General features: G+C 40.8%; 11 protein-coding genes, 1 long non-coding RNA gene and 1 pseudogene across 39 annotated transcripts; 6 read left to right on the top strand and 7 right to left on the bottom strand.

Moving 5' to 3' along the window:
• The first annotated feature begins 5420 nt into the window (after window positions 1-5420).
• LOC130706367 (uncharacterized) lies at window positions 5421-111711 on the top strand. Its single transcript, XR_009006618.1, has 3 exons — window positions 5421-5504; window positions 9952-10033; window positions 111187-111711. It is a non-coding gene; the product is annotated as an uncharacterized LOC130706367 (long non-coding RNA).
• LOC103019185 (ferritin light chain-like) lies at window positions 65120-66110 on the top strand. The gene has a single exon (XM_057537925.1). The coding sequence runs from the start codon at window positions 65439-65441 to the stop codon at window positions 65976-65978; it is 540 nt and encodes a 179-aa protein (XP_057393908.1). The 5' UTR covers window positions 65120-65438; the 3' UTR covers window positions 65979-66110.
• Window positions 111712-124693: 12982 nt separating the features above from the next.
• OTC (ornithine transcarbamylase) lies at window positions 124694-181031 on the bottom strand. Of its 2 annotated transcripts, XM_007171652.3 has the most exons (11): window positions 180836-180895; window positions 175565-175719; window positions 173721-173859; window positions 172173-172254; window positions 161199-161286; window positions 141517-141670; window positions 139549-139671; window positions 133398-133451; window positions 133168-133317; window positions 131392-131529; window positions 124694-125654 (listed from the first exon to the last, which is right to left on the bottom strand). In XM_007171652.3, exons 3-11 carry the CDS (start codon window positions 173769-173771, stop codon window positions 125595-125597), a joined length of 900 nt encoding a protein of 299 aa, XP_007171714.1. In that variant the 5' UTR covers window positions 173772-173859; window positions 175565-175719; window positions 180836-180895; the 3' UTR covers window positions 124694-125594. The 2 variants fall into 2 exon arrangements, with proteins under 2 accessions (XP_007171714.1, XP_007171713.1); XM_007171651.3 differs by lacking the exon at window positions 175565-175719 and having other exon boundaries at window positions 180836-181031.
• A 26390-nt stretch (window positions 181032-207421) lies between these two features.
• Window positions 207422-297043, top strand: RPGR (retinitis pigmentosa GTPase regulator). 14 transcript variants are annotated; one of them, XM_057537772.1, is made up of 18 exons: window positions 207422-207679; window positions 209813-209938; window positions 210375-210467; window positions 211924-211986; window positions 214427-214585; window positions 215316-215465; window positions 218779-218937; window positions 222638-222793; window positions 227893-228017; window positions 230399-230584; window positions 231535-231706; window positions 239683-239780; window positions 240166-240231; window positions 242668-243600; window positions 254165-254329; window positions 256348-256405; window positions 257682-257758; window positions 271097-271736. In XM_057537772.1, exons 1-18 carry the CDS (start codon window positions 207652-207654, stop codon window positions 271304-271306), a joined length of 3024 nt encoding a protein of 1007 aa, XP_057393755.1. In that variant the 5' UTR covers window positions 207422-207651; the 3' UTR covers window positions 271307-271736. The 14 variants fall into 14 exon arrangements, with proteins under 14 accessions (XP_057393755.1, XP_057393750.1, XP_057393754.1 ...); XM_057537767.1 differs by having other exon boundaries at window positions 254165-254308; window positions 271097-271731; XM_057537768.1 differs by lacking the exons at window positions 207422-207679; window positions 271097-271736 and adding exons at window positions 208055-208189; window positions 296924-297043.
• Window positions 297044-312857: 15814 nt separating this feature from the next.
• SRPX (sushi repeat containing protein X-linked) lies at window positions 312858-428774 on the top strand. Of its 2 annotated transcripts, XM_057537786.1 has the most exons (10): window positions 312858-313105; window positions 368256-368315; window positions 374565-374756; window positions 377194-377370; window positions 388494-388620; window positions 391620-391741; window positions 392435-392614; window positions 394097-394230; window positions 411338-411459; window positions 428230-428774. In XM_057537786.1, the coding sequence occupies exons 1-10, from the start codon at window positions 313015-313017 to the stop codon at window positions 428411-428413; spliced, it is 1389 nt and encodes a 462-aa protein (XP_057393769.1). In that variant the 5' UTR covers window positions 312858-313014; the 3' UTR covers window positions 428414-428774. The 2 variants fall into 2 exon arrangements, with proteins under 2 accessions (XP_057393769.1, XP_057393770.1); XM_057537787.1 differs by lacking the exon at window positions 368256-368315.
• Window positions 428775-429057: 283 nt separating this feature from the next.
• Window positions 429058-676913, bottom strand: SYTL5 (synaptotagmin like 5). Of its 13 annotated transcripts, none has more exons than XM_057537778.1 (20): window positions 676783-676913; window positions 633477-633547; window positions 567227-567705; window positions 534774-534983; window positions 515962-516077; window positions 514428-514536; window positions 511398-511532; window positions 499486-499627; window positions 493286-493418; window positions 491513-491619; window positions 488794-488886; window positions 488117-488182; window positions 484232-484410; window positions 482067-482166; window positions 480296-480457; window positions 471662-471770; window positions 470208-470343; window positions 467188-467396; window positions 466116-466260; window positions 429058-429290 (listed from the first exon to the last, which is right to left on the bottom strand). In XM_057537778.1, the coding sequence occupies exons 3-19, from the start codon at window positions 567343-567345 to the stop codon at window positions 466118-466120; spliced, it is 2268 nt and encodes a 755-aa protein (XP_057393761.1). In that variant the 5' UTR covers window positions 567346-567705; window positions 633477-633547; window positions 676783-676913; the 3' UTR covers window positions 429058-429290; window positions 466116-466117. The 13 variants fall into 13 exon arrangements, with proteins under 13 accessions (XP_057393761.1, XP_057393763.1, XP_057393759.1 ...); XM_057537780.1 differs by lacking the exon at window positions 429058-429290 and adding an exon at window positions 436614-438059; XM_057537776.1 differs by lacking the exon at window positions 429058-429290 and adding an exon at window positions 436615-438062.
• Window positions 676914-731039: 54126 nt separating this feature from the next.
• On the top strand, window positions 731040-741730 carry DYNLT3 (dynein light chain Tctex-type 3). Its single transcript, XM_007184056.3, has 5 exons — window positions 731040-731148; window positions 733606-733647; window positions 738750-738873; window positions 739503-739580; window positions 739873-741730. The coding sequence occupies exons 1-5, from the start codon at window positions 731119-731121 to the stop codon at window positions 739947-739949; spliced, it is 351 nt and encodes a 116-aa protein (XP_007184118.2). The 5' UTR covers window positions 731040-731118; the 3' UTR covers window positions 739950-741730.
• A 27786-nt stretch (window positions 741731-769516) lies between these two features.
• On the bottom strand, window positions 769517-805685 carry LOC103009523 (cytochrome b-245 heavy chain). The gene is made up of 13 exons (XM_007184055.3): window positions 805594-805685; window positions 803529-803624; window positions 802023-802133; window positions 792785-792869; window positions 791964-792109; window positions 789724-789914; window positions 786115-786244; window positions 783554-783646; window positions 780831-781084; window positions 779823-779985; window positions 777655-777801; window positions 775235-775359; window positions 769517-773727 (listed from the first exon to the last, which is right to left on the bottom strand). The coding sequence occupies exons 1-13, from the start codon at window positions 805636-805638 to the stop codon at window positions 773601-773603; spliced, it is 1713 nt and encodes a 570-aa protein (XP_007184117.2). The 5' UTR covers window positions 805639-805685; the 3' UTR covers window positions 769517-773600.
• Window positions 805686-842296: 36611 nt separating this feature from the next.
• XK (X-linked Kx blood group antigen, Kell and VPS13A binding protein) lies at window positions 842297-902900 on the bottom strand. The gene is made up of 3 exons (XM_007184054.2): window positions 894219-902900; window positions 887120-887382; window positions 842297-846167 (listed from the first exon to the last, which is right to left on the bottom strand). Exons 1-3 carry the CDS (start codon window positions 894461-894463, stop codon window positions 845341-845343), a joined length of 1335 nt encoding a protein of 444 aa, XP_007184116.2. The 5' UTR covers window positions 894464-902900; the 3' UTR covers window positions 842297-845340.
• LANCL3 (LanC like family member 3) lies at window positions 902898-975979 on the bottom strand. The gene is made up of 5 exons (XM_057538346.1): window positions 975287-975979; window positions 920290-920413; window positions 919165-919362; window positions 911560-911767; window positions 902898-904624 (listed from the first exon to the last, which is right to left on the bottom strand). Exons 1-5 carry the CDS (start codon window positions 975857-975859, stop codon window positions 904465-904467), a joined length of 1263 nt encoding a protein of 420 aa, XP_057394329.1. The 5' UTR covers window positions 975860-975979; the 3' UTR covers window positions 902898-904464.
• Window positions 975980-1035629: 59650 nt separating this feature from the next.
• Window positions 1035630-1036181, bottom strand: LOC103012409 (ferritin heavy chain-like). The gene has a single exon (XM_057538550.1). It carries the CDS (start codon window positions 1036179-1036181, stop codon window positions 1035630-1035632), a length of 552 nt encoding a protein of 183 aa, XP_057394533.1.
• A 32390-nt stretch (window positions 1036182-1068571) lies between these two features.
• Window positions 1068572-1069849, bottom strand: LOC103010974 (protein FAM47E-like). Its single transcript, XM_057537630.1, has one exon. It carries the CDS (start codon window positions 1069847-1069849, stop codon window positions 1068572-1068574), a length of 1278 nt encoding a protein of 425 aa, XP_057393613.1.
• A 19420-nt stretch (window positions 1069850-1089269) lies between these two features.
• LOC103010694 (MOB kinase activator 1A-like) lies at window positions 1089270-1090179 on the top strand (annotated as a pseudogene).
• The last annotated feature ends 34990 nt before the right edge of the window (window positions 1090180-1125169 follow it).

Here is a 1125169-nt window from a genome sequence, read left to right as displayed (position 1 = left end):
GGTCAAAAAACACAGTTCAAAAACAATTCAGAAGTTGCTCAAAAAGCTAAACATAAAGTTACCATATGACCCAGCGATTCCACTCCTAGGTATAGACCCAAAAGCAATGACAACTTGTCCACACAAAAGCCTGTCCATGAATGTTCATAGCACCATTTACCATAGCCAGAAAGCAGAAACAGCCCCAATGACCATCAATTATGAATGGATGAACATAATGTAGTACATCCATACAATGGAAAATTGTTTGGCCACAAAAAGGAATGAAGTACTGGTACATGCTTTAACATATATGAACCTTGAAAATATGCTAAGTGAAAGAAGCCAGACACAAAAGACCACATGTTGAACGGTCCATTTATAGGCAACGTCCAGAATAGACAGATCCATAGAGACAGAAATAGATTAGTGGCTGCAGGGGGCGGCAGGAATGAGGAGTGACTGTTAGTGAGTAGGGGGTTTCTTTGGGGAGTGACAAATGTGTTCTAGAATTAGACTCTGGTGACGGTTGCACAATTTTGTGAATATACTAAAACCCACTGAATTGGACACTTTAAAAGGGTGAATTTTATGGCACGTGAATTATATCCCAATAAAAAAGTAATGTACACTCCACCCAGATTGCCTGTGGATGGTTTGTAGAGGAACACACAGTACAGATTCTGTGGGCGATTTCACTTGATTCCTGAGAGAGTCTGCAGTCAAAACAGCAACACTATCACAGGCTAACTCAGTTGTGGATGATGTTAAGGATACCTTTTGTGAAAGAGTGAAAAACAGTCAATAAAGCTTGAGGAAAGCCTGCCAAGGTCAGTTGCAGGAGTAATTATTACCGCCAATGGGTTGTACGTGGTCCCAGGTCAGGGAGGTCATTGTATAAACAGGACACAAATATGAGGAAGAGGAGAACTTGCTTAAGGTAATGATCAACCATAACAAAGAGGTATGTGGGCATAGAGAGGAGTAGAGAAGAATATGGGTGCAGGTGAAAAAAAGATTAGGGAACAGATTGGCAAGGTTTCTCTTATAAAGGAGGACCTTGCACAACGATTCTCTACTCTGGTTGCTCATTTGCATCACCTGGAGAACTTAAACCAACAACAACAAGAACAAAGCTATGACTGCCTGTGCCCAATCCCAGGTAGCCTGAGTCATTTGGTCCGGAGTGAGGGCTCAGCAGTTTTTAAAGTTCTTCAGGTGGTCCTAATAGGAATCAAGAGTGGAGGGACGCTGTCCCTACTGCAGTGAGCTCAAACCCAGCTTCAGAAAGGAGCTTTCTCCTTCCTTTTTACAGTCCCTGGGCAGCAACAAAAAAAGGATACTGAAGATTTCAAGCCCAGTGAGTACTCTTAGCCAAAAAAAAGTTCTTGCCCATGCATAATTACTCTGTAAAGGGGTCAGAAATCTCCATTTTCAACCCAACAGGGACACTGCTGAGCATCATAGATAATTTCATGAGTTAATATATGATATTCACAGACGGTGTCCATCAGCTCAGCTAACTCACCATTTCACAGTTTGGAGCTTTTTGGGGTCCAGATTCTTGAAAACTTGGACTGTTCTAGCAAAAATAAGTTATTTAAATGTAAAGGTAGATATGAATAGTCAGCAATGTAATTAATGGGTAAATTACCATAGTTCATAGCTGGATCCTTGCTATTCAAATTGTGGTCTGTGATATAATAGGGTGACAAACCATGCCAGTTTTCCCAGGACTGAGGGGTTTCCTTTAACTCTGGATTTTTATTGCTAAAACCAAAACCGGTCAGCCACCCTATCAGTGAACTAGCAGCACTGGTATCAGCTGGGAGAGTTTACTGAAAATGCAGAACCTCAGGCCTCACCGCAAGCCCGTGTTAACAAGATCCCCAGGGGATTCAGATGCACAGTAATGTCTGTCAGTTTGTCATGGATTGAATTGTGTCTTCCAAAATGAGATGTTGAAGTCCTAACCCCATTGTCTCAGAATGTGACCTTATTTGGAAATAGTGTTGTTGCAGATGTAATTAAGTTAAGAGGAGGTCATCCTGGAGCAGGGTAAGCCCTTAATCCAATATAACTGGTATCCTTAAAAGAAGAAAAGACCCAGGAAGAGGGCCATGTGAAGACACAAACAGGGTAAATGCCGTGTGACTGATTGAAATGATGCAGCTGCAAGCCAAAAGCGCCAAGGATTGACTGTCACCACTAGAAGCTAGGAAGAGGCAAGCAAGAATTCTACCTAGTCTCAGAGGAAGCATGGCCCTATTGACAATTTGATTTCAGACTTCTGGCCTTCAGAACTGTGAGAAAATAAATTTTTTAAGTTATTTTAAGCCACCCATTTGGGGGTATTTTGTTACAGCAGCCACAGGAAACATACATGTCTAAGATTCACTGATCTCCAGTTCCTCAAAATATGACCACAGCTACCATATCACCTAGCACTGTTAGGTGTATACCCCGCCTCCAAAATTGAAAGCAGGTGTTCTAACAAAAACGTGTACATGAGTGTTCACAGTAGCACTAATCACAACAGCTGAAGGGTGGAAACAACTTAAACAAATGTCTATCAACTAAGGAATGGATAAACTATGGTAAATCCATACAATGGAATATTATTCAGTTATAAAAAGGAATGAAGTACTAACACATGCTACCATATGGATGAATCTTTTTTTTCTTTTTTTAAATTTATTTTTGGCTGCGTTGGGTCTTTATTGCTGCCCCCGGGCTTTCTCCAGTTGCGGTGAGTGGGGGCTACTCTTTGTTGTGGTGCGTGGGCTTCTCATTGCAGTGGCTTCTCTTGTTGCAGAGCATGTGCTCTAGGTGCCCAGGCTTCAGGAGTTGTGGCTCCCGGGCTCTGGAGCGCAGGCTCAGTAGTTGTGGCACACAGGCTTAGTTGCTCTGTGGCATGTGGGATCTTCCCAGACCAGGGCTCGAACCCGTGTCCCCTGCATTGGCAGGCGGATTCTTAACCACTGTGCCACTGAGGAAGCCATATGGATGAACCTTGGAAACTTTATACTGAGTGAAAGAAGCCATACAAATACCACATATTGTATTATTCCATTTTTGTGAACTATCCAGAACAGGCAAATCCATAGAGACAGAAAGCAGATTAATGGTCACCTGGGGCTGGGGGAGGAGGGAATGGGAAGTGACTGCTTAATAAGTCCAGTGTTTCCTGTTGAGGTGATGAAAAAGTTCTGCAGCTAAGAGTGATGATGGTTGTACAACATTGTGAATGCACTTAATGCCTCTGAATTGTACACTTTTAAATGGTTAAAATAGTAAATTTTATGTTATGTATATTTTATCACATACACAAATAACATATAACCACAGCAAGTCCAAAGGCCCTGTGGCCTGAAGGAATGATATATTTGAGGAGCTGACAAAAGGTCAGCAAGGCTCAATAGCAGGAGCAAAGATGGTGTACAGGAGGCCAGAGAGAGGTCAGCCCATCCAGGTCCTGTTAGATGATGATAAGAATTTTAATATTTTGCTTAAAAACAAGAGGAGCTTTTGATTTTTATTTGTCTTAAATGGAGCAAGTACTTCGAGGAGAACCAGACTGCCACCAAAGCACCTACGTGGTCCCTGCTCCTACTGTCACCCCTCAATCTGTTGTTCCCACAGCAACCAGAGTGATCTTGTTCAAACACAAACCATATCATGTCACCCTCTCACTTAAACCCCTCCAGTGGCTTCCCATCATTGCCCAAAGAATCAAATTTCGACTCTTTTCCCTGACTTAGCATACATGAGCTGACTCCAACTTCCTCTCCCATGACTCCCCCTGTGCTTCAGCTGCTCTGGCCTTCTTTCAGCTCTTCAATCAGACTTCATTTTGCCTGAAAGCCTTCACATTAGCTGGTCCTATCTTTAGAATGCTTTGCCCCTTAAACTCTGAATGGCTGGTCCCTCACTTCTTGTCATTTACATCTCAGTATAGATGTCACCTCCTCGGAAAGGCCATTTCAGATGAAAATAGCCACCCAGTCGAAAATAGCCACCTAGTCACTACGTATTCTAGTTCTCTGCATCACACTTATCTAACATTTTCTTATTTGTGTGCTTGTTTTGTTGTCCTCCTCTCCTCACAGGCAGGTAGTTTTGTCTGTCTTGTTCACTGTTGTATCCCCAGTACCTAGATACAACAGCAACTCAAAAAATGTTGAACAGATGGATGGTACATAGTAGTCATTCAATAGATGATTGTTGCCTGATTGAAGAAGGATGTGGTATTTGAAATGGACTTGGAAATATGTATAAGATAATGGTGGTCTTCGAGCAATGGAGAAGGAGATCATTATGGGCTACGGAACAGCATGAACAAAAGCAGAAAGCTAACTCAGATGAGTGGTGAGGTGCACTAGAAGACCCAGAGTAGGAAAGGATGCAGAAATGTCGGTTGGAGGAGGCCTTACTCAGGCCAAGTTTGACTCTCTTGTTTAGTAGGGGAGTGATGTGATCTGACCCATGTTTTTACCAAAGTAATTTGGGAGGCAGTATGCAGGATTAGAGGTTGCAGAAGAGAGAGACCAGAAACAGGAAAAGAGTTAGGAGGTAACTGCAATAACCTAATTGGGAGTTGATGAGGGCTGGGCCTTGGGAAGTGGAAGTGGGGCTGGAGGAGGGGCCGAGGCAGTGCATCTCCACTCTGGCTGCATTAAAATCTACTGGGGAGCATTTACACTTGTGGATGCCTGGGCTCCATCCCCCAGAGATTCCGGTTAACTTGGTCTCTGATGGGGCCCCAGCAATCAGTATTTTTAAAAGCCCCCTATATGCTCTAGCTGGGATTGAAATCCCTGGGACAGATAAAAGAAATTGTTCAGAAATAGAATAGACGGCCCTCAGGGCTAAGTGGATTTGGGTAATGAAGGAAAAGGAGGAATTGAATATGACTTACTTCTAGTCTGAGTAAACTTGGAGGACAGCTTTTAAAATGCATAATCTCAATATATGGTACATCTAAACAAGGGACTAGTTTACTGTTATTAGGTATGTATATGAAGAGCTTTTTTAGTCACAAAAGGACATTTTTGTTATAACATTAAGGAAAAATAAAACAATAGAAAATTTTATATGCACTATGACCTGAACTATGTAAGAACATATAGAAAAGAAATTGGAAGAAAATGTGTATAAAATGTTCACACTGGTAGCTCAGGGGTGGGGGTGGGATTATAGGTGATTTTATTTCCCATTTTTTATATTTACTCTATTTTCCCAAATTTCTAAATGATCATATATAACATAATAAAAGAGGATATTTTATAAAGGAAGCCCTCTACACAAAAGATTAAAATATTAAAGTTTTTAGGGCTTAAGGGGGGAAAACCTTGAACTGTTTTGAGAATTTGCTTAAGTGAACTTTGAGCATATGTCCATTCATCTAAATTTCTGTATTTATTAATATATCTGTGTGTTTCCAGGGATCCCTACCTGAACACTGCAGGTGACTTTTACCCTGGGATTCAGAAATGTCTACAGGACTGAGCCTGGGCCCGCTAAAGGTATGTTTGCAAAAGCCACTCAGGAAAGCACTCAACCAAAGGAACGAGAGAACTAAGGTTTGCAGATTTGGTCTAAGGAGCCTTGGTATAAGTATCAGAGAATTAGGGTTGTTCTGAGGACAGCTCGATGTATATTATACATGGAATGAATGATGCAGGCCCTCGTGTTTCCTCATTAGGGATTTATCCCTGAGCCTTGGGGGAAAGCAGATGTTTTTAAAAAAAAAGCTAGATTAGAAAAAAAAAAATTCATAGAGATATTGGGAGCATAAAGTTTTACAGCCAATATAGCCTGCTTAACAAAAAATTGCAGGGACAAAGGGTACTGTTCTCATTTCAACAGAATGACAGCTGAATGTCTCAGAACACGGAGTGGAAACATAAGCGTCTCAGACAACTTCCCCAGACAGCACAAATTAAAAAGAAGGAAAAGGCCAATGCCACTCTGTAACAGGACTACACTTGTGAGACTATAGTGGCAGGTCTAAGTGATAGCTAGGAGGACCAGACTTGTAAATACAAGTGCTACCTCCCTTCCCACTGGGGACTTTCTGAACATGTTGGGAGGAATTTGAGAGGGATTGAAGTTCTTGAATTTTGGTGTTTTTTCTTTTGACCCGGCAATTCCTCCTCTATGACTTTTCCTTACAAAAATAAATAAATGTACAACATGTATTTATAAGATTACTAATTGCAAAATTCATTATTGGAATAGTGAAAGATGGAAACAATACAAATATTCATCTAAAGTGTTTTGCCATTTAGTCATTCATTCTACAAAATTTTTGAACACCCGCTATTTGCCAGGTGCTTGTCTAAGCATTGGAGATACATCTGTGACCAAACCAAACCAGGTCCCTATCCTCAGGGAGCTTGCACTCTTCTGGGGAAGACAATAAAATAAATTTTAGCGTATCCATACTATAGAATGCTATGATGTAGGTATATGTTATATGTTAGGTATATTTATATGTTATGTATATGTTAGGTATATTTATACTGAATTAAAACAAAAGGTCTATCAAGATATATATATATATATATATATATATATATATAAACACATATATATAAAATATGTAATTTTTACTTATAAAAACAAGTTACAGAAGAGAATTATAATATTCTTCTGTGACTATAATAATAAAGTGTATTAGATCATTCATAGGAAAACATCAGGATGAAAGATACATGACAAGCTTTGAATGATGGAATTTCGCCTCTGAAAATGCTCATTTGATTTTTTTACAAGCAGTATTACATTTATAATAAAAATAAGTTATTAAAAAGAAACACTGTAGAGGCTAAACCCTAGAAATGCTTTTTGAAAAATTGTTACTGGGATTTTATATTTATCCTGTGGCTGTTGAACATAGGGAAATTCAGGTAAAAGTTTTGTATATATGGGGGTACAAAAATTATGACTTCAGAATAATTCCTTTTGACCTCAACCAAATGGGAATGCAATGTGAAGAAAATAATTTTTGAGGTAAACTATGTCATTATAGCTCCACATGGATAGAACAGTGTTGTTCCCGTCATGATGACACACATCTACTTTTGGAGGGACAGAGCAGAGCTGTTTAGAGCTGTTCTGTTTTACGTATCATTTGTTTACTGCTGAGCTCAAGGACGCATCCCTTTTTAAATGCCTTTCTTAGCAATTAAATATCATTGTCCATTGGGTTCAAAAACTGTCCCATTGATGGCTTTGCTTTCTACATTTATGTTGTATTTCCAAAGAAATAATCTAAATATCCAGCAACAGGGGATTAGTTAAATAAATGATGTTATTGTGCAGTCACTTTTCATTTGACTCTCAGCTATACTTTCGATGCTCTTTTCTCTATTACAGGTGGTTAGAAACCAGTAAACTACATTTTCCATATTCCCTTTCAGCTTGCATCGCATGAGGTTTGCTACTGGGAGGCACTGGTGGGGAGACTATAAGGTGGACAAGAGAGTAGCCTTTTTGTCTGTCTCTAGGGGTCCTTCCAATAGCAATAGAGGCAGCAACAATGACTACAGGCAACTATTTGTTCCCAAAACATCTGTGGCAGTTTTAACAGATTAGTAAGGCTATGGACTCTTGGGTTTCTACTCAGTGGTAGTAGAGGCAGCAGTAGTACCTCTCACAGATCAGCATCGAGTGTCACAAGTGCAATGGCCCACATATGGGCTCCAGCCCCAGGAGTGGTGGCAGCTTTCAGGTTTCTAGGTAAGACACACTGTGATCAATTGTTTGCAGAACTGGCCAGAATTCTTTCTCTCCCTGTTTCCACGCCCTTTTGCAATGTGACTTTGCAGTTTTTCACATGAAAAGTGGAATCTATTTCTCTACTCTTGGAATCTGGGCTGGCCTTGTTCCTTACTTTGAGCCATAGAAGGTAGAGAAAATGGCACTGTGATAGTCCCAAGCCTAGGTCCCAAGAGGACTCTCGGGCTTCTGCTCATTCTCTTGGAGCCACGTGACTGCCATGGAATAAGCCCACACTGGCCTGCTAGAGAGTGAGAAACCATGTGGGTCTGAGTCTAGCCAGTCCTCTTGTCCCAGCTGAGGTCCCCAAACATGTAAAGGAGCCCAGCCAAGATCAGCAAAGCCAACCCACAACCAAATGTAGATGCATGAGGGCCCTCAACTGAGACCAGAGAAATACCTAGATGAATCCAGCCTAAATTGTTAACCACAGAATTTTTTCTTAAGTAAATTCTGGTTTTACACGAGTAAGTTTGAAGTGGTTTGTTACATAGTGATAGCTAACTAATATATACCTTTCTCTTTTTTTTTTAGCATGTTTTATAACTTTGTAGCAAGTTACTAGCATTAAGTCTGTTGCTGCATTAAATGTATAGAGTGGTTTCTGTTTGCCTGCTGGATACTGACTGTTACAAATGCTATGTCCATAGAATGGAATTCTATACAGCCATCAGATTAATGTTGAAGTAGAATACTTTGACATAGGGAAATTCCCATCGTATGTTTTTAAGTGAAAAAATGAAATTATAAAAAGTACATATAGTATGATGCCAATTTGGAGATATATATACACACACACATAAATAGTGGTAATTATTACCTCATGATCTGATATCTAATCACTTTGTGATTTTTTTCCTTTACTCTTTACGTTTTCTGCATTTACTAAGTGCTTTGTGAAAGCATGTATTTCCTTTATCATTAGAAAAAATTTTATTTATCTTATTTTAATTTATTTTGTTGAAGTATAGTTGATTTACAATGTTGTGTTAATTTCTGCTGTACAGCAGAGTGATTCAGTTAAATATATATATATATATATATATATATACACATTCTTTTTCATATTCTTTTCCATTATGGTTTATCACAGGATATTGAATATAGTTCCCTGTGCTGTACAGTAGGCCCTTGTTGTTTATCCATTCTGTATATAATAGTTTGCATCTGCTAACCCCAAACTCCCAGTCCCTCCCTCCTCCACCCCCCCTCCCCCTTGGCAACCACAAGTCTGTTCTCTATGTCTCTGAGTCTGTTTCTGTTTCGTAGATAAGTTCATTTGTGTCATGTTTTAGATTCCACATATAAGTGATGTCATATGGTATTTGTCCTTCTCTTTCTGACTTCCTTCATTTAGTATGATAATCTCTAGGTCAGTCCATGTTGCTGCAAATGGCATTATTTCGTTCTTTTTTATGGCTGAGTAGTATTCCATTGTATATATGTACCACATCTTCTTTATCCACTCATCTGTCAATGTATATTTAGGTTGTTTCCATGTCTTGACTATTGTGAATAGTGCTGCTATGAACATAAGGGTGCATATATCTTTTTGAATTATAGTTTTGTCTGGATATGTGCCCAGGAGTGGGATTGCTAGATCATATGGCAACTCTACTTTTAGTTTTCTGAGGAACCTCCATACTGTTTTCCATAGTGGCTGCACCAATTTACATTCCCACCAACAGTGTAGGAGGGTTCTCTTTTCTCCACACCCTCTCCAGCATTTGTTATTTGTAGATTTTTTTTAATGATGGCCATTCTGACTGGTGTGAGGTGCTACCTCATTGTAGTTTTGATTTGCATTTCTCTAATAATTAGCAATGTTGAGCATCTTTTCATGTGCCTGTTGGCCATCTGTATGTCTTCTTTGGAAACATATCTATTTAGGTCTTCTGCCCAGAAAAAAAATTTATTTTAAATTGTTAATTTTTCAGGATATCTAGATTGATATTTGGTTTGGGGGAGCCATGATGCTTTCTGTAACTCCCTCTTTAGCAATGTATACAAAATGAGTGGGTTGTTTTTTTAAAAAAAAATAGGTGACAGGGGAACAGTGTCTTACATCTGCTAACAGTGTCCCAAGCTAGGTTGCAGTCATCCTTGTTGCCCTGTAATCCATAATCACACAGTAGCATATGAAGTGGGACATAAACCATCTTTTTCTTTCTACTTTCTAAATCCTTCAAGTCACCTGACAACAAAGCTGCTGAAATATCTTCCTGACATGTATCCCCTACATGTGTCCAGCTCTAGATAATTCACTCAGCAGGTATCTAAATCTTTGATTACTCATAATCTTCTATTAAAAGGCTGTTATGCTTTTATACTGACTTCACTACCTGTGTAAATGCTGTATTTATCCTGTGATATAAAAGATATAATTGATGGAAACGTGACTCAGAAGAATTCAGCCAAAAGGTAATAGTTCCAGGTATACAGGTTCTGTGCAGTTTTTCTTTTAATTAGTTAATTAATTTGTTTATTTTTGGCTGCATTGGGTCTTCCTTGCTGTGTGCGGGCTTTCTCTAGTTGCGGCGAGGGGAGGCTACACGTTGTGGTGCACTGGCTTCTCATTGCAGTGGCTTCTCTTATTGTGGAGCACGGGCTCTAGGGCACTCCGGCTCAGTAGTTGTGGCTCACGGGCTCTAGAGCGCGGGCTCAGTAGTTGTGGCACATGGGTTTAGTTGCTCCGCAGCATGTGGGATCTTCCCAGACCAGGGCTCGAACCCGTGTCCCCTGCATTGGCAGGCGGGTTCTTAACCACTGCGCCACCAGGGAAGTCCGTTTTTTAACCACTTTAGTCATTTATATCGTAATGTTTATTGACCCTGTTTTTCAAATCCAAAGATTGATTAGTGTTCGCTGACTTCAGTAGGAATATTCTCTACATAATGATGACTAATGTATTTTAGTTAGATTCATTTATTAGAGAAGTATCTTTGTACTTTAATAAAACAATACATAAAAATGAGTATGTTGAAATTCCTTCTATTTACAGTGAAATGTACTTTAGACATTCAACCATGCAGATGTTAAATAACCCAGGCCAGAGCCCCATCTTATTTAGATGTGTAAGTGGCTAAATTTAAGGTGAAGACTGGGCCAACATGGCTGAAGCAGAGTGGAACATTGAGCTGATTATCAATGAGTTAGCCTCTAAATTCAGTCCGTATGCATGACCCTGATCCTAAACTTCCTTTTGTTAGAACTGTCCCCGTCAGTGAGCTGATGGCTGCCAATAATTGGGTTATATCATGATCATAATTAGAAACATTTATTGATCGACCGTTGGCATCAGGGTTTGAACCCAAACAGTCGCATGTAGGTGCCTGCACTCTTGACAGTGGGTTCTGAAGTCAGACTGACTGGGTTTCCTCCTGGCCTCTGCCACTTACCAGTCTTCACATCTGTAACATGGGGATATCAGTAGTTACTACCTTATTGTCTTCACATGAAGCAATATGTGTGAAGTGCTTGGAATAGTTATGGCATAGAGGGTGTTCAATGAATATTAGTCGTTAATGTAATAGCACTGTGCCAACTCCTAATTACAAAAGCTTAGATCTAAAAGGAACCTCAAAGATGATTAAGTTCACTGTTTTTCAACTGCAGGTCACAACTTCTTAGTGAACTGTGAAATCAATTTAAGGGCTCACTCCCAGCACTTAATAAACCAAATAAGAGTATAATCAAATAGAAGTTATCAAAGTGCATTGCATGTAATAAGGGTAAGTGTTGTTTCATGAAACATTTGTTTTGGAGAGATAGCAGACATGATTGATGCTCTGCTCACATCACCTCAGGTCTCTTTTGCTGGTTCTGCCCATCCCCCAGTGTCTTTGTGCTTCTTTCCTAAAGAATCTTCCCTGTAGTTTTTCAGAAAACCTCCCTTAAGCTACTGGAGACATGGTAGCCCGATGTATTTGTATTATTTATCTGTTGTCGCATAATAAATTTTTCAAAAATCTGGTGACTTAAAATGACAACATTTATTATCTTACACAATTTCTGAGGGTCAGGAATCCAGAAGTAACTTAGCTGGGTGGTTCTAGCTTAGAGAGTACCATGAGATTTCAGTAAAGCTAATAGCTGGGGCTGCAGTCATCTCAAGGTTTGACTGGGGCTGGAGGATCTGCCTTCAGACTCACTTCTGTGGTTGTTGGCAGGCCTCAGTTCCTTGCTGGCTGTTGGCTGGAGGCCTCAGGCCCTTGTTATGAGAGTCCATGTCATGGACCTCTTTATAGGACTGCTCATAAAATGAGACCTTGCTTCCCACAGAGGCAGTGAAGAAAGAGAGAATCCAAGATGGAAGCCACAGTCTTTCATACCTTAATCTCAGAAGTGACATTCCATTACTTCTGCTGTATTTCATTGGTTATAGTGACTAACCATGGAACAGCGTAGGCAGGAAGGTGTGAATACTACAAGGCCGGGACCATTGGAGGCCACTTTTGGGGACTGGCTACCACAGGTACCGTGAACTTAAATGCCTGGGAGGTTACATTCTGCTGGGGTGGACTGTAACCAGTTATTGACTAGGGATGAAATATGAAAGCCCAGCTTTCTTGTCTCAAAGCGAGTGAGTCTCTGGTGTATTTTATGCTCCAGAGCTTCCCATGGGATCAGGCTGAGGCTGAGACTTCACCTGAAATTTGATCCTTGGTTGATTTCTGCACCTTTCCTGCTCTGCCACCTCTATTCCCATACCACTTTCTCCCGAAAACATCCTTGATAAATCGTTTGCAATCAAATCCTTATCTCAAGGTCTGCTTCTGGGAAACCCAACCTAGGGCAAGGTGGTGTATGTGTGTGTGTGTGTGTACTGGGTCAATATAAAACATTTCTTACTGTAAGTCATGGTTAAAAATGTTGAATTTTTAAAAAAAAATAGTTTGATCTATATCCATTCCTTCATTTTACAACTTAGTAAACTGCAGCCCAGGCAGGTAAAGTGATTAATACAATATTACCCAACCCTTAGTGGTTAGATGACTCCTTGGTTTTATTTTGACTTCCTGTGCTTAGCCTCTGGTTATAAAATCACTTCCATTGGATTGAACTTCAACTCTGCCACTTGATAATTGTGTGACTAAAGTCAATTCAGTCCTTCTGGGCTTTAGTCCCCTGATCTGTAACGTGAGGATAATAACTGCTCTGAGTAGAAGGAAAAGGTTGGATCAAAATGAAATCAAATTCAGGCTTCACCACTCACTGGCTTTCCCCGCCACCCCCCCCCCAGTTTTTTTTTATTGTGATAAAATACACATAACAGAAAATGTACCACCTTAACCATTTAAGTACAATTCAGTGGTATTAGGCACATTCATATTGTTGTGCAACTATCACCACCATCCATCTACAGAACTCTTCATCTTGCAAAACTAAAACTCTATACCCATTAAACAATAATTCCCCATCCCCCCTCACCCTAGCCCCTGGGAACCACCATTCTACTTCCCGTCTCTATGATTTACCGCTCACTGGCTTTTTGTCCTTAAGCAAACAATGCATTTTCATTCCCCTCATCTTGGATGAAAAGAGACTAATACTTTCTAGTGTACAGTTTATCAAAATACCTGGTTTTTATAACCAACGGCAGCTGGAATTATCATGTACATGGAAGTGCTTTGTAAACTATAAAGCACCATAAATATGTGTCATTGTGGTTATTGTTATAACACTACACATTAATAGGACCCCAAATTCTGCTTATTTATATAGGGTTATATATCAAAGCATTATAAATTTTTGATCAACCTCATGTCATTATTTTAAAACAAACTATGTTAATAGTATCACCAAGCTTGTTTTCCTCTGGAAAAAAAATCAATTTTTCTTTATGGGAAAATTATCTGAAAAATCTTTTTCTAAATGTGTGATTTTGTATTTTAAGTAATTTTTAGTTATGTGGAAAAGCATACGAAAGATAAATTATAAATATGTGAGGTGTTTTAGTTCTTTGTATCTCTGGTAATATTTCTGACACTAAGGGAGAATTTGATAATGTTTAGCTTCCAGGGACACTTCTTCTTTGAGTAAAGAAGTGGAGTGATTTTACAGTATGTGTTAACATGAGCTTATATCTCCATTTGGAGCTACCACAACTCTGTCCTGATGGATCAGATATTTCAAAATTTTAAGGAGAAACAGTTAAATGGATCATATAAACAGAAATTTTAGCAGAAACCAGAAGGAAAGATGTTTTAAAATGTAATAACTTGAGGCCCATATTTAGAAAAGAACCTATTTGCACTTGGGTTCACCTGTCTGCAAATTAGAAGAATGAATTTGCCTACACAGGGAAAAAATAAAGCCTGATTCTGGCTGAGGGTCTGTAAAACTAGTTTTTGGTTTTGGGGTTTTTTTTTGTTTGTTTGTTTTTTAGTTAAAAAACAACTGAGTTCATTGAAAACTACGGCCTTCTCTGTAAAGAAACAAGCACCCGTGTACATTTCTGGTGGAAAATAGTAAATGTATCTCTTACGAAAGGCAATTTGGCAGTATTCATCAAAATTACACATGCAGTTTGGGCCTGGGAATTCTTCTGGACATGTACATGTCTGCACGTGCATGTCACTTATTCTGTCAAGTGTTTCTTTTGTAGCTGAATAGATTATATAGATAATACAGGGTCTCTAAGCAGACCTAAGGAGACTTGGAAAACTTTTACAGGCATCAAAATGAACATTTATCTACCAAATATGTGCATACACATATATAAGAAAATTTATATGCAAGGTTGTTCATTGTAGTTTTTTTTTAAACTCTGATAATAGATAAAAATTTGGAAGCCACCCAATGTCCATCAATTTAGGATTGGTTTAAGAAATTATGATACATCCACACAATAAAATGCTCTGCAATTATGAAAAGATAGAGGCTGCTTTTTCTGTGCTGATGTGCTACAAACTCTAAAATATATTATTAAGTAAAAATGTCAAGATGTAATACAGTGCATATGCTAACTTTTATGTAAAAAGGGAGGAAATATTAATATTTATGTTCAAACACTGGTAGGATAAACAAGCAAACAAAATACCCACTTTCTCAAAAGTAGAGATAAAATAATAAAATGCACATGTTCAGTCCTTCCCTCTGCATAAGAAAATGTACTAATAATTGAAAAAAATTGTTCTCAGCATTTGAACTTGTCTCCAAGAGCGTCAGGCATCAGTCTCCCAAACCCAGAGGTAGGTGTGAAGCTGAGTGGGCCCCTTGAAACCATTTATATGTCTTCAAAAAAGATGATGTGCTAAAGATTGAAAAACATTACTTTTGCAAGTCTTCGGGCACATGAATGTATTTGTAATGTACTGGTTTTTCTCCTCCTTTGGGGACTCAGACAAAATTGAGGCAGAAAGAGTTTCATTTTTATATCCTCTTACACAGTTTTACTCTTCACTAGCAGAATACAGAATTGAGCTTATCAGTAGCAACTCATAAAATTATTCTGCACATCTCACCACTTAGGTTATCTGTTACCTTGTTTAGTAAACCACAATTGAACAGTTATTCTTGTCCTAATATTCCCTGCCTCACCTAGCACAGGGTCTCATTTAACAGATGCTCAGTAAATATTTGCTGAATTGAGCCACCTGCTTTATTTTACATTGATAAAATCATCCAGATGCAGATAAAATGTTAAAGTGACTTACATTTCAGTTGTGAAATTAAAATCCAGACCTATGGCTTTCCTTTTGAAATAAGAAATGCTTATCTCAGAAAACCCTTAGTTTATCATTTTGGAAAATATGGTCTTATACTTTGATTTCCAATCCCTAGATAATTGAGGCAAAACGATTTTCAGTGCTTCTGGAATTTAAACCAGTGGTAGAGACATGTATTAAATGTACTGATTTGTTTTTTCAGGATATATTTAGTCCTCTTGTATATTGTTTCTTTATTTTTTCTCCTGGTCCAAGTTGGTGGTCAGGATTAATTTACAAGGTTTCTAAAGTAACTAAATTATTACCAGCTCTTGGACAACTGCAATTGCCTTTTCAATTTCAAACCTTAGAAACAGAGCTCTACCAAAGCACACCTTCTCATTAATTCAATTTGCTTCAAATTTGGTGCATTCCATGGACAAAATCATACAATTGGTGATAATTATACTATTGAATGCATAAAATCTAGATTCCAGACTGGGAGAAAGGTTATAGACTAGAAAAAAATATTTGCAAATTATATATCTGATAAAAGTCTTATATACAGAATATATAAAGAAGTCTTACAGCTCAATAACCAGGCAAATAATAAACTTAAAAATGAGAAAAAGATTTTAATAAATGTTTCACCAAAGAAGACATACAACTGGCTAAGAAGTACATGAAAAGATGCTCAATATCATTAGTCATTAGGGAAATGCAAATAAAAAATAAAATGAAATGCCACCTTACATCCACAAGAATGGCTACAATCAGAAAGACAGACACTGAAAAGTGTTAGGGAAGATATGGAGAAATGGGAACTGGCAGATACGTAAAATGGTACAGCAACTTTGGAAAAAGTTTGGCAGTCTCTTGAAAAGGCAAACATGCATTTACCACATGACCCAGCAATTCTACTCCTGAGTATGTAGCCAAGAAAAATGAAAGCAGTGTTCACTAAAGGACTTATATGTGGATGTTTATAGCAGCATTATTTATAGTAGTCAAAAACTGAAACAGTCCAAATACCCATCAACTTGAGAGTAAATAAACAAATTGTGGCATATCTATACAATGGAATTTTATTCAGCAATAAAAAGGAACAAAGGACTGATACATGCTACAACATGGATGAACCTCAAGAACTCTTTGCTAAGGGAAAGAAACCAGACACAGACTACATGTTGTATGAGAACTGGCAAATCTATAAACATGGAAATTAGATAGTGGTTGCCTGGAGCTGGAAGTGAGAGTCGAGATTGACTAAAAGTGGGTAGGAGGAATCTTTTTGGGGTGATAGAAATGTCCTAAAATTGGATTTTGGTGATGGTTACAAACTATAAAGTTACTAAAAATATTTAATTGTACAGTTAAAACAATTAAATTTTATGATATAAAATTACATCTCAATAAAGCTGTTAAATTTTTTTTAATTTGGTTTACAAGGTATTCTGTTTGACATTTTATCCTGAATTTTTTTTCTTACTTAATTATCAAACTTAGATTTGAGGATGTGTTTGCATATCTATTTTTAATTAAGGAATATGTGTTCATTGAAGAAAATTCAGAAACTATATACAAGAAAAACCCTTCTATAATTCTACACCTTAATCTAAACACTGTCAATATTTGGATGTATACCTTTTGTAGAGGGCATCCATCATAGTCCTCCGATTCATGATTGCCCATTAGTTTTTGGGTAATCTTTCTTTTTTTTAATTGACATATAATTGATTTACAATGTGTTAATTTCTGCTATACAGCAAAGTGATTTAGTTATATATATACACACACACACACACATACATTCTTTTTCATATTATCTTCCATTATGGTTTATCAGAGGATATTGAATATAGTTCCCTGTGCTATACAATAGGACCTTGTTGTTTATCCATTCTATATGTAATAGTTTGCATCTACTAACCCCAAACTCCCCCTCCATCCCTCTCCCACACCCCCTTACCCTTTGGTAACCAAAAGTTTGTTTTCTATGTCTGTGAGTCTGTTTCTGTTGTAGATAAGTTCTTTTGTGTCATATTTTGGATTCCACATATAAGTGATATCATATGGTATTTGTCTTTCTCTTTCTGACTTCACTTAGTATGATAATCTCTAGGTCAGTCCATGTTGCTGCAAATGGCATTATTTCATTCTTTTTTTTAATAAATTTATTTATTTATATGTTTTTATTTTTGGCTGTGTTGGGTCTTCGTTGCGGTGCGCGGGCGTGGCTTCTCTTGTTGTGGAGCACAGGCTCTAGGCACGCAGGCTTCAGTAGCTGTGGCACGCGGGCTCTAGAGCGCGGGCTCAGTAGTTGTGGTGCACAGGCTTAGTTGCTCTGGGGCGTGTGGGATCTTACCGGACCAGGGCTCAAAACCGTGTCCCCTGCATTGGCAGGCAGATTCTTAACCACTTAACCACCAGGGAAACCCTATTTCATTCTTTTTATGGCTGAGTAGTATTCCATTGTATATATGTACCATATCTTCTTCAGCCATTCATCTGTCAGTGGACACTTAGGTTGTTTCCATGTCTTGGCTATTGTAAATAGTGGGGCTGTGAACATGGGGGTGCATGTTGGATAGTCTTTCTATAGTCGGAGAATGTGATGGTTTTAAAACCCATCTGAAAATTTTTGATTCCTCCCTCCTATCAAAAGACGGAGTCTAGTCCCCTTTTTCTTGAACCTAAGTGAGCATTTGTGATTATCTCAGTGACTAGAATGTGGCAGAAATGATACTGTGTGACTTTGGACCCTAGGTTATAAAAGGCTATGCCACTTCTGCATAGCTCCCTCTTTGGGGATGCTCACCCTTGAAATCTAATCATCATGTTGTAAAGAAGCCCAGGCCCCATGATATCAAATACTGGCTTCCCAAGTATCACCAGAATGGCACATTGATACGAGAAAGCTGAGTATATTGCTTAAAGCACTACCTCATGGAGTCTGAGAGAGTCTCAGAGAGGGAAGACAATATATCTGGTGCTATATGGAGAGTTGGGAGGTTGGACTAAAGGGAGTTTTTCAATATAGGGGCTCCATTCTGTTTGGGTAAGACTCTTAGGATTGGTGGCCATAAGCTGAGTATTTTGAGGTTAGAGGCTCAAAGACTCTTGGTATGTAAACTCTTCTGTTGAAGAGTGGTAGGTCTTTCAGGAAGTTCCTATAAAGAACAATAATTTTACTTGCAACTTTTGCTGGGCAGCAGTCTACTGGAATACTAAAGTTATGCTAACAATTACAATGGAATAGTAAAGTCAGTTGAATGTAGAAAGTAAGCTCGTAGGGGTAAATAGTATGACTCTTTATGGAGAGGACACATGTAGGTATCTGGCCGATAGCCCCAGGTAAAGTCACAGCCTGAAAACCATCATCAGTCACTAGACATGTGAGTGAGCTATCAGAGGTTTCTAGCCTGCAGTTACACTGAGTCAAACAGGCTAACTGTCCCCTCCAAACCTTGCACAAATTGTAGATTTGTGAGCAAAATTAATGTTGTTGCTTTAAGCCGCTGAATTTTTTGGATGGTTTATTACACACCAATAACATAACCAGAATGAGGAAATTTCCGTATCTGAGTCCAGCTTTTCCAACATGGGAGTAAAAACTCAAATTTACTGAGGAGCAGGGGTGGGAGCTTTGACACTAGGGCGGCGCGAAAGCTCGAGAGAGGGTATATTCTTCTGTGTTAATCACTGTTGTGTTTCCTGAACATGCCTATAAAACATACTGAAGAATGGTGCCTGAAATTTGCTGTGTGGATGACAGGCTCTTGGTGCTCCAGCCAGGCATCAGGGCTGTGCCTCTGAGGTGGGAGAGCCAAGTTCAGGACGTTGGTCCACCAGAGACCTCTCAGCTCCACATAATACCAAATGAAGAAAATCTCCCAGAGATCTCCATCTCAGCGCCAAGACCCAGCTCCACTCAACGAACAGCAAGCTACAGTGCTGGACACCCTATGCAAAACAACTAGCAAGACAGGAACACAACCCCACCCATTAGCAGAGAGGCTGCCTAAAATCATAATAAGGTCACAGACACCCAAAAACACACCACCAGACATGGACCTGCCCACCAGAAAGACAAGATCCAGCCTCATCCACCAGAACACAGGCACTAGTCCCCTCCACCAGGAAGCCTACACAACCCACTGAACCAACCTTAGCCACTGGGGACAGACACCAAAAACAACGGGAACTACGAACCTGTGGCCTGCAAAAAGGAGACCCCAAACACAGTAAGTTAAGCAAAATGAGAAGACACAGAAACACACAGCAGATGAAGGAGCAAGGTAAAAACGCACCAGACCTAACAAATGAAGAGGAAATAGGCAGTCTACCTGAAAAAGAATTCAGAATAATCATAGTAAAAATGATCCAAAATCTTGGAAATAGAATGGAGAAAATACCAAGAAATGTTTAACAAGGACCTAGAAGAACTAAAGAGCAAACAAACAATCATGAACAACACAATAAATGAAATTAAAAATTCTCTAGAAGGGATCAATAGCAGAATAACTGAGGCAGAAGAACGGATAAGTGACCTGGAAGATAAAATAGTGGAAATAACTACCGCAGAGCAGAATAGAGAAAAAAGAATGAAAAGAGTTGAGGACAGTCTCAGAGACCTCTGGGACAATATTAAACGCACCAACTTTTGAATTATAGGGGTCCCAGAAGAAGAAGAGAAAAAGAAAGGGACTGAGAAAGGGAAGAGATTATAGGTGAAAACTTCCCTAATACGGGTAAGGAAATAGTTAATCAAGTCCAGGAAGCACAGAGAGTTCCATACAGGATGAATCCAGGTTGAAACACGCCAAGACACATATTAATCAAACTATCAAAAATTAAATACAAAGAACAAATATTAAAAGCAGCAAGGGAAGAACAACAAATAACATACAAGGGAATCCCCATAAGGTTAACAGCTGATCTTTCAGCAGAAACTCTGCAAGCCAGAAGGGAGTGGCAGGACATATTTAAAGTGATGAAAGGGGAAAACCTACAACCAAGATTACTCTATCTAGCAAGGATCTCATTCAGATTTAAACCTTTACAGACAAGCAAAAACTCAGAGAATTCAGCACAACCAAACCAGCTTTACAACAAATGCTAAAGGAACTTCTCTAGACAGGAAACACAAGAGAAGGAAAAGGCCTACAATAACAAACCCAAAACAATTAAGAAAATGGTAATAGGAACACACATATCGATAATTACCTTAAATGTAAATGGATTAAATGCTCCCACCAAAAGACACAGGCTGGCTGAATGGATACAAAAACAAGACCCATATATATGCTGTCTACAAGAGACCCACTTCAGACCTAGGGACACATACAGACTGAAAGTGAGGGGATGGAAAAAGATATTCCATGCAAATGGAAATCAAAAGAAAGCTGGAGTAGCAATTCTCATATCAGACAAAATAGACTTTAAAATAAAGACTATTACAAGAGACAAAGAAGGACACTATATAATGATCAAGGGATCGATCCAAGAGGAAGGTATAACAATTGTAAATATTTATGCACCCAACATAGGAGCACCTCAATACATAAGGCAAATACTAACAGCCATAAAAGGGGAAATCGACAGCAACACAATCATAGTAGGGGACTTTAACACCCCACTTTCACCAATGGACAGATCATCCAAAATGAAAATAAATAAGGAAACACAAGCTTTAAATGATACATTAAACAAGATGGACTTAATTGATATTTATAGGACATTCCACCCAAAAACAACAGAATACACATTCTTCTCAAGTGCTCATGGAACATTCTCCAGGATAGATCATATCTTGGGTCACAAATCAAGCCTTGGTAAATTTAAGAAAATTGAAATCGTATCAAGTATCTTTTCCGACCACAACGCTATGAGACTAGATATCAATTACAGGAAAAGATCTGTAAAAAATACAAACACATGGAGGCTAAACAATACACTACTTAATAACCAAGAGATCCCTGAAGAAATCAGAGGAAATCAAAAAATACCTAGAAACAAATGACAATGAAGACACGACGACCCAAAACCTATGGGATGCAGCAAAAGCAGTTCTAAGAGGGAAGTGTATAGCAATACAATCCTACCTTAAGAAACAAGAAACATCTCAAATAAACAACCTAACCTTACACCTAAAGCAATTAGAGAAAGAAGAACAAAAAACCCCCAAAGTTAGCAGAAGGAAAGAAATCATAAAGATCAGATCAGAAATAAATGAAAAAGAAATGAAGGAAACAATAGCAAAGATCAATAAAACTAAAAGCTGGTTCTTTGAGAAGATAAACAAAATTGATAAACCATTAGCCAGACTCATCAAGAAAAAAAGGGAGAAGACTCAAATCAATAGAATTAGAAATGAAAAAGGGGAAGTAACCACTGACACTGCAGAAATACAAAAGATCATGAGAGATTACTACAAGAAACTCTATGCCAATCAAATGGACAACCTGGAAGAAATGGACAAATTCTTAGAAATGCACAACCTTCCAAGACTGAACCAGGAAGAAATAGAAAATATGAACAGACCAATCACAAGCACTGAAATTGAAACTGTGATTAAAAATCTTCCAACAAACAAAAGCCCAGGACCAAATGGCTTCACAGGCGAATTCTGTCAAACATTTAGAGAAGAGCTAACACCTATCCTTCTCAAACTCTTCCAAAATATTACAGAGGGAGGAACACTCCCAAACTCATTCTAAGAGGCCACCATCACCCTGATACCAAAACTAGACAAAGATGCCACAAAGAAAGAAAACTACAGGCCAATATCACTGATGAACATAGATGCAAAAATGCTCAACAAAATACTAGCACACAGAATCCCACAGCACATTAAAAGGATCATACACCATGACCAAGTGGGCTTTATCCCAGGAATGCAAGGATTCTTCAATATATGCAAATCAATCAATGTGATACACCATATTAAAAAATTGAAGGAGAAAAACCATATGTTCATCTCAATAGATGCAGAGAAAGCTTTTGACAAAATTCAACACCCATTTATGATAAAAACCCTCCAGAAAGTAGGCATAGAGGGAACTTACCTCAACATAATAAAGGCCATATATGACAAACCCACAGCCAACATTGTCCTCAGTAGTGAAAAACTGAAACCATTTCCACTAAGATCAGGAACAAGACAAGGATGCCCACTCTCACCACTATTATTCAACATAGTTCTGGAAGTTTTAGCCACAGCATTCAGAGAAGAAAAAGAAATAAAAGGAATCCAAGTCGGAAAAGAAGAAGTAAAGCTGTCAGTGTTTGCAGATGACATGATACTATACACAGATAATCCTGAAGATGCTACCAGAAAACTACTAGAGCTAATCAATGAATTTGGTAAAGTAGCAGGATACAAAATTAATGCACAGAAATCTCTTGCATTCCTATACACTAATGATGAAAAATCTGAAAGTGAAATTAAGAAAACACTCCCATTTACCATTGCAACAAAAAGAATAAAATAACTATGAATAAACCTACCTAAGGAGACGACAGACTTGTATACAGAAAATTATAAGACACTGATGAAAGAAATTAAAGATGATACAAATAGATGGAGAGATATACCATGTTCTTGGATTGGAAGAATCAACATTGTGAAAATGACTATACTACCCAAAGCAATCTACAGATTCAATGCAATCCCTGTCAAACTACCACTGGCATTTTTCACAGAACTAGAACAAAAAATTTCACAATTTGTATGGAAACACAAAAGACTCCAAATAGCCAAAGCAATCTTGAGAAAGAAAAACGGAGCTGGAGGAATCAGGCTCCCAGACTTCAGACTATACTACAAAGCTACAGTCATCAAGGCAGTATGGTACTGGCACAAAAGCAGAAATGTAGATCAATGGAACAGGATAGAAAGCCCAGAGATAAACCCACGCACATATGGTCACCTTATCTTTGATAAAGGAGGCAAGAATATACAACAGAGAAAAGACAGCCTCTTCAATAAGTGGTGCTGGGAAAACTGGACAGCTACATGTAAAAGAATGAAATTAGAACACTCCCTAACACCATACACAAAAATAAACTCCAAATGGATGAAAGACCTAAATGTAAGGCCAGACACTATCAAACTCTTAGAGGAAAACATAGGCAGAACACTCTGTGACATAAATCACAGCAAGATCCTTTTTGACCCACCTCCCAGAGAAATGGAAATAAAAACAAAAATAAACAAATGGGACCTAATGAAACTTAAAAGCTTTTGCACAGCAAAGGAAACCATAAACAAGACGAAAAGACAACCCTCAGAATGGGAGAACATATTTGCAAGTGAAGCAACTGACAAAGGATTCATCTCCAAAATATACAAGCAGCTCACGCAGCTCAATATCAAAAAAACAAAGAACCCAATCCAAAAATGGGCAGAAGACCTAAACAGACATTTCTCCAAAGAAGATATACAGATTGCCAACAAACACATGAAAGAATGGTCAACATCATTGATCATTAGAGAAATGCAAATCAAAACTACAATGAGATATCATCTCACACCAGTCAGAATGGCCATTATGAAAAAATCTACAAACAATAAATGCTGGAGAGGGTGTGGAGAAAAGGGAACCCTCTTGCACTGTTGGTGGGAATGTAAATTGATACAGCCACTATGGAGAACAGTATGCAGGTTCCTTAAAAAATAAAAATAGAACTATCGTATGACCCAGCAATCCCACTACTGGGCATATACCCTGAGAAAACCATAATTCAAAAAGAGTCATGTACCACAATGTTCATTGCAGCTCTATTTACAATAACTAGGACATGGAAGCAACCTAGGTGTCCATTGACAGATGAATGGATAAAGAAGATGTGGCACATATATGCAATGGAATATTACTCAGCCATGAAAAGTAACGAAATTGAGTTATTTGTAGTGAGGTGGATGGACCTAGAGTCATACAGAGTGAAGTAAGTCAGAAAGAGAAAAACAAATACCATATGCTAACACATATATATGGAATTTAAAAAAAATTTTTTTAAAAATAGTCATGAAGAACCTAGGGGCAAGACGGGAATAAAGACGCAGACCTACTAGAGAATGGACTTGAGGACACAGGGAGCGGGAAGGCTAAGCTGGGACAAAGTGAGAGAGTTGTAGTGTATATATGGACATATATACACTACCAAATGTAAAATAGATAGCTAGTGGGAAGCAGCCACATAGCACAGGGAGATCAGCTCGGTGCTTTGTGACCACCTAGAGGGGTGGGATAGGGAGGGTGGGAGGGAGGGAGACGCAAGAGGGAAGAGATATGGGGATATATGTATATGTATGGCTGATTCACTTTGTTATAAAGCAGAAACTAACACACCCTTGTAAAGCCATTATACTCCAATAAAAACGTTAAAAACAAAAAACTCATATTTACAGCCCTATTTGCATCTAGTGTATAGAGACGGGACCTAGACCCTGTCAATCAGATGCACCCATCTGAGACACCAGTTTAGAAGTGAGCAGTCAGTGATGCTTCCATTTCTTCTGGAGTTGTGTCTATCCCCTAGCAGTGGCAATGACAGTAGTTTCTCGGTGGTTGCAAAATTGGGTTCCTGCCCCACATCTGGCATCAGGATAGCAGCACTGAGGGCTTTCTCTAGTGATCAGTGGCAGTGGTTTATCAAGTCTGTTTTGAGGTATGGTTTCAAGTTCTGTTCCTGGAAGTTAAGTTTCCAACCCAGTTCTGCAGCCCTCTGAGCAGTTGTGAGAACTATGAATGAGTGACTCTTCTGTTTAATAATCAACTTGATCAAGAAAATGGTACCAGAAATGGTTGCAGGCAATGGATCCTCAGGAAAGTGGGGCGAAATCTCAGGTTGATTATCTCTTTTAGTTGTTGCTGATGTCTCTGAAAACCTGACTGGCACTGAATCAGTCCAAGACATGCATGAATCAAATAGCTAATTTAATTATTACCTGTGCTCACTAGGAATAACATGCTCATTTTGGGAAAGGTTCTAAGGTATGTAGGGACAGTTGTAATAGAATAATATGAAAAGCTTAAGAAATGTAATTTTTGCAGTGTAAGCTGGTTGCTTCCAGCTGAACTTCACAGTTTAAAAAAAGATGAGTGGGGCTTCCCTGGTGGTGCAGTGGTTGAGAATCTGCCTGCCAATGCAGGGGACACGGGTTCGAGCCCTGGTCTGGGAAGATCCCACATGCCACGGAGCAACTGGGCCCGTGAGCCACAATTACTGAGCCTGCGCGTCTGGAGCCTATGCTCCGCAACAAGAGAGGCCGCGATAATGAGAGGCCCGCGCACCGCGATGAAGAGTGGCCCCCACTTGCCGCAACTAGAGAAAGCCCTCGCACAGAAACGAAGTCCCAACACAGCCATAAATAAATAAATAAATAAATAATAAAACTTTCTTCCTTTAAAAAAAAAAAAGATGAGCGCTTGTATCAAAGCAAAAGCAGAAGTTTATAGAATTTCTATGATTTTATTCAAAGAATCTCTTATCACTTGCAGCCACTGGGCTGAGATAGCTAAAACAAAACTCAAATTTTGATTCTTAGGCTGTTTTATAAAAACATTGGCTTCCCAGATATTCTACACAGAAGTTATATTTGGATTGGGAGAGAATGGGATCCCAAGAATTGGAATGGAAACATGTAGGACTCAGGTGACTTAGTACCCGAAACCCCATAGGGCATTCCTTCCTCTCCTGGCTAATGAGGCTGTTCATTCCTTGAAGACTCTGTAGCAACCTTGCTGAGAGTGTTACCTTGAAAAGGAGAGAAAATTTCTTCTGACTTCTTAGCCCACTACTTCTAACTATTGCCACACCTAAACTAGCATCAAGTCATGGCAGGCTCCAGTTGGCAAATTGCGAATTTACCAATGTGTATTGGCAAAAATCAGAATAGGTTCACTGAGTGCTATACCAAGGAAAGCAGAACAAAACACTAGATCAGACTGAATTCATTATTTAGGAAGCACTTATGAGGAAATTCTGATTTCATTGTGCCAGCTTAAGATGCTGGAAGGTAATCCAGTGGTTTGTTCAATTGGACTCAATAAGGTGGCCCAGAGTAAAGGAAGTTGAGATGCTAAAAGTTTCTAAGTATGACACAGATGAAGGAATCCAAAGACAGGAAGGTAGAAATTTTGTAGTGGATTCGTTGTATATTACCTATTCACTCATTCAGCTTACATGGTTTGGTACTTTATACTTAGAACTTCTGCCATAGTCTCCTCTAGTAGTGTGTGAGATACATAGGAAGTGAACCATATTCTCAGTTTAACATTCAGTTAAATCTGAAAAATGATTAGCAATAACCCAGCACTCATTTTCTGACCCTGTTCAGACACAAAGTAACTAGCACACCCTTTCCAAGAACAGACTGCAGGGCACTCTGAAGAAGTGTGCTTCATCAGTGACTAGACGGCTATTGCCCACTGGTCTTGGAAGGTGGTGGGAAAAGTATTTGACACTGCTTTGCCCCCACTGGCCACTTGGAGTACCAGCCAGTTGCGGTATGTATTAAGCCGCACCCTGCAAGATGCGTGAAACTGGCAGGTCCCAATCAGTGGGATCAGTGGGAAATTATAGGTGAGGTCAGTGATTCTCAATTGGAGGTGATTTTGCCCACTAGGGGATATTTGGCAATGTCTGTAGACATTTTTGGTTGCTGCAAATGGGAGGGTGCTACTGGCATCCAGGGAGTAAAGATCAGGGATGCTGCTAAATATCCCACAATGCACAGGACAACCCCCACTTCCCCAACAAAGAATTATCCAGCCACAAATAGCAGTAGTCCCAAGGTTGAGAAACTCTAGGTTAGGTATACATAAACTATGTACAGGAAATAGAGACTGACCAGCCCTGCTGTGTTGCATATGGAGCAGAGATTGGCAAACATTTTCTTTAATGGGCCAGGTAGTAAATATTTTAGGCTTTGTGGATCACAAAATCTCTGTTTCAACCATAGACAATATTCATAGATGAAAAAGAAAGTCTGTGTTCCAATACAGCTTTATTTCACAAACAGGTCATGGTCTGGATTTGGTCCACAGATATAGAGGAATAGCCTGAACATGATTACTACAGTTGTTCTGTCATTTATTTTATGATGCTGATCAACAACTATTTTATTGTTTAGCAATGCTTTTTATTTTGCAATAAACCCTTTAATTTCCAATGAGCTAAGAAAATGAAGTATGTGATTATTAATGGCAAATGAACTACTGAATTTCCACTTCTCAAGAAAGTTGATCATGGCATGTAAATTGCACAAAATTTTTGGAGACATTTACCATCCACCCTGGGAGCCAAAATAATATAATTGACTATATAAGATCCTGGGACATAAATCTGTGAGGAATACATAAACATCTATTTTGAAATTTGGTAATTTATTTAAGAAGCCTGAGCCTGAGATCAACAGTTTAACATGTGCATCGTCAGAAGGTGTATTTATATATCACGCTGTGAAGCATGACTTTTTCATTTACATCAAACAATCGTTTTACTAAATTAATGCCATTCATTTTTATTCCAAGTTTTCATGTGCACATATTAAAAATGAAGTGATAGATGCTATTGTGTTAACTCGAAGAACTGCAAAAAAGAAGTAAGGTCAGTTTTATATCAGTAATATTTTCAAATGGAAAATCTGTTAATCTCAATGATGGTTTAATTTTATTTTTACCCAATTCATGGAATCAAAGTGAAGTTTTTAGAAGTTCATTCTGTCAAAGGGAAAAGTATGGCATTATTACTAATTCAATTGAAAATTCAGTTAAAAAGTTCAGCATTGAAGATACAGTTCTCTTTTGTGATACAATATGAAAACAATACTATGGGAAGCTGTGTCATGATAAAAAGGTTTTTACAAAGTGAAGATGCCTAGGGAGCAGAAGTATACTTGGAATTGGTTGACATGCACAAATGATACAAAAGTGAGTCTAAAAAGCTATGGTATTATAACAATCAAAATTTAAAAGACAGTTGTCAAAATTCACAAAGACTCTATACAGGCACACATTAACTGAACTAAAAAACTATTGCAATTAAGTTCATATTGGATACAAAAAATATTTTAGCATGGCAGTACATGGTTTCTCTCAAGCTGAGGAAAATTCATATAGGAAAGCCTGGGAATTTTTTTTGAATTAAAATAAACTTTAGATATATTACAGTTTTCAAATTTATATTTTGGCCTCCTTCCCTAGAAGGCCATAGTGGGCAACACCAAAGTGATATTTCTGTGAAAGTAAAATATTCATTCCGGCGACATGTACATGAACTGAAAATTAAATTTCTCTGTATTTCTGTCTACTGATGACTACAATCTGTATCTTACTAGTACAGTTGCTTTCCTCTGATTTGTGCAAGAAGTCACCCTAATTTTTTTAACTTTCATATGTGTAAGATATGTACCACAAAACGACAGTCTTCAACATTTGTTCTAGGCTTCTTGCTAACCTCCACAGAAAGCACTTGGGCTCTTAAGAAATACAGTGAGAGACTGAACAGGTCACTAATAAGAAGATAAATTAATGGTCCTTTTCTGCTGCTCAGAGCTGTTGTTAAGATGAATTTAACAACAGGATCGCTGAAAAGGTCATTAAGCTCCAAATACAGTCAATTAAGAACCTGCCAAGAATGGAAAAGGGGGCCTCTTCTGGCCCTCTACTACTCTGCCCTGTGTTCTCTCTGGTAGACATTTGCTGTTTTCAACTGCCCAGCATCCACTGCCACTTCCCAAGAGTTCCCCAATTTTCTTTTGGGGAATATCTCTCCCTAATTAAGGTGGTCTTGGTGTAACATAATTTTGGGTTCCTGCCTCACCCTTTGGAAGCCAAAGGCATTCAGTCCTTCCTTGCCTTGCCGACCTTAAGAGCCAGGATGGAGAAGTTGACCTGAGCTTGGCTAATATGATGCTGTCTCTTAAGACTGAATCTTGAGCAAATGATGCACAAAAACAATTGGAGGTCATGCACTAATTAGTCACTTCTTGCTTTGAGTTGGTGGCTAGGGAACGGGTGGCCTAGGTCTGTAGAGTGACCCTGGTTTCTACAGACTCTCAAACCTGACTTTCCAACTTACTATCTTCAGTTAAGCAGAGTTTGTTTGGGTTACTTGTCAGCAGAGGACCCTAACTGACACATCCTCCTTTCGCAGTGCTTTTCCTTATATCTACCCCAAGTGAATTACTCTATAACCTGCCCATCCTGCTTGTCTCTGAGGAAGACATTTCTTGCTAAAGGTAATTTGCACTAAGGTGTTAAGGTGTGTTACTCCTCCTAGTCATCTTAGAATGGTGAAAGGATCTTTAGGGAGAAGGCAGTAGACAAGCCTTGAAGGGTAGATGTTCAGGCATTTGGTTTCCATAAGTCTATAGAGTGAAATGCTACTGTTTATTGAATACTTTGCTATGTATGTGTCATTGTGCTAGGTAAACCCCTTATAAACAATCCCCATGACACCACCTCCAAGAAGGTGTTATTATGCCCATTTTATAGATGCGAAATGAAAGGCTTAGAACAGTAAAAGAATTTAAGGTCACCGAGGTAGTATCTGGGGGAGCCAGAATTTGAATCTATGCTATTTGTTTAAGGCTCCTTTCACTCAACCTAATGTTTTTGAGATTAATCCATGTTATTGGATCCATCCTAATTCGTTCTTTTATTGCTCATTAATTGTATGAATATACCACAAAGTTTTTTGCTTATTCATTTTCCTGTTGGGATATTTCGTTAATGGCTAGTCTGAATAAAGCTGCTCTGAACATTCTTGTACAAGTCTTTCTATGGACTTTGTATGCATTCCTTTCTTATGTTTCATATATATTTGGAAGTGGAATGGCTGGGTCATGAGGAAGGAATATATTAAATTTTATTAGAAACAAGGGCGTACAATTGTACATTCTGTCAGTAATGTTTGAGAGTTCCAGTTGTTGCACATCTTCACCCACACTTAGTATTTTTGATATTTTCCATTCTGGTGGGTATATATTTTTATCTCATTGTGGTTTTAATTTGTATTTCCCCAGTGATTAATGATGTTGAGCACCTTTTCATATGCTTGTTGGCAATTTGGATACCTTTTGTGAAGTGCCTGTTCAAGTCTTTTGTTCACTTTATTGTTGTTGGCTGACTGTGAAAATCTATGACACCATACTTGACCAACTACACAGACAATCTGCATTCTGTATGCATGTCAGAGAGCATAACCACCAACTCAGTGACATTCACGATTTACCCAAAGCTGAGCTTTGATAAAGAGAAAGGTCATATTTATAAGGATTGTCTTGCATTAGACGTTCCTGCCTACTTATCAAGGCCAGAGGTTTTCAACTGGCAGTGGTAGGCCAACCCTGGACTGCAGAAGTGTTTGTTCAGCTAGTATTTTAACTGATACAGTTGTTAATATATTATCAGAAGATAACCCCTACAAATCTGACTTTATAGCCTCTCTTAAGAAACTGGAAAAGCTGGATACATTGGGCCTACTTTACCCTCTTGGCAATCTCAGCTAAAACTGAGTAGTGGCTGCCCTCTTAGACTGTGCCTGTGCTTTTCAGTTTAGCACAGCCCTAGCACCATCCTCCCTTGTCATGTTAGTCCCAGTTTGTTTCACTCATTTACATTACCTACATGGCCTCTATAAACATGGGGGAATTTTCATTCTGGTCTCAGAATCAGGCTGGCCTTTTCTGATTTACCAGTTTATTAATTCTTTATGAGTGTTATGAACTAGATAACTTCCTATATCTCCCTCTTAACCCTACAAACGCACAGACAAATCTGTGACTCAATTGCAAGAGGCCTTATGCACTTTATATATTTAACCTTATTCCAGATTTAATCTTTTCCCAAGCTTATCTTTCTTTAACTCCTCATTTACTTAAAATGTTTTGTTGTAGAAAATTTACTTAAATCTTTTTTTTTTGGAACAAAGCAATGAATTCTGCCTCTGCATATGTATTAGGGATGATTTCTAAGAAAATGAAACCAGCCATTAGCTACAGACCCCAAGTAACTAATTGTATTCTCCATTTCAAAGAGGCTGATCAAGAGGGAAGAAGTGGTAGTGAAAAAAAAAAAAGAGCCTCCACTCACCATCCAACATGGGTGTAAACAAGAAAGGACAAGGGTTCATGGACATGTGGCCAAATCATATTACAAAATATGTTATTATATCACTATATCACACCTATCAGAATGGCTAAAATTCAAAATAGTGATAACACCAAATTCTAGTGAGGATGCAAAAGACTGGATCGCTCATACATTGCTGATGGGAATGTATGGTAGAGCCACTCTAGGAAAGAGTATGACAGTCTCTTACAAAACTAAACATATGCTTACCGTACAACCCACCAGTTTCACTCTTGTACGTTCATCCCAGAGAAATGAAAATTTACATTCACACAAAAAACTGTATGCGAATGTTCATAGAGCTTTATTCATAATATCCCCAAACAGGAAACAACCCAGTTGTTCTTTAATGAGTGAATGCTTAAAGAACTATGTGACATCCATACCATGAAATATAACTCGGCTACAAAAAGGAACAAGCTAATGATATGCATAACAAGTTGGATGGATTTCCAGGGAATTATGCTGAGTGAAAAAAGATAATCTCAAAAGTTTACATACTATATGATTTCATTTATATAACATTCTTGAAATGACAAAATCATAGAAATGGAGAACAGATTAATGGTTGCCAGGGATTGGGGGTGGTGGTGGTATTGGGAGGGAGGTGGCTGTTGCTATAAAGGGTGCATAAGAGATCCTTGTGATGGAGTTGTTCTGTATCGTGATTCTAATGATTGTCACATGAAACTACACATGTGATAATATTGCATACAACTAAATATATATACACACACAAATGATTACGTATAACTGGTGAAACCTGAATAAAATCAGTCAGTTGCATCAATCTCAATTTCCTGGTTGTGATATTGTACTCTAGTTAGGCAAGATGTTACCACCATGGGGGGAAACTAGATGAAAAGTATATGTGATCTCTCTGTATTATTTCTTAAAATTGCATGCAAATCTACAATTACTTCAGGATAAAAAGTTTAAAACATACCATTATTTATACAAAAGTACTGATTAAAAACTTAGCTTCAAGCCAATGGATCTAATATTATAGCAGAAGAATTTAGGATATAACAACATAACAATCATTATATCCCCTATCAGTCTGGCACAGAGTCTATTTCAGTTCCTATGGCTGTGTAACAAATCACCCCCTGACTTGGGTGGCTTGAAATAATGACAGCATTTATTTTGCTCTCAAATCTGTAATTTGAGTGAGACTCATCTCTCTGCCCCATTTTGGCATCAATTTTGGGGGGGTGATACTTGAAGACTGGGGGCAGGAATCATTTGAAAACTCATTCACATATTTAGTGATTGATGCTAGCTGGTTGATGCTGAGATCTTAGCTGGAAATGTCAACTGGAACACGTACACATGACGTCTCCATGAGGGCTGAGCTTCTTTGTAACATGGGGACTAAGTCAGTGATGAGAGTCTCCAGAAATTCAATAACCTTTGTGACTTAGCCTCGGAAGTCGTGCAGTGTCACTTCAGCCATAGTCACAGTCCTGCCCAGAATTAAAGTGAGTGAACATAGACCACATCTCTTGATATAGGAGTTTCAAGATCACAGTGTAAGATAACATGCTGGAAGGGTTATATTGCTGTGGCCATCTTTGAAAAATAAAATTGAACACAGGGCCTGACACACGGTAAATGCTTAACACATGTTTTTAATGAGTGAAATGAAGGAGGGCAACTAGCCAAATATATACCTTCTTATCTCTCCTTGCAGCACCTTTGCCCTCTTCTCTGCCCTACTAGGCAAAGACCTTCAGTCCGAATTTTTTTACACTCAGAAATCTGTTCTCAGAAATCTGTTAACGCTTCTCTTTTCTCCCTGAGTATAGTGACTAGTATGGTGGCTTTGCAATGTGTCAGCTTGACTAGGCTGAGCTACATATTCCAGAAATCCCTTTCCTATATGTCTCTGATTATGGTGGGCCACAAGAGAGATTCTTATTTGAGATTTGGAGGGAGAAGAGGGCAGCAGCCATTTTGTAGCTCACACACATTGTCGCTGATCTGCTCACTTAGCTCGTGGGAGTGAGACAGCAGCTGGGTTTTCCACTGCCCCACCTTCCCCCGGCTCCTCCTTCAGCTGCTTCTCCTAGGCTAGGTGTGTGGGTTTAGCTCTGGGATGAAGGGTCCCCAGCTTCTACAGGACAACCATTCTACTAAGATCAGAGGCAACAGAAACTGACACGGGTTTCAGCCCATCCTTGTGGTCTTCAGCTGGTGCTTCTGGGTTCCAGCTCATTCTTGCTTTTCCTCATTTCATATCCATCTTCCCTTCCGCCACCGCCCCCCCTACCCGCTGCCTGCTCTGCAGACTTTAAACTCCAGCATCAGAAGCAAAGACAACAACCTTACAGAGACTGCTTAACTAGCTTCCACAATTGTGTAAGGTCAAATCCCTGTAACAAATCCCTTTTGTGTGTGTATTGGTTTTGCTTCTCTGATTGAACCCTGTATGATACAGAATTTGACATCAGAAGTTCCCAGTTCAGATATGCAAGTTCCTATGAATTGATCTTTTAAACAGTATATTGAGGTGTAATTGACAAACATACTCATTAAATTTTCGCTCCTCCAACATTCAACAGATATTCTGTTGAGCCTCTTCAATATCTCTGTTCATCTCATCTTTTTCTATTCAACAAAGATTATTTCTTTAAAAGTATGAATAAGTGTAATTTGACTTTTGACATTTTGGAAAGACCTGTTAAATAAATAGATGAGAAAATAAATTCTTGTGAGAACCCAGATCCCATTTGTTTCTGGGGGAAAAGGTTACCAGAGATAGAAGTATTTATGGCTCTTCAGGAATAATTTTGTTTATTTGCAGAATCTTTTTTTTTTTTAAAGAGACTGGAGTTTATTTATTTATTTATTTATTTATTTATTTATTTATTTTTGGCTGTGTTGGGTCTTCGTTTCTGTGCAAGGGCTTTCTCTAGTTGCGGCAAGCGGGGGCCACTCTTCACCACGGCGCGCGGGCCTCTCACTATCGCGGCCTCTCTTGTTGCAGAGCACAGGCTCCAGACACGCAGGGCTCAGTAGTTGTGGCTCACGGGCCTAGTTGCTCCGCGGCATGTGGGATCTTCCCAGACCAGGGCTCGAACCCGCGTCCCCTGCATTGGCCGGCAGATTCTCAACCACTGCGCCACCAGGGAAGCCCCTATTTGGGGACTCTTAAAGACAAAATAGAATGTTGGGATTTCAAGCTGTGGGAGAGATGTTTTGGTGTTAGGGGTGGGGGAGGAACCTTTCTGTACATCGTATTGTTTAGCTTTCACGTATGCTCTGTCTCATGTAGTACCTCCTGAGGAGCTGGAGGGAGAAAACCAGAATAAGAGAAGAGCCTCTTCACACACACACACAGACCCCACCCATTTCTGGGGTTGGGTATTCCTTACTCTTCTGCTCTGAGGAAGGGGAATTGAGTTGATTAGGTAATTTGTACAAAGTGGTCTCCATCAAACGATCTCGTGAGAGTGTTACTGACAAGGTATACTTAGCTGCTTTTAAACTGCATAAATCACAATTTAAAATCTGTTGCACAGAGGGAAACACTACTGTGACTCATTTTGCTTGAACACATATAAGCATCAGCTCATGCATTTTTAGAGAGCTCACATTTCTGTGTAGATATATCTATTTTGCAATTTAAATATTTCATTTTTACGACTGATATTAAAAGGCTGCAGTACTGTAATGCCACTGGAGGTGTGAGACCTCTAGAATTTGGTTAATTATGTGTAATGTTCAGAATACCTGGAAGTCATTTCATGATGTCTAAATTTTAAAAGATTTAAAGCATATCACTTTGCCAGCGACTCTGAGTCTTCACACATCAAAGCATTCCAATAAAGAAAGAAACTATATGTACGTTTTATCTAAATTAGACCAAAGAACTATATAAACGCAAGTGCTACACAAGTGGAACACACTTGGATGACTGTCCCAGTTGTTAACATATTAAAAAACTTCCATATTGGTTGGTGAAGAGATGCTGCTCTGAGCTCCACAAGCTCCCCCTACCCGCCACCCCTGTCACCTCTGTCCACCCCCTGGAACCCCACACACCACTCCTTGACCCAGCAAATAAAGAGTTATCATCCAGCACAGCAGGCTGCCTTCAGGACCGTACCCCAACACTTGGGTGGGTTTTCAGTCTGGTGCCTGAGGTATGTACAGCTATTAAATCTTTTTAATATTTCTCCTGCACACAGATGGAATGGAGAGGGGGCTGGCATGGAAGTTGGGAGATTTAAGTTGGAGTCCTTGCTTAACCTCTCTGGGCCTCAGTTTCCCCCATTTATGAAATGGGAGGTTTGGACAAGACTATAGCTAATGACCGTTTCAGTTCTACTCTGGGATTCCATGATTTAGAAACATCTGAATGTTTTCCATTTTCATCTTAGAGGTCTGGTGTCTTGCAGAGGGAGAAGACTGGCTAAAGGGAGTTGGATAGCTTGTTCCAAAAGGCTGGCCAAGCAGTGGGAACAATACAGGGACCACTGGATAGAATCCCTGCACAGCCATGCTGAGGAAACCATTTGCAATTCTGATTCTGAAACCTCTCAAAAATTCATATTGGAGCTGGAAAGGGCCCAGAAAAGGGCAGCTAAAATGACTGGAAAAACAGGAGGTCTCTCTATTTGAAGGCAGATGAAAAGATTTCTTACTCTTCTGCCTGGAAAGGCAAGTTTGAGTGGGAGATAGAGTCAAAAACTATACACTTTTGAAAGACATGGAGCAATGAACACCAAATTATTCATCAAACCTTATAAGCGGCTCTTGAAGATTGAAAGAACTAAATTTAGAGGCCTCTCCCCTCTGCATCCCTGATAGGAATATGAAGTGGGAGTGATGAGTTTATGAAACTTGTTACCCCCAAGCAGTGCTATGAGCAATTTATACTGATTCAAATATGATAGAGATTATTTCATGGTGACAAATCTATAACCTATGCAGGAACACTAATACTCAGGCCACATCCGGGAAGGCAGTTCTGACCTCTTCTAACCCAGTACTTCAGCCACTGTCAAAGAGAGACTGTAGGCCCATATGACACCTAGGTATGCTTCCAGAAGGATAATTCACTTTTACCTTTTTTCCCTTTTTTATTTTTCATTATTTTGTTGTTATTATTTTAGAGAAGTAATGAATGGGCACTTCCAAAAAGGAAATTCAAACAGTTCGGAAGACTGTGAAATGTAAAGTAAAAATTTCTCCTGCCAACATCCTTCTCCTCAGAGGGAACCACGTGAATAGGTGCCTGTCCATTTCTCCTTGTAATATATATACATATATATATGTATATATATATATATGTGTGTGTGTGTGTGTATATATATATATATATATATATATATGAAGTGATAGTATACATACAGTTTACTTAATAAAATATCTTGGGTACCTTTCTCTATCAGTACATATAAACTTAATTTTTTAGTGGCTGCATAATATTCCATTGTGTGAATAAGCCATAGTTTATTTAACCTCCTAACAAACATTTAGGATGTTTCCAGCATTTGCCCCATTTACAATGAATATTTTTTATTGTCACGTATATTTTATACCTTGGTTCACTTGTTTGTTAGGGTGCTTCTATACAATAACTTTCTGGAAAAAATACCACTACTTTAAATTATATCACATGATAGTTTCACAGAATGGTCAAATTTTTCCTTCAAGTTATGCTCTAACCAACTGTTGATGAGCGTTCCACATTCCCTACATGATCACAATATGACAGTTTTTTTTTTTTTGGTTGCGTTGGGTCTTCTTTGCTGTGCACGGGCTTTCTCTAGTTGCGGTGAGCGGGGGCTACTCTTTGTTGCAGTGCACGGGCCTCTCATTGCGGTGGCTTCTCTTGTTGCAGAGCACAGGCTCTAGGCCTGTGAGCTTCAGTAGTTGCAGCGCGTGGACTCAGTAGCGGCATGTGGGCTCTAGAGCGCAGGCTCAGTAGTTGTGGCACACAGGCTTAGCTGCTCCGTGGCATGTGGGATCTTCCCAGACCAGGGCTCGAACCCATGTCCCCTGCATTGGCAGGCGGATTCTTAACCACTGTGCCACCAGGGAAGTCCCAACAGTTCTTTTTTAAATTTAATTTTTTTAATTGAAATATAGTTGATTAATATGACAGTTTTTAGGTTTCCACGTTTTTATTGCTTCTTCTCCTGGCTACACAGAAAAGTATTCAATGAAGTATATTCCTACTCTCCTAAGAGCACAGATGTTATGAGGATAGCAAAGTGATATAAATAAGCTTGGGGACTTGGAGAAATGCCATATAATGATATCTCTACTGGCCAAATGGGATAAAATCATGAAGAGTTTTCTGATGAACTTCATTTCTAGGTCCCAAACAGGGTATTTAAGCTGAATCTTATTTTTTAAATGTATTTTATTATATATTGATATTTCATTCATAGAAAAGAGTATACCTTAGAAAGTATAAAAAATGAACACCTGTGTAGAATCTTCTTTCCTTATGGCAATGAGAGGTTGTGTTGAATAGAATAATGGCAGTTTTCATTTCCATTGACCTGATCATTATGGAGATCACAGTCTCCCCTTTTTGTATCCTTCTTTGCCTAATCCTCCCCCTACCTGTATTCAGTAACATGTAAGTGGTTAATAGACCTTATTCATTTTAATCTTGTGATTATTTTAAAGTAGTTAATTTCACTGAACATTGTGGGTTTGTTTAAATTCAAAAGCTAAGGAGTAAAGGTGTTATACATCCCAGGATTATGTGCATATTACTAAGAAACCAGGCCTTACATCCAAGGAATAGATCCCTAGATGTGAACTTTTCAGCATTAAAAAGCAGATGGCAATGTATATGATAGAGTGGGCCTGGAGGGAGACCTAGGAGAAGGTATGTGTGTGATGGGGAAGTGGGACAGTGGTCCATATGTTTCTGAAATACACCTGCTGTTCCCGGTTATGCAAATTGATGAAAAAATGCCAGAGCTGGGAAGCTGGTTGATGGTAAGAAATAGCTCCTTTCTCTCCTCCGCCTCAGCCTGCAGCATGTGTACCCAGAGGCTGCTATGGGCAGGAAGAAGCCAGTTCTCTCTCTACTCTACCCTGGCTGCATCCTGCTACACCACAGAAACACAGGCCTTCATGTGTCCCATCAAGAAGGTGTGATGCTCAGTGTTTTAGATACATTAATTTATTTTAATTGAAATCTTTTAGGATAGATTTCTGATGGGGAACCTTTAAAGTAATCATTAAAATCTAGCTACTACCACCATTTAAAATTGTAATGCCTTGAATATCTGTGCTCCTTTAATTTGTTTCATTAATTTACTGTAAAGGTACCCTCTCAGGACATGTTTACACAGTAAGGAATATCAGAAAAAATGCTGCTAATTCTTCTTGGATATTTCTAAGTCTGGATATATTCACATGTGTGAATAATTACTTGAGTCTTTTTAATGTAATCCTAAAACTTGAGATAAGATTTTTAAAAAAAGAAGAAGAAGGTGTTTTTCAAGCAGGAATGTGGAGCCTAGGGTAGAAATTTCAGCCGGCTTATAGGTCCAGGCATTGGTTTACTACTCCCCGGCACTTTGGTTATTATTAGTATGGCTACACTTCCCACACCCTATGACCATCGGCATTTACTGGCTTCATGTTGCTTTTTCATTTGAACACCATACGGCATGTTTTAAAGCCCCAGTAGTCAGAGGTATTTGTTTGCAGAACTTAATTCCCATACAAAATAAATAAATAAATAAAACTCACTTCCTCTTTTGCAAGGCTGCCAATTTGTTTTCTTCAAGGGGCAATTATGTCACTGCCAAAACCACAGTGATAAATAACCTCCCTGTATTTGAATTTTAAAATGAAGCCCTCCAGAGGGTTAGGCTCAGAAAGAACCAGTGATAGCTAACATTGCTGGACTCAAGTTCAGTTTAAAATTCACATGTTAATAAAGAGAACTTCTTCCTTTCTATTTTGGACTGAAAGAGAGAAAATAATGATGAAAGTGAGTTAAAACTTACCTTAGTAATTAGGGAGTCCCAATGGATTAGACTTGCTAATAGAAACCGAATTAAAACACATTTTTTGAAGGATTTTGTTAGAACTTGTAAATACTCCAGAGCTAGTTCTGGAATGTCAGCTTTTTTTCCTTTTAAGTTTATAATTATATTTTTGTTGTATGTTGCATACCAAGTAGGACTAGGGGAAACCAGTGTCTATTAATCAACTTTTAGACAATGCACAAGTCCCTAGCACTTCAGAGCCAGATACGGCTACATAATTTCCTTGTAGTCCACATGCCATGGCCTATCCTTTTATTAGAAAAGCCTGTCATTAATAAAAGAATCTACTGTGCTTCATTTGTGTCTTAAGATCAGAAATTGCTGTACTTAATAAGTTCACAGCCTTACTGCCAATAGGCAGGCACCTGCCAGGTTGAGAGGGTACAGCCATCTGGAACAGCATAGAGCAGGGTGAGGAAAGCTTTTTCAATTTGCAAAGAAAGAAATTACTACATAAAATGAACAAGATGGGACCAAAAAAATGAACGCCCCGTCTACCCACCTACTGTTCTTGATCTAGAAATCGTTCAGTCCTTTGGTTATTGTCAGGGAGCTTTGGGAAGGAAACCCATTTCATAAATCCACATGGCTACAGAGATTGCTGCAGTGGTAATCATCACACCCAGTGCCTCTGGGTTCCTGTGGGCTGTTACATGGCTCGGTTGACTCTGACTCACACACATACTGCTGCAAAGCGTCTTGATGTCCTCACTGCGGATACAACCAGCATGAGGGTTTGAGAGCGATGGATCTGAGACAGAGTGGCTGCCTTGGGCTCATTGCCAGTGTTAACACTCTCAGTTTTACCTTGGGTGCAAATCAAAAGACTGGAATGGTTAAGTTTACCCATTTAACCTATTGCACTGTCAGTCTGAGAATATAATGAAAAGAGCCTTTTATTGAATCTACTCTTAGGATCCCAGGAGTCTTTCAACAGGATCTTCATGATGTCAAAGCAACGAATGTTCAGTTCAGTGATTAATCAGCCAAGCTGGTTGTCTTAGTTTGCTTCCCCCCAGAAGCAGACCTCAAGACCAGTATCCAAGTGCAAGTAGCTTATTTGGAGGTGATTCCTGGGAACACTGTTAAGTGAATGGGGAAATGAGACAGGGAAGATATGGAAAGCAATAAAGGGTGAATTTTCTAGCAAGATACCACTGTAGAATCCCCAAGGGAAACTTCAAGAGATAACGTTAGAACACGGATTAGCACACACAGCCCATGTGGGTCAAATCCAGCCTGATTTTATACAGCCCATGAGCTACGAATGGTTTTTACGGTTTTTTTTTTAACGGTTACAAACATCAAAAGAAGACGAGTATTTCGTGGCACATAAAAATGATGTGAAATTCATATTTCTGTGTCCATAAATAAAGTTTTAGTGGAACATAGCCATGCTCATTCATTTACGAATTGTTTATGGCTGCTTTCACTGTACAACAGCAGAGTTGAATAGTTGCAGTAGAAACCATGTGGTGTCAAGGTCTAAAACTTTACTCTCTGGCCCTTTACAGAAATGGTTTGCTATCCATGATGTAGACGGGCACCTCAGAGGTATCCCATCCAAGAGGCTTGAGACCTAGCATCCTTATCCACCAAGTCCCAGCTATCAGTGTGCAAGGGCTGGTCCTGGAGGGCTTTCATTTCCCAGCACTTACAGCCTGCCCTGCAGAATATCTAGGTATTCTGAATTCTGTGAAAGTTCATTCTCAACTCCAAATGCCATAATTTCATACTTCCCTAATTTTATAAATTCCTAGTTTTCTATATTCCTGAGAAAACTCAGTTCTATTTTGAGCCCAAGAGCACAGGATAAATTAAATGTTTCTACCTATGTTCCAATAATGGATTGAATTAAACAATCTATATAGTCGAAATTATATAGACGAGCATTAGGTTCAAAATATGTTGCCTCTGTGGAGCAGAGCTGGTGGTATGAAGTAGTTTTCTCCGTCGACAGCAATCCATGATAATGGGTAAGTTGGAGCTGAGAATGTGTTTTTCTTCTGTACACCTTCACCAAGTAGATAGTTAAGTTATTTTAGTTAGAATGATATCCAAACCTAAATAGAGATTAAGTTACATATTTCATTCCATAATTAATAATATTTTGCTTATAAAATAACTGAAATTGATGAAACATAAAAGGCAGAAGCATTGTCCAAGTAATTTACTGTAAAGCAAAATTTGCTCTTGCCAAGGAAAAACTTGTTCTGCTACTGGATTCTAGGTACCACTGTTTCCCAAGACTGTATATCCTCTGCAAAGGTGCTTTTAAAATGAAGTCCAAACATAGCCAATTTCATACAGCCTTATGCACTAATTTTCTTTGATGATCAAACATCACCAAACTCTCCCTCTCTATAAGTGACGATAGCAGCACAGCTTAACATCCAAAATGAACAATTCAGAAAAGATTAAATTGAAAACAAAAATTAATTTTTTATTCAGAAACTATTTCAAGTTCATCTCTGGTTACTAAAACTAAGCATAGTTGTTTCCTCCATTAAAGTTGTTAAAGGCTGCAGAGTTTTAAATGTTGTTTATCTCCCAACATACCAGTATATTGTTAAAGAGGAAGAAGTCTATTTGTCCATGTCCAGATTTGAAATTAGAACAAACTGTACACTTTAATGATCCTGTGCATGACCCTTTTACTTCATACTGTACATGCTAGAGAACTCCCAGATTAAGTGCCGCCAGATGTCAACATGCCTGCATAAACTTCCCCCTGCTAATTGGAAGTTTAACCTCCTGTCTTGGGATTCTCCCACTGACAGACAAGCCTTCTGTGCAAAGCTATCCTAGTTTTCCTGTCTTAGGGGGAGGATGTTTGGTGATAGCAGGATAGGAAAGCAACGGCCTTATATACAGTGGCCTGCTTCTATTTTTCTGGCTTGCTATATTTGTTTTTCCAAGGCCAGAAGACACTTTTCCTCCCACTGTTTAAGGTAGTCCCCAGAATTCCACACATGCGTTGAACTATTTATTCATTTGTTAAATCTTTGAGTTCCAACAATATATCAGGCAATATCCCCTCAAATCCCCCTGCCACATCACCCCCAACTACCACACACGGACCCCTTTGGCTCATCTCAGGGAAAGCTGATAGGAGGCTGGAGGAATGTATGCACTGTGCTAGGGTCTTCGACATCACCCCAGCAACCAGACCATGTGACAGATCGCCACGACTTTAGATGATAGAGTGGGGATTGACTCCAAGGCTTGTGAAATTCTGGGTTGAATCCCTTGAAAGAGCTGGACTCTAACGGCTGTTAGGCAGCTGAGTAGTTTGGCTATCAAAAGAAATAAAAGTTACTAAGCACAGTGAGGGATCAGAGTTCCAGGTAAGATTTAGGCAGTATAGCTTTGTGGTTAACAAGATGGCTCTGGAAGTGGATGACAATTGCGGTTCAGCTCTCTGCGTGTAAAATCAGTTTTGTAATCAATATTAGAAGAATATTATCTGTGCCTTCATTAGGCCAATCCACGTGGTATATGGTCATAACAGTATCAGTTCTGTTTCCTCTCTCCTTTAGATAACACCTAAATATTTTCCTTAGGGTTCTAACTTTAGGCCAGTGGATTTGAAAAAAAACCTACCTATTCTTAGTGCACCAGTATTATGTCTTTTCCTCTTCTGCCGGATCTTTTTGTTTTGAACAATAACTAGCTCCTTATTTCCATATTCTTGGAAGGAGTCCATTATATCAGGCACCAAATCTTATTGATACCTGTGAGATCATATATGCCTCAGAATATTAAAATATTAGATTACCTTTTTATTGCTTTTAATTATAAGTATTCCTTGGGTTGTTATATAGCAGGAGTAGCAAACACCCAGTGAGCATGCTCTAATCCCTGCTTCCTGCACAGGGCAGGCATTGCTAATCAGACATAGCCCTCTGAATGCAGCTTCAGAATATTTCTCAACACAAAGTTCAGGAAACCTCTATCAAGGTGAAGTCTGTTTGCCATTCTTGGTATATTAAGTTATGAATCCTGTTCTTAGGGGTTAATGTCAAGAAAATTACTTTTGAGATAGGTTTGAGCCAGTTTTTAATTTGGAAGGGATGAAAAGAAAGAAAGAGAAGAGCAAATAGAACATTGCTCCTATAAAGCAATGTTTTTCCGAGGAGAATGCTTATCGGATTTAATTTCCATTCTGGCAGATGGATTCTAACGTTTAAACAGAATCTCTTGGGTTTGAAGAGACCTCTTGTGGGTCATTTAGCTCATATCTCAGCACTACCAGAAGATAGATCTCATTATTTTTCTTAAATCCTGTCTTAAAAATAAATGGGTGTCTAATGAGTCTTTAAATAGTGATTTTACTACCTCCTCTGGACGCGTGTGCCATAACTTCTGTATTCTAATAGCTTCTTAGCGTCTGTATTTTAATAACTACCAATTCTTCTCTAATATTTATTTAAAATTTCCCCACAAGTCCATTGCTGCATCTTCTATACTCACCCTGCCTTTAACCTTTTAAGCTAATCCAGTGGGCAGTCACAGCTGGCAGCCACTGAATAAGAAACATGAGCCATGGATGTTATGGATGGACTGGTCACCACAATCCCCTTGGACTTAACATTTGTTCCTGACCAGTTCCCATTTTGCACCCCACCTCCCTAACTCCCAAAGCTTGGAGGATAATTGGCAATCATACATCTGGCCTTTGGATTTAATACTGTTACTTTGAGGCTTGGCCTTTTTTCCCTTGCTTGCTCCTCCATTTCTTTGTCCCCAGCGCTATTTCTTTGTCCCCAGGGCTATTTCTTTGTCCCCAGGGCTATATATAATATATTATTCAATCCTGACATTCACATAAGGGTAATTCAGACAAATTCTTCTAGAGCCTCATTTAGAATGTTGACATTAAAGCATGATTATGTCTAGACTGTGCATGCCCAGGTCTATTAATTAGGGTCCTTATCACCCATAGATGGAGTGGGACGTTATCTTTGTGGTATGATTTGAGTGGGTAGCCTCTATAATCAAAACTGTCTTCCCTACTCAGGAGAAGTGGTGGAAATTCAGTCACCGGAGAGCTTTTCTCTTGATTAATCATAAGACAATCCAAGATTCTCTTTTAAAATACCGATGACCTAGGGGGATTAACTCATTAGGTCAAAACCCCTTTAGTATGAATTGGATATTGTTTTAGCCCGCTTTCTTCCCAAATAGGTGATAGTTGAGCATAAGTAGTATAATGGAGTCTTTGGAAGAAGTGATGCTGAAAGGGAAGGAAAGGCAGAAAAGTCATGTTGGAAAAGCACCAAAGGAAAATTCTGCCTACTTCACCATGTAGTCATGGGCTAACCTGAAGTCAACTCTCACACGCACACAAGACTTTCTCATTGTGTTTACTTAAGGCTAGGTTCCAAGTCAATATCTCTCCTACTTATCCAGTGTTCTTTATTCATTAATCCTACCTTTGGCTGCCTGAGATTTCAAAGATTATCTTCTTCCCATCTTATTACCAGGCCCTGGGAGGTCTTTCTTCTTTTTCACTGTCCATCAAATCTCAGCTTTCCCTCAAAGCCAAGATCATTACATACCCTCCATAAAGCCTACTCTGGAACTTCAAAGCTGACATGATATCTCCTTACTTTCAATTTCTTTAGCAAAAATAGCTCTAGGGAATGAAAACGAAGAATTAGCAAACTATGTTCATTGAGTACCCACTGTGTGCCAGGCACTACGCTAAGACATCTCATAAGGTGTCTTTTTTTTTAATTTAATTGAAGTCTAGTTGATTGACAATGTTGTGTTAATTTCTGCTCTACAGCAAAGTGACTCCGTTATACATATATATTCTTTTTCATATTCTTTTCCATTATGGTTTACCACAGGATATTAAATATAGTTCCCTGTGCTATACAGTAATACCTTGTTGTTTATCCATCCTATATATACTAGTTTGCGTCTTCATAAGGTATCTTAATATTCACAACAATCATATCCCATAGGTGTTATTATCTCCATTATATAATGGAAAACTGAAGTCATAAAGGATCTGTAACTTTCCAAAATTTAGGAAACCAGGTCCCAAATCCCTATCATTTCTCTGCCTATCATTCCCATGGGAAGTTAGAATACATAGCTTTGTACTGATATTTTTTATGTATGAGGAAACCCCTGTATATAATGTTTGCTTTTACTTTAAATTCTTTTAACTTTTTATTTTGTATTGGAGTATAGCCCATTAACAATGTTGTAATAGTTTCAGGTTACAGCAGAGGAACTCAGCCATACATATACATGTATCCATTCTCCCCCAAACTCCCCTCCCATCCAGGCTGCCACATAACATTGAGCAGAGTTCCCTGTGCTATACAGTAGGTCCTGTTGGTTATCCACTTTAAATATAGCAGTGTGTACATGTCGATCCCAAACTCCCTGACTATCCCTTCCCCCCACCCTTCCCCCTGGTAACCATAAGTTCATTCTCTAAGTCTGTGAGTCTACTTCTGTTTTATAAATAAGTTCACTTGTATCGTTTCTTTTTAGATCCTGCATAAAAGGGATATGATACAATATTTCTCTTTGTCTGACTTACTTCACTCAGTATGATAATCTCTAGGTCCATCCATGTTGCTGCAAATGGCATTACTTCATTCTTTTTAGTGGCTGAGTAGTATTCCATTGTGTGTATATATATATATATATATATATATATACCACATCTTCATCTTCTTTATCTGCTCCTGTTTCAATGGACATTTAGGTTGCTTCCATGTCCTGGCTATTGTAAATAGTGCTGCAATGAATATTGAGGTGCATGTATCTTTTCAAATTATAGTTTTCTCTGGATATATGCCCAGGAGTGGGATCGCTGGTTCATGTGGTAGTTCTATTTTTAGTTTTTTAAGGGACCTCCGTACTTAAAGAACTATTCTTGGGGCTTCCCTGGTGGCGCAGTGGTTGAGAATCTGCCTGCTAATGCAGGGGACACGGGTTCGAGCCCTGGTCTGGGAAGATCCCACATGCCACGGAGCAGCTGGGCCCGTGAGCCACAATTGCTGAGCCTGCGCGTCTGGAGCCTGTGCCCCGCGACGGGAGGGGCCGCGATAGAGAAAGGCCCGCGCACCGCGATGAAGAGCGGTCCCCGCACCGCGATGAAGAGTGGCCCCCGCTTGCCGCAACTGGAGAAAGCCCTCGCACGAACCGAAGACCCAACACAGCCAAAAATAAATAAATAAATAAATAAATAAATAAGAAAATCCTTTAAAAAAAAAAAAAAAAAAAAGAACTATTCTTACAAAAAAGGGTTTCAGAGTCGTATCCCCTTACTTGTGGTGGCTACACATAACTTTCTTAACAGACAAATGAGACTCAAGGCAAGTCATGTTAGTTATATGGCCACCTTGTTTTCTTGTAGTTTTGAAGCATAAGGCTTTGTACTATGGAGGGAGTAAAATGAAAATAACTGGGAAAGTTAGGGATAAAGGTGTTATGTCCTGTGTTCTTACGGTAAATCATTAGAGTGCAACAGTCTGTAAGATTCTAATTCCAAACCCGTGAACATTCACAAAAGCTGTCCAGCTAGTGCTAGCAGCTTTTTAGTATCTGGATGCATGAAAGGTAAGACAGTAAAACCTTCCTAAGAACGTAAATAGTTTATTAAGGAATTAATGGTGACAAGTAGCTTAGATTCAGCATCGTGCCACTTTGCCATAGCGTATTCTTCTCTTTTTTTAAACTATAGTCACTCCAGCTTTCCTTTTATTTTTTAATTTTTTTATAAATTTTTATTTATTTTTAAATTTTTGGCTGCGTTGGGTCTTCGTTGGCTGCACGCGGACTTTCTCTAGTTGTGGCGAGCGGGGGCTACTCTTTGTTACGGTGTGCAGGCTTCTCATTGTGGTGGCTTCTCTTGTTGCAGAGCACGGGCTCAGGCACATGGGGTTCAGTAGTTGTGGCACGCAGGCTCAGTAGTTGTGGTTCGTGGGCTCTAGAGCGCAGGCTCAGTAGTTGTGGCGCACGGGCTTAGTTGCTCCGTGGCATGTGGGATCTTCCCGGACCAGGGCTCGAACCCGTGTCACCTGCATTGGCAGGCAGATTCTTAACCACTACGCCACCAAGGAAGTCCTCCTTTTATTATTGATAGTAGTTGCCTAAAGATATATCTTTTTACTTTTAATATACCTGTATCATTATATTTGAAGTGAGTCTCTTGTGAAGAACATATAGTTGGGTCTTATTTCTTTTTAATTTATTCTGACAATCTCTGACTTTCTCATTTAATTATTGATGTTTTTATTTAAGCCTACTATTTCATTATTTGTTTTATTAGTTGTTCCTTCTATTTTTCATCTCTCTGTTTCCCTTTTTCTGCCTCTTTTTGGATTATTTAGACATGTTTTAATATTACATTAAAATTTTTCTCGTGTTTTTTACTGTCTCTTTATATAGTATTTTTAGTGTTGGTTCTAGGGATTATAATATACATATTCAATTTTTCACAGTCCACTCAGAATCAATATTTTACTACTTTAAGTGGAAAAATATTACCACCATATATGTCCCTTTACCCTCCCTCCTTTATATTGTAGTTGCTTTTTATATAATCTATCTACATACATCAAAAACTTCATCAGAAAATGTGATAAATTTTGCTTTTAATCATCAAACATATTTTAAAGAACTCAACAGGAGAGACTGTTCTATTTACCCAGATGGTTACCATTTTTTTTGCTCTTCTTCCATTCCTAATGTTCCAGGTTTCTTTCTGGTAACATTTCCCTTTTATTTGAAGCACTTCTTTTAACGATTCTTTCAGAAAAGGTTTGCTGGTGAGGGACTTTCAGTTTCCAGTTCTGCATATAAGGAGCTTGGAAGCTGCCACTCCATCCTAACAAGTAAAAAGCTGAGCAGACTGAAAAATCAACAACTTTTCTTGGATCCATAACAGAGAAAACATAGGGCAAACCACTGCCCCCAATATTATAGAGACAGAAAGGCAAATAAAGGGATTTGTAGCTTACCAGAGCAGAGACTCAATAGCAGAAACCACTGCAGGAAACCAGTGCTAGGGTAGGGAAACCTGCGTTGTAATTGACCATATACAAAAAATTCTACAGCTGACATCAAACTTAATGGTGAGAAACTCAAAGCTTTCCAACTAAGATCAGGTACCAAGCAAGGATGTCTCCCTACTGTACCATTTGTTTTCAACATCATACTGGAAGTTTGAGCTAATGCAATAAAAAGTGAAATAAAAGGTATACAGATTGAGAAAGAAAAAACTGTCTTTGTTCACAGAAGACATGATTGTCTATGTAGAAAATCCAAAAGAATCAACCAAAAAACTCCTGTAACTAATAATCAATCATAGCAAGGTTGCAGGATACAAGGTTAATATTAAAAAGTCAGTCACTTTCCTATATACCAGCAATGAACAAGTAGAATTTGAAATTAAAAACACAATACCATTTACATTAGTATCCCCAAAATGAAATATGTATAAATCTAACAAAATATGTATAAGATCTATATGAGGAAAACTACAAAACTCTGATGAACAAAAATCAAAGAAAACTAAATAAATGGACATCTAGTCCATCTTCATGGATAGGAAAACTCAAAATTGTCACTATATCAGTTCTTCCCAATTTGATCTCTAGATTCAATGCAATGCCAATCAAAATCCCAGCAAGTATATTGCATGGATATTGACAATATGAATCTAAAGTTTATATGAAGAGGCAAAAGACCCAGAATAGCCAACATAATATTAAAGGAGAGCAAAGTTGGAGGACTCATGGTATCTGACTTCAAGACTTGCCATAGAGCTACAGTAATCAAGACAGTGTGGTATTGGTGAAAGAATAGGCAAATAGATCGATGGAAGAGAATAGGGAGTTCAGAAATAGAACCCCATAAATATAGTCAACTGATCTTTGACAAAGGAACAGAGGCAGTACAATACAATGGAGCAAAGATAGCCTATTTAACAAATGGTACTGGAAAACTGGACATCCACCTGCAAAAATAATGATAATAATAATCTAGACACAGATATTACACTCGTCACAGAAATCAGTCGATCACAGACCTACATGTAAAACACAAAACTGTAAATGGCCTAGAAGATAACATAGGAGCTTCCACAGTTTCTGAAGAGAATTTGCTGACATTCAAATTGTAATTCTCCTATAAGTAATGTGATATTTTCTCTGGCTACTCGCAAGATTTTTTCTTTGTATTTAGTTTTTAGCAGTTTGATTGTGATGTGTCTAGGCATGGATTTCTTTGGGTTTATACTATACTATTTGAGATCCATTGAGCTTCTTAAACCTGTAAGTTTATGTCTTTTGCCAAATTTGTGATGTTTTTAGCCATTATTTCCTCAAATATCTTTTCTACAGCATACCCTTTCTCATCTCCTTCTGGGCCTCCAATGACACAAATGTTAAACCTTTAGTATTTCCCTACAGCTTCCAGGACTATCTTCATTAATTTTTCAATATTTTTTCACCCTGTTGTTTGGATTGAATAATTTCTATTGATCTACAAATAAGTTCACTATTTATTATTTTCATTTTCCTTTTGGGCCCATCTTGTTTTTTACTTTGGTTATTGCATTTTTCCATTCAAAATTTCCAACTTGATTCCCCTTTATATATTCTGTTTCTCTGCTGAGACTTTCTATCTTTCCCTTCATTTCCAAAGTGTTCTCCTTTACTTCTTGGAACATTTTAATAATAGTTACTTTAAAGTCTTCGATAATCCCAGCACCTGTCATCATGGCATTGGTGTCTGTTGGTTGTCTTTTCCAATTTGAGTTGAAGGTTTTTCCTGGTTCTCTGTATGCTGATTAATTTTAGATTCTATCTTGGATGTTTTGGGAGACTCCGAGTTACGAGATTCTGGGTCTTGTTTAAAGTCTATGGGGAACGTAGCTATTTTTAACGGGCCATCAACTTGTTTGGGTTCAGGCTGCACATTGCAGCCAGCCTTCTGTGGGTTTTGGCTCCGGGCTCAGTTCAGTTTCAAAGCCCCTGCAGTGCTATTCAGATCTGTCTCATGTGTGTGCCGCTCAGTGGCCAGTCTGGGACCTGGACAGCGTTCTATCCCATAATTCAGTTCTCGGAATCATTGGTATATTATTTAGGGTCAGATCCACATATGTACAGCTAGGGAGTGAGCCTAGGAGTTCAGAGACAATCTTATGGGGTGGTTTTCCCAAGCTATACTCTCTCCCCAAATTTCCCCATTACTATTTCTTCCCTGGGGCTCACCTTTTAGTCTCTGACCTTAGAAAGATGGGGCTTTAGCTATTGTGCTGTGCTGTGTACTTCCCACAGCTGTACCCATGTCTGGGACCAAGCAGCAGGAGGGAAGAGAGAGAAAAATAGCTATGGGGGTTCACCACATCCTCTTGGGACACAGCTCTTCTGATCAAAACATAACGGTTCCCCTTCTTCAGTTCTAGGCACCCATAGGCCCCCGTTGCTGCTTGCTGTCTCTGCTGCTACTGCAGGATTTCCTGGAGTGCAAGAAAACAGAAAAGGGGGAAAAACCCTTTTCCCCTATTCTCTTTGAGCATCAGGAGATCTCTTTCCTGCCCTTCCAGACAGAACTAGAGGGCTTCCCTTGGAGCTCTCTCTCTGTCCCTGCCCAGTATCTACTAGGTTTGGGGCTGCCTTGATTCTAGGCCAGGGATAGCAGAGGATAAATAAATGATAAACTCACCACCAGTTTGGTCGTACTTCGGGTTCAGGTGTGTCTTCTTTCCCAATCTGCATGCTGTTTACTTTTCAGAATCCTCAAATAGCTGCCCTGTGCATTCTGTCCAGGTTTTATAGCTGCATTGAGTGAGATAAACAGGGTATAGTTACCCCATTTTACTTGGAACCAGACCTCCTATTTCTTTAATATCTTGCTACAAATATGTCTGTATTTATTCACAGAATCTCTCTTGTAATTTTTACAACTTTTTCTCTTTGGAAAATCCTCAACTGCTGAATAACAATTTTGCCGTAGGTAATGTAGAAGCAGAGAAGGAGACAGGGATTCTTACTGAGGGAGTGTTCTTGGGAGAAACCTCGAAGGAAGGAAAGGAAAGAAGCAGGAGAAGAAGCTAAGCAGAGAAGTGGTTTCAGCAGAGGTCTCGCCATCAGCCTTGATTCCACAGAGAGCTCTAGGGCAAAGATGGCACGACAGTTGTCTCCCTTGAGGCAAAGGGGCTGGTCTTTTGCTCCTTAATACCAGTCAGTCATTGGCTGTGTTGGCGGGTATATGACCTCTTAGGCATCTCTGAGTGAGGTGGGTTCTGTCAGCAGAGAACGCTTCTCCAGAGAAGAGTGCAGCTGTGAGCTGTTAGCAGCCAACAGTCACAGCTGCTAAATATAAAATAAACAGAGCCGATCTTGGTTCTGGGTGAGGTGGAGTCAGGAGCTGGGGGGCGGGTGCACTAGAGTGGTAAAGGAGCTCTGGGTGGGGCGTCAGCACCATCATTACAATGATTAATCATACGTTTCAGTGGTGATAGTCGCTAAATGCCCCATTTCCTTCCAAAACACAGAGGACCACTAACTAGTGGTGGTATTGAGGAACCATGCTCAGGCTGAAATAATCAGCCTCTAGGGCAATGGGTGTCAACATTTAGTGTGCATGAGAATCACTTGGGGAGCTTGTTAAAGATGCAGATTCCAACACCAATGCTGAGATTTGTATTCAGTAGGTCTGCGTGAACTACATTTTAACAAGGAACTCCGTGATTCACTTTGAGATCATGTGAGTGATCATACAACCCAACCTATTTCAATGATGGCAAACATCACTCTGTCTTAATTTTGTCTCCCCCAGTAAATCTGAAGCTTCTAAGGGCAGATGTTAAACTTCAGTAGTTTTTCCTGCAGTGATGTTCACAACCAACCATATATTTTTTTTAATACTGAATGTTTTTTAAAAGTCCTTTCAACTCACTGTTCCAGTGGTCCAAGTAACCACTTTATGGGAGCCTGCTAAAGTGGTTATAAGTATCTGGGGCACAAAAACAAAATCTCAGAGCATGAGCCGTAGGAGTTACAGAATCCTCGAAGGCAATAGAGGCAAGTAGCCTCATCAGTGGTGAACCATAACTTCTAAAAAATAATCTTCAGACAGTCCAGGAGTATCAGAGGCTGACTGACACAAAATGCCCGTCTCTGCCAAGTGCCCAGCACCAGGAATCAAAAACATATGGCTGGGGTGGGCCTGGGAGAGGAGCATCTGCTTTTACAGTTGTAATTGTCCCTACAGATTCGGGTCAGCATCAATCATAGCATTTTTCACACAAAGGACAGAATATTGATCAGTACCTAAGCCTGCCTAACAATATCAGCTCCATTTTGGATATCTAGACAGACTCTCAGATCAAAAATGAAACAATATTTCCAAAGGGACATAATAAAATAAAAGCTAATATGAGAAACCAATAGACTATCAAGTAGTCCTTTAATTCCTTTGTAAGAATTAGGCTGCACGCCGTGAGAGCAAAGGATTTACTTAGGAAGATCTGCTTAATAAGATAAAGTATCTTCCCACAGAAAATCTTAAAAAATAAGCAGTTATACTCTACTGCACTTTCATCCTTTATGATTTTATTAGCTTATCAAACACACAGTACTACACACTTAAATAGGGGAGTTATTTTTTCTATTCTTGAAGACCAAATGGGAGGTTCGTCCAGTTGTAGTTTAGAAAATCTGACATGTAAGGAAGCATGTTAAGATTTTTATGGACCATTAAAAGTACAGATATTTTAATGATTACTCAGATCAAAATGTCATGTATGGTCATAACAAATAAGTAGTTTGGGATCTGTTATTCCCAAAGGAGGTATCGTTGAGACTGACCCTTGCCCAAGGGCATGTTTATAAATATATCAGCTTTAGAAAATGGATGAAGCACCTAGTTGTTTATATTCCTTTAATGACTGACTCTTTGTCTGCTTCTGACGTATAGTCAGACTAGCTTCTTGTTTGCTGATAAATCCTCCTAGGGCTCAATAGGTCAAAGTAAAGAACCAGTGTTGTGTGGCAACCCGTGGTCATCTGTCTGACTTCCTTGAGGAAAGAGAAGCTCTGAGCTGAGGCGATGTATAGTAGGCAAGAAATTGATTAATAGGCATCAGGAAAGATCATTTTTCTGACTTCATTTATGGGCTTGTGTAAGCAGGCAAGCTACACTAGTCATGCCTCTGAGAAAAAGTAAAAAATGATTGGGAATGAGTTGGGAAATTGTCTGGGGAGCTGTAATTCTGGAAGGCCATTTTGTCTCTTGGGTTTAATAGTTTCTGGAGGAATCCAGAGATCGTGACAGTGAGCGTGGGTGAATTGGGCTAGACCTTGTATTGTAGGCTGGGCTTTCTGAGAAGCTGACTCTGAGATAGAGCATAGAGGGTAGGATGCTTATTAGGGTGTACCCTTGGGATCCCCTTCTTGGGGAAAGGAGGGGAAGGAAGAAGGAATGGGCAGAAGGAGAAGCCGAGCTGTGATGCAGGCCCAACAATAGCTTCGGCCGACCCACAAGGAGCTCGGGAGCTAGAATGGTCCTTCAGAGTTGTCCTCAGTTGGGCCAAAATGGCTGGGAGTTTATATTTCCGCCTTGAACATTGGATATGGACAACCTCAGAAAGTACCAGGGAAACCACCTTTGGGTCAAGTTGGCTCTCTGCAGCTGAGGCAGTCCCTGAAGAGGCTGAGAGCTGAGGGTTGTCACCATCAGGACCCCTAGCAGCTAGGACAACAAGGATTTCTTTGAAGGAGGAACTGGACAGTGCATGAGAGTGGCCACCACACACGGTCAAGTTTGGGCTGTGGCTTATCTGAGTGATTATACCAGGTAATGGCAACCCCAAAGAACTGCAAGGCCAGTTGTCAAAGACAAGTCATGCTGCCTGAATTTTGTTGCTTCTGCCTCTAAGAATGATTTTTCTTTTGAGATTTGACAGGGAAGGGCAGAAGGGAAGGGTTCTGGACCTGGTCCTAGGTCTGTCACAGGGGTGAGGCAAGGTAGAGTGGAGTCAAGGGTGGAGGTGACACATGCTGGGGCTGCCCGTGGAGCATCAGAATGGTGAGTGGGTATATCATCCGAGGCCTTCAGCAAGGGTCAGGCCGTCAATATAGGACATCCAAAATGAAACAAAAGTCAGGTGGGGGTAATACTTGGAAGGCCGTGTAGCCTGTTAGGGTGTAGGGGAAGGCAAGGCACTGGGACAGAAATGGTAACAACTACTTTATTAAGTGCTTCTGTGGCTCAGGACCCTGCTAAGCACTTTCACACATCATCTCACGTCCGGCTTACAACTCTGTGTGGTAAGCATTATTATCTCCATTTCCATTTTTATGGGCAAAGAAACCAATTCAGAGAGGAACTTACTCAAAATTACATAGCTGGTAAGTGGCAGAAGTTCTGGAGACAGATTGCCTGGGTTCAAATTCTGGCTCCTACTAGATATGTGGCCTGGGGCAAATTACTTAACCTCTCTGTTGCTCAGTATCTTCATCTTTAAAATGGGAATAATAATAATACTTATCTCTTACAGCCGTTATGAGCATTAAATGCGTTAACAAGAGCTATGTAATTGTGTGTGAACTAAGTGAATAAGTCAGCCTAACTCCCAAGCCCATGTTCTTGACTCTTATGCTACCCTGGCAGGACTCGGATTCTCAGGATATGGAGAGAGAGACCAAGGCAGCCGAAGTACTAGGAAGTAGCTAAGATATTAGGCAATTAATCATTCATTCATTCACTCACTTATTCACAGATATTTACTGAGTACCTCTATATATGTGCTAGGCATTTTTCTAGGTAGTGGAGATAAAGCAATGAACAAAACAGCTAAAGTCCCAGCTATCATATAGCTCATATTCTAGTGGGGAGACAGGCAATAAACTAAATGATAGACAAATATCTAAATAGTGTCAGGTAGTGGTAAGAGTTGTGAAGAAAATGAAAGCAGGATAAGGCACGGGAAGCTATGGAGGTGGGGCTCTGGGGAAAGGGTAAGCCTTTCTGACGAAGTGACATTTGAGCAGAGATCCAGATGAGTCAGGGAAGGAGTCAGGCAGTAATCTGGAAGACAAGCCCAGGCAGAGAAAATAGTGAGAAGAGCAGGCCCCTCAGAGCTGTCCTGAGTTGGGAGAGCTGGGCTGCCCTCAGAAGGAGATGAGATCTGGGGCAAAGCCGTTGTCTTCAGCGGAGGTGACCCCCAAAGCGGGCCGACAGCTGAAGGCCGCCTTCCAGCAGCATGCCCAGCAGCAGGGGGGGTAAGTGTCTCATTCCTTAAGGGCCATCTGGGTGGCACATCCCAGCTTCCATCACCCTGTTCGTGCTTCAGCTGCTTGTCCTACTGTTTGGCTTACTCCTGGAAAAATGAATCTTTGTCACCAAAAATATACGCTAAACATTGTGAAAAGTTCATCGAAGTTCTTGTGCAGAAGTACCAAGGTTGAAATGTTACTTTGGATGTAAGTAGCTAGAAGGACAATGTAAATATTGGAACACTGATCTCTGACTAACACAGGGGGAAAGAGCAAAAGCCTAAATCTGAAAGTTCTCTGGAAGGGAGTACTTGGCAGATGGGTGATTTAAATATGGGATACCGGGCTTCCCTGGTGGCGCAGTGGTTGAGAATCTGCCTGCTAATGCAGGGGACACGGGTTCGAGCCCTGGTCTGGGAAGATCCCACATGCCACGGAGCAGCTGGGCCCGTGAGCCACAACTACTGAGCCTGCGCGTCTGGAGCCTGTGTCCCGCAACGGGAGGGGCCGCGATAGTGAAAGGCCCGCGCACCGCGATGAAGAGCGGTCCCCACACCGCGATGAAGAGTGGCCCCCACTTGCCGTAACCAGAGAAAGCCCTCGCACGAACCGAAGACCCAACACAGCCAAAAATAAATAAATAAATAAATAAAGTAGCTATAAAAAAATAAAAAAAAATAATAATAAATATGGGATACCATGGATCCTTTTGCAACTTGGTAACACATCAGCACTGCCCACATGCTCTAGAAACCATGTGAATGAAGAAGGCGGTCATTAGAGCTGGAAATTGCTTTGTGATTTTAGCAATGGTTTGCTCCTAGGCCAGGTTCAGATTTCCCAGTTTCTGAATTCTAACCAGTAATTGCTGTTATAGTGTGTTGGGGAGATGGCTGCTGGAGATTGTGGCAAGAAGATAGAATTCTCTGCCTTTTAAGGCATCTTAATCACGATTTGGGCAGCATAGGAGCCTTCAGCTGAGTAAACTGAACAGCCATTTCCATAGCAGAGAAATAAGCTACTGTTTGACCCAGAGAGGGAGCTTTCGGCTGTTGTTTGTTGACCTGAGCCAAGGGAAACAAGATGACAGATTGGACAAGCAAACACCATGCAATTTATGCCCTTCACGGACTGTCGAACATTAATTTAATTTAATTTTAATCATTACCATCTGGTGCTTCTATAGAGCATCAGGCCCAGATATTTCCTTATCTTGAACTGGGGAACAGCGCTGCGCCTTGGCCTGCAGCCACATCCAGGCACCCCGAGGAGGGGGCAGGGGGACCGTGGGAGGGGAGGGGTACTGATGCCAGACGTGCAGTCACCCCCAGCCCCCGAAGCTGTAAGTGGGACCTGTTGTTGGTGCTGGTCCCATCATGGGTCAGTGGCCTCTTCTTCTGCCTCCAGTCATAGAGACGTAAATGCTGAGTCACGTCTTTGAATTCCCGGACATTGGCAAAAGGGACTGGCTGGGGATGGTGTCTGGGTGAACTGGGGCATCTGACTCTGTGGCTCAAACCTCTTGAGCAGCTAAAGGGACCAGTAGCCACGTCTAATCTGTTCATGAAGTAATTACTAAGCACTGACGATGGGGATAAGGACTGGGGTCAGCGGACGTTTGAGTTTTCATCACCCTTGAGAATCTGTGACTCTTTGTGTCAATCACGGTGCCAGGCCCAGCAGGGAATAAAGAAGAAGTATAAGGCAGCACCCCTGCCCTACAAGTCACCTCAGTCCCAGGAGGGATTCTCCTTTCTTCCCAGTCCCCAGACTGAACCTCAGGTTACTGGTGGCTAGTGGGGGTAAAAGGACTGCCAGTGAAGTCCCAAGGGAGTAGGAGAGGGGACATGGAGCGAGACCTCCCTCATTTTCCTGAATTTTAATTTCTCAAATGCAAGGTACCTTGGTACCCACAAGGCTGGAGGAAGCCAACTCAGGCTTCAGGAGACAAATACTGAGCCCTGTTCATTGCTTTGTGGACCAAGATCACATGACCTACTTGAAAGAGGAGGAGCAAGTTTTCCCCATTTCTTTGAAAACAGAAACAGGTCTTTTTTTCCTGAGTTTTCGGAAGTAATTTTGTTTACTTTTTAATTTTTTTATTTTTTAAAAATTTTATTGAAGTATGGTTGATTTACAGTGTTGTATTAATTTTTTCTGTACAGCCAAGTGACTCACTTATACGTATATATACATTCTTTTTCATATTCTTTTCCATTATGGTTTGTCACAGAATATTGAATATAGTTCCTGTGCTATACCGTAGGACCTTGTTGTTTATCCATCCTATACATAATAGTTTGCCTCTGCTAATTCCAAACTCCCAATCCTTCCCTTCCCTACGCCCCCTCCCCCTTGGCAACCACAAGTCTGTTCTCTATATCTGTGAGTCTGTTTTTGTTTCATAGATATATTGACTTGTATTTTAGATTCCATGTATAAGTGATATCACATGGTATTTGTCTTTCTTTTTCTGACTTCCTTCACTTAGTATGATAATCTCTAGGTCCATCCATGTTGCTGCAAATGGCATTATTTCACTCTTTTTTATGGCTGAGTAATATTCCTGTGTGTGTGTGTGTGTGTGTGTGTGTGTGTGTGTGTGTATATATATATATATAAATATATATATAAATATATAAATATATAAATATATATATACATATATATATATGTATATATATATATATACACCACATCTTCTTTATCCATTCGTCTCTTGATGGACTTTTAGGTCTTTTCCATGTCTTGGCTATTGTAAATAGTGCTACTATGAACATAGGGGTGCATGTATCTTTTCAAATTATAGTTTTGTCTGGTTATATGCCCAGGAGTGGGCTTGCAGGATCATATGGCAACTCTATTTTTAGTTTTTTGAGGAACCTCCATACTGTTTTCCATAGTCGCTGCACCAATTTTACATTCCCACCAACAGTGTAGGAAGGTTCCCTTTTCTCCACACCCTCTCCAGCATTTGTAATTTGTAGACTTTTTAATGATGGCTGTTCTAACTGGTGTGAGGTGGTACCTCATTGTAGTTTTGATTTGCATTTCTCTAATAATTAGCGATGCTTAGCATCTTTTCATGTCGGCAGCAATTTTAAATACATGCCCATTGCCAAAATGATTCAGATAATATAGAAAAGTAGGAAGTAACAAATTGGTCACAGACAGATACAGAACCACTGTTAACATTTTGGGATATGTCTTTATGTCTTCACACACACACACACACACACACACACACACACACACACACAAATGGGATCATGTTATAGATAATGAAAAGCACAATCTCTTGCTGGGTGATTCTCTTCTCCAGCCAGATGTCAGCATGACCAGAAGGAACATTCAGGGATGTCAAGCAGGGAAAGGGAGAGTGGCATTGCAAAAGTTGCCACTTCAAATTTCAAGGCTGGATGTTCCTTCCAGCTCAAGCTGTGTCTGTCCAACCCACCTCTTGGCAACCACCAAGGGCTGACTTGCCAGCCCTTCTGAAATGTGAGGCCACCTCTATTCAGAACGTGAATCTTGTTTCTTTCTAAGAAGCATTACATTTTTCCCTTTAAAAAGTAACAGAAAGCACTTTTCATCATGGAGGGCTAAGGGGCAAGTACAGGTTGGAAGAAACCAGTTTGCAAGAGTTAAAATGGAGCATAGTAAGGAAAGAAAAATTCATTTTGTGCCTTCCTTTCCTGACTGCACAGATTTTTTTTCTTTGTGTTAAAAGAGAACAGTATTCCATACAGAGCCCATTTTGATCCACATGCATCAAAATTAAAAGGATGTAATCTCCAACTGTATTTTGTCCCAGGTAAGGATGTGTTTGAAGCTGTCTCCCTGGGGGAGCTCGACTCCCTTCTGGAGAGTGACTAGAGAATAGAGGCCCACAGAGCCAGGCCTGTGGGAGAGGAGTGGTGAAGGAAGCCAGCCAGGCCTGTTTTGGTGGAGAAGGGAAGTCTCAGATCCATGGGAAGGTGGGCTGCACTTATTTTATATTCTTCCGGAAGTTGGAATCAGAATGGGAGGACCAAACTTATTGTGAGGCAGGGAGCTGACACATGAGATTTGAGAGGATGGAAAAGAAAAAGGAGTGAAGGCAGTTGATATTAATTTAGCACCTACTGTCTGTCAGAAGTTGTGCTGAATTCCTTGTATTAGCTTATTTAATCTTCACAGTAATCTTAAGAGGTAGATAATACTACTGCTGGTATTTTATAGCTAAAGAGAGTAAGACTCAGAAAGGTTAAGTTATTTGCCTAAAGTTGCAAAGTGAGTCAGGTTCAGACTCATATCTGCTTGGCTCCAAGATGTGGGCTCTATTTTCCCACATCACACTCTCTGAAAGTGGAATGGGTATCCCTCATGAGCTAATGTGTTCCTGGTAACCTGGGTGGATTTAAGCAAAGACTAGATGATCATTTGTCAGAGACATTCTTAAGAAGTGATTCATGCATTGGTACAGAACTGAAGCACGTGGTTTCTAAGAATCTTTCCAATTGCGTGTTCTAACAAGGTCTCTCTAACTAAAACGTGTCACTGTTGCTTGTCTTCTAGGACATCTACTGTGGTCATGATTAGAATTACTTTTTTTGGCTAAGGTATCATCCTCAGAGAAAGTACCTGAAGATACAGTCTCACGAATGTTTGCTTGGAGGACCAACTCCAGCACACATTATTGGTACCCTACCCATTTCTGCTCAGCACTCACCATTCCCATGCATACCCATGCAACAAGCACCCAAAACTCTCTACCTGAGGGGGCTTTCTTTTGGTTCTTTAAGGGTAGGCCAGAAGTGCCAGAAAGTTAACATCCTTGGGAGTAGTCTTCAGCTAATAACAGATGGGATTTGGAAGAGAAATATTCTGGTTTCCTTGTCCTTGTCTGAGATAACTCCAAGGTATGCCTCATAGAGTCTCCCAGAGTTCCCCAGCAGGATCGAGTCCTAGTTGCCTACAGGAGTAGCCTGCTCTTTAACACACTCTTGATTGATTTTCTTCCCCTTCTTGTCTCCTTTACTCTCTCGCTTACTGGTGCTTTCGGGAATCAAGTCTCAAATGAACTAGTTGTACTCAAATCCTTATCTCAGGGTCTGCTTTTGAGGGAACCCAAACGAAGATACCAATGTTATTTACCCATTAGCACGGGGTTTCTCAACCTCAGCACTGTTGACATTTTGGGCTAGAAAATTCTTTGTTGCGGAGAAGAGCGGCACTTCCTGTGCACTGTGGCATGTTCAGCGGCATCCTTGGCCTTCACCCACTAAATGCCGGTAGTGTCCTCCCCCTAGCTATGACAACCAAAAATGTCACCAGACATTGCCAAATGTCATCTGGGGGACCAACTCAGGTCCAGTTGGGAACCCACTGCTTGTCTGAGGTGCCCACAGGAAGCACAAGGAGGGGAGGCTGTGCAAGGCAGAGCTGTTGGGCTGGGCTGTTGGACAGGCTTCTTGGTGAGCTCTGGAGTTTAGTGGACAGTACAGGTGGAATGAAGAGGGGTGTGTGTGTGTGTGTGTGTGTGTGTGTGTGTGTGTGTGTGTGTGTTTTGGACGAGGAAAATGATGAACTAAATCTTTCTGTTTCATAAGTGTGCCTGGTGCCGGGTGTCCCTTGTCCAAAGTAGATGAACAGCTCAGAACTAAGTTGTCGCCCTTCACAGTTCCTTTTAGAAAAATGATAAGCACACGGAGACAGTTTTGCTGTTTGTGTACCATCAGTTTTCAGGTGAGTTGAGTTTGGATGACAGGTCCTTAAGCAGCCATTTCACAGCCTGGCAGTGTCTGGGTTGCTAGGAATGTTTTGACTTTTAAGTACTTTTGTGCAGCTATTAAAAAAAGCAATGTGCGGTTCCAACATGGAGAATGACGTCAGTGAGAGTAGAGGGTTCGATAAACATGCAAATGATTTCATAGTTGGAGCTTTGGGTCTGATTTGGCCTGGTATATGTGCAAATGAGACCCCTGAAGAGAGTTACACATTTTCAGATCTGGTAAAAGGAGATTGCAGATATAGGCTCCAAAACCCCTATATTCCCTGTAAACAGAAGTAGCAAAGAGGTATAAATATAGGTTAAAAACTATGATAAAGTCTTCATTTTATCGACTGGATTCCTGGTTAAAGATACTAATTGGGGTTTCTCATTTCCACTGTACTCCAGTACCTTCCAAGGTCAAGTAGGGAAGCAAGCTGGTGGTGGAGACTGTATGTGCCCTGCCCAAATCCTATCGGATGTGCTCCACACCCAGCTTCAGTGTGCTTTTCTCTTAATGACCAGCATCTGTGACCTTTTTCAGCTTTCCTTTGGGCTACTGGAGTTGCCTAACCTGTACACAGACCCTGGGAATCTATATCCACCCAGAGACGCCCATAGCCAATGGACAGGAATATAAAAGTCCAGTTCCCTTGCCTCATGTTGAAGTAAACTTTAAGCGTAATTTACACTCCAAAGCTACACCCTGGGATGATTATAAAGCTGAGACTTCCTAAAATTGCAACCTTGCTTCTTGACTTCCTTTCTTTCTCTGTCCTGCTTTCACCACTCTCTTTTGGTCTCTCTGGGAGCACTTTCCCAATAAATCACTTGCATAGGAATCCTCATCTCAAGGTCTGCTTCTGGGGAATCTGACCCAAGACAGAAGCATTCCAAAGTCTACATTTGAGTGGGAGAGGAGGTGAATTCTACCATTCACATGAGACGTTCTGTAATCTTATCCTCTCCTATAAGGTAGGCGTTCATTAGATGTTTCTTGCTGTAGTGATGATCTCAAGCTGGAGAACTGAGAAAAGAAATAGACCTCTGTCACCTATGCACTGCTCCCCTCCCTCCACAGCTGACAGGGCCACAGAGGACCTTAGGAGGTGTTGATGAATCTCACTTAGCCAAGGGAAGTAAGAGAAGCTGGCTTTGCTCATGCTTTAAATGAATTAGATCTTGGACACCCAAAGCTGTATCTCTGTGCTTTCATACTTGAAAGGACATTGCCACAGAAGATAGTGATAGGTCTGCAGTGAGGAAACGTGGATCAAAAATATATTGGGGTATGCTTCTGATACTTAATAGGGTTTGACAGGGTCTCTACAATTTTATTGCAAAACTGATTGATGATACAGCACTATTTTTTTGAGTGCTTTCTACTTGTTTGGCAGTGTTTTCTCATGTATTATATCATTGAATCCTTGTGGTCTGCTTGTGAGATATTAACATTGCCATTTTACAGGCAAGAAAGCTGAGGCTCAGAGAGGTTATGCTCCTTGCCTAAGGGTTACACTTGTAACAAGTGGCAAAGCTGGGATTTGAGCCCACGTTATTCTGATTCTGACAACTATGTGCTTAACCACCCACCAGAGTACAGGTCCCACACTGGCTCTCTTCTCTCTAAAGTGATCACGGAAGGATTTATCAACATTTGCACAAGGCAGAAAACTGTCTCATCTGAGAAGGTTTATATAGACAGTTTTCTTTTCCAAGAATAAGTAAATGTATAGGAAATTGAAATATATTAAATGAGCCTGACATGCTGCAATACAGAGAGAATGTTATATGGTGAGGTTTTCTCTAAGCTTTGCATTTTCTTGTTACAAGGTCAATATGATGATTAACGGTTTATGCACAAGGTAGAAAATGATTATTTTATTTGCAGTTATTTGGAGGGTGTTGCATCTGTTATAATTTCTCTCCTATTTGGGGGCATGCTAGGATTGTCCTTGGATTTGAACTTTTGTTTTTCCCCTCCTCTCCACTCCCAGCCTCTTTTTGGCCCTAGAACCAAGGCCAGAAAGGCTGCAGAACTACTCCTGTTTTACCCAGTTAATTCCCTCCAGGACTGAAAAAGGTGCTATTCCGTAATTCTAACAGTTTTTGCAAACCTCAAATGCAATATGAGAACACTTTGGAACGACAGCCTTTAATGAAAAAAAAAACAAAACAAAATGAACAATATACAATATATCCTGTATTTAGATACAGGATATGTGTTCATATTTTAGCTTAAGCAGTGAAGGGAGACTGCAGCTCTCTTTTTTAAATTTTAAGGTGTCAGTTTTCAACAACACAGTAAAATTTGAAAGTGGTTGCAAAACGGTGGGTTTTTATTTTTATTTAGAACTAGATCCAAAGTTTAGAGCAAAATTCTCTTCTCTGGGGTTCAAATATTGTTTACCCTGAATAGAATATGCCTTCCTGTTTGATAGAAAACACATGAAAGCATTCTAATTATGAAACAGCCCCAGGCAAGTGGTATTTAGGAAAATAAAATGCTAAGCATGGAATCACGAAGCTGGAAAAGCCCCTATGAGAACATCTAGTTCTGCCTTCATCTTCTAACGGAGAATAACTAACTCATCCTGTATGGGGTTTTTCTGTTTTGGTAGGATTTATAAATGTACATTGTCATCTTTAGTGTCCATTCACATGACGTGTTTCAGTTAATGGTGGAATATCTGGGTAATCACAGGAAGCCACCAGTACCTAAGAAAACACCTGGCACATAAACAGTATTTAGGAGAACTTTTAGTAGAAGGAATAAATGCATCAACAAATGAAAAAAATGAAGGCTGAATAGTAGAAAATTTATGATGGGACTCTTACTTGTCTGATAAATTAATAAAATAGAAAGGAATTATGCCCAAGTTCAATGTCTTGCAAACTCTACCATTTCACATTACATAGTGTGGATTTTATCCTTCTCAATCAGTAAGGTGACTATGTAATGTATATTCCAAACAAGGACCCTTTTGAGTGTGAAAGGGGGTGTTATTAATTAATTAATTAATTTAGGGGACACTATTAATAATTGCACCAGGACAAGACTGCTCTGGGCAAAGTGGAACCAATAGTCACCCTCTCCATAAGGGATCAGGAGCAGGGGAAAAATCTATTCATACAGGCTCTAAAATAAGAAACAACGGGGTGTTAAGTCACAATTGAAGATTGGAGGAGGTTCACTATCAATACTTCTGGCTTTCTTACCTTGGACATTTTTTTTTAATTTTTATTTATTTATTTATGGCTGTGTTGGGTCTTCGTTTCTGTGCGAGGGCTTTCTCTAGTTGCGGCAAGCGGGGGCCACTCTTCATCGCGGTGCGCGGACCTCTCACTATCGCGGCCTCTCGAGTTGCGGAGCACAGGCTCCAGACGCGCAGGCTCAGCAATTGTGGCTCACGGGCTGCATGTGGGATCCTCCCAGACCAGGGCTCGAACCCGTGTACCCTGCATTGTCAGGCAGATTCTCAACCACTGCGCCACTAGGGAAGCCCAACCTTGGACATTCTTATCTCATCTTGGAATTATGGTAAGAAATGGGGCAAAATGATAAAGACTCCCTTCCAATAATTAGGAAAGAAAGAATTAAACTCTTACCAAAAGCTAGACTGAGAGACAGTGTGCCCAGCAGCCCCCCAGGTCTCTCTTGCTTCACCAGCATTTGGATGCACCCCTGCCTTGCCTCTCCCTCCCCCTCCCCCCTCGTGCCTCTCACCACCCTCTAGCCCCGCCCCTTTAGTCACAACTTCCAGCAGAATCCTCGAGGCTTATCCTCCACTTCCGGGACCAGCCTAACGGGCCCTTTGTGGAGAAGTGCTCTTCACTGCTGCCTAACCATGAGCGCCCAGATCCCGCAGAGTTCCTCCGCTGAGGTGGAGGCTGCCGTCAGCCACCTGATCAACCTGCACTTGCAGGCCTCGTCCACCTACCTCTCCCTGAGCTGTTACTTCGAAGGCGACAAGGTGGCTCTGACGGGCGTGGGCTGCTTCTTCCGGGAGCTGGCTGAGGAGAAGCGCGAGGGCTCCCAGCTCCTCTGGAAGATGCAGAAGCAGTGGGGCGGCTGCGCCCCGGTCCAGGACGGGCAGAAGCTGTCGCCGGAGGAGTGGAGCACCAGCGTGGATGCCCTGGAGGCTGCCATGGCCCTGGAGAAGAGCCTGAACCAGGTCCTCTTGGATCTGCATGCCCTGGGTTCTGCGAGCGTGGACGCCCAGCTCTGCGAGTTCCTGGAGAGCCGCTTCCTGCAGGTGGAGATGAAGATCCTCAAGAAGATGGGCGACCAGCTGACCAACCTGCACAAGCTGGCCGGGCCCGAGGCCGGGCCCCTGGCCGGGCAGGGCGAGTATCTCTTCGAAAGGCTCTCCTGCCCGCGCGACTAGGAGCCTCGCGGCGGCCTCGGCGGGACCCCTCTGCCTCCCCCGGCGAGATCTCCGCCCCAGCCTCTTCTTCCACCAGGAGGCAACTCTTTAACCACCCTGGAACCTTCACCCGAGCCGAGGCACCAAATAGAAACAAAAAAGGTTCTTTTTGCAGAGGGGAAAAAAAAAGCTAGGTTGTAAGGAAAAAAAAAAGTATCTGAATAGCATGAAAGATTTGTAGTCTGTTTAATTCTCTAGATTGTTTATAAAGAAACGGTTCCTAACTTTTGCGTTATCACCTGGGTACGTTGAGTATCTGGTAAACTATGTTTTCTCTGTCAAGAAGAAGAAACCCACCTGTTCAGAAAATGTTGCGTAGAATTTTAGGGGTTTCATGACTTCTCTGGAGTCATTCTGGGTACTGGATTCAACTCTGTTGTTCTAAAATGTATCTTTGGCTTCTCCGAGCAGAGCAGAGAGCTGAGTACCTTGACCGTATCACATTGTGTTCCCCCCTCAACCCCCCAAACTCGTGATAAACTTGCTTTTCCTGATTTTCACGTTGGTGTGATGCCATCTGCCTGTATTGAAGGGAGAGCCCAGTGAAATTCATCTTTGTGTCTCCCATTAGGTTGCTACTGAGAACACTTTATTAACATCATACACTGACCTCTTTATGAAGCCTCTCAAGAGCAATTTCTTTCTGGTCTTAATATTAGGAATAACGGTGCTTCGCTTAGGTCATTGGTTTGTTTTTGTTTTACGGGCACTGTAAATGATGTAACTAATTAAGTTTCCTTATTTGACTGCCTGCTAAAAAGCTTAGAGCCAAATTTGTGGTCCACCCAGAGTAAACAAGTAAGATTGTATAAGCATTTTGCATACGCTTCGTTCCTGGTTCTTCTAAGTGCTTAGTGTATTTTATGGATTCTTTCAAGCCACCTTAAACCCCTTCTGGAACAGGTTATGTATTATCAGATAAATAAACTTTTAAAATGCACATTTTAAAATGCCTCTGTATTCATTTTAGAGAAAAGAGAAGATAACTTTAAGGAAGCACTAAGAGAGCCAAAATGATTAGAATTGAGGTAGGTCAGATGGAGGTTACATTCCAGAAGCCAAGAGAAGGAGAAGCAGCAGTAAAATATATCATTCTTTTAAAAAAATGTGTTTCATTTTTCTGGTGAGTTGTTTTCCTGCTAAATCCGTGCATTTGTGTCCCACAAATAGCAATCTAATAATTGTGCATTATTTTCCTTGCACTTGGAAAAGCTGGAGTTATAACTTGTTCTCAAACCACAGAAGTGGAAAAGAATCAGTTCTTTTCCTACAGCAACTTTCCTTCCCGGAGCAGGAAGACCAAAGGCATACTATCATTTCTTTTATCTTACCAGGGTTAGAGGCATAGAAGAATATTTTACAGAGATTGCGACACTTGTTTTACTCAGTTAAGGAGAAAACCTTATCTTCCTGTTTTCATGCAAAGTCCTTTGATAATAAAAAAGAATATAATGGAAAAATTACTCCTACAGAAAAGAGTTTTGCCCATTTGCTGATAGTTGGCAGTAAGAGATATAAGGAAGCAGTAAACAATTTTCACCTTTGGATTAAAACTTAAAATCAAAATTATTTTCAAATTAGCACTCATATAAACACATAAATCTGAATGAGGAAAAAAAACCACCTAATAACTATGAGACTAATTGAAAGACTATATTTGGTAGATTATTTAGGAAGAAGGATACAAACATTTGTTTCCAAACAATGACATATTTATCAGACCATATTTACTTATGAGTAATATTACTCATATTTACTTACGAGTGTCTTTTAATATCAAGAATGGGGCTGTAGGAGAAAGCTTTATTAAAGTCTCCCAAATAGGCTGAAATATTCTTTGGCAATCAAATAATTATTGAAAAATAGCAACTGGCTGGGCAGACAAACGATTCAAAGACATATGGATAAAATATTAGTTTAGCTTTTAAAAATGACTAAGTTTCTTGGCAAATATATTTGTGGAAAATGGGGATTTGATGACATTAAACTTCTAGAGATTAATTTGGAAACAAATACCACAGTGATTTTCTCTGTTGCTAACCACTGTACATATATGTGAGTGTGTGTGTGTGTGTGTGTGTGTGTGTGTGTTAGTGCACTCGCACAGAATTATAATAACTGATTCCTTTAGGCTATGACTAAATTCCTTATACCAGCCTTGAAGGCTCTCCTTGGTCTGTCATGTCTAATCTACTTTTTAAATCGAATTTTCCACTACTTCCCTATTGTTGGAAGTTTGGGGAATACCCATTGCTTTCCTTTCATCCAAGTTCAAATCAATTAGAACGGACACAGGAAGCCAGATGGAAATCAAGATAGCTTTATTGGTGGTAGAATGTGTTAGGGCTTCCTATTGCCGCATTCTGAATTAAACTCAACCACCCAGTTTCAGGAACAAAAGTTGAAACAGAGCAGAAGCCAGGCTGGACTGGCTAGCCTTTTCTGCTAACCCCATGGAGACTGGAATCTAGAACAATGCTGGTGGCCCAAGGGAAGTGGGGAGGACATGGCAGGCCCCATTGCTTTATTATTACAGTGACCCTGTACTGTGGCTAGTGTGCACCAAAAAAAAAAAACCCATCCGGCTCTCACAGTTCTCCACATTCACTCCAGTAACCCCCTGTTAGGGACCAGAGTGGAAGTTTCCTCTCTTTTATAGAAGTGTGAGGCCTAGGAATCCTGCAGACAACTGCAGCAGCTCTCTGCCATAGCCAAAGTGCTCAGTTTGCTGTCCCAGTACCAGCAGTTTTCATGGGGTTCCCTTCACCTGGAAAGCCCTTCATACTCCTCTTCACCAAATCAAACTCAGTCTACTTTTCAGCCTAGTTCCAATCTGCCTTCTTCTGTGAAATCTTCCCTGACCAACCCAAACCAGTCATCTGACATGGATTCATCTCCTTCTCTTAGTTGGAGTCTGAAAGGCAGAAAGCATAGTGGTTGAGCAATGGGCTCTGGGCCAGACTCCTTGTGTTCAGATCCTGCCTCTAACTCATTTGGTCTAGTCTCTTCACCTTTCTTGGTCCCAGCTTCCTCCTCTGAAAAAGTGGACATGATCATAATAAAGGCGATACTATCCAACTCATAGCTTTTAGGGAGGATTAAATGGGATGAGCCATGTAAGATACCTAAGTCATGGCCCAGCACATGCTAAATGCACAATAATTGTTAGCTTTTTTTATCAGCTGATTTTATATCCCAGTAGAGCTTAGTAAAGAGCTATGATAGTAACATCTCAAAATAAGCTTGCTTCTCAGTTTCAGGAAAATAGATACCTTTAGATTGTAGAATCCTCCTTAATGATCATTCCTCCCTCTAAACAGGCCCTATGTGTAGAAGTGAAATGTAGGAATTTGCTCATTTCTTGCATGTGACATTCAGTATGCAGGAGGGGGAAAAAAAATGAAGAAAGACCACTCTCTCTTTAGCCAAATAAGCGGAGCCACCTTATTTAGGACCTGGGATTAAATGTTTTAATTACCATCCTGCTAAAAGCAGGCATGACAGCATCTTAACCTCTCTCTCAGGAAGGACAAGCCACACAAAGGGGTCATTTCAGAAGCTAATTAGCTGCTGCCGGCTGCTACTCTTTGCATAGTTTCCAATTCTTGGGAGTCTTCTCTGCCCACTCTTTTCGCCCACACATCCTCCTCCTTACACTTCGTGGTAGCCTTGGATATGTTAGCTTGAGGGAGCAGGGACTGAATAGGCACAGTCAAAACTCCAGGTGATACCAAAACCAGACAAAGATGTCACAAAGAAAGAAAACTACAGGCCAATATCACTGATGAACATAGATGCAAAAATCCTCAACAAAATACTAGCAAACAGAATCCAACAGCACATTAAAAGGATCATACACCATGATCAAGTGGGGTTTATCCCAGGAATGCAAGGATTCTTCAATATACGCAAATCAATCAATGTGATACACCATATTAACAAATTGAAGGAGAAAAACCATATGATCATCTCAATAGATGCAGAGAAAGCTTTCGACAAAATTCAACACCCATTTATGATAAAAGCCCTGCAGAAAGTAGGCATAGAGGGAACTTTCCTCAACATAATAAAGGCCATATATGACAAACCCACAGCCAACATTGTCCTCAATGGTGAAAAACTGAAACCATTTCCACTAAGATCAGGAACAAGACAAGGTTGCCCACTCTCACCACTATTATTCAACATAGTTCTGGAAGTCCTAGCCACAGCAATCAGAGAAGACAAAGAAATAAAAGGAATCCAAATCGGAAAAGAAGAAGTAAAGCTGTCACTATTTGCAGATGACATGATACTATACATAGAGAATCCTAAAGATGCTACCAGAAAACTCCTAGAGCTAATCAATGAATTTGGTAAAGTAGCAGGATACAAAATTAATGCACAGAAATCTCTTGTATTTCTATACACTAATGACGAAAAATCTGAAAGTGAAATTAAGAAAACACTCCCATTTACCATTGCAACAAAAAGAATAAAATATCTAGGAATAAACCTACCTAAGGAGACAAAAGACCTGTATGCAGAAAATTATAAGACACTGATGAAAGAAATTAAAGATGATACAAATAGATGGAGAGATATACCATGTTCCTGGATTGGAAGAATCAACATTGTGAAAATGACTCTACTTCCCAAAGCAATCTACAGATTCAATGCAATCCCTATCAAACTACCACTGGCATTTTTCACAGAACTAGAACAAAAAATTTCACAATTTGTATGGAAACACAAAAGACCCCGAATAGCCAAAGCCATCTTGAGAACGAAAAATGGAGCTGGGGGAATCAGGCTCCCTGACTTCAGACTATATTACAAAGCTTCAGTAATCAAGACAGTTTGGTACTGGCACAAAAACAGAAATATAGATCAATGGAACAGGATAGAAAGCCCAGAGATAAACCCACACACATATGGTCAACTTATCTTTGATAAAGGAGGCAAGCATATACAGTGGAGAAAAGACAGCCTCTTCAATAAGTGGTGCTGGGAAAATTGGACAGGTACATGTAAAAGTATGAAATTAGAACACTCCCTGACACCATGCTCAAAAATAAACTCAAAATGGATTAAAGACCTAAGTGTAAGGGCAGACACTATCAAACTCTTAGAGGAAAACATAGGCAGAACACTCTATGACATACATCACAGCAAGATTCTTTTTGACCCAGCTCCCAGAGAAATGGAAATAAGAACACAAATAAACAAATGGGACCTAATGAAACTTAAAAGCTTTTGCACAGCAAAGGAAACCATAAACAAGACCAAAAGACAACCCTCAGAATGGGAGAAAATATTTGCAAATGAAGCAACTGACAAAGGATTAATCTCCAAGATTTACAAGCAGCTCATGCAGCTCAATGACAAAAAAACGAACAACCCAATCCAAAAATGGGCAGAAGATCTAAATAGACATTTCTCCAAAGAAGATATACAGATGGCCTACAGACACATGAAAGAATGCTCAACATCATTAATCATTAGAGAAATGCAAATCAAAACTACAATGAGATATCATCTCACACCGGTCAGAATGGCCATCATCAAAAAATCTAGAAACAATAAATGCTGGAGAGGGTGTGGAGGAAAGGGAACACTCTTGCACTGTTGGTGGGAATGTAAATTGATACAGCCACTATGGAGAACAGTATGGAGGTTCCTTAAAAAACTACAAATAGAACTACCATATGACCCAGCAATCCCACTACTGGGCATATACCCTGAGAAAACCATAGGTCAAAAAGAGTCATGTACCAAAATGTTCATTGCAGCTCTATTTACAATAGCCAGGACATGGAAGCAACCTAAATGTCCATCGACAGATGAATGGATGAAGAAGATGTGGCACATATATACAATGGAATATTACTCAGCCATAAAAAGAAATGAAATGGAGGTATTTGTAATGAGGTGGATGGAGTTAGAGTCTGTCATACAGAGTGAAGTAAGTCAGAAAGAGAAAAACAAATACAGTATGCTAACACATATATACGGAATCTAAGGGGAAAAAAAAAAAAAGGCCATGAAGAACCTAGTGGCAAGACAGGAATAAAGACACAGACCTACTAGAGAATGGACTTGAGGATATGGGGAGGGGGTGGGGTGAGATGTGACAGGGTAAGAGAGTGTCATGGACATATATACACTACCAAATGTAAAATAGATAACTAGTGGGAAGCAGCCGCACAGCACAGGGAGATCAGCTCGGTGCTTTGTGACCACCTAGAGGGGTGGGATGGGGAGGGTGGGAGGGAGGGAGATGCAAGAGGGAAGAGAAATGGGAACATATTGTATATGTATAACTGATTCACTTTGTTATAAAGCAGAAGCTAACACACTATTGTAAGACAATTATACTTCAATAAAGATGTTTAAAAAAAAAAAAAAAAAAAAACTCCAGGTGTCACTGAGGCCTTGAACTTCCTTACCGTCGGGCCTGTTTAAAGCTCTTACTTTTGGAGTACTATGTGGTTGACTCTCTCCAAAGAGATATACAGTCTTAGAGGGTTAGGTTAAAAATGCTACTTATTTAGAAAAAGACCACATTCATTTTTACTACATTTATGTCATGTTATTTATCCCCATAAGCCATTTATCCACCTTGATGAATAATTTATTCTTCATAATAATAATGAAGCAGGCACTAATTCATCGGAGTGGGAGGAGGCACACATTAGGAAGCAGTTTTGAATTAATATAAGTTTTCAGCTGAGTATAAAGTCCCCAAGAAGCATATATACTCTTCAGGATTTTATCAATTCTGATGGCTAAATTAGGGATCATAAGAGGAAGCAGAGAAAAGTCTGGATTTCATCAGGAGACCTCAAAGGGCCCTCTCCTGAACGAGGTATCAGGTCAAAGTGTGGGAGACGTGGGTAGAGGCAGCTATTCTGGGATTTAAAATCAAGTACATATCCCTGCTAAAAATTCACACCCTGAATCTAATAATGAGAAAACATCAGAGCCAAATTGAATGGCATGCTACAAAATATCTAGCCTATAATTCTCAAAAGTGTGAAGGTCAAGAAATTAGGAGTTTGGGATTAACAGATACACACTACTGTATATGAAATAGATAATAAGAAACAACAAGGACCTACTGTATAGCACAGGGAACTATGTTCAATATCTTGTAATAACCTTGTAATAATCTATAATGGAAAAGATTTGGAAAAAGAAGATATATATAACTGAACCACTTTGATGTACACCTGAAACTAACACAACATTATAAATCAACTATGCTTTAATAAAAAAAGAAAGAAAAGCAGAGAAAGACTAAGGAATTGTCCCAGGTTAAGGAAGACTAAAAAGCATGACAACTAAATTCATGATCTCAGATGGGACCTGTGTAGGGGTAAAAATCTATAAAGGACATTGAGACAATTTATAAAATTTTAATATGGACCATGGATTAGATAATGGTATTGTATCAATGTTAAATTTCCTGATTTGTATAATTTCATGATAGTTCGGTAGGAGAATGTCCTTGCTTTCAGAAAACATACACCAAGGTATTTAGGGGTATAGCTGAGCACAATTTCTCTAACTTATTCAAAAATGGTTAGGAAGAACAATTGGTGAATCTGTATGAAGGGTAAACTATTGCTGCAACTTTCCTGTAAGTTTGAATTTATATCTAAATAAAAAGTTTTCCCTAAAAGTCAATCCAGATAATTTAGACCTGTAATTACTACATTTAGCATAGTACCTAAGTTATACTAAGTGCTCAAAAATAATTTATTGAATGAATATTGTAATGGCTTTCAAATGGCCCTGTGGACCTAGCTTTCTAGTCACAGGACTTCATAACCAATTTAACTACCAGAAAATTCCAAATTCTTTTTTTCTTCCTGAACATAAATTATATACTTTCAGATTTCTTATCTAACCCTCACCCCCATAAAGGATGTCAACAATATTTTTTTTCAAAAAGAGAGTAGCCAGAACAGGGAGGCAAGGAAAAGGAAATCCTATTACTTTATCACTACGCAAGTGATATTGCTGCTGGATTAAGTATTCTAATTTTCCAGACCTTATGGTTTTATATCTTCAAAGAAGAATCTGTGCTACTTGCTTTTCTGGTGAAAAAAATTCTTTGAGCCATTATATGCCTTTAATACTATGCAGTGCTTCAGAATTTAAAACTCCTGTCAACCTGAAAAGGTTATAGAGCAGGATTTTCACTTTTATTCCCCTTCTTTTCAGCTCTCATTCCACACTTGTGAACGCTATCAGCACATATACATACTATAAGCTTTCTTTTGGGCCTTTCTCTTTGCTCATCATCTCAAAAAATGCATTCCCTGATGTTCAAAACGTACCTGATGTTCACAACTAGACCTCGGTATTATTACAAGCTGGTCAGACATTCACAGCCAGGCCATTTTGTTCTGTTGGACATAAACAATCTCACAGAATACCAAATTCAGATAAAGTTACTCTGAGACCATAATAAAATGAAACAGAACAAGGTTACTTCATAATATTGTCTAAGCACAGACAGAATCAAAGTCACTGTGCCTCTTACAAAATACCCAATCATAGCATTGCCCCCACTTTCTGACAGCATCTAATCTAGAGCAGATCTCTGCTTCCTTGGTCCCTCCCCCAAATCATCTATCCAAAGCCCAAATCCTATAATAGTTTCTTTCTCCATACTCTTACTGAGACACCCCACAGTCCCTCATGATGTGTGTTCTTTGTCTGCAATGAGTAAAATTGCAACTTTTTAAACTACGGGTGTGTTCTTGGTTGTCTTTGACTGAAGGGCAAGGACATGCTGTTCTGGGGAATATTCTTCATTCAATCTACAAATACTCGATAGTTGTATTAGAAGTACCTAAAGCAGGTATGTTCAGCCTCTTGTTTCATCTAATCAGGAAGTATTTATTGGTCATGTTCATTTGTTCATTCAAAAATATTTATTAAGCATTTACTCTATACCAGGCACTGAGCTAAGTGCTGCAGATAAAGAAATATTTAAGACATAGTTTACTTTCTCAATGAGCTCACACTCTGGTAGGCAAGACTAACACAGAAAAACATAAGCTTCAGTACAGTGTGTAAATTGTATGGTGGAAGTAAGAGCCAGGTAGTGGTTTGCAAAAAGGGCAGGATTACTCTACTTGGGTGGAACATGAAACACTTTTATGAAAGAAAAGTTATTTAGCTGATCTCGAAAGACGATCAGTGTTGACCAATTGGACAGGGGAAGAAGAGGTATTCTAGACAGAGAGGAGGCACGTGAAGTAACTCGAGTGACTGGAGCGCTTGGAATGAGAGAGTGGACTGCAAAGAGAAGTCTGGAGAGGGCGTCTGGGGAAGGCCCAGGTCATGGTGGGCTTAGTGGATTTAATCTCCCAGTAGCAAGGAGATTGCCAGAATTCATGGGGGAAGCAATATAAATACTATAAGCTGTGGCCCATGCATTCAACGAGTTTACATTCCTGTTGGTGAAATGAAACTCACACATAAAAAAACAACCAGAGAGTAGCACAAGCAATATAGAATTAGAGCACCCGCATCCTCTTCCTCTACCCTGGAAATTGCTTGTAAATAGTTCCCATACAACTCTTTGCCAGAGGGCACTCTCTGGGCGGAGGAGCTTGCTTGGTCTGCATGTGGGAGATTTCAGAAGTGCCGTGTTAACTTTCGCCCTTTCCTCATAGTGACCTTGAACTGATAAGGGGTGGGAATTAGTGTATAAATATCTCAGTGTCCTCAGCTCTCAGTAGGACAATTCTGAGACATGTTTTACACAATGTCTCAGAAAGTGCCCAGTGAGATGGAGCCCTGGGTTTCCCACAGCAGTAACACTTTCATTTATACACTTTTTATCGGTTTTCCTTCCTTCCTTCCTTCCCTCCTTCAGCATGTTTCTGGAGATCATACCTCCTCTCCCAATAAACTACTTGTGCCCAAATCCTTGCTGAGGGTCCACTTTTTCAAAACCCCAAACTAAGACAAAGATGAAGTAATAAATTATGTGTTACAGTCTCTATTGACTCTAGAAACTTCTGGAAGAACCCATTCTGTTCTCCCTTTATCCTCCAAACAGTGTGCCTCACCCTTCTGCCCCTACAACCTTGTGCCATACATTGCTCATGACTTTGCCCCTAGGTAGGTAACAGTCTATATTCACAGTGTTGATGGTCCTGGGGAGACTCAGCCTGAAAAGCTCCCACTCCCATGCAAAGCTGCTTTTATTCTGGTATCCGCTAGGCGAGTGATTTGGCTGCCTTTCAACTTTCAGATAAAATCGTCACATTTTGGGGGCGCTGAGACCATTGCCAGTCACTGTAGCTTCCTAAATATTCATAAGTATAACAGCTGGGGCTTGGTAAACACATTTTTCCAGACAGTGGTCGTTTGGAATTCTCTGAGTAATGACAACCTTAGTACTGGGATCAGCTATAAATTTATTCATCTAAACATCAAGGTCATGGACCCACTGAGACTCAAGAAGAACACTTGAGCCTGTTTCTCTGAAGCAAATATTAATGAGCCGGATGTCTATTCTTGAGCCAGCTCACATTCCAATTATTATTAGTGGCTTGCATCAGTAAACTTGTATTTAGCATGACACCTGTTGCAAAGAGGATCATGTTTCTTTATGCCTGTAGCAACAATTTAAATCTCTAGGAGCAGTCAGACTTTGACATTGAATCTATTCCTATAACAGCATTGACTGGAAAATCTTTTTGGCATGGTCAGATAGAGTGAGAACTAAGACCAAAACAAGAAATTGGAATGTGATGCCTTTTCAAATGACTAGCCAAGAGCTAGTAAGAATTGTGAAAGTATGTATTAAAAATGGAATTTACTAAATTCCATTTATTTATTTATAAAATCAATATATAAATATAAAAATCAATAATGGGGATGGTGGTTAAGTGGATATATACTTTTATTAAAACTCATTGAACTGTACACATAAAATCTGTGCATGTTGCATGTAAATTATACCTTCATAAAGTTGATTAAAATTAATATACTTTATATATAGAAGCAATAACAAGTTAGAAAATATAATGGAAGAGAAGACCCCATTTAAAACAGCAAATAATAAACCAAAATAAATAAAATATAATACCTAGTTGGAAACTTATTTTTAAAAACTCCAAAACCTATAAGAAAAACTATAACACACTTCTGAAATACACAAAAATACACAGGAACAAATAAAAAGACGTACCATATTCTGGTTAGGAAAATGTATATCACTAAGATGTCAGTTCACCTTAGGTTAATTTCTTAGTTCACATACTAACTGAATATTTAATAGTATTGAAGAATTATTGTTAATTTTTGGATGTGATAATGGTATTGCAAAAGAATCCTTATCTTTTAGCAATACATTTTGAAATATTTATGAATAAAATAATATGATTGTCTGGGTTTTGCTTCAAAAAACTCCAGTGGTGGGGAGAGGGGAGAAGTGGTTGAAGGTATAGATGAAACAAGATGACCATTTTCACGTCAAATAGTTAGATAAAAAAGTGTAAGTAGTCTGTTTTTAAATAAATCAAATTCTATTTACAGATATCATTATAATTTTCTATTTTCCCTCCTTACAGTGGTTGACCAGACAAACAAAACCTGAAAAATATATATCAGTATTTCCCAAAACCAAAAGGAAAGGGAAGGAAAGGAAGGAAGGGTAAGGAAAGAAGGAGGAGTAAAGAAGGAAGGAAGGGATGAAGAGGAGGAGAGAGGGAAGAAAAAACATTTATATGATCAAGTAAGGTTGGAATATATTTCAGATATTTTCTTACTCTTATAGATTCACAGTGCACATTAGCCAGTGATTCTTAATCAGGTGAATATCAGAACTATCCAGAGAGTGATATTTTTTTTCTCTTATTCCGTAGATCTGGGTGGGGCCCAGTCATCTGTAGTTTTTTAAAGTTCCCCAGGTGACTCAAATGTACATTTTTGAGTGGGAGTCACTATGAGCATATAAAATACCTAGAAAATTCCTGCAGTCAAGAAACTTGTTTGATATTACTTACCTTGATATTTCCAAAACTTATGTTACCAAGGAACCCTTTTATCGTATAACATTTATTAAGATCTCCCCAAACCAGTGGTCTGTAACAGGCAGTAAAACACAAGCTCAAGCTTCCTTGAATGCTATGTAAACAGTAGGAGCTTGGATTAGATTACCTCCAAGGTATCTTCTAGCTATAAAATTTGCAAATTGTAAGGCCCAGATCTCTAGGGGTGAAAAGTAACTACCAACATAATTAACTTGTACCTTTATATTCAGCCAAATGATTCCCCCAATCAATAATATACTGATGAATTTAGATGTACTTTTGGTCCATATTTTTGATAGCTTTGTGTCTTCCAAACTTGCTCCCCTATTTCATCCCCTACCTTTCAGCTTAAATATATCATCCGAGTAAGATTAGTAAAGTCTTTCCAATGTCTTTCTCACTTTTTAGTGGAAGAAATAGAATTTATGGCCCTACCTTGAAAAATAAACTCTGCCAATAGGATGTTTATAGCTTTCAAAAAGAAAAGTTTAAGAAAGTAGCTTTTTATTGACCCCTCCAATTAAAAAGCAAACATCAATGGGAGCAGAGCCCTTTGGGAATTAATGGTTGTTGCTAGGGTGAGCAACCATTCTGGTTTGCCAGGGACCGAGCTGTTTCCCTGGATGCAGGACTTTCAGTGCTAAAACAAGAGCAATCTCAGACAAATCAGGACAGTTGTTGCCAACTGCTGTTTGAAAAGGATGGAGAAGGTGTGCACTTTTCCCCGTGGTTCACTACGCAATTGCTTTTATCTTCTGGACTTTTTCTACTCCTACCATTATAGTGGCTGACTGTGGCTCAATGTCATTCATTCCATTATTACCTTTTCTTGCTGTGGGAGTTGAAGGGCTGCATGTTTTTCAGTTTTACTTCTATTTTCTCTGAGTTTTAATCTGTCGTCCCATGGCAACAAGAGGCATAGAGAGCTGGAGAAAGCATGCTTGGCTGATGTCCATTTACATGACAACTGTGCTATATGTGGGTGGGGATGCAGGGGCAGGGAGAGGCACACATTGGAAAACATGATGTTGACTGGGAGTCACCGAACATAACTTTACTTATCACTGCGCAATAAGCCAGCTGGTACCCAATTTGCATTGTCCCTTATTGATTGATTAATTGATTGAAACAAGCAGAAAGCCAAAAGCTTATTTTGAATGCATTAAAAAAATTCCTTACCCAATCCTCACTCCTAATTTATTTGTTGTTTACTTGGTTCTAAGGGCACCAAGTACCAATCACACTGGAAAGTTAATGCTTTTCTAGCGGTTTATTGCCACCATCCTAGCTAAGTTTATTGGACTGTAAAAGCACCAGAGGTGATAGATTATTGGTTAGAATTTTTATTGGTAAGTCACTGAGCCAGAAGTAGTTAAGTGTTACACAGAATAACAAGCCTGCCTCTGCTTTCCAGGTAGCAATTGTTTTTTGTTGTTGTTTTGGTTTTGGTTAGGTTGGGTTTAGGTTTTTTTTTAAATACCACACATTTATTATCTCCCAGTTTCTGTGAGTCAGGAATTCAGGCACAGGTTAACTGAGCCCTCTGGCTCAGGAACTCTCATAGGCTGCAATCAAGACGTGGACTGTGGCTGTAGTCTCTCTGGGGAAGGATTCACTTCCAAGCTCACTCACGTGGTTGTTGGCAGGATTCAGTTTCTTGCAAGTGTTTGGACTGAGGACCTCAATTGTTTGCTGGCTCTTGACTGGAGGCCACCAGGAATTTCTTGTCACATCGGCCTCCCCAGCATGGCAGCTTGCTTCATCAAAGCCAGCAAGAGGGTCTGCTAGCAAGAAGGAATTCACAATCTTGGAACTATCATGGAAGTATCATCTCATCACCATATTCTATTTGTTAGAGACAAGTCACTAGGTCCAGTTCACACTCAAGGAGAGAGGATTACATTTGGTTGTGAATACTAAGAAACAGTGATCATGGGGTGAGGGGCATCTTAGATGTAGTTGCTTCCATTTAGCAATTTTGGAAGCAGCATAGCAAAGTGGTTGACTGAACTGCCTCTGAAGCCTTGTTTGGATTCCTGGCATTGCAACCTCATAGCTGTATGGCCTTGAAAAAGTTACTTAACCTCTCTAAGCTTCAGTTTCCCCATCTGTTAATTCAGAATAATAACAGTACTTAGCTCTCAGAGCGGTTGTGAGGATTACATTTAAATGAAATTACTCATGTACACGTTTAGCATGGTGCCTGGCATGCAGTAGGTACTCAGAAATGTCCCTTGTCTTAGCCAGGGTTTCTTAGCAGCACCCTGAGAGACAGGCAGGTGGGTTAGGGAGCAGGGCAGAAGAGGAAGTCAAGCCAGGGTGATAGCTCAGCAAAAATCCTGCAAGGGTTAACTTCAGCCTGATCCTGCAGAGGAACTCTCGGTGTGAGTTAGCCCTCCGAGGTGTATGATCTTGAGGTCAGGCAGTTGTGCTTTCATACTCCCATGCTCGATATCAACAACTGGTCAACAACCACCCACCCCAAGGTAGAGTGGGGGGATGAAAGCTCCCAGCACTAGCCCTCTGACCCTCTACTGGCAAAGCAGCTCCAGTAGCCTGAGGGCAGCTCTCTGAAGACGAGCTGCCACAGGCGCTGGCCTGGCAATTCAAAGAACACTGACATTGGTGGAGGGAGGCCACAGAATAGGAAAATGGCAAAAAGGGATCTGGGTGGAGCGCTGATATTGTCCAATATGTTACCCAATTTAAAAAAGGAGGTTCCAGGCTGAGCAGGGGGATGAAACAAGTTCACAGAAAACTGTAATTAGATGCAAAATGTAATCATTGCTGTAATTGAAGTTTCAGATGGGGTCTTGGCAGAAGTTTCAGCCAGATTTTTACAAGAGAAGATAGGAGAGAAGGCATCCAAAATGATATTGAATATTGATCAAAATTTTAACAAGCAGAGATGAGGGTAGTGGTATGAACAAAGGCATGGAGATAGGGAATATGGGAACAGATTTAGGGAACAAGTAATTCAGTTTTCTTGTAGGGTATAGAGGGGGAGTAGGGGGGAAAAGCCAAGCATAGACGGGTTGGGGATAGATCACAAAGAAGCTTGAATGTGAGGATGATACATTTGCACTTAACTGAGAAGGAACTGGGGAGCCATTAAAGGTTTTTGAACAAGGAAGCTATCATTGCTCTACTTTAGGAAATTAATTTGACCTTGCTGAATGTGATGGCTTAGAGTAAGAAAGGAAAGATAGGGGGAGAGAAATTAGAAGCTTATTACAAAAGCAATATGAGTGATTGTGAGGATTGGGAGTAGGGTAGTGAGAATGGAAACGGGGCAGACGCAGATGTTACAAAGGCAGAGAGCTTACAGATTTGGCAATTGACTGGATAAAGTGAGGAACAAAGAACAGGCTTCCAGCCTTTGAGAAAGGAGATAATTTGTGGGAGAACATAATGAATTTATCTTGGGGCCTGTTGAGTTTGAGATGTTGGATTATGCAGGGAGTGATGTCCATCAGGAAGCTGTGAACATAGGGATAGAGCTTGAGGAAATAATTGAATTAAGAGATAGAGGTTTGGCAGATGAAAGCATGGACATTGATGAACTCAAGGTTTCAAAAGTGAGAAAAAAAATAACGACCAGTGGCAGTCTTGGAAAGCATTTAGGAGCAAGAGGAGGAAGGAAATCAGTGCAGAACACAGAGAAGGAGCATGCAGAAGTAGAATGAAGAGGCTTCAGTGTCATAAAAGTCAGGAGAAGAGAGAGGCTCAAAGAGAACAACATGAAAAAAATGGAGAGATGGAGAGGAAAAGGGAGAAGGAGACAGCAGTAGGATTGACAATTAGCAGTTCATCTGTGACATTTGGTGAGTGGTTTCAGTGGGGCGGCAAAAATGGAATCCACACTTCAAAGGGATAAGCAATGAGCAGGTTATGAGAATTTTTTCAAGAAGTCTGATTGCAGTGAGTTTGGCAGCTTGTGAGAGGTAGGGTATAATTATTTTTCATACAGGATAAACCTAAAAATGTAAGCAAGGGGAAGGGACAATAAAACAGGAGTAATTAAAATATAGATTGATGGAGCCAGATCTAAAGTATCACCAGAAGAGACTGAGGTCAAGAGAATACATGTATTCTTGCTGTCCTAGCCAGCACTGGTCAGGTAAATAACCCATTACAGCTTCCTGTGGTTGACGTAGTTGTCATCCCCCGCCCCCATCTCATTCCCTTTAAACTCCGAATCTTTCAAATTTTTACTCAAATAGTGTCTCTAGTAAAGTGTCTAATTTCAGATGAAGTTTGCCATTTGAGAGAGTAATTTGCAAAAGATGACTATAGCAGGGTGAGGAATAGCGGATGCGTGACTAGCAGTGAAAGCTCACAAATCCACCCACCACACTCATCATTATGGAGGAGAGCAATTACCCTAGAACGAAGTGCAATTTCTACGTCTAATTTTTGATTTCTGTGTTAACTAAAGGTTACACCAGCACACAGATAAAATATCCTTCAGTTGAACTTCATATGCCCAGTCACTCGAGATAACTCTAAAGGTAAAGATCTGGGGACAAGTTTATTAGTCAGAGGCTCTAAATAGAGTCAAAACTGAAAGAATCTTAAAAGTAGTCACTATATGATCTTCAATATGTTTTTGTTGTTGTTGTTTGTGTTTCTTTTCTCGGATACTAGGAGAAGGGATTTGGGGTTCTAAAGTGAGCCTGGGAATGAAGAAAGTAAAGCTACCTCTGTGACATTATTACAGTTTTCCCAGAGTATCATCCTGAATTACAAACATGAAATTAAGCTTCTTAGATGAAGCAAGGCTCTGCCTCATGCATACAGTGACAGTGGCAGCTGTGTTCCCCTATTAAGGGATTAGTAGTGGTGGTGGTGATAGTGACCTCTGAAAGCTGTGCAGAGCCATGCTGCACTGTGTAGTCACTTTCCTGCTGCTAAATTTATATGTGCCATGGTTAAAAACTTGGAATTAATTTAGCCATATCGTATGTGCATGAGGTAGTTTCTTTTCACCAATCTGTAGCCTATAAGGAAAAAGACCTAAGGACCAAACAGTGCAACAGGAAAAAAAATTCACACACATAAGTTGAGAAAACATTGCTGAAATTAAAAAGCCTTTGAATATACAGATGGGAGTGGCATGATATATCCCAGGAAAATTTGATACTGAATGAGCATGCCAGTTATTAATCTCTCAGCTCCAAATATACCCTTCTTTTATATTCCACTTGGTGATGCTGTGGCTGAGACTCTGGAAATCACATTTTTCATTTGCCAGATGGTTTCTTGTTAGGCTCTGCCAATATTGGAAGGCAGAAGGAGGGAGCATCCTTCCTTCTCTTTGTATGATACTCCCCATCAGCATAGAACCAGCAAAGGTACTTTATTGGTTCCTGTCTCCAGCTTCTTTTGGTATTTCCCTTACTGACTGGTCTTGCCCCTTTGAGATAACAGCAGCAGCCAGAAGTGTACACTCTTCAGAGGTCTGAGGTTCAACTCTTCAGGGTCTCTTCAAGCTCCTGAAGTAACAACACCAGCCAACCAGCCAGGCAGCACCCCATTCTTGGAGACTGGAGTCCCCTCCTCCAAGCTTCTGGGTTCTGATCACCTCCTCCCTTTATTTTCCCAGTCTTAGAAGTGATCGCTGTTTTCCACAGGTATACCCTCTGGGTTCCCTCAGTGTTCTCCTTTTGTTCTTTCAGCCCTCTTACACCCATGCAAAGTTCCCTATATTAAATACCCTCTGTTGAAATACCTAGCATGATGTGTGTTTTAATGACTGGACCCTGACTGATAGAATGAGCAAGAACAAAGCGTATCCCAGTAAATTTCCTAGACTTCAAAAACAAAGTGTCCTGTGGGCAGTAAAACATAAAGATAAAATCACCTACAAGGGAAAAAAAAATAAGATTGACTTTTGACTTCTGCTCAGTAATATTCAACCCTAGAAGATAGTAAATACAACAATGCCTATAAGCTTCTAAGAGAAAAAAGAGCCCTGAGAAGATTATGACCATCTAAAATGTTGTTCAAGTGTAGAGCCCACAGATAAATATTTTCAGACATACGAGAATTCAGGAAATATATTCCTTTAAAATATTCTTGATGAAACTAAAATAAGGAATTTTCTCAAACAAAAGATGGAGAGTCTATGACAAATGAACTGGCAACAGGCATTAACTTCTCTTAAATATATCCCTCAGAAACTAACACACCATTGTAAAGCAATTGTACTCTAATAAAGATGTTAAAAAAATATATATATATGTAGACTGCAAATGTAAAATATGGCAATAAGCCAAAAATTTACTAACAAAACTCAAGAAGTAGAGGAGATACATTTTCTAACAAATTGTCAACTGTTTGTAGAAATGCAGTAGACTTTTATACATTTTTTTAATTCAGGAAACCTGCCAAACTTTTAACTCTTATAAATTATAAATTCTGTCAGATTTTCTACATATCACATCATCTGCTATAATGACAGCTTTTCCTTTTTTCAATACTTATACATTAAAATTGTTTTCTTGTTTGGTTGCACTGGCTAGGATGTCCAGTACAATTGAATAGAAGGGGTGATAGAAGGCCCCTTTGTCTTTTTTTTTTTTTTTTGGATCTTAATGGTAATCCTTTCATTTTGTCACCATTAAGTGCAATAATTGCTATCAATATTGATAGATGTCTTTTATCAGGTAAGAGAAGGTCCCTTTTATTTCTAATTTGCTGACTGTTATGATCATGAGTATGTATTAACTTTATTATCAGACCAATTTTCTGTATCCATGAGGTTTTTCACCTTTAAATTGTCAGTGTGGTGAATTACATTGATCAATTTTCTAATATTAAATTAATCTTGCATTTATGGAGTAAACTAAACATGGTCATCTTTTTAAACCTTACTAAATTCAGTTTGTTAATATAGTGTTTGGAGTTCCTATATCTATATTCTTCATTGAGAACAGCCTGTAATTTTCCTTTCTTGTACTATCCTTGATTTGTGTTTGGAGTCAAGGTTGTGCTAGCTTCATCAAATGAGTTGAGGTGCACCCCTCTTTCTCTGCTTATCTTATGGTCTACCATATAATAAGTTTTTATAAGTGTTCTCTACGTGCATGAAAAAAATGTGCTTTCTCCAGTTTGGGCCTGCAGTGTTCCATGAATGTCCACTGGACCAAGCTTCCTGATTGTCACATTAAAATCTCCCATATCATTACTGATTTTTCTGCTTAATTTGTCAATTCCTGAGAAAGATGTGTTAAAATTTCCCCATCAATGTAGTGGATTTCTTTATTTCACCTTGTTTCATATTCTTACATATATTAGGCACATATAAATTTAGAAGGTTTATACTATCTTGATGATACCCTCCTCCTGAACCCTAATATTATCTCTGATTGCCACTCTTCATGCTTACATGTTTGTCCAGTATTTTATTTATTTATTTATTTATTTTTGGCTGTGTTGGGTCTTCGTTGCTGTGCGCAGGCTTTCTCTAGTTGCGGCAAGGGAGGGCTACTCTTCATTGTGGTGCGCAGGCTTCTCATTGCAGTGGCTTCTCTTGTTGTGGAGCACGGGCTCTAGGTGTGTGGGCTTCAGTAGTTGTGGCTCGCGGGCTCTAGAGCACAGGCTCAGTAGTTGTGGCACATGGGTTTAGTTGCTCCATGGCATGTGGGATCTTCCTGGACCAGGGCTCGAACCCATGTCCCCTGCATTGGCAGGTGGATTCTTTTTTTTTTTTTAACATCTTTATTAGAGTATAATTGCTTTACAAGGTTGTGTTAGTTTCTACTGTATAACAAAGTGAATCAGCTATATGTATACATATGTCTCCATATCTCCTCCCTCTTGCGTCTCCCTCCCACCCTCCCTATCTTGCCCCTCTAGGTGGACATAAAGCACCGAGCTGATCTCCCTGTGCTATGCAGCTGCTTCCCACTAGCTATCTATTTTACATTTGGTAGTGTATATATGTCCATGCCACTCTCTCACTTCATCACAGCTTACCCTTCCCCCTCCCTGTGTCCTCAAGTCCATTCTCTACGTCTGCATCTTTATTCCTGTCCTGCCCCTAGGTTCATCAGAACCATTTTTTCTTTTTTAGATTCCATATATATGTGTTAGCATACAGTATTTGTTTTTCTCTTTCTGACTTACCTCACTCTGTATGACAGTCTCTACAAATGACCCAATTTGTTCCTTTTTATGGCTGAGTAATATTCCATTGTATATATGTACCACATCTTCTTTATCCATTCATCTGTCGATGGACACTTTGGTTGCTTCCATGTCCTGGCTATTGTAAATAGTGCTACAGTGAACATTGTGGTACATGACTCGTTTTGAATTATGGTTTTCTCAGGGTATATGCCCAGTAGTGGGATTGCTGGGTCATATGGTAGTTCTATTTTTAGTTTTTTAAGGAACCTCTGTACTGTCCTCCATAGTGGCTGTATCAATTTACATTCCCACCAGCAGTGCAAGAGGGTTCCCTTTTCTCCACACCCTCTCCAGCATTTACTGTTTGTAGATTTTTTCATGATGGCCATTCTGACCAGTGTGAGGTGATACTTCATTGTAGTTTTGATTTGTATTCGTCTAATGATTAGTGATGTTGAGCATCTTTTCATGTGTTTGTTGGCAATCTGTATATCTTCTTTGGAGAAATGTCTATTTAGGTCTTCTGGCAGGCAGATTCTTAACCACTGTGCCACCAGGGAAGTCCCTGTCCAGTACTTCAGTTCTATCTTATTTTTCATTTTAAATATTAGACATTACTCTCTATATATTCACTTGTTTTACTGTTTTATATACCCAATTTGGATTTTATCCATTATCTTTCCTTCTTGCATTTCAGATCTTATATCTGAGATTATTTTCTCCTACTTGAAGGACAATCCTTTAGACTTGACTTTACTGAGGATCTGTTGATCCAGATGTTCTAATTTTTGTTTTTCTGAAAAAGTTTTTTATTTCATTTTCATTCTTGAAATGTAGTTTCTGTGGGTACAGAATCCTAGTCTGACAGTCATTGAATCTCAGAATATTAAAGATACTATTCCACTGCTTTCTGGCTTCAATTGTGGCTATTGATCTAATAGCCATTCCTTATAAGTGACTATTAGTCTTTTCTCTATGGCTAATTTTGATATTTTCTCTTTGTTAATCCACAGTTTCACTAGGATATATGAAGGTGTGGATTTCTTTTTAGTTATCCTGTTTGGGATTCATTAAGACTTCATAATGAGATTTAGTGTCTGTCACCTATTCTGGAAAAATCTCATCTGTGATCTCTTTAAATAGTTCCTTTCCTCCATGTCATTTAACCTTTCTTTTATAGTTTTTATCTCCTGTTTCTGGGCTACATTCTAGGGAGTTCCTTTAGGTCTCCCACCTGTTGCTGCTACAACATATTCTTCTGATGGCTAAGCCTGTTTCCTCCCATGCTGCAGTGGTGCAGCAGGACTGGAACTCCCAGTTGCATCTTCTCTCTGTTCACGTGGGATTCATCTTCTGTCCCTCTCAGGAAACGAACTTAATTGGGGTTTGTTCCTGGAACCGTCTCTGGTTGGTAGTCCCTCACCTTGCCATCTGTTCCCAATTTTTGTTCTCCTCCTCCAGTAGTACAGGGACAGGCCAGGAAGTCTCTGGCTAAGGAGACAGCCAATGAGAGAGTGGAATTCCAGTCACCTTTTCTAGTAGGCATCCATAACTTTATGAGTAATTCTCTTGAAACTCCCATCTTGGCTTTGAAAAAGGGGAACATCCTCCCTCAACCCAATCAGAGAAAGGATGTATGGTAATGGGTTAAAACTGCTCACTTTACAGATACTAAAGGGCAGTGGGCTCTCCCTTAGTTCTCCCTTTGTATTAACTAGGAGAAGGATGGCGTAGGTTGGATGTGGTAGTGTCTGTTTTTTTGCTGTCCACTTCATACTCCTTGCAGGGGGTTGGCTAGCCCCAACTCTAAATGGCTTGATGAACTTAGATTTAGAGTAATTAGTCTTTTGTTATCAACTTTGGGCCTTACTATAACTCCAGGGCAACAGAAGAACCCACTCAATATCTGGTTATACATCAAAGCATTATTGTTGAGAAAGGTTGATCAATCATTAGGCTACTCAACTGTTACTGTCAGTTGTATTCCCAACTGTACTTCTTAATTTACTGTGTTTAACTCAGATAACTAAATGAATATGTGTTTAGAAGAATCACAATATCTTTCTGCACTCTTAGTTTTGATATAGTAATTTATCTTGTAATTTCTAAAATTGCATCTGCTCTAAGGAATAGTTTGTCAAACACTTCAGAATGCATGAAGTTTACACAATTCAGTACACCCTAGCCTCATCTTGGGTTTTCCCCCAAACAATAGCAAACCAAAACATCAACTTCTGGTTAGCTTTCCAAATTAGAGTATGTACAAGCACAGTCTATTGATTGTCTGGGATGAACACACACTGGCATCATCCATTAACAGCTCTAATTAGGGGAGCCATCAATTAAAGTAAAGCAGGCCTTGGGCTGAGAATAAACATGACAGAAAACAGGCATGATCTGCTAATTGTCTAATCACTAATGGACATTAGTGACTTGAAGGACATTATGACTCTCATAAAAACAGTGGAATTTTAAAATAAAAGGACATATGCTTATTGTAAAACAAGTTAAATAAAACAGAAGAGATAAAAATCTCTACAAATCCCCTGACTTAGAGATAAACGCTATTAATATTTTGGTAAACAACCTTATAGACATATAGATGCTTGCCTTTTGAAGGAATCACATTGTCAGTGTTTTGGGTAACTATAACACATATTACTATTTCAGATGCTTCTCAGTAGTCTCCATAACCTCTTGACATTCTTTCATTTTATAGAAGTAAGATAAATGAGTAGCCAGTGTCCATTTACAGACACTCCTGAAGGGTGGTAATAGGGGCAATCTCCAGAAGCCTGGAATGTGAAGAAGCTATAGACAATATTGAGAAGCATCCAAAAATTCAGGAGTTGCCCATAATTTTGGAGAAATTCCCCAACTTTGATAAGGAAGACTGTATTTAAAGGCATGACATTAACAAGTTAGTTTTGCCCTGTTGATCCCATGCTGGTGTTAAATCAATGGTAATTTCTTTTCGGTTTTCTTCTATGTGGATCTTCTTTATAATTGTCTTTCTGGTGTCTCCTTTAATTGCCTAAGCAGGACTGCCACCTAGCTTCAGTTGCTAAGCTTTCAGAATGTCAGAGCTTCCATCAAATAATGAGCGGCCAACTTGAAGTTCCCTTCAAATGCCTTTGTCACTTATCACTTCAAGTGCCTTTATCCCAGGACAAAGGAGCTCTTCATTTGGACTATTATAGTTCAAGCTTTGTTATATTATCACTGCAGGCATTGAAGTTTTCAGAGGAAAGAGTAGAATGATTTATCCTTGTGTGAACAGAGGATAACGAGAACGAGCAGGACCTTTGACCACCCAGAGGATGGAGCAAAAGGGATAATGCCATGGTCCTTGGTTCAGGGTGGGGGGCAGGGGTGTCATTCTTCCCCAAGGAGATTTTAAGTTTCGTATATCACTCAGAATATCAGGTGCCTGATAATAGAAATAATTACTTGATTACTGTCAGAATCAGTGATTCTCAACCCTGACTGCACATTAGAACTACCCTGGAGGCTTTGAGACAGTACCGATGACTAGGCGCCACTTCCCGAGACACTGATTAAATTGTTCCAAAGTGTTTCTCAGGCATCAGTATTTTTAGGCTTTTCAGTGATTCTGATGAGCACACAGGGTTGCAAAGCACTGGTCGAAATGAATAGATGAGAATGGAAGTCTCATTGTATGTACAGTTTAGGTTCTGCAAGATGTCAGTTTGAGCATCTTTGAGAGAAGGAAAAATGGAAAAAAGGTAGGAAATTTTCCCATTTTGGTCATTTGTGCTTTAATGCTGTTTCCTTACAGCTAGGATAACCATATAGTTTATCATCCAAATCAGGACACTTGTGAAAGTGAAAGAGGGAGCTATTCACAATTATGCCAGGACAACAGTTGTTAACTGTAACTGTCTAGGCAAACTGGGACCAGTTGCCACTCTGCTTATAGCTGTGGCCTGCCTCTCCTCTTAGTCTCAGTAATGGCCCAAAGTTAAGCTATGCTGTTGTTGATGTTTTAATATTTGCCCATTGGAAGACTTTTAAGTCACTTTTTCAAAATGTGCTTTTATCATGTGAAATTTTGGCAATTGGTTTTTGGAAAGTCATTTTTTTTGGGGGGGGTGGTTAAAAAAATCTACTTTCCCAAGTTTCTTGTATCACTTCACCACCACTCTCTTGCACGATGAGGCAGGAAAGGAAACCCACATACATTGCATTTTTTCCCCCATTGTGGATACTTTTTAGGGCCTCCACCAAAGTTTAATGAGCAAGAAGTTAGAAACTACTTGTTCTAATTAAGTTTTTAGTTGTGTGTGGATTTTGCACACACATACTGGGTCCATTTCCCATTAACAAGGATAATTAAATGTTAACTGAATTTAACACATTTGTGAATTCATAGTCTTAATTAATTGCCTTTATTGATTAAGTTTGTTCTTCTGGCCAAATGAAATGTCTATGAAAGCTCTATAAAGAAGTGTCATGTAAGCGGAAGACATTATTTTATCACGGAAAGTCTGTATTTTAAAATGGGGAGGGGGGCTTCCCTGGTGGCACAGTGGTTAAGAATCCTCCTGCCAATGCAGGGGACACGGGTTCGAGCCCTGGCCCGGGAAGATACCACATGCCGTGGAGCAACTAAGCCGGTGCGCCACAACTACTGAGCCTGCGCTCTAGAGCCCACGAGCCACAACTACTGAGCCCACGTGCCACAACTACTGAAGCCCGCGCACCTAGAGCCCGCGTTCCGCAGCAAGAGAAGCCACCGCGATGACAAGCCCGCGCACCACAACGAAGAGTAGCCCCCGCTCGCCGCAACTAGAGAAAGCCTGTGCGCAGAAATGAAGGCCCAACGCAGCCAAAAATATAAATAAATAAATAAATAAATAAAATTTTCTTTTTTAACCTCAGAACAATTTTAGCAAATGAAATCTTATGTGGAAATTCAATAGATAAAACAAGCTAAAGACCAGCTGCTTGGGTTGAGGTGAGGAGAGGTAATTGGGGTGAGGGTGAGGGGAAAGGGCCTGTGTTTGCCTGTTCAGTCCACACCCCTTATCCCCACCCTTTCAGGATAAGGGAGCAACAAGAGAATAGAGGAGGAACTTCGGGCTTGGGAAATCTATATTGTGTTCCCAATTTCAGTCCCGGATTTCTGCTACAGCTCAAGATATTAGTTTACTTCCAGAAGTTTCCTTTATATTTGAGGGAGGATAATTGATTCTGCCATCTGCCTGCCACTCAGGAATGATATGTGAGCCAAAGGTGATAAATATGACATGCTTTGATTTCTGCCAATGACAATTTACATGAATCTAAAGTATTTTAGGTTTGTATAATAAAATTATTACTAATTATTTAAAAAGCAACAGGCCCAGAGAGAAAAAAGGAGGCAGAAATTTAGTTGTCAAGGTAAAGAATATTTTTGCAAGAATCCCACTCTCTTTATATCTTCTGTTATTCATAAAGTCAAAGTGGCAGGCCTACAATTCTGTTTGTTTCAGATTTTCTTCTTTTACAACCATTTGTCCATCAATTCGTGTATGGAGAGGCAAATTGTGGTATATCCACACAGTGGAATATTATTCAGTAATAAAAAGAGATGGACTTTTGATACACACAAAAACATGGCTGAATTTCAACATCACATTCAAGTAAAGGAGCCCAACACAAAAGATCATATACTCTGTGTCTTTCAGAAAAGATAAGTCTAATCTATAGTAACAGAAAGCAGATCAGCAGTTGCCTGGGGCTGGAGGTAGGGAGGATTGACTAGAACCACGTTCAAGGGCACATTTTGAGGTTTTGGAAATGTTTTGCATCCTGATTGTGGTGGTGGTTACACAGCTTTATAAATTCATCAAAACTCATCAAAATATACACTTAAAATAGATTAATTGTAGTGTAGGTAAACAACGTCAATTTAGTTTATTTAAAAAGTTTCATTTTTTTAGGACAGTTTGTTCTTGGCACTGATGCTGGTGGAACAAGATGAAATATTACATTGAACTAGTCCCGTTCAAGATATATATCAGTTGGCTTGCTTTTATCTCTTGGACATTATATCGAATACTAGAAGCTTAAACTCTAGATATAAATATTATTGTTGTATCTACTTCTATTTTTTTTCCTAGTTCCACTTTATCCTCTGATTTATTTCTTCACCCCATTTTTAATGCTTGCTATTTTTTTTATGTTGAGATGCACCCATGCAAGTTATGTGAAATCCTTTCTAGTACAAGGTAGAATATAATTTTTTTTAAAAATAAAATAAACGTATTTGGGTTTCTTTTATTATAGACAAAAATAATGTATGTTTTCTCCTCACTATACTTATACACTTACTAGTATACACAAACATACATGCACACAATTACTAACCATTAATAGATTTAGAAATCCAATAAAGTTGGTGGATTTGAGAGGATAGTCCTTAACTGTGTTAGGACTAATAAATGAAATGTTTGTTGTTTCTATGAATCCTCTCCTAAAATAGATAGAACCTTGACCAAATATGACTAATAGTGGACACCCTGTAGTTGAGAAAGTTGGCAAGAAATAATTCTAGACAATCCATTGGAAAAGTATGGTGTGGATTTAGATATTGTTTATCATGTTAATGGTGGCAATGGAGATTAATAGCCTTGCTGTGGTATTTTGGAATACTCAAAATCAGCTTTTCTTTCCTAAAATCAAAGCTGTCTCATGGCATTGATGAAGCGTGTTGTTCAAAGGAGGTTTGCCATTGGGAAATGTGCCCAAAGAAAAGTAAATAAATGAAGCTTTAGATAAGGAATTGATGAAATAAATCTACGAAGAAGCCTTATTAAGCACTTTCATGTCTTATATATGGAATATACAAGATTTATAAAGAAATATGTTACTATAAAGTAGGAATAAGGAAATCAGGCTGAAAAACACATAACTCCATTTGTAGGTACAGATGGTACCTGTATGTGATTGTGATAGGAATGGGCAATGCAGATATGTTAATGACTTTTAAATTATCTAAAAATATCAAGTTTAAAATTTGTTCAAAATCCAAAACCCAAAACTAAATAAAAGGAGAATAGTACAGTATAAAAAGTAGAGCAACAACCATCATCTGTAATTTTTGTATCAATTAAAATTTGCTTTGTTGTGGGACTTCCCTGGTGGTGCAGTGGATAAGACTCCACGCTCCCAATGCAGGGGACCCAAGTTCGATCCCTGGTCAGGGAACTAGATCCCACATGCATGCCGCAACTAAGAGTTTGCATGCCACAACTAAGGAGCCCACGTGCCACAACTAACGAGCCGGTGAGTCTCAACTAAGACCTGGTGCAACCAAATAAATAAATAAATATTTTTTTAAAAATTTGCTCTGTTGTAAGTTGAGCACCCTTCCTTTAAACTGTTTTTCATAAACACAATTGAACTATTGGCAATTAATCTCTTTCTCTTCATTATGAATACTCATAAAGGAATAATATTATTACACAAATAATTTTCCTTCCTTAAGTTAAAAGAAGAGATGAACTACAATTAAGTTTCAAGTGTTGGAGATCTGCAGTAAAACTATGACATCAGTATTATGCCTGCCCTTGACCCTTGCCCCTCAAAGTGTGTTACGTGGGTAGACCAGCAGCATCAGTATCACCTGTGAACTAGAAATGCAGACTTGCAGGTTCCACCCCAGACCTCTTGAATCAGAATTGACATGTTAACAAAATGTCAGGGAATTTGGCTGCACTTTAGTTTGAGTAGCCCTATCCTAAGCCATCAATGTTGCTAGAATTATTCAAGATATTGCTAATGTGGCCAACTCTCCCAATTTTCCCTGGACCAAGAGATTACCCTGGATTTAGGATATTCAGTGCTAAAGCCAAAAAAGTCCCAGGCAAATCAAGATGAATTGGTCACTCTAAAATTGACCAAACTTCAACTTTAGAATTGAAGAGAAAAAAAAATAAGGATATGAGGAAATTATACTCTGGTTAGATGTTTGTTAATGTTAGCTCTTTTATAGTCTATGCTTCCACTCACTAATTTCAAGCATTAAGAAAATAAATGAAATGTGGAACAGCTCTCTGTTCTCTGAGATGTTGAAATCTTACATCTCTTTATGTCCTCCTGTGACTCAAGACATGGAGTCCAGAGTGAAAGGTCTAAGAGGTAAAATCTTTTTGCTTTGTCTGTAAACTGCTTGCCACAGGGTTAATATGATAGTCTCAAGCAAGGCATTTTCTATTCCTTTCCTGGTTTCTCATTCAGGATTGTTGAACTGCACCTCTGGCCTGCATGTGATTATCCTACAGTTGCAAAACCTCTAAGGAAAGCCACCTGGGATAGAGCTGTTTGCTCTCATTAATTGGGAAAACAACCCTCTGTTTATTCCTCATGCTAGTGTCAGGGGGATCCTGCTTTAATTCCAACACAGGTCTAGGTGTTGATTTCACATAAAGGGATTAGCTTAGGCGTCTGTGAAAGTTCTAAGGCAGTCTCCTAGGAGCCACCTGACTCAACACAGTGTGACTAGGGAAAACTGGGTGTACAAAATACACCGTAATTTTCTTTTACCATGTGTGATTAGAAAATATTTATGAAGTCAAATCAAGTAAATAAAATGCCAGTGATGCTCTCTCATTTATCATAGACACCGGTGTTGCTTTTGAAATCATGCCTGATAAACGTCCCATTTGTACAGTGCTTACCACCCACCCCCCATGAGTATGGGATGGATAGTCACTCATTGAAGTAGATGCTGCCAGTGTTCTTCCCATAACCACACCCCCCCATCCCTTTACCATTTCCATGCGTCTTGGCTCTATGTGGGTTTTCATTCCCAACAGCCAGCACCTACATCTCTTAGTCGGCTGACTATCCTCAGGCAGTTGGAGCCCGATTTGCCTAGAGACATGGAAAGCTGGAAGTGCTTGGGAGTCTATATCTCCTGAGAGCAGCCCTTAACCAGTGATTGACAGTGAAGAGAATTAATATTCCAGCTCCCTTGCACCCTGATGGGGACAATTCTTAGATGTGTTTTCCACTGTCTCCATAACTCCCCTTTGAGACTGACTCAAAGCAATATTCCTTGGAACTTTGCTTCTGTGGTACCCTGGCTTGGCCTCCTTTCTTTCTTGTCCCATTTCTCCTTTTGCCTACTGCTTTTTCCTAGAAATACCTCCTAATAATTCACTTTCACATGAATCTTTGTCTCAAGATCTGCCTCTGGGCAACCTAACCTAAGACACTGAATGTTACATAATTTGAAGAACATCTAAATCTCTCCTGTCTCATAAAGACAGAGGTTTATACAAATAGACATGCAAATGGCTCTTAAGCATATGCAAAGATGCTCTACCTTGGTTATGATAAGAGAAATGAAAATTAAAACTACACTGAGATACTACTTCTCACCTATCAGAGGGGCAAAAATTTTCAAGGTTTAACAACATACTCCATTGGTGAGGCTGTGGGGAAACAGGCACCCTCATTACAGAGCTATTGGAACTCAATGACTAACTTAATAGTCTTATTCTTAATAATAATATTGTTATTTTTGAGAGTATGGTATGCGAAGTAGAATAAATCAAATTATTAATTATGTTAATATAATAAAGAATAAATTTTTTCACTGTAAGAGAAAAAGGATACAAAGTCAAGTAAGTTAAGAGCTCTATAAATTTAAATTTGCCTTGGGAATCTCAGTATAAACGCATGATTTCTTTTGCACTTTCTAAAAATATACATATTTCTGGGACTTCCCTGGTGGTCCAGTGTTTAAGACTCCACGCTCCCACTGCACGGGGCCTGGGTTCAATCCCTGGTCAGGGAAATAGATCCCGCATGCCGCAACTAAGAGCTCGCATGCCACAACTAAAAGATCCTGCATGCCGCAACTAAAGATCCCGCATGTGGCAACGAAGATCCTGCGTGCCGCAGGTAAAAAAAAAAAGATCCCGCGTGCCGCAACCAAAAAAAAAAAAAAAACGATCCTGTGTGCCACAATGAAGATCCCACACGTGGCAAAGAAGGTCCTGTGTGTCACAACTAAGACCCAGTGCAGCCTAAATAAATAAATAAATATTTTTAATAAATAAATCAATAAAAATATACATATTTCCTAATTCTGTTCACTGAAAAACTATAGAATCGATGAAAGCCTGGTAAGAATGAGGACCGTAACATCCCAATTATGGTTTCTAAATAGTATTTGCTACAAAAAGGAATCAGAGGTCCTTAGAGTAATGTTTAGTTCCAAGTCTGGAGCAGGGAGTATGTAAAAGAAATCTGAGACATCATGTTATTCTAGAAAGCAAGGAAGCTATCAAAGTCTGTTGGGGTCATGACAGAAAGGTTCCTGCTGGTGAAAGATGGGACAATTTGAGCATCAAAAAGAAAAATGAAGCATACCAAATATATAAATATCCATGATTTTACAATATTTGAAAAAAAGTGAGCTTCTTTGGAAGTTACTAGAACATCAATTCATTATTCTAAAAATTGATTACTAAAGAGAAAGAACCCAATATTCTGTTTCTTGTACAAACTATATTTTCAGGTAACTACATAGTTGATGCACAGCGTTTCTAGCAGAAATCATCATTAGTTGTCAGAATCATTAGGTGGATGTCAATGGGGACCTTTATAATGGAAGGATCAGTCTGAAGACACCTGAAACCCATGTCATCAGTCAAGTCACAAAAGGAAACAGTATGACCTTGTCATATAAGCCAAATAAGATAATTTAGGACAATTTAATTAAAGGACTATTTACCAAAGTGTGGACATGGTTAAGGAAAACCAACATGGAATGATGAAGTACCCTGGGACTCACATGAGCCGGGGGCATTAACTCTAGGCCTGAAGGGGTAAAGAGAAGGAGCAGTTACCATAACCTTAAAAGAGAACTGTAGCTTTAAAAGAAGGTCACACAATGGGATCTGTGGCCTCTGTTAGAGAAACGTAACCACTGCCAACCTGTGACAACTCAGCAGGGAAGCAACCACGGGGATATATACCTCAACTTTACTCTCTACCCATCCTATGATCTATGGGTGTCTATCATCGGAAAACCAGGAGCCAGAGGACAAAGAAGTCTGTTGATGGAGTCTATAAAAGTCAGCTCCTGGAGCAGAGAGCAGGATAGAGAAGGGTGGAGATAGAACTGGGGAGATAAATAGAGAATATCTGACACACAAGTAATACATCCTTTCAGTACCCGTCTAATTCTTTAACAGACCTGAACAAAAGACCAGACTTCATAAGGATGCGCCCAGCATTCAGAATTTCTCAGTTTCTCCCTGATGTTGAAAACCAATGAGAAGCAGGCTGGTGTTGCAAGAAATTCCAACAGAGTCCTCAGGATGGAGGCTGCGGTGACCCTATTTGTTCATCCCATTTGCCAGCTGGCAGACTAAAACATCCATAGTGAGATTCAAGATTTGGTTTGGGCTCCAGCGACTCTAGAGAAAGATAAAATCTGCAACAAATCCATCTCTCTGGCCCCTTGCAGTTTCTTTAAGTTGATTTTACACATTAATTTGCTTCAACAAAATCTTGTCAAGACTCCAGATCTTCCTTCCTCTCCCACTAATTCTTCCAGAGCTCCTACTCTTTCTATCCATGAAAAGACCTAATGATTTTTGTCACTTAGTAACTAGGGTGACCATAATATACAGTTGATCCTCATGGTTCACAGATACCATATTTGTGAATTTACATACTCACTAAAATTTATTTGTAACACGAAAATCAATACTCGTGGTGCTTTTGCTGTCATACACATACATGCGCAGAGTGGTAAAAAAAACTTGAGTTACTCATGCATGTGCATGTTCCCACCTGAGGTTGAACGTGGCGATACTCTGCCTTCTTGCTTCAGCTCTCATACTGTAAACAAGTGTTCTTTCTGTGGTCTATTTAGTGCCACATTTTCCCAACTTTCTGCTTTTTGTTGGTGATTTTTCTGTTTAAAATGGCCCCCAAACATGTAGCACTGGAGTGCTGCCTAGCATTCCTAAGTACCTGAGGGCTGTGATGTGCTACATGGAGAAAACACCTGTATTAGGTAAGCTTCATTCAGGCATGAATTATAATGCTTTGGGCTGTCAGTTTAATGTTAATGAACCAACAGTGTATATGAAATCAGGTACCTTGAAACAGAAATGCAGATAAAACAAAGTTATATACTGATAGATTTATGAAAATGCTATGACTAAAAGTTTGCATGAACCTAACCCTGTATTTTCGCTAAGAGCACCGGTTCAATATTTGGTAATTCAGTGTTTGCACTGACTTTATAGAACGTAACTACTATGAATAGCAAGAATAGACTGTATTAAATAAAATACTTTAGGAAGTGGAAGATGGAATGCCTATAGAGAACAGACTTGTTTCCAAGGGGGTGGAGGGTGGGGAAAGGATGGATTGGGAGTTTGGGATTAGCAGATGCAAACTAGTGTATATAGGATAGATAAACAACAAGGTCCTACTGTATAGCACAGGAAACTATATTCAGTCTCCTGGGATAAACCATAATGGAAAAGAATATGAAAGAGAATGTGTATATATATATATAGATATAGATATAGATATCTGAATCACTTTGCTGTACAGCAGAAATTAACACTGTAAATCAACTATACCTCAATAAAAATAATAATAAAAACGATGGAATGCCTGGACAGCAGGTGAAAATCGGGACTCATAATACTACAGTGTGTTGCAGCCAGCCCCCACTAGCTTACAGAGCTGATCCTGTGCATCTCTTCCCAACTCCACATTCATTGATGCCACATCAATAGCTTGAAATTTACACATGGAAATTGGTAAATCCTACGAATCAAAGAGCCAGTTGTTAAACATTTACCAGCACACCACTGACTATAACTCTTCATTTCTGTAATTTTCCCCTTAAATTCCTTTTGTTGAAGTACAGGAATCACAGTGAAGCTGTCATCAATTACCTCAGCTATCTGTAGCCCTCGAGAAAATAATTCTTAGGTGGATGACCAGAGGTGTGTGGCAAAATCCTATGCTTAACTGCCTCTTCCTTCATTCCGTCTTTAATTTCTCTCAGAGCAAAATCTAACTGGAACCTTGATGATGAAGGAATCTAGAAAGTATAGTATCCAGGCTTTAAAGGTGGTGATGATACTGAATATCAGTAAACCCTATATGACATGGAAGGAGAATAACTCTGATATTAGTAAATACCAATAAACTATTCAATAAATATTTCCTATGTGCCATCTATATGCCATTCACTGTACTAGGGGATTTCAAGCAGTAATTTTCAAACTATGGGTAAAAATTTTATAAAAGGTTATATTGTTAATTTATTATGTTGTATCCAATGTTATTTTTTAATAAAATTGAACAAAGCAGAATAGAACAGAAATATCAGAATGCAAGACATGTAATATGAGTAAATATTGTTTGTAAAACTTTCATCTCAGATAGATAGATACATATATGTCTATATATGTTTGCAAGGTGAAATGCATTTCTTACTGTTGATTACAGTCAAAGTTTTTTAAAAAACATAGCTTTTAGAGAAAGGATTAGCAAACCTTTACTTTAAAGGGTCAGATAGGAAATTTGTTACACTTTGAAGACCACGTGGTCTCTGCTACAACTACTCAACTCTGCCTCTGTAGGGTGAAAGCAGCATAGATAATAAGAAGATGAGTGGACGTGGCTTGTTCCAATAAAACTTTATACACAGAAACAGGTGGATGGCGTGTAGGATTTGACTTACAGGCCATAGTCTGCCAACTCCTGATTTAGAGCAAATGTTTCTCAAACTGTCTGTGGTAGAGCACCAGTTTTTTGTTTTGGTTTATTCCTGCCCAGGACAAGTATACAGCTCACGCCATATGCAACTCATCCCCGCGAATTCAGTAACAGCCAATCTGACCTATGCCTTGCTCAGCAACATAAGTACAGTGATCATGCACTTAAACAATACAGTAATGTTAATTACATTTCTAGAAAAGATTATAAATACATACTCTCAGTTTATGTACTTATCTTGTTGCGGACTGGCAACAAACAGTTCACAGACCAGGGACCAACCACATTTTGAGTAGCACTACTTTAGAGAATACAAAAAAATAAAAGATACTGCCATTGTATTCAAGAGGTTTATGAGCTAATGGAGACAGACCTGTTAACAAATAACAATAATACAAGGTAGAATGCAATAGGTGCTCTAATACAAAAACTAGTTCATAGCACATGAACATATTTTTCCCAAACTTGACCTATCTATCTGAAATGTCCAATTGTGCTTGAGATATATAGATATAGATATTCCACATCCAAAGAAATTATTTAATGCATATCAACCATTATTAAAACCTTTTTATTTGATAATAATCTGTGTGTATATGTGTATACATGTATATATACACACATATATATGTACACATATGTGTGTGTATATATGTATATATACAAAATTTTTCTATCTTTTTTTTGTTTTGAAAGGTGCTCTCTGAAATTTAGAGGACAGAGGTCCTCTCATAGACATCACTATGAACAATTCTTGGTGAATGAAGACTTAGAAAACATCCAACTCATTTACTGCTATAGCTGGGGCTGATCAACTAGAGACAGAGGCTATTGTTATTTTTTTTGTTAATAATTTTATTTTTTTTGTTTTATATATATATTTTTCATTTTTATTGGAGTATAGTTGTTTTACAATGTTGTGCTAGAGGCTGTTGTTATTTGCACGTTAGTTTGCTTCTCTCTCCAATTTCTCCCCGGTTTTTTATATATATATATATTTTAGAGTTGAGTTTTTATTTATTATTAAAAACAAAAAAGCCCAGCCCTGCCGAGGCCCTGTGTCCCCTGGGGGAGCGTCCTCAGTCCAGTGGTCTCGGGGCCTGGGTAAGGGAGGCCTGGCCACAGACTCTCGCTCTGACGCACGGACTCGAGAGATGACAACACTTTCTTTGTGTGAATAAAGTACGTATGGACACTTGAAAGAAAAATGTCAAATAGTTTGCTCCAATGTCAAATAGTTTACTTCTCTCTCCAATTTTTTTGTTTTTCACAGTGGTAACATTTATTAGGAAGGAGGGATTCAATTAGACTTCCACATCACACACACAAGAAACAGACTGTAACCATCGTTTCTAAAGAGGAAGGAGGGGAGGCAGAGGGCCCGGACTCCCAGGGGCAGGCCGCTTCAGCTGACAAGGAGGGGAGTATGGGCTGAGGACGGATAAGGCCACTGCTCACCACCCCTCCAGTGAAGTTTAGTGGCTAAAATACTCCTACACACCCCCTGCCCCCCAAAGCCAGCAGCCCAGTAGAAAGCTGTGTTCTCTAGCAGGCACCTGGGTTATGGCTGGTGGCGGGGAGGAAGAATGTCTTCCTATCTCTTGCTGCTCCTCCGGGTTTCTTTGCCATTAATGACAGGGTTGCTGGAGGGGCCAGGAGGGCCGGCAGGTGTGTGGTTGGGCTGCCTTCGGGTAATTTGGGTGCTGGGGGGTGTGGGCCACCACCAGAACCATTACTCTTTATAAGCGAGTCGTGAAAACCATTTTGGAAATACTTTAAGATGTATAAGTACATAAGATGGTTGATGAGAGCCAGATCATAGTGTGATGGAGTAAAAATTCTTGCCACTTGAGAGTTTCTGGCCATTACCCTCCCCATGTGCTTTAAAATGAACTGTTTTCTTGCTCTTTCCTTTTTCTGCCCTCCAAGGAGGGACTTCTGATGACAAGCTGGTTTGAGAGCTTCTGTGCTAGAGAGTCAGAAGAAAATGGTGAAGCAGAGTGTGTGGACGAGGGTTTCATGGGATCAAGAGTTATTAGATGTGGACAAGACATCCATGTAAGCATGGGTTGCTCATGTCCAAGTGTTGACTGGAAGCAGAGGAATAAGGGAGCGCCCGTGGTGTGTGATGGGAGTGTGTGGGAGAGGACTAAAAGAGGGCATTTTAAGGCTTATTGCTGAGGACTGTTTCCCTTCATGGAGTTGCTGAAATATAAGAAAAAAATTAACCTATTTAAAACTTACCTTTAGTTGTATGAAATACATTCTTTCAAAAACAACACCATGTGAGGAATGGTTTTATAATATTAATATTGTTGTGTTTGAACTAGTAACATTAACTACTGTAGTGACGTTTTGTGCCTTTCCCGGTCAAGGTACTCAAAGGATGTTTGAAGCTGCACCTTCAGAGTCTGTCAGAGCTACTAAGTTTTCTTTTGGTGAACGCAAAACTAACATGAATAATGTTGAAAGATTGCCATGAATCACACATTTGACGCTTTATCTTGACCATTATAACCTGATTCAATTAAAATTGGATCATCTTTCCCCTTCATCAGAACCTATGGAATAAGGAAGAGATAAGTAATATTATCTTAGTTTTACAAATGGATGAATTTAGGTGCAAGAGATTAGATGCTTGCTCTAGGGTCACTTGGTGAATTGGGTCTCCTGATTAATTAAATGGCAGAGTTGGCATGGATGTCCAGTAAATTTTTGTGCTTAAAAGAATGCCCAGATGATTTTGGCAACTGGATCAGCTACGGATATAAGAATGAGGGGAATATCTGATCACCCTACTGATGTTCCAGCAGTTTCTTCATCTTAATACTGTTACCGAACCAAACTTGGGTCCACTTGCCTGTGTGCAGTAAAGCCAGTCTGTTGACACCAGGTTGTGGTGAAGGAAAGTGCAGTGTTTATTGCAGGGCACCAAGCAAGGAGTCCAGAGCAGCTAGTGCTTAAAAGGCCCCAACTCCCCAAACTCCCTGAAAGGCTTTCAGGGAAAGGTTTTTAAAGACAGGGTGAGGGAGGGGGGTTGTGTGGTATGTGATCAGCTCGTGAACATCCTTCTGATTGGTTGGTGGTGAGGTAATTGTGAGTCAACATCATCAACCTTCTGGTTCCACCTGGTCTGGGGTCTGCATGCTTGTGGGCAGCAGACAGTTAACTTCTTCCACCTGGGGGTTTCCGTATCTGCAGAACAGCTCAAAGGATTTGGCTCAGAATATTATCTATAGCCCTTGAGGAGGAACTAAAGGTCCTTGACTTTGTTTAATGGCGGAACTATTATTCTTTTGCCTTGCTTTATTGTCTTCCTTTCTTTCTGCATTTTCTCACTTCTCTGATTCAACTTATTCTTTTTTTAATTTTAAATTAATTTTCATTGGCGTATAGTTGATTTACAATGTTGTGTTAGTGATTAAACTTATTCTTTGCCTAAAGCTTTTCTACAGACAAAAGGCAGGTGGAGGACGTGGGGCGGGAGGAGTCCTGCTCTGGGAAGGCTCCGTAGGGTCCTGCTCGGTTACACTATCTTGTGTGAATGCCAGAGTGCTCCCCAGAGACCTCACTCTCAAGGAAGGATAATTTGGACTTTCTGTGCTTTTAAAAAGGCTTCACTGCCACCTATATCCTGGGCTCCACCTCCAGCCTCTCCTCTCCCCACACATAGGAGAGTCATACCTTCAGTTACTTTAAGTTAGGCTGACATCTGGTGGGATTTCAGACATTGAAATTTTAGAAAATAAGGTTTCTATTTTGCTGTTTGGAGGAACAAAGACCCAGGAAATATTACCAGGACAAGAGTGGGACAGAAGAGGACAGAGTATGAATTTAGCTAGAGTTTATTCTAAGCTGTGAAATAGAAAGCTTAAGATTATTCGTGATAACATACCCGTGAATAAATGGGTCAAGGAGGAGTACTCTGAATCAGTCCTGTCACCGATAAGAGAGGAGGATGTTGCCAGCCTCTGAAACACTCCCCCATGGGTAACAGATCTATTAGGTTGATACTGTCCCGCTCCCTGCCAGCAGAACACGGTTAATGTCATGGAGAAAGCTCCACAGTGGCTGGGAAATGCACATTTTATAAAAAAGCCTAACTGTCTAAAACCTGAAACGTATGTATTTCATTTTCTCCAGAAATGCTTTGCAATCATCTTCCCTCATCACTGCATTTTTCCTGATAGAGAAAGCCTTTGTGTTTGTGGTGCGCTTCAAGTTCTTGGAGTGAATGATAGCACTGCAACTTGGATGATTCAGAAGGATTTTTAATTCTCTTTAATGTATTATTTTAGTAAGTAAATTTAAGGCAAACTATTTTTCCAGCCTAATTGCTTTTGTGACATCCCCATTGAGTCCCTGTCGTTTATATAATAAGGCTGATTCTGTTAGAAAGGTGACCTGCCTGGCCAGAGGGAAGAGAAATCATTGTTGGGCCTAAACTTATTCCCAGGCTTGACACGTCTTCCCAGATGCATTAGCATGATCTTACTTACCTCGATCAAGGATAGGGCAAGAATGAGACCATTGATCCGAGTCAAGAACTCTTCCAAATTCTGTTCTGGTTCTTCTAAGGCAGGAATGCAAACTCAGCATCTCACAAATGGGTCATAACCTTTTTTAGGTCACAGACCTTTTAGAGTATCTGATGAAAGCTGTGTTGATCCAGGTCCTCTAAGATGGGATTAGCCATGCAAGAAATTTATTGAAAGCTTGTGAGGAAAAATGAGGGGAGTGTGGAACTGGGGAGGCTAGGAGAGCCCTCAGACTGAGAAGGATATCTGATCTGACCCCCTGTAGAGGAGAGAGGGAAAGAAGGAAGGTTAGGTGGAAGCATCTTAGACTTCAGCGCTGTTTTAAGAGTTCAGTCAGGCTCTCAGGGAGTCCTCAAGCCAAAGTCGCCCATCAGGGCTTCCCTGGTGGCACAGTGGTTAAGAATCTGCCTGCCAATGCAGGAGACAAGGGTTCGAGCCCTCCGGGAGGATCCCACGTGCCGCGGAGCAACTGGGCCTGTGCGCCGCAGCTACTGAGCCCGCGTGCCTGGAGCCCATGCTCCGCAACAAGAGAGGCCACCGCAGTGAGAGGCCCGCGCACCACAATGAAGAGTGGCCCCCGCTCTCTGCAACTGGAGAGAGCCCGCGCGCAGCGGCGAAGACCCAACGCAGCCAAAAATAAATTAATTAATTAATTTTAAAAAAAGAGAAAAGAATCAAAATAAAATTAAAACAAAAACAAAAACAAAGTCGCCCATCAGAAGAGTCCCACGTCTCCCAGGAACACGCCTGCCTTAGTTTCCCTGACTTACTCGCTCACTGGCTGGAAGCCACTGGAGCTACTGGTCAGTTACACTCCCAAAAGTCAGAGGTCTCAGAGGGACATTTTCATGGCCACCAGTCTATTCCTTGCACTGCACAGAGCTACTTGACACAAATTCAGGGAATAGATCCTCTGTGGTTCCCATGGGCCACTCTTCCTGAGGGGAAATCTCATGAAAGAGGAGTCAGTGGGATGAACTACAACCCCTGTTGCTGCAGTTGCTCTTGGAGCTACAACTGGTGCTCGTCCTCTCTCTCCTCTCCTATTCATTCTAAATTTCTCTCACCTTCAGGTATCACCTCCGTAGGTCTTGCTGGCTTGACCTGATGGTGTTATATAACCCAAACCTTCATTCCTGAGAGGTCTGAGCCCTTGGGAGTCATACCCTTCTGAGGCTGGGGTGGCTACACTTGCCCACGGACAGTCATAATTGGGTCAGAGAGTACCAAGAGGTGCCCAAGTGTATCACCTGGGTAGCACACACATTCTCCATGCTGCCATAATGTAAAAGCAGCCCTAATACCTCCTGATGATCAGCGCCAATTACTCTTGTCACAATTGACTCGTCTTCTTGCCTGCTGGTCCCTGGGCTCAAGGAGTCCAAAGTGTCCTGGTGGTAGCCATAGCTTGTAATTCAATGGGACCCTTTCCTGCATCCTCTGGCAAGAGTGTGCCCTCTTTGAGGACCATGACCACCATCCTTGTCATGCCCGGAGTTGATGGGACTGGAAGCACAGAGTCCTCCAGTGGTAAGTGGGCCCACTCATGCTTCCACCCTTTGGTCTCTGGATCCATGTATTTTTTCTACTAGGATACACAGCATCAGATACAGGTCTCTGATTTAATATATACACTGTGTCCTGAAGAGCACCCCCTTCTTTCAGAGTGTTGCCCCCAAACTGGCACTTTAATTATTCCTTTCAAAAGCCATTCCAGTGTTCTATGAGGCTGGGTACCTCTGGATGGTGTGGTGCGTGATACAACCAGTGGAGCCTATGGTCATGGGCCCACTCCCTCACCTCCTTTGCTGTAAAATGGGTCCCCTGATCAGATGCCATGTTGCGTGGGATTCCATGCTTGTAGATCAGGCCTTCCATAATCCCCTGGATTGTGGTACTTGCTGAGGCTCTACAGGCAGGAAAGGTAAACCCAAGTCTAGAATAAGTATCTATACCTGCAAGGACAAACTACTGATGCTTCTCAGATGGAAGGGACTCATTGCTGTTGACTTGATACCAAGTGACCAAGAGATAGTGCCAGGTATGGGAGCTCAGTTTGGGTCTCTGTTGCCAACATGTTGGACATTTGGAGGCACCAGTAAACTAGATCAGCTTTGGTAAGTGGGAGTCCATGTTATTGTGGCCATCTTGGCAACCATGGCCACTACATGAATATGCCCATTGTGCCAATTCTGGGGTGGCTGATGACAAAGGCTAGCTGATGTCAACAGGCTGAGTCATTTTGTCTACTTCGTTGTTAGGTGCCTCTTCTGTGATGGATGATTTCTGGTGGACATTTATGTGTGATACAAAGATCTTCACATTTTATACCCACTCCCATATTTCCATCCACATGCCCCTACCCCAGAACTCCTTGTATCTGATCTTCTAGTCTTCCCTTCCAGGCCATTGGCCACTGCCCATGAATCTAAATATTCTTACCTCAGACCACTGTTCCTTCCACACAAAGTGGATGACCAGATGTACCACTTCAGCTCCACCCATTGGGAAGATTATCCCTCCCATTTTCATTCAGGGCCACTCTCGAATGTGGTGTAATGTAACCACCATCCATTTTCAGCTTTCCCTCACACACTGAGCAAGAGCTTTATTTTCCTCCTTCAGCTGTTTGTATGAGGACCCTCCCCCCATGTGTCTACAGGTTCAAGCCTTGGTGGGACACTGGTACAACTCTTATGGGTGACATGGGGATCTGGGCTACCTGCTCATGCAGTTAACTTGTGTCCTCTGGTCTTGCTTGAGCCCCATCCTGGATGTAACATTTCCATGTTGTTATGGACTGATGCTAAGCCTGTCTTACTTTATGACTTGACAGTTCAGAAAGAACCCAACTCATAATGTGTAGCACCAGCTGCATGTTGATGCTCATGATCAAACATTTTGTCTCTACCAGGGCCCACTAAGCTACCAGGACCTGTTTCTTAAAGGGCATATTATTTTCTGCTGTGGATGGCATGCCCTTGCTCCAGACTCCAAGGGCCTGCATTGTTTTTCTCCCACTGGAGCTTGCCATAAGCTCCACACTGTATCATTTTCCACCACTGATGCTTGTAACACCTTGGATTATATCCAGAAGGTCAGCTGGATTGTATGGCCCACGTGACAATGTTGCTTGTACCATAACCTGGACCTGCTGCAGAACCCTTTCCTACTCTGGCCCCTACTTAAAGCTGGAAGTCTTCCATGCCAGAGTAATATTCCAGGAGTAGAATGGGCTGCCTCTAGGACCCAAAGAGGCCTACAAGATGCTGTGCTTCCTCTCTGTGGTAGGGAATGTGAGATTCAGGTCTGATTTTTACTTTGGAGGGGTATTCCAGCATGCCCCTGACCCCTGGACTCCTCCACTGGGATCACCACCAATGAAATCTTTAGCAAGTAAGTTGTTACTTTGTTCCAAGGACTATCTGTGTCTCACCTACCAACCAGGATAGTGTCATCTTCACCTGCAGGGAAGTGAATGATCAAGTTCCAACTCCACATCTTACTGCCTATATCCTGAGACCGCTCCTGGTGCCACTTATGTAGTCCAGGTCCTCTAAGAAGTCGGTGCCACAACAGAACTAGCCATGCAAGAGATTTCTTAGGGACAGTGCCGAAGAGAGAAAATGGGGAGGGAATTGGGGGAGGCTGGATACTTCAAAGCAGGTCTGACTCTGGGTGAAGGAGAGAGAGAAGGGAGGAAGAAAGTAGGAAGGTTGGGTGGAAGCATCTTAGACTGCAACACAGTTCTGAAGGAGTCTGCAAGACCATCAGGGAGTCCTTGAGCCAGAGGTGCCATCAGAGAAGTCCTGCATCACTGGCTTGGAGCAGGCTGTGGGAAGCATGGCCTTGGCATCTACACAGTGATACATTTCAGAGTGCAGCAGCTGGGACCATCAGTCACTTATGGTCCTTGCAGTAGGGGATCAGAGAGGTCTATTTTCATGGCTGCCAGGAAGGTTTGTTTCCCTTCACAAAAAAGAATACTAATATGCACATGTAAAAATGTGTGTAATTTCATAGGGTTCATGGACCCTCTCAAGTCCACTCGTTGGATGACATGGGTGGTTAAGAACACCTGTTTTCAGAATCTACTGCTGATGTCATTTAACGAGAATAGACTGCTGTGGGTTTTTATCTGAAAGGTAAACAACACATCTTCAAAAGACATAAATTCCTTAAGGATGTATTATAGTCTCTTCATTAAAGGGAGGCCTATATCGTCTTAATATCATGTACAGTACTATATACATTGTAGTTAATCTGAATATCTTGGATGGGTATACAATAAGGATCCCAGCCAAAATAGTCCCATTTTGGGGGGAGTTTTAACAGTAGGATTGGGAAGCAACAAAGGCTTTTCAGTCTTGAAACCCTCTCTTGTCTCATAGTTTAGCAGAGCAGAAGTTTGGTGAATCCACCAATTTCAGAAGGCTCAGAACTTTTTTCTAATAAAGAAGATGCCCAATTTCTTTAATCAAATAAAATGTTTTCAATATGTTATTCCTCCTTGGTAAGCAGTGCAATTGAAGCAGTGTAGTGGAATACATTTCCAAATCCAGGCAAAGGATAATCTTGCACAACTCATGTGATCCCTGTGTGTTGGACTCCCCTACCTTTTGTAATGTTTAAAAATATAAATACTTTATTTATAATTTTAATTGAGATGAAATTTACATAGTTCAAAGTGCACAAAGTTTGAAAGAACAGCTCAATAAATTTTTACATACACCCATGTGACCACCAATCAGGTCAAGATATAGAACATTTCCAGGGCTCCCAGAAGGCTCCCTTGTGTTCCTTCCCAGTCAGCACCCCACCCCCGCACATAAAAGTAACCACTATTCTGACTTCTATAACCATAGATTAATTTTGCCTGTCCTTAAACTTCATGGGCTCCTTTGTGTCTGGCTTCTTCCACTCTGCATTATGTCTGAGATTCATCCATGTTTTTGTGGGTGACTGTACTTCATTTATTTGCACTGTTGTGTAGTATTCCATTGCATGGTTATCTTATCATTTACTGGCCCATTCTACTGTTGATGGATATTAGAGTTGTTGCCAGGTTGGGGCTATTATGAAAAAAGCTGCTATGGATTCTTGAAGATGTCTTTTAATGGACATAAGTACTCATTTCTCATTAGTGCATATCCAGGAGTGAAACTGCTGGGTCAGTGAAATATGTGTGTTCAGCTTTGCTAGATATTGCCCAATAGTTCTGTAATGTGATTGCACTACCAGTTTTCACTCCCATCAGTAAAGTGTCAGAGTTCTAGCTGTTCCCTATCCTATCCTGGCCTCACAGACAGTAGGTATCGTAATTCCTTTAAATTTTGGTCATTCTGGTGGGCATTTTCCACTTTTAAGTAAGACTAACTGAGCCATTATCAGTCAGGGAAAAGACATGTCAGTGCTCTCAGAACCTCTTAAAGAGCTTGGGACCGTTTTACCCCACTGGATACACAAGGTTGTGATGTAGATTTTTTTTACTGACTATTTATTACAGCATTCTTTGTTCTTTGGAAGCACACCTATAGAGATAACAAAAGAAGTTTTATAATTATAAAGGCCCTTAGAAAAGGCACTGGAAATGATTCTTGGAAACTGAAAGTCTAGTCTATGGCCCAAATTGAAGTGGTACAAAGAGGGAAATGGCCTCTTCAGGGGCCAGAGAAGAGGTTAGCTCCAGAGGAAGGAATGGATCATGCATTTTATTACTGAGAATAACTGTCCATTCTTACTTAAATGTGTATAACTTCTCAGTGGTATTTAAAGGATTAATAATTTAATTATCAAACAACTTGGACTTTGTTAGGTCAGAGAAACAGTGATGTTTACATCGATAAGGTTCTGCTGTTCTTGGGCTTTTACTGATGAAAGAGGAAGGACAAGAAAGCCATTAATAATTATAACTAAGTAGTTTCCCTACTTTATTCTACTCTCAGATCCATGAACAGGAAATATGTCTGTTTGATCTTTTAATCTGTAAATCAGGATTTGAAGACAAGAATTATAGCTCCATCATCTCCTTTAATCCTTTCCCTTAACTATTCTTACCCTATAAAACTGCCTTGAGTTGTCTGTGGGGCTCTATGTCTAAATTATTTTAATTCACAATAATTAAAAATGAACAGGGCTTCCCTGGTGGCGCAGTGATTGAGAGTCTGCCTGCCAATGCGGGGGACACGGGTTCGAGTCCTGGTCTGGGAGGATCCCACATGCCGCGGAGCGACTGGGCCCGTGAGCCACAATTGCTGAGCCTGCGCGTCTGGAGCCTGTGCTCCACAACGGGAGAGGCCGTGATAGTGAGAGGCCCGCGCACCGCGATGAAGAGTGGCCCCCACTTGCCACAACTGGAGAAAGCCCTCGCACAAAAACGAAGACCCAACACAGCCATAAATAAAATAAATAAATAAAATTTGAAAAAAAAAAAAATGAACAAATGTTTATTAATTGCTTTGCTTGTGCTAGGTAAATGGCTAGGGGTCCTTGCATCTATTATCATTTATGCTTCACACCAAGTATCTTGCTTAAGTTCTTCTCACCCCTGTGAAGCTAAGAGATTATATTTTATTAACACTGCTTTAAAGATAAAACTATTAAGGCAAAGAGGTGAAATGACCTACTTTTGTATGTTTCATTATAATTTCAAGTTCAAAGAGTTTATTCTCTTTCTTTCACTTTTAGATTCAAGTTGCCAAGTCCTGTCAGTTTTCTCTTGGATGAAGGCTTCCATTTCCACAACTGCTGCTCTTGTTCAGGGAACAGAATAGCCACAAGACTGGTTTCCCAAATAAATCTACACAGTATCACCATATCAATCTTGATGAAACACTGCTTTCATTATGTTCCTCTCTCCTGCCACACTATTCAATGGCTCCCCAAAGCCTGCAGGGAAAATTCCAAACTTAGTAGCTTTTTGGTGAAGGCACTCCTCAGTTTAACACCAACATACTTTTCCAAATACTTTCACACACAAATCCTCCATTTCAAACAATACAGACTATTTACTGACCATCAAATAAGAATTCCAATCTCACACATTTGCTCACAGACCTGCCAACCTGCCAACCTGCCTTCTATGATAGACATCCATCCACTGACCTGAGGGGTTCCCTTATCAGGTATTTTCTCCCTTCTCTGAACTCCTGTGGCATTTCATAGTTGTATTAAGGAGACAGCAAATTACCTATAGAGTAACAACAGGATGAAAAGTGGCATGGTAGATTTGAAAATAAATTATATACTCCTTGAATTGAAAGAGCTCAAAATGTGAGATGACAATATAAATGGAAAATTTAATTAGGAACTTAAAGGTATGTTAGTAGCATTTCTGAGCATGTTCTATGTAGTAGGCCATGCACTATTTTCCCTGGACTTGCACATTTATTTCTATAAGTAGGCACTGTTATTATCCTCCATTTACTGTTGAGGAATCTGAGGCTCAGATATGTTATAGGACGTAGCCAAGATCATCCAACTAATAAGGGGAGAGGGAGCATTTGAATCGCCCATATTCTTTTTTTTTTTTTTTTTTAACATCTTATCCCTTAGGGTATAGTGCACTTAAGATGTGATCTCAAGTTCCACTTGCTCCAGGAAGAAGACAGGGAGATTGAGGGAATGTAAGACATTGGAAGATTAGTAGGAAGGTGAATACAGAGAAACAGAGGAGGGCAAGAATTAACAAAAGAGAAATAAAAAGATGGACTGAAACATGAGCCAATAAAATGGAGCTTAGGAATCTGGAGCTAGCTCTGTCAACATTTGTCTTCCAGGGTCCTCCTTTTATAAACAAGTTGAAGATTTGTAGATTCTTAAATGGCTCAAATTCAGTCAGCCATTTGGTTCTCAGCTTTAAAGCTGTGGAAATGCCATTTTACTGGTTTGTCAGCAGTTGCAAAGACTTTGAGGACGAACTCATACCAACCAAATATCTAAGAGATTGATGAATAAACCAGCTAACAGAATATTCATGTACAATGACACTATTTTACAATACAGTCGACTCATAGCTGTCTTCACAGAACACTCCTAATGGATATGTCCTATCAATGGCTTCCCATTGTGCTTAGAATAAAAACCAAAATTCTTGCTTTGGCCTCAAAGGCCTACATGAGCTAACCCCTGTTGAACTTTCCAGACTTGTCTTGTGCTCCTCTCTCCCTTGCTCACTACACTCTTGCTATACTCACCTTCTTCCAGTTCCTTGAAGAAGCCAAGCACTTTTTCACCTCAGGACCAACCTGTACGCTACTCCCTCTAGCTGGAATAATCTTCTCCACTCTTCACTTAATTATATGGGGATCAGAAATTAAATACCTTAATTTCTTTTACTAACCTTAGTTAAAGAAATGTAATTTTTACAGTTATATTTAATGAAAAGTCTTGAGGGGAGCTAATCTTATTAGCATAAGCACTTTGAGAATTAATTCAAAATGTCATATTTGTACAACTCTCAGGAAGATAACTAAGTGAACTCAGAGGACATTTAAATTCTAGTGACCATGTGAAAAGGCACTGTTGGAAAAATAGCCAGTAAGAACATAAGTTTTTAAACATTAAGATATGTGCTCTGTTCCTTGTTAGTGAGATGAGATCTTCAGAGAGATGTTCTATGATAAGACTTGTAAACACAAAATGTCTAGTGTAATCACTTCTGCTCATAAAACAGGTTTGTTATAGGAACTTGTAGTTATTCACTTCAGGGATAAAATAACTTGGTAATAATAAATGGAATGGGCTCACTTAAGCAGTAAATGAACTTACCAGCCCTATGGCTCAACCTATAGCTGTAGAAGAACTGCCATCACCTCAGACAAATCTGCTCCAAATCCAATGAAAAGCCTGGGCCCCCCCAATTATTCTCATCACTTAGGATTCAGTTTTAAGGTCACCTTCTCAGAAAGGCTTTCTCTGGGCACTGTATTTATAGCAGCACTACTTAAATTTTGGAAAATCACTTGGTAAAACTACAGATACCCGGCCCCTCCCTATTTCCATAAGCCAGGGCCTCTGTATTCTTTATTAGCTCTCCAGGTGATTCTGATACTCACTGAAGTTTGAAAACTACTGATCCAAATGTGTACTCTTCCTTTTGTCCCTTTATTCTCTATTAGAGCGTCCTGTTTGTTTCCCTCCCAGCTCCTATCACAATATCTATTTCCATGTGGTTGTCTGTCTCCCCTACTAGACTATAAACACCATGAGGGCAGGGATCATGTCTTGTCAATTACTATATCCCCAGCATACAACACAGTGCCTGGCACAAAACTGGGGGTCAAAACAATAGATGGCTCAGTATGCATAGGATGAATGAAATGGATTTTTGTTCATAGTGCACCCAAGGCTTGCTTTATAGAAGTGAGTCATAAACTTTTTATTTTTCATGAGAATCTTTTGGGGGGATGCTACTAAATATTACAGATAAAATCAGAGTAGAGTCAGCTGTTCTGGTTAAATCAGGAATGGATGTTCCAGAGTTCTTCCCACTTGGCCTCGCTTGTATCCCTGAAGGCAGTATAGGACCTTGCTTCACAATGGGTGGTCCCTGGACCAGCAGCATCAGCAAATGGTACGAAAGGAATGGTGGGTAAGACCGCTGACACCATAGCACAAATCAAGGCAGTAGAACCAAAAGTCATTTTATTCTTCACTGTCACATCCAGGCAGTTTTTTAAAAAAAGCCAGATTCACTTATTAATGTCCTTGATGAAGCAGTAAAAATTATTAATATTAAATTTCAACCCTTGAGTACATGTCTCTTTAATATTCTGTGTGATGACATGAGAAGTAAGCATTAAGCCTTTCTGTTGGATAACAAAATATGATGATAAGATATGTTGAAGATAAGAACATATGCAGTTCTTTCAGTTGTGTGTTGAACTAGCTGCCTTTTGCATGGTACACAAGTTTTTTGTTTGTTTGCTTGTTTACATTTATTTATTTTATTTATTTTTGGCTGTGTTGGGTCTTCGTTGCTGCGTGGTCTTTCTCTAGTTGTGGCAAGTGGGAGCTACTCTTAGTTGCAGTGCACAGGCTTCTCATTGCGGTGGCTTCTCTTGTGGAGCATGGGCTCTAGGCACGCGGGCTTCAGTAGCTGCAGCACGTGGGCTCAGTAGTTGCGGCTCGCGGGCTGTAGAGTACAGGCTCAGTAATTTTGGCGCACAGGCTTAGTTGCTCTGCGGCATGTGGGATCTTCCCGGACCAGGGCTCGAACCTGTGTCCCCTGCATTGGCAGGCGGATTCTTAACCACTGCACCACCAGGGAAGCCGCTTGCATGGTACACAAGTTTTAATTTTAAAAAAACTGACAAACTATGGTCATTTGGACTTGGGTATTTGGCAGACATCTTGAAAATGAACGAGGTGAACCTTTCACTTCAAGCAAAGTAACTGACAGAATTTGTTGCCAAAGATAAAATTTGAGCTTTCAAGAGAAAATTAGAATTGTGTAAAATTTTTATCTTCTTGGCAATACTTAAAGATTTTTCTAATGAGATAGGTGGTTGTCTTAGCCCATTCGGGCTGCCGTAAACAAAATACCATAGACTGGATGACTTATAAACGGCAGACATTTACTTCCCACAGTCCTGGAGGTTGGGAAGTTCAAGATAAAGGTGCCAGTACAGTTGTGTTCTGGTGAGGACCCTATTCCTGGTTCATAGCGCCTTCTAGCTGTGTCCTTACCTGGTGCAAGGGGCTAGGGAACTCTGGGCAGTCCCTTTTATAAGACACTAATCTCATTCATGACTTAAGTGCTTACCCTCATGACTTAAGTGACCCTCATGACTTAAGTGCTTACCAAAGATCCCATGTCCTAATACCATAATCTTTGGGTGCTAGGATTTTAACATATGCATTTTGGGGGCACACAAACATTCAGACCATAGCAGTGGTGGTATTAACAAATGTGATTTTTTAATTTTACATAATGTAATGTGCCATCATTTGGAAGATCTGCATAATTCAGTGAACTAATATTTTCCAAATGACCAATGTAGAATCACACATGAGCAAAAGATTTATTCAAAGTGAAGTTTTATGTAACAGTGTAGAAAAGTTCTTGATGTGGTTTCGGATTCCACACTGCAACTAATCTTTAAGGAGCTATCACTTGTAGAGTTTCAGTGTAACATCCAAGAATATTCATGATTATTTGAAAAGGCTACTTCCCTTTTTAACTACTTATATCTGTGAGGCTGTATAGTCTTCCTATACTTCAAACCAACATAGTACCACGGATGGAAAGCAGAAACAGATATGAGAACACAGCTGTCTTCTATTAAGGCAGGCATGCAAAAATACAAATCAATGTCATCCACTCTATTCATTAACTTTGTTTTGGAAAATATAGTTATTTTCATAAAATATTATAGGTTTACTATTGTTAGCTTTAAATAATATATAAATATTTTGAAAATTTCTCAGTTTTAATTTCTAATGTGATATATACTGATAGATATATACCATATAAACAAATATCTGTGAGATCTTTATAATTTATGAGAGTATAAAGAGGTCCTGAGAACAAAACATTTAAGAACTGCTGCCTTAAGAACAATTTGAAAATTTCTTCCTTTAAGCAGTTCTAGCCTCAAAGATAAATAAACCCTCATGGGTTCTTCCTAATCCCTTTCCCCTTTTATCAGCTAGACCCCAAGTCTGACAATTGCCAAGTGCCTCAGATTTATTTCACATAAATGTACATTCCTGTCATGCTTTCCTAAGCAAAAGAGTTGTCACTTTAGGGATGCAAGGATTCTTCAATATATGCAAATCAATTAATGTGATACACCATATTAACAAATTGAAGAATAAAAACCTTATGATCGTCTCAATAGATGCAGAAAAAGCTTTTGACAGAATTCAACACCCATTTATGATAAAAACTCTACAGAAAGTGGGCATAGAGGGAACCTACCTCAACATAATAAAGGCCATATATGACAAAACCACAGCAAACATCATTCTCAATGGTGAAAAACTGAAAGCATTTCCTCTAAGATCAGGAATAAGACAAGGATGTCCACTCTCGCCACTATTATTCAACATAGTTTTGAAATCCTTGCCACAGCAATCAGAGAAGAAAAAGAAATAAAAGGAATACAGATTGGAAAAGAAGAAGTAAAACTGTCACTGTTTGCAGATGACATGATACCATACATAGATAATCCTAAAATGCCACCAGAAAACTACTAGAGCTAATCAATGAATCTGGTAAAGTTGCAGGATACAAAATTAATGCACAGAAATCTCTTGCATTCCTATACACTGACAATGAAAGATCCGAAAGAGAAATTAAGGAAACAATCCCATTCACCATTGCAACAAAAAGTATAAAATACCTAGGGATAAACCTACCTAAGGAGGTAAAAGACCTGTACTCAGAAAACTATAAGGCACTGATGAAAGAAATCAAATATGACACAAACAGATGGAGAGATATACCATGTTTGTGGATTAGAAGAATCAATATTGTGAAAGTGACTATACTACCCAAAGCAATCTACAGATTCAATGCAATTCCTATCAAATAGCCAATGACATTTTTTTAACAGAACTAAAACAAAAAATCTTAAAATTTGTATGGAGACACAAAAGACCCCAAATAGCCAAAGCAATCTTCACGGAAAAAAACGGAGCTGGAGGAATCAGACTCCCTGACTTCAGACTATACTACAAAGCTACAGTAATCAAGACAATATGGTACTGGCACAAAAACAGAAATATAGATCAATGGAACAGGATAGAAAGCCCAGAGATAAACCCACGGACCTATGGTCAACTAATCTATGACAAAGGAGGCAAGGATATACAATGGAGAAAAGACAGTCTCTTCAGTAAGTGGTGCTGGGAAAACTGGACAGCTACATGTAAAAGAATGAAATTAGAACACTCCCTAACACCATACACAAAAATAAACTCAAAATGGATTAAAGACCTAATTGTAAGACCAGACACTATTAAACTCTTAGAGGAAAACATAGGAAGAACACTCTTTGACGTAAATCACAGCAAGATCTTTTTTGACCCACCTCCCAGAGTAATGGAAATAAAAACAGAAATAAACAAATGGGACCTAATGAAACTTAAAAGCATTTGCACAGCAAAGGAAACTGTAAACAAGAGGAAAAGACAACCCTCAGAATGGGAGAAAATATTTGCAAACAAATCAACGGACAAAGGAGTAATCTCCAAAATATATAAACAGCTCATGCAGCTCAATATGAAAACAACAAACAACCCAATCCAAAAATGGGCAGAAGACCTAAATAGACATCTCTCCAAAGAACACACACAGATGACCAAGAGACACATGAAAAGCTACTCAACATCACTGATTATTAGAGAAATGCAAATCAAAACTACAATGAGGTATCACCTCACACTGGTCAGAATGGCCATCATCAAAAAATCTACAAACAGTAAATGCTGGAGAGGGTGTGGAGAAAAGGAAACCCTCTTGCACTGTTGGTGGAAATGTAAATGGATACAGCCACTATGGAGAACAGTATGGAGGTTCCCTAAAAAACTAAAAATAGAACTACCATACAACCGAGCAATCCCACTACTGGGCATATACCCTGAGAAAACCATAATTCAAAACGAGTCATGTACCACAATGTTCATTGCAGCTCTATTTACAATAGTCAGGACATGGAAGCAACCAAAGTGTCCATTGACAGATGAATGGATAAAGAAGATGTGGCAATGGAATGTTACTCAGGCATAAAAAGAATATTACTCAGGCATAAAAAGAAACGAAAGTGAGTTATTTGTAGTGAGGTGGATGGACCTAGAGTCTGTCATACAGAGTGAAGCAAGTCAGAAAGAGAAAAACAAATACTGTATGCTAACACATATATATGGAATCTAAAAAAGAAAAAAATGGTTCTGAAGAACCTAGGGGCAGGACAGGAATAAAGACGCAGACGTAGAGAATGGACTTGAGGACATGGGGAGGGGGAAGGGTAAGCTGGGACGAAGTGAGAGAGAGGCATGGACATGTATGCACTACCAAATGTAAAATAGATAGCTAGTGGGAAGCAAACGCATAGCACAGAGAGATCAGCTCGGTGCTTTGTGTCCACCTAGAGGGGTGGGATAGGGAGGGTGGAAGGGAGACGCAAGAGGGAGGGGATATGGGGATATATGTATACGCATAGCTGATTCACTTTGTTATACAGCAGAAACTAACACAGTGTCGTAAAGCGATTATACTCCAATAAAGATGTTAAAAAAATAAAATAAAATAAAATGATTGAATTAAAAAAAAACTACAATGAAGTATCACCTCACACCAGTTAGAATGGGCATCATCAGAAAATCTACAAACAACAAATTCTGGAGAGGGTGTGGAGAAAAGGGAACCCTCTTGCACTGCTGGTGTGAATGTAAATTGATACAGCCACTATGGAGAACAATATGGAGGTTCCTGAAAAGACTCAAAGTAGAATTACCATATGACCCAGCAATCCCACTACTGGGCATATACCCAGAGAAAACCATAATTCAAAAAGACACATGCACCCCAATGTTCATTGCAGCTCTATTTACAATAGCCAGGTCATGGAAGCAACCTAAATGCCCATCAGCAGACAAATGGATAAAGAAGATGTGGTACATATATATACCATGGAATATTACTCAGCCATAAAACGGAACAAATTGGGTCATTTGTAGAGACTGTCATACAGAGTGAGGTAAGTCAGAAAGAGAAAAACAAATATCGTATATTAATGCATATATGTAGAATCTAGAAAAATGGTACAGATGAACCGGTTTGCAAGGCAGAAATAGACACACAGATGAAGAGAACAAATGTATGGACACCAAGGGGGAAAGGGGGAGGGGGAGGGGGGACGAATTGGGAGATTGGGATTGACATATATACAGTAATATGTGTAAAATAGATAACTAATAAGAACCTGCAGGGACTTCCCTGGTGGCGCAGTGGTTAAGAATCCGCCTGCCAATGCAGGGGACACGGGTTCGAGCCCGGGGACGGGAAGATCCCACATGCCGCAGAGTAACTAAGCCCGTGCGTCACAACACTGAGCCCGCGTTCTAGAGCCTGCAAGCCACAACTGCTGAGCCCGTGCGCCACAACTACTGAAGCCCGCGCGCCTAGAGCCCGTGCTCCGCAACAAGAGAAGCCACCCCAATGAGAAGCCCGCGCACCACAACGAAGAGTAGCCCCTGCTCACCACAACTAGAGAAAGCCTGCGTGCAGCAACAAAGACCCAATGCAGCCAAAAATAAATAAACTAAAAAAAAACCCTGCTGTATAAAAAATAAATAAATAAAATTAAATTTGAAAAAAAAGGAGTTGTCACTTTGATTAGATTTTTGTACTTGTTTGCTTACATGATTCGGTTTGGCAAGGAGCCAGGCCACTCACCTGGGTAGCATAGGTATTCACAAAGCGGCTTCTAGAAAGAGATGGCTCAACTGAAGCATCAGCTGCTGGGTTCTGCCAACTTCAGAAGACAAACTCATTCTTTGCCCTTTTTTGGACACCAGCTATTCTACTCAGTGTTTCTGATGGCGGGATATAATTTTGTTATAAAGGGCCAAAGAAAAAATATAAAGTATTAGAAACAATCAGTCAAATAAAAGGGGGCTAATATTTATTTAGCACTTGCTTTAAGCCAAATACTCTTATATATGTTAATTCATTTAATCCTTTCAGCAACACTATGAGATGGGCATTATTATCCTCATTTTACAGATAAGGAAAGTAGGATTAGATGGCTGTTATATAGCAGAGGAGGGATAAAACCCAGGCCTCAGCGGCTCCAAAGACAGATTAATAGTCAGAGGATCTGGGTTATGTCAAATGCTTTATGGTGGTGCTTTATGGATGTGGGGATAAAGACACCTCAAATAATTCTTTAGAATTACCTCATACCAATGATTCTCCGAGTGTGGTCCCTGGGCTGGCAGCATTGGCATCCGTGTGAACGTGTTAAAATGCAGATTCCCAGGCCCCAGTCCAGACCTGCTGAATAAGAAGCTTTGGGGGAAGTGAGGAAGGCAATGCAAAGGGCAGACCAGCTGCCAGAGTTGCCGACCTATAAAGATGTTTAACTGTGACAGAAATAAACCCGCAGTATTGTCAGTTAACTCAGGTGTACTCTTCTCTGGGGAAAGCAAATTGGTCTCCTATTCCATGCAGCTAATAAATTCCTCATTATGAATTTCAGCATGTGACAGGAAAATAATATTTGTTATTTATAATGTTCTGCTTCCTTCTTAAGGAAGACTGATCCTGGTAACCAGAAAAGTTTTTGCTTGCTTAAGCACGAGCTCTTCACCATTCGTCTAATGGCCTCTTATCTTCCTACTCCTCCCTTGGTGCCTGAAGAATCAGCAGTACAGTACACACCTCTGAAAAATCTTATTCATGGATCTTCTTAGATCAGATTCCCTAGAAGCAGAGCCTGAGTTGGGGATTCCTGTGCAAATGATTTACTGAGGAAACACTCTCAGGAGAAGAGAAGTGAGGGAAGGAGGGTAAGCATCAGGGGAAGCTAACCAAGGATGTGGTCTCAAACAGATACTGGCTTCAGCCTAATCTCCAGGGAAACTCTGGAGCATGAATTTCACCACAGGGTTGGTCCTGCCTAGAGGGATGAGAGCCAAATTTTTGTACACCTCTCTATCAGTTACTCATTGACTGTAGACTGCCAGTAGTGGGATGAGGGTTGAGAGTGTAACCTCCTGGGCTAAGTGGTTCCTGATGGCTGAGGGTAGCAAAAGGGGCAGCTGTGAGCCATTAGTATCCAACCCTGACAGCAGCTGGGGGGTGGGCGAACCCCGGTTAATAGACATCTGGATGAGACACCAACAGCGTCTACTACATGAATGCTTTTTGGATCACTGTTCACATCCCTGAAATCTGTATCGATCTCTGCTTAGGTGTGAACTCTCCTCTCATCTGTTGGCCTCATAGAATCCAAGTCCTGGACCAGCCAGTTTCCTATTCCCCATTCAGCCATTGAAGTAAATCAAATCAAGTGGCTACATTTGTAGGATCCCAGATAGTTTGCAGAGGGGTGTTGAACACATGCATTATCCCTCCCTGTAGACTATCTTTCTATCCTAGGAACATTTTGTTGTTATTTCCTGTTTCCTTCTTTTGTAAAATGAAGGGATGATCTGGATCGTTTCTAAACCTCATTCCAGTTTAAGAATTCACTTGCCTAACGATTTTGCTCCAGAAGGCAGCTGTTGTACTTGCATTGTCTCTGGGAATGAGTTTCACAAAAACATGGATTAGAAACTAAGTCCAGTGTCATTGATACAATTCAGGCACTGTTCAAACTGTGAAAAGATTTAGTCCATATAAAGGAATGCACTTCCATTTGTTCTGACCACGATTCTTTTATCAATAATTGATATTAAATTTACTGGATAATTATTAGGGATGAATTACTTTAAAATATTAAAGAACTGCAGAGTTGATTGCAAATTCCTGCCTCAGTGATCTGTGTCATGTGTTTGCCACACAAAAGTGCAGATACTTTCATTTCCATTCCCAATATTACAGTGCATCAGCACTTAAATTAAGGGCTTCAGGAAGGTTTCACAATGGCAAAGCAATATATTATTGAAACTGTGGCAGAAACTGAGGCAAAACTGCAGAAGTATCACTGAAGTGTCCCTATGTGTCTCCTTTTAATCAAGTACAAGCTGATATTGAAAAAAATTCCTGATGTAAATAACTGAAAGTAGGTCTACCCCTACCAGATACTGGCCCTTTGTGTGACTTAAAACAAAGCACCTATTCAGGTTTATAAAACACTGAAAAGCGTCCCCTCTTGCTGGACAACTTACAAAAATGTCATTCCTTCCCTCTGGCTGTAAGGCCTATAAGGAGGCACAAGCCTTGGTATCTGAAGTGCAGACCAGGTTTTAACCCTTACTCACACCTTTTACCTGAGACCTTTGCACAGAGTACAACTTGCATGTCAGTATATAGTGTTCCTGGTTGTAGGTGTCCAATTGTTGTGACTTGACCGGTTTTCCATTCTTTGATATGACCTTTCATATTTGTCATCAATCCTGCAAAATTGCTGAGTAGCACCATGTCTTCAGACATGCTGCAGCTCATCTCCATTGATGAGAATTGTCCAAGACAAAAATGCCCAAAAATGAATGTGTTCTGGACACCCTCTCTGTATGTATTCTTCATTCCTTTTTATCATATGAGAAGATTTGCCTTGGAACTTTGGCATTGGACCAAGAAGCCCTCACCATTTTAACTGAAGTTCTAGGGTCACTTATTTGTGTAGGAGCTCTAATGTGGCATTGCCATGCTAATCTACGCAGATCTTTCTGCCTGGGGGGTGTTACAATAGTCAAATTGTTAGCACAATATTTGTTCGAAATATCTGACATTGAATTATTTTTCTAAAGTTCCTAGAAACATCACTGCAGAAAAAAAGAAAACAACTGATAATTCTTCCCCTACATGGAAATCATTGCAGTGTAATCACATGGTGTTTTTACTTCCAGTGTTACAGTGGAGAAAGCCTGGAAGAAAGGAACTCTTTGACTAGTTATATTAATTAAGTCGATAGGATCTACTACACCAGCAACCCAAGGGTCATTGCTGGAGTTTTTGTTAATCTCTGTCATTACAGTAGTTACATAGGAAAGGGAGTGAGGGAGGAAAGGGTAAAAAGAAACAGGAGATAAAATAGCTTTGGAAAAATTAATATCAATACTAAATCTTCCTTCCCTGTTTTCTTTATTCCTGACAATATAAATAATGTCTTCTTAAGATGAAAAGTTGGGGGCTTCCCTGGTGGCGCAGTGGTTGAGAATCTGCCTGCCAATGCAGGGGACACGGGTTCGAGCCCTGGTCTGGGAAGATGCCACATGCCGCGGAGCAACTGGGGCCCGTGAGCCACAATTACTGAGCCTGCGCGTCTGGAGCCTGTGCCCCACAACAAGAGAGGCCGCGATAGTGAGAGGCCTGCGCACTGCGATGAAGAGTGGCCCCCGCTTGCCGCAACTAGAGAAAGCCCTCGCACAGAAACGAAGACCCAACACAGCCATTAATAAATAAATAAATAAATAAAATAGGTAAAATGCTGAAACAGTACATAAAAAAAAAGATGAAAAGTTAAGAAAGCAAATAAATTTCTACAGGCTTAGGTTGAGAACAGTGTTAATTTGTGTGTTCATAAAAAAGAAAGCTTTGGGGCGTTTTGAGGTAAGGTGACTACATTTTGGCAAGAAAATGATACAAGTTCTTTCTGATTGAGGGAAGAAGATTATACCTTCTATTTGGTTTAGAGACTAGCCAGTAAAGAGATGAGAGCTCATTACCATAGGAGACTATTTAGAAAGTGGAGTGATACTCAGGATTATGTCCTTTGTGTGTAGACACATGGCACCTCCTAGTTTAATTGTTCTTATACCCTCTGCTGAAAGAAGATAGTTCATGAAACTCCACTCTTTCTTTCTTTTTTTTCTTAAATTAATTAATTAATTTATTTATTTTTGGCTGTGTTGGGTTTTCATTTCTGTGCGAGGGCTTTCTCTAGTTGCGGCAAGCGGGGGCCACTCTTCATCGCGGTGCGCAGGCCTCTCACTATCGCGGCCTCTCTTATTGGGAGCACAGGCTCCAGACGTGCAGGCTCAGTAGTTGTGGCTCACGGGCCCAGTTGCTCCGCGGCATGTGGGATCTTCCCAGACCAGGGCTCGAACCCGTGTCCCCTGCATTGGCAGGCAGACTCTCAACCACTGCGCCACCAGGGAAGCCCCACTCTTTCTTTCTTAAGTGCTCCCAATAAATTACCATAAACATGAAAGTCACCTTTGATATTTACTAGAAAAATTGATTTTTTTCCTATAATATTATGAGCCTTCCCCCATCTCCCTACTAAATATGTTTTATTGCATCTTCATTGCACATCTGATTTGTAATTCATCTCATACTCCCTCATTTAAGTCATAGCTATCTGCTGAAGACTATCAGTCAACCAGCCTGGAAGCATTCTTCCAATAGTAGAAATGGAATATAAAGGTAATTACTTTTCTTGTCCTCTGTAAAATATGTTACCTTTTTAAAGTTTCAGTTATTTAACATTTGAACTAAAGATTTCAAATTATATCATAATAATTCAACAATACACATTGTGTTCACCCACAAGAGACATCTAGCTTTAATTACATAATAATCCAGTAATGAAAAATTTTATTATCTTGAAGAAAAATTAGAGGAAAAAAATGGACTAAAATGTAGCAAGTAGTAGATTTATGGAACTACCCAGTGTGTGGTGTGATTAGATGCATGACAGGCACAAACATGAAAAAATTAAATTGGTCCTGCTGGAGAATTTGAACCTACAGAAATGTCACTAATGGATGTTATATTCCTAGCTAGGTATTCATGGTTTTACCACTTGTTCCCAAAGGCTTCTGTAGGCTTGTAACATTAAGTATTTATTACAGAAAAGAGATGTGTGCTCTTGAAGGACCCTCCTTCCACAGATGACTAGAAAAAACTCCAGAGTTTGGACATAATTATAGCTGTTTTTCTAAGAATTTCATCATTTGCCTCCGTAAGTGAATGTCTGTCTACCTCATTTGCCTGAAAATTGTATTACATAAGCAAGATGGATCATCTGGCTCCCTTGTTGGTCCTAGGGGATATGGGCACAGCCCACAAATCTACCAGCAGCTGACTGTCTGGTAAGTGTTTACTTATAAATTAGTGTGGGTGATAATTTATTAAGGTAATAAGCATAGATTACATTTAATGGCTTAGGCATTATGTGTTATGAACACAGTATTTTATGTTTAGTTGAAGCAAATGTATATGATTATGAATATGGTACCCAAATGTAACTCAGAAATTGTGAATTAGAAAGTTTAAACCAAGTTAAGCCATGTGTTACAGTGCATCAGCACTTAAATTAAGGGCTTCAGGAAGGTTTCACAATGGCAAAGCAATATACCATTCACCTATACCCTGTATCAAGATTTGTTTGTTTCTTAGATTCTCTTCTCCTTCCCTCATAAACTGACTCATTCTGTTACTGAAGAACATGGTTTCTCTCTTGAGAAGCATCACGGCATTAAAACTTTGGCTTCTGGAGCTGAGGCGAGTAATCTGTCAGCAGGGACACCATGACAGCCTGGGATGACACAGAGAAAGAGAAAGAAAGAAATGGGCAAACATTAGCAAGAGTCTGTTTAGGGACCTACGGAAGAGGATCCAGGTTGCAGCTTTGAAGGCCTATGGTTGAAATGTGTTTTCCCGAGGAAATGATAAGGGGACGGTTCTGAACTAATATTTATTTTTATTTGGATAAAGGGAGGTCAGGAGGGATCAGGGTGACCCAAATACATACACAAACACCATGCTTATTTAGGCCTCATTCCAGGACTAGTTGGGGAGAGAGCTGAAGTGAGATTCCAAGGTGGAAGCCATGATTGGATTTTCTAGTCACAAGTGAAACCTAGGTATTGGCTGGTTTTAGAGAAATAGAATCCCTCCCATCCTTGTGTTTACACTGTGGTTTGGCTACTTGTAACCTAGAGAAGTTTAGAATAAATCAGATGTAGAGTAGTTAAGGTAAATCATTTAGGTTAATGAATAATGTCTTTCCGAATCTGGGTCCTCATGAAAGAGTATTTATAACCAAGAGTACAGCTTCCCATTAGGCTGCCAGCTACAAATGGGAATTTTCACTTTTACTCTTCCCAACTTCCACAATAATGACAATAGTAATAAGATCAGAAACAGTGATGACAAATGTTGATTGAGTGCTTACTATGTACCAGACTAAGTGCCTCATCATGTGTTAGTCGGTTAAGAAGTATTTGCCAGGCACTGTGCTAGGTGCTACAGTGAGGTAGAGAGAACTGTTTGTGCATTATCTCATGTAACGCAACAACCTTCTAAGGCAGCTTGTGTTATTATCACTTATAGATGAGAAACTCAATCCTGGAAACAACACAGAGTACAGAATTGGGTTTGGACCCAGGTTTCTCTGACTCCACTCTTAAGAGGCAGTTTCACTGCCTTTCAGGTACTTGCTCTTGCTTTTTGACCAAGCAAGAGCAGGTCTTGTCTTTCAGATGTGCCTATTGAAAGTATTTATTGAAGAGTTACCATGTGCTGGGCCCTGTGCTGACTGCTTTATGTGCATCGTACTATTTATTATCCATTCCTACTATGTGAGGTAGGAAGAGATATAAAATACAGATGAGGAAACTGAAGCATAGGTATTTTCCTGAGTGGTGGTAGTAAGGGGTAGATCTGGACTTGCCTGTCCTGGACATTGACCACCATTTTCATATGAATAAACTGGGCTTAGAGGAGTTATGGTACTTTCCCAAGATCACACAGAGAGCCAGAATATTAACCTGATTTCCAAAGCCTATGTTCTAGAGCCAACCAGTACTCTGTATTGCCTTCAGGCTACAAAAATGTATTGAGCACATATTTAGGGTATTTGTCAGGTACCCTTCTAGGTATAATGAAGGACATTACAGACAAGATCAATGCTCTTATGAAGGAGTTTTCATTATAGGGAGGGGACAGGCAAGAAACAAAAAAGAAAATATCAAGGAGTGATAAATGTCATTAGAAAATAAAAAACAGGATAAAGGAGGCTGGGGAACCATTTAAGAGAGGGTGGCCAGGGAAGATCTTGTTAAAGAATGACATTTAAGTTGAGATCTGAATGACAAGGAGAAAATAGAAAGGTCAAACACTGGGATAAGAACATGTTCCAGGAAAATATTTTAAGCTTTTTTATGGGTTTCTGGGATCACATCTCAGGTTTGGTTTTGTTTTTAATGGTCACTGCATATGTCAAATTTATTTTCAAATATTAAATCTTAGAAAGTCAGTTAGGAATGGAGTTGCCAGATTTAGTTAGACACATACATACATATATACATACATAAATAAATAAATAGGCATTTCAGATAAACAACAATTTTTCTTAAACTATAAATATGTTCCAAATATTGCATGGGACACACCTATACTAAACAATTATTTATTGTTTATTTGAAACTCCAATTTAGCTGGGTATCCTGTATTTTATCTGGCACCCCTAACTTGGAGAGAAGAGATGATAAAATACTATGAACTACGTTCGCAATAGTGTTGTGTATCTAAGGGTCATCACGATAGCAGTGCTTTGAAGTGGCAGATTTTTTGCAGGATCCCTTTAGGTTACTTCAGCTCCACAGTAAAATTTGTAGACAGAGGAAGAAACCCACCTGACTCTTCATGAGTCCTACAGCCTTAGTAATTATTGAAAAATACAAAATACAAAAGGTAGCTTTGTGGGAAGGAGAGGGTGCATGTCCGTGTGTGTGTGTGTGTGTGTGTGTGTGTGTGTGTGTGTTTTAAACAAAGAGATCAAAAGGCCTGTGCCCTATGGAGAGAATGATGTGATTACTGGAGTGTTCTGAACAGCACTGCTGGAAATCACCCAGCATGAAGGCCTTAAAAAGCTACTGTGAGTGCTGAAAGAGTACACTTTTGCTTTAAAAATGTTATATGCTTTTAGAACAAGCCCTTCACCTTACTTAGTTATTACATTAGTCATTATGGGCACCTCAGAACTTGAGGATAGATTGTATCTTTCCTTCCTTCTTCTATCCTGATTGTAAATGAAATTGTGTGTGTGGAAATCATTCTCTAGACAGTAGTAGTATCCAATAGGACTTTCTGCCATGATGGAAATGTTCTATGTCTGTGCTGTCCAATACAAATAGTGTAGACACCAGCCATATGTGGCTTTTGAGCACTTAAAATGTGGTTAGTATGTCTGAGGAATTGAATCTTATATTTTATTATCTTTTAATTAGCTTAAGTCTAAATTTAGGGACTACCCTGGAGGTCCAGTGGTTAAGACTCCACGCTTCCACTGCAGGGGGCGCCGGTTCAATCCCTGGTCAGGGAACCAAGATCACACATGCTGCACGGCACAGCCAAAAAAAAAAAAATTAAATAGCCACATGCACCTAGTGGCTACTGTATTGGATAGGGAAATTCTAGAGGAAAACAAGTATTGTGCCTTTAGAACATCCCAGAAGACACTATCACAGCAATGCTGAGCCTAAATGCCATTCTAAATAAGCTGTCTAAGAATAATTTCTTTGCCTATGAAATAGGAATTTAGACTAGCCAATCTCTAAGGTCTCATCCCTCTTGAAAATGCCATGCTTCTATGAATTGTACAGGCTATGTGGGGACTGCACAGTATTCATTTTTTTTATCTCCAGTGCCTGCCAGAGGGCCTGGCACACAGTAGATGCTCAGTATATGATTGCTGAAATGAACTTAATTTAATGGGACTGCCAAATCATCTGGCTCAGAGACATAAAGAGGACAGCATGTGTGTCACCATCCCCCTTCCAGAATCCATGTCAGGTCTCACTAGTCAGTTATGCCACTCTTTCCTTCCAAGACCACAGGCAGGCTTAGAACCTTCTGAACATAGGACTCTAAGTAGCCTGTTAATGAGATTGAGGACCTAAGATTAAAAATCATTTGCCATCTATATGGCTTGATCTGCTTATTTTATATGTGAGGAAACTGGGACCCAGAGAGATAACACTTATCCAAGATGACACAGCTGACAGTTGTGACATCAAAGACAGTTATAGAATTCAAGTCTCCTCACTCCCAGTCGAGTATTCTTTCTATTTTAGATTCTCTACTTTCATTTTAATATGACTCTGCCTCTTGTTTTCTTTAAAATATATTTTCCCATTAGGGAAAGGAAGATGGGAGATGGAGAGATGGTGGTAGGACTTAGATGGTAGAAAATGGGTGGGCATAAGATTTCACTGTGTGTATGTATAATATATACACCCTTGTAAACATTTCAACTATGTGAATGCATTAAGTACTTAATTTTTTAAGTAAATTCAGTTGAAAGGTGTGCATAATAAGCTCTTTAAAAATTCAGATGTGCAGAGAATCTTCGTAAATGATATTTTAGAAAGCTTACTTTTAGTTTCCCCCTCTGAATTTCGACAAAGGACCTATTTTAACAGATTTGGGTTGAAAAAAATTTATCTTTGTAACTTTAGTCATCTTCTGGTAAAGAATAGAGCCTGAGGAAAATTCTTTGCTATGTTTCTTCCTGAGGTATATGGTTGGAGAGCTCACATTTCCTTTTTCGTCATCTGGATCTTTGCTCCTCAAAGTGTGGTCCACAGGACAGCAGCATCTGCATTACCTGGTTGCTTGTTAGAAATGCTGAATCTTGGGCCCCACCCATCTCAGACCAAATCCAAATCTGCACTTTAACAAGATCCCTAGGTGATTCAAATGGACATTAAAGCTTCAGAGGCACTGGTCTAAATGACATGACAATTGCCATTTTGGCCAAAGTTAGTGTCCTGAGGTGGCAAGCTGGAAGGTACAGTAAAAAAAAAAAAAAAAAATCCCTCTTGTTAGATATGACAAATTTAGGCCTGATACACAACTTTTCATTGCAAAGGGAGTCATGATTGTCTTCCAGTCAGCTATAGTAGAGCTCAAATCTCTGCTGGTCACTGCATTAGATCAACAATGAAGATGATAATGGTGATGATAATTATAATAACAATATTTACAGTGCATTAGATAACATATTAAATGTTTTACATGCATTATTTAATGCTCACAATAACCCTATCTATATCCATTTATAGATTACATAAATAATTAGCAGATAGTCCTTTCCAGCTTGTTTTTATCAACTCCGTATACTGAAAGCTATAAACTACATTTCCCAGACTCCCTTGTAGCTGGGGTGCAGGCATGCCACTCAGCTGCATCTTGCAGCCATAAGTGAACAACATGCAGTGGAAGCCACCTCTGGGAGACTGGATCTTCTGGTTCATATGCAGGTGGGGGAAACTATAATGGACTATCTGGCATTTAGTTTCCAGGGCATTAGGTACCAGGCTATGGGTGGCTGTGTCAGTGGTGTTTTGGTTACAAAAGAACCACAGTGTTGCTGGGCAATTTTCCTGCCTGTGTTGTTTCTGAATATGTGGTATACAAGAATGATTCGCTGCACCCTCTTTCCCCAGAGATTCTGGGAGGTGCCTAATGTCTTTTAACAAATTCCTTTTTATTTCTCTACCTGAAGGGGACTCTGTTGTTTGCCAGTAAGACCCTGGCTGGTATAGTAATTGAGATCAGTTAAATCACTAAAAGCTAAAAGATGGTGGTACTAAATTATGGCACTGGAGTATTCCATTTTCCAGAAAAGACAGTGGTGTTTGGGATATTGTAAAGCAGAGATGTGAGGTTAATATTTCCTAGAATAGTGGTGATGAAGATGAAACTAGTGGCATTTTGTTAAAGGGACTAATAATTTTTAAGATTAGTCTTGCTGCAATTTTGGAAATGTTCTATACCTAAAAACAAACGTGTCTGTGGGGCTAAAGCCAATAGAGAACCAAAACAATTATCTAGGCAAGGAGTGAAAGGAAGAAAGAGAGGAGAAAGGAAATAAGATTTCTTTGAATGCCCACTTTGTGCCAGGCACTGAATTAGGGGTTTCTGTAAGTATTAACAAGGGGATTTTAAAATTATTGTATAAGAATTATACAACTTACCATGGTTGGCAGGCAATGGTGGCTGGTGCTCACACTGATCGAGAACAGTAAGAATTTTGACTAAAATAGATATATTTCGATGGGGGTCAGTTTTACTCCATTGAAAATACACTATAAATGCTTTAAGCAGTAATAATCTATTATGAACTTGCTGAAAAAAAAGTAGATGCCATCTGAGCAAGTAATGTATGTGGGTAATCCCAGCTGCTTATTATTTACCAAAAGGCATGAATGGCCAAGTAGGGGCCACACAGAGAATTCCCTGTCCTCCAGTCCCCATTTCTTGCTTACCATGATTGTCCACTTTCTGTTTTCGGCCTCTGGGAATACAAGTGATCGTGGAGAATAAAACACTTCATCGTCCACTTCTTCTGGCTTTCTGGGCAAGCAGTGTAAAAATGTCCAGTCAGAAGCAGCAACTTCAGCCGTCTAAAGAAGAGATGGGGTTAAGACTGTGTTTTGACTCTTGTATGTGGCTATCACATTTGTCTTCTTCACAGTCAGAGTCTCTGACTCTGACCTGGGGTCAAAGGTCAATGCAAAGGGAGAGATAAAGGGGCAGAGTGAGGGTTTAAGCTCAAGGCACCCAGCGGAAATGTGTATGGTACTTTCAACTTATGGAACTTTCTAGTCATTTTTTTTGATTTGGGAGATCACCACTCCAAATTAAACCACTAACTCAGTTTTCTGGTACTCTTGTCTAGTGAGATAATGGACACTTCAGTAAAGAACTCTACTAGGGTAATATGTGGCTGATAGCAAAAGTCACCAGTTATACCCCAATGTATTTTAAAGGTTGCCTTTACATGATAGTGTTATATTTTTAGCTTATCTCCAAATTATGGTCTTTAGCGCTTGAAGCATACTTCGTTACTAGTTAAAACAATTTTGAAAAAAAGCTCTGAGTTAGGAGTGCATTAAACAGGATGACGGGCACTATGCAGTAAGTGGTTCATTCTTCATGCAAATGTCCTATTAAGTTTAATTTTCTCTAACAGTTAATTCCTGAAAATTACATTTTCCCATCCATTTTCATCGTTCACTTACAGATTCAAAACTACATTCCCTCATAAATTATTACCTCAAAATTACTGCCTTTGTACTAAATTGTTTTTGTTTTTGTTAAAAAAAAATAGAAAATAGGCAAAGGATAATATGATAGAATATGAAAGAATATTATAGTTTATAGGAAAAGATATGGAAATGACCAATAAACATGAAAAGATGTTTAACTTCATTAGTAATCAGAGAAATACAAATTTTAAAAAGCATGAGATACAGATTTTTAAAAATTAAAAGTGTAAATTGCAACTAAGAACGGAGAGAGTGTGGAGGGAGTATAAATTGTCAGTCCTTTTTGGATGGGCAGCATTTCTCATATTTTCAAAAGTATATACCACTTCACCCAGAAATGCTTCTCCCTAGAAGAATTCTATTCTCTAGTAATACCTGCACAAGGAAATATATATGAAATGATCTTCATTGCAGCATTGTTTGTAATTGGGATAATTGGAAATAGCCTAATTTTTCAACAGGAAACATTTTAGGTAAAGTATGTTCCACTCATACTTTGGAATTCTATGCAGCCATTAAAAAGAATGAAAAATATCTGAATGAATGGACAAGAAAATCTAAGATTTGTTAGGTGGAAAACATAAGTCACAATAATATGTCTAATCTACCATTTATGATAAATCATTAGGGTTGGATGTGTGTGTGTGTGTGTGTGTGTGTGTGTGTGTGTGTGTGTAGGACTATGTAAATACACAGAAAAGGTCTGCAAAGAGACACAAAGGACAAAGAATTCTGATGCCTCCACCATGGTGAGAGGGAAAAGCTTGCTTCTCTCTTCTGCCTGGGTTTCAATTCCTTCATCCCAGACAAAAGTGTCTTTCCAAAGGACAGAGCTAATCTTCAGGAGGAGAGAAATCACTGGGGGATACAGTCAGCGAGTCCTTTATAGGGAATGAAGGGACAGTCTGTTCTCCCCGAAGTGAATGAGTGATTAGATGCTTCTGGCCTTTATGAATGGAATTAATGAACCTTCAGAGAGGCATCAGTTTGTACCTTCATTGTAACCTGGTAACCCTGGAAAGCCTGGAGCCGCTTTTTCTTCTCCTCTTCTTGCCCCATACTTATCCAAGTGTCTGTAATTAATGCATTGCCTCCACGAGCCGCTTCCAATGGATCATTCATCAGTGACAGCTTGGTACCGTTCTGGCATACACGAGCAAGCCGGTTAAAGAACTTCACGGGACAGGGAAAGACAATTACACCTTTACATATAAGGAGCATACCTCCTTGGCATACTGCTCTGCCAACTTGGTTATGCTGGGATCAGGCTCATAACCCTGCAGGGGGAAGAATGAACGGTTATTTAGGTAGTTTTATAAATGCCTTCTTATACATGCATTCTTTTCCTTTCAACAATATCCCTGCTCTCCTTCCTGCTTTTGCTCTAAGTTGTAGCTCAACCATGTTCAGTAGAATATGACGTTGACATCTAGAATTTCAAACCTTAATGGTGCTTTTGGGAATTTAAAAAGGTAATCAATTGCCCCATTTGTCTTTTATTATCTTTGACCTCTTTCGTCATAAAGACAAATGGGGTGTGGTACTTTCCAGCTCTTGGTAACACCTCTTCTTGTCCTCTAATAGTTTAAGAGGATTATATACATAATTCTACAACTTAATGCATTTTTGTTGCAGAGTCTCTCCACAAGCTGTTTTGTTTTTATTCCTTTTTTTTTTTTTTTTTTTTGTCTGAAATGCTTTTTCCCAGCCACACCACGTGGATAATGCTTTCGGGTCTCAGCTCAAATGTTTCCTCCTCAGAGAAACCTTCCCTCACCACGTGAGCTAAATACTCAGAGCCCACATGCACACATCTTACTCTTGTGCGCTCACCGGCCAGGGTTCTGTGTGCAGGGAGCTTGCTTTGAAATGGCCTTTACACAGCAAGTATACTGTTTTTGTTGAAATATATTCGTTTGGGTTGGTTTGGTGAGGGCAGGGTTGGGACTTGGGTGAGGCAAGCGCTCACTGTCAGTCGTGCAAACACAAATTTTGCACCCTAGGTACCTCGCTTGCTCACTCTGGTCTGAATCCTAGGTGGGGGGCGACACTGTGGGAACAGCTAAAGTCCCCCAAGCTATTCCAGACCCCACAGGTAACCCCTCTGCCTCCATCCTCACCCTCCAATCTGCTCTATACGCAGCAGAAAGAATTGTTTTCTCCGAAGCCTTCAATGTTTACTACTTGTTTCTTAAGTCGAAGCCGATTAAGAGTATCAAGGCTCCCCGCCGACATCTCCTGCTTCTGTCTCTTTTAATTTTGCTCAACATCTTGCTGCAGGAAAGCCAATCTCATTGTCATCCTTGTACACGTCTTGCCCTTTTCTGCCATCACAGCCTTTCACCCTTGCACATCTCCCCCTTTGTCCCCTTCTGGACGTCTTCACTGGAACATGTCAACTCCTCCTTTGTCAAAACTCTAGGCCAGCCTCACCTCTGGACCCTCCATGTGGAAGGCTTGTCAGTCCAAACACCATAATTATTCTCATCATCCTCCATCCTTCTTGTTTTTCTGAATTCTTAGAATTTATTTTTGACTCGGTTTTATAAATTCTCAGTAGGACATTGCGATGGGTGCTGTGATGTGTCACCCAGATCCCCCTTCATGAATAAAAGACTTACTGTCCCAGCTGCTGCGTGTGCGCCGGAAGATGGCTTTCAGCTGTCAGCCCTCTTCGGGCACTGCCTCAGCTGCAGAGAAGCCGACTCACCCAGGGTCACGTACCCTTCCAAGGCCACCTGCATCCAGTGACTGATTGACAGGAGGGCATAAAAACCTGACTCCATCCTCCCAACTTGGGACAGCCCTAAATGGCCATCTCAGATCTAGAATTCTCCATAAGGTCAGCTGAGGTTGCTCTTGGGCCTGCATCGCAGTTCGGTTTCTCCCTCTGCCCACTCCTGCTTCCTTCCCCTCCCTTCTCAAGGGCACACTGTCATAAACATCCTGCACATCCTGCATGCCAAACTCTCAGAATCTGCTTCCCAGGAAACTCAACCCACAACAGGCATGTTCAGATTTATTCATTTGAAATTGTGTTTATTTGCACATAATTATCTATAATAGTTCCTTCTCTCATTAAAAAATTCTTGAGGAAAGAAACTATCAGATGACGATGATACCTGCAGACATTTTAGCAGCTTTATCATCCTCAAATAGCCATAAATTCTGGAGCTTTGTTTACTGAGATTTGGGGAAGGTATTTAATTTAGTAAGGCTTGCTAATTTAGTAACTAATGTTGTGACCATTCATACTGGTAGACATAAATGCAGAGGCTTGGCTATTACCCCATGTGCCTCCTGCCCTGACAATTTAGCTTTCCCTTTGGAAAGCAGGTTTTATACTCCCTAAGTATAATCATTCTTAGAGAAGGAATCAATAAGCACTTAGAGAACCAACAGAGAGGTTTGGAAATTAGAAAATCACCCAACCTTGCATGCGCTGGGCCATGACTGAGAATACAAAGAGGAATTCTTTACTCACAGCTCAGCTTTCAATACTAAATCACTCATTGGCTTTTACATAAATCTTAAAACCAGACGAAGAAGGTGATTAACAGACCCAGTTCAGTCTAAATATTCACTTAGAACAATGTTAAAATCATTACCATCAATAGTTTATGGAACAATTTTACAATCAAGGACAAAATTATGTTTTCTTGAACATGTAAGTTATTCTTGGTTGAAGAATGGGGAAATAGATTAACTATGGCCTTGGAAACTTTTCAGTGCTTCTTAAGTTTACACTAAGTCTCCTAGCTTTATCTTTAAAGGAAATAGGTCTACTTATAAATTGATGGAACAACTTCTACACTTCAGACTTTCCAGAAGACTTTTTAAAACTGTTACTCCCACCAAAATTTAACCAGGTTTTAGTACTCTTTATCATTTAAATGAGTTTCTGCATAAGAACAATACTGAAATTACTCTGTAATATTGGGATTTTTTCCTCTGATGTTAATAAAACATCTTTGACATGGAATAAAATGTTTAAATCATGTATTTCTCCAACAGAATAAAACCTTTCCAAAAACACCTTATAGGGGGGCTTCCCTGGTGGTGCTGTGGTTGAGAATCCGCCTTCCAATGCAGGGGACACGGGTTCGAGCCCTGGTCTGGGAGGATCCCACATGCCGCGGAGCAACTAGGCCCGTGAGCCACAACTACTGAGCCTGCGCGTCTGGAGTCCGTGCTCCGCAACAAGAGAGGCCGCGATAGTGAGAGGCCCATGCACCGCGATGAAGAGTGGCCCCCGCTTGCTGCGACTAGAGAAAGCCCTCGCACAGAAACGAAGACCCAACACAGCCAAAAATAAAATAAATAAATAAACACCTTATAGCAGGGAACAACTATTGATAATGTATGTTTTATCTGTAAAACCCAAATGCAGTTAATAGTTTGCATTAATATAGAGCCCTTCTTCAAGCTAGATTTGTAGTAAGAGTGTGCTAACTCTTCCCATGAAATGAAGAAGAACTACCTTATTCACATGTCAGATCCGACCCTTTATTCCAGTTCATGCTGAATGAAAGAGGATTATCTATTGTAAGGGTTAGCTCTCTGCATCCCCAAAGTTTACTATAATAGGGTGGCTTCCAATATATGCTGCTGCCTATGCCTGACATTTCTTCTATGGCAAGTGTATTAGGTAGAATAGTGTCCTCCAAAAATTCCTTCCCCACCAGAACCTCAGAATGTGACCTTTTTAGAAGTAGGGTTTTTGCAGATGTAATTAGTTAAAAGGAGGTCATACTGGATTAAGGTTGGCCTAAATTTAATATGACTGCTATCCTCGTAAGAAGAGGAACATTTGGACAAGAAACACGGACATAAAGGGAAGAAGATGGAGGCAGAGATTGGAGTGATGCCGCCACAAGCCAAGGAATGCCTGGGGCGACCAGAAGTAGGAAGAGACAAGGACGGATCCTCCCCTAGAGGCTTTGGAGGGGGTGTGGCCTTGCCAGCACCTTGACTTTGGACTTCTAGTCTCCAGAGCTGTGGGATAATACATTTCTGTTGTTTTAAGCCACCCAGTTTGTAGGAATTTGTTATGGCAGTCCTGGGAAACTAAGGCAGCAGGGTGCATTGACTCAAACTGGTTCAGCAAGAACACTAGGGAAAAGCGTTTTGTTTTGTCTTATTTGTTTTATTTGGTTTTGGCAGGATGCAGCAATGCTGGTGCTCTACCCAGATGCCCTCAGAGGACCCCGTTTTACATCTTTTGCCCCCTCTCCCCATTTCAGTGTGCTTTTTTTTTTTTTTTTATGGCTGTGTTGGGTCTTCGTTTCTGTGCGAGGGCTTTCTCTAGTTGCAGCAAGCGGGGGCCACTCTTCATCGCGGTGCGCGGGCCTCTCACTCTCGCGGCCTCTCTTGTTGCGGAGCACAGGCTCCAGACGTGCAGGCTCAGTAATTGTGGCTCATGGGCCCAGTTGCTCTGCGGTATGTGGGATCTTCCCAGACCAGGACTTGAACCCGCGTCCCTTGCATTGGCAGGCAGACTCTCAACCACTGTGCCACCAGGGAAGCCCCTCAGTGTGCTTTTAACACCTAACAGTCACAGCTCTTCTTCAGAAGATGGCCCTCTGGCCACCGACTGCTTTTCCTGCCAAACGTGCCAGGGGATTCACCACCCTACCTCCCACGCTGCCCTTGGCCAATGACTGGTTCCAAGGAGAAAAGCCCATCTTCCTTGCCTTGGGTTGGGACAACTCTGGGGTGTAACCTACACTCCAGAGCTCACTTGTTGGATCAGGCTGAAGCCCCCTTCTGTGGGACAGTGCCTGACATGGCACTTGGGTGACCAAATCACCCTAGCTTGCCTGGGACCCTCCCAGTTTTAGCACTGATAGTCCCATGTCCCCAGAAAGCCCTGGGTCCCTCTTAAACTCAAGAAGCAGAAGCAAGGAGGAATTTTTAGGCCTCACATATTCACCTCTGAATGTCTTAGCTTATCAGAGTGAACCACAGCAGCGACTACTGAGATAATAGCAAACACATGCTCAGTCAGAAACACTGGTGGACAATTTTGTGAATCATCATCCCTTAATGAGAAGATCAGTTCTATCTTTTACTTCGTTTCTGAAATGGCTTCTATTTAGGGGAGCTTTCCCTTCAAAAGACTCCTGATAGGAAGTTGTAACTAATGAGAAACATAATGGTGAAAAGAATTCAGTAGAGAGGGGGTATATAAAAGGTTCGGTGGAGATCCTTCAGGACTGATTTGTGTATGAGTCGCTTGTAGAATTAGTTTTTGTCCTCTAAAAGGCCTACTTATTTTGTATGAGGCTGGGAGTATCTTTTTGTTGTAAATTTTATTGAAGTATAGTTGATTTACAATGTTGTGTTAATTTCAGCTGTACAGCAAAGTGACTCAGTTATACATATATATTGATACATTCCTTTTCATATTCTTTTCCCTTATAGTTTATCACAGGATATTGAATATAGTTCCCTGTGCTATACAGTAGGACCTTGTTTATCCATCCTATATATAATAGTTTGCATCTGTTAATCCCAAACTCGAGGCTGGGAGTATCTTAACATAGGGCTTTTCCTAGGGGGATCTGCACTTTTTTATTTTGGTGTATTTATTTACGGACTTAATATGTAGGTAGAACATTTACATGTTAAGAAATGCAAACCACATAAAAGGATATACTGTGGAAATAAAGTCTCCCTCCTACCTCTATCCTTGAATCTCCCAGTTTCACTTCTCACAGACAACAATTATTACCAGTTTCTCGTGTATCAAAAGGGTTACTTTGGACCTATAAAAGTCACGCTTCCCATACATCCTGTGAGAGATTAATAGCAGGGTAGGAAGTAAGTGGGTGTAGCTTCACAGCCAGGACTCAGATTTAAAAGGCTGAAGGGCCCCTGGATTTGAGTTTTGAAACACTAAGCTGGTGTACATGCCATTGCTGTGTCCTTCACATCAGAGTGAATTTTTTTTTTTTTTTTTTTTTTTACCAAATCGTAGTACTCAAAAAAATGACAGCATCTTCCCCATGCCTTTTGGGATTTCTACGCTGTCTGGATTTCATTACTTTCTTCAGCCTTTGTGGTAGCAGTGCACAAGAATGCCAGTCATCATAATGGCTGGTTTCAGGGTACTCAAAGGGATAATTCAGATATGCTTTTAACACAGACTTACAGGGTGAAAGGCATCGGGCAAGACTATCTCTTTTTGTAGAGATGGGAAATTGGAAACTCAAGAGGCCGGGTAGCTATAATAGTAGGGCTAGTAACATAACCTAAATTTTGTGGCCTCACCTGTCCTCTCCTTGAATGGAAGAGAGGTTTGTTTTTCACTAGGTAATTGCATCTGGGAATGATTTCAAAGGGGGTTAGTTTCAAGGCAGAAAGTTTCCCTACCTTTGGAGTAGCCACCTGAAGGTGCATCCCGAATTTTGCTGCACTCATCATGATGGAGTGCAGGATGTTATTCCCATCCCCAATCCAGCTGAGGGTAAGGCCTTTCAGAGAGCCGTAGTGTTCCTGAAAGGCAAGAGATGGAGGAGATTACATCTGGGAGGAAATCCACTTATGTGAAACAAGTATTAGGGTTACAATAAAGGAAACAGTCTACATCTCAATTTTAAATGGTTTCTTGGAAAGAATAAGCTACTAATTTTTTTTTTGCATTATACAGAGCAATTCAATAACATGAAGGTACAATCACAAAAGAATAGCAACATGTCCTAATATCTTAAGCCAAGATATCATATGAACTCATATGGAGACTCATTTTCATATATTTCAAATCTGAATCTTCGTTGTATTTATTCTTTCATTCAACAAATTGAGAACCATCAATGTCCAGACACTGTCCTTGGCCCTGGAGATATAACAATGAACAAAAGAGACAAAAATCACTGCCCTTATGAATCTTACACTTGTTGGTATAAGAAAGGGGAAATACAATGCACCTAGAACAGTGCAGCATGGTAGTTGAGTAAGTTCCCGTTTATATAAAGTTTAAAAACCATTAATACATTTGGTTGTTTATAGATATTGACATGTACAGTTAAAGTATAAAAACATGCTTGGAAATTATAAATACAAACACCAGGATAAAATTTTCTTTGCGGGGTTGGAGGAAATGGGATCAGGAAGAGTTACACAGTGGACTTCAACTCTATCTGTAATATTTTATTTAAAAACAACAAAAAATTCTAAAGTAAGATTTGATAAAACTGTGTAATGGGCACATGGATATTTGTTTTACTTTCCTTGAAGTGTCTGTAGGTTTCGTATATTTTATACGTTTATATATTTATAAAGATAAGATTTTAAAAAGAGAAAGGCTAACTAATTTGAAGATCACAGAACTACTGGGTGGCTAAGCTTGGATGTAAATCCAGGTTCATCTGATTTAGATTCCAGGCCCTTAATAAGCTGCTATTTATTCATTCAGCTCCTACTTTGAGAATTTCCTTGATGAAGGCATTGCACCAGGTCCTGCAGGGGACAATATGATGAATAGAACATTTCACTATCCCTGATGAATGTATAATCTAGTAATGATAAAGCCCCAAGGGGAAGCATTAAATTATCTGGCGTATATGTAAAGCCACAACTACAAACAGCCACTTGGTATCGAACATCGTTGTGTCATCCTCTCTGCATTAATCTTACCTTCATCACCAAAGAGTTTCATTTTGAGTTTAACCTCACATGTACATGTGTGTAGCTTATTCAAATGAGGAGGAAGATAGACCTACCTATCCAGTTTGCCCTGTCTCCCCAGAATAGTCCATAGACGCAGAAACCATGGTTGTTAGGATTCCCAGTGGCAAGACTGTGTAGATTGGCTGCGGCAAACCCAATGGGATGAATCTTTCAAAGTTATTCAAGTTTTTAATTTGAAGGGACATGGCTAAATTTGAGCCTCAGTTCTATAAATTCTGCATGCTCTTAACTCCAGTCTTAAGCAATTTATTAAAATGATAGAAAATGGCCTCCTTCTCAGAAAGTCATTTAGTAATTGACCATTTTGAATGTTCAAAGCACACTCCCCCAGTCTTCACTGCCAAGTCACAGAGCCTGATGTATATGGATTACATAATGATTTTTCTATTTTCTGTGCTCCAGCATTCCCTATGCATCCACTGTGTTAAATACGGCACCAGAAAAGCAAAGGTTTGAGAACAGAAGTATCTGTAATCTGTTTTTAGCAATGCCCTGTCTTCCTTGGATATCTAGTTGTACACATATGCTATAATTCTTTGCCAAGATATTATTTGACAACAAAACACCAGTACCACAATTTAAATGCTTCCGTTTAGAGCTAGTTAGGAATTATTGATTTTGCTCTTGTGTGAGGCAAAGAAATAAGCCAACCTGGAGAGTGAGGTAATCAGCCAGGATCTGGATAGGATGGTACAAATCTGACAGCCCATTGATGATTGGGATGGATGCTTCTTTAGCCAGGATGTCCAGATCTGATTGTTTATACACTCGCGCCAACACTGCATCTGTCATGCTAGACAACACACTGTGACAAACCAAGAAAAAATCATCTAAGTTGATTATGCTTAATAATTCCTTCTGAATTTAGGGTCTTAGACAGTAATAAGAAATGCTAATACATTAGAATTTTTACTGTTAAAACTACCTATCAACATGACGGATTTAGAAGCTAATAATAAACATGTAATCATTCCAGAAGCCAGATGTTGTTCCACTGATGTCTTAGCCAATGACCGTTGATTTTACTATTTTTTATGGAGATAAGAAACCAATTGTGAGCCTAGCAGTTGTGATAATGAATTATAATTGATATGTGGCAGTTGGTAAAGTTAAAAGAGACAAGACCAAAAACAAGATATACAGAGAAAAATTAATGAACTGGATTGTGGCATTTTGTGAGGGGGACATCATCCCACAAATATACACTTTCACTATAAAATTGAAGGTAACAGTGTGGCAGCCAAAGAGGTGCACACAAAGATTGTTTTGCAAGAGAGAACCTTCTGGAAGGAGTGCTATTAGCTGACAGCCCCCAGCTGCTGTACCTTTGGAGTCTGCTGCAGCCTTCCTACTGAGGCCACACCCTCCCCAGGCTGTTCCCACCAAGGACGGAGCACGGGAGGGCCCCAGAGCTGGGCCATTCTGCCTGACACGGGACATCTCTGATGGGCAGCAAAGGTGGATATAACTATTCTCATTTTATAGCTGAAGGACCTGAGACACAAAGTTTAGTAACTTGCCCCAGATCACACAGCTAAGTAAGTTGGAGGAGCTCATATTCAAACCAAAGTCAGTTTAAACTCAAAAGACCACGTTCTTACCATTACAACACATTGCTTCAAATTTGCAGATGATAAAAACCTGGAATGAGAAACTGGGATCCAGATTTTAAGCTCTCTCTATGTGTCAGAGTGATAGTGGTCCCTCAGCTAAAGCTGCAGCCTTACAAAAATAACAGGGATGGCCTTTTGTTTAAAATCTTGGTTTCTTCTTATTTAAAGGGAAACCCCACAGCAGAGGCTTCTAACCATTTTAGTTTTAAGGAACTCTTTTTAATGGCAAAAAAAAAAATTGGAAAGCCTCCCATAATAGTAGTTATATTAAATATATAAAGTCATTATTATAAGGTATCCAGTTAGCCTTTGTAATTTTGGTTCTATAACTTACTAGCTGTGTGACCTTGGACATGTTATTTAATTTCTCTATGACTTAGTTGCTTCATCTGTAAAACCATAATAACAATATCTATCCCATTGCGTTATTGTGAGGATTCATGAGATAACCTATATAAGATGCATAGTATGATGCCTTGTTCATAGTAAAAGATCAAAAAGTAATAGATGATATTACCATGTCAAAAGAAAATGTATAAAAACTAGAGCTAGTATTTAGTAAGGATTTCATAGATTTGTATTTTAATCATCATATATTTGGAAAATTAGTCCTTCTTATATGTCTGAGGCATATTATTTACTCAGTCTAGAAAACTGTTGCTCTTTATAAAATTCAACGACCACTAAAAAAAGTCCTTGCTCCCAGGGATTAGAGAATCAAAGATTGAAAACCATATTCCTGTAACAATATTTTCTAGACTCAGATTTTTTTCAAATTTTCACAGATTTCTCATACCCATAGTTTCCAGATTTTCAGATTTCATGGATCAGCAAAATTTCTAAAAACATATGGAGATCAACATATGATTCCCAGCTTTTTGTTTAGAAGATTAAGGGCATGAGAAACAAGCAAATAAACACATATAATATGTTAATATCTTCATTTAGTAAGAGAGGACATTTTAACAACAAAAAAGGTGTGAATGACCTAATCTCAAAAATGATCCTTGAATTAATTTAGCTTTATGAAATTCACTATATTGTCTTTATTTTTCTTATTTTACAACTTCCGATGAAAACTTCCCATGGCAGGGCATCAGTGGAGGGGTCAAGATTTGGAAACCAGTGCTCTGAACTGTCTAAGCACATTGTACATTGTAGTTTGAAAGAGGTGAATAAAAGAGCCGCTTTAGAGTTTCTCTTGTAAAACAGGTGACGTTTGATGGTTGACTAAGACCAGGGTTTTCAATTTTTGCTGCATATGAAAGTCACCTGGAGAACTTTTAAAACTCTTGAGGCCCAGGCCATAATCTCTATCAATTTCATCAGAAAAATAGAATCTCTAGGGGTGCGACCTAGAGCTCAGCATTTTAAAAAACTTTCCAGGAAATTCCAATGTGCAGCCAAGGTTGAGAACCAAAGCTAGAACCTCACTCCTCAAATCAACAGCATCAGTACCACCTGGGAGCTTATTAGAACTGCAGAATCACAGGCCCCACCCAGATTTACTGAATCAGAATCTGTATTTTGACAAGGTTTCCAGGTGATTTATTTGCATATTAAAGTTTGAGACTCCTAATAAAGTGAAAATTGATGCCACCATATTTTTGAAAGTATCATCCATTCTTCAAAACCTAACCAGCCCCACTCCCCTCCCCCGCAAAAATCAAGAGATCAAGAGATGGCAGCCCACAAAGACAGAGGACTTTGTCCACAGTCTCATTGGCAAGGAGTGCTTTCTAGTTCAGTTGAAAGAAAACGGCATCTCAAATCCTGAAAAATGAATAATTTACTCCCTTCCATTAAGGCCCGCATCTTTACAGTAACCAGCTAGCCTGACCTATCTGATGTCCTAAGGCAATGGGTCCCAAACTTGGGTGTATATCAGAACTAAGTGAATAACTAATAAACAACAGAGGTCCAAGCTCCTGAAATAGGGTAGACTGGGTCTTTGTACTTTTACCAAATTTCCCAAATAACTCAGATAACCTTCCAAAATTTGAGAACCACTGTCCTTAGACATAGGCTATTATGTTAAAAGAATTTTAGATCTTCTCCCCTTTTTTCAAAATCACAATACAGATTCCCTTCACTGTACAGATATACTGATGTTTCATACTACAGAATGCAGGCTTTTAACTCCACCTTGAGGAAGTTATTTAGATGACGGTAGATATCCCAATAAGATCTATAATTATAATCAATTTCCTATTTCAGAAGAATTGGTTAATTTTATGATACCTAAAATCCTATGAGAGAGAGAGAGGTAGAGGGGTGTTTGACCCCAAAGGATTTCTTTAAATATGCATCACTTCCTACAGTGTGTAGAGAGAGAATAAAAAAAAATTCTGGATTAAGCATTACAGTTGACTTTCTGGAATCTCCCAGTCAGAAAAACAGATCTGACTTCAGTTGTAGCCTCTCAAATAATTTTAGGGAGCTAGGACCATGGGCTGCCAACCTCTTAGGGTTTTTATGAACTTTACGATGTGTTGTTAAGTTTTGCTATGTGTGTCACAGATAAATGTTATCTTAACCTCATAGATGAGAAAACCAAGGCTTTTGAAAGCCTTGAAGTAATTAGAGCAAGGTTAGGAAAGAATAAAGAAGGATGAGGCTGAAAGAGGGAGACACTAGGAGAGCAACTGGGGAAGTCAATGCCCGATACACTTGAGTTTTTCAAGAATATTGAAAAAGGGTAGTTGTCGTCATTCCCTCCCTTGAACAATCCCAAGAGCTCTGGAACAAAGCAGCCAAAAGGCAAGCATGCATTTACTTGCCCTGTTTATAATGTGGAGTTGGTATCCCTGGAACCTCTATGGTATAATCTCATGGAATAGTGACTGGTCTGCTTTACTGAGGTTGCCCAACACCTCCTAGAACAGAGGTTCTTGACCTTGGCTGCACATTAGTATCACCTATGAAGCTGTAAAAACCCTGTTGCCATATTCTGCCCGTTGGAAGTTTAAATTAGAAGCTATGGTGGGGGAGTCACATCAATATTTTTTTAAAATTGCTTTACGTACTTTATAAGATTTAATCATCACAATAATTTTAAAGGTTAAGTATACATACTTTTTTTTTACATATACATGTATCTATTCTTTTTCAAATTCTTTTCCCATTTAGGTTGTTACATAATATTGAGCAGAGTTCCCTGTGCTATACCCAGTAGGTCCTTGTTGGTTATCCATTTTAAATATAGCAGTGTGTACATGTCAATCCCAGATTCCCTAACTATCCCTCCCCACCACCCTTCCCTGCTGGTAACCGTAAGTTCGTTCTCTAAGTCCGTGAGTCTGTTTCTGTTTTGTAAATAAGTTCATTTGTAACATTTTTTTTAGATGCTGCATATAAGTGATAGCATACGATATTTCTCTTTCTCTGTCTGACTTACTTCACTCAGTATGATAATCTCTAGGTGCATCCATGTTGCTGCAAATGGCATTAGTTCATTCTTTTTAATGGCTTAGTAATATTCCATTGTATATATGTACCACATCTTCTTTATCCATTCATCTATCGATGGACACTTAGGTTGCTTACATGTCCTGGCTATTGCAAACAGTGCTGCAATGAACATTGGGGTGCATGTATCCTTTGAGACCATGTTTTTCTCTGGATATATGCCCAGGAGTGGGGTTGCTGGATCATATGGTAGCTCTTTTTAGTTTTTAAGGAGCCTCCATACTGTTCTCCACAGTGGCTGTACCAGTTTACATTCCCACCAACAGTGTAGGAGGGTTCCCTTCTCTCCACATCCTCTCCAGCATTTATTGTTTGTGGATTTTTTGATGATAGCCATTCTGACTGGTGTGAGGTGATATCTCTTTGTAGTTTTGATTTGCATTTCTCTAATAATTAGTGATCACATCAATATTTTTAAAGCTCCCCACGTTATTCCAATCTGAAGACAAGTCTGAGAACTATTATCCTAGAAAATAGAGTGAGGAGGTGGGAGGAGAGTGGGATACTCTGCTGCTGGGTGGAACAATAGGTCAGTGTAGAGGAGGAAAGTCTTAGTAGTTGCTGAAATCTCATACCATAGGCAAAGTGAGGGATAACAACACGATATGTTGTACTGGAAAGAACAAGATTTCATACACTTATAAAAGAGGTACAGTTGACCCGTGAACAATGTGGATTTGAACTGCACAGGTCCACCTAAACGTGGATATATTTCAATAGTAAATACTACAGGACTACACGCTCCATGGTTGGTTGAATCCATGGATGCTGAGGAACTGCAGATACGGAGGGTGGATTGTAAGTTATATGTGGCTTAACCCCTGTGTTGTTCAAGGGTCAACTGTATTTTCCTTTCAGCTCAGTCACTACCAAGAGCAGTCCTGTGGCAGCAGCAGTAGCTATAATCTTCTCTCCCCTCAACACTTGTAAGCATCCCTAGTGCCCAAATTTTGGTCTTAATATTGTTCTATACCTAAAAAAGGAACCAGAAACTATTAGAGGATAGTTAATTCCGTGTCCTTGGGCAGGATAAAATCAGTATAGGTCTGTAACACCCTGTTGTTGCTAGGAAGCAAAAATGATTTTAAAAATAGTAGGGGCAGTGCTAAAAGGAAAAAGAACTAGCTTAACCGTTTGTCAGGTTGTGATCATTTATAGTAAAAATCATTAAGTAAAACATGTTGTGCTTATAAGAGGCCATGATGCTCATAAGAAAAGAGTTAATATAAAGAAAATGTACAAAAATATAATTGTAATATCAAAGAAGGATGAATATATTACCATGTACATTTAAATTTATTTACTTAAGTAGGAAAGTGCTTATATATAACTGTATAGATACAGATAGATATTTCGTGGGTTTTTGTTAAGTATATTTCTGTTCATAAAGTATAGATATGTGCCATTTTTAATGTGTGTAAGCCACAAATAATTAACACAACTTAGATACCAAATAGACCTAGAAATAGTAGAAACTATAACATGAATGGACAGGCCCCATCAGCATTTGTGGTCTTATGTAAAGTGAAGTAGAAGAGGAATCCTGCAGCTAACTAGCACCCGTTGCCACACACAATTTCCAATTAGAAAGATGATACAACCATTTATTCTAAAACAATAAGTTAACTGTCCTGAAGAAGAAATCTAAATTTTCAAACTCACGTTCCTGTCGCTCTAGTAGTGAAACCTCTTGGTGACCCAACTTATTATAAAACAATGCCAATCAGAAAGGCATATATTTCAAAATATGGAAACCAGGCCAGGTTAATATATCATAAAAATATTACAATGGGTCATGTACTGCCAGAGATTGAAAACAAATAAAAATTGAAGGATACCCCATCTTTTAACTTCTTTAATCAAAATCCATATGAAAAACAGAAACAAGGATCCTATGGTAGACAGAATAATGCCCCTCCCCCAAGGATGTTCATGTCCTAATATCCAAAACCTGTGTATATGTTACCTTATGTGGCAAAGGAAATTTTGCAGATGTGATTAAATTAAGGATCTTGAGATGGGGAGATTATCCTGAGCTGGGTCCAATCTAAGAGAGAGGATCCTTATAAGAGAGCCGCAGGAGGGGGGATTCCCTGGTGGGCTAGTGGTTAGGGCTCCGTGCTTCCACTGAAGGGGGCACGGGTTCAATCCTTGGTCAGGGAACTAAGATCTCACAAGCCGTGCAGTGCGGCCAAAAAAAAAAAAAAAAGAGCGAGCGAACGAGGCAGGTCAGAAGTGAGAGAAGATGCTGGCTATGTTGCTGGCTTTGAAGATGGAGGAAGGGAACCATGTGCCAAAGGATGTAGGCAGCCTCTGGAGGCTGGAAAGGCCAAGGAGTTGGATTCCTCCCCGGAGCCTCCAGAAGGGGCACAGCTCTATGGGCTCATTTTAGACCTCTGACTTGCAGAAGTGTAAGATAATAAATTTGTGTTGTTTTAAGTCACTAAATTTATGGTAATTTGTTAAAGCAGCAATAGGAAACCAATATCAGATCCCATGATTAAAAGTGAAAACTAGGTTATAAAAATATATTCAAGCTAGAGGATGGCAGCTTGAATTTAATTCATCTTGAACTTAGCAAGCAGTTCCCAAACCCAGCCAAAATTAAGTGGTCAGCAATCCACTAAACCTACATTTCTAGCCTCTTGAGATGATTTTTCTTCTTTCCAGTCTGGTAAAATTACACACACACACATTTAAATTCCAGGACCATGTAAGGATAAGAATAAAAGTAGGGGTAAGAATGTAAACAAAATTAAATCTATGATATTAATAGCATTGTGCTCAGTTTTATTGTTAAAATATTAATCAGCTCTCTAATCAGTGTGGTGCTTTATGTATATATTTTCCTTTTTAAAATATTTAGAGCATTCAAGAAAATCTGAAATGCTAGGCTTGTGATTAAGTTAAGTGTTTTAAAGCATTTGATTAAATTGCAATCAATGTTTAAATGGTTGACGAGACTTGTTTTGTTCATTTAATATGTATTTGATTTAGTGGTTGTATAAGTAGTGTGTGAATGTTTAAAGCAATCGTTCTGAAACTTAAACACGCATCAGAATCACCAGGAGGGCTTATTAGAACACAGCCAGTTGTGTTTCTGATTCAGTAGGTCTGGGTTGGGGCCCAGAAGAATTTGCATTTCTAACAAGCTGTCGGTACTGCTTATGCTGCTGATTTGGGGACCACACTTTGAGAACCACTGAGGAATGTTTGCTCTTTTTTTTTTTATGTTTGCTCTTTTATGTTTATAGAAATACTAAATTCAGAAGATTAAGATATTGGACTGTAAACAAAGTACAACGAGTAGGGAGTATTTCTATAGCACAAAATGCCTCTTGGACATTAAAGCATCTATGAGCAAAGGGGAGTATGACAAAGTTTGATAGAAAATGTCACTTCAGTCGTTCAGCCACAGAAGCTGCAGGTGAAATGAATTGATATGGGGGAAGGAACAACTCCTAAGCTGTTTTCACATTGGAATCACTTGGGGAAGCAAAGATATTAAAGACCTTTAAATAGACAATATTATTTTGTCAATAATGTTGCTTTCTGCTTTATGTTTATAAGTCATAGAGAAATCACCATTCTTATTTTTCTTCTTCCAGTCTACTAAAGATCTTAAAAAACAACGACTTTTCACTAGAAACAGTGACAGACCTGTAACTCGGGCTGGACTTACAGGCCCATTAACAGTAATCTGGGCTTTCTGTAGCTCTCCAGCAATTTGACATCCCAGCTTTAAACATTGTAAGAGCTGTGTTATATGTGTTACAAATGAAAGGTTGACAAGTTAAAAATACTTTCTGGCTCTGTAATGACTTTTCATTTTGGTCTCTTTTCATTTCCATTGAATATATAAGAGTGCTGTTTGCCATCCGGTGGATTCCTGCAGCTTTGCAGACAATCTTAGGCATCTGTCAACAATGGTAGCAAAACAGCTTTTGCAAAATCCAAAGTATCCAAATTTAAAGTTTCTCACACATATCAATTTGCTCTGGGTGTTTAATTACCAATATGAGGATTTAAAAAAAATAGTTAACAAGTTAAAATATTTATTCAACTTGATTTTGCCTAAGTGTTTAAAATGTCATCTATTTTTCCCCCATCGTCTCTTTTCCTACTCTTTAGAAAAAGGAGAAGCATGACATAGGACTTTAAATGGAAAGACAGTTCAAGAGATAAAATGTTAACACTGATTATTTCTGGATGATGGCAGTATTGGTGGTTCCAGCTATTTTTTAAATCTCTGTAGTATTTTCTACCAAAAGGAATATGACTGTAATAACCAGGAAAAAAACATATCATTCAAAAAAGGAAATTTCTCCCAAACATGATTTGGAAAGTAATTGAAAATGAAATAGGGCTTCTTAGAGTAATGGCTAATCCTTGGCCTTAATGAAGAAATGTGCAAGATGAGCCTGGAACATCTTGCCATATCAAAAAGCAATGGAGTTATAAAGACGAATAGAGTTATGTCAAAATGACCCAGTAGCCAACTTGAAGACAGATCACATTGGCCAAATATGGGACAATTTGAGCACCAATAAGAGTAATAACTGCAATGAATTGAAACCTTCAAATATATTAAAATGCATGAGTTTATGAAGATACTAAAAAACAGAGGGACATTGAGAAGAGTCATAGCAAGATCAATTTTCACTCAATTTAAAAGAGAACTTTCAGTCAGTTTCTATGAACTCTGGTCAGAAAAGTCAGACTGTATAAAAATGGAACAAGAACTGCAATGAACATACAATGGAATATTACTCAGGCATAAAAAGAAATGAAATTGAGTTATTTGTAGTGAGGTGGATGGACCTAGAGACTGTCATACAGAGTGAAGTAAGTCAGAAAGAGAAAAACAAATACCATATGCTAACACATATATATGGAATCTAAAAAAAAAATGGTTCTTAAGAACCTAGGGGCAGGACAGGAATAAAAACACAGACGTTATAGAGAATGGCCTTGAGGACACGGGGAAGGGGAAGGGGAAGCTGGAACGAAGTGAGAGAGCGGCATGGACATATATACACTACTAAATGTAAAATGGATAGCTAGTGGGAAGCAGCCACATAGCACAGGGAGATCAGCTCGGTGCTTTGTGTCCACCTAGAGGGGTGGGAGGGAGACGCAAGAGGAAGGAGATATGGGGATATATGTTTATGTATAGCTGATTCACTTTGTTATACAGCAGAAACTAACATACCATTGTAAAGCAATTATACTCTAATAAAGATGTTTAAAAAAAATGGAACAAGATAGCTCTGTATATAAAGAGCGCCCTGATACTGGATATTTTCATGCAGGCTCAAGAATGATTTTGAAGGAATGGTGTGGAAGAGGCATGAAAAGGATGGTTGATCTAAATAGCTCATAAAGATCTTTCAAACCTCAAGTTTCTATTATTCTTTAATTTTTTTTCCCTTTGGTATGAAATCACAACTTGTTTAGGAATTAACTAAAACACCCAGAAAGACAAAAGAAAACAAAGCAAAACATAACAATAAATACCATAAACAAAGTCTCCCATGGCTCCAGGAAGGTCTGACGCAGAGTCTGTGGTTGGGTAAACAGATACTAAAAACAAAGAAACAAACAAAACCCCAAACCCCAAACCCCAATAGTGTGCTGGGCCAGATCTTAAGAGCAAACATGGATATTGATGAGATGGGCAATCACAAAACAATCCTGATAATCTTAGAAAGAGTTGAGTAGTTCCTAAAATATTGGAACATGGTAGATGTGTTGCAAAAGCCAAAAGCAAACAGAAGTTGTATTCTCATAGGGTCCTCCCATTCATTCTTCCTTTTGTCCCCATCCTGCCTTGAATCACTGTGTGCCCCCTAAATTCCAGTTGGTTATCAATGACATCTCCAACCAGTTGAATAGCTAATTGGAAAACAGTGGGAGGAATTTCTGGTTGTGCACAACGACACCATTGAGAACCCTGTAATCATTTAAAAATGGGCATTTCCTATTTTTACTTTTTATGGACGCAGGCCAAGGCCCTAGAGGAGACATAGACTTTATCCCCAATGTAAATTGGCCAAGGAATAAACTTGCTGACTGAGTCTCCTTCCGGGAGGGAGAATATTCCAGTGCTCTGATATCTCTACACAGGTTATAATTTTAGTTATATCAATATAAGAATGATGAGGAAACAAGATAATACCTTCAGCACACCTAGGTAGGCTCCTCTCAAATGGGCTAAGGTTGGAAGAAGCCCAGGGATGTTGAATGAAATTGCCACATGCAAGTTATTTAGGAAGGCAGAAGCCTTTTGACTTACATGTTAGTTCCTAGTTTTGAAGACCTCAGAGATAAATGGGTAGGGCATAAGGGCATTCAGAATGACCTCCTCAAAACGTGCCCTATGAATTTCAGTGTTGGGTCAGCATAAGCTGACTAGGAGATCACAAAGATGGCCAGAATTGAATCAGAACTTGTCCTGAGATTGAGTTAGGCCATAACTTGATTCAACCAACATTACTTGAATTTCTTCTGTGGGCCTGTCCTTTAAAAGCACTATCTGATTTATCCTCATATAAACTCATTGAGAAACGTATTTGTATCTCCATTTTACAACTGAGAAACCTAAGTTTCAGAAGCAACTGGTCCAAACCACAGGGCCAATGTGGTATGAGCTGTGACTTGAACTGAAGCCCAACCCTGCTTCAAAGCCCCTACTCTTTACGCTGTGGCAAACTGCCTCTGAACTATGACTGTATCATATTTCATGTTGTAAACAACTGGCTTTTGTTACCATTTACCCAAGGACCTACAACTGCCATGCTGCTAGTTTCTTGGTGGCCTCTGTAAAGATTCTTGGAGATACCGTATTTCCTATTAGATACAAATTTATTAGTACCTAATCAGGTACGTATTTCCCATTAGGTGCCAATATTTTACAACATTTTACCAAGAAACCTAAGTAAGATTACCTTTTTTAGTCTTAATATCATTGGTATAAATATCTTAAGAACTGTATTCCAGCTTTTCAAAACATTCCTTTCAATATAACAATAGTTCACTCCTAGTCTTTTTTTTTTCCCCACTGCTACTCTTAAGAACTGTGTCTCATCCAAAAATCCCTTTATAACTTCCATTATTTGAGCTATCAGAATGACAATGATTTGAAACTCTTCCATGTTGCTTCAGGGGCATGTGGATATGTGCTTGTGTAGTGGGTTGAATGGTGTCCCCCAAATTCTTATCTACTGGGAAACTCAGAATGAGGCCTTGTTTGGAAGTAGGGTCTTTGCAGATGTAATTAGTCAAGATGAGGTCATACTGGAGTAGGGTGGGCCCCTAATCCAATGACCGTTGTTCTTCTTAGAAGAGGAGAGGATACACAGAGATATACAGAGAAGGTAAAGGTGGAGGCAGAGATTGGAGTGATGCAGCTACAAACCAAGGAATGCCAAAGATTGCTGAGAGCCACCAGAAGCTAGGAAGGAGCAAGGAAGGATTCTTTCCTAGAGCCTTCAGGGAGAGCATGGCCTTGCTGACACATGGATTTGGGGCTTCTAGCGGCCAGAACTTTGAGAGAATAGATCTGTGTTGTTTTTAAGCTACCAAGTTTGTGGTAATATGTATGGCAGCCCTAGGAAACTAACACAGTGGTTTATGCTGATTTTCCTTTCTACTGGTTTTACACTGGCGGAAAACACTTCAGCGATCAGTACCATAAGTAGGTTACATGTATAGGGGACATAATTAGAGTAAAACAATGTTACATTATTTGGTTTTATATGGTGCCTTTCATACACATGGTTCCTGAAGCTGTTTTACTAAGTACTGTATTAAAGTGAAAATGACTGTGAAGCTATTATGCACCTTTCAATAGTGGACTCAGAGCATTAGGCATGAATAGCTGTCATTATGGAAGAAACAGAAAGCCTTGAAACTGGAGTGAAAATGTCCCACTACTCTTGCTAAGTTTCATCCTTTTTTTTTTTTAATGGTAATACTTTTTTTTTTTACATCTTTATTGGAGTATAATTGCTTTACAATGGTGTGTTAGTTTCTGCTTTATAACAAAGTGAATCAGCTATACATATACATATATCCCCATAGCTCCTCCCTCTTGCGTCTCCCTCCCACCCTCCCTATCCCACCCCGCTAGGTGGTCACAAAGCACCAAGCTGATGTCCCTGTGCTATGCGGCTACTTCCCACTAGCTATCTATTTTACATTTGGTAGTGTATATATGTCCATGCCACTCTCTCACTTCGTCCCAGCTTACCCTTCCCCCTCCCCGTATCCTCAAGTCCATTCTCTAGTAGGTCTGCATCTTTATTCCCACCTTGCCCCTAGGTTCTTCATGATCATTTTTTTTTTTTTAGATTCCATATATATGTGTTAGCATACATCCATTTTTAAACTTCCAAAGAATAAGTGATCTGAGTCATGCTAAACTGTCACTTCTGGTGTCACATCTAAAAAGACAAGCCCAGAGTGAGGAAAAAAATAGAATATCCAACTCTTAACCCCAGTAGAGCACCGGAGAATTGAAAAAATCTGAAAACACCCTCAAATCTGAAGTAAATTTATCTGAATATATATGTATGTCTTTTGTGTCTTCTGATATGTTAGGGGGTGGAAAAGAGTCGCCGAGAGAGACTTTTCTAAAGAGGGAAGTGAGCAATGGTTCATTTTCTCCAATGGGAGCCTGGCCCTACAGGAATCCACAGTGAACTGAGGAAACAATTCAAATCTTAGGGCTGTCTTCTCATGAGTGTAGGATACACTCCCTTACTAGTTACATTATATCTAGCAAAATCCAGAAGAGAGATGATAGCCCAGTTGTGCAAAAAAAGAGCTAACATAGCAGTCCTGAGATGGCTATCTTCAAAAGGCCTGCTTACAAGATTGGCCCTTAGCTGGCACTTGGACTTTGGGAGGGTCTCCACCACTCCTAGAAATAATAAGGATGGCTCACTGCCTAAACTGTTTGTATAAACACTACGGATTATGCTGAACACCCGCTTTCCTTCTGGGAGCCTAGAATTTGGCTTCACGCTAGGTAGAGGGTGCCTGTGTGAGCAGCTCCCAGTAAAAATCTTATGCACTGAGTCTCTAATGGGCTTCCCTGGAAGACAACATTTCACACATGTTGCCACAACTGATTGCTGGAGGAATTAAGCATGTCCTGTGTGATCCCACAGGGAGAAGCCCCTTGCAAGCTTGTGCCTGGTCTCCCCTGGACTTGGCCCCATGTGCCTTTTCTTTTTGCTGGTTTTGCTTTGTACCCTTTTTTTATAATGAATCTTAGCCATGACCATATGCTGAGTCCTGTGAATCCTCCTAATGAATCATTGAACCGGGGGTGGTCTTGGGGGCCCTGACATACCAACTCCTCCACAACATCAGTCGACAGCTCCATCTCAGTGCTCCCCTTCACTCCCCACCAGTACCCTCAGATTACATGATACTCAACTGAGACTTAGCTAAGGAGAATTCCCCTACTATATTTTGAAGAGTGAACAGGTTTTATTATTGTAATCAAGTAAGAAAAGCGAAATACCTTTTATTTTGAATGTGTATTTAGGTCTTTTACTCCTTGATCTGGTGTTTCCTTCCTTTGGTGGCTAAGACAGTACCAACTTGTAAGGGTACATTTTTTTTTTAATTTGCAAGTTTAAAGTATGTTTCTTTGCAGATGTAAAAACATTGCCGGCTGTCCTTCTGTTCCTGAGTGCATCAAGTTTGTTCTTGCCTTAAGCTTTTTTTTATTTTATAAATTTATTTTATTTTATTTATTTTTTATTTTTGGCTGCGTTGGGTCTTCGTTGCTGCGTGCGGGATTTCTCTAGTTGCGGCGAGCAGGGGCTACTCTTCGTTGCGGTGCATGGGCTCTAGGCGCACGGGCTTCAGTAGTTGTGGCACATGGGTTCAGTAGTTGTGGCTCACGGGCTCTAGAGTGCAGGCTCAGTAGTTGTGGCGCACGGGCTTAGTTGCTCTGCGGCATGTGGTATCTTCCTGGACCAGGGCTCGAACCAGTGTCCCCTGCATTGGCAGGCGGATTCTTAACCACTGTGCCACCGGGGAAGCCCACCTTAAACTTTTGTACCAGCAGGTCTTTTTGTCTGAGATGCTTTTCCCACAGCTTGGCATCCCTGGCTCTGTCTTTTCAGTGAGCTCTCCACTTCACTGTCACCTCCTCAGAGAGGCCTTCCATGACCACCCAATCTAAAGGCGCCCCCAACTCCACCCACAGATCACCCTGCTTTGACTTCATCATAGCACTTATTTCAACCTCCTATTGTATTCATGCTTTATTTTTTGTTTAGTCAAAGTCTCCTCCCTCTAGAATATAATTTCCACTTGAAAAAGTATTTTGTTTGATTTGATCAGCGTTTTATTCTCAGTGCTAAAATCCTGGAAGAAAAACTAGGCATTCAGTAAATATTTTTGAATAAATGAATAATTAAGTCATTTGACTAAATAAGTGACATTTTGGAAACTGCATTTAACAGGTTTCAGGAGAATGGCCCAATTTGCTTTTTTTTTTTTTTTTTTCTTTGCCACATTCAGTGTATTCCCCATTTGGTTCTTTTTTCACCAATGGGTAGTCACTTTTTAAAAATATTTATTTATTTATTTTGGCAATGCCACGCGGCATGTGAGATCTTAGTTCCCCAACCAGGGATCAAACCCGTGCCCCCGGCATTGGAAGAACGGCATCTTAACCACTGGACCACCAGGGAAGCCTTGGGTAGTCACTTTTTTTTTTCCACCAGGCCCCCAAAGCAGCGAGACAGGCAGACAGAGAAGCAACGCCGTCAATCAGTGTCAAGTGTGCACTTTTCTCTTGATTCAAAAGGGCCAGCACTATCATTTAAACATCATCCAGTCTCTTTGCATCTTACAGAGTTTAAGGTCTACAAAAAGCAAGGAGGCAATTGCTATGGATTGTACTGTACATATCGGCAGAGTAGATGTCATTAAAATTCACTTCCTTGCTTCTCCTGTTCAATTACTTCTGTGCAAGGCAGTGGATTTCTCTTGTCTTCTTCAGTTTAGATTTACTGAATTTCTGAATCTCAGCCATATCTTGTTTGTCAGAGATTTTGGCAGATTAAGCAGGAATGGGATGCACAAAAGAAAGTCATGTTTCCGCAATAGCTACTCTAACCCCTTTTCTGACATCCCCATCTACCATTCCAGCCTCTTCTGATATTGTACTAACCTTATCTACCTTGTACCCTAACGATTTCCTCCTGTCCCTCCCTAACTGCACCTGTCCTCAAGGTTCAGCCTTCTGGAATTCTCACACAGTGAGACTCTGCAGCTCATTTTCTACCACTGAGTTTATACTTCTATTTCTCCAGCTATCAACTTTACCCAAATTCTACCCAAAATCTCCAGTGGCTCGTGGACATTTGTACATGGAGTTTCAACGTTTAATGCAATATGTCCAATACCTAGTCTATCACCTTCTTCCCGAAGCAGAAACTCCTTTCATTTTCCTGCTTCTGCTAATATATACATATATATTTTAAGAATAACAAATCTGAAACCATTTTGCCTGCACTATCATGTACCCTTCACATTCAGTTAGCATGAAACCATATACATATCTTACTAGCTGTCCCTTCTTTACTAACACACTAGCATAGATTGACAGCACAATAGCCAGGATTACTACACAACCTCCCAATTTGGGGTCTCTCAAAGTGTGGTCCAGCCTCCCTTGCAGCAGAATCACTTAAGGAGCTTGTTAAAATACAGATTCCCAGACACCAGCTGAACCCTAACCTGCAAAATTAGAATTCCTGAGCGTGGGGTGTAGAATTTTGCATTTTAACAGGTTCCCCAACATAATTCTCAAACTAGCTTTAGAACCCTTGGAATTCTCTCTCTACCTCCTATCTCTACCCACATCCAAATTACTGTGCATCTGTCTACACATAGTTTACACTGGGACACACCTCTGTTTAAGGACTATGACTTTAATACGTTTGCTTACATTTGAGAGTATAAAGTGGACCTTCGACCTCGGAACTCCCTCATTTTATAGAAAAGGAAACTAAGATCCAGAGAAATTTTCACCCATGGAGGTCACAGAGTAGGTAAGTGGCAAAGCTTGGACTAGATCTCAAGTCTTTTGATTTCCAAGCCACGCAGAAAAGAGTTAACATAGCAGTCCTGTCCGCTGTCCTTTGAAAGGGCTGAGCGTAAGATTGGCCCTTGGATGGCGTCTGGGAGCTTCAGTTTGGAGAGGGTTTCCACCATTCCCAGGACTGATAAGAGTAACTCCCTGTGCCTAAAATGTTTTTTGTAAACAATATGGTTTAAAATGAACACCTGCTTTCCTTCTGGGAGTCTGGAATTTGGGTACATGTCAAACAGAGCATGCTATGTGACCATCCCCCAATAAAAAGCCTGGGTACTGAGTCTCTAAGGAGCATCCCTGATGGATAACATTTTACACATGTTGTCACAACTCCTTACTAAGGGAATTAAGTGCATCCTGAGTGACTCCACTGGGAGAGGACTCTTGGAAGCTTGTACCTGGTTTCCTTCAGATTTCTCCTCACGTGCCTTTTCCCTTTGTTGATTGTGCTTCGTATACTTTCACTGTAATGAATCATAGCCACGAGTCTGACTATATGCTGAGTCCTGTGAACCGTCCTAGTGAATCATCAAACATGGGGGTGATCTTGGGCACCTTGCAGCACACAAGCCAATGTTTTCCATAACTCATTTCACTGCCACTCTCATTGACTGTATAAAAGAGACAGTAGGGGTAAACCAAAACAGCATGGCCTTAAAAAAACAGCATGATTTAAATGCTGACTTAGCCGCTAAGCTCCATTACTTCTCTGAGTCATGGTTTCATCATCTATAAAATAATTGGGCCAATAATACTTGCTTTGTAAGTTTTCTTTTTTTTTGGCTGCGCTGCATGGCTTGTGGGATCTTAGTTCCCCTACCAGGGGTTGAGCCTGTGCCCCCTGCAGTGGAAGCACAGAATCTTAACCTCTGGACCGCCAGGGAAGCCCCTTGTAAGGTTTTTACAAAGATTTAGCGATAATAGTACAAGAGGTCCATAGTATACACCCTTTAAGAAGGAGCTATGATTATTTTCCTTCGAGTCTTTTGGATAAGATGGAATGACCAGAAGGAATTCTATGGATCCAATTTTATGTATCCATGTAGCAATGGAATTAATTATATGGACTAAAAAGTCCCAATCATGGGACTTGTGAGCAGATTATTTTTCCTAGGATCTGTGTAGAGCTCCTCTAACTAAGGACTTGCAGTGCGAATTGTGTGGAGAGCAAGCATGGAAAAGAATATGTTTTTACTCATCCTCGGCTTTCCACCCATGCTTGGCTATTCGTCTCTTGCTTTTGGGGTCCTGCCTACTCCACTGATTTCTGGGCCCTGACCTCTTTCTGGCTGCCAGTGCGCACTCCTTAGCTCTTTGTTGGATGTTCATCTGTTCCTCCAGCTGTACCTTCTTCCAGCCACGAGTTCACGCATGACTCATTCACCATCATTCACTTGGTCCTATATAGAGGATCCCCACTGAAACTTCTTTCCTGGCTGTGGCCCTGGCTTCAACCCCTAACCAGCTTGTAATATTTGCTCTTGAATAAAGTATATTTCACTTTTGTGGAAACAGTTATTAGGCAAATATAATTCCAGCCAGTGGCAGCATATTGGGAAGAAAAACTCATTTATGTTTATTTATTCTTTTTGTCCCTTGCATCCAGAAGATGAACACAACGCTTCTTAATACTAACATTGTCCCATCTGAAATAACGTAACTAAAAGGTTTAAAGATGAGTTATTTCAAATCTCTTCAGCAATTCAAATGAGGTGGATTCTTTAGTATATACTAGGGTAGCTGCCATAAAAAGCAGCCAGTGTCTGCAGGGAGTTGCTTTATGGCCCATCGTTTTCAGAAAATAATCATTAGTCTTAGATATCAAAGGCGAAATATTTAAACAGACATTTGCTCTATATTTCTCAATCAGACATGATACAATAGTGAGGGCACTGCATGGGGAGTCAGGGGGCCTATGTTTCAGTCTCTAACTATAGTTTAGTGGTTAAGAGCCTTTTCCCACCTCCACTTTCATCTAGGTAGGGCTGAGCTAATAGTACTTGCCGATAGAATGTGAGTGGAAGTGATTGTGCCACTTCCCTGCTAATGTGGCTTTAAAGCAAGCATCCTGTCTCCATGCTCTCTTCCCCTAGCTCCTGGCTGGATGCTGACACCCAGGATAACCTTGGAGGCCACATGTTGAAGATGGTAGAGCCATTCTCATCCAGAGTTCCTGAATGACCACACAAATAATCAGTCCTTCCGTCTTATCAGTCAGGAACATTTGCACTATGTTAAGCCATTGACATTTTGAGATTTTTGTGTTATAGAAGCTAGTATGTCCCTAATTAAGTTGTTTCACTTCTTTATGCCAATATATTTGGGTTGTTATAAGGATTAAATGAGTGAGAACAATGCCTGACACAGAATAAATGTTCAATAAATGTTAGCTATTAATATCACTACCTGCTCTGATGCTAGCAGGTTATGGGTCATTGAACATGTCAGTTTCCCTGGACCTCCATTTCTTCAACTGTAAAACGTAAGAGTCATGCTTGGACTTCCCTGGTGGCACAGTGGTTAAGAATCCGCCTGCCAACACAGGGGACACGGGTTCGAGCCCTGGTCCGGGAAGATCCCACATGCCGCGGAGCAACTAAGCCCGTGCACCACAACTACTGAGCCTGCGCTCTAGGGCCCGAGAGCCACAACTACTGAGCCCGCGTGCCACAACTACTGAAGCCTGTGCGCCTAGAGCCCGTGCTCCGCAGCAAGAGAAACCACCTCAATGAGAAGCCCGCACACCGCAACGAAGAGTAACCCCCGCTCACCGCAACTAGAGAAAGCCTGCGTGCAGCAACGAAGACCCAACACAGCCAAAAATAAATAAATAATTGATTAATTAATTTTTTAAAATGTCATGCTTGATGACCAAATTTCCCAGAGTTTGATATTTTATAATCAGAAACCTCTTCAAATTGCTAAGAAAAAAAATTATCTTAACGCATGGAAAGTGGCCAGAGGATGAGGGAGAGGCATTCAGAACATCAGGTAAAGAGGGAAAGAAGGAAAACAGAACAGTCCAAAGGATGCCGAGAGGGAAAACCACTATTTAAAGAGAAGCATATTTTCTTTTTGATATTTATCCATCAATTCTGAAATAAGCTTCAAAGAGAAGATTTACAAACCGTGCTGTGTCCATGAGACTTTCATTCACACCCAAATGAATATCTTGTGTGGTAAGAAAACAAGGGTGTCCTCCCAGAAGTGCAAAGCCTACAGTAAAAGAGAGAGGAAAAAGGCATTTTGAAAAAAAGAAAGTAGCAAACAAAATTATGAGCAATCAGCACCATCTCAATTGAAAAGTCAAAATCTTTCAATCTCACCAGCCTCTTTGATAGGGAGTTCCCAGGGAAAGCATAATGAGGAACGGAGAGAAGTAGATGAAATTTTCTGTACCAGCACTTAACTCTCCTTCAGATGTGTGCGCATTTCTCCACCCTCTTGTTCAGATCTGGGCAATATGGGGCATGTTCTCATTTGGAGACTATACCTCATTTTTATTCTTTAAAATATATAATGATGTCCACCAGGAAAATGGGAAAATAAACTGTAGTATGGGATATCATGGATTACAATGGAATACTATTCAGTAATTCAGTATTCAGTAATACTATTCAGTAATACTATTCAGTAGTAATACTATTCAGTAATAAACTGTAGTATGGGATATCATGGATTACAATGGAATACTATTCAGTATTCAGTAATAAAAAGGAATGCACTACTATACACACAACATGGATGAATCTCACAAACATGCTGAATGAAAGAAGCTAGACACAAAAGAGTACATAATGTATAATTCCATTTATATGAAGTTCTAGAATGGGCAAAACTAACATAGAGTGGCTGAAATTAAAACACTAGTTGCTTCTGGAGAGGCTGATTGGCTGGGAAGGAGCATTGGTGAACTTTCTGGGGTTACGGGAATACTTTACACCTTGACAGAGTTTGTACGTTACATACCCATATACATGAGTATATGTATTCTTCAACACTTATTGAACTGTACACTTAAGATCTGTGCATCTTCCTGTATATAGATTATGGGTTAATTTTTTAAAATAAATTAATTTTATTTATTTATTTTTGGCTGCATTGGGTCTTCGTTGCTGTGCGCGGGCTTTCTCTAGTTGTGGCGAGCAGGGGCTTCTCTTCATTGCGGTGCATGGGCTTCTCATTGCAGTGACTTCTCTTGTTGCGGAGCACAGGCTCTAGGTGTGTGGGCTTCAGTACTTGTGGCACGTGGGCTCAGTAGTTGTGGCTCGTGGGCTCTAGAGCGCAGGCTCAGTAGTTGTGGCGCACGGGCTTAGTTGCTCTGCAGCCTGTGGGATCTTCCCGGACCAGGGCTTGAACCCGTGTCCCCTGCATTGGCAGGCAGATTCTTAACCACTACACCACCAGGGAAGCCCAAGCCCTTAATTTTTTAAAAATTGAAAATAAAGTGAGTATTGAAATGGCAATTTCAGGTCACTAAAAGTCAGCAAGATCAGAAGGTCATTCAACTGTTGTATTTATCCTCCAACCAAGACAGGGCTAAGCACCACTCGCATATTGCCCTCACCACTTTTCAACCCTCCATGGGATGTGAGATTATTGCAGACATCTGAGCAGATGAGGATGGCTCCTTCCCCACCCTCATAGCACATTCCATTGGTCTGGGGAGGATGACACAGAGAGGGGCCTGCCCCAAGCCATAGCTAAACTCTGTGGTAACAAGGAGAGCCCTTTTACCACATACCCTGAGGCAAAATTATGGGAAATGGTGACATCCAATCAGAACTTTACTTTCTCATTTGAGACAGGTTCAATAGGCAGGCTTTCTTAGATATACAATGTAAAGGCAAATAAGTATAATTACAAGATAGAGACTTGTCTGAGGAATTTTGCAAACATTACTTTTTTCCTCCTTATTGTAATATACCTACTTTGTCTTTTGGGAAATATGCAACAGTCACAATTTTCTAATCCTACTTGTTTCCCATGAGAAAGGAGGAAATCATTAATCTCATGGTGAGTTGGGGGACAAAGAGTTTTAGACTCATGAAGGGGAATTTGACCCAAAGTCTCATGAAACAGCCCACTGAAAGCTTAATGCAATTTGAATAATGCAGTTTGAATACGGATAGGTGATATTAACAAATGATATTAACAAATCATTTTTATTAGGTGTGATAATGATATTGTAGCTATACAGAAAATATTCTTATTTATTTGAACTATGCATACTGATATATTTTGAGGTAAAATTTCATTGTAGCTTTAATTTACTTTAAAGTATTTCACTAACTGGGACTTCTCTGGCAGTCCAGTGATTAAGACTCCACGCTTCCACTGCAGGGGGCACGGGTTCGATCCCTGATTGGGGAACTAAGATCACGCATGCCATGCTGCGTGGCCCAAAAAAAAAAAAAAAATTCACTAACAAAAATGAACATATAAATCAAAGAAGGCAACATATTAACAGTTGATTGATGTAAGGGGTATTGGGGTGCTCATTATGCTAATCTTTCTACTTTCTGTTCATTTGAAAACTTTCCTAAGTAAAACAACAACAAAAAATCCACGACAAAACAATTGTTCTCATTTCTGTTACTACATTTAAAAAATAATTATATTCTACCTATTTCATACTTAAAAGTATTCTCTTAAAAACTGCCCCCCCGGGGCTTCCCTGGTGGCGCAGTGGTTGAGAATCTGCCTGCTAATGCAGGAGACACGGGTTCGAGCCCTGGTCTGGGAAGATCCCACATGCCACGGAGCGGCTGGGCCCGTGAGCCACAGCTGCTGAGCCTGCGCGTCTGGAGCCTGTGCCCCGCAACGGGAGGGGCCGCGATAGTGAAAGGCCCGCGCACCGCGATAAAGAGCGGTCCCCGCACCGCGATGAAGAGTGGCCCCCACTTGCCGCAACCAGAGAAAGCCCTCGCACGAACCGAAGACCCAGCACAGCCAAAAATAAATAAATTAATTAATTAAAAAAAAAAAAAAAACTGCCCCCCCCAAAAAAAAAAGAAAAAAAAAACTGCCCCGACCAAATGGTTTTTTAGCTACAGGCCACTATGTTCTGACTCTAGCAATGACTAGTCACAGAGCACTACCAGGTGCTGGCACTTCAGAAACTTTCTTCCATTGAATCCTTCACTCTGACAAAGAGCATATTAGATATTATTATAAGAATTTTATAGACAGGAGTTTTGAGAGTCAAAGAGTCCAAAAACTTGTTCAAGATTGTTTTTAAGAACCTAGAGCTTTCTCCTAGGAGAGCCAGCCCCTAAGCCAACTTACATTGGGATCTACAGAGACAGGACAACATAGTGGAACTGGATTCAGTCTTCATCTGAAAATCAGGCAGTTTGCCTAGAGCCCTAAGTCCCTTGCAGATCTGATGTGCAACATCCCAGGTAGAATGAGAGAACATGAAACACACAAACAGTCCTACTTGCTATGGGCCTTGTAATAAAGAATCTGACTCAATTTATGATGTTTGATTGCTACCCACCATCACTCTCCCTTCTCCTCCTGCCCTGTGCACGGGCATCTTCACCCCAGCCTCACCCCACAACCACAATAAAAGCACAAGCCATATAATTTTCCTGCTCTCTAATGCCACTTTGGGACCAATTTTGGAGCTAGCCCTACTCTCCTCAGAAAGCCACATTATGTGAATAATAAACCTTTTCATACCCTCTGGGTGCAAGTATGTTATCCTCACTGTCAACAATCAAACCAGATTTTGGTGGGAGGCACATCTTGTCTCTGTGGAGTGACCACAACAGGTCCTAGCCTCATGGTATGGTTCTAAAATTTATTCATTCATTCTAAAAGTATGTGCCTGGTGCTGTTCTAGGCACTGTGAAAAGCATTGTAAACAACAAGGTACAAGTCCCTGCCTACTTGGAACTTTCATTCTAATGGGGGAGAGATAGATAATAAACTGAATGAGTAAATTAAATATGAGTAAATTAAATATCTTGTAAGATGTTGACAAGTGCTACATGAAAAATAGAGCAGGGAGGGAGGATAGGGAATGTAAGGAATAGGAGTTATAATTTTAATGTGGTCAAGGAAGCCGCATTGAAACATACAAGACAGTGGGAAGAGCATGTCTTGAGGTCCTGAGGAAGGGTCATGACTGGTGGATTCACGACACAACAACAAGGTTGGTGTGGAAGGTATAGAGTGTGTGAGGAGGAGAGTAATAGTTGGTGAGGCTACAGAAGGAAGGTGGGGAGGAAGCAACAGCTTTGACTTTTGTCTGAGTAAGATGGGAAGCCATCAGAGGGTTGGAGCAGAGGATGACATGATTGGACGTATGTTTTAACAGAACATCCATAGTGGGGCAAGGGCAGGAGCAGGGAGACCAGTCAGGAGACTTGCAAAAATCTGGCTGAGAATTGATAGCTTGGACCAGCATAGTAACCACTGAAGCAATGAGAAAATGATTGGATTCTTGATATATTTTGAAAGTAGAGCCAGCACTCGGTTGATAACCTTACTTCCCACCTCAATGAAAAAAAATGGTAACAGAGAACTTCCAGATTCCATCACCCCATTTCCGTACTTGTCAGCATCTGTACCCATATATTCTGCTTCCCTTCCTGTTCAGCATAGATGAACTTTCCATACCCCATGTATGAACTAGAAGCCATGCCCCCTCACCTACTCAAGAATGTTGCTCTACCAACTCTTCCCTTTCTCTCTTACATTACCTGCATCTTGAATAGGCTATTTTAATTTTTTCACTCATTAATTTAAAAAATGCAAACTTTCTCTTGTCCCTATTTCCCCTGCCGGTATCCATTTAATTCTTTGCTCTCTTTGCAGCCAAACTCTTGTTTTTTCTTTCTCTCTCCAGTTCCTCTTGTCTCATTTCCTTCAAATCTATTCCCATAAGTCTTTGGCCCCCCAACATGGCACCAAAACTCCCCTCACCAGGGTTACCAATGACTTTCACATTGCTACATCTAGTGGCCATTTCAGTTCTTATTTATCTTGACCTTGGAGCAATTAACAAAGTTGTTCACCGCCTTGTCCTTGATAAACTTTCTTTGCACACCATCCAGGACACCACACACTCTTGCTTTTACATCTACCTTGGCAGTTGCTCCTTCTCAATCGCCATTGCTGGTTCTTTCTCTTTTCCTTTACCTCTTAATGTCGATGTTCCCCAGGGCTAGTCCTTGGTCCTCTCCTCTCCATCTATACTCATTTCCATTATAATTGTATCTGGTCCCATAGCCTTAAATACCATCTGTATGCTGATGACTCCCAAGTATTCTAGGTCAAATTTCACTCCCCTACTCCAAACTAATATCCAGCTGCCTCTTCAACATCTTTGCTTGTGTGTCTAAAAGACATCTCAAACTCAATACTTCCAAAACTGAACTCTTGATTTTCCCCTCCATCCTGCCTGAACTGCTCTATCCTGCTCCATCCTGCTCACAGTTGCTCAGACAGAAACCTTGAAGTCAGAGTAAAAGGCAAAGTCCAAATAATGGAGTACATGTTTCTCCCTCACTTCCAGGCAGTCTTCTCCTTGCTGAGAGCGCTTATTACCTTCCAACGTGATATATCATCCACTTAAAATGTATTATGTCTATTGTTTATTGTCTGTGTACCAACTAGAATGTCAGCTCCATGAAGGCAGGGATTTACCTCTCTTTTTTTCACTGATATATCAATCTCAGGAACCTAGAATAAATACTGGTACATAGTAAGTATTCAACAAATACTGAACAAATGCAGGAAGGATTTTGACTCTGGAGAGAGGACCCATTCTTTTCACTTGCAAACATCTCCTAATTTTGTTAATGGAATTTTCTATTACGTGTGAAGTGAGCTAATGCGATTTAGTGACGATTATAATCACTAATCACTCTTGAGCCCTTAATCTATTTCTAAACAGGGAAAGTCACCTAAACAGAAATGAATACTGCACATTCATCAAGAAAGTATTTGCGGTGCACCTACTATGTGCCTGGCACAGGGATGAATGCCATTGAGGGTTAGGGACTGTGGAGGAAGATTTCAGAGAAAGTTTAAGGCCTCCTGGCAAGTCTGCTTGAAGTCATACTCTTACTTTGACTAGAAGTCATTTTGCTGTGACAACCCAGGATTTGTTTGTTGCCTTTTCATTTTTCTCTTTGTGCTATAACGAAGATTCACGTCAAGCCTGGACTTAATGAGGTAGGGGTAGGAAGAGAGGTTACAGAAAGTGTTAAGAAATAGCAGTCGAAGCTGTGAATGAAAAATGTTGCCTGCCCTATCAGCACACAAATGATGCTGTGGGCTATCATCAGCCACTACCACCGCCCCGAGGGTGAGTCCTGAGGGAACTCCGGATGGAGACAAAAGGGCTGCCCACTGCCAAGCCCTCAGTCACTACAGCCACCCCAGCAGTGCACCCTGAGGGGACTCAGGATGGGAAAGAACAGGATACTGGCCCTAGATAGTTAAGGTGCATATCAAAGGAATGATTTCCATGAGCCCAGATTCTTGCTTCTTCCCATACATAGAGAAGTGCTAAATTCAGTAACTTGAGATGTCTGGTTTTCTTTCATTAACGGTAATTTTTTGATGTTCCGACTACCTGGATTTTGTTGCAAACATTCCTGTATATCCTGGTTCCTCCCTCACCTCTTCAGAACAGTCCCTCAGAGCTGCCTGAGAGGCTGCCTCCCGGGCTTAAGTCCTCAGCAAGTCCACCGAATAAAACATACTTCTCAACTTTTAGGTTGTGCAATTTTTTTCAGTCGACAAAGCCTTCAGCAGTTCTTGAAGGAGATTAAACCGGAGGACATTGCTTCTAAGAAGGAATTGCTTCTGCAATTTTTGGTCACCGATCGAAAAGAAGCCCCAGACCCCAGTCCAAAAGTACAGGTCAAGCATTCACCAGTTTATCAGACGTGGATGGCATTAAGTGGTTCTGGAAGGTGTTAGAGGTTCTGAGAAGCCACCAGGAGCTGCCATTGCTGAGGAGAGGAGGACAGCTGGACGGGTCTCTACTGTCTCTTCACTCTTCATCCAGAGGAGTTTGTTTTTATCTGTTTCATTTGTTTATGCGTACACATCAGATATTTTTGAACAAAGGATTTCACCTGTTACTACCTTAATTTCTGTCTGGGAAAATAAAAGTACATCTTATTTTACTGTTTCTTTTCCTCACGGATCTCTGCAAGCTTTGGAAGAAGGGGTATAAATAGAATTCATGCTCTGGAAATGTAAAGGCTCTGAGAGCTCTTGCTGGTAGAACTAAGGCAGCTATTACCCTCTCTGTGCTTCACTTTCATTCCTGCAGCATAGTATCACATTTTTTATATTGCCACCTCTGTAAAGATGATGAATTTGAAACAGCTTGGAAAGCACTAGCTTCTATTTCACCTTGAAAGTCAAATACCAGTGTTAAATAATGAAAAGAACCATCTCGTAGGATGCCCTGTGCATTTTTCCATCAGCTACTGCACTTACCAAGATTAATAAATGTATCCACCTATCTGCTCAATTAATTTGCAATAAAAGAGTATAATCATCAGTAGACACACAGGAGAATTGTGCAGCTTGGCAGGCAGGCATACACAAAGAGTGGGTGAGGAATGAATGAGCTACAACTACACACACAGCAACATCGATACAGCTCCCAAACATAATGCTGAGCAAAAGAAGCCAGACACAAAAGAGCATATGCTGAATGACTCCATTTCTATAAAGTTCGAAAACAGCAAAACTAATCTGTGAGGTTAGAAGCCAGGATAATGGTTACCCTTTGGGGCAGAGCAGGGGTCGGGCAGGGGGAGTAGCAACTGGAAGAAGATACAAGGGAAGGCTTCTGGGTGCTATTCACATCCTGTTTCTCTATCTGGGTATTAGTTACAAGGATGTGTTTATTGTAATAATTCATTGAACTGTACACTTAATGATTTGCACACTTTAGGTGTCTTACATTTTAATAAAAATATTACATGGGCAATTAATATGGCTTGATTTGGGTGAAGAATTTTTTTAAATTAATTTTTATTGGAGTGTAGTTGATTTACAATGTTGTGTTAGTTTCTGCTCTACAGCAAAGTGAATCAGTTATACATATACGTATATTCACTCTTTTTTAGATTCTGTTCCCATATAGGCCATTACAGAGTACTGAGTAGAGTTCCCCGTGCTATACAGTAGGTTCTTATTAGTTATCTATTTTATTGGGTGGAGAATTTTATTTTGTCCCCCGAGATAAGTATAAATGCTGCTGTATCTTTGCAACTCAGGCTTGGGATGGAAGCCTCAAGGACTGTCCTGTGAGGATCACCCCATCCCAGAGGCTGACACAAATCTGGGGTAGCAATTGACAGTTTTAATTACATCCTGTTTTCATTCTAAATAGCAAGGTAACAGGTTTTGATGAAAAATTGTGCTAACCGACAACCATTAAGATGCACATGTACACAGTAGAAATGCTCTGCCATGTTGGGGGTTGAGGTTTACCATTTCTGTACGCATTTAAATCAGCTGCTTACTCTGACTGGTTCTCCTACTGTTGAGTTTGGCAGGATGCCATATGCAGTGAGACCCGTGGGTATTTATTGAGGATAGTGATGAATACTCTGTGACCCATAACTTTTTATGGTCATATGTTCCTTTTCTCATATATTTGTTGTTATAGTTTGTAATTTTGTGCAGATTTCAGAGCATTTTTTTTTTTTTTGGCTGTGCCACACGGCATGCAGGATCTTAGTTCCCCGACCAGGGACCAGACCTGTGCCCCCTGCAGTGGAAGCGTGGAGTCTTAACCACTGGACCGCCAAGGAAGTCCCAGAGCATTTCTCTATAGAAAAACCATCATTTAACAAAATGCTTAATGCCACCCGTAGAAACAACTTTATTGGAATAAAACATGGCTAATAAATGTCTGAATTAAATTAGACACTTAAGAAATACATTTAATGATAGCTTCTAATCCTGGGTCTGCCATTTATTAGCTATATATCTGTGGGCCTTTTGCTGAACCTATTTCAGCCTGTTTTCCTCAGTGGTCTCACCCTCATGGAGTTGTCATGAGGATTAAGTGAGATAATCCATGTAATTAATGTAGAGCACTTAGCACAGGGTCTGTACCCAAAAGCTTATTAAATCTTCACTCTTGGTTTTATTAGTAGCTTAACTACCACGTGATATGTGCATGGTAAAACTGATCACTTATTCAGGGGTATTTAAATCGAAAATAACATTTGAACAGAGAAACGTGGTAGACAACACTAACAACCAAGAAAAAATAATCTGAAAAAAACTTAAAATTGAGAAATTTCTATATATTAATCGATTCTTTTGATGACTTCAAAAAAGAACACCTCTCTTAAGTACTAATGATTTTAAAAGATGATAACCAATGTTGAAAAGGAGCAGAATTTCAGAATTACTGACTGGCTTATGCAATATTCATTTTTCCTTTACTAAACGTCAGATGTCAATGTGACCTTTTAAAGAACCCAGCTTTAAAGAGCAAAATGTTCTCAGCAGTTTTCTTCCTAGGACTTTAAAGATTAGATGACACCTTATATGTTTCATTTCTTCCTCCTTCCTTCTCTCAAAGGGCAAGGGGAGTGCATTAGTAAGAACAGTAAACTTGAGATCTGAATCCTGGTGCCAATTTGTATTAATTGCATGAACTTAGCAAGTCACTTGATCACTCTGAACACCATTTTGTTATGTATTTGAGGTACCTCATTGCTGATCATTACAAGGCAAGAATTACTTGAAGTAGGTGTTTGCTTCTGAACCCTAGAAAGCTCTGATGCTTGTAAGTAGGATAAGATATGCAAAGGATCAACCAACATGTTTTTGTTTGTGGTACCTTTTCCTCAGTCCTATCTATTTGCCCATTTGGGCAGTCATATTATTGACTCAAGGGAGGTCTGGTGGAGCAGAAATGCAGAGAGAAACAAGGGGTGATGTATGGCTTATGAGTTTCAAAACAGACTTTTTGAAACTCATTACAGAGATCATAGTTTGAGAAAAAAGAAATTTTGAGTTTCAACAGCTTAGGATTTCAGGCACAAACAACAGACTTGAAAGAATACATGGATAGTCAGAGCCAGTTTTTCCTCTTGCTTTATCACCTGGGAACTGGAAGGGGAAGAAAAGGAGCAAGAGCGAAGAAGCAACAGAAATAGACATTGATGGACTTTTGACACTGTACCCAGCCGTCTGTCCCCCAGGCCAAGGACTGAAGGGTGGGGAGCATGATGGAAATTTCAGATGAGTTTGGGGAACCCCAGAGCTGAGAACACCTGTGTCTTGCTTTTAAGACAGCGTTCTAGGAGGGAGCAAATGTTCTAGAACTCCCTAGCACCCAGAAAGAGGAAGGAACGATAGAGTAGAGAGAGCCTTGCAATATCTCTGTGCCCACTGTGGCGTGCAGAGCTGCCAAGAGGTTGAGAGAGCCAAACCAAGAGATATCTCAGATCCTGTGATCAAAGTAAAGCAAACTCCACAGTAAATGGGAGCCAGTCAAGGTCAAATAGGTCTGGTCCAAGGTCCAGAAGTCTCAGCAGATTTCAGCATAGACACGTGATGATGATGTCCTGATGACCAGTGACCAGATCCCCATAGCTCTGGATGCCTGGACATTGAGATACTCTCCAGGACTTAACCATGACTGTGGGGAAAAGTTGAAGAGACCCTAAATTGACACAGTTAACACTTAAACAACTGAGGATTGCCTAGCGTTGCAGAGATTGTTTCCATCATCCAGCAAAATTGATACAAACAAGGAAAAGTTCTTTACATGTTAGAAAAATACACATTTCTTGCTTACATGAGTTGGAGGCCTGAGAATTGATGCCCACTGACATTCTGTACTGAACATGAAGAATTATTTGGGACTTCTACCCAAGTCCTCATGGAATCTCTACAGATGAGACTCATCCTTCTGCTTGCAGCTTCTATGAGAATTGGAAAGCATTCAGAGGCTTGCACTGCTAACTCTCAGTGACAACGTTTGCCCTTTGTTGTTGCCAAAGAGACAAACAAATCCCCCCGCTGGGCTACTCCTCCCAGGTCCTCACCCTCTGGCCCCCTCTTCAACACAAGTCCAAGTTTGTCTATGGACTCACCTGTTTCTGTGGACAATCTTGTTCGAGTACTTCTTTTTTCAAAAATCATGCCTAAGGACTTTCCTTGCAGTAAAGGCAAATACTGAAAGTCAAGGACAAGAATACAATTAAAATGAAATATACATTTTATATCCAATAGCAAGGATTATGTTTCAAAACTTATTCTTTACATTATCAGAAAATGTAGAATAATTAACACTGTTCCCAAACAAGTGTTCAGATGTTATTTAAAAAGTGAATTTAAAGTGTTTTTTTTCATGTTGTATACAAATGGGGGAAGGGAACAGGAACTCCCACAGCTTACTGACACGTAATGAGAAAGTAGTATTAGTTGCTCTGGGTTCAACCTGAACATTTGTTCCAAAGTTTATTAATATTTCATACTGGAGCCATCTTCTTACTTAAATCCGTGGAAACCTCTACCAGTGTTCAATGACCTTGAAGATGCTTGGTTCAGAAGTGTTTTCTCAGCTAGGAATGTGCTTCTCTGTCACACGTGGGGTACTCAGACTCCTAAAGATGAAGCTCCAGAGTTTCAGCTACACTTTCATCACGCACCCTTGTGAGAGTGCAAAGACTTTGTTTCTAGAAGTCATATGGAAACAATCTGCAGAGTTTGGGTGTGGGGTGGAGCTCTACCTCCTTCCTCTTCTGTAGATGGACTTCCCGATAGGATGAGTTCTAGAACAAACACATTCCTGCCAGCTAACCTTCCTCACCACGAAGTGTGAAGAACAAAAAGCCTGGGATCTCGGGGGACATTTTCTCCTTATTTCAAGGTCTTCTATAGGAACCCATAGCAGTTGGAGTCACTCCTATTTTCAGTTCGTTCTTAGAAACTTGGAGAGCTAGTGAACTAGATAAGAAAATCAAGGTTGTGTAAAACTTTCTCAACCTGAAACCAGCTCTTTCAAATGCTTCTGAACAAGCTTGGAATACGAAAACGCTTTCACAATTAAGCAGTCTAAATGAAGCTGCTGCATTAATTAAGCGTGTTTCAAACATAAATTGCTCAAAATGCAGAATAATGCTTCCAGCAAGGCACCATATCCCATCTCTTCTCCTGCTTGGTTACCATTTAACTGTTTCTTTGCTAATCTGAATTTTTTAACACTGTCACATCACCCTGAATTTTTTGAAATTATCCTAATGATGATATGTCTGATATTCATCCACAATTGAAATTTGTTGCTAGAAAAAATGTATCATCCTTATTTTTCATTTGATAGAAAACACACAGAGAAAAGAAAGAAGGTATAAAAATAAAATCTTTCCAGAGAAATGATTCCTTAGGTTCTGATTCAGTTAATAATGACTTTCAACATTCCACATGAAAGAAATGCAATGACTTGTCATTGAATAACTGATTTTTATGCTTTTTATATGCCTGTACACTCAGTGATAATCAATTACCTTGCCTGTGTAGTTTCATTACTTAGCTACTGTTTAGGAATTTTAATGTATTTTCTTTTCCCTCTTTCTCTGGAAAGGCTGTCTTTAAAAAGGCTGATTGGTAGCAGTGGAAGGTAATGTGGAAATGCTACATACCTCTCCTTTCTGTTTTATCCTGAATTTCAGATCTGCTGATAGCCATAGCATATACTTAATTTCTTCTCCTGTAAAGTTCTTTAGAGTGAGGAGGTCACGACCCTTTAGCTGTACTTTATTTTGTAGTGGTTGTCCACATCTACAAAAAAGAAAAAAAGAAAAAGAGAACTATATATTTAAGAAAACAAAATCTGTGTCCTATGGTAATTCATTGTTTAATTCTTGACACAAAACATAGCAGACACATAGCAACATAGCAAATGTGTAGCCTCATGTGTCTCTGCAAAGTGCTAATGCCTTAAAATTGATGTGGCTGTGGTTTACATTTTAGATAGCCAGTATTCTGAATGTTGAGAGAAAAGAAAAATTTGAGGAAAGAGGCTGAATTCTTCTCTGCTGGAAATAACCATATGAGTGGCTTTGTTATGTATTAGTTAGGCAAGTTACCTAAACTCTCTCTGCACCTAAATTTCTCACCTAGAAAATGAGTATAATAATCTTATAGGGTTGTTGTAAGGATGAAATGATTTAATACATGGAAATCAGACAGTGTCTGGCATATAATAAGTATTTGATAAATTTTAGCTATTATCATTGAAATCATTCAGTGGTACAAACAGAATTTGTTATGTACATACAATAGAAAACAATTTCATTCTTTTCCCTCTACTGCCCTTCAGATCTATTCTTGAAGATTTGTTCTTTATTGTCCCTGGTCAGATACAATGGACCCTGTGGCTTTTCTATTAACTTTCAGGGGAAAAAAAGTCCTCTGCTTTATTTTATTCCCTCAAAGGGTCTCAGTAAAAGCATGTGTAATAATAACGATGATTTTTTTTTTAACTTTAAGAAATGTACTGCAGGGCTTCCCTGGTGGCACAGTGGTTAAAAATCCACCTGCCAGTGTAGGGGACACGGGTTCGAGCCCTGGTCTGGGAAGATCCCACATGCCGCGGAGCAACTAAGCCCGTACACCACAACTACTGAGCCTGCGCTCTAGAGCCTGCGAGCCACAACTACTGAGCCCGCATGCCACAACTACTGAGCCCTCGTGCCACAACTACTGAAGCCTGCGCACCTAGAGTCCATGCTCCGCAACAAGAGAAGCCACCACAATGAGAAGCCCACGCACGGCAATGAAGAGTAGCCCCCGCTCGCTGCAACTAGAGAAAAGCCCGCGCGCAACAACAAAGACCCAACGCAGCCAAAAATAAAATAAATAAATAAATATTTTTAAAAAAGAAATTCAGCAGATTTCTGGGAATAAATTTAGAGAGATCCACCATGATGGATTTTCAATGCCATGACTAAAGTCTGAAGACAAAAAAGATACCAAGAGCCCCCCCAAACAGAATTAATGTTGAGGCAAGAGCAAGTATGGCCTGTGGCCTAGGCTGAACACAAGACCTAAGAGTCATGGAGGAGACTTGACTGTGGTCTAGTATGTTGCTAAAGCTGAAATCCTCTAGGGCTCAACCACTCCAGTATTGTATTTGCACTACTAGGAACAATGGTTGGACATATGCATATGAAACAAAAGCATTATAACCTTGGATCCTATGTATAGCAGCCTGTGTCGAGTGCAAAAACCTGGAAAACTGATGAGAGGACCTGGTGGGATAAGTTTTTGCCCATAGCACTATGAGGGCCAAATCCAAAGTACATTAATAATGAACTATACCAATATTTTGGTTACCTCTTTCTGTGAACCCCTTTTGGACAGAGTAAGTCCCCTGGGTTCTTGGGGACAAAAAGAGTGGAAAGGTAGATCCTGTAAATCTGTGATACTAGCCTGTGAGGGCTGGAGTAATTAACTGGAAAATTTTTTAAAAACTGTATCTCACCTGGTGAAGGGGGTCGTACTGTTTACACCATTGAAAAATCATTAGAGCAGCCCCCACCTTTCTCAGTTCTGTCCAGGAGGCGGGGCAGGAAATGTTGTCTTGGGAAAAAGCGTTGTTTTTCATAGATATCAAGAGCTAACCAGGAAAATTTATCACTGGAAGGAAAGCAAACACAATGGTTCCAGTTTAAATTCCTATCCTGTTTACTGTCTCCTCGTAGACCTCCCCTTGGCTCCAAAATGGAGTTGCCACACCTCTTTCCTAAGCTACTTAAAAATTAGAGAAAAGTAGAAAACCTCCACAATTGTACCATGTTGAAATGCCTCCTCCACAGACCCCTTTTTTTCTGTCTGTATCAAGCATTTCTTGCTTTCTGGTGATAAACTCACTCGCGAGTTAACTAGGTAAAACCGCTAGCCTAAAGGGCTATTAAGTTCTCAGAGAGACCTGGTGCTTCAGTTGGAAGCAGCCTACTCTAGTTCACGAGCCAGACCAAGGCCAGAATCACTATTTTAGTGTTCCCATAAAATGCTTGGTCTCTTTGTACTCAAGTGTGTCTCCTTGGTAAACCAGACCTAAACCACATTATCATCCTTCAGCCAACACATAACGGGGAGAATACAATATTGGAGAAAACAATGGGAACCACATACAGATTTTCTGTCAAAACTGTCATGGCAGTCGGTTATAGCCAGAGCTTTTGAAAAAGGCAAGACTCGTTCGTTACATTAATTTTATCCCTTGAAAAAATAATTACAGAGATTTCTTGACCCCAAATCACTGAATGCTAAGAAGTTAGGCCAAGGTAATAGTAGACCCTTGCGTTAGCTTTACCCAAATATCTTCCTAGCTAGAAAATGGAAGAGTATTCTCTATTGGCAGAATGAAACCTTTCATTGCTATAGTCTGCATTTTCCAACTCTAGTAAATTGTTTGGAGTAGCGGGGGTGACCTGGATGTGTTCCCTTGTATAATTGTATTTTGTTGGAAGAGAAAATGCTTAATTCGAGTAAAATGTGGTCAGTCAGAAACTGACTTTGCCAGAGTAGGAAAAAATTCAGTGTTAAATGATATTTTGATCCTCATGGAGAGTTTGAGATCAAGACTTTAGCTTCTGGAGGCATAAGAGAGGGCCAATGGGCCTTATGGCAGAGATTTTGGTGTTTCTTTAACATTGCAGACTGATACAAAAGGCATATTTTCTTGGTGTTTTTTTCTTCTTTACTGAGATATTTTGGCTATATCTTTTTAAAAAAGGGGAGAGAGGATGGGGGGATATTGAGCAAGGGTAGATGGGCCAATTTGCTCAATTTGGAAGGATCGAAGTCATCAAAGCAGTGGAATGAAAAGAGCAGTGGTTTTAAATATTCAAATTTGAGTCCTAGTTCAACTATGACCTTGGGAAGATCATTTCCCATTTTTGGCATTAATTCCTCATCTGAAAAAGTAAGAAAATGAACTACAAATCAGTGATCCTTCATGTCTTTGTCTTCCACAACACTCATGAAGTTCATAAATACAAGATTTCCCACAGGCCATAGTGGAGCCATCTGAATTCTCAGTGGCCTAAATTTAATTTCATCCCTTTCTTTCCATCTCAGAAAGGTATATTGCAACGCATGGCAGGGAGAGTGACTCTTTTCACAAAACCCTTGATATGATCCTATTGACTTGGAAAATAAAAGCACAAATCATTTCCAAATATCTCTATTATTAAAAATAATAATAACTTAATAAAAATATACTTGCAACCTTTGTCACTGTTGCCACATGCTCATATGTGGTATAAATTACTATTGATAACTGGGTGACTAGATGGTTTCTAAGATACCTTAGATAGTCAATATTCTAAAACTGTGAAACTTTGCCCTCATCTGAAAATTGAAGAGTGGGATGAGGATTCGTGCAGACCTACTATTAAAGGACTGGAAACGCGAAACTGTCGAAAATCTGTGGCCGCCTCTACTTCTTTTATCTTAGTTAAATTACTAAAAATAACAAACTAGAAATAAAACCCCAATTCTACTGTTGGCCAAGGGAAACATCATGACCCCATTCCATTCCTGGTCTCATGCCTTGTATAATTTTCTGAAGTGAAGAAATATGTTTTGTTGTTGTTGTTGTTTTGTTTTAATTAATTAATTTTTTTTTGGCCGCGTTGGGTCTTCGTTGCTGCGCACGGGCTTTCTCTAGTTGCGGCGAGCGGGGGCTACTCTTCGTTGCTGTGCGCGGGCTTCTCATTGCTGTGGCTTCTCTTGTTGTGGAGCACAGGCTCTAGGCAGGCGGGCTTCAGTAGTTGTGGCACGTGGGCTTCAGTAGTTGTGGCTCGCGGGCTCTAGAGCACAGGCTCAGTAGTTGTGGCGCACAGGCTTAGTTGCTTAGTGGCATGTGGGATCTTCCCGGACCAGGGCTCGAACCCATGTCCCTTGCATTGGCAGGTGGATTCTTAACCACTGCGCCACCAGGGAAGCCCCAAGAAATATGTTTTTTAAAAGGCACTCATTTTCAATTATGATGGAAAATGTGAATAATCAAAGAGGACTGTTTTGTCTCCTCTACACAAGAGCGTGGGTGGCCTGTAATTGCTTCGTCTGCATGTCCACGTATGTATAGATTGGCATGTGTGTGGGATGAAGGGAACTTAATGAGTTCTGTAAGCCCTTAGAGAGACCTGGAATGAAATGCCTGAAAACCAGTCACCTCTGGCTCCAATCCATAACCTCCACAGAATTGGGTGGCTTAGCTCAATATTCTCTGAAGAAATTTCTATTTGTGAGATGAAATTGAGCAGCACTTACAAATTGGTCTTGTCTGATAAAGAAAGATATTATTTTAGTGGTTTCTTTAAAAGCTATAAGTGGTTTCCTTAATAGGAACAAATCATAGGACACTGTCTATTATCCAAACACAGCCAGGCTCTAGAGCCTTGTTTGTGAGCTGAAAAGCCTATGGATTGGGTGTTCTTGGCAGTCTTGGTGTCTGATCCTATTGATTTTGTAAAAAAAAAAAAAGAAAAGAAAAAAAACTGACTAAAAATGATTGATCCGGGAGCCTATGTAGATGGCTTCAGCCTCACTTGAGCAGTCATTTTATCATGCCCATGTGATATGGCTGCTCGCTTCAGAACTGTGCAGTCCCTATTTTGTGGCATTGCCAAACCCTAACCACATATTTCCTGCTACTTTCTAGTGCTACACTCACTTGGTATGTAACAAGCGCCCTCCGCCTTTCCCAAGAGAGACAGGGGTGGGGAGGGGGGAATGGGGGGAGGGGGGGGATGCAGAAGAACCCGAATCTCTGCAGAAAGCTGAAAATCAAAGTGAAAGTACCATACAGGCAGAGATAATAGGGAGATTTTCTCTATTGTTAAGGGGTCGTCAAAGATTATAGGTCTTATTGGAGATCAGCAATTCTGAAATCATCTAGCTGGCAGGTTAGGGTGGCTAACGAAAAGAGCAGGAAAGAAAAATACTCACGCCACCTGAAAAGGACACCATTTCAGTGTTATGCCATTTTTCAATAGAGACTCATGCTCTGTAGTTTCTAATGACATGGGTGATTCGAGGCTTTCATATTTTCAAATAGCAGGTATGGATTTGGGCTGATTTAGCCATGCTTTTGCCTCAGTCCCCATTCACTGTGAGAGATGGCTAGCCGGGATTTTCAGAATCATAGTCTGGCTACTGGATAGAGAAAATAGAATCTTAGTAAATAACCAAAAAATGCCTAAATATTTAGAAGAGGTTTTACTTGCAAAAATTTAACCTGTAATAATGGTAAAAATAAAAATCAGTCATCACTGTGATTTTCAAAGAAGAGTGTAAGTTTAAGCTCCAAGCTTTGGTTATTCATTCAGTTGATTATTTCCAGCTCAGTGATGAGTCTTTGTTAAAAACTGTGGAATGAAATTTCATCGCACTTTTATCTGATGTAACTCAGCGGGATGGAATGATAAAATAATGAACATTTGCCTGTCACTTGACAGTTTTCACACACATTATCTCACTGATTATTGCTAGACTGTGACTTCATGTGTCTGGAATGAAATAACTTATTTACCTTATTTACCACTGTATCTCCAACACCTTGCTTAGGGCGTGGCACAAAGTAGGTGCTCAATAAGTATTTATTAAATAAATGATTGAACCACCCTGTGATGTAGGCAGAACAGGTATTACTCTTTCTCCCATTTTATAAGTGAAGCAACATCACAGAAAAGTTTAGTGACTTGCTCAAGGTTATATAGCCAGCGAGTGGTAGTGCCAGGCCTTGAACCCAGTTCTTTAGACTCTAAACCTGAGCTTTCCTCCAGATTCTTGGTTTATATAGTCTAACTCTGGCACTAACTAGTAAACCCCATAATCTCTCTGGGCCTCATTTACCTTATCTGTAAAATAGGAGAAGGCATTATTCTGTGGCTCTGAGGTCCCAACTTTACAATATCATTTACAATGTTGTTCTGGCTTCTGAGTGGTGCTAATGGTAGAGTCCAGAGAGTCCAGAGCTGTCAGGCGACCCAGAGAAGGGAGGCCCAGGACCACAATCACAGGGCCACTTCCTAACAGTGGGAGAAAACTTCAGACTAGAAGCTTCTAACTTTAGGAGTCATTGAGGTCATTTTGAGGTTGGTTTCGGTTGTCAAGAGGCACTGGGAAAATTCTGATTGTTAACAGGCAGTTACTCTAGAAGCTTTCTGGCAACAATGTCCAGATTTGATGGCCTTGCTTCCCCGATTAACCCATCACCCTTGTCCTCTTCCCCAGGGACACACTCCACACCACCTTCGACCGCAGGCATGGCCAGTTGGCTGTGAGGAGGATGCAGCTTTGTAAATATTTATGTAGTTGTTCTTTTGGGGTTTTTTTAAAGATCGAATCAATCCCCATGCCCCAGAATGATGTATTGTTTTCAGGCAAACCCAAATACAAGCTGAAGGCCCTGTGGAAATTAGTTCCTCTCATTTCCTTCAGCCAGTTGCTCCTTTAGAATGTACACAAATGGAAGATGTCCAGAACATTTAGTCTGTTATACGTGCCACGGTTAGTCGCCCCCCACTCCGCCGTCACCTCCCAGCACCCCATGAAATCTGATTACAGAGGACTGAGAAATGAAAGCTCAGCTGGAATTAGAGACAGCTGTCTCCAACAAGGGTAGAACCTGGCACTATACCCTGCAGAAAGAGGCCTTAGGAGGCTGCACTTCTCTGCAGAATAGAGTTTCATTTATCACCACGGTTCCTAAGTCAGACTCAAATCTCTGGCCATCACTTACCGATAATTTCGAACCGCGAAACTGTGACCGTTTCTAAGAGCTGCCTTGTTCAACAGGATCCTCAAATTAAACAGCATATTCTTTCGATAGTGAAAAGGATGATTCTGTGCTCTTGAAAACGCCGCACCAAGGTAGCCAGTGGGGTCCACCTGAAAGCTAAGAGTCCTTTTGATTACAGTGAGAGAGCAAAGGTAATATCACCCTTCAACTACCTTATCAAATTCCCCTGGTTAGAGATAGTGCGGGGCAGGGTCCAGGAGCATTTGAACTTTAAGCCAAGCTCCATCCACCACTGTGGGGTTTTTTTGTTTGTTTTGGTTTTTGTTTTGTTTTTCTTGGAGAAGGAATCCTGACTCTTTTGGTGCTCAGACTCCTCATTTTTCATAATATATTTATGCTGTCACATACTTGTACAAAATCAATTGACAAGTACTCGTTGGGTGTATAATATATGCAAGACACTGCAGTGCTGGCTGCTGTGAAGGTACACAGAAATAACTCATTCCAAAAATGCAAATTGGCAGTGCAAAACCCCAGATGTAGACGTGACATCCCTGAGTATTTCCAGTGATATCACTTTCCTCCAAGTCCCAGCCTTTCTACAAAAACAAATAGAAAGATGTGCCCTGGAAGGTACTTGTGTGTGTGTGTGGCAAAAAGCTGGAGTGGGGATGGAGATGGAGTAAAAAGATCTCTGTCCTGGAGCTCCCATTGTGCCTTGCACATAGTAGGTCTTCAGTAAATAAGGGGTTGCCTATTAATTCCAGCAGAAACCCATACTCAGCAGAAGCGGGGAGGTGGGGTACCAAATGTTCCTCCCCTGGCAGCCTCTCTGGATCACTAAGGGGCCATCCAAAGCTTCACACTCATTCATTCATCCACAGTTAGAGATCAGATATTTTCAAAATCTATTCTGTGTCGGATACTGGGCTAGGCTGGAATTTCAGGGAAGGAAGATGATCTCACCTTTGCAGAGTTTACAGTTCAGTAAGGGTCATAGACCTGTAAATAAATATCCATAATACAAGCCCATAGGGGAGGTCCAGATAAAGTGCTTCCACATCACAGGGAAGGGAGAGAACTCTAAGTGGGGAGGGTGGGAGGGCAAGGTAAGCACTTGCTAGATGTTTGTGGAATGCAAAAAAAAAAGTGTCATTTAAAAGCCAACTATGGCCACTTCAGGGACAGGGATGGTCGTGATGTTATAATTAATATCAGCAGGGAAATTTATTGACACAATTCCCTTCTACTCACAGAGGATGAGGTGGGATAAAGAGAGGGAAAGACTGCAATTTCCAAACCTCTGGCAAATCTGTTCTGGAAAGACTGTTCCAGGCAGACTGCTTGCAGAGGTGCAGGGGTGAGAAGGTGGAGAATGAATGCTCCACGTGGGAGAAGAGATGGCAGCTTTGTTTGAGAAGATCACCTTAAAGCATCGTTGAAGAGGCAAAACGGGCCAGTTGTTGGATAGGTTTTAGAGAGCAAATCTGCTCTACCTAATACAGGGAAGGAAACTGGATGTTTGCAGGGAGACTAGAAGAGAAGAGGATAAACTGCATTCAACTGAATGCTAATATAAAGCCCACATCTTCAGTCAAATGTGCTACCCACACAAACAACTCACCTGAACAACACTCGGGGAAAAATCAAGAAGTGTCTGCCGTGGTGTGGTGGGGAATGTGGGCAGCACTGCTGAGATGCCAAAGTGACTCATAAACCCTCGTCATTCTATGGAGGTGAGAGCTCAGTTCCCCAGAAGGGACTAAGAAAAACTTACCCCCCCCATAACCCCCAGAGAGATTGCAAGAGAGGCACCGTACCACAAGTAGGATGAGCTTAAAGGTAATTTCACTAAATCTCAAAAGACGAACTATCTCAATGGACATCTGGGTTACAGGTGGAAAAACACCATACAGGGTTTTCCATTAGTCCTCAGAATTTGTCCAGGTGCTCTTATGGACCTGCCCCATGACTCCTTTCATTCCACTTCAACTGCCTGCTTTGGCTCCCGACCTACTTTCCTTTGTTCACCCAGCCCTTCATTTACTCATTTTTCTCTGCCACCAACAACAGTAGGATGGGGCTCTGTGCTGGGCAGGCTCTGGGGGGTAGAGTGATAACCAGCAATGGTGAGTCCTTTCTCACATGGAGTTCGCCATTTGGAATGACTCTGGAGCACAACTTCTGTCTCTGTCCCCTGACCCTGTGCATCCTAACCAAGAGGGTAGGGCTTGTTCCCTGCTCCCTTGCTTCAGGCCCTATGGGACCTCCAGCTTGGAGTGTCCATCATCCAGCTTCCATCAATGGGGGTTGGGGATTAGATGGGGTTCCTGAAGGAAGTGGCACTGGTCCTTGATGAATTGGGAAGAATTAGGGAATTGTCAAAACTGGAGGGGATTACAAACAATATTACAGCAAAGGATGGAAGCTGTGAGTAGACACAGAGGAAGGAACAAATAAGGTGTGTGGGGTAACAACATTTGGAGGGGTGGATTCAGTCTATCATTGACCATTTAAATGAAGCCCTGCCACCACCAAGACCACTATGAAAATCACAAAACCATGAGTGTCCATGTACTGTCTGTATCCCCTTGGCATTCGGTCTTCACCTACATACCTGCCACTTTTTTTTTTTAATTTCCTACATAAGGGATTTCCCGGGTGGTGCAGTGGTTAAGAATCCACCTGCCAACGCAGGGGACACAGGCTCAAGCCCTGGTCTGGGAAGATCCCACATGCCGCAGAGCAACTAAGCCTGTGCGCCACAACTACTGAGCCTGCGCTCTAGAGCCCACGAGCCACAACTACTGAGCCTGTGTGCCACAACTACTGAAGCCCGCACACCTAGAGCCCGTGCTCCGCAACAAGAGAAGCCACCGCAATGAGAAGCCCGCACGCCGCAACGAAGAGTAGCCACTCGCCGCAACTAGAGAAAGCCCACGCGCAGCAACGAAGACCCAATACAGCCAAAAATAAATAATAAATAAATATTTTTAAAAAAATTTCCTGACATAACACTTTATTCAAAATAAGTCTACAATTGGAATATGATGTTTTTGTTTTGCTTTTTATACCATAAATAATGATTATTATTTTTTATTACATTTACATACAGTAAGTGATTATTATTATGGTGTGATTTTAGGTACAAAATCCTTCCTGCCCAAAAAGATTTTCTTCTACCTAAAAGTCTTATCCATAGTATCATTGTTTGGGATTAAGCATTATTTCAGATGAAGTTTATTATGTAAAACACATAAAAGAGCAACTGGCTAGGATTCGCAATAAGACATAGAAAGGCATAGAAAGGCATAGAAATAAGTTTAACAGATCATTTTTCAGTGTTTCCTAGGACAGAAATCATGGTGAGAGGGTAATGACTTTTGTTGTTGGGGAAGCATACCTGCTACTTCTTAATGCCTGTGCCCACAGCTGTCTGGCTGAGGGTAAACTCCACATACTCCTCACTCCTGTGTGGGCGACCATGAGGCATGTTTTACACGCTCCTCCGAAGGTCCCCAGTGGGACTGAGCCTCGATTGCCCACGGTAGTAAACTGTCTATCAATTCACCCTCTATGAGCTGCCTTCCCTTCCCTGTCTCACTTCCCTCACACCCCTACCAGTGCTTCCTGGGATCATCTCCCAAATAAACCACTTGAACCCAAATACCTTTCTCAATGTCTGCTTCTGTGGGAACCCAATCTTTGCCCAGGTCTACCTTCTCAAATATTTTTCAATGCTCTGCTTTTTATTCGTTTCCCCCAGGCCCTCCCATCTCTGATTTGGGCTTTTAGTGTCAACATCTTTGTATCCTGTATACCATATCAAACACTCACTCTTAGATTTGGTCCTGGTTACCCTGCAACTGGTGGTGTTCTGGTAAATATTTAATGACCAGCTCTTCAAAAAGAGAAAAAAGCTCTGATCTGTGGCATTGACCAATTTGTGTGGTATAAATGCTCCCACCATGGACAGCTTCAAGCTACCAAAGTGACATCGCTGAACACAGAGTTGGGAAGAGAGGCATAAGATTGGCTCTTGCAAGCCGTTGTGAGCTGGCTCAGGTACACCACTGCCAACGACTCCCACCCAGAAAGGAGGATTCTCTCAAGATTGGAAATGAATAATGGAACCAGATTGTTGAGGGCCTTGAAATCCAGATTATGGAGTTAAGAATTTAATCTATAGTCAAAGGAAGATTATTAAAGTTTTAGAGCTGGGGCAGACAAAGGGACATATGTCATTATCTGCATTGTGTCTTGAAAACCTTAATCCAGCACCACTGTGTAAGAAGTGCAGTGGGGAGAAAATGGAGGCAAAGAGGCAGAAGTTACTGTGTTATAATAAGGGCCTGAGAGCATACTGGGGGGGCTGTGCAAATAGAAAAGTAGGGATGGATGCAAGAGAGATTTAGGAATTAGAATCCACCTATTGGGACAATTGGTTGGATGGTGAGGGAAGGGAGATGGAAAAGTTAATGATTTCAAGTTTATTCTATCACACTTGAGTCTAAAATTCCAAATAACCAAATGTCACCATTGGGGATATAGAAAAATGTTCATTTTCTGACATTTAGAGCTCGTAAACATCATATATGAACTTGCAATATTTCTTTGAAATTGCTACTGTGGTTCCCTAGTGAAATCTAAGCACTGAAGAGGGAATCAATGTTATGTAAAGGAAATGGGAAGGACGTTTGAAGATCAAATGGGATCTCCGGCTGAGTCGCTAACTGATGGTGAATTGGCCAAGTGACTTGACTCCTCTAAGACCCTCAGAGTCCTCGTCTGTCCAACTAAAGGTTTTATAAAAATGGGCTATTACACTGCTTGGGAAACTTTAACATGCTAACCAAACATGAGGTACAGTGTCTAAGAGCCTTGGCATAGCTATTGCCAAGGATCTAATGCAAATTTGAGCTCTGTACAAATAAGACATATGGCTGTTACTGCAGTGAGAAGCTCTGTTTATTTCAGAGTGTTACTAATTACATAAATACTTCTTATAGCTGGTTGTCTGGAGTCTTTAAGATCCTAAGAAACCACAGCATTTGCATGCAGTACACACATTAGTTACAAGCTCTGTGGGATTGTTGCCGGTAGTCTATCTTGCACTGGATATGAATAAAGAAGCATGTGTCTCTGTCTGAGACCAGTAGCCATCCTGTGACCGTGAGGAGAAGCAGCCTTAGAATGGAACTGTGGTTTGGCAGAGTGAAAGAAGGAAGGAATGTTGGTCATTTATTACATAATTGAGTTGTAAAATCAACGAACCTCATGACCCTCCCTACCACTGGACACCTTGTTATGTAAAATAATAAATGTTCTTTTTGTTTAAGTCACTCTGAATTGGGATTTTTGTTACTTGCAACCAAATGCATGCTAACTAATACAAAATTTGGCTTAGGTTTTTGAAGGTTTATTTCTCCTGTAACAACAGGGAAAGAATGATGTATTTCAAAGGTGTGGGTTCTACTTCAGAACCTATCATTTATTGGTTGAATGACCTTGGGCAAGTCAGTTTCCTTATCTGCAAATGAAAACAATATTCTTTTTCTTCCTTTATCTTTTTTCTTTTGGTTAAATGAATACATATGATATGCTTTGTTGTTTTTAAATTTTTTAAATTAGCATACAGTAAATAACTTTTTTGTGTGTATGGTGCTATGAGTTATAACACATGTATAGATTCGTGTAACCACCACCACAATCAGGATACAAAACAGTTCCATGTCCCCCCAGAACTCTCCCTTAAATCCTTTTGTAGTCACACCCTCCTGTCACCCCTAATTCCTGGCATATTGATCTTTCTCCTTACACTTTTGCCACTTCCAGAATGTAACATGAATGGAATCGTACATTATGTAATCTTTTGAGACGGGTTTCTTTCATTCAGCATAATGCCTTTGAGAGTCATCTGTATTGCTGTGTTCATCATTAGTTTGTTTCTTTTTATTGCTGACTAGTATTTCATTGTGTGGATATGTCAGTTTGTTTATCCAGTCCCCATTAAGGGACATTTGGGTTGTTTCCTGGTTTGGCAACTTATACACAGAGTTGCTACAAGCATTTAAGTATGGGTTTTTGTGTGAACGTAAATTTTATTTCTAGGGTAAATATTTAGGAGTAGAATGGCTGGATTATATGGTAGGTACATATTTAACTTTTGAAAAAACTTCCAAAATATTTTCCAGAGTTGCTGTGCCATTTTGCAGTTCCTCCAGTTGCTCTGCAGCCTTGTCAGCACTTGGTATTGTCTGTATTTTTCATAGTTGCCACCCAGATGGGTATGTAGTGGTTTCTAATTGTGGTTTTAATTTGCATTTCCCTAAATGCTAATGATGCTGAGCATCTTTCCATGTGCCATACATATATCTTCTTTGGTTAAATATTTGTTAATACTTTGGTCTACTTTATTTATTTATTTATTTATTTTAAAAATTTTATTAAAGTATAGTTGATTTACAATGTTGTGTTAATTGCTGCATGGCAAAGTGATTCAATTGTACATATACATATTCTTTTTCATTATGGCTTATCACAGGATACTGAATATAGTTCCCTGTGCTACACAATAGGACCTTGTTTATCCATTCTATATATAATCCGCTAATCCCAAACTCCCAATCCATTCCTCCCCCACTCCACCGCCCCCTTGGCAACCAAAAGTCTGTTCTCTCTATCTGTGAGTCTGTTTCTGTTTTGTAAATATGTTCGTTTGTAACATTTTTTTTAGATTCTGCATATAAGCGATATCATATGATATTTCTCTTTCTCTGTCTGACTTACTTCACTCAGTATGACAATCTCTAGGTCCATCCATGTTGCTGCAAATGGCATTATTTCATTCTTGTTAATGGCTGAGAAGTATTCCATTGTATATATGTACCACATCTTCTTTATCCATTCATCTGTTAATGGACATTTAAGATGTTTCCATGTCTTGGCTGTTGTGAATAGTGCTGCTATGAACATTGGGGTACATGTATCTTTTCGAATTAGAGTTTTGTCTGCGTATATGCCCAGGAGTGGGATTGCTGGATCATATGGCAACTCTATTTTTAGTTTTTTGAGGAACCTCCATACTGTTTTCCATAGTAGCTGCACCAATTCACATTCCCACCAACAGTGTAAGAGGGTTCCCTTTTCTCCATACCCTCTCCAGCGTTTATTATTTGTAGACTTTTTAATGATGGCCATTCTGACTGGTGTGAGGTAGTTTTGATTTGTATTTCTCTAATAATTAGCGAAATGAGCATCTTTTCATACGCCTATTTGACCTACTTTATTTTTTAAGTGGGTTGTTTGTTTTCTTATTTTTTTAGTTTTGAGAGTTCTTTATATGTTCTGGATATAAGACCTTTATTGGATATGTGATTTGCAAATATTTTCTCCCAGACTATAACTTGTCTCTTCATCCTCTTGCAGAGCAGAAGTTTTAAATTTTGATCAAGTTCTTTTTGTGGATTACACTGTTGATGTTATATCTATGAACTCTTTGCTAACCCAAGGTCACAAAGAGTTTCTCCTATGTCTTCTGAAAATTTTATAGCCTTACAAGTTACATTTAGATCTATGATCCATTTTGAGTTAAGTTCTGTCTAAGGTATGAGGTTTAGGTTTAGGTTTTTGAGGGGCGGTTGGGGCATAAGAATGTCCAATTTCCTTTTTCTTAAGAGCTCTCTATGTCCTAGGTCATATCTAATTTGCTGAAAACTCAAAAAAATCCTTTTGTATTAATGTCCCTGGAGTGCTTCATAAGCTATAAACCTGCATCCTGTTGTAAGAATGTATTCTTATGTGGCTTGGATCTGCATGGGAATTGGCAAAAGAAAATAAATTAGAATTATGATAGTGAAGTAAATCACCCATCAGCTGGCTACTATTATATTCCTCTCCACTTGTAAATATGTCAACTACAGAGCTCCTGATAATCTGAAAATTACTTTTTAATTAACAGATGGTGATGGGACTTTGTCAAAATATTGATTCGGGGGTGTTTTCTTGCTATGTCACTGCTAAGTATTAGTTCAAACATTCAGGCCCTAGGGGAAATTGTGAAATCAGTGAAGACTACCTCTGATCCCCTCTCCACCCCCTTTCACACCCTACCCTTTCAACTGAGGCATATGAAGAAGGTAGACGGGGCCCTACATGAAGACCAAAATCTGAACTAGAGCGTGAAATGCTGATCATCACATTCAAGGGTAATCTTTCTTCTCTCTTGTCTTATAAACCACGTTTCCATCGAAGTCATTCTTCTGTTAATCATTTACTCTGACAGCTGTTGATTTTAAGCAGAGCCTAGAATTTTTCAGAGCTTAGATAGGGACAGAAATCTCAAGTTTTCAAACCTGAGGCTTTTTATTTTGTGTTCTGGTAAATGTCAGCATTAGAAAACAAGATTGGAAAATTCACACACAATTTAGGAGGTAGAAAAAGGGTAAATAAATATGATCCAACCTTTATGTCAGAGGCGGATGAGTTGCAAAAGGCGAGGTTATCTTTCTTGAGTACACTTTTGTTTGCTCAAGCTCCCACCCAGAATCCTACAGCCATCTCTTCCCCCATAGGCTGATTCCAATCCCTCCCCTTGGAAGCACAGAGGTCAAGCTGTGCATAAAGGAGATTTATTAGCAGATCAGAGGCTATCAGGCATTAAGCAAACAGGGAAATCACAGAGGTTCAAAGTTCACCACTGTCTCAACAATCATCCCTGATGCTCCCTAGGACTGCCGGATACTTCTAGAGTCTGAGTGACGTGAGGGCCCTGTGAGGCTGTGGGCATCGTTTACTGCTGCCCAGGGCTTGGTTTAGAAGCACTGTCCCAATAATAATTTCCATAGCAATATTTTCCCCTTGAGCTTAGGACACATATACTGTATGTTCTCAAAAATCACAGTTTAGTGAATGCCTTTCCTGCTCGTTTCTAGTTCTTGGTGAAAGCTACAGTCATCTTTGTGGTGGGTACCTCTCTCTAGATACTACTTGGAAAGTCCTCTTGACCTGCTTATGATTGTTGTATTTGACCACATCTGCTAAGCAAGGGCTCTGCCCTCACCTTAAGCAAATAGGAAAACACAACCTTCTTCTCTTAAGGCTGCTCCACTGGTAACAGTTCTATGGCTTATAAAGATGGGACCTACTTAGGGTCCAGAAGATAAACTATGGGAATCTTGTCTCCAAAACAAGAGAGAAACAAGCCCTTTTCCTGGAACTTTTCTGAGTATTTGGAGTCTGGGTCGTGCGGACTGGGCATTCACCATTACCAATTTCATCCTTCGGCATTCTTTAACTGGAGTTCGGCATCCTTTCTTCAAGAGAACCAGGGAGTTCATGGATTCCCAGGTCATCCTCAATTGTTACACAGTGTGTTACTATTAAGGAATAAGCAAATCACCTGGAAAGCAATAGAAGAATGAATCCAGCAATGTGGGAGTCACTCCATTACTGTTTATTGTGAGCAAATTCCTCAGCCTCTCTAAGCCTCAGTTTCCTCTTCTTTTAAATGGTGGTACTAGCAGCCCCTATCTCATGGCTTTGTTGTTTAGATGCAGTGTGGTAATGGATATAGAGTGCTGTAGCACCGTACCTGGCTCAGTGTTCAATAAATGTTAGCTTTTATTAGTTACTAGCATCAGTACACGTGGTGAGAGCCCCCATGCTTGTCCCGGTTGTTGGCTTATTATAGTCACTTTCCTAGAAATAGAAGTGTTGAGGTGCCCTGCTTTTTTCATCATTGTCCTCTAATCAGAAATAAGAAAGAAACAAAAACAATGTTTCTCAGTGAGGACCTATGATGTGTTTTCTTCTCTCTTTTCCTTTTCCCCCTAAATGATGGAAAAACCAGGGACTTATTCATCCTCAGTACTTCAACTGCCTAACTTTTCAAGTTTCTAATCTTTTGTTGTCTGATTGTATTTTCCTTCTGAAACCCTGCCATGCTAACCAACCTATCTCATTTGAGATGGAAACGAGATAAAGAAATTAATGATTACTAAGTGCTTTGAAAATACAAAGGACTCTATAAATGCCAAAAGTCATTATTGCCTTTCAGTATGACAAAACAGTATAATAAAAATTGATCATAAAATCTCTCTGCTACTATGGTCCCTACTCTTTTTGCAAGTTAAAATTTACAACTATAGCCTGTTTGTTCAAAGCCACGAGGGACATGAAAACAATCCAATCATTTTCTAAAGTAGGTGTCCCTAATCAATTGAACATAAAACGACTCCGGAGACATGAGCAAATCCATTTTGCAAAGTCCATATGAGAATAACACATCATGATCATCTTCTAATGATCATGATGATATTAGTAATGACATTACTGACTCTTCCCTCACCTGCAAGCTCTTTGTCTGCAATGAATGTGCTGTTCACATCTCTTCTGCATGTATTTGTTAGTTTATATCACTACCCAGTGTTTGTTCCTATGCACCCTGCGTCATAGCAGCAGGACACTGGACAGAGAGGATAAATAACCCGGGTAACCTTGGGTTAGGGAGAGGCCAAAGAGTAAATGCATTGTTGAGTTTAGAAGAAACTGTTTAATCAACTTAAAGCAAAAGCTATTTGCTAGGACTTCCCTGGTAGCACAGTGGTTAAGAATCCACCTGCCAATGCAGGGGACATGGGATCGGTCCCTGGTCCGGGAAGATCCCACATGCCGCGGAGCAACTAAGCCACCACAACTACTGAGCCTGCATGCCACAACTACTGAGCCCACGTGCCACAATTACTGAGCCCACGTGCCACAACTACTGAATCCCGCGTGCCTAGAGCCCGTGCTCCTCAACAAGAGAAGCCACCACAATGAGAAGCCCATGCACCGCAACGAAGAGTAGCCCCCGCTCGCTGCAACTGGAGAAAGCCCGTGCGCAGCCAAGAAGACCGAACGCAGCCAAAAGAAAAAAAAGCTGTTTGCTAGTTTTCCTATTATGATTCCATATAGGACAGCATTTTTTTTAATTTATTGAAGTATAGTTGATTTATAATGTTGTGTTAGTTTCAGGTGTACAGCAAAGTGATTCATATACATATATATATTCTTTTTCAGATTCTTTTCCATTACAGGTTATTACAAGATATTGAATATAGTTCCCTATGCTCTACAGTAGGTCCTTCTTGGTTACCTATTTTATATATAGTAGTTTAAACTAGCCAGGTATAACTGCCATACCTGGAAGCCCACCTATTTCTTTGTGTTTGGGGAAGCCGGGGGACTTTAGTAGGATTCTACAAATGAGTAATACATATGGAGTGATTCAAAGAATTGGGTTTCCATTAGAGGGTCTGAACATATTCACGACCCAGGATACAGGGTTGTTTTGAAACCAAATTCATATAAAAGTGTTTAACAATTTTGAAATTGACTACAGTTTTCAAAACATTCTGTGATTTTTTGTTTTTATCCCGACACTGCCCTTTGATTTGACAAAGTAATGTTGGCACCTGACACTATTCCTTAACTTTATTAAGTAAGGATAATTAAAAGTTATTTGCGTTCAGTTATTTGCTTATCTGCTTCTTTGATTGTGCTTTCTCTTTTCATCAATACCAATTTTAGTTTCATTTAATCAAAGTGGTGAAATAATTAGATAGATAAGAGATTTAAAGTAAAACTGATGCATCAACCTTGATAAGACCCTAAGGCCTCTTGGAATATTAACTTCCTTTATCACTGTTCTCCCTATGGTTCACCTTGATTTTTATATGCATTTTAACTTAGTGGGCGTGGGTACTGAGGGAGCTGTTGAAATCAACATGAAATGTCAAAAGGCAAGTAAGGTCAAAATACTTGAATATCTAATATTATGGGAGGAATTCCATAAATATTATAATTTGCTGACATATGTAGAAATTTCATATACAATGAGAAACTGGGTCAAAAATGATCATTTAAAATTACTCATTAGAGAAAAGGAAAGATGTTAGATTCTGCATTTATTAAACTTTTAATGTAAGCATAATACCTTTCTTACTAGATTCTTGAGAGGTCTGAGATCATAGAGTGTTAGACATAGATGAACCGTGAATATCTTAGTCCAACTCTCTCCTCCAGAGGACCAGAGAGGTACACTGATTTTCTCAAAATCTGGTAAGGGAGGGAGTAAAGAGAGAGAAAGCAAGTGAGGGAGTGAGAGAAAATAGCTTCTGGACTCTTAGTGAAAGCTCTTTCCATGACTGATTGGCAGACAAGGAGGGATTTTCACTACTCAGCATCCCAAACCCTCTCCAGTTCTCATTGTGTGAGTATTAGTGTAGAGCCTTAGTGTAAAAACCTTCCCTCCCTCTCTCCACCCCCTGCAAAAGCCAGGTCATGGGCACATGATCCAGCAGATGCTCTCACCTGGGACTTTGAATCTTGAAGGACTAAAGAAAAAGAGCCTGGGAGGTGAGATTTATAGTGCTGTAATCTACCAGCATTTCTGGCTGTGTCCAGTGACTAGTACACTCTTGCCATGGTGACTAGGCCCAACGGTGGCTGCCTTGCCTCCCTACTTTCCCTACCTTATCCAAGCATTCCTCTCCAGACTGTCAATTCTATGAGTTTCCTGATGATTTCCCACTGTCTTTTTTTTTTTACCCCAAGAACTCTGACTGATTCAGAAATTGGTACCACAAAGTGAGCTGCAGGCAACTGACCCTCAGGAAAAGTGATAAAATTGGGAATGGTTGAATGACATTAAAACTCCCCCTTAGAAACACAGTGGCAAAACAGCTGCTTAAACCATTGCTTATGGTCACCTCGAATGCTGATTGAGAATATGATTTAAGGAGAACAGTATGAAGGGCATTAAGAGTTCAGTGATGGCCAATGAGATGGCTGCTTCTTATAATGAATAGCTTAATGGTGAAAAAAGTCACCTGCCTCAGCTGATCTGAGACGGTCAAAGATAAACTCAGACTTTGGTCTGATCCTGTGTGCTGATGAATTACAGTATCGGTGGTATTCACAACCCTGACAGGTTTTTTAGGTGCATATTGTGGCATTATTGGGTTAGACTGAATGCTGGAAAATTGACATGGAAATATATGAGAGGATTTAGAGGACCCTAAGAATACTGAACCCTTAAATCTCATTGAATCTCCCTTGCCAGCTCAAGAAATCTTTCCTAGCTTGTCTAATGAAACTGTCCTTTTCTTGATTGAAGATGCTTTTTCACTTGAGGGAGTTGCCTTGCCAGATGAAGCCAGTTCTCTTCATCCTTCCCCACCAATCCCCAAGATTGTCAGATTTCAGCATGACCCTAGGAGGGAGCTGGCAATGACAAAGTCAAAAGCCAGAGAAGGCCAAAGAACTCCTGGATTTCTAGTTTATATTGGAAAAACTCTGGGAAGTCTGTGTGTGAACAGAGTATAAGGATGCTTGATCGAGGATGAGAAATGTAATTTTGGATTGGTCTGGATCCAGTAATGCAAGATTCACTGTAGATTGAGCAGCTATACTGAATCCAAGGGGTGAAGAAGGGAAATGCTCCCAGGAGGCAAAACTTCAAGCCTTACACCTCCCTGGCATTTGACCTGGAGGGAGAGAAGCCCTGAGGCATGGGTCTACATGAATTCATGAGCAGTAGTTAATGGTACGGCCAGATGATTAGGGGCATGGAAGGAACAAGATTAAAGACTGGAGACAAGGAGGTTTTGAGAAAAATGTGAGTGGGCTTCTCAGAGGAAATATTGATGTTCTTTGTGAATGCACACCAAAAAGCACAGTGTGCAGAGGCTTCTTATGTCTGTCTCATTTATTAATCTATCCATTAAAAAATGCTACACTGCATTTTATGGACATAAATATAAACACTTCCTATATAAATAGCAGCTGCAAAAACAAAAAAACAAACAAAAAAAACCACCCAACATTGTATTGAGAGAAATACATGCTCAATGAAGTTTAAGTATTAACAGCCCAAGGGGTTCTATCGGGAAGACATTGATTAGGGCCTTCTCTTGGATGGGCTGATTATACTATTTGGCGGCCCAACAGTTGAACCCCCGACTAGAGTTGAGAATCTAGTCCTGCTTTCTTGTATAAGGATCTAGAGAGGGACTTCCTTGGTGGTCCAGTGGTACAGAATCCGCCTTCCAATGCAGGGAATGCAGGTTTGATCCCTGGTCGGGGAACTAAGATCCCAATGCTGCAGGGCAACTAAGCCCGTGTGCCAGAACTACTGAGCTCGCACGCCTCAATGAGAGAGCCCACGTGCTGCAATTTAAGACCCGACGCAGCCAAAAATATAAAGAAAATAAATAAACAAGTTAAAAGAAAACTTAAAAATAAAAAAGATCTAGAGAGATAAAGGGACCTTCCTAAGATCAGGAAATGGGGAAGGAAGGAAATGAGAGAGAAAAGACAGAGAACTGGAAATAAAAACCAAATCTCTGTACTCTTGTCTGACGGTCTTGCTGTTGCAGATTATAAAGGATATTTAGTAGGTTACTTGTTAATGGAGGTTTGTCTTTTTTTAGAGGAGACAAAAAACTGCCTTGTCTTTTTTTTTTAATTTATTTGTTTTTTGGCTGCGTTGTGTCTTCGCTGCTGCGCGTGGGCTTTCTCACATTGCGGCGAACAGGGGCTTCTCTTTGTTGTGGTGCGCTTCTCATTGCAGTAAAACTGCCTTGTTTTTGAGCTCTTTCTGAATATCTAGAAATCCCCAAATGTGCGAGTCTTAAAAGAAGGTAGCAGCCCAGTTCCCATCAGGGAAGCCAAAGGAGGCAATATTTCCTGTCCCCACCCCTTGGCAAAGAGGGTAAACTAGTAAGTGAACTAGCCTCAGCCAATTGGATGCTCCCACGCAGGACTTTGCTCCCAAGAATGTAACCGATGTGGCATGGACATATATACACTACCAAATGTAAAATAGCTAGCTAGTAGAAGCAGCCACATAGCATAGGGAGATCAGCTCGGTGCTTTGTGACCCCCTAGAGGGGTGGGATGTGGGGGGAGGGAGACGCAAGAGGGGATATATGTATATGTATAGCTGATTCACTTTGTTATAAGGCAGAAACTAACACACCATTGTAAAGCAATTATACTCCAATAAAGATGTTAAAAAGAAAAAAAAAGAATGCAACTGAAAGATGAAGGCACGAGATTAGAAGCATAGTGAAAGCAGGGCTTTCATCCAGCAGTGGCGTCCTGGTCAGATTGCTCCTGCTGGGTAGCTTTCCTTGATCTCTGCCTTTTTTTTTTTTTTAACATCTTTATTAGAGTATAATTGCTTTACAATGGTGTGTTAGTTTCTGCTTTATAACAAAGTGAATCAGCTATATGTATACATATATCCCCATATCTCTTCCCTTTTGCATCTCCCTCCCTCCCACCCTCCCTATCCCACCCCTCTAGGGGGTCATAAAGCACTGAGCTGATCTCCCTGTGCTATGTGGCTGCTTCCCACTAGCTATCTATTTTACATTTGGTAGTGTATATATGTCCACGCCACTCTCTCACTTTGTCCCAGCTTATCCTTCCCCCTCCCCATGTCCTCAATCTCTAGTCGGTCTGCCTTTTTTAATGAGCCTCATTCCCCAATCTTCCCACTGATTCTCTGCACCAGCTGATAGCCTCTAGTGTGAGATATCTACCCAGGAAAGTTGCTGTGCATGGGCTTCATCAATGAGCTCCCATGTCTTCTAGCTTCTGGTTGGATTTGGCCATTGGAATCCCAGCTGGAGAATGGAGGGAGGGAGTAGAGTGAAGTCAGAAGATTTATTCTCCTGGTTTCCCATGAGGTTGCCTTGGGCTGGCTGTTCTTTGATAGAAATTCACTGTCCCTGTCAAGATGGCCTACTTTACACAACTCTCCTTCCAAGTTGTAATGAACCCTTCATCTCTTTGGACCAAGGGAGAGCAGCAGTTCCCCTGCTGTTAGCCCTGGGTCCTTGCACTATGCCTTGTGGTTGTGCCCCAACCCCCTTCCAGCCGTTTGAAATTTGTTACTTTGTAAACAAACCCTTTTCAAATTATCCTAATAAGAAGATGTCGTCTGTTTGTCAGAAATCTGACTGATATGCCTTCAAGTACATTTATTTTCTGGTTAGCTTTGTGCCAAAGAAACCCAACGGTCTTAGCATTCTGAGAGGAGGGGAAAGAAGAAACAAAAGCCCAAAGTTGGGGTCAAAGGTGAAATTTTCAGTCACTGGCAGTAAATGAGGCTGAATGTAGCCAAGGAACCCTGTTGGGAAAAAGTTACCCGTGGAAAGGCACAGATAAAAATAGTTCAAAATACACTTAGAGTCTTCAAGCCCAATTCCAATCACAAAGGGCAATGGCAAACAGCTCATGTAAAAGGGAACTTTTGTTCACAGACACACGATTGCTGAACAGTCAGGCCATTCATTTTTTAAGTGTCTGGACAGTTATTAAGTCCTCCCTTCCTCCCAGTTCCTATAGTGTTTTGCACAAAGGAAAATGTACATTGGTTCTTCCCCGTGTCTCCACAGTTTTCTTTGCTGTCAGAGACACACAGCTGCACCATGTTTGGAATGATGCAGCATGAAAAAGCTATTAATCTAGTGCCACCTAGATGCACCAAGTCAAACTGCAGGGATGCCTTCAGCTTCATTATAGGAGTACGTAGTGAAATTTTAAAAACACAGACCAAGGGACTTCCCTGGTGGTCCAGTGGTTAAGACTCCACGCTCCCAATGCAGGGGGCCCAGGTCCGATCCCTGGTTGGGGAACTAGATCCCACGTGCTGCAACTAAAAGATCCCGTAGGCAGCAACTAAGACCCGGCGCAGCCTAATTAATTAATTTAAAAAAACAGACCATGAAGCAAATAACGGGAATTTTAAATTATGAGGGAAAGTAAATCATCTGGAAAAAGATTGCTGAAAGCCAGGCACTACAGGTTCTGTACACATCATCTCATTTAAACTGCACAATCCTGCAAGTTAGGGGTTATTATCCTGATTTAACAGATGGAGAATCAGAGGCAAAGAATAAACAACTTGCCCAGATGACTCAGGTAACAAGTGGTAAAGCCAGAATTCAAAACCATGTTATCCCAAGCCTATTTTCTGAATTGAGATGTGTGACACACGCCCCCAGGGGATGCTCAAGACAACCCATCTTGTTAGTTATGTTTATTCTTTATCTCATCATTTTAAATCTTCTTTTTGTGTATATTTTACAATATGCATAATACATTGGTACAGTAGTACATGCATACAGACATGTACATACACACATATTGCTTCTGCTGGGTAGCTTTTCTCCATCTCTGCCTTTATTTTTTTCTGAACCTCATTCCTCCAACTTCTCACTGATTCTGTCACCAGCTGAGAGCTTCAAGTGCTAGATATCTACCCAGGAAAGTTGACGTGCATCTGCTTCATCAGTGAGCTCTTATGTCTTCTGGCTTCTGGTTGGTTATGAATGAGGATATGTGATCTACAAGTTTGAAGACCACTGCTCGATGCTCTTTCAAAAGGCAGTATAGTGTAGTGATTTGGAGCATAGATTCTGGAACTAGACAGCACGTATTCCAACCTCAGCCCTAACACGTTTTAGCTAACTTTGGGTAACAACTTCTCTGTACCTCAGTTTTCTCTTCTGTAATAGGCAAATTTAAATAATTAAGACATAGAATGCTTGACCAATGTCTGGCACAAACAAGAGTATAATAATCTAAGCCATTATCATCACATAACATGAGCCTTAAAAGTAGTCATCTAGGAAATTACCTAGTCATACAAATACTGCCAAATACCCCTCACAACTCTTCTTTTGGAATTGTCTCCTGAGTTAGTGAGTCACCGGAGATCATCAAATCTGTGTCTTTATAGTCAACTCTTTGTCACCCCAAATCATATTTTTTTCTTGAAATTCTTTCATATTTTTCATCAATTTAAGTTCCAAATTATTCTTCAAAACAAATCTATTTTCTAAATCTAATACAAGTACAAAGATTTAGGATCTTCCCTTCCATGGTTTTTTACAAGAACATACCTCAAGCTTTGGAGTCTCTTCCAAAAGAGTCAAAGCACTTTCCCAGCGATTTCAGCAATGCTAGACTAAGTGACCTCCCAAAGAAGGAGAAATTTCATTTGGATGTCAAAGTTTTGTCTCACAAAAATAATGCTCATATTCCTGCAAAAATAACCATTTTGTTAGAACATAGTGTAACGTAGGGATTCCAGTCACCAGTGTCAAATAAAACTAAGTTTGATTCCTGGTTCAATATTTGCTAATAGAATCACTTACAGATCAATAACATCTAAAAAGTGATTTAATGATTCCTTGTTTGTAGGTTTGGGATGGGAGATGAGCTCCGTGAGGTAGAGAGCCAGATGATGTAGGCTATTGTTAGGACTTTGGCTTTTATTTTGAAAGAGAAGGGAAGCCATTGGAGAGTCTTGAAAAGGGGAAGGCATATCATGCCCTTAAAAGGATCATTCTGTTGTGAAAACTGTTAGAATTGAAGCAGGGACACCAATTGAGAAGTGATGGAAGTACTCCAGGTGAGAGGTGATGGTGTTTTGGAGCAGGGAGGTAATAATGGAGGTGATGAGACATGAGGAGTTTGCAGATATATTTTATAGCCAAAAGGGATAATGTAGGTAAAAGGCCTCAATCAGGTATCTGGTATACAATAAAACCAATAAAGAGACACAATCATTACTACTTTATGCTTAAAACTTATATGGATAGCCAGTTTGTTCAGGAATGTTATGAACTAGGATCTTCTAACATATACTCTTCCTTCCTAACATATTTTAATTTTTCCTAAATAGGCAGATGGCATAGTCCCAAGAGTTAGGGTCTTGTAGCCAGACAGGATGGGTTCAAATCTTGACTCCACCACTTACTAACTGACCATAAGCACGTTACTTAATCTCTCTGTACCTCAGTGTCTTCATCTGTAAAATGGAGAGACTCAATAAAATATACCGCAGAGAGTTTTGTGAGGATTCAATAAGTTATTGTATGTACTTAGAAATATGCCTGCCACATCATAAATACTCATTATATGTTAGCTATTATGGTTGTCAGCTTCTATTAGTTTTTCTGGTTATTATTTTTCATTTCAAACCTTTTTGTTTTGATTGAAAAAGCAAATTGTGTTTATTATTAAAAAATTAAAGCCATATAGATATGTATGAATTAGAAATTACAAGGCCCCTGTAATTCCACACCCCAGAGGTAACTACTACTGCATAGCACAGTAAAGGTTAGTCCATATTTTTACCTATGTGTATATCAAACCTATCCATGTATTCATATCTATTAATTTACTTTTATATAGTAGAAAAATGCTCTGCGTATTATTTTGCAACTTATTTTTATCACTTAAAATTTGATATTAGAAATCTTCCCATACAAGTACACGTAAAACTATTGTACTGATTTTCATGGTTGCATAGTATTCTGTTGTATGTAAGGGTGATAATTTACTTATTCGTTAGCTTACTGAAGTCATTTAGGTGTCTTTAATTTTTTCTTAAACAATGCTGCAATAAACATCCTTGTACATATTTTTGGTGCAAATCTGTGTATTTCTGTAAATTCTGTAAAAAAAATTTCTGTAAAAAAATTCTGGAAGCACTTATCTACAGAAGTGGTTATGATGAATAAGAATTATATGCCTTTTAAATATATATATATACATAATTTATACTGCCAAATTGCCTTTTGAAAAGGTCATACCTTTTCGAATTCCCACAGACTGTAAATAAATGTGCTTTTTTCTCCTGCTGACTAGATACTGGCAATCTTCTTGATCCTTGCCAGCCTAATAGGCAAAATAAATAAATAAATTTTATTCTTTTATTTGCACTTTTAATAGTAAATTGCCTTTTCATATGTTTAAAATTTGGATTTTTTTTTGTACAAGCTCCCTACTTTTGTCCATTGAGGGGGGTCTTTTTTTTTTTTCCTTTTCTTATCTTTCAAATTTGAAAAAGACAAGCCATAGGCGGAGAAAAAATATCTGCAATACATAAACTGACAAAGGACACTAGATGTTTACCCAAAAGAAGTTTGAGCATTTGTCCGCAAAAACCCCACGAATATCCATAGCAGCTTTGTTTTTTAGAGCCCCAAACTGGAAATGACCCAAATGTCCATCAATAGGTAAATGGACAAATAAAGGTATATCCATAAAAATGAACAAATTACCGATACACACAACATGAAATAATCTCAAAAACATTATGCTGAGTGAGAGAAACCAGACACAAAAGAAATTGTACAAAAGACAATACTAATCTATGACCGATGAAAAATCAGAATGGTGGTATTTTTCTAGAAGGTGGAAGTGGGGGAGGGAAATACATATCTGGCTTAAGGCAGTGGTTAAATGGTATAAGGGTATATACATCTGTCAAAGCCCATCAAAGTATACACTTAAAATGTGTGCATCTATTTTATGTAAATTATGCCCCACTCAAGTTGACTTAGAGATAAAAAAATTGTTTTGTTTCTAATGAAAAACATTTTCATTGTGTATTAAAGTACAGAAAATAGTATAATAGTCACTCACGCACCACCACTCATTGAAAAGATGTTAACATTTTGCCATATTTGTTTGAGATCTCTGTTCTTTTGAAAGAAGCAAACCATTACTGATACTTACGAAGTTTCACTGTTCATCCCTCACCCTTCCTTCCTGTTCCAGAGGAAATGACTCTCCCTAATATGTTCATCATTCCCATGAATGATCAAATTGTATATGTGTATGTCTTTATACAAATATTTTATTTATCATGTATTTAAAACTTTTAAGATAAAATAGCATCATAGAGTACATTTTTCATTTTTCTCAACATTAAGTTGTTGAGAATTCCTCATGTCCATACATGTAAAACTGGTTCATTTATTATAACTGCTATATGATATTCCACTGTGTGAATAAACAGTCTATCTATTCCTCTACTGATGGACATTTAGGTTATTTCCACTTTTTTCTTTGGGACAGGTTATCTTTTCAACTTTAGTTTTGGCAATTTTTTTTTTTTTTTGGCCACACTGCGCAGCTTGTGGGATCTTAGTTCCCTGACCAGGGATTGAACCTGGGCCACGGCAGTGAAAGCACCAAGTCCTAACCACTGGACTGCCAGGAAACTCCCTGGCAAATTATTTTCTAATGTGATTGTGCTAATTTACACTCTCAGTAGCAAGTTCCCTGTATTCCTAAATACACTTATTAATGTTATTATTTTTGCCAATAATGTGAATATAAAATGTTATATCATTATTGCTTATTTTGCATTCTCCTCATTTCCAGTAAGGTTAAACATCTTTTTATATGTTTACTGGCCATTTGAATTTTTATCTCTGTTAATGCAATACCCTTTGCTCATTTTTTATTTCTTATATTTTTTTCTTTTTCTTATTGATTTGTTGGTATTCTGTGCATGTCCTGAATACTAGATCCTTTATCCATTAAATTGTCCATAATTACATTTATCAGTCTTTTCCTTTACTGCTTCTATAAACTACTTATGCTTTTCCATGAGTTAATCCCTTGCTACACAGAGTGTGAGCCATGCACCAGTAGCATCAGTATCATCTGGGAACTTGTTTTAAAAATGCAGATTCATAGGGCCCCCTCTAGATCACTAAATTAGAATCTGAATTTTAACAAGACCAGTGGATGATTTGTATGTGCATGAAAGATGTTTAAATACTAGATTAAATGATTAAGAAAAATGCAAATTTTCTTCCTGGGGTAATAGCCCAGTAATCCCCACCTGCCTTCTGCTGCTTCTTAATAGACAAAACTTCCGCTTTGGACCTGTATGTCCTCAATTCATATATCCTGGAGCTGCACTACAAAATTTCAGAAATCAAAGAAGCTATTAGAATCTGATTTGTAAATTTGGATGTTTATGGGATTTCATAGAGAGGTTTTCAAAGTGGATAGACATACCTGTTTATCTGATTCCAAAGAGAGAAATAAACAGCGATGGCAGCCGCTTTATGATACAATTCAAAATGCAAGCCTTGGAAATTTTGCTGAATGCTGTCAAGAAAGGAACTAGTTCAGCTAGGATGCATAATCCATCGAATGTCTTCCTTGTTCATAGATGCCTCTATTTTTAGTTGACACAAAATGCTCCAGAAATGAGTAACAACAAGAATTAATAGGGGAAATTGCCAAGAGTTGTATGTGTTGTCAGACTGTGATGATTTCTGTATATCAACATGATTTCCTGAGGCATGTATGAGTGGTTGGCCATGTACGAAGGGGACACCAAAGAGCACATGACCGCAGTCATAAAATTTTACTTTCGATTTCCCTGCCTTCAACACGAGGGAGATAACTCCACAGGTTGAAACCATCTGGCTACAGGGATGTGGCAGAGGTATTTCCTACTCACTGAATGTCAGGGGCGTTCTCACATTCCCCTACCACCCTGCAGTGCTCAGGAGCACAGAACACTAGATCTGGCCAATGGGTTGTAAGAAGGAGAAACGTGTCCCCGCTGGTCTGAAACATTTAATTCCCTGCTTCCGCTCCCTCTTGACCTGCTACAGCCACTGAAGAGGCCAGGAGTCACATAGGGTGCAGCTACAAGACAGTTGAATTAGTAGCCTGGGTCCCTGAATGACCAGCTGGAGCAGACCCCCACCCCCACCCCGGCCACTGACCCACATTGGACATAACCCATGAGTGAGAAAGAAACTCGTTTGTGTTAAGCCACTGAGACTTGGGTGTTTTTTGCATTGCAGCATAGCCTGGGTTACAGTAAGCATAGCCTGACTGATACAGTAAGCATAGCAGACTCTGCCTTATTAACATTGTTGCGTGTTACTCTATACCAGGCACCAAGCAGTAAGTCCTACCTGTAACCGAGCCAAGCTTGCTCTGCTCGCTGCACAACAGGCCAATAAATCGGAGACAAGGTGTTGAGGCAAGGAATACAACTTTATTAAGAAAGCTAGCAGACCGAGAAGATGGCAGACTAAAGTCTCAAAATAACCATCTTATTGGGGTTTGGATGTCAGTTTCTTTTATAGCACAGAGAGGGGCAGGAGATGAGGAAGTAAAGTAAAAAGGCCATAAATTTTGCAAATATCCCCTGGAATCGCCAGCCTCAGGGAGGGGATGTGTTAATTTCTTCTTTCTTGCAGCCATCCACAGGTGGAGCAGGGTCCAGATGTTTTCCTGAACAAAGGCACTTTGGTTTAACATTCAGGCAGAGGGGCAGGGTTCCCTGAGGCAGGTCATTATGTATAGACAGTATCCTTTTAGTGAACAAAAGCAATAGGAAGCAGAGGTTAAAGTAAAAGAAACAGATCCAACATGGAGTCCGATTTGGCTCTTCCCTGTTACATACCTAGTATCTCACAACAACCTTCTGAGATAGACAATAGTATTATCCTATATTACATGACATATATGATAGATAGCTATATCGTATGTATCAATAATATGTAGATTATTGTCTCTATGTAGATGTAGATGTAGATATAGATATAGATATAGATATAGATATAGCAGTAGTATATTGTGAAAGGACGCTTTCTTCCTTTCCTCTTGTTATGCTGGAAGTAGTGTCTCTTCTTGCTAAGGCCAGTCCCTCCACATGGGATCTGGATGCCATCTCTTCCTCCCTACGTTAGTTATTCCTTCACTCTCCTGAATCTGTGTTTTCTCCTCTTCTATTCAGTTTGCCCCTCAGCATTCCCAAGTCTCTCCAGGCTTTGTGAAGGCCTTCCACCTGCCTCCCTTCCTCCTCCAACTGCTCTCTCCTTCTCTCCTGTCCCACCTCTATCTCCTGTCTCTAAAGTGTTCACCCGCACTTCTTTCCCTCCGCATTCCCCACTCTGCAACTACTATCCATACAATACGGTTCTTCCTCCATCAATCTACCAAACAGCTATTTTCAACACCACTGATGATCTCTGTGTTGCTAAATTCAGTGGACAGTTTTCACCTTTACTTCATTTCTCAGCATCACTTGACTAGATTGCCCGCACCGTCCTGTTGAAACCTCATGCTATAGGCTTTCCCCCTCTGGTCACTGTCTCCTTTTCAGCTTCATCATCTGTTCCTGGGTGATTACATTTTAGCCTTCATCACAACTCATCCTAGCCTCTCTTCTTCTCATCCTATAGTCACTTTGCCGTCTTTCACCTAGCAGTCTTTGCCAAAGCTGCTATCACTATGTACACCCAGACATCCTCCAAATGGATCCCTCCACCTGGAGTTTCTGCTCACCAATTGCCTGCTCAGTTCCGTGCCTCCACTTTGATGTCTTAGTGTGGGCAAGGCTGGACTGTCAAGTTCTCTCCCCTCTACTTACTTAACTTCAACCCCTCCTGCTCCTTCCTCTGCGTTCCCCGTCTCAGTAGACAGGGCCACTGTCCGCCTATTTGCTTAGTTTGGAACCTGGGAATAGGGTTGCATTAATCCCTCTGGGAGTCCTCAGCAGGAAAATGTGCTTAACTATATTTTGAAATAAAAAACAAACTAAAGCATATCATAACTAAAGTAAGTCTTTTAAATTCTGATATTCCCACAGTGACTATTATGATGCTTTTAAAAAGAATATCAAATCCTCTCCAAAATAATTTAGGGCCCCTTCTTTTGCTGTTGCTCCAAGAGCTCCTGCCCTGTGTAGGAGTCAATAGTCAGACACCATTTCCTGTTGATTCTCCCTCCCAAAATATTTTCAAATCTGTCTGCTCCTCTTGGGCACCAATGCACTGTGTCTAAAGCCAGCTTGATGCTTGTCTGAATTTCTGCAATAGACTCTGAACCCTCCTCCCTGCTCCAAACTCTTTTCCACAAAGCAGTCACGCAGAATGATTGCAGGAATACACATAACTGTTCCCATCAATCCACTGCTTAAAAACCCTCAGTGGCTTCCCATTGTCCTCAGGATAAAATCTCAGATTTGTAACAGGCCCAAGATCCTGCCACTTTGCCATGAGCCAGTGCCACCTCTTTGAGCGCCTGGAAAGAGCCAAGCTCCTTATGTGCCTTTGCAAGTGATTTACTCTTTGCTCAGAGCTCTCTCACATCTTCTAGCTTCTGTCTCCTCAGTTCTTAGATTTAATGTCCTCTCTTCAGATAAGCTTTTCTTAACCTCTCACATCAGGTCTATGCTCCTTGTTAAAACACTTTCTTAGTAACCCTCACTTGCTTTGTAAGTAAACGATTATTTGTATATTATTGGATAGTTTAATCTCCCCTCCTAATTTGAATGTAAATTCCCTGAGGAAGTCAGTACACACTCTAGTACACACAGGAATTCAGGGATCCTTGAATCCAGCTTTGTCTGATTTTAGAGCCCATGCCCACAACTACCACGTGTACATATATCTACTCATCCTGGAAGATGGCATTTTGCCTCTGTTTTATCACGGTCAAGTGTTGATGCACGGGAAACTAAGTGTCAACTGAAAAAATAAATAAATAAATAAAGCACAACCTAAAAGTTGAGAATTCTGTTTTATTTGGCGGACAAAACTGAGGACTTAAACCCAGAAGACAACCTCTCAGGTAGCTCTGAGGGACGGCTCCGAAGAGATACTGGAGGAGCCACGATATATAGGAGTTTTGCAATGAAAATCAAAAGATTAAGTAGACATCTCAAGTTACTGAATTTAGCTCTTTTCTGTGTATGGGAAGATGCAAGAATCTGGGTTCATTGAAATCATTCCTTTGATTTGCACCTTAGCTACCTAGGGCCAGCTATTTAGGGGCCTTTTCTTTCCCATCTTGAGTCCCCTCGGGGTGCACCTTTGGGGGTGGCTGCAGTGGCTGAGAGCTTGGCAGCTGGCGTCCCCTTTGTCTCCATTCTGAGTTCCCTCAGGACTCACTATCGGTGCCTGCGGGGGCTGGTAGTGCCTGATGGCTTAATGGCCATCCTTTGTTTGTTAATATGGCAGGCAATTTTTCCTTCACGTAAGAAACTAGGAAAATGTAACATCTCTGGCCGAATTCTAGAACAGTGATGTTCTGGTGTTGGTGAATCTCTTTGTGCAAGTTCCTGTCTGTAGCAGATTGCACACCTCAGCCTTCTCTTTCTGTGGAAGGAGGGGCGGGGGTCTGAGGGGTGTTCAGATTACTGGCAGGACTGGCTAAACTGGACCCCGGTTCTCCCACTGTATAATCTTCACATCCATAAACGGGGGTAACATTAACCACCTTGCAGGGCTGTAGCAGGACTCATTCATCTAATACGTATTTAGTGGGCATCTAGTATACGCCAGGTTTTGGGTTGGATGATGGCGATACAAATATGACTTAGGATGTTTAGCAGAGTGCCTATCTCATTTAGTTATACACGGTCACTGTTACTAGTATTAACACAGTTGTGTGTTGACGTTTGCCTGTGTCACGTAGCTTGAGTGAGAGGGGATGTGATATTTGTGACGTTCGTCACTATCCGGACGCGGGACCTGGGGGGCCTGGGTCTCCACCAACGTAAGCGCGTACACTCCGGGGACCTTACCGCGCGGCGTGGCTGCCCCTCCTATCCGGGCCACCAGAGGGCGCGCGGCCTCTACCGCAACCGCTCCCTGCGTCTGCGTCTGCGTCTGCGCCTGCGTCTGCGCCTGCGCCTGCGCCTGCGCTGCGCCGGCCGCCCGCCCTCGGCTCCCCTCCCGCAGGCGCCCGCCCCGCCTCGCGCTGGAACGCTCCGCCTCGCTCTGGAACGCTCCGCCTCCGTTGCCCCTAGCGGCTGTTTGTTGACTTCCGGGAACGCGGGAGTCGCCGATGCTCAGAGGGTCGCTATGGGGGGTCCAGAGGGGATCCAGGGCCCGCTTCGGGGCTGAGGTGCTGCCTTAGGCCCCACCGAGTCTCCCTCAACCCCTTCCCGGCCCAGGCGCAGGCTCCCCGTAGCGCCCTTCGGCATGGCGGAACCCGAGGAGGTGGTGCCCGGTGAGTGACACCCACGGCGGTGGCGGCGGGCCGGGAGGGAAGGCCCGCAGGCGGGCGGGCGGCCAGGCCCCGCCTCCGGGCCGGCCCCGTCGGGGGACAGGCCCGGGCCGCGGCCGCCTGACTTTGGTCGGAGCTCTGGCCGCGCCCCCTTGGGAAACTGAGGGGAGAGGAAAGAAGGGGAGGGACGGAAGGGGGGACTACGGGGAAGGGGGTGCTGGTCTTTCGTCTTCTAATTCTTTAAAATAAGTTTTCGATGAGTTTCTCGAAGGCAGGGGAAGTTTTTATCTCTCTATGAGCTTCCCAAAGTACTTCCTTCGAGGTCCTCAGAACCCGGTTGTGTATTGAACGCAGTAAAGAGTGAGTGACCAGGGGGAGTGTGACCAGGGGGAGTGGGGTAAAAGAGGATGGGGAAAACGACTTGGAGAAAGGAGGGAGCCGTTAGCGAGTGGTTTTTTAAGACTTTTCCTCTGAGCTCCAGAAATAACCTTTGGCATTGTGACCCGGTACCGCGTACGTATTGCGTAACAGAAATAGAAGTTTCATGAAACAGTACTTGCTGTAGATGCGCTCAGATCTTTTCTATAATACATTCCCTTAAAAATGGTCATTGTGACCCACTAAGTTGATTTTCTGACCCACCGATGGGTCACGACCAACAGTTTGAAAAAACACTGGATTAGAGCAGAATCATGTATTCACTGAAATATGTATTGCGTTTCTGCCATGCTCTTGGGCTCAAACATGGTTAAATTCCTGCCTCAAATTCACAGCTTAGAGATACAAGAAACTAAACAAAATGACAGTATCGTTTGACAGTAGTTGCCAGGGGGCCAGAGCAGAGCCACCAAACCTTGGCTTGGGGTGAAGGTAACGGGGAAGGCTTCCTGGGAAGCCAGAGCAGGACAAAACAGTTAAAATTATTCATTCTATAAAAACTCAGAGCCTGTTCGAGAACCTGGCCTGCTAAATGTCAATTATCAGTTTGAACTGACACACCTCACAATTGTTCTCAGAAGATTTTCCACAGTGGCTAGTCTCTTGAGCATTAATATTTATTATTAATACTTGTGTTTGCTATGTCTTTCTTTCTGGTACCCATTTAGTTTCTTTATGTGTGATCATCCTCCTTGAGATTTCCTCAAAAGCTGGATCTGGCCTCCTATTTGGAGGGGTGTGTGTGTGTGTGCGCGTGTGCGTGTTTACATAGTTACTGGGATCTGGTAGGAGTTTTGGTCTCTCTCCAAAATGGTACTGGACTAAAATAGTTTGTGAATACTCCTCCCATCAGGTAGCATTTAATGACTTAATTTAAGAATGTAGGGGCTTCCCTGGTGGCGCAGTGGTTGAGAATCTGCCTGCTAATGCAGGGGACACGGGTTCGAGCCCTGGTCTGGGAAGATCCCACATGCCACGGAGCAGCTGGGCCCGTGAGCCACAATTGCTGAGCCTGCGCGTCTGGAGCCTGTGCCCCGCGACGGGAGGGGCCGCGATAGAGAAAGGCCCGCGCACCGCGATGAAGAGCGGTCCCCGCACCGCGATGAAGAGTGGCCCCCGCTTGCCGCAACTGGAGAAAGCCCTCGCACGAACCGAAGACCCAACACAGCCAAAAAAATAAAAAAAATAAATAAATAAATAAATAAATAAATAAGAAAATCCTTTAAAAAAAAAAAAAAAAAGAATGTAAAAATCTCAACATCCTGCGTCCTCACGATGTTAATGATGAAACTCAATACTGTCCTGTTTCTGTGCGTGGAGAAAAGCCCTCAGTCAGGGGCTAGACCATGAGGTGTTCACCAGCGTGAGTGGGGCATTGAGTGTATCAGCTCATTCCAGGGAGTAGATGGTCCACCTCGTGACAGCAGGACTCTTAGTCACTGTGACAGTATATTTCTTACTTTACACCAGTAAACGAATAATACATAATTAATTTATTAGATTTCATAAATAAAACTAGAATGAAGTCTGAGGAATAAAACTGAGTTAAGATGAAAGAAGGAGGGCATAGACAGTGCTGGAGCGGAAGCCAAGCTGTCGGGAGACAAGGGATCTGTATAGATAAATTACTGGAAAAATATTTTAGTTAACAGGCAACATAATAAAAGTTGTGAAATCCAAACTCTCATATATTTACAGATTCGGGTGCTGTGTTTACGTTTGGGAAAACTGAAATTGCTGAAAATATTCCCAGCAAATTCTGGTTTAAAAATGATATACCTATATATCTTTCATGTGGAGATGAACATACTGCTGTTATTACAGGTAAGTGTTAAAATCTTAAATGAAGATAGTAATACTTAGAGAATCCTAAGTATTATAGATGTGCTGTGTTTGAAACATGTTGAAGATATACAGAAAGTGGATTTTTTTTACTTTGCCAGATAATTCTTGACAAATTGATTATCAAGAGTGACTTCCAAGTTCCCTTAGTATATTTAAGTGTGATTTTCTATACATATTACTTTCTTAGAATAAATCTATTTGAATTTATCTATATAATCGAAAAATTATTACTGTATAATCTTAGAAACTCTTTACACCTAACAATATGGCTATAGGTAGATGGGCAAGGGAGCCTGTTTCACACAGAAAAGCAATGACAGTGTTTAAGTACAGCTTTTTTATTGCTTTGTGACGACTTCATCTCACATTATGTTGCAAATGCTTCGATTTATTATTTCTTTTTCCTTCCCACCAGGAAATAATAAGCTTTTCGTGTTTGGCAGTAACAACTGGGGTCAGTTAGGATTAGGATCAAAATCGACTGTTAACAAGCCAACGTGTGTCAAAGGTTTGGGGTCTTTTCTTCTTTATCACTTTAAATACTTGAAGTATATAAAGTACTTTTATATTGATTGTGTAATTCTTTAATATTATATTATAAATAATAAAGTAGTTCTTTATTTTCTGAGATTTACTTGAATATTATTGGCATTTAACTTTATTTTTCATGTGATATTCAGAGCTAGTTTTATATGTTAGGGTCTAAAAATCATACTGATTTTAAACCCAGAGACCACAAAGGAAGTAATGATTCTACAGTATTGCACTTGAACATCCTTTTTTTTTTTTTTTGGCCTGTTTGTAAACCAACTTAAATATTACTGTTACTGTATATACAGAGAACAAACAATATGATATGTTAGGATTTTGAGCTCTGTCTCATTTGTTCGAGTTGTGGACATCATGGTTCTGTTGGTTTTATAAAACACACTTTACCCTGCTGTGTATAGTTAGCAGCTGTGCTGAAGAAAATATTAGAACTAGGAGTTGATTAGTACTAGTGTTCTTACAAGAACAACAGGACAAAATATTTCAAATCAGGATTGTCCCAGAAAATATGAGACATATTACATCTTTACAAAGGTTTCTCGCCATTATGTGCAAAAGCTTCTGTTTGGTTATAACCTATGAATATCAGCTATACTTGAATGGTGATGGAGATTCCTTGGGATATGACAAGAGCAGGATTCTTTATCTTTGTAGCCAAATTTTTAATTTCAGCTCAAAATTTCAGTGTAATTTATCATATCCATGCTATTTATAGGTATTGTTGTGGAACTGTTAAGGTATTCCACTCGGTAAAAAAGTATTTACTGAGCACAGTCTGCTAAACCCTTGGGTTTATTTACAGTGCCTATGATCCTTACTCTCAAGTATCTAATCAACCTAACAGGATTGTCTAGACTATGAGATCCTTGAGACCAGGGACTCTGTCTTAGTGATCTTTGCAGCCCCTATGCTAAGCGCTTAGGAGGTGTTCTGTAAATGTTTTTAATATGTAAATGAATGAATGAAGAACTTGAACATAGGTGTATGCCTATGAATATTGGACTTAGTGTTTTGTTGCGGCAGGTAGAAAGTAAGCTTGATGATGGTGATGGCAGATTAGGGAATAGATCAGGTTGGTGAAGAGGCAGCAAAACAATGCAGTGGATCTCAGCACGTGTTAATTACTTGTGGAGTTTTAAATAATATATAGATGCCTAGGCTTTACCTCAAACCTACTGACTCAGATTCTCCAGGGGTGGGGCTGCGCTATTTGTATTTTTTTTCAAAGCATCATTGGTTATTATGATGCACAACTCCTTGCAAAAACGTTTGATTTATTAGTTATGAACATTGACTTTGGAGTCAGACAAGCCTGGGTTTAAATCTGTTCTACCGCTTGGTTATCATTTGACCTGGATTATTTGTCATTTCCATAATCATAAAATATCTTAATTGTCATATTTTTATATTTTTAGCTTTAAAACGGGAAAAAGTGAAACTTGCTGCCTGTGGAAGGAACCACACCCTAGTTTCAACAGGTATAGTATTCAATCTGTATGACTTCCTGCCCAATTTGAGGACTGAGGTCTCACTCCAGTAACATTTGTGACTTTGTAAAATTAATAGAAATGGTAACTTGGCAACAGTAAGATTAGGATTTTTAAAAAAGGTAAATGGTTAGTACACTTGTTTGCCTATGAAAATATGCAGATAAATGTTAAGTGACTGAAGAAAAAGCTTCTTTTCTTGGATTATGTCAAGGGACAGCATCTCCTTACCTGTGTGCACACCTCAGGGGCCACTTGCTCCTGATCTTGCTCTTCCCTCTTCTTTTCTGAGGGTGAGTGGAAGCCCTCCCCAAAGGGCTATTGATATGAGTTAGCACAATTCCAATCAAAATCCAAACAGGGTGTGTGTGTGTGTGTGTGTGTGTGTGCGTGTGCGTGTGTAGAAATTCACAAGGTGGTTCTAAAGTTTATATGGAAAAGCAAAGGACCTAGAATAGCCAAAACAATTTTGAAAAGACCAAAATTGGAGGACTAGCACTACCTGATTTCAAGACCTACTGTAAAGCTACAGTGGTTAAGGCAGTGTGCTAGTAGTGAAAAGACAGAGATTAATGGAACAGAATAGAATCCAGAAATAGACCCACATGTTTATGCCCAAGTAATATTTGACAAAGGTGCCAAGGCAGTTCAGTGGAGAAAAGGTAGTTTTCAACAATCCTGCTGGAACAATTAGACATCCAGGCCCTGACCACCGAGCAGTCTTTCCTACTTCCTTTCCCACAAACACAGCTTCTTCTGTCTTCAGGCTGTTCTCACTGCTTCGGCCCCTGCCTCACCTCTCTGCCCTCACTCATACTTTTCCTTTGCTGAAATGTCTTTTCTCTTTCTCTTACTCAGATTCTTGTCTCTTAAGATCCAGTATAAGTCTTACTTCATCCATGGAGCTTTTTGTGACTATTCACCTTTTTCCTTATGTCATTCTCTGAACTGCTTCAGCATACACCAACTCTGGTTTGTTCCATATGTGTTAAATTGTGTGGTTCAATTCCATGTGGCCTTGTAGTATCTTCCATTTGAAACCTAGTCTTATTTCCTCAATTAGGTTTCATTTTTTCTAAAATAATATCTAGTTTTAAATTTTTACTGATTCAGAATGATTTTGTCCTAAGTTTCCCCTGTAATTTAGTGAGGCTTTAATTCCATGTGCATTTTTATGACAGATATAACTAATTTTAATAAGTATATCTTTTTTTAAATAAATTTATTTATTTATTTATTTTTGGCTGGTTGGGTCTTTGTTGCTGCACGCGGGCTTTCTCTAGTTGTGGCGAGTGGGGGCTACTCTTTGTTGCAGTGCGCGGGCTTCTCATTGCGGTGGCTTCTCTTGTTGCAGAGCATGGGCTCTAGGCATGTGGGCTTCAGTAGTTGTGGCACGCGGCCTCAGTAATTGTGGCTCTTGGGCTCAGCAGTTGTGGCTCGTGGGCTCTAGTGCGCAGGCTCAGTGTTGTGACACACGGGCTTAGTTGCTCCACGGCATGTGGGATCTTCCCGGACCAGGGCTCGAACCCGTGTCCCCTGCATTGGCAGGCGGATTCTTAACCACTGCACCATCAGGGAAGTCCCAATAAGTATATCTTTATGTGTCATTACGTTAGAGCTTACTGGCAATGTTTATTATCTAGGAATGATATACTTCTTAATGTGATTAAGAAAATTGTTAACATTTATATAGTGCTTACCGTGTGCCAAGTGCCATTCTAAGAATTTTATAAATGTTAACTCATTTAATCTTCATAACACCTCTATGGAGTAGGCACTATTATTATCCCATTTTACAGATGAGGAAAATGAGACACTGAGAGGTTAAGGATAGCTTGCCCAAAGTTACACAACTGATAAGTGGCAAGCCAGAATTTGCGCCCAGGAAGTCTGGTTCTGGTGTCCCCTCTCCTAAACACAATGCTATACTGGCTTCCTGTTTAGCTAGAAAATTAAAATAATTACACAACATAGAATTTTCACGTTTCTAATTATATTCTTCTTGTATTCGCCTCATTTTACTTATTTGTTACCTATTATGTCTTAGCTTTAATGGGTATGGAAGGTAAAATTAATGAACCACATCTCTTTTAAAATAGTTTGATTTGGATTATAAACTAATTTGGAAATTACTTTCCTCTTTTTCGCTCTGAATTAATAGTTCTGCATTAGCAAGAAAATACATTCCACACATTCTGTGCATTTCAGTTGCTACTTAAAGTCTAGAGTGATTTATAAAATCTCACAAAAATGTGGAGCCTTGCTTGTTTTGCTGTATTTTTGACACCGAAATGAAGTTGTTCACCAAATTGTAGGATAATGCCAGCTTTCAGCTTTCTTCACTGGTAATAGAGGAACTGTCTGATATACACTGGTCTGCCTCATAAAGATGGTGACTATGGTATACTGATGTTTTCTTTTCTATGTGCAGAAGGAGGCAAAGTATACGCCGCTGGAGGAAATACTGAAGGACAGCTGGGACTTGGTGATACTGAAGAGAGAAACACTTTTCATCTAATTAGTTTTTTTACATCCCAGCATAAGATTAAACAACTCTCTGCTGGGTCTAACACTTCAGCTGCACTGACTGGTAAGACTTTTTTCCACTTCAAACTGGGACACATCCCTTTTTTTTAGACCAGAATATACCAGGTCAGTAAACTGAAAACAGCAATGCTGTTTAGTTTTCTTTCATTGACCATGTGTTTTCAGAAGACGTTTAAAATAGAACTTAAAATCATGACATATACTACAACTTTATGCTTACATACGTTTAGAAGGTAATTGTTAAATAAATTCGAAGCTGTGCTATCGATCTGTTCCTTTAGATATTCTTAAACATTATCTTCATTGTGTGTTCTGAAAGTTATATTTCAGCTTTAATGAAGTTGCTGTCAGAAACATCCTAGAAATCTGTTGGATATATGTTATTAAAATACAGTTTGTAATGGTCATTGCATCTCTCTGCCCTCCCTATCAAAAGCCCATATGAGAAATTTCTGTAAAATTTGGAGCTGAGATAAACGTGTCTGACCGAAGAAGCTGCTGGTGTGCTGCTTCGTTCCAGTCCGGAGAGCTGTGTAACATGCGGTGTTAGAGAAAGCCTGCGCGCAGCAACGAAGACCAAACGCAGCCAAAAAAAATTTTTTTAAAAAGAAATTGTACTAAGTAGCTACCTGGTATAAATGTCTTAGTAGTACTTTTCTTTCAAGATGCATAATTTTTCTAAATTAAAAAATAAATGCTCTGTTGGAAGTATAATAACTTGCCGTCCCTGCTACCTCTTAAAACCTTTTTTCCTCTTTGTGTTTTCTTTATAGAGGATGGAGAGCTTTTCATGTGGGGTGACAATTCTGAGGGGCAAATTGGTTTACAAAATATAACTAGTATATGTGTCCCTCATCAAGTGACCATTGGAAAACCTATCTCCTGGATCTCTTGTGGATATTACCATTCAGCTTTTGTAACAAGTAAGACAGAACAGTTTGGATTTCTCATGTTATCTCCCATTTCTAAGTTATTACTAAATAATAAAATGTCATAACATTCTACATTTCTACAGAAATATTGCCATGGTATTCCATGTAATGAAATAATTTTGGTCTGTTTTAAGTCACAGTATTTCTTCATTTCAATAATGAGTGTTTATAATTTCAAACTATCTGACGTGTTAACTTTTTTTTTAATATCGATGGTACTATTTTATTTATTTTTTAATTAATTTTTAATTTTTGTCTGTGTTGGGTCTTCGTTGATGCGCACGGGCTTTCTTTAGTTGTGGTGAGCAGGGGCTACTCTTTGATGTGGTGCGCAGGCTTCTCATTGCGGTGGCTTCTCTTGTTGCGGAGCACGGGCTCTAGGGACGCGGGTTTCAGTAGCTGTGGCACGTGGGCTCTAGAGCACAGGGTCAGTATTTGTGGTGCACGGGCTTAGTTGCTCCATGGCATGTGGGATCTTCCCAGACCAGGGCTCGAACCCGTGTCCCCTGCATTGTCAGGCGGATTCTTAACCACTGCACAACCAGGGAAGTCCCTTAACTTTTTTAATGAATGTTAGGTCTATTAGGAAAACAAAATTTATGCATAAGAAACCCTTCTAAATTTTGGCTCTCAAACTTCTTAGACTCTTTGGCATTAAAAACAAGACCTGTGAGCCTCTTTTCTCTGGATCCACTTGTCTCTGTAGTTTGACCTACTCTATTCTTGTCCTGATAATTTGCTCTTACTGTTTCAGTACATGAGTCATAGATTTTCATTGTAGGAATAGGGATGAAGATTAGATGAAAAAGGAAGGGAGTTCAGTATGGGATATGCTTTCCTTTGTTGGGACTTTTCTCAGGATCCCCCGTTTCTCCTTTTCCTGGGCTCACTGGCAACCTTCTCTACCTTAGTTAAAATATTTTAAACTTTGGACTCTTAACTGTTATAGCCTACATCTACACTGGTAGTAATACCAGAAGTATGATCATGGTTTTCCATCTTATTTATGGTTTTCCTAACAGTAAAAGCACCCAGCAGAAATAGTTCTATGGACCCTCTTAGATATCTCTCTAAATATTTGTTTTATACATTTACTTCCTATCCTGTGCACCTCAGATTCAGGTTTAGAAAGTGCTTATTGACCTATCCCAGTGCCCCCCCAGGTTTACCAATGAATTGGTAGCAGCTTGGTACCAAGAAAAGGCAAACTCTGACTTGGCTGGGTTTGTTCACTACTGGGTCAGTTTGTGTCTTGAAGAAACAATATTTATTCAATCAATAAATATTGTTGAATGAGGAGGTGAGTGAATGAATGATAAATTGACTGTGTTCCTTGGGGCAATACCACATACCAACTTATTTGCAGCTCCTGGGGTTGGTATAGTCTGTACTCACTTTGTTTATGAAACAAAAAACAGGGAAAAAAACACACGTGCAAGAACAAATAATCAAAAGCATTGTCTTATATTTGGGCCTTAATAAAACTCCCAGAATCAATTTTTATTTACTACTGCTTTAGCCAGTAGGGAAACAAGTGGAATTATTCGTTTTAACCAATAGGCATTACATTGAACTTTTTTGTTTTGTTTTCTGTTTTTATGCCTTTTTTAAAAAACAGCTTTATTGATGTATAGGTCACATACCATACAATTCACCCATTTAAGGTGTGAGGAGCAGCAGGAATTTATAGACAGTAGTAGAAAGAGACTTATTTGGACTTAGTAACTCCTTTCATATGAGAGGCAAGAACATGGGAAAAGGGGGAGCGTGCCGACTTACTGAGCACTTCTGTGCCAGTGTTTGCCGAATACTTCAGAGAAAACTGTGGTTCAGAAAACTTCATTTTTTGTACAGATCAATCTAGAAAATGAGTATAGCTGTGTTTGCAGTATTTGACCAAGTTTTAAGTGGCACATACCATGTGTGTTAGATGTCATACAACTTCCCTAAGTTCTGATTTGCTAGAAGAGCTCTCAAGCTTCAATAGCTGGTTATACTCGTGGCTTAGATTTATTACAGCAAAGGATACCGAGCAAAAGCAGCAGGGAAGATCTGTATCCTCCAGGGAGGTCCAGTGTGCGCTTCCTAGTCCTTCCTATTCCAAGGCCCCACAGGACATGTTTTCTCTTTGGCAGTGAACTACAGGGATGTGTGTGTAATGTCTCTGCTCAGGGAAGCCTACTCTATTCTCAGGGTCTGAGGCTTTTGTGTGGGTGGCTGGTGTCATGTAGGCACATCCTGCTAGCAACTAGTCATGGCAACTGCAACTCGGGTCTCTCAACAGTGAAACCAGGTGTACCTCATCAGTGTTGAAGTTTGTGCAAAGCAACCCTCTCTTAGCTTCTTGCTAAGCTGGCATAATTCATTTCCCCAGGTGTACATAACAAAAACATCAATCACCAACATAAAGAACACTCCCAAGGGCCACATTCCCAGGGGTTGGTCAACAGTCAGTCAGTCAGTCAGTCATGCTTCTCTTGGAGACATGCAAATAATACAAGAGGTGCTGTGTTACCTCTTTCCTCATATCAGTGGTGATACGTTCTGTGTCATAATCTTTGGATTAGATTATGTATTTACAACAGTTTTTAAATTCCTGTTTTATAGAACTCAGTTCAGTTCATAGAAATGAATTAAAAAAGATCCTGCTTTCAAGAAACTCATAGTATAGTGTGGGAAGTGTGATAACAGAAGCAAATCAATAGTATTGGTATGGACAAGGCAGTGATTAAATGTCATGAGTTCCTTAATAAGAGAATCTTTCTGGAAAAAGTGCCATCTAACTGAGTAAAATTTGCTATCTTTAGTCTCACTCACCATATTTACCTCACACATAAATGGGTTTTCTACAATAAGTTTCATTAAAAGCAATTATTTATTCACCAAGTATTCATTAAATGTTTAATATACTAGACACACTGCTAAGTTCTTGCAATACCGTAGTGAGCAAGACAAAATCCATGTCCTTATGGGGCTTTAACGTCGAGTCATTTTGCTTTATTGAAAGTAGGTAGAAGTAAGATCATCTTTTCTATGTATTGTGAAACAGGTAAAATAATTTTCTAGTTGTTACTAGTAGTGCTGGTCGTGAATTCTTCAGGAAGATTTTGGATTAGAATAATCAAGGGGAAGGGAAAATCTACTTTTATTTCCTTACCATTCAGTAAAAATATCTCAAGAAAGGTCAAATTTATTAAGTTGAGATTTTCTACATTTTTTTATCAAACGTGAGAACATGTACCAAAAAGACCAGTATTTGTTCATGTCTGTGTCATCATCGATCACTGTCCTTTTCCTTCAATAGCGGAGGGAGAACTGTACACCTTTGGAGAACCTGAGTATGGGAAATTAGGTCTTCCCGGAAAGCTGCTGATCAATCACAAAGTGCCCCAGCTGGTGCCTGGAATTCCTCAGAAGGTGATCCAAGTAGCTTGTGGTGGAGGGCACACGGTTGTGCTCACAGGTATGTGTGCGGCTCCGTTCCCTGCTTTCTTTGGTAGCTAATGAAAAAAGCTTTTTTTACATTCATTTATTTTTATTGTGGTAGGAACACTTAACATCTGATCCATCCTCTTAACAGATTTTTAAGTTTACAATACAGTATTGTTATCTATAGGCACAATGTTGTATGGCAGGTCTCTAGAACTTTCACCTTTGCATAGCTAAAACCTTATACCCATTCATTAGCAGCTCCCCTCTCCCCCTACCCTAGACCCTGGCAACCACCATTCAAGTCTCTGCTTCGATGAGTTTGACTGTTTTAGATACTTCATGTAAGTTGGCTTTGCATCTTTTTCCATTAAGATCCCCACCTTTTGTTCCTATAGTTAATAAACATTTCTGGCCTGTGGAAGAAATTTTTAAGTAGAAAAAAATGAATCTTGTTGAATTATTTTTGCTAACATAATTGACATTTTCATGATCTTAACACGTTGAATGGCAGCAAATAACGTTTTTTAGCTCATTTTCAAGAACAGATTGTTTTCCTCATATATATGTATTCCATATTTATTTAAAATTGACATTATTTTTTCTGAAATACCTTATTTTGGAGAAGCTCCCTGTTAATACTGTTTTCTACTTGTCATTGATAATTCTTTTTGATATTCACAATGTCTAACTTGGTGATTTCTTTGTGATTTTTATGTTCTGTTATAGTAATTCATTAAAAAGTGTTAAGATTTTAAATTACAGATAATAAAAAAAAGTTAGAACTTTAATAGTAATGTCACTTTTGGCTTCTGAATTTTGTATTTGGTATGACATGTGACTTCTCAGAATTCTAGTCAGTATAATTAAAATAGACTTACTACTTGTTAATATGCTTACTAAATTGATGCTCCCAAATTTGTTCAGCATTAGATTTATTTTAGATGAGTAGTATAGAGGTAAAGCAGTTAGGTAGTGAATGATTATGATATATTTTGGTCAAAAAGAAAGAAACAGTTTCTGAAGTCACCACTTAATCTTCAGTAACCCAAAGCTAGAAATGTTCTAGACAAATTTTAAGTAATATCCAGTTCTCAGATGATAATGCTTAAATGTTGCAAGGTGATTAAGCAATATTTTATCTTTAGATTTTCCTCTCTTACATCACTTTGACTTCCTATTCTAGTCCCAGTCATGCGTATAAAGCTATGGTTTCCCAGAATTACAATTTCCAGATGGAATCTTTTCAAAGTGAGAAATAATTTTTTTCTAGGCCTCAACTCTAAATTTGGAAATAATTCTGAGGTTTAAGTTTTTTTTTAAACTTCTGCTGATAAAGTGAATTTTCATATAATTTCTAAAAGATTTATCTTAGGAATTAAACTTCAAAATTAATCTTTATAAATTATCTGAAAATTTATTCTGTAGGCAGAAATGCAACTTATTCTTCATGTGTTATGTATTTTCTCCAGTTTATACAAAGATTGTAGAAAGAACTAATTTATTAGGTGATTGAAGGTTATTCTGAAGGACACAAATGTTGATTATATAATAATAATGTCATTCAACCATACATTATAAAATATTTTCACCAAGATAACCCATGATTCTTTTAATTATACTTTAAAAATGTACCTAATGATATTTTCTTGCAGTATTATACTCATTTAGCTTTCTGTGGACTTCGTTTTGAAGTTAAAAACCATGTTGCCAGAAATTGATTGTTTTCTTCAGATTTTTGCAGACTTTGGGATCTCACAGAGCAGTAAAGTTTTTATATTTTAAGTTTTTAATTTTATAAACAGAATATGAGGACCTAGAGATGGTTGCCAACTTCCAATTTGCATTTGGCTAAGTATGGATGTTGCAAGAAAAATGCAATCTGTTTTTACCATTATATCATAAAATAAGGGCCATTTTTGAAACAAAAATTTAAAAGCTCTTAATTTTATAATAAAAGACATCCCCTTAAATTGTAAACATTTATCTGTATGGAAAATTCACTGCTTTGCCTATTATTTAAATTTCTCCATGGACCTTTGAAAGCTTTATTATGAGCCAGTCCTGGTGAGAAACCTGTATTCTGGAGCAGTGTGGACAGAAATATTAAATATTAAGTCCTAATTGATGAAGAAATGGACCTGAAGAGTGTATTGATCATCAGTTTGACTAAGTACTAAGTTAAATACCTAAGAGTTACAGAATACTTTGCAAGACCTTAAAGCAAAGAATAGCTAACCGTCTGTTCTAAATTGTTCCCTTCATTAAAGGAAAGGGCTTGGCCAGGTAGAGATAGACAGTTATCTTAATTTACCCAACATCCTCCTATTAAGCTGAACATTCAGAACTGGAGATATGCTGTGTGATTATTAATTAAACTAAGAGATAGTATTTTTTACACTAAAATAAAGATCTGTTTGCCATTGCCTCAGTGTGGCTTCATATCCTTGATGTACCATATTTTCTTTAAGAAGTAATATCTATATGTCTTATTCATGAAGTAAACATTAGACAGAAAAAATATAAAACTATATGACAGTAGTTATATGTTCTTCAGTATCCTCTGTTGTCAGAATAAGGTTGAGTTGATTAGATAATTACTTTTTAGAAAAATGTCCTTTTACAACTGAATGTCCCACTGTTTTAAAATCTTCCTGCATGTTTTCTCATTTAATCGTCGCAGCAGCTCTATTAGATAGGGATTATAGCATTAGGGAATTTAAGTAGCTTGTCTACTTACCACAGCTAGTAATAATGAAGGTTTGGGCTTCTACCTGAATCTGAAGCTCTTGCTCCTGCTGTGCCTCCTAAGGCAGGGGCCAGGGAGAGTCGTGTGTCTAAAGGACGCTTTCATCACCACTCGTTTATCCTATTTTTGTGCTTTTCCATTTCTCAAGACTATGTGAGCTAATATTTACTGTTATTGGAGTTCCTTTGGAATCACTTCAAAAATATTAATATAATATAGTATGCATAAACAACAAGGTCCTACTGTATAGCACAGGGAACTATATTCAATATCCTGTGACAAACCATAATGGAAAAGAATATGAAAAAGGATATATATATGTATAACTGAGTCACTTTGCTGTACAGAAGAAAATAACACAACATTATCAATCAACTATACTTCAATAAAATTTTAAAAAAATTTTAATGTTAATATACAGGAAAGGTTTTTCCCCTCCTTTGATTATTATTGCATTTCCTAGTAAATGAGCTTTACCTGTGAATAAATCTAGCATGTCTGATGTAAGTTTTCATTCTCATGCTAATTCTTCTCTGAAATTGTTTTCTAAAATAGGTTATTCCATTAAACTACAGTTAATAAGTAAGGACTTTTTCTGTGGGAAACACTTCGTTTATTTAGGGCAGTGAAAGGAATTCGCTTAATGACAATTGATGCTTTTTAACAAACTGAGTGGTAATTATAGGGACTTTTTAGGTAGTAGTTCACCGACTTTTGTGTCTTTAGCAATTCCTTCTATGGTTATATGTAAAAGATAAAATCAGGCCCATGCCATTATTGTTACAATTGTGTACCTTGCCATTTTTCTCTTCCTTTATCACTGAGGAATGTATACGTAAGTATTAGGTATTCTTATATGAGTATTTCTTTGAGAGGCCCTTAACCCTCATTATAAAAGGTGGAATATCACCGTTTTTCTAGATATAATGGTGACCGTGCCTGTACCCCTAAAATCCTTTTCTTGTGTTTGCCCCTCCCCTTTCAGAGAATGCTGTGTACACCTTTGGGCTGGGACACTTTGGTCAGCTGGGTCTTGGCACTTTTATTTTTGAAACTTCAAAACCCAAAGCCATTGAGAATATTAAGGATCAGAAAATAAGTTATGTTTTCTGTGGAGAAAACCACACAGCTTTGATAACAGGTACAGATCAGAATTTCTGTTAATATACTTATGGAACTGGGTATATTTTATTACAAAATAAATACTATATAGAATGAATGTATCTAACTTAAGCAAAGGAAACAATAACTGAGAAAATGGAATTCTTTGTTTGATATGCCAACGTGTAAAGTTGTAAACTCCTTTTTCATACTTTAGTTTAATTTAAAATCAGTGTAAATGATCCAAAGGTTTAGAGCCTCAAAATGTGTCAATGCTATCAGAGGTAAGACCATAGCATTATACTTTGGCAGAAGTATAAAAAGTAAAAAGCTGGAATCTTTTCGAAATTGTATCAATTTGAAGGCTCTGAACTCTGCTCAGGCCAAAGTGAAAAGTCTCGTAAGAAAGAACTTATTTTAAAATATTCTCCCTCTTCAGTCTGACAGCTACATTCAGGCTGAGTAAATTCTTATGATGCTTCTGCCACCGGGAGGCGTTTTCAGGAGTAACTCTTTCATACTTTCTCCACAGTGGTAGACAGAAAGGTACCCCAAAGACTATTAATTAAATGAATACCTGGGTCCTCTAGCTCTTCTGCTCTGTAGTTTCTCCTTTATCCGGGGAGATGGTGCTATGGGTCTACTTCTCAACCTCAGAAACTAGGTGCTGCCAATGTAGGAATCAATAAAGGTACTTCCCTAAAATGACTGACTCACCTATAGATAATTAATATGGAGCTGGAGGAATCAGGCTCCCTGACTTCAGACTATACTACAAAGCTACAGTAATCAAGACAGTATGGTACTGGCACAAAAATAGAAATATAGATCAATGGAACAGGATAGAAAGCCCAGAGATAAACCCACGCACATATGGCCACCTTATCTTTGATAAAGGAGGCAAGAATATACAGTGGAGAAAAGACAGCCTCTTCAATAAGTGGTGCTGGGAAAACTGGACAGCTACATGTAAAAGTATGAAATTAGAACACTCCCTAACACCATACACAAAAATAAACTCAAAATGGATTAAAGACCTAAATGTAAGGCCAGACACTATAAAACTCTTAGAGGAAAACATAGGCAGAACACTCTATGACATACATCACAGAAAGATCCTTTTTGACCCACCTCCTAGGGAAATGGAAATAAAAACAAAAATAAACAAATGGGACCTAATGAAACTTAAAAGCTTTTGCACAGCAAAGGAAACCATAAACAAGACCAAAAGACCCTCAGATTGGGAGAAAATATTTGCAAATGAAGCAACTGACAAAGGATTAATCTCCAAAATTTACAAGCAGCTCATGCAGCTCAATAATAAAAAAACAAACAACCCAATCCAAAACTGGGCAGAAGACCTAAATAGACATTTCTCCAAAGAAGATATACAGATTGCCAACAAACACATGAAAGAATGCTCAACATCATTAATCATTAGAGAAATGCAAATCAAAACTACAGTGAGATACCATCTCACACCAGTCAGAATGGCCATCATCAAAAAATCTAGAAACAGTAAATGCTGGAGAGGGTGTGGAGAAAAGGGAACCCTCTTGCACTGTTGGTGGGAATGTAAATTGATACAGCCACTATGGAGAACAGTATGAAGGTTCCTTAAAAAACTAAAAATAGGGCTTCCCTGGTGGCGCAGTGGTTGAGAGTCTGCCTGCCAATGCAGGGGACACAGGTTCGAGCCCTGGTCTGGGAGGATCCCACATGCCGCGGAGCAACTGGGCCCGTGAGCCACAATTACTGAGCCTGCGCGTCTGGAGCCTGTGCTCCACAACAAGAGAGGCCACGATAGTGAGAGGCCCGCGCACCGCGATGAGGAGTGGCCCCCGCTTGCCACACCTGGAGAAAGCCCTCTCACAGAAACGAAGACCCAACACAGCCAAAAATAAATAAATAAATAAAATAAAATAAAATAAAAAACTAAAAATAGAATTACCATACGACCCAGCAATCCCACTACTGGGCATATACCCTGAGAAAACCATAATTCAAAAAGAGTCATGTACCACAATGTTCATTGCAACTGTATTTACAATAGCCAGGACATGGAAGCAACCTAAGTGTCCATCAACAGATGAATGGGTAAAGAAGATGTGGCACATATATACAATGGAATATTACTCAGCCATAAAAAGAAACGAAATTGAGTTATTTGTAGTGAGGTGGATGGACCTAGCGTCTGTCATACAGAGTGAAGTAAGTCAGAAAGAGAAAAACAAATACAGTATGCTAACACATATATATGGAATGTAAGGGGAAAAAAAAAGGTCATGAAGAACCTAGGCGTAAGATGGGAATAAAGACACAGACCTACTAGAGAATGGACTTGAGGATATGGGGAAGGGGAAGGGTAAGCTGGGACAAAGTGAGACAGTGGCACGGACATATATACACTACCAAACGTAAAATAGATAGCTAGTGGGAAGCAGCCGCATAGCACAGGGAGATCAGCTCGGTGGTTTGTGACCCCCTAGAGGGGTGGGATATGGAGGGTGGGAGGGAGGGAGACGCAAGAGGGAAGAGATATGGGAACATATGTATATGTATAACTGATTCACTTTGTTATAAAGCAGAAACTAACACACCATTGTAAAGCAATTATACTCCAATAAAGATGTTAGGAAAAAAAAAAGAAATGAGCATAAAGCTTCACAAATACATCAATAAATTTAAACTATTATTGACACATTAAACAAAAATATGTAATTTGAGAAGAATAAAAATTAAGTGAGATATGTTTCATTTGAATTACAAATATATATATATATAAACTCCATAATTTTAATTACTTTGGAATAAAAGGCTCTGTGATTTCTCTATTTGTAGCTCACATTTCTCTAAAAAGTAAAGCATTAAAAAGTCATAAATCATATAGTATTTTGAAATAATCTAGATACTGGTATTTCTGCATTTTTCCCCTTCTTTTACAAGTTTCTGCTATGATGGACCTCATCTAATGGTATCTGCTTAGGGGAACTAGGGCTCAGCAAATACAAGGTACTACCAAGTACTGTCCCTTCTTCCCCAAAGAACTTTTCAGAGAGAACTACCTGCCCATTTTCAAGTATCAGTGTCCTTATTAATGTAGCATGAAATTGAACTATATAGAATGTAAAGAATTACTATTCATTCACAATCCCAAAAGAGTTGTTGATAGGTATGCCTTACTGCAAGTCTTAAGCTCAGTTTCTCTGTCTTTACTACCATTTTCCATCAACTCTAAATTGCCACTGATAGTAAATACACACTTTTTATGGATCATTTAACATACAATTAGGTTTTTTGGTTAAACTTTCATAATACCTTTACTCCTGATGAAAGAAGTTTCAGCACAAATAATTGAACATTAATTTTATTTGACTTTTTTGCTCATGAATCCTCCCCAGGGACAGGTGTTATGAATTTTTTCTTTGTCCAGGACTAATGAGAGATATGTAGTGAGTTATCTGTAAGTTCTTGCCAGTTCCACATTATAGCCAGTGGCTCATGTTTTAAAAAGCTCTCTGAGGTTGGAAGTGTGATCAGGCAGCTTGATCAGAGTTTATTTTTTCTGGCTAAAGATAACCAGGTTTAAAAAAAAAAAAAAACCTTAACATTTTGAATAAGGATATCAGGGTCAAAAAAAGGAGGAGGAAAGCAAAAAGATGATAAGGAGTATATATAAAGAAAGGAAATAAATACCTAATAGTAAGAATTATAACAATCTAAATTTAGAATCTAAATGCTGGTTATTGCTTATTTATAGGGAATCTATTTGTTTCTAATATATTAATTTTTGAACTTGCCACTTTAGTGAATTATGTTATTATTTCTAATTATTTTTTCAGGCAGTTCTCGTGGCTTTTCTTACTATACAGTTACTTTGCCATCTTAAAGTACAGGTCCCCATATATGATCTTGTCATTTCCCAGCTTAAAACCATTCATTTAGCTTATTATTGTTCTTAATATAGAGTTCAAAAATGCTTAATATGAGCTAATAAGATCCTCTTTCGTGTGATTCCTTCTTCCCTCTTCAGGCTCATCTCATACCACTCTCACCTTTGTGCTCCAGACACATTGGTTGCCTTTTGGCTTCTTGACTGTGCTGTGTTTTCTCTTGATTCACAGCCTTTGTATGTACTGCTGGCCTCTGCCTGGAAGATTCTTTGCTCCCTTCTTCTTGTAACTAAACCCTAATCCTTTCAGCTTCAGTTTAAAAGCCTTTCCTAATCTCCAGACTGGAGGGAGAGCCCCTCCTCTGCACCTATACTGGCACCCTTTCCTTTCCTTCTGCTTCCATGGCACTTACCTCACTTGAGATGGAGAGTATGAAAGAAAGGCTTGAGGAGTGAATGTACGGAATACCTGCTATGGCAGTGGGCAAAAGGATTAACTGGAGAGAAGCGACAAAATTACTCATCATCATCTTGGCCCAGCTATATAGGGGACCCCAGTATTGATATAGGGACCAGCAGCTTGGTTGGTTTATGGCATTTCCTTCAGCAGCTTTCCACAACCCTGAAGCAGAAGTAAAAGAGACAGTTGGATTGATCTAAACTAGTGATTTTGTCTCCACAGGGGACACATGGCAATGTCTGGAGATGTTTTTGATTGTCACAACTGCAGAGGCAGGGTATTCTATGGGCATTTAGTAGGTGGAAGCCAAGGATGCTGCTAAACATCCCACAATGCACAGGACAGACCCATACAACCAAGAATTATCTGGCCTCAGATGTCTGTAGTGCCGAGGTTGAAAACCCCTGACCTAATCAATGACCTGAGGAAAAAAGAAAATAGATTGTATTGGGATGTAGGAGGTCAGAATACAAAAATCTCCTTCTTGAGATGGTGTGTATCACAGGATCTCATGCTGGATGGCTGCTGCTCCACACAGCACCTCACACACCTGGGTCTCAACTTCACAAGCCACCGAGAGCTCAGTGAGTTATTCTCGGGGTATCTATTGCCTAATGTTATGTGTGGACAACAGAAACCATAGAGAGTGTGGAAACATCAGTGGAGCAGAGTAAATTTAATGCAGAATATGAGGGGAAAATTGCAATGTAAGTTAATGTATTTGTCTATTTACAAATAGATCCATGAAAGTGACACTTTTATAATTCTCTCTTTTTTTTCATTTTAGATTTAGGCCTTATGTATACTTTTGGAGACGATCGACGTGGAAAATTAGGACTTGGACTGGAGAGTTTTGCCAATCAGTTCGTTCCCACTTTGTGTTCTAATTTTTTGAAGTTTATAGTACAGTTGGTAAGGGCATCACATTTCCCTGTTTACATGTTCATCTTCCTATATTTGAGTCTTTTAGTATTTCGTAGAAAATAAGTACTTTTCTGTTTATATGAAATATCATGGCTATATCTAGTAAATATACTTGTGTCCTAAAGGCCAAATGTCAGACATCATGGCACTCTGAAAATCTGTCCCTTTTCTAATGTTCCTCCTTTAACATCTTCCTTTTTGCCCTAATCTTGACTCTTCTACTTCATTTTCATATGTCTCTTGAGAGCCAGGACTGTGCCATGCCTGGAAGCTTTGTGTTTCCTGTAGCTCCCAGCAGAGTGCCTCACTCACAGTGGTCATCTGTAAATATTTGCTGGATTAGATATCACTAGGACTCTCAAATCCTGCACAAGAAAAATATCTGATAATAAATGAAGAGTTTTGAAATTATGTTTAATTGGTTAAGTGTTATTTGGATAAGGTGTTGTTTCAGTGACATCCCCATCAGGCACCGTATCTCTGTTGTTTCTAACGCTTTTGCCAATTAAGAACTATAGACTTGAAAATTCTGTTTACTCGGTGATGATAATATCACTTGGAATTTGTTCTCCAAAGGCTCAGAGCCTCGTACTATGGAACACTTCCATTCCTTGATTTGACACCTGTTTAATGAATGCCTGCTTGGTACAAGATACTGGACTGAGGATGAGGAATACAGAGCATGCAGTGATGAACACAGTGACCAGATTTTCATTGACTAAGCTTATAATCTTATGGGGAAGATGGTTTTTAAAAAGTGCTATACAGAAAACATATCAATTTTAACTTTGAACATACGAAGGGAAAGGTTCAGAGTATGCTCTTCTATGCCATGTAGAACACTATGAAGATACCAGAAGTCTGTGTATTGCAAACACAATGTTTTTTTAAGCATTTTATTGAAAATCAGTTATTTCTCAAAATCGTTTGGATGTTGATTTACTTTTTCATTGTTCTATCATTGTGCATGCTTGCGTTTTGCTCTCAGGACTTTTAAGCATTAAACTTAAAAAATCTTCATGTATAAAGACATAAATATCCCAAGAGACTGATTTATTCTTGGGTCCCTTCTTTCCACGTAGAACTTGTCTGAGTAATTTTTTCAAGTTGTTAGTGTTGCTCCAAGATTAAAATAGCATTTTCTAACTTGTAAAGAGAAATATAATATGCCAAATAGGTTTTTTTCTCTATACTGTATATTCAGTTGAAAGTAAAATGGTATGTTAAACTTGTTCTAGTTTTCAAGAATAGTGTTTAAAGAATATATATTGTAAGGGCTTCCCTGGTGGTGCAGTGGTTAAGAATCTGCCTGCCAATGCAGGGGACACAGGTTGGAGCCCTGGTCCAGGAAGATCCCACATGCTGTGGAGCAACTAAGCCCGTACGCCACAACTACTGAGACTGAGCTCTAGAGCCCATGAGGCACAACTACTGAGCCCGTGTGCCACAACTACTGAAGCCTGTGCACCTATAGCCTGTGCTCCACAACAAGAGAAGCCACTGCAATGGGAAGACCATACACCACAACGAAGAGTAGCCCCCGCTTGCCACAACTAGAGAAAGCCCGTGTGCAGCAATGAAGACCCAACGCAGCCAAAAATAAATAAATAAAATAAATTTTTAAAATAAGAATATATATTGTAATTCACATGTGTGTGTGTGTGTGTGTGTGTGTGTGTGTGTGTAGAGAGAGAGAGATTTCAGTCAGTCAGTCTAGGAAGTCTACCGCTAAGTTAATGCTTTGTAGCTGAAAACTGTTAAAAACCCATTTGTGGGACTTCCCTGGTGGTGCTGTGGTTGAGAATCAGCCTGCCAATGCAGGGTACACGGGTTCGAGCCCTGGTCCGGGAAGATCCCACATGCCGCAGAGCAACTAAGCCCGTGCGCCATGACTACTGAGCCTGCGCTCTAGAGCCCACGCGACACAACTACTGAGCCCACGTGCCTAGAGCTGGTGCTCTGCCACAAGAGAAGGCACCGCAACGAAGAGTAGCCCCTGCTCACCACAACTAGAGAGAAGCCGGCACACAGCAACGAAGACCCAACGCAGCCAAAAATAAAAATAAATTAGGGGCTTCCCTGGTGGCACAGTGGTTGAGAGTCTGCCTGCCAGTGCAGGCCCGTCTGGAACCTGTGCTCCGCAACAGGAGAGGCCGCGGTGGTGAGAGGCCCGCGCACCGCGATGAAGAGTGGCCCCCGCTTGCCACAGCTAGAGAGGGCCCTCGCACAGAAGCGAAGACCCAACACAGCCATAAATAAATAAATAAATAAAATTTAAAAGACCCAAAAAAAATTAATTAAAAAGCAAAACAAACCCATTTGTGTTTGAAGCCAGTGTCAATTAATTTATCTGTGAATTTATGCTGCAGGTTGCTTGCGGTGGATGTCACATGCTAGTTTTTGCCACTCCACGACTTGATGTGGCAGAAGACGTTGAGTTAGATGAAATAAATGATTGTTGCTTACCTTCAGCTACATCTCTGCCGATCAGTGATCTGACTTCAGGAAACGTACTGCAGAGATCTTTATCAGCACGTGTGCGGCGAAGAGAGAGGGTACAGTTGTGGCCTATTCTATATAATAATGTTGTCTAGCACTGTAAAGAAAACAAATTTATTTTCTTTTTAAACCAAAGAAAGGTCTTCTTAGGTAAATTTACTAAATAAAATGATTAGAACTGAGGGCTTACAAACTTTTAAAGCAAACTCAGAATTAAACTGGTAAACACACAAACTAGAAAATTGAAATGATCATGGATAACCTTTGCTTGTAGACAGTGGTACTTACCGCTATCTTATCACCTCAGATTGAATGCTAAGTTGTTTTCTCAACCATCTGTGGATTGACTTCTACTTTGCTTTTATCTTGTAAAGCTAATACCTCATGAGCAATGAAAGGTTATATATATATTATAACTAATGAAAGGTAGAAAACAAAGAAATAAGGGCTTTATTTGAGAGAGGGAATGTTCTTTCTCAATTAAATTTAGAGATTCTCATTCTGTGCTTTAAAATTATTCAGTGACACTTACATTTTAAAAAAATAAAATGCCAAATAATTTTTAGAGACATTTCCTTTTTTTAAAAAATTGCTTTAAGTTTCAAAATGTATTCCTTTAGTGGTAAAAAAAAAGTTAAGTTTGATTTTTTATTATGAAAAAGTATATATGGAAAAATTGAGAAATATCCCATAAGTATTTTGTAGTTGTTGTTGGTTTGTGTCTCCTGAGTAACTTTTTTTTTCCGGGAAGACAGAGAAAACACACACTTTTCCCCACCTTGTGAAAAACAGACTTCCAAATTGACAATTTAGAGCAACTTAGATACAGAGGCAACAAAACAAAACATTTTTGAGCCCTTGGGGATTATTAAAAAGTGAATGTTGTAGGGCGTTGGCCAACTTTGAAGTCTCTCTCTTCAATATTTTTAGCAACCTCAGGGTAGTTTATATCAATATTAAGTATATAACATTATCTAACAGTTTATTTAACCTGTTTGTTTTAAAGGAGAAATCCTCAGACTCTATTCAAACGACAGGAACACTACCTCCAATTGCAGGGACTCTCGTACCACCTGTTTGTTCTTCGCCTCATTCAGTTCCTTTCTGTATGCCTACAACTAATCTGCTAGAGAAAATGATGCCTGATAAAGAGGGCCCTATGCCGCCAATGGAACCAGGTAACAGTTGATGCTCTGCCTGCTCTCAGAAGAAATGTACCATTTATTCCATTGTTTTCATGTTCATCTTAAGATGTTTTGTCTAAATAAATTGTTTTCTTCCTAGTTAGAGACTGACATCTCTCATTTGAACTCAAATCCAAGAATACTCTTACTAATAGAAAGCATCTTTGGTGACCTTAAAAATCCCATGTAATGACAGCAGCATATCTTTATAAAGCAGTGTATAACATACATATCACCTTCTCTTACATTATCTCCTTTAAACCCAGAAGCAACTCCATGAAATAGGTGGGAGTTATATTCTTCATTTTTATATATGAGAAAAGCAAGGCTTGAAGAGATTGAGTGACTCAGGTCACTCAGTTTTATAAGTGAACAGGATTTGAATGCAGGTCTTGTAGACCTATGTGAAGTTCTGCCTTTAGGCAATACAGCATCGTGGTTAAGAGCATAGGATGTAGAGTCAAATTGATCTGGGATCCGATGCCAGCTTTGACATTTATTAACTATGTGACTGGCTTTGGGAAAGTTACTTAATTTCTCTACACCTCAGTTTCCATGTCTTTGAAATAACTTTAATAATACCTGCTTTAGAGAGTGCATGGCAGTTAAATGAGACAAGGCATATAAAATACTTAGCATTGAGCCTAGCACCGCCAGAAACCTCTTCATAAATATAGGCATAGTTATTATTAACACCTCTGCCCCACTGTCTATTAGATACAGATTTCATGTTTTAAATTGTAATTCCAGCTCTTTAGCCATTATACACCTCTTCTAAATAGTTTTGTTTACAGACATTTGTGTATCTTAGGAGTGTGTTTATGTTACTACAGGGCATGTACTCAGATGATAGGGGCAGAACAAGAAACTAGGGCAGGAAATCAGAGTAAGCAGTAGGTTTGGAATTAAGAAGAAAATCTGGGCATCTGGGATTAAGAACTGTGGCACAGATAATTTTAATATCTTTGGGCTCAGGAACCTAGATAAAAGGTTGAGGTAACAAAGGATCAGGAACTCAGTCAAGAATTGTGGGCCATGGCAATGGAATATTGTCTACATCTAAGACCTTGATAATGAGCTGGGTTTCCTACATCTCACCCACAAATTCTGTATGTTTCCTTTGGAGATAGGAATCACTGGTGCTCTTCAGCCCTGTACGTGGGAAAAGTAGATTCTGGCAACAGTGTGTGCAAGGAAAAGAGAAGTTTATGGTTTGGGGCAAGTTGTTTCCCACTTCAAGAGATTTGAATGTGAAGATAGAACTTTGTAGCTAGAGCAAAAGGAAAAGCCATCCTGTATCTTTTTGTGACTGTTTGCTAAAACCAACTTAGTAAAAATATCTTGAAAGTTGTATCCAACATATAATGTGACTTTTTCTAAATTATTTGCAGACTTCAGTATTTCTCATGGAGTGAAGGAGGTCAGGGAAAACATGACTGAGGAGGTGACATTTAAGCTAAAACATAAAGGATAAAAAGTAGCCACACAGAGAAGATGTGTATATTACAGGCAAAGAAAATAATGTAGGTAAAGGTTTGGAAGCAGTTTATAGGAAAAGGAAAGAAGATCACTGGGCTCAGAGAGTGAGGGAAAAGGCAGGACAAGATGATGTTGGAAAAAGAGACAGCAGAAAAATATCCATGGTTTTATAGGCCATGAGAGGCCTATTTGATTTGAGTGTTTTTCTTAAAGTGTAATAGAAAGTCATTAAAGGGTTTTAAACAGTGGAGTGATGTGCTCCAGTGCCATTTATATTTTAAGATGATCACTTTTGCCGGTGTGTGGATGTAGGGATGCCAGACTAGAGGTAGGAAGAATACTTAAGAGCCTTTTGCAAGAGATGATGGTGTTTGCAGATTTGAAATACATTTTAGTCATAGAAACAACTGAACTTGCTCATTAATGGGTCACACATAGATGTGTAGGCAGGAGGATGGTCGACTGCTTTGAGAAAAAAAATTAAAAATTGAGCTTGAGATACCTGTGAGACATCCAAGCAGAAATATCAAGCAGGCAGTTGAAAATGAAAGAATAACGTTCAGAAGATAGGTGTGGACTAGAGATAGAAATTTGGAAACCATCAACATAGAGATGGTATTGATAATCCATGGAAGTTGGTGAAATCACCTATTAGAGAGTAGAGTAGCAAGAAAAGAGGGCCCAGGATTTAGCCCTGAGAATGTCTAACACTTAGAGGGGAGGAGAGGAAGAGCCCACAAAACCACCTTCCCCAGCCTCATCAGCCAGTAGGGTAGGAGGAGGGACATGAGGAGGGAGTAGGGTCATGAATTCAAAGTACTGCTCAAAGGTCAAGGAAAAGGAGTTCAAAGAAGCATCCCATGGATTAAGCATCATGGAGATTTTTGGTGATCCTGACAAGAGCAGTTCCAGGGAAAGATCAGAACAGAAGGCAGAGTGTTAAAAGTTGAGACATGAAGGGGAAATGAGGACGTGAAGAGGAGATAGAGTGTGTAGATAGTTCTTTTGCCTATTTTGGTCCTGAAGAGGAGCAGAGAAATGGGCTGGCAGGAGAGGGAAATGTGGAGTCAATGGGAAATACTAGAGCATATTTGTGTGCTAATGCAGGGGTCCCCAAACCCCAGGCCACGGACTGATTCAGGTCTGCAGCCTGTTAGGAACCGGGCCTCACAGCACAGCAGGAGGTGAGAGGCAGACGGCGGGCAAGCAAGCGAGCGAAGCTTCATCTGCCACTCCCCATCGCTCGCATTACCGCCTGAACCATCCCCCCACCCCCGGCCCGTGGAAAAACTGTCTTCCACGAAACCGGTCACTGGTGTCAGAAAGGTTGAGGACCTTGGGGACCGCTGTGCCTAATGGACATGAGCCAGTAGTCCCGGAGAGATTGGTAGCACACGAGAGAGAGGATATGACCAAAGGTGCAAAAGCTCTTGAGAAGACAGGAGGGGCTGGCATACAGAGCAGTCTTTGTTAAGAGGAAAGACACATCCTACATTTTAACAGGAAAATGTAGGTAAATTTGTACATTTGTTGGTGAGAAGATAAAGCAGATCAGCTCTGACGACGTCTGTTTTCTCAGTCAAGCATAAGGCCAAGACCATGAGCTTAAATGATATACTATCTATTTTCCAAACCTCCTTTCTCTGCCACCTCCAATCTCTCCTGCTTAGTACTTTTCTATTTTAATCTCCTTCAGGTGCACTTTAGTTCCCATCTGCTCCAATGTCTTCAGAGGATCCCTAATATTTTTTTTAAATAAATGTAAATTTCCCCATGTAACTCCCACCTGCTTTTCTAGCTTCATCTCTCAGCAGCCTTTTTCTTATAACCTTAATTTAGGTCTCAAGTCTGCAGGCTGTGGCCCATGGGTCAAATCTGGCCAGCAACCGTTTTTTGTTTTTTTTTTTTTAACACCTTTACTGGAGTATAATTGCTTTACATTGTTGTGTTAGTTTCTGCTATATAACAAAGTGAATCAGCTCTACGTATAAAAATATCCCCATATCCCCTCCCTCTTGCATCTCTCTCCCACCCTCCCTATCCAACCCCTCTAGGTGGTCACAGAGCACCGAGCTGAACTCCGTATGCTATGCGGCTGCTTCCCACTAGCTATCTATTTTACGTTTGGTAGTGTATATATGTCCATGCCACTCTCTCACTTCGTCCCAGCTTACCCTTCCCCCTCCCCGTGTCAAGTCCATTCTCTACATCTGCATCTTTATTCCTGTCCTGCCCCTAGGTTCTTCAGAAACATTTTTTTTTCTTTTTTAGATTCCATATATATGTATTAGCATATGATATTTGTTTTTCTCTTGCTGACTTACTTCACTCTGTATGACAGCCTCTAGGTCCATCCACCTCACTACAAATAACTCAATTTCGTTTCTTTTTATGGCTGAGTAATATTCCATTGTATACATGTGCCACATCTTCTTTATCCATTCATCTGTCGATGGACACTTAGGTTGCTTCCATGTCCTGGCTATTGTAAATACAGCTGCAATGAGCATTGTGGTACATGACCCTTTTTGAGTTATGGTTTTCTCAGGGTATATGCCCAGTAGTGGGATTGCTGGGTCGTATGGTAGTTCTATTTTTAGTTTTTTAAGGAACCTCCATACTGTTCTCCATAGTGGCTGTATCAGTTTACATTCCCACCAACAGTGCAAGAGGGCTCCATTTTCTCCACACCCTCTCCAGCATTTATTGTTTGTAAAACATTTGATAATGGCCATTCTGACCAGTGTGAGGTGATACCTCATTGTAGTTTTGATTTGCATTTCTCTAATGATTAGTGATGTTGAGCATCCTTTCGTGTGTTTGTTGGCAATCTGGATATCTTCTTTGGAGAAATGTCTATTTAGGTCTTCTGCACATTTTTGGATTAGGTTGTTTGTTTTTTTGATATTGAGCTGCATGAGCTGCCTGTATATTTTGGTGATTAATCCTTTGTCACTTGCTTCATTTGCAAATATGTTCTCCCATTCTGAGGGTTGTCTTTCTGTCTTGTTTATGGTTTCCTTTGCTGTGCAAAAGCTTTTAAGTTTCATTAGGTCCCATTTGTATATTTTTGTTTTTATTTCCATTTCTCTAGGAGGTGGGTCAAAAAGGATCTTGCTGTGATGTATGTCATAGAGTGTTCTGCCTATGTTTTCCTCTAAGAGTTTGATAGTGTCTGGCCTTACATTTAAGTCTTTAATCCACTTTGAGTTTATTTTTGTGTATGGTGTTAGGGAGTGTTCTAATTTCATTCTTTTACATGTAGCTGTCCAGTTTTCCCAGCACCACTTATTGAAGAGGCTGTCTTTTCTCCATTGTATATTCTTGCCTCCTTTATTAAAGATAAGGTGACCATACATGGGTGGGTTTATCTCTGGACTTTCTATCCTGTTCCATTGATCTATATTTCTGTTTTTGTGCCAGGACCAGACTGTCTTGATTACTGTAGCTTTGTAGTATAGTCTGAAGTCTGGGAGCCTGATTCCTCCAGCTCTGTTTTTCTTTCTCAAGATTCCTTTGGCTATTCGGGGTCTTTTATGTTTCCGTACAAATTGTGAAAATTTTTGTTCTAGTTCTGTGAAAAATGCCATTGGTAGTTTGATAAGGATTGCATTGAATCTGTAGATTGCTTTGGGTAGTATAGTCATTTTCACAATGTTGATTCTTCCAATCCAAGAACATGGTATATCTCTCCATCTGTTGGTATCATCTTTAATTTCTTTCTTCAGTGTCTTATAATTTTCTGCATACAGGTCTTTGGTCTCCCTAGGTAGGTTTATTCCTAGGTATTTTATTCTTTTTGTTGCAGTGGTAAATGGGAGTGTTTCCTTAATTTCTCTTTCAGATTGTTCATCATTAGTGTATAGGAATGCAAGAGATTTCTGTGCATTAATTTTGTATCCTGCTACTTTACCAAATTCATTGATTAGCTCTAGTAGTTTTCTGGTAGCATCTTTGGGATTCCCTATGTATAGTATCATGTCATCTGCAAACAGTGACAGCTTTACTTTATCTTTTCCGATTTGGATTCCTTTTATTTCTTTTTCTTCTCTGACTGCTGTGGCTAAAACTTACAAAACTATGTTGTATAATAGTGGTGAGAGTGGACCACCTTGTCTTGTTCCTGATCTTAGAGGAAATGGTTTCAGTTTTTCACCATTGAGAATGAGGTTGGCTGTGGGTTTGTCATATATGGCCTTTATTATGTTGAGGTAAGTTCCCTCTATGCCTACTTTCTGGAGAGTTATTATCATAAATGGGTGTTGAATTTTGTCAAAAGCTTTTCCTGCATCTACTGAGATGATCATATGGTTTTTCTCCTTCAATTTGTTAATATGGTGTATCCCATTGATTGTTTTGCGTATATTGAAGAATCATTGCAATCCTGGGATAAATCCCACTTGATCATGGTGTATGATCCTTTTAATGTGCTGTTGGATTCTGTGTGCTAGTATTTTGTTGAGCATTTTTGCATCTATGTTTATCAATGATATTGGCCTGTAGTTTTCTTTTTTTGTGACATCTTTGGTTTTGTTATCAGAGTGATGGTGGCCTCGTAGAATGAGTTTGGGAGTGTTCCTCCCTCTGCTGTATTTTGGAAGAGTTTGAGAAGGATAGGTGTTAGCTCTTCTCTAAATGTTTGATAGAATTCTCCTGTGAAGCCATCTGGTCCTGGGCTTTTGTTTGTTGGAAGATTTTTAATCACAGTTTCAATTTCAGTGCTTGTCATTGGTCTGTTTATATTTTCTATTTCTTCCTGGTTCAGTCTCGAAGGGTTGTGCTTTTCTAAGAATTTGTCCATTTCTTCCAGGTTGTCAGCCACCAGTTTTTATAAAGTTTATTAGAAGCCAGTCACGCCCATTCATTTATGTATTGTCTGTGGCTACTTTCACATTTCAGTGGCAAAGTTTGCATAATTAGGACAGAGACTGTATGGCCACAAAGCCTATAACGTTTAACATGTGGCCTTTGACAGAAAAAGATTGCTGACCCCTGATTTTAATTAAACTGAGCTCTTCGCAGTCAGACTGAGTGGAAAGGCTGTGAAGTCAAGGCAGACTTGAGATTGACAGTTGACACCAAAAGAGTCACTGAACCTTAATTTATTCATTTGTGAAATGGGGATATAACAGTTAGGTCTCTTATTGTCATGACATTAACCTGACATGTATAAAAGCATATGTTCCAAGTACACGGTAAGCCTTCAACACAAGCCATTCCACAGCTTCTTTTAGCACTAGGCTTATTTTCTTCCCCATCCACCTCCATCTCTGCCTCCCAGAATTCTACTTATCCATCATTCCCTGTAACTCCTTAGTGAAACGTTTCCTGATTCCCAACATTTGGATGTGATTTCTCATTCCCCTATATAATATGTTTTGTATTCCCTTCTAGACTATAAGTTCATTAAGATTTAGTAGTTACTTAAGTTGATATCTCCTACATAATACCTCACATGGAATAAAGACAGACTGATTATTTGTTCATTTGAATTGAATGAATTTACAAGGGAGAGATCACTGTGGACTAGCATTTTTAGTGAAGACTTCATTAAGGAGCTCCTCTCAAATAAGTATATGTGTGCTACATGGGGGTATGGTAATTGAGAAAAATGTGAGGTCAAATAAAGCTTGTAACTTTTAATTATCTGCTTTATGATGTAATAACCTTGCAGTTTTCTATAAAAGTTTCCAGGTCCTTGTGCTAGTTTTCTGTTGCTACATAAGAAATGATCCTAAAACTTATGTTAAAACAACAAACATTTACTATCTCACACAGTTTCTAAGGGTCGAGAATCCAGGAACAGTCTAGCTGAGTGGTTCTGGCTCAGGGTATTTCATGTAGTTGTAGTCACATTGTCAGATGGGGCTGCAGTCATCTGAAGGCTTGACTGAGGCTGAAGGATCCTCTTTCAAGCTCACTCACGTGGCCATCGGCAGGAGGCTTCACTCCCTCAGCACATGGGCTTCTCCCTGGGGATGCTCACGACATGGCTTCCAAGAAAGTGTGTGTGTATGCGAGAGAGAGAGAGAGAGAGAGGGAGAGAGAACTGAGACATAAGCCACAATAGCATCAATTATATCTGCTTTATTTTATTGGCCATACAGACCAACCTGGTAAAATGTGGAAGGGAACTCCACAAAGGTATGCATAGCAGAGGATGTGGGTTGTTGGGGATCTTTTTGGGGTCTGGCCATCACAGTGCTTGATACCTGGGTAGTATTTACCCCAAAGGAATAATGTTTGCGTGTTCACATGAATGAAGCAATTGTTATCTCATCAGTGTCATAGTTTTTAAATTTTCAAAAAGATTTTAAAACCTGTTATCACTGTGAATGAATTCTGTTTAGCTTCCTTAATATGAGGTTAAAGGACCTTTAGTAAAATTATAACTGTACTTTTATATTACAGAATAATTTCTGTTTATTGTCTAGTTGTCTTTCACTTTTCTGTTGAAATCTTGTTTTCTCTTCTCTCTTTTAATCATTCAGATTATTTTCAACATAAAATAACCAAAGGGAAAGAGACAGACAATTTTTCAGCAGAGGATTCAGAAAGCCTTGGAGAAACTACTGATGTCTTAAATATGGTAATGGTTTTCCTATTTATGTGATATAGATATAAGTTCCTCATGTATTTGTATGTGTATGTCTGTGTATATGTATGTCTACTTCCTAAGCCGTTATATACATAGAAAAGCTTTTGTTTTTGTTTTGGTTTCATTCATTATTTTAAAATCAGCTTTATTGAGGTATAGGTTACATACAGTAAAATTCATTTCAACTCTCACATTATTAGTATGCAATTGAGAGTTGATTATATGACTATATGAACTGTTTTGTGTTAATTTCATTTATAATTTTTAAAAATCAATATATAATCATATATATAAATATATAATCATATGTATAAATATATAATCGTATATATAGTCTTTATTCTTTTTAGAACATATTTTTTTAAATTTATTTCAGACACATATGATGAGCCTGAATTCCAATGAAAAATTATTAAAATTATCGCCAATTCAAAAACAAAAGGTATAATATAGAGAGTTATTTTCACTATGATGGGTAAGAACAGTTTAAATTATTTATATTTTTCTTGAAAGGTTTCTGGAAAGAACACAAGAAAGGTAAGCATTCACTTACTTTAGGATTTAAAAGACGGGGATACAATATATATAGCCTCAATTTGGGCTTGTTCTGTTGGTGTGTATTTTCTGTGATGCAACAAGAGTGGCAGAATTTCACTGCCGAAATTTGCTCTTTGGAGTCACTAACAAGTGACGATAGTCATACTTTGTTACCGTCAAGGCAAAAGATTTTTATTACAGTTCTTAAGTATTGGAAGAGGCTACTGTTTATGAGTGCCTCTCACACTTTGGTTGAGTATGACTTCGCGTGAGTTACCTTGTTGACCTTGCAGGATGATATTAACATCTTTTCTAGCTCTAAAATTTTGTGGTTTTAGTTGAAATATTTGGTAATTGCTTTTACAATGTTTGGAATAGGCTTTAATTTATCAAGGAATTGGTAGCATAAAAACAAGATTAAACATTTGGAAATTAGTCAGAAACTATGCGTGGGTGATAAAGAGAGACCTTTAATGAATAACAAATGAATAGCAAGAGGAAGGAATATTCTGGTTTTCACAACCCTGGAGAGATAAAGGCCTGTCCTGAAATCATTTGCTTTTTCTGGCTTTAAGGACCAGTGATGTGAAAGGATGAAGGGTTGAAGATTAGAAAAATAAATTGGAGAAATGTAAATTGAAGGACAAAGGCTGCAGAAAACATTTAATTTCTATTTCTAGTGCCTTTGCCACATTGTTAAAATAAAAATCCTCAAAATCAAAGTCACTGAAATCCAAGAGAATCTTGCTAAATTATAAAAATTTAGTGCCAATCCTCATCAGTCCTATCTATATTTTACTGAGAGCCATGGTGAATAACAGCATTCTTTTTGAATATGGGAGAGCTTTTCTCCTAACACAGTTATGGAAGCTCAGTGACTGATTTATTGACTTGACTATACTTCCAAGCAGACATCTTTTGTATGTCTTTCCTTCCTCTTAGACTCTGGGCTCTGCCTCTTCTGTGCTGCTTTATTGTGCAAGGCACATACATTTAGAAGTTATTTCTGGCAGCTGGGCCTCTGTCTCTCTTAGGGCTCTTGAAAGAATCATGACTTTTTAAAGAAGACACCTAGAACAAACAGAAAAGGAAAGCACTTTCTTTTAAACTGACATATATTTTATACTTCACATAGTCCTTTTAAGTGGAGGCCCTACCAAGCCTAGATATTTTTAGTGAATAAAAAAAGATTTATTATAGTATTTTTTATATATTAATTTTTAACTTGTGCTGTTTTAATAATTTACTTAGCGAAAAATGACCTCTTCCTAGGCCTAGCACTCATCACAATTTATAAAACTTGATTTAGTGAGGTTTTACTCTTTAGAGACCCAAATTCATTGACTATTTCAATCCATTAGCTTGTAGAATTTAGGTCAACAATTTGATTTTTGCCTTATTTTATCCAGCAGGAAATTAATTTCATATTCTTAATGTATCATTAAAATCTCAATGTTTCATTATATGTTTTTTATAAAAGTTCATAAAGTTTTTATAAAATCTTATATTTTACCTTAAGTATTTTTTTCTCATAGTGTTTTTTATGTATGTAAATTATTATAATTAAAGAATATAGTAGATAAAAGGAAGAGGGTCAAAAATTTGAGAACTCAAAGGATTTTGTTTAGAAAAGAAAAATATATTCATTATTATCTAGTGTATTGATAAAAACATTTCATTTGTAGTTTTCTTTGTTGTTGTTTTTTGGGGTTTTTTTTGTATTTTGGCCGCGGCATGTGGGATCGAACCTGGGCCTCTGCAGTGAAAGCGCCAAATCCTAACCACTAGGCCATCAAGGAACTTTCTCATTTATAGTTTTCATTTCAGATTTTTTTCTTCTAGAAATAAGCTATTCATGATTTCAAATTTTTAAAAATTTCATATTTTCATTTATTTTCTTTAATTTTGAGAATTTCATGGAATCAAAAGACCAATCAAAATTTGACAAAATGATAGGGAAGGTAGAAAACTGTACATTTTTTAGCAATATTTTGCAAAATCAGTCTGGAAATATATTTAAGAATTGATTCAGATTAAGAAAAGGGGCAGAGAATAAATATTGATGGTACTGTGCATAATGGCAAAGTTAAGGCAGGTGGTAAATTTGAAAGTTAAACACAGATATATGTTACTAAATCAAAATTAGATGTTCCACAGACTTAGAGAGTGGCATAAATTATCCCCCCCCCCAAAAAAAAATCTGAGCAAAATGTCTGATAAAACTGGGCATTTTTATTCTAGTGAAATTTATAATAATGCAAAATCTTGGCAGTATTTTGTAATAGATAAGTTACCTTTGTCAACTAATAGTAGTATGACGATTACTTCAAAAAATTTACAGAAACAAGAAACAATTGAGAAACTGAAGCAGCATACAGCTCATACTGAAAATGATGGTAGTAATGAATATGAAAGTGAAGAGATGTCCAAAAAGATGAAAGAAGGGAAAGCATATCAACAACTTTTGGCAAAAGGAATGTACATGATGCAAGCAGCTGTGACTATGGAAGCATTTTCAGATTTGGACGTAGGTAACGACTCAGGCCAGCAAAGGCCTCAGGCCAACACCAGTGCAGAGAGTTTGCAAAAAGGGATATTTAGACATGAAAATAAGCATGGTGTCTATCCACTTAATAGTAAGGAAATAGAAAAGGAAAGTGATGAAGGACAAAGTCAGATGGATTCAGAAGTGGAAGTAATAGTCTCTAAGACGGAAACTGGTCTGGTGAAAATGACAGGTCTGAATGATATAAGAAAAAGTGAAGAGAATAGAAAAAATATTGATACATTCCTTGACGACTTACCAAATAGAGACATGAATATTGAGGATGAAGAAAATAAAAACTTTGTTAAGGAAAGTAACAAGCAAGATATGATCTTTGACAATGAAAGAGAATCTATAGAGGAGCCAGACAGTTACTTGGAAGGTGAAAGTGAAAGTCAGCAGGGTACAGCTGATGGATTCAAGCAGCCTGAGTCAATAGAATTTAGCAGTGGAGAGAAAGAGGATGAAGTGGAAACTGACCAAAACTTGTGGTATAGCAGAAAATTTATTGAACAAGGACATGAGGAAGAGATCGAACACAGAATGTCCAAATACATGGCAAAATATGGTTTTAAGGGTGACCACATATCAGAGGAGCAGGAAGGAGAAGATGATTCAGAAGGAAGAGGAACAGAGGAGCAAGAGATAGAGATAAATGAGGAGGTGCCTGGAGAAAAAGAGGAGGAGGAAGCAAAGCTCCTGTCAGATGACCTTACAGACAGAGCAGAGGTGAGTGAAGGCGAGGGAAAGCCAGGGGGAGAGGCAGAGCACGTGCCTGAAGGTGGAGGTGAGGGAATCGGGAAGGAGGGTAATTCAGGAGTGGAACAGAGGAGTGGAACAGGAAGTGAGGAGGGGGAGGAGGAGAAAGACAAGGGAGGAGGAGAAACGGAGAGCCTGGGTAAGGGAGAGAAAGACCTGAAAGAGGAGGAGGAACGGGAGCAAAAGGAGAGGGAACAGGGCCATCAGGAGGAAAGAAACAAAGGGCTGGAGGAAGGGGAAGGGAGCGAGCAAGCAGGGGGGGAAGGAGAGGAGGAGGAAGGCAAGGAGGAAGAGGGGGGAGAAGGGAAAGCAGGAGAGGAGAAGAGAGACGGGAAAGAGGAAGAAGAGAAAGGAGAGGGGGAGGAAGAGAAGGAGGGGAAGGGGGAGGAAGTAGAAGAGGGGGAGGGGCAGGAAGGAGAAGAGGAAGGGCAGGAAGAAGAGGGGGGAGAGGAGGAGGGAGAGGGAGGAGAGGAGGAGGGAGATGAGGAGCAGGAGGGAGAAGGGGGAGCAGAGGAGGGAGGAGATGAAGGAGAGGAGGAAGGAGAAGAAGGAGAGGAGGAAGGAGAAGAAGGAGAGGAGGAGGAAGGAGACAGGGAGGGAGAAGGGGAAAGAGAGGGGGAGGAGGAAGGAGGAGAGGGGGAAGGAGAGGAGGAGGAGGGAGAGGGGGAAGGAGAAGAAGAGGAGGAGGAAGGAGAGGAGGAGGAGGGAGAGGGGGAAGGAGAAGTAGGGGAGCAGGAGGAAGGAGAGGAGAGGGAAGGAGAGGGAGAGGAGGAGGAAGGAGAGGAGGAGGGGGAGGGGCAGGAAGCAGATGGGGAGGGAGAAGAGGAGGGGGAAGAAGGAGGAGAAGAGGAAGAAGGAGAGGGGGAGGAGGAAGGAGGAGAGGAGGAGGGAGAGAGGGAAGGAGAAGGGGAGGAGGAGGAAGGAGAGGAGGAGGGGCAGGAAGCTGAGGAGGAGGGAGAAGAGGAGGGGGAAGAAGGAGGAGAAGAGGAAGAAGGAGAGGGGGAGGGGGAAGGAGAGGGGGAGGAGGAGGGAGAGAGGGAAGGAGAGGGGGAGGAGGAGGGAGAGGGGGAAGGAGAGGGAGAGGATGAGGGGGAGGGGCAGGAAGCAGAGGGGGAGGGAGAAGAGGAGGGGGAAGAAGGAGGAGAAGAGGAAGAAGGAGAGGAGGAGGAGGGGGAAGGAGAGGAGGAGGGAGTGGGGGAAGGCAAGGAAAGGGAAAAGGAGGGGGCAGTGAGGGAGAAGAAAGAGGAAGAAAACTGCAGGAGGGAAGGGGAGAAGGAAGAAGAGGAGGGCGATGAGGAAGAGGAGGGAAGGTACCAGGAGAGAGGCAATGAAGAAAGTGGAAGGCAGGGAAGACAGGGTGGAGGAAGAGAATACAGCAAAGTGAGCAAGATGAGAGGATCTGTGAAATATGACAAAGATAAAACATATCCAAAAAAGTTTATTACTAACAGGGAAGGAAAGGGGAAAGAGCATGAAGTACAGAGGTTCAAAATGCCAGTGCAGTCAAAACAACTCTTAGAAAATGGGCCACCAGGTTCCAAAACATTTTGGAATAATGTATTACCACATTATTTGGAATTGAAGTAACAAACTTTAAATTTGACCTGATTATGTCCAGCCAAACAACTTGAACACATTATGAAGAATAGGCACTCTTTCTGTTATATTGATTTTATGTCATGGTTACCTTACCTGTGGTACAATAGAAACTGATAAAGATAACTTGAGGCACTGGTAAATTTTGGCTTCTCTTAAACTAATATTTTGGTGTATTTTCCCCTGAATTATAAATATATAACTAGAAAATATCAAAAGATCATAGTATATGATTAATATTATTATTTCTCATTAAAGACAGTTTTAGGAAACAGGAGTATATTGTAAAAGTATTTTGTGTATACAAGTAAGTCCCTTTAAAAATAGCACAGATCTTTAAGGGTTATAAAAACGTCTAATTTCTTATAACTATGTTAGCATAGTTTTTTCAGTCTATGATTACAGTTTGCCTACCGTATAGAATAATTTTATAAGAATGGGTGGTATTCTAAAGCTAAAATGAGGAATTCACATTTTTTTAAAAAATAGTGCTGTCTTTTTACCTTTTATGTGTCCTTTTTGCAGCAGTCTACAAAGTGACAGCTGGGTTCAGAGCTTAGACTCTAATGTCTCTTTTAGTTACTGTTTGGTAAATGACAGAATATCTAATGAAATGGAGATGAACGTATATTGTAAAAGTATGAAAAACTTTAAGTATTTATTTCCAGGCAAAGCTACCCATTGGGCTTCAGTTTCCTTATCTGTAAAATAGAATGGATTAGATGATATGGTAACTATAGCCCCTTGTAACTCTTAGATTCTTTCATTCTAACGTGTTTGTTATTTGCATAAGAAAATTTTTTAAGGAAGAAAAATTATACTTTACGATTAATCTAGTTTTCTATGAAATGTTCTTTACTCTTAAAAAATTATGACAGCTTTAATGTCTTTTGTCTTCTGTAATTCTGTGCTTCTAAGCTCCTATCATTTCTGAGCTTTCACTGTACTGTCAGACCTTCATTCCCAGTACTGCCATTCCCAGTGTCTATTACTTACCTTCAATGTATTCTTCATTCACTATTCTGTAATTCTCTGTTTGCTGTTTGTCAGAATGTTTCAAGTAAAATAAAAATTAAATGTATACAGTCAGTAGTTGTCTGTGAAAAGAGAAACTAATATTAGATATTGAATTTTAGAGAGGCTAGATTTCCACTAGAGTAATTCCATTGTATGTAGTGCAGCTAGTTTGTTTCATTATTGTTTATTCATAGCTTTCCTTCCCCAGTCCTTTCTATATCTTAGACATGAGGAATTTCTTATACTTTCTTTTATCAAGGAGGACTGTGATGGTAAACATCCTGTGAATTTTGTGTAGTTGAATTCTTTGCACATTTGATTTTTCATGAGTGAGAAAGAATACGAGGAGAAAGACTAGGATAGGAAGTGAAGAAATTCCTAGGAGTAGTTATAAATTTTGTCTTAGCTGCAAGGCTCGCTGGTAGCTTCCACTAACTAACCAAATATGCGGATTTGGCATTGCAGTGTTCTAGCAAATTCTACCACATTCATTAGTGTTAGTAGAATTGAATTAATACTTTGATTAAAATGTATGTGCTGTGTTGTTAAATCTAGTGCAAAACGTGGTTATCTTAGAAGTAGACTTAAGATTAAATAAGATGGATGACAGAAGTGGAGTTCATAAAGGAAAAACCTCCAAGGAGATGAGAAACTCTTAAACTCAAGTTACCAATGTTAAAGTTATGGGCATTCATCTTCCACTGAAGAGATAATCAGCTGGCAATACTGAAATGATGTTCTTAAAATATGTGCATCTCAGAATTTGAACCAGTCTAGATAACCAATTGTAAACAGCATTTCTTACCCATTTCTTCACATTTCCCTGGCCAAAAAAAATTTTTGTGCTCTTTTAGAAGCAGTAATTCATGCGTGCCTGGTACTCTGGTCAAAAGAGCACTGGCCTAGTCATTTTCAGACCTGAATTAATAGTTGGTTAAGTAGATTGGAATAACTAGTTCCTTCTTTATTGTCCCCATCTGATGGTTGATCATGCTTTTACTGTAGTTTATCAGTGATCATTTTTGAGGCAAGTGTGAGTTGTGTATGTAGAATCCATTGAATTACAGTTTCAAGTGAGGACTCTGGCAGAAAAATAAGGTAAGCTGCAAAGGAGTACCACAGAAACATCTGCTGCTGCTGACCAGCAGCACTCCAGGTGAGTGCAATTGAAATGTTTTCTATTATTTCACTATAGAAATAAATTTGCTATATACATGTAGATTAAAAATAAAATGCTACCACGGAGAAAGGTGCTGTAATTCCTCCCTTCATTCTTTCCATTGTGAAAGTTAAATGTGATATTATATGCCCAGTACCTGACACATAACTTATAATTGGTACATATTATTCAGTCAACAAATATTTATGTACCAAGCACCAAAAAGAGAACAGAAGCTACCCCAAATCAGGTGGATCTCAAGAAGTGAGGGCTGCTTACAATCAACTTCCTGTGGCCCTCTAACCTACCAGGGATGTTAGGTAGGTATAGATTTCTTGAAAGAACACCAGGTAAAAAGAGTTCCTATGACTCTGCCTTAACTGTTGCTTATCAGTGCCCTTATATTTCCTGATACCCCCATGTTATTAGCCAAGACTGCCCAAAGATAAAAATATGATTTGAAAACAAATCTATGGCTTTCCTCCATTAAATCCCTTAGTTAATAAGAAGAAAGTGCTTTTTATAAGATATGGCTCCTGATCTCAAGGAACTCTTGGCTGTTTCCACAGGCTGACCAGAAAATTTACCAGCACAGTAGGGTGCTTCAGGGGTGGCACTTCAGCTGCCACTGGGAAAAACAAGGAAAGGGCTTCCCGGGAGTGATGGTGAAACTTGAACTGAGTCATGAAAAGTAAAACCTATCCAGGCAAAGAGGGGGCAGGGTGATGAGAGCCAGGCTGACGGAAGCCAGGAGAGTGTTTCAGTGTGACTGCAGCCTAGAGTATCCTTTGACCTGGATAGAGGGGCACAAGACCTTCTGTGTTTGTAAAAGATGTTAAAAAAGAGTAAGATGATCACGCTTGGGGTTTTGTAGTGTCATTCTGGCAGCAATATGGAGGGTGGATTAGAAGGGAACAGGACCAGGGTCAGGGATAGCAGTCAGAAGGCAGTTACAGTAGACCAGGCAGAGACTGAAGAGGGGCCGGACTAAGACAGTGGGATGGAGAGTTGCGGACATGTATTACTGAGATTTTTGGATAGAATGGAGAGCTTAGTAAGGATATGGAGCTTGGAGGGAGGTAAAGTCCAAGCTTTTCTTATTTCTGGCTTGGAGAATTGGGAAGAAAGAGTGCCATTCACGGAGACTGAGAACTGAGGAGTAGGGGCAGATTGAGGAGACTGCTTGGGGGCTTGTTGATCCAGGAGATGTTCAGCAGGCAGATACACATCTGGGTTTGGAGCTCAGGGAAGATGCTGAGTATCAGCGGCTTATAAGTAGTTAAAACTGTGGATTTGAATGAGAGGCAACATTCGTAATGTGAAAAGAGAACTGAAGAGAATTCTGGGAAACATCAGTAGGTAAGGGGAGGTTGAAAAAGGGAAGCCTGAGAAGGAGGAAGGGTAAGAACACTTTCTAAGAAACAGAGGGGCCCCCAAAGCCAAGGAAGAAAGAGCAGTGGAGGGCTGCAGAGAGGGTCTGGGGCAGGGCCCACGTTGACATCAAAGAGTGAACTCCAGGAAGTCTACTTTTCAGAGACATAGAATCAGAACTAGATTTTGAGAAATAAATATCAAAGAGCTCTACTGGCATATTTCTCAATTTAGGAAGGGAGATGTATGTTCCAGAGACTTTGGTGCTCTGGGGGGAAAAATTCTAAATTTTTATTTGCTGTTATTATATACGATGGTACATAAGAATAGGGTATTGCTGAAGTGAGCTTATCAACAAAAAGGAGGAGTATGCAATGCTTTAAATATCAGTGAGTGGGGCGGGGTGATGAGGAAACAACTCTGAGGGCAGCCATTATGGTCTGCAAATTATTTGGGCAGAGTTGGTTCAGAGCATGGGCTCTGTAGTCCAGTAGGGCTGAGTTCCAAACCCAGCCCTTCACTGATTAGCTGAGTGGACACCTGGAAAAGTTTTCTTTGTTTTTAACCTTTCTGAGTCTTATATCCCTCTTTTAGTAAAGGGGGGGGTCTTTTGATACTTACATTAGTTAACACATGGAACATGTTAGGGGTACTCAGCAAATACTAACCTGCATCACTCTAACTATCCTCTCTGATCATACCAAGTCAGGTACAGTGCTACCCTCATGAATCTCCAAGTCACTGGCTGATGTGCATGAGTTTAATTTAGTTTCATGTGCCTGTAAACCTTACTTTTGTTTAAATACAGCGTAGCAACCCCAAAAAAATTAGCTTATGGAGGTAGATCCATGGGAAAGAAATGGATAATGATAACCCTTAAATATGGGGTAGAGTGAAACTATCATTACAGACCATACATGGGTCAAATAACTGCCCCTCAACATTTGAACCATGACGAAAGGCTGATGGTACTCACATGGTTAGCCTAAATTTAGATATTAGTGCTGTCACGGGACCACAGATTTCCCTCTGTATCCTAATGTTTTTATCAAATAGTTAAAAAATAATTCACACATAAAGTGTAATCATGGATCATGCATTTGTTTAAGATAAAGAGGAAGATAAATCATCTAAGGAAAAAGAGGGGGAAAATAATAGAGTAAAACTGAAAACAAGAATAAAACTATGAACCAGCAAGATGTTCTGTACCCTGAGCACTACATTCATTTTTGCAGGCCACTTATCAGAGTCAAACTGTAATATATTTGGTGATAAAAATACAGAACTAGGAATGAAGTAAGGGATTGGCACACAGAAAGAAGGGAAAGTTTAGAGATTATAAAGTAGTGTCATTAGAAGTGAAGAATTGGGAAGTCACAACTGGCAGCCCATGGGTGCAGTCTGGCCTGCAGACTTATTTTGTTTGGTGTACATAGTGATTTTTTAAACATTTGAATCAGATGCCAACATTGAAATACCAGGAGATTTTACATTGAAAAAAAAATGTTTTTCCAGACTTCTCTTGGAAAACCTGAGGGTCTAGGAATATCTTGCCCTGTGGCAACACTGGCCTATAGCCCAGCTGAGGCCACCCCCCACTTCCCTGCCGTCCAGGGGCTGCTCCTGACAGGCGTCCGCCTTCTTCCCTCGCTTGCTCTGGCTACCAGGCACCTGGCAGAGAATAAAGGGATGTGTACGAGAAGGTAGAGCAAAGAAGTGTACATTTTAAGTGAACTATTTTTTATTGATAAGATCTGGGACATGGCAAAAAGCATCCAAGCTTCTTGTTTTTTGACAGTCCTCAATGCATACTTGGGATTCTGTCTTTTTATAGAATGGCCTTTATAAAATCACTTATATTTATATACAGATACTTATTGTTTGCTCATATTATTTTCTCTGTAAACAATCTTTTTCATCTTGATACAAACCCTCCTAGGTAGGTGTTGCTAATGTCATTTTTCCATTTTACAGATAGACTGAAATACATTAAGTAGGTACCTTGCTCAGGCCAAGAGTAGTAGAGCAAGGCTTTGGAAAACAGTGTTTAGGTCTTTGTATTTAGTGCCCTTCCCACTCTCCACTCCTGCCTCAGTGATGTCTAGTGTAGTTAAAACTTGAACTTACATGTTAGCTCTTCTTGTCCTAAAAAGAAAATACCTTGAAATTGAGATTTTAAAATATACACTTTCCACCCGATGACTTAGATATGAAGTTTTATGCTCTATTTAACTTCTTTGGAAAACATTTTCTACCCGATGTGACATTGAAGCATGTCATGAATCCAGAATTGTAGCACAAAATTTTACACTTTATAGTCTTTTTTTTGACTTGAAAAAAAAATTCTTTTGACGTTAATACATAGACAAGTATATATCTCATACATGTATAGCTCAATGTATTTTCCACAAACTGAACGCACCCATATAGTCAACATCCAGATCAAGGAAAAGCACAGTGTCAGCTCCCTAGAAGCTCCCCTTCAGTCCCCTTCCAGCCATTTCCCATCCCCCACCCCCTCCAGGGTGACCACTAGGCAGACTTCTGATAGCAATCTCTAGTTTTTAAAGCATACAGCATACAATGTAATTGTTTCTTTTTTTTTTAACATCTTTATTGGAGTATAATTGCTTTACAATGGTGTGTTAGTTTCTGCTTTATAACAAAGTGAATCAGTTATACATATACATATGTTCCCATATCTCTTCCCTCTTGCATCTCCCTCCCTCCCACCCTCCCTATCCCACCCCTCTAGGTGATCACAAAGCACCGAGCTGATCTCCCTGTGCTATGTGGCTACTTCCCACTAGCTATCTATTTTACGTTTGGTAGTGTATATATGTCCATGCCACTCTCTCTCTTTGTCACATCTTACCCTTCCCCCTCCCCATATTCTCAAGTCCGTTCTCTAGTAGGTCTGTGTCTTTATTCTCGTCTTGCCCCTAGGTTCTTCATGACCTTTTTTTTTTTTTTTTTAAGCAAACTGAAACCTCATGGGGAACATTTGGTTTCTTGGTATTTCCCATAAGAAATGTAAAAAGTGTTGCCCTGGGCCAGACCAAAGACTGCAGCTCCCTATGCTGTGTCTGACCAATGAAATAAGGGTCCTTTGGTGGAAGCCAGGCCCATTCACTTCTTCGCTGGGGTCCTAACACCAGATGCACTTCCACTGACCACTCCAGATTACCTCTTTACATCATATGTGGTTCTGGTGACAAGAATGTATTTAAACTTTATCCTTTCTTTTTATAAAATGACAGTATTCTGCCAGTCTCTCCTAAATTGTTTCAGTTTGAAGGTAAGTGCTGTATGTGACTTAAAGTAGTTGTCCAGATATATGTAGATTAATTTTAAATGTGCTTAATTAAGTGCAAAGTGTCATGATTGATGATGTGATTTCTACTGCAGATGCCATTTTCTAAGAGCTTTCTCAAACTTAGAAAGTGATGTAGTTTATTGTTGATATAGATTTACATGAAGTTAATGAGTAAAATTGTAGTTCATTATAAAAGAGATGTTTTGCTTATTTCTAAAATAAGCTATAACTCCATGTTTCTTTTTATAATAGCATGATATCCTATGGTTACATTAATACCTTAGTAAACTAGCACAACTGGAATTGACCTAGGTCCTAGATTAGCCAAACTGTCCAAGTAATGAGGACTTTGACAGAATACAGCTCACTGACCCTCCCTCTCTGGGAGATAAGTGGGCAGAGTCTGAAATTCTCTGTCTCGGGAGCTCTGTTCTTTCTAGTTGGCCTTCATATATGTACATTTATGAATACATCTGTTTATCAGGCCTAAGTCTTAAATCTAGTAATCTTGCTTCCCATTCCCTTCCAAAGTAAAATGATCTCTTATCATTTTAGCTACCCGTAACGTGCATTTGGCTAGCCATGATATGTGTCACTTAGAGGGGAAATCATGCAGAAGAAAAAGAAAGCTTTAGAAGTTCTTGCTAAATGGTAGCTACCTTGTTGTTAACCCTACCCAACCTAAACATGTAGCACATCCTTTAATGTAACTCTCTACCCTGGTACCCTGTTCCCTTCTCCCACATTCCCTTCCTGAGTGCACTGCCTCATGACCTTGATTAACCTAAGTTAAGCCCTCCTAGAGTAACTTCTGAAACTCTTTCTTAAATCTCAAGGCTTCACTTCCAGATTGCTTGTCCTCAGTGGGAATGCTATTAGGCCGTACCCTTAGTGCTGTTGGCCTGAGGATGCCACTTATATGTTTTACTAAGGTGTGAAATACAAACACGTTCTCTCCCTAGCCTGAACTCTCACAATTTGTATTTTTGCCAGAAAAAAAGGTGAGTTAATTATTAGAGACATTCTTTTCAAACCACCCAGTAAAGATTCTGTTGGGTGTCAGGCTTATCCTTAGCCAAATAGCCACTAGGAAGGTGACCATGAGAAGCTAGTTACAGTGTTGAAGGGGTATAAAGGGCATATATGGTCTCAGGCAAATATGGCTAAGGTGAACTTTGTAAAAACATTCTTCAAGGGAGTGAATGGCACAGATTGCTTACTGTGTCACCTATTTTAGGGGTCATTATGCCTTTAGTGAAGTGCATAAATGAAAAGCATAGGAAAAAAAAATCCAATAAAGAGTCCAGTCTCTTAATGACAATAAATAAGCAGTTTTCCACCCAAAATATGAAATGGCAAAAAAAAAAAAAATCTCAGTATAGAATAAAGGGTAAGACTAGTATTTTCTGCCTTTACTTAATAAGCATTACATGATTTATTACCAGTCTATCAAATCCATAGACAGGCTGTTTTATAATTTGGATTAGCTGGACAGGAGCCAGATGGACTAAGTTCTCCCTCTGTCTGGTTTTCCATCTGCTTTAAATAACCAAGAGCAAACAATTTAAAGCGCCTGTGTCCCTTTATCCTTTTCCCAGAATGTAAGTAATTATAGTTACCTCTATCTTGTGAATATTGGTGAATTGTACTTCTGAAGTGATTTTAAATCCTTGTGTTTTGGAAAATGAACATAATATATACATATGATTATGTTATAATGCTACAGTAGATAGAAAGCTTTTTAACTTCTCTAATATTTAAAAGCATTCTTTTGAGACAGCCCAGAAAGCATTTTGTTTTTCCATTTTAACCTTACCATAGGTGCTAAAAAGAACTTTGGGAACCCTAGTCATTGAAAATGTTGAAATAGAGTAACATGCATGAAATCCTTGGTAATACAGTAACTTGATATGCAGCATGGATTATTCAGTATTTTATTTCTTTGACTTTAGTATTTGAATTCATAGTCTATATGTTCTTTGAGATGGTATAAATTACTTACGACAGCAATATCAAATCTCTGTTTTTTAAAGAAGAAAAATTTAACTCTTCCCTGATCATCAATTTTGTCACAGGATCACGAATTTTCAGAAGATGATGAGCCAGAAGACGTGCATGAGGAAATTAAGGAACATCTAGAAGGCAAGAAGAAAGCTACAGGAGACAATAGAAGTGTTCCTGCAGACGACCACAGTGAAACCGACAACTCAGTTAAAAAGGTATTGACAGCCATTGAAAAGGTATGATGATAAGTGCTTAAATCCCAAGACCCTGCCCAAGAGAAAGCATATGGGTCCCCTGGTCTCTGCAGAGGGCAGATTCCAACTTCCTTGGAGAACAGAAATATTTCCATGAATAACTTTGTTCATGTGCTATAGGACAAGCTTTGACAAATTTATGAATCAGACACCCTTTTTTCTCTAGCATTCTTTCCACATTTCTTGGTAGCATTCTGTTCTTCAAATGAATGGAAATCAATTGATATGGGCCAGTTTAGTACACTCTTGAGAAATTAACCAAGAAGTTCTGCCCCAGGTCCTTGAAATGATAAAATTACAACGTTAGCAGCCCAGTACTAGTGGCAGAAATGGGATTGTACGTGCACACATACGTGTGTATATTGACATGTACATGGACAAATGAAAGTTGTTCACAGCAGTGTTTGAGGTTGTGATCAGTTCTGCAGAGGTGTGGTATAGAAGAAAGTATTCATAGGAGGAATGGGAGGAGGCCTCACTGAGGAAGAGAAAGTCATCCTGAAAGTGGAGCTAAGGATGCCAAAAACATCTCTTCCATCTGGCAGATATACCTAAGAGTGACCCTGCTAGGAGACAGTTGGTAGGTTTGAAATCATTCGTTTGCTAGCACTACTCTGGATTCATTTCAGAGGTATGGAATTCAGAAACCCAAACTGAATGATACTGTATTGATTCATTTTCATTTCATTTTTTGGACCTCTTGCAAAGAGCTCTGAGTTAATCCTGCCTTCTCATTGATGAAACACTATCATCAGTGGTCTGTGCGAGGTGCTTCTCTCTTTATTTAAATTGATTCCCTTTGAGCCTCATTCCCCTTTTCCCTAACATAGCCAACCACTGAAACATGCTTGTCCTTTTATTTGAATGTGTAATTGTAAAACATGTGTTGTTGTTTTTTGTGTATTTTTTTTTAATTTACAAAATGGTATTGTGCTAAAGAGGTCATTCTCTTCCTTGCTTCCTTCTTTTTCCAAGACTCCTTCCTCTCACTGAGGAAAAAATATGTTCTAGCAGTTATTGTTTTCTTTCCGAGGAAGGGAACGATGGGACTTCCCTGGTGGTGCAGTGGTTAAGACTCCACGCTCCCAATGCAGGGGGCCCGGGTCCGATCCCTGGTTAGGGAACTAGATCCCACATGCAAGCCGCAACTAAGGAGCCCACATGGTGCAACTAAGGAGCCTGCCTGCCACAACTGAGACCCAGCACAACCAAATAAATAAATATTAAATGTTAAAAAAAAAAGAGGGAGGGAAAGATTCTGTTTTATAAAGAACATCTATGAGTTCCAGTTATGGTGGTCCCTGAAATTCTTTAGCATAGGATTCATTAAACTCCAATTTGACATTATAAAATGTTGAGCTAATTCCTATACCAATTAATGTTCCTGAATCTTCTTTGAGTAGAATTCTTAAATATACAATTCTTGTTAATTATATGATTTTTTTAAGGGAACTTTATTTATTTATTTATTTTTTAATTTATGGCTGAGCTGGGTCTTCGTTGCTGCACAGGCTTTCTTTAGTTGTGGCGAGCGGAGGCTACTCTTCATTGTGGTGCGTGGGTTTCTCATTGCAGTGGATTCTCTTGTTGCGGAGCACAGGCCCTAGGCACACGGGCTTCAGTAGTTGTGGCTTGAGGGCTCAGTAGCTGTGGCTTGCGGGCTCTAGAGCCCAGGCTCAGTAGTTGTGGCGCTCGGGCTTAGTTGCTCCGCGGCATGTGGGATCCTCCCAGACCAGGGCTCGAACCTGTGTGCCCTGCATTGGCAGGTGGATTCTTAACCACTGCGCCACCAGGGAAGCCCTAATCATGCAATTTTAAGCTAGGAAAGACATTAGCAATCACGCAGCATCTAAGTCAAGAGTCCTGCAAAGGGAAGTAATTGTCACATGTTTATGTTGTTAGCTAGAGACTGACTCTAGAACCCTGCTTAAAACCAAGACTAGGTTTTCTAGCTCAGCCCGAATATGTTTTTTATTATATTGTTTCTTTATTGTTTATAGGACACAAAAGCCAACCGAAAGGAACGGGCCATTCATGAATACAGTGAAAATCCAAAAGGTGTGAGCACATTTGACTTCAAAAGCATACTTTTAAAAAGGCTAGATACATAGCATACTACGTTCATATGTACATACAGATATTTATGCATATATGTGCTGTAACTAAGGAATTATGACTTACATGTATGTATTCTGTTTTACACTTTTTATTGTCACATGACCCTCATAATAAGCTATGAAATATGTGACACAGGCTTATGTGTTCTCATTGATCACCACCACAGCTTCTTCGTGGCTGCTCATGTGTCAGTGTTAAGTGGTTTAGAACAGCCTTTTTACTACTTTTTTTTTTCAATCAGTATTATTAAATTGGGCTTTTGTCCCAGATCTTGCTATATATGTCTGGTGAGCACTGCCAGACCCCATCGCTGATGTCCAGGCTGGTCTAGAGCCACAGCAGGCCATCCAGTTATTTCCCCCCGAGCCCAGACCTGAGTCTTTGATCTTACCACAGGCGTTTCAGAGGAGTCCTTTCCCAAGCCTCGCTGTTGGTGTCAGAGAACAGGTGTCACAGAACAGAGGAGACTGTGACTGCCCTTGGGACCTACAGTTTCTACACGCAGATCATTGGTGCTTTTGCTATATGACCCCTATATTATGTTTCCACACCATCACATCACAGGGGGCCTTTTGCTGTGATGTCATTACAAATAACTGTCTGTAGTAGTGGATATCTGTTCAGAACTTAAGCAGAAGAAGGAATAGTTCCCTTAATACATTTTTCCTTCTAACTTCTGCAAAAAGAGTAGTAAGTTTTAGAATATTTTAAGCAAAATGTTAAAATATTTGTCATCTCTGAGTAGTCTTAGCATATAACCTAAAGTGTTAAAAAGAAATTAAATGTAAGATTTAAGTTGTTGATAATATAAAATTCAAAGAATGCATATGCTTCATGAGTCTACTTTAAAGATCATTATTCAACTATATAACATGTGGGTTAATTTGGAATACCAAAAACATGACATGTCCATTTGGGTACAAATAATTTCATTACAATGAGGTTAATTTTTTTAAAAGGTAATTTATATTTTACAGAAGTCTTCCCTAACACTTACTGTTACCTTTGCTATACTTGGTACTGGTCATCTAAACATTTACAACATTGGTCAGGTCATTCTGAGATTTTTGCCTTAATTTTTCAGGAAATATGCAGTTGTCCACTACTCTTTAGTATTACCTCATAATTCATGGTTGATAGAGTTTCACTGAAAACCTCAGGACTTTTCTTTTTCTCATTAGTTAGAAAAAATATTTCTAAATATATCCTATCATAGGAAATACGCATGATCGTGCAAAGGGCAGTTCTTCAGAAATCCTGGAAGATAGTAAATCAACAAAAAAATCAAAGAAGGTAAGTGAAATGAATTTTTCATTTTAGTGTTAAGGCTAAAGTATTGAATTGCTTCTACTACTTTTTATATGGTGATCCACGTAATTTAACTCTCTTAATATGAGTTTTGATGACTCAAGAACATGTGACGAATTTCAGGTGATGTTTCACATTTTTAACGTGCATATTTACTTATTGGATTTTAGATTATGATTCAGATTGCTCTGCAAAAATGTAATAGCATGTTCCTTTCAATCATCCCATACATACTGATTGATCATACAATAAAAGATATGTAAAAGAACTCTACTGCTTAAATTATAAGAGTATAGTATCCTGAGAGTCTAGAAGAGAGTAAGGCAAAGCCAAGAAATAGGATGAATGAAAAAATAAAGATGACTGTGCTTAGAAAACATTGCAACATGCTACTCCAGTCTCTCCTAGTACCTGTTTTGGAGTTGTTACAAGTCTGATGGATACGTTTCTTCTTCTTGGAAGTAAATTACTCTTTCCACTTGCAGAAAAACTTTATTTAATCATGAGATCACATTTCCAGTTAGAAGTGTTAGGAGGTAACATGGAAGACAAGAAAAATGAAAAGCCTTGTTAATTCTTATTCAACCTAGGTGTCAGCTTAAATGTCATTTCCACACAGAGGCCTTTTGTAACCAGCAGCACTTATATAAATTATTATGTCCCATTATTATTCTCTCACAGAGCACCCTTTTCTCATACTTCTTAGTATTTGTCACAGTTTGCAATTACATAGTCATTTGTATGTTCATTTACTTTATGTCTGTATCTCCCCACTGGCCTTCAGCTCCTTGGGGACAGAAACTATTTTCTGTTTTGCTTTCTAGTGTATCCTTAGCACTTATCACAGTTCCTGGTACATGGTAGATGCTCAGTAAATATTTTTGGTTGACAATGAATTGTAAAATGGGAGGGGTAAGAAAGAGGAAAGGATGAAGGTAAAACCAGGAGCCGCCCTTAGGGTAGTAAACAGCCTGTCTTTTGCCATCTTTGTAGGTATATGCCACTCTGAAATTCCTTTCAGAATTACTACAGAAATTTCAGAAGTTATTTTAGCCCAAATCTCCATATTGTTATCTTTTACTAAAAATTACTTCATGACCATTTTTATCTTTATAAAATTATAAGTTTGGATTACCATACCCAAAAGATGCCTGTGACCTGGCTCAAAGGACACTTCAGTATTATTATCCTTCTTAGAATTATAACATGCATCGCTAGAACATTTCATCAAGGTTTAGGAACTTTTTAGATTCTCCGTCTAGTAGAACAGAACATTTAACAGATATTCCACCAGTATACTTCATAGTGTTCCTGTGAAAACTTTTTTCAGTTATAAAGAGCTCAGGGAAAGAGTCTGGAAAAGAAAATCAAATCTGAGGGAGAAGGATGAAAAGTAAAGGAGTCAGGAGACCTAAGAACCTAAGGGGAGGAAAAGTGAAATGAAGCAGCAGAAAAAAATATTTGAAACACACCTCTGACCAAATGAAAATGCATATTGTAGAATACGTGGTCGAATTTAGGGAATTTTTCAGGCTCTCCCGTCTTCAGCATTGTCCATAGTTGGTAGGATTTGGATACGCAGGACAGGAGAGGCCGGAGCCAGGGAAGGCATGCTGTGTGGCAGGCACCTACTGTAGCATCAGGAAGCCCCGCCAGTCCATGGGACAAAGGTGAGGCCAGGCCAGGATACAGAGTGCCAGGCTGACAAATTCAGTCTTAAACTTTGATTCTGCTTAAATTCTCATTTATACCTAATGGAAAAATATAATTCAGTAAGTATGTATTTCCTTGGATAAAGAAAAGAAAAAGTATTGAAAATTATATTTTTAAAAGTCAAGCAGTAATAAATGTATTTCCTACTTAAGGAATAGTCTGTTATTCTATATATTTTAAAAAGGAAATAGATGATTTAGATGAGATATTTTTCAATCATTCCCACATGATATATTTTAATCTACAATGTCTCTAACCTATTTATACCATCTAAGCCAAACAAATCAAACTGTTTTGAAAACTTGGAAAATAAATGATGCATTAACTCATATGAAGATAAGCATGTGTTTGAAATTTTACATCCCTTCCCTTAATTAGACAGCCACTCCAAAGGTAATTAAAAAAAAAAAAAAGAAGTACACTCTTGGTCTCTACAAGACAGAATTCACCATTGAATTTTGTTTTGATGATTTTAAGTGTTTCAGATAGCCAGGTTAGGACCCATAATTTTAATTGGTGGCAGAGATCTTTTGATTGTTATATTTGGAAATCGCCAAATATTGCTTTTCCAAACTGTAGCAAATTTGAATCCACAGTTAGCCGCTAAGAAAAATGTGTTATTGGCTTAATTTCCACCTAAGTAAGCTACTGAAAAAAGCAGTAAGCTTTTTAGCTATTAATAATAATTTCTTCCCATCATGGAATTAGTTTATTCATGTGTTTATTTAGCATATATTTACTGGGTGCCTCTTATGTGCCAGGCACAAGGCTAAAGGCTGCAGATAGAGAGGTTAAAAATCCAGTGCCACCCCTCAGAAACTAGCTAGAATATGGCAGTTTCCTGGATAGTTCCCCATGCCAGTTCACAGTCAATAGATTTCTTATTCATTGTCACTACCATAAATATAAGAGGCTGAGATGAGAATTTCTCCACCAAAAATTATGCCTGTGGATTCTTGCCTTTCCTGACAGCTTCCTTTTCTCTGATGCTAAATAAGCTTTATTCACCATGGCAGCACAACTCAGCACGTTTGCCCCAAGTACACAGTTAGCTTTACTCTATTGTGAGAAAAATCTGAGGTCAATTATACATATGGTATCCTGTTGCTGTCAGTTTTTTCAGGCTTAATACCTGAGACTGTCTCTTTCGGACCCACCCAATAATTACTCCCCTGCTTTTTAAAAATAGCTTTATTTAGGTATAATTGACCTATAATGGACTACACATATTTGAAGTATATAATCTGATTAGTTTTGACATACATATATAGCTGTGAAAGCATAATCACAATCAAGAGAGTGAACAGTGCCATTATCAGCAGAAGGTTCTTTGTGCCTCTCTGTGATCCCTGTCTACACCCCACATCCCCCTGCTGTACTCAGCAAATAACTGATACTGTTTTGAGATTCATCCATGCATGTATCAATAGTTCATTCCTTTATATTGCTGAGTGGTATTCTATTTTGAGTTAATTTCTTATATGGTAAAGGTATGGATTGAAGTTCTTTTTTTGCATATGGACATCCCATTGTTCTAGCACCATTTGTTGAAAAATTTTTTAAAAAGCCTGTCCTCCTCTACTGAATTGCCTTCATACCTTTGTCAGAAAGCAATTGATTTTTTATGTGTGAGCCTATTTCTGCACTCTGTATTCTGTTCCTTCGATCTGTTTATCTTGTGCCAGTACCACACTGTCTTGATTACTGTAGCTTTGATATAAGTCTTGAAATCAGGAACTGTTAGTCCTCCAACTTTGCTCCTTTTCACACTTGTTTTGACTATTCTAGACACTTTGCACTTCCATGTGAATTTTTATAATCGGTTTGTCAATTAGTGAAAAAAATGCCTGCTGGGATTTTGATTTGGCCTTGTTTTTGAATCTACAGATAAACTTGGGAAGAATTAACATTTTAACAATATTAAGTCTCCTAATTCATGAACATGACATTTCTTTTCATTTATTGATGTCTTCTCAAATTTCCTTTAGCAACATTTTGTTGAATGTTTCTTAACATGGAAGTTGAGATCACTGATTTGAGACCTTTCTTATTTTCAATTATAGGCTTTTTGTGTTATAAATTTCCCCTGAAGTACTTGATATGTTGTGTTTTCATTTTCATTCAGTTCAGAATACTTTCTAATTTCCCCTTTGATTTCTTCTTTGACTCATGGGTTATTTAATTTCAATGTTGCTGGAGATTTTTCCAGTGATCTTTCTGTTACTACTTTCTAATTTAATTACATTGTAATTGGAGAACATACTTAGTATGAATTGATTCCTTTTAAATTTATCGAGACACATTTTATGCCCCAGAATCAAGTTTATCTTGGTAAATGTTCATTTGAGAAGAAGGTTGAGAAGAATACTGTGGTTGGGTGGAGTGTTCTATCAGTGACAATTAGGTCAAGTTGGTTGATAGTGTTGTTCAAGTCTTCTCCATCCTTCCTGATTTTCTGTCTACTTGTTCTATTATTGAAAGAGAGGTATTAAAATCCCTGACTATAAATTGTGGATTTGTCTAATTTTCCTTGTACTTCTATTAATTTTTGCTTTATGTATCTTAAAGCTGTTATTTGTTTCTATCATGTTTAGAATTGTTACCTGCTCTAGTTAATTGACCCCTTCATCATTATGAAATGACCTTCTTAATACACAATGATAGTCTTTGCTCTAAAATCTACTTGATCTGATATTATATAGCCACTTTAGCTTTCTTTGGATTAGAGTTATCATCTTTTAACATACTTTTACTTTTAACCCATTTGTGATTTTACATTTGAAGTACATTTGATTTAGGCAGCATGTAGATGGATCTTGCTTCTTTTTTTTTCTAACATCTTTATTGGAGTATAATTGCTTTACAATGGTGTGTTAGTTTCTGCTGTATAACAAAGTAAGTCAGCTATACATAAACATATATCCCCATATCTCCTCCCTCTTGCGTCTCCCTCCAACCATCCCTATCCCATCCCTCTAGGTGGACACAAAGCACCGAGCTGATCTCCCTGTGCTATGTGGCTGCTTCCCACTAGCTATCTATTTTACATTTGGTAGTGTATATATGTCCATGCCACTCTCTCACTTCCTCCCAGCTTACCGTTCCCCCTGCCCATGTACTCAAGTCCATTCTCTGCATCTGTGTCCATCCACCTCACTACAAATAACTCAATTTCATTTCTTTTTTATGGTTGAGTAATACTCCATTGTATACATGTGCCACATCTTCTTTATCCCTTCATCTGTTGATGGACACTTAGGTTGCTTCCATGTCCTGGCTTATTGTAAATAGAGCTGTGATAAACACTGTGGTACCTGACTCTTTTGAATTATGGTTTTCTCAGGGTATATGCCCAGTAGTGGGATTGCTGGGTCGTATGGTAATTCTATTCTTAGTTTTTTAAGGAACCTCCATACTGTTCTCCATAGTGGCTGTATCAATTGACATTCCCACCAACAGTGCAACAGGGTTCCCTTTCCTCCACACCCTCTCCAGCATTTATTGTCTGTAGATTTTTTGATGATGGCCATTCTGACTGGTGTGAGGTGATACCTCATTGTAGTTTCGATTTGCATTTCTCTAATGATTAGTGATGTTGAGCATCCTTTCATGTGTTTGTTGGCAATCTGGATATCTTCTTTGGAGAAATGTCTATTTAGGTCTTCTGCCCATTTTTGGATTGGGTTGTTTGTTTTTTTGATATTGAGCTGCATGAGCTGCCTGTATATTTTGGAGATTAATTCTTTGTCAGTTGCTTCGTTTGCAAATATTTTCTCCCGTTCTGAGGGTTGTCTTTTGGTCTTGTTTATGGTTTCCTTTGCTGTGCAAAAGCTTTTAAGTTTCATTAGGTCCCATTTGTTTATATTTGTTTTTATTTCCATTACTCTAGGAGGTGGATCAAAAAAGATCTTGCTGTGATTTATGTCAAAGAGTGTTCTTCTTATGTTTTCCTCTGAGAGTTTTATAGTGTCCAGTCTTACATTTAGGTCTCTAATCCATTTTGAGTTTATTTTTGTGCATGGTGTTAGGGAGTATTCTAATTTCATTCTTTTACATGTAGTTGTCCAGTTTTCCCAGCACCACTTATTGAAGAGGCTGTCTTTTCTCCATTGTATACCCTTGCCTCCTTTGTCATAGATTAGTTGACCATAGGTGTGTGGGTTTATCTCTGGGCTTTCTATCCTGTTCCATTGATCTATATTTCTGCTTTTGTGCCAGTACCATACTGTCTTGATGACTGTAGCTTTGTAGTATAGTCTGAAGTCAGGGTGGCTGATTCCTCCAGCTCCGTTTTTCTTTCTCAAGATTGCTTTGGCTATTCGGGGTCTTTTGTGTTTCCATTCAAATTGTGAAATATTTTTTGTTCTACTTCTGTGAAAAATGCTATTGGTAGTTTGATAGGGATTGCATTGAATCTGTAGATTGTTTTGGGTAGTAGAGTCATTTTCACAATGTTGATTCTTCCCATCCAGAAACATGGTATATGTCTCCATCTGTTTGTATCATCTTTAATTTCTTTCTTCAGTGTCTTATAGTTTTCTGCATATAGGTCTTTGGTCTCCCTAGGTAGGTTTATTCCTAGGTATTTTATTCTTTTTGTTGCAGTGGTAAATGGGAGTGTTTCCTTAATTTCTCTTTCAGATTTTTCATCATTAGTGTATAGGAATGCAAGAGATTTCTGTGCATTAATTTTGTATCCTGCTACTTTACCAAATTCATTGATTAGCTCTACCAGTTTTCTGGTAGCATCTTTGGGATTCCCTATGTATAGTATCATGTCATCTGCAAACAGTGACAGCTTTACTTCTTCTTTTCCGATTTGGATTCCTTTTATTTCTTTTTCTTCTCTGACTGCTGTGGCTAAAACTTCCAAAACTATGTTGAATAATAGTGGTGACAGTGGACAACCTTGTCTTGTTCCTGATCTTAGAGGAAATGGTTTCAGTTTTTCACCATTGAGAACAATGTTGGCTGTGGGTTTGTCATATGTGGCCTTTATTATGTTGAGGAAAGTTCCCTCTGTGCCTACTTTCTGCAGGGCTTTTATCATAAATGGGTGTTGAATTTTGTCAAAAGCTTTCTCTGCATCTGTTGAGATGATCATATGGTTTTTCTCCTTCAATTTGTTAATATGGTGTATCACGTTGATTGATTTGCGTATATTGAAGAATCCTTGCATTCCTGGAATAAACCCCACTTGATCATGGTGTATGATCCTTTTAATGTGCTGTTGGATTCTGTTTGCTAGTATTTTGTTGAGGATTTTTGCATCTATGTTCATCAGTGATATTGGCCTGTAGTTTTCTTTCTTTGTGACATCTTTGTCTGGTTTTGGTATCAGAGTGATGGTGGCCTCGTAGAATGAGTTGGGGAGTGTTCCTCCCTCTGCAATATTTTGGAAGAGTTTGAGAAGGATAGGTGTTAGCTCTTCTCTAAATGTTTGATAGAATTCGCCTGTGAAGCCATCTGGTCCTTGGCTGTTTGTTGGAAGATTTTTAATCACAGTTTCAATTTCAGTGCTTGTGACTGGTCTGTTCATATTTTCTATTTCTTCCTGGTTCAGTCTCGGCAGGTTGTGCATTTCTAAGAATTTGTCCATTTCTTCCAAGTTGTCCATTTTATTGGCATAGAGTTGCTTGTAGTAATCTCTCATGATCCTTTGTATTTCTGCAGTGTCAGTTGTTACTTCTCCTTTTTCATTTCTAATTCTATTGATTTGAGTCTTCTCCCTTTTTTTCTTGATGAGTCTGGCTAATGGCTTATCAATTTTGTTTATCTTCTCAAAGAACCAGCTTTTAGTTTTATTGATCTTTGCTATTGTTTCCTTCATTTCTTTTTCATTTATTTCTGATCTGATCTTTATGATTTCTTTCCTTCTGCTAACTTTGGGGGTTTTTTGTTCTTCTTTCTCTAATTGCTTTAGGTGCAAGTTTAGGTTGTTTATTCGAGATGTTTCCTGTTTCTTACGGTAGGATTGTATTGCTATAAACTTCCCTCTTAGAACTGCTTTTGCTGCATCCCATAGGTTTTGGGTCGTCGTGTCTTCATTGTCATTTGTTTCCAGGTATTTTTTTATTTCATCTTTGATTTCTTCAGTGATCTCTTGGTTATTTAGTAGTGTATTGTTTAGCCTCCACGTGTTTGTATTTTTTTTTTCACGTGTTTGTATTTTTGACAGATCTTTTCCTGTAATTGATATCTAGTCTCATGGCGTTGTGGTCGGAAAAGATACTTGATACGATTTCAGTTTTTTTTAATTTACCAGTGCTTGATTTGTGACCCAAGGTATGGTCTATCCTGGAGAATGTTCCATGAGCACTTGAGAAAAATGTGTATTCTGTTGTTTTTGGATGGAATGTCCTATAAATATCAATTAAGTCCATCTTGTTTAATGTATCATTTAAAGCTTTTGTTTCCTTATTTATTTTCATTTTGGATGATCTGTCCATTGGTGAAAGTAGGTTTTTAAAGTCCCCTACTATGATTGTGTTACTGTCAATTTCCCCTTTTATGGCTGTTAACATTTGCCTTATGTATTGAGGTGCTCCTATGTTGGGTGCATAAATATTTACAATTGTTGTATCTTCTTCTTGGATTGATCCCTTGGTCATTATGTAGTGTCCCTCTTTGTCTCTTTGTAGTGTCCTTCTTTGTCTCTTTACTTACTATAATAAAATATATAGTCTTTATTTTAAAGTCTGTTTTGTCTGATATGAGAATTGCTACTCCAGCTTTCTTTTGATTTCCATTTGCATGGAATATCTTTTTCCATCCCCTCACTTTCAGTCTGTATGTGTCCCTAGGTCTGAAGTGGGCCTCTTGTAGACAGCATATATACGGGTCTTGTTTTTGTATCCATTCAGCCAGTCTGTGTCTTTTGTGTCTAGCATTTAATCCATTTACATTTAAGGTAGTTATCGATATGTGTGTTCCTATTACCATTTTCTTAATTATTTTGGGTTTGTTATGGTAGGTGTTTTCCTTCTCTTGTGTTTCCTGCTTAGAGAAGTTCCTTTAGCATTTGTTGTAAAGCTGGTTTGGTGGTGCTGAATTGTCTTAGCTTTTGCTTGTCTGTAAAGGTTTTAATATCTCTATCGAATCTGAATGAGATCCTTGCTGGGTAGAGTAATCTTGGTTTTAGGTTTTTCTCTTTCATCACTTTAAATATGTCCTGCCACTCCCTTTTGGCTTGCAGGGTTTCTGCTGAAAGATCAGCTGTTAACCTTATGGGGATTCCCTTGTATGTTATTTGTTGCTTTTCCCTTGCTGCTTTTAATACTTTTTCTTTGTATTTAATTTTGGATAGTTTGATTAATACGTGTCTTGGCATGTTTCTCCTTGGATTTATCCTGTATGGGACTCTGTGCTTCCTGGACTTGATTGACTATGTCCTTTCCCATACTAGGGAAGTGTTCAACTATAATCTCTTCAAATATTTTCTCAGTCCCTTTCGTTTTCTCTTCTTCTTCTGGGACCCCTATAATTCAAATGTTGGTGCGTTTAATGTTGTCCCAGAGGTCTCTGAGACTGTCCTCAATTCTTTTCATTCTTTTTTCTTTATTCTGCTCTGCGGTAGTTATTTCCACTATTTTATCTTCCAGGTCACTTGTCCATTCTTCTGCCTCAGTTATTCTGCTATTGATTCCTTCTAGAGAATTTTTAATTTCATTTATTGTGTTTTTCGTCATTGTTTGTTTGCTCTTTAGTTCTTCTAGGTCCTTGTTAAACGTTTCTTGTATTTTCTCCATTCTATTTCCAAGATTTTGGATCATCTTTTACTATCATTGCTCTGAATTCTTTTTCAGGTAGACTGACTATTTCCTCTTCATTTGTTTGGTCTGGTGGGTTTTTACCTTGCTCCTTCATCAGCTGTGTATTTCTCTGTCTTCTCATTTTGCTTAACTTACTGTGTTTGGGGTCTCCTTTTCACAGGCTGCAGGTTCGTAGTTCCCGTTGTTTTTGATGTGTGCCCCCATTGGGTGAGGTTGGTTCAGTGGGTTTTGTAGGCTTCCTGGTGGAGGGGACTGGTGCCTGTGTTCTGGTGAATGAGGCTGGATCTTGTCTTTCTGGTGTGCAGGACTGCATCCGGTGGTGTGTTTTGGGGTGTCTGTGAACTTATTATGATTTTAGGCAGCCTCTCTGCTAATGGGTGGGGTTATGTTCCTGTCTCGCTAGTTGTTTGGCATAGGGTGTCCAGCACTGTAGCTTACTGGTCGTTGAGTGGAGCTGGGTCTTCATGTTGAGATGGAGATCTCTGAGAGAGCTTTCACCATTTGCTGGAGCACCAAGGTCTTGCTTTTTTATCTAATCTGAAAATCTCTGCCTACTTTATTTATTTATTTATTTATTTATTTATTTATTTATGTATTTATTTATGTATGTATGGCTGCATTGGGTCTTCGTTGCTGCGCACAGGCTTTCTCTAGTTGCGACGAGCGGGGGCTACTCTTCGTTGTGGTGCCCGGGCTTCTCATTGCAGTGGCTTCTCTTGTTGCAGAGCACATGCCCTAGGCACACGGGCTTCAGTAGTTGTGGCACGAGGGCTCAGTAGCTGTGGCTCGCGGGCTCTAGAGCCCAGGCTCAGTAGTTGTGGCGCATGGGCTTAGTTGCTCCGCAGCATGTGGGATCTTCCCGGACCAGGGCTCGAACCCGTGTCCCCTGCATTGGCCGGCGGATTCTTAACCACTGTGCCACCAGGGAAGGCCCTGCCTTTTTAATTGGAGCATTTAGACCAGTTATATTTAATCTGATTATTGATGTAATTAGGTTTAAGTCTATTATCTTACCATTGGTAGTATTCTTCTTTGTTCCTAAAAAAATGCTACTTTATTTGATCGAATATTATCATAGCTATACTAGTTTTCCTATGGTTAGCGTTTTCCTAATATATCTTTTTTCATTCTTATACTTCTACTTGTACTTTAGATGTGTCTCTTGTAAATGGCCTCTAAGGTGGATTCTGACTTTAAACTTTTTAACATGTACCTAAAATCTAAAGCTAATCAATGTACCTTTTTCCCAAATATTACCAGGATCTTAGAAGAGTTTTCTCTGCTATCACTCGTTTTTTTCCCATTTTCATGTTATTGTATCGAGTATTCTATTAATTTTTTTAACCTCATCAATCAAATATTATTTGTTATACCACTTTCTTTATTCACCATTCGTTTTCACATCTCAGATGTCCCTTCTGGAATGTTTTTTATTCTTCCTGAAGAAATCCTTTGGAAGTTACTGTCATAAATTTCGTTCTGAAGTTAATTTTTGCAATTGCTACTCACTGGAAAATTAATGGTGGTATGGCTGGTTGACAGTTATTTTCTTTTAGTATCTGCTCCCATTGTGGCTATTAAGAAATTTGCTTTAGTATAGTTGCTGGTAACTTCACATATAATCTGTCATTTCTGTCTGGCTGCTTTTTACATTGTTTGTTTGTCTTTGGTGTGCTTCATTTCACTATGAGTTGCCTAGATGTGAGGTTTTTTTATTTTAACTTTCTTCTAATTCATTATGACTCTTGAATCTGAGAATTCATGTCATTCATCATTTTAAGAAAATTCTCATCCATTATATATTTGAATATTTCCTCTCTCCTCTTTGGGGCTCAAATATAATAAAACTTTTTATTCTGTTATCTGTGTCTTTTAATTTTTACTTTTATATTTTCTGTATCTCAGTGATATTTGGGGAAATTTCAGAGCTTGTCTGTTTCATAGTATCTTTTCATCTGAGACTAATCTGCTATTTAACCTCCTTATTGAGTTTTAATTTCAGTTATGTTTTTCACATTTTGAAGTGAAATTCTATTTTGATTCTTTTTCAAATCAATCTGATCTTTTACCTTGTTTTTTTTACCTAGTACCTTGTTTTGTGCTCCTCTTTTTTTATTATAGTCCTTTAAATAATTTAAGCAAACTTATTTTATATTCTGTATTTAGTTATTCCAATGTCAGACATCCTCCAGAGTCTAAATCTGTTTGTTGCTTTGGCTGGCTTGCTAATGGTGTCTTGTTTCCTTCTGTGTTTTGAAATTTGGATTGTAAATTCATGTTCAACCAGGACTTTTTGTGGAAATCCTTTAAAGCTTAGATTACTGTAAGTCCATCCATAGAGAATTTGTATAAAATTCTGTTAGCTCCCCTGGGTGTTACCATTTCGGGATGGCTTTCAGTCAATGTCTCAGGTAAGGGTTTTCCACCAGTACTGTACATGTGAACCCCAAACTCACGTTAGGAAAACATTATTAGGCTGAGAGAGACATGTTATTTTGTTCTCTTCCAGTGTTTGTAGGTGGACTTACATTAAAGGCCTAGTCCTCAGAGGGTCCCCACTTTACATAGGAGTCTCAGTTCCAATTCTCTATATTTTGTGAGATCAAATCTGTTAAAATCCAAGAGTTGAAGTTATGAGATCAATAAAAGCGATTTCAGTACTCAACTCACCCCTGAGGCTTCCTGCTCCCTCTTTTTTTGTCCCACAGGGATTTCCCTTCATTTTATGTGAGCTTACCTACACATTATAAAATTATATTTTGTATACTTCTTCAGCATTTCTTGGCATTTTGTAGTGGCAGAATTTTTCAAGATGTGTATTCCTACGCAATAGCAGGAACAGGAGTTCTCCCATTTTAGTTCATAGACTTTATCTAGACTGACTTTTTGGGTTACAACTTTTCATTCTAGTTCCTCCATTCTTTAAGGCTAAAGGCAAGCTGTTATTATTAGCACCATTTTAATTTCTGAAGGAGCCAGATCTTCAGCTGTTCTTTGGTTTTGGCATCTTGTCAAAACCATTATTTGGCTTGTCATTCTTTAGGAATCCTGTTTTCTCTCTGGCTAAATCCTCAAAGGGCTTAAATCATTTGGAACTTTTCAGTTATCATCTTCCTTGATGTCTCCTGCATGTGCCTTGTTGGCAACTCTCTTCTTGATATTTTCCTCCCCTGACTTCTGAGTTGCCTTTTTTTCCTGATTTTGTTCCTACAAAACTCAGCCCCCAGTGCTGGCTCCTCTTCCTCTGCCTACCTTTCACACTTGGCTTTTCCTCAGTCTCTTTTCTTCTGTTTTCTCTTCTGCCCACCTGGAATCCCTGGGTTATGGGGTCTACTTTCGTCTCTTCAGCTGTTATCTGCATTCTGCCTGTCCGCAGCCCTGGCCTCCCTTGAGCAGCAGGTCTGTATATCCAACTGCCTACTCAGACCCCTGGGGCTCCCACCCCCATCATTTGGCAGCACTAACACTTTGCCAGAAGTTCTGATCTACAGGAATGGGAAGGTATGTCCTCTAGAAGATGCTGGTTTTCATCTTTTTCTCTTATAACAAAACAAAGTGAAATACTAAATTTGTTCTTTGAAGAAAAATGTTAACATATTACCAAAGCACTGATAGTGTTGAAGGGTAAACCCTGAAAGGTCTTGTTTTAGGGAAGAATCATGATTGCAATTGGTAAAAGAAAAAAGGCTGGTGGATGCTAAGAATGTACCATTGTGGTGCCTCATAAAGGTGTGATGAAATAATGTTAAGACTTGTTGAAAATTATACCCCCTAAATACTGTTAAGTGACTGTTTCACTTACTGAAATGAATTCTCTGCATGTGTGTTTTCCTTCTAGATTTTCCTCTTTAAAAGGATGTCATTGACGAGCCAGAAAAGTAAAAAGCAGAATAATAATGAGCCACTCCCAGAGATAAAATCAGTAGGAGATAAAATAGCTTTTAAAAGTAATAAGAAAGATGCCAACAAGAACCACATGGGGCAAAATCATCAGGATACCTCACCCCCAAATATGGAGAGAAGGTCAAAATCTTGTATAATACTATGAATATATGTTAATGTTTTCATGGTCACCAAGCCCATTGTAATTTATACTTGAAAAACATTTGAGTTCTGACAGAAAGTTTCTAATAACAAACTTTTAAAGATATAACTTGAGAATATGTTTTATTTGGTTTGAATCGTACGACCAGTTTTGATATTTATTTAAATGCTGATATTTTTGACAAGCAATTTCAGAATATGTGTATCTCAGACTCTCCTTCAAGTGTTGTGGCCTTAACTGTTCAGTGTTGCAATATAAAATATACTTTTATATGGGAAACAAATTAAGATATTTCATAGTTTTTACTAAATTTTACTTCTTTATAATTTCATAAGGCAATACTTGCAATCTCATGACACTAACAGTTTTTAATGTATTTGCAATTTTCAAACACTGAGTCAAAATTGTTTTTTTTTAATGAACATATTTTAATAAACTATAGCTGGTCGGTTCCACTGTTTAAATGGGTGAATATCAATAAAATTTGGAGGTACTTGGAGTTATCAGTTGACAAAACAGGGGCAAAAGAAATCTCATTTTAAAATATTGAAAGATGCAAAATGCATTTACCTTTGAGTAAAGAAAGTATCAGGGCAACTGTATAAACAGGACATCTTTGTGGAGAAACTGTGTTGAAATTTCTTTGCTTCCTGCTCCTCTCTTTAGGGAGGTGATTTGACATGAAAACATTGCAGATTATCTGCACTGTTTGACCATGCCACAGATCACCAGTCTAGGAGAACCGGACACAGCCAGACTGGCTCACTGCAGCTGTCTCTAGCATTGACAGTGGTAACTAAGGTTGGCTGTGTCACACAGTTCTCTGCCACAAGGAATAGGAAGGGTAAAGCTGCTAAGTCTGCTCTAATAGAAACATTGCTTTCCTATGCTCACAGATGCTACTTATTTAATTGATCAAACTACCTTCATTTTTCCCATTCTAACTTCTGACTAAAACATTTGCTTATTCAATCACAGTGACCATTGCCCCATTTAAACAAAACAAAACAAAAATACTCCATCTTTGTGTTTCACGTACAAGGGCTGTAAGGATGTTAGTCTAGAATAGGTGTGATTTTGAAATCTTACAAAATAGTCTCCTATATTACATTTAGTGGAATTCTAATTTTATTGAAGGTAAATTTAATAAAAATTTTTGCTATTGCCACTATAGTACTAGTACAGTATTGTAAAAATACTTTGCCAAAATATAAACTATAGAAGCCAAGTGGAAGTGAAACTCACAGTAATACTAAGACATGCCAGTTGTGATAGGCAGGATTCTAAAATGGCCCCCAAGGTTCCCGCCTGCTGGTATACTTGCCTTGAATAATCCCTTCCCCTTGAGAGTAGGGGAGACCAGTGAATATGATGAGCTATTACTCCATTGCTTATGTTATATTATGTGGAAAAGATGAAATATTTTGCAGATATAATTAAGATTCCTAATGAGTTAACTTTAAGCAAAAGAGAGATAATCCCAGGTGGGCCTGACCTAATCAGGCGAGTCCTTTCAAAAAAGATCTAGATGTCAGAGTTGGAAGAATTCAGAGCAATTCAAAGCAGTAGAGATGCTCTCCTGTTGGCCTTGAAGAAGCAAACTGCCATATTATGGAGAGGGCCATGTGCCAGGGTGAGAAGCCTCTAGGGTCTGAAGGCTTCTACTCTACAACTGCAAGGCACTGAATTCTGCCAACAACCAGTGAGCTTGGAAGAGGAACCCAATCCTCAGATTAGACCATAGCCCTGGCTGACACCCTGATTGCAGCTTTGTGAGGCCCTGAGCAAAGGACCTAGCTAAGTAGTACCCAGGCTCCTGACCCATGAAAACTATGAGATAACTATATGTTGTTCTAATCCACTAACTTTATGGTAATTTGTTATGCAGCAGTAGAAACTAACATCAGTTTTATTCTGGGAAAGGGCCTCTCTCAAATCAGAAAGTTGGAAAGTCTTCATCTCAGGAATGAGGGGATATTTGATTAAATTTAACAAAAAATACATTTAAACCAGGGATCGCATAACTGAAGTATTTTCAGAGGCTAAACAGATAAGCGTAATGGAGCTGCTGCCAATCTGTTCTACCTGGTAATTGCTGTTTCTCAATACTGGGCCCAGTGTTGCCAGACCCTCAGCCATTTTAAGAGTCTCATGCTCTACCAACTGAGCTAGCCAGACGGCTTCCCCTCAGCCATTTTAAAAAGAAGGTGGAAATGCGGGTTTTTATATAGACAACTCATTCGTGTACATGTCCATATGTGCATGCATGTACATAAACAGGGAGAGCCAAACCATAGCTGCAGGCCCAATTTTGCCCACAAAGGGCAAATTGTGACCTCTGTTTGTTTGTTTTTTTTAAATATACACAGGCAAGCCTGCACTGTTAAGAGCTTTTTTTTTTTAATTTTTTATTTATTTATATTTTATTTTTGGCTGTGTTGGGTCTTCGTTTCTGTGAGAGGGCTTTCTCCAGTTGCGGCAAGCGGGGGCCACTCTTCATCGCGGTGCGAGGGCCTCTCGCTATCGCGGCCTCTCTTGTTGTGGAGCACAAGCTCCAGACGCGCAGGCTCAGTAGTTGTGGCTCACGGGCCCAATTGCTCCGCGGCATGTGGGCTCCTCCCAGACCAGGGCTCGAACCCGTGTCCCCTGCATTGGCAGGCAGATTCTCAATCGCTGCGCCACCAGGGAAGCCCCTGACCTCTGTTTTAAACAAAGTACATTATTTTGGCAAGAGAAATTTGTTTACAAGGAAAACATGTTGAAATAATTAATTAGGCCCTGGATTCATCTCAATTGTAATCTTCCCTAGTTTGGCCTCAGATTTTAAGCAGGAAATGAGAGTTAAAGGATTAATTAGAAAAGAGATGATTCTACTAAGGAGGTAATTTTTTTGTTGCATACAAATTCATACTAAGCCTTCTTGGGAGTGTGGGGAGTTGGAGGATGATGGAGTATAACTATATTGAATACAATAAAGTAAGATGTTTCTGCTGGAAGAAGCTACATTAAAGTTAAGAGACAACAGACAAACAGGCTTAATAGCAGTCCCTCCAACAATTGTGACGGATGACTACTTTGGCATAATGTTAATACACAGTCCTAATCACTGAAACGTCAGGAAATGTTATCCTAACCGTAAAATTATTTACGAAAACTACAGCAGGAAATTATATCCGACCAGGCCAAGCTGCATTCCCAAATAGTTCCATTTGCTTTCATTTTCATCTGGTATGTATAATATGTATATTATGATAAATGAGATATCTTAAAGGTAAGGTTAACAGTGGACTAGAGAGCTATAATCTAACTTTAAATGACATCAATATGTTTTTATTTTAAGAAAAATCTTATCTGATTTCGTGGTTAACATCTATCCCAAGATGAAACAAAAATTTTTTTTATATTCGAGAAAAGCTTTTGAAGTTTCTCAGAAGTAATCTTTACAAGTACTTTGTTTAGAATTTGTCTAAATAGTAGCACAGTACTTCTAAAAGTTACAGAATTTTCCCTATGAGTGTGTTTATTATAACAGAAGTTTTCTATTATAATGTCTCAGTCTATCAATTGCTAAAATCATTAAAGTTCTGTACATAGGAATATTTGATTTTATATTTTTAGGTAACTTATAATTTCCAACTTAGCATCAGATTTATATTAACTCCTTAATTGGTATAATTATGTAATTTACTGCATGTAGTAATTAAGAATTACAAAAATTATATAAAAGCATAAACTAATTTGGGAAAACTTTTTAATTAAATTGAAACTTTCATTTTTGAATTGAATACTGATTTACAATAGTGTGTTAGTTTCCGGTTTACAGCAAACTAATTCAGATATGTGTGTGTGTGTGTGTGTGTGTGTGTGTGTGTGTGTGTGTATTTTAGATTATTTTCCATTATAGGTTATTACAAGATATTGAATATAGTTCTCTGTGCTTATAGTAAATCCTTGTTGCTTATCTATTTTATGTATAGTAGTTTGTATCTCTTAATCCCATACTCCTAACTTATCCCTCCCCTTCTCCCTTTCCCCTTGGGTAACCGTAAATTTGTTTTCTAGGTCTTTGAGTCTGTTTCTCTTTTGTATATAGGTTCATTTGTATTATTTTTTTGATTCCACATGTAAGTGTTATCATATAGTATTTGTCTTTCTCTGTCTGACTTACTTCACTTAGTATGATATTCTTTAGGTTACTCCATGTTGCTGCAATGCCATTTTTTCATTCTTTTTTATGGCTGAGTAATATTTTGTGTGTGTGTGTGTATATAAGAAGATATATATATCTTCCTAAACCAGTCATCTGTTCATGGACACTTGGCTTGTTTCCATGTCTTGGCTATTGTAAATAGTGGTGCTATGAACATTGGGATGCATGTATCTTTTCAAATTAGAGTTTTCATCTTTTCTGGATATGTGTCCAGGAATGGGATTGCTGGATCATATGGTAGTTCTATTTTAACTTTTTAAGGAACCTCCATACTCTTCTCCATAGTGGCTGCACCAATTTATATTCCCACAAACAGTTCAAGAGGGTTCCCTTTTCTCCACACCCTCTCAGCATTTATTATTTGTAGACTTTTTGTGTGTGTGATATACTTTTTTTTAACATCTTTATTGGAATATAATTGCTGTACAATGGTGTGTTAGTTTCTGCTTTATAACAAAGTGAATCAGTTATACATATACATATGTTCCCATATCTCTTCCCTCTTGCATCTCCCTCCCTCCCACCCTCCCTATCCCACCCCTCTAGGGGGTCACAAAGCACCGAGCTGATCTCCCTGTGCTATGCGGTTGCTTCCCACTAGCTATCTATTTTACGTTTGGTAGTGTATATATGTCCATGCCACTCTCTAACTTTGTCCCAGCTTACCCTTCCCCCTCCCCATATCCTCAAGTCCATTCTCTAGTAGGTCTGTGTCTTTATTCCTGTCTTGCCACTAGGTTCTTCATGACCTTTTTTTTTTTTCCTTAGAGTCCATATATATGTGTTAGCATACTGTATTTGTTTTTCTCTTTCTGACTTACTTCACTCTGTATGACAGACTCTAACTCCATCCACCTCACTAAAAATAACTCAATTTCATTTCTTTTTATGGCTGAGTAATATTCCATTGTATATATGTTCCACATCTTCTTTATCCATTCATCCGATGATGGACACTTAGGTTGCTTCCATGTCCTGGCTATTGTAAATAGAGCTGCAATGAACATTGTGGTACATGACTCTTTTTGAATTATGGTTTTCTCAGGGTATATGCCCATTAGTGGGATTGCTGGGTCATATGGTAGTTCTATTTTTAGTTTTTTTTAAGGAACCTCCATACTGTTCTCCATAGTGGCTGTATCAATTGACATTCCCACCAACAGTGCAAGACTGTTCCCTTTTCTCCACAACCTCTCCAACATTTCTTGTTTCTAGATTTTTTGATGATGGCCATTCTGACTGGTGTGAGGTGATACCTCATTGTAGTTTTCATTTGCATTTCTCTAATGATTAATGATGTTGAGCATTCTTTCATGTGTTTGTTGGCAATCTGTATATCTTCTTTAGAGAAATGTCTATTTAGGTCTTCTGCCCATTTTTGGATTGGGTTGTTTGTTTTTTTGTTATTGAGCTGCATGAGCTGCTTGTAAATTTTGGAGATTAAACCTTTGTCAGTTGCTTCATTTGCAAATATTTTCTCCCATTCTGAGGGTTGTCTTTTGGTCTTGTTTATGGTTTCCTTAGCTGTGCAAAAGCTTTTAAGTTTCATTAGGTCCCATTTGTTTATTTTTGTTTTTATTTCCATTTCTCTAGGAGCTGGGTCAAAAAGGATCTTGCTGTGATTTATGTCATAGAGTGTTCTGCCTATGTTTTCCTCTCAGAGTTTGATAGTGTCTGGCCTTACACTTAGGTCTTTAATCCATTTTGAGTTTATTTTTGTGTATGGTGTTAGGGAGTGTTCTAATTTCATACTTTTACATGTAGCTGTCCAGTTTTCCCAGCACCACTTATTGAAGAGGCTGTCTTTTCTCCACTGTATATTCTTGCCTCCTTTATCAAAGATAAGGTGACCATATGTGCGTGGGTTTATCTCTGGGCTTTCTATCCTGTTCCATTGATCTATATTTCTGTTTTTGTGCCAGTACCATACTGTCTTGATTACTGTAGCTTTGTAGTATAGTCTGAAGTCAGGGAGCCTGATTCCTCCAGCTCCGTTTTTCTTTCTCAAGATTGCTTTTGCTTTTCGGGGTGTTTTGTGTTTCCATACAAATTGTGAAATTTTTTGTTCTAGTTCTGTGAAAAATGCCAGTGGTAGTTTGATAGGGATTGCATTGAATCTGTAGATTGCTTTGGGTAGTAGAGTCATTTTCACAATGTTGATTCTTCCAATCCAAGAACATGGTATATCTCTCCATCTATTTGTATCATCTTTAATTTCTTTCATCAGTGTCTTATAATTTTCTGCATACAGGTCTTTTGTCTCCTTAGGTAGGTTTATTCCTAGATATTTTTGTTGCAATGGTAAATGGAAGTGTTTTCTTAATTTCACTTTCAGATTTTTCATCATTGGTGTATAGGAATGCAAGAGATTTCTGTGCATTAACTTTGTATCCTGCTACTTTACCAAATTCATTGATTAGTTCTAATAGTTTTCTGGTGGCATCTTTAGGATTCTCTATGTATAGTATCATGTCATCTGGAAACAGTGACAGCTTTACTTCTTCTTTTCCGATTTGGATTCCTTTTATTTGTTTTTCTTCTCTGACTGCTGTGGCTAAAACTTCCAAAACTATGTTGAATAATAGTGGTGAGAGTGGGCAACCTTGTCTTGTTCCTGATCTTAGTGGAAATGGTTTCAGTTTTTCACCATTGAGGACCATGTTGGCTGTGGGTTTGTCATATATGGCCTTTATTATGTTGAGGAAAGTTCCCTCTATGCCTACTTTCTGCAGGGCTTTTATCATAAATGAGTGTTGAATTTTGTCAAAAGCTTTCTCTGCATCTACTGAGATGATCATATGGGTTTTCTCCTTCAATTTGTTAATATGGTGTATCACATTGATTGATTTGCATATATTGAAGAATCCTTGCATTCCTGGAAGAAACCCCACTTGATCATGGTGTATGATCCTTTTAATGTGCTGTTGGATTCTGTTTGCTAGTATTTTGTTGAGGATTTTTGCATCTATGTTCATCAGTGATATTGGCCTGTAGTTTTCTTTCTTTGTGACATCTTTGTCTGGTTTTGGTATCAGAGTGATGGTGGCCTCGTAGAATGAGTTGGGGAGTGTTCCTCCCTCTTCAATATTTTGGAAGAGTTTGAGAAGGATAGGTGTTAGCTCTTCTCTAAATGTTTGGTAGAATTCGCCTGTGAAGCCATCTGGTCCTGGGCTTTTGTTTGTTGGAAGATTTTTAATCCCTTTTCAATTTCAGTGCTTGTGATTGGTCTGTTCATATATTCTATTTCTTCCTGGTTCAGTCTCGGCAGGTTGTGCATTTCTAAGAATTTGTCCATTTCTTCCAAGTTGTCCATTTCATTGACATAGAGTTGCTTGTAGTAATCTCACATGATCGTTTGTATTTCTGCAGTGTCAGTTGTTACTTCTCCTTTTTCATTTCTAATTCTATTGATTTGAGTCTTCTCCCCTTTTTTCTTGATGAGTCTGGCTAATGGTTTATCAATTTTGTTTATCTTCTCAAAGAACCAGCTTTTAGTTTTATTGATCTTTGCTATTGTTTCCTTCATTTCTTTTTCATTTATTTCTGATCTGATCTTTATGATTTCTTTCCTTCTGCTAACTTTGGGGGTTTTTTGTTCTTCTTTCTCTAATTGCTTTAGGTGCAAGGTTAGGTTGTTTATTCGAGATGTTTCCTGTTTCTTACGGTAGGATTGTATTGCTATAAACTTCCCTCTTAGAACTGCTTTTGCTGCATCCCATAGGTTTTGGGTCGTCGTGTCTCCATTGTCATTTGTTTCTAGGTATTTTTTGATTTCCCCTTTGGTTTCTTCATTGATCACTTCGTTATTAAGTAATGTATTGTTTAGCCTCCACGTGTTTGTATTTTTGACAGATCTTTTCCTGTAATTGATATCTAGTCTCATAGTGTTGTGGTCGGAAAAGATACTTGATATGATTTCAGTTTTCTTAAATTTACCAAGGCTTGATTTGTGACCCAAGATATGATCTATCCTGGAGAATGTTCCATGAGCACTTGAGAAAAATGTGTATTCTGTTGTTTTTGGGTGGAATGTCCTATAAATATCAATTAAGTCCATCTTGTTTAATGTATCATTTAAAGCTTTTGTTTCCTTATTTATTTTCATTTTGGATGATCTGTCCATTGGTGAATGTGGGGTGTTAAAGTCCCCTACTATGATTGTGTTACTGTCAATTTCCCCTTTTATGGCTGTTAGTATTTGCCTTATGTATTGAGGTGCTCCTATGTTGGGTGCATAAATGTTTACAATTGTTATATCTTCTTCTTGGATCGATCCCTTGATCATTATGTAGTGTCCTTCCTTGTCTCTTGTAATAGTCTTTATTTTAAAGTCTATTTTGTCTGATATGAGAATTGCTACTCCAGCTTTTTTTTAATTTCCATTTGCATGGAATATCTTTTTCCATCCCCTCACTTTCAGTCTGTATGTGTCCCTAGGTCTGAAGTGGGTCTCTTGTAGACAGCATATATACGGGTCTTGTTTTTGTATCCATTCAGCCAGTCTGTGTCTTTTGGTGGGAGCATTTAATCCATTTACATTTAAGGTAATTATCAATATGTATGTTCCTATTCCCGTTTTCTTAAATGTTTTGGGTTTGTTATTGTAGGTGTTTTCCTTCTCTTGTGTTTCTTGCCTAGAGAAGTTCCTTTAGCATTTGTTGTAAAGCTGGTTTGTGGTGCTGAACTCTCTCAGGTTTTGCTTGTCTGTAAACGTTTTAATTTCTCCATCAAATCTGGATGAGATCCTTGCTGGGTAGAGTAATCTTGGTTGTAGGTTTCTCTCCTTCATCACTTTAAATATGTCCTGCCAATCAATCCCTTTTGGCTTGCAGAGTTTCTGCTGATAGATCAGCTGTTAACCTTATGGGGATTCCCTTGTGTGTTATTTGTTGTTTTTCCCTTGCTGCTTTTAATATGTTTTCTTTATGTTTAATTTTTGATAGTTTGATTAATATGTGTCTTGGCGTGTTTCTCCTTGGATTTATCCTGTATGGGACTCTCTGTGCTTCCAGAACTTGATTAACTATTTCCTTTCCCATATTAGGGAAGTTTTCAACTATAATCTCTTCAAATATTTTCTCAGTCCCTTTATTTTTCTCTTCTTCTTCTGGGACCCCTATAATTCGAATGTTGGTGCGTTTAATGTTGTCCCAGAGGTCTCTGAGACTGTCCTCAGTTCTTTTCATTCTTTTTTCTTTATTGTGCTCTGCAGTAGTTATTTCCACTATTTTATCTTCCAGGTCACTTATCCGTTCTTCTGCCATTGATCCCTTCTAGAGTATTTTTAATTTCATTTATTGTGTTGTTCGTCGTTGCTTGGTTCCTCTTTAGTTCTTCTAGGTCCTTGTTAAATGTTTCTTGCATTTTGTCTATTTTATTTCCAAGATTTTGGATCATCTTTACTATCATTATTCTGAATTCTTTTTCAGGTAGACTGCCTATTTCCTCTTCATTTGTTAGGTCTGGTGTGTTTTTACCTTGGTCCTTCATCTGCTGTGTGTTTTTCTGTCTTCTCATTTTGCTTATCTTACTGTGTTTGGGGTCTCCTTTTCGCAGGCTGCATGTTCGTAGTTCCCGTTGTTTTTGGTGTCTGTCCCCAGTGGCTAAGGTTGGTTCAGTGGGTTGTGTAGGCTTCCTGGTGGAGGGGACTAGTGCCTGTGTTCTGGTGGATGAGGCTGTATCTTGTCTTTCTGGTGGGCAGGTCCATGTCTGGTGGTGTGTTTTGGGGTGTCTGTGGCCTTATTATGATTTTAGGCAGCCTCTCTGCTGATGGATGGGGCTGTGTTCCTGTCTTGCTAGTGGTTTGGCATAGGGTGTCCAGCACTGTAGCTTGCTGGTCGTTGAGTGAAGCTGGGTCTTGGTGTCGAGATGGAGCTCTCCGGGAGATTTTCACCGTTTGGTATTACATGGAGCTGGGAGGTCTCTTGTGGACCAGTGTCCTGAAGTTGGTTCTCCCACCTCAGAGGCACAGCCCTGATGCTTGGCAGGAGCAGCAAGAGCCTTTCATCCACATGGTTCAGAATAAAAGGGGGAAAAAATAGAAGGAAAGAATGAAAGAAAGGAAGGAAGGAAGAAAGGAAGAGGATAAAATAAAATAAAGTCAGATAAAATAAAGTTATTAAAATAAAAAATAATTATTAAGAAAAAAAATTTTTTTAAGTAAAAAAAAACGTACAGACAGAACCCTAGGACAAATGGTGAAAGCAAAGCTATACAGACAAAATCTCACACAGAAGCATACACATACACACTCACAAAAAGAGGAAAAGGGGAAAAAATAATATATCTTGCTCCCAAAGTCCACCTCCTCAATTTGGGATGATTTGTGGTCTATTCAGGTATTCCACAGATGCAGGGTACATCAAGTTGATTGTGGAGCTTTAATCCACTGCTTCTGAGGCTGCTGGGAGAAATTTCCCTTTCTCTTCTTTGTTCGAACAGCTCCCGAGGTTCAGCTTTGGATTTGCACCCGCCTCTGCGTGTAGGTTGCCTGAGGGCGTCTGTTCTTCGCTCACACAGGACGGGGTTAAAGGAGCAGCTGATTCGGGGGCTCTGGCTCACTCAGGCCGGGGGGAGGGAGGGGTACGGATGCGGGGCGAGCCTGCAGCAGCAGAGGCCAGCGTGACGTTGCACCAGCCTGAGGCGCGCGCCTTGTGTTCTCCCGGGGAAGTTGTCCCTGGATCACGGGACCCTGGCAGTGGTGGGCTGCACAGGCTCCCAGGAGGGGTGGTGTGGATAGTGAGCTGTGCTTGCACACAGGCTTTTTGGTGGCGGCAGCAGCAGCCTTAGCGTCTCATGCCCGTCTCTGGGGTCCGCGCTGATAGCCGCGGCTCGTGCCCGTGTCTGGAGCTGCTTTAAGCAGCGCTCTGAATCCCCTCTCCTCGCGCACCAGGAAACAAAGAGGGAAGAAAAAGTCTCTTGCCTGTTCGGCAGCTCCAGACCTTTTCCCGGACTCCCTCCCAGCTAGCTGTGGTGCACTAACCCCTTCAGGCTGTGTTCACACCGCCAACTCCAGTCCTCTCCCTGGGATCCGACTGAAGCCCGAGCCTCAGCTCCCAGCCCCCGCCCGCCCCGGCAGGTGAGCAGACAAGCCTCTCAGGCTGGTGAGTGCTGCTCGGTGCCGAGCCTCTGTGCGGGAATCTCTCCGCTTTGCCCTCCGCACCCCTGTGGCTGCGCTCTCCTCCGTGGCTCCGAAGCTTCCCCGCTCTGCCACCCGCAGTCTCCGCCCACGAAGGGGCTTCCTAGTGTGTGGAAACGTGTCTTCCTTCACAGCTCCCTCCCACTGGTGCAGGTCCCGTCCCTATTCTTTTGTCTCTGTCTTTTCTTTTTTCTTTTGCCCTACCCAGGTACATGGGGAGTTTCTTGCTTTTGGGAGGTCTGAGGTCTTCTGCCAGCGTTCAGTGGGTGTTCTATAGGAGCAGTTCCACGTGTAGATGTATTTCTGATGTATCTGTGGGGAGGAAGGTGATCTCTGCATCTTACTCTTCCGCCATCTTCTCCTGACTCCGATATACTTTTTTTTAATCGAAGTGTAGTTGATTTACAATGTTGTGTTAATTTCTTCTGTACAGCAGAGTGATTCAGTTATATATATGTTCTTTTTATGTTCTTTTTTTATGTTCTTTTTTATGTTCTTTTCCATTATGGTTTATCTCAGGATATTGAATATAATTCCCTGTGCTATACAGTAGGACCTTGTTGTTATTTGTAGACTTTCTGATGATAGCCACTCTGACTGGTGTGAGGTGGTACCTCATTGTGGTTTTGATTTGCATTTCTCTAATAATTAGTGATGTTGAGCAGCTTTTCATGTGCCTGTTGGCCATATGTATGTCTTCTTTGGAGAAATGTCTATTTAGGTCTCCTGCCCATTTCTTTATTGGGTTTGGGGTTTTTTGATACTGAATTGTATGAGCTGTTTGGATATTTTGGATATTAACCTCTTGTCGGTTGCATCGTTTGCAAATATTTTCTTCCATTCCATAGGTTGTCTGTTCGTTTTGTTGATGGTTTCCTTTGCTGTGCAAAAGCTTTTAAGTTTTATTAGGTCCCATTTGCTTATTTTTGCTTTTATTTCTTTTGCCTTGGGAGACTGATCTAAGAAAATATTGCTATGATTTATGTCCTAGAATGTTGTCTTCTAGGAGTTTTATGGTGTCATGTCTTATATTTAGATCTTTAAACCATTTTGAGTTAATGTTTTAATATGATGTGATGGAGTGTTCTAATTTCATTGATTTACATGTAGCTGTCCAGCTTTCCCAATACCACTTGTTGAATGGACTGTCTTTTCTCCATTCTTTATTCTTGCCTCCTTTGTCATACATTAATTGGCCATAGGTGTGTGGGTTTATTTCTGGGCTATCCATTCTGTTCCATTGATCTCTGTCTGTTTTTGTGCCAATACCACGTTGTTTTGATTGCTGTTGCTTTGTAGTATTGTCTGAAGTCTGGAAGGGTTATGCCTCCAGTTTTGTTCTTTTTCCTCAGTATTGCTTTGGCAATTCTGGGTCTTTTGTGGTTCCATATAAATTTTAGGATTATTTGTTCTAGTTCTGTCAAAAATGTCATGGGTATTTTGATAGAGATCGCATTAAGTCTGTAGACTGCTTTGGGTAGTATGGCCATTTTAACAATATTAATTATTCCAGTCCAAGAGCATGGGATATTTTTCCATTTCTCTGAATCATCTTCAATATCCTTTATCAGAGTTTTATAGCTTTCACCATATAGGTCTTTTACCTCCTTGATTAAGTTTATTCCTAGGTATTTTTTTGATGCAGTTTTAAAGAGGATTGTTGGTTTTGTTTTGTTTTTTTTTTAATTATTTTATTTTATTTTTTTTTATTTTATGGTTGTGTTGGGTCTTCGTTTCTGTGCGAGGGCTTTCTCTAGTTGCGGCAAGTGGGGGCCACTCTTCATCGCGGTGCGCAGACCTCTCACTATGGCAGCCTCTCTTGTTGTGGAGCACAGGCTCCAGATGCGCAGGCTCAGTAACTGTGGCTCACGGGCCTAGTTGCTCCGTGGCATGTGGGATCTTCCCAGACCAGGGCTCGAACCCGTGTCCCCTGCATTGGCAGGCAGATTCTCAACCACTGCACCACCAGGGAAGCCCAGTTTTTTTTTTTAACTTTCTTTTTCTGGTATTTAATTGTTAGTGTAAAGAAATGCAACAGATTTTTGTATATTAATCTTAGATTCTGCTACCTTGCTGAATTCATTTATTAATTCTGATAGTTTTTGTTTGTTTGTTTGTTTGTTTTGGCCATGCCACATGGCTTGCAGGATCTTAGTTCCCAACCAGGGATTGAACCTGGGCCACTGCAGTGAAAGCACCAAGTCCTAACCACTTGACCATCAGGGAATTCCCTACTTCTAATAGTTTTTGTGTGGAGTCTTTATGGTTCTCTATATAGAGTATCATGTCATCTGCAAATAGTGATAGTTTTACTTTTCCCTTCCAACTTGGATACCTCATTTCTTTTTCTTGTCTGATATCTGTGGCTAGAACTTCCAATACTATGTTGAATAGAAGTAGTGAGAGTGGGCATCCTTGTCTTGTTCCTGAATTTAGTAGGAAGGCTTTCAGCTTTTCACTGTTGAGTATTATGTTGGCTGTGGGTTTGTTGTAAATGCCTTTTATTATACTGAGATATGTTCCTTCTACCACTTTGGTGAGAGTTTTTATCATGAATGGATGCTGAATTTTATCAAATGCTTTTTCTGTGTCTATTGAGATGATCATGTGGTTCTTTTCTTTTGTTAATGTAGTGTATCACGTTGATTGATTTGCATATGTTGAACCATCCTTGCGACCTTGAAATGAATCCAACTTGGTCATGGTGTATGATCCTTTTTATGTATTGTTGGATTTGGTTTGCTAATATTTTGTTTAGTATTTTTGCATCTGTATTCATCAAAGGGATTGGCCTTTTATTTTCTTTTTTTGTAGTATCTTTGTCTGGTTTTGGTATCAAGGTGATGGTGGCTTCATAGAATGAATTTGGGAGTGTTCCTTCCTCTTTGATCTTTTGGAATAGTTTGAGAAGCATAGGTATAAGTTCTTCTCTGTATGTTTGGTGGAATTCCCCAGTGTAGCCATCTGGTCCTGGACTTTTGTTTGCAGAAAGTTTTTTATTACAAATTCTATTTCACTTCTAGTGATCAGTGTGTTCAAATCATCTATTTCTTCTTGACTCAGTTTTGGCAGAAACTTGTTCATTTCTTCTAGATTGTTCAATTTGTTGGCATATAACTGTTCATAGTATTCTCTTATGATTCTTTTTATTTCTGTGGTGTTGGTTGTTATTTCTCCTCTTTTTCATTTTTTACTTTATTTGGGTCCTCTGTCTTTTCTTCTTGGTGAGCCTGGCTAGAAGTTTGTCGGTTTTGTTTATCTTTTCAAAGAAAAAAACAGCTCTCGGTTTTATTGATCTTTTCTATTGTTTCTATATCTCTTTTATTTATTTCCTCTGATCTGTATTATTTCCTTCCTTCTGCTGACCTTGGGTGATTGCAGTGGGTTGGGGTAGGAGGAGAGTGTGACTACGAAGTGATAGTAGGAGGCAGTGTTTTTGGAGTGATGGAACTGTTCTGTATCTTGATTTTGGTGGTATTGCCTAAAACTATACATTGTAAGAACTGTACACCCAATAAAGGTCAGTTTTATTAATTTTTATAATACCATTGAATATACTTTTTAAAAAAGCCAATTCAGTCAAATAAATTATATGGACCTAAGACAATGAGACTTGAAAATCTAACTTTTGATCTAAAGGTAAAATTTGGGTTATCTTAGAGTAGTAGTTCTTAGCCAAGGCTATATGTAAAACACAGGGAAGTTTTTCAAACGTAACTGCCTATGACCTACTTGGTTCTGATTCACTAGGTCAAGGCTAGGGCTGGTCATATCTTTTAAAATAGCTTCCAAGGTAATTGTGATATAACATCAAGTGGAGAATAATTTATTTGAACTGACAAATTACTACAAAACTTCAGAATGTTGTCTCTCACAAGCAAACTACTATAATAATTAGAAGAAATTTCCACATTGTTTTCTCTGAAAGATACTAGTTGTATTAGTCTAGGTAGATTAACTTCTGTAACAAAAACTCTCCAAATCTGAGTTAACTGAGTATTTATTTCTTGGACATGTCAAAATACACCAGTGGTATCTACATACCACTTGTGTGACCTTCCTCCACACAGTAATTCAGGAATCTTGTCTCTTATCATTTGGTGGCTTAGTATTCCCTTGGAGTCTTGCCATCCTCCAGGCCTGGAAGTTGTATATATCACTTATGCCCACATTCCACTGGCATTCAATGGCATGGGCCCAACTTACTGTAAGGAAAATTGAAAAATGTAGGCTAATTGTAAGCCTAGGAAAACAAGGGCTCAACACAATTGAATATACTTACTCTGTGTGCCAATGGAGGGCATATCCATGTACTTTCACAATTAAGAGTGAAGGAGTATGGAATACTTTATACTTTTTATAATTTAAAACTCATTTTAAGACATTGCCAACAGCACAAAAAGCCAAGTTTCCAAAGCATAGTTGTGTGTTACTAAGAATACTGGAAAATACATAAAAGTTTAATTTGGGCTTTGGAGGCCTCCCACCCTATTCTTGCTTTTGATCGCAAGGACCTGCTGACATCACCCCTGATTGTTTCCCTTGTACCCTAGTGAATGGTCTTGTCCTCTAGGTTTTGTTTATCACCTCTGTTCTTCTCCAGAGTATTCAGTGAAGATCCACACAGGTGTTTCCTCCCTTCTTACTTCCCACACAGATAGTCATATAGACTTGAGAAAAATTCACTCATTACACATTCATTATTACAGTATATAAAAATATTATCCATAACCACAACATGTGTACCATATGTCTTAGCACATATGATAAATTGGATGTGGTCAGTGGGATGAGCATCACAGAGGTGCTCCAAGAAGAATGCACATATGGAATATAACTTTATCCCATTCTTCATTCTCCACTTAAGTGCTAGAAAAGTGATTCTTTGGCTTGTGTGGTAGTGATGGCAGCAGCATTTGTACATGTGGGAAGAGGTAGAAAAAGGAGAAACAGAAAAATAGAAAGTGTCAATGATCTACTGATACAGGAATTTATCCCCTATTTTCGTAGAAGGGCCTAAACATTAAACAAATGAAATAATCAATACATTTTGTCTGTTTCCTATGTTTGTAACAGACTGCATTTGCATTGATTTGAAAGCAAGTTTTGTTTCCAAGGAGAGATGGCTTACAAGGGTTTTTATGCCTCCTCTTTCCTGAAAAGCTGAATAGAGTAACATAATTGGATAGTATTTTGGCCATCTTTCACAATCATTAATAAAGGGATTACTCCAGCCACAAAGGCATCAAAGTAAGTACTTTCAGGGGTCAGAAGAGAAGGTACTCCAAAAGACCACACCTCTGTCTTCAGCATGAGGTCAGTGTCAGAACTCCATTGTAGGGTTATGACTTCTTAGTAGCAGGATTGTTTTATTTAGAAAACCAGCAAATTCTTTACTTCCATCAAGAATTGAAATATAAGACACAGGGCTCAGACAGTGTGTGGGTGAAGCAATAAGAAAAGGAGTAAGAAGTATGTGTAAACTGATAAAATCAATGTCAATTAGGCAATGGGTGTTTAGTTTCCAAGCCTATATGTCACTTGTTCCCTAAAATTCCCAATCGTGTAGATTTTGAATCCTCAAAAGGAGGCCTAGCAGCACACTTTCCTCAGGATTGGTATCTAATACTAAGGGGAATGATCATAAAAGAGAAAATTGAGAAGTTGGAAGAAATGTGACATTTCATAAACCATAGGAGACAGTAGAAAGAGGCCTTGAAGGGATTGAAGTAGCCAAGGTTGAAAGAGAAATGGAAACCCAAATTACACAGGGAAACATGGACCCTCCCTCTGAACTATTTGGATTTAAGCATAGCTGAAGAAGCTGAAGGAATTTGGTTTTGTAATACAAGCACAGTACATTTTCCTTTGAGCAACTACCTGCCATGTTTAAGTTTCTGAAAATAATATAAATGATTTTATCAATGATAAAATAGCCTACAAAACCCTCTAAATCTTGGGGCAGAAATCTGACCTCCCAAAAACCACTGCCAGAAAATTTCTTCATATATTTGTATAAGGCTCATTGGAAGTTGGCAAATTGTTATAATATTTCAACAATTTGTTATTAACTACCTCAAAAGTTTCCAGAGAAAAAAGGAAGTAGAAACATAAGCACCATTGGAAAATAATTTTCTCTGCCTTTTAGAAATTGTCTATGTTTTAGTAGGAAAAGACTAATAATTTATCCTCTCTAACTACCAAAAAATAGAACTTAAAGAAATTGACTAAACTGATATTTTAAACAGCTTTGTTAAATTTTTCATTTCAGTTATTGTACTTTTCAACTCTAGAATTTTCATTTGGTCCTTTTTTATGATTTTTATTTCTCTATTGAGATTCTCTATTGACTCATTATTAACATATTTTCTTTTAATTCATTAAACATAGTTTCCTTTAATTACTTGAACAAATTTATAACACCTACCTTGAAGACATTCTCGGCTAAATGCAATATCTGGGTCCACTCAGAGTCAGTTTCTATTGACCACATTTTTCCTGAGTCTGGGGTACACTTTTCAGTTTCTTTGTATGTCCAGTACTTTTTGGTTTAAAAGTGGACATTTTAGATAATATTTTATATAGTATATTCTAATAACTCAAGATTGTTTTATTTTTCTGGAAGTTTTTTTTTTAGAATTTTATTTATTGTTTTATACAGCAGGTTCTTACTAGTTATCCATTTTATACATATTAGTGTATGTGTGTCAATCCCAATCTTCCAATTCTGGAAGTTTTTTTATAGTTGTTTTATTTGTTTGATGTTTAGTTACTTGTCTGAACTTAAACTGCAGAATCTGTCTTCACCCACCTCCAACCCCCATCCTCCCACCTCATTCCCAGTATCCAGCTGCTGATGTCTCTGTTCAGATTTTTAATTAGTTTTGCATTTTAGCCCAGCTTCCTAAAGGTTGCCTCTGTGTCTGAATAGCTCAGTTGGTTAGCCAGTTAATTTGGCTGAAGTTGTGTTCAAACAGTTGTGCTCATAAGGCTTCCACCCTCTGCTGATTGAACTGTGCATAGTTAAGGAATGCATTCAAACTTGCAGCCAGTTCTTATGTTTCCCTTGGCTTTCACTTTTCCCCAGGATCTTTTGAGTCTCCCTCATGTTTTTAGTTTAGCAGTCCATGAGGTTGGTATGGACTTATCTCAGCACTTCTCTGGTTCAGTGGTTTCAGGATCTCCCCATTAAATATCTGGCTATAATCAACCTCAACCTAGGACCTCAGCCTTGGACTAGCAAAGCTGGGAGGGTTTCCCCCTTCTGTTACAAACCAAATCCATCACTTCTGTCTGGCATATCTGTGGGTTTTCATCCTCTCCCCTTTATCCCTCACAGGTGTTACCCCCCCCCAATAAATATCCTACACATCTGATTCACATTGGCACCTGCTTTCCACAGGACCTAAACTGACACAATGGGTGGCATAGTTAAATGGGCCATCAACCTTGCAGTTTTCATTGAGGAGGTGTTTAAACTAGAATTGGATGATCCAGAACCATCCTCATTCATAAAACTGAGACTGCTCTGGAGCAAACGACTGGTCTCTCTCCAGGTCTGCTAGCTGAAATTAAAGATACCGCTCAATGCTTGAAGGAACCCAGGGGTTAAATTACTCATTAGAAAGGAATGAGGCAATCATATAGGAGAGGATTCAATAGCCATTGGAATTTAGTCAGTTGTCACCAACCTTAGGTGAGAAAACTAGATTAAGAGCTGAAGGAGGATCCACTGGGGGTACCATTCCTGGCAAAGACCTCAGCCAGGAGGTAAATAACCTTCTAAGGTTTCCTAACTGTATCAATATTTGCATTTAAGTACTAGTAATAGAGACCTGAATATAGTAGCTAAAAACACAACAGTTTATTCTCTTGCATAGAACAAGTTCACAGGTAGACAGTCTTCAATTGTTATGACAACGCCACAAAATCATCAGGGATCTAGAATCATCTTAACTTTTGCTCAGCCATTCTCACCATGTGGCTTCTTCTGTCCTTAAGGTCACCCCATGTCCCAAGGTAGATGCTGGAATTCCAGCCATTACATATGTAGTCTAGGAAAGAGAATGGAAGAAAAGCAACCCCAATTGAGTTAGCTCCTTTAAACAACTTTTCCCAAAGTTGCTTACACCACTTCCGCTAAATCCCATTGGCTAAAACTTGATCATATTTCCACAACAAGGGGTTCAGAGGCAGAACATGTAGTTCTTTATTCTGGGAAGCAATGTGCCTAGCTAAAAATCCGGCTTCTGTTATTAAACAAGTCTTTGCCACAGTGATCCCTCAGTTTAAAAAAATCCACAATTGATCTAGGTTAAGTGGAACAGTGTGGACAGAAAGAGACAGGAACTTGGGGAGATATTTTTCCTTACGGGCTCCACTAGAGACAAGAGGACAGAGTCAACCCCTTTTGTGAACCGTGGCATGGAATCATCCATAACCACCAGGTACTAGAGAAGAGCCCTGCTCACTACCCTGGAAAGACCCCAGACATGAGATTCATTAGGACGCAACTCCATGATATTTTATATAGCATTAGAGACTTCTTTGGGCTAACAGAAATTGGAAAGGCTCAGTCACATCTAGGTTACAAAAAGGAGAAGGTTTTATATAAACTTTCTTAACCAGTTTGGTCTTGCATAATCATGCCTCCCCAGGCCTTCCTCCCAAAAGGTACTGACTGTTTTAAAATAGCAAAATAAAATCAACCAAATTGGCTGTGAAAATCTACTAAATATAAACTCTGATTTGGTAACAGCCTCACACACACACACACACACACACACACACACACACACACACACACACACACACACAAGTACACACATTCTAGTGAAAATCATCCCAGGTCCAGAATTGAGTCTGGTAAACTGCAGTTGTACTTGATTGTTACTTTGACTTTACCTGAGAAGTCTTCACTGAACACACAGGGAAGATTTTAGAAGAGTTTTTTTTTGAAGTAGACAGTTTTTGCCTTCTCTCTGATTATTCATGGAATGAATATATCATTTTCCTATGTCAGAACTCCTCTGTTGATGAGATATATAAATATATAGAAGTGATAATAATTCATGTTAATGAGGTATATGATATAACAGACACTTTCTTGAATGGGAAGCATTCAGCAAGAGAGAACTGCACAGTTGGTTTTCTCCATTCTGGACACCAGAATCTTGCCTACAGCTGTCAGGCAGAGACTCCCATTCCAAGTATCTACCTTCCATAACACATGGAGGAAGCATTTCATTGAGAACTTCATGAAGACAGTGAGAATCATAAATGTATATATTTCATTACAAAGTTAAAGCATGATTATATATAATAATTATAACAATAACATTTAATAAGCATTGATACACCACACACTGTTCTAAGTGCTTTCTCTTTATTAAGTCATTTAATCTTCACAACAAGCCTATAAGAAGAGTTATTATCCTAATTTTCAAATGTAGAAGTGAGTCACAGAGAAGATAATGAACTTGCATCAGAACACACAGCTTGGGCTTCCCTAGTGGCGCAGTGGTTAGGAATCCGCCTGCCAATGCAGGGGACACGGGTTCAAGCCCTGGTCCTGGAAGATCCCACATGCCATGGAGCAACTAAGCCCGTGCGCCACAACTACTGAGCCTGCACTCTAGAGCCCACAAGCCACAACTACTGAGCCCGTGTGCCACAACTACTGAAGCCCGCGTGCCTAGAGCCCGTGCTCCGCAACAAGAGAAGCCACCACAATGAGAAGCCCACACACCGCAACAAAGAGTAGCCCCCCTCGCCACAACTAGAGAAAGCCCGCGCACAGCAATGAAGACCCAGCACAGGCAAAAATAAATAAATAATAAAATTTTTAAAAAATAATAAAAATAAAAGAGATACTTAAAAAAAGAACAACACACAGCTTGTAAATGGATTTCTAACTTTACAAAACCCATGTTCTTATTCACGACACTTTAAATTGTGTATAGTAATTATTTCACTTCCACATTAATTTCCTTTTTTCTCTCTGAAGAGATGATGAATATCCTTAGCCAGGTGTAGCTAATAAAATGCTCTTCATTTTGATCCTGTCTTGTTTTACTTTGTTGTGTTACTCAAGTTCTGTTGATAAGTCCTCTTCTCGGTGTCACGTTGCCATATCCGCTGGGGTCTGTGTTGAGTTAGGCTACATTTATTGGCTTTGTACTGTGTCAGCTTAGCTAACCCCGGAACTGTGTTTCTCAGAATTGCCTTCCTTGTGTGGTTCTGGTTTCTGGTTGGCCACAAGAGATTGTAGAAGGTAAAGATTCAGTAGTAATTATTCTCTGAAGGTCAGTGTAAGGTACCAGGCAATACTGCAGAGTGCACACATTGCCACTGGTATGCTGGCTTACCTTGTTAGCACCGGATAGCAGCTGGGCCCGCAGGTTCTTCAGCTCCTGCCTGACCTTCAACTTCAAGTTCTGGGCCACTTGCATATGCAGCTGCATAACAAAAGATGCCAATTTCTGCAGGTCACCCACATCACTGAAGCTGGAGATGGTAATGATAGATGGTTTCCACTTTGTGAGTTCCAGTTTGTCCTTTCTCTCTCCCACTTCACATTCAGCTTTTCTTGCTGACAGCTAGCCCTGCTACCTACAGTGACTTCAGGCTCGTCACCATAAGCAGAGACAAGTTTTTCATACAGTTCCTCACCAGTTCCCACAATTGCCTAAGGTCTAATCCTTATGATAAATTTCAAATTCCATGTGGCTTACAGTGGTTCTGCTTTCCTAATTGAACCCTGATGGTGAAACCAATTTATTCTATGATGACGAACTAACGTCAAAGCCAATGGCTTAACAAAGGTTTATTTTGAGCTCAGGTTACAAATCCAGTGTGAATCAACAAAGTGGGTTAGCCAACACTTGGTACATATGGTAAGCTGTTTCAACTGTAGCCATTCTAAAAGGTATATAGTGTTCTCATTATGGTTTTAATTTGAGTTTCCCTAATGATGTTGAGCATGTTTTCTGTGCTTATTTGCCATCCATATATCTACTTTGGATTATCTTTTCCAAATTTGTGAGGTTGTTTATTTTCTTATTATGGAGTTTTGAGAGTTCTTTATGGATATGTGATTTGCAAATATTTTCTCTCCATCTGTGGCTTGTCTTTTAATTTTCCTAACACTACCTTTTAAAGAGCAGATGTTTTTAATTTTGATGAAGTCCATTTAACATTATTTTTTTATGGATTGTGCTTTTGATGTCATATCTAAGAAATCTTTGCCTACCCCAAGGTCACTAAGATTTTCTCCTGTGTTTTCTTCTAGATATTTTATAGTTTTGTTTTATATTCAGGACTGTTATCCTTTTTGAATTAATGTTTGTCTTTAGTGTGAGGTATGGATCAAAGTTTTTCATTTATTGAGATATGAATGTTTAATTGTTACAGCACTAAAGGAAAAGACTATCCTTTCTGTGCTGCATTGCTTTTGCACCTTTATCAGAAATCAATTGTCCTTATATGTGTGGACCTATTTCTGGACTTTCTATTCTGTTTCATTGATCTATTTGTCTACCTCTATGCCAACACCACTGTCTTCATTAATGTAGCTTTTTAATAAATCTTCAAGTCAAGGAGTGTTACTCCTCCAAATTTTTCTTTTCTTCTAGGCCCTTTCATTTTTATATTCATTTTAAAATCAGTCTTTTAATTTCTGTTTAAGAAGCCTACTGAGATTGTGATTTGAATTGAACTGAGTTTAATGTATAGAACAGTTTGGGGAGAATTGACATTTTAACAATATTGAGCCTTCTGATCCATGAACTTTAATTTCACTTAACAATATTCTATTGTTTTGGGTATTCAGATCTTACAAGCTTTTGTCAGATTTATACCTAAATATTTCATATTTTAATGCTATTACAAATGGTACTATATTTAAATTTCAACTTCCAATTGTTTATATAATTTACAGTATAGGGAACTCACTTATCAGTTCTAATTGTTTTTTTGAAGATTCCGCTGGATTTTCTACATAGACAATCATTTCATCTTTGAATAGACAGTTTTACTTTTTCTTCCCAATCTGAATACCTTTGTTTTCTTTTTCTTGCCTGATTGCACTGGCTAGAACGTCCAGTACAATAATGAATAGGAGTGGCAAGAGTGGACGTCATGATCTTAAGGGAAAAACATTCAGTCATTCACCATAAAATATGATATCAGCTGCAGTTCTTTTGTAAATAAATGCTCTTTATTGGGTTGAAGAAGTTTCCTTCTAGTTTCAGTTTGCTGAAAATTTTTACCAGGAATGGATGTTGAATTTTGTCAAATACTTTTTCTGCATGTATTGAGATTATCATCTAGTTTTTTTATGGTCTGTTAATGTGGTGAAATATAGTGATTGAATTTTGAATGTTAAAACATTTGTATTCCTCTGCTAAACTCTTTTCATGATGCATTATACTTTTTATGTTATATATTGTTTGATTCAATTTGCTAAAGAATTTTTACATCATGTTCATGAGGGAAATTGATCTGTAGTTTTTTTGGTGTTTTTTGTTTTTTGGTAATATCTTTGGTTTTGCTATCAGTGTAATGTTGGCCTCATAGAATGAGTTGGGACGTGTTCCTCCTCTTCAAGTTTCTCTAAGAGTTTATGAGAATTGGTATTATTTCTTCCTTAAATGTTAGGTAAAGTTCACCAGTGAAGTCAACAGGGCCTGGAATTTTCTTTGTAGGGAGGTTTTTGACTACACATATTGACTCTTAAATGCTAAAGCCTAGGAATGATGCATCACACTTATAGCCAGAACCAGCGGCATGGTTCTGCCTAAGTGTAAGAAGGCTGGGAAATGTAGGGGAGCACATAAATATTTAGTGGTCAGTAAATATCTGTGCCATAGGGTCTTTGGAAATTTTATAGAAAATTAAGTCTACTTTGAGTAATTGTTCAAAGTTTAAGGTTGTGAGATGTAGCAACTATATTACTAGGCAGGTTTGTCCCCTTCAACACTGCAAAAAACACATTGCTTTTATCGTACGACTCTGGAAATAAGATCACATTCTCTGTGCTGTGGCTCTGTTCTCTTCAGTGGAAACTCAGTTTTCTCCTCCTATGGCTTCTGGTCCACATTGGTGAGGAGAGGATTTTATCCAAGTTAGGCTTTGGCAGGAAAAATAATTTCTAGATTGGATCCAAGATGAAAATGGTTCCTTGGCCTTATGGAAACACAAATACCATGACTCGTCCTGTCTTACACTATAAATATTCCAGTGTCTGCAGAAGCTTCTCTTGGCTGCCGAACTGTTTAAATATTTCATGTGCACCAATATTTAGGATACAAAACCCCACAAAAGCTTGAATTTTATTAAAACTTTCATATTCTTAACACTAGTTTCTTTGGTGTGCCAGATAAATATATTTGATCATAAATTAAGAACTTATTGGAAGTTATATCACACAGGGCACATGTCAAGATGCTGCAACAGAGAACTACTATTCAGTGGCTTATTCAGGGTATACGTTTCTCTCTCAGATCACAGTCCAGAAATGTGCAGTCCAAGGCTAGTAAAGCTGCTCTGCCATCGTCAATATAGGGCTTCCATTTATTTCATGGTTCAAGATAGCTTGGGTCCAGTTCGCATCATCTCCCAGCCAAGATTAAAGGGAAAGGCTCAGGAGAGCACGTGAACCTTCCCTTGTAGGGGAACAAGTTGGAAATAGCATACATTACTTCTGCTTCGCTCCAATGACCAATACTCAGCCTCATGACCACACCAAATTGCAAACAAGGATGAAATGTCATCCTGAGCTGGGAATCCAAGTGCCTAGGTAAAGCTTGGGAATTCTGGGGGGTTTTTTCAGCTTTTTTTAAAAATTGAAGTATAGTCAATTTACAATGTTTTATTAATTTCTGCTGTGTGTATGTATGTGTGTATATATATATATATATATATATATATATCTCCATTCTTTTTTTAAAATATTCTTTTCCATTATGGTTGATCACAGGATATTGAATATAATTCCGTGTGCTATACAGTAGGACCTTGTTATGGGAGTTCTGTTGTTAAAGAGAGAGACTGGATATTGGTGGGAAGTGAGTAAGCTTTCAGGAGTGCACAATATGGGCGGGAAGGCAGAAGAAAACAATTTGGAAACAAGCAAAAGGAGGCCAGCTTTGAGTGGGGGCAGGGTGCACAGGAAACAGGCACTATAGGAACAGTCAGGACACTGCTATTGGGTTAAAGAAAAAAGAAAAAAAAAACTCCAACCGTTTTGTCATTTTTCTTTCACTTGTTCTAGATTCAAGGTCCAAATGACCAAGAAAAGATACATACCTTACTCTGTATTGGGGAAATAAGGAAGAATCAGATGAACGTGACCTCTTGAAACTCCATGGGTGTCCACAATTGGAGGGGGAGCTATTTGGATTTCTCATATTACCAAATGTTTTATAATAGGGAGTGGTAGGTCCCCAGAAAGAAATTGGGGTACCATTTGGAAAGGGTGTTGGGCTATCACAAAACGCATATCTACCATATTAATCACTTTAAATATTTGCCAGAATATTGGTACCATCTAATTTATTTGACCATCCCAAAAACAAAGTTGTGACAACTATGAAAAAAGAAGTCACCATCATATCCCATATGCTGCCAGGACCTCGGTTTTACTGGTGCTTTCTTTGTCATGTTTCTTCTACCTATCCCTTCTTTCCCATTCTTTTTGTGTTTTTCCAAACCTTATTATCTGTTGCCTGAACTACCACTCCTTGGCTAGGCTGCTTGGGATGCAAGTAAGAGAAAACCCTAACTCAACTGTTACAAACAGTAAGGACATGTCTTACCACTGATATCAAGCAGTCCAGAAATCCAGATAGGCTACAGGTACCGGAGGTCTGGGCTCTGGTCCTGTTTCTCTTGTAGTTTTCTTCATTTCCGCCTTCTCCGTGTGTGTTTGCTCCAGTCTCAAGCTGGTTGTGAAATGGGTGATGCATTCCAGGCGTCACATCCATACATAACAACATCAGTGGAAAAGAGGGACTTCTCTTGTCTGTATAATTGTTTTAGGAGTAGAGTGGATGCTGTGAGGTACTGCCTATATCCCTCTTCAGGCTTTTTTTTTTTTTTTTTTTTTGGCCGCACCACGCTACATGTGGGATCTTAGTTCCCTGAGCAGGGATCGAACCCATGTCCCCTGCAGTGGAAGCACAGAGTCTTAACCACTGGATCGCCAGGGAAGTCCCCCTCTTCAGGCTTAAAGGGACTTATTTTCCCAGCTGCTGAGGGTGTTTCCTTCAGAGAAACTGCAGCTGTCAGCCCGTTTGGAAATGCTCTTTGCTGACTATAACTATCTTCCCAAGTTCATGTTCCCTTCCTGGGAGCAGCCCATATCCAGTGACTGTTTGTCGCAAACATATAAGGGCCCAGCCTCCTCAATCCAACTCAGAACAACTCTGCAAGACCATCTTCAAAGTTCCTTGTTGGGTTGACTGAGACCTTCACTGCGGTTACATCATAGCCCAACTTCTCCCTCTGCCACATCTTGCTGCCTTCTCTTCCATCTCACAGGTGTTGATCCCAGGTATACTCCTTCATGACCCTTCTGTATGTTCATTGCCGTCTCAGAGTCTGCTTTTTAGGGAATTTGATCTGCAACAAGAAGTGAATAAGTCTTTCTCAGGTATCCCCTCAAATCTCAATGTGCTGCTGTGTCTTATGCACTCCCTTAAACAGATTCCTGGTAGGGAGAACAGGACTGTCATGATTGGCTTAAACCAAATAGGATTTGCCTCTCGAGCAGGGGAAGGGATCAAACTCCCCTAATTCTTGTGGAGCGTGAATGAGAAATGAACAAAGCTGGGGCTCTACCAGCAGTGAAGATGCAAAGGATGGATGTTGGGTTGGCAGCCAACAGTGTCTGAGGCATCAACTTCTGCCTCTACACTTTCCTTCTTACTTATGGTGCCCTCTGCCATAGTCCTCTTCCTCAGAGACTGCTTTATTTCTATCACTTTCATGCTTTTAAAAACCCTAAATGTGTATTTACAGATCATATTATAGATACTTTCAATCTTTTATTTTTTCTTGCTTCAACCTACCCAGAGAAACAACACATGCCCATCAACCACAGGGGCTTGTTACTTACTGTTTCACTACAGAAGGGATCCTGGAAAAGAAGGAAAGGAAAAGAAGGGCAACCCTGGCGGGTGGTGCAAATCAGGCTCTCCAGAAGCAGGTGTTTTTGACAACCCTAAGAGGCCATATTGCATATTCCTTGAGAATCACTCACCTGTAGGTTCTAGAATCAAGTGCGTAGCTTTTAGCTGCCCTTCAAGAACCTGCATAACTTGGCTTCAGTTTTCCTTTCCAGCTGCCTCTCCCACTGTCCCCCTACATCAGCGGTCCCCAGCCTTTTTGGCACCAGGGACCTGTTTCGTGGAAGACAATTTTTCCACAGACCAGGGGTTGGTGGGATGGTTTCAGGATGATTCAAGTGCATTACACTTATTGTGCACTTTATTTCTATTATTATTACATTGTAATATATAATGAAATAATTATACAACTCACCATAATGCAGAATCAGTGGGAGCCCTGAGCTTGTTTTCACTTGCCACTCACTGATAGGGTTTTGATATGAGTCTGCAAGCAATTGATATATTATGGTCTCTGTGCAGTCAAACCTCTCTGCTAATGATAATCTGTATCTGCAGCCACTCCCCAGCACTAGCATCACCGCCTCAGCTCCACGTCAGATCATCAGGCATCAGATTCTCATAAGAAGCGTGCAACCTGGATCCCTCGCGTGCACAATTCCCAGTAGGGTTTGCGCTCCTATGAGAATCTAATGCCGCCACTGATCTGACAGGAGGCGGAGCTCAGGTGGTAATGCGAGCAATGGGGAGCGGCTGTAAATACAGATGAAGCTTCGCTCACTTGCCCGCTGCTCACCTCCTACTGTGCAGCCCAGTTCCTAACAGGCCACGGACCACTACCAGTCCATGGCCTGGGGGTTGGGGACCCCTGTCCTACATGACCGTTCTGCTCCTGGCTTGTTGCAATGCACAGACCCACTTCTGTGTTTCTGGTTACATTGATCTCTCTTCTTCAAAATCTACCTTAAGCCTCACCTCTATAATGGCTTTCCTGACCCCTCCAGTCTACTGTGACCTCTCATTGACCACACCACCCATAGGGTCACTCAGCAGACACTCAGAATTCACAAAGGCTTTCTAAACCACTAAAATGTCAAATACAGATATTTCTATATGCATTCCTAGCTTTTTTTCTGATCACATTTCAGTAGAGTCGAGTGATTCCTAGATGTGACCACACTATAATTTACTGCCACAGAGACACAGAGGTTCAATCACTTCAAGAACATTACCAGATAGAAAACAAAATTCTATCAAGATCTTGATGCTGGAGAGTCAAGACCCATTACTTACCAGCAGAGCATCAGAACTTTCGAGATTCAAATAAATGCCTCAGTAATTTCTCACAAAAATAAACACAAAGAATGTGGAATCCTTGAATGCCAATAGTCTCTGGTAAATTCTTGAAGCATTTCATGTATGAGCAACTGCAGTGCAGAAACCCCGTGGTGTAACTCTTGGTATTTCTAAAGTGCCTTTGCACATAGTCAAATATTTGATGAATGGGTGTTGAATCATCATTCATCATACTTTGAGCAATTAATTCTATAGTGAGAAATGTCACCTCAAATAAGCATTAAGAGATTACACAATTAGAAGTATTGAATTGTTCATTTAAGCTCTCATGTGGGAAAGTTATTAAACCTTGTACAAACAATAGGAAGTCATTCATTTATTAATTTAAAAGTGTTTTTTAGTAACTACTGTGTGCTATTTGTTAGTGCTACAAATACAATGATGAAATCAGACACTGTCCCAACTTGTGTTAAAGAAGTCATAGTCTGTCAGGGAATACAGATATTAGTTGAGTGATTTATACAAATAAATACTATGATGAATTCAAACAATTTACACAAATAGGTACACAAATAGGTATATGCTATGAATCACGTCTTATTTTTTAAATTTTTTTATTTTAAAAACTTTTATTGGGGTATAGTTGATTTACAATGTGTTAGTTTCAGGTGTACAGCAAAGTGATTCAGTTATACATATACATATATTCATTCTGTTTTTAGATTCTCTCCTCACATAGTTTATCACAGAATATTGAGTAGAGTTCTCTGTGCTGTACAGTAGGTCCTTGTTGGTTATCTATCTTATATATAATAGTGTGTGTATGTTAATCCCAAGCTCCTGATTTATCACCTCCCACCCCCACCTTTCCCCTTTGGTAACCATAAGTTTGTTTTCAATATCTATAAGTCTGTTTCTGTTTTGTAAATAAGTTCATTTGTATCATTTCATTTTTTTAAATTAAATTCCACATATGAGTGATATCATATGATATTGCTGACTTAACTTCACTTAGTATGATAAACTCTAGGTCCATCCATGTTGCTGCAAATGACATTATTTCATTCTTTTTTATGGCTGAGTAATATTCCATTGTATATATGTACCACATCTTCTTTATCCATTCTGTAGTCAATGGACATTTAGGTTGCTTCCATGTCTTGGCTATTGTAAATAGTGCTGCAGTGAACATTGGGGTGCATGTATCTTTTCGAATTATAGTTTTCTCCAGATATTTGCCCGGGAGTAGGATTGCTGGGTCATATGGTAGCTCTGTTTTTAGTTTTTTAAAGAACCTTCATACTGTTCTCCATAGTGGTTGTACCAATTTACATTCCCACCAACAGTATAGGAAGGTTCCCTTTTCTCTGCACCCTCTCCAGCATTTATTGTTTGCAGACTTTTTGATGATGGCCATTCTGACTGGTGTGACGTGATATCTCATTGTGATTTGCATTTCTCTAATTAGTGATAATTAGATAATTAGATAATTAGTGATGTTGAGCATCTTTTCATGTGCTTTTTGGCCATCTATATGTCTTCTTTGGAGAAATGTCTATTTAGATCTTCTGCCCATTTTTTTTGTTCCAATAAAACTTTATTTACAAAAACAAACAGGGTGGATTTGGCTGGTGGGCTATAGTTTGCTGACCCCTGGTCTAGTCCAAAATGACCACTCCAGCTTCATCTCTCTCTACTCTCCCCTCTGTTCTCTGCACTGACCTGTTCTGCCCGTTTTTTGATTGGGTTGTTTGTTTTCTTGAAGAAGCACATGTTTTAGTTATCTACTGCTGTGTAATGAATCAGCTCAAAATTTAGTGGCTTAAAACAATGAGATATTATTTATCTCACAGTTCTAGGGGTTAACTGGGTTCAGTGGGCAGTTCTCAGCCAGGGTCTCTCATGCAATTGCAGTGGTACAGTGACTTGGGTTGGAGTCATCTTTAAGGCCTCCTCACTCCCATGTCTGGCAGTTGATACTCGCTCTTGACTGGGATCTCAGCTGGGCTCTGAGGTGGTTCACGTACACATGACCCCTCCATGTGGCTTTTGCGCAGCACGGCTGCTGACTTCCAAGAGCAGCCATCTTGGAAAATACACAGCTCATAAGACTTAAATTTATCTATTAGGGAGTCCGGGAAAGCTTCCCTGAAGTGTTGTTTAAGATAAGATCTGAAAATAAGGAGATGTTACCTAGAATAAGCAGTAGAAAAAGTAAGCGGAAGAAAGAGTATGTGCAAAGACCCTGAGACAGAAAGGAACAGAGCACAGACTGAAAGAAAATCAGGGTGACGGCAGTACTAAGAGTGAGGTAAGGGTCTTGAGAGTTGAGGCTGGATGAGCATAGACAGGGTCCAGATGAAACAGAGCTTTGTACGTTACGCTCAGAATCTTGTTCTCTCGTGTACATGTACCGGTAATCCAGCAAAGGGTTTTAAGCCTGTGAATGATGGTTTGGTCTGACTGCAGCAAATGGAGAGGATATTGAGGTTGCAGGAGGTACAGGAGTGAATGCAAGGGACCACTTAGGAAGTCATTGATAGGGGTCCAGTTGAGAAGTGATGGGATGGAGCATGGGCCAAGTGGGTGGCAATGAAGACAGAGCAACATGGCTGGATTCAAGCATCATAAGGAGGAAAATACAGGACTTAGGGATGGGTTGGCTGGAGGGGAAGGAAGGAGTCAAGGATGAATAGTGGTGCCAGTCACGGACACAGAGAATGCTGGAGGACAACGAGATTTGCAGGTTAGAGGTTCTGAATCTATTCAGTATGTGTGGAGTTGGAGGTGCATTTGAACAGTCAAAAGAAGTTATATAGTAAGGTCAGGCACCCATAGGAGAGTCTAAAGGTACATATTTGTGAGTTCTTAATGTTTAGCTGGTAATTAAAGCTCTGAGTGTGGATGAGATCACCTAGGGATAGAGTATAGAGATTCCATGGAATTCAGCATTTAATGGTTGCCCCGAGACTGGTGGGTGGCCAGAAACACTAAGAAGCATCCAGAGATGTTGGAGGTATGATAGCGTGGTGTCCTGGAAGCTAAAGATTGTTCAAGTTACTTGAAGCGATAAGTGGCCATTAGTATTGAATGCTTCTGAGAAGTGTATAGAAATGAGGACTAAAACATGTCCACTTATGCAAACAACACGCAGGTCATGACAGCAAGAGTTATTTCAGAGGACCAATGTGCGCAGACCCAGATTGGAGTAGGTTGATGGAAGCAGAGAGTTCAGGCAACTTTTTTGAATGGGGAAAGAAAGAGTTGGAGGAAACTATATAATATGACCATCACGCAATAGCATCCATTTGAGAATAAGATATACCAACATTGGGTTTCATTGTACCAGATCATACATCCTCCTTTTAAAAAGAACGGAGCATGAGGCAAGTGGGGAAAGTACCTATATCTTATATGTTCCAGACAAACAGAAATTGGATCCACTCTGGCAGAGGGAGAGAAGGACCAGAGCAATGCGGGAAAGCTTCAAGCAGCCACTTGAAAAATATTACTGTAGAATCCCAATGCTGATAGCTCAGAATCTTTATTTGCTTTGGGTGTGTTAAACTCTTGTGGACCTTTGTGCAAGTCTTGTAACTTTTCCTTGCGTCAACTTTTCTTTGGCTCTTTACCAGGGTCAGAGAAAGGCTGATCCTTGAAAGGCAGATGGAACAAAAAAGTCCAACAGGATTTGACTAAATGAAGCCTTTGATTAGTTATCACTAATAGCACGATGCAACCCACGAAGGACTATTAACTCATTGTTTCTAAACTTGACTTGTTTTTGTACTTGGCTGGAGCCCTCACACCTCTGGCCAACAGCAGGGTTTCTGCATGTGCTCCAGCCTCCCTGAAGACCTCACAATGAGCCAGAAACTCTCGAGATCCAAGAAAGGTCTTTAGGAACAGGAGAAAGGGCATGGGTACAGCCAAAGGGAGAGGCAGCGTACACTGTGCACACACATACAGGGGATGTATGTTAGCTGTTCCTCTTGCAGCTGGAAGCCCTTCTTTAGCCTCCGGGACTAATTTTCCAGCCCAAATCCTTGCTGTGATGCTGACGTCTGGGTTGATTACAAGAGAGTAAAGGAAAGCTTTTCCTCTCCTCCAACACATCCTTCTGTGACTTGAAACATGTGACAAGGCTGTTACCTCCAGCAGATGCTTTCTGGATGAATCAGCATTCTAAAAGGCAGAGGCCCCGGGGATGTGCCAACATCAACAGAATCAGCAAGGATTAAGGGGAGAGTGGGGAGACGGTTCGATGGATGCAACCTTCTGCAGGGGTCAGTTGCACAATCTTCAAAGTTGGCAGCCCTAGAATCGTGTTCGGAATAAAGGGTGAAAGGGCCCGAACTATCTCCACAGGGCCTTGAGCAGACCCCACTGGGCCAAGGACTGGGGTCTTCTTCGGGCAGTCAATATCATCACAGTTGGATGCAGGTACATATCTGAGGATAGTCTTTTGGCAAAAACATGCCAGTCTCACACGAGTTACACTCCTTTTCAAATGCATAGCCTCTGGAATACCAATCGATTGTTTCCTGTTGCCACATTAAAGTATTCCTGCTTCAGAAGTGCTCTGGCCCCCTCCTCTGCTCCTCTCTTACGCTGCCACAAACCGAGTTATGACCCAAGGTGAGGGCCTTGAAGTTGTGAGACTCAGTCCTAACAGGATTGAGATTTAACTACAGGATCTAACTGACGTTTCCTCACTGGGTTCCTTTTTCTGTCAGCCTCTAGAACTGGGTCATGTTCCCTTGTACAGAATTTCTACAAGTTTTATCTGGCCAAAAAAAAAAAAAAAGAGGCCTTTTCCCCCTTGGGACTCAGATGTCCCTTGTCAAGATCTGGAAGCTGATGTTTGCTATGGCTTCCTTCACTCTTCCCTGTTTGACTTGTATTCTACAAGCCTCTTTTTCCTTTTCTTCCTTTTTCTCCAGTGTCCTCAAGGATCTCATCTACTACAGTGACTTCCGCTTTCACCTCCATGCAGGCATTTCAAATCTATACCCCTCTCCTCCTCTCTCCTACTGAATTTCAAATTATCTTAGCACTAGACAGTCCCCACATTGTTGGTTCCCCCCATACTGCAATCTTCACATGTTCTAAACTAAACTTATTTTCACCCCACACTCGCTCCTCACCTGTATCAGTCTGAGTTCAACCAGAGAAGCAGACATAAATTGCGTAAGTCCAATATGAATTTGTTACAGGGAATCGCTCTTATGCAGTTGTGGGCGCTTACTAAGCAGTCTCTCTATGGCCGTTGTCTCTGAGTCCAATGCTGGAGCTTGAAGTTCAAGGAGCAGGCAGTAGGGAAGGAGGATGTAACGTGGAGGGGGGGAGATCAAAGGTAGGTTAGAACCAACAAGCACAAGCTAGAGCCCCATGAGGAAGAACTGGAACTCATGTTCTTATTGCCTCTGACCTTGGCCATGAGGACCTCCAGCGGAAGTGGGGCTCTTCATCACACAGCAAAACACGTACACCTGGCCTAGGAGTTGAAGAAGCCGAAGGAGGACCAGGGGAGGGTAGAGCAGTTGCAAGCCCAGCTGCTGCTTCACACCAACGAGGTAAGTCAGCAAATCGGCAACATATGTGAGCTACAAAATAGCCACTGCTTCTCTTCCAGCCTCCAAATCTCCCGAGAATCTCCCCTAACTGGAAACAAGAGAGTGAATTCTGGGAAATGTAGCTCAGCCTAGCCACGTTGACGCATCACGAAGCCATTAAAATCCACCCCAAGTCAACTTGGCATCCATACACATCTCCTTAAAGTATACTTAATATCTGAATCAAGACAATGCCAAAGTCCGCCTTCTGCCTAGCATTATACAACTATTCCACATACAACCAAACAATGCTAACCCTTTCCCCAGAAGAGAATACAAAGGTCCTTTTTTTGTCCTTGGGTGATGTTCATTCTTTTCCTTTGATATCTTTGAGATATAAAATATTATTAATATATTATTAATATATCTCACATTAGATGATAAGGGGATGAGAAAAGAAAGAAAACAAAAATATCTAGTTAATATATATATACAAACATATCTATTAAAATTAGGAAGAAATATTTATAACCATTGCAGTCTGTCTCTGCAAGGGTCAGATGGTCACAGCTGATATTTATAACTACCTTCCCATAGTCTACCATTTTGTATTCGTTTTTGCTGTCAACAAGCACCTCAGCTGCTGGTCGTGGTTCTTTGGTGAAGTGTCGCAAACTTTCATTCTTGAGGGTTCTGGGATATTAGCAGCCCTGCCTGAAGTGGGTTGTTGTAATTTTCTGTTGACGTTTATCATAGGACATGGGAGTATTAAGAGGGACTCTTAAGGATTTCCTGCTTTCAAGAAAAGCAGGAAATGGGGGTACCCATCGTGTGGCAGTAGCAACGCAATTTCTCCCTGATAATCAATCACCTCTCAGGATTCGTCACCCTAGTCAGACAGTAACCTCCTTCTCTGCCTGTTCATTCAGTGGCACAAGGCACCCAGAGTGTCTGGGCAGCAATCTTAACTCCCATTTCAGTAGAATCATTGTTGGGTGCCTTGGTGGAAGCATTCCTGTCTTTGGAACTCAGACCTCTAGACCCGCAGAGCCTACGTATCACAGGGATAGGAAATAACATTTTGCTAATAAATCACTAGAGGTAATAGCGAACGGTGCCGCTCCCATTTCCACGGCTATGCTCAGGGATCTATGAAGATTGGCTATGGGATCAACAGCATCATGTATTGGATGGCAACTCAAAGCATATACAGCATCCAGGACGACCTTGCCCAGCGCTGCAAGGTGTTGCCACTTAGCTGTGCGTTAACTATGTCTTCAAAAGGCCTCTCCACTTCAATCAAGCTGCTTCAGGATGATAGGGAATGTGGTAAGACCAGTGAATTCCATGAGTCTGGGCCCATTGCCTCACTTCATTTGCTACGAAGTGAGTTCCTTGATTGGAAGCAGTGCTGTGTGAAATACCATGATGGTGGGTAAGGTATTCCATAAGACCATAGATGAGAATTTGGGCAGAAGCATGTGGACAGAGAAGGAAAATCCATATCCAATATGTCTATTCAAGTAACCAGGTAGACTACTCACAATCCTGCCTACTGGGAGGATTCCCCCTCACTGCTGTTCTTCAGGGCTGTGAGAGAGTAGGGCGGGAATGCTGCCACTCTCCACTTTAAGGCAGTACCTACATGCCAGGCAGAACTATCTGAGGTTTTTCTTCCTCGGTCAACTGGCCATTGGGAACGCTCCATCAGGCCAGAGATGGGGGCTGGAACACAGAAGGTGATGTAGCAGAAGTAGGGGCCACTTCCTAATGCAACTTACTTATGCCTTCCAGGCCTGCACGAGCCTGATTACATATGTATCACTTCCATTTGATGGTGGAGTGCTGCTATGAATACCCAACTGTATGGCTTGGCTAGTTGGACAACACTAGTTCAAGATGAGTGGCTCAGGCTACATGGTAACTTGGTGGTCCACGGTTAAGCATTTCATCTCTATGAAGGCCCAGTAGCAAAAAGCCAAAAGTTGATTCTGAAAAGGGTCGTAGTTATCCACCAAGGATGGCAGGGATTTGCTGCAAAGTTTTAAGGGTCGGATCTTGCTTCACCTAGAGGGGCTTGCCAAAGACTTCAAACGGCATCTCTATTGGCCACTGACATATGGAGCACCAGTAGATCTCCTGGGTCACATGGCCCAAGTGACAGAGCAGCTTACAAAGTGGCCCAGACATATGACAGGGTCTTCTCTTGTTCTGAGCCCCACTCAAAACTAGCATTTCTTAGGTCACATTCATACAATGTCTAACCAAAGAGGAAAATAAGAGGAATTCTTTCAACCGGGCTTTGTTTTAAAGGTCTCTGAGCGAACCTGCTGTATTTAAAAAAAAAAAAAAGTCTCTGAGCGAGCCTCTGATTGGCCAGCCTGAGACCTGTACTTACCCCTCTAATTACAGTGGCCTGGGGCTCAAGTTCTACTGACTCAGCCTGATTCATGGAACCGCACCTATGACCGAGATTTGGAGTATCTGTGGTTGGCAGATACCTCCAAAACCATATGAGCAGTTCCTCAAATGATGTTTTTCTGGAAATTCATCACCAAGCCCTTCTCAGAGATGAGATAAGGCTCTGGTAAAGTCGAGTAGCCCTTTTCTCTGGAGAAGTCTCTGAGCCTATTTCAGAAGGATTACTCTTCCCCTCTCCCTGCCAGAGCAGGAGGGGGCTTTCTTGGACCTTCACCATGAAAACCTGGTAGGGTTCTTGGAGTTAAAGCCTACAGCAGTGTGGGAGTCTCTGCTATGACTTCAGCCCCCAGGAGTTTCTCACTCTCCTATTAATCCGCACTCAGCCCTCAGCAATTTTTCTAAATTGCCATTTCAGTGTTCCTACCAATGTATGGCTCCCGCACGTCTTCTGCTAGGTAAGCAGATCTCAGCTGTGACTGGATATGCCTGTCTTTCCAGATAGTGATGGGTGGTGATTTGCCCTGAAAACTCAGTTCATTGTTGAGTCTGAGAAAAGGCATGGATTTTTCTGTTTGCCCAGCTTTATCTTGTTGTCAGGACAGGAATGATAACTTCCAAGCCTGGCCACTGAAACTGAAAGGCATTAATTTCATTTTTGAATCTCTGCATTCTTATATTTCTCAATTCTCTGTATGACCCCCTATTGCTACTTTATAAAAGCATTCTTCTTGAATCTTTTACTGAATACACCAAAGAGATATCTTCTAAAACTGCTTTCCCTTTTCTGTAGCTGATTATTTTCACAAACAAGGTGTTTTTCCTTTGAATCTTTAGAGTCAAAGTATTCCATTTCCCTTAATGCTGCAGAATTTTTTCATCCCTTAGAGCTTGTGTTGTTTCATTCTGAATATTTATTCTAGAAAGGGAAGAAATCTCTTTAAGCCAGGGGATTGTAAACAGATACTATTCTTGGACTGCCATTAGCTTTTTTTGATCTTGACCTTGAGCACTCTTACCTTAACCCTCTCGGATCTAGATTTTTAACAGATACCAGAGAGCAAAAGTACCAGCCCAATTCACCCTACCCTTCTGGCATTCATTTAGCATGATTCCAATAGACTGAGGTCAGATCTCCTTGTCCTTTGAGTCTTGAGTTCTGGGAAACCTGGAGAGTTTAGTGTGGTCTGTAGTTTGTATAAGTACAGGATGGAAAAGACTAAATCCACTATAACTGTGTAACTCAAAGTGCGGTCCCTAGACCCGTGCTGCTCTCTGACTTGTTCCCATTTTATTTTTCTAGTGAGTCATGTTTATTGATTTTAGAAAAGGCTTGATCAAAAATGGATTGGGAATTAAAAATTTTTATTTTATTTTATTGAAGTATAGCTGATTTACAACGTGTTAATTTCAGCTGTACAGCAAACTGATTCAGTTATACATATATATATATATATATATATATACATTCTTTTTCATATTCTTTTCCATTATGGTTTATCACAGGATATGGAATATAGTTCCCTGTGCTGTACAGTAGGCCCTTGTTGTTTCTCCATCCTATATATAATAGTTTGCATCTGCTAATCCCAGGCTCGGACTGAGAATTTTTGAAAAACAGTCCTTCGCCACAGATAGTTTGAGAAGCACTGTCTTAGGTCGCATCACTCCTGAGTGTCTCCTCAACTTTTATTCTACTGCCAACCATTTCCCAAGGTACAGTGAGCCACCAATGTTCCCCTTAAACTTCAGGTCCTTTACTCTGGAAGGATGTGGGAAGAGAAGAACTGGTTTGCGAGGGTTGGGGGATGAAGAGGTGTGGGAAGATGGTAGAGGCACATGGAGGGAAGGACCTTGACTGACGTGCTCGGGAAATCTCTCGCCTGCATTAGGTAGGGGGCTGCCAGGTTCTCCTTCAATGGCGTCTCGGAGTCTACAAGTTCCAGGAATATAGTGGAGGGGCGGGGAATCCTGGGACTCCTTTTCCTTCCTTCTCCACTGTGGGTCATTCTGCTCTGAGTCAGAGGTAAAGGCTGTGCTGTTTAATCCAGCCTCCTCCACACTGTACACGGTGGAAAGATACCTGCCCCCCCCCTACACCCCCGCCAGACCTTGAGGGCTGTGTTCCCTTCTCCTCACCTTGGGCGCTTTGCCCAGCGCTCGGAATGCTTCAGAGGACAGAACAGGCACTGTCAGTAGCGCCCTGAGGTGCCTGGGAAGTCTGTCGTAGCCTGTAGGCAGCTAAGTATGGTAGGTACTGCTGAGAAGCCACGTTTCCCGTACTCTGCATCTGTGTGGTTGGATTTTGAGATCTAATGTAGGGCATCATATTTATCCTTATTACCTTTTAATGTTCAGGGTCAATATAGCATTCCTGCCTATAGAGATGCTTGGAACCTATTTCTTGCCTATCTTTGTGTCTCATGCCAACAGCATCTTTTCCCAATTCATTAGTAGTTAGGACCAGCAGGACAGGAAGAGATCAGAGCTCTGTGGTCCTCCCTGAGTGGCTTCTCTTCCTGTTTCCATCCACTCATTACCCCATCTTCTGGGTTCAGTCGTTTGATAGATTGCGAATCTACTTAACCATCCTATTGTCTACCAAGATATTGTGGGATGGATGGATAATCTCTTCTCCTAAGCTTCCCTCTGCCCCCATCCCTTCTACCAGAGAGGCCTGATAATAATAATTATTATAATAAATAAAAATAATAGTTATTGTAACTATTATTATAATTATTATTATAAATTTGATTGGAATTTGCTCTAAAGTAGCAAAGAAAGCAACTCCTAACATCGAATGTGGTGTTGCTTGTAATTCAGCCAGATTCAGGGGCTAGGAGAGAGCCAGGTGTTCCTTGTCAGCCCAATAATAGAATGTGTGCTGCGTTTTGTGAGCAAAGCTTGCTTCAGAGGTGATATAGGAAAGGAAGGCCACTGGACAGACTAACCTGGACCTAGAATTTGGGGTGTCCATTAACCTTTACTCGTGGGCCTACGGCAGTGGTTCTCGACTGGGGCCAATTTTTCTGCCAGAGGACATCTGGCAGCTTCTGGAGACATGTTTTGGTTGTTACAACTGAGAAAAACAAGGGCTTGCTACTTGCTCTCTGGGGCATAGAGGCCAGGAATGCAGCTAAACATCCTTCAGCGCACAGAGCAGCCACCCTCCCCAACCAAGAATCCAGCCCCAAATGTCAACAGTGCCTGGGTTGAGAAACACTGGCCTAGAATTTATCCTGTTCTAAAACCTGCACCACTGAGCATGGGGGCACAAAACTATCCATCTGTTCAAACGCCAGGCCACATCCCTAAAGATTCTAGTTTCATTGGTCTGGGGTCGAGTCCAGATAGGGTACTTCTCTAAGGCTCCCCCAGGTTACTCTTGTGTGTGCACAGGATTGAGAACCACTCCCTGGAGAGTCTGGTGTGATGGAGGCCACAGAAGAGCCTGACCTCCCTCATTGTCCTGTGATTAGAGGGTTATTGAGGGGTTGTTGGCTCCTTGAAGAGGTAGCAGTAATGGAGAAACCCGCAGGAGATGGAGAGAAGCTCTCCAGGCACTGGAGAGGATAAGATGGAAGTTCAAGGCAGAGGTTTTTGTGAGAACTGGGAAAAGAGCACACCATCTAGATTTTTTAAAAAAATCGAAAACCTCTGGATGGATGTTCCCAGGGCCCTTAGCCTAGCTAACAGACCAGACTGCTGAGGCGAGGAGAAAGCTGCCCTTCCACAATGAACGTGGCCTCTGCCAAGGCACAGGCTTCTTGTGACCCCAGAGGCAGCTGGATTTTGGCACCCACTTGCCCCTTCCTCCGGGGCCTTCGTGCAGTGCCCATACTACACGACCAAACGCAGCAGCCCTAGTTGGAATCTGCCTTAGCTAAGATCTCCTTCGGTCAGGAAAGGGGCGAGGTCCTGCCTTAGGGGTTTACCAAAAACAAAAAACAAAACAAAAAAAAACTGATAAAGCCTCGAAGAAGAAACCAGATCCGTCCTGCAGGCACCTAGAAACCCTATCCTGACGCCAGGCCACAGGGTGGAGGCTCCAGGCTGATCGTGGTGTCCTAGGGGTGATTGAGAACAATCCAGGAAATGGGGAAATCTGGTTGCAGGAAACTACAACAGCTGGATTCCCGAGGCTGTGGGTGAGACGGGGAACTTTCTGGGCCTTGTGCTCGCTCATCAGCCGACCCTAGAAAGAGTACCTCAAGCCCCACCCCAAACTGCAGTGCAGCCGGCACGAACTCTTGATTCATTCCCTTGCAAAAGAGAAACCAAAAAGCCGTAGCAAGGACGTTGGCGCCGGCAGAACCACACACCTAAGTTCAAATCCCCGCTCTGCCCGTAACCATGAACCTGGGCAAGTTTCTAAGCGTCGTTTCTTCTTGGATAGTATGGGCATAATGACGCCGAACTTGGGGCGTGGTCCGAAGGGTCAAACCCGCGAACTTGGCGATAATAACCTGCCGCGGTGGGCCATTCTTGGACCCCCTCGGTTATCCCTTCTCTTTCCGTGCGACTCACGCAGCTTTCTGCACAGATGACATTGTGCTAGGGGCCCCGGATCTGGGAGGTGTTTGGGCCACCAGTGTGTGTATTCGTGGTGAAAGGGCGCGCAATTGGGGAACAAAAAGATATTTTAGGATAATCCGGTTTGCTAGGGCACGCCCCTGGCGCGCTCAGGCCCCCAGAGGGGGTGCGGGAGTGTCAGCCCCGCTTCCAGAAGAAGCGCTGGCACAAAAGGGGGGGGGTGGGTCGGGGCCCCAGCCGCGCCAGCGCTCCGGGGAGGCGGAGGAAGGAGGGCAGGCCCCAGGCGGGCTGGAGGGAGGGAGGGAGACAGGCGAGAGGAGGAGTTTTCCAGCTTGGCCTCCGCCGGCCGCGCGCAGCCCCTCGGTCCGCTTGGTCTCCTCCCGCCCCCGGGAAGCGCGCCGCGCAGCCGAGCCGAGCGCAGCGCCGGGCGCGCCATGGGGAGCCCCGCACTCCGGCCCGCGCTGCTGCCGCTGCTCCCGCTGCTTCCGCTGCTGCTACGAGTCCCGCCGAGCCGCGGCTTCCCAGGTAGGGTCGGCGGGCCAGCCTCCCCAGCTGGGCGCCAGGACCCTCGGCTCGGTCCGGAGGGTGGTGCGGGGGCGCCCTTTGTTTGCGCGGACTTCGTCTTTCGCCGCCCGGGGGAGTGGGGGACGCGGAGCGGGGCTCGCGTCCGGGCACCAGGAGGGGAGAGCCGACTGTCATCCCGTCGCCGGGCGCCGTGAGCCGGAGGACCCTCTGCGCCTGGGGTTCCAGGGGGACCAATCAAACCCTCGTTGGCGCTGGAGGCGACCAGGAGAAGTTTGGCCGCGGGTTACTTTCTCACCCCGCCGGAGTTTTGCCTCTCACACAGTTGCCTGCGGCCGGGGACCAGGTGGCTGGCAGCTTGTCCAGGAAGGAGCCCCTACCCCCTCCCACTCGAGGCCCCAGGCCACCCCCTGGGGCTGCAGGGCACGAGCCACAGTAGAAAGACTCTCGTGGAAGGCCCGGGCGGAGCCTCTCCCGCATCCCCCAACCCCCCCTGCTGGGGATTCCGAGAAAGTCTGCACCTCTGGGAGAGAGGTGCCAGCTGAGAGCGGTGACATGTGGCAGGCGCTTGGTTAGCCCCAGGGAAAGAGGACTACACACGCGGGCTCTGCTAGACAGGGGGTGTGGCTTCTTGTTGCTGGGGGCGTGGTCTGTAGCATCTAAGGGGACCCTGGTACTTATTAGGACTCTTCTGGTGTGGACAAAACCTGCTTTGGAGATGCCCTTTAAAAAGCTCCAGCTGACTCCCTCATCGGAGAGTCTTAAGATAGCAAAGAGCTTCGGGGGAGCTGGGTAACATGGATGCACCCCTGTCAGCCCCGGAAAGGAGAAGAAATCCATGGGCACATTTTAGTTTAGTGTTAATGGGAAAGTGGGTGACGTGGCGGGCAAATATCTGGCTTTACTTTCAACACTGTGGGCGGTTTAAGTCTGGGGTCTGAGAAACGAACCTACCGAGTTCTGGGTGAAGGATGGAGGGGGAGGGTTCCCAGATAGCACGCTTGGGAGATGTAGGGATGGCTGCTGGAAATTCCTTGCACATCCCCTTATGAATGAATGAATCAAACAAACGTGTAAAGTGATAAACAGGAACATTTGCGTTTTGAACTGTTGTAAGTGTTAAGCTTTTTGGTAGGAACTGATTCAGGGTGAAGTGGAAAGGAGACTTTATCCTCTGTGCCAGGCAAGTGCCAGCCCCCTGTTCCCCGGGCAGGTTAGTGCCCCCACCCCCCAAGCAGGAGTCGGGTTAATATGAACCTAGAGGGGAGGGGGAAGCCAGTACTGGACAGGGAGCAGGGGGAGAAGTTGAGAAGCTAGAAGCAGCCTTTCCTGCTGAACTGGGAGGCGTCTCTAAGCCGCCTGTACATCTATCTGGCGGAGCCTTTCTCAGTCAAGGGGCCTCTTCTCTTTTTCCATTTGACCTTCCTCCCCTCCCTCACCCTGCCCTCTGCTCTCCTTCCCTCAGCTTCTACCCTTATACAGCGTAGCTTGCTGCCAGGGCCCAGCCACCCACAGAATCGTGGGTTTCCAGCTTGGGCGCTCACTACTTTTGGGAACCGGCCCTGGCTGGCCCCGCTCCCTCTGGCGCCAGCCTGCAGGCTGCCCCCAAGTTGGCACATCCCAATGGGGTCTTTCAGGAAATGTGCTCTGCTGGGGCTGTTGATTCCAACGGAGGGGATTTCAGTCCAAGCCAGAGGTTTCGGAAGACTGGGAAGGGGAGACTCTCTAGGCCTGTGGGTCCTGAGGCAAATCATGTCAGCTGAGTTCACCCTAAGGGCTGGGTGACAGAGAAATTTTGAAGATCATTTCAGAGGCAGTATCTTAGCAAGTGGACATTGTGTCTCTGGTAAGAGGCCTGGAATCAGGAACCTCTGAGAGAGGGAGATGGGGATCTAGGGCCCCATCGGCATCTCCCCTCCCCCACTTATATAAACATCTGAGATTTAATAGCAAATCTGTCAGAGAGAGAGAGTAAATCGTTCCCATTCCCACTTCTAGAAGGTCTCTGGAGTTCTTCCATCTTTGAATTTGACGCAGCTTTTCTGGCTCTCTGATTTATTCTTTGCGGCCTAACAAAGACGCAGTGTCTATAAAAACCCACATGAAATGTATGAAAAATTCATAGCAAAGTTGTCTGTGTTGGATTGCGTTTGTATGCCTATAACATAGGATTCTTACTCTGTTCTTTGTTTTTGCTTTTATTGAGGTATAATTGACATATAACACATTGGTTTCCCGTGTACAACATAGTGATTCGATATTTGTATACACTGCACAATGATGACCACAATAAGCCTAGTTACTATCGGTCACTGTACATAGTTAACAAAATTCTTTTTTCTTGTGATGACTTTTAAGATCTACTCTCAGTACAGTATTACTAACGATAGTTACCATGCTGTACATTACATCCCATGACTTATTTATTTTAAAGCTGGAAGTTTGTACATTTTGACCCCCTTCACCCATTTCGCCCACTCCCCACTCCCCCTCCCCTCTGGCAACCACCAGTCTGTTCTCTGTATCTGTGAGCTTAGGTTTTGCTTGTTTGTTTCATTTTTTAGATTCCACAATATATTAAGTGAGATCATATGGTATTTGTCTTTCTCTGACTTATTTCACTTAGCATAATGCCCTCTAGGTCCATCCATGTTGTCACAAATGGCAACGTTCCATTCTTTTTTTTTATGGCTGGATAATATTCCATTGTATGTGTATACCACATCTTCTTTATCCATTCATCGGTTCACGGACACAGACTGTTTCCATAACTGGGCTCTCGTGAATAATGTTGCAATAAACATGGGGATGCAGATACCTCTTTGAGATCCTGTTTTCATTTCTTTTGGATAAATACCTAGAGGAGGGATTGCTGGATCATATAGCTGTATTTTTAGTTTTTTGAGGAACCTCCATACTGTTTTCCATAGTGGCTGCACCAATTTACATTCCCACCAACAGTGCACAAGTGTTCCCTTTTCTCCACATTCTTGCCAACACTTGCTGTTTCTTGTCTTTCGGATAATAGCCATTCTGACAGGTGTGAGGCGCTGTCTCATTGTGGTTTTGCTTTGCATTTCTGTTTTATTATGTTCTTAAATGAACTCTTTATTTATTTATTTATTTTTGGCTGCCTTGGGTCTTCATTGCTGCGCACAGGCTTTCTCTAGTTGCGGTGAGCAGGGGCTACTCTTCGTTGCGGTGCGCGGACTTCTCATTGCAGTGGCTTCTCTTGTTCCGGAGCACAGGCTCTAGGCGTGCAGGCTTCAGTACTTGTGGCACGTGGGCTCAGTAGTTGTGGCTCGCGGGCTGTAGGGTGCAGGCTCAGTAGTTGTGGCACACGGGCTTAGTTGCTCTGCGGCATGTGGGATCTTCCTGGACCAGGACTGGAACCTGTGTCCCCTGCATTGGCAGGCAGATTCTTAACCACTGCACCACCAGGGAAGCCCTGAACTCTTGAAGCCTCATTTACATCTGAGATTTTGGAAGTTCACTGCACCTCCTTCTGCAAGCAAGGCTGAAGATGGAGAATGAACGCCATGGCCACTAAGAAAGTCTCCATGAATCTGATGCCTGGAGAAAACTGGTAAAGTAGTGTGGTTTCACCAGCCAGGAAAACCGAGTGGGGTTGGCTAAAAGCCAAACCAGACCACACCAGCCAAAGCAGTCTTTTATAATGCCACATTTGGAGATAAGTATTAGGAACTGAACACCTGGCTCAGCATATACAATTAAAGTCACATCAGGAGCAGGTTAGGCTAGAAATTTCTATTTGGGTTTAAAACATGTAATCAGCTGACAAAATTCCTCTGCATTAAAAAGGAGAATGCTGGGGAGAGCAGGGCATTTTCAACTGGCATTTTCTTATTGATAACACTTTCAGTACAGTATCCTGCTATTACTGTTTCTCATTTCCCAGATTTGTGAGCTGAAAGAGACACCAGAAACCATCGCTAAAGCACCGTCTTCAAACCTTCCTCACACCATAATTGAAATATTGCCCTTTTCGGTGATTTCTATAACATTCTCACTTTTAGTCTCTCTTATAACAACTCATTCTACTTTTTCTGGCCAGATACTGCTGTTTTAAGTACAGTTTTACTTCAATACTGGTTTTTTTTTTTTTTTTTTCCACACACACACACTGTATTTTATTTTTACAAGAGATAGATAGACTGACACCAAGCATTGTACATGGATGACCACAACAAAAGCAACAATGATTGCAATTACCAAACATGAAACACACTTATACTATGTCATAATATTGACATTCAGTCCAGTAATCCTCCACTGTAACAGCTCCTTTACTTTGCAGTGAAAATTGATTTGTATATTCTTTTCCTCTGAGTCCTTGTGGGATTTTTTTTTTTTTTAATTCAGACAGAAAGTCACAAAAATTACACTCATCCTCATCAGTTCACTCAGTCCCATGTAATTAATTTCTTTTTTTTCATCTTGATCTTTTGTTAGCAGTTTTATGAGTTCATCAGTTTTTCATTAGAGTTCTGAAAATGCTTATTCATTCAGTTCAGCAGTACAGTCAGTTACCAGAAACCTGTACTTGTCAGAGTCTTTTCCATGAATTTCTTGAAGATGAAACTCTTTTATAGGAACATATTTGCAAAATCATCAGAGTACACCCAGAACTGTCTGTAAATGACAAAAGACTTAAAAATGACCATGGTTAAAGATTTGATGAAAGTTCATAATAATGCAGTTGACAAGAAAATTAGTTATTTCTGAGATATACATTTTAAAGTAATAACTAGGATTATTACTTATAACATTATACCAGAACATATAAGATTTTTAGACGTTTCCTGTAATGTCTGAAACATTTATATTAACATATTTCCATACATATTTCCATACAAATACAAATATAAGATTTTTAGAAATTTCATGTAATGTCTGAAACATTTATATTAACATATTTCCATACATATTTCCATACAAATACAAATATAAGATTTTTAGAAATTTCATGTAATGTCTGAAACATTTATATTAACATATTTCCATACATATTTCCATACAAATACAAGATTTTTAGAAATTTCATGTAACGTCTGAAACATTTATATTAACATATTTCCATACATATTTCCATACAAATACAAATATAAGATTTTTAGAAATTTCATGTAATGTCTGAAACATTTATATTAACATATTTCCATACAAATAACCCAATGAAAGTTTAGTATTAGTTGTTTTGTTTGTTTTTTTATACTGCAGGTTCTTATTAGGCATCAGTTTTATACACATCAGTGTATACATGTCAATCCCAATCGCCCAATTCAGCACATCACCATCCCCACCTCATCGCAGTTTTCCCCCCTTGGTGTCCATATGTCCATTCTCTACATCTGTGTCTCAACTTCTGCCCTGCAAACTGGCTCATCTGTACCATTTTTCTACGTTCCACATACATGCATTAACATACGATATTTGTTTTTCTCTTTCTGACTTACTTCACTCTGTATGACAGTCTCTAAGTCCATCCACTTCTCAACAAATGACTCAATTTCGTTCCTTTTTATGGCTGAATAATATTCCATCGTATATATGTACCACAACTTCTTTATCCATTCGTCTGTTGATGGGCATTTAGGTTGCTTCCATGACCTGGCTATTGTAAATAGTGCTGCAATGAACATTCGGGTGCACGTGTCTTTTTGAATTACGGTTTTCTCTGGGTATATGCCCAGTAGTGGGATTGCTGGGTCATATGGTAATTCTATTTTTAGTTTTTTAAGGCACCTCCATATTGTTCTCCATAGTGGCTGTATCAATTTACATTCCCACCAACAGTGCAAGAGGGTTCCCTTTTCTCCACACCCTCTCCAGCATTTGTTGTTTGTAGATTTTCTGATGATGCCCATTCTAACAGGAGTGAGGTGATACCTCATTGTAGTTTTGATTTGCATTTCTCTAATAATTAGTGATGTTGAGCATCTTTTCATGTGCTTCGTGGCCGTCTGTATGTCTTCTTTGGAGAAATGTCTATTTAGGTCTTCTGCCCATTTTTGGATTGGGGTGTTTGTTTCTTTGATATTGAGCTGAATGAGCTGTTTATATATTTTGGAGATTAATCCTTTGTCCGTTGATTCATTTGCAAATATTTTCTCCCATTCTGAGGGTTGTCTTTTCGTCTTGTTTATGGTTTCCTTTGCTGTGCAAAAGCTTTGAAGTTTCATTAGGTCCCACTTGTTTATTTTTGTTTTTATTTCCATTACTCTAGGAGGTGGATCGAAAAAGATCTTGCTGTGATTTATGTCAAAGAGTGTTCTTCCTATGTTTTCCTCTAAGAGTTTTATAGTGTCCAGTCTTATATTTAGGTCTCTAATCCATTTTGAGTTTATTTTTGTGTATGGTGTTAGGGAGTATTCTAATTTCATTCTTTTACATGTGGCTGTCCAGTTTTCCCAGCACCACTTATTGAAGAGACTGTCTTTTCTCCATTGTATATCTTTGCCTCCTTTGTCATAGATTAGTTGACCATAGGTGCGTGGGTTAATCTCTGGGCTTTCTATCTTGTTCCATTGATCTATGTTTCTGTTTTTGTGCCAGTACCATATTGTCTTGATTACTGTAGCTTTGTAGTATAGTCTGAAGTCAGGGAGTCTGATTCCTCCAGCTCCATTTTTTTGCCTCAAGACTGCTTTGGCTATTCGGGGTCTTTTGTGTCTCCATACAAATTTTAAGATGATTTGTTCTAGCTCCGTAAAAAATGCCATTGGTAATTTGATAGGGATTGCATTGAATCTGTAGATTGCTTTGGGTAGTATACTCATTTTCACAATGTTGATTCTTCCAATCCAAGAACATGGTATATCTCTCCATCTGTTGGTATCATCTTTAATTTCTTTCATCAGTGTCTTATAGTTTTCTGCATACAGGTCTTTTGTCTCCCTAGGTAGGTTTATTCCTAGGTATTTTATTCTTTTTGTTGCAATGGTAAATGGGAGTGTTTCCATAATTTCTCTTTCAGATTTTTCATCATTAGTGTATAGGAATGCAAGAGATTTCTGTGCATTCATTTTGTAACCTGCAACTTTACCATATTCATTAATTAGCTCTAGCAGTTTTCTGGTGGCAGTTTTAGGATTCTCTATGTATAGTATCATGTCATCCGCAAACAGTGACAGTTTTACTTCTTCTTTTCCAATTTGTATTCCTTTTATTTCTTTTTCTTCTCTGATTGCCGTGGCTAGGACTTCCAGAACTATGTTGAATAATAGTGGTGAGAGTGGACATCCTTGTCTCGTTCCTGATCTTAGAGGAAATGCTTTCAGTTTTTCACCATTGAGAATGATGTTTGCTGTGGGTTTGTCATATATGGCCTTTATTATGTTGAGGTAGGTTCCCTCTATGCCCACTTTCTGGAGAGTTTTTATCATAAATGGGTGTTGAATTTTGTCAAAAGCTTTTTCTGCATCTATTGAGATGATCATATGGTTTTTATTCTTCAATTTGTTAATATGGTGTATCACATTGATTGATTTGCGTATATTGAAGAATCCTTGCATCCCTGGGATAAATCCCACTTGATCGTGGTGTATGATCCTTTTAATGTGTTGTTGGATTCTGTTTGCTAGTATTTTGTTGAGGATTTTTGCATCTATATTCATCAGTGATATTGGTCTGTAATTTTCTTTTTTTGTAGTGTCTTTGTCTGGTTTTGGTATCAGGGTGATTGTGGCCTCATAGAATGAGTTTGGGAGAGTTCCTTCCTCTGCAATTTTTTGGAAGAGTTTGAGAAGGATGGGTGTTAGCTCTTCTCTAAATGTTTGATAGAATTCACCTGTGAAGCCATCTGGTCCTGGACTTTTGTTTGTTGGAAGATTTTAAATCACAGTTTCAATTTCATTACTTGTGATTGGTCTGTTGATATTTTCTGTTTCTTCCTGATTCAGTCTTGGAAGGTTATACCTTTCTAAGAATTTGTCCATTTCTTCCAGGTTGTCCATTTTATTGGCATAAAGTTGCTTGTAGTAGTCTCTTAGGATGTTTTGTATTTCTGCGGTGTCTGTTGTAACTTCTCCTTTTTCATTTCTGATTTTATTGATTTGAGTCCTCTCCCTCTTTTTCTTGATGAGTCTGGCTAATGGTTTATCAATTTTGTTTATCTTCTCAAAGAACCAACTTTTAGTTTTATTGATCTTTGCTATTGTTTTCTTTGTTTCTATTTCATTTATTTCTGCTCTGATCTTTATGATTTCTTTCCTTCTGCTAACTTTGGGTTTTGTTTGTTCTTCTTTCTCTAGTTTCTTTAGGTGTAAAGTTAGATTGTTTACTTGAGATTTTTCTTGTTTCTTTAGGTAGGCTTGTATAGCTATAAACTTCCCTCTTAGAACCGCTTTTGCTGCATCCCATAGGTTTTGGGTCGTCGTGTTTTCATTGTCATTTGTCTCTAGGTATTTTTTTATTTCCTGTTTGATTCCTTCAGTGATCTCTTGGTTATTTAGTAACGTATTGTTTAGCCTCCATGTGTTTGTCTTTTTTACGTTTTTTTCCCTGTGATTCATTTCTAATCTCATAGCGTTGTGGTCAGAAAAGATGCTTGATATGATTTCAATTTTCTTAAATTTACTGAGGCTTGATTTGTGACCCAAGATGTGATCTATCCTGGAGAATGTTCCGTGTGCACTTGAGAAGAACGTGTAATCTGCCGTTCTTGGATGGAATGTCCTATATATATCAATTAAATCTATCTGGTCTATTGTGTCATTTAAAGCTTCTGTTTCCTTATTTATTTTCATTTTGGATGATCTGTCCATTGGTGTAAGTGAGGTGTTAAAGTCCCCCACTATTATTGTGTTACTGTCGATTTCCTCTTTTATAGCCGTTAGCAGTTGCCTTATGTATTGAGGTGCTCCTATGTTGGGTGCATATATATTTATAATTGTTATATCTTCTTCTTGGATTGATCCCTGGATCATTATGTAGTGTCCTTCCTTGTCTCTTGTAACATTCTTTATTTTAAAGTCTATTTTATCTGATATGAGTATAGCTACTCCAGCTTTCTTTTGATTTCCATTTGCATGGAATATCTTTTTCCATCCCCTCACTTTCAGTCTGTATGTGTCCCTAGGTCTGAAGTGGGTCTCTTGTAGACAGCATATATATGGGTCTTGTTTTTGTATCCATTCAGCCAGTCTATGTCTTTTGGTTGGGGCATTTAATCCATTCACGTTTAAGGTAATTATCGATATGTATGTTCCTATGACCATTTTCTTAATTGTTTTGGGTTTGTTTTTGTAGGTCCTTTTCTTCTCTTGTGTTTCCCACTTAGAGAAGTTCCTTTAGCATTTGTTGTAGAGCTGGTTTGGTGGTGCTGAATTCTCTTAGCTTTTGCTTGTCTGTAAAGCTTTTGATTTCTCCATCAAATCTAAATGAGATCCTTGCTGGGTAGAGTAATCTTGGTTGTAGGTTCTTCCCTTTCATCACTTTAAGTATTTCATGCCACTCCCTTCTGGCTTGCAGAGTTTCTGCTGAGAAATCAGCTGTTAACCTTATGGGGGTTCCCTTGTATGTTATTTGTCGTTTTTCCCTTGCTGCTTTCAATAATTTTTCTTTGTCTTTAATTTTTGCCACTTTGATTACTATGTGTCTCGGCGTGTTTCTCCTTGGGTTTATTCTGTATGGGACTCTCTGCCCTTCCTGGACTTGGGTGGCTATTTCCTTTCCCATGTTAGGGAAGTTTTCGATTATAATCTCTTCAAATATTTTCTCTGGTCCTTTCTCTCTCTCTTCTCCTTCTGGGACCCCTATAATGCGAATGTTGTTGCGTTTAATGTTGTCCCAGAGGTCTCTTAGGCTGTCTTCATTTCTTTTTATTCTTTTTTCTTTAGTCTGTTCCGCAGCAGTGAATTCCACCATTCTGTCTTCCAGGTCACTTATCCGTTCTTCTGCCTCAGTTATTCTGCTATTGATTCCTTCTAGTGTAGTTTTCATTTCAGTTATTGTATTGGTCATCTCTGTTTGTTTGTTCTTTAATTCTTCTAGGTCTTTGTTAATCATTTCTTGCATCTTCTCAATCTTTGCCTCCATTCTTATTCCGAGGTCCTGGATCATCTTCACCATCATTATTCTGAATTCTTTTTCTGGAAGGTTGCCTATCTCCACTTCATTTAGTTGTTTTTCTGGGGTTTTTTCTTGTTCCTTCATCTGGTACATAGCCCTCTGCCTTTTCATCTTCTCTGTCTTTCTGTAACTGTGGTTTTTGGTCCACAGGCTGCAGGATTGTAGTTTTTCTTGCTTCTGTTGTCTGCCCTCTGGTGGTTGAGGCTATCTAAGAGGCTTGATGGGAGGCTCTGGTGGTGGGTAGAGCTGACTGTTGCTGTGGCGGTCAGAGCTCAGTAAAACCTTAATCCACTTGACTGTTGATGGGTGGGGCTGGGTTCCCTCCCTGTTGCTGTGGCGATCAGAGCCCAGTAAAACCTTAATCCACTTGACTGTTGATGGGTGGGGCTGGGTTCCCTCCCTGTTGGTTGTTTTGCCTGAGGCAACCCAACACTGGAGCCTACCCGTGCTCTTTGGTGGGGTTAATGGCAGACTCTGGGAGGGCTCACGCCAAGGAGAACTTCCCAGGACCTCTGCTGCCAGTGTCCTTATCCCCACGGTGAAACAGAGCCACCACTCGCCTCTGCAGGAGACCCCCCAACACCAGCAGGTACGTCTGGTTCAGTCTCCCCCAGGGTCACTGCTCCTTCCCCTGGGTCCCGATGCACACATTACTTTGTGTGTGCCCTCCAAGAGTGGGGTCTCTGTTTCCCCCAGTCCTGTCACAGTCCTGCAATCAATTCCCACTAGACTTCAAAGTCTGATTCTCTAGGAATTCCTCCTCCCTTTGCCGGACCCCCAGGTTGGGAAGCCTGAGGTGGGGCTCAGAACCTTCACTCCAGTGGGTGGACTTCTGTGGTATAAGTGTTCGCCAGTCTGTGAGTCACCCACCCAGCAGTTATGGGATTTGATTTTACTCTGATTGCGCCCCTCCTACCGTCTCACTGTGGCTTCTCCTCTGTCCTTGGACGTGGGGTGTCCTCCTTGGTGAAGTCCAGGGTCTTCCTGTCAATGATTGTCCAGCAGCCAGTTGTGATTCTGGTGCTCTCGCAAGAGGGAGTGAGAGCACGTCCTTCTACTCCGCCATCTTGGTTAATCTCCAATACTGGTTTTTTTTTAACATTTTAATTTTATTTCTAATTTTTAAAATTGAAGTAACTTTAGTACTGTTTTGATTGCATTGCTGTCCTACTCAAAAACATAGAGTAGGACTTCCCTGGTGGCACAGTGGTTAAGAATCCGCCTGCCAATGCAGGGGACACAGGTTCGAGCCCCGGTCCGGGAAGATCCCACATGCCGCGGAGCAACTAAGCCCGTGCGCCACAACTACTGAGCTTGTGCTCTAGAGCCCACGAACCACAACTACTGAGCCCACGTGCTGCAACTACTAAAGCCCGCGCTCCTAGAGCCGATGCTTCGCAACAAGAGAAGCCACCGCAGTGAGAAGCCCGTGCACCGCAACGAAGAGTAGCCCCCGCTCGCCGCAACTAGAGAAAGCCCGTGCTCAGCAACGAAGACCCAACACAGCCAAAAATAAAATAAATAAATAAATTTATAAAAAAACAGGGCAGCTGCTCCCTGTCCTCAAGTTAACTAGGAAGTTCTCTGATGTTTTCAGGGGACTATACAATTTGCCCGCAGCCTAATTTTCCAGTCCTTCTCTCCTGGCTTCCTAAAGTCTGGCTAAAGTAGACTACCTGTTTTTATAGACCTGGAGTCCCATTTTCCCTCTTTTTGGTGATTACTGCTTTCTGCACCTGGAATGCTTCCCTGCAGCCACATGTCTCTAAATTCTGCCCATCGTCCAGCGACACCCCCCAGTTCGATGAAACTTTTACTTGATCCTTTGATTGGGAAGCTTCTGCCTTCCTTTAAACACCCACGGTGTTTCATATCTCTCTTGTGATATTTATCATACATGCCATACATTACAATGAGCTGTGCATTCCTTTACACTTCTAGATTCTGAGCTCCTGAAGGTAGGGCACTGCTCTGTCTTACCCCTCTGTATTTCCCACGGTGCCTAGCCAAGACCCTGGAGCCAAGTGGATATTTGTACTTATCGAGTTAATAGTTCCCCGCAATTCGGGTGACGGACCATTGGCCAGAGGAGCTGAGAGAAACACGCGTGCAGGTAAACAGGGCTTGTGCCACCATGAACCTACATACACAGGGACGATACCTTGCTCGCTGTAGAGGTTTGCTTTTAAATCCGTGAACACCCTCCCTTTGAGCAATAGCCTTCTCCGCTGGGGGTTGTAAGACGAGAGACACTGCAGCCACAAGCCGGAGTTTGCATTTATTATTATTATTTTTTTTGCATTTATTATTTTTGTTGGCCGCTTTGCTAGAGCCCCTTCCAAAGGGGTTGAATGGTTTCCTTAGTCAACGCAAATATGTGTGCTACATCAATTCCCCTTTCAGAGAATGCAACTCAAATGGGTAATTGAAAGTGAAGATTGAGTTTCACAAGAAGAAGGTTGACTTTTGCCAGGTTGTAACATAGTCTGAAATTCTAGCAGCCAAATTACGATCAATACCTAGGTTAAGGATTCATTTCCAAATAGCAGTGTGAATAATCGCCTTGCCTGGGTTCCAGTTCATAGGGAATTTCTCAAGCCAGCCCTTCAGTTCTTTTTTTTTTTTTAATTTTTATCAGAGTATGGTTGATTTACAATGTTGTATTAGTCCTCAGTTCTTGATTGTGTGATTTCTTGACTGTCAGCTTTTATTGGCCATTGTTTATGGGGTCTTTTAAGCCTGGATCTTTCTCTTGGATATTTGAATTCTGCCTTGTCTCCTGGAACCTTGGCTCTATCCAGAGACTTTCTTTTTAAAGTGGACATGGAAGGATGGAGTGCACGGGATACTAGGATGAAAAAGGTAGGGAATTCCTTCTGTCAATAGCTTTCTGTCTTGTGGGGAAATAGACGCCAGGTTATCCATGGGGGTAAATATTATAACACAGATGGGTCGACAAGCCCTGGGAAGCACAGAGAGGAGCCACGCAGGAACCCTGGGCCTGGAGATTGCAGAATGATGTTGAGTGATGCTGATGCCAGTGCTAGTGACAACTACAGGCCCAAGGAAGGTTAATGCAGGGTGTCTCTGGGCTTCCTTCTCTAAGAACATTTTGAAATTGGAAATAAAAATCTGTGTGGGTGTTCTTTTTCTGGGGAGAAGGCTCTATCCCAATTCAAAATCACTACTCACCAGATACTTTTGTGAACTCTATGAGAGAATGTGCACTTAATGGGCACAAAAATCAACATAGAAAGTACGATGAAGTTGCCAGAGTAGGGAAACTTTGAACCAATGATCAGGTGGCCTCCTGAATTATAACCAGCGGTACAATTTCCCATTCTCCTCATTTAAAAATCGACACCAAACAAAACAGTCATAATCGTAGGTGGTAATTACCTGCAGGCCTGGGCTGGCAACTTGTACCCCTCACTTAGCACAGTGTCTGGGACTTGGGGCAGGATCTTTAGTGGATATTTGTGGGTTGATTGAATGATTGAGGTAATTGTGACAGGGAATCAACACATTCTGTTTCAATAGCGCTGCAGGATTTAACCAGAATTTCCAAGCTGCTAACCCTAAAGAAAAAGAAATGCGAGGTATCAGAGGCAATTTGCAGGACTCTGAACGAAAGATCCATTTGGACAGGCAACAAGTCGGGGCATAGTTAATTGCTGAGGCGCTTGAATTTCAAATCACCCTAGGACAATATTCTAGGAGACTTAGAAACACCAGGGACTTTGGGGGGAGGGGGCAGGATTTTTCAGATAAAAGATTTAAGGATAAAGCTTGTTTGAGAGAAAAGTCACTGGTAGCTTTGCTAAGCTCCCAAGTTGCCCAGATGATAATTGGTTGCACCTGGGCCTTACGGGCACACTCTAGCCTCAGAAACTTCTGGAGCCGTCATTTCCCAAGCTGAGTGATTCACTGCCCCGTAATCCTTAGCTCATACTGCATGCCTCTTTCTACGTTGTTCTCCAGGGAGAAGATAAATGGGTTTGGACATAGTGGCTTGGATTATCCCAGAGGTTTGGTGTTGTAAATTGAGTATATTGGGTTTAAAGCTTTTTTTTTTTTTATGAGTAATAGACAGATCCAAACATAGAATTTGGGGGTGGACTTTCTGCCTTGGCCTTGAAAGATCGTTGCCCTGTTTCTTCTGGCCTGCTCTTACAGTGACCTGTTGTGTGATGGGTTCCATGCTCTTTCCCCTGTTGTCACTGGCTCTTTGCAGCGTCTGCCCAGTTATGGCTGATGAGCATCTATCTCTTCCATACCGAGCGCAGCCCAGGACCCTCTGCTGAATGCCTCTGGCCTGCCGCTAGCTGTGTGGGTGGCTGAGCTGATGACCCTACCAGCCCCAGGGATTCGAGAATGTTCCAAAACACTGGTTAAATGAGGACCACGGGGTGAGCGAGAATTGAGCCGAGCTTTGGCAGGCCCCTGGTGGAGTGGTGAGGAAGCGGTGGCCTGGCCACGTCCCCGGCCTTCTGAGAATCTGCCCCCAGTGTGGCCGTTGCGTATAGGAACTCTGACAGACTTGTTGCCACTGACTCAGCATTTGTCACACAAAGGCTCCGGTTCCTTTAAATATCTGAGGTTGAAATCCTGTTTCCACTTCGATTAGAAGTCCGCTTTTCAAAGCGGAGGATCATACTGTTTCACCAGGAGCTACTCATGGACCCGACGGCCTCAGCCACGTGGGCAGGCACTGGGGTCTTGTTCATTCTGTGTCCCTGTGGCCGAGCAGGGAGCCTGGCCCCCGGGGGACTCTCGGTGGGTCTCGGTGAAATCTGCAAGGGAGCACACCTCTGGCCGGGACTGACCTGCTGATTGGGTGTCTCGGGCTCTATCTAGACGCCCACAGGAGTTTCTCATCCACATCCAGGCTCCCTTGCGCGGGCCACCTAATTCATGTGGCATCTCGGCCTGGGAGGGCGCCCGAGACGGAACCCCCAAGTCTCAGTGACGAGTCTCTGAGGTTCAGCAAGTGGAAGGGATTTGTCTGGGGTCACAGCGGGAATTAGAAGCAGAGCTGGCCTTAGAACTCAGTCCGCCGACTCTAGGATTCCCTTTCCTCCACAGGCAGGGACAGAGTTCAACTTCTGAGTGGCCACTACACATTAGGCACCGGGCCGGGCACCAGGGATAGTTAGGCAAGGATCAGTGGCACCTCGGGCACTCACGGAGCCCTGGTGTCCTGGTGTATTTCCGCGTGGTTGTTCACACCGACACTTGGGTGCAATCTCAGAGTCTCACACCCGGGGCTGCTTCGGTGTTCCTCAGGGTTCTGAGAAGCTGCTGCCCCAGAGCTACCCTCGCCCCCTCTTGTCGAGGTCCCAGAGGATCCCTCTCTATGCCACTGGCTTTGAGCACCCCAGCTGATATGTCATGCTGTTTTTAACAGCTTTATTGTGATATTATTCACATACCACTACCATTTCCCTATTTAAACCACTTCAATGACTTGTAGTATATTCACAGAGTTGTGTATCCATCACAGTTTTAGAACATTTTCATTACCCGCCAAAGAAACTCCACACCCTTTAGCCATCGCTCCCCACCCCCTCTCTGTAGCCCTAGGCAACTGCTGAAGTACTTTCTGTCTCTATTGATTTTCCTGTTTTTAACGTTCCATATAAATGGAATCACACAGTATCCTTTCGTGTCTGGCTTCTTTTGCTTAGCATAATGTTTTTAAGATTGATCCATATTGTAGCAGGTATCAGTACTTGACTCCTTTTTTATGGCTGAATTAAATTCCATTGTATGGACAGACCACATTTTATCTGTTCATCAGTTGATGGACTTTTGAGTTGTTTCCACTTTGGGGTTATTATGAGTAACGCTGCAGTGAATATTCATATACAAGTTTCTGTGTGGACATATGTTTTCATTTCTCTTGGGTAGATCCTTAGGAGTAGAATGGCTGGGTCATATGGTAACTCTATGTTTAGCCATTTGAGGACCGGCCAGTCTGTTTTCCAAAGTGACTGTACCCTTTTACATTCCCACCAGCAGTGTGTGATGGTTTTGATTTCTCTACATTTTTATCAGCTCTTGAGATTATCAATCTTTTTGGTTAAGTGGTGTTATGAAAGCTCAGTTCATTAACAGCATCCACTCAAGGGTTGAGTGACAAAGCAGTGTCTGTGCTGCCAGCTGTGGCAGCGTATTGGCGAGAGTCATCTAAGGATGCCTGCCACCCTCTCACTGCTGGCTGCAGGGCACGGCTAGTCCATAAGGTGCCTTTGGGTGGATTAGAAAAAGATGCCTTGTCTAGGCACGTGTAATGCGTGGGCACAGGGCTTGGTCAGGGGACAGACTTTGTGCTGAGCAGGAAAAGGATAGCGAGGCAGGCCTAGAACTCAAGATTTAAAGAGTGGAGGGCAGCACGATGTGAGACCCCGCCTGCTCTTTGGATGGGTGTGATGGTGGGTGCTGTGGTGTAGACAACTCCCTGGACACCCATCTATGCTGCAGTCCTGGGTGTCAGTAGCTCAGCCCCAGGTGGGAAAGAGCTATGGGCGCCATGTGCTTTGACAGCTTGCTTCTATTAAAAAGAAAAACAAAACAAAAAGCTGTGCTTGTGTGTCAGCGGCATGCTCGCGAGCTTGAATCCTTGGGTCACCTGGGAGCCCAGCAAGCAAGTCAGAAGCTCAGGCCCCACCCGAGACCTAGTGAATCAGCACATGCATTTCAACAAGGTCCCCGCCGATGATTCTTATACACAGTGAAATTTGAGAAGGACTGGTCCGCTGGGTGAGTTCAGCCCTTTGCCAAGACGGGGTGGCTGGCCTGTTTATAAGGGCCGCCCCTCCTCTCTCCCTTCTTCCCTTGGCTTTGCCGTCATCATGGCATCTTCTAGACTTCCTTTCCTAAGTCCCCGACATTCCTGAGATAAGCGTGTACAGACTTTCGTTTTCTGCTCCCTCTTCTAACTCAAAAACAAACCCAACTCTTCGGGGGGCCCTCGACTTCATCTCCTTTGAAGTCCTCCTGCCTGGAGTGCGGCCAGCAGTAGCAAAGCACATCTTCGGTGATGGGTAACGGGGTCCTCACATGCCTTTGCCCAGCAGCTCAGCTGTAGCTTAGAAATAACTGCAGCTCTTTAAGAAAGGCCACACGAATGTGATTAGGGAGGTCCCTGCCTCTCTAGCAAAACCCTGTCCTGGGATTGAGAATTTCTGCAACTGACCATCCCTTAAAGACACAGGGGCTACACATCTTTGTGCCAGAGACCGACGCCGCTGGGCTTAGGGAGAAGGCAGCCCCTTGGAGGATGGGTGAGATTGACACCAATGGGGGAGTCAGGAGAGCACACCCCACCCCTCACGTGAAGCCCCCCAAACCCCCCCGAACTGGGCAAGTCAGGAAGACTGAACTGTTTAGCACTAAAAGGGGGGCCCTCCCACTGTTTCAGGGCTTTGAGTGAATAAGTAGTTCCCAGCCCAGCAGTGGTATTGGCTTGGCCCAAAAGTTCGTTCGGGTTTTTCCATAAGACGGTATGGAAAAACCCGAACGAACTTTGGGGCCAACCCAATATTTGGACAGGCTGCATCGGGATTACCCAGGGAGTCTGGTGAAATGAGGTTTCCCTGATCCCCCCTCCTCTGTGTGTTTTGCTTTGGCAGACCTGGGGTGGGGAGCGGCAATCTGTGGCAGGGGTCTGCAAACTAAGTCTTGCCAGGCCAGATAGCACCCCAGCTCCTGGTTTTGTATGACCAGTGAGCTAAGAATGGTGTTAAAATTTTCAAGTGGTTGAAAAAAATCAAAAGGAGAAGACTACTTCGTAACACGTGACAATTATCTGAAGTTTAGATATCAGTGCCACTGGAACCCAGCCACACTCATTTGCTTGGTGATAAGTGGCTGAGTGGAGTAGTTGTGACAGAGAACATATGGCCTGCAAAGCTGAACGTATTTACTCTCTGGCTCTTGACAGAAGAAGTTTGCCAACCCCTTAATTAGGGCCTTGCTACTTGGAGTATAGACTGAGACCTGCTTGGCCTGCGAGCTCTACAGACATGTAGAAATCAGACCTATGAAATCAGAGCCTCCCTTTAACAAGATCCCTAGGTGTTTGGGGCTCCTGCTCCTTCACCACGAGGCTCAGCTCAGAACTCATCTTGGCCTTAGTCAGGGGATCTTTTAAGATGCCTAGGCCAGCATGCTATAACTAGCCCTGTACACATTTATCTGACAGATAACTGGGTGTTTCATTCTGTCTGTTTGAGGCTTGGTAACCTCCTGATAGCCTCTAGAAACTGGGACCCTGTTTATTCTCACCAATTCTTGGCCAAGGCCTAGGGTCCTGATCCAAAGCTGTAGGCAGACTGGCCTTGGCTACCTCCTGAGACTTCCTGGATGCTGCCTGGGTTTCTGGACTGCAGGCTCAGGGCTCTCCAGACCTGCTGCCCTGCCACAGTCCTGCTATATGGTGTGGCCTGAAGCCCTTCACTGCCCCTTACCCCGATCGCTGCTGAGGCCTTGATTTGGCTATCTGTCTCTTGCTGGTGGCTGTTCCTTCAGGAGCCTGTGATCTTTCTGCTGGTCAGGACCATCCCTAGTAGAACATTTTCCCAAAGTGGCTTCCTTGAAGCGCTGCTTCCCAGAGAGATTCATAGATGTTCTATGGGCAGCAGAATGCGTGGTAAATAAGTTCCGTAGGTTTCTTTACTGCAGGACGGCTCAGGGTCATCGATATGCTAACGTAATTGTTCCCCTCTGGGAGAGAGCGAATAACAAGGACCACAGAATCTCAAAGTGTGGTCCTTAGACCACCAGCAACAGCAGTACCTACAAACTTAATAGATGCATAAATTCTCATGCCCCACCCCAGAGCTGTTGAATCAGAAGCTGGGCCTGGGGGAAGGTAGGCCAGCAACCGTGTTGTAACAAACTCTCTAGGTACTTCTGAGGCCCGCTCACTGGTGTGGACATTTCCAAGTTATTTTCTCACAGCATCTTAATAGACTAGTGTTTCTTATTTGTTATTTTTAAAGGGAACTGTGTTTTGGGTTTCAGGACAGGACCTTTGGGAAGATGACATTGAATTGCCTGAAGCATTTACTGGTGGCAGTGAGCGCTGCAGGCTAAAGAGGGGAAAGAACGAAAAAAAAAAAATCTTTGGGTAGCACCATCTGTCCCACTTCTGGCCTGCTAGGCAGTTGTGTGCCTACTTGGTTAAAAGAAGTTTCCTCCAGTTGAAAGCTACCAACGTTTGGCTGTTGTAAACGTTGTGTTCTTTGCAACGTTCTTGTGTATTAAAATGTGAAGAAAGCTGGGAACAGCCATTGGGATGTATTTCTCTCCTCCTCTAAGCATTGTCTCCTTTCAGAATACTCTTCTTTCCTCTTCTGCAGAATTTCCTTGTGCAAATCCCAAACCCATCTTTCCAGGTCAGTCAGGTCCAAGTGGCTTTTGCTGGTGCCCTTGCCCACAGTGAGTGGCCCTCTTTCTGTCCATGGAAAGTCTCAGGAAGCTTTCAGATCTGAGGAGGTGGTTTGTCCCCAGACAGAGCCTCTTAGCCCAGGGTAGCTGTGCGTTCCTTCTCAGAGCTCAGCTCCCTCCCTTTCATTCTAGAACTTTCTCCTTTGCTATCAGGGCCAGTGGTGTCACAGCCTTGGACCTGCAGGTGAACGCTTTTCATTTCTTGGCCGTCAGAGGGTTTGTAAATGCTGTGCTGTCACTTAGTTTGAAAATCCCAGTGACGGTGAGGCTCGAGCTTGAAGGTGAGAGGAATCCCCCGAGTTCTCTTGCCCAGATCTTTTCTCTGTCTTTGTTTAAATGGAGGCGAGGCCTCAGGACCTCACGAGCTGATGTGGATGGGCAGGTTCTTGACGTGGTTTCGCCTTCTGAACAGAATTGTAAAGAAGCAGAATGACCTCATTTGCCAGGAAACAGAGGTGATTTGATGGCCCCCCGATGTGAATATGGAGCAAGAGAGAGCTCGAATCCAGCTCAGAGTCTCCCCCAGCCAGTGCCTCGATCAGGGACCTTCTGCTGAACGCCTCGCTGCAGCCTCCCTGCCTTCTTGGATTTTGACTGTGTCTCAGTTGACCTCTGTGGAGGACAGTTGAGCCTTTGGAAGACCATACGCTGTTGCTTTTGTTCCGCTGTCTGGTTTTACTTTGAAGGCTAGATCTTTTTTGGTTCTGGCTGTGTTGAATGCCAACAGTCAGCCTCCAGGGCTTCGGGAATGCCCTTGGTGGGAACCGGAGTTGGCATTTGTTGAGGGCCTTTGCTTTGTGCTGATCTCCACAGAGTTAGGTGCCTGACTTTTTCCTGTTTTGCCTCTTTTCCAGCTTTAGACAATGAGCCGAAAATTAAATAATAGAAGGAGACTAAACTGGGGGAAAAAAAATTTCCCTTGGACAAGGGTAATGCCTTCATTTATAAAAGTTATCCTTTTAACTTTCTTTTTGTTAGCTGTGTAAAATATGACCAAAATTAAAATTGCACAAGCCACACGCTGTCTTAATTGTCTCTGCTAATTCAAGGCGGAGGGCCTGGGGACGGTGGGTACCATCAACTCTGCCTAAAGTTGTCCCTGTGGGGTCTTGTGCAAAAGAGCTTGAATGGAGGATGGAACATTCTCTCAGGTGAAGCAGCTGTAGAAGCAAGGACATCTCTGAGACCTCATGCCTGGCGGGGGTCACTCTCTTACGAGCCCCCCACCTTACCACTATTATTTTCTTTTCCTGGATGAAATAAAGTTAAAAGTGGAAGAGTAGCCTTAACGGGGAAAGAAATTACATAAAGCTGAGGTTTGGATGCAAAAGAGGAAGGAAGAGTCCCCAGTAGGATGGAGCGACGGTTGCCCAGCAAGCGGTACATTTATTGAGTTTCCTCCCTTCCCTGCCTCTCTTCCCCAGTCTGTCATTGTGATTGTGCCTCCCGGGATGCCTCCCAAATGAACCACCTGCACCTTATCTTAGAGTCTTCTGAGGGCATTCACACAAATAATGGCTCAGCTGGAACTTAACCCAAGATTCACAGTTCTTTCTACTGCTGAATTGATGCCTGCTGAATAGAGCTGTCTAGGTTAGGAAGCGAACCGTAAGGCAGACTTCTACGAGGAAGCTTGAGGAGTGTTTCAGTTAGCTATTGCTGTGTAAGAAACCATCCTAAAACTTAGTGGCTTAAAACAGCCACCGCCATTTATTTGTTCATGGTTCTGCAGTTTGGGCAGGGCTCAGTGGGGATGGTTCATCTCTGCTTAATGTGATGTTGGCCGGGCCAGCTCATATGGAGCTGGTGCATCCAAGATGGCTCCCCTCCCATGTCTGGCACTTCATCTGGGATGACTGGAATGGCTGGGACGGCTGGGCCTCTCTCTCTACCTCTTTACAGTCTCCTATTCTCTATGTTCTCTCTCTCTCTCTCTCTCCCCCACCACAGTTGCCTTTCTCCCCAGCAGAGTAAATGGACTTTTTAACATGCAGATGGCTTCCCAGGGGATGAAAGCCAAAGCTACCAGGCCACTTAAGGCCTAGGCACATCACTCCTGTCACATTCTATTCATCAAAGCAAATTGCAAAGCACACCTGCTTTCAGAGTGGTGGTGGTAGTGGATAGATTCCACCTCTTAAGATGGGAAGAGTGGTATACATGTGCAGGATGGGAGGAATTGTTGGTGGCCAACTTTGCAAGCAATCCACTACAGAGCTGGTTTGGAAGAGTGTATTGGAAATGTGAGCTTAATTTCCCAGGATGTTTCCTGGGAGCATTCTGATTAATTGCTGGACCCCAGGTTAGCTATCCAAATGCATTAGGCTGTTTAGCTACAGAATGTGGCATGCCCAGATTCATTGCAAGTCCATAGAGCTGAATAAATGTGTAGTCCTGGGAATATCCAAGGTTCATTTCCCAATGCTGACTGGTACTGGCATCACCTTCTTTCTTTACTCCCTGGTACTTCTCTCTCTTATTTTCATCAAAGGCACACCTTATTAAAGAAGAGGTAACTCAAAATAGATCATGGATTTAAATATAACACTACAGCTATAAAACTTCTTGATGATAATATGGGAGAAAATCTTTACAAGTTTGAGTTAGACAAGGCTTTTTAAATTATGACACCAAAAGCATGATCTATAAAAAATTTTAAAAAAATGTACTTCATCCAAATTTAAAACTTCTGTTCTTTGATAGACAAAGTTAAGAGAATGAAAAGACAAGCCACAGACTGGAGAAAATATTTGCAAGACATATCTGATAAAGAATTTTTATCCAGAATATATAAAGAGCTCTCTAAACTCAATAAGAAAACAGGTAACCCAGTTTAAAGAGTGGGGGAAATATTTTAACAGACACTTCACCAAAGAAGATATATGAAAAGATGCTCAACATCATTATTCACCTACTAGCTGGATAAACTTGACCAACCCGGTTCCTGCCTTTCTCTGCCAAATGTGAACAATGCCACCTGCTCTCCTAGGGGAGTGATCTGTAATGCACTGTGCAAATATAAGTTATGGTTAGAACTTCCAAAAAACAACTTGCACACATTTCTGTTCCTTGTAGAGGGCTGACTAGCCATTTTCTCTCTCCCTCACTGGACTTTATGTGACAGACACCCACAAATTGCTGACCATGACTGTTAGGTAACCACTGGCCACTAGCAATTTGAGGCAGGTCATTTACTGTAAGCCCAAGTGGACGTGGGTGTCTCCCACCATGGTTTTCCAAGCCAGCCTGGTTTTTAGGTCTCCCTAAAAAAGTCTCCCACTACCTACTTTTTTCTGCCCTCAAGTGTCCTTATGTCCTTTCATTTCAAGGAACTTGCATCATTTGTGCCCCTTAACAAAGGGCTTTAGTTGTTCCTTGGCACTATTAATACCTAAGAGATTTACTTTGACCTTAATTTTTTCTTTGAATTCATTTGTAATCCGAAATGGATTATTTTATATTTTCATATATTATTTTTTCTCCAGGACCTAATGTTAAATTCAATGCTGAATGCTTAATAAGGACACTGATTACATAAGGAGTAAGTAACAGAATATTTTTCATCTAGTTTCTAAATGTGGATAAAGAAGCTTGGATGAACAGCTGCAGTATCAAAAATAATTTTCCATTTCTATGAATCCCAAAGGCCACCTTCATGCATTTAACATTCCTGAAATTCCTAAAATGAAAAAAAAAACAGTGAGAGGAATACACAGGTTTGGTTTGGTTTTGTTTAAATTTATTTATTTATTTATTTGGCTGCGCCGGGTCTCAGTTGCGGCACGCGGGATCTTCGTTGCCGTGTACAGGATCTTCTTTGTGGCGTGCAGGATCTTTAGTTGCAGCATGCAGGATCTTTAGTTGCGGCATGCAGGACTGGATCTAGTTCCCAAACCAGGGATCAAACCCGGGACCCCTGCATTGGGAGCGTGGAGTCTTAGCCACTGAACCACCAGGGAAGTCCCTACACAGGTTTTTTTTTTAAAAAAAACAAAAAACAGCTTTATTGAGGTATACTTGACATATAATAAACTCCATTGAATTCACTTTGCACATTTTTCAAAAATTAATTGGCAGGTTTTTTGCTGATTTGTTTGTTCTTTATTCTGGTCCATTGATCTGTGTGCCTATTCCTTCAGCAATACCACGTTATTTTGATTACTGTAGCTTCGTAAATAGTCTTAAAATTGGGTAGTGTGCTTCTTCCAGCTTTATTCTTCTTTTTCAAAATTGTTTTGGTTAAAAATTCCATATAAACTTTAGAATAAGCTTGTCTACATCTACCCAAAAAGCCCACTGGGATTCTGATTGGAATTACGTTAAATCTATTAATCAGTTTGGGGAGATATAACATCCTTACTATTTTGAATCTTCTAATCCACCAACACGGTTATCTCTCCATTTATATAGATCATTTTTTATTTCTTTCATCAGCATTTTGAGGTTTTTTGTATACAGGTCTGGTATATGCTTTTTTAGATTTATACAGTCATCCTTTGGTATCTGCGAGGGATTCGTTTCCAGGACCTGCCGCTGATACCAAAATCTGTGGATGCTCAGGTCCCATAGTAGGCCCTCCATATCCACAGAATCCGTATCCATGGATTCAACCAACCACAGTTCAGAAACATAGTACATGATATGGAGTTGGTTGAATCAGCCAATGTGGAACCTACAGATATGGAGGGCCGACCATATATTTATTGAAAACAATCTGCATAAGTGGACCCACACAGTTCAAACCCATGTTGTTTAAGAGTCAACTATACTTAAGTATTTTGTTTTCTGGAGCTATTGGAAATGATATTTTTTAAAAATTCATTTTCTAACTATTCTTTGTTAGTATATGGAAATACAAGTGATTTTTGTGTTTTGACTTTGTATACTGCAACCTTGCTAACCTCAGGAGTTATTTCATAGATTCTTTAGGATTTTCTTTATAAATAATCATGCCACCTGTGAATAGGGACAAGTTTACTTCTTCCTTTCCAATCTATGTGCCTTTCTTCCTTCCTTCCTTCCTTCCTTCCTTCCTCCCTCCCTCCCTCCCTTCCTCCCTCCCTCCCTTCCTTCCTTCCCTCCCTCCCTCCCTCCCTTCCTCCCTCCCTCCCTCCCTTCCTCTTGTTGCACTGGCTAGGACAACCAGTATAATGTTAAATAAGAGTGGTGAGAGTGGATTATAATTTGCATTTATTTTTGCATTATTCCCAATCACAGGGGGAAAGAACTCAATCTTTCATCATGAAGTATAATGTTAATTGTAGGCTTTTTGAAGATTTTCTTCATCAGGTTGAGGAAGTTCTCATCTCTTCCTGGTTTGCTGGGAGTTTTTGTCATGATGTTAAAATTTGACAAATGTTTCTTCTGTGTCAATTATATGATCATGTGAATTTTCTTCTTTAGTCTGTTAATGTGGTAGATTACATTGATTGATTTCTTTTATTGATTGATTTTTTAAAATATTAAGCCAGCCTTACGTTCACAGTGTATATGACACTTGATGTTGGTATATTATTCTTTTTATGTACTGCTGAGTTTTATCTGGCAATATTACATTGGGGACTTTTGTATCTATGATGATGACAGATATTGTCCTGTAGTTTTATTTTCTTGTAATTTCTTTATCTGGTTTTGGCATCAGAGTAATGCTGGCCTTGTAAAATGAATTTGGACATGTTTTCTCCGCTTCTACTTTCTGGAAGAGATTCTGCAGAATTGGTGTTATTTCTTCTATACATGTTTGGTAGAATTCACCAGTGAAATCATCTGGACCTGGAGATTTTAACTACAAATTTACTTTCTTTAATATTTTGGAGACTATTCAGGTTATTGATTTCATCCTGGGTGATTCGTGGTAGTTGGTGATTTCCGAGGAATTGGTCCACTTCATCTAAGTTATCAAAGTTATGTGTAGAGTTGTACATAGTATCTGAAGTGATATCCCCTGCTTTATTCCTGATATTGGTAATTCCTTTCTTTCTTTTTCTTTGTCAGTCTTGCTAGAGTTGTATCAATTATATGAATATTTTCAAAGGACCAACTTTTGGTTTGATTGATTTTTCTCTATTGTATTCATTGATTTCTGCTTTTACCTTTATTATTTCCTTCTTCCTTTGTCTTTATTTTGTTCTTTTTTATCTAATTTGTTAAGGTGGAAGCTGCGATTATTGTTTTGAGACCTTTCCTTTTTTCTAATATGAGTGTCTAATGCTATAAATTTCCCTCTAAGTACCGCTTTAGCTGCATCCTGCTGCACTCTTTCTTCTCTCCTTCTTGAACTCTGATGCCTTGAATGTTAGACCTTTTGATCTTGTCCTACAGTCCCCTGAACAATAGAGAAAAAAGCTTGAGAAAAATAAACCAAGCAAGGGGAAGACAGAGAAGGGCAAAAAGCCATGGGTGATCTCCCCACCCTCTTGAGACCACAGCTTCTCCAATAAGAGAAGTTCCCCTTACCCAGAGTCTTAGGTGCCTGCAGGCCCATGTTGCTACTGCTATAGCTGCCCATTGCCACCACAAGATTACCTGGGGACTGGGACACAAGAAAACAAAGACAGCAAACAAGCAAACACTGGAGAATTTTCCCCACTTTCTCTGAGCATTAGGAATCCTCTTTCCCACTCTTTGAACCAGAGATAGAGAGATTCTTTTGGAACTCTCTCAGCATCCAGTGTCCACTTCTGTATTTGGGCTGACTTGAGTTCTTCCCAGGGGAACGTCACCACCAATTCAGTGGTACTTCAAACTCTGCCTTCTTCTCCAGTCTGCCTGCTAATGTTTACTTTTCAGAGTCCTCAGATAGCTGTTCAATGCACTTTGTTCAGGTTTTTTAGTTGCATTTGGTAGGAAGGACGAGGTGGAGTGTGATTACTCCATCTTACCCGGAATTGGAATCTTGTGACCTGTTTTTCTGAAGTTACATGATCATTTTCATGGTGGTCAAGTAGATGATTTCCTTCCTTCTTTCTCTCTCTCTTTTGTTTCTTCTTTTCTTTCTTTCCTACATTTTCTTGACTGTGGTACCAAGTAGATTATTAGACCATGATAAATAACTTTGGACTTGACTTTGTTGCAGATGGTGAAAATTCTTTTGCATGAGGTTTTATAAATATTACGAATTAGAGAAATGATTGGAATGCTTATCACTGGAAAACACTTTCTGCTTTCCAAAGATATATCTACCAGGATGAGAGAAGAAAAGAATCATAATTTAAAAAGTGGAGAATACTGATCTTATGGAGTCACACTGAAAGTGCAAAAGGATCATGTATCTGTATCTGACACAGGTATAAGTTACTTTTGTTCCTTTAAGCAAACCCAGTTCCATCCAAAGCCTTTTTCTCATGAGGTAATGCCAACAAATATATGTTAATAATTAAAGGAACATAACCATGCAGAATGATTATGCATCAAATGGTATGTGTCCTTCTTTTGCTTTATTATATAGTTCATCTGAGCAGTGATTGAACAATCCTGCCTTCAGCCTGAGAAATGGAAATTGTGGAATTGGGAGAGAGTCAGTAAAACATAATCTTTCATGCAGATGAGGCTTTTGGTAAACTTTTCAATTAATTGCTTTTCTTTGGGCACTAGTATTGGTAAGCAGCTTTAAAACACAACTGAAAGTATAGACACTTATCTATAAGAGTGGAGTATGTGGAAGTGTGTGGCTTCTCTGTGCAGGTCATGTACGAGGTGGCCCTAGCACAGTAATTAGCTCAGCTTCCTACACCACCCAAGCTATTTCTAATCACAGATGAACCAGTCACACGTCCTTATTTTGAGCAGACGTCTGAAAATGACTGTAGCATAATTCCTCAGTTATAGCTGAGGTTCAGAAAACAACATTAGTGTTAACCTCCAAGTTCTGTTGAAAATATCCACAAAGCCAAATCCCCCAATTTAATAGGCTCTTTTGAAGTCTTGTCTTGTGAACCAACAATGTTGACATGTAATTCATCATTAGCTTAGAAAAACACTTTCGGAATATAAATCAGGCTTAAAGTCTAAGATGGAATGATGCTCCTTTCAACTAGAGCATCCAACCCTGGTATCTGAGACCCTCTCTCCTTTTCTCCAGCAACTGTCATTTATCACTCCCATCTCCCTCCTCATCTGTACCCTTTTGCCCACACTATTTTTTTTTCTTTTTTAAAATTTATTTATTTTTGACTGCATTGGGTCTTCGTTGCTGCACGTGGGCTTTCTCTAGTTGTGGTGAGCCCGGGCTCCTCTTCATTGCGGTGCGTGGGCTTCTCACTGTGGTGGCTTCTCTTGTTGCAGAGCATGGGCTCTAGGCACGCAGGCTTCAGTAGTGTGGCATGCGGGCTCAGTAGTTGTGGCGCATGGGCTTAGGTGCTCCGCGGCGTGTGGGATCTTCCCGGACCAGGGCTCAAACCCGTGTCCCCTGCATTGGCAGGCGGATTCTTAACCACCGTGCCACCAGGGAAGTCCTACCCACACTCTTGAAATCAAGTCTTTCCCTCTGATACAATGCCTGTGTCTTACTTTGAAAATCTTCAATAGAACGCACCAACCCCACGTTTAAACAGGAAGAACCCGAAGCCCTGAGAGGTGGTGGGGCTGGCCACAGGCACACAGCTGGGTGGTAGCAGAGGTGGATGAGGCTTCCTAGCATCCCACTGCATTGTTTTACTCCAAGTCTTCTAGAAAGGCACTGTGCTGTTCGCAGAACCTCACCTCTGAAGACACCACATTGGATTTTTAATCCACTCACAACCAAGGATACCACACTGAGTTTTTCATCTGCTCTCAACCTTCTTTCCACACTTTTTGTTTTTTTCTTTTTTCTTTCTTGGCTGCGCCACATGGCTTGCGGGATCTTTTTTTTTTTTTAATTAATTTGTTTTTGGCTGTGTTGGGTCTTTGTTGCTGCGCACGGGCTTTCTCTAGTTGTGGCGAGCGGGGGCTACTCTTCGTTGCGGTGCACGGGCTTCTCATTGTGGTGGCTTCTCTTGTTGTGGAGCACAGGCTCTAGGTGTGTGGGCTTCAGTAGTTGTGGCATGTGGGCTCAGTATTTGTGGCTCATGGGCTCTAGAGCGCAGGCTCAGTAGTTGTGGCACACGGGCCTAGTTGCTCTGCGGCATGTGGGATCTTCCCGGACCAGGGCTCGAACCTGTGTCCCCTGCATTGGCAGGCGGATTCTTAACCCCTGTGCCACCAGGGAAGTCAGGCTCGCAGAATCTTAGTTCCCTGACCAGGGATCAAACCCGTGCCCTCTGCAGTGGAAGCGCGGAGTCCTAACCACTGGACCGCCAAGGAAGTCCCTCTTTCCGCACTTTTTTTAAAAATTTATTTTATTTATTTATTTCTTTTTCTTTTTCTTTTTTGGCTGTGTTGGGTCTTCGTTTCTGTGCGAGGGCTTTCTCTAGTTGCGGCGAGCGGGGGCCACTCTTCATCACGGTGCGCGGGCCTCTCACTGTTGCGGCCTCTCTTGTTGCGGAGCACAGGCTCCAGACGCGCAGGCTCAGTAATTGTGGCTCACGGGCCTAGTTGCTCCACGGCATGTGGGATCTTCCCAGACCAGGGCTTGAACCCGTGTCCCCTACTTTGGTAGGCAGACTCTCAACCACTGCACCACCAGGGAAGCCCCTGCACTTTTTAAGTATATGAAAGGAAGTCACCTTGTGATGCTGTCAGAAGTTAGGACAGTGGCGTGATCCTGGTCGTAATCCATTCCTTGATCTGAGTGCTTTGACCTGGGTGTGTTCAGTTTGGGACAAGTCATTGAACTATGCACTTTTCTTTAAATAAAACATTTATAAAAAGTCTACAGAATAGGGATGACTGGTGGTGGACAGGTTGGGAAAAGCATAAGAGGAGACCAGCAGCATAGGGCATGAGCCCTGATTTTGTGCCTGGGCTTCCAAACTTAATATTCTACTAATACCCTTCATTGTGCAACAAGTCACCTCTCTCATCCATCTTAAAAATTCATTTTCCTCTTAAAGCCCTTTTATCCTGTTCTCCAGGGTACTTTTGCTTCCTGGCGCCTGCATAATCTTTGTACCATCAGCACTGCTGAATCCTACTTAAAAAGAGGCATTGGCTGTAGCCAAAAATCAGACCGATAATCATGCAGGGATCTTAGCCCCATCCTGGGGTTCTCGCTTGTTTAATATTTGCTGTGCACGCTTCTAACAAGCCAGGACACATCTGGATTTGTAGTTTTCCTGCACATCTGTGCTCTGAAGCTCTAACAATATAATATGTGTGAGAGGCTGTAGCTTATTTTTTAAATGGCAGCGCTGAGACCTCTTGTTTCTCTGCTTTTACTTTGACTCTGAGGTATAGGAAGTGCTTACTTGTTGAGACTTCTGTCTCTCTCCCTTCCCCACTTTTCTTTTACAGCAGCAGAAGGGGCAGGAGCCCAAGTGTGTAACCAACGGTGGATTGAAAGCCATAGATCCGTCCCTCCTCCCCAGAGCTGATGGAATGATCTTTTGTAGGTGTTCAGCACTCTGCCTTTTAGTATTCCTCTCTCTTATGTTTAGAGTCTTTTTTTGTCCCTTCCTCCATCTTTCTGCCCATCCCTCCCTCCCCAAAGGTTGTTCTTCAATGACATAGGTTGATCCGGGGATCTGTGTGGGAGACATCATTGCTGGGCGCGGGCTTTCTCTAGTTGCGGCGAGCGGGGGCTACTTTTCATTGTGGTGCGCGGGCTTCTTAATGCGGTGGCTTCTCTTGTTGTGGAGCACAGGCTCTAGGCGCGCGGGCTTCAGTAGTTGTGGCACGTGGGCTCAGCAGTTGTGGCTCACGGGCTGAGTAGTTGTGGCTCGTGGGCTCTAGAGTGCAGGCTCAGTAGTTGTGGCACAGTAGTTGTATCAGAGGAGACATTCTCTTGAGTAAACGAAGGAAATGAGGCTAACCAAACCTGATTCCAAAGTATCACCATTTAAAAGAATTTAAGAAGATACATGCACCCCAGTGTTCATAGCAGCAGTATTTACAGTAGCCAAGACGTGGAAGCTACCTAAGTGCCCATCAACAGAGGAGTGGTTAAAGAAGATGTGGTACATATTTACAGTGGAATATTACTCAGCCATAAAAAAGAAGGAAATAATGCCATTTGCAGCAACATGGATGGACCTAGAGATTATCATACAAAGTGAAGTAATACAGACAAAGACAAATATCATATGGTATCACTTATATGTGGAATCTAAAAAAAAGATACAAATGTACTTACTTACAAAACAGAAATAGACCCACAGGCATAGAAAACAAACATATGGTTACCAAAGAGGAAAGGGGAGGGGAGGGATGAATTAGGAGTTTGGGATTAACAGATACAAACTATTATATATAAAATAGATAAACAACAAGGACCTACTGTATAGCACTCAATATTTTGTAATCACCTATAAGGGAAAAGAATCTGGAAAAGAAAAAAATATGTATGTTTGTATATGTATATATATACACACACACACATATATATATTATATAACTGAACCACTGTGCTGTACATCTGAAACTAACACAATGTTGTAAATCAACTATACTTCAATAAAACAAAAAACAAAAACCCCCCAAAATTCTTCCTATTTTTCTGTTTAGTAATATGTTCTAAAATAAAGCCTAGGGTGGCATTGAAATTTTTCATGCCTATAGTTTCCACACTCCATATTTCTACCTGTTTGAAAATTGCCCATTCTTAGTCTTTGATACTTCTTTGGTTTTCTTTGATATTTCCGTGATTGTGAGGGATAATTCCAGTCTGTCCACTACATTCTTTCAGGCCCTGAGATGTAGTTTCCCTGGATCAGGACATTTGAGCTCAGGTAAAGCACCAGCTGGGGTCTCACTGCTCTTGTTTCAAGGCCCTCGTCCTAATGTGTGGCTTTTCCTAGTCTGGTGATGGTTCATCTGCGTAGAGGTGACAGATGCGCAGCAGGAGTTGAGAATATCTGGTTTTAGTCTGCTAATCAGTTCATGTTTCCACCGCTTCTCAAGTAGTGTCAAATTCATCTTGATATTCTCATCACTTTAAAACTCCTCATTTGCACGAAAATATATGGAATCTGGGCAGTTTGTGTCCTAACAGGATGAACAAGATGTTGCCCTGGTCTCGTGACTCATTCAGCAATTCTGTCACATGACTGTGGGAATAGCAGGAGATGTGGGAAGCTGCCAGATTCCTTGGAGGCGTGACTGCGTTTAGGGCCGGGGTCCTGAGAGCCGCCTCAGCATCAGCAGAGGGTCCGGACCACCCACCTGGGCTCTGGGCTTGCTTGCTCTCTGCCTCACTCCCAAACTAATCCCCTTCCTGCCTTCCATTCTTGATACTCTCTAGTTCTTTTCTCTATTGTTTTTTTGGAAATAACTTTATGAAATAATTGTAAAAGTAACACTGGGCCATGGAAAAACATCTGGAAAGACTGGAAAGCATAAAATACAAAAAGAAAAGCTGATCGCCTTTAATCTACCACCTGAAGATAACCACTTTTGTTTGTTTGTTCTGTTTTTGTTTGTTTCCTTGGCCGCCTGGCCTGTGGGATCTTAGCTCCCTGACCAGGGATTGAACCCGCGCCCCCTGCAGTGGAAGTGGGGAGTCTTAACCACTGGACCGCCAGGGAAGTCCCAGAAGATAACCACTTTGAATATAGTTGTTTATAGGCTCTTGTACATACACATTCACACAATTAAAATGATGTTATTTATCCATCTATTTTGGAGTCTTTTTGTAAACTTAAAATTCATGGTGGACATCTTTTCATTCCAATTAATATTGTGTCAACAAAATTTATTGACAGAAATTTCAAACACACTGAGAAGTTGAAAGCATTTTTATGGTGAACCATCATATGGTACCAACTAGATTCTACAAAGAACATTTTACTGTACATGCTGCATTGCATATGTATCTATCCCTCCACCCATCATCTAGTCTTTTTTTTTTGCTTTTCTTTTCTTTTTTTTTGGCCACACCGCATGGCTTGCAGGATCTTAGTTCCCTGACCAGGGATCGAACCTGCACCCCCAGCAGTGAAAGCACCGAGTCCTAACCACTGGACCGCCAGGGAATTCCCTCAATACATGTAGTTTTTAAATACACTTCAAACTTATAGACATTAGCACCGCCATGCTTTAGTCTGCATACCAGTATCATCTCAATTACTATTTGTGTCATTGCTTTTAATAGCTATATCACAATTTATTTAACTAGTCCCCTTTTGATGGACTAGTACAGTATTTTCAACTTTTTGTTAGTATCAACACCATCACAACAAGCATCCTTGTTTACGCACACTCACCTGATTGTTTCCTTAGGGTGAATTCTGGAAGTGGCTGCCTTAAGGTACATGTGTATTTTTAAGGATGTTCATGTGTGTTGCCACTCTTTCCGGAAAGAGTGTTCCCATTTGTCCATCTGTAAGCAATATATAAGACTATTTCCCCATACTCTAACCGACACTAGATATTACCAATCTTTTAAAGTTTTCCTAATCTGTTTGGGAAAATATAGTTTCTGGATTTAATTTGTTCTTTCCCAGACTTCAAATCCCTTCTCATCTTGCTGTGGTGATCAGTGGTTCCTGGTCCTCCTTCCCGGTCAGTCTAGATTCAGAGGCCCGTCTTCCCATTGCAGAGATGGGAAGTTCCATCGTCTGCTTGGGTGACTTTATGGATTAGGCCCTGCCTCCATTTGACCCAGTTTTGTTGCCTGAGCCCCAAGAGGGCCGTTCTTTCCACTTTGATATAGTGTCATCCCCCCTTTCCCAGGTTTATCTGACCCACACAGAAAGCTTCTGCTGAGCACTGATCGTGGCAATGGTAGGATACTGGTATACATAGCAAAGCAAAAAAAATTTTAAGTGGACTTTAAGGAAGAACTTTAGACCATCATAGAGATAAAAGTTGAGAGCTTCTTGATACTAGGCTGGGATGTCTACGTCTCCGAACTTGGACTTTTCATTGGGACGCTATCAGTCCTTGAGGCTGCTGTCTGCATCAGATTGTCTTCTGAGAGCATTTCCAGATCGAAGGTTCTCTAATTTTATTGGCAAAGCATGCCTTTTAGTTGAGGCCAAAACAGCCATTCTTAAGAACTTCAAGGATAAACAAGTTCTTATAATTGCAAACAAATGAGAAGCCAGTGTAATAGAACAAACTTTTTACATCATAGACATTATAATTGCTGTGGTTTAAAAAATGTTTTAAAAATTAAACATTGAGTAGAACAAAAGAATATTTATATAATATGGATAAAGTAATAAAAAACCAAATACTTCTGTGCTTACCAGCCAGTTAAATAAGAAGAACATTACCAAAAAAGAATATAAGGGGACTTCCCTGGTGGCCCAGTGGTTAAGACTCTGGGCTCCCAATGCAGGGGGCCCGGGTTCCATCCCTGGTCAGGGAACTAGATCCTGTATGCCGCAACTAAGAGTCCGCATGCCGCAACTAAAAGATCCCACATGCGGCAACGAAGATCCCATGTGCTGCAACTAAGACCTGGCACAGCCAAACAAACAAACAAACAAATTAATTAATTAATTAAAAAAACCCAAAAAACATAAGTGTTACCTTGAAGTCCTTGTTATGCTCCTCCTGGATTCTAGCCCTCCTGTCTCGTCAAAGTAACCAATATCCTAACTTTGGGTTTATCATTCCTCTGGTGTTCTTTATGGTATTACTGGAATATGTTTATATCTATAAAATATATTATTTAGATTTGCACGGTTTTGACCTTTGTACAAATGGACTCATACTGAATGTATTCTTCTGCGACTTGCTTTTTTCACTCAATATTAGATTCTTGAGATTTGTTCATATTGTTGCCTGTAGTTATACTTTGTTTAGTCGCATTACTATATGAAATCCCATTATATAAATATGCCATAGTTTATTCATGCTACTCTTAATGTGCATTTGAGTTATTGCTAGTTTTATGTTATAAGAAACAGTGCTGTTGGGACGATCCTTGTTCATTTCTCTGGAACAATGTGCAGGAATTTCTCTAGGATAAATACTTAGGAGTGGAATTGCTGGATCACAGCACATATATAACTTTGACTTTCTTCAGTAATACCAAATGATTTACTAAAGAGATTGTACCCATTTAAAGCACCAATGTGTGTTTCTACTGCTCAACATCCTTATCAGTGCTTGATCTTGTCAGCTTTTCAAATGTTTGCCAACTTGGTTTGGTGTGAAATGGTATCACTGTGGTTTTCATCATTATTATTGAGATTTTAGTAATAATATAATAGTCATAATAATGTGGCTATGAATTCTCATGGGAAAGTTTTTTCATCCTCCACTCAGTGCCCATGTACAAGACAAGAACTTATCTTTGTAGCCCTAGTACACGGGATGGATTTATTTCTAGTTCATTCTTTACACTGAGTGTGTAGACATTTGGAATATCAGCTTTGTGTAGGGAGATGGTGAGGGGAGGTGGGACATCTTTTTTTTTTTTGTAAGAAGACAATCATAGCCACCATTTATTGAGAACTCTTTAAGAGTAGATCTTGGCAGTTTCTCTATATAAGTAAGTTTAGTTTTCATAGTTTTTATTTTTTTTAATTTTTTTCTTTTATTTATTTCTTTTATACAGCAGGTTCTTATTAGTTATCTATTTTATACATATTAGTGTATACATGTCAATCCCAAGCTCCCAATTCATCACACCACCACCGCCACCCCACCCCTGCTTTCCCTCCTTGGTGTCCATACGTTTGTTCTCTACATCTGTGTCTCTATTTCTGCCCTGCAAACCAGTTCATCTGTACCCTTTGTCTAGGTTCCACATATATGCGTTAATATACGATATTGGTTTTTCACTTTCTGACTTACTTCACTCTGTATGACAGTCTCTAGATCCATCCACGTCTCTACAAATGACCCAGTTTCGTTCCTTTTTATGGCTGAGTAATATTCCATTGTATATATGTACCACATCTGCTTTATCCATTCATCTGTTGATGGGCATTTAGGTTGCTTCCATGACCTGATTATTGTAAATAGTGCTGCAATGAACATTGGGGTGCATGTGTCTTTTTGAATTATGGTTTTCTCCAGGTATATACCCAGGAGTGGGATTGCTGGGTCATATGGTAATTCTATTTTTAGTTTTTTAAGGAACCTCCATACTGTTCTCCATAGTGGCTGTATCCATTTACATTCCCACCAACAGTGCAAGAGGGTTCCCTTTTCTCCACACCCTCTGCAGCATTCGTTGTTTGTAGATTTTCTGATGATGCCCATTCTAACCGGTGTGAGGTGATACCTCACTGTACTTTTGATTTGCATTTCTCTAATAATTAGTGATGTTGAGCAGCTTTTCATGTGCTTCTTAGCCATCTGTATGTCTTTTTTGGAGAAATGTCTATTTAGGTCTTCTGCCCATTTTTTGATTGGGTTGTTTGTTTTTTTAATATTGAGCTGCATGAGCTGTTTATATATTTTGGAGATTAATCCTTTGTCCATTGTTTCATTTGCAAATATTTTCTCCCATTCTGAGGGTTGTTTTTTCATCTTGTTTGTAGTTCCCTTTGCTTTGCAGAAGCTTTTAAGTTTCATTAGGTCCCATTTGTTTATATTTGTTTTTATTTCCATTACTCTAGGAGGTGGATCAAAAAAGATCTTGCTGTGATTTATGTCAAAGAGTGTTCTTCTTATGTTTTCCTCTGAGAGTTTTATAGTGTCCAGTCTTACATTTAGGTCTCTAATCCATTTTGAGTTTATTTTTGTGTATGGTGTTAGGGCGTGTTCTAATTTCATTCTTTTACATGTAGCTGTCCAGTTTTCCCAGCACCACTTATTGAAGAGACTGTCTTTACTCCATTGTATATCCTTGCCTCCTTTGTCATAGATTAGTTGACCATAGGTGAGTGGGTTTATCTCTGGGCTTTCTATCCTGTTCCATTGATCTATATTTCTGTTTTTGTGCCAGTACCATATTGTCTTGATTACTGTAGCTTTGTAGTATAGTCTGAAGTCAGGGAGTCTGATTCCTCCAGCTCTGTTTTTTTCCCTCAAGACTGCTTTGGCTATTCGGGGTCTTTTGTGTCTCCATACAAATTTTAAGATTTTTTGTTCTAGTTCTGTAAAAAATGCCATTGGTAATTTGATAGGGATTGCATTGAATCTGTAGATTGCTTTGGGTAGTATAGTCATTTTCACAATATTGATTCCTCCAATCCAAGAACATGGTATATCTCTCCATCTGTTGGTATCATCTTTAATTTCTTTCATCAGTGTCTTATAGTTTTCTGCATACAGGTCTTTGGTCTCCCTAGGTAGGTTTATTCCTAGGTATTTTATTCTTTTTGTTGCAGTGGTAAATGGGAGTGTTTCCTTAATTTCTCTTTCAGATTTTTCATCATCAGTGTATAGGAATGCAAGAGATTTCTGTGCATTAATTTTGTATCCTGCAACTTTACCAAATTCATTTATTAGCTCTATTAGCTTTCTGGTGGCATCTTTAGGGTTCTCTATGTATAGTATCATGTCATCTGCAAACAGTGACAGTTTTACTTCTTCTTTTCCAATTTGTATTTCTTTTTCTTCTCTGATTGCCGTGGCTAGGACTTCCAAAACTATGTTGAATAATAGTGGGGAGAGTGGACATCCTTGTCTTGTTCCTGATCTTAGAGGAAATGCTTTCAATTTTTCACCATTGAGAATGATGTTTGCTGTGGGTTTGTCGTATATGGCCTTTATTATGTTGAGGTAGGTTCCCTCTATGCCCACTTTCTGGCGAGTTTTTATCATAAATCGGTGTTGAATTTTGTCAAAAGCTTTTTCTGCATCTATTGAGATGATCATATGGTTTTTCTCCTTCAATTTGTTAATATGGTGTATCACATTGATTGATGTGCGCATATTGAAGAATCCTTGCATCCCTGGGATAAATCCCACTTGATTGTGGTGTATGATCCTTTTAATGTGTTGTTGGATTCTGTTTGCTAGTATTTTGTTGAGGATTTTTGCGTCTATATTCATGAGTGATATTGGTCTGTAATTTTCTTTTTTTTTTAGTATCTTTGTCTGGTTTCGGTATCAGGGTGATGGTGGCCTCATCAAATGAGTTTGGGAGTGCTCCTTCCTCTGCAATTTTTTGGAAGAGTTTGAGAAGGATGGGTGTTAGCTCTTCTCTAAATGTTTGATAGAATTCACCTGTGAAGCCATCTGGTCCTGGACTTTTGTTTGCTGGAATATTTTTAGTCACAGTTTCAGTCTCATTACTTGTGATTGGTCTGTTCATATTTTCTGTTTCTTCCTGGTTCAGTCTTAGAAGGTTATACCTTTCTAAGAATTTGTCCATTTCTTCCAGGTTGTCCATTTTATTGGCATAGAGTCACTTGTAGTAGTCTCTTAGGATGCTTTGTATTTCTGCGGTGTCTGTTGTAACTTCTGCTTTTTCATTTCTAATTTTATTGACTTGAGTCCTCTCCCTCTTTTTCTTGATGAGTCTGGCTAATGGTTTATCAATTTTGTTTATCTTCTCAAAGAACCAGCTTTTAGTTTTATTGATCTGTGCTATTGTTTTCTTTGTTTCTCTTTCATTTATTTCTTCTACTCCGCCATCTTGAACCAAATGTGAGATCTCCTTTGAAACTGCCGATCTTGAGTGGTCCCTGGAGTTTGTCTTCTGTTTCTGAGTCTTCACCGGTCCATGGATATCAAAGCTCAGTTTTGGCAATTGTCCTTGATGCTGAAATTCAGCCTCTATACACAGGTACCAAATTGAATCTTGGAGACAGTTTTGGGTGGAGTAGAAAAGAATAGCTTTATTGCTTTGCCAGGCAATGGGGGCCACAGCAGGCTAATGCCTTCAAAACTGTGTGTCCCCAACCTGGGGGCAGGGCGGAAGGGGGTTGTGAGGAGTTTTATAGTCCAGGAGCCTGGTTTCTGATAAGGATCAGCATGAATGCAGGACCTGCATTCCGTCAATCTAGAGATCTTATGGTGTCAGGTGGTCTCGTGATTTGTGGTTCTCAAAGTTATTGAATTGTGACCTTCTGTCTGGAACATCTTTCATTTGGTGGGGGTTTTAGTTCTGCAGAAGAGCTCAAAGATATTGTTATGTACATCCCTTGAGGAGGAACCAGGACCCTGCCCCAAGGCTGCACTATTGTTTCTTGACTTCTCCTCCCTTGTCTCTGCATCCCCTCCCTTCCCTGATTAGCAACTGTTTGAACCTGCCCTTTAAAACTCGGGGAAGGTGTTAGGGAGTGTTCTAATTTCATACTTTTACATGTACCTGTCCAGTTTTCCCAGCACCACTTATTGAAGAGGCTGTCTTTTCATTCACTTTGTTATAAAGCAGAAACTAACACACCATTGTAAAGCAATTATACTCCAATAAAGATGTTAAAAAAAAAAAACTCGGGGAAGGGGACACAGAAGGGCTTTTGTGCCCAGGAGCCCCACAGGGTCCTGCTCCATTTCATCCTCAGAAAGAAAGGTGAGCCTCAATAACTGCTTACCTGACCAGGTTCCCACTTTTACAATGATTCTGGCCTCTGAGTATCTGTTACTTTCTTGAAAGCTCAAGGTGGATAGCCCCAAACAATTATTAAAATTTATCCAGAATTTTTAGTTGATTTTTGTGTGAGCACAGTCAGGGTACAATGGCTCCCATACTGCCAGACGTAGAGTCCTAATTGCTTGACTTTGAAATTGCTTCCCTTTCCAAACTATAGTTACTTTCAAATGTATTTCATGGAATTTAAATGTATTTCATGGAATTAGACTAGAGCAATCTGGTAATTTGATGAGTCGAAGGACACCCATACCTCCTCAATCCCTGCTCCCCCTCCTCAGATTCACAAACTAGAAAATTCTCAGTGGAGATGACTACCCCATCACTCGTTCAAGATCTTACAATAAAACAAAGAAGTTGTCATTTGCTAACATTTGAGAATTTTTGTATGTGTTTACCAAGGGAAGAGAGGAAAAGACTGCCTAGGATGTTTCCCATTTTCTGCTTGCCTTCATTTTTCATTTGCAATCCTTCCTCAGCATTTCATTGAAGAGCAATAGTTCTAGGAGACTTCAGCTTTCATGCTCTAAAAATGCTCATGTCTTACCTTCCCCGGGCATCCTTAATGATGAAAAAGATCCACACCTGCTTTGATTTTGCTGTGTAGACTTTGCATATGACTACCATACATTTAGAAAAACTTCCAAAGACCAATACCAATCACAACTTTTGTAAGGGATGCAAAATAATGTGTTTGCATTTTTCCCTCTTTTTGGATAGGCTCTGTGTGACTACATGGATTAAACGAAATCCTTTTTTTGCTTATTTCTTTTCTTCTTTTTTCTTTCTCTTTCTTTCTTTTTTTTTTAAATTGAAGTATAGTTGATTTACAACATTGTGTTAATTTCTGGTGTACAGAAAAGTGATTCAGTTATACATATATATTCTGTTTTATTGTCTTTTCCATTATGATTTATCACAGGATATTGAATATAGTTCCCTGTGCTATACAGTAGGACCTTGTTGTTTATCCATTCTATATATAATAGTTTGCATCTGCTAACCCCAAGCTCCCACTCCATCTGTACCCCGCTGCCCCCCCACTGGCAACCACAAGTCTGTTCTCTACGTCTGTGAGTCTGTTTCATACATAAGTTCATTTGTATCATTTTAGATTCCACATATAAATGATATCATGTGATATTTGTCTTTCTCTATCTGGCTTACTTCACTTAGTACGATGATCTCTAGTTCCATCCATGTTGCTGCAAATGGCATTGTTTTATTCTTTTTTATGGCTGAGTAGTATTCCATTGTATATATGTACACATCTTCTTTATCCATTCATCTGCTGATGGACGTTTAGGTTGCTTCCATGTCTTGGCTATTGTGAATAGCGCTGTTATGAACACTGGGGTGCGTGTATCTTTTTGAATTATAGTTTTGTCTGGATATATGCCCAGGAGTGGGATTGCTGGATCATATGGCAAGCCTATTTTTAGTTTTTTGAGGAACCTCCATACTGTTTTCCAGAGTGGCTGCACCAACTAGCATTCCCACCAACAGTGTAGGAGGGTTCCCTTTTCTCCACACCCTCTCCAGCATTAAATGAAAACCTTTATGGAAATCGCCCAGGGTAGCACCTGGGGTAATGTATGTCCACTAAATAGGAGGTCCTGCTTCCCCCTTACAAGCTGTAAGCACCTGCGTTGGGACTCACTGGTGTCTACTTTGGCCAGTAAGGCCGAATAAGGTGGTACTGCACAGAGCTGCTTCTGATTAAAGGTTGGAGGAATCACTGCTACTCCATTTACCTTTTATTTGGCTGTTTCCTTCTTACCCTGGACTTGTATCTGCTCATCGGGGTACTGGAAAATTGCTCAGAAAGACATGGCTTGGCAAAGTTCACTTCAGGGTGTACAGTCCCTTCTTTACTGGCCCATGGTTTTGCCTTGTCTCTGCAAATAGTGACTTAACCAGCTCCACCAGTCCCCTCCCTCCAAACAGTCTTGCCTTGGCCCTGGCGCTTACTGATGACTTGAGGTTCTGGAGGAAGAACAAAGGGAGCTTGTCAGTACAGGCCCTTCTGGAGCAAGGGGCTGGGAAGGGGCCAACATGCCCGCGGCCTCCTGTATTGACAAGTTGAAGCATCCTTGAGAACAGCCAAGGCATTAAAATGGTCATTTGTGTTTGCATCTGGAATTTCTGAGCTTTCAGTTCTTGGACCAGAGGACTCTCAATAAGAGGAACCAGGACACACGTATAAATATCCATATTAGTCTCTTTGTTAGACTGTAGGTCAGCAGATCAAGACTGCCAACTAGCAGGATGGTTGTACTAGGAATAGAAGGAGCCTGAATGCTGTGTCCCAGAGTGGAGGTGGGGAGAAGCAGATATGGGATATAACAGGCTCTGGAGAGAGGAGAATGTCCTTCCTTTTTAGTGGGTACTGAGTCACCCCCAGGCACATCTAGGATTCGACTACATTATGACCTAAAAGAGCTTTTATGGACTCTCCAGGGGATCTGATCACCATTTATTTTTTTATTTATTATAAATTTATTTATTTTATTAATTTATATTTGGCTGTGTTGGGTCTTTGTCACTGTGTACGGGCTTTCTCTAGTTGTGGTGAGCAAGGGCTACTCTTCATTGCGGTGCACAGGCTTCTCGTTGCAGTGGCTTCTCTTGTTGCAGAGCACGGGCTCTAGGCGCGCGGGCTTCAGTAGTTGTGGCACGCGAGCTCAGTAGTTGTGGCACACGGGCTTAGTTGCTCCGTGGCATGTGGGATCTTCCCAGACCAGGGCTCGAACCCGTGTCCCCTGCATTGACAGGTGGATTCTTAACCACTGAACCACCAGGGAAGCCCTGATCGCCATTTATAAGATGGTTTCCAAGGGAAAGCCAAGTTCAAGTTACAAGCAGCTGATTTACAAATGCACTTTTGGGACACTGCCAGCTGTACGTGAGGGGTACTTGGGCTCCCCTGTCATCAGTGCCTTGAAATCCTGGCAGCATTACCAGCCACCCTGTGCTTCTCTGGGTCTCTCTGTGGGCAAGGGCTGCATGAGGTACTTGTTGAGTGACACTAGAAGCCCACTGATCCAGTGTATTACCCCCACTTGCCTGTTCTGCTATCTGAAGTTTCCCCTGTGAGGATCAGGAGGTTTCCACAATGAGAAGAAGCTATCTGGGGAACCCTTTGTATAATTGGTTGTGTTAAGGCAGCGGTCCCCAACCGTTTTGGCACCAGGGACTGGTTCATGGAAGACAATTTTTCCACGGATGGGGGGGTGGGGATGGTTCAGGCAGTAATGCGAGCGATGGGGAGCGGCAGATGAAGCAATGGGGAGCGGCTGTAAATACAGATGAAGCTTCGCTCACTCGCCCGCCGCTCACCTCCTGCTGTGCCACCCGGTTCCTAACAGGCTGCTACCGGTCTGCGGCCTGGGGGTTGGGGACCCCTGTGTTAAGGCATTATGTAAATATGAGAGTGGATAAATGCCTTAGTTGATATGTATAGCAAAGATTACTTTGTTTGATTATCAATTTTTAAAAAAATTCCTTTATTAAATCAAAGTTGATTATCAATTTGGAATCCCTAGGTAAGTCGTGTAATGCACTTATTTTCAAATTCTTTCTATTGCTACCAGCAGTAAGAAATATATTTTACACTGCAGTCCAGAGCACACAGATGCACGCGCATACACACTAACACACACACACAGTATGTCATCACATCTAAGACTCCAGTGGTTGTCAAAGGCATCGTTATCTTAAGTACCACTAAGAAAGAAAGAAGTGATGCCAATTAAATTATGCCATTCCATCGATTATAAAGGTCATCGTGAGTTCAGAGAAATTAAAATGTAAAAAAATGCTTTTTTAGAATCAATGAAATATTATATATATAATATACATAATTATATTACTGAGCCAGAAGTTTCATAAACCTTTACTATATACAGTGACTGTTTTCTCTCATTCTGATCTAATGTATTTTATTAAAAATAAAGCTGATCCCCCATAAAAAGGAATGAAATCATGTCATTTGCAGCAACATGGTTGGACCTAGAGATTGTCATACTGAGTGAAGTAAGTCAGACAGAGAAAGACAAATATCATATGATGTCACTTATATGTGGAATCTAAAAAAAAAAAGGATACAGGGACTTCCTTGGTGGTCCAGTGGTTAAGAATCCTCCTTCCAATGCAGGAGACATGGCTTTGATCCCTGGTCGGGGAACTAAGATCCCCCATGCCGCGGGGCAACTAAGCCTGCGCGCCACAGCTACTGAGCCCGTGTGCCACAAACTACAGAGCCCACACGCTCTGGAGCCCACGCGCAGCAACTAGAGAGAAGCCCGCACGCCGCAACGAAAGAGCCCACATGCTGCAACGAAGATCCCGCAGCTAAGACCTGATGCAGCCAAAAATGAAGTAAAAAAATTTTTTAAATAAGGATACAAATGAACTTATCTACAAAAGAGAAATAAGAGTTACAGATGTAGAAAACAAACTTATGGTTACCAGGGGGTAAGGGGGGGCAGGGATAAACTGGGAGATTGGGATTGACATATACACACTACTATATGTAAAATAGATAATTAGTAAGGACCTACTGTTATAGCACAAGGAACTTTACTCAATACTCTTTAATGGCCTATGTGGGAAAAGAACCCAAAAAAGAGTGGGTATATGTATATGTATAACTGATACACTTTGCTGTACACCTGAAACTAACACAACATTGTAAATCAACTATACTCCAATAAAAATTTAAAAAAAAAGCTGATCCCACTAAATTTGTTGAACAGCACACTAAGCTGTTTTAAATCTGAGCTACACTATTGTTTTGAAATAAGGAATTGGAGGTGATGTTCTGAGACTGATTTCTTATCCCAAATCAGAGGTCGTACCATATCCTTTGGTCATTCATTTCATTCAAATGTGAATTGATGGCCTGCTATTTAAGTCAGACCTCTTCATGGTAAGTGACAGAAACCCATCTTGAACCAGCTTTGCCCAAAGGGAGATTTTGTTTTCTGTAAGGGCAGGGGTATGGCTGGTGGGCCCAAGGCATACTGGAACCAAGGGCTCAAATACTGTGAGATTGCTCTTTCTTTCCCTCTATCTCTGTTTTGTCCCTGCTTTTCTGTGATGATTTCTTTCCCTCGGATTAGCATTCTCTACGAGACTTAACCTTTGTCATTGGCATTTACAGGGATCATAGCTTCCTTTTACCACTGTATTTTCCTTTTACCATATTTTACGACCAGAGAAAAATCCTCTGAAGGATCTGATTGTTCCAGCTTGATTCCCGTGATTGTCCCTGTGGTCAGGGGTTAGGAAAAAGCCATCTCCACTAGAAGCATGTGGGTAGCATGGGGGAATGGTGCAGTTCTCGAAAAGGAGGGGTCCTGTTTCCCTCAGAAGAACACAGTGGATGTCCATCACACCTAGAAAGGGGTAGCACCAGGCATTGTGTATTGGAGTTTAGCCATCCCAAGAGGTAGTACGCAAGACCTGCTGATTATCATTTTGAAACCCAGAATTGCCATCAGTTCAGTTCCACCTTCATTTTTCCCCAGAGCTTGAGCCTCCCAGTGAAGATAATAATAACTGACAGCAGCCAGTGTGTGACTGTCAGTTCAAGGACACTGGGTGGAAAATCATGCTTTCAAAATCCAAGAGAGAAACTACCCGGAAAAGAAACCATTCTACTTCTCATCACAGCAGAGCGTGAAAGGCTTCAAGTGAAGTCCAGGTTTTCATCCTTGGGTGCTGGTGTTCCATCCTCTGTCAGGGAACCAGAGAATGTTCCAGAAGGACGAAGCCTCAGGTTTCAGCTGAACAGGCTGCAGCCTGTCACAGACAATCCTATGATGTTTATTTAAGGGATGTTTTCTGGCAGTGTCTTTCCTCACTTCTCTCTTTCTTTCTCTCTCTCTCCCTACCCCCGTCCAATTTGTCTGTCTGTCTCTCTCCCTTTAATCTACATTTTATCATTCTACAGCTATGCAATTAGACGCTTGCTGCCCACTATCCTCAGTACACACTGCTGCAATTGTATTTTATTTTCTTAGTCTCTCTCTTTTTTTTTTTTTTTTTTTTAATTTTATTTATTTATTTATTTATTTATTTATTTTTGGCTGTGCTGGGTCTTCGGTTCGTGCGAGGGCTTTCTCTAGTTGCGGCAAGTGGGGGCCACTCTTCATCGCGGTGCGGGGACCGCTCTTCATCGCTCTTCATCGCGGTGCGCGGGCCTTTCACTATCGCGGCCCCTCCCGTTGCGGGGCACAGGCTCCAGACGCGCAGGCTCAGCAGCTGTGGCTCACGGGCCCAGCTGCTCCGTGGCATGTGGGATCTTCCCAGACCAGGGCTCGAACCCGTGTCTCCTGCATTAGCAGGCAGATTCTCAACCACTGCGCCACCAGGGAAGCCCCTTAGTCTCTCTCTTTCCTGAACCCTGTTCTTCTCAGTTTTGCTACAATGTGCCAGAATTTTGTAAATTATACCACTGGTTTACTGCCAAGAACAATGTGCCAATTGCAGCTGTATTTGGGCAGCTTTTTTGAATCTTAAATACAGTATCTGTTTCTGTAAGTATAGCCTTCACTCAGGGAGATGGTGTCTCGCTTTGATGCTGGTGGAACAGCTCCAGCAGATCAGGGGTATGTAGACAAAAGTCTCGAGGGGAAGAAGCCTTTTGAGGAACTCTGGGTAGAGCGGTGCTTTGTTCACTGAAGCTCTAAGAGAGCAAGGATGTGTCTCCCAGATCCTCTCAGTCAAACAACAGACAAGAGTTTATGTCTATGAGATTTGTGGATGTGGCTTTTGTCTAATGGAGTGAACTCCAAGAGATTCACAGGAGACCTACAAGGTTCTTAATGAGTTATATATTCAGAAATATTATCAACATAACTTCCCTGAGAAGTTTTATGTCTACCTGGGAAGACAGAACCTACACACATCTGAAACAACTTCTGAAAAATCCAAACCCATATAAGATCAGTGCTAATTCAAAAATGGGACAGAGCATGTGAATGTGAATAGACTTTAAAGTGAAGATTAGAAAAGACCAACTAGAGGAGCTAGGCTTTGAAATAGCTTTTAAATCAGGAAAGGGGCTGAGAGGAAGGGAAGGGCTTTTCAGGTGGGTTGTGTAAAGGCAGGAAGACAGAAACAAGAAGTTGTGAAATGGCACAGGATTTATGATCAGAAGAGTTCAATCCTTGTTTGCCTTGTACTTGATATTCACTTCATTCTCTGAGCTGAGATCAGAGCATGAACAAGGTTGCAAAGGGTTGCTGCCCTCCCCACCTATACATGCTAGTCCCTGAATGATACCTCCCTCATGGGATTGCCCTAGGACTTACTTAAAGAGGCAATGAAAATGAAAGAATCTGGCGAAGTTGAGTCATGCACCATGCTCATTGTTTACTACCAGTTGGAGGAGAAAGAGGAGGGCATGTCAATTTGCTTGACTACCATGATCCCAGCTAGAGGTTGACTATAGGAATGTTCAGAGGGGACATAATTTGAAAACATGTACTGCACTCTTCTCCCCATTACTGTCACTCCCTTTTACAGATGAGCAAACTGAGGCTCAGGAAAGGAAAGTGGCTTCCTCAGTCAATACCATAGAATTAGTGGAGGAGCTGGAACTTAATCCCAGGGCTCTTTCAATTGCATCCTACCAGAGAGGATGGCCATGCGCGATTGAGAAAGCTCAGTCCCTGCTTGGCGTTCCATGGGCTAGAACATCCATGTCCTGAACAAATCAGGGCAAAGCAAAGGCTTCCATTACTGCCCCCAGAAGCCTTTCTCAGATAGTCAGGTATCTTCATTTGGAGGGAAGAAACAAAGAATTAACTAGACAAGACTCTTATTACCTACGGGTGTTTCAAAATATTCTAAATCACTATTTTTCCAATTATTTTGACTAAGACCCATAGGAAGAAATATATACTGTGACCTATTATTTGGGTTAATATAGTATTTATTGTCCAATCAGAACACTTTTGAGTGTGAGGGAGTGCTAGTGATAATAATGCTGGGACCACAGACACAAAATCAGACTGTCTCATGCAAACTGGGGACACCGTACTGCACGTACACCTATATAATTAAAACATAAGTTGCACAAAGTAGTATTTATCTTTAATATGTGCAATGAACCCTGACACTTTCAATTCTGTTCTATTTCACTATGAAAATACTAGTTATGACATTAAATTGGGTCAAAAGTTTGAAACACTACTCTAGTTGATTGTTGGTACATGTGAGGGCTTTGGGATGGTGATGGGGAGGGGAAGAGAGGAGGGTATAGTGAAGTGAATGTCTGAGATGTACTGTAAACTTGTCCCATCTGAATATTTTCGTGGATGTTCTCCTCCAAGAAAAATACTGGTAATAAACATTGCCTTCAGTCTACTCCGCATGATTAGCAAAAGGTTTATTTAGATCCATCTTTCTGGATCCCCTTGTTCCACCTGGGACGGGCATCGTCTCTGTGTACTTCCGCCACCCCCTTTTCTTACCCTTGGGCTTTTATCTGTTCGTCTGCCCCTGATTTAGAGGTGTAAAGCTTCCAAGGAAGAGTGTCTCATTTACATTGTCTGGCCCTCTGTGTACTCGCTCCTGTATCTTGGAGTTGAAGCTGATGCTCTTGAAAAGCTAAATTGTCTTCTCTGCTCCACTCCTTCAAACACACACATTTATACACAACTCCTGGACATCTCTCCTCTGTCTCAAAATTTTGCCAAGACATAACAGAGCAAGTCTGGCCTGCCAGTCGGGCATGTGAGACTCACACCTGGGCTTCTTCAATCAATGGTCCCCCATATATTAGGACTAGCTAAGAAGCCCTTGCAAATTTACCCACGGAGGAGAGAAGGGTTACCACTCTACCCTCTGTCCACCCTTCCTCAGGCTCTCCCAAAATGTTTGAACACTTGTAAGTGTTAGCAAAAGCCACAGAATGCGAGAGACTCAGGAGTAATGCTTCACAGCTGTAAAATAACTTTCTGTAGGCTCCCATTTTGTAAAGATCTTTAGGACATGAAGACATAGAGAAACACAGGGGTTTTCCTGCCTCAAAGGATAAACTGTGTAGTATCTTGAGACTGAAAGTCACTTATTCCTAAAGCAGATTTTATCACCCAGTCATACGAATTCATGGACTAAACTTGACAACAGTTTATTTTACTAGAGAGGATTGAGTATGTGGCTTTTCCTGGTGGTTATTAAATTGAATGTATATATATATATTTTTTTCCTAAATCATAAATCATACAAGATGGTTTAGACAGAGGAATTTAAAAACACACAGAGAAAAATTTGGTGGCACTAAGATTCCTGACTATGCTTAATGCTTTAAAAGATTCTTGAAAAACATATCAGCCCAGATATGTTTGTCTTATTTTAATATTTTTACCAGAATCTCATTTACATGCATAGCAGTTCAAGGTAGTAGAAGCCTAAAATATATACATACTAAATTAAATAGAAAATGTGATTAGGAACTATCAAATGAGAAGTTTGTAAAACAAACCAAGAATAATAGTAATTATTTTAATATAGTATTTTAGAAACATATACCTATGCCATTTAACCTTTATGGCAACCCTGTGAGGCATGGCCAATTGGGGTATTTGAGTTTTAGGGAGATTCAGTTGCTGTCTTACCTTGGTTCCCTAGAAGCAGAGTCTGTGACTTGCAGGAGGGCTGCTCTCAGGGAAAAGATGTAAGTGAGGAGGGGAAGGGAAAAAGACCCAAGCAAGGAGACAGTCTCAGGTAAAATCTAGCACCGTAAGGTGCTCAGTCACATAAATCCTGCAGGGTTGTACTTCCACCCACACCCCCTTTTTTGTTTTTAAAACAAATACTGCTTCTTATATCAGAATTTGTGTACATTACAATCTGGTCATGGCTTAGCTGGCTCAGGGTTTCTCATGAGGTTGCAATCAAGTTGTTGCCTTGGCCTGAGGTTTAATCTGAAGGCTCGACGTGTGTGTATGTGTGTGTGTGTAGATCTTCTTCCAACCTTATTCACATGATTATTGGCAGGCTTTGGTTCCTCGCCACATGGGCTTCTCTATATAGGACTCCATCAAGACTTGGCAGCTGGCATGCCCCAGGATGAGTGATCCAAGAAAGACAGTAAGAGAATGTCCAAGATGGAAACCACAGTCTTTTTATATCTCCGAAGAGATATAACATCCCTTCTGCTATATTCTTTTCATTAGAAGCAAAGTCAATAAGTCCATTCCAATAAGGGAGAGTTATACAAAGGTATGAATTCCAGGAGAAAGGGATCACTGGGGGCCATCTTGGAGGCTGCATATCACAGTCTACCCTCTGGCACCCAGTGATCCATGTCCTTCCCACATGCAAAATACACTCACGCCCTCCCAAGGTCCCTAAAAGTCTTATCCCATTGTAGCATCAGCTCAAAGTCCAGAATCTCATCATCTAAATCAGGTCCAGGTGGGGATGAGGCTCCTTCTATGTACTTCCTTAACTGGAACTGCTTGAATACAGTTCTTCTCTATCTGTAGACCTGTAAAACCAAAGAGGTATCTTCTCCCCACGTACCCAACCTACAATGGTTGAATAGCCGTAATATAACTGCTATAGAGATTCCTGCTAAAAATGGGGTTAAATGGGAGGCATAAAGGAGTCACTGTTCCATAGAAATCCTGAAATCTCGCTGGCCAAGTTTTGGTAGTTCTTTCTTCAGGCCTCACAGTCTGGAAATAATTCTTTATGGTTCTACTGCTCTATTCTCTAGGCTCTTGATTCCACCCTCTAAGCAGTCTTTCCTTTTCCAGGAAGGGTAACACCTATCTACAGCTAAGCAGCTCTATGAGCCTGTTTCCTGACAGTAGAATTCTGGGAGTTCAAAGGGCTCTCCTCATTCTATAATGTCTCTGTCCCCCTCAGTCATGTTGGTAATATTTCTGAATATATACCTCATTAAGAACTTTGTGGGTCTCCTGTCCATTAGACGTTCTGTCCATTAGACAGAAGCCACATCCACAAATCTCATAGACATAAACTCTTCTCTGTTGTTTCATTGAGAGGATCTGGGAGACACACCTTTACTCTCTAAAGGGACTCTTGTATGACTGAAAGTACTCTGAAGCACCACCTTGACTTAACAAAGGATTTGATGGTCATATCCTTGGCTTTATCTGTAGGCTGTGTTTTCCTGGCAGTGCCCTGGATTTGATCTTTGTTCAGAAGCCATTCAAATATCCTTTTGACTTTACTACAGCTGCAGTGTAGCCACTTTGGCAAATCATTTGCTAGCACTAAATCATCTGGTTCCTGTAAATGAATACCCTGTGGCTTCCAATAGTGCAAAATACCTTTTCCTTTTTCTTAAAATTTATTTGTTTATTTTAATTTATTTATTTTTGGCTGTGTTGGGTCTTCCTTGCTGCATGCAGGCTTTCTCTAGTTGCGGCCAGCTGAGCTGGGGCTACTCTTCATTGCAGTGCGTGGCCTTCTCATTGCGGTGGCTTCTCTTGTTGCGGAGCACAGGTTCTAGGCATGTGGGCTTCAGTAGTTGTGGCACGCAGGCTCAGTAGTTGTGGCTCACGGGCTTAGTTGCTCCATGGCATGTGGGATCTTCCTGGACCAGGGATCGAACCCATGTCCCCTGCATTGGCAGGCGGATTCTTAACCACTGTGCCACCAGGGAAGTCCCCCAAATACCTTTTTCTAAACATCCAAATCTCCAGTATTGTCACCATTCAAATTTATATCCTGAAGCTGTACTGAGTGGGATAAAACCATTCCAGACATACGAGCATAATGACACATGATTTATGTGTCATAAGAAACATGAGGCAGATTTTTCTCTTTTCTTCCAACATTTGTCAACTACCAATTCTGAATCATATGCTAGGTATACAAGGCAAATTAGACATGGTTCTCACCACTGAGCAATTTAGAGACATGATTTATCTCCACAAAATATATATTTTTAAATGAAGTCTAGACCTATGCTGTCTAGTATGGTAACCACTAGCCACATGGCTGTATAAATTTAAATTAATTAAAGTTCAATGAAATAAAAAATGTATCCCCCCAGTTGTACTAGCCATATTTCAAGTGCTTAATGATCACATGTGGCTAGTGGCTATCCTATTGTACAGCATAGATATAGAGCATGTCCATCATTGCAGAAAGTTCCATTGGACAGCAATAATCTAGAGAAGAAAGCAGTAAGATCTAATAAAGATAAGCACTTATCCTTGTTTTAAATATATTTGTCTCTCCTCTCCCATACTAAAAAATTTCAAATATCAAGGAGATACTACATACTTCTTTAGTAAATACTCTAACATGCTTCATAATAAAGAATGCTGTAAAACCATGATTCTTAATAATTTTTTGGATCACAGACCCTTATTAAAATCTACTAAAAGTTAGCAAGTTTTTCCCCAGGAAAGTATATTCATGTACCAAAAAGCATGTCCAATTACAAGGGGTTCATGGACTCCCCCAAAGCACTTCCATTGTTCCTCTAGGAGGCCAGGGACTCAGGTTAAGAATCTTTACTGCGAAGTGAGTTTGATTTTCCCATTGACTTTCAGTATAAAATTGATGATGCAGTTTACTATTAAATATAATGACTCCTGATAGTAATAAAATTAGAATAAGGATGATGAGGGGGAGAAAGAAAAATTTCTGACAAAAGTTAAGAATGTATAGCTATCTTCAAAATAATTAAAAAGTAAACCCAACCCTTTGAGCTAAAACTTTAACACAGAACCAGCAAATCTGTCAACTTGCATCACGTATCACAGTCAGTACAGGAATGTAGTTTAGCAAATTGGCTACATCTTCCATTAGTTTCAAATGCTCCCTCTACCCACCACCGTCACAATGAAAAAACTTTTAGAGTGATGAAAGGAGCAGTCTAGCCTTCTAAATCTAAATTCCTGGTGTAATTTTAATACATTTAATAGATATTTTTTAAGAGTGTGTTGGTTGCCTCAATGGTGTTAACTACCTGGACATACTGGATGAAAGGGTGGGATTCAATGGGCCAGGAAGACCCTTCTTTGAACTTTGGAAAAAAGGAGTGACTATTTCTTTGCAAATTTGTTGATTTAGATGAAGTTTCTGCAAGGAGAGCAGAATTATAAATGGAATTGGCTCCAGGTATGGCTGAGGGACAGAATCCTATATGGCACTGAGTTTCTGATTTCTGAGCCAATGTAGAATTTGTATTTGTGTAGAAGAAGCACTGAAGCATTCTTTCCAAAGAGTGGTAATCTGAACCACATGAGGACTGATTAATGGTTTTCACGACAAAACCTCAATTAACCAGAATTCTAAAGGGATGACCTTTTGTAAATAAAGGAAAGTTTGTTAGGAAACCTCCCTCTCTCCTTCCCTGCCAACTTCTCTCTCTCTTCTTATTCCTTTCTTTCTATTTTAACCCTGTGGAAAATCTTTCTCTAATATGTGTGAATTTCCTTTGCTGCTTTAGTAAGCTTTAATAAGTACAGTCTGCTGAACATAAGTTAGTCAGTGGTCTTTGATCTTATTGTATCCTTCATGATGTCCATTTTGTAGACTAGTCATCATTTTTTATAGAAGTTGATATATGAGTTTAGGCTGAATATAAACTGGGATTCTGGGGGAAGGGGTAGCTAATATCCATTTATTTTGTATTCTTTTATCTCCTATCAATAATAGGCAGTAAATTTCCTGTTCATTTGTGAATCAGTTTGGATGCATTAAGCTGCAAGTGACAATGCTATTCACAGTGGCTTAAATTGAAAGGACATTTATTATTGACCTAGCAAGAAGTATGGAGGTAAGATGTCTAGGGTTGATTTAGTAGCCCAATAAAGTCATCACAGACCCCAGGTTCTTTTAATAGTTCCACTCTACCATCCTCAGCCAAAAACCTTTTGTCCTGAGACATCTTACCTCATGATTGCAAAATGGCTGCTGTAGCTTCAGGCATTTATCCTTATACCATAGCTTCCAAAGCCGGAAGGGAGAAAAGAGGGCAAAAGAGTTTTCTTGTGCACTTTTCTCTTTTATCAGGGGGAAAGTCTTTTCCATAAGCCCTGTTCCCCCAAAGCAGACATATTTTTCCTTGTCATTGGCCAATACTGGGTTTCATGCCTACCCCTGGAACAATCATTGGCAAAGGGGAATTTCTGACTTAGAGTCATCATAGTTCAAGATAGGCAGAGAGAGATAATGAGTGGTTGTGATCTAAGTGGAGGTGGACGGACCAATATAAGTGAGCTACTAATCAAGTTGCTAATCAAGGTAACCTCTTGAGATCATCTGAACTGTCTGTCTTGCAGGCTCTAATTTAAGTAAAGGCAGTAGTGAGAATGCCTGGTTTTGGGTTTCAGTGAGCTTTCCAAAGAAACAACTGAGGGCTTCCCTGGTGGCACAGTGGTTGAGAATCCGCCTGCCAATGCAGGGCACATGGGTTCGAGCCCTGGTCCGGGAAGGTCCCACCTGCCGCGGAGCAACTAAGCCCGTGTGCCACAACTACTGAGCTTGTGCTCTAGAGCCCGTGAGCCACAACTACTGAGCCCGTGTGCCACAACTACTGAAGCCCGCATGCCTAGAGCCCATGCTCCGCAACAAGAGAAGCCACTGCATGAGAAGCCCGCGCACCACAACAAAGAGTAGCTCCCACTCGCCTCAACTAGAGAAACCCACGCGCAGCAACAAAGACCCAATGCAGCCAAAAATTTAAAAAACCCCAAAGAACTGAGCAAGCCAAAACAAGATGGAGCAATAGTTAAAATAAAATAAAAAAAAAGAAACAAATGAACAGAAGAGCTTCTTTACTCTGCCAGGGACGCTGCTACCTTGGGGGTGGTGATGCGAACCATCTTTATATCTCCTTTTGGCTCATTATAAAGACTTGTCTCATGGTGTAACCAGGAGGGTTCCTCTCTTTAGGCAAACATTTACCACTCTTCAAATGACACCAGAGTTGAGCTTGTTGTCTTGAGTTGAATTTGTGGTTTAACAATGCATGTAGTTTATTCCTGACATGCCTGGGGGCAACGAGCAGGATCAAGGCTCACTGTAGGAGTTATGTGTACACGTGAAGGCAAATGGAGAAAACTCAGAATCCAGAGTATAGAAATCCAGTTTCTGAGAGTCGGCCCTGAACTTGTTTGTGTAGCAATCCTCTTAGATGTGTAACAAGGCTGTGGCGTGTGAGGACTTGCAATAACCTCATAGAAGAGAATGTTCTTATCTGTGACGGTTGCAGTTCCTGCTGGTAAATGTGTGATCAAGATGGTGTTAACTCAACAGTCAGTGGTCAGACTAGGAAGGCTAGGAGGAAAGATCTCTAAATTTAAGATGATCGCTTGGAAGTTTGGGGCCTGGTACTGCTTTAAAGATTAAGCATCTACCATTTACTGGAATTCAGTATTTAACATGTTAAAAATGATTCAGTTCCAACTTCCAAATGAGTTTAAATTTTAAAATTGAGCACAGACTTTCTCTATGAGGCTGTGGTTTTCAAGGGTAGCAAGACTCATCATGAAATTTGACCTTAGCCATGCCTTGGTGAAGAGGTTTTGAATAAACATCCAGATCATCAATTGCAACACTCATTTCCTACAGATATACCAAGGCAGCTTTATATTTCTTTGTCATTAAGATAAGACATTTGATTTTCCTCCTTATCGTCCACCCAAGTTCATTTCATAAAATGGACTGATTCTCAGGTAACATAAACACCCAGTTCTACCAGGTTTTCTTTGATTGCTGGAGAAACTCTGGGCCGTATCTGAGTTATACACATTTTACTGCGTCTCCTCTGGCATGAGATTCATATCCGTTGGCCTCTTCTCAGAGTGAAGTTGACTTTCTTTCAATCCCGAGTCCAGAATTTCAGTTGGCATGTGGTAATTCCAAAACCATTTGAGGCTCATCTTGATTGGCTCTGGCAATCTCAGCCCAGCCAGGCTCACTCTGAGAGGTCCCCTGTCCCTTCATGAATGGCCACAAAAGCTTTTACTCTTGGCTCTGCGTTCTAATAGCCCCTCTTGCATGGACTGTGCCAAAGCAGTGCTTCAAAAATATTCGTCCGTATCATGTGGCTTTTCTTGCTGCAGTTTCTGTTCTTTTTTATTGTAGGATCTGGAGACTCACCGCTAGAAGACGATGAAGTCGCGTATTCACACGCTAGATATAAAGGTGAATGCTTTGCTTATGTGCTAATGAAGACCTGCTGATGCCAGGAGGACTTTCCTTTTTGCCCTGCAGAGCAGACTATAATAAAGTGACCAGACAACACATTTTAAAGTTCTAATTACCTGTCGAGAAAACAAAATGTTTTAAAATTAATATGCATATGCTCCCATTTGAAAGAAAATACAGAAAAACAAATGAAAGAAAACAAAAAGCATTTGGAAATCTCTGAAGTGCTGTCCTTCAGCACCCCAGTGGTCATTTTATTCTCATCAGTTTCTTTACTGTCCTTACTTCTGCAAAGCCAAGCTCTAGCTGATGAAAGTGAAAATCAAGCCATGAGTTCTACCTGATTCAGACATTACAGCCAGAATCGTCCAGAGTAAACCATCCAAGGTCAAATCTGGACCCAGTGCTGCTAATGTACTGAGATGAATGAGGAATGAGAAAACTTGATTTTCATAAGCTCATTTCATTGTGCTCTTTGTGAGTCTGGCTTGGCTCCTGAAATGATGAGTAAAGTGTGTTGCCCAATGAAACTTTAATGATAAAGAACTCCATCTCTACACATTTCCAGCAATCCACCCCCTCCAGCAGGTATAAAAAGCCTAACCAAGAACCTTCTATGCAGGCTCAGGTAAGTATGTCCATAAATATTTTCTAATGGTGAGTCGTTTCTCTGAAGCTTTGGGAGCCCTGAGAAAAGTGAGGGTAAATTTAGATTATTTCTCTCTGAATCCAGTTCCTTTTACAGTTGAGAAATAATTTGAAGAAAATTGATTAATAAAGTTCTATTGTGGCATTTTGCCCAGGAAATTTGTCTGCATTCTGGCAGGAGGACACTCCCCTGCTCTGTCGTGATATGTCTAAGTTATGAGAGAATCAGGGTAGTACTGGTCAACCTTTGGTTGGAGAGATTCCCTCAGTTGTTTTCCACACAAGTGAACAACCTTTCTAATATAATGATTGGTGTCTATGTCCAGGTGTTTCCCACCATGTTCCACGTTTGCTTATGACCTGTGAATACAAATACTCATTCCTATCCACAGCTCCTTTATTACTGCCTCAGGAATTAACCAATCCAGCAAAGCACAAACTTGTTAATTAGATGTTTGGGGTAAGGTGGATTCTGATTCCTAACACTTTTTTTTTTTTTAACATCTTTATTGGAGTATAATTGCTTTACAATGGTGTGTTAGTTTCTGCTTTATAACAAAGTGAATCAGCTATACATATACATACCCAACACTTCTTGAGAGTTTTGAAAAATCTTTTTTTTTTTGGGGTCCCTTATTGAAAAATCTTCCTAAAACACATGTGTACACATGTGACCCTCAGATTATTGTTCCCGGTGTTCATCCTTTGCAGCACTGCAAGTGTGGAAGGTAAACCAGATGCACGAAAATATGTGCCTGGCCTAGAGCTTACCCGGAATGTTTAAGAATAAATACTTCTCAGGAAATTGTTTTCATTGTCATTTTTTTTTAGTTTTAAAACTTAGAGGCAGGGCTTCCCTGGTGGCGCAATGGTTGCGAATCTGCCTGCCAATGCAGGGCACACGGGTTCGAGCCCTGGTCGGGGAAGATCCCACATGCCGCGGAGCAACTAGGCCCGTGAGCCACAACTACTGAGCCTGCGCGTCTGGAGCTTGTGCTCCGCAACAGGAGAGGCCGCGACAGTGAGAGGCCCGCGCACCGCGATGAAGAGTGGCTCCTGCTTGCCACGACTAGAGAAAGCCCTCGCACAGAAACAAAGACCCAACACAGCCAAAAATAAATATAAATAAATAAATAAATAATTAAAAAAAAAAACAAACTTAGAGGCAAACCATTGTTCATTGGGAGATTAGTTCTAGATCCGTAGGCCCCTACACAGTGTCTGGTACAGTGTATATACTCAGTAAATGTTTTTTTGAATTAAATTGATAATTTATAAAATTTATAAAAGAAAACAGAAAGTGAAGTGTAACCAACATTTAATGTGGCAAGCATTGCATTTGATTCTTTTACTTGGAATGCCATCCTGTCTTCACAGTAATTGAGGGAAGGAGGAAGGCTTGTAGAGATATGTTGTTATTACTTATTTACAGATGAAGGAACCGCAGATTAGAGAGGGGAGGTGACTTGTGTAGACTCACACAGCTAGCAAACATTATGTTTGAGTCTGAAATCCAGATGTTTTAGCTCAACATCCAGAGTTCACTAGTAGCTCCTCCTTAGTCTGCTACATGACACTGCTTACCCCAGGAGCTCCACAATGGCCCAGGGAGATGAAAAAGTTTTCCTGACTAATCGATTTAGATTTCTCCCTAAATAAACCCTGTCTTAATTGAAGCAGCATAAGAGCTTCCTTTCTCTAAACCTCTATGTTAAATGTTTCGCTAATTCACTTTTAACTCATGGTATTTGCATGCACTTCAAATTCAAGTCACTCACTGAATTTTTAATTACTATCACTGCAGGGCTGTTAAAATGTCAAAATATCTTCCAAAGCTTTGTCTTGGAAAGTAATCCAAAAGAAATTCCTTTTGTGAATAAATAAAAACAAGATTTTTTCCCCCCCACATGTTGACAACAGCACAGCTCTTGGATGTGTAGGCAGCTCTGCTGGAAGGATTTGAAGACTCAAAATAGCTGAGTAAAAAAATTCTGCTAATTGCATGGTTGTACTGAAATATGCGAATTTGTAATATATGTATATGCAGGTCATTCTCTAATGGACCTGCTGCCTTAAATATTTGTCCTGGGCACATTTGTGGAAAAGACAACCATAATGTGTGTGTGCTAAGAATTGCGGGTCTGCTGCCTCATATTAGTTTACTCTAAAATCGTGCCCCTCGGGCTTCCCTGGTGGCGCAGTGGTTAAGAATCCGCCTGCCAATGCAGGGGACACAGGTTCGAGCCCTGGTCCAGGAAGATCCCATATGCCGCAGAGCAACTAAGCCCGTGCACCACAACTACCGAGCCTGTGCTCTAGAGCCCGCAAACCACAACTGCTGAGCCCATGTGCCACAACTACTGAAGTCCGTGCACCTAGAGCCCATGCTGCGTGACAAGAGAAGCCGCCGCACTGAGAAGCCCGCGCACCCCAATGAAGGCCCAACGCAGCCAAAAATAAATAAATTTAAAAATAAAAAATTTAAAAAATAAAATCGTGCCCCTCCTAAACTCACGCCAAAGTCCAGAAGCTGGAGGATGTGAGTGTTTTCAACACTTGAGCGAAAAACAAGTAGAGAATTGGACGCTCTTCCAGTTTGTACATCTGTGGAATTGTGATCAGGACCCAGAATGTAAAGAGGCTTTGCCTTTAGCTGGAAGAGTTACAAGAGACTACCCAAAGTTATCAGTCAGAAGAAGGATTAAGGAAGTAGGCATGGGTGTGAGAGGGATAGGAGATCAGAGAGGAATAAGAATTTGAATCATACAACTTCAAAGCTAGATGGGACTTTTTTTTTGACATTTTAGCACCGATATAAATATAAAATTTAATCAGAATAAAAATAACCATTGTAGATGGGACTTTGAAAATAATCTCATCCATTCCTCTCGCGTATAGATTATGAATGTGGGTCCCTGAAAAATTTTTTTAATTGTCCAGGTTACTAGGAGATGATAGAGTTAGATAATATCTGCCCAGGCCTCTTGACTCTGCCCAGTATCCACCATACTCCACTAGCTCACTGTTTTCATGGTCTCCCTCTGGGTCTCCCATATTCATTCTCACCTCATCGCCCTTCTGCCCTCTCCAGTGGGGATTTCATTTTCTCTCTCTGGAGCCCAGTTCTCCGTCAAGGATTTCACAGTTTGGCCTGTGAGATGGTGACAAAAGGGTAGTGAAGGGGACCAGATGGCAAGAGAAGAAGAGGCTAGAGCTGGGGAAGCCCAGAAGCCTTGCAGTCCAGCAGGGGAATAGGGCAGACAGGGAAACTAAGAGGAAGTGAGGCAGTGGGGAAGTTAGGAGGAAGGGGTGGGGGAGAGGACAAAGACAAAGGTCAGATGACTTTTAAGTCCTCTGATGGACTATCAAAAGTACTTCTTTGAGCTTGAAAACACCAAGTGCGTTTTGGAGTTTCCTTGTGGGTGGTCTTTCCTATTACAGTTGGAAAAGACAGGCAGAAAGAGAGAGGGGGAAAGAAATATACCTCACTTCTAGTAGTCATAGAAGCCAGTAGGTTCCAAATGTTAGTTTAATTTGAGTGGTAGACATCTATGGATTTTTCCAGAATTTATCTTAAGGACTTTTGATTATAGAAGAAATATCCACAACTTGGCAGTGCTAAGCAAACATACCCCAAAGGCTTCTCATTTACCTGTGATCTTGAAATCTCTTAGCTTCATGGCTTGCCTGGAGCCATCACCAAAGAAAGAACTGAAACATTTAAAATTAGTTCAAGAATTCTTTTATAGGACTTCCCTTGGTGGCGCAGTGGTTAAGAATCCGCCTGCTAATGCAGGGGACACAGGTTCAAGCCCTGGTCCGGGAAGATCCCACATGCCTGGAGCAACTAAGCCCGTGCGCCACAACTACTGAGCCTGCGCTCTAGAGCCCGCGAGCCACGACTACTGAAGCCCGTGCGCCTAGAGCCCATGCTCTGCAACAAGAGAAACCACCACAATGAGAAGCCCGTGCACCGCAATGAAGAGTAGCCCCCGCTCGCCGCAACTAGAGAAAGCCCGTGTGCAGCAACGAAGACCCAAAGCAGCCAAAAATAAATAAATAAATAAATTTATTTTTAAAAAATTATTTTATACTTAGAGGAAAATAATGGAGATATGTATGCTGTTTTGTACTTTACTTCAGGGTTCAGATTTTTCTCATTTAAAAATCTTAGCATATACAGACTAGATGTATAAACCCAAGAGGAAGGAAACTTTGTTCAAGGAAGGCCTGGAGGCCTAATGTAAGCTCTTGCAAGACTGCATCCAAGAGATCAAACTTAATCAGCTCTAGGCTAAGCGTGGGGCATCACTTCTCCCCAGAAAGTCCAGGAAATACCGCTTGAGTTCCAATGGTAGCACCCATTTGCCACTGTCTGCAAAACATTATATGATGAAAATATTAGGCAAAGGAGATGTCAAAGCACATAAGTAAAAAAAACAAAACAAAAAAAAACCAGTCCATGCACGAGAGCTGGACAGAACTGTTGGTTTTCATGGCTGAGAAGCAGCCAGAAACACATCATCAGAAGAGAATTCCTGGCAAAGTCAAACAGGGAATTTCCTCCTTCTTGGCCACATGATGGCGCACGAACTTCACTCACTGTCAGCTCAGGTGCTGGGGTGGAGTGAGGAGCTGGCAGCCCTAGGGAGGGGCTCCTGTGCGAGGCGTGGAGAGCCTGACAGTCTTGAGGGAGCTAGTCTCTGGTCCCCATTGACTGTGCGGTGGCCACTGTGGGAACTTTCGAGGAGCTAGTCTTGCCCTACTAATCTTATGGCCCTCAGCGACACCTTCCAAAGGCCCAGGGGAGAGGTTCTGATTTAATAGTGTCATCCTAAGCTGTGCTCTGGGCAGCTACGAGACCAAAATCAAAACGCCCTGGAACTTTGCCATTGGAGAAGGGTGTCATCTCTTACCTAAATGGGGCTTAACTGGGGACATCTGAAAAAGGAGGTAGCTTCCCAGTGGGGAGAAATTGTTCTGTGACGTTAAGCCCAAATTATATCCTGTGGCAAAACCCTGGAAACTGTTGCTTCGTTCACATTCATTAAGATCGTATTAAATGCTTTTACAGTGAATATGATACAGACTTGGAAAAAAATCTAAAGTAACCAATTATTGACTCCCCCGCCACTCTGTATGGATGGCTGGGGTTAAGGTTCACAATGGTAACAGTTGCTCTCAAGGGAATTATGTATCTAGTTAAGGGAAATATTCAAAAGAACAAGCATTCATTGAACGTTTACTACGTGCTAGGCACTGTGCTAGACGCTTGATATGCATTTTTTTTTCAGTCCTTGTAAGAGGACTTGTAAGAGTCCTATGACATAGGCAGAGGTATTGACTCAGAGAGGTTAAGTAACTTGTCCAAGATCACACAGCTACTAATGGAGGAACCCGGACCCATATTCGTATATGTCTGACACCTAGTCCCATGATCATAACCTCCCCACCCAGAGACAACTTAAAAGACATGGGGCACTATTTGGAGGTCCAAAATCTGGAATGCAGCCAGCCAGGGACTTCGAGAGTGAAGAGACACATTTTCTGAAGCTGTCACTTGCTATTTCTCCTCTCCTTTGTTTCTGCTACCTGTAGACACCCCGTGGTGCTCCCCCATCAAGGTGAAGTACGGGGATGTGTACTGCAGGGCCCCTCAGGGAGGATACTACAAAACAGCCCTGGGAACCAGGTGTGACATTCGCTGCCAGAAGGGCTACGAGCTGCATGGTTCTTCCCAGCTGATCTGCCAGTCAAACAAACGGTGGTCGGACAAGGTCATCTGCAAGCGTGAGTAGCCCGGCCCCATGTTGGGGCCTCGGGGCCATTCGGGGCCAAAGTTCTTTTGCTCTGAGATTCAGGGATTTTTACTGAATGCTTTGTGGTCTTTGATGAGAAAAACTCCCCTTGTGAGCAGAAGCCATGCGTTCGTTCCTAAGATACGGCGGAAGTGAGATGACACATTTCAGACAGGGGGTACCATCAGCTGTTTGGAAAGGGGGAGAGAACAGAGGTCTGTTTAGCAAAGTGCCGGCCCCTGCAAACAAACAAGACACACAGGTAAAGACACGCTCTGCCATCAAGGGTCATCTGCCATCAGGGGTCCCACAGAATAGCATTAGAGACAGACGTGTAAACCCGACAGAAGTATAAGAATGGTGCTCTGCCATGAAATCCTGGTAGTAGACACAAGCGTCCTCCCAAGGACTAGAACTTAGGGAGGCAGGGAGAGAATTACCGCGGAAGGATGCTTATTCCATGAAAGGCGCTGTGCCTCAGGGGAGAAGGCTGGAAGCACATTTCAGGGGCTGACTTTTAGCTTCCTGGAAAGTCATCTCATTTGGGAAACTGCAAGTGACACAGCATCGTTGAAGTGCATTTTAGATGCCATTGCTGTTCAAGAAAGCTATCATGATGGAGCGCCTGTGGTGTGCCAAGCATTTCACATATATGCAATTTTTGCAACAATGCTTTGATATGGGTGCCTTTACTTTATTGTCGGGAAACTGAGGTTGGGGGCTGCAGCCTTGTGATCCGGTCTAGGCAGACTACGCCTCTGGGTGACTATAGTGGACACTTTGAGTGCTTCCCCCAGATGTCCCTGGATGCCCTGCTACCAGTTCTGTGTGTCCATCCCCCAGCTTCTGGGTGCTTTGCTCTTAATGACTTGCACCTTTGGTTGATCTTCTACCAAGGAAGAAGAGGCTCTGCGCCTTCAGAGGGCTGCTTTCTTCGTTCTGACAGGGAGAGCATTCCCCATGGGCAGCCTGTAGCTGCCCAGTAGTGACTGGTAAAGGATTATGAAAGCCCCGCTGCCCTGCCTGGAGGCAGGGCAGACTCAGGCATCACTCACGCTCCAGAGCTCCCCTGCGGGATCAGGCTGAGGCTGACTTTGCCTGAGTTGCTACCTTGCCCGGCTTCCTCCCCTCCCCCCGTCCTGCTTCCCCCACCCTTCACTGGTCTCCCCTGGGAGCACTTTCTTAATCACTTGCACAGAAACCCTGGTCTCAGCATCTACTTCTGAGGAGCCCAGCATAAGACCGTGGTTTAGCTGGGATGCCAACCCAAGCCAGTCTGGTGTAAAACTTTGTGTCCCTTCTGTGTGACATGCAACCATTGTTACCAAATGCAAGTTCATGTGCCTGATGCACAGTGAGGCCAAACAAATCGAAACATCGGAGTTTGGAGCAGAGAAAGGTTATTGCAGGGCCAAGCAAGGAGAACGAGTGGCTTGAGCCCAAACCCACCGCCCCACCAACTCCTTGAAAGCGTTCAGCACAGCATTTTTTTCCCCCATGTCTTTATTCTCCTTTTTATTTATTGTTATTATTTTTGCTGTGGTAATAACACAACATGAGATTTACCCTCTTAACAAATTTGTACATGACAATACAGTGTTGTTAACTATAGGCACAGTGTTGAACGGCAGATCTCAGCACAGCATTTTTTTTTTTTTTAAAGATTTATTTTTTTTTTTATTGATTGATTGATTGATTGATTGCTATGTTGGGTCTTCGTTTCTGTGCTAGGGCTTTCTCTAGTTGTGGCAAGTGGGGGCCACTCTTCATCGCGGTGCGGGGACCGCTCTTCATCGCGGTGCGCGGGCCTTTCACTATCGCGGCCCCTCCCGTTGCGGGGCACAGGCTCCAGACGCGCAGGCTCAGTAATTGTGGCTCACGGGCCCAGTCGCTCCGCGGCATGTGGGATCCTCCCAGACCAGGGCTCGAACCCGTGTCCCCTGCATTATTGGCAGGTAGATTCTCAACCACTGCGCCACCAGGGAAGCCCAGCACAGCATTTTTAAAAGCCAGGTGAGGGAGGGGATTTGCAGGGTACCTGATCAGCTTGTACACAATTCTCTGATTGGCTGATGGTGAGGAAACGGAGGTTAACATTCTAGGCGCCAGAAGGTCTGGGGGCTACGTGCTCATGATCATCAAGTAGTTAATTTCTTCCATTTGGTGGTGGTTTTAGCATCTGAAGAACTCAGGGAATATGCATCAGATGCTATCATCTGGGTCTTCAGAGAGGAGCTACAGCAGGGGGTATGGGGGAGGGGTCTGCCCCGGGAAGGCCCCATAGGGTCCTGCTCGGTTACACTATCATTTCTCTACTTCTATCAGTTATATTTCAATTAACTTCACCCTATGCTTTCAGAGTTTCTGGACCCTGAAACTCCATGAACAAAATCTAAGTAATACTGAATCTCTGGTTTTCTCTTTTTCAGAAAAGCGATGTCCTACCCTTGCCATGCCGGCAAATGGAGGGTTTAAGTGCGTCGACGGTGCCTACTTTAACTCCCGGTGTGAGTACTATTGCTCGCCAGGATACACACTGAAAGGCGAGCAGACAGTCACGTGTATGGACAACAAGGCGTGGAGTGGCCGACCAGCCTCCTGTGTCGGTAAGAGAATATCACCAGCCCTCCGGAGGCGCCTGCTTTGGGAGGAGCAGGGGGTGTACGTACAGTGGGTTTCTAAGGAAGCATCCATGTCCCGGATGTAAAGCATAAGCACCCAGTTTTGCTTTCAGTGGTTCTCTTCATCCCTATTTCTCTGGCTCAGCGCAGACCTAGCCTGTCTCTACGCTAGCATTGACTTCACAGCTCATGGCTTTCCTCTGACTTTTGTCTCTTGCTTGGATTGCGATTGAGGCAGCTGGAGGCTGGCAGAGGTACGGGGTAATCCCGCTGCTTTAGTTCAGGGATCTGCCCTGTAGCACTGAGCAGAGTTTTTGACATTGGCCGGACATGCCTGCAGAGAGCATCTCTGTGTCTTTCAGCCGGCAGACGTAGTTCCATTGTCATCGACTCCGGTAGTCAGCAAACACTCAGTTTGCTAAACTGGAAGGGATTTGGCTATTTTACCTTAGTCTGGATTTGTTGGGCAAATAGTAGTTCTTAGTTCTTAGTTGTGGTTCGGGGAGCTGGAACTCTTTACAAATGCAAATTCAGGGCTCCACCCCAGACCTGCTGAATCAGAAACTCTGGGGATGGGGCCCAGCACTTGGTGCTTTAATGAGCCTTTCAGGGCATTTCGAAGTGCTTAAAGAGAGAGCCGCTGATGTAAGGCAGTGCTTCTCCAACTTGGGAATCACCTGGGAAACTTGGTAAAAATGCAGCTTCTGATTCAGTAGATCTGGGGTGTAGCCTGGGATTCTCTAGGGCAAGGTTTCTGAATCTTGGAACAATGGACATTTGGGGTCAGATAATTATTCGTCCTGGGGTCCTGTCTTTTGCACTCTAGGTTGCTTAGCAGAGCCTTGGCTTTTACCCACTAGATGCCAGTAACATCTCCCCCCAACTCCCACTTGTGACAACCAAAAATGTCTTCAGACATTGTCAAATGTCCCCTGGAGAGAGGAGGAGAGGAAGGAGAAAAATCACTCCCCCCCACTCCTTGAGAATCACCCGTCTAGGGGCAGTGGGTCCCTTCTACCCACCCCAGCCCCTGCTACTTATTAGAATCACCTGAGTATCTTTTAGAGCCTAGCCATGCCTTGGTCCTACCCTAGAGATTCTGATTCAATTAGCCTGATGTGGGACAGCTGGAGGAGGCGAGTGGCATTATAAAAGCTTCCCAGGTGGTTTTCATGTGCAGCCAGGACTCAGGACCGTTGTCTGAGAGCAGTGGGTCTCAGAGTATGGTCCCCTGATCAGAAACAGCAACATCAGAAATGCAGATTTCTGGACCTGCAGGATTGCTGGATTCTGATCCTCTAAAGGTTGAGAACCTGCCTTAGAAGATCAAATTTGGGAAGAACTTTAGTACCTTTTTACTCAAAATAGTGCCCAACAGTTTCAGCGCCAGCAGGAAGCCTGTTGGAAATGGAGAATCTTGGGACCCATCCCGAAGCTGGCAGATCAAAATCCACATTTTAAGAAGATCCCCAGGGGATTCCTATGTCCTTTAAACATTGAGGCAGACTGCTCTGGGACAGTGGTTTTCAACTCTGGCTGCCATTTAAATCTGAGTATCTGGGGCCCTGGTATTTTTCCAAAACTCCCTCAAGTAGTTGAAAACCACTGTCCCAGGAGACTGTTTACTCATAAAGTGTACAGCTGCCAGGACCCACCCCAGCAGAACATTCTAGTCCAATCCCCCATCTACGGATGAGGCCTGAGAGGTCACCTGACTTGCTTGATGTTGTGTAGGGCCAAGCCTATGTCTCCAGGCTTTCAGGCTCAAAGTCCCTGAGTCCAGAGACAGCTCTGGCACTGAGGTGCCAAGGCAGCTGGCCACAGGAGCCTGGCTCCTACCCTGCTTGGGTCTGCCCATCCTCCAGAGAGTCGTTCAGCTCAGTCTGCCGATGTGCTTTACCCCAAGGACTCCTTCCTGACTGCTCAGAGCCTGGAGCGGGTACTTCAGGAATGAGACTGAAACTGGATGCTACCCTCTGGGGGCAGTTGTACAACAACTCCTCTGGCCTTGGTCCCCAGGGTGTGTTCGTGATGGTACCACTGTCCACTGTATCCCTTGGCAGCCTCAGCCGTTCTTACTCTGCAGTTATGTGGTTAATGAGCTATGGCCGGGGGACCTGGCCAAGATATTGTTGCAGGAAGGGGGACCCCTTCCAGGGCCCGAGCGTGGGCTCTTGTCTAACACCCGGAAATGAGTTGTCCGAGGAGACACACGTGCTGACAAAGCAAAAGACTTTATTGGGGAGGGGCGCTCAAGGGGAGAGCAGGAGGGTAAGGGAACCCAGGAGAACTGCTCTGCCACGTGGCTCACAGTCTCAGGTTTTATGGTGGTGATGTTAGCTTTCTGGGTTGTCTCTGGCCAATCATCTTGCTCGTGCCCATATTTGGTCTGACTCAGGGTCCTTCCTGGTGGTGCACGCATCTCTCAGCCAAGATGGATTCCAGCGTGAGGGTTTCTGGGAGGTTAGGGCAGGACATATTGTCTCCTCCCTCCTCCTTTTGGCCCCTCCCGAATTCTTCCAGGTTAGTTTTTTTTGGCTGTGTTTGGGTCTTTGTTGCTGCATGCGGGCTTTCTCTAGTTGTGGTGAGCGGGGCTACTCTTCGTTGCGGTGCGCAGGCTTCTCATTGCGGTGGCTTCTCTTGTTGTGGAGCACGGGCTCTAGGCTCGAGGGCTTCAGTAGTTGTGGCACATGGGCTCAGTAGTTGTGGCTCCTGGGCTCTAGAGCGCAGGCTCAGTAGTTGTGGCTCACAGGCTTAGTTGCTCCACGGCATGTGGGAGCTTCCCGGACCAGGGCTCCAACCCGTGTCCCCTACATTGGCAGATGGATTCCTAACCACTGCGCCACCAGGGAAGTCTCCAGTTTAGTTTTACAAACATACTATGGGCTGGCATATCTTGTCCTCCCTCCTTTTGGCCCCTCCCGAATTCTCCCGGTTAGTTTGCAGCGGCAGCGCTGCCTTCTTTGTCGGGACCTCCTGCTGTGAGACAACTCAGGCAAGCGGTTGTCATCATGCCTGGCCAAGGCAGGCAGTTTTGGTCAATGGTTCCCTAACAATGCGAGCAAAAACCTTCTACATCAGAGTCACAGCCTGGACCTTACCTTGTATCCATCTGACTAGAGCACCAGGTCCAAATAATTACTCAGATAACCGACTCAGATTTATTCCAAGCTTCTCTTTTTCTAGGATTTAGGTAGGAGTTTGAATTGATCAGTAACTGGGAAGACAGAAACCATTCTAGGTATTTCCAGCAGAGGAGAATTTAATAAAGGGGCATTGGTTACAAAAACATAGGAAGAGCTGGAGGAGCAAAAGAGGAAAAACATTGTTACGAGGGGATTAGTTAGAGCAGAAATCCATACTAGCCAAGGGTAGTTCTCGCAAGGAGGAGCCCGCAGAGCGGTCCCGCTCGGGCAGTGCAGGTAGGATGGCGCTCAGGCTGTGAGCTCTGGACACGCTCCTTTGGAAGGACATGACTTGAGGCCAGATGTTCAGGTCAGAAGAGCCCCTCACGGATGTTGCTTTCACTCTCTCCCCTATGACTTGGTATGTGCGCAAGCTAGCTCTTCAAAACAACCCCTCCCCCCCATTTTGGACTCTCTCTTTCCTCACATTGGAAGGGCCAGAGGTGATGGGAGGGGCGGAGATACAAATCTTCATGCTGAGCAAGCTTTGGCAGAATCTTCTAGGGATCACACTGTTCAGATGTCCAGATTGTGTGCAGCAGTGGAAAGAAAATGCTGATTATTCTCAAAAAGCAACAAGCATGTCTTAAGCCAGACCAGATGGGCCTGGAACCTTCCCAGAGGGAGAGACAAAGAACTAAGAAATGAACCCCAGTTTCAGGAAATTTATCTTAGAGCGGGCCAGGGCAAGGTTCAGGCATCTTTGGGGGAAGGGGAATTTGTGTACGCAGTGAGGGGGTGGGTAATGGTGAAAAGGGGACCCGTGAGCCACAAGAGAGCAATGAGCTCCCAGGAAAAACAGAGAAATGGACAAAGCAAGCAGGCGATTCTTTCTTAGATTTTGTGACAGATAAGCTGGAGCTTGTCCCCGGTGAATTTTACTGCAGGGATGTCATGGACACTTTTGGCTTTAAATGCATTATTAAATTCGTTGAATGACTTTGTTTGCGTGTTGGCAAGGCTCAGGGGTCCTTGAGCATAACTCAGAGCCTCAGCCTAGTTTAGGAGCTGACACATGGTGGCCGAGCATTTCCCAGATTTCCACACAGCCTTCAACAGTGCCTCTGGGCCAGAGCTGTGCTGAGTGCTGAGGAAATCGTCTCAGTTCTCCTCTAGATCTGGAGGGGAGAGAGAACACTGGGCTTACTTTTCACTCTGAGGTGGTGGTCTTTTCACTTTTCACTCAGTGGTCTGGCTAATTTGAAAGGACCGCAAGTTAAACTTCATTCTCTTATGCAGCCCACACTCTGGCAGTGGACTCAAATCCATGGTTATTTCAAAAACAGATATACATAGAAATCAGTGTGGGAGAAACAACATACTGCAAATTGCAGGAGGGTAAAATATTTAGAGAGCCGCAACTTCCATTGATATAAAAAAAAATAAACCATAGAATGTAATAACTATTTTTGGGGGGGAGTTTTTTATTCTTTTTTTCCATTTTTAGTTCATTTCGGTTACATTGGCATTTAGATAGAACAATGGACAGTTAGAATTATAAGGCCTCGTGTAGAGACCGGATTTTGAGTAGACACACGATCTCTCCTTTAGACCAACAGTTTTTCCTCGGCCAAAAGACAAAGAGACCAAAATTCAAGTAAGTTTAATGAAAACCGAGCAGGTATCTTTGGACATGCAGGGAGCCCCATTTCGTTTTTTTAACAAAGGTCCACATACAAACCAACTTGGTTTTTGGAATTACTCTTTGCTTGTTTTATATTTACTACAGAATAGAATTGGAGAGTTAACACAAATGGAAGTCTGGAATAAAAAAAACCCTCTGATTTTAGATCTGCAAATTGATGGAATACGTTTCTGGCTTCCCAATCATCTGACAGCTGGGTTGACCCAGTGACCCACAAGGAAGTTTGCTGGGCTGAATGGTATTATTTCCAGATTCAGTTGAGGATACAGATATCATGGGGCTAAGAATAAATGTGTCAGTGCATTGTTGTAGATGCTCTTAAATCATATTGAATTTTTCCTGGGTTGACAAATACACGTTTTCTTGCAAACTTTCAGGAAGCTAGTTTCAGCTTTGCAACAAGTGGCAATGTTTAGTTTGGTATCTTGCTTCTGATGATAGTGACTTCTAATTGTGGACTTCTTTGCTTCTCTTCTTGACTCTTCTGTCCATTGGGGAAAGTTTTCTAATATCTCATATGGTGCCAAAGAAATGGAACTACATCCCAGAGACATCCGCAAGGATTGCGCTGTAGCTGGGGGAAGCAAGCAAGCAATGGGGCAAGTTTTCCGTGTCCAGGTTTTTTCTGCCTCTGTCAGTCCCTTTCTTCCTGTGCCCCAGGAAATGACCGCCTCCTTCCTCCATCACCAACCTGCCGAAATTCCCCATCCAAACAACCATGAAGAATAACATGGTTGTTTGAAACCACTGAGTTTTGGGTGGTCAGTTGTTTGGATGGGGCTGGAGGATCCAAGATGGCTTCACTCCCATGTCTGGCATCTCACTCAGAGGCAGCTGTACTGGCTGGCATTTGACTGAGTCTCTTTCTCTCTCCCTTCATAATTTCTCAGTTTCTCCACATGGCCTCTCCAGTCAGATAATTGGACTTCCTTAGATGGCAGCTGGCTTCCGAGATGGTGAACAGCCGAAGGTGCCAGACTCTTTAAGGGCCTGCACCTGGGGCTGGCGTAGGGTCACTTCCCTTGTGTTCTATTAGTCAAAGCAAGTCACAAGCCTGGCACAGATTCAAAGGGAGGGGCAACAGACCCCACCTCTTGCTAGGAGAAGCTACATGTATATAAGGGGATTATGGGTGGCCATCTTTGCAGGAAATTCACCAGAGTATCCTTTGTTAGAAATCAGAGCTTAGAAATCATTAGTGAAATACATCTTGGAAGATGCCATACCAAATTTGAAAAAAAAAAAAGGTGTGATTGCTTATATCCCAGTTCAGGTACTGTTAACAAGGCCAAAGTCGCAATGCCTTAAACAAGATAGAAGTTCTGTTCTCGTATAAATGTTTGTCCGGGGCAGTGTCCTGGACCCAAACTCCTTCTCATTTGTTCTTCCATCCTCAACTTGCAGCTTTCATCCCACAGTCGAAGACGCTGTTCCGGCTCCCCACCTCATGGACATTCCAACCAGGGTGGAAGAGGGGGTGGCCACACATACTTTTTTAAAAGCACATCACTTTTGCTGACAACCCACTGGTGGAAGCCATCCCATGGCCACACCTAACTTCAGACAAGCCTGGGAAATATAGTCTTTATTCTGGTGGGCCACAGGCCCAGGGAAACTTCTTTTGTGCTAAAAAAAGAAGGGGGATGGGAGAGCAGGTGAACAACCACTAGTCTCTGCCACATCGACTGTACAGATTGAGAGGAAGTTGGTGTAAAAGATCAAGGGAGCAAAAGATTAGTTAAAAAGCCAGTTGATGTAAATCAACTATACTTCAATAAAATAAAATTTAAAATTCAACAAAAAATCATATACCATATATGTAAAAGAATTTATAGAAACGATTTGCATAAAAATTGAGGTTCTCATTGCAATAATCAGTTGTATTTAATAAAGATAATGTATAAAATAGTTCCCAAACGTAAATCCAGTTGGAATGAGTTATGGAGGACATCCGAGAGGAAAGGAGCATTAAATAGAGTCTGTCTGCTGTGAGCTGCTGTGATGATCCTTTACGTTCTTGAGATAAGAATATCACCTTGCCTTAGAGTGAGGTGGAGAGAGAGGAGAACGCGCATCTCCACCCCAGGTCACGCAGTCCCAGACACAAGTTACTGTTATGTTCTGAAGCACCTATTCTTCATACCTCTAACAGTCACGTTCAAACGCAGGTCTCCACTGGAAAACATTATTTAAGCAAACATTTTCGGATGCAGTTAATTTATAACCTTAGTTTAAAGGGTTTTTTCCCCTTGTTATCTGTTGGCCAGAACATTGCCCTTTTCACCCTCTTTCTTATTTCCACTACCTACCACCTACCACCTACCTGGTTAGATGTGTTAAATATTCCCAGGTATATAGTTTAGCTTCTCAGATAAACAGTAGTTGATACAGTGCAATATATTTGTTTCTGATATTTTTATATGCAGAGAAGAAACCAGAGCACAGAGGAGGGAGACAGTTTGTCAGATGTCTCCAGTGAGTGGGGCAGAGGCCAGGATTTTCACGAGAGTTGCACGGTTGCCACACAATAACTGGCTCTGTGGGCATCCTGACGCAACAGGGAATCATGATTATGTTTCTATAGTAACTTTGTTTATTTCATTCATGGAAATTTATAATAACTTAGAAAAAGCAATGATGGCCATGGCTGTATAATAATAGGCTTCAGTTCTGGAGCATCTGCTGAAGGGCAGGCCAGCTGGTCTCATGAGCTGAAAGAGAGGCCATAACACTGGAGGATGCAACAGAATTCAGTCCTGCTGCCGCTCTTAGAGGATGTAAGGGGAAGCTGGAGCCGGCGACCATGAAAGAGTGTGTGTGCAGAGGATAGAGGAAAACACTAGGTCAGCAGCAAGCACACATACAGAAGTGTTCGGCTGATTAAAATAATTGAAAAATATGCGATCATGTCTTAGACTCTCAGACCACAAAGAAATTCCAAAAGAGAGGAGATGCTTCCCAGTCTATAAGTGGGGATGATAATAACAGTACTTAGTCTAGTAGGTGGTGGCGAGAATTCAGTGAAATAATGCAGGGATAGTGCTTCGCCTGGGGCGGACAGGTACGAGGGTTCAGTAAATATTAGCTATTATTTTTAGTGCTTTATTTCTTCTTGTTTCTGGCTTGGAAGAACACCACTTCTGAAAAATTAGGCCAGTTTCAACAGATCATTGTTAGCTGTCAGAAGCTGGCTTTGAGAAGCTCTGAGACTCTTCACCCAGATAACCTAATTTGGAGTGGTGTTTGCTCAGTGTCACTATGTCAAGTTTATGGGGAAAACAGCCCAGCCTATCATCCAGCTGTTTAGTTTACATGACGCAGAGGGTAAGAGTATCTCTTCACTCGGACAATGTCACTCCAAGAAAATCTGGTAACACTAAGTAATTTTACAATGAAATCTATCTCCTCTCCTCAGCCCCTCCCTTTTGGCTTTAAATTTTTTAAAAATAAATATGCTTTCTATTATGAGGTTGCCAACTGTATTTGGCCAGCAGGGGGCAGGTATTGTATACTTGTCTTCCTGATTTCACCCAAAGCTGTGAAATGTTCATCTGAATTGTAAAGTATGTCTTCTATTACCTATCATAGTAAAACCAGAAAAAGGGGGATTATTTTTAAAAACTTATCAACTGAAAATAGATACCTCTAATGTATTTAAAGCAGCTTCCATTGCACCATCACATTTATAAACTTTATCAATTCTAAGAAGCATATTTTTTTTCACATTTTACTATCTCTGAAATTAGGATGCATCTCACAATTGATAGTGACTTAGATTCAATAAAATATGGTAGTTACTCAATTTAGGATTAGTGTATTAGGGCTGTAAATTCACACTCCATTGAAGCATGCCATAGAATGAAAATGAATTTGGATAGCTGAAGACAAAATTGTTTAACAAATTATTCATAATTTCTTACCCTAAATAAAATGAGAAGTTACTGGACAAGACACAGGAGAAAGTATATGAAGACTTTACTTGGTGCATTTAGTCTCTCAAAGATGTTTATAATTCAGAATCGAATGACATTTCATTTTCATTCAGGCTGTAGTAGCATGTAAATAATTACCAGCTGACATGTAAAGCAATGCAAATCTACATGTTGTTAATTTACTCTGCCCTCTTTAAATACATTCTCTACCTATTCAGAATCATCAAGTAGAATTTGCCAAAGTTTGAATTCCCCCTTCTTTTTTTTTTTTAATAGTCACAAAATTTATTGTTATAAATCATGCTTAGAGATATGGAGAAAAAGTGATAATAAAGTTAACTTTTACAACTCCTGAGTCCATGCCAGCATTGTTCTAAGAGTCCTATGTGCATCACTCATTTAATGCGCACAGAATCCCTAAGAGGAAAGCATTGTTATTATCCCATTTTGCAGAAAGGGAAACTGAGGCACAGAGCTTTGCCCAAGGTCACACAGGCAGGTGGGGCTGGATTCTAACCTAGGTATCCTGATCTTAGTTAGAACCCACTTTTTTTTTAAAACATCTTTATTGGAGTATAATTGCTTTACAATGGTGTGTTGGTTTCTGCTTTATAACAAAGTGAATCAGCTATACGTATACATATATCCCCATATCTCCTCCCTCTTGCGTCTCCCTCCCATCCTCCCTATCCCACCCCTCTAGGTGGTCACAAAGCACAGAGCTGATCTCCCTGTGCTATGCGGTTGCTTCCCACTAGCTATCTATTTTACGTTTGGTAGTGTATATATGTCCATGCCACTCTCTCACTTTGTCACAGCTTACCCTTCCCCCTCCCCATATCCTCAAGTCCATTCTCTAGTAGGTCTGTGTCTTTATTCCCGTCTTGCCACTAGGTTCTTCATGACCTTTTTTTTTTCCCTTAGATTCCATATATATGTGTTAGCATACTGTATTTGTTTTTCTATAATAAGATGAAATCTAACGGAGTAAGAAGTTGACATCTCATTTATTTCTAGCCCTCATTATCAACCCATCCTTGATAGTGAGGGGGCAGAAATTCTATTACCAGGTAGAGAAACTATTTGGGGAACTTCAGGAGGTCTTTGGAGGGTCAGGACCAAGGTAAAACTGCTGTCCCGAAATACAGAACCATAGTTGTGGTCCAGTGGCAGTTGGAGGGGAGAGTGGAGCCAGACAGATCATTGTTTAAGATATTGAGGAGTATGTTGGGAATAGACACAGCCAGGAGGGAGAGCTGGTTCCAGGGGTAAGTGCTCTAATTTGGGTTATAATTCACATTATCCTTATTTACATGCCTGGCCTTAAATAAATCACTCTCCGAGCCTCAGTTTCCAGATCTGTAAAATGAGAGCATTGGGTAATCCTTTTAAGCCTCCATAGCATTTACTTTTTTTTTAAATAAGTAAATAAATAAATTTATTTATTTATTTTTGGCTGCGTTGGGTCTTCGTTGCTGCGCGCGGGCTTTCTCTAGTTGCGGTGAGCGGGGGCTACTTTTCATTGCGGTGCGCAGGCTTCTCATTGCGGTGGCTTGTCTTGTTGCGGAGCACAGGCTCTAGGCGCGCGGGCTTCTGTAGTTGTGGCGCATGGGCTTAGTTGCTCCGCGGCATGTGGGATCTTCCCCGACCAGGGCTCGAACCCGTGTCCCCTGCATTGGCAGGCGGATTCTTAACCACTGCGCCACCAGGGAAGCCCCCATAGCATTTACTTTTATGTAGCCTGGGGCAGTGTCATTTTATACCTCGTGTCATATTTCACATATGGTAACATAATCCCCCAACAGACTGTAGACTCTCTGAGAAGTACATGGTTCTCTTGCCTTTGTGCCCGCCCAAACCCAGCAGCTGGAACGATGCCTTGTGGAAGGCAGGTACTCACTAAAGATTTGTTGCCTTGAATTGAATGGAACTAGATGATACCTAAGGCACCTTTCTCTAGTCTCCTATGACACTGTCTTTAAAGCAGGAGGGACTCAACAATGGCTGAATGACTTCTAGTTGAGTAACTGCCATATTGCCAAGTCAGCAGGCAGAGTTTGGAAGCCTGGGGAAGAAGTTGCTGTAGCTAATAAATTACCCCACCGGACACCTAGCAAGGCCAGCTGATTGCAGGTTTAGCCATGCACAGGTGAGTACTCAATCTTTAAAACTCAGCAGGCAAGAAGGGGCAAGATGAAGGCAGGGAAGAGAAATACAGAGGGGTGAAGAAACCCTTCAAAAGTGGGGAGCACCTAGACCTTTGGGCATGTCAAATGCTGGGTGTTGAACCACAGGTTGATGAGATATTTCCTGCTGATGGCGAGAATATTCTGGTTGTGTTTGCAGATATAGAACCTCCTAGAATCAAGTGCCCAAGTGTGAAGGAACGCATTGCGGAACCCAATAAATTGACAGTCCGGGTGTCCTGGGAGACCCCTGAGGGAAGAGACACAGCAGATGGCATTCTCACTGAGTAAGTGCAACTTGGCAGCTGGAATGATGCTGCCTCTTTTATGTGAGACATTCACTACCCAGAGCGAGGAAGTGTATCTATGCTGGTCAGTTTATGCTTTCAGACTCAGTACAGCACTCTTTCAGCCATTCCTCATTCATTTCTTTATTTTTCTTCACCGTTCGACATACTATATTTTTCACTTTCGTATTTGTTTATTGCCTGTCTCCACTACAGTATGTTCACTGCCATATCCCTAATGCCCAGAACCATGCCTAGCACATAGTTGGTACTCAGTAAATATCTGTTGAAGGAAAGAAAGGAACTAAGACGACGGGGTGGTGGGAAGAAGGGAGGAGAAGAGACGGAAGGAGGGAGAGGAAGCCAGCTGGTAAATTCAGGGATAGACTCACCTCCATTGCCTGCCAGGGGGCCCCCCCAGGCCTTCCTAAGCCACCGCCTCCCTGGGAACCTCTGTGTCTCCCAGGTGGAGCCCGATGTTGCCCCCCTTGTGCTCTGTGAGTGTGGTTTAGTGCAGAACTTTTCTACCCCTTGTGTTTTGGCACCTGCTTCTTTCAAAACATTTGATTTTTATTTTTTAAAACTTGCAAGCACATTAAACACTTAAAGAAGCAGCTTATAAAAGAAGAGACGGGGTCTTCTGCCTTCTTCCCCACCCCCATTCTCCGGGACCAACTGCATGAGTAGTTTGAAATACATCCCAAATGTTTTTAAAAATGGGTGGTTCCCTTCGGTGAAGTTCAGCCACATGTTGTTCTAATCTAGCATATGGGCCTGTGCCCCTGCGGCTATTTGCTGGGCCTCCACGTTTCCTGAAGGCCACTACTTCATGTCAGCACGTTCACATCCATGCCTTAAAGTTCGTGGTCCTGCTAGACCTTCTTACCGAGTTTCCATCTGTGGGCAAAAATACCTCTGACTTACCCCTTGGTGAGCCATACAGCAGGGAAAGACTTTCTAGAATCCTATCAACCCAGGCTGGGCAAGAGGAAATGTTTTTAAGCAATTATTAGCCATAAGAGAACATCTTCTACTAGGAAGAGCCTGAGTCTCTCACCCCTAGCAGGACATTTTGTTCCTACAGCCTGATAATTATCTCCCTGTGCACCATCTAGCTTAGATCATATTTGTTATGTTTCCCCTTGTAACTCCTCAAAGATAAACTTTGAGTATTAAGAAAATTATTTATTTGCTGTTGTATATACATGTCACAAACCCCAAAGGAGAAACTTTAGGCAATTGGGATGAAAAAATAAATCACAGTTGATAGAATCAGGGATTGGGTTTTAACTATCATTGAATCTTTTGGGACCCAGCACAATGCCTGGCTAACCCCTAGCCCATAATAGGTTCTTAGATTTTTTTCACAGCTGTGATTGCTATTGAAATCTGGTATAATAAACACACAATATCAGGTCATCAGATGACGCTATCTAGCAAGGATATTCACCTTGGCATTTCTGTGGGTAACCTGTGTGTTATGGTTAGAAATGTGACATTTTGAGGGCGCGTCTTAGTAGCCCCGACACCTCTGTTCAGAGCAGCTGTCGGCTTCCTGAGCTCTACAGCTCAGAGCCGGCGGAGGCGTGGAGCCCTAGGACGCTTCCTTGGCCAGAATGAGGAGTTCAGAGAAGGCCGTCTTGTCCCCTTTTCAGCTCTTGCTTGGCCTCCTTGCTTCTCCGACATTTCTCTTCCCCATGTCTTTTGGAAGCTCCTGTTATATAGTCCCCTTCTAGGAGGGAAGGTTCTAGTGTCAGGCACTGAGACAAGTGCTTCCTGTGAGCTCCCTTAGTTACTCCTTATGACTGTTATTTGCATGTCGCAGATGAAAGAGCGTCTCCAAGAGGTGAGCAGGCACTCATATTGGAAGTCTGATTCCTTTCAGGTTTATCTGCTTTTAAATTGTGCTTCTTGAGGACCTTAAAGCATCTAAGGTTCAAAGTGACACGTCTCTAATGGTGGGATTTCTGGCACTTTCCTAACACCCCTCACTTCACCCTTTTATAAGTAAACAGCTACCTTGTCCACCTACGTGGAAGGTTCTCCTCAATGGTGACAATGATAATTTCACATGCCTGTTATTAGCCAATATTCTCATTATTTCTAAGAAGTATAGAGAGAAGAGAAGCTATCTATTGAAAAACAAACAAAACCTGGCATTTGATCATGTTGTACCTACTGATGTTCTTGTCAGACAACCAAGAAGAAAGATGCAGGAGTCACCCTTGCTGTGTGACCTTGGGCAAGTCCCTTGATCTTTTGATGCCTCAATTTCCTCATCTGTGAAATGGGGATAATAATGCCTACCTCGGGTTGTTGTGAGGATTAAATAAACTAATATATGTAAAATGCCTAGAACCATGCCTGACATGTGTAAGGTTTATGTATGTGCGAAGAACAATAATAATGATAATAACTTATTATTAATAATAATAACTTAAGTTATTATTATTATTAGGATCACCAAGGAATCACAGTGAACTTGCCTTTTGCTCAGGAAAGGTCTCCACCCAGATAGAAAAGGCAGAGAAAGTTCTAGCGCCCCCTGCAGGTATTGCCAATGAGTGCTTGGACTACCCTCTCAAATGATTTTCCTCACAGAAAATTCCCTCATTCTCCCAACAGGGAGGCAATTCAGGTCCCCCTTGGAACAAAGGAAGGAAGAGTTGGGCCTTGGGTTCTGAGCATTCCCCATCCTCTGTTCTACATTCCAACGAGAAAAATAAATCTGAACTTCCCAGGAATTGGGGACTTCCGTTTTTCTGGTCTCAAACCGCTCTTCCAAAACAGAGTAAAGCTCAGGAAATTCTATTCTTCGAGAATTAAAGTAGTAAAACTGGTCTAATGGCTGTCCCTTGGAGTCTCTGTATCTTGGGCAGAATGGGTACTCAGCAAATGCCCGTGATGGTCCTCTTTGATCATTACGCCCATCATGGCCCAGTTGTTGTTAGGCCTACAATGATCATCTTTGGTGTTTCTGATTTTTTTTCCCCTTTAAGTGTTATTCTAAAAGGCCTACCCCCAGGCTCACATTTTCCAGAAGGAGACCACAAGATCCAGTACACAGTGTATGACAGAGCTGAGAACAAGGGCATTTGCAAATTTCGAGTTAAAGTAAGAGGTAAGATGACTGGTTCTTGGCTTTTTTTCTCTCTTTATAAGAACAAAGGGAAACAGAGCCTTAAGCAAGAACCCTCTGTGAGTGCCCACTGCCAGAGGGAGACTTGCCAGCTCTGGATTAGCCTCCGATCATGAGGCTAGGGGAAGGGTGCTATCTCAATGCCTGAATTTCACAACTCCAGTCCGGATGAGGTCCAGTGCTGGCAGGTTATTGAAGGAGTCCGAGAGAGCAGTACGTTTGTCTCACCTGAGCCCACAGCTGCCTGTCCCAGAGGAGTATTATTCACTAACTTTTCCACCCCTGGGCTTCGGTGACCAGCTAAAGCCTGTAAGTCCTTCTATTGACATGAAGGAGGTTAGGAGAACCCCCCCGCCCCAGCTGGGGTCACCAGGAGACCATGTTCTTGGTGTTCTAGAACTTCTGGTCTACCTGAAAAAAAAAGGCTTATTTTATGCCTCAGTGGGCAGTTACTTACTAACCATCCTTCCTCCTTATTCTTCTGAGTTCAGCCTCCTCATCTGGAACCCAGGGGGCTAAATCAGTTCACTGACCATCCCAAGGCCCGCCCGCTGGCCAGAGAGCCATGCCTGCCCCCTCGCTCGTTTTCTGGTGCTTCTGAACCCTCCCCTTCCCTGGTTACTTTGTGGCGGGGAGCTCAGCACTGAGCCCCCTCTGGGCTTGTGTCCCACACAGTCAGACGCTGCGGCAAACTCAACGCCCCGGAGAACGGCTACATGAAGTGCTCCAGCGACGGCGATAATTACGGGGCCACCTGTGAATTCTCCTGCATCGGAGGCTACGAGCTCCAGGGGAGCCCTGCCCGAGTGTGTCAGTCCAACCTGGCCTGGTCTGGTACAGAGCCCACCTGCGCAGGTACGAGGGCAGCCCTCCCTCCAGCCAGCAGCAGACCCTGAACACCCTTTGGCCCAGATTTCCAGTACAGGGAGGAGGGAGGGCTTCGTTCTATATACCGTGAGAGGTTCGGTGCCAGCCCTCTTCATCTGATGGGTGAAAACAGTCCTCGAATCCCTCCCTGGGCAGCCCACCTCACCTGCCCTCCTCCTGTGCCTCTGCCTATCTTCCGATTTCTCTCTCATGTCCTGTAAGGAGGAAGCTGGAGGTGGGAGCCCAGAGCCCATTATGAATCAGCGGCATTATGAATCAGCCAAGTCTGTACCCTTGTTCCTCCCTTCTACAAATGTAAGAATCTTTTTTACAAAGCCAGTACACTGCTGCGCACAGATGATAGAACGCCTGCTTTGCAGCACTGGCTGGAAAGTCCCGCAGACCTTGGGCATTTGGAATCTTTCCTCCTAATGTCAAATGAGGAAGATAATACTTTGCCCACTCCTGGAGTGGTTGTAAGTATTAAATGAGGTCATCTATTCAACAGTGGAATTGAGCGGGGCCTGGCACAGGGTAAACTCTGAATACCTGTCAGCTGTTATTACTGAGGAACAAAAATTGGGCTGGGTAGTGATCATAGTGTGAAATTAATTGGGACTAGCCAGAAAATTCCAGACATGTCTTTTATTTCTATACTTCACTGTTTTCTCGTTTCCTGGTACTTTCTCATCTTTATGCTTTCCCTTTAATCCCAGCCATTCAGAGTTAGCTGAGAGGCAGAGACAGAGAGACACAGACACATACATCATCAACTAAATGCCTGAGGCTTTTCAATTTCATACATCAAAGTACAAAGAACATCCCTCTTTCCTTCCCTGTCTCATTTCCTGAGGCAGGAGAGGAATGCCCACCCCCCAGGCCTAGCAAACATACCCACATCCTCATCCCCAGAACCTGTGAATATATTACCTTACGTAGCAGAAGGGACTTTGAAGATGTAATTAAGTTAAGGATTTTGAGATGGGGAGAAGAGCGTGGATTATCCAGGTGGGCTCAATGGAATCACAAGCGTCCTTATAAGAGGGAGGCAGACGTGCTCTCAGAGTCAGAGAAGAAGGTGAGGGAAGCAGAGGTCAGAGAGGAGAGAGGCTGGAAGATGCTGTGCTGCTGGCTTTGAAGGTGGGGGAGAAGGCTACGCGCCAACAACCTTGACTTTACCCCAGTGAAACCCGTCCCAAACTTCGGACCGCCAGGATTGTAAGAGAATGCGTGTTTGTTAAGCCACGAGGTTTGTGGTGACGAGTGACAGCAGCGAGAGGAAACTAACACACTTCCCCACTCCCCAACCCGGTGCTCCTTGGGACCACCTCCCGAATAAACTAATACTTCTAGATGAATCTTCATCTCAGGGTTTACTTCTTACACATATGGTTCTGTGTCTCATCACAGGCTGTGTTGAGCTAGAAGCAGTAGAGAGTTTCTGACCTGTCTGGCCATTTCTGATTACAGCCATGAATGTCAATGTCGGCGTCAGAACAGCAGCTGCGCTTCTGGATCAGTTTTATGAGAAAAGAAGACTGCTCATTGTGTCCACACCCACAGCCCGAAACCTCCTCTACCGGCTGCAGCTGGGGATGCTGCAGGTGAGTCCTTGCAGCAGGGCCAAGGCGGGAGGGAGACCCCTGAACAGGAAGGGCCCAGTCATTTCATTAAAAGCAAAGGCCAGGTTCAGTGCCTAATCCATTTCCCGTGAGCTTCAGGAACTGGCACTTCAGAACTCCCACCATTCATTTCTGCTTCTGGGGCATAACCTAATTAACATTGACTCCCCAGAGCTAACCCAGTCGTTTTCCAACTAATGAGGTTTGGTTGTCTTCACTAATAAGCCTAATTGACATGCTGTCCAGGTTCAACCGAAGAACAAATTATCTTTGCTGAACCCGTCCAGGATATGCCTGCGAGGGAGGCGATCAAGCAGTTGTTGGCCCTAAAGGCTGGCTCAAGGGATGAGAGGGGTCTAGGAGCCCTCAGGCCCCACATCCTGCTGCAGGGAGCTCCCCCAGCTCTCGCAGAGCTCCTCAGAGAGGGATAACCATCCTTTAGAAAAGCGGTTCTCCAAGTGTGCTCTGTGGACCAGCAGTATGACCTGGGAGCTTGTTAGAAATGCAAATTCTCGATCCGCATCCCAGACCTGCTGGATCAGAAGCTACCTTTTAACAAGACCTTCAGGTGATTCCTAAGAACTTCAAAGTTTGATGGGGGGCGCTTTTCTAGGGAATGTGCCCTTTTTAGCTGTGTAAGTTTTGTAGCTACAGAATGAGGCAACCAGTGTCTTTTGGGGAAAACCCCAAACAAGCTAGAAACTGAAAGGATTGAATTAGAACTTGTTTGATTTCTGTCCCGAAACGTGTTGTCAATAAGAGTGGCCAGTCTGGTTGAATGCTAAAGAGGTAGGATGTTATGCTGGGTTATGGACACGGTGCTGCACGTTTTTGGAGGAATGTTTCATTCATGTATTACAGTGAATAGAACTAGGTTTTTAGAACAATCTTGGTTTAATCAAAGGCTACAATTTAACTTCTCATTTCAGCATTAAGACAATGAATAATGATAAATCTTTGTTTATTCTCCCCATGTACTTGGACTTCCCATGAACTCTGAAGAGCCATATAAAACATTTTGGGCTTCTTTGATAGGAACCCAATTCATCTCGTCTTTAACTCCAATCCCTGCCACCTGACCTCCACCTTGTGTTGCCTCATCCCAGCTAGGGAGTTGCTCTTTGGGTAACACAAGCCTGCACCGCTCCATTGTGTGGGAAATTGGCCTTGCAGGCTCTATTTCACAACCATACATTTCCTGACCTCTTCTTTCCCTCTCTCTTTTTTTTTTTTCTTTTGGCTGCATTGGAAATTCGTTGCTGCATGCGGGCTTTTCTCTAGTTGTGGTGAGCAGGGGCTACTCTTTGTTGCGGTGCGTGGGCTTCTCATTGTGGTGGCTTCTCTTGTTGCGGAGCACGGGCTCTAGGCACGCAGGCTTCAGTAGTTGCAGCATGCAGGCTCAGTACTTGCGGCACGCGGGCCCTAGAGCATGTGGGCTTCAGTAGTTGCAGTGCGTGGGCTCAGTAGTTGTGGTGCATGGGCTCTAGGGCGCACGGGCTTCAGCAGTTGTGGCTCAAGGGCTCTAGAGCGCAGGCTCACTAGTTGTGGTGCACGGGCTTAGTTGCTCCGCGGCATGTGGGATCTTCCTGGCCCAGGGATCTGACCTGTGTCCCCTGCACTGGCAGGCAGATTCCCAACCACTGTGCCACCAGGGAAGTCCCCTGACCTCTTCTTAGTTCCATGGAAAAATGAAAAAGCCAGACAACTTGCTTTTCCTCTATTTGGCAAACTATGGCTTTTGTAAGTAAAATTTTATTGAAGCACAGCCAAGGCTCATTCGTTTGTGCATTCTCTATGGCTGCTTTAAATGCGCTTTTTTTTTCTTTTGAATTTATTTATTTATTTATTTATTTATGGCTGTGTTAGGTCTTCGTTTCCGTGTGAGGGCTTTCTCTAGTTGAGGCAAGTGGGGGCCACTCTTCATCGCGGTGCGCGGGCCTCTCACTATCGCGGCCTCTCTTGTTGCGGAGCACAGGCTCCAGACGCTCAGGCTCAGTAATTGTGGGTCACGGGCCCAGTCACTCCGTGGCACGTGGGATCTTCCCAGACCAGGGCTCGAACCCGTGTCCCCTGCATTGGCAGGCAGATTCTCAACCACTGCGCCACCAGGGAAGCCCCTTTAGCACCACAAAGGCACTGTTGAGTAGTTAAGACAGAGACCATCCAGCCCCATGAAACCTAAAATCTTTACTATCTGGCCCTTTACAGAAAATGTTGGCTGACCCCTGCCCTAGTCTATCCCATTCCTTCAGGTACTTGCTAAATTACTAATCAACTAGTTGGATAAGATATTTGCTATCAAGGTGTTTATATGTGACCCCCCCAACATATTTACATTGGCATTTTTTTTTAAAGGATTTTCTTATTTATTTATTTATTTATTTATTTATTTATTTATTTTTGGCTGTGTTGGGTCCTCGGTTCGTGCGAGGGCTTTCTCCAGTTGCGGCAAGCGGGGGCCACTCTTCATCGCGGTTCGGGGACCGCTCTTCATCGCGGTGCGCGGGCCTTTCTCTATCGCGGCCCCTCCCGTCGCGGGGCACAGGCTCCAGATGCGCAGGCTCAGCAATTGTGGCTCACGGGCCCAGCTGCTCCGTGGCATGTGGGATCTTCCCAGACCAGGGCTCGAACCCGCGTCCCCCGCACTAGCAGGCAGACTCTCAACCACTGCGCCACCAGGGAAGCCCTACATTGGCATTTTAAGCAGAGCCTTCAAGGAAAGGTTTGATTGGCTTATGTGATTCAGTTAGAATAATAAAAATGTGTATTTCTACCTTTTCTAACTTGTCTACCAATTCTGTCAACCCAGAGATATTTCAGTGGAACTGTAATAAAAACTTGGTGTTCTAATAGTTCAGCAGTTTAAAATTTCTTTTCCCATTTAGTCATATTCATCTTAAATTACTTTTTTGTTCCCTTACTGCCATTGGCACTCCTGATGAGGCTTCCTGGCATATGGTTGACTGGGTCACGTTCCCGAGGCTCTTGCCAAGGGCCAGCTCTGGGGGCTGGAACATTTTCTTTTTTAAAAAATTGAGGTATGATTGACATATAACATTAGTTTCAGGTGTACAACATAACGATTCAATACTTGTATATATTGCAAAACGATCACCACAGTAGTCCATTTAACATCCATCACCATACCTAGTGGCAAAATTTTTTTTCTCGTGATGAGAACTTTCAGGATCCACTCCCCTAGCTACTTTCAAATATACAGTACAGTATTATTAACTAGAGTCACCAAGCTGTATATTATATCCCCATAATTTTTTCATTTAATCACTGGAAATTGTACCCTTTGACCCTCTTCACCCATTTTTGCCCAACCCCCAGCCCCCACCTCAGGAAAACACCGATCTGTTCTCTATATCCATGAGCTCAGTGTTTTTCTTTTTTTATTTTAAGATTCTACACATAAGAGAGATCATATGATATTTACCTTTTCCTCTTTTACTTCACTTAACATAATGCCCTCAAGGTCCATCCATGTTGCAGATGGCAAGATTTCACTCTTTTTTGTGGCTAAATAATATTCCATTCTACCTATCACATTTTCCTCATCCATTCATCCATCAGTGGACATTGAGATTGTTTGCAGAGCTTGGCTATCGTAAATAATGCTGCAGAGAACATGGGGGTGCTTATATCTTTTCAGGTTAGTGTTTTTCTTTGGATAAATACCCAGCTGTGGAATTGCTGGATCATATGGTAGTTGTATTTTTAATTTTCTGAGCACCCTCCATACTGTTCTCCATAGTGTCTGTACCAATTTACATTCCCACCAACAGTACACAAGCTCCATCCATGTAGAGCAGCAGTGCTGACTGTTATGTCTTTTTGACGATGGCCATCCTAATAGGCATGAGGTGATATCTCATGATTTTGATTTGCATTTCTCTAATGACTAGTGATGTTGAGCATCCTTTTGTGTATCTGTTGGCCTTTCATATATCTTCTTTGGAGAAATGTCTATTAAGGTCTTTTGCCCATTTTTAAATTAGAGTATGAATTTATTTGCTATTGAGTTGTATGAGTTCTTTAGATATTTTGGATATTAACCCGTTATCAGGTAAATGGTTTGCAGTTTTTTCCCCATTTTGTAGGTTGTCTTTTCATGTGTTGATAGTTTCTTTTACTGTGCAGAAGCTTCTTAGTTTGATGTAATCCCACTTGTTTGTTTTCTTCATTTTGTTGCTAGTGCTTAAGGTGTCATATCCAAAAATCATTGCCAAGACCTATATCAAGGAGCTCTTTTTCCTGTTTTTTCATCTAGGAATTTCATGGTTTCAGATCTTACATTTAAGTCTCTAATCCACTTCAAGTTCCTTTTTGTAAGTAGTATAAGATAGGGGCTTTTTTTCATTTTTTTACATGTGAATATCCAGTTTTTTCAGCACCAATTATTAAAGAGACTCTTTTCTCCATTGAATATTCCTGGCTCTTTTGTCAAATATTAGTTGACTGTATATGCTTGGGTTTATTTCTGGGCTCTCAATTCTGTTCCATTTGATTTTTATTTTAGGCCAGTACCATACTGTTTGAATTACCATAGCTTTATAGTATAGCTTGAAATCAGAAAGTGTGAGGCCTCCTGCTTTGTTCTATTCTCTAAGGATGGCTAGGTTATTTAGGGGTCTTTTGTGGTTCTATACAAACTTTAGGATTGTTCTTCTTTTCCCTACTTATGTAAAAATGCTATTAGAATCTTTGGGCTTTTCACCATTGAGTATGATGTTAGCTGTGGGAGGTATCTTCTTTCTATACCAAAGAGTTTTTTTAAATCATGAACAGAAGTTGTATTTTGTCAAATGCTTTTTCTCCATCTACTGAGATGATTTTTTTCATTCTATTAATCTGATGTATCACATTGATTTGTGTATGTTGAGCCGTCCTTGCATCCTAAGTATAATTCCACTTGGTCATGCTGAATTATCCTTTTAATATGCTGTTGAATTCAGTTTGCTAGTATTTTGAGAGTTTTTGCTTCTATATTAATCAGGGATATGGATCTGTATTTTTCTGATCGTGTCCTTTTCTGGCACTGGTGTCAGGGTAATGCTGACCTCATAAAATGAGTTTGGAAGTGTTTCCTCCTTTTCTATTTTTTTGGCAGAGTTTGAGGATTAGTGTTAATTCTTCTTTAAATGTTTGGCAAAATTCACTAGTGAAGCTATCCGGTCCTGGGGTTTTCTTCACTGGGAGATTTTTGATTACTGATTTACTCACCTTACTAGTAATTGGTCTATTCAGACTTTCTATTCCTTCATGATTCACTCTTGATAGTTTGTATGTTTCTAAGAATTTTTCCACTTCTTTTAGGTTGTCCAGTTTACTGGTGTAGAGCTGTTCATAATAGCTTCTTATGAACTTTGTATTTCTGTTGTATCAGTTGTAATGTCTTCTTTGTCATGTATAATTTTGTTGATTTGACTTCTTTTTTCCTTGGTTAGTCTAGCTAAAGGATTGTCAATTTTGTTTATCTTTTCAAAGAACCAACTCTTAGTTTGGTTAATGTTTTCTATTGTTTTTCTGTTCTCAATTTCATTTATTTCTTCTCTAATCATTATTTCCTTCCTCTTGCTAACTTTGGGCTCAGTTTCTTTTTCTAGCTCCTTAAGGCATAGTTAGGTTATTTGGGAAATTTCTTGCTTTTTAATGTTGGTTTTTATTGTTGTGCACTTCCCTCTTATAATTACTTTTGCTGTATCCCATAAGTTTTGGTATGTTGTTTCTCCACTTTTTGTCTCAAGATACTTTATTGCCCCTTTAATTTCTTCTTTGACCCATACGTTAGTCAGGAGAATGTTGTTTAATTTCCATGTATTCATGAATTTCCAGTTTCCTCTTGTTACTGATTTCTAGTTTCATACCAATGTGGTCAGAGAAGATACTTGGTATGATTTCAGTCTTCTTGAATTTTCTAAGACTTATTTTGTGACCTAATATATGGTCTATCCTAGAAAATGTTTCATGTGCACTTGAGAAGAATGTGTTTTCTGCTGATGTTGGATAGGATATTCTGTAAATGTCTGTTAGTTATATTTGGTCTGTAGTGTTGTTCAAATTTGCTCTTACCTTATTGATTTCTCTGTCTGGATGATCTATCCATTGTTGAAAGTGGGGTGTTAAAGTCCCCAACTGTTACTGTATTGCTGTTTACTTCTCCTTTTATTTAGCTCTATTAGTTTTTGCTTTATGTATTGATATTTCAGTTTTCCAATGTTGGGCACATCAGTATTTATAATCTTTATAACTTCATGATATATTGATCCCTTTATCATTAGAAAATCACCTTCTTTGTCTCCTTTTACCATTTTAAAAATTAAAGCCTATTTTGTCTGATTTAACTACCCCTGACTTTTTTGAGTTATTTGCTTAAAATATTTTTCCATCCATTTACTCTGCCTATGTGTGTCTTGAAAGCTAAAGTCATTCCTGTAGGCAGCATATCATTGAATCTTTTTTTAAAAAAATCCATTTAGCTATTCTGTTTATCGTTTGGAGAACTGAATCTGTTTACATTTAAAGTAATTATTGATAAATAAGGACTTATGCCATTTTGTTAATTGTTTTCTGGTTGTTTTCTAGATCCATCTTTCCTTCTTATCCTGCTTTCTTTTATTGTGTTTTGACGTTGTGAGGTATTAGTATGCTTTGACTTTATCATATTCTTTGTAATTCAGGTTTATCCCTTGTTACCGTGAGGCTTACATTCTAAAAAATCTTAAAATTAAAACACACTATTTTAAACTAATACCAACTTAACTTCAATAAAGTCTTAAGCTTTATACTTTAACTTCTCCTCCCTTCACATTTTAAGTTATTGATGTTACAATTTACATATTTTTAATATTGTGTACCTAATAAATTACTGTAGTTTTAGTTACTTTTACCATTTTTTTTTCTTAAGTTACCTTGTCTTTTAAAAATTTTTTATTTTATATTGGCATAAAGTTGATTAAAAATGTTGTGTTAGTTTCAGGTGTACAGCAAAGTAATTCAGTTATACATGTGTCTATTCTTTTTCAAATTCTTTTCCCATTTAGGTTATTATAGAATATTGAGCAGAGTTTCCTATGCTATACAGTAGGTCCTTGTTGGTTACCTACTTTAAATGTATCAGTGTGTACCTGTCAATCCCAAACTCCTAATCTATCCCTCCCCGCTACTCTTCCTCCCTGGTAACCATAAGTTCATTCTCTAAGTCTGTGAGTCTGTATCTGTTTTGTAAATAAGTTCATTTGTATCATTTTTTTTAGATCCTACATGTTAGCAATATCATATGATATTTGTCTGTCTCTGTCTGACTTACTTTACTTAGTATGATAATCTCCAGGTCCCTCCATGTTAGTGCAAATGGCATTATTTCATTCTTTTTAATGGCTGAGTAATATTCCATTGTATATATGTACCGCATCTTCTTAATCCATTCATCTGTTGATGGACATTTAGGTTCCTTCCATGTCTTGGCTATTGTAAACAGAGCTGCAATGAACATTGGGGTGCGTGTATACTTTCGAACCATGTTTTTCTCCAGTTATATGCCCAGGAGTGGGATTGCAGGATCATATGGTAGCTCTATTTTTAGTTTTTTTTTTTCCCTTATAAATTTATTTATTTATTTATGACTGTGTTGGGTCTTCGTTGCTGTGCACGGGCTTTCTCTAGTTGTGGTGAGCAGGGGCTACTCTTCATTGCGGTGCACGGGCTTCTCATTGTCGTGGCTTCTCGTTGTGGAGCACAGGCTCTGGGCACAAGGGCTTCAGTAGTTGTGGCATGTGGGCTCTGTATCTGTGGCTCGCGGGCTCTAGAGCACAGGCTCAGTGGTTGTGGTGCACAGGCTTAGTTGCTCCGCAGCATGTGGGACCTTCCTGGGCCAGGGCTCGAACCCATGTCCCCTACATTGACAGGTGGATTCTTAACCACTGTGCCACCAGGGAAGCCCCTACTTTTAGTTTTTTAAGGAACCTCCCTACTTTAAGTTCTCCATAGTGGCTGTACCAATTTTACATTCCCACCAACAGTGTAGGAGGGTTCCCTTTTCTCCACACCATCTCCAGCATTTATTGTTTGTACACTTTTTGATAATGGCTATTCTGACTGGTGTGAGGTGGTACCTCATTGTAGTTTTGATTTGCATTTCTCTAATAATTAGTGATGTTGAGCAGCTTTTCATGTACTTCTTGGCCATTTGTATGTCTTCTTTGGAGAAATGTCTATTTAGGTCTTCTGCCCATTTTTGGATTGGGTTGTTTGTTTCTTTAATATTGAGCTGCATGGGCTGTTTATATATTTTGGAGATTAATCCTTTGTTGATTCGTTTGCAAATATCTTCTCCCATTCTGAGGGTTGTCTTTTCGTCTTGTTTATGGTTTCCTTTGCTGCCAGCACCATTTATTGAACAGACTGTCTTTTCTCCATTGTATAGTCTTGTCTCCTTTGTCATAGATTAATTGACCATAGGTGCATGGGTTTATTTCTGAGTTTTCTATACTGTTCGATTTATCTATATGTCTGTTTTTGTGCCAGTACCATACTATTTTGATGGCTGTAGCCTTGTAGTATAGTCTGAAATTAGGGAGCCTGACTCCTCCAGCTCCATTTTTCTTTCTCAAGATTGCTTTGGCTATTCAGGGTCTTTTGTGTCTCCACACAAATTTTAAGATTTTTTTTGGTTCTAATTCTGTGAAAAATGCCATTGGTAATTTGATAGGGATTGCACTGAATCTGTAGATTGCTTTGGTTAGTATAGTAATTTTTAAAAATTATTTATTTTTTAATTTATTTATTTTTGGCTGTTGGGTCTTCATTGCTGGCATGCGGGCTTTCTCTAGTTGCGGTGAGTGGGGGCTACTCTTCATTGCGGTGCATGGGCTTCTCGTTGCAGTGGCTTCTCTTGTTGTGGAGCAGGGGCTCTAGGCATGCAAGCTTCAGTAGTTGTGGCATGCGGGTTCTAGAGCGCAGGCTCAGTAGTTGTGGTGCATGGGCTTAGCTGCTCCATGGCATGTGGGATCTTCCTGGACCAGGGCTCGAACCCGTGTCCCCTACATTGGCAGGTGGATTCTTTTTTTTTTTTTTTGGCAGGTGGATTCTTAACCAGTGCTCCACCAGGGAAGCCCTAGTATAGTAATTTTGACAATAGTATTTCTTCCAATCCAAGAACATGGTACATCTTTCCAACTGTTTGTGTCATCTTTAATTTCTTTCATCAGCATCTTATAGTTTCCAGAGTACAGGTCTTCTGCCTCCTTAGGTAGGTTTACTCCTAGGTATTTTATTCTTCTTGATGTGATAATAAGTGGGATTGTTGCTTTAATTTCTCTTTCTGATATTTTATTGTTAGTGTATAGAAATGCAACAGAATTCTGTGTATTAATTTTGTATCCTGCAACTTTACTGAATTCATTGATGAACTCTAGTAGTTTTCTGGTAGTGTCTTTAGGATTTTCTATGTATAGTATCATGTCATCTGCAAACAGTGACAGTTTTACTTCTTTTCCAGTTTGGATTGTTTTTATTTTTCTTCTCTGACTGCTGTGACTAGGACTTCCAAGTCTGTGTTGAATAAAAGTGGCAAGAGTGGGCATCCTTGTTTTGTTCCTGATCTTAGAGGAAATGCTTTCAGCTTTTCATCATTGAGTATGATGTTAGCTGTAGGTTTGTCATATATGGCCTTTATTATGTTGAGGTAGGTTCCCTCTATGCCCACTTTCTGGAGAGTTTTTATCATAAATGGGTGTTGAATTTTGTCAAAAGCTTTTCCTGCATCTATTGAGATGATCTTATGATTTTTAATTCTTCAAATTGTTGATGTGGTGTATCACACTGATTGATTTGCGGATACTGAAAAATCCTTGCATACCTGGGATAAATCCCACCTGATCGTTGTGCATGATCCTTTTAAATGTATTGTTGGATTTTGTTTGCTAGTATTTTGTTGAGGATTTTTGTGTCTATATTCATCAGTGATATTGGCCTGTTATTTTGTGTGTGTGTGTGTGTTATCTTTGTCTATTTTTGTCTAGTTTTGGTATCAGTGTGGTGGTGGCCTCATAGAATGAGTTTGGGAGTGTTCCTACTTCTGCAGTTTTTTGGGAATAGTTTCAGAAGGATAGGTGTTAACTCTTCTCTAAATGTTTGATAAAATTCATCTGTGAAGCCAGCTAGTCCTGCACTTTGGTTGTTGGGAGTTTTTAAATCACAGTTACAATTTCATTACTTGTGGTTGGTCTCTTCATATTTTCTATTTCTTCTTGGTTCAGTCTTGGGAAGTTGTACCTTTCTAAGAATTTGTCCATTTCTTCCAGGTTGTCCATTTTATTGGCATATAGTTGCTTGTAGTAGTCTCTTATGATCGTTTGTATTTCTGTGGGGTCCATTGTAGCTTCTTTTTCATTTCTGATTGTATTGATTTGGGCCCTCTCCCTTTTTTACTTGATGAGTCTGGCTAAAGGCTTATCAATTTTGTTTGTCTTTTCAAAGAACCAGCTTTTAGTTTCATTGAACTTTTCTATTGTTTTCTTCATCTCTGTTTCATTTATTTCTGCTCTGATTTTTTATTTCTTTCCTTCTGCTAACTTTGGGTTTTGTTTGTTCTTCTTTCTCTGTAGTGGCTTTAGGTGTAAGGTTAGGTTGTTTATTTGAGATGTTTCTTCTTTCCTGAGGTAAGATTGTATTGCTATAGACTTCCTGCTTAGAACTGCTTTTGCTGAGTCCTGTAGGTTTTGGATCATTGTGCTTTCATGTGTCTCCAGGTTTTTTAAAATTTCCTCTTTGATTTCTTCAGTGATCCATTGGTTGTTTAGTAGCATATTGTTTAACCTCCATGTGTTTGTGTTTTTTTATAGTTTTTTTATAGTTTTTCCTCACGTTGCGGTTGGAAAATATGCTTGATATGTTGTCAATTTTCTTTAAATTTACCGAGGCTTACTTTGTGGCCCAGCATGTGATCAATCCTGGAGAATGTTCCATGTGCACTTGAGAAGAACATGTATTCTGCTGCTTTTGTATGGAATGCTCTATAAATATCAATAAAGTCCATCGGTCTAATATGTCATTTAAGGCCTGTGTACCTTATTGATTTTCTGTCTGGATGATCTGTACATTGGTGAAAATGGTATGTTAAAGTCCCCCATGATTATTGTTACTGTCAATTTCTCCTTTTATGACTGTTAGTATTTGCCTTATATATGAGGTGCTCCTATGTTGGGTGCATATATATTTATAATTCTTATATCTTCTTCTTGGATTGATCCCTTGATCATTATGTAGTGTCCTTCTTTGTCTCTTGTAACAGTATTTTAAAGTGTATTTTGTCTGATATGAGTATTGCTACTCCAGCTTTCTTTTGATTTCCATTTGCATGGAATATCTTTTTCCATCCCCTCACTTTCAGTCTGTATGTGCCCCTAGATCTGAAGGGGGTCTCTTGTAGACAGCATATATGCAGGTCTTGGTTTTGGATCCATTCAACCAGTCTGTCTTTTGGATGGAGCATTTAATCTGTTTATGTTTAAGGTAATTATTGATATGTATGTTCCTTATTGCCATTTTCTTAGTTGTTTTGGATTTGTTTTTGTAGGTCTTTTTTCTTCTTTTGTTCTATTCTCTTGTGATCTGTAGATTTTCAGTTTGTGGTTCCCATGAAGTTTTGATATAGCAGTCTATATATAAACAAGATTGTTTTAAGTTGCTCCTCTTTTAATTTCAAATGCATTTCCAGTATCCTGCATTTGTGCTCTCCTCTTCTCACAGTTGCTGGTTTTGATATATTTGTGTGTATGATTTCCTACCTTTACTGTATGCTTGCCTTTACCAGTGAGCTTTTCCATTCCTAGTTTTGTTGTTTCTAATTGTGTCCTTTTCTTTTCTACCTAGAGAAGTTCCTTTAGCATTTGTTGCAAACCTGGTCTGGTGGTGATGAATTCTCTTAGCTTTTGCTTGTTTGTAAAACTTTTGATTTCTCCAAATCTGAATGAGATCCATGCTGGGTAGAGTAATCTTGGTTGTAGGTTTTTCCCTTTCAGCACTTTAAATATATCCTGCCACTCCCTTCTGGCTTGCAGAGTTTCTGCTGAAAAATCAGCTGATAACCTTATGGGGATTCCCTTGTATGTTATTTGTTGCTTTACCCTTGTTGCTTTTAATGTTCTTTCTTTGTCTTTAATTTTTGTCAATTTGATTACTATGTGTCTTGGCGTGTTCCTCCTTGGGTTTATCCTGCCTGGGACTCTCTTCACTTCCTTGACTTGGGTGACTGTTTCCTTTCCCATGTTAGGGAAGTTTTCAGCTATTTTCTCTTTAAATATTTTCTCAGGTCCTTTCTCTCTCTCTTCTCCTTCTGGGACTTCAATAATGCGAATGTTGGAGTGTTTAATGTTGTTTGGCCTGAGGTGTCCCAGCACTGGAGCCTGCAGGCTGTTGTGTGGGGCCAGGTCTTGATGAGAAAATGGCGTCCTCGATGAGGGCTCACGCCAATGAGTACATCCTAGAACTACTGCTACCAGTGTCTTTGTCCTCGCAGTGAACCACAGCTGCCCCCTCCTGCCCCCGCCTCCGCAGGAAACCCTGCAATACTAGCAGGTACATCTGGCCTAGTCTCTTATGAGGTCACTGCTTTTTCCCCTGTGTCCTGGTGAGCACGAGACCTCGTGTGTGCCCTCCAAGAGTGGAGTGTCTGTTTGCCCCAGTCCTGTGGAATTCCTGTGATCAAACCCCACTGGCCTTCAAATCCAGATTCTCTGGGGGCTCCTCCTCCCACTGTCAGACCCCCCTCCCGGCTGGGGAGCCTGATGTGGGACTCAGAACTTTCACTCCTGTGGGAGAACTTCTGTTGTATAATTATTTTCCAGTTTGTGCTTCACCCATCCAGAGGGTATGGGATTTGATTGTGCCCCTCCTACCATCTTGTTGTGGCTTTTTCTTTGTCTTTGGATGTAGGGTATCTTTTTGGGTAGGTTCCAGTGGTGTTTTTTTTTTTTAATTTATTTTTGCTGCGTTTGGTCTTCGTTGCTGCACGTGGGCTCTCTCTAGTTGCAGGCGGGGGTTACTCTTCGTTGCGGTGCGCGGGCTTCTCATTGTGGTGGCTTCTCGTTGTGGAGCATAGACTTTAGTAGTTGTGGCACGTGGACTCAGTAGTTGTGGCTCGTGGGCTCTAGAGCACAGGCTCAGTAGTTGTGGCACACGGGCTTAGTTGCTCTGTGGCATGTGGGATCTTCCCAGACCAGGGCTCGAACCCCTGTCCCCTGCATTGGCAGGCAGATTCTTAACCACTGCGCCACCAGGGAAGTCCCTCCAGCGTTTTTTTTGGTTGACGGTTGTTCAGCAGTTAGTTGAGACTTTGGTGTTTTCGTAAGAAGGGGTGAGCTCATGTTCCCCTACTCTGCCATCTTGTCTCCATTGACCATGTTTGTTTTGTAACTTTTAAACTAGAGCTGTAAGTGAATTACATACCACTATTACCATATTACAGAATCCAAGTTTGACTATATTTTCCATAGCAGTGAGTTTTACACTGCCTTCTTATGTTTTTATGATGTTAATTATCATCCTTTTGTATTTATCCCTCAGTATCTACAGGGGATTGGTTGCAAGACTTGCTGCGGACACCAAAATCTGTGGATGCTCATGTCCCATTGTCAGCCCTCTGTATCTGTGGGTTCCACATCCATGGATCCTCCAGTTGTACACATAGTACGTGGTCCACGGTTGGTTGAATTTGCGGATGTAGAACCCGAGGATATGGAGGGCTGACTGTACTTCACTCAAAGAACCTCCTATAATGTTTCTTGAAAGCATGTCTAGTGATGATGAATTTTCTCAGCTTTTGTTTTTTAGGGAAAGTATTTATCCCTCCTTTATTTCTGAAGGGAGCTTCACTGGGTGTAGAATTTCTTGGTTGACAGTTTTCCCCCCAATATTTTTTTTGTTTAAAGATTTTTTTTTCATGTGGACCATTTTTAAAGTCTTTATTGAATTTGTTACAATATTGCTTCTGTTTTATGTTTTGGTTTTATGGCTGTGAGGCATGTGGAATCTTAGCTCCCCAACCAGGGATCGAACCCACACCCCCTGCATTGGAAGGCAAAGTCTTAACCACTGGACTGCCAGGGAAGTCCCCCTCCCCCCCCCCAGTATTTTGAATATGTCCTACCATTCTCTAGTCTGAAAAATTTCCATTATGAAATCCACTGATAGTCTTATGGATGTTCCCTTGTATGTAACTTCTCTCTTTTCTCTTGCTGCTTTTAAAATTCTTTGTCTTTGACTTTTGAAAATTTAATTATAATATGTCCTGGTGTAGCCCTATATGGGTTCAACCTATTTGGAATCCTTTGGGCCTTTTGGATCTGGATGTCTAGTTCTCTCCCCAGGTTTGGGAAGTTTTCAGCCATTATTGACTTAAATACACTTTTTGTCCCTTTTCTCCTTCTGGAATTCCAAAAATTCGAATATTTTTCTTTGTGTACCATAAGTCCTTTAGGCTCCCTTCAATCTTTTTTCATTATTTTTCCTTTTTGTTCCTCTGACTGGATAATTTCAAATGTCCTGTTTTCCAGGTTTCTGATTCTTCTGCACGGTTGAGTCTGCTTTTGAAGCTCTCTGTTTTTTTTTTTTTAATTTATTTTAGGCTGCATTGGGTCTTCGTTGCTGCACGTGGACTTTTCTAGCTGTGGCGAGCAGGGGCTACTCTTCGATGCGGTGCGCGGGCTTCTCATTGCGGTGGCTTCTCTTTGTTGGGGAGCACGGGCTGTAGGTGCATGGGCTTCAGTAGTTGTGGCACACGGGCTTCAGTAGTTGTGGCTCGTGGGCTCTAGAGCGCAGGCTCAGTAGTTGTGGCTCACGGGCTTAGTTGCTCCGCGGCATGTGGGATCTTCCTGGACCAGGGCTCGAACCCGTGTCCCCTGCATTGACAGGCAGATTCTCAACCACTGCGCCACCAGGGAAGTCCCCAAAGCTCTCTATTGAATTCTTTGGTTCAGTTATTCTATTCTTCAGCTCTGTGATTTTTTTCATGGTTTATATTTCTTTGTTGAACTCATTTTGTTTACTTCTCTAATTTCATTTAGTTGTCTGTTCTTGTAGCTCACAAAACCTCTTTAAGATGATTATTCTGAATTCTTTGAAAGTTCATAGCTCTCCGTTTCCTTAGGTTTAGTTATTGGCCCTTTATTACTTACCTTTGGTGATATCGTACATACTTGCTTTTTCATGATCCTTGATTCTTTATACCGGTGTCTGTTCATTTGAATAAGTGATCTCTTTTTCCAGACTTTTCAGGTTTACTTTGGCAGAGACAATTCTTCACCAATCAGCTCTGTTTAGGTTTCTGGACGTGTCTGCTGGTAACATCCTTGGGCAGGTGGGGCCTGTTATTAGGGTCTGTTTGGGCAAGGCATCTGTTTGAGCTCTGAGGTTAGGGGTGGGGGCATGCCACTGGCTGAGAACAGCTGGATAGGACTACTATCTTGGTTCCTTGCCCAAATGCAGCTGTAGGATGGGCTTCATGACTGTCTGGATTCTGGTTAGGCTTACTAAATGCTTTGGACTGGGTACTACTATACCCAGCAGTAGGTGGGGCTATGAATTAGCTTCCCTGCCCTGGCAAAGCAGCAGGACGGGACCCAGGGCCTGCGTGGCTCATTGTCTGGGGACTCAAATCAGGCAAGAGTGTACACTGAATATTTTGGTTAGGTGAGGCCACCAGTTTTCCTTTGCAGACAGAGAAAGCCATGGGCTGTACTCTATTCAAGCGCCAACGTAAGTAGGGCTGTTAGATGGGCGATGCAGCTTCCTGTGTGTTAGGGTTAGGTTCCTTGGTCAGGAGGTCTGAAGGTAGTATTCAGTAATAAGTGAGGTTGTGAATCAGTTTCCCTTCCTGGGCACAGCAGGAAAAACGTATCAAATGCCACTAATGCTCTTTGTTGGTGGCCTTGACTCAAGCCAACTCATGCCGCAAGTTCCCTGGCTGAACAGGGCCAGTTTGTTTGCCCTGGCAGCCATCAGCTCTGCCCACTCTCCTCTCAGCTTAAGAGTTGCTGGGTTACACAGCTTCCAGGTGTTCTCACAAACCCTTCCTATCAGATGGGGGCCACACTCCACAGTGCCTAGGGCTATAACTTGGGCTCATGCCTGGGTGGCACTGGGAGGGCCCACTTCAGGCAGCTCTCAAATTTTCCCAAACAGGCTTTCTGGTCTGGAAGGGCCAGGAGCCTCAATCTGTAGTGGGTGGGGCCATGTATCACCTCCCCTGCCTGGGTGTAGCAGAGGAAATCTCCAGAGGGAGAACACAAAGATGGCATCCCTGGCCTACGTTCCCCGAGGGCCTCTCTGTAGGCCTCTAGATGTATGCCAAGCCTGAAGCCTGCCCTTAAGGTTGATGATCCAGGACAAAAAATGAGGCCTCTTCCACAGAAACTGGGGGTGTGTTTCAGTCTGCTGTCTATGCAATGCCCCAGGGGTGGTAGCCCACCAAGAACTGTTAGAGTTGCATGGGACCCAGGAATTCCAGCCCCTCTGGTCACCAGAGCCAGGCCATCGAGGGCTGTCCCTGGGTGGCAACTGCCAGGGCCAGGTCACCAGATGTAAAAAACCAGGGCATCAGATGAGGGTTGGAATCGCTTATCCTTATTTCTTCACCATGCTCATGTTGGGGGGGATTCGGGAAGGTGGGTGTGAGGGGTGAAAACAAGGGCAGATTGTGGGACACTGGAAATATTCTTTTGTCCTTGCAAAGACAAATTAGAATCCTCTGGGGGTGGTCTTGGACACTTTTTAGGAAATTTGGCTCATGCAAAGTCTCAGCCCATCTGGAAATACATACACTGCCATTTTGCTTAGGTTTTCAAAATCTCATTGCCAAGCCATTTCTGAATGATTCCTGTGGGAAGGTATTTAGGTTTTATAGCCACTAGTTGAACTCGAATTTCTCAGCTATCTTCAGGACAGTTTGGAGTGGGCAAATAAACTTCCCCAAACAGAACAGTACTGCGCCTGTGGGTCTGTAGTTTGACATGGAATTTTCTTTAACCATGCTCACACCTCCCTGCTTGGGGTTTTTTGTTTGTTTGTTTTTGTTTTTTTCCAGCAAGCACAATGTGGCCTGGATCTTCGACACATCACCATAGTGGAGCTGGTAGGTGTGTTCCCGACCCTCATCGGCAGGATAGGAGCAAAGATTATGCCTCCAGCCCTAGCTCTGCAGCTCAGGTAGGGGGAAGTTCTGTTCTTAAGTGTTATATACCTATAAAAAGTGCTTTTTTTCTGATCAGGTTCCCTGATTTCTCTCTATTCATTCTTGATTCCAGGCAACCTTCAACCTTTAATTACTTTTATTCTGGGAGTATTATAACAATATTAATTGGCATGTGGCTGCTTGTCCAAATACATGATGCAGTGGGTAATTACCAGGGTTCCTTCCCCCTCCAGGTGTTTTTGCTTTGTCTTTGTTTTTTTTTTCCCCCTTGGTGGGAGTGGGATGGGAAGGGGACAGAATGCAAAAAGGATTTAAGCAATTCTTGGTCTTCTTAAGAGGGCAGGCCTCCAATTTAGCCTTTCCAGGCTTGGCCTCTTTTTCCTCCATGCTTCCAGGGCACTTGTCCATAGTCCCATTTTAACAACTATTGGTAACACTTAAAAAGCCAGAATCATGGTGTTCAGACTCTGAGTAATGGTGCATTAAAAAAGCAGAATTCAACAGCCAAAAGGTAATTTCAGAGCAACCCAAATTTTTACTTGTATCTTTTAACCACTGTGAAAAGGACAATTCGCGTAAAGCAGAGCTCCTCAAAATCTTCCTTTCTCCCCTTTTTCTCTCACACTCTGCAAGGGAGGGGGCAGATCTCTGTTCTATATAATCTCATGGTCCCAAGCTCTTGGTGCCCCCACCATCTTGTAGAATCAACATCCCAGAACACATTACTTTCAGGTTTCTGCAAAGGGGGAAAAGAGTAAAAACAAACCATGCCACTTTTTTTTTGGCTTCATATTGGAAGCATAAAATTGCTGTCTCTCAGTCCCTTGGCCAGAACTCATCACATGATTGCGATCAGCCTTCAAGGGAGACTGGGAAATGTAGTCTTTCTATATACCCAGGAAGAAGAAAATGAAATAGAATGTGGTGAACCCTATCACAGATTTTCAAAGAGGTTCACAGAAATTCCTTGAGAGATTATGATAGAAATATGTCCTTAGCAAGTGATGTTACGGATTGACACAATAGCTTCTTTTTTCTAACTTCCTTATTTTCCATCTGCCTTCTGACCCTCCACATGTTTGATTTATACCTCTCTCCACGCGAAGAGAGTCTGCCCCATCTACACCAGGGTCAAAAACTCAGAAGGCGAGGGATGGAAAAAGAAAAATAGGCCTGAATTCTCTTTAGTTGGCTGAAGGAAGGAGAAGCCTGGGAATACTCATAAGCTTTTATTGATTCATTTTTTATCCACCTGCATTTGCATCTAGTACGTCCCTAGGGGTAACACTTTTGAGGTCAGTACCAGATGTTTTCAAGATTTGCTGCCTAGTACCTAGCACAGTGCCTGGTACCATGTTGGTGCTAAGTAAGTAAATGACTCTAAATGGAAACAGCTTTACTATTTCCGGGGGTGATAGTAGCCTTTAAGAGCATATCTATAATTACCAACACTTCAATTTGAAGATAAGAAAACTTAAGAGGATTGTTGACGTCTGAAAAATTTTATTGAAAATTCTCAAAGTAGGTTTCGTGAAGCTATTGCTTATTTAGAACTAACTGCTCATATGCTATGTCAATGATTTTTTTAAAAACCTGTTGCAGAATTGACTAAAGGTTTTTTTTTCTGAATTGCAGATATATAGAGAGAATCTTAATGTGATTTTTTTTTAATTTTTTATGTATTATTTATTTATTATTTTTATTTTTGGCTGTGTTGGGTCTTCGTTTCTATGTGAGGGCTTTCTCCAGTTGCGGCGAGTGGGGCCACTCTTCATCACGATGCGCGGGCCTCTCACTATTGCGGCCTCTCTTGTTGCGGAGCAGAGGCTCCAGACGCGCAGGCTCAGTAGTTGTGGTTCACGGGCCCAGTTGCTCCGCGGCATGTGGGATCTTCCCAGACCAGAGCTCGAACCCGTGTCCCCTGCATTGGCAGGCAGATTCTCAACCACTGCGCCACCAGGGAAGCCCAATCTGATTTTTAAATTGTTTAAATTTGAAGAATAGAAAAATCTGATTTAAGAAAACTGCTATCATTCAGGTTTTATATGTTGGGGCTACTGTAGACCTCTGTAGGCTGAGGATGATTTAAACAAATAAGTTGTATAAATGAATTATGCAGTGGTTCTCAAGCTTTAGCCTGCCTCAGAATCTCCGGGAGGGCTGTTAAAACAGAGTGCTGGGCCCCACCCCCAGAGTTTCTGACTCAGTTGGTCTATGGCAGGGCCTGAGAACTTGCATTTCTAGCAAGTTTCCAGGTGTTGCTGATGCTGCTGGTCTGGGGATCACAGTGAGTGAACCACTGGCCTTGTGGTTTTACCAAAGGCTTCACAGGTTTGAAATGGAATGTCCTATTGTTTTCAGTGTACATGTCTTTCAACTCCTTGGCTAAGTTTATTCCTAGGTATTTATTCATTTTCATACAATTATAAAAGTGATTTTTCTTTATTTCTCTTTTTGTTACTGTCTTATTAGTGTATAGAAATGCACGAGATTTTTGTATATTTATTTTGTACCCTGCAACTTTACTGAATTGGTTTATTAATCTAACAGCTTTCTGATGGATTCTTTAGGGTTTTCTATGTATAATATCATGACATCTGCAAATAATGACAGTTTTACTTTATTTTCCAATTTGGATGCCTTTTTCCCCCCTTTTTCTTGCCTACTGAGTCTGGCTAGGACTAACAATACCATATTGAATACAAGTGGCAAGAGTGGGCATCCTTGGCTTGTTCCTGATCTTAGAGGAAAAGCTTTCAGCTTTTCACCACTTAGTATGAAGTTAGCTGTGGGCTTGTTTATATATGGCCTTTATTATGTCAAGGTATGTTCCCTCTATACCCACTTGGTTGAGAGGTTTTTATCATAAATGGATGCTGAATTTTGTCAAATGCTTCTTCTGCAGCTATTAAGATTATATGATTTTTATCATTCATTTTGTTAACATGGTATAACATGGTGACTTGTAGATGTTGAACCATCTTTGGATCTCTGGAATAAATCTCACTTGTATGATCCTTTTAATGTATGTTGAATTCTGTTTACGAATATTTTGTTGAAGGTTTTTGCATCTGTGTTCACCAGGGATATTGGCATGTAATTTTCTTGTGTCCCTGTCTGGTTTTGGTTACCAGCTAATGGTGGCTTTGTAAAATGAATTTTGAAATGTTACCTCCTCTTCTAGTTTTTGGAAGAGTTTGAGAAGGATTAGTATTAATTCTTCTTTGAATGTTTGGTAGAATTAATTCTTCTTTGAATGTTTGGTAGAATTCACCAGTGAAACCATCTGGTCCTAGACTTTTGTTTGCTGGGAGGTTTTTGATTACTGATTCAATCTCCTTAATAGTAATTTGTTCAGATTTTCTATTTCTTCATGATTCAGTCTTGGAAGGTTGTATTTTTCTAGGAATTTATCTGCTGCTTCTAGGCTGTCAAATTTGTTGGCATATAATTGTTTGTAATAGTCTCTTATCCTTTGTATAGCTGTGGTATCAGTTGTAATGTCTCTTCTTTCATTTCTGATTTTTATTTGAGCCCTCTCTGTCTTGGTGAGTGTAGCTAAAGGTTTATCAATTTCACCTTTTCAAAGAACCAGCTCTTGCTTCATTGGTCTTTTCTATTATCCTTTTAGTCTCTCCTTCATTTATTTCTGCTCTGATCCTTATTATTTCCTAACTTCTACTAACTTTGGGCTTTGTTTTCTAGTTCTTTCAGTTGTAAAGTTAGGTTGTTTTGAGATTTTTGTTTCTTGATAAGTATTTATTGCCCTGAACTTCTCTCTTAGAACTGCTTTTGCTGCATCTCATATAAGTTTTGTTATGTTTTATTTCCATGTTCATTTGACTGAAGGTATTTTTTTGACTTATCTTTGACCCCCTGATTGTCCAGTAACACATTGTTTAATCTCCACATTATTTATGAATGTTTCCAGTTTTCTTCCTATATTTGATTTCTAGTTTCATACATTATTGTTTTTTAAATTTTATTTATTTATTTATGGCTGTGTTGGGTCTTCGTTTCTGTGCGAGGGCTTTCTCTAGTTGCGGCAAGTGGGGGCCACTCTTCATCGTGGTGCGCAGGCCTCTCACTATCGCGGCCTCTCTTGTTGCAGAGCACAGGCTCCAGATGCGCAGGCTCAGTAGTTGTGGCTCACAGGCCCAGTTGCTCTGCGGCACGTGGGATCTTCCCAGACCAGGGCTCGAACCCGTGTCCCCTGCATTGGCAGGCAGACTCTCAACCACTGCACCACCAGGGAAGCCCTTCATACATTATTATCTTAAAAGATGCTTGATATGATTTCAATCATTTTAAATTAAGACTTGTTTTATAGCCTAATGTGAGCTATCCCAGAGAATGTTCCATGTGCACGTGAAGACTATATATTCTATTGCTTTGGATGGGATGTTCTGTATGTATCTCTTTAAATCTATGTGGTATAATGTGTTAAAGGCTGTTTCATTACTGATTTTCTGTTTGGATGATCTATCCATTGTTGTAAGCTGGATATTAAAGTCCCCTACTATCATTGTCCTACTATTTCCCTTTTAGGTCTGTTAATATTTGCTTTATACATTTAAGTGCTCCTATGTGGGTTGCATATATATTTACAAATATTATATTACACCCTTTTGTTGATTGTTTTAAAGTCTATTTTGTCTGATACAAGAACAGTGATCCAGCTTACTTTTGGTTTCCATTTGCATAGAATATATTTTTCCATTCTTTCACTTTTTTTTTTTTTTAAAGGATTTTCTTATTTATTTATTTATTTATTTATTTTTGGCTGTGTTGGGTCTTCGGTTCGTGCGAGGGCTTTCTCCAGTTGCGGCAAGCGGGGGCCACTCTTCATCGCGGTGCGGGGACCGCTCTTCATCGCGGTGCGCGGGCCTTTCTCTATCGCGGCCCCTCCCGTCGCGGGGCACAGGCTCCAGACGCGCAGGCTCAGCAATTGTGGCTCACGGGCCCAGCCGCTCCGCGGCATGTGGGATCTTCCCAGACCAGGGCTCGAACCCGTGTCCCCTGCATTAGCAGGCAGATTCTCAACCACTGCGCCACCAGGGAAGCCCATTCTTTCACTTTGTGTGTGTCTTTACATCTGAAGTGAGTCCCTTGTAGGCAGCATATAGATAGGTGTTTTTTGCTTTTTTTTTTATCCATTCAGCTACTCTTTCTTTTGATTAGAGGATTTAGTCCACTTAAATTATTGATAGGTAGATACTTACTGCCATCTTGTTAATTGTTTTTTGGCTGTTTTATAGTTCCTCTGTTACGTTCTTCTCTATTCTCTTCCTGTGTGATTTGATGAATTTAGTGGTATGCTTATATTCCTTTCTCATTATCTTTTGTGTATCTATTATAGGTTTCTGGTTTGTGGTCACCATGAAGCTTACATTTAACTTATCAACTTAAAATGGACCATTATAAATATAACAACTTAAGTTTGAAGGTATCCTCAAGCTCCACACACGTTTTGTTTTTGATGTCACATTTTATATCTTTTAATCCTGTGTATCCCTTAAGCAGTTATTGTAGTTATTTTAGCACTTTTGTCTTTTAACCTTTATAAATCCACTACTTTTACTAATATATCTACCTTTAAAATTAAAAATCTTTTTTTAACCATTTCTAAATTGAAGTAGTTAATTGACAATTTTGTTAGTTTGAGGTGTACAACAAAGTCATACAGTTATACATATATATATGTATTCTTTTTCAGATTCTTTTCCATTATAGGTTATTATAAGATATTGAATATGGTACCCTGTGCTGTACAGTAGGTCCTTGTTGTTTCTATCTATTTTATATATAGTAGTGTGTATGTGTTGATCCAAAACTCCTAATTTCTCCCCCTCCCCCCCACCCCCTACTATCCCCTTTGGTAACCATGTTTGTTTTCTATGTCTGTGAGTCTATTTCTGTTTTGTAAAAATAAGTTCATTTATATCATTTTTTTAGATTCTATAAGTGATGTCATGATATTTGTCCTCCTTTGTATTTCTTCACTTAATATGATAATTTCTAAGTCCATCCATATTGCTGCAAATGGCATTATTTCATTCTTTTTTTTTTTTTATTTCATTCTTTTTTATGGCTGAATAATATTCCATTGTATACATGTACCACATCTTCTTTATCCATTTATCTGTCAATGGACACTTAGGTTGCTTCCATGTCTTGGCTATTGTAAAATAGTGCTGCTTTGAACAGTGGGGTGCATGCATGTTTTCTTCTTTTTTATTTTATTGGAATATAGTTGATTTACAATGTCATGTTAGTTTCAGGTGTACAGTAAACTGATTCACTTATACATATATTCATTCTTTTTAAGATTCTTTTCTCATAAAGGTTATCACAGAATATTGAGTAGAGTTCCCTGTGTTATACAGTAGGTCCTTGTTGATTATATATCTTATATATAAGAGTGTGTATATATTGATCCCAAGCTCCTGATTTATCCCTCCCCCCCACACTTCACCTTTGGTAACAATAAGTTTGTTTTCAATATCTGTAAGTCTGTTTCTCTTGTAAATAAGTTCATTTGTATCATTTTTAAAAAATTAGATTCTACATATGAGTGATATCATGATATTTGTCTTTCTCTGGCTTACTTCACTTAGTATAATAATCTCTAGGTCCATCCATTTTGCTGCAAATGGCATTATTTCATTCGTTTTCATGGCTGAGTAATATTCCTTTGTATATATGTACCACATCTTCTTTATCCATTCCTCTGTTCATGGACACTTAGGTTGCTTCCATGTCTTGGCTATCGTAAATAGTGCTGCAATGAACATTGGGGTGCATGTATCTTTTTTTTTTTAATTTTTATTTATTTATTTATTTATTTATGGCTGTGTTGGGTCTTCCTTTCTGTGCGAGGGCTTTCTCTAGTTGAGGCAAGTGGGGGCCACTCTTCATCGCGGTGCATGGGCCTCTCACTATCGTGGCCTCTCTTGTTGCGGAGCACAGGCTCCAGACGCGCAGGCTCAGTAGTTGTGGCTCACGGGCCTAGTTGCTCCGCGGCATGTGGGATCTTCCCAGACCAGGGCTCGAACCCATGTCCCCTGCATTGGCAGGCAGATTCTCAACCACTACGCCACCAGGGAAGCCCTCATGTATCTTTTTGAATTATGGTTTCCTCTGGGTATATGCCCAGGAGTGGGATTGCTGGGTCATATGGTAGTTCTATTTTTAGTTTTTTAAGGAACTTCCATACTATTCTCCATAGTGGCTGTACCAGTTTACATTCCCAACAACAGTGCAAGAGGGTTCCCTTTTCTCTACACCCTCTCCAGCATTTATTGTTCGTAGATTTTTGATGATGGCCTTTTTGACCGGTGTGAGGTGACATCTCAATGTAGTTTTGATTTGCATTTCTCTGATAATTAGTGATAGTGATTATCTTTTCAGGTACTTTTTGGTCATTTGTATGTTTCTTTGGAGAAATGTCTATCTAGATCTTTTGCCCATTTTTTGATTGAGCTGTTTGGGTTTTTTTGATATAGAGCTTCATGAGATATTTGTATATTTTGGAAGTTAATCCCTTGTTGGTCACTTCTTTTGCAAATATTTTCTCCCATTCTGTGGGTTGTCTTTTCATTTTGTTTATGGTTTCCTTTGCTGTGCAGAAACTTTTAAGTTTAATTAGGTCCCATTTGTTTGTTTTTGTTTTTTTTCTCATTACTGTAGGAGGTGGATCATAAAAGATACTGCTGTGATTTATGTCAAAGAGTGAGTGTTCTACCTATATGTTAGTCTAAGAGTTTTAAAGTATCTGGCCTTACATTTAGGTCTTTGATCCATTTTGAGTTTATTTCTGTGTATGGTGTTACAGAATGTTCTAATTTCATTCTCTTGCATGTGGCTGACCAGTTTTCCCAGCACCACTGTTGAAGAGACTGTCTTTTCTCCATTGTATATTCTTGCCTCCTTTGTCATATAGTAACTGACCACAGGTGCATGGGTTTATCTCTGGGCTCTCTATCCTGTTCCATTGATCTATATTTCTGTTTTTGCGCCAGTACCATACTGTTTTGATGACTGTAGCTTTATATTGTAGTCTGAAGTCAGGGAGCCTGACTCCTCCAGCTCTGTTTTTCTTTCTCAAGATTGCTTTGGCTGTTTGAGGTCTTTTATGTCTCCATGCAAATTTTAAGTTTTTTTTTTTTGGTTTTAATTCTGTGAAAAATGCCACTGGTAATTTGATAGGGATTGCATTGCATCTGTAGATTGCCTTGGGTAGTATAGTCATTTTGACAATATCGATTCTTCTAATCCAAGAACATGGGATATCCTTCCATCCATTTGTGTCATCTTTGGTTTCTTTCATCAGTGTCTTAAGTTTTCGGAGTACAGGTCTGTTTATTCCTAGGTATTTTATTCTTCTTGATGTGATGGTAAATGGGATTGTTTCCTTAATTTCTCTTTCTGATCTTTCGTTGTTAGTGTATAGGGATGTAAGAGATTTCTGTGTATTCAGTATCCTGCAACTTTACTGAATTCATTGATGAGCTCTAGTAGTTTTCTGGTAGAATCTTTAGGATTTTCTATGTATAGAATCATGTTATCTGGAAACAGTGACAGTTTTACTTCTTCTTTTCCAGTTTGGACTCCTTGTATTTCTTCTCTGATTGCTGTGGCTAGGACTTCCAAAACTGTTGAATAAAAGTGATGACAGTGCGCATCCTTGTCTTGTTCCTGATCTTAGAGGAAATGTTCTCAGCTTTTCACTGTTGAGAATGATGTTAACTGTAGGTTTGTCATATATGGCCTTTTATAATGTTGAAGTGTGTTTCCCCTATGCCCCCTTTCTGGAGTGATTTTATCATAAATGGGTGTTGAATTTTGTCAAAAGCTTTTTCTGCATCTATTGAGATGATCATATGGTTTTTATTTTTGAATTTGTCAATGTGGTGTATCACACTGATTTGCAGATGTGAAAGAATCCTTGCATCCCTGAGATAAACCCCACTTGATCATGGTGTATGATCATCTTAATATATTGTTGGATTCAGTTTGCTAGTATTTTGTTGATGACTTTTCCGTCCATGTTCATCAGTGATATTGGCTTGTAACTTTCTTTTTTTGTGGTATCTTTGTCTAGTTTTAGTATCAGGGTGATGGTGGCCTCATAGAATGGGCTTGGGAGTGTGTTCCTTCCTCTGCAATTTTTGGAATAGTTTCAGAAGAATAGGTGACAGAATTCGCCTGTGAAGCCATCTGGTCCTGGACTTTTGTTTGGAAGTTTTTAAATCACTGTTTCGATTTCAGTACTTGTGATTGCTCTATTCATATTTTCTATTTCTTCCTGTTTCAGTCTTGGAAGGTTGTACCTTTCTAAGAAATTGTCCATTTCTTCTAGGTTGTCCATTTTATTGGCATATAGTTGCTTGTAGTAGTCTCTTATGATCCTTTGTATTTCTGTGGTGTCCATTGTAACTTCTCCTTTCATTTCGAATTTTATTGATTCCAGTCCTCTTGCTTTTGTCCTTCATGAGTTTTGCTAAAGGTTTATCAATTTTGTTTGTTTTCAAAGAGTCAGCTTTTTAGTTTTATCTTTTCTTTTGTTTTCTTCATCTCTATTTCATTGATTTCTGCTGTGATCTTTATGATTTCTTTCCTTCTACCAATTTTGGGTTTTGTTTGTTCTTCTTCCTCTAGTTGCTTTAGTCTCTTAGACTGTCCTCATTTCTTTTCATTTTTTTATTCTGTTTCATGACAGTGATTTCCACCATTCTGTCTTCCAGCTCACTTATTCGTTCTTCTGCCTCAATTATTCTGCTATTGATTTCTTCTAGTATATGTTTCATTCCAGTTGTATTGTTCATCTGTTTGTTCTTTAAATCTTCTAGCTCTTTGTTAAACATCTCTTGTATCTTCTTGATCTGTGCCTCCATTCTTTTTCTGAGATCTTGGATCATCTTTACTATCATTTTTTCAGGTAGGTTGCCAATCTACAGTTATTTACTTGTTCTTGTGGGTTTTTATCATGTTCCTTCGTCTGGAACATTTCTCTGCCATCTCATTTTTTATAACTTTCTGTGTTTTTGGTCTCCTTTCCACTGGCTGCAGGATTGTAGCTCCTTTTTGCTTCTGGTGCCTGCTCCCTTTGCTTCTGGTGGGTGAGTTTGGTCCTGGGGCTTGTGCAGGCTTCCTGCTGTGAGGGACTGGTGCCTGCACACTGTGGGGGGGGCGGTGGAGCTGGGTCTTGTCCCTCTGGGGGGCAGAGCCATGTCAAGGGGTGTGTTTATTGGTGGCTGTTGGCTGAGGATGACTTTAGGCAGCCTCTCTGCTGATGGGTAGCACTGTATTCCCCCTCTGCTGGTTGGTTTGGCCTGAGGCGTCCCAGCACTGGAGCCTGAAGGCTGTTGAGAGGGGCCAGGTCCTGATGCCAAAATTGCGACCTCTAGGAGAGCTCACACTGACAGTATTCTCTGGAGCCTCTGCCACCAGTATCCTTGGTCCCCCCCCGCCCCCGCAGTGAGCCACAGCTGATCCCCGCCTCCCCAGGAGACCCTCCAAGATTTGTAGGTAGGTACAGCCCAGGCTTATATGGAGTTCCTGCTTTCTGCTGGGTCACAGTGTACGTGAAACCTTGTGTGTGCCCTCCAAGGGTGGAGTCTCTCTTTTCCCCAGTCCTGTGGAGCTACTGCACTCAAGCCCCACTGGCCTTCAAAGCCAAATGCGCTGGGGCTTCTTCCTCCTGATGTCAGACCCTCAAGCTGGGGAGCCTGATGTAGGGCTCAGGACTCTCACGTTTTTTGAGAGAAACTCTGCAATATAATTATTTTCCAGTTTGTGGTTCACCCACCTGGCGGGTATGTGATTTGATTATGTCGCAAAGCCACCCCTGTTACTGTTCAGTTGTCATTTCTTCATTGTCTTTGAACGTAAAATATCTTTTTTGGTAGGTTCCAGTGTTTTTTTGTTGATGGTTGTTCAGCAGTTGTGATTTTGGTGTTTTCGTGAGATGAGGTGAGCTTAAAGTTTTCTCCAGAGATATGCCTAGGATTGGGATTGTAAGATCATATGGTAACTCTATTTTTAGCTTTTTATGGAACCTCTGTACTGTTTTACATAGTGGCTGCACCAATTTACGTTCCCACCAACAGTGTAGCAGGGTTCCCTTTTCTCCATACCCTCTCCAGCATTTATTATTTGTAGACTTTTTTTTGAGAAAATAATATTCATATTTATTTTACTTAGTATAACTGGAGAATACTGGCCATTATCATTTGCATTTCTTCATACTGTTCATCTTCAATACATTTGATATTTTAAGAAATTTGCTAAATCATGGCCTAAGAGTTTTATAGATTATAGGGTACAATTGACATACAATGAACTGTACATACTTAAAGCATAGTGTGAAAAGATTTGACGTATGTATACACCCATAAAACCATCGCCACAATTAGAGAGTGAATGTGTCTGTAATTTCCCCCTAATTTGTAGACTTTTTGATGATGGCTGTTCTGACTGGTGTGAGAACTCCTTTGTAGATTTGATTTGCATTTCTCTAATAATTAGCGATACTGATCATCTTTTCATGTGTCTGTTGGCCATCTGTATGTCTTCTTTGGAGAATTGTCTCTTTAGGTATCCTGCCCATTGGGTAGGGATATTGGGTTGTCTTTTTTGATAATGTGTTGTATGAGGTGTTTGTATGTTTTGGATATTAACCTTTCGTCGGTTGCATTGTTTGTAAATATTTTCTCCCAGTCCATAAGTTGTCTTTTCATTTTGTTTGTGGTTTTCTTTGCTATGCAAAAGGTTTTAAGTTTAATTAGGTCCTATTTGGTTATGTTTATTTCCATTACTCTAGGAGACAAATCCAAAAACATATTGCTGCGATTTATGTCACAGTGTTTTCCCTAGGAGTATTCTCCCTAGTGTTCTCCTCTAGGAGTTTTATAGGATTTGTTCTTACCTTTCAGTCTTTAATCCATTTTGAGTTTATTTTTGTATATGGTGTTAGAGAATGTTCTAATTTTCCTGTCTTTTTTTTTTTTTTTTTTGCTGTTTTTTTTTGTTTGTTTTTTATTTTATTTATGGCTGTGTTGGGTCTCCGTTTCTGTGCGAGGGCTTTCTCCAGTTGCGGCAAGCGGGGGCCACTCTTCATTGCGGTGCGCGTGCCTCTCACTGTCTCGGCCTCTCTTGTTGCGGAGCACAGGCTCCAGACGCGCAGGCTCAGTAATTGTGGCTCACGGGCTTAGTTGCTCCGCGGCATGTGGGATCTTCCCAGACCAGGGATCGAACCTGTGTCCCCTGCATTGGCAGGCAGATTCTCAACCACTGCGCCACCAGGGAAGCCCCTAATTTTCCTGTCTTACGTGTAGCAGTACAGTTTTCCCAGCACCATTTATTGAAGAGCCTGTCTTTGCTCTATTGTATATTCTTGCCTCCTTTGTCATAGTATACCTATCTTTTAACAGTGAGATTTATACTGTGATATTTTTTATTACTAATGAGTGCCCTTTTCAGCTTAAAGAAGTCCCTTTAACATTTCTTGTAAGGCTGGTTTATTGGTGGCCTTCCCCTTAGCTTTTGCTTGTCTGGAAAACTCTTCATCTCTCCAAGTCTGAATGATTTTGTTGGGTAGTATAATATATTCTTGGTTATAAGCTTTTATCTTTCAGGAGAATAAATTGTTTCACTCCCTCTGGCCTGCTACGTTTCTGCTGAAAAATCTGATATTTTTATGCGATTCTCTTGTATGTAATATTCTGTTTTTTCTCATTAGATTCTCTCCATGACTTTAAGCTTTTTATATTTTGATTATAATGTGTCTTGGTATGGGTTTGTTTAGGTTCCTCTTTTTTGGAACTCTCTTGGCTTCCTGCATCTGGATGTCTGTTTTTCTCCCCAGGTTAGGAAAGGTTTCAGCTGTTACTTCTTAAAATAAGTTTTCTGCTTCTTTGTCTATTCTCCTGCTAGGATCCCTATACTGTGAATGTTAGTGTGCTCGATAGTGTCCCAGAAATCTCTTAAGTTATCTTAATGGAAAAAAAAAAGATTCTTTTTTCTTTTAGCTCTCTGGGTGAGTTCCACTGCCTTGTCTTTGAGTTTGCCAGTAGTTTCTACTGCTTCACCTGCCCTTGAACCCCTCTAGTATATTTTTCACTTTACTGTATTCTTCAGCTCTGTGACTTCTCTTTGGTACTTTTTTATATTTTCTATCTCTTTGAAGTTCACCATGTTCACCCATTCTTCTGAGTTTGGTGAGCATCTTTATAACCATTAATTTTAACTCTTTATCAGGTAAATTACCTATCTTTGTTTCGTTAAGTTTTTTTCCTGAGGTTTTTCTGTTCTTTCATTTCCTTTTCCATTATAGGTCACTACAAGATATGCAATATAGTTCCTTGTGCTATACAGTAGGTCCCTTTTTATCTATTTTACTTGATATGCATTTATTTTGCTGAGAGTGAATTGGTAATAGAAAGACATCTCATTGCATTAGGAATTGTAATTAGCTATTCCTTGACTGTCATATCCTGGAACTTGAGGTTGGCTTAGCATGGTTTCATTGTTTGGAAAGATTTGGTGGACCTGTAGACCCAGGGCTGGTTTCATGGGTGTGTGACCTGTGCAAGCACACAGGTCCCACACTGAAAAGGGTCTTGTGTTTGGTTTAGTGGTGTGCTGTCACCATCTTGACCTTCTTAATTTTGGTTGGGGGGGGGGGCTTGAATTTTGGCCTGAGTTTTTATTTAAGTTTTTTTTGACAATCACCTTATCTTTTTACATTTTAATTTTATTGGAGTATAGTTGATTTACAATGTTATGTTAGTTTCCAGGTGTACAGCTAAGTGATTCAGTTTTATATTTATATATATGTGTGTATGTGTGTGTATATATACATTCTGTTTTAGATTCTTTTCTCATAGAGGTTATCAGAATATTCAGTAGAGTTCCCTGTGCTATACACTAGGTCCTTGTTGGTTATATGTTTATCTATTTTATATATAGAAGAACATATTCGTCTGTTTTTTCATTTTACTTGGCTTTCTGTTGGTTTCTATGCATTAGAATATGCAACAGCTGCTTCTAGTCTTGAAGGAGTGGCCTCAGGTAGGAGATGAAACTTATTATTCAACCCTGCCCTAACTCTTGTCTCTCAGACCTTTGTGATTGTCTATATAGCTTATTTTATGTTTAATAGCTCCCAGAGTTTCAGGGTGAGCCAAGACCTGTTAGTGCTCCAATGGAGAGGATCAGTCAGCACCTAGATTCAGGCTGATTGGAAGGCAGACCCTCAGGCAGCAGCTTAGCAAGTAGATACAGTCCTGAGGGTCTGCAAGCATAAGGCCTGTTGGCCACCGGAGCCAGGCAAGAGAGAGAGAGAGAGAGATATAAGGTGCTGCTGGCTTTAGCAAGGCAGAAGGAATGCAAGATGTCTCTGCTAGATGGAACGTAAAGATGGCAACCTGCTGGAAAAGAAGAGATAAGAGATGGTTTCTGCTGGCTTTAGCAAGGTGGAGGGAGAGTTTGAAAATTGCTTCCACTGGCTCACCCCTGCCCCTCACTCTGATGCTTTAAGGTTATTAAATGAGCCTATTCACATAAAGTGTGGGTACTTTTCAAACGGATGCTTCTGCACTGTCTTGGGGTGTTTCTGAGTTTGCAACAGCCCAGCAGATCTTGTGGGTGTCAGCCCCATTGGTTTTCAAAGTGAGATATTTTGGGGTTTGTCTCTCAGGTGCGGGTCTTAAAAGCTGGAGTGCCTGATGTGGGATTGGAACCCTTTGCTCCTCAGGGAGAAGCTCCAGGTTTCCAGTTCCCTCCACATGGGTGGGGGCAGTGACTGGGGCTGGATGTATTGCTAGGATTTTGGACAAGATTGTGTCTCAGCCTCTTCTACCCACTTTGGTGTGATTCCCTTCTCACTTGCCTGATATGCAAGAGTCATGATCCTAGTTTTTCGCTTTCTGGCAGAGAAAATTGTTCCATATGTAGTTGTAGATTTGGTGTGTCCATGGCAGGAGGGGGGGGGTTGTATTTTTTTGTCTGGTTCTCTAGAAGATTCTCCAGGAGTTCATTTCCGTCTGACATTTGTGTAACTCTGAACTATTGCTGGTACCACCTCATCCTGTAGGGTGTGTATCCATCCCCCGAATTTCTGTGGTCGCTTAGCCGTGGCGGATGCATTTCTGTTACCTGTTGGTGGCCCGCTGCTCTGACCACTCATCTCCTCTCATGGGTTTTCCCTCATAATATTTTGTTAGTCAAGGTACAAGGCTCACAGGAGGAGCGCGTGGTAGATGATGGCACCATGGGGGGATTTCTATCCTGACTTAAGTACTGGACCACCCCACGCTCCAGTTCCTTTCCACCACCCCACGCTCCAGTTCCTTTCCACCACCCCACGCTCCAGTTCCTTTCCCACAGGTTCCAGCCACCACAATGTTGCGTAGCCTTTTTTTCCCTCCAGACTTTCCTATTTCTCTGTTTTCCTGGGTCACCCCTGTCCTAGGACTTCCCCCCTCCCTCCAAACTCTAAATAAATATTCCTCTTCTGAAAGAGGCAGAGAAGATTAGTTCTCCATTCTCACCTCGCCTTCATGCTTTACGTTTACATGTTCACAAACTCATTAATGCACTTCTTGAGGTCCCCTCTTCTTACCACAAGAAACCAGTGCAGACACTGTAATGCTTTTATTTCTACTCACTAGAAGTGGCTTAGCAATTTAGTTTCCCACTGGGATAAGATAGAAAGTATTCCCATCTTCCCTGAAACTCCCTCTTAAAAAAGGCATAAGAAAGTGTCTTCTCCAGATTTTGTTGTTCACTTTAGCTGAGTGTGCTCTTTTTTGTTTTTTCCCTTGGGCTCAGCTTATCTGTTTGTTTGCTTTCTCTGGCTTTTTTAATCTAAACATGGTACTGATATACATTCTTCTTTACAGTTTAAATTCTAATGGGGTAAAATAGAAAAAAAAAAACCAGGCCATTGAAACCACTTGAAATGCTTTTTGAAATTACTTGAGGTATAAAAAAATTATAATTAACCAAGTCCTTAAACCCTGGGTGAAGAGCCAGTTCGATTCCCTCTATGCAGTTGTGAGCTGGATGGGCCAGAACTACAGTGTTGGGAACGTCATTTCAATCAGCTTCACCTAGGCCAGGGTTTCTCAACCTTGGCACTATTGACATTTGGGGCCTGATCATTCTTTGGTGGGGAGAGAGCTGGGCTGTGCATTGTAGGATGTTTGTTTGTTAGGCAGCAGCCCTGGCCTTCAACCACTCGAGGCCAGTAGCACACCCCCCTGCCACTGTGAACACCAAAACTTGTGTCCAGACAGAGCCAAATGTTGATAACCAGTGACTCTAGTGGGTATGTGGTTGTGCAAACCTAGTCTGCCAATGGGGGTTGACTCCAGTTTAATACAAAAAAATCCTGTTAGCATTGTTGTACATGCCTTGGAGCACCTATTGGTACATAGCACCACTGCAGGTCTAAAGTCTTCCTGGCCACTAGAATCTAAAGCCATGCTACTCAACCTGTCACGTGCATACCAGTCTTTGGTGGACCTTTCTTACTCATCATACAGATTCTAATCCAGTAGGTTTGCGGGGGAGCGTGGGGTTCTCCACTGCTAACAAGTTCCCATGTGATGCGCCTGGTCCACGTACCACACTTTGAGTAGCAAGGGTCTAAAAGGTAATTCAATCCTTTGTGGTATTAAGCCTTTCTCTGCACACAGTGTCATTATAGGACTCTAGTTGGTCCACCAGAGCCCGCGGGGAGTCAGTTTTGACCTAGTCTTCTCTTTTCTTTGCCCTAGGCTGTTGCTGAGAATCCCACTCTATTCCTTCAGTATGGTGCTAGTGGATAAGCACGGCATGGACAAGGAGCGCTATGTCTCCCTGGCGACGCCTGTGGCCCTCTTCAACTTGATTGACACCTTCCCCTTGAGAAAAGAGGAGATGGTCCTGCAAGCTGAAATGGGCCAGACCTGTAACACCTGATGTGATGGGTCCTCTCTCGGCAGTTCTCCTTCTCTATCCGTGCTATGCACACAGGAAGGCCTGAAGAATATCCTTGATGTACAGATTTTTATTTGTAATTTTTAAAGTCTATTTTATTATAAGCAAGCTTTCTTTGCACTTAAAATATTAACAGTGCTTTTTATACTTTGAAGTATTCCAAAAAATAGGAATGATATTGACTCTCTTAACTCCATCATGGCTGGTTAATTTGGTAGAGAAAATAGAACCTACAACCATACACATGCTTTCAATGCCTTTTATACAGTGTGACACATTTATCTATCTTGTTTTTTATATAAAACTTTTATTAATAAAATATTTGGGAGCAAATTTACTAAAACTCATTTTCTTTTTCAAGCACTAGCCATACTTGCTCACTGTGGTCACGGGTTTTAGGACTGCGATTCTTGGTGTTTGTTTTAGGAATGGAAAAATGAGTCTTGTCAGGAGGAGCTCAGTTGAGCTGGGAGAGCTGAACATGGAAGGGTCAGAGGAGCCAATTAAGGCAACAAGCCGAAAATGAAAGAGGTAAGAATTTAATCACTTACTGTGATGGTATAACCAAGAAGCTAAAACTGGAAGTTCCATTGTATATTTCTCCATCTTCTATTTTCTCCAATGGACCAGTGCACCAGTTGAAGGTCATGTGGATCACCAAAGACATGGTTGTTACACTGTTGAGGGAGACCCACCTGTGGCAGTTTGATGCACCCTGGGGTCATGGAAGGGCGAGGGTCTACGAGTGGAAAAGTACTGGATACTGAATCAGTGGGGGAAGGTGTCTTCAGATTCCCCTCTTCCTCCTATAAGGTCCCAGCACAGGAGCATGAAGACCTCTGCCCAAGGCCTCAGAGACCTAAGAATAAAAATCACGTAGGCTAGGAATGCAGGTATGTGAAAGGACATGAACAGTCCTTGGCTACAGTTCCAGCCAGTGACTGTGATTCACTGACTGTATACCAGTCTGTGGTGGGAGAGCAGCTTTCCCTTATGAGACCTTCCAGGCGAAGCCTTTGTAACTGCCTCAGGTTGGGCCTGAAAAAATCATAGTTTTATAACCAGGAGTTGGACTCTTTCAGCTTTCCCAGGCAAACATTGAGGGGAAATTTCAATCTATTCCTGAACAAATAACAATCTGATGGAAAGTCCAAATTCCAACAGGAAGGTTTAAAACTAGAAGCAGATTTGACACTTCTGAACATTAGGCAATGAATGCTATCCTGTGAATAGGGTTATATTTCATTTACAAATATGCTTTTTCCCCACAAAGCACACTAGTAGGTGCTTTGACCTCTGTCTCCCTCAGATGTATCAGATAAAAGGTCACTGACATGGTTGGGAGAGGAATGTTAACCAATGACTAGTTTGGAAGCCATGAAAGTTTCAAAAGATCATTTGTCACACAATTAAGTAAACATATCAGCCCACATTAAAGCGCTCCTGTCTGTGAAAAGCGAGCCTGTGCCCTTTGGCTCATAACCTGAAAGCTCCAAGCCTTGAGGATGAGCTTATGATTAAGGAACTGCCCTGATTTCTTCAAACAAGTCTTCCTGATGAACTTAGAATATTACAGACACTTTACCTAATGAGATACAGACTATTTGAAGAATAAGTATACTGTGGTATTTAAAAAAATACATATCCAGAGTCGCGTCAGCATCATGGTTAACATGAGCCTTTCCTTTTTTTCCTCCCCTCTAACATGTAATTGGACATCCATAAACGAACAAAAGCGCCTCTGCACAGCACACCAGGACACCCGAGAACTCCATCTATCTGTGCATACAAAAGTGGGTGGATAGGACCTCAGAAGAGGCTACAGAGCTAAGGGAATTGCAGAAGCAGTAGTGGCAGCACCAGCGGTGACCTCTCTCGCAAACGAGGTGAAAAGTAAAAGGGGGTGAGTGAAAGGCTGTCAGTCCCTGTGGGCTGCAGCTGGAGGGTTCCATTGCTCTTCAGTAACACCCTGCATATCTGAAGAGAGATATCAATGACTGTGGTGAGGGAAAGGGAACTGAAGGAATATATCTCCTGCTGTCTGCCCCGAGATGCCAGCAAGAGGTCTGCCCATGGACCTCTGGGATCCAACCCCCACTCGAAGAACCCCCTACCAGGCCATGGGCACACCCAAAGCCCCAAATTTTAAGCACACATCCCCTCACACTCTGCTGCCACCTTTAAAAAAAAACTCCCCCCCCCCGTTTTTTTCCCCCATATGTACATTCCCAACCTTAGCAGGGAGTCAGCACCCATAAGAGAAACCAAAACGTTTGCTCTAGTGCCACCTTCTGGAAAACAAAAGGAAGGCTCTTAACTACCAACCTCCTGAATTGAAGTAAACAAAACCTTACCTAAATAAGACAGGTGCTCCCTAGTTCAAACACAGCAGTAGAGGCACATTTTATCAAAAACTATGAAAAAAAAAATCATAGTAACATGGTATCACAAAACGAAAATGACAATTCTCCAGGAACTGAACCCAAAGATACAGAATATTGGAATTGAACAGATAAAGAATTCAAAATAGCTGTTATGAACAAATTCAATGAGCTACAAGAAAACTCAGAAAGGCAATTCAGTGAACTCAGGAATAAAATTAATGAACAGAAGTAGTATTTCACCACAGAGATTGGTTATTTTTTTAAGAATTTCAAACAAAAATTCTGGAGCTGAAGAACTCAATAAATGAGAAAAAGAATGCATTAGAAAGCATTGGAAACAGCAGATCAGATGGAAGAGAGAATAAGTGAGCTTGAGGATAGGAAATTTAGAAATGATTCAAGTATAAGAGGAGACAGAATGAGAGAGTGGCATGGACATATATACACTACCAAACGTAAAATAGCTAGTGGGAAGCAATCGCATACCACAGGGAGATCAGCTCTGTGCTTTGTGACCACCTAGAGGGGTGGGATAGGGAGGGTGGGAGGGAGGGAGATGCAAGAGGGAAGAGATATAGGAACATATGTATAACTGATTCACTTTGTTATAAAGCAGAAACTAACACCATTGTAAAGCAAGTATACTCCAATAAAGATGTTAAATAAATAAATAAATTAATTAATTAACATTTCCAAAAAAAAAAAAAAGATTAATGGGTATACCAGAAGGAGAAGAGAGGGAGAAGGGGGCAGAGATCTTATTTAAAGTAATAATAGCTGAGAACTACCCAAATCTGGGGAAGGAACTGGATTTAAAACTCCTCGAACCTAATTTACACCTTATCGTCTCAATGCAAAAACACCTTCTCCAAGACATATTATATAATAAAACTGTCAAAAGTCAATGATAAGAATTTTAAAGGCAGCCAGAGGAAACCCTCCATTAGGCTATCAGGAGAAACAATGGAGAGACAAAATAACCAGAAGTCAAAAGATAAAATTGGCAGTAGTAAATCCTTACATATCAATAATCACCTTAAATGTAAATGGATTGAACTCACCCATCAAAAGGCACAGAGAGGCTGGATAAATTTTTAAAAAATAAGACCTAACTATATGCTGCCTACAGGAGACTCTTTTTAGCTCTCAAAACACACATAGGCCCAAAGTGAAGGGATGGAAAATGATACTCCAAGCAAGTGGAACCCAAAGGAAAGCAGGCTTAGCCATACTTATATCAGACAAAATAGACTTCAAGCAAAACAAAATGGTAATAAGGGACAAATAAGGTCATTATATAATGACAATGAGGTCAATACATCAAGAAGATAAAACAATTGTAAATATATATACTCCCAACACCTAAGTTCTGAAATATATTAAGCAAATACTATTATGTCTTAAGGGATAAATAAGAGTAAAGCAATAGTGGAGGGCTTCAATACCCTGCAATCAGTAAAGAATAGATCTTCCAGACAGAAAATCAATAAGAAAACATTGGAAATGAACCATACTTTATAGAACAAATGGACTGAAGAGACATATACAGAACAGTCCATCCAAAAAGAGCAGAGTACTGATTCTTCTCAAGTGCACATGGAACATTCTCCAGAATACATATATGACAGGACACAAATCTTAGCAAATTTAAGAAGACTGAAGTCATACTAAATATCTTTCCTAACCACAATGGTATGAAACTAGAAATCAACAAGAGGAAAGTGAAGAGCTCTACAGATATGTAGAAACTAAACAACACCCTTGTAAACAACCAATGGGTCAAAGAAATCAAAAGAGAAATAAAAATTATCTCGAAACAAATGAAAATGGAAATACAATGTATCAAATCCTGTGGGATGCAGCAAAAGCATTTCTGAGAGGAAATTTTATAGCAACAAATGCATAATGCACTCAATCCCTTGGTATCTGCAGGGGATTGGATCCAGGACCCCACTTGGATACCAAAATCCATGGATGCTCAAGTCCGTTACACAAACTGTCATACTATTTGCATATAACCTCTGCATATCCTCCCATATGCTCTGTCATATCTAGATTACCTATGATACCTAATATGATGTAAATGGTATGTAAATAGTTATAAATGCAATATAAATAGTTGCTGGCATGTAGAAAATTCAAGTTTTGCTTTTTAGAACTTTCTGGAATTTTTCAAATATTTTTGATTTACGGTTGGTTAAATCCCCAGATACAGAACCCATGGATACAGAGAGCTGACTATATTAAGAAATTAGAAAGATCTCAACCTAACTTTACACCTCAAGGAACTAGAAGAAGAACAAATTAAACCCAAAGTTAGCAGAAGGGAGGAAATAATAAATATCAGAGTGGAAATAAATGAAATAGAGACCAGAAAAACAATAGAAAGGATCAACAAAGCTAATAGCTGTTCTATAAAAAGATAAACAAAATTAACAAAGCTTTAGCTAGACTTAACTATGAAAAAAGAGAGTAGACTCAATTAGAAATGAAAGAGGAGATATTGCAAAGGATAACACAGAAATACATATAATCATAAGGGATTACTGTGAACAATTATATGCCAATAAATTACATAAACTAGAAGAAATACATTTTTAGAAATACACAACCTACCAACACTAAATCAGGAAGAAACAGAAAAACTGCGCAGACCAATAACAAGAGATTGACTCAGTAATCAGAAAACTCCCCCAACAGAAGACTCCAGGACAAGATAGCTTACCAGTGAATTCAACCAAACATTTAAAGAAGAATTAACACCTTTCCTCCTCAAACTCAAATCCTGAGGAGAAATGAACACTAACAAAGTTATTCTACAAAGGCAGCATTACCTTGACATCAAAACTAGATAAGGATACCACAAGAAAACCATAGACCAACATCCCTGATGAATAGAGATGCAAAAATTCTCAACAAAATATCAAACTGAATTCCAGAACACATTAAAAAGATGATATACCATGATCAAGTGGGATTTATCCCTAGGATTCAAGGATGGTTCAACATATGGAAATCAAAAAATGTAATATATCACATCAATAAAATGAAAGATAGGGGAATTCCCTGGTGGCGCAGTGGTTAAGAATCCACCTGCCAATGCAGGGGACATGGGTTCGAGCCCTGGTCCAGGAAGCAACTAAGCCTGTGCGCCACCAGGGAAGTGGCGCAGAGCAACTAAGCCTGTGCGCCACAACTACTGAGCCTGTGCTCTAGAGCCCGTGTGCCACAACTACTGAAGCCCACGTGTCTAGAGCCCATGCTGCGCAGCAAGAGAAGCCATTGCAATGAGAAGCCTGCGCACTACAATGAAGAGTAGCCCCCACTCACTGCAACTAGAGAAAGCCCGTGCACAGCAGTGGAGACCCAACACGGCCATAAAGAAATAAATAATAAATAAATAAAAAGAATAAATAAAATGAAAGATAAAAATCACATGATCACTTCAATAGATGCAGCAAAAGCATGTGACAAAATATAACATCCTTTCATGATAAAAAACCTTTAACAGACTGGGTATAGAAGGAACATACCTCAACATAATAAAGGCCACATATAACAAACCCACTGTGTGGAAGAGTGAATCTGAAGTGGTTCAGTAAAAACATAAAAAAGATGTTTTTGCTGAAGAAGAAGAAGAAAGGAAAAAGGCCACTCCAAAAGAAAGCTAGTAAAGAAAAAAGAAATCCTGTCCTGATAATGTAGTTTCCCTGGCTTGCTCATAGTGGACTGTGGAGCAGGAATGGCTCTGGAGATGTTTCAATTAAAAAATATTCATAGCCAAAAAAAAATTATACTCAATGGAGAAAAACTGAAAGCTTTTCCTCTAAGATCAGGAATAAGACAAAGATGTCAACTCTGAACACTTCTATTCAACATAGTAGTGGAAGTCCTAGCTAGAGCAATTAAGCAAGAGAAAGAAAGAAAATTCATCCAAATCAGAAAGGAAGAGGTAAGTGTCACTATTTGCTGTTGATATGATCTTATATATAGAAAATCCCAAGGAGTCAGTTTAAACTGTTGGAACTAATCAACGATTTCAGTACAGTTGCAGGATACAAAATCAACATACAGAAATCAATTGCATTCCTTTACACTAATGAAGCAGCATCTAAAAAAGAAATAAAACTATCCCATTCACAATAGCATCAAAAGCAATAAAATACTTAGGAATAAATTTAACCAAGGAAGGGAAATTTCTGTATAATGAAAACTACAAGACTTTGCTAAAAGAAACTGATGAAGACACCAACAAATGGAAAGACATCCTGTGTTCACGGATTCGAGGAATTAACATTGTTAAAATCTCCACACTACCCTGAGGCATCTACAGATTCAGTACAATCCTCATCAAAATACCAAAGACATTCTTCACAGAAATAGAATAAACAACCCTAAAATTGGTGTGGAACCATGAAGACCCCAAATAGCCAAAGCAATCCTGGGAAAAAGAACAAAGCTGGAGGTATCAGACGTCCTGATTTCAAACTATACTACAAAGCCATATTAATAAAAACAGTACGGCATTGGCACAAAAATGGACACATAGACCAATGGAACAGAATAGAGAGCCCAGAAATAAATTCCAGCATATACGATCAACTAATATTCAATAAGGGAGCCAAGAAGACCCAATGGGGAAAGTATAGTCTCTTAAAAAAATGGTGCTGGGAAAATTGGAGAAACACAAGCAGAAACATGAAATTGGACCCCTGTCTTACACCACTTGCAAAAATTAACTTGAAAAGGATCAAAGACCTAAATATAAGCCCTGATAACATGAAAGTCCTAGAAGAAGATGTAGGGAAGAAGCTTCTTGATATTGGACTTGGCAATGATTTTTTTTCAACATGGTGCCAAAAGGACAAACAACAAAAGCAAAAATCATCAAACTCAAAAACTTTTTCACAGCAAACGAAATCATCAGCACATTGAAAAGGCAACCTACTGAATGGGAGAAAATAATTGCAAATCATATAGTTGATACGGGGTTAACATCCAAAATATATAAAGAACTTAATAGCAAACAAACAATCCAATTAAAAAATGGGCAGAAAATCGGAATAGACAGTTTTCCAAAGAGGACATCAAGATGGCCAACAGGCACACAAAAAGATGCCCAATATCACTATTCAGCAGGGAAATGCAGATCAAAACCACAAACATATCTCACACCTGTTAGAATGCCGATCCTCAAGAAGACAGAGACAACAGTTGCTGGTGAGGAGGTGGAGAAAAAGGAACCCTTGCACACTGCTTGTCCGAATGTAAATTGGTCCAACCCTATGGAAAACAATATGGAGGTTCCTCAAAAAATTAAAAATAGATCTATCATACAATCCAGTAATTCCCCTTCTAAGTATATACCCAAAGGAAATGAAAACAGGATTTTGAAGAGATATAGGCACTCCTGTGTTTACTGCAGCATTATTAACCATAGCCAAGATACGAAAATAACCCAGATGCCCATCAACAGATGAAAGGAAATAAAGATATGGCATATATACATAATGGAATATTATTCAGCCGTGAGAAAGGAGGATATCCTATTTGTGACAACATGGATAGACCTTGAGCACATTATGCCAAGGAAGATAAGACAGAGAAAGACAAGTACTGCATGATATCACTTACATGTGGAAACTTAAAAAGTCAAACCTGTAAAAAACAGAGTGAAATGGTGGTTACCAGCGGGTAGGGGATAAGACTGATGTTGTTTAAGGGTACAAACTTGCAATGAGTAGTAAATAAGCCACAGACGTCTAATTCACAGTATAATGAATATAAGCCATACTAAAATTATGTAAAGTCATAAATACTGCTACAATTGCAATCATGTTGCGATATATAAATATATCATAGCACATTATACACCTTAAATCCACAAAATGTTACATGTCAAATTTATTCAATAAAAAATACATATATATATATGCATGCATACATACATACCCTACACCAAAATTTGGGGCCATTTCAAAGATTAATAGGCTCTCTTCTAGAGGACTGGTTTTTCATGGCAAATCTTACAGGACTTTTCTATGTGCCTTTTGGACCCCATAAAAACAAACAAACAATCCTCAGTTCTGCTTGGTCATACTGTTTGGCACAGCAGCACTTTTACATGTGTGTGTGTGTGTGTGTGTGTGTGTGTGTGTGTGTGTGTGTGTAATGAAGCAGCAGGTAATTAAATTGGTGGAACTCAAACTCTGTTTTGGTAGACAGCAGCTGGAATCTCAGTTCAGTTCTTTTAAACTTCACTGGGCTACTTGGAACCTGCCCCTTACTCCCGGCCTGCACATGAGTGGTACAGTGACCAGTGAGAAATTTAGGTAGTTTATATACAGAATCTGGAGCTCCCCTTCTCTGCTGCCCACTTCTCGTTATCTCCTTTCTGGGATTTCCCTTCTGACTTTTCAGTTGCTATGGTTGCTCCTACCCTTTCCTCTGGTTCTTCAAACCACTAAGACTATCTTCATTTAAGCCTCCTCCCCAACCCCAGCATGGTGCATACAGCAACCTGCCCTTACACAAAACCCAGCAAACCCTGATGATTCACCTAGCATACGTGCCCTCTTCCAAGTGATGACTGCCCTCTGGTATCTGCCTGTTTTTTGGTCACTCTTCAGTACCTTCAGGTAGTTGTTTTCTTTTATATTTTGTCCACATACAGTTGTCTGTGGGAGGTTGGTCTAAGAAGAACTGCTTGACCATTATCAGAAGGCTTAGTGAAGGCTGAGCCAGAAGGTGGAAGAGTCCAGGCCATTCCCAGAGAACTGCAGACTTCACCTCTACAAGCCCTCAACTCTTGGGCTTGAACTTAGATGAATGGGGTGGGGAATAAAAAAAAGGCAATGAGATCATCCAAAGCACATTGAAGAAAAGATTAATGTCCAACATGCTGGTAACTATATTATGCATCTATTTATGCATTAAAAATTACCCCAAAGCTTAGTAACAACCTAACAATAAACATTTAGTATCTCTCTCAGTGTCTCTGGGTCATGGATTTGGGAGCAGCTTAGCTAAACAATCCTGGCTTGTAGTCTCCCATGAGGTTGCAGTCAGATGTTGTCCAGGGCTACAGTCATCTGAAGGTTTGATTGGGGCTGGAGGATCCACTTCCACGGCAGCTCACTCACATGACTGGCAAGTTGGCAGTGGTTGTTGGAGGAGATCTCTGTTATTCCCCAAGTGGGCCTCTTCACAGAGTTGCATGAGTGTTCTCATAACAAGGTGGTTGGCTTCTTCCAAAAGAAGTGATCCAAGAGAGAACAAAGTAGAAATGACAATATCTTTTATGACCTAGCCTCAAAAGAAGGCGGTTACTTCCATAGACTCCTACTTATCACATAGGTCAGCCCTATTCAGTGAGGGAGGGGAGTATACAAGGGTATGGATACCAAGAGGTGAGGATCACTGTGGGGGGGAGGGGGACATTTGAAGACTACCTTCTACAGCATCTAAAATCTTTTATATTAGAGAATCATTCAATGATCTTTAGGACAGGGGCAGTGTGGTCGATAATATATATAGGTTTGCTTAATATGTATTCAACCCTTTTTAGCATGTAGATGATGAAAGACATACAAACTATTATATTCCCCAGATTCCTTTGCAGCTGTAGTCTGAGAAGTGATTAAGATTCCATCAGTCAAGGGGAGGTTGGGGGAGGGATGGATTGGGAGTTTGGCGTTAGCAGATGAAAGCTATTATATATAGGATGGCTAAACAACAAGGTCCTACTGTACAGTACAGAGAACTATATTCAATATACTGTGATAAACCATAATGGAAAAGAATATGAAAAAGAATGTCTATATATATGTATAACTGAATCACTTTGCTGTATAGCAGAAATTAACACAACACTGTAAATCAACTATACTTCAATAAAAACATTTAAAAAGAAACAAAGATTCCATCAGTCAGATGCACTCAACTGTGACTTAGCTTTGAAACTAAATCAATGTGTGGAAAGAGAAGATAAATGCAGAGCATGCACATTATTGGAGATTGTTGCTGAGGCAGTGTGGAGTTTTTTTGCCAATAATTGATGGCAGCTTCTTAATTGGGACCATAGCTGCTGTTTTTTTTTTAACATCTTTATTGGAGTATAATTGCTTTACAATGGTGTGTTAGTTTCTGCTGTATAACAAAGTGAATCAGCTATATGTATACATGTATCCCCGTATCTCCTACCTCTTGTGTCTTCCTCCCACCCTCTCTATCCCACCCCTCTAGGTGGACACAAAGCACCGAGCTGATCTCCCTGTGCTATGCAGCTGCTTCCCACTAGCTATCTATTTTACATTTGGTACTGTATATATGTCAATGCTGCTCTCTCACTTCGTCCCAGCTTACCCTTTCCCCTCCCCTTGGGACCATGGCTTCTTGATGGTAGCAATAATGGAGTAGTTCTAGAACAAGCAAATCTAATGGTAGCTTCCCAATTTGGTAGGCAAATTCCTGATCTTATAGCTTCTTGGCAGCTCCCTTGGCGGTCCCAACTGGTTTAGGGAGGTGTTCTCCGAGTTCAGCATAAAGTATATTTCTTCAGTCTTTCACCTCTAGATAAGGAGGAAATCCTTTCTGTTTAACTCTAGCTGTAGTAGATTCTATTTTCTGAAATTAGATCTTGAGTGATACAGCAAAATAAAAAGTGTAGTTTCCAGGGACTTCCCTGGCAGTCCAGTGGTTAAGAGTCCACACTTCCAATGCAGGGGGTGCAGGTTTGATCCCTGGTCAGGGAACTAATATCCCGCATGCTGCGCGGTGCAGCAAATAAAGAAAAAAAACAAACAAAAAAACCTGTAGTCTTCAAACACTAGATTTGTTGGACTTTTCTTCCTTGAAATTCTATAGTTAATGGAGATATTCAAGTACCTCTTGGAGAAATATCACACAAGCCATCATGAAACCAATCAGCACAAATGACCATTTTTCTTCAGCAATGCTAATCGTCCAGGTGGAGGAAGAGAGAAGGCATGTTGGAGAACTGATCTAGGGGTGGAAGGTTGTGCTAAAGGTGGCAGGACAAGGTTGAGGGAGTTGATTGTAGGACTGAGAAAATGTGATGACCCAACGAGGTCCAGGATCAGTCTAAAAAGAAATAAGGACAGTAATGGGACTAACATATTGAAAGAATACAGGGAAGGGCTAGTGATCCCCAGGTGGTGGAACACTGAGTGTAATGGGTATAAAGATAGGAGGCATTTAGAAAATAGGTGGTGACAGCCAAAGAATGGAGGAAAACGACCTTGGAATTGGGATGTTAGAGACTTGGATGGGTTGTCCACATGGATGATAAGACCTCTTGGCAAGAGTTAAGGCAGAGAAGATAAATGAGATTCAAGTTCCAAAGGCTTATATAAGTGTGGAGGAGAGAACAGAATGTAGTTTGGTGGCTGTAAGGGGAGGTTGATGGAAAGTCATATGCTAGGGGGCAGGAATCTCAGACGAAGTCTTTTGCTTAGGTTAAGTTAAAAATGAACAACAGTTGGAAAGGGCAGTGGAGAACTGGGAAGATGTCAGCAGTACCCTTCAACCAAGAAATATTGGAGTATGAAAGAAAGAACAATATCCTCTTTGAAAAGTGATGCAGGAGAAAGTCAGGATTTACTTAGGATTGTTCTGAAAAGATACCAAAGATATAGGAAGGTTAGCTTACTATGAAATGTGTGTGTGTGTGTGGCAGTGGTCCAGAAGGCATCACAGAAAGCTCTGGGAGAGAGTTCAGCTGGGGCATACTCAGAGCAGTATGAGAATGACAGGACAACAGAAGACTAGTGAGAGGATTGACAAGACTTCTCATGCTTATAACTGAAGGATTATAGAAATCAGCATGGATGAACTTGACAGGCTCTGAAGTTCCCATTTTAGGGTACAATGTTTTGGGGCCAGAACTGACTCTCATGGTGATTTCTAAGTATCCTATCCTAGACTTCAAGGCAGGAAGATCTAGGTCCAGCCCCCCACCCTGGTCAGAACTGGCTCTATGGTGAGGGCTGGGCCCAGCTCTTCTTGTTTCAGGGTCTAAGAGAGGTTACACAGATTATCATCATGAGTTCCACAAGAAGGTGACAGGATTCCCTAGAGAGTACAGCTGACTCTTGAACAATGTGGGAGTAAGGGGTGCTGACCCCCCCCCACAGTTGAAAATCTGCATATAACTTTAAAGTGGGCCCTCTGTATCTGTGGTTCTGCATCCATGGATTCAACCAACCTCAGATCATGTAGTTCTGTAGTATTTACTACTGAAAAAAATCCACATATAAGTGGACCCACACAGTTCAAATCTGTGTTGGTCAAGGGTCAACTGTAGTTGGTTCCATTTGTGGGGCAGGAAAACTCAAAAGGGAGCCTGAGACATCTTGCTGTTTTCAGAAGGTCAGAGTACTTTCAGAGGTAACTGAGGTAATATTTTTTTAAAGTGAAGATAAGGAGCCCCTGCAAGTGAATAATAAAATACAAGTTAAAAAATTAGCAAAAGATTTAATCAGACAGTTCAAAAAGAAGACATATGAATGCTCAAAAAGCACATGAAAAGATGTTCAACATCTTTAGTCATCAGGGAAATAAAAAATGAAAACCACAATAAAATACCTTTGGAAAAACCGGTAATTTCTTATAAAGTTAAACATACTTCCCTAAGACCCAACAATTCCACTCCTTGGTATTTACTTAAGAGAACAAAAAATAAAGCTTCAAAAAGGCTTGAAGCTTTATTCATCATAATCCTCACTGGAAATGGCCCAAGAGAATATATAAACTGGCAAGATGGAATACTGCTGAGCCATAAAACTGAACAAACTACTGATATGTGCAACATACAGATGAAATTCAGAATCATCTTGAGTGAAAGAAGCTTGACCCAAATGAGTACATATTGTATAATTCCCTTTATATGAAATTTGCAAACAGACAAAGCTAGTCTGTAGTGACAGAAATCAGCACAATGGTGGTTTCATCTATCAGGGGAGAAACTGATTGGAATGAAGCATAAGGGAAACATCATGGGGTGTTAGAAATGTTCTATCTTGATAGGGATGTGGGTTGCATGGCTGTGTACATTTTTCAAAACACGTCCAACTGTACACTTTAAATAGGTACATTTCATTGTAGGTAAATTATACTTCAACAAAAAAGAGTAAAAAATGAAGGAATAAATAAGTTAGTCTGAAGAAAGAGCTAATAAAGGCCAACTGCTTACAGTTTGAATACCAAAAATATGACGATTAATGTCAGCTGGAACTATAAGTCCACAATGATGTAAAATGCTCAAAAACCAGAAAGCATGTTTTAAAAAGACATATATAATGATGTGAATCAATAACAAAACGCAAGTACGAGCAAAGGATGTTAGATAGATGACCATCTACCAAGGATGAAGGGGTAGTCTGCAAGAAAATGATGTTGGCCCAACATCAGAAGCACATAGATAAGACAATATAAAATTAGAGTCAGTATGTGGATTGTGGGAAAACAGAGTTTCTAGAACATGGCACAGCTGGAGGAGGACATGTTTTTCAAGGACATGGTATTGACTCTGCTGTCTCCCCACAGATGACATGGCCTTGCTAATCTTGGTTCAAATATGAGAAAAGACAGTAATTCCATTTCATTTAACAGCAGTGTAGCTCATACCATACGAACTCTCAGGCTGATAATTATAAATCTGGAAAAATAACAACAACAAAAAAAGTCGCCTGAGTTCACTGGAATTCAACCAAAAGCAGGCAAAGACTACAGAAGATATGACCCTCAAAGAATGGAAGCACACTGGATGAGATCCACATTTAGCGGGCTTTTCCTCAGAAGCCTCCTCCATTTGCTTGGTGAATTGGACATGGAGCTCAAGCAGAAGGATGCAGTCTTACTGAGCTAAGGATTCGGAAGACAGAGGTAGAGTGGCTAGAGAGGCTAGAAATTGAGGAGGAGACATGAGAGAGGAGAAAGCCACAGGGAGGGAGGCTCCAAATATGCCTATAAATTCATCTCAAATCCTTAACTAACCCCTGAAGTGTGCATGTGCAGAGCAAAGCTCCAAGGAGTCCAGGGGCAAAAGAACAGCTGAAAGAACAGTTGAACAGACATCTCAGTAGCTGATCGGTGCCGGAGATTGAATCAAGCAAGGTAAAGGGGCTCTTTGAACAAGTTGGGCTTCCACTGAAAACCCAGAAGTAAAGACTAAGCCTCTGGTCTAAGGTAAACTGAAATAGATCTGCTCAACAAAGCCTAAAACCAAACGTCCACAAGATCAAACTGATGAATTAGTAATTTAACTGTGCAATAACGAAAATGAGGCTAGCCTATGTGTGTAAACATTTCCTTAAACCAGTAGCTCTCAAACCTTTGGAGGACTCCAAAGCACTTTCATTTATGTTGGTTACATCTACCAATATTTACTGTGCTAGAAATTAAAACTGAGAAGAAATCAATCCCATTCACAATTGCACCAAAAAGAATAAAATACCTAGGAATAAATTTTTTTTCATTCATATGTCATATTTATTGAGCACAGCACCTTTTTATTTTTAATTTTTTAAAATTAATTTTTATTGGAGTATAGTTGCTTTACAATGTTGTGTTAGTTTCTACTGTACAGCAAGCAGATGAAGGGGCAAGGTAAAATCCCCCAAGACCAAATAAATGAAGAGGAAATAGGCAATCTACCTGAAAAAGAATTCAGACTAATGATAGTGAAGATGATCCAAGATCTTGGAAAGAGAATGGAGGCACGGATCGAGAAGATACAAGAAATACTTAACAAGGACCTAGAAGAACTAAAGAACAAACAATCAGCGATGAACAACACAATAACTGAAATGAAGAATACACTAGAAGGAAACAAAAAGATCCTAGGAATAAATTTATCCAAGGAGGTGAAAGACCTGTACACTGAAAACTATAAGATATTGATAAAAGAAACTGAAGGCACAAGTAAACAAAAAGATATTCCGTGCCCATCGATTGTAAGAATATTGTTAAAATTTCCATATTACCCAATGAAATATACAGATTCAATGCAATCTCTATCAAAATTTCAATGTAATTTTTCACAGAAACAGAATAAACAATTCTGAAATTCATATGGAACTACAAAAGACCCTGAATAGCTAAAGCAATCTTGAGAAAAAGGAACAAGGCTGGAGGCATCACACTCCACTCCCTGATTTCAAACTACATTACAAAGCTATAGTAATTGAAACAGTATGGTATTGGCCTAAAAACAGACACACAGACCAATGGAACAGAACAGGGAGTCCAGAAATAAATCGATGCATGTATGGTCAATTAATTTACAATAAAGGAGCCACGAATATACAATGGGGAAAGGACAGTCTCTTCAATAAATGGTGTTGGGAAAACCAAACAGCCACATGCAAAAGTATGAAACTAGGTCACTATCTTATACTGTACACAAAAATCAACTCAAAATGGATTAAAGACTTGAATGTGAGACCTGAAACCATGAAACTCCTAGAAGAAAACATAGGCAGTAAGCTTCTTGACATCATCTTGGCAATGATTTTTTGGATCTGACTTCAAAAGTGAAATCAACAAAAGCAAAAAGAGTCAAACTAAAAAGCTTCTGCACAGCAAAGGATATCAACAAAATGAAAAGGCAACCTATCAAATGGGAGAATATATTTGCAAATCATATGTCTGATAAAGGGTTAATATCCAAAATATATTAAATCATACAACTCAATAGCAAAACAACAAGCAATCTGATTAAAAACAGAGAGAAGATCTGAATAGACATTTTTCCAAGGAAGACATACAGACGGCCAATGGTACATGAAAAGATGCTCAACATTACTAATCATCAGGGAAATGCAAATCAAAACCACAGAAATATCACCTCACACCTGTTAGAATGGCTATTATCAAAAAGACGAGACAGATAACAAGTGTTAGTGAGGATGTGGAGAAAAGGGAACTCTGTGCACTATTGATGGGAATGTAAATTGATGCAGTCACTATGAAAAACAGTATAAAGGTTCCTCAAAAACTTAAAAATAGAACCACCATATGATCCAGCAATTCCAGTTCTGGTTATTTATCTGAAGAAAATGAAAACACTAATTCAAAAAATATATATTCACCCCCATATTCATTGCTGCATTATTTACAATAGCCAAGCTATGGAAACAACCTAAGTGTCCACCGATGGATGAATGGATAAAGAAGCTGTGGTATATATAATACAATGGAATATTATTCAACCATAAAAAAGAATAAAATAATGCCATCTGCAGCAACATGGATGGACCTAGAGATTATCATACTAAGGGAAGTAAGAAAGCCCGAGAAAGACAAATATTATATGATATCTCTTATATGTGAAGTCTAAAAAACAAAACAAACCCCAAGCTCAAGAACAGGTTGGTGGTCACCAGAGAGATGGAGGTAGTTGGTAAAATGGGTAAAGGGGGTCAAAAGGCACAAACTTCCAGCTGTAAAATGAATAAGTCATGGAAATGTAATATAACAGCAAGGTGACTATTGTTAATAATATTGTATTTCACATTGGAAAGTTGCTAAGAGAGTGGATCTTAAAAGTCCTCATTGCAAGAAAAAAAATTTTTTTGTAAATATGTATGGTGACAGATGTTAACTACATATATGGTGATCATTTCACAATATATACAAATATTGAATCATTATGTTTTACACCTGAAACTAATATGTCAGTTGTACCTCAATGAAGACTCAAAAAGTTTTAAATAATTTATATTTCAATTCATTTAGGAAAAAAATAAACTCATGTTAATGTAGATAGCACATTTTTTAGAAAAACTGCATATGCTTCTCAAACTTTTAAAAAAAGCGAGATGTGTGGCATTATTTTGCATGATTGCAAGTCTCTTCAAAGTGTGCTATAAAAGCAGACTTCTAGATTTTCATATATGCTTTTCCATTCAGTCTGTTGCAATATCAATGTTGTTTTGATTGAAGTATATGAAGAAGATCTGATTTCACAGAATTATACGTTTGGAAAAGAGAGAAATAGTTTAATAGCCTTTTTAAGATAACTACGGATAGTTTTCTTTTACATTTCGCCAGAACTCAGCAAGTGGAAGTTCCTTAAAGATTAATGTCACTATGGAAAACTTCGTATACTGTTTTGCATTAAACTCCATTGGTCTATCTTGCACTTTGAATGGATCTTTTACCCATGCACGATTTTGTATTCAATAACTGATGCATTGGTCATTTAGAACATATTGGTTCACTGAGTCAGGAAGATCTTCCAAAGGTCGATAAAATTTGTTATACAGTATCAAAAATTCACCTTGATTAATGTCATCACCAATCCTCCTACCAGAAATGTCTCTAAGTATTGGGAAGCTGTTTTGCTTCAAAGCTGAAATTTTATCATTGGCAGCACATAGTGTTCCTTGAAGTGACAGGCTCACTTTGTTCATTTTTGAGAAAATGTGTGCCCAGTTCTCAAGCCTGAATAACTATAGTTTATCTGTCATTCATTCTTTAAAATAAAAATAGTTGCAAAATGCAGCCAGTTCAATATGCAACTCCAATGCACTAGTGCTTTTCCTTGAGACAACCCTCAAACTTGGGCACGCATAAAAAATCTTAAAAATCACATGTACTTAAAGGTCAAGATTTAAAGACATTAATAATTCTTACTGCTTCATCAGGACTTTTAAAAATGAAAGTGGTGTTTTATTTTCTTACTGTGTGTGTATTTAGGCAAAGAAACTGAAGTGCTTGCAGTTTTACTCGCCATTGCTTCTGGACCATCGAAGCAAATGTCAACACAGTGGGAAAAAGTAAATAAGGAAAATAGCTTTGGCCTTGCCGACCCCTCGAAAAGGTTTTAGGATGCCCAAGGGCCTGCAGACCACACTGTGAACTGCTGCCTTAAACTGAAGTGCACTGATTGTGAATATAATTCTGGAACGGTCACAGAGGCTTGAGTAGGAAGGCGTGTGAGAATAACAAAAATTGGGCTTTTTTCTCAACTCTGGCAGGAGTCATGGACAGTGTGCCTTGTAGAGACCCAAAGCACAAGGGAAAATCCCTTCAAATTTGCTGCATCTGTTCCTGTTGTCTGCAGCTGTCTTTCTTTCTTTCCTTTTTTTTGGCCGCGCCATGTGGCTTGTGAGGTCTCAGTTCCCCGACCAGGGATTGAACTTGCACCCTCGGCAGTGAAAGCACGGAGTCCTAACCACTGGACCGCCAGGAAATTCCCTGCAGCTATCTTTCTATCAATAAATTCTATAATCCTTCACTAATTTAATCAGAAATGAATAGCAGGGATGAACGGACTCTTTTGACCCATCGAGAATCCAAACACTGCATACACATTATCTCATTTAATCTTCACAAGAAATCACGAATATTTCCTCTCCTTCCTGCTTTACTTGCTTTTTAACAATATTAAATTTGGAACCTGGAGTCACAGAAGAGATACTGGAAGTTTCCCCTTAGCTTAGTGCCCTAAGGGGTGTGTCTTTTTCAGCAAACGTCATACTTAGCCTACCAGTTCTCTCAACACCATTTGTGTCAGTCTTTCTTAATCTCGGATGCACAATGGAATTACTTGGGGAGTTTTAAAAAAGATTGATGCCTAGGTGCCATCCCCAGAGATTATGATGGAAGTTCCCTGGGTGCAGACAGGGCCTGGAGAGACTTTACAAGGGGATTCTCATGTGCAGCCAAAAGTGTAAATCACTATTTTGGATGAGGTGTGAAGGATGCCGGTATAACCACTGACATAAACACTTACCAAAGTCATTGCTTCTTTGCCTATGGCCAATGTTTAGAGTTTGCATTACAAAGTTAGAAGCATGCTTATCTCATCTAAAATATAGCACTTGTTTCTCCTTAGGAGAAAGACAGAGAAATGATGCAAGGCAACTATCTTTGTTAATCAGAATCAATTTTACTGGTGAATGTGCAGCGTGAAGATGGATTTCTCGTATTTAAAAAAATTTTTTTATTGAAGTATATTTGATTTACAATGTTGTATTAGCTTCTGGTGTATAACAAAGTGATCAGATACACACACACACACACATATATTCTTTTTCATATTCTTTTCCATTATAGTTTATTACCAGTTATTGAATATAGTTCCCTGCGCTATACAGCAGGACCTTGTTGTTTATCTACTTTATATATAATAGTTTGTATCTGCTAACCCCAAACTCCTAATTTATCCCTCCCCCACCCCCTCTCCCCTTTGGTAAACATAAATTTATTTTCTATGTCTGTGAGTCTGTTTCTGTTTTGTAAATAAGTTCAACTGTATCATATTTGAGGTTCCACATGTAAGTGATATCATATGGTATTTGTCTTTCTCTTTCTTAGTACACTTAGTATGATAATCTCTAGGTCCATCCATGTTGCTGTAAATGGCAATGTTTCATTCTTTTTTATGGCTGAGTAGTATTCCATTCCATTCCACAGCAAAGGAAACCACAAACAAAACGAAAAGACAACCCAAGGACTGGGAGAGAATATTTGCAAATGATGCAACTGACAAGGGCTTAATTTTCAAAATATACAAATAGCTCATACAACTGAATATCAAAAAAACAAACAACCCAATCAAAAAATGGGCAAGAACGCAGCTGGAGAAAGCCCTCGCACGAACCGAAGACCCAACACAGCCAAAAATAAATATAAATAAATAAATAAATAAATAAGAAAATCCTTTAAAAAAAAAAAAAAAATGGGCAAGAGATCTAAATAGACATTTCTCCAAAGAAGACATACAGATGGTCAATAGGCACATGAAAAGATGCTCAACGTCACTAATTGTTAGAGAAATGCAAGTCAAAACTACAATGAGGTACCACCTCACACCAGTCAGAATGGCCATCATTAAAAAGTCTACAAATAACAAATGTTGGAGATAGGGAACCCTCCTACACTGCTGGTGGGAATGTAAACTGGTGCAGTCACTATGGAAAACGGTATGGAGGTTCCTTAGAAAACTAAAAATAGAGTTGCCATATGATCCAGCAATCCCACTCCTGAGCATATATCCAGAGAAAACTCTAACTCGAAAAGATACATGCACCCCGATGTTCACAGCAGCCCTATTTACAATAGCCAAGACATGGAAGCAACCTAAGTGTCCACTGACTGATGAACAGATAAAGAAGATGTGGTATACATACATCCATACACACGCGCGTGCACACACAATGGAATACATTTCTATCATTATCATGTCATTTCTGAAGATGCTCAGCCTAAGGATTTGTTTTTCTGTTTGTTCCATGGCTGTGTCGAAGCTCGGGGGAAATTTAATTTCTGTGCACAGAATTTGGAATTTTGTTTTGTTTGTCTGTCTCTCTCTCCATCAGAAGTGACAAGTTTCCCTGTAGGATGATGTTGTACTTAGGCAGCAGTGCCCTGGGACTAACAAACTGATTTCAAATGGGACTGAAACACTGTCATCTGTCTGACCACAGAGCAAATCTGAATCCTTCTGAGTATCTTTCGATGCGTCTGTGAGTCTCATGGAATTCCATTTGACTCCTGGGCAGGGTATTAAGTGGGTTTCTGATGCCCTCTGAGAGTAAGCATGGATTCAAAGGCTTGGAGAAAAGAGTCACCTCTTTCTTGGAAAATTGGAATGGGAAGAAATACTCTCATTTCTCAATAAGTGGCAGCAATTTAGAAGACCATCCTGTGAAGGGACTGCTTTCCAAGGCCCTCTAGAGGAATGCTCCTTGGAGTATAGTCTTCCTACTGGCCACTGGTCCCTGGACCATTTATTAGTGGTTCACAAAGAGATAGGGAGCTGGCCCCAGAATGTAAATCAGTAATGTCAATAAATGCATTATTTAGTTTGATATTTTTTGATAGCAAAACTTTCTCAGCAAAGGAAGCAGCGCATTGATTTACATTCTGATGTAAGCTCCTTATTTTATCATGGACCAGTGCTCTGAGTTGCTTTGCTCCAGAGGACGGCCAGAGGAGAGACACTTGTTTCTTCCTCTCTGTGGGAACAATTAGGAACTTAAGAATTAGAAAAAGGAAACACAGCAGATTTTTCCAAAGGCACAGTAGCTCTTGTACTAGTCTGAGTAGCCTGTTATTGCTAGATTTCTGTAATCAGACAGCCTATGCAGATCGGGTCACTAGTTTTGCTAAAGAGTTGGTAAGTTCTAGACAGGCAGCCTAGACTAAGTAATGTCTTAGGCCATAAAGAAGGCCCATGGCTGTTAAAATAGGCTTGGCCAGAACATATGCCAGTTGTCACGTAGGGCAGTGAATGTGAGTTAACTGCAACTTGTGAGGGCTCTGATGTGTTCCCGGACCATTCTCTTCTTGTAGAAAGCTCTGAACTCAGTTCATGAAGAGTCACAAACAACAGTCAGTTGGCCTGCTTCACCAAAAACCAAATTGTACCCAGGTCGGTAGCTGTTTCTTTGGAGTCATCTCATTTCAAGAGAAATGGAATGACTCAAGAGCATTCTAATGTTTTAGCTCTGGTGTAACAGTTAGAAGTCCCGGGCAAGGACATGACCTTGCCATTGATTACCCATCTCAAGACTAAGAAAGAGCATCTAAGCACTTAAGAAGAATCAATGTTGATTCTGATTTTTGAAGTTCATTCTGAATAACACGCAATCTGTCACAGCACTCCACTGTATCTGTCCTTTGAGGTGAGCTGCACTGTGAATACTAATCATTCATTGGCTCATTCATTCACCAGGAGTATATTGCAATTAGCATACCTCATTGATCCTGAGATGCACTTTTTTCCCCCCATATTTTAACATCTCTGAAGTGAAGAGTGTCTTACAATCAATGACATTTTTTGAGTCTAAGTCCTGATGGGAAATGGATGGCAGATTCTAGTGGGAATTGAAGACGACATAATGAAAGGATTACTTATAACAGGTGAGCATGGTAAAAGGAACCATTAAGGGATACTGAGGCACTCCAAAGCTAGTAGCATCAGAGGACATTTACCACCCTAGGCCTGAAGGGCAGGCGGAGGGAGTGATTACTGGAACTCAGAGAGAACTCTGCGTATAGTTTTAGGACAGACCACCTAAGAAGAGCTGTGATAGAGGAACACAGCCTTTAACAACCCTCAGCTCAGCAGGGAAGGAGCACAGGGAATAAATACCCTGAACTTTTTCTCCTCCTGTTCTCTCATCTCCCACTATTGGCTACAGTTGGCCAAACCCGACTGAAAACCAGAGGGTGAAGGAGCAAAGCACAGTTTCGAAAACTGCAGAGAGGGACTCTGGTCGGGCAGACAGAGATCACCCAGCACAGTTCACCCCTTCTACCCTCAGCATCTACTCTTTTGTCTGAATAAAAATCTCATGTCCCCATCACCTACTGAAGTCAGCAAACTAGAGCCAACAGCCTGGCCGTTTGTTTTTGTCAATAGCGTTATTGGAACACAGGCACACACATTTTTAACATATTGCTTATGGCTGTTTTTGCTCCACAATGGCAGAGATGAGTAGTTGCAACAAAGGCTGGACGGCCCATAAAGCCTGAACTATTTACTATCTGTCAGATACTATCAGAACGTTTCCCGACTGTCGACTACTGGATCAGTTCGCTCATACGCCCACCTGAAACTTAAAATCTTAGCTACCACCAGCGTTCTTCCCAGAAGCTAGTTGGAGAAAAAAGGTGGAAGAAACAGTTAATCAAGACCAAACAAAGATGCTTCAATCCCACTTATGTAGCTGGTCATGAGATCTGCGTTAATAATCATTTCAAATTCTCCTGACTCTCTGCCAGCACTTCAGCTGAATTGTTTTACCTGGAGGATTGACCCAAACCTTCATTCGGGAAGGATCTGATTCCTTAGTGGCTGTTTTTATTGGGTTGCTGCAGTTTTCCCCTGGCCAGGATGACTGAGCAATGGAGTACTGAGAGATGCCTCAATAAATCCCCTGAGCTCTGGCCATAGTTCTCCTTGTAACCATTGCGGATGAGCAACGCAATTTCCTCTTGATAATCACCTGAGCTAGTACAGGTAACCTCTTCTCTACCTGTAGGTTTAGTGGTGTGAGGAGCCCTAGATATTTAAGAGGCATTCTCAGCTTCCAATATAATAGAACCATGACTGTTTCCTATGTAAAAATGCTAGTGCCTTCCTTGGACACCACAGCCCTTAGGCTCACTGAACCCAAGTTCATGCAGACATATAGGAAAAACTACTTAAGTAGGCTATTAGGTATAAGAACGAGAAGGGCCATCCCTCTTTGCACATCTTTGTCCCTTAAGCCATGGGTTTTGGCTACAAGGGCTACAGCACCATATTCTGGCTGCTGATTTAAAGCATATACTCTATCACGTAAGATTCTCTCCAGCCTCACTAAGCATTGTATATCAGCTCATTCTATAACTGAGCTTTGAGTAAACCATTCCATTCTTCTATCAAACCAGCTATTTTCAGGTGCTCAGACACATGGTAAGACCAATGAATTCCATAGCATGAACTCCCAGATGCACTTTCTTCACTGTAAATTGGGTTTCTAGGTCAGAGGAGAGACCATGTAACGTCTTCTTTGAGTCTAAGTATAATGGTGCATTCACATGACAGAGAACAGTTTATCTTTACTCTCTTATCTAAGAAAAGATCACCATCTCTCTGGTCTTTGCTACAATGGGCTCCAGAGGAGTCCTGATTGTCTTTACATATGGAATAGCAGACTCATCCACCATATTGATGGCATTCTTGCTACTCCAGATGTGCTGTCTTTACCAGAGCAAAGCAATAAAGTCTCTAGTACCTGGTACCCAAATACTGACTGGGAAAATGTTTTTTCATTCCTATCAGCAAAGATAATCAGAAGCAGGGGTGTCTATTGTAGAGACCAAAGGGAATCTTTTTAAGGGAACACACTTCTTTCAATGACCATCTTTGCACATTCTGAGAAACCTAAAAGAGAAATCCCTCTTAATTTCTGGCTACCTGGTTTTTTTCTGGGTATTAGAGGCACAAAGATCGGAAGATCATTTTTTTCCCATTCATTCCAACAGACTAACTAAGCATCTATTACTTTGCCACATGCCTGTAACGCTCCTCAAACACAGAGCTAAAATTCTATTTTGAGAGCCTACTTCTTAAGAACACCCCAATACCAATTACTGTATCAGTTAGGGTCCCAGCCAGAAACAAATGGAACACTGAAACTGTGACTGTGACATTGAGGAAAAATTAATAAAAAACTATTTATAAAGGTGTGGTCAAGGTTAAGGGAAAGTAATGAGGGATGGTGAAACTGGCCACAGTCGAGGACTTTACCACTCATAGGCCTGAAGGGGTGAAGGGAGGGAGTGGTGACCGTAGGTCCAACTGGAGGAGAAGGCCACCTGCCAGGGGCTATAATCCTGAGCAGAGGAATGTAACCCCTGGCACTTTGTGACCCAGCAGGAAAGAGCCAAGGGAAGAACTGTATCAATCTCACTTTCTTCCCACCATTTAATCTCCTACTGGTTCCTTCCTTTGGCCAATCCCAACCCAAATCCACAGGGCAATGAAGCAGTTCATTAAGGTTGGCCTCTTGGGGCATAGAGCAGTGTGAAGAAGGGCAAAGAGAAAAAAAAAAAGCAGAGACAGAGGTAGAACATCCAGAACAACATCTTACAGTTATAATTGGCTGCATTTTCCCCCTTTTTTAGTGGTACCTGAAGCCCTGCTGCACCTTACAATCAATGGCTTCTTAAAGTCAATGAATTTCAGCATGCACAAGGTATCAGAGAACTTTAGAACTCGAGGGAATGTTGGATTGCACTTAGTCCAAGCCCCTCAGTTTATAGAGGAGAAAACTGAGGCTCAGAGAGTGGAAACATCTTGCTCAAAATCCACAACAAGTAGCAGAGCTATTACCCTCTTTCATCCTTTTGCAGGATGAACAAAAATGTATTCCTGACTCAGGCCTCACGTTTTTCACTGGCCTAAGCCAAGCTGGTCTCCAAATGCTTTTCTCCATACCTGATTAACATCAGCCACACAAGTGCTAAATATTGACTGACAGTAGAAGAGACATCATCTAGAAGATGTCTGTCCGACTGGTATTATGAAATAGAGCTTTTATGGGCTCTACTTCCTCAGGCTTAGAGGAGACTGTATCTGGGTTCAGTCGGTCCTCATTGGATTCAGCAGGTTGGAAGACTCATCCATAATAAAAAAAAATAGCCAGGTCTTTGTTGCACGTACTCTGAAATGAGGTCAGCTACACACTGGGGAATGTCTTCAGGATAGTAACAGGAGAACACAAGAAAAAAAAGGATGCTAGTAAGCATGCATGTGTTTATGGGGAGAAATCAAAATCGAGGAAGAGAAAGGACTCAAAGAAAAGACTGATTGCAAATCAAAACTACAATGAGGTATCACCTCATACCTGTCAGAATGGCCAACATCAATAAGTCTACAAATAAGAAATGCTGGAGAGGGTGTGGAGAAAAAGGAACCCTCCTACACTGGGAATGTAAATTGGTGCAGCCACTATGGAGACAGTATGCAGTTTCCTTAAAAAACTAAAAATAGAGCTATCATATGATCCTGCAATCCTACTCCTGGGCATATCTCCAGAGAAAACTCTAATTCAAAACGACACATGCACCTCAATGTTCATAGCAGAACTATTTAAAACAGCCAAGACATGGAAGCAACCTAAGTGTCCATCAACAGATGAATGGATAAAGAAGATGTGGTACACACACACACACACACACACACACACACACACACAGAGGAATATTACTCAGCCATAAAAAAGAATGAAATAATGCCATTTGCAGCAACATGGATGGACCTAGAGATTATCATACTAAGGGATGTAAGTCAGACAAAGACAAATATCATATGATATCATTTATATGTGGAATCTAAAAAAATGCCACAAATGAACTTATTTACAAAACAGAAATAGACTCACAGACATAGACAACAAACTTATGGTTACCAAAGGGGAAAGGGGTGGGGGAGGGATAAGTTAGGAGCTCAAGATTAAAATATACACACTATTATATAAAAACAGATAACCAACAAGGACCTACTGTATAGCACAGGGAACTATACTCAATATCTTATAACAACCTATAATGGAAGAGAATATTAAAAAGAATACACACACACACACACACACACACACACCTGAATCACTTTGCTGTACACCTGAAGCTAACACAACATTGTAAATCAACCATATTTCAATAAAAATTTCAAAAAAAGAAAAGACTGATAAATGGGGTGTGTCTTAGGCCAATGTTCACATCAACTACAACTAACAGTCTTTTAAGTATCAAGTACCTTAAATATCAAGGTCCCGTCTGCCATATTCTCTACACCAGTGCTTCTTAAAGTTTATTGTGCTTGCAGATCAACTAAGGACCTTGTTCTAATGAATATTATGATTCATTCTGGCTTGGGACCCAACATTCTTCATTTCCAACAAGCTCCGAGGTAAAGCTAATGCTGCTGGTTCATGAATCACACTTTGAGAAGCAAGTCTCCAGCTCATAACAAGCACAGAATTTCTATCTGGGGTACATTTTGGTGAAGAACGAAGAGCATGGGTTTTGGGATTTGAAATGGGGAGCTCCACGTAGGGTGAGGCTCTATTATACACTAGTTGGGTTACTTAACCTCTCTGAGACTCATGTCTCTTTTTTTTTGGTCCTTTGTCTTTTTAAAACACAGATAATAAATTAGATAACAATTTGTAAAGCCCCTGACGTACACTAGGTGCTCAATAAATGTCACTTCTGATCCCGTCCCTTGCCACTACCCATGATTTACCGAGGGGAGGGCAAAGGGAGTGATGGGGTCAGGGTTCAGCTTTACAGGAAAATAAGTGAGCAAGAACCAAAATGAGGGTTAGATTCAACAGCTAAGCACCACGAAGAGTTGTTCAACGTCATCCTAGCCTTAGAAACAGACACCAGATAGCCATCCAATCTGTGTGTCTCAATTCAGCAAATGAGCTTCGCTCCAAAGACAAATAAGTATAAAAACAGGACAGGAGGAATAGGTGATACACAATGCATCTTCAAGGATATGCATCTTCAAGTACCCAGGAATAACTTGTAATAGAACACAGGAGAGATCTTAGGAAAGTGAATTTAATGAAAAAGACATTACACTTTGCAGTAAGTACAGAGTGGCACAAAGCTTTGGTCTGGGGTGCATATTCCATACAGAAGCTTAGAAGTAGGCATGTTAAGTGTTTAAGCATTGCTACTAATTTTGTACTATATGTGGCAAGACAAGTAAATAGGAACAGTCATTTGTAGCCAACAATAGAACCAAGAAAACTAGCAAAATGAATGTAGACCTCCCATCATCTCCAGGGAATTTTCTTTCTTTTTTTTTGGCCGTGAGGCTTGTGGGATCTTAGTTCCCTGACCAGGGATTGAACCCGGGCCCTTGACAGTGAGAGCACAGAATCCTAACCACTGGACCGCCAGGGAATTCCCAAGGGAATTTTAAAAATATTATTGTTTCTTAGATCTTTTAACCTTCTCTCTCTCTCCCCCCCCTGCCAAAAAACAGTGATACTGTATCGTGCACTTAAAAATTTGTTAAGAGGGTAGATCTCACGTTAAGTGCTCTTCCCACAATGAAAAAAAAGACATAAATGAGTTACCAAGCCACAAAAAGGCATGGAGGAACCTTAAATGCATATCAATAAGTGAAAGAAGCAAGCCAGAGGAGGCTATATCCTGTATGATTCCAACTATATGACATTCTGAAAAAAGGCAAAACTATAGAGACAGTAAAAAAGACCAGTGGTTGCAAGAGGTTGGAGCACAGGGGATTTTTAGGGCAGCAAAATGATTCTGTATGATAATGTAATTGTGGATACATGATATTAGGCACTTCTTAAAACCCATACAACTGTGAAACACCAAGAATGAACCCTAATATAAACTATGGACTTTAATTAATAATAATGTACCAATATTGGTTAATCAATTATAATAAGCATACCACACCAACGAAAGATGTTAATTACAGGAGACACCTGCAGGGGGAGGGGAGTGGTAGTATATGGGAACTCTTACTTTCTGCTTAATTTTTCTGTAAACCTAATACTGCTCTAACTTCTCAGTCTAAAGTCGATTAATTTAAAAACAAACAAAGAGATCAACTTCGTATCAGAGCAGGAGCTTAGGAGAGTAAATTGGCAGCCAAAGCAGGCGGGTGCCAGGGACAAGGCAGATATAGGTGACCTGGTCACTGGCAGAGTTTGGAAAATTACCGCTCATGCTTCTTCCCAAGGAGAGCTGCCATTCCAATGTCCCAGTAACCCAGTGATCCTCAGCTGTCCTTAGGGTATTGAAAGTGTGTCTTCCCTCCCCAGTCCACTAAACCCTTGGACTCATCTTCAGGCCCAGAGCAAAGCAGCCTGCCTGTGACAACTACACTCAATCCAGGAATGGGGACCTAGCGCATTCAGAGTTGGGCCAGTTCTTGCCCCGATGATGTGGTGCCCGTCTCAGAGGTTCTTTAAATATTTGTACACCGTTGATTTTGAGGAATCCTGCCTGGTGGAAGGGATAAAGGAAATCTCCAATGGAGGGGAATCTCCAGTGGAGGCAAACCCCCTTTTCCCTATGTCCTTAGCAATTCATGCCTAGACCAAGTTATATCCCCCATTCAGCAAAACAGAAACCCTGTCTCTAATCAGACCTGTCTTTCATCAACCATGAATTGCTCTTCAGCTATGGGGTCCCCTCCTCACTTATCTACTCAAGCAGACATTATTTCTTCCTGCTAATACCATACTTTTCTTGAGAGGAGTTCCCCACCTCATTACCTTTTCAGGGATGTTTGGTACCCCTTAAAATTTGACACCCTGGGAAGCAGCCAGGGCAACTCCCTTCCCCCCAGCCTGGCTTTGTGCATTCAGATGCTTTGCAAACAAATGACTCTAACAGAGCTGGGTTCGGAGGTGATAGGAAAGAGCTGAAAATTAATAATAACATTCCTATTAATCCAAGTGGCATAAAGCATTGAGGGCATCTCCTAAGGTTCTGGGCTGCACCCCATCAGTCAGAGGCACAATGTAAGATGATATTTAGGAATCAAGGAGGACAAATTAATTGTGGGTAGTGAAGAAGGTCAAAAGCAAGAAGATTCAGGAAAGTCTAGACATTTCTTTCTTCATATCAACTGAAAGCCAATGATCTCTCTTCAAAAATGTCGATTTATGAATAATGAATATTGGAAAGGATGGAAAAGAAAATATATTCCCAACACTCAATCGCTCTAACTACAGTTCAAACATAAATGACTGACATCAACTGTTTTGTGGTGGAATGGCTCCCTTCCTTCCTTGTTTCCAAATGTGAAAGATTTAAAATGTGAAAGATTTAAAAAATTTTACTGTTAGGACTCATCAATTCCCATGGATCTGCACAAACAAGTTTCAACTTTCTGAAGACAAAATGAACCTGTGGCTAAGTAGAAAAACATGCTTAGAAAGGACAATCAGATTCCTTTCCCAAAGTAAGCAGATCTAACAATAAAGGGATAAAAAGAAAATATTTTGATTCAAATCCATATCTAGTTCTCTGCCCTTCTATGGACTTTTTTTCCTCAGCAAACGCCCATGATTTAAACTTTTGCTATAACTATTATAATAAAATATTTTACTTGTTTTATTAGTGTCTGCCTCAATCAGAGAAAAAGGAAAATGATTAGAGACAATTATCCTCTTGTGCTGAAATACTGGAAAGAAAAGTATGATCTACTCCCTATATGCATATTTTGTCACTTATAGGCAATACTAACTATATATTCTACCTCCCTTTTCCAAGTATGAAAGGAACCCTCTGCTGGAATAGTTCAATAAATTCTAATGTGGTAAATGAGGTACAATCGCTAATATTTGAAACACTATGTATTCCTCATAATGCAACAGCAGTTTGTATTTCTATGGAATTTCTTTTGAGAGAATGGTAAATTTCCTTCTGTAGATGAAAAGTGTGATTCTGAACAACATCCCTGTGAAGAAGGTAGGTTTGATCTCCCTGACATAGGGGATAAGCAATGGGCCATAGAAAGAGATGGTCATTACACTGAAAGAACGTTAAGGAAAAGGGTGCAAAGATAGTTTGCTTATGGGTTCCACAACATCTTAACAAAAAACTGACCAGTTTTTCTCTCCCTCAAATTAAACACTTTTGCAAAACTTACTATCTAATCAGATGCAGTAGGAAATTCCACAATGCGTGACATAGCAAAGTTAGGGGGTTTTTTTTGTATTGTTGCTGTACACTGGAGACCACTTCATTGTACATAGAATGATTAAGACCTAGCCAAGCACCCAGGAAAAGAAGGGCCTAAGAGATTATGAACTACAGATTGCTATCTCTAGATCACTAATAATGACTTTTTTTTTTCACAGTGGGTTAAAATTTACAAAGCATATTCACATATATTACCTCATTTGATATCTTCAATTACTACAAGGCAGCCCAATTATCCCTATTATACAGGCAACTAGATCAAGGCCTAGATTGGATAATTAACTTGACTGAGGTCACATGGCTAGTAAATAGTCAAGACTTGAGCTTATGTCAATCTGAGTTCAAGTTTAGGCTCCTTCCACCTCACCATGGTTGCCTTGCAATTAATAATGTCCAGGTTAGCCAAAGCCAATCTGTCATCATGATGTAGAGTTGGTCCAAATAATATAGTCAAGATAATTTGTCCTCTAATGCAGTCTTTCTCAAACTGTGATCCACTTGTATTAGAATCACCTAAGAAGCTCGATAAAAATGATGAAGTTTTCTGGAGATTTTGTTCAGTAGGTTTGGAGCAATGCTCTGGAATCAATGTATTAAATTCGCACCCCAGATGATTCAGATAATCTTTTGGAATCCTTGATGTGGCCCAATTTCCACGGCTCTTGCTCAAACCTTGCAAGATCTGATTTTTGTTATAGTTTGGCCTGTATAAACTTCCTCGTCCTATTTATTTTCTTTAATTTCAGAGGCCATAAATATACCATTGTGGGAGGAAAGCCCTTCTGCCAACTTCTAAAGGCAATGCTCAGTTTAGTGTGAAGTATCTACATGGGAGAAAAAACAAACACTGATCGCAGCCCAAAATGCCACAGTATTTCTTTCTGTGGTGCTTCTGGGACTTGGTATCTTCATCCACTTTGCTTCTAAAAGTGGGCTTTGCCCTTATTTTTTCCACAGGTTTCTCCTCCCCTGCACAATAGAAACCTTGGGGTAGCAGGTGATGCTGCTGCTGATATTATTGTGAATCAGGGGGGCTCAATTCACACATTAGTTATGTATCAATACTTAATGATGACTGGTCATATATTTGTTTAAATTTCTTAAGGAAAAGGACGCCAAAATAAAAAGCCCCATCAAAATATCTTTGCTGTTGGTGCTTTTGTGACCTGGAAAATCTACATCCTGATAATTCCAATGACAGTAACAACATATGCAAAATGAGAGCTGATACACTGGATCTTCCACATATCCTGCAGGTGCTATTTACAAACTGAATGGATAAAGTCAGGCTTGTAAGGTTGCCCATGTCCCTTTACAACTTGTCTGATTCAACTGAGGGAAAATTGAGGGCTGCTCCAAATTATGAGTAGGATCCTCCAGGCAAGGCCATGGCCTCTTCTGAGAAGCTGAGATGCTGGGCTGGAGAGCACACTCTGTGCTTTTACCTATGCCAAGAGAAGCTGGAATGAGCTGTTTAGGGTTGTAACTAAAGTACTTATAGAAACGTTGCTTTTAAAAGACCAATCGGCAATCACAGTCGGAGATTTTTCTTGATCTATGTGGGTTCCAGTTTCCTTATCTGGTCTAACATTCTCTGATGTTACTCTTTTTATTCATTTTCACTTAATCCACAAATATTTTCAAATTACCTACTCTGAACTAAGCACAGGGGATACAGCTGTGAAACAATATAAATATAAATATTGCCTCTGCCCTTCTGAATCTTACATTCTAGGGATGTGGTGGGGAGTGAACTGACACAGGCATTAAAGGACTCATTACGTGAATAATTTATGAAAATTACGATGTACGTAATGAAGGGGAAAGAGAGGCAGGCTGTTGTGACCTAGTCAGGCAGAGGGGGGGTCAGGAGACGATTCCCTGAGTAGGTAATGTTCAAGACCTGGATGATGAATGGAAATCAGGCCGATGAGGAGAAGGAGCAAGCAGATTCCTTTGCAAAGGCCATGAGATGGAATAATGGCTGGCACGATTGAGAAGCAGAAAAATGCATTGCGTGGCCGCAGAGCAGGGGAGGGAAAGAGGCATGGCCCGGGGTGAGCTGGAGAGGAGGAAGCAACCATCTCAGACAGGGCCTGGCAGGCCCTGAGCAAGAATTTGGATTTTATTCTCAGGGCAATAGAAAGCCACGGAGGGTTTTAAAGCATGATCAGATGTGTGTTTTAAAAGATCACTCTGAGGATGTACAGAGAGACAATGAATGATGAGAAAGTATAGCTGGCGGTAGAAGTCGAATTTAGGTGGTAGGTATAAGTGCTCACTGTAAAATCATTTCAACTTTTCCACATGTTTGAACATTTTAAAATAACATGTTGGGAAAATCTGGCCACCCTATGGAGAGTGGATTGAGGGAGGGCAAGAGTGGCTGCAAAGATAGCAGCTAGGAGACCTGTAATAATCGTAGAGAGGCATAATGGTGGCTTGTACTCGGGTGGTGGCATGGAGATGGTGAGAACTGCACAGGCTTTTGAGATATTTAGGAGGTAGAATCAATATGATTTCCTGATTGATTTTGCCTCGGGGTAAGGAAGAGGCATAAATCAAAGATCACTAATTTGAAAAGATATATGCACCCAATGTTCACAGCAGCACTATTTACAATAGCCAAGGTGTGAAAGCAACCTAAGTGCCCATCAACAGATGAATGGATAAAGAAGCTGTGGTAGATATATACAATGGAATATTACTCAGCCATAAAAAAGAACAAAATTTTGCCATTTGCAGCAACATGGATGGACTTGGAGGGCACTATGCTTAGTGAAATAAGTCAGAGAAAGACAAATACTGTGTTTTCACTTATATGTGGGATCTGAAAAATAAAATGAATGAACAAATATAACAAAACAGAAACAGGGGACTTCCCTGGTGCAGTGGTTAAGAATATGCCTGCCAATGCAGGGGACACGGGTTCGAGCCCTGGTCCGGGAAGATCCCACATGCCATGGAGCAACTAAGACCGTGCATCACAACTACTGAGCCTGCGCTCTAGAGCCCACGAGCCACAACTACTGAGCCCACGTGCCACAACTACTGAAGCCCGCACGCCTAGAGCCTGTGCTCCACAAGGAGAAGCCACCGCAATGAGAAGCCCACGCACCGCAATGAAGGGTAGCCCCCGCTCGCCACAACTAGAGAAAGCCCACGCACAGCAACGAAGACCCAACGCAGCCAAATAAATAAATTAATTAATTAATTAAATTTAAAAAACCCCCCAGAAACAGGTTCACAGATACAGAGAACAAAGCAGTGGTTACCAGAGGGGAGAGGGATGGGGGGAGGGGCAAAACAGATGAAGGGAATTAAGAGGTACAAACCACTAGGTATCAAATAAGTAAGTTACAAGGATGTAATGTACAGCACATGGAATATTCTCAATATTTTAGAATAACTGTAGTATAAAAATATCAAATTACTATGTTGTACAGCTGAAACTAACATAATATTGTTAAGTCAGCTATATGTCAATTAAAAAAACTATCACTATCCAGTGTCTAGTTAGCATAACCTGGTGGATGATGGTACCAGGTACTGAGACAGGATGTACTGGAGTAGAAAGACATGGGTGTAAGAGGGAAGGTAGAATAAAGAGTTCATTTTTGACTATGTCGAGAGCTTGAGCTATCTTGGTGGAGATATCATATAGGCGGTTGGATCTGGGGCTGAGAGGAAGGATCTGGGTTGGGGATGTGAATCTGTAGTTATAAGCATATAAATAATCATAAAACCATGAGCATACAATACATGATAATGCTGGAGAGGATGGATAAAGTGAGGAGAAAAGAAAGAACAAGCATCAAAGAATCCAATGTTAACAATCTTTAACAGAGGAGGAAAGGGAACAATTAATGAAACAGAAAAATTAGGCATGTATGATATTGCCAAAGGCCTCTATTGAAGGGCTTTTGGGTTGTTTCCAATCTTCTGCAAGCAATACCCTTGTATGTACCCATTTCTCACATATGTATCTATCTCTGTAGGATAAATACCCAAAAGTAGAATTGCTGTGCAATATACACATCTCATTTTGAATTTCAAAGTGTTTATTTTTGAAAAAAAGATTGCTTAGAAAAGCCACCAAACATAGATAGTTTAGTTAACCATATTTAATGTGGCATTTGATAGGACTGGTTAAATAAATTTAATATATCCTATAATGTAATACCCTGTTGCCATAAAAAAGAATGAGGCTGTCAATATATTCTGATATGGAAGAGGAAGGGGTAGGACTTACTTTTCACAATTTTGAACTATTTGAGTTTTATGCCATTCACATGTATCACTTACATTAAAAATATTTTTTTTACTTCTACACTATACTTAAAAAAGAGTAACCTAAAGATCAATTTACCTTTTATTTTTTTTTTTTTTTTTTTTTTTTATTTTTTTTTTTTTTTTATTTTTTTTATTTTTTTATATAATTTTATTTATTTATTTATTTTTGGCTGTGTTGGGTCTTCGTTTCTGTGCGAGGGCTTTCTCTAGCTGCGGCAAGCGGGGGCCACTCTTCATCACGGTGCGCGGGCCTCTCACTATCGCGGCCTCTCTTGTTGCGGAGCACAGGCTCCAGACGCGCAGGCTCAGTAGTTGTGGCTCACGGGCTCAGTTGCTCCGCGGCATGTGGGATCTTCCCAGACCAGGGCTCGAACCCGTGTCCCCTGCATTGGCAGGCAGATTCTCAACCACTGTGCCACCAGGGAAGCCCCTACCTTTTATTTTTAAGAGCCACACCAACAGGTTTCTGATGGACTTAGGCACACCTGGGTCTTGCATTATGGAAATACCCAGTTAGATGTTGGATTTTATGAAGTCACGACACAGAATTGCTCTGACCGTGGCAAAGGTCTGAATACATAAAGTTCATGCTCATCTTGAGTTCAAGTTATAAATTTTGGAATTGATTAATTTTGCCACTTTTATTATTAGTGAATAAATCTACCTCATTTTGTCTACTTTAGAGATGTCTCCAGGCTTCACCATCGCCACCCTCTCTCACCTCCCCTAAAAGTGTCTCTGAAGACATACTCAGTCACATCAAGTCTGGAGACAATTTATATTTCCAGTATAGGAAGTAGTGATGATCGTACACTTTTTGTTTTCTGTTTTTAAAATATTTCATTATAGGGCTTCCCTGGTGGCGCAGCGGTTGGGAGTCTGCTTGCCAATGCAGGGGACACGGGTTCGAGCCCTGGTCTGGGAAGATCCCACATGCCGCGGAGCAACTGGGCCCGTGAGCCACAACTACTGAGCCTGCGCGTCTGGAGCCTGTGCTCCGCAACAAAAGAGGCCGCAGCAGTGAGAGGCCCGCGCACCGCGATGAAGAGTGGCCCCCGCTTGCCGCAACTAGAGAAAGCCCTCGCACAGAAACGAAGATCCAACACAGCCAAAAATAAATAAATAAATAAAAATTAAAAAAAAAAAAAAAGAAGAGCAACATAGAGATACGGGTGTGAGTTTAAAAAAATGTACCATATGCACTAAGCTACACTAGACTAATAACTTCAATTTTCTAGAATTAGAGAGCCTGTTTTTTTAAATAATAATGAATATGGATTGCTTATTCCCCTTTCTAAGAATAATGCTAAATATATTCTTAAACTTGTTTTCAAAATTCAAGAAGAAATTCAGAATATGGAACAACTAGCTAGAATAAGCCTGAAGATGATTCTAGCTTTCCTACTAGTAAGATTCAGTATCTATCCTTTTAAGGATTTTATCAATACATGAATTCAAGTGAAAAAATGAGCTGAGGGGCTAGAATATGATTCCAGAAGAAGATTGGGTCAGGTACGTTCATACACAAATAATCACACTCTGCTCCACCTCCCTTGGTCTATGTCCTCTTGTTCATCACGATAAGCATAGGATCACGCCAAAGGCCACAGTGCAAAGAACACTGGCCTAGGGGTCACACCCTGGATTTAAGTCTGGATACACTCACAGCTTCTATATGATCTTGGGCAAGTCATTTCTGCTTTCTGGGCTGCGGATTTGGAATCTTCAAAATGAGGAACCAGGTCTGAGGTCCCTTTCAGCTTTAACTCCCTTCATATCTAAGTTTGGTGGCTAAAGTCTCTGGAATCCCAGGTGACAGAAGGTCAGGTAGATTGAACTCCTGGCCACAATCCTTCATTCCTTCCTGCATCCTCGCTCTTGCCATGGCTTCAGTGTGAGTAGAGTACATTCCCCTGCCTCTTGATTTTGGGCTTGGCCATATGACTTCCTTTGAGCAATGGGATATCGTAGACATAACACAAGTAGGGGCTCAAAAATGTGCATTGCTTCTTATTCCCTCTTAGTTAATAGCTTAGAACATTTTATAAAATAGATGTTTACAACAGAGCTAATAGCTAGGTCATAATTAGGGTGACTCTACATCCCAATATTCCCAGGTCAATCCTGGCTTACATCTGTTGTTCTGGTGTAATGATTTAGCTCTCTTCACTCCCAAAAGTGGGACGATTTAGAGTATCAATTACATAGTCACCACAGAAAAACCTCAGTTCACCTTGAAAACTTACCCGGTTAATCCACAAGTTGGCTACAATAAGAGGGCCACGCCCTTGCCCCAGCGTCCATCCCCACAATGCCTTCTTTGGATCATGGGGATTCCCACTATCCCCTCTTCTTACTCTTCAAGTGGTCTACATTCCAAGTGGCCCCCTTTTCCCTCAAACCTTGAGAAAACCTAAAGTCACTCACAATTAGAAAAAGCTTGGGAACTCCCAATCTCAACTGCAGCTTCAAGTAAGCATGTGCCATTTCCCCTACGGTATAAAGCCTATGAATCACTGCACAATTTGCTTGTTGACACGACAGCGTGGTATACTTTCTATCATCCAATCAAAAAAGCCCTGGCCCACGGACATAGAGAGGTACATGCTTTTTCAGACACCTGGCAAGACCCTAGGTGTTCATAACACTGACATCTCTCCTCTCAGGTCCCAATACCCTCCGGTGAGAAATGGCAGGGAAGCAGACTCCAGGTCCCAAGCCTGCTATTGGTAGGAAATAACAACCAGACCGTCCCAAGAGGCCTCATTTTGGAGAACTGGTACCTTCAGAGCTTACTCTTGCCCATGCTGGCACGGAGCATGAGTACGCCCTCTACCGGAGTCCCAGGATTGTCCGTCATCTTCTGCCAGAGGCGTTGCTCTTCCCCCTGAGAGTCCATCCAACCCACGGTCTGCCCATGGCTCACACCTAAAGAAGGGAAAGGGGAGCATTACACTTTACAAATGGAATGTTTTGATCTTCTGGAAGACACCGATCAACCTCTGAGGGGGACCTGCTGACCAGAGAGCCCTTCAGTGGCTTGTTCTCACCGTATCTAGTGAGTGGGGTTAGCATGGACTTCATCCTTTGTAGCCTGCATTCCTCTCCTCTGCCTAGATGATGGGGAACAAATCAGGATGGCCCTAGGGGCTCATTTCTTCCTCACTTTGGTAGTTTAAGTAGAAAGCTGGCTCATCTAGACTGAGTTAACTCAACAGAAGAACAGGCTGAACTGGGAGTTTTTGTTTTACTGGCAGAGATAGTCTTGGCTCTCCCTAATCTATACACGTGCTCTGCTGCTGTAATTCCCCCCACCCCCCAATTCGCCCTGTTACAGTCGTGTCTTGTGGAATCAGTGGTGTGTTTCCATGACCTGTTTGAACAACATGAGACATTGTTTTTTAGGCAAAAATTGGATTTCCTTTCAATTCAAGCAGTGTAATGGCTGCAAGCATGGACAGAACTGAGAAGAGGCTGAAATCAAGTTGGTCTTGGAAGTCTTTCTCTCCCGGGTCAGAAGCATGTGCTGTCTTGGTGATCCTCTCCCGAGCAAATCCTGAAGTAAGGCCCAAGAAAGTAGTTGAAATTCACTTAGACTAAAGTGTAAATGGTATTTTATGAAAGGACTGAATATAAGCATTATACACCCCAAACTTCTAGCTGAAGGATACAAAGTTACATAGTAGTAATTTTAACAATGAACCAATCCTTGGCTAAAGTAATGGAGCATCTCTGGAAATTTCGAGTCGGCTAAGAGGAAACTACATATACACTTAGGACACATCAGACCTGCAGGAACCACTCCCCTGCCCCACGCCAAGTCACAGACTATCTCAGGGTTACCAAGTCCCTCACCGCTTCCAGAATTCAAACGAACTCCTCCCAGAAAGATGTTGCTGGAAAAGGCCTCCTTGTCCCAGACGGTAAGTTCTAGGCAAACATTCTTTAAATCCTGGGGATGCAGGCCAGTGAACATGAAAGTATGATTCCACTGAGGGTTAACACTCTTTTTTATTACCAGAGTTTTGTGCTTGGTGGCTTTGCTATCATCAGGGAGCAGGTAGCTGCAGGAGAAAACACAATCAAGCCATCAGTGAGACAGTAAAGCAGAAAAAGGCACCCTTGCATAATCATGTCAATTTCCCATAATTCCTCGTGTGTGTGTGTGTGTGTGTGTGTGTGTGTGTGTGTGTGTGTGTGTGTTTATCTGTGTGTCTATTTGATTTTCTTTCCCAGCATCATATATGCTTAAATCTGGGTTTATTTAGTGGAATGGTTTATTATTTCTTTTAAGTGGGGCAATAGTAAAAGGCCCACACTCTCCTTTCTTTTTTTAAAAATATTTATTTATTTATTTATTTGGTTGCACTGGGTCTTAGTTGCGGCACGTGGGCTCCTTAGTTGCGGCAGGCGGGCTCCTTAGTTGCGGCATGCATGTGGGATCTAGTTCCCTGACCAGGGATGGAACCCGGGACCCCTGCATTGGGAGCGCAGTCTTATCCACTGTGCCACCAGGGAAGTCTCCCGTCCTCTCCTTTCTAATCCTGTATTGGTCCTTCCCTCCTACTGAAATGAAAATACCTCCTGTGGGAGACACTATGTAATAATGTTCTGCCTCCTATCACCTTTGGCCCACCTCTGAGGTGACATGAAGTCACGATGAGCACTTCCTGGCATGTGGACAGCTTCCTACTTCAAGCGTCTGTGTCTCTTTGCTTCTCCAATTAAGGACTTTGGTGCTCTGTGAGCTGATTCAGCTTCTGTGCAGGAGACCCTGGGATTACTGGGAATTTAATGTCCCCAGGAGCAACCCTCTACCAATGAGTTTTAGAAATTGGTGGCTGAGTCTCCCAGCTTCCCTGTCCCTTGAAGGGATGATCCTAAGGTACATTCCACAGACTTCCTTGATGCTCTCTTAGTGGAACTGAGCCCCAGTTGCTCACAGTGGTAACCTGCCTAGTAACGTATTTTTATCAACTTCCCTCCCTTCCCTGTCTCACTTTCTCTACTCTGTTTTTGATCATAGTACCTGATGAGTCAGGGAGCAGACTTTACGGAAGGAGACTTATGGGTATGAAATTAGTACATCAAACATGAAAAATACCACAAATGACCTTACAATAAAGAAGATACATTATGACACTTGAGAATTCATTTCATGTACCAAACAGAGACTGCTTACCTCCCAGTATTCATTCTCTCGCTATTTTTCTCAAAAAAAAACCCCCCAAATCCTCATTTTTTTAAAGTTAGGCACAAGATTGTCCAGAATAAAGACTACATTCCCCAGCCTCCCTTGTAGCTCATATAGCCATGTGACTAAGTTCTGGCCAATGGGATACCTTACCTTTAGTCTTTGTTTATATACGAGAGAAAAAACTTTTGTCTTGTTTAAGCCACTGTTATGTTGGCTCACGGACAGACCTAATACTTACTGATATATTTTATAATATTAAATTTTACACAAAGGTCTATTCTTGCTCTCTCATGCTCTTTTTCAAAAAATCTGAGGTCTCTTGAAAATCAGCTCAATGTTTAAGTGTAACCAGGGAGAGAATTTACTAGAAATTTACTGGCCTTTAAAAAGGAAAATAAATAAATAAATAAATAAATATATATATATATATATATATATATATATAAAACAAAGATACTGTCCTTTATTATCTCTGCTTCATAAATGTTCAACATGATAAAGTAAAAACTATTCCAGAAGATGTTAAGTCATCCGTGCAAGGCCACAATGAGTTCATGGGTGAGAAGCCATACCCTTATCCCACCAGTGAGCAGGAAGAGGCCAGAACTAGATGGTAGGGCTGGGGAGGCAAATTTCAACGGCAGGAACCACAGAAAGCATTTCTTCTGTGCTTAAACCTCCTGGGAGAAAGAGTCAAGGACAGATGGACCAGGATTCAGGCACACACACTCACCAGTGAGGAAGCCCCAGACATCTGCTTCTCCTTATTATCGCCCTTACCAAAGTTAGACTGTGTGAGCATAAAGGTTTGACTCATTTCCTTGTAGGGAAAATTACACTTTTCCAAGAAGGATTGAGGAGAGGAATGATACTGTCATCTGACTCAAAGAATTAACCTCACGGCTGGCATCACGGGACTTTGTTTTACCTTATGCATTTTGTGGTGCTCTGTGAGACCAGGGACCATGTCTTATTTTTGGAACTGCAGGACTTAGTGCTTGGAACGTGTGCATGTATGTGTTTGTTGCAATGAATGAAAAATATCCCGCTGGTTCTAGTTCTTCTAATTATAGGAGAAAAAATCTCAAATAGAAATCAGGAGGGATTTGTTGTTTGGGTTGCCTTGAATGGGTAAGAATGTCCATTAAAAGGGCTGCATTCCCTCAAGAAACTGCCCCGGGCTCCACGAAGTGGGCACAAATGCCCAAGAAGCAGTCTTGGAGTTTCCCCAAGGCACTCTCCAGTGGGTATCTCTAGGGACAATGCTCTGACATCTCCACTTTTTACAAGCTCCCCCAAGAGAGCAAAATACCAAGGATCCAATATTTTTGTTGACGTTGCATATAGTCAGTACCAAATGATAACAAAGCGCAAGTATATTACATGTAGAAAATCATACTTTCTCCTGCTGTGAGAAATGAATCTCACAGGAAAATTTGCCAGTCTTGAGGGCGAGAGTCACGGGACATCCTGAAATATGCTAGAAGCAGGCTGAGAGCTAGAATAAGCAGATCTCTCTCGCATTGTTTTCAATGTAAGCGCCAGCACTGAAGTTCTTTCCTAGCACACATTTAGAATAAGAACAACACAGAAGCCTCACAGCCACCCCTGTCTCATGGATCACAGACCTTTTCATCTCCCATTAAGTATCATCGAAAATGAGTTCAAACAAAATTACCCCTTCACAAAGCTATCAGAAGTGCCTCCTGATTTCACCGCTGTCAAATTCTTTGCCTCTTTGATGAACACTTCTAGGATTCCTCCAGAGATGACAGGAGAATCCTTCTTCTTTCCTCGTTTAAAGGTCTTCTTTCCTGCATCAGCCATCAGAGAAAAAGAGAGAGAAAGAGCCAGAGAGAGAGCCAGAGAGAGAGAGAATGAGGGAAGGAGGGAGGAAGAGAGAGAATGAAAGAGAAAGAGAGAATGAGAATGGGGGGGAGGGGAAGAGAAAGAGAAAAGAAGGGAAGGGAAGAGAGATAGATCATGGGTTCCATTTCAAAATTTACAAATAAAATCCACAAAGATTTATTTCATTTGCAGAGTGAATGAGATCTTTACATTATTGTATACTTTTCCATGTAATCACTTAAATGTTTTTTACCCCACTGCATTCCTTCTGGATATATCTTTCATTTTCGTTGAAAAAAATGAGCAAATAAATTTTAAAAAATTAAATACTCCCCTATAACATATAAAGGGATAAAATAGAAAAGACCCTGAGAGCTGCCTGGGTCACATCCCTGCTCTCTGTGAGGAACAGCTACAATGAAAGCCACACACATGTGCCAAGACCCCCAAAGAGAAAATTCCTAACTCCCGTCTTGGATATTTTAGTCTCGTACATTGTCAACTCCATGCTGGGCCAGCTCTAAAGGCTATAGCTCAGACACAATTACATTTGGGGGTGAGAGGAAACTCTTCTCACATCACATTTTTATTCTGATGACATACGCTCAACATGAGTAACGACCGCCTCGACCACCACCTTTATTTAACACTGTTCTAAGTGCTTTGTATGAATGAACCTATTTAATTCTTGCAATATCCCTAAGAAGTGAGGCAACTGAGGCTGAGAGATAGTCATTTAGTTGCACAGGGTCACAACGACAAGGGTGATAGGAAAAGAAAGATAAAGGAAGCTGCCTGTAGGAGTTGAAGAAAGAAGAAGGGCAAAAGGGATTTAAAAGTTGACTCCATCTGGATTTTTCCTTTGTATTCTGTGTTCCAGGTTAATTTCTTTCTCAAGATGCCCTGAGCAGCTGTGAATGTCATAAATCCAGACAGCAGCTTTCTACACCTCCCCTCTCAGCAGGCCATCCCCCATCTCCCCCTACCCCCCACCCTACCCGGCAGAGGGGGAAGATTCTATATGTCCTGGACCTCCAGGAAACAAATCTCAACATTAAGGTTGGTCTCTAAGTATGAACTCTGTCCTTTTCTTGTAAGAATCTGACATCCTTCCCCATACACAGTATATACTTTTCGACTCTCCTTAAACGACAGTGACACCTAACCCTTTCCATTTCATCTGTGTAATGTAAAAGTAACAGAGCCCACCAACCCCTGATCCCTATTTCCACACTTCTAGAAATGGAATGTCCCCGATCAAAGTCATTGATTTGTTTTCTCTACCTTGAAGCTGTCCTAGTGGAAGTGTCAGGTTCTCCTCCGGGGGTATGTAACGTAAAATGACTGTCAGCTCTCCTTTGTACTGAAGGCCAATATCAGCAGCAAATTCCACCTGGCCAAGAGGAGACAGGTGAAAAGAAAAAGTGAGAATGCTTGGTTTGTAATTTTGTAGCCCATATTTGAATGTACAATATTTACTTGGTAACGTAAATGTGACAATTTATTCCCATTCAACTATGTTGGCACTTATTGGTTCAAGAGATGCCTCAGGCATGAGAAAAGAGAGGTTGGAAAACTCTATGAAGGTATTTGAGTATAACATTTAACGCTAAAGTAAAAGGAATTTGAGAGGAGATATATAACACACATTCAGTGAATCAATGGACACTGAGTGCTTGTGATGCATTGAGAACTGGACCCATCATTGAACATACCCAAATAATTTGGGGTATGAGGCAGGAATAAAGATGTCACTGAAAACAGCCCCAGAAGATACGTCTCTCTGTCTGTCCTTGATGTCTCAAGGCCTTCCTAAGTATCCAAGAAGGGGCAAGTAGGCAGTAATGTCTGATTCATATTGGGCTGCCAGCCACCAACTATGAAAAGCTATACTGGTAATTCACATCATTAAAACTCAATGCGGAAAAACTGGTTCACCCCAACATTGCTGGTGGGACTGTAAAATGGTTCAGCCACTCTGGAAATCAGTTTGGCATTTTCTTAAAAGACTAAACATACAACTACCATACACCCTAGCAATTTGCACTCTTGGGCATTTATCCCAGAGAAGTAAAAGACTGTGCACACTGAAAAAAAAATCTGTACATACATATTTGTATCATCTTTATTTGTAACAGTACAAAACTGGAAACAACCTAGATGTCCTTCAATAGATAACTGGTTAAATAAACTGTGGTACAGCCATACCATGGAGTACTACTCAGCAAGAAAAAGGAATGGCTATTGATACACACAACAACTTGGGTGACTCTCTAGAGAATTATGCTGAGTGAAAAAAAGTCAGCTTAATAGGATACATACTATACGATTCCATTTACATGACATTCTTGAAATGACAAAATAATAGATATGGAGAACAGAGTCATGGTTGTTAGGGGTTAGGAATGGGGGTGGCAGGGGGGAGGTGGGTGTGGTTATAAAAGAGCAGGAAGGATCCTTGTGGGGATGGACCTATTCTGTATCTTGGCTGTAGTGGTGAATATACAAAGCTACACATGTGACAAAACTGCACAGAAATAAATATACAAACACACAAAAGAAAACTGAGGAAATCTGTATAAATGAGTGGATTGTATCAATGTCACCACCTTGGTTGTGGCATTGCACTATAGCTTTGTAAGATGTGACCACTGGGGGAAACTGGGTAAAGGGTATATAGGATCTCTCTGTATTATTTCTTACAATAGCATGGGGATCTACAGTCTTCTCAAAATCAAATTTAAAATTTAAAAATGCAGTGTGAGCACATACCCACAGCCTCTGTTCTATAGGTCTCCCGTTTGCCATTGAGTCAACGGAACTTTGATTTTTCATAAATAGGGTAAGAAAAGTAGTGTACTTTCCTCAGACTTTTCCTGCAGGAACTTGACTGCTGAGCAATGAGTCAAGGGCTGAGAACTGCTCTCTTCTGAGAGAGGGCAGACTGAAAGAATTCAGAAACCCCCAAACCCACAAGAAAGCCCACGGCTGTTCAAGCCTCAGCGAAAAAGACTGATACCATTACAAAAGGAATCCTTGCTTTACTTTCTTTCCTCTTGGTGGTGGTAAAACTTATTAGTAAAGGCGGGGAAGTCATTTGAAGTATTTTATTCAGCTATCTTGCCAGGGGCACAAATGAGATTAGATGGTTAAAGAGACTATCCATCTAATATTTAATTATTTTAAATTGAGTGCCTTGTAAGAGGACTTTTCTAATTGTTTTGATGGTTTCAGTAAATTTTAGTTTACGTGAAAGTCACAGATGGAAAATTATAATGGATATTATGACAGATAAAAGAGATCAACTGCTTTTTTGGTACTATGGCTAATGAGAGGTGAGGTATTTGTCCTCTCTGGATCTGAGTGGGCTCTGTGATTGCTCTGACTAGTAGAATGTGGCAGAAGTGATCATGTGCTAGTTTCTGGGCCCTGGCCTTAAAAGGAACAGCTTCTACTTCTTCTCTTGGAATGAATATTCTTGGGATTCTCCCTCTGGGAACCCATGACGTGAGGTCCAAGCCACATGGAGAAGCCACACGTCGGTGCTCTAGTTGGCAGGCCTAGCTGAGTTCCTACCTAGCTGGCAGCCAACATCAAGTATGAGACAGCCAACTGGAACAACCAGCCCAGTCAAGCCCTCAGATGACTTCAGCCTCAGTCTACCATCTATAGCCTCAACCATATGAGAGACCTTAAATAAGAACCACCTAGCTGAGCCCAGTCACCCCACGGAATCAAGAACAATAGTAATAAATTGTTGTTTTAAGCCACTAAGATTTAAGGTAGTTTTCTATACAACAACAGTTAACCAGTGCAAGCTCTGTTTGCTTTCAGCTGAGATCTTTGGGTAGGAAAATATATTGGCAGGAAAAATTATATGTGCAGGTGTCACATACTAATGTGTAGTATATTTGTAGAGATCAAAACATGCATTATTGGGCTTCCCTGGTGGCGCAGTGGTTGAGAATCTGCCTGCCAATGCAGGGGACACGGGTTCGAGCCCTGGTCTGGGAAGATCCCACGTGCCACGGAGCAACTGGGCCCGTGAGCCACAATTACTGAGCCTGCGCGTCTGGAGCCTGTGCTCCGCAACAAGAGAGGCCGCGATGGTGAGAGGCCCGCGCACCGCGATGAAGAGTGGTCCCCACTTGCCGCAACTAGGGAAAGCCCTCGCACAGAAACGAAGACTCAACACAGTCATAAATAAATAAATAAATAAATAAAAGACCGTGAATTTCTTTAAAAAAAAAAAAAACATGCATTATTGGGATTTATTAATGTTGCATTACTTTCTAGCTGAAATTCAAATATACTGGTGACTTGGTATAAACACAGTCCTTAAATCTTGTGGGAGTAGAAAATAATAAAGGTCAAGTCTTATAGCATTATAATCACACACAACAGAAATCCAAAGGAGGGAGTCATCTTACAGTCTGCACATAGCTAATATCTTGGGGGTATTTTTGGTACACTTGCAAGGAAATTCCAAGGCAACATCCTGTCCTGGCATTCTACCATTTTACATTATTCAACCAACTCCTACTCAGAAAAAGGTTGCAGAATTCAACTCAATTCAATTTATTCAATTCTACCAACACATACGGAATGGCTTCTTGTAGTAATGATTTTAAGGCATTTTGCTAAGTGCTACGGGGACACGGAGAGAGACCTGGCTTTTATTGAATTTTCATTCTATCCAGGAGATGTATATATTCAATAGAAGCTCTATTCATCTGCCCAAATGCTCTCCATTCCCGGTGAAGAACAGGATCCTCTACAAAGACCGTGCGTGCCTGCTCCCATCAGCTGAAGTTCATGCTCATCAAGTCAGCTGCATTAGTCCCCGAAGCTCTTTATGCCAGGCATATTTGTGGCTGTAATTATATAACTGAATGTCACAAATTGAAGAGTCCGAAAAGACAGCTGCTACTAGAAAAATTAGGTTGACCGACTTATCAGAACTAAAGATTTGAAAATAAATTTGCTATTGGATTATATTTGGGCTCCAAGCTGTAAAAGATTAGGAAAAAGATCATGAATATTTAGAAAGGTTTTGCACTTGGTTGACTTTTGAAAGTACTCTTAAGTTTTTGTTTCCACTTTAGAGAAACTCAAACTAGAAACTGTTGATTAGGATACGTTAGGGTCAGAATTTATGCCAGGAGGATATGACAGAATTTCAATCACTGAAACCATACTCAAACAAAACAAAGTGCCCCTATATTAGAAGACCTGAAAATGAATGCACATGTATTTGTTTTAAGTTAAAATACATGATTAACAAATGCACTGGGGGACTGGGTACATGTTTGACTTCTGTAACTTAGTCCATGAACTGACCTACTATTATTGGTCCTGGTTGCTGGGAGAAGAGGGCTTCTACCACACAGCAAGCTCAATGGCAGACAAATGATGACAGTTGCTCCCAATACAAGTACAAAGAAACTACTGTGGGAAGAGAGTAATCCAGAATGGGGTGAAGAGGGGGCCCGTGTCTGGTCCTTAAAGGATGGGAGAGATGACAACATATGAAGGGGGGGGGGGGGAGATGATTAGCCTGGGTTAAGAAAGCAGGATGAGCAGAATACAGTGGGGTTTGTGTAGAATGTGTTCTAAGGATGGGTAGGGAGTCAGGTGTGATCAGAGGTGTGTGTGCAGAGAATCAGCAGCAAGGAAGACACAAACAAGCCGTCTACTCTGGGGTCCTGAGGACACCTGAAGACACGAATTCCTGTTATCGTGTTTTATGAGGGTGGGTAGTAGGGTAGTGGGACCACAAAGTGAAGAGAGGTTTCCCAAGGTTGTGATATCAGGCAAAGTTTCGTGGAGAGTAACTTTTGCTCAGTCCCACAGGGGAGCTCTGAGGATAAGACAGGTCACACATCAGAGCTGTCCTCAGAGGCAAGGGAGTGAGAGAATTTACACTCCTTCACCCCTCAGTTATTGATCAAGGGCTCTGCCCTCAAGCCCCAGAAGCCTTAAATACCTAGGCTATTCTGGCTTTCCATGCCCACATTCCAAGCCCACTCCAGCAGCCTGAGGGCGCCTCTCCTACAAAGATTGGTAGGTGTTGGCTGGCAGGAGGGACAGCCATGGGGAGCTGAAAATGGGGATATAGGTAAACCACTGACATCCCCCTCTGCTCCAGAAGGCTTTTTGAAGAGAGAGAGATCCACTTTCCACCAGAGTAGGAAGCAGAGTTTCCACTCAGACACTTACAGGTCTAAGGTGGGGTCATATATCATGGACACAAGTCTGCCCAAACTGCCACATAAAGAGAGAGCCCTTTAGCTAGGCAATCATTTCACGGGACCTTATATTACATTGACTCTGCCTGAAGGTGGGATGGCGAAGATTTCCTTGGAAAACCACTTAGGCTTGCTGTTGACTTTCAAAGGTCCTTTTTATAATCGCACCTTCTGGGAACACATGAAAGGCAATTTATACTGACAAACTCTTCTTGTCTAACTACCTAACGTGCCTTCCGGTAAGAAAACGAGTTATAGCTAATAAACAGTCCCACGTCATGCAGTAAAATGGGAGTTATACTGTGAAACTACTTTATAGTAAGTACATCTGGCACCTTGAATTCTTTCTCCGTCTGCATCGGCCTCCATATGGGTTGTAAGACCTAGCAAAAACAAAGGAAGGTGTCCAGGGACTTTTCACTAACACAGAGTCGATAAGCAATAAGGCACTGTGTCTTTCCAGTCTTCCCACTGCCAAAGGATGTCAGTATTTCTGAATGTTTAAGGACTATTAATTCCGATCCTCTATTATTAAGGAAATTGGTCCCTGTAGCTCACACTTCAGCTCCTCAGCTGGATAATCTATAAGAAGCATCAAGTCTCCAAGGCTGCTCATGCTATAGCTGCAGCTGATGAAGTGACTACTGCATTGAAATGACTGAGAGGCAGACGGAGAACGAAATGACACTTCTCAGAGTCGGCTGGTAATCAACCACAGGGAGCCCAGCTCAGCCCAAGGATGAGCCACTCACGAAGCAGGAAGCAGGAGGCGGCGTACAGAGCATTTTTCGGTATCCTGCCTCCCTGGTTTTGGAAGGCATGGTATCTAAGCAAGTCTGAATAATCTGCAGCCTTTCCTCTGTATGTGTCAGAGGGAGCTTGGTGGAAAAAGATGACATGGATTAGAGACACCAATTTAAGTTGCGTTCCCCAGAAGCCGACCCTGAGGTGAGGATTCTTATGCAAGTGACTTATTAAGAAAGTGCTCCCAGGACAGACCAGTGAAGGGGTTGGGGAAATAGGTTGGGGAAGAGGAGGAAGCCAGGCAAAGGCACAGCCAGATCCAGCAGGAGAGCTCTGGAGTATAAGTAACGCCTCAGAGCTTTTCCCACTCTCAGTAATGGAACTGAGCTTTCAGACTCCCCCATCTATCAGTTATTGGCTAAGGGTTGCCTTGTGGCAGGCGGTACATAAGCTCCCAGGAATTTCTGGCTCTCTGCCTACGTGGGAAAAATTTACAATCGCCTGAGGACAGACTTCTAAAGAGAGCCTCTGGCAGAGGACCAAAGGAGTTCCACTGACATTAAACACCATCAGGATGTTTCCACCTTGAGCAGCCTCAGAGAGATGCTTCTCCCTTATGATAGAAAGTCAAACCACTCAGTGTCAATGTGAAAGTGATTACCATGGAAAGTTGTTGACCCCTAAGCACAGAGGATGCTTGGAAGAGGCCTGGGAGAGCTCTGATATCATCTCAGTGCAAATTCTCCAACCATTTCCAAGAAACTGACTGGAAGCCCTCCAAGCTGGTTTCCAAAGAGCCCAGCTCTTTGGAAAGAGCCCAGCCCCCATATAACATGTGCTTTCATGTTATATTTCTGACAGACAAATTAACTTCATGGACTAAGATGCATGTTACTTGTCCTTCATCAGTGTCACGCATCATATGATATGTTGGACATTTTCTATGATTCTTTGATACCCATTACACAAAAGGAAGCACGTGATAGGAGACTGTTAAGTCAGATTAATTGTTACCCTTTATGTTGAGGCTTTTCATTCAATTCCAAGAAACTTAGTACTGTAATGACCAAATATTTCTCATATTTAATGTCAGAGAAATGTTACGCTATCATGGACTTGTTAACACTGTACTTCCTGTCTCTACCACATTTATGTTAGTCATGGGAATGAGGTTATTTTCTGTTTGAGGATTTCTATTTCATTGTCCATTTTACCCATAGCCCAATTAAACCTCCTAAAGATTTTCCACGAGTTATTTACACCAAGTTTGAGGTCAACACTTACAAAATCCACTAGAATATTGTATTTAACTTCTGAGTCTCAGTCTCCTTATATAAAATGGGGATAACGACGCTAACCCCACACTGATGGTTGTAACCATGAGATGTGAACGATGCTGTTACTGATGATGGTCAACAAGTGTTACTGATGATGGTCAGCGTTTGTTTTTTGCTGTCTAGCATCCACTCACCATTTTTTTTTTTTTTAGTACTACTGTACCAGGATTTCTTTTGGGGCAATACCACCTTCAAGACCAGAGTTATGTTCTGATTGTCTTAAGCCACTCAATGTATCTCACCTCCCTAGCCAGAATGATTGGCTCAGGATGGGCAAATAATGTAATGAGGATTAGGAACCAGGGCCAGGGCATTGGTTGGGCTATTGGAGGAGGAGGAACTCTCTCCTCTCCTGGACAGTGTGAGGCAAGGATGAGAGGTTTGCAGCTCTTGTGGTGTCCAAGAGAAGGAGACCTGGAGCTAGTGAGGGAGGCCCACACTGCATGAAGTCTGCAAGTGAAGCCAACACAGAGAAGAGAGACCAAGAGACGCCAGGGCCTTGCTAAGATCTGAGTATCTGGATCAAGCCATGCTTGCTAATCACTGGCCCATAATTTCCTTTTATTTTTTTGAGTAGTATGAGCTGGGGTTTCTGTTCATTGCAATATAAGGACCCCAATGTAACATAAATACTACCTAGCATTTAGTGAGACGTTTACAGCGTGCCTGACACAATACTGCAAGCATCACATAGCAGGCTTCTTCAAGCCTCACTGCATCCCTAAAACTGATGTCCAATTCTTTTATCACCAGTGAGAATACCAAGGCCTGGGAAGGTAAGTAACTTGCCCAAGGTTACACAGAGTCGTGAAGCCAGGAATGAACCCAGGAGGTCTGATCTGCATCCACTATCTTTACCATCATGTTCTTTTTGCCCTTCTCTCTATAAAGAACAATCTTTGGTTACGTAAATGTGACCTTTTTTCCACCTCACTTTTGACTTCAAAAATTACTGTAAACGTAGAGATACCAATTGCATAGAGTGAATCTCAGGTACTGTTGGTTTAGTTTAGAACATACTATAGTAGCATTTAATTTCTAGAACCAGCTTTGAGATTTCTTTTTCTGACTATAACTCAAGACCTGGGTTCTGAATCTCAAAAGTAGGAATGTAGGAAACCAGATACTTTAGCTACTGGTCACTTCCTCATGTGAGCCAAGGCCAGAGCACTCCTGCACATGTCTGAATTGTGGAGAATGAAGAAGAGAGAGAATGTTCTGAGACTGATCGTGCGCTATGGAGCTGTTTTCGTCTATGTGAAAATGAACGCTTTCTCTTTCTAATAGGATCATATAATGTATTCTTTTGTTTATCCATGGCAACCTTCGAATGATGACTACATTCTTAGTAGGTCAAATTAATAAGATATATGATTATGTGGCTTGCATTTTACAGAGAGTCTGTATCGAAGAAGAAGGATTTCCAAAAGAATGGATTTACATTTATTATATCATTCCAAAATGAGCTGCACTAACCTTTTCAGATTATCACTTGACAACTGGAAGTCTTCAGATTCTTCAGGCCTGTGACGGCAATTTTGCTCATTACTTGTATAACTGTTTGACTCACATCTGGAAGCATTTCCTACCTTGGGCTGAAGCACAAACCACTCATCACTTGGATTTTCAAAGTTCCATGAGTCAAAAGGAATCTCCACCTCCCCAAGGAAGCTGTTCCGTCCAAATCGATCGTAATGCCAGACTGAGAGCTGCAGAGTTCTCGTTTCCAGCTGGCTGTGGCTGATGGTATACTGCAAGATCAGATTTACAACATCACACTTCATAAGGAGGGCTCTGCCCACTTCTAGGACAGGTTGAAATTTACTACCACCAGCTTTCAGATCAAATACATTAGTAATATGAACAAAACAAACCCAAGAGAAAAAATCTTCATTTTTCTTCGTTTCTGCTACAACTGAGGTTCTATCCCATAAAATCATTTTGTGTGAGACTTAGCACTGAACCATATATCAACAGACTATTTGCAGGGGTGGGCGGGGGGAGTCGATAAACTTCAGATATTGCGTAAAAAGTGTCAGGTGATGAAGCTTGTCCCCTTTTCAGTTTTACCTGCTTTTCATTTGCCTAATTATTTTGTCAACAACTACTTTGTAAGCACAATGTTTAATATATCAATTCTCTAATTTCTCTGTCTTATTTTATTTATAACAAGAAGCCCCAAATCCAGGATAGTACTGACAGTGAGAAACTTGCAAATGCCAAACTTCATAAAGTTCAGCCTAAGTGCAGAGGTGAATCGATATATACGTAGGTTGAGCAGAAAGGAAATAGTGCTGGCATGGTTTAGCCTTTTCCAGCAGAACATTATCCAGGGCCACAAGCCCATACACCCTCAAAACCTCCTGATTATCCTAAGCAAATGACCACCTGGGACACGCTTCAGACTGACTGACTCCTGATCTTGGATTTGCGTCTACACCCATCCTTGCTGTTCTTGGCATGATTAACCTTGGCTCCCTGCTTCCTGGATCTGCTATGTCACTCTGTTTCTCTCTTCTGCTTGGGCTCATCTTTGCTATCTTGTCACGGCTGCTGGATTCACCCTCTGCCTATATTCATTCATTTTCACTTTGATCTGTTTTGATATTGGTTCCTGCTTTCACATATGACCCCGCTGACACATGCCCCCAACTCACCAACTTCCTCCTATGGTGGATTCTGACTCCATCATTCTGGGCACAAGATCCATAAATTACTCTGCCACTGGCAATAACGTCTACATCCCCATCTCCCTGGATCTTTCTTACCAGGCTAGATTGGTCCAGGGTGAGAGAAGAGGTTACATGGAAGCCTATAGGGAAAAGTAATTTCTCTAGAATTGGGGTCTGGGTTATATCTTATCTAGGCCACTGTCTCTGAGAGTTCTGGAATCCAGCCCTGCATCTCCACTGTTCATTAACCACATGTTTAAATTTAGCCAAATTCCAAAACCCTTACAAGAAACAGCACATCTTCACACTGTGTTAGCAGAACAATGAGTGGGTACAGACTTGCTAAGTTACTGTCAAAACTGTGACAAACTTCTTTTAGGGGCAACTAGAAAAAACACAGTTTTCCCAAGAGTGAAACATACTTTTTGACAAGATGTATCAGGTCAGATGTAATTTTCCTGGATCGTCTCTACTTAAGGTGCAATTTCAGGACCAACAGAGAAAAACACAGAGTAAGAGTGCTTTACATTTTTTCTTTTCCAGAAACAGAAAGCCAAGGGTATCACACTAATTGATTCAAATTCTACTTTTCTAAAATACATATAAGCCTTGACATGCAAATCCTCTATAGTTTCAATGAGGTTGTAAACTGTATCACTAAAGTTACCATGAGAGAATATTTATTTACCTTTAGTGTTTCATTGAATTCTGGATTGGTGCCTGTTCTGATTTTGGTCTTGCGCTTATTATTTCTAGACTTGTCAGGAAGAAGGTATGACTTGACATAACTGTAGATGGTAAAAAAAAAAAAAAAAAAAAAAAAAAAAAAAAGGAAAATAATTCTTGGGAAACATCTACTTTCCAAGAAATGCCCGGGGACATCAGTGAATAAAAGAGGCAAAGGGAATAGGCTAGTGAGTATAAGAGACAGAACCAAAGGGAATGTTGTCTACATAACAGGACACCTTGAAATATAACTCTGGACCTTCAATAAGAGAGAAGCAGTAAAGTCTAGTGGTAAAGGGTGTGGGCTCTGGAGTCAAGCCAGCTGAGTTTGAATCACTCCAGGCCTCACTGATTTTGGTGAACTCAAGAGCTTACTTATGGCATTGTGAAGATAAAATTAGCTGAGACATACAAGAAGCTGACATATTATACTACTCAATAAATGTAATCTATTATTATGATCAATGGTCTCACAAAATATGGGGTTATTTTCCTCTCCACTCAGATGTCAGGACTTCTGATGAGTGGAGTCAATGGCCATGGATGGATGAAGAAAAATGGTGAAAAGAGGAAATGAAAAATAACAACCTGAAATCACAATAGCAATTCTACCCAATACCTTGCCTTGAGCTGTCCCAGGAGCCTCTTGGAGCGAAGCATCATGGCAGACTCAGAAATGTACAAGATTGAAATGTAAAAGATGCTACCAGAGTCCTGAAGCACATCTTCAGGATGGGCTTTAGATGATCCCTTTCCATGCTAGTCTAAATGATGATATTGGTCCTGAAGCTCTCTGATATTTAGCTGAGGAGGTAAGTGGACCAATCTGCACTCAGAATCCATCTGTTTGTCTAATTTGGAAACAGCTTTGCTGAGTTGTTTACTGAACCTAGGTCATCTTTTAGGTAGAAAAAAGGTAAACAGCAGGTCTGAGACTGCTCTCCTTAGAAATGCCTGCTTATAAATTCGGCTCTTGGCTGGCAGGTGGGAACCTGGATTTCAGGAGGATTCTCATCATTCCCAGAACAGATATAAGTGGCTCACTGTGACTAAAATATTTGTGGAAATAATATGGCTTCTGCTGAACCCCTGCTTTCCTTCTGGGAGACTGGGAATTTGTTATACGCCCAGTTGAGTCTCTCAATGAGCTGCCCTGGTAGACAGCACTTCACATGTGTTGTCACAATTCGTTGCTGGAGGACTTAAGCACCTTAAGCGCATCCCATGTGACTCCACTGGGAAAGGATACTTGGAAGCTTAAGCCTGGATTCTTTAGAACTTTGCCACATATGCCTTTTCCCTTTGCTGATTATGACTACGTGTGGAGACCTGTGAGTCCTCCTAGTCAATCATCAAACCTGGCAGTGGTCCTGGGAAGGCATGACATATCTTTGTATCTCGCTTCTTTCCAATGTGCTATCGTCATCCCTGCCCTCCCGGGCTCATCCCTGAAATCCTGAGAGCTGCATAATTGCCCTCTCAAGTTGTTCAATGGGGTGAACAGCTTGGTAACTTTCTCTGGAGGGTTTCCCAGAACAAAAATTAACAGGATGCTGTTATACATCCTGGGGTGTGCCAATGTGTCAGCCTTCTATCTCAAAGAGCTGCCTCTGTGTGAACTACAAATCTGTCAGTCCTGAATCACGTTGAGTAATAGCCTTTTAAAAATCTGGGAGTTCCCTGGTAGTCTAGTGGTTAGGACTTGGTGCTTTCACTGCCGTGGCCCGGGTTCAATCCCAGGTCGGGGAACTGAGATCCCACAAGCTGTGCAGTGCAGCCATAAAACAGAATAGAATAGAATAGAATAAAATAAAATAGAATAAAATAAAATAAAATAGAATAGAATAAAATAGAACAGAATAGAATAAAATAGAATAGAATAAAATAGAATAGAAATAAAATAAAATTAAACTAAAAAAAGTAAAAATCAGGTAACCACGAACACAACCATTATACATGCACATCAAAGAATATTTAGAAGTTTGGCACAGGAAGAAAGTGACGATCAACCTTCTGAATCTAGAGGAATGCTAAGACGCTTCTGAAAAAGAAACACACATGCTGATAAACACACATACTCACATATGCAGTGACCGAAATAGTTTAAGGAATACAGTATATGCTTACGCATCTGTCCTCTGTTTCTTTTCATCTCCTATGGCCAGATTTCTGCAATTCTTGACAAAAATGTAGAGCCCGCCAGTTTTGTAGCAGTAGCTGATGTGGAGAAGGATTTCCCCACTGACCTTCACATTGCCATAGTCTCCTGTTTCACTGTAAACACTCATCATGCTGTTCAGGCTGGTCTGGAATAAACAAGATGAAAAGAGGCATCTAGTGTTATGCTAGTGATCTCTTCACAGAAGTTACCTCCCTTCATTCAATTACAATTCCCATTGTCTATAATGAGCAGGGAAGTTTAGGGTGAAAGGAAGAAAGCAAAAATCGCTTGTTTTTCTGGTATTGTATAAAATCCAAGCCTGAGAAAGAACAAGAACTAGGACCATTAGCAAGGAAGTCAGGAAACCTGCTGGGAGGGGAAGCATTGTCTTTCTGGGTTAGTGAATACCCTGTGTTTATTCACTGCTTCTAATGAATACAGGGTCATTGAGGCATTTCCCATCATATCTCTTTTCCTCATCCCTGTAGCATTCTCCTTTTTCACTGGTAGACTCAAGGTCAATCTACTTCAAGGTCTAGAATGCATTGACCAGGACAAAGAAAAACTCATTTCATATTTCTGTGCTAGCATAAGCCACAAGTTTCTCTCTCTGACATCTACCTAGAGTATCCCATCAGTCTCTGGGAAGCCGGAACTCTAACCGAGCAGGACCCTATGGGGCCTTCCCAGGACAGATCCGCCCCCATATCCTCTGCTATAGCTCCTCTCTGAAGCACCCAGATAACAGTATCAGATGCACACTTCCTGAGTTGTTTTACAGATGCTAAAACTCCCACCAAAATGGAAGAAATTAACTACTTGATGACCATGAACACGTAGCCCCCAGACCTTCTGGAGCCTAAAGACTGAACACCATCAACCAGTCAGAAAACTGTGCACAAGCTGATCACATACCCTGCAACCCCCGTCCCTCACCTGGCCTTTAAAAATGCTTTGCTGAAACCCCTTGGGGAGTTCGGGGGTTTATAGAGCACCAACCACCTGTCCCCTCCTTCTATTGGTGCTTTTACAATCTACACTGTACTTTCCTTCACCACAATCTGGTGTCAGTAGATTGCCTTTACTGTGCCCAGGCGAGCAGACCCAAGTTTGGTTCAGTAACAAAACTGCATCTTTAACAAGGGCATGCCAGGAGAACGTCATATGCCCATAGCTGTCGGGCTCCCCCTGAGCAGCTGTACAGCCACATGGGTTGTAATAAGACCATGGCTCTGTACACATCTATAAAATAGCAACCCACAAAACAGAACACTAAAGAAGAAAATAACACACCAACCAATAAATAAAATTAAACTGTAAAAAGAAACTCTATCCAAATGTACCAGAATGAATGAAGTTTCTGATGACACACTAATAACAGGAGACATATTTTAAATTAAATGTAACAAAATTATCCTGTAGTACCAGCAGCACAAACTCTGTGTCTTAGCAACACGACTGTCACAAAAGGCCACCTGGAAGGCTTTCAGGAGTGACCCAGGAGTGTCAAAAGCCTGTCTGTGAACCACTGGGAAGGACTATGGGTGAGTGCAAAGAGAGGTTAGACTTCCTACTTTTTATACTTTTTTGTTTATACATAAAACAAAAGTCATTACCTTCCTCCAACTGCTCAGAGTAGAGACTGATCAAAAACCAGGAAGTGGGTGATGTGGCTAGTATCTATTCCAAGCTTAAGTCAAGGGCAAGAGCAAACCAAGGGTTCCATAATTATGTGGAAATTAAAACTTAAAGAAACCCAGCGAGTGACCTAATTCATCTTTTTTATTCATAAAACAAAACATCAAAATTTTCATGATAGCAAGTGTCTTTGAGCAGTGCTTTGCAAACTTCAATTGCATATAGGTCGGGACTTCCTTGGTGGTCCAGTGGGTAAGACTCCACGCTCCCAATGCAGGGGGCCCGGGTTCGATCCCTGGTCGGAGAACTAGATCCCGCATGCATGCCGCAACTAAGAGTCCGCGTGCTGCAGCTAAAGATCCCACTTGCCGCAACTAAGACCCGGTGCAGCCAAAATGAATAAATATATATATTTTTAATTGCATATAGGTCACCTGGGGATCTCGTTAAAATGACGATTCTGATCTATTCAGTCCCAGGGGGGTCTGAGATTCTGCTTTTCTAACAAACTCCTAGGTCCACAGTTCCCAAACTGTGTGTCTCGGCATCCCAAAGCAGCAGAGCCAACTCACAGGGGCAAAGCAGGATATTTTAAAATTTCAAGGGAAACACAGCGACAACTACCAGACACCAGGCAAACTACGAACAGTGGTTCACAGTATTAACATTAAATTCCACCTTATTCTTTTCAATGAAGTCCTATCTACGTGAAGCTGAATTTTGGGCAGTTGCTATGACAAAAAGCAAGTATTGCACAAAAATCAACGGGGAACAGGAAATGAAAATGATGTTGCCCGATCAGATTCCAAGATCTGACAAGTCATGTAGTGCCCATCAGGCACGCACATCCCATCAGGGGCTATTTAAGACTGGAATAAAAATATTATTTTTCTTTCAAGTTACGTATATTATTTTTTCAAATGGCTACTAAGTTGTTAGGATCCCAGTGCTTATTAAATTTGTTTTTCAAGCTACCTACGTAATAAATGGGCTAGTCAGGTATTACTTTTGGCCTAGGAGTGCTATGAAATTATCACTGAGACACTAGGGGCTCTGTGAGCTGACAGCGTTTTCCAGTCTCTCCCAGGTGATGCAACACTGCTGGTCCATGGACCATGCATTGAGTTTCAAGGGCTTCAAGAATAAGCCTCAACCCCCTCATGTTACATATGAGTAAAGTCTGGCTCACAGAAATTGTTGGCAGTGCCAAGACACTGTGACACAAAATTCATATTTTATGGCAAGACAAGAAAAATTTAAACATAAAAAATCTTCTCTACCCTTTGGCCTCCTCTCTCCCCACACTGTGCATTGTGTATCTGTATCATGCATCGACCAGACCTCCCCCATTGGCGGAAATAACTGCTCAACCATAGAAAGCAACATTCTCCTAGCATCAATAAGAAACTCAGTAAAAGATAACATTCCTTCTTGCTCTTGTAAGGAGACATGATGACACTGAGATCTGAATTGTATAAACTGTCAGTAATACATCATTTAATGTACAGCCCTCTGTCTCAAAAAACTTATATAACTGTGCCTTGAGTTCTAATGAGCGGAACAGTTCTTGGAGCTTTTGGAGATGCTGTTTCTGGGTTATAATCCCCAATTTGGCTCCAGTAAAATTTCCCATTTCTTTCTTAGACCGACTGATTAATTTTTTTGTTGACAACATCAAGCCAAGATTTCCAGATTTTTAGTCTGAGGACCTCCCCACCATACCTCACTGCCTCCTTGTATCACTGACTTGTATCTACACCACATTCCTCTGTAGCCACTTCTTCAAAGAGGGTCCTCTGTAAGCATGAGACCCATATATAGAAAAGACAGTTTAAGAACCCACAAGTGCTGAAGCTTGGGAGAAACTGAAGAAGTTACAGAAATTTTACTACTACCCAAACTTTACGCTCTTAACCAAGCCAATGCTGTGAGTTAAACAGAGATGTTTATTCTAAAGGTGCCTTGTTCGTGGTAAATCATTTTAGACCATGTATCTTTTCACTGCTCCTCAGATTCTAATGTTTAACAAATGTTCTTTCTTTGGAATACCTGGATTCTGATCATGTTATTTGCCTTTTAAAAGAGAACCTCTGGTTAACTGTATACAAGTCAGAAAGAGATAAATGCTGGAAAAATTGCCTACCTAATTAGATTCCGTGTACCATGAATTTTGTGAAGTATGGTTGGAAAAAAGGAAAAGCTTGAACACTCACAGTGTCTGAGTCAGCGTCAGGCACACTTAGGTAGGTCCACTTCCTGTCAGAGCCTGCTTGAGAATTCTTTAAGGAAGTCGCCCAAAGGTCAAAAGAAAAAAGGGTATTAGAGCAACAGACAGAAATCAGAGAAGCAAAGACAAGACTTGTAGGCATACAGATGGGTATAAGGACACGGGGGCTCCTAAAGCCCTCTCAAAGAAGGGTTCAAACACCAAAGTAAGAAGGGATTTTATTCCGTAGGCAGTGGAAAGCTATGGACTTGATGTGGGAGTAGGAGAGAAACCTACTTGGGTACATGTTTTAGGAAAGTGACTGGCGGTAGAGTGGAGGATGGCTGGGCACTTGAGAGAATGGTGGCAGGGAAATTTAACAGCTGGGAACTGAGATAATTCATAGGCTTCCGCTGATGAGAGCCTGAACTAGGGAGTGATGAGATTTTAAAACCTGGGTGAGGAGAGGTTTTTAAAGTAGGAGAGGGAAGGAATCAGGAGCCTTAGGAAAAGCCACCACAAAATCCGAGTGAAAACTACTCTGCGGACAAAGGGCAAGCAGGAGACTAAAATGACTTCTAAATCACTATCACGCGCTTCTGAAGAACATTATTCTCTCCTTTGGAAATGCACAGAAAATCAACGGAGGAAGAATCTTCCGGTGCATGCTAGAGAATTGCTTACGGTTGACAGGCCGCTTGCTAGACTGTGGGTGTTTGCAGAAAACCGAGAGGACGCTAAGTCATCAATGCCTTCTTCCGTCTCTTCCAAGTAGTCCTAAGGAAGGATGGGGAAAAAAAAAATCAGTGGTTTGGTTTATTTCTTTCCTAGCAAGTCTTTTCACTTAAAAAACCACTTTCTTTCTTAAATACTTGAAAAATCAGATATAAATATCTAGAAATCACCCCATTCCTAGGTTTTTCTCTTTTGCCTTCCATTCTGATGGTACCTGAATTGTACCATCAGAGGATTGGGGTCTCCTTCCTAGTGATGCTTGCTTTATGGAAAGAATACGAAATTTGGAATCACACAGACCTGGGCGTTCAATTGCTACCTCCCTGCTCACTAAAGTGATTCACTTTGAGCAATGTACTTAAAGTTATTTTTTAATTTAAAAAATTGGGGCACATTTGTGTGTGTGTATATGCTCACACACACCTGTGTGTGTATATATACCGTCAAAATGGGGAAATTTATCTTGAAAATCTCTCCAACAGAATAAACTATTTTAAATGCTAGATTCTTGTCCAAAATCCCAGATTCTACTTTTCTTCCCCCACTGTTTTTTTCCTGGTTATTTAAGTAATACATTTTTATAGAAAAAGTTTAAGCAATGTAGATAAATATCAAGTAATATAAAAAACTCATATCTCCACTAACATATTAATGATCAAACTTCAAAAATTTTTGATGGTATGAATAGGATACACACACACACACACACACAAATGGATTGTATCATGCATACTCTTTTTTTTTTTTTTTTATCATGGACACCTTTCTTTTTTGCTTCTCCTCTCTTCCCTGGCACTCCTCTCACCCTCACATGTGAAACTAATATTTTGCATCCTGTTGGAATTACATTCTCTTTTTTAAAATAGTTTTCAGTATCTATTGACATAGTTTTTAATTTTCTCCTTCAATATACTGAAATATTAATTATGTAATAGATATTCTTATATATGTTACTTCTTCCATTCATACCTAGAATAAAACTTACTTATCCTTACTGCAATATTTTTGATTCACTGCTAGGTTTTACTTAATATTATATTTCAAGTTTTGCATATATATATTCATAAATTATTGTAGTTTTCATTTTTTAAACTATTTTTAAAATCAAGTTTGAGTATTCAGGTTATATATCAATACAATGGCTTCATAATATGAATTTGAAGATTTTCAGAGTTTTCTAAGATCAGTAATAGTTTAATAACATTGGAATTAGCTGTTCCTTAAAAGCTGAATACCAAGTAAGCTTTGAAACCATTTGATCTCATTGCCCACCCCCCAACCCTGCCCTTTTGTGGTGGATTTTAAAATACTTTGCAGTTTTTTAATACTATAGTAAATAACACTGAGTTTTAGAACTAAGTTTCCTGGTTTGTGTTGGAAAAATTATATTAATGTCATTTAACATTTGTGTTCTCTCTTTCTTCCCAGGAGTTCAAATTGGATTATAGCTATTATAGAAATTGGAATATCAGAACATTAGAACCTTAACAATAATTTAATTCAACCTTCTCATTTTATAAATGAGTTCACCTTAAACATTAATTTTCACATAAGTTGGTCTCAATAGAGAAGGGGTATGGGGGTAACTGGAGATGTAGAAATGTTCATATAAAATATATAGTCAGATAAGTCTAGTAATATTTGATTTAGGAAATGTTGTGGTTCCTTATTTCTCGGGGTTTAGATTTCGTGATGTGCTTTTAACCAGGAATTGAAATCCCCAACAGGTGTTTTCTTAGAGATAATCTTCACTCATTAACCTGATCACCTGTTACCATTTTTCTTTTCAATGTATTTGAACTAAAAACAAAAAACAAAAACAGGTCACCCCTTTCTCCCGCTCCCCTCCCCCCGCCCCTAGCAATCACCAGTATATTCTCTGTATCTAAGAGCTTGCTTTTTATTTATTTATTTATTTGATGCTCCATATAAGTGAGGTCACATGGTATTTGTCTTTCTGACTTATTTCACTTAGCATAACGCCCTAGAGGTTCATCCATGTTGTTGCGAATGGCAGGATTTTATTCTTTTTTTGTGGCTGAATAGTATTCCACTGTATACATATACCACAACTTCTTTACTCATTCATCTATTTACTGATGGACACTTAGGTTGTTTCCATGTTTTGGCTATTGTAAATAATACTGCAATGAACATGGGGGTGCAGATATCTTTACAAGTTAGTGTTTTCATTTTCTTCAGATAAATACTCAGAGGTAGAATTTCTGGAGCATATGGTAGTTCAAAATTTTTTAAATTTTTTGAGGAACCTCCATACTGATTTCCATAGTGGCTGCACCAATTTACATTCCCACCAACAGTGCACAGGGGTTCCCTTTTCTCCACACCCACACTAAGACTTGTTATCGCCAATCTTTTTTTTTTTTTTAATACAGCAGGTTAATAGTTATCTATTTTACACATATTAGTGTATATATGTCAATCCCAATCTCCCAATTCATCCCACCACCACCACCAGCACCCCCCGTTACCTTTCCTAAATCATTCTTTGGTTGTTTTTATATGTTAGTTGTGAAGACTAATAGGAAGAAATTACTGTATATCCTCACTTCACTATCAACTCATCCTCACCTCAAAGTGGACAGGTTTGGAACAAGATTGTGCCCTTTCTTCATGATCATTAGACTCTCTTCCACATCCAACTTACCAAGTCTTTGTCTAAAGCCCCAGGGACAGACTTGCTTCTTATGCTTACAGTATCCTCTAAGTCTTCTGTAAATGACCCACTCAAATCTAACTCAGATCGACTCCGGTCTGGAGGAAGGAAAAGGAAAGATGTGAATCATCTTGTTCTGTTAGAAGGGTTCACTTTTCATTGCAAATGTTTCATCATTATTCCAATTCTTTCTCAGCATAGGGCATAGATAGTGTCATGAAAGCAACAGAGTCAGTAACTTCATGCTGTTTATGCTAACATACTTCCATTTTTTAACAGTATTTTGAAATTTCCTTGGACTGACTTACCAACACTGATGTGTTCATTTCTCCTTTGAGCATAGGAGGGCAAATGCTCTACTATAAAATACTAACGTTTTAAGCTGTTTAAGGCTTCTGCTTTGCTCATACACTTTGGAAAACTCTCACAGAATGGGCCCTTAAGCTTAGAAAAAAAATAAAACATTAACCATTCTTTATTTAAATATTTAGAGAATCTACTGTGTTTTCATATTTGACATAAAATGCAATGAAATGATACAGCAAGTTCCTTTCACACAAAAAGGGAGTGGCTGTAGGGAAACTGAGACGAAGTTCTATTTCTTTAGACACTAGAACATTCTTTCATGAGCAGAATTTCTTGCTTTTAAAAACATAAAGAACAATGCAAAACTCAGTAATGCTGTGGATAGCTTACCAAGACACAGTTTACTTCCATAAAACAGTTCTATGTCAAAGCCCTGCTGAGATAGAATAGTGGCTTATAAACGAGAAAGACTGAAGAGAGCAAGAGAGCAATTAAGTTTGAAATGATAAATGACACAGAACTGCTTAGCATAGCACCTGACACAGAGTATGTACTCAAAACACAGGAGCTATTGAGTAGAAGTAGTAGAAATGCACTCTATGAGGTTGGCTTCTAGGCTAGTTTAGAATTTTTCATTTAACGGGTGAACCGATTTCCTAGTCCGGAACAAAATGCAACAATAAACATGCACATTTAGACAACCCTTCAGAGCTACCTAGCTGGGAGAGGCTCTCCAACTCAGCACAGAGAATCCAGCCTTAGGCTTTAGGCAAATATCATCAAGTAAGTGGCAATTTCTTCCTGTTGAGGATTTTGTCATGATTTCAAATCTACACGTGGGACAGAAACTTCCTAATTATGACATGTTTCTCTAAAGAGTTTCCTTATTCATAGGTAATAAAATCGCGACATAAATAATCTCTGCTTCACAGGGTTGTTGTGATACTGAAGTGAAATGATACTTTTGAAGGTATCATACAAATGAAAAGGGTTATTAATAATCCCTTAACGTTGCTTGCAAAGAACTCTTTATTTAAACCATGGAATAATGATTAATCTGTCAAGATACAGGGCACTTCTGACCACCATATCAATGGAACTACCATTTTCTTGAACTCTGGGCATGTGTCTTTATCTTTTGTATCAAATGAGCCAATGGTATTTCCTGCACTCCTCTACTGACATTTGGTATAGCTCGGAGACTTGGCAGTGATGACTGTATACTGTATACTCTTGCCAAATCCAAGATTCATGGATTTTGCATGGAATGCAAGAGGCTCGAGGCATCACCTGGGTCCACTTTTCAGCAGTTCTTATGGAGTGGGCCTCCCTCCATGGGTCAAAGAATGGATGATTATTTTCTAAGGCATGAAACATCCATTTAATGCCACACAACGGAGTCAACTCCACCCAATTTAGTCATGTTTACAACAGAGTAGTCATGTGGCAAATACCCACCTGAGGAGAGGGAGGCCCTGGACACTGCTATGGAAGGTGTGCCGGAAGTTCTTCGGTGATGACTCTTCGTGAGACCCTCAGAGGTGCTTTCAATGGCAGCCAAATCCATGGAATTTTCAAAACCGTGTTCCTTCTCACAAAGTAGAAATGAAAAAAAAAAAAACCCGTTATATTGACTGTAATTGACTTCCAAATCCTTCCATATAAATATATGCCAGTATAACCACATTTATGTCTATCACTCTTTAGGAGTCAGCTGATATCTGGAGTCCATATAACTCTAAAACTTACTATCAATACTTACTCTCTAAAATATATACTAAGAGCTTTGCTAACTAGCACAAAAGGTGTTTGAAATAATTATTCATTCACAAAATTAGTGAGTGTTCTAACATATGGTTAGCAGGAAAGATGGTATTAACACAAGTACCTCCAAACGTAAATGAACTATGTGTAAGAATCTGGCAAGCTTCATACCCTCAGAGTAGTGCTCAGGGTTAGAACTCTGTTTGGTCCTACATTTGTCCTCACTGTCAACACGCTCTCTCCTCAACCACCCCTTACTTCCAGCACCCCTCACTTAACAGAAGACCATGCCACATTTCCCATCTAGCAGGCTGATCAGAACATGGTTGCTTACGTCTTTATTGGAATGAAATTTCATGCAAGGCACTTATTAAAGTTCATAAAGGGATAAAGAATGGGGACTTCCCCAGCTTACAGGAATAGGTGATTTATTATTTTTTTTGGAACCTGCTTGCTAATACACGCTTGCGTATGTGACAGAATTCAGACACTTACTTTCATTATAAAGGAAAATTCTGTCACAACTTTGCCTGTACCCATAGGGGTTTGACAACTGCATCATTCCAAATTTGCTTGAGTTTTGAAAAACTAAATTTGGGCTTCTGAGAACTGGGCTAAGGTTAAGTTTCCATGCAAATGACACCACGGTGTGATAATGATCGAACCTAAAAGAGACTCTTTCTTTCCCCCTTCCGTAAACAATCAAAAAGTGCCTTCAAAAGTGGGGTGGGATAGGGAGGGTGGGAGGGAGGGAGACGCAAGAGGGAAGAGATATGGGAACATATGTATATGTATAACTGATTCACTTTGTTATAAAGCAGAAACTAATACACTATTGTAAAGCAATTATACTCCAATAAAGATGTTTAAAAAAAAAAAAAGTCCTACAGAAAGGCATTCCCTTCTTGTTGCCCTATCTTTACCCTATACCTTAGACACTGAGGAGATGTTAATGAACTTATTCGAGAAAGATGGAACTCTCACTTGGCTTAGCATGCAAATCAATGCAGCTTCAATACAGACTGGTTTTGATCTTTGAGTATTCTCCAACACATACTACCTGTAGCAGGAGGAATCTGGCTCCTAACTTTTCTAATTGCTATAGACCACTAAGTTTTATCAAAAGACTGTGATGGAGGTCAAAAGGATAGGTCCGTTTTCAACACCTCTTCAAAAAGTTGGTCACACATGGATTCCTCCAATGAAGCGAGACCAACTTGCAATTACGTTGACATTAAATTTTCAAACTGGCACCCTGGAGTATCATTAATATTGAGCACTAATGGGCCAATTAATATTGTATAGTCATGAACATGTAACACATACCCTGAAGATTCAGGATGTGAAGCCTAAAATTAGTAAGTTACATCACAGCAGAGGACAGGTTAGAGACTTTCATGTTCTAAGAGTTTTCCATTTTAAAAACGTACTTCCCACATGCTAAGGCAGTCAAGAACATTGAAACAAAGAGATGCTGAGAAATGGGAGAAATTGAGAAGCTGTGACCTTGATCATCATCTAATTCTACATAGGCCTTCCCTTCATCATAAAAGAGCAAACCTGTTTCATAAAGTACTGTGCTGTACTAAGTTTATTCAACAGAAAATATTTCTCTTTGTGTCTCTTTTTCTCTTAGAAAAGACTACCTAGATCAGCTAGAATGCAAGAGTGAGATCAATATAGACACTGCCTATATATATGTATGTATACATAGTTGTAGGGAATTTCTGTTAGGGAAATCTAGGTGTTGTTTAATAAAGTATTCATGTATTTGCAGCAACATGGATGCAACTAGAGATAATCATACTAAGTAAAGTAAGTCAGAAAGATAAATACCATATGATATCACTTATATATGGAATCTAAAATATGACACAAATGAACCTACCTATGAAACAGAAACAGACTCACAGACATAGAGAACAGACTTGTAGTTGCCAAGGGGGAGAGGGTTGGGGGAGGGATGGACTAGGAGTTTGGGGTTAGCAGATGTAAGCTCTTACATACAGAATGGATAAACAACAAGGTCCTAATGTATAGCACAGAGAACTATAGTCAGTATCCTACAACAAAGCATAATGGCTATTTGGGGTCTTTTGTGTTTCCATACAAATTGTGAAATTTTTTGTTCTAGTTCTGTAAAAAATGCCATTGGTAGTTTGATAGGGATTGCACTGAATCTGTAGATTGCTTTGGGTAGTACAGTCATTTTCACAATGTTGATTCTTCCAATCCAAGAACATGGTATATCCGTTTTTCTTTCTCAAAATAGCCAAAGCAACCTTAAGAAAGAAAAACGGAGCTGGAGGAATCAGGCTCCATGACTTCAGATTATATTACAAACCTATAGTCATCAAGACAGTACGGTACTGGCACAAAAACGGAAATATAGATCAATGGAACAGGATAGAAAGCCCAGAGATAAACCCACACACATATGATCACCTTATTTTTGATAAAGGAGGCAAGAATATACAGTGGAGAAAAGACAGCCTCTTCAATAAGTGGTGCTGGGAAAACTGGACAGCTACATGTAAAAGAATGAAATTAGAACACTACCTAACACCATACACAAAAATAAACTCAAAATGGATTAAAGACCTAAATGTAAGGCCAGACACTATCAAACTCTTAGAGGAAAACATAGGCAGAACACTCTATGACATACATCACAGCAAGATCCTTTTAGACCCACCTCCTACAGAAATGGAAATAAAAACAAAAATAAACAAATGGTACCTAATGAACCTTAAAAGCTTTTGCACAGCAAAGGAAACCATAAACAAGACAAAAAGACAACCCTCAGAATGGGAGAAAATATTTGCAAATGAAGCAACTGACAAAGGATTAATCTCCAAAATTTACAAGCAGCTCATGCAGCTCAATATCAAAAAAACAAACAACCCAATCCAAAAATTGGCAGAAGACCTAAATAGACATTTCTCCAAAGAAGATATACAGATAGCCAACAAACACATGAAAGGATACTCAACATCACTAATCATTAGAGAAATGCAAATCAAAACTACAATGAGGTATCATCTCACACCAGTCAGAATGGCCATCATCAAAAAATCTACAAACAGTAAATGCTGGAGAGGGTGTGGAGCAAAGGGAACCCTCTCGCACTGTTGGTGGGAATGTAAATTGATACAGCCACTATGGAGAACAGTATGGAGGTTCCTTAAAAAACTAAAAATAGAACTACCATATGACCCAGCAATCCCACTACTGGGCATATACCCTGAGAAAACCATAATTCAAAAAGAGTCAGGTACCACAATGTTCATTGCAGCTGTACTTACAATAGCCAGGACATGGAAGCAACCTAAGTGTCCATCGACAGATGAATGGATAAAGAAGATGTGGCACATATATACAATGGAATATTACTCAGCCATAAAAAGAAACGAAACTGAGTTATTTGTAGGGAGGTGGATGGACCTAGAGTCTGTCATACAGAGTGAAGTAAGTCAGAAAGAGAAAAACAAATACCATATTCTAACACATATATATGGAATCTAAAAAAAAAATGGTCATGAAGAACCTAGTGACAAGACGGGAATAAAGACACAGTCCTACTAGAGAAGGGACTTGAGGATATGGGGAGGGGGAAGGGTAAGCTGGGACAAAGTGAGAGAGTGTCATGGACATATATACACTACCAAATGTAAAATAGCTAGCTAGTGGGAAGCAGCCACATAGCACAGGGAGATCAGCTCGGTGCTTTGTGACCACCTAGAGGGGTGGGATAGGGAGGATGGGAGGGAGACGCAAGAGGGAGGAGATATGGGGATATATGTATACGTATAGCTGATTCACTTTGTTATACAGCAGAAACTAACACACCACTGTAAAGCAATTATACTCCAATATAGATGTTAAAAAAAAAACCCTATAATGGGAAAGAATTTTAAAAAAGAATATATATATATATATATATGTGTGTGTGTGTGTGTGTGTATAACTAAATCACTTTGCTTTCCAACAGAAATTAACACAACATTGTAAATCAACTATACTTCAATAAAATAAAAAAATAAAGAAATATTCATATAAAGGCTGTTAGTTTTGAGGGTACTAGCACATGACAAGGGTGATTCCCTCCCACCCCCACCCCACCAATGATGGTACTTAGGAAGGTAAGCCTTGTTTTGAGAACAAACTTGACTAACTTACTAGTTACTGGACTGATAGTCTGCTGCTACCCATTGGTACAGCTGTACCAGCTGTTCAAAATTTTTAAATACTTCTGTATCAGCTACTCCCAGTCCATCTCCCCTTCCCTGTGCTCCCCTCCTCCACAACCCTAGTTCTCCCCACAATCCAGGTTACTGTACGGCATGGATGGGCCTCCAGGATGCTGCCCAACTTTGTGCCAGGGTCTGTTCTGATGGCTCAGTGCCCATGCCATACCAGTTGCTAAATATTTTGAATACCATTCCTTGTTAGGTTGCCAAAGCAGTGAGTGCAATCGCCAACTATGCACGCACTTTTCTGGCTATTGAACGGTACTGTTTGCTGAGTTTAGTATAAATATTGATAAAATTTTAAATATGCCTTTTATCAGCAAATTTAATTTAGACTACAAGTATTTAAATACACTTATTAATTATTATTCAATCTGTCTGAATGCCTTTTGGCTCTTCCTTAAAAATATCTATAGAATCTGGATGCTCACAACCTCCACGTCTATCTCCCTGTTCCAAAGCTCAGTTTCTTGCCTGCAGTAATGCGATGGCCTCCTTCTTAACTGGCCTTCTGGCTTCCACTCTTATTCCCCTACAGCTGCTTCTCAGAAAAGCCCCCAGTTCCTGTATAAACAGAAGCCAGATGATCTCACTAGTCTGCTGAAAACCCTTCAACTGCCCCCGTCTTATCCAGAGTAAATGCCGAAGTGCATACAGTGGTCTACAAGACCCTATCTGGCCCTCCTACCCCTTTGAACTCATTTCCTAGTACTTCTCCCTTCGTTCACTCACAACAGCCACGCTGGCCTCCTTGTTCATCCTTGAACACACCAGGTATGCTCTCACCTCAGGATCTTTGCATTGGCTGCTCCTCCAGGGGCATTAAAGATCTTTTAGACACTGGTGAAATAAGGGCACTGACTATGCAAGATGGAGGTCAGCCATAAAGTGACTGGAACAACCTTCCTGAAATGTACTTGCTGAATATCAGTGCTGTCCCAGCACGGATGAAAACCTTGCCCCAGACTCCTGCATGGCTAATTCTTCCACTTCCTTCAAGTCTTTGCTTGACCAGGGCTTGGCATATAGTAGGCCCTCATTAAATATTGGCTGAATCAAAGAATTACAGTTTGTATATAAAGATTTCTTAAATATAGATGTCAGCTATATATATGGAGTTTCCTGCTTAATCAAAAAATCTAGTAGATGTTCATTCATCCAAAAGAACAGCTTATACACACACACACACATACACGCACACACACTATGTGATTTAAGTCTCCATTACGTGTTTATTTTAACGCATGTATAGAAAAGAAAACGATAAAAATATTTCAAGGGTCTAGGTTTCCTAATTTAAATTGGTTTGGAAAATTTTTAGAACAGTCAAGATCTTGACAAGCAACATGGAAGATCAAAATCAGAGACTGCTGAACATTATTTAAATTTTATTGAAACCATATAGCCGTTGATACCCCCATCAAACAAATTCCACCTTTGAACCTGCTCTTCCCCTTTCCTTCTCACTTGAGGCCTCCTGCCAGGAGCTAAGGATGCAGGAGGTTCAGTCCTGATAAAGAAGCATCTATGTTAAACAAGATAAACAACAATGGTCTCAGGTACAGAGAGCTGAAGCCCAGCCACGCCAGGGTGGTAAGGCTTAGTCCCAGAAGGGGGAGTGTTCCTTCACATCCGTGTACTTACTCGACTGCTGACTGAGGTCACGCTGCGTGTGCTTGGGGCCGGTGACCTCTGAGTGACTGGGGTCACACCATTGCTCCGGAAGCTCCTTGGAGTCCCAGGACCAGCTTCCTGCTCGTTGAAATCTGATGAACCAGTGCTTCCCCTAAATGAGAAAGAATATTCTGACTTTAAAATGGAAGCAGAGGGCTTCCCTGGTGGTGCAGTGGTTGAGAGTCCGCCTGCCAATGCAGGGGACATGGGTTTGAGCCCTGGTCCGGGAAGATCCCACATGCCGCGGAGCAACTAGGCCCGTGAGCCACAACTACTGAGCCTGCGCGTCTGGAGCCTGTGCTCCGCAACAAGAGAGGCCGCGATAGTGAGAGGCCCGCGCACCACGATGAAGAGTGGCCCCCGCTCGCCGCAACTAGAGAAAGCCCTCGCACAGAAACGAAGACCCAACGCAGCCAAGAATAAATAAATAAATAAATAAATTTATAAAAAAATAAAAAAAATTAAAAAAATTAAATGGAAGCAGAGCAGCGACGAAAGACACAGTCAGGGAAAAGCTTCCAAGAAAACAATGGCAACACGTGAACCCCATGAGGTACACCTTCAGGGGCTCATGGGGTTCAACGTCATTTGTCTGACTCCAGGGTCTTCGTAATTGAACTTAACCTCTCCACGCTTTTTTCTTCCCAATGCTCACCAGCACACTCCCAGCCAGCCCAGGTTCCCTACAATTTTTTCAGCTTACCATGCTCGTGCTCATGCTTCCACTTCTAAGGCTTTTGCTCACGTTCTCCCCACCTGATACGCCCTATTTGCCATTCTCTGTTTATCCAAATCTTCCTCATCCTTCAAGGGCCAAATGAAGTCCAGCCTCCCCAGTCGTGCCTTCCCTGTCTATCACAGGCCTTGTCAACCTCTGCTCTACTCAATTTCTGGTGACTTACAGTCTTTGCCAAACTATGTAGAAGTTGCCTACACGATGTCTTGTTTGGCTCTTTAACAGATACGTGGGTGTTGGTACCTCTTTCAACTGTGAGCTCCTCGGGGACAGAGTTGATGACATATTTACCATGATATCTCTAGCACCTTCACAATATCTTGGTGCAAAGGAAGCACTCAGTACCTATGTAATCTAAGATTGGCAATTATATTTTCTCAGTGTTGTTTTTAGTGACCGACTCATGGCGCACATTTAATGAATGTAGGATAAAAATAATGACATTTTGTAAATGGGTTTGATTCACTTTCATGTTTGCTAAACCTGATTCAATTCCATTCAATAATGATTAATGAAAAAACAGTTCCTGCCTGGAGGTGATCACAATTTTCTTATTAAATGGAGCTTCATAAGTAAATAAGTTTTGACAAATTAGAGTTTAAGAGAAGTGTTTGTTCTTCTTCTATTCTTTGTTCTCAGTGAGTACAAAATATGCTAAATGGGAAAATATAAGCCCTTATGAATTTCACTCTTTCAGTTACTATTTTAATAAGTTATAAGTGCACCTATAGTAATAAACATCTTCTTGTTAAAGCACAATAGTGATGGTTAATAGTGATTAGAGCTCACAATTAAGCCAATAAGAGGAGAGACTTATAGGAATAAAGGAAGGGCAGTTTTTAAAAAGAATGATGGTGCATGGGTCATTACTAGAAGATAAATCTGGCAGAAGAAAAAATCAGCAGTGACCAGTGGAGCTGTCAACCACAGCCTGTAAGTTTTTTCAAGGCTCTGCACCAGAGAAGCCACCAAAACCAAATATGCCCTAATTGATACGAGCAGCTACCGACACCATCGATAATTACGCAAATAGCAGCTGCATTTACTGAGTATTTTCTAGGTGGTTGACACTCTCCATTCCGCAACATACATGTTAAAAAAAAAAAAAAGGTATTAACATTCCTATTTTGAAGATAAGGAAACTGAGTCTTGGAGAGGTTAAGCAATTATTCCATACCTGCATGCGCGTGTGTGTGCATACACGACAGAGTTAGTATATGACAAAGTCAGGATAAAAACAGAATTGTCTGCTTATCCAAAGCCTGCACTCATGCTCACGCTAGTTTCTCACATTGCTTATTCATCATTTCACCACGATCAAATTGTCACAGCCAGGCAGGTTCTACATGGATAGAATGTAGAAGAAGAATACTATCAAGAAGAAGATAATGAAAGGGTCAGAGACCTGAGAGTTAGTTTCTCACAATTCGATTAAGAGAGCTAGGAAAATTTTCTGGGTAGTAGTCCTTCGATACTACACAGAAACAGACCCTGCTGCTTCCTTCTAGAAGCAGTACTTTGAATAAATTATAGTACTATGGACTCTGCTCAGGAGGGGTCTATGACTGTGTCTTTTGAGTCTAACAACAAGAAAATAAAATTTTGTGATTAAATACATTGATACAATTTGAAATTCTAAGTTCCTTGGTGATTTACCTGAGCCCTCCTCTCTCAGGTGCTACAGTTCTACATTTGACAACAGTTAAATATATTCATACCTTTCCCAAGTGATGCTGCTTTATTCTCAGAAGTCCGACTTAGAAGGGTCTTAGAGACCTACCCAGTAATGCTGCCCTGTGTTCACAGGTTCTCTACTCTTATAACAATACGACCACAAAAATCTCTCTCCCTCCTGTTTTCGGTAAAATCTCCTTAAAAAATAAAGGCTAGGACTGAATCTTGCAGAAAGGAGCCCAGATGTGATGATCCAAGGGGATTTATGTGGGTATTTCTGCTTGTGTCTGTGCTGAAGGTCCTCTCAGACCCAGGTGGTTTTGGAAAAGTCCCCGTCATGGATTAGCCTTGCTAGAACCCAAAGTCCTACTTATGTGGAAGCTCTGGCAGAAGCTGATTAATTGTGGTGATGACATTCAAGAGGCTATCCTGTGATCATAAAGCAGCTACTGGAAATTACTGTTGCCAGAAGCATAACCTCAAAAATGGCATATACTTTCACATTTATCCCTGACATTTACCGTGAGCGTCTTAAAAATATTTTCCTCTCAGTTGAATGTTGCAGTTGATTAAACTAGAAAAGACTTAGTCTAATGAGGCGGAATATCATAAATATTTGGGTGCCAACTCTTTTAGACATTATGTAAAATCTGACATAAAATACATGAATCTTCGCCTCTTAAATAGAAAGAGGATAAAAGCTTTAGGATAAAAGCCTAAATTAGAGAAATTTAAAGTTCAATTAAGAAAGAGCTATTTGGGATCCTGGTATCTTGTTACTGATATTTAAATTAGAAGTATTAGAAATCAGTGCTACCAAACCTTGAAGCTGAACTTGGCTTAGGGGGAAACCGACAAGAAAAAGATACACTTATCTCGTTCTAATAGGGCCCGAAGTATGCGGAATATGACACTGTCTGGGGAGCTTGGAAATTCTGAGTTACTTGAAAGACACATTTCCTAGGGTAAGAAAGAGTGTCATTTACTTTAGCTTATGAGATGCTTTTTAAAAGCCTTCTGTTGTGTTATCTGTAACTTCATGCTGGCCCAAAACCTTGAAAATGGCTTCCTAGATATATCCATTTCTAGATAAAGAATCCAAGGATAGGGGACAGAGACCCTAATTTAACGAGTTGCCTTTCTGGTTTACACAGCAGTCTCCTAGGAGTTGGAGCCCGGAAGGAATTTCCCAGGATTCAACCTTCCCAGAGCAGGCTGACAAGGTCGAGCCTGTGCCTGCCTGGGTACGTGAGATCAGCCAAAGGCAGCATTAACCTGAGAAGATACTACACTCACTGGGGCAATGAGGCATAACGTGACACAGAGGCGACATGACATTCGTTCTGCAGTTTACGTGCCTTCCTAACTTCTTTTAGTTATTTCAGATCTGAAATAAGTATGGAAGAGACAGGCAAGGGAGGTTGTAGTTAGAAAGTCACGCGAGCCTGTTAAATGGGAAAGAGGTGTTAAAAAGGAGAAACAAAAGGGAAAAAAGCTGTACGTGGCTCAACCTTCCAGTTTTTGGTGATCCCCAAATGCAACGTCTTTGTCAACACCGTCCTATGCAAGCTGGGTGGCCCTCACCCTTGGTTGCACATCAGAAACATCGGGGGAGGTTTTAAACATCCCCATGCCCAGGCCACACCCAAGACTAACCACATCAGAGCCTCTGGGCACGGGATCTAGGCATCCACGTGTTTTACCACCACTCCCGCATCCCCTACCACCAGCCGAAGCTGATAAACACTGGCCTAAACTGTGGATGGGTTTAAATTCATTGATCTCAGGCATCTCTCCAACTGCCTTGTCGTTTCCTCTCATAGCACGATTTTCTTTATTCAGCACGGTGTTCGCATCAAGAGAGCCGAGCTGTGCTCACAGCTTAGATTGTTTCTGTGCCAGTGAGTGAATGTATGGTACCAGGGGTCAGCAAACTATGGCCCCTGTATCGAATCGGCCCACCACCTGTTCTTGTATAGGCCATGAGCTAAGAGTGGTTTTACATTTTCAATTGGTTGGGGAAAAAAACAAAACAAAACTCAAAAGAAGAATATTTTGTGATGTGAAAATTATGTGAAACTCACATTTCAGTGCCCATAAATAAAGTTTTATTGTAATGCAGGCATGCACATTCACTTTTTGTTTTGTGTACAGCTGCTTTCATGCGCCTGCCAACTACAAATTGGCACTTGCCATCTGCCTCTACAAGGATGAAGTCACTAACCACTGCAGCCGCTGACCTTCAACACCCCCTGAAAGGAGTTCAAGGTGGAGATCAGGAATGAGGCCCTCTGTGCTCTGGGAAAAAGTGGCAGAACAGGCCTTCAGATAGTTAGATATTTTCAGGAGAAGACTTTATGAGCCCAATTCTTGCATCTCTTTGTATCTAGAAAAGCACTGGAATCATTCACGGTGACGTCTGCTCCTCGTGACTAGCGGCCAGCCTCTGCCAACATGTGTGCTTCACTGCACGTCCGCCTTCACTAAAGTCACATATAACACTGACCTTCCGCCTGCCTCTCTGGAGCAGTTCCTCAGAGCTCTCTGAAATGCTGTCTCCAAGACTATAGTCCTCATTTTGCCCCCAGTAAAACTTAACTCACAACTCTCACGTTGTGCATTTTTTTTCAGTCGACACTACAACAGCACAGTGAGTAGTTGAGACAGAGACCATCTGGCTCACAAAGCCAAAAATATTAACTATCTGTACCTTTACAGAAAAGTTTGTTGGCCCCTGTGTATGTCTCCATTTAAAAACTAAACTCTTTGGAGAGGTCAACACACCCCAAAGGAATGAATTTCTGGTACTGGGTGTGTGTGTGTGTGTGTGTGTGTTATATTTAGGCACAAATGAACCATCCTAAGAGCTCTTGAACTCTGAATTAGAGAAGCAGGTAAATATGGAAGAAGTGGAAATTCATTAAGCAGTTTCTCTAGCTGCAGTTTCCTCTGAAGCCACTAGCTTTCTGTGGCTGAATTACACATATTTTCCTTCCTTTTCCTTTTTGGAGACAGGACAAATACAATACAATGTGGTAGGTGCTCAGTGAAATCTTGTTCGATGAATCGTAGTGTTAAGTATATAAAGAGGCTTTATCGTTTGATTTACTAAAACAAAAGCTGATTTGTTTGATGGTTTTTAAATGTTTAGGGTTTCCTCAAAGAATCTGTTTCCTTTAAAAAGACTCTCTAAAATGGAGCAGACAGTCATGATGAAGGAAGGACTCTGGGTATGAGGAAAAAGAAAATTAATAACAGGTAGAACTCTCAGTCTGATAATATTTTGGTCGTTTACAATCACAACAAAATTCTGTTCCCATGTCTAGTTTCTAAAGAATGGCTGGAAGCCGGTTGGAGGAGAGGCCAGCAGCCATGAAAAACCTTGGGTAGACTAGAAATCAGAGCAAGAAAACCACCTGCCCTCCCCCGCTAGACAGCAAGGAAAGCAAGTGTTTAGCAGAACTTAGCTTTCAGTAACTAAATGGAACAAGCACTTACTCTGTACTTAGTAGTTCAGATTTGCTAAACTCTTGTTCTACCTGTAATGCTATGTTGCTCATAAGAAAAAAGTTACCAAGGAATCCAAAGCCATCCATATCCTGGTCCAATGAAGCTCTCCATCTCATCTCTTGTAAACCACATTTCAATTTTACACTCTAAAAACCCTGAACTGTTTGTTTTCTAGCACATGCAAAATTGCTTTATGCCTCTTTCCCTTTGCACTTTCTAGTTCCTCTATCTAGAATGTTCTTCTTACCTCTCTTCACCTGGCCAAGTCCTTCTCACTCCTTCAAACTGCTTAGGGACCATCTCCAGGAAGCTTCCCTGAATCCTCTGGAAGGTTAAATGCCTACCTCTGGTTTTTCCATAGCACATAGATATCTTTTTAGCATACCATATTGTCTTGAAATTATTTGTTTAGTCATCCCAACCTTCCCTGCCAAAATGGAAGTTCATGAACGGGTGGAAAAGTAGCATTAACTAAGATCTTCCACATTTACCACTTGGCATATAGTACTAGGCTAATAATGTTGGCAGAGCTTTGTGTTGAATTCATTTGTATAAATAAAATGCATAGGTGGGAAACAACTGGAGAAATGACAAGATAACAAGGAGGCGGCTTCCGGCTTACAATCATTTGGCCACAAGGATGAGCAAGTCAAGAACCCAGTTGTAGGGGCTTCCCTGGTGGCGCAGTGGCTGAGAATCTGCCTGCCAATGCAGGGGACACGGGTTCGAGCCCTGGTCTGGGAAGATCCCACATGCCGCGGAGCAGCTGGGCCCCTGAGCCACAATTACTGAGCCTGCGCTCTAGAGCCTGTGCTCCGCAACAAGAGAGGCCGCGATACTGAGAGGCCCGCGCACTGCGATGAAGAGCGGCCCCCGCTTGCCGCAACTAGAGAAAGCCCTCGCACAGAAACGAAGACACAACACAGCCAAAAATAAATAAATAAAATTAAAAAAAAAAAGAACCCAGTTGTAGTTCAACCTAAGTATAGTGTCAAGGGTCTGGCTGAACTCCCGATCTCCATACTGCCTCACATTATTGACGTTATAATAAGGAACGTCACATGTATATAAAGAAAACATAAATCAGGGGCTGAGCAACTGGTGGTCTGACACTCTGCACCTTTGGAGGAGGTCCGAGAGCAGTTAGGGAGGGATGCTGTAGCAGACATCGGTGCCCCCGCCCCTTTCACCTCAGCACTCACCTCTATCCACAGAACTCACCTCCTCTATCCACAGAATCCTGTTTACTAGGAACACCCACAACTCTACAGCTGAGGACTTTTTTGGATCCCAAGAGCACGGAGCTCCTGTGCACAGAACAAGTCAGAAGTGCCAGAGAGTAAGCGCCCCAGAATTAGCCCTCAACCAACGATGAACAGGGAGCTGGTTTATAACGACCCCAGATTCCTGATCTCCTGACTGGATAACTCTGAGAAGTGCTCTAGCCTGTCTCTTACAGGTGTCCGAGATTGAACGCTAGTTGCCACAGTGGTAACTGGCTTAATGACACACTCTTTTTGGCTCCCCTCCCTTCCCTGGCTCACTACCTCCACTCCCCTATCTGTGTGTTCCAAGACCACATCCTAAATAAATTACTTGCTTTGGAATCCTTACATCAGGGTTTTCTTCTGGAGGAATTCCAATCAAGATAGGTACGTATGGTGGGCAAAGGATGTGTCGAAAAGGGATGGTCTTGATTTATAAGTTTCTCGCTGAAGAATTATTTGGCAACTCTAGACCTCACGTAACTCCCACTAATGTGGTCACGGTTCCAGTAAACTACAGACTCTCATGATTCCACACTCCCTCACCTCTTCTATCACCTGTCCATCACTTCATGGAAGTATTGATAAGATTCAATACTGCGGGCTGCTGTGAATAGTGTGGTTTCTGCTTTTGGATCAGAGCCAGCCAAAGCCGCTTGTGAAGCTTCACAGAGACTGTGACAGTCAGTCCTGGGCTTCCTAGAGAGCAATTAGGAACAACTGGAGAAAACTGGAATGTGCTTGGGCAGGGGGTCGGCGGGGGGGGGAATATGAGAAACTGGTTGGTTATCAGAAGGTACAGGTTCCCACGGTTAAATGCTTGCCACATCCCCCCATGTCATGATAGAAATGCTGCTGAGAAGCACAGAAGCATCCTTTATCCATTTGTTACTGAACAGAATAAATTTTCTGTTCCAAGTTCCACTTTTCCTTTCTGTCTTTTAGGGGACAGTACTGATGTCCCACCCAGATCCCCTCAGACCCGTTGTACCAGGTTCCGCACATGCATCCCTAGCCTCTGGGTGCTAATGGCTTGCACCTATGACCTTCAGAGATTTGCCTTTACCATTGGAGGCCAAGACATGCCTTGAGGTGTGCCTCCCCTGACCCTCAGTTAAATCTGAATTTCAGATAAACAATCAAGAAGTTTTTAGCATAAAAATATACTACTATTTATGTAGTATATGAAAATAAGATTTCATGAAACATGCTTTTTAAAAAGTTCTTTACCTGAAACTAAAATTTACCTGGGCATCCTGTGTCATTATTTGCTTAATATGGAAACCCTAAGGGAACCTACAGACAATGACTGATTGGGACAGAAGTGCAATGGTCCAGTTGCTCGAAATGGAAAAACCTGGAGACACTTTATGTTGCAGAATCCCTTGCAGGATCAAGCTGAGTTCTCAAACTCAGACCTCACCTGAGATAGCACATTGCTTATCTTCCTCCTTTTCTTTATTCTGTCTTTCTTATTCCCTTACTGGTTCCTCCTGGAATCATTTCAATTAATAAATTCCTCACTTAGGAATCCTTGCCTGAGGGTTCGTTTCTAGGAGAGTATGATTTAAGACAGATATCTCACAAATCACACCATAACAACAAGTCATCACAGCGTGAAAGGAATTAGGAATCACTGCCTTGAAGAGCATTCTGTTTATCAATTATAGTTCACATTTACATTCTTTTTAAAAGATCTCATCTGCCTCATGTGTCAAGTCCCTAGCAACCAGTGAAGAGCCATTTGCCATGTTCCTCTTAGAGGCTTCGGAGGCTTGACTAAGCCATTCACACATTTCCCTGCTTTGAAACTACTGAAAAGAAATAAACTCGAACCAGGCGTGTACTAAAACATCATTTCTACTCTGATATGTTATGAGTTTTAAAAAAGGATGCCCAAGCCCAACTGCTTCAGGAAAAGAGCAACAAACTATGAAGACACAGGCACTGAGGAAGAGAAAGGGGAATTAATTGCTAAGCTAGGTCAGGTAATAGACCAAAGAGACCAGAATCTTGCAATTCTCTTTTGGGGAACTTGCTGTTCCATATTAAAAATGATTTATAGGGGAGGCTGCAATTCTGCTTGCAGAACCTAAGGAGAAAAGAGTCTGCCAGTTTTACCACTTGGCTTTGCAGAATTATTGCAGCTCCAAGCAAACAAAAAGGAGTTAACATCTTTACGTGATGGGAGTGAAGAAAAGATGGGCCACCTCCTGCCCCAACTTTTCTAAGGAATAATTTTGGGATAAGGTAATTCATCTTGCTGTGGCAGTCCACTAATGAGCCATCACTGTGATAAATACATGTTCTAGGAAAAGGACATGTTGTTCTACTGATCTCCCAAACATCCTGACTCTCTTCCTTCATGCGAAATCATTGTTCTTGGCATGCTTCAGCCAAAGCACCCTGACTGCTATATTCTATCTATAAACCATCTCGGGTATTTACAACTTAAAATATAAAATCTACTTAGGGACGACCTTCCAGTTTACAAAAAGAAAACCCCTGGGTCAATACACCAGTCTTTGGTGAAACATGTCCATATGGCTTTATAGCTTTAACTGCATGGGTCCGTTTATACACGGACTTTTCTCCCACAGTAAATACTATAGTACTACACGATACACAGTTGGGTGAAGCCTTGGATACAGAGGAACCGTGGATAGAGAGGGCTGACTGTCAAGTTATACTCGGATTTTTGACTGGGCAAAGTGCGTGTGTTGGGGGGTGGTCGGCGCCCCTAACCCCTGTGTTATTCCAGGGTCAACTGTATTTATATCCAGCAGTAGTTAAGACACAAGGAATAAACCTAGGCAGATAGATTCTGAAAGAACGGCGTAAGCAATGTGATACTGGAGAGCATGCCCCTTCCTGTTGTTGAGTAACTGTAAGACAAATTAATTTAAAATGGAATAATTTAATGTTTGTTGGGCCAGGAGACTTTAAGTGTTTTTAACAGGGGACTCCATCTTTCCTCGTTTTATATATATATTTTCCCTTTTAAATGCCAGCCTGAAATGTGAGCCAAGAGGGCTCCTCCACTGAGTCCCCACGAGGCTGAACAAAAATAGCAACACTAAGCGAGTTGCTTATCATCTCTAAATAATCTTGATCACTGTCTGAGAGTCAGGAATTCAACAGTCAAAACCAAAAATGAGCTTTTTTCTTTATATAAAGTTTTTGTGGGGCACGACAGGGGGCTACCCCAAGGGAAGTCAAAGGAAATGACTTCGAGGACAAAGGCAACCAGGGTTTAAAGTATTTTTTTTTATCATAAAGGAAATAAATCTACATTCTTAAAAATTTGGAAAAGAGTGAATACAGTGATAATCTTTTGATAGTGGATGAGAAGTGATTTATTTTATGCTTTTTCTTTCTGCGCAGTTTTACATAAAGTGACACTAGTTTGCAGAAATGCTACAGGGCAGGGGTCCGGTAGCGGTCCGCAGCCTGTTAGGAACGGGGCCGCACAGCAGGAGGTGAGCGGCAGGCAAGCGAGCGAAGCTGCATCTGACGCTCCCCATCGCTCGCATTACTGTCGGAACCATCACACCCCCTCCACCCCACCCCGTGGAAAAATTGTCTTCCACAAAACCGGTCCCTGGTGCCAAAAAGGCTGGGGACCGCTGCTATAGGGGAAAAGGCATCGGTAAGAGAGTACCTGTGCTCTTAATGAAACATGAGCGTAGATCTTTTTTCTCATCGTTGCCTTTGATAATACACCGGTCATGAAAATAAGCCTTGACTTATGCCCCAACAGGATAAAGAACATCAAGCCTGATATGAAATGAGTACGCTCTTGGCTATCCTTTCTCTCTTTACTTTTCTTGACAAGGTGATAGCTCTATGCATAGGAGATCTGAGGAGCTGGCCCACTGACAACAAGTTAGAGGTGGTGGAACTAGAAAGAAGTGGAATTTATGGAAATTCTCTGAGGCGATTCAAATGAAATTATTTTTAATTTTTTAAAAGCTGCAGGGGACTTCCCTGGTGGCGCAGTGGTTAAGAATCCACCTGCCAACGCAGAGGACAGGGGTTCGAGCCCTGGTCTGGGAAGATCCCACATGCCGCAGAGCACCTAAGCCCGTGCGCCACAACTACTGAGCCTGCACTCTAGAGCCCGCAAGCCACAACTACTGAGCCCGTGTGCCACAACTACTAAAGCCCACCGCATCTAGAGCCTGTGCTCCGCAACAAGAGAAGCCACTGCACTGAGAAGCCCATGCACAGCAACGAAGAGTAGCCCCTGCTCGCCACAACTAGAGAAAGCCCGCACGCAGCATCAAAGACCCAACACAGCCAAAAATAAATAAATAAATAAATTTATATTTTTTTTTAAAAAAGCTGCAAGGAATGTATATGACACTTAGAGGTTTCTTTTTCAGAAGCTTAAACAGAAAAATATCAAGAAATCAATGAAAATAATTTATTTTCCTGGATCTCTCCATCTGAACTGCAGCCCTGAGTCCCAAAACATCAAGTCTCAGCCTGCAGGTAACACAGATGATTTCAATAGCTGTAATTCCAGAAGTGTAAGTGCTTTCCATTTCAACTGAAAAATATCCTCCTGGCTTCTCACATTATGTGTTAGATCTCCGAGAGGGAATACTTGACAGGTATCTAGAAGCACTGTTTGGATGGAAATACATCAACCTTATCCTCAGGCTATTCCATTGGCCAATCTGTATGTGTCTTACCTGTCTGAACCAGGGGCTGACTTTAAACTCCGAAAATTTTGGCTGTCTAAGTCCAAGCTGTAGCTCCGCCCACTTTCAGTTTTTGAAGTTACAATTTCTCCTCTGGTTGCTGATCTGAACTTGCTAAGAAGAAATCTGAAATTATACATATATATATTTAAAAGCAAGACAAGAAAGCATTTAAACATATCATTTCAAGAATACCATTTCTTGTACTTTCAACAGTAAATAATTCTTCTTTCAAGCAGACTTGGGGCTGAGAAATTCTGGGGAGTCCCCAGGGCTTCTGCAGTAGAGTGTCAAAGGTTCTGGTAGAGGAGATTAGGACATTCTCCCAAGGCTGTACCAGTTGCTGGTAAGCCAGGCCTCTGTCCCTTCTAAGAAGAAGACCATTGACTTTGGGGACTCGCCACTGTCACCTGAGAATGGAGAAGCATCGCCTGGGCAGAGCCTGTTTACAGGATGCTGAGAAAAGGGAGCTTGAACTCACCTTGCTCAGAGAGGAGAGCTAGGATGATCCTCTGAGACCAACTGAGGTAGCAACTTATTAGACTGCAGCTCCCTGAGAGCAGCAACTCTGTTCTTCTTGTTCCCTGCTAGGTCCCCTGAGTTTAGAGAGATGCCTGGTACGTACTAGAACCCAGCCAATTCTTGTGGAATAAGTTGACGGCACCCATGGCCCTGGGGTAATAAGTTTGAACAATGGAATGGCTCATACCAGATGAAATTTGATTGCATGCCCATTTCACTAAATTACTAGGAACTTAAAAAGAGCTTTTCAGAAACCAAGATTCAAGTCACAATCCAGGCTACCAAAGGCCTCAAACATGGATCTTTCCAAATGCACTTGGATTAAAAAACCAAAGCTATATTCTTTTTGTGATGGTATCTGGAGAGACCAGTTCATTTACTTTACAGGCTCCAGTTTTCTCAGGGGGAAAAAGTATTCCAGAGGTACTGGGACAATCTTAATAGAATCTGCCAAGTTGTTTCTGTTTCAAAGACCAGTAGAAGAACGTCTTGTCAAAGTGTCAGAAGGTTCAATCTAACTGGAAAACTACATTTTTGGTGAGAATAGCAGTTAATATAATGTCAATTTATGCTGCTCTGAGAACCACCTTGTACATGTCCTTACCTCTGCAGTGCTGCTTATGGTGTCTCCTCCACCTGGAACCACTGTTCCTCCTCTTTTGTTATCCTGGCCCCATCCATCTTTCAAAATCCTCATCAAGTCCCACTTAGAATTTCATGTCTTTCCCGATGGCCCCTGTGCCCTCCCGACATCAATGATCTAAGCAACTTATTTAATATTTAATTATTGGGACTTCCCTGGTGGTCCAGTGGTTAAGAATCTGCCTTCCAATGCAGGGGACATGGGTTCGATCCCCGGTCAGGGAACTAAGATCCCACATGATGTGGGGCAACTAAGCCGGCACGCTGCAATTACTGAACACGTGAGCCACAACTAGAGAGCCTGTGTGCCGCAACTACAGAGCTAGACCCAATGCAGCCAATAAATAAATAAATAAAAATTTTAAAGAATTTAATTATTTATTTCCATATTCTATCTCCTGTAGTTAACTCCTTGTCTTGTTGTTTTAGAAAGGCTTTCAGGCAGCTGATATTGTCATCTTATGTTTTTCTAAAATCCTTCTGTACAAATTAACTTTTCAGGTGTGGACCTTTGAACCTTTTCTTCCCGACTAGGTGTTATATTCCTTGAAGACAGAAGCATCAGATGCCAGTTTTGAGTTCTAGCAGGGCTCACTGTTGTCTCCTAGCTCCAAGCCCACCATTCTGTAACCCACACAGTGATGCCTGGCCTGGGGTCTGCGCACTACAGCTCCTAGAATGGGCCAGCACTAAAGGTGCTTACAATTAAAGGGGGGTGGTATTCAGCGAGACCAGTTCATTTACTTTACATTCTTGTGTAAGGAGGGGCTTGGTGTCAGAGTGCACCAAGTAACGAGTGACGCACGGGCACAAGGCACTGTGGGAGCCCCGAGGAGTGACAAATGGGTTTAACGTGGTAGGAAGACTCAACACATAGGATGTATGGTCCCTCCAGGCTATCTTTCCCATTCATCTCTGCTAATTAACAAAGACATGGTTAGTCATGAGTCTTTGAGTCAAATGACATTTAGGTTTCCTGCCTACGCACAGTTCAAGATTCTTTAAAAAACAAAACAAAACAGAACAAAATGGACTTTCTGTAGAGACAGATGAAGGCTCAGGCACTGGCAGCCCCTCACATTGGCTTCTGCTGAGAATGAAGCCACACTACCCAGAAAGAACCATAAAGCCACTTGGTGTAGATTAGGATTCTCAGTCCCTCGGCCACAAAACTGGCCACCAGTTGCCTGAGAAATGGAGACTGCAACAGGCAGGGCTGTGAGGCAACAGTTTGCCTTCGGGTCCTTATGACCTGCATTTTGGGGGCCACTTGACTCTCCCTGATGGAACTTCTCACTCTGAGTTTCCCAGCGCCTCCCTGAATCTTGCTTCCGTGTGTGCCTCCCACTCCTGTTCTCAGCACTTGACACATATTTGCTTTCTGAATGAAGTTAGTGAGGTGGCCAAATGATTTCTTCCTTAAGGAGGCCCGCATTTCAAACAGGGGAGACGATGTTTTAAGCCCTATTAATAAATCTCTGATTTGGCTGCTTCAGTTTGCATCAGCACTCAGGTTGGGTGCGGGGGAGGTGCGTTGACCCTACAACAAAGGCAGTTGTCACCTCCTTACAGACAAGACTGGCCCTAGCATGAAACCTTCTACCCAGAAGTAAAGGACCAGATATGGCAAGTGAAAGAAAAACTCTTACAGGTTCAGGTCAGAAGGGACCTTTATCTAAAACTGAAAGTAATTAAAACTGCATTTCCTGAGGAGAATGATAGGAGAATGTTACCTCGGATGAGTCTCTGACCTTCTCTGGGTCACTTAAGTGACATTAGACTTGAAAAACTAAGGCATCTATTTCACAGGTGACTGGAACAAAGATCAAAGATTCCCTTGAAGAGGCTGGGTCTTACCCCTTTTTCCTGGGCCCATCGTGGCTGGCCTTCCGCCCAGCAGAAAGCGAAGTGTCTGACTTTTCTGCGTTCTGGTGGGTTTGTTCTTGGCTTTGTATTTCTTCAGCTCCTCATTAAAAACAATCAGAAGACAAATTTACATATGAAATGGTCAGAAATGAGAGCAATTTTCTATTCTTCATTCACTTTCCTACATTAGCACAGGACACAGAAGTCTAAAAAATTGGCAATGATGTTCCCATCCATGTTTCCCGGTCACACACTTATTTCTAATCTGTTGAGTGTTCCACAGTTAAATGAGGACTAAGATTGGGACTCATCTGTGGGAGTTTTGCTGAGATAAGCCTTCTAGGGATGACTGCAATGGAGGAACTATACATGATCCCTCTGCAAATACTTTTAGGGAAGGAGCCTGGCTCATGAGAACTCCAAATCCCTAGAGACTGAATTCTAGCATGGGATTCTAGAAATGATACCCTGATTTTTGAGCACATAAGCCAGACTTCCTGGGAGGGCCAACACCTGTGTACACACCTCGTGACTTGAGAGACAGTCTACACTCTGGAAGGTGCTGAGGTTTGAGCGGAGGAAGCAGCCAGAGCTAACTGCATACTTCTAACTCCACTCTGTCCCTCTGTGGCATCAGACCTGATGTTACCCACCTGGGAAAGCCCTTCCTTGCTACTGTGACACCCAGAAGTGGCACTGGAATCAGGTCCAAGCCTCCCAGCCCTACCCGCCAGACTTAAAAATAAGGGCATTTGTCTCCAGTGTCTGAAAGGGGAGATACCCTAGGAACAGACCAAAAGACACCCGCTCCACCTTTACTACAGCATACCTGAGAAACATGATCCTAAACACAGGTTCGCTCAATATTTAACCAATTAAATTGTAGTCTGAATGCACAGAGTAATGTTCTCAAGGTGGGGTGTTATTTGCATTTGGTGACAGTATAATTCTTCATTGAGTGAAACCGTCTTGTGCAATTTCAGGCCATTTAGCATCTCTAAATGCCATTAATTCCCCCATAGTCATTGGGACAACCAAAAATGCCCCCTTGCATATCTCAACACTCCCCTAGCTTGATGGAGGGGGGCACAGTACAAAATATCAGCCCTTGGTTGAGAATCACTGGATGAGACAAAGTAACATTTAAATGAAATCTGAAATACATCCTGTTGAAAAACCAAGGATTGCTTTCACAATGTGAATCATGTAATTCATCTGTTTTATGTTACTTTCTTAAATGTTTAGTAAAATATTGGAAGTGCATTCAGGAAAAGACCCGTCTGTGATGAAGATAAATGCCTCCCCTGAAAATCTCAGTGTGCCACATATATGAAAAATCACTGCGGATTTTATTTTCTACCGACTTCCTCTTCCCTTGTATGAATTGCAGATTTAGATTTCATGCCACTGAGTTTTGAAATGACCCAAGGGATTCAGGAAATTCAACTGTTCGCATTTGCTACATAATATAGGGAAGTTATTTAGCCTGCCAAAATGAAGATTAAAACAGTTTTGTTTTAGTTACCTGGACTTCTTCTTAAGATGGACTGTCGGACGACATCAGTGCCCAGAACACTGACGTGCTTGAAACGCTTTGCCTTTTCTTCAAAAAACCATTCACCAGTTACAATCCTTAGCTGCCTACTCAAAAGAAAAGAGGAGAGCATTGAAATTCAATTCTTTAGCCAAATAAACTCTCAAAAATCCTTAATTAAGTAAAAAATAGCCAGTTATTTATAGAGTCCATCTCAATCTTTGGAGTATTTTATGGTGATTATAATGGCCACTATTAGTTGCATACGTACTATGTACCAGGTACCTGCTAATTGCTCTTCATACTCAATATACTTTTATCCACATAACAACCCTCTGTAAACATTATTATCCCCATTTTATAGATGAGGAAACTGAGACTTAGAGAAATAAAATGATGTGTCTCACACGTAAAGCCAGGATCCCATCCCAAGCAGTCTGGCCTATAACTCAAGTTCTTTTTTGTTTTTTTTTTTACATTTATTTTATCCAAGTATAGTTGATTTATAATGTTGTGTTAATTTCTGCTATACAGTAAAGTGATTCAGTTATACATATATATATACATTCTTTCTCATATTCTTTTCCATTGTGGCTTATCACAGGGTATTGAATATAGTTCCCTGTGCTACACTGTAGGACCTTGTTGCTTATCCATTCTATTTATAACAGTTTGCATCTGCTACTCGCAAACTCCCAACCCGTCCCTCCCCCGTCCCTTGGCAACCACAAGTCTGTTCTCTATGTCCGTGAGTCTGTTTCTGTTTTGTAAATAAGTTCATTTGTGTCATATTTTAGATTCCACATATAAGTGATATCATATGATATTTGTCTTTCTCTTTCTGACTTACTTCACTTAGTATGATAATCTCTAGATCCATCCATGTTGCTGCAAATGGCACTATTTCATTCTTTTTATGCTATAGCTCAAATTCTTAACCACTGCATCAGTGGGTAAATAATCTTTAATGACAACAGTGGGCAACAAATGAAGGTTTTGAATTATAAAGGGGCCATGATCAGACTCTGTTTTCTTTCTTTCTTTCTTTCTTTTTTAAAAAATTTTTTGGCCATGATGCATGGCATGCAGGATCTTAGTTCCCTGACCAGGGATAGAACCTGTGCCCCCTGCAGTGGAAGCACGGAGTCTTAACCACTGGACCACCAAGGATGTCCCAATCAGACTCTGTTTTAGCACGATACCTTGATGTAATATAATGACTGAGCTAGAGTAAAGAGAGAATGGGACAAAGAGACAGGTTGGCCATGGCAACAGTCCAGGAGAGAGATGGCAAAACCCGAGCTAGGGCAATGGCAAGACTAATAGAGAGGAGGAGACAAATTAAAAATGTAGGTGGTAGAAGGACCTGTCTGGGTCTCACAATCAATTGAACATTGAATGTGGAAAAGAAGGACCTTTGAATAACCACACCCATCTGCAATGGTTACACAAACCCTTTACCCCAGTTACACAGACCTATTTACCATTCTCAGAACATGGCCCATGTTCACTTACTACTTGTCCCAACACCTCTATGGAGGACTGTAATGGAAAATGATGAGGTTGAAAGGTAGGATTGGGTCACATAATGGGAATCTCTGAATGTCAAGCTAAGGAGTTGGAATGCCATTTTGGAGGCACTAGGGAACTCTGGCAGTTTTTCTAAATTTCAGGTTGAATCACAGAATCTCTGGAGCATTGTAAGGGGGAGAAACCACAAGCAGGAAGGCCAATGAAGAAGTTATTGCAACAGATAGGATAGGAAATGATGAAGATGTGAATCAGGGTATCATGGGGGCAAGAAGTGAAAAGAAAGATAAAGATACTTGGGCCACTATGAAGCAGATAGTTTAGGGGGTCCCTGGAGAAAGAGAACCAGGAATGGTTTTCTTGACATAGAACCCATTTTGGCCTAAGCCATTTTGTGATCTGAGCCTGGCTAAAATACTTGCCTTGGAACAGGTCTCAGTAATTAATGATCTTAAGGGAGGGAATGCAGAAACCAGGGAGGAGCAGTCAAGAAACAATAGTGCAGCCTTGGGGTAGGGCCCTGGTTCCTCAAGGCATATACATAATATCTTTGAGTTCTGCAGGAACTAAGGCCCCCACCCAGGTGGAGGATGGAATGATAATGTTGACCCTCCTGACTTCAATCAACTGAAGCTTGGACTCTGTCAACTTGCTCCAATTCTATGCTGAAGCCCCCTCATGAATATGCATGTACCCTTAGCTTAAAGCTTCCCCAGTTTTGCTGTTGGGGAGACAATGTTTTGAGAACGATCCCTGGTGTTCTCCTTACTTGCTGCAAGTAATAATAAATACTTCCTTCTTCTCCCGATGTTTGGCTTGGCTGTGTCTATTGGCTCAACACCCACCAAGAGGCAAACCCAGTTTTCAGGCAACAACTGAGGATGAAAATCAGCAAGATCGGTGACAAGTCTGACATGGCAGCTGAAGCAAAGCAGCTAGGAGTCAAATAGAGATTTCTAGCCCTAGAGTATTATATCCATGAGATTCAGTACCTGGTTGGACTTAGAAATTAACAATTGGATCTTACATATAAAAAAAAAAAATCATTCCAGAAAAATATGTCAATTTGTTCTCCACAGCAATTATCCTGAAATACTACTGAATGTAGGAAACAAAGGTAAGTTATCTATGAGACCCAGTTCTACTACTGGGAAAAAAGTGAAAATGTCATCCTTGGAGCAAATTATTCATTGAATGACCATAGCATGTACATCTCAAATTTCCTCTCAAGTGGCTAGATCATCTATTGAGGAGCAAGGATTATTGGATTAGCTCCAAAACTGTATAAAATACACCCAAACTGAATACTCGAATGGGTTAAATTATTTCTGGATACATCTTAAGTGATCTAGACTTATACATCAGTACTTACGTTGGAAATCTATGTGGTAATTGTTCAATTCTAAATTCTAAAGATGTTGCCTCTAGATTCCTGTCCCTTAATTATTCAATCAAATGCTAATCTAGGTACTGCTGTGATTGAACTTTGCAGAGGGAACTGAAGTTACCTATCAGCTGACCTTAAAATAGGGAGCTTGTCCTGGATTATCTGGGTGGGCCCACTGTAATCACTGAGCCCTTAAAAACAGAGGAAGTTGGATACTGAGATGCTGCAGAATGGGAAGTCAGACAGATTCCAAACGTGAGAAGAGGGCTCTGAGATGCAGAGGTCCATATGCAAGGATCAGAGAGAGAAGCCTCTCGGAGCAAAGGCTGGCTCTTAGCTAACAGCCAGTGGGGAAACAGGAGCCTCGTTCCTACAGCCACAAGGAATCAGAATCTGCCCACCAAAATGAGCTTGGAAGTGGAACCTTCCCAGAGCCTCCTGATAGGAGCTCAGCCAGCGGACACCTTGATTTCAGCCTAGTGAACCAAGAGTAGAGAAACAAGCCAAGCCAAACTAGACTTCTGATCTACAGAACTGTGAGACTGAAACTGAGCAGGACCCTGTGGGGCTCCTGGGCACGGAAGCCTTTCTGTCGTTTCTTGTTTGTAGGGAACAGACTCCAGCCTCTGTGACCTTCCCTGAGTTCCAAAGGGCAGATTCGAACAGTTGCTAATCAGAGGCGGGAGGGGATGCAGAGACAAGCAAGGAGCAGCCAAGAAACAACAGTGCAGCCTTGGGGCAGGGTCCTGGTGCCCCCTCAAGGGATACACATAACAGTATCTTTGAGCTCTTTACAGAACTAAAACCCCCAACAAATGGAAGATGTCAGCACTGTTCATTCCAGAGAAGACCACCTGAGGCCAGATTAAAGGAACCAGAGAAGCTCATCAAGAGACTACCTGAGGCCAGATTAAAGGAATGCAGGCCCTGCACACGCCCTAATCTTACCAGGAACCCTGCCCTTGAACCACTGCTATAAAACTCCTCACCAAATCCTCTCAGGTTGGGACAACAGTTCTTCAGGGGCATGAGCCTGCTGTGTCCCCCTTTTCCTGGTAAAGCAATAAAGATATCCTTTTCTACTTCACCCAAAACTCTGTCTCCAAGATTCAACTCGGCACTGGTGCACAGAGGCCGAGTTTTCGGCATCAAGATCATATATTTACATTGTTCTCAGCTGCTAAATTGTGGCAATTTGTGATGGTGGCCACAGAAAACTAATAGAATCATTAAACATAAAAACCCATTTGTTTTAGTATTCAACTCAGGAAATGATTTGCACAGGTTCTAAGAAGATACCTATGAAAAATTCAGAGGAACAACAGGGCAGAGGTAGGCAAACTATGGCTTGTGGGCCAAATTCACTTCACTACCTGTTTTGTACAGCCTACGAGCTAGCGATGGTTTTTACAATTTAAATGGTTGGGGAAAATCAAAAGCAGACTATTTCATGACATGTGAAAATTAATATGAATTATACTCAAAATTCAGTGTCTATTAATAAAGTTTTATTGGAACACAGCCATGCTCATTTGTTTCTGTATTGTCTCTGGCTGCTTTTCTGCTACAACTGCAAACTTGAGTAGTTACAGCAGAGACCACAAAGTCTAAAATACTTACTGTCTGGCATTTTATTTTTTAAAAAGTTTGCCAACCTCTGCAATGGAACAAAGAATTGACACAAAAAGAAACAAGAGCAAGGGGAATAATACAGATCAGCGATGGAGAACCACCTAAGAGAGGCATGCCAAAGCCTCAGCTCGTATTTTTTGTTTTAGTTGGGTTTTTTGTCTTTGTTTTTTGGTATGTTCTTGAGATACAGGGTGAGGTCGATGGCACATTGATGGCTGTCTCACGTGTGACAGGGGAAAGTGGGCCACATGGTCTACATGCCCCAGGAAACGGGCCTCCATATCATCTTTACCATATATGCCTAGAGCTGCCAACACCTAACACAAATAAGATCTTCCCAGAATTGTTAGTCATTACCTCTTGCTATCCTTATAAGAACAATAACTATAATCCTTATATTTGCTCGACTCAGATATGGACTTGAGTCATTTGTCATTTCAGAACTCTGCAACATCAGAACAATCTCTTGGGATTATGCCTTTGCCACCTTCTCAAGTCCTGGAGGCAGATGGAAGGCTTAGCTGAAGAACGGGGAACTAATACTGAGTCAGTGGGTACCATGCACCAAGTCGTGCGTTAGCCACTTTATACATGACACCTAGAACCCTCACTATAAGCCATAAAGTAGCTATGTTATTCTCAATTTGCAGATGAGGAAATCAAAGCTCACAGAGGTTAAATAACTTGTCCAAAGTTATACAGTATTATGACAAAAACAGGATTTATACCGAAAGCCCTTTATATTTGGCAAAATTGTCAGTAAAGAACTTGTAGCTGTCAGGTATGACAAGGCTTTGAGTAAGGGTGAAAACGTACAGAAGCCAAGGAATAACATGTAGCATTTCATATGATGGGCTATGGTTGTGTGTGTGTGTGCATGTACATGCGCCTGCAAGTGTGTCTCTGTGGTGGGGGCAGAGTGATAGGAATAAAGGAGGGGTAAAAGAGGAAAGAAAATAAACATGACACCCACTATAAAAGTTATATTCTTCTCTGCCACATCAATCTAATATTTCAGAAATACAAGGCTCAGAATAGACGATGTGTTTCCTATAGGTCGTACTCTAAAGAGTGAGTTTGACTGAAATTGAGTTACACTCATTATTTGTGATTAATGATTTTGGAGTATTCAGAATTTGCTAGGCCCTAATTTTACCATTAAACTCTTGGGACTTCAAACTTTCGCTTGGAAGCTTATTTAAATGTAAAGTCAAGTTAAGTTGTCCTTAGATTTACAGGGGAAAAATAGGTGATCTTATCCTAAAAAAGAAGAACAGTGACCAAAAGATTCATTTTCTTCCTTTATCTTCTACTAGTGACTGGAGACATCTGAGATAAGACATGCCTATTAGATATGCTGAAATAAGATGAGTTTCCCTCTTATTATTCATAAGGAAACTAGAATTATTTATAAATTTATTCATTACACATCAAATATTTATTGCATCCCTACATGTGTTAAGCCCTGTGCTAAGGCTAAGAGTACAGATGTGAAAAAGACAAACAAGGACCCTGGCCTTATGGAGATGATGGTATATATTTATTCCTTTCTTCCCTTTCAACAGGAAAAGTAAAAAGAAACCCCTAGGCATATTATGGTGAAACTGTAGAACACTACAGATAAAGAGAACATCTTAAAAGTAGCTAGAGAGGGGGAAAAAACAGATTACATACAGAGGAATGATGATTAGGATGACAGCTGACTTTCAGTAGAAATAATGAAATCCAGAAGCCAGTGAAATGATATCTAAAAAGTTCTGAGAGAAAATAACTATCAATCTAGAATTGTATATCCAGAGAAAACACTGTTTACGAATAAGAGTAAAACAAAAAAATTTTCAGTAAAATAAAATGTGAGATAATTTACCATCAACAGAGTTTCACTAAAGGAACTTCTAAAGACTGTACTTCAAGAAGAGTTAAAGTAGATCTGAGATATAAAAAGGAATGGTGAAAAGTGAAATTGGTAAAACATGTGGATAAATCTAAACAAATGTTGATGTAAAACAAAAATGATAATATCTAAATTGTTGAATGTTGAATTGAAAATAAGGTATGTCTAAAACATAGGACAAAAAGTATATACAAGCCAGGCTGATGATATTTGGAGTTTAAGAATATCAAGTTCCTTTTACTGATTAGAAGAAGGCTATAACTAATGATTTATAAAATTAAATATGAATGTTGTGATTTCCAGGGTAACCACTAAAAATAAAAATTCATATAATATCTACACTAGTAGAGAGGATAAAATGGAATGAGAAAAATATAGTACTTCAATCAATCTATAGATAATATAAATAAAAGCAAATATTACAGTAATTGCAATACAAACAAATGCAAATATTGCAGTAATTACAATGAATATAAGTAGACTAAACTCTATAGTTAAGAAAAAATATTGTCAAATTAAACTTTAACAATTATATATCATATATGCATAGCATGTATATGTATATATAGCACATTATATATATAGCATATATGTATAGCAAATATTTAAATACATATAACATATAATTTAAAATAGATACGCTATATAGTCTCATCTTCAGCATATGGACACAGAAAGGTTGAAAGGCAAATGGTAAAAAATTATATACCATGTAAATATTAACCAAAAGAAACTTGATATCGTTGTATGAATAGCAGACAAAATAGACCTTAAGGCAAAAGCATTTCTAGAGATGAAGGGGGTCATAAAAAAACACCTTCAAATCAGTAAAGACTAACAGCCTAATAGAAAATTTGGCAATATATAAATAGCCATATCACAGAAGAGGAACCCAAAACAGCCAATAAACCTATGAAAAGATGCTCAACCTCATTAGTAATCAGAAAAATTCAAATTAAAATCATAATAAGATATCCATTTATATCTACCAGTTGGACAACAATTAAAATTTTTCATGATGCCAAGTGTTGGTAAGATTGTAAAGGAAACCTTTATACAATGTTCGTGGCGTTTAAATTGGTACAACGATTATAAAAAACAACTTATCATCTTATAAGGCTGAAAATGCTCATACCATTTGCCCTTCAGTTTCATTCCTAGGTGCACTCCTTACAGGAGTCTTCTCAAACATTTTTGGCAGAGGTCACAGTAAGAAACACAGCTGGCTGCCAGAGGGGAGGGGGGCGGGGGGCGAGGGGATGAGTGAAATAGGTGAGGGAGATTTAGGGGGTACAAACTTCCAACTACAAAATAAATGAGTCAAGGGGATGAAATGTACAGCATGGGGAATATAGCCAATAATAATGTAATATCTTCATATGATGACAGATGTAAACTAGACTTATGTTGTGCACCAGGAACTAACATAGTGTTGGAGGTCAATTATACTTCAAAAAACCCCCAAACACATAGAAAAAGAGAACAGATTTGTGGTTATCGGAGGCGGGGGATGGGGGAAAGGGGAATTGGAAAGAAAAAAGTATGTTTTATACCACAATCCAGAAAATAACTACACACACACACACACACACACACACACACACAGAAGTATATATATACTTACATACATATAATTTTATGTATACTGACATTTTCTATGTCCTTTTTTTCTTAAATGCTGGTCATGACCCGCCAATAGGTCACAACTCAGTTTTAAAAACCTTACCCAAGGAAACTCTTGTACATGTTTGTTAGGCCATATGTACAAGAATGTCATAGCAGCATTTTTTTGTAACATCATAAACTAAAACAACAAAAAACTCCATCAACAAGAAAACAGATACATTATAGAATGATACAACAGTGAAGATGAACGGAATGGTATTCACATAAACATGGATAGATTTCACAAAAAAATGTTGAGCTAAAAGAGTCACAAAGAATACACACAGTATGATTTCCATTTCTATAGAATTCAAAAATGAAAAATTAGAAAATATATTACTTAGGGATATATCCAAGTAGATAGTAAAACCATAAAGTAAAGCAAGGGAATAAAAAATGCAAAACAAGAATGCTCTCATTCTTAAACTGGGTGCTGAATACACAGATACTCTTTTTATTATTGTCTAAACAGCACATGTAGAGTGTCCTGATATGTGTGACACTTCCATATTAAAAAAAAAATCCCTCTAGTTTATGTAGGTATTAAGATACTAAACCACACTGAACAGAGCATTCTTTTTTGTTTGTTTGTTTTTTGTGGTTTTTTTGTTGTTTTTTTTAACATCTTTATTGGAGTATAATTGCTTTACAATGGTGTGTTAGTTTCTGCTTTATAACAAAGTGAATCAGTTATACATACACATATGTTCCCATATCTCTTCCCTCTTGCGTCTCCCTCCCTCCCACCCTTCCTATCCCACCCCTCTAGGTGGTCACAAACCACCGAGCTGATCTCCCTGTGCTATGCGGCTGCTTCCCACTAGCTATCTATTTTACGTTTGGTAGTGTATATATGTCCATGCCACTCTGAACAGAGCATTCTAAAAAAAGGGGAGGGCTCTTGTATATGATTAATAAGTGACTGAAAATAGCATGCCAAGGCGCTCAAAACAGCTTCTTACCACCCCCAAAATCTGTGGGTCAGTGTGGGATTACTCTGATGTGAATCTTTCCCTTGTAACTAGATTATAGAAATTTGTTAAACTAGGATTGATTTTGAAATGACTATGTGGCAACTGCCAATACCCATGAGACCAAAAGATCACCAAGAACAAGTTGAACAAGTTAAGATTTTTGTTCATTGCAATGAAGGAAAACACATGCCATGAAGAACCACAGGAAGTCTCAGTAAGAGGGCGTTTGAAAGGATTTAATATAGAATTTTGGGTTATGTTAGGTAATTATGGGGAGAATTCAAGGCAACAGGGATTTGCTCTAGATTAGGTGATGTCAGGAAGCGGGGACAATGCTGTGATTGGCATCTTAAGTTTTATCAAGAAGATGGGCCAACTAGAAGAAGGCTAAAGCTGTAATTGGTAAGGAGGTAGCAGGAAATTCACATTAGCCAAGAGAGGGGGATGTCTGATACTTTGTGGCTTGACCAGTCACCTTGTTTTGGTCTATGCTTAGAAAAGATTATGAAGTATTCTTATTTTCTCTCACTTCATCCTGGTTGCAGAGTGATCGTGTGGGAGGCTGGTGCTCTGAGGTCGTTTATGTCCACCAGGAGAACACCACAGCCTGCCTGTGAGTGCCAGATCAGCTCCTAACAACATCAAGGCCCACATGTAAATATCAGATCAGTTTCCAGATGTCAGAAGCTGTATTTCTCTTCCTCATAACAGAGCACTATATATTCCCTCCTGCACTCTCTGTGTATATGTTCCAACCATTGGTACTATCGTCTTTTAAGTTACTGACAGAGACTAATATTTCATCTATTTCAGTTATATTTCATCTATTTGCAGTAATCACTACCAATTCATCAAAACACAACCACCAGGTTCCTCCTTTAAAATTACAAAGACTTTCACAAGGACATACAGCAGCATGAAATGTCACCACATGGCGTGAATATAAATAAGATCAGCTCATCAACATCATATTAGAACTATTTCATTTTTGGGCTCTCTGTCACATCACTTTTATCTTAGGGGTCTTTCTGAGTTCAACTGAGGTGCTAATTAGGAAAAAATTATCATTATGACTGTCTTTGTGTTGCGTGGCAACTGCCTCAGCTAACATAATCATGTGGAATTTTGTAGGTCTCATTAAGATAGCAACATGAACTAACTGGCTGTGTTGGGGTCCCTTTCATTCTGTTTCTACAGAGTTACTTTTAAAACTAGACCAACAGCAACCAACTTGTTAAAACCAGAAGGGGCTGGAGAAAATGTCAAGGGTTGCTCAGCCCACTGTAAGACGGAGCCTCCCTCTATCAGCCCTTGCTGTAATCGTTTTCAGTGCCACAGCAATAAAATCTCTTTACTTTCATCCAATCCAAGGTAAATGACAATAAGGGTTGTGTTTCCAACTGATTAGAGAATGAGTCACTTTCTGACTCATTTCATCTCTTAGAGGTCAGGGTGGGAATTTCAATTTTATGGTCTATTGAACATGGAGACAGCCCACTGGCGCTGCAGCATTCTCTCACAACAAATAAAGGAGGTTCACTGCCAATAAAATATCATTCACACTTCCTTTTTGAAAACCACTCCATGAATAGCAAACAAGATACTTCCAACACTGACAGATACTCTCTGAGATCACATAGACTCATAGCTGGAATATTGAAGAAATAATGGTCTCTGTTTTCAGCTTTAAAAATGAGGAGGGATTTTGTTTATATCAAGTTAAACACTCATCATGTAAATGTCCAGCTGTCACAGATGCTACAACTATAAATTGTTGTTGTCAAAGAGGTGCAAGAACCAGACAATGAGAGCTCTGTTTCTTCCTCTACTTTGAGACAATAATGTAATAAACTCATCTTCCTCCTTGGACTATGAAACCACTAAGGGTAGTCCATGTTTTATTCATCTTTGTATCCTTATCCCCTAGTATACCAACAGGTTATCAATAAATGTTGTAGGAAGGATGGAAGGATGGGTCAAAGGATAGATCAATTGGATAAGTGGATAGTTGGGTTTATTAAGTTATTGTTATACCAATAAAAGAAGTACAAGTGATTCAGAAGTTCTGTATTGATGTATTAACATCTCCTAAGGAGGACACAGAACCTTCAATTTGTTATTATTTATTCTTACACCCTTCTGACAACAACTTGTCTTATATCTTTCAGTGACAGCTGGAAATTTACTCTGTAAATGTATTTGGCACGTCTCTCGTGTGTGTGTGTGTGTGTGTGTGTGTGTGTGTGTGTGTGTATTTTAATTCCATGCTCCTGACAGAAGAAAACCACATTTGTTCCATAACTTGCTTAAGCCTGACATGCTTTAAGTGGGACCCTGTCATTTATTCATTCATTCATTTATCCATTCATTTGCTTATTCATCCATCCATCTAATCATTTAACAAATATTCATTGAGTACCTGCTATAGGGATTCTTTTAGGCACTAGAACTACCTCATTGAACATTATAGATAAAAAACCCTGCCCTCATGGTTATGAAGCTTATATTCTAGTGGAGGAAGAAAGATAATAAACAAGATAAGTAAAGTATACAGCATATAAATATTAAGGGGAAAAAACACAAGAAGGGGTTATGTTAGTTTGGGTAGGCTAACTTCCATAACGAACAACTTGCAAATTCCATTGACTTAACACATTAAAAGTTTCTCTCTCTATATATATAACCTAATGGTGATCTGACGAGATTTAGGGGAAATTTTGTGTGAATTAGACCCGCAGTTACCATCCATACTGACTAGGAGATGAGTTGATGGCAAAACTTTCAATTAGCAATGCATGAATACACAAGCCCCTTGGGTCTTGCATTGAAAAGAATGTTTCAGTAATGACAACTGGCATTTAGAAATTAAAGACAAAATTACTCTCCCCATACGGAAGCTTGAGGCAACTCCTGATTGACTGAAAGGCCCATGAGCCACAGTCCCTAGTTACTGTTGTCTGAGCAAATGAGGGTCCAGGGTGTAGGGAAGAGGTAAACAGTAATGGAATAAAAAATGGAAATGATTAAATACTAGGGATCAAATAAAATAATACTGTATAAGAATTGAAGAAATAGTTATTGAGAAATTCCTTAAGTCCTCAGACCCTGCAATGGGAAGTTCAGTCATTTGTTAAAATCCCACTTCCTTTCTTCACTGCCCTGAAATGGCAAACCTCACCTTGGCAGAGTCTGGTGGGAAAAGAGCTGGGTGGAAAAACAAACAGACAAACTTTGATACTTATTCAATCCAACTCTACTAACACACATGCTAACCTCTTAGTGTTCTTATTTCCACTATTTATAATATATAAAATCAATCGCCTCTCTTATCTAATAGGTGTTATTTTGAGACCTTGTAGGACTCTTTCCTAGGAATAAATGTGATCCAAAAACAGATCCGCTCTCTCAGGGACTAAGGCTCCAAGATGGATAAATACAAAGAAAATCACACCTAGGTATGGTATAGTAACTGTTAAAAATCCAATGGAAAAGGGGAAAATATTAAAAGTAATTGAAGAAAAATATCATTACCTTCAAAGGAGCAACAGTATATTGACATTTGATTTTTTAACAGAAACACTGGAAACCAGAAGCCAACGGAATAATATCTTCAAATTACTGAAAGTTAACAACTTCTAACCAAGAATTGAATAAGCTGGCAAAAACATGTTTGGAACTGAGTGAAATAAAGCCACGCTAAGAAAAACAAAACTTGCGAGTATTTATCACTAGGAGAACTTACACTAAAGGAAATGCTAAAGGTTACCCTTTAGGCAGAAGGAAAATTATTCCAGATAGAAACACAGAGATGTAGTAATAAAGAATATAGAGCAACAAGAAGGGTAACTATGCAGTAAATTTAAGTGAATATTGACTACAAAATAATAATATCTTGTGGGATTAAGTATGTTATAGACTGAATGTATCCCCCCCACAATTCATATGTTGAAACATAACTCCCAATGTGATGGTATTTGGAGGTGGAGCCTTTGGGAGGTGATTGCTCCCCTTATAAAACAGACCCCAGAGAGCTCCCTTGCCCTTTCTGCCATGTGAGGACACAGTGAGACTATAGCTATGAACCAGAAAGCAGACCCTCACCAGACAACAAATCTTCAAGAACCCTGATCTGAGACTTCCCAGTCTCCAGGACTACGAAAAATAAATGGCTGCTGTTTAAAAGCCACTCAGTCTATGGTGTTCTGTTACAGCTGCCTGAATGGACTAGGAAAAGCTATATATATCTATAAGTATAAATACATATGTGTGTATATGTGTGTGCATAGATATAGATAGACATACAGATATTTAAAATATACAATAGCACTAGGAGGGGAGTAAAGGGAATTAAAGAGTCTTAAGGTCCTGGTATTGTCTTGGAAGTACCAAAAGTACTAATTAATATTAGATTTTAACAAGTCAAGAATGTATGTTGTAATCTCTAGAGTAATCTTTAGATGAGTGATAAAAAATGTATAGATATTAGAGGAGATAAATAGAAAAATACTTAGACAACCTAAATGAAGGCAAATAAGTAGAGATAAAAGAACAGAATAGATGGGACAAAGAGAGAATGAGTAAATGGGAGGCAGATTTTAAGTAAAATATGTGAGTTATTTCATTACTACACATGGAACATACATACTAATTAAATGACAACAATTGTCAGACTAGATTTAAAACATGTGCATGCAATTATATGCTGCTTACAAGAGACACACGTTAAACATAAGGAAACAGAGAGGTTGAAAGTAAAGAATAAAGAGGGTTTACCAAACATACACTAACCAAAGAAAGCTATTGCAGCCATACTAATTGCAAAGTAAACTTCAAGGAAAAAAATCATAACTAGAGATAAGGAAATATTTTTCATAATTATAAAGGTTTCTGTACATGTGTAAAATCTCATTATTCTAAATATTTAAAAACTCAAGACTCTAACTTCAACATATATAAAGCAAATATTATCAAACTAAAAGGAAAAATAGAAAATCCACAATGATTATTGAGCGAGGTTAGTATATATTTCTCTCAATATCAGACAGAATATATAGATGAAAAAATCAGTAGGGATATGGAAGATCTGGACAACACAATTAACAAATATCATTAAAAGACATAACTAGGATACTCAAATCAATCCTGCAGAATTCATTTTCTTTCAAGGAAGTAGGAAATATTTAACAAAACTGACCATATTCTGGGCCAAATTTCAAATACTGAAACCACACAGAGTGTGTTCTCTGACCACAGTGGAATTAAGCTAGAATTCAGTATCAAAAAGGGATACAGAAAATCTCTAGGAAATTATAAATTAAGCAAGACAATCATAAATAATTCATAATTAAAGAAAAAGATGATGATGGAAATTAGCAAATAGAAAGAATGAAATGAATATCATAAAAATAACTGATATATGTGGGATGCAGCTAAAGCAGTGAAAACAGGGAAATTCATATCATTAAATGTATATGCCATAAAAGAACAAAGGCTGGAAAATCAAGTATCTAAATATCTGAATCAAAAAAACTGTTAATCAAAAATAAATTAAGGGCTTCCCTGGTGGCGCAGTGGTTGAGAGTCTGCCTGTCAATGCAGGGCACACGGGTTCGAGCCCTGGTCTGGGAAGATCCCACATGCCGCGGAGCAACTCGGCCCGTGAGCCACAATTACTGAGCCTGCGCGTCTGGAGCCTGTGCTCGGCAATGAGAAGCCGCGATAGTGAGAGGCCCGCGCACCGCGATGAAGAGTGGCCCCCGCTTGCCACAACTAGAGTAAGCCCTCGCACAGAAACGAAGACCCAACACAGCCATACATACATACATACATACATACATAAAAATAATGTAAGCAGACAAGAATAGCATTAAAAAAAAAATAAAAAATAAAAAAAAAATAAATTAAATTCAAAGAAAGTAAAAGAAAAGAAAGAGCAAGGAAGAAACCAATAAAATTGAAAATATACAATATGGCAAGAAAAAAGATATAAGTATTAGAAAAGATAGTACAATTGTGCAGAAATAAAATCTGAAAGGCACCACAGAAACTGTTATAATTAAGAAGTGAATTTAACAAGATTTCTGGATACAGATTAGACTACCCAAATCAATTCGTATTTCTACATATCAACAACAATTAGAAAATAAAAATTTTAAAAGCATACTATTTACAATAACATAAAAATCAAATACTTTGAATAAATATAATAATGTATAAGACCAGGAAAACTATAAAATATTATTGAGAGAAATTAAAGGCAAATAAATGAAGGGGCACATAGTGTTTGTTGATTGAGAGACTAAATACTGAAAGATATCAATTCTCTCCAAAAGCATGTACTGATGTAATGCAGTCCCTATAAAAATGCCAGTAGGACTTGTTTTCTGGAAAGCTGATTCTAAAACATATTTGAAAATACCAGAGGCCAATAATACCCAGGACGTTTTGAACAAAAACAAAAAAGTAGGAAGTCTACTGGATATAAAATTTTATTATAAAGTTACAATAATGAAAATAATGTGTCATTGGCACAATGTTAGGCATAATAGAGTGTTCAGAAATGATACTTGATTTGTGAAGGTTAACACTGTAGAGCAGTGAAAAAATAATCTTCAGTGAATGGTGCTGGGTCAAGTAGATACCCATATTAAAATATGAAAATGAATCCCTAACTAACAGCATATACAAAAACCAGTTCCAAGTAGATTGCAAGTGTAAAGATAAAAGCTAAAACAATAACAGTTACAGAAGAGCATGTGGGAGAATATTTTCATCATTTGGGAGTTAGAAAAAAAATTTTTTTTTTTTTTAAACAGAGCACAGAAAAAAAATCCCACTAATCTCATATAGGAAAAGATGAACAAATTGAGTTACGAAAGCTTAGAGATTTCTGTTAATCAATGACACCAGTAAGAGAACAAAAAGGCAAATCAGAAGTTGGGAAAAAATATCTCCAACACAAGGAACCAACACTGTTTGTATGCAGGATATATAAAGAACTCCTTCACACTAGTCAATAGAAGACTGACAATCTAAGAGAAAAAAAGAGACCTGAACTAGTACTTCACAAAAAAGGATGTTCAAATGGTCAATAAACATATGAAAATATCTTCATTCTCAATAGTAATAAAGAAAAATGCAAAGTAATCTACTACACACCCAACAAAATTATGAAAATAGAAAAACAAAAAACAGGGTTGGTAAAAATATAAAGTAATCAACTTCCAGGCACTGCTAGTGAGAGGAAAACCTGGCACAACCTATAAGTTATAAAACAGTGAAAATAAGTAGACAGCTGCCAAGTGCAACAAAAATGGATGTCTCACTAACATACTGTTGACCAAAAGTACTTAGAAACAAACAAACACACCCTATATGAGTCAATGTATATAAAATATAAAAAAGTCAAAGTTAATCTATGGTGTTAGTAGGATAGTATTTATACCTGGGGAATAAGAAGGGACTAGTGATTGGGAGGAGGAAGAAGAAAGGCTTCTGGGGTGTTAGTAATGTTCTATTTCTTCACCTGAATGATAGTTACACAGAAATTGTGATAATTTGCAAAGCTGTACACCACTGCTTCTCAACCCCAAGTGACTTCTGCTCTTCAGGGGACATTTGGCAATGCCTGGAGGAACTTTTCATTGTTACCGCTGGAAAAGGGCGGAGTGCTACTGGCGTCTAGCGGGTAGAGGCCAGAGATGCTGCTACACATCTTAGAGTACACAGGACAGCCCCTCCCTCCTCCACAAAGAATCATATTGCCCAAAATATCAGTGATGTTGAAACTGAGAAATCCTGTTGTACACCTGTCCTTTGTGCCCTTTTGTGTAAGTTAGCTCTAGTTTTTAAAAAAGCCATGTGCATGTTTTTTATTCATAAACAGAAAGGATGCTAGCCTCTTTCCAAGTTTTCCTCTTTCTATTCATTTGCTTCTTGTTAATTTGATTTGTTGTCCTCTAGTGGTCGCTAAGGGCGGAGAGGGACAAATGCTCCTGCAAAATTGTATACAAGCAAAACTATAATTGAGGAAATGCTGTCCATTAATTATTTCCTCTATAACTCATTATTTGACTATACTGGAAGAACCTTTATATCCAACTCTGACATGCCAAGTAAAGGGAAGCAGAATTGGAGAAAGCATTATCCCACACAGAAACAAATTTTCTAGGAAGAGTCCAGGGTCTAAAGGAGCAACTTTTGCATTACTTACATGAGTCACAGATGTATCATGTCTCTTTTAAGTAGAAAGCAAAGTGCATTACTGATACTTTTCTGTATATGTATATGGAGAAATATCCAAAGTAAATACTTTGATTTCATGGGAAAAACAGGAAGGTACCCAGGATTATTTTTGCATCTTGATTTGCAGATGACTAAACTCAGTTTAGAAAAAGAATACCAATATCAACACAAGCTACGTTGCAGCACATATGTCAATGATTCCATCAGTGCTCATTCCCCCAGATCTGGTAAATGATGTTTGCCAATGACTAAGAGGTCAGTATGAAGAGGAATTTATGCGAGACAAAGAACTGAAGACGGTTGCTTAGGTAAATCAAAGTAATGTATCCAAAGAAAGTAATGAGATAACTTAAGTGGTTCATTTCTTAGAGCTGCTTATCTCAATGTAGTGTGGAAACATAGTATGAATTGCTCAATTTATGATCAATTTTATGAAAAAGTACAGGAGAAATAACATTGGTTAAATAATGCAATCAGTGAACACAGGAGACCTCAAAAGAACACAGTCGTCCTCATTCAGAGAAATTGGAAATGAAGGTCACTCACTCTTACTACTAAACTATTCACTTTTCCTCCTAAGATAGCCTCTTAACTCCTATATGAGAATGAGTTAGTGAGGATAAAAGATAAACCAAACCCAACCAAACCAGGTAAACCTGATGTGATGTCAGCGTCCCCGACCTCAACCACAGGAAAGAGAGGTCAACATAGAGTTGCCTTGAGATGAGATTATTAGGTACCATCCAGAGCAGAAGAGATGAAGGGACCTTGGGAGGGAGAAAACATACCAGTTGATCCAGGGTCAGATTTCTTAAAAGGATGGAGTTTGGCATGCCCAAGGAGTAGTAGAGACCTTATCGTGCTTGGACTCCAGTTTAACTGAACTTAGAAAACAATGACTCTTGATTTGCACCCTGGCTGGCAGAGTGAAACCCACAGCCATGACACTCCCACAGGCTAAACATGGAGGCGAATGATAAAGTTGTCTCCCTTCACCCTTTCTCAAGAACTAGGTTGGGAGGAAATTCAGGGGCTACTTCAGCTGATGTGAAGAGTAGGCTGGATATTTCATACTCATCTTGCCAGTCATCCCAAACGTCTAAGAATGTCTCAAGGGCAACTGTCTGTACCTTCTGAGAAGCCATGTGGAGCCAAGTGTGGCTCTAAGAAAGCCAGAGGGTGGTTTTCAGATGCAGCAAGAGACCATGTTCTGTGAGGCTTCCAGTTGTACTGTGTTTTATAGTTTTAAATAATAAACATATTGTTCCGTTTTTGTCTGTTTGTCCCTCCCTCTCTCTCTCTCTCTCTCACACACACATCACACCCTGCCAAGGCAGTGCTGAGCCTGTGGCTGGGCTACACTTTTAATTCTACTCGCTATCCCTACCTTTTAAATACTCTTCTTCCTTCTTGCTTTCCCCACTCCAAACCCTTCAGTCATCAAAACTGACTTTCCACACAAAGGCAAGAAACTCACGCGACTTTGGCACAGATGGTGCACCGCCAGCTGCCATCAAGGCCTGAGACCCGGCACTGGCCGCACACCCTGAGTGAGCAGGCCTGGCACGGGTCTCCGCGGTCAAATATCAAGCCCAGGTTTCGCTGACAGTGAGCACAGACCCTGCTGGTCTCTTGCTGAGTCTTCCCACTTCTACGTTTTGCTTCCAAGAGTTCATTTTTCAGCTTCCTGGAAGAAGAGAAAAAAAAAATCACTTAAAAAAAAAAAAACCAGAGAGCAGAGCTATCTTCATTTAAGGGATGTTTTCATTTGGAAGAATATTTGAAAGAATCAAGGAGTTAGAGTCAAATGACTCAAAAAACACAATTTCTCCCTCCAGAATCAATAATCCTTTGATCTCAGTAGTGGAAAAACATAACGTTTCTGTTTTACTTTTGACATCTTCCACTAGCACTACTATTTTGCTATTAGTACTTATTTACATTCTACTCTATCTTCTCCAGGGTATCCTTGATACCATAACATGGGAACACAACCCCAGTCTACAGGCATGTACAATACCATGTTCTCTCCTTGCCTAGATATATTACATGAGGCAAGAGTGTGAAATCAAGCTTGGCAACATGGGTACTTTCCTTAAGTGAGCCAATGAAGAGTTTGCTGCAAAGACACTGTCCATCATTTCAGGTTGAAATGCTTCTGCTTAGCATATGAGGGTTTCCAACAATTTCCACTGACCTGGGGGCTCTGCTTTCAGATATGCCTTTCTTTGAATACAGGTTCCATCATGAATTAGTTGTTCAACCTTAAACAATGATTTACCCACTCAACTTCAGTCTCTTCAGTTCTAAACTGGGAGTAATAACATTCTACTGGGACCGTTTTTAAGATTAAATGAGAAGATGGTGCACTAGGAGGATGTGGAATTTGCGTCTCCGCACAACTAGGGCACCTCGCAGGCACCAGTGGGGGACCACGGACACCTAAGGGGATGGGAGGAACCCCCCAGCTACCATGTAGGATGTGGGGAGTGGGGGGAGTGAGGGGGGAGGAGAAGTGGAGGCAGGACAAGACCAGCGCCCCTGAGGGGTGGCTGGGGGAGGGGAAGGGATGCCACGCCCGAAGGGGAAAATTGGGGGACCACTGGGAGGGCAGAGGATCAAAAGGGAGCGTGGCCAGGTTCCCCCTGCCCACTTGGGCCCCCAGGAACCTGCTGAGATCCTGGGCCTGATCCTCTGCCCACTGAGGCCCCCTCCAGCCGCGCAGGTCCTGAGGGAGTGGGAGGGAGGGAAGGGGGAGCAAAAGTAAAGGCCGGACCTCCAGGTCTGGAACCCCTAAGGGGTGGCTGGGGGAGGGGAGGAGTTCCTACACACAGCGGGATCCACTCACAGCTTAGGGGTCCAGCGGGGAAGGGGGAGAACAGAAGGGAACGTGGTGGGGGGGGGGGGGAGTGGAGGAACGGAAGGAAACGCAGCCAGTGCTTTCCCTGTCCACTTAGGCACCAGGGAGCCCGTTGGGCCCCAGGGCCTAATCCTCTGCCCTCTGGATCCTCCCTCCTGCCGTGCAGAGCCCAAGCCCCGCCCCTACACCCCCACCCAGAGCCCTACCTCTACACTCAGAGACCCCTTCCAACATGCTGAGCCTAAACCCAACCCACACACCCTCACTCAGGGCCCTACCTCCAAACTCAGGAACTCCACACTCCAGAGGCGCTCCTTTCCACGTGCTGCCTCTCCCATTCCCCACAGGTCCTAAGCAGAGGCCCCACCCCACACTTGAACTTTGCCCTGCCTAGGCTCCACCCACAAGGCCTTTTCTGGCTGTGGTCCTGAGTCTAGGCCCTGCCCCATGCTCAAACGTCACCCCACCCACCCCCATGTAGGCCCCGCCCCACCCTAGACCCCACCCCTGCCTAAGTTCCACCTCCCACTTAAACTCCGCCCCCCATAGCCAAGGCTTTTTTTTCCCCCCGTTTTTCCTCTTTTAGAGTTCTGCTTTACCTTGTTGATACCTTTATATTTTTATTTTTTCTAATAAATCTTTTATTTTTCTAATTTTATTTTATTCTTTATACTTTGTTATTTTTCTGCTCCTTTTGGCTTGTTCCCCTTTTTTTGTTTTTCTTTTCTGCTTTCTGTTGTGGTTTTATTTTACCTTGTTGCAGTTGTTTCAATTATATTTTAATTTTTCCTGATATATTTTTTATCTTTCTAATTTTATTTTGTTTTTTATTCTTTGTTATTGTATTGCTCCTTTTTTCTTTCTTTTTTTTTTTTTTTTTTTTTTTGCCATGCCACACGGCCTGCAGGATCTTGGTTCCCAGGCTGGACATCGGGCCTGAGCTCCTGTGGTAGGAGCTCTGAGTCCAAACCACTGGACTAGCAAAGAACCTCAGACCCCAGGGAATATTAATTGGAGTGAGGTCTCCCGGAGGTCCTCATCTCAGCACCAAGACCTGGCTCTATCCAACTGCCTGCAAACTCCAGTGCTGGACGCCTCAGGCCAAACAACCAGTAACAGGAAAACAGCCCCACCCATTAAAAAAAAAAAAAAGAAACGACAAAAAAATATGCTACAGATGAAGGAGCAAGGTAAAAACCTACAAAACCAAATAAATGAAGATGAAATAGGCAACCCACTTGAAAAAGAATTCAGAGTAATGATAGTAAAGATGATCCAAAATCTCAGAAACAGAATGGAAAAAATACAAGAAACGTTTAACAAGGATCTACAAGAACGAAAGAGCAAACAAACAGTGATGAACAACATAATAATTGAAATTAAAAATACTCTAGGAGGAATCAATCGCAGAATAACTGAGGCAGAACAATAGATAAGTGAACTGGGAGAAAAAAATGGTAGAAATAACTGCCGGGAGCAGAATAAATAAAAAAGAATGAAAAGAATTGAGGACATCTCAGAGATCACTGGGACAACATTAAACCCATCAACATTCAAATTACAGGGTTCCTAGAAGAAGAAGAGCAAAAGACAGAGTTTGACAAAATATTTGAAGAGATTATAGTTGAAAACATCCTTAACATGGGAAAGGAAATAGTCAATCAAGTCCAGGAAGCACAGAGTCCCATAAAGGTTAATCCAAAGAGAAACACGCCAAGACACATTTTAAACAAGCTATCAAAACTTAAGTACAAAGAAAAAATATTAAAAGCAGCAAGGGAAAAGCAACAAATAACATACAAGGGAATCCCCATAAGGTTAACAGGTGATCTTTCAGCAGAAACTGTGCAAGCCAGAAGGGAGTGGCAGGACATATTTGAAGTGATGAAAGGGAAAAACCTACAACCAAGATTACTCTACCCAGCAAGGATCTCATTCAGATTCGATGGAGAAATCAAAAGCTTTACAGACAACTAAAAGCTACAAGAATTCAGCACCACCAAACCAGCTTTACAACAAACGCTAAAGGAACTTCTCTAAGCGGGAAACACAAGAGAAGAAAAAGACCAACAAAAACAAAACCAAATCAATTAAGAAAATGGTAATAGGAACATACATATTGATAATCACCTTGAATGTAAATGGATTAAATGCTCCAACCAAAAGACACAGGTTGAATGGATACAAAAACAAGACCCTTATATATGCTGTCTACAAGAAACCCACTTCAGACCTAGGGACACATACAGACTGAAAGTGAGGGGATGGAAAAAGATATTCCATGCAAATGGAAATAACAAGAAAGCTGGAGTAGCAATACTCATATCAGATAAAATAGACTTTAAAATAAAGACAGTTACAAGAGATAAGGAAGGACACTAGGACACTACATAATGATCAAGGGATCAATCCAAGAAGAAAACATAACGATTATAAATATTTATGCACCCAACATAGGAGCACCCCAATACATAATGCAAATGCTAACAGCCATGAAAGGAGAAATCGATGGTAACACAACAGAGGGGTACTTTAACACCCCACTTACACCAATAGACAGATCATCCAGACAGAAAATAAACCAGGAAACACAAGTTTTAAATGACACAATAGACCAGATAGACTTAATTGATATTTTTAGGACATTCCACCTGAAAGCGGAAGAATACACTTTCTTCTCAAGTGCACACAGAACATTCTCCAGAATAGATCACATCTTGGGTCACAAATCAAGCCTTGGAAAATTTAAGAAAACTGAAATAGTATCGAGCATCTTTTCCAACCACAACGCTATGAGATTAGAAATCAATTACAGGGGGAAAAAACCAGAAGAAAACACAAATACATGGAGAGAAACAGTGCGCTTCTAAATAACCAAGAGATCACTGAAGAAATCAGAGGAAATCAAAAAATACCTAGAAACAAATGACAACAAAAACACGACAATCCAAAACCTATGGGACGGAGCAAAAGAAGTTCTAAGGGGGAACTTCATAGCAATTCAAGCTCACCTCAAGAAAGAACAAAAATCTCAAATAAACAATCTAATCTTATACCTAAAGGAACTAGAGAAAGAAGAACAAACAAAACCCAAAGTTAGTAGAAGGAAAGATATCATAAAGATCAGAGCAGAAATAAATGAAATAGAAACAAAGAAACAATAGCAAAGATCAATAAAACTAAAAGCTGGTTCTTTGAGAAGATAAACAAAATTGATAAACTTTTACCCAGACTTATCAAGAAAAAAAGAAGAGGACTCAAATCAATAAAATTAGAAATGAAAAAGAAGAGATTACAACTGACACCGCAGAAATACAAAAGATCATAAGAGACTTCTACAAGCAACTATATGCCAATAAAATGGACAACCTAGAAGAGATGGACAAATTCTTGGAAAAGTACAACCTTCCAAGATTGAACCAGGAAGAATTAGAAAACATAAACAGACCAACCACAGGTAATGAAATTGAAACTGTGATTAAAAATCTTCCAACAAACAAAAGTCCAGGACCAGATGGCTTCACAGGTGAATTCAATAAATATTTAGAGACGAGCTAACACCCATCCTTCTCAAACTCTTCCAAAAAATTGCAGAGGAAGGAACACTCCCAAACTCATCCTATGAGGCCACCATCACCCTGATACCAAAACCAGACAAAGATACTACAAAAAAAGAAAATAACAGACCAATATCACTGATGAATATAGATGCAAGAATCCTCAACAAAATACTACCAAACAGAATCCAACAACACATTAAAAGGATCATACACCATAATCAAGTGGGATTTATCCCAGGGATGCAAGGATTCTTTAATATATGCAAATCAATCAATGTGATACACTATATTAACAAACTGAAGAAGAAAAACCATAAGATCATCTCAATGGATGCAGAAAAAGCTTTTGACAAAATTCAACACCCATTTATGATAAAAACTCTCCAGAAAGTGGGCATAGAGGGAACCTACCTCAACATAATAAAGGCCATATATGACAAACCCACAGAAAACATCATTCTCAATGGTGAAAAACTGAAAGCATTTCCTCTAAGATCAGGAACAAGACAAGGATGTCCAGTCTCATCAGTATTATTCAACATAGTATTGGAAGTCCTAGCCACAGCAATCAGAGAAGAAAAAGAAATAAAAGGAAAACAAATTGTAAAAGAAGAAGTAAAACTGTCACTGTTTGCCAATGACATGATACTATACACAGAAAATCCTAAAGATGCCACCAGAAAACTACTAGAACTAATCAATGAATTTGGTAAGGGTGCAGGATACAAAATTAATACACAGAAATCTCTTGCATTCCGATACACTAACAATGAAAGATCAGAATGAGAAATCAAGGAAACAATCCCATTTACCATCGCAACAAAAAGATTAAAATACCCAGGAATAAACCTACCTAAGGAGGCAAAAGACCTGTACTCAGAAAACTATAAACCACTGATGAAAGAAATCAAAGATAACATAAACAGATGGAGAGATATACAGTGCTCCTGGATTAGAAGAATCAATATTGTGAAAATGACTATACTACCCAAAGCAATCTACAGGTTCAATGCAATACATATCAAATTACCAATGGCATTTTTCACAGAACAAGAACAAGAAATTTTACAATATGTATGGCAACACAAAAGACCCCGAATAGCCAAAGCAATCTTGAGAAAGAAAAACAGAGCTGGAGGAATCAGGCTCCATGACTTCAGACTATACTACAAAGCTACAGTAATCAAGACAGTATGGTACTGGCACAAAAACAGACATATAGATCAATGGAACAGGATAGAAAGCCCAGAGATAAACCCACACACATATGGTAACCTTATCTTTGATAAAGGAGGCAAGAATATACAATGGAGAAAGACAGCCTCTTTAGTAAGTGGTGCTGGGTAAAATGGATAGATACATGTAAAAGAATAAAATTAGTACACAGCATAACACCATACACAAAAATGAACTCAAAATGGATTAAAGACCTAAATGTAAGGCCAGACACTCAAACTCTTAGAGGAAAACATAGGCAGAACACTCTATGACATAAATCACAGCAAGATCCCTTTTGACCCACCTCCTAGAGTAAGGGAAATAAAAACAAAAATAAAAAAATGGGACCTAATGAAAGCTAAAAGCTTTTGCACAGCAAAGGAAACCATAAACAAGATGAAAAGACAACCCTTAGAATGGGAAAAAATATTTGCAAACAAAGCAACTGACAAAGGATTAATCTCCAAAATATACAAGCAGCTCATGCAGCTCAATATCAAAAAAACAAACAACCCAATCCAAAAATGGCCAGAAGACCTAAATAGACACTTCTCCAAAGAAGACATACAGATGGCCAACAAATACATGAAAAGATGCTCAACACCACTAATCATTAGAGAAATGCAAATCAAAACTACAATGAGGTATCACCTCACACTAGTCAGAATGGCCATCATCAAAAAATCTACAAAGAGGGCTTCCCTGGTGGCACAGTGGTTGAGACTCTGCCTGCCAATGCAGGGGACACGGGTTCGAGCCCTGGTCTGGGAAGATCCCACATGCCGCGGAGCAACTGGGTCCGTGAGCCACAGCTACTGAGCCTGCGCGTCTGGAGCCTGTGCTCCGCAACAAGAGAGGCCGCGATAGTGAGAGGCCCGCGCACCGCGATGAAGAGTGGCCCCCGCTTGCCACAACTAGAGAAAGCCCTCGCACAGAAACGAAGACCCAACACAGCCATAAATACATAAATAAATAAATAAATAAAAATTAAAAAAAAAAATCTACAAAGAATACATGCTGGAGAGGGTGTGGAGAAAAGGGAACCCTCCTGCACTGTTGGTGGGAATGTAAATTGATACAGCCACTATGGAGAACAGTATGGAGGTTCCATAAGAAACTAACAACAGAACTACCATATGACCCAGCAATCCCACTACTGGGCATATACCCTGAGAAAACCATAATTCAAAAAGACACATACACCCCAATGTTCATTTCAGCACTATTTACAATAGCCAGGTCATGGAAGCAACCTAAATGCCCATCGACAGACGAATGGATAAAGAAGATGTGGTACATATATACAATGGAATATTACTCAGACATAAAAAGGAACAAAATTGACTTATTTGTAGTGAGGTAGATGGACCTAGAATCTGTCATACAGACTGAAGTAAGTCAGAAGGAGAAAAACAAATACCGTATGCTAAAATGTATAAAAAGCGGTACTGATGAACCTAGTGGCAGGGCAGGAATAAAGACGCAGATGTAGAGAACGGACTTGAGGGCATGGGAAGCTGGGATGAAGTGAGAGAGTGGCATGGACATATATACACTACCAAATGTAAAATAGATAGCTAGTGGGAAGCTGCTGCATAGCACAGGGAGATCAGCTCGGTGCTTTGTGACCACCTAGAGGGGTGGGATATGGAGGGTAGGAGGGAGATTCAAGAGGGAGGGGATATGGGCATATACATATACATATAGCTGATTCACTTTGTTATACAGCAGAAACTAACACAACATTGTAAAGCAATTATACTCTAATAAAGATGTGGGAAAAAAAGATTAAATGAGGTAATGTATGTAAAGATACCAGCATGATTCCTGGCACACAGGTGCTAAATAAACGCTGCTTCCATGTCCCTTCTTTTGCTACCTGAAGTGTGATCTATTTATATACGCTTTAGAAAATAGCTATTCAATGTGTGGTTCTTGTTTAAGGAGCATCATCTCATCTCAGAGCCTGTTAGGAAGGCAGAAACTCAGGCTCCACCGTGCGCCTACTGGATCAGATTCTGCATTTTCACAAAATCTCCAGGTGATTAGTCTGAGGAGCACAGCTTTGGAACATTTATCCTCAAATTTGACTAAATACTGGAATCACCTGGGAAGATTTTTTAAAAAAATACTGATTCCTGGAATGAAATTGAGTTATCTGTAGCGAGGTAGATGGACCTAGAGTCTGTCATACAGAGTGAAGTAAGTCAGAAAGAGAAAAACAAATATCATATGCTAACGCATATATATGGAATCTAGAAAACTGGTACTGATGAACCTGCTGGCAGGGCAGGAATAAAGACGCAGATGTAGGGAAGAGAACGGACTTGAGGACACAGCAGGGGAAGTGAGGCTGGTACAAAGTGAGAGAGTAGCATGGACATATATACACTACCAAATGTAAAATAGATAGCTAGTGGGAAGCAGCCGCATAGCACAGGGAGATCAGCTCGGTGCTTTGTGACCACCTAGAGGGGTGGGATAGGGAGGGTGGGAGAGAGACGCAAGAGGGAGGGGATATGGGGATATATGTATACATATAGCTGATTCACTTTGTTATACAGCAGAAACTAACACAACAATGTAAAGCAAATATACTCCAATAAAGATGTATTTTTAAAAAAGTACTGATTCCCACCTCTCATCCCCACAGATTCTGATATAATTGGTTTGAGATGTGGCCCATGCAATGATTTTTTTAAAGCTTCCCTATGTATTCTAATATACTGCCAGATTTGGAAAACACTCCTCTAGAAGATAGGTTCACTCCCACTTAAATGCTTCACAGACATGCCATTCCTTTGTCATCCAGCTCCATTCCCTCCTTCAATACATTTCCAGAAAAAACCAAAAACAAACAAACAAAAATACCCCCAGACATCCCAGGATCGTCGCACACATCTCATACCACCTCCTTCTACACTTGTGGTTCTCTGCTTTGTTATACCCAACTAGATTAGCATCTCCCCAAAGGCAGGAACGATGGCTTTAGTTTCTTATATATACTGCTCAGGACTCAATTCTGTGCTATATCGTAAGATACTTAAATGTTTAAAACTATTACCTCTTTGGGCCTTCAAAGTAGTTTATGAGATATTATGAGCCTCATGTTAAAGACAGTAAGCAGTAGAGACAAAATCAGAAACCAAGTCTTTTAATTCCTAGCCTAATGAGAGATTCATAAATGGGGAATTTTAAAAGCGAGGAGTAAGGTTTCCAAAAACCTATGGTTCTTTGTCTCATTCATTCATCCAGTGAGCATTTACTGAGTGCCTATTGTGTGCTAGGCATTGTGGACTTCAGATACGAAAATGAGTCAAAACAGGACACCTACTAAGAACTCCCAGTATCCTTGATGTCAGTCAAGAAGAGGACAAATGATGCAAGAAGATTCATCTGCTGCAACAGGCAGCCATACAGGGCACTCTTAAGTCCTCACTCTAGGATAAACAACACTGTCCTACTGTATAGCACAGGGAACTATATTCCACATCCTGTGATAAACCATAATGGAAAAGACTATAAAAAGAATATATATATATATATATGTATAACTTAATCACTTTGCTGTACAGCAGAAACTAACACAACATTGTAAATCAGCTGTACTTCAATTTAAAAAAAAACTAAAAATATAGTGGCCATATGATCCAGCATTCCCATTCCTGGGCATATATCTGGAAAAGATGAAAACTCTAATTTGAAAAGACACATGCACCCCAATGTCCATAGCAGCACTATTTACAATAGGGAAGACATGGAAGCAACCTAAATATCCCTTGACAGATTAATGGATAAAGAAGATGTGATACACACACACACACACACACGCGCGTGCGTGCACACACACACACACACACAATGGAATACTACTCAGCCATAAAAAAGAATAATTCCATTGGCAGCAACATGGATGGACCTAGAGATTATCATACTGAGTGAAGTAAGTCAGAAAGACAAATACCATATGATATCACTTATACATGGAATCTAAAATATGACACAAATGAACTTATTTATGAAACAGAAACAGACTCACAAACATAGAAAACAAACTTATGGTCACCAGAAGGAAAAGAGCGTGGGGGAGGGATAAATTAGGAGTTCGATGTTAGCAGATAGAAACTATTGTACTATATATAAAATAGATAAACAAGAAGGTCCTACTGTATAGCACAGGGAACTATATTCAGTATCCTGTGATAAGCCACAATAGAAAAGAAAAAAAGAGTCCTCACTCTCTTGTCCAACTGAACACAAATGACCAGAATCCACAACACATGTTTTTCTAATCCCTTATTTAGAGCTTACAAAGCATCTTTATGTCCTTTTTTCATGAGCAACTGGCTCCTGAAATTGAGTGTAAGAAAAGCTCCACACAATTTATTTTTGAAAACCTGTAAAGGCTACAAGTTTTAAAATAACAGGATGAGTTCTCATTTGAAGATTGCAATTGTATTATTTGGAAGAGCATAACAGACCTTTGAACACCTCAGGACACAGGAGAAATAAAACACTGCCTAGTCAAAATCTGTAACAATTCATGCAACAATGATAAAGAAACACCGTGATCAAAATGAGTAAAACAAAGAACAATCCTAGACTGAGTCCTATCCCAGTAGGCTGGTGGGCCAAAGAATAAGAAACTGAGAACAGGGGGTATTGCAGGATACTCCAAGAGACTAATTCCCTTCCGGAAATAAACTCTATGATCAGGTGCCTGGAGTTTAACCACTTCGCAGCTCCTTAACTACAGTGGGCAAGACCACTTGGAGAAATTATGGCCATAAAGTCAAACACTTATATTGCATCTTTCTTTGTGTTCTATCACAGGACTTTATTTAGCAATTGGGTTTAACTGAGCTCCCAGTTCTAGAGTCTGAAAAAGACTTGGGACTCTGTATAAATCAGGCCACAGGGAAGCAAGAACTTCAAGGTCCAAACACACCAATTGGGAATTCCTAAGGCAATTGGTGTTAATTGTCCCACATATCCTGAGAGCTATCTCTGAGACTATGGAAAAAGCTGGGGAGAATTCCATAGGCCGGCATCAAATATTAAGCACATCGACTGAAGAAAACGCATAACCTAATAGTTGAGAATTGTTTTATTTGGCAGACTTTCTGAGGATTTAAGCCCAGGAGGCAGCCTCTCAGATAGCTCTGAGGGGCTGCTCAGAAGAGGGAAGGGAGGACTCAGGAAATATATAAGTTTTGCAAAAAAAAACAAACACACAAACAAAAAACAGGTAGTCGGAACATCAAAAGATTACCGTTAAGTAAAGAAAACCAACCAAACATCTCAAGTTAATGAATTTAGCGGTTTTCTATGTATGGGAAGATGCAAGAGTCTGGGCTCGTTGAAATCATTCCTTTGATGTGCACCTTAGCTATCTAGGGCCAGTATCCAGTTCTTTCCCATCCTGAGTCCCCTCAGGGTGCACCACTGGGGTGGCTGTAGTGACTTGATGGCTGCAACACCCTTCGTCTGTTGACATGGCAGGCACAATTTTTCATTCACAAGCAGCTTACTGATTTTTCAAATCTCTGAGAAACTGATCTAATTCAATCATATCTAGGATAATTTCACCTTAAATGGACACAACGGTTTTCAGATGCTCGAGAAGAAGAGAAAGGATAATGGGAGGGTAACTGCAGCCAGGAAAAGAAAGTGTGCAATTGGAGAATAAGTACCAAGGAGAAAGGGAAGTACAGGGAGCTAGGAGAGAGGAACAGGACGGAAAATGTCTCTTTCCTCTGCTTTACTAGCCCCCACTCACAAAGCAAGGTGGACCTCATTCGGTTCCTGCATTGCTGGTCCAGTCTCAGGAAGGTATCTGAGAAAGGTGAGTTTCTGGGCTGTAAGTATTAGGGGAAACACTGACTGAAACTGCCCACCCTGGCCAGGCAGCACAGTAACCATCTGCATGAGTTATTTTACAACAGGAGATCCTGGTAAGGAACACAGAACTAACAAGCCACCACCAACCGGAAGAATTCGGGAAAGGTCAAAAGGAGATGAAAGGAGACGCAAGTCCATATGTCCTACCAACCTCCCAGAATCCTCCTCGCTGGAATTCATCTTGTCTGAGGGATGTGTGCGCCACCGGCAAGGACCCTGAGTCAGCATGATTGGCCAGAGACAACCCGGAAACTAACCCCATCACCGTAAAACCCAAGACTGTGAGCCACATGGCAGAGCAGTTCTCCTGGGTTCCCTTACCCTCCTGCTCTCAGTCAAGGCGCCCCTTCCCAATAAAGTCTCTTGCTTTGTCAGCACGTGTGTCTCCTCGGACAATTCTTTTCCGAGTGTTAGACAAGAGCCCACTCTCGGGCCCTGGAAGGGGTCCCCCTTCCTGCAACATAAGCACAGTATCTGTTCATCTCTCTCATCCACATAAGCTAGAAATGCTTCTGGTTCCAAGTAACAGGCTTAAAAAATTGATTTCATTTCTTCCCCCCACATACAAGAAATCCAGAATTAGGTAGTTGCCTGTATTAGCTCAGCTGCAAAATCAGGTCATTAAGGATTCATTTCATCCTGATGGTCCCCTATCTTCAAGGTATGGCTCATCGTTCTTATGTAAAATGGCCAGGCATCTTCAGCAGAGCATCCAAGTTTAAGGCAGGAAGAATAGGGAGGGGGTGTCAGTTACACCTGTATCCTAACAGAAAAGCAAAAATTGATTCGGAATTCCTTCCATCAAGAAGGACTTCCCTAATGAAGTCCTCCTTAGGTTCCCTTGACCAGACACTGTCACAGCATCACCATTAGCTGCAAGGGAGGCTGGGAAAGTGGAACAACTTGGGACTGCAGATCCCTGCCCTCTTGACATTGGATGTGGTAACATGACTCACACTGGTCCATGAAATGTGATATGTGACTCCAGGTAAAAGCTTTAAGAGCAAGTGCATGGTTTATCACAAACCCTCTTCATTGCATGAAGAATGGCAATGTCCCAAATAGTGTGTGCCCTGTAAGTTTGAGTGCTGGTCTGAGGATGCCATGAAATAGAGTCCCTAGCCATCTTGTTATGGACATGTAGCATGAGAGACAAATAGAGCTTCATTGTTATAAGGCACTAAGAATTTGGGGCTGTTCTTACAGCATCGCTTAGCGTGCCCTGACTGATAAACGTATAGCCTAGTTCTTCATCTAGCTGGCTTCCATATGTTCTTTTATTTCAGCTTTACTGCTGTTCCCCCAGAGTGGCTTTCTCTGATTACCAAATCTGCCACAGATTCCCATCTTATTCTCACTCAGAGAACTGTGTTCTTTTTCTTCACAGCACTTACCATAATTTTTAATTGTACATTTATTTGGCTGTTTTTACTGGTTTAATGTCTTGCCAACTCCTCTGTAATCTCCACGAGGGCAAGACTGTATCTGTTTTGTTCAGTTTTGCATTTTATAGCACATAAGCAGTGCTGGGAACATAATAGCTATCATTTAATTGAATGAATAAAAGAGAGCATAAGCAAAAGCTGGTGAGTGACAGAGAAGGAGAAAGGAGGAGGGAAGAAGGGAGAAAGAAAGGGAGTGGGTGGCGGGAGGAAAACTCAGCCATACTAGGTATCACTGGGCATTGCAGTTAATCTCTCCAGGTCTCAGTACTTCAACTTCAAAATGAAGATGGTAATTCCTTTCTTATCTTCCTCCGAGGGTGTTTGTGAGAGCCAGAGGCAATTAAGCATGGTAGTGTGCTTCATGGATTATAGAGCCCTTTACAATATGAAGCCATTATTATTAAAAAAGAGAATAAGAGAAAAATGTACAATGTTAGATCTGCTAAGAAAAAGACAAATTAAAATTGGCTAAAACTGAGATCAAACACACTTTGAAAAAGTAATAGGAGCCTGAGAAAACTACAGAATGTTCTTAATTACTTGGTAAGGATTTCCAGAACTTTTCCCATCTTCCTTAATCTCATTCCTACACTTTTGTTGAGAAAGCGAAACTATTTTGATTCTTGAAAACGTTCAAAGTCTAACCATTTCCTCTCTTTGTTCTTACCTGAAAAGAAACAAAGAATACTGGAGATGGATGAAAACGTGTAGTAGAGGTAAATATGGCCCCAAATCAACTGTTAAAAAGTAATGAAGAATACAAAGACAAAGAATATTATGAAAAAGATATTACTCAGGCATAAAAAAGAATGAAATAATGCCATTTGCAGCAACATGGATGGACCTAGAGATGATCATACTAAGTGAAGTCAGACAGAGGAAGACAAATACCATATGATATCACTTATATGTGGAATCTTAAAAAATGATACCAATAAACTTATTTACAAAACAGAAATAAACTGACCGACATAGAAAACAAACTTATGGCTACCAAAGGGGAAAGGGGGGTAGGGATAAATTAGGAGTTTGGGATTAACAGATACACACTATTATATATAAAATACACAACAAGGATGTACTGTATAGCACAGGAAACTATATTCATATCTTGTAATAACCTATACTGGAAAAGAATCTGAAAAAGAATAGATACATATATACATGTATAACTGAAGCACTCTGCTGTTAATAAATGGAATATTGCCTGCCGTATCAGTAAACAAAGGATGTCACAGTCATCAGCTGTTGCAGCCATCAGCCAACGGTGAGCTGTACACTGTACATCCAAAACTAACACATTATAAATCAACTATACTTCAATTAAAAAAAAGAATACAAAGAAAAAGAAAAAGGAAAAAAGTTGTTGAAGACATTTAATTCCAGCTAACACCAATTCTTTATTTGAGATAAACTCAGGATGCCCTTGTATTTTAAAATATCAGTTTATTCTTTATGTTTCCTTGTTGCTACACAGATACATGTGTATTAACATGCGAACTGATGACCTATATGGAGTTGAAATCCTAAAGACTGAAGAGATGAACAATCTCAACTATAGTTGAATGATAGAATATTTTCATTTCTATATTCCAGTGATATACTGAGTTCATTTTTTCTCCTATCCCATCATCAAAAATGTTCAATGCATTACAAAGACTGCTTGCTTTATCACTGCACAGACACATTCCTTTCAAATCAGGAATTGCTTTCATTAAAATTCCTGTCACTTGTGTGGGGCGTTATTTTTCTTTTGTTACCCTGTCTAGACCCAATTATCCTGAACACTATTTTGCATCAAGTAAGCTAGGAATTTTAGAAGAGAAGCAATTAGCTGCCTGGAAGAGGAAGCCACAGAAGCTTCACAAAGCTTCTTTGATTCCTTGATGTCTTTACACAATCCTCAATCTGATCTAGCAGAGCACATCAAGGCTCAAGAGAAATAATGAGCAAGCGAGGACTATACAGCGGTCCAGAGCATCAGGCTCTGAAGTCAGACTCCCTGGGTTCAAATCCTGGCCTTGTCCCTTATTTCCTTGGAGACTTTAAGAAAATTACTTAGCCTCTCTGTCTCAAGACTTAAAGAGACTTAACCTGTCTGTGTCTCGAAATATTCCCTGTGTAAAAAAAAAAAATCATAGTAGTTACAACCTCATAGGGTTCTTGTGCCCATTAAGTAAGATGATGCTGTCGTGAGCATAAGTAAAGTGTGAAGCACAGCTTGGCACACAGTAGTTGTGGAATAGACCATTCTAGTATGCGTCTCCAAATCTGTGTTCTCCATTTCTCTATTAGTGGAATGTTCAGCTAGGCTCATGGCCTCTCAGAGTAAAGACTATATTTCCCAGCATGACCTGCAGTTAGTTTTGCCATGAGACTAAATGTTGGCCAATGTGATGTGATCAGAAATGATACAGGCAACCTCTAGGTCATGCCCCTAATGGAAAAGCGGTATCCCTGTCCCTTGAACCCTTCTTCCTTCCCAGAGGCTGGGATGAGAACATAGGGGTGAGCCATCTTGGATGAAGAGCCAAACTCTCAAGATGGTAGAACTACAAAAGGCAAGGCACCCAGACCCATGCTATAATGGGGCCACCATTAACGACATCACAAAGCTGCCAAACAACCCAGACTTTTCCATTAGAGAGCAATGTATTATATTTCCATCTCGTTTAAGCCTTAATTAAAACGTGTCTCTGTCACCCACAGCCAAACTTATTTCCCAAACAAATACAATAAGAACTCTGCAAATATTAGCTCTTTTTATTATTGTCCACTTGCAGAGATGTTGCTATCAGGTTTTGCTTCAGCCTCTGCTGCAGTGCCTGCCAGCTAAATCCTTGTCTAAGGCTAGAGTTTCACATTCCTTTAAGAGAACAAAACCATGGTGACTAACGAAACATATTGCCCGAGCCAGAAACAATGAGACAAAAAGCACTTGAAATAATATATGTGGGCAGAATAATGTCACAGCAGCCTGATGCCAATGGCTGCATGCCTCCTATCACTCCCGTCTTTTGTTCACATCCAGAGGCAATGCCATCAACACTGGGGCTATTTCATATTTGCCTAAGGAAAATCCAGATGTGACCGGACCTCCTTTCTGTACTCTGAATACACAAATGTGACTTTTTCATTTTGATTGTAGATTCTGTGTGTAGAACCTATTATTAAAAGCTAACCATCATAACACTTAGCCACAATAATGACGGGCACTCTGTTTTAAGTGTCCTACTCTTTTTTTTTTTTTTTTAATTTATTATTATTAATTTATTACAGCTTGCCATATGTTGATGTTATATAGATTGATACTGTATCAGCTCATTTTAATGTAGGAAATGTATGATAGCATTCTTCCTATTTCATCCCTCCAATCCTTTGTGCTATTGTTGTCATATACTTTCCTACTACATATTTATACACGCCACGATATTATTTTTCTTTAAAAATCAATTTTTGTTTCAAATAATTTAGAAAGAGGAAAAAAACCCCAGTGTATTATATAGTTACCTAAATATTTACCATTTCCTAAACCCGTTGATTCTTTTTATGGATCCAAATTTCTAACTAATATAATTCTTCATAAGCCTGAAGAATTTCATTTAGCATCTATTGTAGTGTAACGTGTTGATAAAAATCCTCAACAAGGGAAGAATAGAAGAGAGTATCCTCCAGATAAGCACATACAAAAAATCTTACATAACATACATAAAGGTAAAAAACTGAATGCCTGATCTATACTGTTGGGTGCAAGGCATAGATATTCACTCTTACATCTTCTACTCAACATTGTACTGCAGGTTTTAAACAGTGCAGTTAGGCAAGAAAAAAGTAAAAGACATCCTGACTGGACAAGAAAACATAAAACTGTCTTGATTCACAGACAACAGGATCATCTATGTGGAACACCTAAGGAATCTACATAAAAGATGTGAAAACTAATAAATGAATTTAGCAACTTGAAAGTTACAATGGACGTATACAAAGTCAAAAATTAGAATTAAAAAAAACTGCACTATTTACAATATCAATAAAACAGGGAATACTTAGGTATAAATCTAACCAAATATTGTAAGATTTGTATGCTGAAAGCTGCAAAACATTGATGAGAAAAACTAATGTTAAGTGTCCTACTCTTAAACGTTGACAGTAACCCATGAGAAAGACATTATGATTCTGATTTTATAGATAAGAAAGTGGACTCTCAGAAAGGAAACTTCACAGGGCTATTAAGTGGTGCAGTCAAGATTCAGATCCAGAGTTTTATTTTCCCAAATCTGTTCTTTTCCCTACACCAGGCTCCCCTCATTGCCTCTCAATGTATTAAAATATTGTTGCTCAGAAAGAACACTGTATTTATATTAAGGACTGCTATTGCTCCTCAACAAACACCACTATAAACTTTATAAAGCTTTTGATTAGTTTTCAAGTCAAAGGCTATTAAAAACAATCAAGACCATCCAAGAATTGGGGAAAAGTTTCACTCAGATAGAAAGCTACTTCACAGAACGTGAATAAGGAACAGAATTGAAAGAACGCTTGACTACATAAAGAAATCTTCGGACTTCCCTGGTGGTCCAGTGGTAAAGAATCCGCCTTAAAATGTAGGGGAGGCAGGTTCGATCCCTGGTTGGGGAACTAAGATCCCACATGCCTCGGGGCAACTAAGCCCGCACGCCACAACTACTAAGCTCGTGTGCCGTGTGCCTCAACTAGAGAGACTGCGTGCTGCAAACTACAGAGCCCACGTGCCCTGGAGCCGGCGCGCCGCAACTAGAGAACAGAAAACCTGCACGCCACAACTAGAGTAGCCTGCGTGCCGCAACAAAGAGCCCGCATGCTGCAACGAAAGATCCCACATGCCTCAATGAAGATCCTGCATGCCACAACTAAGACCTGACACAGCCAAATAATAAAAATTAAATAAATAAATAAATAATAAATAAATCTTTTTAAAAAATAAAGAAAGAAAGAAAACTTGCGATTTGTGTTGATTTAATGTGTTTCGAAATTGTCTCGGGAATTCCCTGGTGGTCCAGTGGTTAGGACTCTGCGCTTTCACTGCCCTGGGCCCGGGTTCAATCCCTGGCCAAGGAACTAAGTTCCCGCAAGCCGCACAGTGTGACCAAAAAAAGAAAAAAGAAAAGAAATTGTCTCAAGGAAAGGGGGCACTGTGAAATATTCATGTCTGCAGATGATACCAAGCACTTTCCGGTAGTAAAACACTTGGCTCATAGGAACATACCAGGAGATCTCTCAAAGCCATGTGAACAGACAGGCAACTGTTTATTATCTATAGTCTTAAAATCATAGCAGAAATTGATCTCATATGTAACTATCAAACCAAGTCTTCCACCTGGGAACACCTTGACATAAATATCATCTCTTTCCTGGCCTGACAAGGAACAAGGACGTATTCTACTAGTCTGAAACCCAAAGGATACCTTTCTTGAGTATCAAAAACAGTAGAAAGATGCTCATCATCGCTAATTATTAGAGAAATGCAAATCCAAACTGCAATGAGGTACTAACTCACACCAGTCAGAAGGATCATCATTAAAAAGTCTACAAATAATAAATGCTGGAGAGGGTATGGAGAAAGGGGACCCTCTTACTCTGTTGGTGGGAATGCAAGTTGGTGCAGCCACTATGGAAAACTGTATGGAGGTTCCTCAAGAAACTAAAAATAGAGTTGCCATATGATCGAGCAATCCCACTCCTAGGCATATACTCAGACAAAACTATAATTCAAAAAGATACATGCATTCCGATGTTCACAGCAGCACTATTTACAATAGCCAAGACATGGAAATAACCTAAATGTCCATCGACAGATGAATGGATAAAGAAGATGTGGTACATATATACAATGGAATATTACTCAGCCATTAAAAAGAACAAAAGAATGCCATTTGCAGCAACATAGATGGACCTAGAGACTATCATACTGAGCAAAGTAAGCCAGAAAGAGAAAGACAAATATCATTCGACATCACTTATATGTGGAATCTAAAATATAACACAAATGAACATATCTATGAAACAAAAACAGACTCACAGATGTAGAGAGCAGACTTGTGGTTGCCAAGGGGGAGGAGGATGGGAGAGGGAAGGATGGGGAGTTTGGGATTAGCAGATGCAAACTATTATATATAGATGGATAAATAACAAGGTCCTACTGTATAGCATAGCGAACCATATACAATATCCTATGATAAACCATAATGGAAAATATGAAAAAGAATATATATACATGTAGAATTGAGTCACTTTGCTGTACAGTGGAAATTAAACACAACACTGTAAATCAACTATACTCCAATAAAATTTTTTTAAAAACCAGGAGAAAGTCCTTTTATCCACATGGTAAATTACTCAGAGAGAGAGGACGTGGAGATAGAATCAGTACAATAAGAAGTAGGAAACCTGCACTTGTTTTAAAAAACAAAAAAAAAGGATAAAATATTGGGCTTTTAAAGATTATTGCTATGACAATGAAAGGATAGAATTGACTTGATGGGAGGGAATTGGGCATTCATACACAAAAAAGATAATTTAAAGAGAACATGTTGCCCTTGAAAAATTCTTTAAAACTACTTCTGCTGCTGAATACAGGTACATACTAGCTTTAATTTTTATAAAGAGATAGCTGAAGTTTACTTCTGAACTGTCTCTAAATTGAATTTGTGTAAACTAAATAATTTTAAATGCAGCAAAAAAGGAGTTACATGCACAGCAAAGGCAGTTATCAGTACTTAATTTTTCCCATTTACCTCTTTAGGTGCTTATGGGGACTTATATTTCCATAGATAAAGATTATTTCAAAAAACACTTTCAGCAGTTTTCCTAGTTATCAGTATATGGTACAAGAAATGTCAAATCACCATTTCTTTGAAATTCATTGAGGATGAATATAAATGTTGTTTTATGTGCTATGATTTTTTTCTTAAATGCTTCATTGAAAATCACCACTGACATTTAATTGCTTTCAGAGTCCATAAAAAGGAAGATGAGATTTGTGCTGAGGAATAAACGAATCTGATCCATAAGATGCATGATCTTAATTGCTGCACCCATTTTCTCAAATTGCTGGTTGTCTCCCAACATTCCTTTTACCCTTTTAGAGCCATAAAACTTCCAAAAGTGAGTTGTTCACATGGCCACGCAGAGTAAAAACTACATTTCCCAGTTAAATATGCAAGCTCCCTTGCAGCTAAGTATGGCCATGTGACTACACTCTGGCCAACAGGATGTAAGCAAGGTCATCTGTGAAACTTCTCAGAAATGTCCTTAAGGAAAGGGAAACTGTCTTTTTTTCTGCCCTTGTCCCTTCTCCCTGCTGAATGGAATTAGGGCAGTAATGATGGGAGCTGGAGCAGCCATCTTGGACCATGAGGTGTGACTCAGACTCTTCCCTTGACCAAACTTTAGACAGGCTCCTCTGAGGTCTCTTTTCGACTAGACCTCGTCCTTGGGCCCTGTCTTCAACCTGCAGAGCCCAGATTCAGTAAGAGTCCTGCTAAATCAGTTCAGCGAGAATCCCGTGCCCCCCGCCCCCTTGATATCTGACATCACTCTGGCCTGCCTTCAGCAAGAGTTCTGTTAAGTCAATTTAGTAAGAATCCCCTTACCATCAATGTCTCCTCTTACGTAATTTTCCATTAATTGACCCCCTCACTCTACTTACTGGCTATATGTCCCCAACTGCTTTTGCTCTATTTGGAGTTGAACCTGATCTCCCTCTCCTACTACCATAGTCTTTGTTTTTACTTTTATTTTTTCATGATAGTCTTGAAATCTATGGCAATAGTCCTGAATAGAGTCTTCCTTCCCATTTTAATAAGTGTCAGAATAACTTTTTACTTTAACAGGTGTTAGCCCATGTTGAAGAGGGCACAACAGCCAATTAGAAGGACCCTGGGCCTCCGATGAGCATGAAGCCACCATTACCAGCCCTGGGTTGCTTTCCTCATGACTTCATCAAGGTAAAAAAAGAAAAAAACCTTCTCTCTTACTTAAGCCACTGTTATTTTGATTTTCTGATGCTCAGAGCTGAACTTACCCTAATTTCCATACCAATAAATAGCATGTATGCTGTTACAGAAGTAGAGAAGAATGCAAATCCTGCCTTTAAAATATGAATTGTAGAGAGTCTGGCAAAGATGTAAGTTATTTGTATTTTAAATCAAATTGACATACTCTTTGTGTAAGTTATTGTGAAAGTGGAGACTTTGCACAATCCAATAAAATATAACTTTGCTTCTGTTAAATTAGAAATTAATTCATCTCCATCTCCTATGCCTTGTACATAATAAGTACTCAATGAATTTTTGCTGAATCTTGGAAATTATTTCCAATATATGACAAAAATAATTCATACGAATAAATGTTAAAACAACACTAACATCCAATAATAATAGACAATGCTAATAAAAAATCCACTTAAGAGGGAATACAAACGGCTAACAATCATGTAAAAACACTAATAATCACACAAATGCAAATTAACATAGGACACTACTTTATCAAATTAGTAAAGATTTATAACAATAATTCTGATGTTGGCAGTGATATAATGTAATAGTCTAGTGAAGAGGAAATGGACACATTTCTGGAAAACAATTTTTCAATTTAAAGGAAATATAAATCAAAATATGAATCATAATATAGTAAAAAATTAAGACAGAAGATTTAAGAATAAGGATGTTCATGGAAATTAGAATAGTTAAAATATTGCACATCCATGTTATGAAATCTTATCCAGCTAATAAAAATGATGCTTCAAAAGAATTTTGAATGACATCAAAAATGTTCATTAGGGCTTCCCTGGTGGCGCAGTGGTTGAGAATCTGCCTGCCAATGCAGGGGACACGGGTTCGAGCCCTGGTCTGGGAAGATCCCACATGCCACGGAGCAACTGGGCCCGTGAGCCACAACTACTGAGCCTGCGCGTCTGGAGCCTGTGCCCCGCAGCGGGAGGGGCCACGATGGTGAGAGGCCCGCGCACCGCAATGAAGAGTGGCCCCCGCACCACGATGAAGCGTGGCCCCCGCTTGCCGCAACTGGAGAAAGCCCTCGCACGAAACGAAGACCCAACACAGCTATAAATAAATAAATAAATAAATAAAGTAGCTATTAGTTTAAAAAAAAAAAAATGTTCATTAAATAACATTAAGCAAAGATAGAGGATACAAAGTTACATATATAATGTGGTTCCAATTATGTGAAAATTACATGTGCACAAAGAAAAGCAACAGAAAGCAAATTCAACAAAAGTGGAAAATATCTCTGGTAAGAGGGATCTCATGTGAGTTTATAAAGTTCATACTGTATGTATTTTCTAATTTTCTATAATAAACATAACTACTTCCATAATGAAAAATGTATCAGAAGATATTAAATATTTAATTGTGAATTAAGAATTTATTATACAAAAATATTGTAGATATTGATGCCCTTTATAGATCCTAGTGCATTACTGAGTTTAAAAACTTAAAAAATCTCTTGCCGTTAGAAGTTTTATCAATTTTAGATATTTGCATGAAATGTTTACCAGTTATGCTTAATTACTCTGCAATGAAATAATGATTAGAAAAATTATTAAATGCATGTCAGCCTAATCTTATTACACAGTTAAATCAATTAAACCCTAACTCCTATTACTATAGGAACCTTCAGATAAACTGTTGATATAAAATGGTCATATTCCTGAAATCTAAAATGTTAGAGGTAACTATCTATCTATCTATCTATCTATTTATTTATGGCTGCGTTGGGTCTTCGCTGCTGTGCGCGGGCTTTCTCTAATTGTGGCGAGCAGGGGCTACTCTTCGCTGCTGTGCGTGGGCTTCTCACTGCGGTGTCTTCTCTTGCTGCGGAGCACGGGCTCAAGGCACTCGGGCTCCAGTAGCTGTGGCTCGAAGGCTCTAGAGCGCAGGCTCAGTAGTTGTGGCGCACGGACTTAGTTGTTCCGCGGTCTGTGGGATCTTCCCGGACCAGGGCTCGAACCCGTGTCCCCTGCATTGGCAGGTGGATTCTTAACCACTGCACCACCAGGGAAGCCCGAGGTAACATTTTTGTTAGTGAAGAGTTCACTTATATTTCCTTAGAAATAAAATGCCCATTTCCCCAGGGATACAGTTGGTATTAGCTTAGTTAGATCTTCCCTTATGAACTGACCTAACTTTGGGAGATGAGTCTTCATTCACTCTCTCAGCCCTGACATCCTACCCTACAGACATTCAGCCATGCTGTAGATTACATGGGCTTTATAGTTCTGTGTTTCTTCAATTTACAGTAAAAGGGAATGGTAGTTTCCTGAATGTGAGTGCAAATGAATCCCTGCTGCCTAGGGGTAATGTCCTCTACACCGATTCTGGCTAGAGACAGTACACAAGGAAAGAAAAGGATAATGAAAGGGGAATTCGGAGAATCAAAGAGATATATACAGCTGACTCTTGAACAACACGGGTTTGAACTGCATGGGGCCACTTATATGTGGATTTTTTTCAATAGTAAATACTACAGTATTACGTGATCTGCAGTTAGTTGAATCCTTGGATACAGAACCATGGATACAGAGGGCCAACTGTAAGTTATACTCTGATTTTTGACTGCACAAAGGGTGAGTGCCCCTAACCCACGCATTGTTCAAGGGTCAACTGTGTGTGTGTGTATACACACACACACACACACACACACACATATTGCATATATACACACACAAACTCTACATAGGTAACAATTTTGCTCATGACTATGATGACCATATTATTTCAAACAAAAAAAAAACAGTCTGGCAAGTATAAGTTTAATTATTTAGACAATCTAGGGTTTAAAATGTCACCAAATACCAGGTATTTGTGACCCTGTGCCTATGATAAGACTTAACAATAAGAATTACTTGAAGGAAAATCCTGTAAATCAAATTTTAAGTTAGTTTCCCTATATGTGTATATATATTGAAATTAGTAAGGTCTTTAGTGGGAAAACCCCTAAGGTTTTAAATTTGTTTAAGGCAGAGCCAGATTTTTTTTTTTCCAGATCTCTGTGACTCATTAAGAGTTTGGGTTCCATTTGAGAACAACGATGTTCATGCTGGGAGGTTCTGTTAATCCATTAAGAAGCTTTGTGGCAATTCTATTAGGATTAAAACAAGACGTTTACCAAACTAGAAGTCCACTCCAATAGTTCTCCTGGTGTTTTATGGGGACAGTCAGTCTACGCTCTTGAGAAGGTCAAACCAATTCTGTTCTTGGTGGCAGTGATAAGATTTGAAAAAACAGCCCCACAGATCAAACATTTGTAGGGTATTAAGATATTGTTTTTGGCACTTGTTGGTCGCCCTTACTTCCCGGGTGAATGGATAATTCTTGAAATCGCTTCAAATCCATTTGAACCAAATATTTAGCTTATCTGCAGGATTCCAAACAGCCAATTTAAATGCACTTTCCCCTTTTGTTTCTCCCTCCTTCTCTTTCTTCCCCCATCCTGCTGTGAAATGATGGAATCAAATCCAAAGACAAAGCCATAAGGTGGATGGCAGTTCCCAAGCTGATCTCTGTGGTCTCTTGATGATACTAACCTCTGGTTTGCTTGGTGGCCCGTCTCAGCTGGGCTAGCTGTGTGGAACAAATCATTATACGCTTGCACTTTGGTTCTCAGTCAGCATAAAGGGTAGAACAACATAAGGAACTCTTGTCAGTTTTTATTGTGTGAGAGCAACGCTTCAATAAAAGTCATAGTAACTTTGGATAATGTTATACAGCTTACAGGTCAGAGCTTTCAGTAAATACCAGGCTAAAGAAATGTTTTCTGTTTTGTTCCATTTCTCTGACAGCTATTAGTAAAGCTGTAGGCTTTCAACAGGGTCGGAATAGGCGCAATTACCGCATAAGCATCCCAGCACAGAGGAAAAGGAAGCAATATGGAATGAGAGAATCTCGGCTCTGATCTTTATCAGTTGGGCAAATTATTTAATCTAAGGTTCAGTTGCCACAGCTATACTACATTATAATAGTACATACACCTCAGGGATGACATGAGGATTAAATGAGTATCCATTTGTGAATTGAGTAATCCATTCTCCGGCGTGAGGGAGGCACTGGAGAGTTTGACACCTCTTTTATTCTAGCCCCCCTGAGAGGTCAGATATATCACTCAGAAGTTAAAAGTGACCTAAGAGTGGAGCGTGAGCTCTGGGGCCAGACTGTGGGGAATGCAAATCACAGTTCTGCTACTTACTTACTAGCTGTGCGATCTGGGATGAGTTATTTAACTTTGCACTTCAGTTCCCCCACCTATAAATAGGGAAATTAATACTTCTTACCTCATTGGGGAAATGGAGTTGTAATCTGTCCCTTGCAATTGTGCAGAATCTCCTGCTATTTCTTGCTATTTTCTATACCTCCAGATTCATTATGTTGTTCTTCTACAGAGGCAATGAAACACATTGAAGCTGTCCAGCACAAGAGCCACTACAAATTGCGTGAGGCATCAAAATCTCCTAGAGATGGAAGGACCCTGTGAAATCATCTAACCTCCCAGACAGAAGCCCATGTTCTACCTCTGATAGCTGACGGCTTCTAGTCAAACTCCATCTTCTCTCTTAGGCTATAAATGTCCTGCTTCTCCCCAAGATGGCTTATCAAGCTTTCAGGTGTATGCAGCTATTCCCAAGGCTAGAATTTACCAAGTTGCTGTTTTCAACACCAAAGGTCAGCAAACTACAGCCCTTGGGCCAAATCCAGCCCACTGCCTGTTTTTATAAATAAAGCTTTATTGGAACACAGCCACATCCAATGGTTTACATATTGTCTATTGCTTCTTTCACCTTGCAATGGCCGAGTGAAATAGTCACAACAGAGAGCATATGCCCTGTAGAGCGTGAAACATTCTCTATCTGGCCCTTTACAGAAAGTTTGCTGACCCTTGGTTTAGACCATAGATAAAGCCTGATCCATGACTGCAAACTGTTTTATGTTTATGGACCCAACAAGCATTAAGATTGTGTCTCTGCTCACCTGCATTATTCTAACAATGAATACAGAGTGCTTGGTTCATAGAACATGCTCAACAAATGTTGATTACTCTTGAGTTCTGGGGATTGTAGGATGCTCTTGGCTTCACGTAACAGAAAATCTGATCCAAACTGCTATAAATAACACTGAAATATATTATATTGCTTAAAGAATAAGGCCAGAAGTGTGGCAGGTTCTAGTATATCAGGGTGCTGACAACAATTCTCTGCCAATCTTTTGGCTCCGCTTCATCATTGTGCTGGCTTTTATACTCAGCAGCAACCAGGATGACATGGGTCACTGAACCCATCCAGTGAGAAAGAGAACCTTCCATAAATTCAGGCTATATATGTCTGAGTGGGTCATCTTTGGTCTCATGTCCACCACCAGACCAATAATAATTGGCAGAGGAATCCCAGTCAAGGGATGACCGTCCTAAAAAATCCACTGCTGGAGCTGAGCAAAACTGAGTTTTGGGGTAGGGATGAAGAAAAGAGAAATGTACGCAGTAAGACAACCAATAAAGTTCACCACTGAGACAAGTCCAAGAATAGGTGCCAAACAGAACATAAGGCCAGATAATGTTTTCCTGCATTGTGGCTAAATGGAAATGACAGCCTCTAGGTGACAATATAGCCCACAAATGAACTGCTGAAATGAAGTTGTAACAGGGAAGAACAAAATCTGACTCCGTGCTGGATCTGTTTCTTCTACTTTAACCTTTGCTCTCCCTTGCTTTTTGTTACTATAATCACCAAAAGGATGTTGCCTATAGCTATTAGCATACATAATGGCCTCCCTTGGGGAACCCTGCCCCTCTGCCTGAATGTTAAACTAAAGTGCCTTTGTTCAGCTCACAGGGAAACATTCTGACCCTGCTCACCTGTGAATGGGTGCAAGAAAGAAGAAATAAACACATCCCCCGGGGGCTTCCCTGGTGGCACAGTGGTTAAGAATCTGCCTGCTAATGCAGGGGACACGGGTTCGAGCCCTGGTCTGGGAAGATCCCACATGCCACAGAGCAAGTAGGCCCGTGCACCACAACTACTGAGCCTGTGCATCTGGAGCCTGTGCTCCGCAACGAGAGGCCGCGATAGTGAGAGGCCCGCACATCGTGATGAAGAGTGGCCCCCGCTTGCCACAACTAGAGAAAGCCCTTGCACAGAAACGAAAACCCAACAAACACAGCCAAAAATAAATAAATAAATAAATAAATCGAACACACGCAAAAAAAACACATCCCCTCTCTGAGGCTGGCCAAATCAGGAGATGTTTTGTAAGACTTATGGCCTTTTTACATTACTTCCTCACCTCCTCCCCCTCTCTGTTCTATAAAAGAAACTGGCATCCAGACCCCGATAAGATGGTACTCCGGGACATTAGTCTGCCATCTTCTCGGATGCCCAGCTTTCCGAATAAAGTCGTCTTCCTTGCCTCAACACCTCGTCTCCCGATTTATTGGCCTGTTGTGCGGCGAGCAGAGTGAGCTTGGACTCGGTAACACAGTCACTTATAAGTTGAAGATTTCCTATATATAGGCCAATACCACAAAGTAGACATTGAACAGTATTTGTTTTTAGGTGTGAAAGATCAAGTAGGGTAAGAATTTTTTAATGAGGTTTTTTTTTGGAGTAGATACTATGCAGCATGTATTCATATTTGTTAGGCTGAGTTCTTCCAAAGTTAGAAAAACCTAAGGAACAAAATGATCAATAAAGATTTTTATTTCGTGGTTCCAAATGGTCGGTATTTTTTTCCATTTGCAATTACTGTTGATAGCTCAATTTTCTTTGCCTCAGTTCTTCCCTCTTCCTTCATTGCATTAAAGCCATCAATACAGCTAAGTGATTTGTTCTTCACAGAGAATATTTTACAAACTTACTTTCTAATAGTTGAAACCTGTGTCTAGATATCTCCTACCTCTTCTTCCTTCTTAGTCGGAAGGAGAAGAATAAATATATTTGAGCCTCTTGGATCAACCTAAAATGCTCTGGTAGTTGGCAAATGTCTCTTCCCAGCCTACAATTCATGCCTGGAGGTAATTATCAGACTTTTCATGTGCCTTTGGGTGCAGAGCACCTTTAGAAGGACCTAGAGGTCAGTCCCACTGAAACCGAGCAGGAGCAGGACCCCGTGGGGCTCCTGGGCACGGAAAGCCTTTCAAACAGTTGCTAATCAGGGAAGGGAGGGGGATGCAGAGACAAGGGAGGAGCAGCCAAGAAACAATAGTGCAGCCTTGGGGCAGGGTCCTGGTTCCCCATCAAGGGATACACATAACAATATCTTTGAGCTCTTCTGCAGAACTAAAAACCCCACCAAATGGAAGATGTTAACTACTTGATGAAGCACTCTTCATTCCAGAGAAGGTCACAGTTCACCCATCATCACCTGACTCCAGATGATCTCTGGATTGAAGGAATGCAGGCCCTGCACGCACCCTGCTCCTTATCAGCAACCCCGCCCCCCTGATTATAAAACTCCTCACAAACCCCCTACCCTCACCCCCTGCATTGGGACACACAGTTTTGAGGGCATTAGCCCATTGTGGCCCCCTTTGCAATAAAGCTATTCTTTTCTACCTCACCCAAAACTCTGTCTCCGCAATTTAATTAGGTGTCGGAGTACAGAGGCCAGATTCGGCTTCACCACCTTATTTAATGCCACACACTTCAGTGGCTATACGGACTGTGGAGCACAGTTGGGCGACAGGCCTAAAATGTTGATTCAATGCCATTTTTACACTCTTTCATTGTTATATTTTTCCTTATCTCTAAGGACAACCTACTCAAGCAAATAAATATACAAACAAACAAGAAATCCACTGCTTCCCAAACTCCAATGTACTAACTTTCCAGATCAGTTTCTTCTTAGTAATCATCATAATTCTTAAAAATTTTCTTTGGCTTCCACTTCCTTCTGAAACTTACTAGCAGAATCTGAAGGCAAATTTGTGGGTCATGGTAAACAGCTGAAACACAGTTGATCTATACTTGCCAATGTCAAAATCCTTTTCCCATTTCAAGGCTACGCTCAAATGTTAGCTCTTCTATGAAACCATTCCTTCCATTTCTATCTTACCCATAATAAGTTACTTATTCCTCCAGACTCCCACAAAATATCAACCTACACCTCTGTAGCATAGTGAAAACAATGGTTGTAATAGCTAGCACGAATGTTTACAGTTGCAGTAAAATCTGCTACACCATAAGTTCTTTGTGTTGATGATTTTGGATGATATCAAGGAAAACAGACTAAGTTCACTGACTGGTCTGACAAATCTCCTGGTTGGGCTTTTGAGAAGCTCAGAGATGTAGATACCTGTGCAAGTGATTTATGAAGTGCTCTCAGGAGGAATGTGTAAGGGAGTAGGGGAGGCAGGAAAGGGAAGAGAGGGGGGACTAAGGAAGACTGTGATTTTTACCTGAAGGCCAGTCTCAGCATGATCCCATGGGGAGCTCTGAAGCAGAAGTTGCACTGTCGAGTCTGTCTTGCCTTGAGGCAAGGGTTTCTGTACCCATCAGCCACTGGCCCGGGGTGGCCCAGTAGGGACAGAAACTCAAGTTTATCTGGCATTTGTGGCTCTCTACGCCTATGGGCAACTCCAGCCACCCAAAGGTAGTCCTCTAAAGAAGGTAGTAGGTGCCAGTCTTTAGAAGTAAAGCACGTGGAAACTGGGAGATGAGAGCACAGATCCAACAAAGGGGCTCAAAAGGATCGGAGTGGAGCACTGATGGTATTCACAACAACTCATAAACCAAGGGCAACACAAACCAATGATAAGCCTAATGATGTTAGCCAGCGATTATTAAGTGCTTACTGTAGGCCAGCCTTGTTCTAAGCTCTTGGTAATATTAGCTTATTTAATCCTTACAACAGCCTAATGAGGTAGCTAATGTTATTATTTCTGTTTTGTCAAATGAGGAATGTAGATCTATGGAGGCAACTAGTCTAAAGTGACACAAAGACTTCATGGTGTAACTAAGATTTGAATCAACAAACATAGATGGGTGATTCAACAGCAACGCACTCTAAACCCATGCCACCCATGTTGGCGTGGCTTCTCAGTACAGGAAGCTGTGAATAGTGGCAGAGCCTTGAGTCATTTGGCCTGGGCTCCTGTCTTGGTAGCTCAGAACAAAACGAGACAACGCATCTAACACAGTTAGTGCAGAAAAAAACTGGACGAGCTAAATATTAGCCAGTGTTGTTATTAAAGAAGGGAACAAGACATTGCCCCTTTCAAAAAAAATCTATTTTCTATAAAAGTATCTCTTCGATCTGTAAAAAGCCTTTCTTCTGCTATCCTCTAAATGTTTAAAGAGCCAGGAAATCAACAGCTTTATTCTTGATAGCTCTGTTGTATATGACACAATTGTTACCGAAAATAAGGAAAGAAGGCAAGGGAAGATAGAGAAAAAGGAAGAAGGAGTGTAACAGATTATTACTAACAGTTATTGAGAATGACAGGAACAAATATTCTGAACAAAGTCCTGTTCATTGTACTTCAGTCTTTCCAGGGATCTGGTTATTAAATTGTTTTTTCCTAAACAGGGTGATTTTGAATTCCCCCCGAGAATGTTATCAATAATTGCTTTGTACCTTGCCCCCCATAAACAATATAACTTTTTGCAGCGCATTAGAAAATTTAGCCACTTTTCATGACTGGACTACCAATGCCAAAAATGTTACTGATTTCTTGAAAATCATTAACTGCATTTCATTGCCACCTGAATTCTAAGCACAGAGAAAGTGCAATAATTTTAATCAAAGCCTTTGTTTAAGATTGGCAGAATACCTTGAAATGACGGAAATAAAAATTCTGAGCTCTTCTCTATGAAATAAGTATCAATCAAGAATATTTCAATATCTTTCCAATTCTAAGGATCCTAGTTCCTTTAGGCACATTAAATATTTTTGCAACATGTGAAGATAATCTTATGATGAATTTTCTCCTCAAGTAAAATAAACATAAGCTTCTGATTGCAGTTTTGGTAGACACGCGATGTACAAAAGCTACATGTTGCACAGTAGTAGGCAGTGACTGAGGAGGGAACTCTGTTTATCTTTGCTCCTCTACTCAGAGGTGAGACATAATAACCAAATATATTTAACAAGCAGGACAGGACAGGCAGCAACCAAACAGAATGAATGTGGCAACCAATCAGAACGATGCTCCGATCATTTGGAACAGATCATGTAACCAATCAGAATGGATACTGGCTGAAAGACAGATGAGGTCACACCTGGGGATCCAGCTAAATATTAACCCTGCCTACAACTGATGTGAAACTCAACTCTGCCCACATTACTCAACTTTCCTCACACAGAAACTTATTTCAAGAAATTCAGATGATTTCTGGGATACAATGGGAACTTTTCACTTTCCAGATCCCCTTCCTCTCCCAGCTCTGGTCAAGGCAAATTCCCACTAAGACTGACCTAAGAAAGGCATTATAAATAAATAATAGTTAACATTTATTGTGCACTTAAGTACCAGGCACTACACATTATCTTCCTTAATCTTTGCAACAACCCTATAAGATGAGTGCTACTATTATCCCTGTTTTATTGATGAGGAAACCAAGGCATGGAGAAGTTGAGTCACTGGTTCAAGGTCACACAACTAGTACATCCCAGAGCTGGTACTCAAACCTGAGCAGTCCTTCCACTTACCTATGAGTTATGATGTCACTGGAAAATTGACATTCTCATCAACATGATATTTACAGCTCAATCCCATCCTTCCTTCTAGATAAACGATAAAGTGCCAAAGATGTTTTCTAATATTTGTGCTACTGCTTGCAATCTATGAAGTCACTGACTAACACTTGTCACCAATGTGGTTGCAGTTGCCCCATTTCTGATCTAAATTGCTTCAAACAAACAGAAAGCAGTCAAGGAAGGCAGACAAGATAAAAGAACATTACCTTATTCTCTTGTCCTCTACTTTTTTCAAATATTCATCTCTCTTTAGGACTCCCAGGATCATCTCCTTCTCATGATCTAATAAAAATGACAGGTTGATGAACTCCGAGTTCTTAGACATGGTATTTCAGCAGTAGCTCTGAGTAGCAGTGGTTGAATCTTCCAGGTGAATTGATATCCACAATTCTTAAGGTCTCCCTGAGCAACCCAGAGTCACTCAGTTGCTTGATGTAGAGAGGCTTTTACAAGGTCTCTGAAGAACTGCTGATGGTAGGTAGGGATTCTTCCAGGCAACACAGAAAACAAGCTCCACTGGGATTACATTTCAAGAAAGTCATTATTCTTTTAACTGAAAAGATCTCCAAAGCCTTCGTGGTGGTGTACAGTCCGGTGGCAGCTGAGTTTCCCTAATGATGCTCAACATTAACCCAGAAAGTTACAGAGCAGGAAACAGATCCGCTGGGACAGAATCCAGAAAACACTGCGAAGGTAGAAAAAAACAAAGGAGAGGAAAATTAGGCCATTTTCCTCAGAGCACTTGTAAGAGTGTCTAATTTTTGAAACAGTGATGTACCTAACTCAAAAAACACTTTTTAATCAGTAAACATGCATTTATGAAATACTTATTGTATTTATTACCATCAAAGAGTACTTATATTTAGTTGATTCCAGGTTCTCTATGTCAATTCTGCTTCTTCCATTATAACGAGCTTCCTCTACCAGCCCCCGTTACCACCCTTGATCCATGGGTCACCGCTTTGGGACTCTAAGAGCACAGTCTGGACTGCCCACAACAGGACAGGTCCTTTAAATGGCTCCATCATGCCCTCCCGCCCTCCCTCCCTCCCCAAAATTAGGACCACCACATACAAAAGCATTGCCGGCAAAACAAATATGAACCAGTGCTGCACATATCAACCTAAACCTCTCTCACAAACATGTTGAATGAAAAAACTTAAGTTGCAGAAGAATTCATGCAGGATAATAGCATATGCATGAAGGAAATAATTTTCAAAGACATTACATCTAATTTAGGACCACATACATTTGGAGTATAAATATAAGGAAATTCATGGGGAGTTCTGAGAGATGCAATCAGAGAGGAGAACACAGGAACTTCAACTACTGGGTGATGTTTTATTCTCAATATAGGTTTATATCTTACTACGTACATGGTTATGAGCTATTCCAGCTCTGTATTACATACCGCAAAATAGATGTTTTAAAACTATCCCTTTGTCAACATAAGCTCACCAGGCCCTCTCCATCATATTAACTCTTGGGCACATTCTTTCATTGGCTTGTTACCTGGATTCTCTCTGCACATCCCCTTAAGAACGATGGCTCTTAGTGTGACCTACTGGGTTTTGTGATTTGGCATCAACCCACGACACTGTTCCTCAGCTTCCCTTCAGGTCTCTGAACTACAATCCATATGCAGGTTACACTTGGTTTGGTTGGTTCTAGCCAGGTTTCTAAGCGTAACTAGATATTTACTCAAAGGTTGCTTTCGGACCTCCCAGTTACCATAAGGTCAGGTTGACTCAAATTCTCAGATCTGAAAGGATAGGCTCTAGTCCAGGGCCTCTTTAACTTTCCAAAGTCCCCATGTGTTTGTTCTCTACATTGTATAACGAAGCCAGAACTTTGCTGAAATGGCTCAGAACTGAACTGCTTCCTAAAGACCAAGAGCTATCCCCCTTGGAGGAAACTGGCTAGGTCTCAGAGAGTGTAGACTCTCTAAATATCCTCCAGGCCTTTCCTCCATCTCCAAAGTTCTAGAGGCTACAGGGCCCAGAGGACCCCAAGATTGACATGAAGAGGAAACAACAAGGTTAAGAGTAAAAGGGGGTCTTCAGAAAGGTTTGGGGGTTTGGTTTTGTTTTTCCTTTTTTTTTAAATTGTAGTATAGTTGATTTACAATGTCGTGTTAGGTTCAGGTGTGCAGCACAGTGATGTAGTGTGTGTGTGTGTGTGTGTGTGTGTGTGTGTGTATATATATTCTTTTTCAGATTCTTTTCACATATAGGTTATTACAAAATATTGAGTATAGTTCCCTGTGCTACACATTAGGTCCTTGTTGGTTATCTATTTTATATATAGTAGTGTGTATATGTTAATCCTATCCTCCTAATTAATCCCTCCCCCCAACCCTTCCCCTTTGGTAACTGAACTTATTTAACAGAAATAGACCCACAGACATAGAAAGGTTTGGTTTTTACATCACTGTCAATTGTGGTCTCTGTCAGATAAAGAGCACAGCTGTTTTTCTAACCCTTGTGTGTCTCATCTGGTTTCATGCAGAAAGAGAAAAAGCACTTGGTAACTCAGTTAATGAATATCTTATCATCACAGCCAGGTTCACTGAAGACATATTTTGTATTTGAAATGTCAGATTTAGAATGTCCTATGTGAATATTCTATAGAATTGTATTTAGAAACTTAAGGGGTTGGGAGCTATAAAAATGCTTGACTTGAAGCTTATGGTTTTCCTCGCCTTGGGCTTAAGTTTATGCAAGTCTGCCCTCTAAAAATCCAAGAGTCTACTCATGAGGAGAATAAATGGAGGGGAGTAGTAACACCATGGGGCCAGCACAGGAAGGTGACAGAGAAGATGGGAAATGAAGCATGGATATAAGAAAAATGAAATTAGTCAGTGAGAGTTTAATTAACAAAATTAGCCCTAAATGGATTTGTACCCATCTATACCTGGATTGCTAGAGATGATTTATAAATGAGTGACCAAGGAGATCAGAAGTAGCCAAAATTTTATCAAGAAAATCAGGATGTTTCCTCCAGAAGCCAGGACCGGACTGTGAGTATAATTTACTAACATGGAATGGAAATGGTGGTCATCCAGCCCTTCTGGAGAAATACAGGGTGGAGCAGAGGAGACAATACGCTTGGGCAGAGAGAGAGGAGTTCCAAGGAGCTAGACGCTGATGGTGCCCATCCGGACTCTGACCAGAGCAGAAGCATTTGGGCCTCAAGATGAAAATAACCTATTTATTCCTGGTAGTACACGTTCCATGTTGGGTGATGAGGCTTCAGTCTGACAAATTTTCATGTCATGAATCACTCAAAGCAGACAACTGTTTCCTCTTGCTTGACTTTTACTTCCTTCTGGACACTTCTGGTTTAAGTTGGCTTCCCCTAGAGCTCTCCCTTCAGAGAGTGGATGCCCTGGTCCTGCCAATGGAACCCTCTGTGTCTGGTTTGAACCCATGTCTGATCCGTTCTCTGGATGCTGACCAAATCACATTTCTGAGCCTTTGGAGAACCAGCATCTGGGTTGTGATAAGTTTACTTAAGTATGCACCTTTCCCCCCCCCGACCCCCGGCCGTGCCGCACGGCATGTGGGATCTTAGTTCCCTGACCAGGTATTGAACCCGTGCCCCCTGCATTGGAAGCTTGGAGTCTTAACCCCTGGACCGCCAGGGAAGTCCCAGTGTGTACCATTTTTGGGTGCCTGTTTTCAGCTAGTTCATAGCCCCTCCTGTTGAATCCCTTACCCACTATGTACACACTTTAATCAAGTGAAAAAATGAGTAAAAATAATCACGAGTGCATTTTATCTAGAGGTGATTCTCATTCGTTTAGTTAAATGTACCCAACACTAGTCAGGAGAGATGAGTTCATTTTTATTTTATTCTTCAAAACCTTCACTTAAACAGATCGCTCTCCTTTAACGTTTCAGATACAGATTTTTCCCTCTCTGGCCAGTAGCCTTGCCGAACTGAGCTAAAATATTTAAAAAGATGACAAGATGGTTTGCATGTCATTCTGCTGCCTTTCAGCATAGATAGCTCAGGACAGGTCATTAAGTCTGCTCAGTGCCACACAAGATGCGATAATCAAAAATTCTCACAGCATCACACAAAGACATAAGTTTCTTAAAAAGCATCTGTTTTGAGTAACACACACCTAAAATTAATAGAGGGCTGGTATTTTAGTCAAAGGAAAGGGTATATCTGAATGTATCTCATTATGGGGTACTTGAAATGCAGCTTTAAAAATAGTAAGTTTTACAAATATAAAATGGGAGTACTTGATATTCTGGATTGGCCAACACATTTCCAAGTCAATGATATAAAAAAAAAAGGAAGATGATGGAGGAACTGTTGTAGATTAAGAGACCAAAGAGCCATATAACCAAATAACTAAATACAATACATAAACCTTGATTATTTAGATTAGATCTTTTAGAACAAGAGTTATAAAAAAACATTCTTAGGACAATGAGGAAATTTGAATATGGACCAGATAGTAGATATTACGAAATTACTAGCTCTTTTAAGTATGACAATGATATTGTGGTTATTAATAAGAATATTGTTTAAAATGTTTTTACTCTTAGAAGATGCATAATGAAGTATTTAGTTGATAAGTGTGATATTTGTAACTTATTTTCAAATAATTTCAAAAAAGTATTAACTATAGAGATAAAGCAAATATGGCAAAATGTTAGCAACTGCAGAACCCAGTCGGCAAGTCCATGAGTGTTCACTGTACTTCTTCCAATATTTCTGTATGTATGAACATTTTCATTAAAAAACTGAAAGGAAACACATGGGGAAAGTGATAATGGTAAATGAAAGCCTTCAAAATTATATTTATGATGACAACTACACTGTGTGCTATAGACATTATGTGTCCCCTCAAAATTAATATGTTGAAACCTAATCCCCTATGTGATGGTATTTGGAGGTGGAGCCTTTGGGAGGTGATTAGGTCATGAGAGTGGAGCCCTCATGAATGACAAAGGCTCCCTCCTCCCTTCTGCCCTGTAAGGACACAGGAAGAAGTCAGCATCTAAAAGCCAGGAAGTGGGCCCTCACAAAACACCAAATATGCCAGCACCTTCATCTTGGACTTCCCAGCCTCCAGAACTGTGAGAAATTAATGTTTGTTGTTTAAGCCACCCATGGTATTTTTGTTGTAGCAGCTCAAACAGACTGAGATACTGTGTATCATTTTCTACAGAAAAATGCATTAGAAATTAGCATATAAAGCAATTATACTCCAATAAAGATATTAAAAAAAGAGAAATTAGAATAACTATAAATTATTTTTTAAATGACTGAATAACATTTCCTAACCTCAGGTGGGTAATTTATATCTCAAGACCTCTAGGAAGGATGACATGTCACAAATGATCCCCTATACATTTTATCGTCTTCACAAAACAACCATAAGATACACAGTGATAACTGCTAAGGAAGCTATAACCCAGTCTTATCCCAAGATTTATCTTTGTGAAGAATGTTTTTAGCTATGCTTCTTCCATCATTTAAGAAGGTTATGAGACAGATAAGAAAAATTCATTGCACTGTTACTTAGTTATAAATTCAGCTAGTCACAAAAAAAAACCCACAATAACATGCTCATTTAAAAAAATGTAATGCCAGAGGGACTATAACAGTTATGAAACAGAGACAATGATAACTTAGCTCTTTTGCAGGCAACTGTTTCTAATGCAATATGAAGGACATTAACTCCAAGAATTTTACCACTGGAGGTGATTTGGCAACATGTATCATGTTTAAAAATGTGCAGGAACTTGACCCACCAATTCCAAGTATAAAATGTACCCTTAGGAACTAGTAAGGCACTTGCGAGATTTGCCATAGCACTGCTTGATAGCTGAAAATTGTAAACAATGTCAGATAACAGGAAATGGGCACACCGATATAACTTAATATATTTATTAAGGTGGAAATATGCATACTATATGTCAAGTTAAAAAAATCAGGTTATTGAACAACGTGTATCATACAATCCTTCTTTAAAAAAATAAAACATGGGCTTCCCTGGTGGCGCAGTGGTTGAGAATCCGCCTGCCAATGCAGGGGACACGGGTTCGAGCCCTGCTCTGGGAAGATCCCACGTGCCGCGGAGCAACTGGGCCCGTGAGCCACAACTACTGAGCCTGCGCATCTGGAGCCTGTGCTCCGCAACAAGAGAGGCCGCAACAGTGAGAGGCCCGCGCACCGCGATGAAGAGTGGCCCCCGCTTGCCGCAACTGGAGAAAGCCCTCGCACAGAAACGAAGACCCAACACAGCCAAAATAAATAAATTAATTAATTAATTAAATTTAAAAAAATAATAATAAATAAAACATGCTTACATACCAACTGAAAAAAAAATAAAATGTTTCTGGAAGTGCTCTTAGGATGAAATTAATACAAATAAAATTAACTTCCTGTTTACCTGTTACTGTGTGACAACACAACAGTGAGATGGATTTTCAGCGCGCTTATAGGGATGTTTAGGATGCTTAGAAAAACCAGCTAAATAACACTTGCAAAATTCACTTGGGAGTGCCTTTCAAACAGATGAGCAGGCAAGACTACACATGACTGTCAAGAGGTGAGAACTGCCAGAGGGATAAAGATGCTATGAGGAGAGAAATGAATAGTTCCTTTGCTATGAATCCCAAGCTGAAAGACTCAAAGGCAGATGCTACAGAATTGCAGGCATTTCTTTTCTTGTTTTAAATAAATTTATGTATTTTATTTATTCATTTTTGGCTGCATTGGGTCTTCGTTGCTGTGTGCGGGCTTTCTCTAGTTGCGGCAAGCGGGGGCTACTCTTCATTGCGGTGCACAGGCTTCTCATTGCGGTGGCTTCTCTTGTTGCGGAGCATGGGCTCTAGGCCCGCAGGCTCAGTAGTTATTGCTCGCGGGCTCTAGAGCGCAGGCTGAGTAGCTGTGGTGCACGGGCTTAGCTGCTCCGTGGCATGTGGGATCTTCCTGGACCAGGGCTCGAATCCGTGTCCCCTGCATTGGCAGGCAGATTCTTTTTTTTTTTTTAATTTATTTTTAATTTATTTACTTTTGGCTGCCTTGGGTCTTCGTTGCTGTGCGTGGGTTTTCTCTAGTTGTGGTGAGCGGGGGCTACTCTTCGTTGCGGTGTGCAGGCTTCTCCTTGCGGTGGCTTCTCTTGTTGCAGAGCACGGGCTCTAGGCGTGCGGGTTTCAGTAGTTGTGGCACTTGGGCTCATTAGTTGTGGCTCGCGGGCTCTAGAGCACAGGCTCAGTAGTTGCGGCGCATGGGCTTAGTGGCTCCACAGCCTGTGGGATCTTCCCGGACCAGGGCTTGAACCCGTGTCCCCTGCATTGGCAGGGGGATTCTTAACCACTGCGCCACCAGGGAAGTCCCTGGCAGGCAGATTCTTAACCACTGCGCCACCAGGGAAGCCCAGGCATTTATTTTCAATAGAGCAGTTTCTTCTCACGTGGACAAGTCTGTGTGGCACATTCCATGGGAGTGCAGTAGTTGAATTTTTTTTTCAAAATGGTATTGATTCTCCGATCAGTAATAGGAAGGTCAACTAACAATACCATCAGCTTTATAGTGATTCTCCAACAACAGCATCCTCAAAATGTCCCACAACAGCTAATACTGAGATAACTCAACTAATCCTTATGACGCTCTTGCAGAATCAAGTCTAATACCCCCATTTTATAGATGAGAAAACTGAGACAGAGAGAAATTAACTAACATGCCCAAAGTCACACAGTCAGTAAGTAACTCAGAACAATCTGGTTTCAAGGACCCTGCTTCCAACCATGACAGTGACTGCCTCTCAGGGCCTCCATGGAACAACAGAACCCCACAACTTCTCAGAATCTTTAACACTCTGATGTTCATTGTGAATTTTCACAGAACTCTCAGTCTGGAAAAAGATATTTAACATTATTGGTTCTTAATCTTGGCATCATGTATTTTGATATTTTTAAAGAGAAGACTGTCTATCTTAAAAAAAAACTGGTTAGGAAAAAACATAAATAAATTCAAGAGAGAAAGATTTGAAAGAAAAATTAGAAGACACACTTAGATCATAATATCTGGTAGTTCCCCTGCATGTTTTTTAACTATCAAGACCTATACAATTCTGTATTGCCAAAAAAGTTTCACAAAACAGACCATATATAAATTGTAAATATCTGTACAAAGGAAGCCAGTAATAAAGTGAAAAGAAACAAGAGACAAGCTGGGAGAATAAGATTTGTTCCATATAAACCAGAAAAAGGATTAATATCTAGAAAATATAAAGAGCTCCTACAAATTACAAGAAAATAAACCAGTAAAATGAGGGGCAAAAATACAAACATGTAACCCACAGTATTAGCAATTCACAAGCAATTCACATAAACATGAAAAGATGCTTATTTAGCTCACTAGTCATTCAATGCAAATTACAAGGAGAACACTTTTTAGTTTTCCTATTAGATTATGAAAATGTAAAAAAACAAAAATCAATTATCATCCAGTGTTTGGTGAGGGTGCGTGGAAATGGGCATACTCATGCCCCATTGGTGGAAGTGGAGATAGGTTCAACCCTTAGCTGAGAGAGAATTCTCCATGGGCTCTTCCATATTTACATGTCTTGTGAGCAGAGGCACTAAATGGTCTTTTGTTCTGGACGATCCTTCCAGAAATGTTTGCAGAGTGACCAGTAAAAGACATAGTATGTCTCTCTCTGGAGCAAAGGGAAGATTTGCTTACAATTTGTTTAGTAAAGCAAAACTCTCCCTCAAGGGCAGATGGCAGATTTGCTTGTGGTCCACTGTAAAAAATTTGGATACATGTTCAGGGTTCCTCAGCTGTTACGCAAATCCACTGCATGCGCAATTTTCACCTGGGCACTTGCGGGCAAGGGGAACCAACACAAACGTGAAGCTCACGAGAGTTGCTGTGAGGAATAAAATACATTGTATATGACCCAGGAATGTGTGTCTTCAATCACCAAACGTAAAACAGTGACAGGCCTACTTCTTAGCTTGAAAGTAGGGTAAAATCTCACAGCCTTTATGGTTCCTGTCAACCTTTTTAGAGGATGAATTGAATTTTTCAAAATTGGTCAAAGGGTACAAGATTTCAGTTATGTTAGATGATTAGCTCCTAAGGATCTACAGGACAGCCCAGTGCCCACAGCTAACAACACTGTGCTGTTTATTTAAAACTTTGCTACGTGTTAGCATGAATACACAATACATACATACATACATAAATTGGATGAGGGAAAACTTTTGGAGGTGATGGATATGTTTACGGCATTGTGGTGATGGTTTCATAGGTGTATACTTACCTCCAAACTCATTAAGTTGTATACATTAAATACGTACAGCTTTTTTACGTCAATCGTACCTCAATAAAGTTTTTTAAATTAAGTTTTGAATGTTTTTGACCACTTTTAAGAATCTATCTTACAGAAAAATTAATACCTGTGTGTACATATGAGGATAATGTAGAGATATTCATTACAGCATAACCATCAAGAGTGAAAATTCTGAAATAGCCTGAAGTTATAGTAATATCATGGTACATATTGAAGTGAGGTATTTAAAAATATATATTGACATGTAAATAACTAAGTTACATTGTTAGTTGAAAACAGAAGGATATTCATGCTTTTAAATGCATACAGATGTAATGTAATGCGGTCAGTATACACACATATAATACATGTAAATGTATAGGTAAAGGCACAGGATGATATATACTGATCTGTTAATCATGTTGCCTATAAAGATGGTAGCTGGATTGTCAAGGGTTGGAGAAGAGATGAAAGGGGGCTTGTTTACATATTGTTTTTTATTTTATACATGTTCATATAATCATATATTATTTATGTCTTTAAAAATTTTTAAGAAGCGATAAGGTGTGGTTAGAAGCAAAAGAGAGAGAAGCCAAAAATAATGTTTTAAATGTGATCTTAGAAGAATACAGGTGACACTGCCAGCAACAGGGAAGTTGGGGAGATGTGCTGGTTTGGGTGGGTGATAATCGATTTTGGTTTTAGACATGTTGTGAAATAGGTGATACCAACCCTGACTCTTCAGCATCAGTTTCCTGCCTCCATTCTTGCTCTCCTACATCAGATTCTTCCAAAACATAAATGAGACCATTGTCACTCCTATGCTTAAATCCTTCAGTGTCTTTCCTTTGCCCTTAAAAGTTCAAACTTGCTTAATATGGTTTAAAAAAAAAAAACCCTTCAGGATCCAGCTCTTGCCTATCCCTCTCTCTCATATCTATCCTTTAACCACACTCAACACTTCATTCCTCTAAAGAAGCCATGGTCTTCTTCACCTCCAGATCTTCCAATTTGCAAGACTCTCTGCCTGGAACACTTTCCCCCTCCCCTCATCTTCTAACTGCTAAGCATCCACAGGTATCTGCTTAAATGCCTCTTAGTCTAGCTCAGGTATCTGTGAGAGGCTGAATAATGGCCCCCAAGATGATCATGTCCTCGTCACTAGAACCTGTGCGTATGTGACTAGGTCAAGGATCTTGCGATGGGGAAATTATCCTAGATCATCCAGATGGGCCTAATGTAATCACAAGGGCCCTTACAAGATGGAGGTAGTACAGTTAAAGTTAGAAAAGGAAGTGTGATGAAATAAGCAGAGGTCGGAGTGATGGGTCTTCAAAGATGGAGAAAGGGGCCCTGAGCCAAGGAATGCAGGCAGCTCCTAGAAGCTGGAAAAGGCAAGGAAATGGATTCTCCCCTGGAGCCTCCAGAGGAAATACAGTCCTGCCAACCCCATGATTTTAGCTTCATAAGACTCATTTCAGACTTCTAATGAATGAGATGAAAAAAATCAGACATTTGAGAAGGAACACCTAAAATAAAAATCTCAGCGTGAGGTGATGCTCTATGCCGAAATGGAGTGTAAAAAACAAACTAAACCCTGAGCAGATGCTTGAGATGAAGAAGTTGGACAATATTCCAGCTCTGTGGCAGCCGCTGCACTGCTAGTGGATTTAGAGTGGAATGTACTACTGACATCACTGTACATGACATTATGGTGGCCTCCTTACCATGGATGCCTTCTTGTTAACCTGTGGTAGTTTCTCTTTAATCAGACAAAGAGTTAACCTTCTTCTAATAATTCTATGTTACAGAATTTCATTAAATATTGCCACCCTTAGAGCAGATGTATGGAAAATAAACAGAAAAAATTCTGTTTCAGTCCATTAAAAAAAAATTACCAGGGAGAATATGAGGACAAGAGAACGCTCCATCATACAAAATGTAGGAAGAAGACCAATGATCGGCATTTCCTTGGAAACCTTCAATGAAAGTGGAGCTTATTAGCTCCAAATACAACATGTACAATCATTCCTTCATGTTTGCTAGCTGATGCTCAGTAACAAACCACCCCCAAAACTTAGCAGCTTAAAACAAAAACTTATCTTTTTACAGTTTTGTGGATTGACTGGGCTTAACTGGGAAGCACACGTTTGGAATCTCCTACAAGACTACAGTCAAAGGGCAGGTGGGGCTGAAAGTCACCGGAAGACCAGACTAGGTGGGATGTTAAGGATGACTTACTCACATAACTGGCAGTTGATGTCAGCTACTGGCTGGGAGCACAGCTGGGGCAGTGGACCACAACACCTATACGTAGCTTCTCCCTCATGGTGATTGCTGGGTAGTCAAGACTTTGTACATGGCAGCTGTCTTCCCCCAGAGCAAGTGTTCTACCCAAGCAGAAACTGCAAGATATCTTAGGACTTACCATTACTTCTGCCATGTTTTCTTTGTCAAGTCAATCACAAAAGCCATCTCAGATTGAAGGGGGTGAATCAGATTCCAAAGGAATGGGAGTAGCAAAGAATTTGTGGCCCTTTTAGTTTCCCATGTCTTACTTCCTCATATACAGGATATGGAAGTTTGTGGTTACCAGGAATTTGAAGACCAAGGATCACGCATGCTTCCAGTTCTTGATGGGCATGGAAAAACTGCATGTGTACCATGACTCTCTATTTTTTGTTAATGGCTCAGTACAAGTGTAGGCACTTTTAGCTATACAAAGAGAAGTAAGCAGGGTTTGAAATGCTCAGCTATTCAGACATTAGAACACAAGAGTCATTATTATTTTACACACACAGATGCATAAATCAGTGAAATGGTAGCACAGTCAGCAGAAGTGTAAATTATTTGAAACTCTTCTATAAACAAACAGTATCAAGGGTACTGGTGGGTATTGGGAGAAAACTGGTTCCAATGGGTTCCAGGGACTCATGAAAGGGTAATAGAACAAGAGAAGAGAATGTTCTCAATGCAGGGCCTGGCGAGTAAAACTAAAGGCTCCTCAAAGTATTTCTGCAAGACTTGTGGATGCCCCATTATTTGCAGTAGAGACTCAAACTTTTTTGAGGGACAGTTGATACCTTAGGCAATCAACAATGACTATAGGGAAAAAATATGTATGTTCTATGTAGAAAAAATACATATATTCTAATGGACAAAGGGGGGGGGTTAATTTCAGGGATTCATCAACTGTAGTCAGCAGAAGATTTTATAGTCCATGGCGTAAGCAATGCTAATACAAAGCCCTCAGAATCAAAGGCTGGCTCTATGTAGCCTCTCAGAGTTGGTGTTGTAGAAAACATGGGGCTTTGGAAACTAATGGGATTCATTCTACTCGCTGAGAGGATAACATAGACAAGCTACTCTAAGTTTTTGTATCTCAGTTTATTCAGCTGTAAAATGGGAATATTAACATCCACTTCCTTGGTTTGTTGTGAATCTTAAAATGAATTAATGTATACAAAGTGCCTAGCACAGTATCTGGCACCTAACAGATGCTCAAAACATTTTAGACCTCTCCATCCTTTCTGTTCTTACACTGAAATAGCAGTGTCATTTAAAAAGATCAGTAAAAACATACCTCCATTCCCTTCAATTCACAAAATTCCCAAAGGTCTCTCTCTCTAGCTTCCTAGACTTTCTATTAAGAATTTACAAACTTCTTAGCAATTGCTTAGAAATGCCACTATTTTTATTAAAATAATAAGATTTTTAATAATGCTAAGGTTCTTTGACATATGATAACATGCCAGAAGGTTCATAACATGAAGGTAAGTGGAAAAACTCAGGACATAAAGCTACTTATACGGTATGATTCCAAATGTGCTAAAGGAAATACATACACAACTAAATATTACAGAAAATAGAATGAAAGGAAATAAGTCAAAATATTAAGTTTATCTCTGGTTAGTTATATTATAGCTGTATTTTAGTTTCTTCTTTATAATTGTCTTCATTTCCATGTTTCTACAATAAATACATATTACTTATAAAATCAGTTTAAAAAAACAGCAAATGTCATTGCTGTCAAAACTATATTCTAGCCATATTAGCTCAACTTCATATGCCATGATACACAATGCATATATCCACTGATCATGCTTGACTGCTGAACAGGGAAAACAATCAGTAGTAGAGTCATCCGGCTTTGTGGTTAATAATAAATGTATTTTTAAAATAACGCTTAATTCACGAAGGCATTTTCAGTCTGGAAAAAAAACAAAACCAAAGAACAGATACAAAGGGTTACAAAGCATAGAAATGTTCGTGCAATAAACTGCTGGAGCTAGGGAATACATAGATGAAGAAAGCATGGGCTCTGTTCCCAAAGAGCTTGTCTATTTTGTAGTGGAGACAGATAAAAACATTAAAAAAACAAAACAAAAAAAACACAGTCATAAATGCCAACTTGGCTTTGAGACGCAAAAAAAAGGACAATTGGGAAAAGGAAAGTGGTCATAGTAGAATGTGAAGAGAGTAAATATGAAAAGTCACAAGTACACATGACTAGCCCAGGGAAACAGTGAATAATCCCAGGGCTGGGGTCTGAGTTCACGGTGGAGAGGTGAGAGGAAGGAGTGCCAGCCAGGGATGAATTTGGTGCCCAAATAAAGCACCTGGACTTTATCCAGTGTTTTCCAAACTGTGTCTGTGGGGATGGTTTCTTAGGAAACACAGCAAGGTAGGTTACATGGCCAAGCCTGTGACGCCGATCCCTGCTTCAAACAGAGCAGCCCTGCTTTTATCTGTTCTATCAGTTGGATTTCCTGGCAGGATTTTATTTGAAGAAAGACTTCCATGACCTTAAAAAGTCTGAAAACTGCTCGCATGCCATCAAACTGTTGAATGCTTTTAAGCCAAGGAATAGCACAGTCAGATTTCTATTATAGATGTGTGTTTTGAAAGACATCAGTACTGAGTGATTGTCTGAGAGAGTAGAGGTTATGGGCACAGTGAGGAGACTTGGGCAGGAGGGCCAGGGAGAGATTGGGAACTAAAGCTGTGTTAGTGGGAAAGGAACAAAGGGTCATTTTTCAGATATTTGGGAATGATCTAATAAGGTCCAGTTACCAACTGGATGTGGCTGATGAGGAAGAGGGAAGAGACTGACTCTGAGGTTTCCGGCATGGAGAACTGCAAAGAATCTTACATTTTAGTGTACATAAGAACCACCTATGGTGTTTGTTCAAAAATAGATTCCTGAGGTTCCATCTCCAGAGATCCTGATTCAAGAGGACTGGGGTAAAGCCTAGGAACGTTGATGGTAATACTATTCACAGAGACAGAGGATACAGGATAAAAAAGGTTGAGAGAAAAAAACTTAATTAAAATTTGAAGATGTTGGGGTCCAGGAGCTTAGGAGGCAAATATCAAAACCAAAGACCTGTCCAGAAGGGCATTGGAATATGGAACTAGAGTTTATCAGAGAAGTCTACACTAGAGGGGTTTAACTGAGAATCACTGGTACCTACATTATGGCTGAAATCATGCAAGTAAGAATACACAAGAAGAGAAGAGGGCCAGGGATAAGATCATGAGGAACAATAGTTTTTAAAGAAGAGGCAAAGAAACAAATGAGCTGATGAAAGAGACTAGGGGGAGGGGATAATCAACAGAGTGAAAGACGCAGCTGAGTCTAATGAATTGGGAGTCAAGTCTATCACTCAGGGTCAGTAGAGGCCACCATTATGTTCAGATTTCAATTAACCTCTCAAGTAAACTGTTACAAACACCTCCGGCTGCATGACTTCCAGAGTTTCTGGGTACCACACTAAACCCAGAAACTCTGGAAAATGCACCCTATCCATAAATTCAGCCCAATCCAGTGTTATATCACATCTTCCTTGGCCCTCTCCTAGTTTCTAATAATATAAATTAGTAAACCTTGCAATTATTTGGGGGGATAATCTAATTCCTTCAAGGTCATACTTTGTACTTGTCCCCCCCAGAGCATATTAAAATCTGACCACACTTATGGGCCTTGTGGTAACAAGGATTATTTGCAGTGAGTGTTAATTATTGGACAAGCTCTTGCATCCAAAAAAAGGTAGGCAGATAGCCTGAAAATCAGCCATCTGTTAGGAGATCTAAAGTTGTCACTGACCAAGACCAAAGGGAACAGTAGTTCACGATGGACATATGGGAGGAAGCCCTACAATAGGTTATGGTGTAGGAAACCACTTGAAGCCAGGAGAATTTTGAAGTGTCATCTATGTTCTAGTATGAGTGTGGCGCAGGTCTTTTTCACGGGAGCCAAAGTGAGCTAGTGTTGGAAAATAAGCAGGAATGTCACATATACAAAATGCATGGTCGAATAGCTCTTGCAAGTTCAGAGCTCTGAGCAAACCCCTTCGGTGCCAAGCAGCTTTAAAGTTGGTGCAAGAAGAAGCAATATTCTACCCATAAGTTCAGCTAACTGTCATCCAAACCCAATTAACCAAACTCTCTATATGGATGGCAAATTACTCCTAGGGCATCCTGCTTCTAAAATCTTATTCACGTGACCTAGCTGAGAAGACACTAGGTCCTTTGTGGAAACTCACCCATGCTACTCAGGCAAGTAGCTTGCAACCCAGGAAGATCTATTTTTAAACTAAACCTGAAGCTGATTCTCACCGGCCCAGATGGCTCCCCTGGGCGGGGGGAGGGGGGATTATCCATATATACAGCCAGCTTGTTGCCCCTCACTTTTTGGATTCCTATCAGTCTGATTGCCAATGCCAAGTCTGACAAGTGCAGCAAGGAACTGTGGAGAGTAAGATGAACAAGATTTATGCACCTCAGATGTGGCCTTACACCATGCTCCACACTAGGCGTTGGGAAACTTTTTCTATTGAGGGCAAGCCAGTAAATATATTAGGCTTTTTGTTACAAGAGGCAAAATCATGGCTATATTGCAGTTACTTATATAACAAGAAAGAAAACAAATGTCCACAAATATTTTACTGACAAAATTCAAAATATAATAATAATGACTGAATACAGTTGTTTTGAGGGTTTTTTGATAACACGTATCTACTAATGAGAAGAATGGGATTTTAGGACAGATAACATTTCACTTAACTGGGATCCAATGTTAGTACTCCTACAACCAAAGTGATAAAAGTAGGCCTGACCTCACCCCAGACCTACTAAATTTGAATTTTTTTTTATTTTTTTATTTTGGCTGCGTTGGGTCTTCGTTGCTGCACACAGGCTTTCTCTAGTTGCAGTGAGCGGGGGCTACTCTTTGTTGCGGTGCCCGGGCTTCTCATTACGGTGGCTTCTCTTGTTGCGGAGCATGGGCTCTAGGCGAGCAGGCTTCAGTACTTGTGGTGCACGGGCTCAGTAGCTGTGGCTCGCGGGCTCTGGAGCGCAGGCCCGGTAGTTGTGGCGTACGGGCTTAGTTGCTCCACGGCATGTGGGATCTTCCTGGACCAGGGCTCGAACCCGTGTCCCCTGCATTGGCAGGTGGATTCTCAACCACTGCACCACCAGGGAAGTCCCTGAATGTGAATTTTAACAAGAGCCCCCAGTGGTTTGTGTGCACCCTAAAGTTTGAGAACACACTGGTCTAGTTTCTTAATACTACCTGAGCTGCATTTCTATCCCTTTAAAGAAGAAAATGAAAGCTGTGGATCCTAGAAAACATTCTCAAACCATCTGAAGTCCATTCAAGAACTCTTACAGGGTCTCTGGCCCTGAAGTGAAGATCCCAGGGACTCTATTGCCAGATCCACCCCAGGATGAAAATGTTCTGCAATTAGATTGTGGTGATGGCATTTAACCTGTGAATATACTATAAAACATTGAATTTTATACTCCAAATGGGTGGATTGTATGGTATGTGAATTATATCTCGATAAGGCTATTTTTTTTAATCAAATTAAAGAATATTTGGGTTTAGGAGCGAGGCATTGCATTTTTAAAACTTCCCATAGTTTTCCAACAGAAAGCTCAAGTAGAGAATTGCAAGGACTCCAGGTTTTGGAGTTAGAAAGCTCTGAGTTCAAACACCAGCTTTGCTACTTATTGTGTTACAGAAGCTAAGCTACTTAACCTCTCTGAACCTCAGTTTCTTCTTCTGTAAAGTAGAGATAATAACAATACCCATCTCATGGGGTTTCTGGGGGGATAAAAAGTAACTGCTAATGCAAAATGTCTAGCACAGTCCGTGTCACACACTCTTGTTCCATGTGACACGATGGAATGCCTCAGACATCAAATACAAAGCCAAAAAGAAATCATTACATACTTCACATTATCCAAGTCATAATTAACCATACCTGTTCTATTATCCATGTTGTATTATATTTTATATTGGACTGAATATTTCCTGCTCCATTATTATACTTGCCTTAACTCGTTTTCCTTATGGCTCACGGTAATAATGACTGTAGACACTCACGCAGCACTCATATCCAAGTACCAGGCCCTGTTCTAAGGTTGCTTTATATATATTAACTCATTCAATCCTTACATCAACCCTTTGAGTTAGTTTTACTATTCCCATATTATTACAGATAGAGAAAATAAGGCAGAGGAGATTAAATAACTTGCTCAGTGCCACAAAGCTCACAAGTGGTGGAGCCAAGATTCAAACTAACGCAGTCTTCCCCTAGTGACCATGTTTGTGATCATCATACTGTACTGTAGAATGAAATATATACATTTATACACATACACACATATATATACATATACAACAATATACTATATAACACACAGATGTATGTATACACGTATGTTCTTTTTCTTCATATATATATATATATATATATATATATATATATATATATACACACACACACACACATACACACACACACAAAATTTATATATATATAAATTTTGTCTTGGTCAATGTTATACCAATGCCCAGCACTCCTGCTTTTGGAGGGTACACATGTGTGCACCAAAGGACCATACAAAGATGGACATACAGGCACACCTGCAGAATGAAAGATGGACTGCAGTAAACACAAATCCTTTTGTTCTTTTTTCCCAAGAAAGGAGGTCTCTATGACAATGCTACTCTAAATGTGGTTCACGGACTGGTGCTGGTCATAAACTGTTAGTCATTGGTCTGCGGCAAGATGTGTGCAAAGTTGAGAGCGTTTAAGAACTTTCACAGGAATTTGACATTGACACGACAAAGGAGTGTGTCATCAGTGGATTCATCTCGCTGTACAGTGAATTTTACAGAAGTATTAGTTTGAGGTGACTTGGAAAATTAAAAACAAAGAAACTGGTTCTTTAGCACAGATAGTTTGGGAAACAACACTGGCAGGTGACCCGCAATATGTTTTCTTTCTCTTCTGATGTTCCTCAAATTACGTGTTCTCTCTGCCAAGAACAAAGCTTGGAGGCCTGAACGTTGAGTTTTAATATAGGAGTGTAGAGAGGAATATAAGAGATGACACTGGGGCAGCTTCTCCTGGCTAAGAAAGGACATGAAAGCTCCAGCAATGGTCAAAGTGTGCAGAGAGTAGAGGAAAATGAGGTGAGGAAGGGCCTGATGCTACTTGGGCTCCTGCAAGGATGGTCTGAGCAGCTCAGCTGGGAGAGGGGAGTTGGCAATGGCTGAGGGAACCGGAAGTGCTGAGGGTCCAGCAGACCTAAGAGCCTTGAGTAATGATGAACGCAGCCTCCCCCCGTCCCCACCTTGACAGAAGGTCACAGAGATGATGACAACCCCTGAGACACTAGCGCACAGGGCCAGATCAGTGACAGTTTTATAGATACCAGCACAGATTGTGTGAGCCTGTGAACCAGGGAGAAAGGTAAAAATTGGGGCAGCAGGGAAAAAAAATCCCAGGGAAATGCCTTTAGAAGTTACTCGACTTGACCAAGGTAACTCTGGCACAGAATAGGGACTCTGGTTCAAATCCAGGCTCTGAAATTTGTTAGACAGCGGATCTTGGAGACATGATTGAACCAAGACATGATCTTGGTTACATGGAAAGCGTCTGAATAGTCCTGAGGTCATAGGAAATCCTCAGGAAGGATGAAGAGTTACTATTATTATCGGTGGCAGTACTGGACCCACATTTTATGTTTGCTGACCCAGGTTCAATAGTTTTCACACTATAATCAATCACATACTACCACTGGATTTTATCTTCATTGTTCAGGATCCTATTCTGTAGATCTGAGTGGTTGCTAATATTTAGTTATATCCTACTGTGCTTAAGTATAAAGCCAAACATATAACTATTACTCATAAGAACAATGAGACAAACAGGAATTCGCTTGAAAGAAAATCAATAGCTGTTTCGCTTGTTGTGTATAACCGATTTAGAAATAACCTTCCTGTGTTTAGAGCTCAAACTCAGTAATAGCCAACCAAATTAGATGACAGCTGTGAATGGTTTGAACTAGGTTAAATTCTTCTTTCTGGAACATGGCTACTACAAAGAGAACATCCCGGTCTTTTTTTTTCCCATATTACTGACAACTTCCTTGTAATTAAGTTACTTTTCCTGAGCTGGTCTCTCAATTAGAGGTGATTCTTCGTCACAAAATATGTTTTAATACATTTCTAGTTCCAGCCAAAATTTATAACTTAAAAATTATACATTTATTTATAGGCACAGACATCTTTGAATACACCATTATTTGTTGAAAGTTGGGGGAAAATGCTTATTTTGTATCAGGCCCTTGCTACTACTTTGAATATTCATCCTTGATATCGTATCACTTGATTTATTTTTTATTAATTAATTAATTTTTTATTGAGGTATAGTTGATTTACAATGCTGTGTTAGTTTCAGGTATACAACAAAGTGATTCCATTATACATATATATTCCTTTTCAGATTCTTTTCCCATATAGGTTATTACAAAATATTGAATATAGCTCCCTGTGCTGTACAGTAGGTCCTTGTTGTTTATCTATTTTATATACAGTAGTGTCTATCTGTGACTCCCAAATTCCTAATTTATCTCTCCCCACCTCGCAACCCTTCCCCTTTGGTAACCATAAGCTTGTTTTCTATGTCTGTGAGTCTGTTTCTGTTTTGTAAATAAGTTCATTTGAATACATCCTTGAATATACCATTATTTGTTGAAAGTTGGGGAAAAAATGCCTATTTTGTATTAGGCCCTTACTGCTTAGAAAATTCATCTTTGATATCATATCACTTGATTTAAATGAAATTAACTTCAGATTTTTAAATCATATGCTAATGTTAATATAATTTCACACCAGGAGACTAAAATCTATTGCTCTCTATACACAGAGCTTGGGAGGATATATCAATGGATTTGTCTATATTCTGACACTTGAATTAAATAAATATATTTCATATGATCTCTCTTGGTCTGTGTTTACCAAGTGGGCTGTTGCTGAACTTTGGCTTTTATAATCCAGATAAAAGTATGTTTAGATTTAAAGTCTATTTTTGAACCCTGGAACATCATTATTTGATGGCTAGATTCCAAATATGATTTCTCTACCCATACACACCCCTCCTCCCACCCCATCTCAACTATATTTTCTGGTAAAATCTACCACTTCCATTCTTAGAATACACTGTCAATGTTAAATAATTTTTTACATTGTTTGGTTTTAAGGATTTTGCTTCCTTTAAAATGAAATATATCTTCAAGTTGTTTTTTTTAATCATTATCTTAATTTCCCTCCAAGTCCTGATTCTTGGAAATATTTTCCGACTGCACAACACCAAAAACAAAAATGCCACCAAAGTCTATTTACATGAAACAGAAATCCTTAAATGAATTGGACGTGTTCATAATGTAGGAACAGAGTGTTTCCTGGCATTCGGTTAGAAAGATTAGATCAAATTAGCCTGGATAAGTCCGCTGTTACAAGGACTGGAAATTGCTAAATTAAACTTTAACAAGAGTTACAAATGGTACTGTGCCTACTTGGAAATGAATAAGGTTATTAAGGCGTTCAGGGAAGGTAAGTCGGATTTTAATATTTATATTCAGTGAAGAAGAAAATGAAGTAAAAGCCTATTAAATTATTTTTGTAGCTGATAATGCTTAGAGAAGATTGTTTTTTTAAAAAAAACTAAGGTGAGAGAACATTTAAATGAACAAGAAGTAGTTGAAAAAGGAAACAGTGGCAACTCTAAAAATTGAGCCTAAACTTTTGTTAGCAAAAACAAAGATGGGAGCTAACATGCAAGAAAGCATCCCCATGGCAGAAACAACAATGAAGTACAGTGCAAAGTAGCTGCCAACTTACAATTATTTGACAACCGTGACGCTCACGTACAGAATCATGGGTGAGAAAAATCAGACTCTTCTTGAACAGATAAGGGAATACCTAGTATAAATATTATTTTTATGTATTATGAAAAACTATCAACCATTTAATACCAATTGTCAAGGAAAATTGGAACTGCAACATTTAACATCTGCCCGGGACACCACAGCCTGCCCTCTTGAGCCAGACACTAGAGCACAGAGGTGCTGAGATGATAGGGCACAATGGCTGAGAATATGGGCTCTGATTCTGGGCTGCCTGGGTCTGAAGCTGGGCTCAATTACTCATTAATTATGCATAACCTCTATGATCCTCAGTTTCTTCTTCTGTAAATGGGGTGAGGATGATGATATCTATCCCATGGGGTTCTTGTGAAGATTAAATGAGTTAAACAATCTAAAGCACTTAGAACCACCCCTGGAATATTCTAAGTATTATCTGTCCTTTCTGAACATGAAAAAAAAATCCTCATTCAAAGTGAATACCGTGTGTTAGTAAAAATACATACTCTGGCCAATGATCCTATAAATTGAGAGGAACAGAATTTCTAAGGTCCCTTGCACTCTGAAATGCTATAAGCCTATGCTTGTTAAAGAAAGAGATTTCTAGGGACTTCCCTGGCGGCCCAGTGGTTACGACCCTGCGCTTCCACTGCAGGGGGCGCAGGTTCAATCCTTGGTCAGGGAACTAAGATCCTGCATGCCATGTGGTGTGGCCAAAAAAAAAAAAAAAAAAAGAGAGAGAGAGAGATTTCTAGAATACAGAGGATAAGTCTGCTTTCTTAACATTTGGATACTGATATTTTGATTCCATGACATATCAACATATTTCATGACTCTATAAGGGCAAACTACTTACCATTCTTTTCTCTTTAACAAGAACAACAAAAATGTGCCTGAAACACCATTATCCCCATCCTTGAGCCCCGAATGGCTGCTCAGAATGTTCATATCTCCTTATGTGCATCTGCTCAGTTCTGCCTCAGATGGCAGGGCCATTTGTGATGTGAATCATGAGGGATTCGGCCAGGTATAGGTGTCCGCTCCACGGCTCTGCGTTCCCATCCTTGATACACCTGATCCTCACCTGATGACTCAGTTCTAATAACTCGCTCCCACCTTCTATCCACATGCTGCCCCACTGGCCGCCAGTGCCACCTCCCACACTTATAGAACAATTACTACAGGCCAGGCACTGTTTTTTTAAGTATTTTACATCTATTAACCCTTTTAATCCTACAACACCCCTATGAGTACAAACTATTATTACTCCCGTTTTACAGATGAAGAAACTCAGGAAAAGATAAGCTAGATTTTCTCAATTTCACACAGCTGGTCAGTAGCAGAGCTGGGATTCAAATTTAACCCTACACTATACTGCCTCGGTAGTTAAGACCCAGGACCTTGGTCCCTGCTCCTGAGTTATTCTTTTTAATGTATTTTTGGCTGTGTTGGGTCTTTGTCGCTGCGCATGGGCTCTCTCTCTAGATGCAGCGAGCGGGGGCTACTCTTCATTGCGGTGCGCGGGCTTCTCATTGCGGTGGCTTCTCTTGTTGCAGAGCACGGGCTCTAGGTGCACGGGCTTCAGTAGTTGTGGCACATGGGTTCAGTAGTTGTGGCTTGTGGGCTCTAGAGCGCAGGCTCAGTAGTTGGGGTGCACGAGCTTAGTTGCTCTGAGGCATGTGGGATCTTCCCGGACCAGGGCTCGAACCTGTGTTCCCTGCATTGGCAGGTGGATTCTTAACCACTGCGCCACCAGGGAAGTCCCCCTGAGTTATTCTTATATTAACAAATCTTACTTTAATATTTATATAATGCTTCATGGTTTTAAATGACTTCACCTCCATGAACTTATCTGTTCATGTGACCACTATGTGAGATAGGATAAGTATGAGGAAACAAAGGCTCACAGAGAGATACAGTGTAAAGGAGGTAGTGGCTGGTAGAATCAGAATTTAAACCTGGGTCTTTGGCTACCAAAGCCTGTGTTCTTCCCATCACTCCCATGATTTTGTTCTGAAGGTTTAGAAAAAGAAGATACCCATAAGATAGGGACTTTCTGGGTATGGATTTTCTGATGGAGCTGGGGTCTAACCAAGACCTTGAATTCTAGATAACTCTCAGGGAGGAGAGGATGAGAAAATACAGAATAAAAGAAAAAAATAACAGAAAAGGGAGATGAGAAAGGATAGATGCTAGATAGATTATCATGAAAGAAATGAAAGGCCTTGGTAATGGCTTAGGTATTGAGAGCAAATGAAAAGTTAGACACAAAACTGATTCTTAGGTTTCAAATGTGAGAAACCAGGAGATCATCAATGCCATTAGCAGAAACATGGATGAAAGAGGAAGTGGTTTCACATAAAAGACAGTGAATTTGGCTACAACCATGAAGAACATTGGGTGACAGTTGGACTTGGAAGTACAGTGGGAAAATATACAGCAGATAGAAAAACCTAGAAATGGGTATCTTGGAGGCATCCACTGGGAAGTGATATTTAAAACTATGAGTCGATGAGAAGTCACAGGCAAAGGAAAGAAGTAATACATTATGGTGCAAACGCTAAACTTTGGGGGAAACCATCACTTAGGGAAGAGAAGAGGAAGTAAGACAAAAGAGAAAGTGGTAGAAAAGTAGCTGGATAGATTGTATAGAGTCACAGATAACAAGGATGGAGAACATTCAAGAAGTAGGAAGTGATCATGAATGTCACATAAAGCAAAGGAGTCAAACAGAACGAGGATTTGAATAAGTATACTTCACAGCACTTATCACAATTGTAATAAATTATTTGGGTAAATTGACATCTTTCCTAACTAGACTGGAGGTACTTAAAGGCAGACCTAAGTGTTTCCTACTGTAACTTCAGTGCCTAGCAGTGCCCATGCACAGTTGTCACTAAATAAACAGTTACTGAATGGGTGAATCAATAGATGAATGAATGAATGCAACTAGATTTCCTAAAAGCACCACAAATGACCCTTGGAAGTACAGTATCAATAAAGCGATGGAGGTAGATGTCATGTCATAGGGCAATTTAAAGAAAGTGTGATTTTAAAACAGAGAAAGTAGGTAGTAAAACAGTAGGGGCAGATTTTAGTAACCATTTCTTAGAGATGTGTTTTTGCTGAAAAGAGAGACAAACCAGATCACGTGGATTTCCTATCCTGGTACCCTATATATTTACCAGATTTTGTACCTCTAAAAGCTCTGCCTGACTTCCAGATGATCTTCAAGAACTTACGGCAGCCACTATAGTTGCCAACTCTACAAGTGATGAAAGCAAGGGGACCTACCTGCTTTACTAGCACTATCGTGAGTGGAATCAGATGTCCATGGGTTAGACATGATGGAAGATGGGAGAAAGCAGGGTAAAGAAACAGAGGTCAAAGGAAGTGATGGTGCTACCCACAGAAAGATGTCGCCAGGAATGGACCCAGGTTCAAGAGAAGTTAAAGTCCTGTGAATGTGTGTGTGGGTAAATGTGTGAGAGTGAGAGCATACACAAGCAGCAGATGGGATGTACAAAAACGTTGCTACAAGTAAATTCTAAATAGAAAGGATTAAAGCTAAGTGTTTACATATGCTGGCAAGATAGTCATAACATATGCCATTGTATAATAAAGCTTAGGTAAAACAAACTGCTCATTTCACAAATTAAAGCTGCATTTCCTTTTCCTTTTCTTAACATACTAAATGATTATAAGAAAATCATTTCAACAAAAATACTAGATGTGCCTCCAGGACACAAAGAAGTAGAAATAACTATTTTATTAATATTATTTTATTCCCTAAACCTATTTTTTGTTCCTAAACCTGTTAGAAGACTTTATCAAACCTGAATAAGTTGAATGACAACACAGCTAATTCCCAAAGGCTGACACAGCATTTCAGAAATCCTAAGTACATAGAATAAATACGATTTGACAACAAAAAGACATCTTCTCACCTTCTCCCTTATCTGTTTCCCTGATATAAGTTGTCCATATGTAAATACATATGTATATGTGTGTACGTGTATTTATATACTCAGGGATGTAGGTTTTCACTAGTGTCCAATTGAATGTCTTCATGCACTTAAGCCATGGGGTTTAAATTATAACAGTCTTGTGTTTAAGCTGTTGTCTAAACAACATATAAACAGTTTATTATAAAGTGAAAAAATTAAACACTCAATTCCTATGCTTAAAAGACATTTTAAGGAGGCCAAGAGTTAAGCAGTATTTTAAATATATTATCATATATAAGTAATATTTTCTACTCATGACTTTGAATGCTTTAAATAGATACCTCCTTTGTTCTCCAAATGGTATGATATGCAAAATGTATTTTTCACTTAAATGAGGAAGACAGCATTGCTAATTGAAACAATCTATATTAAAGAGAAATCTTTTAAAACCTGACTCATCTCTCCAGTGTACTATATTCATATTCACAGTCAGTATCTCATCTTCCTGTTGTGTTAAAAACATCATATTCATGTTGAAATTATTCCAGGACTTTCCAACTTTAGCAATCCTTCTACTAAAATATATATCCATACTAGATATTTAACCATATCAAGAATAGGACTGAGGGCTTCCCTGGTGGCGCAGTGGTTGAGAGTCTGCCTGCCAATGCAGAGGACACGGGTTCGAGCCCTGGTCTGGGAAGATCCCACATGCCACGGAGCAACTAGGCCCGTGAGCCGCAATTACTGAGCCTGCGCGTCTGGAGCCTGTGCTCCGCAACAAGAGAGGCCGCGAGAGTGAGAGGCCCGCGCACCGCGATGAAGAGTGGCCCCCACTTGCCGCAACTAGAGAAAGCCCTAGCACAGAAACGAAGACCCAACACAGCCATAAATAAATAAATAAATAAATAAATAAAATAAACCCAAAGTTAAAAAAAAAAAAAAAAGAATAGGACTGAGTGCAAAAAACAATTCAACAGTGCTAAATAAAACCTGACTTTTCTAACAAATGAAAGAAATTCAGAGCAAAATGACTGCTATTTTATACATAGAGGTGTGACAGGTTTTTGGCAAAGTGACACAGTACTTCTGCTATGAACTTGATTTCTTTATGTCATTAGGATACATAATTGCTCCTATGTTCAGTGGGATCTAGTGCCATATTTCAATTTGCAGATAAAATTAAGTGCTAATAACAAGAAGATACCTCTATTTCCCTCCTCAATCCATCAAACTTATATAGCAGCCCAATGGCCAAAACGTTCCTTCTGTATATATTCCTTTCTTTCTCCTTTTAATCAAATGGTGAAAGGAGTCTTTCATTTCCTGACAAGCAAACCCCACCCCACAAACACACAAAAATACAAAAATCAAAAAAGCAGATGTCACACTGAAGACCCCTAGACACATTATTCTTACCTCAATCTGATGGCTAGAACATTTTTGTAGGCTCACTTTTCTTTCAGACACACAAACTGTAGAATGCTGGACTACTTGATGCTCCTGGAGTGCTAGGAGCAGAAACTTGAAAAACCAGCCTCTTGTGTTCCCACAAACTATTTACACAGTGAACACACCCAGTAGCACACAGTAATGTTTACTTGTGCTGGATAGCTATTCCGAAGAAGCAGGTGGTATCTCTACTTTCAAAAAGGAATGCCTTTGTTGATCAACAGGGGAAAGGTAATAGCTGTTTTATCCTCTAAAGCACATTTAGGAAGATTTTTGACATGAGTTACTTTTTAAATCGATGTTTTAAAGATGACTCATTCTTTTAATATTCGATTCCCCCAAAACTCTTATTATTAAAGGATCTGGGAAAAAATATATATCTAATGGTAACAACCAACACATACATGCCAGGTACTATTCCGAGTGCTTTACATATATCATTTCTCACAATTTCCAAAGCTTATTAGGTATGAACTATTATTATCCCCATAATACAGATGAGGAAACTAAGAAATTTGCCCACAGTTACCCAATTAGTAAATGGTACAGCCACAAGTTAAATCCAGGCACTTCAGCACCACAGTTCATGTGTCTAACCATGACACCGCACTGTGTACTTATGACTTTTAGAAGATAATTATAACAGGATGTGGTTACTCAGCTAAACATTAGATAATGAGTGAAGTTTTCTTAGTACTTGTACTGCATCATAAGTTGAAGTAAGTGAAAATTTTGGAAGATTATTTCCCCAAGATGAGTATTCATTTATATTATCATAGCAGGCCTCTTTATAGCTGCAGTGGGCCTTTGGGGTCCTGGGGAATTAAAAAAAAACAAAACAAAAACCAAAAAAACAGGAGTCTAGCTTAAAGTACCAATAAAATGATTACTTCCGTAAGTTCAAAGAGTCATATAGGAGAAGCCAATACAATACCTTTAAAAAGTCTCAAGGATAAATGTTTTGTTCTGTTTTTCAGATTAGATAATTCCTACTAACCCGTCTTCAATTTCACTGACTCTTTCTTCAGCCATGTACAAGCTGATGTTGAGCCCATCTGGTACGTTTTATTTTGGTGATTGTAAGTTCTAAATTTCTATTTGGTTATTTACACTTTCCATTTGTCTGTGAAAATTCCCTATCTGTTCATTCATTAAGACCATATTTCTTTCATTCATTGAACATACAGTAAGTCCCCTACATATGAACGAGTTCCATTCCGAAAGCGTGTTCATAAGTCCAATTTGTTCATAAGCCCAACAAAGTTAGCCTAGGTATCCAACTAACACAATGGATTATGTAGTACTGTACTGTAATAGGTTTATAATACTTTTCACACAAATAATACATAAAAAATAAACACAAAAAATAAAGAAAACATTTTTAATCTTACACTAGAGTACCTTGAAAAGTACAGTACTGTAGTACAGTACAACAGCTGGCATACAGGGGCTGGCATCGAGTGAACAGGCAGAAGAGTTAGTGACTGGAGGAGGGAGAGGAGGAGATGGTACAGCTGAAGGATCATCAGCAATAGGAGATGGAGGGCAAGCTGCAATTTCACTCACGCCTGACGTTGATGGAACACACGTTTGCATTTTTGAAAGTTCGCAACTTGAAGGTTCGTATGTAGGGGACTTACTATATTCTTTAGTTCTTTGACTGTAGAATAGTTGTTTTAAAGTCTTTGTCTAAAAAGTCCAACAATGGGCCATCTTGGGGCTTTTTTCCATTGACTTCTTTTTCTTGACTACTAACAGGCCATATTTTCCTGTGTTCTGCATGTTGAATATTTTTATTGTATATTGAACAATGTGGATGATATGTTTAGAAACTCTGGGTTCTGAAGAGTGTTGATGTTTGTTCTAACAGGTAGTTCAATACATTTGGTCTTATGCTTTGTTAAAGTAGGTATGCAGAAAGTCTAAGGTATTTCCTAAGCCTGATTACTTCCGAATTCTATCTCTTCTACAGATCTTGTAAGGGTTGGGTTTTAGGATTTTTAAGGGTGAATCTATTATAGGCCTTACACTGGGGCATAATCTTTACTCCGAAGGCTTCTGGTTTCTCAGCTGGATACGCAGCATATTATTATCAAGGTATTATCAACGACTCATCACTCTTGTTGCCTGGATCTCCAACACCCCCCAGCATGGATCAACTGGTAATATCTCTCTTCCTCCCTTAATCCTGTACCCTCTGGTCAGTCTCAGGTAGTCTTGCCCTGTGAATATGCAGCCCAGTCCTCAGCCAAAGACTCTTGGTAAACCTCCAAATGAACTTTTGAAGACCTTCCTTTATATAGCTCCCTCTTCTCTGATGGCCTGTCTTGCAAATTCTACCTTCTTTAGGTCTACTGAATTCTGATTTCTACCTCATCAGCCCAGCAATACCACTGTGCTTTGCCTAGATTCCAGCTCACTGTGCCATTGGGATGTTTTCCACAGGCAGAGAACTGGAGCAATGATTGAGCTACCTTGTGTGCTTCCTTTCTCTCTGGAATCACAACATTGTGCTGCCCATTGTACAATGCTCAAAAACAGTCAGCTCATATATTTTGCCCATTTTTGTGATTCTTTTTGGCAGAACGGCTACTCGAGTACCAGTTACTCCATCATAGTCAGAGTGAGTCTCCCAAGGAGATTCATCTTTGATCAAATTTAAGTTGTCATAAGAAACCTATGTGTTCTGTTTAGTCTTAACACAGTCTTGCACAATTTTACGCCATCTCAAAACGTAATCATATACATCATACGACAGGAAGGTGGCGGGAAACAACTTCAAGGGAGATGGGCTAAATTAACTGGCTGCTGCATCCTTTATCCTCACCTGGAATCTTAGTTTGGGTTCCATTAGAAGCAGATGCTGAGACATGGATTCAAGTAAAAGTACTTTATTTGGGAGGTGTCTTAGTTTCCTATGGCTTCTGTAACAAATTATCACAATCTTGGTGGCTTAAAAAAAACACACAATCATTGTCTTACAGTTCTAGAGGTCAGAAGTCTGAAATCACTTTTTTTTTTAAATTTATTTATTTATTTATTTATTTATTTATGGCTGTGTTGGGTCTTCGTTTCTGTGCGAGGACTTTCTCTAGTTGTGGCAAGCGGGGGCCACTCTTCATCGCGGTGTGCGGGCCTCTTACTATCGCGGCCTCTCTTGCTGTGGAGCACAGGCTCCAGATGCGCAGGCTCAGTAATTGTGGCTCACGGGCCCAGTTGCTCCGTGGCATGTGGGATCCTCCCAGACCAGGGCTCGAACCCGTGTCCCCTGCATTGGCAGGCAGATTCTCAACCACTGCGCCACCAGGGAAGCCCTGAAATCACTTTTATTGGGCTAAACTCGGGTATCGGCAGGGCCACACTCCCTCCAGAGGCTCTAGGGGAGAATTTGTTTCCTTGCCTTTTCCAGCTCCTAGAGATGCATTCCTTGTATTCCTTGCCTGTGGCCCATTCTACCATCTTCAAAGCCAATAGTATAGCATCTTGCTTCGGTGGTCACAGTGCCTTCTTCTGTGTCAAATCTCTCCCTCAACCATCCTCTTATAAGGACACTTACAATTACACTAAGGGCCCATCCATAAAATCTAGGATATTCTCCCCATCTCAAAATTCTCCACTTAATCATATTTGCAAAATCTCTTTTGCCATATAAGGTAAACTTTACAGGTTTATGGATTAGAACCTAGATATATTTTGGGGCCATTATCCAGTCTACCTAAGTCCACACTCTGGCCCCTAGAGATTCATGTCCATCCCACATGCAAGACACATTCACCCCACCCTTCAATCCCAAAAGTCTCAAACTATTTCAGAACTAACTCAAAATCTAAAATCTCATCATCTAGATAAGGTATGAGTGAGATTCTCAGGCAAAATTCTCCTCCATTTGTGGACTTGTGAAACTAGAAAACAAGTGGTCTACTCTCAAAATACAACGGTGGGACAGGCATAGGATTATAGTTATGCATATTCTGATTGCAAAAGAGAGAGAAAGGAAAGAATCCCTAGCCCCAAGCGATTTCAAAATCCAGCCAGAAAGTTCCATGAGGTTTCAAGGCCTAAAAATATTCCTCTATGGCTTGAAGCTCTGCCCTTGGCCTGTGGTTCAACGCTTTGGGACACAGTCTCCATCCTAGGGCCCGTGGCTCTGACCTCTGGGCACATTTCAATATTACTGAACAATATCCTTGTGTCTGTTCTTTGTATTCAGTTTTTAAATGGTTATAACATCTGCTGGTTCTCTCAGGACTCAAGTAAAATCTCTTAGCATGTGTTCATTTCACATCCATATGAACATCATGGTTTTATTTTGTTCTAAAAATTATCTTTTAGACAAATTTAATATAAAGAAATCAATTGCATTTCTATATACTGAAAACAAAGTATCAGAAAGAGAAATTAAGGAAACAATCCCATTTACCATTGCCTCAAAAAGAATAAAATACCTAGGAATAAACCTATGTAAGGAGGTCAAAGACCTATACTTCAAAAACCTTAAGATGCTGATGAAAGAAATTGAAGACGACACAAACAGGTGGAAAGATATACCATGTTCTTGGATTGGAAGAATCAGTATTGTTCAAATGACCATACTACCCAAGGCAATCTATGGATTTAATGCAATCTCTATCAAATTACCAATGGCATTTTTCACAAAACTGGAAAAAATAATTTCAAAATTTGTATGGAAACACAAAAGACCCTGGATAGCCAAAACAATCTTGAGAAAGAAGAACGGAACTGTGGGAATCAGATTCCCTGACTTCAGACAATATTACAAAGCTACAGTCATCAAAACAGTATGGTACTGGCATAAAAACAGACATATGGAACAGGATAGAGAGCCCAGAAATAAACCCACACACTTATCAATTAATCTCTGACAAGGAGGCAAAAATATACATTGGAGAAAAGACAGTCTCTTCAATAAGTGCTGCTGGGAAAACTGGGCAGCTACATGTAAAAGAATGAAATTAAAACAGTCTCTAACACCATATACAAAAATAAACTCAAAATAGATTAAGGACTTAAACCTTACCTGAGCCTAGCCTTGCATTGTCTTTGAACTGGTTTACATCCCTCTGTAAATTGGTGGTCACTGATAGACATACTAAATGCCTTGTCCAAGAGAGATCCATTTGTCTCCCCTCACATATTGTAATAAAACCAATCATGCCTCCGTTTACACATTTAAATACCCTTTTCCAATATTTCTGTGTTTGTTCTTTGGGTTATCTTTTGGTTACACCATCTGCCTTTTCCCTCATGAGTTAAACAGATTCTTTTAATACATTTACATTTCATATATGTATGAGTGCCATGATTTTCTCTGTTTAAAAATATATTTTAACTGTTTTGGAGGTCACATGGATATGCCCATGGACTCACCTGACTCAAAGCCAGGTAAACTCCAAAGATGCAAAAATGTGCCTCATTCTCAGGGTTTTTAAAAAAATTTATTTTATTTTATTTATCTTATTATTTTTGGCTGCCTTGGGTCTTCGCTGCTGTGCACGGGCTTTCTCTAGTTGCGGCGAGCAGGGGCTACTTCTTCATTGCGGTACGCAGATTTCTCATTGCGGTGGCTTCTCTCGTTGCGGAGCACGGGCTCTAGGCGCATGGGCTCAGTAGCTGTGGCTCGTGGGCTCTAGAGCGCAGGTTCAGTAGTTGTGGCACACGGGCTTAGCTGCTTCGTGTCATGTGGGATCCTCCTGGACCAGGGCTCGAACCCGTATCCCCTGCTTTGGCAGGCAGATTCTTAACCACTGTGCCACCAGGGAAGCCCCATTCTCAGTTTAAAGCCCAGGAGTGTCTTGTCTTGTTTCTTCTAGGTGATTCCAATGCACCAATAGGACTTGCATGATTTTTTTTCCTAATTTTAAAATTTTCCTCTATACTAATTTTGTGGTTCTGTTTTGTTTTTGCTCATTTACAGATGATAAGTTATTCCCATTGTTGGCAGAAATGGTGGAGAATTTGGCTTTAGGATCTGACCACCTGGAGACCTCGATAAATGGGTCCATAGAGATTTGGTTTCCACTGAGTAAGAGACAACAGAGAATCTGGTTTTCTAGTCTTTGTCTGTCTATTTGCTTATTCAAATCATACCCTCTAGAGGACAACAGCTATTTGATAGCTGGACCAGTTAGTTTTTCTATGTTTATACTTGACCCATGGCTGAAACGGTAGAATTGAAGCTATAATCTCAATTTTTCTGTGCGTGTATGTCCATATGTCTGTAACTCAGAAATGCCCTCACCTCTGATTGTGTGAGTGTGCAATATATTTCTATCTCTGAATTATATTAATATAATAGATTATAAAATCTCTTAAATTAATGGGACTCTGTTCTGACTGGCATATCTAGATAAATTCTTATATAAATTGAATATTCCTAAATTTCCCTAAAAATAAGGAAGCTGAATTATGGGACCTTAAATGAGTTACATTTAAACAATATACATTCTCCCAGAAACCAATTCATAACTATTTTAAGAAATCAACACTTCTATATTGAAGAGTTTGGCTTCTTTTCCCCAGGGGAGACCATTAAACCCTTTCTGTGTCGAGACCACCCATTTCTCAGGACACAGGAGAGGAGGCTCAACAACAGGGAGCAGGGCTGGGCTCGCGTCCCTGCTGTGGACCCACTTGCCACGTGACCTTGGGAGAGCTGATCGGCATCTCTGGGCCAAAGTGGCCTCAGCTGTAAAATGGAGACCCTAAAAAACAACCCCTGTCCTCTGTGCCCCACTCACCCACCTTCAGTAGAGAACTTTCCTTAGGAAAAGATCGTAGACTGGTAACTGTACACCTCGAGCAGATCTTTGAGATAATTTAGTCCAACCTCCTCATCTTATAGCCATGGAAGCTGACGTGCCCCAAGTAAACTACACTTACGGGAGACCAGAACCCAGTTTCCCCCCATCTTCTTTCACTATTTTGCACTTTTGTGCCATGAAGACTCTCTCTTCCACAGTCCAGTTGGTGAATTCTCCTCATCCTACATCTCAGAACCCAAGTATCTCACAACCGCAGTATCTAACCTGTCTCCCTGCTGCAAATTGGTTTCCTTTAGTAGATTTTGCTTTAACAAACGTTTAGAGAGATTTTCCCCATAGTGATTCGAGAACCCTAAATAGAAGAGACCAATCTTTTATGCTCATGAAGAACTCTGAAGGAGAAATGCTAAATGAAACACCAAGCGCAGGGTCTGTTCATTGCCTTTCCTTAGATTTGAAGATATACTCCTAAAAGAATAAAATGAATTTACTACTGCACAGCTACGCAAACATGATTTGTGGACGGACGTAGGTCATTAAATTATTTGCTACTGGTCAGCTGCAAGAGGTACAGAAATCAAGAGTTTGCTAGAAAGGTCACTAAATGCTATCTGGCTGGAACACAGCTCTTAGGTGAGCAGAGTCATCTCGTTAAACAGGGTATGTATTAATCCACGTGTGGTTGAACTCGAATCAAGTGTCATATGGAAGCTTCATACTAGTCATGTAAAATAAGACTATATATCAGTTTGCAATGAATTTGTACAGTAACAGAAAATATTGGCCCTGTACCAAAGACAATTTGAAGAGCACCACGCTATGCTAATTCACTGAACGAGAAGAATTTCATCCTTCAGAAAACTGTGGTTTTAGACTTAATTTACAATGGAAATAATGAACTGAAATATCTTTAGGAGTCAGCTATGTACTGTAAATGAGTGAAGTGGGTCACACATGAGACACAACAGGGAAGGGACAGGCCCCGTATGAATGGTACAAAAAGCTAGGATTATAATCATGTATAGCCACACATTTTGATTTCACCAAAGAAGCCAGTAACTGAGGTTTTCAGGTAAAAAGTTCTTGATTCTTAAATGTTGGTAGATAGTTAATTTTCCTTTAAAAACATCACTGTAGGCCTAATAATCCCATTTACTGACTAGATTAGGTCTGTAAGGGGCCACGTTGTAATTTGTTCTCTAGGGAGATGATATATCGTTGTTCATATAGTCTTCTCTTCCTTGAATCCTATTTTGAGGCTCCAAAAGCCCTTTCTAAAGACTCAGGTTGTCTCTGGCCACTTCCTGCAAGATCTGTCAGATTCAGGGACCAGGGGAGCCTGGGCTTTCAAAACACCTCTGTTCTCAAAAGCTGATCTCAGTAAGGAGCCAGACTAGTTCCCAGGCCTCGTGTTCATGCCAACAGCAAAGCGACGCTACTCTCCAAGACCTTTCCAGGCTCGACTCGCGGGCTCGCGTCGTCCCCCACGGGATGCTTTCCCGTGTGCTGACCCGTGTCTGGTGTCTGACCCCGGCCTGCCCTGACGCTGCTTTTGACCACAGACCTGGTTCGGCAGCCACACCCCCTCCAGCCTCTGTCCCTACTCACTCCGGTTTTAGTTTTCCCACTCCCAGCAGGGCACTGGTCGCCACTGGTGTTCTCTCTGCAGGGCTCACGTTAGAATAAATCCTTCTTCACCATCCCCCTTCCCACCTCTTCAAAATGCACAAAAAGCCTAAACTTGGGTGCCTCATGCTTTCCCAGGGGCAGTGGTTCTCACCCTCTGCCTGCCTTCCTCCCCTGCGTGGACGATTCCCGGTCCCGTGTAGGAGGGGATTTGGCAGGGGGCGCAGTTAGACTGATGACGTGCTGGCCGGGGCCGGGGGAGTGGGGCATGTCTCCTGTGAAAGCCACAGGCACAGCTGAAGCACGATTCTTACAGGGATGGGGGTATAGCTCTGCCTGCTTTTAGACATTCCCCACCGTGAATAAAGTTCACACCAACTGCTCTTCCACCCTCTCCACCCATCCCTGTTGCCATCACCTCCCACTTTTAGACGTTCTCCGTCATGAATAAAGCCTTTGGCTCCTCCCGACACGGTTTTCAGCCCCTCCCCCGTTACCACCATCACTCTGGAAATTCAACATGCTTGGGAGGCCCCGCCAACCTCCCAGCCTCCCAGGCCTGGATTCCCTCAAGTGAGGAAGTCCTCTCCCCCGACAACTTTGGCCAGCGAAATCCTTTAATAGCATTTATTGATGACAGAAGCCTGGGTACCTCGGCTGAGAAGTTCTGCCTTGGGCTGAGGCTGTGAGGGCTCCCGCCAGGCTCTGGGGACCCCGGCTTCAGCCGTTCCTTCTGGATCCGGGCATCTTATCAAATAGAGCAAAGGCCGTATCCTTCAAGTGGCGATGGGGCTCTGCTCTCTCCATGTCTTGCGGAGTGATCTGCATACCGCCATTGGCCTCAGTGCCTACCAGATCCAGGATGTACTCAGTAAGGTAGTCGAGCATGGCAAGGAGGAAATCTGTTGTGGATGAACTCAGGGTATGGACATACTGATACTCCCGCAGAAGACGGTCCACGTAGCTCACGGGGAACTGTAGCTCGGTGGTTATAAGATGGGCTGGAGTCTGATAGGAGTGCTCGTGGCTTCATTTTTCTGACATGATGTTTGCTGGCTTTGCCTCTGCTGATCAGCTCTGCTTGACTTTCCTGCTGGACTGGGCCTCCCAAGACACCTGCACGCAGCCCGGCACATTATATCCCTGTGCTCCAGCCCCTTCATTGGTCAGGGAGCTGCCTTTGTGACATCCTAAACTTTGGGATGTCACTGGTTCCCACTGTGCCCTAATCAGGCCTCAGCCAAGACACACCCATGACAGAAACCTGCTCACCCTGACTGGACCCTGATATTGAGGGAACTGTACTTGACGTTAACATTGTAGAAATAAATGTATGCTTCAATGGCAAACTTTTCCCTGTCCCTAGGACACCACACCACATTATCTGATTCTAGCCTTGTACTGTCTTTGAGGTCTTTTACAACCTTTTGTTAGTTGTACATTACTGATAAACATATAAGATATCCTGTATAGTAGAGATTAAATTGTCCCCTTCTCATGATGTAATGAAACCAGTTTTGCTTGCATGTACACATTCATTTAAATATTCTTGATCAATATTCCTGTATCTAACGTTTGGACTCTCTTTGGAACCAGTTATAACATTTTTCCAATCCCTCATTGAGTAAAACAGAATCTTTTAACTCATGTTCATTTCATGTTTACTATGAGTGTCTTGATTTTATACAGTTTGAAAAATATCTTTTGATCATTTTGGAAGTTACAATGAGATGCTCGATGGATTCATCTATCAGAACCAGGTAAATATTGTAAAGAGAGGGCAAAGTGTACTTGGTGCTCAGTTTAAGCCCAGATGTGTCTCTTCTTGGCTGTCCTTGGTGAAGCCAAAGCACCAAGAGATGTTCCTTCTCATTTTTTTTTCTCATTTTAATTTTCCTCTCCTCAAAGTTTGTGTTTCTGCTTTGTTTTTGTTCATTTACAGCTGATAACAGTTACAGCCATTTCCATTCCAAAAGAGAAAGTAGAAAAAAGGACTCTCCGATTCAAGCAATTTCAATATCCAAGCAGGCAAACCTCCATAGGTTTCAAGGCCTGGGAATAATCCTTTGTGGCTTGAAGCTCATCCCTCTGATTCCATGACTTTACCCATGCCCATAGCTCCGCCCCATAGGCCCTAAGCTCTGCCTTCGGAAGCATCTTGCCTGTATTTTGAATGGAGCACATGTTTGCCACTGAGTACTATTATCAGCCTGTTTTCTGCTTGTCAAATTTTGGGAGTCCCACGGCCTCCTTTCATTTCATCTTTTATCCCTTCTTTCAGTTAGAGATGGCATTTTTAGCGCTGACTTAACATGCTCAAAATCGTGTAGTCTCCCATATGTGTCTTGGGGAATTACGCCTTTAGACAAAAGGCTCATTCAGAGATTCCCTCCTGGAAAATCCCATCTCCATTCTTTGCTTCTGCTGAGATGGCTAGGGTCATCCATGATTCACAGCCCATTTTGCTTCAAGGAGCCCTCTGTTTGAATACTCTGATATTCTGATCCCGTGGAGGTACTAGCAAAAGAATGTCTAGCTACATCCTTGATTTTATCTCTACAGGACACTTTCCTGACAGTGAATCCTTTCATTTTAATGTACTTTTGCAAACTGGATAGGCTGAGAATTTCTCATATCTTCAAGTCCTCTTTCTTTTTTGCTTAACAGTTCTTCCCTCAATTTATGTCTTTCCTCTAGTATTTTTACTACTGGTAGCAAGAAGAAACAAGGGCATGCTTTCAACACTTTCCTTGGAAATCTGCTCAGCTAAATTTTCAATTCATTGCTTACAAGTTCTGCTTTCCACATAACTGTAGGACACAATTCACCTAAAATTTATACCACTGTGTAACAAGAATCCCCTCTCCTCCAGTTTCCAAAATCATGTTCCAAATTGCCTTCTAAATCATCACCAACAGAGGGTGTGGAGAAGAAGGAACCCTTCTACACTGTTGGTGGGAATGTAAATTGGTACAACCACTATGGAAAACAGTATGGAGATTCCTTAAAAAACTAAAAACAGAGTTGCCATATGATACAGCCATCCCACTCCTGGGAATATATCTGGAGAAAACCATAATTTGAAAAGATACATACACCTTTATATTCATTGCAGCACTGTCTACAATAGCCAAGACATGGAAGCAACCTAAATGTTCATAAACAGATGAACAGATAAAGAAGATGTGGTACATATATATAATGGAATATTACTCAGCCATAAAAAAGAATAAATTAATGCCATTTGCAGCAACATGGATGCAACTAGAGATTATCATACTAACTGAAGTAAGTCAGACAGAGAAAGGCAAATATATGATATTGCTTATATGTAGAATCTAGAAAAAAAATGATACAAATGAACTTCTATGCAAAACAGAAATAGACCCACAGACATTAGAAAACAAACATGGCTACCAAAGGGGAAATAAGGGGGAGGGATAAATTGGGAGTTTGGAATTAACAGATATACACTACTATATATAAAATAGATAACCAACAAAGACCTACTGTATAGCACAGGGAACTATACTCAATATTTTGTAATAACCTGTAAGGGAAGACAATCTGGAAAAGAATATATACATATATATATATATATATATACACACACACATACACACACATACACAAAGAACTGAATCATTTTGCTGTACACCTGAAACTAACACATTGTAAATCAACTATACTTCAATAAAAAATAAATTAAATTTTTAAAAAGAAAAATAAATAAATCTTCACCAGCAACACCTGTGACATTCATATTTCTATCAATAGTCTGTTTATGATGATTTAGGTATTCTTTATGACAATATAGGCTTTCTCTACTGTGTTCCTCACTTCCTTCTGAGCCCTCACTAGCAGCACTTTTAACATTCATATTTTTATTAATGGTCAACTAATCTAGAATTTTTCTGTCATGCTCCTCAAAATTATTGCAACCTATAGCCATTATCCAATTCCAAAGCCACTTCTACATTTTTAGGTATTTGTTATAGCTGCAACCTACTTCCTGGCACCAAAATCTGTATTAGATTCCCATGGCTGCTAAAACAAATTTCGTAGCTTAAGCCAACACATATGTAGTCTTGTACAACTCTGGGGGTAAGAAGTTCAGAATGGTTTCACTGGGCTGAAAACAACTTGCCAATGGGGCCATGCTCCCTCTGGAGGCTCTAGAGGACAATCTGTTTCCTGGCCTTTTCCAGAACCCAGAGCTACATTCCTTGAATTTCTTGTCCCCTTCCTTCAACTTCACAGCCAGCAATGTAGCATCTTGCTTCAGTGGTCAAATTTCCTCCTTCTGTATCAAATCTATCTCTGCCTCCCTCTAATAAGGACATGTGTGTTTACACTTGGGCTCTGTCAGATAATACAGAATCATCTTCCACCTCAATATCGTTGACTCAATCTTATATGTGACTTCTCTCTTGCCATATAAGGGAACATCGCAGATTCATGGGATTTGGATGTGGTTATCTTTGGTGGCCACTATTCAGCCTATCACAGGAGGTATTCCCAGGAAACTCTAGTAGGGAAGTGAGGAATTTAGACAGGGAAGGGAAGTAAGCGAACAAAGTGTTCATTATTAATCAGCTTATGATCACTGAAGAACTTTCGGGAACACTAGAAAACACACTTTCCAGGGGAAGATAATGCCCCAGCGTTCTGGACTATCATGCAATTGGGCAGGGTGGGCTCACAACCTAATAAAAACCCTCACACAAAGAAATACAGGTTCTGACATTTGAAAGTCAGGCAAATATGCTTCTAAATGGTACAGGCTGTGTACCTCCTTATAAAGTCTTTTCTTTTCTCTTTGCCTCCTGCCTGCTCTTCCTTCCTCCATTTAACAAATGTTTATTGTGCAGCTACCTGGGATCAAGCACTGAGTTAGATGCTGGATATTCAATGTTAAACAACACAGACATTATCTCATCCTTATTGAGCATCCAGTCTAGTAGGAAATGGCAAATGTTAAACAAATGCCCAAAGAAATATATGATTCCAAATTGTGGTGCATGATCTAAAGCAGAGTTTATCAACCTCAGCACTACTGGCAGTTGGATAATTCTTTGCTGTTGGGTAGGAGGACTGTTCGTGGCATAGCAGGATATTTAGTAATATCCTTCGCCTCTAACCCACTAGATGATAATAGCACCCTCCAGTTGTGATGCCAAAAAAGTATCTAGAGACACTGTCAGATGTCCCCTTAGAGGGCAAAATTATTCTCAATTGAGAACTACATTACATTAAAAAATATACATTACAAATAAATTACTTTAAGCTATAGTAAGGGGATGTAACTTAGATGGAGTAATCAAGGAATAATTCTCTGAGGAAGGGACATTAAAACTAAGAGCTGGCACAAGAATAGGGAATGAGGCAGAAAAGTGGTAAGACAAAGAACATTCCAGAAAGATGGCAAGGGCAAATCTCTAAACTGGTAAAGTACTTGGGGTGTTTTAAATAAAAGGTAGTAAGTGTAACTGAACATGACTGCAAGAAAGAAGGGAGGTTGAGATGACCTTGTATCCATCCAGAAGCAATAAAAAATCTGGACTTTAATAGACTTCCTGGCGCTTAGATCCGTTTCTCAAATCTGGATCAACAAGAACACAATTTACATATATATTTTTAAATTAACTAGTGTTAAAATAGAAAAAGGTCCTAAAAAAACAAGGAAGTGTAGGCTGAATGGTTGTAATACTGTGTAGCAGACTGTTTGCAGAAGTGGCCACAAGTGTCCCATTCTCTGCGTCCACATTTTTTAAAATGTGACTCAGCAGCTCCTCTAATCAAGACATGGTGCCTATATCCCCACCTCTTAAATCTGGGCTGGCCTTACCACCTAAAATGGGGAAGTGATGGTGGACTAGTAATGGGCCTGGTCCTCAACAGACTTTATGTTCTTTTACTCTTACTTGAAACACTTACTTCTGTCATGCCAATAAGCATAAGCTAGCCTGCTGGAGGATGAGAGACCGTGTGAAGCTGAGCCGAATCACCCCAGTCATCCCTTCGAAGGCCTTAGATATATGAGCCCAGCCATGATCAGCAAAGTCAAATCATCCCCTTTCTGTGGTATTAGTTATACATACTAAATCTATAGATGTTACCAAATCAATAATACATTGACATAGTAATTACTTATTTTATAATTTTACACCTTTATAACTTTAAAGGAGAGGAGAACAAACATGTATTTACAGATTTTGTTATATTAACTTCCTTATTTGTCATTTATGGTTCTCTCCATTTGTTCCTATGGATTCCAGTTACCACGTGGCGTCATTTTCTTAACTCAATACAACTTTGCTTCCTCCCCATCCCCTCTGTGCTGTTATTAGAATATATATATTGCATTTTCATATCTTATATGCACAGCAGTACATTACACAATTTTTAAATCAGTTAAGAGAAGAAAGGAAAATAAATATGCATCTATACTGTCTTTTAAAATTACAGTTACCTTTACCAGTACTTTTTTTGGATATTGATTTGAATTACTGCCTGGAGTTGCTTGCTTTCAGCCTGAATAACTTCCTTTCATTTTTCTACATCCTCTTTCTTTCTGCTCCTCAAACTGGGAAATCTCAATTGTCCTATCATGAAGTTCACTGATTCTTTCTTCTGCCAGCTCAAATCTACTGGTTAGTCCTTTAGTGAATTTTTCATTTCAGCTGTTGTAATTTTCAACTCCAGAACTTCCATTTGGTTCCTTTTTATGATTTCTATTTCTTTATTGGTATTCTCTATTTGATGCAGCACCGTCGTCATATCTTCCTTTATTTCTTTAATCATGGTTTCCTTTAGTCCTTTGAACATATTTATAATGGTAACTTTGAAGTCTTGGTCTACTAAATCCCACACCTGGTTGCTCTCACAAGTTTCTGTTGTCTGCTTTTGTTCAGGCGGATGGGTCATACTTTCTGCTTTCTTTGCATGTCTCACAATTTTTTGTTGGAAACTGGAAATTTTAGATAGCCTATTGTAGCAACTCTGGGTATTGGTCCCACCACCAAGTGCTTATTATTTCTGTTTAATTCTGTAGTAATTGGCTGGATTATTTTAGTGAAGTCTATAACCTCCCTCCACATTGTGAAGCCTTTGATGTTGTTCTTCATGGGGTGCAGGCTTGGGTATGACCCCAGTCACCCTGGGAAGACACTGGCTTGGGGAGAACTCTCTTTATCCCTTCTCTGACCATACCCAAGGGTTAAGTTCCACTAATTGCCAGTTGATTGCTCTATTGTTTTTAACAATTCCCTGAGGGCATGAACTGTACCATATACTGGTACAATCCAATCCAGGCTCTTTAGAAAGGTTAGTTGCTTAGGTCAACGTTTAAAGTTTGTTCTGTCCCCAGGAAGGCTCCTCCCAGGTGCCACTTTCTCAGCTTCTCTCCAGAAAACTGGCCAGCCGATAGTTTTGTCTGGATCTCCAATTAATCTACCAATCTCTTCCCAGTTGCCTTTCATCACAACTTCCCACTTCCACTGTTTTTGAGAGCACCCTAAGGTTTGATCTTCTCCATACTCTGCTACAAATGAAATCAGTTCCTTTGGTAAGAGATTCAGTGTTCTCTGTTTTATGGCCTGTTTCACCTCCAGGGCAATTCTCTGAGCCTTGGCTCTGGAACTGAGGGTGGGGACAATGGAACACTTTTTTCTGAGTGACATCCTATTGTAGGAGCTAAACACTTGAGGGTGAAGTAGCCTCAGGTCTTCTCGGCTTGCCTCTCTCTGTGTGCATCACCATGAAAGGGTGGTCAGGTCCCAGTATACTCAGTGATGCTGCATCCAAGGTAGAACCTCCATCCCATGAGTGGGGATTGGGAGGAAGAAGCCAGTCCCCATCTCTGAGCCACACTTGCCCAGAACACAGCCTAAGTAACAAATAGCTGGGGGCAGAATAAGAAATGCTGATATCCTGCCCCTCCCCTTAAGATAGCCCTTGGACTAGGAGCTGGAGGGAAGAGCCCTGTGTCCTTTGCTGCACCAGTCCTGAGTGGAGTTTCCATTTCGCTGAATGGGAGGGAAGAAGGATGGAGTGGGTATCAGTTCAAAGACCTTAGACTCTTGCTGCTATCTCCATGTTTCAATAGATTTTCTTGAATAAAAAAAGATGTCTTGAAATCTTTAATAGATTTCTTCATTTGCTGTATGCTCTTAAGATCATCTCCAGAAATGTTAAATGGTTGTTTTAAAAACAATTTTCATCAATTTTCTGGGGAACTGGTCTACAGGGCATGTCTCACTTCCCTGCTAGAAGTGGAACTCTGGTTGTGATTTTTAAGTTACTACTGTTTGCTTGCTGACTATACAGCATTATTGCAGCAAGAGATAACTGATGCACACCACTTACTCATGGAACCCACTAGAACCCCAGGCTCTCAGTACTTCATGTGGAATCCAGAGTATTCCCTCTTTTACAGCTGAAACCACTACAGGGATTTAGTGCATTAAATCACTTCTATGGTAAATAATCCAGTGGACTGAAAAATACTTCATGTCGTCTCCAAAAGTGATTCTCAAAAATGAGTTCTACTGGAAGAATCTGACTTATGGAGAGGCTTAAGTGAAGTTTAATTCTTTAGGCAATAAGAAGTGGCCAATTATTTACTGCATTACAGGAAAAAAAATACTCTCAAAATTCACAGCGGCAAGCAAAACAGTAAGATTGAAGATCTGCTTTTAATTAAAAGGAGCCATCACTGCATTTGAAAACAGCACTTCATGAAAGCTGAACTTGCAGAGTGAGATCCTCCTTCTCCAGACATTTGATCAGGTTTGACATAGAAAGCGAGAGAAAGAAGAGTGGGTAGTGTCACATCTAAAAACTTCCTTGCTTTAATTCCAGAGTCAGAAATATCGACTACCTAGCGTACTTCACCCAAAATACAAACAAAATGTCAAAATCACTGAACAGGAAATTAATCACATCTAACTATCAATAGAATCTTCTAATAAAGATAACTAAAGAATCCAACGGCATTGTCAGAAGATCTTTCCATCACAGAATCCCTTTTCTTGACCTACATGAGCACACATCCCTGGGGCCTCACAGTCTAGCAGCTGACTTCTCTGCCACAACATATCCAAATTTTTTAAAGAGCAAAATCTGCATGGTGGATATTAGCCAAACCTATTGTAATCATTTTATCATATATGTAAATCAAACCATCATGCTGTATGCCTTAAACTTATACAGTGATGTATGCCAATGATTACTCAATGAAACTGGAAAAAAAAACCAAAACAAAACTTGCAGTTCACTTTCTGAGTCCTGGGGAATTCTAATTTTTGATCTATAAAGATCTTTAATTACAACAACTGAAAATTTGAAATATCTATCAACATGTCAAAATTTTCAAATACGGGCAAGTCACACAAATTCAGGCAATCACACTTGCTGACCTCTGGGGCCTAAGTCAAAAGGGAAGTCAGCAAGCCCAATGCTCAGAAACTGATAGTCTGAGTTGCTGGTAACAGACTGCTATGGCAGGAACAGTCCCAAAACACCAGTTTCAGGAAGTAGCTTCAAACATCTCCAATCTGGTCTCTCCTAAATGCAAGAGACATTATACGATGTATTTCCTACATATAGATTTCACTGCAAAAATTTCACATAAAAGTTGTGCTCATAATATATTAAGTTAAATAATATATTAAGTTAAAATATTGGGTCATAAACCACAATGAACCATATGATCTCAACCTTAAAATGTGTATCCTTCCTTATTCTGTACCTCCACTCTCAAGCTCACTTTCTCCCACTTTTATGGTCAGCAAATGTCCTTAAAGTCCTCAAAGACCCCGATAAAACATTACTTCCTCTTTAAAGCTTTTTCACATTTTTAGACAAACTTTTTCTTGTATTTGGTCTCCAATGGCCCTCTCTAGAAAATAATACACTAATATGATGTTAGTTACCATTTCTACAGGGAGGGACTATGGGGCACTTATATTTTCCTGTTTATACTTGTCTGTATTCCATAATTGTTTACATGAAACATGTACTACTTTTGTAATAAGAAACAATAAACGTTCCTTAGAAAAAGAAAAGGAAATCATGTTCAATTGGGCTTCGCAGAGGAACTTTAATTTTTAGGATATGGTATGTGACCGCCGGTACTCAAGATGACCTAGAAAAAGGCAGAGTCTGCAACTACAGTGGTGCATTTCTCAAAGGATGGGGTGGCTCTAGGCCACGACATTTCAAAACACATGAAACAACTCCTGGTCTCCTTCTCACCCCCTGTCCCTCCTCTCATATCTCCTATTTTTGTTTTCATTGTTTCCCCAGCTGTACAACCAGCTCTCAAAGTCATCCTGGAGCAACCTCTCTCACTCACTACCATGTTCATTGAGTACCAATCTCCACTCTTCCTCGGAAACATTCCTCAAACCATCCTGATTTTCACTGTCACAGTCAGGTCATTTCTTTTTGCCCGAAGATTTGTCACCGGTTCCTGCAGCTTCCTCTGGTCTAGTCTCATCCTTTTCCAAGTTATCTTCTCACTGTTCCTGTTTCTTCTTCCGCCCCAAATCTAACAGCTTTTAAGCCTCATGCCACTCCCTTCTCCTTCTGTCCCACAAGTGGGCAAGCTTATAAGAAAGTCTGGGTGCTTCCTCCTTGGGTGCTAGTTCCCCATGTGTAGGAACCTTTATGCTGACCCCACTCCCTAACCACCATAAAACCCCGAGCCAGCCTTCTCTCCCTGCTCGCTCTCTCAATCCATTTTAGGACCTACTTGGGAGCTAGCCTGTTCCGCCCAGAAAGCCTCATTACAAGAGTGATGCATCTTTTCATACCCTCTTGGCGGGGGGGTGTCTTGGAGTTGGGGGGGAGAGAGGGAGAGGGAGAAGGAGAAGGAGAAGGAGAGGGAGATCACTGATCTCCACTTTGTAACCAAGTTTAGGGTAAGAGGCCATCCTGTATCTTAAAGGTGGCCACAGAAGTGTCCCCCTACTGTTCAGTCCCTGCTGCCCTGCAAAGTAGAGTACAAAGCTCTCAGCACATCCCATAGGGCTCTCCGCCATCTCTCCCCAGCCCACCCCTCTAGCCTCTTCTGCCCATCTCCTTCTCCACACACAAACCTATGCTTATCTATTTCCAGAATATTCCATGGCCTACCGTGATCTCTGATTTTTATCTGCTTTTCCCGTTGCCTGGAATGTCCTTCCTACTTCCACTTCCCCCTTCCTTTCCCAACTCCCAAGCTACCTTCTTTCTCCCCGATGTCTACAAAATGTTTTCCCTATCCCCTAAGACCAAGTAAAAACGTGATGTCCTCTTAAAGTCTCCACTAACTTCCCTAAATAGAGATTTTCTCTCTGTTCCCAGTCTATGATGGCACTTCAATCACTATTCTTACTTGCTTACAGGTCTCTCTTCCCCTGCAAGGCTCTGAACTTTTTGATGGCAGAAATCTTCTTTTCTTCACTTAATATGCTTTGTCTCTAGCACACGCTTATGAATATCATCAGTGCTGAAAAATACTGTGTGAAAAAAGTTAAAATGAACAAAACAAAAAACCCAAAATATTGACTGAGTGAATAAGCAGTGATTTTTTTTCAAAATAAAGTGGAAATCTTCTTAAGAATGAAAGAAGGTTGGTAAACAAAATATGTCGAGCTCTTTGAGATATAGCAAGAACTAGAATTTTTCTATATTTGTCTCTAGCGTTATATGCAAATGACTGTTAAGACACTGTTGCGTGACTAATGAAAAAACTGTAAAATGGTTACAATCTAGCCACTAAAGACCTTTATTTTGGGGGAGTAGCAAGGTGAGATGAGTTATTTATCATTCCCAGATCATAAACATTTCATCACTACTGAGTTACATTCCTTGAGGCCTAAATGATGCTTCTCTGTTAAATTTAATAGCCATGGAAGAAGCAATGTGACTGCTATGGCTCAATAATCATGAGATAATTAGTTAACAAAATGAAATTGACTCTTGTGGCTCATTCTCCCCTCCCCTAAAAACAAATTTGGAAACTAATGGGTTCAGTGCTTTCTTCCATTTTGGCCAGTTTGCTTATGGAAGACTTAAGAAAATCTTCTCACCATGATGATGGCAACTATCTCCATCTTTCCTTGAAACCACTTTAAGTCCATAGTTGCTAACTTCCTCTAAGAAAATGATAAGCTTATCATGACAAGAGGGATAGTTAGCACATTGGATCACATTTCACTGTCACTCAAAAAATATTAATTGAGCATCTACTATGAAACCTCTATCACAGCACTCAATCCACTGTTCCCTGCTTCTCTCTCTACAAGTTCCTGTCTCCCTGCAAGTCTCTGAGCTTTAGACAGCAGGGATCATCCTATTTTCACATAATACCTACTACTATGTACTGGGTTGGCACATGGATCCAGCGCTGAAGGAGATATGGCCTCATTACCTTGTGGAACTTACTGATACCTAAAGACTGCAAATCCTGAAAGCAATGGAATGATACAGATATAAACTTCTATACTGAGCTTTGCAAAATCAACAGCCTAAATACATAAGAAAAAAACCAAGCTTGAGAGTACTTCATCTGAAAAGACATGAGCTACTGCTCTTGTAGTCCAAAAGCTCAGTTAGATGTGCTCATAGGTTTATGCAGTTGCTACGGAAAATAATAAAAGTCAAATACCTGACTGCTTTCACAGCCTCTATACATGACCCACTGTTATGGCCATGGGAGGATTGATACGGTGATAAATCCACGGACTCCAACCTTCACCAAGTTTTCAAGCCTGCATGGCAATCGTGGCAATCAATCACACGTTCCCTAGTTGGTTCCTTTGCCCATTCCCACTGGTATCATTTTTTAACTTCCACTCCTCTCTTCAAACCTTGTTTTCCCTCACTTCCTATCCCATCATAGCAGATGTTGTCAGCTCCTGCAAATAACCCCTCAGCCCCCACCATTTCCAGTTTGTGCTGGCTTCACCCTACTGCAGCTCTCAGGAGATGATAGATGGCAGTTAGAGGACAAATGTTTCAGTTCTCTTGCCCCTAAGATGGGATAATCCTGATGTATGTTCTGCACTGTTTCTTAGCTTTTCCCGGAAGGACTGAGTCCCAGTTGCCCATGGCAGAAACCTCTTCCATAACACACATTTTATCGGCTTACTTCTCTTCCCTATCTTCATTCCGTAACTAAAACTAATGGTGATTCTTGGAATGAACTCCCAAATAAACACTTGCACACAAACCTTGTCTCAGGGTCAGCCTCTGAGGGTACAAAGCTAAGGCACTTTCTTTTGGCAAAAGTACTCACTTACTCTACAGAGAGATCAGACTCCACCCCAGTCCCAGGCACAGGTGGTCTTATGACCCTGGAGCTCCAGTTACAAACTTAACCTAATCCACACTCATACTTCCCTCCCACCTTTTAACTTCAGTGGAAGAGTTGTAGATTCTTTGCCTTAAGATTAATCCCCTGATTCGTTATCTACAGTCATTAGTCTTAAAGCTTAAAAAAAACCCACATTTTATTTTGAAGTAATTTCAGACTCCTAGAATTTTCTTTTTAAGTACAAAAATTCCCAGATACCTTTCAACCAGGTCTCCAAAATGTTAACATTTTACCATGCCTGCTTCATCATTCCCTCACTGTTTTGTTTTGTTTGTTTTTTTAACAGTGGTTCTCAAACTGTGACAAAGGACCTTTTAAAAAAATATCCAATCCACTGAGGACCAATTTTTTGTCTTATGCTTTTGTAAAACATAATAAAAGTGAATCACTGCAAAAGCAGAAATGACCAAAGAAGGATATACAAAGTACAAGCTCCTAGTTTTTAAATATTTATATTCAATAGGTATCAAATGACTGTGTCAAAAAACTATTAAAATTTCTAAATGTTTATTTTTCATTTCCATATTTATTGTGTCTCAGACCAGTAACTCAGAGTTCATGGACTGGCATGGGTCTGCCAACCACAATGAGCAGCATTACTGTAGATAACAAAATCCACTGTCAAGGTTCTCACTCTGCAACCATGACATTTCAACCTCCCCCTCCACCACAATAGCCTTTTCTTTCATAAGCATGCTCAAATATTTTCCTTCTTCAAACAACAACATGGACAACTCACAGTACCATCTCCAGGTACCACCTCATCTTTTTATCCTTATGAAAAAAGATTTTCATGTCCTATCACTGTGTCTTGTATTTACTACTTGGTGCCTTTTAATCTGTCTCCACCAGTTCAGAAAACTGCTTCTGCCATGGACCCAGTAACCTTCCAGTTACTAAGTCCATGAAATACACGGAGATCTCCAGCCTGTGAGAAGTGGGCCACTCCCTCCCATTCCTCAACCCTTCTTCTCCCTCAATTTTTGGGACATGATCTTCTCTGGGTTTCCTCTTACATACATCTTTTCTCAGTACTTCTCAGTTTCCTTTCAAGGATTCTCTCCCCATAGATCTCTATTTTCATTCATTTTGAACAAACACTTCCATACACATGTTTCAGTAAACATCTTTTACTGATGATTCCAAAATGTATATATCTGGAGTCCAGACCTGTCTTGGAGCTACCAATGTTTGTCCCACCACTTGGCCCAAACTAACCTCATTCTAACTCTGCCACCTGGTAAAGTCACTTTATTCATGTTCCTTAATTTTCTCTAATTTTCAGTTTTTGTATCTGTAAAATGGGAATAATATCTGACTCAGAGGACTGTTGTACAGATTAAATGATACAATGCACGTAGGAACATATAGCAGTGCCTGACCACGGTAAGTCCTCAATACACATTAGATATTATCATTATCTACTTCCTCCTGGATTTTCTTCTCACATCAGTCCCTTATCATATTGAATGTGGCTAATACCTTATCAGATTATTTTCTCTCCCTCCCTTCCTTTCATCCTTTGACAAATATTCACTTAGTGCCTGCTATATGCTAGGTACTATGTAAGGTGCTAGGGATAAAACACTGACTAAGAAAGACAGTTCCAAGCAACCTAAATGTCCATTGACAGATGACTGGATAAAGAAGGGGTGTGTGTGTGTGTGTGTGTGTGTGTGTGTGTGTGTGTGTGCGTGCGTGCGTGCGTGCGTGCACGCATATATATACACACTATATTCCATTATATATAGTGTAATACTCTCTCTATATATGTATATATACATATATATATAAATAAAATAATGGAATACTACTGAGCCATAAAAATAACAAAATTTTGCAATTTGCAGCAACATGGATGGACCTAGAGGTTATCATACTAAGTGAAGTAAGTCAGACAGAGAAAGCCAAATATCGTATGATATCACTTATATGTGGAATCTAAAATATGACACAAATGAACTTATTTACAGAACAGAAACAGACTCACAGACAGAGAAAACAAACTTATGGTTACCAAAGGGGAAATGGAGGAGAGGGATAAATTAGGAATTTGGGATTAAAATAGACACACTACTATATATAAAATAACCAACAAGGTCCTACTGTATAGCACAGGGAACTCTACTCAATATTCTTTAACAACCTGTAAGGGAAAAGAATCTGAAAAAGGATAGATAGATATATACAGATATAACTGAATCGCTGTGCTGTATACCTGAAACTACCACGATATTGTAAATCAACTATACTTCAAAAAAAAAAAAAGTCCCCACCCCCATTAAGTTTATACTCTAGTGGTAATACAGATGTTAGTTAATTCACTACAGTACAGAAACTTGGGTGTCATCTTCTTCTTTCTCTCCCCTTACCCTTGTCCCATGTGTTCTGACTTCCATCAGTGATGAAACCCTTTCCATTTTTTTCTCCTTATCTCTGAAGTCTATTCCTTCCTCGAGCTCTGTGCCGTCCAATACAGTAGCCACTAGCCACATGTAGACATTTAAATTTAGATTTACAGTAAATAAAATAATAAAATTAAAAATTCAATTCCTTTGTCTCACTGGACACATTTCAAGAACTTAGTAGAAACATGCAGCCAGTGGCCACCGCATCAGAGCAGCTCTAGAACATTACCATCATACCAGAGAACTCTACTGGACAGCACTGTTCTAGCTTCAACGCCCTAAAGCAGAGCCTTACCATCTCTTTCCAAGATTACTAAAACAGCCTAGGTATTAGTCTTTCAGCCTTTGTCCTATCCCCTCAATCTATGCTCCACTTGTTTCCCAGAATGATTTCCAGAACGCAAATATAACCATGTTACTCCCCTGCTAGCAATTCTTTAATATTCCTCCACTGTTTGGGGGTCAAAAGCTTTGTAGCCTGACTAATAATACCCTGCATTATCTGGCCTCAGCCTAACTCTCAGTCCTCATCTTTTGCAATTACCTCTACAGCTCAAGTCACAGAGACCTAGAATAGCCAAAACAGTTTTAAAGAGAAGAACAAATTGGAGGGCATACATTACCTGACTTTAAGTCTTATTATAAAGCTATAGTAATAAAGACAGTGTAGTATTGGTGAAATGATAGACATACAGAATTAACAGAATTAAAGGTCCAGAAGTAGACCCAAAATATATGGTCAGTTGATTTTCAATAAAGTCACCAAGAAAATTCAATGGAGAAATGATAATCTTTTCAACAAATGGTGCTTGCACAATTGGATATCCATATGGGAAAAATGAACCTCAGCCCTTACCTATAATTAACATCTTATCATATTACAGTGTGTGCATATATATATCATATATAATATAATCTAAACTAATATATGTACATACTACTATAATACATATAATAATTATAGTATTATAATTATATATTTATTATAATATTAATATAAAATGTATGTTAGTTTTGATTATATTATATATGATATATACACACACATATATTAGTTTAGATCATATTATATATGATGTATATAATAATGTACTGTGATATATATAATATATAATAATAATAATATATGACATCTACATATGATGTACCATAAATTAGAAATGGATCACAGACTGAAATGTGAAAGCTAAAACTAGAAAACTTCTAGAAGAAAATAGGAGAAAATTTTTGTGATGTTGGTTTAGAGAAAGATTTATTAGTAAGACACCAAAAGCATGAACCATTAAAAAAAAGGATAAATAGGACTTTATCAAAATTAAAAGACACCATTAAGAAAATTAAAAGGTAAGCCAAAGAACAGGAGAAAATACAATATACATATGTCTGACAAAGAACTGGTATCTAGAATATACAAAACTATGTTATGCTTCAAAAATCAACCCAATTAAAAATGGGCAAAAGACTTAACAGGAACTTCATAAAAGAAGATAACATAATTGGCCAGTAAGCACATGAAAAGATATCCAACATCTTTAAAATATATCTGGAATTTTAGGGAAATGCAAATTAAAATACAACGAGATACAAGTACATGAACACTAGGATGACTAAAATAAAAAGTCAACAGCAACAACAATATCACGTGTTAGAGAGGATGTGGAAATACTGGAACTCATACATTAACGGTAGGAAAGTAAAATGGTAAAACCACTTTGAAAAACTTTTGTCAGCTTTGTTAAAAGCTAGACATTTACCAAACTGCCCAGCCATTCCACTCCTAGGCATTTTCCCAAGAAACATGAAAATACATGACCCTAAAAAAACTTGTACATGAATGTTCGTACAAGATTTTATTCATAATTGCCCTAAACTGAAAACGATGTGAATATCCATCAACAAGTGAAGGATAAACAAAATGCGGAATATCCATACATGAAATATCACTCAGGAATAAAAGGGAACAAATTACTCATAGACACAACAATATGAATAAATCTCAAAATCAGTGAAAGAAGCCAGACACAAAATTGTACATGCTGTATGATTCCAGTTACATAAAATTCTAGAAAGTGCAAACTAATCCATAGAGACAGAAAGCAAATAATTGTTGTGCTCGTGCCAGGGGTGGAGGGAGGGACTGACTGCAAGGGGCCCTAGGAAACTGGAAATATTCTGTAAATTCATTGTGGCAGTGGTTTCATGGGTGTATACACGGATCAAACCTGATCGAATTTCCTTATGTTGAAGCCCTAGTACCCAATATGATACTATTTGGAGATGAGGCCTTTGGGAGGTAATTAGAATTAGACGAGGTCATGAGGGTAGGGCCCTCATGATGGGGTTAGTGCCCTAATAAAAGATACACCAAAGAGCTTGCTGAGTCTCTCGCTCTCCACCATGCAAAGACACAATGAGAAGGCTGCCATCAGCAAGCTGATCTCAGACTTCCAGCCTCCAGAACTATGAGAAATAAATTTCTGTTGTTTAAGCCACCCAGTCTATGGTAACTTGTTATAGAGGTGCAATCTGACTAATACATCATTCATAATCAGTGGAATGCAAATTAAAATGCCAATGAAGTACAATTTAATTTCATACCCATCAGATTAGTAAACATTTAAAGGTTTTTATAAAGATAGTAATGAGACAAACTCCTAAAAAGCCATTGGCCAATGTCTTTAAATGTTGAAGATCTTCACCCGCTATGACCCAGGAATTTTACTCTGTAATAAACTATCTAGAGAAACTTCTGCACACAGGCACAAGAACTATGATAAATATGTTTGCTACCACACTGTTTGATGTGGCAAAATATCTGAAACAACACAGTAGTTAATTCTTCAGAAATAATAAACAGTGGTATGTTTATACTGTGAAATTTTATGTAGCAATGAAAATGAATAAACTCTTCAAACCCTTCCCCATCAGTGGAGAACCATCTCCAGAGACCAGTGATGGCCACTTTCATCTACTGCTCATTTCTTCACATTTATCCTTAGTGCTATATATTTTTAGGAAAATATGTGGGAAAGATTTCCATGCTCAGAATCAAAGGAATTTCATTTTAATTATGGTCTGCCCTGCCTATGAATTTCTTGGCCACAGACAATTTATTAAATTATTCTGAGTCCATTGCCTTATAGTGACCACAAGATTTTCTGTTACCTATAAGTGATGAAAAAAAGTTGTGAAGCCTGCTCAAATTTCATCCTGGACAAGAAAAAGAACTATTTCCATTAAATTTAGTGGGATAGTGATAGAGAAAAATAAATTGGCTTTAATGATTACAATCTGAACCCCATTTGATCAATGTCCTCATTACCAATAAATTTTCAATCCAAGTGTCATGAAAATATAAAGGGTAATGCTATATTATTTTTCTTGTTGAAATCTTATGAAAGAGGTTGAGTGAGTATGGTTTTATTCAAAAGAGACTGTGCACCACGATGTGAATATACGTAACATTACCAAATTGTACACTTAAAAATGGTTAAGATGGTAAATTTTATGTTATGTATTTCATACCACAATGTAAAAAAAAAAGAATTCAGCAAACTATACACTAAAATATGTGCATGATATTATACATAAATTTCATCACAATAAAGTAAATTTTTAAAAGCCTATCAAATTGTGTACTTTAAATGGATGCACTTTATTGTACATAAATTATATCTCAATAAAGTTGAAAAATTTTAAAGAAGTCATACTGAATCCTTTCTTGTTGCTTAAACATGGCATGTTCTCTCTCATCTCGGTACCATAATAAATAGTGTTCCTTCTCTTTAGAACGTGCCCTGTTCCTCACCCCGATTACCCAACTTTGCCTGCTAACTCTTCCTCTGTCTTTTGATATTAGCTCTAATGTCTGCTGAAATCTAGAAAACCTTTTCGCACCAAATCTGGGCTAGCTGCCCTCCTAATTGTTCCCACGGCATTCTATGCTTAATTGAATCGGCACATGGAAAAAGAATATCATAAAGATGTGCATGTTCCATGTAGCAAGGTCAGAGTGGCTTGTCCCAATGGCTCAGCTACTGAGATATGTGCTAGAGTGTTAGTCATGACACTGATAAGCAATACCTCAAGGATTCCACCCTCAGCCCAGGCTCAGAAACTTGATCCCTGTCAGCACACTAAAAGTGTGGATCAGGGATCTACTGACACTAAACAAGTTCACAAAACACAATAAGGAGAAACTATCCCGGGAACCAGAATACTGCAAATTCAGACACCCAGCAGATTTTCTTTTCCTGCAGTCCAAGAATTCTCTTCAGTTCATACTTGAGACATAGCCAAAAAGCATTTGCTCAATTAGTAAAATTCTATGTTGCTTCAGGGACAGAATTAGGACCCATAAGTAGAAATCACAGGTATTAGAAGTTTGCTCATCATTACCATGACAGTAGTTTAAAAAAATGGAATGGACTATCTCAAATATTATATGCATCTTCTGTCACTGAAATTGCTTGAAATAGTTGACTGGCCTTTAGAGCCGTGAAATGGCAGATGACGTAAACCATCCTAACATAAAAGGGTCTTATGGTCATTAAAGTTCCAACTTCCAGAGCCTATGCATTTTCACATCTCACACAGCCGTTCACAAGATGTTATATGTTAATCCACAGTACAAGATAGAATTTGTTCCTTCAGTCTAAATTTCCATACTTTTTAAGCGCTAGCTGTTACTCCAATTTACTTTGTTGGTTTTTGGTTGGCTTTTTTCTCTCTCACCTTTTTCTTTTTTTTGTTGTTAGGATTTTCTTTTTTTGGTGTGAAAAGCCAGGCTGCAATGATGGGGACCATGAGCTCAGACACTGGGAACAGATATCTCCGATATGTCAGGTTGAGCTTCAGCCTCAACCTGTGTTCAACCTCAGCCCTGCCAACTCTGTAACTTTAAGCAAATTATTTAACCTTTCTGATTCTAAGTTTCCTCATCTGTAAAATTTGCAGATTTATACCCTTCTTTACAAACTGGGGAAAAATTAAATGAGATAATATATACAAAGCATGTAGTTATGTTAAATATTTAATAACTATTCATTCTCTTACTCCTCAATTTACACAGGAAAGACAGCTGATGAATAGAATATCCATGTATCAATTTCAAATACTTCTCACTCTACCTCTCAGTCTGGTTTCATATACTTCAAAAGACCAAGAGCCCTTTGAGGTTGGGTCAAAGTTACTCATCTTTGAATACCTAATGCCAAGCCCAATGCCAAGAATTTACTGGGTTCTCAATAGTGTCTGCTAAATAATTAAATGGCCCAGGAGATCTTGGTTGGGTGCCTTTCCCCAAAAGATATGGATGTTTCTTCAACTCAAGAAGCTCATGTTGGGGACTTCCCTGGTGGTCCAGGGGTTAAAAATCCGCCTTCCAATGCAGGGGATGCAGGTTTGATCCCTGGTTGGGGAACTAAGGTCCCACATGCCGTGGGGCAACTAGGCCTGTGTGCCACAACTACTGAGCACACGGGCCACAACTAGAGAGCCCGTGCACCGCAACTAGAGTCCATGTGCTCTGGAGCCCACGTGCCACAACTAGAGAGACGCCCACGTGCTGCAACGAGGAGCGCACGTGCCACAACTAAGACCCGACACAGCCAAAAATAAAATAAATATTTTTTAAAAAAAGAAGCTCATGTTTTCCATTGGGTAGTTCAACAGTAACCCCAGGAAAAACAAATAGCCAGGAGGCCATTTTAGGAATCTGGGTAGTAAAAACACTTATACAGTCAAGGTGGATCTTATCAAGATCAAGGGAAGTAGGGAGAGGGAAGGGATGGATTAAATCCAGGAAACGAGGGCAAAGTCATTCTTCGTCATTGTGATCACCAAACAATCACACATCTGTAAAGCATTAGTCACCTACAAAAATAAAACGTGTACTGTGAGTCATTCATTCCTTTATGATATCATTTAAAAGGCTGCCTTTTACTGACTTGAAGCTCAACCCAACATATTTACAGTAAAACCCCACATCACGTCCTCTCTGGTTATTGTGGCAACACCTGGAGTTTCAGTTTGATAGGAAAAACAATATCAATGAAGTGAAAGTAGTATAGAAAGTCAGAAAAGACCAAAAGAGATTATCTGAAAATGTTCCCCAAACTAGAAATGTTATTTAAAGCTAAAATGAGGGACTTCCCTGGTGGCGCAGTGGTTAAGAATCCGCCTGCCGATGCAGGGGACATGGGTTCGAGCCCTGGTCCGGGAAGATCCCACATGCCGTGGAGCAACTAAGCCTGTGCACCACAACTACTGAGCCTGCACTCTAGAGTCCGTGAGCCACAACTACTGAGCCCACGTGCTGCAACTACTGAAGCCCACGCGCCTAGAGCCCGTGCTCCACAACAAGAGAAGCCACCACACTGAGAAGCCCGTGCACCGCAACAAAGAGTAGCCCCCGCTCGCCGCCAACTAGAGAAAGCCCGCATGCAGCAATGAAGACCCAACGCAGCCAAAAATAAATAAATAAAATCTTAAAATATATAATAGAAAGCCAATTCTTTAAAAAAAGAAAAAAAAGCTAAATTGATACTCTTATTACCTGAGCCCATCAAGACACAGAATTACACAGTGCAGATTTGCACTTGTTTCAAGTACTTGTTTAAGAAACGGTAATGACAAAGATCTAATTTGACAGATGACATTGATAAGCGATTTTCCTTAATCATAAGCCATTATAGCTCCATTTACAAAAGCTAAATACAATTTTTTTAAAGGATGCTAACGATTCTCTAGCATTCATACGTGACACGAGAAGAATTTTTATAGAGGTCCTATTGTAATTCATATTTAGATATATCTAATAATGCAAAATAGGGGGTTTTGTTGTTGCTGTTCATGTGGTAGGACCTAAAATGAGGCAGGCCTTCAGTACATCAGTTCTAATATAAAAATCAAAGACATATCAATTCAGCAAGAAACAAATTATGGAGCACCAATCATGGCTCTTCCATCCTGGGGTCTGTGAGAGGTTTAAACAATTATAGGCTATAGGATTAACCTTCAAGTAGTTTATACGAAAAGTTCAGAATACTGTATTGCTTTCACTTCATCAACCTTGTCTTTCCTATCTCAAACTGAAAATAACCAGTGCACGTAAGTGCCAAACTGTACTATCAGGAAAGATTAGAAGAATTGAAAACATTTAGTCTAAAAAGGTGAAACACCCACTCTTATCATTTAACAAATTATAATTGTTTTTGGACTAACCTGAACTGTTCTGGGTAAGAAAGCAGGCAGTCTAGAGGTTAAAAGCATGGCCTTTAAGCCAGATTGCCTAGGTTTGGCTCCCAATTGTTATTAACTGTGTGACCTTAGCCTTATTATTTAAGTTCCTGGTGCCTCAGTTACTTCACCTCTAAAATGGAAATGAGTTAGTATTTGTGAAACATTTACGATAGCTCTGCTACATAATAAGTACCACACATGTCTTTGTTAAGTAATAAGAGAGGAAAAAGGGTCTATGACTTTTGGACTCTGATTATCTAAATAAGAAGTTCAGTGATTCCAACCAAGTAACAAAGTTATAAAACAAATACAGTCAAACTGGCAAATCACAAGTGAAGAGAATTTATTTCACTAAGGGAATATAATTGTTGAAATTGTTACAACTAGTTACCTACATGCGTGATAAACTACAAAATGTGATTATGGCGCAGCGGAGAATACTCGGAAACTGCAGTGAGAAGGCTTGGGTTTGAATTCTAGCCCTACCACTTACCATCTAGGCAACCTTGCACAAATTACTTCTCTGGGCTTTAGTTTGTTCAAATAAGGAAAAGTATAGATCACATATCATAGGGTTATCATACATATTAAATGAATTAATATTTGTAAAGTACTTAGTGCCTGGCATTTGTACTGTTATTATTACATTTTAAGGTACAGGTTTTATAGCCAGATACTTACTATGGCAAGTAAAAATAAAAGTTAAATATCATAGATAATACTTATATTATATCTACCTATCAAATTGCTAAGCTAAACCAAAAGAGTGTTATGGAATTATTGGAGTGATCACCCACCAAATATTTATGGGACCCTAATGATACCAGAGTAACTCTCCTGCTTTAGCCAAGCTTGGTTCCTTTTCTATTCCATAATCATGGTGGATCTTCTTAAAAACATAAACTAAAGCATGCTACTTCCCTGGTTAAATCTGTTTAATGACACCCCATCTCTCACTCCCCAAACCTATCCTACATCAAATAGCAAATTAAATATTCCTTACAATCATATACAGTAAGCTCTCTGAGAGTTCTTTTAATTTTCTCTATTTTATTACACTTCCAGCACTGTTTTCCTGCCGTTAATCTGGCTTTGCAAATCAGTCTTTCTAAGCCTCAGGTCTGTTTGCTCTCCCTAGAATTCTCCTCTGAAGTTCCAGATTAGGTTAGGTCTCTGTTAATACATAGCACCCTGTACTTCTCTTAATACTTATTCTACTTGCAGTTAATAGTTGAGCATCTTTATTCTCACTAGTATGTCAGCTGGAGGAGGAAAGGAACTGTCTGTTTTGTACAATGTTGAATCCCTAGTTCCTAACATCATTCCAGGCATACTGGAGGCAATCAATAAATATTTGTGGAAGGCTGGAGAGTAGAAAAACCACCTATTAATGCACTAGCCACACGTTTCCTGACCTAATCCCATCTCCTTGTTGATCCTACACCCTCAACACGTTTCACCATTATCCCTGAACTTGGAAAACCAGATCCTTTTTGTCGCCCCTTATGACCCAAACTCTGCTCCTTGTCATCTGCATCAATAGACAAGAGCCACAAAGACCTGATTTTTGGTCTCCCTAACCAACTGTGTTCGATAATGGACAGACCCCTTCCTCCCCTGGACCTCAAGGGTCCTCATCTATACCATGAGGGAATATGATTAGATGATATTTACACTCTGGCATTCAGACACTCATCTCTGCAGCGCCCCATTTTGTTGACAGTTTACCCCAGTGAGCAATGGAGTGCCACAGCTAGTTTCTATGGGCTCATGAGAGTCAAATGTGTACCTCTCTTCTCAGTCTCGCATTCAGCGACATATTGGTAGCATGAAATCAGCCATGGTGGGAGTACGAATACCACAGTGATCAACAAAAGCTATAAATGAGGGAGGTTTGGTGGCGGGGACCGGTTGTTAAACGTTTACCAGGACACTGCTGACTGTAAGCTCTGGCCGCTACTGTGGGACAGTGACCAGCCCTGGGTCAAAAACGAGCCTTAGTGCTACTGGAACAAGAAGTATTGGTGTGGGTTGTCCATAAGTGCACATGGAACACTAAAAAGACAAAAGCACAGGTTTTAAGTAGTCTAAGTTCAGGATGCCCTCAAAGGAGACTCTGAGACAAGGATTTGAGTACAAATGGGAGGTGATCCCAGGGAATACCAGTAGTGAGTCAGAGAAGAGAAGAGAAATCAATGCAAGATACATAAACCAAGTGGCTTCAGCTATGGGCAACTGGGGCTCACTTCCACTGGAGATATCTAGGAGAATGCATAGAACACGCCTTAGGATTATCTCCACTGAAAGTGAGGGAGTTGGGGTTATTTATTAACAAACTCTTACCTATCATTGGTTGAGCTTCCTCCGTAGGCTTTAAGTCCCTGGAATCTTTTTTTTTTTTTTGCCTACCCTTATATTCCAAAGCACATTATCTATAGCCAGAAAAAGTTCCCAGGCAGAGTCACACATGCTTACAATAAGAAACTGTCAGCCTGTAGAGGAATAATAAGTATTGAGGTTTTATGGGTGAAGCATCAACAATATATACTAAGGAGGGATAATAACATGACAAAGAAATTAACAGCACTGACTCAGCATTGGAGAAGACTTTTTTCTCAGTGGCATTCCACCTCAAATTGTTCTTTTCCAACAAAAAGCCAAGATGTACCATCATACCTCTCAACCATCCTATTAGAGTCAAGAGACTGAGATCATTCACCAGGAATCCACTGCAGGTAATTTTGAAGGGCAAAGAGCTTCATTAAATTTAAACATTAGCAAATTTGCATAACAATATACTAAGAACAACGTAGCTATAACAATAACATTACAGTGGGAGAGAACAATGGACTTCAAGTTTGAACTCTAAGTAATTATGGTTAGAGACGATGAAAATCATCTACCACTGAGAGAAAATTCTTTATGCAGAAGCAGTACAGTGGGAGTTGGTGGTGGGCAGGGGGGCGGGGGGGAGGTTGGCTCACAGCAGAGGATCAGTAGATGACTTAGAATCCAGAAGACTTAAAGAGAAAAAATCCTAAGATGGACCAAAGAGACATTTCACGTACACTTTGTCGGTTTCACCCATTTTTAGTACAGTAGGATTGGAAGTTAATACAAGAAACCATACTCTATTATTTTTAATTTGTTTTATCTAAGTCGTTCTCCAGTTATTTAGTACACAGCATTTATCCCACAATGTGTGTTCCTCTTTTTCAAATTAATCCTTCAGTTATCACTATAAAGCCTCACAGGAACCCCTTTGAGTATTAACAAAAACTTACCTCAACCACTTGGATCCACCCAACAACTGGGGTCTGGATTCCAGTGGCCAGAGGCGAACACATGAATAGCACCATTATAAAAAGTTCTTGACCAAGGCCTGTCCCCCACAATGGAGGAAGGAACCAGAGCTGAATGTGGGGCAAATAATAGTGAACTGGACTATCTAAATGTTAATTTGCTTTCATTCATGAAGAAATTAAATACACAAGTTCTATGGCATCAGTTCTCAAAATGTTATCCAAGAACCCCTAGGGATCCCCAAGATCCTTTCAGTGAGTCAATGAGGTCAAAACTATTTTCATACTAATACCAAGACTTATTTGCCTTTTTACTCTCATTTTCTCAGGAGTGTACAGTGGAACTTTCCAGAGGCTATACGACCTGCAAAGGTGCCATCGCTCTGACAGCTAATGCAACATGTGCTTTTGTATTCTTATGTTTTAAAAATTTCTCAGTTTTAATTTCTAATCTGGGAAATACTGACGGCTAGAACCCAGATAAACAAAAGCTCTTAAGGTCCTCAATCATTTTTAAAAGTTCAAGGCCAAAAAGTTTGAGAATCACTGTTCTATGGTATTCTTCAGTAGTAGTATTAATGTAAGGCATCTACTATAAATAAAGATTAAATTTAGAGAACAGTAAAAATAGAGTCAAACTCAAAGAATTTTAGATATAGAAGGTCCTTTAGTTGTTGTCTAATCATCTTTTTAATAGATGAAGAAAATGAGGCTCAGAGATATTCCTGCTCCAAGTTACACAGGTAGTAGTGAAGGGGCAGGGTTAGAACACAGGACTTCCGAGTTCTTAGTAGTTTTTCACTTTTCTTTTGTTTTGAATCTCAGAAGGGCCCAAAGAGACCATCCACTTCATCCTTTAACCTTCAGGTGGAACCACACAAATGTTCAGGGGATATAAGAGTCTGTTCTAGACACAACTTCCTAAATGAACTGACACATTCTGAATCAGACAGGTTAGAAGTAAATTTAATTACTCCCTCTCAATTCCCTCTCCTATTATTTAGTCAAGAAGCTGAGTATACTCATTTCAAAACAACATAGGGAGGTGACCCAGTAAAGTGATTGCAAAGAAATTGATCTTGTCACTCATTCCAAGGTCATCTTATTAGATTCCTTTTCTTATTCCTGAAGAAGACACTTCCTAAATTCCCCAATGTCTTCCTAACATTACTGCTAAGCTGCAAATGTAACTTCATAGAAAAAAAACAATGGCAGCATGCAAATCATATGCAGATAATGGATATGATACTGCTTTATGAACAGGAATGTATGATATAAAAGTTGTGATGATTATAATACTATCTTCTGTTTGGCTCAAAAACTGGTTTCAGATCCATTTCTGAGACATTTTGGGATTTCTGTGAGGAGTTATGATGCAGTAATTAAGAGTACTCGTTCCTCCAACCTAAGTGTCCCTCGACAGATGACTGAATACAGAAGATGTGGTACATATACACAATGGAATATTACTCGGCCATAAAAAAGAGTGAAATTTGCAGCAACATGGATGGACCTAGAGATTATAATACAAAGTGAAGTAAGTCAGAAAGAGAAAGACAAATACCACATGGTATCACTTATATGTGGAATCTAAATTATGACACAAATGAACTCATCTGCAAAACAGAAACAGACTCACAGACATAGAGAACAGACCTGTGGTTGTGAAGTGGGAGGTAAGGTGAGGGAGGGATGAATTGGGAGTCTGGGAATTAGCAGATGCAAACTAGTATACATAGAGAGGATAAACAACAAGGTCCTACTGTATATATATATATGTATAATGGAACCAATTTGCTGTATAGCAGAAATTAGCACAACATTGTAGATCAACTAAACTTCAATAAAATAAAATTTTAAAAAAAGAGTGCTCGTTCCTCCATCAAACAAAGCTAGCCCTGTCTCTACCACTTACGGACCATGTGACCTCACATTTCTCATGTATAAAATGAGGGTGATAATAAAACTTGCTTCATACAGTCATTGTGAGGATTAATGAAAATCAGCGTAAAGTGAGGCGAACAGTAGATGATAAATGCTATTTAAGGTTAGCTTACAATATGCCTCGTATTACTGTCATAACTATTGGAATGAATGCATCACCACAAAGCCAGATTTCAGAGACTGTTGTGGAAAAGAAGGAAGGTGTTGAGAAATTCTCAAAGATAATCAGTGGCATATTGAGAAGGGAAGCTACACCTAAGAATTCTTCAGTCTTGGGATGGGGTAAGGAAGCACCATTCCTGGGATTAGAGAAAACTGGTTTGAAACTCATACCTATCAGAAAAAGTGAAGTTGTGAAGGGGTAGGATTTGGGCCCCCATTAGAGTCAGGAAATACTGAGATGTAAACTATGAAAACTTTTAGGCTTTCTTTGCTTGTAAGACCCATCCTTCCCAAGGTTTTCCACTCTACCCAGATGCATATCCTGCTTCCAGTATGTTACTAAAGTCTAGAGTAAGTAATTAAATGAGGTATTAGCTGACTAGGAGGAGTTTGTCCCTGTGGCATTTATATTTCAAACAAGGCTCAGGGGCTTCCCTGGTGGCACAGTGGTTGAGAATCTGCCTGCTAATGCAGGGGACACGGGTTCGAGCCCTGGTCTGGGAAGATCCCACATGCCGCGGAGCGACTGGGCCCGTGAGCCACAACTACTGAGCCTGCGCGTCTGGAGCCTGTGCTCCGCAACAACAATGGCCGCGATAGTGAGAGGCCCGCGCACCGCGATGAAGAGTGGTCCCCACTTGCCGCAACTAGAGAAAGCCCTCGCACAGAAACGAAGACCCAACGCAGCCAAAAATAAATAAATAAAAATAAATAAATTATTTTTTTAAAAAAAAACAAAAAAAAAACAAGGCTCAGAAGGACAAACAGCTTTCGTGCCCAAAGGAATGTCTTTGTAAAGGGGAAATGTCAGGCTAAATGTCACATCATAACACTTTCTATAATATCTTGAGCAAAATGTAAAAGACACTTAATATTACGTAGAGAAATACGAAATGAAACAACCAATGTTGCCTAATAACTGCCTGTACACTCAATGATGATAAATCCAGCACCTCTTTTTATCAAGGGTATGGTGCTATATTTCAAACCCTGATGACTGACAACACTTAATTCAGGTTCAAGTTAATTAACAACTTAACCTTCCTGGATGAAGCCAGGCAATGACCACAGTATAGTGTTTAAATTAAGGGCTACCCTCATTCTCTCTGCCATTGATCATCTGTGTGATCTTGGAATAGTTACTTTCCTTCCTAGTTCTGTTCCGTGATCTAAGATAAGGATAACGATAGTACCTGCCTCGTAGGGTTGTTATGAACATTAAATGAGATAATACGTGTTAGCATTTAGTACAGTGACTGGCATATCCTAATAGCTATCATCTGTTTTTATTATCAGATCAAAGAACAGATTCCAAGAAGAAAACCTTAACCAACTAGTCAAAATTAAACTATCCATGCTATCAGGAAAAAAGTTGACATTGGTGTCATGTATCAGTACTAGACAACCAACAAGGTAAGAAAATTAGCTTAGCACTAATTTCAATCATATAGGTAAAAGATTTAATATTTTAACCTAATTTCTATATTCTATTTATTGAAATTCAATAGATATGTATTGGAGGCCTATTATGTGCCTAGTATTAGCACATAGAACATATAATAGGACACAATCCTTGCCCTCAAGCAGCTCATAGATTACTAGGAAAGACAAATAATTACAAATACATTATATTATCATTATTATAATTACTATGGACAAATCATTATAGTACATTATATATTCAATGACAGAAATATATATGATACAGACTTAGCACAGAGAACCGTGTAAGCAATATGGTGGCGGTGGTGAAAATGGGTTACTAACAAATTTTTCACAGCTCAGAAACTACCTTACATGTATACCAGGGACCTAGAGAGTCCGGAAATAGACCCTCCAACACACACACAGACACACACACGCACACGCACACACTCAACTGATTTGGCACACTCAAATGTGCCAAGGTAATTCAATGGGGAAAGGGTAGTCTCCAAAAAATGTTGCTGGAATAATTAGATAGCCATATGGAAAAAATTTAATCTCAAACTTTACATTATACCATACACAAAAACTAACCTGAAGTGAGTAATAGACCTAAATATAAATGCTAAAATTATAATACTTGTAGAAGAACACATAGGAGAAAATCTTTGTGACCCTGGGTTAGACAGAGTTCTTAGGGAACAAAAAGCATGAACCACAAGAGAAAAAAACACTGATAAAATGCACTTCATCAAAACTAAAAATTTCTAGTCTACGGAAGATACTCTTAAGAAAATGAAAAGCCAAGCCATACTGGAAGAAAATACTTGCAAAATATATATCTGATAAAGGATTCTTACCCAGAACAAGTTTAAAAAAAATCTTAAAACTCAATAATGAGAAAACAAACAAACAACTTTTTTAAATGGGCAAAAGGTTTGAACAAATGCTTCACCAAAGCTATAAGTATGCCCAATAAGCACATGACAACATGCTTAACACCATTATCCATTATGGAAAGGCAAATTAAAACCATAATGTGATACCACTACTCACCTACAGGAATGGCTAAAATTAAAAAGACTGACTATACCATATGCTAGCAACTGAATTCTCATACGTTGCGGTTGAGAACGAAAAATGGTAGAGCCACTGTGGAAAACAATTTGGCTGTTTCTCTTAATGTTAAACCTTACTGTTACCATAAACACACAGAATCCCACTAACAGCTATTTTCTAAGAGAAATGAAATTATCGATATATGTCCACAGAAATACCTGTATCCAAATGATCCTAACAGCTTTATTCACAGTAGCCCCAAACTGGAAACAATCCGAATGTCCATCAGCTGGTAAAGGGATAAACAAATTGTAATATATCTATACAAAAGAATATTACTCAGCAATAAAAGAGAACAAAGCTACTGTACAAGTAACAATATGGATAAATCTCAAAAGCATTATACAAAGTGAAAGAAGCCAGACACAAAAGATTACATAACAATATGATTCCATGTATATGAAATTCTAGAAAAGGCAAAATATGAAAGATACATTTGTCAAAACTTTCAAATTATACAATTTAAATTGGTGAATTTTATTGCATGTAAATTAAGCTTCAATAAAGCTGATTTTTTTTAAAAAAACTATCACTTACAAGTTGTATCAGAACAATTAAATTGGCTGATTTTCTTTAAAAAATGCACGTTTTAGTGCACTGAACCTTTAAGATGTTGCAATTCTTTAAAAAGAAGAGGACATTCAACATTGCCATAAAGCCGGTTGTGAATAAATTCAGTGTAAATTGCCTTCAACATAGTCCTAAAATGAGCATCTATAGTTAAAAAACAAGGAATTTATGAGCACAATTTCACTGTAACTTACAAAATGGACCATTCTTTAGATAAAAGAAATTCCTCTTAATTCAAATATAATAAAAATGATAATAGATGTACCTTAAGTTAAAATTACTTATCTAAATGAAAAAAAAAAATCATCATTTAAGAAAACCTGATATATGAACATTTGGGCGGGACTTCCCTGGTGGCGCAGTGGTTACGAATCCGCCTGCCACTGCAGGGGACACGGGTTCGAGCCCTGGTCCGGGAAGATCTCACATGCCACGGAGCAACTAAGCCTGTGCACAACTACTGAGCCTGCACGCTAGAGTCCGCAAGCCACAACTACTGACCCTGCGTGCCACAACTACTGAAGCCCGTGTGCCTAGAGCCTGTGCTCTGCAACAAGAGAAGCCACCACAATGAGAAGCCCATGCACCGCAACAAAGAGTAGCCCTTGCTCGCCGCAACTAGAGAAAGCCTGTGCACAGCAACGAAGACCCAACGCAACTAAAAATAAATAAATATTTATTTAAAAAAAAAAACATTTGGGCATGCAAATTAAGTGATTATATATATACTTTATAAAAAGCTTCACACTCAGTTTAACAATAAACTTCTCGGGCTTCCCTGGTGGTGCAGTGGTTAAGAATCCACCTGCCAATGCAGGGGACACGGGTTCGAGCCTTGGTCCAGGAAGATCTCACATGCCGCGGAGCAACTATGCCCGCGTGCCACAACTACTGAAGCCCACACACCTAGAGCCTGTGCTCTGCAACAAGAGAAGCCACCACAATGAGAAGCCCGCGCACCGCAACGAAGAGTAGCCCCCGCTCGCCGCAACTAGAGAAAGCCCGCATGCAGCAACGAGGACCCATCGCAGCCAAAAAATTAATTAGTTAATTAATTAAAAAAACAATAAACTTCTCTATTTCATTTAAAATGACTTGATTTAAGCATATTTTTTCAGGAAAGTGCCCCCAATTATACTAAGCATAAGCAAAAACCAGCAACTCTAAGCTCTCTAGCTACAGTCATATAATTTCCTCTCCTGGGTCTCAAAATGAGATTTTATGTTAAATAACAAGCCTGACTTGGAATTGCAAGATTATGCCACACACTCCTATTTTTCTCTCTCTCCCACACAGTTCAACCAGCAGAGTTGGTTTAGGAGAATCGGTAAAATGTGTGTGTGTTCATTTTTAACATGATTCCCCATTGGAAACAGGCTACCAATAAATGACTAAATTCTGCATTTGTCTCCTGTTCCTCTCATAATCACACTATGGTGATACCCAAGAAACTCCAAAAAATACAAATGTTCAGGTTGCAAACTTGGGATTCAGTGTAGAAGAGTGAATGGGTCCTTACCAAAGCCTGACCTTGAACTCAAGTCCCCAGGTAGGAAACAGGTATTAAGCCATTCATAGACTCCTTTGGGGGAAAGTAATCATAAATTCACTTACTTAAAATCTAAGACCTTCCTTATACCTATGGGTCAGGAAATCACTGGCTATAGGTGAGTTCCAACTAAGATGACATGAGCAATTCCCCTGGACTTAAAAAATTCAAGGCTGTCATCTCTTAATCCTAACAATAAGGACAAAAACAAGTTAACAGATGTCAGTCTAGTTATACGTTTCCAGGATAAAGAGATACAGATGGTGCTGGCAGATAATTCCAGTCATTCACCTCACTAATTTTGCAAATACAGTAAATGGTTTGAATCCTTGTCTTCGCAGTCTTAAAATATGTTACATAAATTAAAAGTATGAAGAATTTAAATATTTTTAAACAAATTTTCATATAGTGTATAACCAATTTGTACTATTCCTCCAAGCTCACTGGAAAGAGACCAATGTGTAATCAACAGTTTCTAAATAATCCATGCTATGGTGCCAAATGAATATTTGTGATGTCAATAAAAACCTATTACTCAACAAATTATAATCTCATTTATTATTTTTAAAGGTTTTTGTTACATTCCCTCTTTGATTTTTTTTTTTATAACCACACTGTAAGGTATACAAGAAGAAACTGTAGCCCCAATTTCACAGATAGAGGAAAACTCATTTGCCCTGGATCTCATACTGCATTTGTGATAAACAGATTCTGTGTTCTTTACACTATGCCACAAAATATTTCTAGCTATTGATAAGACTTTGCTGCAATGACCTCTAAGACTTTTAGTATCACTAAATAAAGGTTTATTTGTTACATTTTTTTAATTGAAGTATAGTTGATTTACAATGTTTCAGGTATACAGCAAAGTGATTCAGTTTTATAAATATATATATATTCTTTTTCAGATTATTTTCCATTATAGGTTATTTCAAGATATTGAATATAGCTCCCTGTGCTATACAGTAGGTCCTGGTTGTTTATTTTGTATACAGTAGTATTTATCTGTTAATCCCAAATTCCCAATTTATCCCTCCTCCCCTTTCCCCTTTGGTAACTGTAAGTTTGCTTTCTATGTCTGTGAGTCTATTTCTATTCTGTAAATAAGTTCATATGTATCAACTTTTTTAGATTCCATATATAAGTGATATCATATGCTATTTGTCTTTCTCTGTCTTAGTCACTTCACTTAGTATGATCACCTCTAGGTCCATTCATGTTGCTGCAAATGGCATTGCTTCATTCTTTTTTATGGCTGAATAATATTCCTCTGTGTGTGTGTGTATCTCCCATCTCCTTTATCCATTCATCTGTTGATAGACATTTAGGTTGCTTCCAACCTTCCTCCTTTTCAAATCCAGTACCTTCACCTCTTCTTCCTCGACCTTATCCCCTCATCTTTCCTCCCCTCATCCCTCCTCCATGACCTTGTTCCAGCAAACATGCTCTTCTTTATCTTAAATCTCCAATTTCACTTATTCCTAAACCTCACCCTGTAAACAAGTCTAAAATATATACACTGTTGGTCAATCTACTGCACAGTTTGTATCTTCTTCACATTTACTAAATTTATTGAAATGCTTGTCCTCAATTTCTGTGTCCAACCCACCTCCCAGTCACTTCTCAAATTGCTGTAACCTGACTTTTATCCCACTGCTCTCCTGCAACTGCCCTAATGAATCCCAGTTGTCAAATACAATAGGACTAAGTCTTTATATTATTGCAGGTGTAATAATTGACTGTAGTGACTGTTGACTGCATTTGAAGTTGTATTTAATTCCTCTTTCTTAAGACTTCCTGGTCCCATGACCTTTGTGACTCTACTCTCTAATCTCTACCTTGGAAGACATCAGTTGTTTCTTTCCTCCCAGGGCATCTTCCTTCTCTTCCTTCATTCTTCTGATAACAAGACTCCCCTTTCTTGTGGTTCTGGTGGAGCTGCCAATCATGGCACCTGGCCACAGTGATTGGTACAAACATGGGCATGTGACTTATACCTGGCCAATCAGATTCTTCCTCCACGATTATTTTGCATTTGGAGCTATCAAGGAAAAGCTCTTTTCTTTCTGGTTTTGGAGCTAAAAGAATACATGAGCCTGGAGCTGCCTGAGACCACAGCTCTAGCCTCACAGGCTCACCCAGCCTGAAAAAAGCCAACATATATAGAGAGTCTGAGGAAAAAAAGACATGACAGTGTTCAAGTTGGTGGTTTCAATCACACCCAAAGCCAGCTCTCACCCTGACTGTCCTGATATGATTATTTGATCCATTAAATTATCCTCTTTGGCTGAAGGCAAATTCTTATTTGTTCTCTTCTCAAGTTCCTCACCCATTATCTACTACAACCTTGTACCCTCTTCTCATTCTACTCATTTCACTGTACATATGCTCCTTTGGATGATTTCACCCAGGCTCATGCTCTTAAACCTTGAACTAGGTGCTGATGACTCCCAAGTCTCTATCACCAGATCAGACCTCTCCCTTGTGTTTCACACTTAAGTATCAACTTGACGCTAAGTAACTTTACCTTGATTATTCACTATAGGGTGACTATCAACCAGTCTTCCTGAGGTCAGTCTCAGGACAGGACCCTTATGGCATAATTATTAATAGTACTCTTTCACATTCTCAAAAGTGTCCTGGTTTGGATGATAAAGTACCTGATCATCCAACCTCAAACTCGATGTTTCCTAAGCTGAACCCATCATCATTCCTCCGATGCCCCAGTCAGGCAAGCTAGAAGCCTAGTGTCATCCTTGACTCTTCCCCCTGAATCTGGCCTTGATGTTACAACAATATCCACTCATTGAACCCTTCTCAAATCCACCATCCCCTCTCCTTTCCTACTGCCACTGCCCTGGACTCCTGTCGCCTCTGAAGTACAGCAATAGTCTCCTAACCTCCAGTCTTGTCCTCCTCAAATATATTAAGCACATACCCATCAGGGTATTAAATTATCAGTCTGAATTCTTCCCCCCTCTCTGTATCCATGCCCTTTGCCATGACTCTGAAGCTCCTCCTACCATATACTTCCCTGCCCCTTGACTTTGGACTTATCCATGTGGCTTACTTTAACCAACCGAATGTTTAAAGATATAACTCAAGCAGAGGTTTGACATGTACTTGCGTGGCTGAACTTGGGCTCTTGCATTTCTGCCCTTGCCATTAAAAGAACATGCCTTGACTAGCCCATAGGTCCTAGAAGGATGAGAGCTGGGTAAACAAAAACTGGACCCAATCTGCGACTTGGAGCCAAGTCCAGAGAAGCCCAGCTTAGAACAGTAAATCCCAATCAAGTGCAGAAGGATGAGGGGGAATAAATAATTGTTTTGGGCTTCCCTGGTGGCGCAGTGGTTGAGAGTCTGCCTGCCAATGCAGGGGACACGGGTTCGAGCCCTGGTCTGGGAAGATCCCACATGCCGCGGAGCAACTGGGCCCGTGAGCCACACCTACTGAGCCTGTGCGTCTGGAGCTTGTGGTCCGCAACAAGAAAGGCCGCGACGGTGAGAGGCCCGTGCACCGCGATAAAGAGTGGCCCCCGCTCACCGCAACTAGAGGAGGCCCTCGCGCAGGGACGAAGACCCAACACAGCCAAAAAATAAATAAATAAATAAATAAATAATAAAGGCGAGTGCAATCTACCTCTTGGAAAAATAAAAATAATTGTTTTAAGCCACTGGGTTTTGGAGTGGTTTGTTATTAAACATTAGCTGATTGACACAACTGCCCCCTCCACCTTAGCTGGTAGCATTGAATTCACCAAAGCAGAAACCGGAAGTCATCCTTAATTCTTCTGCCCCACTTGCACCTGCACATTCTAACAGTCCTTAGGTCTTGCAAATCTATGTTTTAAACGTGTCTTGAATCCAAAACCCCTCTCTATTCCTGTTGCCACTTCCCTTCATATATATTGGTTCTGTTTCTCTAGAGAACCCTGACATCCTCTAAATCCTATCTCCTAAATAACTTTAAAATCTCTCCCTTTCTCTTTATTTCCAAAAGTTCTAAGGTTGGGAGTTTGTATTTACTTTCACATCTAAACAGGTATTTTGTAAGAAGAGAACTGGGCCTCTTACTTAGATGCCACTTTTCTTTGGTGTATACTGATGTTCCAAACTTTTAAATTTTTAATTCATCACAACCATTTTTCTTTTCATTTATGGATCCATGACTTGTTTTTATCCTATGAAATTCTTTCATCCTCTAAGATCTGATCAATCTGGACCTATTCAGGTTTTTCCACTGTTATTGTTCTACTCAGGCTCTTTACCTCAGAGTCAATTTTGGTAACTGCTATAAAAGTAAAATTAGTAGTACACGTTGGCTGGATAATATCCATCATATGTACCACTAATTAAACAATTCAAAAACTTCAATTCACCTGACAACGAACACACAAGTCCAAGGTATGTTTCCAAACGTCTTTATACTTTCATAGCCTACAAAGCTCTCAGAAAAAGTACTTATTTTGTTTGGTCAAAAGCCAATATTTAGTACATTTAAATTACTAACTTTTGTAATACAACTATTATTGAGTAAGCTATTCTAAATGACAACCAACTGAACACACATCACACATTAAAGGTAATTTCAATAATTATTAGAGCCACCAAAAAAGCAACACAATGGTCTGAATTAGGAAAGCATTACATATCTCCTGGTTATAAACAGAATTCCAAGTACAGCTTCTGAGGACTGAACGCATATACGAAAACTTCAGAAAGGTAAAAGTAAATGAAGATCTACTCTGCTTTACATGCTGAGTGTTCCTGAAATGCACTACAGTTGACCCTTGAGTAACATGGGGGTTAATTTGCACATAGCTTGCCTGCCCTCTGTAACCATGGTTCCTCTGCACCCGCTGATTCAACCAACCATGACTCTGCAGTACTACAGAATTTACTGTTAAAAACATCTGCATGTTAAATGGAGCAAGGAAGCTCAATCTCACATTGTCCAAGGGTCAACTGTAATTCAAATATGTGTTACCAAATGATATTTGAAAGTCCTCCTACATAAAAGAGCTCTTCCGAAAATACTCTGAGCAAGTAATTATTCCTTAAAAATACATAGACATGGGACTTCCCTGGTGGCGCAGTGGTTGGGAATCTGCCTGCCAGCGCAGGGGACACGGGTTCAAGCCCTGGTCTGGGAAGATGCCACATGCCACGGAGCAACTGAGCCCCTGCGCCACGACTACTGAGCCCGCGCGCCTAGAGCCCGTGCTCCACAACAAGAGAGGCCGCGACAGTGAGAAGCCCACGCACCTCAACGAAGAGTAGCCCCCCGCTCGCCACAACTAGAGAAAGCCCGCGCGCAGCAACAAAGACCCAACGCAGCCAAAAATTAATTAATTAAAAAAAAAATAAAAACAGGAGGTAAAGGGAGAGAGGGAGGGGGACAGAAAGACACTGAGAATGAATGGACACAGATGGAAAATTCTTATTTTGTGGGTTAAGGATCCAGTTCAGCTCCATGGATCTTCAAATTCCTTTTCTATTCAAACCAAAGCTTTAAGGCATTTTGACCCTATGAACAGTGGTGAAATATAAAAGAATGAAAAATTCAAGGCAAATAAGGGTTTGCTGAAAGCCGGCCTTTAAAGCCAGCCATGGGTTGATTCATGCCAAGATGCAAGGTGAGGCTGTTACTACTGGTGAGAGGCAGCACCTGAGAACGGAAATATTTTCGACTTTGGTGTGGTTGCAGAATGACCAACAATGTGATGTTTATCACCTGTGCTTGGTACAGGGACATTTTCAATGAGGGAAAATGTCCCAATAAAGGATGTCCCTAAATAAGTTTCTCTACTCACTTTCCAAAGAAGTCTCCAAAAATATGCACAAAAAAGTCTCCCTAAACAAGTCCTTTAAATTCTACAGGCTCAGTAAAAGATACCTTACCATCACTTGCTGCTTTAAAAACGAAGTGGAAATTGTACACACGGATTAGGTAGGCCCTTCTGACATACTCACCCAATCATTTGCCAGAAATACTGTGTAGAAAAACCCAGGCAGGATTATAACCCAATTCCCTTCCTTAATGGAAGACAATGTTTTGAAACAATAATAAAGCAAACCCATATCACATATGTGAAAATCATTAAATCCACAGATTTTCCATTTGTGTCGGGGAAATCCCTGAATTTGTGATGCCCATCACACAGATACCTTTCTAATGCTTTATAGCCAACATCCAGTGTGTACCTCATTCATGTGATCATGGGAGGATGACAAGAAATAACAGGAGTACACTGGTACTCAATCCACTGTATTCATTTTCTATGGCTGTTTAACAAATTACCATAAACTGAGCGGCTTAAAACAACCACCATTTATTACCTCACAGCTCTGTAAGTCAGAGGTCTGGGTGGACTCCTATGGGTTCTCTGCTCTGGGTTTCATTAAGACTGAGATCATGTTGTGGGCTAGGCTGGGCTCTTATCTAGAGGCTCTGGGGAGAATTTGCTTCAAACTAAAATTCATTTACTTTGTTGGCAAAATCCATTCCCCTGAAGTTGTAGGACTCAGGTTCCCATTTCCTTTCTGGCTGTCAGCTGAGGGTCTCCCTCAGCTCCTGGAGGCCACCTGCATTTCTTATCAAGTGGTCCCCTCCATCTTCAAGGCTAGGAACAGTGTGTTAAATCTCTCATGTTCTTCCTCAAAAAACTAAAAATAGAGTTGCCATATGAGCCAGCAATCCCACTCCTGGGCATATATCCAGAGAAAACTGTAATTCAAAGAGATACATGCATCCCAATTTTCATTGCAGCACTGTTTACAATAGCCAAGACATGGAAACAACCTAAGTGTCCATCGACAGATAAATGGATAAAGAAGATGTGGTACATATATACAATGGAATATTACTCAGCCATAAAAAAGAATGAAATAATGCCATTTGCAGCAACATGGATGGACCTAGAGATCATCATACTAAGTGAAGTAAGTCAGAAAGACAAATATTATATGGTATCACTTATACATGGAATCTAAAATATGACACAAATGAACCTATCTACGAAATAAAAACAGACTCACAGACATAGAGAACAGATCTGGGGCTGCCAAGGGGGACAGGGGGTGGGGGAGGGATGGATTGGGAGTTTGGGATTAGCAGATGCAAACTATTATATATAGAATGGATAAACAACAAGGTCCTACTGTATAGCACAGGGAACTATATTCAATACTCCATGATAAACTATAATGGGAAAGATTATGAAAAATAATACATATATATATATAACTGAATCAGTGTGCTATACAGCAGAAATTAACACAACATTGCAAATCAACTGTATTTCAATAATTTTTTTAAAAAATCTTTCTCATGTTCTGACCTCCCTTCTGCCCTCCTATTCTACCACCAGCTGAAGAAAGTTTTCTGCTTTTAATAGCTCATGTGATTAGATTAGGCCCAATCTGATAACCTACCTTTTTAAGATCAACTGTGTCTTATAACACAACAACAGGAGTGACATCCAAATATATTTACAGGTCCTGGAGACTGAGACCTGGAATCTCGGGGGCCACTTCTACCTACCTGCCTATCACATCTATCAATGTACACACTGACACATACTGTCCCCTTGTGGGGACAATTCACTAGTACAACACAGACTACTTCCACTGCTGGGTAAGGAACAGCATTCCAAATGTCCAACGAAGGAAGCCTCAGCTTCCTGGAAGACCATAAAAATATGCCCCCTCATAATTTGGAGGATACTCAATCAGCCACAGCCCTCACAATACCTAGCTATCAATACATGGTATCCAGACCTTCAGGGAAAGGCAGACTGATACAAAAGAGATGACCAACCTAGACATAAGGGTGCTTTCTTTTTAAAGTCATATGAACTGTATACACTCTCCACTGCCTCAGCCTTTAGATGCTAATTTGGGCTCAATAAATGATCTTGAGATTTGAGGGGTAATCAGCCCATTAATTTTCACAACATATATATAAATGAGAGTTATTGGAACAAGATAATGTGAATTCAAAAAGTTGTGTGATTTTCCCAGTTTTTAATATATGTGGATGTGGCAGATTATGTTTTCTAAAGATAGCCACAATGATACCTCTATCACATATGCTCTTCTGTCAGTTTTTGCTTCATGTATCTTGGGGCTCTGTTGTTAGGTGCATATATGTGTTTATAATTGTTATATCTTCTTGGTGGATTGAGACTTACCACTGTAAAATGTGTTTGTCTGTTGCTACAATTTTGTCTTAAAGTCTATGTTGTCTCATATTAGAATAGTTGATCCAGCTCTCTTTTGGTTACTGTTTGCATGGTTTCTCCATCCTTTAATCTTCAACCTATTTGTGACTTTAAAGTATGTCCCTTGTAGCCAGCATACAGTTGGATCATTTTTTTATCCATTCTGCCAATTTCTGTGTTGTAATTGGAATGTTTAATCCATTTACATTTAATGTGTTTACTGATAAGGTAAGATTTATTCCTGCCATTTCACTATTTATTTTCCATATGTCTTATGTCTTTTTGTTCTTCTATTCCTCCACCGCTGCCTTTTTTGTGTTAAAAGATATTTTTTAGTGTACCATTTCACTCCCTTGTCATTTATTTTACTATATTGCAGAGTTATTTTCTTAGTGGTTGCCCTTGCAATGACAATTATCATCTTAAAACAATCTAGTTCAAATTAATACCAACTTAATTACAATAGTATACAAAAACTGCTCCAGGGACTTCCCTGGTGGCGCAGTGGTTAAGAATCCACCTGCCAATACAGGGGACACGGGTTCAATCCCTGGTCTGGGAAGATGCCACATGCCGTGGAGCAGCGAAGCCCATGCACCACAACTGCTGAGGCTGTGTTCTAGAGCCCATGAGCCACAACTGCTGAGTCCACACGCTGCAGTAAGAGAAGCCACTGCAATGAGAAGCCCGCACACCACAACAAAGAGTAGCCCCCGCTCGCCATAACTAGAGAAAGCCCGCGCACAGCAATGAAGACCCAATGCAGCCAAAAATAAACAATATTTTATAAGTAAATAAATAAATAAATAACTGCTCCAATTTTTCTCCATTCCATTCTTCACCCTCTGTCCTGTTATGGTCATACAAATTACAGCTTTATACATTGTCTGCCCGTCAACACAGAATTATAATTATTGCTTTATGCAACTGTCTTTCAAATCAGATATGGTAAAAGAGATTTACAAACAAAAAATACATTTACGTTGTCTTTTACATATTTACCTATATATATATTTACGGGTGCTTTTTTTTTCTGGCTGTGCCGGGTCTTAGTTGCAGCATACAGAATCTTTAGTTGCGGCATGTGGAATCTTTAGTTAAGGCATGCAGAATCTTTAGTTGCAGCATGTGGGAATCTTCAGTTGCGGCATGCGGGAATCTTCAGTTGCAGCTTGCGGGATCTTCAGTTGCAGCATGCAAACTCTTAGTTGCAGCATGTGGGATCTAGTTCCCTGACCAGGAATCGAACCCAGGCCCCCTGCATTGGGAGTACGAGTCTTAGCCAGTGGACCACCAGAGAAGTCCTACTGGTGCTCTTTATTTTTTCGTGTGGATTTGGGAAACTTACTAGTGTCCTTTCATTTCAGTCTGAAGGACTCCCTTTAATGCATCTTGTTGGGTAGGTCCGGTACTGACAAATCCTTTCAGGTTTCCCATTATGATTATGTTGGTATGCTTGGTGGTGTCCCACAGGTCTCTTAGGCTCTGTTTATTTTTCTATTGTTTTTTGCTTGTTTTTGCTCCTCAGACTGAATAATCTCAATTGACCTATTTTCAAATCCACTGATTCTTTCTTCTGCCTGCTCAAATCTACTGTTGAGCTCCTCTACTGAATTTTTCATTTGTTATTGTCTTTTTCAACTTGAGAATTTCTATTTGATTCTTTCTAACAATTTCTCTCTTTATTGATGCTTCTTCTTTTTGGTGAGACACTGTTCTCATACTTTCCCTTAGTTCTTCAGATATGGTTTCCTTTAGTTCCTTGAATGTATTTAAAATAGCTTATTACAAGTGCTTGTCTAATAACTCCAACGTCTGGGCTTCCTCAGAGATAGTTTCTAATTACTACATATTTTTCCCCTGTGGATGGGCCATACTTTCTTCTTCCTTTGCATGCCTCATAACTTTTTTGAAAAACTGGAAATTTTAAATAATATAATGTGGCAACCCCAGAAATTAATTTCTCCCCTTCCTTAAAATTTGCTGTTTGGTTACTTTTGTGAACTTAACTCTGTGAAGTCTGAACTCTTTGTCATGTGTTTCCACTAAAGTCTCTGCTTTGTTAGCTTAGTGTTCAGCTAATGATTGGACAGAAATTTCCTTAAATGCCTAAAACCAATATGTCTCCTAATCTTTGTTGGGCTCTGTGCACATGTCAGGCATGCCTTCAATACTCAGCCAGACAGTTTACAACTTTACCTTAGCCTTTATTTCCTGTTTGCACAGTGACTTAAGATTAGTCAGACATAAGAGCATAGAGTTTTCTCAGGTTTTTCCTGAGCGTGTACACAGCCCTATATATGTGTATGACCTGAAAAATTCTGACATATTCAGAATTTTAGAAAAGTCCCCTATGGACATCTCATGCCCCAGTTTTTCCATTTAAGTTATTTGGTTAGCCTATTGTTTGCCCCAAATTGTTGTCTACCATGTCAGGTAGCCACAAAGTTCAACAACTGTCTCTGATTTTTTTTTTTTTTTTTTTTTTTTTTAGCAAATGCTCTGAAGAAAAAGCTTTGCACACTGAGCAAGCTCCAAGTCAAGTCAGGTCAAATAAAGACAGCCTGGAGAGTGGAGTCTTCTAGGCAACTACCACACAGGTCAAATAATGATAATTCGCTGGGAATGTAACTTTGTAAGTGCTCCAACTCTGTTCTACCCCTTCTGGTGGCTGCCAGGATACTGCTTTTCACTCTGATTATCATCTATTGGTTTTCAAGGCTACTATGGAGCTGAAGAGAAGGGAGTAGGAATATGGAGAATTAAAATACCACAAAGCCCACTGTTCTTACTGAGATTCAGGCATTGTTCTTGAATAAACCCTCCCTGGATTGTTGCAAGCCTTTAGTTAATTGCCGGAGTCCTGAAAAAGTTGATTCTGACAATTTTTGCCAGTGTTCTCATTGCTTTTCTGGAGGAGATTTTCAGAGGTCCTTTCTCTGCCATGTTTACTGACATCTTTTCCACATGCTCTTCTACAATGTGATATTGACACTGCCCCACTAAAAGGTGGAGTCTGTATCTCCACCCCTTTGAATCTGGGCAGGCCCTGTGACTGCTTTGACCAATAGAATCAGTGGAAAGAATGCTATTCCGGTTCCACTCGTAGGCCTTAACTGGCCAGAAAGCTCCAGTTCCTGCCACTTAGAAGTTGGCCACCCTGTAAGAACAGCAACTACCCTGAGACCACCATGCTGTGAGAATCTCAAGTTATATGAAGGGGCCTTGAAGAATCATACAACATATGGAAACTGAGAGGCCAAAAACCGCTAAGATACTAGACATGTAAGTAAAAAAATTCCTTCTTGGAAGCCAATCTTCCAATCCCAGCTATTCCAGCTCACACCACCTGAACCAGAGACAATTACCCTGCTGAGCCCTTCCCAAATTCCTGTCCCACAAAACAATAAGCAAAATAAAATGGTTGTTATAGATACATGTATATGCATAACTGAATCACTTTGCTGTACACCTGAAGCTAACACAACATTGTTAATCAACTATACTCCAATATAAAATTAAAAGTTTAAAAAAAATAAAATGGTTGTTTTAAGCCACTAGCTTCTGAGGTACTTTGATATGTGGCAGTATAACCAAAGTGGTGGATAACTAAATCCAGAGACAGGCAATTCTGTTGTGATGGAAACCACAGACTCTGTGACTGCCACTGCTGCTATTCCAGCACTCCCAGTGGGTGCTTTCATTATGAAGCCTTTGACAATTACTTATATGCTCCACTTTTCAGTGGATTTATAGCAGGAATGTCACCATGTTTTTTCCTAGATATTCTCTTCTTTTTCCTCCATAATTCTAATGTCTTCCCGATCTTCAGGTTTTCGGAGAGACAGTCAATTTCAGTTTTGAAGACATGGAAAGGTTTATCCATCATCTCTTTAAAATAGAGCCCCCTACCTCCTCCATTTTTCCTCAACCTTTACACTTCCTATGTTACACCATCATCATTCCCCCCAGTTACAGCGTCTCCTTACTCCTTCCTTCTCTGGGAATCATATGTTTACTGTTTCATGCTTCCCCACATGTGCATTATAAAGACTCTGTGGAAACAATGTGAGGCCCTTTATGTCCCAGGGAAGATTTTATGTTCAGAAAAGACCAGTTACTGTTATCTTAAATTTTTTAAATTAATATTCAAATTACTAAAGTCACATTGAGCAACCTAGTCTTCCTTTACATGTTCGAGATCAATTTGAAAATCCTATTATCCTATTTATAAATGTAGTAAATTTTAGGTCGCTGACTAGTAAATATTTGGTTAATATTTAGTCAATTCAAATTGAATAGACTGAACTCCTTAAACAATCAGTCCTGTTTATAATCAGTTAATTCACTTACAAGATTTAAATTACATTCATTAATGTATTATATTCAAATTCCTTTTTAAGCATTTCAAGTGCATGACCTAAAAGTAAAAGCTTCATTCATTCAGTCAGTCAGCAAATTTTTTGAACACATTCTATATGCCAAGCACTTCTAAGGTGTTCTGGATACAGCAGGAAGCAACACAAAATTATTACCTTTATGGAAAGTATACTTTAGGGGTAAAACTAGTAATTTTAAAATATATAATATAATGCCAGATAGTGATAAGTGCACTAAAAACGACAAGGTAAGGAGATACCGTCATCATTTTTTAATAGCCTGGTCAGGAAAAGCCTTTCAAGAGAGCTAACATCTAAGAATAGCACTAAATGAAGTATTTTAATAAGTATCAAATCCTAGAAAAATCTAAAAATTCAATTTAAAAATATAATGAGCCTCAAGTTCTCTAGACCTTCAATATTGCTTACTTAAGTAATCTTACACCTCTCGACTATGAATCAAAAGCTTAAAATTAATGACAAAATTATACATTTGAAATTGGAATCACAATCTAAGTCTGTCACATTCCCTAACATGCCCAATTCTCCTCAATATCACAAATACATTAAATACCAAATATAGAGAAATTATTGGTACTAAACATTAATACTAAGGTTAGACTGATTGCATTACTGGTACCAATTCTTTACTCATTTCTGTATCCATGCCTTTTGTCAAGTGACTTTGCAGCTTTTCACAGCAAGAGACAGAATATCTTTTCCTTCCCCTTGATTCTGAGTCCAGGCACATGCCTTGCTTTGGACAATGGAGTGTTAACAACCATGAGACAAGTAGAGGCTTGGAAAAGTACTTGTTCTCTTGTATGTCTACCATCATCATGATACTATGCCTGGGCTAGCTTGTTGGAGGATGAGGGACACATGGAAGAAAGTGGTGCTGTGGTATTGATATGTTGTGGTTGTTACACAGCATTATAGTAGTGACAGATAACTGATACAATCCTTACTTTTTTCCTATATATTCCCTGGTTTGGAAATATACTTACCAATTAAGACAAAATATTTTCATTTTAAGTGAATTCAGAGTACATTCCTATATTTATCAGGATTAGGTTCACGTACAGAAGCAGCTAAAAAAGTAAAAATGTCTTTACCCTTAATGTAAAAGTCTAGACAAAGGCAGTTAGGCTGGTACAACAGTTTCATGGTATCAGGGGCCCAGACTCCTTCTATCTTGTTGCTCTACTATTGGTCACTTCATTGTAAAAGATGACTGTTCCATACCCAGCCACCATGAAGGAAAAAAGAAAACAATAAATATATGTCCCCTCTCCCTTCAAAGATAGCTTCTGGATGGTGCACACCACTTCTTCATGTGGTCAAAGGGGAATTGCTACACAAATCTGAAAGCTTTAAAACCTGTTCTGAGAGGACTCCCCTGGTGGTGCAGTGGTTAAGAATCTGCCTGCCAATGCAGGGGACACGGGTTTGAGCCCTGGTCTGGGAAGATCTCACATGCCGCGGAGTAACTAAGCCCGTGCGCCACAACTACTGAATCGGCACTCTAGAGCCCGTGAGCCACAACTACTGAGCCCGTGTGCCACAACTACTGAAGCCCGCGCACCCAGAGCCCGTGCTCCGCAACAAGAGAAGCCACCACAATGAGAAGCCTGTGCACTGCAACAAAGAGAAGCCCCTACTCGCCGCAACTAGAGAAAGCCCACGCACAGCAAGACCGAACACAGACATAAATAAATAAACAAAATTTTTTTAAAAAAAAACTGTTCTGAAACTTTTTTTTTTTTTAATTTTATAGCTACTTTATTTATTTATTTATTTATTTATTTTTGGCTGTGTTGGGTCTTCGGTTCGTGTGAGGGCTTTCTCTAGTTGCGGCAAGTGGGGGCCACTCTTCATCGCGGTGCGGGGACCGCTCTTCATCGCGGTGCGCGGGCCTTTCACTATCGCAGCCCCTCCTGTTGCGGGGCACAGGCTCCAGACGCGCAGGCTCAGTAGTTGTGGCTCACGGGCCCAGCTGCTCCGTGGCATGTGGGATCTTCCCAGACCAGGGCTCGAACCCGTATCCCCTGCATTAGCAGGCAGATTCTCAACCACTGCGCCACCAGGGAAGCCCTGAAACTTTTTTTTTTTAATTAATTAATTTTATTTTTGGCTGCGTTGGGTCTACGTTGCTGCGTGCGGGCTTTCTCTAGTTGCGGTGAGCTGGGGCTACTCTTTGTTGCCGTGTGCGGGCTTCTCATTGTGGTGGCTTCTCTTGTTGCGGAGCAGGGGCTCTAGGTGCGCGGGCTTCAGTAGTTGTGGCACACGGGCTCAGTAGTTATGGCTCGCGGGCTCTAGAACGCAGGCTAAGTAGTTGTGGCGCACGGGCTTAGTTGCTCCGCGGCATGTGGGATCTTCCCAGACCAGGGCTCGAAGCCTTGTCCCCTGCACTGGCAGGCGGATTCTTAACCACTGTGCCACCGGGGAAGCCCCAAGACTTCTTTTTTCTAGAGCCCACAGGTCACACCCATTCCTAGGAGTCTCATACTGACCTCACTTCCTGTTTATCCACTCAGCATGCCCCTGCTGTTGAGGATGAAAGCCCCTTTCTCCTCAGATTAGAGACTTCCCTCTCCTGCTCTCTCCCACAAATTCCTGGGCCCGTAACTCACTCCCTTTAAAGGAAGCGAAAGGAGGAGAAAAGTCTATTAACAACATAATAATCCTTCAGAGACACAGCTGTGCTCCAAAGAAGACAGCATTTTACATTTTTATGCATAATAGGATCTGGGTCTTGCCTCTGAATAACCAAGAGATGCATTAAAGTGGTATTTTTTCCCCCATACACAAAAGCTCAGGTGTCCCAATGATAAATTCTGTCCTCGCCCTGGAAGTTACAAGCACAAACTGCAGGGAGCTTTTAAAGTAGCAATTTTGGTCTGGCTTCACGTATTCTAAAGCACCATTTGATTGTTAGGCAGGATAACGATACTGTATCATGTTAACTTATCACTTAAATTCTACCTTCCAAATAAGAAATAAGGTGGCTTACCACAAAAAAAAAAAAAAAATCACTAGCTCTAAGTTAAGGTTTGAGCCAGACCTCAGCATTTCCATTGTGCCTTCTCTGAAACTATTTTTGAAAGTATTCTAAAGTTGTTTAAAGGATTAGCCATACTTTTAGACCTTTTTTTTTTTTTCACTTCCAATAAAAGTTAGGATGACACAACCAACTATGGGAGGTGGAATCCAGGGGAAGCACAAGATAACACATAAGGAGTACTTCTGAATTAATTCTGCCCGTTTCGTAAAATTGCACACAATCATCTCCCCCATTCACATCCAAACAGGTATCAGTCTCGGCTGTCTTTGTTTACCTGCTTTGGTCTCTCATAAGGATCAGTAAGACAGGCGGATCAGTTATCCCAGGAAGAGTTGGAGCAAGGGAATAGTTCTGTTAGGGAACCATTGACTGAAACCGCCAGCCCTGGCCAGGCTCAATAATAACCCCTGGCCAGGCTCAATAATAACCGCTTGTATGAGTTATCTCACAGCCGGAGATCCCGATAAGGAACACCAAGCTGCCACCAACCAGAAGAATTCGGGAGGGGCCAAAAGGAGGGAGGAGACACCAACCCATAATATGTCTCGCCAACCTCCCAGAAACCCTCACGCTGGAATCCATCTTGACTGACAGATGTGCGCGCCACCAGGAAGGACCCTGAGTCAGACCAAATATGGGCACAAGCAAGATGACTGGCCAGAGACAACCCGGAAACTAACCCCATCACCATAAAACCTGAGACTGTGAGCCACGTGGCAGAGCAGTTCTCCTGGGTTCCCTTACCCTCCTGCTCTCCCCTTGAGCGCCCCTCCCCAATAAAGTCTTCTGCTTTATCAGCACGTGTGTCTCCTCGGACAATTCATTCCTGAGTATTAGACAAGAGCCCACTCTCAGGCCCTGGAAAGAGTCCCCCTTCCAGTAACAGTTCCACTGCCTTTCACATTGGCATGCATTTTCCTCTGCTTGCCATCCCTTGGGAGTTTCTAAGGTGAGGGAATAAAGTTGAACAGTTAGAAATTTTGGAACTGAGTTATAAGAGTCCATCTCACAAACCAGGTTATTTCTGAGACTCATCAAAGAATTCAAGGGTAAGGGAGAATTTAAGGGTTTAACTCTTCTCATAGGAGTGTCAGATATTAAAATGAAGAGTTCTGTTAACCAAATGGAAGTTTGTGTGCCCTACACACAGTGAGGCCAAACAAACTGAAACGTCGGGGTTTGGAGCAAAGAAAGGTTTATTGCAGTGCCAAGCAAGGAGAACAAGTGGTCCGTGCTCAAAACCCCTGAGCTCCCCAACGGTTTTGGGGGAGAAGTTTTTATAGGCAAAGTTTGGGGTGAGGGTTGCAGGGCATGTGACTTTCTTCTGATTGGTTGGTGGTAACAGGGCGGTGCTCCAGGAATCTTGGCTCAGCCTGAAGTTACTATCCTCCGCCTGTGTGGGAGCCTTAGTTCTGCACAAGAACTCAAAGATACTGTTATGTATATTCCTTCAGGAGAACCAGAACCCTGCCCCAAGGATGCACTATTGTATCTTGATTGATCTTCCTTTGTTTCTGCATTCCCTCACTTCCCTGATTTGAAACTGTTTGAATCTGCCCTTTGGAACTCAGTGAAGGTCTAGGGGGCTGAATGAAGCCTATTTCCTACAAAGAAGAAATGGGGGACTCGGAAAGGCTTTTGTGCCTAGGAGGGCTCCACAGGGTCCTGCTGGGTTTCTGTTCCAGAGTTTAAAAATATCCTTGGCCAGTCAAGGAACACATGCTAGTAAAGGAATTCATTGAATATTTCACAAGGGGGTTAAAATCAGTAGTTTTTAAGAGCTAGGTTTCTTGGCGGTGTATGTTAATTAAGGATCAAATCCAAAAGCAGCACTAGGGATAGGACAGAATAAGTCTTTAGGTCTAGATACAAATGGTTAAAACTGGTCCTATTTTTCACTGGTCAATAAAGAGATTTCAGTCAGGTCAAGTAATGGTCTAGTATTCTAGGTCATTCGAAGTTCATATTCTTTGACTGAACAGAATGCATAGGACCACTTGTAGTGAAACAACATTTAGTTTTGATCTCTCCCAGGCAAATGCTACTGTCAATGGAAAAGTTTCCTTTCACATGCCCCACTCACCTAGGGCAACTATACATCTCAGTTTGCCTGGAATGGTCTCAGTATATGCCTATCTATCATGCTGGCATAATTATTAACAGCAACCCCTATCATTCTTTTAAGTGTCCTGATTTGGTTGAGGTCACCTAACATTAAACTATTCCCCCAAACCAGAGAGCCTTGAACAAATCTCTCTAAAACTAAGATGCAAACTGGTGTGGACAAAGAAGAACAGTGCCTACCATTTCAGTCAACAAAGGATGGTGCAGCCATCAAGCCCTCAGTCACTGGAACCACCCCCCCAGTGGTGCACCCTGAGGGGATTCAGGATGGAGAAAAACCAGATACTGGTCCTAGATAGTTAAGGTGCATATCAAAGCAATAACTTCAATAATCCCAGACTCTTGTATCTTCCCATACATAGAAAAGTGCTAAATTCATTAACTTGAGATGTCTGGTTTTCTTTAATTAGCAGTAATCTTTCGATGTTTAACTACCTGAGTTTTTTTTCTGTTGCAAAAACTCCTATTACCTTTACCTCTTGGGAACAGTCCCTCCGTTATCTGAGAGGCTGTATTCCAGGCTTAAGTCCTCAGTAATGCCCCCAGTAAAACAAAATTCTCAACTTTTAGGTCGTGCACTTTTTTCAGTGGGCACTGGGAACCGTGATTGTGAATTTTTTGGTAAGTAGTCCAAATGCATGGAAGAGTTCCTGGAACATTTGGGAAATGAAATGGCATAATTGCTTTTGAGGTTGATTTAAATACACCTTTTAAAGCTTTACAGTGTGTAGACATATCCATCAGAAAGATTCCATAAAGAATTTGCATTGGGGCTTCCCTGGTGGCGCAGTGGTTGAGAATCTGCCTGCCAATGCAGGGGACACGGGTTCAAGCCCTGGTCTGGGAAGATCCCACATGCCGCGGCGCAACTGGGCCCGTGAGCCACAACTACTGAGCCTGCGCGTCTGGAGCCTGTGCTCCGCAGCAAGAGAGGCCGCGATAGTGAGAGGCCCGCGCACCGCAATGAAGAGTGGCCCCCGCTCGCCGCAACTAGAGAAAGCCCTCACACAGAAACGAAGACCCAACACAGCCAAAAATAAATAAATAAATTTATTAAAAAAAAAAAAAAGATTTTGCATTTATTTATGTGAGGATAAATGGTGTCAAGAGACTTCTGTTCAGAACTATAACACCTCCACACTATTTACAATAGCCAAGATGTGGAAACAACCTAAATGTCCATCAACAGATGAATGAATAAAGAAGGTGTGATACATATATACAATGGAATACTACTCAGCCATAAAAAAGAACAAAATAATGTCATTTGCAGCAAAATGGATTCAACTAGAGATTATCATACTAAGTGAAATAAGTCAGAAAGAGAAAGACAAATACCATATGATATCACTTAATATGTGGAATCTAAACTATGACACAAATGAACATATCTACAAAACAGAAACAGACTCAGACGTAGAGTACAGAATTGTGGTTGCCAAGGGGGAGGAGGGCAGGGGAGGGATGTATTGGGAGTTTGGGGTTAGTAGATGCAAACTATTACATATAGAATGGATAAACAATAAGATCCTACTGTATAGCACAGAGAACTATATTCAATGTCGTATGATAAAGCATAATGGAAAAGAATATATAAAAAAAGACTATATATGTATAACTGAATCACTTTTCTGTATAGCAGTAATTAACACAACATTGTAAATCAACTATACTTCAATTAAAACAGACATAATCTTAAATTTTATTTAATAAATATTATATGAAGAGACTTCCTAATATGGAATAACCTTCCCACCAGAATTTTTTTTATTAATTTTTATTGGAGTATAGTTGCTTTACATTGTGTTAGTTTCTGCAGTACAGCAAAGTGAATCAGCTATACATATACATATATCCCCTCTTTTTGGATTTCCTTCCCATTCAGATCACCACAGAGCATTGAGTAGAGTTCCCTGTGCTGTACAGTAGGTTCTCATTAGTTACCTATTTTATACTTAGTAGTGTACATATGTCAATCCTAATCTCCCAATTCATCCCACCCCCACCTCCTCCCCCTGGTATACATACATCCGTTCTCTACATCTGTGTCTCTATTTCTGCTTTGCAAATAAGTTCATCTGTATCATTTTTCTAGATTCCACATATAAGCAATATTATATGCTATTTGTTTTTTTCTTTCTGACTTACTTCCCTCTGTATGACAGTCTCTAGGTCCATCCACATCTCTGCAAATTGCACAATTTCGTTCCTTTTTATGGCTGAGTAATATTCCACTGTATATATGTGCCACATCTTCTTTATCCATTCTTCTGTTGATGGACATTTAGTCCAACCAGAATTTAAATCATTACATTAAATTTAGTCATTGTTATTACTCTCTAAATATTTACCCACTGAATTTTTATTTTTGAAACTTTAAAAGGGAACACATGAAACCTCTATTTGACAGTCTTCCTATATCTGGTAGAAACAAGGGTAAGATTCTTAGGGATACATTAATATTCTAAATCTTGGCATATAATACAGCTTTAACTTTTGTATTACTGAAATATTCATCTTGAAAGTGCATATTTTCCACTTTTTAAGTCATCTAATTTAAGAAACCAAACCTTTTATCTTACAAAAAACTTTAAAATACTACACTCACTTTTATATTATTTTTACTTTTGTATGCCTTTTCCAGAATAGTTTTTGGCGGTTATGTTGGCACAATAAGCAGGAAATTGATTTAATTTTTTCTGAAACCATGTAAATATAGTCAATAAAAACTCTATTATCTACTTTAAAAGAACAATGGGAAAAAAAGGAATATAATACCTCCAATTATGTCATCTCTTATAGGTCAATAAGATTCAACCCAGGCTTCCTACAAGCAGAGAGAAGGTTTTGCTCTTTCTGAATTCTCCTCAAAAGAGAACATTTTCCAGAAAAAGAATCCTCCATAAGTGGTAAATCTGTCTCTGCAAGTCATAGCAGATACTGGCACCTACTGGTGGAAATGTGACAGACCACCATCACACAGAAACGACTGAGTCCGAGAGAGAGAGAAAAGAAACAAAGATCTAGAAATTACAAACATGAAATCAGGGATATCCCTGGCAGGAAATAAATCACCAGAGTTGAGAGAGACTGATAAGGTTCAAGGGTAGAGGGGGTTTCTGGAGACAGGCAAATAGTACGCAGGAAAAAACTGTAAATAGCTAAGAGATGACCATTACTGACAGACATGATGGAGAAGCAAAACCTCAGTATCCAACGTACCCATGATGCCAACTCACTTGCCTAAAAGTTTTCGATGTTATCACAGAAGCCAATGAAAAGAACCAAATTTACTTTAAAATTTGTTTTAATCCCTACATTCATTCATCTAATAAATATTAATTAAGTGCTGGCTGTATGCTAATCACTGTTCTGGGCCTCAGGGATATAGCAGTGAACTGAATGGCAAAGCCCCTGCTCTTGTGGAACATACATTCTCTAAGGGGAAGGGGGGTGGACAGCCAGTAAACAAACAAGTAAATATGTAATATTTCAGATGATATGTGTTAGGGAGAAAATAAAGTAAAAAAGAAGTTAGGGGTACTATGTTGGTATTTTATTTAGGGCAGTCAGGGAAGGCCTCGTGATAAAGTAAATTTTAAATATGTCGTAAAGTTTTTATATCCTCAGAATGGAAGCTGTGACTTCCCACTTCTTCTTTGGACTATCCAATACATGTTCATACATTAGGGCACTTACATCTATTTGGTCTGTTTATGGAGCAACGGGAGAGAAGACACCTGCTAGGTACCTACCATGGACCAAGTACTTTATATACTGTACGTGTCATCTCATGTAATCCTCACATCACCCTCTGAGAAATTATTGACCTCGCTGTATAAACGGGGACACTGAACTTCACTGAATATAAAGGAACACTCCAAGATCATACAGTTGTTATGTCAGAGGCAGGATTTGAACCGAAGTCTGTTGAGATCCAAAGACATGCAAATAAAGTGGGATGCCCTAGGTAGCTACTAGAAAGTGCCAATCAGAAGAATCATACTGATCTTGAATGTTAAGTGCTGTAAATGGACTTTTTATCCACACCTCTCTTAGGGCACTCATGACTTTCTACCTTGTATTTATTTACATATACAATACGTATGTTGATTCTCCCCAGGAGGTGATGTAAGCTTTTTGAGAGTGGGATCTGGGTCTGAATCACCTTTGGTGTCTGGTAATATCTGACCCTTAGCAGGAACCTATTAAACACATGTCTAAAAACTGGACTGAGTGGAGTTCCCTGGTGGCCTAGGGGTTAGGATTCTGGGCTTTCATTGCCATAGCCCAGGTTCAATCCCTGGTCAGGGAACTGAGATGCCGCAAGCTGCACAGCAGAGGAGAAAAAAAAAAAAAGGACTGAATGAAATAAACTGAACAGCTTAGAATTAAGTCACTAAATATTAAGTCTTTCCTCAGACAGTAATGTTTTTCAAACACCACACTAGAAAAAAAACCATATGGTAACTAAGAATGTCACTTGCTTCCATCCGGTAATTAACAAAGAGCTAAACCAGAAGCACTTAAAAAATAGTATCTGCACGTGAAATTCACAGTATTGACTAAGTGGGCTTAAGTGTTCTTTGAATCAAAGTCTTGACTGGTGCTGCTGGTGGATTTGATTTTGTTTTGTTTTGTAACACATGGAACTCCACCTACTGCTAGGCACATGAGTTCTGTGAAATTTGGGGGAATTAGACCTGTGGAGTTAGGTCTCAGGTGTTCTTGAGAAGGTGCATGGTGGTTTGTTTTTATACTTTAAGTTTACCTTTCTTCCAGATTCCATAGTCATATTCACCCTTTGTAAACCACTGGACAAGGGGACAAAGAAAATGCTGTCTTTGAACCCGTAGCCATACTTACTCTTCAGAGTAGAACCCCCAAAGTGTTTCTTTCCTTCTTGAAGACACTACCTTGGGGAGTGTTTGTAGCCAAGCAGGTGGAAGAGTATGACACACAGACAACTGGACAAGCGGGAGAAACCCAGGAGCTGATGCTTCCATGTGAGGGACAATGGATTCTGTAGGATGATGGACAACGGTGTTTTTTATGATCCCCAGGATCCATTTGGCAAAGCTCATAATGATCGTAAAGGGCTTTTGCTTCTGGCATGGAGGAGAAAAAAGGATTGAGGATATGAAAAGGATGACTCTTACGGAAGGGGCATAGGTGGGCCTCTGCAGCACAGATGCAGGACAGTTTTCTGGGAGCAGGGTTTTGAGAAAGAGGCCCTTGTCCACAGTGTGGGGATGGGAGGGGTGAGAGACGGGCAGCAGCATGGAGACTCAGTCACTAGGCAGCAGAGGTGACTGGGAGAAAAGCTGATACGTGTGATCAGCTAAGTGAGGGGACAAGAGACAACCAGGACAAACTTGTGATACATGTAATGACACTCAGGGCCCCTGGAGCATACCGGAGGAGAAAACTGACTCCCGGCACGGCAGATAACCACGTTCCTTCCTGGCTTCTTAAAGGGAGAGGCAATGCCATGCCTCCGCCAACCTCTGAGGACTGAAGAGTTTAGACACATTTGTTTCACATCATAGAAGAGGGGCCTTTGTTTCCAAGGGTAATAAAGGCTGTTGCCAGAAGGCACATGAAGTAAGAATAAATGTGTACAGATGGAAAATGCATTAAGCAGTCCCAGGTAAGGCACGGCACAAAGTGGAAAAAGATTTTGTATTTAAACACTCCATAAAGTATATCCACACTCAAAAAAAAAAGGACATCCACACTTTCCCTAGGCTAATATTTACTTATGTTATTACTTCAGACTCTCCCCTTTAAAATGGACCGTCAACTGTTAAATCCTTTAACCTAGAGGCTTTAACCTAGAGGCTTTCCACCCAACATCATTTTGGAAAACTTTGGAAATTTGATTTTTCGTGTTTGAGATGATTGATGAGGTGATGGCGAGGAGGAAAGGTTTGGCTAATGTGTTTTGAAGTGAATGTCTCAGCTATGAAACTCACAAAGCCAGAAAAGGATTGTTGTTCCCCCAATGAATAAGAAATGATAGCAACAGGAAACAAGCAACAGTCATAAAACAATAAATTAAAACAAATCATAAATTGGTAGCTCATTGTCAGCGTGACTCACTCCTTTTCCTTCCAACTAGTCATTATATTAACAAAAGAAACAAAGTAACCCTGAGCATCTAGACTCTTGGGTATCCATTTTTTCATCATCACTGTTCCTTCTCATATTTACTAACATGTTTATTTAATTCAATGAGGTGGAAGCAGGTAGCTTTCCAATCGACATAAAAGCTAGTTACACTGTGCTCTGTCATAAGGAAAGATAAAGGGCTAAGGAAATATTGTGGCATAGAGATAACAGCTAAAACTTATTTAGTATTTACTAAGTGCCAGGTAAGAGAGGTAAAGTAACACACTCATGTTCTAACCAATAAATAGCAATAGCAAAATTCCAACCTCTGTGCTTTACTCAGTGTGGATTCACATCCTGGCTCTGCCTGTACTTAAAGATCAGATTTGATCTTAATGACATGGATGTTTCTGAAGTCCTATATTTTGTGGCCTTAGGGGAGTATCATACTTATATTCCTGCCATTTAATTCTTCCACCAAGAAGATGTCCTGGGAATCTCGGTAGCACAGTGAGAAAAACAAAAGTTGTTCCTGGATTAGCGATCCCTTCCATTTGCTGCTTAAATTTTCTAACTAGGGAAACGCTGAGGTTTACAGGATCATGTGATGGTCACCAAGTGGGCATCAGGAAAGGCAGTGCAGTGTTGAGGTTCACAGCACTGACTTGGGAGCCGGAATATCCTAGTGTGAATCTTGGCTCCTCCACTTCATAGCTTGTGACATAAGGTTACTTCATTTCTCCCTGCCTCAGTTTCCTTACCTCCAAATAGGAATAATAAGGGCACCAACCTCCTAGGGCTGGTGTGAGGTTGAAATGAGATAATCAGCCAAGCCCACAGGCCAAAGGCCACACTGCTTTGGTACCCCATACATATAAAGCATAAGGAGGCATTTGGGACAGAAGACCAGTGAGACAAAGACCTTTCCTCTCTATTACTGGAGAGAAGTAATAAAGGAATCATGTGACCCTTTAAAAAATAAGACTTAAATCAGACATCAGAAATGCCAACGCAGGAAGCTCTAGGGAAACGCAAGGAATTTTGCTACCCAGACTCTAGCTTCATGCTGGAGGTCCCAAGGCATCATATCGCATCAACTGAGGACTGATTATATCTGTATGGCGCTGAGGTAGGGGCTGAGTATACACAGAATTACAAGTCAGTCTATTTGTATCCTCTAGAGGCTAACATTGTAGCTGTGAATAGACATCCTGGAGGCACAGAGGGCCTAGCTTAGATGCCAAAAGTATTGATGTGTTAGAAGTTCAGAGGAGGGAGTAGTGGGCGAGGGCTGAGCAAACCAGGAGAATTCTGGATTTATAGCTAAGCTTTACCTTGGTCTAGGCTAGGCCAGGACTTGTATAGTAGACCACAGATGCACAGAGAGGGCCAGGGAGGTCCTCTAGGCAGGTCAAAAGGTACAGGCAGGGCTTCCCTGGTGGCGCAGTGGTTGAGAATCTGCCTGCTAATGCAGGGGACACGGGTTTGAGCCCTGGTCTGGGAAGATCCCGCATGCCGCGGAGCGGCTGGGCCCGTGAGCCACAACTACTGAGCCTGCGCGTCTGGAGCCTGTGCCCCGCAACGGGAGGGGCCGCGATAGTGAAAGGCCCGGGCACCGCGATGAAGAGCGGTCCCTGCACCGCGATGAAGAGTGGCCCCCGCTTGCCGTAACTAGAGAAAGCCCTCGCACGAACTGAAGACCCAACACAGCCAAAAATAAAGAAATAAATAAATAAAGTAGCTATAAAAAAAAAAATGAAAAAAAAAAAATGAAAAAAAAGGTACAGGCAGAGGTAGAAATGTATCACCAGTGACTGATTATACCAGTTGGCTGGGGGAGAAGATTCCATAGGGAGGCTAGTGGGAGATCCAGTGAGTAGGGTAGGTAGGGGCCAATCTGTAGAAGTAGCTTTTCCCTGGCCTAAGTCTTTTTTTTTTTTTTAATTTATTTTATTGAAGTATAGTTGATTTACAATGTTGTGTTCATTTCTGCTGTACAGCAAAGTGATTCAGTTATATATATATCCATTCTTTTTCATATTCTTTTCCATTATGATTTATCACAGGATATTGAATATAGTTCCCTGTGCTATACAGTAGGACCTTGCTTTTATCCACTCTGTATATAATAGTTTGCATCTGCTAACCCCAAACTCCCATTCCATCCCTCCTCCACCCCCACTTCCCCCTTGGCAACCACAAATCTGTTCTCTGTCTGTGAATCTGTTTATGTTTCATAGATAAGTTCATTTGTGTCATATTTTAGATTCCATATATAAGTGATATCATTCCTGGCCTAAGTCTTGATCCAAGTCTGGCACCTTTGTGAATAGAAGTTTCAGACCTTGTCACAAATATGTTTCCTTGTAACATACAAGGAAATTTACCTCAAAAAATAACAATAATAATGAGTGCCTACCACAAACTCCCAGGAAGCTGAGTGGATTATTATTCCATATTTAGGTTCTCCATCAATTCACAAGGGATAGTAAACCAAATGACTGAATATACAAAGTTATATGGGCCAAGTAGCATCTTGCCAATATGACAATATCTTTTGATCCTCCAAGCAAATGTCCTGGTCGTGTTGCCATAGTTGGGAATGTTTATAGACTATATGCTCTTCTAAAGCATATATATATATATTCCTATCCATATATTCCAATTCCTACTTTCATTGGTAACTAGTCAAGGATCCACATATTGGCTATACAGCTAAATACTTCATTTTTCACCCAGGTGTACTAAAATTCCCCCCTTAAAATACTGCACAAATGCAGTATTTTTCGGTATTTGTACTGTTAGCAACAGCATGGTTTTGCATATTAAATTAAACCGCAAAAAGGTCACCAAAATGTTTCAACAAATATTTAGTTGGAACAAGGTCTTCAGAGGAAAAAAAAAAGAACAAATAAAGGTTTCATGTGGGCCAATCTCACAACTGGCACTTAACAAATAAATACACCTACACCCAAAGCCTTCTCATTTAATGGAAATGTCTTCTATCAATCAGTTAATGCCACGTGACCCAGACCAGACACTTCAGAGGGCCATTTTAGCTTGTGGTGGAAGTGAAGTTGGAGGGCAAGGGTGAGCTTCAAATCCATCAGCCCACCACTGTCACCCTTTGGGTATTTAGGATACTTAGGTCAAAGGAATTGGCATATGAATATAGGGTATGGACAGAGACAGGGATACATTTCTTCCTTAACATCTTCTCTACATGAGAGCACGCATATGCTTTTCTATATGCCTTTCCTTTCGACTTTTCACTTATTACAGGGAAAGTGAAATGGGGTCAAACTCCTTGTTTACAGTATCCAATGTAATTAAAATATTGTTTCACCTGCAGTTATTCACATGCTACTCACCCTACCAGATGCCAAGTGAGGAGAAGGCAGGGAGTACCTTCAGTCAACAGTATCAGAACCAAACTGCTTTCTTAGACCTAAGACTGCTATAGCAAGTCTGGTGCAGAGCAATTAAAGGGTCCAGGGCTCCTCCCCTCAGAATTTCAAGTCCTGGGAGTGTTGAACCTTGACTGTCCCTATGAGGTGATGGCAGACAATCAGGGGATCAGGATATTGAGTCCTTTTCTCTATGCGTCTGTGGCAGATACTGGAGAGTGACTCATTCACACTTATTCCAAACCCCTTCTAGCAGGTCTTCTTGCACAGCACAGGCTAGAAAACTTTAAAAAACACGTTTTCCAGACTCCCTTGCAGCTAAGGTTCCAGGTGTGATTTAGATTCTACCAGTCAGATGAATCCACAGGAGGACTGGAATGAGGAAGTAAACGTTGTGAGGGATAGCAGTGATTCTTGAAAGCAATGGTTGGAGGCATTTGGTTCCTCCAAAGAACACTGGTAAAGGTTCTTTCTATTCTATTCAGGTGCTGAATACTACAAGGCAGCAGGAGTGAAGTTTCTGCTAGAAACATCCTGGGTGTAGTTGGCAGTTCTCCTAGTCAAATAACATCCAAACCAGGTTCTCTGGACCTCCTCGGGATTCTGTAAACTACTGTATCAGTTATTCGTTGCAACAATAATGCTGCATAACAAGGCCAAAATTTCAGTGACATACAAAAATAAGCATTTATTTAGCTCATGAATCTGTAGGGTTCAGATGGGCTAGACTGGGCTTGCTCATATATTTTGTGGTCAGCTGCGCTTCAGCTCACCCACATGTCTGGGCGTCAACTGGCTGAGAGCCCATCTAGGATACCTTTAACTGGGACAACCGGAATGACCTGGCTCTGCATCCCGTGTGTCTCATCCTCCAGTAGGCAAAGCTTGGCATGTTCTCTTGAAGATGACAGAGGAGCAAGAACAAAAGTATAAATGTGCAAATGCTTTTTCAAGCCTCAGCATGCATCATATCTACTAACATTTCATTGGTCAAAGCAAGTTACATGGTCAACCTCAGACTCAAGGCACATAGAAATAGTCTCCTTGAGTGAGAAAAACTACAAGGTCACATGTCCAAAAGGCCTGGATAGAGGTGGAGAGAATTGGGGCCAGAAACACCATACCACCTAATACCTTCAAATAAATTCTTCTGCTTAAACTAGGTAGAGAGGACTTGGTTGTTTTCAGCTAAGAAACTTGACTGATACAGCTACACTGCTTGATAATCAGGGGTTAAAATACACAAATGTGGCAAAACTCCACCAGAAAAAACCTTGGAAAAATGAACTGTTTTACAAGCAAGTAGAGTGACTGAGTTAAGAATTCTATGATTGACCTAATCACCTTTGGTCTGCTCCTACCCTCCCCTTTCTTATTTCTCTTTCATTACCCTGCTCTCCCTCTCCTGACCCTTTGCTTTAGAGTCTAAAGAAGCTGAATGATAGATATATGCTAATACATGTATTGAAAATCTCTGGAAAAATACCAGTAACAGTTAATAGGAGATGCATCTGAGAAGGATACAAGGATATGGGGTGGAAAGTAGTCCTAATTTTCACTGTGTGCTCTTTGATGGTTGAATTTTTTTTTTTTTTTTTTTTGATGGTTGAATTTTTTTTTTTTTTTTTTTTGATGGTTGAATTTTTTTAACCACATTACTGAATTGTTCTTTTGGTCAGATTTTAAACCAAAAACTTGACCAAAAAAAGGAAAGAGACAAAGAGTGAAACAAAATCCATGTGTAGCCATTGTTTTACTCTTTTTTGTGTGCTTAGAAACTATAGGCCTAGCCATAGTTTGGTACAGAAATTCATGCTACTGGCCATAAAAAAGATTGGGATTATTTGATTAAAAATTCATTACCATGAGTCCATATTGATATAAATAAATGATTGAATAAACAAGTAAATGGGAGAGAAGAGACAACTTTCCCATGCAGAAGAATTCTAAATAATTTATATAGATACCCCACTCTCAAGGAGATGGAACATAATTCCCCACAACTTAAGCATGGCCTGCACATAGTGGATTCCTTCCAAAGACAACAGTATGGTAAAGTGGGGGAAGAGTAGCTTTACAGTGGAGAAACCCGACAAACACTCCTTAGCCAGGTGATCAAGGTCAATATCAACAGTGGTAAGTCATGTTGACAGTATGTACTCTTGATATGATGTGATGAGAATAGTACTTCACCTCTACAGCCTTCATCAACACATAACCCCAGCCTACTCATGAGAAAAACATCAGACAAATTCCAATTGAGGAACATTCTATAAAACACCTGACCAGTACTCCTCAAAACTGTTAAGATCATCATAAACAAGGAGAAGTCTGAGAAACAGTCACAGTCAAGAGGAGGCCAAGGAGACATGATGACTAAATGGAATGTGGGATCCTGGAACAGGAAAAGGATATTATGTAAAAATTAAGGAAACCATATAAAGTATGGACTTTAGTTAATGATAATGTACAATACTGGTTCATTAACTGTAACAAATATACCATACTGATGTAAGATAGTAATAATAGGAGAAATTGGGTATAGGTGTATGGAAACTCTATACTAGCTTTACCATTTTTCTGTAAATCAAAACTGTCCCCCAAAATAATATATATTAAAAATCATTACTACATCAGCTATACTCCAATAAAAATTTTTTTAAATAAAATTAAAAAATCATTACTACATATACATACTACTATATATAAAATAGAGAAACAACAAGGACCTATTGTATAACAGAGGGAACTGTATTCAATATCTTGTAATAACCTATAAGGGAAAAGAATCTGATAAAGTATATATATATATATATATATATATATATATATACACATACATATATATATACACACAAATATATATGTGTGTATATGTGTGTATATATATATATATATATATATATATATATATATATAAAACTGAATCACTTTGCTGTACACCTGAAACTAACACAACATTGTAAATTAACTATACTTCAACTGAAAAATGGTAAAAAAAAAATCACTACTGATTCTGGAAAAATCGTTAAAATAATCAATCAATCAGTGAATCAGTCAATTAGGTACTGTGGAGGATACCAATGACACCATCTAAGTACCCAATCAGGATCCGCCAAACAGAAATTTCACACTGGAACCAGATGTTAGTGAAGCTCAGAGAACAGACATTAAAAGGTCTATGGGGAGGGGGAAGGGTAAGCTGGGACAAAGTGACAGAGTGGCACGGACATATATACACTACCAAATGTAAAATCGATAGCTAGTGGGAAGCAGCCGCATAGCACAGGGAGATCAGCTCGGTGCTTTGTGACCACCTAGAGGAGTGGGATAGGGAGGGTGGGAGGGAGGGAGATGAGATGCAAGAGGGAAGAAATATGGGGATATATGTATATGTATAGCTGATTCACTTTGTTATAAAGCAGAAACTAACACACCATTGTAAAGCAATTATACTCCAATAAAGATGTTTAAAAAAAAAAGGTCTATGGCTCAGAAATGAGCGCATTTGAAAGAAGCTGTGGGATGAATAAGGAACTCTCCTTGATCAGCATAATAATTGTAGAGCGCAAGCTTCACTATACACTTGAGCAACTTTTTAATTTATGGGGCAGTCAGGGAAATGCTTCTGCTTCCTTCTGTTTTAAGACTGAGCTAAACAAATAACCCAGTCAAAAACTGGGCAGAAGATCTAAATAGACATTTCTCCAAAGAAGACATACAGATGGCCAATAGGCACATGAAAAGATGCTCAACATTGCTAATTATTAGAGAAATGCAAATCAAAACTACAACAAGATATTACCTCACACCAGTTAGAATGGCCATCATCAAAAAGTCCACATATAATAAATGCTGAAGAGGGTGTGAAGAAAAAAGTAACCCTCCTACACTGTTGGTAGGAATGTAAATTGGTATAGCCACTATGGAAAACAGTATGGAGGCTCCTTAAAAAACTAAAAAATAGAGCTACCATATGATCCAGCAATCCCACTCCTGGGCATATATCCAGAGAAAACCATAATTCAAAAAGATACATGCACCCCAGTGTTCATAGCAGCACTATTTACAATAGCCAAGACATGGAAGCAACCTAAATGTCCATCAACAGATGAATGGATAAAGAAGATGTGGTTCATATATACAATGGAATACTACTCAGCCATTAAAAAAAGAATGAAATAATGCCATTTGCAGCAACATGGATGGACCTAGAGATCATCATACTAAGTGAAGTAAGCCAGACAGAGAAAGACAAGTCTCATATGATGATATTTGTGCTTATATGTGGAATCTAAAAAAAAGATACAAATGAACTTATTTACAAAACAGAAATGGACTCACAGACATAGAAAACAAACTTACGGTTACCAAAGGGGAAAGGCAGGGGAGACGGATAAATTAGGAGGTTGAGATTAATATATACACACTACTATATAAAATAGGTGACCAACAAAGACCTACTACACAGCACAGGGAACTCTACTCAATATCTTGTAATAACCTATAATCGAAGAGAATGTTAAAAAAGAATATATATATTTACATGTGTGTGTTTGTATATATATATAATGTGTATAACTGAATCACTTTACTGTAGACCTGAAACTAACACAACACGGTAAATCAACTATATTTCAATAAAAATTGTTTTTTAAAAAAAGACTGAGCTACCTCTGAGAATAAGTGTTTTTACTGGAGAGTTAGGAGGGGCACCCACACGTGCTCTGCCCACTACAGCTCACCACGGTGGAGAGGCCCTGAAGGAGAAGAGACTCAGGGAGCCAAAGCCCACTGTACCTTGTTGTCGGGCCGTCACTAGAGAGTTATTTGAGGGTGGACAACCCTGAGTGGGGAAAATAGAGTGGAGAAGGGAGACGGATGAATCCAAAGGTAAGGCCAACTCCTCTGAGAAGGGGCAGGACTTTCTAAGGGAAGTATGGAGGCCTGTCTGCAGGGACAATGAAGAGGAAGTTCCTCTCAAAGAGAAGGTCTGTGAGATCCGAAAGGCAATTGGGATGCATTGTGCCTCTCCCGTCCCCCAAGAAGGGTTGGAGCTAAGTGCTTCCCTTGTGGACTACGATTTAGATAATATTGGGTATTCACTTTAAATCATTTCCTTCAGCTGTTGTAATTTCCTTCGTTTCGCTTACAGCAAGTTTCTCAACCTGGGATCCATGGTCCCCCAAGGGTGTATGGATAGACTTTAGAGGGTCCATGAATTTGGATGGAAAAAAATTACATCCTTAATATTCACTAATCTCTACCTGAAATTTAGTATTTCCTTCAAATATGGATATAGGCAACAGACCACAATAGTATGAGCATCTGTGACTTTGTCACCAATAGAAATCACAGATATTTTTGCATGTCGCATTAGAGTTATTGCATATATAGTGAAATATCCTTTATGTTCATTACCACTTTAAAATTAAGTTAATAAAGAAGTACGTCACAAATTTTTTTAATATTCTGATAATTGTATTTGAATATAATTTGTTTCCTTTGTAATCCAATCTGCTTGATTTTATGTATTTAAACCACTATTCTGGTAAAGAGTCCATTGCCTTCATCAAAGGGTCCATGGCACAAAAATGCTGTAAAGGTTATAAACCCTGGCCTAGAGTTGAAAATCTGGTACAACCTTACAGCTTTGTATGTAGTGCTGTCAAAGAAAGCAGGTTTGAAACTAGAGAGAGAAATGTCACGTTAATAGCCTCACCACTCCCTACCATGATACTGCCTCCCAATACACACACACACACACACACACACACACACACACTCCCTCCCTCTCTCTCTCTCTCTCCATAGAAACAAGTGGGACTGCAGCCCATGAGTGCAGTGCTGAGACCAGCAGTAAAACGACAGTTGGACGGTGTACAGCAGAGAGCAGTGAGGAGCCTCAGGACATATAGAAACCACAGGCAAGTGGATGATGGAGCAGAGGACACAACAAACTCTTCTCTTCTAAAGATACTAAAGGATGTAACCCTTAAGGGCCATAAGGAAACTGAATCTTGTGCCCTGCCATTCTAACTGATTATAATACACTTGGAAACACAAAGGGAAGAAACACATCACATGATGAAGAACACTGACTTTGAGAGCCATCAGCTCAGAGTGAGGGCTAGAGTAGGCTTTCACCAAGGCCATGCTCTGTTAGCACAGCATCTTTGTAGGTGGTAGTTTTATTTTTAAAAAATTATTAACTGATATATACAATGTAATCTATATCACTTATAAATAATGTATAAGGAACAATGATAAATGACCTTAATGAACCCATCACCCAATGCAAGACCTAGAACATTATGAATGCCAGTGCATCTACTGTATGTTCCTACCTATCCCATCCCTGTCTCCCCATCAGAGGAAAGCACTAACCTGAATTTGGGATTTACTTTGCTTTATAGTTTATCATATATGTATGATTCCTCCCAAGGTATTGTTTAGTATTGTGTGTTTCTGAGCTTTAAAAAAATTATGCCCAACTGAATGAAGTTTTTGGTAACTTAGTTTTTCATTCAGTATTTTGTTTCTAATAGTCAGCTATGTTCTTGCATATAACAGTGGTTAATTCATTTTTATTCTATTGTGAAATAATATCAAAAATTTTAATATATCTATTTTCCCATCAATGAACAATCAAGGTATTCCAGTATTTTTGTATTATAAGCCATGTTGCTAAGGACATGCCTCAGGAGATTTCCTGGTTCACATGCAGAAGAATTTCTCTAGGGGTTATACCTAGAAATAAAATTGCTGGGTCAAAGAGTATATGCGTGTTCGACTTCACAAGACAGTGCCAAGTTTTATTTTCCAAATGATTTTACCAAACGTGCACTCCCATCAACAAGGTACGTCAATTCCTATTAATCCGTGTACACACCAATACATGATACTATCAGATTTCATAATGTACTGTTGTCTTTGCACACTAAAGATAGTACACTGCTTCATCATGTAAGGGGCATAAAAGTGTCAGCAAGTGCCAAAGTTTTATCAGTACAGCTTAATTCAAGGTTATACAATGTCTTAACCTGAGTTCTCCCTGAAATGCAGAGCCTGAGACAAGGGTTTGCAGGCAAGTAATTTATTTGGGGAATTGATTTCAGAAAACAGAATTAGGGAATTTGGGAAAATGGAACCAGAAAGAGAGAAAATCAATACAGGGGCATATTTTTGAGTTGGCCACAAACTGTAGGCAGCTGGGGCCTTCATCTTGCTTAGACCCTCTGAGAACCTCTTAGAAGCCAACAATACTAAAATGCAGCTCTAAATTATCTAGCCAAGGATGGGAGAAAGGAGCGTTTATCCCTGGCTCCCAACCCACATTAGTCAAGGAATGACTCATGGGCCTGTGACACCCTCACATTCCGTAATACCCACGTGGGTGCCAGGCAGATCCAACAGGCCTCCGTGTTGAAACATCAAAGAAGGCTTGGCGTGGAAAGTGAAATATTCACTGTGAGGCTCAGGCAAGGTCCCGTCTGGTTACACCCACATGAAACTGGTTACTGGATCAATGGCTTGACTAAAAGGTAGGCTGAAAGGATGCACAGTGAGGCACAAGATGTGCCCAATACACACAGCTAGTAAGTGGCAGAGATGCAACGCAAACACGTGTGTTTACCACAGTTCAAATACTAGGCATTTGGCACATAGGACGTAAACGCTGTCCACTGCCTACCCAATAGCCATCACTACCTTTCTTCTCTGCTAAGAGAACACTAATATTTTCAGGAAGCCCGCAAAGATCTCTGGAATGGAGCTGGTACAGTAGCTGCATGGTGCTGTCACGAGCCCAGATTCCTTCTACTTTTCTATTCGGACAACTTCAGTGCTGACATACATCCAAGACGTCACTCCAGGGTCCAAGCTGGCTCTAGCCATCATGCCTGCATTCCAGGGTAGCAGCTGGACGAAACAGGAAGTATGAAAAGGGCCCTCCTCCCAGCCAAGCCAACTCTCTTTAGGCAGGCTTCCTAGAAGTCCCCACACAACATAGCAATTCTATCTCACTGGCACAACTCAGTCATAGGATCACACCTTGGTGCAAGAGATGCTGGGTCACAGAGACTGCTCATTGGATGCACTGCCACCAGGAATAAAACTGCATTCTGTCACTAAGGGAGAAGGCGAGAAAGGATACTGAGAGGCGATTAGAGGTCTCTGCCAAAGTACCCCTTTAATGTGGGGCAAGTTTTTAATCTATACTTCAGTCTTCCCATTTGTAAAGTGGAAATAAAAGTACTACCTCACAAAGTTGTTATGAGGACCAAATGAGATCATGTAAATAAAACTGCACAGTTGCTGGTATGCAGACAATGATTAATAAATGCTAGCTGGTATTAATTCACTTTGGCAAGTCATCATCATCAGGCCTGGCACTGAGCAGTACAAGCTCGGATAACTGATCTTATCAGTGTCTCCGCATTTATCAGGCTTGAAGGTGCTGGTTGCTGACTCACCTCTATAATGCTCATAAGTGTTTAAAGGCAGAGTGGCAACTTAGTAATTTACAATGAGAAATATAACTTTCACGCAGACCAGACAGCCTGACCAGGCTATTCGCTCCCTGAAGGCAATGGACACGGAGAATCATAAGGTTGATTGCCGAGCATGAAATCAGGAGAAACAGAATTAGTTATACAATCCAACTATTTAATGGCATTAGGCTCAGACAGTCTATTGCATCCATCTCCACAACTGAGCTTATCTAACCTGGTGGGTCAGATGATCAAGCTGAAAATATCACAGGTAACAGTGCTGGGAGGTTTTACCAATTGTTGGCAAAATTCACCAGGAAAATGTGTGAAAACCCTGAGGGTAAACTCAAAACACTTATGGCATCAGCAAATTCATTCTGAATAGAGGCCCTACACACCTGGTATAACTTTGAAAAAGTCATAAGAAAAGGAAATGGTTTAACAAGACCCATTCTTCTGATAACAGCCCCAGAGCAAATGGGGCAGCATGAAACATGCTTTTATCTTTAAGATCTACTGGATTACAAGTTGAATCCATTTTTTCATTTAAAATGGAAATATTTTAGTTGCTTCATATAGAGATAATAGAGAACATTTATAAAAATTAAAAAATAAAATGCTATAAACTGAGCAAATAGAAAAATATAATATATATACACGTGTGCATAAAATCTCACTTGTGACAAAGTACAAAGATAATTTTTTTATCTTCTAGGCTGAACATTACCTTCTCTTGAAGCAGTTTTTCTGTAAATAGGGTACAATAAAAAGTAAGAGAGAAATGTGTTATAAAGGAAACAGTGTTAGGGACTTCCCTGGTGGCGTAGTGGTCAAGAATCTGCCTGCCAGTGCAGGGGACACAGGTACGAGCCCTGGTCCGGGAAGATCCCACATGCCCGGAGCAACTAAGCCCGTGCGCCACAACTACTGAGCCTGAGCTCTGGAGCCCACGAGCCACAACTTCTGAAGCCTGCGCGCCTCGAGCCCGTGCTCCGCAATGAGAAGCCCGCGCACCGCAAAGAAGAGTAGCCCCCGCTCGCCAAGACTAGAGAAAGCCTGTGCGCAGCAACGAAGACGCAATGCAGCCAAACGTAAAAAAATAAATACATTTATTAAATAAATAAAGGAAACAGTGTTAAACTTTGGCATAAAAGTTGCTTTCGAGTCTTGGCTTCACCTCTTGTAAGTAATGTGATCTGAACAAGTTATTTAATGTCTCTGAACTTTTTTTCCTCTGTGATAGACTGCAAAAAATAGCCCCTGTTCTTTACCCCCTCTACATCCATCTCTTTTGTCATATAACTTTGCAGGGCCCTCCCACTCTGACTCTGGGCCTAACCATGGGGCTTGCTTTGGCTAACAGGATAAGGTGGAAGTGATGATATGCCAGTTATGAGTCTAGGCCTCAAGAGCCCTGTGTATTTCCATTTGCTCTTCCTTGCACTTCTGCTGCTGCCCTGAGGACACGACTCAGGGTCGCCTGCTGGAGGATGAGAAACATGTGAAACTAAGTACAGGCACACCAGTTGCTCCATTCAAGGTTAGTCTAGGAATATTACTCAGTCATAAAAAAGAATGAACTAATGCCATCTGCAGCAACATGGATGGACCTAGAGATATCGTACTAAGTGAAGTAAGCCAGACGGAGAAAGACATATATGATATCACTTATATGTGGAATCTAATTAAAAAAATGATACAAATGAACATATTTACAAAACAGAAATAGACTCACAGAACACAAATTTATGGTTACCAAAGGGGAAGGGGTAGGGAAGGATAACTTAGGAGTTTGGGATTAAAATATATACACTACTATACATAAAATAGATAACCAACAAGGACCTACTGTATAGCACAGGGAACTATACTCAATATCTTATAATAACCTATAATGAAAGAGAATGTAGAAAAAAGTACATATATATATATATATAAAACTGAAAAAAAAGAGTTAGCCCAGATCAGCCAATATCCAGGTAACCCCAAGACATGTGAACAATCCCAGCCAAGATCAGCAAAACAGTCTAGCTAACCCCCAGCTGACCTAGACACATGAGCTTATAATACACACTTATTGTCATACACTACTGAGATTCTGTGGTTGCTTGTTATGCAGCATTATTATGGCAGTAGATAACTGACACACACACATATCTGATATATTAGAGGTTACAATGGTTAAATGAGATATTATAGGTAGAGTGACCAGCACACCAAAAAAATATATAGCTATTTTGGGGATAGGTTTCTACTTTATAAAATACAATCACATTCTTGAAATTATACCCAGGTCACTAGCATAAGTTTTGGATGTTCCTAAACCATTTAGTCTCACATTTACAGACAGTCTGTTGTTTTACTCTCGCAAGAGAAAGCCCACACGCAGCAACAAAGACCTAACGCAGCCAAAAATAAATAAATTTAAAACTCAATTAAAAAAAGAAAAGTCTAGGGATCAGCCCATAAATCTGGATTTTAAAAAGCTCCCTGGGTGATTTTTAAAGTGCAACAGTTTGAGAACCACCGATAGTCTACTTCATTACTTTGACTGGTGAGAAATCTAAGGTATAGGATTCTGCAATTGTTAAATTTCAATCTCTTGCTACTTGCTTAGCTGAGCTCCCATCAGTATGTCCTCAAACCTGGTCCTTCTGTAAATATATCAGGACTCTTACTGGGAAAGAGTCAAGAATCCAAGCTGGCAGTGATATACGCTCTCTTCTTTTCCTGCATCAACTTAAACTTTTTTGTGTGTGCTAAGAATCATCTTAACCATCTTCCACAGTAAGGAACAGAGCAGGCTCCCAAAGAAAATTGGTCGCCCTAAATTGTCAGTATCTACTACTTCTTATGTTCTTCTTGCCCCTCCTGTTAAGTTGCTCTCCAGACTCCTAGGATCCAAATTAAAGACTCTGGGTTTGTGTAAACCAGAATTTCAGGGCATTGGTGCGAAACCACTAATTAGGTTTTTTTATTGGTAAACCCCTTTCCGCTTGTCCCTGCGAAGTTGTGAAGCTCCCAAACTCAATAGTCTACTCACAGCACAACTATTTACTGAATTTTTACTCTGTTTCAGGAGCTGGAGGATCTGACCCACACTTAATACAATGCAAACCATACAAGCTGTATATATATATATATTTTTTTCTATATATAGAAATATATTTTTCTACCTGCAGTCTCTAAAAGTTAACACACTCTACAAAAGTCATTTAGCACCCTTAAAATACCATACCCTAGGGGGAAAATAATCCTGTTCTGAATGTGCTTTTGCTACATTGATTAATATTTAATGCTTTAGTTGGACCAGTCATTAATATAGTCACTGATTAAAACAGAACGATTTTCTTTCATGAGAGTCCAGCAGAGTTGCCGGCTAACTCTCAAAAGCCATCTATAAAGCCCCTCTCCCCAGCCTCCTTCCCACTATACAAGCTAAAAAGCCGGATACTCACTTTCCTGGCCTCCCTTGCCACTAAGGACTGTTAGGTGGCCCAGCTTTGGCCAATGAAATACAAGGGAGATTCTGTTGGGGAATTTTGGGGAAATCTATTTCTTCTCTGATAAGAGAAAGTTGCATGAGGGAAATTACTCTACCCCTTTCTACCCCGTTTTCTGCCTTTGAACATGGGATAAGGATGTAAATGTCTGGAGCTGTTAGAGCCATCTTGAAACCATGAGGGTAAGGCATTGACCCAGAACCCTGACACTGTTGGACCACTGAGCCAACTCCAGTGATCACCTGCTGTCAGCCTTCTCTAATTTGTTAAAGCCACTTTTAGTTGACTTTTCTGTTACTTGCAGCAAAAAAAAAAAGTCACAATTAATACATAGATGTTTTGCATATATGTCAAACTCTTATTTATTTACAATACAGTGCAGTCTGAAGATCCACGCTCTGAGAATCATTGAATTCGAAGGATTATCTTCTAGGAGTGAAGAAAACCCTATCTAAACTGCCAGATTCATGTATTCATTCAGACCCCCCCCCACCAATTTAATAGGCTCCAAGGACACAGATAAGATATTACCCTGCCTTCCAAGAAATTTTATTATCTTGAGCAAAACTGGTGTGCAAACCAAGAGTCACAAGATACAGAGAAGAGTCACATTATCTGAAAGGTGGGAAACCTAACTCAGTTTGCGGGGCTCCCTGGGAAGAGCTTTGGAAAAAAAAAGGATCATCGCAGCTTCCACTTAACTCTAAAAAGTTACCCCTGTGAGCTGACTAAACGTCTCAGGTTTTATTGATTTTCTTCCAAGGGGGGAGGGGGGGTGAAGGTTCATTTCTATAATCACAGATTATAAACCAAATGATGATTCAGGAAAGAACAATTTATGAGGGGCCACCCAATCAACTGCCAGAAAAGCTGCTCCCACCATCTTTCTCTCTCCCCCAAAGCTAGAGAAAGACTTGGTCTGGTCGGGGGCGAGGGGGCATATTACTTTCCTCCCATATCAGCAGGGTTGCTCATCTAGAACAGAAGAATTGTGCCGTGAATTAAGACCACCTGTTAACACTACATCCAACCAAACATGATAAAGCAATCAGCCGTCAACATGAGCCACAAATGCACGCGTTCTAGGTTTTTCCTCTGCTACTTTTAAGCAAAAAAGGACAGCAACAATTGGTACCTATTTAATAGTCACAGAAACACTTGCGCTTAATGGTAGAGAAAGGGGAAAGCACCCTCCCCGCGGTGATTTTTCTAAAGGCAATTAATGGAAGCATTCCCCCTCCCACGCCCCCGCCACCCCCAGCCACACGCACTGGTAGAGGAAAAGGAAAACTAACATGTAGCTTTGCATTCTTAAATCCTTATAAAGAAAGAGTGCTCATTGATTTTCTTGCAAAGGAAATAATAGGTTTTGAAGCATCTCAGAAAATAAGACCGGCGGTAACCTCCTAAAATTTTCCTGGAATACAATACATTCAAAATAAAATATTCAAGAGAGTCCTTCAGTGAATTGTTTCAACATGATCGTGGCATTCACATTAATTGTGCCTCCGGAACACTGTGACTCGGTCAATGGTGCCGAGATTGATATGCAGCAACTGCGGTTACCTTACAGCTCTGGCACGTCCTGGGCTGGGGAGGCTTGTTCCAAGATCCCAACTCAGGCTACAGTCAAACATCTGCCACCTCGCCGAGAATGAGAAAACCGCCCTGGCAAGGGATTCCAGCTCAGCCTTCCAGCTTTCTTGCCACCTCCGCCCCCCAAACGCCACCTCTGAGAATCACCCAGGAAGAAAGTGGGGGAGGAGGGAGACACAAGAAACAAATAGAACATTCCTAGCCCCATAAACGCCGCATCCGGACATTTGAAGATACCCGGGAAATTAAGAATATGGCCCCAGAGTTTGGCTTGTTTGGGGTCCGGGCATGGATTTGATCTCCTCTGTTGCGTTTTAAAAATCGAACTTTCAGTCTCCAACGGAGAGAACCAGAGGGTGGAAGCAAAGGCAGACCGAGACACAGACTGGGAGACCCTCCCCCCCTCCCCGCGAGTCACCCAAGCATCCAAAGACGAGAAACTTACCCGACCGTCACCTAGACGGAAAGGCGGCTGGTCCAGCCTCAGTAGGGGGCCGGGATTCAGGGGTGAGTCGCTGAAGCTGGAGATGAAAGCAGACCCCAGGCGGGAGGCGAAGTCCCGCTCCGCACCCGGGGGAGCCGAGTGACTCACGCGCTCGGCGCCCGCCTCTTGCGCCGCGCGCCCCTTGCGCCGCCCGCCCCCGGCAGGTACCTGGTCGGAGCGCTGGGGGGCGTCTCCAGCCGCCCTGAAGCACAGCGCCCTCTGCCCGACGCCCCTAGGCGGCAGCGCCAGAGCCCACCCAGCGGGAGCCGCGCCAGGCACAGCCCACCCCTCGAGACGACCGCTGCAGGACGAACGCCTCCGTCGTGGGTCTCCCCTCTCCGCCGCCACCCCGGGACCCGCTGCCCCTGGGCTGCCCATCTGAGCTCAACGCACCTTCCCTGTGCCATCCGGACACGGCATTGCCAAGGCCCTCCCCCAGGCGGTGCCGGCCGGCTCCGGGGGACGCACCACCAGCCCGGCACGTCCCCCCTGCCCTGCCCTGCCGCCCTCGGTGTTCCCCTTGTGGTGGCGCCGGAACCCACCCAGCCCAGAAACGAGCACAGCTGGCGCCTCAAGATCCCAGGTGTATCCTTTCCTTTAGGCCTCCCCTCTCCACGGACTCTTACCTTGCCCCCAGGGCTGCCCATCCCACACACTTTCCACCTGCCAGCTGGATTTGGCAATGCCCAGACCCTCTCACAGTTGGTGTCTATGACTGGGGACCCCCTACTGCCCACCACAGCCAACGCACAAATGACTCCCATATGCTTGGAGTCCCCTGCCTTGCAGAGGTGGCTATGAACCTCTACCCTCTCAGATCCTCCAGGGTCCTGGAAGAGTGCAGGGGGGATGATGGGACCCTGGTGCAAGGGGGCACCCTCCTATTCTGACTTGGGGTGGGAAGAACAGCTTAGGCCCTACCCAAGCTTTGCTGGGACAGTCAAGGTGCCGTATACTGCCAGGACTTACAGAAGTAATATTTCCGGCAAACATGGATTGGAAATTCTGCCTTGGGGCCTGGCATTTTTCTGGTAGAGGTAATCTTGCTCTGCTGGGTGGAGGGGGGTGATGAGACCACAGTCCTGCCTCCATCATATCAAAACTGGGAGGAAGAGCACGTAGAATAAGAATCCCATTAGTATTGGCAAGTGTGAGGGATTATAGAAGTGAGAGAGAAAGAGACAAGCATAGGGAGAGAGTGGCACATTTTCCCAACTTAAGGACAGCATTTCAGCTGCCATACTTCCTACAACTCTGGTCAAGAATGGAAGGTTGCTGCCCATTCAGAAAAGTGGGTAATCTCCCTCAACACACACCCCTTCTCATCATCCCACTGCTTTTTTTTTTTTTTAACCACCATTATAAACCTAGATCTCCCCCACAATGGGCAGAGACTATGACATTCATTTCAATGTTCCAATAACCCAGCACACAGCCTGATACTCAGTGGAAAACAAATTTTTACTGAAAGCTCAAAGGTCTAACATTCAGGACCTTCCCACCCCTGCCTTCCACCAACACCTCTATACTTTTCATCTTTTCCCAACTATTTCCTTTTACTTTTCTTCCTTATCTATACCTACTTTCCTGAATAATATCATCCCTCAGCTTCTCTATCTCTATTCTCTAAGTTTATAAGGTGCTGTTTCTTTTCTAACTTTATTTTTTCTCTTCTTCCAAAGTGTCCCCTACTCTGCATTCTCCCTTGCTATCTTATTTTCAAGGTTCATCTCAATGAATTGCTTTTTTGGGGCTTCCCTGGTGGCGCAGTGGTTGAGAATCTGCCTGCCAATGCAGGGGACACGGGTTCGAGCCCTGGTCTGGGAAGATCCCACATGCCGCGGAGCAACTGGGGCCCGTGAGCCACAACTACTGAGCCTGCGCGTCTGGAGCCTGTGCTCCGCAACAAGAGAGGCCGCGATAGTGAGAGGCCCGCGCACCGCGATGAAGAGTGGCCCCCGCTTGCCGCAACTGGAGAAAGCCCTCGCACAGAAACGAAGACCCAACACAGCCAAAAATAAATAAATAAAATAAAGAATTATTAAAAAAAAAAAAAGAATGCCATACACTATACACCAAAGGGTGGGGGAAGGGAGAGCAGACAATAAACAAACTCCTGCAGCAATGCTATAAGAGGGATGTGTACAAGGTGCTGTGGGCATGAGAAGGGAGCTCACAGCCCTCCATGGAGGAGGTGCGGTGGCCATGAAACATTTCACCAGAAGATAATTGAACTGAGCCTTGAAGAAAGACTAGGAGTTTTCCAAGAAAATAATGATGGGAGAAATACACAGAAGTTGAATAATTTACTTTGAATGCTTAATTTGTGTCTCCTTTCTCTTGTGATGGCATCTTCTTTAGGCAAATAATGTCCAAGACAGCTCCAGAGACGAGAGAGTTCTCCTTCCTAGTAGCTCCAGCAAAGCTCCAGGGATTGGCTCTGCTTGGGTCATGTGTCAATTCCTGAATCAGTCACCATGGGCCAGGTAGGTAGTGTATTCTGATTGGCTACCCTGGGTCATGTGCCCATTCCTGTCAGTCTGTTTTGGAGGGGAACATGATGGATAGATTGATAGCCTTACCTGACGAGGCACGTACAGTTCCTAAAGAAAAAGATGCTAGGAAAGATGTGGACAAAAGTAACATGTCCTCTACATGTATACAATCATTGCCCTGAAAAATCTCTCATTTTGCAAAATAACACACTAAAATTAACAAGGCTTCTAGAAAAAAAAAATAGAGTTGGGGCAGATCACTCAAAACTTATGCAACTTTATTAGCAGAGCATTAATAAAATAAAAAAATGAATATCTCAGACACACAGCTTGGTATGGCCAGAGGCTGCCTCAGGGGATATTAAAAGTGCAAGAAACCAAAAGAGAGGAAATTCTGACTTGACAGAGCTGAGACAGTGTACAAGGAAGTGGAGCTCGAAGACATGAGGCTACCATTAAGGTAAGCACAGGAGGAAGTACAATCTACCTGGAGCAAGAACCATGCAAGGCTTCCTTAGGGAGGAAGCCCTTGGTGCAGACTCTCACTTTTCATTTTCTTAAAATAAAACTAAGAAGGCTTCTGACTGTGCAGCAGCCAAGTTAAGTCCTTTTTCCTTTCATGCTGAAGGCTATAATTATACTCCAACACAATTTCCACATTATACAGACATTGTTTCCCTATTTGCAACTGCATATAAACAATTCTTATAGAAAATGCGTTCTACCAGAAGAGATAGTGTATATTTATTTATTACCTATCAAATATTTATCAAGCACCTGTGATCTAATCCAGTCTTGTGTTTTAAAATTCCAATTATTTGCTAATGACTCCCATATTTCTATCTCTGGTCCAGACATTTCCTCTGAATTCCAGACACTTATCCAGCAACCTGCTTAACATCCTCACTTGGATGACTAATAGGAATCTGGAACTTACCTTGTACAAAATCCAACTCTTGATATTTCCAACCAGATCTTCTTCTGTTCAGGTCTTCCTCATACTGTCGAATGGCAACTCCATCCATATTGATGCCCAAGCTAAAAATCCTTAGATCATTTTTTTTCCTCTGCAATCAAAGAAAATTGATTTTTTTTAAATTTTTTTAAATTTTATTGGAGTATAGTTGATTTACAATGTTGTGTTAGTTTCAGGTGTACAGCAAAGTGAATCAGTGATAGATATATATATATATCCATTCTTTTTCAGATTCTTTTTTTTTTAGTTTTAAAGAGCAGTAGGTCTTTTTATTTTTTTAACATCTTTATTGGATTATAATTGCTTTACAGTGGTGTGTTAGTTTCTGCTTTATAATGAAGTGCATCAGCTATACATATACATATAGCCCCATATCTCCTCCCTGTTGCGTCTCCCTCCCACCCTCCCTATCCCACCCCCCTAGGTGGTCACAAAGCACCGAACTGATCTCCCTGTGCTATGCGGCTGCTTCCCACTAGCTATCTATTTTACATTTGGTAGTGTATATATGTCAATGCTACTCTCACTTCGTCCCAGCTTACCCTTCCCCCGCACCGGGTCCTCAAGTCCATTCTCTACGTCTGCATTTGTATTCCTGTCCTGCCCCTAGGTTCATCAGAACTTTTTTTTTTTTTTTTAGATTCCATATATATGTGTTAGCATATGATATTTGTTTTTCTCTTTCTGACTTACTTCACTCTGTATGACAGACTCTAGGTCCATCCACCTCACTACAAATAACTCAATTTCGTTCCTTTTTATGGCTGAGTAATATTCCATTGTATATATGTGCCACATCTTCTGCATCCATTCATCTGTCGATGGACACGTAGGTTGCTTCCATGTCCTGGCTATTGTAAATAGTGCTGCAATGAACATTGTGGTCCATGACTCTTTTTGAATTATGGTTTTCTTAGGGTATATGCCCAGTAGTGGGATTGCTGGGTGGTATGGTAGCTCTATTTTTAGTTTTTTAAGGAACCTCCATACTGTTCTCCATAGTGGCTGTATCAACTTACATTCCCACCAACAGTGCAGGAGGGTTCCCTTTTCTCCACACCCTCTCCAGCATTTAGTTTTTCAGATTCTTTTCCCATATAGGTTGTTACAGAATATTGAGTAGGGTTCCCTGTGCTATGTTGTAGGTCCTTATTAGTTACCTATTTTATATATAGTAGTGTGTATATGTTAATCCCATTCTCCTAATTTATCCCTTCCCCTCCCCTTTCCCCTTTGGTAACCATAAGTTAGATTTTGAGATCTGTGAGTCTGCTTCCGTTTTGTAAATAAGTTCATTTGTATCATTTTTTATTAGATCCCACATATAAGTGATGTCATATGACATTTGTCTTTCTTTGTCTGACTTACTTCACTCAGTGTGACAATCTCTAGGTCCATCCATGTTGCTGCAAATGGCATTATTTCATTTTTTTATGGTTGTGTAATATTCCATTGTGTGTATATATACCACATCTTCTTTATCCATTCATCTGTCGATGGACATTTAGGTTGCTTCCATGTCTTGACTATTGTAAATAGTGTTGCAATGAACATTGGGGTGCATGTATTATTTTGAATTATGGTCTTCTCTGGATATATGCCCAGGAGTGGGATTGCTGGATCATCTTTGACTTCTCTCTTTCTCATACCCCTAATCCAATACATTAGCAAACCCTGCTTATTCTACCTTCAAGACACATCTAGAATCCAGCCACTTCTTACAACCTGCACTGCTACCATCCTAGTCCAGCCACCATCATCTCTGCTGTGTTATTACAAACAGCCCAACTGGTCTCCTTTCTTCTGCCCTTTGCCCCCTCTAGTCTATTCTCCCACAGTGGCTGGAATGATCCTTTAAAAATACAATGCCATGTTGATAGTATATACGCTTGATAGTATATACAAGGGTATTGATAGTATATGCAAGGGTATATACTACCAATATGACCTATCGTTGTTGATGTTGACCTTGGTCACCTGGCTGAGGAAGTGTTTGGCAGTTTTCTCTACTTTAAAGTTACTGTGTTTTCCCTTTTCATACTGTATTCTTTGGAAGAAAATAACAACCCACACTTTTTTTTTTTTTTTTGGCCGTGCTATGCATGCGGGATCTTAGTTCCCTGACCAGGGATCGAACCCTCACCCCCTGCAGCGGAAGCATGGAGTCTTAACCACTGGACTGTCAGGGAAGTCCCACAATCCACACTTGCAAGGAGTGGGAAGTTATGTTCCATCTCCTTGAATGTGAGGCATCTGCATAAATTATTCGCAGTTTTTCTGAACACGAAATTTGTCTATTCTCTACAAGTTATTAATAATTCAATCCTTGATTTATTAAAAAATTACAACTCCAGGGCTTCCCTGGTGGTGCAGTGGTTAAGAATCCACCTGCCAATGCGGGGGACACGGGTTCGAGTGCTGGTCCGGGAAGATCCCACACGCCACGGAGCAACGAAGCCCGTGCACCACAACTACTGAGCCTGCATGCCACAACTACTGAAGCCCGTGCGCCTAGAGCCCATGCTCCGCAACAAGAGAAGGCACAGCAACGAGAAGCCCGTGCACCGCAACGAAGACCCAATGCAGCCAAAAATTAATTAATTAATTAATTAATTTAAACAAAATTACAATTCCAAACATGTCATTCATCTGTTCAGAATTCCCCATTGCCTCTCTGTCTCCCTCAGAGTAAAAACCCAATTCTTGCAATGGTCACTAAGTCCCTACATGATCTAAGTCCTGCCATCTTTCTAAACCTGTCCTCTTCCACTGTCTCCCTAGTTTCCTCCACTCTGTTCATACTGGCCTCCCTGCTCTTCCTTCCACATATGAGGCTGGTGCACTGACTGTTTCCTCTGCCTAGAACTCTCTTCCCCCAAATATCATCAGGGCTCGCTCTCTCAACAGCTTTAGGTTTCTCTTCAAAAGCCATCTATCCCCAAGGTCTTCCTTGACTACCCAATTTAAAATACTGACTCTCCTACCTAACCCCAGCACTTCCTATCTCCGATTCCTGCTTTATTCCCCCCAGTCCCAGAGTTTTTATCCCATCTGACATACTAAATATTGTCTTCATTTATTTCTTTATTTTCTGTCTCCCACTTGTACAATATAAACACCATGAAAACATGTATTTCTGCTTTACTTAATGGAGTATCCCTAGAGTCTAGAACAGGATCTGGCAGGTAGTAGGCAGTTGAGAAATATTTGAGTACATATTTGCCTGCTATATGCCAGGAACCGTTGTAGGCATTAGGAGTATAGCAGTAAATTAAAAAGTTAAAAGAGATAAAGCCTCCCCATCGTGTGTGTGTGTGTGTGTGTGTGTGTGTGTGTGTGTTCAACTCCCTAAATACTATCTGCTAGAAAGCACGACCTGTTTCAGTATCATTCAGCCTATTCAGCATGGACAAGCAAAGCTGTTACGCTTAAGAGAACAAATAATGAATATTATTCAATAAGGATCCCCCCACATACATACTTGTAAATTATATCAAGTCTGTTTGATGTGTTGCTTGATTTTTTTCTTTAAATCTGAAAAGCCCAGTTAATCATTGTCTGATTCCACTGAACCCTTTCTTCAGTGGTAGATATTTCTATAACATCTTGGCATTAAACGATCACAAGCTGATTATAAATCTGTAAATCTGTTTTGTCATGGGAAGAGTCCATTGTTATCAGTACCTGACATAAAATAAAAGGTCTGAAAAGTAAAATTACAAGGAGGCCACATGGCACTGAAATAACATGATCGGAGTAGCACATTCGTCTTACAGGGCAGCACATAATTAAATGGCAAATGAGACGGGGAGAGAGAGAATGGGTTGTAAGCTCAGAGGAGGAGCAATAATTTGAGTAGCTGGGTCTAAGGGTTGGGCGTTTTTGCATTTCCAGTCCACTGAATACAGCACCCTTGGAGCTGGGAAGTGTCATGCTAGGATATCTGGTGGGATTTGCTCTTCCTGTACCTCCTTTTATCTTCTGGTTAATCTCTAGGCTTTTGATGCCAAGGGTGGCCAGGAGGCCAAGAAGAGTTGAGCTGCTTAAGATGGTTCTTCCCTCTAAATATCAGGAAATGATTTCTTACGAAACCAAACACTAGAGCACCATCATCAAGTGGGGAGGTACTGAATTTTCCCACTTGAGTTCCATTATTCCTCTTGAGGGTCTTTCAATCTTCTAGCTGTTCCCACTACCACTCTGGCCCCCAGAGGCTCACTGTTCACTCATTAAAATTTTGGCATGTGCTGTACACCTGAAACTAACACGGTATTGTAAACCAACTATAGTTCAATTTTAAAAAAGTAAAAGAGATTTTATTTTTTTTTAATAGTTTTTAATACTTTATTTATTTATTTTATTTATTTATTTATGACTGTGTTGGGTCTCTTAGTTTTCGTGCGAGGGCTTTCTCTAGTTGCGGCAAGTGGGGGCCGCTCTTCATCGCGGTGCGCGGGCCTTTTCACTATCGCGGCCCCTCCCGTTGCGGGGCACAGGCTCCAGACGCGCAGGCTCAGTAGTTGTGGCTCACGGGCCCAGTTGCTCCGTGGCATGTGGGATCTTCCCAGACCAGGGCTCGAACCCGTGTCCCCTGCATTGGCAGGCAGACTCTCAGCCACTGCGCCACCAGGGAAGCCCGTAAAAGAGATTTTAAAACATAAAAGATAAATAAATAAATACATGACTTTTAAAATGAAAAAAAAAAAAAAAACTTTGGCATGGGGTAGAATAGTTGTGACAATGTGAAATTTTAAGTGAGAATCCTATAACATACCAAGAAAGAAAAAAATAAAAAGTATTGTAGAAAGAATCAGTGATCTCCTGTAATAAAGAAAAAAGCATTAATCTAGTATTTATTTATGAAGATCTTCACATGTGTCTTTGATATTCCTCTTAGCAGCCTTAAAAGATAAGGTAGGTATTATCGTGCCCATTTTACTGATGAGAAAACTGAGGCTCAGAATGTTTAAATGCTTTGTCCATGGGCACAAAGCCAGTCAGTGAAAGAGCCAGAATTCAGAATAAGGTCTATTCTTCTGTAAGTCTGGTGCTTGTATCAGTTAGCCCTAGCCATAAACTGCTTCAAAAGTCAGTGGCTTAAAACCAGAATCGTTTACTCTCATGTATCTGCGGGTTAGATGAGAGTCAGCTAATTTAGGCTGAGCTTGGTTGGAGGTGACTCTGCTGCACTGAGTCTGTTATCACACGGGACTACAAGGCTGGTGCCTGCATACTCTTCTTATGGTAATAGTACAAGGGCAAGACACAAGAGAAAACTTGCAAAGTCTCTTGCCAGGCTCAGAACTGGTGCAGCACCATTGCCTCCTCATTCTATTGGCCAAATAAAATCCTTTGGCTGAACTCAAAGTCAAGGGGCAGAGAAGTGCACCCAACCCAGGAAGGCACTGCAAAGTTAGATGGCAATGGCCATCTATATAGGAAGGGACAAGGAACTAGAGCCATCAGTGTATTCTACCACAATGCTCTTCCCCATGGGACCAGGCAACTTCTCCACACAGGTTTCTCATCTACATTCTAGCTCCCTACGGCTGACACAGTAGATGTCTATTCTGTCCTCAAACTAGAGTCAAAGGACATATTCCTGCTTTGCCACCCATCATGGCTCTCCCACTGCATTTCTCTCTGTCAGTCTTGTCTGGGTTATTCATTCAAACTATCATCTCACCCTTCCGGGGAGACCTACCTCCAAAACACAGGGGAGTGGTCTCATCTAAGTTCACCCTGTGCACATTTACAACATAGAAACCCCTACAAATCAGAAGAATCATAAAATTCATATAATAAGATTCCTATGCATCCATTAGGAGTAGATTTAAACCCTATGTATTTAAACTCTCCTAGCTGGACCCTTATTCTCTGATGCCTAACTCTTCATTCATTCATCCAATGCATTTGGCAATTTTTTTTATTGACTACATACTGTGAGTCAGGCATTGTGCGAGGTAATGCAGAAATGAGCAGAGTAGCCGCAGGCCTTGCCCTCACAGAGCTTTGTTTTTTCCCCCGGTAAATTAATATGTACTGATGTATGTTAATGAATTCATGTCATGTTATACTTACATTTGCATAAATTATTTGTATCTTGACAAGAATATTAACCCAAAATGTGACCCATTTTTGTCATGTCTGGCCCTGATGGGATAAGGAACACTTTCTGAGCAGGAATGCTTTTCAGCTGTCTGTACACCACACCCCCTAACTTGTCACGGATAGTAAGTTCCTAGAATGAAACCTCTCTGCCCACAGTGGAGGGACGCTGGTAAAACCTTGTCTGGATGGTGAAGGCCAGGTGATCATCCCAGAAGGTGATTTTGTGGGTACTTAGCACTCTTCAATGAAAAAAAATACACAAGTATCTTTAAGTACCTTCTCAGTGCTGGGTCCTGAAAGAATGTAGGTTTTGGGGTGAGATTGTCTGGGTTTGGGTCCACACTCCACCCTTTATTAGCCATGTCACCTCTCTGGCCTCTGTTCCTTCATCTGTAAAAATGGAGATAATCAGAGTAGTTATTCATAGAATTATTGTGAAGTTTAAATAAGATAATCTACATAAGCACTTAGCACAGTGCTTACCACGTTACAGACACTGAATGAATACTTAGCTATTATTATCGTGTCCTATAAGCACAGCTGGATAGATGAAGGATATGAAACAAATTGAAGAAATTATTCTTGTCTCTAAGAATCTAATAATCTATTTCAGAAGAAAAGGCGTATATTAAACAACAAGAGAGAAATCACAAGATGATTACATTAGTTAAGGTTCTTTCATTTGCAAGCAACAGAAGTCAACTTTGTCTTATTTAAGAAAAAAGATTGAGAGTCAGAGCAAATTCATTGTAATGATTCAGGGCTGTTCCACAGCCTCACAAACAAGTTCAGCTTCGAAACCTTGACACAGACAAGAAGCAAGTCAGCTCTAGAAATTCAACAGCAAGAGCTGGGTGTGGATCCTGGGTCTCTTGAGTTCAGCAAGTAAGGTGACTTCAGCTCTTAACACCTCCTAATCTTGGGTTCCTGTGTCCCAAGTTTCAAATTTCCAGGAGGAAGAACCTGGTTGGCCCAGCTTGTGTCAGTTCTCTACCTCTAGATTGATTCATTAGCGTGGTCTCCTATCAGACATGGCAAGCCACAGGGGTGTCATGTCCTATATATTGGAAGGCTCTTCCCAGATGTCAATAGGGAACTCTGGGAATAGTTGGCCTCCTGTTATCTCTTTGCCCTCATCTCCTTCAGTGCTCCAGACACTCTGACCTTGCTTTTCTTCAAAACAGCTAGACACATAGTGCCTCAGGAACTTTCTACTTGCTATTCCCTTTGCAAGCCATGTTATTCTCTTAAATAACCCCATGAGTCATTTCCGTATCTCCTTCATATGTTTAGTCGAATGTTATCTGTTCAGCAAAGCCTTCCCTGACAAAGTTATTTATTTATTTTTCAAGTTAAAACATTTTTTTTAGGCCACGCCACGAGGCTTGTGGGATCTTAGTTCCCCAACCAGGGATCGAAACGGGCCCTTGGCAGTGAAAGCATGGAGTCCTAACCACCGGACTGCCAGGGAATTCCCAACAAAGTTATTTAAAATGGCAACATATCCCCTCAGACATCCACATACACACTTTTTTTTTATTAACATCTTTATTGGAGTATAATTGGTTTACAATGGTGTGTTAGTTTCTGCTTTATAACAAAGTGAATCAGCTATACATATATCCCCTCCCTCTTGCATCTTCCTCCCACCCTCCCTATCCCACACACCCCTCTAGGTGGTCACAAAGCACCAAGCTGATCTCCCTGTGCTATGCGGCTGCTTCCCACTAGCTATTTTACATTTGGTAGTGTATATATGTCCATGCCACTCTCTCACTTCATCCCAGCTTACCCTTGCCCTCCCCGTGTCCTCAAGTCCATTCTCTATATCTGCATCTTTATTCCTGTCCTGCCCCTAGGTTCTTCAGAACCTTTTTTTTTTTTTTTAGATTCCATATATATGCGTTAGCATACGATATTTGTTTTTCTCTTTCTGACTTACTTCACTCTGTATGACAGTCTCTAGGTCCATCCATGTCTCTACAAATGACCCAATTTTGTTCCTTTTTATGGCTGAGTAATATTCCATCGTATATATGTGCCACATCTTCTTTATCCATTCATCTGTTGATGGACACTTACATTGCCTTCATGTCCTGGCTATTATAAACAGTGCTGCAATGAACATTGGGGTGCATGTGTCTTTTTGAATTATGGTTTTCTCAGGGTATATGCTCAGTGGTGGGATTGCTGGGTCATACGGTAGTTCTATTTTTAGTTTTTTAAGGAACCTCCATACTGTTCTCCATAGTGGCTGTATCACATACACACTTCTAATCCCTCTTTCTGTGCTCTCTTTCTCTCTCGAGTATTTAAAACCTGCAGTACCAGTTAGCTACTTCTGCGTAACAAAATACTGCAAACTTAGCCGCTTAAAACAACCGCCATTTTATCTAGATTGTAGACTGTGGGTTGGCTGTGCAGTTCTTCTGGCCTGGACTGACTCAGCTGGCCTCTCCTGGGTTTGCTCATGCGTCTGTGGTCAGCTGGCAGGCCAGCTGATGGCTGCACAATCCAGAATGGCCTCATTCACATTTCTAGTGGTTGGCAGGCTGAGGGACCTCTGTTCTCTTCCATGTAGCTTTCTCATCTTCCAGCAGTCTTCCTCGGAATCATTCACATAGTGGTTTAAGGGTTCCAAGAGCAGTAAGGGAGTAAGCCCCAGTGAGCTAGCACTTTTCAAACCTTGCTTGTGTTTGTGTCTTATTTGCGAATGTCCTATTGGCCAAAGTAAGTCATGTGACCAGCCTAGATTTAAGGGGTTGAGAAACAGACTCCAATGCTTGGTAAGAAGAGCTGCAAAGTCATATTGCAAAACAACACGATAAAAGGGTGTACAAACAGGGGTGGGAAAAACTCGTGGCCATACTTGCAATCTACCACATCTTCTAACGTATCATGTAATTTACTTATTATTTTGCTTACTGTAAAAATGAGTCTCCATTCATTCGTGAATCCCTGCCACAAGAGTAACACTGGGTGGGGAGAGATTTGTGTGGAGTAATTAGTTTCAGTTTCTTTGCCCACACTGAAGAAATAGAGTCTATTTATGTGAGAAGCTTTCCTTTGAGTTGGGTGCATCCATTGCCACATTTGTGTGTTACAAATTCTGAACAGTCTTTTAAGTGTTTTAATAGCACATGTATTAACTACTCTAGTAATTACACAGACAAAATCAACGTCCCACATGAACATTTAAATGAATGCAAATCAACCTAATGGCCTCTCCTGGGGGCAGGATTATCATGCAATGAACATTTGCTCTAACTGATATTATATATGCAGATGAGATTTTAATTTTGATACACTTTCACATGGACGTATTTTTCAGTTCAATGCAAATCTACTTATAGCGTATCATTAAGGCTGAATCAGTCTCTTTTCTAGTGTGTGTATATGTGTGGTTAATGTTGATATAGACAATGAGGCTTAATTTTCAGAATATCAGATGTTCTATTCTGCTCACCAATTCCCCACCCCCAATGTCAGCATTATTATGGAGAACTTTATTTTTTAAATGGGGACGTGATGTCTTACCCTCCTACATTTTTTATTCTTTTCTCATCTCCAGCCATACTCTCCCACTTTCCCCAATGTCACCCTATACTTGTGTGCTTGTTAAGATTATTATAAGGGCACAATGCTGTCATCATATCAACTCACTTAACCTCTCAAAGAAGAAAGGAAGGAAGAAAAAAGAAAGGAAGGAAGAAAGGAAGGGAGCTAGAATCAACTGAACACTTGCTCTGTGCCTGGCATTAAAACTCTAGACTAGGGACTTCCCTGGTGGTCCAGTGGTAAAGAATCTGCCTTACAATGCATGGGACACGGATTCGATCCCTGGTTGGGGAACTAAGATCCCACATGCCGCAGGGCAAGTAAGCCCGTGTGCCACAACTAGTGAGCTTGCGTGCCTCAACTAGAGCCCGCATGCTCTGCAGCCTATGCGCCACAACTAGAGAAGAGAAAACCCACATGCCACAACTAGAGAGAAGCCCATGCACCACAACAAAGAGCCCACACGCTGCAACAAAAAGATCCCGCATGCCTCAACGAAGATCCCGCATGCTGCAACTAAGACCCGACACAGCAAAAAAATTAATTAATTAAATAAATAAATAATAAATAAATCCTTAAAAAAAAAAACTCTAGACTAATCCTGTGAGATAGATATTATCGTCCCCATCTCATAGCTAAGAAAACAAAGGCACAAAGAGTTTAATTTACCAAAGGTCATAAAACTACTAAATGGCATATCTGGCATTGAACCTAGGTCTGTGAGAACAAAAGTTTTCTCAAATCTTAGCAAAGGTGGACTGGAGTAGAACTCTTTGAGGATGCTATTAACAATCTCGCCTGGAAAGTATTTACATTTCTGATAAAAATGTTTGAGCACTTTTCTGATAAATGTTGATTAGATTCAGAGCCCTGTCTGGGAAGTTAAATTTATGCTCCCAATGCATTAACCACAGAACCAAATATCTTTCTTGTGTGTATCCTAGAACCAGATCTTCTTTCTATTACTTAATTTAACATCAGCATCTAACCATACTCTTACTCTATTAAAAAAAAAACACTTCCACTGGTACTCTCAGACGTTGCTGGAAGGACTATAAATATGTACCTCCACTTTGGAAAATTAGCAGTACATCCAAAAGCTACGCTCATGCAAACCCTATGACCCAGCAATTCCACTCCAGAGTATGTACTGAAGAGAAATTAGTGCACATTCCACTAAAAGACTTGTACAAGAAGGGTTACGACTGCATTATTTCTAATAGCCAAATGCTGGAAACAACTCTAATGTCCAACAATAGGTAAAGAGACAAGTAAATTTTGGTATATTCATACAGTGGAATACTACACAGCAATAAAAAGGAATGAACTAGTGCTGCACATGAAAACACTATTGATGCTCACAGGCATCTTTTGTAGAGCAAAAGAAGGCCAGGCAAAAAAGAAGACAGGTGGTATGATTTCATTTATTACAAAGTTCAAGAATAAGCAATACTCATCAATGGTTACCTGGGTGAATCAAAGTAGTATTGACTGGGAACAGACATGAAGGAGCTTTCTGGAGTGGTGGGAATGTTCTGTACCATGATCTGGATTGTGGTTACACAAGGGCAAAAATTCATCAAGCTGTACACTCAAGATTAACATATTTAGGGGCTTCCCTGGTGGCGCAGTGGTTGAGAATCTGCCTGCTAATGCAGAGGACACGGGTTCGAGCCCTGGTCTGGGAAGATCCCACATGCCGCAGAGCAACTAGGCCCGTGAGCCACAACTACTGAGCCTGCGCGTCTGGAGCTTGTGCTCCGCAACGAGAGAGGCCACGATAGTGAGAGGCCCGCACACTGCGATGAAGAGTGGCCCCCACTTGCCGCAACTAGAGAAAGCCCTCACAGAAACAAAGACCCAACACAGCCAAAAATAAATAAATTAATTAATTTTTTAAAAAAAAGATTAATATATTTAACTGCATGTACGTTATACTTCAAAAATATATATAAAAACTCCAATTCCAGAAAGATTCTTCACATTCACTTGCTGCAAGTTTAAATAAAACCTTTGACACATACTGGCAATCACTTTGTCTGAGAAATTGCTTTAACATGGACCAGCTCCAATGTCACGTGCTTTAAATGCACTGAATAAAATTAAACCTTTTGCTGTTATTTATCTACCCAGAGGGCAACCTATTCTTGACTGCTCTGCTTAAACTCCCCCTTCATCCCTGGTACATCTATGGCTTGTATTACATTTAGCTCTCAGATGAATAGTTGACGACCATCTATTCATGCACCGTCAACCAGTTTGACAGTACTTTCTCTGTCTTTCATGTTATTGTTTCCCCACAGTTCCTGCCTCACTGCAATGCTGATTAAGGGGCTCTAGTATAGTTGTTGAATTAAACCACAGCATAAATTGCTTCATCTATTTCACTCACATCTTATTTCTCCAAAGAGATGAACAATTTGGGACAAGTTTAGCATGTATACTTTTCTCCCTAAGCATTCTTTGCTCCAAGATTTCCTTTTCCCTACATCTATCAGATGCCCAGAAAAAGTAAGGTGATGTTAAAAGACTGTTGCATATTATTGCCAAGAGGCCCATGAAAGAGAAAGAGAACCATGTCATTCTTTTTTATATGTAAATCTGTGATATTTGCCTTAAAACATATGTACTCATGGCAAGCCCTTTGGATTTCCATATACATATGTCAGATATATGTATATATCAGATATAATTTACATACCATGAAATTCACCCATTTAAATTTTTTTTTTGGCCATGCCACATGGCTTGTGGGATTCTAGTTCCCCGACCAGGGATTGAACCCAGGTCCTCAGAAGTGAAAGCACAGAGTCCTAACCACTGGACTGCCAGGGAATTCCCGAAATTCACCCATTTAAAGAGTACAATTCAATAGTATTTAGTATATTCACAGAGTTGTACAACTATCACCACAATCAATTTTAGAATATTTTCATCACTCCAAAAACAAATCCCATATCCATCAGCAATCACTCCCCATTTTCTCCCAATTCTTCAGCCCTAGGCAACCAATGATCTACTTTCTGTCTCTACAGAATGGTCTATTATGGGTGTTTCATAAATGGAAGCACACAATGTGTGTTCTTTTGTGACGAGCTTCCTTCATTTAGCATAATGTCCTCAAGGTTCATGCATGTTGTAGCATGTGTCAGTACTTCATTCATTTATTTTACTTAGTAATATTCCATTGTATGGACATATCACATTCTATTTATCAGTTTATAGACATTTTTGGTTGTTTCTACTTTTTGGCTATTATGAATAATTCTCCTATGAACATTTATATGTGAGTTTTTGTGTGGACATATATTTTCATTTTTCTTGGGTGTCTACCTAGAAGTGGAATTGCTGGGTCATATGCTTAACTCTATGTTAACCTATGAGGGTTCCAATTCCTCCATATCCTCATCAACATTTATTATTATCTTTTTTTTTTAATTATAGCCATCCTAGTGGGTATGAAGTAGTATCTCATTGTGGTTTTGATTTACATTTCCCTAATGATCAGTGATGTTGAGCATCTTTTCATGTGCTTATTGGTCATTTGTGTATCTTCTTTGGAGAAATGTCTATTTAGATCCTTTGACCATCTTTCATTGGAGTGTTTTGGGATGATTCTTACACAGAGGAAAATAAAAATATGAAACTTAAGAGGATGCATTGTTAACTGAAAAAACTATACAACCTAAAAGTTGAGAATTAAGTTTTATTTGGCGGACTTTCTGAGGACTTCAAGCCCGGGAGGCAGCCTCTCAGACAGCTCTGAGGGATGGCTCGGGAAGAGGACACGGAGGAGCCAGGATGTATAGGAGTTTTTGCAACAAAAGCCAGGTACTTAGAACATGAAAAGATTAGTGTTAATGAAAGAAAACCTGACATCTCAAGTTAATGAATTTAGCCCTTTTCTTTGTATGGGAAGATGCAAGAGTCTGGGCTCATTGAAATCATTCCTTTGGTATGCACCTTAACTATCTAGGGCCAGTATCCTGTTCTTTCCCATCCTAAGTTCCCTCAGGGCTCACCCTCAGGGCAGTGACAGTGCCTAATGGCTTGATGGTCTCAACATCCTTTGTTTGTTGATATGGCAGGCAACATTTTTCATTCACACATGATTCCCATTTAATTCTCTCTCACAGTGGCAAGGCCAATATACACATAGGTTTGGGGATATCAGGCATCAGTATAACACAATAAAGATAAAATAATGCAGGAAAAATCTAAATGAAGTATAATTGTGATATATCTTTATCACATATATTTAAAGTGATATGTTTTGGAAAACAAGTTAAATCCAGCCTTGCAAGACTGCACATTTACCTCAAGCATTAGCAGCACTCCATTTATTTGACTTTGTTTCAGCTAAAAACCAAGGAACTGTTAAATTGCCAACAGGCGTTCATTTTGTCAGAGTAGAGATTAAAGCATTCAAGAGAAGTTAAAGCAATTCTTTTCTACTGGGTGGGCTATTATTAGGCAAATTGTACTTTGCTTATAAATGTTTCTAATAAAGAGTCTTTGTATGATCATCCCCCCAAACACGAGCCTATCCCATATCCAGGAGTTGTTTGGCTTCATATAACCTTATTATGAAAACATTAGAACCTATGTGTCATCTAAAACTATCTCTAAGATTAACAATATCTGTAGAAGAGACAATTTAACTTTTCTTTCTTAGTATGAACCTCCAAGAGAAAAAACCTAGATAGTTGTCTACATTGGACTGCTCAGTAGAGAGCTCTGGCCACACAACACAAGGGATTTTTATGGTAAAGAAGTATAATTCCACTACATAATATGCAACAAGCCAAATGCTGCAACTGGAAGTCCCACGGGGCCTGATGGTGTTCCACCACTTCACGGTGAGTGAAACGGAGCAGGACCCTATGGGGCCCTCCCAGTACAAGTCCTTTCCCCCATTTCTGGTTTATAGGAAATAGGTTTCATTCAGCCTCCTAGACCTTCCCTGAGTTCCAAAGGGCAGATTCAAACAGTTACTAATCCGGGAAGTGAGGGAATGCAGAAACAAAGGAGGAGCAGTCAAGAAACAATAGTGCAGCGATTAAAGCAGGGTCCTGGTTCCTGCTCAAGGAATATACATATCAATATATTTGAGCTCTTCTGCACGAACTAAGGCCCCCACCCAGGTGGAGGATGGTAACTTCAGGTTCAGCACAGGATCCCTAGAGCACCGCCCTGTTACCTCACTACCAACCGGTCAGAAGAAAGTCACACACCCTGCAACTCTCCCCTCAAATTTTGCCTATAAAAACTTCTCCCCGAAAACCATCAGAGTTCGGGTTGTTTTTTTTTAAATGGCATAGTATTTGTATATAATCTGTGCACATCCTCCCTATACTTTATTTATTTATTTTTAGGGAATAGTTTTATTTATTTATTTTTATTTTTGGTTGCGTTGGGTCTTCGTTTCTGTGCGAGGGCTTTCTCTAGTTGCGGCAAGTGGGGGCCACTCTTCATCGCGGTGCGCGGGCCTCTCGCTATCGTGGACTCTTGTTGCGGAGCACAGGCTCCAGACGCGCAGGCTCAGCAATTGTGGCTCACGGGCCCAGTTGCTCCGCGGCATGTGGGATCTTCCCAGACCAGGGCTCGAACCCGTGTCCCCTGCATTGGCAGGCAGATTCTCAACCACTGCGCCACCAGGGAAGCCCCGAGTTTGGGGTTTTTTTGAGCACAAGCCACCTGTTCTCCTTGCCTGGCGCTGCAATAAACCTTCCTCTGATCCAAACTCTGACATTTTGGTTTGTTTGGCCTCACTATGTGTCGGGCACACAAAATTGCATTCGGTAACAAGAGTATTCTCCAGGTCACTTACAGTTCCTGTTACTAACTCTGCAAAAACACTCCCACTACCTGTCTGCTTACTACTCTTTGCTGCTGTGGTTAATTCAGTATCCTCTGCAGCCTAATGTCTTTCCTTTAACATCTAGGCCATTTAGGTTTCCCTTGATGCAACACTGACAAAGGAATCAGCAAATATCCTCTCCCATTCTGCTCATAATTCCAGCTTTTTCAGTGGAACCAACAATCCTTTCAATAAAGTGTCTGATCAGAGATTTTCATTTCCCAAAGCTTCTCTACTTATGGTATAATTGTTAGGGGAACCACTGACCGAAACTTCCCACCCTGGCCAGGAAAGATAGTAACCACTTGCATGAGTTATCTTACAACAGGAGGTCCTGGTAAGGAATACGGAACTAACAAGCTACCACCAACTGGAAGAATTTGGGAAAGGTCAAAAGGAGAGAGGAAATGCCAGTCCATAAGTCCTGCCAACCTCCCAGTATCCTTCTCGCTGGAATCCATCTTGGCTGAGCAATGCATGCACCACCAGGAAGGACCCTGAGTCAGAATGATTGGCCAGAGACAACCCGGAAACTAACCCCATTACCATAAAACTGAGACTGGGTTCCTTTACCCCACTGCTCTCCACCCGGGCACCCTTTCCCAAGAAAGTCTTCTACTTTGTCAGCACGTGTGTCTCCTCAGACAATTCATTTCCGAGTGTTAGACAAGAGCCCACTCTCGGGCCCTGGAAGGGGTCCCCCTTCCTGCAACATAACTGCTTCTGAAAACTAAAGAAATTCACTCTGGAATAAGGTCAGGGTAAACCTCTCCCTTTTCTTTCTAAGAACTTAGAATTGAAGAGCGTCAACCAAGAGGGTCAGACCTGACTTCAAGCTCTAGATCTTCCTGTGATGCTGTACGCAAGCTTATTTGATAGGTTCTGGGATTCAAACTTCAGAATCTAATTAAGCAGAAAGAGAATTGTAAATGAATATAAAAAGCTCACAGAATGAGCTTTGGAAGAGTCGGAGGAATAGTCTCTATGCTGAACTTCTTGGTAACACTCCCAGGGCACATGGCAGAGTTGCCCTCTTCCACCACCTAGGCTAGCAATACAGCTGCCCCACACATTGACTTTCTATTGGGTTGGCCAAAACGTTCATTCGAGTTTTTCGATAAGATGGCATAGCAAAACCCGAACAAACTTTTTGGCCAACCCAATATCTTCTATCTTGACATTTACAGTAGAGAAGTGTTTACCATTGTGCAGTATAGTCTGCATTACAAAATACAGCTATATTTGACAACATAAAAAAAAATAAAACTAACAGAGAGCCTGCCACATCTCCTGTCTTTAATAGCCTATGAAGATGGACGTGTAGAATTGATTGGGGGCACAGTGGAATAAATATTGGATGAGACACCAGGAAATCCAAATTCCATATCCAGATTTGCCAACTCATTCGCTGTGTGAGCTGGGGCAAGGCACTGAACCTCTCTGGCCTCAATAACCTCATCCCCAAAATGAAACAATTGGCCCAAACAGTTACTAAAACTGGTTCTTAAATCCAGTAATCCTAGCAGATTCAGTTAACTCTCTGAAGATTATAAAAGTAGATCTCTTATTCATATTTAATTTTTAATGAAATTAGTTTACTCATGATTTTTTAAATTATACAGTCTCACTTTTAAAAGCTAGAAAACTATAAACATAAAAAAAAAACCTACTTGTAATTCCCACTACCTTACATTTTATCTTTCTGGTCTTCTTTCTTAGTAATTTCCCATTCTTTTTCCCATCCATTACAACATTAATTTACTTTAGAATGCCCAAGGTGAGGTATTATTTTTAAATTGCATTTCTAGTGTAAAAATCCTGGATTTTGTAATGTCCAGTATGAACTGTTAAATCTGAGAGAAAAAAAGTTAAATCATTTATGCTATGTGTTTATGTAATGGAGCAGGACTTTGTGGGGCCCTCCTGGGCACAAAAGCCTTTCCCTGTCCCCCTTTCTTATTTGCAGGATAAAGGCTTCAGCCTCCTAGACATCCCTGAGTTCCAAAGAGCAGATTCAAACAGTTGCTAATCAGGGAAGTGAGGGAATACAGAAACAAAGGAGGAACAATCAAGAAACTACAGTGCAGGATCCTGGTTCCTGCTGAAGGGATATATCAATACATAATATCTTTGAGTTCTTCTGCAGGAACTATGGCTCCCAGCCAGGTGGAGGATGGTAACTTCAGGCTGAGCACAAGAGTCCTGGAGCACCGCCCTGTTACCCCAGCACCAACCAATCAGAAGAAAGTCACACACCCTGCAGCCCCATCCAAAATTTTGCCTATAAAACTTTTCCCAAAAACCATCGGGGAGTTTGGATTTTTTTGAGCACGAGCCACCCATTCTCCTTACGTGGCTCTGCAATAAACTTTCTCTGCTCCAAACTTCAACGTTTCAGTTTGTTTGGCCTCAGTATGTGTTGGGCACATGAACTTGCATTCAGTGACATTTTCATCTAGATTTGAAACTTCTATTTCAATTATAGTAAATACTTTTTTAAAAATTTATTTATTTATTTTGGCTGCACCAGGACTTAGTTGTGGCATGTGGAATCTTTAGTTGTGGCATGTGGGATCTTTAGTTGTGGCATGTGGGCTCAGTTGTGGCAGGCAGGCTTCTTAGTTGCGGCATACAAACTCTTAGCTGAGGCATGCATGTGGGCTCTAGTTCCCTGACCAGGGATCAAACCCGAGCCCCCTGCATTGGGAGGGCGCAGTCTTGCACACTGGGCCACCAGGGAAGTCCCAGTAAATACTTTAGTATAAAGCTGTAAAGGCATGATTTAAACAGCCCAATGTCAATTTTCTTTTTTTTTTTTTTTTTTGGCCACACTGCACAGCTTGTGGGATTTTAGTTCCCTGACAAGCAATGGAACCCAGGCCCTTGGCTGTGAGAGTGCAGAGTCCTAACCATTGGACCGCCAGAGAATTCCCTCAATTTTCTATATACTTAGAGAGTAATGCTCTGAAAAGTCAAACTGAGAAAGTTTGTCCATTTATCATATAAGGCTGAAAATAGGACTGGAGTAGTGAGATGGGGGAGAGTTATTGTTCAAGTAGAAAATTGGTACTATTCTTTAAAGCATAATTAAATCTGAAATGGAAAGATTAAACGTTGGAGTAATATGTTTAGCTTTGTCCTCAAGAAAGACCTCTGTGATATATTTGAAAAAGAGCTTCCCCTTCCACCTCCCCAGCAGTATATGTTTCTGTGCTGAAATCTTACCATTCCGTTAGGCATCAAAGCATACTTAATCTTTAGAAGTCCTCTATATAAAGATGCAACTACCTGTTGGAAGGAAGAGCAGGTTTGTACCAACTAATAAGTTAGAGAACACTATTACAGTGTCGACTGAAAAAAAATGCACAACCTAAAAGTTGAGAATTATGTTTTATTCAGTGGACATATTGAGGACTTAAGCCCGGGAGACAGCCTCTCAGGCAGCTCTGAGGGACTGTTCTGAAGAGGTCAGGGTGGAGCCAGGATGTATAGGATTTGCAACGAAATCCAAGTAGTAGGAACATCAAAAGAATGGTGTTAATGAAAGAAAACCAGACATCTCAAGTTAATGAAGTTAGCCCTTTTCTTTGTATGGGAAGATGCAAGAGACTGGGCTCATTGAAATCATTCCTTTGATGTGCACCTTAGCTACCTAGGGCCAGTATCCTGTTCTTTCCCATCCTGAGTCCCCTCAGGGTGCACCCTTGTGGGTGGCAGAATTTTTCCCGTTTATTCTCAATTAACGGGACTGTTCTCACCCCTTGCTTAAGGCCCATATTGCAGTGGAGCGACATCCAAAACAAGCGAAAAAACAAAACACGCAAAAAAACCCCACACGTCTGATTCTAAAAAGCCTTGTAAAGCTGCGAAAGCATTTCCTGATGTCTCTTCACGAAGCAGTAAAGAAGAACTAAGCTCCACCAGGGAGCAAGACTTCCCCAAAGTCCTTTTTTAAGGCATCAGTCTGCTAGTTCCTTTGTGGTTGATTTCCTCATTCTCTCTCCTCTCATAAATTCTCATCTTCTGGGAGTAGCTCTATACCCTTCCATATGTAAATTAACTGAGTGTTTTCACTTTTTCCAATTCTTCTCTCCACTTCATACTCTAGCATCAGTGCTCCAACAACCCAGGATTCTCAAAAGGAGAAAGTAGGGAAAAGACTGGAAATATGCATACATTACTAAAATTGTTTCCTGTCAGAGCTAAAAGCAACATTGCAAAGTTTTTGTGGAAAATTTGTCAATTCAGTCCTGTCTTCTCTCCCTCCTATGCTAAGGTTTTGTGGAAAATTGTCAGTTCAGTCCTGTCTTCTCTCCCTCCTATGAAATATGCATACATTACTAAAATTGCTTCCCGTCAGAGCTAAAAGCAACATTGCAAAGTTTTTGTGGAAAATTGTCAGTTCAGTCCTGTCTTCTCTCCCTCCTATGCTAATTCAGCCCAATTAGGGGAAAAGCAGGCTTATTACAAAGGATTCCTCTCTCCCTCTAAACTAGGACATTCAGGCTGTGCCCTTTGAATACTGAAGAAATTGTGGAATTCTAGCTCTCTTGCCTAGTATTCCAAATCTCCCAACTTGTTGAGAAAGATAGCATCTGTTCTAAATGTGGGACAGTCCATAAGTACTTGCTGTCAATATTTTTACAAAAAATTGACCTGAAATGTCTCTCTTATATTCTGCTCTAGACTGCAAGCTCCTTGAGGGCACCGTTGTGTTTATTTTATGACTTAGTGGTACTTTATATATAGTAGGTGCTCAATTAATACTATTACAAGTATGTGTCCAATGATCAAAGAATGAGAAATACAATGATACAAATGAACTTATTTACAAGACAGAAACAGATTCACAGTCTTAGGGAATGAATTTATGGTTGCGGCAGGGGGGAAAGGTGGTGGGGAGGGATAGATTGGGAGTTTGGGATTGACATGTACACACTACTATATATAAAATAGATAAGCAATAAGGACCTACTGTAAAAAAAAATCTTTTTAAATAAAAACAATTATCTACTCCTTAAAAAAAAGAAATAGATAAATCATTTGAATATAATTTTGTAATTTTATATTTCTTCCTTCCAGAATCCAAATGTCCAAAATCCTAAAGTATTGTTTATCTGTACGGCCTTTTCCAGCTCTGTTAAATCCATAGACGCGTTAGTCATGGAACTTATCATCAAACACCAAGAATTCATCCATAACCCTGTAATGGCTTTTCTGATCTCCTGTGGAAAATGCTGCTAAAAACAGACACCTACGATTTTTTTATTTTTTGTGAGGAGGAAGAAAGAAGTTTAACATCCATCATCCTGGGAATATTTTTACTTCTGGCTTTTTTTGTACTTGGTTCTAACATGATTTTAAGGATAAAATGTTTGGATAGAATGCTCATTTAATATAATTCATGTATGCATAAGACAAGTCTCTGACCATATTACGTAGTCCAAATATCCTCATTATACTTTAATATAGAAAGAGCAAACAGCTTGCATGAATGTTTACTCTGCAAGCAAATACCCAAGATAAGCATTGCACTCAGTCGCTGGTCATATGTTTTCTGGCCTTAGGAGTCTCTACTGGGCACTAAATTGTAGAGCTTGGTATGTTAGCTGAAATAAAATACCCCCAGACTTCAAACTTTAAAACAAGACCTGCCCTTTATAAGAACACATTGAGAAAGGAAGAGGCAGGGGCTAGGTACCTCCATATATCCCATTTCCTTAGCAAATCAAAAGTACAGACTTTCTTTTATTCCAGAGTACACTCAATGTCTTAATTTGGATTTCCCTGAAAGTCATTCTCTGTGAGTGGTTTCCAGTTTTCAAAGCGCCCCCATCACTTAGGCATATTTTGGGTTTTAGGTACATTCTTAAATCCTACATCATCTTTCTTTGTCTCAATGATTCCTCATAGCTTCTGGAGGTACAAAGGGTTCACTTTCTTGTTTTCTGGCACATTTATACATTTATTTATATTTTAATATATTTTTTGCATTTTCTGGGAACAGGACACAGGACAAGGGAGGCTTGTCTTATGTGCTCAGTCTACTATCATAAACTGAAATTGCTCCTTTTCACTAATCCTGTGATGGTGAACTACACAAGCACTAAAATCTCCATTTTGAGTTTATTACCATCTCTACAAAGAACTACTGATGGAGTGCATCTCAGTTCTGGAAACCTGACCAGAGCTTCCTCTTCTACATCAAAACACGAGAGAGCTCATGGTCTTCCAATATGCATTCTCCACTTCCTCCTTGTAACAGAATCCCTAAATTATAGGTGGGCATATGGCCACCCAGCTAGAGACTGCATGTCCTAGCCTCCCTTGTAAATAGGTGTGGCCATATGAGTAAATTCTGGCCAAAGAGATATAGTGGAAGCAATCATGTATTGGTAAATGTTTAATCACCAGCTCTTGGGTGTAAGGGAGGAGAAGCCCAGATTTGTAGCATCTGTTGATTTCTATGTTGTAAATACTCCCACCATATCTGACTGAAAGCTACAATGTCACTGAACGCACTTTGGAAATGATTTGCAATAGCATTATATTGTATTCCCACTGTATGGATACACAGATGCAAATAACATCAATTACATAGAGAATTGTAAAGCGTAGTAAAATAACTGAGAAAAGACAAGCTTTGAGTATTTACTTTTTCAATACAATTTGTTTAATGGTAATTTTATATATTTAATTTTTTACAATGGCTATGTTTAACAACTGGCTAACAAAATTCTTGAAAATTTAACAATTGCCTCTTGTGAGCTTGTGCAAGCTGGTGCAAGGCAGCTCTGGTACACCATTAAGTGGAAGTACAGCTGACCCTTGTACAACGCGGGGGTTAGGGACGCTGACCCTCTGCGCAGTTGAAAATTCAAGTATTACTTATAGTTGGCCCTCCGTATCCGTGGTTCCACATTCAAAGGCTCAACCAACAGCAGATCGTATAGTACTACAGTATTTACTACTGAAAAAAATCCACGAATAAGTGGACCTATGCAGTTCAAACTGTGTTGTTCAAGGGTTAACTGTAATGTGTGAAATCTCTGGCACATTCTTAAAAGGAAGCTTCTTGCATTCCACTTCCCCTTTTCCAGTTTTTGTAGTCCAGAACACAGATAAAGTAGTGGTGAGCCAATTTTAACCGAAGAGGTGAAGACAACATCCTAGGGGATTGGTATAGCAAAAAGAGATAAGAAAGCTGGGTCCCTGGATGACTTATTTATTTACTTATTTAAATTTTATTTTAAAATTAATTTATTTATTTTATTTATTTTTGGCTGCATTGGGTCTTCGTTGCTGCACGTGGGCTTTGTCTAGTTGTGTCAAGCAGGGGCTACTCTTCACTGCGGTGCGCGGGCTTCTCATTGCGGTGGCTTCTCTTGTTGTGGAGCACGGGCTCTAGGCGTGTGGGCTTCAGTAGTTGTGGCACGAGGGCTCAGTAGTTGTGGCTCATGGGCTCTAGAGCGCAGGCTCAGTAGTTGTGGTGCAAGGCCTTAGTTGCTCTGCGGCATGTGAGATCTTCCCGGATCAGGGCTTGAACCCATGTTCCCTTCATTGGCAGACAGATTCTTAACCACTGCGCCACCAGGGAAGTCCCTGGATGACTTTTAAAAGCAGTTGCCCTATTCCTCAGTCTACCTCCCATGTCAGACTTTTCTGTGAGAGAGAAATAAATTGTGTATCTTTTAAAAAATCGTTGTTGTCTGATCTCTGCTAAAGCAGCCAAACAAACTAACATGGAGTTTGCTACCAGGAACGGGGCTGACATAACAGAATCTGAAATACGTGCTATTTGCACATTTTGGGCAGCAGGCAGTGAGGAAACAGATCATGTGGGCTGGATAGATGGTGACCCTTACTATGTCATAGCAAACATCTGGTAAACCTATTGTCAGTGCATTTGAAAGGAAGGCCATTTGCCTACTGAACTTGTAACTCATGGGGAAGTGGTTACAAAAGTCATTTGGTTGGCATATCTTGGCTTCTTTTAGCAAAGTACTACAGTCAAGAACTAAACACAGGCAAGAATTAACCAGTTTGCAAACAAAGACGGAATGGAATACAGTTACATGAACGGATGCTTTCAGCCTGTAGCCGACAATCTAAATTGATTGAGAATCTGACAATTTAAGGTTTTGCACGTTTGGAAAAACCAACTGCTTCCACACTCCCAACACCACAAAGGAGACTGTGACTCCAAGGCTTTCTCAAAAGCATCTCACATGATTGTTCTTGGCCAGGCAATAGGAGTCAGACCAGCAGGAAAATTCAGATTAACTTGTTTTGCCTTCTCTGCTCATTGTTTTAGGTGCCTTCAAGATAGCCAGCATTGTACTGAGGAAGAAGAAACGTAATTGAGGAAGAGGACAAGAGTTGAGCACAGAGGTTAGTAAATAAAGTGCTGGCAAACTTAAAACTACTTGTCCCTGGTTATTTTTACATGGAATTGATTGAAATCAAATAAACTAGTAGTTTTCTAATTTTGGGGTGGAATTATAATGCCAAAACCTATTTAAACCCTAAGACAACCCCTAGTCCCTCAAATCTGTACCAGTAGGAATTAGGCTATAAAAAACTATGCAACCCCCAGGAAGGGTACACTTCCCAATACGTTCCAAAAGTGGCATTCCAGTCACAAGAGAGTTACTTCCAGAGTAGAACCCAGTGGCACTCCACTGCCAGGAAAGAACTTTTCACAATTGCTGTGCAGCAGAATCTGATAACTGCCATGGACAATGTATCATGTGTTTCCCATTCTTCCCTCTTCCAAAATAAGAGCTTTAAGTGTGGTTATCCTATCCCTCCTCACCACGGTGTATGAGATGATGAGAAGGCTGATGATGTCTTTAAGTTCATAGGTCGCCAGACCATGAGAAGTCACATCCAAACGTGAGAGTCAGAACTATGCATCACCAAGAGACGCTGGGTTCTGAGTTAGGTAAAGTGGCTGCATGACTTTGGATTGTTTCCATAGGGGAAATTGGTATTCGTGGATTTCTGGTGACCAGAGAGTGGACTGTGGCTTTGAGTGCTAAATGTCCCCGATATTCATTCTTTCTTCTTCTTTTTAGTACTAGAAACCTCCACTTTTAAGCTGGGTAGCTAGCCACCCGGCTAAAGACTACATTTCCCAGACTCCCTGCAGCTAGGTGTGGCTACCATGTTCTGGTGTGCAACTCTTGGGTCACATCCTTAAAAGGAAGATGCCTGGCCTCTACTTCATTTTCTCCTTTTTTTTTTTGTGATAATGATGAGCTTCCTTAGGCTCCAGGGATGAGGAAAATATCCTAGGGGTTGGCAAAGCAACAAGAAGAAAGGAATGGTAACCTTTTGGTAACTTTGCTGACCAGAGCTTCTTTATTCTTTTGTTCTGTCAGCTTGGACTTTCATATGGAAAGGAAATAAACCTTCCTTCTCGTTAAAGCCATTGTTGTTTAGTCTCTGCTAAAACAGCCAAACCAGTATACACAGACTGCTTTCTTAATAATTCCAGTTGTCTCAAATAAGACACTAATTATAATGCCTTTGCTAGAAGCCCTCCTCCTCTTTCAAAATTAGCTGCTTATAAGTTACCAACCTATTGAGACATGTAAACCAATACAGTTTTTCTCTTGAAAGTCATGTAGTCTCATATTGCTTCTCAAAATATGCTTTAGTTGTTGGCAGATATAATTATGGTGAAAATTATTATTTTATATGTTGCTGAAGGTTTTCAAACAGTATGCGATCTCTGCAATTCAGTCTGAGAAGTTTTTATTGACCTATCTTCTAGCTTACTGATTCTTTCCTCAGCCGTGTCCAATCCACTAATGAGCCCATCAAAGGAATTTCTCATTTCCGTTACAGTGTTTTTCATTTCTAGCCTTTTTTTTTAAAGGCTAGAAACCCTTTTTTAAAACTTCCACCTGTCTACTTAAATTACCCGTGTGCTCTTATATGTTGTCTGTTTTGTCCATTTAGAGGCCTTAACATATTAATCATAGTTATTTTAAATCCACCGTCTGATAATTCAGATAAGTGGGGTTCTGACATTTGTTTTGTGTCTTCAGACTGTGACTTTTATTGCCTTTTAACATAGCTGGAGTTTTCTACTGAAAGCCAGACATGATATATCAGATAATAGAAACTGTGATAAATAGACCTTTAGTGTGAGGTTTCATGTTAATCTGGCTAGGAGTTGGGCTATGTCATTTCGTTTGTTTGGTTGGTTTTGGCCATGCCGCGTGGCATGCGGGATCTTAGTTCCCTGACCAGGGATCGAACCCGTGCCCCCTGCAGTGGAAGTGTGGAGTCTTAACCACTGGACCACCAGGGAAACCAGTTTATGGCTCTAATCACTTCTCCGGGTAAACAGATCTCAGCCGTGACTCCTTGAATGTGCCTCTCTCTCCAGGTGGTGGTTTGCCCTGAAACCTCTGTTCTCTGATGGGTCCAAGAAAAATCACTGCTTTTTCAGTTCAGCTTTTTCTTGTCATCAGAATGAGAGCGACAACTTCCAAGCTCTTTACATGTTGATGCTGAAACCAGAAGTCCAACAGTACACTATCTTCACTTTTAATAGTATGTTTAGGTGCTATATGGAAATTGCAAATTAGTTTTTTTATTTGAAACTTGGATGTGGCCAAAATGATTCTTTACTCCAATAGTAGGAAAAATCTCAGTCTCCAGAGGATCCAAGATGTTCCAGTTTTCTCAGAATAAGCAGCCTGTGTTAATATCTCAGTCCACTGTTGACTTGTATGACTTCACTGCCATGGACTCATTCGTTCAATATTCCCATCACAGCCATATGCCGTTAGCACTGTTGGTTTCTCTTTCTGTGTCTAGCAAATGATCGAGCTCTATTTCCACCCACCTGCTCTCTCGAGCGCTGAGAGTGGGGATATTTGCACTAAAGAGAACCTGTCAGTGCTAATTAGGGAGGAGAGCCTATGTGGCAATGTGTAGGTTTAAAAGACAAGAAAATCCCCCCACGGAGATTCTGAGGAACACTTTGGATACACTGACAAGTTAATAAAAAGCTTGATTCAGTGACATTTTTAACACACTGGCATGGAAAGTACCACTGGAAACAAAGTGACTTTCAAGGGACAGATTGTTTCATTGAACTGAGGGAAGAGCTATTCTTGCCCTTAAATCTCGTCTGTTTCATGGCTCCTGAAGTGTTGCATCAAAGAACAACTGGTAAGGGAGTTGTGGCCTCAGGCCCCGCAACCTGACAACAGCTTTTTTGTGGCACTCGGGAGCGTCACTGTTAGAGAAACTCACTCATCCAGAGGAAGTAGGCTGAGCGTTCTGCTTTTATTCTTTCCCAAACCTGTATTCACATAGAGCGAACTTGGAGAGGGGGAAAAGGAAGAGAATGAGCCATGCTGACACAGATAGATCTGTGTGTGATGGGGATGGGGGCAAACACAGTCAGGGGAAAATCTGTGGTCACAGCTTTCAGCATACCAGGCTTGGGGTTGTTTGCTTCAGATGTGTGAAGGATCACTGGATTTACGAAAAGTTCTCTTCCTTCTCTCTTATGAAAATAGTAGAAAGTTATTACTGTCTGCCTGAGTTTCACCAGCATAACAAGTTGCTTAATAAATCAGGCACATGACAGCCAAGCAATTCAGTCATGAGTCTGTATGTCATTACATTGCTGGCGAGATGATAAAGTTATTATTGAAGAAAGGACAAAAGACCTCAAGATGCATAGTAGCTACTAGGGTTAGCAATACAACCTGAAGTAAAAGAACCATTCCAGCTACTAAGTGGCTTATATCCATTCGTATTTATGACTACCAACTACTGACATTTCAAATCATCTCATGTAAGTAATCTAAAAGAAACCACTTAGTCAAGCTGTAAGCATTTATGATTATTTTCATGAAGTAGATATCATCAGATTTACCATACCATGGTCTTGAATTTCAGTAAATGACTCAAAAAAAAAAATAAACAATGTGGTAGATTGATAACAGAAATGGCTCCAATTCTTCCCCTCCCATATCTATACCCTTTGCATTATGATATTTCAGCTCCTCCCACCAAGAGGCGGAGTCCTTTCCCCCACCTTTTGAATGTGGGCCAAACTGTGCCTTACTTTGGCCAACACAATGCAGAAGAAATGATATGGTTCCAATTCCGAGCATGGGTGGCAAGAAGCCTTGCACACTTCTGCTTTCTCTCTTGGACTCTTTCCTTTGTGTGAGTAAGTCCAGGCTAGCCTGATGGAAGATGAGAGGCCACGATGAGCAGAGTGTAGTCATCCAGCTGAGAAGATCCTAGACCAGCAAGCCACCAGCTGACTTGCCATCTAAACAGAGATGTATGAATGATCCAGGCTGAAATAAGCTGAGCCCAGCCCAAATCAGCAAAACCCAGATCACCCAGCCAATCAGTAGACTTCTGAAAAATTATAGATGGCTATTGTTTTGAGGTATTACTTTTAGCAACAGCTAATTGAACAGTCAATAAATATTAACTTTCTTTTGGACCTACTGTCTGATTTTCTTTGGAGTCATCCTAATTTCTTTCAGGTTTTAAACATGTTCAACGGCACTTGTTTTCATTACTGATGTAATATACAGAAAAGGATGTTGTCTTATTAGCAATACTAACTTTTTACTTTGCTCAAACCCCAAACCCTTCCGTCATCCTGAGAAATGTCAATATCCATGTGGAAGATTCTTCCTAGTCTGATGTTTTGTTTTACCTTCTCAATTCCAAGAACCTTTACCCTCATGGCTCTTCAACAACCATCTCTCATTGCCTGAAGTGCTTCACCCCAGATTTTTTAACCTGCAGTATCCCTTAGCCTCCTCCCGTTTCTCACCACATCTGATTTTCAAATTTATTGAAAGTTTCTCTTTGACTCCTCCGTTTTCTTGCGGGATGTCAGCTCCCTTTGGATCTCACTATACATTGGCTCACTTAACTCCAATATCACACCTCTCTACCTGAACCCCCCTAATAGAGGCTGGAAAATTAAGACCTTGAATTGCTGGTCTCCTTTGCGACAAAGGGAGGAATGTGACAAAGTTGTGTCCAAAGAGGTTAGGGGAAGTCTCAATGGAAGACTTTCCTTCCCGAAAAGAACTTCATTAAGAGAAAGCCCTTGACTACTTCCTCTTCCTTCCTGCCTGGAACAGATGTGATGATGTGCTCGCTTAGCAGCTACATTACAACCACAAAGATCAAAGCTAGATGACAAGGATAAAGCAGATGATATATGGATGTTACAATGATGATACTATAGAGTTACAACATGGCCCTAGCCCAGTCTTCAGGATTTTTATTGTATGAGAAAAATAATTTCTTACTTACTTAATCTGTTCCATACAGTAAGGTTTTCTGTTGCTCATAGCTGTATTGTACAGTTGTACTGTTACAACTTCCTTCCCTATTTGGTCCTTAAGTATTTAATACATCTTTTCTTCTGTCACACTACCCTGCAACATCCCAAACTAGAATCCCTCCAATTGCCCGCCTACTTGACCTGAATTACAAAGCCTATCTAGAGAAATCATACAAGCATGTATTCTTACAGCTATGAACTTATCATCTTCAGCTTTAGTTGGTACAGCATCCTGAGCTTTACTCAATACTGGAGTAAGTCTCCCCTCTCTTCACCTACTAGCAGCAAAGAATATTTATCACCTTATTGCTCTTTGCAATGTGACTTTGCAAAGTTCCGTGACCAATATCCTTTTGCACTTTATATAAAGGCCATAATATTGGGACTCCCTGTTTCGCTTTTCTTCCTCCTCTCACTTCTTTTCTGGAAACTTATCTTTATCTATTCCAATCCTTATTTCTATTTTTCCAGCTCAGTAGAGAAGTACCCCTTCTAATTAAGGCGATTTCCTCTTCCTTTGCTCTAGTGGTCATCTCCTTCCACTTGCTCAGGGATCGCTCTGCATAAGTCATTCTCCTTTCTTCTGTATATTCAACCACTTCCTCTTTGCTGGTTCTGTCTCCTAAGCATATAAAGGTACTCACATCTCTACGATCTTTGCACCTTTCTCTTTATCTATATTGGCTAGCTATTGCCCTCTATCTCTCCACACTGCATTCCCAGTCTGTTTCCATAAAATGATAGACTGAATATATCCTTACACTCTTCAAATCCTCTGCAGGTGTGGGTCTGAACCCACCACTTCATTGAAGCTGCTCTGATTAAGGTCAACAGAATCCTAACTGCATAATTCAATGTACTATTTTCTATCCTTATTTTCTTTCTTTGGCATTCCATGCCACTGATCACTCTTTCTTTGAAACTTTGTGTATTAGTCAGCTATAGCTGCATAACACTCCACCCCAAAACTCAGTGACTTAAAATAACAATCAATGGTTATTTTAACACAAGTCTGTGAGTCAGGTGGGGGCTGTTTGATCTGGGCTGGTCTATCCTTCTGCTATAACTAGTGAGCTACCCAGACTAGTCCTTCTCATGGCAGAGGTGCAAGAGTACAGACTCAACTGTACAGGCTTCTTTTCAAATCTCTGTGTCACATCTGCTAACATTCCACTAGGTAAAACATGTCACGTGATCAAGCCTAGAGCCAAGAGAAGGAAGACACTGAAAATGTACATAATAATAGGAGTAGATACAAGGAGGGGTAAAAAATTAGTCATTAATGCAATTTACTTACTCTGTTACTTTGGGGTTTTTGTGTGTGTGTGTGTGTGATTTCATTTCTTTCATAACTGTTCTTTCTCTGTCTTTTTGGGTGACTCTTCTGCTACCCATCCCTTGGATGTGAGTGTTTTCTAATATTTCAATCTCTGTGCCCCTTTTTTCTCCTCACTTTGCATACTCCCCCTGGGTGATCTAACCACCCTTTATATATATATTAAGGACTCTGACTTTTATATCTCAACATGTACCCTTTTGCTAGTCAAATGGAAACATTTACAGTTTTCCACATGAATTGTACTCTTTCACGCTTCCATGCTTTTGAACATTCTGTTTCTTCTTCCTGGCATTTTCACCTTCCTTAGCCTGGTTAATATCTGCCTTTCTTCTAAGAGTCAGCTCAGCTAAAGCATCACCTTCTCTTCCTTCCACATCCCTCAGAGTCCAGACTACTGTTAGACACCCAGGCCATCAACAAACAATTGCTGAAATAGTTATTTAAAATAAAAATCTGTATTTAATTCTATTCCAAAATTTTTAAAAGAATCATAGTCTAATGGGCAAAGACATAGCACCAAAATTTGTTTTAGGCTCCTTAGATGAAAGGTGACAAAGAAACAGATTTTATACTGCTTTTTCCTTCCACTCCTCTTCAAGGGAGATTCACAATGTGATATGTGATAGCTGGGAATGAATGATTGATTGATTGATTGATTATTTATTTATTTATTTATTTATTTATGGCTGCATTGGGTCTTTGTTGCTGTGTGCGGGCTTTCTCTAGTTGCGGTGAGCGGGGGCTACTCTTCGTTGCGGTGCTCAGTCTTCTCATTGTGGTGGCTTCTCTTGTTGTGGAGCACGGGCTCGAGGCGTGCGGGCTTCAGTAGTTGTGGCATGCAGGCTTCAATAGTTGTGGTTCGCAGGCTCAGTTGCTCTGCGGCATGTGGGATCCTCCTGGCCCAGGGCTCGAACCCGTGTCCCCTGCATTGGCAGGTGGACTCTTAACCACTGAGCCACTAGGGAAGCCCTGAATAATTCATTTTATTTGGACCTCAAATATAACCTTTAAATGATAGGCCTTAAATAGCCTTTTTTTTTTAGAGAGATAACATACTCCGTTTTGTAGTTGACCTTTTTGTACCTTTATTTTCTATGTAAATGGCTGAAAGCTTTTCTTTTGGGGAAAGCACACTTTGTTCAGCCAGGTCACTGGTGTCTAATAGGTACTATGCAATGCTCCAATAAATACAATAGAATAAACTAGTATAATTTTATCAAAACATTTTCTTATGCAGCTTCCCCTTTTCACATTAAGTTTTATTACTTAAAGCTCACTTTCTGATAAATAACTCACTGGGAAATTTACACATTAGCAGTCTCTTGGTAGCACAGTGCAGTATGAATACCATAAATTTGACAACTTGTTGGGGTCAGAGACTGTGCTGACGTAAAAGTAAACAAGCAACCATAGATAAGTATTTCAGTAGCATCACTGCTTTGTTGATGAAAGACTACCTATCAGTATAGACTATTGGGACTTCCCTGGAGGTCCAGTGGTTAAGACTCCGGCCTTCCAGTGCAGGGGGCGCGAGTTCCATCCCTGGTGGAGGAACTAAGATCCTACCTGCTGCGCGATGTGGCCAAAACCAAAAAAATATAGACTATCGTAGGGGACTTCAAAAGGAACAGAATTACTGAAATTGATAAAACATTCTGGGTTCCATAACACCACTCTGCCCCACCACACACCCCTCTTAGCTTTCATTCATTAATTTAAACACAAAACATTTCTTGAATCAGCCATTGATCTTGGCTCTAGAAATACAATAGGGAACAGAATAGACCAGTTCCTTGCCCTTCTCAATCCAAAAAAAAAAAAAAAAGCACAACCTAAAAGTTGAGAATTATGTTTTATTTGGGGCATTACTGAGGACTTTATCCTGGAATACAACCTCTCAGGTAGCTCTCAGTGACTGTTCCAAAGAGGTAATGGAGGAGCCAGGATATATAGGAGTTTTTGGGAAAAAACCCAAAACACAAAACAGGTAGTCAAAGACCAAAAAATTACTGCTAACTAAAGAAAAAACAGACAGCTCAAGTTAATGAATTTAGTGCTTTTCTATATATGGGAAGATGCAAGTCTGGGCTTAATGAAATTATTCCTTTGATATTCACCTTAACTATCCCAGGGCCAGTACCCTGTTTTTCTCCATCCTGAATCCCCTCAGGGTGCACCATTGGGGGTTGATTGCAATGGCTGAAGGCTTGATGGCTTCAACATCCTTTGTTTACTGGTGTGGCAGGCAACATTCTTTGTCCACAGTGCCTCCCCTTGGTCATAAATTTGACCAACATTTGAGAGGCATTTCATGACCAATTTTGTCCCCTGGCACTAGGAAGGCTCCTTCCTAGATCAGGCAAAGATTCTGTTGATAGGCCACACAATGTGCTAATTTTTGGATCAGGCCCTATTGATAATCTAAAATTATCTGGATTTGCCTTTCTTACTGGTCTATAATGATCCAGGAAATGTTTTTTCTTGTTACTTCTTCCCATATCTAGAGTTGCACTATTACAATTATTCTATGTGTGTGTGTGTGCATGTGTGTCTGTGTGTATACATAGATAGACAGATAGATAGATAGATAGATAGCCTCAAGATGTTTAACGATCATTAATTTTGTTGGAGGCCCGGTTACACATTTGGTAATGCAAGAGACAACATTCTTACAAAATAGACAGGATATAAGTAATACAGCTAGTAATGTTAATAAAGTCATAGTACAGCAGAGAGAGGCACCAGGCATAAATAATTTGAAAATAACAAGAGAGAACAAATTTGAACAATGATTAGTATAAGTAGTTGTAATCTAGTCACAATAAGCTATCAAGACCACACGGGAGCCAGCTGGAGAAGCCAAATTCTGGAGGGAGCAGGCAGACAGAAAAAGATAAATGTTTCATCTTTGTTTACAAAAGGTATGCTTTATCAACTTGTTGTAGGTCATAGTTAGCATAAGAGAAAAGTTTTTCTGGAAAACAAAGATTAAAAGCCAGTGTTTTTCAGAAAAAAAGTCATGAAGTTTTATGAATATTTATCAGACCATTCAGTCCCATGTAATTAATTCCTATTGATCAGGAAGAAGTCATCAGGTTTTCCATTAGAGTTTTGTTATTTCTTACCCAGTACTGTGGTATGATCTAAAAGTTAACAGAAACTTATATTTGTCAAAAAGTCTCTTTTTTTAACCTTCTTGAAGATTTTCATCTTATAAAAGCATCAGAGTAAAACAATGATTGTCTATAAATGGCAAAAGATTTAAAATAGCATGGTCAAAGATCTGATTACAATGCCATTGACAAGAAACTTGGATAGTTCTGTGACATACAACACTTTAAGATAATAACTAGAATTATGACTGATAACATTACACCAGGACATATCAGACTTTCAGGAATTCCATGTAACTTCAGGAATATCTATATTAATGACATTTCCCCATACAATATAACCTAAGAAGGTTTATCTCCAATTACTTGACAATGCTTCTAAAGTAATTTCACATACCAAATAAGCCTAATTAGTTTAACATTCCTCTCTGAGATGCCTCAGGGTTTCTTCGAAGTATGAAAAGAACTTCAGTTAGAATTTGGGAAGTCTGTCAAAAATATCAAAAAGGTTTCAAAGCACTTGGTCAAATAGGATCATAGGTCACTGTGAAACAATACTCATTCACTTAACCAAAATGACAAAAGATTTCAAAAGCAAATATAGATCACTTAAAAGCAAAGAAACTCACACAACCTGCTATCAAAAGCAGTATTCCAAGAAAACTTTGTTCTCATAAGAGAGAGGAACCAAATCCAGTCCTGCAACAGCCTACTTTTAATAACAAAATCCATTTACCTAATTAAATTTAATCTAATCCCAGCTGACCATGCACAAAACTCCTTTTCTTCAGGACTCCCTTTCTAAAAACCTTCCACAACTTTCTGTATTCATATTAGTTTGTCCCTTATTTTTCCATCCAGAAACAACTACTATGTTTAATTAATATTTCCTGAGGGGCAGATTTATATGCCCTGTCTTGTAATATCAGGCACGGGAAGCATTCCCCAGTGAAACATATCTACCCCACAATATAATTAGGCAAAAGAGATGTAACCATCTTATATAAAGCCTATTTAAATATACCAATATATATAAGTTTTCATCTCAATTCTATCAACTTTTATACGTTTAAGTTTTGTTTCTATTAGGACCCCATCAGCAACCCTTGTTCTTACAAGGAGTCCAGAAACCTTTCTTTTTATCCTGACCATTTAATCCTTGGAATCCCCAATGAGGGTTGAGCCACAGGACTCAGGCCTTTTGTTAATTTTTTTAAAACTTGATTAATTGGCCTAACTGTTGCCCCAAGCAATTGCTGCTCAGGTATCTCAGTGTAATTTTCTTGCAGCCTTTTAAATATATATATAAATTATATATATATATATATATATATATATATTTAAACTGAGGTAAATAGAGCAGACTTGTTTGGGGCCCTTTAATGTTGGGAACCAATAAGGGGTCCCTTCGGCCCATCCAACCTTAGGTAATGTTGTATCAAAACCTTTTGTTCTGGGGCTTCCCTGGTGGCGCAGTGGTTGAGAATCTGCCTGCTAATGCAGGGAACACGGGTTCGAGCCCTGGTCTGGGAAGATCCCACATGCCGCGGAACAACTGGGCCCGTGAGCCACAACTACTGAGCCTGCGCGTCTGGAGCCTGTGCTCCGCAACAAGAGAGGCCGCGATAGTGAGAGGCCCGCGCACCGCGATGAAGAGAGCCTCCCGCTTGCCGCAACTAGAGAAAGCCCTCGCACAGAAACGAAGACCCAACATGGCCAAAAATAAATAAATAAATTAATTTTTTAAAAATTAAAAAAAAACCTTTTGTTTTAATCCCATTAATGCCTGTTTTACTTATCCCATTTTTTTTTAATTTTATTTATTTATTTATTTATAATTTATGGCTGTGTTGGGTCTTCGTTTCTGTGCGAGGGCTTTCTCTAGTTGTGGCAAGTGGGGGCCACTCTTCATCACTGTGCGCGGGCCTCTCACTATCGCGGCCTCTCTTGTTGCGGAGCACAGGCTCCAGACGCGCAGGCTCAGCAATTGTGGCTCACGGGCCCAGCTGCTTCGCGGCATGTGGGATCCTCCCAGACCAGGGCTCGAACCCGTGTCCCCCGCATTAGCAGGCAGATTCTCAACCACTGCGCCACCAGGGAAGCCCCCAACTTATCCCATTTTTAAATAACCATCTAAAGATTTCTTTATCCTCTTGGGATGAGTCCCTTTAAAATTTCCACCTTGTTGGGAAGAAGTCTCTAGAATTTCCTTCAGTTTTTTCTTATTTCTCTGTTAATCAACCTAATTAACATTAATTAGCCTAATGTTTTTACTACTATCTGTAGACTCATTGTGGGAAAGCAGAGACCACAAATAAGCCTTCCCAAACCAGTTTTTTTTTTTTTAGTTGTTTTTTTTTTTTTTTTTTTAAAGGATTTTCTTATTTATTTATTTATTTATTTTTGGCTGTGTTGGGTCTTCGGTTCGTGCGAGGGCTTTCTCCAGTTGCGGCAAGCGGGGGCCACTCTTCATCGCGGTGCGGGGACCGCTCTTCATCGCGGTGCGCGGGCCTTTCTCTATCGCGGCCCCTCCCGTCGCGGGGCACAGGCTCCAGACGTGCAGGCTCAGCAATTGTGGCTCACGGGCCCAGCTGCTCCGTGGCATGTGGGATCTTCCCAGACCAGGGCTCGAACCCGTGTCCCCTGCATTAGCAGGCAGATTCTCAACCACTGCGCCACCAGGGAAGCCCTTTTTAGTTGTTTTAAATTAAGGGAGTTCTTAGGTTAACCATTACATATATTTTTTCCAACTTCTAATTCGTTTTTTCATTGGTACCAATAAAACAGCTGTTTATAAGGAGAGTCTTTAAAAATTTACAATTTAGAAGTTTCTCCAGTTTAAAGGATCCATTGTCTGGCCATTAACGAGATATTTCTTAATAGTGACTCAGGGACTTCCCTGGTGGCTCAGTGGTTAAGGCTCTGCGCTCCCAGTGCAGGGGGCCCGGGTTTGATACCTGGTCAGGAACTAGATCCCACATGCATGCCGCAACAAAGAGTTTGCATGCCACAACTAAGGAGCCCATGTGCCGCAACTAAGGAGCCCATGTGCCACAACTAAGGAGCCCGCCTGCCACAACTAAGACCCAGCACAACCAAATAAATAAATAAATAAATAAATAAATAAAATAGTGACTCAAACCAATAAGATGTAAAAAAAAAAAAAATAAAAAAAAATAAGATGTAAGAGGCAGCCCCACAAGAGAGTGTGAGGATGCCACCTATACAAGATCTAGAAAGTATTCTCCCCAAAATAGTCTAAGTACAGGCTGACACAATGAAGGTTAAGATGGCAAAAGCCCTTGAGAGTTGGCACAATCAGACAAGTGTGCTCAGAATCTCAGTCTATTTGATTGGCTGCCAAATGTACACCATATGTATACCTTTTGGTTGGCAGAGACCAAGCTCTCAGACCACACACACACACACACACACACACACACACAAGAAAACCACCTAAGAAGATCAAATAGAACATTTACATCTCAAAGACACAGGGAGAGAAATGCAAGTTCCCCCTAGAAGGGCTTTTGTTTCTTTAAGGTCAGAATTCTGAAAAGATGTTTAATCAAGCTGGCTTTCTCTAACTGAACTGCATATGCAATGAAAGAGCCCCATATTGGCCATTTTCAAGGCGAGATTTCCTTTAATTCCCAATTAAGAACTTTTAAGTGAACGTTATGTAAGTACATAAACCTGGCTGGGGTGTTAGTTGGAGGCTGGCCTTCTGACGCCCCTCATTTAGGAAAGATGTTAGACCAGCCTCTCACCCAATCAGCCAGTCCAGAGGGCTCAGTGTTTCTCAGCTAAGCAACTCCCAGGCTCTTTCAACTGGGCTCTTCCAGTATCTTTCAACTGGGGGGCACTCCTTAGTATCTTTCACCTGGGGAGCCAGGCACCTGTTAGACACTGCCAAATAAAACTCAGGATCATCAACCAATAATCAGGAGATTTGAAAGCCAGGAAAGACTCACCCAAATTCGTCTGGACTCTCCGAGGAGGGGGACGTGCACAAAAGGCCTCTGCTCGTACCAAGGCTCAGGTTCCACGTAGTGTTCAGGCGAAGGAGAGAAACCTGCCCTGGGTCCCTTCATTGTCCGTCAAAACTGTCAATTGAAAAAAAAAAAAGCATAACCTAAAAGTTATGAATTATATTTTATTGGGGGCATTTCTGAGGACTTAAGCCTGGGATACAGCCTCTCAGATAATTGAGGGACTATTCCAAAGAGGTAAGGGAGGAGCCAGGATGTATAGGAGTTTCTCCAAAACAAAAACAAAAACAAAAACAAACCAGGTAGTTGAACGTCAGAAGATGACTGCTAATTAAAGAAAAATCATACATCTCAAGTTAATGAATTTACTGCTTTTCTATGTATGGGAAGATGCAAGAGTCTGAGGCTTAATGAAATTACTCCTTTGATATGCACCTTAACTATCTAGGGCCAGTACCCTGTTTTTCTCCATCCTGAAATCCCTCAGGGTGCACAGTCAGGTATGGGTGCAGCAACTGATGGCGTGGTGGCCACAACACCCCTTATTTACTGATATGGCAGGAGACTTTCTTTGTCCACACCCTCACAGGGTTTATACTTGCATGAAAGATACACGCAGTTTTGCAGTTACAATAAACCCTAGGAGGAGGGGAATTATAAACAAAGGGGGAATTTTAAAAAGTGTCTTACCATAGTCTGTGAGTAAGAGAGAAAGAATAAACGTCAAAGAACTGTTAGAGGGATTACCACTTCTCTTATAAGAGAAGCAAGGAATAGCTAGGCTTGCAAATGTGTTCTTACGTTAGGTGGCAAGAAGTTAAAGGAGGTCTCATGTGATGGATTCAGTTTCTTGGTGAAGTGGGAAGCAATATTCTGATCATTCTGACAGGAATGTTCTGGAGTCAGAGGGTCGGAGAGTGGGGAGAATGTTTGTAATGGCCATGATGGAGAGCCAGAGCTGAGCCGACCAGAGAATAATCTAGAGGTTTCCCCTGCTTTTCCGAAAACCCCACTGTGGATGGAAACCAGAGTTATAGAGGCCCCACTCCGTTCACTGAAGGGCTTTCCCACCAGCCTGGATTTAGGTAGAGAAAAGGCAGATGAGTTGGATCATTTGAAGCGTTCAACTGTGTTAAATTGTTAGTCAACAAGGAATCGAAACCATAGCTTTTTTCACTTTGTGATAATTTCTAAAAGAAACAGCCAAAGCCAAATTCCAAAGTGACTCCAAGAGAGACGCCTCTAGTAAAAATCCCCCACTGAGGGCCTCCTTCACATCTGAACGAATTCCTGCCACGCTGGCTGATGTCCTCGCCATAAAGGCTGGCATTCTCCAGGCTCTGAATCCCACATTCTATCAAACATTAACTAGGGGCGAAACAGAATTAAGACTACGTGGGCAGAAAACCCTTTATAAACAGCTTTTATTGTACTCTATGCACTTGTCTTTGTCTGGAAGGAGACAGCTGGACCTTGAACATTTTAATTGGTGCTGATTCCTAATTTTTATACCTTGGAATAAAGGAATGAGAAATGTGTTTAATCATGCTGCTGCAGTGCATTGTTCAACATCTGTGTCATCCATGTCTTTATCTAAGGAGAATGGAATATAATGATGATTGTTATGAGAAATCTACCCACAGCAACATGAGTGGACCTAGACATTATCATACATTATCATGAGTGGACCTAGACATTATCATACTAAGCGAAGTCAGAAAAAGACAAATACCATATGATATCACTTATATGTGGAATCTAAAATACGACACAAATGAACATATCTACAAAACAGAAACAGACTCACAGAGAACAGACTTGTGGTTGCCAAAGGGGAGAGGGGGTGGGGGAGGGATGGATTGGGAGGTTGGGATTAGCAGATGCAAACTATTATATATAGAACGGATAAACAACAAGGTCCTACTGTATAGCACAGGGAACTGTATTCAATATCCTGTAATAAACCATAATGGAAAAGAATATATATATGTATAACTGTAAATCAACTATACTTCAATAAAATTAGAAAAAAAATCTAGGTTATCTCCCTGTGCTATGCAGCTACTTCCCACTAGCTATCTATTTTACAATTGGTAGTGTATATATGTCCATGCCACTCTCTCACTTCGTCCCAGCTTACCCTTCCCCCTCCCCGTGTCCTGTGGGATAGGGAGGATGGGAAGGAGATGCAAGAGGGAAGAGATATGGGGATATATGTATACATATAGCTGATTCACTTTGTTATAAACCAGAAACTAACACACCATTGTAAACAATTTTACCCCAATAAAGATGTTAAAAAAAATAAAATAAAATAAAAAACCAAAACAAACAAAAAAAATCTATCCACAATCCCTTAAGGAGGACTGAGGTCAAACTATATATGTTTATATTTGATTATGCATTTGAAAACCAGGGCTGTATGATGTGTTGAATATACATGTGTGATTAGTACTCGTGCTTAGCTAATGCTTTATTATGTGGAAACCGTGACACAAATGCTCATTTTGTTCATATTCAGTGTTATTTTCTCCCTGTACAAAAGTTGTTTTAAAATTAACCACTTTAAAGGTTCTCATCTGGCCTGCGAATAAATATTTATAATGCGCTTTGCCTATGAAGAGGGTCATTAGCATGTAAGCTTTGACAATGAATGATTTCCTGCAGATTTTTGATGAGCAAAATGACTAAACTTAATGAAGGCATTTTATGCTTGTAAATACTTTATTCCAAGCCTTCAAAATCATCAAGAAATGTCCTTCATGAGACATGGTTCAGAAGAATCACAGAAATGAAGAGCTGGGTGAGGCTTAATTGGTCTCTTTGCACCTGTACTTTCCCTAAATCAGTACAGAGCAGATTCATGAAGCACATTTATTTTTTAACCAGTTTATAGTTCCCATGAGTGCAATAAAGCGCTATAATAGACAACAGGGTCAGATTATATACCCTGAATGAAAAGGTCAGCCTTTCTTCTCACTAAAAGACAGACAATAAATAAGAAACAGATTATTTTTCTCTGTAATGGAAGGAAATATTCTGAGTCTTTAGATTTGTTTCAACTTTGCACTTTGTGGATGAGATGGGGCATGGACTGCCCATTACATACACAGAATTTTTAGTTAAGAAAATGTTCAAAAATTACTACCTTCGCTAGAAATGGCAGGAGCAGGAGGGACCAAAACATACAAATAAATGAATCCTCCAAACCTTAGCTCCCAACATTCTTATTGTTGTCATGAAATTGTGAAGACAAGCAGAGCATACCAGAGACATAAATGTCATTTCACCTTTAGCTACGTGAACAAGTACTAAATCATAATGAAAATTCACACAGAGACAAGGACAGGAAAAAGAGATAGACATCTCATATGGAATTTATGAGTTTGGAGGGGAGGATCAACCTGTATGGAAAAGTCCTTCTTTTTCTTCCCTGGTGCCTGCTTACTCCCCCCGCCCGGCTCCCGCCACTCCCCACAGCCAATGCGCTCAGAACGCCCCATATACACAAAGTTTCTGTACTCCTAGGAATCCCCCTGTCCCCTGGCTTCGCTGCCCGCAGTGGGCTATAAAGGAGGCACCAAGTAGGAGAGGCTCCTCCTTGCTCTTTAGATCTTGGCCTCAAAAGGTTTTATTTTCAATCATCTGAATTTCTGACCCTTACTCTCTTTCTTCCCATCTCACTTCTTCTAGAACCCTCACCACAGTAATTCTCTGACCCCATTTGGACCTTGAAAGCAAAGACCCTATCACTTTTCTACTGTCCGTCATTACTTACCCAGCTTAGAATCCATGAGCGATCTGCACAGTCTCTCCACTGAAAATGCCTTCAGATCCCATGTGCCACTCCTCCTCAATTAGAATCACCTGGAAAAATCCCTGCCCCCCCCCCCGTTAACGCTACTCTTCTGCACGTGCTTCCAAGAGCTGAACGTGGCTAGAGCCTGTAACTTCGATAATTGTTTTCACTTTGAAATAACGACCACAAAGCCCAATGGAGCTGCCTTAAGTCTTACCATATTTTCCTAATTAATTCTTTCCCTCGCTCTCTGAGAAAACACTAACTTCCAATTTCTAATCTAACTTCTAGCCTAACTCCCAAGTTCTCATCTAACTTCTTGACATTCAAATGATTGCTTAAATATCATTTACTCAGAGGAGCCTTCCCTCATCACCTCATGTAAAAGAGACTCTCCCCAATCACACTTTATTCCCTTACTTTGCTTAAATCATTTTTGTAACAGTTATAACAAACTACCTGACGTCATATACACACACATATATATGCACAAATATATATAGTATTTGCATATTGGCCTGCTTCTTCCACTAGATCATAAACTCCAGAGAGACAGGGACTTTCTCCCGTTCACCCACATCTAACATAGGATTTCTCAACTTGAGCACTACTGATATTTTGTGCAAAATAATTTTTGTCGTGGGGGTGGGTTGTCCTGTGCATTGTAGAAAGTTTAGCAGCAACCTTGACCTCTACTCATTATATGCAGTACCATCCACCCTAGTTATAACAATCAAAACTGTCTCCAGATGCTTCCAAATATCCCTGGGGTCCAAGAGGGGGCAAAAATCGCCCCTGATTGAGAACCACTGCTCTAACACAATGCCTAGCACATAGTGGGTGCTAAGCAAACGTTTGATGAATGAATTAATCACCAAACCATAGGTCACCGAAAAAACCCAAGAATTAATGTTATTGTCCGAACTTCCAGCAGAACTGTATTTAAGCCTAACCGGCAAAAGTGAACTTACCTTGTTTTAATGACATGGCGGTGGGGTTAAAATTGATTTTGTACCAAGGGTTCTCAGCCGTGACTGCATGTTATAATCACCTGGATGAAGGTTTTGAAAAACTACTGATGCCAGGCTCTTCTTCAGAACAATTAAATGAGAATCTCAGGGGGTGGTGTCCAGCATAGAGACTTTTAAAAACCTCGTCCTGTGATCCTGATTTGCAGCCTGGGTTCATATCCTGTTCTTTTCAATCCTCCGAAGACCAATTTCATAGCATAGCAATCCTCATAGATAGGGCATTTCTCCTCATACATCTGCATTATTGATCAGCGTTTTTGGAATGGAAGAAAGCGTATGTCAGCATAGTAACTTCCTAGGCCATTTGTATCTTCTATTCCCTGCCCCATTGTTGATCCACGTTCATCCTAAGTAAGCCAATTTAAAAATTAATGTTCTCCAGATGTAGAAAACAAACTTATGGTTACCAGGGGGTAAGGGGGGGAGGGATAAATTGGAAGATCAGGACTGACATATACACACTACTTATATATAAAACAGATACCTAATAAGGACCTACCGTATAGCACAGGGAACTCTACTCAGTACTCTGTAATGACCTATATGGGAAAAGAATCTAAAAAAGAGTGGATATATGCATATGTATAGCTGATTCACTTTGCTGTTCACCTGAAACTAACACAACATTCTAAATCAACTATACTCTGATAAAAATTTTAAAAAATTAGTGTTCTACTCTTGATAATTAGTTCTGGTAATGAGAAAAATTGTATTACCTTGCAATTTTCTTTTATGATAATGGCTTATGCTATGGAAGAAAACTTATTCTGTCATATTGGGACCAGATATCACAAAGGCTTTAAAATACTATGATGTGAGTGTTCACTTACAGTGGCTTACATACTGGAAACAAAAGGATTATAGAAGCAGATACCCAAAACAGAACCTATAGGGAAGCAGGGTTAGTATTACAAATTGGAGAGTTCCATCTATTTACATAACATATGATGCTCTACTAGTGAGAGCATTAATAACTATGATTTTAAGTGTCTTATCAAGTATACAGAGTTTTTCATTCCCAAAGTGGTAACTAGTGGCTTGAAAAATGAACTCTGGTTCTCAAAGATGAATAGTTCTGAAGTAAAATTAATATTTTCTAATCCTAGAAAAGGTTTCTTATGGGAGTATGTATTTCTCCGATTTGAAATCGAAGGACCATCAGCTACAAAACAAATAGGCATAATATCTATCACCATATTGCAATCATTGTTCATAAAAATAATGTTGATTAAATTCCCCATGCAAGATAATCTAGTTCTTATAAAGTTCTGTTTGTGCTTCAAAAGAATAAATATTCTGTGGTTGTTGCATTCTACACGTCAATTAGATAAAATGTATTCATCATGTTGTTTAAATCTCCTATATTCTTTCTGATATATATTTTTGGCAACTTGTTGTGTCACCTATTAAGGGAGCGGTATTAAAATCTCCCATACGATTATGAATTTATCTATTTCATCTTTTAATTCTATTAATTTTTACTTGTGTTTTAGGCAATTTGTTAAGTGCATACAAATGTAGGACGGTTATGTCTACCTAGTGAATTGACTCTGTTATCATTGTGAAATGTGTCTTTTCCTCAAGAAATGCTTTTTGCCTTGGAGCCTCCTTTATCTGATATTAATTTATATATGCCACAAATATATTATTAATATATAGTATATGTGTATATATATGATATTATTAATATATATATGATAATGTTGCATGGTATATCTTTTCCATCATTTTACTTTCAACTTTTATGCATCCCTGATATTTTTCATGTGTCACTTGTAAACAGAATATAGATGGGTTATATTTTGTTTTGCCTCTGGTCTTTTAGATGAAACATATGATCTAGTTATATTTATCATAATTATGATATATTGAGGTTAAAATATATTATCTTATGACTTGGTATCTATTTGTCCCACCTCTACTTTTTTATTTTTTCCTCTCTTTTCTTGCCTTGTTTTGAGGTGGGTATTTTTATTATTCCATTTCCCCACTCTATTAGCTTAGTAGCTATACATTTCTTTTTAACTTTTCCTTTACTGCTTATCATATACAAAATGTATCCTTGACTTGTCAAAATACAACTTGATACTTTTACCCACTTCACTGACAATGAAGGGGTCTTTGAACACTTTAACTCAATTTTTTTTTCCTCTCAACATGATATTGTTATCCTGTATTTTAATTTGACATATCTGTTAAATTTCATAAGACATTATCATTATTGTTTTATAGAGTTGATAATCATTAAATTATCCCCAAATTTACTCCTTTACTCTTCATTTCTGTCTATTTTGCCCAGATTTCTATCCAGGATTATTTGTCTTTTGCCAAAATAATAGATTTTTTTTTTAAGAAGTATCACGTTTTATTTATTATTTTAAAATTTTTTTTAAAGGGAACTTTATTTTATTTATTTATTTATTTATTTTTGGCTGCGTTGGGTCTTTGTTGCTGCACGCGGGCTTTCTCTAGTTGCAGCGAGCAGGCACTACTCTTTGTTGCGGTGCATGGGCTTCTCATTGTTGTGGCTTCTCTTGTTGCGGAGCACGGGCTCTAGGCACGCGGGCTTCAGTAGTTGTGGCATGCGGGCTCAGTAGTTGTGGCTCGCAGGCTCTAGAGCACAGGCTCAGTAGTTGTGGCACACGGGCTTAGTTGCTCCTTGGCATGTGGGATCTTCCCGGACCAGGGCTCGAACCCATGTCCCCTGCATTGGCAGGTGGATTCTTAACCACTGTGCCACCAGGGAAGCCCCAAAATATTTTTGTATTTCTTGACGTGTACTTCTGCTGGTGACTAATTTTCTCAGTTATTTGCCTAATTTTTTATTACTTCATCTTCATTTTTTTAATACTTTTTTTAAATTTATTTATTTTATTTATTTATTTATGACTGTGTTGGGTCTCTTAGTTTTCGTGTGAGGGCTTTCTCTAGTTGCGGCAAGTGGGGGCCACTCTTCATCGCGGTGCGCGGGCCTTTCACTATCGCGGCCCCTCCCGTTGCGGGGCACAGGCTCCAGACGCGCAGGCTCAGTAGTTGTGGCTCACGGGCCCAGTTGCTCCGTGGCATGTGGGATCCTCCCAGACCAGGGCTCGAACCCGTGTCCCCTGCATTGGCAGGCAGATTCTCAGCCACTGCGCCACCAGGGAAGCCCCCATCTTCATTTTTGAAGGTTATTTGTGCTGGGTACACATTCTAAGTTCACGGAATTTTCTCCAGTATTTTGTAGGTGTCAAAATGCATTATCATTGAAGGCAAATGCATTGTCTTTGGTTTTCTATTGTTTCTGTGAGCAGTTAGATGTCAGTCTTCTTGTTTGACTTTTGTAGGTAATTTGTCTTCTTTGTTGGGAGCGGATGCTACTTCACAATTTTTCGGCTTCCTTTGGTTTTCAATCACTATACTGGGATGTGCCAAAATATAGGTTTTATTTTATTCATTCTGCTTGGGGAATCTTAGGGATTCTTAGACCTGTGGCTCGAGTTCTGTGCTAGATATTCTCTGCCTCTGTACGTCCATGCTTTGACCCCTCTGCCTTGGGAAGCTGACCTATGTGGATTACAATAGCTCCCATGCCCTCTGGTTTCAAGTTGAGTGCAGCCAATGAGGAGCATTAGTAGGAGATCAGACGGAGGGTGAAGAGATCAGGGTAATTATTCCTCTGGCTCCCTTTTCGGGAGGCACCCTGGGTTTGCTGTATCCCTTGACAAAAGGTTACTGTTCCTCTCAAAGTGGCCTTCTCTACATGATTGTTTAAGCCTCTCTTTCCCCTTAAACTTTTGGGCCTGGAGGTGGTGACAGCTCCAGCATTGCTAGCCCCAGGTTCTTGTAATATCAATAGTCATTCACCTGCCCACACCTTTGTAATTTGTCCCTTTGTAAATGAGCCCCCCTCAATTTATGCCAATTGGAGTGTGCCATCTTCTTCATCTTGGCAACCTGACTGATACAGTAACTAGTACCAGAAGTAGCCTGTGATGGTTAATCTTAGGTGTCAAGTTTTCTGAGCCATGGTGCCCAGATATTTAGTCAAATATTATTTTGAATGTTTCTGTGAGGGTATTTTTGAATGAGATGTACATTTAACTCAGTGGACTTGGAGTAAAGCAGATTGCCCTCCATAATGTGGGTGGGCCTCATCTAATCAGTTGAAGGACTGACTAAAACAAAAGGCTGACCTCCCCCAAGTAAAAGAGAATTCTCTAGCAGACTGCATTCTGATTTCATCTGCAACATAGGCTCTCCTGGTTCTACAGAAGGCTGCCTTTGGACTTGAAATGCATCTCTTTCCTGAATCTTCAGGTTGTTGGCCTTCCCCATCAGATTCTGGGCTCACCAAGCCTCCACAATTGTGTAAGCCAATTCCTTAAGATAAATTCCTTTCTCTATATACACACATCCTATTGGTTCTGTTTCTCTGGAGAACTCTGACTAATACAGGGTATCAGGAATTAGATCCTCATGAAATAAATCCTTAAATGTTCATATTCTGAGGAAGTTCATGGATAATCTTCCTGCTGAGAATCATGAGGCATGAGTAATTCATGGCATGAGGTGACATCATGATTACTCACATTATCACCAGAGGGTGAAATGCATGTGGAGGGCAAGGCATTGGGGGTCAAGTTGTTGTAGCATAATACAAAAGTACTAATAAAGATTGGAGAGGCACCTGGAATCTTATTGTAACTTTCGAAAGCACATATAGGGAAAACAGAAATTAAGAGTTATGAATATAAACTTTAAAACATGCACTAAAAAATTAGAAGGCCTCCAGGGCAGGTTTGCAGGAGTCCCTCATTTCCCATAATTGTACAACATCACATTGATCCATGACATTGGTGACATTACAGTGGTAATCACTAGGTCCATATAAATGCAATAGAGGTGCAGTTTAAAATGCGCTGCTTGGGCTTCCCTCATGGCACAGTGGTTAAGAATCAGCCTGCTAATGCAGGAGACACGGGTTCGAGCCCTGGTCCGGGAAGATCCCACATGCCACGGAGCAACTAAGCCCGTGCACCACAACTACTGAGCCTGCGCTCTAGAGCCCATGCTCCGCAACAAGAGAAGCCACCGCAATGAGAAGCCCGTGCACCTCAACAAAGAGTAGCCCCCGCTCGCCGCAACTAGAGAAAGCCTGAGCACAGCAACGAAGACCCAATGCAGCCAAAAATAAATAAATAAATAAATACTAAAAAAAAAAAAAAATGTGCTGCTTAACACATAGAGGTGATCCATCAACTACGGTATCATTCTAATGTGAGAACAAGTTGGTCATGCAACCACCTGAAGCCAAAAATATTAGCCATAATTTGTGTCCTACATATAAGATGGTGGAGTTGGAAGAGGCTCAAGTAACATGAAATAGTTGTGATAGTCTCTGCCTCTGTAGCTGGTCAGGAGGATGAATGTTGAGGGCAAACGTGGTAGACTGTTATCAGGTTCCTGAACTATTCATTATGGATTCCCCCATACCCACCTCCCCAACACACATCAGTGTAAATAAATCCTTACTGAAATATTATATTTTGAGTGTTCCTCTGCTTCCTCTAGAAGATCTGATTAATAAGTTCTTCGATCATTTTTGGAAGATCTTCAGCTATTATTTCATCAAATATTGCTTCTGTCCATTCCCTCTCATCTTCTTTTGGAACTCCAATTATATGCGTTAAACATTCTCATGGTGTTCCTTTTGCCTCTATGATTTCTTACATATTTTATATTCATTTATGCCCCATTCCGAATATTTTCTTGTGACCTGTTTTTAAAATTTCACTAATTAAATCTTCAGCTTTGTCTAAACTACTATAGAACCCATCCTTTAAATTTTCAATCTTGGTTATTGTGTTTCGCACTTCTAGAAATTCCATTTGGATATTTTTCATACTTTCCAGTTCTTTGAGGAAATTCTTAATATTGTCTCATATACATTAAGCACATACATTTTAAAGCCTATTCTGATAATTCCACCATCTAGAGCCCTTGTTGAGTTGTTCCCATTGGCTGTTGATTTAGGATAATGTTGTTTTGTCTCTGTATGTGCCTAGTTATATTTTACTGTGCATCCGATGATATACGTGAACAATTATGTATCTAATTTGAGGCCTAGGATGATGTTTTCTTCCTCCAGAAAGAATTTACATTTGCTTCTGGAAGTTGGCTAGAGGCAATGCCAGATCACCTTAATTCAATTTCAGGAATTGAAGTGATTTAAAACTGAGCTTCAGTGCCTGCAAGATCAAGTTTTATTGTTTGACACCTTTTTCTAGGGTGTAATCCTTGGATTCTCAACCCAAAATATGATTGTTACCAAAGATCTCCTCCTTGGCAGGGCATGGAATCTGATTATTTTACCTCTTGGCTCATAAGCAAAAGGGTTTGCATCTTCTATCCCCACCGGGGGAAAATATTTGTCCCAAATGCTCTGCTCTTGCTTCTAGGTTGCATGCTTCTCCAGGTCTTAGATGCATAATTCTTCCCCATATTATTAAAACTCCAATTCCTTTGAGCAAATGCTTATTATATTTTGCACAGCCTTCCTAATTGGCAGTGAAAGGGTTAGTTCTAATTACTTAGACCACCATTACAGAAGCCTTTAAATATAATTTGAGTGGTTTATAAAATGGGTCTAAATGTTTTATCAGTTACTTCTATGAAGAACACTTCTCAACAATAGACTCTATTAAGATTTGGAGGAAAAAAAATTATTAAAATCTCTCAAACAGAAATTGCATATAGCTATTTTAAGCATAAATCCAGATATAAAATATTATTCATGAAAGCAAGATTGAGGGTCTCATTAAAAGATTTGAAAGATTTCATTTGGAAGTTTTTACAAATTAAATTTTTAACACCTTTTTAAATTTTTTCCTTACAATTATATAACTTAAAGAAAATATTTTTTAATCAAACACCATAAAAATACCCCAAAGCCCCTCTAGTTCACTCCAATGTATCACGCAAATATTACTATCTTTTATATATGGACCACAGCATGAAAATAGTTGGTAAGGACTTTCCTACCAACAATTATTTCACATCCCTTTTTCCTTTCCAGTAGCACTCACTTTTCACCATAGAAGATGAAAATACCAAACATGTGTTTTCCCATAGGTTTTGCCAAGGGAGGAATCACATGACTGAATGTTGGCAAATGGGAGAGACCTCAGGAGAAGACTCCATGGGACTTCAAGGAAAGATTTGCCTTCCTAAAATAAATTGATCAACCCAAGTCAATGTCCATTTTTTTCATTGGATGTGATACCTTCATCCCTTGTGATACCAGAACTGCTGCAGCCACGTGTGGCCATGACTAAATATTGCTGATATGCTGAGGATAGTAGAATGGAAAGATGGAAAGCACAGAGACTCCAAAAAGTTGTTGAGCAACTGAACGTGGAACACCTCTACCTCTGTATTTCTGGCTATGCCAGAAAACAAATGTCCTTAGTATTTCATCTCATCGTACTTGAATCTTCTGTTACTTGCAACCAGGATACTAACTAATAAAGCTATCGTGGTTTTAAAGCATGGTCCCCAAATTGTTTGACACTTGTGCCATTGAAAGGTAGGCAGCTTCTAGAAGCTGGAAAAGGCAAGGAAATGGATTCTCTTCTCGAGCCTCCAAAGGGAACGTAGTCCTGCAGACTCATTTTAGATTTCTGACCTCTAGTACTGTAAAACAATAAATTTGTGCTGCTTTAAGCCACTAAATTTATGATAATTTGTTACAGCAGCAATACGAAGCTAATACAGTGATTAAGAACTTGGGTGCTGCTATCAGCCTCGTCAAGTTTAAATCCTTCTTCTACTACTTGCTGGATATATGACCTTTGGCAAATTACTTAAACTCTCTGTACCTCAGTTTCATCTTGAAAGATGGGATGATGGTAACAGAACCAAACCTGCTGAGTTCTCACGGGTTTAAATGAGAATATCCTATGGATTATCTGAAACTTCGTAATTTTTAAATAAAGGTAACCATTGTTCTGCTAATATTTATAATTTGATTTAGTATATTTGTACCTTCTCTCCTACAAATTAAAGTTTTTTGGCTTTTGGGGTTTTTTTACATAGTCGTGGAGGAGGAGGCGTGTAAGAGCATCTGCTCCAGGAGTCGTAGTGCTTACAGCATCTCATTTGATCCTCACAACCAGCCATGAAATAGGTGTAATTTTGTTTTCATACGAGAAAACTGAGGCTGTGGGAGGTTAACTTTTCCAAGTGACATAGCTAGTAAGGAGACAAATCAAAGCAGCTTGTTCACTACACTTGCATTCACTACACTTATTTGCTAGATGATGATGCACGAATATGTGCAAATAACCATGGCAGTGGGCACTCATCAATACTGCAGAGTTTAGGCGGACTGACACTAGGTCACCCCATCTGACTCACACCGGCACAAATCCCAGCTCTTTAACACGCAACTCTGGTTTCCAGAAAGGTTGGAGTTAACAGAGAGACACTTCCAGTCGCAGGAATCCTGGGGGAGGGTGGGATGAGAGTGGGGGGTGGGGAGGCAGGAAGGTGGTAACGCTGTGACGCAAAGGCGGGGACTGCGTGGGGAACGCCCCGGGCCATAACCGGGGGGCGGGGCCTCCCCGGGGCCAGTACGCGGCCGCGTAGCTAGACTTGCCCATCCCTCACCCCCGAGGAGAGCTGGCGCCACCATGGAGGAGTACCATCGCCCCTGCGACGAGGTACCGCCCCTTCACCGCCCGCGAGCGACCCCCGTCCGCCTCGGCGCTTAGTCTTGGCCGGGTGGTCTCCCGGCACCTGGCGGCCCCGAGAGTTGGGGTGCGGCGTCCTCCGAGCCCGGGTCCTCTCCTCGGGGCCCGGGATCCGCCCCGCCCATCCTCGGCCCCCCACCCCGAGGCCCTGAGGGTGGGCTGAGAGTCGGGGTGGCAGGGGCTGCTGGGAGCACAGGGGGCTGGCAGTGGGGTCGGGGCCGAGGGGTGGAAGGCCTGACTCGGGGTGCGTGGGGTAGGGATGGGGTGGAGGGAGCCGCCCGTCTGCAGGGCGGGCCGCGGGAATCGGTCTTCCCGGCTGCTTCCTCCGCCCCTTGGTGTCCCCAAAGCAGGTGCCGCATCCCCGCCAAACGAGGCTCTGGTGGCAGAGCCGCTCCCGCTCCCGGGCACTCTCGTCTGGGTGGTTTGGAAGGAGGCGCCTTATGGATTAGGAGCCCTTGCTTACTGGCTCAGGCTTCCCGAAACCTCACCAGAATCCCGTGATGTCATCTGTCATCTTCCTGTTACTGATGGGGGACTCTGACTTTCATGGCGGCTAAGTGACTTGCCCAAAGTTAGAACTGCCAGAAATGACAGATGCTCCATTTGAACCCAGACCTCTGACTACACAACTACAACTCTGGCTTCACTTTAACCACGATGAGGATGAGGCCTGTTGGATCCCAGGATAACCTGTGACAGGGCAGTATAAACAAAGACATCTTCTGTCCACTGGTAGCCACAGGTGAATGGTGCGGTGAAATAAAAGTAGGCAGGCACGTGGTGGAGGTGCAGCATAAAATGGTGTATCATTAGACCCCTGAAAGGGGCTTCTGGACCATTCATCTTTAGGATGTGGGCTTCTGCAGAAGCTAAGACCACATTTAAATTCATAACTTCTGTGCTTCAGGTGGCATACACACTTCAAGGTTAGTGGTAAAGTATTCTTATTTCAGAAATTGAAGCACAAGCAATTTCACCCTCAAGAAGCACTAGTCTGCTGACTCCTAAGAGGTTCTGTACTGCAGTACCCCCTGAATACCTATATTTAAAAAGAAATAAAATTACATGTGTTACCATGGCCACCCAGTACAACCTGATTATCGGGTGACCTTCCAAATTGAAGTGGAATGGACATCCCATTTAATTTGTAGACCACTTTTGAAAATAGATAAGGACCTTATTTGAAGGTAAAATGACCATTTTAATAGGGGCAATTGTGACACCTGTTTTCATGATATTTCTGATTATTTAGGGTATTTTTATTCCTTTGTTGTTGGGGAATTATCTGGTGTAATTAAATGAGTTGAAAATATTTTAAATCTGTACTCAAGATGATACTTATTTTCAGAATTTACTTGGTTTTTGAACTGTTTTGTTGTATAGTGGGATTTACAAACATGCTGATGTCATACAGCACCTAAAAACATCTCTATGGAAACAAATCACGTACTACCTGAAGTGTTTTGGTTTAGATTACAATCTTATCACATAGCCTAGTTCTTGACTCTAGGACATTTCCTTGTCATTAATGGTTGCTTTTAACTCAAAATTGTATCAAGCCACTCCACAGGAAAGACTAAGTTGCCAGACCTGTTATATTATAGGTCTAATCGATTATAGGTCTAACATATTATTTATATGTTATAAAGTGACATTAATTTGGAATGATCAAGTATTTTCATAACCTTTAACTCAGGAAAGCCACATTTTTGCCAAGCATAAGTTAAAAACAAAACTGAAACTTATCTATTCAGCATTCTTTTCTCACTCCCCCTCATTCTCACTTAGCTGCAACTATTTCCTGTGTACTGATAACACATCCTTATACCCACCTCCTATTTCCTGAGCTTTACAATCCAATGATCCTCAATCTCTGGTGTTCATCAGAATCACCAGTAAAGCACTTTTTTTTTCTTGTGCTGTCCATATCTATTTAAAATTTTTTAAATTTTATATTGGAGTATAGTTTATTTACAGTGTTGTGGTAGTTTCAAGTGTACAGCAAAGTGATTCAGTTATACGTATACACATATCTATTCTTTTTCAGATTCTTGTCCCATATAGGTTATTACAGAGTATTGAGTAGAATTCCCTGTGCTATACAGTAGGTCCTTGTTGATTATCTGTTTTATATATAGTAGTGTTATATGAGTAAAGCACTTTTTAAAAAAACATAGTTGCCCAGGCTCTGCCTCAGAACTAATCAATCAAAATCTCCATGGAGGTAGGTGGGGAAAGCATTTTGTGATTTTAAAGATGATCAAGGTGGGATTAGTAGCCTCAGTAGACTTAATGCCCCTTTTCACTGTGGTCTCCTGTCTCTAAAACCTGTCTAGGCCAGCCTAGGTTATTCTGTGTAGCATCATACCTACCAGGAAAAGGAAGTCTGTGTTGAAAACAACTTTATTTTTTGTTTTCCATCTTTAGGTCGGCTTCATTGCTGATGAAGCCCACAATATCGTTAAAGAGGTGAGTTACATATCTTGTTCATCTTGAAGATTGATGCATTGGTTGACATTTTAAAAAGCTGTGTTTTGACTTTCAGCACAAAGTTAGAAACCTTAGTATTAAAGCAAGATTTTTCATATTTATTCACTAATTCTTCATAGGGGTGCTTCTATGTTTGTTGTGTTGTATGCTGTCAGGCATCTTGGGGCTTACCCTGAAAGGGATGTTTAAATATTGATCTAGAAAACTGGTTTGCTGTTTTCTAAAACTGATTCTCTGTCTTTTGAATAAAAGAACTTTTATTCCAATGGGGCTAAATATTATTTTAAATGTTAATGCCCTAAAAGTATATAGGTAAATTATATGTATAGTATAATAAACATATAATTATAGTATATACATACATATATATGTGTGTGTGTGTGTATATATATATATATATCAAGTAAATAAAAGACCCTAGAAATATCTGCTTTGGTTATTGTATGCTTTTTTTTAGCCCAATATAACTGGAAAAATAGGGACTTCCAGTAGTTAAGACTCTGCACTCCCAGTGCAGGGGGCACAGGTTCGATCCTTGGTCGGGGAACTAAGATCCTGCATGCCGCGTGGCACGGCCGCGCGCACACACACACAAAGATTGGAAAAGTAATCACGTAATATCTTTTAATATCTTTTAGACACTGATATGACGGTAAATCAAAATCTTCAGAAAAATATTTGAAATATGATATCTGGTCCTCGTGTTAGGCAAATAGACAAGAAGTTCTCTTTGGGACTGAATGTTGGCAGAGGAACTTTAATTATTCTAGTGGTATCACATACAGACTAACTGTGGGTAAGGTATTTATGAACACTTTTAATAGTCCTGAGTCATTTTTAACTGTGCCAAATCCTAGAAAAAAATAAGCTGGCCCGGAAGGCGGGCTTGTATTGCGGGCATGACTGTTGCGGCCTGTGTCCTAGCAGCAGGCCCCAACTCCCTTTAGGCTTGGCTGGATTGGCTTGCCCTCTGGGCACTGAGCACCGTCTCAGTCCTGAGACCATGCCTTACCTGCCTGAATGCTTAGGGCACGAGCTCACCCGGAACTCACCCAGGGCTGGCCTCGTAAAACTAGGATCAACCTGAGGTCTGAGAGAGCTGGATAGGCACCTGAAAATCCCGCCATATTTTAATAGTTCAAAATCATGTATTAGAACTTTGTAGCCAGGAATATATCATTATCAAAACAAAATGCAAATGTTTTCGATACCTTGACAATGCAAAAGCACAAATGAGGGCAATGGGGGGGTGGAAGAAGGGATGGAGGTCATGGGAGGGCAGGAGTGACAACAGCCTCTAAGTGGAAAGTCAAGAGAGACTGTCCTTGGTGGATGGAACATGAAGCAAAGGATGCTGGGGTACTGGAGGAATCTTTTAAATAGTATCTTCTTCTTTACCCACATTATGAACCATATGAAAAGACCAAAGAGTTAGTAGAAAGAGAACCAAATATCACCTTTATTATTGATAAAAACTGAGTTGGAGATTGGAGCTTGTTTTGCTAACTCCCTACCTGTTCGGTTCAGACCTTGGAAGAGGCATCCAAGGGAAAGTTAGAGTCAGTAGAGAGAAACACTTAACCAGGCTGGTGCCTTTCGTTGGTCTGGGTGAAGAGGGAAGGAGAAACCAAATACCCAATCCAAGGCATTTGGGAGATTGGCTGTCCCAGATGAGAAGGGTACCAACCAGTAACTCACTCCACCTCCATGGGGAGGAATAATAACAGGTGGGACGAGAGGCCAGGGATGATAAGGAAAAAATCCCCTGCGTGGAAGGAAACATCCAGAGTAGAAAAGAAACATGCTCCTAATAGTGTAAATATATTGAAGTAAAAATAGCAAATTCATTATATTGAGGGACGTGGGGAGGGGGGGCAGGAGGTGGCAGGTGGTCCTAGGGAACTAAATTTTCATCTGTCATAGCAGGAGCTCTAGGGATGTTGTCTATAATTCATCAATCAAGAAATAGAAATATAAACATTATTTAGAGATATGTGAGTGACCCTTAAGAGACAAAAAAACAGTTGTACCCTAAAAGTGTTTCTTCTGTGGAAGGGGGCTGGGGATGGGAAAGGGTGGGGAGGGGATTCTTATTTTTCATTGTAAGCTCTTCTGTTCTGTTGGATTTTTAAACCCACGTGCATGGGTTACTTTGATGGTTTGTTCAGTTAAAAGAACCATGCTTCTTAAAATGAGATACACATATTGAGTGGTGGCTAGGAGGTCCTAGAAGCCACTGGGTGCATTTTTTTTATTTAAAAAAATTTATTTATTTATTTAGGTTGCGTCGGGTCTTAGTTGCGGCACGTAGGATCTTTCATTGCGGCGCGCGGGCTTAGTTGCCCCACGGCATGTGGGATCTTAGTTCCCCGACCAGGGATCGAACCGGTGTCCCCTGCATTGCAAGATGGATTCTCAACCGCTGGACCACCAGGGAAGTCCCCACTGGGTGCATTTTAGAGCATCAATTTTACTTCCATACTTGCAAGAGGGAGTTAAGTAATATAAATAATTTAACACCATTTTCAAATGAAAACAAACTGATACATTATGGAGTCAAAAGCAAGCTTCATTTGAAATTTTCATATAAAATATGAGACTCGAAAGACATCTCAGGTTTGCCACAGCTGGCTTTCAGGTACCTGTGTATCCTCTTCCCTCCCCCTCTCTTCCCATGAGCCAACTGTCTTTGCCATTGAGGCATTCAAAAGGTGAGAGGGAGGGGGAGGGAGAGAGAGAGAGAGAGAGAGAGAGAGAGAGAGAGAGTTATTTGAAAACATGTCAGCACTTCCCAGATGATTATACAGTTTCAGCAGGCATTTCTGTTTTTCTTATCTTTTGCTGATCTCCTTATTTTCTTAGAGTCCTTCCTCTGAGCCCCTATGCTAATATATTTTTCCTGCTGAAGTCTTAGAGCCACTCACTTATTGGTGATATGCATATGTTTTATTTATTGTCAGTAATAGAATTTGCCCACGAACAAATTTTCATATAAAAAGTGAGTTACAAGTGGAATTAACTTGGAGCTTAATCTAAAGTATATTTGATTCAGGATGCCCAGAGAGTATATCAAAGCCAGTATTACTTCAACAGCAAAGATGTATTGAGTGCCTCCTACGTGCCCGAGTTCTGAGTTTGGCCCTGGGAATACAGAGCAGGTTAAGGACCTCATTATCTAGTGGGCCTCCTGGTTAAGTGGTAATGAAGAAGGCTAAATGTTAATTAATAGTAATTAGCAGGGCTATTTACAGTGGCATCCACAGGCCCCTGATATTTCTGTAGTTTGGAGCAGAACTTGAAGCGGTCCTATTAGATAGCCTGAAAGTAAACAAGGGCTCGTAGTTTCCCATTAAGGTACAGCAGTCTAGGGGGAGGAAGAGGTTTCCCAAAGGCCGTCAGCTTGGGAATAATAAAGTCAGGATTAAATCTTTGTCTCCATGACCCTTGGGCCACTGACCCTCCTAACTCTTCATGTTACATTCTAGGAGAATAATTTGAGCCATATTGTTACTTTCTTCAACCCCTCTAAATTTAATTTCTCTTTTTGCATTTTACGATTAGTGAAGAGTTTATACTATCCAGCTTAAGATTCCATATTAATTAGTGCCTCTACTATAGTCCAGTTGTAGTAAATGAAAGCTGCACACATACACGTGTGTGTGCACGCATGCACATGTGTGTCTGTCTTATTAAGCTGGATTCTATAAATGAATTGAATGAGTGCTTTATTCTCCAGGCTCTATCACTTGAATAAAAAAATAATAGCAGCAAAATAAGTCAGAGAAAGACAAATACTGTATGATCGCACTAATATGTGGAATCTAAAAAAATCCAAACTCATAGAAACAGAGTAGAACGGTGGTTGCCATGGGGTGGGGAAAATGTCGGTCAAAGGGTACAGACTTCTAGTTATAAGATGAATAAGTTCTGAGGATCTCATATACACTATGGTAATTATAGTTAACAGTACTGTATTGTATACTTCAAAGTTGCTGAAAGTAGATCTTAAATGTTCTCAATACACACACACACACACACACACAAACAAAAGGTAAGTATGTGAGGAAGTGAATGTGTTAACTAACCTTATTGTGGCAATCATTTCACAATATAACATGTGTCAAATCATCACATTGTACACCTTAAACTGACACAATGTATGTCAATTATATCTCAATAAAACTGGAAAAAATAAAATAACAGCAGCAATAATGATGTAATAATATCCGTCATTACTTATGTGTTTGCTCTGTGGCAGTCACTGTGTTTGAGCACACAGCTTTCCTTATCTCACCCCATCCTCACAGCAGCTTGATAAGATGACGCTGTTATCCCTGCTTTAAAGATTAGGAAAATAGGGGTTTCAAGAGATCAAGTCACTTGCAAAAGGTCACACAGGGGTGGCCGAGGTGACCTTAAAACCTAAGACTGTGATACTAAACCGGTACTCTTAATCAAGTATCAGAAGTGGATGCAGGTAAACACCGTGGAAAATTAACTTTCTCTTTCTAGAGTGCCTAAAAACTAGCGTTTGTTGATGATTTACTTTTAGTGGCAGGTGTGCTTGTTGTTTGATAGCTAAGCAGTTACATAATATGAAATAGGATATAATTATTGTACATGAGAAATAGATTTTTAAATTGGTCTCATCCTTTATTTCTAGCATCTGAAACCTAGTTCAAATCCCAGCTGTTTCAAAGCCATTCTTTAACCAATTGATATCACCCTTTTAAAATCTCCACCCCCCCATAATCCTTTTATGACATGACTTACCAACCTTGATTAGTCTTCCTTGTATTATAGAGTTCTTTTATTAGCTTCTCTGCTAGACTGTTAAGTTCTTTACAGTAGAGGCCATGTCACATTTATCTTTATATGGCCTGTGATATCTCATAGAGTGAGATAATGCATGCGGAAATGCTTTGAAAATTCTACAACAGTTAGAGATGATGCGTAATAAATATTTAACAGATGCATATCTTGTAAGATGTTTTATTAGGTTATAAGTGTATTTTATGTTTTGAATAAATTTTTTGCTGCGATATGTGTATACTTTGTTTAATTGTCCTCTGCCCTTTTAGTGTATAGATGGGGTCTTGGGAGGTGAAGATTATAATCATAACAACATCAACCAATGGACCGCAAGCATAGTGGAGCAATCCTTAGCACATCTGGTTAAGTTGGGGAAAGCTTATAAGTATATTGGTAAGTACCGGTGTCCTTCCTCACTAGTTTACTCACCTTTGTTCCTGTGGTTTTTCTCTGAATTTACAGAACGTAAATGAATGATAGACACTCAAGTTGGATACTAATAGGGGGTGAAGGACTTCTGACTTATTCATCACAAAAATAATCTGTGATAATACCTAAAAGATGGAGGTCTTTCACAACTCAGAAGCAGTTTGAGCTCCCGCCAACCATCTACTTGTCTTGATAGCATCGTCTTTTACATTTGCATCGGTTATCTTCAGTGAAATTCCCTCAGCCCTATTGTCTTCCTTTCATTAGTGCCATGCCTCCTTACGTGTAGGACTGTGAAAAGTGGAACATTTTCTTTGTTTCTGTGTCTGAATTATGCCCATGGGACAAGGCACATAATTTTGCCCAGATTTTTCCTGCAGTACAGTCACCATTGGTTATGGCACTGGGCAGCAAACAGACTGGACCCAGTGGGGTCAGAATCATGCTGGTAAATAATCAAGATGAGAGACTTATTTTTTTCAATCCATTCGCTGAATGCTTTGTTGTCTGTTATTTTTATAGCTCCGAACTCAAACACTTAGATATGTTTTCCTTTGTTTATAAGCGTTCTCACTGTGCAACTTTATTTTTAGTGACCTGTGCGGTGGTCCAGAGGAGTGCATATGGCTTTCACACAGCCAGCTCATGTTTTTGGGACACCACATCTGATGGTAAGAGACTTTAAGCTGATTCAAACAAAATCCAACTTCTAGCAAAGGCAAATAGTGTACTTGTTATCGAATCCTTATTTATCTCTAATTAAATTCCCACAAGACTTTATCAACAGAATTGCTTTGTACCTAGTGACAAGTATGCCATCAGACAAATAGGAAATGTGAAGATTTAACAGATTGCAGGAAATATGATATTAAAACCTATGAAAAATGTGTATATACATATATATTTCCTGGTAATTCTGATGTTTTGCTGGTATTTCAAAGTCCTTTTGTTGTATGTTTTCAGGAACCTGTACTGTAAGATGGGAAAACCGAACCATGAACTGTATTGTCAATGTCTTTGCCATTGCTATTGTCCTGTAACAGGCTAAAAATGTTCGGCCGAAACCATTAACAAGAATTTGTCACTGTATCCTTTCTAAAAAGAGTAACAGTTACTTATTCGTGTGCTAGATGACAAGTGTGCAATATGCTTCAAAACTATCAACAAAAACTGAATAGTGCAAGCAAGCAATCTCATAGGAAGTTGGCAGATTATCTCATATTCCATACAGCATCATTTAAATAGGAAAACCTCAACATTAGCAAAAAACACAGAAATATGGCATGACATGAAAATACAGTCTTATATTTACACCGGCTTTTCACTAATAGTATGTACCTAAGGAGATGGGGACATCCATTCAGATAATTAAATTATCTTTCAGCTAGAAAAGTTAACAGGGATAAATATATGAACAAAAATACTGCAAGGATAAATGTGGAGAAAATGATAATAATTAGTTAACACTTCATAGTTTTTTACTTCTCCTTCTTAGTTGTACATATGATTTAGTGGAAAGTAATTCCATTCTTTTTTTTTTTCGGCCGTGCCACGCAGCTTGTGGGTTCTTAGTTCCCCAACCAGGGGTTGAACCCGGACCCTCGGCAGTGAAAGCACAGAGTCCTAACCACGGGACAGCCAAGGAATTCCCTTAAATCAGTTTTTTAAATTTCAAATTCTTATTTACATTTGAGGGCGAATTAAATCAGGTAACCTGAATTCCCTAGGTAAACAAGATTAGTTACAGTGTATGATGAAAAGTATATGACTCTAACAGTTGCCTTACACTTCATTCCTTCCATTTGGAACAAACATTTACTGAATGTTATGAGCTATTTCTCTGCTAATTATAGTTATCAATATGCTGTTCAAATTCTAAGTTTCTTTTGGTACCTATTCAGTTGGACAACTAACATTTATGTTTGGGAAGGAAAAAAAATAAGAGTTGTTTTACAAGAGAGGAAAAAAGTGAATCTGGTTATCCAGGTAGAAGTAAGCAAAAGAAAAGCACTTATTGCTGACAGAATTATAGATGTAATTTTAAGAATTGCTCCTAACAAGCAAAAAATGCATAAAATATGCAACTCTTAGTTAAAGGCCTTATTAGCAGTATAATATACAAGTAGTAAATTTTGTCATTGCTTTAGTTACAATCATCTGTAAATAATTTTAAATACTTATTATGTGAGGTTCAAATTGAGTGGAGTAAAGTGTAAATTAAACGTATACAAACATTAGCAGGTTATTGAATATCTCAGGGCTTATGAAATATAAATTATTAAGAAAATAAAAGATGAAAAATTAGGGTACACAGCTGGCCACCAAATGCGAAGTCAATTTGCTATTTAACCTTGAAAACAAAATCAATTTTGCATATTACCACTAACACTAATACATATAGGGAGTGGAACCATGATTTGTTGAATCCTGGGGGGAAAGAAAAGCTTAGTGTTGTCAATATTAAGATAGTATTCTTCTAGGAATACTATGTGCATGTTTGATATTTTTGCTGAGTAACAATAATTGTTCAGTGTGTAAGAAGAAGATGAAGAAAATACAAGGATAGAGTTTAATGCAGTGATCTACATTTTGGGCACGTCAAAATTTATCAGTCATTACCTTTATGTTAGTTTACGCTGCTGGCTTTTGTGCCTTGAAGATTATAATAGTGACCAAAATACATCTGTGCAGTTAAGGCTCGCTTTTGATTATTGTTATTGAAGCCTGATTTTAAAAGAATAATAATCAAAGATACCTCGTGAACTTGCTCTCTGCTCTGTTTCTAGTTAAAATGTAATAAAGATTATCTTCCTGCACTGTACGTTTGCTTCTGGATGTTCACTGAGTAGTTAAAGAAATGGCATTGTCTTTAAGAAATTCTAAATAACAGGAATGAGGAAGAGAAATGAATGTCAGACCACACAGATACATTGTACAGAATAAATGCCATTAAAATAGCAACCCGAACCCAGTGTTCACCATTACAACATAAATAACAGCTCCTATTTTATGCCTTTTATTATTTTTAACAAAAAGTTATTTTAAAAAGTAGTATAAAATATATTCTGTAACTATTTATTAGCTTTTAATAACTATTTTTTGGCAAGGAATTTTGTCCTATTTGTCAACCTGCAATCGAGTTGTTGCTGTTTGTTTGTTTTTCATTAAGGACTTTAAGTATGTAAAATTAGCGTATTCAGATGTAAGTACTAACTCGGATTTTTGTAAAGCTATAATTTTATGTTTGTAAAGTACCAGTATACAGCCCTAAATGATGGTAACATCTCATTACATTTTCTGTGGTAAAAAGTACTTTTTTGCTCTTCTTTCGACGTTAGGTGTTATCTAATTATGAGTCACTGAAAGCATTTTCACCACCTACAGTCATCACCACATTTTTAAGGTAATCTTACGGTACTGTGGATTATATTTTTAAAGCTTGAGTAAAAAACCTTGTCTATCCTTGATTACAGTTTTTTAAAAATGGGAGAAAAATCTGTGATTTTTTTTTGTAGCAAAGGAACTAGGTCTTTTTTATAGCAGACACCAAAGCAAAGGTTGAGAGATGAATTGAAAATTTCACTCCATGTGCTACAATCTACCCAAGGGGAACTTGTTTTATAATCTAGAAGGTGGAGCTATACTTGTGGCTAAAGAGGCTTATAGTTTCAGTGTCTAATAATTCAGTAAAATTGACCTTTGCATATTTACTAAATTCCCTATAAAAGGATCTTAAGCATTCAGCCCTTACAAGATTTAGATAGCCACCATCAATATACATTAACCTCAGTGGTCCAGGAGATTCTAGCCCACCTTGTCTAACTGCAAATCCCGTATTTCTCACTGTGGTCCCACTCAATGTCACCCCATGTCATCCTTGGATATGTAGGATATATTGACAATCCAGGCCTAATTAGAAATGGCCCCTAACTGCTTCATAAAGAGTATCTCTTCCCAAAATGGTTTCTAAGGATCTCAGAGATGAAGCGGGAACTTTGTACAGACACTCGCAGCACCACCGGGATGGTATGTATCTTCCCTTCAGGACACGAAACATGGGCAACTATCCCCACTCTGGGATGCTTTAAAGGTGAAGCCTATATGGGGAAGTTTCCTTGCAGTTCTGCCTAACCAGGTCAGGGAATCTGATGCCTGGGCTTATCCAGTAATGTATATTCAACTTTCTTCATGCCAAAATAAACCTTTTTATTTTACTGAATGCTGTGTCTTTTTAGATATTTTTATGTATGCCCGCTTCTAACTTGAGATATTTCAATCTGGGTTTCTCAGGGCAGAGTTTTACATGAGGCAGTATTATTACTTAATGAAAGTTCTGTTATTTTCACCCCTATAATGCCTTATGGAGAAAATCTCCGTGAAAATTAATAGACTGTATCATATACCGACCTTTTCTTAACCTGTAATTTTGTAGGCTAGGAATTTGGATTAAGCTGCATACGCTAACATAGGCTTTCACGGTTAATGCTCATATAGAATACCACCCAAAATGATCAGGATTAGAGTAGTGGTTTCTGAATAATTAAATTAAAGCAAACTTGTTCTGTAAAGGGCCAAAAAGTAAATATCTGAGACATTATAGGCCTTTGCAACTACTCAAGTATGCTGCTGTAGTTTGAAAACAGCCCAAGACAGTATGTAAATGAATGGGCACGACTGTGTTCCAATAAAACTTTATTTACAAAAACAGGTGGCAGGCTGGTCATAGTTTAACAACCCCTGCATTAGAGTAAGAGGTGTTTCCTAGCCACTTAAAAAATTATACCTTAATAATTTGAGAACTTTTTTTCTTTTTGTTGTTCTCAGTTATAAACAGTGGAACACAAAGCACTTTTATATGTTATGTTTTCATTATCTTGGACTCAGAGACCTTACCAGTAAACCAAACCTGTACTCTCCTTATTGAAAGAAAGAAGGGCTACAAATCAACTTCTCCAAAACTAAAGTATTCCTTTTTTGATGTATATCACCTAACTTTTAACAAGTTTACAGATAATTTTATATCTTATTATCTTGGAGTTCATTTTACAACCTTAGTTTAAGGAACGTTATTATAAAAAGGTTAACATTTTGTTATTTACTGATTTTTGCTTTTTTTGTGGCTAAGATGGACTCTATTCTACCCAGAGAATCATCCATGCATACTGGACATGGCAGTCGTCCATTCAATGCCTTCTCTTAGAAATCACTCACACACACACATGAAACTGCACAGCCCACAGATGAAATGACCCTGCCCCATAGTTTGGGGAAGTAGATGTTCTTTACCCAGGAATGGCTACATATTGCACTAGGCATGAGCACCTGACCCAATGATGGTTTATCCATGGATTGATTTTTTTTTTTTTTTTTAAAGATTGATTTTTTTTTTTATTGATTAATTGATTGATTGATTGATTGCTATGTTGGGTCTTCGTTTCTGTGCTAGGGCTTTCTCTAGTTGTGGCAAGCAGGGGCCACTCTTCATCACGGTGCGCGGGCCTCCCACTGTCACGGCCTCTCCCGTTGCGGAGCACAGGCTCCAGACGCGCAGGCTCAGTAATTGTGGCTCACGGGCCCAGCCGCTCCGCGGCATGTGGGATCTTCCCAGACCAGGGCTCGAACCCGTGTCCCCTGCACCAGCAGGCAGATTCTCAACCACTGCGCCACCAGGGAAGCCCCATGGATTGATTTTTAATCCATAAGGTGGCTGGGATACATTAAGCCAAGCAAAGTATTGATAGTTCTCTCTGAATTTTGGATCAGAAAATAAGGAGAGCATTATTCAATAGGAGAAAACGGGGGCAGATGAAAAGAAAAGCAGAAGTCTTGTCAAGGACTCATCCAAGTTTTCTTATTAGCAGAACTGTCATCACATCTGCCCTCTCCTCTCGCTACCACCCTCCGATCCAGGGAAGACAGACCAAACTTCCAGTACCAGCGACACCAGCAGCAGTGTTGAGAATGGTGTCAGCAGCAAATGTGGCAGAGAGAGTGGTGTATTAGTCAGGAAGCTGGTTGATGGGAATGGTCTGGTAGATGGCTTAGAATCACCAGCATAGGGTGATAAAAGAACAGAACAAAAACCTGTATACAAATGTTCATAGCAGTGTTATTAGTAATAGCAAAAAACTAGAAACCACTTTGACCATCAGTGGGTGAATGGTTTAACAAACTGTGGTACATACGTGGACTATTATTCAGAAAACACACACACACAAGAAGTTGTATGAATCTCCAGAGAATTACGCTGAGTGAAAAAGCCAATCCTAAAAGAATACTGTATGATTCCATTTATACGACATGTTTAAAACAAAAGTTTAAAAAATGAGGTTGGAGATAGTGGAGGGGGAAGGAGGAAGGGGGCAGGAGGGAGGGGGTGTGTGGTTATAAAAAGCCAACATGAAAAATCCTTGTGGTATTGGAACTGTTCAGTATCTTGGCTTTGGTGGTAGATACACAAACTTACACATTATAAAATTGGGTAGAACTAAATACACACAAACGAGTACAAGTATAATTGGGGAAATCTGAATAAGGTGGGTGGATTTATCAATGTCAATATCCTAGTTGTGATATTGCAGTAGAGGTTTGGAAAATGTTCCCATTGGGGGAAATTGGGAAAAGGATACAGGAGACTTATCTCTACTATTTCTTATGACTGTATGTGAATTTATAATGATATCAATAAAACTTTCAATTAAAAAATGAAGATGGGGGCTTCCCTGGTGGCGCAGTGGTTAAGAATCTGCCTGCCAATGCAGGGGACATGGGTTTGAGCCCTGATCCAGGAAGATCCCACATGCCGCCGAGCAGCTAAGCCCATGTGCCACAACTACTGAGCCTGCACTCTAGAGCCCACGAGCCACAACTACTGAGGCCGCAGGCCACAACTACTGAGCCCACGTGCTGCAACTACTGAAGCCCACGCACCTAGTGCCCGTGCTCCGCAACAAAGAGAAGCCACTGCAATGAGAAGCCTGTGCACCGCAACGAAGAGTAGCTCCCGCTCGCTGCAACTAGAGAAAGCCCACGCGCAGCAACGAAGACCCAATGTAGCCAAAAATAAATAAAATAAAAATAAATAAATTTTAAAAAATGAAGATGGACTAAAGACAATTTCATATAAAAGAACATAAAAAAGCAGATCAACTTTTGGTCGGTTTTATTGTCTATAAATTCTCTACAATGTGCCCTCTTATTGCTTGCACCCAGGGAAGACCACTCCCACCATTGCCCATGATACACCACTGGATAGAGACATAATAAAAGAGAAAAAGTGAGTTGCCAGAACAGCCAAGCTCTTCTGTAATGAGTTGATCTCTTAATCTGGAAAATTCTATGCCTTGACTCTCTTAAATTTGAGCTTCTGGGTGATTCATTGTAGCAAGGAGAGAATTACACTTAGACCAAAGAAGTGTTAGTGTTCCCTAAAGTATATCAGAGAGATGGAAGAGGGCTAAATATTTCAGTAAAAATCAGGCTACTTTTTATAGTTATTTATCTGTTTATCAGTCAATGGACATTTGGATTATTTCTCATTTTTCACTATTCTGAAAAATGCTGCTATGAACATTTGTGAACAAGTTTCTATGTGGACATATGTTTTCATCTCTCTCGGGTATATGCCTAGGAATGTAATTGCTGGGTCACATGGTATGAAAGGTGAGGTGACTATTGGATGCTGGTAAGTAATCAACAATGCCCACTACACTCCCACAAAGAAATCCTCTCACATAATTACTGAAATAGATAGTCATCTTGATCTAGTTTCTGTTTTCCTGCTTGGGATAGACATGGATATAAGAAATGCTTTACTTTCAAGTCAGAAAGAGAAAGACAAATACCATATGATATCACTCATATGTGGAATCTAAAATATGACACAAATGAGCCTATCTACGAAACAGAAATGGACTCACAGACATAGTGAACAGACTTGTGGTTGCCAAGGGGGAGGGGTGGTGGGGGAGGGATAGAGTGGGAGTTTGGGGTTAATAGATGCAAACTATTACATATAGAGTGGATAAACAACAAGATCCTACTGTATAGCACAGGGAACTATATTCAGTATCCTGGGATAAACCGTAATGGAAAAGAATAGAGGCTGTGTATAAATGCATAACTGAGTTACTTTGCTGTACAGCAGAAATTAACACAACATTGTAAATCAACTACACTTCAATTTAAAAAAAAAGAAATACTTTACTTTCTTGTTAACTTTTGTATTAGTTTTCTATTGCTGCTTAAACTTGGTGGCCTGAAACAACATGAATTTAGTCTCTTACAGTAAGTGTTAGAGGTCAAAAGTCCACAACAGTCTTACTGGACTAACGTCAAAGTTTAAGCAGGGCTGCATTCCTTCTGGAGGCTCTAGGTGAGCATTCATTTTCTTGCCTTTTCTAGCTTCTAGAGGTTCCCTACATTTCTTGGTTAGTGGTTCCATCTTCAAAGCCAGAAATGTAGCAATTTCAAATCTCTCTCCTCGTTGACCTCTGCTTCTGTCATCTCCTCCTTTGACTCTGAGCCTCCTGCCTCTATCCTTCCCTTTATTAGGACCCTTGTGATTACATTGGGCCCACCCAGGATGATCTCCCATCCCAAGATCTTTAACCTAATCACACCTGCAAAGTCCTTTCGCCATGTAACATATTTACACGTTCTGAGGCTTAGAATGTGGATATCTTTGGGTGGTCATTTTATTTAGTACAACTCCATTATCACATGACACTGAATGTCAGTGACTCAGTTTAAGTATCAGAAAAGCAATAGGGAATATTGAGGACTGTGACGTGTTAGACAGCACATGCCCCTTCAGAGGGAGGCTACATCTTAGCTCCAGCCATTATGAACATTCAGAAACAAGGTCTCAGGGTTCCCTAATCTTCCAGTTTTGCAAGGAATTCAGAAATATGGTGTGAAGTCTCAATTTCAAAACCTCAGTACTTTTCAGCATTGGTGTTTGGACCTAGGGGTGTCTCATAAATAGTACACCTCTTCCCTTCCTGAGTTCTGAACAAATTAAGAGGCAAGGAGAAAGACAGGTTAAAATCGAAGTATCAGCTTTCTGAGAAAAACAAATATATTAACGCATATATGTGGAATCTAGAAAAATGGTACAGATGAACCGGTTTGCAAGGCAGGAATAGAGACACAGATGTAGACAACAAACATATGGACACCAAGGGGGGAAAGTGGGGGGAGGGTGGTGGGATGAATTGGGAGATTGGGACTGACATGTATACACTAATATGTATAAAATAGATAACTAATAAGAACCTGCTGTATAGCACAGGGAACTCCACTCTGCTGTACAGTAGAAACTAACACAACATTGTAAAACAACTATACCCCAATAAAAAAATTAAAAAAAAAAGTTTCACCTTTCTGAGAAAGACAAATACCATATGATATCACTTATATGTGGAATCTAAAATATGATACAAATGAATTTATTTACAAAACAGAAACAGACTTACAGACATAGAAAACAAACTTATAGTTACCAAAGGAGAAAGAGGGTAGGGGAGGGATAAATTAGGAGTTTGGGATTAGCATATACACAGTACTATATAGAAAATAGATGAAGAACAAAGACCTACTGTATAGCACAGGGAACTCTACTCAATATCCTGTAATAAACCATAATGGAAAAGAATATGAAAAAGAATATATATATATAAAATATACGGATATGTATAACTGAATCACTTTGCTGTACACCAGAAACTAATACAATGTTGTAAATCAACTATACTTCAATAAAAAATTTTTTTTAATTAAAAAAAAAATCACCCTTCCGTTGGAGAATGGGACTGAGGGAAACTGGTCTTTTTAATATTGACCCCCAGAATTAGAGTCACCACCCAGTCATAAGCAGAAACATAGTCTCTGATGAATCAACAAAGAGGAAGGTAAGAAGAAGCCACTCCACTTCCCAAGGCGGGAATGAGTGAGAGAGTAAATAAAGATCAGGAATGCTCTGTGAATTGATGATTCTCCACGTGGAGAATCATGTGAAGTCCCTTTCATATGAAATCCCCACATGAGTGGGGATGAAGCACTGCTCTCTTAACACTTGGCACTGATTCTGATTTTTTTTTTAAACACTGTGTAGCCTAACCTTGTACAGGCCAAAGAAAACATGTCCGTGGGTTAATGTGGCCCATGGGTCATTAGTCTGTCTCAATTTCATGGTCTACCAGCCTCTACCCTCCCCTCCCACCCTATCCCAGTCTCCTCCACCGTTCGCCTGTTGTGGTCGGGCACTGTGATTGTTCTACACATGGTCAACAGGCAAGGGGAAGAAAATTAAGTCAGCTGTTGTCTGGCCTTAAGGCCAACGCAGTATGTCTGGGAGCAGCTATTATTCTTGCACCCTTGATAATACGAACTAGGGAGTTACCACAGAACTACTGTTCTGTGAATCAGTATGCTCTTTTTGGAGGGCACTTTGGCAACATCTATCAGTTTTTTAAGTGTTATATCCCATGATCACAGTTCTTAACATCTATACAACAGAAATAATAACATGAATGGATAAAAACAAACATTTTCCTTGCAATACTATTTGTAAAAGCAAATTAAACAAACAGAAGAAAACAACTAAAATGTCCACCAATAGGGGAAGAGATAAATTACAGAGAAGAAAAGGGGAAATATCACATTTCACTTTATGTATTACATGGTTAGAAACAGTTAAACAATTATACATTACTTTAAAAAATGTAATTTAAATTACACAATACGTGAATGCATTTTTTATGCAAAGCTTTTCCATATAACAAAAGCTTAACAAGCCCCTTGCTCCCCATCTTATCCCCTTTTGGTCTCCCATCTTGCCATCCACTCCCAAGGATAATAGGAGGTAATAACTGCTATCATTTTGATGTATATGAGTCTAGGGATTTTTCCACATTTATATACATATACGCATGTATTATCGGAAAACTGTATATAACATATATTATTCTGCAGCTTGCTCATTTTAGGCAACAGTATTGCCTTTGGGATTTTTGTTCATGTCAACATATGCACAGCCACCTTGTTGAGTTTAGCTGCTATATTGTATCACATGGTATGGATGGGCCATAGTTTATTCCATTTCCTATTGGTGGACATTCCACCAATGTCCCACTCTTACAAACAATGCTGATATGAATACCTTTGCTCAAAGCCTCTTGTGTCCATGTGTGAATGTTTCTCTAGAACACTTTCGAAGTGGAATTATTGGAATCATTGGGTTATAAGATGTGTACCTTTTAAGTCTTAATAGATTGTATTTCTTCTGTAATTTGTCTTAAGAAGAGAGAAAGTAATTCAGACTCTTGAAAACAGCAAGCAAATATATTTGTACATGGGAGGGAATTTCCCCTCCCATGTGCAAATATACATGTATACACATGGCTAAAGAGACCCCGTGCCAGCCCTTAAAATGATCCATTCTAATGGAATTCATCGGGAATCACAACAAAGCACAAAAATCATACACACTGGGCCTGCTCTTCTTCTCATTCTTAGGATATCTTACCCGCCCAACTCTTTATATGTGATTATGTGTATTTGTGTGTGTGTGTGCACATGTGTGCATGCGTGTGTGCTGCATAGAACTTGCAATAGCGTTTCTTCTGCATGAGTGTCCTGAACCACAGCAATTGCTGTGGAAGTAGGAGGGAAATGTGTAAATGTAAGAAATATAATGGAGTTTGAATTATCTGGAACTCATGACTGGTAGGTCTAGGGAGCCAAGCAGAGAGAAAAACTAAAGATGCCATAGGGTTTGGTTTCTCATCGGCTGAGCTGAACAAGGTTTGTTGAAGTATCTAAAATCACACAGAGCACCATTCACTGGGATCAGCTTTGTTAATGCCCGTAGCTTTGCCTCTCTGCTGCCAACAACGGCATTTGACTGGGAGTAAGAAGGCCTCTATTTTAGTTCTGGCTCTACCTCCGGTTGGCTATGTGATCTTCAAGTAATCATTTCACCTTTCTTCAGCTGTACTTTATTCATCTGTACAATGAAGAGGGCAGGTTAAGGCCTTTTATTTTATTTTATTTTTAATATATTTAACAGGTAATACATTTTATTTATTTATTTTTGGCTGCGTTGGGTCTTCGTTGCTGTGCGTGGGCTTTCTCCAGTTGCGGCAAGCGGGGGCTACTCTTCATTGTGGTGCACGGGCTTCTCATGGCGGTGGCTTCTCTTGTTGCAGAGCACGGGCTCTAGGCGCGCGGGCTTCAGTAGTTGTGGCATGTGGGCTCAGTAGTTGTGGCGCACGGGCTTAGTTGCTCCGTGGCATGTGGGATCTTCCCGGACCAGGGCTCGAACCCATGTCCCCTGCATTGGCAGGCGGATTCTTAACCACTGCGCCACCAGGGAAGACCCAGGTTAGGGCCTTTTAAACTTTAGTATCATGGACTAAAAAAAATCCAAACCAAGAGTCTTCTCATCTAACAGATATTTGACGCTACATCAACCATTTGCATCTGTCCAGAAGCTTCTCTGGTACTTTTTCCCTCATACTATGTTATAGGGCTCTACAGAACTAAAATGGGACAAATAGAAAATCCAGTGCTTTAGACTGGCGCCAAGCAAAGCAGCAGGTTCAAGCAACAAGCTTGGCTAAAGCTGGCCGTGACCCAGAAGCCGGAAAGACAGAAGGAGAATGATCACCAGCTGAGGCCAGAAGCCTCTGCAACACTGGATGATCTTCTTCTCCAAGTCGGCCCACAGGACATATCTTATGAGAAAACCCGTATCAATTCTACGTATGATATTTACAAATTTTTGACTCTTTGGCTTTAATGGTTCAGGGCAGTGTCAGAGGAGTGGCCTTAGAACCCCGTCTGTTCTATTACCATTTTGGCCAGTATTTCCCAAGTGTTGTCCATAGACCAACCACCTACAGTGGGAAGACCGGAAGTGCCAGCTAAAAGGAAAAAGCCCAGGCTCCGTGCGTGCGTGCTTGATGTGCTGAGTCAGAGGTAGAGGGTGAGGTAGGGGAGAACTGGAATTCTCCATTTTTGACATTCTCCTCTGGTGATTTGTATGCATGTTAAAGTTAAGGGAACCATTAGCCTTGGGAGTCCACTATGTTCAGGACACATTTTAAACATAAGATCTCCAGTCACACAGAAGCAAGAGTAAAAAATGTGTTGCTAGGCAGAAGTAAGATGCAAACAGTGAAGAATCCAAGGGCGATGGAGATGCCTCCAGCAAGTGAAAGTCTGAAGTGGGAAAGTTAGGGATGGCCGGACTCATAGACTCTTGATAGAAGGGAGTGGAGTGAGAAGGGCTCATCAGGAAGTCATACAGAAATCCTTTCTACAAGCACATGTGGCAGATGGTTATGAGAGGAGGTTGTCTACGGCCTGGATTAAGGGGTGTGTTTTACATCAAAACTTAGCTGTCGGGGTAATGTCTTCCATTAAAACCAGTCCCCTGGGATGCTGAAGTCATGTGAGTAAGGAAGCATGGTCAGGTTTCAGGAAGGAAAAACCCTGCGAGATCTTTATTCCAGGCAAACACACATGTACACACACACTTCTGGTCGCTACAGGCTTTGAGAGAGAGAACCCTGATATTTTCGTTTTGCCTTCTCTTCTTCCAGGCATTTGTCTTCCTGTGCAGGTTAGCTGTGCTGCCACCAGGGGACAGAAGGACGCCACTGATTGTGTCCTGAAGTCTAAGCTTCAACATCTGTGCTCTCCCTGAGATTCCAAACCATGGCTCTCCGGTGGCTTTGATCACTTACCCAAGATGGATAGTCAGAGATCTCCAGCTTTTCCCATACAACATATCCATTTGTTCAAATGGCTAAAATATGTCAGAGTTTAAACGTATCACACTGGAACCTGCATTTCCCAGGCCTCTAAGTATAAGTAGGAGAAACAGAGTAGTTACTGGTTTGTAGCAACTCTTCCTCAGAGAAATCACCAGAATTCCAAATCCTTCTGTTTCATTAGCGGTCTCTGGGCTGGGTGTCTCATTTGTATTCCTCAGTAGCCCTTCTGGGCCTCCTCTTGCCAAACTCCCAGGACCTACTTTCCTTCCCTAGTCTCTTCCCACGCACAGCATGAAGTCAGTAATTCATGCAGTAAATATTTACTCAGGGTTGATTATGTGCCAGACACCATTCCAGGCTCTGGGGAAACGAATGAACAAAACTCTCCTGTCATGGAGCTTACATTCTAGTGGAGAGGCAGGCAATAAACAGGTATGTTCAGGGGGTAAAAAGTGCCATAGAGAAGTCATAATAAGTAAGAAGTAACACTGGCGGGGGGGGGTGATTCAGGGAGGGGACAGTGGCAGGGCTGCTGTTTCAGACGGGATGGTCAGAGCAGACCTCTCTCATAAAGGGGACATTGCATCGGAGATGGGAAGGAGGTGAGGGAGTGGGTCACACAGATTTGTGAGAGAAGGTGCCTTCCAGGCAGAGGGAACCGGAAGCGTAAAGATCTTGAGGTGAAACCAATCTTGGTATGTTTAAGGGACAGAAAGTGGCCAGTGTGGCTGGAGCTGAGTGAGAAAAGGAGGGACTTAATTGGAAATAAGACCAAATAGGTACCAGGGGACTTGATCATATGGGACCATTTCTGCGTGGGATGATGTTGCACTGCACGTTTCTGAGCCGAGAAGGGATGTGAGCCCCGTGGCTGCTGTGTTGAGAGGGGACAGTAGGCCGGTGGGGGCAGAAGCAAAGAGCCCCATTAGCAGGGCCACTGCGGTACTGCAGGGGACAGATGACAGTGGCTCAGACTAGGACAGTTATGGTGGAGGTGATGAGAAGCAGAGGAGGTCAGATTCTGGACATGTTTTCAAGATATGGTCGACAGGACTTGATAATGAACTGCCTGTGGTGTGTAAGAGGAGAGTCAAGGGCAGGCTGAGTTTCCGGGTAAGCAAATGGAGTGTCCACACACTGGAGTGGGAAAGCCTGGGGGGCAGGCAGTGTAGTCAGAAGAAAATGAGAAGAGGGTGGGGTCCTGAAGAGTCCAGTGAAGAGAGTTTCGCAAGGAGGGAAGGTGTGATCAATTGTCATGCATGAAGGAGGTGGATGGCATCCCTTGTGGTTGCGGGTGTGGTGACAGTTGCTGCCCACCCCACAGTCTCACTGATATCAGTGGACTTTTCTGTCACATCCAACACTCGCTAGTCCTCCTTTCCCAAGTGTTAGAGGCAATTTTCATACACGACCGCAAAACACGACTGTCCTCTGTGTTCCGTTCTCAGTTTCCTGTTTCTTGGAGCCCCACTAGATGGTAGACAGCTGAACTCTCATCCCGCAGCAGGAGACAGAGGGACACATCACTGAGAGCTCCTGTGAGCACGCCCTGGAGGAAGTCTGTAAGAGGAACCCAGCTTTCTCCATTCAGGGTGGTTCTTTTCCACCTAGAATGCTGCTTCGAGTTGACCATCCACAGAGCACCTAGGGCTTCAAGCAACACCAACCCCTTCCACGGCCATTCACCTCTCACATCCAATCTCCCCAGATAATCACAGCTACTCCAGGACCCACAGTGGCCCTAGATCTGGAAACCATACTGCACTATATTCAAGGATTATGCCTTAAGCATTTTGTCAAAGTAAATGGAATTACTAAAATAGGTGCACGTTATTCTTACTCAATGGTTAACTGTTTACTTAACATCATAACCTAATTTCGCTCTTATATATTGTCACTAATTAAACTTCTGGGTTTGAAAGTAGAATTCTCTTCCAAGATCATCTTTTTTTTTCCATTTTTCAACTTTTAATTTTGAAATAACTTTCGACTTGCAAAAAAAAAAATGAGTGAGAAAAATAGCACAAAGAATTCCTGAATACCCATCCCCTAGTTTACCCAAATGTTATCATTTTTCATGCCACAGAGAAATGATAAAAATAAGAAAGTTAACATTAGCAAAATACTGTTATCTGATCCACAGTCCTTAAGTTCATCAATTGTCCGACTAATGTTCTTTTTCTGGTCCAGAATCCAGTCCAGGCCCACATGTTGCATGTAGTTGTTTTGTCTCCCTTAATATGGAACAGATTTTCAACGTCTTTGTCTTCCATGACCTTGACATATTTGAAGAGTACTGCCCAGGTATTCTTTTAGAATGTCCCTCAATTTGGGTTTGTCTGATCTTGACTGAATTCAGGCTATGCATTTTTAGCAATTTTAGCAAGAATACCATAGAAGTGATTTTCCAAGATCATCTTCTGAGGTAAACTCCTACCCTCCATCCCAGTGAACGTCAGTGTCTTCATTCATTTACCTTGATCCTTCGTCATTATTCTATGAAGATCCAGGGTAGTAGTTAAGCTTGGTGGGAGACACACCACCCAGATTCAAATCCTAACTGCTTTGTTTCCTAGAGGTATGGCACTGGGAAAATTGCTTAATATCTCTATGCCTCAATTTCCTCCTCTGAAAAGCAGGAACAATAATTGGGAGGATTCAATGAGGTGAAGCATATAGCATCTTTAGCACATAGCAGAAGCAAGAAGATGAAGCCTGCCCCAGCCTGGGTCCATACAGGAGGAAAATGGTGAACAGTCTCCCCTCACCCCCAGCCAACATGCAATGGTCATGTAGTATAGCAAGAAGTAAGCTTTTATTGCTTTAAGCTGGTAAGATTTGGGAGTTGTTTGTTACTGCAGCAGAGCCTAATCCTGACTTACTGACATAGAAATTGAGATCAGAAGTAGAGCATACTGTGACAAAACCTAAAATAGGACTTCCCTGGTGGCACAGTGGTTAAGAATCCGCCTGCCAATGCAGGGCACATGGGTTCGAGCCCTGGTCCGGGAAGATCCCACATGCCGCGGAGCCACTAAGCCCGTGTGCCACAACTACTGAGCCTGCGCTCTAGAGCCCGCGAGCCACAACTACTGAAGGCCGCATGCCTAGAGCCCGTGCTCAGCAACAAGAGAAGCCACGGCAATGAGAAGCCCGCGCACCACAATGAAGAGTAGCCCCCGCTCGCTGCAACTAGAGAAAGCCCGCAGGCAGCGACAAAGACCCAATGCAGCCAAAAAAAGAAAAACTTAAAGAAAAAAAACTCTAAAATAAATGACTTTGACATAGTGGTCTGTTGGTGAGTGGCAAAAAAGCAGATACTGAAGGCTGAAAAAGTGAAGATCTTTGTTATGCAAGAGGCAAAGCATTTGTTAAAAATGTTGCCTGTAGTCACTTGGGAAGAAAATCATGTATCTATTAAGCCTGTAGATCTAGGAGGGAAAGATGGAAAACTTAATGTTGGCAACCTGCTCTTGGCTGTTAACTGAGAATTGACTGGCTTGCAGGTAGAAATTACAGTAACTCCTGGGTATCAACCAACATTCCTGGACTTTGAGCTTAATGCTGTGACAGGAAGGGAGACCTTTGGGGTTGTCAACCTTCGGCAAGGGCTGAGCGTATTTTGTATACAAAAGGACCATGAACTACTGGTGTTCTCCACAAGTGTCAAGTATTACTTGTAGGCATGTGGCAGGATGGCACTTTCCAGTTCCCTTGATATTAGGTATAATATCAATATTATTAGGTACAAAAGCAAGAAGTAAAGAAGTGAAGCCAAAGAAGTAAACACAGTCCCTTTTAAGTCACATTAAAAAGTTGGGGCTCTATTCCGAAGTAGTAGGAAGCCTTGAAAGTGTTTCAAAAGAGGAAAGACATAAGATGGGCTGACCGGGATTGCATTTCCCACCGAAATTTAGAATAGGCTAAAGTTTTGTAAGCAATATCTATGCATGAATCTGATCATGTGAAATCTGATCAAAATATCCAAAAAGTAACATAACATAACATAACATAACACAACACAACATGGAGTAAAAGTGAGAATTCCCTTTCACCTAACCCCAAATCTCTCTTACTTCCTCAGATTATCATATCATTATTTTGGTGTGCATCTTTTCAGAACTTTTTACATATACCTAATTCTCCTGTGATTTGTCTACAGGCATACCTCAGAGATATTACAGTACCAGACAACCACAATAAAGCGAATATCTCAATAAAGCGAGTCACACACATTTTTTGGTTTCCCAGTGCATATAAAAGTTATGTTTATACTATACTGTGGTCTATTAAGTGTGCAATAGCATTATGTCTAAGAAAACAATGTACATACCTTAATTAAAAATAATGCTTTTGGAAAATGGTGCCGACAGACCTGCTCCACACAGGGTTGCCACAAACCTTCAATTTGTAAAAAAACACAATATCTGCAAAGCACAATAAAGGGAAGTACAATAAAATGACGTATGCTTGTAATAATTCTGAAATCAGAAAACCAATAAACAACATTTATATTATTATGACATTATAACATTATACAAAATATAGATCATTATTTTTTATTATTATTATTATCTTCGAGCTGAGTTGTGCTAGTATTATTTTTCCTTCTCTATGAATCTAATGTCATGTCTATACCGCTAAAGAGAGAATATTCCTAGAGTGACGTCTGAATGGATTCCTTTTTTTTTTTTAACTCCCATCAAATGCTTTTCCCATATGCTCAAGAAACCCAACTGTCTATCACTTTACTTATTCCATCAACTTCCTTTATTTCCTGGAGATCGTTTTGGAGCACTCTTCTGCTTCTGTCTGAAACAGCTGCTTGCACCACAGCTGTTACTGCTCATCGTATACTGTTTATGAAATCTTTGCCTACCCCCAAGATCATAAATATAGTCTCCTATGTCTTATTCTAGAAGTTTTGTTCGTTACCTTTTCCATTTAGGTCACTTAGGTCTATGCTAATCTCTAATTTTGGTAGAGGTCAAGGTTTATATGATTCCATATGGATGTAGAATTGTTCCAGCACCATTTATAGTGAACAGCTGAAATACACCGCAGCCATAATCCTGGGACATTTTTTCTCTGCTCTCCTGGGTTAGAACCATTGCTTTCTAGATCCTATTTCCTCATTTGTTTTAGATTACTTCCTCGTTTTTCAAAAATACAGCCTCAAGTGACTTCTCAGGAAAGAGTTATGGGAGGTTAATTTTAGTGTACCTAAAAATCTGAAAATGTCTTAGAGTTCCAATTGCTCCATGTCCCCACTAACACCAAAAGTTTTAATTTTAGCTGTATTGGTCAATACGAGGTAGGATTGCCTTGTGATGTTAATTTGAGTTTTCCTGATGCCTGATAATATTGAGAATTTTTCATGTTTATTGGCTATTTAGATATATTTTGTTGAGAAGTGACTGTCCAAGTGTTTTGTTCATTTTGAATTTTTTTGTCCCTGTTACAGATCTGTACAAGTTCTTTATATATTTGGAATATGAGTCCTTTATGGATATATGTATTGTAATTATCTTCTCCCCATCTGTGACTTGTCTTTTTACTTTCTTAATGATATTTTTTGATGAACCGAAGTTCCTAATTTTATAAAATCTGACTTTTAGCTTTTTTCTTTTATGGTTAGTGCTTATCGTATACAGTTTATGAAATCTTTGCCTACCCCCAAGATCATAAATATAGTCTCCTATGTCTTATTCTAGAAGTTTTGTTCATTACCTTTTCCATTTAGGTCACTTAGGTCTATGCTAATCTCTAATTTTGGTAGAGGTCAAGGTTTATATGATTCCATATGGATGTAGAATTGTTCCAACACCATTTATAGAAAAGACCATCCTTTCCCTTGACTTAATTGCAATCGTATATTTGGTTTACATCAAGTTAATATATATTAACTTGATTTATTAATATATATTAAGTTGAATATACATATAAACTTGAAAATATATATATAGCTTATTTTATATCCTTGCCCTTATACCACACTTTCTTAATTATTATACCTTCATAGTGTGTTAGTAAGCTATAAATTGGGACAACCACTTTGGAAAAGTTTGAAAGTGTCTATTAAAGCTAAACATACACTACTCAGGGACTTCCCTGGCGGTCCAGTGGTTAAGACTCTGCACTGCCACTGCAGGGGGCATGGGTTTGATCCCTGGTTGGGGAAATAAGATCCCACATGCTGCACAGCACGGCCAGAAATAAAAAAATAAAAATAAAAAATAAAAACCTTAAAAAAAATACACTACTCTATGATCTAGGAATCTGACTCCTACATATATGCATATGTCTACCAAAAGATATATAAGAATGTTTAGAGCAGCTTTACTCATGATAACCCAAACTTGGAAACAAACCACATGTTTATTAATGGAAGAATGGATAAATGAATTTCAGTGGCATCACACAATTGAAGATTACACCACCATAAAAAAGAACAAACTTCTGCTGCACACAACATGGATGAATCGCAGGAAGATTTTTGAGCAAAAGACACAAAACTGCATATACTACAGGATTCCATGTGTATGAAATTCACAGCTTGCAAAAAACAACAAGTGTATGATACTAGAAGTCAGAACAGTGGTTACCTCTAAGGGGTAGGGGATTGACTGTCAAGGGGCATGAGGGAAATCAGGTTCTGGAGATGTTCTATATCTCGATCTTCATGGTGCTACACGGCGCCTACATATGTAAAAAATTCTCGACTCGTACAGTCAAGGTTAGTGCTCATTATACACTTTGCTTTACATATATTATATGTCAATAAATAATTCGAGGGAATTCCCTGGCTAACTGCTGGCGGTCCAGTAGTTAGGACTTGGCGCTTTCACTGCTGAGGGTACGGGTCAATCTCTGGTGGGAGAACCAAGATCCCGCAAGCCACGAGGCACGGCCAAAATAAATAAATAAATAAATAAATCAAAAAAAAGAAAATGGAAGTCAGAAAGTGTCTTTATTCTGCCTCACAATGGAGTGTTTAGCTGGGTTATGGGATATAAACTATGTGCTTCTTCCTCTCCGATTCTCTCAAATGCCTCCTTTCTTTCCCTCTTGGTCAGAGCTCCATCTGTGTGGGCTGGCTCCTCTCCTCCCCACACAGACTTCAGTGAAATGTCCCGACGCAGAGCATGATGTCTTTCTAGTTCCTGACACGTCACTGAGGCTGGACCATGCAACCCAAAAGCGTGACCAATATTCCAACACCAGCCGGCTGTCCTACAATTCAATTCAGTTCTGACACCATCTACCTGGAGTTATCAACAGATTACACAAGTTAAAGGCTCAGTCCCACAAGTTGGCTCCCATTTCAGATGCCAATCACAAGTCCCACGTTGTCACCTGTACTTCGGACTTCGGACCCGCGGACGATAAATTAGGGTTCCCACAATCCCCTCCTCAGCTTTGATAATTTGTTAGATCGGCTCACAGAACTCAGGGAAACATTTTACTTTCTAGATTACCAGTTCATTATAAAAGGATACAATTCAGGAATAGCCACGTGGAAGAGATGCAGAGCCTGAGGTATGGGGGAGGAGCCGCAGAGATTCCACACCCTCTTGGGAATGTGCCACTCTCTCAGCACCTCTACGTGTTCAGCAACCTGGAGGCTGAACTCGGCACTTCAGAGACTCCTATGGAGGCTTCATCACACAGGCAGCATCAGTTATCAACTCAATCGCCAGCCCCTCTTCCCTTTCTGGAGGATGGGGGAGTGGAGCTGAAATTTCCCTGCTTCTAGTTATGGCTTGGTCTCTCAGGTGACCAGCCCCTACACTAAAACTCTCTAGAGTTCTGTCCACCAACAGTCGCCACATTCGAACCAAAGACGCTCCCATCACTCAGGAAATTCCAAGAGATTTAGGAGCTCTGTATCAGCAACTGGGGTCAAAGACCAAATATTAGAACAAAAGATGTTCCTAGCACCTATATTGCTTAGGAAACTACAAAGGTTTTAGGAGATCTGGCCAGTAGCCTGGAATATATATATATCTTATATTGCAATATCATAGGAGCTTATAGTCCCATGGAATGGATCTTGACCAGTGGAAAACAGACAAGAGGAATACACTGGCAAGATCAATTCCCACCCCTTTCTTTCTTGGACCACTTGGAGGTGCAGTGCCTTTCGAAGGCCTTCGAGAGAAGACTCAAGCACCGAGCATACACACCTAATGAGTTTGGGGCTCATTGTGAATCGGTGGTCAGTGCCATGACGCTTAACATCTGGTGCTTCATACTTCCTTGCCTCACTTCCCCTGTTCCTCACCCTCACCACCCTGGGCTTATACCTAGCAAGCAAAGTATCACCACTTTAATCTTTGCTTTAAACTCTGCTTTTGAGAGGCCCTAGTCTGAGATAGCATAGAATTCAAGGTTGAATATAACTTCCAGCAAAACTTTGAGGGCCTTAGTTCATGGTCTTCTAGTTGCCAGTGTTGGTAGAAACAGTTTGAGTCTTTCTACATTATGGGTTAACTGTGTTTTGACTTGTTTGATTTTGCTTTAATTTTTCTTCTCTGTAGGCTATTGCCATCTTGCTTTAACCTGAAATTTTGTAAAATTGTGTCCAGATGTGGGGATGTGTTTTCAGTGTACTGGTTACTCAGTGGAATCTATCAGCATGATGACTTCTGTCATTTAGCTCAGATAAATTATCTTATCTCTTTGATGCTTTTCTCCCACCTGCTATCTCTGTACTCTTTCTGGAACTTTCATTGGTTGGATGAGGGATTCTACTCTTGTCAGTCACAGTTGTCACTATTCTCCTTCTTTATCTCTGGTATCTCCACGTCCCTAAACCCTCCGGCATTCTTCAGGATAGGTAGGCATCTTCCTAAGCTTTAGCTTCCTCCTCACATAATTCTGGTTTTTTTTTTTTTTTTTTTTATAAATTTATTTATTTATTTATTTATTTATTTTTGGCTGTGTTGGGTCTTCGTTTCTGTGCGAGGGCTTTCTCCAGTTGTGGCCAGCGGGGGCCTCTCTTCATCGCGGTGCACGGGCCTCTCACTGTCGTGGCCTCTCCCGTTGCGGAGCACAGGCTCCAGACGCGCAGGCTCAGTAGTTGTGGCTCACGGGCTTAGTTGCTCCGCGGCATGTGGGACCTTCCCAGACCAGGGCTCGAACCCGTGTCCTCTGCATTGGCAGGCAGACTCCCAACCACTGCGCCACCAGGGAAGCCCCATAATTCTGGTTTTGGTTTCCTCCATCCCAGTTCATGAATCACCACTCCTCAACCAATTATCCAGCTTCTAGGAATATGTTGAAATCTTTTATCCCTTGATGGTCCTCTTCTATTCCTTTTGCACGGGTTATACTATTATTATTTTTAAATGTGCTTTATGAGTCTTGGGAGAAAGAGAAGGAGAATTGCTTAGGGTCAGTTCACCATCTTGAACTGTAAGTGTCTGAATTTTTATTGTGTAGTTGAATCTGTCTTTTCCATGTGACTTGTGGGTTTCATGACTATTTAACAAGGCTATGTTTTTTCTAAATGCTGGGTATGCTTTGGATTCATTTTCCCAGTATAATCTTCACTTAGAGAAGAGCTTATAAGTTCTCTGCCATCTGAAAGCAATCAATACCACCTGCAGCAGAACTTTATCCAGCAGGTCAAAACTTCCTCATTTCTGAAAATAACTAATTTTGTTTTTAAATACCAGTAAGAAAGTGAAAGGTAAAAGAAAACTTTTTTTAGTATATTCTGTATTTTTCACTTTCAGTAGAAGATTTAAGGAATTGTTTTTATAAGAATAAAACTACTTTTCTTTTTCAATGCCTTAAATATCATGTAACTTTGTTTTCCCCTCCCCACTTTTAAAGCAACCTAATTCTTGATTTTTATCTTTAAATTAATTGTAAACAAAGTTTATTTCTTTAAGGAAAACCTATACAAGTTCTCCTTCCCTTTCATCAAGAAATGTGGACATTCCTGTACTGGAAATTAGACATACTAACTTATTATTAGACATACTAATAATGCAAAACTTAAGCTGTCTAGGAACACCCTGGAATGAGTCATTCTCAATATCTGCACTTTCCAGATAACTGAAAATTTACCCTTTAAACATAGGCAAAAAACTTAACCACTGTGCATGAATATTTAGCTGACTCAACATGATTTAACTCTTTTCTGAATGGAGTATTAAAAACATCATTGCCATTACACATGTTATTGTGTCAAATTGTAGGTTCTAATGAATATTCCCAGCCCTTTAGGTTCTGGCCAGTACACTGACCAGAGAAAAAGCTCAGTGTATATAGCATTTGTTGAATATGAATAAATGAATGAATGAAGACATACAGTACCAAAAGAAAAAAAAAGAAATACAGTACCATGATGCCTTTAAGTTCTGTGGAGGTATATGGACCTCTTTGCCCTTACACTAAATGACCCCAGATTGTTATGCTTCTGAGTTTTTGAGTCTGCTTGTAGCATTTCTTTCTTTGTCCTTTCTTTAGGTTCTCAGATGTCACTTGGTACCATTGTGTGTATACCTCTAATAATTCTTCTCTCTTCTTTTAACCCTGGGACCAAGATCACGAAGCTTGTTATGGCAAGTGTGAAAAAGCTCTGACTAAATTTCAGATTGGTTTTGGCAGATTTGGTTTCAGAGTTTAACGTACTGTTTGTGGATTTTAGTTCTACTTTGGCAGCTCAGACACTTCCTCCTGCCCTCATCCCCAGTTTTTAGTTCTGTTTCAGATAGTAAGATTGCCCGATAGCTTATTTCTACATAGACAGAACAACATGCTAGTCATTTGGGTAGAACTGTCTAAAATAAATTACCTGTATTTTCTACGTGGCAACAATTTGGGATCCATGATCCCAGGGATTTTCAAAGCAAGTAAAACTCCACATAAGTCATGACAATTCAAAGGATAGAGTGTTTTTACTCATAGTAAAGCCAACATGTTCTTTATGGTAACCCCCAGAAAACTTTCCCATGCAATGTGAGCATGAATATAACCACCTTCAACTCTCATCCTGGACCCCTCCAGATTCGGCACTACTAGGCCGAATCTGCTCCATTCTACACATTTCACCTTCGAGCAAGCTAGCCTGGCATACTATCATGGAAAAGGTAGAGGAGAAAAAGAGAGAAGAGAAGCATGCCAGGTTTCTTGAGGTCTAGACTCTGGAACTCACACATCAATTTCATTGCATTCTATTGGTCAGCGCAAGTCACAGGAATAGCCCAGATTCAAGGGGTGAGCAAATAGACTCCTCCTCTTGATGGAAGAAACTGTGAAGCCACATATCAGAGGACATGGATACAGAGAGAAGTGGAAAATCGGGGCCACACTGCAATCAACTGAAACGTTATTTACTTTTTTTAAAGCAAGGAAAAAGAACCACTCCATTTTATTTTAATATTCCCTATTTTGTTTCACTCCGTCTAATTAATGCTGGTATCATCTAGTGATGTTTCATTTTTTCCCTATTTCCACCTCCACTCTCGATATACGATATCTTAAAGAGGAAGAAGATTTCTCAAAATGCATTTTTCTACCTACCAAGTGGAAAGTAAAATTTGCTGAATGTTTTCTACAAAGGAAAAAAGTGCAAAAAGTCATATTCTTCAAAGGAGTTTTACAGTCTACTTTCATTGTGAGTTGGATGTGGTCTTTGATCTCAGTAAAGTCACAGGCACATTGGCCCTAGAAGAATGTAACACCGAGTAATAAATGCACCAGGAAGTTGACAACAGTGTTGCCTGAGTTTAATATTTTAGCCATGGATAGGTGCTGCAGAGCTCCCAACTGGAAAACAGGATCGTCAGATAGGTGTGCTGAACTTCATTAGCTACATATGGAATAACTACCATGTGAATCGTGTGCTCTGGTGATTTTCAGCCACTATAGGCGCGTTAACTAACCCCAGGAAATGCTTAGATAGCATGATTCTTTTTTCTTATCAACCAATGCAAGGATATCTGAATATTTGCTCTAAAATCTCAGGAAAGACAAAGGCGATTCCTTCCTTCTGCCCTGAATTCCCCACCATCCCCCATCTGATCTGAAAGAGTGATGTTTAGCTTCTATGTGAGTGGGAGGGCTGGTGATTTTCTTGTTACTTAATTGGGAATTGCATGACTGGAAAGAGGAAGCAATGTTTAGTAATCAAGTGATCTAACCTAATGGTAAACTTGGTGATTACTTAATATTCTAATGTAATTCTAAAACTTATGAAGATCTTTTGAGCCTAATTTTTTTATATAAGTCAGATTTACTGTATTTGGAGTAGTCTTCTCTGAAGGATAAAGTTTCAGAATACTTTGGGCTGTTTCCAGAAGTCAGACAGGTACAGTTCTCAGAGTAAGATAGAGAAAATTAATTCATAGTGGCCACTATTCATGTCCAATCTTTCTTAGTACTTCCTTTTGTCCACAGAAATAGTATATACCCAACAACATTTAGAGTTGAGAAACTGTCCTTTTATAACTTAGCTTCTTCCTCATGCAATTTTACTTCATAACACACACACACACACACACACACACACACACACACACACAATATTGACGATAACTGGCCTTTTCTGTCAGATAGAAATCCTTTATGAACAAAATAAAAATAAAAATGTAGATTACATAAATATTATTGAGCCACTCTGAAGGCTTCTTTTCTCCAAGCAAAATCATTCCATTTCTTAATAGGTCCATTCGTAAGTGAAAATTAGGTTACGGGACAGTGACGTAGGAGAACCCAGCTTCCTGATCTCCCTACAAAGATTAATGACTGGACACTCTCCCTGAACAAAAACAGCTCTGGGAGACCTCTAGAGTCCACTTAGGAACTTTCAGCAACACCGTGGAACAAAAAAACTGAGAACAATCACACACAAAGAAAAGAAAAACGAATTCATTCTGCCCCCATCACCCCTCCACCCCAACCCCTGCAGCTGACATTGTTCAGGGCCAAGAAGGAAGCTCCCAGCTAGAAAGAGTTTCCCTCATCAGAACTCACCCCTTCCTTAAGAGTGGGGTGAGTGACAGCATCCTCAGCTTCCTGGGACCCCTCACGAAGGTTCCGCTTCAGTTTCACCCCACCCCACCAGCGAAGCTGAAATGTCAATACAGCCGGCTACGAACTAGGAAGGAAAGCAGAGGCTATTATTAGCAGACACGCAGTGGGAGAGAGCGTGATTCACAGAGACGCGCTCTGCGCAGAAACTCAGATTTCCCCACTGATGAAGCCAATGGCCAGCACAGCTGCTGCGGACGCGCTGCTGATGTCTCCAGCTTTTGCCCCACAGGTATTTTGTTCAGTGACGCTAGCTACCTGAGTCTCTCCCCGCTCCCCACCTACTGCCACCCCACCCACCAGAAGCGGGATGACACCTGCAGCCAGTGAGCTCTCTGCGGCTGGGCAAGGGTAAGAGGCGAGCCGCCTGAGTCCCTCCCCACCCCTACCAGAGCCCTGGAGCCATGCTCAGCCGGGTGGAGCTTCTGCAGCTGCCTGAGTGCAAACTCCCAGCCTACCCCCCACCCCTAGGTGATCCCACGGCCATGCCTGCTCTGGAGGCTAGCCCCTGCAGCTGTGCACCTGCACACCACCGGCCTGATGCCACTCATCGGCCTCCACTGCAGCCTGCAAGCCCGGGGGGAGCGTGTGTAGCCACGGGTGAGTGAGCAGCCATGGGTGAGTGCACCCACACCCACAGCTGCCTGTGGGCCCGGATCAGGCCGTGTCCTGTCACTGGCCAGCACCACCCTGCCCACCTGTGCCCACCTCCGGCTTTGCACCTGCATGCCCCCAGCCTGAACCCATCACCAGCCTCCACTACAGGGTGCAGCCACAGGAAAGCATGTGAACGGCCAGGTCCCCTGCAGCTGCTAGAGAGCACGTAGTTAGCCCGACCCTTGCTACCTGCCCTGGTTCCCATCACTACGAGTGTGTCTGCAACTAGCCTCAGTCACTACATGGGCACCTGCAGCTGGCCTCCACAACCAAGTGTATGTATACCCCCAGTTCTGGCCACCCCCACTGCCTACACTAGCTACTGGAACTGGAGGTACCGTTTAGGACCCTAACAGCCCTTGCAGCAACTGCAGACCCCCCCCCAACCCGCTGCCATGCAGTACTCACCAAGGACCACACAGCGGCCTGAGCTGAAGAGACACTGCACTTCTCCAGACCACACTTGGCACGCTGCACCAGTAGACCCAGGGTCACAACATGATCCAGTATGCCCCCTTCTGCAGGTAAAAGGCTTCCCTTACAGAACTCAGTCCATCAAGTCTGGAAGAAATGACTGCTTCTTCAAATATGCTGACATCTATTTAAGGCTACAGGGATCATGAAGAATCAGGGAAACATGTCTCCACCAAAGGAATACAGTAAAATTTCAGCAACTGGCCCCAAAGAAATGGAGATCCAGGAATTGCCCAATTAAGAATTCAAAATAATTATTCTACAGATGCTCAGAGAGCTACAAGAGAACACAGATAAACAATTTAATGATATCAGGAAACAATACAAGAACAAACTAAGGAGTTCAAAAAAAGATAGAAAAAATGAAAAAGAACCAAAGAGAAATTTTGGAGCTGAAGAATACAATAACTGAACTGAAGAATTCAATAGAGAGCTTCAACAGTAGACTTTAGCAATCAGAAGAGAGAATCACTGAGTGAGAAGATAGACCAATTGAAATTATCCAGTCAATGAGCAAGAAGAAAAAAAAATGGCAAAGGATGAAGAAAGCCTAGGGGAATTATGGGGCACCATAAAAAATAATGTATACATCATTGGAGTTCTGGAAGGAGAAGAGAGAGGAAAAGGAGAAGAAAGCTTATTTGAAGAATAATGACTGAGAGCTTCCCAAACATGGGAAGAGATTTAGACATCCAAGTTCATGAAACTAATAGGTCACCTAAAAATTTCAACCCAAAACAATCTTCTCCAAGAGATGTAAAACAAAACAAAACAACAGCAACAACAACAAAAAAAACTGTCTAAAACCAAAGAGAGAATTTTAAAAGCAGCAAAAGAAAAAAAAAATCTCTCATACAAGGGAACTTCTATAAGGCTATCAGTGGATATCTCAGCAGAGACCTTGCAGGCCGGGAGAGAATGGGATGATATATTCAAGACGCTGAAAGAAAGAAGCTGCTAGTCAAGAATACTTTACCCAGCAAAGCTGCCTTTTAGAATTGAAGGCAAAATAAAAACTTTCCCTAATAAACAAAAGCTGAGGGAATTCCTCACCACTAAATCTGCCTTACGAGAAATGCTGAAAAGAGTTCTTCAAGCTGAAACAAAAGGATGCTAATTAGTAACATGAAAACGTGAAAATATACAACACACTGGTAAAAGTAAGCATAGGGTTAGATTCAGAATACCCTAATACTGTAATATGGTGATGTGTTGACTACTTAACTCTATATAAAGGTTGAAGGACAAAAGTATTAAAATAGCTATAGCTTCAACAATTTGTTAACGTCAATAGTTACACAATATAAAAAGATGTAAATGGTGACATAAAAATATAAAAGGGGGTAGTAGAAGGATTGAGTTTTTGTATGTAATCAAAATGAAATTATCAGTGTACGATAGACTGTTATATATATGTTTTATGTAAGCCTCATGGGAACCACCAAACAAAAATGTACAGTACATACACAAAAGGTAAAGAGGAAGGGTACCACTAAGGAAGGTAAAGGTAAAGCATACCACTAAGGAAATCCTCAATTTACAAAGGAAAACAGCAAGAAAGGAATAAAAGAAAAATGGAACTACAAAATGGCCAGAAAACAATTTAAAAGATCTCATTAGTAAGTCCTTACCAATCGATCATTACTCTAAATGCTAATGGACTGAATTCTCCAATCAAAAGGCAGAGAGTAGCTGGATGGGTAGAAAACAAGACCCAACTATATGCTGCCTACAAGAGACTCACTTCAGCTTTAAGGACACACATAGGCTCAAAGTGAAGTGATGGCAAAAGATATTCCACGTAAGTGGAAACAAAAGAGAGCAGGAGTAGCTATACTTATACCAGACAACATAGACTTTAAGGCAAAAATGGTAACAAGAGACAAAGATGGTCATTATATAATGATAAGGTGGCCAATTAGTCAAGAAGATATAACAATCATAAATATATATGCACCCAATATTGGAGCACCTAAATGCATTAAGCAAATACTAACAGATCTGAAGGGAGAAATAGACAACAATCCAATAATAGTAGGGGACTTCAATACCCCACTCTCAACAATGGATAGGTTATCCAGACAGAAAATTAAGAGGAAATGTTGGACCTGAAACATAGTTTAGACCAATGGAACTAACAGAGAGATACAGAACATTCCATCTAACAGCAACAGAATGCACATTCTTCTCAAGCTCACACAGAACATTCTCTAGGATAGATTAAATGATAGGTCAGAAACAAGTGTTAGTAAATTTAAGAAGACTGAAATCATAAGTATCGTTTCTGACCACAATGGTATGAAGCTAGAAATCAATAACAGGAAGAAACTGGAACATTCACAAATATGTGGAAATTAAACAACATGTTCCTGAACACCAATGGGTCAAAGAAGAAATCAAAGATAAATAAAAAAATATCTCAAAACAAATGAAAATGGAAGTGCAACATGTCAAAACCTGTGGGATACTGCAGAGTATATCTTTTTTTTTTAACATCTTTATTGGAGTATAATTGCTTTACAATGGTGTATTAGTTTCTGCTTTATAACAAAGTGAATCAGTTATACATATACATATGTTCCCATATCTCTTCCCTCTTGCGTCTCCCTCCCTCCCACCCTCCCTATCCCACCCCTCTAGGTGGTCACAAAGCACAGAGCTGATCTCCCTGTGCTATGCGGCTGCTCTCACCACAAAAAAGCGATGGTAATTATATGACAGGATGGAAGTGTTAGCTAATGCTATCATGGTAATCATTTTGCAATATACAAATGTATCGAATCAACACATTGTACATCTTAAGCTTACACAATGTTGCATATCAATTGTATCTCAATAAATCTGGGGGAAAAAAGAAATTGGCAGATTATTGAGGTTTAAGAATCCAGATATTTTGTAACCATCATTATAAAAATCGGTTCAGTGTAATTTCATCAACGTATGCTAGATCGACTGGGTGAAAGACAATTGGAGAAAATGATATTTATACAGTCAGTACATATTCCCCAAATATTAATTACTAATTACAAAAGTAAAATAATACCTTTATGTTTATAACAGAAGAATCTGGTGATGAAACATACTACCACTAATAACAGGACAAACTGACAATACCTACCTCCTAATACAATGCACTGAGGATACAATGTCACCTATACGTAGACTATATAGTAAATGCTAGTTTTGTATCGGTGTTAAATTTCTTGGATTGGTTCATTGCATTGTGGTTATGTAAGTGAAAGTTGCTGTTCTTTGGAAAAACATTATTTGGTGAATCATCATGTTGTATGCTTTAAATATCTTATAATTTTGTCAGCTATACCTCAATAAAGCTGAAAAAACATCAGAATAAATAAAAGTAAAAATTAGCATGAATCCAGTTAACGAATGTTTCTAAACTAAGATACCAAGATACTTAGATGGCATAAACCAGAGGTTTATACCACCACTGTTACCCAGCTATTCTTGGTGCAGAATCTGTACCTAGCACAATAGCTTTAAAAATATCCTTGGTTACTTATACCTAATCTGTTAGTGTGGTGTAAAGAACATGGGCTTTTTAGCTAGAAAGATATGGACTTAATTTTGACACAGTCACCCAGTAGTTGTGGGATAGTTTGACCCTATCAGTTATCCTCTCTCAGCTTCAGTTTTTTTTGTTTTGTTTTGTTTTTTTTTATCAACGAAATTGGGATAAAATGACTACCTTGCAGTGTCCTGAGGGATTAGCTGAAGTGTATGTAAAATGTTTGGCATAGTAGGTGTTTATTAAACATTAGCTATTTCTATTATTGACATTTATTTCAGCGAATGACCTTTCCCCCCGTGGCAGCATATGTCCACACCTCTATCCCTTTCCTACATGGGGGGGGGGGCGAATCATAACTGGTTGGCTCACTTAGAACAATGACCAGTACAGAACCATGAGCACATACATATATACTCACAACCTGATTTGATGGCAGCTAGTTGCAAAGTTAGAACCGAAAAGGTGAGTGGAAATGAAAAAAAGACGTCTTGCACTAGGACTTCTTTGCCTTTGAAATTCTGTCTGCAATGTCAGGTGACACTCCCTTGTCCATTCCCTTATACCAGTGCCGTGAGGGTCACCAGGACATTAGTACAGAACTCAGTACTCAGTTTTCCCTTCTCAATCCAGACATTGTGCAGTGTTTGACATATCTACAAAAACACAGAGAATCTCAATCCCGCTGGGGCAGAGAAAATCTTTGCCATCTGAATCCACCCTTGAATATGAAGATCAATAACACAGACACAGACAGAGCTCATTCATTTTAATCATTGAGCACAGTTTTGATAGTTCTTCCCAAGAATTATCTCCCGGGGTCCCCCCACCCACCGTAAACTATTCACACACAACATCTACAAGTATTCAAATTTCATAAATGCAGTGTTGCAAAAGCAAAAGAAATAAGAAAAGCCTTCATAACCTTGAGATTAAAAACAATGCTTAATCGTTTTATCAGTACCTGTTACTAAATACTAAATGCTAAAAAAGCTGTGCAGGCAGCCGACGGCTGGGGAGAAGAATGGAGAAGGAAGCTCTCATAATGACAAGAGCTTTTACACTCATTTTTCATCTCATAACCAGGATAACACAGGGCAGATCTCTCTATTTTGGTAACTCTGTTGGTGTCAAAAATAGAAAACCCTGGAGAAACATTTTCAGAGCAACAAATGGAGTTGGTTTTACTTATGCCACACAGGTGAGCGAGGGCCCAGATTGTCAGACTCCTTATAACTCTGGTTCCCCCTCTGGCTCACACTTGGGTGTAAAGAACTCAAGCTATCAACACAGAGCCTGAGTCATAGTAATAGCACAATAAAAGTTTGTTGAATGAATGAACTGATACCTGGGGTGCAGTGGGAACAGGCTGGACCTAAGTTTCTCTTTGCAGAAACAGTCTTGGGACATTGTGGGGAGGTGACATTCTCAAAGCAAGCCTAACTTGTCAGGACTGACCCTCAGTTCCCGGGGCATCCTGGGAACCCAAAGGAACAACTGAGTTCTTACTAGTTCAGCCCAGTCCCCTGAATATGCCCACTCAGCATCAAATTCATGGCCAGAATTTCAGATTCAATACCATATGTTATCAAAATAAAATGAATATGTGTGTAGCTCCTGCAATTACATTCAATACGTATAAGACTTTAAGAAATCTGGGGTAGAAAGTGACCCCCTTCACCTACCCTTCCCTTTTGCCTTTTTTTGCTTTCTCTCACTCTCCTTCTATTCTCTTCCCCCTTCCCTCTCCTTTCCTCCTAACCCCATCTTCTGCCCTTCCCCCCTGCTCCCTTCTCTTTCTTTCTCATTATCAAAGTTGAATACTTCTAAATATCTGTGGCCCCAGAGGATATAACAAATAAACCTGTTTTTAGTTCCCAGAAGTAGGAGCAGTCCTGAGGGGGAAAAAAAAAAACCTTTCTGGCCACATTAACAGTGATTTAGAGACTCTCAAACTCACGGATATCCAGAACATTCTACTGGGTATGAATCCAATACCTACACAGTAAGCTAGGCATTTTAGTTTCTGGGATGTAAATTTCATCATGATCATGATGATAGAACAATAAATCGTTAGTTACACCAGTAAGATCTCTTTTGCATGTGTACTTAAGTAAAACAAAGTGTGGATGCTATTTAAAGCAGATGGGCGTATCAGATACATATTTGTCACAATTCTTAATTTCAAATTCACAAGTGCTGGCTGGAGGAGACCATTTCCGGCAATAAATCAGTTTGCATTTCTTTCATAGCATAAGGAGCAGGACTAAAGGAGCCAGCCAGAGTTAGGACAGGAGTTCAGTTCTCTGCCTCTATCTCCCTTTCCTGCATGTTTCAAATAAAAATGTTTGGACAGGACAACATATTGGTTACTAACCTTAGCCTGTTCTTTACCTTCAAGAGAATCAGGTTCCTTTGGTCAACAAGAGTCTCAGAAGTGATTTCCTCAGATAATTCCGTTTAAAGCTTTCAATTAGTTCTACCCTGGCATTGTATGGTTTTAAATGTCCTTTCATTCATTCATTCAGCAAACTTTCATTGAGTATCCACTCTCTGCTGGGGCATACGTTAATTCCAGTCAGTCTAATATTCTTTTGTAGGAGGAATCTCTGACCCAGTTAGGCTGCTGCATTGGTAAACTGGAGTGTGCTGTCACCATTAAGTGATGAATCACTCTCAGAATATATATCTCTTATTTGGAAAATTTCCTTTGATAGGACAATAATGATAACAAAGATGACACAGAAGGGAATATGAATAGTTACTCCCTGGTTTGCTTCTTCTTTTGGGGAGTATACAAACCTATTTCCAGGCAGCCTGGTATTGCTGAAAGATCACCAAACCTAGAGTCAGATGGTCTAGAGCCAGTCTCAGCTTTAATCTTAGGGAAGCTACTTCACCATTTTGAGTCCCCATTTTTTAATCCTAAGACCTGAGTCTGAGAATCCTTCCCCTACCTTTCTCTGGAATTACTGTGAGGAACCAAAATGAAAAAATGTGTATATAATTGCTCTGAAAACCATAAAGCCCCATACAAATGCAAATTTATCACTGTTAAACAATCTTTGACATTCCTTTCAGGGCAAATCATCACATTATAGTTTCTCTTTCTTTCTTTTTCTTTAAAGGAGGGAACTTACATTATCAACTAGCATTATTGGGGCATTTGGCGGTACAAGCCACATTTATTTCCTCATGGAAGAGACTAGTTAGAAATTTTCCTTATTGAAAATGAAATGCACTCCCCTGGGGCCAGAGTCGGAGTTGGAGATGCAGTGCTTATTGAGGGTTTCAGCCAAGGCTTCCGGTCCACAGAGGAAAACTCCTATTCTGGTACTTTTGGGAAAGAAAGAAAAAAGACAGTTTCAGGCTTTGGGATGGGCTCAATTACAAAGCACATGCGGGGATTTCCTGTTGATTTCAGGCCTCAGGGCAGAGTCCCCTCTGCTCCTTTGTCCTTCCGCAAATGACAGAGTTCAGGTTACCATGAGGGAGTGTGGCTCGGCCCTGTTTGAGGGGCTGGGAGGGGCGGGCAGCCGGCTACTTCAAAAGGCAGCTGACTTCTCTGAAAAAATGACATGCAAGCAGGGTTTGCGGAAACTTCTACTACCAAAGCCGTGACAATTTGCTCTTTGATGTGATTGTATTTCCAATTTCTTGTTCACGTAAGATTTCAGTAAAACTCAAAAATCTATTCAAAACCAAGAATGCAGATTCTTTGGCCCTACCCCACATGTACTAAATCAGCGTTTCAAAAAGCTTCCCCAAGTATTTATATGTTCATTAAAGTGTAAGAAGCAATGGCGTAAAGAGTGTATTTATGGTGATTTCTTGAGTTTGTCATGTGTTCTAGATTTTAGAAATGCAGTTTTCAGACTTCTAGCCTGCCACAATACACAGGAGAGCATGGAAGAGTGGAAACGGAGCCTGAAGCCAAGAGACAGGTAAGTAGCACTTCTCCTCTTGAGCTTCACTGTTAGAAGTCCTAGTAAACTAAGGCAAATAAAGGTTGCCTGGAGATGTTCTGAGAAATGTTTGCGACTATAAAGAAGAAAAGGGAGAATCTGAAAATCCAGAGAACGGAAGAGAATAAGCTTGCGAGACAAGCAAGAACTGTAGTGCTTCCTTTGCATTCTGTCTCTTTCTTAAGCTACTTTCCTTTACCACTCAATCCATTCAAGAAACCAACCAAGCCTCATTCACTCTAAAGTGTAAATGACTGGTAAGAGTTTCAAGAACAGCCAGTACAGTAGGCAGGAAAAACTTAGAAATACCAAGGAATAGTAGCACAATGAAAACTGACCTAAAACAGTTTCTCAACCTCAGTACTACTCACATTTTAGGTCAGGGAATTCTTTGTTGTGGGGAGCTGTCTTTTATATTACAGAACATCTAGTTTCATGATGACCAAAGCTTTAGTGAGGGCAGGAAGGACCTGGAATATCTGTCAACTTATGATCTTGGACCCAAAAACTATAAATGAAAGTGGGGACAGTGTCTCCTTAGTAATAAATATAAATCATAGAGAATTAATAGAAGTAGATACACGACTGAAATTTAGGAGGTGAAAGAAAAGAACTGAGTTATGGGCCTATTTGGGGGGAACTGGGTTCAGAAAGTCTGAGGTGGAGCCTGGGAATCTTTGTTTGGAACTCTCCAGTCAATTTTGGTGTGATTTAAAGACTTCCTCTTGAAGTCAGAGATATCTAGAACCTTTTATGGGTGTGAATATGGTAATCTAGGTATTTTAGTTTCTGGAATATATAAATCTAGCCATGTTTGGAAGCTGTTGCTTTACGTAGACCATGAGCCTCAAGAACACCTTGGTGGGGGAACTCCTTACTTGGGGTGTTGACTCCCAATGGTATTGAACTCATTATCCCAGTTGGGCCGTCCATACAAGGTCTTTTGTTTCAGGCCTGTGATCACATCTTTCTCCTCGTCATGGTGCACAGCAAAGTGATTGGCCTGCGGGAAAGGACATGAATTCAGACAAAAGAGGCATGCTGTATAAACACACACAGATATACTTACATATCTCACAAACCAAGCTCTAATTACCATTCTAACTGCATGTATTTGGGGCAAGGCATCATGCTGGAAGCTAGAAGGTCAACACTGAACAAACCAGTTCTCAAGCAATTTACAGTCTAGAAAGGGAGACCATAGAGGAGGCACAAACACCTCCATGAGGACAAAGAAGGGAGCACGGGTGGGAGGATATGGGAAGGTTTCAGGGTGGCCGCATTTGAGCCAGACTTTGAAGTGTGGGTAGGATTTAAATTCTCTATCTCACTGTTTTTCTCTCTGCAGTACATCTGACAGTCTTTTCTCACCCTAATATACTCCCGCTCCTTTGGGAGAATCACTAAGAATTAAGACAACCATAGACTAAAATGTACTCATATTTTGGTAATGTAATGAGACATCAAACCAAGCCTAAAGCTACTCTCTGTATATGTGTGTGTGTGTGTGTGCAGAGTCATGTGTTGTTTCCTGTGACCATTCTAGGGGGCCTCAGTTTGAACAACAGGTATTTTTTAAATAAAAATGGTTAATTACATTTATTTAACAATCAAATCAGATTTTACATTCACTGGACAGGGAATGGATGATGGGATGGAAGAGGTTAAGAAGGGTGATTACCCTGGTTTAATAGTCCTGTAGGGACAAAGTTTTGCAAAGCAAAATAACTCTTTTTCAATGCAAAGAGATTTCCCACTTAAAAAACTGTGTCTGGCTTTTGAAAAAAACAGAACTGCAAAGCAATTTATATATTATACATTTTTCCCCCTGGGTTTCATTTTGATCACATTTTGTTGTTGTTGTTTCATTTTTAAATTGCAGAAGTGGCATCTTAAAACCACTTTTTCTGGAGCAGCAATTTTCATGGTCATGTGTCCCTGGACCTACGTTTGCAACAAGCCTTTCCTAAGACTTGGAGAACCTGTGATAAGCGATATGCCAAAACCTAAATGAGAAGAAGTCAGTTTTCACAGGGACCAGGTGCATGTGAAAAATGTCTTGGGTGAGGAGCCAATGTGTGGGGATGGCCATCTGAGGCAGTGGCCAGGAGTAGGCAGAGACCCTTGCCTTACCTCCTCACTCAGGGGGACAGTTATGCTGCTTCCAGGCCAAGTCATGAATGTCTCCTTATTTAGAAAGATGTTACCCCCTAGGAATCATTAACTTGTTTCTGAGTTTCTCAGTCTCATCACTTTGGACATTTGGGGCCAGATAATTCTTTGTTGTGGGGGGCTGTCTTGTGAATTGTGATTATCTTATCAATAATTGTAATTAACTGTAATCGTCTTCTCAATCGAAAATTCACATTTCCATTGCTAAATGTCTCAGGAGGGAGAAGGTATATATACATATACATATATACATATACACATACTACACACATATATATACATATACACATACACACACACCCCTCATATATACATATATATATATATATCACCTTCATTAGATATATATTGATTTATTTACAAATGATAATCATGAGCTACTAGGAGTAGTAAGAGTACAGGTTCTGGAGCATTTATTACTTGGATGCCCTTGGACAAATGACCTAACCTGTTCTGGGCCTTGGCTTCCCCATCTGTAAAATCTGGCAAAGAATAATAGCTACTTCATAAGGTTGTTTTGAGGATTTAATTAGACAATCTATGTAAACACTAAGAACAATACTTGGCACTAGCATATGCTTAATAACGATTGCCATTTATTATGACTCCTTATTAAATGTATTATGTATAGTATAAAACATGCATAAACATAAATTAAAGGAATATATACACATATATATGCATGTGTATACATATATATGTATATGCATGTGTATATATAAATACAGACACAGAGAGAGAGAGAGAGAGAGAGAGAGAATGAGAGAGAGAGAGAGAGAACGAGAGAGAGCTGATCTTTTCTCTATTTTCTTCCCATAACCCCATAGATCATCTTGTCCATCTGGTTCGATACCCCTGGTGGAGACATGGCTCTAACAAGGTCAAAGTCATGGCTTTGATTCCCTTGTAGGCTCCCTAGCTTTGACCCATCCCACAGATACCAACTTTGAATCTAATATCAACCGTCTGAACAAATGGGGATACTGAGTCAGAGTGAATGTGCTGGATCACCCGAACCCATCGACTGTTCTTAAAAACAGTACACAAGACATTCCAATAACCAAGAGGAAGTCGGTAAGCCCTGGGCACTGTGGGAGGGACCTGAGATTGGGGCTCTTGTCCTCACCTGAGACTCATCCCAGCCAGTGAGGTAGATGTTGTAGCTGAGGAAGCCGGCGTTGTCCTTCTCCTGCATCTGGGTCTCCAGCAGCTGCAGCAGGTCTGCAAACCACTCAAAGGCATGTGTGTCCCGGCACAGCCAGTAGAAGTAGATCTGAGAGGGGGACAGACCGTGAAGCAGATTATGTTTCTTTTTTTATTTTTATCTTTTTTTGAAGGATAGTTGATGTATAATATCATATAAGTTACAAGTATATAATAGAGTGATTCACAATTTTAAAGGTTATACTCCATTTATAGTTATTATAAAATATTGGCTATATTCCCCATGTTGTACATTATATCCTCGTAGCTTATTTATTTTATACATGGTCGTTTGTACCTCTTAATCCCCTACCCCTGTCTTGCCCCTCCCACCTTCCCTCTCCCCACTGGTGACCACCAGTTCTTTCTCTATATCTGTGTGAGTCAAGTAGATTATATTTAAATAGGGACCTATCAGCATTGAAATATGGATTTCTACCCTCCCCACCTCTACTTTTCCCTGCTGCTCAGAATGCCTGGAAAAATGGGTTTTCAGAAAGCTCTAGATATTTGACAAACTAGCTCACATGAACCTACTCTGGCCTTCACACGGCAGGGCAGTAAATAAATAGCTTGTTCTCAGAAATCCGTAGCTTAAGAAGAAAACATTAGCCCACCACTTTCCCCCTGGGTCTGCTCTTGCCCTTCTAGGATCCCCGGCTTCCTTTGACCCTCCTCTCAGAAAGACCAATAGGATCTAGACGAGCCATGGCTGCCACCACGCTACTTCCCTACCCGCTACTGCCAGACTTCCCTGAGTTCGTAGAGGAAAAAGTAGTTCTACCCACACCTCCTCCACGTCGAAAAGAGGGGAAGGGGAGAATGAAAAGTCAAGGTCAGCTCAACGTGCCTATTAGAGGTTATCTCTACAGCTATTAGAATGACTCAAGCTTTATTAAAGATGTCCTTTATTGGGCAATGAAACCAAACTTACATGTAACCAAAAAATCCCCCAGGACTTTATTCTGAGGAGACAGCCATAAGAAAGTAAAAAAGCAAAAGTGTCACGAAAGGACACGTCTCCTGCCCTCCCCCTACAAATAAATGTGCTGGGGGCTGGAAATGGAATCCATGTCAATATCTAACATAAGATGATAGAAAAATTATTCTATCCTCTCAATGGAACATGAAAGAATCATCGAAAATGATTATTAGCAAGCTTGTGACAACACTGAAAAATATTATATGCTTTAAAAAGAGCAGGACAGGGGCTTCCCTGGTGGCGCAGTGGTTGAGAATCTGCCTGCTAATGCAGGGGACACAGGTTCGAGCCCTGGTCTGGGAAGATCCCACATGCAGCGGAGCGACTAGGCCCGTGCGCCACAACTACTGAGCCTGCGCGTCTGGAGCCTGTGCTCCGCAACAAGAGAGGCCGCGATAGTGTAAGGCCTGCGCACCGCGATGAAGAGTGGCCCCTGCTTGCCGCAACTAGAGAAAGCCCTCGCATAGAAACGAAGACCCAACACAGCCATAAATAAATAAATAAATAAATAACTGATTGAAGGACTTTAAAAAAAAAAAAAAAGAAAAAGAAACTCTTCCAAGTAATTAAAAAAAAAAAAAAAGCAGGACATGAAATTGTACATACTCAATATATACAGCTTTCTAAAAATATGTAAACATGTTGGAAGAGAACTTACAAAAAGGATAACTACTGGACTGGGGTTGTGAATACTTTCTATTCCCAACTCTCTTCTGAATTTCCAGTAATGCTATACAAATACAGTATATTTGTACTTTCAATAATAGGCCTGCTTATACAGAACCACATTTATTTATTTGTTTGTTTGTTTATTTTTTTGGCTGTGCCACGCATGGCTTGCGGGATCTTAGTTCCCCGACCAGGGATCAAACCAGCACCCTTGGCAGTGAAAGCGCCGAGTCCTAACCACTGGACCGCCAGGGAATTCCCAGAAGCACCTTTGACTTATCAAATAGCCCTTTTGTGCAAAGCCTGCCTCTCTGAAACCACCTAGAACTTGTCTTCACTTCCCCCAGTCTCTGCCAGCCTCTGCCCTGAAGGTTCTTTGGGGCTTCACTTGGCAGACTGTGATGAATGCTCCAAGCCCTCTGAAAAAGAAAAGAACCTACCTTTTTGAGCCTCAGATTGGGAGCTTTATTGCAATATTTGTACCAGATCGACTTGAGAATGGATGCAAAGGGCGTGACCCCAATCCCTGCTCCCACCAACATCACCACCTCGTAACTGAACACATCTTCACTGGCGGTGCCGAAGGGCCCGTCAACAACTATCCTGGAGGGAAGCATGGGGGGAGATAGTTACACGGATACCTTGCTCTTCAGAGGAGGATGGGGCACACATTACCACTGCAGGTGTGCAACATGTCACTTCAAACTGGGACAATGTATTGATGTGACACTTTGTTCTGTGAGATAGCTTTCAAGTAACCAACTCAGTGTGAACATCGGGGTTGGAAGTAAGAAGAGGAATTTTTAGCTAACTGAAAACATTTGGTAACTCTCAGGGGTATTTTTTTCATGTCCCCACCCCCGTTCACCCACTACACATGCGTGCGTGCACACACACACACACAAACACAAAGACTCTCTGTGTCTCTTGCCAGGTGAGCCCACACTTGAAATTCCTGCTTACACTGCACATTAAAGTGAGAATTTTCCATGTCATAATATCTTATAAATTTAATATCTCTACTTTATGTTGGTCTATTCATTGAGTTATTTGACAAACTTTTCTTTAGCATCTACTAAGTGCCTGACACCATGTTAGGCGTGTGGGAAGAAGGAGGCCAAGTGAGTAACATCTGGCATTTACCCTCAAATAACATACACCAATGAAATTTTAAGTATAGCTTTGATTGCAAGTTAATATACCTTGGCCTTGACCCTTACAAATTTATAGGCACTGGGGAATATCCATGATTAATATTTGATTCAAACATTTTATATTTCATATAAGATTTATACATATATGCATAAACACAGCACACGTATAAAATGGGGAACACCGAGATAGCTCCCTATATTTGTAGAATCTGTATGTTTTGTCAGACTCAGGAGCTAGTAGAGTGACATTTTTCCTGAACTCATGCACCTTTGTGATAGGCGCTTGGTACTCACTTCGGTAGTTTCCAGGCATCTTGAAACTCCTGCTTATCACAGCCACAAGCTTTGAAAAGTCCCTCCGTCCAGTCCCCCACGATGCGGATATGGATGCTAAAGAAGTCTTCCTCGGGGGCAGAGGTCAGGGTGAAAGGGTGCCACTCCAGCCTGGACACCACAGGGCACTTAACGAAAATGTATTGGCCCACCTCCATCTTGAATCCCTTTTTCTTCATCTGTAGCTCGATGGTTTTGAAAGGGTGAGTGACCACCTATGGAACAAAATGTGTCTCTGGAAATGAATCTTTCCCCCAGTACTTGCCTTTTCAGTATCCATATGGATAAAAGGCTGAGCTAAGATGCCCCACCCAGGTCCCTTCTTCAGGGCCAACAGAGCAGTTCTTCCAGCAAACCTGCCTCTCACTGGCAACTGCCCTCGGCTGTAGCCCATGGCCAACAATGAGCTGATGCAGGGATCCAAAGGCCTGGCCCTTGTCCTCACTTTGGGACAACTCCCAGGGGCCATCGCAGCTGCAGCACTTCCTGTAGGATCAGCTGAGGCTGCAGTTGCAACCACTTCGGGCCAGCAATTTCCTTCCCCCAGTCCTGCCTTTCTTTTCTTTTACAGGTTCATCTCCTGAGAACATGCCCCGATAAGCCTTCTACATGCAGTTCTCTGTCTCAGAGTCTTTGCCAGGGAATCCAACCTAAGACACCAGCTTAATGTGATTTTTTTTTTCTCTAAGAAGACAAGGCAGTTGCTAGAAACAGAAAGAAGAGGTGGTTTCCTGCTCAGCCTTCCTATCTCCCCAAGGGATGATCAAGAGCCTTAGCAGCTGGACAGAAGCAGAAGGAGACCCCATTGGCTAGTAATACAGCAACATCGCCCAAACCAAGCCTAAGGTGCTGGTCTGTCTTTGTCCCAAGTCCCACCTTGAACCTGCCTGATTCCATGCATTGTTTATACATTTCTCCCTACCTGGGGAATACACCATCCATCTCTCCCAAAGCCAGGCCCCACCCACCTGTTGCCATCCTCCTTCTCCATGTACCTGAATGTTCATAACAGCTTTGTTTACAATAGCAAAAATATTGGAAGCAGTCCAAATGTCCATCAACTGGTAAGTTGGTAAATAATTTAACAAAATGATTTCATTGTAATATAGAAAGTAATATGTTTCTTTGATGATTCCTGAGATCTTAGAGGGACTTTATATGTGCAACTGAAAACAAACCAAGGGACATCAAAGGAAAGAAAAATCAATAGAAACAAAATAGCAGCTTCCTAATGTTGACTGATATAGACGAGCTTTTCTTTTCACCGGGTGAGGAGGAGTAGGACCACAGGAAATCCTTTTAAGAAAAATTGCCAAGCATTTCCAAAACTTGTGAGTCAAATATAACTTATATGACAAGGCTGTAACCAACTTCCCTTCATCACTGAAATAAGGAGGTGTAGAGCTTCTTTTTGAAACAGAACATAAAAATTGATGAAAATGACTTTGAAAATTATGTGGCTCGCGTTGCAATTTTGTGTGGTGAGAATGAGTTCTACCATATTGCAATTTTGCTACCACAGGGAACATCGGGATAGAAGGGAATAAAATGCACTAGTGGACAGCGTTGTCACCAGAATACTTTTGGATAGTACCTTGTTTCTTATGTGTGTTTACATGAGAAGAAAATGAGTACCTATTTTCTTCACAGGCAAACAAGTCTGCCTTAGAAATAGGCTTAGGGGAAATACTTGTCTGGTTAGTTCGTTCTAGTCTAGTAAGGGAAATTTTGTGGTGGCTCTTTTTGCTGATCTCTGGGCTTTTTCTCATAGTGCAATATAAATATCATAAAAGGAGAACTGTTGTGGCTTCCTATATTTCAAGGTTTCCAATGCCTGCAGGACTAACTTTACTATGACCTTCCACAGAGGCCAAGAAAGAAGAGCTAGGGTGGTGGAGTGGAAGATTTTGTGTGTTTTGCGAAAGCAACCCATGGTAAGCTTTTAGTAAATACTTTCTGAACTGAACTTAATTAAATTTTATTTGATAAAAATAGTCCTGTCTGATGTTTCCTGAAACTATAATAAGGCGATTCCATTTCTATTTATTTAGTTGGATATTTATTTATTTAGTGATAAGAAGCAGCATAGACGTGTGGGGCAAAACCACTATATACTTGAAGTTAGCGGACTCAAATCTAAATGCAGTTTAGTTATTAGCTCGCTTGAGACTTTGAGTACATTAACTCTGATACTCTGTGACTGCATACAAAGCACAGAGAAGGAGGTAAAGAGGACCTGGGAAACTGTCTCCATCTCAACCAGACCTGCCCTTGGTTCCCTGGTTCTTTTGGCATCTGAATATTTTAAGGCTCAGTGCATGACCTTTTGAACTCACCTCTTTTGCTTCTTTACTCTTAACTAATCACATCATCTCTCTATGCTCCTCCCCTCTACATACACACACACACACACACACACACACACACACACAGATTCATTTACACAAAACATTTGGATTCACTTTTCAACAGAAAATGTTAACTTCTAGTTTCCCCAATTAAAAGGCCCAATCATGTGATTATCAAGCTAGGTACATTGAAACAAACTGTAGGTCATCTCTCTGCCCTAAGTTTAATCAAAAGAAACAGAGTAAAAGTGAGATCTGACAATGATATAGAGAACTTGGATAGACTTGTCCATGATACAGTTAGATAGTATTAGTAATTCCTAACCCAGCCAATACCTTGGTGATGACCACCTTCTGCTGAGATCGCCAAAACCGTACCAACCTCTCACAGAGATATAGGAACATGGGACCCACTATCCATTTCCAAGTCTGTAATCAGAGCAAACAATGAAAAAAGGATGTGTTAAGGGGCAGTAGTTGATAAAAGATTCATGGGGACAAAACATTTTAGAAGTCAAGTTCACCTATTTTGGTTTGTTTAAATATTCCATAATAGATTAGTAAATTTCTTCTATAAAGGAATGCATGAAAATATCTAAAGTTAAAATAAATTTTTGAGCCAGTAAAAATGAACATTCTCCTTGGCCACATTGGGGAACTATATCTACAGTATGAAACTTTCCCAAGAGGAACTGCCCACAAGAATGGGATTTCCTCCTATTGTCGCAATAGGAGTTGCAATAACCCTACAGCAGAGTAAGGTTGGTTTCAGAATTAACATTTCTCTAAAGGATAGCATTTCAACAACATCATATTTTTAATGCAACGTTGCAATTACTTTCTCTTGGTCACATAGGCAAAGCTTCATTCTTTGCAAGATGAGAAATTCCACGCTAGAATTTAGCTCTTCCTCCAATATCCTGGCAAGTTCTAGGAGCTATGCAATGCACTTTCTCTAGGGTTCTCTCTTGTCAGAATCTGCAGTGTTTCAGAACACTGGAATTACCCTGTGGCATTACTGGCTATACAAAAACATTTAGGCCAAACAGATCCATCCTGGGATTCAGTCAGTTAGGTTCCTAGATGAATATCTGAAGTAGCAAAGAATTTTAGAAGTCAATATCATCTAAAATACAACATTCCAGAACGGATTCCAAGAGGGAAAAAAAATCCCAGAGTGCTTCCCATAGTCTCTCCTATGATCTTTCTTTTTTTTTTTTTTTTTTTTAAAGGATTTTCTTATTTATTTATTTATTTATTTATTTATTTTTGGCTGTGTTGGGTCTTCGGTTCGTGCGAGGGCTTTCTCCAGTTGCGGCAAGCGGGGGCCACTCTTCATCGCGGTGCGGGGACCGCTTTTCATCGCGGTGCGCGGGCCTTTCTCTATCGCGGCCCCTCCCGTTGCGGGGCACAGGCTCCAGACGCGCAGGCTCAGCAATTGTGGCTCACGGGCCCAGCCGCTCCGCGGCATGTGGGATCCTCCCAGACCAGGGCTCGAACCCGTGTCCCCTGCATTAGCAGGCAGATTCTCAACCACTGCGCCACCAGGGAAGCCCTCTCCTATGATCTTTCTATGAAACTTTTTAAGAAAGTTATTGTTGGAAGTTGAGAACACCCAAATGTCCCTATCTCCAGCCTAAGTTGAAGAATATCTGCCCGGAAGTCATAAATGCTTTCCTACTGGCCTTCATTTTCATGGGACAGTTTTTTCAAACGGTCTAGCATCATCCATCTATGTCCTGGCTGCCACCTGGGGCCCCATTGAATGGAGCCAGATCTTGGACATCGCTTCTAATCTCCCCAGAAACCCAGGAGCTCCTCTGAGGTAGGTGCCTGTGAAGGTAGCAGCACTCTGACTTCAGCTGTCTTCAAGGAAATGTGCCTTCCCCAGCTCATAAGAGGACCTGCAATAGAGTTCCCTTTTAATCCTTTCTCTTGATGTCTGCATGTAGTGGGGGTAGTTCACTGATGTGTCTGCTTGCTTTCATTAATGAGCAAGGATGCTGAAAGATGTTGAGTCCCCAGACAGCATGCAGTTTCTAGAGGAAGAGTACTCCTATATTATGAGAGTCAGAAAAAAGGAAGGAGAAAATGGGATGGGAAATTTGCCTTTATATTATACTGTGTTTAAGGACAAAATAATCATCCTGTTCAGGAGCCCTGTACAAAAGTTGATTTTTGCTTAGTTTTATACCAATGGCTAGCATAATAACCAATAAAGTATATTGCTTGCCAATGGGGGAAAAGGTATGAAGATCACAGGGTCCACTGCTCACTCTATGGAACGGAGATATTGAGAATAAACAAAACGGAGTTCTTCAGAGCTCCCAACAAAAGGTAAATATTTCAGCATCTTTCCCCTTGGTCATCCTTGCCACACTCCTGCTCTACCATGAAGGGCCATTGGCATGAACCTGGCTCTGCAGCCTCCTTTAGGCCTCATAGACGGGACCTCCTGATACCTAATGGCAGCCCTATGTGTATAGAAAGTCTTACTTCCTGGAATCTGAAGAGGCTCCTGACTCCTTATAAATCATAATCTGAGCTTTCCAACTCAGCTCAGGATGGAATCCCTCTGAAAATCATTAACTGGTATTATTGTGGCCGTCACAACCAGAAGAGAAGAGGTAGAACTTCTTGAACCCAAAAGCACTTTAAAAAACAATACTTTTCCAAGTTTTATATCAGGATGTTCATAACAGACTAATGTAAAGCTTACTTTTCAAGAACTAATTCTAGACGATAAGCATAGCAGAAAAACACTGGATACTTATAACATCCTAGCAGTTCCATGACATTCATAACGGACAACTCTATGACATTTGTATCTCTTTCTTAGACACAGTTTGAAGATTGTTGGTAATGAAACTATAGTAGCTACAATGAATTGTACATACCATAGGAGGGTTCCCAGAGAACTTTGGGATTGGGCATTTCTCTATTTTTCCCCACTGTGAGATGTTTTGATAACATTCTCTTGGCTTGTGTTGCAACAAACTCTCTGCGGTCTGCCCACGTACAATTCGCCTGAGGAGGAAATGTAAGTCCAGACCATTTAGAAACAAGAGATTAAATTCTTAGTTTTCTGAGATTCTGGACATATTTTTATTAGTATTCTCATATGGGTCCTGTACTTTTCACTCAAAAGTAATACTTCTTGCCCCCTCCAAATAGATTAGAGGAAGGGAAAGAAAATGCATGATCTTTAGCAATAGAAAAAAAAATATGGGGACTTCCCTGGCGATCCAGTGGTTAAGATTCCACGCTTCCACTGCAGGGGGTGCGGGTTCGATCCCTGGTCGGGGAACTGAGATCCCACATCCCACATGCCGTGCAACGTGGCCAAAAAAAAAAAAAAGAAAAAGAAAAAAAATATGTACAGTGGCACAAAGGATATTTATATGTAACATTATAGAGGGTAAGTTTTGGATCATCAATACATGTTTTCTGAAAGGCAACATTTGTGCTTCTGTTTCAAGTATTATTCTCGTTTATAAACAAACAAATAAAAAGAGAAAAACTGCAAATCTAACAGAGCAACCGCTGGCCCATACAGTACCATTGTGCAAATTAGAACAAGATGCCCCCTCTTTGAGGACAGTCCTAGAGGCAAGAGCTTGGCCAGCAGAGCATGGGCTAATTTCTTTCCCCTTGGCCAGGCACCCTTATGTAGTTGACGACCCATACAACCGTATACAGTAGCCCTGAGGCTTAGTACAAATCCTTTATTTGTTGTTTCAAAATAGTCTAAATTCAACCAAAACGTTGAAATCCACCTAAGATGACTTAATTTTGTAGAGATTATGCCATTCTCACAGACATCAACGCTGATGGTGTGTCCCTTGAAGTGCTCGGAGCCCATTCACTTCAATTCAATAAATATTAATTGAGCAACTACTAAAACATAAGACAATGCAGGTTGAGTGGGAACAGAGGGAAGGAGGCACAAAGTTGAGTAAGTCATGTCCCTGACCTCAAGGAACATAAATGACTAGGTCTTCAGAATATATAATAAGAAGAGACACAGAAGGCCCTTTGTAAAAGTTTGTTTGGGGGACCTAAAATTTATTATGCCAGTTGGTATATTCAGAGGATGTTTTAGTTCAAGGTCACTAACCATCGCTTTCTATCCCTAGGTCTTGGGGAAGAGAATTACCATGTATTGAGCATCTATCATGTGCCAAGCCTGGGAAAAGCACGTACACAAATTATTTCAGGTAATTCTGATAACAGGCCTGAAATGTTAAGTATTAGTACTCTCAGTTTACATATGAGGACACTGAGGCTTAGAGAGACCAGGTAATTAGAAGCAGAATGATTTGATGAAAGCAATTCTGGGCCCAAGCCAGACAGCCTTGGTTTCACATCCCGCGTCCACCCCTTGCTAATTTGGTGGCCTTGGGCAAGTTATTTAACTTCTTTTGAGCCTCAGTTTCTTCAGCTATAAGATAGGTATCAGTTCCTCATTAAAAGTTTGTTTTAGTAATCAATTGGCATGATGCATATAAAACGCCAGACACAAAGTCAGCGTCCAACAAATGATAACTATTAAAGTTCTTAATGCTCAAGTTCACTTGGGGAGAAAGTGATAGAAAAAAAATCTGATTTTCTCCTTCTCTTCTCAATGCCAGGACCGGAAGTCAGAAAACCTGGCTTTTAATCCCAGTTCAGTGGCTACCTAGCCAGGAGACCGAGCAATCAGCCAACCAGCATAAGTAGCAGATTCTCCTCAGATGGAGAACGGGGTACGTATATCTCCTCTGCCTGCTCCAGAGGAAAATACATATCTATGAAACTATACAAACGTAAAGTGGTGGAATTACTAAGCTAGAGAGGGGAAGAAATTCAGTTGGTTTTTTTTTTTTTCTCTAGGATTTTCTGAAACAGCTGGATGATGACCAAGTCCCATTTAAAGATACTCAAATGCTTTTAGGAGAGTTAAGAGAGTCTTTGTCTACACAGATTTTTCAGTGCTTAGAAAGAGATGACCAGGGGTCAGGGTCAGCAAGTCAATCAAGAATGCACTTGAGGACAGGGAACTATATTCAGTATCCTGTAATAAACCATAATGGAAAAGAACATGAAAAAGAATGGATATGTATAACTGAGTCACTTTGCTGTACACCTGAAACTAACATAACATTGTACATCAACTATACTTCAATAAAATAAATTTTAAAAAAAGAATGCACATGAGGGGTTGCCACAGGCTGCTTCTCTCCACCCTTCCCCTTTTCAGGTCTCAGCCACTTCTAGGCTGACTTGACTCAGACCAGAGTCATTGAGCCTTGACACTTACTTCCTCCACCCTTAGTTATCTGGAGCCCCATACCCACTGGGGAACTTCCCAGGCCTGCTTTTGCGTGCAGGTGGCAGAATCAGCTAGTGTGAAAGAGTGGAAAAAGGAAGCCTGGTATGAAAGAAGGGTCCCAATAAGGCAAACTCTCCCAACCACACATCCAGGCACCGTGTGTCTCTATGAGAGCATTCATCATGGCCTGCCTTAGCCCATCTGGTCTCCAACCCCAGCTATGCCACGGATAAACTGGTAGTGGCTTGGCTACACACTTCACCTTTTTTAGTCTGTTTCCTTGTCTACAATTTCCCCTGGAAATGGGGATAGTAAGAGCATCTCTACCTTTTGGAGATTAAAAGAAACATTTCATGTCTGTAACAAATGCTCAATAGAAGCTAGCTTTTCCCTTTATTATGTTAGGATGCTGGAAGGCAATAACCATGTATTTCTCCTTCTAGTATTCCCCGCAGTGCCTGAGATAGGTCCTCATACACAGTAGGCAATCAGTGAATGATTGGCTTGAATCAAAACTCATTGAACGGGGACTTCCCTGGTGGCTCAGTGGATAAGAGTCTGCCTGCCAATGCAGGGGACACGGGTTCAAGCCCTGGTCCGGGAAGATCCCACATGCCGTGGAGCAACTAAGCCTGTGCTCCGCAACAAGAGAAGCCACCGACTGCAATGAGAAGCCTGCACACTGCAAGGAAGAGTAGCTCCCGCTCGCCACAACTAGAGAAAGCCCACGTGCAGCAACGAAGACCCAACGCAGCCAAAAATAAATAAAATTAAACAAACAAAAAAACTCATTGAACGACAGCAAACCCTTTCACCTGATTAATCATTAACCTCTCTGGTTTGGGAGTTTGTCTAATTTTCTAGGGATTAAGCCACAGGAAACATCATTGGAGACATCCAAGACCCTGCCAGCACTCTCAGCGTGCCTTCCATATGCTTGCAAAGATATTCAAAACTTTGGTGTATTTTTCAAGCTTGCTATAAATAACCGCACTATGAATAGTTACGAGTCGGGTACCAGAAACTAAAGTGGTGCTGAGTGGTTTCTGTCAGAGTGACTTCTGTTTTCCCCTCATACTCCCTCAGCAGACAGGCTGACCACACAAAGACAGGGAAGTCACGGTGCCTCTAACAGAGCACCACATCTGGAAACTGATGGACATAAAATACTTGGCCTTGGAGTTTAAATACTCACTCAGCTCCATGGATGGCGAGACCAATGAAGAAGATCACAAAGAGATGGTGTGTGTACCAAAACACTTCAAAGTAAGACCTCCTGATGGTTTTGGTGGAGGAGGTGATAATCAATATGAGGCAGAGTGTGATGACAACTCCAGTGACGCCTGCCAGCCGAGTCACAGCCACGTACAGGCCTCCTTCAGGATTCTGTAACACACACACACACACACATTATTTGTAGGCTCTCAAACGCAGGGCTACCTATTCATAAAGTGTCCAGTGAATAAGGCAATAGGCATTTTCATCCCCCCTTTAGATTATCCTAACCATCCCCCCAACAGAGTGGTATAGAATTGGAATAGATATTTCCAAATTTAAAAAAGTCTCACATGGTTGAGGTATCATAGGAAATATCAACTGATACATAGAAATAGTTCTAAGGGAGTATCAAATAAAGTATCAGCTATATGTCCTAAAAGGGTCTGAAGCTCTTTCTCCCTTTGATTTGAAAAGTGTCATAGTGCTTAGTTTGTAAATGTGTTCTGTGCATGCCTAACATCTTAGGCTGGGTTCCTCCAAAGCAGATCCTGAGATGAGGATTCATGGGTGAGGGATTTAGAAAGAATGTGCTCCGGAAGAAGCTGGTAAGGGAATGGTTAATAGGATAGGAAAGAGGAATGAGTCAGGTAAGAGGGTGATCTCGGGCCAAATCTTCAGCCTGATGCTGCAGCGGAACTGTGGAGGGTAAGTTACACCTTAGAGTTTATCCTGACTCAAGGCAAGGAAGCTGGGTTTTCATGGCCTGCACCCATCAGTTATTGGTTAAGAGCTGCTCAGCGAGATAGCTATCCAGGCCCTTTCAGATATGGGCAAAGGGACTTTGGGCAAAGGGACTCCAGTAGCCCCAGGGCAGTCCTTTGAGGAACAAAAGCAAATACAGGAAATTGAAAGTGAAAGCACACAGAAGGGTAGGGGAGCACAGACATAGTAAAAGTGATCTGAAGAGATCTGGGCACAGCACTGCAGTGTCAGCTCACTTGATATGTTCACACTGCCACCCTTATGTATCATTGTACAATGAACAAGTAAAAGAAAAATTATCCAAGGCATTATAGAAAAATAATTTCTATTTTATTTGATGTGGTTTAATTCTGTCCCTAAATAGACCAGGCAAATTTTTTTAATATCAGTCTGAGTATAATTATTTCTACAAAATCATGGAACTTTTCTTGTAATCTGTTCTAAACAGACAAGGAAACATGTTTGGAATTTGGTGTATAGTGAGTGATGTGATTCGGCTATCCTCCCAAACCATTGGGCACATGAAGATGACTTAGAGCTTCTCCCTCTGAGTGTAGAAAGCCTCAGCAACTGCTGGAAGGGAAAAAATCCTTGCCTGAGGATTCCCCAAATGGCTGCCCCTGGAGCAATTAGCAGACATAGGCCACCTCTCAGATGTTGTAGGCAAGAAAGAGGAAAAGCATTGCTGACAGATGTCAGCTGGTGGCTGACCTGGTATTAACACCTCAGCCAGAGGGTTCCCTAATTTCACATAAACAATTTCATAGAACACCAACATCAGACAAGGTCATTCTGTCACTGTGATGGACTGACACAAAAACGAGACCACTCTGAAATCTTATCTGAGCCAAGACAAAAACATGGGTGACTGCTGCTTCTTGACCTATTACAGATTTAACCCCATTCTTCTGCCTCCTAGGAAAAAATTATTAAGATACCCAACGCTGGAACTGTCCCCAATTCCTGACCATACCTGATCCAGAGCAAATGCTTGCTTCCTGAAACCCCTCCTGAATCATCTAACACAAGTCCCACAGCGAGCCTTTCTCAACACCCTCCCGAGATGCCCCAGACTTCCTCATAGTGTGAGGTCTCTTTGCTGCAGTAAGTAATAAACCCAACTTTGTTCGACTAGACTATGTTCCTGGCTTTCTTTGACTGTTGGGCATTGCCATGGATAAGCCTGTGTTACTCCAGGCTCCACGTATACACATTCTTACAGGTGACTTTAAGAAACTGGAGAACATCTAGTGACCCTCTACATATGGGATCAGGAGTGTGGGAGACATGTTCTCTGTGGCCACATTCTTAGAACCTACAGAATTGTCCCTCTGATAGTTAGTCAACTTTTGTCATTGTCATTGTTCTGACCAAGTAGAATTCTTCACTCACTGAAATCTAATCCTCAGTTTTAATGGTCTAGAGAACATCTGAATCAGGAAATAAGAGGCTTACCTTAATTCTTTGTCGAGCAAAATTGAGGTAAGTTTCACCAGGCTTATCTCCAATGTCAGAGAGTGCTATTGAATAAGGGTCAGAATTGTTGACTCGGGCATTGACACACCACTCCACATTAAACAGATGTGCAATGGTGTGAATCGCTGAAGAGGGCAGAGAAGAGAAACAAAGAGGGTGAAGTGTGTGTACAATTTTATTTGTAGCTGGGTTTCTGGCTGCAGCCCCTGACTCTATGATAAGTTAGTGGAGATTTGATAAGGATCCCTTCTTACACCAATAACACCACCTTAATAATTATAATAATAACACAAAATACACATAAACACATGAATACTATCATATATACATATGTATATATATACATATATATATAAACAATAATAAAGAGAAAGTGTTTAGCTGATAAGGGCTATCTTAAGAAATTCTCAACTTATGGGCTATGGCCCTTGTAGGGTTATTGCAAGAAATCCATGAATCTACATGTTCAACCAAGTATTTAAAAGATGAGTGAATAAAAGCTCTCATATGTGGACTAACAAACAATTTTGATGTTAAAAAGCGTGTACAAGGGTGAATACACTGGGATTTTATCAGAAGAGCCTAAGGGAAAAAAGTTTTAAGACCTGAAGGAATAAATCCTAGTGTTGGGATGGCAGAAAGAGTGGTGAATATTTTTTCACAGAACTCATTCAAAAAATACATGTCCAATCACCACCTAATCTACCTGCAAAGGCTGATCCCTTATTTTAAAAATATCTTAGAGGGAACACTCTGGTTCCAAGTTTTCTTTGCAATCTCAAATATCTTAATGAACATACCAGTGTGAAGTGCAATCATCCATGCCACCATTTTATGAAAGGTGAGGTTCCTGTCCAGTTGTCTTCGAATTCTTGTTGAGCAGCACTTTGGATTAAAGGGAAAAGAATGAAATCGTAATTGTTAACAAGAAAGTTTTCTCTGTGCCAGGCATTAGACACATATCATCTCATTTAATTCTTATGACCACCCTAAAACTACATCATTCTACCCATTTGACAGATGAGAACACTGAGGCTCAGATAGATGTTGTCATCTTCCCAAGGTCAAACAGCCAATAAGTGGCATGGCTGGCTTAACCAATGTTTTAGGTTCTCATACTATTAACATAAAAAGCCTCTCATGGAATCCATTGCTTAATTGTATAAAATATGAATTTGGACAGAAAACATCTAACTACATAGTTTCTAGCTCAGATTAATGTATTCAATAACGAGGGCACATAGAAATTTTAAAAGGACAGGGCTGCCCTCAAAGACCTGAAGGTCCATGGGGACACAGACAAGTGAACAGTTCTAGAACAAGTGAATAGTTTTAGAATAGCACCCTTCCAGGACACAGACACTATGAGAGGAGAGAAAAAGTGTCCACCTGCATATGTTGATAGAGACAACATAACAAGGGAGATCATTAACAAAATAATCATAGCAAAAATAATAATAGTACTTACAAAGAACTTGTGCAAGGAGCTGCTTTAAGTGCTTTTTTAATTGTTTTTAAAATTTTTGACCGCACCGTGCAGCACACGGGATCTTAGTTCCCTGACCAGGGATCGGACCTGCGCCCCCTGCAGTGGAAGCGCAGGGTCTTAACCACTGGACCACCAGGGAAGTCCCTAGGAGCTGCTTTAAGTGTTTTACATGCATCGACTCATTTCATTCCGACATTAATCCTATGTGGGAGGTACCATTATTATCACCACATGACAGATGAGGAAACAAAGGCATAGAGGAGTTACCTTCCCTTAGGTTGCATAGTTAATAAGTGACAGAGCTGGGGTCTAAACCCAGGCTCTCTGATGCCAGAGATATCAACATTCTGATATTTCATACCTTTTATGATTACCTTGGCATTAAAATGGCATTTTGGTCAATTGGTTAGTGTAATTGTCCTACCGGCATATGTTAGAAGATGTGGGTTTGAATCTGGATTCATGTCAATGCCCAAAGTAGAGAAAAAAAAAAACAACCTGGTTTCTGGTTGAATCAGACACAGCTTTGTTCTCCTGAAAAGTGGTCAAGTGCTCGCTCTGGATGCTTTGTTTCCAAGGCTAGATGTACTGCCATAGAGATTCAGAAAATTTTCAAGGAGAACAGAGTGAAGTGCAAAAAACTCCCAAAACAAAACAAAAAGCTCAGGTATTTTAAATACCTGGTTCCGAACATATTCAATTTCAATATAGGGGTGTTAAATATTTGGCTTACTTATTTTTAATAAAATGTTCTGGTTTTATAGAAAAAATAGAATTACATGGAAAATTGTGCTTACTCCACTATCTCTGAGTCAGCTACATCTAGGGAGGGCAGGCTGTTAGGATCATGAAAGCAGATTCCTGGAACTGCAGAAATACTAGTAAGGAAGACACTGAGGACTTCAGAGAAAGGAAAAAACATTTAGGCTTTATTGAGTGCCTTCTGTGAGCCAGGCAGTTTACCCATAATCATTGCCTCATTTAATGTAACCAGATAAGTATTACGGTCCTTGTTTTACAGATAACAAAACTAAAGCTAACTCTCACATTGGCTGGGATCCAGGACTATTTGTCTTCAAGGTTCATTCCCTTTTCCATCAAACCAAATGTAAAGATACAGTCACTATTATTCTACAGGTCTAAAAACCAAGACAAGAAGTTAAGTGAAAGTACTCTATCTGGAAAGTGAGGTTAGAGGGAGTAAGTTTGGGAAGGGAAGGAAACCAATAAAGGGTGTATTAGCACATCAACTACCACTATCATATCTTATCAGCGGGCTCTCCGATCAGGGAACTCTGGGAGACTGTGTAGGATACGCCCCCAGAGGTTTGTTACCTGAGGGGTTAGAAAACTTGGGTAGTCTCTACCAACTCCTATCCATCATTGGCTGAGGGCTCTTCCCAGGGCATCAACTCCCTGGCATTTCCGGCTTGCCCCAGGAGAGGGCTGAAAGAAAATCCTCAGGCAGAGAATGACCTGAGCTGGCAGAAGACAGCTGCCCCATGTACTGGAACTGACAGTGCAGAGGGAATACGGGTGGAACCCTACCAGGAGCAGCTACAACAAATTGTTCACCGGTGACTCAGGCTCTCAAAATAAGGGTTTCCTGGTTGAAATCACTTCTTTTACACTTCGGTTGGTGAAGAATTGACTGTCCTGTTTTCTTTTATAGCCTCATTGTCTTTTGTGTTTATTTCAAGCGCCGTATATTGTTTTACTCCTTTGTAGTTTTTACAGTTTTAAGGAAATATCTTTTTCCTGTTTCCTGATTGCTAGGTTCCTCCACAGCTTCGTAGAGTCCTTGTGGTAGGCAGAATTGGAAGATGATCCCCAATGACCTTATATAATCTCCTCCCCTTGAGTGTGGGTGAGACCTGACCTATGACTATGATAGGATGACACTCCTGTGACTTTGTTACATTATATGGAAAAAGGGATTTTGCAGAGGTAATTAAAATCCCAAATTGACCTTAAGAGAGAGATTATGTGGGTGGGCCTGACCCAATCACAGGAGCTCTTTAAATCTGGGTCTAAAAGTCAGAGATCTTAGGTGCAAGAAGTATTTGATACACTGTTGCTGGCTTGAAGATGGAAGGGGCCACATGGCAAGGAATACATCTCGGATCTGAGAGCAGCCCCAGAGTAACTGTCAGCAAGAGACAGGGACCTTAGTCCTGCAGCTGCCAGGGACTGAATTTTGCCAACAAGAATAAGCTTGGAAGATTTTACCCGAAGTTTGCATATGAGTATTCAGCCCAGTTGACGCCTTGATGTCAGCTTTGTGACACCCTGAGCAACAGGATGCTGGACATCTGCACAGCTGTGAACTAGTAAACGGGAGTTGTTTTAAGCCTCTAAGTCTGTGGAAATTTGTTACACAGAAATAGATCATTTAATACAGTCCTCACTGGAGTGATAGACGCAATTGGAGTCCCAAGAATGAGAGAATGGGAATTAGTAGGGTCAGAAAGCAATTTGCGATCAGATATATCTGTGTTGGACCCCAGCCCTACCACCTAGCTGTGTGACATTGAACAGTATGCTCAGTTTCCAGCTTTCTCACATATATATTTATCATAATTATTCCCTCATAGGTCTGTTTCATAGATTCATTGAGAGGTATTTAATAAACACTCGATTTTTTTTTTGGTATCATTATTTAACTTTTCAGCTAGTATGGCATGGCTCCCCAGCTAGAGGGTAAGCGTCCTGTGTGCAGAGCAATATATCATGTATTTTTAACAATCCTTTCATAATTGTTTGGTTAAATGACATTTTCACTGTCCTAGAACCCAAGACAATTATTCTAAACCTATAGAGATGTATTTACCCACATATCTGTACATGCCAAACGATTTTCTTTTCTACTTCCAGACTAATTGTTTTGAAACTTTTGGGGGGAAAGATACTTGCTCCTGCATGCTGAATTTGAAGAAAAGGAATGTGGTTTTGTCATGGTCTCTACACTGTCTCCATAGTTCTACCCTTATCATCATCAAAATGGATCATCAAAAATATGAAACAGTAGATTTCAATGCCTCTTATCAGCTTGAGGAACAAACTGCTAGAGAAAAGTTAACTGCGTGCCAGATAAATGGAGAGATGTGCTTGGTAAACACAAGGTCCATTCAGTAAGAGTCTGATCTTAATAGGCGGTTTAAAAAAATGCTATTTAGTATGAAATACATACATTTTATTAGAAGAAAAAACGGAGACTCTTAGTCACTAATGAGTTAATAGAACTAACTAAGGTCCTACCAGGGCACCAACCCCTCATTTTTCCAAGCCACCCTCTATAGTGTGGTCAGGAATGGCAAACACATCCAAAGAGAAGCCATAAGCCATGATTATATGGGGCTTCCAGATATAATTTCCTCATCATTTCCTGACAAGGGGGCAAGATGGCTGGTTGGTGGCGTAGAAAGGGAGGGCTTTGCTGCCTGTGACTGCCCAGGGCTTTTTTCTCCCTCCCTACCATGCAGAAACCATTTTTATGCTTTTGAGTCACCTGTGAATTACCGCCAGCCACCTACTAATGACCCAAGCTGCCATCATGCACAACAGCTTCCTCACCAAACAACTGCTCTTCTTTTTGCCATTGACTTCTAGAGGGAAGTTCCTCTGTTACTCTCAACTAGAGCCTCGCCCAATCTCAATAAGCTAACATTCAAGTGCAAGGGAGATTACTGAGTTATCTCGGCAGCTTGCTATGCTCGATTCAAACTGTGAGAGCAAAAAAACTCAAAACATGGAGAAATGGAACAAAGAAGTGCATATTTAATGGGGCATAACATTAGCTTCTGTAACATGGGTGTTATGGAAACTTTAAAGTTCTATTTTATGTACACCTGGTCTCACCACAAGTGCCATGAATGAATCTGAATTAGATATTTATATGCAGTTTGAGAAAAATTGCAAAAGCCAGCCTTGAATCTACAGAACTCAGGCAAAGAAACTGACAGTAATGTTGGAACCTGGTGGCAGTAGAATATGCGATAAATATGAAGAACACCACTGGATTTGTACAGCCCTGTCTATGATTTTGAAATTACATGTTTATCTTCTATCTCTTCCATAAAACTCTAAGCTCCCTGAGCTCATGGCTCATCCACGTCTTACTCTCTACTCACTCTATGTCCGCTGTGCTTAGCATATAGTTGGCACTCAACAAATATTTGTTAACTGACAACTCATTAGTTGACAGGCTTAGTCCATTAACACACTTTTAGAATATCATTCATATTCATTCTTACACTTGCATTATCTCACCTGCTTTTTAGCTAAAAACAACAACAAAAATTAAAACAACAACTATGAGACAGGAAGTCCAAGAGCCTTGCCCTGGACCACATGGTCGGATATAGAGCTACATTGAGGGCCTCTGACTTTCAGGCTATATAAGGTTATAGAAAAGAGCTCACTCTCCTGCCTTCCTGTTTCTTTCTGATCTTCAGACTAGAACTTCCATCCAAGTTGAGGTTATTAGGGCTTCTCTGGGGACTTCTGTATGCTGAGTTCCACCATTCCCCATTTCCCTCCACAAAGCGGGCTCAGGGTCTTTACCCCTATTTTTCCTGGGGTGGGCCAACCCTGCGGTTTTCTTTCTCCAGCTAACCAGAAGGATTATAAAGCCAAGTCTAAAGGATTAAGACCACTAGAAACTGAAGTTCTGTGGCTGTTAAGTTTGCATAAAGGCCTACTAATAAATCCTTGAAGTTACAACATCCTTGTCACTTCTAGCCTAGGTTATTCAGCCTGCCCAAATATTCATATATACACGATGGACTTTCTAAGACCATAGGACCACCACAAGAGAGTTTTGAGTTTAGGTGGCATGTAGGAAAGTGAACAGGCTCTGGAGGCACAAGCACCTGGGTTGGAATCCCAACGCTCTCAATGAATTTCATCCCCACCTCACTGGCCTGACATGCAGATTTCACGAGGTGAGGTCTAGGAAGACTCAATAAGTGGCAGGTGTTATAATTTCCAACATTAGTCACAGCATGTGTACTCATTTTAATCCCAATCAGAATAGAAGGTTCTTTGCCCAGTTCACATTTCAGATTGGGAAATCTGGAGGAGGGACACACCCCATCTGTAAAAGAATCTTACTTGCTGCTAATTTTTAAAAATATTTTCTTTGACATACAGGTCTCTCTGGTTAGAGAGTTGAGTTTCTCTGCAATTTGAAGAGCAGCCTCATTTCACCCCTGTCTTTAGAGACCCTCATGAGGATCTTCCCTCCTTTTAGGCCACAGGAAGCCTAAAAGTGGCCATTACAACATGTGCCGCTCATGGGACATGGCTGCGCAACGGCATCGCAATTTGGGCCTGTGGGGTAACAAGGATTTCTTAACAGGCTGTCCTGGTGAAAACACTGCCTGTTTCTCAGAGTTTACTTCCTCTAAATAGAAAGTATTTGAACAGGGGGTGGGGGGAGAATAAAAAAGCTACAGTCTCCGAACTTCATTTAGCAAATGTTCATTGGGCACCTGCAATATACCAGATGTTGTACTTTACAGGTGGCTCATCAATAAAACTTTTCAATTACCATATGATCCAGCAATCCCACTCCTGGGCATATATCCGGACAAAACTATAATTCAAAAAGATACATGCACCCCAATGTTCATAGCAGCACTATTCACAGTAGCCAAGACATGGAAACAACCTAAATGTCCATCAACAGATGAATGGATAAAGATGTGGTACATATATACAATGGAATACTACTCAGCCATAAAAAGAATGAAGTAATGCCATTTGCAGCAACATGGATGGACCTAGAGATTATCATACTAAGTGAAGTAAGTCAGAAATAGAAAGACAAATACCATATGATATAACTTATATGTGGAATCTGAAATATGACACAACTGAACCTATCTATGAAGCACAAACAGACTCACAGAGAGAACAGACTTGTGGCTGCCAAGGGGGAGGGGTGTGGGGGAGGGATGAACTGGGAGTTTGGGGTTAGTAGATGCAAACTATTACATATAGAATGGATGAACAACAAGGTCCTACTGTATAGCACAGGGAACTATATTCAATGTCCTGTGATAAATTGTAATGGAAAAGAACATAAAAAAGAATGTATATATATATGAATAACTGAATCACTTTGGTGTACAGCATAAATTAACACAACATTGTAAATCAACTATACTTCAATTAAAAAAAGAGAAAACTTTTCAATCAAATGGAGTTCTACCTCTGTGGTTTCTTAGGTTAAAAATATGATTTTGGAAATCCTTGTAATCAATGTCTACTGTTAGTTGTAGCCTGCTAACCCTATATTAGTAAATCAAGTATTGTATAGTTCTCAAAGAAAAAGAATCTCCTTAGGATCAATGTGAATTTAGTAAGACTAGGGAAAACGAGGCAGAGCTCAAGGCAAGTTTTGTTATTGGCAGTTTAGATCACTTTCCTTCACCCACTTAGTCTTCGATTACCAATTAAGTATTAACATCTCAGCTATACATTTAAGGTCCTAGTTTACCAGCAAAGCTCCAGCCTGACCTCAGACACCTGCCCTTTAAAATCCCTACACTCCCATCAAAGTAGATTGCTTGCTTCTCTCCACTATAAATGACGTCTACTTAATAGGTAATATTTTTAAAAAGCTAGTTAATATAAAAAGAACATCGTATTAAAAGGAAAAAGAGGGGCTACTAGTCACTAATGAGCAGTGGAATGGGTCCCACCAGGGTATCAGTCCCTAACTTTGGAAGAGCTGCCCTCTATGGTGTGGTCAGGAATGGCAAACACATCCAAAGAGAAACCACAAGTCATGATCACACAGGACTCTCAAGGATATGATTTCCTCACCATTTCCTGTGCTTTTGCCCATACCGTTTTCTCCATGTAGAATGTCTTTCTCTCTCCTTTATATCTCATACAGGCTTATTTTATCCTTATATGCCCATATCTGATGCCACCTTCTCTAAGAAGCCTTTTTTCATCCCCTGCGCCACCTGATATAATTTCCCCCTCCTTTGATGGATCCCCTGTAGCTCCTTATTTGTAACATTTTGTGGGACCCATCATATTTTGCTTTGTATCGTATTAATTTGAGTACATGTGCAGATTCCAAGTTCCTCTTTTCTCATCTTTGTATAACAATATCAATAAGAAATTCGTATACCATTTTATAGATTACAAAAGCTCTTCCTACATAATCTTTTTTTCTTCTAGCATAGTATATTAGGGGCTCTCTGGATTGTTGAAGTGAGGGTGAAAGAGCCAGGGCATTTAGAAAGCTCTGAACTCCTCAATTCCATGGACATAACACCTGTCACATTCATTACATAGTGACTCATAGCTCATTGATCCCATCTTCTTTGGATATTATCCACAAAAGAGATTTTCTCTGACTTAAAAATTTTGAAAAACATGGCACTGTGAGATTAATTCCCAAATTTCACATCAGTCTCATAAATCTCTGTTTATATACATATACATATATGTCATATGATGTATATCTGTCTGTGTGTGTACATGCACATGTACTTTATTGCTACCGTTGAGGTATATGTTGATTGGTTGTTGTTTTCTTTTTGTTTGTTTGTTTGTTTTTAATGTCTGTTCCAGGTTAAATAGCTATCGCAGGGAGCTCCACCAACAAATAATATAAAAATAAACTAGAGAATCAAGCATTGCTTGGCTCGTGAATATTGTACAGAGGTTGGAATCCTCACAAAACCTTGGTTTGCTTTTCCTATTGATACAGCCACTATGGAGAACAGTATGGAGGTTCCTCAAAAAACTAAAAATAGAACTACCATACGACCCAGCAATCCCACCACTGGGCATATACCCTGAGAAAACCATAACTCAAAACGAGTCATGTACCACAATGTTCATTGCAGCTCTATTTACAATAACCAGGACATGGAAGCAACCTAAGTGTCCATCGACAGATGAATGGATAAAGAAGATATGTCACATATATACAATGGAATATTACTCAGCCATAAAAAGGAATGAAACTGAGTTATTTGTAGTGAGGTGTTTGGACCTAGAGACTGTCATACAGAGTGAAGTAAGTCAGAAAGAGAAAAACAAATACTGTATGCTAACACATATATATGGAATCTAAAAAAAAAAAAAGTAGAAAATGGTCAGAAGAACCTAGGGGCAAGACGGGAATAAAGATGCAGACCTACTAGAGAATGGACTTGAGGATACGGGGAGGGGGAAAGGTAAGCTGTGACAAAGTGAGAGAGTGGCATGGACATATATACACTACCAAACGTAAAATAGATAGCTAGTGGGAAGCAGCCGCATAGCACAGGGAGATCAGCTCGGTGCTTTGTGACCACCTAGAGGGGTGGGATAGGGAGGGTGGGAGGGAGACGCAAGAGGGAGGAGATATGGGGATATATGTATATGTATAACTGATTCACTTTGCTATAAAGCAGAAACTAACACACCATTGTAAAGCAATTATACTCCAATAAAGATGTTAAAAAATAAAAAAGGGGGCATTGAGCTTGATGGCCTTCGAAATTCTGAGGAACTCAAACTTTGTAAATGTTGGTTCTTACCGCGCTGGAACCCCTGAGGGAAGACAGCAGATTTCGACATACTGGCAGCAGAATCAGCATGCAGTTGAAATTCAGGCAGGCTGCAGGGGCCCTGGCCAGTGCCAGCGCTGACTGGAAAAGGCAGGATAAGAAGCAGGGTGACTCCTGTGCGCCCAGGACACCGCCCGCCCCACTTGCCTACACCCACTCCCCCAGGCTTTCCAGCAGGAGGCCCACACTCAAGAGATATCAAGTTATCTGGGAAGGAAGGTCCTTTAGAGCCAGGGCTCTTCTTCATCATAAATGAATAAAATGTTGGGGTGGGGAGCAAGGGCCAGATTAAAATAAATATTATGAATATTTTCAAACATAAAGAGAATTTGAAATAATTTCACAATGAATACCTGTTGACTCATCTCCAAGATTCTACCTTTTACATTTTACAATGGTTGCTTTAGCACACGTCTATTCATCTCTCCATCCATCTACCCATCCCTCTATCCATCCATCAACGCATCTTATTTTTGATGCATTTCCAAGTAAGTTGCAGATATCGGTTCACTTCCTCCTAAATATTTAAGCATGCATATCATTAACTAGAGTTCAGTATAGAAATTAGGTCTTTGTAAAGAAGATTTTCTTAGCACATAGACTAACCTCAACAGTAACTAAGTTCATATGGTGTAATGCTTTGGCATTATAATTGTTCTTTGTAATGCCTAAAGAAATTGCATATTTTGGAGGAGGAAAATGCAAAGGGAAATCATCCTTTTCAGCATCAACCTGAATAAGTTAACAACAATTATAATAATGTAGTGTAATTATATGTTATAATTATTTATGCCTATGATGTATAATACATATTATAATTAGTATTATTAAGTAATGGTTTCAGTATGATGTAACAAATGATATCCTCTGGGGGCAGCCGTAATTGTACTTATCTTCTTATTTTCATTTATGATGAAGAAGAGCCCTAGCAGTTCAAGGAAACTGAGAATGTTATTGGACCCAAGAAAAGTCAGGGGCCTTTGCTCTGCCAGTCGAGTCAAAGAACGTGATCTTTGGGCAAGTTCCTCAAAGGCTCCATATGTAGGGAGAGGCTTATTTCCTGAAGATTATTTCATAGCATGTCATTAGGAGCAGGGCTTTTCATGCACAAAAGTTAGTAGGAATCGGATGATTTAGAGAATATAGGAAGTCCCACTTGTGCCACCTGGATCGATCTTTCCAACCTGGCCATCCATTCCGGAGTCAGTATTAGATTTCTCCTTCAAGCTAAACAGTAGCACAGTAGTTCTTGGGAGGGGAAGGATGCTGTTGGGACCCTCTGCCACACTTCTGTCTGTCCCACACTGGAAGGCCTAAAGACTCTTGCTCAGGGGGTTGCAATGGAGGGAGTGAGGCCGATGGTGCTCTTTGGGTTGGTCAGAATATTTCTTTAAAGTGTTAAAAGGAACAGGAACAAGAATCTCTGATTAGACATGGGAGCCAGTCAATACTGCGGGAGATGGAACTTATACTTACCCCAAGAAGTTTTCGAGTGTAGAAGAACTTATCTGGAATATCATAAACCCGGTAGTACCAGACAAAGAGGAAGACGTTCATCCCCAGCCACACCAGCTGCACAAACAGAAGTGGTTGCGTGAAGTTTTCATGTTTCAACAGGTAGATTTCACAGCAGTTTAGAGTCAGACCAGGGTCAGGACTTTCCCAAGTACAGCCTTTGATTAAGCTGGTTACAAAGCCAGCTCCTTCCTGCAAGAGTGTCACTACACTTCTCTGTAACTAACATTTCCTCCCTGTGTTGTCCCCCGTGATTGTTATACTACTTGGGCAGTATGCCAAGTTATTATCTATCTCCCCTCCTTTCTTTCTCCTCCTTTTCGATTGATAGATGACAGCAGGTGACTCTTCTTACAAAGAGAAGGGAAAGGAATCTGTTCCTGTGCTGTCCCCTGCACCAGCAGGACTTTGCGTTTGATTCTCACAGGTGTGATTACCGCTCCCCGCCACACAGCATGGCGCTCCAGCTAGTGGAGGTTCTCATCAGCTAAAATGACAAGGCCTTAATTCTACTTGGTAAGTTTTGCTTCACTTTTGAAAGAGGGAATATTCAGCATCAATGAGGGAATGAGAGGCATGGGATTTTTTTTTAAAAAGGGAGATCCTTCTAGATTGTGACTGCTCATTTCATCCCAAGCACTGACTGCATCAAATGATGACTCTACCCAGTCCTCCATCTTCAGCTCCACAGTAGCAATCTGTTCTTAACTGTGCTTTGAGGCTATTTGATGTCCTTCGATGCTTGAGAATAGTCTCTCTTTATAAAGAGGAAGGTACTAAAACCACTTCTCCATTTCCTAACCTTGTCATTTTTACTCTTGCCTTCCAAGCTGTGTCTTCACTTTCAAGTATATGAGTGTATAATTTAGATAGAGGTCACTTCCTGGGGAAAACTGTGGTAAGAGCTAAAAGTGTATACATTTGAACTTATTTTTTATAGGAGTAACCTGTTCTTCAAATGCGGATAAGAAATTAACTTAACGGCTTGGAGTCCTCAGAACAATTCTGTATTGCATTCGAGTGTTGATTTGGCTTAATTTTTTTTAAATGACAAAATATTTGTGATTTTTATTTTATCTGTGCCACTTGTTTCTCTCTACCTCTACAGCTCAAAGAGTCATATTTACTTCATGATAAATTCTTTCAAAAAATTCATACATAAGTGTTCTTTTTAACATCTGGGTAATGCTTTAATTGGCTATTTGGAAAAGCTACTTATAAATCACTTTTCTATCTTCCCAATTGTCCATGATTGCTTTGCTGAGACCACCATCTTAGAAAAATAGTTGATCTATGTTATGTTAAAAACTAAAGAAGTCATCATGTCTGTTCGAAAATTAGCCATATCTTTACTTACAAAAATTGTTTCTCAAGACAGATTATATTGATTTATATACAGCTAAACATAATATGTATCATATATACGCTATACATATGTGTCTAGATAGTTTTTTTTCAATTCCCTTCCCTTAAATTTTTAAAAACCTCACAAATAACTAAAGTTTACCTCAGAGGAAAGAAGATACTTTTTTTAAAAAAGAAAATTGAGAACTTCAGTTATTTTTGGTGTAATTACTGAAATAAAGGCCAATTTCCCATACATGAGCCAGTCTTGCATTTGTTATTTGGAAAACTGTATAAAATTTCAATTGCCCATTTTTAGGTGGTAGAAATACATAAAAAAATAGAGAAACTTGCCTCTGAGTAAACATTAACAAGCAACTCAGATTCAAGGATCATTAGCATGAAATGTCTTCTACTCCCACTGTGAAATGCTGGCTAATTTATTACTCCTAAAAACTCCAGAAATAAACTAGGTGAAGTGAGCCCCCAGATACATTCTTTCCATTAATAAGTTTGGAAGAATGGACTCACTCTGTTTACAGATGGATGCATGTTCACATAATAAATCAGTTTCAACACAATTTCTCAAACAAAACAAACAAAAAAGCTTCCTTCTATTTTCATTTCTAAGAGAACCCAGACAAGTCAGAGAATTTGTAATTTCATTCTCATTGGTACTTACAATGACGAAGATGGAGAGGCCCTCATTCACAAACAAGTTCCCCATGGTGGCAGACGTTCAGTGCCTAGAGTGTGTCTTTCTTCTCTGCTATGCTTCTTCCTCCCATGAGGAAATGAAGACAGCAGCCTTGGGGCAATCTGTTTCCTTTTCTAGTATCAGAAATTAGCTAATCATTGGTTAACTGTAAAGCCTGTCTCCATAACAAATTTAAATCTTTAACCACAAAAAAATGACAGAAAAAAAGTCTACAGTGATCCAATCACAACTAAACATAGTGGGAAATGAAACTAATTTCTACAACTGAGAGGCAAAAAACAGTGCAATTCATGGTGTTTTACACTGTGAATTAATTTTTGGACTGATCGGTTTTCAAGTGGCAAGTTTTAAAAAGTCACCCAACTAGCCATGACTTTGGGCTAGGAAAAAACATTAAATAGATGTGATATCTTTTGACAGCCTAGAGCAGCATTTACAGTCTTGCTGAGAAAGATTATAACAGTTGCGATAGCTGATATTTATAGAATGCTTACTTTGTGCCAATTTTCTAAGATATGTATGTGTGCATGTAAATACATGTGTATGTACATATATACACACACACATATGTATATATGAGTTGATACATATCTATGTGTGTGTCTACACACAGAGACACCCATACACACACATACATAAATTCAGTATATAAATAAATTAATTTCATACTAACAATTCAACACTATAAAGTAGTTTCTATTATTATGATAACATTTACAGATGAGGAAACTGAGACCCAGAGCAGTTAAGTTACTTGGCCAAGGTCATGCAGTTAGGAAACCGTGCAGTTGGGATTTGAATCCCAAGCAATTTGGCTATACTTTTAACCACGATACCAGAAAAAAAAGCCTGACGGTGGCAAACACATCCCAAATCACTCCTAATACAAGCATGGGAAAAGAAAACATAACAAATAGACCAAAATGTTCGAATGACTGTAGTATTCCCAGGCGGACATGACATTTTTCTAGGCAAGGTAGGTAAACAGGGTCAGAACAAAAGTATGTCAGATGTGGTAGATGCCAAAGTCAGATTTAGCATTTTTTTTTTCCTCTGACTCCCATCCAGTCTTTAGGACATGAAAGAGACAGAAGGGTAGGATGGTAACCCCTAATTGCATCAGGGTGGTTGTACAACAGCTAGAGTGAATAGAGAGGTAAAAGAAGAAACTAGAGGAGCAAAAGGGAACAAGAGAAGAAAAAAGAGAAGGAGAGGCCTGAACTCTTTGGGTTATTGTCTATGAAGCACTTGAGACAACCTGCAGAATTATGACCGTGAGTAAAGTAATATTGTTTTTCACTTTTTAATACTTAAGGAAAGGTACTCAACTGTGACTTTCTGCATGGCTCTTGAATCATACGTAACCCACATAAAGGACAGTCAGCTCCCTGGTTCAGTTACACACAGAGATGAATTCAAAGACACACAGTTAGACAATCAAGTTATATGCCAATTATTTGCCTCTCTGCTCTGGGATTTCTTCCTCAGCCTTTACTTGCTCTGTTCTGTTTCAGATGGCGGATGAGGAGCACCCCCCGCTTTCTGCTTCAGGTGGCATCTTGGAAGTGGCTGCCATCAGTCAGCCTTCCCCTCTGTGGCCTGAGCTCCTGCTGGCCATCACCACTATGGTTCCAGCTCCTGCCAGATGGCCCTGGCTTCTGGGCTTGAGTTACACCACCTCCTGCCAGGTTTCGTCCAACCCGGAGGGCGGTCACCACTTCCTGTAGTTGTTAATCTTTATGTTGCCTCTGCACCCACGTTGGGATTCTCCACTTTCCCATCATTCATGTAACAAATCCCTGGGGTAAAATTCCCTCTTTTGAAATAGGGTGGTTTCCGTTTTCCTGACCGGACTTTGCCTGATACAGAAAGTAATTCAGACCTGTACTCATTTTCTTGTGGAATTAAAGGAGTGAGGCATATATGCCTAATAAGGAATAAAACACCTTACAATCTGCTCTCCCTCTTTCTGTTACTCTCAGATTCTTTCACAGTGATGACTGCTGCCCTATCAGGCTCTTTGAAACTCTTTGAAAGTCTTCCCCTCCCGACCCCTCCTCTCTTTTCTCTTTCCCAGCCTACTGGTTGATCTTGCCTTACTCTATCTTAATCTTCAAGTCTCTCCCACATTTTTTCATCTACCTCCTGAGGCCCGTGCTCTGCTGGGGAAGCAATGGAGAAGGGACCCTGGATACTCATATACTAGGAAATAATGTTCCTCGAATATTTCCCAACTTCTTTCCCCTCCCTCCACAGTTTGAGAAGAAAATTCAAAAAAGAAAGAATATTTTTGTGGGTGATCAACCATTCCCTCCTATGGCTTTTTTTTTTTTCTCCTTTATAAAAGTAATCACAGGGCTGTGAGTAGAGCTGTCTTACGAGCCTTAAGAACTTCAATCAGTTTCACAGCTGGAGGAAGAGAGCTCAGTTGCAATGAAGAGTAAAATCTTTCTTTTATGGAAAGTAACTTCCCTCTTGAGAACACTGTCTCAGTGAATTTCAATGTCCTCTCCTCTTGAAAAGACAAGCGGAGGGTTTGATAAGGGAGCAACAGGTACTGGTTGACTGGTATGGCCTGGACACCGAGAATGAAGAAAATTGAACCTCTGTGCGTTAGCTAACAGTCTATCTTCTCCCAGTCACTTCGGCTTCCACTGCCTCCTAAACTGTTAATGTCAAGTTAGACTGTGATGAATGTAAGGAAGTATTCACCCCTTCTAGCAGGCAGTAATGACCAACACCATCAGGCTTGTGATTGAAATCCTAGATGCCTCTTGAAATCCTAGACGCCTCTTGTTCCTGGTGATGATGAAAAATGGATTTGTGTTCCTTTTATCTCTACTGTGCATGCTATTCTTTTCAGAACTGCCATGATTCCACTCTCTGTGCATCCATGAGTTATGTGGCCCCAGTTTCCTTGCTTAAGGATGACCAATGAGAGGACTTCATCTCCCTAGATACAGTGATTGTCCCAGGGGTGGGCATTTGACCCAAACGAGGCCAATGAGAGTTATTTGCATGAGGAGGGAGTTGCTAGGGACTATGGAGGAGAGTGGGTGAAGCTTTTCTTTCTTTGTGAATGATGCATGCCTGCTGCTGCCATAGACCATCTCTATTACCTTGCGCTAAGAAGCTGCATAAGAATTACGCCAACACAAAATCAGATCAGTAGCTGGGGAAGGATTGAGAGGTTTGGAGACAAATACGATGACAAGGTTTTCATTCTTGGGTCTGATCTACCTGAGACACTTGGACATCTCAGTTATTCTTACAGATTGGGTTCCCTGGAAGTACACTCTGAAGTGGAGATTAGTGTTCAGGAGTTTGATCTGAGAGTGTCCTTGGAGGTACACACCCGTGGAAAGGAAGGAAAGATAAGAAAACAGGAGTGGGCAGAAGGAGAAGTTGAATTATCATCTGGTCACAAGAAGGCCTCCGCAATCCTGTGGGCACCACTACCATTTCCTGCTGTAAAAAAACTTTGAGTTGGCTTTCTACCACTTATATCTAGAAGGGTTCCTACTAAAGCATGGTGTAATGAAACCCACTTTAATTCCATAGCCATGGTCTCAAAGGTTAGTGGAAGTTGAATAAGGCGGCTGGAATGGGATCCAGACGTTCTATTTCCTGTTTGAAGGAGAAAATAACAAAGTAAAAGAAGAGACGATCAGGGACGAAGGGGCAATTTTCTGATGTAGGTGATTAAAAGCATCAAGAACATGGTTTTACCTGGTATTGTATTTATTAGAAAGTGAAAATGTCTGGTGGTAAGGATTTAAAATTTAGCTCTTTAGGTTAAATGTGATTTGCATACATTTATTCATGAGAATAAGGAAGAAAATGAGGAAAGCTTACATATTTTCTCCTACTAATCATTGATTTGAATTTAAAACTTTCCAGTATGCTTCCTGTGTAAATTATTTTCTCTTGAAAAAAATCTATTTTTACAGACTTATCTTGGTCTTAACAACAGCTAACATTTGTAAAGCATTTTACACATGCCCAGTGCCTTATGTGCTTTATCTCATTTACTTTTCATGACCACACTATAAGGTGTGCAAAATTATCATATCCATTTGAAGTAGGATGAATATTGGCCCCCCCCCCACCCAAAGATGTCTAGGTACTGATTCCCAGAACCTATGAATATGCTACTTTACATGGTTAGAAGGACTTTGCAGACATGATTAAGTTAAAGATTTTGAGATGGGGAGATTATCATGAATGATTCCGGGTGGGCCAGTGTAATCACAGGGGTCCTTATTAGAAGGAGGCAGGAGGTTCAGAAGCATTGAGACAGGATGTGAGGGATGAAGCAGAATTCAGACAAGAAAGAAGATGCTGTGCTGCTGACTTTGAAGATGAAGGAGGAAAAGCCATGAGCCAAGGAGTGTGAGAAATGCAGCTCTAGAATCTGTAAGAGGCAAGGAAGTGGATTCTCTTCTGGAGCCTCCAGAAGGAATGTAGATCTCCTGACACCTTGATTTTAGCCTGGTGAAAGTGATTCCAGACCTCTGACCTCCAGAACTGTAAAAAAGTAAGTTTGTGCTGTTTTAAGCTGGTCATTTGTGGTAATTTGTTACAGCAGCCATAGAAAACTCATACACGTTACAGACCAGAGAACAGCTGCAAAGAGAGAAAGTAGCTTGCCCAGAATCCCATGGCTGCCTGACACCAGAGCTGAGATTTGAATCTGGGCAGTCTGATGTATCACTGCTTATTCGAGCCACCAGAATCATTTTGTAAAGCTAGGGCTTCATTGTCAATAATAAAATCATTTTATGAGCATCAGCTGCTGTCCCAAGACCCCTGGATTGAACTCTGCTCTCCTGCTGTCGGTTGGCAACACATATTATAGCTCTTCCCCACAGGACTGATCAGAATAGCCCTTGATTTTCAGTCTCCTTCTGACAGCCTATATGTTGCTGACAGTTTCCTGCAGTAACCATTGGCGTGCAGAACCAGCTCAGCCCAAGAAGCCCGAAGTTTGTTGAGCCACAAGTGTTAGGTCCCTACTACCAGTTTCTGCGTATTTCACCTTGACCTGAAGCACGAAAGCTCTGTCTCTGTGTCTCCACTATCACTTTTCCTTGCCCCAGGATGTATCTGAGCTCTCATAGCCCCACTTTGGGCAGTTAGCAAGGGCTCATCCTGGTGAAGATGTTAACCAGTCACTTAAGTGTTGGCCACATATGCAAACACATATATATGGAAACTAAGGAAAAAAAAAAAAGGTCATGAAGAACCTAGTGGTAAGACGGGAATAAAGACACAGACCTACTAGAGAATGGACTTGAGGATATGGGGAGGGGGAGGGGTAAGCTGTGACAAAGTGAGAGAGTGGCATGGACATATATACACTACCAAACGTAAAATAGCTAGCTAGTGGGAAGCAGCCGCATAGCACAGGGAGATCAGCTCGGTGCTTTGTGACCACCTAGAGGGGTGGGATAGGGAGGGTGAGAGGGAGGGAGACGCAAGAGGGAAGAGATATGGGAACATATGTATATGTATAACTGATTCACTTTGTTATAAAGCAGAAACTAACACACCATTGTAAAGCAATTATACTACAATAAAGATGTTAAAAAAAAAAGAGTCAAGTGTCGGTTCTTGTAGGAATGCCGGCATTGTAATAGGATTTTCTCCAAGAGAAAAGGCATATTTGTTTCACACGACCCTGAGGTCTAGCTCCCTTGATTGTTTCAGCAAATGATGTCTAGCCTAAGAAAACCAATAGTGTCTGACTGCTTGCTAAGGAGAAATTGAATATGTTTCATGTAAACACGTGTAGTCACATATATAGCCACAGTACAATTATCAAAATTAGGAGCTATAACACAAATACAATATTATTGTCTAATCTACAGTTCATAGTCAGAGTTTACCAACTATCTTAATAATGCTCTTTTTGTGATTTTTGTTGTTGTTGTTTTTGTGCTCTAGAATCCGGTCTAAGATCATGCATGGAATCCAGTTGTCATGTATCTCTGGTCTCCTTTAATCTGGACCAGTTCCTCAGCCCTTATCTTTTTTTTTCCTGATTGTGGCATGCTTGAAGAATATAGACTGGTTATTTTATAGAATGTCCCTCATTTGAGGTGTGTATTGTATTCATGACTAGACTCGGTTATGCCTTTTGGACAGGAATACGCTAGAAGTGGTGTGTGTCCGTCTCAGGGCATCACATCAGGAGGCACATGAGGCACATGATGTCAGTTTGTCACATTGCTGGTGATGACCTTGCTCTTAGGAAATACACACAGAAATATTTAAGAGTAAGTGTAGGCAATTTATTTTCAAATGGTTCAAAAAAAATAATATGGAGAGAGAATGATCATGGAAATCTGACAAATGGTAATAGTTGATAAATCTGGGTCAAGAGCACACTGGATTTCTTCATCCTATCCTGATAACTCTTCTGCATGCTTGAAATTATTTTAAAGTAAAGCAGTTAAAAAATCTGACATATTAGAAGCTGTCTTCAGTGTATAGATTGCTCTGGGAGCTGGGGAGCGTTAGTTTTGGGGGGACGTTGCTCTTTTGTTGGGGAAGGCACTCTGATGGGCTTTTTGGCGATTCAAAGGCACTGCCTGCTCTAGGGGTTAGAGGTGGAGTCAGAGAAAAGCTAAGCTACTCAGCACAATAAAACGAAAGGATGATGTCCTTGGGTGGAGAAACTTACAGTGTTACCTGATGTGAGGCTTGCACTGGAGACTGTGAAAGAGAGCGTCATGGCGGATAGATGTGGTTCTCACGGAGATGAGGAACAGGCCCCAGAAGAGGACAGAATGTCTGGCCCAAGAGAGGACATGGGCAATCAGGGACTTTCCTGTTCATGGTGATGATCTGAGAGAACAGGGCCACACACTAATGATTGTTGGTTTTCCCTTTCCTATATATTGTAGTTCCTTTATGTTGTTTCTATGTCTTCACTAAAGCTGACTGACCAGCACAACACAGCATCAGCCTTGAATTAATGGTCATCTTGAGGGATAAGGCGGAAGCTGGCCGGAGGGTGAAATAGACTAGAAGGGCCTGAGGCAGCAAGGAGAGAAAAATGATGAGCTGATCAAAGGTGACCCAGAGGAACAGCAGGAGACATCAGGAGGATACCAACAGTCTGAGAATCCCTGGAAATATTTGGGAAAAGACATTGGATTTCCAGGTGTTCTCTGGCGTTTGAATTGTAGTGATTTGGATATTAAAGGGAAGCAGACTGCAGAACTCTGGGGAACTTCATCATATATAGGAAAGCAGAGTTCAATTGCCACATATGGGTTGCATACAGTAAATGGTTAAAAAATATATTTCAGTGGTTTACTCTAGTCCAAAGGAAGAGTTGGTGTGCCTACCTTCTACTGCAACAAGCATTAGGAGAATAGTGATTTTGTTAGGCAAAGTCGTCCATTGCAGATGAGGTGGATCAAGAATGAGAATTTTCCTCTGTGTGTACTTTCAAACTTTGCTAGTTTAGGGACCATGTATAAAAATAAGAAGATAGATAATGAATATTTATTTTATTTTAATGCAGTGAAATTATTAATTTGTGGTCACTTGTGAGATTTACCGAACTGCTTTCTTGAGACTGAGATCTCAGGAATTTAAAAAGTCTAAGAAACTCAACCAACAAGAGTTCAAATGAATCATAAGGTTTTATTTTCTCACTGATGTGAAAAGACATCTGCACACACTGAACTTGAAACTACAGGCTAAAAATGTGAATATTGCTATCAGTTCAAAGAAGTGAAGATAGTCAGACACAGCCCAGACTGTTCTATAATTCAGAAACCACATCCATTTCCCTTATTAAACTTCCCTGGACTCAATGGATTAATGATTTTGAACAAAGGCAAACATTTTGGTGGAAATGAAACCATGATTTTAAAAAAAGATTTGATGACTATGGATGGCACTTAAAATTTATTCAGTTGCCTTGGAAATTTAAACGTCTATATCTATACAAATATAATTGGATGACTATCAGTCCTGTCAGTGTGATTCAGTTTTAAAAGTACTGACTGGGCTTAAAAATAAAACATGCCCATAAAAACTGAGAGTGTCCGTGGAAATATAACAATATGTGACTATAGATGCTAAAACTCTCATAAAATATCTAGCAATATGGTGCAATGATGAACAATGCTTGGGTCTTAGGTAACTGTATAAAATTGCTATCATTAATGGAATAGCTGAAATCAAAGAGGCACCATGAGCAATGCATGCCCAGAGTCAAAGTGAGGTAGGTACTCTCTAGCTCTATCCACTTCACATTTCCCCGGGATGGTTTAGCCTGTTAAATACCAGCATAGCAGGCACTGTTTTTCATTACTCTAAAGATTTTCTTAACTCCCTTCTCGTCTACTGCCTCCCAATATAGAGGATGAAAAAAACAAATACTAGGTCTCCCAAAGTTCCCAAACTTCCTTGCAAGTAGCCTTTTAAAAAAATCTTCCAGGAGGATGGAAGATAAAGCATTACGGGAAAGCTTTTTCTTTTATTGAAAAAATAATAATAAAAATAAAGTCAGGGATGATGTCAGTGAAAGTGGTGACATTATAGACTGAATTGTGTCACTCTAAAATTCATCTGTGTGTTTTTTTTTTAACAGCTTTATTGGAGTATAATTGCTTTACAATGGTGTGTTAGTTTCTGCTTTATAACAAAGTGAATCAGCTATACGTATACATATATCCCCATATCCCCTCCCTCTTGAGCCTCCCTCCCACCCTCCCTATCCCACCCCTCTAGGTGGTCACAAAGCACCGAGCTGATCTCCCTGTGCTATGCGGCTGCCTCCCACTAGCTAGTATTTTACATCTGGTAGTGTATAAAAAAATAAAAATAAAATAAAATAAAATTCATCTGTTGAATCCCTAACCCTCAATGTGACTGTATTTGGACACAGGGCCTTTAGGAGGTAATTAAGGTTACATGAGGTCACAAGGGTGGGACCCTAATCTGATCGGACTGGTGTCCTTATAAGAAGAGGAAGAGACACCAGAGGGCTGTCTCTTTTTCTCTGTGTGCACACAGAAGAGACCATGTGAGGATACAGTGAGAAAGCAGGAAGAGAGGCTTCACCAGAAGCCAACCCTGATGGCACCTTGATCTTAGACTTCTAGCCTCCAGAATTGTGAAAAAAAAATTTCAGTTATTGAAGTCACCCAGTCTGTGGTATATTGTTGCGGCAGCCTGAGCAGGTAAATACATGCAGAGTAAGGAAATCCAGGAGGTTGTCCATGCCCAGAATCATTGAAAAACCGGGGGAAAGACTGTCAGGAGAAGCCTCATCAGAACGCCGGACGATAATGAAATGTTTACAGCAACAAGTGAATGCTTAACTAAGAGAAAGGCCATGAGAACACAGTAGGAGAACTCTGTGGCACTTTAACTTACCGTGGTCCCATGCCTCTCTGCAGGGTGGCAGTTGACTTTGAAGACAGCAGCCTGCATTCCCATTGTGGGCACCTGGTTGCAGAGGGACTAGAGCAGACCTTAATCCCAAGGAACTGTGTTTGTCTGTTTTGATCCGTCTGGGGGTTCCCTGAAGGACAGGCACAGGGTGCTTGATTTTGTTTCCCCTAAGTCAGAGCTCTCTCAGGGTGGAGAAGGGGCCATGCAAAGATCCTCCCTCAAAAGCATTGAAAGGAAAGCCAGTACCACTTGGGGCAAAACATAACAATTGGGGCAAATGATAGAAACACTGACAGCCTGGCAGGAAAATCTAGGTATGAGATTCTTTGGGCAATAAGGGTTTTGACAAGCTGCCTTGTAGACTGGGGAAACTACAAGGCCACACACATGTCCAGAGCAGGATGCATGCTCAAAAGAGACCTGAGAAAACCATAAACTTCCACATCTAGCTGATCTCTATGCTCGGAGTAAGTAGGAAGTGAAGGTTAAGGCAGAATTGTAAATGGTATGACTAAGGTGTGAAGGATTGTGCCAACAGGGAGCCAATCTTCAAGGACCTGGAAAGTATATTTTTCTTTCTTTCTTTCTTTCTTTTAAATTTCACTCAAGGCATTTAAGGAAATCTGCCAAATGACTAGCTGACCCCTGAGCTAAAGGAACAGAGACCTCATATACCACTCATTGCAAAGAAGACAGTCTTTACAAAAGTAGTTCAGAAAAGTCACTAAACAAACAACTACAACCCAAGGCAAGCAACAACAAATCCCGGAGGTGGAGCAAAGAATCTAAGTTACTACATGGTAAGATTCAAAATGTCCAGTTTTCAACAAAATATTACAAGGCATATAAAGAAACAAGAAAGTATGGCTCAGATGAATGGATAAAGAAAACGTGAGCAGGCTTCCCTGGTGGCGCAGTGGTTAAGAATCCACCTGCCAATGCAGGGGGACACGGGTTCGAGCCCTGGTCCGGGAAGATCCCACGTGCCGCGGAGCAACTAAGCCCGTGCGCCACAACTACTGAGCCTGTGCTCTAGAGCCTGCGAGCCACAACTATTGAGCCCATGTGCCACAACTACTGAAGCCTGCGTGCCTAGAGCCCGTGCTCTGCAACAAGAGAAGCCACCGCAATGAGAAGCCCGCGCATTGCAATGAAGAGTAGCCCTCACTCACTGTAACTAGAGAAAGCCCGTGCACAGCTGAAAATAAATAAATAAAATAAATAAATTTATTAAAAAAAAAGAAAATATGAGCTATATATATGAGTTGGTGGTCAAGGGGTACAAACTTCCACTTATAAGAGGAATTAGTTCTGAGGACTTAATGTACAGCATGGTGACTATAGTTAGCAATACTGTATCATATGCTTGAAAGTTGCTAACAGAGTAGATCTTGAATATTCTCACCACAGAAAAGAGATGGTTTGTAGTGAGATGGATGGACCTAGAGACTGTCATACAGAGTGAAGTAAGTCAGAAAGAGAAAAATAAATACCATATGCTAACACATATATATGGAATCTAAAAAAAAAAAAAAAGGTTCTGAAGAACCTAGGGGCAGGACAGGAATAAAGACGCAGACGTAGAGAATGGACTTGAGGACATGGGGAGGGGGAAGTGTAAGCTGGGACAAAGTGAGAGAGTGGCATGGACATATATACACTACCAAATGTAAAATAGATAGCTAGTGGGAAGCAGCCGCATAGCACAGGGAGATCAGCTCGGTGCTTTGTGACCACCTAGAGGGGTGGGGTAGGGAGGGTGGGAGGGAGATGCAAGAGGGAAGAGATATGGGGATATATGTATATGTACAGCTGATTCACTTTGTTATAAACAGAAACTAACACACCACTGTAAAGCAATTATACTCCAATAAAGATGTTAAAAAAAAGAGAAAGAAATGGTAATTATGTGTGGTGATGGAGGTGATAAGTACTCTTACTGTGGTAATCATTTTGCAATATGTACATGTATCAAATCATTATGTTGTACGCTTTAAACTTATATAATGTTATTTGTCAATTATATTCCAATAAACCTGGGGGAATAAAAAGATACAGTCATACTGGGGTAGAATGGGCCTTTAATCCAATACAACAGGTGTCCTTATAAGAAAAGGATGTGAAGAAAAGAGGGAAGAAGATCATGTGGTGATAGAGGCAGAGACTGAAGTTCAGCAGCTGCCAGCCAAGGGATGCCAAGAATGGCTGGCAACTACCAAAAGCTAGGAAGAGGCAAGGAAGGAGTCTTCCCTCCCGGTTTCAGAGGAAGCATGGGTCCTTCTGATAACTTGACTTAGGAATTCTGGCCTCCAGAACCGTGAGACAATAAATTTTTGTGGTTTTAAGCCACTCAGTTTGTGGTACTACTTTGTTAAGGCAGTCCTAGGAAACTAACACATGCTCCCTGTGGAGAAAACAACTTGTTCCAAGGCCTGGAGGCAAGAGAGAGAATGACTCAGTCAGGGATCTGCAAAGAGTTCAGTGTATTTAAAGTTGAGAGAGAGAGAAAGGAGGGTAATGCCAAGAAATGAGGCTGGCTAGATAGGCAAGCAGGGGCCAGATTATGCAGGAGTTTGCAATTTATCCTAAAGATGAAGAAAAGAAAAAAAAGGGGTGGGGTATTCCCTAGCGGCCCAGTGGTTAGGACTCCGCGCTCTCACTGCCAAGGTCCTGGGTTCAATCCCTAGTTGGGGAACTAAGATCCTGAAGGCCTCGCAGCACAGCCAAAAAAAAAAAAAAAAAAAGATTCATTGAATGGTTTAAGAAGGAGGATAAATGAGCAGATTTATGTGTTACAAGAGTACTATGACTTCAGCAGGAAACGGGATGGAAGGGAGCACTGTAGGCAGGAATAAAAGTTAGGAGGCTGCAGAATTTGTCTAGGTGAATATATAAATTGGCTACCACTGTGTAAGAAAATGCCCCAAACCCAGTGGCTTAAAATAACATCCAATATTATTTCAGTGAGTATGTGGGTCAGTTGATAGATGACTTATCTACGCTGGGCAAGTCAGGAGTCAGCTGATCTAGACTGGGTTTGGCTGGCCATGGCCCCATACCCTGTGTTTTTTATCCTCCTCCTGGGAACGGTGGGCAAACCTGGGCACATCCTTCTCCTATGGACGGGAGGGGTGCAGGAGAGCAAGCCCAAACAGACAGGCTCTCTTTCAAGCCTCTGCTAGCGTCATGCCCGCTAACATCCCATGGGGCAAAGCACACCACCTGGCTGAGCTCAATTTCAAAGGGGAGGAAATACATTTCACCCCTCGATGGGAGGAGCTGTGAAGTCACATAACAAAGGGTGTGCCTATAGGGAGGGCTGAAGGATTGAGGCCATTCATGCGTTCTACCTGTCATGTAGGATTCTGTCCCTCATGATGCAATGGTGGCCTCCAGGTACACTACCAGGCAAGCTATATAAGAGGTCACAGAAAAGAAAGACCTGCTGACCATATGAAAAAGCTTGACTCACTTAATCAATAAACCTTAGAACGCACAGCAAATGGCAAGGGGAAAGAGGTGAGGACACTGAGTACAGGGTGCAAACAAGCAGAAGTACTACACTTCCTGAATCCAGGAACACGCAGTGGACGAACATCCGCCCTCTCTCTGTCTCTGCTGCATCAGCCTTCCCTGCCGATCGTGTGGTTACAAGCACCAGAGTTGAGGTTTGAGCCAGGGGTCTACAGACAGAAGGGGCCTGGGACCGACGCAACATACTTCCTCTGAGAGATGCAGGGACTAGCACACCTGGCCACAGCTGTAGCCTGTCAATAAGTCTGCTGAACAGCTAAGGGTTTATTTGTATTTCTTAGGAAGAGGACACATGGGGCCACGATGGATGCCACCAAGGCGTGGCTGAATTAAGACTCCATAAGTCTGTAGTGTTGCATAATCCTGACATAAAAATAGTCTGCCTCATGGACCTCATGTTTATTTATCATATATAGAGAGAGTATTAGTGTTTCCTTGGTCCTTCCATCCTTTTCTATCTATAGGTACACAAATATGCCTTACTTGCTTTATTTATCTCACATGTCTTCCAGGTTAATAACTTACTTACTGCTATGAATTGAATTGTGTCCCCCAGCAAAATTCATAGGTTGAAGCTGTAACTTCCAATGTGAGTGTATTTGGAGATAGGGCTTTTAGGAGAAAATTAAGGTTAAATGAGATCATAAAGGTGGGGTGTCTAATCTGATAGGACTGGTGTCATAAGAAGAGGAAGAGAGAGAGATATCTCTCTCTTTCTCCATGCACATACACTGAGGAAAAGCCAGGTGAGGACACAATGAAACACAGCCATCTACAAACCAGAAAGAGAGGCCTTACCAAGAACTTGACCGTCCTGGCACTTCCACTCTCCAGAACTGTGAGAAAATAAATGTCTGTTGTTTAAGCCACCCCGTCTATGGTATTTTGTTATGGCAGCCTGAGCACACTAAGACACTTATCTATGTCTAACCCATCTGAAGAGTTCCATGCCTCCCATTTGTTTTCTTGTCTTTTACAGCGGAATTGAATATTCTCCAACAGTACAGCAAATGTACACTATGCCACCGCTGTGAGAGATGGTAGTGATGTGAATTAGACTAGACTAGACTAGAAAGGACAGCAAGGGAGAGAAATGGAAGGATTCAGAAGTCGCACTGCCAGCATTTGTTGCCTGAGGAGTTAGTTGCATGAGACTGAGGGTCAGGAAGGAGTCAAGGTTGACCCCAGGTTTCTGGCTTGGGCAGGTGGTTAATGGTGACGCCATCCCCTGAAGAAAAGTGCCAGGAGGAACAACCATTGTGTGAAGAGAGGTAAGGAATTCAGCTTTGCACGGGCCTGAGTTTCGGTGGGTGGGGAAGGGGAGACGAGGTCTCCGAGGAGACGTGTTGGCTGGTTAGTCGGATGTGCAGTTGGAGCTCATGACCGTGGTCTGGCTGGAGACGGGGGTGTAGGCGTCAGCAGTAGAAGTTAAAGTACAGAGTTACAAAAGGTCACGGGAGAGGGCAGCGGTAAGAAAGGAGGAAGCCCCTCGACAGATGCTTCTTGGAGACCTCGCTTCGAAGGAGAGCAGAAGATGAGGAGACTGAAATGGAGAAGAGGAAAGGCAGGCAGAGGAGAGAGGCCACACCTGCAACGATGGGCCTCGGCAGCCACTGGAGTCCCAGACACCAGTCATCTGGTGTAAGTGTGAAGCCGACTAATAAGTGACCTGGATTCGGCAATGAGGAAGCTTTGAGTGACCTCAGTGAGAGGTCTCAGTGGACAGCAAGGGCGGGAGCTAGATGTTAACGGGTTGGGGTGAGGAGTGGGGTCACCTCAAAATGCTGCCTGCGATGGCAAAGAGAGAGCCTGGCTGGAATCGAGAAGACATGTGGACACCACGTGGAGCTGGTTTCCATTCGCTTTGGAATAAGAGCTTGTGAGTGTTGTGGAGAAGGAGCCAGGACAAAGGGAGAAGTTGAACACGGGGGCTCTGTGATAGAGCCAGGCACCTGGGCCCACGGCAGGAGGGAAATGGGAGCAGCCCTTGTCTTGTAAAAGGAGGGACAGAGAGTGCACATGCAGGAGCGTCTGCAGGGCGGTGGCAGGAAGCCGAGGGACTTCCTCTCTGTGGTTTTCATTTTCTTTGTGAAAGAGCAGAAAAGGTCTTTTGTTGAAAATGAAGTGGTAGGTGGATATTTCAGGACAATGAAGAAACTTTTCAGGTTTTGTGTCTGCTGTTCCTAAGTGGGGTTGACCGCAGAAGCCAAAATGGCTTCCAGAGACCTGAGAACCCAGCTGAGTCTGAGATCATAAGCTGACAGTGGTCTGAAGCTGTGGGTCACTGTCCTCGCTCTCCTTACCAACTCGTGTGCAGGTGTAGAGCAAGAAGGCAGTGGAGGTGATCGGCTTGGGTTTTGCTGGCAGAGGGCACAGGAGGACAGTGTGTGAGGGGATTCAGGACACGTGCAGGAGAACGGTGGAAGGGACGGATGGTGGAGTCTATGACGGGCGTAGCACCAAGAAGGGAACACAAGAGGGAAGCAGAGACAAAGGGTCAAGAAGAAACCAAAGGTCTTGATGAGGTTGAAGGGCAGTCATCTTGGGTGTGAATGAATGAGGGACAGAGACAAGGTGGTGTTCCGAGGGGGTACATCTGTGATGGAGATTTTAAACATGATGCACTTCCGAGAGATGATGGGGTTTAGAGTGTGGCCTTGGGGGTGGGTGGCTGAAATGGAGGGGGAAGATTTCTGAATGAGATGGCAAAGGAAGAGTGAGGCAAGGTTCTGGAGCCACTGAAGTTACCCAAAAGGAAGGCCCTCCTCTCGTTGCAAAGGGGTTTAATGAAATTACATAGAAATTGTTTAAATCCTGACCTTCCACTTACCAGCTATATGACCTTGGGCAATCTACTTAACCTCTCTTAGTCTCAGTTTCCTTACCTGTATAATGGAAGAGAGGTATTCATACCTATTTCATTGGGTTGGTGGGAAGATGAAGGGTACAAAATGCACATAGCACAGTGCTCGACACACGGTGGCTGCATGATGCATGAGTTCTACCTCCCTTTTAATCTTTTTAATTTTTAATTATTTATTTATTTATTATTTATTTTTGGCTGCGTTGGGTCTTCGTTGCTGCGCGCGGGCTTTCTCTAGTTGCGGCGAGTGGGGGCTACTCTTCGTTGCGGTGCGCGGGCTTCTCACTGCGGTGGCTTCTCTTGTTGTCGAGCATGGGCTCTAGGTGCGCGGGCTTCAGTAGTTGTGGCACGCGGGCTCAGTAGTTGTGGCTCACAGGCCCTAGAGCACCGGCTCAGTAGTTGTGGTGCACGGGCTTAGTTGCTCCACAGCATGTGGGATCTTCCCGGACCAGGGCTCGAACCCGTGTCCCCTGCATTGGCAGGCAGGTTCTTAACCTCTGTTCCACCAGGGAAGCCCTACCTCCCTTTTAAAATGTGGTCCAAACAAGAGGAAAATGTTCTAGGTGCGGTCAGACTGGTCAAGAGTGAAGGAGAATCCTGACTTCCGTTGTTTTGGAGATAGCATGTCTATGGTGTAATCTTAGATCAATTGTGCTACCCTTTCAAAGACTTGCCTCACATTCTTGGCTCACACAGAAGTGTGCAATCACCTTAAACCACGAGAAGATTTTAATGTAAACTGCAGCAATTTAGTTGGGGTAGCTGATAAAAAATATCTGGCCGGTATGATCCAGCAATCCCACTCCTGGGCATATCCCCAGACAAAACTCTAATTTGAAAAGATACATGCACCCCTATGTTCATAGCAGCACTATTCACAATAGCCAAGACATGGAAACAACCTAAATGTCCACTGACAGATGAATGGATAAAGAAGATTTGGTACATATATATAATGGAATACTATTCAGTCATAAAAAAGAATGAAATAATGCCATTTGCAGTAACATGGATGGACCTAGAGATTATCATACTAAGTGAAGTAAGTCAGAAAGAGAAAGACAAATACCATATGATAACACTTATATGTGGAATCTAAATTATGACACAAATGAACTTATCTACAAAACAGAAACAGACTCACAGACATAGAGAACAGACTTGTGGTTGCCAAGGGGGAGGAGGGGTGAGGGAGGGATGGATTGGGAGTTTGGGGTTAGCAGATACAAACTATTATATATAGAATGGATAAACAGCAAGGTCCTACTGTATAGCACAGGGAACTGTATTCAATATCCTGTGATAAACGATAATGGAGAAGAATATGAAAAAGAATATATATATGTATAATTTTTCCTATACAGCAGAAATTAATACAACATTGTAAATCAACTATACTTCAATAAAATTTTTAAAATATTAAAAAATTTAAAAAAAAGAAAACTACAAAAAATATCTGGCCGGGTATATATAAAGTGAGAAGCCTCATGGGAGGAAAGTTGTATAAATTTGCTCGGGCTGCCATCATGAAGTACTACAGACTGGGTGATTTAAAAAACAGGAATTTATTGTCTCACAGTTCTAGAGGCTATAAGTCCAAGGTCAAAGTTTTAGCAGGGTTGGTTTCATTCTGAAGCCTTTCTCCTTGATTTGTAGATGGCCGTCTTTTCCTTTGCCTTCACATGGTCTTTCCTCTGTGTCTTGTCTGTGTCCTAATCTCTTCTTATAAAGAAATCAACCATATTGGATTACAGTCCACCGTCAGGGCCTCATTTTAACTTAATTGCCTCTTTAAAGACGCTATCTCCAAATACAGTCAAATTCTGAGGTTCTGGAGGATAGGACTTCAACACATGAATTCGGAGGGGAGCGGGACATAATTCAGCCCATATCAGTTGTAAATGAGAATTCCATTCTTAAAACAGTGCAGATTTGTCAAGGTTTCTGGTCATATAGTAAGACATATTAGAAACACAGAAGTAAAAAATGTTGAGAGAATATAAGTTAAGTTTTAATAAGATAGTATAATATTATATAATAATATACCAAAAGGGAAAATCGCTGAAGAACTACTCACTGTGATGCAAATCAAAACTGCAATGAGGTATCACCTCACACAGGTCAGAATGGCTATCATGAAAAAGTCTACAAATAACAAATGCTGGAGAAGGTGTGGAGAAAAGGGAACCCTCCTACATTGTTGGTGGGAATGTAAATTGATATAGCCACTATGGAAGACAGTATGGAGGTTCCTCAGAAAACTAAAAATAGAACTACCATATGATCCAGCAATCCCACTACTGGGCATATATCCAGAGAAAACCATAATTCAAAAAGATACATGCACCCCAGTGTTCATAGCAGCACTATTTACAATAGCCAAGACCTGGAAGCAACCTAAATGTCCATTGACAAATGAATTGATAAAGAAGATGTGGTATTGTATGTATATATATATATATATATATATATATACACACACACACACACACACACACACACACAATGGAATATTACTCAGCCATAAAAAGGAATGAAATAATGCCATTTGCAGTCACATGGATGGACCTATACTTTATCATACTAGGTGAAGTAAGTCAGAAAGAGAAAGACAAATACCATATGATATCACTTATATGTGGAATCTAAAATATGACACAAATGAACATATCTACAAAACAGAAACAGACTCACAGACCTAGAAAACAATCTTATAGTTACCAAAGGGGAAAGGGGGTGGGGGAGGGATAAATTAGGAGCTTGGGATCAGCAGATACAAACTACTATGTATAAAATAGATAAGCAGCAAGGTCCTACTCTATAGCACAGGGAACTACATTCAATACCCTGTAATAAACCATAATGGAAAATAACTTGAAAAAGAATATATATATATACACAACTGAATCACTTTGTTGTACACCAGAAACTAACACAACATTGTAAATCAACTATACTTCAGGGAATTCCCTGGTGGTCCAATGGTTAGGACTCCGCACTCTCACTGCCGAGGGCCTGGGCTGATCCCTGGTCGGGGAACTAGGATCTTGCAAGCCGTGCCGTGTAGCCAAAAAAAGAAAAAAAAAACACACACACACACAGAAAACCAAAAAAAACTATACTTCAATAAAAAAATGAATTCCTGGGAATTCCCTGGCAGTCCAGTGGTTAGGACACTGTGATTTCACTGCCGAGGGGCCCGGGTTCAAGCCCTGGTTGGGGAACTAACACCCTGCAAGCCGCACAGCACCGCAAAAAAAAAAAAAAAAAAAAAAAAGAAAGAAAGAATTACTCACTGAGGGGAGAAATAAATAATGCATCCTGCTCCCTAAGGATAAAAGTATAAACTTGTTGAAGCAAAGAAACAAAACAGGATAAAACCAAAAAAAACCTCGATGTGGGTAGGTGGTCTTTTTCTATATCTAAGGGCTGAGCTTGTATTTGGATATGTGTTTCTTCTTGGAAACATGGACATAAATGTTTCTTTGGAGTTTGAGCTATGGAAGAAGCTCTGCTAAAGAGCTGCAGTGATGGTCCTGCTGCCCTGAAGATAGATCCTTGGAAGTGATAATAAAGATGCAGTGTAAATTGCACTAAATTATCTGAATTCTCTCATCCAGTCCTTATTCGGAGGTCACAATTTCAGGATGGCCACATAGGTATGGGAAGGAAACTAACATTTCTTGACATCAACCACTGGCAGGGTCTGTGATAGGTGGTCTGTATTCATTAATTTAATACAGTCCTCATATCAAGATTAAGAAGTATCTCTTCTCATCCCCATTCTACAGATGAGTGTGGTGAGGATTAGAAAAACCAAGTATTCCACCTAAATTCTTATGGTGGTAGTAACAGAGGTAGGATTCAAATTTAGGTTGATCTGAAAACAAAGCATTATTACATTTGATTATACCAAGCAAGTGGGTCTAGACCAGTATTGTCCAATATGGTAGCTACTAGCCACATGTGGCTTTTTAGATTGAAATAATTAAATTTAACCAAAATTTAAAATTTAATATCTCAGTTACACTAGCTGTATCTCAAGTGCTCAATAGCCGCACGTGGCTAGTAGATTCCGTACTGGACAGCACAGATGTACAACACTTTCATTATCACTGAAATTTCTATTGTCCAGTGCTGGTCTAGAACTAGTAGGTTCTGACATAATTTAATTTATAATTACTTCTGTGAATGTTTCACTGACAAGATGTTTTCCGGCAAGTCATAAAACTAGCAACTAATAAATATGTAGATTGAAAGGTAAAAATTTGATCACTGTACTTTTACAATCTTTTTTTAAACTATGAAAGACGAATACCTAGAACTGCATATAACATAAACATATAATTTAACTAACAGTGTTAAAGTGCATTCCCATGTAAGCACCAGCAGGGCTAAGAAACAACATGGTCAGTCCTCTGGTTTCCCCCACCTGGTGTCCCTTCCTGATCATCGTCCACCCCCTTTGCTTCTGGGGTAACCAATTGCCTGACGTGATGTAATGATCACTTTTTAATAATTTTACCACCTATGGATGTATCTGTAAACCATAGAGTTTAGTTTTGCCTTTTTTTTTTTTTTAATGGGAATTATTTATTTATTTATTTATTTATGGCTGTGTTGGGTCTTCGTTTCTCTGCGAGGGCTTTCTCTAGCTGCGGCAAGTGGGGGCCACTCTTCATCGCGGTGCGCGTGCTTCTCACTATCGCGGCCTCTCTTGTTGCGGAGCACAGGCTCCAGACGCGCAGGCTCAGTGATTGTGTCTCACGGGCCTAGTTGCTCCGTGGCATGTGGGACCTTCCCAGACCAGGGCTCGAACCCGTGTCCCCTGCATCGGCAGGCAGATTCTCAACTACTGCGCCACCAGGGAAGCCCCTACTTTTGCTTTTAAAAATTTTATATAAGCTGAATCATAAATTATGTACTCTTTCTCATCTTGCTTTTTATGTTCAACATGATGTCAATATGTTTCATCCATGTTATTGTTTATAGCTATAGTTCATTCACTTTCTTTCCCGTATACATAATATTCCCATTGCATAATTATGCCACACTTTATTTAGCTCTTCTACCTCTGATGACCATTTGGGTTGTGTCCAGTTTTTGACTACTAGAAATGTTTTTCTTCCTCTGAAAAGAAAGAAGCAAGCTTTTCCCTTCTGTGAAGATGAGACTCAGGTTAGCAGCAGTTTACAAGCACTTGGGACCTCAGCTACAACAAGAGTCTATTTTACACGGCGACTCACTACACTCATAAACGTATAGAACTGAAACAAAAATGCCCCCAGAGAATAACTGACTTGACATATGCAAGGCACTCTGATATTTCCCCTTGTATTCAATTCTAGTCTATTTCTTTTTTTTAAAAAAAATCTGGTTGTGACCCAAAATTGATTTGGGGATGCATTAATGGTTTATACCTACAGGCGGAAGAATTCTGGAAGCTGCGTTACATAAGACACAGACAGCAACACAAGGCTAGTAGGGCCCTTCCAGAGCAGGCCTTCCATGGTTTCCATGACTACCCATTTTTCAGGCCAACAAAATCACCCATGCAGTGAACCAAAACTGTCACGGCAACGTGCTCCTTCCTCTCTTCACCAGCACGGGGATGGGAGCGCAGCACACAACTACAGCAGCAGGAATGTGGACTCTTGTCACCAGCGCTCTCAGAAAGAATCTAGGCCTGGCTTTGTAGGAAGCCTCATGGCCCAGAAATGGTTTGTCAACGCATCCCACCCAGGCTATGGAGGCGCTGACCCCCCTTCCCTTACGTCAGAGGAAAATTCCTCCATTCAGGAGCTGGCCCCTCCGCAGGGTGTGGAGGAATTCCTGGTGACCCCGAGAAGCCAAACCTTAGCTCTGAATCAGAGGACAGGCCTCCTCGTAGGCCTCCCTTTGTGTCCCCCTCCTTCCCAAGTTCACGGGCTTCCTTCAGCACTGCAGACGGTGAGAGTCAGCTCCCTCGCCATGTGGCCAACTACCAGTGCCATGGGGCTGCCCTGCCCATCTGGGCCTCACACCTGGAGCCGGGACCCCTGAGCGGAGGACCACAGCCTTTCCAGAGGGCAGGTCAAGTTGCCAGGTCTGATTTTTCTGCAGCGTCGTGAGCTGTGGGTGATGAGGGGAAGGAAATCTGGGAATTGTGGGTGTGGGGTGGGCATGAGGGTGGCGGCCTTGTTCCACTTTTAGCTGCTGAAGCAAGAACATGTGATGTCCTGGGGGACCTCCAGCGAGTTGGGGGGGGGTAAGAGCGAGGGTTTTCAAGTCAGTGGCCTGGACTCAATCCCAGCTCTTCCACTTCGGGGCCGCGTGACTTTGACCGATTGTTTAACCTCAGCCGTGGCATCCACAAGTGTAAGTGCCACAGCTCAGCCCCGTTCTGAAGATGAAACGCGATGATGCCGGTGAACCACTGAGCACACGGAACGGGCTCACTGGAGGTGGCTGCTGTTATTAACACCTTGCTGTTGTCGCCATGCGGGCTGGAGGAAATGGTGCAGAGGCCTAGGCAGTGGCTCTGGGAAGCAGCTAAATGCAGATGTAGGGCCTGGGAACTGCACACACACTACACTCGAACCCAGAAGCTTGCTCTACCTGAGACGGTAAACATGGGTTTGGCTTGCTGGCCTGTTGGTTACCAGAAACTTCAAGGAGAGCGGTGCTGGGAAGGACTCTGAAGCCATGGAGAGTGTCAGGGTGGCCACCGAATGTCAGGATTGGTCACCGTGGCCCGGACGTGGGCTTGGAGTGCAGAGGAGGGGAGAGACGGGAGTGGGGAGACCAGGGGGGCACTTGCCTTTCTTGCCCCTTTAGTGATTTACTATTTAGTGATTTAACCTTTAATCTTCCAGGATGTTCAAGGTGGCTCTTTAAAAAAACATTATTTCTGGTCAAAACCTTGCTGGGTGGTATGGAAGCCTCAACCATATTTCTGCCAGGCCACAGTCTGCAAGGTGCATATTTGAGGAGGCCGTCAGATGTATAATGGAGGTGGGTCAAACAGTAGAGAGGAAAAGAAGAAGGAGGAAAGAAACAGCCAGCCACAGGACAAGGAAAGTAAACAGGAGGGAGAAAATTAGAACATGTTCTGAAACAGTGTCCTAAGCTCATGCCAGGTCCCAGCGTTAAGGCAACTGCCAATATTCTGTACCTGACTGAACAACACTGCCACCTGGTGGCCAGGACAATGTGACCGTCGAGGGGTTCCTTTGAAAATCACACACAGTATTTGAAAAATGTGAGGAAATGGGTGAATGGATAGAAAATTTAAAATCTTTAAAATATTGTGTTTTGTCACGTGCATGTAAATGTGTGCTACAACTAGAGGGTAGCAGAAGTGAGATTGTAAGGTAAACGAGGAACATGCATCCATTTTTTTATAGCTGACATTTATTGAACGTTTACGACGTGCCAGGAGCTAGTCTAATTGTTCAATGCGTATTATCTCATTTACTCCTCACGCCAACCTTATGAGATAGTGCAATTATATCCCCATTTTCTATTTGTGGAAAATGAGGCATGGAGGGTGAATGCATCTAGCCCAAAGCCACTCAGCAAGGAACTGGCAGTACTAAAATCTCAACCCAGGCAGTTTAGCACAGAGCGCAGTGCATATATTTGAAATACAAAGGAAGCCAGAGATTGAATTTAAGTTTCAAAGATTCGAAGGGTAAGCAAGTAGAGATAACTTATTTTTTCCTAAGTGAATCAATATACAAATATGTACTGAGCCCCTTCTCTGTGCTCCCTACTGTATCCCCAAGTTGGAGAAATAAAATACACATGTAGGACACAATCAGAAAACAATATATAATCTCATCAGAACATGTTGTCAATTGTGCAGGGCCTAGTATAGTTGATGAACAGAAGGAATTAGGAGGCAGTCATGAGGGAGGCTAAGGAGTGAGGGTGGAAACATTTCATAATAAGCCAAACTAGGTTAATGGAGGTGTCTGGAGTTCAACAGCGCCTGAAGCAAGGACTTGGACTCCACAGAGACAGACTAAATACTGTTGGGAGGGAGAGTTTTGATGATGGATAATAAACTCAACTGAATCGTCTTCCTGCACATATATTTACTTTTTAAATATTGTATTCCAGCTCCTTCCAAAAAGCATTTTGGTAATGAGATATCCTGGACCTCCCATGTCCAAAGAATGTTTTCTGGGAGCTCTTCACCTTTGTGTCTCTCAAGAAGAGAAGTGGGGAGTGTGCAGAGGGTAAGGGGCCTCATGAAGGGAGAGAAGAGGTTAAGGACATAGACTCTGGAGCCGGTCTACATTCAAATCCCTAGTTGATCTTGACAGCTGTGTGACTTTGGGCAAGTTACTTAACCTCTCTGTGCCTGTTTGCTTATTAGGTGGTGATCAGGATTAAGATGACTTAATTCATGTAAAGCACACAGAACAGGACCTGGTCCTCAATAAACTGCTCCTATATAATTATAGTAATAACCATACCTTAAAATGCACATTAGTAGGCTTTTTTGCATTTCCATGTGGCTGACCCTGTCCCTAGTCACGCTGAGGCAGCGTTGGCCTGCGACGGGGGAATGGAGGGATGTGATTGATGCTAGCACCTAAGAGAGGAAGGTAGTGTTGCCATTGGAGGTTGGCAAAAAGAAGAGTTTTTTGAGTTGTAGCCATGATCTTGAAAGCCAGGCTTCATTGTGAGAACCATTCTCTAAGTTCTTTGGTTCTCACTGAGCACATCAAAAGCAAATCCTAGAGGGCTGAGGCCTCTGGCAGAGCAGAAAGGACACTATTTCAGCCTGGGTCACCTAGAACAGACTTGCTGTCCCAGAGAAAAGTGGGCCGTGAGGGAGAGGAGGTGGGCGGTGGGCCCGCAGGGGGAGCTGTGGGAAGAGGGAGTACCCTGCATCCTCAGCCTGGGAAGGGACATATGGAATCAGTTGAGAGATTAGGGGCTTGCTTGTGCTTCTCTTCGCATTGGTGACTCTCTGAGGGACGCTTGTCCAAGGCCCAACCTAATCACAAGTTACCAAGGAGGAGGCGAGGTCAGACAGAGAGAGGGCAGGGACTTGCCCTCTGGTGTGGCCTTAGGGATCCAGAAGCCCTGCCTTGCCGGGGAGGTGGGATGTGAAGCTGAGGCCGAAAGCCTTCAATGTACCCCCTGTGGAGCAGTCGCAGGCCCCGGAGGAGGGAATGGTGCTGGCTCCGGGGTCTGTAGCTCACAGTGAGCAGAGGAAGGCCAAGGAAGGCAGCAGAGGATGGGTCTCACCAGCTTCACACCTGGGCAGCAGCCCCAGCAGAAAGTGTAGGGCCCAGGTGTGAGCTAACACTGGCCTGACCTGGCCCCAGGACCAGCCTCAGGCCAGAAGGTTCAGGTGCCCCTCCGCCAAGAGGTCGGTTGCACACAGTGTCTCCCCCACACAGGAGTACCGCCATCTTAGTAAAGGTGGAGGGCAGGGAAGGCATCCTGAAAGACAGAGCGTTTTATGTATGGGCAGAAGACCTAAATAGACATTTCTCCAAAGAAGACATACAGATGGACAACAGGCACAAGAAAAGCTGCTCAACATCGCTAATTATTAGAGGAATGCAAAGCAAAACTACAATGAGGTACCACCTCACACCACTCAGAATGGCCATCATTAAAAAGTCTACAAACAATAAATGCTGGAGAGGGTGTGGAGAAAATGGAACCCCCTTCTACACTGTTGGTGGGAATGTAAATTGATACAGCCACTATGGAGGACAGTATGGAGGTTCCTTTAAAACCTAAAAATAGAACCACCATATATGATCCTGCAATCCCACTCCTAGGCATACATCTGGAGAAAACTATAATTTGAAAAGATACACGCACCCCAATGTTCATACCAGCACTATTTACAATAGTCAAGACATGGAAGCATCCTAAATGTCCATTGACAGAGGAATGGATAAAGAAGATGTGGTACATATATACCATGGAATATTACTCAGCCATAAAAAGGAACAAAATTGGGTCATTTGTAGAGACATGGATGGACCTAGAGACTGTCATAAGTCAGAAAGAGAAAAACAAATATCATATGTTAACTAATATATGTGGAATCTAGAAAAATGGTACAGATGAACTGGTTTGCAAGGCAGAAATAGACACAGATGTAGAGAGCAAACGTACGGACACCAAGGGGGGAAAGTGGGGGGGAGGGGTGGTGGTGGGATGAATTGGGAGATTGGGATTGACATGTATACACTAATTGTATAAAATAGATAACTAATAAGAACCTGCTGTATAAAAAAATAAAATAAAAATTAAATAAAAGATTTGGTACATATATACAATGGAATACTACTCAGCCATAAAAATGAAGGAAATAATGTTGTTTGCAGAAACATGGACGGACCTAGACATTATCATACTAGGTGAAGTAAGTCAGACAGAGAAAGACAAATATCACATGACATCACTTATATGTGGAATCTAAAATGTGACACAAATGAACTTATATACGAAACAGAAACAGACTCACAGACATAGAGAACAGACTTGTGGTTCCCAAGGGGGAAGGGGGGTGGAGGAGGGATAAATTAGGAGTTTGGGATTAGCAGATACAAACCACTATATATAAAATAAACAAGGTCCCACTGTATAGCACAGGGAACTGTGTTCAATATCCTGTAAGAAACCATAATGGAAAAGAATATGAAAAAGAATATATATGTATATGTATAACTGAATCACTTTGCTGTACAGCAGAAATGAACACAACATTGTAAAACAACTATACTTCAATAAAGTTTAAAAAAATGAAAGACAGAGCATTTTAAGTCTAAGATGTCCAGTTATTCCAAAGAGAGTATTCAATTTAGCCCAGATGGAGACAACCAGCTTAGCAAAGTTTTGTTTTGTTTGGGGTTTTTTGGTGTGTGTGCACCAAATGGGGATGGGGGGTCCATTCTAGAATATAAAGAAGCTCCATTTTACTTGGCTAAGTGTGAGGAAATCAGTGATTCTGTTACCTTTCGACACATATATCTGATGAAATATTCATCTGCTGTTAAGCCCCAGACACCTGCCTTTCTTATACAGCAAGATTTCTGGAATGCTGGAGAGCCCAGCTGCAATGTAATCACCTGCGGGAACTTTAGAAAAACCCTGATGCCCGGGTCACACTCCCACACTTTACCTCAAGTAGTCTGGAGTGTAGCCTGACTTCAGAATTTTCTAAAGCCCCCAGGTGATTCTAACAGGCAGCCTAGGCTGAGAACCACTATACAGGAAAACATGGGCCCCATTGCTCAGGACGCCCTGTTTGAACACAGAAATAGTAGAGTGAGGGCTACCTGTTCTTACTGCAAATACAATTTTCCTGACACGAGGGGAGGAAAATGATATCCAAGAATGAGACCTGGCTGACCTGACATTTTTGTGGTGCACTTAGCATTCTTCACAGAAAAGCAGGTCTTCAAGGCATCCAGCTTTCCAAACGTCTAGAACAGCACTGTCCAACAGGACACAAACCACAAATGCCAACCGCATATGACATTTTAAATTTCCTAACAGCCACATTAAAGAAGTAACTAGATGGGGTGAACCTAATGTTAATAAATCCCATATTTAGCCCAATATATCCAAAATATTATCATTGTAACACATCAAACATAAACATTATTAATAAAAAAGTTCTATGTTTTTGGTACTAAGTCTTGGAAATCTGACATGTGTTTTACATTTACAACGCATTTCAACTCAGACTAGGAACATTTCAAGTGCTCAGTAATCACACGTGGCTAATGGCTGCCATACTGATTTAGAAATCGTGGCATTCACGACTATTAGATGCTGAATCAGAATGCTATCCAAGGAGATGACATTTTAGCATAAAATGTATTTCCCTTTGGAAATACCTTGATGATATCACGGCCCTGAGAATGTAATATTTGTTTCCTCCTGTAATCCCAGGTAGCCCTGGGTCCTGCCTTACCTGAGTAGTTCTTCGGGACCTAATAGAAACCTTACTTATCTGTTTCCTTCAGAATCATCTTTTCAGAGAAAGTAGAGAAGACTGGAAAAAGTAAGGTCAACATTCAGGCAGGGGAATTGGGATCTTTTTTCTTTTCCTGTAACTCACGGTACTAGGAGAGAGGTTATGACCCTGGTGGCTGAAGAATACCACTCTGCCTCCTTTCACAACTCTTGGGACCCTCTCTCTACTTCAAGATGCCCAGAGCTGACTGGTCAGATTGCAGGGCCAGGATTCATCCACTTAATTAAGCCCTTTACAGGTGAAAGATGTACCCTCTGGCACAGGTGGTGATTTCCCCCCAATTTGTCCTGTAGTTCCAAGAGTTGAGTATTGGCAGTAACACAAAATCCATGGGGTAGGTCTAACAGTCTGCTGTGGAGAGAAGGATTCTTCTAGATGTGTCAGACCAGCTACATCAGGCTCGGGGGAGATAATAAAAGCTCTTGCTTCTTTCTCTCAGGAAACACTGTCCTTGGGGACTTTGAAGAAAGAGGTGAATGGTCTGGGTCAGGACTGAAGTCTTTCTTAGGCTCTGGCCTGACACCATCAAATGTCACTATGACCCCTTAACCAAACTCTTCCTCTACAATGTAAGCACTTAATCGTCTCCCTCCTAAACATCAGTTTGAAGAAAATATTTTTTTCTCATTTATCTACTTAAGCGGTGTTAACTTCTTTGCTTCCAAAGAACAAAAAAATGACTTGATAAACCAGGTTTGGGGCTCACCTGTGCTGTGCCTCACTAGTTGGCCTTGAGAAGTCCTATCAGTTTTTCTGGGAAAAGAGGACAGTGGCCCTGAGTAGAAATGTTGTTGTAGAAGAACAGGACTTCAACCCAGAGTTCTTTCCTCTGGGACCCTCATGGTTTCAGCCCAGTGGCCCCGTTATCGCTCTTCAGTGCTGGGAGCTATGGGGGGGGGTACCCTGCCTCAGCCCCCCTGCTGAGGCCCCAGCAGAAACGCCTCCTCCCTACTGAGTAAGGGCTGCCTTATACGTACTCTGCCCCTTCATTCCAGGGTACCCCGGGAAATGCCACCAGGCTTGCTTCTTCCCTCGGTCTCCAGCATCTGCCAGACTTAACCACAATTGCAGTTTGGGCAAAGTTTAGGAGTCAGGAGAGCCTAGTGATTAAATGCTTGAGCTTTGGCACCAGACACTGTTGAGCTTGACTCCTAACCATACTACTTACTGTGCAACCACAGGAAAGTTCCTTTATCTCACTAGTCTCGGCTTCCTTTTCTGTAAAATGGAAATAATTGCAGTAACGGTCACATAGGATCGTGGAGAGGAATCAAAGTGGTCACGTGGATACGACGCTTAGCAGAGTACCTAGCTCGTGTCAACACTATCATTTTTTTCTCCCAGGTTCCAGCAACACTGACCTACGAGCCGTTCCCTGATTATAAATGTCCTTTTTACTGATTCCGGGCTTTTGCACATGGTGTTCCCTTTACCAGGAATATTCTTTCCACTGCCTTCACCAGGCAAACACCTACTCATGTTTCAGATCTCAAGCAGAGGCAGATCAAAGTTTTATGGGGCCTTAAACTTAGTTTGGTCTGGGGAGAGGCTTTGAAAAAAAAGATTAAAAAACATGAATTCAAAATTAGGTATAAAATGAAAGAATATTCAGAATGAAGATCACAACAAATTACTGGCGACTTAGAGATTCCAATCCCTTCCCTCTGTGATCTGTTTGGACAATGTGGCAGCAAGGCTTAGTAAATGTGCTTTCTAATTGCATCCTGATTTCTCCTTGCTGCCTAGAAAGTGCTACAACTTCCAGCATTCACTGCGGGGCCTGAGGCTTAAGCTTTATAAACTTCAGGCTAAATTCATCTCTGGTCTGAGATTTTATGCCACTTTCTCTGTGAATTTCTCTGGACCTCCAAGACCAGATCTGGGCTCCTTATCTCTGTCCCTCGGACCTCCTGGGTAATAGTCCCATCATAGCGCTTATCTCAGTGCATTGAGATCACCAGGTTGGGTGTCTGACTCTGCAGAGACTGTGAGCTCTGGAAACGAGGGCTAGTATCCTACTCGCCAGTCTACTCTCAGTGCCTAGCCCAGCACCTGGCACACAGGGGTACTCTTCAAATACCTGTTGAACTAATGAATGAATATCTGGTTTCCCCCTCTAACCTCTAGGACTCCTGATTCTCCAGAGATGAGAATTCTCTTCCCCGCTTCTCTTAGATGCCCACAGACCCACAATTTCACGCCGGTGACACAAAGACAATCCAACTAGTGGGCATTCTCACAAGATAATTGGATGTAACTGCCCCTATTTATTCAGTACATGACTTCTTCCTGAGAGCTTCTTTTTTTTTAATTATTTAAAAAATTTTTTAAACATCTTTATTGGAGTATAATTGCTTTACAGTGGTGTGCTAGTTTCTGCTTTATAACAAAGTGAGTCAGCTATACATATACATATATTCCCATATCTCCTCCCTCTTGCGTCTCCCTCCAACCCTCCCTATCCCACCCCTCTAGGTGGTCACAAAGCACCGAGCTGATCTCCTTGTGCTATGCGCCTGCTTCCCACTAGCTATCTATTTTACGTTTGGTAGTGTATATATGTCCATGCCACTCTCTCACTTTGTCCCAGCTTACCCTTCCCCCTCCCGTGTCCTCAAGTCCATTCTCTAGTAGGTCTGCATCTTTATTCCCGTCTTGCCCCTAGGTTCTTCATGACCTTTTTTTTTTTTTTCAGATTCCATATATAAGTGTTAGCACACGGTATTTGTTTTTCTCTTTCTGACTTACTTCACTCTGTATGACAGACTCTAGGTCCATCCACCTCACTACAAATAACTCAATTTCGTTTCTTTTTATGGCTGAGTAATATTCCATTGTATATATGTGCCACATCTTCTTTATCCATTCATCTGTCGATGGACGTTTAGGTTGCTTCCATGTCCTGGCTATTGTAAATAGCTGAGAGTTTCCTAACCAGGGACATATAATGCAAAAGGAGATAAGAACAGGATTTTTTTTTTTTTTTGGAAAGAGGGTTAGGGAGCTTTCATATTCTTCCCCAAGTCATCATCTTAACTGAACCTTTATTTTTTAAAAATGACAGTGAAATGTCAGGTTGCCCAGCAAATGGCTGTTTTCCCCACTCGTTGTTGTCTGCAGAACCCTATTTTTGTGGGTGTTCTTCCTCCCGTAAGCTAAAGGATGGTGGCCCCTTTGCCAGCCCCAAGGGGTGAATGCTGTGTAGTCAAAGGAAATCATGACAATGTCATTCTCCTTGCGAGAGACAGCTTTAGAGGTAAGGATGTGACAACTCCAGCCAATAAGAAATTTGGGGAATTCTGCTGGAGGGGGTTGGTGGCTTCTAGGAAAAGATTTTCCTCCTTAAAGAATAGAGATACCCAAAGGGAAATTGTTTTTTCTTCTTTTGGATTCAGTTGTGTAAATGTGATGCCTGGAGCCCAGACTGTCATCTTGCAATCATAAAGAGACAAATGTGAAGATGAAGCAATAAAACTTGCTAGGTCAGATAACAAAATCCTATTGTTTAAGCCACTTCTAATCAGGTGTTCTACAAATTGCAGCTGAAAGCACCTTGATAGAATTTCTGATAAGGCCAAGGAGGTGAATGGGGGGGGGGTGAACTGAAGAATGTCTAGAAATCATTTCATTATTTTGATGGTTATCATGATATTAATATACATTTTTTTAGTGCTTGGAGATTGTAAAAGCATTTCACCTTAACAGCATAATTGACTTTTTGAAGGTAGAATACTCACCAATTCACATTACATTTTTAAAATAAAAAGATTTTCTCATCTCTTGACTCAAGCTGGAAATGAGAGGAGCCAAGCGATTTGTGTGTGAACAAACCTCATTTCAAAAGGAAAAGAGTAGGGCTTCCCTGGGCTCAGTGCTTAAGAATCCGCCTGCCAATGCAAGGGACACAGGTTCCAACCCTGGTCCAGGAAGATCCCACATGCCGTGGAGCGACTAAGGCCATGTGCCACAACTACTGAGTCTGTGCTCTAGAGCCCACGAGCCACAACTACTGAAGCCCACATGCCTAGAGCCCAGGCTCCACAACAACAGAAGCCACTGCAATGAGAAGTCCGCACACCGCAACGAAGAAGCCAAAAATAAATAAATAAATAAATAAATAAAATTTTAAAATTAAAAAACTTAAAAAAATAAAAATATGTTTAGCACAAAAACAGAAATATAGATCAATGGAACAGGACAGAAAGCCCAGAGATAAACCCACACACATATGGTCACCTTATCTTTGATAAAGGAGGCAAGCATATACAGTGGAGAAAAGACAGCCTCTTCAATAAGTGGTGCTGGGAAAACTGGACAGCTACATGTAAAAGAATGAAATTAGAACACTCCCTAACACCATACTCAAAAATAAACTCAAAATGGATTAAAGGCCTAAATGTAAGACCAGACATTATCAAACTCTTAGAGGAAAACATAGGAAGAACACTCTGTGACATAAATCACAGCAAGACCCTTTTTGACCCACCTCCTAGAGAAATGGTAATAAAAACAAACATAAACAAATGGGACGTAATGAAACTTAAAATCTTTTGCACAGCAAAGGAAACCAGAAACAAGACCAAAAGACAACCCTCAGAATGGGAGAAAATATTTGCAAATGAAGCAACTGACAAAGGATTAATCTCCAAAATTTACAAGCAGTTCATGCAGCTCAGTATCAAAAAAACAAACAACCCAATCCAAAAATGGGCAGAAGACCTAAATAGACATTTCTCCAAAGAAGATATACAGATTGCCAACAAACACATGAAAGGATGCTCAACATCATTAATCATTAGAGAAATGCAAATCAAAACTACAATGAGCTATCATCTCACACCAGTCAGAATGGCCATCATCAAAAAATCTACAAACAATAAATGCTGGAGAGGGTGTGGAGAAAAGGGAACCCTCTTGCACTGTTGGTGGGAATGTAAATTGATACAGCCACTATGGAGAATGGTATGGAGGTTCCTTAAAAAACTAAAAATAGAACTACCATACGACCCAGCAATCCCACTACTGGGCATATACCCTGAGAAAACCATAACTCAAAAAGGGTCATGTACCACAATGCTCATTGCAGCTGTATTTACAATAGCCAGGACATGGAAGCAACCTAAGGGTCCATCATTGGATGAATGGATAAAGAAGATGTGGCACATATATACAATGGAATATTACTCAGCCATAAAAAGAAAGGAAATTGAGTTATTTGTAGTGAGGTGGATGGACCTAGAATCTGTCATACAGAGTGAAGTAAGTCAGAAAGAGAAAAACAAATACCGTATGCTAACACTTATATATGGAATCTAAAACAAAAAAAAAGGTCATGAAGAACCTAGGGGCAAGACGGGAATAAAGATGCAGACCTACTAGAGAATGGACTTGAGGATACGGGAGGGGGAAGGGTAAGCTGGGACAAAGTGAGAGAGTGGCATGGACATATATACACTACCAAACGTAAAATAGATAGCTAGTGGGAAGCAGCCGCATAGCACAGGTAGATCAGCTCTGTGCTTTGTGACCACCTAGAGGGGTGGGATAGGGAGGGTGGGAGGGAGGGAGATGCAAGAGGGAAGAGATATGGGGACATATGTATATGTATAACTGATTCACTTTGTTATAAGGCAGAAACTAACACACCATTGTAAAGCAATTATACTCCAATAAAGACGTTAAAAAAAATCTGCTGTATAAAAATAAAATAAAATTAAAAAAAATACATTTAAAAATTAAAGGAAAAGAGTAGACTGTAAGTACACCTGAGAAAATATTCTGTCAGTGAAAAAACTTTCTAGGGTAATAATCCCGAACAGGGAGGGATACATTTGGAGATTGGGATTGACACATACACACTAGTATATATAAAATAGATAACTAGTAAGGACCTACCGTATAGCACAGGGAACTCTACTCAATACTCTATAATGGCCTATACGGGAAAGGAATCTCAAAAAGAGTGGATATATGCATATGTATAACAGATTCACTTTGCTGTACACCTGAAACTAACACAGCATTATAAATCAACTATACCCCCAATAAAAATGAAAAGAAAATAATTCCCAACATTTTCAATTACAAAGGACGTCTTTTAAGGTGACTTCCCACATGATGGTGGTTGAATTTTTAACATCTGTTCATGGTAGGGACTCGAGGGGTGATGACGAAGTTACTTTAAATACAGTGACACTTTTAATCAGTCCTGTTCTATCACAACAGCATCCCCATGGGTGTGAAAGGCAATTGTACAAATGCGTGTCAGACATCTCTGGATAGTGTCAAACATCCCTAGTTAGTGGAGAGGAGTGCAATGCCTCTGCAGTTCTTGGAGGTCTGCAGCTCTACAGCTGGGCATCGTTGTTCTAAAAAATTCTGCCACTCCACTTAAGAAGGTCACCTTGTCAGGAGAAGGCGCCACCAGGGAAGCAGTCTCCTCTGCACTGGGGTGGTGGTGGGGATGGTCCTGAAGCACCACTCCAAAATAGAATTTCTAAATCCTGTTTTGTTTCTTGAGTGCTATCGCTCCTGAGAACCTGACTCATTAACTGTCGAATTTAGGTAATTAAAATAGGAAGCCGACTGATAAGAAATTAAACCAGTAGGCATAATGCAGATGTCTATGGAGGATGATATTCCCAGGGCTCTAGGAAACAGGCTAATCAGGCTTCAATCAGGAACTCATCATTCGGAGAGAGAGAATTAATTCAGGATGGGAGGCAGGGAGGAAGCAGAAGCACAGGCAGAATCTCAAAATCTCTCTGGATGAATCTCTCCTTGGCAGGAGGCAAATGCTGAAACCTCACACAGGGGAGTCTGGGTGAGAAGTTTTCTGATAACCTGCTGCCAAGAGATGCTGCTGCTGCATCCTGCTGTATACTCCTCAAAGATGCTCTGGGTACCAAACCCTGCTTAAACCTGCACTGTTTTAGACGTCCTCGGCCCGATAATTTCCAGAGAAACAACCACACAGAGAGGGTGACAGGGAGGCGTCCCCTCAGGCAGGCTTCTGCAGCGGACACACCTTCTTAGCAGGTTAGGGACCTAGTCTGATAGGGTATCTTGTGCGCTGGGAAAGAAGGGATCAGGAATGTTTCTGAATTCTCAGCTCTGTAGAAATCTCTGCTGATATGAAGTGCCTTTTTTGAAAAAGAGAAGAGGCTCAAAACATCACTCATATAGTGTAGAGTTGGTATTTCTGAGCTCTTTCCCAGCTGGAAAGATGTTCACAGAGAATACAGTCTCCTGGAAGGGGGCACCCAGAGAAATATGGTCATGGAGGAATAATATATACTGTACTTCCCTCACCCCCTTCCAAATCTTTACAAACTTGGGCCTGAACACTGTAAAATGAACTATCACAGTGGGGCAGGGGCAGGGCGTGAGCTACAGGTTCATATATTAAGCAGTCAACACTTGGTGGTTAAAATGGAGATTCATGAAAAAGAATTACCCACAGTTTGCCAGTAAACATCCCAAATTTATGCTTTTAAGCTATTAGTACTGATAACATGCATGTTTTCTTCAAATAGATTTTCAAAGTCTGCTATAGTTTTCAGAGCATTCATAGGGAAGTTTAAATTTACTCATAACTTTAAATAAAGAGAACCCATAAAAGAGGGCTGAGTAGATTCATATTGTTAGGGAAGCTTTGTGAAAACAAATGAAGTAATTGGTACAATTGTTAAATGGAATATGAACTCTAGATTAGATACTAGTATTGTATCCATGTTGAATTTCCAGAATGAGATCATCATTCTGTGGCTATGTAAGAGAATGCCTTTGTTCAGAGTATAAGAGAATACACACTGAAGTATTTAGGAATAAAGGGTCAAAAGAGGGAAAGTAAGAATTATAAAGCAAACATTACAAAATATTAATAGGTGAAACTGATTGAAGGATAAATGAATTCTTTGCACTATTCTTAAGGCTCTTCTATTAGATTGAAAGTATTTCAAAATAAAACATTTACAAACACCAAATGAAGTAATTTTGCATTGACCTACTTAAACACTACACTTGTTGACCTTCAGTTTTCTCAAGGGGTTGATTTAACACCAAGAGATCTCTTTCAAAAGATTTATCCTATAGCCAAGTCTTTCCAAATTGCAAGGTCACCTTCAGAGGAAAGGAAATTATTGCAACAATCCTTGTCTATCTCATGCTCCGAAATGACCCCTTAAATAACTGATTGTTTTTTAGATTCCACATATAAGTGAAATAATATGGTATTTGTCTTTCTTAAACAAAAAAAACCCCTCATAGATACAGAGAACAGATTGGCGGTTGCCAGAGGGGAGGGGAGTTAGGGGGGTGGGCGAAATTGGTGGAGGGGATCAAGAGGCACAAACTTCCAGTTATAAAATAAATAAGTCATGGGATGAAATAAACAGCATGGTGATGGAATGGTAAATAGAATTATTGCAGTTATCATTTTGCAGTGTATACAAATATTGAATCATTATGTTGTACATCTGAAACTAATATAATGTTATATGTCAATTATACCTCAATAGAAAACATAAGGCCTTTGGACATGCAGAAAAAACCTGATATTTTTTCCAACCACAGATTGCCATTTACAATTTGACTATTTGTTTATGTTAATATCAAGTCGCTCATTTGATATTTTATACTTCTGGATCAGTATACCACTTATGTTTGAGCAGAATTTTAGTATTCAGCAGTGCAGCTTTAACAAATGGAGTAAATGCTTATAAAACAAAATTTCCAGGTGAGGTTACAAAATCATAATTAATCACAACAAAACCATTTTCAAATTTGTTTCTAAAATAGTCCCTGACGTCAAAAAGCCATGAAAGGACTGTATAAGGAATGAAAAGCAAGGAGAAATTGAAAAATTAATTTATTATATGAAGAAACATAAACAATATTTATTAGAGCGAATGGCTGCAGAGAAGCAGCCTGCAAAAGCTCACATCCACAATGTACTGGCTGAGGAGTACTGACACATAGTCATAACCATAGCACTAATGTTCTAAGGAGGTTTCCAAGAAAATGCTGTATTTGACAATCGATTTTAAAGTTTATTTTTCCCATTTACAAGGCTGAAAAAATTATACCCACATTCAATTAAAGTCTAGCGGGATCAGGCATTCAAATTGTAAAGCAAAATTAACAAAAGATGCTGCTATATCCTTTATGAAAGATGACATACAAAAATGATAAGCTCATTTGTTATCAAAAGCAATTTCTCAGATTTCAGTGGGTCTTTTTCCTCCAAGTACCATATGTTTGGGTGCTAATTTTTATAAGCAACTGATGGTAAGAGAAAGGGCAACTGTTGAGTTCTCTCCAAGAATAAAGGCCATTTTACACTTGTCCTTCCGTAAGGCCAAAGGCCGACATATTCACTTAAGACACTCATGTGAATGATGCTACTTGTTTCTTCTCTAACGGTAAACAAAACAAAACAAAACAATAACCTGTTATGGATTTGAATAACTATAAAAACAACTCCTTTAAACATGCATGGCACTTCAAAAATATTTTCAAAGCATTTTCACACCTATTATTTAATTTGTTCTTCTGACAACCTTGTGAGGTAGCCCGGGCAAGTATCTCATGCAAATTTTGTGGGTGAGGAAACTGAGGCATAGAACAATGAACTCACTTGCAGGGCTGGACAGGGAGATGCCAGCCTCTACACTGCACTGTCTCCAGTAATGAAGAAAGTCTAAACGTGTTTGATGATCTTATTTCAATATATTTCGAGGAAACACTTCACCTCCATCCAGCCAAATGATAATGAATCAGCTGGAGTATCTGTTGCGACAAGTTATGGCATATAATTAATTAGACAAAGCACGGAGAGTTTTAAAAATTGGAATTATTACTGAAAAAGACATTTTAACTCTCAAGATAGGAGGAAATTTGCTGGTTTGTTTGTCTTTAGGGCAACCTAGTTCTGCAGTCTGAGCTATAATTTTGCCATTTCAGAGGTATAATACAAATAATTTAAAAACAAGATTTCTCAGTTCACTATGACTTAAATTGTGGCCATGAAGAAAAAAAGCAGTGGTTTCTCTTCCCCAAAGTGACTAGACATATATGGCCCCAAAGCAGGGGTATCTGCATATCAAGAGTTAAAGATGACAAAATGTTCAATTTAGTTACCAAACCTCTTTATCCTTTTAAATGTGGCTTATAATTGGGCTTTAGGAGTGTGACAGACCATCACTGTCAGTTTGGTTTGGGGTCACTCAATATGCTTACCTATATTCTACCTTAAAATGATTTTAAATGTATTTGAAGGCCCAGATTTTGTAGTGGTTCTTGAGACAGGCTTCCAAACCAAGGCTGGGGAAGTACCAGTCTCTCCATCCCTGTCTAATTCTGACCACAACTCCTACTCAAACTCACCATTTTAACCTGTACCCTGACAAACTAGCTGTTAGAAACTCGATGGGTCAGAAAGTTCAGCCATTATGGGTCCTAAGACTGTCAACCCTGATCGACCTGCAATGTCCAGCCTCGTCAGTGACAGGTCACCTGCTCCCAGGTGTTTCATTATCAAGGTTTTTATGGTAGAAATAATGGTACTAGATCCAGGCATTTTTCCAAGACAACTGAGGATATTCTACAAATCCTTTTATGAAAGAAATACGGTTCCAGATCAAAGGAGAAATTATACTGAAGATAGGAGAGTGTAGGAGGATAAGATTGAAGTTCTTATTCAAATTAACTCATAATCATACCAAATCAAAATGCATTCAGTTAAAGATAAAAATCTCTGGTCATGTCAGCTCTTTGCAAAATTTAAAAGTTTCTTAAGTCAACATCTAACTGAAGTTGGGGAACCCTTTTCCTTCAAATAATGAAAATTAAAATGGCCTATATACATATGCTAGGTGAGAAATTTCTGTGGAGTTTTCTAGAAAAACTTAGGTTAACCAAGGTAACTCTTGTCTAAAACTTTCCTGACAGGCAAGGAAGAGGTGGAGTAAAGACTATGAGTTTTACTTTCTTCTTTCCTAAGAAGGCAAATCCTAGCAAATTCTACTAGAAATTTCCCAGAACTGTAAGACAGGACTGAACCTCGATGAGGTTAAGCCTACCTTCCAGCAGATTCATCTTAAACCATCACAAGAAGGTAAGAATTCTGCTTATAAAAGCCTAAATCACTTTGATATTTTAACAACCCTCTTGATCCAGAGTTTCTTCAACATACTGAAGGAACACAACTTTCCTAAAATTCTAGGGCTTCCATAACCAAATTTAGAATTCAACTTTGCATCCATGGATCCTTGAGAATAAAGTCTCCAAATCCAGACTTTTGAGTCAATTAGAGATAGCAGGCCAAGGCTGCTACAGTTGGTTATGTACAAAGAGCCCGAATGAGATGAAAATGGAACATCTGTCTATTCAAAAACCAAACTTGAACAGCCCTCTCTGAAAACTCTGACAGGAATGTTGTGGCTGATGGCAAAACCCCAGTAACCATCTGTGGTCATCAGACAGCTCTTGGGTGAAAACTACGTTCAGGGATAATAAAACATTAGGCTACCTAGACCAGCAGTCCAGAAAACTAGAAAACAAGTAAGCCCCTGCCCTCATTCTACCTGACAGATCTAACCAGCCCAACTCAGATATCATGGGTACTTTGTCAATGAAAAGGCCAGTAACGCCTGGGAGAACATGGTCAACTGTGAATGGTGGTGCCTTAGGTTGCCCCTGCAACACTCAGGGGTTTCCCTGGCTTCTCTCCATGGTTCCCACATGCCCGCCCAAGAGCTCTCTAAAGGGGAGAGACTCACAAGGAGTTGAGAGATAACGTCCTGCTTTGTTAACTGTGCAGGGCCCATCACTTGTATGAAGAACAGGCATCAACCCAGCAAACAATACATCTGTGCCTCAAGAGACTCAGGTCCCATTAAGCAGAAAAGAGCTCATCGGCATTCAAGATCTGGCTGGGCATAGAACTTATTTTACTGCTAGAAGGGGTTTCCTCTCTGTCTGCGGGTGACCTTAGATCTGTCTTTTCTGCAGACTCAGAGGATTTCCGCCGCCTGCAGTCACAGCAAGCACACTTTAGCCACTCCTGAAAGCTTTCAGAAACACTAGAGGAAAAGAGCTTTTTGCAAGGGTGGAAGAACTGATAGAACACGATCATGAACAGAATGGCCGTGCAGTACCCGATGAGCAACTGCAGGATCAGCAGGGGTGCGCACACATACATATAGATGTCAGTCTTGTAAAGATACCACATGAGGAGGAGGAAGGCGTTCTCGATGAATCTCAACATGTAGTACACCAGCAGCTGGTACCAGTTCTGGGACTTGCTGATGAGGTCGGGGTTGTTGATTTTCAGCTGTACCGCTGACCAGCAGAACATGTTGATCCCGGCGTAGAGTAAGGTGAGGAAGCACAGCACGATGGTGGTGCCCACCCGACTGAGGGCCTTCTCGATGTTCTCAGGGAAGGGGGAGCCGCTGCACCAGAAGAGGATCCAGGGGTAGAAGAGGAAGGTGAGGAAGTTGATGAGTATGTCTATCACCACCCAGGTCTTCAGGACAGAGGTAAAGAGGACCAGGACAATGACTCGAGTGGCAATCTCAAAGCTCCTCCAGAGGAAGATACAGACATAGGCCAGGGGCTTCACTTTGACATCATATTCATCGTATTTGATCTTGATGGCTAGGATGTTACAGCGCAAGGCTCCATACACGATGGACAGTAGGGAGAGAACCATGAAGAGACCTGAGGAGAGAAGAGAAAGAGCGCTCTCAAGTCTCACCTACACCAAGAATCCTACTGTGGTGGCCGCTGGCAGTCCCCTACCCATATTCCTTGGACCCCTCTGTTGCATGTGCACGGGCTGCCTTCCAGCTGTCAGTGTCTGCTCACTGCACCTGAGGGCTTTTCCCAGGGCTGCAGAAGCCTGCTGTGCCCAGGTGCTGGGCAGGCTGAAGTGCCCAGGAATGAATACCCCTGGGAGAGCCCTTCAACACCCCAATCGTAGCCCTGAGAAGAGCTGGAATATAACGAGCCTGGTTCCCCTACCGTTTGGGTAGAATAACTCAGACGTGTGTGTTCTCTACTGTTTACCGGTGTTTCCTCATAGGATCACTTTCTAGTCACCCACGGTGACCGTTGTCTAATACCAACGTTGTCACCTTTATTGGCCGCCTTCCCTTCCCTGTCTCACTTCCCTTCTCCCATGCTTCTTATACCTTCCTCCAGACAGACATGCACTCAAATGCTTGTCTCAGGGTCTGCTTCAGGGTCAACTGAGACTAAAACACCTTTCAGACCCCAGCTGCTCTGTCTGAATATGTAGAGTCCTTTACATGGTGCGTTTTGTTTCCTCAATCAGCTTATAAGCTCCTGAGGAGTCAAGAGTGACCATGTCTGATATTTCTTCTTGATACCCTCAACATAGACCAGTGTAGACACTGAAACAGAAAGCACTCAATAATAAATTGTTCATGAGTTCCTCTGTATCTGCAAGACCTTTTAAATTTATATACTGACTATAGATTGCTCACTTTTCTTTGCTCTTCAGTTATATTCTTAAATTCCATACAGTGCTGAAGAAACGAGAACCTCACTGTTACTGAGAGTCAATCTGTCTTGGTCTAAAAGGCCGTAATGTTTCAAGAGGTCTCAACTCTAGCTGTTTATTCCTTAAAATGACTGATGGCTAATGGGTTTACCCGGTTTATACTGAGCAGCATTGTTAGGGGACGAGATGTGGCTCATTTGAATGGAGCATGGTACTATGTCTCAGAGCATGACACTGCTGGCTGTGAGTTCTATTATCTAAAAAATGTACTGCCAACCCATGAGCACAGACTGTGTGGTCAAATCTGAAATACAACCACTTACTGCAGGCTGCCACGACCTCCAAACATTGGAGCAGGGAGGAACCGAGAGTCTGGCTGGGTTCTGTTTTCTCGCCCATAAAATTGAGATAATACCTTCCATGCTTACCTCCAACGTACATATAACAAAACTGTCTTTACTTATAATTTAAAATGCATGGGAATAAAGGGTTCGTTTTCTTATTTAAGTTCTGAATCAATGGAAAACATCTACATTTGATGGGCATAAAAGTTTGGAAGCTTGGGTAGTTAGTTGCCTGGGAGAAGCTCAGTTTTACTCAAAGCATCAACTCCTCTCATAGTCTTTTGGCACTGATTTAAATCATCGATATCATTCTCTGGGAAGACTGTCATCTACTAATCAAATTTAAAAGATAGAAATACTATCACAGGAGTAGCCTGGGAAGTAATTGGACTGAGTTATTTTTTCTGAGAGGCTAGTTCAGTGGAGCATTATAAAGCAGTACATACTGCTGATACACTGTTTTTATTGAAATACAGTTGATTTACAATGTGTTAATTTCTGCTGTACAGCAAAGTGACTCAGTTATACATATAGATTCTTTTTTATATTCTTTTCCATTATGGTTTATCCCAGGTGATATACTTTTATATGTATGGCTCCAAATTTCTACAGACCTTAAGAATCTAGTATTGGATCCTTTTCTTTCAGTCCTTCTGTTTTTTCTACTACAAGAAACATAACTTCAAATGCAGAATATGAGCTAAGCATAAATTATCATGTAAATTATGTATTCATACACATGCAGTATTTACACTGTTATATTTATGGTACTTTATCTCCAAGTTACTTATTACTTTTACCAATGCAATGACCCAAACAATTTTTTAAGCGTCTATCCATTTTTCTCGTTAGGTCAATTATTTCCAAATTACGTTTTTTTCTCTATCAAGAGAGTTAGCCAATTATTACGCAATTGCAGTTGGTGCTTAGTAGGAATTAACTGCTGAAGCCTTCTGAGAATGCTAAGAAATTACTGTGAAATCACTGACTTCAATCATCATTCCCAATGTTGGGTGCTCCCTGCAAAATGTCGCCCTAGAAAGGGGCCAGGAGGAGACATATACTTGGGAGACAAGAAGCTTGAACAAAATGCTTGGAGTGTACATTTCTACCTCTAGAGTTAAGCTGTTATCTAATGAATGGCTAGGATGATATTTATGCAAATACCTACTTATTCAGACTTAAGTGGAGAAAAGTTCCTGACATCATTTCCCAACCTTCTCTTCCCACAGTCAACACAACAGGGGATCAGTTGGTGGTCCCGCCCTTTTAAGTGGCACGCCATAGAAGTCTAACAGCCCTTAATAATCTTTTTTTCTAAACATCTTTATTGGGGTATAATTGCTTTAAAATGGTGTGTTAGTTTCTGCTGTATAACAAAGTGAATCAGCTATACATATACATATATCCCCATATCCCCTCCCTCTTGCGTCTCCCTCCCACCCTCCCTGTCCCACCCCTCTAGGTGGTCATAAAGCACCGAACTGATCTCCCTGTACTATGCGGCTGCTTCCCACTAGCTATCTATTTTACATTCGGTACTGTATATATGTCAATGCTACTCTCTCACTTCGTCCCAGCTTACCATTCCCCCTCCCCGTGTCCTCAAGTCCATTTTCTAGTAGATCTGGTTTTTATTCCCGTCTTGCCCCTATGTTCTCCATGACCTTTTTTTTTTTTTAAGATTCCATATATATGTGTTAGCATACAGTATTTGTTTTTCTCTTTCTGACTTACTTCACTCTGTATGACAGACTCTAGGTCCATCCACCTCACTACAAATAACTCAATTTCGTTTCTTTTTATGGCTGAGTAATAGTCCATTGTATATATGTGCCACATCTTCTTTATCCATTCATCTGTCGATGGACGCTTAGGTTGCTTCCATGTCCTGGCTATTGTAAATAGTGCTGCAATGAACATTGTGGTACATGACTCTTTTTGAATTATGGTTTTCTCAGGGTATATGCCCAGTAGTGGGATTGCTGGGTCATATGGTAGTTCTATTTTTAGTTTTATAAGGGACCTCCATACTGTTCTCCACAGTGGCTGTATCAATTTACATTCCCACCAACAGTGCAACAGGGTTCCCTTTTCTCCACACCCTCTCCAGCATTTATTGTTTGCAGATTTTTTGATGATGGCCATTCTGACCGGTGTGAGGTGATACCTCATTGTAGTTTTGATTTGCATTTCTCTAATGATTAGAGATGTTGAGCATCCTTTCATGTGTTTGTTGGCAATCTGTATATCTTCTTTGGAGAAATGTCTATTTAGGTCTTCTGCCCATTTTTGGATTGGGTTGTTTGTTTTTTTGATATTGAGCTGCTTGTATATTTTGGAGATTAATCCTTTGTCAGTTGCTTCATTTGTAAATATTTTCTCCCATTCTGAGGGTTGTCTTTTCGTCTTGTTTATGGTTTCCTTTGCTGTGCAAAAGCTTTTAAGTTTCATTAGGTCCCATTTGTTTGTGTTTTTATTTCCATTTCTCTAGGAGGTGGGTCAAAAAGGATCTTGCTGTAATTTATGTCATAGAGTGTTCTGCCTATGTTTTCCTCTAAGAGTTTTATAGTGTCTGGCCTTACATTTAGATCTTTAATCCATTTTGAGTTTATTTTTGTGTATGGTGTTAGGGAGTGTTCTAATTTCCTTCTTTTACATGTAGCTGTCCAGTTTTCCCAGCAGCACTTATTGAAGAGGCTGTCTTTTCTCCACTATATTCTTGCCTCCTTTATCAAAGATAAGTTGACCATATGTGTGTGGGTTTATCTCTGGGCTTTCTATCCTGTTCCATTGATCTATATTTCTGTTTTTGTGCCAGTACCATACTGTCTTGATTACTGTAGATTTGTAATATAGTCTGAAGTCAGGGAGCCTGATTCCCCCAGCTCCGTTTTTCTTTCTCAAGATTGCTTTGGCTATTTGGGGTCTTTTGTGCTTCCATACAAATTGTGAAATTTTTTGTTGTAGTTCTGTGAAAAATGCCATTGGTAGTTTGATAGGGATTGCATTGAATCTGTAGATTGCTTTGGGTAGTAGAGTCATTTTCACAATGTTGATTCTTCTAATCCAAGAACATGGTATATCTCTCCATCTATTTGCATCATCTTTAATTTCTTTCATCAGTGTCTTATAATTTTCTGCATACAGGACTTTTGTCTCCTTAGGTAGGTTTATTCCTATTTTATTCTTTTTGTTGCAGTGGTAAATGGGATGTTTCCTTAATTTCTCTTTCAGATTTTTCATCATTAGTGTATAGGAATGCAAGAGATTTCTGTGCATTAATTTGGTGTCCTGCTACTTTTCATATTCTCATTTCCTATGTGAGTGTGTGGAGTGGAGGGGGGAGGTCGGAGGGCATTTTGCTCTTTTTATCTTTTATTAGAAGGTAAGACATCACTTTGGGTAAAGCTAAAAGGAAGGCTTTGGCAATATTCCAAACCCCTGCCGCACTTACAAAGCTTCTTCCCACTCAGTTCCAGCCAAACGAACTCCTTCCAAAGGAACTCTTCCTATTTCACAGAGAAATTAATTGTTATTAGGAATGAATTTGCTAATTTCCTGACTTGACATCAAGACCTTAATCTTTGTGTTAAGTGGTGGAGAACATTTTATTCCTCAGGATTCCTCTTCGGACGGGAATTCTATTTGTAGGACAAGGCAAGCACTTTCTCTGTGGCTTATCCTAGCATTCATTATAATAGCCTCTCAATTTTCTGTATGTAGGAAAATTTCTATTGATATAATAATAACGCTAAAAGGAAGAAAGGAGGGAGGGAAGGAAGGAAGGAAGGAAGGAAGGAAAGAAGGAAGGAAGGAAGGGAAGGAGGGAGGGGAGAGAGGGAGGGAGGGAGGGAAGGGGGAAGGAGAAAGGAAAGAGGAAGGAAAAAAAAGGGTGAGGGAGGACCCTTCCCTTTACCCTACACTCCTTTCTGTCTACTGCCACACTCTCTTTGACACTTTTCCTCAACACTCTTACCACTAATCAAAACACTCGTTTTCCATTCCTCAACTCCTTGCAGTCTGGATTCTAGTCTTGCTCCTTCCTCATCTCTCTGCAACATTTGACATTGTTCATTCCCACTTTCTTGAAACTTCTTCTGTGGAAGTGATCACATCATTTTCTCCTAATCATCCTCTCACTTATCTTGCAGTCCCTTCTCAATTTCATTCATAGGCACATCTTTCTCTTCTACTCAGGAACCATGGTTTTATTTTTCTCCTTCCTACCAGATTTCTCTTCCGAGATATCTTTATAGGCGTCTCAAAACAAAACAAAACACAAAACAAAACTTATATTTCCTTGAAAATCTCCTCTTACACTCCCTCTAGCAGCTCACAACACCATCACTCCAGATCATTCTATCCAGAAATTTACATGTTAACTAGGACTTTTCACCTTCCTCTCCCATCCCACTCAAATAGATCTCTAAGCTCTTGCTACTCAGTGTGGCTCATGGATCAGAAGTACTGACATTGACTGGGGGTCAATGAAGTGCTCTAGCTTAGACCCTGAGATTCTGACTCAGAATCTCTATTTTTACACGATTTTCCGTTTTTCTCAGCCTTCAGTGTATGACCACTGAAGTCTGAGAAGTACTGCTCTAAGCTCATTTCTTCCTCCCTTTCTGGCTCTGTCCCTTGTTAACTCTCATAATGGCTCTTACCACAGGGTCCTAACTCATTTGTTTCTCTGCCACCAGCCTTCCTCTTCTCTTCGTCTGCCTGGATAAACCCTACTTGTTCTTCAAGTTTCAGTTAAAGTGTTACCGCCTCAATGATGCCTTTCCTCAGCCTTTATTCAACTATATTTATTCAGTTGTGCTAAATGCTTCCAAGACTCTTCTAAGCTCAGTTAACTGACACTCTACTGGGAACTCACAGTCACTTAATGCATACGTCTCTTTCATCACTTGGTACCTTTGGTTTAGTGCAATCTCCTAGAGGTAGCTACTGTTTCATACAGATTTTTATTACCAGCACCTAGTACAGTGACTGGCACAAAGTTGGTAACTGATATGTCTGTTGAATAAATGAATTAAAAATTGTACAATCTGTGACCTGCCCTTTGTTTTTTTTTAACCATTGAATGAGGAATTGAAGCTCCAAATCTCTCACAGACACGACTGAAGTGAGCCATGAGAACTCTCAAAGCCCCTTCCCAGATGGTGACTTCTGGGGTTATGGGCTTCCTATGCAAATACATCTGCTTTATGTGCCTTTCTCAATCAAGAAGTTGCACGTGTTTCCAGCACTTCCAGAGAAATAGGATCTAAATTAGAAAAGGTCTTTGAGATTTAAGTTTACACTCTAAAAAAAAAACTCTTCTAGGTAAATGAGAGGCTTGCAAAACAGGAAGACTTAGGAACAGTGCAGTACTTTCTGACCACAGGAATAACTAAGGAAGCTAAGTCCTGCTTCAGGATGTTGGGCCCAGCCAGGATTAAGACAAATCTGGATTATCTCAGCAGTGTTATCTTCCTGGTCAGTTATCCAGATCACTGTTCTTGCTGGATTCCATGACTTACTCTTACTTGAGTTACCTTTGACCATGTATTACAGGACCCAGTGTTCTGCTTTAATTCCACTCCAGGCCCTGACAACTGGTCAGCAAACTGTTTTTTTTTTTTTAACATCTTTATTGGAGTATAATTGCTTTACAGTGGTGTGTTAGTTTCTGCTGTATAACAAAGTGAATCAGCTATACATATACATATATCCCCATATCCCCTCCCTCTTGCGTCTTCCTCCCACCCTCCCTATCCCACCCCTCTAGGTGGTCACAAAGCACTGAGCTGATCTCCTTGTGCTATGTGGCTGCTTCCCACTAGCTATCTATTTTACATTTGGTAGTGTATATATGTCCATGCCACTCTCTCACTTCATCCCTTACCCTTCCCCCTCCCCATGTCCTCAAGTCCATTCTCTACATCTGCGTCAGCAAACTGTTAATGAAGAGAGTGAAAATGAGAGAGATCGTCATCACCATGAGCTTGCACCCACATCTGCCACCTTCTTTCCCCAGTTGCTATCATAAATATTGCTTTGGTCCTTTATTGTAACAGCCTTATTGAGACATAATTCGCATACCATAAAATTCACAATTTAAAGTGTACAATTCAATGTTTCTTTTTTGTTAACAATAATTTTATTATCACAGTTATTACTGAACAACTATGATGCCCCCAACACCATGCACTTTACATATATGATCACATTTGATCCTTATCAGTTGGTTCTAGTTTATACCCATTTTCCAGATGAGAAAGATGAGGTTAAATAGCTTTCCCAATGTCATACAACTAGTAAGTGGTCATGCTGGGATTGAGAACTGTTTGTCTCTAAACTCTTTTTTTTTAGTTGGAGTATAGTTGCTTTACAACGTTGTGTTAGTTTCTGCTGTACAGCAAAGTGAATCAGCTATACGTATACATATATCCCCTCTTTTTTGGATTTCCTTCCCGTTTAGGTCACCATAGAGCATTGAGTAGAGTTCCCTAAGAAGGCAAGAAAATACAGTGGAGAAAAGACAGTCTCTTCAATAATTGGTGCTGGGAAAACTGGACAGCTACATGTAAAAGTATGAAATTAGAACACTCCCTAACACCATACACAAAAATAAACTTAAAATGGACTAAAGACCTAGATGTAAGGCCAGACACTATAAACCTCTTAGAGTAAAACCTAGGCCGAACACTCTATGACATAAATCACAGCAAGATCCTTTTTGACCCAGCTCCTAAAGAAATGGAAAGTAAAACAAAAATAAACAAATGGGACCTAATGAAACTTAAAAGCTTTTGCACAACAAAGGAAACCATAAACAAGATGAAAAGACAAACCTCAGAATAGGAGAAAATATTTTCAATGTTTCTCTAAAAGTAGATTCGCAGATATATGAATCTACCTTTAGTACGTTTCATCACCAGAGTCACTTTTAGTACGTTTTCATCACTTCAAAAAGAAACCCTGTACACTTTAGCTCTCATTCGTCTACTCACCTCCCCCACCCAGTCCTAAGCAACCACTAACTACTTTCTGTCTCTATAGATTTCCCTATCCTGGACTTCTGTATGAATGAAATCATATAATGTGTGGTCTTTTGTGACTGGTTTCTTTCACTTAGCATAACATTTTCAACACTCATCTATCTTGTAGCATGCATCAGTCCTTCATTCCATTTCATGGTCAAATAATATTCCATTGTACGGATATACTACATTTTGCTTATCCATTCATCAGCTGATGAAAATTTGGGTTGTTTCCACCTTCTGGCTATTGTGAATAGTGCTTCTACAAACATTTGTGTATGAATTTTTTTTTTTTTTAATTTGGCTGGATTGGGTCTTCGTTGCTGCACACGGGCTTTCTCTAGTTGTGGCGAGCAGGGGCTACTCTTGGCTGTGGTGCGCGGGCTTCTCATTGCAGTGGCTTCTCTTGTTGCGGAGCACGAGCTCTAGGCACGTGGGCTTCAGTAGTTGTGGCTCGCGGGCTCTAGAGTGCAGGCTCAGTAGCTGTGGCGCACGGGCTTAGTTGCTCTGCAGCATGTGGGATCTTCCCGGACCAGGGCTCGAACCCGTGCCTCCTGCATTGGCAGGCGGATTCTTAACCACTGCACCACCAGGGAAGTCCCTATGAATATGCTTTTATTTCTCTTGGGTCTATAGGAGTAGAATTGCTGGGTCATATGGTAACTTTGTGTTTAATTATTTGAGGAACTGCCAGACTGTATTCCAAAGTGATTGCACCATTTTACATTCCCACCAGCAGTGTATGAAAGTTCCAATTTCTCCACACCCTCACCAATGTTTGTTATTATCATTAACTTCAATTTTTATTATAACTTTTTGATTCTAGTCATCCCAGTGGGTGTGAAGTGGTACCCCTTTGTGATTTTGATTTGCGTTTTCATGATGACTAATGATGTAGAGCATCTTTTCATGTGCTTATTGGCCATTTGTACATCTTCCTTAGTTGCTTTGGTTCTTAACTATAGAACAAACTCATAATAGATTTCACACTTTCTCATATGTATCCCAAAAACTCTACCAGAATTCAAAGGCCAGATTTGCATAGACTTATTTAAGAACAATATATTAGCTTCACCCTCAGGTGTCAATGAGCATTTAAAATGAAAAAAAAGCATACAATTCTGTCTTCTCGTGCTTTTTAATTTCCCTTAAAAAGGCATTAAAAAGCAAAAAAGAGGACTTCCATGCTGACAATGGCAGATTAGTTTGTTTTGGTTCAATATTTCTGCCAAGAACAACTGGACAAACACCTGTTTAAAGGCATCAGAGATCTACCAAAGAAAGCAGTCAGTACTTTTGGGCCAAGATCTTAAAGAGAAGAAAAGTCCTAAGAGAAACTTCTGAAGCTGCTCTTCCCCTTAAGACACATGCCCATATGATACCGGGTACAGTATTATGGAACGTGAACACAGCTTTCAGCAGTCTCTCAAATCTGGTGGGTGTGGGAGCAAATATTGATATTGTGGCCCTATAATGGTCCTGGAGACAGCCAAAGCTTTCTGGTGGGAACCCCGAAGACTAGACACTAGGAGTAAGGGTGACTAGAAATAGATAATGCCTCATAAAGGCTGAAGTACACATTTCAACCAACTCAAGTTTTGACTGGATCAATTCAATCTATATCTAACCCAATTACCTGTCATAAACAAAAGTAAAATCTTCCTGGAGAAAGAGAACTCATCCAGAGACTCAAAGTATCTCTTTTTTTTTAATATAAGCATCTGACATTTAATTAAAAATAACATGGCAGGCCAACAAGAAAAACAAAAAAATAATCTAAATCCAGGAATTAAAATATACCCATAGGAAATAGAGATATTGTAATTATCTCACATGGACTAAAAAATATTCATAATTACCCTGAGGAAACCATAATTCAAAAAGAGTCATGTACCACAATGTCCATTGCAGCACTATTTACAATAGTCAGGACATGGAAACAACCTAAGTGTCCATCGACAGATGAATGGATAAAGAAGATGTGGCACATATATCCACTGGAATATTACTCAGCCATAAAGATAAACGAAATTGAGTTATTTGTAGTGAGGTGGATGGACCTAGAGTCCGTCGTACAGAGTGAAGTAAGTCAGAAAGAGAAAAACAAATACCGTATGCTAACGCATATATATGGAATCTAAAAAAACAGTACTGATGAACCTAGTGGCAGGGCAGGAATAAAGATGCAGATGTAGAGAATGGACTTCAGGACACTGGGAGGGGGAAGGGTAAGCTGGGACGAAGTGAGAGAGTGGCATGGACATATATACACTATCAAATGTAAAATAGATAGCTAGTGGGAAGCAGCTGCATAGCACAGGGAGATCAGCTCAGTGCTTTGTGACCACCTAGAGGGGTGGGATAGGGAGGGTGGGAGGGAGACGCAAGACGGAGGGGATATGGGGATATATGTATATGTATAGCTGATTCACTTTGTTATACAGCAGAAACTAACACACCATTGTAAAGCAATTATACTCCAATAAAGATGTTAAAAATATTCATAATTAATATGTTTAAGAAATTATGACAAGATAGAGAATTTATCAGAGACTGGAAACTATTCTAAAAACTCAAATGAAAATTCCAGAACTGAAAAATACAATAAGGGCCATTAAGAAATCAACAGATGGGTTTAATAGAATAGAAATCGCTATAAAGATTATTAGTACTAAGCAGAAGGCAAAGTCAGAAGAAAATGGAGAAACAAAAAAGCATGAGAGACTTATGGCAAAGTGAAAATGTTGGAGAGAGAGAGAGAGAAGAGAAGAAGAATAATGGGTCAGAAGCAATACTTAAAGTGATAAAGCCTAAGAATTTTCCCAAACTGCTAAAATATCAAACTAAAGCCCAAGTAGGATAAATACGAAGAAAACCTCAACTAAGCATGTTAAAACTGCAGAACATCAAAGTCAAAGTGAAAACCTTAAAAAGCAGTTAGAAACAAACGAACAACCAAAAATCAGATGAATTTCAAAGGAGCAACAATAACAAGAACAGCTGGCATCTCAACAGAAATAATGGAAGCCAGAAGACAAAGGGATGGTAACCTCAAAGTGGGAGGAAAGTAACCACTAACCTAGTCTTCCAAACACAAAGATGAAGGTAAAAGAAAGACATTTATGACAAAACAAAAATGAGGGTAATTTTCACTAGTAGATCTACTCTAAAGAAAATACTAAAGGTAGCATTTCAGACCCAATGAAAATGATCCCACATGGAAGCATGGAGATACAGGAAGGTCTCAACAGACACCAAAAGGATAAATACAACTCAATTTTTATAATCAGCCAAAAGACTTGCATAGTCACTTGACACACACACACACACACACACACCAAAATGGTCACTAAAAACACGAAAAGGACGTCAAGCTCATTAGCCATCAGGAAATGCAAATTCAAACTAAAATGAGACACTACTACACACCCACTGTAATACTGAAAGTAACAGCAAGTGTTGGCAAGGATATGGAGCAACTGGAACTCTTATACACTGCTTGTGGGAGTGTAAAGTGGTATAATGACTTTTGCAGTTTCTACTAAAGCTAAACATAGGCATTTCCTGTGACCAGCAATTCTACCCCTGAGTATAGATGTAACAGAACTGCATATATATAGGCATACTAAAAGGCATGTATGAGGATATTTTCAGCAGCATTATTTTTAATCCCAATCTAGAAAAAACCTAAATATTAATCAAGAGAAGAATGTATCAATTCATTGTGGTATATTCATACAATGGAATATTACATTACACAGCAATGCTAAAGAACAAAGTTCTGCTACAAGTCACAACATGGATAACTCTCACAAATATAATGTTGAATGAAAGAAGCTAGACCTCTGATTCCATTTATATCAACTTTTTAAAAACCAGGAAAAATTAATCTGTGATGTTAGAAGTCAGCTTGGAGAACAGTTGATTTGCAATGTAGGGTTAGTTTCAGGTGTACAGCAAAGTGAATCAGTTATACATGTACATACATCTATTCTTTTTCACATTCTTTTCCCATGTAGGTTATTACAGAGTACTGAGTAGAATTCCCTGTGCTATACAGTAGGTCCTTGTTGATTATCTGTCTTATACATAGTAGCCTGTATATGTTAACCCCAACTTCCTAATTTATCCCTCCCCCCACCTTTCCCCTTTGGTAACCATAAATTTATTTTCTAAGTCTGTGAGTCTGTTTCTGTTTTGTAAATAAGCTCATCTGTATAATTTTTAAAGATTCCATGTATAAGTGATATCATATGGTATTTGTCTTTCTCTGTCTGGCTTCCTTCACTTAGTATGATTATCTCTAGGTCCATCCATGTTGCTGCAAATGGCATTATTTCATTCTTTTTTATGGCTAATATTCCATTGTATACATGTACCACGTATTCTTTATCCATTCATCTGTCGATGGAGATTTAGGTTGTTTCCATGTCTTGGCTACTGTAAACAGTGATACGATGAACACTTGGGGTGCATGTATCTTTTCAAATTATAGTTTTCTCTGGATGTATACCCAGAAGTGGGATTGCTGGATCATATGGCAGCTGTATTTTCAGTTTTGTAAGGAACCTCCATACTGTTCTCCACAGTGGCTGTACCAATTTACATTCCCACCAACTGTGTAGGAGGGTTCCCTTTTCTCCACACCCTCTCCAGCATTTACTGTTTGTAGACTTTTTTTTTTGGCTGCGCCGCATGGCATGTGGGATCTTAGTTCCCCAACTGGGGATTGAACCTGCACCCCCTGCAGTGGAAGCACAGAGTCTTAACCACTGGACTGCCAGGGAAGTCCCTGCCTATAGACTTTTTGATGATGGCCATTCTGACCAGTATGAGGTGATACTTCATTGTAGTTTTAATTTGCATTTCTCTAATAATTAGTGATGTTGAGCATCTTTTCATGTGCTTTTTGGCCACCTGTATGTCTTTTTTGGAGAACTGTCTATTTAGATCTTCTGACCATCTTTTGATTGGGTTGTTTTTTTGATATTGAACTGCATGAGCTCTTTGTTTATTTTGGAGGTTAATACCCTGTCGGCTGCATCGTTTGCAAATATTTTCTCCCATTTTGTGGGTTGCCTTTTTGTTTTGTTTATGGTTTCCTTTGCTGTGCAAAAGCTTTTAAGCTTCATTAGGTCCCATTTGTTTATTTTTGTTTTTATTTTGATTACTCTAGGAGGTGGGTCCAAAAAGATGTTGCTGCAATTTATGTCAAAGAGTGTTCTGCCTATGTTTTCCTCTAAGAGTTTTATAGTGTCCGGTCTTACATTTAGGTCTTTAATCCATTTTGAGTTTATTTTTATGTATGGTGTTAGAGAATGTTCTAATTTCACTGTTTTGCATGTAGTTGTCCAGTTTTCCCAGCAGCACTTATTGAGGAGACTGTCTTTTCTCCATTGTACATTCATGCCTCCTTTGTTGTACATTAATTGACCATAGGTGTGCGGGTTTATTTCTGGGTAGAAGTCAGCTTTCTGCTTAGTGGTTATCTTTTGGGAAGAAGGGTTGGGAAAGTGACTGAGAAGAGGCAAAGCGAGGCTTCTAGGAGTGCAGGTACTCTTCTGTTTCTTGACCTGCATAGAGGGCTACATGGGTGTGTTTACTTCATGATAATTCATCAAATTTCACCCACATGATGAGTAAAATTTTCTATATACATTGCATACCCCAATAAAAATCTTTATTTGAAAACATTTAGGGGCTTCCCTGGTGGTGCAGTGGTTAAGAATCCACCTGCCAATGCAGGGGCACGGGTTCGAGCCCTGGTCCGGGAAGATCCCACATGCTGCGGAGCAACTAAGCCCATGCGCCACAACTACTGGTCCTGCACTCTAGAGCCTGCGAGCCACAACTACTGAGCCTGTGCGCCTAGAGCCCGTGCTCTGCAACAAGAGAAGCCACCACAATGAGAAGCCCGCGCACTGAAACGAAGGGTAGCCCTCGCTCACCGCAACTACAGAAAGCCCGTGCACAGCAACAAAGACCCAACGCAGCCAAAAATAAATAAAATAAATAATTTTTAAAAATTCTAAAAACATTTAGGTGCATTACTACTATACTTACTAGGCAACTCAATAAATTTGTATTAAATTGAATTTTTTTAAAGGCAAAAGACTACACTTTCATTATTGTAATGAAGTTATTTCAGCAATAGTTTCCTTCCCTACCCTGGCAAAATGCCAAGGAGAAAACAAAACATACTATAAACACCTACTTGAATCACTATAGCAAAACTGGTTCTACAGATGTAACCAGAATGACATCCTAATACTGTAAAACACATCTTAAACTTCTAGTGACTAAGACCTTACTGTTACCAAAATGTCTCTTGAACATCTGCCAGTTTACCAGATGTTTAGTCAGAAATTGAGGACTTTCCTTTCAATACACAGTTATATCTTGTTTAGTATTCAGAATTGTCAGAACAAATTATTATGGCATATCATTCACAGTACATGTGATGTGATTATTACTGCTTACAATCCCTAGAGAGCCCGAATGATTTTTGCTATTTTTCTCCCAGACATATTTCAATTTCTTACCTAAGGAAACTGGATGATAAAATCTCTTCCGGCTCATCTCTCTTATGCTCAAAAAAATTACTGTAGTCTTCTCATGCCAGGGACTATTGTAAGCACGTTACAGGTACTAATCACAATCCTAACAACAATTCTATAAAGTAGATACTGTTATTATCCTCATTGTGCAGATGAGAAAATAGAAACACAAAGATGCTAAATAATTTCCCAGAAATCACTCAGCTAGCAGAGTTGGAATTCATACCTAAGCAGTCTTGCTCTAGAGTCTTGGTCTTAAACAAGAGGCAATTCTGGCTAAATAAATATTAAATATAATGAGGCCTATTTCCCTAGCAGTGGTCTTTTTTTTTTAACATCTTTATTGGAGTATAATTGCTTTACAGTGGTGTGTTAGTTTCTGCTGTATAACAAAGTGAATCAGCTATATGTATACTTATATCCCCATATCCCCTCCCTCTTGCACCTCCCTCCCACCCTCCCTATCCCAACCCTCTAGGTGTCACAGAGCACTGAGCTGATCTCCCTGCGCTATGCGGCTGCTTCCCACTAGCTATCTATTTTACATTTGGTAGTGTATATATGTCCATGTCACTCTCTCACTTCGTCCCAGCTTACCCTTCCCCCTCCCCATGTCCTCAGGTCCATTCTCTATGTCTGAGTCTTTATTCCTGTCCCCTAGCAGGGGTCTTAGCTCTACTTGTTACCTCTTTTATCAATGGGAGGCAAGGAGCAGGAGTCTGTTACCCTTGAAACTGTCCAGGGCCTCAAGGAGTCTGGAGAATCTCCCCCTACCCCCTGCCTAGAGTATTTTGGGGAGTTGCTCAATTCTTCTTTACTCCAACTGAGCCCAAATTTCATACCTATTTTCTATTATATGAGTAGTCTATATATAAAAACTTCTTGAAATCATGCTGTCTAGGTACCTAGGAGTTGGTAAGCCTCACTGCACTAAGCTGGTTTCTGGGAATCATCTCCCAAGGCACAACCGATGATCAGAAAGAAGAGGGGCAGGTTCCCCTATCTGCCCTACCAATGTTCTTATCATCCTGCCTCAGGCAGAGAGACGAGGCATCAGTGAGTTGAGCTAGAGAAAGGAACACCCTTGTCCTCCATAGCCAAACAAAGGAAGTTAGTACCTGACCCATGTGCGGGACCCTCTATCAGGTTTTCTAACAGCAAAATAGTTAGCAGGACCACTCAGAACCCCAAGACAACAGTTCTGCATTCTGCTGCGGATTCTTACCTCTGGCAAGGCAGAGCAAACCTTCTCAAAACACAGTTACTCATGTACAGTGAACTTTGTAGATAATCAGGCACAGCCACGTGAGCCTCCACAACTGAAATAATCTCTTGCATTTTCTGCCTTCGCCAACACTTGAACCATAGACACTCACAAACATTTGCACACACATCCTTACCTCCACTAGTCTTTTCTAGTATAATTTTTTCCCCAAATCTATCTTCCCTTCCCTCTTTTCAAATGCTTTATTCTGTTCTTCTTATTTAATAGTCTTGTTTTATATGCGTTCATAGCTATAAACAAATGAAAACTTTAAAAAAATATGTAGGAAGTAAATACTTTTAAAAATGGATAAATAAATGGCTTGGAACTTGCAAAGAAGACCTCAGTTCTCCTGTGTATGACTGTACCTGTTCAACACGCCCGATTCTAAGCTGCACCACCAGGACATACTTTACAGAGACATGAGTGAGGAATCAGAAGATCCTATGCTGGATTCTTCAAACATACGCTCTAGAAGGAAACGTGAGAAGCTACATAAGCAGCACTGCCAGTCTCCAGTGAACCCAAGCACAGCCTCGACGTTGCACTTATATGCAGGGTGGGGAGGAGTGTGTGTCTCCCCACTGAATAGCATTAAGTAACTTCCACTGGCCTGTGGCCACAGATGCCAGAAAAGAAAATCGGAGCCTATAGCCAGGCAAGAGCCAAGCCTGAATGAAAAGTGTTGGTGGTATAGGGAAGCATTTTTCCCCAGTGCATTTGGGGGTGAGTTCAGTTTCGGAGCAATGGATATGAACTCACCCACAAGTCTTGCACGCTTCATATTGTCTTACACACTGACATCCACCATTACACAATCATATAGACCATTGTTTAGACTGCTATAGCAGTTACGTATACTATACTGAGCATAGCTGAAAATGCTCTTTGGTGTAGAAAAAATTAAATAAACAGTTAATATTCAACTATATATATATATATCTCACATCTTTCTTGGATTTGCAATAGTCAAATAAATTCATCTGGGTATAGGTAGATGAGAGCAGTGTGGGATCCAAATCACAGACATCTAACAAGGAGTAGAAGTCTGAGACACTTTCATACTGGAGGAGTCAATACAATACACCTAAGTCAACCTTAGGGTAAGAAGAAAACAAACTACAGTAAATTTTTTTACTGCTTTATTGAGGTATAATTTACATACGAATAACTGTACATATTTAATGTGTACAGTTTGATGATTTTGGACACATGCAAGTAAAATTTTTAGAAACTGAAATTTATTTTATTTTATTTATTTTTTTTAAACATCTTTATTGGAGTATAATTGCTTCACAATGGTGTGTTACTTTCTGCTTTATAACAAAGTGAATCCATTATACATATACATATGTTCCCATATCTCTTCCCTCTTGCGTCTCACTCCCTCCCACCCTCCCTATCCCACTCCTCTAGGTGGTCACAAAGCACCGAGCTGATCTCCCTGTGCTATGCGGCTGCTTCCCACTAGCTATCTATTTTACATTTGGTAGTGTATATATGTCCATGACACTCTCTTACTTTGTCACAGCTTACCCTTCCCCCTCCCCATATCCTCAAGTCCATTCTCTAGTAGGTCTGTGTCTTTATTCCCATCTTGTCCCTAGGTTCTTCATGACCTTTTTTTTTTCCTTAGATTCCATATATATGTGTTAGCATACAGTATTTGTTTTTCTCTTTCTGACTTACTTCACTCTGTATGACAGACTCTAGGTCCATCCACCTCACTACAAATAACTCAATTTCATTCCTTTTTATGGCTGAGTAATATTCCATTGTATATATGTGCCACATCTAGAAACTGAAATTTAAAATAACCACAAACTTCAATTTGCCCATATTTAACCAAATTTCCAATTAACCAATGCTCTACTTTTAGGTAAAAGAGAAATATTCATATCCCTAACAGAATACAAGCTCAATAAAAACAGAAATTTTGTTTTACTCACTGATGCCTGGCATCAAGCACTGCAGCAAGTACAGTGCCTGGCACACAGTGGGTCTTCAATAGATATTTGTTGAATAATTAATTGATAACAAGGAGTTATTATTAAATTTTTAAAAACACTGTATTCAAGCCAGTGTTACATAGCTTCCTCATTTACCAAACCATATGCTACAAACATGTTCCAAATGGTGCACCTCAATCATTGAAGAATGTTTCTAATATTTATGGGCTCTTCTCCAAAGAAAGGGATAAAGATAACAAATACAAGGCTGAAAAACACACAAGCAAAATATATTTCTGGATGGCCTATGTTTACCAGAAAATCAAATGCCCAGAAATCTCCATTCCCTTTGGATTGTTTAACTGAGTTTCATGGCACATTTGACACATTTGTTCTGCCAGTCACTCTTACTTTGAAAGAGAAGAAATTGGATAACCAACTCTCTGCTCAATGTATTATCATCCTTTTTACTAAGCATTCACTAAAATAATTCAATGTACTTCTAAAAGGCTTAAAAATGAATAAGAAAACTTTGAAATCAAAGACTAATAAGCAAGTTTTCCAGATTCTTTCTAGGTATTCATCACTTTATATACACACACACACACACACACACACACACTTCCTTTAATTAACCTTGACATTTGGATCCTGGTCCACATACAAAAGAACAACTCAGAAAATGTTTACAGAAGCAAATGATAACAACTGCATGTCCTTAAGTAGCCAATTCTCAGAAGGTCTAAAGTCATGAATTTTATTGTCTTACTTTTTCCTAAACATAGTGAACATATGCCATTGTAATAACCTTGTTATAAGATGCTTTGAATTTATGTTTAACATTATCTTCCCTAGAGAAAATTCAATTTCATTCTATCCACTGAGCCCAAATTACTTTTTGGTCTCTTGAGGCACAATTAGGAATACCAGAAATAGCTTCTGACCTGAAGCAAGCATTAAAAACTACTTATCTCTGGAAATATAAAGGTTGGCTATCTAAATCTTCTTTCTCAGGCTCTTACATGCGAAAAAACTGCAGAATCAGCCTTAATAATGAAAGGCCAGCAAAACCAATGACTATTACCCATATTATAATATAGCTGTGAGAGCCAGTCTGACCCTTTCTATGTGTTCCCCTTGTCCATGGGCAAATCTCCAGCCCTTAGCCAACCTAAGGGTAAGGCGATCTTTAACTGCAGAGGATGTGGAAGGATTGAGTATGTCACATCTGAGAAATGAAAATGTGAATTCGGTTCAACTTTTTAAAGAAGTCTTTAGTATGTCCACATGCCTGACACCAGGCTAGGTACTATTAACCATGTGTTTAAGGCATTAAAAAAGGTGTTTGTAGTATTGTATGAGGGATGCTATTATTTATGCATATTTTTCTCAAATTAAAGTTCCCATTTTGGGATAGTTTTAAAAGTAGACATACAAAAGTTGATTCTTTGAAAAGATCAACAAAATTGATAAACTCCTAGATGGACTAATCAAGAAACAAAAGACACAAAATGAATTATGAATACCACAAATGAGGGAATAGCATTACAGTCCTAGACACTAAATTATATAAGGGAATATTACTAAACAACAGTTGCCAATAAATTCAGTAACTTAGGTGAAATGGAGAAATTGGTAGAAAAATAAAACTTACCAAAAGTGACACAAGATGAGATTAAAAATCTGAACAGCCATCTAGCCATTAAAGAAATTAAATTATTAGCAAAACTTTCCTACAAAGAAAAATTAATTCATCACTGCTTTGCATCAAGACCAGAGAAGGTGCTGAAACACCTAATCCAAGCTCACCTTACTCACCTTTTGTAAGGTTACAAGTTTCATTAAAATCCATTAAAGTTACCAGTGCTATACAAAAAAAGAGAAAAGTAGGCACATACTCCTTGTGGACTTGCTGTCTGGTGCAGGGACCCTCAAAGGGGACCCTCTATAAGTAAACAATAAATTATAGTAATTAACCTCCATAAGTAATATAGTAAATTAACCTCTAATGAGCATTTCACCAAGGGTCTGTACCACATACTAACATTTTTAGCTCATCATGTTTAATTTTCACAACAATCCTGTGAAACCTGTGTTGACAGATGCAGTTGTGATAGATGAAGAGGCAAAATGTCTGTGAGGTGAGACTGGTCACACAGCTATTCGGTGGCAGAACAGGCCATCTGCCCAGACCTTAGTCCAGCACATTTAAAGAAAGTAACAGCTGTGTTCCGCTAATAGGCTGCCTAGAATGAGAGTGCCTCCTGAATTTCCCAGCCACTGATGCCCCAGTGCTGCAGAGAAACTGCCAGCAAGAACGTAACATTATACACTTTGGGCTCAGGCCTCCCCAATCCCCCACTGCCTGATAGTGTCTTCCCATGTGTCTCTGCCACCTAGATTTCTCAATGAGCTCCCATATTTCTTCATGGAAATTCAACTGAGACCCTACGTAGGCCAGCAAAAAGGAAGCAGGAGAAAGGAAAAAGAAAGAAAAGGGAAGTGAGAAGAGAGGGAAGGAATAAAACAGCCTTTTAAGAAAAACATTTCAAAGCACTTTCATATCCATCATCTACCTTATCTTCCTACCCTCCTGAGGAGGCAGGCAAGACAATCATTCTGCTTTATAAAAGGAGAACCTGAGACGTAAGAAGCCATGTAAATCAAAAGGAGGATGGAGAAATAGTGTTAGAGTCAGACGGTAGAACAGGGGTTGGCAAACTAAGTCCTAGTTTTGTACAGCCCAAGAGCTAACAGTGTTTTACACATTGTTAAAGGGTTGTAAAAACAAAAACAAAGAAGACTGTGACACAGATCATAGACGGCCTGCAAAATCGAAAATATTTTTTATCGATCCCTTTTAGAAAATTGTTGCCTGCAATAGAATACTTAGCCACAAAAAGAATGAACTAGCACTACATTCATCAGCATGTATAGTTCTTGAAATATTATGTTGAGCAAAAAACGCAAATTACATAATGATATTTGCAGTATGAGCAAGTTTAAGACCTACGAAACCAGTATATATTATTCGTAGAGACAGTGCATATGTAGTTAAGTTATAAATCATGCATGAGAATGATAAACTCTGAAATCATAACAAGGAAGGGTCACAGGGTGGCCCAGCTGTACTAGTAATGTTTTGTTTCTTAAAGAAAAAAAAAGATAATTCTGAAGCAAACATGTCATGTGAATATTCGATAAAGCAGGCAAGTAGGTATATGAGTGTTTGTTATATTATTCTTTATTCCTGTCTACATGCTTTAATATTTCATTATTGTACAAAGAAAACATATCTGCAGTTAATAAGTGAGTAGATATTATAGATACCGTGTGTGGTTTTCAGCAAGGCCTCCAGAAAAAGCCCAATAAACCAAAAAAAGCCCTCTCATGATGTCCTTGTGAATGAGTCAGAGAAAATGCATATGCTAATATGAGTGCAGTGGAGATGGATTTGCAACCGGATGTGCAATCTGCTCTCATACGCTTCACTACGCCCTTTCAGGCTAAAGGGCAATTGTCAAGGCGTCCTCAGGGCTGTGGTTTTGGGGCTGCCCTAGTCTCACTTTCTTGTTAACTATTGCATGAAGACATAAACTTACAGTTGGGATAAAACTAGGAAGGCAAGAGAATCATGATTCAAAATTATCTGAACAGGCTGATATCCTGGGCTTGAATCCAAGAAAAGGAAATATAACAAGAAAAAATACCAAGCCCTACCTTTATATACGTAAAACTACACTGAGCAGGTACAGGATGGGTAAATCTTGATTTAGCTGTTCTCAGTATGAAAAAAGAACTGGGAGAATTTATAGGACCATCTATCAATATAAACCAACTGTGTGATTCAGCTCTTCCAAAAGCTACATTTGGGCACATAAATAAAATCACAGAGTTCAGATTAAAGCAAAAATAAAATAAAATAAAACATAGTCCCACTGCTATAAGCTCATCAAAATAAGTCTGCAATGTCACATGCAATTATGAATGCCACGTGTTAAGAAAAAAGTGACAAGTCAGATTGTATCTCTAGTACAGCGACCTTGATGGCTACCACGCATGCCATTAGAGAAATGACTGGAGGGTCTGGAGATTGGAAAAGAAAAAGGAGACAGGACAGTTGTGACTACGTGCATATTTGGAGATCTGCCATGTGGTAAGGGGAAGTAGTTGTGTTAGTGGTGCTTTAGCAGGGAAAAATCAGGTCTAACCATCAGGCTGAAGACTAAAGGAGGCTAATTTCCATATAAGTGAAAATGCTCTACTTAGTAGTGTCACCTTGGTGGGGTACTATCACGAAAGGGGTTTAATTTTCTCCCCCAATCTCCTCTCAACTGTGCTTTGTGGAAATAGAATGTGGAAGAAGTGACAGTGTCCCAGTTCTGAGCCTAGACTGCAAGAGGCTTTGCACGCGTTGACTCTCTCAGAGCCCTGCCACCACCAGGCCAGCCTGCGCAGGAAGTAATCACTTGGAAGAGAGCCATTCCAAGTGCAGCCATCCTAGACCAGTTATTCCCAACTGACCCACAGGCTGAGTGTGAACTCATGGGTAAGCTCAGTCAAGATCAGCCTAGCCGGGCCCAGACCAGAACTGCCCAGTTGACCTGTAGACTGTTGAGCAACAATAAATGCTTATTGTTTAAATCACTAAGTCTTGGGTAGTTTGTTACTCACAATAGCTAGCTGATACAGTGGAGACTTCTTGTCCCCTTTCCAGGCACATGGCACCATAGTCTCTCCTCACCCAGGCTATTCACTCAAGTCTCCCTCCTTCAGAAACCTACAAATGAGAAGCAGGCCTCAGTCTCTATGATCATGAATGCTCCTAAACTCCAGGGTATCCACAACAAGCTATCTCTGAGGGGACCAGCAGTGGGCTGGACCTGAGGGCTCCCAGCTTAGAAGGCGGGGAGTCGAGCATCCTCCATCTTGGAATCTCACTTTAGGTGGCTTCTAGGAGGGCAGGGAGTGGCCTCTACCATAAATAGCATATTACAGAAACCCCTATTCTCTCACCCCTTCCCCCAGGTATTTCCTTATAGAATCTGAGAGTGGGGATGCAAGGGGTTGACCCTGGTAGGGCTGGTTTGTCACTCTTGGAAAATCCTGAAAAAAAAGGAATCTGGCCAATTCTTAGTGGCATTTTTTCTGAATGTGGTGTATCCAGCACCTGGGACTGATATCATTTTTTGGTGGAAAAGTCTCATTTAGCTTACTATACAAGGAAGAACATTCTAACAAGAGTGTTTTGTCAATGGAACAGTGCATTTTGAGTACTGAGAGCTCTACTACTGAACATAATCAAGAAGAGAGAGGCTGGTGGACCAACTTTGAGGGACACTAAGGAAGGGATTTCTACAGAGAGTGCAAAGTCAGACATGATGACCTCTTAGATCCCTTCTACCTCTTAACATTCTACAACTCTGTGCAAAGCAGTGTTGGCTAAAAGAACTAGCTGTGGGTCAAGCATCCAAAAACCTGGGTTTGGGTCTCAGCTTTCATTTGGGCCCTTAAACTTCTTGAACCTTGGTATTGCAGATACTATGGGCCTTCCACTTAATTGGTATCCTTTTTCCACTCTTCCTTGAAGGCAGAACTCTAATTGTGATTACATGCTAACCCTCCCACGTGTTCAAAAAAAGATGATACCAGGTTCAGCCCCTGGAGTAAATCAAGAATTGTGTAAGACCAGTCTCCTATTTTTTTGTGTGTCACAAATAGAAAAAATGATATTTGCATGGTGTATTCACTGGGTTAACTGGATGAAGTCGATCTACCCATTCTGGTCCCTATCTATACCTTAGAGGCCTCTGCATTCTACTTTCTATCCCTGTGTCTGGGGATCAGTTTAGCATGCACATGTGACCCGTGTCTGGCCAATGGAACCTGAGTAGAATTATGCTGAAGGAAAAGATATTCATCCCCACTAAGAAGAAGTATACAGGAAGAAACCTCCCTCTTCTTCCTGACTTGGTCATACCTGCATATGATGTCTAGGCCTATAAAGACCTGTAGGTATTTTAAAACATGGCTCCCCAAATTCTTTATTATTCCTCCCATCAAGAAGTAGAGTTATGTCTCCTCTTCTTGAATCTGAGATCTTTTGACTGCTTGAATAATAGAATATGGCAAAGACAACTGCCAGTTTCTGGGCCAACGTTATTAAGAAACAAAACTTCCACTTCATGTCTCTTGGGACACTTACTCTTAAGACCTAGCTGCCATGCTACAAGGAAACTAAGAAGAGGTCCACGTAGAAAAGAACCAGCTAAGCAACCAGGAGGAAACACAGTACCAAACTGTCAGCCATGTGAGTAAGCCATCTTGGAAGTATCAATAGATTCTCCAGCCCCCAGTCAAGATGCTCCAGCTGATGCCACATGGAGCAGAGGTAAGCTGACCCTGACAAGACTTGTCCAAATTACAAATCTGTGGGCAAAAGAAATGACTGTTGTTAATTTAAGGCACCAAGGTTTCTGGTGGTTTGTTACGCAGCAATATATAAAAGATACACAGTCTTCTTGCAATCATGAGGGGAGAAAGACACAAAGATAGAAAATGCCTAGGTCCTTGATGATACTGCTATGCTGATAAATTAGCCAATCATGGATTTACTCTGCCTCTGAATTTATTATACAAGGCAATAATTTTTTTAAGTCCCTTTTAGTTGGGTCTTCTATCACTTGCAACTGCGATATCTTAAATGATACCCTGTTTTTTCATCTATAAAAATGAGATTAATATAATTGCCCTGCTTGTTATTTTTCACCATTCACTGACCATATATTGAGAATCTGTATGTGCCAAACTGAGCATGCAGAAATCAATAAGACAGAGACGCTTGGCTAGCCCCAGTAGCTCATGCCTGACCATCCTCCCTGCCCCCAACAAAAACTAACAAACATTCATTGTGGAAACATGAAAAACACAGATAAATGGAAAGCAGAAAAAAATAACCCATAACCTCTGTATCCTAAGACAACAACTAATTGACATTTCGTTTCAGACTATTTTTGAAGTTTTATATTTTGTGTATGTTTGTGCATATGTGTACACACATGCAAAAAACTGAGAAGATGTTGTGGCAGAAGTTTATATGCTTATAACATGTAGAGCAACACACATGCTTGCACAGGTGTACACACACACACACACACACAGCTATCCTTCAACTTCTTTCTCAATGGGCCTCTGAGAATGTATGAATTAAAGCTATTATCTTTTTTTTAATTAAAAAAAATTTATTTATTTTTGGCTGCATTGGGTCTTCATTGCTGCACGTGGGCTTTCTCTAGTTGCGGCGAGTGGGGGCTACTCTTCGTTGCGGTGTGTGGGTTTCTCATTGTGGTGGCTTCTCTTGTTGCAGAGCACGGGCTCTAGGCACGTGGGCTTCAGTAGTTGTGGCACGCAGGCTGTAGAGTGCAGGCTCAGTAGTTGTGGCGCACAGGCTCTAGAGCGCAGGCTCAGTAGTTGTGGTGCACAGGCTTAGTTGCTCCACGTCATGTGGGATCTTCCCAGACCAGGGCTCGAACCCGTGTCCCCTGAATTGGCAGGCAGATTCTTAACCACTGTGCCACCAGGGAAGCCCTAAAGCTATTATCTTTAGATTAGCTCATAAACTGCAGTTGGTTCTGGAAACAGGCAACACATTAAATAAGCTTTTTTCTGAAGCTAAACAATGTGTCTGGCCAAGGTACAACTCGGGGCAGTTAAGCTGAATAAAAGAAGGCAACTGTGTCAGGTTACCAAAGTTAAAAGAACTGTATTATAAATTTAGACCTCTGACTCCTAGCCTATTCAGCCTTCCCTCAAATACAGGAGAAATGTAATAGTAGGGATGAGTTTTTAAGAGTGCTTTCCTAGAAATCCAAGATGCAAGAAGCACCTCTGAAAGCACTAATTGAAACACCCTATGCCAACTACCAACTTCTACCCATTCAACTCACTTGTCTAAGAACTACCATAACTTTTTTATATCCTTATCAAGCCCTCAAATCAAACGAACCCTCTATTTTCCCTCATCCAGCTAAGAATCCTTGGTGCCCAACTTCATTCAATCTGTTATACAAACCTCTCTATTCTTGCCCCTCTATTCTTTTGCAGCCTCCATCACAACATGTACCCTGGAGGAACTTAACTGCCTTTTCCACAGCTGCACGTGCCGGGCCTGCTGTGACTCAAATGACCACCTCCACTCAGATGACTACACTAATGGCAGAGCCTGAGACAAGCATTTGGATGTAGGCAGTTCATCTGGGAGGGGAGCCTAGGAAACAGAGTGAAAGAGGGAAGGAAGCAAGGCTCATAAAGACTACATACACTATTAAGCTGGTTACCACTGTGGCAAATGGGCCTCATTCCCACTGGGGATCCACAAAGGACCATATATACTGGACCCCAAATTATCCATCTTAAGGACAGAAACTGAGGTTTTATCCATAGACTACTATCTCCCTTAGTCTGGGGGTGGACCTGCAGGCATTACCTTGCCCACACTTCTCAAGTGTACCTGAGCTGTGCTCCCTGGCATAGGAGAAAACCTGGAGGCAGAAAAGAAGAGAAGCACCTCAGGGTGTGTTGGGACACAGGCTTGATGTGGGATGCTAGCAATGCACACAGAACTTTTCAGCACAACTGCACTAAAATCAAAAGGGTCAAGGACAAGTGACTCACAGTATCCAAGGCCTACTATAAGCCCCAAATTCAGCTCTCCAGGCTATACGTCCATTCTAAATCCTCAAACTCCATGGGCTATCTCCTCTCAGATATCCCACAGACATTTCCAACTCAAACTGACAGAAACTGAGAGGAGTCAGAAGCACACCCATGGATCCAAATTCTTTAATAACATCTGCTGACGGCAGCAGCATGGGGCCCCCTCAACTGTGAGTGGGTTTGCCAGTGGGTGAGGCTCTGAAGGGCCCCGCCAGGCTCTGGAACCCAGAAATTGCATCAGCAATACTTCCTGAATTGGAAATTAGACAGATGGTCCCATCCCTAAAGAAGAGGTGGAGCTCAGGGTTGGGCACTGCCCTCTCCACATGTTGGGGGGCAACGCACCTCCTGTGGTGGTCATGGGCCTTGTTGCTTGCCAGCTCCAAGATCCAGGCTGTCAGGTCACAGATACACATGCAAAATGCATTATCCAGTAGAGGTTCAATTGTCTCCCTTCTCACAATGTAATAAAACCAGTCTTGTTTCCAATTACACACTTTTTTCAATATTCTTACTCAACATTCCTTTGTTCCCTTTTGAACTGGTTTTAGCATCTGTCCATTCCCTCATGAGTAATAAAATCTTTAATGTGTTCATATCTATATGAGCGACAAGATTTCATCCTTTTTGAAAAATATCTTTTAACTGCTTTGGAGCTCACAATGAGATACCCAATAGATTCACCTGTCAGAGCCAGGTAAACACTGTTCACGGAGAAGTGTGCCTTGTATGCAGTGAAAACCCAGACGTGTCTTTTCTTGGCTCTCCTGGGTGAAGCCAGAGCGCGGACAGAACTGTGTTGACTCTGTGTTCCTCTAACTTTAAATTGCCTCTCTACTAATGTCGTGTTTTGGTTTTGTTTTCTTTCATTTATGGCCATTAAGTTATTCCACATCGTTGGCAGAAATGGATGGGGATTTGGTTTGAGGGTCTGACCATCTGGAGCCCTCTCTAAATGGGTTCATGGTTTAGACAGATTCAGGTCCATACGATTCAGGTCCCTGCTAGGTGTGAGGCAACAGAGAATCTGGTTTGTCAGATTTATTTGTTAGTCCATTTTTTAGTTCAAATCAATTTAAAATTTCATGCCCTTTGGGAAGAAAACAGCTCTTTGAAATCTGGACTGGGGAGATTTTCTGTTTGTGTTTACTCTTGATCCATGACTGAAATTGTAGAACTGAAGCTATTTCTCTGTGGCTGTATGTCTCTGTGTCTGTAATTCAGAAATTTCTTCATCTTTGTGTGAGTATGTAACATTTTCCTACCTTTGGATAGTATTAATACATTAGATTATAAAGTCTCTTAATTTAAAGGACCTCTGTTCTGATTGGCATATCTAAATAAACAATTGCTTATATAAATTGAATATAACTAAAATTTCCTAAAATACAAAAATTGAATGTGGATGCATCTAGAGACTGTCATACAGAGTGAAGTAAGTCAGAAAGAGAAAAACAAGTATCGTATATTAACTCATATATGTGGAACCTAGAAAAATGGTACAGATTAACCGGTTTGCAGGGCAGAAATAGAGACACAGATCCAGAGAACAAACGTATGGACACCAAGGGGGGAAAGTGGCAGTGGGGTGGTGGTGGTGGCGGTGGTGGGATGCATTGGGAGATTGGGATTGACATGTATACACTGATGTGTATGAAATGGATGACTAATAAGAAAATAAATTAAAAAAAAAATTCAACTACTAGTATTTTAAATGTGCTAGATTTTAGAATACTTTAATAGTTCAAATTTACATAATTTATGTAAATCTTTGACAACGACGATTAGTATAATATTTTGGGTTTAGTGACAACTAGGTCCTCTCTGATTCATCAGTGTTAAGTATAATACAAGCATACATTTTTTAAGCCTCTTGGGTATATTTTTCTTAAATTTGTACAGGTTTATGATCAAATGAGCTAGAATTACTCCTACTGAAGGTCTAAGATTATGAAAAAAAGTCAATTTATGTTTAAGCAAATCGAGTCACTGTTCTGACAAACCTGTATTTTCCACAGTAATGAGATTTTGTAGTACGTCCCCTTGAAGAGCATTTCCAAAATCTTTAGATAGCTGAAGTCTCTGGACTGATATTATGAGATAATTTATAGAAATTCAATGGATGCCTAGAAAATGTCTAAGAAAGGATATTAAAACATTGATTACTAAGCATAATTTGAGTTTATATACTTTTGCTTCTTATTTATATATTCTACAAAGAGGCTATATCTTTGGGTTTGTAAATGAATATGTTCATTTCTGCCATGACGTGAAACTATAGAAAGGAATTGCATGGCTGAATAAAGCTGGGTTGAATGTATTCATGAGTTCTACTAAAATGACAGAAATTTACAATGATCAACCCCCTAGTTTTCTCCATGAAATACAGGTGAGTGCTTAAAAGTTATAATTAATTTACGTAAATGAGACTCTACATGAATGAGTCTCTACTAGGAGTCTGAAGATAATGAGACATTTTTAAAATTAGGGGCAAAAAAGGGAATGTTTCTGTCCTGAAGTAAAATGACTTGTTCCAGAATGGAGAAGAGGAAGAATGGTGAAGAAAAAAACCTGAATGAATATAGAAAGCTGTAAGTTTGTGGAAAGAGAATCTGAAAAGTTACACATATCTGTGTTAAAACTTTGCAAAATCTGCCTCAGTTTTGATGGGTTTACTTGTAAGATTGTCAAAAAGAGATTGTGGGTCCTTTAAAATGAAATATTACATTGAAGCAAACCTAGAATTTATTTGCTCTCTGTGAAAATGAGAAAGTTTTTTTGTAGTATTGGTCTGCTCCTAATAAGAGGTTACTCTGCACCTGTATTAGTTTCCTATGGCTGCTGTAACAAATTACCACAAACTTGATGGCTTAAAACAACACACATTTATTCTCTTACAGTTTTGGAGGCCAGAAGTCTCAAATCAGTTTCTCTGGGTTAAAATCAAGGTGTCAATAAGGCCATGCTCCCTCCAGAGGCCCTGGAGAAGAATCCATTTCCTTGACTTTCCAGCTTCTAGAGCTGTATACCTCGCATTCCTTGGCTAGTGGCTCCTTCCTCCATCTTCAAAGCCAGCAGTGTAGCAACTTGCTCCAGTCCTTACATTATCATCTCATTCTGTAATCAAATCACCTCTTGCCTCTCTAAGGACACTTGTCGTTACATTAAGGGCCCACCTGGCTAATCCACAATACTCTTCACATCAATCTCTTTATCTGGATAGTCCTTTTGGCCATATAAAGTTCACAGGTTCTAGGGATTAGAAACTAAATATCCTTGGGGTCATTATCCAGCCGCCCACCTCACCTTCTACGTAATCTGTCCAAATAGCAGAGATTCGATATCTCACCACAATAATGCTTTGCTATGACTTTATCATGCCCTTGATTATTCTCTTTAAAGTAAAAGAAACAATAGAAGTTCTGCATTTACAATTGTGCTAATGATTTTTTTGTATTTAATTAAATGCTATATTGTCACTTTATTTAAAAAATAACCAAGCTATAATCATTCATGTACTCAGACACCCACGATCTTATCTTAATTCTCAAACCTCCTGGAAATTTTTCAATTTTGCCTTCCAACACTGAATCCAAAATGAAAAGTGAAAGAAACTTCACAACATCTTTTGGACTTAAAACTGTCTGAGAGGGCTTCCCTGGTGGCGCAGTGGTTGAGAATCTGCCTGCCAACGCAGGGGACACGGGTTCGGGCCCTGGTCCGGGAAGGTCCCGCATGCTGTGGAGCGAATGGGCCCGTGAGCCACAGTTGCTGAGCCTGCGCGTCTGGAGCCTGTGCTCCGCAACGGGAGAGGCCGCGATAGTGAGAGGCACGCGCGCTGCGATGAAGAGTGGTCCCCGCTTGCCGCAGCTAGAGAAGGCCCTCGCACAGAAGCGAATATCCAACACAGCCATAAATAAATAAACAAATAAATAAAATTAAAAAAAAAAACAAAAAAAAAAACTGTCTGAGATTTCCCAGAGGCCCCTAGAAAGTAAAAAAGATTTGTTCTTTCACCTTCTAAAAAGAGAGGTGTTAGAAATAATTCGCTTTATTTCCTATGTTAGTATTGATTAGTTGCATAAAAAAAGTCAAATCAAAAGAGGTATTAGCCTTCCCTAGATTAAATGTGAATAGGGAAATATTATTAATATCAATATTTCAGAAGTTTTATGTTGTAAGTGAAGTTCTTGGATATTTGTCAGCACCCTTACTGTCTATTATATGTTTCTAATTATCAGAGTCCTGCTGGCGCCTTCCCTGACGGTGTTAGGTAACAAAATTATAGTGTTTTTGGTCATATTTAAGTAAATTAAAAAAATAGTTGGGCACACCTTTCTTCTTAAATTTTACTAGCAATTTCTAGACCAGTGCTTTTAAAATGAGGAGGCACATCAAACCCTTCTATGGAGTTTTATTAAAATAAAGATGTTTGGGGGCTTCCCTGGTGGCGCAGTGGTTGAGAATCTGCCTGCCAATGCAGGGGACACGGGTTCGAGCCCTGGTCTGGGAAGATCCCACATGCCGCGGAGCAACTAGGCCCGTGAGCCACAACTACTGAGCCTGCACGTCTGGAGCCTGTGCTCTGCAACAAGGGAGGCCGCGATGGTGAGAGGCCCGCGCACCGCGATGAAGAGTGGCCCCCACTTGCCGCAACTAGAGAAAGCCCTCGCACAGAAACGAAGACCCAACACAGCCATAAATAAATAAATAAATAAATAAAAATTAAAAAAAAAAAGATGTTTAAAATCTACTCTAGACTTCATTGAAGACAGGCTTAATCATTACGTTTACAGATATTTTCCCCATACCTCTTTTTTTTGGATTGGCTTTATTATCCTATTTTGCATGTCACAAAAATTTTCCTCTTCAACTGTACCATTTTCATTATGCACTCCTACCAGACTTTTCACCTGTGAAAATTATCACAAGTCATAAGTGACCCCCAGACATTTAAAGTCTCTGCCATCTCCAGATACATTTTTATTAATTCTGAGGCTACCCTGAAGGCCCTACAATCAGCTACAGGACAGAAATCTTGTCTTCAACAAAGCAGGACGGTCTCAGAACTCTGTGGAAAAGGACAGTAACTCAGGTACTTCAAGAAAAGGCTGTTGAGCACAGGCTTCTGATGTCATCACATAATCCCCTTTGCGACCATGTCAGTGGACAGAGTCAGAATTCCAAGAACACCTTAATTGAGAAGGAAATGGACTCATCACACGGCTCTCACACTGTCCAATGGAACAAGGCCTAGGTATACAAAGTCTGAAGACCTGTACTATAAAATCAGTCCTTTGATCCTAATCTGTCTGGCCTCCAAATAAAACACAAGTGGAAGTTCTTGAGAGTGAATTGTTGAGAATGTTTTCCTAGAAACCCAAGACACCTTGACACCTCTATATTGACGAGTTTGGCTTCTTTTCCCCAGGGGAGACCATTAAACCCTTTCTGTGTCGAGACCACCCATTTCTCAGGACACAGGAGAGGAGGAGGCTCAACAACAGGGAGCAGGGCTGGGCTCGCGTCCCTACTGTGGACCCACTTGCCACGTGACCTTGGGAGAGCTGATCGGCATCTCTGGGCCAAAGTGGCCTCAGCTGTAAAATGGAGACCCTAAAAAACAACCCCTGTCCTCTGTGCCCCACTCACCCACTTTCAGTAGAGAACTTTCCTTAGGAAAAGATCGTAGACTGGTAACTGTACACCTCGAGCAGATCTTTGAGATAATTTAGTCCAACCTCCTCATCTTATAGCCATGGAAGCTGACGTGCCCCAAGTAAACTACACTTACGGGAGACCAGAACCCAGTTTCCCCCCATCTTCTTTCACTATTTTGCACTTTTGTGCCATGAAGACTCTCTCTTCCACAGTTCTGTTGGTGAATTCTCCTCATCCTACATCTCAGAACCCAAGTATCTCACAACCGCAGTATCTAACTTGTCTCCCTGCTGCAAATTGGTTTCCTTTAGTAGATTTTGCTTTAACAAACGTTTAGAGAGATTTTCCCCACAGTGATTCGAGAACCCTAAATATCAGAGAAACCAATCTTCCGTGTTCACGAAGAACTGTACAGAAATACTAAATGATACAAAATGAAGTTCCTTAGATTTAAAACCATACCCCTAAAAGAATAAAATAAAATAAATTCATTATCTCAATCTGTTTGAACTGTGGATTGCAGACTGGTACTGGTCAAGGAACTGTCTGTTACTGGCCAACTCCAAAAATGGAAATTGAGAGTCAGCATTTCGGAACATAGCAATCTGGCTTCACCCCAATATTTAAGCGAGTGGGCTCATCCAGTGAATAGGGTCTACACCAGTCCTGGAGGTGTGGTACTCCAGTGATGAGTCAAATGTGAGCTGTATATCAGTCATGCATAATAGGACCTCCTATCAGTTCATAAGGAATTAGAACAAGAAGAACAGATAATACTGGCCCTACACTAAAGGCAGTTTGAGAAGCCCTGTACTATAATACATCATCAAATGAGAAAATTGATCCTTCTGAATACTGTGAGCTGAGAATTAATCTGTGGTGTGAGTAACAAGTTCAAGTCTCTGTAGTGGCCAGACAGTTACTAGAAGTGAGTGAAGTGTTTGAGACATGAAATCCAAAAGAGACAAGTGGCAGACCAGAGGCCTGACCTTAATGGGATAGCATCTCGTATCTCCAGTTCACTGCAACCACATGGACACCCAGACATTTTGATTTCACAAGAGAAGCCAGAAATCCAGATATTCAGGGGAAAAGTCTATGATTTTAAATGTCAGCAGCTTATGAATTTTCTTTTAAGATGCCTGTGTAGGACTGACAAATGCCATCCAGATTAGGTCTGTAAGCTGCCACTTTGCAATTTATGCTTTAGGAAAGAATGTATTAGAGGTTACTAGAAGGTCCCTCTTTTTAAAATTCTAATTTGGGGCCCAAAAGGCCTGTTCTAAAGAGTCATAGCCACATGACTGCAGGACCTGTCAGACTCGGGGACCAGGGGAGCCTGGGCCTTCAAAACGCCTCTCTTCTCAGAGGTTGTCTTCAGTGGGAGGCCAGCCAGGGTCCCAGGCCTCGTGTTCATGCCAACAGCAAAGCGACGCTACTCTCCAAGACCTTTCCAGGCTCGACTCGCGGGCTCGCGTCGTCCCCCACGGGATGCTTTCCCGTGTGCTGACCCGTGTCTGGTGTCTGACCCCGGCCTGCCCTGACGCTGCTTTTGACCACAGACCTGGTTCGGCAGCCACACCCCCTCCAGCCTCTGTCCCTACTCACTCCGGTTTTAGTTTTCCCACTCCCAGCAGGGCACTGGTCGCCACTGGTGTTCTCTCTGCAGGGCTCACGTTAGAATAAATCCTTCTTCACCATCCCCCTTCCCACCTCTTCAAAATGCACAAAAAGCCTAAACTTGGGTGCCTCATGCTTTCCCAGGGGCAGTGGTTCTCACCCTCTGCCTGCCTTCCTCCCCTGCGTGGACGATTCCCGGTCCCGTGTAGGAGGGGATTTGGCAGGGGGCGCAGTTAGACTGATGACGTGCTGGCCGGGGGGTGGGGGGGCATGTCTCCTGTGAAAGCCACAGGCACAGCTGAAGCACGATTCTTACAGGGATGGGGGTATAGCTCTGCCTGATTCTCCCATGTCCAGGTGACTGCAGAAGGTTTGCCAACACGAGGTCAGTAAAGCTCAACCTCCAAACTCGGACATCACACAGAGAGTCTAAAAGAGCTCAGGAGGCCTGGCTCCCTGCAGGTGTCCCAGGGACCACTAGTGCTGACTATGGCATGGACTGTAAGGGGACCCTCTGAGCACAAAGACCTGCTAATCCGATGTGGTTTACCCACCTACTATGACTTCTCTGGCCCTTAATGAATTCCTCTGGTGTGACTTCTGGTGAGGTATCCAGGAGACTATGCTTTGTGCTAAAACAAGCCACGGCCATAAGCCAAAATGAACAGCTTTTCCTAATCAGACGCTGTTTAACCAACATGGCAGGATTTGGGTATCATGACTGATTCCCTGGCACCACCCACCCTGGCGGCATCTCCCTGTTGGCTGAAGGTCACTGGAAGATGAGGAAGCATGCCCTGGACACCAGGAGGCTCCACTTCAGGGACGGGGCGGCACTGCTGGGGCCCTCATGTGACCAGCTGAAGGTGACTCTCCACCTGCAGTCGCGGGGGAGGGGCCTGCTGGCCACTCACATGAGCAGAAGAGCAAGAGGGGGGCTTGGCTGAGGCCAGGAGGCCTTCACGGCTCTTCTAACCAATCGCAGATTTGTGCGGTGGACAGCTTGGCAATGAGGCTTCTGTAAATATTTGGCTGAATGAGCACCAGGTGTCAAGAAGTTTCTTGGATTAAACAAGCACCTACTCCACTGAGCTCTAAACACACCCGACACTGTTCCTCTAGATACTGCTGTGAAGTTGGCAAAGGCTCAGTCAGCGCCAAGCGTTATTAGATGGTACAGGGAAGCAGAGACGGCGAGTCACCAGGCAGAGGGGAGCAGGCAGGGCGAGGACGGCCTGGTTCCCGGATGCAGCCCTGGCTCCCCCCCTGCACGGGAGGCGCTCTCACTCTCGTCCCCCCACGAGCTTCGAGCTGCGGCAGGCCGGGGTTTTCACAGCCAGAGGCCCAAGCATCCAGCAGTCACGTGAGAACCAGGCCCGGCGGCACCTTGGGGAAACCTGTCTGAGCATCTGGTACACGGGGAGGGAGACACAGGCAGCCATCTGTTAAGGGCGTGCCCTGTGCCAGGCTCTGTGTTAAGCCGCGGTGCGGTTTACAGGCACACGGTGACTTCGTCTTTGGGAAAATCCCAAGTTGGAGGAACTCTGATTATCCCCGTTTTACAGGTGAGGAAGCTGCTGCCCACAGGAAACAGATGAATGTCCAAGATCACGTAGCCAGAAAGTGGGGAACTGGGATGGTGAACCCAGGCCCACTGATGCCGCTGTTCAAGCCGGCTGCGCAGCCTCTGATCAGCCCTTTATGACGGGCCAAGAGGCAGCAGAGGGTGGCCCTTCAGCATATGATGAACAGGAGAAAATGCCACATGTTGACACTGCTAGGAGAGCAATTAGATTTATTCTTCACTTGATGTGACAACTTCTTTTTTAACCTAACACAGCACGTAGAGTGTTTATAAGAATTGTGTGTACTTTTGAGTCTATCACTTGGGACAGAATTTATATACTTATACATCTTAAAACATGTATTCAGCCACTGCTAACTCTGTTCCTCTCTCAAATAAATGATCATAGGTTAGGTATTTCATCTGAGAATGAGATTTATAATTGTGTTTACAATGGGATACATTCAAAAATAAGTCCAGTAATATTTAGTAATCACAAGAACTGCTTGAATTGCAGATGGTAGGTTTATATAATATTATTATTTAATTTACCAGTGTCCACAAGAGGGGACAGAAGGGTATCTTCCACAGAGAGTATCACAGCACTAGCTAATAAGCCCTGTCTCAAGTCCTTTTTTTGTAATGAGGCAGGATATAAAGAAATAATATATGTCAGGAACCTGGGAACCATTTTTGACATCTCTCTCTGCCTCACCTTCCCATTCAATCATCACCTTGTTCCACTTCTACATCATTAATATGGCTCCAATAACCCATTTCTCCTGTTCCAGCCCAAGCCATTATCATTCTCAACTTGACCACTGTAGCAGCCCACTTCCTGGCCTCCTTGTTTCTCCCCTCACCCCCTTCCAATCCATTTTCCAGAGTAATCAGCTTCTAAAACTAAATCTGATCATGATACTGTGTTGTTTAAAAATCATCAATGGCTTCCTATTGCCTCTGGGATAAAGTTTGAAATGCTGGGATGCCCTTTCCTGCTTTTCCTTCATTTGACTCCTCCTCATCTACCAGATTTTGGTTTCAACTTAAGTTCCTCTGGAAAACTTTCCCTCATCTCCCAGACTTGGTGAGATTCCCCCGATAGACCCTTACACAGGACTTTCACTTTGCAGGATTTACCTGAAATAAAATAAGTATATGACTAATTATCTGTTTCATGTTCCAAAAGGATATGTGCCGGTCCACCTTATTCACCACTTTATCCTCAGATCCCAGCACAAGGTGAGGAACACAGAACGTATTCAATACATATTCATTGACTTCGTGAATGAATTCACATAAATCTAACCCCAAATCCTGCCTCCTCTGGTAGACAATGAGTACAATTTCCAACTTTAATAAGATGGAGGTAATCAGATCTACCTCACAGGGATGCTGTGAACATGAAACACAATCATGCCAATCGCAGTGCCCAGCACAAAGCAAGCATCTGAGAAACAGTCATCATTACTACCAACAAGACCACCTTGAGTGGAAGAGACAAGGGCACTGTGAGATCCAGGCAGGCCAAATGGCAGGATGCGGGGGCCTTCACAGAACACAGTAACCTTGGTGCACTCACCTGGGCCTCAGACCAACCTGTCCTCCAAGGTCCAGAGACTTGATCAAGCCCGTGAGAGCTGACTAGTCTCACTCAAAGACTGAGGCTCGTAGACAGTGTCCATTATTCACTGACTATGGGAAAAAACCTCTCCAATAGTGTATGATTCCATTTATATGAAATATGTACAATAGGCAAATCCATAGAGACAGAAAGTAGGTCAGTGATAGCCAGGGTCTGGGGAGGGGAAATGAGGAGTGACTGTTAACGAGTATGGGATTTCTTTTCTATGTAACGAAAATATTCTAAAATTAGATACTGGTGAGGGTTACACAACACTGTGAATATCCTAAAATCTACTGAATTGTACTCTTAAAATGGTGAATTTTATGTTATATGCATTATACTGCAATTAACAAAAACCTCTCCAGTGGACCATGAGGCCGGCTCCACCTCCCCTCTAAGCTCTGCCAAGGCCAAATTCATCAATGTTTGCTCAGTGAGCATAGAATCAGAGAGAAGGGGTTATATAGACTTTGAAAGTTGAATGGGGTCAGGTTCTGATGGACTTCATGTCCCTCTCCTGTCAAGAATGCACATTTCTATAGGTCTGGACACATGGTGTGGCAGATGCTGTTAGCTGCCCACTCAATATCCATTCCTCCTCTTCTAGTTTAAGAAAACATAATTTCCTTGTGGGTGGCAAGGGGCCCAACCCTGGGCAGGTTGTGACTAGTCTAGTCCAGCGTTCCCAAACTTTGCTGAAGATAAAAATTATGTGGAGCACTTATTTAAAAAACAAAAGAGAAAAAAATCAAGAGACGTATCGTAGGCTCCCATTCCATACCCAGCAAATCACAATTTCCAAGTTACCTGTAGATTTTTAACAGGCGCCGCCCCCCCCCTCCCACCTCCTGTGACTCTAATCAACATCAGCGAAGTTGAAGGAATGCTGCTGTAAGCCACCGGTGGCAATCATTTCTATGCCCTGCTTTCCTAGCATTTCTTGCACCGAGGTGACCATGTGACCAGTCCTGGTCAATGAGACCTAAATAAAGTCTATCAGGGAGGTTTCTAGGAAAGCTTTTACTTACTAATAAAGGAAGAAAGACACTCGCCCTTCTGCCTTCAGTCCCTTTCTACCTTGAATGCAGCTATGATGGATTCTATGCAGTAGCAACCCAAAAGAAAGGCCAATGGAATTTCAGGAACATCAACTTTACCATTGTGAGCAGCTGATATAATGCCAGCAACGGCCTAACTCCAACTTCATCTTAGATAAGCAAAATAATGGGTTGTTTAACCTTGTAGCCAAGTGTTTATTCCTTGCACCAAATGCATTCCTAATCATATGATAGATATTGCCAATGTTTGCCTCTGTGACACACCCCAGCCTGTCCTCCAATTATAACTGCCTTTCCCCTTCCGGGTGAGGGATCCCTTCCTCAGATATGTTAAGGCAGTGATTAGGGTTAGTCAAAACCTATACAAATGACAGTCATCTATATTTTTAAGAGGACCATGCCCACTTCCTTTCTCTATATATATTTGATTGATCATTTAATTCTCAGAGGACTTATTCCAAGTTCTTGGGGGGCATGTCACAGATATTCTTTGTGACACTGACATTTTATGAGATATCTCATATTTTATGAGATAGACATTTCATTTTCCTGAATAGAATTCTGTCTGAAAAACTGTAACTAGGGTTGGCAAACTTTCTGTAAAGAGCCAGACAGTAAATACTTTATGCTTTGTGGACCATACTTTCTCTGTTGCAACTATGCAACGACTCAACTCTGCTAAAAACAAAAACAAAAAAAGCAGACATAGAGAACAGGTAAATGAAAGGGTGTGACTGCATTCCAATAACATTTTATTTACAAAAACAAGCAGTGCCTGATTACACCCATGGGCTGCTGTTTGCCAACTTCTGAACTAAAAGACAATCTTCATTTTCAATAACTTGAGAAAAAAATTGAATCTACTTGTAAAAATCAAATAGGTTATCACCACATCTGGTCTCTTGCTGTGTTTCTGCCACATAGAAAAATAATGAACTGGGAAAAGGGTATAGTGGCATGCAGAGGACTCACCTTGGGCAATGCCCACTCTAGTTATAAGTCCTCAGAGAACAAGGATGCTGCTACATTTATTGAGCACCTACTGTCTACCTGGGGCTGTGGGAGGCATTTTCACATAAATGTGAATCCACCAAGGTCCAAGATCTCAACCTAAAGTCCTGATATATCTTAAGAATCATAGTCACTCTGAGGTAACCTGGATAAGGGATACAGTTGTAACATGCAAATATCCTGTGACCCAGCCATAAATTAAAGACATTTTACCATCCAGCCTAGATTATAGGCAGAAAGAGGATAATACTTAGGGAAGTGAAATTAATGAGTGATTTATTTTAAAAGATTCCAGTTTCAGTGCTGTCTTAAATATGTATTTTTTCAGCCTAAGGCTTTTAACTCACTTTTGTTTATCTATATAGCAAAACTTACCAGAATATCTGGTTTTCATTTACTAATAATATTAATATTTGTGAAGGATTATTTCTGCTTTTTTTTTTTTTTTTTAAATAGAGGCCATTTTACTTCATTTTTTTTTTTTTTTTAATTTTATAGCTACTTTATTTATTTATTTATTTATTTTTGGCTGTGTTGGGTCTTCGGTTCGTGCGAGGGCTTTCTCTAGTTGCGGCAAGTGGGGGCCACTCTTCATCGCGGTGCGGGGACCGCTCTTCATCGCGGTGCGCGGGCCTTTCACTATCGCGGCCCCTCCCGTTGCGGGGCACAGGCTCCAGACGCGCAGGCTCAGTAGTTGTGGCTCACGGGCCCAGCTGGTCCGTGGCATGTGGGATCTTCCCAGACCAGGGCTCGAACCCGCGTCCCCTGCATTAGCAGGCAGATTCTCAACCACTGCGCCACCAGGGAAGCCTGCTTTTCATATGAAGGTTTTTCACTTGTGTCCAATGCATGTACAGGTTTTTTCTTTAAAATTTGGCTTAATCAAAACCTGCCCTCAATTTGATGATGTGAGAATAGTCCAAAGGTTAGAGAACTGTGTTCATTTTAAAGCTGAGATACCTATTAGAACTTCAAGAAAACAGGAGAGTGCTCTTGATTTCCTCATTCACCACAAAGAAGCTGTTACAACCAACTGTGTCTCAGCTGGTTTACAACTATCACTGAATGACAGAGGCAAAATCCAAAGAGGCCCAGCCCCTGGCGGCTGTATTTTCAGCCTACGGCAAGTTGTATTTTCCAAAATGGTCACAGTAGTGAACTTCTAGAACTCTGCCATTCCCCAACAAAAGTCAGAGTTTCCTTTCCTCCCTTTCCCTTGAACCCCTACAGGATTCCTGACTGCTTCAACAAAGAAAATGCAGCAGAAGTGATGTTGCATGACTTCCAAAGCTGGATCACAAAAGGGACCCTCTACCACCTGGCCCTCTCTCACTCTTAGGATACTTGCCCTTGAAAGCAGCCACCATGCTGTGAGGAAGCCCAAACTAACCTACATGGAGAGATGAAGTGGAGAAGATCTGAAGCCCCGAGCAACAGCCAGCATCGACCATAAGAAATGCGAGTGAATGAGTCCTCAATGGATTCTAACTCCGCATCTTTGAGCCACCCCAGCTAATACACAGTGGAGCATGGGTGAGCCCTTTTGAGCCCTGCCTAAAGTGCAGATTCATAAGCAAAATAAACGTCGTTATTATTTTAACTCACTATGTTTTAAGCTTAGTAACTGGAACACAGATTTAGGATTGGATGCACATATAAACGAATTTCGCCTAAAACAAAATAAACCTTATGTTTTGCTCTCCACTTTGATTCCCAAATGCAAAGAGAAATAAAAAATATACATACATCTTCCGATAGTGACGTCCTGCTGCAGGGCGCTTATATACAGCTGCAGGGTCAGCTGGGGGGCTGAGCCCAGGAAAGCCTGGATCACTGATGCCCGGCTGAACGCAGATCGGTGGGTGAATAGCTTGCCTTCTGCCTGGCCCACTTCCTTCTCAATTTCCTCTGAGAGGCCATTTTTTGGCATCTGTCGCTTCTTGGTGATGCTGACATAAGGCTCTTCGATGTGGCTTGACTGACAATAGATGCAGAAGACTTCAAAACACCTGGAAACAAACCAGCAAGTCATGATAATCAGAGGCAGACAGGATTCTGTCTTTTCTCAGTTACCCTGCTTTCACTTAGCCTGATTCTCAAAGCCTTGACTTGGTTACTCTGAACTGTAGCCCCTCCTCTAAAATCATCCTCTCCAAGGACCAGTTCTGAGCATGCAGTCCTCTTGAGGTCCTCCACCAGGCCAACTGGCCTGAGTGTGAACCAAATTCAGAGGTGACACCGAAGGCCACTGAGGCAAGAAAACCAAGTAGAGAATGGAATGGGAAGTGGTTCAGGCTCCAGAGCCACAGAAAAACATTCCATTTCCCTTCCTGACACATATTAGCTGTGCAGCCCTGGACAGGTCATTTAACCCAAGCCCTTTCCCTCAATTATAAAGCAGAGATAAAACCTACTTTGCCGTGCTGTTATGGAGATAATACAGTATATGGGTATGTGTGTATGCATGTATATATACACACACACACATATATATATGTGTGTGTATATATATATATATATATATATATATATATATGCACATATATTTTTTTCACATCCAACAGATGTCCCAAATCACCTCAGTTAAAACAGCAGCTACGGGACTTCCCTGGTGGCGCAGTGGTTAAGAATCCTCCTGCCAATGCAGGGGACACGGGTCAAGCCCTGGTCCCGGAAGATCCCACATGCTGCGGAGCAACTAAGCCCGTGCGCCACAAATACTGAGCCTGCGCTCTAGAGCCCTTGAGCCACAACTGCTGAGCCCGCGCACCTAGAGCCCGTGCTCCACAACAAGAGATGCCACCGCTCGCTGCAACTAGAGAAAAGCCCGCGGGCAGCAACGAAGACTCAACGCGGACAAAAATAAATAAAATAAAATAAATAAATTTATATATATTAAAAAAAAACCAGTAGCTATGGTTGGAAGATCCCCCAGTACAGAGCAGTTTCCCATCTAGAATTCCCCTGGAAGACCACATTACCATCTCTGTTCTCTTAAGCCTTTACGGGACATGACTAAAGTCAATCATGCCTGGAAGCCTGCCAGCTCTGTCTTATCTATGGAGTTTCAAGCCTGCCCTAGGGATGGAGCCTTAAGCAGTCACCTTTCTAGACTGATAGAGTACTTGGCTTTTAAAATTGGATTTCCCTCTTTAGGTAATGATATGGATATCGAAGAGAGGAAGAGTACTGACGTATACGATTTATACACACACACTCACAAATGGATTGAGGGATTGATAGAGGAACGGACAGATGTGTGAAATAAAACGTTAACTGTAGAATCTAGGTGACAAGTACTTGGGTGTTCACCGTACAATTCTTTCAAGGTGTCTTCTGTATGTTTGGAAATTTTCATAACAAAATGTTGGGAAAAAATATTTTTTTCCTAGGAATAAGAAAAATGTTCATGGCCTTAGGTTTAAAAATTGTTAAAGGACATTTTTTTCCCCAAACGTGCATTTTTATAACAACCTTATAATGCTGCCAGAAGATTTTATGGCTTCGTTTATTTTATTGAGTATTGTTAACTTTGTACTCTCACCTCGAGGCAACCAGGGCAACAAGAATACATGCATAATTCGAAATAATAAAACCTGATGCAAGAAACGAAATGCAGGAACTTCTTTAGTGAGTACAAAGTGGATATATTTTGTGATTATTATCCTTGTTCATTTGTTCCTGAGAGAAAAAAAGGTACGTAGTAGTATGGGGGGAAGGGGAGGGAGAGCGACAGGCAATTGTCTGCTACATTTTGTCCACTGGGGTCATGGACACTTTATTACATGAAAACATGTAAAACAGCGTGGACCAGCTTGTTTGGCTGAAAACAATGAAGTTCAAGGTTTTGAGTTCAAGTCCAGCTGATCCAACTGAATTTGTCCTGAGGAAAAACTCAAATCTATGACTGAGGACTGTTTGAGGCCTAGCAACTTTACACTGTGGGACCACTGACCACAACAAGGACTAGAAGACAGAATAAACTGACCATCTTCTTTATTCACAAATATGTGATGAATGCAGATGCACTCTGCTAAGTGCTGTGGGGAATGCAAAGACAGCTGGATACCCCGCCTCATTCAGAGGTGCTCACAATCTAAGCAAGAAAATGGGACCTATACATAATAAGGATAATAAATAATTAATACAACTCATATTTATATAGCACTTTCAGTTTATATTTCTCATATATTTACTCACTTAGAAAGAAAGCCTACTGCAAAAATTTGAATCATACCATTATTTGTAATAGCAAAATTCTGGAAATACTCTAAAGGTCCTCAAATAAAACAATGATTAAATAAATCCTAATATATGTATTCAATGAAATATTATCCAGTCCTTAAAATTGACAGTATACACATACATATACTGATATATAAAAATGTTTCCTATATTTGGTAAGCAAAAGGAGTAAATTACAATGGAATATATATAGAAAATTCCATTTTTAATAAAAAGAAAATTACATATATATACATACACACAAATCACACACACATACACACATATACACATAAATAGTGAAGTGCCTGAGCTGGCTCATACTGACTCATGAGACAATTAAATAGTTTGGAATTTTTTTTTTTTTTTTTTGGCTGCATTGGGTCTGTGTTGCTGCACACGGGCTTTCTCCAGTTGCAGCGAGCGGGGGCTGCTCTTCATTACGGTGCGCAGGCTTCTCATTGTGGTGGCTTCTCTTGTTGCAGAGCACAGGCTCTAGGGACACGGGCTTTAGTAGTTGCAGCATGCGGGCTCAGTAGCTGTGGTACGCAGGCCCTAGAGCACGCGGGCTCAGTAGCTGTGGCTCGCAGGCTCTAGAGCACAGGCTCAGTAGTTGTGGTGCATGGGCTTACTTGCTCTGCAGCATGTGGGATCTTCCCGGACCAGGGATTGAACCCCTGTCCCCTGCACTGGCAGGCAGATTCTTAACCACTGTGCCACCAGGGAAGCCCAATAGTTAGGAATTTTGTGAGCCAGTTCTTAAACAACTTCGTAACTTGAAATAGGCCATAATGGAAATATTTAAATCATAGAAATCAGCAAACGCTGCAAATCAGGGCTTCCACCCCTGCCCTGCCACCCCCCAGAGAGTTTACGGTTTACCAGCTTACCACTGTAAAAATATTAGTAAGGATATACAACAAAACATTAAGAATTGTTTTCTTTAGTTAGCTGAATTAGAAATTTAAAATTTTTTTAGTTATACTTATCTGTTTTCTGCCCTTCTGTCGTTTCAACAACAAATTATATTTTACTTGAATAATAAAATCAAGCTCAGAATTTTTAAAGACTAAAACAAACAAACAAGTGAAACACCAGCACATGTTAAGAGCTGAATGAATAAAATGAAGGTTCAGAGGAAAAAGCAATTCTCTGGATGCTGAGGAGGGGCTGTATTTAATGGAAAGCATCTGCAGTCTACTAATGGAAATGAAAGAAGGTCCCAGAAGGAGCTAATCACAGAGGTGGCCCTGAAACCCAGGTGTACCCCCTTGCAATCCACTGTTTTTCCCAACTAATAAAAATCTTAGCACAGAGTTTCACATGTAGTAGGTGTTTAATAAATTTGTGAAAGGCCCTAAGACTTCTGCTATTTGCCACTACTGGTTAAGAAAACTGATAAGAAACACACTCTACTATTCTTCTTGGAATTCTGCAAGACTCATACAATTACTCCAAATGTTTTTTGTTTTGTTTTGTTTTACTTGAGAAGTTGTCTAAATGTAGCCATAAATTAAGTATTTTCATCAAAATCATTCAAGGTAGTTTTTCAGTATTGTGTAGACCAAAGTTTGGCAAACATTTTCTGTATTTACAAAGAGTAAATATTTTAGGCTTTGCAGGCCCTGGTCTCTATTGCAACTACTCAACTCTACCACTGTAGTGCAAAGGCAGCCACAGACTACGCAGAAATGAATGAGCATGGCTGTGTCCCAATAAAACTTTATTTACAAAAACAGGCCATAGGGTGATTTCACCTGTGGGGCATAGTTTGCTGATTCCTAATGTAGGTAATCAGCAGGTTGATCTATTTTTTTCCCCACTTTATCCCATTTTCAAGCACCATAGTGGAAGGAGTTTATTCCTTAGCTGAAACCATGCATGTTGGTGTCAGCGCAAATAATCTGTGGTACCAGAGACCCTCTAAGGTAGTTAATAAAAACACGTTTTCAAAAGAAATACTGATTATGATTTCCTATACGCCACGTTATCTTCCTATGACACACATGCTCTGAGAAGCTACACAAGCACCAAACTGGTTAAAAAGAAAGAAAAGCCACTTGCATAATCTCACTGAGCCTCAATTCTCAACTGTAAAAAAAAGATAATGACAGTTAGCTCACAAGGTTTTACAGTGGATGGAATTAAATACTGTACGTAAAAGCACTTTGCAAGCAACAACAAGAAAACTCTTCAAATATAGGCTATTATTATTTTAAAGTCTTTTGAAAGTTTACTAAAGAGAGAAGTACAATGGTGAATCATTTTGCAATGTTCTATAAAAAATACTAGACTCACAGATATAGAGAACAAACTAGTGGTTACCAGTGGGGAGAGGGAAGGGGGAGGGCCAATATAGGGGTAGGAGATTAAGGGGTACAAACTATTAGGTATAAAATAAGCTATAAGGATATATTGTACAACATGGGCAATATAGCCTATATTTTATAATAACTATAAATGGAGTATAACCTTTAAAATTGTGAATCACTATATATTGTACAACTGTAACTTACATAATATTGTACATCAACTATACTTGAATAAAAAAATTACTAGAACTTCTTAGCTTTTACTTTATAAAGACAGATTTTTATGTACCATTTTTCCTCATTATACCAGTGAAGAAGAATGGGGGAAAATTCCTTGAACTTGTAACTCATTTATATTTACTCCTTCTCCCAGTTAATTAAAAAAATTAACATAACTGTAAAAGAATGATAAATTTTGCTGTTGTTAAGAGGTGCTTTTCCCCACTCTGGTTTTCCAGAATATCTATTATCATTCACAGTAAGATTTTCCTTAAAATAGAAAAAAATAAATTCAAGACATTATTCAATGTTCGTATTGTTCCAACCTAGGCTTAATGAGGAAACAACCCTTCAAATTGCAACTACAGTTTTAAATATAAGACTGACATAAATGAAATATGGTGCTCTCCCAATGCCTCCCTAAAGAAGGAGCGGGGCCTAGTTTGTAGTCTTTAGCCCATAATCATTTCAGTGTAATGTAATGCAGCTGAACTGAGTGAACTCAAAATCATCATCTCACCTAAAAAGAACATGAGTTTGGTTAGTTAGTACCCACCCCAAACTAAACAGAGCTAAATTATCCCAAAACAGTTTTAAAATATTACTAAGTCCAATTGATTAGAAGGGAAGAGAGACTCTCCTTTGTTTGGGGGAAATAATTTTGATCTTTAATGTGAAGCTGATGTCTTAGAGTTAGAGTAGAATCAGTCAGCAGGAAGAACTTGCAGTAAGATATTAAGTCACGCTAATACACAACATCAAGTTGCTTTTCTTTTCATCTGGAAGCTAAGAGGCTTGGAACCACATTTTGCGTATCTCAGCATGGGCCCAATATCTTCTTGAAAGAAATCAGCTGCATTAGAATGAAAGCGCCCTTGTTAACGGAAGCGGGTTGTTTATTCCTTTGTTTTTTATGTTTTATTTTGTTTTTCCCCCCAAAAGACAATGACCCATTCAGAATTTTCTGGAAATAGGTCTCTTTATGGTATTGAAACTTTATTTATAGTTGAGAAGTTATCTCTCCAAAGCACCAAACTTTTTCTTTCTTTAATAAAGTTAAAATATTTTTACTGTAAAAACTGAAACATGTAGAAAAGTATAATAAAGGAGCAAATGATGCACTTTTCTATATTTTTCAGGAGAAAATGAAGATCACTCATAACTCCATCATCCAGAAATTACCACTCTTGCGTCTCTGGCCTTTCCACCTCTTCCAATTCTTCTACCACCTACATCTAAAGTTCAGTATTATAAATTTGTTTCTAATCCAGATAGAAACCCTTTGTTTTGCTTTTCCTACAGAGATGAAAGATATCAAAACAATACATTTAAAACTCTCTTCATGGTCCTTAGATAAGCCAAACTCTACTTCATTACCAGGAATTTTTCTACTTGCTTTGTGTTAATACAATTTAATTTCCAGAAATGTCACAGAAATGTCTGGAACAGAAATGTTCCAGAAATGTCACAGAAATGTTTCTTAACACCCAGCAAGTGTTGGGGTCTTCATGGCACTTGTGTTCCAACTTCATTGACTGCGTTTAGAAGTTAGGCAGGGCCCCGAAGACATTTCTACAACCCCGTATGTTCCACATCCGAGAGAAAAGAATGATGCGTGGGTTTCTAGAGCCATGTATGAGAATTACGTAAGTTAATATTTGTAACACGCCAGAACAGTTCCTGGCACACTCCACGTGTTTGATCACTTTAAATTCAATCAGCTGTATACACCTCTACTCTAACGGCCATTTAGAACCCACTTCCTGAGGCCCCGTCACGACACAAACTCATCCTGCCAGATCCCACCTGATCTCAGGGAAAGCATGTCTTTTATGAGGTCGAAGTGTATAAACCTGACCTTTCTGTTCCTCAAATTCAGTTGACTATCAGCAATTTCCTACGCTCGCCCCTAACAGGAAGGCGGTACGCCCCGGCTCGATTCCCACTCTCCCAGGTTCCTGTCGCATTCCTGTGACAGCGACGGTGGAGCTGAGGAGCCGAGCGGGCCGGCCTGGGCCCGGTCCGCGACTCCGGCCACCTGTCCCCTCCCCCGGGAGGCCCGACCCCGCCGCCGGGGGTCCCGCACGCACCTGAAGAGTGGCCCGAGCTGTAGCAGGTGCAGCAGCAGCACGAGCGGCCGGTCGCGGCTGAAGTCGCGGTGCACGAAGAGGAGCGTGAGCTGCACAAGGGCGCAGGGCAGCAGTGAGAAGAGCAGCGTCAGCGCCTGCCACATGCCGTCCCCGCCCGAGCGGTAGGTGCTGCTCAGGTACAGCGCCGCCGTCGTCTCGGCCACGAACAGGAACACGGACGCCAGCACCGAGCCCGGGAATTTCATCTCCGCGCGTCAGCGGCGCGCACCGGCGACAGACGCGGTGGCGGTAGCGGTGGTGGTGGCGGCGGCGGCGGCTGCCCCGGGGGCTCCCGGCATGCCCGGCCCCAACTGCTCCCGCGCTTTGCGCTGCCCGCCAAGGGCGCGAGACCCGGGCCCTGGAGCTGGGCCTGGGGTCAAGCAAACCGGCGGGGCTGGGGCGGGGCGCGCGGCCGGGTCGGGCCACGCCCACGCGCACCGTGCGCCGCCCGCGCGCCTCAGTGCCCGCCGCGTCTCTGCGGTGACGATCCGTGGGCAGGCCGCGAACCCGCGCCCAGCTACAGCCCGCGCCGAGCCCCACAGGAGGCGGCGGGCCCCGCCGGCCCCGCGCGCAGCCGCTGGGTCCTAGAGCCCTTTGGTCGGCGCTCGCGTGGGAAACCGTCACATCCCTTCGAAAACCCGCAGCCCATGGGGCCCGGAATCGGGGTCAGGATGCCTTTCCAGCCCAGTCTCTCTTTTCTGGACCTAAATAACGCCTAATTCCTCAAAGGACCAGCGTTTCCGGTCACTTAAAAATAAGCAGACCACACAGATGCTTTTCAAAGTACAAGTGTATTATCACGCACCCAGGATGTACCTTTTCACTGGGCCAAGTCTGAAGCATTGCTTCCAGGGTGAAAGAGCATCTGTGATAATCCCTAAGAGCCAACGCTTTCTTTCGCAGAAAAACTGCCTTCAAAATATATTCCTCTATAACTGATTAAATCAGCCAGGCGAAGACCAGGACCTAATAAGGAAATGGTTTTCTAGCCCACGCCATATCTCCCTCTACTTGCTGCTGTGTGCCAGCCCCAGGACTAACACAGTTCCTTTTCATTTATTGGAGCTGTGACAATCTTCTGGACATCAGGATGGGGTCAGCCCACCCTTGTCGCTCAGAGCTTGAGCAGTCACTAAACCTCTCTACAACTCGGGTTCTAACTGTTCCATAAGAAACTGCACTTGAATAATTGCAAGATCCCTTTCCCTGCTGAAATTAGGTGATTTCATCCATCTTCAGGCATCTCTGGCATTTTTCTATTTAGGAATATGATGGCAACACAAATAAAATGTGAAGATTCAGTAGGAATCAAGACAAAAATTGTAGAGAGAGAGAACATGAAGGGCTGTTTTTCTTCATTCTTCTGTGGCATGGGAAAATCTATTTATAAGAGTTAAGGGGAGGTATTCAGCTCACAGCTAAGTGCCAGGCCCATTCTCTAAAAGGATTACTAATATCTATTTATAGAACCCAGCAGGTCATCATGTCCTGGATCAAGATACACACACTGTCACAAGAACAGAATAGGCAGCAACACTCCACAGAGTATTCGTGTACTATTTTATTTGACACTTTCTTAAGTGTTAAAGGAAAAATTAATCTGTAGCTTAAAATTATTAGAGCACACTCAATATTTAGCATTAGATTTTATTTTTAAGGCAAAGGATTATCACAGGTTTTATATTATTAAGTAAACTGTCCATAAATATGCGGGGGGCAATAAGCCAATAAATAACATTGCTTGAAACACTACAGAGTCCAGTTTATGGTGTATTATTTTCTACAGTACAAAACAAATACAGAAAACACATTTGGAAAGATCACAGTGCTCAGAACATTGTAACAGCAGTTTTAAAGACAGTGAGGTGCATCTCTAAGCTTCTGACTCAACCCTGCTTCCAAAGAGATTTCACTATACCATGCACTGACTGTGAGCAAGTCCCCCACCTAAGGGGAGGCAACATCAACTGACTGTAGCACTTCCCCTTCCAGGAACAACCAATAACAAAAAATCTGATGAGCATTGGCAAGTTGATCCTTTTCAGTCTGCACACCAGCTAACTTGCCCCAGTGACTATGTCTTTATGTATTATCGTTTGCCATTTTGTTCTTGAGAATAATGTATACATTCAAGCGTATGATTGCTAGTTTCCCTGTCAAATACCTAAATGGATTTTGACTAAAGATCAACTGGATGTCACGTATTGCATTATACTTTCTTGCTTGGACTGAAATACCCATTATTTTCTTAAAATATTATATACACAATAATAGACAGCTAGAAAGTGTTTTTTTGCTATAATAATACATAATACACCAGAATATGAGAATTTGGTTTTATTATAAAATACAGTACTACAACATTTTGTGATATGGCAAAATATCTGACAGAATGTTCTGCTCTAAATTTAGATCTAACTGCTACAGATATGTCTTTGAAAGCGCTTCAAAGTACCCCTAAAGAAATATAATAATTAGCAATAGGTCGTAGAACCTGTTTTTGGCAAAAAAGGCATTTTTGAAGAAGCCTCTCATTTTGTGTGCAAGACTTTAAACATTTTAGTTATATACAACACATAACTGGTGTGGGATTTAATGCTATTGGAAATTAGAATTTTAAAGTCATGATAACTAATGTGTATTATTTGGTGTATTTTAAAATAAATTTATGTTTTTAACTGCATTTGTGCTGAGGCAAATGTAAAGAGTACAATTTTATTAATAATACGAATTTATTGAGCAGTTCTTCAAAATTCAATAGTACTTTAGATAATAGTATATATTCGTTCCTAAATACAGTTAGGAATAAGCAGTTATATTCTATGGACAGATTATTCTTTTGCATCCCCCCCCCCCCCAAATAATTAAGGAATTACACTAGTTTACTAGTGAATGTGAAATGTATCATTAGAGAGGTGAGCTTTTTTTTTCTCCAATGATACAATCATATTTCTGTAAGTATTGTGAATTGTGCAGAAAAATCTTTTTGGTGAAGTAAATTCTATTCACTTGGGAAATGCACATTCCAAAACTAGCACGTGGTGTTTGACTATTCCCCAGTATATGGCTTTGCTAAATGATTTCCCCTAATAATTGGATTCTACAAAATCCATTTTAAAAATTTGTGTTAATTTAGCGCCATTAAATCCATGAGATTAAAATTCAGACTTCTTTTCCAAGTAGAGCTCCCCCAGATGTTCAAAGTTGGGAAGGCTGTTACCTGTTTAGGGAATGGACTACCCTTCCTAATCAGACAGATTCTAAAGCCAAACTTTTGTACTTAGAACGTTCCACTCCTACTTCTGGAAAGTCTATATGAAACTCATGGTATAATTTGCGTTTTCAAGAGCGAAGGGATTCTACTGCTGCTAGAGTCTTCAGAAGACATCTCTAATATTGAAATACTAAAGTGCTAAAAAACAGAGACAAAACAGATCATTTAAATCAATCTTATTTAAATACATCCACATATAAGCATTACTACAGTCAACATGGACCAAATTCAGCGACAGAAGTTGTTTAACTGGTAATTGCCACTTCAGTACAGATCGTAAAACAAAACTTACAGGGGCAGCGTCAGAGGTCCCACTAAAACAAAGGCAAAAAGATCATTTACTAAAGATTGACAGTTGTTAAGTATAGTGTATATCTTCTTCAAACTGATTGCTGTCACAACTACTTTACACACTTTACAATAACAGTACACACTAAAGCATGTAAATTAACACCACACACAAAATATTTTTTTAAAAAGCATTAGCAGGAACGGTATTACTCTACTTATGAAACTGTATTCTGTGTTTACACATACACACATTCAGATGTTTCTCCCCTCATCTTTGTAGAGTTCTCATCATTTCTGAAAGAATGAGAGGAAGGTGTGTATTTGGGTACTTTCTGAAAATCTGGTCCACGTACAAGACATTACAGCCATCTGCTGGTTTCAATTTAGTAGGTGGTTCTAGATCAAGAAGACATATCTTGGCTCTCGGGTGATTCTGAATACAAAGAATAAGTAGAGATAGGCTCTGAAAAGAGTGGAGGAGGGGAAGACAGTTTTCCTTACGCAGAGACACTTGTGGCAATTTCCAGAATTCTTGTCCCCAAAAGTGTAGTAAAGAATGACCTCAGGTTTTTGTGAGGGCAAGATAATTAATAGGGATAAATACTCAGGGACAGAACCATTGTTTTGGTATCTTTCATGGGCCTGGCGGGGTGGGCGGGGGGAGGCAAGGGGTGTTAGAACACCTCGGTAGGAAAAAAAAATATTATAAGCATACCATAAATGTACCATGCCAGACTAACCATGTTGTTATAGTGGTAGCTGGGTAACAGTCACACTCAGGAGGTGGAACCTTACAGACACAGAACTCAACTTCCAATAGGTTCCTTTACCCAAGAGAGTTTTCTCAGAGTCTGTGCTATGTTAGCACACCATGTAAATCTCCAAAAGGGGGTACAAGAATAGAACTTTCCTACCTTATTTCATCACCGAATCTATTTTTCCACAGGGCAGCTCTTGATCCTAGTGTCCTGCACTTGGGGAAACACCGCAGTACTCAAGTAACATGTAGCGTTTGGTTTCCATTTTCTCTTGTAACAACAAAAATACACATACGCTGTAGGAGGACCTTCTCAATACTGTGAAACAGCAGACGGACACTAGCCCTGCTGTCCAATGCAACAGCCAACCCACATGTGGCTCTTGAGCACTTGAAGTGTGGCTAGTCCGATTGGAGATGTGTAGTAAGTGTAAAATACACACCAGATTTTGAAGAGTCAGTACCAAAAACTGTCAAATATCTCATTAATAACTTTATATTGATTACATGTTGAAATGATAATATTTTGGATAGACTGAGTTAAATCAACTACATCATTAAAGTTAATTTCACTTTTTTTGCACTTTTAATGTGGCTGCTAGAAAATTTTAAAACTACATATGTGGCTCACATTGGCGGCTCTATTTGTGAAAGTCACATCTGTTCTCTTCTACAAGATGGCTACTAACGGCTTTAACCTGGCAGCAGAAGTTTTAATGAAAATGAATGCTTAAGATAGACAACTCGAAGTATAACTAGAGCCCTCATTAATTACCTGGTAATTTATTAGAGAGCAGTTAACACACAATGAAGAGCCACTCATTAATGTTTACGCTTGCATATATCTGTTCATTCAGATACATCTCCGAGCTAAATGTGGGGTTTTATTTCATATGTGATTCTGACTCTAAGTCAGTCTCTCTCCCTCCCTCTCTCTCTCTTTCACACACACACAGACACACACACAAACTATTTCCTATAGGGACAAAAACAAAAAACCCAAACAGGAAACAAACAGGAAGTCCTTGCAAACTGTGTTTTCAGAGTCTTTGGCAGTCAAGGCTCGTGTATCTTTTTCCCTCTCTCCCTCTCCTTCCTGGATATTGTGTGTGGAGGAGAAAGGCAAGGAAAGAAAGGGTCATCTGCTCTTTTAATCATGCTATTCACCAACCCCCACCCCGGGCAAAGAATAAAAATATGGATGATTTGGTTTTCATTTTAAATTATTTTTTCAAATTCAGTTCAGGGGGGTAATGGGTACACAAACGCAAAAGAGGTGCAGGAAATTCTGCAGATAAGGGACTTTGCCATTTGTGGAGAAGTCCACGTGGAAATGACAAGGTTCAGTACTTTGAGAAAATAAAAACAAATATATTTTCCACCCCAAAGGCCTCATCCATCAGGCCTCAATTCATTACCACTTGCAATTAAAGAAACAAGGAGAGAGAGGGCACCCTCCCCCAGTATGAGATTTATGATAATGCAGGAGGCCCAGATATTTAATGTAGCATGAACTTTGTTTTTTTTTATTTTCCCCACAGCAGTACAAATAAAATGACCAGGTTTCTTTATGGAGGAGAAGCAGGATAAACGCAGCCGTTGTTCTCCTCTCGTGAACAGCTGCACCCCGGCTAGCCTGTCTTGGACCTGTGATGTGACTGCAGAATGGGTCCAACTCCTTCCGCTGCTGACCTTGAGATCGGCCCTTCCACCCAGAGGGGAGTCCAGCCTTCCTGAGCCTGGAGCTCTTAGCTACCAACTGACGTGGATGGAAGAGATAAGGAGAAAGCCTGCCCTCCAGGTGACAGGAGGTCACATGATTAAGCAGACACAGGAAAAAAAAAAATCAGAACCTACTATTTAAGAGGAGAAGGAGAACAAGAAGTTGCTGAATCAGGGGTGGTTTGGGATTAGTGGTCCCAGGAAGCAATAAAACCCATGACTAAGATGACTGGTTTTTAGCAGCAATGAACGTGCCTCCACAACTCACGCTGAGATGCTGGGCTGAGGCAAGCTTTCCTCCACCCACCCCCTTGTCTGCCTTCTCATTTGCTTTCCTTGCCAAGTTTATGCCAAAATCACCCGGCCTTGGCGAATATGAGGCTTCGTCATTTCTCTATCGATTTGGGACAGTGTTTCCTTCCAGGTCCCCAAAGGAAGGCCTTATATGCCGTGGAGAGTATATTTCTATTGCTCTATGTCATGCAGTTCTGAGGCCTGAATGAAAGTGCAGACCAAACTCAACCCCAAATTACTTTATTTCCCAGTTCATGTTTTCTCTGCAGACCTAGCCTGCAGCTCCTTTTCTCAAGTTACTGGCACTGTAATCCTTTGTTTCCAGCGAGCAAAGTAAATATTTCCATTAAAAGGAGCTCCTCAGTGAACCAGCCTATTCATTTGTACTCAGCCCCAGTGAATCAGAACTTTCTGAGGCACAAATGCTATAGTCAGGATTGGTTCTAGAATATAAAGAACATACTTTGTCTTTACCCATCAAGTGATCCAGACTCCAAGCTCTGCATCCAGACAGGGAGATTCCATTTGGCTGAAATGCTTACTTGAAGTCATAATTGAGCATGGTTTTGTATGCACGTAATAGGTACTTAAAATATAGCTTCCCTTTTAAACATATAAAGGACCTGCCTATTATAAAACTCTCTTATATCCATTTTATCACTGACTACCCTGTGAGGTGGAGAGGGTGATGATGGTGATTATAGCTGCCCATGGAGGTCACCGAGCAAAGATTTGAGATTTCCAAAACAGGGCTCTTTGCATTACTAATGTTTTTTCTTTTAATCATGTGTTCCCTGAACATGGCTATAAATCACAAACTTACATTTGTTGCGTTGAAATTATTGAGATTTGCTCTCTACAGAAATTGAAACAATTTGAACAGTGTCTTGATTAAAATCTTAAGTGTGTCAAAGAAAGTTAAAGATACAAATTGCCATGGAAAAGTTCCAGTTTAGCACAGGCCAAGAAAATGACTCTGTTTCTCAGAGTTATCAGAAAGTGAATACAATTATCTTAATAGGGTAGTCAATTACCTAAAGAAGCACAGGGGAATATATGCTCTCAAACCTCTGTTCTCAGTTACCAGGTTACAAATGGAATAAAAAAGTAAAATCTGATGACTGAAATGGGATTAGGCAAAATAAAGATACATGGCAGGGGGTACATGAAAGAGAAGGTACATAATTGTGTTAATGAAACAAAATACACGGAGTTGTAATATTTTCCAAAACTTCCTGTTCTCCAAGTATAAGGCAGTCTCCCCCATTGTTGAGAGATTCTTTCAATCTATCCTCAAATTTCCACTGTTACCTTCAGGTTTATAATTGTTCGCATCACATATAGTAAATAACATTAAAGTTATACTAGTGGTGGTGAAAATCCCCTCATAGCCTTCAAGAGGCAACACACTTCAGCGCTATTCAAAAAAGAATATTACATTGAAGGGAACAGCTTGGTTAATTAAACAAGAAGTGACATGCCACACTTTTCTACAGCAACACTAAAGGGTCTTTTTCCCATTTCTTGGGAAAACAAGATAGAAGAAGACCTACCCAAAGTTGTAATTCTACTCTCTCAGGAAAATAAAAACGTTCAACATGTTTAAGTGCTAAACAAGCTTACCCTTGTTTCTAATTTACTGAGGTGTCAATTCATAAAGATACAAACATGGCCTTTTCTTGGATTTGACAAAACGGTTGTCTTTTCACAACGATTAGCACAACAACATCCTAACTGTGAGACTTTGGATCAATTACGTAAATCACCTTGAAGTGTTGCTGGACGATGAAAAAAGCATGCGTTCTATATAAAGCCCTGTATATTGAATGCTTATTACCGTCAGCCTATAGGGGTCAGATGAAATGAATTTAAATCCAGATTGTGGAAAGCAGCTACCACTCTCATTTCAAAAGGAGACTACTTTGTAGAAGGCATTTTGTCTTAAGGCTTTCTGAGAGGTCCTTGACCATTCATGAAAGAACTTGTAGAACCCAACTTTGGGAGTCACCTGAAAGCTGCTATTTATGTGGTATTGCCCCAATCTGAGTATGTTCAAAGATGAACAATTGAGGCCAATTTTATATACTTATATCTGAGGATGTGAAAATGAAACAATGAGCTACAAACGTGCATGCTTTTCAAAACCACTTTGTCCTAGTTTGTTCTGATGAGTGCAAACATAAAGAAAGTCAGAAAATATCCAGACAGTTCTTACCTTTCTTCAGCCCCAGATTCTTTGAGAATCTTGTGAATGCTAGAGATCCTCTTCCCAGAAAAAAGAGCGTGCGCGCGCGTGCACACACACACACACATTTTTAGGCAACAAAATATTCCCCAACTCCTCCCAAAGTTCATCTACGAATCAAGAAGTTAGGAACTACTGAACTGAATAAGCGCTCAGGTATCTATCTATCTATCTATATATCTAGACACGTATCTAGATATATATACATCCTGATGTAAACCTAAGCACTTAATGATACATATTCTACATCTATCACGTATATCCAAATATTTAATGACTATTTAAATAATTGTTAAATCTTATACAGTATGCAATTTCCTCCTCACTCTGATATATGTAATTGACACTGACCAAATTCTAGAAAATGGATAAACTCATGTTCTGAGTATTGAAGTGACAGATGCTCCCACAATGTTCTGGAAACCACTATTTACTTGAAGTAGTTTTACAGCTTCTATGTGTTTATGGCAGGGCTGAATTTAATATGACAACTTGGCTCACTGGGTACTGTAGACAAATTCTAGTGGAGCCTGTGTCTTGGAGGGTAAGGTGATCAGCCAGGGAGTTCACGCATCTCTTAATCTTACAGTATAAAATTGAGCAGTGTTCTTTTCATAATCACTGGTCCCTTTCTAGGCCACTGGGTGCCTGTCCCAGGGGACACAGTATTCCATCCAAGGCAGAAATGACCCACCTTCGTAGTGGTTACCCTGATCTTTGAGATGAGTGATTTTTTCCACGAGTATATTTTACAGTTCAGCTAATAGCTTCATAGGGATTACATAAGCATTTAAAAAATTACTAACAATAGACAGTACACAGCTTATGCTTCAAATTGAGAAAAACACTTGACAGTATAACACTTGCTACAGTATTTGCTAGCCTGTGAATTTTGCTATTCTAATTGAGCTTTCGGAAAGAAAAAGGAACCCAGGAAGAGAGACGCTCTAAGACCTAAGGGAACTTGGAATTTGGGGGTTTAAACTAAGTTATGATATGATCTCTTTAAAGTGCCCAGGGTAATGCTAAAAAATAGATTCATATGCAAATTTCTCCATTCATTAAAAATCTTGAATTTCAATAAGTAAAGGCAAAGGACAACCAAGAGTTTCCCTTTTTGTCCTTCGGCAACCTGACACGCCCCTCCTAGCAGTTTTAGCTGGGCAATTACTTTAGTTTTCTGATTGTCTTTATTTCTGAATTTAGGGGTGGAGGGCACCCACAAATGGTCAAATTCTCTCTCCAATTGCAAAGGTATTTTTGGCATTTCATTGCCATAGTCCACATTTCAATTTTGTTTTCTATCCCGCAAGTGAAAGACAGATGATTTCTCTTTCCCTTTTTCCTCTGATCTCTGGTCTCACATCTATTCCCTCAACTATTCCATCTCCAGGGGTTTTAGAAGAGTTGTGGTGTCTTTATGTTTGCAGGTTCTCACACTGTTCTCCCTTCAATCAGGTATCATGCTGCCTTCACCTGCTTGCTCCCTCCCTTCCTTCCGACAGCCATGTTAAGGCTCATGGTTGTGATACCATTGAATGTGGCTTATGTGGAAACTGCCTCAGGTAGTAGGCTCAGGAAATCTCAGGAACCTTCTGCAGGGCCACGGTGGACACGGAGCCTTCTAAACAAAGACGCTGAAGAGAGGGAACTCAGCCTGGTTGGGCTGCAGCAGATCGATCAGAAAGCACACCGTCCCGGAGAAGCCTTCATACAAGCTGTATATACTTTCAAGGACCCGGGAACCAGCCTTGAATTCCTCGGTAAATAAAAATTCAGCAAACCTAAGAGAAGGAGAAAATATGAACAGTTTTCACATGAGTGTTTCCATATTATTGGCCCTGGGTTGCTTCTTCCTCCTCTCCGCTAAGTTCAAGTTTTAGCATCATTCTCTTTCCAGACGTGTATAATACCTGAAGGAAGCCTTCTTCCCTGTTAAAAAACGGAGAAGCCATTATGCCATTGTGTATGTTTCACAACAGATCATGCTGCCAAGTAAATTCAACTATTTTCAGCATTTGCAAAGCAAAGCAGTTTCTGAGGATTTCATTCCTTCTGTCATCCGATAATTAAAAGTAAAAAAGACAGATAAATAGCCATACTTTTATTTACCTTGAATAGAAGCAAGCTGATATAGGCCTCTGCCTTTAAAAAAAGTAAATATGCTGTGTTTCTGCAGGCATATTTTTTCTGAGCTAGGTTTCATTTATATGTGATACAGAGCAGAGACTGAAAATAAATGGGCAAGATTTTATACAATCTGTGCTTTGGGCAAACAAAAGAATAAGATGAATGGGAAAAGGCAAGCAACACTTTATAATCATGACATCAAACAGCAAACTCAGCTACAAGATAGATTATTTTTAGGACACCTGCCTTAAAAATAAATCACTGACCTCTAAATTCTCTATGAGAGATCTTTTTTTCTTTTACCTGTATTTGCCACAAAGCCTATTCAAATCATTTATAATGAGTAACATTTTTAGTAGCTTACAGGTTTTAAAGTGCTGTCACCTCTTTACAGACTTGCTCTACCCATTCCCATCAACAACAAAAATAATCACTAATTCAGAGGCTAGAGCTCACAGGTTGAAAAGGCCTGACAGCTGATTCTGTCGTAAATTTAGATTATTGCTACTACATAGGGGGTCCTATGAAGAGTAATTACTTGTTTGATCTTTTTAGGGCTCTTAGAATTGACGCTAGCTTAAAATAAATCAGCAGGAAACATACTGCAATTCTGTCTGGGACAATTTTTCTCTCAACTGTTTTCCTGAATATGCAACAATTTTTAATGGAAGTCAAAATTTTAAACAGTAGAATAATGATGCATCTTAAGAGTTAATTCAAAATTTGTAATTACACACTGAAACTTCGTGGTACAGCTTCAAGAGTCTTAACTGTTTTAGTGCTATGGATCATTTGGCAGCCTGGACTCCTTCTCAGAAAAAAAAAAGTCTTCAAATATGTAAAGAAAAATACACAGGATTCCCAAGGAAATTAATTATATTAAAGCATGGTTAGCAAAAATTTTTCAACCGAATTTGTGATACAGTGATATATGGATTCTTTATTAACACATTAAATAACAAGATCTAGTAGTGGGTCTAATAACTGCTGACATTTCTAAGTAGTGATGGGAGTAAAATATATTTCACAATATCTGCAACAAGACTAATAACATGAGAATATCTATGACATCTATTGGTGACAGAGTCACAGCTACTGTGAATTCAGAATCGAAGGAAATGCTACATTTCAGCTTGAAATGTAATACTTTTCTCAAGTAAACTCACGAATCCTAGATTGCGAAGCCCTGGTGTAGCAGGAAGAGGAAGGGCTTTGGGGTTGCAATATGCAACTCTGATAATTTCAAGTTAGATGACCTTTGGCAAATTTCTTAATCTGACTTTAAAACGGTGAAGTTGCAGAATTGCATAAGATTATCTGTAAAGATCAAAGATACCATATATTATGGCTCTGAGCAAAGAGCAAGCATTCCATACATGGTAAACAGAATTTTTTCACAAAAACATAGTATAGCAGAATATTTGTAAAATAGAGACAACCATCCCACCACATTTTAAGAGAAATCCACAGTTAATTTTGCTCCCTCCTCTGACCTTTTTCCCCCCTAGGGTTAGATTTATTTATTACATTATTGAAATCAGAGTCTGTATAATATTTAGTATCCTACATTTTTTTTTTAATTTTTATTTATTTATTTATTTTTGGCTGTGTTGGGTCTTCGTTTCTGTGTGAGGGCTTTCTCTAGTTGCGGCAAGTGGGGGCCACTCTTCATCGCGGTGCGCGGGCCTCTCACTATCGCGGCCTCTCTTGTTGCGGAGCACAGGCTCCAGACGCGCAGGCTCAGTAGTTGTGGCTCACGGGCCTAGTTGCTCCGCGGCATGTGGGATCTTCCCAGACCAGGGCTCGAACCCGTGTCCCCTGCATCGGCAGGCAGATTCTCAACCACTGCGCCACCAAGGAAGCCCCTACATTTTTTTATTTAAAAGTAATATAAGGGGGTTTCCCTGGTGGCGCAGTGGTTGAGAACCTGCCTGCCAATGCAGAGGACACAGGTTCGAGCCCTGGTCTGGGAAGATCCCACATGCCGCGGAGCAACTAGGCCCGTGAGCCACAACTACTGAGCCTGCGCGTCTGGAGCCTGTGCTCCGCAACAAGAGAGGCCGCGATAGTGAGAGGCCCGCGCACCGCGATGAAGAGTGGCCCCCACTTGCCACAACTAGAGAAAGCCCTCGCACAGAAGCGAAGACCCAACACACCCAAAAATAAATAAATAAATTTAAAAAAAGGTAATATGATGAACATTTTTTGTGCTTTTCAAACTAACTTCTAAATGATATATAGCAATTTACAAGAGTACCAGCAATGTGTGAGAGTAGCAGTTTCATTGTATTCTGACCTATACAACATGTTATCATACTAAAGTGAAAATGATTGTTTCCAAAATCTACCCAATGGTGCAAAATTCAAACTAACAAATTCTTTTTTCTAAAAAACTCTGTCAAAATAGAAGTCAGAATGGTAATTATGGAACTAAAAAGAATTACAGACACTGATAACATTACATATCAAAACCTATTGACTATGACCAAAACTGAACTCAGAGGAAAATTCATTGATCTGAGTTGTTGTTGATGTTATAAAGATGGAAGGTGTTCTAATTAAGCACTTTTTAAAAACTGTAGAAAATAACAAAATAAAGGGAAGGAACACTGGAAAACCAAAAATAAAGGCAGAAAACAATGTATTAGGAAGCAAAAGAGAAAAACAAAATAATTAATAAAAACCAAAAGCCAGTTCCTTGAAAGGATAAGCAACATAGACAAAATGCTGGTGTGTCTGGCCAAAAAGGAAAACCATTAGGAATGTGAAATGGCATGTAATCACAGACATGGGAAATTTTAAATATCATGGAACTATACTGTTAGAACTTTATGTCAAACATTCGAAAATACATATGAACTAGATGCTTTTATAGTAGTTTATTCACTACCAAAAATAATTCAAAAAGAGGTAGAAAACCTGAATAATTAAATAATCATAGAAGAAACTTAAAAGGTTGTCAAATATTTTTCTGGAACCATAAATTCCAACTCTGTGTTAAAAGAGTAGTAGGCGATGACCAAGTAATGTTTATTCCAGGAAGGTACATATTGTTTGACTTTACTGTTTTAGGAACGGCCAAAGGAAGTCTCCCCAGTTTGGACCACATCATATTTAACTTTGAGTTATGATGAAGTGGAAATTTCAGTACACTAAACAATTAAATGCAATGCCCAAACAATATTCAGATATTACCCGCACATTTTCAGTCTTTACCTGTAAGTGAGAAATTTAAGTTGTCTGAAGGGCCCTGTAATCCCAGACTTATAATTAAGACTCTGTAAACTAGGACCAGTCTCCCAGAAAAATAGAGGGGTTGTTCTGATTCTTTTTAATAGGCTTTCTAGAGAATGACAACCCCGATGAAATTTATTCCAAAGGTGATATCACATTAGCCTAAGTAAGATCCCAAATGACTTTTTTCCCCTATATTTGGGAAATAAAGGGTCAGGTTGCAACCTAAACAGATTAGGGAGCCATGAATCAAAATATATTAACAGACTTCCAAAACAATGGAGCTACAAATGGGGGACTCACATATGTTAGTATTTTTCCTTCTGTGCATACATGCAAATATCATAAAGGGTATTTTATGGTTTTTTTTAAAGATCGAATATTAGATAAATTGCCTTGGGAAGACCTCTCTGACAAAATGACTTTTGAGTGATGGTCTGAATGAAGTGAGAGAACTGGGACATATACGTAGAAAGTGAACATCACAGGTGAAGGAGACCAAAACTTCAAAGGCCTTGAGGTAGATTGTACCTGGCATCTTAACAGAGTCACAAGGAAGCCACTGTGGTGCAAAGAACCAGGAGCAAGACAAAGTAGGGCATGATATCAGAGACGTAATGGGAGGCAAGATCCTGGAGGGCTTTTTGTTCAGAGAACAGACTTTGGCTTTTACTCTGATTCATGTGGGAAGCCATCAGATTATCCTGAACAGAGGAGTGTCAAAATCCAACATGATACACATTATAAGAAGCAAATTTAAAAGATCACGGTGAAACACAGACTCACTCTTAATGAAATCAGCATAAAGGCAAGGATGTTTATTATCCTTATTTTTATTGAACGTTGTTATGGAGATTCTGACCCATGTGATAGGAAATGAAAAAAAAAAGAGTATATAGTTGAGAATGGAAGTAACAAAATTATAATTATTTGCAGATAATATGTGTGCCTACTTAGAAAACCCAATGGAATCTAATAGAAAGATTAATGGAGTTCAGTAAGGTGGCCAGATATATCATTTTGATATTTATCAAAACTAAGATGTTTGTAAGATACAATGCAGATTTATATGAGAGAAGGGCATCTTAGATTGCTAAACTGCAATAATATGTATGTTTTTTAAAGTCTTCATAAATGCCAGTAATAAATGACCTGAAAATATAGGGGAGGAAAAGATTCCACTCACAATCCTGGAAACATAAAATACATAGTAATAAAATTAACAAGAAACTTACAAGTCCTTCTTCATAAGATCAAAACTTTACCAAATGACATTTTTACAAACTTAAATAAAGGGAAAACATACCATACTCTCGGATGGAAAAACTCAATATTCTAAAAATGTGAGTTCTCACTAAGTAACATAAATTCATTGAAATTCCAATCAAATGTCCGTAGGATTTTTTTAATTTTTGAAAAATTGACTCTAAAATACAATTGGAAGAATAAATGAGAGAGAACAGCTAAGAAAAACTAGAAATAAATGAATAATGAAATATAGAAAGTCCAGAAACAAACCCACACATTTATATAAATTCAGTTTATGATAAAACTGGAATTACAAATGATTGGGGTAATTGGCCAACAGATGTTATGGGAAAGTTTTGTTTTTTCATTAGAAAACACAAAGATAGATATCCATCTGACACTATTTTAAAAAGTAAGCTCTAAACGAATCAATGATTTAAAAGTTAAAGTAACTTCTAAATTGGTGGGAGAGATGGGTGAAGGGGTACAAATTTATTTTTAAAATGAAAATAAAATCATAAAAGTATTAAAAGTCAGTGTAAATTAATATTTTTATAATCTTAGAGTGGGAAAGGTCTTTTTAACTATAACACAAAGTCCAGAAATCTTGAAAGTTTGTCAACTTTATCAAGAAAAATACTTAAAATTTTCATCTGGCAAAAGACCATGAGCTAAATTGAAAGAAAAATGGCAAAGTAGAAAAATATTTACATCATATATTGACAAAGAGTTACAGTCCTCAAAATAAGCATCACAATAGGAAAAAATGGGCAAAAGACAAAGACAGTTTAAAATGCATCTGGATTTAACGACTTCAATTTAAAAATTTTTCTCATAGTGCACAGAAAGGTATGTATTGGATATTTGGGACAATTTTGTTTGTACTAGTAAAGATTGCACATATACCAAGTGTCCATTACTTAAAGATTGGTTAAATTAATCATGGTACAACTATAATAAATAACTATATAGTCATTAAAACAATGAGATAGATCTATACAAACTGAAATAAAGGGTGCCCCTTAAAAACTGTTTATTTAAAATTATAAACTGCAAACAGTATGTATAGTACTGTTACACATACATAATTGTAGGATCTTATTAATATGTACATATAATACATATATATATATATAGGAATATGCATTCATGCATAGAGAAATGTCTAGAATGATATAACTCAAATTGTTAGTGATAATAACAGTGAACACTTACATTGCAGTTACTATGGGCCAGGCACTGTTCTAAATGATAAATGAGGCCATTATGCTAAGTGAAATAAGCCAGTCACAAAAAGACAAATACTCCATGATAACACTTATATGAGGAATGTACAACAGTCAGTCAAGCTCACAGAAGCAGAGAATACAATGAGGGCTGCCAAAGGCTGGGGTGGGGGAGGGGAAATGGGGAGTTTTTGCTCAATGGGTATAAAGTTTGTTACTGAAGGTGAATAAGTTCTAGAGATCTGCTGTCCAACATTGTGTCTATAGCTAACAAGATATTACTGTACATTTTAAAATATGCTAAGAGAATAGATCTCATATTAAGTGTTCTCACCACAATAAAAAAAAAAAATCGCAAATATACATATCCTTTGGCCCAGTAATTCCACTTCCAGGGATTTACTTACAGATATACCCATACGTGAACAAAATGATATATGTACAAGGTTTTTCATCATAGCGTTATACGTAATGCAAAATATTGGAAAGAATCCAAATTGCCCTCCATATGGGATTGGTTAAATAAACTATGGCTCATTCAGAAGATGTAATACTATGCAGCAATAAAAATGAAAAGTCCTTTATTTACTGATTTAGGGTGATCGTTAAGATAGCGAAGTGCTACCATTTGTAACAAAAAAGAGGGATAAAATATTACATATATGCCTATCTGCTTGTGTATATATACAGATATGTATATCCCTGAGAAGATAACTAAGAGACTGGTAACTATCTCCTGGGAAGTGAACTAAATTGCTATAGTGCACAGTGGAAGTATTTCTTTTTACACTTTAAAACTATGTGACTCTTATTACCTGTTCAGAACATTAATTGTATTAACATTTGGAGAAAAAAAAAGAAACATGCAAAGAAAGGCTGACCTTTGGGCTCGGTAGATGTATTTAGAGTTTCCCGTGAGCCGGTATAGCAGCAGGAAGACATAGGCACTGCCAGCTACCCCGTGGCAAATCCCTGGCCCCTTCTTTAGCAGGCCCTTCTGCCACGTGAGTTCCCCACACCGGATACATGTGTCCAGGTACTGTGGTTTCTTGGAAACCAGATAAGCTTTTGCAAACAGATAGGCAATTCCTGTGAAAACATCAAAGACATTAGAGGTGATTTTCAGGGCTTAATACTATAGAGCGGAACTTCTCAAACTCTAAGAGGCTCACAAATCACCAATGTATTGGTAAAATATCCACTCTAATCTAGTAGGTCTGAGGTGGGCCCAGAGATACTGCATTTCTAACGACGGCCCTTCTGGGGACCACATTTTGAGTAGCAAGGCTATAGGATCTTCTCCAAGGGAGTCTTACTTTACCTGCGAGATTTAGTTTACGTTGTTTGAATTGTATGGTGATACTGGCCCTGAGAGCAAGAGTAACAAGTATCTAGATTGATAAAATCCATAATTTACAAATGGGTTAATATTTGATGACACATACCCTGGTAAGCATTATGCATATCTGGCTTTTTGGAATGGCTAAATATTTACACAGTTTGCCCATTCCCCCACGGATGTTCAGAATTTGTAATGTTAAAGTACTTATAACTACACACCTTTTCTTAAGAGCCAAACTGGGAGTCCTTCCAAAAACAACAATGATCCCAAGTGACCTGGCCAAGACTCTGGCTTCAGCTGTGAAGTGAGGCCCTCCCCACTTGATTGTTCCAAGGAAAGACACGTTCCTTCAAAACTCCTCAGCCAAGGCAATCTCAATTACACAGGCAGGAATGGAAACAAGAGAAGTGACAGCTATTAATAGAAACAATTTCCCCCACGTTCCAGGTGCTCATATTCAGAGAGGAGATTAATAACACAAGATCACTCTCTCTCCTGCCTCGCCTACCCTTCTCGTATAGAAAGTGGGAAAGACTGGAATTTAGTAGATATTTTGACTAGCTCATCCATCAAGGTTATCTCTGCCTTTGTCTTTGACTAGCCTATTTTACAACTGTGTAAAGACAGAAATTACCTTGTAGAAAACTGACAGTAATGTAAATAATACCTGTCTCTAGAAACTCATATTCTGTCCGGTAGACGCTGCATTGGCTTCCCTCAGTCTTCGTGGAAGCAGCTAGTTTCTGCATCTATTAAGTAAATTCATGTCAGCGTTCCTAATAGCCTTGAAATATGTCCACTCTGGATTTTCCTTTGAACCAGTTGTAATACCTTTGTGGTTCCCTCATTAATTTATGAGTTAAAATTGTTGACATATGTTTATGTCTGTATGAGAGTCATGATTTTATTCTCTTTTAAAAATGTATCCTTTAACACTCCCTATGACGAACACGTAACAATGGGCTCTCCTCAGCCAGTGCTTTCCAGTCAGCCACTGACAATGGTCACCTATGGCACTGTCCTCCTTCAGTTTTAGGAAGAAAGTGTCATTCCCACAAAGAATGATTTTTAAAAGAATTGAACTTAGTTAATTACACATTCATTCATTCACTGTATCCATTCATTTGAAAGTGCTCATTGATGATCTGCTGTATGCACAGCCCTAGGCAGGGCCAGCTTCATGGGCATGTGACCTGTACAGCCTCACAAAGGGCCTCCAGAAGGGCCCCACCCTGGATTGAATGCTCTGTTGTTGCCATCTTGAAATTCTTAATCATTTTTTAAAAAGGGGTCTGCATGTTTATTTTGTACTGGGTCCCCCAAATTATGTTGCCAGTTCTGGCCCTGGGTGATATACAATAAATGCTAAACACGATTCCTGCCCTTCAGGAAGGCACTGTCTAGAAAGGGAGAGAAAAATATGTACTTTTGACTGATACATAATAAGACATGTAGTTCATGATGCTGTTGGGACATAAAATGAATGGCTCTGAAAATAATACTAGAGGGATCAGAAAAGTGGAAGTTCCCTGAGGGGAGACAGTCAGGGGAAGCTTTGATGGAAGTAAGGCTTTCTTCAGGACTGTGTAGGACGCATAGGAAACTGCAGGCCTGAGGACATGGAGAGAGAGCATTCCTGGCATCAAATCAGCAAGGGCAAAGTTGCTAAGCCACAATAAACAAGTCACATGAAGACCAGTGGGGCAGTGTTCTAAGCAGCAGGACCATGGGCTGGAAGGGTAGATTGGGCTCATATTTTGGATGATTTTACAAGTCCAGTTGGGCAGCTTGGACTGTATTCGTGGGCAGTAGGGAACCAGTGGGAGTGTTTTGTTGTGAATTGGTTGGTTTATATTTTTAATGATGTGATTAGTATTATAGACAAAATGCCCCACTGTGGGGTCAACCAAGACAGAAAGAAGGGCAATAGGGTAGCTATGAGCTGATCGTGTCAGCAGAAAGATGGCAAAGAGGCTAATTAAAGAGACAGCTCACAGGATGGGTGGCTGTTTAGATATTAATTGAGCACCTACTATATACCAGGACAGTAGTAGGTGCTAAGGTTTTTAAAAGCCCCTGCCAGGGCTTCTCTGGTGGCGCAGTGGTTAAGAATCCTCCTGCCAATGCAGGGGACACGGGTTTGAGCCCTGGTCCGGGAAGATCCCACATGCCGCGGAGCAACTAAGCCCGTGCGCCACAACTACTGAGCCTGCGCTCTAGAGCCTGCGAGCCACAACTGCTGAAGCCTGCACTCTAGAGCCCATGAGCCACAACTACTGAAGCCCGCGTGCCTAGAGCCCGTGCTCCGCAGCAAGAGAAGCCACCGCAATGAGAAGCCCGCACAACGCAACGAAGAGTAGCCTCCGCTCACCGCAACTAGAGAAAGCCTGCGCACAGCAACGAAGACCCAACGCAGCCAAAAATTAAATAAATGAATAAATAAATAAATTTATAAAAAAAAAAAAAGAGAAGCAGATGGTTTAAAAAATAAATAAATAAATAAAAGCCCCTGCCTTCATTAGTCTTTACAACCTAACTGGGGCATTCATTAGGCTACGTGAGGGGACAGAGGGGCATTGAGGAAGCACAGAGGAAGGCTCCTAACTGACACTTGGAGGTAGGAAAGGCCCACTGGTGAAATGACACCATCTAACCTGGGTACCAAAGGAGGAGGAGGAACAGGCCAGGTGAACCGGAAGCCCTTGGTGCTCTATCGGATCCCTTTACTTTACTGGCAGGTGCCCCATCCCCCAGCGGCTGTGAGTTGACTGCTGACAAAGCTCACTGCTGCCCTCTTCTTGGGAGATATGGCCTCAGCCAAAGGGGCAGCTATGCTATGCACCTCCCCCAGCAGGTTTTGGCCAATGATTGGCTGCCTCAAGACAGAGCAACTCTGTGGGGTCATCTGTGCTTCTTAGCTTCCCCCCAACTCAGAATCCAGGTGAAGCTACTCTCCAGGTGAGACACAGAGAGCCCTTTGCCACCCAGCTCCTACTCTGTCCTCCTGCCACCTCTCCCCCAACCACTCATTTTAGTAAGGGCCTTCATGCCCTCCATGAAGCGTTTACTTCAGTGAAACCAAACCACCCCACAGTTCCCCTTCCTTCACCATGTGGTTCCATGCCTCTGACTGACTTTTCTTGGAACAAACTAAGAAAGGTGGGAACCTTTCTTAGTCTAACTTATCTCAGGCATCACCTCCTCCAGGAAGCCTTCCCGGAACCTGGAGGAGGACCAGAAATCCCTCCTTTGAGCTCCCATCACTCCTTATACAAACCTTAGCACTCACACAGTATCATATTAAAATTACCTGTTTTTTAATGTAATTTTTAAATTGAAGTATAGTTGATTTGTAATATTATATTCGTTTCAGGTGTACTGGATAGTGATTCAGTATTTTTACTGACTAAACTCCATTAAAAGTTATTACAAGATGACTATAATTCCCTGTGCTATACAATATATCCTTGTTGCTTATCTATTTTATACATAGTAGTGTGTATTTCTTAATCTCCTACCCCCATCTTGCCCCTCCTCCCTTCCTTCTCCCCACTGGTACCCACTGGTACCCACTAGTTTGTTTTCTATACCTGTAAGTCTGTTGAAATTACTTGTTTTCATGGCTGCCGCCCCTAGTATTGTGCCAGCTACCCAAGGGCAGGTACTCTGTCTTGTTCATTTTTGCTCCCCGATCTGTGGCATGGTGTTTGACACATGGCAAGGCCTCCACAAATGTCTGCTGACCCTATAATGTCCCATTTCTCACCCCAGCGCAGGCCGATGCTGAAGCGGAGGTGAAAGATGTGGAAGGAAGACGGGTTGAGATGGTCTAATTGCTAAACCAGGCCGTTAGCCCCAGGCAGCTTAATGGGTATTGATCCTATGGTTCTGGCCAGAGACAAAGGGCCTCTTCCTGCAGCCTGGATCATGGAATGGTACATGGACAGGACCTTGAAAAACGTCTACACCTATTGTCTCCTTACCTAACCTAATGAAATCCACAATAAGGTGGCTTAATCTAAAAGGAAAGGACGTTGGATTTCTTTGCTTTTGCTGGGAACGGTGTCATTTCATCCTGGGAACACTGATTATTGTGCTTTGACATGAAACCTGGAGGCAGCAATGATATATGTCTTTGTCAAATACAAATGGGAAAAGGAATTATTACTTAAGAAATATGGTTTGAGAGGCTAAATCTTGGAAACATGTGATCCAGCAGAGCCTCGTGATAGCCAGACTTGGCACGTTTCGTTTCAACATCCTAGAGAATCAGAGCACAGGTCCATTCTGGGATCCGGAATTTGACCGAAGCACGCATTGTACGGTGTGTGCTACAAAGCTTAGTGACCAAAGACACCTGCACTGTACAAGTACTTACTGTTCTCTATTCAAAGTCACCTACCCAGGAGCCCTCATGAAATGATTTAAAAAAAATATATTTACACCTGTGTTTCACCCAGAGTAAAGGAAATGCGCTGTCAGTGTGACCACAGTAATGATGTAACATAATGCGATCTAGAGTTTCTTTTAGCCATAGCATTTGTTTTAATGATTTTGTAAATGACTTTTGCCCTGTACTGCAGAATGTTTAAGGCTAGGAAGGGGTCAGGTGAATCTGCCTGCTATACTTCGTTGTATTTAGTGAGAAAAACTCTACGCCGCACTGGGTATTTATAAATGTGGGTGTCTGCAAATCTTTTGGGCCATATCCCTCAGGAACGGTAAGGGTCCACAGGATTAAAGGGGTCTGTGGTGAAAAAAAGACTGAGTTTCACTGCTCCACCTCAATACACTCCTTTCACAGATGAACAAAGGCACAAAAGAAACAAAGTGGTTTTCTCAAGGTTACTTAGCTGGTTAGTGTTGGAACTACAATTAGAACCCAGAGTTATTAACTTAAGAGTCCAGAAGTATATTCACAGCGCATAAATGATAACTAAGGCTGTCACCTGTAGAGGTGGGTTGAAAGAAAGTCAACAGGAAACAATTATAGTATCACTGATGAAGATAAGGTATCATTGATGAAGTTCCACACTGTGGATTATTTCTGGCAGGTTTTTAATCACAGAATCAGTCTGCCGCCCCAAACCATCTGCACTGTTCATAAATCTACTCTCAAAAAATGTTCTCCTCACATAAGTGAGAAATATTTTTCTAGGTCATCTCTTGTTTTAGAATTTTTGGAGAGCTTACTGTTGCCAACTTCAGAGGCATCATGATGGTCTTTAACCTGCACTTATCAGATTTATAATCACTCTTGATGCTATTTTTAGCACATCTCTTAAAAGGAAGACCAATACCCTTGAGATGGAAGTGCAGGTTGGCAGACATAATGGACTCCATTTGGTTCTTTATTCATTTGTGAATTAGTTTATTTTTGGCAGTCCAGTGAATATGTGGATTGAATGATTTTGCCCTGCAACCTGCGTTTAATCTAACCAAGATACTGAACATGAATGATAAATGAGGATAAAATAAAGTCCCCAAGGTGATGAATCCTATGCTGTACTATTATGGTCCATGATTTACAAAGACAGATGGGATGTGATGTACAGAGAGAATGGAATAACTGCCCTTCAAGAGCCCCACATCAATTAAGTGACCCAGCCACTCATTTTAGTAAATTATCTTCCCACTCTTCACAGGGCTTTTACTATACATTGAATCCTTTCAAAATAGGCTGTATTTAATTTGGGACATCTCCAAAATTCAAGGATCCTGGGGTGCTTGGAGGATACCCAAAGGCCTTTGCTGAAAATGATTAAAGGGAATAGGAAATGGGAGTGTTGAGCGTAACATGAAGAGATATCATTTCCAGAATGGTAAATAACTGCTGTTTTTCTTCAGAAAGTTCAAAGCAAGAAAAAAGTGGGCTCAAATGATCACTGGTGGGAATTAGCCTGGACATAGTGCACAATGCCCTGGCGCTGGTACAAGCACACATGGGAGCCTTTGAAGTCCTTCCTTAAGTAAAAATGGCAGGCAGAGATAATATGGCCAATGGACTAAGACTTCTATTATTCGTCACCTCAAACTGTACTGAAGAAAAAATGAAATTCCAGTTGGATTAAAGAACATTAATTAGGTAAGGTGGGGAAAGGAAGTAATAAAAATCAGGTAACAAATGAAAGAGAAATCAAATATATTTTAAAGCTGTACTCATGGCACTGAAGCATAACCTTGAAAATTAAATACACTCCTAATCAAAAATGTGGTTGTTATTTTGGTATTTTAAGTCTCTCCTCTGGCCAATCGACCAAAATGCACTGTCTTTTTTGAATTGCCCCTTCTCTAAGGCCTAATTAGCAGTGTAATGGGATTGAAAAAAAAAAAAAAGGAAAAGATGGGGTCTGATAAGTTTCCAGGCTCGATTCCAGAGAGTTCACTGCAAATGGCTTCTCATTTCTCTAGACTTTTCATTAGGTGATAATGGAAACCCTCATTTGGAGAAGAATTACAGAACAGTCCATCTTCAACCTTAATGTGCGTACAAATCACCTAGGGATCTTGTTGAAGTGCAGATTCGGATTCAGTGGGGCTGGGGTGGGGCCTGAGATTCTGGATATCTAACAAACTCCCGTGCCACTAATCCAGGGACCGCGTTTTGAACTGCCAGGTTCCAGATCTGCACTGTCCCATGAAGTTACTGAGCGCTTGCAACGTGGCTAGTCTGTATCAGGATGGGATGTAAGTATAACAGAGACACGGGATTTCAAAGACTGGATATTTAAAAAATATGAAGTCACTCGATTTTTAAATTGGTTGCATGTTGAAATAATATTTGGCGTATATTGGGGTAGATCTATTATTAAAATTCATTTTGCCTGTTTCTTTCTATGTTTTTAATAGGGCTACTAGAAAGTTAATTTCGTATGTGGCTCGTATTATATTTTGTTGGGCATCACTAGTTTAATTTGTATACAAATACTGTAGATAAAGATCATATAGTTTTTAAACACAGGATCATTTCTGGACATCCTTTACTGATGAAGACTTTCTTGGCTTTGAAAAGTTTCATCTTGACCTTTTCATCTCCCATGGTAATGGCATAAGATGAGAAATACCCTCACTTCTCAGAAAAGGCACCCGTCTTTGGCTAAGCCCAGTGAAAGGCAATGCTATCAGATAATAACAGGAGTGAGACCTGGGGCGCCGTGGCACCAGTGCACCAGCTCGTTCTCCCTCTCGATGGCCTCGCCGAGCTCAGGTGGCCAGTTGCAGTTCTGTTCCTGCTCCATAAGGAAGTCCACGCTCTGCCACACCAGCTCCTGGTCTGAGGGCTTAAGGTGCTCATGGTACGAAAGAAGCATCTGGAGGATGGACGACAGGCCATGAGCTGCTCCTATATAGATAAGCAAAGCATCATTAATTCACACAATTGGGAGGAGGACCAGTTTGAAGTCTGGGCGTTAAGTATTACAGATTGATGAAGGGGTTGGGGAAAGCCAGGCATTCTAGGCAAAAGGAACAGGCACAAAGGTTACAAAGGTATGAGAACACTTTGCCTGCTGGAGACTATGCTGGACAGAACCAGGGAAGGGAGAGAGAAAGCTTGAGTTTGGAGAGGGAGGCAGGCAATCTACAAAGGGGCTTGCAAGTCATGCTTGCAAGGAGTCATGGGGAGCCACTGAAGGATTCAAAGGGGTAGTAACTAACTTTCACTTTACAAGCCTCGTATCTCAAAAGTAGTCATTGTGATTCAGTAGTCTGTTATTAATCCACTAATGTTAAAAACTCGAAACTGTCAGTGGCTGAATCCTGCTTCCCTGTGCAGAGGTACTACTGGCAGTGAGCATATAAGCTGTTAAACTTTCAGCAAAATTAGGCCAGTGAAGTCACAATTGAGAATAAAGGATTTTAGTCTTTAGTGAAAGTCATTGTTAAAATAGCTCCATTTCTTTTTTTTCCTTTTTTTTCTTTTTTGTTTTAACATCTTTATTGGAGTATAATTGCTTTACAATGTCATGTTAGTTTCTGCTGCATAACAAAGTGAATCAGATATATGTATACATATATCCCCATATCCCCTCCCTCTTGCGTCTCCCTCCCACCCAAATAGCTCCATTTCTGACAGGTAGACTCTGAAAACAAATATGAAATTGTGCTTTGTAGTATCCATCGATATTTGTTTTTAAATGGCCTTTTAAAGGGTTCCCACTGAAAGCAATAGTGATGACCTATGTCAAAAACAAAATCTTCCAGTCTTTAGCCAATGCTGCTGTTAGAGACTGCCTTCCTCCTCCAGGCCTTTGCCAACACCCTTACTCACCCAAGTATTCGGTTCCATAGTAAGAATACATCAGTGGGAATGGTTTCCTCTTTTTCATGGCATATTGCTTCCCGGAGTCCAGGATCGCCTGGCAAATTGATTTGATCTGTGCTGGGGTCAGCACCTGAGTAAGGAAAAGAAGCAGAAGTCAAGTCAGGATCTTCATTATTCCTCAGACACTGGATTTTCTTGCTTAAAAAGTCCATCAGCATATCCCCTCAGTCTTTTTCCTATTTGTAAATAAACTCAGCCCACCATACCTTTTTTTTAAAACCACTGATTCTCTCTTCATTGTCAAGTTTATCTCCCCTCTTCAGAAAATTTGCAGTTCTGATGGGAAACACACACCTTTACTGCTATAGGTTTTTATAAATGGCAGAGACCACCTAACAGCTGTTATATCATTAATCTTTGTCACAGGAACAAGAAGTTGCTCAGGAAAGAATAAAGACTGGTCCTAAGCGACCACGCTTAGCAAAGCTGTTACTTCTGATGTATGGCGCGGGTCTGGCTCAGACAATGGGCCTTCAGTTTGTGTCATTTCGACTGTGCTTATAAAGCCACAATTCTACGTCAAGCTGCTGCATGACAGACCCGCTGGAGCCTTTTGCAGTCCATGAAGGAAACCAAAGTCCAATAAGGACCAAGGCAAAAGAACTTTTACTATCAAAATGTTGCTGAATAGAGAATGGCTAAAAGGCCGTCTCCCATATTTTATTCAATCTAGGTACCGTAAGTTTTAGGGCTATACAGGTTAAAATGTTCTCAAGCCTACAAAGCATCATTGCATTTATCAGGGTTCTGCCCACGTTTGCAATGCTCTCTGTCTGCCACTCTGCCTCGGGGCACACTGGATGCTCCCTTTGGCACAGCGCTTGTCGCCTGTTGCGTTCTCTCTGTCTCTCTCTACTGGATGATCAGATGCAAAGACTGTGGTATCTCATCATTTTGGTATCCTTGGTTCTTGACTCTGAGCCCGAGGGGGCCTCTGGTAACTGATGAGCGAGTAAGTGCCAGGTGGACTGCCATGAAAAGCAGAGCCCCCCTCTCCTCTTTTCTTTATTCACCCCCTCCCTCCCTCTTCCCCTTCCTTCCACAGTTATTTCTTAAGCCCTTACTATAAGCAGGAAAGCCTGTTCTAGACGCTGGAGACACAACAGTGAACAAGATGACAAGACCTTTACTCTCATGAAGCCAACCTTCCGAAAAGGCAGACCTACACAGGAAGAGTACTAGCCAGAGTAACCAAAAAAAGAAAAAAATCACCTAAAGTTCGGCCTTGGCCTGACTGGATGAATCTGGGATCAAGGAACAATCTATTGGATTTTGGCCTTTCTCTGAAGACTCACACATCAAATTTTCCTACCTGATATCTGCCATTAGACTCACCCATTCCTTTTGAAATAACTAATGATTTCTTAAGTCATAACTTGCTCCTCTGATCTACACAACATTAGAAGGGCAAAATATAATCCAGGTTGTGGCCCCTTCAAATCTAGCATTTAATTTGGAAAAATAATCACATGAAGAGGAAGTTGTTCATTAATTAATTCTGCCAGTTAACATTACTGAGCTACTATTCCAGTGAGGCCCTCTAGTAGGTATTGTGGGGGAAACTCTAGAAAGCCTAGGACACATTTTTTTTCCTACAAGGAACTTACTATCCAGCACTGGAGATAGACATAGACAAAAGTCTACAATAGAGTGATTAAAGTTCATGAGCCCACCTCACACCGGTCAGAATGGCCATCATCAAAAAGTCTATGAATAATAAATGCTGGAGAGGGTGTGGAGAAAAGGGAACCCTCTTGCACTGTTGGTGGGAATGTAAATTGATACAGCCACTATGGAGAACAGTATGGAGGTTCCTTAAAAAGCTAAAAATAGTACTACCATACGATCTAGCAATCCCACTACTGGGCATATACCCTGAGAAAACCATAATTCCAAAAGAGTCATGTTCCACAATGTTCATTGCAGCTCTATTTACAATAGCCAGGACATGGAAGCAACCTAAGTGTCCATCGACAGATGAATGAATAAAGAAGATGTGGCACATATACACAATGGAGTATTAGTCACCCATAAAAAAGAATGAAATAATGCCATTTGCAGCAAGATGGATGGACCTAGAGATTATCACACTAAGTGAAGTAAGTCAGACAGAGAAAGACAAATATCATATGATATGACTTATATGTGGAATCTAAAAAAATGATATAAATGAGCTTATTGACAAAAGAGAAATAGACTCACTGACATAGAAAAAAACTTGTGGTTACCAAAGGGGAAAGGGGGGGAGGGATTAAATTGGGAATTTGGGATTAACAGATATATATTATTATATATAAAATAGATAAACAACAAAGATCTACTGTATAGCACAGGGAACTATATTCAATATCCTGTAATAACCTATAAGGGAAAAGAATCTGAAAAGGAATATATATATATATATATATATATATATATATATATATATGTAACTGAACCACTTTGCTGTACACTTGAAATACTGTAAATCCACTATAATTCAATTAAAAATTTTTTTTTTAATTAAAAAAATAGTTCGGGCTTCCCTGGTGGCGCAGTGGTTGAGAATCTGCCTGTCAATGCAGGGGACACGGGTTCAAGCCATGGTCTGGGAAGATCCCACATGCCGCGGAGCAACTGGGCCCGTGAGCCACAACTACTGAGCCTGCGCGTCTGGAGCCTGTGCTCCGCAACAAGAGAGGCCGCGACAGTGAGAGGCCCATGCACAGCGATGAAGAGTGGTCCCCGCTTGCCGCAACTAGAGAAAACCCTCGCACAGAAACGAAGACCCAACACAGCCAAAAATAAATAAATAAATAAATAAATTTATAAAAAAATAGTTCATGAACCCAGGCAGGGGTGGAAAGAAACAGTAATGCAGAATATTTAACACATCAGCTTCACTAAGACTTCATCTCCTCATTTTCCATCTGGTTGCTCAGAAACAATTACGTCATGGGTTCCAACTTAAGTTTCCCTTTATATTAGGTACCTATCTTTGCCTCTTGGGTTTACTCCTCCTTTCTGCCTAGAAATCCTAAAGACCCTATATTCCCATGCCTTCCCACCATCATTTCAGGGCTCAGCCTCGGGTCTTTCCTTAGCTGGACAGCACATTTCTCCTAAATGATTTCCTCCTCTGCATCCATTCGAATTGTTACCAAAATTTCATTTGCCACTGACAACATCTTACTCTCTCTGTACCTTTATCAGCACCAACTGATCTCACATTTAGTCTTACTCTATGTAATATCTTGCATCATCGGCCTCATATCAACCCCTCCATCCTGGCTTACTCTCAGAAACCTGCCAAGAGCCTCAAAGGGCATGAACTTAAGAGGAGTCTATCCTGGTCCCATCCCATAATTTCCTGGGAATATATCTGGCTCTTCACCTGAACTGAGGTCCTGTATGCCACTATTGGTCTTGAATCCATGTGACAGAGGCAGTTTTTGTGATAGGAAAAGGCAACTGGATTTTCAGGGTACATACTCATTTGAATGACTAAAATTCTCCCTATTTGACTTCTGTGCTGATAACTGAAAACTGGATTATTCTTTCCTCAGCTGAACATTTATTCATGTCTGCTGTCTCTCCCCGCCCCGCCTGCTTGTTTTTAACCCAGAAAAGGAAAATCAACTTTGGTTCTATGTGGTGCCCTCTTTCTTTTCATCCCTGATCCACAGCTCAGAATAGAGAATGAGTTTATAAAATATTTCAAAACTTCCCCGGTCATGCATCATGTCTGGGTGGTTTCCTCTTATCTCGCAGAAACACTGTGAAAAACAAAGAGAAACAGCACTTGTCGGGCCGGATAAAGACCAGTTATGCGTGCAGTTCTTTATCGCTGGGAACAGACAAGACCTACCCTTGGTTTTATTGATCAGCAAATAAAAAGGGGAAAAACAGTGTACATGAAAAGTGTGCAGAGGAGAGCACTGAAGAAGAGGGTACTGGTCCCCGCCCAACACACAGTACGTTAGGAAGAAAGGAGATGAGACGCGGGGCAGGGGCTGCTTCGTGTTCTCTCATTTGTCTGCCCTCTCAGACATCCCTCCAGGCCGCGCTCCCAGCACAGAGGAACACACGAGCGCACACACTTCCAAGAAGACGGCCTCCGTCTGTGCTGCTGAAACACTCTGAGGCCTTGGGAATGAGGAAATGGCATTTCCACTGGGGAAAAAAGTGACTGGGGATGGCAGAGAGCGGCTCCCTGCGCGTTAGGCCTTTATCAGAACAAACCCAAATTCCCTCTCCTGTATCTGTAGCACATAAGGCTATGCATGTGTTGATGTCTTGGATGGATTTGGTTTTTTTTTTTTAAAGTTTTTAAAATTATAGTTGATTGACAATGTTGTGTTAATTTCAGCTGTACAGCAAAGTGACTCAGTTATACACATATATACATTCTTTTTTTATATTCTTTTCCATTATGGTTTATCCCAGGATACTGAATACAGTTCCCTGTGCTGTACAGTAGGACCTTGCTGTTTATCCATCCTATATGTAATAGTTTGCATCTGCTAACCCCAAACTCCCAGTCCTTCCTCCCCCCCCCACGTTCCTCCTCCTTGGCAACCACAAGTCTGTTCTCTGTCTGTGAGTCTGTTTCGGTTCATTTGTGGTATATTTTATTTATTTATTTATTTATTTATTTTTTAAAAAATATTTATTTTTTTAACATCTTTATTGGAGTATAATTGCTTTACAATGTTGCGTTAGTTTCTGCTGTATAACAAAGTAAGTCAGCTATACATGTACATATATCCCCATATCTCCTCCCTCTTGCGTCTCCCTCCCACCCTCCCTTTCCCACCCGTCTAGGTGGTCACAAAGCACCGAGCTGATCTCCCTGTGCTATGCGGCTGCTTCCCACTAGCTATTTTACATTTGGTAGTGTATATATGTCCATGCCACTCTCTCCCTTCGTCCCGGCTTACCCTTGCCCCTCCCCGTGTCCTCAAGTCCATTCTCTACATCTGCATCTTTATTCCTGTCCTGCCCCTAGGTTCATCAGAACCATTTCTTTTTTTTATATTCCATATATATGTGTTAGCGTACGGTATTTGTTTTTCTCTTCCTGACTTATTTCACTCTGTATGACAGACTCTAGGTCCATCCACCTCACTAGATTCCACATATAAGTGATATCGTATGGTATTTGGATTTGGTTCTTTAAATAAAAATTTGTTTTTACACTGAATTGAAATAAATTAAGATATCTCAAAAATACAAAGCAAGTCTCTGGTGGTTTGGTGTAAATATTTTCATTAGTTTAATCGATTCCCTTCGCTGATCCTTGAACGGAGGTGTTTGCTGTGAAATAGTCCCATTGGGCTGGGCTCTGAGTATGAAGAGCTGAGAGAGCAATAAAGCCCATTCTATGTTTCCTGGCCCCGCCTAAAGGTTGTGTTCTGATGGAACCAACTCCCTGCTGAGGAGCGATGACCTTTGTTAAGGAAATGAATGAAATGGGCCAAGCCACAGAAAGCCTGCCTCTCCACAGACCCCTTTCCAGGGTTAAGTGTCCCGCCCACAGGCCCTCTGAAGTGGCAGTCTTTGCTAGCTTGATATCAACCACTGCCAGCATTAGCAAGCAACAGTCCAAAATGCCCAAAGCATGTGACTGCCCATCCAGATGGAATGCAGAAGGTCACTCCAATATCACGCCAAACACATATGTAACAGAGCAAGAATCTGACATTAACTTAGGTGATTTCCTCCAGCAATTTATTTCATCCACTCCTTTGCCCCGCCATTCTGGTGGTAGCACAAGCTTCTGCCTGAGAGAGAAAAAAGCCATTTGATGACCAATGAACATCAAAATGACTTTTTTAATGTTAACTTTCTAAAAAAATTTTATTGGAGTATAGTTGATTTACAGTGTTGTGTTACTTTCAGGTGTACAGCAAAGTGAATCAGTTATACGTATACATATATTCATTCTTTTGTTGAGACCCATGGAGATAATAGCTCTGAGGAAAAAAGGCTGTTGAGTTGTTAGAAACTGGGTATTTTAGTACTTAAAGTTGATAATACAAAAAACAGACTTGAAGGATATGTAGAGTCAGGATGGAGCTAAAGCTGTTCAAGGTGGAAAGAGGTGAAACCAGGAAACTGAAAGTCAGTGTGGAGTTCCTGCTCTCCTAGCTCCACTCCCTTGTGCTAAGCATTAGGAGAGATCCTATAATCCCCCGAAAAGGTTTGGGGATCTATAGGTAGTTAGGATGTGTGTCCCTCACTCCCACCTGGAACTGGGGAGATGGCAGCCTCAAAGATGTGGCTCTTGTCTCAGGGTCTTGGACCAGTAACAGAGATACCGCTGCACGGCATGTCCACAAGAGAGCCAGAGACAATTCTGAGTTTCCTGTGGGTACCATGGTGGAGCAGAAAAACATCCCATACCCTAAAGTAAATTTTTCTAAAAAAATTCACTACCCAAATTTAAAAGTTAGGGAAACTTTTTGGGTACAAAGTCAACATAAACATATGGTTAGAGTTTTACTTTTGAGGCCTGTTTGGGGCTTTGATTCAGTTGGAAGCCACTAGGTTACAGGTAAGAGCCAGGCCTTCCGGAAATCTCTGGAGTGGGTGGAGATGTACTTCAGGTGTTGAGAAGACAAAAACTCAGGGGAGCTGCTTTGATGCAGAAGAAGCTTAAAGAGATAAAGTAGGGCTAAGGGAAGGCTTTCAAATAGGAAACAGATCTTGATGAATCAGACAATTCATATTATGTGCCAGGCACTTTGAGAGAAGACATCATCTTAACAGCTGAATCATTTAAATAATGAAATATTTCGCATTTGTTTAAATTCTCAAAGTTATGATCTATAGGGGTAAGGTGGAGGGAGTGAATATTAAGGGCTTCACAGAGGGAGAGGGACATGAGCTTAAGCTTTGAAGGACAATTAGGAAGTGGATAAATGAAAGTGGCGGGGGGTGGGAGGGAGAGAGGGTATTTTAAGCTGTGGGATGATGGGGAAAACCCTGTGTATTAGGGCAATGCTTCTCACACTGCAATGTGCACACAAATCACCTGGTGCTCTTGTTAAAAATGCAGATTCTGATTCAGTAGGTCAGGGACGGGGCCAGGAGAATACAGTTCTAACAAGCTCCCAGGCGAGGCTGCTGCTGGTCCCAGGACCACACCTGAAGTAGCAAGCGATGGGATTATAGGCGCACAGAGGCTGGTTGCAGCAGAGGATTTCTCTTGGGAAGGGTGAGAACTTGGAAGGAACTGTAGGAAGTTCCCAAAGACATTCAAGGAAGCAAGAGCGGGCACCAGGCAAGAACACTGCATACCATAATTTCAATGATCGGATTACCCAGAAAAGAGAAGCAGCAACAATGGGAAATTCTCTTCCAATATGCCATGCGTAGGAAAAGTGTGTCTAAACCTGCAAAACTCAGTGGGGAGCTCTCTTAGCCAATGTGGCCAGGTTTATTTTCTTAATTAGTCTCCAAATGGGGCGCATGTGCTGGTGCAGAATGAGCAAGTCCCTTCCAGCTGGTTTTCCTGATGCTCCCTGACCATCATTATGCTGGGCGATGAGGAATCGGAAGGGGGTTGCTCTACTTAATGATTATTTTCCAGTCTTTTAGAGGGATTCAACAGAGAATTTCACTTATAAACACTTGGTCCCAGATACCATTTCAAAGTTGTTTCTTTTCCCTTCTCATGTCAAGAAACCGAAGCCAAGAAAACACTGGAAACTAGAAAAGAAAAACAGGTTTTACCCCATTCTTGCTGACTGACTGCTGGCTTGAAAGATTTATTTACAAGTACCTGGTAACCCAGTCTGCACCAAGTGTCACTAGATGATTTCCTGTTCTATTTCTTGCAAGACAGGAAAGGTCTCAGAGCCTGAGTTTCCTTATCTACAAAAGGTGGATCACAATGACTTGCCCCACCTACTTCCTCAGGTGATGGTGAGACTATTATTAAAAAAGCAGTTCCCATTTGGAATTAGCAGATGCAAACCAGTATGTATAGGATGGATAAACAACAAGGCCCTGCTATATAGCACAGGGAACTGTATTCAGTATCCTGTGATAAACCATAATGGAAAAGAATATGACAAAGAATGTATATATATGTATAACTGAATCACTTTGCTATACAGCAGAAATTCACACAACATTGTAAAACAACTATACTTCAATAAAAAAAAGAAATACTTTACTTTCTTGTTAACTTTTATATTGGCTTTCTATTGCTGCTTAAACTTGGTGGCCAGAAACAACATGAATTTAGTCTCTGACCACACCCCAAATCGATGACATCAGCCTCTCAGGGTGTGGGACATAGGCATCAGTATTTATGAAAACTCTCCAGGTGATTCCAGAGTGCGGTCAAGTTTGAGAATCACTGAGAAACTTCGCTTCACCACTTTCTAGCAGTGTGGATTCAGGCAAGTTACTTATACTTTCTAAGCCTCAGTTGACTCATTTGTAAAAAGTATCACTAATAAGACCTCCCTATCTCACTGGATTGTTATGAGGATTCCATATAAGACACTTAGCACAATTCCTGCCATGAAGCACGTGCGCAATGCAGTAAACTGGGGTTAAGGCAGACGTTGCAAGTCCAGCAGGGACTCAACCCCACCATTCAGCAGCACAGGCCTTGGAGGTCTGCGCTCAGAATCCCCCTCATAAAATAGCCCTGCTGTTGCTGCTCACCTCCCGCACCCCATCTTCCATCCAAGGACCAGCTTGTGTCAGCTTGCATTCCTAAGTCACCGTAACTTGTAAGTCATAGACTAGTAACGTATGGCTCTTCATGTCTGTGTATTTACTTTTCTTTCCTCATCACCACACTTTGGGCGTTTCACTGTCCCACTATCTCCAAACCACATTGCTTTGCTCTTTCAAAACTACTTCTCAAGTTTACCAGGTTTCTAGACAAGTCTCTGTCACTAACTTTGTTACTTTAGACCAATCACGTAACCTCTCTGGTCCTCAGTTTCCTCACCTGAAAAAACAAGGAGTTAAGCTGAGGTGGTCTTTAATGTGTCTTTCAGCAATAGTATCTTGTCATTTTGTGATTCAACACTTTACGGCAACCATTTACAAATCTATAAATACTTATTTGGGCATTAATTCTGGGACGTGGACGGGATGGTATGTTTCAGTGGTTTCATTTTGTACAGGCTAGGCAAAAAGCCCTTTGCAATGAGATTATAGCGCATGTTTAACTTGACCTCTATTCTAGGCATTTTATTTTATGAAGATGCATATTCTCCCATGTGATCCAGCAATCCCACCCCTGGGCATATATCCAGACAAAACTATAATTCAAAAAGATACATGCACTCCTATGTTCATAGCAGCACTATTCACAATAGCCAAGATATGGAAACAACCTAAATGTCCATGTACAGATGAATGGATAAAGCAGATGTGGTACATATATACAATGGAATATTACTCAGCCATAAAGAGAAACAAAATTGGGTTATTTGTAGTGAGGTGGATGGACCTAGAGATTATCATACTAAGTGAAGTAAGTCACACAGAGAAAGACAAATATCATATGATATCACTTATATGTGGAATCTAAAAAAATTATACAAATGAACTTATTTACAAAACAGAAGGAGACTCACTGACATAGAAAACAAACATGGTTACCAAAGGGAAAAGGGGGGGAGGGATAAATTGGGAATTTGGGATTAACAGATATATATTACTATATATAAAATAGACAAACAACAAGGACATACTGTATAGCACAGGGAACTATATTTATTATGCTGTGATAAACCATAATGGAAAAGAATATAAAAAAGAATGTATACATATGTATAACTGAATCACTTTGCTGTACAGCAGAAATTAACACATTGTAAATCAACTATACTTCAATTAAAAAAGTCATAACTTCTTACTGAAAAAAAAGATGCATACTCTCTTATGTGCTTTCTTCCTAGCAGAAAGCTTAGGGAACTAGAAGTTGTTTTGGCCTCTTGGCATTGGTTACTTGACTATCTGGAGTCTTTGTCTCCCGATGCCTCCAAAGTGAATGACTACGTTATTAAGGCCTGATGCGTAACTGACCATTTCACGTCAGACCCTCCTCTAAGCCACGGTTATGTCATTGCACTAGTCTCAAACCATGGTTCAACAGACATTTTTCAAGTGCTAGCTGTGTGCATGACACTGGGCTAGAGATTACAGGAATATAGAGGTGAGTAGTTGTGTATAGTCAGGTATCGAGTAAATGCCTTTCTTACTTGGAAAGGTCAATTCTGATTACATACTTATGGCTTATACTATTAGTTAGCCAGTCAACATCCATTCTCCCCTTATTCCTTGCTAACTGGGTCTCAATTTTATTAGGCCGACAACTGTGTTTAACTCCAGGTGATAGATAGTGAATATCAGCTTCAGCCAGTCATGTCAATCCTATTGTTCCTTGCCAGATATTCAGTTCTCAGCCTTCCTTGAAGCTCGAGTTGGCTATGTGACCTCACTTTGATCAATGGAGAAATCTGCTGAGGTGGGAGCTTCTTGGAAAGCTTTTGATTTCATGATACATGGAAATAAACTGGACAGACTTGGCTGTTACCTGCCTTTCCTCTTTTTGGTGCCTTGAATGTTTATGTGAGGCCTGGAGCTGTAGCAGCCATTTTACATCCTGAGGTAATAAGCTTGTGGATGACACCAACATTCACAGAATGATAGAGGAAAAAGATCTTGGGGGTTGTGGACGTCGTTGGGCATCTGTACCACAACTAGGAGCACCTATCTCCAGACCCTTGTTATGAGAGAAAAAGTATTTCCTTTTTTAAAGTCACTGTTCATTGGATTACTTACAAACTCGCATCAACTGGGCAGCTGTAAAGTGCCAACCTAACAGCACTGCTAGCATTCATTTCCCTGTAAAGCAATTTTTGCCCACATATTTCTCTGTTTCCATGGAAACCTCTAGCTCCGGAGCTCTTTAAAGTGAGGCTGACTGCCTGAGTGGACAAATTCAAATGCAGTTTTCAGTGCTGGCTGTACTGACAAGGTTGTGATTGATTTTTCTTAAGTGCTATCCTAGAGCCCAGAGACAAAGCCTGGCAAACACACTGTCACCTTGCTGCCATCGCCCTGGGTGACCTTCCTACTCCTTCCACTTATCTTGCTCCAGGTCAGGGACAAGGGACACTCTCCAATCTGCCCCCAGGATAGTAGATCCTCCAATCCTCAAAGTCGACTTGGGGAGACAGAGAGGAGACTTGCGGAAGCCTCAGCAACAAGTGCTGTGAAGCAATCTTCTTCTTTACCAGGAACCACTGTCACCTCAACTTAAGTGACAGTATTATGTACTACCTGCCCTGTCACTTGAGAGAGCTAGTCACGAAAATGGTCCTAGAAGAACAATATCTGAGCCATTTGTGACATTTTAAGGCTCAATAACTCTTTCATCTAGATATTTTCGACAAAATAAGCTAGGAGGGTTTCTTTGCCATGGGCCTGTGGGATTGATGGGTGCCCTGAAGGTCACAAGTGGGGGAGAGAAGGCAGAGACTCTTTAAAACGGCTTACATCTTTTTGTCTTCTTTTTTCCCCTAATACCTTAAAATACATTTTAATAAATGTGTTCCTGGGGGGTGGGATGAAATGGGAGATTGGGATTGACATATATACACTACTATGTATAAAATAGATAACTAATGAGAACCTACTGTATAGCACAGGGAACTCTACTCAATGCTCTGTGATGACCTAAATGGGAAGGAAATCCAAAAAAGAGGGCATATATGTATGGCCGATTCACTTTGCTGCACAGCAGAAACTGACACAGCAGTGTAACGCCAACTATACTCCAATTAAAAAAAAAAAAGTGTTCCTTGGGGCTAAAGGAAGCTAAGGCCCTGAATAGTACCTTCTCTGCATGCAAAATAAAACCTAAACCTATTGCAGGGGTGGGGAGGACTGGGTGACCGTGGCTGGGAAATTTGGAATTTCTGGCTTTGTCATTATATGGCCCTGAACGAGTGATGTAACCTCTTTGCCTTCACAGTCTTCATTGGTAAAATGAGATAGGTGACCAAGTAACTTCCTGAGACCTTTCTGGTTCATGATGGTTTATAAGCATGTATCTAACTTTCCTTCCTCCTCTTGTATTCATTGAGGCATTGGAGGGAATCCTCTGTGTGATCCTGTCCAAAGTAGTTTCGTTATGGTGACACCGTGCTTTCAGGTACTTCGAAGGGAAAATGATTCTGGTTTTTTGTTTTCTGGTTTCTTTTCGGAAACAGTTGTAGCCAGGGGTCTTTAGGAGAGCTAGCTTCTAAGATTCCGAAAGAATCGCTTTCTATATAAACAACATATCCAAAAAGGAGATTTGAGGTGACCTGGGCATGCAGGTATGCTGAAGGGAGTGGCCACCCCCCACCCTCCCCGCACCCCGCCCCATTAGGGACCAGGCAGCCAGGATGAACAAAAGCGTCTCTGTGGCTGCTTTCAATTTTCATTTTAGGCCGAGGGGAAGGAGGAGAAGAGAGGGTCTCAGGAGGAGCTGGCTCTGTGGCTGAAGAGGAGAGAAGAGTGAAGTAAATTGACACCTTTGCTCTGTTAAGGACAGGAAACTCCCCAAAGCCGCTTCCTTAGATTTCAGTATCCACAAGTTCCACGTGGTTGCTGTGGAATGAACACAGCTAGGGAGGCTTCGTCCTGGTCCTAACAAAGGCTGGGGTGAACCACCGGGTTATATAACCAGTACTAAGCAAAGCAGGATTTACAGCCTTGTAAGTTAGTGACTAAGGTCTTTGTCTTATATAAGGTTTATCCTGTAAATGTTAATCGAGCCCTACTATGGCTCACTCAGAGAACATCTGTCAACAAAAGAGAGAAAAACCTCTGCCATTGTGGAGATGACATTCCAGTCTGAATAAATTCATATTATGCTCCATATTTTATTGCCCCCAATATGCCTTATGCGGCCACTTTCCATAATTTGTTATTATTTTAATGGGGCTGTCTTCATAAAGAAATCAATGTTAAGTAAATTGTGTGCCACATCTCAGGTTGCCTAGGGAAAATTTAACAGGAGATGAAATCCATTCACAGGCTCCGATGTTCAACTGAGGGTAATCACCAAAAGTGTAAGGATGTACATAGGAGAGAAATGGCCAGCTGGCCAGTTGCTATAGCAGATGATTACATGGAAAGGTTTAAAAACAGAGCTCCCAGTCTATACAAAGATTTTATAGGAGGTAGGACTGAACACTCACCTTTTTTTAAAAAAAAGCTCCACTCAGGATGCTGGGACACAGACATTGCTTTACATTGCAAATCCAGCATGATTTAGTATTGCAAATAGCACAGGTGGTTGGAACAAGGAACTCAGCTTAATCTTATGTGGTTCATGTAAGCTGTGCTGTTGCTATTCCTGGTCACGGACTAGACTCTTAATTATAAGCTTGATGCCAGGAACCATCTCTATAAATATGCTTCATGAGTTGTAACACAAAATACTACTGACCATTTACCAATTTTTCAAAAGCACGCATCTCCATGATACTGAGAGAGGAGCCCCATATTTAATAGGTAAAGGGGGAGATACATTAAATACATAATTAGTTATGAAGAGGCACTTACAAAATAAGGTCTCCCAACTACACGATGACGGAACAACTCCAAACAAAGCTGATCCACGTGATAAATGCATGTGAGATAAATAGATTTACTGTGAAAGATGTATAATTTGGACTTCTACTACAGTACATCAGCGTCCAGAGGAAAGAAGTACCTAGGTCCACTAGTATAAGAATGTCCACAGCAGCTTAATTCATAAGCTTTATTCATAAGACCTGGAAACATCCTAAATGTCCATCGACAGGAGAATGAATAAATTTGGAATATTCACACATGGAATACTACTCAACAATAAAGAGAACAAATTACTGATACATACAACAGGGATTGGATCTCATGAACATGCCGAACTAAAGGAGCCAGGCACAAAGGAGTACTTGCTATATGATTCCATTTATGTGAACTTCAGGAATAGGCAAACTCAAACTATGGTGACAGAGGTCAGAAGAGTGGTGACCTCCAGTATCTTTTATAAAAAATTAATTAATTTATTTATTATTTATTTTTGGCTGTGTTGGGTCTTTGTTGCTGTGCACAGGCTTTCTTTAGTTGCGGCAAGCTGTGGCTTCTCTTGTTGCAGAGCACAGGCTCTAGGCGAACAGGCTCAGTAGTTGTGGCTCGTGGGCTCTAGAGCGCAGGCTCAGTAGTTGTGGTGCACGGGCTTGGTTGCTCCGCGGCATGTGGGATCTTCCCGGACCAGGGATCAAACCCGTGTCCCCTGCATTGGCAGGCAGATTCTTAACCTCTGCGCCACCAGGGAAGTCCCTCCTCCGGTATCTTTTGTGTGTGTGTGTGAGGCAAGTGGTACTAACTGGGATAAAGGGACTTTCTGGAATGATGGAAATGTTCTTTTTCTTAATCTGGGTAATAAATATATGAGTCACAGTGAAATCATTGAACTATGCGGTTAAGATTCATACATTTTGCTATATGTAAACTATACTTCAATTTTAAAAAGCAAAATAAATCAAGGTATTGAACAGCTTATCTATCAAATGATAGAACAAATGGTTTAGCTGTTCATTAACACATTTTGTCTGAATGTCAAGGTCCTTTGGTCGGAAGACACCAACTTTGCTAGGTATCCTGAAGAAGGGCCTTCCTAAATCTTGTGTGAAATTAAAAAAAAAAAAAGGTGGGCTCCCTTCCGGGCAGATGAATTGCATAAAGTGGCACATTACCTCTGGGCTGATGCAGCCCCAGGCCAAGGCTTAGTGACCAAAAACACTGAGGCTGGATTTCACTTCCCTTGCCCTTTTGGCCAGGTGCCCTTGTGCAGGGCACAACCCTGCCAATCACATAGGGCTGCCCAGTTCTCTGGAAGGAAGCTAGGGATCTGAGGGCAGCCAGGCCTGAGAAGGGAGTCACACTGGAAGCCAGAAAGCTGCCAGATCCCAGGCAGTGTTCTCTCTTTTGGTGACACTGGTCTCTGCCTCTCTCTTTCACCTTCTACAGACCCATTTTCTCTCCTTCTCTACGGCTGAAGGTGACCTCCATCACACCATGATACACACCAGCTTCCAAGTCTTATAGTGTCCCTCAGGTTTAGTTACACTTCAGGATCATCTAGAACCACTGAAACCTAATTTCAAATCCCTGAGAGAGAATCTGATTGGCTCAGCCTCGGTCAGGTGCATTCACCCCAACTGCATCATTATGGGTGCAAAAATCCACCCAGAGAGGGAGGAGGATGGTGTTTCACAAAGAACTGTGATTATTTTGAGCTAGGCAGACTTCCCTAAAAGGGTCTACTACACTCTTAAACTACTAGAAAATCCGACTTCCAGTGGCTTAATCAAATAAAAGGTTATTTTCGCACATTAAAGAAAGTCTAGAAGTGGCTGACTGCTGATAATGTTTACTGGTTTGTGATGTCACAGCCAGGATGTCACAATTCTCTCTTCCTTCCCTCATAGGCACAAAATGGCTGCTGTAACTCCAGGCGTCATGTTTATATTCAAGGCAGGAAGAAATGGGGAAGCCAGCACCAGTCATGCCCATTTTCTCAGGAAAGCAAAAGGTTTCCCCGAACTTCCGAGCAGAGTTATATTGACATGTTATTAGCTAGTACTGTTTGACATAGCCACCCTGACAGAGAAGTTGGAAAACCAAATAATTATCCGAGAACATTGCTATGCCAAACAAGATTAGGCTTTTGTTAGTGGAAAATGAATATCTGGCAGGCAGCAGTGTCTGGCACCAGAAAGAACTATAGGAATCCACATTCTCTGAAAAATTTATGTTAGCCATTCATGATCATGTCTGAACACAGGTGATGGAAAGCACACTTAATTCCTTTTAAAAAAAATTCACTGCTTCTCACCACACGCTGAGCCACTCGATTTTGCACTCCACCACCTAGGATCCTTCGGCTAGGATTGGCATTCTCTCTCAAAAGCTGTCAAGGCAGGTAATTGGTCAAGGCAGGTTTATCAGCTCCCAGTCTAACGGTTCAAGCGCTACACAAATGCCTTTTCGACACCAAAAGACAATACAGGATTATAGGAAGCATGATTAAAGGAGCTCTGCTTTCTCTAATTATACTGCTATTTCAGAAGTGATCTCAAAGATAATTATTTCAATATATGCAAATAGATCCTACTGTTTTAAATCTGTTCCTTAGTGTGAAACAGGTGTAGGAGTTGAGGTGAGAGTGAGTAGCCAACCGCAGGCAGGCTCACCTTTCAAAGGAATGGGTGGGACTAGATGACTTCTACGAGTCCCTACATGCCTGATATTACGCTTTCTAAACAGTCGGCAATCACAGTCTCTCCAAACCACTAGGGACATTTCCAAGAATCAAGTGTAGATTAGCGTTACCTTTCCACCAACAGACAATGTATTCTATGAGGTGAGAAAAGGGGCATGGGAAAAGACAGAATGTACCTACCCACATGGCGAGTGGAGAAATTCAAATCTTCTAGCTGATTTTCACATACAAATAGAATTGTGTTCAAAGACAACGACATTGCTTTTTATGTTTAAATATTGTACTTATCATATATACATTTAATGACAAAATTGGGGGAGAACCATGTTAATCATGGGGGGGAATCTTGTTTAGATATTTGTTCATAAAACCTACATTCATGTTATTGCATACTTATATATGTTAATCTTGTTCTTACTTCAACTCATATCCTAACTTCAAAGTTTAAGGAAAAGAATAAACTTTGGGGATCCATTTATAAACCAATATGAAGAGGAATTCTAAACCTCTACAGTTGGAAACTGAAGTAATTATCTGTGATTCCCCGGGCAAATCACTTTTGCTGTCTGGATCTCAGTTTTTTCATCCATGAAATGGAGACATGAAAGGACCTTAAAAGCCCTTTCTTGCTCTAAATTTCCAGGTTTCTATCATTTCGTTAAAGAAATTTACCAAGGTCAGAGTTTGCTCTGGTGGCTTCACTTCAAGTTCCCAAGGTCCCCATGCTGCCCTGAGTCTGACATCTCTTCATTTAATTCTGTGAAGTTCCCCAGGATTCTGTTAATAAAACCCCTTTTTAATTTTATTTTTGTAAATGTTCAGTATAGAATTCCAAAGGATTATAAGAATGATGCAAAATTTCCCATATACCATTTACCCATAGTCATCTTTTGTTAACATTTTGTCACATTGGCTTTATCATTGCTTATTTTCGAAGGGGGAATTTTAGAGTAAGTTGCAGACAGGATGCCCCTTTACCCCCAAATACTTCAGTGTATATTTCTTACAAACAAGGACATCCTCTTACCTAACTACAGTGTAATTATCAAAAACCAGGAAATTCAACATTGATACAAATATTTATTGTGTAATCTATAGTCCATATTTAAAATTTTCCAATAATCCCACTAATGCCCCTGAAAGATATATATATATATACACACACACATACATATACATATATGCGTGTGTGTGTGTGTGTGTGTGTGTGTTTTCTGTTACAGAACCCAATCCAGAATCACACATTGCATTTAGTTGTCATGCCCTTTAGACTTCATTAATCTAGAACAGACCCTCAGCCTTTCTTTGTCTTTCTTGACTTTGACATCTTGGAAGAGTACGGGCAATTTATTTTATAGGACGCCCCTCCATCTGGATGTGTACAGTGTTCCTCATGATTAGATTCAAGTTATGTATTTGGGGCAGAAAGCTCCCAGAAGTGATGTCATGATATTTGATCCATACTGGTGCCCACCTCCACCCTTTTAGAATTAAGCTACTTCAACTTGAATTTCCATCGTCTGAGACTTTTTAAGTTACGACTAATTTAAGGCTTGAGTTGCTGAACACACACAAGCTCTTTTAATACTGTCTCAACAGTAAGGTGTGTCACCACTTAGGCCTGGCTACATCCCAGCTGGACAGGACCAGAACTTAGGCATCTGGGCCAAAGAAGACCAGCTGTTAAAGAGACTCCGGGAGTCATGTGAGTCAGCTAAGTCGGTGGAGAGCAGACAGGTACAGGTCCAGGAAGTCGGAGTCCACGAGGTCAAAGTCGGCAAGCGCCAGTCAACAAGGAACGTAAACACTGATTGCAGGGCAGGGATTATGGGCTCATTGCCTGGCATTATAAAGCTGATGGGTGGAGCTGGCCCTGGGCCCATGGGTGTTAGTCACAGACCTCAGATGAGGGCAGGAGTAAGGTGTTCCTGCCCATGGCAGCTTCTGAGGTGCCCGCACTCTCTCACGTATCTCAGGCTGGGCATTACCGTGTGAGTCCCCTTACTCCAGACCAACGCCTCTCGCATTTGAACATGCATCTGGATTCCCTGCGGATCTTGTGAACGTGCAGAGTCAGATTCAGTAGGTCTGGAGGGAGGCCTGAATTTTGTGCATTTCTAACAAGTTCACAGGTGATGCCGGTGGTGCTGGTTCAGACCATACTTGGAGTTCCAGAACTGTCGGAGAAGACTGTTGCTGGCTGTGGCAGAAATGGAGGTGCCAACACGACCACACGTACCTTGGAGTCATCATTATTGTGAGATTCCCCTCTACTCTAAATACCATCACACAGAAGCTTCTTTGAGTCTACTGATTCAGAATTCACTGAATACCCTACTGAGTCATTGAAATCCAAAACGTGACTCCCAAAAGACAGAGAGGTGAAAAAGGAGAAGACGACATATTTGGCACCCTGCCAAGACAGAAATAAAGTGGAACTCCATAAACGTTAAGCAGTGAACAGTGGCTTTATAAAAAATAAATTCACATGAAATCTCCTTTTGATGGCCCTGGAAACATGTGTGTCCTGAGAAAGGGTGGCTCCCGCCCCTGGCAGGGGCCAGTGCTGGCTTTGCAGCAATCCTCACTTTTTCCACACAAAATTATAGTCTACCTCCATAACATAACAAACCTGGTGACTCAGGTTAATTTCCTTTTAGCAAGCACCTCTAAATAGGCCTGTCACAGCCTTCCCATAATACTCCCAGATGTTCTAAAACTGAGAAGGTTAGAATTGAAGTAGCAAGGGCATTACTCACAGGACACAAGAACCTGCTTATTATTAACAAATCAATAAGTGGTGCTGGGAAAACTGGACAGGTACATGTAAAAGTATGAAATTAGAACACTCCCTAACACCATACACAAAAATAAACTCAAAATGGATTAAAGACCTAAGTGTAAGGCCAGACACTATCAAACTCTGAGAGGAAAACCTAGGCAGAACACTGTATGACATACATCACAGCAAGATCCTTTTTGACCCAGCTCCTAGAGAAATGGAAATAAAAACACAAATAAACAAATGGAACCTAATGAAACTCAAAAGCTTTTGCACAGCAAAGGAAACCATAAACAAGACGAAAAGACAACCCTCAGAATGGGAGAAAATATTTGCAAATGAAGCAACTGACAAAGGATTAATCTCCAAAACATACAAGCAACTCATGCAGCTCAATATCAAAAAAACAAACAACCCAATCCAAAAATGAGCAGAAGACCTAAATAGACATTTCTCCAAAGAAGATATACAGATTGCCAACAAACACAAGAAAGAATGCTCAACATCATTAATCATTAGAGAAATGCAAATCAAAACCACAATGAGGTATCACCTCATACTGGTCAGAATGGCCATCATCAAAAAATCTAGAAACAATAAATGCTGGAGAGGGTGTGGAGAAAAGGGAACCCTCTTGCACTGTTGGTGGGAATGTAAATTGGTACAGCTACTATGGAGAACAGTATGGAGGTTCCTTAAAAAACTAAAAATAGAACTACCATACGACCCAGCAATCCCACTACTGGGCGTATACCCTGAGAAAACCATAATTCAAAAAGAGTCACGTACCAAAATGTTCATTGCAGCTCTATTTACAATAGCCAGGACATGGAAGCAACCTAAGTGTCCACTGACAGATGAATGGATGAAGAAGATGTGGCACATATATACAATGGAATATTACTCAGCGATAAAAAGAAACGAAATGGAGTTATTTGTAGTGAGGTGGATGGAGTTAGCGTCTGTCATACAGAGTGAAGTAAGTCAGAAAGAGAAAAACAAATACTGTATGCTAATACATATATATGGAATCTAAGGAAAAAAAAAAGTCATGAAGAACGTAGTGGCAAGATGGGAATAAAGACACAGACCTACTAGAGAATGGACTTGAGGATATGAGGAGGGGGAAGGGTAAGATGTGACAAAGTGAGAGAGTGGCATGGACATATATACACTACCAAACGTACAATAGATAGCTAGTGGGAAGCAGCCGCATAGCACAGGGAGATCAGCTCTGTGCTTTGTGACCACCTAGAGGGGTGGGATAGGGAGGGTGGGAGGGAGGGAGATGCAAGAGGGAAAAGACATGGGAACATATGTATATGTATAACTGATTCACTTTGTTATAAAGCAGAAACTAACACACCACTGTAAAGCAATTATACTCCAATAAAGATGTTAAAAAAAAACCCAAAAAACAAAAAAAACAATTCACAATTCTGGCAAATTCTTTAAAGTCAGTCTCTTTTGTAAGGCTCTGTTTTGAAAAGGCAAGAGTGCCAGTTGGTATTACAGCTCTGTGGCAGGTAAATTTAGGACATGGCAGCGGAAACACTGTGTGAAAAGCCAGTCTAGCCATGCAGCAAATTGTTGATTACATTTGCTTTCAATTAAAGGGAAAGGATGTTCAAGTCTTGAGGACAAAACCTGATGTTTTAACTCCAGCAGAGGGAGCCTATGAAACAGCCAAACATCAACCCTAAAATACCAGTGTTTGTATGCTCTTGTCAGACTGAATTAAGTGTCATGTGCCAAAAAAAGAAAAAAAAAGTTACGGTTTATTGAAGCATGAAAGCATGACAATGACCTTGAAATGATGGTTTCAGGTGTTCAGTGAATAAATGGATTGCCTCCTCCCGCAGGGAGCCTTGATGTTGACTTCTCAATCCACTCATCAACCTCAGGGGAAGCCAACATTAAATCACATGCCACACCTGACTTGGGGGAGGAACTCATTAGTGAACAATCAGAATTTGGTTGTGGGGGCAGGGGAGGGCCACCTATGATACATGGTCTATGTTTAATCTTCATACCAATCCAGAGCAAAGAGCCCTGTGCCATCTGGAAGATGCGTAAACGAAGGTTCTAAGAAGCTAGTGATTTGTTTATGCTCACACGTCTAGCAAGTGCGAGAGGTTGGATTCTTATTCTAAATCTTCATTCTACTCTTACAGGATTATACACCCACACCTTTGTCACATAACTGCAGTACTTCCCATTGTGGGCAGAGCATATTTCGCTGCCTTATTTATTGGTGGTCTTGGCCATGTGAACTGCTTTGGTCAGAGGAATGTTAGTGACATAAGTAGAAACTTTAAACATGCTTGCATAGTTTGTCTTGTTCTGAAACACATGAAGTGGGGCTAAACCCTACTCACGGCCTGAAGCAGAGCCACCCCACCCCCTCCAGATAACCTGCAGACCATTAGCAAGAAAAATCAATATATGTTAGTTATTGTAAGTTACCGAGATGTGGGATTGTTTGTTACAAAGCGAATCTGACTAATACAACAACACTGTGAAATATATCTAGCCCCAATTTGCAGATAAGAATATCAAGGAGTTGAGGAATTAAGTGGATTACTCAAATAGGAAAATAATTTCCCAGGGGCACCCAGCAGGGTTCTCCTGATGTCTCATTGGCCAAAGCTGTGTAACATGGCTACCTACAGCTGCAAGAGAGGCTAGAAAAGCATCTGGTGTTATAAGCCCGTACTGTGGGGACTAGTGTCCACCAGCATGGAAGGAAGAGGAGACAGTTTTTGAGCAGGCATTCAACAGTGTCTGCCGTCCCAGTGTGGTCAGGCTCCAATGTCCATTATCTTCACTAGTTCCCTATATTGTGTTCTATCAGAGGTAGGCAGAAGCTACTTGGAAATCCCTTCAACTTGACCTTGGTGAGCTCAATATGGTAATGTGACTTGGCCCGTCCTTTTGCACTTGCCATGAGAAGAACATCTTCCAGGTAACTGACAGCCCAAGGAGAATGAGGACACACACGGAGCCAACTTGAACCCACACGGAGCTGCCCCAGGAGTGAGGAAAAATAAATGTTTGTCATTGTAAGCCACTGAGATTTAGGGGTGTTTGTAAGAAATTTTAAAATGGTAACAATGTTTTGAAGTTCACTCAGCCCCACCTTGCTATCAATTCCAGACTCCAAACTAACAGTAGAGGTGAGCTCCGATGTGTAACCACCCAGGGGAGTCTGCACATGGCAGTGCATGTAGCTACCTTAGTCAAAGCACATTCCAAAGAATCTTCTAGGACATCCCCCTCTCCCCACTGCCCTCAGTTTGACTGGTACACAGTACTGTGAGTTTTCTTCCACTCAGAGACGGTTGAAGGTGACCAAATCTCACATGGGAGTGCCAGGAAAGTGCTGAATGTGGGGCGATACACTTCTGGGTGCTACCCAAGGCCGATCATGAGGAGGAAGTGACAGAGGTCAGGGTGGAGGTCGACTCCTTAACCATCACCATCACCTCCACCGCTGTTACCCAACTGCTGCTATTTCAGTAAAGTGTGGTATGGTATGGCTTATCCCTCCCAAACGTCAGGTCAGAGAATCTTTTGAGAGAAAGTTGGTAAAAAGAGCAAAGAAAATGCCAGAAATGTGCTACCCATTGTATCTTGGCCACAACTGGTACTAAAATAACGTGTGAGATATTAGGTATACAACGGCTAATTTAAAACTTGGCCTCTATTCCCATGGAACTTACAATCATTTAGTATAATAAAATAATTTCCAGATGGATAAAATATTTAGACAACATTTAAAAAGTAATCAGAAAAGTTGTAGAAGAACACACATTAGGAATGATTTTACATATGTTGGCAAAATATATGACAGACGATATTAACATTTAAAATTTCACAAACCAGTCAGAGAAAGAGTAACAATTCAAAGGAAAAAGGAAAAGGACATGAACAAAGAATCTGCATATAATGATATGCAAAAAACTTAATAAAACTTATGCAAAGATCACCTTTGCACATAATTAGAGAAATGCAAATTAAAATTAGATACCATGTTTAATCTAGCAGAGGGGCAGAAACGGGTGAGTAAAATCTGTAGCACAGGCAACTTGTGGGGAAACACTCATACACTATTAAGGGGGAAAGTAAATAGGTGCTGCCACTTGGGAAGGAACTTCACAACACTGATCAAAAATTGTCTTAGCAATTTCAACAAATATTCGTTCCCAGGTGTATGAAGATATATGTATAATGCATTGCAGTGTCATATACAATGGCAAGAGACTACAAACAACCAAAATGCCTGTTACCAGGGTACTAGTTAAATGAAGTGTGGTACCACCCACTCAATGAAATATTATTCAGTAATGAAAGGTATAAAGTAGATCTAGGTGTGCTGATATGGAAAGTTCTCCAACTTATCTGGTTGGATTAAAAAAAAAGTAGAGTGTATAACAGTGTTTGTAGCATGTTCCACTCACACGTGCATGTGTGTGGTGGAGATGTTAAAATATTCCTGGGAAGATTTACAAGGAACAGGTAAAATTGTTCACTCATGGGGATAACTGGAGACTGAGAATCTGAGGTGAGAGGAGGACTTATTTCTCATTTTATGTAGTCGTCCCTCGTATCTGCAGGGGACTGGTTCCAGGACCCCCGCAGATACCAAAATCCTCGGATGCTCAAGATCCTTATATAAAATGGTGTAGTACAAAAAATATGGTCGGCCCTCTGTATCCCTGGGTTTCCCATCCCCTGATACAACCAACTGATCTGCAAATCCATGGACGAGAAACCTGCGGATACAGAGGGCCCAATGTGTACCCTCTGTACACTTGGATGTGTGTGTTTACCAAGTACATGCAATATTTTTAAAAATGAAAATCTAGTTAATAAAAGTAAAAACTGAACAGTCGGGGGGCTTCCCTGGTGGCGCAGTGGTTGAGAATCTGCCTGCCAATGCAGGGGACACGGGTTCGAGCCCTGGTCTGGGAAGATCCCACATGCCACGGAGCAACTAGGCCCGTGAGCCACAACTACTGAGCCTGCGCATCTGGAGCCTGTGCTCCGCAACAAGAGAGGCCGCGATAGTGAGAGGCCCGTGCATCACGATGAAGAGTGGCCCCCGCTTGCCACAACTAGAGAAAGCCCTTGCACAGAAACGAAGACCCAACACAACTAAAAATAAATAAATAATAAAAATTAAAAAACAAAACAAAACAAAAAAAACTGAACAGTCCCTAAAGGTATACAGGAAAAACAAAAACAAAACCTAACTGCCTTTTTATTACTCTAGAAAAATTGATTCACTTAAAGGGATAACCTTTTTTTTTTAACAATGATCTAGTGATTAGACTGCAGAAGGCTGAATTCCCAAGGACTACTGAATTTCATTCAGTAGACAAAGAATGACCTGAAAAGCAAACTAATCACAGTTTTTCAGTCAGCAAGGAAGGTAGGGTCATTTACGTAACTCTGAGGACACATGAAAGATAATGTCTGCATTATCGTCATGGCTCAACTTCTGCTGCAGAGAGGCGGAAGGAACAAGACCCTCAGGTTACCACTGTGGTATGACTGGTCCAGGGAGAATTGAAGTGTTTCTTAGGCACTGAGCCATTATGAAATTTCTAAGCCGTCACTTCTGTTAAATCAGGGGGAAAAACTCCATAACATTCATTCTCTCCTTAAAATAAAGTAGAAATAAGTATGCTAGGCTTTCATGGGGGTAAATGCAGGGCAGCTGCATTCTCAGGAAGAACTGAACTGTACCTGGTTAAGGAAACCACACTCCATGCCCCCAAAACTGCAGATCAAAAGGTGCCACTTGCCGCGATGAAGAGTGGCCCCCGCTTGCCGCGACTGGAGAGGGCCCTCGCACAGAAGCGAAGACCCAATACAGCCATGGATAAATAAATAAATAAATAAACAAATACTTTAAAAAAAATGTGTCAAATGACTCAAAAAGTGGCATCAAGGGATACCAAATGCATATGTAAAGAGAATAAAATAATAAAAAAAAAAAAAAAAAAAAAAGGTGCCACTTGTATGGTACCTTGTTATCCATCAGTCAACGAAGAGGTGGTTAGTGCGTTTTTTACATCCTCAAAAGAAGCGAAGGAGAAACAGTGCAGTTGGATGTGATACGGTCATGCCTAATGGGAATGTACAGTTTCATTGCTGGGAGAGAATGAGGCCTTCACTTGGTGCAGGACTGGAGACAAAGCGTATTGGCAGTTGGAGAGGCTGGAGAAGGCTTCACACGGGATTTGGAACATAAGCTGTGCCTAAGGGTAAAAGTATCCAGGTGGGTAAAAAGGCACGAGCGAAGGCCTAGAGGTGGAGCGCCAGCAAATGGAGAAAATGGCCCCCGGTGGCATAGTATATCACACTCTGAAGGAGAGACAGAGAACATTTGGGCTGAGTAGAGAAGCTCAGTCCACTTTGCAGCAGGCTTGGAAACCATGCGGAAGTGTGCAACTCATGGGTTACCCTAGTGTTTGCAAAATTCTTTCCTACTCGATGATAATAGATGATCTATGGTGGGGGGGGGAGGGGAGGGCACGGTCCTGGTCCTTGTGGTTAAATATTTGAGAAGTGCTAAGCTAAAAAAAGTGGGGTTTTTTTCCCCCCAACGTAGAATTTCTCAGTGTAGTATGGATCTCCAAGAGTGGGTTAGAGTTTGCGAAGAAAATATTTGACCAAAAGTCCCCCTTTTTGCACAACCTCCAATTATATCACGACTCTGGGGAACACCAGGGAGGCAATGGGGAACCCCTTCCAGAGAAAGGAAGGGATCCAAGGACAAGGTCTATAAACTATGGCTTGTAAAATGAGTTAAAGCAGCGGTCCCCAGCCTTTTTGGCACCAGGGACCGGTTTCGTGGAAGACAATTTTTCCACGGACCGGGGGACGGGGGGTGGAATGGTTTTGGGATGATTCAAGCGAATTACATTTATTGTGCACTTTATTTCTATTATTGTCACATTGTAATATATGAAAGAATTATACAACTCACCATAATGCTGACGGGAGGCGGAGCTCAGGTGGTAATGCGAGCGATGGGAAGCAGCTGTAAATATAGATGAACCTTCGCTCGCTCACTTGCTCGCCCGCTACTCACCTCCTGCAACCTAACAGGTTGCGGACCAGTACCGGTCCATGGCCCGGGGGTTAGGGACCCCTGAGTTACAGTATGGACATGGAAACTTTGGAAGCTCTCCGTGATGAGTACCCAAATTTCTCCCCAACTTGAGTTCCCCTCTCACGTATATACAATCCTAACGCCTTTTCACCAGCCTAAGAACTGGTGAGATGCCATGTGGGAGGTCCATCCTGGGAGGGGGGTGGCTCTTAGAATAAAGAGGGAGCTGAGAATTAGGAGGTAAAACAGACGGTGAAGAGCAGCAGGGGCTCTGGCAATGATGTCTTGGGAAAGACAAAGGAAGATGAGACCAGCCTTGACCTCAGAACTGGAAACTCTCCTTGGGGGCACTGGAGAGAGATGCGTGTGAGAGGAGCTGATGGCAGGTGCTCTGGCTTGGGCTTCTGGGGGCGGGGCTGAAGGGATCCCACCAGTTAAGGGGCTTGGGGCAGGAGCTGAGCTAGATCCACCCCAACAGAGCTTTTTCCATCTCAAGCTTCCAAGGGCCTCCACATCCCTGGGATACGGTGGCTCGCTAAGGTGGACCACTTGAAGTTCAAGGTCAACAATTTCAAGTCCTAAAATCAGAAGGACTGAAATGCTGGACATAGGACCAGACACAGGCCAAAACTGGTTTTTCACACATGAATATTTTCTGCAAGAAAGCAAATCATTTTCTTGCAATTGGAGAGAAGACATAATTCTCACGCGAGCTGAGGAAAGTAAAAAAAAAAAAATCACCAAATATTAACTGAAGGTGATAAAATGTTATTAATATTCTATTTAGAATGCCGCTTTTAATGTTTTGATTCAGTGAATGTGAAAATATCTGTAATGGGTTGCCATTGAGCCACCCACCCTTACCTCTGCCGTAAAGATGACCTTCAACCAGGATTTCCTTTAGCCTCTGGGTTTTCTGGAACTTAATGCCTACAGCTAGAGAAAGACTACATAATTGATCTTCTTCAGAATCAACCAAACACCTTGAATTTACATGTTAAGCAATAGTATGCCTGTGTCCGGCAAATACTGTGTCAAGCTGTGCGTAGAGTCTGAAAAACTAATAAAAGACACAGTGCATGACCTCAAAGTATGTGTAATTGGACAAAAGGGGCAGGGCTACACAAATACTGTACTACCCACCAGAGCTGTAGACACTGCCTCAGGATCAAAATAATGGACTGAAAAGGACAAAGGTACTTGTTACTGAGATACCCAAAGCCGGCCCGGTCCAATCTGGAAACGATGAAATCTTGTATTAAGATTTTCTTCATTTGGATTTAAATGAGACAGGGGAGCTACTGATGTGACAGAAACTAGGATGTGATCTGTGGGGATCAGCGTCGAGAAGTTGTAAGCTAAGGGTCGGTGCCACTTCACCGGCCCTTTTAGGTCATTCCAGGAGTGCTCTAGAAGAACTCGTGTGATGGCAAGAGCATCTCAAGCATCTCTGGCAAGAACACTCCTTTAAGTCGGGCATGTGGGGTTCAACATTAAAGAACAGCCAAGGATCCAAATGATTGTACTGGAGACAAGATCTCATTTACCAGTTTTCAACAGTTGCTATCAAGGGTCTGAAGGTGTTGAAGAATATAGCTGAACTCCTCAGTCCTGGCCATAGTCTCATGGTTAGTTCTATAGTCTTGGCCCCATTTGCAAGTGCCCTGGTGGCACTTGGATGCAAAATGGCCATAGGCATGCTGGGATCTCTGGTTCTGGACGTGGGGCTACCAGCAATTAAGAACTGCATAGGCACGGAAGAGTTTGTGTTCCAGTGGTACCCAAATCCAGGCTACACTGGACTTAAGTCCTTGGAACTTCTCTGCAACTTGCCCCAGCTTCTGTAAGACCACACAGACTCTGGAGCTGGTCCCTGTTTCCCTGGACCTGATGGGAACTGGGTAGATGAAATTCACTGACTCTATCACAGGTCTGAATATCTGCCTCCTTTTCTTCTTTAGGAGAGGTTTCATCCTTCAGCAGCCAAGTGGTACCCAAACCTCCAAGTGTGCCCTGTTGGTTGTAGTTGTCTTCCCATGTCTGAGACCTCAAGAGTCACCTGCTCTTTCGCCTTGGGCCTTCTTTCTCTGGAGACACCCACACACTGCATTTCATCCTAGAAGTTAGTTGGGTTTTAGGAAAGTAGAGATCCAGAAAACCCCAACTGGTCGATAACAATGAGCACTTGAGGCATGGCCGATTAGGAGGGCTACAGGGAGAGATGAGGAAGCCAAGCTGCGTCACCTCAGGATGTGTTTACCTGCCTTTCTGGGGGTTTCCCCATTTTATGCCTTCCTAGATGTGCTCCAGAACTCTCTCCTCTGCTAAGTATTCAATGAAGAAAGGAGAGATTTTGGCAGAAAATTCAGAGGGAAAAGCATTCTAGGTAGGCATGACAGTGTAAGCAATGGTTTGGTGTCACGCTTCAAGTGCTCTGATGAGGAGAAATGAATGGAGCTTGTTGATGGACTGGGATAAAGGAGAGAGAAGACGTGATGACACGAATAAGAATCTCTGAGTACAGGGAGGGCTGAATGGAGGTTCTGTGCAGCTGTTTTTCATTTGCAGAGAAAATGGGGTAAGAGGAAATTTCCACTGAGTAAGAGGAAATGATCGTAACATCTGACAACTGGTCAAATGCAAGTAAGTGGAGAGACCGAAGCCAGTGTCGTAACTTCCCCTTTTTGCTTCCTTGATCAAGGGCAGATTTTTGTCACTAATAACTAGTATTTAATTAGCAAGTTTCCAAGTTTAAAAAATAAAGCATGTCGCCAAATGAGGACCATATAACCTAAAAATAACTTGGCTCAACCAAATTTTGACCCCACTTTTGTCAGTGCCCTTACCAAAAAAAAAGTGATTTTTTCTATAAATTCTATTTCACATTTCTTCAGTGTCTCATTTACTCACTCTCTCCATCTTCCTTTACTTGGGTTTCAGCTCAGTGTGGCATGAACTCTGCTAAATTTAGGAAGATCCGGTTACATCTCTAAGTAAAGGGTTTTCTGCAGACAATCCTGTCAGAAAACATCCTCAAGGAGAACTTATTATGAGGTAAAAGGGGATGGGAACAAGGGATCTTGACCACTGGCAAAAAAAGGAACGTGTTTCCAAATGAGAATCTGTGTGAAAGCGCTATATAAATGATAATAGTGGTAAAATTATAATAATTATTATTCAGTCTTTTGATTCCATTCTTTTTTCTTCAAACTTAGGATCCCATGCACAAGATTGAATATAGGTATATAATTTAGTCCCAGAGTTTCTTTTAATACACTATTCTACACAATCATCCCTTCAAACAGAACAGTGAGGTTGAAACATTCCTTGAAATCACCCACCTTCCCCCACTAAATTCCAGTGGTGTAAGAGTTAAGTGACTAGACTGTGACCACTGGGAACAAGAGTGGGAGGGGAAGGCCCCAGAGAAAGGGAAGTGGAGGTTTGGAACATGGGATGTGTTATGGACTAAATTATATTGCTCCGAAAAAGAGATGTTGGCAGTCCTAACCTCCAATACCCGTGGGTGTGACCTTATTTAGAAATTGATGGTTAAGTTGAGGTCATTATGGTGGGCCTTAATCCCATGTGACTGTATCCTTATAAAAAGTGGAAACTCGTCATTGAAGCACTATTCACAATAGCCAAGACATGGAAGCAACGTAAATGTCCATCAGCAGAGGAATGGATAAAGAAGATGTGGCACATATGCACAATGGAATATTACTCAGCCATAAAAAGAATGAAATAATGCCAACTGCAGCGACATGGATGGACCTAGAGGTTTTCATACTAAGCAAAGTAAGTCAGACAGAGAAAGACAAATATATGATATCACTCATATGTGGAATCTAATTTAAAAAAATGATATAAATGAAGTGATTTACAAAACAGAAACAGACTCACAGATTTCAAAAACAAACTTATGGTTACCGAAGGGGAAATGTGTGGGGGGGAGGGATAAATTAGGAGGTTGGGATTAACATACATACACTACTATGTATAAAATAGATAACCAACAAGGACCTACTGTATAGCACAGGGAACTATACTCAGTGCTCTGTAATAACCTATATGGGAAAAGAATCTGAAAAAGAATGAGTATATGTATATGTATAACTGAATCACTTTGCTGTACACCTGAAACTAACACAACATTCTAAATCAACTATACTCCAATAAAATGTTTTTAAAAAGTGGAAATTCACACACAGATGGACACACACACAGGGAAGACAACGTGAAGGCATAGAGGGAATACACCACGTGAAGATGAAGGCAGAGATCCACACGCCAAGGAGCGCCAAAGACTGCCAGGAAACCACCAGAAGCTATCGGAGAGGCCTGGAACAGACTCTCCTTCTCAGTCCTCAGAAGGACCCAGTCCTGCCCACACCTTGGTCTTGTACTTCTGACCTCCAGAATGGTGAGACAATACATTTCTGTTGTTTAAGCCACCAAGTCTGTGGTGTTTTGTTATATCAGCCCTGGGAAACTAGTACAGGGTGGTAAGGGCAGGAGGTGAGGAGGCAAACCACTTCCCACAAGGAACAGAGCTCCCCTTCCTCTGGCCGTTTCCCCACGAGGCTCTCCTCAATTCCTGTTCTAGCGATTCAGGGTTAGGAATAGGATTAAGAGGTGCGGGGCCCCATGTGGCATTTTCAAAGCCCACCACCATAAAAACAAGCACGTGGACCCAGCCTGGATCATTGTATTTCCCATACATACCTGTGAAGTTCCAGTTTGAGGCCAGATGAGGGACCTTGCTAACTGCGCCTCATGGTCTCCTGCCAGGAGAGGGCCCCAAGGAACCTCGGGTGTGGCAGGGTCAAAGGAGCAGGGCCTGGGGCATTGTTTCTCAGTCTGGCCTTCAAGAGGCCCTTTTGGTACAACACGGTGACTATAGTTAACACCGCCGTATGGTATATTTGAAAGTTTCTAAGAGAGGAGAACCCCAAAAGTTCTCATCACAAGGAAACGAATTTTTTTTTTGTAACTATACGAGGTGATGGATGTTAACTAAACCTATGGTGATAATCATTTCATAATATATGTAAATCTAATCATTATGCTGGACACCTCAAACAGTGCTGTATGTCAATTATATCTCAATAAAACTGGAGGGGGGAGGGAGAAAGCAGCAGCAGCCCTCTTTCAGCTGGGGTAGGCCAGAGGCTGAGCAGGCCAGCTCCAGGCCTCCCATCCTACTTCTGACCAAAGCAGCTATGCTCTCCTCTCCTCTGTGAATTGGGCTTCCACAGAATAAAAATAAATGTCTGGAAATTCCTTTGTAAGACCCCTACACTTCAGTCAGACTCATCTGGTAACTATTCTTCACACACCCTCCACTCTCCCTCTCCTGGGAACGCCCGTACTCCTGATTTCACCCACTGAAGTCCTCCTGTGCCACACAGTGTTGGCGGATTACTCCAAAGCCCTGCCACTTACAAATACTTATTCCCTACTTGAAACAAGCCCAATTCTACATAAGTATTGGGCTAGGATTCCTAGAAGCCACGGAGGGTAGACCAGCCCCTTGTGGTCATATGCCCCAGTCCTAGTCAATGGGGCGAGGGGGGAGTTTGCTAGGAGGCCTCTAGGAAACAGCTGCCTCCTTGATAAGAAAGCAGAAGGAGAATCCTTTGGCCCCAGGGCCCTCTGCGTCTTGCATTTGAATACAGTAGGGTGAGGATGGGATTCCTAGCTTACCACAGCCACCTTGTGACCGTAAGGGGGAAAAAAAAGAGGGCAGACATCCTTCAGTACCTGAATCAGCACTGGAGGCCACCTACCTCCAGGCTACTTCTTCTGTAAGAAAGAACCACCCCTCTTCCTTAATTCCCTCTCCATCAGGTTTTGTTACTGACAGCCCAGGGCCTGCCTAGCCGATACATTTCCTATCCTCCAAGGCCCTCTCCAGGAAACAGATTTCCCTACCTGCCGTCAGGCAAAATTTCGCTACCTCCCATCCTTCTTTGTTCCCACAGTCACATCTGTTAACGTTCCTTCTTATCACATTCGGTTATTCATATTCAAATTTCATTTTTTCCTTTAAGTTGCAGACCCTTGAGGACAAGACCTTAGTGTGTTCTTCCTCTGATACAAGTGATCTTTTAAAACAGTGCTTCTAAAACTTTAATGTGCCTACAAATTACCTTAGGATCTTGCTTAAAATACAGATCCCTGGGTCCCAACCACAGAGCTTCTGATTCAGTGGGCCTGGGGTGGGGCCCAAGAACTGTATCTCAAACAAGCTCCCAGAGGATGCTGATGCACAGCCCAGGGCCATTCTTTGAGGAGACACTGCTCTATGGCACTGTGTACCTTTTGTATTATCCTTGTCACACACCAGCTCTTGCTGTTAACCTCTTTCCTTTTTGTACAGTATCCTCAGTAATTTTGTGAACGCCTTGAGGGCAGACACCATGTTTTATGTTCCTTGGGACCTTCAGAGTACCTAACACAGTGGCACTCAACAACTTTTACTGAGTAACTGAATGAAATGAATGAATGAATGAGTGAGTGAGTGAAGTGAATACAGCCACTAATCTTCAGGTCTAATTTCTCATTCCCAGCAGTGACTAATATGAGACAACTAGTACCTCAACTGACATTTCTGCAGAGAGAATAACAGCTTCAGAATTCTAGTCAATAAAATACAGCCAAGAGTCCTTTTCTTAACACTGGACCCCATTACAATGTAGAGATGCTAGGATTTCACCCCTGATTTCTGTTGCATGAAATCACATATTTTTTATAAGTCACATATTTTCTATTACACAGTTTGTTCCCTCCAGTTCTGAGCCAAGAAGTGTCTCTTAAAATAATGTAATAAGTAAATAAATTTTCTTCCAGGCAAATCCTCTTTGTCACATATACAGTCATCCCTCGCTATTCACAGGGAATTGATTCCAGGACCTCCCACAGCTACCAAAATCCGAGGGTGCTCAAGGCCCTTACCAACAGTCAGCCCTCCTTATCAGCAGACATGGAGCCCATGGATACGCAGGGCTGACTGGATGCGTTATCTAGCTGGAAAACATTGTCCAGGGTGGTGGGAGTGCACAGAGAGCTCTTCCCGGAACCTATAATTGTTGAACTGTTGCAAGGAACATGAAATTTCATTCTTATTTTGTTCCGACGGCCTTGTTCTCAGGAGGCCCCATCAGGGAGTAAATCTCTGTTATCAGGACAGAGTGGCCGATGAGAGCTTGAATCTCATCCACCGCACAATTGCACTGGGCCTGGCTGGGGGCAGGGGTCAAGGCTATTCGTGGAAATATTTTCTTTCCTCCAAAAAGTGGAAAACAATCGCTTTGCTGATGACGAAAGCTTAAATAGCGGCATTATTTCCAAATGAATATTGCTTCTACACCTACTGATACTGCTGTTCAGTTTAGTAAGAAATATTCATGTCAGCAGGATGCCACATCTGTGCCACTTTTTCCAAAGCAACAGACACACGGAAAGGTAACCCCAGTGAACACTTGCTGAGCTGTTTCCTTTATGTTCTATCAACAGCAAAGGTGGGAGGACCTGCTTAGGCCATGAGAAGAAAATGCGGTCAAGATAAAAGCTGATAGCGGATTCAGTTCCAAGGTGTAAAAAGCACCGACGAAAGATAGGTGATTACCTGGGTTCTATTCATTATATTCCAACCTCTGGCTACACAGTGGTGATCTGTTAGACCCAGCACCCAATGCTTACTTATGGGTGCATTTTACTGAGTGCAAGTTATACCTTTACTTGCTCACTCAATAGCTGTATACCAAGGACCCAAGCATATTGGTTAAACCACCACCTTTGAGACCCCATTGCATGAATTGTAATTATAGCTTCACTGTGTATTTTCTGCGAGAAGCTAGTGAAACCACTCTCCTCTCTGAGCCTCAGAGCACTCACCTGAAAGTGGGGACAGAAAGAGAAACGATCTCACAGGTCATGTCCTTGCTACTCAAAACGTGGACTATGAACCTATAGCATCGACACCACCTGAAAGCTTGTTAGAAATGCAAAACCTTGGGTCCTACCCCAGATCTAGGGAGCCAGAATCTGCATTTTTAACAAGATCCCCAGGTGATTTCTACATGCGTTAACATTTGAGAAGCACTGGGTAGATGATAAGGAAACAGCCTCTGAGCCCAAATTTCTTGAATCCTGGCTCTACCAGTTACCAGCTGTGAGCCCTTGGTACGGAACTGAACCGATTTGTGCCTCAGTTTCTTAACCCATAAGATGGAGATAATAATAAAAACTCAACTCATAGGGCTGTTGAGTAGAGTAGATGAATGAATGCATGCAAAGAGCTTAGAAAAGGGGACAGTGCATAAGTGTTCAGTAAGGCTGTTGTTATAGTTGAGGATTAATTAAGTTTTAAACGCCGAGTGCAGTAAATAACAAATGTTAGCTGCAGTGGACAAAATACTGTTGGGTATTGTCAGGAAACAGATGATTAAAAAATAGACCCTGACCTTATGACACTTCTGACCTGGTGGGACTAATTCTGTTTACATGTGGTGCCCACTTAAAAATAAAAATAATCACAAATAACAGTCTTTCAGACAAATACCATATAATATCACTTAGATATGGAACCGAAAACACAACACAAATGAACCTAGCTACAAGTCCGAAACAGACTCACAGACATAGAGAACAGACTGGTGGTTGCCGAGGCGGAGGGGGGTGGGGGAGGGATGGATTGGGAGTTTGGGGTTAGCAGATGCAAACTGGTATATGTAGGATGGACAAACAGCAAGGTCCTACTGTATAGCACGGGGAACTATATTCAATATCCTGTGATAAACCATAATGGAAAAGAATATGACAAAGAATGAATATCTATGTATAAGTGAATCACTCTGCCAAACAGCAGAAATCAACACAACACTGTAAATCAACTATACTTCAATAAAGTAAATTAAAAAAAAAAAAGTAACAGTCTTTCAGAAGTACCCATCCAATGGTACTCAAGGCATCTCTGCCACAGCCTGGAGTTTAAATGATGGATCTCAATTGTAATACATGAACCAAACTTGAATTAATACTGCTCTAGACACCATGGAGTGACTAATATGGTGGAAGAAAAAGCCACATTCCTTGACTTCTTCATTTTTAAGCAGTTCTAATATAAATTGCTCCCTGCAATTTATAAAGCTGACAACATGCAAACGAGCCCTATCTAGCAAGTCCTGTAGAAACAAGTTGATTCTGTCTGATGGGGGGAAAGGGGCTGAGCTGATTCTATACATCTGCACCATTTCCTATGATAAGATGTGTCCTCTAATGGTTCTCAAACTTGGCTGGCTATTAGAATCATCTGGGAAGCGTATCTAAAACACTGATACCCAGGCACCACCCCTGCAGAGACACTGACTTAACTGCTTTGGAGTGGGGCTCAGGCATGGTGGTGTTCAAGGTTCCCCAAGTGATTGTAATGTGCAGCCGTGGTTGAGAACCCCTGTTATAACACACATGAGGCCCAAAGGTGCCCCCAGTTATTGGAGGGAATTAGCAGAAAGTGAACAAGAACAAAAGAGCAAGAGAAGGGAAGGCCACCAGGAGGGATAGCTAATAGCATTTTGCTTCTATGTCTTGGGAATCAACCACCAGGAATGTGGCTTTGCTCTACCAGGCCAAGTAGGGGTTTTGTAAATTTGACTGAGTTCCAGGCAGACATCACAGGTCCAAGCGTAATCAGAACCCTGACGAAACGGGAGGAGGGGCAGAGTTCCAGAAATGGAGGACTGAGAAAATGGGGTAAGAGTAAACCATCCAGAAAAGTTGCCATGACATTCATGCCCTCTAACTCACAGAGCCTTGCAGGACCATTCTCAAAACTTATTTTCCTTATCAGCCAGACCTGGAAACAATCCACATGTGAGCGGAATGGGTTAAATATATTGCAATAAATTCACTCAGAACATTGCAAGTAATGAAATAAAGCATGAGGTGCCGCTACACTCAACAGCATGGATGAATCTCACAGGCATAGTGTTGAGAAGGCTGACACATTAAAACACAGACCACATGGTTACATTTACATGAAATTCAAGAATGAGCAAAACTAATCAATGGTGGTGGAAGTCAGAAGAGTGGGTACCTTCTGGAGGAGGTGCTGACTGGGAGGGGTCTGAGGGACCTGCTGGGTGGGTGCCACAAAGGCGCTGTATCCTGCTCTGGGTGGGGTTACAATGTGTGCACGCACGTACACCTGTTCGTTGAGTTGAACACGTGTAAGATGGGTGCATTTTACTGAGTGCAAGTTATACCCTGACAAAAAAGAAAAAAAAAAAGAAATTTATCTGCTATTATTATTACTCACTCAATATTTATTAAAAACCTATTCTGAGCCAGGTCAGGTTCCAGGTGCTGGATACAGAGGTGGACTAAGCTGCCCTCTTGGCACTTACGTCCTAGTGAAGAAGGCAGACCATCGGACATAAATGCATACATGTAACATGTCATCAGGAGGTGACAAACGCCACGAAGGAAAGTCAATCAGGGTAAGGGGCTGCAGACCGTGTTGGGGGGAGGGGGGCACACTATTTTAGACGGCAAGGTCAGAGAAGGCCTTTCTGAGAGGGCAATGTTCCAGCAAGTTCAGGGTATCCAGTTTCCAGCCCACAGCAGATTAGAAGCAGTGCATTGGATGAGGACAGGAATGTCATTTGAAGGCAGGCAAATTGACAGAAGCAAGGAGTGTCAACTGCCAGCCAGCGAAGGACGCAGGAGCATCAACTAGCAGGACCAAGCACTCAGAGCGCCCAGCATGAGGGCCACATACCCCCCGCTCCCACTTCCACAGCCTTTAGGACATCCCTGCGACAAAGCTCAAAACCGCCTTCTGTCCTATCACCTCTCTTACTGCATCAGCACCATTTCCTGGCCTTTCCTTCACTAGACAGTGAGCATCTTGAAGGCAGGGTTTTGGTCCTGTTTGTCATTGTATCCTCAGCACCTACCACACTAAGGGGACACAGCAAGGCAGTCTATAAATATTTACTATCTGCATGACTGTCTCCTCCCAAAATACTGCTAACAACACTACTATTTCCAGAATTCTCTGTGCAAGCGTGTACTAGAATTTAGACTTCAGGATGAATAATACATCAAGTTTTAACTTTTATGACTGGGTGTTTAAAACAAGAGAAAAGCTCCAGACATCTGGAGAACTGACTTACAGGAAACTCCTCATTTCCCGAAGTTGCTGGGAAATGAGATGCTCCTGAGCTAATCAATCTTGCCTTGACATCACCTGATAGCTCTCTCGGTCTCTCAGCCTGGGGAAGTGGTGTTCAAACTTCAGGATGTATATGAATCACACACGAGGGGCTGGTTTGAAATGAAGGTTTCCAGGCTCTATCTTTGGTGATTATGATCCACTAGGTCTGGGATATGGACAAGAATGATAATAAAAACAACAACAAGCATCACTGAGCACTAAGTAATTGCCAGGCATCATTCTATATGCATTTCATGTTCTCTCCCATCTAATCCACAAAACAATCATATGACACCCTTTATAGATGAGGAAAATGAGGCACAGAAGACTCAGGTAACTTGCCCAGCGTCATACAACTAGTGAGGAGCTCTGGGATTCAAACTCAGGCAACTGGACCCAAAGCTCGGAAGCACCCCAGTCTATTGCCACCCGGCATGTATTCACATCAAGCAGGCCAGGTATACTGGTGCTGGAGGAGCATCACTTTAAGAACACTGGCCTGTATCAGTCTTCTTCAATTCCTTCATCCTCTAGCTATAATTACTATGACCTTGACCCGGGCCATTCAAGGAACCCTTCCATTTCCCACATCAGAAGTGGACGACAGGCCCTATCCTCTTTGTTTTAAATGAGAGGATGACTCAGATGTAGAAAAGAAACTTATGGTTACCAGGGGGGAAAGGGGGGAGGGAGGGATAAATTGGGAGACTGGGACTGACATATACACACTACTATATATAAAATAGATAACTAACAAGGACCTACCGTATAGCACAGGGAACTCTACTCAATACTCTGTAATGGCCTATATGGGAAAGGAATCTAAAAAAGAGTGGATATGTGGATATGTATAGCTGATTCACTTTGCTGTACACCTGAAACACAACGTTGGAAATCAACTATACCCCAATAAAAATTTTTTAAAAAATGAGAGGATGACTAGGCCTGCCTCCATGAGAAGGATAGATATGACACAAACCATGGTGAGATAGGTAAGCAAATGCATCCTTCTAACCATGGTTTGGGATGGGAGACAAAAAATTAAAAAAAAAAAAAGGAAACCACCAGAGCCGTGGAGCAGAGGAGATGCACAAGGGCTGGGGGTGCTGCGTGGGAAGAGGAGGAGAGAAAGCTAGTCGGCATTCAGCAGTTTACTTTTCTGTCTTGGGCTGAAGCACAGTCTCATGTGGGAGACAATGTCAAGATGGGTACTGTCTGCCTGAAGCCTTCCTTTGGCTTCGTGAGTGTGTTTGGTCTGGGCACGGGGCAGGCTAGAAGTGTCAGGGTTAATGCCCCCAACAAACAAGGGACAAGAACTGGTGGATAAACACTCCACTCTCCTCATTCCTCCTAAGGGACAGCTCTGGGGTGTGTCCTACACCATCTATCAGAAGTCCCCATGGGACTGTGCCCCAGAAGCCCACGGGGGAAGCGGCTCAGTATCATACACTTCGTTGGCTTTCCTCCCTTCCCTCCCTTACTTTCTACTCCCTCAACTTTCTACTCCCTCACTGTGCTTCCTGAGATCATCTCCCAAGTAAACTACTTGCTCCCAAATCCTTGTCCCAGGGTGCACTTTAGTGAAACCCAAACTAAGACAAGGAGTATATACAATTAATACAGTGCCCGCTACAGGTGAAGTTCCAGAATCGGTGAATCTCTTAGTGTGTTAGGGAGGGCCACTGCTGGTCGGAAAGCCTGCTGATGAACACTTGCAACTTCCGCTTCTCTTGTGTAATATTAAGAGTCTTTTTGACTCTCTCCTTCCCAGCTCTGTGACCTGAAATGTTTAAAAATGGCCCAAATTGTCCTCTTAAAAAAAGATGGGAGAAGATTAGGGTTGCTGCTTCTAGGACTGGACTTTTAGTAAGGGCTAAGCATTCTGTCTACAGGGATAAAAGGAGGAAAAGAAGCAAGGTGAGAAGCACTGAGACATCTGTTTGACTTTTGTAAACACCAATTCAAAGCCTAGACCATGCCTTAGGTTTCCCTGTGTGGCAGATCACCCAAAAATGTCTATCCACATGCTTTTCCAGGGCCTTTCCATTCCCCTTCTCCTTGAGCCTCAAAGGACACCGTGATTTGTTTTGACCAGAGTACTTCAGAAGTGACAGTATATGACACCCGAGGCTAGGTCATGAAATGCCATGCACTTTTGTCATATTCTCTGAGGATGCTCACTTAATCCAGCCACCATGCTGTAAGGAAGCCCAAGCAGTCCATGGAAAGGCCAATGGGGAGAGAAACCAAGGCTCCGAGTCCAGATGAACTCCTAGTAGAGAACCAGCACCAACTTGCCACCCATGTGAGTGAGCCATCTTGAAAATAATTACTCTAGCCTCAAGTTGAGCCCCCCCAGCGGACAAAAGCAGAAGAAAAAACAAGCCCTCTCTGCTGAACCCTATCCAAATTGCACATTTTTGAGCAAAATAAAAGATTGTTATTTTGAACTACTGAGTTTTGAGGCAGTTTGTCACGTAGCAATAGGTAACTGATACACTCAGTTTCCCCAGAATGGAAAGGTGACTCAGAGTTTTTTTTTTTTTTTTTTTAATGTTACTTTTTAAACTTATTTATTTATTTTTATTTTTGGCTGTGTTGGGTTTTCGTTTCTGTGCGAGGGCTTTCTCTAGTTGTGGCAAGCGGGGGCCACTCTTCATTGCGGTGCACGGGCCTCTCACTATCGCAGCCTCTCTTGTTGTGGAGCACAGGCTCCAGACGCGCAGGCTCAGTAGTTGTGGCTCACGGGCCCAGTTGCTCCGTGGCATGTGGGATCTTCCCAGACCAGGGCTCGAACCTGTGTCCCCTGCATTGGCAGGCAGATTCTCAACCACTGCGCCACCAGGGAAGCCCGGTGACTCAGAGTTTTTACCAGAACCTTTTTTTTTTTTTTTTCTGAAACCACAGTATATTTTTCCCTTTTTGAGGTCTGTAGTCTCAAGTTCTCCCCTGTACCTCCATGCCCCTATTTCTTTCACCACTTCCGCTGGAGCAGTGTGGAATGTTTCCCTTCTCACCAACAGCAAGAGCCCTCATGTGACTGTAAATATTTGTTAATTGATAGATAGGCATAATGTTCCTCTTATCCCATCCAGGCTGGTTTCCTTGGAAACCTAATTTTCCATGGATTCCCTTGACTCCCTCTTGCAAACAAATTTTATTAGAGCAAAGACTGAATCGTAGGTACTTTGAGTAAACTTAATAAATCCAAGGACCCATGTGGTCTAATCTTGGAGCAGTGTCTCCTTTAGTAGCTACAGACCATCGAAAAAGCAGCTCTTTTCTTTGTCTTTCAAAACATAGTAATAGAGATCCCTTCATAACCCACATAACACTTTCTCAACCCCAATCACTAGTTCCTTTGTCCCTCACAGCTGCTTTGGAACCTTTTACACACAAATGATCTCTTGAGCCCCAGAATCCTTTTGGGTTCTTTTCCTCCACCCTGTCTTCTCTCCCCTTCTCCCAAAACCTTGATTTAGTCTCCAGGCCAGCAAGGAATAATTTCTTCCTACCCTAGGAAGGTGAAGGGGACAATTTAGAGGGATTCTGAGCAGGCAAATATGGGTTTCTTTTTAGCAGGTAGATTTCTGAGAAGAGGCAGGAGGAAAGGTTGCGACCAACAATTTTGATTTTGTCTCAGTATATTATAAAGCATCCATTTCAATCTAACTAGCTAATGAATACCGACAAAAAGATAAAAAGAAGAAATAAAGACAAACTTTATGTTAATGAAAAGATGTGCTTCGAATCTACCATGAGAACTTGGTTTTTGGATATCATCTTACTATCAGACAGTCTTCACATTCTGTAGCACCAAGGAAAACGTAAAGCACACTTCTGGCAACAAATTTGTTAATTGGCCCAGAAAAACAAAATTTGGAGGGATAAAATTCCTGCTTTAAGTTCAATTCTCTTTGTCAGCTCAATTAACCAATTTTTTTGTCTGCAGTCACCATTTCTGGCTCTCTTTCTTCCTATGTTAATGGGAATGCTCAAGATGAGTAAAGGCAACTCGATGATTTCCTGGTAATGATTTTGATTCTGAAGAGGTATTTACAATCAACCATTATTCCATATTTTAAAATACCTCTTAGGGATTTTCTTTTCCTTGGCACTGATTTGCTGTGGTCCCTTTTACCCATTACCAGGCCCGCAATGGGTCATAATTCTGAGTCAGGAAAGAAATTTACCACTTGGGCTAATAGTAGAAACCTTATTTAACAATAAGTACAAGTGCAATAGGAAAAGTAAAATTACTAACAGACCTTCTATTCTCTGAGTATGAAGATACTCAGGAGTAGCTAAAATCAATCAGTCAGTCATTCCCTCTTCCCCTGCAGAAAATTCCACATTTATTCTTAGTTTCCTCACTACCCTCTCCAACCCTTCCCTTGGACCAGGACCAAGAGCATCACCTGGGAACTTGCGAGAAATGCAAATTCCCTGTCCCTATCCCAGACCTATGGAAACAAACTCTGAAGTAGGACCCAGGAAGCTGTGTATTAACAAGCTCTCCAGGTGATTCTGATGCCCCTAGATTTTGAGAACCACTGCCTTAGACCAGCGGTCCCCAAGCTTTTAGGCACCAGGGACCAGTTTCATGGAAGACAGTTTTTCCTCAGACGGGGGCAGGGGTGTGGTGGTGGTGGTTCAGGCGGTAATGCGAGCGATGGGGAGCGACAGATGCAGCTTCGCTCGCTCGCCCGCCGCTCCCCTCCTGCTGTGCGGCCCCGTTCCTAACAGGCTGCGGACTGGTATCGCTCTGCGGCCCGGGGGTTGGGGACCCCTGCCTTAGACCATATCATTGGATCAGAATGGCTCAGCAACCTGAAAGTGAAAGAACCTGAGTTCTCTTCTGTGCTTCGCTTTAGTTTACTGTGTGGCTGTAATCAAGTCCCTGCACCTCTCTGGACCTCAGTTTTCTCATCTATAAAATGAAGGACATGGAGCAGAAATTCTTTTAGGTCCTTACCAGCTCCAGAAAGAAACAAAGTCACTGTCCTCAAGAGCTCTGGCCGAGTACTGTAATATCCTGCCATATGATTCCCTTTTTTCGAACATGTCAGTTTTTTTTTTTTTTTTTTTTTAAGTTTCAGGAAAGGCTAACCCAATCTTGTCAAGATGACTAAATACTTTAAACATCTAGAAGCTGTATTTAAAACGTTTCTGTCAAGACCAAGTCATTTGTTAAAGTCGCCGGTGAATGCTCCCTGACAGTTTTCTCCCCCAGAATTTACCATTTCTCAGCCAGAAATATTAATTCATCTGATCAGTCTGGCAATCTTGATGGGCAATTATTTTTTATTTGCCCTAAGAGTAGATTCATAATTCCTTCCATTCAGAAGAATATTCTCCCTATACAAAAGTGACTCAGCATTAGTTAGAACTGTTATTAATATGCCAACCTAGCCTATTCTATTGGTAGGAATGATGGATCAACACATTCTTGCAATAATATTAAAACTTAATTTTGATGACAAATGTTACATGAGATTTATATTCTCAGATGGTACTATGATATGCATTTTAAAAACCCTTCATTTTTTTTTTCCTGCTGATAAATGCAATTTAGTATTTTTGAGCTGAGACCAATCTTAAGCCGAGACATAGAATATAGGGCTGGGCGCTCTTTGCTGAATTTCAACAAATGATTCATTCCATCAATTTGTCAAACTTCAGAATGTGACAAGCAAGCCTTCTATGAAACAGATAGGCTTTCCAGATGGGATGAAATCCTGACACAAGTAGTTTTGAAATTAGCTTAATCTTTCATTTACTGAGGGAACGGGGAATGAAAAACTGAGGTTTTTACCCTGAAGAGTCACTGATCATAGGAAAACTACAGAGCTTACAGAGTCACAGTGAAAAATGGTTCAGGATCTGGAAACAGAGGAGGAGGAAATGTATATCGTGTGAGGGGAAAGTCCTTTCACATGGCCCTTTTGCCTTTAAAAAGAAACACTAGAAGAAGAAACTAAGACATTGCCTGCATAAATGTCACAACCGGATGCAGGTCAAGTCAAATGGTCCACAACTAGGCCAGTTTTCATTCCAACCCTCGGCACCGTAGGATGGCAAAAAACAAACATGGGAAGAGGAAAGCCAGGAACAAAGGACCTGGATCCTCACCAAGCAACTACTCTGAACACGTTGCTCCCGGACAAATGGACTTGTGAGGGTGTGGAGGCCGGGCTTGTTTCAGGTCCCCTGGACAGGGGCTGTCTGGATGGGAGTTGTATGTATATGGGCCTGCTGCTTCAGGTAAAGCCCCGTAGGGGTAAACCAGGAGACTATTCCTCCTTTGTGAGGTATTTCTGCCACAGGGAGTAGTCCACCCAAGGGCCTGTGTTCCCTCTCTTTATTCAATAAATATTTGTTGAGCACTTAGAGCACTTACTATGTGTCACACACTGCTCTAGGGGGCGCATGATGGTACAAAACAAAGATCTCTGTCCTCAAGGAGCTTAGATTCCTGCGTGGTATGGAGGAAAAAGTTATCACAGCAGGCCCGAGACTGCCCTTCTTAGAGAGGCCTGTTTGCAAGGCTGGCCTTGGCTGGCATTTGAGAACTTGGATTTCTGGACAATCACGCCCAGGGCTAGTAAAGGTGTGCCTCAACTGTTCGTGCAAACAATATAGTTTATTCTGAACACCTGCTTTCCTTCTGGGAGTCTAGAATTTTGATACGTGCTGGGCAGAGGGCGCCCACATGACCAGCCCCTAGTAAAGACCCGGGGTGCTGAGTCTCCAATGGGCCTCCCTGGAAAACCACATCTCCCATGTGTTGTCACAACTAGCTGCCAGGGGAATGAAGCGTGTCCTTTTTGACTCTGCAGGGAGAGGACCCTTGGAAGCCAGTGCCTGGTTTTCCCCCAAATTTCACTCCGGGCACCTCTTCCCTTCGCTGATTTTGCTTTGTGTCCTGCCGCTGTAGTAAATCATAACCATGGTTATGACTGTGTACTGAGTCCTTTGAGTTCTCTGAGTGCATCAACAATCCTGGGGTGGTCTTGGGGACCCCCAAAACACAGGAGGAAGAGGTTCAGAAAACATGAAATTAATATGATAAATGAGTATCTAGTATACTAAAAGGTGATGAGCATTAAGGAGAGAAGAGAATGTAGAGCAGGGAAGGAGGGTTGGGAGGTTGTGGGGAGGGGCACGGTATTCTGTATTAAATAGGAGGGTCAGGGCACGTTTTGTAGAAAAGGCGCCATCTGATCAAAGACCTGAAAGAGGTGAGGACACTAGCCAAAGTGATGTGTGAGGGAAGAGTTTTCTAGGCAGAGGGCACAACTCATGCAAAGGCCCTAACGTGGAAGGGTATCTGTGTGTTTAAGGAACAGTATAAGGAGGCCGGTGTGTCTGCAGCAGTGAGAGCCAGGGGGAGATAGGCAGGAGATGAGGTCAGAGAGGTGAGGCCAGGAAGGGAGGATGCCCAACATATACGACCTCGTAGGCCACCATGAAGATAACGTGAAATAAAAATGAGCAGGATAACTAAGATGAAGTCAAGGGTGGGTAAATACACAAAAATATGTACACCATGGACCTTCATAGTTGGTAAGTAGGCTGTGTATTTGTGTTGGTCTGAGGGGAAAAAATCTCAGGTGTTGAGTCACTGTATTTCAATCTTAAGGCAAGAACTATGGCAAAAGCAACCATATTGGGTTGACCCTTGAACAACATGGGTTTGAACTGCACAGGTCCACTTACACGCAGATTTTTTCCCAATAAATACATACCATAGTACTACATGATCCGAGGTTGGCTGATCCCATGGAGGTGGAACTATGGATATGGAGAGTGACTGTAAAGTTATAATGCAGAGTTTCGGCTGTGCAGAAGCTCACTGCCCCCAACCCCCATGTTGTTCAAGGGTCAACTGTAATTGCTTAATAATTGGGTTAAATAATCACTATCCATTTTCGGCTCTTCATGTGAACAGCAAACAGCAAAAGCACATTACTGAACACCACCACACTGTTCTGGCCTCATTCTGTAGTTACATACATTTAATACCTAGCATTGGCCTTCTGGGAAGGGCAGGAGGGTAAATGGCCTATGATACCCGTGAGGTGAAGGAAGCTGTTGGGGACTGTTTACGGCAGCCCTCATGAGAGATGCTGAAGGCAAGGGGATGTGGAAAGCTCCTCAGCACCTGCCCCACCCCCTCTCCAGCACACCCACCTCCCCACACCTCCCCAAAGCCTAGAACCCTGAGAACACACATCCACACCCAACACACGACTTCATGCTGCCTCTGACATCACACACTGACAGACTGCAAGGCTGGCCAAAGTCTTTCCCCCTCTGCATCCCGGCCCTTGCAGTTTTACTTTGTAGTTCCTCTCATCAAGAGGTGGAGTCCAGCTGACTACCCTTTGACACTGACTGCCCACGTGACTTTGCTTCAGTCAACAGGCGCGGAAGTCGTGATGCAGCACTTCCGAACCAAAGCCTCCAGAGGCCTTGCGTACTTCCGTCCTCACTCTTGGAGTTCAGTCACCCCAATCACCCCAGCCATCAGCTAGCCAATGGAAAGACATACGAGTGAGGCCACCCCAGACCAGCCAGTTCCAGCTGACCTTTCGCTCAGTGCAGACACGTGGGCAAGCCCAGCCACGATCAGCCAAGCCTGGCCCAGACCAGCCAAACCACTAGATGGACTCGGAAGCACTAAATCATAACCAAAACAGAAGCCAGGAAGTTTTAAGGTTCTTTGGCAGCAACAGATAACTGAGACACATGCCCAAGCTTGAATGTCTCTGCAAAAGCTCTCCAGATGCCTCCTGACAGGGGCTTCAAAGTTGAAATCACTGCAGAATCTCTCACGGGCTCTCTCAGGACAAAGGCAGGTCTGACAACCATTTCAAAGCCGGAAGGACTTGGAGGGAGGCCACTCACTTTAAAGATGGGATGCTTAGCTTCGGAAAACCATTACATTTTGGCTTGAGAGTCAAACAATTGTCACGCGGCTTCTCCCTCTCTCTCTGGCTCCCTAGGAGAAGAGCAATTGAAATGTTGGAAACAGTCCCTGTTCAAGTACAACAAAGGGCAGATTCTCTCACAGCTCAGGGAGGCTGGCCTTTGGCAAAGCGGGGAACAGCAGGAAGGGCACAGACGCCAGAGCAGCTGAGAAAGAACTCAAGGCCTGGGTGAAATGCAGGCAAGCTGCCCAGAGGGGAGACTGGCAGCGTTTCAATATCACAGCCTCATTTTGTAGAGCTCAGAGAATATTCTCATCTCCCAAGGATAACAGAGCTGCCCACTTCACTGTATGCTTCTTGGGCAGCGACATGTCAAGTTAATTGAAAACTTGAAGGTATCCATGCCCATCAACCTCCATGCTTTTTTCATTCTCCTCAACTCCCCACTTTTTTTTTTTTTCGCTTGACTGCTGCACCAGGTATCCCCTTCTAATCATTGTGCTCTGAAAAGAAAAGGTCAAGATATTTTGAGTGCCTTTTGAAGTCACACCAAGAACTCTCTCAACATGAGTCGAAGAAGTACAGTGAAAGCAGGCATAATGTTCCCATGAAAACGGGGATCATAAGATGAGAGACGAACTCAAATCGAAGCATCACAGTGGGCTGCTTCAATCTGCGTCTGTTTACTCGGTACCACGCACGGTGAGGAGCAGGACAGGACACACTCCTTGCCCTTTGGAGTCTGAGGCCTTGGGTCTACCCTCAAAGAGCCCTCTGCCCTGGCAGAGCTCTGGACCCAAAGTGCCAAGCGCTATGATGGAAGCAGGTTCCAGGTTCTAGGCAAACACAAAAGAGGGAGTCGTGCTTACAGGTCTGTCAATAAGGGCAGAGGCACCGATGTGAAATCAGAGCACAGCACTCCGACGTTCACCTCTTCCAGGGTGTGTGAGCTCAGGTCATCCATTTGGAGGTACACACGGAAAACCCTAAAACTCTACTTTGTTTTATCTCTGCCACACAATCCCACCAGGACCCCAACGGGCCTTTAGACCTGACACAAGCTATTCCGCATTCTCTTTAGAAAGCAGGAATGGGAAGTCTGTGTAAGAACTAATCTCCTGATTCAAGACAGAGCAAAAGAAGCACACCCATCTCTCTTCCCAATCTCCATCTTCTGCCAGACTTTCTATGGGAATCTGTGAAACACTTCTATAGCCTTTAGACGAATGAAACAAAATGAAGAGTTGTCTTTTATTGCACTTTTCTCCTCCAAATTCTAAAATCTGCACCACACAAATCATCATTCCCTCTCACCCAGTGACCAGGCTACAGATAAAAATGTATGAGCTAATGCAGAGCCAGAAAGCACAGAGAGAGAGGATTAAACAACGCAATCACCTTCAAAATGTTACAAAGCCAAGGTGAAAGGCCTGATCTTGACCATATACACACACTGTTTTTAATCAAGAAGGAGAAATACATCACCCTCTCCCCCACCAAACCGTATTTTCCTTCATCTTCAAAATAAGAGTGAACTCCTAGCAACTAAATTATTTTAATAAGGTTAAATGAAGAAGAATTAAAAAAGCAGTTACCCAGCTCCACAGTGGGCAAAACCCTAATCTAATGCAGGTCTAATTAACTCTAATTGATGCAAAAGGTCATCTAAAAATCAACAGAAAATATATAGTAACATCATTGGAAAGATAGTCATTATTTAAGAATCAATGCCCAAAGAACGTTTCTAAAAGGAATATAATACCCCCAATATGTTCATGTTCCATGTTGCTTCATTCTTTATCAAAAGACCTTATCGACTGCTCCTTATCAAGAACTGAATCTTGAAGTGTCCCAAGAGGCAGTCTAATTATAATTAATAGTACAAGGGTTTTTTTCAAAATCTTTAGGGATTCATTAAGCTGACAACAGAAGCTAATACCTGAACTGTCAAATACAATTGCAGGATAAGGGGTACCACCATATTTATGACTTTGGAAATTCTGTTGTTGAATTTCCAAACTACTCTGTGTGTACAGTGTGATGTCTATTACCTTTCCTTTTGATTTTAGGTGTAATTTGTGCCTTCAAAACCCAATATGTATATTTATCTCACCCGGAGGAAATGGAGTTTGGATGTTGAAAGGCTGTTTGACCTTTGCTTCTTTACTCTACCAAACCCACCCCCTACCCCCAGCAGACAGTGGCTCTCTCTCCTAGTAGTGAATATTGGATTCTGCTAAGAACAAAGTTGAATCACAGAGGCAGGGACATTTTACTTCTAGTTACTTTAGGTGTGGCATATAGTTAGTTGCTTACCCAATATCCATTTATCCCTTCTTTCTTCCTAACAGAAACCCAGCAGTTTTCAAGGTGGCCCAGATAAATGAAAGCTTTCCCAGTCTCCCTTGTGTGGCCATGCAAGCGCCCTGGTCAACAGATATAAGGAGAAATGTGGTGATGTCTTGGACAGCTTTTGCTTCCCTGGTCACTTCAGACATACTTAGTACAGCCTTCCCTCTGCTTCCTGCCTTGAATATAATCATGGTGTCTGGAGCTTCCCCACAGATTCTGCAACTATGACCTGGGAAAGACCCTGACAGCACCAACTCATTTTACAAATACCAGCAGCCATCTAATGCCAGACCTCTTTACATGTTAGAATAATAAGCCTAATCTGTTTAAGCCACCGTAGTCAGGTTTTCTGTCACCTACAGCTAAAAGCACTGGTAAGTGATACACTTGGCCAGGAAAGGAATCCAGCTTCCACCCTCAGATCTGAGTAGATTTCGTTGTTTGAAATAATCCCTGTTAGGTTATGGTAATTTGCTCCTTGGGAATAGAAACATATGAGCGCCTCGCAGTAAGCAATGGCCGCACACAGGCTCTAATAATATCTCTCATCACTGCTGTTTCACCCAAGACCAAAGCAAGCAATGAAACCGTTTTATTAAAGCAGTACTCGGTCTCATGCACCACTGATCACTGATCACAAGCTGAAGTTTACAAAGGAAAGCTGTGGCCTTCTGAGGACATCATTAAGTAGCACAGCACAGAGTCTGCATCGTATCTCTCTCCTTGGGATTTGGGGTTTTCTTCTGATACAACGCTATGGAATTACTTTCAATATGACATTCATGACAACTCTTCCCTCAACAGCATTTCTTTTTTTTTTTTTTGGCCGTGCGGCGCCGCTTGCAGGATCTTAGTCCCCTGACTAGGGATCGAACCCGTGCCCCCTGCAGTGGAAACGTGGAGTCCTAACCACTGGACCGCCAAGGAAGTCTCCCAACAGCATTTTCTGATGAAAATAAAGTTGACCTTTCTAATGACCAAGGTAAAAAGTTCTTAAAGGACACAGACATAAAAGCAGTAGTTGCTGATCTGAATACTGTCCACGGAGTAAGCAGAATGTTTTTTACTAAATGAACATAAAGAAGCAGGCAATGCCTTTAGGTGACCAGGCTGAGCTTCTGGGTGAAGAGCTATACCAGTACCCCACTTGCTAGTTTGCAAGAAGGGGTACTCTATGAAAGCACACTGTTCAAAAGTGTTCAGCAAAGGACCATTCAGTGGAACACTGGCATCACCTAGGAGCTTCTAAGAAATGCAGAATCTCAGGCCCCATCCCAGACCTTTAATAGATTCTCCAGGTGATTCAGATACATTAAAGTTTGAGAAGCACTGGTTTAGAACACTAAAAATGTTCCTAACATAACACCTGAAATCAGGAGATGTTAATTACTCCCACCCCAGCGAATGGCAGGCATTGCCCAATATTCAGAGGGTCATAAATGTTGCCTGTGGACCTTGCAAGGATTTACGGCACTTGCCATGGCAGCAAGAAGGAAATTTACTCTGCCTGCGGCACCAATGATTAACATATTTGACTCACCTAAAGATATTAATTTTCTCCTAAAGGGTCATTTATCAAGGTCTCTGAGGTTAATACATATTCTTCGAGATGACAGTGATAACAAGAGTTGTTGCTGGGAACTATGCAGTGGATATGCAATACCAATTTTTCATGAAGATGCTTCCTCCTGTCTCACCTCAACAAGGCAACACAAATAGCTCAGAAGTCTGGTGTGTGGTCTGGTTTATACCACTGGAAAGGGTTATCTTGGGCACTGGTGCTATTTGATCAGACCCTAAAATGCTGTCAATGGATTGTCCATGGTATTATCAAAAGAACTGGAAGCTTATTTATACCCAACCATGGCATCAATTCACTGAAAAAATAAAATGCACATTTTGCTCTGAACGGTGTACCAAGGAATGGAGATTAAACAAACTCAAGTTTAGAGAAGTTATTCTAAATTCATTAAAAAAAAAAAGGGGGCTTCCCTGGTGGCGCAGTGGTTGAGAGTCTGCCTGCCAATGCAGGGGATACGGGTTCGAGCCCTGGTCTGGGAAGATCCCACATGCCGCAGAGCAACTGGGCCCGTGAGCCACAACTACTGAGCCTGCGCGTCTGGAGCCTGTGCTCCGCAACAAGAGAGGCCACAATAGTGAGAGGCCCGCGCACCGCGATGAAGAGTGGCCCCCCGCTTGCCCCAACTACAGAAAGCCCTAGCACAGAAACGAAGACCCAACATAGCAATCAATCAATCAATCAATCAATCAATAAATCTTAAAAAAAAAAAAAGTGATCACTGGAAGCAGGGACTTTCCAAGAGAGCATCAGGATTTCTTGTCCTACAAACCAAGCCGGAAATCCTTGGCGATAAGCTTTCTGCTTCCAGCAATACGGTAGTCTAGGGCAGTGGCTCTGGAACTGTGGTCCCTGGGACAGCAGCATCAGCATCATCTGGGAACTTGTTAGAAATGCAAATTCTCACACTCTATCCCAGACCCACCTAAAACCTGTTTAATGAGCCCTCCAGGTGATTCTGCCCGAAGTTAAACTTTGAGACCCGTTAAGATCAAGGCTATCTACCAACTATCATTGGTGAAAGACCAATTTTGTTTATTTCTAATACATAATGAACCGATGTTTTTGTAAAATAACATATTGATATATTGCCAGAAAATAAAATTAAAAAGACATATGAAATATGAGTCCCAATTTTTTTTTATTAGATCCAACTGACAAAAAAATTACTTGGTATAATTACTAAAAAAGTTCCTAAATGCTTAACTCTCCATTTCTGTACTTATATCCTTTTAGACCAGGAACAAATTTGCAGAATGGCACTGGCCTGCAAGCCACACTTTCACTAGCACTCATCTGGATACTCAGAAAGGCCTTTCCCTATAACAGAGGAACTGCATAATTTTATTGATTCTAAGATGCACCATTTTAAAAAAAATTTTAATATCTCTGTAATTAAAATGTACCTCAAAATCACTATCTGCCCAGAGGCAGTAGGACTTAGCTCTCCTGGTCTGTGCATGGTGCATCAAAACCTCCAAAATGGGTGTCAAGCACTTGGAAAAATGCCAGAGACAAAGTGGAACACTTTTTAAAGAAATGCTGCATCACCAGTGCTTTTGACAGCACAGAGGATGATATTTTGCAGAAAAATCACAGATGCTAGTGACTCTAAGGAGAAAGTAATTAAAGCCTGTTGTTGTATGAATGTAAGAAAGTGTTGTGAATATCATAAACCAATTTATTTTGCTTATATTTTTCTTCTAGGTATACACGAGTGATATATGATAAAAATCACTGTCTAAATAACTCTAAACGAGCTCTTTCAATAAGTGTAAAATGCTAGTGATAAGAAGTATTATGTCAGTTTAATGGACCTTTTTTTTCTTTCTTACTGGTACGTGAAAAATGCATCTTAATTTGGCAGAATCTTGTAATTGATTAAATACCGCATATCCTTTATGAGACTTATTTACCAGTATATAGTTAGGCTCAAATACAGCAAGGGGAAGCCCCAAGTCCCCCTAAAAAAGCAAAACGAAACAAAAAACTTGAGCAGAACCATATGTGATAAGCCAGGCAAGGTCGCCCTGAGGGCAAATGTTGCTATCTCCTGCATCAAGCTGGAGACACCAAGGAAAAAGGCTAAAATGGTTCCAGGCTGGCAGTATCCCTGAATCCCAGAAGCAGCGAGCACAGATCTCTGCAAAGAAGCATCCTCAATTTAGACACCACATATTAAAATCAACCAAATATATGTGCATGGTAGAAGATCAAGGACCCAAGGAAACATGCCCCCATAAGGGACAGTATGCAGAAACCACAAACAAGAAAATGACACCATCAAGGACTTCCAACATTTACATTACCAGATATGAAGTACCCCCCAAAAAAATGCATTAAATGTTCCCCCAAAAAGGTCAAATCACAAAACTTAACAAGCAATATGAAACCATGAGAAAAGCTCAGCTGGAACTTACAGAAAAGAAAAATAAAATTGATAGATGTAAAACTCAACAGATGGGTTTAATGGCAGGTGAAACACGGCTCAAGGGAGAACTGGTGAAGTGGAAGATAGATCTAATGAAGTTACCTAGAATGCAGCACAAAGAAATAAGTAAATGGAAAACATAAAAGAGAGGATAAGCAACATGAAGTGATACAAAGATGGAATATATGTGCATCTGGATCTCAGAAGGACGTAGAGTAGGGGTAACCGGGCCAGAGGAAAGTGAATATAAATGACATTGGAGGAAAAGAAACCCAGGACAGAATGACAGGTTATTTATAGAGAAATGACAGAAGTTCACAATTCAATTTAATCAAGGTTTATGGATCATCTACTGAGGGCAAAGCCATATGCAGGCTAGGACATGGGGGTGGGGATGGTGCAGAAAACTTGTATTTTCCCCACAAAGGGCTTCCAGCCTGGCATGCTTAGCCTCTGCCCTGCACCTTTCAAGCCTGAACTTCTTGGGTTACCACAGCTGAGGCTGGCACTGAGACTAGCTGATTTGCTCAGGCTAAGAGATGGGTTTTGTTTTGTGTTTTGTTTTACTCTCAGAGCTTGTTCTATGTCCTGGGAGCAGGGGCCAGAGCACCTCAACTTGATTAGTATAAAAAGAGAGATCTGGTTTGGCAGCAGGGCAAAAGAGAGGTCTTAATAAATGTCTTTGTGGATCAGCATTGCAGACTGGCCCTGGGCCACCAGTCTTGGGGCAAGGAGTCCTTCTGATCTGTTGCCACCTGCGTAGCCTGATGGGTCTCCCACCCTGCCATTCCATTCCAGAGAAAAGCATAGAAAGGGAAAGCAGCAAGTTTAAGGAAAACAACTGGGGGAAAAAAAACCCCCACGAATTTGAAAATTGCCTGCCGCCAGACAGCAAGGTCTGAGGAGCAGATGCAAATATAATGCAAATGATATGTAAATAGCCCTGTGGCCTTCTCAAAGGTTTTATACAACTGGAAGGGCCCTTGGGAAACCGCTAGCAGATAACAGTGACTCAGAAGCAGAGTGAACTATTTCAAGACAACTTGGTCACACAGCCCTTTGCTTCCCTGCTAGCACAGTGCAGTCTTTAGTAATCTTTTTTCTCACTTGAATTAACCTCACCTGCTATAAATGAAAACAAAAATCAAGCCTGCCTCTGTAGAGGTTATCTAAGTTAATTACACTTTAAAAACACTGTGTGCCTTTAATTTTTCTTCAAACGCCGCTCTCGCCCAAATAGAGCCAAGTTAAATGTGTCACTTCCTCCCTAGAACAATATTTGGCTCCAGTGGGTTATGAATGAAAGTGCCTCTCTTTCAGTTCTAGTTACTATGATCCTTTGGAGGATTTTTTTTGCCTACTCTACAGGAACTGGCACATTCTCTTCTAGTATCCACACGCTGTATTCAAAGTGAATCCGGAAAAAAAAACCCACCCCATATGTAGCTGTGAAATCCAATTCACTTCAAGGAGCCACTGGAAAGCTATTCATTAAGAAAACCTGCCCTGTCAAGTATGCTGTCGTCTTGACAATCCTAAAGACGCACTTGAAAATGAAAAAAACAAAAACACATTGAATTACAATGGGGTAAAATTCTGTCTACATTTATTTAAAAGAGGACACCCCATCAGATCTGCATTTTATAAGAGCCATGAAATGAACTGAATAGAAAGCAACACAGGAAGCACATCAGACCTATAGCTGGGCAGTTATTCTGGGTTACAGACCTGGGGGTCGCAGAAGCAACTTACCTTCACCTTAATGATGGGAACAATAATAGCATAATCAGCCCCCCAAACTTCTATTATTTTCTAGTACTCTAACATTCGAGGGTGCTTCAGCTTTTGACAGGAGGGTCAAAGGAAGGGAAATCTCTTTCATTTGGGAAAAAAAAAAAACAACTCACTTGAAAGGGCCTCCAGAAAACTACTGGGCAAAGAGGCTTTTGGGGAGGTGCCGCGTCCGCTGTAAAACACCAGCAAAGCGCAAAGGCTCAGAATCCCAACTGAGAGACTGAGAGTGGAGGAGGGGGGGAGAGAAGAGGGAGAGGGAAAAAACCAGGAGATAAACCTCAAATAAACCTCAAGAGACTCAAGAAACGACAATGTCAGACAAAGAGTAACAGAGAGGTGGAGAACAGCCAGGGGCGGTGTTCCCGGAGCCGCGAGTCCGGGGCAGGGCGGCGGGTCAGGGCCGGGCAGGCGGCGAGCGCCGCCTCGCGGCCGGGGCTGCCTCTTACCTCCTGGGCGAGTTTCTGCTTGAGCACGAGCGCGGCGCACAGGTAGCCCGCGCGGCCCACGAACAGCTCGTCGGAGCCGCACTCGAGGAAGGAAACGGGCGCGCAGACGGCGCACAGAGACCGGAACTTGCCCAGCGGCTGCACGTAGTCGGACCGGCCCAGGGCGTGGTACACGAGCGTGGCCACGGCGTACACGCCCGCGCCCCCGAGCAGGAAGGCGGCGCGGGTGTCGGCGTCCGGCTCGCCCCACTCCTCGGCGCGGGCGCACGCGTCGATGAGGCGCTTGGCCGAGCGCAGGTAGCGCTCCCGGGCCCCGGCGAAGAGCGGGCTCTGAGAGACGTGGTAGAGCATGTAGGCCACCCCGGCCACGCCGCCGTACAGCCCTCCCTGGCAACTGCTGGCTGCGGCCGCCGCCCCCCGGCCCTCAGCGCCGCCCCCCAGCGGGGGCAGCTCCTGGAGGATGCGCTCGATGGTGGCGGTGACCAAGGGCGCCACCGCCTCCTCGCACTGGCCCGCCAGCAGGCTGCCCTGGTAGTCATCGAAGCGGTTGGCGAAGCAGCGCTTGGTGTCCATGCTGCCGCCCGTGCCCCCCAAGGCCGGGCCGGGGTCTGCCGGAGGGCGCGCCCTGCGGTCCCGCGCACCACCTCTCGCTCTTTGAGGCACTCGGATGGCGGTGGGTGCGGCCGGAATGGAGCGAGGAGGCTGAGACGGGAGGTGACAAGAGGAGGCGGGCGCGAGGAAGGAGCGCGGAGCGGATTGCCAAGTGGGGCACCGGATTGCCGCGAGGCTCCCAAGTGGCCCCGGCGAGCGCGGGGGATGCGCGTCTCACGCTCCCCTCGCAGAGGCCGCGCCCTCGCCGAACCCGCCCCCTCCTGCGCCGCCGCAGCTCGGCCGCCTCTCCTAGGGGCCGAGGTGATCTCCGGCAGGACCCACGCGGGGGCCGCGCCACTCCTCTCGCTCCGCCCCCGGCTCCTCCCCTCTCGGCGGAAGGCCAGGAACGCGCGAGACACCGATGCGGAACGCTGAGGCTGGGCATACGCACACCTGGTGGCGGAGGCGAAGACCTCGAGTCCCTCGTGTACTCCAGGGTGGCCCTCCTCGAGTCAGCAGATCAGCATCACCTGGGAGCATGTTAAAACTGCAGCAGCTCAGACTTCACCCCAGACTTAGTGAATCAAAATCAGCATGTTTAGCAAGATCCCCAGGTGATTCGCATGCACAGTAAAGGTTGAGAAGCCACTTAACTAGTAGAGGCTTCTGGGAAAAAACTGAGCGCTCTCCTGAAACTTGTTTTTCGTCTTGGTTAACTTGGCTTTCTCATGCTGAGTGTTTCATCCCAACGGCTGAGGGATTTGAATACATCACGCACGTTTCGTGCAGTAAAACGGTGAAATGCCCCATTGGGTAATTTTTTCTCGGCCTTGGCTGTCGTGTTGTTTTTCTTGGACTATCCAGGAGTAAAAGTTCAAAGAACCACACCAGGATAAGGTAAGGGATGGGGGTTCTTTCTCCTACTCTAGAGACCGCCCCCGACCCCCATTCATGAATACTGAGCGCCCCGTAAATGTCTTGAGGCCATTAACTAGTGAATATAAGGGTAAACGCTGCTGAGAATTTTAATTAGGCGTTTTGACCCTTTTCTGTGTGTCCTTAGTTACTTCCTTCCCTCCTTTCCTTCCTTCCCATGTTTCTTCCCTTCTGCTCCTCCCCCCCCCCACACCCGCCGCAGGCGTATTGAGTGTCTCCTATGGGTCCTGGACCCTGAAAATAGATGGATAAACAAAATAGACATGGTCCTAGACCTCTTGGAGCTTACAGTCCAGTGGGAAAGACAGAAAATGAACAATTAAACAAATGAATTGCCTTTCTTTTGCTCAGCTGTTTTGAAATAATTCTTCCTTTCCCAAAGTGTTGACTAGTGAAGACCAAAGAGCTCACCTTTCCCAGGGGTATTTGCATTTTGATAGGGACGGTGCAAGACACAAAAGAATGAGTGACTCATGGAAAAGTTTCTGACTCTTTGTTGGGAGAGCAGCAGCTCCACTTACTTGAAAGGCCAGTTTTGCTTGGAGGTAATTTTTTTCCTCAAAAGTGTTAATTGTCGCAATGATTTGGAAGCAGAGATTAAATAGGCTGTCCCTCTGTCCTTGCTTGATGTATTCTGGAGAAGGAGTTCAGTTTGCCAAGATGACCGCCAGGACTGACACATCCATAGAGCGGATGGTATGGCCTCCGTTCTCCTGTAACGTGCCGAAACAGGTTCATTTTTAATTATAATAACAAAAAGCTAAGTCCACTTTTAGGCAGGGAGTGTGATGGGCTAACGGTATCAAAGGAGCATCTGGAATGTTCTGTTTCTCCTTGGGGCTTCTTCCTCATCCCTCAGTCGTAGTAGGCGTTAGGAGTGATTTTTGCCCCTCTGGGCAAGGAGACATCAAATGCAAACCTGCATAAGCAGAAATGAAGCCTTATTCTACTTTATTCCTCCCCACCTCACCCTCGTCATGAATCTAGAGGCAACTCTGTTCATTCTGGCTCTGATTATCCTTCCACACAGCCCAGCACCAAGGTAGCACCAGCAGCAATGAAAGGGACTTGGGCTGATAGCCTTCAAAATAAAATGGAAGCAGGTCTCCGAGAGAAGGAGCTCTGCTTTTTTCCCACTTGTGTTCCCCTCCCACCTCCTGCCAAAAAATGCTGCATAACAAGCAATCACAGAATCTTGTAGCGTATAATAATAAGTTTATTGCTCATGCGTGTGGGATCTTGGCTGCGCTCTGGGGGTGGGCTGGCTGTTGCTTGGGGAGACTGGGTTGACTGGGCTCTGGTCCACATGTCTCATCCTCCAGCAGTTCAACTCCGGCATGACTGCATGGCAATGGCAGAGGGGCCAGAGCACAAGAGGAAACATGCAAGACTTCTTTAGGTCTGGTCTCAGAGCTGACACACTCTTGTCTGCCTTATTCTATTGGCAAATTACATCAGGAAATACAGGGTGTCTTTATGTAACTCCAAAGCTGCATGACAAAGGGTGTGTATACAGGGTGGGGTGAAGTATTAGGGTTCCTAGGGGTTTCTTTTCTGCAGTGATGCCCACAAGTAGAACAAAGGTCGCAAGATGGATGAGAAACAGCCTGGTTTGGGAGAAGCAAGAAATTAGTGGTATCTAGAAGCCCTCTTAAACTCACAGGACAAATTAACCCTTTTACCTGTAAACTTCTTTCCCAAAGACCTTGCCACTTTGTTGCACAACTACCTGGCAAAATCTCAGCGCAGAACCTTCTTCAGGGAGAAGTTAGCTAGTTAGACCACGTGAAGCCTCGCCTCTAACTGTCATTTACTTAATTTGCAAGCAGTGTTGTTTATTTTAATATCATGACTCCACTAGAATATACTCTCCGTGAGGGTAGGGCTTTTTGCTACATTAATTTACTGATCTGCACCAAGAGCCTGGAATAGTCCCTGGCACATGTAGTAGGCACTCACTAAAAGTTTGTGAAATGATGTATGAATTGCCATAAGAGAACCGTTAGCAAGGTCACCTGGGGTGTAGCATGCAGTGAAGCCTTTATTGAAACTTTAGCCTGACCTGATTAAACTCCCACTGTTTTCTTGGATCCTTTTGCTCTTTTGAATGTGAGGATGTAAACATTCTGCAGTTTCTGCCTCCTTACTTTGTTTCTCCACGAAGTCTGGTGACCTCTATACTCTACCTTGAATTCAGTGACTTCACACATTGTATTTTTAATAACTAACCCTGCGTGGGAGATTATATTTTCCAACTACGGCCCCAACAATATCTGCTCTGCCACATGCTCCTCTACAATGTGACCTTGACACTCCTCTCATCAGGAGGTAAGGTATGTGCCCCCTGAGTGGGCTGAGAATCTGAGTGGGAATCTGAGTGGGCTTATGACTTACTTGTAACCAATGGAATGTGATCAAAATGACACTGCATGTCATGCAAGGCTAGGTCATAAAAAATGATACAGCTTCCGTGTTACATGCTGAAACACTCATATTTGGAGCACTGAGCCACCTTGTAAGAATCTAAGAGAGGCTGCCATTTTGTGAGGAAGTGCAGACAACCTGAAGAGGCCATAGGTGCTTGGATCAACAGCCCAGCTGAAAGAATCAACTGACAGTTATGTGAGTGAGCCACCTTGGATATACAGCCCAGTTGAGCCTTCAGATGACTACAGCTCCATGAGAACCCCATCCCAAACCATTCCAGAATTCCTGACCCACAATATTATGAACAAAATAAAATAGTTGTTTTGAGCTACTAAGTTTTAAGATCATTTGTTATTCAGCAATGGTAACTAGAACATCCTGCTAGCTTCCCATCATCCAATGCCATAAAGTCCCTGTAATCAATAGTGCACTCAAGAGGCTTTTTATGGAGGAATCTAAGCAGGGAGACAGCAAGTACTCAGGCACATAGAAAGTTGTGTTCCAAAATAATCTACTTGGACTCTTTAGAAGTAGCACTGACCCCACAAGAAATATGCAACCTATACAAAACTTGCCAAAGCCATTTATTTTGTCCTTACCTGCAAGACTTTTCCTGATATTTACAGAATCTCTAGCAGCATTTGCTGACAGGCAGCTCCCAGCACGTGGTTTCTGTGATCCTGCTGAATTGCCCAGTTCCTAGCTCTTCCTCAGTATTTCCTTAGTATGCAGATTATGCAAAACTATGGATGGAAAATAGTTTTAGTGGGTTCATCAAGGAAATCATGTAAAAATTATGCAAAACTATCCAGGAAAAACATATTAAAATGGAAGGGCTTCTCTTATGAACATCATTGCTATCTAAGGGTGAATATGAAAAAAAAATTGTTGTATAACTGTCAAACCTCAACATGTAAGGTTTAGTACATTTTATGGGATAAACCATCTTAAAATTACTTTCAGAAAGTTTTCCAAAGTTTTGCTCAAAGCGTGCGTTTTGAAAATGGTTTAGATAACTGAATCAGTGCTATGTCCAGTCCTTATAGCACATTCTCTTTGGAGATGCATCTCTGATTTTAAAAAAATTTTTACTTTATATTAGAGTATAATTGATTTACAATGTTGTATTAGTTTCAGGTTTACAGCATAGTGATTCAGTTACACATATATATATTCTTTTTCAAATTCTTTTTCCATTTAGGTTATTACAGAATATCAAGCAGAATTCACTGTGCTATACAGTAGATCTTTGTTGGTTATTTATTTTAAATATAGTAGTGTGTATATGTCAATCCCAAACTGCCAATTTATCCCTCCCCCCACCTTTCCCCTTTGGTAACCATAAGTTTGTGTTTTAGGTCTGTGAGTCTGTTTCTGTTTTATAAATAAGTCCATTTGTATCATTTTTTTAGATTCCGCTTATAAGGGATATCATATGCTATTTGTCTGACTTACTTCACTTAGTATGATAATCACCAGGTCAAACCATGTTGCTGCAAATGGCATTATTTCATTCATTTTTATGGCTGAGTAATATTCCATGGTATATATGTACCACATCTGCTTTTTCCATTCATCTGTCGATGGACATTTAGGTTGCTTCCATGTCTTGGCTATTGTAAACAGCACTGCAGTGAACATTGGGTTGCATGTATCCTTTCGAACCATGGTTTTCTCTGGATATATGCCCAAGAGTGGGATTGCTTTATCATATTGTAGTTCTGTTTTCAGTTTTTTAAGGAACCTCTGTACTGTTCTCCATGGTGACTGCACCAATTTACATTCCCACCAACAGTGTAGGAGGGTCCTCTTTTCTCCACACCCTCTCTAGCATTTATTGTTTGTAGACATTTTGTTGATGGCCATTCTGACTGGTGTGAGGTGATAGCTCACTGTAGTTTTGATTTGCATTTCTCTGATAATTAGTGATGTTGAGCATCTTTTCATGTGCTTTTTGGCCATCTGTGTGTATTCTTTGGAGAAATGTCTATTTAGGTCTTCTGCCCATTTTTTGATTGGGTTGTTTATTTTTTTGATATTGAGCTGCATGAGCTGTTTGTATATTTTGGAGATGAATCCCTTGTTGGTTGCATCGTGTGCAAATATTTTCTCCTATTCTGTGGGCTGTCTTTTCGCTTTGTTTATGGTTTCCTTTGCTGTGCAAAGGCCCAGGGATCAAACCTATGCCCTCAGCAGTGAAAGTGCAGAGTCCTAACCACTGGACTACCAGGGAATTCCCGCCATTTTGTTAATTGTTTTGGATTTGTTTTTGAAGGTCTTTTTTTCTTCCCTTCATCTTTTGTTCTCTTGTAATTTGACGACTAACTTTACTGTTGTGTTTGGATTCCTTTTTCTTTTTTGTGTGTGTATCTATTGTAGATTTTTGGTTTGTGGTTACCATGAGGTTTTGACATAGTAGTCTATATATAAACAAGATTGTTTTAAGTTGCTGGTCTTTTCATTTCAACTGCATTTCCAGTATCCTGCATTTGTACTCTCCTCTTCTCACGATTCCTGGTTTTGATATCATATTTGCGTGTGGATGATTTCCTACCTTTACTTTATGTTTGCCTTTATTGGTGAGCTTTTCAATTCATAATTTTCTTGTTTCTAGTTGTGGTCTTTTCCATCTAGAGAAGTTCCTTTAGCAATTGTTGGCAAGCTGGTCTGGTGGTGCTGAATTCTCTTAGCTTTTGCTTGTCTGTAAAGCTTTTGATTTCTCCATCATATCTGAATGAGAGCATTGCTGGGTACAGTATTCTTGGTTGTAGGTTCTTCCCTTTCATCACTTTAAATATGTTATACCACTCCCTACTGGCCTGCAGAATTTCTGCTGAAAAATCAGCTGATAACTTTATGGCAATTCCCTTGTACATTATTTGTTGCTTTTCCCTTGTTGCTTTTAATATTTTTCCTTTGTATTTACTTTTTGTCAGTTTGATTAATATGTGTCTCAGCATGTTCCTGCTTGGTGTTATCATGTATGGGACTCTCTGGGCTTCCTGGACTTGAGTGACTGTTTCCTTTCCCAGGTTAGGGAATTTTTCAGCTATTGTCTCTTCAAATATTTTCTCAGGTCCTTTCTCTCTTCTCCTTCTGGGGCCCATATAATGCGAATGTTGGTGTGTTTAATATTGTCCCAGAGTTCTCTGTGACTGTCCTCATTTTCATTCTTTTTTCTTTATTCTGTTCTGTGGCAGTGATTTCCACCATTCTGTCTTCCAGCTCACTTATCCATTCTTCTGCCTCATTTTTTCTGCTATTGATTCCTTCTAGTGTATTTTTCATTTCAGTTATTGTATTGTTCATCTCTGTTTGTTCTTTAGATCTTCTAGCTCTTTCTAGCATTTCTTGTATCTTCTCGGTCTGTGCCTCCATTCTTTTTCCGAGATCTTGGATCATCTTTACTATCATTACTCTGAGTTCTTTTTTAGGTAGATTGCCTATCTCCACTTCACTTAGCTGTTCTTCTGGGGTTTTATCTTGTTCCTTCGTCTAGTACGTATTCTTCTGCCGTCTTGTCTAACTTTCTGTGATTGTAATTTCCATTCCGCAGGCTGCAGGGTTGTAGCTCATCTTGCTTTTGCTGTCTGCCCCGTGATGGGTGAGGCTGGTCTAAGAGACTTGTGCAGGCTTCCTGGTGGGAGGGACTGGTTCCTGCCCACTGGTGGGTGGAACTGGGTTTTGTCCCTCTGATGGGCAGGGCCATGTCAGGGGATGTGTTTATCGGGCAGCTGTTTATTCAGAAGACTTTAAACAGCCTGTCTGCTGATGGGTGGAGCTGTGTTCCCACCCTGTTGGTTGTTTGGCCTGAGGTGTCCCAGCACTGGAGCCTACAGGCTGCCTGGTAGGGCCAGGTCTTGGTGAGAAAATGGCAGCCTCTAAGAAGGCTCACTCTCGTGAGTACTCACCAGAACTGCCGCTGCCAGTTTACTTGCCCCCGCAGTGAGCCACAGCCACCCCCCGCCTCTGCAGGAGACCTTTCAATACCAGCAGGTAGGTCCGGCCCAGGCTCTTAGGAGGAAGCTGCTTTTTCCCCTGTGTCCTGGTGCGCACGAGACCTTATATGTGCCCTCCAAGAGTGGAGTTTCTGTTTCCCCCAGTCCTGTGGAATTCCTGTGATCAAACCCCACTTATCTTCAAATCTAGATTCTCTGGGGGCTCCTCCTCCCAATGCCAGACCCCCAGGCTGGGGAGCCTGACGTGGGGCTCAGAACTTTCACTCCTGTGGGAGAACCTCTGCAATATAATTATTTTCCAGTTTGTGAGTTGCCCACCCAGCAGGTATGAGATTTGATTTTATCACGGTTGCACCCCTCCTACTGTCTCATTGTGGCTTCTTCTTTGTCTTTGGATGTAGGATATCTTTTTTGATAGGTTCCAGCATTTTTTTTTATCGATGGTTGTTCAGCAGTTAGTAGTGATTTTGGGGTTTTCATGATGGGGGATGAGCTCACTCCGCATCTTGTCTCCACCCTCCGGTCAAGTGGTTTGCTCAGATCTGCGTCTTCTGGCGTCTAAGAGCCAAGGAGCGTGGTGTAGCCAGCTTACCGTTCTCAGTTCTCCCATGGTACACCAACAGCTGCCGCCTGGGACAGCCCAGCTGGGGCCTTGGGGCTGCCTCTCCCAGCCCAAACCGGGTGCCACATCTCTGATTTTTTAGCTCGGCAACCTAATTGGAGATTTCTCCTGCTTCTGCTCTTTCATCCTCTATAGGCTCTTCTCAAAATAGCAGCCAGAATGATATAAGCCGTATCATCTTCTAACTGATGATATCAATGTTTCACATGTCCCTCAAAGTAAAATTCAGAGTCCATAGGATGGCCTAAAAGGCTCACAGCCATCTCACCCTCATCACTTCCCCAACTTCTCCTCTTTTTCCTCTTCCCCTTGCTCTTTCAGTTCTAGCCACACTGGCTGCCTTGATGTTGCTCAAACATATTCATCATAGCCTTAACTTAGAGAGTTTCCTTTGCAGTTTTCTCTTCCTGATATACTCTTCAAAAGATATACTCATGTCTTGCCCCTTCAAATCTCTCTCAATGAAGTATTCCCCGACTTCCTATTTTATTTTATTTTATTTATTTTTAAAAATTTTGCTACACAGAATGGATAATTAACATTTTTTAAAAATTTTATTTATTTTTGGCTGCATTGGGTCTTCATTGCTGTGCGCAGGCTTTCTCTAGTTGTGGTGAGCGGGAGCTAGTCTTTGTTGCGGTGCATGGGCTTCTCCTTGCAGTGGCTTCTCTTGTTGCAGAGTACGGGCTCTAGGCGCACGGGCTTCAGTAGTTGTGGCGCATGGGCTCAGTAGTTGTGGCTCACGGACTGTAGAGCACAGGCTCAGTAGTTGTGGCACATGGGCTTAGTTGCTCTGTGGCATGTGGGATCTTCCCGGACCAGGGATCAAACCTGTGTCCCCTGCATTGGCAGGCGGATTCCTATCCACTGCGCCACCAGGGAAGTCCCCAGACTTCTTATTTTAAATTACAATCCTTCCCCCAACCACTAGTGTCTAAGAGGTATTTACTTAGTGTCCAAAAATTTTTACTGATTTATGTTTTTTCTTTTCTGTCTCCCTGCACTAGAATGTCATCCCCATGAGGGCAGGAATTTTCATCTCTCTTGTTCCCTGCTTTATCCCCAGCATCTAGATTAATGCCTGGCACAGAATATTTGCTCAGTAGATATTTATTGATGTCTGTGATACCCTTGATAATATCAAAAACTTCCACCAATCCCAAACTGATGGCTGAGCTTTGCTGTCTGCTTTCTTGACCAGTTTCCTGATTGTGCTCCTCTGCACAGGCGGCCATAAAAACGTGCATTTTTAACATTGGATTTGATTCTTTTTCTTGTCTCTTTTTCTGTACCTCCAGTATTATCAATTTGAAGCTTTTTCTAGCCATTATAAGTCAAACATAATCACACACAGTAATGGCAGAATTAGAAACGAGGTGCAATAAGTAAGTGCACTGGCACTCATTGCTCCATCTGAAGGAGGGGCAGCCCAGTTTGATCAGTCACATTGGCCAAGAGCAAGTAATAATGCACACCCTACCGTACTGGATGTGAGAAAAATATATTAACTATTTTTCTATGGGTACTATAATGTGTGTGTATGTATATAAGATTTGAATGTACTATAGTAAATCATTGCTGTATGGGACAGTGCTAAAAGAGGTATGCCTCTATTTTATTTTATTTTTAATTTCTATTTTATATTGGAGTATAGTTGATTTACAATGTTTTGTTGGTTTCAGGTGTACAGCAAATTTATGCCTCTATTATTTTTTTGAGTCTTCATTGAATTTGTTACAATATTGCTTTTATTTTATGTTTTGGTTTTCTGGCCACGAGGCATGTGGGATCTTAGCTCCCCGACCAGGGATCAAACCCACACCCCCTGCATTGGAAGGCAAAATCTTAACCACTGGACTGCAAGGGAAGTCCCTATATGCCTCTATTTTAAATTGATGAATCTGTGTTGTTACCTTAAATAGGCAAGTGGAGATGGAGGTGTTCATTTGGTTAGAGTAAATTCTTTTAACTTGAAAGTTATAACAGTTTCCTACATGTAGTCATTTCTAAGGTTTTCTCCAATATTCAGGATGTTAGGAGGAAAGGAGTGATTAAAGATCTCTATGGTGGTATAGTTCAACAGATGTCAAATAATAACGTAGTAATGAATAATGCATTAACATTTCTGCTCTTCATCTTACGATAAACCAATATTTCTACTTCTGCATCTATATAGTTCTCATTGTTGGAAGAAGTTCCAATATCAGAAATATAACATAGAGTTTATTCTCTGATACAGTCGATCTCTAGACATTTTCATGAATGTAAGTGGTGGTAGTTAAAGAATCAGATATGTCTCAAATAATTTATATTGATTTTGACTCTGCAATGCCCATGCTTACACTTTTCCAGCTGTTCTCAATGTGAGATGACTTCTCAAGATAGCTTGACCCAGCGTTCCTATGAGGTACAATAAGGAGTGATACCCAGAAAGAACCTGAGTCTTAGCCCATAATCCAAAAGGCAGAAAAAGCCATTACCAGATGGCCAAAGAAAAATAACTGCTTTAGGTTGGCAAAGATTAAAAGAATTATGGAGCTGGAAGGATCCAAGAGATCATTAATTTAATCCTTTCCTTTAACAATAAGGAAACTGAGACCCCTGGCAGTCATACAACAGGGAGTCACTGAATGGCTGTAAAGAGGAGAATGATGGGATCATATCTGTGATTTAGAAAGATTATTTTTCTGGAAAATTGGACAATATATTTGAAAGGAGTAAGATGTATTGGGATGGTAAGTAGAATAGTCAAGAAATGAGGAAATCTGAGCTAGGTCTGTAGCAGGAAATATGGAGGGACTTAGAACGAGTCAAGAGATATTATGCAGATAGGATTTATAGGGTTTGGTGACCAACTAGATGTGGGAGCAATGTAGGATAAGAGTCAAAGATTATGGCTGTTTTCTGCTCTGGACAATTGGGCCAATGGAGGTGCTCTACACCAAGCCAAAGGATACAGGTAGTAGAATAGGTATGGGGCAGGAGGGGAAGGACAATGGCTAATACAGTTTTGAAACTGTTGAGTATGACTTTATAGTCTTATTATGGGAGATATATAGATATAAAATTACAGCACTTAAGTCCTGAAGATGCACTCAAAATTCAGTAAGACTGACTAAAGGAGGCTGATGGAGGTAAGCTTTGGAAATGGGATAATATAGTGATAATATGGGAAAAGGCATGCAGCTGGATGTCAGAACGAGGTCTGTTGTGCTTGCCAACCCAGCTTCCATTACATTCTATCAATAATATCTTGAGTTTCCTTTGAAAGACAACCATCCCCCATTACCATAACGTGTGATTTGAGTGGAGCTAAACGATTTCCATGTCCCCAAGGGGAAGCATATATCCCAGGCCTGCTCTAGGAGAAGTAATTCTGAGCTTTCTCCGCTAGAAACATTGGGAAAACTGGGATTGCTAAAGTAAAAGGATTAAACTTACAGCTTCTGGTGGCCATCCTATCAAGCCGAGGATAAAGCCACACAGTGGGAAGCAGAACTGAGTAATGGACAAAAAGTGTGACCTGATGACATTGTTGGCATGCCTGTACCTGGCCTTATCTGAAGGACTATTCAGTTATAAGGCCCAGTACATTTTTTTCTTTTGCCCAAGTGGGTGACTGTCATTTGCAAAAGAAAGAGGTCTGGACTGATTCGGGTTTTTGATCATTTAAAGTAGTTTGCCGTGATTTGTTTAGAGAAGCTGGGTAGGTAGGGAGAGGAACAAGGGAAAATGTTTGGAACAGTTGTAGAAGTCACGTTGGAGGACATGATTGAGAATAAGAGCTTTTTGAGAACAGCTCTTGAGAAATGAATTAGTGGAGGTGTTGCATTGAGACCTGATGTCAAATTCCTGCCCCACCAAATCTAACTGTGTGATCTTGGGAAAGTTATTTAACCTTCCTAAACCTCAGTTTTCTCATCTAGAAATTGGTAGTGATAATAGAATCTGCCTCACAAAATGGTTAGGATAAAGCTTATAAAGGGTATAACTTGTTGTCTAACACTGAATAAATGTTAGCATTTGTCCACAATCATTATTATTCTGCATGTAGTTCCTTCAAAAAGTGAATTCCCACTGCCTGCTTACCACCTAACCTCTTGTATCTTTGTCTTTTTCTAAATTGGTTCTCCTTAGAAGAGAGTCATGGGGCAGGGGTGGGGGTTATTTTGCTTATTCTTTCTCAATGATTCCTAAATCAAACATGTTCCATTTACAAGCTTAAAGAATTTTTTTTTTAGTGTGACAAATTCAACTTCTAAGGTGAAAAGAGAGATTATGCTGTGTTTTTCAGCCTTGATGTGATCGCCGGTAATAAAGATTCAAGTTGACAAATTCTTGTTGCTAATGCATAAGACAGAATAAAATTAATCTTTTTCGAGGTTTTCTGGTTCTACAGTGGTACGAGTGGTCAGGAAAGTAAAAACATGTGACATAAAGCCATGCTGGTGAGCGTGTCTGCAAAGAGGGGTAGGCGGGCACTACATGAGGGGGATATTTGACTCAGTGGTTTTCGATCTTTTAAATACAGTGGAAGATTTCCACCATTTCTCCTTACTTTATCACTCTCTCACAACTTTTAAAAGAAAACCTGCAAGATATCTTTCGTTGTTTGGGTTATTTGAGCTGCTTCTGGAAAGATTGATAGAGAAATTTGGTTTTATTATTGGCTGGAAGTTGTACAAGACAAACTTAGTTAAGAAAAGAAATCAGTATTTTCAGTCTTTAATTATATTTTCTCTTTCAATTAAATGTTCTAGAAAAACGTCAACATTATCTTTCTCTTGAACATGCGGGTGAGAGTGGCTCATACATGGTCAGTTGAAATTCACAATTAGAACCTCCACATAACTGAACCTTCAGGCCACCACTACTCAGTAAAGTTGGTTTTTATTCAGATGGGGACATTTAGCCTTTTTTCTGTCAAGAACACCATACATTTGGACTTTAAGTTTCGCATGAGATATACAAAATTGGAATTCAGATATAGAGTACTAGCGAATGCAAAAGAGATAAATAGGTAAGTATATATAAATGAGGAGTGTAAAAACATCTGAAAGATTGGCCTTCTGTAAAAGGGAGCCTGGCAATAAGTCAGTGGAATAGAATATCATGACAGTCTAATAGGTTCCTGCTGCCAGATAAATGTCATGGAAAAGCAGAGATATTTATCTCGTCTCAACATTTATTTTTAAATCTGAGGTCTATTATCTCTTCTAATGGCTTTATTTCATTTACCAAGTGGTTAAATATAAATAAAATGAGACCATTTATTTAATACAAGCTGACTTGGGTTTCTGATGCAGACTTAGTTTCCAGACCAAAGAAAGATGTGGAGTATGAGGGATTAACATCTGGATGTCTGTTCTTCCTAATTAACCAAAACAGCATGAAAGCCATTATTTTCCTATGGGAAAAAACAACAAAAAATCGAAGAGGAGGACTTGCTTTCCTGGAGACTACACTTTTATGCATTTTCATCATTTTAAAAAATTTTTTATTGAAGTATAGTTGAATTACAATGTTGTGTTAATTACTGCTGTATAGCAAAGTGATTCAGTCATACATATATATGCATTCTTTTTCATATTCTTTTCCCTTATGGTTTATCACAGGATACTGAATATAGTTCCCTGTGCTATACAGTAGGACCTTGTTGTTTATCAATTCTATATATACCAGTTTGCATCTGCTAATCCCAAACTCCCAATCCAACCCTCTCTCACCCCCCTCCCCCTTGGCAACCACCAGTCTATTCTGTATGTCCCTGATTCTGTTTCTGTTTCATAGATAGGTTCATCTGTGTCATATTTTAGATTACATATATTAGTGATACCATATGGTATTTGTCTTTCTCCTCCAGACTTACTTCACTTAGTATGATAATCTCTAGTTGCATTGGTGCAATCTCTAGTTGCATCATGCTGCTGCAAATGGCATTATTTCCTTCTTTTTTATGGCTGAGTAGTATTCCACTGTATATATGTACCACCTCTTCTTTATCCATTCATCTGTTGATGGACATTTAGGTTGTTTCCATGTCTTGGCTATTGTGAATAGTGCTGCTATGAACATAGAGGTGCACGTATCTTTTTGAATTATAGTTTTCTCTGGATATATGTCCAAGAATGGGATTGCTGGAGCATATAGTAATTCTATTTTTTAGTTTTCTGAGGAACCTCCATACTATTTTCCACAGTGGCTGCACTAACTTACATTCCCACCAACAGTGTAGGAGGGTTCCCTTTTCTCCACTCCCTCTCTAGCATTTGTTGTTTGTAGTTTTTTTAATGATGGCCATTCTGACTGGTGTGAGATGGTACCTCATTGTAGTTTTGATTTGCATTTCTCTAATAATTAGTGATGTTGAGCATCTTTTCATGTGCCTATTGGCCATCTGTATTTCTTCTTTGGAGAAATGTCTATTTAGGTCTTCTGCCCATTTTTCGATTGGGTTGTTTGTTTTGTTGTTGTTGAGTTGTGTGAGCTGTTTGTGTATTTTGGAAGTTAAGCCCTTGTCGGTCGCATCGTTTGCAAATATTTTCTCCCATTTCATAGGTAGTCTTTTCGTATTTTTTATGGTTTCCTTTGCTGTGCGAAAGCTTGTAAGTTTGATTAGGTCTAATTTGTTTATTTTCGTTTTTATTTCTATTGCCTTGGGAGACTGACCTAAGAAAACATTGGCATGATTTATGTCAGAGAATGTTTTGCCTATGTTCTCTTCTAGGAGTTTTATGGTGCCACGTCTTATGTTTAAGTCTTTAAGCCATTTTGGGTTTATTTTTCTATATGGTAAGAGGGTATGTTCTAACTTCATTGATTTACATGCAGCTGTCCTATTTTCCCAACACCACTTGCTGAAGAGACTGTCTTTTACCCATTGTATATTCTTGTCTCCTTTGTCGAAGATTAATTGACCATGGTTGTGTGTGGGTTTATTTGTGGGCTCTCTATTGTGTTCCATTGATCCATATGTCTGTTTTTGTGCCAGTATCATGCTGCTTTGATTACTGTAGCTTTGTAGTATTGTCTCAAGTCTGGGATGGTTATGCCTCCTCTGTTCTTTTTCTTCAGGATTGCTTTGGCAATTCTGGGTCTTTTATGGTTCCATATAAATTTGAGGATTATTTGTTCTAGTTCTGTGAAAAAGGTCATGGGTAATTCGATAGGGATCACATTAAGTCTGTAGATTGCTTTGGGTAGTATGGCCATTTTAACAATATTAATTTTTCCAATCCAAGAGCATGGGGTATCTTTCCATTTCTTTGAATCATCTTCAGTTTCCTTTATTAATGTTTTATAGTTCTCAGCATATAAGTCTTTCACCTCCTTGGTGAGGTTTATTCTTAAGTATTTTATTTTGGGGGTTGTGATTTTAAAAGGTATTGTTTTTTTACATTCCCTTTCTGATATTTCATTGTTGGTGTAAAGAAATGCAACCAATTTCTGTAAACCTTGTATCCTGCTGCCGTGCTGAATTTGTTTATCAATTCTAGTAGTTTTTGTGTGGAGTCTTCAGGGTTTTCTATGTATAATATCTTATCATCTGCATATAATGACAGTTTTACCTCTTCCCTTCCAAGTTGGTTACCTTTTATTTCTTTTCCTTGTCTGATTGCTGTGTCTAGGACTTCCAATTCTATGTTGAAGAGAAGTGGTGATAGTGGGCATCCTTGTCTTGTTCCAGATTTTAGTGGGAAGGCTTTCAGCTTTTCACCATTGAGTATTATATTGGCTGTGGATTTGTCATAAATAGCTTTTACTATTTTGATATATGTCCCCTCTATACCCACTTTGGTAAGAGTTTATCATGAATGGATATTGAATTTTTTCAAATGCTTTTTCTGCATCTATCGAGATGATCATGTGGTTTTTGTCCTTTCTTTTGTTTATGTGGTGTATCACATTGATCAATTTGCATATGTTGAACCATCCTTGTGAACTTGGGATGAATCCCATTGGTCTTGGTGTATGATCTTTCTTATGTGTTGTTGGATCCAGTTTGCTAATATTTTGTTGAGAATTTTCACATCTATATTCATCAAATATATTGGCCTGTAATTTTCTTTTTTGGTGGTGTCTTTGTCTGGTTTTGATATCAGGGTGATTGTGGCTTCATAGAATGTCCTTGGGAGTGTTCCCTCCTCTTCAATTGTTTGGAAGAGTTTGAGAAGGATCGGTATAAGTTATGTTTAGTAGAATTCACCTGTGAAGCCATCTGGTCCTGGACTTTTTTTTTGTAGGGAGTTTTTAAATTATAGATTCTATTTCAGTTCTAGCGATTGGTCTGTTCAAATTATCTGTTTCTTCTTGATTCAATTTTGGTGGGCTGTATGTTTCTAGAAACTTGTCCATTTCTTCTAGGTTGTCAAATTTGTTGGCATATAATTGTTCATAGTATTCCCTTATGGTTTTTTGTATTTCTGTAGTATCAGTTGTTATGTCTCCTTTTTCATTTCTTATTTTGTTTATTTGGGTTCTCTCTCTTTTCTTCTTGGTGAGCCTGGCCAGAGGCTTGTCAATCTTATTTATTTTTTCAAAGAACCAGATCTTGGTTTTACTAACTTTTTCTATTGTTTTTTAATCTCTTTTTTTATTTATTTCCTCTCTGATCTTTATTATTTCCTTCCTTCTGTTGACTTTAGGTTTTGTTTGTTCTCATTTTCATCATTTCTTAAAATTTCCTCTTTTTCATAAAATATTTGGGAGAAGAAAAATAATTTGAATCTTAGATTTGGATCATCCTAGATTTGTAAAGTTTTAAGACTTCATCTAGTATTACCTACCATCCAAAGCAGGCATCTATCTGCATCCATTCAAATTATATTTAGCTGCTTATAAAGAAAAAATATATTTGAGAAAATTCTAAGTACAGTAGAAGTTTATTTCTCTCTCCTGTTGAAAAAAAAAAAGTCAAAGGTATAGAGAGTAATGTCAGCAATATGGCAGAATAGAAGCCCCAGAGCTTCCTTCCTCCCAAGGAAATACTGATTCAAGCATGCAACCGGTCACACTGAAGTCCATAGGAAAATTTGTGACAATCTCTTGCTGTAGTCTCTTTCCCTGCTATGGTGCTATGCAATCTTGGATCAAACTCCTAGCTCCTGGCTTTTCCCTGGGGAGTGAAAGAGAAGACTAGACCTTACTTTCAATGTTCTGACTTTTAGGGGGCTGCCCAAAGTACTGGTTTCTGTTTCACCTGTCTTGGAACACTTATGTGAACTAGCACACTCTAGATGCCTGGAGTTGCTGAGCTGGATGGCATGCTAGAGCTCCAGGGGAACCACAGTAGACAAAGGCTGATACAGCTTGGTGGCCTCTCCCTCAGGGGGAAAGGAATGGAGTGTGCACCCAACATTTCTGGCTTTTCAGGGGGCTATGCAAGGACTAGCTTCTGTCTCACATGTCTCAGAGCATAAACAGGAACTGGCATTCTGTACTGCTTGGGGGCCCGCTGAGAACAAAAAAAGAGCTGGCCAGCATGCTGCTGCTTCAGAGAGCCCGCAGTACAGCAGACAGACAACAGAGGGAGCAAGAGATTACAAACTACTGAAAAAAGAAACCAGCAAATCCCTCTAATTAGCGGTTTACATGCCCAAGTTTAGGGAAGAGACATCCACAGAAAAGGTTTGAGAGGCCCCCAGAATCTCTAACTGGGCTGATTGGTGAAAGTATTTCCCTGTATGATGTCGGTCCATAAAGACTGGGAGAGTTGACTGTTTTTTCAGTTGTGCAGATACCAACACAAAATTGCAAAGAACACAAACAAGGAAAAATGGCCCAGTCATAGGAACAAATAAATCTCCAGAAATCAACCTTAAAGAAACAGGGGTATATGAATTACCTGGCATAGAATTCAAAATAACTATCATGAAGATGCTCAAGGATCTCAGGAAAAGTATTCATGAACAAAATGAGAATTTCAACAAAGAGAAAATATAAAAAAGAAAAAAACAAATTTTGGTGCTGGAGAATGCAATAACTGAATTTTAAAATTCCTTAGAGGAACCAGACATGAACAAGCATAAGAAAGAATCAGCAAAGTTGAAGAAAAGGCCATTTGAGATTATCCACTCAAAGGAACAAAAAGACAAAAGAGGAAAAATAGTGACAAAACCCCAAGGAAATTATGGGACATCAAAAAGAGGACCAATATATGCATTATGAGAGTCCCAGAAGGAGGAGAGAGAAAGAGGCAGAAAGCTAATTTAAAGAAATGATGGTTATACTTCCCTGTATAGTCAGACAAGAAAAAGAAATGAAAGGCATCCAAATTGGAGAGGAAGAGGTAAAACTGTCACTATTTGCAAATGACATGATACATTATATAGAAAACCCTAAAGTCTTTACACAAAAACTATTAGAATTAATAAATGAATTCAGCAAAGTTGCAGGATATAAGATTAATATGCAGAAATATGTTATTTTTCTATATACTAACAATGAACTATTAGAGAAAGTAAAAAAAAAATTCTGTTTAAAATCACATCAAAAAGTAAAAATGAAATACCCAGGGGGGAAGAATACCTAGGGGGAATTTCCTGGCAGTTCAGTGGATAGGACTCGCACTTCCACTGTAGGGGGCATAGGTTCAATCCCTGGTTGGGGAACTAAGATCCCCCAAGCCACATGGCATGGCCCAAAAAAAACAAAAAAACAAAAAAAACCTAGGAATAAACTTAACCAAAGTGGTGAAAGACCTATACTCTGAAAACTATAAAACATTACTGAAGGAAATTAAAGATGATAAAAAGAAATGGAAAGATACCTCTAGCTCTTGAATTGGAGGAATTAATATTATTAAAATGGCATTACCACCCAAAGCAATCTAATCTATTTTGATAGGAATTTAATCCAATTCCTATCAAAATACTGATGACATTTTTCACTGAACTGGAACAAATAATCCAAATTCATATGGAACCACAAAAATCCCCAAATTTCCAAAGTGGTCTTGAGAGAAAAGGACAAAGCTAGAAGTATCACCCTCCCAGACTTCAGACTATACTACAAAACTACAGTAATTAAGACATTATGGTACTAGCACAAAAACAGACACATAGATCAATGGAACAGAATTGAGAGCCCAGAAATGCACATTATGGTCAACTAATCTATGACAAAGGAGGCAGGAGTATACAATGTAGAAAAGACAGTCTTTTCAACAAGTGGTGCTGGGAAAACGACAGCTACCTGTAAAATAATGAGATCAGAATATTTCCTCACGTCATATACAAAAATAAACTCAAAACGGATTAAAGTTCTAAATGTAAGACTTGAAACCGTAAAACTCCTAGAAGAGAATATAGGCAGAACACTCTTTGACATAAATCACAGCAATATTTTTTTCGGATCTGTCTCCTAAGGCAAAAGAAATAAAAGCAAAAATAAACAAATGGGACCTAATTAAACTTAAAAGCTTTTGTACGGTAAACTATTGACAAAACGAAAAGACAACCCACGGAATGGGAGAAAATATTTGCAAATTATATAACTGACAAGGAGTTAATATCCAAAATATATAAATAGCTCATATAAATCAATATCAAAAAACAAACAACCCAATCAAAAAATGGGCAGAAGACGAGAAAAAACATTTTTCCAAAATAGACATACAGACAGCTAACAGGCACTTGAAAAGATGCCCAACATCACTACTTATTAGAGAAATGCAAATCAAAACTACAATGAGGTATCACCTCGTACCTGTCAGAATGGCTATCATCAAAAAGGTCTACAAATAACAAATGTCAGTTTGCCTACATGCAGTAAAGTCAATTTACTAACACCGGGTTGTGGTGAAGGAAAGTGCAACATTTACTATGGGGCACCAAGCAAGGAGTAAAGGTGACTAATGCTTAAAGGCCTGAATTCCCTGAAGTCCTTCAGGGAAAGGTTTTAAAAGACGGCAGAGGGGCTTCCCTGGTGGCGCAATGGTTAAGAATCCACTTGCCAATGTAGGGGACAAGGATTCGAGCCCTGGTCGGGGAAGATCCCACATGCCACGGAGCAACTAAGCCTGTGCGCCACAACTACTGAGCCTGCGCTCTAGAGCCAGCAAGCCACAACTACTGAGCCCACGTGCCACAACTACTGAAGCCCACGCTCTGCAACAAGAGAAGTCACTGCAGTGAGAAGCCCGTACACCGCAACAAAGAGTAGCCCCTGCTCGCGGCAACTAGAGAAAGCCCGCATGCAGCAAGGAAGACCCAATGCAGCCAAAAATAAATAAATTAATTTAAAAAAAAAGGGGAAGGGGGAGAGTTTCAGGGTGTATAATCAGTTTGTGGACATTCTTCTGATTGGTTGTTGGTGAGGTAATCAGGAGTCAACATCATCAACCTTCTGGTTCCAACTGGTCTAAAGTCTATGTGCTTGTGGTCAGCACATAGTTAACTTCTTCCACCTGGTGGGGGTTTCAGTATCTTCAAAACAGCTCAAAGGATTTGGCTCAGAATATTATCTATAGCCCTTGAGGAGGAACTAAAGATCCTTGACTTTGTTTAATGGCTAAACTATTATTTTGTCTTGTTTGTTTTCCTTTGTTTCTGTACTTTCTTACTCCTCTGATTAAATTTATCTGTTGGAATTTGGGGAAGGCCTGAGGGTAAAGTTTTTCTACAAACAAGAGGCAGGCAGAGGACATGGGGGGTTCTTTCCCAGGAAGGCCCCATGGAGTCCTGCTCAGTTATGAAACTAAGACCAAAAATACCAGAAGGAAGGAAATTATAAAGATTAGAGCAAAAATAAATCAAACAGAGAATAGAAAACGAATAGAAAAAAACAAAATAAGATTTGGTCTTTTGAAAAGAACAACAAAATTGATAAACCTTTAGCTAAACTAAGAAACAGAGAGGACTCAAAATCAGAAATTAAAGAGAAGACCTTAGAACCAATGCCACAGAAATAAAATGGGTTATGAGACTACTGAGAACAAGTATACACCAAGAAATTGGATAACCTGGAAGAAATGGATAAATTCCTAGAAACATATAACTTACAAAAAACTGAATTATGAAGAAATAAAAAATCTGAATAAACCTACAACTAGTAAGAAGATTAAATGAATAATCAAAAACTTCCTAATAAAGAAAAGCCCAGGATCAGATGGCTTCATGAGTGAATTCTGCCAAACAATTTAAAGAACAAATAATGCCGATCCTTCTCAAACTCCTCCAGAAAATTGAAGAGGAGGGGAGACTTCCAAACTCTTTTTATGAGACCGGCATTACCCTGCTAACAAAACCAGAAAAAGACAGTTCAAGAAAACTACAGGTCAATATCCCTGATGAACATAGATTCAAAAATTCTCAACAAAATACTAGCAAACTGAATTCAACAGCACATTAAAAGGATCACACACTATGATCAGGTGGTATTTATCCCTGGGATGTAAGGATGGTTCAACATACCCAAATCCATAAATGTGATACAGCATTAACAGACTTAAGGATACAAATCACATGGTTACCTCAATATATGCGGAAAAAGCATTTTACAGAATACAACACCCTTTTGTGATAAAAACTCTGAACAAGGTAAGTATAGAAGGAATTTACCTCAACACATTAACAGCTATATATGAAAAGCTTGAGGAATTCACATTTTGTGAGCTTTAGTGAGAGGCAGAATCTACCTCCTCTTATAGAATAAAAAAATACCACACTCAGATTTTTCCCAGCATCCCTTGCAGCTAGGATGTACGTACATAACTACATCCTGTTACTCAGATACACTTGTCAGTCCATTCAGACTTTGGCTTGAAGTCAGCCATGCACAAAATCTGTAGCTGTGGAGATTCATCTTGGGTGGAAAGTATGGTTGTGTCAAGATAGAGTTCCCAGGGCAGCAGAGACAGGATCCTAGTGGCAGCATGTAATGTCCGATACTGTGGTAGCTGTGGCACAAACTATAGTATCCACTGCCCAGAGATTGTGACAGCTGAGTCCTCAGTAGGCTGTTCTGTCAGGTCATTTAGGTCAGTGTCCCTGCCTTTAGTCTCTGAGCCTAGCTTTCCACCCCTTCCAGAGTTTCTATGAGCTACCCAATTTCCTGTTAATAAATCACTTTTCTGTTCAAATCAGCCAAAGTTGTTTTCGACTGAAATAGCCTCCAGTCTCTGTAAGTGTTCCTGGTTTCCATTTTCTCCTGATCTTTGTTGTTCTGACATTTTCAATTTGTGAATAATTTTCCTCAATGGAAAAACAATAGAAACAGAAGTGGAATAGTTTTAACTTTCCTTCTATCATCTGTTATGACCCAACAAATACTCCTGTAGTTTCCTATATCTTCTTGCTGAGAAAATAATTTTTAAAAAAGGATTGTATCTTATTTTTGCACACTTACTTAATGACCTAAACTCTCTCCGTGTCTTCCTGATGCCTCCCTTAGACCTTCATGCTACTCCTCCGTATTCATGTTTGGTTAGTTGCTCCATCGTGTCTTTGTCCTAAAATATTTGTTGCTCAGCAAATGCACTGTGCAACTACATTGGATTCTTTAGATGCCTCTGAATTAGGCAGAACTCAGCTCAACCTTTCTACCTGGGCTTTGCCAAAAGGCTCAGAACCAAAATATCCTGGCATGGCTGGAACCAAGTGCTAAAATAATGATGTTAAGATATCTCCTCTCTCTCTGCCCCATCCTCCCCCTCCCTCCCCCTCTCTCACCCTCTCCACTCCCCATGTTGGATCCTTTCTTAAGCAGGCTCTTTTATTATACTGATAAAATAGCCACCATCAGACGGTGGAGACAGGCTTAAGTGGTCCAAATTAACGCCCTAATAAAAGTGCTTCTTGGGGACTTCCCTAGCAGTCCAGTGGTTAGGACTCCATGCTTCCACTGCAGGGGGCCCAGGTTCGATCCCTGGTCAGGGAACTAAGATCCCACAAACCGTGTGGCTCAGCCAAAAAAAAAAGTGCTTCTGGGCTTCCCTGGTGGCGCAGTGGTTGAGAGTCTGCCTGCTAATGCAGGGGACACGGGTTCGAGCCCTGGTCTGGGAAGATCCCACATGCCGCGGAGCAACTGGGCCCGTGAGCCACAACTACTGAGCCTGCGCGTCTGGAGCCTGTGCTCGGCAACAGGAGAGGCCGCGATAGTGAGAGGCCCGCGCACCGCAATGAAGAGTGGCCCCCGCTCGCCAGAACTAGAGAGAGCCCTCGCACAGAAACGAAGACCCAACACAACCATAAATAAATAAATTTTTTAAAAAATGCAAACCTTAAAAAAAAAAAAAAGTGCTTCTCTCAAGGTTTTGACTCTCTTTGGCCTGATTTGGGTCACATTCCAGAACAAATCTGATTGTCCAGACTTCTTTGGTCATATGTAGGACCAAATAATATGTATTTACGTATATATATATATATGATAGGGTGTTTGTTGATGCCACAGCAAAGGAAGAGGGATGCCGGGCCAAAAAAAACATCCCAATCTCTTAGTCTTTCACCCCCACATTTATAACACAACTGTCAAAAGAGTTTATTCCTGTTTTTCTTCTGTTAAAATTTTGAAATCTCTGCTTACCAAATATCTAGACAGATATATCCAGGGTCTCTAAGTCAGACAATTTCTAAAACAACAGGCAATATTCTTCAGATTCCTAACACTTCTACAGCACCACCATCACCAGCCAGTTCTTCCTTGTGATTAGAATTAAATCAAAAGCAAACAGTTCCCTTGTTACCCTCACTCTCCATTGACAGATGAAACTTTCACTGGGGCTAAATAAGAATTTATCAGATATTTCGTGTGTAGTAGAATGAGATTTCTGAAAGTACCTGGTGGCTGAAACTCTCCCTCTTCACTGAACCAGTTATGCTATAATAGTAAGTTGATTGGAAAGCATTAGAGGTAAAAACAATTCAAGGCTCTCAATCTCTCCCAAGTTTTATCTCTTCTTTTCCACCAGGAAGGAAGCATCAATACAAATCTTAGTCGTGGTTTTGCCACACACTAGCATATAACCTTAGGTGAGTCTTCTCAACCTCTTTGTATCTCAGTTTTTAAAATCTATTTCAGAGGTTGCTTTAGACTAAAGTGTGGTAAAATATCATAAAATAATTTACAAATAAGAGACTCTAGGGACTTCCCTGGTGGCACAGTGGATATGAATCCGCCTGCCGATGCACGGGACACGGGTTTGATCCCTGGTCCGGGAAGATCCCACATACGACGAAGCAACTAAGCCCGTGTGCCACAACTACTGAGCCTGAGCTCCAGAGCCCGTGAGCCACAACTACTGAGCCCATGCACCACAACTACTGAAGCCCACACGCCTAGAGCCTGTGCTCCGCAACAAGAGAAGCCACGGCAAGGAGAAGCCCGTGCACCGCAATGAAGAGTAGCCCCTGCTCGCCGCAACTAGAGAAAGCCCACGCACAGCAACGAAGACCCAACTCCACCAATAATAAAAATAATTAAAATAAAATTAATAGACTCTAAGATCCTGGTTGTACTTATTAGAATACTTTTGGTTGCAAGTGACAGAAACCCAAATCAAGCAAATTTGGACAATAAATTCAGGCAATTTATTGGCTCACAAAACCAAGGGAAGGACAGGGAGATAGTTAGACTTCAGGGACAACTGGAATTAGGGACTTGAGTATTTCTAGGACAATCTCATTCTGTCTCTATACTTCTTCCAAACTTAGGGGAATATGGCAACCTCACAGCTCACAATGTTCACCATCAAAGGGAAACTGAGACTCTTAATTCAATTTAATAAGCTCCTACTATGTAACCAACGCTATTTGAAATGCTAGGTATACATCAGAGAACAAAACAGTTTCTGCTCCTCATGGAACTTCTAGTCCAGGGGCCCCAAATTTAACATTCTGAGGAAGAGCTCTGATTGGCTCTGAGTGATGGGCTCACTCCTGGGCCAATCAGTGTTGGTCAGGTGGAGCTTGATAAAAGGAAGGGCCCTATCTCTAGAAGTTAGGATTCAAAAGGTGGATCCTGGGAATTTGCATTTTCAATATGCCTTAGCAACTGATTCTGATTTAGGTGGTTCTTTTTTTAATTAATTAATTAATTAATTTTATTTTTGGCAGTGTTGGGTCTTCGTTTCTGTGCGAGGGCTTTCTCTAGTTGCGGCAAGCGGGGGCCATTCTTCATCGCGATGCGCGGGCCTCTCACTATCGTGGCCTCTCTTGTTGCGGAGCCCAGGCTCCAGACGCGCAGGCTCAGCAGTTGTGGCTCACGGGCCTAGTTGCTCCGCGGCATGTGGGATCTTCCCAAACCAGGGCTCGAACCCGTGTCCCCTGCATTGGCAGGCAGATTCTCAACCACTGTGCCACCAGGGAAGCCCCTCTTTTATTTAAATTTATTTTTTATTGAAGTATAGTTGATTTACAATGTTGTGTTAATTTCTGATGCACAGCAAAGTGACTCAGATATCCAAATACACACAATCTTTTTTAATATTCTTTTCCATTATGGTTTATCCCAGGATACTGAATATAGTCCCCTGGGCTATACAGTAGGACCTTGTTGTTTATCCACTCTATATGTAATAGTTTGCATCTACTAACTCCAAACTCCCAGTCCATCCTTTCCCCACCACCCTCCCCCTTGGTAACCACAAGTCTGTTCTCTATGTCTGTGACTCTGTTTATGTTTTGTAAATAAGTTGATTTGTATCATTTTTTTTAGATTCCACATATAAGTGATACTATAGGGTATTTGTCTTTCTCTGTCTGACTTACTTCACTTAGTATGATAATCTCTAGTTGCATCCATATTGCTGCAAATGGCATTATTTCATTCTTTTTTATGGCTGTGTAGTATTCCATTGTATATATGTACCACATCTTCTTTATCCATTCGTCTGTTGATGGACATTTAGGTTGTTCCATGTCTTGGCTATTGTGAATAGTGCTGCTATGAACATAGGGGTGCATGTATCTTTTTGAATTATAATTTTGTCTAGATATATGCCCAGGAGTGGGATTGCTGGATCATATGGTAGCTCTAGTTTTAGTTTTCTGAGGAACCTCCATACTGTTTTCTGCAGTGGCTGCACTAACTTACATATCCACCAACAGTGTAGGAGGGTTCGCTTTTCTCCACACCCTCTCCAGCATTTGTTATTTGTGGACTTTTTAATAATGGCCATTCTGATCGGTGTGAGGTGGTACCTCATTGTAGTTTTGATTTGCATTTCTTTAATAATTGGCAATGTTGAGCATCTTTTCATGTGCCTATTGGTCATCTATATGTCTTCTTTAGAGAAATGTCTATTTAGGTCTCCTGCCCATTTTTCAATTGGGTTGTTTTTTGTTGTTGTTGTTGTTGAGTTTTATGAGCTGTTTGTATATTTTGGAAGTTAAGCCCTTGTCGGTTGCATCATTTGCCAGTATTTTCTCCCATTCCATAGGTTGTCTTTTCGTATTTTTTATGGTTTCCTTTGCTGTGCAAAAGCTTGTAGGTTTTATTAGGTCCCATTTGTTTATTTTTGTTTTTATTTCTGTTGCCTTGGGAGACTGACCTAAGAAAACATTGGTACGATTTATGTCAGAGAATGTTTTGCCTATGTTCTCTTCTAGGAGTTTTATGGTGTCTTGTCTTATATTTAAGTCTTTAAGTCATTTTGAGTTTATTTTTGTGCATGGTGTGAGTGGGTTCTAACTTCACTGATTTACAGGCAGCTGTCCAACTTCCCCAGCACCACTTGCTGAAGAGACTGTCTTTTTCCTGTTTTATATTCTTGCCTCCTTTGTTGAAGAGTAATTGACCATAGGTGTGCGGGTTTACTTCTGGGCTCTCTATTCTGTTCCATTGATCCATATGTCTGTTTTTGTGCCAATACCACACTGCTTTGATTACTGTAGCTTTGTAGTATTGTGTGAAGTCTGAAAGGGTTATGCCTCCTGCTTTGTTCTGTTTCCTCAGGATTGCTTTGGCAATTCTTGGTCTTTTCTGGTTCCATATGAATTTTAGGATTATTTGTTCTAGTTCTGTGAAAAAGGTCATGGGTAATTTGATAGGGATCACATTAAATATGTAGATTGTTTTGGGTAGTATGGCCATTTTAACAATATTAATTCTTCCATTCCAAGAGCATGGGATATCCTTGAAAGAAATTGAGAAACACTTTTGTCTGCACAGAGGCACCATCATTTTTGGCCTTGCCTTAGAATTTCATACCTCTATCCACATGCCCTAATGCTAGGAAATATGTTCTCCTCCAGCAACACTTTCTGGTACTTTGGCTATAAGGGCCAACCATGACAATGAATGAAGAACTACAGAATTAAAATAACAACAGCCACATTGAAACAACTGTGGACTTTTGTAAAGAGCTGGCATGAGGCAGCAACTCAGCCATGGGGAAGCCCGTGGAAAAATGACTTTTCTTTATTACATGTGCCAAAGTGATGAAAAATACTTCAGGTCTTTGGAATTTCTGCAACAGCTTTTTTTTCCAGGCTACATGTTTAGCCAAGCCTAATTTGCATGGAAATTGGTTGAAGGTGGAGATCAATTTTCTCTCTAATAAGACGACTTCTGAAATTTAAGGTACAACTGCTTGATGGAAGGAACATTCCAAGGCATTATAGGTAACTGAGTTAAAGCAAACAGACTTAGGAAGGGCCGCTTTCCTTGTTCTGGGGACTGTCGTTTCTGGGAGGTGACAAGAAGGGGTGTTTTGCAGGGCAGCTAGGTTGCTGAGCTCATTTGCCTGCTGAGAGGATTTTGCATGTGAGTGTCCCAAATGGACTTAGCTGAAGGGTGTTAGGGAAAAGGCATTGGGTAGGACTGGATTGGATGGCAAAAGAGACTTGATGAAACCTTTTATCCCCTCTTTCATTTCTAATTACGGCTTTTTGAAAAATTTGTGTCAGATTATATTTGAGTAATTTTAGCAGGAATTAATCATAAAATGGTCCAAAAGACAGATTCTGTAGTGGTGTAATTATTTTCACCATTTCTTACTTTAAATCCCTTTTGATGATGAATTCATTTTAAAGAAAAATTCACTTGGTTATTTTTAAGTCATAAGACTTTTAAAAATATATGTTCTGCCTGCCTAGAAAAAGAATCCTTTAATAACATATGGTTTAAGTTTTCTTGGACTATTCTTAATGTACATGTCTATAAAATGTATGTGTATCCCATCTGGTTTGAAAAAACACAAACAGCATTATTGAGCACGTATTCTGTATGGTTGGTCTGTGATGTATTGTCGGGGGTAGGGAGGGAAGAGATAAAGGGACACAGGGAATAAAGCATTTCACATTCTCAAGGGCCCAGAGAGAAGTACAGATATATAAATAATATAAATGACTAATTGACAAAGGCAGAATAAAATATAGGCTAAAGAGTGCTGAGTGTATTAAACTCTGTGTGTGTGTTTTTATATAGGAATAGAGCATAAAAAAACTGCCTTAGGTCATGATTCTCAGAAGCAGACCGTGAGAAGGGGATTTGCGTGCAAGTGATTTATTAAGGACCTGTTCCCATGGCAGAGTGGGGGATGAAGAAGGAGAGCTGGGGGGAGGCTCCAATAATGGGAGTGGGAGAAGTATAAAGGGAAAAGAGAGAAAGCCAAATAAGGGTTCCATTTTAGGCCAAATTTCATAGAGGGTAGCTTCAACCTGTTTTCATGAAGGAACTCTGGAGTGTAAGTTACACTTCAGAATCATGCCAACTTGATTGTTTTCATACTTTCACATCCACAATCATTGCAAAGCAGTTCCAGTAGCCTGAGGGGAATCTCCTTCCAGAAGAAGAGCTGCAGGTATTGGCCTGGCTGTTGAAAGCACACCAAAGTTGAGTCAGGGACACACAAAAACCCATAAAAAGGGATCATTGTGCCTTCTACAGGAAGTGTGGAATGTTTTGCCTAACTGTAAAATATACATCATCTCCTACTGTAAGACATTATGATATGATGATACTATACTTAATCCTGCTAAGGGGTGACACGTTCATATTGTTATGCCCTTCTGTAGGCAATTAAAACATATAATGCTCTAGAGTAGATATTTAAAATGACATACTGTTGAATGAATGAGTGAATGAATCAATGGACAAGGAGCAGATAAAAATCCAATTCTCATAACATAAAATTTTCCTTGGAAAATTTTCAGGCTTCCTTTGAAGCCCTGTACATGAAATAAGAGACTATTGATTGTTCAAGACTTAAAGAATGCAATATTTAAAATTTTTCCTTTAAGCAATAAATACCTCATAAAAAATACATCTCACAACCCTATCATTTTCAAAACCAGATGCTTTGTAGTGGTTTTCTATTCTGCCTGAATAGAACCTCTGCCATGCACTTGGCAAATCTCCATGAGGGAAGATGGTTCTATCTTTTCATTATTGATTCATTATGTACGTATTTGTGGAGGGCCTGTTAACGCAAGTTCGTGTGCCCGACGCACAGTGAAGCCAAACAAACTGAAACATCGGAGTTTGGAGCAGAGAAGGGTTTATTGCAGGGCCATGCATGGAGCTGGGCGGCTCCTGCTCTAAAAGCCTCGAAATCCCCTAAGGGTTTCCGCAAAGCACTTTTAAAAGCCAGGTGAGGGAGGGGAGGGTCGCAGGGTATGTGATCAGCTTGCACACTATTCTCTGATTGGCTGATGGTGAGGTAACAGGGTGGTGTCACAGGGGTTAACATTACCAGTCCTTAGGCTCCAGGAGGCCTGGGCCCATGTGCTCATGGTCATCAAGTAGTTAACCTCTTCCATTTGGTGGGGGGGTTTTCACATCTGCAAAACAACTCAGGAAATGTGCATCAAATACTGTTATCTAGGTACTTCAGAGAGGAGCTAAAGCAGAGGATATGGGGGAAGGCCTGTCCCGGGAAGGCCCCCATGGGGTCCTGCTCGGTTACAGGCCTAGGAACCCTAGGAGTTCAAGGACATCTGGTCCCTCCCCTGAAGGAGCACACAGAGTAGGAGGAGCTACAGCCTCACTGCAGATGAATTATAATCACAGAAGGCCACACACACAGTAAGGTCTCTTTACTAGAGGTGTTAGGGGCATGCTACACAGGATGTCTGTGTTGGTATTTGTATGCTAAGTTTGCATATACCAGGAGAGGAAGGAGGGAAGTGGACATTCTAGTCAGGGATATTGGCCATGTGAAGGCAGGCATAACAATAATATCTAGCTAACATTTATTGAGGGCTTCCTCTGTGCCTAGCACTGTAAATCAATAAGGTGAAAGACTTTGGGGTCCAGCAGGAATGTAACTGAGGAGGTAGAATCTGATTGTGAAAAGTCTTGTGTGATGAGGTTCATAAATGTTGTCAGAGTAATTAAATCATTGATTTCCTGTTGCCACTGAACGAAAGTCCATGTGCCCGACGCACAGTGAGGCCAAACAAACCGAAACATTGGAGTTTGGAGCAGAGAAAGGTTTATGGCAGGGCCACGCAAGGAGAGGGGTGGCTCGTGCTCAAAAACCTCTGAACTCCCCGACGGTTTGGAGGTAGAAATTTTTATAGGCAAAATTTGGGGTGAGGGCTGCAGGGCGTGTGACTTTCTTCTGATTGTGAGGTAACAGGGAGGTGCTCCAGGAATCTTGTGCTCAGCTTGAAGTTACCGTCCTCCGCCTGGGTGGGAGCCTTAGTTCCAGCAGAAGAACTCAAATATATTATGTATTGATACATTCCTTCAGCAGGAACCAGGATCCTGCTTTAATCGCTGCACTATTGTTTTCTTGATTGCTCTTCCTTTGTTTCTGCATTCCTTTACTTCCCTGATTAGCAACTGTTTGAATCTGCCCTTTGGGACTCAGGGAAGGCCTAGGAGGCTGAAGTCTTTTTCCTATAAACAAGAAATGGGGGACACAGAAAGGATTAGGACCCAGGAGGGCCCCACATGGTCCTGCTCGGTTTCACTGGCTTAATAAGGAACTCCTAACAAGGAACAGAAAATCCTTTACTTTGGGAAGTCATTACAATCATGCATCTACCCATGGACACAAAAGACTATCCGCTCACATGACCCTAAAATCAGAAAATATTAAACATAAACGCCAGGGATTACACATCTCAAACACAGCCAAACTACTGAGTAGAACATGGGTTACACTCACGACTGTGCTCTTATTAATCTCAGTCACTAATTTGAGGACTCTAGAACACCTCTTTCAACCTTTAACACGCATGTAAATAACCTAAGGCTCTTCTTAAAATGCAGATTCTGATTTGGTAGGTTTGGGTTGGGGTCAAATATTCTGTACTTCTAATAAGTTCTTAGGGCTTCCCTGGTGGCGCAGTGGTTAAGAATCCGCCTGCCAATGCAGGGCACATGGGTTCGAGCCCTGGTCCAGGAAGATCCCACATGCCGTGAAGCAACTAAGCCTGTGCTCTAGAGCCCACTAGCCACAACTACTGAAACCCGTGCTCCTCAACAAGAGAAGCCACCGCAATGAGAAGCCCGCGCACCACAACAAAGAGTAGCCCCTGCTCGATCCAACTAGAGAAAGCCCACGCACAGCAACGAAGACCCAAGGCAGGCAAAAATAAAAAATAAATTTATAAAAAAAAAAAGTTCTTAGGTAATGCCAATGCTTCTGGTCCATGGACCATACTTTGAGTAATAAAGCCAGTTGACTAATTCTCAGCAGTGGCTGTACGTTGGAATTACTTGGGAAGCTCTTCAAACTACTAGTGCCTGGATTCCACCCACATAAATTCTGATTTAATGTGTCAGGGGTGTGGCCTGAGCATTAGAATTTTTTTAGAATTCCCAAGGTGGTTCCAATAAGCAGCACAAATTGAGAGCCACCACAGTTAGTTATAAATGCACAGGCAAATGACTAAGGGGAATTTCTGGCATGTAGAGAAAGCACCATTCAGAGGAGAAAAAAATTTGTTAAGAGATGATTTTGGAAAATGGAAGAACCATTGCTTCTGATTGGAATAGAACACTTAACATATTTGAACAAAAATTACCAAGACATGCAAATGAAGTTTCATATTGCAATAGTCAATCATTCAGGCTTTCTATTAATAACTCAGCAATTAGGATTGAAAGTATGTCCTTTAAGTACTTACACACATTATAATACTGAATTCTCAGTAAAAATATTTTTCCATTTAGAAAAGCAATATGTGCTCATGGTAGGAAATTTGAAAAATATAACCCATAACCCAACACCTAGGGAAATATAACATTTTCATATATTCCTTTCATAAATTTTATGCACTTACACAGGTGTCTTGATTTTTTTAAACTGTGAAAGTGCTGTATTTAATATTAAAATTACCTTAAAATATAATTTTAATGGCTACATTCATAGACTGTTGTTTATCTAGTATTTAATTATTTTTTGTAAGTCAGTATGGGACATAATATCCTTTCCCCTTATTTGGCAGAGTGGTTCATCATAGTATATATCACAGCAGAACTTAAATAACTAAATTAAATGTTTTACTAGACTGCCATACTCTCTCATTTCTATTTTATTTATTTTTTCACACTCTCATTTCTAAAAGCAAAGACCTATAGTGAAGTCTCAATGTGAAAATTATATAACTATAAATGGCAGCACAACTAAGTTATGATACAGGAATACTTTTTGTTATTGTTAATGGGTTGGATTTTATTTTCCCTTTGGACAAATGGGGCTTAGCAGACAGCAATTTCTTATCTTGCTTGGTTATTCATACATCTAGTTGCTAATTTGGATGTTGGGACTGCTGCCAAAGAGATACGTAGAAATTGCTCAAGACCGGGCAGATACTTAAAATAGCTCAAGCCAACCGATCGAAATAGCCTTGGCAGAGAAGGTGCAATCAGCTTTGCTCTGAGTTGTCTGAAGGAGGAATCGTCATCTTATTGTAGCAATGATTGAACAGTAATTCTAATTGTTTAGTTTCATAGGGTGCTAGTGATGGCTTTTTACAATTTACTCAGGCTAGAACTTGGTGACTTTATCACTTAATTAAAATTCCCTGAATACTTCATGTACATAAAGTAATCAGTGGTGAGATTTTGAAAATGGTATTATAATCATTCTGTTACTATTATTTTTAGTTGGATGATATTAAAACCAAATCCTTATTGGACACTATGTATCCTCTCACTCTAGAGGTTACCACAATCCTAAATTTGCTATTTTTTATTTTTATTCATATCTTTGTATACTTTATGCCCTATATATAATTTATATATGTATATATACATGTTGATAAGCTGTACACAGATGGTATCATTTTGTACATACCCTCTGTACCTTACTTTTTTGATCAACATAGGTTTTTGAGATCTATCTCTATTGATACATGTAGTTCTAGTTCATTGATTTTCATTGCCGTATGCTATTGATATTTCATTGTATGACCATGCTATACCATAATATAGTTACCCATTTTACACTGATGAATATTAGAGCTGTTTCACTCTTTTTCCTACTAAAATAATGCTGTAAATGTCTAATCATTTCTATGTGTGAGAGTTTCTTTAGGGACTATACATAGGATTGGAATTGCTGGGTCATAAGATACGCATGTCATATATTTTACTAGATAATGCCGAATTTTAAACAAAATGGTTGAGGCAACTTATAATCTTTACAAGCAGTAACTGAGAGGTTGCAGTGGTTTACATCCTCATCAACCCATGGTATTATCAGACTTTTTAATTTTTGTCAATATGATGGGTATAAAATGGTATCTCATGATCTCCCACATTATTGCATCATTACTCTATTCATTGGTCAATGAGTTTTCCTAGTCTATGAATTGCTTGTTCACATCTTTTGTCCACTTTTGATTGGGCTGTCTTTCTTATATTTATTTATCATAGCTTTTTATATATTCTGATAACTAATCCTGTCAGTTATATGTAATTATAAAAATCTTCTCACAATCTGTGTCTTGTCTGGTCATTGTTTTGTGGTATCTTTCAATGCATAGATGTTTTTAATTTTAATATAGTTAAACTTTTCCAACTTATCAATCTTTTCCATTATGGTTGATACTTTTAATGTCTAAGAACCCCTTACCTCAAATCATAAAAAAATTATTCTAGTTTCCTTCTAAAAATTTTAAAGTTTTACTTTTTACATTTAAATACCACAATCTACCAAAATTGTTTTTGGCGTATGCCATGGGGTATGGATTCAATTTTTTTATCTGTTGTTAACCTATTGCCCCATATCATTTATTAAGCCATTTATCCTTTCCCTACTGAATTGTAATACTACTTCTATCATATGTAAGGTTTCTATATACACACAGGTCTGTTTCTGAACTCTTCCTGCTCAGTTCCATTTGTCTATCTATCTCTGAACCAATGCCACTGTGTATTAGATACTATAGCTTTCTAATAAGCCTTGATATCTGACAAAGCAAGACATTCTCTCTAGCTCTTTTCAAAATAATCCTGGCTATCCTTGGTCCTTTGTTCTTCCATGTTAATTTAAAAATCAGCTTCTAAAGTCCCAGGAAAATGTGGTTGAAATTCTCATTGGAATTGCATAGAATTTATTCATTAATATGTGGACTGGATATCTTTAAAATATTGAGTGTTCTTATCCATTGATATGATTTATCTCTACATTTACTTAGACCTTTATCATCTTTGAATAGTTTTTAAATTTTTGGCATAGAAGTTTTACTCAACTTCTGTTAGATTTATCCCTCCCGAGGAACTTTATATTTTAATTGTAATATTGATAGTCCTTCTTGGAAATTACCTTTTCTAACTCTTTATTGCTTGTGTGTAAGAATGCAGTTGATTTTTGTGTATTGCCCATACATCCAGAAACCTTGCTGAACTCTCTTTTATTCATTCTAATAATATATCAGATCAATAACATTTTTAAGGTGTGAATAAATTTTAATAATTTTTCTGAATACTAAATGTAGTACATGGTCATTCTTTAAAAAATCTGAAAGCACCCGAAGGAAATCCTTGTAAACATTTTGCCTTATTTAGTTTATTTCATTTTGGTTGTCTTCTTACCTTTCTTTCTTCCTTCCTTTAAAAAAAAAAAAGCTTTTACTATAAAAAATTTCCAACATAAATAAAACTAAACAGAAAAGTATAATGAACCTTCATGTTTTAATCTTCCAGTATCCACAGTTGCCAACTCATGGTTAATATTTACAGTGCATTACCCCCTACCTACTCCTTTCTCTCCTTCCCAGATTATTTGAAACAAATCTCAAACATTATATAATTACATCTGTAAATACTTTACGATGTATCTCTGAAACAGTGGTTCTCAATTTGTGGTCCCCATATCAGCAGCTTCAGCATCATCTGGGAACTAGTCATAAATGCAAATTCTCAGGCTCTCCCAAAGATCCACCGAACCAAAAACTCTGGGGATGGGGCCTCAGCCATCTGTTTTTTAATTCACCTCCTGTTTTTTAATTAATGTTGCTGATGCACATTCAAGTTTGAGAACCCCTCTACTAAAACATAAGAACACTTAGGAAAAATAATCTCAATATCATTGACATGATTAAATAACAATTCTTCCATATCATCAGTCAGTGTTCAAATTTCTCTAAAGGTTTGTTTTGCTTAATTTGAATTTTTGGCAATACATCATATGTGGGTTGTGTACTTCCATCATGAGGCTCATAATATTTTCTTGCTTTTTGTGTAGTTAGCAGACACTGATGATCACATTCCAGATCCATTATTTCACTAGAGTCACAAAATGGTAATATTCTAACTCTATCATTTCTTCATTTCTTGCTGGGATACTTCTAAAACAGAAAATTTCTTTCATCAGCTGTTTGGTTACTTTGCCATACAGTGTGTATAGGAAAGGCTATTTTCCAGCTTTCAAAACTTTCCAGCTTTCTTTTACTACAGGAAATTTCCAACATATATAAAAGTAAAAAAAAAAAATTTGTTTTCCTTACATAATTTTAAGCATATTTGATGTGCTTTAATTATTGTTGTTTTTCTTATTGATATCGTCTTTCTTATAATTGAGTTTTTATTTATAGCAAAGCTCTATTTGCACAGAGTATAAAAAGTCAAATCACTTCTGCATTTCCTCTTCCAGTGGCAACAGTTTTCAATTATTTTAGCTTATTAGTTTGATATCTTTAAATAACTTGCTTCCCCCTTTCTTGTTTTCAGTTTTCAGCCTTATCTATTGACTTCCCATTGCTAATGACGAGGATTAGCTCCCTTTCACTTCCAGCTCCGTCTCCCCCCCACCCCGCCCCATGCACTGGTCATCTGAGATCTTCATCTAGTTATAGCATAATTATGGTGGTTCAGTATTGTATTTTCATTGACTATGTAAGTTCTCTTCACAACTGAGCCCCATACAATACTATGGTTATTTTTCTATTTTTGCACAACTTTTTCTTTTACCTGGAGTTGATGATCACCAATGTTTATTTGCTTGTTTAGTTTTCTACATTCGTATTACCAATTCAACCCCCCAACTCTCCATTAGTTGTCTAAATCTCCTCTTAACAATTTTGATACATCAGGTATTCTCTCCATTTCAACATCTTGAATAGTAAAGCTAAAGTCTTCTGACCACCTGCAACCTGGACTGCTGGGTCTCTACTCCTGGGCACAGCTGCCATGCTGTGATCTCTCCTCACCCTTCAGCCTGTGAATTTCTGTGGCTTTTTTTTTTTTTAATTTTTAAAATTTATTTATTTATTTTTGGCTGTGTTGGGTCTTCGTTTCTGTGCGAGGGCTTTCTCTAGTTGCGGCGAGCGGGGGCCACTCTTCATCGCGGTGCGCGGGTCTCTCACTATCGCGGCCTCTCTTGTTGCAGAACACAGGCTCCAGACACGCAGGGCTCAGTAGTTGTGGCTCACGGGCCTAGTTGCTCCGTGGCATGTGGGATCTTCCCAGACCAGGGCTCGAACCCGTGTCCCCTGCATTGGCAGGCAGATTCTCAACCTCTGCACCACCAGGGAAGCCCTGTGGCTTCTTTAGTTGCATCCACAGTTGCCTGGCTTCCTTACCTCCCTTTTCCTTTATTTATTCCCTCATTTTGATGAAGCTCATCCTCTAGTAGGTTCCTGGGAAGGGGCTTTAAAGAAGCAAATTTGGGGGGACTTTACTTGTTCAAAAATATTTTCATTGCCCTCTGAAACTTCATTGGTAATTAAATAGAATTCTAGCTTGAGAGTCATTTTCCTTCAGAATCTTGAAGACATTTCCCCATTGCTTTCTTAGCTACTGTGCTGTTGTTGAGAGGACTGAAGTCATTCTAATCTTTGGCCTTTTGAATAGAACCAGTTTATTCCTCTCTCTGGAAGCAAGTAGGATCGTCACTTTTTTCCCTAGGGTTCTGAAAATTTGTGATGATGTGTCTTGGTGTAGGTCTATTTTTGTAAATTTTGCTGGGTGCTTAATAGGCCCTTTAAAACCTTTGGTCCTTCAGTTGTGGGGCATTTTATTACTAGTTCTTTAATAATTTCTTTCTCTCCATTTTCTTTGTTCTGTTTTTCTGTAATTCTTATTAATTGGCTGTTGGACCATCTGGATTGGTCCTTTAATTTTCTTATCTTTTCCATACTATCTCTTTGTCTTCTTGCTTTACTTTATGGAAGATTCCTTCAACTTTATACGCCAAACATTTTATTTCTCTATCATAATTTTCATCTCTATAATACCTGCTTTTTTTTTTTTTTGAGTCTCTGAATGTTCCTTTACTAGCACCCGCTTCTTATTTCATGGATGCAATATTCTCTTTTCTCTTTAGGGATATTAACGGAATTCTCTTCTTTAAAGTTTTCTTCTCCCTGCAATTTCAGTTCCCCCACCACACTCCTTTTTCTGTTTGTAGGTTTCATTTTGTTCTGTTTGGCTTCAGTCTTTCAGGTTAGAGGCTCTCCTTAGAAGGTTGCTCTCTTCAGTTCATACTTGAGAATGAAGTACTTAAAAGCTGACTGGAAGCTCTATGGGAGTAGGTGGGTCTTGTTGAACGTGGGTGACATGGTAGCATGGTGACATGACTGGCATATTCCCTTGGGGGACATTTGATGTCTACATCCACAAAGAAGTATTATCCGGTAACCTGCCTGGAAGGCACAAGTCTGGCTGCCATTGCTACAGGGTCTGAGTGGAAGAAGAGGGCTGAGAGAAGTAGCATATCAAATTCAGTGTATACTTTCTGACTTAATCCCCTGTTTTTCATACGGTACTCCTGAGTTCAACTGTAGCTGGTGTTCTCCAGGCCAGAAGTCTCCTATCCTCTCCAAAGACCAACCCCCAGTCACTGCCAGAGTATAGACAGCGCAATCAAATGCTGCACATAGTGAAGTAGGGGATCTGGAATCTAAAGTCTTCATAAAAAGAATTTCACCCAATCCTCCTGCTTTTAGGCCCACCCTCACCCTCAGTCTCAAGCTTTTCAAGGTGCTGGCTGGGTATATCAGATCGGTTCTCAGCTTTCCCTGCTGCCAGTTTAGGATTCAGATTTCCCAGGTTTTCTAAATCATTTACTGCTTTCCAGTTTCCAAATTTTGTTCGGAAACTGTTGTCTTATCTTCTATTGTACTTATCCTTTCAGGTTTCCATCTTTAAAGAATTCCATTTCCTGTTGTTTCGGTGGAGCTTTGGGAAGGAACAAAGGTCCTAGATAAACAGCTTCAAAGTTCCTTCTGAAGTAGGACCTCTTTGTTCTCCTAAGGAGAGAGTGCTGTCCTTGATCTTCAAGAAATAAAATCATATCCCCATTTTACAGATAGAACATTTTGGGGACAGAGAAGTCAGGTCATTTTTCCAAGATGACAGCATTGGGGGTGAGGCAGTGGCTCAGTGCATTTGTGTTGAAGGAAAAAACAGTGCTGTAACACTATGCAGTTGTCACATTCCTGACATGTTACTCTATCCTGCCTGCTCAGTGCTTTGCAGTTGACCTCTACCAATGTCGCCGCCAAGCAGTATAAAGCCAGCGTTAGTTGCTGAATACTAAATGACCAGGCTAAACATTCACACGTTGCTCTCTTCTGCAAAAAATGGAAGTAACGTGACCTAGTATTTTTCATGATGGACTGTAATTAACTTACCAAGCTGAACAAGCCTTGAAATTCATCTGAGAGAAGACTACCATTGCCAGCTTTCTGAAACTGAAAGCATGACAAATTTGTGAGTTGGGTCTTTTAGAGACAGGAAAAAAAAGCTGAGGCCATCTAAAATTGAATTTAGTACCTAAAAGTAGGTCTCAAAATGAAAATGATGCTTTACCCTTTACAAGCAGAGTTTTCTGGATCCTTATGCCTCCTGAAGCGATTTACTGCATGGATTTCTCTTAGGTCAGCAGGATGGTTACTCCAGGTTTAAGCCAAGAACATTTCGCAATCAGTTTTTGCTCAGATTCATTACTTTTACAGCTGGCTGTCAGGCTTATATTGCATCAGTAGGAGTCAGACTAATATTGCCAGCAGATAATGTCATAATCTGTTGATGAGACTATTCATTTTTTTTTTGTCATTTCTTTATTTACTTAGGATACCAACTGTATCTTCTCTATTAAAATGTGTCAAATGTGCTGATGCTCTATATACCTCAGTTATGTTCTCTTGAGTCTATGGATGAAATGAACCTATACCAAAATCCTGGGGAAGAATGCCTCTGAATTAATTATACTGCCTGTGAGTGCACTTCTATTTAAATATGCATTAAATTGCATTTGCAGACCATTTATATTGAAACCGGTCATTGTTGCCGGTTTGTGGCTTTGCTTTCAGGAAGAAGGCTGCTATACTTAAAGGAATCAATAAAGAATAAATACACTCGAAAAAGAGTTCGTGACGTGGTGTTGTTAGAGGGAAGTTGTGGAAAGAGGAATCCTGCAAAGTGTGAGGACAAGAACTCATCCTAGAGATTATTTAGAACAGCTCTTTCATTTTATAGAAAATTGAGTCTCAGAACGATTTAGTGACTTTCTACCAAAATGCTCGGTTATTTGTTGGTGGAGCTCAGAGTAATGAATTCTCAGGCTCCTCAGGCCCATTCTCTTTCCACTTTACTGTGGCATCAAGGTATTTAAAAAACCTTTCTCTATGTTATTTATTTTTAATAAAACAATATTCATAAAGTTGGCCTTTAAAATTTTGTATTGAGAAGTAACTTAAAACTTACAGAAGAATCGCATGTATCATACACATAACTCCCTAACTTTACCTTTTATCTAGATATGTCAGTTGTTAACATTTTTCCACATTGTACGTGTGTGTGTACACACACGTACTTAATTATTTCAAGTTGAAGAGGCAGTTGGGTGTAGCTAATATCACCTAAAAACAAGCAGTTCTCTTACAAAACCATAGTATAAGTATCAAATTCAGGAAATCTAACTTTGATACAATGCTATTTTTTTTTTAAAGTGTAACCTCTTTTCTTTTTCTTTTTTTTTTTTAGAAATTCACGTTCTTTTATTTATTTATTTATTTATTTATGACTGTGTTGAGTCTTCGTTTCTGTGTGAGGGCTTTCTCTAGTTGCGGCAAGTGGGGACCACTCTTCATCGCGGTGCGCGGGCCTCTCACCATCACGGCCTCTCTTGTTGCGGAGCACAGGCTCCAGACGCGCAGGCTCAGTAGTTGTGGCTCACGGGCCTAGTTGCTCCGTGGCATGTGGGATCTTCCCAGACCAGGGCTCGAACCCGTGTCCCCTGCATTGGCAGGCAGATTCTCAACCACTGTGCCACCAGGGAAGCCCGCTATTTTTTATATAGAGTCCACATTCAATTTTCATCAATTGTCCCGACGATGCCTTCCTGGCAATTCTCCTTTTTCCCCCTAGATCTAATCCAGGTTTATGTATATTGCATTTAACTGTCCTGTCTCTCTAATCTCCTTTAATATGGACTAGCTCTTGGCCTCTGTCTTTCATGACACAGATATGCTTCGAGAATCTAGGCCGGCTGTTGTGGAGGAGTCTCTCAGTTTGGGTTTGTCTGATGTTTCCGCATGATTAGATTTGGTTTATGTAGTCTTCTAGCAGAAACGCTACATAAGTAGCTATGTGTCCTTCTTCGAGCGTCACATCAGGAGGCACACGATGTCGGTTTATCGGCTGTTGGTAATAACATCTTTGACACTTGGTTAAGTGGGGTCTTCCAGTTTTCTTTTTCTTTTTTTTTTAATAAATTTATTTTTTAAATTTTTGGCTGTGTTGGGTCTTCGTTGCTGCGCATGGGCTTTTCTCTAGTTGCGGTGACTGGGAGCTACTCTTCATTGCGGTGCGCGGGCTTCTCATTGCGGTGGCTTCTCTTGTTGTGGAGCACGGGCTCTAGGCGTGCGGGCTTCAGTAGTTGTGGCACTCGGGCTCAGTAGTTGTGACTCGTGGGCTCTAGAGTGCAGGCTCAGTAGTTGTGGCCCACGGGCTTAGTTGCTTCGCCGTATGTGGGCTCTTCCCGGACCAGGGCTCGAACCCATGTCCCCTGCATTGGCAGGCGGATTCTTAACCACTGCGCCACCAGGGAAGCCCCTTCCAGTTTTCTTAGCAGGATATTTTCAGCACAGCATGAGGATCAAGAAAGTTTGCACAGCCAGAGGTACCTAAAATCCCTCTGTGACCTGGACTAGATAAAAACTTGGCAAGAGCTAGGGTTAAGTATGGTTCCTTGTAGTGCTGGCCAGTGTGATTTAGCCCTGCAGCCGAGGGACCTCACCAAAGATCTCAACTTGTATAGTTTCTCCAGGCCTCCTTCTGCCAAACCCTGCAGTCTGCAGCACTAACATGGCAACCCCTGACGGGGCCTGCCGAGTCTCTTTCCTAGGAAGCCACACTACATAGATATCTCTTTAGAGGAAGGGAACTCACAAAGCATTATCTCAAAATCCCAAAATACACGAGCTGGGTGAAACCATATGGTCTGCATCACCTGAGCCCTTTATTGACTGGTTGTAGAGATGTTTGGTTAACAAGGCTGACTTTATCTACTTGGGCTTATTTATGAAATGGGCAATGATAATGACCACAAGGAATGTATTTCCCAAAGCTGTGCCTGTGGTTGCAAGGACCTCCTTTCCCCACTCAATTCCTTCACGCTCTCCTCTGCTGAGGTAATTAGCTGAAGAAAAGGGATCTTCACAAACACGGCTGTGATTGTCTTCCTCTCTGTGATGTAGGTCCTACCTGCTACCCACTCCTATGCCCTGCCCTTCCTCTTACTAAGCTGGAATAACGTTTAAGAAGTTTTGACTTGAATATTTTATCAAGAAATATTCATTCTTGATCAGTGATCCCTGGGCTGTCTAAGAAAGGTGATGTTATATGGGACTGTGGACCTTCAAATCGGATACTCTCCCTTCTTGAAGGGCTGATCAGAAACTAACAGTAATCAAAACAAAATAACCAAGCAGCTCTCTGCAGAAATGTTTCCAGGCCTACCTTCCCAACTTCAAAATGATTTAATAATGAGTTGCTGTTGGGACTGGAGCTTCTCCGACATTTTAGAATGTGATGGTTAAAAAGGACTGTCATTTATGAGGGACCTGCTAGCAACCTCAGTTTCTGCACTGCACATGAGAATAACCTGATCTGAAGAGACATATTTGGAGCGAGCTTGAATTTATTTGGCCTTGCGGTTGAGTCAAAGCTATTTAACCTGCAAGGAACAGAAACGTACTTAAATTAGCAGCACGCGAACTCACGGACATGGGGCTGAGCCTCATGGGAGCTTGAACTAGAGAGGGGTTCTGTAGTCAAGGCCTTTCTGGAAACAGTCACTATAGGAGTTCCTGGCCCTTCACATGAAAACTCCACAATTTCTGTGATTTGGCTGCACTCCCCATGTCTGCTTCTTCCTGTTTTCTCATCAACTCGCTCATTCTTCTAATTTCCTGAAGAAAGTCTGGTAGGATCGGGGTGGTGTCTTAGTTTGAGTTCTACCCAAAGTATATGCTAAGAAAAGTGTTGGATGCAAGTAGTATATTTTTGGAGTGAAAACAGGAAGCACAGAGAGGGAAGACTGGTGGAAAGGGAGGAAATTCAATAAAAGAGGTGTTAATAAGTGAGTTATTGCTATGGAGCTCAATTCTCCGAGGGACCCTCTGAGAGACTGAGGATCATGCTGCAGAATCGTCCCTCCAAGAGAGTGAGGAAATTGGGGATGTACCCAGTTCCGTCTGTCACCCTGCTAAATATTCATCACCTTTTAAGACCATGCCTTTGATGAGGTTTTTTTTTAATGAATTCATTACAAAAGAGTAGAAGAAATGCCCTATATGGTCTCCAGGAAATCATTCAAGTATTCCAAATTACAGGTAAGAATTTTTTTTTCTATTCATGCTGGAGTCAAGGGAATAAATAAATCAGCTCATTGTTTCCCTCTTGAGCCAAAAACCAGTTGAGACATAAGACACAAGAATCAAATAGATAAGAGAGAAAAATATCAGCTTTGTCACTCTAAGATTGAATTGTACAGTGAAATGGAATATATGGCCATAATGAGTCCCCCAGAACCTCCCTTCCTGACAGCATGTCTGAGAATGCAGCCTCCCACTTGCAGGGGGAAATCATTCCTGGGGAACTTACCACAGGGAGTTTGTGAGAGAGGGTGAATCTTTGGGGTGGCGGGGGAGAGAGACAGACAGACGGACAGAGAAGGGGTAAAGCTATAGAGCCACACTGTGTTCGTTGGGTCTTGTGAGAGGCAGACTCTGAGACACAGGAGTGCAAAAATTTTATTGAGAGGTAAAGTTTTGAAAGATAAAAGAAGGAGAAAGCACAATTGGGCAGGAGAGCCTGGGATCTCAATGCACATTTGACAAAACGTCTGCCAAGCCATTGGAGAGCTCCACAGCAAGCACTGTCTATTAAAGGGGTACCACCTTGGGCTGAAATGCCAGGCCTTGGCACTCCTGCTATGTTCAGTCATTGGTTGCGGCTGCCCAAGAAGAAGAACATGGCTTTCAAAATCTGGAGGCTGTCAACTAACTTCACTTGCTGCAACTCACTGTCAAGTTCTTTCTTGAAGGGGGATCTGAGTGGCACCCCTCCAGGGCTGCCACACAGACCTACTGTGTTCCTTTTCCTACTGTCTCTGATTAGAAAAGTCACTCTTTCATCCCTGAAGAGGAATGGACAAGGGAGCAGAGAGAAGCTAGCTGTGTTGCTCCCATGTGTTTCTTTCTCAAGGAATGAAGTGGAAACACAGAAAGAAATACCAATTAAGGAAATGTCCTTTACACAAACGTGAGACATAAGAAGGAATTCCCTCTGCTTCTTGCAACCAATACCATATAATCCCACTTGCCTTCTCAAAACGTCCTGTTAACTGGAGAACTTTTTATGTTGCCGAGCTAGAGATCTGGAGGGGACTCTGCGTAGCAAGATGGAAGAGAAAATAAGTAGGGGTGAGGATGACAAGAATGGAGCCAATGACGCTGGGCATTGTATGGAGGAAGGACAGAGAGAAAATCATTGTATCAAAGAAGGCTAAGAAGGGATTTGGGAGAAGATAAATGTCAGAGATATTAAAGTTGATTACTTTGGGTAGCATGATATAAATTCCTTCTTGATCTCCACTGTGGAATCTTAAGAAAGTCTACATTGCCCTAAGGTGTTCTTGTGAGAGTGGATTCTTCACAGGATCCTCAGTGAGGTATTGACACGTATGCCTGGAGAAATATACCATGCAACAGAACTTAGTAGCTGAGACACAGTCTACCTTAGGTCTGCGTGATGCCAAAACCTATGCTCTCAACTGCTCAGCTTATACTGCTGTTGGTTGGCTTCCAAGGAGGGTGGTAGTGGTTCACAAAGTCAGTGGAACAGCTTAAAAATTATTTTGCCCTGAATATGCCAGAATTGTGGAGTTCCTTCTTTAATGGGCGTGTGTTCCAAAACCCGGGCTGTGGAGCCAGAGAGTAGAGACACACTCTTCGTTTTCCATAGTTGCTCCAGAGTAACTCTGCCTGGTTAGTCAACCCCCAAGGGTTCACGTGACTTGACAAAGAAGATAGCCGTGATCCTCCCTATCGTTGCGTTCAGCCGTTACCGTGGAGTTTATCCTGGGTCCCCCCTGGAGTAGGTTACAGGTGATCAGAAGCAGTCCCTCTGGGGGGAACTACAAGCTCAAACAGCCAGACCAAAAGAAAGAAAATGCAGTCTCTGGTGGAGAGCAACAGAGAGAAACTAAAAGCACAGATCCTGGATATATAAAATGAATACCCTCAAATCCTCCCATCACCGCCATTATTGTTAGTACTCATAACAAATCAATTTTAGGAGTCAGAAAAGGTCTGTTTCTATCTCTTCCTTTTCCCCTAGGCTGCAGTGATTATTGCTCACCCTACTTCTGTCCAAACCCCGCTGCTTCTGATTCTCTCAGGTCTTCATCCCCTGGCCTCATTGCCCACTTTTCTTCTTCCGCTGCTGGTGCGCTTTCTCCTCTTCCATAGGCCAGCCTTTGGTCTCCTCTCACAATAAACATGGCAGCACAGAGCACGTAGTGCACTGAACTGCCACAGACAGAGGCCAAACAAGAATGGGACGAGTATTGACCTCACCTCTGGTTAGCAAGCCCCATGTTTCCTTTTTACTTTATATATATATATATATATATATATATATATATATATACACTTTTAATTGAAGTATAGTTTATTTACAGTGTTGTGTTAATTTCTGCTCTACAGCAAAGTGATTCAGCTATACATATATAGATATAGATATATTCTGTTTTTTTACATTCTTTTCCATTATGGTTTATTATAGGATATTGAATATAGTTCTCTGTGCTATACAGTAGGACCTTGTTGTTTATCCATCCTATATATAAAAGCTTACATCTGCTAACCCCAGCCTCCCACTCCATCCCTTCCCCACCCCCTCCCCCTTGGCAACCACCAGTCTGTTTTCTACATCCGGGATTCTGTTTCTGTTTCATAGATAGGTTCATTTGTGTCCTACTTTAGATTCCACATATAAGTGATATCGTATGGTATTTGTCTTTCTCTTCCTGACTTACTTCACTTAGTACGATAATCTCTAGTTGCATCCATGTTGCTGCAAATAGCATTATTTCATTCTTTTTTATGGCTGAGTAGTATTCTATTGTATATATGTACCACCTCTTCTTTATCCATTCATCTGCCAATGGACATTTAGGTTGTTTCCATGTCTTGGCTATTGTGAATAGTGTTGCTATGAACATAGGGGTGCATGTATCTTTTTAAATTATAGTTTTGGATATATATGCCCAGGAATGGGATTGCTGGATCATGTGGTAATTCTATTTTTAGTTTTCTGAGGAACCTCCATACTGTTCTCCATAGTGGCTGCACCACCTTACATTCCCACCAATGGTGTAGGAGGGTTCCCTTTTCTCCACACCCTCTTCAGCATTTGTTGTTTGTAGACTTTTTAATGATGGCCATTCTGACCGGTGTGAGGTGGTACCTCATTGTAGTTTTGATTTGCATTTCTCTAATAATTAGTGATGTTGAGCATCTTTTCATGAGGCTGTTGGCCATCTGTATGTCTTCTTTGGAGAAATGTCTACTTAGGTCTTCTGCCCATTTTTGGATTGGGTTGTTTGTTTTGTTGTTGTTGAGTTGTATGAAGCTCCATGTTTCCTTAATTCTCAAAAAGGAAACCATGAAACAAAATATAAGCCAACAAAAGTAAGCTATCATCATGACAATTCTAACGTGTTCCATGTTAGGATTACATGAAGTATGGTTGCCTCATGAGGAGTATTTCAGAAAAGAGGTTAGCTGTTTAAAATATGTATTAGTACCCATCCAACACCATGGAGAGGAAGGTTGGTTGGTTTCTACAGGACCAGTTCCACTTATTCAGAAAAATTCCTATAGTAGAAAATTTACTCATTAATTCATATTACCTTATTATGAATATCACTTGGGAGAAAAAAGGTGTAGCAGATGCTGTTGATGCCCCACTCATATCCCCTTGACATTTCCCATGTCCATCCATGCTGCCCAACTTCCAGCTGCCAGCACCTGCAACTCTGCCTGAATCCTCTCTCTGGATACTGGAGCCCTCTCTGCCCTCTGCCCTCCCAGAAGCAACCCTCAACCAATGACTGATGGAGTTACTGGATAAATATCGCCACTCCTTTGCCTCATGAGTAGAATAAATCTGAGGCATGTTTTATCAGGAAGTTGCCCTTAGTGATCCTTCTCATCTATGCAAATTTTACTGGCTTCCTTCCCTTCCCTGCTTTACTTTCCTACTTGTTACTGGTATTTCCAGGGATTATCTGCCAAGTAAATACTTGGCATTTAAACCATTTTCTCAGGGTCACTTCTGCAAGAACAAAAACCAAGAAAATTTGCCTGACCCACTGCTTACTAAGCAACCCTTTGATTTGTAGTATAGTTACATTAATGGCTAATTTCTGGTAGGACGTTCTTGGGAGGTAATCTGTCCTGGTTATATGTGAGTCTTATCTGGCTGATTAGTGACTCTTGGAAATACTGTTGGTGTAAGTCAATCTTCTAGAACAGGGATTGGCAAACTACAACCTGTGTGTCGAATCTGACCAGCCAGCTGCTTTTATAAATAAAGTTTTATTGGGACTGCAGCGACACCCATTCATTTACATATTCTTTGTGGCTTTCACACTACAGTGACAGAGTTGAATAGCTGTGACTAAGGCCATAGGTCTGTAAATTCTAAAATATTTACGCCTTACAGAAAAAGCCTGCTGATCCCTCATGTAGAACTGTTCTCATTTGGGTTCACAGAGGAAAAGAAAGCCATGTATTTGTGAATACGAGGGTCAGAACTTGGACCAATGGCATCTCACCAAACGGCAGCAGCTCAGCCTGAAATCCAGACTGATCACCACCCACTCAGTTTGTCCCTGTGTTTGGTTATAGCATGTCCAGAATCATGTCTTGAGAATTCTAGAGTAAAAATGAGCAGGAGGGCATGGGCTAGAAAGGAATATTGAGAAAGTGTCTTTTATTTTATTTTACTTTTTTTTTTTTTTTGGACATAGATAAAACCATTTTTATTTTATGTATTTTTTCACATCTTTATTGGAGTATAATTGCTTTTCAGTGTTGTGTTAGTTTCTGCTGAACAACAAAGTGAATCAGCTATATGTATACATATATCCCCATATCCCCTCCTTCTTGAGCCTCCCTCCCACCCTCCCTATCCCACCCCTCTAGGTCGTCGCAAAGCATCAAGCTGATCTCCCTGTGCTATGCAGCAGCTTCCCGCTAGCCATCCATTTTACATTTGGTAGTGTATATATGTCCACGCTACTCTCTCACTTCGTCCCAGCTTCCCCTTCCTCCGCTGTGTCCTCAAGTCCATTCTCTACATCTGCATCTTTATTCCTGCCCTGCCACTAGGTTCATCAGTACCGTTTTTTTAGATTCCATATATACGCTTTAGCATATGGTATTTGTTTTTCTCTTTCTGACTTACTTCACTCTGTATGACAGACTCTAGGTGCATCCACCTCACTACAAATAACTCAGTTTCGTTCCTTTTTATGAATGAGTAATATTCCATTGTATATATGTGCCACATCTTCTTTATCCATTCATCTGTCGCTGGACACTTAGGTTGCTTCCATGTCCTGGCTATTGTAAATAGTGCTGCAGTGAACATTGTGGTCCATGTCTCTTTTTGAATTATGGTTTTCTCAGGGTATATGCCCAGTAGTGGCATTGCTGGGTCATACGGTAGTTCTATTTTTAATTTTTTAAGGAACCTCCCTACTGTTCTCCATAGTGGCTGTATCAATTTACATTCCCACCAACAGTGCAGGAGGGTTCCCCTTTCTCCACACCCTCTCCAGCATTTATTGTTTCTTAGATTTTTTGGTGATGGCCATTCTGACTGGTGTGAGGTGATACCTCATTGTGGTTTTGATTTGCATTTCTCTAATGATTAGTGATGTTGAGCATCTTTTCATGTGTTTGTTGACAATCTCTATGCCTTCTTTGGAGAAATGTCTATTTAGGTCTTCTGCCCATTTTTGGATTGGGTTGTTTGTTTTTTTGATATTGAGCTGCTTGTGTATTTTGGAGATTAATCTTTTGTCAGTTGCTTCATTTGCAAATATAGAAAGTGTCTTTTAAAATGAGGTTCATCCGCACACTTGAAAATTTCTCTCCAAAAGATGTTCTTTCTTGATTGGCCTGGTGCTTGCTTATCATCCCATTGTGCTATACCCTCTTGGATCTTACAGGCTCAGCATTAATTATTAATCAATTTGAAACTGGTTAATGGAGGTCCTCTGTATGTGATCCTACGCTGTGGATGCCATGATTCTAGCTAGCTTGAGCTCCTTCTGCATAGAGACACTTTCTATTCTTTCCTGTCAACCGTCTAACCCCCAACAATCGATAAAACCGTATTCTATATATAATAAATGCTCAGTAAACTTTGTCTCATACCCATCACACACAGACTCCTGCCCTTGAGCCAACATGGTAATAAAACTGGAATCATATGCCAAATATGAAGTAATTGTGCATAACAGGTGAGTGATAAGGAATATAGGTTTGAAATATGCGAACACAGTGGGTGAAATCCTTCATCCTGGCCATCCAGGCTTATTTTCCGACATTCGAATGGAACAAATTGCTAAGTCACAAAATTTTACACCTGAGCCCTTCCTGAGTCGGTAATAATGAAATTAGAAAAGAAAGAATAAATCTGACCCCTTTGGGAAATTAACCAGATTGCATAAACTCTGTGTCTTGTTATGAAATCCTTTTGGCCAGAGACTACTTACTAAAAACTTGTTTTTGCTCTATCATCCACAATCTAGTAGGGGGATAAAATAGGTAAGCCAATAACGACATTTAGACATTGGAAAGAATAGCCTACCACTACATTTATTGTCTTGACTCTCTCACTTCTATTCATTTTTTAATCCACTGTGATCTGGCCTTTATTTTCAGTTAGGTTCAGCTTACCATTTTTGTTTTTAAAGTTCCTATTACATGTATGCTAGTACTTAAGAAGAGGGGGAAAAACCCACATATTCCCTGCCCTCAAGGATTCTATAGCCTATTAAGGTATGTGTATAATGTGCATGTGTATAAAAAAATTGTCATACAGAGTGGTAAGTGCGATTGAAAGAAATGAAGTAGGAGTTGTATTGCCTCTGTTTAAGGGTGGATTTTAGGTTGAGTTTTCTGGAAACAGAGCCTGAGACAGGGATTTATTGAAGGACTATACTCAGGGGAAAACTGTACACAAGTAAGGGAAGCCGAATAGGGCAGGAGAAGGAGTCAAGCAAGGATGTGATCTTAGGCAAAATCTAACCTTGGCTTGACACAAGACAGATTCTGGAGGACAAATCTCACTGCAGAGACAGGGCAAAGGGTTCAGGCTCTTGTGCCTCTATCATTGGCCGTCCCAGTTAGCCAAGGTCACTCCTGAGAACATCACAGATGTAAGCTGTCAGCTGCAGCACTCACAAGCAGCTGGGGGTTTGGCTGTCCTGGCTGGTCAAATTGGTCTGGGCAGAGCACCAATAGCATCTACAAAAAGAGGGTTAGAAAAAACTAGATGATATGTTTATCACTTTGGGCAGCCCAACATCTGAGCACCCTTCCTGTTTGGGGAAAAATGTCAAGACAGGAAACACTCCCATTTACCATTGCAACAAAAAGAATAAAATACCTAGGAATAAACCTACCTAGAGGAGGTAAAAGACCTGTACTCAGAAAACTATAAGACCACTGATGAAAGAAATCAAAGGTGACACAAACAGATGGAGAGATATACCATGTTCTTGGATCGGAAGAATCAATATTGTGAAAATGACTGTACTACCCAGAGCAATCTACAGATTCAGTGCAATCCCTATCAAATTTCCAGTGGCTTTTTTTTACAGAACTAGAACAAAAAATCTTAAAATTTGTATGGAGACACAAAAGACCCCAAAGAGCCAAAGCAGTCTTGAGGGAAAAAAACAGAGCTGGAGGAATCAGACTCCCTGACTTCAGACTATACTACAAAGCTACAGTAATCAAGACAATATGGTACTGGCACAAAAACAGAAACATAGATCAATGGAACAGGATAGAAAGCCCAGAGATAAACCCACGCACCTATGGTCAACTAATCTGTGACAAAGGAGGCAAGAATATAAAATGGAGAAAAGACAGCCTCTTCAAAAAATGGTGCTGGGAAAACTGGACAGCTACATGTAAAAGAATGAAATTAGAACACTCCCTAACACCATACACAAAAATAAACTCAAAATGGATTAAAGACCTAAATGTAAGGCCAGACACTCTAAAACTCCTAGAGGAAAACATAGGCAGAACACTCTATGACATAAATCACAGCAAGATCCTTTTTGACCCACCTCCTAGAGAAATGGAAATAAAAACAAAAGTAAACAAATGGGACCTAATGAAACTTCAAAGCTTTTGCACAGCAAAGGAAACCATAAACAAGACGAAAAGACAACCCTCAGAATGGGAGAAAATATTTGCAAATGAAGCAACTGACAAAGGATTAACCTGCAAAATTTACAAGCAGCTCATGCAGCTCAATATCAAAAAAACAAACAACCCAATCCAAAAATGGACAGAGGACCTAAATAGACATTTCTCCAAAGAAGATATACAGATTGCCAACAAACACATAAAAGAATGCTCAACATCACAGAAACGAAGACCCAACACAGCCAAAAATAAATAAATATTTTTAAAAAACAAACAATTCTTTAAAAAAAAAAGAATGCTCAACATCACTAATCATTAGTGAAATGCAAATCAAAACTACAATGAGGTATCACCTCACACCAGTCAGAATGGGCATCACCAAAAAATCTACAAACAATAAATGCTGGAGAGGGTGTGGAGAAAAGGGAACCCTCTTGCACTGTTGGTGGGAATGTAAATTGATACAGCCACTATGGAGAGCTGTATGGAGGTTCCTTAAAAAACTGAAAATAGAACTACCATATGACCCAGCAATGCCACTACTGGGCATATACCCTGAGAAAACCATAATTCAAAAAGAGTCATGGACCACAGTGTTCACTGCAGCTCTATTTACAATAGCCAGGATGTGGAAGCAACCTAAGTGTCCCATCGACAGATGAATGGATAAAGAAGATGTGGCACATATACACAATGAAATATTACCCATTCATAAAAAGGAACGAAATTGAGTTATTTGTAGTGAGGTGGTTGGGCCTAGAGTCTGTCATACAGAGTGAAGTAAGTCAGAAGGAGAAAAACAAATACCGTATGCTAACGCATGTATATGGAATCTAAAAAAAAAAAAAAAAATGGTTCTGAGGAACCTAGGGGCAGGACAGGAATAAAGATGCAGATGTAGAGAATGGACTTGAGGACACGGGGAGGGGGAAGGGTAAGCTGGGACGAAGTGAGAGAGTGGCATGGACATATATACACTACCAAATGTAAAATAGCTAGTGGGAAGCAGCCGCATAGCACAGGGAGATCACCTTGGTGCTTTGTGACCACCTAGAGGGGTGGGATAGGGAGGGTGGGAGGGAGGGAGACGCAAGAGGGAAGAGATATGGGGATATATGTATATGTATAACTGATTCACTTTGTTATAAAGCAGAAACTAACACCGTTGTAAAGCAATTATACTCTAATAAAGATTTAAAAAAAAAGAGGGAGGGGATATGGGGATGTATGTATACGTATAGCTTATTCACTTTGTTATGCAGCAGCAACTAACACAACAATGTAAAGCAATTGTACTCCAATAAAGATGTTAAAAAAAAAGCAAAGAAAGACAGATGGGAGACAAGGCTCCACTCCATATGATGTTTCCCATTTTCTGAGCAAAGTTCTATGGCCTTCCTCATCGGCTACCAGACATCCTTCTAAAAATGCCTTTTCTGTTTTGATTAGCCAGGGTCCAATTTTGTGGTTTGCCACCAAGAACCCTGACAAGTACAGAGATTATGGACATTGTTAGATCATAGATGATTAGAGCCTGAAAAAGATGGGGGTGTCAGGTAAGAGGAGAGCTAATGGAGAGGAAAGAGATGTTCAGACTGAGTAAGGCCAGAAGTCTAGGGTCGACTCTGAAGTGTTTTACTTGTGAGACTACCAGAAGGTGTGGCAAATCTAGGGGGAGTTCAGTGAAGGGGCAATGAGTTCATCTGGGGACTTGTGGAATCTGAGTTTTCTGGTGACATCCAGAAGGAGATGTCTCACAGATGGCTGTGCAAATGTCATAGTCAAGGGAAGCGTCTGGGAGTGGGGGGAGGGAGAGGGAGAGAGAGTAAGATTGGCCCATGGATGTGGCAGAATTGGAGGGGAAATATATATTGAACAAGGGTTGAAGAGGCCAACAGCAGAATGCAGGAGGATGGTTAGCTTTATGTAGTTCTCTGTAGATAAACCTTAGGTAAACCGCGAAAGGACAAGGAAGGTAAGAAAAGAAGGACACTATTAACAACTATAGAATGATCAAGCAGGGCAAGTGCTGAAAAGAGACTAATGGTAATGTGAATTAGTAAGCCAGTGATTACTTTTGAGAGAGGAGTTTTGGTAGAGTTCCTTAAAGGGAAAAAACTCTCCCTCCTCCTGTGTGGCGTAAATCCACTGCCTCTCCCCTGTCTCCTCTGGGTCTTCTTTCATTAACTGTATCCCAGTGCACTCCTGAATTTGTAACCTTTCCCACTCTATTGGCTCCTCTGCAGGAAATGAACATAGCTAAAATACCCTTTCCACTCTTCTCCACTTGTAGAACTCCAGTTCCTCTTTGAAGACTCAGTGTTACCTCCACAGCGGACGTTGCCCTACGAGCCAGGTAAGATTTAGACCCCTTTCCCCTCCTGCACTCACACGGCACCTTGTAAGCCTCCTCTTTTACATCTTACTCAGATAGATTGGTGCTATCTCTCTGTGTGTCCATCTTTTCCACCACGCTTGTGAGCAGGAACTGTGCCCTAGTCATATTATATTCCTAGTGCCAAGCACAGCGCAGAAAACTTCAAAGAATCCAGGATAATTTGTTGAAAGAATTTGGCTAAACATTCTTGGCTATTTTAATTGGGCTATTTGGCTAAAAATTTCAAAAGCTGCATGAATGCTCCCTCCTAGAATGTTTTATTTTAGGTGTATTTCTTGAATTATGGTTCTAAAAAATATTTTAAGGTGGAACTTTTACTTCTCCATCAACTTTATAGAAGGATTAAACTTTGGGGAGAAAAAAAACCATGCCCAGGGAATTAGCGCACAGAAAAAAAAAAGAGAATAAATCTCCTTGTTGCATGTGGCATAGTTAATATCAGATATAACATGTTGTAAACCAAAAGTAATGTTACCAAAAAAATAAACGTTAAAATACAGATTAAAGGGAAGGAGTCTATTCCTCCTCAGGCAAGGCAGTCGCTTTGCATATTAATGAAACTTAAATGCCTCACAGTAAGAAAAAGGATTGGAATAGATTGCAGTAACTTAAAAATGAGTACACTTTAAACAGCTTCTGTGATGAATGTGTGATTATGGAGAATCAAAATGGCTAGTCCCACTCTGATGCTCCCAAAAGAGAGATGACTGCTGGCCCTGAATTAACAAAGCCACATGTGGAGCCGAGGAAACTGAAGACACAAAGAAAGTTGACAGGTTGACTTGCTGAAATACGCAAAGATGTCAGTCTGGAAGGTGACAACTACAATTCTGGGGAGTGTGAGGGTTAGGGATGTGTATAAAATATTATAAACATCCAAGCCATTCTAGAATATTCATTGAAAGTGACAGAAAAATGGAAGGCAACAGGAAAAGACAAAGAGCTGCGTAAAGACAGGTGAAAAGTTTCAAATATTTGACGGCTTGAGATGACTTCAGGGCTTGTGGCAAATTACTGTAAAACATGGCTTGGCAAAGATTTCCTGTAACGTTTTAGGCTTTGCAGGCCACACGGTCTTTGTTGCAATGACTGACTCTGCAGTTGTAGCGAGTATGCAGACACAGACAACAGGAAATTGATCGGGTGCGGCAGTGTTCCAGTAAAACTTTGTTTATCAAAACCCTTGGGGGCCAGATTTGGCTTGCAGACTGTGGTTTGCCAGCCCGTACTCTAAAAACACCAGTTTGTGACAAAACAGCACGTTGTGCAAAAGCTAGTATGTAAATATGTGTGTGTGATCAATAATTGTTGGTTCAATCATTGTTGTTCGGGTTTTTATTGTGCTTGGTATGTTTTTATTGTGCTTGGTCCGGTACTTCCATGAGGGTATGGCTGAGTGAGTTGGTTAAATCGAGGCAGCAGTGTTATTTTCCAGCGTCCCAGGCGATTCCAAGGTGCAGCCACGTTTAGCAAATAGGATGCTGAAGAATGCTACGCAAAATTCAATGTGCATATTATTCATCACCTGGGGTCTTGTTAAAATGCAGATTCTGATTCAGTAGGTCTGAGGTAGAGCTTGGGATTTGGCATTTCTAAGAAACTGTCGGATGACACTGACCTGCCGGTCCAGGGACCACATTTTGAGTAGCAAGGTGCTTGCACTGGCTTTCAATGCCTGGGATGTCTAGGTCCTGCCCCTGAGACTGGTGTAATTGGTCTGGGAGGTGGCCTGGGCATTGAGAGCTCTAAAAACTCCCAGGTGGCTCTAAGGTGCAGCAAAGCTTGAGAACCTCTGTGCTAAATCAAGCGCGTGGTGACATAAGTTTTTGTTACTATGTTATCAGCAGCCCTGTTGCCCATTCTCCCCTTCCAATCCACGCCTTCCTCCCCTTTTCAGGTCCAAACATCCAGAAGGTGGGTGGGATCGGGATGAGCTTTTCATCCGTTCAGTCTTTCCCACCTCTGAGGAGTGGACTGTAGTTCAGGATGGAAAGAGGAGGGAGGCTCAGGCAACCTGGGTTGGGGAAGAAGAAGCAAAAAAATTGTCCTAGGGGCCGATTTAAAGGGGAGGCTGATTGAGACAAATGGGGAATTACCACAGAGGGCTGTCACAGCAGAACTCACCTCCAGGCTTGGGCCTGAGTTTGGGGCACTGAAAACAGCAATCTACCCTCCTGAAGCCTGGCAGCAACTGGCAGCCAAGCAGCTAGGAAGGATTTCTCCTTCTTGATATGCAGAGTGACACAGTTGGTCGAAATGCAAGAGAGACCCCTAGTGGCAAAGTATAAATGTGAAATCCTTTCATCAACAAATCATACACACCACAGATGAACTTAGAAGTAAGTGAATGGTAATGATGGTAATGATGATAAATGATGGCTTACAAATAATATATGTACTATATGTGCCAGGCACTGTTGTAAGTATTTAGAAAATATTAACTCATTTAATCTCAGCAACCCAATGGGGTTGATGCTTTTAAAAAAATTTAGTTGATTTACAATATGTTTCTGGTGTACAGCAGAGTGATTCAGTTATACATATATATTCTTTTTCATATTCTTTTTTCTTATTGTTTATTACAAGATATGGAGTATAGTTCCCTGTGCTATACAGTAGGACGTTGTTGTTTACCTGTTTTGTATACAGTAGCTTGCATCTGCTAATCCCAAACTCCTAATTTATACCGCCTCCCCCCTTCACCTTTGGTAACCATAAGTTTGTTTTCTATGTCTGTGAGTCTGTTTTTGTTTTGTAAATAAGTTCATTTGTATCATATTTTAGGTTCCACATATAAGTGATATCATATGACATTTGTCTTTCTCTGTGTGACTTAACTTCACATAGTATGATAATCTCTAGGTCCATCCGTGTTGCTGCAAATGGCATTATTTCATTCTTTTTTATGGCTGAGTAATAGTCCATTGTATATATATATACCACATCTTCTTTATCCACTCATCTGTCGATGGCCACTTAGGTTGCTTCCATGTCTTGGCTGTTGTAAATAGTGCTGCTATGAACACTGGGGTGCACGTATCTTTACGAATTATAGTTTTGTACAGATATATGCCCAGGAGTGGGATTGCTGGATCATGCTGTAGCTCTAGTTTTCGTTTTTTAAGAAACCTCCAGACTGTTCTCCACAGTGGCTGCATCAATTTACATTCCCACCAACAGTGCGGGAGGGTTCCCTTTTCTCCACACCCTCTCCAGCATTTGTTGTTTGTAGATTTTCTGATGATGCCCGTTCTAACTGGTGGGAGGTGATACCTCATTGTAGTTTTGATTTGCATTTGTCTAAGAATTAGTGATGTTGAGCATCTTTTCATGTGCTTCTTGGCCATCTGTATGTCTTCTTTGGAGAAATGTCTTCTGCCCATTTTTTGATAGGGTTGTTTGTTTTTTTTGTTATTGACTTGTATGAGCTGTTTGTATATTTTGAATATTAAGCTCTTGTCAGTCGCATCATTTGCAAATATTTTCTCCAATGGGGTTGACACTTTTATTATCCCTGTTTTACATATGAGGAAACTGAGGCGCAGAGAAGTGAAATAACATGCCCAAGTTCCCCCAATTTAGCAAGTGGCTAAACTGGGATTTGAATCCAGCCAACCTGTGGTGAAGGATCCAAGACACCAAACTGTTTCTCCAAAACAGGAGAGTAAGAAGGATCTTCAGACAATTTATAGTTATAAACACTCACAAACAGCTGCTCAGCCTGTGCTTCCTCATATCTAGAGGAGAACAGTTTATATATATATATATATATATATATATATATATATATATATATATATATATATATATATGCGTATATATATATATGTGTGTATGTATGTATGTATTGAGACTGTATCAGAGAGAGAGCAGGGACCTCAAAGCAGACAGAGAAAGAGCGAAAAAAACAAGTTTGACTAAAAAGACTAAAGGGGGAAATACCATTCAACACCATTTTTCTGGAAATTAAACTCAAAGGACCATAATCCTCATTTTTAAGAAAGTATTGAAGCACAGTTATGGGGAAATGTAGAAAGAAATGACTCCTTAGCTAAACTTGTTCATATTTCAGTAAATGTTGAAAGCAATCTAGTAACTCTAAAATGACTCAAGCTACTCGTGTGTCTTTGAATATAGGATACAAAGTCTGAAAATTTCTAACTCTGACCTTTGTAAACTATACACGACACAGAAGAAACAATATGTTTTGAGTATTTTTTCTCAGACCTAGACAACCTTAGGGTTTACATGGGAACAGATTTCATCTGCTCAAATAGAGAATGGACTGAGAGAGGGGAAGAGTTTTAAAAGGGGAACAGAAAAAAAAAAAACATAGAAAAGCAGGTCTGTCGTTTCCTTGGGAAATCCTTTTACTGGGAAATAATTGTCTTTCTACCTATAGTCAAGAAGACAAGGTAATAGGCTAATGCCTCTCCACATCTAGAAAGGAGAAACCAGAGACCACACTGAGATTAAGAACAGGCTGATCTTGAGATAAACTCTGAGCAGACACAGGTGGCCACAGTCTGGAATGAGGCAGTGGTCCAAGTGGGACCAGCAGCTCTCTAGGTGTTCCAGTGTCTCATCCCATCCTGAGTGTTGGCTGCTCTGGGTTTGGGGCCGCCTGTGCCATAATCTCTCTGCTTCCTTTCTGGTGAGCTTATCTACTCCATGACCTCAACCCATCTATGTATATATAGGCTAATATGTCCCATATGTATTTTTCCAAACCTGACATGCCCCCTGAGCTCCAGGTTCATTTTTCTGGCTACCTGCATGACAGTTCCACTTGGGTATCTAATAGGCATCTCAGATTTTACATGACATGCCTTCCCAGCTCCTCGAGTCCCCCTGCAAATACCCCCAGATTAATAAATAGCACGACCATCAGCCAGGGTGTTCAAATCCAAGCTTGAGCCTAGATGATTTTCGTCATTTCGCATTCCTCACCTCTGGTCCATAAAGCAGCTCCTGTAGACTCCTCCAGTTCATCTGAAATTTGCCTGCATCTCTTCATTTCCTCTACCAACACCGCCGTTCAAGCCACCATTGTCTCTCTGGGCCTGCTACAGTTATCTCTTAACTGGTCTTTCAGCTTCAACTCTCCTCATCCTCTACATTCTTCAAAGCAGCCAGAGTCAGAGTAACTTGGCTTAACATTCAGAGAGCTTTATTCTACTTGATATTCAATATCACAAATTGACCTTCAGCCTGGACCTTATATTTTTCACTCCTATTGAGGTAATTTGGGGTTTGGGGTACCATGTTACCTTAATGGAAGAAAGAGTACGGTAAAACAACCTACATTTGCATGTGTTGTAAGGGCAATATGCATGTCCAGCATGGTGACTAGGGAGTCACCCCTATGTTTGTGTGCAGGCCAGCCTGAGGCTCGCTCAGTTACCATTGTCACTGTCGCTCAGGGTGAGCTTGTCAAAGAGGGACCCTGCCAAGCTGGCTTCTGGGGTCTCCATCTTGCTTCCCAGAATCAACAAACACTAACATTTACATATTTTAGTGAACTCAAAGTTTTCAGGTAAAGTTTAAGGATCCTTTATTTTGATCCCTGTCCCATCCCATTCCCTTCATTCTTCCTCCAGAAGCAACACTACTGTGATTTTTATACCATGTTTTTATACTCCTGCTATTCGCAGGCACCCGCATTCAGCAGGGCCTCACCTCACCACCCCCCATATACCCACACTGTTTAAAAGGGGAAGATGGATTTTGCACTTTCCAGGGCCCCATGGAACGCCTTCTCCCTCCCTCTGTGGAGATCCTGACCTGCATGTGGGTGGGGCATGGGTGGGGGGAGAGCCTCCTGGATACCTGTTTTAAAAAGTGAGAGATTTGCCCACATGAATCAGCCAGAGACCTTTATTTATTTATGAACCAATAACTTTACTGGAAGAAACGGAAAAACTGCAAGAAAAAAACTTAAGTGATAAAATAAAGTCCAGGAAAAGAGAGTCCTGCACTTGTTGCAAAAAAAACAAACAAAAAAACTTAAGGGAACTTCTTCTGCAAGGGCACTATTGCCGTCTGCATGGCAGGCACGGTGACCAGGGCTCTGGTCACCCCGTGGCTCTGGGAAAGTCCAGGCTCAGTTCTTCTTGTCGCTGTCGCCCAGGGTGAGCTTGTCAAAGAGGTACCCTGCCAGGTCGGCGTCCGGGGCCCCCACCATGCTCAGGGTGGTGACATGACCCTCCAGCTCTCTGATGAACGCCACCTGCTGGCCGAGGTAGTGAGTTGCCAGGAAGAGACGCAGGTGGGGGTCGCTCTTGTCGGTGGCCAGCTGGTGCAGGTCGAGCAGGCTCCGGTTCACGCGCTTCTCCAGGCACAAGGCGCACTTCATGGCCTTGAGGCCGCTCTCCCACTCGTCACTGGCTGGCTTCCTGATGTCTTGGATGTGGAGGCGGACCCCGCGCTGGTTCTGCAGGCGCATCAGGCCCTGGGCCCGCTCGCTGTGCTCTTGGGAGCAGCGCAGGAAGAACCCGGTGAAGTGCTTCAAGGCCACGTCGTCGCGGATGAGGTAAAAGGCCACGGCCAGGCACACGGAGGAGGCGTGGCGCTCCAGGGTGAAATGGCTGTTGACGGCGGCCTCGCAGTCGGGCTGGTAGTTCTGGCGCACCTGCGAGGGCGGCGCGGGCAGCATGGCGGGCGGCATGGCGGGCGGCGCAGGCAGCATGGCGGGCCTGAAGGCCAAGGTGAAGGCGGTGTGGAAGCAGGCCCTGCGGGGCCGCAGGCGGCGGTGGCCTCGGATTATCCCCAGGGTGGGCGATGAGGGTGGCCGGAGCCGCTGGGCTCCGAGCCGGGTGGCAGATGGCTGGATGCCGGCTCTGGGATGGACCCGAAATGGGGTCCGTTATGGGAGTTAGGCGGTGGGCTTCCGGTTCTGTTACCGGAAGAGGTCACGTGGGGTGGGCGGGGCACGAACGCTGCACCCACGTTCCATCAAAGCCTGGGTGAGGCAGGGTGACTTTGACCTGAGCACTTGGTATCTATTAAGTTTTTAACTTTGCAAAAATATTTCGGTTTCCAAGGACTTTCTCTTGTTCTCTAATTGCTCCCTTTTATAGCACCCTGTTCTCATTTTATAAACCCATTGTCTTCCTTAAAATTCTGAGAATATGAATTTGTAATTTTTGGTAATGTTCTCTTCCGTTTCCTGTGTTATAGTTGTTTTTTCCTCCAGAAATTGTTCTGTTTGTTCATCATGATCTTCTCTTTCACTTTCCTCCAATATCTGGCAAACATTTGTCCATTCGTATTTGGGAGTAAAGGAGTCATGTGATCAGCCTAGGTAACTAGCATGGATCTGATCTACAGTTGGGACGCCCATTTCACTAATAGTCTTCTCCTCTGAATGGGGGGGCTCAGTGTGTCAGTTAGGGAGTCTTTTCTATTTGGGATACATGGTGTGGAGCTTGTAGGTAAGATAGGGACCATCCCAAGTGCCAAAAGCTTGGCATTTTCTGACATTAGAAGACTTTCGTGTATCTCTTCTGTAATAGATTGTGTCATTCTGTTTTGTTTCTTCCTCTTCTGCTGAGCGGGTCTGCGGTTATCTCAAACCTGCTCTCATATGGGTTCCCTTCCTGAGCCTTTGAATGACGTAAGGAGACTATCACCCCATCGCCTGCACCACCACTGTGCCCTGGATCTTGGTAAGAACAAAAAATAAAAATGTACTGTCTTAGGCCAGCAAGACTTGGGATATTTGTTACAGCAGTTAGCCTACCCTGACTAGTTACCCAAGGAAGTTCTGGATGACTACAGGTTATAAGCCATTGTAAGCTTATAGCATTTCCTCTTGGTGGAAACGCAGATCCAAAAGTTAAAAAGTCTAGATAGAGCCGAATCATCAGGCTCTTATTTCTTTTGCAGAATTCATCAATAATATATATCAGTCCTGTTCCCTTTTTCCCTCATGGAGAGTGGAATGAAAAATCCCTCAAAGACCCATGAAGCACAAGGAGTAAGTTTTTCCATTTCCCTCAGTGCTGGGGAGCAAACCCAGGCTGGTCCTCAGGTGCCCGGCCTTAAGCTGACAACAGGAGGCATAAGGGGTGGGACTGGGACCGGCTGACCCCTGAGCCAGTCAGCTGTGGTGAGGGAGATGTGGGTCATGTAGGAACCGCATAACTGGAGGATGTGTTTGTGTGGGGCAGCTCCCCAGAAGAGGAGGATACTGGTCCAGAACTGGCAGCGGAGCTAAGGAGATGGTCCAGGGGTCGTACCTGTTGGCCTGCCCTATTGGAGTGTGCGGGCTGTAGGCTGGAGGGAGTCCCAGACCTGCGCGTGTCTCCTCCACCACACAGCACGCCGGGCGCTTAGCACCTCGTTCCCTGAGCAGTTCTTCGCCTTAGGGAAAGAGTAGAGAGAGAGAAAGGAGCAGCAACAGTGGGCTCAGGAAGGCCTGGAACAACCAGTCTGAGACATCTGTGGGGGTGGGAAATGGCTTCAGCGCCCAGACGCTGCCTCGGGAGGCCCTGGGGCAGGGTGGCCTGGCCGTGCTCTCCGCGAAGGCCGGGGTTCGGGAGCCTGGCCGCGGCGAGCACCGGTTAACCGAGGGGACCAGGGCGCCAGTCCCAGTGAAAGACTTGATGAGTCCTCCCCAGACCCGGTGATTCCCTGCCTTCTCACTAATCCTCACAATTCTGTGAGGGAGGGTTGTTTTTATCATCTCCCACACGAGGAAACTGAAGTCTGCGATATAAACTTCTTGTGCAGGATGACGTGGAAACTGCAGTGAAGTCAGATCTGACTCTCAGCTACACCCCTAGTGACCTCAGTCAATAAAATGGGGTACACACAGGACACTGTGTCATGTCGTTTCTTGAGGCCTCTCCCAGGTTCACATAATGAGAGAACAAAGAGGTGCAGACAGACAGCTGTTCTGATTCTGTAGCAGCTCAGTAACCCCTCTGCCCCCCTTCTCGGCACAGTCCTAACCTTCAGCAGGGCCAGGTTTCCCGTACCCAACCATACAGGACAGTCTCTTCTTGCTCAGCTTCTACTAGGAAAGAAGTTTAAGTAAATTTTTAAAAATTTATGAAGGACCACAGTTTGAGATGGAACAACACTTTTCCTCAGCAGGCCGGCAAGCCCCTGACCATGGCCGGGACGAGGGGGTTGAAGTTGGGCATCACTCCTGTCATGTGCCTCCTGGCCAACCCCTCCAGCTGGGTTGTTCTTGATTTACATTCTGCTGGTCTAATTGATAGGTGACATTTCCTCATAAGTTTGTGATCTCTCATCCTCTTTCAATGGGGGTAATCAATATTTCATCCTAGGGTTAGAACAGAGACTTGGGTTGCCTTTCCACATAGACTAAAATCAGTTTTCTAGAGAATTATTTAGCACCCCTCTCCCAAACGCCTGTCCCTTGGTCGATTCTCCAAGTAACCATTGACATGTGTGTATGCTTCTTTCCAAGCAGACTGTACTCTGTGAGGTCTGACGAAGATCACCACCCCTCTCCCTCTCTCAACAGTCTGATGCACGTAAATCCCCCAAAATTGCTCACTGGTGATGTGTACCTCTTTGGCGTAACTAAACCACACTTCTCAAATGTGGACCATAAATCTTCACACCTGGTGTTTTAATCTGGGGGGAGGGGTGGGGCTGATACGTCAGAAAACCACCCATGTTCTGCCTTTAGTGGCCAGCAATGGACTCGGACCCATTTCTTGTGGAAACGAGTGCAGAGAGCGGTGGGGATCATCACTGGTCCTCAGTGCTTTCCTGACCGTGATTTTATGGTTGAGCACGTGTCGTTCAGAAATCCAGTACCTCAGTTGTGCTTCTTCATCCAGAAGGAGTTCAAAGGATTCCTGTGTCACGTGTGGCCAGAGACGGGGACTCTCTTGTGGGGAGTTCTAGTCTAGCTGTGGTCCTGTGATTACCGACTGCTTATCACGTGATCAGCTTGACCCAGGGAGGGGTGAGGAAGAACCGCTACAGGAGGAAGGTAAACAACAGAAGTCTTGGGGGTGGGCTCAGCCTCTCAGTAGCGCTGCTGTTGTCCAGAAATGCCTGGGGCACTCACCTGGGCCATACTGCTTGAGGCAGCCCTCACAGACATCTCCCCTTTGGGAGCCAGCATTGTGATTGGACCCGCCCTCCCCCCCACCTCACCTTGCGGTTCTTATTATGATTGCAAGATGCACTTCAGTAACAACGATCAGGGAACTTTGAAAAAAAAAAACATGGTTTGTTAGTCACAGGTCCTGGAGGACACATGGCATGCGTGGAGCTACACAGCGAGGTCATGGGTCGAAAGAGAGAGAGTACGTGTGCAGGCCTGGGGTTCTTTTATTGGGGTCTAGCATGGGATGCCTAGGGTTTCACAGGTTCAGTCTTTATTGGTGCATTTAAAACATGAGCGGGAATTAAAATGCCAGAAGGGAAAAACAAGTGGTCAGATGGTCAGTTCCCTAAGTCGACCAGAGATCTCCAAAACAAAGGAAACTTCTGGGGCGGGGCCGCCTGGCTCTTCCTCTAGTCCTGTAGCCGGCAGTGTGTTTATTCAAGACAGCTGTCTTTGAAGTGGCTGCCTAGGCAATCAGAAGCTTAAGGTCAGGCACTTGCGTTACAATAAAAAAAAAAAATTAAAAAAAATACTAACTCAGCTGCTTGCAGTACAATCCCATCCCCCCCGCCCCCCGCCCCGTGATGCTGAAGCATCTGAGTTAGTGGTGAGGACGTTAACAGCCTTCAGTCATTTGTAGGCGGGGAGCTGTCTGGTTGGGAGCGCACATTTTGGCCTGCTTCCGTGGGGAAATATGATACGGTGCTGTCCCGCTGTCGGCAGGGGACAAACTCACAGTCTGACGAGCCTCTTGGTATAGGGTAGGGTCACCGAGCAAGGACCCAGCAAGTTCTGCAAAATCATATCATAGAAGGTCATCCCCCGATGCCGTCGGGGCAATGCGTTTAGTCCATTGTTTCTGGAAAGTCTTAGTCTCCATGGCAGCGTTCCGCAATATAAACTGGGAAGTCGGGCCATCTGGGTGAGCAGCTAGGTCTCCAACTAGTGCCATGGCCCTGGGGTGTCCTCTCTGGTATAGGACGCATGGGCATCTCCAGTGGTGAACTCTTGGGCTGGGGCGGTATTGTCTGGAACGGTATCCTCTCCAGCAGGGAGTCTGTCTCACTCAGGGGTGAGGTCCTCTGGAGTGGTGGCCACCCAGGGGCGGGTGCGTCCTCCCATGTGGCTATGCAGTTGGGGTACTGATCATGGGCTGGGCATAGGCTAGCCTGATATAACTTAGAGGCTTCCCCGAGGACCGAGCTGCACACCTGATGCCTGCTGCTTGTGGAACAAATTGTTAAGAGCTCTCTGGGGTCATCAGGGGCACATTTGGCAACAGAATGGGTTGCTGTCCTTTCCTTCCCGGAGGAGCTCATCCAAGCACATAAAGATTCTGGGCACGTTTATGTCCCAGGCTACGGGAGATCTTATGGATGCCACTTAGGCATTCCTGGGCTCAACCCGTGAGGGCAATCAGTGGGCAAATCCTGGGAGCACAGTCCCTGTACCCAGGTGGGTTTTATGTACGAGCAATCATAGGGCCAGTTAGCTTGTAGCACGATTTGATGTTGAAATTGGGCAAGTGTCATTTAGACATTGCTTCCAGAGGGCCCCTTGCCTATAAAGGGATGCGATCCCTTGGCCGCTCAGACTCGGTGGCACACTAGCCTGAGCCCTTCCCGCAGGGCTCTCCAACATTCCCTGCTTTTCCACCCTGTGGTGCTACTGTGGGCCGGAGCAGTGTGTTTACAGCATTATATCTGGGTGAGGATTAGGCCCAAGGGCTCTCCCAGTAACCCTGTCACCCAGGCGGTACAAAGCAGTAAGAACAGCCATCACCAGATGGAGCGCTGACGTGTGAATGAGCTTGGGTCACGTTCCTTCTGGATGAGCTATCTGTGTGTTGCTTAATGGCTGAGCGCGGTTGCTTGGTGGGGGAAAGTACTGGGTCGCCTTGTCTGGCGTGGGGTCAGGCCACGACTTGTAGCTTGCTCGTCATGTTCTCATCCCCAAATGTGGCCTGCGTCCACCAAGCAGAGCTCCTGCCCCTCTTTCAGACACCCAAAGTGCGCCACTGGTTGGTCCCGGGGCGATGACTTCTACTTCCTCTGAATTAGCTGGGGAGTTCAGTTTCATTAGCCGGCTCTTGTAGCCACTGTGTTTGGTGAGAGCGGCCGGTGTGGAGGTGGCTCCTTTTGGAGAGTCGTCACCGTTGGCAGGATCTCCAAAGCGATGATCTCGCACTGACTTGGTGGGCTTGTGGCCTGTGGGGCATTCAATGGTGAGGGGACCGTATTGGACTGTCTGCCCTCGATCAGCCTATATCAGAGGGAAGCAGATGGTCAGATGATTAAAAAGAAAATCATAGCAGCATAGGGAAGTGGAGTCAGAGGTCAACATTTAAAGGGCATCGTGCTGGAGTGTGAAAGCTTGAGAACTGCCAGAAATGACCCAATGTGGAATTTTGGAGGGTGTATGGCAATTGTGTAATAATTGGTAGGAGGGGTATAAAGGCTCAGGGGGTGAGAATTAAGCAAGATGAGGGCCTGCGGCAAGAGGTCCATCCATGTCGAGAACCACTTGCTTGAAAATAATTTAAGTAGTGTCTCTTTAAGAAGGTCATTAAGATGCTTGATGAGGCCAGCCACCTGGGGGCGGGAACCTAGGTGGAAGTTTGGAAGAATGCTGGGGGGGAGAGCCCACTGTTGAATCTCCTGAGAGGTAAAGTGGGCGCCCTGGTCAGAGTCAGCAGTGTTTGGCGGTGATCTGAAGGGAACCGCAGTGAAGGTAGGAAGGAAAGAGATTACCTGTTTTGAGGAGGAATTTTGGGTGGAGTTCACCAAGAGAGGCCTCGTGTTAAGCATCAGTGATGGTGATGGGTCATGTGGAAGCCCCAGCCGGGCGGGAGTATGGTAGGGCTCCCCGGGGGAGTGGGTCCCCGTCGGGACGGCCCCCGTTGTTTGCTTTGGGTGCAGAGAACGCGCTCATCTGTCACCACCTTGGCTGCCGCTGAGGAGGGGGGCGTCCCCTCGCATGAGCACGACTTGTTAAGGCACGAATTCCCCGATGACCTGAGGTTGTGCGGGTCCATTTCGCCAGCTGGGGAGAAGGGTCGGTACCCTGAGGCATCTACGGGGCAGAGAGTGGAGGGCTGAGTGAGGGGGTCTGACCGCAGCATTCTTGAAAACGGCTTCAGGTGTGGAGCGGTTAGCGTGAGCAGAAACGTGAGAACTGACGATGGGGGTTGGGGGTTCTCCTCGTTCCTTCCGTGTCTTGGAGCCCCAGATGGCCTTGCCTTGCATGAGGAAGTTGTCCCTTAGCCACTGGCCAGGCCAAAGTGCAAGGCTGTTAGCAGCGGCCCGGGAGTCTGTGAAAGGCCCCTTTTTGTGGCCTCCGTAAAGGCTGGGTGAACAGCTACAGGTTCTGCCCGTTGGGCTGAGCCAGGGGTGTCCTCCTCGACTGGAAAGGTGCCCGAGGCCGGGTGGATGACGCAGCCCTGCAGCGAGCTGCATGGCATGCAGTGATGGCCCTGCCCTTGGCGAAGAGCACTAACCCCCTGTCCATTTCAGACAGTTGGTCCCGAGGGGCTCCCCGAGTAGCCACAGGAGGAGAAAGCGGGGTGGGGTGGGGACGGGGGCTGTCACTCCTCGGGGCTCTCCGGCAAGGGGCTGAGCACGGGGGAGACCACATCCTCCTGCCATCTGGAAAGGCCTTTGACCTCAGGTTTAGCCCTCCCCTGCAGGTACCATTTCCCTGTTACCAAGGAGGCATCAGTGGCCGTGCTGAGCTTTTCTCTTCAGAGGCGTCTCTAACCCAGGGCACTTTAGGAAGTTGTGTTCAGAGTAATCCCAGGTGGGGGCTGGCTAGGGGCTCAGTTCCTAAAAGAGCCCAAGAGGCTGCCAAAAGCTGGTGCCCAAGGGGAGTACGCGGGCCTGCCGCTGGGCTAGGTGCTTAGTCCACAGCCCCCCAGGAAGCCAGGTAGGCTCCTGTTTGGTCCCGAGACTCCAGGAGGCCACTTGACATGGAATGCGGAGCCAGTGGGGACTAAAGGTAAGACCCGCTGGACTGCGTGCTGGGCACCTTGCAGAGCCCACTGGTTGGGCTTTGCCCCAGTGGAAGGTGGGTGACTTGTGTGCGACTGCGTGTGCGATGGGGCGAGATGAGGGACGTGTTGCCTCCAGGACACGAAAAGGCCTACTATGTGTTGTGCTTGTCTGAGTGTAGTGGGTGGTTTAATGGTGAGTAGTTGATGTTTGGCTGTTGGGGAAATTTCTCAGCCCTTAGAGGACTAGGTGACGCCCAGAAACAAGACGGATGAGGCCGGGCCTTGGCTCTTGAGGTCCAGGTGGTGTGCGAAGGGATGCAAATCTGCCCGTACTGCTTCCTCAGAGGAACCCCTGAGCATAATGTCATCAGTATAATGCCAGAAACGGCACCTTTCCAACTGTAAGGTGCTTAAGTCCTGGTGGCAGAGGTTATGTGTGGTTGCGGGGCCGTTTAAATATCCCATTGGGAAGCACGTAAACGTATAATCGGCCCCCTTCAAAAGTGAAAGCAAACGGAGCCTGCGATTCCTCCGCGATGGGAACAGAATGCAACGTGTTAGTAGGTCAGTGAACACAGAGGACGCTCCTTGGGCCGAGTGTACATCCTCAGCCAGTTCTATATTATTAGGAACTGGAGCCTTACTGGGGAACCTGAGCACTTTTTGGTTTTGATAGTCAACGGTGAGGTGCCTTTGGTTGGTGGCTGGCTTAAGTACGGGCCAAACGGGGCTACTGAACGGGGAGATGGTGTCTTCACGACTCCAGTCTCAAGCAGATCGTTAATGACAGGGCGTAGGCCTTCAGTGGCCTGTTTAAGTCGCTACTGGGGAATGTTTACCGTCTTGAGCAGGGGAGGAAGGGTCCCTGGCGTCCATTTGGAGAGTCCCACCAGGAAGGCCAAGAACTTGAGCTTATTCCATGTGGCACGGTGTGTGTCAGTGCCTCCACGCCTATAATAGGAAAGAACGAGCTGGGGGGCCACCACCAGAGGAAGCCATTTGAGGTGAAGGGTCCCAGTAGTGGTATCCGAATAGGTTTGTGAAGCTTGGATTGTTTTACCAGCAATGCCCTGTAGGTAGGAGGGCTTCCCTTTTGGGGATACAGAGGGATTGCCTAGAATGACGATGACTTGGGTCCCCATGTCTAGTAGGGCCAAAAAGGACTGTGCATTTTTATTGTCCTAATGGACCACCAGAATGGTACAGGGGTAATTGTCCCCAGGTGGTGCGACAAGCCCCTGGGAGCGGCTGATTCCCGAGGGTAGGAGCTTAAGTGGCTGCCAGCCCTGGAGGTTCGGGAAGGGGGCCGAGGGGGTAGCGGGGACGGGCTTGGGGCTAGAGGATGGACGGCAGAAGAGGGCCGTAGCTGGGAGAATGTGAGTTTCGGGGCCTGGAGTTTAGAGAGTGGCTGTCCGGAGGTTAAGTAGCCAGGAACCCCAAGTTTTCATAACTCGCAGTAGAGGTTTTGCCTGTGTATTCCCATAAGGGACAAAATTAAATCAGAGGTTTATTAGGAAGGGAGTGGGGAACCCTTTCCATTGAGGGAAATTTGTTCGAGGGAGACCTTTCTGGAGCAGTGGTGACGGAGGGCCTTGAGTGTGACGTATTGGGGCATCTGGGCAGCAGTCTCGTCTGTGTCTAGCAGCCACGCCAGTGCCCTCCGGTTGCCTGATGGATGGTTTCAGGAATCCCCCCGAAATGTAGTAGCGCTGCCCTGTAATTAGGGGGGCGGGCGCCCTGTGAAAAGAATTCTTTGGACTTAGGGTCAAATGGGGCCTATTCAGGGTTGGAAGTTCAGGGAGTCATTTGGGTCACTGTGGTGATGGAAATGACAAAGCCAGTGGATCATGCCAGTTTTGCACAGCAGGAGGCATGGAGGACCCTCATGTACATTAATGGTCAATTAAGGCCTTTTAAATTAGTGGTCTGACTGTCTCATTAGACCGTGTGGCCTTGGTCACGGCTGCTCTGGGGAGATCATTGACTTATTATGGCAGCGGTGACATTTTGGCATGGATACTGCGGGCAACACACGACAGAGGCAATATGCAAAAGCACGTAGCGGCATGGCAGACCTCCAGCAAGCGGTGTTCCGTTCCCAGATGGTGTTACCCACCTGGGTTGGTCAGCTAGTAAGCCAGTCGCAGCTCACGGGTATTCCTCTTGATTAACTGCACAGGCAAATCATGCAATCCTGCCAACAAGGCCAATTGTTTTGTGCTGGTTTCAACCTATCAATAGTGATCTATTGGCTAGAAATGCCTAGGGGCACTCACCTGGGCCTGAGGTGAGCCCTCACAGACATTTCCCCTTTCAGAGCCAGTGTTGTGATTGGACCCGCCCTTGTGGTTCTTATGATGGCAGCTACCATCAGGGAACTTTGAAAACAAAAAAAAAGAAAACCAAGGATTATTACTCACAAATCCTGAAGGATACGTGGTACACCTGGGGCCACTCAGCGAGGTGGCGGCAGAAAGATAGTGGGCCTGGGGTTCTGTCTTTATTGGAGCCTAGGATGGGGTGCCTAGGGTTTCACAGGTTCACTCTTTGTTGGCGAATTTAAAACCTAAGGGTGGGAATTAAAACTCAGGAAGGGAAAAACAAGTGGTCAAATGGTGAGTTCCCTAAGTCGACCAGAGATCTCTGAAAGAAAGGAAACTTCTGGGGCGGGGCCACCTGGCTCTTCCTCTAGTCCTGTAGCCGGCAGTGTGTTTATTCAAGACAGCTGTCTTTGAAGTGGCTGCCTAGGCAATCAGAAGCTTAAGGTCAGGCACTTGCGTTACAAAAACAAAACCAAACAAAACCGAACCCAACTGTCAGGTGCTTACACTATATTTACATAAAGATGCCCTCTCTTATTGTACGTCCTCTAGGGCAAGGATGGGTTACAGAAATGGCTGAGGGAGCAAGAGTGTCCTTCAAATGCGTAAGTCGGCTATGTGGTTTTTCTTCCAGTTTTACTGAGATATAATTGACGCGTAGCACTGATAAGGTTAAGATGTACAGCATAATGGTTTGACTTACATAGATCCTGGAGTGATTACCAGTATGAGTTACCATCAATCATCTCATATAGATACGAGGAAAAAACAAATGTTTTTCCTCGTGATGAGAACACTTAGGATTTACTCGTAACAACTTTCATGTATACTATACAGCAGTGTTCATTATATTCATCATGTTGTATATTACATCCCCAGTACTTATTTATCTTAAAACTGGAAGTTTTCACTTTTTGACCGTCTTCATCCAATTTCCTCTCCCCACATGCCCCACCTCTGGTAACCACAAATCTAATCTCTTTTTCTGTGACTTATTTTGTTTTGATTCCATATATAAGTAAGATTATACAGTATTTGTCATCCTCTGACTGATGTCACTCAGTGCAATGCCCTCAAGGTCTATTCATGGTGTCACAAATGGCAGGATTTCCTCCTTCTTTATGGCGGAATAATATTCCGTTGTATATATGTATCCCATGTCTTTGTCCATCTACAGATGAAAGGATAACATTTAGGTTGTTTCCATGTCTTGGCTATTGCAAATAATGCTGCTCTGAACGTGCGGGCTGGGGTAGGGACAGATATCTCTTCAACATAGTGTTTTCACTTCCTTCTGATGTATTCCCAGAAGTGGAATTGCTGGATCACATGGTCGTTAATTTTTTTGAGGAATCTCCATACTGCTTTCCATAGTGGCTGTACCAATTCGTAAATTCCCCATCAGTGCATAAGGGTTCCCTTTTCTCCACATGCATGGTGGCATTCGTTATCTCTTGTCATTTTGATGCTAGCCATTCTAACAGGTGTGAGGTGATATCGCATGTGGTTTTGATTTGCATTTCCCTAATGCTGTTGAACATTTTTTCACGTACCTGTTGGTCATTCATATATCTTCTTTGGAAAAATGTCCATTCCAGTCCCTTGCCCATTTTTTAGTTGGATTGTTCGTTTGTTTGCTGCTGAGTTGTATGGGTTCTTTACATATTTTGGATATTAACCCCTTATCAGATATTTGGTTTGCAAGTATTTTTTCCCATTCCATAGGTTGTCTTTTTATTTTGTTGGTTGTTTCTGTTGCTAAGCAGCTTTCTGGTTTGATGTAATCCCACTTATTTTTTAATTTTTTAAAAATTGTGTTTGCTTGTGCTTTAGGTGTCATGTACAAAAAAATCATTGCCAATACCCATGTTAAGGAGCTTTTTTCCTATGTTTACTTCTAGTAGTTTTATGGTTTCTGGGTTTACATTAAAGTCTTCAATCTATTTCCAGTTAATTTTTGTGAGTGGTATAAGATAAGGGTCTAATTTCATTCTTTTACATGTGAAGATCCACTTTTCCCAGCCACATTTATTGAAGAGACTGTCTTTTCTCCACTGAGTATTGTTGCCTCCCTTGTCAAATATTACTTGACCATATATATTTGGGTTTATATATATTTGGGTTTATTTCTGGGTTCTTGATTCTGTTTCAGTGGTCGATGTGTCTCTTTTTATGCCAGTACCGTGCTGTTTTGATGACAATAGCTTTACAACATAGCTTGACTTCAGGAAGTGTGACACCTCCTGGTTTGTTCTTTTTCAGGATTGCTTTGACTATTCAGGGTCCTTTTTGGGTCCATCTAGATTTTAGGATTGTTGCTTCTATTTCTGTAAAAAATGCCATTGGACTCTTGGTATGGATTGCATTAAATCTATGGATGGCTTTGGGTATTATGGACATTTTAACAATATGAATTCTTCCAATCTATGAACGAGGAGTCTCTTTCCGTTTATTTATGTCATCTTTGATTTTGTTCATCAGTGTCTTATAGTTTTGAGTGTAGAGATCTTTTGCCTGCTTGGCTGTATTTTTTCCTAAGTATTTTATTGTTTTTGATGCTATTGTAAGTGGGATCATTTTCTTTGCTTCATTTTCAGATAATTCTTTGTTAGTGTATAGAAACGCTACTGATTTTTGCATGTTAAATTTGAATCCTACAACTTTATGGAATTTATTGATTAGATGGTAAGTTTTTTGGTGGAGTCTTTAGGAATTTTTTTAGATATAAAATCATGTCATCTGCAAATAGAGATAATTTTACTTCTTCCTTTAAAATTCTGATGCATTTTATTTGTTTTCCTTGCCTGATTGCCCTGGCTAAAACGTCCAGTACTATGTTGAATAGAAGTGGTGAGAGTGGACACCCTTGTCTTATTTCTAATCTTAGAGGAAAGCTTTCAACCTTTCAACCTTTATTATTATATTAGCTGTTGGCTTGTCAACATTATGACCATGTTATGTATTGTTATTATGTTGAGGTAAATTCTTTCAATACCTAATGTGTTAAGAGTTTTTTTTTTTATCAAGAACAGATGTTGAATTTCATCAAATGCTTTTTCTGCATCTATTGAGTTGACCGTATGATTTTTATTTTTCGTTCTATTAATGTGAGGTATCACACTGATTAATGTGTATGTGTTGAACCATCCCTACATCTCAAGATAAATCCCACTTGATGATCATGGTGAATGGTCTTCTTAATGTGCTGCTGAGTTGAGTTTGATAGTATTTTATTGAGAATTTTGAATCTATATTTATCAGGTATATTGGCCTGTAATTTTCTTTATTGGTGGTGTCCTTTTCTGGCTTTGGTACAGGGTAATGTTGGCCTCGTAAAATGAGTTTGAGAGTGTTCCCTCCTCTTTGATTTTTTTTGGAAGAGTTTGGGAAATATTGGCATTAATTTTTTATTTTTAATTTTTATTTCTTTTTTATTTCTTAAAATTTTATTGGAATATAGTTGATTTACAATGTTGTGTTAGTTTCAGGTGTACAGCAAAGTGATTCAGTTATACATGTACAGACACGTATTCTTTTTCAAATTCTTTTCCCATTTAGGTTATTGCAGAATATTGAGTTGAGTTCCCTGTGCTATACAGTAGGCCCTTGTTGCTTATCTTTTTAAAATATCGTAGTGTGCATATATGTGACCTCCAAACTCCCAGTTTATCCCTGAGCCCCACCTTTCCCCTTTGGTAACAACAAGTTTGTGTTCTACGTCTGTGAGTCTGTTTCTGCTTTATGCATAAGTTCATTTGTATCTTTTTTTTAGATCCCGCATATAAGCGATATCATATGATATTCGTCTTTCTCTGTCTGACTTAGTTCACTTATGGAGTAAGTATGAAGTATGATAATCCCCAGGTTCACCCATGTTGCTGCAAGTGGCATTATTTCATTCTTTTTAATGGCTGAGTAGTATTCCATCATAGATATATGTACCACATCTTCTTTATCCAGTCATCTGCTGATATACATTTAGGTTGTTTCCATGGCTTGGCTATTGTAAATAGTGCTGTAGTGAACATTGGGGTGCATGTATCCTTTTGAACCATGACTAACTTTACTGTTGTGTTTGGGTTCCTTACTCTTTTCTGTGTTTGTATCTATTGCAGATTTTCAGTTTGTGGTTACCCTGAGGTTTTGATATAGCAGTCTACATACATATAAGGGTGTTTTAAGTTGCCGGTCTTTCAATTTCAAATGCATTTCCAATATCCTGCATTTGTACTCTCCTGTTCTCACGATTGCTGGTTTGGATATCATGTTTGTGTGTGGATGATTTCCTACCTTTACTTTATGTTTGCCTTTACCGGTGAGCTTTCCCATTCGTAATTTTCTTGATTGTAGTTGTGGCCTTTTCTTCTCCTCCTAGAGAAGTTCCTTTAGGATTTATTGTAAAGCTGGTTTTGTGGTGCTGAATTCTCTTAGCATTTGCTTGTCTGTAAAGCTTTTGATTTCTCTGTCGAATATGAACGAGAGCCTTGCTGGGTAGAGTATTCTTGGCTGTAGGTTTCCCCCTTTTATCACTTTCAATGTATCGTGACACTCCTTTCTGGCCTGCAGGGTTTCTGCTGAAAAATCAGCGGATAACTTTATGGGGATTCCCTTGTGTGTTATTTGTTGCTTTTCTCTTGTTGCTTTTAATATTTTTTCTTTGTATTTACTTTTCGTCAGTTTGATTAATATGTGTCTCAGCATGCTCCTCCTTGTGCTTATCTTGCATGGGACTCCCTGTGCTTCCTGGGCTTGAGTGAGTGTTTCCTTTCTCATGTTAGGGAAGTTTTGGGCTATATTCTCTTCAAATATTTTCTCAGCCCCTTTGTCTCTCTATCCTCCTTCTGGGACCCCTGCAATGGAAACGTTGGTGCGTTTAGTGTTGTCCCAGAGGTCTCTGAGAGTGTCCTCATTTCTTTTCATTCTTTTTTCTTTATTCTGTTCCATGGCAGTGATTTCCACCATTCTGTCTTCGAGCTCACTTATTCATTCTTCTGCTACCGATTTCTTCTAATGTGGTTTTCTTTTTAGTTATTGTGTTCTTCATCTCTGTTGGTTTGTTCTTTAAATCTTCTAGTCCTTTGTTAAACATCTCTTGTATCTTCTTGATCTGTGCCTCCATTCTTTTTCTGAGATCTTGCATCGTCTTTACTGTCATTACTCTAAATTCTTTTTCAGGTAGGTTGCCTATCTCCACTTCATTTAGTTGTTATTGTGGGTTTGTATCTTGTTCCTTCATCTTCAACATATTTCTCTGCTGTCTCATTTTGTCTGACTTTCTGTGTTTGTGGTCTCCTTTCTGCTGGCTGCAGGATCATAGCTCCTCTTGCATCTGGTGTCTGCCCCCCTGGTGGGTCAGGTTGGTCCTGAGGCTTGTGCAGGCTTCCTGGTTGGGGGGGGGACTGATGCCTCCCCATTGGTAGGTGGAGCTTGTCCCTCTGGTGGGCAGGGCCGTGTCAAGGGGTGTGTTTTGAGGTGGCTGTGAGCTCAGGACAACTTTAGGCAGCCTGTCTGCTGATGGGCAGGCTTGTGTTCCTGTGCTGCTGGTTGTTTGGCCTGAGGCGTTCCAGCACTGGAGGCTGTAGGCTGTTGGGTAGGGCCAGGTCTTGATGCCAAAATGGTGGTCTCTGTGAGAGTTCACGCCAATCAATATCCTCTGGGTCCTTTGCCACCTGTGTCCTTGCCCCCCCACCAAGTGAGCCACAGCTGGCCCCCACCTCCCTAGGTGATCCTCCAAGACTCATAGGTATGTCCAGCCCAGGCTCTTATGGAGTTACTGCTTTGTGCTGGGTCCTAGTGCACATGAAACCTTGTGTGCACCCTTCTGGAGTGGCATCTCCGTTTCCCCCAGTCCTGCACTCAAGCTCAGCTGGCCTTCAAAGGCAAATGCTCTGGGAGTTCCTCCTCCCGATGCCAGACCCTCAGGCTGGGGAGCCTGACGTGGGGCTCAGGACTCTCACTCTTGTGGGAGAACATCTGTGATATAATTATTTTCCCGTTTGTGGGTCACCCACACCTGGTGGGTATGGGATTTGATTATGTCACGAAAGTGCCCCTCCTACTGTCTCGTTGTGGCTTCTTCTTTGTCTTTGAATGTAAAATATCTCTGTTGATAGGTTCCAGTCCTTTTTGTCAATGGTTGTTCAGCAGTTAGCTGTGGTTTCGGTGTTTTCATGAGAGGAGGTGAGCTCAAGTCCTTCTGCTCTGCCGGCTTTCCCAGCATCGAGGGGCTGCTTTTAGTTTGCATGCTTGCTGCCTCTTTTCTCAGTGTGTACTGGCCGTTATCCCCTTGATATGGGGTGTGCAGGTGCGGCAGCCCTTGCGCGCTCCCAGGATGGTGGGGGCAGGGCTTGGCACCTGCTCACAGGTCCCTAGGGTCGGCTGCAGTCCATGCACTCCCGGGACATCAGAGGTAGGGCTTGGTGCCTGCCTGTGGGTCTTCTAGGGGCAGCTGCTCTGTGCGCTCTCCCAGGACAGCAGGAGCAGCGCTTGGCGCCTGCTTGTGGGTCTTGTAGCGGTATCCTGTGCCCACTTCTGGCGCCCACAATGGCGTTGGTGACTCGCACCTGCCCTGGGAGCTCCTGTAGTTGGTGTCTCGTTGCCTGGGGGTGCTCACAGGGAAAGAAGCTCTTATAGTGGTCCCACCCCTCTTCTCCTGTGGCCCCCAATAATGGCACCTTGCCTCTCTGGCAGGCCCTGGCTTCTTCGGAGTACACCCTCAGTTGCCACAGTCCAGCCTCTTCAGGCTGTCTCCGCACAGCCAACCCCAGTCCTCTCCCTGGGTCTGACCTCTGAAGCCTGAGCTTCAGCACCCAGCCCCCACCTGCAACAAGTGAGGCAGGGAGACTGCGCTGAGCTTCTGGCCTAATCTTTTAAAATGTTATTCACGAATATAAGAGCAACCGTTTTGAGTTAATCACTTGCGTGATTTCTTATTTGAATAGTGCCCTAATATGATTCTTTCATTAAACAGTTCTTTTGTGGTATCATTGGTTATATTTACTATCACAGAGCTCTATTTGAAGTTAGCTCTCCTCAGTGACTTCAACACCCGTACTAATGACACTTCTGATAGCCTCTTTGCTGGGTTCCTGGACCTTATTAACTCCAGTGAGCTCCACTTTTCTCTTTCTGTTTCTGGTCACGTTCACACTTGTCTGACAGCAGAGCACCACCTCCAAAGTCTCAGTGAATCTTTCCACCTCTCCAGCTTTCACTCGTTTTGAACTTGGTCTTCACTCCCTTTGTTGTCTCTCATCTCTTAATCTTTCAGCACAGTCCTAGAAACACAGCCCCTTTCACCTGATTTACCAATTCCTTCCTCTGGGGTAAGTGCAGACTTCTCTTTTTTCTGTCAGAAAACAAAAGGCTTCGACGCAGTCTTAGAGAAAGCTCTTAACCATGTGGATGTATTCATCCTCTCCAACCTCATTTGTCCTTTCACTGCCACTCAGCAAGCATTTTTTTAACCCCTCCATTATGTTGTATGGAATGAGCCAGAGTGGTAGGAAATACCATTGATCTCAAATTATCTTTCATTCATTCATTCAACAAATATTTATTGAATATTTATTATCCCTACAACTTTACTCCACAGATTTTTAAAATAATAATACTCTTGAATGGTTATATTTGTACTAAGGGGTGATAGTGGTGTTTCTCAGATATTTTATACCTCATCATTACTTCCTAGGTAAGTAGGTAACAGTAAAATATATGTTATAGCTAAGAGGATCCTAAAACTTAAAAACTAACTTTTCTAAGGGAAAAATCAACAAACAAGCCTGGACTGGGACCTCAAATTTCCACAAAGGAAATATGCATATGTATAAACAAAAGCCTTTCATCCAGTGTTTCGTTAATGAAGAATGTAAACTAAGTACAAACACAGAGTGAGAAAACTTCAGAGCAGATAGATTGTAGTTTTTTTTAATGTGATTATAGGACCATAAAATGAAATGTTTGTGGTCAGTATTTGTATTAGTCAGGGTTCTGCAGAGAAACAGAACCAATAGGATTGATTGATTGATTATAAGAATTGGCTCGTGCAATTATGGAGGCTGACAAGACCCGAGATCTGCAGTCAGCAAGCTGGAGACGCAGGAGAGCCTGAATAGAAAGAGAACCAAGAGGAGCTGATGTGTCAGTTTAAGTCTGAAGGCAAGAAAAAAACTGATGTCCCAGATCGAAGGCAGTCAGACAGGAGGCATTCCCTATTACTCATAGGAGGGTCAGCCTTTTTGTTCTTTTGAGGCCTTCAGCTGATTAGACGAGGCTTATCCACACTAAGGAGGGCAATCTGCTTTACTCAGTCTACCAATTCAAGTTTTTTAAAGCAAGATTCTTTTTTTTTTTTTAAAGTAAATCATTTTTTAAAATTAATTTATTTATTTTGGCTGTGCTGGGTCTTTGTTTCTGTGCGAGGGCTTTCTCCAGCTGCGGCAAGTGGGGGCCACTCTTCATCGTGGTGCGTGGGCCTCTCACCATCGCGGCCTCTCTTGTTGTGGAGCACAGGCTCCAGATGCGCAGGCTCAGTAGTTGTGGCCCACGGGCCCAGCCGCTCCACGGCATGTGGGATCCTCCCAGACCAGGGCTCGAACCCATGTCCCCTGCATTGGCAGGCAGACTCTCAACCACCGTGCCACCAGGGAAGCCCTAAGGCAAGATTCTTTTTCAAGTTTTATTGAGTTATAATTAGCATATCACATTGTATTAGTCCAAGGTGTATAATTTGATATATGTATATATTACAAAATGATTACCCCAGTAAATTTAGTTAACATCAATTACCTCACATAGTTATAAATTTTTTTCTCTTGTGATGAGAATTTTTAAGATCTGCTCTCTTAGCGACTTTCAACTATGCGAGACAGTATTGTTAACTATATAGTCACCATTGCTGTACATTACATTCCTGGAACTTATAATTGGACATTTTTACCTTTTGACCACCTTCACCCATTTCCCCCACTGTCCATCCCCACCTCTGGCAACCACCAATCTCTTCTCTGTGTCTGTGATTTTTTTTTTGGATACCATTTATAAGTGATAGCGTACAGTATGTGTCTCCCTCTGACTTATTTCACTAAGCATAATGGCCTCAAGGTGCATCCATGTTGTTGCAGTTGCAGGATTTCCTTCTTTTGTATGACTGAATAATGTTCCATCATATATATGTACAGCATTTTCTTTATCCATTCATCCAACGATGGACGCTTGGGTTGTTTCCATGTCTTGGCTGTTGTAAATAATCTGCAGTGAACATGAAGGTTCCCATATCTTTTCGAGGTAGTGATTTCATTTCCTTTGGATATATAGCCAGGAGTGGAATGCTAGATTCCAATTTATTATTACTGTTTGTGTCAGTAGTAGTTCATACTGTACTTAGTAGTTCCCAGTAGTATTTCTATGAATATATGGTAGTTTTATTTGTAATTTTTTGAGGAACCTCCATACTGTTTTTCATAGTGGCTGAACCAAATTACATTCCAACCAACAGTGCACAAGGGTTCCCTTTTCTCCACATCCTCACCATTACTTGTTATTTCTTGTCTTTTTGGTGATAGACATTCTGACAGGTGTGAGGTGATGTCTCCTTGTGGTTTTGCTTTGCATTTCCCTAATAATTAGTGACGTTGAACATCTTTACATGTATCTTTTGGCCATTTGGATGGCTTCTTTGGAAAAATGTCTATTCACTTCCTCTACCCATTTTAAAATCAGATTGCTGTTTGGGTTTTTGCTCTTGAGTTGTATGATTTCTTTATGTATTTTAGGTATTAAGTCCTTATCTGATATATGATTTGGAAATATTTTATCCCATTCTGTAGGTTGCCTTTTCATTTTGTTGATGGTTTCCTTTGCTGTGTAGAAGCTTTTTAGTTTGATGTAGTTCCACTTGTTTATTTTATATTTTGTTGACTCTGCTTTTGGTGTCAAATCTGAAAAATCATCACCAAGAGTGATGTCAAGGAGCTTACCTCCTATGTTTTCTTCTACTAATTTTATGGCTTCAGGTCTTATGTTCAAGTTTTTAATCCAATTTGAGTTGAGTTTTGTGTATGTGTGTAAGATAAGGATCCAGTTTCATTCTTTTGCATGTGGCTGTCCAGTTTTCCCAGTACCATTTATTGATGTGACTATCCTTTCCCTATTGTATATTTTTGCCTCTTTTGTCATAAATGAATTGACCATATATGTGTGGGATTTTTCCTGGTCTTTCTATTTTCTGTTCCATTGATCTATTTTGTCTGTTTTTATGCCAATACCATATTGTGTTGATTACTGTAGCTTTGTAATATAGTTTGAAATCAGGAAGTGTGGTATCTCCAGCTTTGTTCTTCTTTCTCAAGATTTCTTTGGCTATCTGGGTTCTTTTGTGGTTCCATACAAATTTTAGGATTGTTTTTTTCTATCTGGGAAAGATGCCAGTGGAATTTTGATAGGGATTGCATTGAATCTGTAGAGTGTTTTGGATATTATGAATATTTTAACAATATTAACTTTTCCAATCCATGGGCACAGACTATCTGTCCATTTGTTTGTGTCTTCTGCAATTTCTTTCATCAGTGTTTTATAGTTTTCAATGTACAGAACATTCACCTCCTTGGCTAAATTTATTCCTATGTAGTTATTATTTTTGTTGCTATTATAAATGGGATTGTTTTCTTAATTTCTCTTTCTGATCGTTTGTTGTTAGTGTATAGATATGCAACTGATTTTTGTATATTGATTTTGTACCCTGCAACTTTAAATTTGTTTATTTGTTCTAACCGTTTTAGGGTGGAATCTGATTTGGTTGCCTTTTATCTTTATTTATTCATTTATTTATTTTGGACTGATTGCTCTGGCTAGGACTCCCAGTACTTTGTTGAATGAAAGTGGTGAAAGTGGTCATCCTTGTCCAAATCAAATGTTAATCTCATCCCAAAACACCTTTACGGATACACGCAGAATAATGTTTGACCAGATATCGGGACACTCCGTGGCCCAGTGAAATTGACACATGAAATTAACCATCACGGTATTATTCATATGAAATGCGGAGTCAGCAAATAAAAATTCTAGTGTCATAATCTGTGAAAAGTCTTTGTTTTTCCTTTCAATTCCTTTCATCATTTAAAAACGTAAAAGAACTAACAGTTACACAACTGATACTAGTAAGTTCTTACTCGGTGTCAGTGATTACCTCTTATTCATTCATTCAATGTATTTCTATTGAGTACCTTTTTATGCCGGGTATTTTTTATAGGTACTATCACAAAACCTTGTTCTATAAACTCTTCATATTTGCATTGTTTTGGAGATCAGTGCTCTTCAGTCTTTCATGTTAATCCCTTCTTTAAAAATTAATAATGCAGTAGGCTCGATGATACACTCATAAGAAAGTGGACCATACGGCAGCAGTTGGTGGCTTATCATCCTCTCCAAATATATATATTTGGTGCGCATGCATATATATAAACAAATCATTTAATGAGGGGTAGTTAAAGTGATATATCAATCTAAAATGAATATTATCTGTCCCTGTGCTGTTCACTCTACATTATCTTATTATTACAGTTACTTTCTGAGTTAATTTTTATTATCATTATCCGTATTTTTCAGATAAAGAAATTGTGAATTACAGAGTATGTAACATGCTCGAGCACACATCTTATAAATAGCAGAGAGTGACACTCTGAACTGGATTCCTTTCTAGGTGGTTTGGAAAGTCTGGCTGGACCATGAGGATTAGAACAAAGACTGTTTAACTCACTTGAGCCTAGATTTCACATAGTAGGGGCTCAAAAACATGAATTAAAGACTGAGTAGCCTTTTAAAGTTTTAGTTTCATTATTTGTCCAAATTAAAACAGTGAGTGGGAGTGGATGTTGAATATGTATTTAAACTATATTTCCTTTAGAAGGAAAAAAATCAAACACCCAATCGTGACAAATTGTTCTTAGAATTTTACTTTAATATGCACAAACATAAAACTAGGTATAAAGCTCTGTAGCTTTAAAGTGTGCTTTTATAACTGTAAAGCTAACAATTTGTAAATGTATGTGCATATATATCTCATATATCTCTCATATAAATATATGAGTATATATGTATCATATACATGAGATATACACATATATGTGTATATATATGTATATATGTGTATATATATGTATATATGTGTATACACGTATACATGTAAATATATCTGTGTGTATATATATCTCTTGGAAGAGAGACTGAACGCCAAGACAAAACCTCGCATTCCTTTACAGGACGTGCAATGCAGATCTGTTGTGGAGTAACTGCTGGCTTTGGGAAGGAAGGTGAGGCCAAAGGCAGCCCATTAGAAAGGGAAGAGGCTTTTGGAACTGGGAATTGAGGTGAAGAGAACTACTGACAGAATTTTAAGGGATAACACTCTTGCCTTTGAGTGTCTGTGTGGTAGAGTCCGTGGCCTGGAGTAGAAGGGGAAAGCTGTACTAGAGCAGCTTCTGGTGGCAGGAATATTATCTTCTTATACATGCAGCTATTGAAACATTGCTTAACATTCCTCAGATCTTAACTGTCAAGGACAAAACAACAGTAGTAATAACTGGAAATGTCAGTTCCACGTCCACAATAATCTATTTCCAATTGCTTCCCTATTTCATGAGTTCTCTATCAATTATCCATGCTTTTATTCCCCCCAAATCATCACTTTTTGCCTTAATCATGTGTATTCCTCAGTTATGCTGTAGAGAACAGCAATTTTCCCTATGTGGCCCTTCCCCCTTAATTCTCTTTTAATTTTCCACATCCACAATCCCTAAGTTTTGAAAAAAGACAATAGCATATAAATGAATTAAGGTGCAGAATTCCTCCAATTATGAAGATCAATTCCTGGGTCATTATTGATTGATAAATATATTGATCACATCAATGTAAGTATTTTAATCTGTTTGTCTACAGAGGCTGCAGCTACAAGATGAAAAAACATAATCAGTTTTTTTTTTTTTTTTTTTTTTTTCATTTTTTAAAAAAGTTTATTTCAATTGGGATTCAAATTAGTCTACAGATTGGGATTGGTTGATAGGCTCTTAAGTCTCTTTTACTCTATGGATTCTCTCTCTCGCCCCCATCCTCATTCCCCACCTCATCCCCACTCCCTACCCCCTTCCAATTTATTTGTGAAGAAATGAATTTGTTTGCCCACAGAATTTCCCACACTCTGGACTTTGCTGGTTGCATTCCCTTGGTGTATGTTGGCATGTTCCTCTGTCTCGCTCTGTCCTATAAGTTGGAAGCCTTGATCAGATTCAGACCCATTTTAATTTCAAAATAATCAGTTTATTTAGTTGTTACAAATGTAGGAAGGGGAAATGGAAATAGGATTAACAAGATTTTATGCAGAACCAAGAGTCCACTTCCTGCCTTTCCAGAGACACTGTTCTATAAACCATGGTATTGATTTTCCTAGCCAGGCTCTTAAGCATGTTTGGTTAGATTACATTTTGAATTAAAGCAGTTCATTGTAGTAAATGTCTTTATGGGACACTTCTTGCGAAAGAGTGCAGTTGGGTCAAATGAACAAGAGAAAACAGGTAATAATATAATATTAGAACTCTTTTTACAAAATAACATCTCAATTCCCGTTTTGTGATAGGTTCAATAACATGTTAGAAAACCGCAGTATGTGTATGCGTGTATGGAATGCATACATTTGTATGTGCATATTAGCCTTTGATTGCTAATGTTAATTTTGCTAAAATTTGGACCTTCATGTGGATTGTGGTATGGATATATATTAGCCAGGTAATGTAGACATTAATGGGAACATGCATCGTAGCTGCTTGTGTGTGTGTGTGTGCATTCTGTGAAGTTTTAATTTTTAAAAAAAATATAAATGTTGTACTAGATGCCGTGGATCAAGTCAGCACTAGTAGAAAGCTAAGGTTATTGATTATTCTGCATTTTTCATATCTGTAATAGGAAGTGATTCAGGAAGTTTTTTGCTAGCTACTAAAAAAGTAAGCTAAGATATTTAAATGTAATCTCTCAGTAAGTTCTATGTAATGAGCAATTCAATCTTGGGAATTTAGATTATTCATGATCTATATTCTCAGTATACTGCTGCATTGCTTAAGGTACATAGGTGCAGAAATGAGTGCAATATGCATTCTTTACTCCCTTCTTAGGAGGAGGTGCAAGGTGTGGGGTTTTGTGCCAGACGGTCGTCCGTTGAAAGCCTGACTCCATGCCTTCCAAGCTATGTGAACTTACCTATAGTGATCTACTCATCAGAAAAATGGTACTAATGATAGGAGATGTTATGAAGATTAAATTAGACGATGCATTTATGATGAGGCTAATATTACACAGCTCACTGATTGCAGTGAATACACAGTAACTATTATTTTAGGAACTAGACTGACCCTGAGAAAGTAGTCTACTCACTATATAAAAGCTCACCTTCATTTTTAAATTTTAGACTCTTTCTGTTAAAATCCTGGAAGGCTAATATAATTTCTCCTTCCCTCTTATTTTGTTCTTTTTCTATTTTAGCTAGTCACTGAAATCTATTTTATGTTACTTCTGGTGGAAAGGTTAGCAGGTAATGCAGTTCCAAAATATGAATAGCTTTTGGAATCAATAAATCCCAAAGATTAGTATGAGAAAGAGGAATTAATCTTCAAAAAGTAGCTTATAAAAAATATAAATTTATATAGCCTTTAGACATTTGTAATATTATTAGTCCTGAGCTGCCGTTTAATTTCAAGTGTATCTGTCTTTTCATTCTAAGAAAATTGTAAACTTCCTAAGGTCAGGGACGTTAGATCATGTCTATTTATTTCTATTGCAGAGCTTTCTCTACTTGGGGCGTAATAATAATAATGGTGCAAAGAGTAGTAGATCTTAATTTTAATCCTTTTATTTTAAATTATTTTAGTGTAGTAGTAAAGTAATAGATATTACTTAAAATTACTTCAAGAGTATAGACCTTTTGTCTATTGAATACAGATCCATTAAATACTGGTACTGGTATTCTGTACTGTATTATGAAAAATATGATAGCTCACAAAGCTGAATATGTTTTTATTTAAGGATATGAAGGAAAGAATGCAAATATGCAGTGTGTAGTAGATTTGAGTGTTTTTTAAAAATTTTATTGTCATTTTTTTTTTTTTTTGCCACACCACACGGCACGCGTGGGATCTCAGTTCCCTGACCAGTGATTGAACCCGCACCCCCTGCAGTGGAAGCGCAGAGTCTTAACCACTGGATCACCAGGGAAGTCCCTTGAGTGATTTTTAGAAGTTCGTTACTTTCCCCACATGCTAGAAAGAAAGTCTGATTGGGGAAGAGGGGTGTGAAATCAGCAAGATGGTGGAATCAGAGGTTCCCGGCTTTAGTTTTCCTCAAGGAAATACAAACCAGCAACTCTCCACAGACAAGAAGGCCTCTGTGGGGGAAAAAAAAAAAAATCCCAGAACCCAGAAGTGAGGCTGAAGCACCCCCCTGTGGACCACAAGGCAGCTTCACTTTGACCACGTAGCCCTTCCCGCAGGCCAGCACGCAGCCACACCAAGAGGTTTCTCCAGTGGGGAAAAGAGACCCCAGCGTGAGCAGCCGGGTTCCACAACATTCTGGGAAGCTTCCCATGAGGTCCACATCTATCCTTCACGAGCAACACTGGGAGAAAAGGGAGAGCTCGACCACCTGGTATCAGCTTGAAATAAAGGGGGTGGGGGCAGGGCTTCCGGCTTCCAGCATGGAGATTGTGATGGACTGTGCACCTGACGGCAGTGGTGCCCAATCAGAGAGCACAGCCAGCAGTTCCTTCCACCTGTGGTGTGGAGCCAGTAATCTCATCTGGCCAGGGAGCACGTGGGCAGCTCTAGCCAGATCGGGTCCCCAGCCAGCAGTCTGGCCCAGCCATGGAACTCGTCCTCCATCCCTGCTTAGGCAGGGTCGCAAGCCAGCAGCCCCATCCAGCTGCAGAGCGCAGCCTCTAGGCTTGCCCAGCCAGGAACCCAAAGAGTGACTCTGCAAAATCTTGGAACCCCGTGCACAGACTCGCCTGGCTTTGGAGCCCAGCGTCCAGCCCCCTGGGTGGCTGAGCCGATTTCCCATTATGTAAGCTATTGAACTACAAGAGTAGCTATTTCATTATCTTTCAATTCTTCCATGTGCTCTCAATTTCTTCCTCACAATGCAAAGATTTGTTGGGTATGCTATAAATATTATAAACAGTGCTATAAATATTTTCCTTACTTAAGGGCGTGGTTTTTATTATACCTACTAAAGATTCTTTAGTTGCTCTAATGATAGATTGAAAAGAGAACAACATCCTTATCCTCTGCTTAAATGGTAAGAGGTCAGGAGAGCATGACATGGGTATCGCTGGCCATGATATCCAATTCTACTTGGTTTGTGATTTTTACATCCTTCCAGAGTTGAATTTAATTTATCCCTGCTCCTGCCACACAACTGACAAAGCTGTGGTGGCTGTAACAGGCGAGATGGAAGAGCAGGGTACAACTGGTTCCAGAAAATGAAAGTCCATCTTTATGTTTCCTTTCTTAGAGGCCCTGGTGCTGGGAATGTTCTTCCTCTAGTTTCAGTGGTTGGGGTCCAAGGTTTCAAGGTGAATATTTCATTGTCCATGATATTGCTGAGTGTCAGTGTGGAAATAATACACACAACTAGAAGACTTTGACCTCACACTTGACCTTAGATAATTCAGTTACCTGGAGTTTTCTCAGTTATAAAATGGAGATAATAATTCTTTGGGGTTTCTCTGTGTTGTAAACCTCAAAACAAACAAAAAGCCCCACAAAGATTGTGAATGGGCATTTTGAAAACTTTAAGTAGCTACACTAACACAGTTATACATCAGGCTCTCCGTAATTCCTTCTCCTTCTAAAAACTATGGATTTTGAAGTCTCCCTGGTGTTAAGAAGTCTAAATTCTGTTTGCGTCTGTTTATATCTGTATGACAACTAATACCAATGTGGGTAATTGCTGCAGTGAAGGAACCCATATAATTTCTCCAAGGAAAATTTTATTTTCACCAATAAGCGATAGGAGGCCTTATTAGTGACTCGTATTTTGCAAATGCACATTTTCATCTTAAGCAAAAGCTAGGATTGAGTGAGGTTTAGTTGAAGGCTATCACCCTGGATAAACGCTATCAAAAAGTGTTTTTTTTTTTTCCCCTTGGCTTCTTTCCTGGGTACCTTTTTAGGATCCTTCTTCCTTACTCCCTCCTCTTTCCCAAATGTATGCTGAGTATCTGTTCTGTGATGTTGGTAGTATTAGGCACTTATATAAAGTAATCCTTTAATTTTCAGCAGAGTTTGAGTTCGCTAATGTGGCCTCCATTGTATAGATGAAGAGACATGCTTCTTGAAGTACAAGGTCACATAACCAAAATATGGAAAAGAAGATATTCTAGTGTGTGTCTTCTGACTATAAATGTGTCGCTATTTCTGTGACGTGCATATTCTTTAATGCACTTTTAAAATTGAGGACATTGTAGATAATTGAGTCTACTTTTGGTTAAATGGGAGACTTAAATCTCCTTTCTTACCTGTCTTGCACATCACAGCTCTTCTAATGAACTACTGCCCATGGAGTCATTTCACACTACAGTTTGATTTACCTGATTTATTTATTTCAAAGATAAACTCATTCATTCATGCAGTTGAGTATTTGAGGGCCTGTTATTTACAAGGGGGCGATTTGTGTTAGAATACAATGGGATAAAGTAGATCATGAGCACATTGACTGGGACGTACAGTGTTAACCTTATAGACAAAGGAAATGACACATAGCCCTTGTTTTGGATGTGACAGCAGTGGAAACTCTGAGAAAGGCATGTATTATAATACAAGAAACTCTGATAAATTGTATTTGATCATTAAAAAAAGAAGGAAAACGAATGAGATCTTTTGAAGAGGAAGAGACCACTTCTGGTAGGGATTGTTTCACATTATGGGAAAAGAAGGAGATGAGGGTAGAACGGGTTTTCATTGTTAAAATGTGAGAGAAAAATTGTAGACTCTTAATAAATCCTATTATTTAAAAAAGCGTCTCCGGGCTTCCCTGGTGGCGCAGTGGTTGAGAATCTGCCTGCTAATGCAGGGGACACGGGTTCGAGCCCTGGTCTGGGAAGATCCCACATGCCACGGAGCAGCTGGGCCCGTGAGCCACAACTACTGAGCCTGTGCGTCTGGAGCCTGTGCCCCGCAACGGGAGGGGCCGCGATAGAGAAAGGCCCGCGCACCGCGATGAAGAGCGGTCCCCGCACCGCGATGAAGAGTGGCCCCCGCTTGCCGTAACTAGAGAAAGCCCTCGCATGAACCGAAGACCCAACACAGCCAAAAAATGAAGAAATAAATAAATAAAGTAGCTATAAAATTAAAAAAAATAAAATAAATTAAAAAATTAAAAAAAAAAAAAAAGCGTCTCCTCCATTCATTCAGCAAATAGTTATTGAGCATCTACTTTGTGCTCTGCATTTTCTGTGTAGTGAGAACTTAGAGGCTAATTTAAAATGTCTCTGTTTTCACAGAGGGTTAAGCCTAGAGAAGAGAGGAAATAAAGACATAAACAAATAGATATACATACCACATCTCGTAGAGATAAATTTAAAGATAAAGCAGGGGAAGGTGGTAGAGAGTGATAGACGGTGATAATTGGGGTGTGGTAGTCTGAGAAGGACTCTCCAAAGAAGTGACATTTGAGCGATACCTGAATAAAGTGAACCATATGAACATCTAGGAAAAGAACACTGCAGACAGAAGGAAGAGCAAATTCAAAAAGCTCTGAAATGGGGTATTCCTCATTCTCAATGGAGACTTTAGGTTCTCTTCCACGTGTAATGGGGAGCCTTCTGAGCATTGTAACTGGGGAGGAATGTGACCTGATTTTGATGTTTAAAAGATGACTCTGGTTTACTGTGTGGAAAATATTCTACAGTGTGAAAAGAATTGCAGTGGGAAAGCAAGGTAAGAGGCTCTTGCTATTGTGTGGCAAGATATGGTGGCTCAGAGAAGAGCAGTAAGGGTAGAGATGGTGAGAGGCGCTCCCTTTGGGAATATACCGTGAAGTTTTATCAAACTTCAGCATGGAATGAGAGAAGTCAAGGCTAGTCTGAGCAATTGGCTGAGTGGTGATGCCATTTACCAAAATGGGGAATATGGCAAGAAGAGCAAATTTAGAAGTAGGAAATTATGTGTTCTTGTGATAATGCCCTTTCTTTCTTTCTTTCTTTGAAGTATAGCTGATTTACAATGTTGTGTTAGTTTCAGGTGTATGGCAAAGTGATTCAGTTATGCATACATACATTCTTTTTCAGATTCTTTTCCATTATAGGTTAGTACAAGATATTTAATATAGTTCCCTGTGCTATACCGTGGGTCCTTGTTGTTTATCTCTTATTTTTAGTAGTGTATATCTGTTAATCCCTAACTCCTAATTAATCCCTCCCCCCACCTTTCCCCTTTGGTAACCATAAATTTGCTTTCTATGTCTGTTAATCTACTTCTGTTTTGTAAATAAGTTAATTTGTGTCATATTTTAGATTTCACATATAAGTGATAAAGAAGATGTGGACTGAATATATATATATACTCACACACACACACACACACTAGTTGCCAACATGGATGGAACTAGAGATTATCATACTAAGTGAAGTAAGTCAAACAGAAAGACAAATATCATATGATATTGCTTATATGTGGAAGATAATGCTTTATTTTTAATTCCTATTATACATGCTAGTAGAGGTGTCATATGGGCAACTGATCATAGCAATCTGGAGTTCACCACTGAAGATAAAAATTGGGGGGGTCACACCTAGAGGGGTGGGATAGGGAGGGTGGGAGGGAGACGCAAGAGGGAGGGGATATGGGAATATATGTATACATATAGCTGATTCACTTTTTTATACAGCAGAAACTAACATAACATTATACAGCAATTATACTCCAATAAAGATGTAAAAAAAAAAGTATCTACAAAAAATTTTTAAAACTTGGGGGGTCAATAGATGCATAGAGATAGTAGATAAAATCATGCTATTCTATTGAATTACCCGGGGAGTTAGTCCCAAGACTGAGCTCTGGGTGAATCCAACTCTGAGGTCAGAAACAGGAGACTTTGAAATTCAAGTTTCAAACTGAGAAGGAGCAGAACAACAGGAACTGTGGTGTTAGAAGAACAGAAAAATGGGGGATTCCAAAAAGCAATGAGTTACTTATCAGGTCCAATGCTCTTGAATACGATGAAACTATTAACTGGATTTTGCCATGACACCTTATTGGTGACCTCGACAAGAAAGTTTCACTAGCAAAGCAGAACAAAATTCTGGTTGGAATGAATTCAAGAGACCCTGGGAGATGAAGACGTGGAAACAATGATTTTTAAACGACTCTTTTTGGTAATTTTTCTACAAAGTGGAGCAGAAAATATAGAGTGGTAGCTGGAGAGAAAAATTACGTCAAGAGAATTTTTATTTTGTTTTGTTTGGTTATTTCAGATGATGTGAGTTATGAGAGCCTTTTTTGGTTTTGGTTTGTTTGTTTGCTTTTTAATGACAGGAATTATCCCCCAAAAGACAGAACAATAATATAGGAGACTAAGGAGGCAAATACAGGACAAATATTTAATTGGGCAAAGTGTTGGGATCCAATGCACAAAGGAAAGGCTTTGCCTCAGTAGAATAAAGAGTTCATCCTTTGTCTCCAAGGGGATAGAGAATATGGGTACAGATGTCACTGGCCTGGTAGATGTGGTGATGGGAGGAAAAGACAGTTCTCTTCTAAATTTTTTTATTTTATCAGTGAAGTACAAAGCAATGCTTTGAGAAGGAGAAATGGAAACAGGGTGTTGGACAATTGATGACAGAAATACGATGATCATTGGAAAATGGGGAAATATATTGATGAGGGAAATGGGGCAGAACTTTCAGCTAGCGTTGAAGGCTCATTTAAGATTCATGCCATATGTAACCAGTCAGTGTGGTATGTGTTTTTCTCTAGCCATATTTAACTGTTGGGGTGCAAGTACAAGAATGGCAGAGATTAAGATTTAACCAGGACTGGGGTTTTCTCAGAAGAATATAAGAGCGGGAGAGAGAGGCAAAGGAGTTAAAAGTAGACTCAAAGAAGGGATAGTAGTAGACGGTGGAGTCTAAGCTGGGAAAGTAAGGAACTGAAAGCAAGGCACAATTAAATGCCTTGAAAGAGTGGTAAGGGTCACTGGATTGGAAACGTGTTGGGATTGAAGAATTGGAGGTTTGGGAATATTAAAAGGGGTGATCAACTAGGTAAAAAGCAGGGATCGGAAGGTGGAATAATTGAAATTGAGATTTGAAGTTGGTGTAATTATTGCCCAAAACAAAGTCTAGAGTCTGACTGTAGGGATTGGTGTCTGTAGTGAGATGAGGACAAGACGAATGGAGCTAATGCCAGGATTTGAATGGATAGTCTTTGTGAATATTTAAATCAAGAACGTTGATGAGAGTAGTCACAGGGAGCAAGTCAGGAATTCAGACACTAAGTAACCTCAGTGAAAATGGAGAAGTGAGTGAAAAGGGAGTAGTTGATTGCAATGAGGATGTTGGTGAATCCTACACCCTGATGGCTGTGTTCCCTTCTCACGAGGGTGAAGTATATACACATACTTCCATTTACGGATAAATTCCTTCATTACTGGAAAGAGAAGTGTGCTGCAAATCTGTGCTACAAATCTTTCTAGCTACAAATTTCCTGTCCCAGGCAATTTTACCTGTTATTTTGGAAATGTAAAGAAGTTGCTTGATTTCTTTTTTTGCATTTATGAGTGAGTTTTAAATCGCTATTCATGAAATGCAAAGATTAATCTTACTTGAATAGCTATGTGTGGATATTTGATGGTGCTGTGTAGTTTTGCTCGCACAGACCTATTTTGCACACTAGATTTGCCAAGAACTTGAAGCTCCCTGCTCTTCTGCACCTGTGTTATATGATATGGAAACACTCTTTTCACAGTGAATTTTTATGAATATGGTAAAAATTTTAAGTATGTTCAATTGGGAAGCATGACAAAAGAGCATAACTAAAGTTTCACCTATAATTTTGGTAAATAGTTTTCAATCTGTTTTGGGGGCTTGATGCAATCCTAATAAGGGGGATAACAATTTCATTATTAAATGGGGCTAACATTATTTTGGCTGCAGATTTCAAGTTTTGCTTAAGAAAGTAATTGTCATGATGAATTCATTATAATTTTAATACAAATAGAACTCTCTGACTCCTTTTTCTTAGCACAGTTATTTTGAAATTTATCCCGTTTTGTAGCTGACCTAACTGGATCATACTTTTAAAAAGTAATTCTTCTTTATTTATGGTTTTATTTTTACAAATAATTGATATAACAGTGCAGTATTCACAACATTATAAAATGTGAGAAGAGTATATGTGAATATTGATTTCATAATTGATAAAATTTCTATAATATTGATGAACCCAAGCAGAAGGTCACTGAGAAATATTTATAAGCATTAGGTGTTAAATTAACAGATGTAGAATCAAAGTTGTACATGCATGGTGGGATGGACACTCACCATGAATTCTGATTGATATTAAAATGAGAGAGAGAAATAGCCAGGTAAGTAGTAAATAGAAAACTGTCTAAACATCTTCCCGTGCATCATCTCCATTTTGGCTGATTTTTATTACTTTGTGTATAGGAGTCTTAACAGAATCATCTTTCCATCCCTTCCTGAGGAACAGCCTCTCAGGGATGTCTGGTATCCTGTAGCCCTTGCTTAGAATGAACTCTTTAAATGCTATTATTGTTCCATAAAGATCTTCAAGAATGTCGTGTTCAGGAAGCTTCTTTCTAAAACTCCCATCTTCAAGTAAGACGTTGGGGTCAATTGAAGGTTCGTCATTTACTAGCTTTTTCCACAACTTGGGCTTCAGGTTCGATGCACCATACCTCATCTCCACCGAGCTGGGTTTATAAGGATTCTGTGGTTTCTGGGGTTTCCTCTCCCAGTTTCCTTCCTCTCTGGATAATTTTATCTTCTCCATTTTCTCTAGCCCGATGCTGTCCTTTACCTTTGAAGGGACCTGGGTTACTTTCTTCGTGTAGACTGTATCCTGGGCTGGTGGCCACTCCCAGCCAGCCTCACACGGTTTCGTGATGAGCGCTTCATCAGTGCCCAAGTTTCCAAAAGCAGCAACCCATTTGAAGGATTTACGAATGGCTTTCGGTACTTCTCTGTGAACAGGAGGATCAGTGAGTGAATCCTTTCTGCTTGACTTCTTGTCTTCGTGATGCAAACTGGCTGGATGTGACACAGGAGGCTTCTTTGGAGGTTCCAGGTAGACCTTGGCAGGACGTTTTTTACGAAGCTTTGTGGGGGACTTCGTTCTTTTCCTGGGGCCCTGACAATAAGCCCATGTGTCCTCCAGCTTCCCGTCAGGATCGAGCACTTCCAGCACCTTTAATAAGAGGTCTGCAGGTAGATCTTCCTCCAGATTCGGGTAGAGAGCCAAGGGATGCTTGGTCAGGTGGGCTTCGATGTCCTCCACGAATGCCTTCTGTGCTAGCTGGTCTGGCGAGAGCGTGGAAAACAGGTCTGCTTCTGCGGGCAGCTTTTTCTGACTCTTTTTGGGGGCATGCTGGGGAACTCTGTGAGCAATCACGGGGAGAAAGCCCTCCTTAGGGCTGCGAGTGATCAGATCTTCACAAGGTGGGCAACTCTTCCGGAAGTCGTCCAGCCGCTCTTTCACAAATATCCACCGCCGGGTGTCCAGGGGGGTGGGGAGCTTCGGGAGCATCTTCTTGTGCTTTGCGAAACACTTGGAGGGTAACTTGTCTTTGTACCAGGGCTTGCAGGTCATGCCCAGGGGCATCGGTTCCAGTGGCCCCGGTCCTAGCAGCCACTTCTTGTCCGCCATGGTTCCCCTGGCCCCTGGGGGGGCCACCGCTTCGATAGTTTGCTGTTCCGGCCTCTCCGGTTGCTAGGAGACCGTGTAGCCAGGTGCAGCCAGGTTCTTCCCGGAGGCGGGTCAACGCAGGCGCCCTGTGAAGCCTGCATTTCTCCCAGGATGGGCGGTGGGTGTAAAGCACATTCCTTTCTGTTGTCGTTACTGTTCCGTTGTACGGACGTAGTGCCATTTATTTATCCATTCACCTTTTGATGGACATTTGGGTTGTTCACGGTTTGAGGCTATTATAAATAAAGCTGCCACAAATATTTGTGTTCCTGTTTTTGTATGTCCATGTACATACTTTCATTTCTCTTGGGTAAACTTTAGCTATGAGTGGCATGGTGGGAGCAGGTGATGTTTTATGTTTTAGACCACCACCAAACTTTTCCAAAGTGGTTGTACTAATTAATATTCCTTCTAGTTGTGTATGAGAATGGCGCTTTGTCTACATAGTCCCTAACACTCGGTAAGGGTAGCCATTTTCATTGTGGCTGCTCTAATAGGTGTGTAGTGGCGTCTCATTGTGGTTTTAATTTGCATTTCCCTGAGGACTACTGGTGTTGAACATCTGTTCATGTGCTTATTTGCCATTCATATCTCTCCTTTGCTGAAGAATCTGTTCAAACTTTTGCACTTTTTAAAATTGTGCTGCTTGACATCTCTTGTTTTGAGGATTCTTTGTGTATTCTGGATGCACTATGATCTGTAAATCTTTTTCTCCATCTGTGCTTTGTCTTTCCATTGTCTTAACACTGTCTTTCAAAGGGCAGTTTTTACATTTGATGAAGTCCAGTATATCAGTTTGTTCTTTTATGGATTGTCTTTTTGTGTTGTATATAAGAAAACTGCCTATCCATAGGTCATGAAGACTTTTTTCATTCTGCTAAAATTTGTATAATCTTAGGTTTTACATTGAGATCTGTCATCTATTTCAATTTAACTTTTTAGATGATGAATGATATGGATCAAAGTTATTCTTTTTAGTTTTATTTTTTGCCTGTGGATATCCAGTAGTTCCAGAATTTTTTTTGAAAAGAGGAGCTTTTCTCCACTGAATTACTTTTGTAGCTTTGGGAGTGTAAGTTGTCCCTATTTTTGTGGGTCCATTTCTAGACACATGTTTCTGTTTCATTGAATCTTCTGTCTTTACACCAGTTCTGCTCTGTGTTGATTATATTTTACAGTAAGTTTAAAATTAGGCTGTATTCGTCCTCCAACTTCTTTATTCTTTTACAAAGTTGTCTTGACTCTTATAGGTCTTTTGAATTTCTATAGGAATTTTAGAATCAATTTGTCAATGTCTTAAAAAAAACCTGTGGGGATTTTGATTAGGATTTTATGGAATCTACAAATAAATTTTGAGATAATTGACAGCTTAACAATATTGAGTTTCCTGACCCATGACAAAGGTACATCTCTTCATTTATGTATGTATTCTTTCATTTATCTGAGCAATATTTTGTAGTTATCAGTGTATAGGTCTTTCACATCTTTTTTGTGTTCAGCCTCTCTGAACTTCTGTTTCATCTCTTTTTGCCTTTAATTTCTACTATGGAAAGATATAAAGTTTGTTCTTGCTGAACTATCAAGAAAGCTCTTATTTTATTACTTAAATAATTCAATGGAAAGAGCATGACAGTGAACATTTATATTATTTCCAGACTTGCAAAAGAAACCACCACCAAGATGATGTGTTGTGTAAAGTACGTACAACTTTAATAAAAGAAACAAATCAGCCACTATAACTTATAATTGGAAGCATACTAGAATAATGACAAACCAAAAGTTTTATGAGTTTTAGGAATTAAAGAATTACATCGTTGAAACTCAGCTTTAAACTATCAGGAGAGGCACAAATTATTTCCTATAATAATGCAATAATATTTGGTATAGGGAAAAATGTCAAAGGATAAACTATCATTCCTGATTTCATGAAGGAGAACCATTTCACAGTGGTACCTTGGTATCCACCTGGGATTAGTTCCAGAACTCCCCTTGGATACCAAAATCCACAGATGTTCAAGTCCCTTATATAAAATGGTGCAGTATTTACATATAACTTATGTACATTCCTGTATACTTTAAATCATCTCTAGATTGCTTATAATACCTCTTGCAAAGTAAATGCTGTGTAAATACTTGCCAGCGTGCCGCAAATTCATGTTTTGCCTTTGGGGATTTTTTGGAATTTTCTTTTTCCAAATATTTTCCATCTGCAGTTGGTTGAGTCCATGGATGCAGAACCCAAAGATATGGAGGGCCGACTGTACTACGCCATTTTATATAAAGGACTTGAGCATCCACGGATTTTGGTATCTGCATGGGTCCTGGAACCAGTCTCCTTCAGTTACTGGTGGACAGATGACCGTATTCTTCTTATGGACTCTATTCTTTCTAGCTCATCTCCTCTGCTCCACACTGATGTAGATTCTTCCTTTTTAAATAACAGCTTTATTGAGATATAATTTACATATTAACAATTCTCTCATTTAAAGTGTACAATTTAATGGATTTTAGTGTATTAACAGGATTGTGCAGCCATCAAAACAATCAGTTTTGACACATTGTCACGAACCTCAAAGGAACGCCATACCCATTAGCAGTCACCTCGTCCATCCCCCAGCCGCCTCAGCCCTTGACAGCCACTAGTCTACTTTCTGTCTCTTTAGATTGACCTATTCTGGACATTTCATATGAATGGAATCATAGACTATGTGGTCATTTTTGACTGGCTTCTTTCATTTAGCATACTGTTTTCAAGTTTCATCCATGGTGAAGCATGTATATGTACTTCATTTCTTTTTATTGCCAAATACTAATCAATTATGTAGATATACCATATTTAACTTATCCATTCGTCTGTTGATGAACATTTGGGGTTTTCCACTTTTCTGTTGTTATGAATAATGCTATGAACCTTCATGTACGGAGTTTTTTTCTATTCAGTCTTTTGAAATGTATTAATCTTTTTCCCCCTCTTTAGTGAGGTATAATTGATAATTTAAAATTTCATATTTTTAAGGTATACAACTTGATAATCTGATAAACATATACATAGTGAAACAATCACCACAATCAAACTAATTAACATATTCATCACCTCAGATAGTTACCATCTTCTGTTGTGGGTATTGAAAACACTTAAGATCTACCCTCTCAGAAAATTTCAAATATACAGTATTGTTAACTATATTCACTGTGGTGTACATTAGATTTCCAGAATTTATTCATCTTAAATGACTGAAAATTTGTCCCCCTTGACCAACAACCTTCCCATCTCCCCCTCCCCCCAGCCTCTGACAACCAACTCTACTACTACTATTCTCTGCTTCTAGGAGTTTGACTCTCTTAGATTCAACATATAAATGAAATCATGCAGTATTAGTTTTTCTGCATCTGGATTATTTCACTTAGCATGATGCCCTCCAGATTCATCCATGTTGCTAAAGGCAGGATTTTCTTCTCTTTCAAGGCTGAATAATATTCGTGTGTGTGTCTGTGTGTGTGTACCTCATATTTTCTTTATCTGTTCATCTCTGAACAGACATTTAATTTGTTTCCATATCTTGGCTATTGTGAATAATGCTGCAGTGAACGTTGGAGTGAGTATATCTCAATATCCTGATTTCATTTCCTTTGGATGTATACCCCAAAATGAGATTGCTGGATCATAAGGTAGTTCTATTTTTAATATTTTGAGGAATCTCCATACTGTTTTAAAGAATGGCTATCCCATGTTCTTGGATTGTAAGAATCAACATTGTGAAAATGACTCTACTATCCAAAGCAATCTACAGATTCAATGCAATCCCTATCAAACTACCAATGGCATTTTTCACAGAACTAAAACAAAAAATTTCACAATTTGTGGGGAAACACAAAAGACCCCGAATAGCCAAAGCAATCTTGAGAAAGAAAAACGGAGCTGGAGGAGTCAGGCTCCCTGACTTCAGACTATTCTACAAAGCTACAGTCATCAAGACAGTATGGTACTGGCACAAAAACAGAAATATAGATCAATGGAACAGGATAGAAAGCCCAGAGATAAACCCACGCACATATGGTCACCTTATCTTTGATAAACGAGACAAGAATATACAATGGAGAAAAGACAGCATCTTCAATAAGTGGTGCTGGGAAAACTGGACAGCTACATGTAAAAGAATGAAATTAGAACACTTCCTAACACCATACACAAAAATAAACTCACAATGGATTAAAAGCCTAAATGTAATGCCAGACACTATAAAGCTCTTAGAGGAAAACATAGGCAGAACACTCTATGACATAAATCACAGCAAGATCCTTTTTGATCCACCTCCTAGAGAAATAGAAATAAAAACAAAAATAAACAAATGGGACCTAATGAAACTTAAAAGCTTTTGCATAGCAAAAGAAACCATAGACAAGACGAAAAGACAACCCTCATAATGGGAGCAAATATTTGCAAATGAAGCAACTGACAAAGGATTAATCTCCAAAATTGACAAGCAGCTCATGCAGCTCCATATCAAATAAACAAACAACCCAGTCCAAAAATGGGCAGATGTCCTAAATAGACATTTCTCCAAGGAAGATATACAGATTGCCAACAAACACGTGAAAGAATGCTCAACATCACTAATCATTAGAGAAATGCAAATCAAAACTCCAATGAGGTATCACCTCACACCGGTCAGAGTGGCCATCATCAAAAAATCTACAAACAATAAATGCTGGAGAGGGTGTGGAGCAAAGGGAACCCTCTTGCACTGCTGGTGGGAATGTAAATTGATACAGCCACTGTGGAGAACAGTATGGAGGTTCCTTAAAAAACTAAAAATAGAACTACCATACGACCCAGCAATCCCACTACTGGGCATATACCCTGAGAAAACCATAATTCCAAAAGAGTCATGTACCACAATGTTCATTGCAGCTCTATTTACAATAGCCAGGACATGGAAGCAACCTAAGTGTCCATCAACAGATGAATGGATAAAGAAGATGTGGCCCATGTATACAATGGAATATTACTCAGCCATAAAAGGAAACGAAATTGAGTTATTTGTAGTGAGGTGGATGGACCTGGTGTCTGTCATACAGAGTGAAGTAAGTCAGAAAGAGAAAAAAAAATACCGTATGCTAACACATATATATGGGATCTAAAAAAAAACAGAAAAGGTTCTGAAGAACCTAGGGTCAGGACAGGAATAAAGACGCAGATGTAGAGAATGGACCTGAGGACACGGGGAGGGGGAAGGGTAAGCTGGGACGAAGTGAGAGAGTGGCATGGACTTATATATACTACCAAATGTAAAATAGATAGCTAGTGGGAAGCAACCCCATAGCACAGGGAGATCAGCTCGGTGCTTTGTGACCACCTAGAGGGGTGGGATAGGGAGGGTGGGAGGGAGGGAGATGCAAGAGGGAAGAGATATGGGGATATATGTATATGTATAGCTGATTCACTTTGTTATAAAGCAGAAACTAAGACACCATTGCAAAGCAATTATACTCCAATAAAGATGTTAAAAAAAAAAAAGAATGGCTATCCCAATTTACATTCCCACCAACAATGCACAAGGGTTCCATTTCTCTACATCCTCAACAACACGTTATCTTTTGTCTTTTTGATAATAGCTATTCTGAAAGGTGTGAGATGATATCTCATTGTGGTTTTGATTTGCATTTCCCTGATGATTAGTGAGGTCAAGCACCCTTTCCTACCTTTTGGCCATTTGTATCTCTTCTTTGTAGAAATTTAGGTCTTTTGCCCGTTTTTTAATTGAGAGCTTTTTTTTTTGGCTATTGAGTTGTATGACTTACTGATAAATATTGGGTATTAAGCCTTATGAGATATACGGTTTGAAAGTATTTCCCCCCATTCTGCAGATCGCCTTTTCACTCTGTTGATTGTTCCCTTTGCTTTGCAGAAGCTTTTGCTTTTGATACAATTTCACTTGACTGCTTTTGCTTTTGTTGCCTGTGCTTTTGCTGACCTATCCACAAAATAATTGCCCAGATCAACGTCAAGAAGCTTTTTCCCCATGTTTTCTTCTAGTAGTTTTACAGTTTCAGGTTTAATGTTTAAATCTTAATCCATCTTGAGTTGTTTTTTTTAATATGGGGTGAGATAATTTCATTCTTCTGCATGTTGATATCCAGTTTTCCCAGCACCATTTATTGAAGAGAGTATCTTTGCCCCGTTGGGTGTTCTTAGCAGCCTTGTCAAAGATCAATTGACCATAGATGTATGGATTTATTTCTGGGCTCTCTGTTCTGTTCCTTTGGTCTCTATGTCTGTTTTTCATGCCAGTATCATGCTGTTTTGATTACTGTAGCCTTGCAATATATTTTGAAATCAGGAAGTGTGATTCTTATTTCTCAGGATTGCTTTGGCTATTTGGGGTCTTAAATTTGTTAAGATTTGTTTTGCGACCTAACGTGTTCTATCCTGGAGAAGGTTCTGTATACACTCGAGAAGAATGTGTGTTCTTCTACTCTTGGATGCTAACTACTGTATATGTCTGTTATGTCAGTTTGGTCTATAGTGTTCTCAAATCAGCTGTTTCCTTCTGGATTTTCTGTCTGGATGGTCTGTGTACTATCATAAGTAGAAGTCTCCTACTATTGAAGTCTCCTACTATTATTGTACTGCTGTCAGTTTCTGCCTTTAGATCTGTCAATATTTTTTCCAACTTAATTGATGTATGATTGACAAATAAAAATTTTGTATATTTAAGACATACAACATGAAGATCTATCAATATCTGCTTTATGTATTTAGGTGTGTCTATATTTATAAATGTTATATCACCCTGTTGAATTGACCCTTTTATCTTTATGCAATGACCTTCTTTGTCTCCAAAGACAGTTTTAGACTCAAAGTCTATTTTGTCTGATATAAGTGTAGTTACCCTTGCCAGGCTGGAGAGGCTGAGCCAAGCTGGACAGGGCTAATATGAGAGCATCCCTTTGAGGGCCCACCCTGTAACCCCACCTTTTAAAACTATGGTGCTGCTCCACCAGGGTCAAGGACAGGAACTTGGCACTCTCCATGCTCCTACTACACTCCACCTGGTGCCAGCATCACGTGAAAAAAAAAAAAAAGCCAGTGCCTAGAATTGACTCTCTTTTTTTCTCCTATAGCACCCTAAACATATGTCCAATAAATACATATCCATATCAACCAACTCTTGTGGGAGTAATAAGTTGACATGAGCAAAAGCTAATACATGAGTTTCATGCTAAGGAGGCTTGAGAAGCTAATAGGCTTTTCTGGGGTTTTTTTTTGTTTGTTTTTATCATTTTACTAATATGTTGACCTGCACCTGTGAATCCATACGGCTCATGTATGCCACAGAATCTAACAGGAGGAAGCACGTGCAATGCCAAAATATAAAAAATGGAGGAGGAAAAAAACGAGGCTATCAGAGGAGATACGAGTGTGGATTTATCGCAGTATTTTTGGGTGGCTATCAGTGGATCAGCTCAGAATTCAGTTCAAGATTTGGTATCTGGGCACTGTCCTACATAGGCCCTCCTTACTTAGCTATCAGAGCTTGTAGCACTCCAAACAAGCTCACGATCCAAAAGATTTCAAAAAACAGCTTGTATATACTGATAAGAAATGCTTTTTGTGCTCCCTTTTAAGCATATACATTGAAAAAATAATAGACAATCTAGAACTGTTTCCTTAACCTTTGGGGTCCTTTTCTCATGTGTAAAAGGAAGTGGTTGAAGCAGATTATCTGGCTTTGTGGACCAAGATAATTTCTTCTTTTCATTTGGGTTTTTCTTTTTTAAATTGAAGTGTAGTTGCTGTACAATAATATGTTTTAGTTGTACAACATAGTGATTCACAATTTTTAATGGACCAAGATAATTTAAAGGAAGATTTTTTCATAAATATCTGAAAAATCTGGGTGTGAGGAGAATATTAAAGTATCATCTTAATGATCTCTAACCAGAAACAAAGAGCTTTATCCTTTCATTCAGAACAAAATGAAGTTCTTCTACCTTGGAGATAAGCAGACTTTTTAGGAATTGGATCAATGCATTTAGAAAATAATTTACTCCTCTGTATTAAAGAGTTCCTGGTTTCCAGGCAGGGGTGCAGCTGCCTCCCAAAGTATAAGCCTTTTGCCCCATTGTCACCCAAGATTAGTGCTCTAAGGAAAGAGTTGTTTGCTCTCCTTTTAAACAGTCACCTTATTGTTTCTTTCTTTGTTTTTTTTTCGATCCAAACAGTAATTGAATGAGGCACTCATTTATCTGCAGTTTAATTGTCGTTACCATCTTGCCTCCAAGAGTTTTCAATGTTCAAATGGGTTACTGAAACAGCACTTTCTGTTAGGGAAAAAGGTTACATTGACTGCCCCCTCCCTCTCAGAACATATTAACTCTATGTATTAAGGACTGGCTGGAGTTTTTTTCCCTAGTCAACACCAAGAATGGCATGGGTCAGTGGACACCTCGATAGGCTTGATAGCAAAAGTATTATACAGCCCTTGATATATATTTTAATATTTATCAACTATTGCTTGTCAGTGTTGTGTCCCAGTATCTCTGTGATTCTTTCACTTACCCATGTAAATGGACCAACCAAATTCAACGGAAAATTTGAACAAAAAGCACTTTTTATTGAAATATAATTGATGTACAATATTATTTAAGTTACAGGTGTACAGTATAGTGATTCACAATTTTTAAAGGTTATACTCCATCTATAGTTATTATAGAATATTGGCTATATTCCCTCTGTACAATATATCCTTGTAGCTTCTTTTATACATAATAGTTTGTACCTCCTACTCCCCTATCCCTATGTTACTCCTTCCCCCCTTCCCTGTCCCCACTGGTAAACAGTAGTGTCACTAGTGTGTTCTCTATGTCTGTGAGTCTGCTTCTGTTTTGTTATGTTCACTAATTTGTTGTATTCTTTAGACTCTACATATAAGTAATATCATACAGTATGTGTCTTTGTCTGACTTATTTCACTTAGCATAATACCCTCTGTGTCCATCCATCTTGCCCCAAATGGCAAACTTTCATTCTTTTTTATGGCTGAGTAACATTCCATTGTATGAGTGTATGTATGTAGGTGTATACACACACACACACACACACACACACTACATCTTCTTTATCCGTTCATCTGTTGATGGACACTTAGGTTGCTTCCATATCTTGGCAATTGTAAATAGCGCTGCTATGAACATTGGGATGCACGTATCTTTTCGAATTAGTGGTTTTGGTTTTTTTTTTTTTTTTTTTTTAACCATATGTCCCAGCAATTCCCAGTGGAATTGCTGGGTCATATGGTAGTTCTAGTTTTAGTTTTCTGAGAAACCTCCATACTATTTTCCACAGTAGCTGCACCAATTTACATTCCCTCCCACAGCGCACAAGAGTTCCCTTGTCTCCATATCCTTGACAACATTTGTTATTTGTGTTCTTTTTGATGATAGCCATTCGGACAGGCGTGAGATGATATCTCATTGTGGTTTTGATTTGTATTTCCCTGATGATCAGTGCTGTTGAGCATCTTCTCCTATTGGCCATCTGCCTTTCCTCTTTGGAAAAATGCCTATTCAGGTCTTCTGCCTGTTTTTTTTGTTTGTTTGTTTATTTTGTTTTTGTTTTTCAATTTTTTGCCTGTGCGGCATGTGGGATCTTAGTTTCCCGACCAGGGATCGAACCCGCGTCCCCTGCATTGGAAGCGCAGAGTGTTAACCACTGGACCGCCAGGGAAGTCCCTTCTGTCTGTTTTTTAGTTGGGTTTTTTAATGTTGAGTTGTATGAGCTATTTATATATTTTAGATATTAACCCCTTATCAGTCATATGATTTGCAAATATTTTCTCATTCAGTAGGTTGTCTTTTTGTTTTGTCGATGGTTTCCTTTGCTATGCAAAAGCTTTTAAGTTTAATTAGGTCCCATTTCTTCTCTTTTTTAAATTTTATTTCCTTAGGTTTAAGAGACAGATCAAAAAATATTGCTATGATTTATGTCAGAGAGTGTGAGCAAGAAGGACTTTGAATTATCACCAGTAGAATGGTAGACTACATTTTAACATTATGAAACTGTCTTTAAAAGCAAGAAGAGAAGATCTAATTAATTGTCAAACACTAATAAATGTTTCTGGTTTTTTAAAAAATAAATTTATTTTATTTATTTATTTTTGGCTGCATTGGGTCTTTGTTGCTGTGCGTGGGCTTTCTCTAGTTGCGGCGAGCAGGGGCCTACTCTTTGTTGCGGTGCGCAGGCTTCTCATTGCGGTGGCTTCTCTTGTTGTGGAGCACAGGCTCTAGGCACACGGGCTTCAGTAGTTGTGGCACGCAGGCTCAGTAGTTGTGGCTCACGGTCTCTAGAGCGCAGGCTCAGTAGTTGTGGCACACGGGCTTGGTTGCTCTGTGGCATGTGGGATCTTCCCGGACCAGGGCTGGATCCCATGTCCCCTGCATTGGCAGACGGATTGTTAACCACTGCACCACCAGGGAAGTCCCAATGTTTCTGTTTTTAAATACAGTCCTCGGTTCCTGGTCCCCGCTGACCCGCTAGCCTGGCATTGCTGCCCAGATCTTGATTTCCTTAGAGAGTGAGTAAAGATGGGGGCTAGAAGGAATCCTAACAGATCCTGAGAAAGAAAACCAGTGAATGTTCTTCTGGTTTTGCCACTGGTATGCAGAGTGCATGCATTTATACACATAGAAAAGTGCCCAGAGTCTTCACTTAGAGTCATTCTATGTCTGATTGCTTTCTAAAGGAATCTGTGTAGCTACATTCACAGATTCACTTTTTTGTTATCTGAAAGGAGAAAATGAATGCAGTAGTGCAGTTAAGAGCTCACATGTTAGGTATGAAAAGAAAAAGTGCCGATGGTGATATTTGATTTGTTGCATGTGTGGGAGAATGTTTGATTTTATTTCTGAGAATAGAGTTTAAATAATAAGGTTGGTCATTTCATTTCATAATTATGTGATTTTTACATGGGTTTGGGCATCTACATTAAGAATCGCAAAGCATTTTTTTTTAATAAATTTATTTATTTATTCATTCATCTTTGGCTGTGTTGGGTCTTCGTTTCTGTGCGAGGGCTTTCTCCAGTTGCGGCAAGCAGGGGCCGCTCTTCATCGCGGTGCGCGGGCCTCTCACTGTCGCGGCCTCTCCTGTTGCGGAGCACAGGCTCCAGACGCGCAGGCTCAGTAGTTGTGGCTCACGGGACTAGCCGCTCCGCGGCATGTGGGATCTTCCCAGACCAGGGCTCGAACCCGTGTCCCCTGCATTGGCAGGCGGACTCCCAACCACTGTGCCACCAGGGAAGCCCGCTCAAAGCATTTTTTAAAATATATTTTCTTGGCTGCTGCGCCGCTCAGCATGTGCAGTCTTAGCTCCCCGACCAGGGATCCAACCTACGCCCCTTGCATTGGAAGCACGGAGTCTTAACCACTGGACCACCAGGGAAGTCCCTCAAAGCGTTTTAAAAAGTAGGTTCATTGGCTCATTCATATTGGGGAACGAATTAGGGACAACCAGTTGTCAACCATGACCTGCAAAAGATGTTCACATAAAAATAGCAAAAATTGGGAACTCCCTGGCACCCCAGTGGTTAGGACTCAGTGCTTTCACTGCCGAGGGCGTGAGTTCAGTCCCTGGTCAGGGAACTAAGATCCCATGAGGCACACACAGCAAGGCCGGAAAAAACCAAAAACAGAAATTGTAGAAGAGGGAAAAGCCTAAAGAAAATACACAGTGACTGCGGAGGGGACAAAGATGTAAAAAACTGGGGTATTGTGTGATGTTGGGACAATGCAAATCACTGGACTTTTGTATCCCATTTATTTTATCACAGGTCCCTTGGTTAAGAAAATCTTTGCACACGGTCACTTCTATCTCTGTGTGCGTTCTTCAGACAGTGACCACCAGGCAAGTCTTTAAAGGAGCAGTTGCACAAATTAGTTACATTCAAGGACTTTCATTTCTTCAGTTTAGCCCAAGGCTCTTAATCTCAGCAACAAAGTATATGTGAGACTGGCGCACTCAAGGAGTGTGTCATCTCAAGACAAAAAAGCAGAGTGCCATTCATCCATTGCTTTCTGTGCCACTGCCCACCTTCTAGGTCTTAATACCTTTGGCCCATGGCCAGGGCTCCTTATCTGGTTGACTTCCCTTTAGTCTCTTTCTCACCCCTCCAATAAATCCTCCATACTGACTCTAATTGTGCATCTTTCCAGAACCAAGACCCAGCATGGCATTCTTCCTTCATTGGATTTCTGCAGCTAGAAAAAACCCCAGCTTCTCAGCTGGCCATTTAAAACCTTCCCCAGTCTTCTCCTGACCTGCCTTTTCTACTTTATCTTCTTTACTCCCTGCGTCCTGTACAACTCCATGCTGTTGTAGCTACTGTTTCTGAATGCATCCTGCCCTCATCCACTTTCTGGGTCAAGCTCAAGCTTGCTTCTCAGCCTTGCTGCTAACCCCATCCCTTTACTGCCATTGTGGCAATGGAGTCCTACCCGTCCTCCATGACCTTGTTCAAATAATTCCCTAGAGAACCCTCCTAGATGTCTGCAGTTGGAAGCAACCTACCTTTTGCTTATATTCCCAGAACACTTTGCACCTTTTTCAGAAAACTCTTCAACAGCTGGCCTTTTTGTCAATTACTACCACTGCCTCCCTCTCGCTAGATGATGAGCGCCTTTGGGGCAAAGCCTGTGCTCTAATCATCATTGTGTCCCTGATAGTACCTAGCACAGTATGAATATTTGATGGGCATTCAGGAAACATTTGGTGACAACCTAAGATAAGATTACAGTATGAATATTTGTTGGGCATTCAGGAAACATTTGGTGGCAACCTAAGATAAGATTACAGCAAGAATATCACACAAGTAATATCCAGGAGGTAATACTGAACATCCTGTTAGTTTTAATGGTAACTTTATCTCTGGCCCTATTTGTAAAGACTGTTAGGCAATAAAGAACTTGGTAGATAAAACATTTCTATCCCCTTTACTGAAGATTGTCATTCTGTCTATTTATGCTAAATCTTTATTAGAGGGGTCCAAGTCAAATAGCAGAAACAGTTGAGATTGGCATTTTAAATAGAATTTGGTGTTACCCAGGTGTAACGAAAATTTCTAGTATATGATTATTGAAAGTCAGTTCTCCTGCCATTGTGTAATATATTTTGTAGCTCATGGGTCAAGTGTTCTTCCTTGTTTGTTTTTAGAACCCTCTCCCTCCTGTGTACCGTGGCAAACAGACCAGAGAGAGTTCGTAAAGAGTACTGATAACTATCACTTATATATCTTTTTATCATGTTCTGAGCACTTTACTGTATTTTAGGTTATTTAAACTTTCTAAAATCTCTTCAAGGAAGGACTTGTTTCCTTTCTATGAATGATGAATATTAGGCTCAAAGAGCTTAAAATTTCTTGTCTCAGATCTAACAGTCAGCAAATGGCAGAACCAGGTTCCGGTCCAGATTTTCTGACTCAGGATAGCCCACTCGACCTTGGACGAGAGAACGAAGAAGAGTCGGTCTATAGAAATATCATTTGCAGTCCATCCCCAGACCCAGCCAATATTCCCAGAATATATCTAACCTCGAAAAAATCCTTGTAATGACTAGATTTCCCTGTATAACCAAGCTTATCTATTTGTGTTTCAGCAATACCTGTATTACACTAAAAAATATCTGTGACCATTTTCCAAGATTAGTGTGGTTTGTTCTCTGAAAGAAAGAAAAAGTTATACCAGAGCTTATTAGAGCTCCAAAATGGGGAAGATGGGGTTAATGCAAGTCTTTTTTGTAAATTATCAAATTGTCTTGACCTTCAAGAAAAGTTCAGAAGGAGCTTCCTTCATTCTCTCTTTCTCTTATTTTACATTTTCACCTTTTTCTCAATACCAAAGAAGTGTTCCTAAGGAGCTCCACTCCTGAGAACAGCCTGTCCAGGTCCTTTTGCTCCGTCTTCTCCTGTATTCAGAGCCATCCATATCTTTGCCTTCATGATGCTCAAATTCAGTATTTCTTCAGTATTTCTCTCTTTTTGTTCTTCTCCTGACGGGACCAGCAGGTCATTAGATGCCCTCTCTGTGTGTCTGCCAACCTAGCTGTATTTCCCAAGTCAGAATTGGGCTGTGTGGGTTGACAAATACAAGCGTGCTCTTCGAGATAAGGGAAAAGGATATTAAAATTGAGATTGTCCCAAATCCTTTGCATGTATGGTACCGTACCTATCTATGTATATTTTGTGTTCCTTTATTCTGTAGCTGTAACTTACCATCACATGAGAGCAGAGAGGGACTTGGATACCTCCATTCCTGACTAGATGTGCGATTTATTTCTGTTATTTCTTCTAATTCGCAACACCTCTCCACAGATTCCCTTGGAAAAGAGAGACTGGCTAATTTAGAAGTGTTCCACGGATATGTCATCCCTCTCTCTAGAGTGATCTTACTCCAAATTCTTGCACATAGCCTTCAATAAATATTGTTGAATGAATGAATGAACGAATTGAAATGAAACTGAGTTTATTTTAACTGTGGCACACAGGTACTCTTTGTGGTTCATATTCTCCTGTTGTCCATTCTCTGATTCTTGGCATGTGCCGCAAAGGTGAGGCAAAAGCTAAGCCAGACTCTGAATTTTCCTGATAGTGTCTCTGATAAGGTTGGGCTACTTAGTGACATTAGTGAGATGTAAAAATCTCAGAAGCTTCTGATCTGCATACCTCTCCCTCATCACCACAGATGGTTCAGCCCCAGTTTTATTTGATCGAGACCCCTTGGATGTTGGGAATTTCCCCACTATGCATCTTTATCACTGCAGACTTACACCAAGACTCAAGGTGCTTTTGTTTTATGACTTAAATCTGTAATATCCAGCTCCTGACATATTCTTCTCTGCACTAAGTGAGCTCAGACTTGCCCTGAAACTCAAGATATGACCCTAGAAATGTAAAAGGAGCCTTGATGAGAGGCAAAAACACATCTTCATTCTGCTGCCTGCCCATCAAATTCATTAGCTTGTTCCCAAGTCTAAAAGGAGGGTAAATGCTGAAGGCAGATGATTCACTGTGAAGTGTGAAGTTAATTAAAGTCGTTGGTAGATGTTATATGACAACAGGGGACTCTATGGAGTCTTAGTACCTACTCAGTACCTTTCATGTGTCTTGTGGTTGGGTGACCAGACATGATGCAGCCTAAACTTGAGTTGTCTCTTGCTCCTTTTCATTTCTTCCCGTGGTCATGCAAGATGGTTAATGTTGTTTTCAAAGAAATTCTAGATCGGTTACTTATACCACTGAATTAAACTAGCTGGAGATCATGATCCTTTTGCTTTCCCTTGTCAGCGATGTTACGACTGGGCCCGAGGCTCACAGTTTTCAGTCTTCGCCGTCTCAGGACATCTTTATGCCACGTTCCTTCCTTAGGTGTTTGTGTGAGTCTCACGTGATGGTGAGGAGATGGCTAAGATGAAGGGAAGCCGAAGGGGGTCAGGAGTGGGCATTCTAAGCTAAGCGAGGAGCATAAACAAAGGTGTCAGGGAGGAACAGCACAGGATGCTTGGGAAACTGCAAACAGTTGCGTGACTTCTGTAACAAGTCAAGAAATGGGAGGAGATGAAGCCGGACAGGTCGGCAAAGCCAGGTGGGGAGGGACAAGGCCAGGTGGGGAGGGACAAGGACGCAGTGCGGTGCCGTGTTGGGGCCTCCGCACCTGGTACAGGAGCCCCCCAGGGGTGAGCCAGGAGCAATGCTGTTAGACTTACACTTACCAAAAGAAATTAATTAATTAATTAAAAAAACAGGGAATTCCCTGGCTGTCCAGTGGTTAGGGCTCCGTGCTCCCACTGCAGGGGGCCCGGGTTCTATTCCTGGTCGGGGAGCTAAGATCCTGCAAGCCGCGCGGTGCAGCAAAAAAAGAAAAAAAAACATTACACTTACATGCGTGACTCGGGCAGTTGTGTGTGTGTGGGGGGGACTTTGAAAAGCACAGGCCTGGAAGAAGGAAGTCAGATTGGGAGGGAGCATGGAAGCCCAGGAAAGAGATGATAAGGGCCTACAGGAGGGTAGTAGAAATGGGGAGGATGGGCTGAATCTGAGCGATATTGTAGGGGAGGGGTGGGGCTGTTTGGCTGGCTGGTGGGGTGGATCTGGGGAGGGAAGGAGTGAACCCCAGTTCTGGCGGGTGCAGGGCGAGGCCACGGTTGTTGGCAGCTGGGACTGACAGCTCAGGAGGAGCGGCAGCTGGGTCGCCCTTCAGTTCAGCAGGGTTTACAGAGGGCCTTCCTCAAGGTCAGGCAGCTGGAAGATGGTGAGTGGGGTGCAGGGGACGTTGGGTTTGAGGTTCTGGTGACATTCCCACGGACAAACGTCTGACGGTGGGAAATGGAACTCTGAAGCTCGAAAGAGGGGTGTGGGCCAGAGATGACAGATCTGGGAGTCACCAGCTCATAACTGGTAGTTGAAACTGAGAGTCAATTTATCTACCCAGGGAGCACGTGGCAGAAGGAGAACAATGGGCTTGGTAAAACTCTAGAAGATGTAAACATTGAAATGTTTATACAGTTCCCTTTATTGTTTAGTAGGTAATCCATGCACATTGTATGAAATCCAAAGGGTCCGAAAGGCACGTAGAGAAAAGTGAGTCTCCGACCTTGTCCCCTGGCTGTAGTGTTCCCAGCGCTGGGGGATGCCACCCTTATTGGTTTCTTGTGTCTCGTTTCAAAGATATTCTCTACATATGCAAATATTTGCAAATGTGTGTGTGGTTGTTGGGATTATTCCACACAGTGCCGTCTAGTGTTCAGTCTGGTCGAGCTGCGGTCCTGGGGACCCACCCGTGTGCAGATGTCTAACAGTTAGTGAGAAATAGACCTTCGAGGCTTGCAGGAGAGGTGTCAGCCAGAGATAATAGATTTACAAGTCATCAGCTCACAGGTGGTAGTTGAAACAGTGAGAGTGGATTATCTAGTCACGGAGTGTTTATTTCCTCCTAGAAATGCAACAGAGAGGGGAAGAGAGGAGTGAGCAATAGAAAGAAAAAGGGGGAGAGAAAGGGTGTGAACCTGAGGAGAAGGGAAGACGAGGAGGGACGTTATTGCTTTTCAGAAAATACATTATTAGAGGAGAAAAGAGAACAGTTCAAGTTGTGTTTTGTTCCAGGTCGGTAAGGGGGTGGGAGAAATAAAGCATTATGATAAAACGGAAAGCATAGGGCTTTTGGAAGAGGTGGAGGGACACCCCAGAGACACACTTTCTCTGCTTGTTTAATTTCCTTAAGACTTACATTCTGGGAAGTCTCGCGAAGCCTTAAAAACTAGAGGCCTCTCAGTAGTATGCACTGAAAATACATGGGACGTTTTCCTTCTAGAAACATTCTAGCAGCATCTTCCTCCTTTTGAACGAACCGGCCTCGTGATGTCAGAAGCAGGGCACTCCAGCTCGGAGGTTCTCGGCTGTGGCTTGCTGGCCTCTAGTGGCCAGGAAGGAACCTCGCCGCTCCGGCTCCGCCTGGCTTCACTGTGCCTTCAGCGAGGAGGGGGGGATGTGGACAGGGGTTTATGCTAAGGGTCTTAGTTACTAACCACGTGGAGGGCTTCCTGGGAATACTGGAGACTATTGGCTTCTTTATCCAAACCCCCATTTACGTGGATAACAAACTTGCTTTGGCCCAGAACAGATTATGGAGGCAGCATTTAGGCCCAGACTCGAATTCCTTGTTTCTAAGATGTAGATAATATTCTAAAGATAGTGCTCTCCAGTTTCTCTGGTGAAAGGTGCAAAAGTAGATGGCAGGTAAGATAGGTTTGGAGCAGACTCGTGAGCATGTGAGGAGGAAAGTCAAATGGAAATAACGTAAAGCAAACAAGTGTGTAAACTCTCAAGGAGGATATACATAGACAGCATTATTTTTGGGAAAGCTCAGTGATCACGTGGCCTCCGTAATAGTTTCTTCAGCAACCTTTGCAACTTCTCCGAGCTTCAGCTTGCCCATCTGGGAATAACGGTCCATCCCGCGTGTATGCGTTGCCGAGATGACACGAGTCAGAACGTGAAGGGCTTACTTTACCTTTCACTGTGCACGAGTGACACTTATTAAAGTTCTAATAAATTTAGCTATTATCATTATTTTACTGTTTTAGTCTTATTATTCTCTAGGAGATACAGTCCCATCTTCAGTTTTATGACAGACCGGGAGAATCTTTCCCTAAATTGAAATTCTGCTTGACAGTTTATACAGGTCTTCAAGTACATGTTGATCCCACTTAATTAAGGCAGCGCCTAAAATTCCTCATAAAGTTCTCCTCAAATAGATGGAATGCTCCTTCTTCTAAGGGGAAAGATGCACTTGAATGGCCTCTTGATATGAAGATACTACAGAAGGGATCTAAGTGGACTTTGAGGGGGTTGACAAAATGGACTTCAAAGCCCTTGCAGGCCTAAAATTTTAAATCACATGACTCTCTGACCTGCTTATTGCCTGCAAATTCATGAGCGGAGGTAGACAGCAGAGGAGACCGAGAGACACATCTCCGCACAAGCCCGTGGTTGACCCCGCCCTCCACTCTGGAGGGAAACTCCATTCTTTCCTCCTCAGAGACGGGCACCCCGGTCCCTCCCAGGCACAAGGGATGCTCCTGCAGTGGCACAGAGGATGCCCGTGACAGCAGCCCCCCTCCCAGCGTCACGCGCCAAGCATGCTTTCCAAGTGGAGCAAAGATGGGCGTCAGGCTGCAGTAAATCAAAATAGTAAGACTTTGCAGGATGACTGGAAAAATGAAGAGACCTAAGTAAATAACTGACAGTAGAAACTGGCAAGGATGATTTAGATGTCAGTCTGATCTTTGCATGATATAAACATTATAACTTCTAGTGTCTTGGCAGAAAACAATACCAATAACGTCACATAATTTGTCAGTTCTGTCTGATGGCAATAGCGGTAATAGAACGCTGTGATTAGTGTGCAGAGGGAGAAACTATACGTGCTTGTATTGTGACATAGAACCCACATATACTTCATTCTTCTTTATGGAAGGGTAGACGAACAAGTTGGTGAATTGACTGTAGTAAACAATAATAATGGACTATGAGTTCCTAAGGAGAATCCATCACTGTAAATCAGCAAACATTTCAATATAGAAGATATTAGAGGCTGGAATTACGGGGCAGAATCATAATGATATCAAAAGAGCTCATGTTATTGAGCAGTTACTGAACACCGGATGCTGTGCCAAGTGCTTTCCATGCATTATCTCATTTACTCCTTGAGACCTAGAGCACATTTTCATATTTTACAGATGTGGATACTGGGGTTCTTTAGAGAATGCCTTTCTTTCCCTTCATATAATTTAGCACAGTTCATAACTGTATGTTTATTTGTTTGGGTATTTGATGGGCGTCCAGCATTATAATGGCGATGTAAGTGAAGCCTTTTCGTGTGCCATGTAGCTGGGTCCATTTTCCTGGCTGGGGAGGTGGGGGAAGCAACACAGGTGTTTGCACCAAGTTTGACCCCTGCTCAGAGCAGCGCTAGCCTGGGTTTTGCTGTCCGCAGGCTGAGGACTGTCTACCCCTCCCGGTTCCCAAGTGCTGCCTCTGAACACTAACTGCTCTGCAGTCTAATGGCCTCTCCCTCCCCCACCTCTACCCTCGCCCTCAAGAAGAACAGAAGAGCTTCCTCTTCAGCAGCCATTCTTCTCATACGGTCAAGTCCAAGAAGAACATCCCTGAAGGAGCTCATCAGTACGAACACTTAAAACCTGCAGAAGCACCGTAGGAAGTGGGAACATGAAGGGAGCTGTCATGTTGTCCTCAGGAAGAGGACCTGAGTCAGTGGATGACAGTTAACACTGTGGATTTCTTCAGCCAGTTCAGAACTCTGCACTGAAACAAGCTGTCTAGTCACGGCTGCGGGTCCAAGATCGGAATGTCATTAGGAAGATGGTACTAATTTTGACACCAGGCACATGTTCTGCTCCAAAATATATCGACCCTTTGATGATTTGAGTTCAGGATGAACTTGATTGTGCAGCTCTTTTTCCTTCTAAGATTGGTGTCGCATTTCCCCCAAGTCTTATATCGGTGGTAAAGACTATTCTAAAGCATCTGTTCAGAGTTTACTACCCATCTTTCTTACCAGCACTGTGATTCTGTGATGCAGCTGCCTGAAAAGGCCCACCATAACGTGTCCTTTAAGTACTTTATTTTATTGGTTCAAGAGTTCAATTTGGTTGATAGGTGAGAGTTGGCACCACTTCAGCAATTCATTGAGAAGCTTGCATTGAAAGACAGATTTCTTTAACACAGTTACCCTCTTGCTTCATGTACTGCTCGAGTTACCTTATTGTCAGTCTGTCCTAGACTTGTGTTAGAGGTTGAATCGCATCCCCCCCTCCCCCCGCAAAATCACATGTTGCAGTCCTAACCCCCAGTAGCTCAGAATGTGACCTTATTTGAAAATAGGGTACTTGCAGATGTAATTGAGTTAAGATGAGGTCATTAGGACGGGTCCTAGTCCAGTACGACTCGTGTCACGTAAAGGGGAAATTTGGACATATAGACGTGCACAAAGGGAGACTATCCTGTGGCCATGAAGGCAGAGAACAGGGTGATGTGTCTACAAGTCCAGGAGGGAAGCCATAACAGATCCTTCCCTCACAGCTCTCAGAAGGAACCAACCCGGCCCATACGTCGATTTTGAACTTCCAGCCTCCAGAATTGTGAGACGATGCATTTCTGTTTTTCTAAGCCATCTGGTTTGTGGTACTTTGTGTCCTGGCAGCCCTAGCTAATACAACTGGTGATACAGACTTTGAGAAAACAAAGACACCCATTGTCTGTGTTTACTGATAAAAGTATTCCCAAGGCAGGTTGGCTTCAAAGCAAGAACTGAAGAGCATAGCTAACTTTGACGTACTCTAAGACCTGTTATTTCACGAAATCACACTTGGTTGTAATACGTGGTGACTAACCTGTACTTTATTAGTTTACCCGTTGTTCCTTTGCTGAAGAAATTGATTGACCCTGTTTCAGGTGACAACATAATGGATAATGAGCATTTCGGCCAGTAATTTATTAGTTTCCAAAAGTTTCCAAACCAAATTTCCTAACAATGCAGTCACACAATCAGATAGGTTTTTATTGCACTTCAATTTAGACATTAAAAAGAGACATTTTTAGGTTTTCTTAACATTTAGAACATTTGTATTATTTTGTATTTTACTTTCGAGTTTGTATGGCAGTGCTTTTATAGATAAGAATCTACCTATTTATCTCTACCTCTCTAGTATCTATCTTAAAAAAAAAAAATCCATGCTTGCCATTTTTTTTAACATCTTTATTGGAGTATAATTGCTTTACAATGGTGTGTTAGTTTCTGCTTTATAACAAAGTGAATCAGTTATACATATACATATGTTCCCGTATCTCTTCCCTCTAATAATCATCCTATGGCATGTATGGTGTAGGAGCAACCAAAATTTTTTCCTAAAATTCCTTTTTTATTTTATAATCTTTATTTGAGATTTGTATCAATATAAACCTATCTAAATTGTTAGGAGGCCGTATATGTATATATCAGAAATGCTATCTTTTACGTCTTCTAAGGATCATCTTATAGATTTTTATTTCGAAATGCCTCGTTCAAATTAACTTTAACATATGAAGAGTTTGGTTAAGAAAAAAAATCTTCCAAAAAATGATCACAAACATAGTTTGTCAAACAATAGCGTGTCATAGCGTCAAAGCTACTATTTTCATTCATGTTGTAGTGTGGGAGTCCACAAGCTTTATCCCAATAAAGATAAATTAAGGAAAACCACAGGAAAAGTCATGAAGGTGTGCAAAACTCATAGCACAGCTAAAGTGTTTATTTATAGAAGAAGAATAAGTAGAATATCTTCCTTCATGTTGGTAATACAAAAAGGCTGAATTGAGCCCTCATAGGAGGGTTCTCCTTTTTAACTGTTTTCGTATCCAGAGCCAACTTACTTTATTTCAGTTGAGATGAAAAGGATCTTCCCCTTTAATAAGAAAGCACCTACTTTTCATTTGGGTCCTAGGACTTGGTAAACCCCAGCTAACTGTTCCGAATATACTGAGGCACAGCAAGTGTGCTGGAAGATGTACCAGACGGAAGAAGCTTTAAATTCCCCTACGTTCTCTATTCCAGAGCTGTGACTTTTGTATTCACTCACGGACCTCCTTGATGGCTTTGGTGAAGATTAGATTTGATGGTGTTTTTTGTTATTTATTTTTATTATCCCAGTAGACTATGAAGAAAATGGTTGTTTAGAAAACTCCATTTTTAATAACTCAATTTTAATAAATTCTCAAATACATATGGACTTTCAAGGCAAAACTTTTCATCTAACTTATATCATTATTTGTGGAGGTAAAGAGTGGGTTATCAACTGTGAAAAAAGAGAAAAGCCCCACCTGAAACATTCCACGATGAACGTTGAAGCTAATCCAAGGTTCCCTGTCAGCCATTCTGTAGGGTTCCGTTGGTCACTTAGGAGCAAGAAAGCGAGTGTCTGGATACTGTTTAGAATGTTACTGCCTTTCGGGACTTCCCTGGCGGTCCAGTGGTTAAGACTCCGCCCTTCCAACGCAGGGGGCGCGGGTTCGCTCCCTGGTCGGGGAACTAGGATCCTGTATGCTGTGTGGCGTGGCCAAAAAATAAAAAATAACTAAAAGAAGAATGCTACCGCCTCTCACCTTTAAATAAAGCTTGTTAATTACCTTTATTTTTCCAGAAGAAATTAACTTATATTTTTCAACTAGCGTTGCATTTTCATCTTCATTTCTAATATTTCCGGTACTCTCAAACACAAGGGTCCTCACTTTTCTGCATGTCTTTTCAGAATAGAAATCCTCTCTCTCCTCATGACTAAGCTTCAAACGACACGTCATCATATCCCAAAGACAGATTCATTCCTAGTTAGACACAAATCAAAGGTTTGTTAGTAATTTGACACTTATAATGTCCTTTATTATTTTTAATAAGTACATTATCACCAGGTACACCAAAACACTGATATTAACGTTACTTGCTTGCATTCAAGGCCACGGAACCAAGAGTGGGACGAAAACTGGAAGTGGAGAGAATGGGAGAGGATGACATCTTCCTGACTTGGCTAAGGAGCCAAACTTGGAGGAGTCGCAAGAAATGCGGCTGTCTTTGACTCCTGTCTCACTTTCCATGTATCTCCCAGTGCCCTAAGCCAGAGTTTCTTGTTCCCCAGCTCACACTCCCCTGCCCCCTTCAAATCAGAAGTCCTCTGGTCTCAGTATCTGTGATCTTTGCTCCTTGTACCTAATCACACTCGTGGGGTGGATCGTGCTTGCTACATCGTGCAGTTAATCTATGGTGCTTTAATCTCCAGGCCTTTAGAAGAAAAACAAAAACTTGTGGGTAATGATGCCATCGTGGATCTTTGTTTGAACATGGGCAATTCCTTGTGCTACAGTGTTTGTTTTGGCAGCCAAACGTATCTTATTCTTCTTCAGACTGTGAATAAATCTGGAGGTTTTGCAGGGCTGCTAGCTCCCGAAGTGTTTCACGTTAGACTTGTAGAGTCCTCGCTCAGGTAACTTCCTAGTTACCCTAGAAAAGCAAATCTGCGCTCACCGTGACTTTCATGACAACAAAGGGAAAGTTTTTCTCGTATGGCAGAGGCCACAGGGACAATTCTACTGGTGGTTTTAAGTTTTCCGAACAAGCACTGTTGAGTTTTCCTTACTATTCTCTTGGCCTTCTCTCTGAGTGGTGAGGTTAAACTAGAAGTGGAGCTTCTTAATGATAACCTCACTGCCTCATTCGCAGAAACAAATCAGGCCCAAAGAGTGTAAGTCCTAGGAACTTGTTTCCAAGCAGCCTCGGTAGTGGTGCCGCTGCTCCTGCGTCTCCGTGTAGAAGCCCAGCCGGAGAAGTCCTGGCCTGGACGGGAAATTAAACCAGGAGGCCACTGGGCTGAGGGGGCTCTAAGGCCACTCTAAGTAAGGTTCACTTCTAAGGAAGTGAACTAAAGTCTAAGCCTGCATATGCCTCAAGGCTGCTAAATTGAGACCTAAGGGCAACCAATCACAGCAAGCCAGCTAGGCTTTAAGCTGTAACCCATCGAAGCATTTCCTTTCTTTGCTTCCACACTTCTCTGTATAGTCTTTCAGCAGAGCACCCCTAACAACTTCCGGTTTGGCACTGTGCCACTGGAATCAATTTTTGCTCAGATAAGCTCTTAAAATTTTTAATATACCTCAGTTTATCTTTTGACAACACCAAACACTGAACACCTTCAGACAGCGACATTTATTTCCTCCCAAACATTCAGTTCAGTGAGCAGATTTGATTTCTGCTACGGTTCAATTCTGGCAAACAGGGAGAATAATCATCCTCTGTTTTCAGTCTTTCTATGTTTTGCATTATATTTTGATGTACCCAGGGCGTAAAAGTCTTCCAACAGTAATAGGGACATTACATGAGGTGGCAGTACTTTTACTGGAGCAAGTGCATTGAAATTCACTTGAGGTTTTTCTCATTATCAAATTCTGTGCCAAATGAATATTCCATAAATCCAAATGGATTACCAGTGGGATAGACACTTGTTATAGAACAACATTGCATATTTGGTCTACGTCAGACATAGTAAGCCTTGTTTGCCATCGAAAATATCTTTAAATGTTCTTTTTTAAACTTTTTAAACCATTTTTAATTGAAGTATAGTTAATTTACAATGTTGTGCTAGTTTCAAGTGTACAGCAGAGTGATTCAGTTATTCATATATATATATATATATACATATACTTTTTCAGATTCTTTTCCCTTATAGGTTATTACAAGATATTGAGTATAGTTCCCTGTGCTGTACAGTCGGTCCTTGTTCGTTATCTGTTTGATACATAGTAGTGTATGTATGTTAATCCCAACCTCCTAATTTATCCCGCCCCCACCCCCCCACCCCCCATCCCCTTTGGTAACCGTAAGTTTGTTTTCTATGTCTGTGAGTTTACTTCTGTTTTGTAAATAAGTTCATTTGTATCATTTTTGTAGATTCCACGTATAAGTGATATCATATGATAGTTGTCTTTCTTTGTCTGACTTACTTAATATGATAATCTCTAGGTCCATCCATGTTGCTGCAAATGGCATCATTTCATTCTTTTCTGTGGCTGAGTGGTGTTCCACTGTGTGTGTGTATGTATATATATACATACACACATACACACGTACCACATCTTCTTTATCCATTCCTCTGTCGATGAACGTTTAGTTTGCTTCCATGTCTTGGCTGTTGTAAATAGTGCAGCTCTGAACATTGGGGTGCATGTATCTTTTCAAGTTAGGGTTTTGCCTGGATATATGCCCAGGAGTGGGATTGCTGGGTCATATGGCAACTCTCTTTTCAGGTTTTTGGAGGAACCTCCATACTGTTTTCCATAGTGGCTGCACCAGTTTACGTTCCCACCCACAGTGCAAGAGGGTTCCCTTTTCTACGCATCCTCTCCAGCATTTGTTATTTGTACACTTTTTAATGATGGCCATTCTGACTGGTGTGAGGTGGTACCTCATTGTAGTTTTGATTTGCATTTCTCTAATAGTTAGCGATGTTGATCATCTTTTCATGTGCCTGTTGGTCATCTGTATGTCTTGTTTGGAGAAATGTCTGTTTAGGTCTGTTCTTCCCGAGATGTGCGTCTTAACTATCTAGGGCCCGTTTTTCCAAAGCGCACAATGCCTCATCCTGTTTTCTCATCCTGAATTCCCCTCAGGGTGCGCTGTCGGTGGGCGACTGCAGTGCGTTGTGTGTTAAACCTGGTATAATGGATGATGAGCTACACTCTTTGTTCTTTTTTGTTGTTCATGGTCTCTTCACCAGAATAAAATACACTGTAAGAAAAAGCTTGCTAATATATGCTTCTTGAGAACAGCGGCTATTACTGTTTTGCTAAGCTACGTACTCAGCGCATAGCAATAAATACTTATTGAGTGAATGAGACTCAGAGAATCAAGTGAAGTGCTCATCGTGGACCCGAATTTGCCACCCCAAAGTGTGCCTCTTTAGCATAAGGATTATCTTGAGCTGATTATTTTTAAGAAACGGCAGGCACAGGAGAATCTCAGAAAACAGAGTAGAAGTTATCCTTTTGTAACAGACATTTCCGTTTGTTAGGGAAACGTCCATTTCTAGGGGTGTCTCCCTCACTGTACCAGGAAGAGGAGGATAGCTAAACCTCTAGAAACTCTCATGAAAGGAGACGGCATGGACTGAAGTCTGCATGACAACCTTACCCTGGTTTACTGTGCTTTTCCTGATCGCCTCCAGAAACTGGCTCCCGTGCCCCTCCAGTAACTTCCGTTGTCTCTAGCTGGAGATGCTATTTAAGGTGGTGGCTTGGGCCATCTCAGGGAGCTGTTCAGTTCTCCTGGGTCTCTCCCATGTATACAGGAGGTGTCCATGTTATTAAACTTCTGCTTTGTTTGTCTCCTGTTAATCTGTCTTTGATTATATGGCGGTTCTCAGCCAAGAACCTAAAAGGGTAGAGGGGAGATTAATTTCCTCCCCTACGTCACTTAGCTTTGAGAAACCTTGTCTTGGGAACCATTAACTTTTGGATCCTCTCCTTACACCACTTGGGGCAGCAAAATATGTGGGGCTGGGGCACCATCTTATCACAGGAGTCGACCAGGAGCAAAAAGTCAAATGAGTACGGGAGGCTGGTTCTGAAATTGTCCAGTTGCTGGATCAAGGCCAGCAGTTACATACCTTCAGACTCTCTGCTATGGGAGAAAAATAAACTTCATCTTTGTTTAAGCCACTGTAAGACAGGCTTTATGCTGCTTGCAGCTTGACGTACCGATGGACTCGCCTTTCCCCAGGCGAGCCGCAGCTCTCGCTCGTTTAGCTGCTCACACGGAGAGAAGGAGTCCGGAGCGCTGGCTTGGAACAACCATACCGTTCCTACGTGGTCAGGACAAAATGGTTTCACGTGACAGTTAGGGAACTAGAGGGCTCCTTGCTCTGTGTGCTTTTAAGATCAGGAGGCAGGGAGGGAGGAAGGAAGGGATGGAGATACTCTAGATCAGAGTTTAGGACTCATCTCTAAAGACTGAGACGTAAAACTCCCAGGTGTATTCCAAAATCTCCAGTGCAGCGCTAGATTGACCAAGTGTTGACTCAGCACAGAGCCCGGAGGAGTACGGAGAAAAAGAGACGTGAGGGAGGTACATACAAGGGGACGTGGAATTTGCCTGGAGATGAGGCACTTACTCTCCAGCTGAGTGGCTTGATTGGCGTGGGCGCCATCGGGGGTCGAGACAGTGAGGGGTGATGTCCCAGTGCCGGTCAGAAACAGGAAGGAGTGCGAGCGGTGAGCCAGACGAGCCGGTGTCCCTTGGCGCCTGAGCCCCAGGAAGCCGGCTTCATCATTTGCACGCGTGAGGTGTGTCCACGTGCGTGTGCGCGTCGCGCTGAGGACTGGCTCCACCTGGAACCGCACAGATTTTCAAAGGGATCTGGGACCCAAAACGTGGTGCAGACTCCTGATCTGGTCAGCCCGACGGACTGCAGAACGCAGGGGCGCGGTCATTTCAGCCACAAGGGGGTGCCGCCCAGAAAACACAATCAAGGCTCAATTATGGAACTACCACCAGGCGCAGACGACCGTAACCTTTTGGTGTACGTGAAGCTTTGGATTCCTACCCTGCTCTTATACCTGTGTCACTTGAACTTGGGATTTGTGTCTGCAGCGTGGTCAACGTGGTAACTAGGTGCTGGTTAGGATTGCTCCTGCCTCCTGTTTTAACCGGAATTGGGGGTGTTCAGGGTCCCTCCTCCGTTTCTGCGGTCAATAAAGTGTGGATTCTGTGGTACCGGCAGAGCTCCCATGGACCCAGAGCCACAGGTTGAGAGAAGACCTTAAAGGCAAATCTCCCGTTTCCCACGTGAATAAACTGAGGCCCAGAATTGCTACAAAGCTAATTTGAGTGCAGACCAACAGCGTGTGTCTCTGCAGTGCTGTGCTTATATCACATTCTGCCTCTCCTGGCAGGAAATGATCCCTGTTCAGCGTTGTCTTAAGAGGCCCCTTATTGGATTGCACCAACCCACGGTTGTAGGAAGCTTTGGTGACGTATGGGATTGTCATGCTCCTTGTCATTGCAAGTGACCCCTTGGGAGGCAGCAGTGACGGGAATCAGTCCGTTAGCTGAAAGGAGGTGGCTTGGCAGTGCAGTCATTTGGAAAGCCATTTCATTTCACTTGCTGCTAACTTCAGATAAGAAGCATGTACACAATCACCTAAGACAGGAGTAGCGCTTAATATGTTTTCCAAGTGTTTAAATATCACCACTGAGTGGTGATGACCTCTTTGTCATGTTTGTGAGAAAACACACAATCAGATGTGTTACTGAGCTATTAAATGGGATTGTGTTATAAGGGTTTTAAAATAAATTGGATATTTTAGTGTATCAATTATGTTGTTTCTCTTCAGTTTTCAAATATGATTATTTAAAACAATAATAGGTTTGTGATCATTGTTTTGATTAATAGCAAAATCACTAAAGTACTGAAAGAAAATGATTTCCCGCAAAATAAAATTTTTATTTAACTAATTAAATAATTTCCCATGTTATACTAAGAGAAGAAAAGAGAGGTAGAAAATAACTTTGAGGTTTGTAACATGAGCAACTCAGAAGATGAGTTCCTATAATTAGAAATACCATAATAGTTATGGAAGATTACAGGCATACCTCATTTTCTTGTGTTCTCTTTTTACGGGGCTTCTCAGATAACTGCATTTTTTACAAATTGGAGTGATGCGACAACCCTGCATCGAGCACGTCTGTCGGCGCCATTTTTCCAACAGCGTTTGCTCACTTCCTGTCTCTGTGTCATCTCTGGGTAATTCTGACAATCTTTCATACTTTTTCATTATTATTATTATATTTGTGATACTGATCTGTGATCAGTGATCTTTGATGTTGCTACTGTGACCTGGTGAAGGTTCAGTTGATGGTTGGCAGTTTTTAGCAGTAAAGTATTTTTAATTAAGGTATGTACACTGCTTTTTAGACGTAATGCTGTTGCATACTTGGTAGACTCCAGCATAGCGTAAACATAACTTTCGTATGCATGGGGAAACCAAAAAATGTGTGTGACTGACTCTATTGCAATATTGGCTTCATTGCAGAGGTCTGGAACTGAACCTGCAACATCTTCGAGGTATGCCTGTGTTTGTAAAAAAGACTGCAGTAATATCCTCCCGCTGTCCATACCCATGAGCACTTCCCTCCCACACTGGCTCTGTGCTTGCCCGCGTGACTTAACTTTGGTTAAGGGGACAATAGCAAACGTGACCTAAACGGAGACTTGAAAAGTGCTTGCCCTCTTTTGCTGCTCTTGGGAACCCTGTAATCACCACCACGGAACAGGCCCAGACTAGCCTGCTGGATGATGAGGGACACGTGGCCAAGTCATCCCCTGCCTCACCTGACATAGAGCCAACAATCAGACACGTGAAGGAGGCCATCTGGAACTAACCAGAGAAAGAAAAGTTAAGATAAGATCTGAAGCCTAATAGGAGTTAGCCAGCAAGTCTCTCTGTGCCAACCAGTGCCCAATGTCAAGCCAGGAACTGCCTCTCAAATCAGGTGGGCTGGTGTCAGACGTGTAACAAGGCCCTCCTCAGGAGGATAATAGTTATGTATAATGCCTGCACTAAAAGATCCTGGTAGATAACCTTTGATCAAGTGGCCGCCTGGCACAGCCATGTGTGTAATACTCATGTGATAAACTGTATTCAGCATTTGAAGCTGTAGTAAAATGACAGCCCCAAATTAACTTAAATTTGAGATACTTTATTTATTCTTTAATAAAAACACAGGATCATGCTATAAAGAATTTAAATATGCGTGAATCTGAACAATTTCTTTTATCACAGTGAGCATGCAAGTGTCTACAAGATGAGCACTCTTAAAATTAGGGCCAGATGATGGCTTCAATTAGCTGGTTCCAAGTTTCTTTTAACTCTTAATGTCTTGGAATAGAATCTCGAGGGAAGAAGTCCTATATTTGGCAATATCTTAACACATTTATTTCTATCCCAAGAGATCTAGTTACTACTACAGATGTGAATAATTCTAAACAGCAATACATGATTTACTTAGCTTCTGTACTTGTAAACTGGGAAAGGGAAGAAAAACAAAAAATATGGAATCATTTTAACATCATTAATTGTTGGTTCTTAGTAAAATATGGCCAGACATATGCATGGGATACAAGAACAGTAAGAAAAAGACCTGCATCTTATTCCACTTAATCATCACACATGTAACAAATAATTGTAACTTTTATTGATATTTCATAAAACCAACTCTTTCACTCCCTTTTAAGTCCTCAACTTCATTTTCTTTTTTTTTTTTAAGGGAACTTTATTTATTTATTTATAAACATCTTTATTGGAGTATAATTGCTTTACAATGGTGTGTTAGTTTCTGCTATATAACAAAGTGAATCAGCTCTACGCATACATATATCCCCATATCCCTTCCCTCTTGAGCCTCCCTCCCACCTCCCCCATCCCACCCCTCTAGGTGGACACAAAGCACCGAGCTGATCTCCCTGTGCTATGTGGCTGCTTCCCACTAGCTATCTATTTTACATTTGGTAGTGTATATATGGAACTTTATTTTTATTTATTTATTTATTTTTGGCTGCGTTGGGTCTTCATTGCTGCACGCAGGCTTCCTCTAGTTGCGGCGAGCAGGGGCTACTCTTCGTGGCGGTGCGCGGGCTTCACATTGCGGTCGGTGGCTTCTCTTGTTGCGGAGCACGGGCTCTCGGCGCGCGGGCTGCAGTAGTTGTGGCACGCGGGCTCTAGAGCGCAGGCTCACTAGTTGTGGCACACGGGCTTAGTTGCTCCACGGCATGTGGGATCTTCCCGGACCAGGGCTCAAACCCGTGTCCCCTGCATCGGCAGGCAGATTCGTAACCACTGCGCCACCAGGGAAGCCGTCAACTTTATTTTCAGTCCCTGCTGTTAGCTTCATGCTTGGGACTTGCCAGGTTAATAACTTTATAACCATAATCTTCTCAGAAGGAATTGTGATTAATTTTGGTAGATTGTATAGTGGATTACCACCATCTTTATTTCCTCTCCCCTACCGTTTAATTTCAGTTAGGCCATAAAGCTTGTGAAGGATATGTTTGCTATTTCTTTTTTGGCCTCTTCAGCGCTTAATACAGTGTTTGGTAGGAGCTTAGTAAATGATTGTTGAATACTCAGATGAAGTACCTAATCTGTCCCTTCTTTTCCCTGACTTCCTCTTAGTCCTCAGTAAGTTTTGGCGAATATGACTTAAGACATGCTCAGAATCTGCGAGGGGTTTTAAATAGGGATGCTTTAATGTCTCTGCACTTTGTCTCCATATTTTACTGGCTGTAATTCCATGACTAGTGATACTCCCCTAGAGATCTGGACAGTATGCTTTCGTCTTGCTATTTCTCATGCTCTCTCTGTGAATCCCCATCCATCGCGTGCACCAGGGCCAGGGCTGAATAACGTGTGTATCTTTACCTGGGTCGATTTTGCAAATGGTAAGGAATTTGTTGCTTCAGTGATTTGGACCGATCAATTCAGGTGGTTTCATGCACACATTCGAAACTGTGCCCAAGTAATCATTGGAAAGGGTTAGCAAGGAAGGAGGCAAGCCTGGGAGAGATGGAATGCACTTAAATTTTTCATTTCCCTCGGCATAAATACATTTCATAAATACATTTTCTAAAATTTCTCTTGAGACTTCCTCTTTCACTGGATTGTTTAGAAGTGTGGTGTTTAACTTCCAAATGATTGGAGATTTTCCTTTCTGTTAATGATTTCTAGTTCAATTCCATTACGGTCAGAGATTTTAATTCTTTTAAATTTGTTCATGTTTTATTTATGACCCAGGATGTGGCCTATCTTAGTGAATATTCCCTGTGTGCTTGAGAGGAATGGGTATTCTGTTGTTATTGGGTAGAATGTTCTGTAGATGTCAGGTGGATCCCATTTGTTGATGTTGTTCGGTTCTTTTATATACTGGCTGATTTTTTATCTAGTAGTTCTGTCAGTTACTGAAAGAGGTGTTGAAATTGTCAGCTATAATGTGGATTTGCCTATTTCTCTTTCAGTCATGTCAGTTTTGGTTTTGTGTATTTTGCAGCTCTGTTGTTTGGGGTATACATATATGTAGGATTGTATATCCTCCTGGTAGACTGATCTTTTTATCATTATATAATGTCCCACTTTATCCCTGGTGATTTTTTTTCCTCTGAAGTCTACTTTGTCTGATACTAGTAGGTCACTTCTGCTTTCTTTTGAATGGTGTTTGTATGATATATCGTTTTGCATCCTTTTATTTTTAACCTACCTATATCATTATATTTGAAGTGAATTTCTTGTAGACAGCATGTATTTGGGTTTGGGGAAATTTTAATTATTCTTTATTCTGCTCTTCCGTCCTGTTCATAACCTTTCAATCTCCTGTTTTCCCATTGTACTTTATTTGTACTTATGGTATAGCAGTTTATCACATTTTGTCTTATGTACGTATTCGAATGTGATGATAGAAGCAGTTTCTTATGTATGTGAATGCGATTATAGAAGCAGTTTCTTATATCTTTGATCCCCCATATGGAAGACAGGCAAATTTTGGTGACTAGAGTTCAGTATAGTACTATTTTTAAATTCGCCGTGCTCTATTACCTGGTTTTCTTTCATTGAAGTGCAGCTGATTTACAATGTTGTGTTAGTTTCTGGTGTACAGCAAAGTGATTCAGTTATACATATATATATACACATTCTTTTTCATATTCATTTCCATTATGGTTTATCACAGGATGTTGAATATCGTTCCGTGTGCTATACATCAGGGCCTTGTTGTTTATCTCTCTTACCTGTTAATGGTAAACTTAAAGTGTAAAATCCATGAAAGAAGTGAGATTTTACATTTTGAAAAATCTCATCCTTAGTTTACTTTAGGAAGGCATATTGATGTCTGATTGCTACACATAAAAATGCTTATGTAAAAGATTTAAAACTTTATTTTTAATTCCATCAAAGGGAAATATTATATCAGAGAGTCATAGTCTCGAATTCTGAAATCTGGGAAATCTAAATTTAAGAAAATACAAACTAGAGTGTATTTGACATGAGAACTTCTTGGGTGAAGTAACGTAAGATTGTTAGAGGATGAAGAACTGTGGTGAAGGAGGGGAGTAGGTGGGAAGAAGCAAGTGAAAACTCCTTTCATTGCCAATTCATACCCATTCTCTGCAGCAAATCAAATATTCTTACTCCCTAATTTAATGTCAATGCTAACATTGCCCCTCATATATTTTTAAAAAAATTTTGTTTGGAGTATAGTTGATTTACAATGCTGTGTTAGTTTCAGGTGTACAGCCCTCATATATTAATAATAGCGAAATATAGGGATTTCTGTTGGCTCATAAAATAATAGCCTCATTGGTGAGAATTAATAATTTTCGCAGAAGTGTCTTAGTAACATGTAGACTATGGTTACATCAGGGAACATTTTGCTTTTAGTTCAAGGGTTACAAACTCCACCGCCCACCTGGGTCAGGGAGGTCATTTAAATGTGTGAAATGGGTCAAGGGTTTACCAAGGAATGTCGAGGACTGTGGTAAAGTAGCAAGCGCACGCCCCATATAAAGGCATTCCATTTAAAACATTTAAAAAATATTATGAAGGACATACAAAACATGTCTCCTGGCCAAGGCACCTTTGTGCGACCTCCAGTTAAATTACTTAGCCATTTCAATGGAGACGAAAACTAGTCTGTCTTTATCACGTTCAGGGTGCCTTTACCTCACCTGTAACTTTCTCGTTTTGGAGTCATGTGGAATCTCTGAATATGGAATCATCATATGGGGAGATTTCACAGTACGCAGTGACTATAAGACATGATGCTATGCCTCAGGAATTTCTGACCCCTAGAGTCTTAAAATCAAGAGGCAGATTAAAAAAATCAGGGTTCCAAAAAGGTCTAAATAAATAGTCATTTTTACTTTAAAACTTATTTTGTATATGAACATGTATAATCTTTCTTTAAAATTAAGAATGGGACTTCCCTGGCGGTCCAGTGGTTAAGACTCCATGCTCCCCCTGCAGGGGGTACACGTTTGATCCCTGATCAGAGAACTAAGATCCCACATGCTGCGTGATGCGGTCAAAAAAAAAAAAAAAAAAAAACCTTAGGCTAAAACAGCAGATAATTAAAACACTTAGCAAAACAAACAAACAAACAAGAGAATAACAATTATTTTTAAAAATTAAATTAAATTAAGAATGGCATCACTAATTCAATATATATTTTGCTCTAGATCAGGGGCCAGCAAAATTTTTCTGTAAAGGTCCAGATAGTAAATATTTTAGGCTTGCAGGCCACATGATCTCTGTCACGAATAGTAAATTCTCTCATGGTAGTACAGAAGTAGCCACAGACAATATATGTGTGTGACTGTGTTCCAATAAAAGTTACTCATGGACTTTGTGATATTTTCAAAGAAAAAAATTGGGGAACTAGTTTTTTAGAAACAAATGGGTAAAGCCATTAATAGTTACCCAAACCTTTAATGCTCAGCCACCATTAAGTTGATACGAATCTTGTTTCTGCACTCTAAAGTGAGCTCAATTTACTATCAAGATCGCACAGGATATTTTCCAGTTGTTTTGGAAAGAAGGCAATATCATGTCTCAGAGCCAGCCCAGTGGCGTACAATGACCAGGCAGTGGGAGTGTCTGCCCACATGGGAAGGCTTGTGACTTGCACTGTTTTGCTGTGCATAGTGATAATAAAGTGCAGACAGATTTTAGTCAGGTCTTTTATTATTCTTGAAATTGTCTGTAGTCAGTGAACCCTATTGTTGGCTGTACTCATTGCCTGCACCAAGGGGCAGACCGCATCCACTGGCCCATCCTTGGACTGCCACATGGGGCCAGCCTACATGATGTTTGCCCACGTGGTATCATTGGAGGGCTGTAGGAAAGCCTCAGACAAGTCTACCATAAGACACCTGGAATTCTGCCATTCATAACAGAAATAATAATGATAGAAGTGGAGAATTGCCATTCATTGACTGTCTACCATGTGCCAGAAATTACGTGTCAAATGCTTTATTTATATTTGAAAGATGAGGAAATGGAGTTTCTGAGAGGCGAAATAACTTATCCAAGGCCACAGAAGGGGGCCAGATTCGGGGGAATTCGGGACTGGGTGCAGGGAGTGAGTAGGGTGGAGAAGGCGATGTGAGAAACCTCAGGAAAAAGGATGCGTAAAGTCATGAGAAGAAATGGTTCTGAAGGACCTAGGGGCAGGACAGGAATAAAGACGCAGACGTAGAGAATGGACTTGAGGAAATGGGGAGGGGGAAGGGTAAGCTGTGACAAAGTGAGAGAGTGGCGTGGACATATATACACAACCAAATGTAAAATAGATCGCTAGTGGGAAGCAGCCGCATGGCACAGGGAGATCAGCTCGGTGCTTTGTGACCACCTAGAGGGGTGGGATAAGGAGGGTGGGAGGGAGGGAGGGAGACGCAAGAGGGAGGGGATATGGGGATATATGTATACATATAGCTGATTCACTTTGTTATAAAGCAGAAACTACACACCATTGTAAAGCAATTATACTCCAGTAAAGACGTTAAAAAAGAAAAAAAGAAGTGTATGTGAACAAACAGCTCATGAGACGGGAACTTGAAGTGGCTATTAAAAATTTGGGGGAAAAAAAAAGAAAAAAAGTCATGAGAAGAGAGAGTTGCATGAAAGGAGAAAAATATGAAAGGATAGGGTTGAAATGAACGAGTGTGTCACAAGTTTCCCATGGCTGCCTTTGTTCCCCAGTGTGTCCTTTCGCCTCATCTTGAGCAGTTTATTTACAGCTAACAATATGCAGAATGCTTCCAGATTGCTGCTGTCACAGGAGCCAGAGTTTTCTGTGTCAGCTGAGCCTGCGGAATGCTCACTTGTTCAGTTTGTCAGCTATGCTGCAAACAAAGACTATGAACCATGTGACCAATCGTCATATAGAGTTGCTCGAAAAGAAAACTTACTCCATACACATTTGTAAAGAAGCTTAAGTAATCATTCAAGCCTTCTTCCTAGCACGTTGACACAATATTAAAAAAAAAACCAAAAAAAAGCAGCACTGAAACAGCATTCACAAGCATCACCATATTGTAGAATAATTAATTACCATAGTTTGATTGTTATATAAGATCACCTTTTCTAACCCCTGAAAACTATTTAACACCTTTTGAAAAGTGAGGTGATTGCATAAGATGTAAAGGTAGTTTTGGTCTCATAGAAAGATTTCAGCATTGAACAGGCTCAGGGCCTTCCTCATTCAAAAGAGGTGTGTCTTGTTTTGGCAACCCAGATCTTTTTCCCACGGCTCTGTAAACATTTTAAGTATGGCCATAGCTGTCATGTAGTAAAAGACCTCAACTAAGATGAATACTAAAAGCACCTCTAGTGAGAAAAAGAAAAAGAAAAGAATAGAAAAAATAAGATGAAAAGCATGTCTACAATTGGTAGAAAAGGAAGGGAGAGACAGGGAAGTTCTCATCATATTCCCCCGAAATTGAAAGCTAATGTAAAATGGTTAGAAAGTTTTAAAGTTAGGAGACTAAAAGTGGTCCTGCAACTTCCGTGTGCATCTCTATCACCTGGAGGGTTTGTTAAAACACAGATCACAAGTCCTCACCCTGAAAGTCTCTGATTCAGAAGGTCTGAGGTGAGGCCTGATAATCTGCATTTTTAGCAAGTTTCCAGGTAATGCTGATGATGCAGGTGTGGGGACCACCCTTTAAGAACTTCTGGACCAGAGCAATGCTGCTTACTCTTTCCAAACTAACTACTCCTGATGGCAGAGGAGAGCAGGCAACCACGGGCTGCATGTGTGAATCCTGTATCTACCGTTCACCAACTGTATGACCTTGGCCTAGGTGCTTGACCGCTCTGTGGAGTTTGCATTCTACTCCGTGACATATCCCTGTTTCTTTTCGTATAAGAATGGCACCCCCTTCATTCTCCCGAGTGAAATGTTAAGTTCTAGGGTGAGGCACTGATCTTCAAGCCCCACAGCACGCTAGAATCACCAAGGAGACTCGAAAAAATACCGATGGCTGGTACCCATCCCCAGAGACTCTAACGTAGTAAGTATAGGGTTAGCTTGGGAAGAGGCATTTTAAGAAAGTGGTTGGTGTAGTTATAACAGTTCATGGTATATAGATCAGTGAAAATATATAAGCCGAGGCTACGTGCATCTACGTGGAGAAATAAACCCTCAGAAAAGCAACAGGAAATAATCACATTATAACCCAATGATACTTCTGTAAGGATCAAACACATTTAAAACAATTCCACGTACATAGATGGTAAAAGTGTGAGAACTTGGACAGGAAACATAACCTACACCCCCAAGGTAATATTTACCTCTTGTTAGGAAGGGGCTTGGAGGAGGCCACTGAAGCGGCATACAAAAGAAACTTCTGGTGCAAAAATATTTAGTTACTTTTAAAAAAAGAACGGGAGCAAGTGTGACAAAATGTTAACATCTAATACGTCTAGGTGGGAGTTAGATGAGTAATTTTTATATCGTTATATACATTTCTGTTGTGTATTTGCAAGCCATAGAAAGGGAAGCTACATCTTCTATGCTCAGGGGGTGTGTCAGTTGTGGACCCTGCTGTGTGGTACTGAAAAAGACAGAGGGGAATCCATTGCACTGAGAATTCTCAAAAGTACTTGACGTGGGGCCCTTTTATTCAAGGAGAGTCTTGTAGGATGAGAGCTGTCAGAACACATTTGGGAAGCACTGCTTTACTGAACGGTGGACGCCATCATCCAACATTCGGTGTCATTATATGTCACCCCCAATGAGTGAAGACACAGACTTAAGCTTGTAAAGGATGGACCGTCATAGTCATGCTTGAGCTCCCACCCCTGCTTGACAGTAGGAACCCGGCAATTTAGATCTGCAAGTAGTTCAGAGTCAGGAGGTAGGTCACGGGTCCTCAGTGTTGCACCCACGTTCAGAGATTCACTAGGATTCCTGGAAAAGGATTCTTGGGAATCAGCATATAGTTGCAGTCGGGGCTGAGATTTACCACAGCCATGTCGTTAAGGATACAGAGCCAGATCCTAAGGGGACAAACACAGGCGGAGTCTGGAGGGATCCATGGGTACGCCTCCCACGAGGGGCCACACACAACGTCCTCTTCCCCCAGAAATTAAAGTGCAGCATCATGTGTGCAATGCTTTTGCCCAGCGAAGCCCTTTGAGACTCAGTTTAGGGTTGTTTTTTGTTTTTTTACTGGAGGCTGGTCACATAGGCACCCTCTGCCTATCATGTAGCAGAAGTCCAGACTTCCAGAAGGAAAGTAGGTGTCAGAATAAAAGACGTTGTTTGTATACAGTCCAGGCACAGTAAAAATTCATATCGATTAGGGAGTATTAAGTACCCGCCCCCCGAAATCGAAGCTCCCAGACACCAGCCAAGGGCCAAGTTTGCAAACAGGCCTTTCTGAGGGTACCAGTCTCAGGACTGCTATGTTCTTGTTTCTGCAGAGGACAGTTGGCGGAAAACCCAGATACTACCATCGGTAGTATTAAGGAACCCTACAGGATAGAATGATGGGGTGAAACCAACAAGGTGAAGCCTATTAAGGGAAAACAAGAGCTTTGCCTTAAAGTCCAAAAGATCAATTCCGAGTACTGGCTGGAGGAGACCCAGCTTGACAGCAATTAATGTGAAAAACCCCCAGGGGGGTTTGCTGCTCAATATCAATTAACAGTGTTGACTGAGCCATTGGAAAAACTAATTGAAAGTTATTCTAAATTAATGGGCGTGTCATGTCCAGATCAATGGATGTAGAACTCCCATGGTATTCTGAAACGACCAAACATCAATTGGAAGATGTATGCACTTCTAAGGCTTTTATTCTAATACATGGATGAATAAATAAAAGATGTGCAGTAGGTAGTGCGGGCTGCTAGAGTGACACTGATATATGAGCAGCCTTATCATTTTTGAAATGAGGTTTTGAAAATTTTGAAATGAGTCTGGGAGATTCTCCTTTGCTCCATTTGGCAGAATTGAGACCAGTGGAGGCAGCTTTAGGAGACAGATACGGAGACAATATAAAAAGGGATGAGAACAGCCCAGCTACGGAATTAGCTGACTTGGGCAAGAATGTCTTCCCCAGTAATGGAAGCATACACACAGCTGGATGAACATGTGTCTCTAGACTGGATGAGACATTGAAACTGAAGATCTGTGGAGTCTCTTTCTGCTCTACAATGCTTGACCCTGCGGTCCTATTAATTTAGACGTTTCCACTGTGCGCGTGGCTGAGAGGCTGCTGAATGGACGGTCGAAGGAAGAACAGGAGTCATGACCTTTGCCCGGTGTCGCAATCTCATTTTGAGTGTTGCCGCAGGAACCCCGGGGATGCTGCCAGGCCCTGGGGGCTCATTTCATAACATTGCCTCACACAGGCAGGCCCGAAATTCGGAGACAAAACTTTTCACTGGCAAGACTCATGCCTGAAATTCCCACCTCTAGAATTAATCTTCTAAGGATTCTGTGACAGACATCAAGACACTACCTCAGTGAAGGACTCTGTTAAATTTTAGATGCAATTTCAGTGTACACCAGGAAGTTCCTTAGTCCCAACTGACCAGAGCGCCTCACGTTATACCATTAAACATTCATTTTTCTGCATCTTACTAATATGTCAACTTTCACAAAACACCCACTAAAAATAAATACCCCTGGGTGAAGTAGTGCTTTAGCTAATCTCATGTAAATCAGGGTTCTCTAAATGTTTCGTATTATGTAAAAAATACTGATTTCTATCAGGAAAAATTCAGTTGTATCAGTAAAAAAAAAAAAAAAAAAAAAAAATTGTGTCCCCACCATGCCTATATCTATTTTATTTCCTCATATACTTGACTCCCTGGGCTCAGTCTCATTCAAACATACTTCCTTGAAACAAGCAGAACCCTAGTCACAGCCAGCTCTCTGCCTGCCCTGAAGCTGTACCCTGCTAGTGCCTTTGGCTGGAGTAAAACTCACCGCCATGCAGACGGGTCTCTCTTGAAATTCAGAGTGCAAACCTCACGTGGGCCCTTCATGCAGCCGGACCCTCAGACTCTTCTTCCCCAACCTAGTCGCTCTCCCGAAAGTATATCTCAAACTTGAGTGTGCTGTCAGTCACCCGGGGGCCTTGATAAATACACTTCCTGATCTTGCCATTGAGTATGAGAGCCTGTGTTTCTAACAGGCCTCCAGGTAAGGTGCAACACTGGTGCCTCTCGAGTAGCAAAGTCCTAGATGACTATTTCATACTTTATTATCTCTCTTCAAGCTTCTAGCACTTGCTCCCCGACCCCTACAACCAGCTAGTGACCTGCTTCTTACCGTACCGAGAAAGGGGTAGGAATCAGAAGAGGGCATCACAGACTCTGTCACCTCACCTACTGACCCGCCAGCACCTGGACCCACACCTTCTGCCTTCCCGTCTGTTAACAGACATCTCAGACATACCTTGCTCAAGAGTGAACTTCTGATGTTGTCCCTACTATCTCTTCTACCAAGTTCCAGGCACCCATCTCTCCGGATGTCCTTGTCATTTCTCCAGTTGCTGAAATCAAAAGCCTTGAAGTAATCCTTTCTCATGTTTCTTTCCTTCATACCCTGTATCCAGTCCTATTTGCTTTACCTTCAAAATACATCCATAGTCTGACCACTTCTCACTACCTGTACTGTTACCACCCGCTCTGGGATATCTGGATCACCATAATCATCTGGTAAATGGCCTCCCTGCTTCTGACCTTGCCCCATTAGGGTCTATTTCAAACTAGGCAGTGAGAGTGATCTTATTAAACTTACCATATGTTATTGAATCTAAGATGCCATCAATTGTAGGAAGCAGCCTTATTTTATGTATAAGTAAGTAAAGTAAGGGACATTGCCATGAACTAAACTATGACGCTTTGCCTTAATAATAATCTTGTGCAGAACATCACTTAGTCTCACCAGAATCTGTCTGCTTTGAAGATACTTCGCAATTCCAGGATATTTGACACTTTTTACTGCATCCAGATTCATTCGTTGCTTGATGGAATGGTAGGCAATCCTTTCGGATGTATATCATGAACAAAAGAAAACCCAAGTCCATCTACTCACTGATACATTTTTAAAGCACTTACTTGGTAATTGCTTTGCGAGAAATTATGGACTTTCAATCATTCCTCCAACAATGAACATTCATTTCACTAGTATCCAGTTTTTACGCTGCTGCTGTGTTTCCCTGACTTTCTGTTGCACCTTAACTTTTTGTTTCAGTCCCAAATCATCATACAATCTTTTGGAAGGCACTTGAGAAAGCAATTAGACTCAACGTGGGTAGTACGGATAATGCACAGAACTCGCCTAAAGGGAGGAAAATGAGAACTTTCCTGAACAAGTTCCTCTGTGCAGGCAATGACAACTATGTCTGAACTGCCACTTGCCAGACAAGTATTCTAATACAGTTTCTACAAGGATAATCCCGATAACCCCAGTGATAAAATGTAGGGAAAAAGTGATAAAATTCAGTACGTCAGATCATGTCCCTCCTATACTCAGAACTATCAAAGGCTGTCCATTGCATTTACCAGCATCCGTACCGTACCCTACAGGGTGTTATGCGTGAGCTCCCTGGCCCCCGCCGCAAGCACCTGGGTCTTTGCCCTCGAGGGGGTTTGTCATTAGAGTAACCAGGTGGGTGTTGGGAATCTAGCCACGAGGCTACTGAGTTGAGGATATATTTAGTTTGGATTTCTGAGCTGTATTTCAGTGGTTCACAGTCCTACCTAGAGGTAAGCTACTGCTAGCTTTCCCACGTACGGAACGGCTTCCAGAAATTCTCCTCATGTGCCCTGTGCTGACTCACCTGTGTTGGGACATGAGGATGCGAGGCCAAAGGCTGTTGGGTAGCCTAACCACGTGCTCTGGCTCCTGGCACCTGGAAGAAGGGACGGACTGGCAGAGAAACAATTATTGAAATGGACGGTGCCAGAAGCTAGACCGTGGGAAACTCTTCTAGTCACTAGCATGTAAAATTGTAGGCAGAGTGGTTTACTCACATCAATGCTTGTCGAAACAGAAGTTCTCTCCTACCAGGAGCATACATGAAACTGCAGCCATAAACGCCACCCCATACTTCAGGATTCTCAATGTGTGTGGTGTTGGTTGGCTTTTTAAGGTCTGTAATATATTGCAGTTTCCTTTTTCATTCTACATAAATCTTTGATTTTGTGCCTAATTTTGTATTTCTGCCTTTGAATTCTTTTTTTTTTTCTAACATCTATATTGGAGTATAATTGCTTTACAATGGTGTGTTAGTTTCTGCTGTATAACAAAGTGAATCAGCTATGTGTATACATATATCCCCATATCTCCTCCCTCTTGCGTCTCCCTCCCACCCACCCTCCCTATCCCACCCCTCTAGGTGGTCGCAAACCACTGAGCTGATCTCCCTGTGCTATGCGGCTGCTTCCCACTAGCTATCTATTTTACATTTGGTAGTATATATAAGTCCATGCCACTCTCTCACTTTCTCCCAGCTTACCCTTCCCACTCCCTGTGTCCTCAAGTCCATTCTCTAGTAGGTCTGCATCTTTAGGATTCTCTGTGTATAGCATCATGTCATTTGCAAACAGTGACAGCTTTACGTCTTCTTTTCCAATTTGGATTCCTTTTATTTCTTTTTCTTCTCTGATTGCTGTGGCTAAAACTTCCAAAAGTATGTTGAATAATAGTGGTGAGAGTGGGCAACCTTGTCTTGTTCCTGATCTTAGTGGAAATGGTTTCAGTTTTTCACCATTGAGCACGATGTTGGCTGTGGGTTTGTCATACATGGCCTTTATTATTGTTGAGGTAAGTTCCCTCTCTGCCTACTTTCTGCAGGGCTTTTATCATAAATGGGTGTTGAATTTTGTCGAAAGCTTTTTCTGCATCTATTGAGATGATCATTTGGTTTTTATCCTTCAGTTTGTTACTATCGTGTATCAGATTGATTGATTTGTGTATATTGAAGACTCCTTGCATTCCTGGGATAAACCCCACTTGTTCATGGTGTATGATCCTTTTAATGTGCTGTTGGATTCTGTTTGCTAGTATTTTGTTGAGGATCTTTGCATGTATGTTCATCAGTGATACTGGCCTGTAGTTTTCTTTCTTTGTGACATCTTTGTCTGGTTTTGGTATCAGGGTGATGGTGGCCTCGTAGAATGAGTTTAGGCGTGTTCCTCCCTCTGCATATTTTGGAAGAGTTTGAGAAGGATAGGTGTTAGCTCTTCTCTAAATGTTTGATAGAATTCGCCTGTGAAGCCATCCGGTCCTGGGCTTCTGTTTCTTGGAAGATTTTTAATCACAGTTTCAATTTCAGTGCTTCTGATTGGTCTGTTTATATTTTCTGTTTCTTCCTGGTTCCGTCTCAGAAGGTTGTGCTTTTCTAAGAATTTGTCCATTTCTTCCAGGTTGTCCATTTTATTGGCATAGAGTTGCTTGTAGTAATCTCTCATGATCCTTTGTATTTCTGCAGTGTCAGTGGTTACTTCTCCTTTTTCATTTCTAATTCCATTGATTTGAGTCTTCTCCCTTTTTCTCTTGTTGAGTCTGGCTAATGGTTTATCAATTTTGTTTATCTTCTCAAAGAACCAGCTTTTAGTTTTACTGATCTTTGCTATTGTTTCTTTCATTTCTTTTTCATTGATTTCTGATCTGATCTTTATGATTTCTTTCCTTCTGCTAACTTTGGGGTTTTTTTGTTCTTCTTTCTCTAATTGCTTTAGGTGCAAGGTTAGGTGGTTTATTTGATTTGTTTCCTGTTTCTTGAGGTAGGCTTGTATTGCTATAAACTTCCCTCTTAGAACTGCTTTTGCTGCATGCATTAGGTTTTGGGTCGTCATGTCTCCATTGTCATTTGTTTCTAGGTATTTTTTGATTTCCTCTTTGATTTCTTCATGATCTCTTGGTTATTTAGTAGCGTATTGTTTAGCCTCCATGTGTTTGTATTTTTACGGTATTTTTCCTGGAACTGATATCTAGTCTCGTAGCGTTGTGGTCGGAAAAGATACTTGATGTGAACAACCAAACCAAAAAAGAAATCCACCGATGATAACAAGCGCTAAAAACTATACTAAGAAGAAAAAAAAAAAAGAAAAAAGGACAGACAGAACCCTAGGACAAATGGTAAAGGCAAAGCTATACAGACAAAATCACACAAGGAAGCATAAACTTACACACTCACAAAAAGAGAAAAAGGAAAAAAAAAATATATATATATATAAAAGGAAGAGAGCAACCAAAGCAATAGACAAATGTACCAATGATAATAAGCTCTAAATACTAAACTAAGTTAAATATAAAACCAGAAACAAATTAGATGCAGAAAGCAAACCCCAAGTGTACAGTTGCTCCCAAAGTCTACTGCCTCAATTTGGGGATGATTCGTTGTCTATTCAGGTATTCCACAGATGCAGGGTCCATCAAGGTGATTGTGTAGATTTAATCTGCTGCTGCTGAGGCTGCTGGGAGAGATTTCCCTTTCTCGTCTTTGTTCGCACAGCTCCTGGGGTTCAGCTTTGGATTAGCCCCGCCTCTGCGTGTAGGTCACCTGGGGGCATCTTTCGGGAAGTCTGAGGTCTTCTGCCCACATTCAGTAGGTGTTCTGTAGGAGCTGTTCCACACATAGATGTATTTTTGATGTATTTGTGGGGAGGAAGGTGATCTCCACGTCTTACTCCTCCACCATCTTGAAGGTCCCTCCCAATTCTTTCTTTTAATTGTGCAAGATTCAGGCCCCACGAAACCTAGATCTGTCCATGCTCTGACATGTATACCATTACCCTTGGGCCCCAGTCCCCACACACTTGCCCTGAGCTCCTGCCATGCTGGCCTTCTCACCATTCCTCAGACAATTCTGTCATTCCCTGGTCTCTGCACTGGTCCCCCTGCCTGGAGCCCTCTTCCTCCAAACATCCACATTGCTTGCTTCTTCCCCTTTCAGAAGTCTTTTCTCAAAATTCACATTCCCAGGGAACTATATTCAGTATCCTGAGGTAAACTGTAATGGAAAAGAGTATTTTTAAAATGTATATGTATAACTGAATCACTTTGCTGTACAGCAGAAACTAACAAAACATTGTAAATCAACTCTACTTCAGTGAAGAAGAAAGAAAAAATATTCACCTTCTCCGTTAAGGCCCTCCCTGCCCTGTCCTCCTCTCCTTTTGGATATGAAGTCCATATCTATACACACTCCTGAAACTTCTTATTCCACTTTCGTTGTCTCCTTTTTGTAGCATCTTTCACACTCTAAAGTAGATAGATTGATAATGATTGATGAAGGAATAGATAGATGATAGACACTATCAACAAACAATCAGGTTATTATGCTTCAAGCTAATTGCCTGCCCCTCCACAAGAATGTACTCAATAAATATTTGTTAAATGAATGAAACACTCCTTATATCAAAACCTGTGAATCATTTACTTAGGTAACACACACACACACACACACACACACACACGCACACACGCACACACACACACACACACACACAATGCTCTTCTAAACCAAAAGGATAACAACTTCTAGGACCTTAAGTGAAATGAAAATCAAGATGGAGTCACTATTGGTAAGAGAGCTCTCTATAATGGAGCCGGGAGGCCATTAAGGAAGTGTGACTTATGCATTTCTCAGCCTGGATGGAATCTGATCTTTTGACCTGATGAAGCCTCCCAGAACACCTGCCAGCAACTCAAGATACTTATCCGACCGTGACCCTAAAATAACTCGTGACGGTCTGTCTATTATCGGACCCCTACCCTAAAACAACTTGTGTTCCTTAAGGACAAATATTTTCTGACTCAAGTCAGAGTCAGTCACCGTTCTCTCCAGGCAGCTTTTAACCAACCATCGTGTGGCTTTTTGTCTCTATAAGCCCCTGACTCTTTCTCTTCCCCAGAACATTCTTTAGGGGTTACCCGAATGTGGGGGTCTCCCAAATTGCAACTCTTAAGACCCCAGATAAACACTTTTCTTATCTGCAGCCTCCTGCATTATTATTATTACTTTTTTTGGTTGACACCCTTTACTGTGCCTTGTAGAGACTTAATATCAACATGATACTCTGTGCCCCAAAATGTGAAAGTGTGGAGAAAATGTGACTCTTTGATTGAAAAGGCCCAGGGAAATATTGTAGGGTCTAGTTGTAGTTGGTGGACGCATATTCTTCTTTTTGGATTGTGTGAGGATTTTTCTTTTAAGACGATTTTTTTAGAGCAGTTTTAGGTTCGCAGAAAAATTGAGAAAGGTACAGACTTTTCCCATATACCCCCTGCCCAGAGGTTGCAGGTTCTTCCTACAGAAAAAGGACAGGATGATTTTTATAGTTGAATGACTGCAGGACAAAAGACAAAAGCTGCCTTTGAAATAAAGCTTCTCAGACGCGTGGCTCTCGGTTCAGGAAACCAGAGAATTCTATGGTGGTCATTATTTAGAACAGTGAGGAAAATGAGTACAGCAGAAAATGTGGAATGCTGTGAGCATTGGATACAAGCCAAACGTTTGAAATGATCGTTTATTAACTTCTTTTCTGCCTGAATCTGTGTAGCTATTTTTTTCTTTTTCTTCTTTTCTCACCTGAGAAGTGAGGATCATTTTTCCACACCTGCATGATAGGGTAGCACCCAGGGCTCCATTTCCATCACGGTGCAGGAGGGGATGGCGGGGGGATCCTGACAGATGTTAATTTCGCTTCTGTCTCAGAACTTCACGTTTCAGGAAGAATCTTCCTCCTTGTCAACAGCAAATTATGTTAGAGTTAATAGCTTTGTTTCTCGTGTCTTCCCCCGGCTGTGGGCGGCTTCGAGCAACTTCTGTCACTGTGTGAGAGGCTGGAGGAGAGGTCACGCTTCTCCTTCTCGCTGAAACAAAAGAAAGATTCAGTCATGATGTTTTCTGCTTGGCTTAGCACGTACCCTGGGATGCTTACATATTTTGCACGGCAATTCTAGGGAAATTTTAATGTCCAGAGTAGGTATCCCCTGTGAGGATCAGCTGTCGGGGTGGTTAACCATGTTTGTCCTTCATTTATATTTTATAGACCTATTTGTAGCTTTGGTTCATGTCTGATACTGAGCCTTGCCAGTTGTCAGAGAGCTGTAGCTTTCTGTTCACAGCGTGCTGAACTGGCAGGAGGGGGCCTCCAATGGGCGCTGATGGCTTGTGGGGGCCGAGGGAGGGGCCACACGTGCCAGGGCCTATGAGGGCTTACGAGGTTTGTTACTTTGTTATCCAAGTGAATAAGACACTAGTCTTACTGCCTTTGTCCTGGCGCCCACACAACAGGCCGAGGTACCCTGTTGAAACCGGCATCAGATCGTGTCACGCCACGGCTTTGCACGTTCCGTTGGGTTCTCATTTCACTCAGAGGAAAGACAGAGTCTTCACAATGGCCCCCAAAGCCCTCCTCGATCGGACCCATGCCCGCCTCTTACCTCTCCAGCCTCTTCTATTATTCTCCACCCACCTCGTTCCATCCACTTGGACCACACTGGTCTTCTTGCTGGGCCTAGGACACACCAAGCCCATACCCTCCTCTGGTCCCTTGCATTGGCTGTCTCTTCTGCCTGGAATTCTCTTCCCCCAGATTTCCTCAAGGCACCCTCCCTCGTCTTCCACAAATCTCTGCTAGAAGTCACCTTCTCACGGAGGCTTATCCTGACTGCTACATTTTAATTAGCACCCTCCAGACACCGCACTCACACATATATACCTATATATATGCACTCACACATGTATGCCTATGTATAACTTTTCTCTGCTTTCATTGTCCCATAGCCCTCTGTCATCATTTAACATTCTAGATTATCTTTCTTGATTGTCGTATCGTCTGTCTTTCCTACTGTGTACAACGTAAGCTCCAAGAAGGCATTGAGTTTTACCTTGATATGCTGTTCACTGCTCGAGTCCAAGCCCCTGGAATAGCACTTGGAATATAGCCAGGTTGAGCATCCATTACTGGTTTGCCAGGACCGTCCCAGTTATGCCTGAGGTCCTGGTGTGATTATTAACGGCACTCCCTTCACTGTGCAAAGTGTTAGATGATTAGATTTATGGTCACTGTACACAGAGGAGAGGCTCAGTAACTATATCTTAATTGAGAGGCTGCTCCCTCACGGGTAGAACCTTTTCTAGTTGTGGTTCAGGCAAATCGTCAGGACTGGGGAAAAAAATCAGAGCGCTCACCAGGATAAAGCAGCTGAGGCTCAGAAATGGTGGTATAGAAGAGCAGCTGGCAGCTGGAAGGTCAGTCTTTGGGCTACAGCCCATCAGTCTCTGATATTCAGGAGCCAGGGTACCAGTTTCCTACAAAGAGCACAGTGGAGTCACTGCTCCTGCAAGAAGCCTTGGGGACTAGAAAGTTGACCAGAGCAGAAATGTTGAATAGCATCCAAAACAGAAATCTAGCTTTAGAAACTGGGGTAGCAGCCAGGTAATCACACGTTCAGTTAAAAACTCAGCTAATGAAAAGGATCCTTGGGACTTGCCTGGCGGTCCAGCGGTTAAGACTTCGTCTTCCCATGCACGGGGTGCGGCTTCGATCCCTGGTCGGGGAGCTAAGATCCCACGTGCCTCGTGGTCAAAAAACATAAAACAGAAGCAATATTGTAACAAATTCAATAAAGACTTTATTTTATTTTTTTAGTATTTATTTACTTTTATTTAATTTTATTTATTTTTGGCCGCGTTGGGTCTTCGTTGCTGCACGTGGGCTCTTCTCTAGTTGCGACAAGCGGGGGCTACTCTTCGTTGCGGTGCGCGGGCTTCTCACTGCGGTGGCTTCTCTTGTTGCGGAGCACGGGCTCTTGGCAAGTGGGCTTCAGTAGCCGTGGCACGTGGGCTCAGTAGCTGTGGCACGTGGGCTCAGTAGTTGTGGCTTGTGGGCTCAGTAGTTGTGGCTCGTGGGCTCTAGAGCACAGGCTCAGTAGTTGTGGCGCACGGGCTTGGTTGCTCCATGGCATGTGCGATCTTCCCGGACCAGAGCTCGAACCTGTGTCTCCTGCAGTGGCGGGCGGATTCTTAACCACTGCGCCACCAGGGAAGCCCTCAGTGAAGACTTTTAAAATGGTCCACATCAAAAAAAAAGAAAAAAAAGAGGATCCTTAATGCTTTACTCTCTTGAATGAACCCTTTGGAGCCTTTACGTATATTCAGAATCATCCTTTTCTTAATGGAGACTGTGGCTCCCCTTCTCTTTGCCTGGTTAATCTGTGACTTTCCCTTGTTTCACAATATATTCTTGAATATCTTTTAAAATATATCTTTCACTTTGATTTCTCTTATTCCCTGTATTAGCTTTCTATTGCTGACCTAGCAGCCGGCCACAAGCTTAGCAGCTCAAAACAACACAAATTCATCATCTCACAGTTCTGCAGGTCAGAAGTATGGGTTGGATCAGCGGGTTTTTCTACTCTGGGTCCCACAAAGCTGAAATCAAAGTATTGGCTGGCCTGGGCACTTAGGTGGAGGCTCTGAGAGCTGTTCCCCTGCCAGGCACATTCAGGTTTTTAGAGGGATTCAGTTCCATGCTGCTTTAGGACTGACGCCCCCATTTCCTTGCCGGCTGTTGTCTGGGAGTCGTTTACAGCTCCTGGAGGCTGCCCGCATTCCTTGGTTTGTGGTCCCTTTTTACCTTCAAAGCCAGCAAGAGTGGGTCGACTTCTTCAAAGCCAGCAAGAGTGGGTCGACTTCCTCTCCCAACTGGAATCTCCCTGACCTGTCCCTCCCTAGCGTCTCTCCTCCATTCTCCTCTGCGGCTGCACCTGTCTGACTGACTTTTCAGCCTTCCTCTTTTGTTTCTCTGGATTCATTTGTTTATAATGGGCCCACGTAGATAGCCCAGCATATTCTCCGTATTGTAATCGCTGTTAATCAGTTATTGATGAAGTGGTAATTGTAATAAACTGTAATAACTGTAATAAGCAGATTAACTACATCTGCAAAGCCCCTTCACGGCAGCACCTAGATTAGTATTGGGTTGAATAACCAGGCAAGGGGACTCTTGGGGGAGTCACCTGTAAGAATTCTGCCTGTCACACTCCTCCTGCTTTTGAAAGTGTATATTTGAATCTCTCTTCAAAATGTTTACTGTCAGGCACTTGAGGTGTTTTTACTTGTGAGTATGAGGGCCTCCCTGCCCTGCAGCTCCCCAGATGATGCCTGCGAAGGTGGTAGAATGGGTGGGCAGAACCTCGGGCTGGACTTGAAAAGTAAACTCATTTGGTGAGAAGTGATTTGTGAGGGGCCTCCGGCTCCTGGCTGGTACGCAGTAGCTTCATTCCTTCCTACCAGCAGAGTGTTTAGTAAATAGCAAAATTCGATGTCAACAGTATGTCTCCAAGTCTCTGATTTGCAAGGCGGGGGAAATGGGTAGGAGGACGTGCACAGGGCTTAGAAAACTCCCGCACGGGAGCATAATTATCGAAACGGTGCACCCGGGAAGTGGAGGTGGGAGGATCCCACGTAACTGAGGCCCGCCAGATAGATGTGAATTGTGACAAGGGACATGTGGGTGATGATTCTGAAACTGCCGCAGTAACTCCTCTCTGGAGCTAGGATAGGTCAAAGGCGGTGGTTCTCCAAGTGTGAGTCCTAGACCCATCAGCGTCACCTGGGAACTTGTTAGAAGCGTCAGTTCTTGGGCCCCATTCCCGACCTATTGAATCAGAAACGCTAGGGATAGGGCCCAGGTGTGTCCGTGTTTGAACATGCCCTCCAGGTGATTCTGATGCAGGCTGGAAGGAGTCCAAAAGGGATTTCAGAGGGATTCCAAGTGGTTCCCCTTTCTGAAGATTAGGCTGCTCTCAAGATAATGGAGAGAAAGGAAACGGGCTTGCTCCCTGGTTGGGGTCCCCTTCTGTTTAGCCATCACACTGCACAAGAAACGGAAAGAGACACATTATCTGCAGGAGGTAAGGGCGTAAGGTAAAAATATCACGGACGTTCTCAATTACCTTTCACGCATAACACCGTGATTTTCTAAGAAGACGTGAGCACAGAATTGTTTCCTCTGGAAATTTATACGCAAGACGCAGTTCCTTAACACATCGTACTTGAACATTTCCTCTAGAACGGGAGTTTTTGTTGCCCGGAACCTCTGGGAACATTTTCCAACTTCAGTAATCTAGGGCTATACTTAGTGCCCAGGGGCAAGAATATTTAAAATTTGAAAAGCATTCCCCAAGAGATTCTGATCAAGTTCAGCGTTTCTCTGGTCCTGGTGAAAGCCACGGAGGAAAGAGCGTTCACTTCACGGTCCCAGCCTGAGCTGAATGTATTCCTAAGTCGTTCAGCTGAAGCCCTTCAGGTCTGTCAGCGTTTCACTCATGACCCAGGGTGTGGAGGGCCGAGTTACCAATTTGGCTGCTAAATGGCTGGTGCTGAATAAGAGTAAGGGTCTAAACAGCCACAGTGAGCCCTGTCTCTCTACAGTGAGCTTCTCCTTTGACTGAACTTGGATGTGGGGCTGGCAAGTGGCCCAGACCATCAGAGAGTGAAAGAATTTATTGTGAGTAAATGCTTGAGGCGGAGGGAGTGGAAAAGGTCAAGGACACGGTTGAACTCAGACATTGGCTGGGCTGCATAAAGAGAGGCGTGGGCCCTGTTAAAGGAATTGAGGCTTTGTCCTCTTTTTCTTTCTTTGCTAAATGCTGATTGACTCCCTTTTCACCGAGGCGGTATGCTTTGGCTTTTGTTTTCCTTTGTTTTGTTCTTTGGTTGGCCTGGAAGCCCCATGACCAAAAGAAATGGCTTTTCTTGATGTTTTGTCTTCAAGTTTTGACATACCCAAGTAGCAACTCCTGAAACTTGTTCCTTGAGAGCTGCCTGCCCCCCAGCTCTGCCGTTTCCAGACTCTGTAAGCTTGGGCAGGTCGCTTAGCACCTCAGCGTCTCATCTGCAACATACAGATATAATAGTCCTTAGCTCACTGGGTGGCTCTAAGGGCTGAATGAGTTCGTAAATGGCAAGTGCTTACAACCGCGCCCCACCTAGAAGAGGCGCACAGCAGATATGAAAATTCTTATTGCTGTTGTGGTGGCTGTTTGCCCTGCCCTGGATCTCTTACTTCTCACACTTCCCGTCCTTCACCCAGTATGTACCACATGCCTGGTGGCCATAACTAGGGGGGAAGACAGACGCCATGGATCGGAGGTGAAGTAGTTCCCCAGAGGCCACGTCCCATCTGCATTCATAGTACCTCCTTGTCTTCTCTGACTGACCGTGAGTTCCTTAATGCAATGGTAGGAGAGTGAAAGAGTAGCAAGGAATTACCTTAATGACCTGAAAATGTGGCCTTTTAGCATCTAGAAATGTAAACAGTAGAAACCAGCACAAACAAAATTTAAATCATTCCAACAAAACGTACAGACCGTGTCAGTCAGTTAGGCAACGTCTTGTGCAGGGAAGCCCAGCATTGTAAGAATGTATGACAACAAGGCCTTCTTCCTTGCTCACGTAACCAGTCTGTCCTGGGGAAGCTGGGTCCCTCCTCCATAGCTCTCTTCTCTGGCCGACTTGGGCTGTGAGGGCAGCCAGCATCTGGAGGGTTGCTGTATTGTCACTATGGCACATGAAGAAGGTCACGAGGGACTTCCCTGGGGGTCCAGCGGTTAAGACTCCGGGCTCCCAATGCAGGGGGCCTGGGTTTGATCCCACATGCTGGGAACTAGATCCCACATGCTGCAACTAAGAGCCCGCACACATGCTGCAACTAAAGATCCCTCCTGCCGCAACGAAGATCCCATGTGCCGCGCTAAGACCTGGCACAGCCAAATAAATAAATAGATAAAATAAATATTAAAAGGAAAAAAAAGAAAAGTAAAGCTTAAAAATAGGATAAACAAAATAAAGAAAAAGGTCAGGAGGCAAATCATGTACTCGCTCTTAAAGCTGCAGCCCAGAAATCAGCCACTTCTCCTCACATTCCTTTGGCTAAAGCAAGTCAGCTGTCTATGTTTAACTTCCACAGGGTACATTTAATCTTTGAAGTAATATCCTAAAAACTATAAACATTGTAAACTATTGCTTCAAAAGAAATAATGAAAAATATTTCATATTTAACAGTATAAGAACACAAATCAACCCGAAGTGAATCATCTCAACCCCAAGTGCAAGTTATATCAAGTCACTTTTTCAGTCTTAACTCCCTTTTTTTTTGGCCGCACTGTGTGGCATGCGGGATCTCAGTTCTTCGACCAGGGATCAAACCCGTGCCCCTGCATTGGGAACATGGAGTCTTAACCACTGGACCGCCAGGGAAGTCCTTCATGTAATACTTACATGATTAGTATACTTTTTCAAAACTGTCACCATAAGCAGAATGGTACAATTTTCAAACACTTCAGTTGTCTAAGAAAGAACTGCATAGAAAGATCAGTCTTGGGCTCCCCTGGTGGCACAGTGGTTGAGAATCTGCCTGCCAGTGCAGGGGACACGAATTCGAGGCCTGGTCTGGGAAGATCCCACATGCCGCGGAGCAACTGGGCCCGTGAGCCCCAACTACTGAGCCTGTGCGTCTGGAGCCAGTGCTCCGCAACAAGAGAGGCCGCGATAGTGAGAGGCCCGCGCACCGCGATGAAGAGTGGCCCCGGCTCGCCGCAACTAGAGAAAGCCCTTGCGCGGAAACGAAGACCCAACACAGCCAAAAAAAAAAAAAAAATCAGTCTCATTCTGATTTTAGGACAATAGAGAGATAAGTGGAATTTTTCTCCCTGAGTTATTTGTATTATCCTACATTTGTAGATAGATAATTCCTAAAGTGTATTTTTCTGTAATGTCTTTTGTTCCTGGTGTTCAGTGTATGCATATATGTATTCCAATTGCTTTAATTCAAAGTAACTACTTAAAATTTAACTAAGGAAATATATTTTTGAGAAAGTCTATCAATTTTACTAGGTGGTAAGCATGGACTACGGTCGTTTTTCTTTTAAGTTAACCTTGGTAATTCCAGCTGTATAATTCAGTGTTTGCATTTAAAGCCAACTCTGAATTATCCACAGCCATGAAATGAGAATAATAATAAACAATATCTTAAATTACTAAGTTTTGTATACTTATTTAATCCTTTCAATGCTCAGAAGGAGGTGCTATTATCCCCCCCCCCACCCCACATTTTACAATTTTAGAGATTGAGGAGAGGCTAAGAGACTTAACCAGGGTCACACAGTAAGTGGCAGAGAGAGCATGCAAATCCTAGTCTCCCTGGGCACCAGAGTCGGTGCTCCTAATACCACTCTATGCTCAGGTGCTGACCAAGCCCCCCCAAAGTGAAATAAGACCATTTTGATTATCGAACTGAACCTATCCACATGGAATCCCTGAATATATAAAACAAAAACAGGATTACTTAGGGCCAGATAAAAATACATCCCAGTGAGTTAAGAGTAGGTATAATTTACCCAAAAGCATAATGATCACCTACCCGCACTAGTAGAATGAGTCCAATACAATGATATCTATGTTTAAAGTATATAAGTAGGGAGTAGCAGGCTTCTGTAGGCTAAACGGATGAAGAAAACAGTTGTGCTTATAGATAAGCAGCTGAATTCTTAATATTAAAGGAAAAACAACTATTTAAAAAATTGGGTTAAACTGGTAGGTATGTCAAAGGCTTCTTTAGTAAAAGTAGAGATGAACAGCAAGGAATGTGCAATAGCTTCAACTCACCTATTAACACATGAACCTCCAGGCCTGCCGAGAGACTTAGAGTGGCCAAACCTGTCATAATAGGCTTTTAGTTTTCAACAGGATCAGGGAGAAGTCCCATTTTAACTCCGATTAATTCCAACATCCTGTTAATTGAATACCTTGACAAGCTGGTTGATGAGACCGTGGACGGGAGAATGTAAGATCACTTGTTTCTTATTGTGGCTTTTCAGTTTACATTTCCTTCATAAAGAAAGGCTGATAAATTACATTGGAAAATCTATATTTGTAACCAGAAAATAAATTGCTATTACAGTAACTTTGCTGCGGTAGGTAGGCTACAGTATAAAGGGCATTTATTTTTAGGTAGGTTGCTGGTGTTCAAAAATGTTCTATTTGCAAGGCTAGCTTGGTTAGCCACTATGCAGAAAAGAGTTAAGATAACATGCCTGAGACTGCTTTCCTAAG

Source organism: Balaenoptera acutorostrata, chromosome X (assembly GCF_949987535.1).
Source record: "Balaenoptera acutorostrata chromosome X, mBalAcu1.1, whole genome shotgun sequence".
Classification (NCBI taxonomy): domain Eukaryota; kingdom Metazoa; phylum Chordata; class Mammalia; order Artiodactyla; family Balaenopteridae; genus Balaenoptera; species Balaenoptera acutorostrata.
This window is presented reverse-complemented; position numbering and strand designations above follow the sequence as displayed.

Bases quoted from the DNA above. Each gene is read 5' to 3' on its own strand.
- LOC103019185 (XM_057537925.1), top strand. From the start codon at position 65,439: ATGAGCGCCCAGATCCCGCAGAGTTCCTCCGCTGAGGTGGAGGCTGCC.
- OTC (XM_007171651.3), bottom strand. From the start codon at position 180,912: ATGCTGTTTAATTTGAGGATCCTGTTGAACAAGGCAGCTCTTAGAAAC. The intron at 172,255-173,720 runs GTATGTAGCATT...CTTGACTTTCAG, and splicing joins GGATAAAACAGAAAGGAGAG to TATTTGCCTTTACTGCAAGG. The intron at 141,671-161,198 runs GTTTGTAAATCT...GGTTTGTCACAG, and splicing joins AGTCTCATGGACACAGCACG to TGTGTTGTCTAGCATGACAG.
- RPGR (XM_057537759.1), top strand. From the start codon at position 208,084: ATGGGGAAAACGACTTGGAGAAAGGAGGGAGCCGTTAGCGAGTGGTTT. The intron at 215,466-218,778 runs GTAAGACAGAAC...TTCCTTCAATAG, and splicing joins CCATTCAGCTTTTGTAACAA to CGGAGGGAGAACTGTACACC. The intron at 218,938-222,637 runs GTATGTGTGCGG...CTCCCCTTTCAG, and splicing joins GCACACGGTTGTGCTCACAG to AGAATGCTGTGTACACCTTT.
- SRPX (XM_057537786.1), top strand. From the start codon at position 313,015: ATGGGGAGCCCCGCACTCCGGCCCGCGCTGCTGCCGCTGCTCCCGCTG. The intron at 368,316-374,564 runs GTGAATGCTTTG...TGCTACCTGTAG, and splicing joins TTCACACGCTAGATATAAAG to ACACCCCGTGGTGCTCCCCC. The intron at 388,621-391,619 runs GTAAGTGCAACT...TTCCCCTTTAAG, and splicing joins GCAGATGGCATTCTCACTGA to TGTTATTCTAAAAGGCCTAC.
- SYTL5 (XM_057537778.1), bottom strand. From the start codon at position 567,345: ATGTCTAAGAACTCGGAGTTCATCAACCTGTCATTTTTATTAGATCAT. The intron at 511,533-514,427 runs GTAAGACCCAGC...GTATAATTTCAG, and splicing joins GATGGGCCCAGGAAAAAGGG to ATTTCTTCTTAGCAAGTTCA. The intron at 467,397-470,207 runs GTAATTTTGTTT...TTTCTCCTGCAG, and splicing joins TCTGATAGCTTTGTGAAGGG to CTACCTGCTCCCTGATGATA.
- DYNLT3 (XM_007184056.3), top strand. From the start codon at position 731,119: ATGGAGGAGTACCATCGCCCCTGCGACGAG. The intron at 738,874-739,502 runs GTAAGTACCGGT...CTTTATTTTTAG, and splicing joins GAAAGCTTATAAGTATATTG to TGACCTGTGCGGTGGTCCAG. The intron at 739,581-739,872 runs GTAAGAGACTTT...GTATGTTTTCAG, and splicing joins TTGGGACACCACATCTGATG to GAACCTGTACTGTAAGATGG.
- LOC103009523 (XM_007184055.3), bottom strand. From the start codon at position 805,638: ATGGGGAACTTGTTTGTGAATGAGGGCCTCTCCATCTTCGTCATT. The intron at 792,110-792,784 runs GTATGTTCATTA...TGCCCTCTTCAG, and splicing joins GATGATTGCACTTCACACTG to CGATTCACACCATTGCACAT. The intron at 777,802-779,822 runs GTAGGTTCTTTT...TCCCCCTCTCAG, and splicing joins CCAATCTGAGGCTCAAAAAG to ATCTACTTCTACTGGCTGTG.
- XK (XM_007184054.2), bottom strand. From the start codon at position 894,463: ATGAAATTCCCGGGCTCGGTGCTGGCGTCCGTGTTCCTGTTCGTGGCC. The intron at 887,383-894,218 runs GTGCGTGCGGGA...GTTTGTTTCCAG, and splicing joins CAGCTCGGGCCACTCTTCAG to GTGTTTTGAAGTCTTCTGCA. The intron at 846,168-887,119 runs GTATGTATATTT...TTCTCTCCTCAG, and splicing joins GGACGTCACTATCGGAAGAT to GTCTCTTCATGGTTCTCTCC.
- LANCL3 (XM_057538346.1), bottom strand. From the start codon at position 975,859: ATGGACACCAAGCGCTGCTTCGCCAACCGCTTCGATGACTACCAGGGC. The intron at 920,414-975,286 runs GTAAGAGGCAGC...TTCCTTACTCAG, and splicing joins AGCAGAAACTCGCCCAGGAG to GTGCTGACCCCAGCACAGAT. The intron at 904,625-911,559 runs GTCAGCCTTTCT...TCCTTCTCTTAG, and splicing joins TACATCTACCGAGCCCAAAG to GTTTGCTGAATTTTTATTTA.
- LOC103012409 (XM_057538550.1), bottom strand. From the start codon at position 1,036,181: ATGCTGCCCGCGCCGCCCTCGCAGGTGCGCCAGAACTACCAGCCCGAC.
- LOC103010974 (XM_057537630.1), bottom strand. From the start codon at position 1,069,849: ATGGCGGACAAGAAGTGGCTGCTAGGACCGGGGCCACTGGAACCGATG.